The sequence below is a fragment of the Podarcis bocagei genome (assembly GCF_964188305.1).
Source record: "Podarcis bocagei genome assembly, chromosome: 16".
NCBI lineage: Eukaryota > Metazoa > Chordata > Lepidosauria > Squamata > Lacertidae > Podarcis > Podarcis bocagei.
Window position 1 is genome coordinate 5594559 of NC_138142.1, and position 1153433 is coordinate 6747991.

General features: G+C 45.8%; 12 protein-coding genes, 3 long non-coding RNA genes and 1 pseudogene across 32 annotated transcripts; 12 read left to right on the forward strand and 4 right to left on the reverse strand.

Annotated features, from left to right (window-relative positions):
* The first annotated feature begins 5365 nt into the window (after nt 1–5365).
* LOC308576029 (uncharacterized protein) lies at nt 5366–172292 on the forward strand. The gene is made up of 4 exons (XM_081175230.1): nt 5366–5624; nt 6623–6727; nt 166637–166741; nt 171466–172292. The coding sequence occupies exons 1-4, from the start codon at nt 5467–5469 to the stop codon at nt 171482–171484; spliced, it is 387 nt and encodes a 128-aa protein (XP_081031356.1). The 5' UTR covers nt 5366–5466; the 3' UTR covers nt 171485–172292.
* Nucleotides 11029–47187, forward strand: TMEM120B (transmembrane protein 120B). The gene is made up of 12 exons (XM_081175087.1): nt 11029–11166; nt 25605–25723; nt 27088–27204; nt 28290–28349; nt 36577–36672; nt 39268–39357; nt 40619–40684; nt 41573–41634; nt 42825–42917; nt 43584–43648; nt 45513–45581; nt 46730–47187. Exons 1-12 carry the CDS (start codon nt 11098–11100, stop codon nt 46835–46837), a joined length of 1014 nt encoding a protein of 337 aa, XP_081031213.1. The 5' UTR covers nt 11029–11097; the 3' UTR covers nt 46838–47187.
* Nucleotides 49701–81514, reverse strand: RHOF (ras homolog family member F, filopodia associated). 5 transcript variants are annotated; one of them, XM_081175015.1, is made up of 7 exons: nt 81277–81514; nt 79868–79914; nt 78096–78202; nt 55900–55987; nt 52568–52677; nt 50960–51094; nt 49701–50666 (listed from the first exon to the last, which is right to left on the reverse strand). In XM_081175015.1, the coding sequence occupies exons 1-7, from the start codon at nt 81402–81404 to the stop codon at nt 50502–50504; spliced, it is 780 nt and encodes a 259-aa protein (XP_081031141.1). In that variant the 5' UTR covers nt 81405–81514; the 3' UTR covers nt 49701–50501. The 5 variants fall into 5 exon arrangements, with proteins under 5 accessions (XP_081031141.1, XP_081031142.1, XP_081031144.1 ...); XM_081175016.1 differs by lacking the exon at nt 81277–81514 and adding an exon at nt 80689–81210; XM_081175018.1 differs by lacking the exon at nt 81277–81514 and adding an exon at nt 80468–81206.
* On the forward strand, nt 61302–130838 carry SETD1B (SET domain containing 1B, histone lysine methyltransferase). 4 transcript variants are annotated; one of them, XM_081174635.1, is made up of 19 exons: nt 61302–61322; nt 68360–68405; nt 82450–82604; nt 83020–83118; nt 83477–83747; nt 88223–88335; nt 91560–92735; nt 106167–106934; nt 107997–108170; nt 109214–109301; nt 111036–111247; nt 112824–112956; nt 113673–114152; nt 116160–117721; nt 120219–120386; nt 121375–121506; nt 123249–123368; nt 124389–124526; nt 126205–130838. In XM_081174635.1, exons 1-19 carry the CDS (start codon nt 61317–61319, stop codon nt 126376–126378), a joined length of 6015 nt encoding a protein of 2004 aa, XP_081030761.1. In that variant the 5' UTR covers nt 61302–61316; the 3' UTR covers nt 126379–130838. The 4 variants fall into 4 exon arrangements, with proteins under 4 accessions (XP_081030761.1, XP_081030758.1, XP_081030760.1 ...); XM_081174632.1 differs by lacking the exon at nt 61302–61322 and having other exon boundaries at nt 66126–68405; XM_081174634.1 differs by lacking the exons at nt 61302–61322; nt 68360–68405 and adding an exon at nt 81570–82173.
* Nucleotides 133735–160839, reverse strand: HPD (4-hydroxyphenylpyruvate dioxygenase). The gene is made up of 14 exons (XM_081175020.1): nt 160749–160839; nt 160304–160330; nt 158971–159033; nt 156801–156905; nt 155608–155650; nt 153296–153378; nt 153106–153195; nt 141792–141895; nt 140974–141051; nt 139325–139487; nt 137590–137661; nt 137374–137496; nt 135015–135131; nt 133735–134075 (listed from the first exon to the last, which is right to left on the reverse strand). The coding sequence occupies exons 1-14, from the start codon at nt 160749–160751 to the stop codon at nt 133965–133967; spliced, it is 1182 nt and encodes a 393-aa protein (XP_081031146.1). The 5' UTR covers nt 160752–160839; the 3' UTR covers nt 133735–133964.
* Nucleotides 172293–174594: 2302 nt separating the features above from the next.
* Nucleotides 174595–181924, forward strand: PSMD9 (proteasome 26S subunit, non-ATPase 9). Its single transcript, XM_081175195.1, has 6 exons — nt 174595–174821; nt 175418–175520; nt 178071–178264; nt 178867–178968; nt 180172–180260; nt 181564–181924. The coding sequence occupies exons 1-6, from the start codon at nt 174699–174701 to the stop codon at nt 181589–181591; spliced, it is 639 nt and encodes a 212-aa protein (XP_081031321.1). The 5' UTR covers nt 174595–174698; the 3' UTR covers nt 181592–181924.
* A 3236-nt stretch (nt 181925–185160) lies between these two features.
* CFAP251 (cilia and flagella associated protein 251) lies at nt 185161–223388 on the forward strand. Its single transcript, XM_081174725.1, is given in 23 exon segments — nt 185161–185311; nt 186250–186491; nt 186494–186601; nt 189073–189609; nt 192161–192301; nt 193776–193885; nt 194103–194211; nt 194900–194980; nt 196682–196759; nt 197294–197338; nt 201769–201986; nt 204694–204885; nt 205303–205550; nt 206798–206949; nt 207761–207934; nt 209682–209866; nt 210923–211037; nt 211972–212135; nt 217144–217234; nt 218887–219030; nt 222112–222340; nt 222431–222532; nt 223152–223388. Coding segments are annotated over 22 exon segments (3579 nt in total). The 5' UTR covers nt 185161–185311; nt 186250–186305; the 3' UTR covers nt 223322–223388.
* Nucleotides 223389–224889: 1501 nt separating this feature from the next.
* On the forward strand, nt 224890–253246 carry BCL7A (BAF chromatin remodeling complex subunit BCL7A). The gene is made up of 6 exons (XM_081175197.1): nt 224890–225113; nt 233687–233768; nt 238731–238827; nt 244318–244485; nt 249392–249513; nt 250496–253246. Exons 1-6 carry the CDS (start codon nt 225022–225024, stop codon nt 250568–250570), a joined length of 636 nt encoding a protein of 211 aa, XP_081031323.1. The 5' UTR covers nt 224890–225021; the 3' UTR covers nt 250571–253246.
* A 3593-nt stretch (nt 253247–256839) lies between these two features.
* On the forward strand, nt 256840–313333 carry MLXIP (MLX interacting protein). 2 transcript variants are annotated; one of them, XM_081174791.1, is made up of 17 exons: nt 256840–257331; nt 286192–286298; nt 287307–287392; nt 287994–288083; nt 291003–291044; nt 291708–291879; nt 293869–293952; nt 294822–294919; nt 296049–296706; nt 299658–299779; nt 299897–300086; nt 302714–302826; nt 304108–304209; nt 306687–306814; nt 308363–308486; nt 310942–311071; nt 312803–313333. In XM_081174791.1, the coding sequence occupies exons 1-17, from the start codon at nt 256865–256867 to the stop codon at nt 312916–312918; spliced, it is 2829 nt and encodes a 942-aa protein (XP_081030917.1). In that variant the 5' UTR covers nt 256840–256864; the 3' UTR covers nt 312919–313333. The 2 variants fall into 2 exon arrangements, with proteins under 2 accessions (XP_081030917.1, XP_081030918.1); XM_081174792.1 differs by lacking the exons at nt 299658–299779; nt 299897–300086 and having other exon boundaries at nt 256843–257331.
* On the reverse strand, nt 297066–409855 carry LOC308576121. The gene is made up of 2 exons (XR_014003107.1): nt 409656–409855; nt 297066–297265 (listed from the first exon to the last, which is right to left on the reverse strand). It is a non-coding gene; the product is annotated as an uncharacterized lncRNA (long non-coding RNA).
* LRRC43 (leucine rich repeat containing 43) lies at nt 352111–375905 on the forward strand. Of its 4 annotated transcripts, XR_014002945.1 has the most exons (13): nt 352111–352253; nt 353519–353797; nt 355126–355236; nt 355750–355889; nt 358521–358759; nt 360158–360342; nt 362663–362780; nt 365762–365901; nt 366643–366834; nt 369460–369645; nt 370756–370846; nt 374642–375570; nt 375657–375905. XR_014002945.1 is itself a non-coding variant. In XM_081174910.1 (12 exons), exons 1-12 carry the CDS (start codon nt 352164–352166, stop codon nt 374782–374784), a joined length of 1914 nt encoding a protein of 637 aa, XP_081031036.1. In that variant the 5' UTR covers nt 352111–352163; the 3' UTR covers nt 374785–375905. The 4 variants fall into 4 exon arrangements, 3 of the variants coding, with proteins under 3 accessions (XP_081031036.1, XP_081031037.1, XP_081031038.1); XM_081174910.1 differs by having other exon boundaries at nt 374642–375905; XM_081174911.1 differs by having other exon boundaries at nt 360158–360336; nt 374642–375905.
* On the forward strand, nt 380253–411739 carry LOC308576074. 4 transcript variants are annotated; one of them, XR_014003055.1, is made up of 4 exons: nt 380253–380420; nt 382577–382779; nt 399018–399128; nt 411188–411739. It is a non-coding gene; the product is annotated as an uncharacterized lncRNA (long non-coding RNA). The 4 variants fall into 4 exon arrangements; XR_014003056.1 differs by lacking the exon at nt 411188–411739 and adding an exon at nt 400492–400602; XR_014003057.1 differs by lacking the exon at nt 411188–411739 and having other exon boundaries at nt 380262–380420; nt 399018–399232.
* An 18136-nt stretch (nt 411740–429875) lies between these two features.
* TMEM132B (transmembrane protein 132B) lies at nt 429876–798269 on the forward strand. 3 transcript variants are annotated; one of them, XM_081174744.1, is made up of 9 exons: nt 429876–430943; nt 542157–543063; nt 595685–595831; nt 689249–689435; nt 742071–742214; nt 786292–786497; nt 791363–791636; nt 794117–794308; nt 796288–798269. In XM_081174744.1, the coding sequence occupies exons 1-9, from the start codon at nt 430865–430867 to the stop codon at nt 797434–797436; spliced, it is 3285 nt and encodes a 1094-aa protein (XP_081030870.1). In that variant the 5' UTR covers nt 429876–430864; the 3' UTR covers nt 797437–798269. The 3 variants fall into 3 exon arrangements, with proteins under 3 accessions (XP_081030870.1, XP_081030872.1, XP_081030871.1); XM_081174745.1 differs by lacking the exon at nt 429876–430943 and adding an exon at nt 481154–481214; XM_081174746.1 differs by lacking the exon at nt 542157–543063 and having other exon boundaries at nt 430851–430943.
* On the forward strand, nt 459350–935872 carry LOC308576035 (uncharacterized protein). Its single transcript, XM_081175238.1, has 6 exons — nt 459350–459546; nt 931264–932196; nt 932621–932720; nt 932827–932910; nt 933401–933505; nt 935543–935872. Exons 3-6 carry the CDS (start codon nt 932625–932627, stop codon nt 935606–935608), a joined length of 351 nt encoding a protein of 116 aa, XP_081031364.1. The 5' UTR covers nt 459350–459546; nt 931264–932196; nt 932621–932624; the 3' UTR covers nt 935609–935872.
* LOC308576086 lies at nt 506163–511186 on the reverse strand. Its single transcript, XR_014003072.1, has 3 exons — nt 510912–511186; nt 508846–509000; nt 506163–506628 (listed from the first exon to the last, which is right to left on the reverse strand). It is a non-coding gene; the product is annotated as an uncharacterized lncRNA (long non-coding RNA).
* LOC308576042 (acyl-CoA-binding protein homolog pseudogene) lies at nt 717256–717680 on the forward strand (annotated as a pseudogene). The gene has a single exon. The product of its transcript is annotated as an acyl-CoA-binding protein homolog pseudogene (transcript).
* Nucleotides 935873–1153433: the final 217561 nt, after the last annotated feature.

Sequence of the window (1153433 nt, forward strand, 5' to 3'; positions counted from 1 at the left end):
AACCCTTTTGTCTAGCGAGTTTTTCGTCTTGCGAGGCATTCGTCTTGCGGGGCACCACTGTAAAGGTAAAGGACCCCTGACAGTTAAGTCCAGTCGCAAATGACTCTGGGGTTGCAGCGCTCATCTCGCATTGCAGGCCGAAGGAGTAGACGTTTGTCCGCAGACAGTTTTTCTGGGTCATGTGGCCAGAATAACTAAGCCTCTTCTGGCGCAACGGAACACCAAAACCAGAGCAGCACACAGAAATGCCATTTTACCTTCCCGCCAGAGTAGTACCTATTTATCTATTTGCACTTTCGAACTGCTAGGTTGGCAGGAGTTGGGACCGAGCAAGGGGAGCTCACCCCATCGCGGTGATTCGAACCTCCGACCTTCTGATCGGCAAGCCCAAGAGGCTCAGTGGTTTAGAACACAGCGCCACCTGCATCCCTACACACACACACACACACACAATATTACCCTAAAGACACCACAGTCTCTGCTGACTTTCAGTCCCAGCAGTAAGCACCTGGAACCCCTGGAATATCTCACCACTAGGAGATTGGGTTGGTGTGCAACACTGGTGTTAGAAGTGGGATTCACGTTTCCTGCAGGAGGACCTCTGAGTGTTGTGTGTCTGAAGTGAAATGGAGGGAGGAATAGCAATAGCAAACAGGTGGAGTTGATGATGGAAAAACAGAGCCAGTGATTTGACAAAATGGAACAGCGGTTTCATGGGGAAATGCAGCAGCAGAGCCAGCAGTTTAATGGAACAGCTGCAAACAGAGATGGCAAAAAACATATTTGGAGCAAAAACGTGACTCCATGCAAGGTAAGAACCCTGCCTGATCAGATACTACTGGAAAGGGTTGAAAGTGACCCATACCTGCTAACTTCCAGGTGTCTGAATAAAACTGTTTTATTCCAGGAAGCTTTTCTGGGATATACAGTATCTAGCCTCATATAATCAACATGCTTAAATCTAATTAAAATTGAATGGGTTAAGACCACAGAGTAAGCTGTCCTCCCAGGCTTAGCTAGGTGACATACCCTCACCTTGGGAGGAAGGGTTACCAAGCCCTTCGTTCTTTTTCTCTTTCCACCAGGTGAACCAACCAGTAAGAATGTCTGGGCTGGTTGCTCCAAGCCCAGACCACATGGCTTTAGCAAGCCATCTTTATGTTTCTATGCAAATAATTTAGAAACATTTAGAAACCAATTTTGAAATTAAGTTGTACCACCTGTCTTTTATTGCTGCTGTATGGAAAAGGACATGAATATGATATTTGAGGAGTTTGTAAGTAAACCATTTTTTACTTACCAAATGTGTGGTCTCTTTCTATGTTGAGGGGAAGTGGGAAATTTTGGAAGAAACTTAGAAGGGAATATGATAAACTAACAGCCTATATTTCCACACTCTACTTTGCTGCAAGTTTTGTGATTTTAAATCTCTGCTGGGTCTCTCTCACCAAACCTGGATCTATGCATCCAAGGAATTCTCATTTTATTCTTTTACCAAATTACTCAGAAACCAACAGTCTTTGCATCTCCAATGTTTTGATCTCTGGTGTTTAATTTATGCTTTAAATGTTGTATTTGGCATAAATATGTTTAAATAAATAAGCCTGCCACCAAGCAGGGACTTTCCAGGCAGAGACAGAAATTCTTTCCCTGCAATTGCGTCTTTCAGCTGGAGATTCCAGAGACTAAATTTGGGACCTTCTACGTGCAAAACAGGTGCTCTCAGCACTGGTCTAAGCTTCCCTCCTTGATTTTGTTGGTTACAGAGTGAAAATCTGTAGACAGACAACTGGGTGGAGGCTCAGCAAACCTGTAAAGACTGTGTGCAGTGCTGCCATCTGGAGGCCATAAATAATAATACCTCTTCTGATTTTAGTTGTAGTGTTAGGATTACAACAAATATTATCTTGGGTTGTGTGAATTCTCAGACTCCTGCCATAGTGGACGCTGCTTGTGTTTTATCAAGCTGAAACTAACAGCAGAAGCGCAAGCCGTATATTATCAGAGCAAGTCAGATGGTACATTTTGGAGAAGGGTAGGAGAGGCGGTGGGGGCAGACGTAAGCCCCACCACCACCATGGCTTGTCTATATTTTAACATTATCTAGCTGTTAATCCCATTCCAATTAGACCAGAGTAGTCCACACTCACACATATTTGAATTTGTATACTAGGAGCAACTCTGGTATTTCCCATTTATACCAGTAGGGGTTTTCTTTCCTTCCTGGACCTGCCTTCTAAATTGTTGACTCCATTATGCTACAAATCCACCTAACAGTTACCTCGTTCAACCCGCATTTTATCAGTTTCTCTGCAAGAATATAATGGGGGACTTTATCAAAAGCCTTACTGAGATCAAGATACGCTATATCCCCAGCATTCCCCTGATCCACCAAGCTGGTTACCCCATCAAAAAAGAAATGAGGTTTGTCTGACATGACTTAGTCTTAATAATCACAGCTTCCTTTTCGAAGTGCTCTTAAGTTTGTTTCTTGTTTAATGATTTTATTAAGTTTTTCAATTTTATCATATTTCACACAAAAGGGGGGGGGGGAATAGAATATAAATCCCCAAATCCCCCCATGACTTTTCTCAACTACCTTTTCTGGTGCTTTATCTCACCCTGCTTATTAGTTATTTCTTATTCTTTAAGATAATTATTACTCTTATCATTCTAACCTCATATTTCTATTTCTACATTTATTTTATTAGTTTGTTTTGTTGGGTGCAAGTGTTTAATCAAACCCTGCAAGTGTGTCCACTTCTTTACATTGATTCTGTAGATATAATAATAATAATAATAATAATAATAATAATAATAATAATAATAATAATAATAATAATAATATAATAATAATAATAATAATAATAATAATAATAATAATAATAATAATAATAATAATTTATTTATACCCTGCCCATCTGGCTGAGTTTCCCCAGCCACTCTGGGCGGCTCCCAATCGAGTGTTAAAAACAATACAGCATTAAATATTAAAAACTTCCCTAAACAGGGCTGCTTCAGATGTCTTTTAAAAATAGGATAGCTGCTTATTTCCTTGTCATCTGATGTACATAAATGGCTCCCAGTCCTTCTTAAAATCTCTTAAGCTTTTGATAGCATTGACATGGTATCCTCCTGAGGTGGGACTTGGAGGTGCTCTGCTACCTTGGTTGTGGTCCTGCCTCTGAGACCGAGTCCAGAGAGCAGCATTGGGCGAATGCTTTCCAGTCCCCTGGAGGTGGCATTATGGGGTGCCACAGGGCACTCCCTTATTCCCAATGCTATTGAATATCTATATGAAGCTGCTGGGAGTTGCCATTAGGAGTTTTGGGGCAAGGTCTGATGAGTATGCTGATGACACTCAGCTCTCTTTTTCCATCTGACTCAGGAGAGGAAAGACAATCTGAGCTTGAATCCTGACAAGATGGAGGCACAGTAGGTGGGTGGCTCCTGCGTCCAAGAAACTGCTCAGTTGCCTCTCTTGTGTGGGGTTGCACTCCCCTGAAGGTGCAGGTTCACAGTCTGCGGGTGCTTTGTCCCTGGAGGTCCAGGCAGCCTCAGTGGCTACGACCATTCCTGGACTGGAAAATCTTGGCCACAGGAGTCCGTGTACTGGTTACTTCCAGACTTGCTGCAATGCACTCCTTACAGGGCATTTCTTGTACTTGGTCTGGATGTTGCAGTTAGTGCCTAATGCTGTGGCACAATTGCTGACAGGAATGAGACCCCCATCTGCATATTACTGCTCACAGACCTCCACTGCTTGCCAATTTGCTACCAGGCCAGGTTCAGTGTGTTACTATTAGTACATAAAGCATTCAACAGCTTGGGACCAGTTTACTTGCAAGATCTATGCCCACTTGACTGCTTCAGTCTGCAGAACTTGCACGGTTGTGGTTGGCATCCTTCTGTCTTGGAATACTAGCTCTGCATCTGTAAGAAGCATAGCTGTCAACTTACAGATTTGAAAATACGGGACCAGCAGCCTCAAAAATAAGGGTTCAGCAGCCAAAATAAGGGATGTTCCGAACACAGGTATGTTCAAGTTCTGAGCCCCTCCGAGTCAAAGGTATAAAGCCCAACCAGCAGCCAAACGAAGCCTCAAGCGGTGGTTTCCACAGCGCAGCAACCTGGCAAAAGGGATGCAGCAAGGAAAACCACCGTCAACTCTTCGCTGGGAAGTGCTGAGCAAAGGTGAGTCCCCAGGCAACGCGGCCGAATTGATCAGCACAAGGCATGCAAGCTCCACCCCCCAGTCATTCTTAGACTCCTTATTGGGTGAGCAATGCAGACAAGCAACACAGTTGGAGCCTCCCTCCTCCCTGGCCAGCAGGGAGGGAGGGAGAGGAGCTGCTTCCTTTGAAACCCGGGAAATTTAAGGGACATCATCAATAAGGGACAGCAGCGGGACATGGTGCTAGGATAAGGGACTGCCCCGCCAAATAAGGGGCGCTTGACAGCTATGGTAAGAAATCAGTTTTTGTGTGTGACAGCATCCACACTTCGGAACTCCCTGCCTATTGACATCAGAGATGCCTTCACTGTACTCTTTTTAGTGCCTGCTGAAAACAGTTTTGTTTAGGTTAGGCAAGCCCATCAGGACGTGTAGAATGTTGACATGTGCTTTAATCTGGGTTTTAGTTTGGGATTGATTTTAATTATGTTTTGAATGTTTTAAACAGTTGATTTCACAGCTTTCTACTGATTCTTATGCTTTTTGTAAACCACTTTAAGGTTTTATTACAATCAAGCAGTATCTAAATCTTGTGAAATAAAAAAATAAATCCACATAGAACCAAAATTATGTTTTAAAGAACTTCCTATCCCCTGTTGTTGGGGGGTGGGGATATCCCAACTGATGTTGCAAAACCTGCTATTGAAACTGTAAGAGAGGCTGGGCAGCCCTTGCTGGCAATTGTAATTCTTGCATTTTATTATAATGTAAGCTCCCCTGGAATCCTTGGAAGAAAGACAGGTTAGAAATTCTCTCATAAAGAAAAATTGCGGCTGGAGACTTAAAAAGCATTAGTTAGCAACCTGGGAGCAGACGTTGTCTGCCCAAGGAAGTTGCTTGTTTGTGTGCAGGTGTCATTCGGAATAAATAACAAGATAACTTCTCTTTCAAGTGTATTTCTAAAATTCTTCTGCAATAAGACAGCTACTTTAAGATCTTGTATAGAATGCAATTAGAAGCTAATTTTGGTCATCTATCCCTTTAAGAATCCCTTGCCCTTCCCTGTGGAACCAACTGGGCATAACATTCCTCAACAGTTATAAGGCTGAAGTATCTGACGAAGTGTGTATTACACACGAAAGCTCATACCTTTAAAACTTATATTGAGTTGATCTTTAAGGTGCCACTGGAATTATTAAAAAAGATATTTTCATCTTGTTATTTATTATGACTATGACAGATCAACATGGCCTTCCACCTGAATCTGGTGTCATTCATAGCTGACCTCTCCCATGCACACGGTCTTAGGCGACTTATTCCAGTTTTCAACTTCAGCTTTTAATCTCAAAACGTTCTGTTTATCACAGCTGATTCCTCTGTTCGTCTTGATTGGAATCGGAGGGACCGGCCTGTGCACCATGCGCCTTGCTCTTCGCAACCCTGATGTCAGGTAAGTGCCACCCCTCAGGGCAGGATCAGCCCTTGGCATGGTGCTGACAACTGCCATCCCTGCAAAACCACGTCACGTGTTCCCTGCCTCCCAGTGGCCCCTGGGTGTCCTTCACTGATGGATGTGAGGCAGCGCTTTTGAATGGGACCTCAGCTGGACTCCCACCCGTGGCAGCTGCCCAATACTTTACGCAACTCAGAATTCATCACAGGGATCCGTGGCCTGAGAGGATGGGAGTGAGCTTGGCTTCTTTTCAGAAGCGACACTGCCACTGAAGAGCGTCTGGGGACCCAGTGGCAGGGACTGGTGGCCTGGCTGGGCCAGGCTGATAAACACCCTTCCAAGCTCCTTGGGGGCAGAGCTTTTGCCACTTCTTTAAGTGTTGCATCTTAAAGCGCCACCTGAATAAAATATGACCTGCTGTGCTCCAGAGGTAGAATAATAATAGTAGTAGTAGTAGTAGTAGTAGTTATAAAACAAATTATAAAACTACAGTAAAACATTAGCATCAGCTTCTTAGCTTTAGAGTAAGAAAACCAACCATATAAGGATTGCCATTCCTCAGCCGAGTTGTATCCAAGGCATTGCAATGAGCGGTACAGCATAGCTAAAAGGGTATTTGGGAAGAGAGTAAAGCCAATGAACTGTCTGGGCAGAAAGCACAAAGTCTATCAGGAACCTGTCATGGAGAAAGTGTAGGATTGGGTTGCCAGCATCGAGTTCTGTCCAGCACTGCCTCACCAACTTGCCGCTGTCTCTGGTACAAGGCAGTGAGAAGCTGCCCTTGCATTTAGGTAACTGTGTGTTAACTGGCTTTAAAGGGCTTTTACAAATACTTGGGGTACGGTGGCCTTTTTTTACATCCCACATTATAAAAGAAGTGTGCTCTTCTGGTGGCACTGAGGAGGCCATGATTGTTAAATTTGGTGGGAACCATGTGCCAAGAGTTGGGCAGAGCGTTACGCCTTATGCTGTACGTTTTTCTTCTTCTTCCAAAGATGTACTCCTTGCTGTCTGCCTCTTGTCACGTTTCTCTGCCTGGCTGGGACAAAAAGAGCAACCCAGAGCCTTGGAACAAGCTGTGACCCAACGACCAGTACAAGGTATGGTAGGAAATACTTAACTAGGGTTATGATGCTGGTTATCTTATAGGCCAGGGATGGGGAGCCTGGTGTCCAGCAGAGATTGTTGGGACTCCAACTCCCATCAGCCCCATCCCTGAAATCTACGGAAGATGGGCTAATAATAATAATAATAATAATAATAATAATAATAATGGCCATTTGGTGGGAGGAATAATAAGCTTCAGCTTTGGAAGGCCTGGTGTGTGTGATCACAGCATTTGGGGTTGGACTAGATGACCCCTGGGTTCCTTCTATGATTCTTCATTCTCCTCTCCTGTTCAATCTTCTAAACTCTTGACTGAATAAGCAGGATAGATCCCTGAGTTTCTGCCATTGACAAAATTGCTTTTAAGCCCATTAAAGTTGAATGATTTCCTGCCACTTCCGAGTCACCTTCAATGGTAGCCCCACATAGAGCGCGTGGTAGTAGTCCAAGCTGGAGATAACGCTTAACCATGCTGCCTCTTGCAGTTCTATGCGGTGAATGCAGACTATGACAAGCTGAAAAAAGGAGCGCCCAGATATCTGAAGAGCAAATGAATCTGGGAGCTATAGTTTGGGTCTTTGGGTTTGATGCTTTTGTAACTGGATCTGTAATGGCTCTTAGTCAAATACAATAAATGATTGATTGATTGACTGACTGATTGATTGACTGAAAAATGTCCCCCTCCTGCCCCCTTGGGTGTCCGGTGTGGCCTTCACAGATATAGACACAGCTTGGGGGAGGGTGTTTTGGCTGCTGAGCTGCGCCCCACCCCCCTTGTGAGGGCTGAGGGTGTGGTGGTGATGCCTCCCCAGCTGCTGCCATTGTCTGTGGGTTGACTGTGATGCCACAAACACATTTGGCAGCTGAGCGGGTGGGTCAAGGCGCAAGCCTCGGCAGTTGCCCTCCCCAGAGAGAAATGGGCAGCTCGGTGGCACTCAGCCCTGGTGGTCTCCTGCCCCGTGGCAGCAAGCTGACAAGTGGAAGGAGGCAATCGCCTGGTGCTGGGATGCTGTGGAGCAAGGAGAAGGCAAGTACAAAGTTGACTTGCTGGTGGGATCGCTACCTGAAGGCGACGGATATTCAGCTCTGAAGCTGGTTGATGTCTGGCAATGGACTTGGCGAAGCTGCAGCTGGTGGGTGGTTGTTGGGAGAGTTTGCGTTCAGGCTAGTGGATGCTGTGAGGCTACGCTGGCTGAGATGGATGCAAAGTGGTTTGGAAGCCTTGTTTGTGAACAGGCAGCCAAACAGAGGAGGAGTCTGGGGGGACGCTGTTGGATGGGGGCCATCCCACTCACCTCTTTGCCTTTGCCTTACAGGGATGTCCGGAGCCGGTGAGGTTTCCCCCAAGTCCAAAGTCATGAAGAGAACCGCAGGGCGTCCCTATTTACAACGGAGAAATGAATGTAAAATACTGGCAGCGAACAATGGACAAGGCCGTGGCCGTACCTGAGAGAAGGAGCTTTGAAGGGAGACTGCAGGCGGACATCTGCTGCATTGCAAGTGATGGGGCAGTGGGGAGAGAGAAGAAAATGAGGGAGGAAACATTAGGCCACATTAGGTGCACCGTCCATTGGAAGTGCTATGAAGACGCTTTGAACAGGAATGGCTTCCCCTCAGGGATTCTGGGAACTGTAGGTGGTTAAGGGGACAGAGAGTTGTTAGGCGGGTTAGGCTTAGGCTTAGGGTTAGGAGTAGGGTAGGGGTAGGGTTGAGTTGGGGTAGTGTTAGGGTTAGGGTTCCCTTCTTGTCCGGGAACTCTGGGAATTGTAGCTCTAGTTAAGGGTTAGGGGTTAGAGTTAGGATTAGCATCAGGGGTAGGGGTAGAGTTCCCTTTTTTGCCAGGGAACTCTGGGAATTGTAGCTCTTGGAGGGGAATGGGGTCTCCTAACAACTCTCTGCACCCTTTTCAAACTACAGCTCCCAGATTCTTTGGGGGAAGAAGCCATGAGTCTTTAAAGCGGCTTCATAGCACATGAAATGGTGTGGATGTGGCCCTGGCCTCCCTCACCCCACTGCCCCTTATTCTTGAGGAATCGAAAAGATTTCCCCATGCAAATCTCTCGGAAACAATGTATTTCATTCGGAAAACTATTTAATAAAGATTACTTTTTATTAAAACCTTTGAATGTGTTTGAATGCCTCTTAAAATGCCTGTGCAGACCACTTTCTCAGGCAGGTTTGTCAGCAGCGCTGTGTTTCTGCCAGCACCTCCTTAATTTTGCTAGCCCCCGCTGCCAAAAGAGACCCAGCAAAGAGGCTTGTAGCAGCCGTCCCCAACTTGGTGCCTTCCAGATGTTGTTGGCCCAACTCCCATCATCTCTGACCGCTGGCTAGGCCAATGGGAGTTGGATTCCAACAGCATCTGCACTGCTATCCTGTGCAAACGAACCTGTTTGCCTGGGATTTTTGGGTGGGCAGGAAGGTGAAGGGAATTTTGTTGCTGCTGCTGCAGATGAAAGTCCAGGTGGTTCACGGAGCATGCGCTGCTTTTATCTGTTTTGTATAAGCAATGCTGGATCGGTTTTATTATGGTATATTATGCACATAATTAACCAGTGCAGCAACCTGAAAGCACACATTATACTCTGTATGAACATCCTAGGTTGGTCTTAATAAATTATGTTTCTTTCTGGCCTTGTGAGTTTTGTTCTCATGGGCTGAAACATGCAGTTCTTTCCCTGAGTTGCAAATCAGGAAAATCCAAGTTTGCATCTTGCCTCTGCTCTGCCATGTGGACTAAACTTCTCCACCTGCAAAATGAATATTTTAATACTGACACCTCTGTAAACATTGCAACAGATTGTGTATGTGAAACCCTTTGAACAGTTAAAAAAAATGCTATGTAAATATTAGAAGTTTTTATAGTTTTGGTCTGAAAAAAAGAGTCCTGGAGAACTTGAAAGCTCGTTTGCTATTTTGCCAGATTTTCATAGGTTCTCAGCTCCTGGAGGAAGGGAACTTTCCTCTTATGCTCTACACAGGACTAGGCACACAGAAGCTGCTTAATATGTAATAAAGATCATTCTACCGTGGCTTCCTATTTTCACTAGAATGGCAAGATAAAAATTATCTAACAAACAATAATAATAAATCCATATACAGTAAATACAGCCATGCTAATTTTGCAAGTTGCTTTGCTTCCCCTGCCATTTATAAATATTTTTATTTGATCTATTGAGATTAAAAAGAAATAACAAACAAAAGGGTTATCCAGAGGAAAGAAAATGGTAATATTTGTTACATCACATCACATCACAATACGTTATTCTTGCATTTCTAATTTAGCGTACTATTCGTTTTCATTTTCTTTTGTTAATTTTCATCAATATTATATTCTCTTATAATTATCCATCATACCACAGAAGTCATTCAAGGCCTGCCACTGACATCATGTACAAAAAATACCTTAAGGATTACTGTAATAACATGACGTCACTGCCATTTATAAATAAATGTGTGTGTATATATAATTTACATGATTTACATTTTACCCTTCCAGAGGGAATTCAGGATGGAAGACATGGCAAAGAGAGGGTATTAAAAACAGTTCAAGACATTCTCCACCAGCGACCTCAAGTTTGCCAGGAACGATGCTTCCTCCTTTCTGCCACCAAAAGCCTGAGTAAACAGGAATGTTTCAAAATCCCTCCTGAAAGTCAGCAGCCAGGAAGGCATTGTGCAAACAACCCGTCATGGCAGCGCCAGGCGGTGCCACCACCACCAAGGCCTCGCCGGCTGTCTGCGGGGTCTGAGAGGGGGTGGCCCAAACCGGCAGGCAGGCAGGCAGGCAAGCTGCCCCGGGAGGCGTCACGATCCCGCCACAGCTCGCCAGGGGCTGCTGCGCTCCTTAGGCATTTCTGAGTCGGGCGCAGAACGGGTTAACTGAAAGCGCAGCTGGGCGGGGGAGGACGAGATTTGGGGGGGCGGAGCCTGCGAAGAGGCCGGGCTTGGCTTCGTCCAATGGGAAGGGAGGAGGCGATGGCCAGAGCAGGCCGGGCGCGCGCGCAACCGGCGGGGATCGATGCGCTCCCGTCTGCGGCGCCTGCAAATGGCCCGGGAGGGGGGCCGCCTCCGCCGCCTCCGCCGCCGCTGCCCGCTCGGGTCTCCGCCCGAGGCGCCGCCGTAGCTGCCGGCTTCCCGCGGGGGCGCCTGCCCAGCGCCGAGGCTCCTCGGGAGAAAGCGCGCGGCGGGGGTCGAGCCGGAGGCGGATTCCGGCCCCGCTGACGTCAGGCGCGCACGTGGGACCGGGACCCGAGGGGGGGGCGGATCTCGCTCGCCTTCGTCGCTCGCCCGGGCGGCAGCAGCAGCAGCACAGCGGCAGCGGGAGCTGGAGGAGGAGGAGTGCGCGCTGGGCCCGGGCGCCATGGCGCAGCCCCTGCAGAAGTGCCGCGCGGAGTGGCAAGCCCTGGAGGAGGAATTCCAGCAGCTCCAGGTAAGGCGGGCGCGCTTGGGCTCCGGGCGAACCAGCCGCCGCCGCCGCGTTCTTTGGGGTGGCCCTTCGCGGGTGCTGTTCCTCCCGCTGCTCTTTTGCGGCGATCTCCGCTGCTGCGTAATCCGGACGGGGCGGGATCCCCGGGGAAGCCTCGCCTTTGGTGCGGCGGCAGAAGGGGCGCCGTCTCCGCCCCTGCGTAACTGGGCGCCATCGGGGCAGGGCGAGGGCTTCCCGGGGGGGCAGGCGGCGCCGCGCCGTCGTCCCCGGTGCAACGCAAAGGCAAGCCAATGCCGGGCGGTGGAAGGGAGCCGGCTTCGGCGCGCCTGCCGTGCTGTCATTCAAATAGGCTCCTTCTGCGCGGTCTGGGTGCAGAGCTCTTTCGTAGGATGTTCTTGCTGCGCGAGGGATGCGCTTCTTTCTCCTGCTCGGGGAGCCCGCGGGGTTCCGGGGTTCCCCCTGGGAAGGGCGCCCTTTGCAGTGCCAGCCCCGGGGGTTCTCGGGGCCAGATCGGCGGGGAGGGGGCGCCGGTGGCTGCGGGGAAGCGAGCGGTGCTTCCGGGTTGCGCGCTTTAAGCAAAGCACACTGGCGGGGGCGGAGGAGCAAGAGGTTAGGGGGCCCGGGGGGGGGTGCTGGTGGCCTCGAGCAGCCACCGCGCGCTGCGGTTGGAAAGAGGCCTTCGCGTCCCAGAATCCTTTCCAATGTCGTAGCTTTGCGGGGAATCCCAGGGTGGTCGCCCCAGCACCTCCGGGGACCTTGTAAAGGAATGGGAGGGAGGGGGGGTAACTCCCCTGTCCATCTCTACTGATGCATCTCAGAGCTCCTTTCATAAACTGCAATCCTTCCTTTCTGGCGGCACCGCCTTGCTCTTCTGCGATGCTCTGTTTTGTTTTGTTTTTTCCCCTTAGGGAGCTCCAAGAGAAAGAGAAAGGCATTTTTGCAGGGGGGAGAGGAAGAAGCCTTTCCATTGCCATTCCTCCCCACCCCCTGGAGATTTTACACATCATTGGTACAGCCACCACTTCCAAGTCAGGGGAAGAAGTACCGTATTTTTTGCTCCATAACGCTCACTTTTTTCCTCCTAGGAAGTAAGGGGAAATGTCTGTGCGTGTTATGGAGGGAATGCCTACGGGTGGTGGTGGGGATCTGCTGCAGTCGTGAGCAGAGGATCCATGGTTCCCCTTCCTTCCCTCCTCCGTGGCTCGCTTTGCTCACTTTGAAACAGCAAAGCGGGAGAAGAGCCACTGAGTGGGGAGAAGAGAGGGACAGAGAGCCTGGTTACAAAGCACGGATCCACATAGATCCTCAGGATTTTTGCACTGGGTCACCCCAAATTTACCATCAGATCACATAGCATGTCCATGGCTACAGCTTGCACCAAAAAAATCATGCACCCACTGTTGCCTGGGGCCGCAGTGGTGCAAAAACGTGGTTACAAAGCATGGATCCACATGGATCCTCAGGATTTTTGCATTGGGCTACCCCAAACTCACCGTCAGATCACATGTCTGTGGCCACAGCATGAACCACAAAAATCATACATCCACTGTTTCGTTTAGAATATTTTTTTTCTTCTGTTCCTCCTCTAAAAACTATGTGCGTGTTATGGTCGGGTGCGTGTTATAGAGCGAAAAATACGGTAATTTCCCCCCTAGGAAAACGGGCCATAGTGATAGACCATCTTCCCTGCATGCGGAAGGCCCCAATTTCAGCCCATTGTTGGGAATGTCCCTTGCCTGAGTCCCTGGAGAGTTGCTGCCAGTCAGTGTTGGTGCAACTGAAGGCAACTTCCGATGTACTTGGGATCTTGTTGCCATTTAGGGGCAGGCAAACTGGAGCAGGTTTAGAGGAGAGCAGCAAAGATGGTCATTGACCTGGAAAGCAGCTGCTGTGAGGGCAGGTAAAGGTAAAGGGACCCCTGACCATTAAGTCCAGTCGTGGACGACTCGGGGGTTGCAGCGCTCATCTCGCTTTACTGGCCAAGGGAGCCGGCGTTTGTCCACAGACAGCTTCCAGGTCATGTGGCCAGCATGACTAAGCCACTTCTGGCGAGCCAGAGCAGCACACGGAAACGCTATTTACCTTCCCGACGGAGCAGTACCTATTTATCTACTTGCACTTTGACGTGCTTTCGAACTGCTAGGTTGGCAGGAGCTGGGACCGAGCAACCGGAGCTCACACTGTCGCGGGGATTTGAACCGCCAACCTTCTGATCGGCAACCCTAGGTTCAGTGGTTTAAACCACAGCGCCACCCACGTCCTGTGAGGGCAGGTAAAACCAGCCAAAGGTGTTTAGCCCAGAGAAGAGATGACTGAAGGGCGGAGGAGGGGCTATCAGATCTACAGACAAGAAGGCAAAGTCTCGTTCTCTGTTGCTCCAGAGGACAGAATTGGATCTAATAGGCAGAAGTTACAAGAGGGAAGATTTTGTTTGAACATTGTGAGAAACATCTTGAGAGTGAGAGTAGTTCATCAAGGACACGGGTAGGTAAACTAAGGCCCAGGGGCCGGATCTGGCCCAATCACCTTCTAAATCCAGCCCACAGATGGCCTGGGAATCAGCGTGTTTTTACATGAGTAGAATGTGTCCTTTTATTTAAAACGCATCTCTGGGTTATTTGTGGGGCATAGGAATTCATTCATTTCCCCCCTTAAAATTTAGTCCAGCCCCCCACAAGGTCTGAGGGACAGTGGACCTGCGCCCCTGCTGAAAACGTTTGCTGGCCCCTGATCAAGGAGGCATTGTTCCTTAGGGGAGGGTGGGGCTCCCTGGGGCTGAAGGGTCTTCAGGCAGAGGCTTGCCAGGCCCCAGTTGGAGACACTTTAGCTCCTTCATTGCCTGCATTGGGCAGGAGGTGGACTAGAGGGGTCACAGCGGTTATGCTCTTGAGCAGCAACAGAGACAGATTTAAACAGCCATTATTCATGGCGACTGTTTCTGGAACTGTCAGTGGTATGTGATACTTCGCCATCTAATTTTATTCTACACAATTGCTTTAAAGTTGCAGATTCAATTTTACGTTATTATTATTTTTAATCGCTTTAACTTCTTTGCACCTCTTTCTCTCTCTTTAAATGTTTTCTCTTTTTTTCTTTGCAAATCGCTTAGAGGACTTAAATCGAGTAAGGTATATAATATTTGTTGGGTAGATAAATAAAATACGAAGAAGGGGCTACTCCAAGGTTTTTGCAGTCCAAAATTCAAGTGCAGGGAGCAGAGGCTGAAGAGTAAATGGCGAAAAGATTCTGTATTTCAGAGGTCTGTATTTATGCTTAGTTTCATGAAGGGACAGAGCCTCTTTCCCTGCGTCCGCCTGTCTCTCCAAGGAGGTGGAGATGGGGCTGATCCATCCTCCTAAGGACAAGGAACTGGCTTGTATCTGAGGGAGAAAGAGGAGCCAGCCCACATCCTCCTCTGTGTCCTTTCTGCAAAGCTTCCTTTAGGTCAGTGGTGGGGGACTGATGTCATTGGACTTCGACTCCCATCTTCCCTTGCCACTGGTCATGCTGGCTGGGACTGGTGGGAATTGGAGGGTGCCAGAGTTGTGCAGGTTGTTTTAGCCAATGCTTTGGGCGGTGAGAGAGGGAGGGGCTTGGCAATGGGGGCCGGAGGAGAGGCTGGTTTGCTGCGAGGCTGCAGTTGCCAGTGCCAACAGCAGATTATGCACCTGCTCTCCTATGTGGGTGGTGGTGAAACAGCCCACAATTGCTCTCCCTCTTTTCTTTCTCTGCAGTCTGAGTCTATCTCATAGCATAGGAAAGATTCAATTGGTCTACAAATGTCTTAAAGCTTTTCTATTAGTATAGAAAGCCCTTTCAGGACCCATGACTGACCTCTAGAGCATCTTGCCAGTGCCATCACTGTACACCAAAGGGGCTTTAAAAATTAGAAGTAAAACCCATAACATATGTTTGGGTTAAACCGGGATCTGAAATAGTGGTCAAACGACTCCCAACAGGTATATGCACGTTTGCAACCCGCAGTGGCGTGTCTGCGCATGTGCGGGTTGTGATTTAGCGCTTCTGCGCATGCACGACTGCCAAAACCTTGAAGTAACCTGTTCCGGTACTTCTGGGTTTTGGTGGGTGCGTAACCCGAAAAAACGCAACCTGAAGCGGCTGTAACCTGAGGTATGACTGTACTGCACAAGGACGTGCTGGAAAACGATAGACAGTAAAACCCAGCTGGTGGTTTGATTCAGCAGGTGCTGAGAAACTGCCTTGAAAACCATGTAAACATCTGGGAGAAGAAAAAGACCTGGCACCAAAAGTGAAGCCGAGTCGGTGCCAGGCAGGTCCCCTGGGAAGGGAGCAGGTGCCACCACAGAAAAGCCTTATTGCTTTTGCCTGCTTTGCTTCACTTGCCAGGGATGCCCGGGGGGGGGAGCGGGGAGCCTGCCTTATAACAGCTCTGTCTCGCTCAATATTCCTCTTTACCAGGTTTGGAGAATATTGCTTATTGCAATAGCAACAAGCCCCAAACTCACATTCCTTCTTGGGCAGCCTTGGGCCAGAGGCAAACGTGAGTGGAGCAACAAATGTAAACGTTACCTTTATATATACAACCTCTGCTACCTTGTGGGATGCCTTTGGGAGGAGCCAAGGCGAAGGAGTAAACTCTACACAAATCTGGATGGCGCTCCTTCCAGCAACTCCTGCATCCCAAATATATTACTCTGCTATTCTTTGGACCACATCAGCAAGGCTGAGGAGGGGGCCTTGTTGTCTAGAAAGCCTGTCCAGGCTTGTGCCCTGGAAAAGTCACTTTGGTGCTGCTATCACAACAGTTTGGCTTCGTTTCCTCTTGAGACAAACAGATGGCAACAACAACGTCATAGATTTAGCGGCAATTCCAGTCAGGCAAGAGCATTTGAGGAGGCTGGGAAGAAGGGCTGTACCTTGCAGAGAGTCCCACAGGCAAGGGAGAGGAACCTGGAGGACCTCACTGACGTGTTGAGGGTGGCCCAGTTGAGCTCCCACTGAAGATGTGATTGGCACAGGGTGAGGTGATCCAGTAACAGAATTCCTTACTTATTAACATTTGCAAGATAACTATTTGCAGGATGTTGGAAGAGTAGGCTGAGAATGGAGCTGTTGGTGGAACCTGAGAGGGGCGTTCTGTTTGTCAAAGCTAACAGCCTATCAGATACCTAGTGTTAAGTGCAAATAAATAAATTACAGACATTTGGGAAACCTGTAGTGGTTGGCATGACAAACACCGCTATGACATCCCTGTCCAGATTTTGAATGCTTTGGTTTGGTTGTGAGCCAATTGTAGACCTATCAGCTCCCCTTTCCCCTGACCTGCAGTTTCAAACCAGCGTTAGCGTTACTCCAGGTTTGCAAGGCTGTCATAAGGGCTGCAGGGCAGGGGTGGCCAAGGTGGTGCCCTCCGTATGCTTTTGACCTCTCATCTCCCACCAGCTGTAATCAGCACAGTCAATAGACAGGACCCAGGGGTGATGGAGGTCCAGGAACCTCCAGAAGGCTACAAGCCCATCATTCTTGGCTTGTGTGGGTTGAAGCACATAATCATAAGGACTAGGAACACAAGAAGAGCCTGCTGGGTTAGGACGATGACTCATCTGGCCCAGCTTCCTTACCTCACAGTGGCCAACCAAAGGCCTGTGGGAAACCAGTAAGGAGGACCAGAGTGGAACAGCAGCTCTGTCCCCGCTTGTGATCCAGCAGTTGGTGCTGAGAGGCTGTACTGCCTGTGATGGTGTAGCTAGAACATAGCCATTGCGGCAAGCACCTGTTGATAGGCCTCTCCTCTATAAATGTGTCTAGTCTGCTTTTAAAGCCACCCAAGTTGGTGGCCAGGGATGTGGGTGGCGCTGTGGGTTAAACCACAGAGCCTAGGACTTGCCGATCAGAAGGTCGGCGGTTCGAATCCCTGCCATGGGATGAGCTCCCGTTGCTCGGTCCCAGCTCCTGCCAACCTAGCAGTTCGAAAGCACATCAAAGTGCAAGTAGATAAATAGGTACCGCTCCGGCGGGAAGGTAAACGGCGTTTCCGTGCGCTGCTCTGGTTCTCCAGAAGCGGCTTAGTCATGCTGGCCACATGACCTGGAAGCTGTACGCCGGCTCCCTCTGCCAGTAAAGCGAGATGAGAGCCACAACCTCAGAGTCAGCCACAGCTGGACCTAATGGTCAGGCGTTCCTTTACCTTTAAGTTGGTGGCCATCCCTGCCTTTTGTGGAAGCGAATTCCATCATTTCACTAAGCACCACATTATGAAGTCCTTTCTTTCATCTGTCCCTGCATCTTGGGTGTCCCAGATAAGAACTGGTCAGATTCTATGGCTTTACATCCTTCTGCAAAATCGCAGCACATGCACTCATGCCTATTATGGTTCCAAGCAGGGCACATGATGTATCCCATGACTCTTAGCTACACTGGAGCTGTTTTGCCTCTGCCTGCATCGGAACACGCTTGTTTTTCAAAACAGCTCCGGGACCCAGGAGAGCAGAGCCACGCAGTTAGGCACCTTAAACATTAGCAGGCTCCTGGCAAAGCTGCTCAGCTGCTGTTGCCCTTTGCCTTTGCCAGTTATTTCTCTTGTGGATCAATTTCGGCCTTGTGCCCCACCTCCATCTGACAGGGAACTTTCTTTTGAGGCCACTGATCACGTTTCTTCTGCCCTGCCAAGGTTTTGTGCTTGTGAAGTGAAACCCACTCAGGTGATTTTGTGTGTGAGTCACAGGGTGCCCCTCTTTGTGGGTGGGTGGGTGTTGTTGTTGAGCTCTGCGCCCCTTACCCCCAGTAAGTAGAAGCAACATAAATTGTTGAAAAATCAAAGCAAATCCATGTCATTGTGTTTTATACAAGTTGTAACATCCTTGTGATAGTGGGCTTTGAGTTATGCTGACGCAGGATTTTTACTTGTACCTTGTAAGTAGAATGTATTTATAACCTTGCCCTTGAAACAGAACTTAACGAGGGTGGCTTATATAGCAGACTAAAGGGAGAGATACAGTCAGAAGGCGCATGAGGCCGCTGCCTTGCTGGAGCTAATCAGGTCTGGATCTGGTCAGTTCCTGGATGGGGGGGACCATCTGAGAAGCACATGGATCCACTGGGTTCCGTGCAGGAAGAAAGGATTGAAATGTAGGAAAGTAAATAAATAAAAGCACCACAAATACAAAGCAGCAGATCAAAATATCAGGATAAGTCCATGATTGGACTGAAATTTGCAATCAAGACTCTGAGAAAATAAAAAGGGCTTTGCTAGGTGTCTAAAGGATATCAATGTAAGCCTCCCTGGAGGACAGTGTTTCATAAACAGAGGGGCCACCACTAAGTTGGATGTGTTGCCTCCCACTGCATTTTGAGTGCCCTTGGTGGCACTCAAAGGCTTGGTTTCTTTTCTGGCTTCTCTTGCTGTGTGTCTCTGTTGTTGGCGAGCATCTAAATTGCGGGTGGGCAATGAAACCATGGCAAAGCAAGACTGTTGGGTTCTTCCACAATGCCAAACCATAGTTAAGGCAAGCTGTGGTTTGTAAGCCAACAGCTAACCATGGTTTCACATAACAGTTTGTTGGCAGAAATCAAGCCATGGTTGGTTCACTGGCCTGGGTGTACCTGTTTGAACAAACCATATTGAGGCTAAACAAACCATGGTTTAGCATTTGGTGTGGACAGGCTCATGCAGAGATAGATGGCCCTACTCTGCCAAGAGTTTTAAAGATAACTGCTTTGGACTTACCGTATTTTTCGCACCATAGGACGCACTTTTGTTTTAGAGGGGGGAGAACAAGAAAAAAAAATCTCCCCCTCTCTGCCCAGCGCCCCTTCAGTGAAGTGGCAGGAGGCGCTGCACAGAGAGGGGGAGAACTTTCCCCCTCTTGTTTTCCCGCTCTAAAACAAGGTGCCGTTCAGGCGGCTACCTTGGAAGCCTGGAGAGCGAGAGGGGTCGGTGTGCACTGACCCCTCTCGCTCTCCAGGCTTCAGGTTCCTTTCGACCTGCTCTTTGGGGCTGGCGGGGGGGAAGCCCACCACCAGCCCCAAAGAGCAGGTCAGGGAGCAGCGGAAAGGCGCAGCGGAGTGGGTCCAGCCAGGAGAGGGTCGCGGGGGGCTGCTTTAGCCCCGCGCGCGTGCTCTCCCGGCTGGAGAGGTGACACGGGGCTGTAGAGGTTCCTGCCATAGCCGCGCGTCACCTCTCCAGCCAGGAGAGGGTCACGGGGCTATGGCGTCTTCGCTCCATAGGACGCACACACATTTCCCCTTCATTTTTGAAGGGGAAAAAGTGCGTCCTATAGAGCGTAAAATACGGTAACTTGCGTAAACAGTCCCTTGCCTGATGGACAATAGGAGAACAAGCTTAGTTCTTTAGGGCTGGTGAACAGCCCCGTGATTTTCCCTCTTCCTCCATGGTGCCCTGAGTGCTTGCTTTTATTTGTTGAATTTGTATCCTGCCTTTCCTCTTGAAGGAGTCCAGGGTAGTTATGTAGTTATGATTGGCTTGCGCACGGAACTCTTTTGACACTCACTGATGTGGGCGTCAAAAATACCTAATTACTTTCAGATACAAACTGACAACCTTTCTCCCCTATGTCTCCCTTTTTCCTGGCTCTTGAATTTTATCGTCCTCCTTACCTTCCTGTCTATCTGATTGAAAACAGGATTTTTAATCATTTCCCAGAGTTCTAAAACCATTAACAGGGATTTAATTTAGTTAAAGATTCTAAACCAGGAAGATTCTTCCTGTTAGCCCTGTAGTACCGAAAAAAATGGGGTGCGGGAGGCGCTGTGGTCTGAACCACAGAACCTAGGGCTTGCTAATCGGAAGGTCAGAGGTTTCAATCCCCACGATGGGGTGAGCTCACGTTGCTCGGTTCCTGCTCCTGCCAACCTAGCAGTTCGAAAGCACGTCAAAGTGCAAGTAGATAAATAGGTACCACTCCGGCAGGAAGGTAAACAGTGTTTCCGTGCGCTGCTCTGGTTCGCCAGAAGCAGCCTAGTCATGCTGGCCACATGACCCGGAAGCTTGGCCAGTAAAGTGAGATGAGCGCCACAACCCCAGAGTCATCCACAAGCAGGGGTCCTTTACTGAAGAGAATGAGACACTCTATTTTTGAAAATGTCATGTTTTTGTTTTAATTTCAACGTTTCCCTTCATTTCTGTTTTTTAAAAAGAATATTTATGGACTCTTTCAGTAAAAAAAATATGCATATGGCCACATACAGTTCTATTTTTATTGCTATAGATAATGAAGTGTTTTAAATTATTAATATGGGGAGGGGTCTTACTTCAGCAACATACTTTGGCCTGCTAATGTCCTGGCTTCCAAATAATGTATCATTATTATTATTATTATTAATTGTGAATATAAATAAGTAAAGCAGCACTTAGAAGAGAATTTTGAGCTGCTGTATAGAGTCTTTCTCTGGATATTTAAGAACATATGTTGGGGGTCACAAACCCTTTTCAAGCAGTGGGCACATCTCAAATTTTGAGAGAGTGCTGTGGGCGCCAGTCACAACATGGCTTCCATGGGAGGCTGTGGCATAAAACAAATATCCCATTTGGGAAATTTTCTAGAATTTCCATGCTAGGGAAGACTTTCCCTATTTTTGTTTTTATTTTATTATCACAGCTTGTAACAAACCTATGTAACAACAAATAAACATAAACTGCAAACCAAGACAAAAGCAGCTGATACTTCCTTCTGTCAAGAGAATTGCAATAGATCGCCTGGTATCTTCATAGACCTGTGAAAGACAGACAGTGATAATTTGAGTCCTTATTCCAGTAGATCTCTCCACAAGTTTCCATGCGTTTGAGCTGGCCTTTTTGTTTGGTCTTTGTGGCACATAAGGGAAATAAGTGGTAGCCGTACTGCATAAAAAGACAAAGTGTTTGATTTGCCTCTGGCTGTGACAAATTAACTTTTCAGCCAGGGCAACAGACCAGACTTGTGCATACTAAGAGTGCAGCGATATTCCTATACACGGGGCCAGTACAGTGGTACCTTGGGTTAATAACTTAATTCGCTCCGGAGGTCCATTCTTAACCTGAAACTGTTCTTAACCTGAGGTACTGCTTTGGCTAATGGGGCCTCCCACTGCTGCCGTGAGATTTCTGTTCTCATCCTGAAGCAAAGTTCTTAACTCGAGGTACTATTTCTGGGTTAGCAGAGTCTGTAATCTGAAGTGTCTGTAATCCGAGGTACCACTGTATTCGGCAATTTCTAGCCAAGGTATTTCCGCATCACAGGGCTGAAAACTAGTACAATGAGACAGAATTCTAGGAGGGAGTTGATGCTGAGCAGACAGGAGTATAGCCAGAGGTTGGCAACCTAAGGCCTATGGGCCGGAAGCGGCTGCGGAGGGTCGATTGACTGGCCCATGAACAACCCCTGAACCACCCACCCGCTCAGCAAGTTCCCACACCATGCTGTGCCGCTTAAGCGGCTCCAGAAATCGCTTCTGCAAATGCTGGAAATCACATTTGAACATGTCCGCGGTGCCGGAAATCATGTCTAGCGCATGCCGAGACACTGAAAATTGCTTCTGCGCAGGCGCGATTTCCGGCACCGCGGATGTGCACAGACACAATTTCTGGCGCCACGCAGCACCGGCCCGGCCCACTGAGAATCTCTGCGGGAGTGATCAGCCCCATGCCTGGTAAGCCTTGCCAACCCCTGAGTATAACTCTCAACGCAATACATGCCACAAATGCTGGTCTTCTCTTGTCACTCGCTCAGTTTTACTCGGGAGCAGGGCTGGCACCAGCAGCCAACTGCAGACACCCTCGGTGGATGCCAGGTGATGAGTCCCCCCACAGCGTGTGCCCGGCTGTGTGCACCACCCCCCATTTTGAAATGTCCCTCCTTGTGCCAGAGCCCAACTTAGCACTGCTGGAGTTTTAGGATGGTGGGCAGGGCCCCCCAATATTGGCAAGGCCCCCCCCCAAGCCCTGGCCCTGGCAGTGCCTTCTTCTGTGCCTCCAAATCTGCTGCGTAAGCAAGGGTGCCCGTCTTTGGCATGCAGAGTTACAGCGTCTGCAGGAAATTCCACGTTGCCTTGCAGCTAAACCCTTGGAATGAGCCTGCCCTTTGGAAGATGACGCCTTCCCCAGCGTCGCCCCCAGTCATTTATCCACCTCAATGAGAACAGTCGCTCTCGAGTGCTTGACCTTTCAATAACATGTAAATAAAACTTTGCAATCAAACCTTCATTTTGTTTCGTTTCAAGGGGTGCTGGTGTGGATTTGATCTGTTCAACTGATCCACTTTGTGCGGTGAAGGAGTTCAGTCTTGGTTAAGCAGCTGAACTGGATCTGGGTGCAGCTTACTTGAAATGGTCTCTCCCCCCCCTCCCCCAACCCTCCTTTTTTATCAGCAAGTTGGTTTTATTGCAACTGCAAGCATCAAAAGTGCTGTCTGCAAAAGTAAAAGGAGAAAGGGTTTTAGTTAATGTTTAATAGGCCTTTTATTAAGTACCTGGCTTGTGCCTTCCTAATTTCATTTCCTGTTCTGTTGAACTGAATGGGCAGTGTTGCGTGCACTGACTGGCAGCAGTGGCACTGCACACTTTTAGGCAGGATATTCCCAACCCCACCAGGAGGTTCTGGCGATTGGGCTTGAGACCTTCTGCACCCACAGCAGGCGCTTTGCCTCTTGACTAGGCCCTTCATTGGGGTCCTGTCTGTGTTGGAAGTGCTTAAGGACCCTGACCACCCCTTTCCCAGGGAGTGATAAGAGGGAGATCTGCAGGGTTATCGATTGTCTTTCGTTCGGAAGGCCCCAGGTTCAGTTCTCCAGGTAGGACTGGGAATGTCCCCAGTGTGGAATTCTGGGGAGCTGCTGCCAGTCTGTGTAGGCGGCACTGAGCTAGATGAGCAAGTGATCTGACTCTGTATAACAAGGCAGCTTTCTACATTCCTCTCCATCTAGTTCAGTGTTTCCCAAGCTTGGGACTCCAGCTGTTTTCAGACTACATGCCGAAGAAGGCAGACGGAGCCTGTCAGGCTCCATTGTGGGGCACCCTCCATCTTGGGGAGTCGGTGGGCTCACTTAGCTGGGTGGGGGCAGGAACCTTCCTAACCCCCAGCTGAGCAGTGGGCCGGGTCCAACTGCATTGGCCTTGGCCTGCGAGGCACAGGAGTGAAAGCGTCCCCTGGCACCTTACAGGCTGGGGCCAATGCAACTTGTTTCAACATTGCAGTATATTGCCAAACCACGATGTTGGACTGGTGATACACTACAGTGTTGAAAGCCTATTCACAGCCAAGTGGGGATTCAAATCCTGGCCTCCCACGTCCTGGTCCAGCCCTCCAACTGCCACACTGCCTCCTTGCATGAGGTGTATTGGGGATGCTGGTGTAACGGGATGGCACAATTCCTTTTTCTTGCACACCCACTTCCCAAAGATCTAAGGTACTTTTGAAGCAGAGATGGGGAGCCTGAGGCCCTCTGGATATTGCTGGGCTCCAGCTCCCACTGACTGAGGCTGATGGGAGTTGGGAATCCAAGAACATCTGGACAGCCACATGTTCCCCATCCCTGCTTCACGTGGAGAAGCTTTTTCAATGAGCATTGAATAGGGGGGCATTAAAAAAAAAAGTCTCCTAAAGTCATTGGACATGTCTTCCTATTCATTTAGCTATTTCTTCATTTATTCATGTGGTCATGGCCTCTCTTGGAGCGAAGTTGTCCCGGAGGGGCTGCTTCACCAGCTGCTCCAAAGGAACAGATGGTGGGTGCCGTGTGGGATTAGGGCTAAGTTGGAATGGGGTCAGAGGTGCTGGCCGAGCAAAGGGGGAAAGCGGCTTAGAGTGGATCCACGGGGGCTTTCTGGGGATTTTTGAGGGGTGGCGGCTGAGGAGGACATTTGTGTCCTATTTGGCATTTTGGGAAAGCGTGGCCGTCTTCCATAATCCATATTCATCTACAGTAGCCGCTCAAAATCCACTTTGATGGAGGAACAGGCTCAAGGCTTGCACTGGCCTTTGTGTTGGCTGTTGCCATCAAACTACAGCTGTAGCTACAAACAATTACGAAGGGCAGTGTCTCTGGGGGGTAGTTGGTGCATGAACGCAGCTGATTATGCTGAATTATTTTTAATTAAATTTGTATAGCATCCTCCATCTGAAGATCACAGGGCAGTTCACAACATCCCCCAATATCTGAAAGGCCACCCTCTTTCAGTCCCACTCAGGTGTTCAGATCGATGGCAGGGGACCCTCTTGGTTGCTCCGCCTCTCTCTGAATCGGGGGCGGGCAGGAGAGGGCCTTTTCTGTGGCGGCCCCTAAGCTGTGGCTCTCCCCACAGAGGTGCACCTCACATCTTCATTATAGAGCGTTTAGTGAGGAATGAAGACACACCTCTTTACTGTGGCTTTTGTCACCTGAGCTGTATATTTCCAGTACCCACCTTATTTTTGTGATTGCAGGTTCTTTTAACCTGCTTTTGAGGTTGCGTTTTAACTGGGATCTGAGGGTGTAGGGTGGGTAATTAATAATAATGATAGCTGTTATTCAGACGCTGCCCTCCATCACAGAGCTGACATGGGCCCAGGCTTTCCAATGGAGCGGCAGCCTGGGCAGCAGCTGTCAGGTGAGGCAACCCAGATCCCACCCCTCCATTAGGTGAGTTCTGCCACCTCCTATGAGCTCCTCTGGGGAGCTTTCCAGCTGCACAAAAATAGAGACAGAATTCCTCTTTGTGTGTGGCTTTCCCCAGGTTGGCTGACCTGGATGACATTTTGACCTTATTTTCCCCGATCCTTTAAATGCGAAATTTTAATCTTCAACTTTGTGCTTCTGTCCTGCCACTGCTGCTGCTTTTGGATTTGATTGTGCTGCTGCATTGTTTGTGAGTTGTCCTGGGACAGCTTTTTGGGCTCAGGAGAGGGAGAAGGCAGGATGTAAACACTTTAAATGAACTCTACAGTGCCCCTCCCCTCCACCATTAAGCTGCTTTAGGGTTCTTTGCGGCTGGCTCTGTTTCTAAATTTATTGCTTTTTTAAAAAGTGGGGTGCACTGTTTTGTCTTTGTTTTTAACACTGCTTTAACACTTTAATTCATAATGCTTCTTATGGATGCTTGGTCCTACAAGGCAGGTTAATATTAAATAAATAAGATACATTAAGTGACGTTACCCACCGAAAAATGCATGTGGTCAGCGCTAAAGTTAGCTCTGCGTTGTGTTGCGTGCCTGGGAGGGTCATCATTCACAGGTAAAGCACTGCTTTGCAAGCAGAAAATCACAGGCCTTGGAGCCAATAATGTCAGTGTAGGGACAGTACACTCAATGGTCTTAGCACATGGCACTTTCTGAGGCCTTTCCAGGCGATTTAATGTGGAACTTTCCCCTTCCTGTGGAAGAAACTACATAACCTGCACTTTCAGCTGCACGTGGGTGTTCTGTTTGCGTATTGTCCCATGTTTAATTTCCTGCCACTTAATGCTTCCTTTTTGCTTATCTGTTGTAGGAAACTCACAAAGTCTACAGACAGAAGCTAGAGGAACTGAACAACTTGCAGGCCACCTGCAGCAGCTCCATACAGAAGCAGAAGCGGGGGCTGAAAGACTTGCAGAACAGCTTCCAAAGGTAATGGCAAAGCGCAGCACTTGGTCACCTGTACGATTCTCTGCTTGAACTGGGAGCTGCCTGACCTGCTGCTTTGCCAGGTGGACGCAAGAATCCACCCGCCCCTCGGCCAGTGTTGCTGTGGTGTCAGGCAACTGACCAGTGGGCTGTTCTTCTTGTTGTTTGACTTTATTAGCTGCCCCCCTGCCCCAGGTCCCAGGCCATTTTTAGTACAACATCAAAAACAGTTTAAAATCAATTACAATCTCAACAATAGGATTGGGCCCTAAAAACATTCATCCCAGATGTCCAGGGCCAGTGTGGTGTCATGTTTAGAGCACACTTTTTCAATGTTGCATCCCCTGATGTTGTCGAACTACAGCTCCCACCATCTCTCTAGCTAGCAGGGCCTAGTGCTCAGGGACGATGGGAGCTGTAGTCCCACAACACCCAGGGAACCCAAGGTTGAGGAAGGCTGGGTTAGAGTGCCGGATTAGGGCCTGGGAAACCCAAACTCCAGTTTCCGCTCGGACACGAAGCTGCCAGTAACCTTGGGCCAGTCACCAACCCTCAACCTAACCTAGCTCACAGGGTTGTTGTGGGGCTCGATTGAGGTGGGGGAGAGTTGTGTACACTGCCTTGAGCTCCTTGGAGGAAAGGTGGACTATAAATGCATTAAAAATTAACAACAACAACAACAATTTATTTATACTTCACCCATCTGGCTGGGCTTCTCCAGCCACTCTGGGGGGCTTCCAAAAAAATATTAAAATACAGTAATGCATCAAACATTAAAAGCTTCCCTAAACAGGACTGCCCTCAGATGTCTTCTAAAAGTCTGGTAGTTGTTCTCTTTGACATCTGGTAGGAGGGCATTCCACAGGGCAGGTGCCACTACCAAGAAGGCCCTCTGCCTGGTTCCCTGTAACTTGGCTTCTCTCAGCGAGGGAACCGCCAGAAAGCCCTTGGTACTAGACCTCAGTGTCCGGGCTGAACGATGGAGGTGGAGATGCTCCTTCAGGTATACTGGACCGAGGCCGTTTAGGGCTTTAAAGGTCAGCACCAACACTTTGAATGGCCAGGGTTAAGGGGTGCATCTTCAGAGTCCTACGAAACCCGCATCGTGAGGGTTCCTTGGGGTGCTGGGCGTAATGCACTGCTGTGTGGAGGGTGCTCCACAATTTAGGGGCTGACACAGAGAATGCCATCCATAGCGTTCCTCCCCCCGAGCCCCCTGAGGGCAGTGGGGCTACCAGGAGGCCCCCTCTGCTGCTCTTCACACCCAAGAGGGGAAGGGGCCAGTTTTTCAGCTATCTGGCTCCTGGGTCATCTGTTTTCAACTATCTGCATTTGTGTTCATCTTCTCTGCCCCTGCAACTTTGCAGATGCAAGCGTGACTGCAGCCTGGAAGAAGTGGAGCTCATACAACAAATCGGTAGCCAGATCAAAGAGCGGCAAAATGTTTTCTTCGACATGGAAGCCTATTTGCCAAAGAAGAACGGGTAGGTGCTTCCGTAAAACCGACATGCCCTCTTGTGTGAAGCCTGATCTCTTAAGGACATGAAGAGACACGCTTTTCTTAAAGAGATGGAAGCATGTGACTCCTCTTGTGGGAATCCACTCTGCACGCTCTCAGAGGCCGACCTGCCAGCCTCTTGGCACAGAGTGAAACGTTTGCCTGGGAATGCCTGGCTCAGAAGCTGAATGCCGGCCATGTGTCACATTCACGCACATAGTTTCCAGCGTTAATCTTAGTGAGGTGATACCTCTGGAGAACAATCCTGGGAATCTATTATTAGCAGAGGAGGAGAAAGGTCCAGTGACAGAGAGGAGGGGGAGCTTTTTATTCCCCCTGCCTTGAGCAGACGAGAAATTTAAATCTGGGCCAGGACTGCAGAGATTTGTCTGTTTTAGTTATTAAATTTATATACTGCCTTTTGCCAAAAGGGCCACAGGGCCACTCACAGCATGCAAAACGAATGCCACTGCGTAACATGATATCTGTGCAACATGAATTGTAATCCGGCCACATCTGAATGGCTGCAGGTTAGCCACCTCTAAGAAAGATAAAACAAAATTCAACGGTAATGAAATCATAAGGCCAGCACATCAGCCCCAGCAGAAGCAGCAGTAAAACAGACTTAATTGAGGTCAAGAGCTGCTTACCTGTTATTTACACAAAGGACCCCCAGAAGTGACAGAATTTTGAATCAGGATTGCAAAGTTAAGTCTGTTAGGCTAACCGATGGACAGTGACATTTATAAACGTCTACTTGGAAGTAAGCCCCATTGGGTTCAGTGGGGCTTACATCCAGGTAAGTGTATAGGGTTGCTTCTGAGCTTGTGCTGACTACAGTTTGAGAAGGTCGCACGAAGAGGGATTTGTGACCTCTGCACGTTGTGGCAAAAGCAGAGGAAGCTGTCATCTGAACATCTGGCGATAAGATTCCGGTGGAGTCTTTCGTTCAGCTCATGCCTTGCTACGAATGCAGCTGAAATGGGTGATCTGGGGCTGAAACGACAACCAACAAATGAAAAAAGAGTTACCCCTGTGAAGGCCTGATGTGTTTTGCCCTTTTCCTTGCAGTTTGTACTTAAATCTCGTGCTGGGGAACGTGAATGTCACTCTTCTAAGCAATCAGGCCAAGTAAGTTGTTTCTCTTCTATGACTCTCTGAGCTGCTTTGCGTGACACGGTGAGCCAAATTATGGGCTCCTCCAGACTGGGTTTCTGTTTTGTTTTGCCGCTTTATTCTGCCACGTGTCACACCACGCAGTGACAGTGTTTGAGTGGTGCGTTTATACTGGGCCGTCCACTTACCACTCTGCAGTCTTTCCCCAATGCTCCCGCATTATTGCTGTCTTGCTGGGCTGGGGGACTCTTGAGCTATAGTGCAACAACAGCAAAATCCTCAGAACATTTGTGGTGTAAAAAGTTACAGGATTTCAACAGGAAACTTCAGGACATGCGTTGGGTGGAAATGAAGCAGTAAATCTGCCTCAAAGCCTTTGCAGGTGCAGAGAGTATTGAACGCATAACTGGCCCAATGCCATCAGGAGCATCACAAGTGCATAACAGAAAGAATGTTGCCCTATGGCTCAGCAAGACCCTGTAAATGCGTTTGGGCTCCCAGATAGGAGCTCACAACTGCTTTGCTCCTCCTGGTCGGGGAGCTCTGGCCTGCAGGCCTGACTAGACCAATCATCCATTTGGGGCAAGCCACCCTCATATTTCCTGTATCTGATGTTGTGTGACGTTGCTTGTGGAAAATTTCAAGTTGCAGCTTCAAAGGAAGAACCAGGAGCATGCTCTCGATTCTTCCTTTGCAGCCAAAATTCAGCACACATGGAATCTAGCCCCTGACTAGTGACAGAAAATGGTGCCCCCCGCCAAAGATTCAAGCTCTGGTTTGATTTGTTTAAGCCCTAGTTTGGTGAAGGCATAAGTTGTCCCATAGTTGATCAAACAAGCCATGGTTTCCCCTCAGCTGCTGCTGCCTCCTGCGTTTGTAAACTGGTGAGAATCTGGTGTCAGGTAGGCAAATAAACCATGGTTAAGAAGGGCTTCCGGTGTAGCGCGTTCCTGTTACAAGCGGGGGTTTGACCGAGAGGGAAACACCGGGCTATTTTGGGGGATTGGGGGTGTCTCAGGGCGCGGAGACCCCCCGAAAAAAACCTCTGGAGGGTGTCCAGAGGATCTGGTTCCCGCTCTGACCAGAAGCGAGCAACTGCGCCGTCAGGTAGCCTCAATAGAGGCGAAGAGAGCGGCGGTGTTGCTTAGCGGGTTGAGGGAAGCCATTACCGACCTCCAAATAGCGAAGCCCCGAGCTTGCAGAGAGAGCGCTACGTTCCTAAAACAAGAGACTCCGACCTCGGACCATCGTGAATTCTTATGAAATTAACAGCGAAAAAGTCGGGGAGCAATAAGAAGAAGCAAACGAGGTTCAGCCTGGTGCCGAAATCAAATTTGACACAGCGCGACGGCAGTGCAGGAGGAAAGTGAAAGTGAATCGCCTTAGCGGATATTATGTTTTCCTTTTATGTATCTTCCTAAAACTAACCTTTCGGTGTAGAAACTGTGTATCAATTGAGCGGTGGGAAGAACAGGGAAACCAGGGCGAATTGTTCAAGCTGAAAGCCCTTGAGGAAACGGAGGGCTTGAATAGAGGAAGGGGCGCTTCTCCATTTTTGTGTTTAAAACGCAACGGAGAGTAAAACCGGAAGAGAAGGCTCCGTCGCCATTGCAAAGACTCTGAGCGTAGCAGATTGAGGAAAGCACAAAGGACTGATAAAAAGCAAAGTAAGAGGGAAAAAGGGAAATGGAAATTAATTATTAATTGCTACAATTCCGGTAGCGGGAAAGTATATATATGAAGGGCCATCTGCAAATATTGCTTCCCGTCTGTGTGCTCTAGGAGTTTATGGACTTGTACGACCATACCTCGGGAAACAACGCTACTTTAAAGGGCCCCGGAACCCTCTGGTGGTGAGAACAAAACTAACTGGCTCCCAATTTCTCCTCTGCCCCTCTTCTTCTCTCTCCCTCCACTCCACATATCTACATATTAATTCCGAACTGCCAAGAGAGACTGATCTATCGGAAAACAGGACATTGTTATATCTCCGGATACAGCGTACCTTCTCTTTTTTCTCTGTTCATTCTATTTTTTTTTTCTCTATTCTCTCCTTTCCCCCCTTTCCCTTTCTTTTAAAGAGTTGCAGAGATTTTTAGCGACAAGACTAAGACCAGCTGGAACCAAACCTTCTCCTTCGATACCTTTCCCTTCAACTGACTTCTCTTTGCACTAATTTTTGGACTGGTAGAAGAGACTGAGTTATTGGAGAAACAGGTTTTTGCGACATATTTGCAAACACTGCTATTCCTAAGAGACCTCCAGGGCCGAGATTAAGACCAACAGGACTACTTGACTCAGAAACCTCCCCCTATTTGCCTCTCCCCTTCTTATTACCCCACTTTTTTCTATACCAATCCCTTCCAGTGTGACCAACAGATTATTTGGACTAATCTGAGTGGAGACAGTAAGGACCACTAGAACAACCGCATTCCCAATATTGTATATATTAATGTGGGGAAAAATAATTGTGCTTACCTTTATCAGTAAAAAGGAAAGCCTGGTTGGGAAGCACAAACGTACGAAACCTTACGGAGTGGGGTAAATTTAAGAATATAAGATGTCACACACGGTGAAGAAAGGTACAAATGGGGGGACTCCAGGGGAGAGGAGAGGGTCTAAACAAGAGACGGATTCAAAGACAGATATTGTGAAGATGTTAATGGAAATCAAACAGAGTCAAAACAACTTAGAGAATAAATTAGAGCAAGTGGATAATAAAATTGGAATATTAGATAAAAAAATGGACGAAACAGTTAGTGAACTTAAAGGCCAAATAAAAGAAATATTTAGGAGAACGCAAAACGTAGAGGAAGGATTAAAGAAGACAAGATTAGAAGTAAAAGATTTTAAAAGGGATAAAGAAAAGGTTAAGATGGAAATGATGGAATTAAATAGAGTACAGGAGGAGATGAAGGATGCGATAGCGATGAATGAGTTGCGACAGAGAGAAGGGAACCTTAGGTTGAGAGCTGTACCGGAGACACAGGGTGAGAATATTAAGGAAAAACTGATAACAGAATTGGCAGATTGGATGGACATAACAATAGAGGAAATGGCCCAAAGTGTGCAAAATGCATTCAGGATGCGGATTAAATCAACAAAAGCAAAGAAATTTACAGGGGACTGTCTGATTACATTTAATAATAGGGAAATGAGAAACAGGATTTTGCAAAAGAATAGGGAAAAGAGGCTGAATATAGAAGGAAATTATATAATTTTCTTTAAAGATATTCCAATCAGGCTACTCAAACGAAGAGACTCTTATAAATCATTGGCACAGACGTTAAAGAAAAACAAAATAGAATTTAGATGGGAGTTCCCTGAGGGGATATCATTTATGTACAGAGGCAAAAGACATAGACTATCCAACTTAGAAGAAACTGGAAAATTTTTGAGGAAATATAAGGAGTTGAGATTGGAGGAGAGTGGAACAAAGGGAGCAGAGGGAGGATTGCCAAGAGATTCTAAGACAGAGGAGGTAGAGGAAGGGAGTGGAAGCAGCTCGGGCGAAGAGGAAGAGGGGGAAGAAGAAGAACCAGCGAATCTATAAAAGTAAAGAAAGTTTAGGTACACATCAGCTAATATGGGGTTAAAAATTTGGAATTGGAATATTAATGGAATGAACGAGAAAAGAAAAAGGAATAAAATTGAGCAATTCTTAAAGAGGAAAAATCTGGACATTATCTGTCTTCAAGAGACTCATGTAGCTAAGAAGCACAAAAAAAATATTAATCAATAGAAGACTGGGAAATGAATTCGAATCCTCAGATAAAGAAAAGAAAAGAGGGGTGGTACTGTACGTCAAAAACAAAATCGAGGCTAAACAGATTTTTAAGGATGAAGAGGGGAGGATGGTAGCGGTTAGACTTAATTGGCAAGGAGAAAATGTGGTTGTGATTGGGGTATATGCACCAAATGGCAACAAGACTGATTTTTTTAGAAACTTAGAAGAGAAAATATTAGAACATATAGATCAAAAGATTATTCTAATGGGAGACATGAATGGTGTGGTCTCGTTAGAGGCGGATAGACTTAGGGAGGGTGTAAGTAAAGAAGGGAAACTACCAAAATCCTTTTTTTTCGATGGTCAAAAACTGCAACTTGGTGGATATTTGGCGTTTGAGACATCCACTGGATAAGCAGTTCACCTTTTATTCCGAACCACACCAATCGATGTCACGGATAGATCAGGTTTGGATCTCGAGTGAACTCTGTCCAAGAGTTAAACAAATAGAAATAAGACCAAAAGTAATTTCAGATCATAGTCCGATAGAATTAGAATTGGAGAGTTTTGAGAGAAGAACTTTTAGATGGAGGCTAAGAGAATACCTCCTAGACGACCAAAATATTGTAGAAACTGCTCAAAAAAAGCTAAAAGACTATTTTGCAGATAATTGCGACAAAGGGACAAAGATCAATGTGATATGGGACGCAAGCAAAGCAGTAATAAGAGGATACTTTATTCAGCAGAATGCGATCAAAAATAGAAATAGAGAGAAAGGGAAAAAAGAAATCCTAGAACAAATAATGGACAATGAACAAAAATTAATCCAGAAACCTAACTGCCAGAAAATAAGGGAAAATATCAAAATTCTACAAGCGCAATTTGCCACTATAATAAATAGAGAGGTAGAGTGGAACATAAAGAAACTAAGGCAAAAGAACTTTGAATTTTCAAATAAATCAGGCAAATGGCTTGCATGGCAAATTAAAAAAAGGAAAGAACAAGGTGCAATAAACAAAATTATTGTAGAAGGAGAAGAGATAACAGAACCAAAAGGAATTAGGAAAGAATTTCTGGATTACTATAAAAGCCTCTACAAGGACAAAGAGAGAAACAATTTAAGGAAAATAGAGAGATTCTTGAAAGACAAAAAGGTGCAGAAAATCCCAACAGACAAGAAACAACGACTGAACACTCCAATTGAAATAGAGGAGATAGAGGAAGCCATAAAATACTTAAAGAGAGGAAAGGCCCCGGGACCTGATGGTTTCACAGCGGGTTACTATAAAGAGATGAAACCCATCCTGGTGAATCCTTTGAAGGAGACTATGAATAACATTTTGAAAAAAGGAGAAATTCCGGAGACCTGGAAAGAAGCATTTATTACATTTATCCCCAAACAAGACGCAGACCCAACCCAAGTTAAAAATTATAGACTGATTTCTCTTCTAAACACAGACTATAAAATCTTTGCTGGTATCCTTGCGAGAAGATTGAAGTCGCTGTTATCAGAAATTATCCACAAAGATCAGGCTGGCTTTCTTCCTGGCAGGCATATGAGGGACAACATAAGAAATATAATTAACATGCTAGAATATCTGTCTGTCAGGATTGACAAGCAAGCCATAATGATGTTTGTGGATGCAGAAAAAGCATTTGATAATGTGATATGGGACTTCATGTTGAAAAATTTGGAGCATATGGAAGTGGGCAAGGATTTCTTCAATGGGGTAAAAGCAATATATACGGAACAGAAAGCCAAACTGATTATAAACAACATAGTAACAGAGGAAATAAAGATACAGAAGGGAACAAGACAGGGATGTCCACTTTCCCCGCTACTATTTATAACAGTCTTAGAAGTTCTTCTAAATTCAATCAGGCAAAACAAAAAGATAAAAGGAGTAACAATTGGAGAAAATGTGTATAAGACCAAAGCATTTGCAGATGATTTAGTAATAATGACCGAAGATCCAGTGATTACAATAGAAGAAGTACTAAAGGAAATTGATCAGTTTGGGAAATTGGCAGGTTTCAAACTAAACAAGAGAAAAACGAAAATGATAGTTAAAAATGTGGACCAAAGTGTAATAGATACAATTCAACACCAATCCCAGATAGAGGTGGTTAAGAAAGTGAAGTACCTTGGAATTTGGATAACACCCAAGAATATAGACTTGTTTAAGAACAACTACGAGTCGGTATGGAGAGAAATAAAGAAAGATTTGGAAGTGTGGGGAAGATTAAAAATGTCATTCTGGGGAAGGATAAATACGATCAAAATGAATATACTACCGAGGGTACTGTTCTTGTTCCAAACTATTCCCATAATTAAGGGGAGCCGTATTTTTAAAGATTGGCAGAAAGTGCTTTCTAGATACATCTGGCAGGGCAAAAAACCCAGGATTCAATTTAAACTTCTAACAGATATAAAAGAAAGGGGTGGGTTTGCCCTGCCAGACTTGAAGCTGTATTACGAGGCATCATGCCTCTGCTGGTTAAAAGACTGGATAAACTTAGAGAATAGGGAGCTGCTCGATTTAGAGGGCTTCAACAATAGATACGGCTGGCATGCCTATTTAGGACATGAGAAAAGGAAAGTACATAAGGGGTTTGGAGATCATGTCTTCAGAGGTCCAATTATTGAAATATGGGAAGGATACAGAAATTTATTAAAACCTAAGGTCCCACACTGGTTTTCACCTCTTGAAGCGATGAGTGTGAAGAAAATCAATATGAGGAGTAATTGGGCGACATATAGTCAATTATCAGTTAAAGAAGATGGGAAGTGGAAAATAAAGCCTTATGAGCAAGTTAAGGAGCATGTGTATGATTGGCTTCACCACCGTCAAGTTAACGAGATGTTCAGGAAAGATACTAAAGAAAGAGGGTATGTAGACAAAGACTCCAAATTTCAGATGGAAATTATAAATAATGATGTAAAAATAATATCTAAAATGTACCGGATGCTGCTGGATTGGAATCTAGGAGATGAAGAAGTGAAATCAGTAATGATCCGCTGGGCTATAGATGTAGGCCATAGTATACAATTCGAGGATTGGGAGAAATTATGGAAAGAGGGTCTAAATTTCACAGCATGCATAACAGTAAAGGAAAATGTCATGAAGATGTTCTACAGGTGGTACATAACACCTGTAAAACTATCAAAAATGTACAAGATATCCAACAAATGCTGGAAGTGTAAAGATAAGGAGGGCTCCTTCTACCACATGTGGTGGGAGTGCCGGAAAGTTAAAGAATTTTGGGAAAGAATATATGTCGAATTAAAGAAAATCTTGAAATATACGTTTAAAAAGAGGCCTGAAATTTTTCTGCTAGGGTTATTAGGGAAGGATATTGAAAAGGTAGATTGTAAATTTGTATACTATGCGGTCACGGCAGCAAGGATAATTCTTGCCCAGAAGTGGAAAAAACAGGAGATGCCAACGATAGAGGAGTGGAGATCAAAGTTATTAGACTACGCAGAGCTAGATAGACTGACAGGGAAGATCAGATACCAAAGAGACCAAAAGTTTATCAAGGACTGGGGAAAGTATGTGGAGTACCTGGAATATATCAGTGAGGAAAAAACGACGTTAAAGGGATTTAGAGAAGCACTGTGAAAAGATTAAGAGTTATTGTTTTAAGCAAACAGAAGTTAACAAAGAAGACCAATGACAATACAAACTGAGAAATGTGGGACTAGGGGTATTGTTACGAAAGATTTACGGACAAGCTGAAGGAAGTCTGTAAAGAAATGACAATGTAAAGTTTTAAGTGAAAAATATCTTTAATGTATGTATACTGCGCGCGGGGTGGTTGGATCTTTTTTTCTTTGACATGTGTTTTTGTTGTTTTTTTTTTCTTTTCTTTCTAATTTTTACTTCTCGTTTCTTTTCCTTTTTGGAAAATCAATAAAAATCAAGTATGGTGAAGAAGGGGAGAAGAGTTCTCATGCAGTGCTCAGCCCTGTTTAAAGCAAACCAAGATTTGTAAGCCAACAACAAACTGTAGCTTGTTAGCAACCACAGTTAAATTGCTGGGTAGAGTTTGAATATAATGTTAAACCGTGCTATTAGAAAACATCACTTCATAATTCACGGTTTAGCATTATGTGTGAACCAGATCAATGGCCTTGGCCCAGTATACATGAAGGAGCGTCTCCACTCCCATTGATCAACCCGGACACTGAGCTCCAGTTCTGAGGGCCTTCTGGCATTTTCCTCACTGTGAGAAGTGAAGTTACAGGGAACCAGGCAGAGGGCCTTCTCGACAGTGGCACCCGCCCGCCCTGTGGAATGCCTTCACATGTCAAGGAGATAAGTAGCTATACAACTTTCAGAAGAAATCTGAAGGCAGTCCTGCATTAGGAAGTTTTTAGTGCTTGATGTTTTACTATGTTTTTATATGTGTTGGAAGCCGCCCAGAATGACTGGGGAAGCAGGCCAGACAGGTGGGGTATAAATAATAAAATTATTACTATTATTATTCCCTGATTTAATCCTTTTGCTCCAGGTTTGCCTACAAAGACGAGTATGAAAAATTCAAACTGTACTTGACAATAATCTTATTCCTTGGAGCAGTAGCTTGCCGATTCGTTCTTCATTACCGGTAAGACTTCATCTTTGTTTGCCGAGCAACATTATCCATTTTTACCATGAAGTGGATTTGAAGTGGCTCTGCTTGCAAGCAAATCTCCACTCAATGTGAACAAAAAGCATCATTTGTTGACTGCTGCTTCTGCAAGTTAATCCAGTCCTGGTGCAGATTTTCTCCCTACATACACAAAAGTTCTCTGTCGCTGGGGAGACACTTCCCCTGTAATACTTTGCAAATGTTCTAGGTGCACACTGGGTTCATATGTGACACTGGTTGGGCTTGTGAGATCTAGGAGCTGCCTGCTGCTCGTAAGGGGGACGGCCATAGCTCCGTGGTAGAGCCTGTGGAAGGTCACAGGTTCAATCCCTGACAGCCTCTCCAGTTAAAAGGATCAGAGAAAGGTGTTTGCCTGGGAGCTTAGAGAACTGTTTTCCAGCAAGCGTAGATAGATACCAGGGAAACGTTGTGCTGAGACCTGCAACAGAACATCACAGTGTGGATTACTTCTGTAGAGGGCTTGTAAGGCTACAGTTCTGCACCCTTTTAACCTGAGTATAAGCCCCATTGAACTCGCTGGGACTTAAGTTCTGAGCAGACATGCCTAGGATTGCCCAGTCAGCCTGCTGTGTCCTCCAGGACTCTCCCTTTCCCATCCTGTCTCGTTTCCCACTGTTTCCCCCCTCCCCTTGTCGTTCAGCGTGTTGTGGCTGCTGACCATGCGTGGCTCTCATTGGGTTGTCTTTGTGGTTTCTACCTTAGAATTGTTTTTCCTCTTCTTCCAAAGCGTTTCTGTAGTTGTTCTTACCTTGGGGTTCCCCTGAGTGAACAAATATCTCCCTCTTGTGCACAGGAGGTGCTGTTTTAATGTCACTCTCCCTCTATTTCTGGTCTTCAGGGGGAATGAGTGGGCTAAAATAGTTCTTTAAAATTAGCTGCCAAGTGGGTAAATGGATGTGTTATCAAGCATCTTCTTCCTTTAACTACAAGATTGGTGGTGTCAAAATGCCTTTTCCTGCAAGGCTGCTTTGCCACCCGTTCTACCAGAAATCCTGGCAAAATGTTGAGGGTCCCCATATTCCCAGAAAGCAATTTGAAATTGATTGCCCCACAGTGAGGTTGTCAAAAGTTTGTTGTTGCCTATCTCGTCGTGCAAACTTGGCCATTGTTGTGATGCTTTCCGCTGACTTCAAGGCTCACCGCCACCAGTATGGCTTTTCCAGTTGATTGGATTTATCGAGATCTAATGGAATCCTTTCGCTGAATTAGTCCTGAGGCGCCTCTGCAAATTGGATCATGTGCATCTCCTCTGGCCCAAAGGCCTTTCCCTCGGATGGAATTAGCGCTGCATTTGCAAACTTGTCTGCCTGCGTGGGAGCTTTGTGTCAGCGAGTTCCTAAGTGGAGTCCCTTAAACTACGTGGCTCTGCTTTGCCCTCTTCCTTCAAACCTTGGTGAGGGGTGTGTGCCAAAAGTGGGCCTCACACTCCTGGGAAGACCCTTAACACAGCGACTGCGGGACAATTTTAGAGAGCAGATTTGGTTCAGCCATATTGGAAAACAGCACTGTGACATCTCTTTGCTTGGGTATTGTTTACAGTAGGGATTCCCTTCATTTGTGAAATTGGGCCCTTTCTGCTCTGTAAATTCAAAGCAGCACCCTACACTTTAAACAGGCATGGCTTTGTCTGGGAATCCTGGGAATTAGTTTGTTTAGGTTGCTGAGAGTTGTTAGGAGACCCCATTCCCCTTGCAGAGCTTCTTAGAGTGGTTTAACAGACCAGCTCTCTTCCCGGGGAACTGGGAATCGTAGCTCTGTGAGGAGAACAGGGGTCTCATAACAACACTCAGCACCCTTATCAAACTACGGTTCCCAGGATTCTTGGACGGAAACCATAACTGCTTAAAGTGGTATGATACTGCTTTAAATACATAGTGCACAGGCCATGACAAAAACAGTTGCTATATAAAGCTTTTCAAATTAACCACAATGCCTTAGTCTGGGCTTCTAGTAGACTGAGGTTTTCCAAGTATGAGAATTGGAGTTGACGAGAGTATGTGTGCACCTTTGTTGGTATCTTTCCACATAAGCTTAAAGGTAAAGGTAAAGGTACCTCGACTGTTAAGTCCAGTCGTGGCCGACTCTGGGGTTGTGGTGCTCATCTCGCTTTACTGGCTGAGGGAGCCGGCGTACAGCTTCTGGGTCCTGTGGCCAGCATGACTAAGCCGCTTCTGGCGAACCAGAGCAGCGCACGGAAATGCCGTTTACCTTCCCGCCGGAGCAGTACATATTTATCTACTTGTACTTGGACGTGCTTTTGAACTGCTAGGTTGGCAGGAGCAGGGACCGAGCAACTGGAGCTCACCCCGTTGCGGGGATTCGAACCACTGACCTTCTGATCGGCAAGCCCTAGGCTCTGTGGTTTAGACCACAGCACCACCCGCATCCCTCCACATCAGCTTATAAAGCAGCTGATTATTTACAAGATCAGAACCTCAGTATTAGTTACCTAAGATTACTCTTTACTTTCGCCTTAGTTAATGAGTTTTGAAGTGTGTGTACTTGATCAATGAAGTTGGAAACTCTTACCATTTTTTAATATTCTTTCAGGGTGACGGATGAAGTGTTCAACTTCCTCTTAGTTTGGTATTACTGCACACTGACAATAAGGGAGAGCATCCTCATCAGCAATGGCTCAAGGTAGGTTGAGGGGATATATCCATAAATTGCCTTAGGCAGACCGCGATGACAGCTTCACTCAGGGGTATATCGCAGGTGAAACTGCTGCCTCCTGAGTCCCTCTGCTACAAGCGCCCAGCGCGCCAAAGGAGAAACAAGCTTCAGCCATTGCTGGAGGCAGAGGTGCTCAGGAACGGCAGCAGCTTCGCCAGCGATATACTGCTGGGTGAAACCACCATCTCTGTCTGCCACTCATACCGGCAGAGGGAGAAACAGGCACTGATACAGCTTGTTCCTCCCTCTGCTTCTTTAATCTGCCCGTTTTAGGAGTACACCACTGCCCTCGCCTCAGCCAAGCAGTTTTATGGAGCCCCCACTTGCCACCGGCACACATGTGTCGGGGGAGGGCCTCTGTGAAACGGCTTTGATGAGGGGTGCACGGTTGCCGCTGCCCTCAGCCAAGCAGTTAATGGAGCCCTGTTTATCAGTACAAAATGGTAGGATAGACAGTCTGAATCGATAGCTTAATTACATTTGTGCGCTCTTAATTATGCCCACTAGTTACAAACTTCCTATGTTTATTTTCCGAGATAAAGTACATCAGAAAAAGGTAAGAACAGAGAGGACGAGTTAACTGCATATAGACTCCAAACTGTGTTACAAACTGTATAATTAATAAAACCATACCAAACAGCATGGAAAATGTCAGGGAACAGATATTTTGTATACGTTATGCATTAGATTTAGGTGTCCACAAAATGTCTTGCATTGCCCCCGACTTTGGCCCTCTTCAGGCGTTCCAGCTGTGCTAAAACTTAACATGCAAGGGGAGGGGACTGAGATCAAGCACCCTGGCTGGGCTGTGCAAAACCCTCTGGCTTCTGTTTCCATTTTCCTCCGCAAGTTGGAGGGCGAATGTCTGACACAGGGAGACTTCTGTGCCCATAGGGCCTTCCTGCATGATTTAGAACCTTGCTTTTCCCGGGTTCCACACTCTGCAGGGAACTTCCATGGCTGCAGGAGAGTCTCCAGTTCCTGGAAGGCGGTCAGAATGGAGACGGAGGTGTGGCGCTAGCTCTCATTCCCACGTTTCCTTATTGTGAGTGAAGTTGATGCTAAGCTAGGACACCTCAAGGGGGCTTATAGGTTCATATGCTACATGTTTGTTTGCTAGCCTGTGTCCCATACAGGGAAGCTGTGATCTGGCAGCCACTCCCTTCTGCGTTTGCCTCGGTTTAATGTGTGAAAGTGCACACATTAAAGGTGTTCTTTTTCTTCCCAGGATTAAGGGCTGGTGGGTATCTCATCATTACGTTTCTACGTTTCTATCTGGTGTGATGTTAACATGGTAAGTTTCTCCATTTCTCCATAGCTTAAATGTTTGAAATCAGCAGAGTGCTATAGTTTGAATGCACAATATATAATAGGGTTGTAGGATAAATGAGTCCCTGTACAGTGGTGCCCCGCAAGACGAATGCCTCGCAAGACAGAAAACTCGCTAGACGAAAGAGTTTTCCGTTTTGGAGGTGCTTCGCAAAACGAATCTCCTATGGGCTTGCTTCGCAAGACGAAAATGTCTTGCGAGTTCCTGCAGGTTTTTTTCCCTTCCCCTCCCGCTTTTTCTAAGCCGCTAAGCCACTTATCAGCTGATCCGATAAGCCGCTAAAAGCCGCTAATAGCGCTAATCCGCTAATCCATCAATGGGCTTAGTTCGCAAGACGAAAAAAGCGCTAGACGAAGAGAATCACAGGAACGGATTCTTTTCGTCTTGCGAGGCACCACTGTATTAAAAACGTGCATTTAGACTTCCGAATGTCATGCTGTCCAGCCTTTCGTGGACCACTGCACTTCAGAGGTTGCTGGGAGGGATCATGTCTGATCCTCCCATTTGAAGTAACTCTGTAATGAGTAAGTTAATGAGCCAGGATGCTGGGGTGGGTTAGCCCTCTTCTGCTAACTTTCCATGTATTCTGTCCCTCCCCCCCCCCCCAAGACATGGGATGCAGGCGACCTCTGACACCTGCAGCCTGCTTCAGTCAAGTCCAGGGTTGACTGTGCTATAGGATACCTTCTGCCTTTGTGGAAATGAATGAAGGAAATTCCACCCTGCATTAGGCTGGCTTGGATGTGTTTGTTTAATTTTCTATATTGGGGTACAGAAGGGCACTCTCTGTGTGTGTGTTGAAAACATCACTTCTGTTTTCTTTTGTCTTCCTCCCTCTCCCTACTCACACAGGCCAGATGGTCTCATGTACCAAATGTTCCGCAATCAGTTTTTAGCATTTTCAATTTTTCAGAGTAAGTATGCTTTCAGTATCTGTATTAAAACACAGTGTTTTCTTGTCTGCACCCTATCTAGAGTAATGCTTTGAATGCTGCAAGCTGTGCAGCAGATTTCAGTGCGGGGAGAGCAGTGCGCATTTTACTGAAACCGGGAAGGGTCACAAACTGGCCGCCTTAGGCAAGTTCCCACCAGTAAGCACTGACAGTGTCCCAGGAAAGAGAAGTTACATTTTAGGGATTTTATTGGCATTGTAAGCCAGTGGATGGCTCGGATACAGCCTTCAGGACATGGGCAAACTAAGGCCCATGGGCCAGATCAGGCCCAATTGCCTTCTGGATCCGGCCCATGGACGGTCCAGGAATCGCTGTGTGGATCGCCAGCGTGTCCGTTCTTTTCCTCTCCCTCACACGGCGGCGGCGGCACCTCCTCCCTCCCTCCTCCTGGCTTCTCCCTGCCCTGCCTAGAGGAGGAAGGGGGCTGGGCTTTGTTGGTGCCAGCAGCAGCAGCGCTTGAGCGGTTGCCATTTTAAGCAGCCCCTCTCTGGAGCCCTTTCGTGTGCCGCTCATCATCCCTCTGCCACCGCCAGCCCCTGCCGCTTGCAAGACACAGGTAAGCAGCCACCAGGGCTTGTCCGGTGCTGTGGAGAAGGGAGGGGAGAGTTGAGGGGGTGGCCTCCCCCCAAGGTCTGAGGGACAGTGGACCAGCCCCTGCCAAAAAAGTGTGCAGGCTCCTGCTTTAGGACAAGCTCAGATTAAATGCAAAGTAAAGAAGGTGCTCCTCCCTCCCTCCTCCTGGGTTCTCCCTGCCCTGCCTAGAGGAGGAAGGGGGCTGTGCTTTATTGGTGCTGAACAAAGGATGGCTGGAGCAATGTGGTTTTCTTAGGGGGTGTACAAATTGTAGAGTGGCAAATTTGGAACGTGCAGGAGGAGAGCATTTAAAAGGGGACGGGCCATAGCTCACGGGTAGAGCATCTGCTCTGCATACAGACAGTCCCCGGTTCAGTTCCTGGCATCTCCAGCTAGATCTGGGAGAGACCCCTGTCCGAAACCGTGGGGAGCTGCTGCCAGTCAAAGAAGACAGTATGGAGCTGGATGGAACAAGGATGTGAGATGGTGTAAGGCAGCTCTCTCTGTTCCTGAGCATGCCACACTTTACAGGTACCTGCAACCCTGCCAAGCAAAGCGATTCCTTTTATTTCTTCCAGGTTGCGTCCAATTTCTACAATACTACTATCAAAGTGGCTGCCTTTACAGACTCCGTGCATTAGGGGAAAGAAACCACTTAGATCTCACAGTGGGTGAGTCGTGTCTCTTGTTCGTCACATCAGTTTATTTGAAGGTGCAGTGTGTTGCTAGCACCTGCTGGCACCTGTTAGCCTGTTCCCCCACCTGCCAGCCCCGGAGAAATTAACTGCAATTGCTGATGGAACACAGAGGACGCCTTTTTGAATGGCTTGACATGAGAATGAACCCAATGTTGTCCTTTATGCCTTGATAGTGATTTTGGATTCACTTTCATTGAGGAAATAAGCAAAAAGGCTTTAAACTTGGAAATAATGTTTTCAAAGTGGATTTATGTCTCTGTCTGCTGAAAAGATCTAAGAGGGAGATACAAGAGTCCCCCTCATATAATCTGTCTTCTGAAAAATCTGCACTATGTGCTTGCAGTTCCAGAGTCATGCTAGCCTTTCGTTTTCATCAACGGAAGCAGCAATTTCAGCTTCCTTAGGTCAGGCTACCTCTTCAAAGTACTTAAGAAACTTTATATTAAAATTGGCCTTCACCCCCCCACCCCCGATGGCTTGGACTACAGCTCGGCCTCCGGCAGCATCACAGCCATGTTGTAGTCCAAACACCGGGAGAATATCAGGATGGTGACAGCTTATTTAAACACCAATATTTGTAGGTGCTTTATGCGAGAGACATTGGTGTATAACTTGACTGCGCTTTTTCCTTCTTCCCAGAGGGATTTCAGTCTTGGATGTGGCGAGGGCTGACCTTTCTGCTCCCCTTCTTGTTCTTTGGGCATGTAAGTTGGACACCAGAGCTTTGTTCACCCGTGCATTGCCAGAAGATAAGGAGAAACCAAAGAGAGTGGTAGTTTGCTGTTCATTGTAACACTTGTAGGCAAGGTTGTCTGTTCAGCTTCATTCATTCTATGAAGCTGCATTCCCCAGATGCCCACTTGACCACTTCGATCTGCTGAAATGGCTCCGCTACAACTGCTTATGCAATACCTGTTCTGCATTTGTTTTTTAAAAAATAGATATTTAGTGTAGCAACAGCCACAGTTTGGAACTCCCTGCTTACCGTATTTTTCGCCCTATAAGATGCACTTTTCCCCCTCCAAAAATGAAGGGGAAATGTGTGTGCGTCCTATGGGGGGAATGCAGGCTTTCGCTGAAGCCTGGAGAGCGAGGGGGATCGGTGCACACCGACCCCTCTCGCTCTCCAGGCTTCAGGAAGCTATCCGCTAGCCGTGGGAGACCCAGCTCTCCCAGGGCTAGCGGAGAGCTTGCCTGCACCCAGAAGCTTGGGGCACGCTGAGCTCCGCACGCCCCAAACTTCGGGATTAGCGCAGCGGTCCGCTAGCCCTGGGAGAGCCGTGCGGCTCTCCCACGGCTAGCAGAGACCTTGCCGGCACCCAGAAGCTTGTGGCGCGCTGAGCTCCGCACGCCCCAAGCTTCGGGCTTAGCACAGCGCACCTGGGGGGGAAATAAAAATTTTTTCCTTTATTTCCCCCCCAAAAAACTAGGTGTGTCCTATGGGCCGGTGCGTCCTATGGGGCGAAAAATACGGTATTTACAGTACACCAGGCAAGCACTTTCACTGCACTCATTTTCATTTAGGTTTTTTGAAAAAAAAATGTTTTATTTTTTTTTTTACCAACCACCAAAACACAAACAGTGAAACCCCCCAGGTGGCTGATACATTGGGTATACAACATTCAATAATATTCATTATTCAATAATATTAAATATTCAATAATATTAAATATTCAATAATAACATATTCAAATCAACCTTATGTACACTTTTCATTTAGGTAAGCCTACCCAGATATATGGTGTGCTGAGAGGTGTTTTTAGCTGGCTTTTAGCTCATCATTGATTTTATTTAGTTTCTAATGTTTAAAATAGTTTTTATTGATAATTTCATTTCCCCCCCATTATTTTTGTAATCGGTTAAGTTTTTTAGAATCAAGCAGTATATCAATTTTATAAAATAAAAATAACATCCAACATAAGTACAGGCAGCGACCCAAAAACATGTCACTAAAAGGACGTAACAGGGGTGGCGAGGTGCGCTTATATGCACTCTGCCAACACGTATGGGGCCCGGGAACAGAACCCCACGCGAAGTGGTCTTTGACTGTCCTCCACTGCAAGTACCTCCCCCTTGCACTGGGCCTATCCAGTCAGACATCCGTCTACTCTGATTGACAGTCACACCAAGTCTTGTGCACAAAAAGCCTTTCCCATCAGCTGATCCTTCTTCCTCAGCCTTTGCCAACCTCCAGACATTTTGCACTTCAGCCACCTCCCACCAGCCCCAGCCAGAAACCTCTGGAGGGCCCCGTTTGGCGAAGGCTCTTCTAAGTGGAGCTGCCGCAGACCGAGTCCAGAACCTTGTCTAAGCAAAGCTGTTGCTCTGCCTCAGAGCTCTCCGTGGGTCTTCATTCTGACCAGTGTAAGAGGAAACTAACATGAACATGATCCTCAGGCCCTTTGTTTGCTTCGGTGTCCTCTAGTGCTCGCAGATGCCAATTTAGGCATCTACGAGGTCTAAAATTAGTGCTTCTGGCTCTTCACTAAGAATAACTGCTTAGCTTTCTGCAAGGTTAGCAGATTCTTTCTCAAGTCTTCCTTTCTTCTTTCCCTCCCTTTCCTTAAGTTTTGGCAGCTCTACAATGCTATCACACTTTTTGAACTGTCAAGACATAAGAAATGTAAAGAATGGCAAGTAAGTGGTTTTTCCCCTCAAGTACCAATCAAAATCTCGGCAAACGGGGAGGGGGGCATTGATTGAATCCCCTTATATCAGCTGGGAAAATGTAGCAGATGGAGAAGATGAGAAAGTAGCTATCCACATTTTATTACCCATGGATATCTTGTTTTAGATGCGGGTGGCGCTGTGGGTTAAACCACAGAGCCTAGGACTTGCCGATCAGAAGGTCGGCGGTTCGAATCCCCGCGACGGGGTGAGCTCCCGTTGCTCCATCCCTGCTCCTGCAAACCTAGCAGTTCAAAAGCTTGTCTAAGTACAAGTAGGTAAATAGGTACCGCTCCGGCGGGAAGGTAAACGGCGTTTCTGTGTGCTGCTCTGGTTCGCCAGAAGCGGCTTAGTCATGCTGGCCACATGACCCGGAAGCTGTACACCAGCTCCTTTGGCCAATAAAGCGAGATGAGCACTGCAACCCCAGAGTCGGCCACAACTGGACCTAATGGTCAGGGTTCCCTTTACCTTTACCTTATCTTGTGTTACTGTGAAAGGTGCAAAGCCAGCAGCCACCATGGCTCTGTTCTGCCTTCGCAGGTGGAGGCAGGAAGTGCCTATTCTGAATACTAGCTGCTGGAAGCCACAGTGGCGGGGGGGGTACTCTGGTGTCTTGCATGTGAGAGATTCCCACAGGAATCTGGCTGACCACTGAGAGAACAGGATACTGGACTAGATGGGCAGTTGGCCTGATCTAGCAGGTTCTTCTTAAGTTCTTATGTACTCATACAAGTGATCTTACAGTAGAGAAAGGAAGCTGTATGTGCCATTCTAGTAATGGCTGGTTCTCAATACACTTAGCTGCTTTAGCTGGCAGCTAATTCTTAATAGGGTTAACCTATTTAAGGGGTAGCCAACCTGGTGCCCTCCGGGTATTTTGGACTACAACTCCCATCATACCCAGCCAGCATGGCCCAGTGGTCAGGGATGATGGGAGTTTTAGTCCATAACCTCTGGAAGGCACCAGGTTGGCTATCCCTGGCCTATTTCACTGTATCCTTATTGAGACAGCCTTAAAGGTTTTCCAGTGGTCTGCAAGAATGTCCTCACATAACGTCTGCCAAGTGCATAGGTTTGAGTTTGATTTTTTAAATTTTTCTCCTGGTCCCATCTAGGTTTTTGTGCTTGCACTCACATTTCTGGTGCTCTTCCTTGGAAACTTCCTCACCACCCTGAAAGTTGTGCACGCTAAATTTCAGAAGAACAAAATGAAGAAATTGTGAAGACAGAAGGTCGTGCATGCTGGATGCTAGAGGTCTGGTTTCATTTTTTCCTCTGCTGTGATTAGACTCATGTTCCAGACAGTCCTCCTGCTTCACCAGTGGCCCTGCAATAAGGGAACCATGGAGGGAATTCCACCTGCGTTATACTGTGAAGTCTTCCTCATCAGACTTGCGAGTGCTTGCGCTCTCCAGCTGGTAACCGGACTATTTATATTTAATTTAATCCAAAGCCCCTCTGGCCTTTGCTGGGATATAGCCATGAGGTTGATCCATTCTAGGAAGAAGATGGATTCTCAGGAGAGAACAAAAAAGAGATGAACTATTCGGGAATAAAGCAAACTTTGATTAAATACTCTCTTTAAAGTTCCTGGTATTGGATCATGAAGGTTGTCTCTCATGGGGCCAAGGGCTGAGTACTGCTTTTTTTCAGAGCCCATCTTGGAAGCTGATAAGGCAGCCTGGTTACCCCCCCCCCACAATGTTTTGGACCACACTTCCCACTATCCCTGACCTTTGGTCAGTCTGGCTGTGGTTGATGGGAGTTGTAGTCCAACAACAGCTAGAGGGCATCAGGTTGGTGAAGGCTGGAGGGCAGGGGGAGCCAATCTGTTGCTAGACCCCCCACCTGTTCTTCACTTGCAACCAATGTTTTCAGTGGGCACATCTGTTTGGGGGCAGTGTGTGTGTTTTTTTGGGGGGGTACTCTTCACGGTAACCTATTCCAGCTAGACTAGACACAGGAAGAAAACTTGATTGAAATCCAGTGGATGATACCCTAATTTTTCATTAGCGTTGTTGATATGAAGGTTGAATGAATGTTTCAGCATTCAGATCTGTTGAGAAAGGGGGAGGAAGAAGAAAAGGTGGCAAATAAAGAGGAGCTGCCTCAATTCTTTCCCCTGTCTCAGTTTGTGATACGTCATCAAACTATATACATGCAGTGCTGGCTCTGCCATGAGGCAGAGTGAGGCAGCTGCCTCAGGTGGCCAATGCTGGAGTCCGTTCGGCTTCTATATGTGGGATGGGGAAGGGGGCGCCGTCTTATCATTGAGCAGCAAGGGCTGGCTCTGTATACATCCTAAGTTTAAAATGCATTTTAACGCTGGCTCTGGGTGTTGTGAAAGGGTTGCGAGGTGAACACTGACAGCGTGGCTCCTTGGTCATTTTGCAAAAGTGCCAAACCATTGAGAACAGAAAACTTGGAAGGTCGCCTGGTTAAGAAAGCAAGTCGCAAGGGGGAAAGACCAAAGGAGCTGCTGGCGTGCATTTAGGGGCTTGTGGATAGGTTGGTAGGGGCAAAGTGTACCCTCGGTGGACAGGATGAGAAGCCACTGGTTAAATAATAGGCAGGTAGATGGAGGTGGGGGGAGGAAGCAGGTCAGTAGCAGAGCTGAAGGCTTCCTCCTGCAGGACATTTTCTCAGGATTCTTTTTTTCAGTGTTGCTGTTGTTGTTGACAGCCAGTTTTTAATGGGAGACATCTTTTGAACTGTGAGCCAGCAATATTGGCTTGGTTCAGTTCCACATAAGCAGAGGCACTGAGCAGGTTTCTTAACTCTCCCCGTGGGTTTACAGAGGCCCTTGCACCCAATCTACTCTCCCCCATATGGCTGTTTCATGGCTGCCATTATCTGAGTGGCTGTTCGAAGGCAGGAGTGGCAAAACTATGACCCTCTCTGCCTATTACTGCTTCCATCAGACCTGACCACTGATCATGCTGGCTGGGGCTTAGGGGAGCTGGAGTCCACAACTGCTGGAGGCCCACAAGACGGTGCCCCCTCCACATCCCAAGGGAATCAACTCTACCAAAGAGCTGCTCTTTTTCCAGGTGGGTGGCTTAAGGAGCCCGTCACCTGTGTCTGGTGTATAGTAGTTGGAGAGGGGAGAATATTGACAGAACGGTCTGATAGTAAATATTTAGGGGCTTGATCGGTCCGCACATGTAGGGAACTTGGCCTAATTTCAGAAGCTCATGGCAAGCAGTCAGTTTACCTGCTCCACATATAGACCCATCTACTCTGCTAGGTCAACCCCTGGTATCTCCAGATAGGGATGGGAAAAACCTTGCCTGGAACCTGGAGAGCTGCTGCCAGTCAGTGTCAACAGTACTGAGCTCAGATGGCTCCAGGGCCTGCCTTGGTTGAAGGCAGCTTCCGATGTTCCTGCCCCTTCCAATTCTTTTGGTTTTCAAGGAGCTCTGTATTAATGATGTTCACGCGTGGAGTGGGAGATCTGCCATGGCCACAGGAGTGTTTGAGGGTACCATGAAAACAAAATAGGATGCAGTGACAAAAGTATTTCACTTAGGGGTTGGCATTCTGGAAATGACAGGTGAAAGCAGCATCAGAGACAAAATCCTGGAAACCCCTTCAACCAACAGGCTGGTTCAGGAAAATATTTTCCTATGCCTTTTGCTGAGAAGCTTCTGATAACTCTTTGCTCCAAAAGCAACATTGTCCATTGCAAGAAGCCCAAATACTCCCTGTTCTTTCATGCCTGCTAGACATAATTAGCTGAATTCTGCTGACTGAAATCTTTTAACGAACTCTTCCCTGTACATGGTATAAACTGAGGCTGACTTTTGCCCTCTGGCACAATAATCTTATCCAGGATATCAACTAACGCACCTGCTACAGCTTTACTCATTTCTTCTCCCTACCACCACCAGCCTTTCAGATTAATACAACTGTTTGTTTGGTACATTGTATAAAACCCCATTTCATATTCCAGTTAAAAGTTTTTGAAAAAGAAGGAAACCAAGGGAGAGTGAAGAATCTGAATTGGCTTTCAACTTAAGGCAGCGCTGTATATTTAGAAGGGCAAATTTTGAGGTAGATAGTACAAAGTGAAATAAACAAAAGCAATTTCAAAAATCGGTATTTATGGTTTACAGAAGGTGGATTGCAAGAGTATCCTATGGGGTGAGCCACGGGATCTCCATACCTGTCCTAGTGCATTCATTGGACCTGAGTAATCTGTTACTTAGCCACATAGGTTCTTTGATAGCTGGAATCTTGCTACAGCTTCTTCTGAAGGGTTTCCAATATGCCACAAGGTAAGGTTGTGGCCGCTGAAAAAACCACAGTGCCTTTAATGTTGCCACCACAAAAAGGGTAGAAAATGAATTGTTTTCTTCTGCAAATGTTACAGCTGTTTTATCAGAGCAGAGACTGAGTTGTAGCCAATGTTAGTCCTGCTCAGAGTAGCTCTATTGAAGTTAATTCACATGACTAACTTGATCCATTAGTTTCAGTAGGTCTGTGCAGAGTAGAACTTTTATGGCTACAACCCATTATTTCTAGTTTGTTTTTGTTTGGTTGCTTTTTTTTTTAAGCAAGCAAGAACTTGTGTATTTAAAAATGGCAAGAAGTTGGACCTACATACCTTACCTTAATTGCTCCTCAACAAGTACATTTGAAACACCCTGGAAATTTCTTCCAGAATCTATATACAGAAGAGCTCATTCCACAGTTAGCTAAAAGCTCAACCTTCAGAAAAGAAGGTGTAACAAGAAGGAGAACTTACAGCATGAAAACAAGTTGATTTTCTCATTAATTTCCAAGTAAAGAGACAGGAGCAGTCAATTTAAAAGGTGAGGGGGGAAGGGTTTAAAATACTGAAGAAACAGTCTTTTGTGTTCTGTTGTCTGAAAATACCAGATAACATCATAATATGGCACATGGCCTCGATTTTGTCTGACGCTTTGCCTTTTTGATAGCATTCAGTGCAATGTTAGCTGTTTCTCTAAAAACATCCTCAACATTTTCACGAAACTTGGCGGAGCACTCAAGGTAAATGTCTGCGTTCATCCGGCGACAAGCTTCTTCACCCTGAAAGGTAATAGTAACAAAAGGATTTCAGGAAGGAGTCAGGCCGAAGGTAAGCAACCAGAATAAGAAATATGCATTATTTTAACTGAGTTTTTATGTTAATAACAAACAGGGAGCTTGTGTGTCTGCTTGTTGCATATTTGCCTAGTTGTAGAACTGTTTTTGTTTGGTGCTTGCCGGCTGCAAATGTTACATTTTCTACTGTTGTAAACACCAAGGAGATAGCACACTCTCTCACACACACACATATATAGCCAACAGGTTTGGAATCTAGTTTACAGAGCTGTATTTACCTGAGTATAAGTGATTGGCTCCTGCTGAGCTGAGCGGAGTTTCCGTAGATGTTCTTTGTCCATCCGAAGGTCTGTTTTGCAGCCCACAAGTACTATGGGGATTCCACGGCAGAAATGGTTCACCTCATGGGACCACTGGCAGAGAGAGATCAAAGTGTTTAAACAGCTAGATGTGACAAACAAAACTGTAAATAGAGATAGAAACATTTCTGATGCTGAGCCATGAGACACAGAGAGAAGGCAGATGTTCAAGGAGAATTTGTAAGGAACAAATATACAACCTGGTAAAAAAGCCATCAAAATAATAGTAAAATAAGACAGCAGATTTTTTGTTCGCCTTCATCCGTCTCAAGAGACAATGGAGTGTGTGTCTGGGGGTGAAGTCAAACCACTGCACTAGCAGCCCTGAAGTGACCTCTCCAGGTTGCAAGCCTGGGCAGGGTGCCTGGAGGTCCTGGGTTGCCCAGATGTCAAGACCCCCCTCTTGGCCTCACTCAGTGGCGTAGCGTGGGGGGTGCAGGAGGTGCCGGCCGCACCGGGCGCAACATCTGGGGGGGCGAGCTTGCACTCGCAGCTCTCTGCCCCTACCTGGCTCACTCACTCTCTCTCACTGCAGTGCTGGCTGTGCGAATCCGATCCGAGCCGCTGGGTCGCCGCCCACTATGGAGGGGGTGGGTGCCAGGCATGCGGAGAGAGAGCGAGGGACTATTTGGGGGAGGGACAGTGCAGCGGCCGCCCAGCGCAGCGCTGAGCGCGGGAGAGAACCACACCAGACCAGACCAGGCAGCAGCAAGAAGAAGCTGGCAGCAGCGGCAGGTTAGGGGGCGCAAATTACTTGCCTTGCCCCGGGTGCTGACAACCCACGCTACGCCACTGGCCTCACTGATGTGTTCCAAAGGAAAGTAGAGCAATATATTTGACACCAGCTTGGCTGCAGGAAAGAGTCATACAAGATGTCATCCAACCACCTTAGGGACTCCAGATTTGTGTATGGTTTACTCCTTAGCCTTTTCTTTTCCTGAAGCTGTCCCACAAGGCAGCAGAGGATCAGAGTTTTGCGTCTAGATGGGCTACCTTCCCAGGTTGAGGAGCCCCATCTGCCCAAACCAATGGCTTCAAGTTACAAGAAAGGAGATTGTGACTGAACATCAGCATGAACCTTCTGATGGTAAGAGCTGTTTGACAGTGAAATGCGCTCTCTCATAAAGTTGGTGCTCTAAATCCACCCCAATCTCACATACAAACAAATTCACTACAGCCACCCTAGGCCACTCCCAACCTCTCTCGCCACCAAGGAAATATAACAAGCAAATAGTAAAAGAACCCACACAAATGACGCTGACGCAAAACCCCACACATACACTAAGTATAAGAATAGAAGCACTGCCACCCGACCCCACCCCACTCACCATTGTCCCCTCCCCCTTGTCTTCCTAATGTAACACTAATGTCTCTCAACAAATGAAATTGATCTATAGAAACCACAACTGGAAAAAGAGACATTGCACATACTTTTGTAAACTAAGAAATCTTTAATAATTTTTTTTTAAAAAAAACCAAGTAGCCAAATAACTAACTGCAGAACCATCTACAACAAAGGTCTCTTACCTTAATTAATACATTATCAAAGCTAGTAGGGTTCATGACATCATAGCATATTAAAACCACATTGGTACTCTGGTATGAAAGTGGTCGTAGGCGATCATAATCCTCCTGCCCTGAAAGAGAGGGGAAGTAAATAGCTCTTTTTTTAACCTTCTCTAAGGGATAGTAAGAAATACCATAAAGCAGGAAGCAGCATCTATAATTAATCCTCCCTGTGGCTTTTGCCACTGATCTTCGCCTACTGAACTGGCACCACCTATTTTTATTTTATTTTCTTCCTGCAGGCATTATTTTTGTTTTTGAATTGTATTGTACCTTTCCAAACTATTTAGAGACTATTGCAGTTAAGCTGTATAACAAACTGTTTAAATAAAATAGATAAACCTGAAAATGAGCAATTGGGGCTTTGCAAACTTAAGGTGATGCAAATGCATGGCAGGTAAGGCAATCAGTATCTGCTAGTCACAGTGGCTGCATACTAGCTCTAGTACTGGAGGTGGCTGGAGAGCCCTGTTGTTCTCGCGCCCCACTTGCGGGCTTCCCAGAGGCATCAGGTTGGCCACTGTGGGGACAGGATGATGGACTAGATGGGCCATAGGCCTGACCCGGCAGGGCTTCTCTTGTGTTCCTAAACCAGATTAACTGACTCAAGTATAACCTGGGAATATTGTTTGTAGGGAATGGGTGGAGTGTTACAGAGCTGTAAGACAATGTAATCTTCAGAAAACTACAGTTCCCTGGGTTCCCTAGGGGTAACAATGACTAAGGTGGATGTAGCCTATACAAAAATTGAATGAGTAAAAGGAAACTCTTCTTTCTTGAATGGAGTCAAAATACAAATAAATTGTATTCTTTCCTAAGCTCCCCCTTATGGTAACCTAAAAATGCTACCCAAAGAGTCCCTAGATCAGGCGTAGGCAACCTAAGGCCCAGGGGCCAGATGTGGCCCAATTGCCTTCTCAATCCGGCCCACGGACGGTCTGGGAATCAGCATGTTTTTTACATGAGTAGAATGTGTCCTTTTATTTAAAATGCATCTCTGGGTTATTTGTGGGGCATAGGAATTCATTCATTTTCCTCCAAAAATATAGTCCGGCCCCCCACAAGGTCTGAGGGACAGTGGAGTGGCCCACGGCTGGAAAAGGTTGCTGACCCATGCCCTAGATTGTAGGGGAAACTAGGAGGTAACTGCCTCATGTAATTATTCCTCAGCGGCCCTAAATGATTTAACATGTGATATCACTGTGATGTCAAACACAGAAGACAACTTCTGTTGGCCAACCACTGACAGTGGCAAATTACTGTAGAAACTGAAGCTGTGTGTGTTGTGTTGGATCAGTTGAGGCTATCCTAAGATTTCCAGACACTGAAATCATAGTCAAAGCAGTTAAAGGAGGGGAGCGAAAAAACATTCACCAGGTATGTTATTTCCTTTGTGTTCCTGTGAAGCTCTGAAAGTTGCAATTCCACAGGCCGGGGGTGCGTCCACTGCTGAGTCTTTCCGCGGAACAACAGTATGCACAAAATACAGGCAAAATTGCATCGGTGCCCATGTACACTTGTGTTAGTCCTTTGGGGATTTAAGATGAGGGATGGGGAAGCTTCAGCTTGCAGATGAGATGAGACTACAAGTCCCATCACCCCCAGTGATAAGAAATGGTGGAAGCTGGAGTACAGCATCCCCTGAAAGGCCACAAAGCTTAGAACCAGCTTTTCTGAAGTTCCCTTTGCCTGGTTGCCTGAAGGTAGTTCTCACCCTCCAAAGGTGAGCAGGTGAGTAGCTGTCTCCACAAGACCCACAAATTGCCCTGCAGTCAACCAAGAGACAAGGCAATTCTACAGAAAGCATAAATAGGTCCCTCCTGCCTCTCCTCTTTTCTTGTCCTCCCCATTCCAGACTTTTGCATAATAATTGAGGTGGGTATGGGGAATTCCAGCAACATAAATCAAGCAAAGCAAAGCACTTTATTGCTTGCTGTCCCCCACTCCTGTGACTAATACTTTGCCTTCCTTGATTTTCAGATATGCACATAGCACAGAGCTTTTATTTCCACCTTGATTAAGCCCCAAGTTATGTCTGCCATGCCATGCTGTATTAGCTTAGTCAGCAGGAAAGCAAAGTTCAGACGATATAAACGTGTAATCTGTGAAAATTGCACAACTCTGTTATAGTAGGAGGTAAATAGCATAGCATAGCCTTTCCCAACCTGGTGTCCTCCAGGTGTTTTGGTCTACAAGCCCAATCCGCCACAGCCAGTGGACACCAAGTGGGAGAAGGCTCACATTTCAGGAGAAAGGAGATTGGTCAGGAACATCCTCCTTCCAGCTATTGGCAAACACTGCGAAAGCTGCCCTAAGGGTGTCATTTGTTAGGTGTTACTAAAAATGCTTCTGTCCGCCTTTCCATGCATGCAGTCTGCAGCAGTAGTTCCTTTTGTGGAGCTCATTAGGTGGCCTTTGGGAAGCCACTGCTTCTCTGCCTCAGCTCTCTCATTTGCAAGTATGAAAATACTTGGCAGGGCTGTTGAAAGGTTTACTGAGAAAAAGCAAAACTCTTTGAACACTCAGAACAGAGCTGTACAAAATGCCAATGTTAGCAGTGAGAGGCTGAGAGCTCATGGGGTTTTACCTTGATGGGGTCTGTATGGCTGTCTGCTTGTCTTTAGAGGCTATGCATAGGCCTCCCAGGCTGCACCAAGCCCCACCCAGGTAATCGGCCCAGTAGATCAGGGTATAAGTTGAGTAGAAGCCAACTCTGTGTGTGCAGCAGCAACTCCCACTCCACCACTTTAGGTCATTGGCCTCACAGCAGCAAGAGGTGCAAAGATGATGATGAGGAGAGATAAAGCTTGACACATAGGCCAGAGATCTTGGTGCACAGAGTTGTTTGTGACAGTCCTAGATTATTAGCACACACATGCACCACTCATTCATTCTCGCTTTCTGTGGGGTCTGGGTAAAAGCTGGATCCAGAAGAATTAAAACAGAGCTCATGGACTTGCATTATATTACACAGGGTCTTGCCAGAACCCATAACATTCAAGTTTGTACACTGCACAGTAAAAATTGCAGATCCAGTGCATGCCAGCACCACACAATCATTAAGGTGTGGAGCTTCATGATTTTGACATAGGATGACCACTGGAACGTGGGCTTTGCACCAGAGGCTTTGCACCAAGGAAATCCTCAGTGGTGCCGCCGTGACTGTGAGAACCCTGTTGGTTTCCCCAGCCATTCATCATCTCCCACCAGCCCTCTCTTGATCTCTTTTCAGCCACAGCAGGAAATAATTGATGTTGTGCTGATACATGCTTTGGGGGGGGGGGGGAGATTACCTGCAGTGTCGTATAAGTGTAGGATCACTTCTTTTTTGCCCAGAGTGATGCTGGTGGTGTATTTCTCAAATACTGAAGGAGCGTATTGCTGTCAATGAAAGGGAAGCACAGTGCTGTTGGTAAATATTGTGATGTTCCACACAAACCTGTCCCTGCTTAGCTTAATGAGCAATGTATTTTAAAGTCCATATTTTCCTTCTTTTTTTGCAAAAGTTAATAATAATAATAATAATAATAATAATAATAATAATAATAATAATAATAATACATTTTTATTTATACCCCGCCCTCCCTGGCCAAAACCGGGCTCAGAGCAGTTAACATCAAATGTATAAAATCAGGCAATCAATTAAAATACTGTACATCTTAAAATCAGATCAGGATCAGAATAAAATCCAGTCAGATGGCAACCCACAGATTAGGGTTGAGGACCTTAAATACTCACCAGGCCCAACTGTTTGTGGTAAACTTATATGGACCTGTGAGGGGAAAAAAATCTCATCCAGATTTTTAAACCATAGTAACTGAGTTTCTGAAAATAATAATAATAATATAATAATTTATTATTTGTACCCCGCCCATCTGGCTGGGTTTCCCCAGCCACTCTGGGCGGCTTCCATAGAAACCAAAAATACACTAAAATATCATATATTAAAAACTTCCCTGAAGTTTGCCTTAAGATGTCTTCTGAATGTCAGGTAGTTATTTATCACTTTGACATCTGATGGGAGGGCGTTCCACAGGGCGGGCGCCACTACCGAGAAGGCCCTCTGCCTGGTTCCCTGTAGTTTTGCTTCTTGCAATGAGGGAACCGCCAGAAGGCCCTCGGCGCTGGACCTCAGCGTCCGGGCAGAACGATGGGGGTGGAGACGCTCCTTCAGGTATACTGGGCTGAGGCCATTTAGGGCTTTAAAGGTCAACACCAGCACTTTGAATTGTGCTCGGAAACGTACTGGGAGCCAATGTGCTGCATGTGTCTGTTTTTTCTCAACAGATCCTCAGCATCACTCTTGAGGATATAACTTGGGTTTTTAGGTTTAGGAATCACATGTCCATGGCACTGAAATGGAGCAGATTTCTGCCCAGATAAACAGTAGCTTTCTCCAGTTGGCCTGCAGGGAGAACAAGAAGTTGGGCAGAGGAGCACGCCCTCAAAGGGGAGACGGAGGTGGCTGCTTCCTCTGGACTAAAATAGAGCCACACATGCACAGGGGCTAAGCGAGTTTGCATCCCGCATGGCGTTCCTCTTCCTTTATTTGGCATAAGCCTTGGCTGCAGGCCATAGCATGGTACACTGGTTCTGCCTCTTTAATCTCAGCCTTTATATACCTTATTGATCACTGTTCTGCAGATACCGTCTTATCAAGAGGTCAGTTCCACACAATGCAGGAATTGAGCCTTTAGTGTTGTGGCACCTGCCCTTTGAAATTCTCTCCCCTTGAACACCAGACACACACAGTCTCAGTTGTCTCAGCACCAACTGAAGAACTTCCTGTTTCAATAAGACTTTTAAGTTGAGATCTTTCTCAGTCTGCCTCTGCACTGGAATTGTTTTTAATGTTTTTGTCCTATCGCTTATTGTTTGCTACCCTGGGCTCCTTTAGAAGGAAAGGTGGGGGTATACGTATAATAAATAAATAAGCTGGGAATTCAGCATAACCTCCTTCACACACTTTACGGCCTCCAGGATCTTTATCCTCATTCACCTATTGTTCCCATCGGGTCTTTTTAACACACTGACATTTGCCAAAATATCTGGAGGGGATTGGGTTGGAAAAGGTTGCTAAGCAGATTTACTTGTGACTAAATTTCATTGGGTTCAATAGGCCTGAGAAGTTTTTCTATTGGGTTGCAGCCTTCATTGCATTTTGTGAAAGACACATAGCAAGACCTTCTGGGTATTTGCTGATGGAGTGAATTTTGAACTTGAAATTACTATTCTATTACTATCACAACCTCCTTCAACCCACCAAATTGTGCAATAGTGACATTTATTGCAAAAACCATTATTTATGTAGCTTGCAAACTGGCACAGTATGTCCTTAGGGTGGGGAAGCAGTGCTGGGAAGGGTTTTGTGACATCTGAAAATTACTGTAACGCCTGTACGCAACTCTAACCTTCAAATGTGCTAACAGCTAAAGCTATGACAGGAAGGACGTCATCTGCACATCCTGCCACTATGTGGTTTAGATATGAGTTGAAGAGCTTCTTGTGACCAACTCTAGCGGAAAACCCCCAACTTATACTGAAAGCTGCAGTTCTGGCTGCCATCCTATGCAATAGCCTTTGCCAGCCTGGTACTCTCTAGTTTTCTTTCATGGGGCGGATAGCACTTGTAGTCCAAAGCAGCTGCAGAACAACAGGTTGGCAAAGGCTGATATACTGGACTAACTGCCCTAACACAAGCTATTTAACTGCTCTGTTTAAGGGATTTCCCCATCTGAAACAAGCCTTCGAAAGCCAAGCCAACAAATATGGGTGATGGAAAGGTTACATTTGGGGCTTTTAGTTTTTTAAAATGAATGTTATGAACATTCTGTTTTATATACGTTATAAAATGAGATAAAAAATATGTTTACAAAAAAAGATTAAGAGCACCTCAGAGATTGAAGCAGAGTGTAAGATGAAGGTAGGTAACGCAGCCACAAAGCCATAAAGATGGGGAGGCAACCAGTTGATCAAAACCCAGGACAGGGAGAAAATACAACTTGGGGAAGTGACCTGGTGGAAGTAACATCTACTCCAGGAAACATTAGAAGCAGTTGCTGCACATGTAAAAGGCCCACTCTTTCAGAGTGAATACACAGGATGTGGAAATATTTGTAATATTAGAAGGAATTGCCCAGCTAAAGAAACTCAGTGCAGGAAGTGTTTTTTTAAAAATAGAGCATTTTACTAGCACGTGGGAGATTCTTTTCGGTATTTGCCATTTGCAATTGTAAGTGCTGTTGTGATTGTTCAAAGAAAGGTGACACGTCTCAGAGATGCAAAAGGTGTCGTCGTCGTAAATGGATGACATCCATGGCACTTTATGCAGTAGACCATGACAAAACACTGGCCGCCATCTTTCAGACTCAAGCTAAAAAAGTATAAAAAGAATCCACCACGTCCTTATTTGGGGGACCAGAACAAGAAAGGTCATTATTTCCAGTGGCTCAATCTCAAGAGTATAATGTGGCTGACAAACCCACAACGGTTGGTGCTGATGTATCTGTAGCCATGAACAAGGTGGAGTGCAATGACAACTACATGGTTCACAATGGAAGTCTGTTGAATTGTGCAACTTAATTTTTCCTTAATAGAAGAGACCTTCCCATGAAGCTCCACAACGGCCACTGATGCTTGTGAGTGAAAAAGAGTAAAGATGTACTCACTCGCATTCCTGCTGTGCAGACTTCTCTGCCAACAGCTGAAAATATGCCGTGACCTGCCATCTATGGATGATGGGTTGTATACAAATTTAATAAACAATAAAATAAAAAACAGGCTTCACCAGATCCATGGAGATCCAGGCCTTCAAGAAGTCTTGCTTACGTTAGAATATATCAGGATGTCCTAAACACCTCTGAAATACTTAAGAGATGACTAGAAAACACTTTGCAGGCTATGGAGCTCTGTGTCGTTGTGCCACAATCTATAATAGCATCAGGGTCTAACCAGATGCCATAAGCAAGCCAAGCTGACAAGTATGGTGGGCTGGCACTGGAAAGGACATAAAGAACTCTAATCTTGTGGGCATGAGGGATCTACTTTTATACTTGTTCCAATCTACCTGAATTGTAGGGTCTAGTGAAGAGGGAGTTTACAGTGGTACCTCGGGTTAAGAACTTAATTCGTTCCGGAGGTCCGTTCTTAACCTGAAACTGTTCTTAACCCGAAGCTAATGGGGCCTCCCGCTGCGCCGCAGTCGCACAATTTCTGTTCTCATCCTAAAGCAAAATTCTTAACCTGAGGTACTATTTCTGGGTTAGCGGAGTCTGTAACCTGAAGCGTCTGTAACCCGAGGTACCACTGTATGTATTTGTTGCTAACCCTGAAGAATGATTTCCATAGAAGACTGACTTTGGGCAGGTGTCTAGGATGTGAGATTTTAGGTTGAGGGGTACATCTTAGTGCTACACACCTTTTGGGGGAAAAGGGACCCACTTTCTCTTTTTCCACAGGTGTTTGGGCTGGTGAATTGTGGCTATTCTCAACTTTTGATCAGTCTCCCAATCTCTTTTATTCTCTCCCCCCATCCCCTCTTTTGGTGGCGTGAGAGTTTTTGTGGTGCTTTTTTGTGGTAACCCTCTTTCAGGGTGAAATAAATTAATTGCAATATAAATATTGGATATACGTGTTTACTTTTTTATTAAACTCGAAATTTTTGGTTGGCGAAGTGTGGGGGGGAGAAGAGATGTGTGTGGAATTTAATGCTTCCCTTTTCTTAGAACATTTTGTCATACATTCTGCTCTTCGTCAGCCACTTCTGGGGCAGCTTTTTCACTTTGCTAAATGACAAAAGCTGGGTTTGGTTTTTTTAAAAAACTTTTTTCTAATACATGCCCTGTCTCCCTTGCCCGCCCGCCTGCCCAACGGTGAACTTGCAGCCCATCCATCCTGGCCTTTGGGCAGCTGGGTAAGGTAGCCCTCCCACCTCGCCAGACCCTAATGGAAGGTTCCACCTCTCACTTTTCCTGCTATTGGCCCCGTGGGCGAGACCTGCCTGGTCCAAAAGGTTCTCTCGCGGGGCGGAGGGGGGTTCTGGCGGAAAGTTCTGGAACCCGAGAGGGAGAAAAGGCGGGAAGGGCGAGCGGGCTGCGATTGGCTGAGGGAGGCCCCCTACTCACCTCAGGGAAGGCGCCTTCAGCGAAGACCAGGAGCAGCGATGTTTTCCCGCAGCCCCCGTCGCCCACCACCACCACCTTCAGCTCTTTCTTCTTCTTCTTCTTCCTCCCACCCTCCGCAGGCGGGCGCTCGCCTTCCCCCGAGTCCCCGCCTGGCGCGGAGCCGTTACCTTCGGCCATGGGGCGGCTTCTCACGCCGCACCCCTTGGAAGCGCGGGAGGGAAGGGGCGCCTCTCTGAGGGAAAGGCAGCCCGGCGGAGCCCCTCCGTCCGTCCCTCGCTCGCTCCCTCAGCCCGGCAATGACAGAAGCCGGCTCCGCCGTCCTTCCTGCCGGCTCAGAAGACAGAGGAAGAGGCGAAGGATGCGGTCAGGCGCCCTCGGCGGGGCGGCCTCTCCCTCAGCGCAGCTCTTGCCTCAACCGCTAAAAAACACATTAGCAGCAACCCCAAACACACACACACACACACACGGAAAAAGTTTTATTGTTGGCGGTGTGACATTGCGGCCCCAAATGCGCACAGGAAAAAACGCCAGCAAGGCAAAAGTCTCCGCTCCCGAGGAGCTTACAGTGTAAATGCGACTTTGGAGAGATGGACGTGAGCGGTAAGCGGCATTTCACTTTAAAATGTATGCCCACATACCTGGAAGCCCATTAAATGTGTGGAATTTGTTTTTAGCTAGCGGCAGCACTTTTAACATGCTCAGAGTAACTAACTTGTGGAATTTTTTTTAAATTTTCCAAAAATAAAATACAATTACTGTAGTCAAACATTTTCCAATATACGTTTCCTTAGTAATCGACTTCCCTTCCATGGTTTCCTCAAAATTATCTATTGCTGCTGCATATTATAATTAAGTTATACCTTTCCCCCCTCCGATTTATTCTCAGAATAACAGTAACTGTTGAGCTTACACCAAACCTACTAGAGTTTACATCATTACATTAATATTTTTAATAACCTACAAACATTACCCAATCATCCTTAAAGGCTGTCTCATCTTAATTTTACTAGTTAAGTTTACTAATTCAGCATATTCAGTAAATTTCAACTGCCACCCCTCTTTTATAGGTACTGCACCCTCCCACCATTTGGGGGCATATAGCACTCTCACTGCAGTAGTCGTATACAGAAATAAATTCCTTTGAGTCTTTGGTACATCTGGTCCAGTTATCCCTAGGAGAAAAGCTGGGGTTTTTTTTGGGGGGGGGGAGTCCTCTTAAATATATTTTTTTATCTCATTAAGTTATCATCTCCCCAAATCCCTTAGCTATTCTACAAGTCCACTGCATTTCCAACACGTACCTGATACTGACTATACATCTTTGCTAGTTTACTTGGTGTAAAGTACCATCTATGAATCATTTTAATTTGTGGAACTGTTTGACCACAGTATGTAATGATGAAAACTAGCACAGTTAGCTTTCAATAAGGATTAAGATAAATTTCATTGAGGTCTATCTGTGACTGTTACATGTTTATCTAAACTAAGGTAACTGGTGACTCCACCTTGCTTGATCTGATCTGCATGAGAAACCACTTGAAAACCCCATGTGTGCCACCTTGAGCTCCATAGAAAGGTGGGCTATAAATGTATGAACTCAAGTAAATTCACTGTTTAGTGTGGCAAGAGAGTGGATCTGGGATTAAAACAGGATGGTACTCTCTTTGTGAGAACCACTCACCAGGCTTGTGCTGCTTTGAAAACAGGTTCATCGTTGGGGAGGTGATATACAAAGGACTTAGTATCCCCATATGTGTTTCTCTGTAAAATTAACTTTACCCCTTTGGAAGACTTCCTCACAAATCCAAATATTCTGAATCTCTTAACTGTTCAAGATAATAATATAAATAGGGGAAGTTGTTAACACTGAAATGTTATGTAATGGCTACAGAAAAAATAGACCCTAGTTATGAAAACACAAATTGCAGATTTCAGAAACATTGGTTGACAGCTACCTTTGGAAGCTGTCCAGACTTGTACCCTTGAAATAATAGGCGGGTGGGGTGGGAGTAATAGGAATCACACTTCTTTTGAAGCTGCACCACCCAACAGAGTGTAAAAATAATTGTGCACATTTACATTTTCCATGTGTATTAGCCACTTTTTGTTCACACCATTAAAATACCAATGTGTCAATATATTTTTTATTTCTTCAGCAACAGAAGGTAACATAACTTTGACAAAGCACCAACCATTCTGTAGTTACTCAAACTTCCACAGGGGGTCACTTAGGAACCTATTCAGCTATGTGGTGGGTAGCTGGGATCATAAACAGTAGTGATCCAAACCAGCGCTACAGAAAACCCAGATGTATGTTGTCTCATTTCTCAGTATAGGAATTTCTAACATGCTGTTTCTGCAATATAAGCAGTGTTTGAGGCAATTTAATTTTATTAAACCACCTAATAATTGGTAAGTTCCAGGATGCAGTTGGTCAGAATGCATGAGGTTTTTTCCTACTCAAGAAGGCTAGTACCCAATATGAAGGCATTCAAAATTCACCTGTTCTAGCAGGCTTTAGACCTAATTGGAACACATTTAATTATATACATTCCCTTGCTTTCTTGAAATTTTTGTTATTGCTTGCATTTTAGTATTTAAAGGTTGACTTTATTGTTAACTTTCTTTGATGTTCCTATTGATGCAGAAAGCTAGGATATAAATATTTTAATAACATAAAAATAATTAAGGTTTTGCGTTATGATCACTCACTAGGCAGAATTGGAGCTGCAACCTTTTTATCGATTTTAAAACTGCTTAATTTATTAAAAAAGCACCCCAGGTGAATTGAGGAACTTAAAAAGTCTATGTTTTTCATATAACTATTTATGAAAACTGTTGAAAGTCAACTGCTGAGAATGCATTTAATCACTTGTCTAAAGAAAGATTGGTTGATAGGATGGCACCATAGAAACATGCCCTCCCTTTAATTCTCACACCAGGGAAGGGGTCTTCTGGGATGGCATCTATCAAATAAGTCTTCTTAAACAGATGAATTAAGCGAATTCTGAGCTGCAAAGACTCACATTAGCCACCCAGTTTGCTGTGCTGGAGGCAGTCTGGATGGGGCAGAGGTGTCCCTTCACCCAGCCCTGCCTGGCTTCATATACGTGTATTGTACTTGATTTACTGTGCATCACTGGCAGCTCTATGTATGAACAGACTCCACTGATAAGATACTGCATTTCATGGGGACAGCAGATTTACATTTTGATCACTGGTGCTGAAAGTGCTGAATTAATCATGTTATTAACTTCATGCTGTAGTCACAATCTGATGAAGTTACATTGTGAATAAGCGCATATGTGTTCTCTGAATCACAACAATTTAACAGCAAAGGTGGTATTTTAGCCACAATCCAGAGTCTTATGTGTTGCTTGTACAGTTGCAAGTGACATTTTTCAACCCCAATTACAAATCTGGTTTGTTATCAAAATTTACGGACTTTCAGCTGTTTGCAATGAGCAAATCAAACAAAAGCAATTGAAATAGCTCAACACAACGGATGCTTCAAGTGGTTTCCGCAAATTCAGCTGAAAATGCAACTTATAGTGGCTTCTCCACTCCCACTATTATTCAGCCCCCTGAATAGAATTCTTCACAACAGCATAAATATAACAGTTGTCTCAAGCACACCTGATTCAACTAAGCAAGGGCGTGCGTGAGCTGTAACACATGAAATACACAAGTTGGCTAGGGGTTTACAGAATGTCAAATTTGGCTGCCTGCTAGAAATATGGCTAAGTAAAGACAATGGTCCAAGAAGGTAAGAGAAGAGAAGATAGCCAGTGTGGTGTAGTGGTTAAGAGCAGTAGTCTCGTAATCTGGGGAACCGGGTTCACTTCTCCGCTCCTCCACATGCAGCTGCTGGGTGACCTTGGGCTAGTCACACTTCTTTGAAGTCTCTCAGCCCCACTCACCTCATGTTAGCCGCTTTGAGACTCCTTAAAGGGAGTGAAAGGCGGGATATCAAATCCAAACTCTTCTTCTTCATCACAAACAAGAAGCAGGATACAAAAAGATAGTGAAGGCACTCCATGTTCATATAGACCAGGGGTAGGCAACCTAAGGCCCATGGGCCACAAGCGGCCCACGGGGGTCATTTAACCGGCCATGAGCTTCCCCCAAACCAAGCTGCCCACTCAGCGAGTCCCTGCGCACTGCACTAAACCAGCGCACCACAGGGACTTGCTTTCACGGTGCCGAAAATCATGTCTGAGCAGAAGCCGGAAATTGCATCTGCGCAGACACCAGAAAATCATGGGCGTGCACACTCATGTGCATGCGCAGTCTGGCCCAGAGAGGGATCTCCGCTGGAGTGAATTGGCCCAGGCGAGGTAAACCTTGCCGACCCCTGCTATAGACACCGTTGGACACATAGTTCACAAGTTTAAAGTTAGAGGAACAATGGTTACACTACCTGAATGGGGCAAAAAAAGGAAGCGATCTGCGGCAGCAACCAGATTTCTGAGAAGGCAGGCTGGGAAAAATCCTCGAGTGGCTGCAAAAGAGCCGTAGCAAAAGTTGGTTGCAGCAGGCACTGAAGTTTCAGTGAGCACAGTAAGGTGCATACTAAATGCAGGAGGTTTCCATGCCAGAACTCCAAGACGTTCACCACTGCTGACCAAAAGCACAAGAAAAGTTGGTTCCAATATGCTCAAAATCATATAAATAGTAGTTTTGAAGCTCTGTTCTGTGAAGCGATGAAACAAAATTGGAACTTTTCGGCCCCATGGATCAGCCCTATGTCAAGGAAGAATGAAGCATTTGTTGAAAAGAACATTGCCTACAATGAAGCATGGTGGTGACTTGGTGATGCTCTAGGGCTACTCTGCATCCTCTGGCACTGAAAATTTGCAGTGTGTGGAAGGCAGGATAGATTCATTGAAGTTTCAGGAAATCCTAGGAGGAAACATCATGCTGTCTGTGAGAAAGTTGAAGCTTGGGCATCAGTGGACCTTCCAACAGGACAATGATCCCAAGCATACCTCAAATTCCACCAAGGCTTGGTTGCAGAAGAAGTCCTGGAAGGTTCTACAGTGGCCATTATAGTCACCTGACTTGAACCCCATAGTAAATGTCTGGTGAGATTTGAGGAAGGCAGCTGCAGCACGCAAACCCAAGAATATTACTGAACTGGAGGCCAATGCTCATGAGGAATGGGCTCAGACACCTCATGAGTGCTGCCAGAAGCTGCTGTCTGCTATGCATCTCGTTTGCAGCAGCAAAAGGCTGCTCTACTAAGTAATAAAGATGCTTGTCATGAAGGGGTTGAATAATAGTGAGACTGGATAAATCAGTGTAAAGTTGCAATTTCAGCTTAATTTGGGGAAACCATTTGAAGCGTCCATTGTGTTGAGCTATTTCAATTGCTTTTGTTTGATTTGCTCATTGCAAACAGCTGAAAGTCTGTAAATTTTGATAATAAACCAAATTTGCAATGAGGTTGAATAATTTCAATTGCAACTGTATGCATATCAGGTCGTATACCTACACACACATTCAAAAAGATTTGTTAATTACTCCAGTGCTATTTTTCTAGAAAAAGAGGTGCCAGAACTCACCGTGAACACCTCCCTTGTTCTCTTACAATGGCAATGGTGCCCGCCTGAGAGGTGCCGGAACTGAGTTCCAGTGAGTTTTGGCTGGAAAAAAAGCCCAGCCTATTACTAATAAAATCCTGCCTAATATGAAATAACGCAGCACTTCTCTCCTTAACAGATAAAACATTAGGGGTTTGCATGTTCCGCTTCTACATGCAATCTGCCATTCTTTAAAACCCTGACATTTTATCTCTCATTTTAAAAGTCTAGACTTGCATGGTTTTCTAGTATATAATTTATACTTCTCTCTGCTTGATTGTGCCACTAGATGGCCTTCTAGATCTGAACAAAAACACCCAAACTCATATACAGGTAGCTGTAGTCTATTTTGACAGGTAAATCAATACAAAAAAAAGGTAGTACCTGGGCAAAGGAGCATGTTAATTGTCCAGAAAGAGCAAAGGGCCAGAATCCAAAGTACTGTGTACTTTTCCAGTGGGGCTTTAGACCTGTTTTTCTTGAAGAACTGCTCCATAAGCAGCATGCAAATCAGTTGATTTTTTTGCTGGGGGGCAGGGGGTTCCAAGACTAGCTTATAGTATTTGTCAAAAATCTATTTGGCACACATAAGTATGCCGTTTGGATTCCAGTAACAGCAAAGAGATAGAAAGTAAAATGAGTAACACTTCTCCTTTTTTTTTGCCTCACCAATTGGAGTTTTTATAGAGAAATATTTAGTACAGGCATAAGCAATTTTTTTCCAGTACAGTATCATGTATCATTCATTTCTTATAAACTAAAGAGGGTCAAATGCTATAGTGGTGGTGGGCTGCAATTTGCTGAGGACCCAAGATAAGTAAAGGGCCCATTTTCCTACCAGAACCACCATTCACTTTGCAGACAGCATGTAGAAATGAATGAAAGTATTCAGCTAGGACCGGGAGACCTGAGTTCAAATCTCAATGCATCTGTGCTCAGTACGTGATATTCGCCAAGTCACTCTCAGTCTAAACTTCCGCACCAGGTTATGAGGATAAGAGTGGTGGTAGGCTCTGTGTTACACTTTTAAGACCCTGGGAGAAAAAGTGTAAGACAGAGCCTACCACCCCTTTGATCCTCATAACCCTGTATGGAAGCTTAGGCAGAGTGTGACTGGGTTTGAACTCAGGTCTCCCAGTCCTAGTTAAACACTTTGATCTGTATCATGTTACATCCAAAGTGTTGTGGTGCTAGTAGGGCAATGGGCCATTTACTCATGTTGGGTCCTCAGCCAATACGGCCCACCACCATTATAGCAGCTGACCTAATTTTATTTATATATAAGGAAATTTGCAAACTTCAGCTGGTGAATCTGCTGCACTTTTTATTCAATATTGGTAATATGGAGACCAAATTCATGATGTTCACTTACCCTTGTTTTTGAGAAGCATTTTTTAAAGTACTGATATTTTAAAATACTCAGGAGGTTACAGTCATATATACACTTAAGTGTGAACTCAGTGGCATCACTTCCAGAACAAACAGAGACATCAGCCGGCACAGATGCAACCTTCAGAAATATTTTTTGTACTTAGGTATGAAATAAAGAAATGCAAGATTCCTAATATCTTCCTTAAAATATTTGGTCATTGTTTTTCAACTCCTAAAGCATGAAGCTATAATGTTGGATTTTTGAAACAAGTTCTTAGAATTGGAATTTAGAGCCCCCAAATCTATTTTTATAGATAGGCTTTTAGTTACAAAACCTAAAGTGCTCCAATTTTGAGTTCTGCATAGGGGCTAGAATCCTACAGGTACTATCTATGTAGTATGTAGTAGTTGGTTTCAGAGAAAAATACTTGTCTTCAAAACCGGCAAAATAAAAGTTTAAATGTTTTATTTGCTCTTCATAATAAATAAAACCCATCAATATAATCCAGATCTCATTCAAAATAGAGGGGGAGGGACTTCCCTTAGTGTCAATCTAGAATAATTTTATGAATTATGATACAAATTATGATATTGCACATATAATCATGAGAACTAATAGAAACCTAGCCTTCAATAACAATATATTTATAACCCTCATCCCTCCTTTACTCTTACAGTACTCTCGAAACAGGACATTTTGGCACAAGTCGACTTACAGGCAGCGTAAGTACATAAGGCCTTCTGATTTGTAAAAAAACAAAACAAAAACTCCAAAGCTAAACTCTAGTTATTCAACTTGCATTGCTCCACTGTTGTGTTACATGTAACCAAAATATATTGGAGGTTCATTATACTGTACATGTATGAAGGAGATAACTGACACAGCCATCAGGTCTATTCTAAATAATAGTTCACGAGAGACTAGTTTTTATGTGATTTTGTTCCATCCTGTTCTTCCAACTTTGCAGCTTTAGGACAGCCGTGAGTCCACTGCTGAAAGTCTAGTCCTTTTCACCATCTCCATAGGGTTAGTGGAAAGGCACCAAAGTTAATACCACTTGAGACTAACCATAGAGTCAACTTTAACAAAGTCTGTGAGGCAATTCAAGAGTAAAATATTTTTATTAGAAAAATGGGGGAAGAATACAAGAAGCTGTAGAAATCCCATTTGGTTATGTTGCTACAACTATTTTCATTCAGAGTCAGGATAGGCAGCACCCGGCTTACACAGAGGTTGTGTTCCAAGGCACCACACGTGTCAATGAAATCACACATAATTGAAACCAATTGAAAATGCCTGCAAACATCTGTCTTTATGACATTTCTGGATCACTTCTAGGTTCGGTGTGATGCATGGTAGAGCTGGGTGATATCTGGTCTTCAACACTGCAATATATCACCAGCTGAACATCACAATATATATCACAATGCCTGAAATAAGGATGGAGTTATGTAGAGGCATTGGCTGGCTTCACTGTCTTTTATGCATCATGATTTTTGCAGGTGCCTGCTCTTGTGATTCACTGCCCCCTTCCATGAGGCAGGGGAGAGCTGAGCTGGCAAGAGTTAACAGGGGCTGCAGGAATCAAGAGAAGCATTGGCTGGCTTCAAAGTTTTTCCCACGTTCTGATTTTTGTATCACACACACACATGAAGATTTGCAATATATTGCCAGGTCAAAAATTGTGAAACGGATATCATATGGACTTCAAACCAGTTTTGGACAATATATTGATATATCACTCAGCCCTAATACACGGTTGCACACATACTGAATGTGTGTAAATGGGGGCTGCCTGTATCATGTCACACTTGCTTCCATTCCGTTAAAGTAACACCATTCAATCATTAACCCATATTAGGAAAATTCAAATGTTGCACAAATCATACCAATAGTACAAGTAGTATGATTTTTCTTCTTCCATACTAGCTGGTTCCTTCAGCTGAATTTCCCACATCTTTTCTATTGGATACACAAAGTTGGGTCACTATTAGAATCAGCTTCCAATGATTCCAATAGTAGAAGAAATGGTCCTAACAATTAAGATAGTCAGGCCCTAAAATCATAGTATTAATACATACAGGTATTATAATATGCTACTTCCAATGATAACTAAACAACATGAGATACATTTGTTTCAGGGTAGTGCTAATAGAGCACACAGGAAATGAGCTGTGGCCTCTATCATAAAGCATGTAAGAGCAGGGCCCCAAGTTTCCTGTGTTACATTAAGCAATCTGGATCACACTACTTCCTCATTTATTGCTTACATGTCACAAGATGACATTCTTCTAAAGCAGGCATTCTAAAGCAAGTGTGTGTGATTTTACCACTCAGTATTTTCACAGGTTTTTCCAACCTACAAATACACAGGTGTTTATGCAAAGAAGTTTCCTAACACTGATTTTAAAAGGGAAGGGAGGACTTGCTCACAAAGAAGCAAGTAATTATCCAAGGGTAGGGTGGCCCAAATGGTGACTGTATTCTCCACTTATTTCAGAAAATGTAGCACCAACTAAAAAGATGATTGAAAGCAGATAAAGAATCAAAATCTAAATATTTACATAATTTTTGAGCGGAATGATGTCAAATTCTGCTCCTCCCACCCCCAAGTTTTTGTTGTCAAGCTACTGTGCTACAGTGATAAAAGCCATACTTGTAAGAGTTCCCTTGTAAGGAACTAGGCCCTCCTCACAGTGTAATCTCAGCCCTATTTGCAACTCATAAGAACAGGTGGTCTTCTGTACTAGAATAAGGTCTACCTCCTTCTCACAGTGGCTAACCAGATGCATGAAGGAAGCCTAGGAAGGCCTAGCATCATGATCACTGGCTTCCAATCAATCTTGTTTGCATTTACTGACATATTTAGTGTTGCTTACACTGTACAGTGGTGCCCCGCAAGACGAATGCCTCGCAAGACGGAAAACTCGCTAGACGAAAGAGTTTTCCGTTTTGGAGGTGCTTTGCAAAACGAATTTCCTATGGGCTTGCTTCGCAAGACGACAATGTCTTGCGAGTTCCTGCTGGTTCCCCCCCCCTTTTCTAAGCCGCTAATCAGCTGATCCGATCAGCAGATAAGCCTCTAAAAGCCGCTAATAGCGCTAATCCGCTAATCCTTCAATGGGCTTGCTTCGCAAGACGAAAAAACCGCTAGACGAAGAGAGGTATGTATGGTGATTGTATAGGCAGTTGTGTATAGTCCCAGGAAGGAATAGAATATATTAAGGCTGCCCAGTGTAGTTGGTGCAACCCGGTCAGATGGGTGGGGTATTATTATTATTATTAATAATTATTATTAGCTATCCCTCTTTAGGATCTGCTATGCAGCTAGATGCATGCCAGCAATCCTAGTCTGGTGTTGGTGTTACCATATGCCAGGTCTGTACAGTATAAGCCAACAACTATCCATGATTTGATTGTGGATAAGTAGGCCAACCTGGAATCATTATTGTGCCTTAGGTAGACAAACAGGGATCCAGTATTCACATAGCTTTGTCCCTTCAAGTACTTGTTGCAGCACTTGTCCACTCCCCTCTCCCCACTGTGATGCTGGGTGAATGACACCCCCAAACTTACAGAATCTGAAGGATACTTGAATACTCATGGGGATTTTCTGGTTGACATGGCACTCATATTAACACTGGCATTGCTTTGGTCAGATTCATCAATAAAATTGCTGAGTGTCGTTGCCAACTGCAGAGCCCATAGGGCTTCCTTGTATTCCAGTGAACTATGGGCAGTGAAGCAGGAAGATCAATAGCTGATAAGCAGATGTTTAGCATAAGAGTTTGGAGGGAACATCCAGTAAACTAATAGGACAGTAATTGGGGGGGGGGTTTATCCCCTTTCCTGTGAATTGGCACAATTTCTAGCACTCAGTTTCTAGCCTGCTGGAATTTGGGCTGTATTATTTATGTGTGTGAAAAGCCTAGCCAAGATGGGTTGCCACCAGTCCATATGTGCCTTAAAGAGCTCCGGCGGCATCATATCCTCACCTGGCCCTTTATTTAATTTCAGGCTTCTATGAGTGATTTTATTTCTGCAGGGAATACTACTTGCCATTCCAGTAGTTTTGACCATTCAATGGTCTCATCAGCAGTCATTGGTTGCCCTGTCTGCTCTCCAACTAGTTCTGCGTAGTAGTCCATCCAATGTTGTGCCGATATGGTGGCATCTAGGTCAATAGCTGGTACACAAGTGATGTAAATAAATCCTTGTATGAATGTGATTGGGCACATTATTTTGTTTACGATGTGTTTGTACAGAAGATTTACCTTAAGTCCAGCAGAGCTTTTCTGACTGGTGAATTGACTAGTATCTTCTGTCCAAAGGAGGTGGTGGTCTGCAGTAAAAAATGTACACCACATTTTGTGGATAAAATTGCTCAAATTAGTATGGAACTGGATGTGACAGTTAGAACTAGTCTTGAGGAAGTGTCCAGTCAAGTTACTTTGGATCAGTTTCAGTTCTTGCAGTCCAAGGATGTGAACAGCCATATTTCCTCTTGATTCTTGCCCACTATAGTTTATAAAAAAAAGTCAAAGGGGTGTGGCTGGGTGGGTTCAGGGAGTGGTGAACGCCTCATTGTGGGAAAAGGGGAGATACTGTTGGCCCTAAAGAATGTGGTGGTTTATAGGTGGTATATAACACCTACCAAAATATCCAAAATCTATAAAACAAAATCTAAAATGTATTAGAGGTGTGATCAGTCAGAGGGGACGCTACTTTATATGTGGAGGACCTGTAACAAAATGAAGAGTTTCTGGGAAATGTTATATTAGGAGTTCAAAAAAACACTGTGGTGTTTTCTTTTGTAGTTTGTTTTCTAAGTGTTGTGTGTATGTGCTATAATAATAAGTTAATAAAAAGCATTTGCAAAAAAAGAAAGAAAAGAAAGTAGTGGTGTATTCCCCACTCAAGAGGACTACCCTGAACCCAGAATTATTGAACAACTAGTGCCTGTAGCGACAATGGCCTTTTTGGGCAAGATGCTGAAGAGGCTGGTGGCAGCCCAACTGTAAATATGTTCAAAGGAAACAAATAATCTAGACATATTTCAATCCAGCTTCACAGCAGGATATGGCACTGAAATTGCCTTGGTCAGTGACCTATAAGTGAAAGGGACAGAGGGAGCACAAGCTTGTTAGTTCTCTTTAACCTCTCTGCAGCTTTTGATACTGTTGACCATGGTATCCTCCTGGAACAGCTTTGGGAATAGGGAGCGCTGTTCTGCAGTATTCTTCTCCCAAGAGAGCATAGCCACAAGAGACTATTCTTTAGTGCCTTGGACGTTAAGCCTGTGAGGTCCCTCAGGGGTCAATTTTGTCTTTCAAGCTTGTTAACATTTAAATGAAGCTGTTGGAGGATGTCATCAGTGGATCTGGAGAAAGGTGTCATCTAATTCCCTTGGTTGAAGAGGAAAAGCCCTACATACCAAGGAAAAGCACTCAAACCCCTTTGACTTGAAGCTGTGAAAGATTCCAGCCACAGCATATTGATGACACCTAGCACTATATTTTCATACCATCAGAATTAGGGACTGTTCACATGCTTAACCACTGGGTGGAGCTGGTAATGGACTGCAGATAGAGATACCATGTGTTGCAGTTCTCAAATCCAGGAAATATGGAAACAGCCTGTTCTGGATAGGTTGCACTCCCCTTGAAGGGACAGATGTGTAGCTTAGAAGTACTCCTTGATCCATTTATGGCACTTGAGGCCAAGGTGGCTAGGACTACCTACTTCCAGCTCTTGCCCTTCCTGTACAGAGATAGCCTGGCCACAGTGATCCATGCTTTGATGACTTCCAAGCTGAACTATTGCAATACACTTGGGGTCAACAAACTTTTTCAGCAGGGGGCCGGTCCACTGTCCCTCAGACCTTGTGGGGGGCCGGACTATATTTTTTGGGGGGAATGAATGAATTCCTATGCCCCACAAATAACCCAGGGATGCCTTTTAAATAAAAGGACACATTCTACTCATGTAAAAACACGAAGATTCCCAGACTGTCCGCAGGCCGGATTTAGAAGGTGATTGGGCCGGATCTGGCCCCTGAGCCTTAGTTTGCCTACCTATGCTACAGGGCTGCCCTTAAGGACTGTTCAGAAGCTGCAACTAGTGCACAACACAGCAATGAGACTGCCAGTGGATGTTTCTGGTCAGACACACATCATACCAGCCAGTCTTCTGCAATGGTTGCCAATTGACTGTCGAGTCCAATTTAAGTTGTTGACATCGACACACAATGATTTAGGCCCCAATTATGTGATGGAAAGCCTTCTCCCATAAGGAGAAGAAGATTTCTTACCTGCCCTTCACAATAAGATCCCAGGGTGGATTACAATAATAGAAATGAACAATGATAAAAACAGCAAACCATTACAATGATAAAGCCTAAAACCATTCCAAATGGAACAGAACTGTATAAATTGAACAAAAGAGGTGAGTCCCACAAAACTAAAAACTGTGCAACTACCACTGTGGAGAGTTCCACAATTTAGGGGTACCACAGAGAAAGCCCTCTTCTGGAGGTGCTAGAACTACCAGGAGAGCCCACTCTGCAGATCTTAACACCAAAGAACATCAGTAGGAATGGAGACAGTCTTTCAGATATTTGGGGCTCAAATATTTTAGAGCTTTAGACACCAACTGAGTACCTCAAATTGGGCCAAGATAGGAGTTTGCAAGTTCTGAAGTCTGGGTTGTGGGGAGACAGCCTGTTTTGGACGGAGTTGCACTCCCAAGAAGGAGCAGATTCCTATATTGGGGATGTTCCTTAACCCAACACTGACCCTAGAGGCTTAGTTAGCCTGAGAGGCTAGGGGTGCCTATTTCTGACTATGACTGGTTTGCCAGCTGAAATTATCTGGACACTGTATTCCACTCTAGTAACCTCAAGATGGAACTACGGTACTTTAGTGATTTGGAAACTTCAACTGGTCCAAAATGCAATATGAAGAGAGCACTATCATGCAGTTATGGTTGCTGCATTTTGGATCATTTTAAATTTCCAAATCATATTCAAGTGCAGCCTTATGAAGAAAACATTACAATAGTCCTGTCCTTATGAGCTCCAGGTTTCTGTAACTATCTTGTATCCTGGGTCCTTTTCCCAATTCTCAGCCACCTCCCATATAAGAAAACCATCCCAGCTGAACTGACAGCTTTCCCTTTCCTCACAAGAAGCTCATTTGCAAATCACTTGGTCTTCTGAAAAACTGACCATTAAGCCATTGAGTATGGGCACAAAGCACTAAACAATATTTCGTGAGCTGAATACAGGCAATCAAAACCCACATGAATTTATTGCAGCCTTACAGTCTCCTTGCATGTTATTACAAGGGCAAAAACAAAACCCAGCATTTTACACAATGGTAGTCATTATTTAAAAGTAATTTAGAAAAGGCCCTTTTCACATATAGAACAAATAAAAGGAATGCATCTCAGTCCTTCTCACTGGAAAATTAGCAGTGTGGTGATGGGTATGCTCACAGAAAAATACCCTAAGAGGAAAAATTGTGATCTCCTTTACCTTCAGAAATTTATGATCTCAAGAGCAAATAATTCTTGAAACTTTAATCTAGACCCATCTTGTAACATTTTAATGACTCAGAAAATGTAAAGATTTAAGAAAACAATGTCTCTTTTAAGTCTTCAGATTAACAAATGTAGGAGTGAGAAAAGAGGACTCCCCAAACTATTGTTAACCCATAACATTCAAGTATTATTTTAACACATTTCTATACCAACCATCAATTCAAAATTGCAATTAGTCAAGGTCCAGACTGAATTTGATAAGCTCAGGAGTTTTTACCTGCAGCTTAAAGTATTTTGTTTTTCAGAGCAAGCATGATCAGTGGCGTAGCGTGGGGGGTGCAGGGGGGGCCGGCCTCACCGGGCGCAACATCTGGGGGTTAGGGTTAGGGGGCGCAAATCCACGGGTTAGGGGGCGCAAATTACTTGCCTTGCCCCGGGTGCTGACAACCCACGCTACGCCACTGAGCATGATTTCAGGAAAGCATGATTACAGTTCATAAAAAGAAAACCACTGCATGTTTTCAACCCAGGAAGAGAAGGCAAGAATGGGGAAGAAGTTAGTTATCTTAAGTTAGTTGGATAGTGCTAGATGTTCTACACACATAGACGGACCCACAAAATGTTTAATTTAAAGCAGTGAGGAAGAGTGAGTGGCTTTTGTTTGCAATTTTTGCATAACAGAAAGCTGAATTTAAAATCTGAATGATGTGAAACACACTTGATATTTTGAACTATCTGCTACAGGCAAATAGCCAGCCACATTAAAGGGTTAAATTACTGTAATCCAGGGACAAGAGGAGCACTAATGCTTTTTAACATTCTGTCAAATCAGCAAGTTTCCTCCTGAAGATTCCCGCCAAAAGCTGCAAGATATTCAAAGCAATTCAAGCATTCCATTCAGTTATGCATTGTTTCTTTAAAATATGCATAGAAACAAACTATCGGGCTAAATATATGGAGCTAACCCCAAAAGTCCATTTTCATAAGCTGAGGATCTTTGCCACAGTGAGAATATACCAAGAGACTAAACAAATTATATAGCTTCTTCCACCTGAAGCTATGACAAAACAAAAGATTTTTAGCAGCTCGGTGGTTCCCATTTGAAGCAAATCCATAGGGAAGTCCAAACACAATGGGTTGCAGCCAATGATAGCCCTACACATAGTAGACCTATTGAAATTAATGGACCTAAGTCATGTCTATTAACTTAAATGGGTCTACGTTTGAGCAAAACAGGATACAAGCCTGTAGCACAAGTCTGCGTAGCACAGTGGTTCATTGCAAGCTAGGAAATCCACAGTTCATATCTAAGCTCAGTCTTGAAGTCACCGTGGCTGTATACAACCCACTATCTCTCAACCTAGGCCCCAAAATCTGCAATATGGGTATAATACTAGCCTACCTGTATAGGGCTGTAATAAGCATTACCGAGCATGTACATTAAGTGATACAAAATTTCAAAAGTACAGTAGATAATGTTCCGTATCCTTCAAAAGGGATGCAAATCCAGCAAGTAAAGGAAAAAGATTCTCCTGGCCAGAAACACAAGGAGGATATGCATGGTGACCTACATTATATTGACTGTAATGGTAATGGAGAAAGGAGGCAGGATGTGCACACAGGATTTGGCTTTGGGAAGGATGTCGAGAGCAAGCCTGATCTCTCTAGCAACCGCTTGTGCCTCCTTTGTACTCATTTGAAAGGCATTTAAGAAGCCAACCACTTCAATTGTAGAACACAATTGCAGCAGGAATCTCAGGGATACAGACGCCCACAATTGGCAGACTTAACCTTACTCCTGTTGCCACATCAGCTATTTAACAAGGTATATATAAGGACATTTTTCACTTAAGTCACCTACTGAGAGGGAAAGGTAAGTAGCCAGGGAGTTTAAGATGTCTTAGGAAGTACACACATTCACCACGTCTGTATTCCAATACTTATTTGTAATCAAGTAGCTTGCAGTTCAACAGAGTTGACGTATTTAGTTCAGAACACACACAAAAAGCCATTTCCCATCACCACCTTAAAAGAACAAAGAACACATATGCAAGAGTGTTTACTCTGAAGTAATATCACAAATCAGTAGCATTTACTTCATAGGAGGGATACTTAGGATTGTTTCCCTAGTCTGCCAGCAAATGGCAAGGCACTTCACTTAGGCAATCTCTTTATGCTCTTTCCTCCCACAAAGACCAGAAGCATGACATTGTTCAGTGTTTAACAGGCAGTCCGCTCCTCCAATTTGTTCCTGAAAAACAGGTTTTACTGCTGGAGCAAATCTTGGTACATGGTGGTGGAATGGAATGTCTTCACTCTCCACAGAGACTGAAAAGACAACACCCGCCTCCTGCTGCTGAATATTTTACAATAAGCCAGCAAACAGGAGACTCATAATAAGCCAAATATTTTAACCACCAATTATGGGTTATTGCTATGGTGGGGAAGAGGAATGTCACAAATTGAGATTTCACCTTTATATATTTCCACTAAAAGTAGAAGACATCCACCCCTTAAATCAAGGCATCCAGATAATACATCTTTTAGAAAGAGCTGTAATTTTTTTGGTTAGCCTTTTTAATAATGCTGCACTAAAGTTTCCCAGAAAGGAACTCAAGGCTTTGCCAGATTGTTTTCTTAAAATTTCGATTAACAATGCAGCAAGGAAACTACTAGCAACCTAACGTCCTCAGTATCTCCTGTCTGGGCTGTCGGCTCATTTCTTCAAGGAGAGCCTCCAAAACTCTGTCTGAAAAAAGCAACACCCAACCCCACTCTGTTTGGAGGGGGTGGTGGTGCTGCAGTGTTAAGGAAAATCCTTTAAGCAAAGCAAAGCCATTTAAACGGAAATATGCCTGGCAAACCCTACCTACTGTAAACAAGCAGAGAGATGCCATCAGAAAGCCCACTCTCGTCTGACAACAGACCACGCATTCCCTTGTCAGCTCCTCCTCCTCGATCATCGTCGAGCTCACCCTTTCTAGGGTTCATGGGGGGGGGGCGAGGAAAAGAAGAAAAGATTAGCAATGCCGGGAGACCTGTTTTGAGACACGTGGTAAGGAGTTAGAGACCTGTTCAAGAGATCAGTCCCAGGACGGCTTCTCCAGCCACTAATCCAGCCAGCAACGCCATGCCTGAGAAAACAGTCTCACTGCACTGCAGAAAGCCGCTCTTTGCATTTACCAACTGATTTAGAGCCTTTATCGAGCTGCTTGGGTTATGCAGCAGCTGCCTGCCCACCATAGTCTTCATTATTCGCATGCAAAAGAGGAGGGGAAAGCCCGTTTTCAGGTTTCTAGACACAAAGGACCAAGGCCGCCTTTGTCTTCTGCTAAACCACAGGAGCGCCCTGTGTCTTTAAGAGCCGGGCTGCTCGCCTGCCCCTGGCCTCCCCTCCCCCCCCCGCCGTCTTCCCCCTCCTTCCCTCCCCCACCCCCGGGAGTGCCGAGCAGAGCAGCAGGCAGGAGCTGGAGCCGCGCCAGGATCTCCTCTTACACGCAGCCTCGCGCTCGCTCCTACGTTTCTTCTCGCTGCTGCAAAAGCACTTGCACGAAATGGCAACCGTCCTCTCTCTCTCTTCCCCACCCCCACCAGTATTAACAAGGGGGGGGAAGCAGACAGAAGAAAACCGACCCTCTCACTCCTGCTTTACTTTTTACAAACCTCACACACGTTTTTAAAAAAGGGGGGGGCGGGAGAGAGGAGAGAGAAAGGGCTCTGTCCTGCATTGCCCGATAAAAACAGCCTTGACGAAATCAAGCGTTGGTGCTGCCCCAAAAGCAACAGTCGCAGCACAGAGATGACAGCCGCCATTACGAAACCCGGCTTGCTTGCCCTCAATACGGAGCAGGAACTGCGAAGGCAGCCTTGAAAACGAGCCTGTTTTCACGGCACCAAAGCCAGAGGTTGACTTGGGTGCAAGAGACAGTGGCTATTTCTGCAAATTAAATCTCTCTCTCTCAAAGCCAGCTGGAAGTTTTGTAGCTGCAGCTCTGGAAAAATCTGCTGCTGTGAAATAGCAAGCGCGTCACAAGCTTTCCCAACAAAAACAGTACAAGGCTGCCAAGCGACTCTTCTTGTGCAGGGAAAAGGAAACCTCCATTTTGGATTTTGTTTTTCAAACCAGGAGCCTCTCAAGATAAAAGAAAACTCGTTTACAGTACATATTAGCAAACCAGGGTCTCCCTTTACTGCTCAAATTGCTGTTGTCCCCGAAACGCCTCTGTTATAAAATGAAAAGGAGAAAAAAAGCCTGCAGTAACTAGAGGGAGAAAGACTTCAAACTAGTTCTCTTATCACTTGCGTTTATTTGTTGGTTTGCCTTAAAAAAAAATCCCACCTCTGCCTGCAGATTGACTTTAGGGGAACAGTTTAGCATATCTGTAATGCCATTATGGATTTGCAGAGAGAAGCTCTTGAAATCAACAAGGATGCAGCCAAGCAAAGCACTTTGTTACAGGAGGCTAAAGAAAGGAAGTAGCTTTTGGAAATAGATATAAAAAATAGATTCTGAATATGTACTTTCAAACAAGAACGTTAGCTACCTTCCCCCCCTCCGAAAGTAACTCGGATATCCGCCTTGGACGAAAACATTTGCTGCATAGGCCTGCTCTGTTTCACTGCAAGGGCAAAAGGCTTTACTTACCCGCACACCATAGTTGAATGCAGTTCTGAAGGTGAAGTTGTGGGAGTCTGGGGTTGGGATTTTTTGGGGGGAGGGGGGATAAATAAATTTCTAATTACTGTATACGTTAAGTTCTGTATCATCACTTCTATTTTATAACCTTGCAAGTTATTCGATCTCGTTCAGATTTTTGTATGGCTTTTGATTAAAAATAAGTTAATACATTTACTTATTTCGACTAATAACATATAGTTAACTTTTTAAAAAGACTCCGGACTTCAATCGGTAAATTCCTCTGACAGATTTACTCTGCACATAAGGACGCTGCATGTCTTTCCTTCCCCTCTCCCACTCACATTTTTAACATGATCTCAAACATAAATCGCTACATGTTAGTGTGAATACACCTGGTTAATAGTTACTATATGTAAACATTTTAAGCATCTCTAGCTAAATATTTTTTATTCTTAAAAAGTATCTCAGAAGCAATTGGTTTAGATAAACAAGACAAAAAATGACATGCAGATGAAGGCTGGAAAAATAAATTAAAGGAGAACTCCAGTAACATTTAACATGAAAAACTACACTTAGCAAGAAGGACAGAATGGATTGGGTACTTACAATGTAAAAGGAAAAAAAACTTTTCCTAATGATTTTTTTTTTGCAAGAGTTCACGTTTCCTACATCTATATTTAAAACATTACCTTGTTAGCACGAAAGGATTTAACTTAAAAGATGGCCAGGTATTTAGTGTTTAATACAGGAAGCTACATCTAGAGATGTATTTGCTCAGGCAAAGAAAAGCTTTCAAAAACAAACACCAAAAATACATATGTATTTACTTTTTTGGTAACTCAAAATTGTTACTGCTGACATAAGGGCGTGCCATGACCTAGTTATATACAAGACAAAGATGGGTTCCAAATCAAAGGGAAAAATCCAGATCTTTTTATAAAATCTTCCTTCTTCCTTTTAGTCCTCTAAATGTTGTCAGACATTAACACAGACACTGAGAAGTCCTGAAATGGATGGTTGTGGATTCATTCAGATCAAGTATCCCCTTTTGGAACAAAGGAAAACCCAGTTGGCCATTTAATTCCATTGCAGAAAAATGGCTGCCTGATCTGTTGGCCTCTCCTTAGCTGTCTGCTGAAGGATGTTTTTAGATCAGCGTCTAATAACTCAAGCCCAATGGAAGCTGCGCGCTGATTGGCTGCGCCCGCCTGGTGCCTTTAACCAGCCAATTACCTAAGCACGGCCAAATTACAAACCCAAAAGCACAAGTCGAGCTAAAACAACACGAAGCCCCAACAAGGCGACCCCGGGAGGAAAGGAAGGCGAAAGAGGGAGAAGGGAAGGGAAAGGAAAGGAAAGGAAAGGGGGGGGGGATCCAAGGGAGTCTCTAGCTGAAACAAAATGGAAGGTCCGACCTGATTGGCTGCGCAGGACCTTTAATAAGCAAAGCTGCTACTCTCCTTCCTCCCTCCTTCGAAATTGACAAATTGTAACAAAACGGGGGCGCCCCCCGCTTCTCCCCATTCATCGGAGGTGGAAACATTGCCGCGGCTTCTTGCAAAAGTATCCCTGCCAAGCTCGCCGCCCCGGTTAGCTCCCTGGGATGTAACTTGCAAAAGAAAAAAGGGAAAAAGAAAGAAGAGAGGGGGAGGGGAAGGGAAAAAAAAAAGCTCGAGCCTTTTGGAGCGCCGGGGTGTCTTGTGGGGAGGGGGGTTTCTTTTATTTCCCTCCCCCTTCCCCGTCCCAAAAAAGAAAAGGGGAAAAAAGGCGGTGGGGGGGGGGGCCTTGTCCCACCTATGTCCATCTTGTTTAGGAACAGTTTGGCGCTTAGGTAAATGTAGCCAGCAGATTCCAAGGGGATTTGGCCCCGCCGCTAACTGGGAGGAAAAGGCACGGCGGGGCCGCATCCTGCTGGGAAAAATGCATGGCCCTTTATTTGGGGCGGGGAGGCGCGGCCGGGCGGCCGGGCTGGGGGCTTTGCAGCGCGATGCAGCTGCTGTGAATGTGCATTCGGTTGAGGGCGGTTAGCCATTAGCCGAGCTCCATAGCGGTGAATTGTGGGATGCCTGAGAAGCAAGCAGAAAGCACACACACAATATGTGTTGGCTCGCAAAAAAAAAGAAAAGAGCGAGCGAGCGAGGAGGCAGGAGGCTTTCAAAACCCATGTAATGTAGCCAGCCCAATGTGAGCAGAGGAGCTCGCCTTTCGCGGCCAGGAGACGGTCGGGCACCGAACAGCGATGTCTTTCAAAGAGATCAAGGCAGGAGAAAAAGCCAAGCACCCCGAAGACCATGGCAAAAAGCAGAGTTCAAGTGAGATGGGTATTTTCTCTCTCTCTCTCTCTCTCTCTCCCCTCCTCCTTTCTCCCTCGCTCTCTTTCTGGTCTCGCTGCCTGCACCCGGGAGGGGGGACACGGGGGACACCCCGGCTCGGCGTCTGGATGTGCGGTCTTTTCCCTTCCCTTCCCCCCACCCAGCTTGACGGTATTGCGAGGGGGGGAAGGAAGCAGTTCTGAAACGGGAATCTTTCATATATGTCTTTTTTTTATTATTAACTTCGTTGGTTGCCCCCGCTTGCTTTCTCCTCAGGTTGGATCAACGGAATGGAGAGCAGCTCCCAAGCAAGCACCTCTGCCGAGAAAAAAAACCACCATTGGAAAAGTTACAAGTTGATTATTGACCCAGCTCTGAAAAAAGGACAGCACAAACTCTATCGTTACGATGGGCAGCATTTTAGCATTCCTGTAAGCGGTCGCTATTTTTTACAAATGAAATGTATTGTGATATTCTCTTCCCCCAACCCTGGTTTGTTTTATTCTAGTACCTCGCCGCCCTTCTAAAGGGTGGGAAGGAGGAATTCTTAATGACCTGAAAAATGAAGATTGCTACAAAATGTTCAGGAAACATATTAAAGTTACACCCCCTGACAATGTAGTCTGTCAGAATCAGAAGATAAAACCTGCATCTTTCTTTTCCTGTGATTCCCTGCAGAATTGCTATTTGACATGTGTGTGTCTGCCCTGCCTGGAGAACATTCTCCTCAGTTTTAAAGGCTGTGGAGTAAACTTCCAAATTTCATGGGGTTTTGGGGTTTTTGTTGCCTCCGTGGGTCGTGTCTTTTTTCAAGCTTCATTCAATTTACTCCCCTCTCCTCCTCAGAACCCGGGTCTTGCCCCAGTGGATTGTGTCAGAGATCCAAGGATAGGGCGAATATGGACCAAAACGAAAGAGCTGGAACTCTCTGTCCCTAAATTTAAGGTACATGCATTGAGAACTGTGGTGTCCTTGATACAAATCTAATTGCATCTTTATTCATATTGTTGAGTAATTAGTTCACCGGTGTTATAAAGTTGCAAAATACAATTGAGCTTTCTGCCTGTCAAAAGTGTGTTTTATTAATAACTCAATGGACTTATTTAAAACAATTTTTAAAAAGTTATTGTTGAGGCTAAAGTTCAGTATTTGTAAATTGGCAGTGGAAGGGAAATACCTTGAAAGTTCAGTAGTTGCTTCTTAACCCTCTGTGCTCCAGGTGATGTGATTGCTCACAGTCCTTAACTTTGCTCTCTCTGGCTTTTAATTTCCTACTACACTGTGTGCAAAAACAAACCTACAGATTGATGAGTTTTACGTGGGGCCGGTTCCTCCCAAACAAGTCACTTTTGCCAAGTTGAATGACAATATCCGTGAAAACTTCCTGGCTGACATGTGCAAAAAATACGGTGAAGTGGAAGAAGTGGAGATCCTCTACAACCCTAAAAACAAGAAGCACCTGGGAATTGCCAAAGTGATCTTTGCCACAGTCAAAGGAGCCCGGGATGCAGTGCAGCATCTACACAACACATCGGTCATGGGCAACATCATCCACGTGGAGCTGGATACGAAAGGTGGGGAGCTGGTTCCGAGCATCTTCTTCCTTCTGTTTGCTGCTCTTCCCCGCCTCTCTCCTGTCCCGTAGTGAGACGCATTTGCAGATTGGATGGGGAGGGCTAGTAATTAATTTAAGGGTGGTGGTGGAAGCTATTAAATGACTGTCACTGCATTTCCCCCTCAATCTCTCTGCTTTTCTCTGGGCCTTTGCTAGTCACGTGGAGCTGAATGTGTTGTCTGTTGCTAGGAGACAGTCCTGTAATTTACAAAATGCTGCCATCCTCTCCATTTCACTCAGTCACTCATGCTGACACTTGGCTTGCCAAATGGTCCCCCTTTGCCCCTTTGCCAAAAGTACCTTTTGCACTTAGCTGATAACACACCCACCCACACCTCTAGTTATAGAAAAATGAGGCTAAAAATCATTTTAGAAAATGCCTGAAATTTATCCTAAAATAATACTCTAAATTAGATTCCATCAATGTTCTTGTTTTTATTTAATCATCCCATTGCGGGCATTTACATATGTACAAGAGGCTCTGTAAAAGTGTTGTTTTTTTCTTCCATTGACTCTTAAAGGGACAGTAACACTCCAGATATTGAAAGTAACTGGTCTGTAGTGCTAATACCTTCAGACAGAAGCAGTGTAGCTATGAACTCAGCTTTTATTTATAAGTTCCTCAAACCATACTGAGGCTGCAGTCCTAACCCCAGTTACCTGGGAGTAAGCTCCACTGAATTCAGCACAACTGACTTCTAAGAAGGCATGGTTAGGTTTGCTTCAACATTTAATTTTTTTTTTTGGTCTTTTTTTGCTGTATTTTTCTTTTTTGCTAAAGCAGTGAAGCATATATGACCAGCATGTTACTTTTAGCATATAAGTGCTAATTTGTCCCCCACCTCTGCCATAAGACACCTTTCAGTTTTGCAGCTTAATTATAAAAAAACCCTAAAACTATTTTAACCCTTTAAAGGAACATTTTGGAAAGCATGAATAATTAACATGTTATGCACAATGGGACAGTTTCTAGTCCCTTATCTTTAAAAGTGCTTATGCTAAAATTTTAAAACTGCAAGTGTTCTGAACTCCAAAACACATTTGACTAGTCTTGTTTATTTAGTTAGTGCACTGCTGAATCTCCAGCTGCAGTTAAATGTTCCTCTGCATGGTTTCTCATGTTGTGAAATGAGGATTCATCTATGTATGTTAGATAAAGTCATTAATAAAATGATAAGAAAAAATTGTTAGAACAGGTCAGTTATCATCCAGTCTTTTATCAACATTTATTCTGAGTTACTACCATATCACGGCATGAGAACCACAGCTTAACTATCTGTAAAGTGGTATAATCCTAAATTTTATTGGCAATATATTTGACTGAACTCAGTCAGGCTTACAGCCAAGTTGAGAATCAGGAAAATTTAACATAACTGCTTTATAGTTTGAGCTGCAGCTGTGTTAAAACCTGTGTTGATTTTTAAATGTATTTTTAACAAGTTTTCTGTAAGCTTCCAGTGCTAGCCTTTGGAATCCTTATGATCACATCCTTCTCAATTTCTGACATTTCCACTATTTCTGACTTACCGGTAACTAGTTTCCAGACTACCATTGTTTACATGTAATACTAGATATAAAAAAGCAGAGATATAGATGAACAGCTGTTTGGCCCACTCTAGCCAACTCTTCTATAAAGTTCCTTTTTTTAAAAGAAAACCTGATGTTAAAGGGAGTACATGGTATCTAAACGACTATTTTAACTGTGATTTGATGAACTCAGAAGACTAAATCCTAGAGAACATAAATTCTGTTCACAGGCCTTAGAATAAAGCTCTGTAGCTTTAAGTGAGTCATGTGAGGTGAAATTTAGACCTTGGTCTAAGAGCTTTGCTGCTGCTTGCTGCTGCTGCTTTTTGTGTGAGATAAGGACTCTTGTGTTGTACCTTAGTTTTTGTAACTGGGGTAGTAATTACCAATTACAACTAAAACACAGGATCAAATAATTTAACTGTGTTAGGAGCTAGTGTAGGCGGAGGGACCAAGCAACAAACAAGGAAATCTCCACTTAAATTAATTCAATCATGCAGACACCTCCCCCACCCTCTCCCCAAGCCTCAGTCCTCGTAGCTGCAAGATGGGGATAAGAATGCTGGCCAAAGGATAACTAAGATTATGTGAAGCCCATGGAGCACTTACATGCAATATAAATAAATTTATTTACTGCACGTCTGTACCAGCCAATAAACGAAGTTCTCTGGGTGATTTGCAGTAAAGGCTAAAAGAATACAGCAAAACCTCCAAAACAGAGGTTACTAACAGGTTCTTACACTGCAAACCACTGGGTGCCTGCAGGGGGCTGCTTTACTACTAGCTTGTTCAGCACTTGCACCCTGGGGCACTGGATGCTCCTGTTATATTGCTGCAACAACGCACCAGTGGATTCATACAGACCGCCCTGTTGACTCACATCTGAGGCCCCCTAGTGCCGCTGTGTCCAGCCAGGTGCCTTTGAGGCTCCCAGGCAGTGCGTGGTGGCGGTAGCCTTCTTGCACTGTTGTTCCTGAGTGGCTGGGATTCAGATTCTGACCCTGGAGGTAAGACGTGGACAGCCTTATCATGACGTGGACAGCCTTATCCTCCATCAATTTGTCTGATCCATTTTTAAAGCTGTCTTAAGTTGATGGACATCACCACACTATGTGGAAGTGAATTCCACAGTTCAGTTATGCATTTTGGGAAGAAGTACTTCTTATTGTCTGCCATGACTCTCCCAGCATTCAGCTGCATTAGATGATCCCATTGGGTTCTAGAAGTATGAGAGAGGGACAGAAACTTAACTCTCTTATAAACCTTTATCGTGTCCTACTTTATACACCTTTCTTCTAAACTAAGAAGCCTCAACTCTTGTAATCTTTCCTCATAGTGAAGGTGCTCTGTCCTCTTGATCATTATTGTAAGCCGCTTTGAAGTTTTATTACAGTCAAGTGTTAGATAAGTATTGTGAAATAAATAAGTAATAAATAATTGTCGCTGCCCTTTCCTGCACCTCTTCCCAGCTCTACAAGTATTCTTTTTGAGAAGTGGCAAAGAGAACTGTCCACAATACTCCCAAGTGTGGCTACACCATAAATTTGAATAAATGCACTTCAATATTGACAGTTTTATTTCTTGCTGACATGAATAGAACTGTGCTTAGTTATGGCGTGTGTACCCTCATCCCCAGCACGGCTCGGCTGCTTGAATGGCATTGTTCCGGTTGTACTGGGTTGAGTTATTGTCTGTATAACACCATAACTTTGGAGAAGGAACTGGTTCCTGCTCTGTTTTCTCTTTGCACAGCAGACCCTGGGATTGAGCTGCTAGTGTCTTGGACCCTAAAATTCTGGCAATAGTTTGCTGGCTGCACAACAAGGCTAGCTGTTTAGCTGTGCAGACTGACTTTATTCATGTTCTTTATGCAGAAGTAAGTCATGCTGATTTCAGCAGGGCTTGTTCCCAGGTTAGTGAGCATAGGATTGCAGACTTCATTTTAATAAATAAAGAAAGATATATCTTTTGTCAACACTGCTACAAGGGAAGAGGACAACGTAAAATAAACAACTGATTTTATAGCTGAACAGCAAAACCATCAATAAGCTCATCAAAATACATACGTATTTACTTAGTTGGCACTGTCAGGGGAAGCAGGTGCTTTTTTAAAAAAGACAAATATTATAACATTTTTACTGATCACATACAATGTGCCTTTTACAGAAAAACTGATTTGATGTCCAATTTCTAGTGAGCTGGGCTTGCAGAGTTTGAAGATTTATCACATTTTACCATTGAATGCAGACACATTTTTGCTATAAAATGGTTTTATCCCTACAGCTGTTAAACTATTTCTCCTCCCTTGAGAACATGTTGAGGAGAGGGAGGCCAGTTCTGTGAAGAAGCAGTCCTGAGTTGAAGACACATGCTCTCCTTGATAAAATGCACCAACATGGCAATAAAAGAGGGGGCAACTTTGTCTTGTCTAACCTTTTTCCTTTACTACTTTGTGTTCTGTTACCCCTCCCCGCTCTTGAAGCAGGCGATCTGGAATTGGGTCATCTGCCTTTGGAAGTAGGGAGCCAGAGTGGTGTAGTGATTAGAGACTTAAGGCTAGGACTGGGGAGACCCAGGTTCAAATTCACGCTCAGCCATGAAATTCACTGGATCACCCTTGGCTATTCACTCTACCTGGCAGGGTTGTTGTGAGGATAGAACGAGAAAAGGATGTTATTCCAAGTCTGCTCCAAGATAAAACTCAATCAATGAAGCACTCTTGTGCTTGCATGGACCACAATGAGGCATTTTTTGCTTCACTTGGCCTAACAAGCTGATAGTGAATATTTCAACAGAGTCAGAACTGGCGCCTGTTCAGGCTTGGTTTGCAGAGAGACTTGGCAATATGTGGATTCTAGATGGGATTGTGGTGTGTTCTTTTCAATAAAGTTGTTGCTGTTTGTCCAGGTGAAAAGCGCATGCATTTCTATCAACTTCTTGTGAATGGACTCTACACTCCTCAGACTCTACCTGTGGAGAATGAGCCGGACGTATCGCCCACCGTGAATGAAACTGCGCAGGTACCTTTTCACTTACTTGCGATTTAATGGCATGCACTGTGTCTGTTGGGGAATTCTGAGATGATATTCATTTACAACAAATGGTAGTTTGCCTGCTGTTGTCCGTCTCCTCAAGAAATTCATTCTTGACATTCCTGTCCAGACATCTGTCATCTCCAGCCTTCCTTTTCAGGGGCTCTTGAATGGCGGGCAAGTCCTTGTGAAGTTCCAGATACCGCTAGACCTTTTACTAGATCCATGGAACTGTTCCAAGCTGCAGTCTGATTCTGGACATGACAGTTGTGTGTAGGTGCTATGTATGGAGATCGGCAGGCTGGATTGTTTCCTGTTTGTCCTTATTAGGACTTCATGTTTTATTAAAATATTTTGAGTCAGATGAGTTAATGTAACAGGAAATGAAAAATAAGATATTAACAATGACCCAGGTAATAATAATTTTGATTATCAAATTTGTAAGCTTTACATTTAACCTTCATAGAACTGTAGAGTCGGAAGGGACACCGAGGGCCATCTAGTCCAACTCCCTGCAATGCAGGAATCATGTCCATCCAACCTCTGCTTAAAATCCTCCAAGGAAGGAGAGTCCACAACCTTCCCCTGTGGGAAGGAAGCAGCGAGGCTGGGAGGCACGCAGAGACAATATCGAGGCCTGCTCCAGTTGGACTGTGTTTTAGTAGTTTAAAATTGTAAACCACCTTAGGCGCATTGGCAGAAAGGTGCTATATAACATTTAAGAAATAAAGAATAAAACTAGAGACCCTGTTCTGGCTTCTTTCTGTTGTTGGGCATTTGAACCCATAAGACTTGAAATAGGTGTGTAGGAACCAGCTGTAAATGGCTTCCTTCCCAATGTCCTATTTTGCTCCCTTAAGATCAAGTTGTTTGTGTGGAGGAGGGGGGATTTCTCAATGATATTTAAGTAGTAGTTAATAATTGAAGTTTTATGCTGCGGATTCAGTTTTTGGCACAAAATGCCAACAAAGACAGAATGCATGAAATGCTAAAACTTCTTGTTGAGTAATTTCTGCCATGTTCCAAAAAAATCTCTACTAATGGAACAAACAGAATATGATTTTGTGACATGGGGAGTTCTAGGTGCAAAAGTGGCTGAGTTTGAATTTAATCCATGTGGCTGCTTGTCTGGCCTGCTTGCATAGACTATTTTGCGGTACTGGAAAGCCCCATTCAGTGCAGCCAAGCAAGCTGATGCAGGTGTAAATTCAAGTAAGTTTTGTGGGATGTGCTCCCTCGTAAACGTTTGTAGCACTGTGCCCTTTATAAGTGTTTAAACATTTTCTGTTGAGGCATATGACGAGTACCTTGAAATATCCATTCATTTCTAGTTACTTTTATTTAGGAACCTACTTCCTAGTTCAGTAAAGTGTATTTTGCCCAAAATTGTAAGTGCTTCTCTGCTGACATTTTCTGTCATTTGCTCAGTCTGTTTACTCTGAATACTTAAATTTCATAACCTTTATTTTCATCAGGCAAATGTAAAATAAAAGAAATCTGCTTGCTTTTGGTTTCTTCATTTTCATTATCACCTTTGTTTCCCTTAACATTTCTTTTGGATGTTTGAATAAGAAAGCTGTAATGATTGCACCATAATAGATCTCCAGCTCGTGGCACTGAGCTCCCTCTGTTGAGCAAGGTTCTTCTGCCTTTCATTGAAATCCATCAAGTGAATTTAGGGAATGTTCATGTTTGTTTGTTTCTTGACATGGGAATGGCATTTCTTCTACATTCCTGAGTAATTAAAGGCTGCATTCAGACAATCCTCTGATCAATATTCCTTTCCCCCTTTCTCTCGTGTAGGGATCATAATTCATTACTTTGTCCATTGTTCACCATTACATCCAAACCCACAAACTTGAGTGAGCCCTCCAAACTACAGGATTGTTAACAGTGCTTTAATACTGGTTGTTTTTGGTTTGGACATAATGACAAATCCTGGCATTATTAAATCAAGTGGTACCAAAATTAAGCCCTACCTGTGAGGGTACAGGAGAAGTGTGTTGGGCACAGTGCTCATTCCTGATCCTACAAATTATGACTTGGAAGGTTTTCTGAATGGGCTGCTAGGGGTTGGGACACCCTTCTTGACCCTGGCACTACTGCCTGCGTGCATTCTTTGAGCCCTGTCTATGCAGCAGGAAAGGGAAGGCAGCTGGAGGCTGCGCTGTGAGCCTTGGCAGGTGCCCTGTGATGCCGATCAGCCAGCCATGTGCCAGCCTGTCGCTGTTTATATTGTGGGCAGCTGATCCTTCAGCCATGCCGCACTCCCTCACTTTGTGTTCTTCCCTTATCAGTCGCTAGTGTTCATTTCTCTTTACTCCCCCTCAGATTTATCTGCATCAGCCACCACACACTGGGTTTATTTACACAGGGATTGCAGGGAGTTCTCGCCATCCACCGCTTGCAACAACCACTTAAGCAGATGGTCTAATCATAGGCATTTGTTTCTTCATCTGAGAATAACAGTGGGCTAACAATGTCAAGTCCTTTCTGCTGAGTCCCACGGTTACTTGATGTCCTGATTCCTTTTTAGTGTTTGATCTTATTGGCTGTGGATTTACTGTTGCCATGTTAGCTTCAAGATCAATTCCATGGCCGTTCATGAAAGATGGGGATAGAGTCATTTATTTTTTACAGATACTGCCTGGTCGAATATGTATTAGGTTTACTGTCGTCATAGTTCTCAAACCTTTCATTTTATTTTTCTGTGAGCTTCAGAACTTGGAAATGGTCTATTTACAATAATTGAAGAGGACTTCAAAGTAACTATTAATTGACAGTGATCAGTTGGTTGTGCATGTGGTTCTTAAAAAATCAATAGCTGGAAAAATTCCAGCTGCCCTGGTACGTTTTTGTTCAAAGATTCTGGGTTTGTTTTTGTTTTTTTTACAACTCAGCCAAATTTTCTTATAGTTGGTACATTTCATTAACCCCACCCCACCCCACACAAACATGCACTAGAGGTTAGAAAACAACAACTGGTAGATTAGATGAAAGGATGGTTTCAGGAACCTTTGTCCAGTGTAGGGCTAGTACTGATGCCTGCCACTCTTGATCATCTTGCAGCAGCAGTGTTTATATGTATGCTTGTCAAGTGGCTCCTTAAGTGTTCCTTGGATGTGTGCATAGCTAGGCCCCCTGCTCAAGTCTTAATGTTTCCAATGGCACTTCAGAAATGTATGCATATTTTCTGTTTTCCTTTTTTGCAGCTGGCTGAAACTCTGAAACAATTAAAAGACAACAGTGCTTCTTCTGTGGGATCATCAGCTACCCCAAACAGTGGTACCCCATTTTCCCATGATACCGCCTTTTCCAGTTGTCGGCAAGATACCCCAAACTCTTACAGCCAATTCACTCCTCAGTCCCAAGGAACCCCTCTTACCCCACGCCTGGGGACTCCATTTTCCCAAGATTCTGCGTACTCTAGTCGTCAGACAACACCTGCGTACCACTTTAGTCAGGACTCTGGGTATAAACCCAGAAGACACGAAACAAAATTTACAGATGCTTATAACAGACGCCCAGGCCACCATTATGTTCATAATTCAGCTGGTGTTTTCCGAGGGTCAGAACATCAGTTCAGTGCATTCAAATCCCACCCTCAAGAGGCTGTGCAATTTTCCCACACTCCTCCTTTGAGCCACACAGGTTCTTCGACTTTCAAGTCCGCTTTCTCCCCCTACCAGGCACCCACAACGTTTCCCCAACCTGAAGAGCCACAGTTTCCCCAAACTTCTAGGGATACTGAGTACCGTCGGCCGCCACCAACACCAACGGAGATGGCAGTTGAAAGTAGCGCCGCTGCCACTGTTGACTTTGTTCCTGTGAAGGACAAACCTGAGGAGCCCCCAGCCCCACCTGAGCCCAACAGTCTCAATGAACCACCTGTGGTACCCTTCACACAGACTCCAGAAAGGAGCGAGACCCCAGGCACCCCAACCACAGAATCTGAAATTCAGCACAACAGTTTGGACTCAAGAATTGAGATGCTCTTAAAAGAGCAGAGAACAAAGCTATATTTTCTCAATGAGCATGACTCAGACAATGAGATTAGAATGGAAGGTAGCCCCATCTCCTCCTCCTCCTCCCAGCTTTCTCCAATTGCAACATTTGGTTCCAACTCTCAGCCCAACTACAGAGCACAAACCCCTTCCTCGCGTCCTTCCAGCACAGGCTTGGAGGACATTAGTCCAACACCATTGCCGGATTCTGACGATGAGGAGCCAATTCTTGGAATAACTTCTCTCTCACAGAATTCAAAAGGAATGCCTGATGCTAGCCTGACTCCCCTTGACCAGCTGAGTAGGACTTCCAAAACGGAGTCCTCTGAACCTAAAGAAATGTTGCCTGATAACGATAGTCCGACTCCAGAAAAAATGGAAGAGGTAAGTGGTTCAGATAAGCTTTACATATATGTAAGCGGTGTGAAGAGCTTTGCATTTGAGAATAATTGCATTGCTGGTTTTAAACAGGTGCAAGCTCCAATTCTCAGCCCAAGAATTGTGTGTAGTATGTGTACAGGCCCTGACCCACTTGTGTACGATTGGCACGCGTGTGCCATTTTCCACGCTGCGCAGGGGCTGGGCAGACTTCTGCATGTCCTGCATGCACGGTGCACAGTGGCCAGGAGTTGCCTGTATGCATCTGTGGGGAACATCCATGTGCTATAAAGTGTTTAACTTATAAAACAAGATGTGCTTAATTTGTAAGATGGGAGTCTTAGCCCTACATGGATGTGATTCCTTTGTATTGGAATTGGTTAGGAGTATTCCAGAGAAGATGTGGTGCATGATCTGAGGCCTTGTGTGAAAATTCCCTCTCCACATCAGCTGGGTTGACTGCTGGGACAAGAAGGGACCTGCTGCAGTCTCTTTTCCATGCTGCTGTTAAACCTCCCATGGGAAACAATTTTTAGCCAGGTTGTGCTATTGTCACTTGGAAGCCACCACCTTGTTTCAACAAGCATTTGGTCTGTCAAGTTGTAAATGTTTTTAGGCTCCCTGGAGTTGTAATATTGTCTGTTATTTGCTAACCTTGTGAGATAGTAAAGTAGTTTCCTTCCAAGCTGTCATGCATACATAGGATTCAGTTGTGCATCTGCTTCAGAGTTGGATCTCATGAAATGCACTCTTCCTCACTGCAGTATCTCTTCAAACATGTTGCTGTTTGTGCCTTCTCCTTGAGTCGTTCAGCCATTCTATAGGGGCTTATGACATTTCCTGCTCCATAATTAAATATAAACAATTGGTCTTTTTAAAAATTCGTTTCAAAATGTGTATAAAACTGAGAACAATTATAACAGATAAAAATTAAAAGATGACAAACAAAACTATAAAATAGGCACATAGAATGAGTACAGTTGCACATGAGTTAAAAGAACACTCATAGTGTTTTCTTGAACTTTGTTATCAGATTGTCAAGTATATTTCCAAATTTGCCAGCTTGTAATGAGGTTTGTCTTGAAAATGATGCTGTCTATGTAACACAAGAATGCAAAATCATATAAAAAGTGAAATAAAAATAGTTAGTGAGCTCTCCCTTTTTAAGTGATTGCAGATTCCAGCTTAATAGTTTGCTTTTTGTTGTTGTCATCTCCCCTCCCCTTTCTGGTGGGACTGAATCTGAAATAATGATGTATTACCCCTGTAGAAATGTGAGCTGTTGCTTTTCCAGCTTGCAAATGAGATGGAGAGGAGTGCCAGGCTTTAGCCTATGAAGAGGCTGGGAAAGCAGAGGCTCATGTTTCAGCCTATTGTGAGGCTGTTGTTCATAGCCAGGCTTTCAGAGAATTCCTCAGCAAGAGGGAAGCAGGGATAGAGGATGTCTCAGAAAGAGGGTAGGCACGTTCAGTCTCCACCTTTCCATCCCAAAGATTTCTTTCTCCTGTTTTTTAAAAGGAGATTCCACAATCTTCATTGTCTTCTTCATAATTCACATAAAAGAGGAAATGTATGCTGCAGTTTTTCTGTGGATAGCAGTTTCTGTAGCTGTGAGTGTGTTGGCTGTGACGTCTAGGTCTCTAGGATATGTTATTCTAAAATGAAGTAACAGCATTGGGATCCAATTTTTATTGCCTTGTTGAAGTTATATCCCCACTCTTCATTGCATAGCAACCCCAGGGTGGGGTACTGTAATTCTCTTTCCTATGTATGACCCATCCCATGCCTTTTCAGAGCTTTGTTTCTGAACAGGAACATTGCCACAAGAAGCATCCTGCATCCGGATTGGGCCAATGACCCTTCTAGTCGTGCATCCCATTTCACAGTGGCCAGCCAGATAGGAACTCTTCTGCTCATGTTCCCTCAACAACTGGCATTCATAGGCATATTCTGAATGGGGAGGGGCTGCAGCCCAATGGCCAGGCATTTGCTGTGCACGCAGAAGGTCCCAGGTTCAATCCCTGGTATCTGCAGATCAGACTGGGAATGTCCCTTGCCTGATGGTTTGGGCAATATTAAGCAAAATGGACCAGTTGTGTGATTTGGTGTAAGGCACCTTCCTGTGTGCTGCCTCCAAGACCTCCCTGGAGCGAAGGGTGGGAAGATAAATCACAGTCACCAGGTTTTCGTCTCCGTGCCTGCATTCTATTATTAATTTCGTTTATCCTTGCAACAAGAGGCTGAGGTTGCTCTGTCTGACAGGCAGAGAGGGTGTCATTCTTTGGGCCACTCAATGAGATTTGCTGCCAATAGGTGATCAGAATATATACTTACCGTATCTAGGGCCAGTGGCCTATTCCACACCAATCACACACGCACACACATTTTCCATAAGCTATGTATTGTTTCCAGGGCCGGCCCACACATGAGGCAAGGTGAGGTGGCAGCCTCAGGCAGCAGAATCCACAGGGGCACAATATCCCAATGCAGATGTTTATTTCCCTTCTTCTTGATGTAGATTTTCAATCACCCCTTCTTCCCTGGTGGGGAGCGGGGTACGATCTTGTGGTTCGCTTCAGGTGTCAAAATGCCCTGGGTTGGCCCTGATTGTTACAGCAGTTAAGCAGACTGTTGTGCTCGAAGTCAAGGGGCTTTCCCACAACTGACCACCTGGTTTATTTTTTTAAGAGTTGGATTCTAACCTGGCTCCCAAGAAGGCAAAGAGGCTCTACATTCAGCTCTGGAAGTAGACAACGTAGTGTACTTTCTTTATTATCCTTTCTTTGGATGCACCTCAAAATTCCTGTTATTGATCCCTGAAATAGCATCACTGGAGGCTCCAGTCTAGTACATACTTACCTGGCAGTAAGTTCAGTCAAACTCATTGAGACTTGCTGCTGAATAAACATGCACTGGATCAGGCCACAAGTATCTTTTGTTCAAATGGATGCTGTGGTAACTAAGGTTAAGAGAGGGAGCATCTGTACTTAAGGAAGCACAGTGATCCAGCAGGTAGGAAAATGAACCAACAACAAAGGAAGGAAAAGTGGGAATGCATGAGGGTGGGAGCATGTTTAATTCTGTGTTAGAAAATCCATTCACAATGGCAAATGTGTTATAATTGCCACTTGTGGAGTCCATTGTATCTGTCCTTTTTATGTAGAGCTATGTGGTCACATATTGAGATAGAACTAAGCTGTGTTAAGCCATCTTGAATATGCACATTAGGAGAAATAACCATTCTGAAAGGAATAATTAACTAAATAACCCAAAAATGCTAGGCTGGACAATAAATGATCCATTCTGCACTATTACAGCTTACTGATTCTGTTTAAAATGGTGACCATTACATAGGAGGTTATTCTAGGCTCCCTTATGGCAGGGGCTCAATATCCTCAGGTTTCCCCATGTGCTGTCCTGGAGGACCTGCTCCAACACAGTTTGGTTTGCCCAAAGAATTGCCCAGTTCTTGTTGCCTCCAAAAAGGAAGCTGGCTAAAGTATGTGAATGATCTGTTAAATAGATCATAAAAGTGGGTATGACCCTTTTAAAAAGTCATGATTCCATCAGAGGTGACTCCTTCCTTGTTTATCTGTTTTTACATGGTAGTGCTTGGTACTAGTTGCTCTGTGAACTGCATGAGATCTGTACTTCAGAAGCTCTCCTGGAATGTTACCTTGCTTTGAATTTTGGCAGTGATTATTATTTTTGCAAGGAATTAGGAAATTAATATGATAGGATATGGGTGGCCAGCCCTTATGCTGGACTGATGTGGTCCTGTCTCCCTGGTTCAGTACACCAGAGACAAATGACCCAAAGTGTGGGAGCCCTTTTGGTCTAAACCAAGTGGCAGGCAGCATGGTGAGAATTCAGTACACCACCTCCTGGATCAGTCAATGTCAAAGCCGTTTGAGCTCCTGTTGGTTTCTTTAGCTGTGAACTGCCAGAGTTTTCCCACCCATGGATGCTACTTGCTCCATAGCCCCACCTCTTGTCTGCAGGAGCCAATGTACTTTTTATTGGAGTTGCTTATGATGGATTTTAATTATTATCTGAATGTTTCAGATAGCTGTTTGTACAGTTTGTACAGTTTTTATTTTATTCTTTTTTAAAACAATGATTTTTTTTAACAATCAAGGAATATATAATAGTTTTGGAAAAACAGAGTTCAAATAAATAAAAATAATACAAAATGATTGGTATTATAACGATTGATATAAAGAATAGCAGACCTCTGTTGTATGCAGTAATGCCCTCTATTTATACTCAGACTGTGGGTTTCGTTACTTATGTAGCCAAAATAGCACTAGTCACACACAAGAATGAGGAATCGGCAGATATGCAGAAATACAACAGATTTTTTTGCGGGGGATGGACCCTAAAAGTTAGGGCTGAGCCTGCTCGGTGGCCTCAGAACAGTTTGTTGTGGCAAGAAAACAGAGAGAATGGAATGGCGTATCTTGTTGGAGGGCATGGCTGGCTTAGTGGAGCAGGGACATATGGGACTGCAACATTTTGTTGTAAGGTCCACTTTTTTTCTATCAGCATCGTAACTGTTGTACACATTCAGTACAGGTGCCCTCCTGCCTTACTGGTTAAATACAATTCCTGGTTCTGTAGCAGTTAACAAATCAGGTTGAATTCTATATCACCATTTTTATTCCTGCTCTTCCTTTCAAACATTATACTAATTCAATTTGCAGGTTCGTATGCATTCTTTCATCCACTTATATCTCTCACTTTGCTTAAAATTATTGTTGCCATATATTTGTGTGGATGGACGTTGCCACAGTCTATGGGGAAAAGTCTGCCAAGTAGCCAGTGAACTTGCTTCACACATTTTGATGTACTTGGAAGTGCTCCCCATTAAGTTGCATCTATTATTGGAAGGAATTGGTGTAGCTATATTGGATGAAGCTCCCTCTGTGTTCTGCCTCCCTGTTATCCCTTTTCAGTTCCAAATGCATGTGATATTCTCTCTTTGCCTCCTGTTGTTTAGTGTTGTGTCATTACATGCTGTTTAACAGCTGCTGCAATTCTGCTCTGAAATCGGTTGTTTCAGTTCTTTGGTAATAGATTCCTCTTTCTGCATAGACTATCTTTATCTATTAAAGCTTCATGTGTGCTTTTTGAAGTGCCCTTCTCATACAAACTTAATTTCCACAGTGGGATTCTTGCCCACCCCTCCCCCAGTGAAAATTTTACAGGATTGGCTTCAGGCAGTGGGTTGTCTTAGTCCATTCTATTAGCAAGAATAAGCAAGGCAAGAACATACAAGAATTTGGTGATTAGGAGAGAGATGGGGAGTGTAACCCTGTTCTCCTTGATCTCTTGACTCCTTTCGATACCAGGGTGTCCTTCTGGATTGACCATGAAAGTTGATGGAAGGATGTTGTTCAGCCTTGTGGAGATATCGTTGTAGGGTTTCACTTTTATGCTCCACAGTATTTAACATCAGCATAAAACTGGTCGGGATCTTCTGTAGATTTGGAGTCATCAGTATGCCAATAAACTGAAGCTTAATCCAGATAAGACTTGAGGCACTATTAGTGGATGCTTCCCTGTTCTGGATGGGATTGCACTTCTCATGAAGGAACAGATGTGCACATTTGGGGTATTTTTGGATTCATGACAGTCCCTGGAGGCCTCTGTGACTCGGAGTGCCTTTCATCAGTTTTGGCTGGTGGTCCAGCTGTGGTTCTATCTGAAGGGGGATTGTCCAGCTTCTGTTGTCTATGCTCTGGTAACCTCTAGGTTGAGACTGTTCAGAAACTGCAACTGGTGCAGAATTCAGTAGCCTGTTTGCTCACTTGAGCAAGACAGCTTGAGCCTATAACACTAATGCTGGCTAGACTGGATTGGTTACCCTTGGGTTTCCAGGCTTTGCTCCAAGTTTGAGCTTTATGCAGCTTCAGGCTCCAATACCTTAAGGACAAGCGCTTCCCATACGAATGCACCCAGAACGTACAGTTATCTTTATTAGTTCTGTGTTCCCTCTGACAATCTGTGGTCCTCCTTCAGCCCCATGCAGCATGGCCAGTGGCTGTAGTCCAGCAACATCAAGGGTGGGGTCAAATATTCCTCTCCCTGGCTTAAAATGTAGCAGCCTGTAACACCTTAGGATTCAGTAAGGAGGTATTGTCATAAAATTAAATGATTCAGCTGCTATTTTGCAATAAATGGACCACTGCCCTGCAGGCTCTGGCTGTACCCACTTCTGGATCTCACCCTGGACACTGCTTGCCCACAGTCCCTGGTGGATTACTCTCAGGCAGCAAGTAATTCATCAGTGTGGTAAGGTAAAGATGGCCAAAATAACTGCAAGGTCAGCCGGAATGGTCAAGACCTAATCCACAGGCTTTCTTTCCAGCTGGGGGCCACTCTGAGCCCTGAAATGGGTCCCTCGTGTGAGGTGTGCCTCTGTCCCGTTGACTTGGCCAAGGATGTCCAATTAATGTGTGAAGATTGATTTGAACCCTGGCCTTCCAAGGCTACACCTGCCACAGTAGTAATTGCAACACGCTGATCCTTCACTCCTCTGCTACAATTTAGAGTCATGTTCAGCTTCATCCTCAGTGGATCTCCCATTAGACAGATTAGAGCTGTTCACCCATTGTAAGAGGCCATGTGAGATTGAGAGATTTGCATAGCCAAATGCATTTCCTTTTTCATCTAATTTCTTATGCACTTTCCTAAATTTGACAAATTGCATGCCACACTGATAAAAATCAATGTGAGACATTATGCAGCTTTTGGCTATTAAATGATAGATCTCTACCTGGGACTTAGAATCAGGAGCAAAATCCTAGACATGTCTACTCAGAAGTAAGACCAATTGAATACAGTGGAACTTGCTCTCATTTTAACTGTGTATGGGATTTTAGTCTACAGCTATCTGAAAACAGTCTCCCTGTAGGTTTGATCATGCAGTGCTTGTTCATTGCTTCTACAGGATTGGAAAGTGGGAAGAACTTGCTCAGCAATGAAGCAGACAGGAGGATGGCTCTCTTCTATCATATTAACTGTAGAAAGTGTAGAAAACCAGTTGTGGTTGTAGGCAAGAGTACCTCTTTCGCTCTCAGGTGCCAGATTAGACTTTGAGGCTTTCAGAGTTTGCATATTACACAAAGTCTTCTTACTGTACCTTCTTAGAAAGCAGCAGTGTTGGCTACATATCATTTCTGCCTTTTCTAATAACTTTTTTTCTAAGTAAGCTTGAGGGTAGTGATCCCTGGAATTGTTCTTGCTGTGATTTTTTTGTTCATTTGGTTAAATTAGTTGTTTTGGATTTATGTATTCATTTTATAAATAATATTAAGCATATGTTGAGAAATGTAATTTGTCACAAACACATTGACCATCCTATTTCAGCCCAGATTATTATGAATCCAGATAGCAGAGCTTTTGAATGTGATCTCAAGGTCAGCCCTGGAGTACAAGTTCCACTGAAATCAATAAAACTTGCTTCCATGTAGATGTGTCAAGGAATCTTATTTTGCTGGGTGTGGGGGCTCAGTTTCTAACAAGAGAAGGTCTGACACCACCGTGGCTCACACCTCATTGGAAACTGCATCCTCTGACCTTGACATCCTTATATCTGGTGCATGATCGTCTACAATGTGGTAGTGAGAGAACCACACTCTGTACATGTTTAGGAGCATACTTGTTTTTATTATGACACCATTCTGAGTCTGTGCCTTGTAACGCAAAATACCGGTAGGTTCCAAACCTAAAGTCTGTTTGGATTTTTTGCACACCTAGTAAGAGGAAACTGGTTTTATGGCTAAGCGGAGTGTTCTTTTATATGATCTGCAGAGAAACCAGAGTATTTGAAGCGGAGTGTTCTTTTCACTTGAGTACCCATGGCTTAAAATGTAGCAACAATGAAGGAATAGTTATTATTATTATCATTGTGGTGGGGATTTTTTTAGTGGGGGCAAATATTACCAAGGCTCCACTCCTCCAGCATCTGAACAGGGATATGGCATTAAAGTTGCAGGCTTCCTCTTTTCCAGTCACCCGGTTCCAAATTAGGAAAACATGGGGTGGCAGGAGACCAAATGCTAAATATTGCCTTGCCCCATCCTATGTTAATGGCATGGCAGTTTTTTGCAGAGAAGCGCAATTATTGCCAAGCTCTCGTGGCTCAATAGAGCAGCAACGCTGAGAGGCTATTGTGGTTGAGAATTTGAGATACTTCTTCGTCTGAAGGGGGTTCATCCTAAGTGTCTTGTTATCGCGGTGTTGCAGACTTCACAATCTGAGTCGCAAATCATCTTGCAAATGTGCAAGCCTTCATTGCTGGTCTTCTTGCTATCCTTTTCCAGAACTTAATGAAATGCTGTCTGCTTTTCCTGACACCCGCAAAGTTGCTGAGCTTTTTCAAGGAAACCACCAGAATTGTTCGTTGCCATACACCCAGGTTTTCCATGACATTTTGCCACATTTCCCCCCCCCCCCATTTTTTCCCCTGAAAACCAGAACATGTCGGGAATTTTCCTGATGAATGGCAAGCCTATGTCTGGTGGAAGTTGTTCTGCAAATGAGATGGCTCATTTTAAAATTCTGCCCTTTTGACTTGGAGCCTGCTGGATCCCCTTCAGAAGCAATAGGAGGGGCTGTGTATGCTTTGTCTCAGTTTCTTAAAAAGAAATGTTGCAACCCCTAGAAAGTTTTTAAAAATCAAAAACGGATTTGAGGAAGAGCAAAATCCGACAGAGGTGCTGAGTGCCTCTGAAGACCAGTTGCTGAGAAACAAGCAGCTGGGGGGGGGGGTTGCCTTCCTTCCCTGGAAGGGGGGGGGGCGAGGAATGTGACAGAGCCATCTTTGTTAAACAAGGTCTGCCCCAGCAAGGCAATTCTGGTGCTTTTGCATTTCCTTTGGTTAGCTGCTCTGAATGCCCCATTCGTGCTCTCTGGTCTTTATGTGCAGTCCCTGGGTATCCACGTAGCATTGTCAAGGTGCCAGTTAATTCTGTTACGTTAGAGCAAAGGAGGATGGCCCATGGCCAAAATTAGAGCACCTCCCTCTTCTTTATCTCTCAAGAAGGGCTTTGTCATCCCCAGGAGTGTGGATATCTCCTCTCCAGAACAACAGGTGTAAGAAGGGGATGGACCACAAACCAGAGTCTTAAAAGTCTGCCTCTTGCTTGAGCCTCTGGTGCAAAACAAAGTTGTTGTTTACGAACAAGGGGCATTTTGCATCCCTTGGAAATTCCCTCTTTTGAGAGAGGTGAGTGGCTTTGCTCTCTCTGCAAGTTCCCCACTGTGATCAACTGATTCTCTCCCTGCTCCCCGCCCCACCGGCCCCATTTTCTCACTTGCCCCTTTTACCAATTTCTCTTGGTAAGAGGCGATAACTAATTAGGAAGCTGCACCTGAGCCTGCCACATTGTGCGGCACAAACACCAGCACGGTGGCATTTCTTTACAAGCCAGTAGTCTTGGGACTGTGTTGCAGTTTTCAGGGGAATATCTCCCTCCACCCCTCTGCGTCTGGAAAGCTCAGTTTAAATTTCCTCTCGTGAGAGTTTAATAAAGCACTGTAAACGAGGCCTTTTGTTGTTCAGTTTTCTTTCCTTCCAGCAAGGTGTAGTATTGTATTTTAACAAGCATTTGGATTGGGGTGCAGCAGCAGCAGCAGCCCAGCCCTGTAGGTAGATGGCAGGTGGCAGTTGCAAACCATGTGCTTTGGCTCAAGAGGGCCGGTGTGCTTCAGAGCACTGGTGAAAACAACCCTAGACGGAGAGGACACACTGTCTGGCTGCTTCTTGGAGAATAAACAGCAGATATTCGATGCAACATCTACTCTAGAAGGAGCTGCTGGTCTTCTTTGTTTTCTTGCCGCATGGTTCCAATTGGTGGTGGTTGTTATTTAGTCGTGTCCGACTCCTCGTGACCCCCTGGACCAGAGCACGCCAGGCACTCCTGTCTTCCACTGCCTCCCGCAGTTTGGTCAAATTCATTCTGGTAGCTTCGAGAACACTGTCCCACCATCTCATCCTCTGTCGTCCCCTTCTCCTTGTGTCGTCAATCTCTCCCAACATCAGGGTCTTTTCCAGGGAGTCTTCTCTTCTCATGAGGTGACCAAAGTATTGGAGCCTCAGCTTCAGGATTTGTCCTTCCAGTGAGCACTCAGGGCTGATTTCCTTCAGAATGGATAGGTTTGATCTTCTTGCAGTGCAGTCCATGGGACTCTCAAGAGTCTCCTCCAGCACCATAATTCACCAATAGGTACTATGCCAAAATATATTTGATATCTGGATAATGTAATGCAGGCTTCCCCAACCTGGCACCCTCCACATGTTTGGGACTACAACTCTCATGAGGCTCAGGCAGTGTGGCCCAGTGGGCAAGGATGGTGGGAGCTGTGGTGTAACTGGAAGGCATCAGCTTGGAGAAGTTGCAGAGAGACTTGTTGGACTTTGAGGGAGACCTGCATTCTGGCCTCCCACCTTGTACTGAAGCTCACTGGATGGCTGTGGGCCAGGATTGATGGATTACATTTATAGCCACCTTTTCCCCAAGGAGCTCAATGTGGTGCACATGGTTCTCCCCCTCCTCTTTTAATCCGCACAACAATCCTGTGGGCTAAGTTAGGATGAGAGGCAGGGACTGGCCAGAGGCCACCCAGTGAGTTATGGCTGAGTGGGGCTCTGAACCCTGGTCTCCCAGGTCCTAGTCCAACACTCTGTTATGCTCTACTACAGGGGCCTTTCTGCAGGGGCAAAACTAGGCACATACATACACTATGTAAAATAATGAAAAATTTACTATCCCCCCATCTCTCTTCCCCGCCTCTCTTCTCCCCCTAGCTTCATGCTGTCATTAACATTAGTGTCTCACATTGAATGTAACATCCATTAAAAGGACTTGATGAACTGAAAGTTTAATCTTCAGTTAAAACAATTTTTAAAAGCCTAAGCCATAGCATTTTACTTCTACATTCACTCTCTGCCTAGACCCTGTTTTTCTTCCTCCCTGGCTACACCCTGCTTTCTGCATTTGTTCTTTCTTACTCTCCATGATTTCTCTTGTCTTGAACAAGCTTTTTATCCTTCTGAATTTTATTTTAATTGAACTCTGCTTAATTGACAGCCTCCTCCTTCCAGCTGGCTTTCTTTTGATTTTTGGTATATTTCCCCACTCCTGCTTCCTCTCCCATTTCCCCATCATATTTCTAATGTATTGCTTAAAATAAATTTTGGATTGCAAAACTTGTCCCCTCCATGCATGCAGGTCAGTTTCCAGCCATGAAGCTGTTGGAGGCACAAGGGGCTTTTGCAATGTTGCCTCTGCATAAAGTTCATAAGGTTTTGGTGGTAGCTTTTAATTCACCCAACTTGCCTTCAACCCATCTGTGATTCCTATTTCCTATTTCAGAATACAAATGGCAAATATGCCCATATATTTAAATATTGGTTAAAATATTTCCTGTGCACTTTCCATGCCCCAAGGTACTCTGAGCTGCCCACAGAGCTGGGGTGGACTTTGGCTGCCATGCGTTATATGGGAAGGGTTGCATTCTCATAGACCGAGGCCAGCAGTTTTGCACTGGGCTTCACCTGGTACATTATGATCTTGCCAAAAAAAGACACAACTTTTTGTAAGGGAGAGAGAGAGGCAAAGATGAACCAATCTAGAGTATAGCATAAGTAAAATAAGTCAGGAAGATGTGCCTTTTGCCTGTTTCTTGACCCACATTCTGTGTATCAGAGCATGTTATCCAGGCTTTTTCTTTTCCTATATTCAAGTTATCCTCAAGTTCCACTTTCCAGCAGAGATGAACAGAGCCTTTTTTCCCACCCAGGGCCATCCCTGGAGGGGGCAAATGGGGATGATTGCTCCAGGCCCTATATTCACAGAATGGTAGAGTTGGAAGGGATGCTGACAGTCATTTAGCCCAACCCGCTGGAATTCAGGAATCTCTGTTGAAGCATCTATGACAGGTGACCATCCAACCTCTGCTTAAAAACTCCGAGGAAGGAGAGTCCACCACCTCCGGAGAGAGCCTGTTCCTGTTGATGAGCTCTTCCTATCAAAGTTCTTCCTGGTGTTGAGTTGGGATCTCCTTTCCTGTAACTTGAAGCTGTTGGTTTAGGTCCTACCATCCCACTCTCTCCTGGCACTGAGAGCCATGACTGGTGGCCCTGCCGTTTTCTGTTCACTCAAGAGACTTTCCACCTCCTCTCTTGCTAGAGCAAGGCAGGGAGGGTGGAAGCAGAGGAACTCACCGGTTGAAATGTGTGAGAGAGACTGTTGCTGCTAAATTGGTGGCAGAAAGTAAGCCAAGGAGGAGGGGGTGCCATGAAAAGGAAGAGAGGCAGTGGGGCTCTGTGCGCCGTGTTCTTGCTCCAGGGACAGGCCCATTCTAGTAGTGTTTGCAGCATGTTCACTAAAGGGCTTGTTGAACTGAGCAACAAACACACGCAACCCACCTTTTTTTTTGCAAATGTGCCTTTTCTCCTCTCTTACTGCTATTTTATCATTTTAATCTTCAAGCTGACATGCCAGCTTCATTGCACTTTGCTCTGACATGATAGACCAGGCATGGCCAAACTTGGCCCTCCAGATCTTTTGGGGCTACAGTTCCCATCATCCCTGCCCACTGGTCCTGTTAGCTAGAGAGGATGGGAGTTGTAGTCACAAAAACATCTGGAGGGCCAAGTTTGGCCATGCCTGTGATAGACTACTGCTACAAGAAACAGCAAAGGGTGGTTTCTCCATTTTTGCGGGGGACAAACTGAAGTTGAGTGAGAGCATCTCTTAACCTGAACTTGTTAGGTAGCCTTGGGCAAAATCTTGGGACTTCTCCATCCAAGATGAAACTTCCATTGACAGCTCTGTGTGGCTTCTTTCCTTATTCAATTTTATATTCTCTCACTTTCCTACGACTCCTGAGTTGTTCCTAAGCAGAATCAAGAATAGGTAAGGGTTACAGGAGAGTTTCTTGTGATTATATGCTGTCTTTTGCTGATTTAAATCCATGTTCTTTTTCATTTAGCCACAGGCTGGTAAAGAGCACATTTATTTCTGTAAACTTTGCTTTTTGGAAGCAACTGCCCTCTGGTGGTAGTAAATTGATCAGCGGATACTTGATGAAAACCAGATTAGATTTCTGGATTGCTTTTAGTGTTTCATTTCGAATTGGGGATGTTCATTGTTAGGGGGAAGGGTCCAAATAGTTACTATTAAGATGGCCTTGTGGTAAAGTTCTTCAGGTTTTAATATACAAATAGCCCTGACAGTTTGAGCACCTCATAGGATGTGATTTTACATGTTTTGCTGAACTGACTGTCTCCCAAGAAAATACTAAGTCGTCTTGGATGCACATGACTTGAGGAGACAAAGTTACTCCCCCTCTCCAATTTTTATTTACTTGTCTTGCTAATGGGACTGCAACACTAGACTAAGCAGAATATGTTTCTTTTCCTCACAGTGTCATCAGTCTTCAGGGGAAGACATGGAGATCTCCGATGATGAAATGAACCAATCTCCAAGCACAGAATGTGCCAAAAACATTGTGGTGAATACTTCTGTTGGCAACTCAGCTGTGATGGCTCCCTCAATTCCTATGCCTCCCCATGGTTTTCCTCCCCTGCCTCCCCCACCCCCACCCCAGCCGGTCTTCCCAATGCCCCCTCCTCCACCTCTGCCTCCCCCGCCTCCCCCAACTCACCCTGCAGTCACCGTCCCGCCTCCCCCTCTCCCAGCGCCTCCTGGGGTTCCACCCCCTCATATCCTGCCTCCACTTCCTCCGTTCCATCCTGGGATGTTTCCCCTTATGCAAGTAGATATGATCAGTGTCTTGGGCAACCAATGGGGAGGCATGTCAATGTCTTTTCAAATGCAAACCCAAATGCTGAGCCGCTTGATGCAAGGGCAGAACACTTACCAGTACCCCCCGTTCATGGGGAACCGGATGCAGTTTGTCAACCTTCCTCCCTACCGACACTTTTCCATGGGAGCAGCTATCAACCGTGGACAGCAGTGGCCCCCTTTGCCCAAGTTTGACCCCTCGGTTCCTCCTCCGGGTTACCAGCCCAAGAAGGAAGATCCGCATAAGGCCACTGTGGACGGTGTCCTCTTGGTGATTGTGAAGGAACTTAAAGCAATAATGAAGAGGGATTTAAACCGGAAGATGGTGGAGGTGGTGGCCTTCAGGGCATTTGATGACTGGTGGGACAAGAAAGAGCGTCTGGCAAAGGTAACCATCAAATCTCACCCCTCTTTTCCAATGGCTTTTCAATGACAGACAGTTTGCACCACCTGCCTCTTTGCATCTTTCTGTGTTTCCCCTAGTTCAGGCTTGGATATACATAAAACAAGTAACATGACAGGTGTATGGCAAGGCAGTAATAATAACTTCAGAGTTCACAAATATTTTCTTATAGATAGATGCATGCACTATATAGGAGGAACCAAAGCTTAGTGTATGCATGCATGTATAAGAGCACAGGTCTGATTCCTTATCGCTCAAGGCTATTGTTGTTGTTTTAAAGGGATCTCTAGTGTAAGGGTGTGAAAGTCTTTTATCTGAAACCTTAGACTAGAGAGTCAGCTGTGTTTGGAGTAGGCAGTATGGAGCTAGATGCATGACTTCATTTGAGGCAGCTCTCTGTGTATGTTTGTATGTGATTTCTGTGTGACTTCAGACATGGCTTAGAGCAGGCATAGGCAAACTCGGCCCTCCAGATGTTTTGAGACTACAATTCCCACTGGTCCTGTTAGCTAGGGATGATGGGAGCTGTAGTCCCAAAACATCTGGAGGGCCGAGTTTGCCTGTGCCTGGCTTAGAGTATGTCCACGTCTTTACAAATGGCAAAAGTGTACTTAGCACTGCCTGACCTTCACAAATTCCTAAAACCCAATGTGGATATTAGGCTACAGCCTACATGAGAAAAACTACATGGTTTTTGCACCACAAAAGGATCATGCCAAATTAAGGTTGTTTTCTGCCAGGCAAGGTGGAGAGTTTGCAGTTTAATTGATAGACTCTCTGCAGTAGGGAAAGTAGGCACATCCTTCTGATGTTTTTGACATTTGCCTCCTCCCTAGAATTTGTTCAGGCTGAACTTTTCCAATGGAAGTCAAGCAGGGATGTTCCATAAGTGCTATTGATGGATTTGAGCACCTTAAGTCTGTACTTGTTCAGGGAAATTTGAGCTTTCGTATGAGTAGATGCTGCTGCTTTGTTCAAGCACCCAATTTTTAGCGTCTGCACCAGTGTGTTAGTGTCCTCTTTTTTAATCCTGCTTGTCTTGCATAGGCATCACTTACTCCAGTAAAATCTGGAGAACATAAAGATGAGGAGAAGCCAAAACCAAAGGACCGCATCACATCTTGTCTTCTGGAGAACTGGAACAAAGGAGAAGGTCTGGGTTACGAGGGGATTGGCTTGGGCATTGGGTTACGCGGGGCCATCCGGTTGCCATCTTTCAAGGTAAGAGCAGCCTTCAATATCTAGTTATTCATAATATGAACCCTGCTTTCCTATAGTACTGTAAATAATGTTAAAATTGAGTCACAGTTTTAATGTCTCAGCTGTTGCACACTTTTTGCCCAATAAACTGCCTGTACTTTTAGCTCTCTAACCTTACAGAAATGATTAATAACCCAGTATTGGCTCTTCACACCACCACCAATGCTATTACTGGCTGATTTATGATGGTGCATTTGCCTCTATCCCCATGTGAGTTTTAGAGAGCACACTGGAAGACTTGAAGGATGGGGAAAAGTTAGGGGGGAGAGTGTTGTTTAGAGAAAGCATGCAAACATGGAAAGTGGTTGGAGATCTGTAAGGAAGAACATCACCTTTACGAGAAATCCTTTAACAGATTGAATAAAAGAGGTGATAAGACTTTAAGGTTTCTGTCTTATTCCAACTTTCCTAATTCACATGTTTGCACTTCTGTGTATTTAGATGTTTGAACGGGCTTCAATGGCAATTTTGATGTTCACACAATTTCAATATTGATGTTCACACTGGTCTAATTGTTCTGTTGCCTTTTAAATTACAAACTGAAGTAAAAATGTGTTCACAAACAAAAAAGGAAAGCAAACATTGGCACTCCCATGTAGTCATTTTTTGGGAGTAAGGTTCTTGTATGCTGTGAAGTGGGGAGCACTTGTAAATCTAAAAACAAGTACTGTATTTTTCGCCCTATAGGACACACCTTTTCCCCTCCAAAAATGAAGGGGTAATGTGTGTGCGTCCTATGGGGCAAATGCAGGCTTTCGCTGAAGCCTGGAGAGCGAGAGGGGTTCCCGCCGGGCTCCCTAGGCTTGCGGATAGCAGCCTGCATCCCGAAAGCTGCCTGTTCTGGGGGCAGGGGGCAGGGGAAGCTCGGGCTTCCCCAGCCCCGCGCCTGAGGGGAAATAATTTTTTTTCCTTTATCCCCCCCCCCCAAAAAAAACTAGGTGCGCCCTATGGGGCGAAAAATACAGTACATCTCCCAAAATTGGTTAATTCTGTCCTTTCTGCAGGTGAAGAGAAAGGAGCCACCTGAAGCTGCCTCAGCTGGAGACCAGAAGAGAATCCGTCCCTCTACTTCGGTAGATGATGAAGATGAAGGTTTGTGAAGCCATATTTTCCTCCAAAACACAGTAAGGGTTTCACACTGCTGAATCCTCTAATCTTCACGCTGGCGATTTGTCTCTCAATCTGGACACTCTATACAAAACTAAGAGTTCCAAATTCTCTTTGTCCTAATTTTTGCAATTTAATGTCATATGTGGGACCAATCTGTAACACAGATAAGACTCTGTGTTCAGTGTTGCAGTTAAGATGGGCACTGTTCCATTAAGTAATGTCTAAAATCACGGTAAAAATATTTTTGTATCATGGAAAGAACAAGCTGTTCAGTGTTATAACTGGTTTAATGCTATTTCAGTATGAAATGAAAGACACACACCCCACAGTTCTTGTTAATTGTCATTAAATGCTTTGCCCTCCCAGAGCTCCTTGGAGAAGGCTAATAATAATAATAAATTAATTAGTCATATAATTAATTATATGACTACTATAATAATGATATGACTAATATAATTAATTAAGTAGTAGTCATCTTGACATAGTGCACTTCATTAATCTGAGCACCCACAGTTTTTTGTTTTTGTTTTCTTGTTTTTTTTCTGAGCACCCACAGTTGTTCAGTATTCAAGCACCAATTTCTTGCCAGCTTTGGAAGGACATAGCCTGACTGGAGTTCAGTAACCTAACTAGGAAAAGAAACTGGGAGTTCCTTCCTTTGCTGTGCATTTAAACCCTATTGACCGGGATAAAGTTTTGGTGTACTTAACTCTTCCTAGATTGCATACCATCTTCTTGAAAGATTTAAGGAAGCCAGATTGCAGCTAACAAGCAAGGCCCACTCTCAACCTCTTTTTCCTAAACTCATAGGGTGCAACCGGCCAAGTTAAGCTTTGCAGTCCCATGGACCTTGGTGGCAGCAATAAGCACAGGCTTACTTGCCCCTAAATGTAATCAGTGGTTAATTTTTAGCATGGACTGGATCGTGCCACTAATGCACTGAAAACATTTCATCATATTGAATATATTGGATTAAAAGCTCTGAGGTTCCCAAACATTCAGCTACTGAGGGATGGAGATTTCTTCCCCTATTTCTTAATGTGTCAGAAATGGTGTCTTGAAAAATAAATCCTTGCATAGGGTGCATGTCCAGAGATGCAGATCCCATGTGCACAGAAGAACCAAATGTTTCCATCCGCCACAGGCATCCTCTTCCTTCAGATCCATCCCTCAAAAACCACCTTTTCTGTGAAGCCTTTGGAGTGAGTCCCTTTATCCTCCTATAACTAACTTTCACAAGATTTAACCGGCCCCTAAGACTCCTAAAGAAAAGCCAAAATGCTAGACTTGAGGACACGGCTGCAGTGATAGCAAAGCCTCTTTCCATGGTTGCCTTCTTTCTTCTAGAGAGAGAACTCGGATGTGGGGTACAATGTGGCATTCAGCTGCTCCTTTCCCACCTAAACCCAGGGCCCATCATAATGACTCCCACTTCTCTGGTGTGTTATATACATGGGAGATAGAATAACGCCAAGTATGTAGTTTCTCCTAACACGTAACATATTTTCAAGGTGACACAAGTATCAAGCACATTTCCTTAGCTGCATTTTCTTTCTTCTTAAAATCTATTTATTTAACAAATGAGCAAGCGAAAGAAAACACTTTTTAAAAACCCACCTACTTTCAGTTTTCTAAGGCAGGAATCCATTTTTGTCACTTTGCGAATGTCATGGCTGGCTGCTTCTTCAACTTTTTCATGCATTTCCACACTCCCAGAATCAGAACGAGATCGAGACCTGCCGGATGCAGCCTCTGACCTCTCCAAGAAAGATGGCGAAGTGGTTGGCCTCAGGAGGAGACCCGGAAGGCCGCTGGAACTAGACAGTGAAGGAGAAGAGGAGGATTCAGGCAAGGAGGAGGAATCGTCTTCAGAAAAGGAGGCCGAGCAGGAGGAAGGGGAAGGGGTGATGAAATCCGTTTCTGACAAGGTAGGTCCCACAACCAACCTGGGCTTTTTTCTCTTGGCTGTGTATGTGTGAGTGAAAGCCAGCACCTCCCTCTTGTAATAATAATAATAATAATAATAATAATAATAATAATAATAATAATAATAATAATAATAATAATTAATTAATTAATAATTAATAATAATAATTTATTTATACCCCACCCATCTGGCTGGGCTTCTCCAGCCACTCTGGGCAGCTTCCAAAAAAATATTAAAATACAGTAATGCATCAAACATTAAAAGCTTCCCTAAGCAGGGCTGCCTTCAGATGTCTTCTAAAAGTCTGGTAGTTGTTCTTTTCTTTGACATCTGGTGGGAGGGTATTCCACAGGGTGGGCGCCACTACCGAGAAGGCCCTCTGCCTGGTTCCCTGTAACTTGGCTTCTCGCATCGAGGGAACCACCAGAAGGCCCTCGGAGCTGGATCTCAGTGTCCGGGCAGAACGATGGAGGTGGAGATGCTCCTTCAGATATACTGGACCAAGGCTGTTTAGGGCTTTAAAGGTCAGCACCAACACTTTGAATTGTGCTCAGAAACGTACTGGGAGCCAATGTAGGTCTTTTATGTGGTTTCGGCAGCCGCTCCCAGTCACCAGTCTAGCTGCCGCATTCTGGTTTAGTCGTAGTTTCCAGGTCACCTTCAAAGGTAGCCCCATTGGGGCTAAGTTGCTAAGTCAAAGGGAAAGATGAGTTTTGTGGTAGGCTGTTCCCCCCTAGCCACAAAGTTTTCTTTCTTCCTTGCTTACATTCTAGATATTGCTTGGAATCAGGGCTGAGTCAAGACCTTTAGAGGCCCTAAGCACTTAAAAGTTTCTGGTGCCCCCACACATATCTAATTAACATATAAACAATAATAAACGGTAAAATAAATTTTTATTTTTCAGAATGGAACAAAACCTGCATTAAGATGGAAAAGAATGTTTATTTTTGTATACTTTCACTTTATATTTAAAACATTTTCTCCTGCTTTTACTAATGTCAAAGTCTTTGATAAGATCCTAAAAACTAATCTTATGTAACACATCTGCTTCCATACTTAGTAAAGATAAGGCATCCAGCCTGTCTTGTTGCATAGTTGTTCCGTTGGGATTTTTAATACACTTCAGTTGAGAAAACTGATGCTCAGCAGAGCAGTTTGTGACCATTAATGTTAAAAATCTGGCAGTGGAAAATGCCTGTGGTGCCCCCTTCCCTTGATGCCCTAAGCATGTAGTTATTTCACTTAATGGTTAATCCAGCCCTGTTTGGGATATCCCTTTGTGTAGCTACAATTGATTAGATATGTTCATATGTGTTGCTTTTCTGAGTTTTGAAATATTTCTGTAGCTTATTTCCCCCCTTAAAAAAACTTTAAATGTGTCTTCCATTCTATAAAGAAGTGTCATATTGCATGTCCTGAGTCCACCAGCCTATCGTTTTATCTAGACACTATACCAGATGTGCCACAATGGCACTGGACCGCTTTCTTAAGTAATAATATAAGCCCTCGGTCAACATGCTCCCCACCTGCAAAAAACCGAGAGTTTGTTGCACTTTTAAAATGCCTTCTCTCTCAAGGAACAGGAGGAAGACCTCAATGAAGAGGAAGGGGAGGAAGAAGATGAAGATGATGATGATGACGAAGACGATGATGAAGAAGAGGTTGAAGCAGAAACAAGTGGAAAGGAAGAGGAACAAGATTCTGAAGAAGGTATAGTCTCTTGTTAGCTCTAAGTAAATGAGATCTTGATGTTTTGACTAGCTGACTAGATGAGGCATTGTCCAAATCTCCAGGTAATATTTAACTGGTGCTCATTAGAACAAAAGCTCAGCAGGACCTCCTGCAATGTGTGAGGCAAGCTCAGTTTCATGAGCTATCCTGAAAGGGATTGAAGATAAAGCAGCAAGTATTGTCATATAATAGTATAATTAAACAGGCACTCAAGTTTAGAATGCCATATGCACTTCTAGGTGTCCCACCTAAAAGTAAGAATGAAATGCAGAACATGAAATACTCACTTAAAGCAACTGAAATTAAAAGTGGGGAGGTTAACATTGTCTTACGAAGAGATGTACAAGAAGTTAGGGCTGTTAATATGAGATAAAAAATTACTAAGGGCAGGTAAAATTCTGTATGGTGAGAAGACAGCTTCTCTTCTTTTACTCCTACATTTAAAAAAACCCTTGAACCTTCTACTGTCCAGGTAAACTATGGTACATCCAGGATAAAAAGTGTTTTCACACAGCACATTGCTTTGGGCCATTTCAATGGCTACCAGAACAGATGGTTTTATAAAGACTTAGGGAGCTCTCTAGGATGGATATGTGACAGGGAGGGAGAGAAAAAACAAGCAAATGGAAATCTTATGCTTCTAATTAATTTCTCTTGCCTGTCCTGACCAAAATGTGTTTTTTGTGTTCCAACAGAAGATGTAGGAAGTCCTGCCTCCTCTGGAGCAGAGATTGAGTCATCTGATGAAAGTGAGGAATCCTCAGAATTTGGGACGAGCTCTGATTCTGATGAAGACGAGGAGGAGGAGGAGGAGGAGGAAGAGGAAGGGGAAGAGGACTATGAGGAGCAGGTGGAAGATGAAGAAAGAGTGTGTCTGCAGCAAGAAACAGAAGCCCTGCCTACCCAGCTGGCCCCTGAGTCTCTCCCTCAAGAGGCTGAAGACGATGATCAGAAGGAGACCATCCTGGAATTGTTTCCAGTGGACGATTACATTGAAGGGACTCCTCTAGTTCTTCCGGAGCCTTTGATGCCGGAAGGAGAGGAGCAGAAGGAAGAAGTCAAGCATGCAGAGGAGGAAAGCGGGGAACTCCTCCAGCAGTCTGTGGCTGAAGTGCTGGTGGTGATTGAGAGAGCCCAGGAGGAGAAGCTACAGTTGTCACCAGTGTGTGTGCCAGGTGAGGGGCAGTTTTGACCATTTTGCAAACTCTCTCCTCCCAGTATCTGGTGAGTAAGGGCTCCGAAAGCCTGTCTCTGCTCCTGCATTTCTTCCTGGAGTAGGAGTCCCTACCTCTGGAAGGGAAAGCTGATAAAATATTTGGAGGTAGGCCTTGCATGAGTGCAGAACCTGTCATGAAAAAAATGCCCCTGGCTCCACAAAGACCTGTGAATCACAGAGCAGCTGAACGTGTAGCTCATTCTGAAATAAAGTTTGGGCACACGTGCTGATGTGGGAGTGGCTTGTGGGAATTAAGGCTGAACAGGATCACATCAGAAGCAGCCTTAATGTGTCTTGTGCTGGTTTCAAATTCTGTCTAGTTCAACAGCATCTTGATTTAAAGGCCTCTCTTAGCCCTACTCTTAGGATTTCTTGTTCAAGTTCCTGATCTGAATACAAGTGGCTGCTTTTCAATCTCCACGTTTAGTTTTAAGCAAGGCTGGGCAATACCTGGTTTTCAGCATTGTGATATATCAGCAACTAAATACTGTGATATGCTGATATCTCATGATGTCTGACTCTGGAATGTATCTTAGCTACTTCTTCCTACCCACCTTACGGGAAGTAGAAGCAGCTGAGATACATTGCCCAGCCCTACCAAACCCTGATACTGCTCTGGTTTGCATGAGCTGGGGGGAGCAGGAAGCCTCCCGCCCCTCAGCTGAGTGAGCCCTGATGCTGCTCTGATTTGTGTGAGCTGGGGGGGGCAGTGCAGGGGCTTCCTCAAAGGCACGCGCAGGCAGGCAGATGGAATCCGATAAGGTGCTCTGCCTGTCTGCCTGCACCTTTGCTGTCTGCAGGCAATTTGAGCTGGTGCAATGTATTGCCAGCTCAAATTGTTTGGAAGCAGTATTGTGATCTGAACACCATACCAGTTTCAGACAATTTATCAATATATCACCCAGCTCTAGTTCTAAGACCAAACAAAGTAATTGATAGCGCTGTGGTGTTCCAGTGACATGGCAATTAATTCATAATAGTTGTTCCAGCTTCTTTTTTAAACATGAACTCAGTTCAGATGTAGCAATGTGGCTTGGCATTTATGAAAATGAGTTTCAGCCTGGTTTCTGCTGTAGAACCATGGTTTCCAGTTATGTCATTTGCACATAAACAATGGTTTGCTAGTTCAAATGTAATGGTAAAGGACACACAAGTCCGATCATATGGTGGCTCATTTACCAGAAGTAATGTATTTAGCATTAACTCTGGAAGTGTATTACTCTAATCTGACCAAACTAAGCGTCAAGCAACCATAGCTGTTAGAGAGTCGTAAAAATTTGTGTCCTGGGCTTTTAAGACTCATCTACCCATGTATTATCTGAAACCCAAGGGGTGCATTGGTTGTCAGATGTGAAATATATTGGCATTATTTTCAGCTCTCCTACCCTACCACATGGTTCTATGTGCTCTATAAGAAAGCACTCCAGGTTTCATCCTCAAAGCGCCCTCTCAAACACCCCTGTTCACAAGTCCTCCGATCAGCTAAATAGAACTGCTGCTGGCTGCTAACTCCTCCCCCAACTCACTTCCTCGTTCAGCCTGGCTTCTCTGTCCACTGGGTTTGTCACTATGTGGTGGCAAAGATGATGTAGAAAAACTGCTGAAAATTAGGATTGTGTGCACTTTGTGCTGACTGCCCAAGTAGATACCAGTGGGTATCTGGCGTGTAATTTGCTTTTTTAATGGCACAGTTCTAGCCCTTGTGATTTTAGACAGGAATTTGAAAATGTGTTAGCTGCATCCTTGAAGACTTAGTGGAGCTTTGCAGGGGTTTGCAAGTGGGTTCTTACCTCGGTGCTCCGTGAACATCCTTCAGTCTGCCGCCTGTATAGATCCTGTTTCCATTCCCAGCCCCAGATGTTTGGGGTAAATGCCCTTTGCGTCCCTTCCAGTCTTCAGGCAGTTTTGTAACCACGGTGTGTTTCCTTAAGGTGTGTCATTTGCTCCTCTGTGTTTTTCTTTCTAGAGGAGGAGTCTGAACCCGATGTCGAGCTGGAGCCTGAGGCGCTGGTCAGCCCACAGCCAGAGAGTCAGGATGAAGAAAACCTCTGTCCACCAACACCGGTGGGGCTTTTTGGAGACATTTTGGCCAGCAGTACCTCCTTTTTCACCAAGCCGGACAACAACATTTCTGAAGCCCCAGCAAAAAGCCGACAGTCCCGCTCAGCCGAGGAAGAGGACCGTCTCCCTTGGACTCCCGGGGGAGAGCGGCAGGCTCACTTGGAGTCTCCTGGGCTTCCACTCATTGCGGTGCCACCCTCTTCGCTTCCCCTCCCCTCAGTCACATCTGGTAAAGAGGAGCCATTCCTCCTTCCAGAGCAGTTCCCGGATCAGTTAAGCATGACCAAACCAACTCTGGAAGAAGAGCTCCCTCGGACTCCTGGACGGGACATTGCAGCCAAGTGCTCTCACACTTTCTCCAAGTCCCAGAGCACGGACACTGTCCCAGCCACCCCTGGCAATGACGCTCCTCTCACAGGAAGCAGCTTGACCTTAAGTTCCCCTCAGGTCCCAGGAAGCCCCTTTTCCTACCCATCCCAGTCCCCCGGGATCAACAGTGGCGGCATTCCTCGGACGCCTGGGAGGGATTTCACTTTCACCCCGACTTTCCCAGAGCCTGGTGCTACCCTTCCTTGCCTTTCGTCAGGCAGGAAGCCCTCTGAAGACGAACCTGATGAGAAAGTCTTTAAAGAACCTCTTGGTGCTTCCTTACTGGCTGGCAGGAACAGTGTTCCCTCCCCCATTCCCTTTGCCAGTCCACCTGTCCCAGCTTTCCTTGCACGTCTCGACTTGCCCCCTAGCCAGCCAGTACCTCTTGCTGCTCTCCCTAGCTTTTCTGTGGACTCAAAGATGCCTCTAGAGGAGTACACCACAGAGGCACGGCCCCTTTTGCCCTACCCAGAAGTCTCTGTGGCTTCCCCTCCTCTCCTGCCTCAGCCTCCCTCTTCTGTCTTGCCCATCAAAAGGAAACCAGGGCGGCCGAAACGATCCTCTCCTTTGGGCCCTATGTTGGATGCCTATTCTGGCAAGCCCATTGAGCCTCCTCTTCTTCCCATCCCAGTTGTCTTGACTGAAAGTGCTGTGAGCAAAGATTTGTTGAGTAGCCACCCAGAGGCTTTCTATGCCCTGAAAGATCCGGAAGCAGTGACCCTGGATTTCCGGAATGAAGGCTTCCATGACAAGCTCACCCCAGATGTTCTAGCTGAGAAGCTTCCCTTTAAGGAGCTGGAGAACCAGTGGAACGAGGACTTGAAAGAAGAAGAGGCCTACCTGAAATCCAAAAGACAGTGGAGGCGACAGAAAAAGAGGCCGGAGGATGTTCCAACAATTCCTTCCCCTGAGTATTCCCCTCATCAGTATCACTTCAGGCCCCGCTCTGAGTTTGAGGAGATGACCATTTTATATGACATTTGGAATGGGGGCATTGACGAAGAGGATATCCATTTCCTGTGTGTTACATACGATCACCTGTTGCAGCAAGACAATGGCATGGACTGGCTCAATGATACCCTCTGGGTATACCATCCTCATATCCTTTTTTCCCTTTTTCTTTTTTTGCTGGATTACCAGATTGGGCTTCCTCGGGAATGTATTGTTTTTGAGGAGCTGGTTTTATTGGGCATTGCTGTACTTGGTTGGTAATTTTGTTGTAAGCAATAAGCCTTAACAATACTGCAGAAAAAATATAAAAATATATACACTGCATATGGTAATAACAGGTCAGTTCCAGAAACTGTTTAGAAAGTGAAATAAGAAACAGAACTTAGTCTAATGCACTGTTGTCCACAAAATCCTTTCTAAGTTTAGTTGCTAAAATACCAAACTTGACTACTTTTTAATATTTCCTATTTATTAATGTCATTCAGCAAATAGGTCTCTTCAGCAATGACTAGACCACCATCCTGGCCAAAAAAGGACCCAGTTATTCCTCTATAGGAGCAGAAACAGTAACTCATGAGCAGGCTTCTCAGCAGTTCCTGAACCCCCTTGACTGGGCAAAGCCCTGTTTCTAAAGGCTAGGCTCCCTGAACGTAACTGACAGTGCCATAACTATAGTCAAAAACAATAGCCGGAAACCACAGGAGGTCCTGCTTGCAGGTTTACTACAGAAATTGGGTTCCCCACTGTGTGGGCAGGATGCTGGACTAGATGGGCAATTGGTTGGCTTAATCCAGCAGGCTCTTCTTACATTCTTATAAAGGGCCTTTTACATAAAAAGAGTTGGGGATTGCTGTAATGATTATTTGCAGTCATCAGATACAAATGTATTTTTGGCCCTAAAATAGTGGGCTAAATTTTATATGACTTGTAGCTTCTATAAGCGCATGAAAACCTGCTTTTGTTCTTACTACACACTTCTGCAGAATTTCAAGGTTCTTCTGTGCAACGGGCTGGGGGGCTCAAAAAGCATTTCTGACATTAAGCCCCCAAACTTCCTAATATATCCCATTTGTTGATATCATCCTGTTGAGGTTAGTCTTCCCTTGTCCCATGGAGTGTGCTGAACTCCTGTTTCACACCACAGCGAAACCGCTTGCTCTACTTAACAATTCTGCCAATTGAGTTGTCTGTTTCATACTAAAGGGAGAGTTTTTAGAGGCGCCTGCTGTGGCAAAGATTTAAAACCCCTATTTAAAGTGCTGGCCTCCTTGGGAGCACTGAAACTGGACCAGACATTCAGACCTTTTGCTAGTCTGCAGACTTAGAAATGGAATGGTGCTGATGACGATGACATAAATCATTTTTGCTAAGCATTGTTATGGTAGTAACCGAAGCAGTGATTAATAACATAACTGATTCAAAATACAGGTGATGATTAGTAATAAGTAAGTGCAGCATCTTTTATTTTAAAAGCATTACTAAATTTTAAACGTAGCCATTCTGGTACTATTATTATTATTATTATTATTATTATTATTATTATTATTATTAATTATATCTATATACCACTAACATGCCAAAATGGCTTCCAAGCTGTTTACAAGTTTAAAATAAATTATAAAATCCATACATAATTAAAACACCAACAAATTCAACATCCCCTCCCCCCCAAAAAATATAATAAGGAAAAAATAAAGGCAGAACACTAAGTTAAAACTGTTTGCTTAGTACCATCTATTGACATCATTTTGTTTAGTAAAAATGATATGCAACCCTAGCATTTCACAGAACTCTTTGTCAGGCACAATTCAGTTCTGCTTGATGAGTTTGCAAACTTAACAGGCTCACATGCTCCTCTGCCAATGGTTCAGTGGAAGATTACGGTACTTTTGACATGCTTTGTGTCTGGCAGTTGTTACATAGTGATCTGCCTAACAGAGAAAATGGGAAATTCCACTCCCTTACCAAATACATATTGGAGTGATTCCTCTAGCTAATGCCTGAAAAAGCATCTTCCCTTCCACTGCTAATTAAGAGGATTAAGATCAGCAAATGATACCCAGCTAGCTTTGACATGGCTGGATGATGCTTGGCTTGTGGTAGCACAAAGGTGGGCTCTTCCTCTGGTGGCTCCAGTGTTGTGGAATGCCCTCTCTGCTGAAGAACAAGAGGCCCCATCGGGACTGGCATTCCACCAGGTATTGAAGACACCCCTAGGTAGGCAATCATTTTACCTCTTCTGATTTTTAACTCGCTTGTTTGTTACTTATTTTCATCATGAAAGTTTTTAATGCTTACCTAGATGGAAGCTGTGTGTGTGTGTGTGTGTGTGTGTGTGTGTGAGAGAGAGAGAGAGAGAGAGAGAGAGAGAGAGAGAGAGAAACTCCCGACTTTCTTGTGGCCGGAATGTAGCAGACTCTGCAAAGGTAAAAGCCGCACCTATTTCTCCACCTGCTTTCCCCTCTGGCCCTGCCCACCACTGGTATTCAGCCCTAGAAAGTGGCCCAGGTGGCAAGGAGGCCCTTGGGCTAGAAAATGTTGCCCATCTCTGGCTGAGGGCCAAGGGCCCAGCAAGCTTTGCTGGCATAATTGCAGGGCCTTGCAGCCCGCATCTTTCCTGGGTTTTTCCTTAACGTGGAGTCCACCAACCAGCTTTTCTACTCCAAAGAAGAAAAAACGGGACGATGGGATGCGGGAGCACGTCACAGGCTGTGCCCGCAGCGAAGGCTACTACAAGATCGACAAGAAGGACAAACTGAAATACCTCAATAACAGCCGTGCATTTGCAGAGGAGCCTCCTGCCGACACGCAGGTAAAGGACGGGTCCCCTCTTCCTTCTCCTTGCTATCCCGTTCTGTGTGTCTGGCTGGGAGTTCTGCAGGCACCTCCCTCCTTCCTCCCTGAAGTCCACTTGAACCTTCTTACAGTTTGGGGGCAGAAAAGACATGGCATTTGAATTGCACCCTTGAGTTGCTGACTTAATTGTAACCGTCTGGAGAAGGTGGCAGGCAAGGATATGAGATGTTAGGGGGTATAAATGGGACAATGTGGCAGGCAAGTCAGCTGGGGTGCGTTCTCCCTTGCCAGAAGAGTGGAGCAGAAAAAAAGCTAGAAAAGGCGGCAGGACAAACGTGTGGGTGGGTGGGGAGCATTCAGTTTGGGGGTTAATTTTTAATAGGATTAATATATTTTATTAGCTCACTTAGAAGAATAGAATGTTCTCTATATAGAATAGCATCATAGAATTGTAGAGTTGGGGTCCCTCAATGCAGGAACCTTTTGCCTAGTAAGTAACTGCCTTATGATCAAGTCAGCAAAAAACAATAATATATGAATTTACGTTACACCACTTTTTGCCAGTTGGGTGTCCTGCAGTTGTTTTGGACCACTACATGGCTGTGTTCGCTTGGGATGATGGGAGTTATAGCCCAAAACATCTGGAGGGGGGCAGGTTGGTGGGTGTGTGGCTGGCTTATGCTGCGTCAGGCCTCTCCCACTACTGGCTCCTCTGACTGGCTATGGGCATCCAGCCCTGGTCTTCCTCGCCACCTTCCCTCTTCCTTCAGGCTCCAGGGATTGAGCCTGGCGCCCTCTGCAGGATAAGCATGGGCTGCACTGCCCCTTGGCTATGGGCCAGTCTGCCATCTTTGAGCAGCTCTCTGGGATCTTGAGCAAAAATATTTCTCAGCGTGCAGATGCTGTGTCACTGAGCTCACCCCAGCCTTGAGGCTAAACCTGCCTGGGACCAGTTCCACTCAGCTGCTTGCTAACTGCTATGCTGTCCTTTTTTTGGTCCTCAGGGAATGAGCATTCCTGCTCAGGTGCACGTTTCCACCCGGGCTGGCTCCGAGAGGAGGTCCGAGCAACGCAGGCTTCTGTCCTCCCTACCTGGCAGTTGCGACAGTGACTTGCTCAAATTCAACCAGCTCAAGGTAAGTTGTGCAGCTTCCCTCTTGGAAGCCTCCATTTACTATAACCCCTACTGGTCAGTGAATTTGTCTGCCTTCCAAGTGACGAAGTATTTGATTGAGGAATGGCAGGAAAGGGTTAAAATCATGTTGCTGTGGTCTTGGGACAAGCTTTGCAGAAGGAATCTGCAAGTTCCTTTGAGAGAAGGCCTGAAGGGTGGCAGGAATTCTGGGATGTGACGTTTCAAGAAATTCCAGGAATTGAGAAAAGTAGCTGGAGAATGAATGGTTAATATCCCTCAGTTGGCACCATTACATTTATTTGGAATTGCATAATAAAACTTAATTGGAGATACATTTGTGGCAAGTAGAATGATGGTTGCCAAAATTTGGAGAGATTTAAAGCGAGTTCCAGGGACGCAGGTGGCACTGTGGGTTAAACCACAGAGCCTAGGACTTGCTGATCAGAAGATTGGCGGTTTGAATCCCCGCGACGGGGTGAGCTCCCGTTTCTCAGTCCCTGCTCCTGCCAACCTAGCAGTTCGAAAGCACATCAAAGTGCAAGTAGATAAATAGGTACTGCTCCGGCAGGAAGGTAAACGGCGTTTCTGTACGTTGCTCTGGTTCGCCAGAAGCGGCTTAGTCCTGCTGGCCACATGACCCGGAAGCTGTATGCCGGCTCCCTCGGCCAATAAAGCGAGATGAGCGCCGCAACCCCAGAGTCGGTCACGACTGGACCCAATGGTCAGGGGTCCCTTTACCTTTAAAGGAGTTCCAATTCAACTTATTTGTATACTGAAGTGTGACAGGGGCCCTAAATGAAAAGCTCACCCAAAATAATAGAACTGTGGAATTGCAGAGTTGGAAGGGATCCCAATGGTCATTTGCAATGCAAGAATTCCAGCCAAAGCATCCCTGATAGATGGCCATCCAACCTCTGCTTTGAAACCTCCAAGGAAGGAGAGTCTACCAAGCGAGTCCTTTCCACTGTCAAACAGCTCATACTGTCAGAAAGTTCTTCCTGCTGTTTAGTCAGAATCTTCTTGTCCCTTGAAGCCATTGGTTTGACTCCTTCCCTCCAGAGCTGAAGAAAACAAGCTTGCTTCCTCCTCCATATGATAGCCCTTGAGATAGTTGAAGATGGCTATCCTATCTCCTCTCAGTTTCCTCTTTTCCAAGTTAAACGTACTCAGCTCCTTCAACCATTTCTCATAAGGCCTGGTTTCCAAACCCTTGATCATCTTGGCTGTAAATCTTGAAAGGACAAAAATGTTTGAACCAACAGTTTTATTATTTACACAAGCAGGGAATAAAATGGCAATTAAATAATCTAAATGACTTTGGAAAACTCATGACTGTAGTTTTGTTCCGAATTACCATGTTGGCTTTAATGCAGTTCCTCACACCCTGGAGATGGCCTGTGAAGAACAAGTAATATCAAACAGGATTGCCTGTTCTCTTCAAGTAACTCCATATTAGTTTTTACGGACTGCCATTATTTTATATTCTACATGTCTCTCTGTTTTCTGTTACTCTGATAAAGTAGCATTAAAATGGGAAGTGTGGCAGGAAGGGGCACTGGCTGCCGTGGCCCAAGCTAAGCAGCCTCTAAAACGTGGTTTCGGCTTATTTAGAAATGGATCTTCTGAATGGCATGTTGCTGGGTTGTAAGCCCTGCTGTGCTCAGTCTGCTCCAGCACTGTGCCGGTTTTCGAACAAACGGCTTACAGGCACCCTTTTTATTGTCTCTCTTCCCCATCACACAGTTCCGGAAGAAAAAGCTAAAATTCTGCAAGAGTCACATTCACGACTGGGGACTCTTTGCAATGGAGCCTATTGCTGCTGACGAGATGGTGATTGAGTATGTGGGGCAGAATATCCGGCAGGTAAGAGGAGAGGAGCCACGTGTCGGAGTTCCAACCATAGAGCAGCTTGTAAGGAGTGGCGTGAGCCCCATGTGGCCGTGCAGTAGAGTGAGGGGGCAGAATGTGTTGCCCTAGCTCAGCCTGCAGGCGGGCAACACTGTCCCTCTTCTATCCCATTCAGTCCATTTACAGCACTCTGTTTCTTTTTGCCCCTCTGGGAATAAACAGACCACACATCGTTCAGTAAATTTAAAATGCTTTATTTACAGATTGAAGGTCTGATACATGCATTGTTCTGTACAGCAGCAATGACAACCCCAGAACTGCCCCCTTCGGCCATTCTTACTTTTCCAAGTGGGCCTTGCCCCCCCCCCCATGCAAAGTGGAGATCTTTTAAGCTTTCTGCCTTGCTTACCAACATGGGTGGCCCACCCTATTTGGACACCTGAGGTCAAACAGGAAGGTGCTGCCCCTCACCTGAAATCTCACCAGATGATGCAGAACTCTCGCAAGATTTCACGCGAGATCTCAGAAGCTCTGTGAGAAGTTGCGAGAGTTCTGCGAGTTCTAATCAGAAGCTGCTGCTGCTGCTGCCAACCCTGAGCTGGGTGGGTGGGGTGCCGCCCTACAAGATTTTGCAGCCCAAGGTGGCTGCTTCAGTCCTGCTCCCTGGGCTTTGGGAAGGTATTGCATAGGACTGGCACGGAAAGAGCTTTTATGCTGTCTGCCTTGCTGTGTTTAATTTGTGTGGTTGAGTTCTGGCCAGCTCCCAAGCACATAGAACTGCAACCACGCTAGTCCAATGCACACAACTTGTGAGTCGGCTGTATTGCCCTCTCCTGTGCCAGTATCCCTGTGGAAATGCTGCTCTCTGTTTACCTTTTGAAATCTTTTTACTTTCAGCCATGGAGGGTCTTTTTAAAATGGTGAGCAGCAAAATTCTGGCAGGTGTCACCTCTTTGGTTTGGTCCCTCTTCTCTCCCTTTCTTAATGTGGCTGCTCTTGGAAGGTAGCTCTTGTGACCTTTGGCTTGTTCTGCAGGTAATTGCTGACATGCGAGAGAAGCGGTATGAAGACGAAGGCATTGGCAGCAGTTACATGTTCAGGGTTGACCACGACACGATTATAGATGCAACAAAGTGTGGAAACTTCGCCAGGTTTATTAACCACAGTTGCAATGTAAGTGTTACTTGGCCTTACAAGCACCATCACTCACTTGGTGGCATCAGGCTTTATTCCTGTATTAAATGTGAAAGGGTGTGTAGGTACACACACACACACACACACACACAGAGAGAGAGAGAGAGAGAGAGAGAGAGAGAGAGAGACAGACAGACAGACAGAAGTGCTTTTGCTCTCTGCTTGCTCCCCTTGCCAGCCCTACCTGGTCCGGTTGTGGTGTGGCATCAGGGCTGCATCTGGGCTTCCTTCATTGCTGCCCAGGCAGTAGGAGCCACCATTGTCACTGATCTCACTGCATCAGCAGCTGCTGCTATCCAGACTAGGGCTGTTGTTCACAGGGGCAGGTGTCATCAAAGCAAAGCTTCCAGGACGCAGCGCTGCCACCCCCAACACCACCTCTTCCTCTGCTCTCCATTACCAGCTGCTGAGGGCTACCCTGGTCCTGGTTTTTTCCTCACTGCAGTTGCTGCTGCCAAGCCCATAATCTTGTTGTGGCAAGGTCTCATCCCCATGTGCAGAGGGAGGGAAGACACTCACCGCTTTGCCACAGGCTCACCCTGTGTCCTGGCTTTATCTCAACTGCAGGCAGGGGCAAGTGGATGGCCCTGAGACACCCATTCAAAACTGGGTGCTTCTCCCTGGTGTCACCTGGGTCGTGGCAGCATCTCCCCTTTCCAAGCCCCTGTCACCTCCCCGCCCCCCAATTCCTTTTTGTGTCCCCTGGTGGCTCCAACTGTCATCACAGTGGGGCAACAAACTTGTAGGGGTAGAGAGTCCATGTGGGTGGGTGGGTGGGTGGACCTTCCCACTCCAGTGGCCTCTCTGTTTCCCACAATCCTAAGACCCATGCTGTCTTATGGAAGGAGGTGACTGATTGTTGGCTCTTCAGTTTTGATTTCCCTCCCCTGCTCCTCGTGCCTGTTTATCAATAATAATAATAATATTTATTTATACCCTGCCCTCCCTGGCCAGAGCTGGGCTCAGGGCGGCTAACACCAGTAAAATTACAATAAAAACATAATGGGGGGGACAATTTAAAATACAGGTTAAAATGCAATTTAAAATGCAGCCTCATTTTAAAAGTAGCCCATGGATCAAAACTATAAGGGGAGGGAAAACATAAGGGTCAGACTGAGTTCAAACCAAAGGCCAGGTGGAACAGCTCTGTCTTGCAGGCCCTGTGGAAAGATGTCAAGTCCCGCAAGGCCCTAGTCTCTTGTGACAGAGCGTTCCACCAAGTCAGGGCCAGTACTGAAAAGGCCCTGGCCCTAGTTGAGACCAACCTAACCACCTTGCGACTTGGGACCTCCAAAGTGTTGTCATTTGTGGACCTTAAGGTCCTCCGTGGGACATACCAGGAGAGGCGGTCCCGTAGGTATGGGGGTCCTAGGCCGTGTAGGGCTTTAAAGGTCAAAACCAGCACCTTAAACCAGTGATATTTGCAACTTCTTTAAGTTTTCTCTGTGCCTAATGCTGTGCTTATCATATGTGCTTCTCAAGTATATTAAAAGGTGGCTAGAAAGTATTTTTTGTTTTGTTTCTTCAGCCTCCCTTCCCAGAAACACAGAACACACACATGCACACACATACTAAGACAGTGATGGGTCCGAAATCTAAACAAGCGAATCAAAATCTTTAAGCCAAAGCTTTTAATTAACTGCTTCTTTTGTTTTAGCCCAACTGCTACGCTAAAGTCATCACAGTGGAATCTCAGAAGAAGATTGTCATCTACTCGAAGCAGTACATCAATGTGAATGAGGAAATTACATACGACTACAAATTCCCCATTGAGGATGTAAAGATCCCCTGTTTGTGTGGCTCCGAGAACTGCAGAGGGACCCTGAATTAAAGCCCAAGGTTTTTGCCGCGTGGTGGCTGTGTCCAAACTGTGGTAGCCGAGGGTGGTTGCACTTTTGCCAAAAAAAAAAAAGTAAGAAAAAAGAGAGATGAGGTGGAAGAAGGAAAATGAGGAAGAGACAGGGGAACCTATATGGCACTTTCTATCCTTCTGTCAGGAGAAGTGCAAATTGAAGACACGCACATTAGGACTCTTCAAGCTGCAGGTGCTTTTCATCTTCAGATTCACAACCCCACCTCTCTCCACCCCTCGTGATCGTTCCTCTTACTCAGTGGCACCATAAATCAAAACACTCTCTCTTCTCCCCGCCTCCTGCTCTGCTCGCTCCTTTATGGTGTAGCTCTCATGGGTAGAGCAAGGTACCCTTATTATCCTTTAAACATGTTCCTCTCTCCATAAAATGCTGCTACCTTTTACTCATTAGTTTTGTCTTGTGGAGGGTCAGGAGAAAGACATTCAAAAAATGTGAAGCAGAGACTAAAGACACAAGAGGCCACAAGTTGAATGGAAGCTGGCTGGGATCGCCTGCAGTGAGCGCTGGGACACCGACGTCAAGTGGAGGCTTTCTCAAGCAGGCGGGGAATTCTGTCTGGGTCTGCGATGCACAAAAGGACAACCCTCCTCCCTTCTGTGGATCAGAGTTGTGGTTGATGTTGTCACCTTGGTGCCCCCCTGGGATTTCTGCACACTGCTGGTCCTTGGGGAGGGAGGGGGAACTATAGCTTTAGGAACCCAATAACGAACCCACTTCCCTTTTCTTTTTAAAAGCAGAGCTGGATCCCTTCTCCCACCCCCCAAATTTCCCTCTCTATTGTAGCACTTGCTATGCTGTAGAAACTGTTGGTTTGGCAGCCCTCTGAGTGTGCTCCACCAAGCCCTGTTTCCATACGTCCTCCACACACTTGAGGCTTGCACAGGAAACCGGGGCAAACATCTCCCTCCCCTCCAAATGCATAGAGGCTGTTCAGATGCCAAGTGGGGGCTGGGACAAGATCTGTCCTCCCCAAGTCAGCGGCTGCTTTTATCTCCTTGGTTTTTCACCCTCATCATCCCGTCCCCTTTGGCAGAATGCTCTTGTCCTTAAATGACAATCTTTTAGGTTTCCTTCTTCCCAAGTACTGAAGAGACTTCTGACGAAAGAACCAGGTCCTGCCTGCCTCAGCCGAGTGGAGCCTAGTCCTCATTTAGCTCAGTTTGGTTGAGTAAGGCAGGGAGGGTCCCCACGGGGTGTGGATGTGTCTATGTGTGTGTGTGTTTTTTTTGTGTATGTGTGGAGAGCAACTGTTTTATGGCCTGAGAAAGCAGCACTTTTTTGTGGTCAAAGCTTATTTTCAGTAGCAAGCAGATTTCTTGGTCTGACTACATCCTGATTCTCAAATGCCTGTCCTATAATTATGTAGTGCTTGTTTGCACTGGAGAGATTAGTGGGGGGGTTCTTCTTTTTGATTAAAACCCAAGCAAACATTGCAGCAAGAAAAGTGTGTGGGGTGTGCCTTAAAAAAAAAGTCTCAAAACTGTTAAAAGAATGTTGAGTCGGGCAAATATTGAAATATATGCTCATCTTCAGTACTCCTCAGTCTTTTGCTCTTGGATAAAATTTACTTGGCTGTACTAAGAATTAATTTCCCAGAGAAAAAATAGGAACCAGAAGATGCACAGATAATCTCTGTCAGGCCTTTTGCTTCTTCCCACAGCACCCACACCTAGTTACTCTGGCATTTTGTGTGTGGTCTTGATGGCTTCCATAGTAAGGCAGTGGAATTTTGCTTGCAAGCCTCTTCTAGTTATATCCTACTGGATATAACATCTAAAAGTCGGTGGCTTTCCACCCTTTGAGGTTCAGAAGCCGAAAGGAAGAAGCAAGCCTGGTGTGTCTTTCTGGGCAAAGCGGCTCTGCTGGCCTTGTATGTTGAGGAGCTTGAACAAACTCTGGCCATTGAGTACGGAGGACCATGTGTGCAGTTGGTTAGTTTATCCCAGCCTTCCCCAACCTGGAGCTCTTCTGTTATTTTGGACTACAACTCCCATTGTGGTCCAAAACTGGAGGGCAGAAGGTTGGCAGTGACCTTGGTTCTTTTGCCAGTCCCCCTGCTTCCTTACAGGTTCTCCTTGGCATGTCTTTGGTGTGGCTTTTTAATGCTTCCAACCTTTTGAGAAAGCCACATCCATTTCATGTAACACAGAACATAGTAAGCAAGCTGCCTTATCTACAGGCTCCCACCCTTTCCCATACTCTCTCTCATACCAGGAGTATAATCTCACATCTCCTGCAGAAACACCAGCTGGAAATGTAGGTAAGGGCATGTGCAGGAAAGATGCCTCATGCGGCCTCTCTGTATTTATTAACCCTGCATATATTTTTTTGTGTGTTAAGTGAATTGTTTTCTTAAGGAAGTACAGCAATACTAAAGCTACTCTTATCAGTGTGGTTCTGCTGGATAGCCTTAGCTTGGAACTTGAAGCAACTTCCTGGCATAGAAGTTGTAACTACACACACACACACACACACACACACACTTTCAAAAGTGTTTTCTTTGATATACACAAGCGTGTATATACACAAGCGTGGTCTGAATTTTAAATTTTGACTGCTCCCGATCCGGTTATTCTCTTGTTCCTTGAAAGGCTCTGCATCGAAGGGAAATAATTTTTGGGCAAAGGTGATCAGCTTCTCTGTCCCTGCTCCAAACGAGGGGAGGATTTTTATGTTCCTTAAAACAAGAGAGGCGGATCTCTGGAAGGAATAACGGCTCCAGTCTAAGTCTAGAGATACAATCCTGATCCTACAAGTCTCCACTCTAACCCCAGCCACCCAAGAGCAGTGCCAAAGTCTCGTCGGCCCACCCACAAGCCTTGACTCGTCCACTCCAAATGGAGGGCCGGGCAAGGTGGGTGTGGGATTCAACTTGACTTTCATTGAGTTTTCACACTGGTATTATCTAGCAAATAGAAACGAACTTTCCTGTGCTTTTAGTCCCAGCCTGCTTGGTTTCATACAATCATTTTCCCTGACTCTAGTTCCCAGTTTCAGATTAAATCTTGGAAGGAGCCAGTGATGTCTCACTCTGACAGATATTTATATTGTCAAAGCAGCTTATTAATACAATGGAGAAAATAATTTGTAAACTCTGATGGAGAGCTGTTTCAGTTTTGTCGTTTGTGACCTATTTTCAGGGATCATTTCAGTGCATTTCTGTATAAAAAGTTTTTTAAAGGGTTGGGGAGATGAAATTTTGACATTTAAAATGGACACATCATCTGTGCATAGCAGCCGTTCAAACTCTTCTCTTCAAACACTGTTTCTTGTAGAAACATGTTGATTTTTGTTTTGTATGTTTTTGGCTGTTTTCTTTGTACTTCAGAAGCATGTAAATAATTTGTTAAAAGTGACTATTGTAGTTTGGAGTTCTTTTTTAAAAGATTGTCAGCCCAAGACCTCAATAAGAGAGTGGGAGATTGGGGTGGGGGAGGGGAGCTGGCGCCATTTACAGCTTGTGTCAAGCTATGTATAATGTAAATTCTGTACAAAATATCTTTTTTTTTTGTCAAATACGTAGATCAAACTAGAAGCATTAAGAAGCTGAAGATTTAAAAGAAAAACCCTGCCAAGTTAAGGCTTTTTAAAATTTGCCTTTCTGATACCTTAATGTGCAAAATCTATTTATTTCAGACAAGAAAATGTGTATAGTCTATTAATGACAACCTAAAATGTATTTAAGCAAATCTATAACTTTGACCCTCCCCTGGCAATTTTATTTTATAACGTTCCTTCTCAATTACCAACGTAGTATTTGTAGCGGTTACAAAGAAAATTGCATTAGCCACGGTCTGGAGCTCCAAGGTGCTCCAGTGCTTCTCTGCTGCTCCACATGAACAGGGTCTTCGCCAGCCAGCAAAGTCCTGCTCATCCGAAGCTTTGTCTGTTCTCATGAAGCTCTCGCCTCACTGGAGCTTCTGGGACTAGGCAGTGGTGGGGAACAAAGGATACTATGAATTTGGGAGTTCTTAAAATGAAACACTGTGGAGGGGAAAACCTTAGTCCTTGTACCTGAATTCTGTAAAAATACCGGTTTTTAATTCGCAGTGTGAAAAATAAAGAGCTCCTTTAAAAGGGGCAAGGAAAATGGTTTGCAATAAATGACATCTATTTTTTATGTTCCTTAAAACAAAACAAAAAAAAGACAAAATTAAATCTCTGCTTTTGAGATTTGGGATTTTTTTAAACCTTTTGTTCCCTTTTGTTTTGAACAGCTGTATAAGTTTGGGACTGTTCTGTGCTCCGTCTTCAGTATACCTTGTTTAGAAGAACGTGGTTTTTTTTTTGTTTGTTGTGGGCATGTCATGCTGTAAATATTTGTTCATAATTTTTTTGTGAATTGAATACTATGTACCATTGTATTATAGTAACTTTTATAAAGCAAACCATAAATATACTGACTTTTCTTACAGAAGAGCTGTGTGTTTGGTTTATTAGGCTCCAGGAATTGTTATTGAGGACTGTCTGGAAGCACATAGAAAGAGAAAACTGGTATTTGAAAATACCTAAATATCCACAAAGATGTGATGTGTGAACATGCATCTTTGTCAAAGAGAAGATTCACATATGGCAGAGCTTCTGGAAATGACGTGATGGTTGCATGGGCTTCTGAGATACTTGCATTACATTAGTCATGGGAAATGGGAGGCAGAAGCAAGGCTGTGTTCTGTTTTTACTATTTTTTGTTAGAAGCCGCTCAGAGTAGCTGGGACAACCCAGTTAGATGGGTGGCATATAAGTAATAAATTATTGTGAGGCAGCCAGCTACGGTGGTGCAAGCTGGGATGACACAGAGCAGTGGCAAGATACTGGAAAGTAGAGCCATGTATGCCCTGTGGCTTAACCTCTGCCCTCTCAGCCTGCTTTCTGCCCTGGAGGACACTGACCGCCAGCAACTGCTGAAGTGCCGAGATTGGGGCTGCAGCAAGGGGCCATCTTGTCCATTGTGTCATTCAGAATATCCTGGGCCAGCCATGCACAGGAGAGGGACCACTGCCCTCACGCTCTGCTTCAAACTTCCTGGAAGTGTCTGGCTGTGAGGAAAACAGGTGGACCTTTCAACCAGATCCAATACGTTCTCTTATTGTTGCCTGCGACAAAATGTGGTGTGGAGTTCTCAGTTTCGGAATGCTAGCCAGCCACGCATTCTTCCGGAGCACCTGGCTTCAGACAAAACTCCCCATTGCTTTCCACCCTTACCAAGCTGCTTTGGGTTTCTCCCCATTTTGGTCTTGTTCCGTCAGTATTTTTTTATTCCTGCAAAGCTGGGGGTTCTCCTGAACCTGCTGCTGCTACTTCTGTCTTGTACATAGATCGTGCTATTCAGGCCACTGAACTGATGGCAGCTGGAGAATGAGTTGCTACCAGCCTGAAAGATTTCCTAATCTTTACGCAGAGAACATTTACAGACCTAACATAACCATTGCCCTTAATATATAGAAAGGAAAATATGTTTAACGGCTTACATCCTAAACAAGCGTATTTTCACTGCCCCCCCATAAGGATTAGGAACTTGCTTTTTAAAAGTTTTTATCCTAGCAGGGTATAACTGTGGAGTATATACAAGAGGTAGAATAGCACAGGATAGGTGTGATGGGATTGTGCAGGTGTGGTGGGCAGGTGAGCACCTTAGCTAACCTCTCAAACCTTAAGCGATGCACCAAGACAGGGACAGGAGTCTGTGGTTCTCCCAGCTGTTGGACTCCAACTCCGAATAGCCCCCAGTCAGCATGGCCAATGGTCAGGGATGAGCAATATCTGAGGGGCCACAGTTTGCTACTCCTGTCCTAGATAAGGGACTGGGGTGGGGATGGGGAGTGCATTGAAATAAAATATGCAATGAAGCCCATCAAGCTTTGCAGATATCTGTGCAGCTTGGTTCAAATAGGAAGCATAGTATTGGAGGCCAGTGAGTTGCATGTGTGCTGCTGGCCCTTCTGAAATTAGTCATGTCTCTTCTGGGGAAGAGAAGCACCCTGCTCCTTAGAAGAGGCAGGATCGTGTTTATATTTTGAAGTGCATTTTTTTACTTGAAACATACATTTGATTATTATTTTTTTTGAGCCAATAACACTTTGGCAAGCACAAAAGCCTGTGGATAACTAAAGCCCCATCCTTGTGTTAGTCCAAGAAGTACAGATTGGCAGGGGGTTGGACTCGATGGCCCTTGTGGTCTCTTCCAACTCTATGATTCTATGATTCTATGATTGGGTCACTTTGTACTGAAGTATGAAAAAAATGTAATTCCTCAAGCACTGTGGGAGCTGTAAATAGAGAAATTCATCTTCCTCTCTCATAATACAGTGGAACCTCTACTACCGACATAATCCATTCTGGAGGTCCGTCCACTGGTCGAAACAGGATGCTAGAAGACACGTCTTGTGTGCAGTGCATGTGCATGCGACGGCTGCTTCTGTGCACGTGCAGATGGCAGAAGCCACTTGCACGACTTGCAGCAAACCCAGTGTTTTTTCCGGGTTTGCCGTGGACGCAACTTGAAACGTCCGCAAGACGAGGCGTATGTAAGTCGAGGTTCCACTGTACCATGTTGATTTGCCAGGACATACTTACCATTGTGTTGATTCATCTAACATAATGTCGTACAAGGACTGCTTGTGTTTTAAGATTATTTATTGCTTTATTATCTGATCCTGACTTTTAGCTGGCTTTGTTTACTTATTGGTACACCTGGTCCTGAAACCTTTGGACAGAGGCTGGGTTAACAATATTTTAATAAATGATGTGAAGGTAGCCACTAAGTTTTAAAGGGCTTTGAGCAAAAGTTACGCAAATCCCAGGGAAGCCAAGTTCATCTACAGAGGAGGTGGCGGAACCTGCAGTCCTCCATCTGTTGTAGGGCAGGCTACAGTGCTCATCACCCCATACCATTTGCCATACTGGCTGGGGCTGATGGGAGTTTGGGGTCCAGCAATAACTGGAGGGTACCAGGTTCCCCATCCCTGCTCTCCAGACATGGCAGATAACAAGAGCCTCATTGGACAAGGGCAAAAACCATAATAGGAAAGGCTACTTATCCCTGGCCTGTGAGCACCTGGATCTTGCAGCTGGCTGCTGTTGCTGCTGGAAGCAGGCTGCTGCACTCGGTGGCATGTAGGTAGACACCTATCAAGAAAAATGGCACAAGGAAGGGTTCCTGCATCGCCTGGGGTTTCAACTTGATTCATTTTGAGGTCTCTTGCAACTCTCTGATTCCACGACTCAAACGTTGCAGTTTTTACATAGCCCCAAAACTGTGTAGCTGTTACAGTCCTTTTTCAAGTGCCATGCAAAATACTGGGATCAGGAACAAATTCAATTTCGTTTGTTTATTTCAGCCAACCTGAGGGATCTCTCCAAAGTGGACATGGAGGAAGGCTCCCGTGGTATTAATTATTTTTATAAAAAAAATAGCCAATGGAGGGGAAAAGGAAGACTTTAGAACCGCCTTCAGGAAAGCCTGAACTGGGAGGAATTATTCCAATCCTTTTTTGCATAGTGCATCCCACTTTCTGTATATATCCATACTGTTTCCTCCTGAGCATTACACAAAGTCTGATTCTCCGGTGGGTGTCAGGACAGTGAGGTTTCCCCGGGCATCTTGGTCCAGTTCAATAGCTTCAAACAAAGATTTGAAGTTTCCAGCACCGAATCCCTAAAGCCACAGGAGAGAGAGAAATGTGTAAATAGTGCAAGCACTTTCTTCCCGATACCCCAGCTGGAGCTCTCTTCCGTGGCAGGTGGGATCTCCACTCCACCTCAGATGGAATGGTCGATACGGCAGAGAAGCCAATGATCAGTCACAATGTGCCTCATGAACACAGAAGCATGATGGTGATGAGGATGCAATCCCATCAGCTCAGATTTAATAGCCACACCAGCAACGTTGTTATTATTCCATCTGTCTTTTGAATAAGGGTTGTCAGGGTCAGACCTGCAGACAGCCCCTTGGAACTTGGAAGGCACAGAGTTAAGTCCCTAGTTCAGAGTAGACTAATGCCAAATTCCAGAGCAGTAAACTCAGAAATCGGGAAGGCCAGAGGCAGGTACCTAGCCAAAGTGAGGCAGGTAGTCTGTTTTCAAGGGGCATGAGGTGAGGTTAGTAGCAATGAACTGATCAGACAGAGGAGACAATAATTATTCACAGAGTCAGCCAAGCCCCTACTGCAGACATAGGCAAACTCAGCCCTCCAGATGTTTTGGGACTACAACTCCCATCATCCCTAGCTAACAGGACCAGTGGTCAGGGATGATGGAAACTAGTCTCAAAACATCTGGAGGGCAAAGTTTGCCTATGCCTGCCCTACTGGTTGCTCAGATCATCAGGCCTGCAAGCCACATTACCCTCTGACAATTAGCTGCAGCATAGTAAAATCTGGCCAACAGCTCATTCTAGTGGTTGCAATACAGCATCTGGATTATCCAAGTTGAGTCCCTTTTGTGCCTTAAAAAGGTGGTCATTTCCCAACTTTTATCATGCAAGGTTGTTGTTGTTTTTTTAAAAAACCGAGCAGGGTAGAACAGAAAGCCACCAATCTGTGAGAGTTGATTTGTTTCCTCTGAGCTTGGGGTGAGCCCCAGCTGCCCAACAAACCTGGTGATTGTGGCGCTGGATGACCTCAAGGAAGACAGTCGGTCTGTCCTGAACAGGCTTTGTAAAGATCTGAAGCAGGTACCCCTTCTCGTCAAAGTCAACTAGGATTTTGAGTTCCTATAGAGCAGAAGCAAATGAAAGGGCAATGATAGAAGTTGCCCAGGGAATGGGTGAGGTGTATAATAATAATAATAATAATAATAATAATAATAATAATAATAATAATAATAATAATTAATAAAAATAATAAAAATAATAAATAAATAATTTTTATTATTTATACTCCGCCCATCTGGCTGGATTTCCCCAGCTACTCTGGGCAACTTACAGCACATAAAAAATTGTAAAACATTAGACATTAAAAACTTCCCTAAACAGGGCTGTCTTCAGATGTTTTCTGAAAGTCAGAAAGTTGTTTATTTCCTTGATATCTGATTGGAGGGCGTTCCACAGTGCAGGTGCCACCACCGAGAAGACCCTCTGCCTGGTTCCCTGTAACCTCACTTCTCACAGTGAGGGAACCGCCAGAAGGCCCTTGGCACTGGACCGCAGTGTCCGGGCTGAATGATGGGGGTGGAAGCTGCTCCTTCAGGTATACAGGGCCAACGCTGTTTAGGGCTTTAAAGGTCAGCACCAACATTTTGAATTGTGCTCAGAAATGCACTGGGAGCCAATGTAAGTCTCAAGACCAGTGTTATGTGTTCTTGGCAGCCACTCCCAGTCACCAGTCTAGCTGCCGCATTCTGGATTAGTTGCAGTTTCCGGGTCACCTTCAAAGGTAGCCCCACATTGAGCGCATTGCAGTAGTCCAAGTGGGAGATAACTAGAGCATGCACCACTCTGGCAAAACAGCCTGTGGGCAGGTAGGCTCTTAGCCTGCGTATCAGGTGGAGCTGGTAGACAGCTGCCCTGGACACAGAATTGACCTGCGTCTCCATGGACAGCTGTGAGTCCAAAATGACTCCCAGGCTGCACACCTGGTCCTTCAGGGGCACAGTTACCCCATTCAGGACCAGGATGGGCAAGGATCAAGGAGACAGATGGTTAGTTTCACTCATCCAAGCAGCCCGTCCACATCCTCGAAGGTAACAGATAGGAACTGACCCCATGCAACTTGACTGGACAGGACTCTAGCACTCTCCCACCCTGGCCCTGCTCCCACGGAGGAGTCTACCTCTTTCCGAATCTGAGCGACTTTACCTGCAAAAAACTTTGCAAATTCATTGCAGGAGATCTTGGGATCCCCACCAGGCCCTGATGGTGGAGGTGGTTCTGCTAGATTGCGAAACACTTGAAAGGGTCTCCTGATGCTGTTTTCTGCAGATGCAATAGAGGCGGTGAAGAATGTCCTCTTTGCCGTCGCTATCGCCACTTGGTAGGCTTGACGCTAAGCTCTAACCGTGTTTGGTCTGATTCAGAATGAGTTTTCCGCTACCGCCCTCAGCTCTGGGAAAAACCACAGGCCTGTCCAGACTCCATTCATTTGGAGAGGGTGCTTCGGAACCAGACAGTCAATAGTCCTGGTTAACTTTGCATTCCAGCGGGCCAACAGGGAGTCAGCTAAAAGGCTATCAACATGGGATAAAACATCCCCTACTACCCTTTGGAAACCATTTGGATCCATTAAATGGCGGAGTCTGACCATCCAAATCAGTCCCACCTCCCTGCAGTGGGGAAGGGTCATGGAGAACGCCAGCTGCACCAGGAAGTGATGCCCTCAAAGCTGGGATGGGGTTAACCTGTGGCCCTCCAGATGCTGCTGGACTCCACCTCACATCTCTCTCCGGCGTTGGGCCATGCTGGCTGGGGCTGGTGAGAGCGTGGAGTCCAAGGTCACAGGATAGCCAGTCCCACCTTAAAGGCTGGTGGTCTTGCACATTACATTGGAACTGTCACAACCCCCTTCCCAATGTGAAACTCATCAAGTTGTGCAGCTGCTAAAGTAATTGCTTGCATTTGTATTGTATTTCTATCCAAGATCCTCCAAGGGGAGTATCTGGTTCTTGACCTTTCTGTTTTGCTCCCACCACAACTTGGAGCTAGTGGTTACTTCAAGGTCACCCACCAAGCTTCACAGATGAGTAGGGATTTGACTTCATGCCTCGCCAGTCGGTAAGAACATAAGAAAACCCTGTTTCATCAGGCCAATGGGCCATCTAGTTCAGCCCCCATGACTAGTAGCCACTGAATTTGTCCCATCCTCTTTTAAAGCCACCCAAGTTGATGGCCATCACTGCCTCCTGTGGCAGCAAGTTCCATAGTTTAACAATGCGCTGCATAATGACGTCCCAGTCTAGGCCAACCTTCTGGCCACTAAGCCAAACCGCAAGATGTAGGGTAGCCCTGGTAGCCAACTCACCTCCAGTTTATCCATGTTCTCCTTCACCTTGATCTTGGCTGATTTCAATTTCTGCCTGAGTTTTTGGTAGTAGGTGGGGGGCACCACCAGGAATTCCGTGCCACGTTCTTTCAGGTTTGTGACCTGCAACCCAAAAATGTACACAGCAATGACAAAGGCCACATCCCCAAAGGTGGCCACTTATTGGTAGACTGATCAGGGAATACACTGTCTTACTGAAGCAATAATATCCGAGGTATTCAGAGCGATGTGTTGGACTCCAGGGCCCCCGTAATAGTCCACGTATTCCTGCAGAGTGAAAAAGCACACAGTAAGCGTAGGAAGGCACCATGTGAGTGGTGAACCGCCAGCAACAACATCACAAAAACACCAGGCCAAGACCAGGACCTGGCAGACCAGAGTCAAAATCCCAACTCAGCCATGAAGCTCACTTTGCAACCTCAACCTAGCAAGACTGTTGTGGGGATCAAGTGAGAAGAGGGAGAACTATGTAGACCACCTTGAGCTTGAGGGGAGGAGAGAAAAAGATGTCATTGTGGGTAGTAGTCTTTAACAGCCTTCATTTCCTGCCTTACCCTCTTGTAATCCTAGGCTGTAATCCTTGACACACTTACTTGGGAGTATGTTCCATGGAGCTCAGTGGGTCTTATTTCTGAGCAGAAGTGTGCTGGATTGCACTGTTATTAGCGGTTGTCTCACTGCATCCAAACACGGGAGGAATGGAAACAGGCTTTACCCAGAGTGGTGGGAACATGTGCTCTTACTGCTGTTTTGATGAATCTCTACATGGCCATCACTAATGACAGCTGCTCTAGTCAGATTCTTTTGTATTTTCACAGTACAGGAAATTTTTACTGTATTGTGGATTTTAAAAAATCAAACACACATACACACACACACCCATCTGAAAATCACAGGGCAGTTTACAGCATAAAAATACAAGATGAGAACACAAAATACCTATTAAAACAAAATCAAACCAATAACCCCCTCCCATAAACACATTTAAAAGGCTATAGAAGAATAAGAGAAGAAGAGTTTGGATTTGATATCCTGCTTTATCACTACCCTAAGGAGTCTCAAAGCGGCTAACATTCTCCTTTTCCCTTCCTCCCCCACAACAAACACTCTGTGAGGCGAGTGGGGCTGAGAGACTTCAAAGAAGCGTGACTGGCCCAAGGTCACCCAGCAGCTGCAGGTGGAGGAGCGGGGAATCGAACCCGGTTCACCAGATTATGATTCCACTGCTTTTAACCACTACACCACGCTGGCTATAGAATGTCAATCAGCCAAAGCCCCAATTATCGAGAAATGTTTCTACCTTGCACCAGGGGAGAAGCAGTCCACAAAGTCAACGCTCCTTGCTTAAAGGAAATCCACACTGCAACACAGTCTCAACCTCCTTAGAGGAAGGATGCAATAGGCAAATGCATTGGGATGGGCAGGGCTTGTACTGAAGAGGCCAAATAACTCAGGCGGTCACCAGCATGGCACACCATGTGCCCGTAGAGACCTTCCTGGGGGGGTGTCAAAGGGTCCCCCTCCCCCAATTAAATGAGGCTTGAGGCATTCCATTGCAGCCAATAGAATATGCATCTCTCTCTCTCTGTTGCACCCCAGAGTTTCCCCAGCATGCCAAGTGCCCAGAGCCCCCCAAAGCAGTTGGCACCCCCTAAAACAAATTTATGCTACAAGCCACTGGAATTAGAAACTGGCACCTTCTTCTCTAGCGGGCAGCTGCACCCGGTAGCACACAATTGGAATTGCAGGTGGCAATCAATGCCTTCCCGGGCACCAAGATGGAACCATCCCCCCAGGTTGGCCACTGGAGGATATTGAAAGGCTTCCTGTTTGGCCTGGTGCGTCTCTGCCTGCTCCTCTGCCCTGGCTCCAGGCTCAAGTCTGGCCACTCAGCCCTGACACAAAGGACCCAGGGAGTCTCGGCTTTCACCTGGATCTGAGACTTCCTCTTCCCCACTGCAGGCTCATTGATGGGCATTTTAATGGTCTCTTCATAATTGGCCACCACAATGGACCGGAGGGCACTGTACTCTGTGTGCAGCTGCTTGTCGTCCACAGACCAGAAACGGTGAAAGAGGAGGTTTCTCTGGTACCTGCGGATGTGCAAGAAGCGCCACATGTCAGAATGAGTAGGCCGAGGGCTTTAGCCACAATTACATTCTTAGAGAACATCCTGGGTGGAATCTAGATGCATTCACAAACATTATTTTGAAGAATTAATGACTGAAGTATTAAAAAGTTGCAACAAGGAGATGCAGCAAGGTAGCAAGAGCTATCTGAGCAGCTTCCTGCTCTGACATCCATCTGTTTCTTTTGTGAAGATCCCATAGCTCAGGTGTAGAGCACCTGCTCCTGCACCCACCTTCAACCCCTGATATGTCCAGGCAGAGAGTCACTGCCAGTCAGGGTTGCACAGTACCAAGCCAGGTGGATGGGCCAACGGTCTAACTCTGTCGAAAGCAGTTTCTATCTAATTCAATCCTTTATTCAGAACAGTGAGGACTAGAGACCTCCTTTGTTTTTAGAGGAGGCACCACACACACTTTGCTTACAAAGACCCCAGGCTCAATCCCTAGTATCGTCAGATATGGCTGGGGAAGACTCCCATCTAATCTCCTGGAGAGCCACGGCCGGCCACTGCACAGAGGGAGACTGGCCCATGGTCTACAAAGGCTGTTGATCTTCCTTCCAGAGTTGCAGCTCTGGGTCTATGGAACCGTGGCTGGAATGGAAGCTGCTTGCTTGGAAGCTCAAAGAAGGAAGGGAGAGGGGATCTGCTCCGTGGGTGTTTATAATTGCATTTGTCTTGGAAATTCCATTTAAAAAGCAGCTAATGGGAAGGGGAGCGAGGGGGGTGGATCTCCAGGTAGCTAAGCGAGATCACATCAAAAGTCCATCTAGTCCACTCTTCTCCAAACCTCCAGATGTTTTGGACTGCAACTCCCATCAAGCCCCAGGCAGCACAGCTGTCCAACCTAATAGTCCCACCAGCAGTTAACCAGATTATTCTGGGAAATCCTCATGCAGGACAGGAAGCCAAAAGCTGATTGTCTCCAGCAGCTGGCATTCAGAGGAATAGAGTAGATAGACCTGAAGATCAATGTTAGCCATCATAGCTATTGCCCTTTGATATCCCCGCTGATAAAGCCACAGCCGAGGCCCAGCTGCCCACATCCTCTGGGCCACGTTCCCTTGAGCAGAGCCAAGGAGAGGGTCAGCCCCCCTTCCTTCCTCCCCATCCCCCACATGCTGGGCTGGTGGGTATGCAAAGCCCCAGGAGAGGATGGTCTATGAGCAGGGCTGAAATGAGGCTTTCTGTCACCTGGATCGAAGAAGACTCAGTTGGGGACCCCACCCCCTGGATGCGTGTTTGCGTTCGTACATATCATGTTGTAAAGGCCACCCATAATAAATGTCCTAAAATCAGTTCCTCTGCATCAGGGATTTAGATTGATCAGGCCCACAACATCTGGGGTCCCCATGCCTGCTCTAAATGTCCTGTGTTGTCATCGAGGAAGTTTCATGTTCTAGAAGGAAAGCAATTCTTCCCTTAAGTTGATTTCCAAAAGCAATCTTTACCATTCTGCCACAGAGTTCATCTCCTGGTCAGGCTGGTTCCCCACTATGTGGTCAATGAAGTTCAGTTTCACAGGTGGCCTGAGAAAGAAAAAGGCAGATGAGATCAGGGGTTTTTACCTCCATGGTGGTTTTTGTGGGATGAGTACTTCTCATGCAGACAAGTTGGCCTCAGATCCTCCCACCCCCATTAACTCTTTCCAGAGAAAAACGTGTAGGCAAGAGAAGCCTGTTGCCAAAGGCTCATTTGAAGTATCTCAGCAACCCATTTGCAAATTAAGCTCTTGTCCGCCTTTCAGGGGTTAATCTCCCTTTACACAAAGGGTTCCCCATAAGCCAGTGTGGTGTCCTGCTAGAGTGTACATATGGTTGATTTGAATATGTTATTATTGATTATGTATACCCAATGTATCAGCCGCCTGGGGGGTCTCACTGTTTGTGTTTGGTTGTTGGTAAATAATAACCAGACATGAAACTCCCTCTGATGAAAGTCACCAAAGGTTCTTTGAGCGTGATTTTTGTTTTGATTCAGGTGTGTGCTTAAGCTTGTTTGAAGTGTGTACCTAGAAGGAGAACAACTCCCAGTGGGGTCACTGTGCTAACCTGTGTGCAGGGGTCGGGGGGGGGGGTCGGGGAAGAGCGAGAAAAGATTATCTAAAAGTCTAATGTGGGAATGACACTCAGAAATGGCCAGGACTAGCTCCTTGCTGGTTGAACAATCCCAGTGGCAAATCTAAGTGTGTGGAACGGCACCCAGTCTAAAATGAGACTCAGATCTTTCACGCTAGAGTTTAACCAGAGCAGTAAGGGCTGGTACTTACAGTCTTTTCAACAGAGGGTCCCTGAAGATGGGTGGCTCAAACCCCGGCAGGAAAAGCCCCTTGTAGCCCCTCTTCTCTATCAGGGTGTGTGTGGTGTCTCCATACTAGATGGAGGAGGAGGAAGAGGAAAGTAAAACACTTTAATATCACTCTAGTGACCTGAGTGATCCCACTGGCTCCCCGCCCCCAAAACTTGTTTTCTTGATTTTTGCCAAATCTCAGCAACAGTTGTTTTAAATGACTTTCTTTTGACCCCAAGTGCTCAGGAAAATCTGTCAAAATCTTTCTACAATTTCTACTTTTAGTTAGGTGTTTTTATTTATTTACTTGATTTGGGGGGGGGGGCAGCTGCTTCCTTGCTCCCCCCTTCCCCTCACTTCCCTCTGAGGCATCTGTTCATAGTCTGCATTTTAATCAAGGCTTATATTTTGATCAGACACCTGTATTCTTAAAATGAGCTTAAAATATATTTTAAAATATCTGTATCTCTCATGCCAGGCAGCATCTCTCATGCCAGGCAGCTGAGTGTATCGGCAGATGTGCTCATCTTAAAGAGGGCCCCTGGTTTATTGCGGTCATAAAAAGGCTGAGAAGCGAGGTCACTGACCTTACAAATTACAGAATAATCAAGTTGCAAAAACAATTATTATGCCTCCCATTTTAGACTTAAGCCCAAAGGGTAAATTGAAGAAGTTGCTTTTAGAACAGCAGCTGTTTTAGCAGCAAAAGCGGGGCTGTAAACTAAGAGGCTTCTCTCGGAAGTTGCTTTTGGAAACTGTTTTTTTACTAAGTTCCCTTTCTTCTAAATATATATATATTAATGTATTAAATATATAGGCTTAAATGTAATTATGCAAAGGATTTAGAAAGCATGAAATTTAGATGTTAGATTCTTATTTCATAGAGACAGAGTCCTAGAGTTGGAAGAGACCACAAAGGCCATTGAATCCAGACCCCTGCCAAGCAGGAGACACTATTGAGCACTCCTGGCATATGGTTGCCGGGCCTCTGTTTAAAATGAAATTAAAAACCATCTGGTTTGCAGGGAATAGGGAAAAAGGGGCCAAAGTTTATCTGGTAATTAAGGTGCCTTGTAGAGGTTAATGGCTACTTGTTTGCCATTTATAAATAGAAGAAAATATAGCTCTCTGTCTCCCATAAAAGGTAATAGGAAATGGGTGTATATTTTATGATTGGTTCTAGCAAACAGCCAATAGGAAATTCAACCAGGCTGATTGGACAGAGGCAGCCAAAGGAGGAGCAAGGGGACTGGGCTGAGGGAATATAAGTGCTGGCCATGAGGGCTGGCAGGCAGAGCATTGGTAACCATATACCACTGTGTCTCTCATTTATTTGTCTGACAAATAAATTATTATTTTAATTTCTCTATTGCTGCGTTGAATATTTCATTCCAGCTAAGCGTTAACCACAAGCAGGGTGCTACATTTTATGGTGCCGTGACTCGGATAAGTGGTCTGCTGGAACGCAGCCCCTTCGCCTTACTGGACAGGGTACAAGAGGGAGGACCACTGACTGCTTACCAGCGCGCACTGGGAAGTTTTTTTCCAGGGGAACGCAGAAGTCTCGTCTGTCTGATACCCTGCCCACCGACGGCGACGGACCGGGGGGAACCAGAGAAATAAACAGGCAACCAACTAAGGGTAAGTGCACTAAGGGGTTTTTGGCCCTCCAATTAATTGGGAGGAAGAGAAGTCTTGATCAAACTTCTGCGTCTCAGTAAGTGGGAACTGAGTACGCTAGGTGGTTGGGTACATCAGATGGTGATCTGGTGTAGGGAAAAGGGAAGAATGGGAGGTAGTGTGTGGTAAAGTATCCAGCGCATTGTATGTGTGAGAAAGTACAGTCTGCAGCTGACCTGAGTGTGAAAACGAGTGTGTGAGTGACTGAGTGGATACTTCACAGGGCCATACAATGGGAGTTGGAGGTTCAAAGGGGGAAAATACACCTCTTGAATGTATGTTAAATAATTTTAAGAAAGCCTTCTCAGGGGCGTATGGAGTCAAAATGACGCCAGAGCACTTGAGAACGTTATGTGAATTAGAGTGGCCAAAACAAAATACTGGATGGCCATCTCAGGGAACCTTTGATATAAATTTAGTAAGTAAACTTTGGTCTAAAATCGCCAAAGAAATTGGAGGGTGCCCAGAACAATTTTCATATATAGATTCCTGGCTGAGCACATTAAATAAAAATCCTCCATGGATAAGGGAATGCAAAGTCCAACGATGCAAATTATTGGCTGTAAAAGCCGAAGCTAGGAAAGGAATCTTGCCAAATGAACTCAAACCCATTTTTGAGGGACCAGAGGAAGAGGTGCTTCCACCTCCACCCTATGCTCCACATCGAAGGGAGCCTAATCCAAACACTCCACCAGTTGTAACCCCAAGGCAAGAAAGTGGAATGAATAATGGGGCTGGAGTCACAGAACTTGATTCCTTGATAGATTATGATAAATATCTTCAGGAGGCATTGGAGGCCTATAATAAAGCCCAAGCAGAAGTGGTTATTCCACCTGTGAGTCCCAGTAGAACTCCATCTACAGTCTCCTTTAGTGAAACAACTGATTGCCCACCCCAAACCCCTGTACATCCAAGTCCTAGAGAACTATTACAGAAGTTACAGGGAGACCTTAACCGGTCAGCAAGCAATACAGCCAGGCGTATAAAGCTGTTAAAAGAACGCCTTGGGACAAATACTATCCCCTATGATTTGAGGCCCCTAGAGCAAAGCGAGAAAGATCACGTAGTAGCCCCTCTCAGAAGAGTATTTGATGCACTTGAGGAGCCTGTGGTGGTTAACGGGCAACTCGGACCACGGCCACCTCGAACTTCGACCCTCCAGTACATTCCATTCACAACTACGGATCTGATGAATTGGAAAACACACACCCCATCTTTTGCAGAAAAACCTCAGGCTATGATGGACTTGGTGACTTCAATAATAAATACTCATAGTCCTACTTGGACAGATTGCCGCCAGCTCCTGAATACTCTGTTCACCACTGAGGAAAGAAGAGACATAATTGAAAAGGCACAGATATATTTGCGTGAGCAGGCCAGAGTGGGAAATATTTTAAATGTTGACCGTCATCTCCGGGACAACTTTCCCTTGGAAGATCCTAATTGGGATCCAAACAATGTAATTCACCTGGCCAGACTTACCACCTATCGCCAGACGCTTGTGCAAGGTATCCGCAGGGCATGCCAGAAGCCCACTAATATGTCTAAAGTCTCAGAAGTAGAACAGAAACCAAATGAGAGTCCAGGAGACTTTTTAGAGAGGCTGCAAGAAGCCTATCGTATATGGACTCCTTTTGACCCTGAAGCCCCTGAAAACAGCAGAATGATTACTGCTACTTTTGTGGCCCAGTGCGCTTCTGACATTCGTAAGAAAATTCAGAAATCAGAAGGATGGGAAGGGATGCTGATGAGCCAAATTATGGCCATTGCACGCCGAGTTTATCGGAATAGGGATGAGGCTGAGAAACAAGAGAAGAAGAAGTGGCAGAAGGAAAAGATGGTAATGCTAGCCACAGCAGTGAAGCAAGACTACCGCCCCTTAAATGGAGGAAGAGGGCGGGGAAGGAATCCACCACTGGGAAGGAATCAATGTGCGAATTGCAAGAAGGAGGGTCATTGGAAGCGGGAGTGTCCTGAACCCCTGAGGTTGGAAGAAGTACGCCCAGGCCCAGGCCCAGGCCCAGGCTCCGGCCCAAGAAACCAGGGACGGGGACGGGGAATGATCCGAGATGGAAGATATCAGAGACCTGGACAAGGACGGAGTAGGGACAATGTCATTGGACTGGCAGAGGAGGATTTTACCCAAGACTAGGAACGACCGGACTCCATAAAGTTAGGCTTCCAGGAGCCCACGGTCACGATTCAATTAGGGAGCCATTTAATAGACTTTATGATTGATACTGGGGCTGAATACTCAGTACTCCCAGAACTATTGCAGAAAAAGGCATCCAAAAGTGTAGTCATTAAAAGTGCCACTGGTCAGTCAGCTAAGAGGTCTTTCCTCCAACCTTTGGAATGCCAGATTGGGGGACATCGTTTAACCCATCAGTTTTTGTATATACCTGAGTGTCCAATACCTCTCTTAGGTAGAGATATGCTGTCCAAATTACAGGCCCAAATCACCTTCACTCCTCGAGGTCCAGAAATGAAACTGCCATCAAAGGCAGCAGGAATAATTTCCCTCTCAGTACCTAAGGAACAATCATGGCGCCTAATGTCAGCCCTGCAAGTCCAACCCACATTGGATACAGAGTTAAACAAGATCCTCCGAACTCTACAGGTGCCACCAGGAGTATGGGCCGAAAATAGCCCACCAGGAATGGCCAAGAATATAGCTCCAATTGTAGTAACCCTAAAACCTATGGCTACCCCTGTATCTGTAAAGCAATATCCTTTACCCCGGCGAGCAGCAGAGGGCATCCAGAAACATTTGGACCGCCTATTAAAATATGGTCTGCTTAAGCCCTGCCAATCAGAATGGAACACACCCCTTTTGCCTGTTCGAAAACCTGGAACAGATGAATACAGGCCAGTGCAGGACTTGAGGCTCGTAAACCAGGCTATCGAGACCTTGCACCCAAATGTACCAAACCCATACACCCTGCTGAGTTTGATCCCACCAGAAGCAACATTTTTTACTGTATTGGACTTGAAAGATGCATTCTTCTGTTGCCGGCTGGCACCACAGAGCCAACCTATATTTGCCTTCCAGTGGGAAGACCCTTTGACAGGAACAAAAGGCCAGCTAACCTGGACAAGATTGCCCCAGGGATTCAAAAATTCCCCAACTTTATTTGGCACTGCCTTGGCAAAGGATCTAACAAGTTACCCCTCAATACCTGGAGAAAAGGTGGTTCTGCAATATGTAGATGACCTTATATTAGCGGCAAAGGATTTTGATACCTGTAAAGAAGGGACAGAGGAACTGCTCCACTTGCTCTGGGAAGCTGGCTACCGAGTTTCCCAGAAAAAGGCACAGTTATGTTTAGAAAAGGTCAAATATTTGGGCTTTGACATCTCACACCAACAACGAGCATTGAGACCAGAGAGGAAAGAAGCTATTTGCCTTATCAAGGAACCTACCACAAGGAAACAACTCAGAGGATTCCTGGGAACAGCAGGGTTTTGTAGACTATGGATACCTGATTTCAGCAGTCTGGCCAAACCCTTACATGAAAGCACTCGAGGTGCAGAAAAGGACCCATTCGTATGGGGACCTGAGCAGCAACAAGCCTTTTTAGTTATCAAACAACGACTTATGGAGGCCCCAGCTCTTGGACTGCCTAATTCGGAAAAACCCTTTCAGCTGTATGTACATGAACAGAATGGGATTGCAGCGGCAGTCCTGACCCAGAGATTAGGAAGTTGGAACCGTCCAGTAGCTTATTTGTCAAAACAATTGGACTCGGTAGCAAAAGGATGGCCTCCATGCCTAAGGGCAGTAGCGGCCACTGCAAGCCTTGTCAAAGAAGCTGATAAATTTACCTTCGGCCAGACGATGTATGTGAATGTACCTCATGCTGTTCTGACGCTCATGGAATATAAGGGTAGTTGTTGGCTAACGAACCCAAGGATGGCTAGGTACCAAGGCCTATTGTGTGAAAATCCCAGGATTCATCTACGAGTAGTGAATATGCTCAATCCAGCGACTTTGCTGCCCCTACCAGAGGTAGATGATGAAGAATCACATGATTGTCTCCAAATAATGGATGAAGTTTATTCCAGTAGACCTGATCTGAAAGATGAACCATTGAAAAATCCAGATGTTGTATATTATACTGATGGTAGCAGTTACCTGCATGAAGGTGCCAGACGAGCAGGATATGCTGTGGTCACCAATGAGGAAGTTGTGGAAGCTGAAGCTTTGCCTGCTGGCACCTCAGCACAAAAAGCTGAACTTATAGGTTTAACTAGAGCTCTGCAATTGGCAGCCGGATGTAAGGCAAACATCTATACTGATTCTAAATATGCCTTCTTAACCCTGCATGCACATGGAGCTCTATGGAAAGAAAGAGGTCTAATAGGAGCCCACGGGAAGGCCTTGAAATATGGACCTGAAGTAGAAATCCTGTTAGAAGCAGTATGGGCTCCAGAACAGATTGCTGTAATGCACTGCAAAGGTCATGGACGAGGAAGGGATCCAATAACCAGAGGAAATCATGCTGCTGACAAAGCAGCCCGAGAGGCAGCCCAAAAGCCTGTGGGAGGATTTATAGCAGCCCTCATACCAGAGGTAGTTCCAGAAGAAGTTAAACCTCACTATACCCCAGAAGAGAGGAAGTGGGCTGAACAGGAAGGAGCAGTTGTGAAGGACGGTTGGATGATCCTGCCGGACAATAGGATTTATGTACCTCATCACCTAGCAGGCACAATTGTAAGAAATTATCATGAATCTACTCACCTTGGCGGTACTGCAACCAGAGAGAGTCTCAGTCGGAAGTTGTATATTATTAACCTATCACAATTAGCAACTTGCATTTCACAGAAATGTGTTCTTTGTGCTAAAAACAATCCCAGGCAGGGACCGGTACAACCTCCTGGAATCCAACATGTGGGATATGTCCCCATGGAAAGCCTAATTGTGGACTTCACAGAGCTGGTCCCTTCTAAGGGATTCAAGTATCTCCTTGTGTTTGTAGATACTCTTACCGGATGGGTTGAAGCTTTTCCCACCCGAACTGAAAAGGCACGAGAGGTAACTAAGAGACTCCTCACTGAATTGATCCCGAGGTTTGGATTACCTAGATGCATTGGAAGTGATAATGGGCCAGCGTTCATTGATCAAGTAGTACAAGAAGTATGTCGAGTCCTACAAGTGAAATGGAGACTGCATGCAGCATATAGGCCTCAGAGTTCAGGGAAAACTGAAAGAATGAATCGGACTCTGAAAACCCAATTGGCAAAATTAACCCAGGAAACGGGATTGGGATGGGTAGATGTGTTACCCATAACACTGTTTCGTGTTCGGTGTGCACCCACAAAAAGACTTAAGTTGTCACCTTTTGAGCTCCTGTATGGGAGACCGCCCTCCTTTGTTCAGGATATTCCAGCTGACCTCAAACAAATAGGAGACCATGTGACACAGGAACAAGTGCAATCTCTCTCCCGTGTTTTTGTTTCTCTTAACAGGTGGGCCCTCGAGCGCACGCCGTGCAGCATTGCCGAGCCGATTCATCAGTTCCAGGCTGGCGATAGCGTATGGGTGAAAGAGTGGAAACGTGATCCACTTGCACCTAAGTGGCGTGGACCTTACACCGTCTTGCTCTCTACTCCAACAGCGGTGAAGGTAGCTGAGGTGACCCCCTGGATTCATCACTCCCGTTTGAAGAAGTCCGAAGGCAGTTGGACGTGCAAAGGTGACCCCTCTAACCCTCTTAAACTGACTCTCTCCAAAAACCCCTGTATCTAGCCCTACCGGGAACGGGCTAGGTCACGGGCAACATTAGACGACCGGCCTGCTGCAGCCACAACCTGGAAGCTGGCTGACCTGCGCACGCCTGAAGCTTGAGGAGCATCTGAACCAGCGATTGTGAAAGGAAAGATTCTCTTATACAATTAATTGAATGCCCCCCCCTTGTGGAACAATTATCAGAGATATTACTCATTGGGGATCCTCGGGATATATGTTTTGGTCTTGGTGGTTCCCCATTTCTGTCACTGGGGGAATTATATTGGGACTAATATTTATTTGCTATCACTATAAGGTAATCTTTTGTGGAAGGAATGCATATGCTAGACATCAACATGATTCTATTATTAATCCTGATCCCTTGGGAAGGGGAAGGGTCCTTGAATCTGACCAAATTGACTAAATATGGATTCCACCATGACCACAATATGTGGGTAGGTTTAGCTGAAATGGTAGCCAATGTTGCAAATAGGACCAATTGCCTTGTTTGCTCTCTTGGGCCAGATGATTCAGAGGGAGGTATGCCCTTATTACCGATACCATTAGATGCCATTGGTATGGTAAGTGAAATACCACACCAAACAGAAGTACAGAATTTCCCCGGATGGAACTCAACTAAACCATTACGAGTTATACCTGTACAAGGGGAATTCTGTGTACATAAATCAGATGCAGCTGATTCTACCATGATAGGCTCTTCTCATTGTCACTATACTTGGGATAATATTAAGAATACCTGGGCACACGATACTACCTATCGAACTCGGGATGCCTTGCCCTGTGCACCTCCTTTTATTCATGCATGGAAAGTGGTATGGAACATAACTGTGACAGAAAAAGGCAATCTAACATACTGCACTGTGAACTCTCTACCTCTTTTGCTATTTCGCCTTCTGTACTCCACGTACCAAAGACCTCAGACCCGATGGTTGTGGTGGATATGTGGAGAATGGGCATACAAGAAACTCCCCTCCAAATGGAGTGGGACTTGTTTCCTGGGATGGGTATTACCACCAATGTGGATTATGCCCACTAATTTGCCCAAGCGTACACGAAGAAACGCTGATATTTCTCATATAGCAGGAGGAAGTACCCAAAGTTGGAGCGGTACTGATGATTGGCCACCAGAGCGCATTATAGCCTATTATGATCCTGCCTCCTGGAATCCTGGTGAGCTCATACAAGGGGCACGGGATCCTATTTATAATCTAAACAGAATAATTCGATTGCAAGCAGTAGTGGAACTTGTAACCAATGCAACGGCCCGGAGTTTGAGACTTATTGCACAACAGTTGGATGAAAGTAGAGCCGCCATTTTGCAGCTGAAAATGGGAATGGATTATGTACTTGCCAAGCAGGGAGGCCTATGTGGAGTCTTGAACTTGACAGGGAATGCCTGTTGCTTTAACATTTCAGATAATGGTGAGGCAATCCGTGTGTTGGCCACAAAGATGGAGAATATAGCACATGTCCCAGTACAAACATGGGAAGGATGGGATATGGGATGGCTCACCAATTGGTTACCTAATGTCACAGGACTCAAAGGGATACTATTGTCTTGCTTGTTTTTCTTGACGGTAGTAGTAATGGTTTTATGTATGGTGCCATGTATCATTTCATGTTTTAGAAGTACAATTAGCAAGATGATTTCAAATGAAACTCTACCTCATATCATGGCCCTATACAGAGCTTTACCTCAGGAATATGATGAAGGTCAAGCTATCAAGGACACTTGGGATGAAGGTCCTTGAGCTTGAAAGGGGGGAATGAGGCATCTGTTCATAGTCTGCATTTTAATCAAGGCTTATATTTTGATCAGACACCTGTATTCTTAAAATGAGCTTAAAATATATTTTAAAATATCTGTATCTCTCATGCCAGGCAGCATCTCTCATGCCAGGCAGCTGAGTGTATCGGCAGATGTGCTCATCTTAAAGAGGGCCCCTGGTTTATTGCGGTCATAAAAAGGCTGAGAAGCGAGGTCACTGACCTTACAAATTACAGAATAATCAAGTTGCAAAAACAATTATTATGCCTCCCATTTTAGACTTAAGCCCAAAGGGTAAATTGAAGAAGTTGCTTTTAGAACAGCAGCTGTTTTAGCAGCAAAAGCGGGGCTGTAAACTAAGAGGCTTCTCTCGGAAGTTGCTTTTGGAAACTGTTTTTTTACTAAGTTCCCTTTCTTCTAAATATATATATATTAATGTATTAAATATATAGGCTTAAATGTAATTATGCAAAGGATTTAGAAAGCATGAAATTTAGATGTTAGATTCTTATTTCATAGAGACAGAGTCCTAGAGTTGGAAGAGACCACAAAGGCCATTGAATCCAGACCCCTGCCAAGCAGGAGACACTATTGAGCACTCCTGGCATATGGTTGCCGGGCCTCTGTTTAAAATGAAATTAAAAACCATCTGGTTTGCAGGGAATAGGGAAAAAGGGGCCAAAGTTTATCTGGTAATTAAGGTGCCTTGTAGAGGTTAATGGCTACTTGTTTGCCATTTATAAATAGAAGAAAATATAGCTCTCTGTCTCCCATAAAAGGTAATAGGAAATGGGTGTATATTTTATGATTGGTTCTAGCAAACAGCCAATAGGAAATTCAACCAGGCTGATTGGACAGAGGCAGCCAAAGGAGGAGCAAGGGGACTGGGCTGAGGGAATATAAGTGCTGGCCATGAGGGCTGGCAGGCAGAGCATTGGTAACCATATACCACTGTGTCTCTCATTTATTTGTCTGACAAATAAATTATTATTTTAATTTCTCTATTGCTGCGTTGAATATTTCATTCCAGCTAAGCGTTAACCACAAGCAGGGTGCTACACCTCTACAGCATGTGCAGAAACCACTTTCTTGACTGTTGACTCTTGGCCTTGTCTGCTCCTTTCACCAGAGCCTGTCTTGGCACTCAGGGGAAGAAGAGTTATTTGGAGACTCTGATTCCCCTCACAGGCCTACAACTCCCAGAAATCCATGGGAAGAGGGAGGGATTATTTAATTGTAGAGTTGAGAATTGTAGCTCTGTGAGGGGAATAGGCACCTCCAAAACAGCTATTCAACACCCTTAAACTACACTTCCCAGGATGCTTTTGTAATTGGGGGGCGCGCCATGACTAATTAAAGTGCCATGATGCTGTTTTAAATGTATATGGCGTTATGTACTAAGCTTGGATCCTAGAACAATAGGCAAGTAGGATCCTAGAATGCAACAACTGATTGGCTTGCAGGCAAAGACCAATCAGGCTCCAGGAGTAAGTTAATCAACCTATTAGGCTGGTAGGATCGTAGAATGCAACAACTGATTGGCCTGCAGGAAAATACCAATCAGGCTCCAGGAGGGAAGCAGAATCAGCCAATCAGACGGGACTCATTGTGTAAATAATGTATATAAAGGCCTGAGGTTTTGGGGGGGGGGCAATTCAATCACTGTTTTACAACCTGCAATAAAGAGCATGGAGTCACTACAGGACTCCGAGTATATTTCAATGGCAAACAGGACCTCTGACTCTATACATTAATCACTACCTTTGGCTAAATGCATAACTTCTTCTTGAGGCTGAAGAAGTCTAGTAATTTCTCTCAGTCTCCAGTTCAGAAACATGAGGCTAATAAGATAGGCTTGTTTTAAGGGTTTCTGATAAAATAAAAAACAAAGTGCCTAGAAAACATGCTACATAAATCCTATTTATTAATCACAGTCGTAGAGTTTAGTCCAACCCCCTGCAATGTATCCCTGACAGATGACCATTTAACCTCTACCTTCCAGTTCGTTCCACTGTCTAACAACAACTGCCTATTAGTATTATCATTTCCCGAGTCTGTCCAAATGCAGTTTATAGGTGAAAGCCCTCACTTTCTTACCGTCTGAACGACTGCAAATTTCACCTTCCCGTGTTTATCTTCCTCTATCCAGGGTTCTTTAACAATCAGAGCTCCACGCTCTCTAGCTTTCTGAGTGGGAAAAATAAAAATAGCACCTACTAGATGAAGCAAGGCGAAAGGCTAGCAAGCCTCTCAAGTCACACAGAGACCCTCTTCAGCAGAGATTCACCTGCACGATGAAATCGCAGTCCTCCACTTCAAAGGCAACATCTTTGACTCCGTCCCCATGCTTCACTAAGTGTGCTCCCATTTCTGCATAATAAGAGAGAGAGAGAAAGAAAGAGGAAACACCAAGACAATTTAATGGAGGAGAAGTTTGTCAACTGCTATTGGCCAAAAAAGATGAAACCTCCATAGTCAGAGGCAGTGTACCTTAGAACACTGAACGCCAGCTGTGTCTTAGTAAGGCACAGCGAATTACCTGTGCTAGTGAATTAACTGCATTGTCCTTTAAGAGGAGCCTCCATCTCCCCCCTGAGACAAGGAGAAGCCTGCATTTGAAGTGCTGCCAAGGGGCTGCATATAACCCTGGTAAAAACTCCCGCTGAGGAACTGGCAGACGTGGTGACCCTGAATCCAGCCTTCAAGGCCCATCAGAGAACGCAGAAAGGAAAAAGGAGGGAGAGGCTCACAGCCACCATGCCAGGCTGCTCGAGGGCAAGGCTGTCTTTAGCAGATGCGGCGGCGGGGTGCAAATATGCGCCCAGCACCCCCAAATTACCACAGATGGGGAGGCTGAAGCTGTGCACTGCCAGCCATCGGAGGGCGTAACTCTCCCCCATGCCGCTGCAGGAGAGCAATCCTTGCGGAGGCTTGGGAGGCCAGCTGGCGGGCATGCAGGGAAAGGGGAGGCCACCGGCAAAGCCACACAGCTCCCCCACTCGCTGGGGCGCCCCTGAGAGGCTGGCACCCTGGCGCAACGGACCACTAAGCCCTATGGGAAAGACGGCCCTGCTTGAGCGCTTCCCAGAGGCACCTGCTTGGCCATGAAGAGAAGCTGGGGGCTGGACAGGGTATCCCTTTGGCTGGATCCGTCCTTATGATATTAAAGCACCACTCACTGGAGCTCACTCTAGGGAGCTGTGGGTGCTTCAGCACCCGCAACAATATATTTGGGGGACTGAGCCACTCCAAAGTCAATGGGTGAAGTCGAAGCCCTTCGTTGCGGGCACCCACAATCTTCGGTGTGAGAGGGCACCTATGGCACCGCTGATGGGTTGTGAAGGACATGGGAATATGAGAAGGGATCAGGCCACTGGATCAGGCCCATAACTCCTCTAGTCTAGCATCCTGTTCTCACAACGGCCAACCAAGATGCCTACAAGAAGCCTGAAGGCAGGACGTGAGCACGGCAGATGATTCCCCATTTGGGATTCCCAACAAAGGTATGCTGCCTTCAACAGTGGAGGGAGAACAAAGCCATTGTAGCTAAGAATCACAATGCAGGCCCCTTCCATGGCTCCATGGAGCAAATGGCACCAACACTACAGGCTGGAACAGAGGCACCAACTTGTGCCCAACACTGCCGGGAGGGAGGGCATCGCGCATGCGTGACATCACACATACACCCCCCCCCCAGACATGCCAACTTGGCCTGCCATCCCCTGCCCCCAGCCTATTTTTTTATGCAGCCTCTCGTTTTGGTGTCTTCCGGGAAGGGGCCCGGGCGATTCTCAAAAGGACACGCCAGGGTGAAGATGCTTTGCCTTGCCACACCCTTGGGAGAGACCATCAGAGAGCTTTCAGTGCGCAGGGTCACTGAATTTTGAGGGGGCCCAACCCACCCCTTGAAAATTTGGGTGGAGCCCTCGGCCCCCCAGCTCCCCTAGATGGCACACCTGGGCTGGAAACGACGAGATGATCTATGTAACACTGGGATATAAACTAACTTGAAGCATGGTAAAATAAACCAGTGAACTGCATTGAAAGAGACCCTGGGAGGTCATTGAGCCCCACCCCCCAATGCTCAGAGCAGAATCTGCAACGCAAGACACAATCGTGCAGCAGCCCCTTACAAAGGGCTGCACAGCCTCACTTAAATAGTGCTGCGGAGGGGAGTCTGCCAGCTCCCCCTGTGGCAGACAGGGCAGGAGCAGTTGCTTTTAGGAACTTTCTCTGCATATCTGGCCAAAATCTGCCCCTCCCTGCCATTCCTGGTCCTTGATTCAAGTCCTGCCCTCTGGAGAAACAGAGAAAAAGTCTGTTCCACCTTTTATGCAACAACCCTTCTGATATTTGAAAACCACTTTCACGTCTCCCCTTAAACTTCTCTCCTCCAGGCTAAAGCATAGCCAGCAATTTAATGCATTCCTTACTGAGAGTCCAGAACCCCCCCCCCATCCTGTTCACCCTACTCCTGACCTGCATGGAGCCAACACCTGTCTCAAAATGTGGCTCCCAGAGCTGGACACAGAACTCCCAGGGTTTCAAAAGGAACTCGTTTGGTAAGAAAAGTTACAACAGGACCAACTCTTGAATTACCTTGGTTTCCAGGGTTGAGAGCCGAGGAGAAGATAAATATGATCTGTTGGTAATCAGAATAATAATCAGAATAACTACAAGCATTCGTTTTCTTTATGACAAGGTTTAGTGATGAGTCAAAGGCTGAAATGCTGACATTGGCATTCATTTAAAATGTTGATATCCAAGATCATTGAGACAACCAACAGGAAGCTAAAAACAGGAATATTCCATAACATCTGGAGGGTACCAGGTTGGCAAAAGGCTGGCTTAGAGAGTTGGTCTCTCTTTGCTAGACCCAAGACAGTTGTGGGTCCCCCTCCCCAATTCACAATACTGTTACACTCCAGCCCAACTCTCCAAGGGTAAGAGAGTCCAAGGGTTCCAGGTTCAATTTACTTGGACTGAGGGTCTTTAGAATATATGGTTTATAGATGGTTTATCTACATACATCAAGGGACACGGGTGGTGCTGTGGGTTAAACCACAGAGCCTAGGGCTTGCCGATCAGAAGGTCGGCGCTCCTGCCAACCTAGCAGTTCGAGAGCACGTCAAAGTGCAAGTAGATAAATAGGTACAGCTCTGGCGGGAAGACAAACAGCGTTTCCGTGCGCTGCTCTGGTTCTCCAGAAGCGGCTTAGTCATGCTGGCCACATGACCCAGAAGCTGTATGCCAGCCCCCTCGGCCAGTAAAGCGAGATGAGCGCCGCAACCCCAGAGTTGTCCGCAACTGGACCTAATGGTCAGGGGTCCCTTTACCTTTTATCTACACACATATATAACCTGAGCATAGAATGAAGAGGCTCACAGCATGAACACCCCAGGAGATCTTTCTTATCCTTTGAGTCACAGCTTGGATTTAGCGCAGAGCAAGCATGTCTCTGTCTCCAGCTTTTCAGCCGGCCCTCTGCCCAGCAATGTCTATTGTTCCCTTCCCCTGGCAGCTGGGGGAGACGACAGGGAGACCCACTCATTTGCCCAGAGGGCAATATCACTTAGTTGTAGCCCTTGCAGCTCAGCTTATCCCTTTGGCATGTGGATCATGGTACTAGTTGTCAGCTACAACTGTTGCCTAGAAAAAGGGACCGCAGGAAATTTTCTTTTTTTAAAAAAGGTCAACAATTTGTTTTTCTCTGGATTTTCACTTCTTGCAATATGGCAACCCTAGACCCCCCCCCCCAAGCCTACATCAATGCAGTTTTCTCCCCTCCTTACCTTGTCCTGTTTGACCACATGGGACACCACCTCTCTGCTTCCCGTCTCCAGACCTTTGTAGGCCAGTTCCTCAAACCCCATTTTGTTGCAATAAAATGAAGCAGCCTTTAAAACACACGGGCGAAAAAAAGCAAAACGGCTTTTTTAAAAAGTAAGTCACCAGACACATATTAAGTCTATGGGCCATAGCTAAATTGTTGCAATGGTAGCTCCCTCCCCCCACCCCTGCACATCTTACGCCATCCTCAGATCCACTCTGCAGGGAGGGAAAACTCCCAGATCAGGTGGGGGACACAGAGGGGAGATCATTCTGTTGCACAAGGAGAAATCCTTGAACTGCTCAGTGCAACATTGAATACAGCATTACCTGTTTATCCTACTGGTGTGATGTTTTAAATCTTGGCATGACACTTGGCAAGAACCAGTGTGACATAATGGTCAGAATATTGGGTTTGGACCAAGGTTCAAATCCCCACTCTTCCCCTCAGCCTTGCCTAGGAGGCTAAAAGCCCTTAGGGAGCTGCCTCACCCCTTTCCCCTTTTTGCACTGCATCATTCCAGACTGCAAGCCTCAGAACAGATCCTGACTTCTTCTTTTGGTATTGCTTCAATAGACCACTCTGGGGGCATCTTCCATTAAACTACAGCTTGCAAATGACATCATTAAGAAACAAAATGGCAGGTGGGGGGGCATCACTTTCAGTTTGTTGGAGGAAAGGTGAGGTAGATGGGGCTCATCAACCTGGCAAGGTAGCCCATCTAGGAGAAGCAAAACTCTGATCCTAAACCTCTGCTGCCTGCTGCCTGCATATCTTTGCGAGAAGAAAAGGCTCAGGGGTAACCCCTCCACAAATGTGGAGTGGAGGAGTTCCTAAGGCGGTTGGGTGACATCTTGTATGACTCTTTCTGGCAATTCCTGCCGCCAAGCCAGTGTCAAACATATTGCTTTCCTTTCCTTTGGACCACATCAGCAAGGTTAATGTTGTCTGGGCAGCTCAGGAGCTCCAGACACTCTGCCCAGGCTTATGCCTCAGGGAAGTCACTTTGGTGCTGCTAGCACAGCAGTTTGACTTCATCCCAGGAACTGCACTCCACTGTCTCTCAAGACAGACAGGTGCCAACAGCCACATGGTGGGGTGAGGATTGGCTGCAGCAGCCCTGTGGTCCTTGTAGAAAGATATGCGGCGGCAGCAACAAGCCAAGGAGGTGTGGAAGCACAGGGGGCTACAGTGCACAATTCAGAATGGGGAAATGTGGGCTTTCAGCCAGGGTTTGGGTGAGCCCTCTGGGCACGGTGTGCGTTTGGCTCAGCACCTCCCTAACCCTGCCAACCAAGCAAAGAATCTGCCTCCCCTCTCCCCTCTCTCGGTTGCATCAGGCTAGTCCAAAGACCATTCCAGCTCCACATTCCTCGGAGTGCGATGCCCCATCCCCCATAGCCAGCAAGGCACAAGCCATTAATTGAATGCAGCTTACCCAGGAAATCTGCCCCACTCCCACCCGGCCTTTCAGATGGGTCTCCACCCCGTCTCCAGCATCCAATAGCGCAACAGCCTGAAGCACATCCCCTCCACAGCCCTCCGTATTGCAAACAAATGCAGGAAGAGATTTGCAGCTGGATCTGGCCAAAGGGGGCCCTTGCAGTCCAGCACACTGTTCTCATAGATGCCAACCAGATGCCCCAGTGAGGTGCCTGGGAAGGGGACAAGGTTGCAACAGCAGCAAAGCCAACAACATTAAGAGGAAGGACTCTGTCAAGTCTGGCTTCCCCTTCTTTCTCATTTTCCCAGCCTTTTCCGCTTGCCATATCTCACATGTGAGCTTTTCTTCTAAATTCCTCATGGAAACCTGCCACATTTCATGAGGCCCTTCTCCTTTTTGCAAGCAATTTGACCCCATACAATGCACGTCCGTACATGGTTTTCACTAAACACCTGCATTCTTATAACACATTCCCCAAATGTACACATTTTGTATACACCACAAAATTCAGAGAAGTGAACATTTCAAAGTTTTGCCGCATTGCAGTAAACATCTTGTTTCGGGCACTGTGAATCAGGTAAGTCTGCTCTGAAATCCGAGCCAAACTGTTTCTTCTCTCATCCTTTCTCGAGAGTCAACCCCCCCCCCGCACCCTGGCAGACCTTCCTGGTTTTATCAGCACACTCACCTGCTTTGCATTACCAACCCAAAACGTCAAGGAATGGAAGTGAAGGAACCGGCCTCTTTCAGGCTGAATGGGAGAAAAGGTAGCTGGTTATTATGTGACACACTCAGAGGCAGAGCAGCCCAGTATCCCCAACACAGGCAGGCAGTAGCATAGCATAGGGTGCCAGCACCCGGGGCTTTGCAGAGGTGGGGGTGGGAGAGAGTGAAATGGACGGAGTACGCATACGGATTCAGCTGCCTAATAGCACCCGCATCCCCCAGGAGATCGCAGCTGTAGAGAGAAGAAGAGTCTTCCGCTGTCCTGATTTGCAAGGAGAAGCCATTTTCAACAGAGCCCAGGTGTTGAAATTTTGCACCCTTAACCATTTTGTATCTGGGGGAATCCCCCCCTGTGCCCCCCACATGCTGTGCCACTGCAGGCAGGATCATTCAAAGCCCTCTCAACAGAGCCAGGTGAGGCAGGATCGGAACTCGGATGGTAGAGGCAAAGATCCTTTAATGTTTTTGCTGGGATACAGACTAACACAGCTACCCTCTGTGGGGAGCAATGAGGTTTATTTTGGAAGCAGGTCCTATTGGGTTCAATGGAACTCCCTTCTAGTAGCTTAGGATCATAGCCTTGGGCAAATGGACCAGGCACACACAGTAATTAGCGAATGTACCACTTTTTCTTAATTGACTGAGAACATAAGGCACCAACTAGCCAAAATTAACCACCCTCTCATTTTAATGAAGCTGAAAATTGCTTAATGTTGGCTGAACTGTGCCCTCATTGTTTTGTTTTATTTTTTAGCTGAGGTGGGGGAGCTTTTGTTTCTTAAATACACCACTTTTGTCAGCTATGATGAAATATCAAAAAATATTAGGCAAGAAATTGATGCATATTTAGTACGTTAACACCCAAAAAGGGTGAACATGTTGTTTGCAAACCCCTGTATCATACACGCACCCATGACAGGCAGCTGGGATTGACCTGGAATGAGAGTACACTTGGTGGCTAACCCAGGTTTCCCTTAAGTAATGTGTGAGTCTATGAGACTCACACACTTCTGCTTTAAGAATTACAATCATTCAGTTAAAATACAAAACAGTTGCATCTTGTAGAATGTAAGAATGTGGCTTTTGTACCCATGCTTTCAGGTTTATTGGGTATTTGCCAAATGCATAGCCCAGTTCTTCTATGCAACAAGAGAATATTCATTTCAAAAAGGCTTTTGCCGTGGTCCTTCTCGCCAGCTTATGCCCTAAGACATTAATCCAAAATGTCATTGACACCATAGACCATATTTGGGGTGGGGTGGGCGCATGGATATTAGACTGCATTGTGATCTTACCTTCAGCCCTTTATCCGAGTAAGTCGTCTAGTGGTTAAGGATCAAAACAGAATAAAACAGAGGCATTAATTTTGCAAAAAGTTACTCCAGAAGTTTTAAAAAACCCACCTCAAAACTAATGCTCTATGCAAGTCATGAGAGTTTTAAAAATACATCAGACACCACCACCAATACTAGAGGGATGAAACCAAAATTAAAATATAAACCCATGTCTAACTGCACAAATTAGGTGTTCACAGCATATTCACTCACTCCAAGAAATTGCTTGGTTGTTTCAAGAACAAAGTTTTCATGCACTGATTTAGATGTTTGCAGGACAGTCCAAATGTGAACAACTAGGAAGTGTTTGCAGATTTCACAGGGTCAAAAACATCTCTTGTTATCCTCCAGAGTGACAGCAACAATATATATATATCTAATTTGATTAAGAGCTATGAAGCCTCACCATTTTTTCTTCTCTGTGGCAGCAAAGCGATGTCACTAAGAGAGAAAGAGAGACAGAAAGAGAGAGAGAGAGACGGGGAGAGGGGCAGTATCCGAAGCTTTTAATAAAGCAAACATGGGAGGACGAGCTCCTCCCTCACTCCTCCTACTCCAGATGGAAATTTTAAACACTTTAACCCCAAATATATGCTGTCTTTCTCGCAAGCATTATCTGTGACACAAGAGAAAAGGCAGGGGACCTAGTGACTCCAAAGTCAGTGTGTGGGTCAAAATGCAACGTTTTCACGCAGCTGCAGTTTGGGGCTGGACTATGGGCAATGCTGTCTTTAGCACATGCGCCGCCGGGGTGCAAAGATCCACCCAGCGCCCCCAAATTTAGTTTAGCCCCCAAATTAACTTTTATTATGCTTATGTCAAACACCACACTTTATCTCTTGTTTACGAAAGGAAAAAGAAACAAACATTTTTATTTGCTTATTTATTTACAATACACTTATACTAAAGTATACAACACCACCACACTTAATAAACTTATAAGTATTGTTTAGGCACCTACTTAGGAGAAACGTCAGTCGGGTCAAAGGTGCCGGTGACCCCGCTGCCGCATAGCAGCTCAATACAATACTTAACATAATATTTTGATGTAAGAGTTAATTTTGCATACATAGCACCATTGTGAATGACAAGTGCCGCTGCTAGCGCGGCGTGTCTTTGTTAAATGAGCGCAAGTTGAAATTCCTTTAGTGAAACAGTAGGTATATATTACTGTAATACCTAGGTATATATGTATTTTGTTTTTCTAGCTTGATCAGCATTATTTATTATTTCATAACAGGTAGATAGTTAAGAGCTTCGGCGGCTTCGGCAGTGGGCGCCTGGTGCCCCCCAGAATTTGGCACCCGGGTGCCCCACACCCTTTGCACCCCTGGGTAAAGACGGCCCTGACTACGGGGTCTGTGCCCATGTCCCTGCTGTCCAGGAGGCACTAAAGGATGCCAGGGAGGCAGTGTGGCACTCTAGGGGGCAAAGTGTTGCACTGGCAGCCAAGGCTGCTGTCACCCCTTGTTTTCATTTTAAGTGACTAGACTTCGCAAGGCAGAGTGAAGCGGCTGCCTCAGGTGTCAGTTGCTGAAGGGCAGAGAGCAGCGAAGGCTGTGTGAGCTCCAGAGTATACTCTCTGCCCTCCCCAGGGGAGTTTGCTGCCCTCAGGTGTGATGGAGGACATAGTCAGCGTTGAATTAACTGCCAGCGTTGAATTAACTGCCAGTCTAGTAAGATTTTGCTCCTATAACAGTGGATGCACCATGACGTTCTTCATCTCAGGCAGCAAAATATCTTGAGCAGGTCTTGGCAGCCAGTCAGATGCAGAAGTGCTGGGGTGTGTGTGAAGCCAAGATGCCCCCCCCTCCAGAAGGCAGCTTGCAGACACTCCAAGTGTCCCTAGAAAACCACTGGTTGTTATTATTATTATTATTATTATTATTGAATAGGACATCCCTATTTTCACCAGATAACTGTTGGAGGGGATGAGCTTGTCCAGCAGACCCTGAAACCTGTCAAGTCTTCTGCCTTCATTGAGCTCCCCTCCGTGACTCCATGATGCCATTCCTGGCCAGTCACTGCCAGCTCGGACCTCATCTGTGTATATGTGAAATCATCGAAATAATCTTCTATTTATTTTCATTTATTATTACATTTTTACCGCCCGCCACTGACTCCGCCCATTTCCTCCACAGAGCTCGAGGAGACACACATGGCTCTTCCCTCACCCCACTTTATGCTCACAATAACCCTGTGAGGTGGGGCTAGGTTGAGAGACTGTCTGTCTGACCAAGGAGCTTCCAGGCTGAAGTCCTGGCCCAACACTCTGACCACTAGCCCACACTCGCTTCATTTCATTTTATACCCCCCTTTGTCCCACGAGAAGCCAGAGCATTGACCAGTGTGAAAAACACACTCCACAAAGACTTTAAAACATCGATAAAATGCACCTCTAAACAGCATCTGAGCAGGGAGATCGTACTTTTGGTTACTTGTGTAATTTGCTTGCACTTTAGGATAACAAGGCAGCGTCATAAACCATGAGCTGTTGTTGAAATAAGCCAACAGCCACTACTTATCTGGATTCAGGTATATTTATTAACCAGAATTGAGAAAGACGGTGCACGCTTGTGGGGGAAGAGAGGAGAGGGAGCAGCCCTGAAACTTGTGCATGCAATGGTAAACCGTAGTTTAGAGTTACATGTGAATCAGGCCATGGAGTAAGAAAAAACATAAGTTCTGAAATGCATTCTTGGGACTTTATCCTTATTAAAGGTAAAGGGACCCCTGACCATTAGGTCCAGTCGTGACTGACTCTGGGGTTGCGGCGCTCATTTCGCTTTATTGGCCGAGGGAGCCGGCGTACAGCTTCCGGGTCATGTGGCCAGCATGATTAAGCCGCTTCTGGCGAACCAGAGCAGCGCACGGAAACGGCGTTTACCTTCCCGCCGGAACAGTACCTATTTATCTACTTGCACTTTTGACGTGCTTTCGAACTGCTAGGTTGGCAGGAGCAGGGACCGAGCAACGGGAGCTCACCCCATCGCGGGGATTTGAACCGCCGACCTTCCGATTGGCAAGTCCTAGGCTCTGTGGTTTAACCCCTTTATCCTTATTAGGTCAACCGAAATGCTACAAAATAATGTGCAAAGTTTCAAGTTCTCCAGAGCTCTTAGTGTGCCTGGATGGTGACAATAAACATCCAGAAAAATGGCAAAAATAGATTTTATCTTAAACAATAGCAAACACATTTTATCTTAAACAATAGCACAGTAAATAAAGAATTCACTTGCAATATACCAGTAGTTCAGTGCTAGGAGTCATTCTGGTAATCCAACATTTCATTGCTAAAGAGCTTAGCCTTACAGTGGTACCTTGGTTTACGAACTTAATCCGTTCTGGAGTCTGGTCTTAAATCAAAGTGGTCTTAAACCAAGGCATGCTTTCCCTTAGAAAGTAATGGAAAACGGATTAATCCGTTCCAGACGATGAAAAACAACCCCTAAAACAGCAATTTTACATAAATTTTACTATCTAATGAGATCATTGATCCATAAAATGACAGCAATAGACAGGCTGCAATCTACTACCCAGTATAGAAACCCTTCCCCTGCCCATGCCATCCTGTGAGGGAATGCCGCGGCAGTCACTTCTTGTCAGCGAAGCTCAGATGCTGACAGGAGGAGAAGAAGCCGGCAGAGGGAGAGAACCGTTAGCAGCGGAAGGCAGAGAGGAGGGGGAGAGCAGCTGTAATCTGAGCTCGTTAAGCAAGGGGGGGAACCAAGGTGCCAACAAAATTCTGTTTTATTTTTTAGCTATGCTAGAAAGACCAAAGCAGGTTGCAAAGAATTTCGTTTTATTTTTTAAGTAACAGCAACACTCCTGAATCGCCCTCCCTCTCTGCAGCAGCTGGAGAGATAACCCTAACATACAATAAGTCATATAAAACTTGTCAATAAATAATATGCACAGATAAATGAGCAAACAGGCGTTAAGGGGTTAGGATGCAGCTTTTTAGGGCAATGTCCCCTCCCCTCTCCACAGGTGGTTTAGAAAAGACTGGATTCCTCTAGGTCAGAGATGGATTCTTTAGCTTTCTGGGCCTTGCAGAGCCTGGAAGCTGCTTCCCCTCCGTCTCTTGGCCTCTGCCATGTTGACTCCTTTGAGCTCTTAAAATGCCTGTGCAGACCACTTTCTCAGGCAGGTTTGTCAGCAGCGCTGTGTTTCTGCCAGCACCTCCTTAATTTTGCTAGCCCCCGCTGCCAAAAGAGACCCAGCAAAGAGGCTTGTAGCAGCCGTCCCCAACTTGGTGCCTTCCAGATGCTGTTGGGCCAACTCCCATCATCTCTGACCGCTGGCTATGCCAATGGGAGGTGGATTCCAAAAGCATCTGCATTGCTATCCTGTGCAAACGAACCTGTTTGCCTGGGATTATTGGGTGGGCAGGAAGGTGAAGGGAATTTTGTAAGTCTAGGTGGTTCATGGAGCGTGCTATGCTTTTATCTGTTTGTATAAGCAGTGTTGGATCGGTTTTATTCTTGCGTTTTATTATAATGTAAGCTCCTTTGGAATCCTTGGAAGAAAGGCAGGTTAGAAATTCTCTCATAAATAAAAATTGCAGCGGGAGACTTAAAAAGCATTAGTTAGCAACCTGGGAGCAGACGTTGTCTGCCCAAGGAAGTTGCTTGTTTGTGTGCAGGTGTCATTCGGAATATATAACAAGATGAAAGATGAAAAGATCTTTTTTAATAATTCCAGTAATTTAGCTTTAGTATGTATAATGGGACATGAATCCAATATCTCCATTCAGACCAGGTCTCTCCATAGTTTTTAGTTTGGTAATGAGTTGTAATTCAGCAACTTCTCTTTCAAGTGTATTTCTAAAATTCTTCTGCAATAAGACAGCTACTTTAAGATCTTGTATAGAATGCAATTAGAAGCTAATTTTGGTCATCTATCCCTTTAAGAATCCCTTGCCCTTCCCTGTGGAACCCACTGGCCATAACAGTCTTCAACAGTTATAACGCTGAAGTATCTGACGAAGTGTGTATTACACATGAAAGCTCATACCTTGGAAACTTATGTTGAGTTGATCTTTAAGGTGCCACTGGAATTATTAAAAAAGATTTTTTCATCTTGTTATTTATTATGACTATGACAGATCAACATGGCCTTCCACCTGAATCTGCTGTCATTCGTAGTTGACCTCTCCCACGCACACTGTCTTAGGCGACTTATTCTGGTTTTCAACTTCGGCTTTTGATCTCAAAACGTTCTGTTTATCACAACTGATTCCTCTGTTCGTCTTGATTGGAATTGGAGGGATCGTTCACCATGCGCCTTGCTCTTCGCAACCCTGATGTCAGGTAAGTGCCACCCCTCAGGGCAGGATCAGCCTTGGCATGGTGCTGACAACTGCCATCCCTGCAAAACCACGTCACGTGTTCCCTGCCTCCCAGTGGCCCCTGGGTGTCCTTCACTGATGGATGTGAGGCAGCGCTTTTGAATGGGACCTCAGCTGGACTCCCACCCGTGGCAGCTGCCCAATACTTTACGCAACTCAGAATTAATCACAGGGATCCGTGACCTGAGAGGATGGGAGTGAGCTTGGCTTCTTTTCAGAAGCGACACTGCCACTGAAGAGCGTCTGGGGACCCAGTGGCAGGGACTGGTGGCCTGGCTGGGCCAGGCTGATAAGCACCCTTCCAAGCTCCTTGGGGGCAGAGCTTTTGCCACTTCTTTAAGTGTTGCGTCTTAAAGCGCAACCTGAATAAAATATGACCTGCTGGGCTCCAGAGGTAGTATAATAATAATAATAGTTATAAAACAAATTATAAAACTACAGTAAAACATGAGCGTCAGCTTCTTAGCTTTAGAGTAAGAAAACCAACCATATAAGCATTGCCATTCCTCAGCCGAGTTGTATCCAAGGCATTGCAATGAGCGGCACAGCATAGCTAAAAGGGTATTTGGGAAGAGAGTAAAGCCAATGAACTGTCTGAGCAGAAAGCACAAAGTCTATCAGGAACCTGTCATGGAGAAAGTGTAGGATTGGGTTGCCAGCATCGAGTTCTGTCCAGCACTGCCTCACCAACTTGCCGCTGTCTCTGGTGCAAGGCAGTGAGAAGCTGCCCTTGCATTTAGGTAACTGTGTGTTAACTGGCTTTAAAGGGCTTTTACAAATACTTGGGGTACGGTGGCCTTTTTTTACATCCCACATTATAAAAGAAGTGTGCTCTTCTGGTGGCACTGAGGAGGCCATGGTTGTTAAATTTGGTGGGAACCATGTGCCAAGAGTTGGGCAGAGTGTTACGCTTTATGCTGTATGTTTTTCTTCTTCTTCCAAAGATGTACTCCTTGCTGCCTGCCTCTTGTCACGTTTCTCTGCCTGGCTGGGACAAAAAGAGCAACCCAGAGCCTTGGAACAAGCTGTGACCCAACGACCAGTACAAGGTATGGTAGGAAATACTTAACTAGGGTTATGATGCTGGTTATCTTATAGGCCCCCTTCATGGATCACTGCCTTGCCGTGGCGAAGGGGCTTGAATAACTCAGAGAAGCTATGAGCAATGCCGTGCAGGGCCACCCAAGATGGACAGGTCATGGTGGAGAGTTTTGACCAAACGTGATCCACCTGGAGCAGGAACCGGCAAGCCACTCCAGTATCCCTGCCAAGAAAACTCCATGGACAAAGACAACAGGCATATAAAAGTTATGACGCTGGAAGATGAGCCCCTCAGGTCGGAAGGCATCCAACATGCTACTGAGGAAGAGCGGAGGACAAGTACAAGTAGATTCAGTGCTGATGAAGTTGCTGGGCCAAAGCCGAAAGGACGCTCAGTTGCGGATATGCCTGGAAGTGAAAGGAAAGTCCAATGCTGTAAAGAAAAATATTGCATAGGAACCTGGAATGTAAGAACCATGAACCTTGGTAAGTTGGATGTGGTCAAAAATGAGATGGCAAGAATAAATATTGACATCTTGGGCATCAGTGAACTAAAATGAACGGGAATGGGCGAATTCAATTCGGATGACCATCACATCTACTACTGTGGGCAAGAATCCCGTAAAAGAAATGGAGTGGCCCTCATAGTCAACAAAAGAGTGGCAAAAGCTGTACTGGGATGCAATCTCAAGAATGATAGAATGATCTCGATACGAATCCAAGGCAGACCTTTTAACATCACAGTAATCCAAGTTTATGCACCAACTACTGGTGCTGAAGAAACTGAAATTGACCAATTCTATGAAGACTTACAACACCTTATAGAAATGACACCAAAGAAGGATGTTCTTCTCATTATAGGGGATTGGAATGCTAAAGTAGGGAATCAAGAGATAAAAGGAACAACTGGCAAGTTTGGCCTTGGAGATCAAAATGAAGCAGGGCAAAGGCTAATAGAGTTCTGCCAAGAGAACAAGCTGGTCATCACAAACACTCTTTTCCAACAACACAAGAGATGACTCTACACATGGATATCACCAGATGGGCAGCATCGAAATCGGATTGATTATATTCTCTGCAGCCAAAGATGGAGAAGCTCTATACAGTCAGCAAAAACAAGACCTGGAGCTGACTGTGGCTCAGATCATCAGTTTCTTATAGCAAAATTCAAGCTTAAACTGAAGAAAGTAGGAAAAACCACTGGGCCGGCAAGATACAATCTAAGTCGAATCCCTTATGAATACACAGTGGAAATGAGGAACAGGTTTAAGGATTTAGATTTGGTGGACAGAGTGCCTGAAGAACTATGGATGGAGGCTCGTAACATTATACAAGAGGCAGCAACTAAAACCATCCCAGTGAAAAGGAAATGCAAGAAAGCAAAGTGGCTGTCCAACGAGGCCTTACAAATAGCGGGGGAAAGAAGGCAAGCAAAATGCGAGGGAGATAGTGAAAGATACAGGAAATTGAATGCAGATTTCCAAAAAATAGCAAGGAGAGACAAGAAGGCCTTCTTAAACGAGCAATGCAAGGAAATAGAGGAAAACAATAGAATGGGAAGAACCAGAGATCTGTTCAAGAAAGTTGGAGATTTGAAAGGAACATTTCGTACAAAGATTACCATAATAAAAGACAAAAGTGGAAAGGACCTAGCAGAAGACATAAAGAAGAGGTGGCAAGAATACACAGAGGAACTATACCAGAAAGAAATGGATGTCTCGTATACCCCAGGTAGTGTGGTTGCTGACCTTGAGCCAGACATCCTGGAGAGTGAAGTCAAATGGGCCTTAGGAAGCATTGCTAATAACAAGGCCAGTGGAAGTGATGATATTCCAGCTGAACTATTTAAAATTTTAAAAGATGATGCTGTTAAGGTGCTACACTCAATATGCCAGCAAATTTGGAAAACTCAGCAGTGGCCAGAGGATTGGAGATCAGTCTACATCCCAATCCCAAAGAAGGGAAGTGCCAAAGAATGCTCCAACTACCGCACAATTGCACTCATTTCACACGCTAGCAAGATTATGCTTAAAATTCTACAAGGCAGGCTCAAGCAGTATGTGGACCGAGAACTCCCAGAAGTGCAAGCTGGATTTAGAAGAGGCAGAGGAACCAGAGACCAAATTGCAAACATGCGCTGGATTATGGAGAAAGCTAGAGAGTTCCAGAAAGACATCTACTTCTGCTTCACTTACTATGCAAAAGCCTTTGACTGTGTCGACCACAGCAAACTATGGCAAGTTCTTAAAGAAATGGGAGTGCCTGATCACCTCATCTGTCTCCTGAGAAATCTCTATGTGGGACAAGAAGCTATAGTTAGAACTGGATATGGAAGAACTGATTGGTTCAAAATTGGGAAAGGAGTACGGCAAGGCTGTATATTGTCCCCCTGCTTATTTAACTTATATGCAGAATTCATCATGCAAAAGGCTGGGCTGGATGAATCCCAAGCCGGAATTAAGATCGCCGGAAGAAATATCAACAACCTCAGATATGCAGATGACACAACCTTGATGGCAGAAAGTGAGGAGGAATTAAAGAACCTTTTAATGAGGGTGAAAGAGGAGAGTGCAAAATATGGTCTGAAGCTCAACATCAAAAAAACTAAGATCATGGCCACTGGTCCTATCACCTCCTGGCAAATAGAAGGGGAAGAAATGGAGGCAGTGAGAGATTTTACTTTCTTGGGCTCCATGATCACTGCAGATGGTGACAGCAGTCACGAAATTAAAAGACGCCCGCTCCTTGGGAGAAAGGCGATGGCAAACCTAGACAGCATCTTAAAAAGCAGAGACATCACCTTACCAACAAAGGTCCGTGTAGTTAAAGCCATGGCTTTCCCAGTAGTGATGTATGGAAGTGAGAGCTGGACCATAAAGAAGGCTGATCGCCGAAGAATTGATGCTTTTGAATTATGGTGCTGGAGGAGACTCTTGAGAGTCCCATGGACTGCAAGAAGATCAAACCTATCCATTCTTAAGGAAATCAGCCCTGAGTGCTCACTGGAAGGACAGATCCTGAAGCTGAGGCTCCAATACTTTGGCCACCTCATGAGAAGAGAAGACTCCCTGGAAAAGACCCTGATGCTGGGAAAAATGGAGGGCACAAGGAGAAGGGGACGACAGAGGACGAGATGGTTGGACAGTGTTCTCGAAGCTACAAACATGAGTCTGACCAAACTGCGGGAGGTAGTGGAAGATAGGAGTGCCTGGCGTGCTCTGGTCCATGGGGTCACGAAGAGTCGGACACGACTAAACAACAACAACATCTCATAGGCCAGGGATGGGGAGCCTGGTGTCCAGCAGAGATTGTTGGGACTCCAACTCCCATCAGCCCCATCCCTGAAATCTACAGAAGATGGGCTAATAATAATAATAATAATAATAATAATAATAATAATGGCCATTTGGTGGGAGGAACAATAAGTTTCAGCTTTGGAAGTCCTGGTGTGTGTGATCACAGCATTTGGGGTTCGACTAGATGACCCTTGGGTTACTTCTATGATTCTTCATTCTCCTCTCCAGTTCAATCTTCTAAACTCTGACTGAATAAGCAGGATAGATCCCTGAGTTTCTGCCATTGACTTGTGGTTCTTCCTGCAAAATTGCTTTTAAGCCCAATAAAGTTGAATGATTAGAGATCCTTTCCTGCCACTTCCGAGTCACCTTCAATGGTAGCCCCACGCAGAGCGCATGGTAGTAGTCCAAGCTGGAGATAACGGTTAACCGTGCTGCCCTCTTTCAGTTCTATGCGGTGAATGCAGACTATGACAAGCTGAAAAAAGGAGTGCCCAGATATCTGAAGAGCAAATGAATCTGGGAGCTATAGTTTGGGTCTTTGGGTTTGATGCTTTTGTAACTGGATCTGTAATGGCTCTTAGTCAAATACAATAAATGATTGATTGATTGATTGATTGATTGATTGACTGATTGGTGAAAAAGTGCTTTTTTACTGAGATGCTAACTTTGTCTCTCCATGCCATTCCTTGAACAGCAAAGATAAGGCTTGCTTTCATTGCTCTGTTCATAGGTGCATTTGACTAGTGTTATGTGGAGGGAAATGCAGCCCCTGGGCTGAAAAATGTCCCCCTCCTGCCCCCTTGGGTGTCCGGTGTGGCCTTCACAGATATAGACACAACTTGGGGGAGGGTGTTTTGGCTGCTGAGCTGCGCACCCCCCCCCCTTGTGAGGGCTGAGGGTGTGATGGTGATGCCTCCCCAGCTGCTGCCATTGTCTGTGGGTTGACTGTGATGCCACAAACACATTTGGCAGCTGAGCGGGTATAAATGTGGGCCAAGGCGCAACCCTCAGCAGTTGCCCTCCCCAGAGAGAAATGGGCAGCTTGGTGGCACTCAGCCCTGGTGGTCTCCTGCCCCGTGGCAGCAAGCTGACAAGTGGAAGGAGGCAATCACCTGGTTCTGGGATGCTGTGGAGCAAGGAGAAGGCAAGTACAAAGTTGACTTGCTGGTGGGATCGCTACCTGAAGGCGACGGATATTCAGCTCTGAAGCTGGTTGATGTCTGCCAATGGACCTGGCGAGGCTGCAGCTGGTGGGTGGTTGTTGTGAGAGTTTGCGTTCAGGCTAGTGGATGCTGTGAGGCTACGCTGGCTGAGATGGATGCAAAGTGGTTTGGAAGCCTTGTTTGTGAACAGGCAGCCAAACAGAGGAGGAGTCTGGGGGGACGCTGTTGGATGGGGGCCATCCCACTCACCTGTTTGCCTTTGCCTTACAGGGATGTCCGGAGCCGGTGAGGTTTTCCCCAAGTCCAGCCTTCAAAGTCATGAAGAGAACCGCAGGACATCCCTATTTACATTGGAGAAATGAACGTGAAATACTGGCAGTGAACAATGGACAAGGCCGTGGCCGTACCTGAGAGAAGGAGCTTTGAAGGAAGACTGCAGGCGGACATCTGCTGCATTGCAAGTGATGGGGCAGTGGGTAGAGAGAAGAAAATGAGGGAGGAAACATTAGGCCACATTAGGCGCACCGTCCATTGGAAGTGCTATGAAGACGCTTTGAACAGGAATGGCTTCCCCTCAGGGATTCTGGGAACTGTAGGGGATTAAGGGGACAGAGAGTTGTTAGGCGGGTTAGGTTTAGGCTTAGGCTTAGGGTAGGGGTAGGGTAGGGGTAGGGTTGAGTTGGGGTAGTGTTAGGGTTAGGGTTAGGGTTACGGTTCCCTTCTTGTCAGGGAACTTTGGGAAATGTAGCTCTAGTTAAAGGTTAAGGGTTAGCGTTAGAGTTAGCGTCAGGGGTAGGGGTAGAGTTCCCTTTTTGCCAGGGAACCCTGGGAATTGTAGCTCTTGGAGGGGAACAGGGGGTCTCCTAACAACTCTCTGCACCCTTTTCAAACTATAGCTCCCAGATTCTTTGGGGGAAGAAGCCATGAGTGTTTAAAGCGGCTTCATAGCACATGAAATGGTGTGGATGTGGCCCTGGCCTCCCTCACCCCACTGCCCCTTATTCTTGAGGAATCGAAAAGATTTCCCCATGCAAATCTCTCGTAAACAATGTATTTCATCTGGAAAACTATTTAATAAAGATTGCTTTTTATTAAAACCTTTGAATGTGTTTGAACTGTGTTTGAGTGCGCAGAGAATGATTTCACTTGAAAGGCAAAGTTCACAAACCAAAACATGTACTTCCGGGTTTGCAGCGTTCTTAATCCAAGTTGTTCATAAACAAAGCTGTTCTTAAACCAAGGTCCCACTATATAAGCGTCAAGAGACTGACCTTTTAAATAGGAAGCTACTCTTTATGTTTCTAAGCAATTTTTTACCTTTCAATTAATTCACCAATTTTATAATGGCTCTTAGTACCATTATTTACCAGCTTTGCAGTAAACAATATACAAGTGAAGACAGTGAGTATGCAAACAACTTAAAGCAGGGCTATATCTGTCCTCTATCTTGTTTATAAATACGGTAGTTGCCTTGGTGATATTATCTTGTGTCAATTGCAGTAGTCATTGTATCACCACCCTGTCCATTGTTTTATTGTTATAGATCAGGGGTCAGCAAACTTTTTCAGCAGGGGGCCGGTCCACTGTCCCTCAGACCTTGTGGTGGGCTGGACTATATTTTGAAGGAAAAAAAATGAACGAATTCCTAGGCCCCACAAATAACCCAGAGATGCGTTTTAAATAAATGGACACATTCTAGTCATGTAAAACACACGCTGATTTAGAAGGCAATTGGGCCAGATCCGGCCCCTGGGTCTTAGTTTGCCTACCCATGTTATAGATGGTAACCAGAGCAATGGCAGTGAGGAGAGGAGTTAGTTTATGGTGAAGCTGTGGAGTCTGCACCTCCCTTTCTTTGCTTATATTTTTGTATGATGAAGAGCTCTGGAGAACTTGAAAGCTTGCACTTTTTTTTGACATTTTGATTAGCGTAATAAATGTGTTGTAGCCCTAATGTGGATTTGGGAACTTTCCTTACTGGTCAACATGGCTAACTTCCTCTGCGCTATCTGTATAGATGAGTCACACAACCACCCCTTTTTTCATATTTGTACCTTGGAAATCAGTAAAAATATATTAAAATTAAAAAACAACAAATATGAATTCCTGGAGCAAAAGGCTGTCAATGGCTACCAGTCCCAATGGCTATGTTACCTGGCTGAAGGCAGCAGGTCCCTCTGAATGGCGCCTGCTGGGGCTGACAAGAGGGACAAGGGCTCTTGCGTTCAGCTCTTCCTTTTGGGCTTCCCGTTAGAGCAGCGTTGGGAGCTCCGTTGGGAGCGTAGATCTTAATTCGTTCTGGAGGTCTGTTCTTAACCTGAAACTGTTGTTAACCTGAAGCACCACTTTAGCTAATGGGGCCTCCCGCTGCCGCCACGCTGCTGGAGCACGATTTCTGTTCTCATCCTGATGCAAAGTTCTTAACCTGATGTACTATTTCTGGATTAGCAGTGTCTGTAACCTGAAGCGAATGTAACCTGAGGTACAACTGTACCTGGCAAAAGCAACCTCACACCTCTCTTTGAATTTGTCTACATAGTTAAGAGGCTCATTTATAATTATATTTTGGAGATGATTCATGTACTTATGCAACTGCATTGTTTTATACTTTCTGAATGTCTATGGGTGTAGCCAAAGAGGGGCAGGGAGGCAGCTGCCTCCCATTAAATCAAGTAAATACAGTGGCACCACCGGTTACGTACTTAATTTGTTCCAGAGGTCCGTACTTAACCTGAAACTGTTCTCAACCTGAAGCACCACTTTAGCTAATGGGGCCTCCTGCTGCCGCCGTGCCACCAGAGCACAATTTCTGTTCTCATCCTGAAGCAAAGTTCTTAACCTGAAGCACTATTTCTGGGTTAGCGGAGTCTGTAACCTGAAGCGTATGTAACCCGAGGTACCACTGTAAATAGAAAAACTTAACTGAGGTTCTGCCCCCCCCTCAAACCCCATAAATCCTGGCTACATGATCGTATTATAAAAGTAGTTGTGTTACATATTATATAGAACAATTACTGCCAACAGTTTTTTGTTTCTCAATGTATTTCTTACCAATAAAAAAATTTGGTGTGGCGAGAGCAAATTTTTATTTTGAAAGTGTGGTCCAGAGAGAAGAGTTTGCGAACCCCTTGATGACGGGCAGAGGACCGCAACACGCCCCCCCCCCAGGCCCGGGTCCTCCTGGTTCGCCGGCGCATGACACGTGTCTATATAGAGCAACCTGGCTTCGACATGGGGGGGGGGGGTTCAGGAGGCGGGGAAGCCCTTGCGCAGGACGCACCCACCTTCCCGGGCCCTCTTCACACGTGCACAGAGCCTTCCCCGCCCGGACGCTGCGGTCGTCACGTGTGAACCGGTCCCCGCCCCTCGCAAACCCCGCCTCTTCCTGCAGGAGGCCCCGCCCAGCAGCCCCGCCGTGACGCGGCTGTTTTGGTTCATCCGTCGCCCCGCGGCTGCTGCGTCTGGAGAGGCGCCCCTCGCCGGGCCTCGTTGGCGGAGCCGGGATGTCGGCGCAGGACGAGGCTCCGGAGCCCCAGGGCATCTCCGTCGGCGACGTGCAGCTGCTGCTGCGGAAGAAAGACGAGCTGGAGGCCCAGATCCGAGCCTATTACGGGGTCCTGGAGGACGTGAGTAGCAACTCCCGGGCCGGGCGGGTTGGGGCCTCGCTCGACTGCCTGCTCCGCCCCGGGGTCCCGGCGATCCGAGGGCGACCCGGGGAGCTGCTGCGACGTCGTGGCCTCGCCCTCATTGCCCTGGTGAATTGGCCGCCCTGCCCTCTGCACGCCGTCGTGTTTCCCTCCCGCAATGCCGGGGGTTGGGCTGGATGACCCTCGGGGTCCCTTCCAACCCGATGATCCCTTGAGGGTACCTGTAACCTTGCAGCGCTTGGTGTCTCTTAATGCTACCGTGGTCACCTCTTGTTTTTATTATGTGTTTTGATCTTGTATTTTAATCTTGTGTACTACCCTGAGGCCTACGGATAAAAGGCAGTATATAATATTATTATTAATAATAATAATAATAAACTTGCAAACTAAGATCTCTGTTAATAGCAATGCTATACCTATCTGGAAGTCTCATTGAACTCAATAGAACTTACTTCTGAGTAGACAGGTGTAGGATTGTACTGTAGAGGAAAGAGGATTTTAAGCTAATACATTATCTGCCCTATTCGGGAACAGGTCTCAAAGGGGTAATTGTGTTTTTTCTTTTTATGCTGCAGCAAAAAGGTGTCGGGATGAACGAACCACTTGTGGATGTTGAAGGCTATCCACGTGCTGATGTGGATGTCTATCAAGTCCGGGCGGCGAGGCACAACATCATCTGTAAGCAACAGTCCACAATTTAATTGATTTGCAGCCCGGGTACGTTTACTTGGGTATGTTTACTTGGTAGTCAGCTGCACTGTTTTCAGTGGGGCTTACTCTCAGGTAGCATTCAGTGCTTGGGATTGCAGCCACAACACATGAGTTCAGAGGGGCTTAGATTGGCTTGCCCACCAACCTGAAAGGAAGATATTACTTTAATGGAGTGGGATGTTCTATATGGCTGGACAATATCTGGTTTTCAGCATTGTGCTATATCCCCAGTTAATATACCGATATATCACAGTGTCTGAAATAAGGATGGAGCTATGCAGAGGCCTCAGTTGGTTCATGTTTTTCCCGGTATCATGATTTTTGCTGGCACCTGCTCTTCTGTTTTGCTGCCCCCTTCATGAGGCAGGGAAGAGCTGAGCTGGCAAGAGTTAACAGCGGGTGCAGAAACGAGAGGAGCATTGGCTGGCTTCACAGTTTCCCCCACATTGTGATTTTTGCATAGCACATACACACAGAGAGAATGATTCATGGTACATTGCCAGGTCAAACATTACGAAACCGATATCATGGTATGGACTTCAAACTGGTTTTGGACGATATGTCTCCCAGCCCTGGGGTTCTATAATAAGCCTATGATCAGCAACCTGTGGATAATGCTGTAATTCTGGTACAAGTGCAGATAAGGTCTAATGTGTAGAGCATCTAATGTGTAAAGGTTTTTTTTTTACAGTCAAGTGATATATGAGTTTTATGAAATAAATAAATAAATCCACTTTTCATTGCTTGAAATAAGAAGAAATAACCTAGTCCCAGTCACCATGAAGCCGTGTTAGAAACTCAGATATATAAGCTAATTGCCAAACGGCACCTGGGTTACGGTTACCATAACTAATTGTCTAGGCGCCTCTTTTAATGACGCCATTTATTGCCATTGTTGTTAATTTAATTTCTATACTGCTTGATATTTTAAAGGGGGAAAAAATCACAGCAGTTTACAACACATTAAAACATCAAATAATCCAGAATAAAACAAAATCAAGTTTCAAGGAAAATATTTCATATCCTTCTCTAGGTGAGATTTTGCTCTCCCCATGTTTATTTACCTGCTTAATAGGGGGTGAACCATGTACTCCTTGGAGGAAAAGGTGAGATATAAATGCAATAAATCAGCTGTTCTGCTTAAGAAAGCTGGAGGGGCCAGCCCGTTGGAAATGTCAGTTGCCATCCTGGCATCCAGAGATCTCCACAGGGTCACTATTGGAGCCCCAGCAGTAGTAAAACGTGCCTGGCACCTGGCTAATTTCTAACGCTGCTGTGAAGATAGGATTCAAAGCGGTGTGGGCAATATCCTCAAAGCCACAGGGAAAGGGGTTTTGTAGGCTTGGCAATGGGAGGCTGGGGCATCCGCATGTGGCCCAGGTCTTTGTCCTTCCACATGATTAATGCAATAAAATAAATCACATGGATTTGGGAAGCATGTGAACATTTGCATAACCTTGAAGGAAAGACCATGTGTCCATGGGAGAGTATCTGCTCTGCATGCTGAAGATCCCAGCTTCCCGTTGTGGCAGCATTTACAGGTGGACCTGTGACCAGGAAATATTCCCTGGAGAGCTGCTGCCAGTCGGTGTAGGCAGTACTGAGCCAGATGGACCCAGATCAAATTTGGTACAAGGCAGCTTCCTATCTTAGGAGAATCCAGCTGTTCTCTGATCAGATGTATAGTTCAAGTAATTTTGTTCCCATTTTTTGAGTTAAATATTATTTTATTATCATATATAACAAATGATTAATATTTTGTCAGGTTTATTCATCACTGTGTACCAAAAAAAATCTCTAAGCAGCAGGGTTTTATAGGTTTATTGGTGGCTTAGAGACATCATCATCATCATCATCATTATTATTATTATTATTATTATTATTATTATTATTATTATTATTATTATTATTATTATCATCATCATTTATATGGAGTGTGCAAGCTTGTTTTCTGCTGCTGCAGAGGGCAGGACCAAACCAATGGATTCAAATTACAAGAAATGAAATTCTAAGTAATCATTAGGAATAACTTTCTTGGTGGTGAAAGCTGTTCAGCAGTGGAATGGACTCCCTTGGAAAGTGGTTGGCCAGCCATCAGTGGTAGTTTTGAAGCAAAAGTTGGTGGCCTTCTGCCAGAGGGTCTTTAGCTGTGATTCCTGCATTTCAGGATGCTGCACTATATGGACCCTTTGAGTCCCTTAAAGCTCAACAATTCTGTGATTATTGTTGTTTGTAGACCATTTCCTGAGATCGCTCTGCCATTTCTCCTTTCATCCTTTTCATTCCTATACTGTGCATTATTGTACTGAAGCCTCAGTACAGATTTCAAGCCAACTTGAAATCGTTGCCTATTCTTCCAGTGCCTCCCCTCCCCCCCGTTTCCTGCCAGGGATCCCTCATGCCTGTTCATCCCCAAGCGCATGTGTGTGGATGGCGTTGCTTAAAGAACCATAATTCAGAGAACAGCTTTCTGTGCAAATACATCTTGGGCTTACAGGAGCTTCCCCCTGCTTTCAGGTTTGCAGAATGACCACAAAGCCTTGATGCACCAGGTGGAACAGGCACTGCACCAGCTCCACGCCCGGGAGAAGGAGAAGCGCGAAAAGGACGAGGCGGAAGCGCGAGCCGAAGCCAGGAGCCAGAGTCAGGTGTTGCCCCAGCCTTTTGCCAGGGTGAATTCTGTCACGCAGGGGTCTCCAGCGAGCTTCTCGGCAAGTATTGCATCTCTCTCACCCGTCCAGACCTCTGTGGGTTTGTTATTTGGCGAAGTAGAGCCCTTCTGCTTTGGGCCAGTAGCCATTGATAGCCTTACCCTCCTCGGTGAATTTGTCTAATCTGCTTTGGAAACTATCCAAGCCGGTGGACTTTATCACATCTTATTTGTAATTTAGCTCTTCACTGCGGTGTGAAGAATTCCTTCCTTTTGTCTGCCATGAATCTTTCATCCCCAACTTCATTGGATGACCCCACTGGGTCCTGGCATGATGAGAAAGGAGAAAAAGTGTCCACACCATGTATAATTCCCCTCTCCACCTGTTACTCAGCCATTTTCATTTGGGATACAATACTGCTACCAGCTCCCACCGCGCCAGCCATAATCCTTGCTGAGCTGTGCACAGGATCTCAGGTGTCTGCAACTTGTATTTCTCCTTTTGTATCCCAAACAATCATAATCTTGCTGTTTTTAAAATTTCTAAGGTTTGGGCGGTCCCCTGCTATACTTAGAACAATTCTAAAGTACCGGGTACTGAGTTTGGCTTCCTTCCCAAGAGGAAACCAGGGTGTATAATGTGTTCTTTGGTTCTCTCTGAAGGGGTTGCAAGTTGACGACGAGATCATCGAGTTTGGCTCCGTCAGCACTCACAACTTCCAGTCGCTGCAGAATATCGCCACTGTGGTCCAGCACAGTGAAGGGGTGAGCAGCTTTTCCCCCTCCCTCCATGTCTGAAATGAGGTGTCGCCTTCATCCCCACAAATGCCCACAGAGCCTGCTAGTATCAGTCACCAGGCAGAAGGCAAACCAGGCCACAGTATGGAGCATGTGCAGAGCGACACTTGCCTGAAGTCACCCGCTGATGCTGCAACAGGGCAGGAGACTGATAGCTGCCGTCCTCCTTAAAGCATGTGTGTCACACCTACTTTCTGGTGCCAAGCTAAAAAGGGGCTTCCATGCGGCTGCTCCTTTGAACACTGAATCAAGGGGCTTATTCCCTTTGGAGTTGACCCTTCAGTGATGACCTGCTGGTGGAAAACAGCTCTAGCACTTGCTGTGAATCTGTAGCCCAGCCTGGAGGCACCAGTGACACAGTTCCCACCTGGGAAGGCACCACAGTCTGACTAATCATAGACATTGGTGTCCCAAGCAAGTCTACCAGGATGCATGGGGTGTGTGTGTGTCCATTGCCCTTTACTTCTGTGGCTGGTTAATTTGTGTGTGTGTTTGCGTGTTTTTATGTTTTTTTCCTTCTTTTTGAATTTTAAAATCAAAGCCTATAAATCTAACCCCACCTGAACACGTTATTAAAAAGCCTTTTAAAACTTAAATGCCATTTAAGCTGACAAAGCAGTAGTTTATTTCGAAGCCTTTGAGTAAAGGTTCTGTGATCAGTCAGTAACGTGAAATGTAACACCAGGTGACTCAGAACTTTAAATCCTATAAAGTCCCTTGCCCTTTACTTTTGTGGCTGTCTGATTTGTTGATTTGTGTGTGTATTTGTATGACATAGAATCATTTGATGTTTTTATCTAATCAAGTTTACTTGCTTCTTAATCAGAAGAGACAAAGAAAAGTAGAGCTAAATATTTATTAAAAATACCATTAAAAGGAGAGAAAGAAACTTAAAAACAAGTAATAAAAGGACATGTCTAGGTAGACTTCCCTAATCAAGATCTTTTAGCAGGCGTCTAAAATGATACAGCTAGGGCCCCTACCTGATGTTAGTAAGTCCCCACTTTTGGCTATGCCATAAGCCCAGCAATGAGGCACAGAGGACATGGGGGTCTCTCCTCCCTCCCTGCACCTACAGCTCCCTTGGGCATTCCACAAGATATTCAGCCAGTTACAAAAACTGTCTTGAGTGCAGTGAGGATTCTTTTGTTTATTTTCTGCCCCCTGCAGCAACCGCTAAGTGTGACCGTGATCCGCAATGGTCAGAAGCTTCATTTGGGGCTCACCCCGAAACGCTGGAGTGGAAAAGGGCTTCTGGGGTAAGCAATCCAAAAATCAAAGGCAGAACTGACATCAACACCTTTGTAGCCGGTCCTGCATCACTCTGTAACCTCAGTTCTGAACTGGCCAGCAATGATTGGAACCTCTGCCTCTCCATTCCATGTGCATTGATGTTGCACTAAGGGGAACGTGTTGGGAGAGGGCCCTCCTCCTCCTCCCCCCCCCCCGTGACACATGTGCCTACCTGTACAATCCTGCCCAGGTGCTAAGAGCCTTCACATGTTGCTGGTGAATGAGAGAGAGGGCCGTCCCTCCTCAGAGAGGCTAACCTGGCTCTTGCTTGGTTAGGCTTAGGCTTCCTGTTCAGACGGGTTTTTGGCAGCTAACGGGCAGACAAATACTGTTCATTTCATAATGCTGTTTTTCAATGTCTGAAGCTGCCTTGATGAATCGAAGCTTGAGATAATGGTGGGATGTAAATAACTGAGTGAGGGAGAATACTCCTGCCTTCCAGAAGGGCTGTTGGGCTCCCAGTTACCATCACCCCCACTAACATGGCTGATTTGGGGTGGGTGGGAACTAGAGTCCAGCAGCGTCCTGAGGGCTACAGCTTCCCCTCCCCACCTGCTCTAGAGGCCCATACCCAGGGAGACTTTCCCTGCCCCCCCCCCAATGAAGCAGCTGTTTGTGTCTGTGTCTCCTCCAGGTAAGCTAAAATTGCATCCTGCAAGCACAAGGAGCTTCTGACCATTCTTGGCCATTGTGTGCAGAAAGCTGGATTCTGCATGTAGCAGGAGGGTAGCCCTGGTCAACCCGATGCCCTCCAGGTGTTTGGGACTAAAACTCCCAACTGTGTGGGCAAGAGGTGATGGGAGTTGTAGTCCAAAAGGTCTGGAGAGCATCAGGTTGGCCCAGGGTGTAGGAGTTTGTGCGCAGCCTGTTTCTGGACAATCTGGTGGCTGCCTCTTGCATGAATTTCCCAGGGTTTTTGTCCCATTGCTGGCAGCCCCCTTCTCAGGGAGAGTCCTGAGGGGTCTGGTGTCCTGGCCAGTCTAGAATGGGTGTTGCACTTCTTTCCTTCCCTGCCCTTGTTTTGGGGAAATAACCCCTCCCCCCGGTTTTTAACGAGAATCTGCAGTTCTTGACTAGCCTTGCCAACCATTTTACTTGTCCAGCTTGCTCATTTTACTTGTCCAACTGTCAAGCAGATGCTCTTGTGAGTTACAACCCTTCCTCAAATAAAAAGTGCGTGTCTGAGAAGTATGATCCTCTGAGATTTCTTATAATCAAAATATTAGAATTGCAGAAGGTCTCATATCTTTCTCTTTTCTTTCCCCCAAGTTGCAATATAGTCCCTCTGCAAAGATGATGTTTTTCAGTGAGAAAGCTCCAAAGTACTTGATTGCATCACAACCTGGGTTTGAGCCACTTAACATCTACCCGAAGAAGCCAGGATGTGGAAAGACAAGCGCTGAGGCTTTGGTGTTGGCTGTCAAAGGGGTTTGAATCTGACACACAGATGCTGTTTTGAAAGAGTTTAAAGGATTTAAAGGATTAGTTAGTCCTCCTCTTACGGTGTTTGCCCCTGTTGTAAATAAAAATTGGAAAGGGGAGCTTGTGGATTTCTTACAGAATTGGATGACTTAATTCCGTGACATTTTGGTTTGCTTGGGAATTTGCCAATAAAAGTTTTACACCAGTACTCATGGTGTCTTTCCATTTTCTTTTTTGTTTACTGTCGCATATCTGTTGTCAGACCTGGAATGTTAATTCATGTTGTGCTTTGTATTATCAGGTCATTTTGAATAAAGTTTTAAAAATGGGCTGCCTGTTCCAACTTAGAAGGGACATAAGCTCAGTGGCAGAGCACTTGCCTTGCATGTGGAAGGTCCCAAGTGCACTTCCTGGCATCTGCAGGCAGGGCTGGGAGAGACCCCTACCTGAAACCCCCCAGAGCTGCTGCTGCAGCCATTGTAGCCAATACTGAGCTAGATGGACCAAAGCTCTCCCTTGGTATTAAGCAGCTTTCTTTGCTCCTAGAGTAACTAGCAGTATAGCCCTGTGCACAAAGGCATACTTGGAAAAGTCTCTGCAGAGGCGGTACGTTCTAACTAGCAGTGGACACAACTCAACTGTCTAATTTATATAGACAAATACAAATCATCTCTGTGAGAAAGTACGTGGCCTGATAGCCCGTGTGCCTATTCAGTCTGCGTTCCAGGAGCTCACTGTTGAAGGAAGGGCCAGCTTCAAGGTCCTGCTCTCTTTCTTGGGCTTTTATTTTTATTTTTTAACCAGACTGGGACCAAGCTGTTCTGCATCTAGAGGGTGTATTTAATAGCCAGTCATTTTAATGACTGTTCTGCATTGTTTTTAAAGGTTTGTTAAATGCTGTACACTGCCATTTTGGGGGTCTGTGTGTGTGTATGTGTGTGTGTGTGTGTGTGAGAGAGAGAGAGAGAGAGAGAGAGAGAGAGAGAGAGAGAGAATATGACTGACTGACTGACTTCCCTTCAGACATTATTTTGTAAAAGAAAAATGGCCACCTTATCTGTTGGGGGACAGAGACGTAAATGTCACATGGGCTGCCCTGGGCTGCCTCAGGGGCAGAGGGCACTATCCTGTCACCAGAGCTGAAGAAAGAATTAACTGCTAGTCCAGTCAGGTTTCTGAGGGAAGAACCATCATGTCCTCCAAATGTTGGTTGAAATTAGGTCAAGGAGCTCGGGTCTGCAGTAGAAGGATTATTAATTAATTAATTAATTAATCACCTGCCTTCAGAAGATCCAACAGCAGGGCAGAACAATAGGAAATACAAAAACCATATAAAATTAAAATGACGGCTAAAGTGGGACATTATATAATCTCAAGTACCCAAGACCAGGGTAAAGCAGAGTGCCTTTTGTCATGCAGTATATAAATATTGTGAAGTGTAATAAAGAAAAACTATGGTGTGATGAAACTCTTCAAAATGAAAATTATGGGTGAGAATAAAGACACATGGGAGAAAAGCCTTGAGCTTCTCTTCAAGATGCCAGGCTAGTTCAAAGCAGAGTGACATGCCAACAGGTAGAAAAAACAGGTAAAATTACTGAAGAAAATGAAACGTCACGCAGACAATAAAATTAGATAACCATATAGAACTTCTGTATCATGGGCTGAGGGAGCTGCGTATAGGCAGAAAGCAGAAGTATTTCAAAAAAGCGGAAAAATGGCAAAAGTGGAGAAGATGCTCTCCGTGATTGTGGATGTGTATATGCTAATAAACAGTAGAACAGGGAAGAATTCTCAAGGAAATCAGACTCGTGACAGAAAAGAAGGTAATAAAAAACAACCTTCAACGGATGCATGTTAGTGAACTAAAGGTAAGGCATAGCGTAGCATAGCAGTAAGAGGCTCAGGCTGGAGGCGTCCCGTCCAGCTGCGCCCACATCTGGAATAGCAACGCCCATTGACGCCTGGAAAAGCAGGAAAGTGGAGGAGGTGTTGCGAGAAGTCTGGCCCCATAGGATCCAACTCCCAGGGCCCGAGGGGTCTTTGCCCCCCTGAAAGTGGATGGGCATTGCCATTTGATTATGTGGGCGGGGCTTACCTGGGGCTCCTCCCCCCAGTATTTTATTCAAGTTGCCCCCCCTTCAGAAAAGAGAGCAGACTTTCCGCCCTCGCACAAAGCGGAGCAGCAACCACTACCTCCCCCCCTCAGGATCCCTTTCCCGACGCCTTCCAGGTGTGGGCGAGCACCTGCGCGCTGCCAAGGGCGCACCTGCCAGCCGCGAGCTGCGCTTCCCAAAGGGTGCTCATCAATGGTTCCTCTTCATCCTGGAGAAGAGTGACTAGTGGGGTGCCACAGGGTTCTGTCTTGGGCCCGGTCTTATTCAACATCTTTATCAACGACTTGGATGATGGACTCAAGGTCATCCTGATCAAATTTGCAGATGACACCAAACTGGGAGGGGTGGCTAACACCCCAGAGGACAGGATCACACTTCAAAACGACCTTGACAGATTAGAGAACTGGGCCAAAACAAACAAGATTAACTTTAACAGGGAGAAATGTAAAGTATTGCACTTGGGCAAAAAAAATGAGAGGCACAAATACAAGATGGGGGACACCTGGCTTGAGAGCAGTACATGTGAAAAGGATCTAGGAGTCTTGGTTGACCACAAACTTGACATGAGCCAACAGTGTGACGCGGCAGCTAAAAAAGCCAATGCAATTCTGGGCTGCATCAATAGGAGTATAGCATCTAGATCAAGGGAAGTAATAGTGCCACTGTATTCTGCTCTGGTCAGACCTCACCTGGAGTACTGTGTCCAGTTCTGGGCACCACAATTCAAGAAGGACACTGACAAACTGGAACGTGTCCAGAGGAGGGCAACCAAAATGGTCAAAGGCCTGGAAACGATGCCTTATGAGGAACGGCTAAGGGAGCTGGGCATGTTTAGCCTGGAGAAGAGGAGGTTAAGGGGTGATATGATAGCCATGTTCAAATATATAAAAGGATGTCACATAGAGGAGGGAGAAAGGTTGTTCTCTGCTGCTCCAGAGAAGCGGACACGGAGCAATGGATCCAAACTACAAGAAAGAAGATTCCACCTAAACATTAGGAAGAACTTCTTGACAGTAAGAGCTGTTCGACAGTGGAATTTGCTGCCAAGGAGTGTGGTGGAGTCTCCTACTTTGGAGGTCTTTAAGCAGAGGCTTGACAACCATATGTCAGGAGTGCTCTGATGGTGTTTCCTGCTTGGCAGGGGGTTGGACTCCATGGCCCTTGTGGTCTCTTCCAACTCTAGGATTCCCACACTCCCCAAAGCGCACCTGGCGGCTCCTCTGCTCGCGCAGCCTCTGAAAGGGGAAACGTTAAGCTCCGCCCTCCTCCTCTTCTCGGACCGCCATTGGTCTTTAATTTGCATAGCCCCGCCCGTCAACTCCCGCGCGCCGGCGAAAGGAAAGGGCCCGGGCTGCCACCGGTCGCTATGGCAACAAGGGGAGGAAGCCAAACAGCTGCCGGTCCCGCAGGAGCAGCTACGCGGCGGCTGACGAGGCCCGGGGCTCCTGGGGGTCTGTTGCAAAGGGGCAGGGGAGGAGGTAGGTCTCTCTGCTGCCTCTACTGCGTTGCATATTCGCGCCCCTCCCTTTTCTCTCCAAGGAGCACGGGGTGGTTCTCCCCCACTCCTCCTCCACAACAACCCTGCGAGGTAGGGTAGGCCGAGAGGCAAGGACTGTCCCGAGGCCGTCAGTCTGTGGGCAAAGTAGTGCCCAAGTGGGGGATTTGAACCCTGGTGGGTGGCGCTGTGGTCTAAACCACTGAGCCTCTTGGGCTTGCCGATCAGAAGGTCGGCGGTTCGAATCCCCGCGACGGAGTGAGCTCTCGTTGCTCGGTCCCTGCTCCTGCCAACCTAGCAGTTCGAAAGCACGTCAAAGTGCAAGTAGATAAATAGGTAGCGCTCCGGTGGGAAGGTAAACGGCGTTTTTGTGCGCTGCTCTGCTTTCGCCAGAAGCGGCTTAGTCACACTGGCCACATGACCCAGAAGCTGTACGCCGGCTCCCTCGGCCAGTAAAGCAAGATGAGCACCGCAACCCGAGTCATTCGCGACTGGACTTAACTGTCAGGGGTCCTTTACCTTTACTTTTACCTTTACCCTCCGGGGTTCTAGTCTGGCGCTCTTCGCCACTGTGCCTCACTGGCTCTCTCTGCACTCTGCTCTTCTTTATAAGTGAGGCTAAGATTGTTGCCTAGAATATGAAAGACGTAAAAGCAGCCTGGAGTATTTTTTCCCTCATTAGTGGGCAATCTCGGGTGCTTGCTTCATAATTACATATACTATATATACTGTGTATTTTACAAAGTCGTTTTTCTATGGACACCTCTTAAAGAGATGATGGCCAAACTTTCCATGGAGGTTTGTGACGCCAAGGAACAGGTTGTTGTCTGTGTTTGGATACAAATGGGCACCACTGAGAACCAATATGGTAGACTGTGCTTTTCAAAACTGCACTGATTTATTTATTTATTGTTTCTTAAGAGTTCCTGAGTTGCACTGGGCACAAGACTGCTTGTTTCCAGTAAAGTTCCTTGGAGATGGAGGAAGACACCAATGAAACGGACCCCCCTTCTCAGGGGACAAAAGGATCGGAGGAAGCGACTGAGGCACCAAGAGAAGAGATGGAGGTTGTGGGTGCTGCTATGGACTCGGAGGTAAGCCTTCAGAGCCAGCCCAGTCTGCAGCCCCAATTTCCAGCAGAACCCATGGAAGCCACTTTTGACACAGAGAGACACCAGTGCAGGCCTCCCAAGATGTTCTCCCAGCAGAAACCAGCAGCTCTCCAACCCTGCTGGAAACTTCCAACAACACTGCTGCCACCAGTTTACCTGGTGTAAGTATTCACACAAAGCATTTGTCATGGTGAGTCTCATAAATTAGCAGAGGTGCCCCAGTAGCCCAAAGACATGGGGCTTTTTGTTCTGCAGTTGGGCACACAGCATGCAGCGTCCTAGGGAGCTCACCTTTCATTTTGAAAGACTACTAATAAAAACATCATGTTTCTAGTTCTCATGAAAGTATTGATAGGCCTGGAAGTATTTGGAGTATTGCTGGGTGAACACCAGGGAGCAGAGATTCAGGGCTTTGCAGTTTGGGCTCCTGCACATGAAATTGATAAACTATTCAGTTTTTGCAAGCACTTAAAGCAAACTGAAAATGTATAACCTGCAAAGATCTCCATAGCTGGACACCCCCTCTCCCCACTCTTTTTCAAAACTTTGGCTTTGTGAAGGTGCTATCCTGAGAGGGATATTGTTGCTTATTCATAGGCAGGCAAGGAGACCAAAGTGGATGGCAATTTGCATTGAACTTGCAAGTGCCTATTTATAAGTCTGTAAGTGCAGATTTAGGGACGCGGGTGGCGCTGTGGTCTAAACCACAGAGCCTAGGGCTTGCCAATCAGAATAATAATAATAATAATAATAAATTTTATTTATATCCCGCCCTCCCCAGCCAAGCCGGGCTCAGGGCGGCTAACAACAATCAAATAAACAATCAAATAATAACACATTCTAAAAATTTTCATTATAAAAATTAGTTAAAATCAAATTGATGGCAACCGATTAAACAAAATTCTGTGCAGGTTGCCAGAGGAGGGAGTCAGGCTGCGCCCTGACCAAAGGCCTGGCGGAACAACTCTGTCTTGCAGGCCCTGCGGAAAGATGTCAGGTCCCGCAGGGCCCTGGTCTCTTGTGACAGAGCGTTCCACCAGGTTGGAGCCGCAGCCGAGAAGGCCCTGGCTCTAGTTGAGGCCAGCCTAACCTCTCTGAGGCCTGGGACCTTGAGGGTGTTATTATTTGCAGACCGTAGGTTTCTCTGTGGGGCATACCAGGAGAGGCGGTCCCGTAGGTACGAGGGTCCTAGGCCGTATAGGGCTTTAAAGGTTAAAACCAGCACCTTAAACCTGATCCTGTACTCCACCGGGAGCCAGTGCAGCTGGTATAGTACCGGATGAATGTGATCTCGCAGCGAAGACCCCATAAGGAGTCTCGCCGCGGCATTCTGCACCCGCTGGAGTTTCTGGGTCAGTCTCAAGGGCAGCCCCACGTAGAGCGAGTTACAATAATCCAATCTGGAGGTGACCGTCGCATGGATCACAGTGGCTAGGTGAGGGCGAGAGAGATAAGGGGCCAACTGCTTAGCTTGGCGGAGATGGAAAAATGCCGCCTTTGTTATAGCTGTAATCTGCGCCTCCATAGAGAGGGAGGTATCGAAGATTACACCCAAACTCTTAACGGACGGTGCTGGCACTAATTGCACCCTCGCAAGAGATGGGAGTTGCCCCCTCGATCCCATATCGTCCCGCCCCAGCCAGAGGACCTCTGTCTTCGAAGGATTTAACTTCAACCGGCTCCCACGTAACCATCCAGCCACAGCTTCCAGACATCTGGTCAGTGTGTCTGGGGCCGAGTTAGGATGGCCATCCATCAACAGATAGAGTTGGGTGTCATCAGCATACTGATGGCAACCCAGCCCAAAACTGGGTCGAAGGTCGACAGTTCAAATCCCCGCAACGGGGTGAGCGAGATGAGCAAGATGAGCTCCTCAACCCTAGAGTTGTTCGCGACTGGCTCTAACGATTAGGGGTCCCTTTACCTTTAAGTGCAGATTTAGCAATGGTTGCCATAACTTAAATAGAAATACAAATTAGAATGAATTATTAGGCCATTTTCATGCATTTGTATGTATATATTATTGGTCCCCCCCCGTGAACCTATTATATACTTATCTGTTTATTGTAACATTTGTACTCTGCTAACATTTATTTATTATCTATGTCATATTATACCCCTTGATTGCAAAAAAAACCCCTCAAAGTGGTTTTCAAAAGGAATGAAACAATAAAATTATCAATAAAAACAGCTAAAACATTTTTAAAAATCAGTGATCAGTAAAAGCAAATAAAAACACATGTCAGCATTCTACATGTCTGAACAGACTTCGCTAAAGAAAATTGTTGAAAAGAGTACAGTGAAGGCATCTGCCTGAGGTCAATAGCCAGGGAGTTCCAAAGATTGATTCCTTACAACTGCAAAATGAGCATTATGTGGCACCTGGGCCACTTCTGGTAGTTGTAGTAGCAATGATGATAATACTAGGAATATAAAACATCTCATGATAGTGGGGAAATCTAGCCAGGGAACTTCTGGTGGTCAGAGTCAAGAGCTGTGGCCTCTCCCTTCTTTTGCCTCTTTTCTGGACTTGGTGGTTTCAAAGAGAGAACAGCCCTCTCTGACAATTTAAATTGAGAACTCTCCTCTGCAAAGCAGGGTGTTCAACCCAAAACTTTGTTTTGCCTCTTAGGAAATAGCGGCTAAGCAGCTTTCAGAGGAGGAAGAGCCTGGAGTCCCAGAAGACGAGACCAGGGAAGCAGCAGCAGCAGCAAACCAAGGTGCAGGTCGTGCTCCTGGTCTGGAAGCAGAGAGCGCGGCTGGTGCAGAGGAAGGACGTGGCCTCATGCGCACCCAGAGTGTTGCCAGGAGAGAGGAAGCCGGGAGCCCCAGAGAGGCAGCGGTGAGCTTCAGAGAGCCCCTTGCCTCGGGACAAGCTGCAAGCTCCGCAAGCAGTGGTGGGCCTGGCAGTCCGGCCACAAAGGCCGAGGCCGAGGTGAGCCACGAAGTCAACGCTGCCCTTGGAGGCACAGGGCCCTCAAGTGAGGATGAAAGGGCCAGCCGGGAAACGGAGGTGAAAACAGCCCAAGGAGAGAGTGGCCCTTCCCAAGCACCGACTGCAGCCAGCAGCTTGACTGCAGCAGAGGGGCAGGAGGAGTCCGCTGTCTCTTCGGCCCTCCCTGGCATGACCTTAGAGGAGACCAGCAGGCCACTCTCAGCGCACCCACTTGTGAGTATTGCTCAGAAAGGGAGTGGCGTCAGTAGAACAGTGGAAAGAGAGGCTCCACCTCTTGTCTGTCTTCTTACAGTTGAAATAAAAAATTAAGGATATATATATATATATATATATATATATATATATATATATATATATATATATATATCCTTAGGCTGAGGCAGCACAGGAGGACAGCCCTGGAGCCATTTTGGCTCCCAAACTGACCAAATGTTTTCTCTGTAAGGTCAAAGGAAAATGGAAAAGCCTCCCCATTGTCTTTTCATTCACAAAACCTGTCTTAAGGGTATATCTTTGTATGAATAGGGTGAGCCTGTGACCTGGCTCAGGAACTAAGTATTTGTCACTACAAAAGACTGGCCAGGCTCCCCAGGGTATCCAATCAAGTAAGCATTAACAGGTAACCTGCCAGACAGGAGATAAACAACGATAAGAGATAAACAATGCACTCAGATTTCTGCTGTAGACCACCCTTTCTGTGATGTATGTATGATGTTTCTGGGGCTGGTCTTGGACTCCAGGGCAGGCAATTTAAAATGTCTATATAAGGGCGGGCACACCTGGGTTCTGGGTCCTCCTCCTTTTCTGCGTGTGAGGGGAGCACCCTCTTGCAAAAGTTCAATATAGATCAGGCTTATGAGCTGCTTTGCTTCTCAATATTCTCTGGTTGGCCTCTGTTATTTTCTCCGACCGATGGAGAACCTACAAAGGACATTAACAGGGCTCTTCTGTTCCCCATAAGGCAATAAGGGCAGATTTTCATTTATTACACAGTAAAATACAATCACATCTTATGCACATTAAACTTGTGGGACTTTATGCATGCACGATTGAAGCCTGGTCAGTTTGAATTCCACAAATTAAATGAAGGCAAGGTTTTCACTGTGTGAAAAGAGCTTTTAAGCTCTCTGTCCTGCTTACTGGGACAGGCCGTCTCATTGTGCCGTCTCTGGAACTGTGGGGGTGTTTGCACAGCAAGATCTTGTGAGATCTCACGAGATCATTGCCAAGCCGGCAGGCTGAGTGGGCCTTGCCCAGTAAAGCTCTCTGTTTTGCTTGGGAGACAAGGCCCATGTGGTTTGCCAGCTCTGGAAAAGAAAGGTATGCATTTTTGCATATATGCAGCACACCCGGAACATGACCCCAGATCTGGTTGTACTGAACATTTTTGAAAATCAATAAAAATTAATTGGCCAAAAAAAATCTGATTGTACTGTACAAGCGTTATTGGGAGTCACCCAGTCAAACATCAGTTTCATTCAAGGGCCCATCTAGACATTTTAAAGTTGTGCATTCATGATGGTTTGTGCTTGTGATGGTCTCAGGGCAGCTCTGTGATGGGATGTAAGGAGGCATCTTTCTCCATTCTGCCCTGCATCCCCCCCCCCCCATTTCTGTTCCACTGCCAAAAATGACGTCAGAGTACACTCGCAATGTAAGCACATGTACCGTATTTTTCGCCCTATAGGACGCACTTCTCCCCCTCCAAAAATGAAGGGGAAATCTGTGTGTGTCCTGTGGGGTGAATGCAGGCTTTCGCTGAAGCCTGGAGAGCGAGAGGGGTCGGTGCGCACTGACCCCTCTCGCTCTCCAGGCTTCAGGAAGCTATCTGTAAGCCCGGGGAGCCCTAGGCTGCGGATAGCAGCCTGCTGGCCGGAGCATGGGGGGAAAATAATTTTTTTTTCTTTATTTCCCCCCTCCGCAAAAACTAGGTGCGTCCTATGGGCCGGTGCGGTAACTTGTGCACATTCAGCTTTATGCACTTGGCAAAATTGGAAAGGGGGTGAGTGTGCAGGGGGGAAATCTTTGGCAATCCCACCCTCCATCGCAGCCAGTGTGTTTTGACTATACACGGTTTTGCTTTAGGTGCAATCCCTGGAACGTAACCCCTGGGTAAGTTGCGGGCTTACTCTATTTGTATCATTTTCTCCTGTAGCGAAATGACTTTTAATTAAGTAAATTACATAAGCTACGTTGCCATTACATTATTCTACCGCATTTATTCCACAATGTTAATGTTGTTGCAGAAGACACCCAGACAAAACAAAACAAAACAAAACAAAACAAAACAAAACAAAACCAAGTACCAGTCTGGAAGGGCACAAAATTCATGGTTGCATGCAAATTTAATTTATGGCATTTGTGGTCACAATATGTTTTTGATTGCTGCTGGGGGGGGGGTGCCTTTCCACACTTTCCATTTACTGCTGTGCACACTTTACGACAGGAACACTTAGCATATTGCTGCTGTATGATGTGATCTGACTCATCATTTGTAACTCCCTCCCTCTGCCCCCCCACTCTCCCTGGCACAGCCGCTCCCCCTCCCCAGAGTTGCCAACAGGCAGCTCCTTCAGCCCCCCCCCCCCATCGCTGTCCTGCTCTGACCAGCCCCTCCATGATGCTTCCTTGGGACTCATTACCTGCACCAGTTGTGCTGTTGGGCTTACCTCAGTAAAAAAAAATGTTGATGTTGGGGTGTGTTTGTGTGTGTGTATTTTTTTTTTACTAAGCAGAGCCCCCCTGCTCTGTCTTTCTCTTTCAGAGTTTGTCTTGGGTCTTTGGCTATAACAGCGAACTCCCGGTTTTCAACCTGCTTGATGAAGACTACCGAGTGATCTTATATGTCTCCTCTCACACGGCCGTGATCCATGATGTCCTCAGGAACAGGCAATATCTCCTCCAGGTAGGGGTCAGTTCCGTATCGGTGCTGGAGAATCCATTTGTTCTCTCCTCTCCTCCTCCCATCAGGCCAAATGAGGAGGAGGCTTCAGGCCGCAGAGGCAGATGGCAGGAGGGAGGAGGAGCGGTGACCTGATGCTGGAGGACAGAGATGAGTGTGGCATATGGCCTGTTTTGTTTTTGCTCTGCCAACTTGAGAGATTTTTCTGCCTGAGGCACAGAACAAGATGGCGCCCCATCCCGTTCTTTGCACAGAAGCTCACCAAACGGGCAGCTGAGATGTGGTTCCACACTGGTGTTAGGGCAGCCATCTTGTGGTACCCCTCAGGGCAGCAGCCGGGCAGATTTCACTGCGCACACAGAGCTCTCCATCATCCCAACACCACTCCCCGGCTGCCCTATACTAGGTTCCTTCCGCTAGTATGCTTCCCTCAAGCACAGTGGAGGAAGTTTCCCTACTGCCAGTGCTTCTGTCTGGTCAGCTTCTGCACATGAAACTGGATGGGGCGCCATCTTGCCCTGTACCACAGGCGAAAAAGGTCCCGTGTCAGAAGGTTTTTTCCTGTTTGCTCTTCTTATTTCAGCCACTTTGCCCTACCACCTGCCTGCTTGGCGGCACATCTTACCTAACAGAGAGAACTGTAATCTGAAGTCGCCATGATGAAAACTGAAGGGTGGAGGGTTTTACTGTAGACGACTTAATCCTGAGCACGTTTCCCTCTGGTGCTGCTGGCCATCGGCAGGGGAGGACCTTGGTCATATGGAGCTCTGTTTGAGGCCAACATTTGTGGCCCGCACCTCTCACGATGCCTTCCCAAAGCTGGGCAAGCACTAACTAGGCTGGGGTAAGAATTCCAGGACCCTGTCAGAGCCCTCACGCCACCGTCCCAAAGTACAGCGCTTACTAGGCTTTGGGAAGGCCCCCCTGTGTCCCATGTAGGGAAACCTGGTGTGCTGCCCTAAGTACAGTGGTGCCTCGCAAGACAAAAAGAATCCGTTCTGTGATTCTCTTCGTCTAGCGGTTTTTTTCGTCTTGTGAAGCAAGCCCATTGACGGATTTGCGGATTAGCGCTATTAGAGGCTTTTAGAGGCTTTTAGCGGCTTATCTGCTGATCGGATCAGCTGATAAGCGGCTTAGCGGCTTAGAAAAAGGGGGGAAGGGGGAAAAACCAGCAGGAACTCGCAAGACATTGTCGTCTTGCGAAGCAAGCCCATAGGAGATTCGTTTTGCGAAGCACCTCCAAAACGGAAAACTCTTTCGTCTAGCGAGTTTTCCGTCTTGCGAGGCATTCGTCTTGCGGGGCACCACTGTATGCACCTGCCATTGGCAGTGGCCCCACTGAGATGCATTCCTTGACAGATTACCCACAAGGTTATGTCCGCAATAAAAAAGAGGTCCAACATTTAGCATACCGGCTTGAGGGAGATTTCCCATGAGCTGCCTCTGCAGGGCTCGCTCTCTTCCTTTGACTTTCCAGGGACACACAGACTGCATTTCCTGCATCTGCATAAGTGAAGACCGAAGGTGGATAGCAACAGCTGACAGGGGCCCCCAGAGCATGGTGACTGTTTGGGACGGGTACTCTGCGTAAGCATCTGGTGGAGGAGGTTTGCTAACCATTTATTTCTGCGTTAGACCTCTCCCGCATTGGCCTTAGCTGCCAATAGTGTTGGTGTCGCGACTCTTAAAACTTGGTGGGTAATTGGGCAGCCCTAAAGCCAAGGTCTCGGCTGCATCTGTCCCACCAGGGCAGAAGTGAACCTGCTTCCGTTTCAGAGCGTTCAGTGTGTGCTGTGTTCTCCAGGATTCCTGTGAACACCATATTTGACAGCCACCCAGAGGGCGGAGTCTGCGCCATCGCAATTTCGCATGATTCCAAGTTTCTGGCTACCATTGGGGCTGGGGAAGTGCAGGTAAAGGAAGCATTTCCTGTGCTGAATCCTCTAACTAGGGTGCCTCGAATTCGTGAAGGAAAGAAGTGAGGGGGGCACTCTCGATGGTGGGAGCGGAGGGCATGAACAGTTTTGTTTAATGGGCTATAAGCAGTCAGGATTTCCCAGAACATGGACTCTTTGGGCTCTGCAATGGTGGAGCTTCATGCTTCGGCACCGGGGGGGGGGGGGAGGCGGAGACCAGGCGAGGGCGGGGCTGGCGCGTGTCCTGGGGGTGTGGTGCACCACATGCAGGGGCCGGCAGCCACAATGGCACCCCACCGGGATGACGCTGCCAGGGGCGGTGTGCTCCCCCTGCGCCCTTCTTCCTTCGCCAGTGGGGCTCTGGGGTGGGTCTTCTAAGGCACCCTTTTTCTGGAAAAAAAAGCACTGGGGGGCGGTATTAGAACAAGTATACACCCTTTGGGGTGAGGCAATCCTTCAAACAAACTGGTCCCAAGCTGTTAAGGGCCTCAGAGACCTAACAAATGGGCAGTTAGTGCAGGTCTTTGTGACAAAGTGTAACCTCACTCCTGTCCATAATCGTGCTGACACAATGCCCAGTTAGGTTTCATCCAGAGTATTATGCCATGGGGGATGTGGGAGGTCTGTTAAGTCTTAGGAGAGTATGTTATTTTCTTGCCTTAAAATGCTTTCTTCATCACATCAGAAAGTTTGCATTTGGAGGTGGACCTCACCTGAGACAAAGCCTGTCTGCAGCGTAGAAATCCAGCCGCAGTTTGGCTTCCAGGTGAGACATGAGTTTGGTTAGTTTTATTGATGGGTGGGTGGGTGGATTGGGCGCTGTGGGTAAAACCTCAGTGCCTAGGACTTGCCAATCGTATGGTCGGCGGTTCGAATCCCCGCAGCGGGGTGAGCTCCCATCATTCGGTCCCAGCTCCTGTCAACCTAGCAGTTCGAAAGCACCCCCAAGTGCAATTAGATAAATAGGGACCGCTTTATAGCGAGAAGGTAAACGGCTTTTCCGTGTGCTGCGCTGGTGCTGGCTTGCCAGAGCAGCTTCGTCACGCTGGCCACGTGACCCGGAAGTGTCTCCGGACAGCGCTGGCTCCCGGCCTCTTAAGTGAGATGAGTGCACAACCCTAGAGTCGGACACGACTGGCCCGTCCGGGCAGGGGTACCTTTACCTTTACCTTCCCCTCCAGGGAGCCCACATCCACAATTTAAAAGCAAAAACAAATTAAAAGCATTTCATCTAAGAGCAACTGAGCAATTCTGCCGTGGTATCCTGTTTGTGGTGGTGAAACTGTTCTTAGGATCTCTTAGATAACTCCTTCATCCTCCTTGCTTACTTACTTTGTATTCAGCCTTCCCTCCACATAGCTGTAGGCAAAGTACATTGGACCCCCCACCCTCTTTACCTTCTCGTCAGCCTGTGAGATAGGCCAGGCTGTGACATGCCTCTGGCCGCTGCCTGAGTACCTGGGGATTTGAGCCCAGGTCTCGCCATTCCAAATGCTCCATTCACCGCACCACACAGGCTTTTCTCGTTCTTTTTAAAAGCACTGCGTATGTATGACTGGTGAGATAGATGTGGACATTTGTGTGCGTGCACACACTACATTGATTCTGTGAATCCTTACCTGTAGAGACAACAACAATTCATCAGTGTAGCAGAAAAAAAGTGTGCGAACTGACTCTTAGTTAATACTTAGGCATCAGATTTCATTAAAGCAGCCTTTCCCAACCTGGAGCTCTCCGGATGTTCTGGACTACAACTCCCATCATCCCTGCCCATTGACCACACGGTCTGAGTTGGGGTCTGAGACATCTGGAGGGAGGCATCCATTTGAGGAAGGCTGACTTAGGGGTCAAACTCTATGTAGGCTTCCAAATGAGAAGAAATTTTAAGTGCCATGAGCTAAAGCATGGGTAGGCAAACTAAGGCCCGGGGGCCGGATCTGGCCCAGTCGCCTTCTCAATCTGGCCCACAGACAGTCTGGGAATCAGCGTGTTTTTATGAGTAGAATGTGTCCTTTTACAGTGGTGCCCCGCAAGACAAATGCCTCGCAAGACGAAAAACTCGCTAGACGAAAGGGTTTTGCGTTTTTTGAGTCATTCTGCAAGACGTATTTCCCTATGGGCTTGCTTCGCAAGACAAAACGTCTTGCAAGTTCTTGTGAGTTTGTTTCCTTTTTCTTAAAGCCGCTAAGCCGCTAATAGCCGTGCTTCGCAAGATGAAAAAACCGCAAGACGAAGAGACTCGCGGAACAGATTAATTTCGTCTTGCGAGGCACCACTGTATTTAAAATGCATCTCTGGGTTGTTTGTGGGGCATAGGAATTTGTTCATTCCCTCCCCAAAATATAGTCCAGTCCCCCACAAGGTTTGAGGCACAGTGGACTGGCCTCCTGCTGAAAAGGTTTGCTGACCCCTGAGCTAAAGTGTCATTCTGCTACTGCTGTCACCTCTGAGCTTGTTCATTTTCCAGGATTACATTGCCTTTAATTCCCGAGACCATAATGAGCTGGTCAGCAACAGTAAAATTCAAGTCATCTTCTACATATGGGTAAGTTGGAATAAAAATGTCTGCTGTACTTTGGTATGTTGTTTTAGCTGGTAATAAGTCCACGGGGGATGTAAGTGTTCTCTGTTTTATGACTGTGCAGCTCCAACACAGAAATGATCAGAATTCAGCCTCCTGGAAATCCCAGACAAGGTTCAAGGCTGCCTTTGGCCTGGGTAGTGCCGGCACTTCTGAAAATGTTGGGGAGGGACCATAACTCAGCTTTTGGTTTGCACACAGAAGGTCCCAGGTTCATTCATTAACACATCCAATGCATTTACCCTCCATTCATCAGCTGGAAAGGTTCCCAGAAGGCTTGCAGTTCAACAAAAACAAGACATAGGCTCTGCCCTTGTTATGTAAAGACATGGCATGAAAGGAAAAAGTGATGAGGAGGAAAGAAGAAAACGATGTTAGAAGGTTCTTAGAATAATAAGCTTACTGGAAATGGGCTGCTCACAGTGAAGTGGAGGGGTGGGAGACAGGCCTTGGTGGTGTCTGAGATTTGATTCTGTTTTTTCCTCCATGTCTTCTTAGAATGCCGACATCTTGCACTACCATGCTCCGCCCCTGACAGATAAAGTGAGTATTGCATTGATCACCTTAGGAATGTACAGAACTGACACCTTTGGAGGGCCTTTGGGCAAGGCGCCCTCCTACCCTTCCTCTATGTCGTCACCACTGTTGTTGCCAACTGCTGCCCGTCGTTGTCTTCTTCTTTCGCATGGTGCCCCCTGCTTGCTTGCCAGGCAGAGAGCCAGTGGGTAAGCACACAGTGGCATCTGTTGTTGCTCCTCCTCCTCAGCACCACCCATCAACTGGGGGTGGGGCTCAAATATTTTATGGGGAGGCAAAGGGACCGCAGCCCCTAGGAGTTGGCGCCTATGTTTTGTGTTATGGTTCTGCAGCAAGCAAATCCAAAGTCCTTCAGCAAAAACAGGTGACCAGACAATCTGTGTGCAAACTCACCATGGCTAGACACCCAGAGGCCAATTCACACAATTGGCTGACCCTGGCTATCTCCAGTCCAAGGCCAGTGTTATAAACAGTTTAAAGACTTGCCTGTTAGTACCTTGATGGTGCAATTAAGCTGAAAGCAAACCTTTAAACTGGAGGGTATGTCGTCCCATCCAGCCCTGCTGCTTGTGTTCATGTCATTTGACTCATTCTGTTTTGAATGAGCAATTGCTGAACGAAATAATAATAATAATAATAATAATAATAATAATAATAATAATAATAATAATAATAATTTATTTCTACCCCACCCATTTGGCTGCGTTTCCCCAGCCACTCTGGGCGGGTTTCAACAGAACATTAAAAGCAGAATAAAACTTCAAACATTAAAAAGTTCCCTAAGGTATGCCTTCAGATGTCTTCTAAAAGTCGGATTGTTGTTTATTCCCTTGACATCTGATGGGAGGATGTTCCACAGATCTTGAGACTGGCGTGCTGCACACTCTGCCCATCAGCCTGCCCAGCCAAGCAGCAGCAAATGGATTATGAGGGGCTTGGCTGGGTTTGCGGAGAGCGGAGGAGGGCAAAAATACTCTGAAGTAGTGCTCCAGAGTATATTCTGTGTTATGTATTGAAGTTCTCACCCTCTGCCTGGTCCTGGTGGTAGAACGCATGGTGGACAGCAATTTTGGACGGCTTTGGAGCTTAGTGATTTTTAAGCTTCTCCTTTAGCACGTCCCGCAGCGCTGCCTGGACTGCTAGTAGCGCGATTAAAACTCAGGCCGTCTTGAACACCTTGGGCCTGCAGAGGCTGAGGAATAGTGGGTGGACATAGCAGGCGACACAGAGATTTCTCCAAGTAGTTCTTTATAAGTAAGCTGAAACTGAACTGAACAACTCAGCCAGCCAGTTTTTATAGGCAGCTGCATGTCACATTGTAACAACAACAACAACCCAGGGTTTCCCGCCTAAAGTAACGTATTTTTCGCTCTATAGGACACACTTTTCCCCCTCCAAAAATGAAGGGGAAATGTGTGTGTGTCCTGTGGAGCGAATGGAGAGCGAGAGGGGTCGGTGAGCACCGACCCCTCTCGCTCTCCACGCTTCAGGGATAGCCGCCTGAAGCCTTTGGAGTGCAGCGGGAACTTGCGCTGCGCTCCGAAGGCTTCGGGTTCCTTTTGCTGAAGCCAGGAGAGCAAGATTCTCCTGGCTTCAGTGAAAGGAACCCGAAGCCTTTGGAGCGCAGCGCAAGTTCCCGCTGCACTCCAAAGGCTTCAGGCGGCTATCCCTGAAGCCTTTGGAGAACATTGGGAACTCACGCTGCACTCCAAAGGCTTTGCAACCTTGCCGCCGCTCCCAGACCCGTTTTGGGTGCTGGGGTCGGGGGAAGCTCGGGCTTCCCCCGCCCCAGCCCTGAGGCTAAAAAGGAAGCCAAGACAGCAAGTGGGATCCATCCCGCTCGCTGTCTTGGCTTCTGCCAATGCCGCGTGCAGCCTCTCCCGGCTGGAGAGGTTGCGCGCGGCTAAAGAGGAAGCCAAGACAGCGAGCGGGATGGATCCCGCTCGCTGTCTTGGCTTCTTTGCTCTTTGGGGCTGGGGGTGGGAATAATTCCCCCCTTTATTCCCCCCCCCTAAAAACTAGGTGCACCCTATGGAGCGAAAAATACAGTAACTGACGTGGACCTGAGTGAAAACTATATACACAATACCCCTGGTGGCCAGGGTGAGAACTTCAATACTGTACGTACCTAACATTCTGAACTGGCAGCTCAACACATTTTGTGCAGTGGGAACAAAGGGCTTTGTGCTTTTGGGAACCCGGAGATTAATAAGGAACATAAAAGCATAGAATTGTAGAGTTGGAAGGAACCCTGAGGATCGTTCAGCTCAACCCCCTGCAATGCAGGGATCTCAGCTAAAACATCCTTGACGGATGCTCACCCAACCTCTGCTTTGAAACCTCCAAGGAAGGAGAGTCTACCACCTTCCAAGGGTGTCCGTTGCACCGCCAAATAGCTTTTTCTGGCAAAAAGTTCTCTCCCCTCCCTCCATTTTCATAACCTTGAGTCAATATTTATTTATTTATTATTTATTAACTGCATTTCTATCCCACCTTTATCCTCCAAAGAGCTCAAGGCAAGTCCGGCTCATCCATGAGGCGAGGTGAGGCGGCTGCCTCAGGTGGCAGGATTCACAGGGGCAGCTGATCTGGCCTCAAAGGAACGTGTTGCCCGCTGCTGCCGACACAGTGGCAGCGACGGCTGCGCCACATGCTTTGAAGGGCGGGTCTGCCACCTTCTCAGCAACCTCTTGGCAAATAGGAGGCATTGCTGGTCTCCTCCTACCCTTGTTCCCAAAGGAGAGCTTCACTCACCCTTATGTCTTGGCTTGAGGTGGCCTACATGGTTCTCCTTCAGTCCCCACAGCAACCCTGTGAGGTGGGTTAGGCTGAGAGGCAGGGACTGGCTCAAGGCCGCCCAGTGAACTTTGTGACTGAGTGGGAATTTGAACCCTGGTTGACCCAGATCCTAGTCCAAGACTCAAACCACTACCTTACACTAGCATATGACAGTCTCTCCTTCTTCCTCTCTTCCTTGCTAATGTTTCCCTCTTTCCTTCTTTCTTTCAGGAGTGTCGTAAGGGGGTGGCCTGGGGTCTTTGCCCTGGTCCTCGGAGCTCCTGCCCACTATCTTCCTGCCTTTTAAAAACAAAACAGACAAACAAACAAAACTTTGCTTATACGGCTCTTGAGCATGCTGCTAAGTGCAGGGGCCAATAAGCCTTCAGCCACACAACATCTTAACAACAACAACATCAACAACAACAATTTATTATTTATACCCCACCCATCTGGCTGGGTTTCCTCAGCCACTCTGGGCGGCTTCCAACAAAATATTAAAATACAATAGTCTGTTAAACATTAAAAGCTTTCCTAAACAGGGCTGCCCTAAACAGCTCTTCTCAACTTGCAAACTCATAAATATGAACAACCTATAGTAATGGTTGACTTCATTGAGTACAGCAAATATAATAAAATTAAGCATGTGTGTTTGATAACTGCTGAAGGAGAGCAAAAGTGTGTTCTCTTCTTCAACAGCCCTCACCCCATTTCCTTTTCCAGTGAATAAAAGTATATTCCAGTTTAGTTAAATAAAACCGTCAGTCAGCACAGCAAATACAATTAACATTTATAAATCACACAGGGCATTTCCCCACAAATGTACGTGAAAGTGCCTTGGGGAGAGGGAAGGGGAAACAATTTTAGAGGATATTGGAGGTAGGAACTGTTTCCAGATAAAGAGAACAAAGGAATGCACAAGTAATACATTAGGTTGGCTCAGAGGCTTAGATCTGTATTTTCACATACAAATTAGCATATGCAATGTTTTGTGCAAATTGTGCCCTGTGCCTATGCCCAAGTCTTCCTTCCTTCCTCTCTTTCTCTCTTCCACCTGTCCCCAATCTCCTTTGTTTCTCTTAGTTATATGGATGGGGCAGAGGAGCTGTGCTTGCTGTTTGTGCAATGCTGGGGGTGGGGGTGAGAACCACCGAAAACACACCCACCCACCCACCCTGCCCTCTCTTATTCTCTGGTAGGGACAGGTGAGGAATTTGCTTCTAATGCAAGTCCACTTAATTCACACTCCCTGAAACAGTATGCAAACTGAAACAATGTGCTTGTGTCTGAATTAGGTGATGCAGTTTGGCAAGCAAAAACCTCACATATTATGGGACACAGGTCATAAGAACGTGTATGTTATTGAAAGCGATGTGCAAAATGTGGTGTGTTGGCTTGCAAAAATGTGTCCTTTGGAAGGATTGTGCAGGAAAATGCAGCTGTAGAATTTTTAAAATAAAGATTCGCCAACTGATGCAGAAATGGGGTACAAATTGACCTTAAAATTGGAAAAAAAGAGAACTGGAGAGAGAGCGAGAGCTCACATTCTTCTACCTCTGTTCTCTGCCACTTGTATGCATTTGAAAGCCCTTCTGTCGCTGGCTGCTTTGTGTTTTGCTTGGTGGCGAAGGGCATCTTTCCCTTTCTCCCTTCTCCAGTCATTCAACAAGGTCGTGGGGATCTTCAGCCAGACCATTTTCCACTTCAGCTCTACTCAAGCCATTACTGGGACCATGGAAGGGAAGCTGGTGGTCTGGGATGCCGTTTGCCCTCCCTCCAAGTCTTCTGCTGTGTGCGTCAAACCCTACAACATGAAAGCCATCAAGCTGGTGCACTTGCAGCGGGATGGGATCACAGTGCTGGCCATCACAGACAAGTGAGCAGCTTATCTCTCAGGTTTACATATCACATCTGCCTTGTCGCCTGGGCATCAAGTGACCATGCTAGATCTTCAGGCACCATGAGCGCATCCATGGAAGACCAGCCAGGCCAAGTGGAGAATCCACAAAAGTATTCAGCAAATCCTTAGATTCCATATGTCTCTGGGAGAAGGCCATCTTAACAGGCCCATCCTACCCCTACGGGCGGGGGGGGGGGGGAGGGGAGAACCTGTCACCAGTAGCCCCAGTTAGGGTTGCCAGACCTTCCAGGGCTGACCTGAAACCTTGGGGCTTCCCTGGCCCCCTCCAGGTGGCAGGAGGACGGCTTGAATCTCCAGGGGGGGTGAAAGGGCCCTTAATGCAATGTAATTTATTAAATAGGAAGACAACGTGTGCAGCTTGCAGGCATCAGCCCAGCAGTAGCCAGCTGCAAATTATTGGATTGACTCTCAGGGCACGGGGTTTGCCTTCCTTCCCTTGTTCTTCCCCTGTCGCATTAACCCCCATCTCTACACATATTGCACAGACTTAGAATCATAGAATCATAGAGTTGGAAGAGACCACAAGGGCCATTGAGTCCAACCCCGTGCCAAGCAGGAAACACCATCAGAGCACTCCTGACATATGGTTGTCAAGCCTCTGCTTAAAGACCTCCAAAGAAGGAGACTCCACCACACTCCTTGGCAGCAAATTCCACTGTCGAACAGCTCTTACTGTCAGGAAGTTCTTCCTAATGTTTAGGTGGAATCTTCTTTCTTGTAGTTTGGATCCATTGCTCCGTGTCCGCTTCTCTGGAGCAGCAGAAAACAACCTTTCTCCCTCCTCTATGTGACATCCTTTTATATCTTTGAACATGGCTATCATATCACCCCTTAACCTCCTCTTCTTTCCAGAGTCCACCCCCTATGACATCACTGGGGCCCCATGACACCATCAGGGGGTCTCAGGTTTGGGCCCTGAAATCTTAGGGTCTGGGATGCTTGCTGACCTAGCAACCCCTGTCCAAATGCAGCCTGCCACTCTTCTGATCCAATTTGCCCCTCCTTCCACTGTGGCGTTACTGTACTGTATTTAGTTTGGCTGTCATTTATGGGACACCTGGTGAGTGTTAAGAGGAGTTCCCCAGTTTTACCCAGCAGAGGGCACTGCTGCATTCAGGAACAGAGAAAAGTGCAAAAGCAAGGGATGGATTGCATCCCATGAAAGGGTTGGTTGTATCAAGGGCTTCCCAAGAGACCTGCCATCCTGTCTCACAAATAGCACACAGCGCAGCAGCTCTATGAGAAGACCAAGGCAGCACTAGATGTGGTTTCAAGGCCAAGCAGCTGCCCTGGCAATGCAGGCAACACATTATTTATCACGGGACCTCCTCTGTCACAAGGGCCAGAGCTTCAGCATCTGTGACATGGGCTCCCTGGATCTGAATTGCTAACTGAACCTCAGGGAGCCAAAGAATCCCAAGAAACATAGTTTAGTGCAAGAGCAAGAAATTGTTTTGCCAAATTCTCCTCCTTCTCTGTGGTTCTACTAACTGATTGCCAGCAAATTTTCCTCTCCCTTGGAAATAACTATTTGGAATGAGATTTCCAAAGCACACCTGCTCACCCGCCTCATTCAAAACAAGGCCTGAAGGAAGAGATGGCAGCCCTCACTCCATCCCACCTACCAAAACTGTTGAATTTGGCCCCAACAATGGCTGCAAGACGGTTCCCTCTCCCCCAAGTGGTGACATTAAGCTGCTGGCCAGGCAACACATCTTCTCAGACTTTGGCAGCGTTCGCCACCCTCAGCTTCTGCCTCACTCTTCCTAATGACAGGGCTGGCCCTCAAAGGATAAAAGACTGGCACTGTCTGAACAATATACATGAGTATAATAGAATATAGAAAACTGTTTTATGCTGAGTCAGTAGTCCATCTAGCCCAATATCGTCTACACAGACTGGCAGCAGCTCTCTAGGGTTCTGGGCAGGGGACATCACCACTGGGGATTGAACCTGGGACCATCTGAACACAGGTGCTCTACCACTGAGCTATGGCTTTTCCTATCTACTTTCAATGCTCGGTTGAGGTAGAGCTCTTACTGATGACAGACGTTGGTCCTGATAATAATAATGTCCTGTGCTCCCTATTTTGTGGCCCTTAGCTGCCAGTAGAAGCCATTCACATTATGTTTGTCCAGATTCTGACTCAGCAGGACAGATTGAAATATCCACTGCAGGTAGCAGGTGTGGAGCAGAGCTGTGTGTGTCTTGCACCCTGTTCTGCCTCCTCTGAGCTGGTGTGCTGCACTCAGGTATGGCAGAGATGCTCCCCACTGCTTGTCTTGCACATTCAGCTGCAGTCTTGCTGACTTGGATACAGAGAATGGTTGCCAAGGCATTGTGGCACCTGGGGCGAACCACAAAATGGTGCCCCCGTTCCTGCCAGGGAAGAGGGGATGAATGAAGATCTACATCAGTGACAAGGGGGCGGTAAAGATCTACATCAGAATCTGCTAACCTGTGGATCCTGCCACCTGAGGCACTCCCCTCACCTTGTCCTTTGCCCCAGGAAGCAAAATGTCTTTGGCCCAGCCCTGTAGCTAGGTTTTTCTTTTAAGAGGCAAGTCCAGAGCAATAGTATATTACCTATTTTAGGTTTTAATATTATTCTTTGTGGCCAATGTGATGCCATATCTCTACAACAAATTGATTTTCCTTTCAGGAATTTTGTGACCTGTGATGTCAAAGGCCATGTGAAATTCTATGATGGAGACCTTCAGCTTCTTCACTGGTACAGCCAGTTTAAACTGGGACGCATCCGATCCATATCCTTCTCCAAGAAACCTATGTGTCCTGAGGACACCACCAAATTCCCCACTTCTAGCACTTTAGCAGGGCTTCCCTTTGTTGTCAGGTGAGAACTGAAGAGAATCGGGTTTGGTCCCACCCTGCAGGGCTATTTGCTACTCATGGTGATGTTGTCCCAAAAGCTGCCACCACTTAAGGCCGTCTGTGCAGCTTCGCATTCATTTTCTGTGTATATATCGGTCACAAAGAGGTAAGTTATATAACGAACCATATAGAAAAACTGAGATGAATGGTAGGCATCCAGTAAATCTCATATTCACTGTCTCAGCATGTTACTCTGGAGCAGGCATACAAAAACTCGGCCCTCCAGATGTTTTGGGACTACAATTCCCATCATCCCTGACCACTGGTCCTGCTAGCTAGGGATCATGGAAGTTGTAGGCCAAAAACATCTGTAGGGCCGAGTTTGCCTATGCCTGCTCTGGAGTGTGAATCAAAATTCTGTTTCTTTTTCACGGTGCAGGAATTTTATTATTTCCACGGTGGATGCGTTGGTGATCCACGTCAAGACGGAAGGGACGAAAGTCAGCAAGTGCCTAGAGGAGCCCAAGGAGGCCGTCCATGCCGTCAGCTGCCACCCGAGCAAACCTCTCATGGCCAAGGGGAGTTTCTGCGGGCTCCTGAAAGTGTGGAACTACAAGATCAATAAATACCTCATTAGCCGAATCTTTAAGGGTGAAAGCATCCAGAGCCTCTGCTATGACTCCAGTGGTATTGATCCATACTCCTTCCTTTGCAAGAGGCAGAGCTGTAGCTACAGGGGTGGGGGCAGACCAGCCAGGCTTTTTGCCCCATGTGAAGCCTCCAAAGGGGTGCCATTGCGGTTCCAAGCCTGTGTTTGTGCATGCAAATGCCTGGGTGTGGGTGTGCCAAACTGGGTCTTTAACCTGCGTGAAAGAAAGCCTAGTTTCGCCCCTGCAAAAAGAAGTCTGGGGAGGGGGGGAGATTTTTGGCAGGTTGGGGGTACAGGGTTCATTTCTTTTGAAGGGAAGGGAGAGTTTGAGTCTATTGATGCCTTTGCAATAATTCTTTGCATGCATACAGTTTAAGCAATGCTAGTTCTGTAATTATGGATCCTCAAAATCAGATTAACTCTTTCTAAGGAAGAATCCAGGGAAGAGGCCCCGTTGCTGGTCATTAACAGTGGTTTTTGTTTGTTCTAATTGCTTCCGCACCAGCAGGGGGTTTTTTTGGAATTGTAATCCTTTTAATTCACATTTTAAAGAAAGCATTATTTCCAGCTAGCTGCTTTCTAGCATTCTTTGTGTTGCCCTCCCATAATTTTTCAAACCTGATTTGCAGGATTTGACTAAAAATAAATAAATAAATAAATAAATAAATAAATAAATAAATAAATAAATAAATGTGTACTTGCAGGGCCAAACTACTGAGCTTTTGGAGGGCTACTTTGCCTTTAATCAGAAGCTTCTTCCTTGTGGAGTCTCCCTCTATAGACTTCCTGTTCAGCATAGCTGAAGAATTGCCCTTTGAGTTATCTGTTCCCTGTGGAGGGATGAAGCGTAGGTTCGTTGGTGATGGCTCTATCTCTTGAACAGAATGCAAATAAGAGTCAGAAGTCACAAGTAGGCAGTTTTTAATTAAAATTGCTGGACAGCAATAATGCTTAAGATAGCCCTACGGAAAGATCTTGTCCATGCCAATATAGCATTATATTAGTTGCCACGAGGAACCAACATTTTAATTCTTTCCCACCTAATTGTGAGGAACCACCCTCTCACCAGTAGAAAAAGATGTTGCCTTATACCAGCCATTGCTGACTTGGTTTCCTCCAGAGGTTTTGTGCTGCAGCTCCCGTCATCTTCACCAGCACAGAGCTGATGACAGTGGTTGTCCAAAACATCTGGAGTAATTCAGGCTGGGGTCGGCTGCCTTAGATCATCCAATCTTGCTGGGATGAGAAGTTTGCGGAACACCTATTTCTCCCATGCACTTTTTAGGTTCATTATTGGCAGCCGGATTCATTGATGGAAGTGTTTACATTTTGGATTCTATAACTTTGGAAAACGACTGTCCAGAGCCTTTCCGATATTCCAGCACTCCCATCACCATCATGAGCTTCTCTCCTGACTCCCAGTATCTTGCGACTGCTGTGAGTATTCCTTCCCCTTATGTGTGAGTCACATAGCGCTTTACTCCTACAGAAGCATTTCTTGTATCTCCCCACAACACAGAAGCAGTCTGAGGGAAAATGGAATCAATGTTTTACTGCAAATACAATTCGGCCCTTTCCCCAAGAAGTTCAGAGCAGCGTCCATGGCTCTCTCACCCTGCCCCCTTGCCCCCATTTTATATCCCTAACAACCTTGCAACAGGCCAGTGACCGCAATGAGCTTTCACGGCCAAGAAGGGATGTGAAGCCATATCTCTCCATGCTGGAAGCCCAGGGGCAGAGCACCAGCCTTGCCTGCCGTTGCCACAGGTCCTGGGTTCAAACCCCGATGGCATCTCCAGATAGGGCTGGGAGGGACCCCTGTCTGAAGTGCTGCTGCCAGTCCATGTAGGCAGTACTGAGCTACAAGGAGCAGTGATGTGACTCAGTATAGGGCAGCTTTCAAAATCCAACGCTCTAAACCATGGGTAGGCAAACTAAGGCCTGGGGGCCGGATCCGGCCCAATCGCCTTCTAAATCCAGCCCATGGACAGTGTGTTTTTACATGAGTAGAATGTGTGCTTTTATTTAAAATGCATCTCTGGGTTATTTGTGGGGCATAGGAATTTGTTCAAATTTTTGTCTAAAATATAGCCTGGCCCCCTACAAGGTCTGAGGGACAGTGGACTGGCCCCCTGCTGAAAAAGTTTGCTGACCGTTGCTCTAAACAGCTGTGCTGCTGTGGCAAAGGAAAAACGAAAGGAAACGATTCATTGATACAAAGTGGGGTTTTTCTTTAATTGTCTTTCAGGATGAAAACATTTCATTGAACCTTTACAAACAAACCATGGTTGAGGGGAAGAAAGTCTGGGACCGCCTGGCAGCCTTGCACTCCCATTACAAGCCCATTCGCACCATTCTCTTTGGGGTTCACTTGGACAGCGATGAGCCTTGGCTCTTAACTCTTGGCGAAGATCGACTCTTGGTAGGTGCTGTGAGCAGGATACAGTTTCTGGTCATGCTGCATAGTTGCATAGAAATGTGTCAGCCTGGAGATGTTTCAGAGCGGAGCCATTGGAGGCTGGGAACCAGGGACTTGGGAGGTCAAGCTAGTGGTGCAAGTCAGGTTGCCCAACAGCCATGACTAGCCCCCACTCTTCAACTTCAGCCCTGTGGAGGTTCAGCAAGGGTAGAATACCAAGCTCATTCCACCACACATCCGGTCAAATGCACCAGCATTTCTCCTAATGCACACAATTTAGTATGCAGTTTTCTTAATACATACCTTTTTGCAAAGCATCATTTCCGGTCAGGAGCAAGCCAGCAATAAACCACACCATGCAAGTTGGGCATTAACTCTTTATTAGAATCATAGAATCATAAGAGTTGGAAGAGACCAGAAGGGCCATCGAGTCCAACCCCCTGCCAAGCAGGAAACACCATCTGAGCACTCCTGACATATGGTTGTCAAGCCTCAGCTTAAAGACCTCCAAAGGAGGAGACTCCACCACACTCCTTGGCAGCAAATTCCACTGTCAAACAGCTCTTACTGTCAGGAAGTTCTTCCTAATGTTAATAATAATAATAATAATAATAATAATAATAATAATAATAATAATAATAATAAAATATTAGCAGAAACAGGATCTGCACAGGACTGTCAGGCCTAATGATCACAGCAACGTATCTCCGGTAGCTCTTGCCCCCATGAAGTAATTGCTGAGACTAAAGGTCCCTGCCTCCCTGTAGCTGCCTTAGTCTCTTCCTCTTGTGGGCTTTTCCCCAAGCAATCGGAGACTGGACTCAACTATACAGCTGCAAATAAAACCTTTTAAGTGTGTTTTAAGTGCAATATACAATGTGATACTAGATGACGATGGTGAGCCTTATGGAAAACTCAATATACTTTTTTTAAAAAAGCATTTTCAGAACTTTTTTTATATGTGTATAGATTCCATCACTGTGTCTGTGTGTCGCCAATCTCTCATCTGTCCTTTTCATGCCTCTTCTGGTTCTGGGAGACAAAGTGAGAGGGGAGCTTGTTGCAGCAGGAGGGGGAAGACACTGTGACTCTTCACCAGCCCAACTCATCTCTGCCTCATGGCCTCCCTCCTCCCCTGCTTCAGCTTCTAACTCTGATTCTGGACTTCTCTCTGCCACAGACTCTCCCAGCTCACTAAGCCCAGTTACAGTACCTCCTCAGTTGTCGACACCTCCTCCTCCCAGTCTTCTTCCTCTTCTCCCTCTGACCACCCATCGTTGTCCCACCACCAGTCCCCAGGCACTGAGCCATCTTTTCTTGGAGATTCCCTTGGGGCTTCCCCAGTTCGCTCCTCCCACCATTCCTCTTTGTCCAACAAATCCATGACATTTCCCTCCTGAGGATGCATCATGGTTTGTTAGTTTCACTAATCTGTGCATTTTTTGCATGCTTTACTTTGGCGCGTGCATTTCTACACACATTACGTGGCTGAGGAACTGCATTATGAAATCCAGAAAAGTGCAAATTTTGAAGGAGGGTTCTGTTGCAGTTTCAGAAAATGTACATTTGCTAGATTCACCTTTAAACGTTAACTGGATCGAATTTCTCTCACGTCCCTAGTTCAAACATAGTTCCTCCACACCCCCAGTAGAGTCACTTTCACACATTCAGCTTCAGGGAAACCAAGTGATGGACACAGATGTTTGGACACACACACCCCATCACTGGGTCTCTGTTACCTTGTTTCCAGGTGGAATATGACCTGGAGAAGAGTGTCAAGGATGAGCTGGTTGTCATCCGAAGGGACCGCATCGAACAACATGCCGTCCCCAGGTGCATCACCTGGTACCCACCTCTCACCACAGAATATTTTTTCCTCACTGCCAACGATCAGTACAAAATGAAAATGTATAATGTAACCACAAGATTGTGCAGGTAACCTGGTAAATCTCTGGTTTATTACTTCCGTGTCTCCTGCAATTATCCCACTCCTATTTCCCTGTAAGTGCTGTATTTGTGTGTCTTTCCAAGTGGAACTCCAGACAACCAGGGTCCAGACCATCTCGCCACCTGCACTCCCACCAATGCACTGTTTCACAAAGCCGATTGAGCTCTGTGCGGCAATGGCCCTACCTCAGCGGCAGTGTCAGCCCTGCCACCTGCTCAGTTGCAGTCTTCTTGAGCTTGACCTCCCCCCCCCCCTCTCCTGAGCTACAATATCTTATCTCTGGTCCATCTGACCTTTCATAGCTGCTTCTGAAACACAACCCTTTCCTTCCTGGTCACACAGCTTGCTGACGACTAGCTTCCCTGTGGACCCTGGTACCTTATCCCCTAGACAAAGTCTGAAGAACCTGAGGTCTATCAGATATTGTTGGACTCCATCTCCCATCATCCCTGACCACAGGCTCCTTTTGCAGTGCTGAAACTCCTTCCTCCATTAGGAGGTCTATGGGAAGATACTGTAACTAGGACTGTAAGCTTTAATTTGTAGATTAATCATCTGAAATTTCAGTTGATTAATAAGTAGGAGCCCATTGTTATCATTAGGGAGGAAAGTTCAGAGCATGTGTTTACTTTTTTATGGAAGCACTTTAGTGCAAGTAATGAAAAGCTGGATACTAGGCTTTGCCTACCCTTTTCTTCTGACGTGGAGCGGTAGTTTATATTTATTAAGTTATGAGTTAATTTGACCTATTTCCAAAAACAATGCATTCTATCCCCGGATATGCATATATTTATGTATATTTAATAGATTGGGTAGTGCAGGGGTTACTCGAGAGAAACTAGTCTGTGGGGAGTGAAGGGGTGCCAAGGATTTATTAGATGACCACAATACAGGATTTTAATATACGTGGGGCAGTGGCAAATATATGTTTTTGTGGGGACGGGGATGCCTGCTGTCCTTCACTATCCTTAGGTGTGATCCCTGGATTAATTTGTTAAAGGTCAGGTGCTCCAGAGCTCCTGTTGTTGCTTTGTTTATTTTAGGAAGACTGTTGTGGGGCCAGCCTATGGCTCCCCCCTGGAGAAGATTCTGGTGCTCCCACTCGCAGAGGGACATGATCCTCAGAGACGCTACTTGGCCTACATTACAAAAGACAAGGCAGGTGAAGGTCTTTGGACCAGCCCCATCCTGAGTCCCTTCAAGGCCTGGGATAGGCTCCCAGTTCGACCTCTGCCCTCCTCAAACATTAGGGAGGCTTGCAACCGACATTGGCGATGGGTCAGGAACAGCCGTGGGGTGTTGAGCACATTATTGTACACAATCCCAGGCACAGTTGTACAGAACAACCACAAAAAGTGCTACAAGGAACATTGCCGTGATCTTTTGTCTTTATCGTAAACTACTTATTTTTGTCCATATATTCTTGTCAACGTCATATGCTTTTTGTTGTGACATCCCAGGTTCTCCCAACCCAGTCTGCTCCTTTTTCAAAGCCATTATGGCAGGGAATACCCAAGTCTGCTAGCTTTTGTTGGCCTGTTGCACGACTCCAACTGTCCCCTCAGTTCCTGAACTGCTGGCAGATGGCCAAAAAGATGTGGCAATCTTCAGCTGCCCTTGGTAGGCCTCTAAATTCCCCAAAGAGGTCTTCTCGCTCAACGTACCTGCTATGGTGGGAACAGCGGTGGAGAATTCCTTGGCCTTAACACCAAGGATGGGGGAATCCCTGGCCTTCCATACATAGAACTGAATTCTAGAATTGTAGAGTTGAAAAGGACCCTGAAGAACACCTAGTCCAATCCCCTACATTGCAGGAATATGCGGCTGTCCCATACGGGGATTGAACTTGCAACCTTGGCATTCTCAGCACCATGCTCCAACCAACTGAGCTATTTCTCCATGTTGGACTCCAACTCCCATCAGCCTCAGCCAGCCCGGCCAGTGGCCAAGGGTGATGGGAGCTGTAGTCTGGCATCATCTGGTGGGCGGCAGGCTCCCCATCCCTGGTGTACACTCTAGGCTGTGGAGTGGGGAGGCGGACTAGGTGAGTCTTTGGGGAGAGTCACTTCAGGTTTTCTGGATTCTTCCCTAGGTCGGCCTGCAGATGCTGCCCATAGATGGGAACCCGCACAAGTCCTCAGCTTTCATTTGCCACCCTTCAGGCGTCACCAACTTGGAGTGCTCCTACGACGGGTGCCACCTCTTCACGACGGGGGGTAACGACTTAACTGTGATGAAGTGGGACATTAATTTAGTGTAAGTCGCAACAGAGCTTTCACTTCCCCTGATCAATGCTGGGATGGCCAGCAAGGTTGACTTGCAGAGCAAGCCACTGAGGGGATGGGAGGAGGGAAGCAATTCAGTCCGATTTACATTTAAAGGGGGACTTAACTACCGTATTTTTCGCTCTATAGCACGCACCCGACCATAACACACACGTAGTTTTTAGAGGAGGAAAATCCGTAGGCATGCCACCCGTAGGCATTCCCTCCATAACACGCACAGACATTTCCCCTTACTTTTTAGGAGGAAAAAAGTGAGTGTTATGGTGCAAAAAATACGGTAATTCACACTTATCGAAGCACAACCATCCATAGAAATTTTCACTTCTCCAAATTTTGCAGTGCAGTTCTACAGCCAAGTAATGTGCACAAAAATGTAAACACAAGGGGAAAGTGTGCATTCAAATACATCTCTTAATTAAAATACATATATTAATTTCAGTTAGAGGGAAGTGCTTAGCGTAAGTGTGTTTATTAGAAGAAATCCACAAGAAATGCTGATGAGGACTTAAAAAATTATTTTAATGCAAACTGATGTGGAAATGTGGAGAAGTGAACGTACAGTGGTGCCCCGCAAGACGAATGCCTTGCAAACGGAAAACCCGCTAGACGAAAGAGTTTTCCGTTTTTGAGCTGCTTCGCAAGACGATTTTCCCTATGGGCTTGCTTTACAAGACGAAAACGTCTTGCAAGTGTTCAGATTTTTTTCCGCTTTCCCCCTTTTTCTAAGCCGCTAAGCCGCTAATAGCCTTTTAGCCGCTAATCCGCTAAGCCTTTAATAGCCGCTAAGCCTTTAATAGCCGCTAAACCGCTAATAGCGCTAATCTGCTAAGCCGCTAATAGGGTTGCTTCGCAAGACGATAAAACCGCTAGATGAAGAGACTCGCGGAACGGATTAATTTCGTCTTGCAAGGCACCACTGTATATTTGAAAAATGAGAAACTGGGAGAAATTGAGATGAAATTGAGATGAAATTGACTTGCCCCCCCCCACCTGAGAGTGCTCTTAAGTGTGGGTAAAAGGCATTATCCCAAACTGGCTGGGATGCAGGGCTGGCCCTATCTATTTACTTACTTGTTTGTTTATTAAATATATATACAGTGGTACCTCGCAAGACGAACGCCTCGCAAGACGGAAAACCCGCTAGATGAAAGGGTTCTCCGTTTTGGAGGCGCTTCGCAAGACGAATTTCCCTATGGGCTTGCTTCGCAAGATGACAGCCCATAGGGAAATATCCGGGACAGTGGGGAAGCGCATCGCGTCTTCCCCACTGTCCTCGGACCTCCTCCGAAGCTGGGCGGTGGGGCGGGAACACCTGCCCCCACCGCCCCGCTTCGGAACGCTGCTCCCAAGCGGGGCGGTGGGGGGGTGGGAACACCTGCCCCCGCCGCCCCGCTTCGGAACGCTGCTCCCAAGCCGGGCGGGGGGGCGGGAACACCTTCTGAAGGCGGGCGGGGGGCAAAGTCTTTGTCCCCCCTGCCTGCCTTCCCAGGGGCTTTTACATCGCCCCGGACAGCGGAGAAGTCCTCCGCTGTCCCGGGGCGATTTTAAAATGCCACCCGCCAGCATTTTAAGATCGCCCGGACAGCGGAGAAGTCCTCCGCTGTCCCGGGGTTTTTTAAAATGCTGGGGGTGGGAAGAAAAGCCCTTGTCCGTCCCCCCCCCCCCAGCCTTCAGAAGAGGTCCGGGGACAGACTGTCCCCGGACCTGGTCTGAAGGCGGTTTCCCTAGGAACGCATTAATTGATTTTCAATGCATTCCTATGGGAAACCGTGCATCGCAAGACGAAAAACCCGCAAGACGAAGAGACTTGCGGAACGAATTAATTTCATCTTGCGAGGCACCACTGTACAGCCATACCTCGAGTTGAATGTGCTTTGGGTTGAGCGCGTTTGAGTTGCGTTCCGCAGCAACCCGGAAGTAACGGAGCGCATTACTTCTGGGTTTTGCCACTCGCACATGTGCAGACGCTCAAAATGACATCACGCACATACACGGAAGTGGCGAAATGCAACATGCGCAGAAGCGCCGTCGCGTCTTGCATTCCGTCTGGGATGCGAACAGGGCTCCGGAACAGATCCCGTTCGCATCCCGAGGTACCACTGTACTGCCCTTCATCCTAAGATCTCCTCAGGGCAGTTCACAGAATAAAATACAACAATAACCCTACCATTAAGCAAAGTGAGGTGGCTGCCTCAGGCTGTGGGGGAAGCCCCCTTGTTGTTTCCTTCCTGAGCCTCTACTCCTGTATCCGCCTGCTGGAGGACAAAGCTGTGTATGGCCTCAGAGAGGGCCACAGGTTCCCTCTCTGCACCCTGCTTTAGGGCATCTGGCTAACTAGTATCAGAGCAAGCAGAAAAAATACAATTGCAGTGGGACAGCTGTACTCGTAATATTTTCTCCACGCAGGTGCATACATGCACACTCTTTGTCTATGTGACTTAATCGGTTGGAGGTCCAGCCTGAGCAAGATTTAAACGAAGGCACTAGAATATAAATGATCCTTCTTTGTAATTGTTGGCTGGAGTCCAGGCAGTTTTGAACGGCTTTGTAGTTTGTTTATGGAGGAAGGAGCTTTATGAGCTAATTAGTGGTTTACTGCTGCCTTTGGCATCTTCTGTGTGTCTGCAATATTTAATGTCCAAGTTTAACTTAATTATATAGAGAAGCATCAAGCGTTTTGATCGCAGAAGGCACAGCCTTATTCAGGGTGCAGGCACATGGATCAAAATTTATGCTGCTCTTTGAGGCTGAAGCAAGAGGAAATATTGGAAATCACTCTATGCATGCATGACACCAAGCCGTGGTTTGTTTTAACTATAGTTTGTTCAACAAGCTGCAGACCTTCACGCAGGTGGGCAAAGGTTTCTTTCCCCAAAGCATGGTTTGTTTTCCAGCTTGGCAAATGTCTGGGATGGGGCACTAACCAAACCATGGTTAAGCATGGCTGTTAGTTAAGCGTGGGCAGGACTGGAACAACGACAACATATTGATAAGGAGAATAAATTTACAATAAAGCAGGGCAAAATACCATTGCAATTACAAAGTGTAGAACTTCAGCAAGGCTTGCAAACAACCATACAAAAATAATTTGTAAGCCTTGCTGCAATTTACACTTTGTAATTGCAATGATTTTTTTGTCTAACTTGAGCTAATGCTGAGAGCATGTGCTGATTTATTGAATGAAGCTTTTGGGTTTCCTGAAGCGAAGAGTGAGAGCCAGGACAAGTGGGTTCAGCCTGACTAGAATATGCGTCCTTGAACTCTGGTCATGCTCTCGCTTGTCTGGATGGAGGGTAGAGAGGGACGTGTGTTTGTGTAGGAACCAGACTACTAAGGTAAAACCCACATTTACTGCTTCACCCACTTCTGCATCTGGCCCACTGGAGGTTGTTCAGAAGGGGATGTGGCCCTTGGGCTGGAAAACATCCTCCATCCCTGCTATATTCAATCATGCTGGGATATGCAGGGATTTTAGTTGCACAGAACTCCTCATCAGGTGGTGAGGGGGATATGAAGCACTCTTCAAGCAGCCCAGGCTCCACCCCGGTTCAGTTATCACCTTTTCATTAGTGTCTCCAGTGAGATGCTCAGATGCAAAGAAGGCAGTGCGAACTGGATTCTTGCCTTGGCTCCTGCAGGGATGGGCTTGGAGGCTGAAGAATTAAATTAAATTAAATTGAACTGCGGGAATTGAGGGCTTTCATTATTTCTGTGTGAGGTGTGTGTGTGTGTATAATGCCTAGAGTGAGACATGTGGACTCTTTTATATATTTATTTTTTTGTGTCTTATGGGGGTGAGGGATTGCTATTTCATGTGCTCAGACCAGAAGGGGAGGAGGGAAGCACACAGCTGGAAAATACAAAATCAGCACAAAACTATCCTATGCCCCCAGCCTCCTTGGAAATACCACCTGTAGCAAGCAATCGGAAGCTTCTGTTTTTGTTGTGATTGTCAGTATGTTTTTAGTAGATCATATATATGTGCGTACAGATGTCTCCCCACATACATGCGTTCAACTTGTGTGCAACCTCCTTCTATGTGTGGTGCTGGGAAATAAATAAATAAATTGATTTAAATTGCGAAAAGGTGCGAAAAGGGGAAAAACGGTCCAGAAAGAGGGGGTGAAACTGCAAAAACCGTGGGAAAAGAGCTAGCAATCCCAGGAGCCTTTGTAACTATAATCCTATTGCGGCTTTGCACCAACCTCTGAGACATGTGGAAAGTTGGAGTTTGTGAAATGAGGTTTGGAGGGCGCGATTATGGTGGAGTTTGGCAGATTTTTGTGGATTTCCAGAGGTTTGGATGATGTTCTCCATTTTATGCGATTTCACGTACATGTGTGTGACATCGTACACCCAGGGGGTGTGCAGCTGCCCCCCTGAATCAAGTGCCAGGAAGACGAGAGGACCCACACAGCTCCCACATGGCCCAGCTCTCCTGGAACAAGGGTTCAAGTCCCACCTAGGGGTGGCAAGACTCTTTGGCCAAGCAGCCAAGGGGAGGGCTGGGAGAGGCAACAATCACTGCATTGGTCATGTGGTCAGAAATGAGAAGATGGAGGTTCAAGCTGGTAGAAAACAGCATGGTCCCACTCAGCTTTTGAATGCCTGGCAACAAAGTAAAAGGGGTGGAAATTGGGCCCATTTCTGGGGCTGGTGCAGAATTCCGCCCCCAACAGGGTGTGGCTTGAAGGGGTAGAAGATTCATCGTGGGGGTGCTCCTCCCCATCGCTTTCAGCGGTTCCACCTGTATATTTGATGTATTCGGCTGGCATGTCCGTTTGGTATATCTCAAAGCTCCTCATACAGCAAAACTCAAGTATAGGATTGCACCCTTTAGGCTTTTTTGGAATTGCACAGGATAATTTTAATTTTAAGGACCTGTTTTTCAGTGCAGTAGGTGGCAGGGGCAATGGGGGTGTGTGGGGCTCCTGTCTCACCCCTCTCCTCCAGACATGTCTTTGTTGCTCTCCTCCTAGTGCTCTGGAAGCAGCTTCTTTTCTGGGGGGTGAAGATTTGATCCCATTCTACAACCTTCTGGAAGGTGGCAGAGAGGGCGAGTTTTTCAAGGTAATGTAAGACTTGCATGCTTTCCTTATTTATAGCTTTGCTACTCTACCTTTCCGCGTCCACACCCTCAAGGCAGCTTACAATAAGTCGATAATGAAATATATATCACCAAAAAGCAGCAGTAGAACCGCATAGATAAAAAGTGACAGAGTCCAGCATCAGCCCAAGATGCAATGCTGCCTGAAGCAACTCGTTCCATGCAGAGAAGCTGACTGGACTGGTGGCTGAATCTTATCCCAGTGCTCCAACCCCTTCCTTTGGCTTCCTGACCCCATCCATGCGCCTGCTGCTTCACCCTGGAGAGGGCCAGCCCTGGTGAGACAGCAGGTGAAAGCAGCAGTCAAAAATAAGGAAAAGGACTGTGACTATATAAAGCAGAAAAGAAACTTCACCTGAACCCTTAACGCTAACAGAAGTGGTACCAAGCAAACTTATCTGGGAAGAGCTTCCAACATTTTGTGCACCAGTGTAGAGAAAACTCTCCAGCAGCTGCCTTCCTAAGCTCAGAAGACTGGGATACACGGAGTTCCTAATCAGTGGGAAGCTTCATTGAAAGAAAGTGCTCCTTTAGATACCTCACCCCCATATTGTTTCAGGTTTTAAAGTTCAAAAGAGATCAGAAGAGCCTGGCTCCTGGATATACCTGAAGGAGCGTCTCCACCCCCATCATTCTGCCCGGACGCTGAGGTCCAGCGCCAAGGGCCTTCTGGCAGTTCCCTCATTGCGAGAAGCAAAGCTACAGGGAACCAGGCAGAGGGCCTTCTCGGTAGTGGCGCCCGCCCTGTGGAACGCCCTCCCATCAGATGTCAAAACGATAAACAACTACCTGACATTCAGAAGACATCTTAAGGCAGCCCTGTTCAGGGAAGTTTTTAATGTATGATATTTTAGTGTTTTTTGGTTTCTATGGAAGCCGCCCAGAGTGGCTGGGGAAACCCAGCCAGATGGGCGGGGTACAAATAATAAATTATTATTATTATAAGACCCAAGGCACATCCTGTTCTCAAAGGAGCCAACCAGATGCTCGTTATGGGAAGCCCAAAAGCAAAGCAGAAGCACAATGGCACTTTTCCTTCTCATGTTTCCAAATGCTTTTCAAAGGCAGCCCCATGTTTCACCTCCCCCAGATCCAAGTGCCCCATTGAAGGACCCAGAACCCTGGAGCCAGCACTGTTTCAAGATCCAGCCATTATTGCATGTCCAGTTGGTTGCTTTGCACATGGGGTCATTGCATTTTACTATTTATATTTGATGACTTCCCCCCAACTACATGTTTTTTAAAAAAGATGAAACATGAACCGAATGTCAGGGTTCAAGTTTAGAGGAAATGGCTATTAATGATATCATTTATCTAGCTATCTAAATCATCACCTTTCGTGTTGGCCATCTTCTACGGCAGTGTGTCCAACAACTCATGTAGCCAGGAAATCCTTCAAAATGTTTAGTCTAATCCCAATCTGAGCTGATTGGTTCCATTCCTACCCTCTGGAGCAAGAGAAAAGAAATGTGCTCCATTCTGTATGTGGCAGTAAACGAATATTTGAAGGTGGCTACCCAGTTACCTTTCTTAACCATGTGCTCTCCAGGCTGAGCAGACTCTGCTCCCTCACCTTCTCCTCATGGGCTGTGTATTACATTTCCCCCTCCTCCAGGAGCTGGAAGACTATTTTTATTATGCTCAGCTGCGTCATCAAGGTATTGACACCATGGAACCCAGAAAGGTGTCCACACACATCCCTTTGGAGCAAATCCCTTTTGTCATGCGCGCCATGGGCTTCTACCCATCTGAGGAACAGGTCAGTATTACTACGGGGGAGAGTTGCACAAACCTGTGAGTAGGAACGGAATGGAAGAATCCATCCATTTCGGTTCTCTCCCCAGACAACACCCCCCGCTCCCAATGTTGGCCACAACTCGGTGTCACTGTGTCCTGACATTGTGGGGCGTGCTGGGCACCCACTGTGTGGGGCCTAGGTTTTGGCACCCCTATTTAGGGGGGTGTACTATATATGGGGAAATGGCTTGCAAAAAATCATAAAGCATGAAAAATATTCTATTAAAATATGTATATGATCAGAAATTTGCACTAAATTTCTCAACGTGTGCATACATATACTGACAGTAGTCTGCAGAAATGTTGAGAGCTGAAGACTGGGGAAATGATCCATATAAGGGCCCTGTGCTGGTTTCCTGCCTTAAATTCCACCATTCCAGCTATATGCCACCGAAGGTACTGTTCAGGTACTGCAAGCAGTGGTGATTGCAGTGCTCCCCCCCCCCGGGGTATTCAAGGGTATGCAGTACCGGTACCTTTTCCACCCACCCCCCAATGCTAAAAGTATGGCACGTACTGCAACACTTCATGCTGAGTACAGTGGTGCCTCGCAAGACGAAAAGAATCCGTTCTGTGATTCTCTTCATCTAGCGGTTTTTTCATCTTTCGAAGCAAGCCCATTGACGGATTAGCGGATTAGCGCTATTAGCAGCTTTTAGCGGCTTATCGGATCAGCTGATAAGCAGCTTAGAAAAAGGGGGGAAAGGGAAAAAAAACCGCAGGAACTCGCAAGACATTGTCGTCTTGCAAAGCAAGCCCATAGGAGATTCATTTTGCGAAGCACCTCCAAAACGGAAAACGCTTTCGTCTAGCGAGTTTTCTGTCTTGCGAGGCATTCATCTTGCGGGGCACCACTGTACTGACAACTTTTTTCCTTAAAAGAAGAGGACTGAGTGATTGGATATATTTTTTATGTGAAATTGGCGCAGATACCTTCCATCTCAAGGTAGGGCTGAGAGAGATAAACCCGGAGAGCCACTGCTAGTCAGTGTAGACAGTACTGAGCTAGATGGACCAACGGTCTGATTCTGCATAAAGCAGCAGCTTATGTACTGAGCCAGATGGCACTGCATTGAAGAGAAGGGGTTTCCAGGGAGACCCAAAAGCTCCTTTGTAGGTTTTCTTGTGCATGCCAATTTTTTCAGAGCAATCCTATAGGCAGTTGCTCAGAAGCAATGAAAATGTGTGTCAATGATTGCAGCTGTATCTCTTCTGTCACTTAGGGATGGCGGAAACCACCAAAGGGCATTGCTGGCAGGTAGTCCTGAGGGTGGGAGAGACAGGGACAGAGCAGAAATAGAAGCAAAACAAGGTGAACGTTGTGGAAGCCCCACTGAGCAAAAAGTGTCCTTGTTTCAGGATTTCACAGGGCTGTGGAGACAGCTCAGCCCAAGCGTGTGCTTTGAAAAGAAGGTGCCTGTTGGTGGCAGAAGGACAGGAAAAGCTCTTCAAGGGTGACCAAACATGTAGCCCAGTTCCCTGCGCATTGTAGCGTAGCGGGGAGGGTTCATGGCCTACTTCCCTCCGCTGAGCAGAAATGTGCAGGCACAATAAGAACAGCGCTGGAGCTGCCCCACTTTTATGAAACAGCCAGAGGGTGTGAAAAGAGAACCAGCTCTTCTCCCCACCTCACTAATCCTTTGCGACTCCTTTCCCCCTGTGCATGTCATATCCTTGGGAAAATGCCTCTTCGGGATGATGAGGGTCGTGGAGAGAAACTGATATTTCTAATTTTATGGTGGGAGCAGTAATTATTATAATAGCCTTGCAAGTGGCGTCACTTCTCTTCTTCCTTTTCATTCATAAATCTATTTTCACTCCTAACAGAATCTGTGTTATCAGGACCAGATCTGATTATCTGGTATCTGTGGCTGGTAAATCACCACCTCTGTTTTTCCTTTTCAGGAGGTTTTTATTGAGGGGTGTGTGCATTTATTTATTTATTTGATTTCTTAAAAAGTATATGCCACATGGTTGTGAAAAACATCAAATTGGTTTTTTTTTAAAGAATAAAGCAATGACATTACCAGTAAAAACAACTAACAGCAGATTAAAATGCACATCAAATTTCCACGTATCTGGGGAAGCTTCTCTAAACAAAAAGGTTTTTAGCAGGTACTGAAAAGAGTCTAGTGACAGTGCCTGCCTGATGTCAATATACAGGGGGTTCCAAAATGTAGGTGCTGCCACACTAGAATTTGGATTCCTTATAAATTCAGAACATCTGTAACAGTGCCAGTTCTGCAGATTGAAGCAGTTGAGTGGGCATATAGCGGGTTACTAGAGAGAAGCAATTCTTCAGCTTCTACCCCAATACCCAAGTTTCTAAAAGTTAAATCTCTAGTTGGGGAAGGTTCATCATTCTCTAGGGTTCATGCCTGTTAATGCATGTACATGACTTCCAAGCTTGCATCCCCTTGAGCTCTTTAGCACTGCTGAAGTATGGTTTTCCCACAATTATCTGGAAGCAGAATTAAAACAGAGGTTCCACACAGCATTTGCCTGTTCCTATACCGTAATATTAAACCATGGTTTAGTTTTATGTCTGAAAAAGGCCGTTTGTGCAAACAATGCTTTGTATGGTTTTTCTGCTTTTCTGGACAATTCTCAGATGCTGCTCCAAACAGTGGCCCACAAGGGTGGAGCAACATTAGAAACAATGGTCTGTTAATTCAGATGTAACAGCAAACCAATTTGCTTAAACTGAACTGTATTGTATTTGTATATTTTACTGATTTTGTAAACCACCCAGCAGACTTTGGTACACAGATGGCATAGAAACGGAACAAATATATATTTGGACATCATTGCAAACAGCGGCAGCCAAATGGGTAAGACTCAGAGGGAACATCATGCAAACCATTTATTCCCAATCCTTCTGAGCATGAGTTGGAGGGCTGGGAAATGTGACCTCTCTAGGCGGCAAAGTGTTGCTTTTTCAGTGGCCATGAAATGTCTTTTATTGTTGCCTTGGCGCAGAATGTCAAAGCATTCCAGTGGCGTCAGTATCTCCGTTTACAAAGGCACATTTTTATTCCTTTAGATTGAAGACATGCTAAATGAAGTCAAATTCAGTGAATATCTGGAGACGGGCATGCAAGTTACCGACATCAATTTAGGCGACTTTATCAAGCTGTATGTGAATCACCGGCCTGCCTTTGGGCTCTCACTAAAAGAAATAGAAAACGCCTTCCAAGTGCTGGGCTATGAGAATGAGAACAGCGAGGTGGCCATTAGCAGGGATGAACTGCTGCTGCTGCTACAACAGAGAGGTGGGCCTCAACCCAGAGGAGGGCAGCATTGGCCCCAAAATGGATTTGTCACAAAGCTAACAGGTTGTGTTTTTACCTTATTTGACCCAGGAGAGCATTTCACAGAAGAGGAGCTAGCAGAGTGCCTCACCACTTTGCTGGGCGCAAATCCTGAGGGGGGCCGTTCAGAGGTTGGCACCTACGATGCTACAGGTACTGTGGCGGAGGAACCGTCTCTGGCACCTGGGGCGGGGTAGCCCATACGGAGTGCGCATGTGCGGCACCCTGCACATGCCATACAGAATGCCGCACATGTGCATTTCGTATGGAATGCCGCACTCCTTACGGGCTGCTGCTCGTGCTGTATGGGTTGTATAGGCGGCCGCACATGCGCAGCCCATACAGGCTGCTGCTTGCACGGCAACTGCATGGAGTGCGCATGTGCAGCAGCCCGTACAGACTGTGCATGTGCAGCATCCTGTACGGAGTGCGCACGTGCGGCATCCCGTACGGACTGTGCATGTGTGGCGTCCCGTACGGACTGTGCATATGCGGCATCCCGTACGGAGTGCGCATGTGCGGCATCCCGTACGGTTGCTGCACATGCACAGTCCGTATGACCGCTCTATAGCTGGGGGGAGGCAGGGGTCATCTTGTCACCCCCCCACTTTGTACGCCCCTGGGGTTCACTTACTGTGAAAACATCAGCAGAATGAATGATGTGTATGCAGCCTAGTGTAAGTTGTTGAGGGGAGAGCCCAGTGCAGATGCAACATCTTTATCTCCGTTGTCCTGAATCCTAACATCCATTTCAATGCCTCTCGCCTTTCAGGTGCAGATGCCTTTATTGAGGAAGAAATTCCAGAGGAAATCACAGCGACGCACTTCATAACAGACATTCTTGACTTACCAATTCCTGAGCCGAGACTGACAGAGACGGAAACAACAAAGACCACAAATGAACCTGAATCTGGGAGCAGCACTCTGATCATTAAATCTTAATGGCCTCTGATTGTTCTTAAGCCTTAAAAAGAAAACACATTGCTGCATTAAAAAATATATTTTTTTGGCATCCCTTTAGAAATTGTATTTTCTTTTGAAATAAAAATTATCAGAGCCAGGGTCATGGAAGATGAAGGATTTTTTTCTGGTGATAACAGAATAAATGTTGGCAAGGAGGGATCTGCAGTCCATGATAGGAAAAGAGGTGGTAAGGGAAGACCTAGCTGCATCACTCTCTTGACTCATGTTAAGTGTGGTCCACCAAGACCCCTCGGTCCCTTTCACGTGCACTGCTAGTAAGCCAGGTGTCCTTTGCCCTATATTTGTGCATCTGGTTCTTTCTGCCTAAGTGCAGAACCCTACATTTGTCCCTCATGAAATTCATTTTGTTACTTTGGGTCCTGTCCTCCAATCTGGGTCATTTTGAATTCTGATTCTGTCTGAGGCATTAGCTATGCACTCCAAGCTTGGCATCATCTGCAAAATTGATTATCACACCTTCAGTTCCTTCATCCAAGTCATTTATAAAGATGTAGAACAACAACGGGCCCAGGACAGAACCCTGCAGCATCCCACTGGTCACCTTTCCCCAGGATGACAAGGAACCATGAATGAGCCTAGGTTAGCGGGTGCAAAATACTTGCCTGGCCCTGGCAAAACCATGCTGCCTCAAAGGACACAGTTAATCTGCATACTTATTAAACTGACTTGACAAGCAGCTTCTATACAGCACAAATCTCCCAGATCTATGCATTATTTTAGTTCATTCATCAGTTACCTTCCATACAACAATCTTAAGGCGATGATGTATATAACAAGAAACTGTGAGTGAAAAACAAAAAACTCAGTAGGATACAGGGACAATGCAAGGTGCATTTAAAAGCAAAACAGGCACCACATGAAGCAGCCCCTTGTCGTGAACCCGCTTCGAGGCCGTCCGTGTTTGTGTTTGTTTTACAATAGCTGTGTATAAATTTTATGAAGGAAATGAATAAATGCTGAGGTAAACTCATCCAGCTGGAAGATGCCAGGTGGGACGCAAAAGGGGTGGGGGCGGGAGGAAACCCCCAAGCGCAGGCATAGGCAAACCTCGCCCTCCAGATGTTTTGGGACTACAACTCCCATCATCCCTAGCTAACAGGACCAGTATTCAGGGATGATGGGAGTTGTAGTCCCAAAACATCTGGAGGGCCGAGTTTGCCTATGCCTGCCCCAGTGTCTCGGAGGAAAGCGCAGGCATCGCCGCGTCCGGCCAAGAGCGCTCGCCTCATGCCAAACTGCGGCGCGGCGCCGCTTCCCTCAGAGGACAAAAGCGCGGGAACGCCCCTCCCCCCGCCCCAGCCGCGTTCCCGCCCCCTCGCCTTGGGGTGGAGCTAAGGGCGCGCGTCCGCCGGGCTGGCGCCTGCGCAGTGCCCCGCTCGGCTCACCTCCTCCTCCTCCCTCCGGGGCGGAGCCAGCGAAGGCGCCTCCGTCGTGCGTGCGTGCGGGGGCGCTGCCGCGGAGCGAGCCGAGCGAGGACGGAGCTGCCTCCGCCTCCTCCGCCTCCTCCTCCTCCCGCTCCCAGCCTCTGCCGGTGCGGGCCCAGCAGTGCGAGAGGGAGCGAGCGAGCGAGCGAGCGAGCGCGGGAGGGAGGGAGAGAGCGCGCCAGCCAGCCAGCCGGAGTCCGGGCTCTCCCTCGCGGCGGCGGCGGCGGCGGCAGCATGTCGGGCCGGTCGGTGCGGGCCGAGACCCGCAGCCGCGCCAAGGATGATATCAAGCGGGTGATGGCGGCCATCGAGAAAGTGCGCAAATGGTGAGCGAGGCTGAGCCGCAGGGAGGAGGAGGAGGCTTTGTTTTTGTCTCGAGATTTATTTTTTTTAAGGGGGGGCGTGTGGAGTGAGAGAAGGAGAAAGGGGATAAAGGAAGAGGGGCGGCGCGGGGGTGTCGGCGCCCCCCTCCCTTCCCAGACAGGCCAACATTTCTCCTTGCCTCCGAGTAGGTGGGTGGGAGTCCCATTGTGAAAACACCCACACCCACGCATGTGGCCTCCTCATCTTTTCTCCCCCCCCATCTCTCCCCCCCCCAACATGTCTTCTATCTCTCCCCTCCCTCAGTTTCCACCAAATACCCTTCAGGGCTTTCTCCTTTCCGCCCCTCCGCCCGCTCATTGTTGAACCCCCAGGCTCCCCCCCCCTCAGTTCCTAGTACAGACCCCTTAGTGCTTTCCCTCCTGAGCCGCCTTCCTCCCACCCCATCTATTCCCCCCAAGGCAGCTTGGGGGCTCCTGCCACCTCCGTCCTCTTGGGAGGCTTCTCCCCTCTTGCACATAAGTTGAGCACACACCGCAGCAGCGCCCCCACATCCTCAGGGCTTTTCTCCCATCTCCTTTCCCCTTGGCTTTCCCCCTTCGCCTCTTGGTGCCCCTTATTGGTTGTCTTCTTTCTATAGATCCCCCTAGAGTTGGTCAGTGAGACTCCCTCCAAGGCAGCCTTGCAGGCTTACTTCTTGGACCCCCTCCCCTTTGTTGTGGTCTTCCCCTTGTGGTCCACTAGAAGTCCCCCAGGCACCTCTTTTTGGGGTTCTTTTTCTGACTTCAGTTTCTTATGCATATATTTCTTTGTCCTTCTCTCCCCCCCCCAGTCCCTTGGGTTTTTGTCCCACCCCTTACCCTTTGATGGTTTTTGCTCAGCAACCCCACCCTCAACTCCTTGATTAACTTCATAGAATGGCAAAGTAGACCGTGAGGGTCATCTAGTCCAACCCCCTGAAAGGCAGGAATCCTTTGCCCAATGTGGGGTTCTCGAACCCACAACCCTGTGTTTAAGCGTCTCATTCCCTACGTACTGAGCTATCCCTGTTCCTCTGCATCATATCTTAGTGCAATTTGGGTGCCTTTTCTTTTACAGATACCTGGGTCTTTCCCCTTCCTAATTTCTTCCTATTTTCTTCCATTGTAATTATTTTAAGGTTTTCTTTACCCATGTCTAGCCCCCCTCCCCCAATTTTTCACTGTTAGATCTTCTTAAACCTCTCCCTTGGTCTTATGTATTTCCTTCCACCTGTCTCTCTTCTCTCCCTTGCTCCTTTAGCCATAAACTCATTTGGCAAATGTGTTGGGATGGATTCCTTGGTTGGTCTCCATGCAAGCATTTTCTTCCTGTCAACTTTCTTCTTGTCCCCAAGTGATGCTTCCCACACCCACTGGCTGTGCGTGCTCCCTGTTGTGTGAGATAGATCAATATTCTCACCATTCCACATCCTGTTGGGCTGAATCTGGCAGGAGGCAGAGGAGGACTTCTCTCTCCAAACTCTTCTTTCCTCTTTGAACCCAATATGACCTCTTCCCCTCCCAACTGCCCCTTGACCTAGATTTGAAGCATTCTTAGACCAGTCATTCGATTTTTTATATATCTAGCCCAGGACAGGCTCTTCAGTGTCTTGGGCAGAGGTTTTTCCCCTGTAGCTGAGATCCTTTTAACTGGATAGAGACTGAATCTGGGGCCCGTGACTCTGCTGTAGCCTTTGCGGGTATCTCATGAGCTCTTCTCCCTACCATGAATTTTACAGACACTCTTTACCATCACTTTGTTCAGTGTGTGTGTGCTACTGTTTTCTGTGGCTATTCACACAACATACAGTGGTGCCTCGCAGGACGAAATTAATCCGTTCCGCGAGTCTCTTCGTCTTGCGGTTTTTTCATCTTGCGAAGCACGGCTATTAGCGGCTTAGCGGCTTTAAGAAAAAGGAAACAAACTCGCAAGAACTCGCAAGATGTTTCGTCTTGCGAAGCAAGCCCATAGGGAAATTCGTCTTGCGGAACGACTCAAAAAACGGAAAACTTTCGTCTTGCGTGTTTTTCGTCTTGCGAGGCATTCGTCTTGCGAGGTACCACTGTATTTCTTAGAATGTGCATGGCAGCACCTTCTGCACACTCCAATGATCATTAGCTGTTGTAGCTCCTTTTATCCTTGTGCACCTTCTTTCTGATACCCCCTGAAGTGTAGTACTGCTTTTGCCTGGCTCCCTTGTGCTTTTGTTTGGTTGGTGAGAAAGAGAACAATGTGCTTTGTGAATTGTGATCTGTGGGTATTTCCTTTTTTATTTTATTTTTAATTCAGAAGGGAGAGTATATTATGGTGAATAGGCAGGCATCAGAAGTGACTTGGACTTTCATCTTTCTTTCAAAATCCTCATGCACCTTTAAGTGTGAATGGTTGTTTTAAATGCTTTTCACACATTTCAGAGGAAAATCTTAAAAGTGATAATTCTTGAAATCCTAGGTGAAGTTTAGAATGCGTATGTGTTCTGATATTTTAATGGGAATGGGTCAACCAAATGAACGTATTTTAAAGATTTTTAGTTTTGTGCTACAAATCACATTGGTTCCAGCTTGTATTGTTTAATTCTAAAATCTGAGTGGAGCTATACAGGGAGGGTGTAATTGCTACTTGAATTTGTTTGAAATTATATAATTAAAGGTTGTAACCTTGGTAGAATTGCCCTCTTTTGTTAAATCTTTACAACGTTTTAGCATTTTATTCTTTTGTGGGGTTTTTGTGCAGTTTTTATTGTGAAAATCATTGTGGCACAGCTAAACAATACAGCGAAATGGTTATTGAAGCACAATAGGCAATCAGTGTGCAGTTTGGTATTTTTGGATCAGATAACATAGTATGAATGTAATTCAAGACAGGCTTATTTTGTAAAACAATGTGATTGAGTTTTTGTTACACCAATGCACAGCTCATAAAAAGCAGAAATCATCGGATTCAAGGGTTTTGTGTTGGATAAAATAGTTCTTCTATAGGTATATATTATAAACAAGCAGAATACAGAAAAATCAGTTAGTATCCTTCTTTTCTTCCCAGAGTGGATGTTTGCAGTTTTAAAAGCTGTGATGTTTGTGAGCAGTCCAGTTCAAATTGCAATGGGCAAATAGCTAAAAAGTGTCTTTTCTGATGCAGACTGAGAAGAGGAATTCAAAATAGAAATCCAAGCCATTGTGTTGAAAAGCCTTAACACTGCCAGTCTTGTAGTCTTAATGATAGTACAAAGTTCTAGGAATAATGCTTTTGTTGTGCGCTTAAGAAAATGCACTTCGCTGGCACGCACTTTTAGGAGCCTAACATAATGCACGGAGAGATGGTGATGCTCATTGTCAGCATCATTGTAGCTGGGTGCTTGATGCTCCATTTGTTTTTTCAAGGCAAGTGTGCGTCTTGTTTCCTTTTGTCGTTCTTTGCCAAAAGTGTGGAGAAGAGAAAATTGGAGCCTTGCTTCTTGTTTAACAAATAAGTCAAGTGAAACTTTTTTTGCCAGCATCTTCTGTTGTCATAGCAACTATGCACAGGTGATCACACTGGCTCATTCCTCCAAGAGCAGAGTGATGGGGAAAGCCATAGAAATTTTGCAGACTTCAATCCTGACATAGCAGCCTTCCAGTTGCTGTGGGAAACCTAGTCAGATCCTTAAAAGGATTGTTCATGTCACAAGTTTATGTAGATTTTGTTCTTCAGATGAACAATGTAGGACCCCCCCTCTATTTTTTCCCATTGGGGAACAAGAACAAGAAGAAATGTACAAACCTTTACTAATGTACAGTGATAGGTTGTGGATATTTCTGTATTCTGAGATGAAAGATTGTTGGCATGAAATTTAATGTCTTTACATGCCTTCTGTGTGCTGCACTGTATTGAAGACTTCAAGCTTGCTATTGCTGAAGACACTTTGCGTGGTATGGCACTGAGTCCCAACATACGTTGGGCCTTCTCAGTAGTGGCCCCCGCCCTGTGGAACACCCTCCCATCAGATGTCAAGGAAATAAGCAACTATCCTATTTTTAAAAGACATCTGAAGGCAGCCCTGCTTAGGGAAGTTTTTAATATTTAATGCTGCATTGTTTTTAATATTCAGTTGGAAGCCGCCCAGAGTGGCAGGGGAAACTCAGCCAGATGGGCGGGGTATAAATAAATTTATTATTATTATTATTATTGTTGTTGTTGTTGTTGTTGTTGTTGTTGTTGTTGTTGTTGTTGTTATACATTGGGTACAGTTCTGTGCATGCATGCACATGTGCGCGCATGTATGTAGAATGAGAGAGAGAGAGATGGCGCTGGAAGAAGAAAAACCTGCCTGAAGCAGTCATGGGAAAATAGCAAAATAGACCAGGCGTATACATATATCTCTCACTGGAAGGTTGTTGCAGGCAAAATGTTCTACAAAAAGTTATTCCATTGCTGTTACCAAGTGTGATTAATGAATGCTGGCAAACTTGGGGAACCCAGTAGTTTCAGCAGTCATTGGCTACCTTTGATGGTTCAGGTGTTTGGATCGCTCTCTGCATTCATTCAGTCCTAAACAGTTGAGAACAGACTGGTCCTTCTCAATCAGCCTGGCTACTGACACTGGTTTCTTCAGCCTCCAGTCAAACATCTGCTTGAGACAGAAAGGTTTATTGTTCAGTATTCCTGTGGTTTGATGGTGTTGATTGTATGTGGCTTGATGATTAGAGAAATATTTTTTTCCTTCTGAGGCACCTGGATTTCTGCTTGTTCAAGGTGTGCATCTGTGTCGGCGATGCAGCCTTCTGTTTATCAGATGGATACGCTATACCTTTGAAAACTCTAAAGTCGTATCTTAGGCATGAGGTTAAATAGGGCCTTGAAGGCAACCTATGATGAAAATGATTTATTTCAGTGTCAAAGCCTGTTGAGTATTTCTCATGTGTATGTGTTATGTTCACCTTTTTATTTGATATGTATATGCATGGTGCAGGCCAGAGAAACCAGGTGATCCTATTACTAGTAGAAATAGTTGTGTTTAACAATGTGCTTAATCATATTGATATGAGTGATACTTAGGCATATCTAATTTACTCTGGCTTGTGTCCATAACCAGTTTGTAGAAGGATTTTTATATTAATCTACCTTTTGCTTAGGTCCATATTAAGATAATGTGTTAAACTAGAAAAGTATGTCGCTTTTTATGCATAACTGAACTTGAGATTAAAACATGCCCCGGTTTTAAAGAAGCTTAATTTGACCAAGATGTGAAAACTTATTGGACTAGTCTGCTGAAATGGTGTGGTGCAGTTAGCCAGATCTATGGGGCTCAGTTTCTGTGCAAAAAGAGGTGCAACCCGATCTGTTTGCACTGCTGCATACATAATCCTAGTGCACCCCCCAAAATCTTTATCCACAAGTGTAGCAGTCCCTGACCCTAGCTGGCCTCCTCCAGCTTCCCTGGAAGAAAACAAATGTCATTGTGCCCCCTTATAGGCCATTCACAACACAATAGAGAAAGGTCGAGATAAACTAAGAAACAGAGGTGCTACTGCCAAGTGAAATGCTTACAGGGAGGAAAAAAATATTAGAAAGTGTTAATTTTAAAATACTGATGGTGATGGTAGGTAAAAAGAAGAAATACCCATCTTAAGTAGTCATGGGGAATAGTAAAACAGATCAGATAGCAGCCTATGTGAAGTAGAATCCTAATCCTGCTTGAAGAAACTGCTGATTTTCCCTGTTTTTTCTTTATTATTCAAGATTACAGAAGGCATATGCGTCCCTACTTATCATTCATACAAATTATAATCCATATTGCGCTGAGCAAGCCCTATTCCATGCATACTACCCCATGCAAATTTTGGTATATCAAAAATGTTTGTGGAATGGGGAACTGTAATTAAAATAGAGTGCTTCCAATTAGATACTGCTTTTTGAAGGACAGGTCAGTGAAGCAGCATTGCTAAACTGGAGAAACTAATTATCTATTTGCTAAAGTTTGTAAGCTGTCATAGTGGCTGAATAGGACATACTGTTCAGTCGTACCTCGGCTCCCAAACACCTTGGGAGTCAAGCGTTTTAGCTCACGAACGATCAAAAACCGGAAGTGAGTTTTCCAGTTTTTGAATGTTCTTTCGGAAGCCAAATGTCCAACGGGGCTTCTGCGGCTTCCTGCAGCCAATCGGAAGCCATGCTTTGGAAGTGGAATGTTTTGGAAGTCGAACAGACTTCCGAGGTATGCCTGTCCTGGGACATAGTGTTTCTATTCCATATCCTTACCAGTATCTCTATTCCCTCAGGTTCCCTGATTCTTCAAGCGTTCTGTCCTTTGGCCCAAACCCAAAGAACCGTGCAGCTAACACTGCTTGCTCAAGGGGACTTTGGACTTGTATTTCTTAATAAAGCAATGGGAAACTGCTTTTGAATCTTAAGGAAGTTTCATAAGAGGTTTGTACTGAGAGGCATGGGATACTCAAAGAAGAGGACGTTAGTCTGCTGGGCACATCTCAGGCAGCTTGTTAAATCTTGTTTTTTTCAACATATGTAGGCCTGAGTTCAGTGCTCTTGATCATCTACATTAGTGGTGGGGGACCTCTAGCCTGGGGGCCAAATGTGACCCTCCAGGCCCTTGTCACTTTTCCTACCACACCCTTCACCGCCCCTTCTTCACCTCCTTCTGGAGTGTTTTTGCCTGGCTGGAATGTGTCCTGGAGCTCTGATAATGTCCTCTGCTTACCTGGAAGGAAGATAGAGAGGGATGTGTGAGTGTGTGGACTAGCCAATGGGTAAAATAGCTCCCCCTTGCACTGGCAGGTGACCCCCAGATTGTTGCCCACAAGGGAATGTGTCTCTTGGGCCAAATAGAGTCAAATCTACATAATTAAATGAAGACTCTCAAATATCGGGGATAAATTTCACTCTAGATTTTTTTTTTAATAAAAAATACTAACATAGGTTTCCTCCTGTATTCTGCAGTTGATCGAGTGAAGATGCTGTTTGTGGCTGCTTTGAGATGCTAACAGGTATATTGAACTTTTGGTTTTCAAATGCAGCATCTCGTAATACATTGTGGAACAGATTCCGTTTAAATGTTGTTTTTATAACTAGAAACACACAGGTGTCTTGTGTTCAAGAGAACAGTGATAGGTTCATTCTTCCATTGGCTTAATTGCTTAATTACATTACACATGCAGCCTTATGTAAACTGCTGAAGAGCTCTTTTTTGATTAAGTGGTCTATAAATTTTGTTAAATAACAAATTACGTTTAGAACTCAAATTTAAAGTGCGTTCTACTTTAGTGATTTTCCTTCTTTCAGTATTAGGTCAGTGCATTGGATTTCAGAGCACTGATAAACATTTCAGAGCATTGAGCTTTAGGAATGGAGAATGGCTCTGTTGGATCAGAATGTTGATATAATATATAAACTACATGTTTTCAGAAACACCATTGTAAGAAATGCTGCTGTAAGACACTATACACTTTTATGATGTGGATGCCCCCTGTTTCTAGATAGTCTTTGTCTTCACCCTTTTCTCTATGATGAATAGCTAGTAGGTGAAATCTCTCCCTATGGAGGGATTCCTGCTAATTTTCATAGTGTCTCTCATTTAAAAACAAAAACAAGCTTTGTGATATCACAGAAATGATAAAAAGATAATCTGGACCTCTTTCCATTCTATTGTTGTTCTTAAAATTCCACTAAACCTCTCACCTTCTGTTCTACAGATTAATACTTCTGGCCCACCAGGGAATCTTGTTTCTCCCCTTCCAGTGTAGCTGCTTTTGTTACTCATACTTGCTGGGACTTGCAAGGAGTTGAGTTCCAGCTAACTGTACATGTATGTGTGCTATATCATGCGGAAATTTAACGGGGTGCTTCAGACATAACACAAGACAGTGGTTTGGCATTGATTGAGTGAAGAGTGAGCAGTTTGGGGTTTGGGTGCCTCACGTGAAGTGATTACCTGGTTTGAGGCGTACCAGGGCTTGCTCACTTGCCTGAACCGGCAAGCTCTGGTTTAGCATTTGAGTTTCATGTGTCATGTATCCTTCCAAAATTTTCCTTTCTAAGCCTGACAGCCTCCCATTGTAGAAAAGCTCTCCAGCTGCCACCAGCTGCTTGGATTTTGCAGAGGGGATTGGAGGACATGCATATGCTGCCATGTGGTATTCCTGTCTCTAGGAATTTGGAGTTAGTTGGTATACCTTTATACTTTGAGAAACACTTAAAATTGATTTCGGTTACGTTTCCCCTCAAATTAGATATTATCTGCTGTTGTGACATACTAAATGACCAAAAGATTGTGTTCAGTGCATGTGCTCTCTGGATGGGTAGGTCTCTCTCTCGCTTGCTTTGTCACTTTTGCTTGTTGGGCTGTGCCAACAAGAACCCGCAAAATGGCAAAGGTATCTGCTGGTTTTAAAAGATAACATGTCTCCTGTATTAAATGCAGACAACTCTACACATCATCGTATGTTCTCAGGTCCCTAGAGAACATACAACCAATTTGAATAGGTTGTTACAGACCTTCCACAATATATACTACCACGCCACTTTTTAATGTGCTATTTTGAAACTAACATGTGTTATCTTTTTGTAGGGAGAAGAAATGGGTGACAGTTGGTGACACATCCCTCAGGATTTACAAATGGGTACCAGTAACAGAGCCCAAAGTAGATGATGTAAGTATTTCAAGAAGTGTTAGAAAGTGAGATATAAAATCCAGGAGCTGAATGGCTCCTGGAACCTGGCTTATAGGGGCAAAAACAGCATGGCTAGTTGCCATCTGCCCCCCTCCAAATGCAGCAGCACTTCTTATTTTTTTATTTTTAAATACATGAACCAATACACAGTTCAGTGACACATTGTTAATTTCACATGTTTAATAGCAGTTCTTAATTGGAGACCACAATTAAGAGAGGTGGGCGTGGGTGGGATACTTTACAGTTTGTTTACTTATGAAAGCAGTACCACAATGGAGTCTCTTGCGCATATCAGAAGGCTTCAGGGAAGTAGCATAGAAAAAGGGGATGATAACAGCTGCCCTAGCTCTTCTGCAGTGGAGATTTATTTCAGGCTACTGGAAATCACAACTTGGTCTCTAGGTGGTACTCTTGAATTGCAAAAACTACTGGCGACACTGATTTCAATATGCCTTGCATATAACTGGAGGAAATGCATAATAATCTTCAGAAAACAAGAAGATTGACCAAGTTGTGAAAAAAAGCTAGAAAACACATAGCCTCTTGATTAGGCTTGAGTGTGCATGTGTCTAAATAGGAAAACGGGAGCACATTTCCCCCTTCCTTTTGGGCTTCTGTCTAATCATGTGTTTTAAAATATCAGAAGCTAAAAAGAATTCCTGTTGGAATGAAACTTGCAAAATATTGTATTGCCTAGTGTCAGCGCTTAATTGGAATGCTTGCATCAGAATGACTGTTTGCTGTAATTATAACCACTTTATTAATGTATATTTTTTTTTTAAAAAAAAACTGGCTATGAGATCTCCAGAACTGGTACCTAACATGCAACTTTACAATTAATGATACATTAGCATCATGGAAAGTTTATTTTAAAGTCAAAAGTTTCCTGGAAAGATAACCCTCCATTTTTCATTATTGCTATTCTGTCTATGCAGAGGCGTTTAGCGATTGCAGTATTGAAAATTGTGTCCTTTAATCATTTTGTAGGCTGTGTCTACAATACTGATTGCATAGCTATGGTGCTTGTGTGACTGCAACATTTTCACCTGTTTGTCTCAACAGACATACACAAATATGGGTAAGAGCAAAACCCCCAACATGGAGTCAGTGCCTTCTGTAGCAATAGGCTGTCATCTGGCCATCTGCTTGTAATTTTTTAGAGTGTTGCCTGACCCTAATGCTCTCATCTCTGAGCCCTGCCCCTCTCTTTGCCCCCTTTCAAGCATCTGGCTTCTCATTCTCTCCGCAGGCACTGAGTGTGCGTTGAGAGCAGTGCATCTGTCACTTTCTCCTAGGAGACCAATTACGTCACCTTCTAATTGAAAATGCAGCATCCTTTTTCATACATGGATTTTTCACACGGTTGATGTTATCATCCCTCACTTGGTTTTTTTAGCTTCTGCAGCGCTGTTAGCATTTGAGGGAATGGATGGTGCTCCATGTAGCATCTGATTAGGTTTGTGGTTTCACGTTGATCTTATTGTTGTCTGCACCAGCGTATATAAGAATACTCCCCCTGCCCCAAATCAGATATCCTTAATTATTCATTTAAAATTGTGTAATGGTATGAACTATAAAAGAGTAAATTAAATCTGAGTTAAATACAAACATGTTAAAATAGAGTATATTTTATATAACCTCCTAGAATTTAATCCACAACTTTCTGTAAAACATATTGACCAGTGCATTAAAAGTGGTTTTCCTATAGAAGGAACAAGCTGCTTGAACTCTAGCATTCAAAAGACTGTGAGATATAGATATAGTTACATTCATAAAGTATGTAAAATGTATATTTATGTTTTATTTTTAAAATCCAGTGAGAGAGAGATTGGATTACAACAAATTGTGGGCTTGGAAATGGAAACCAAGAACAAGAAAGCTATGGCAGGTGTAAGATCTAGCTTCAGAAACACATTGAAGCTGTCCTTTATTTCTCTGAACTTACTAGTCTTACATTCCTTTCTTAAGCCAGTTTCATGTTCCTCTCTGCTGCGAAGTTCATTGGATGACTGCAGAATCATATACAGTAATTGTAGATTTAGAAGGACCCCAAGACTCATCTAGTCTAACTGCCTCCAAGGCTGGAATTGCAGCTAAAGAATCCCTTGCAGATGGACATTCAACCTCTGTTTAAAAACCTCCATTGACTTTCTGAGGTAGTCGGTTCCACTGTTGACCAGGTCTTACATTCAGAAGGTTCTTCCTAATATTAGGCAGAATTTCCTTTCTTGTAATTTGAATCCACTGGTTTGGGTCCTCCTCTCTGGAGTAGCAGAAAACAAGCTTGTGCCATCTTCTATGTGGCAGCCCATCAGATAGCTATCATATCTCCTCTTAGGCTCCTCTTTTCCTGGCTAATCATACCCAGTTTCCTCAACTGTTCCTCATAAGGCTTGGTTTCCAGATCCTTGATCATCTTGGTTCCCCTTCTCTGCATACATTCCAGCTTGTCAATATCCTTCTTAAATTGTGGTGCCCGGAACAGGACACAGTACAGGCAGAGACTATTTTAGGCACGTCCAAGATATGTGTGACTATGCATGTGTGCATTGTGCCAATCCTGAAAATAACACAAATACATCAGAGAAAGGGGCGGGGCAGGGTTTTTGAAGGCTTTTTCAATGATGTTTCAAATATACACAATTTCACTTAAACATGTGGTGTCTTGGAATGTAACCAGTGCATAAATGGGGAGTTACCGTATTTTTTGCACCACAACACTCACTTTTTTCCTCCTAGAAAGTAAGGGGAAATGTCTGTGCGTGTTATGGAGGGAATGCCTACGGGTGGCATGCCTACGGATTTTCCTCCTCTAAAAACTACGTGCGTGTTATGGTCAGGTGCGTGTTATAGAGCAAAAAATACGGTACCTGTACTCCAGGTGGGGTCTGACCAAGGCAGACTTAAGTGATACTATTACTACCTTGATCTGGATGCTAGACTTCTGCTGATGCAGCCTTTGAGGGAAAAAAGAAGCAGCACCATGTCCCTTGTCCTGAACTATTTGGAGGAAGAGCAGAAGAGAGATTTAAATAGTAATATATGTTTTAATGAGGCAAGCTCTGCAATTTTTGCTATGAGTTGTGAAAATGTGTAGTTTTATTTCCCATCTCACAGTGGAGAAGAGTATTTGGAGTTTTAGGAATACAGAAAGCTGCCTTATACGGACTCAGATCATTAGTCCATTTAGCTCAGTATTGTCCATGCTGCCTGGCAGCTGCTCTCCAAGATGTCAGACAAGGTTCTCTTCTTGCCCTACCTGGAGATGCGGAGGATTGAATCTGGAACCTTCTGCATGCAAAGTAACTTCTAAGTTATGGCCCTTGACCCAAAATATTTTGGCATTAGTCTGCAGGAAAGTGACATTGTCCAGGTCTTTTTGCAAATACAATGAGATGATCAGAAATCCATGATTTGAAATGATTACAGCCGTACCTCGGAAGTCAAACAGAATCCGTTCTGGAAGTCTGTTCAACTTCCAAAACGTGAAACCAAGGCGTGGCTCCGATTGGCTGCAGGAAGCTCCTGCAGCCAATCGGACGTTGCGTCGGACGTTCGGGTTCCAAAGAACGTTCGTAAACTGGAACGCTCACTTCTGAGTTTGCTGCGTTTGGGAGCCAAAACGTTCGAGTCGCAAGGCGTTCATCAACTAAGGTATGACTGCATATGTATTTTAACTATGGTACGATACATGCAGTTTAACTCAAATTATGATCAAAGAGTTCTAAGCCAAATATTCTGTATCATTTTCTAAAGTAGTGAATACACACACACACACACACACACACACACACACACATATGACATTGTATAGCTAAAACATACCTTCCTTACTAGGATTTTCCCAGTTGTAAATAAAATATATTAATTCTACTTTTAATTTAGAAAGTTGTGTGAAGTGCAGATCAGAAGCTTGGTCAAACATTGCCCCCCCCATCAATAGGTTTCTCCTCCTCAGTTTAAATTAAATAAATTTAAATTAATACACCTTGGTCTCATCAGACTGGAAAATCAGCATTGATAATCACAAGCATCTTCAACAGGATGTAATTGGACAACCTTTTCCACAGCTTTCAGGGTTGAAGGAGAATTCATATACTTGCATAGAATCATAGAATTGTAGAGCTGGAAAGGACTCTGAGGGACATCTAGTCCAGTTCCCTCGTCTCCCCTTCCGTCTCCTTGGGAGTCCTCCGGGCAGCTAATGCTGCCATCCCTGGTCTCTGAGCTGCCCCGCCCCAAATAGAGGTGCCTCCTCAAACTAACCCACAGGGACCTGAGAACCAGCCCCAGAGGCACCATTTGCCTGGGGAGCTTGTAGCCATGGCTGCTACAACAAACAGCCGCACAAGCCTTTGGGAGGCAGAGCTGTTAGAGGGCATCAGAGGAGTGAGGGAAGGACAGAGGGACAGACCAGTATTGCCTGCGGCACCCCTGACCATCATTCAAGGCACACTGGTTGAAAACTACTGGGCAACACCATTTTGGATCCTGCTTCTTTGATATCAATACAGTGGTTCCTCTGGTTACGAACTTAATTTGTTCTGGAGGTCCGTTCTTTAGCTGAAACCGTTCTTATCCTGAGGCGTGCTTTCACCAACGGGGCCTCCCGCTGGTGCACGATTTCCATTTGCATCCTGGGGCAAAGTTCGCAACCAGGAGCAGCTACTTCCAGGTTAGCAGAGCTTGTAACCAGAAGCGTTTGTAACCAGAGGTACCACAGTATGTCATTAATTGATTAAAATCAGTGGCACTGAGGGATGCTTGGTTTGCACTGTTATACAAGAGATGTGTAAACTAAAGTTTCAGTTCATAAAACAAACCATATTTAGTAACTGGGAATTGAACCTTGGTTGAATGGGTAAAAGTACCAGTCCCTGATCATTGGACCTTGCAGTGGAGGCCACACGATTTCATGACTTATTTTTTTTCCCTTCTCAGAAAACCAAGAACAAGAAAAAAGGTAAAGATGAAAAGTGTGGATCTGAGGTTACTACTCCAGAGAACAGCTCTTCTCCTGGGATGATGGATATGAATGGTGAGTGGAGCAAGGAGACAGTACCAGCTTCAGCAGCTGCAGGTGTGGTGCGGAGAGGGGCCTCCAGACATGGCCACTTGACTTCCGCATGGATTGATAACCAACATTGGTTTAGTGTTTGGCTATATAATAGAACCCACATGGGCATGGCTGAGATCTGGGGTCGCTACTGATACTGGTATCACCAGACGCAGTTGTGGACCACTTTTTGAAGTGTTTAGCACAGGCATAGGCAAACCCCGTCCCTCCAGATGTTTGGGACTACAGTTCCCATCATCCCTGACCACTGGTCCTGTTAGCTAGGGATCATGGGAATTGTAGTCCCAGACATCTGAAGGGCCGGAGTTTGCCTACGCCTGGTTTAGCAGATTAAACAGTATAATCTAAAAGGCTGCTGGGCAGCGGCTGCTTCAGAGAGAGAATTTTTCAGGCTGGCTTTGTGTTGAATTGGTGCTGGTAGGTTTGGTAATGGTTGGCTTTCGTCTGGCACAGAAAATGAAGCAGTAGGAAGGGGAAATATCATTTGATAAGTAAGGTGTAAGGGAAGGAAATCTTAGCATTGTTTCCACAAGTTGAAATGAAGCTTGAAGCAAATTAAATAAAGCATTTGCTGAGTGATAATTAATTTTGATCTCCCACATTCCTGAATTCATATGTTCCATACCCAATTTTCTTTAAACATAAAACATTGGATAAGATCTGAAAGCAGCAAGGCAGTGCATGGGTTCAGGCACTTCCAAAGTCAGTGTGAGGCTGAGAGATTTTTCCTCGCTTAAAAGAAGGATGGCGATGTCTCCCCGATCTTGCTATGAGCTTGGGAGAATCTTGTCTTGCTCTTTTGTGAGACCTGGGAGATTCATTTGCCTTTCTTCTGTCCAGCAGAGAGCAAGGGCTGGTTCTTCCATCATGCTGGGCCTCTGAGGCACTGTTGAGTTCTTCCAACACAAGCAAAACCACTCCCTCTCTCAGGAAGGAGCACTGGAAGGAGCTGCAATATTTGACTGGCAATAAAAGCTCAGCGGAATTTATGGTCCCTCTAGATCAGGGGTCTGCAACCCGCGGCTCCGGAGCCGCATGTGGCTCTTTTACACCTTTGCCGCGGCTCCGGGGCGGATACTAGCGAGGGGAGGAGGCGCATTGTGCGCCCCGACACTCCCCACTGTGGCGGGCGCTGTACTGGCTGTGATGTCGCATGGGGGCAGTGCATGTGTTAGTCACGCACCGTCCCGACGTCACCTTCCTGCCCACCTGCCCGCTACATTGTAAGGGGCATGTACGCTGGTCACTGTTTTGAAGGGGAGTGAAGAACACACACACACAAAAAGGTAACTTGTTAATTTAACGTTTATTTCTATGAGGAGGAGTAATTCTGAGGGGTCAAACAAAGAAATAATAAAAAAGTGACAAAAAAGTTATTTTTTTATTGATGGGTTTTGCGGCTCCCAGTTTTTTTTTCTTCAGAAACGGGTCCAAGTGGCTCTTTTTGTCTTAAAGGTTGCAGACCCCTGCTCTAGATGATTTTGGATACTAACTAAGGGGATAATGCTTCCCCTTAAATCTGTCTTTCTGTACTCTATATCCATTTCCTCTTCTTTTTTGCATGAAAAACAGTTAAATAAGCACACTGTAGCAATATTCTAAAGAACATGGAATGTCGTTTTTGGAAACACAGCATTTCATCTCACTTGATGCCCTTGTTTCACTCTGGTTCAGTTTTGTTACCTTGTGAATAATACTGCTTCAGATTCTCATCTGATGTCAGAAGAGATTCTAGGTCACATGGGGGTGCTTTCCTGCTGTAATATGTGTCCCTGGAAAGCCTTCAAACCTGACAAAAGAGAGTCTGGAGAATTAAGGTTTTCTCTCCAGAAGCATGTACTTGACAGATTAACACTTAAAGTGAGTCATTAAATGTTACCATGGCTACCATCAGTGGAATCTGTAATTTTCCAATTCTGAATGTCTTGGTGAGAGGCAAAGTAGGTAAGGCGATAGCTTTTATTAGCCAGCATCTTTCATCAAGAGTGTGGGGAACCGTTGAAACTCCATGGAGGAGTTTTTCAGTTGGTAGCTGTGACCAAAGCCTCTTTCTTACCCATATTAAGTTGCCCTGTATTTTATTTGAGCATCACGTGAAGCTGTCCTTATGCTGAGTCAAATCATTGGTCCATCTCACCCAGCAATGTCTCCCATAACTAGTAACTACTCTTTAAGATCTCTGACCCTTGGGCCATTCCCACCACCTGCTACCATATTTTTCTAGCTGGTGATGATTAGGATTAGATTTAGGACCTTGTACAAATAAATCATGTATTCTGCCACTGAGGTATGGGTCTCCCCATATTCAGTTATGAATCCTTTCCCTAGGAGAGCTGCACTTGGAGAGGGTCTGCATAACTAGGGTGGAATGGAATTGGTCCTCTTTCCTATTAGCAAGTTAAGGCATCTGGAATGGGTCTAAATCTTTCTGGCTAAATGCATCCATACACAGCCACGTAGTGCTGACTAGATGTTTATTGGCATGAATGAAGGATGAATTTGCCTGAAATCTAATTACCTGCATTTACCTTGGTGCAGATTTGATTGAACTAGCCATTTTAGGTGCATGCCGTTGTCTGATGCAATTTAAGAGATGCAGCTGGATTTTACTCCATAACTGTGATCTCCTTCAAGTGGCTTTTTAGATGAAGCATTTGCCCCATGAATGAGGAGCTACTAACTTTCGTAGCAGCTGTGTTTCCTGTGCAACCCAGTATTTGTGACTGTCCTTTTGTCAATAATGGTCAATGCAGTTCATTCCTTGCATGTATAAGAAAGGGAAGACGGAGCAAATCATGAAAGAAGGACTAGCCAACACTTGCAGGGAGAAGGTCAGGCGGCTAAAGCTCAAAACAAGCTCAGGCTTGCAAGAGAGGTTATAAATAATAATTAGTGACTTTTTTGGCTATATTTGAAGCAAGAGTGGGTCCTCTGCATGAAGGATATGGAGAAAATGCTATTGGGGGACAGGGTGAAGGCAGAACTGCTCAACGTCAGTGCCCAACCTGGTGTTAATGGAATAAAATAAACGATGCAGAGAGGGAACTGCAGCCCAGGATAGGCAGAGAGGGGGAAAGGGAACACCTAGCTACTTTAAATGAAATCAGATCTCCAGGACCTGGTGAACTGCTTCCAAGGAAACTGAAAGAACTTGCAGAAGTAATCTCAGAGCCTCTGACTATAAGCTTAGAGAATTCATGGAGAACTTGTAGACTGGAGGTGGGCAAATGTTGTCCCCATTTTCCAAAAGGGGAAGAAAGAAGACTCTGGGAACTTCCGGATGGTCAGCTTGATGTCAATACCAGGAAATGTTGTAGAACAGATAATCAAACAGTTGGTCTATGAGCACTTAGAAAAAACAAGTCATGATCTAAAAGTTTGGTGGGTCAAGGGAATGCTGTGAATGTAGTGTATCTTGATTTTAATAAGGCTTTCGGCAAAGTCCCCCATGATATTCTTGTGGATAACCTGGATGACCGACTGAACCCAAAGAGTGTTTGCCAGTGGTTTGTCGTCATCCTGGAAAAAAGTGACAAGTGGGTTGCTTCAGGGTTCTGTGCTGGGCCTGGTGTTGTTCAACATCTTTATAAATTACTCGTATGAAGGAATTGAAAGAATGTTCATCTAAGAAACGGTTGAAGGAGTTGGGTATGTTTAGCCTGGAGAAGAAAAGCCTGATAGGTGGCACGATAGCCATCTGCAGATATCTATAGGGTTGTCACATGGAAGATAGAACAGAGTTGTTGTTTTTTTGCTGTTCCAGAGGGTAGGATCCAAACCAATGGATTCAAATTACAAGAAAGTAGATTCTAAACTTCTAAACACTAGGGAGAACTTTCTGAAAGTAAGAGCTGATTGCCAGTGGAACAAGTCTAACTTGGAAGGTGGTGGACTCTCAGTCAATGGAGGCTTTTAAACAGGGACTGTATAGCTAGCCACCTGTCAGGGATTCTTTATCTGTGATTCCTGCACTGGAGCTTTGGGTCCCAACTCTTCCATTGTATGGTTCTATGTCCAGATTCTGTGGCAGTGGAGCAGGTAGGACATGTGCTTGTGGGTGGAAAAAGTACTTCACTTTCCTTTGTTGTAATTGTGAGCCAGCTCGCACTATGTTTGCTCTCTCCCTCCACCATTCCTTGGAGAATTTTGCTATAATGTGAGTAGCGTGACATCAGCATATTATATAGTCATATTTTTGACAAGAGTAATAAGTATTGCATGACTGTACTGACTATTAGCCAGTATGAAGTCCCCATCAATACCACAGATTTAGAACACCTTGTACATCACTTAAGCCTCCACTTTTAAAAAATGGATAAATCCCAAACTTTAGGCAGCTTCTTTCAGCTTTCTCTGCATATTTAGGCAGCTGGGAAGAGTCAGTGAACAGATTATTGATACTTAAGCACAAACTAGATGCAACAGAGGCAGCCATGTTTGCTTTTCTGTGACATTAAAAGGATCTGCAAAAAGATCTCTCAAGTAATTAACCCTTATATTGGTCTAGTTTGAGTTGCCAACATAGATACAGTGGTACCTCGGGTTACATATGCTTCAGGTTACAGACACTTCAGGTTACAGACTCCGCTAACTCAGAAATAGTATCTCAGGTTAAGAACTTTGCTTCAGGATGAGAACAGAAATCGTGCGTTGGCGGTGCAGCAGCAGCGGGAGGCCCCATTAGCTAAAGTGGTGCTTCAGGTTAAGAACAGTTTCAGGTTAAGAATGGACCTCTGGAACAAATTAAGTACGTAACCAGAGGTACCACTGTATGGATTTGATATGGAATACTGGGAAGTGTCAGAAATGTAGCCATGCACTATCTTGCTGTATAATATTTTCGTAAGAAAAAAAGTTGTCATCCTGCAGTTTGCCTGGCTGCCAATAGGTGGCCATGTCAAGTTCAATATGACAACAGAACAGCAAGCAGGCATACAAGCAAGTGTCAAGATGAGCTGCAGGGGAACAGTCAGGACAGACAGGGGTTGTTTCCAGAAACTGCCCTCCTCTGCTGCCATTGTATACCTGACACAGCCATTTTGGTCTCTGCATCTGCAGCTGGGGAGGAAGAAAGCAGCTGCAAAGCAAGATGGTTGTTGAGGAGCTGCCTTGGCAGGCCAGCAGCCTTGGGGCCAAAAAGGAGGTTACCGCAGAATACTTTATCCTCTTCACCCCACTCTCCTCCCTGAGTGGTGGTTGGGATCGGAGTGAGCTGTGAGGGGATTGGGAATAGCAACAAGAGTGAGTGGGTGGATAGGCAGGGGTGTGGGGAGTTGAGAGAGGCAGCAGTTGGAAGGGATGGGGGGCAAAAGGACCCATGAGAGGCTGAAGAAGTGAGGAGTTGGGTGAGGTGGAAAGGGGTGGAGGGCTTGGCAGGTCAGCAGCCCCTAACATGTAAATACAATTTTGGGAATGTTCATCGCTTTCACCAAGCCTGTCTCTTATTTACAGATGATAACAGCAACCAGAGTTCCATAGCTGATGCTTCACCAATTAAACAAGAGAACAGCAGCAACTCTAGCCCCCTGCCAGAGCAGAACTCCACAGGGCAGGCAGATGGCCCTGGAACAAAATCTGACGATACTCAAGCAGATGCAAAAGAGGAGCCTGGTTCAGAAGGTAATTCATGTGCAAATCTTCCTACTCATAACTGGTAGATAAACAGTTGGCATTCCATGTGCACCACATAAGCTTCATTTGTTAGCAGACCCACTGTGTCTCCCACTTGAGAAGGAGATCCAGTGGTACCTCCAGTTGCAGATGGGATCTGTTCCGGAGGGCCGGCCAGATCTTGAGGTTTTTGCAACCGGAGAGACCGCTTCTGCGCATGCACGCATGTGGCAAAAACTCAGAAATATACTTCCAGGTTTGCTGCTTACGTACCCCAAAGTTTACGTAAGCGGAGGTATGACTGTAACTATAATTTAAGATCTGCCCTCCTTCCTACTGCTTTGAAAACTGACACTCCGTTTTCACTTAGTTACTTTTTGCTTTCATTGACCACATTCACACAATGCTAAACCATGTTGTAGTTCTATGTGGACGAGCCTCCATAAGACCAAGGAAAGTGTTAGACTCATAAGCTTCCCTTTCCTTCCATGCAGTCAGGGAAGGACTTCTGTCAAGTGTAGGCATTCTTTCTGCTTTCAACAAATCCTTGGCTTAGTGTTATGTACAAAACAGGGATTGTGATTTACAACAAACAATGGTTAACTGCTAAACAACTCCAAACCATATCTTATGAAGCTGGCTTGTTTAACTAACCATTGTTTGTTATAAACCATGATTCAGAGTTTGTACATTTCACTAACCAGAGAATAGATAATTTGAAAGCAAAGCAAAAGTCAGTGGAAATACAGTGGTACCTCTGGTTGCGAACGGAATCCGTTCCAGAGGCCCGTTCACAACATGAAAAGCCCGCAACCTGAAGTGTGGTATCTGCGCAGGTGTGCAGCGTGATTTAGCCTTTGAGCGCATGCGCGAAGCGCGATTTAGTGCAACTGCACATGTGCGAGCAGCAAAACCCGGAAGTAACCCTTTCCGGTACTTCCAGGTTACTGCGGGACGCAATCTGAAAAAACATAACATGAAGTAAACGTAGCATGAGGTATGACTGTACTGTTCCTGATGTGCTCCTTGTCTACGTAGTGCTGTTGTTAACCCTTGGCTTAATGCAAGAGTGGGGAACTTGACCCACCCGCCTGTTAAATTATGTGCCATCAGGTCATTCAGATTTTTAAAATCTGGAGCATGCTTAGAGTTTCTTCCTTCTTAATTAAGTTTGAATCCAGGTTGCGACGGCAAAGATTCTGGCCAAAAGCAGGAATTGCATTTGGCACTGAATTTTAAATTTCAGCAGACATCAGCTCCACTTAGTTACTCCAATCAGGAGTTTAAATTGAAAACATGCTGAATGCAAGTGCTGCCTGCCGAAGAACAATTGGGAGCACACTCACATTAAGGCTTTTGCCTGCTTGCAGCCATAGCTTTACCTACTCGCACCTGGTATCATATGGTGTCAGGTGTGGGCAAGGCTGGGGGTAAAATGGACTGCTGGCTCATATTTGACCAACAGCCTAGAAGTTCCCTATCCCTAGGTTAGTGATACTGTATATGCAAACAATAAGTCATTCTCTCTTTGTGTAATTACTGTTGGAGATAAATTTTCGCTGAGCTGAATGTAAAGCACAGCTCAGTTATGAAAGCTGTTCACATTTACCCCTTAATTTCAGATAGCTTTATTAAATTACCTGACTGCTTTAGTGCCAGTTCCAAAAGTATATATTTTGCTCCATCTTTCTTGACTCCTCTGCTGTCTTGAATTCAGTTGATTACTTTCTACATGATTACCTTTATATCTAAAAACTCACTGATTCCATTGACTTACTCTCTTCCTACCTGTTTGCTGTTCTAATCTGTCCTCTCCTTCTTGGTTGAGATCCCTGAGGGCTCTGTTATTAGTCCTGTATGCTTGTCTCTCTAGATTCGTAAGCACACAATATTCCATGGTGCCTGTTATGCTGATGGTACCAAGCTTTTCCACTCTAGCTCAGAACGTTCTTCCTTCATCCAATTCCAATTCTCCCAAGTGCTTTTCTGTTTCTGCTTGGATGCTTCATAGGGGTCTCAAGATGCCTAGGACTGAACATCTTGTCTTTTCTCTCAGCTAACATTCCCATTCCATTTTTGTTGTTGTTCTTTAGTCGTTTAGTTGTGTCCGACTCTTCGTGACCCCATGGGCCAGAGCACGCCAGGCACTTCTGTCTTCCACTGCCTCCCGCAGTTTGGTCAAACTCATGCTGGTAGCTTCGTGAATACTATCCAACCATCTCATCCTCTGTCGTCCCCTTCTCCTTGTGCCCTCCATCTTTCTCAACATCAGGGTCTTTTCCAGGGAGTCTTCTCTTCTCATGAGGTGGCCAAAGTATTGGAGCCTCAGCTTCAGGATCTGTCCTTCCAGTGAGCACTCAGGGCTGATTTCCTTAAGAATGGATAGGTTTGATCTTGCAGTCCATGGGACTCTCAAGAGTCTCCTCCAGCACTTCTTTATGGTCCAGCTTTCCCATTCTATTTATATTTCATAAAATGTATGTTTGATTGTAAAAAACAACAACCTCAGAGCAGTTTCTAAAGATAAAAAATGGCTGTAAACACAGTTTAAAGCATGGGTAGGCAACCTAAGGCCCGGGGGCTAGATCTGGCACAATTGCCTTCTAAATCTGGTCCGCGGACGGTCTGGGAATCAGCGTGTTTTTACATGAGTAGAATGTGTCCTTTCATTTAAAATGCATCTCTGGGTTATTTGTGGGGCATAGGAATTTGTTCACCCCCCAAAAAAAATATAGTCCGGCCCCCCACAAGATCTGAGGGACGGTGGACTGCTGAAAAAGTTTGCTGACCCCTGGTTTAAAGCATTAATAAAAAACAAAATAACAAAGGAAAAGCATAAATCAACATTCTACATTTCTGACTAGGCATGTCTCAGCAAAAATGTTTTTAACAGGCTCCAATAAGAGTACAGTAAGGGCGCCTGCCTCATGTCAATAGGCGGGGTTCCTATCATCAGATTGGGGGCTAAATTGAACCTTAAAGCATGCCTTATAAAATGCACTCATTCAGATAGTAAGCTGTGACATCTGTTTTAACTTTCATAGTTCAACATTTATTATAGGTCAGATAATATGGATGTAGATTGATTCTTCCTCTTCAGAGGAAAGGTCTAAATTATCAAGTTTTTAATCTGAAAATAAGGAAAGACACCTTGTTCAGGCTTTGGCAGAGAAATCCACGCAGTTTTTCTTAACTTGTACAAAACTGCATCTACTTAGGCTATGTCTTCTGTACATAATGTTTCAGATTCTGAATTTAGATTCCTCCTGTATGTGATAGTAGGATGACAGTTGCTTATAAGTTTATAAGCTGTGGCTGGATTCCTGCGTAGATCCAATTATGGAGCGTGTGTTTTAGCAAGCTGCATGAAATACAAAAGCCTTTCATGTTATGAGATTCTACAGTGTGTACTTAAAAACCCTTTTAATGCAAATCTATCCTTTAGTGTGATCAGGTATGCTTAGGTGTGCTTTCAGATCAAGCTCTTACATTGCAGCCTTGTGAATACTGGAGGGGTTTACACCCATACCTTGCAGTGCTCTGCTAAAGGCTTTTCCATGTCCCATAAATACTGTCTGGATCCTTCCCCATATCCATGTGGTCTTGGCCTCCCTCTAGTGGTCAGCTCAAGATTTCATTTGTATGTTGCTTGAAGAAGAGGAATCAAGGCTTTTTTCCCCCCAGCCGGAACCTCTTCGGCAACCCCTCTCTGTGTACATCATCCTGGGCAGGTGGCACATTTTCTATGTGCAGGAATTTGGATGGACCGGGAGCGATTTTTGCACTTTGCTTCTCTTCCGAAAGAAGCCCTTTAAGGGGGGAGACATGGTGCGTGTTTTCTCTAAAGCATGCGCTCTCAACAAGTTTGGCATCATCCTGAAAGAAGCTCAACAACTTAGGGTTGTCTGTCAAAGAAGGTGGGAGTTGCTGCACCTCTTTTTCTAGAAAAAAAAGCACTGATAATAGTTATAATTCATTTTTATACTGCTTTTTAGCTAAAGATCCCAGAGCTATGTACAACATTAAGAACATAATTTACACAGCATCATAATGACAACATAATACACAGCATCATAATAAAATAATCATAACAGGCCCCATTTAAAAGTCCATAGATTGCTCCAATGCCCAAGTGTCCTTGCGTTCTAATCCAAAATCATTATGTCTCCCTTATAGCTAAGACAACAAATCTGTAAGTAGTCTATGGCAGGGTGGAAAACAGATTAGCAAACTTGGTTAGCTTAATTGACTTTAAAGCCCTTTTTAAAGTTGGGCCAGCACATCTTGGAAAACATAATTTAATTGCAATACTTAAAGCCTGCTATCTGCACTTTTAATGCCTTAAAGGTGTTCCATCTTCATTCTTATACAGAAGGAAATGCTTCCCAAAATATGCCATCTATCTATCTATCTACACTGGTGCCCCGCAAGACGAATGCTTCGCAAAACGAAAAACTCGCTAGACGAAAGGGTTTTTTGGTTTTTGCGTTGCTTCACTAGACGAATTTCCCTATGGGCTTGCTTCGCAAGACGAAAACGTCTTGCGAGTTTGTTCGCTTTTTTCTTAAAGCCGCTTGAAGAGGCGCAGTTGCGACGGACCGTGCTTCGCAAGACGAAAAGACTCGCGGAACGAATTAATTTTGTCTTGCGAGGCACCACTGTATCTATCTATCCATCTTCTAAGAACAAGTAAAGTGCATCTTTTTCTTCAAAACTATTGTTTGGCAGCATGCAAATTTATGCAGATTAAATAAACTAAAATTAATTTACTTTGCTATGGAGGTTTGTATGTGATACCAATAAAAGGTTTGATGATGATAAATTAATTTACTTATAATCTTTAATTTGGTGAGAACCCTAATGAGAAGTACTATAATACATTGGTGATTCAGTGCAACTTTCTTAACTCTTTCAGATGCTTCTGATGAACAGAACTCACAATCTTCAATGGAGAATTCCATGAATAGTTCAGAGAAAGTGGAAACTCAACCTTTGGCAGAAAATGATATAACCACAGATGCATCTAAAAACTCTCAGGTAATTCAAAATCATAGATAAGCGAAAAGATATCGTCAACAGTGTGAATGAAAGTTGGACCTGTCTTGTCCATTGGATTAACATCTATGTGTTCATGCTTTCTAGTTCTGTGAATGCTTTGATATCTTTGCACTTGAACATTGACAGTGAGCTGTTGTGCTTTGCACTTGGTCTAAGCAGCAAGTTGTAATTAATATGGGAGAACTTGTTAAAATATTTGAAGTATGCTCCGTAGTAAACCGTGATGATCCTTCTAGTAAATTGCTAGGTGATCCTTTTAGGACTGTATGTTCCTTTCCACGTAAAGTGTTAATAGGCTGGAAAGATGGTAATGCCACCAGTTTGAAGTGAACAAATTATGGCAAGGTAATGCAGCATGTTCCTTTTCTTCTAAAATCCCAGCCAGAAGGTATGAAGGTTGTACTCCAGCCTTGATTATCTTCTGAGTCCTCACATTATCCCTTCTTTCCCCATGTGTCTGGGAATTGATATAGCCTTAACAGTCCACAAGCTGCAAATATGTCTTCCAGGTGCTTACTTGTCTTAGTATGTCTTGCAAGGATAATAGAACTGTAGAGCTGGAAGGGACCCAAGAGATGTCTAGTCCAACTGCATGCAATGCAGGAATCTCGGCTAAAGCATCCATGACAGATGTCCATCCACCCTCTGCTTAGAAGCCTTCAAGGATGTAGAGGCCACAACCTCCCAAGGGGGGACTGTTCCACGATCAAGGAGCTCTTATTGTCAGAATGTTTTCTCACATGGTGTGTGTGATCTTACTGGGTGGGGCTATAAGGTAAATGTGTGTTGCCATTTTGGGAACTAGGACTTACATGGGTAACTATGATGGCAGCTTTCGTGTTGCTTTGTGGCCATGACACTTGCTTCCTGGGGTTCTCTTGTACCTCTGGAGCACAATAACATTATTATGCTTTTATTCAGTACTGATGCTGGTTCTTCTTTTCTTTCTCCTCCTGTTAAGGACTCTGAAGGAGTGCCACCTTCTAAAAAGATGAAAGTAGAGGCTCCCTCTCAACAAAACATTGATGAAATATAGACACTAGATTTTTCCTGGCCAGTTTTTATGTAAGGTACATCAGTGGGCTAAATTATATAGAACAACCATATTTACGTATATTCTCTTGGATGAGGACAGAACTCCTATAAACTTTTCAAGTTACCAAGCAAAAATCCAAGAAACCAAGCAAAGGCATAATCTCTTCAGACACTGAAAACTTTTCTTTTCTGTGAAGCAAAACGTTGAGAATTTAAGTTACTGTCTCTGAAATGGTTGGAGTAAACAACTCAGGAGGGGTCTTCGCACTGTTTCTAATGTCAAAATTACAATTATGTTGCTGCTGTATTTTATCACATTCTCTATTTAACATTATAAGATATTTAAGGATGGTACAGGTCAGGTCTTCTCATGTGAAGTTCATCCTTCTGATGTGATGTCTGCTTTTTTCTTTTTTTGTGTGTGCCTTGTGTTCCAAAACAAAAAACAAAAACAAAACCAGTGCTAATTTTTTAAACTTGTTTTTGACAGTTCTCTCCTCTGCAGAGTGGCCTACGGTTTGTACAATGCCATATAGGAAACTTTTCATTGTGTTTGTTTGTTTCTATTTTATACCCTGGTGCTTACTATTTTAACATAAGAGCTATTGTGAGAGAAATCAGGAAGCCATTTTCACTGTTGGAGTCCAGAGAGAACCATACAGCTGACACTTGATTTTTCTGCATCCACAGGGATGACTTCTTTTTAATGCACCAACTTGAGCCACCAAGACCCTCTTCTGGCAACCTCCACAGAAATGCATGCAAGTTACACAGTAACATAGCTTTGAATAATTTCCTGATGGCATGCCTCCCCTTGGCTGAATAATGTAGACTTTTAAAACAGATATACCTAAAGTGAACATGCTCTGCTGTTTACTTAAATTGGTGCTGGTTTGGAAAAGTATTGAAGCAAATTATGCGTTTTAAGTACTAGATCTAGATAACTTTATCAGAGTCTTTTTTAAAAAGTGGGTCAACTATAAATACAGGTACAAATAGGCATATGTGTTATGACAGATGTAGTTTTGATTGAAATGAATTTCATTGTACTGTTCTTTTACAATTAGTTTACTGATACTCCAGGCAATACTGTACTTGAGGGGCTTACTTTTGTTTCAAGAGTAGCTTGTAAATGCAGTCTTGTTACTTCCATAACAACTTCAGACATCTCTCAGTTTTTGAAAAGTTCAGTTTTATTTCTTGCATGTTTGACTTGGCAGGAGGCACTGTGTCAATCTTATCCATGCTACACGGTCATTGAATATACTGAACCATCTTATCTATATCAGATGCTTTGATGCTACTTGTAATCACCGGTAGAACCACACGGTCATGACTAGTTCCTTTTGAAATGCAACTTTAGATGTAACATTTTAGACATTCCCAATGGGGCTTAATTGTGACTAGAACTTGATGGGCTCGTTTATTATGTTTTGCACATCTAAAGAGGTTTTGAGCCCTTAAACCTCCATTTGAAGGCTGGGGAAAATATGTGTGTGAATGGAAAACACAGAGGTGGCATAAGGAAGCAATGCGTCTTGATAACTATGAAACTGCAACCTGCAGCTGTAAGTGTGGTTGCGTTTAATTTATAATGGATGTACTGGGTGACCTTTTTTTTAAAGGAAAACAAACCTGCCTCCAATCAAAACACTGCATAAAAGTCACTCACTAAGCTTTATTTCTGATTTCTCCAGCGGTGAAAATGGCTTGAGCTTTAACTACTGTATTGCATTTGCAATGAATTCCGAGAAAAGTTAGAAGAGGTGGAGGTGCCAATTCTGACCTTCCATCACAACATTTGTTAAGCTGCAAAGAAACTGGCGATACACTCAAGGCTGATATATTTTTTATGTTGAAATAAACATTTTACATCTCATCAAAATTAAAATTGGTTGCAAATTGTTCATGAAAGCAGTGTGCTCCCTCCAAAGTCTCTTTGTGCTTCGATCACAAAATTCATTTAATATCAGAAAGAGGTGTTATATTTGCACAGTATACATAAATGGTAAACTGATTTCCCCACCCCTTGAATTGTGTATCTGCTTCAGAAATGTGGGTTATGACTGGTTAAATGGCAATCGGTATGGACATTAAAACCATATTTAACCAGGGTTCGTTTTTTGAAAACATATTGGCTGATCTATGACATAGACAAATATATTTTTGAACTTTAAAAAATTGTAATTATGTAGCTTTTAATTGATCAGTGCTAAAATGTCAGTGGGTTGGAAACCACTGTTGATATGTTGTCATGCCCAGTAGTTGCTGTCTGTAGAAGCTTCAATTTTGTGGTTGTGTGTTTTTGATTTGTTTTACACAGTTTCCAAGGAAGTAGATAGGCTTTTTAAATTTCAGAGCTGAATCCTGTACTTAATAAAATATAAATAGCACTAAAATACCTCAATTTTTTTCATTAGGTAGAAATGTTTATTGGCATTACTGACACTGATAAGCTTCGTGATGAAACTGGCTTCTTAATTCCTACTGTACTTTCTTTCTTCAGTTATGTGTCAGCCATTCACTAAGGCCTGCTGCCGTCACACAATTCCCAGTGTCTTTCAGTTGGGCTTGCTTGTGCTTGACTTGTGAATTGAGACCTGCAAATGAAAGATGGGTGGCAGTAGCCTTTGATGAAGTGTGCAATCATTTTGCTATTCCATGACTCAAGAAAAAGCAGCATAACCACAGTGGTTAGTGGCTCTGCTTTGATTTGCAACGTTAGATATTTGAATCCTCTGCCAACAAATAGGGGTTGGAAAAAGCAAATGGAATTGGACTCCTTGCACCCATTAGTGTCAGTCTGCACCCATTTATCAGGATGGAGGAGGATCTTGATTCTGTTTGGTATGCAGAAATTTAAAAACGTGCACACTGTAATTGCCTTTTGATAGGCCATTTGGATGTGCAGTTAAAACACATTTTTAATGCTTGAAAATTATAGTTTATATTCAACCAGCAAGGAAGGGATCTTGCAACCTTTGAGATTTGGTACTGGGTCCAGCTTCTTGGGTTGCTGCCATCTTTAGGGATTTTGTTTTATGGGCTTGCATGGAAAAGCCTGTATTGATAGCAGTGGGGAAGAGGTGAGGAGAGAGAGCGAGTCAACACATCTTGCATCTCAGTGACTGGAAATTCTCAGGCAGGCAATAGACGGTGTCCACCACACACACAGCTGTGCAATCTGCTCATTTCAGTGGAGGTCATGCAACATCAGTGGTTGGTGGGTTGAATCTGACATTTTTTTTAGAAATAGCGTGAATATCAAGAAGTGCTTCCTTATCGACACACTGGGCATTTGGACACTCAGTTACTCTCAAACTACATCTGTATACATAAGCTAGCAAGGTAAATGATCTTTGTGGGTTATGGGGTGAGGAGGGAGGCCTTCTAGCTGGGCAATTTACACAGTCAAAACATTTTATAGCAGAACTGTTCATTTTGGAGTTCTTATGGGTGGGGGAATAGTTGTTAACATTCCAAAAAGTGCTGGCACTTAACAACAACAACAACAACCAATCAGTGAGGCAGCATAAAAATTACTGGCTTTTGTGGTAGCTTGCTTCATACAGAAACATTGTCATGTTTTAGAATGTTCTTTATATCGAAAGCCCTGCTAGAAGGTGTAAAGAATTTTGTGGGTTTATTTCATTACCTATTGTTTTTCCATCTTAATGATTTTGTGTGTTGTACAGCAGTATCATTTTTCACTTATTTATTCCATCAGTAGCTATGGTTTGTACAATGTACAATGGTTTCATTAAAAAAATAAACTTTAAAGTCACAACACAAAATGCTGTGTGAACAATCTTTTGAATAAGAAATTAGTTGATTCAAAAGTTTGAGTGTGATAGCTTTCACGTGCTTTAGGAAAGGACTGTAGAAAGCAACATACAGCAACATTATTTGCATCCAGAATGTCCTAGATTCAGCCTTTGGCATGTTCGGCTGGGAAGGAACCTGGTCTGAAAAGCTGGTGCCATTCTGTGGATGGTTAACTGAGCTAGATGGGCCTGTGGTCTAGCTACATTAAGGCAGTTTCCTGCAGTCTAAGCACTTGATAGTAAGGCATTTATCCCAATGGGACTTCTGAGTAAACATACCTAGGTTCTCAGTGTTGACCAGGCCTATAAGGCTATCTGTGGGTTGGTGGTACAGATCACTCAAAGTTTTGTGGCACCTTGGCAGGCAGACAAGTCTTTTGTGTTGAAAGCTTTGGGGGACTAAAACTGGTGCTTTAATAAATTACCCTTTGAGGTGCTCTAAGCCCCAATGTCCCTTTCCTTTTTGCTGCAAATAGACTTAACAAGGCCACTTCTGTGGAACACTGTCCCATGAGTTGTGGCACAAACTTATTGACAACTGGAAGAGGTTGCTTTGCCAACACCACTTCTCCTAGTGAGACACTTAAATATTTTATTTAAGTTTTATATGTGCCAACCTTCACACAAGCATGCTTCAGGGTGATTCACAATAAAAAAATACAATAAAATAATGATAATTTAAATACTACAAATAAAAGCACCTTCCACATTCATAAGGGCACCAGGACCCATTCACACAGCAGAAATAAAATAGATGGAATTCTTTGGCCAGGCAAGATAGCTTATCCCCCACCCATAGGATCTTTTGCCCTAGGCCAGGGGTCTGCAACCTTTAAGACAAAAAGAGCCACTTGGACCCGTTTCCGAAGAGAAAAAACGGAGCCGCAAAACTCGTCATTATAAAAATAACTTTTTTGTCACTTTTTTATTATTTCTTTGTTTGACCCCTCAGAATTACTCCTTCTCATAGAAATAAACGTTAAATTAACAAGTTACCCTTTTTGTGTGTGTGTTCTTCACTCCCCTTCAAAACAGTGACCAGCGTACATGCCCCTTACAATGTAGTGGGCGGGCGGGCGGGAAGGTGACGTCGGGACGGTGCGTGACTAACGCACGCACCGCCCCCATGCGACGTCATAGCCAGTACAGCGCCCGCCACAGTGGCGAGTGTCGGGGCGCACAATGCGCCTCCTCCCCTCGCTAGTATCTGCCCCGGAGCCGCAGCAAAGGTGTAAAAGAGCCACATGCGGCTCCGGAGCTGCGGGTTGCTGACCCCTGGGCTAGGCCAACAACCTTCCTGTGTTATAATTTAGCTGGTGCCTTTTTTAATCTGGCTGGGTTGTGTCTCACTGAGGTAACATTCACACCATGCATTAAAGGTGCTATGATTCCACGTTAAAGTGTTCCCCCAGAGAATTCTGGGAGCTGTAGTGAAGGGTGCTGAGAGTGATTAGGACACCCCTAGCTCCCTTCCAGAGCTAAAATTCCCAGTTTCCTGGAAAGGGGGGCCAAGTTGGGGAAAGAGAACTGTAACTTTAATGTGGAATCGCAGAGCTTCAAATGTGTGATGTGGATGGGGCCAAAGTCATACTTTGAGCAGACCCATTAAAATGGATGGCGCTAAGTTAGCACATTCTGCAGGCACATTCTCCCCTCCCTGCCTCAAAGAGCTCTGGGCATGGTAGTTTGCTTAAGGGCTGCTGGGAGCTGCGACCCCATGAGGGGGAAACTACAGTGCCCAGGATTCTCTGCGGTAAAGAATTGCTTCGAATATGCTTCAAAGGTTGTAACGCTGCGTGTCCTCCTATTTCAGTGGGGCTGCTGGCAATCATAGGAGCCAATTCCAATATAATATTTGAGGGGGCCGCCTCCCCCCCCCCAGTTGATGGACCTTGCCGTTCAAATGGGGTGTGTGCACCATTTCATATGCTCGATTATGTGGGGCGGAGTTTACCCCCCCAAAAAAACAATTTATTCAAGCTGCCCCCCCCCCAAGCCGGCAAGTGTGGCTTCCAGCCGCCTGTTTCCATCTACAGTCGCTTTTCTGGGAGTTGCAAATGTGCTTCTGGCTGGCTTGGGGGGCGGGGAGGTGATGGGTCCGCTTTGTTCGTGTTTCCCTCATGTGTTCGTGTGCTGTGAGCCGCCCTGCGATCCGCGGAGGAAGGGCGGCATACACAAGTCTAATAAATAAAACAAATCCCTCTCGGCCGCCTTGCTGCGTGAGGCGAGGACTCGCCGCCTGACAGGAACGAGGCCGAGCAGCCGGGCGCGCACAGCCGACGAGGCTCCCAGGCGCCCCGCTCCGCCCCTTCCCAGCCCGGCCGAGGTGGCGGCGGAGGCGGCAGGCGGGGCCAGGCGGGGCGGGAGGCGGCAACGGCGGGGCGGGCCGGCCGAGGAGCTCCACTCGGCCGCGCCGGGCCTGACGGGGCAGACAGAGCCGGCGGCGGCGGCCCACTTTCAGCTGCTCTGCGATGGCGGCCGGCGTGTTCCTCCGGGCGGGCCGCTTCCCGGGGCTGGAGGCGGCCTCTCCGGCCCCGGGGGCCGCGGCGCCCCTGTCGCGGCGGGCGGAGGCGGCCGGGCTCTCCTCGTCGGAGGACAGCGAGGACGAGGTTGGCGGCGGCGGCGGCGCCGTGTCGGCCCCTCGCGGGCGCTGCGGAGTGGTGGGCCGGCGGCGGGCTCCGGGCAAGCGGTCGGGCGTCGCGGCGCAGATCATCCACTCGGGCCACTTCATGGTGTCGTCTCCGCACAGCGAGCACCCGCCCAAGAAGGGCTACGACTTCGACACCGTCAACGAGCAGACCTGCCAGACGTACCGCTTCGGCGCGGCCGCGGGGGCCGGCGGGGGAGGCGGCGCGGCGGGCGAGGGCGGCGGGGGAGGCCGCCTCAGCATCGACGCCTCGCTCACCAAGCTCTTCGAGTGCATGAGCCTCGCCTACAGGTGAGGAGGGGGCGCCCGGGGAAGGCCGCCCGCATTGCATACCCTCGGATGGAAAGAGGGGGGATGACAATAATAATAACAGCAGCAGCAGCAACAACAATATAAATATAAATAATAAATGCCCCGCCCACCCGACTGGTTTGCCCCAGCCACTCGGGGCAGCTTCCAACACATATAAAAATGTTAATAAAACATTAAACGAGAGAAACCTGCCTGCTGAAGGGTGCATAGTTACTTATGGCCTTGGCTCAGGGGGTCCCATAACTCCAGACCCTCCAACGTTTTCCCTATGAAAATAGGGATGTTCTGAGGAAAAGAGGGTCATTGCGGGATCAAATCAGAAATCAGGATGGCTTCTGTAAATCTGGGGAAATAGGGACCCTCGGAGCGTCTGTTATTTACTACTGCTACTGATCTTATTTTGGCTAGTTGGAGCAAGCTTCGGTTTGTTTGTTGTCTAGTTTCCAGCCACCTTTTCTCCAAGGCGCCCCAATTTGATCCTCACAACAACCTGGTGGTGATTATTTATTTATTTCTCTCATAAGATTTCAGCACAGCTCCACGGTTAAATTTCTTTCTTTCGCAAAGCGGTTTACAAAAGGTAAAACGGTAAAACCGAGGGAAAACTCGCAATTCTACTGTGAAAACGTACAAAAGTTAAAATACTAAAAGTAGATTAAAACCACCACAACCTTTTAAGCATCCAGATAGGCTTGTCTAAGCAGCCATGTTTTTATTAGCCTCCGCAGTCAGAGATCAAAGTGCCTGCTTGATCTCAATAGGCAGGGAGCTCCAAAGTTTAGGTGCTGCTGCCTTAAACAAGTATTAAGTGGCACCTACAGTAGTGCCAATTGAAGTGGTCGAATGAGCAGCTGTGCGGTAGGCTAGGCTGAGAAACGGTTACTGGCCCACCAAAGTTGGCGATAATGGGGCTTGCTTGTGAGTGGATGTGTGTGCAGAAGGTGCAAGAGGCAGGTAGGGTTGGTGAGAGCATCTCCTTCTAATGCCACTCCTTCAGCATAGAGTCCAGAGTGCTGCCGCCCTGCATGCAACTCCCGTGGAGAAGAGTTAACCATGTCACTGGGCAAGCACTGGGCATGGGGTGTCCTAATCTTGGGAAGCGATTTTACTGGGGTTTTTTGTTCTGATTGATTGAGTGTGCTTTTTTGTATTAATAGGGTGCTCACTACTTCATAGAGAGCTTATGTATCAAAACGTTGGTTATAAATGGATACCAGATGCCATGCTGTGGTAAATTTTCAGCGTAGGAGCACATTGTGATTGCCTGTACAAAGAACGCCAGGGACTGCAATCCCCACCATCTTCAGCTGTTACTCTTTCTAGCTAGGGCTGATGGGAATTGGAGTCCAGTCTCGGCTTGATTATTTTTCTCATGCTCTCACTTCCTCTGTGCTAATGTGTTACAAAAAGTAGTTAAAACTTGGAAGCCTCATCATCACCTCATTCCCTTGCCTTCCAATTGCCCTTGCCCTCTGTCACATGATATCATTTGCCGTGTTCAGAAAAAAGTCATGGAGCTGTGCTTCCATTCTTCTGCACCATTGATTAATGCTATTAATATAAATGCTTAAAAAATAAATCCCACCCTTCCTGTAAAGACTTGGAGCATTGTTGCCCCATACTCGGCCCTTATGAGGTAGGATTATCCTCATAGCAACCCTGTGAGGTAGGTTAGCAGTGGCAGTTGATGAGCAGCGGAGAAGGCAATGGGGGGCCTTTCATAAAATCCATGGTCCCCAGCTCCATAATCCCCTCACCCTTATTAGCTGAACAACCCTCCCTATATAGACACATAAAAACAATGCATGTCATAAAAAGTAAGGGACGGAGACCTATAGAGATGGTGCCTGTCCTAACATCATATTCAAATTGTGCTTGAGTAGGGGCATTCAGATTCAAGTCTAAGGCTCTAACTCAGGCATAGGCAAACTCGGCCCTCCAGATGTTTTGGGACTACAACTCCCATCATCCCTGACCGCTGGTCCTGTTAGCTAGGGATGATGGGAGTTGTAGTCCCAAAACAGCTGGAGGGCCGAGTTTGCCTATGCCTGCTCTAACTACCCAGGAACTGTGAGGGGAAGATGTGTTGCACTGGAGAGGAAGCCTGTATTCTCTGGAGCAGGCTTCCTCAACCTCGGCCCTCCAGATGTTTTGAGACTACAACTCCCATCATCCCTGACCGCTGGTCCTGTTAGCTAGGGATGATGGGAGTTGTAGTCCCAAAACAGCTGGAGGGCCGAGTTTGCCTATGCCTGCTCTAACTACCCAGGAACTGTGAGGGGAAGATGTGTTGCACTGGAGAGGAAGCCTGTATTCTCTGGAGCAGGCTTCCTCAACCTCGGCCCTCCAGATGTTTTGAGACTACAATTCCCATCATCCCTGACCACTGGTCCTGCTAGCTAGGAATCATGGGAGTTGTAGGCCAGAAACACCTGGAGGGCCAAGGTTGAGGAAGCCTGCTCTGGAGGCTTGTGAGAGGGGCAAGTGGGGGCTGATTTAGTGTAGCAGGAGATGTTAAAAAAATGTACTGAATTTGTGTTGCAAAGAATGTGAGATTCTGTCTTCTTTTGCATGGTAGCAGTTTTCAAGTACGTATCAACAATTGTCTTTGGGTGTGACCCCAAATTAGCCAAAGTAGTTAACAGCAAATCTTCTTTGCAGAAAGAGCTATAAAAGTAAGTTTATGGTGGAAAATCTCAAGCTCCTCCAAGTCAGCATGTTGTTTTGGTTTCCACTCCTATTTTGCCCATTGCAAGAAAAGAGTGTGCTTTCTCTTTACCATGCTTTTTCCTTTGTATGCATTAATTCTTCTAATTGAGAGATTGAAGTGTCAAAAGCTACGTTGATAGAGGTCCAGAATTCCATGAGAGAATGGAAACAACTTTTGGGAATTTACATTACAGTCTGTTTTTTCTTGGGTAATTCTCCTCGTCTTGCCTCAGGAACATGATTTGCTCAACATTGCAATGTAAATTTGTGCTAAGCTAATTGGATGTGGTAACAAACGCAAGAGCTGCCCTGTTGGAGTAGACCAACGCCTGTCTTGTTCAGCATTCTGTTGCCTGCACAGAAGGTCTGTTGTCATACTACTATGAGCAAACTTTTTATAACTTTAAAACAGTGTCTGCTTGCTTTTTTTAAAAGCCTGCCATTAGACTGTCTGTTTCAGAAGTTGGAGCTGGCGCATAAACCAGTAATCTAGCTAGAAAAACAGGGTGTGGAAAAGGGCTATGAAGGGACCGGTGAACTTCCTTGCAAGGAAAGTTTATGTTTGGGGCTCTGGAGAAAGAGAACTAAGGAATGTGTGCAGCCACTATAAAGGTCTGTGTGCATGGTGTGAAGGAAGTGGATACAAGTTGCTCTTCCCGCAAGAGATTCGGAGCAGACAAAAAGCAATTCTTCACACATTGCAATCACAAGATATGGAGGTGGTTTTAAAAAGAGACGAGACAAATTCAGGAAGGATAAGGCTATCAATGGCTACTAGTCATAATGGCTGTGTGCCGCATTAGAGGCAGTTTACCATATTTTTTGCACCATAACACTCACTTTTTTCCTCCTAAAAAGTAAGGGGAAATGTCTGTGCGTGTTATGGAGGGAATGCGTACGGGTGGCATGCCTACGGATTTTTCTCCTCTAAAAACTACGTGCGTGTTATGCTCGGGTGCGTGTTATAGAGCGAAAAATACGGTACCTCTGAATACCAGTTGCTGAGGACCATGAGCAAGAGAGTGCTGTTGCACACATGGTCCCTTTGGGGGCTTCCCATAGCCGTCTTACTGACCACTATGGGGAAAGGGATGCTGGACTGGGCAGACCTTTGGCCTGATCCAGCAGTGCTGCTCTGATGTTCAAGACCAGTTTGTGGGGCTGCTTTCCAGGCAGTGAGTTACAAAGCAAACTTAGAATCATAGAATCATAGAGTTGGAAGAGACCACAAGGGCCATCGAGTCCAACCCCCTGCCAAGCAGGAAACTTGCTTTCAATAATACCAAAATACAGTGTGTCAGGTGGACTATTAGGGCTACAGCTGAATTTTGTTTCCAAGTGGAGCTAGTATTTCAGAAGAGAAACCGTCCTTTTGTTGTAGGAGGGACATGCTTCATTTTTCTAAGCTGTAGTACACAAATTGTGCATTGTGTGCTAAATTCATTCTGCTACAGTAATGAGACCTAGAAAGTATTTTATCTACCTCTACAAAGTATTGCAGGAACATTTTGTTCTCCTTGCCTTCACTGCCTAAAGATCAAAGTATCACAACAGGATCAAAGATTGTGACTGATCCGGATTAGATAGGTGTCTGTAGGCGTTCACAGTCTCACAATGCTTTGCAACAGTGATTCTCCCTCAGTTAAATGAAAACTTGCAAGATATTTTGTGACGGATTCTGTTAACTTCAGATTTACCCAAACTGTGCATGCATAGAAACTGTGTTACTACTTCCTTCCCTCCTATTATGGAAAAAGAGTGCTAGAGGCAAAGTAACGTTTAAGTGACACAAAATATTGTTAGAATGTTTTCCCTTCTTGTTCTTAACACAGGTGTGTAAATATTGTTTGTGATTTGTGTAAGCTCTTTTTAGAATATGCAGCAAACAGAAGCCTATACTGAGTTAGAGTAATGTACCAGGTTCATATAGCGAGCAGAAATTACTTTGTTGATCTATTTGCGTGCTTTGGAGGCGATCTTATCTGTTAAGGAGACTTTGCTTAAGATAGATGTGTGGCTGATGGTTATATTTTAGGAATGATGTTAACACTGGGATTAATCAGTGTAAGCCCTCTGAATCTTGTTTGTTGAGGTTGCTCAGACCAGGATATCAACAAAACCTAGCTCCTATAAATTTTGGGTTAAAATGATGTGTGAAATTATTATTTATGATTATTGTTGTTGATTTCAGTGCTGTGAGGGTGGGTTAAAAAAATGAAATGCATAACTTCCCAGAAAACAAGCATTGAGGCACCTTAAAGACTAATTGCTTATAGCCATGGTCATAAGAAAATGAAATTCAAACCATATATATATATATATATCACTCAGGATAACACTTCATGCAACTTATGGAAGTGGCCTGTTGTCCACAGAAGCATATGCCACAATAGTTTCTTAGTACAGACCCTTTGCTGTTGCAGCTTCTATTGTTGTATTCCAGGAAATTAGAAAATGGGTAAAATACTTTAATTAGATCAACATTCACTGGGTAAGGATATGTAGACTCTTCACAGGTTTGCATACTAACCATTGACATTGTTGTAATATAATATTACCATGTCAGTTTTTTATTTGTTCAACATGTGCAGAAAAAGGCACATTTACTTTACTCTTACCCCCCGCTACCTTTACATTTTTATTTGGAAACAAATTCTTCAGAGCTAAAAGGCCAATGGCTCCGAAATGAACGTTGATAACTTGTCATGCCCAATTGTTGCTGCCCACAGAAGCTTCAAGGTTATGCTTATTCTTTTAAAATTTATCTTTACATAATTTCCAAGGAAGTAGATTTCAAAGCTGAATCCTGTACTTAAATAAAATATATAAACAGAATGAAAATATCACATTCCCCCCCCCCCCATCAGGTACAAACAAATCTGGTCTTCCAGGCCTTAGAAGTCCTGGTCTGAAGTCTTCAACTTTATGGAGGTTTTCAGTATGAAAGCTGTGTAGGATAGTTTTGCTTGCATGCAGCTGGCCACTTGGAGCAAAGAAGAATTGCTTTCAAGTAGTTTGGTAGGGAAGTATCACAAAGGCTGATTGTGTCTCTTTTCCCTTTTCTTCTAGTTAATAAATAACTAGCATTTAGAACTATATGGAATAATAGAACTACAGTGGTACCTCAGGTAACATATGCTTCAGGTTACATACGCTTCAGGTTACAGACTCCGCTAACCCAGAAATAGTACCTTGGGTTAAGAATTTTGCTTCAGGAAATTGTGCTCCAGTGGCATGGCAGCAGCAGGAGGCCCCATTAGCTAAAGTGGTGCTTCAGGTTAAGAACAGTTTCAGGTTAAGAACGGACCTCCGGAACGAATTAAGTACTTAACCCGAGGTACCACTGTAGTGACTTTTTTGTGTGTGGTAATTTTTGTGAACTTATTTGTAAGGCTGCTACAGCTTGAGGCTAGTAGGTAAGATAAAAAAGAACAGTCTCTTCTTGTTCCTTTTCCTGTGTGCAGTTTAGGAACAAGGCTGGATTTGGTATGCTGCATCTTTTACCCTGTAAAAGGAGCAGCTTACCAACCTTAGCCCTGTAAAATGTACAGAAGGGGGATTCAGCAGTAGAAAAGCAAGGATAATGGTCTCTGTGAAACCAACCATTGGATCATGTGGTTTGTTATCTCCTTCTGGTGAAGGTGAAGGTGAAGGTAGTGCTGGAAAAATTGACTGACACTTTTCCTGCCTGATTAGCCAGTTTACCTCTGGGAAATTAATCTGTCATTAACAGACAAAGCATTAACCCCTGAAGTGGGCAGTTTTTCACAGGAAGTGGTTTGGGAAGCAGCCCAAAAGACTAGCAGAGCATTTTATTTGTAGTAAATATTTTTAAAAAGATAATAGAAAGCAGCAGATCTGACTAAAAGGAAAGAAAGTTGATTGCACTGTTCATATTACATTTTTGGGGTATGAGAAAGTTATCATTCTACCTTTCAGTGGTTGGAGTCTGTGCCAAGCAAGCATTAGCCTTATTGTTGCATTTATTTACTTTGGGTACATTTGTACCTACCAATCTCTCACCAAAGAGCTTAGAGCATTCGATTGGGATTCTTTATTTGTCTCATCCAGCTGTGGGTCAGGCTCGTTTCTGTGTTCCTACAGAGCTGGAACTATGGACTTGTTTATAGTGCATGTGAAATGAAAAGGCCTGCGTTTCTGTGGTTTAGGGTCCAAGAAGGGGCAACAGTGAACAAGAAGAAATGATTGTATGCTTCAGAAAGATTGTTTTCTATTAAACAGAAATTGTGTCCTTCTGTAAGAGCAGTTCATCAATGGGCTAAGCCTCCTAGAGACAGTGCATAATCTCTCTTCATGGACAGTTTGGACACCCGTTTGTTGAAAATGCTTTATGTACAGAAGGTCCTGTGTAGGACAGAGACATGCACTGGATGATCAGTTTGCATCCTGCCTAGGATGAAGTGCTGTTGACAGTTCCATGCCTGAATTCCTTGCAGCCCGATCATCCAGAGAATCCTAAAGTAGGATTTCAGCCTGCAGACTCTAGATACCTCATACACATCCTGTTTCTATGCTTCTTTACACGGAACCAAGGGGACGCAGGTGGCATTGTGATCTAAACCACTGAGCCTCTTGGGCTTGCCAATTGGAAGGTTGGCGGTTTGAATCCACACAACGGTGGTGAGCTCCTGTTGCTCTGTCCCAGCTCCTGTTAACTTAGCAGTTTGAAAGCATGCCAGTTCAAGTAGATAAATAGGTACCGCTGCGGCGGGAAGGTAAACAGCGTTTCTGTGTGCTCTGGCTTTCATCATGGTGTCCTGTTGCACCACAAGTGGTTTAGTCCTGCTGACCACATGACCCGGAAAGCTGTCTGCGGACAAACGTCAGCTCCCTCAGCCTGAAAGCGAGATGAACGCCACAACCCCATAGTCGCCTTTGATTGGACTTAACCGTCCAGGGGTCCTTTACCTCTACCTTACCTTTTACATGGAACCAAGTCCTCCTGACCTGAGTTTGATGGGATTGAATCCTTGGCATGAGAACACAGCATCAAAATTTTGAGCAGTATCCTCCCTGTGGATGAAGTGGCTGCTTGAAAAGGAAAAAGTTGCGTAACACAGGAATCACAACATTGTTTATTGAAGCTGTTATATCCGCTGTAATCGACATGTTTGCTTCTAGTGGAGCTTGTCATTCCATATCATTCCAGAGCCCATCTGTTTTCAGACTACAGTATGAAATGAAAACAGTAGTAAATGAAAATGGTGCAGTTAGGTAATTTTAGACTCTGGACTTGATTGCCTTATTGGAATGCCCCTCTTCAGACAGTAGGTGGGTATTACTTCACCACTGTTGGAAACTCAGATATATATAAGCTAGGCAGCAAATGGCTCCTTAAACCAGGGTTTCAGTCACCAAAATGGAATGCCTCGTTCCCATTTTTTGGCCAGATGACTCAAAAGTTATATTTTTCAATACAACTTTTTGGTTCCTGAAATTCATTCTGATTGTGCAGATAAAATAAAATGAATAAAATTCTACAGGATGTGTTGCTAGTGTGTGAGAACAGTCAAGATCCAAGGATCCCCAGGCCAGGCATGTATCCCCAGATGGTGGAGATGTCAGGCCCGGGCATCTTCATTTGGTTGCAAAGTGCGCCTGGGGAATTTTGAATGCTGACTTCACCTACTCCAAAATGGCAGCCTTGCTGTGTTTGGGGTCCCACCTGCTCATTCTCCTAAGTAGGGTCTTGGACTTCTGCCCCCAAAGTCTGGTACCACAGGGTTTGCTGTTGCTGAGTTCCATTTTGCATTGCTGGGGCTGCTCCAAGTGTTTTCTTCCTGCTTGTGCAATAGTTATTTCCCAGAACTATTAGCAGGCAATTTTTTTGCATTTCCTTCTGGGAGGAGGGCTCAGTCAATACTAGCATATTGTGAAAATATAGGCACTTCTGTTTCTGTAGCTACACAGATGATTACTATTAGAATTGGAATAAGCATAATCTGAATGTTATTGCTACATGTCTGCTACATGCTGCTGCTACATGTCTGCTACATGCTGCTGATCCCTTGCAAAATTCATGTTGCTGAAGCATTTACAGGAGCTCTCCTTGAGTTTTTTCCTACAGTTTGTTTCTTGCAAAGGAAAAAAGAAAGTACACCCTCCTTGAATTCTGTGGTTTTATGTATCAGGGCATAATGACAATCATCTCTTCCTTAGCAGGTCTTAAAATTAGGTAAATACAACCTCAGATGAATTACACCATGCCTTTATTTATTTAATAGAAATAAATCCAAAATGGGTAGTTAGAGAGACACTTCAGTGGGTATAGGATCAGATAGCTAACATTTTCATGTAAAGTCTGCATATGTTCTTAGTTGGAATCCTTTGTGAAAGTACCTGCTTGTGTGCTGACAGAACTGCCTGCTCTCTCTCCCAATGGCAGAAAAGTGTTGCTCTTGATAGGGTGCTTGTGGATTGTGCTGCTATGCTAAAACAAACCAAGGCAAGAAGTTCACAATACTACATGGGCTGTGTCCCTAGCAGCAGGTCAACAAAGGCTGAGAGGTCTGCGTTGCATTCTTTAAGCAAGGACTTCTCAAACTTTACCATCTCAGACTTAACCAACCAAAAACAAACCGTTGCCTGTAAATGGATGTTAAATGTCTTCTCTTTTCTCCACCTGCCTTCCACCCACTTGCTGCTGATCCCTTGCAAAATTCATGTTGCTGAAGCATTTACAGGAGCTCTCCTTGAGTTTTTTCCTACAGTTTGTTTCTTGCAAAGCTTATCATTCTGTAAATAGCCACAGTTGAGAGAAAACATGGGGTTTCAGATGCACAATTACACTTGTTGACGTTCATCTAAAATTTTTTGGCAGGAAATAATAATAATAATAATAATAATAATAATAATAATAATAATAATAATAATAATAATAATATTTATATCCTGCCCATCTGGCTGGGTTTCCCCAGCCACCTCTGGACGGCTCTGAGCAGAATAGTAGAAACACGATAAAACATCAAACATTAAAATCTTTGCTAAGCAGGGCTGCCTTCATATATATCAGGGGTTGGCAACCTAAGGCCCATGAGCCACATGCGGCCCATGGGGGTTGTTTAACTGGCCCATGGACCCCTGCCGGCCGCTTGGTCAGCTCTCGTGCGCCGTGCTAAACTGGTGCAGAGCAGGGTCTGCCTTCCGTGAAGCTGACTGGCTTCCCATTGGTTGCAGGAAGCTCCTGCAGCCAATGGGAAGCTGCGCACGCCTCCTCCGTGCCGGAAGGAGCACCGGAAATAGCATTTGCGCATTCGTGTGCACGCGTACACTCCAGCCCACTGTGACGTCTGTGGGACCGTGAACCTGCCCAGGTTTGCCAACCCCTGATATATATGAATGGGGAGAAATGGCCAGGGAGGAAAACCCCTAGTTCTTCCAGCCCACCTGCTGTTCCTTAGCTCAAAAATGCAGCCTTCCAAGTTTTCTCTTCTTTTGAAATAGAATAGTTGGAGGTCTGTTATATGCAGTTGTGGGGAATCTGTGGCCTTCCAGATGCTGTTGGACTCTAGCTCCCCTCAGTCTCTGCCACCATGGTCATAGAACTGTAGAGATGGAAGGAGTCATCTCAGGCAGATCAGCTGGAGAGGCACATGCTCCCCACCCCTGATGTAATATGTAGTTTGCCTGTCAGCCATAATACTGCTCAAGATTTGCCATTGGTATTCCAGCAATCCTATGCTAACAAACGAAAGCTGCATCTGTTAATTTTTTAATTTTGCTCTGTACTAGACCAAAAATCTTTTCAAAAGCACCCCTGCTTCCACATCAAAAGCTGGCTGCTTAGCTGGAAGGCTTATAAAATCCAAAGTCTCTCTGCAAAGGGAAAGTTTGTATTTATAATCCTTTTGCATGGCCTTTGTTAAGCAGATAAGTGAATGGCAGCTCCTTTTATCAAGCCTGTCAGAGGTGTCAATGTTCGCTGCTTGATTCCATCGCCTCTCTGCTGGCTGCCTGGGAGTCAGTCATGGGCACAAGTGGACTGACTGCACTCCTTTCACCAGCACTCGCCACATTGTAGGATAGTTAAGTGCCACTTGATAAGGCGAACTGCTCTGATGTGCTAAGTGAGGTAGCACTTGACTTCTCATCACTCAGTTCTGTCCCAGTGGCTGAAGAATGGCTCCAGGTTGGAGACTTTTCATGCTGAGCCCTGATGTTCCATTTAGAGCAGCTATTTCAAGGCGTCTCTGCTGAGCATTTGTACGTCTTCTTTAGATGAATGCCCGCCACAAATGTGGTTTTCACCACTCAGCAGAGGCATGAATGGGGGAGCCTTTTCCCAAGCCCTGTCTTTGACAAATCTACCTGCCTGTTACGCGAGTTTCCAAACACCTTTGTAGCACTTATTTACGTATTTAAGAAATGTAGGGACTGCCCATCATTTGGCCCCACAGTGGTTTGCAATAATAAAATGGTTATGAAATACAGTACATAAAACAATATAACATTTCTTAAAAGAAAACACAATGAAAAAGAGAAATAAAAAACTGTAAATAATTCATCACATTATTTTAAAAATTGGTTTGCTTAACCCATCAACCAAACAGTTCATTAAACCAATGAAAACAAGATTGCACTTCATCACAAAATGATATCATTTTTAAAAAATTGATAAAGAGTGACAATTTCTTTACAAATTGATCTATATCTGTAGAAAATCCTGAACCCAAATATCATATGTTTATATGATATGTTTGTACACTATAGCTGTGTTCCATAAACCATTCTGATAACAGAGGTTCTACTTCTCTTCTTTCAGTACTTGGGAATTAACATTTTTGCCACTACTAATAAGTTAGTTACCGTCTCAACATTTGTACTATCCAGACATCATTCCAAATAATTCAGTAGCATTCCAGTTGGTATTCCATTTGGTTCATTTGGGATATAGCCAGTCATCTGTTTAATATAATGCAACACAACCACTGAAAACTAGGAATCACATTTCAAAAATAATCTGTGTAAATTTTTCAACATCAACAGTTATCCTGAGACAACTTGTTAATCTGTGTTTTTTTTTAATATGGTGTAAAATATCATTCACACGTTTACAAAAACTTTCTTTCAAATGAGCAGCAATTAGTACTTTACTTACATTTTCTCCCAAGCAATTTAAATGTAAATAAAAAATTATTCTAGTTAAAATAATAAATGATAGAAGGTTTTGGGGAAAAGTTCAACATTTGACCAATCAGGTTATAAAACAAAAGTTCATTTTGGACCCAAAAGTGGTGTTGCTTAATTATCAACCCCCAGAATTTAATTAATAAGAATTTAATTTTACACTTGTTAACAGCTGCAAAGTTAGTCATCACGAGACATTGGAAGTGCCTAGATGTGGACCTCTTTGAAACCTGGATCACACAGATTTGGACTTAATACTTATAGACACACTTAATACTTTGCAACAAGAACGCTGAAGTGGTGGTGGGGAGCACTGCTTTTTATGCAACATGGTTTGTTTTCTTCACTATGTACAGTCAGTCAGGTATGGCTTCCACCCCCAAAAAACACGAGAGACACTACGGAATGACACTTTTGTTCATTGTAAGGTGGTGGACTCTCCTTCCTTGGAGGTTTTTAAGCCCTCTGTCACAAATTATGGGGGGGAGGGGGGGTTGGACTAGATGACGCTCAGGGTTCTTTCCAACTCTACAAATATATTATTCTGTTATTCTATATGAGCAAGAGAATATACCAGTAGTCTTCAGTAAAAGAATAATTATTTGAAGAGTTGTTGTTGTTTGCTAGTTTGTGTCTTTGGATGGGATGGTTCATGTTTTCTCCAGTGTGCTGCCCCCTCTTTTTCATTGTTTTCTTCGTTTCATCTCCTTTGGCATCAGTCTACGGAATATGGATAAATGTTTAGATGAGATGCCTTTGACTTTTGGCTGTGTACAGCTGCTCAGAGTGGAAAACGAAGACGGCAGCCAGCTTTGTGTTAACTCTTAAGATGCTGTAGGTAGATGATTACTGCAGTAACATTATGTGTATACTTTCTACTGTTAAATATTCATTTTAAGAACATGAGAAAAGCCTGCTGGGTCAGGCCAATGGCCAGTTTAGTCCAGCATCCTGTTCTCGCAGTGGATAGCTAGATCCTGTGAGAAGCTCCCTGACCTGACCTGACTTGAGCACAGCAGCACTCTGCTCCCCTGTGTTTTGCAGCAGGTGGTATTCAGAAGCATACTGCCTTTGACAGTGGAGGTAGTACATAGTCAGCATGGTTAGTAGTCCTTGACAGCCTTATCTTCCATAAATTTGGCCCTCCAAGTTGGTTGCCACCATTGCCTCTTGTGGGAGCAAATTCCATAATGTTATGAGAGAGGGATAACAACTTTCTCCTGTCCCCTTTCTCCACATCATGGATAATTGTATACACCTCTGTCAAGTTTTCTCTCTCTTGTCTTTTCTCTGAACTAAAAAAAGCCTTGAATAAGCCCTTTCTGCATAGGGGATTTGCCCCATCCCCTTGAAAATTTTGGTTGTACTTTTCTAAACCTTTTCCAGCTCTACAGTATCCTTTTTTGAAGTGAGGTTACCAGAACTGTGAGTATTTCAATTGCATTTGCACCATACATTTTGTTTTAATGATCAGAGGTTGCTCTGAATGGCTCAGGAGCAGCTGTTCTTGACCTATGATGTGTGTGTGTTTATGCATGTATATGCATATCATTACATTCCTAGAGAAGCCGTCAAGCTGACCTAATTGTCTTTTATAAACCTGCAGCAGCTGTTCATTTTCAGCATAATCCATTCCTACATTTATTTCCACTCCTGACATAAATCAGGGGTATGGGAGAAAACAGCTTGTATCTGTTTCCAGGTAGACTCAATTTTTCAAAATGCCTGGCTATTTGGTGAAGTGTGTAGTGGCTAAACTCATGAGCTATGAACTGGAAAGCATTAAAAAAACCCATGAAAAAACCTTTGCAAATCTGCCTTAGATGAAGTTGTCTATGTATCTGAAACAATAATTTTTCTTATCAGCCGAGTCTGGTGCAGTAAAATACTATTTCCTGTGCTGCTTAGAGAGATGGTGATGCAAAAGCTTTCCCGTGGAAAAGTTTGGGGGACTGAAAAATCTCCATGCTAGGATGATTTTAAAATCCTTTTTGCTGCCATTTCCTGGTCTTAATCCAGTCTTATTGGGAACACACAGATGGATTGTCCCATGTAGGCCAGATCCATCAGTGTGAAACTTCGCTCCCCTTAATGGCACCCCAGATCCACTGCTGAGGATAAATTGGGAAACTTCAAACTGCAGGACAGCAAGAGGTGCCAAAAGGATGGCCCCTCCCTCTGCTACGTGCCCTTAAATAACCAGGAACTGACGTGGCTTTTTCAGGCCTTGTTGGCCAACACAGGAGTGGCAAATATGATGAGGCAAGCCAAACATGCAAAGCATTTTAAAACACATTCCTTACCCTCCGTAAAAGGGCTGCCCTGTAAGCAAGTGCTGTGATTTTTCTGCAGCCAGTGATATGAATTTTAAAAAGAGAGATGTTTGCTTTTGCTTTCCAAGCAACTTCTAGAATTCAGATAACACATTCCAAGGACATACAGTGGTGCCTCGCAAGACGAAAAGAATCCGTTCTGTGAGTCTCTTCGTCTAGCGGTTTTTTCGTCTTGTGAAGCAAGCCCATTGACGGATTAGCGCTATTAGCGGCTTTTAGCGGCTTATCGGATCAGCTGATAAGCGGCTTAGCAGCTTAGAAAAAGGGGGGGAGGGGGAAAAACCCGCAGGAACTCGCAAGACATTTTCGTCTTGCGAAGCAAGCCCATAGGAGATTCGTTTTGCGAAGCACCTCCAAAACGGAAAACTCTTTCGTCTAGCGAGTTTTCCGTCTTGCGAGGCATTCGTCTTGCAGGGCACCACTGTACTTTTAAAATCTGGCTGCTGTGATACAGGTCACTTTGAAAATTTATCTCATTTTAACTTGTTGCAAATCCTGTTTAGGCTATGAAAGAGGTCTTTTGGCTTTCACAGGGTTTCCTGACTAACTTATTATAACTTATTATTATTCTAGACTAACTTTTTCTGTGATTAATGTTTTGCCTGGTTTCTGTTCAGTTTAATGCTTTCAACAATAAATAGGTGCTGTTGATGAGCTTTTCAGCTGTAACTGAAGGACTGTTTTTGCATTGTGTGAGAGAGTTTGCATTGTGGACAGGTTCAGTGTGGGAGAGGTGAGCTGGTTCTCCAAAATGCTCTTTTCTGGAACACCGAGGAGACTGTTTAGAGTAAGATCCTTGTAGTCTTCAGGGTATTTATAGGCTTGTCATGTTGTGTGGGGAATGCTACATTATCCTTGGTGACAGAAGAGCCTAGCTTCAGGTTTCTCCACCTGTTGTATGTGGTAAACAGCTCACTGTTCTATGAAGTCAGTAAACCTTCCCCAGGCGCCTGTTCATCTAGGGTAAGAGACAGGCTAATAAATAATTGGAATAAGGTTGTTTTGAGGTACTTCACAAGAGCCATCTTGGTCAGCTCTGCTGATAAACAAAACATCATCTCAACCTGGAGTTGCTGCTTAGACTTAATGGCTTTGCAGAATTTGGAATCCCCCAGAATCCCAAAGCATTTGATTATTTGCCAGCACCCGTTACTTGGTTTGGGTGGTCATTTTTAATACTTGAAAGGAACCATAAGGTGGCACTTCCCGCTTGGCAGTTATTTTTGGAAATGCTTCAACTTCAGCCAGAATTATGACTCACATCACATTGTTAAACGGTTCTCGCATCTTTAGGATAACAGGGCTCCTGGAAATGCAATAGCCGAATAGCTGAGTTAATTTTGACAGGTGAATCTTCCCAGCCTTTGCAATACCATCGGCAGGAGAGAAGCTGAATTTTCTGAAATCTTCCATTTCTTTGTACAGTCGTACCTCACGAGTCGAATGTTTTGGAAGTGAGTGTTCTGGTTTGCGAATGTTCTTTGGAACCCGAACATCCAACACGGATTCCTGCATCCAGTCAGAAGCCGTGCCTTGGTTTCCGAACGTTTTAGAAGTCGAACGGACTTCCGGAACAGATTCCGTTTGACTTCCAAGGTACCACTGTACTTGCTAAACCAGATTGGCTTTGCATTTTAAAGTCTAATGTCTCTTGCAACCACCCCTGTGACTTGGGTCGTTTTTTATTCACAATTTTACAAACTGACAAATAAGTGTGTCCCAGTTTAGCCCATGTTGAACTGGGATTTTGAACTCCAATCCAGTTCTCTGTCCCGTCTTCCATGCTCATTTGTTGTGGCCAGCGGGTGTCTTCTTGCCCCTGTCTGAACCTTTTTGGTGGGGCAAGCACAAGTGCAGCCGAGCATGTTAACTGCAACTTGTTATGGTAACAGTGGCAGAGCTACGTCGTCCCCTCTCTTCGTGTCCATCCCAGCCGTAATAAAAGCAATAAAGGAACCCTTGATAACTTAAAGGAGGACAAGAGTTTGCTCCCAGTTGTATCTGATCTCTTGTAACATTCCTTTGTAGTCCAGTGCTCTGTGTTAAACCAGCTCCACACAGACTTCTGTTGCACCTCACTTAAACCTTCATCCTCTTCCGCACTCATGAAGCTCTAGCAAGGTAGTGCAGAAAAGGAAGGAGAACAGCCTTTGCTTTTTTTCTGGGGGTATTCAGGGGTGCGCAGTACCAGCACCTCTGTTTTTTGTTGTTAAAAAGTGTGGCCCTTACTATAACAACTTCATGGTGGGAAAAAGCACTGGGTGCAGGCATCACAAAGGTTATTTTTAGAGGCAGGAAGTGAGATAAATAAAAAATTCTTCCAGGGCATCCTCTCTGTTCTCTATCCTTACACCCCACCAGCTTGTCAAATATGTAGAAGAAATTATGGCACTGCCAAATAAAGTGTCAATATGGCAGAACTCCCCTTGCTTTCCCTCTGCCATAGGAATAAAAAATAACAAATTGATCTCATCAGGTTGCTTTAAAATATGGGTTTCCGAAGGGATAATTGTTCCTGCTCTGAGTCAGTCACAGCATTGATGATTGCAGTTATATGTTGCAGTCTCCCGTTGCAGGTTCTTCAGTCACTTCTTATTATAATAATAGCTATCACTACTGCTGTTGCTTATTAGACTTGTTAGATGCTTATTACCCAAAAGTCTCCAAGCAACTTATAACGCATTAAAACATCAATATAAATACATGATACCACAAAAGGAGAGCAAACAATATCCGTAACTGACACAGGAAGCTCGGCAGCTCACTAATAACAAAAAACATGTGGGGGGGTAGGGGGATGTAAGTCTTTATGGTGCCGCAATGTTGTGCACATTACCAGAGACTGGATTACCAAAGCCAGCCTGTCTCTATGCAGGTAGGGTCACAGCTAGAGTACCACCACAGACTGATGAAAGGCACTGTACACACTCCTGATTGGCTTCAGCAAGTCTCACAAGACCTCAACCACTCCTATTGGTAAGGGGAATAAGATTGCAAAAACACCCTTAAATATGATCTCCAATTTAGCTCTTTCCTCTTCATGGCAATAGGGCACTAGGCCAGAGTTAAATGTGTCCTTCCTTGATGTGAGCCGATGGCTGTGCTTGAAGCTTTCAAGGGCAGTTGGGGATTTGCTTTCTAGCCATTTTGAAAACTGTATACAAACAAGTCAGTGGGTGAGTTTGGACTTCATTGAAGCCGCCCAGACAGGAGGGAAATAACAATTCTTATTGGCTCAATACAGGAATGTTTTTGTCCTGCATGTCTGCCTTTTTGCTCCGCAGCACAATAAGTGAGCGTTCTTATCTGATGCTCTGAATGAACCTTTGTTTGAGAAAATATTGTTAGTTTTGGCTTGAAGAGAGCTGAATTCACGCGTCCAGTTTCCCACAAAAGAGATTAGATTAATTTTCTTTTAACAATAAAGAAATGTGGAGAAAGTGTGAGCCGTTGTCAAAACTGGTTTGTTTAGTTCAGTTGAACTGAAAAGGCTAGGTAACTGAATGTGTATTGAGAATTAGGTTTAGGAGTGTTAAGTTGCTCAGTTTTATTATTGTGCATTCAGATTAATTGTTTTAAAAGTCTGGTTAGTGTAGCAGAATATGGGTATCATCACTTAACGGTTTTATGACCGAGTTCCAACTAGGAATTGAATAAGTCGCAACAAAAAGACACCACTCATCTCCTACAAGGATTTACCAGTGACTCAGTGCCAGAATACAATTAGTTGTTGGCTGTGTTTTCTACATACAGAATGTAGATGCCAACATGGTTGAATGCACTGTACCACTTCAGATTTACAGGTGGGAGATAATCACTTTTTCATACTTCCCCATGTCTGCCCATAAAAACTAGCATACTAAGAGTTTTAAAAAATAGCATACTAAGAGTAAAAGTTAGTTTTCTTTTTAAAACCAATATACTTCACTTTCTATATATATAATGTTTATTATATAACATAAAAATTATTTACATAATGCAGATATTATAAAATAAACCATCAGCTATAATTATAGTGCAGTTAAGGGTGTTAACATGTGAAAATAATGCACAGTTGAGCAGGGAGTAGGGTCAGGCATAAGGGGCCATTTGTTTATTATGGGTTTTTTAATAGACAACTGGAAGAGGAGAGAAGTGCAGAGGACTATAAGTGGATGGGTGCCCCATTTACCATCCTTTGGACCCTCTGGGAAACTCACCAATCCAAATCTTCTGTAGCTTGGAACTGACAGTGCTGAGTAGGTCAAAGCTGTGGGGACCTAGGGTGAGGTCACCACGTTCCATGACGCCTCTCTGTTGTGAGATCTTGTGGGTGATCTTTGAACTCATTTAGGCTCTGGGTGAGAGCCAAGGTCAATGGGTGGTGTCCTAGGTAAGAGCCAGGAAGCTGAGAGGTTTTGTGTCAGAAGGAGAAGGAATTGATACCAGGAAGCATTCTTTAATAAGTTGTGTTACTAATTCTTCTGTGTATTTTTGTAACATTTGCTGTTCTTCCTTTAGTTTTCTGATATATTTTTATTAATTGGGAGGTTTGGAAATGGTATAAACAAAGAGGAGCATTTCAAAATGTTAACCCCCACCCCATGCTGCAGTCTGAACTGTGGCAGTCAGGTTTCTCCACTGTACAACCCAGCCTTTTGATTCAGCATAGTATTGTCAACAGTACTTTGCCTTTCCCTTATTCGGGCTACCCCTTTCTGAAATAATCTTTCACTATGATTATCACTGCTTTGCTGCTTGGTCTGTGTCTGCTTCAAGGTGGAATGGTGTGTGAAAATTCTCATACATGAGATGCACACGGTCATTCAGAGCATAGTTGCTTTCAAGGGCAAAGGAGCAATGAGCATATAGCAGCCAAATCACAGGGCCTGTGGTCCACTGAAGCAGCATGTGCAATGCACTAAGCACCTCTTCCCAACCTGGCGCCCTCCAGTTATTTTTTGACTCCAACTTCCATTAGTCCCAGCCGGCTTGACCACAGCTCAGGTATCATGGCAGTTGTGGCCCAGCACACAACTGGAGAGCACCAGATCAGGGAAGGAAAGCATTAGTTAACATGAAGAACGTAAGAATAGCCTGCTGAATCAGGCAGCCAACCCAGTAGCCCCTCTAGTCCAGCATCCTGTTCCCAGAATGGCCACCCAGATGTCCAGAACCTAAGTGCAGTAGCAGCACTCTCCCCACTTGTTTCAAGGCAAAGAGGGGAAGCCATCTGCAAGGCTCATGTGCTCTTTTACTGCTTGAAGTTTGGTTTAGCAGTAAACATCAATTTTCATTCTGTCATCGAGACAGTCTACACAAGAGTTTCCCCCTGCTGCGGTTCTGCAGGTAGTACTTTAAGGGCCAGCGATCTGCGGCCTCTTTGTCCTGTGCCTTTTCAGAGTTGTTCTGTTACTGTTGTTCTGCTATTTCACTGTCTCTATTAGTGCTTGTGTGCTTTAGCTTTGTGCTATTATCACTGGTGGGAGGTTTCTTAAACCTGAAAACCTGTGTTGTTGTTGTTTTTAACGCTGGGGCTGGCTTTCTGGGCGGGAAATAGTAACCTGCCATTTTCATTTCTGACCCTCTATTTCATGGCCGTTGGGTAAGTAGTGAAGACGACCCTTTGCTGCAGTGTAGCTGTAAGGAATTGCTTTTGTTTCATGAACTCAGCTGTGTTGCTGCACCTTGTGGAGCATCACAGAGCATTTACCCCCCTTTGCTCCTAATGTACAGCTGCGATGCTGCGCAGGTGCTTACCTGATAAAATTAAATAGAAAGCCACACAAGACACAAATGCCACCCAGTAATAAACAACTTCTGTTGTAATCTCTTGCATGTGGCAAGGGATTCCAGATTAATTTTAGGGGAATTATACCATCATCCTCAGGGTGGCAGCCTGGGAGAGGGCATTCTCTGTGGCAGCCCCTAAGCTGTGAAATTCGCTCTCCCCCAACCCCAACAGAGGTGCTTCTAACACCTTCATTGTATAGCTTTTGCTGTATGCTGAAGGCACAGCTCTTTACCCTGGCCTTTGACTCCTAGATTTAGTTAATAGGAGCCACCACAGTCCTCTGATGTAAAGTTTCAGCTGGGGTGGGGGGGGAAGGGTTAACCCACCCTGGGACATTATGGTGAAGGGCAGGTAACACATCAGTACAAAAAGTCAGATTATACCATAACATGTGACCACCAAGCAGCAGTTCAGTTTGCAAGACAAAGTAGCACAAGGAAGCCTCACTAGTAGAAAAGTGTCCTGTGCAGCAGTGGTGGCTGGTGCTCATTGGGGCTGGTGAGGTGTAAAACAGGAAGCCAACAGCAGTTGGAGCCAGAGGTAACGTCAATAAATTCTAGATTTGTTCCCATCTTCCTCCCTTCTGAGTTCTACAAGGGCAATTTTGAGGCTGAAGAAGAGGAATCTGACAGTGCCACCCCCTGGATTGGTAGCTAAGTAGCAAAGTGGGCAGGTGGGGGGGGGGATGTTGTTGTTGTTGTTTAGTCGTTTAGTCGTGTCCGACTCTTCGTGACCCCATGGACCAGAGCACGCCAAGCACTCCTGTCTTCCACTGCCTCCTGCAGTTTGGTCAAACTCATGCTGGTAGCTTCAAGAACACTATCCAACCATCCTGTCCTCTGTTGTCCCCTTCTCCTTGTGCCCTCAATCTTTCCCAACATCAGGGTCTTTTCCAGGGAGTCTTCTCTTCTCATGCGGTGGCCAAAGTATTGGAGCCTCAGCTTCAGGATCTGTCCTTCCAGTGAGCACTCAGGGCTGATTTCCTTAAGAATGGAGAGGTTTGATCTTCTTGCAGTCCATGGGACTCTCAAGAGTCTCCTCCAGCACCATAATTCAAAAGCATAAATTCTTCGGCGATCAGCCTTCTTTGTGGTCCAGCTTTCACTTCCATACATCATTACTGGGAAAACCATAGTGGGGAGAATAGCTGAGAACAAACTGAGGTTGGGGGGCAGAGCTACATTTCCCTCCACTGCTGCATAGGTTGATCATTCCTTGATCTTCCAGGATGCATTTGCTCCAGTTTGCCCATGGATGGTTCCCTGCTTTCAGAACTTACTATGAACTCAGCTTTGCTTGCTTGCTTTCTCAAATCAAATGTTCTTCATATCTTTCCCGTGCTGTTTTATCTTCTCTGGGGGGTTGTAAATAAATGGCACAAGAGGTTTGTGGGTTTTTTTAAGAACACGTTGCTCTTAGGAAATACAGGATTAAAGGGAGGCAGTATGACCTTTTGGGAATTAGCGGCTTTAAAAAGTCACCTCATGCGATGCAGGTTAATTGAAGTATTGCCTGCCTCTTGGGTTGGGGATTAATTATTATCTGACCTCCCATTAACTTGGACTGAGAACTTGAATCTCTCCCTCCAGGATTTCAGCCAAGAGAGAGCAGAGTGCATTATACACATCCAGACTGTAGAGCTACTTTTGTTTTTAAACAAGTTTGTCAATATTTGATTACTATTACAGTATTTGTTAAATCCAGCCTTGCTAATAACTCCTAATAACATTTACATACACAAAAATATCTAACTAGCCCACCCTAACTACATACTGGAGCCTTTTTTTGGAGTTTTAAACTGATTTTTGGAAGGTTGTCTTCAGTTGTTTACTAGACGTTTTAATTGTTATTAGTATTGGTATGTTTGCCACCTTGGGCTCCTTTGAAGATGGTGTGGGTGTAAATCTGATGAAATACATTTGCTTGTCATTTATACCATGTCTGTGGCCTGAAAGGAAAAAAGCCACAATATAAATAAATATCTCAACCTCTGTGTCCAAGGCTAATGCAGGGGTGGGGGTGTCACCAAGATTGCAGCTGGAGAGGGAGGGGTTCCCCACACTCTGCATTCCTAGGGACCCCCCACCCACATGCTTTGTATTCAAGAGGAAAACCTGTGGCCAAAGCTGCATGCTATGCATTTGAAATATCATATATTTGGGCCCTCCGTATCTGTTGATTGGTGTCTTGGGATTGCTGGCTAAGGCAATTCCAAGCAATCCCATGCATCTTACTTTGTGAGAGTGGGAGACACAGATACCCTTGTTGCACAAACCTTTTCCTGCCTGTTTTGGATGCACATGATGCAGAGGTTGTCATCGCCAGTATTGCTTGATAGGAAACTGAGCATTGGACACCAGGAATATCTGAACCCCTGTAGCCACAGTTTCATTGTATGTTAGGCAATTGGGGTTAAGAGAGCCAGTGTGGTGTAGTGGTTAAGAGCGGTAGTCTCGTAATCTGGTGAACCGGGTTCGCGTCTCCGCTGCTCCACATGCAGCTGCTGGGTGACCTTGGGCCAGTCACACTTCTCTGAAGTCTCTCAGCCCCACTCACCTCACAGAGTGTTTGTTGTGGGGGAGGAAGGGAAAGGAGAATGTTAGCCGCTTTGAGACTCCTTAAAGGGAGTGAAAGGCGGGATATCAAATCCAAACTCTTCTTCTTCTTCTTAAGGCAACAAAAGAAGCTGAAGAATTATGTCTACCTTGGCCATTCACTCTTTTGAAAGCCCTGGAAATCTCAGGAGACAAAGAGTTGCTTTAGCAGATGATTCAAGTCTGTGCTTTTCAGTGTCCAGCAGGATGCTGTGTGTTTGGTGGTTGTTGTGTTTTGTTTTAAATTGTACTATATATTTCATTGCTATATAATGGAATGGAGCAGCCTTTGCCAATCTGGTGCCTTTCAGGTGTTTTCGTTCAAACCATCTGGAGGGCATCAGGTTGGCAACAGCTGGAATAACGGATGGGAAGCTGGGAAGCAAGTACAGGAGCTGCATAGGTCAGGTGCTGTGGTAATACAGTGGTGCCTCGCAAGACGAAATTAATTCGTTCCGCAAGTCTCTTCGTCTTGCGAGTTTTTCGTCTTGCGATGCACGGTTTCCCATAGGAATGCATTGAAAATCAATTAATGCGTTCCTAGGGAAACCGCCTTCAGACCAGGTCCGGGGACAGTCTGTCCCCGGACCTCTTCTGAAGGCTGGGGGGGGGGACAAGGGCTTTTCTTCCCACCCCCAGCATTTTAAAAAACCCCGGGACAGCGGAGGACTTCTCCGCTGTCCAGGCGATCTTAAAATGCTGGCGGGTGGCATTTTAAAATCGCCCCGGACAGCGGAGGACTTCTCCGCTGTCCGGGGCGATTTAAAAGCCCCTGGGAAGGCAGGCAGGGGGGACAAAGACTTTCGCCCCCTGCCCGCCTTCAGAAGGTGTTCTCGCCCCCAGCCCCGCTTCGGAACAGCGTTCCGAAGTGGGGCGGCTGGGGCAGGTGTTCCCGCCCCCCCTCCCCGCTTCGGAACATCTTGATGCAGTCAAACTCCTTCCGCAGGTTTTTACTACCCACTTTTGACAAAGCAATTGTCAGTGGGTTGGCTGTAAAATGTGCAGCAGCAAGTCACTAAAATCTTATTTAGGAACCTATTTTGAGCAGGGTGGATTTGATTTAAGTCTAATTGATTTAAATCACTAGTCAGTAAGACTTGATTTAAATCATTTTTTTACAGAAAGATTCATTCTTGCTGGTACAATCTTAATAATGAAGATTTCAGTTTTGGAATAATAAATTTTCAGAGTAGTTTTTACAGTTACCGTATTTTTCGCTCCATAAGACGCACCAGACCACAAGACGCACCTAGTTTTTGGAGGAGGAGAACAAGAAAAAAATATTCTGAATCTCAGAAGCCAGAACAGCAAGAGGGATCGCTGCGCAGTGAAAGCAGCAATCCCTCTTGCTGTTCTGGCTTCTGGGATAGCTGTACATTTCCCCTTAATTTTTGGAGGGGGAAAAGTGCGACCTATAGGGTGAAAAATATGGTATCTCCTGTAACTGCAAGCCACGGGGTGAGCGTTGGGATGTTCTATGACACACCCAGTTCATAAAGGGAAATGGTAAGACCCAAGAGCCTTAGAAGTTAGAACATGCCCAAGAACCCTTTGCAACATGAAGGGATTCAATGGTTGATGTGCAGAGGTTGCTTCTCAGCTATACTGCTGAAAGCATTTCCTGAGAGACTGCCTAAAAAATGAAGCCAATGCCCTGAGAAATCAAGCCCATCCAGAATCATCTGCAACTTTAAAAACATCTTTCGCATTTCAGGATTGGTTGTGTTCAGGAATTTTTCCTGTGTTGAAAGCTGGTGAAGATCGAGACTGAGAAAGTTTTTAAGTGCATTCTTGCAGGATGGCCTCATTACATGAGCCAAAAGTAGCCCTGAAGAGGTTATAAGGGAACTATTAACTCTGGCACAGCACAGATGGGGCATGCTTCAATCTCTCTCTCAATGCTGCCTTTCACAAGCAAATTCTGTGCAAAAAGGTTTTAAAGGTCACTGGCGCTTGCAACAGACAGCAAGCCAAGAAACAAGGAAGAAAAAAGAAATAATCACGTGGAAAACAACTTGTACGACAGAGGATAGACTTAAATATTAACCTCTTGACCATCTCGCCACACTTACCAAACACTATTGCAGATAGAGGTGAAAAAACATACTTTAAAAAACGAACAGAGGAGCGTCTGTTCCAATCTGAATTTAAAATGAGGAATGTGGTCGCTAGAGCATGGAAGAGACAGAATTAAGTGACGCCAAATGACCTCAAATGATCAGTTCATTCAAAGACAGCAAAGGAAGTCCATGTTTTGCTGTATCGCAGAACAGCTGATGGGGTTCATTGAAGAACAGCTGTTTTCAAACTGTTTGTCATCATGAGAGGGACTGAAATGTGCCTTGAAACATCCAGCCATGATTCTTGATGCACCCACCACTCCCTGCCCCTTAGAGCAAGGAAACCACATATAGTAGCCATTACATACACACACATATATGGGCAGTGACATCATTCTGAAGGAGGAAGCAAGTGCATGCGGGGATTCACTGATGCTGGCTACAGTACAGCTAGCACAAGTTACCACCACTAGCCAGAAAGCACAGAAAACTGTCTGGACAAATGAGAGGGCAGGATGCCAAGAGGCAACACAAACTGTGCCGGGATATCCTGGGTTTCGGAAGCTGATCTAAGCCAGGGGTAGGCAACCTAAGGCCGCTCCCAAACCAAGCCGCCTGCTCGGCGAGTCCCCACACGCTGTGCTAAACCGGTGCAGTGCAACATGGGGACTCGCTTCCATGGTGCCGGAAATCACATCTGAGCAGATGCAGACACTGGAAATCGTTTCTGCACAGACGCAGACGCCATAAATCACGGCTGCGCACGCTCATGTGCGTGCACAATCCGGCCCACAGAGGGATCTCCGCTGGAGTGAACCAGCCCAGGCAAGGCAAACCTTGCCAACACCTGATCTAAGCTGATTTAAAGGGTGTGTGTGTGTGTTTGTATACTGAAGACAGTGTTCAAAATCAATCTGGAAGAAAATCGATGCAACCCTAATGAGCACTACAATCGATGGTTTCCAAGAGCGGGAGATGGATGGGCTTTTGAACTGAGTTTACAAAAGCCGCATGGGATGTGGGACCAAAATGGACCCTGCAGCTCTTGCTCCTTTGCCACCCGCCTGGCTGTATGCAATGTGATTTAGAGAAAGCAAAGCAACTGCAGGCATGAGAAGGCCCGCAGAGGCTTGGAAAAGCGACAGCTTTCCCTGCATCTAGTGCAGGGACAAAAGCCCTGATCTCTCACACCTGCTGGCCCAGTGACAGCTGCTTGCTTTTCCCTGGGATTGCCAGAGCTGGCATTATTCCCCAAATAATCCTGTAATGGCTCATGACGACAACTGCGTCTGTGACGGGCTTAAGTCTAGACAGGGTGGACACGGCCACCTGGTTTCCTTTCTGGTCCACTGCTGGGAGGGGGTGTTTGGCTTTATCTGTTTTTAAGCACTTTGAGCAGAATGGCTGATGACACATAGGACCTCTTTAATCCTTGCCATGCTTTAAAAGAAAATGCCTCGCCCGCTCGGGAACACAAATTCACTAAACACGAGGCTCTCCCTCTGGGTTCATTCTCTGATGTTACATTCAATTTGAAAAACCACACACAAGGGAGCAACTACAGTTTCTGGGGCAAAACAATGACATAGGAAATCCATAACCAGACTTCTTGCTGCTTTCATGTAAAAACTGTCTTTAACTTAAAAGTTGCGCTCTGTCATTCTGACCTAACGGGTTGGTTAACTGCATTCCTAGAAAATATCCAAAGTGAAGTTCATGCCCCTTAAACTCAAAATCAGGGTGGATAAAAATCAATGATTTTTTAAAATAAAAAAATTGATTTTTTTTATTTAAATCAGATTTTTTTGATGTAAATCGGATTTTTAAAATAAAATGCTTTTGGAGGAAAAATATTTCTAAAGATAGCTTTCTATTTAAGTTACATTATAGTCCAAAGGCTATTCATCAGGAAATAAGGATTTGATTTAAGTTTTTCATGTGTGCTAAAACTCAGTCTAAGGTTGTTGTTTTTTAAAAAAATCGTTCAACCACATCAGTTAACAAACATGGATACATATGCTATAATGTTATTGTTTTAGTTAAACAAATCGTTTAAATTGTTATTAAGGAAATGATTATGTTTCTCCTTCCAATAAAGTAAGCAGGAAAGCTGTCCAAATATAAACAGTTAACTTATTAAACCTCACAATAGTTTCATAATTATCTGTCTATGTATAGTATAACCAAATTAGTAATTTTTGATATACCGTATTTTTTGCTCTATAAGACTCACCTTTTCCCTCCTAAAAAGTAAGGGGAAATGTGTGTGCAGCTTATGGAGCGAATGCAGGCTCCTTGGCTTCAGCGATATCAATGTGAAGCCTCCAAAGCGCAGAGGGAGCGCTCCCTCCGCATTCCGGAGGCTACACGTTGCTTTCGCTGAAGCCTGGAGAGCGATGGGTCGGTGAGCTCCGACCCCTCTCGCTCTCCAGGCTTCAGGGATAGCCACCTGAAGCCTTTGGAGCGCAGCGGGACCTTGCACTGCGCTCCAAAGGCTTTGGGTTCCTTTTATGAGAGCCGGGAGAGCTGGCTTCAGGGATAGCCGCCTGAAGCCTTTGGAGTGCAGCGCGCTCCATAGGCTTCAGGCAGCTATCCCTGAAGGCTTCGCAACCTTGCTGCCGCTCCCGGACCTGTTTTGGGTGCTGGGGACAGGGGAAGCTCAGGCTTCCCCCGCCCCAGCCCCGTGGCTAAAAACGAAGCCAAGACAGCGAGCGGGATCCATCCCGCTGGCTGTCTAGTCTTTTGCCAAAGCCACGCGCAACCTCTCCAGCCAGGAGAGGTTGCACGCGGCTAAAAATGAAGCCAAGACAGCGAGCGGGATGGATCCCGCTTGCTGTCTTGGCTTCTTTGCTTTTTGGGCCTGCGGGGGGATAAGATTTTTTCCCTTGATTCCCCCTCCCCTAAAAACTAGGTGCGCCTTATGGTCCGGTGCGCCTTAAGGAGCGAAAAATATGGTAATCCACAGTAGTGGGTGAGCTATCTTTCCTTTCGTAGAGAAGCTTGTCCTCACTAGCAATTACCTTACAAAGAAAGACCTGATGGGCTTTCATGGGACTCTCCAGCAGTCCTTAGGGAGGGGCCATAGCTCAGCAGAAAACCACATGCTTTGTGGGCAAAGGTCCCAGGTTCAACTCATGGCATCTCCAGCTAAGAAAAATGATGGGATGGGAGAAATCCCTCCCTGCTTGAGACCCTGGAGAGCTGTCATCTATTAGGTTAAAATGTCAAATGCAGTAGCCTGACCTTGTAAGGCTTATAGGAAGCTTATACAAGGCAGTTTTTAAAGCCACTGCTTCAGAGTACTATATCCAGGGCTTTTCTTTTTTTAGCTGGAACTCAATTCTGACACCTCTCAAGTGGACACCATTGCCATTATTGGCGTGGGTGGCGCTGTGGTCTAAACCACTGAGCCTCTTGGGCTTGCTGATCATAAGGTTGGCTGTTTGAATCCCCGTGACGGGGTGAACTCCCGTTGCTCTGTCCCAGTTCCTGCCAGCCTAGCAGTTTGAAAGCACGCAAAAAAGTGCAATTAGATAAATAGGTACCGATGTGGCAGGAAGGGAAACAGCATTTCCGTGTGCTTTGGCTTCCGTCATGGTGTTCTGTTGCGCCAGAAGCGGTTTAGTCCTGCTGGCCACATGACCCAGAAAGCTGTCTGTGGACAAACGCTGGCTCCCTTGGTCTAAAGCGAAATGAGCGCCGCAACCCCATAGTCTCCTTTGATTGGACTTAACTGTCCAGGGGTCCTTTACCTTTACTCTTACCTATAGGAGAACAAGGGAGGTGTTCATTGTGAGTTCCGGCACCTCTTTTTCTAGAAAAATAGCACTGACTATACCCCAAATCCAGAAACTAGCACAGTGATCAAAAGGGATGTGGCTCTTTTAAGGCATATATTCGCCTCAACAGAACAGAATATCTAAATATCTGCTGCCTAATTAAAAAAGTTGTATGTGAGCAGGGCTGGCTGGAGTAGAAACATGGGTTTGCCCTGGCAGCAAGACAGACTATAGTAAGGGGTTTCAGTGTCCCCATGAGTCACAACTTGTCCCCTTCAGCTCTGCTTTCAGGCCTGGTCAGAATTAAAACTCAGGCCCAGGCAGAGGACACTAGGTAGCCTTCAAAGCTGTCAGCCTGGTGTGCTGTATCTTTGCTTTGTTTTGCTTCAGAATACATTGTTTATTATTGTTGTTTAAATCTGAACCTTCTCTGCTTTGTTGCAGCGGCAAGTTGGTTTCACCCAAGTGGAAGAATTTCAAAGGCCTGAAGCTTCAGTGTAGGGATAAAATCCGGCTCAACAACGCCATCTGGAGGGCTTGGTACATTCAGTGTAAGTTCTGCCCATCCTAAATGTGTTTGGGTGCTTTGAGAAAATCCACACATTAGTACGTGGCCAGCCTAGGACTTTTGTTTGTTTATTACATACCATATGCCTTGTCCTCTTTCAGGGTGTGCAGGCAATATAAGCAGCAATATAAAAGCCTCAACAAAGCAATCTTGTCACACAAAACCAGGAAGAAACATCCCATAGCCAAATCAGGCAGAGGGAGCAACTTCTCCGTTGTGTCAGATACCAGTTGAAAGCAGAATCTCAGCCTTTCCTAGGAACCCCAGTAATGCCAGAAGCAAGCAAGTCTCCCTTTGGAGAAAGCTCCATGGTTTAGGCTCCACCACTGGAAAGGGTCTGTCTCCTCTAACCCCCTCCATGCTTTAGAGGGCAGGGGGATGCGGGGCCAAGGCCTGCTCACCCATTCTTTGTTCCCTAGGAATTTGCCCGTGGTGAGAACAAGGCCATCTGCCCCTCCTTTGGTTCCTCTCCTCTCTGTGGATAGCATCTCTGTTCTTTTTATTTTAATATTATTGAAAGTAACCTTGAACATTTTTAATTGAATGGTGAGGTTTCATTTTAAAATAAAATTAAAAGGGGATGGTTGAACCTGAAAACCCCCCAGACATGATGTCTCCCTAGTTCAACTGTTCACTATCGTAGAGTCCAGCGTATAAGACGACTTTTTAACCTCAGAAAAGAGGTTAAAAAGTCGGGGGTCGTCTTATACGCTGGGTATGGCTGCAGTGGGTGGTGGGCTCTGCTCCGCGCTGAAAGGAAGCTGCCTGGTGAAACTGGCTTCGCTGGGCGGCTTCCTCCCGGCCCGGAGCCCGCCGCCCACTGCCACTGCCGTTTTTTTCTTAACACTTGCGCAGAATCTGGCATGTGCACATCCCTGGTTCTTTAACAGTGGAATTCCTGCTCTGTGGCTCACTTAGCATGGCAGTCAAATCTGACCTGGCTTGCTCCCCCTAGAGATGTGCACTGCTAATGCTCTGGTTCATGTTGCAGATCTGGAGAAGCGGAAGAACCCTGTGTGCCACTTTGTGACTCCCCTGGATGGTTCTGTGGAGGTAGATGAGCACCGGCGCCCTGAGGTACATCAGGCAGAGAAAAATGTGACTGTGGTACAGTGGATATCTCTTCATACTGTGGGCTAATCTCATTTTATGCTGCTTTCACCTGAATTGCCTTTGCCTATCTGCCCCTTCCTGTCTTTCCATAGTTCTCTGTTGTGTTTTGACACTGGGGTAGAGAGTGTCATAAGTACATAAGCAAATGCACATATTTGAATGTAGGCTTCCTTTCAGTTCTGGGTGGGCAGGTGGGTCCCGCCATCAGGCAGATGGTGTGTCAGATGCTAGAGGCCAGGTGGTGTAGTTTGTTTAGGGTGCTAAGAGTTATTTTGAGATTCCTATTCCCCTCAGAGCTACAATTCCCACCGTTCCCTGGGGAAATGGATTGGTTCTTAAACCTCTTTGGGAATTGTAACCTTTCCAGAGCCCAATAAGCAAGGAAAACCTGTTGAGTGGGTGGGTGGGAGAGAAATAAATGAAGAGTGGGGAACGGGTTTCTCCCACTCTTTGTTTATTGATTCCTCCCTGCCCCCTGTGCCCACATGTGTAAAGTGAGCACGAATGATGGGCCCACTGTACTTCGCCGCTACCACTTTATTTTTTAAACATTTTCCTTCCTCAGGCTATTGCAACAGAAGGGAAGTATTGGAAACGGCGGATAGAAGTAGTAATCCGAGAGTACCACAAGTGGAGAACCTACTTCAAAAAAAGGGTATGTTTTTTCACACCCAGTTTTCAATTTGGAAGTAGACCAGTATCTTCTCAATTGCCTTCAGAAAGGAAGGAAAGGTTTCAGCTTACCAATGAAGGCTTAAGAATGAAAAGGGTTGGTAATTCAACTTTATTAGTAGAAATATGCTCACCCCAAACAATAAAATGTTAATTTTGTATTGATTTGTGCATTCTGTTGTCACTCATATTGTCCTGGTTCACCCGAATAGTCCAAGTATTGAACTGTAGAGTTGGAAGGGACCCTGAGGGTCATCTAGCTTGCAATGCAGGAATCCTAACTGCATCATACACGACAAGTGGTCATCCAACCTGTGGTTAGAATCTGCTTCTATACCACGCTGTTCATTACCCAGGTGAGGGACCTTTTAAATAAAACATGCAACCAAGGAAATGAATTCAAGTCCAGTAACCAGGAAGAACCCAGAATTTATTGTAGCTATTGCAGTAGGGCAGAGCTCAACTCAACGCAGTTGTTCTATCCAAACGGCAAGTTAATAAGAATTAGAACAAGTAGATAAATAGGTACCACTCCGGCGGGAAGGTAAACGGCGTTTCCATGCGCTGCTCTGGTTCGCCAGAAGCGGCTTAGTCATGCTGGCCACATGACCCGGAAGCTGTAGGCCGGCTCCCTCGGCCAATAAAGTGAGATGAGCGCCGCAACCCCAGAGTCGGCCACGACTGGACCTAATGGTCAGGGGTCCCTTTACCTTTTTATTATAGGTAAAGCACACAAAGAGAGTCCTAAAACATCTAAATATTCTTAAAACATAAACATCCTTCTACATACATCAGGAAAGATTGCAGGTCATAGGATGGTAAACATGTATGGCTCCATACTGTGATCTGCTCCCCCACAATTACCGTATTTTTCCGTGTATAAGTCTAGGTTTCCCCCCTGAAAAATAATGTCAAAAAATAGGGGGCGTCTTATACTCGGGATAGTCTTCTACATGGGGGCATCTTATGGACGGAAAAATACGGTACCTTGGGGTGCCCCAGGTGCCCAGGCCTTTTGAGCCTCTAATGTCACATTTCTATCATTGTTCCCCTGGCAACCAGGCCTTTGTCGAATTGTTGACATTGCTTCCTTTATCTCACTTCCCTTGCTTCTCCTTTCTCCCAGGAAACTTCAAGGATAGCTGTTTTTACACTCCTAACTCACAATAGACTTGGAGTAACATCCTAGAGGGACAGCTCTTACTGTCAGGAAGTTCTTCCTAATGTTTAGGTGGAATCTTCTTTCTTGTAGTTTGGATCCATTGCTCCGTGTCCGCTTCTCTAGAGCAGCAGAAAACAACCTTTCTCCCTCCTCTATGTGACATCCTTTTATATATTTGAACATGGCTATCATATCACCCCTTAACCTCCTCTTCTCCAGGCTAAACATGCCCAGCTCCCTCAGCCGTTCCTCATAAGGCATCGTTTCCAGGCCTTTGACCATTTTGGTTGCCCTCCTCTGGACACGTTCCAGTTTGTCAGTGTCCTTCTTGAATTGTGGTGCCCAGAACTGGACACAGTACTCCAGGTGAGGTCTGACCAGAGCAGAATACAGTGGCACTATTACTTCCCTTGATCTAGATGCTATACTCCTATTGATGAAGCCCAGAATTGCATTGGCTTTTTTAGCTGCCGCGTCACACTGTTGGCTCATGTCAAGTTTGTGGTCAACCAAGACTCCTAGATCCTTTTCACATGTACTGCTCTCAAGCCAGGTGTCACCCATCTTGTATTTGTGCCTCTCATTTTTTTTGCCCAAGTGCAATACTTTACATTTCTCCCTGTTAAAATTCATCTTGTTTGTTTTGGCCCAGTTTTCTAATCTGTCAAGGTCGTTTTGAAGTGTGATCCTGTCCTCTTGGGTGTTAGCCACCCCTTCCAGTTTGGTGTCATCTGCAAATTTGATCAGGATGCCCTTGAGTCCATCATCCAACTCATTGATAAGATGTTGAATAAGACCGGGCCCAAGACAGAACCCTGTGGCACCCCACTAGTCACTCTTCTCCAGGATGAAGAGGAACCATTGATGAGCACCCTTTGGGTTCGGTCAGTCAGCCAGTTACAAATCCACTGAGTGGCAGCATAGTCAAGACCGCATTTTACCAGCTTCTTTACAAGAATATCATGGGGCACCTTGTCAAATGCCTTGCTGAAATCAAGGTAGGCTACATCCACTGCGTTCCCTTCATCTACCAGGCTTGTAATTCTGCAAAAAACGAGATCAGGTTAGTCTGACATGACTTATTTTTCAGAAATCCATGCTGACTATTGGTGATCACAGCATTCCTTTCTAGGTGCTCACAGACTGTTTGCTTAATGATCTGCTCCAGAATCTTTCCTGGTATTGATGTCAGACTGACTGGGCGATAATTATTTGGGTCCTCTCTTTTCCCCTTTTTGAAAATAGGGACAACATTTGCCCTCCTCCAGTCTGCCGGGACTTCGCCTGTTCTCCAGGAATTCTCAAAGATGACTGCCAGTGGTTCTGAGATCACATCTGCCAGTTCTTTTAATACTCTTGGATGCAGTTCATCTGGCCCTGGAGACTTGAATACATCTAAACTAGCCAAGTATTCTTGTACTATCTCCTTAGTTATTCTGGGCTGTGTTTCCTCTGCTGAATCATTTGCTCCAAATTCTTCAGGTCGGGCATTGTTTTCTTTATCGGAGAAGACTGAGGCAAAGAAGGCATTGAGGAGTTCAGCCCTTTCTGTGTCCCCTGTTTGCATTTCACCATCTTCTCCTCTGAGTGAGCCCACTGTTTCTTTGTTCTTCCTTTTGCTACGGACATACCCATAAAAGCCTTTTTTGTTGCTTTTAACCTCTCTAGCAAGCCTGTTCATGGTAACTCTAGAAGTGTGTTGTAATTCTGTTGGGGGAAAATATCTTTTCTCTTCTTTAGTTGCAGAAACATAAAGATGAAGACCTCTCCAGCTTGGTTCGGGTAGGTGTTGAGTTAGCTCTTGTTTTGTTTGTTGTTCGTTAGGCCTGAAAGTATTTAAAAAGTGACTCCCAGCACTGTTAAGAAGAAGGTATTCCTCTTCTTATTGTTGCTTAAAAATTAGGTGTGAAACCAGGGCAGTCTGCAGGTCAGAGGGGAAGTGAGGGGTGCTGTAACCAGTAAAATTCCCTGAATTGCTACAGTTGAGCACCATTTTGCATTCCAAAGTTCTTTAATGGTCCTATTGATTATTCTATAGAAAATCCACTATGAGTTGGGTTTTTCTTGCTCGCAGCTGCAGCTGAGCCAACCAGGATGCCCATGACTTAACTGAGAGATGTGCGTCAAGGTCTCCTTGAAAGAAACCATATCCCCAAAGAATTGCTCATTGCAGAATGTGCTCTGTGACTCTCCTCTCAATTGAGAAAGGAAATTGCTGAGTTTTATGCCTTGTGGGCTCCTTGCTAGCTGGGTGCAGCTCCAGACACTCCTGCTTCTTTTAGTGTATTATTTTTGTTTTAAAATGTATTTTCAAAGAAACTCAAGGTGTCGTACAATCCAAACCGCAAAGACAGTAATACAAAACATGACAGTCCCCACTAAAATTGCAAATACTGACATCCAATCTGGGCACTGTTTTAACTTTTCCCTCCCTCCCCTGACCAGGATGATGACACGTTCCTCTGGCACAAAGAAACATACGGCAGGGAAACACCAGTCCCTATGGAGCTGGACTGCCTCTTCAGCACAGACATGCTTATGTCAGAGCTGCCAGACACCCTCTTCTCCACACTGTCGTCTCACCAGCCGCTCTCTTGGCCAAATCCCAGAGAGATAGGTAAGAGAAGCTTGCCCTTTCCTGGATCATCTGTGGAGAAGGAATTCCACAGGATAGGCTTCCAAGTTCTTTCCTGTTTTGGTGGGCAAGGAAGTAACTTGCGGTCTTATTTCCAAATGTGCTTCCTGGCAGCCACCAGTATTGGGATAGTTTAAAAAAGACCACAGCATCTTGCCTTGGAACATTTAAAGGGGTATCTCTTGACTATACATAGAATTACATCTCTTCTGTATCTGTGTTTTATTTTTTCTAGTTTCACATTTCTTTTTATTTGTCATATCCATCATTTTTATTGTATTCTGTATGAGTTTATGTCAGTAAGCTTTTAATTATTTTTTTTAAAGATTATCTTCCTTGATCACAGGCCCACCCATGTAGGCGTCAGAGGTTAGGAGAAGAACTTCCAGGCAAATCCCACTCACTTTAGACATTAAACACTCGTTTCTTTCCATTCCTTAAGTTGGGGGGGGAGGGGGCAAAGGTGAGAAATTGGTAGAACCTTGTCTTGAATCTAGAGGTCAAGGTAGATTATTTTATTTAGAGGAATAGTTTCTAATCCAGAGAATAGTCCTTGGTGAGAGGTTCAGTGAAAGAGGCTCTGTGTGGAGGCACTGTGGTTCCAGGCACCCAGATGGTGGTCTGATTCCATGGAAAGAAAGGCAGCTTTCTTTGTGCCTAGCAAACCACACCCATTACTTCCAACCCACCCACAAAACACTCAGGCACAGGGGGAGCATTGGCAGTATTCTTGGACATGCTCTCAGTTGATGTGAGGTGGTAGAAAGTTTCCGGAAACCCTCCCATGCCCTGTGTGAGCTGCTCTACTTTATGCGGTCTTCCACACACCCTGCCGAACCTTGGGTTTGGGGGACATATTAGGTAGTTGTCAGGGGACTGCCGTTGGAACAGGGGAGGGAGCCGGGGGGGGGGTACAGAGAGCCTTCAACGCTTCTGAGGAGCCGCTCCTCGTCCAGCGGTGGGGAAAGCCGCACCTCCAGTGGAGCACAGTGGGAAGGAGGGAGATAAGCAAGGGGAGGGCTCGAAGATCCTACTGAGAGCCTAAGCGTCTCATCTAGCCTGGCTGGGCAGGAGGCAGAGACGCCGTTTCTGTCGCCCAGCTTACGCAGAGGGGAGAAACATAAGGAGGGGAGGCGGAGATTTGGGGTGTCCCAAGTTCTTCTGTTGGGGGAGAAACTGGAAGGGGCCACTCCTGGAATCTGCAAGTGACTAAAACGGACATGAACTTTGTGTTTCTGCACTGTAAATAATTTGCACCAAATAAAACCTGTTAAAGACAGGTTGGAGCCCTGCCTGGTTACTCATGAGCAACCACTACCAGCATCTGACATTAGTGTAGAAATTGTTTCCTAAAAATAGGAAGTTTGATCATTGCTGCCTTGGAGGGGAAGCAACCATGTTTTGTACCATGCTGCCATCAGTTTCCCAGCTTTTCAGATCACAATGTTGCTCTTGTTACGCAAATGGGGAGGGTAGCAATAGGAGACAGAAAACACAGAGAAGTTGGCCTGGCTCTGGTGCTGTATCCCAGGGGGCCCAAACTCCAGGTATTACTTGTTGGGCTCCAGATTTCCTGCTCCCCACCCCCCGCCCCCGCACACCTTGCTTTTGGGCAGTTGGGCACACTGGTGCAATATTGGTGATGCCTGTACCACCCTCAACCTCAGTTTCCCAGAGTCATCCATACTAAGTGTATTCAGCACAGTGCCCAGATGTTGTGGACTACAATTCCTATTATCCCTGGCCATTGGCCATGCTGCCTTGGGCTTATGGGAACTGTATTCCAAAGCATTAGAGGGCACCACAGAATATCAATAACAGGGTTAGCTGAACTGGTGCTTTCCTGATGCTGCAGGACTACAACTCCCATCATCCCTGACCATTGGCCATGCTGATTGCAGCTGGCCAGCACCCTGGTCTAGAAGCTCTCCAGTACACCTTCTCACTCTTTTTCTCTTTGAAATTTTCCAGCACACTTAGGAAATGCTGACATGATTCAGCCAGGACTCAGCCCTCTCCAGCCAAACTGCATGGATACTTTTGAGTTTTTTCAAGGTAAGAATTTTGCAGGGGTTAAAACACTCTTGTTTGCCAGCACAGATTTCCCCTGGTATCGTTTATGAAGCTGTATATTGAAAGTATTAGGCTATGCTAATGTTTTGCTGCATTGCCCTCTGCTATCTGGATTTTGGAGTATCCAGAGTTTGTTCCTATAAGGTGTAGTTTCGCCAAGAGGAGGTATGTACTGTTCCACTGGTTTTAGACTGGCAGTCAACATTTGGGTGTGATTAACATCACCAGCAACACTGCCGTGCTGAGAATAGAGGTGCATTCCATTTAGCATCATTTCCTCTATTCAGAGTTTAGGAGGTATGAATATTGACCCGTCTGTAGGCAAAGCAGCAGTACCCTCACTGGGCAGTGGACCTCTCTCTAGATTGGTCTGCACATGTGGAAGAATGCTGAAGGGGTAGAATGGCCCTGTTGTTGTTGTGGCCGTCATCATCACTACCTTTACTTGGGTTTTTATTGTTGGATTGTAAGCCTTTGGAAAGGCAGAGTAAAAGTGTTAATAAAATATGTAAGAGTGGTTAAGCTACTTGGGATAGCTTGCATTAAAAGTAGGGCAACTATGTATTGAAATAAATAAACAGAAATGAAATTAAAATAGGTATTTGGGTCCTCGTGTCTTTCTGAGAGGTCCCTCCTTACTAAACGCAGCTTTTCCATATGTAAATTAAGCAGATTCCCTTACTTTATTGTTGTTTTTAGTGTGGAAGGTGCTCTTTTCTTTTTTCTTTCCTGGTGCGTAACAAAGGTTTTCTGTTTATTTAAATCCAGCTTGGCAAAGTGCAGCTGTAAATGGAATAGGAGTATCCAGAAGTGATTGTAATATTTGCCTCCCCCCCCCCATCTTTGCCCAGATCTTTTCTCTTCCAGTCGTCCTAGTTACTTCAATGCTACCCCCATCACTCCTGCTGCCAGCTCTGCCCTGGAAGACACCTGCAGCCATTCTTCCCAGGTAAGGATGGGGAAGAATTGTTGCTCAGTGGCAGTTAGAGTGTGTGCTTTGCATGAGGAAGGTTTAGTCTCCCTGCAAGGCTGGGTAAGGTCCCCCAGCTGAAACCCTGGATAGTTGCTGACAGCTAGTGAGTAAATAATACTGTGTGAGGTAGATCTCAGTTGACTGACTCAGTAGAAGCAGTTTCCTAAGAAGTCTTCCTAGAGTCAAGGTAGTCTGGTCTTTGATTTTCATGTGCATTCTCCATGCCTTTGGGCTGTCAGCCGGTCAGCACCACAGCTGGGCATATTTATCTGAACAAATATTCCCAGATGACTTTTATTTATTTATCTGAATTTATAAAATATCCTTAGGATAACTCGAAGCAGCATGACTTCTATTAATTCAGAATGAGTTGGTGCCCATTTTGGACTCATATAACTATAGATCTTACCACATGAGCTGGTGTGTGTGTGACTCTAGCTGTTTGGTCCTAACTGTGATCACCTGTGAGTATGAAAAGTAGGCGCAGATGATGAAGCAGGGACAATTTTGTAACTCAAGTTAGGGGTGTGTGCGTTTTTCTTTCAGGCCACAAGTTACTTGTTACTTACAGTTTTGTTCTGCCCTTCTTCCATTCCTCCCATTCTATCTACACAGCAATCTGGTGAGGTAGGCTAGGCCAAGACATCAAGTGTCCCAGGGTCACCGAACAAGTTTCCATATAAAGCAGGGACTTGAACCCAGATCTCCCCAGTTGAAGGCTGAGTAACTGACGTAATGCAAATGGGTGCCCTTTAGGTGTTGTTGGACTACAGGTCCCATCATCTTTTACCTTTTGTAATTCTGACTAAGCCTGCTGGGAACTGTAGTCCAACAGCATCTGTCGGGCAACAGTTTGGCTATCTCTGCTCTATTCACTCCAGCAGGCAGGCTGTAATAACTAACATGGTTTTATCTTAATAGCTAATAATGGAATGGGGAAGAGCATGTAACTTTAGTAAGAATTTCTTGTGATGGTGGGTAACACCAACAGTGGAGTCCGATCTGGGTCCTATTTCTCTCCCCCAATACTTACCAGTTTAGAAATATAGAACATCCCACCTGGTATCTGGCCACATTTAACGTGCCTCTTCCCTCTCTTTTTCAGACATCCGACCTCTCTTCGGGTTCTTTGCCCAACACGCTTCCCCCAGTGAACCTCAGCGAAGGGCTCGTCACCACCCCAGTTCCTGCCCCTATCATTCCCTCTGCAACGGACGTTGGTGCCGACCAGTGCCTTGGCCTGAGGAGTGGGACGGACTCCTTCCTGCAGCCCTCCAACTTCAATTCTGAACCCCCTCTGAGCAGCCAGCCACAGTTCCTGTCTCCATTCCCGGCTCTGGTGCCGCTCCTTCAGCCAGGCGTGCTGCCCCAGACGCTGCCGCAGCAGACTGCGCTGCCTCTGAATGCCAGCATGGCTTCTCAGGGGTCCATGTTTGCTGCTTCAGAGGTCCCAAAGTTTGGGCTCAAGTCTTCGGTGATCACTCACACAGCCTCAGCCACTCCGACGCACAATGTCCCAGCCACCACCTTCAGCCAGAGCCAGGCTGGCCTCCTGGCAACCCAGCAGCCAGGGGGAGGAGTGCCTTGCAGCCTGACCCTTCAGACTGCCGTGGCACAAAGACAGCCTCTGCTGCAGTCACGTCCCACCTTCGCGCTCCCAGTGGCCAGTGGCGGGACGAGGTCCAAGAAGCTGCAAAAGATAGTGCCTGCTCGAAAGCCAGAAACCGTCTCCTTGGTCTTGAAAGATGCCTTCATTGCCCCAGGTGAGTGGTCCTGGAATGCCCCCTTGGGTTGGGGCCAGGTGCAGTCAGACATCACAAGTGCTACCAAACAAGGGTTACGGTGTTTGGGTGCTTGCCAGTCTGTGTGTGTGTGTGTGTGTGTGTGTGTCAGACACCCTGCAAGTCTGGGGACAAACCTTCATCCTGAAAAATATTCCTCAGATACTTAGCATACTGTTTTAGGTGAGTGCAAAAGGGCCTGTGTGGAGACAGTGGGATGTTTGACTTTTAAATAGCAGACCTTGGTAAAGATGAGAAAGTCATATATAGATAGGTCAGTCAGTTGCCTCCAGGAATCCCACAAGCAGGCCATGAAAGGAAGAACCCACTCTTCAGGGGCATCTCCCTCCCTTCCATATCGAACAGTTTATGAAACTCCCCACAACATTATGGGGTGGTAATCCATTTCTCAGGATACACAAAGCCTCCTTGGCCATGTGCAATTAGTCACATGGAACTTTGGCTCCTGTTCCAGGTTTATAAACTAACAGCGTGTCATCAGGCGTGGAGAAAAATAACACTAGGGCAACTACAGTGGTACCTCGGGTTAAGAACTTAATTCATTCTAAGGCTCGTTCTTAACCTGAAACTGTTCTTAACCTGTGGTACCACTTTAGCTAATGGGGCCTCCCACTGCCGCCACACGATTTCTGTTCTCATCCTGAAGCAAAGTTCTTAACCCAATGTACTATTTCTGGGTTAGCGGAGTCTGTAACCTGAAGCGTCTGTAACCCGAGGTACCACTGTAATGCCAAGAGACAGAGTAGTGAGGGCCCTTGAGGGGCAGGGAGGCCACTTTTCTGCTGAGCTGCAGGCAGGAGTGCTATTGGCGTTGCTGCTTGGGGCCTTGAGTAGCTGAGCCCAGCCACTTGGGATGGGACATAACCCCCTCCCCACAAAAATGCTGGCTTCTATGTAAAATTGTTCATGAAGAAGGAACAAAGAGTAAACACAATCATGCAGGAAGAGTAAAGCAAGTCATTTTTAAAAATAAATATTTCATAGTCCAATTTTGTTATTTTTCTTAAAATGGCCAAGTTTTGCCAATTTCTTGCTGTCTGCGAGAAGTGTGGGGCTATAACTCTGATAACATGAGGCATGGCTATCTTTAGATGCTGCCTTTATGAAACCTCCTTTTGCCATATAGGCGCAGGTGCCTGGTGCCACCAGGCTGCCGTATGCTAAGGGGCCACATTAGTTGAACTTGCTCAGGGCAGTGTCCTCCAGCTGGCTCCGCAGAGGCCTTTCTCTGCCCTTGTCCATAACTGCAGCTGGCAGGCATTGAAAATGGGACAGGGCCTTTACCTCTGAGCCTCTCCGGGGGTCTCCAACAGCTCCTGGGTGCCACCGCTGGCCTTCTTGTTATTCAAGAGCTCTGGGCAAGCAAGTCTCCCAGTCTGTGACTCGTTTCCCCCTCTTGTAACATGAGGCTACTGACCTGCTTCTGATACATTCTGAAACTTAATTATTTAATGGGCCTGAAAGCCTGAACTGGACAGAAAGAGATAATTTTTAAGATCTCAGCTTTCTCCACAGGATGCTGCCAGCTAATCAGCTGGAGCTGTTCTTCTCTTTTTGTAATTTTCACATTATTTGTATTATTTTAAAAGACTGTTTTGGATAATTGAGAATAACAGAGATTTCACAATGTTAAAGTGCATGCTTTAAAGCAGTAGATAAGTAAGACTGACGTATCGGTTCAAACACTCATTTGCTATTTTGTTTTTCATGTAGAGTGTCACTGCAAATATCCTAGAGAAGTGTGATGGTTTTGATACTTCAGTAATGGCTTTAGTTTCCAAACGGGTGCATTCGGGGATAGATGCGTTGTGTTGGGATTTCCATAGAGCACCATTGTGGCAAAATGGCAACCCTACCCCATGTTCTTAGTCTGTAGTCCCCGTGCCTCACATAAATAAATACATAAGCCTGTGTTCAGATCTTGCAGTCAGGAATAGGTACAATCAGGAACCAGAGCTTCCCTCCCGCCCTGCTGTGGGGTGAGCTCTCCTTTCATACACACACACCCCTTTACTTGTCTAAATTACACACATAGGCCCCCAATACCTGAAAGACCAACTCTCTCCTTTAAAACCTTCTCAGGTGTTAAGATCAGCAGAGGGAAATCCTCTTGGTAGTTCTACCACCCTCAGAAGTTCATGCAAGCAGCCCATAAGAGGGCACTCCATGTAGCCGCTCTTTGGTTATACTGTATGGTTTCTGATGTGTGCTGAAGATGCTCCTCTTTGTTATTGATTTGTTTGTTAATCAATTTCCCACCCTTTCTCCCAAAGAAGCCCAGGGTAGCAAGTGACAAACATACTAAAACAATTCCGCAGAATGACATGCGCAGCCAACTGCTAGTCTGCTAGAAATGGAAATAACCATTTGCTCCTGAGCTCAGTTCTTAAGGTTGTACATGTCTGACCAAAAAATGATGAGTGCTGACCCACATCGGGGTTACTACTCACACTATGTCTATATACACTTGAACTGGATTGGACCACATGTGTCACAAAATAAACTGGCCCATATATCAAGTGTACCATGCCATGCCATGGACTGTAATCCAGTTATTTCCACTTCCATCTCTCCATGTTCTGAAGGACAGTGCAGAGCACAGGAGGCAAAAATCATTGAGTTAGATCAATACTTCCTCGTGGAGTAGGTGGACTATTAGAGTAGGTGGAATATAGTCTCAATGATTTCAACAGGTCTGTTCTAATTCCAGAACCACAAATTTTCACTATTAGCCAGGGATAAGCTTATGTGTGGACATGTTGAAAACATAAGAATAATGTCATATTTAAAATGGTGCGTTTTAAATGCTGGATGGAAACGCCCAATGTGGCTCCATCAAAGGATGCTCCTTCCCTAGGTTGTGGTTCTCTTGTTCTTCCTCTCCTGGTTCCTCCTTCTGCTGTGTTTTTCAGCTGCCTTTCAGGGACAGTCCAGAGCTGTGATTGTAACTCCAGCGCCATTGAAAAGAGAAGGGGTTTGGGCCCCAAGGATGTCTCAGCCCAATGTTGTAATTGCACCTTCTGGAATGGCCAGAGTAAGAAGCACAATGTCTGTCTTGGGGCAGGGAATGGGGGAAGGCAGGGCATCTGGTCTGGGAGGTGCCAACGTACAAGACATGCCTTGCGTTTTTCTCTCTGCATTTTGTTCCCAGGCACCCAGAGCAACAGAATTCCACAGCGGTATTCTGCTCAGCAGCCCAGGCCAGCAGGCTCCAAGCCCCCAGCCAGTCCAAGCTGCTGTTCCACATCTTTTTTCTTCCAGTGCAATCCAGGAAGTGCTGGTGAAAGGCGAGCAGGCCCCTTCCCACAAGACCTGCTCACAGGTCCCCTCGCCTTCACCCAGTAAGTTGAAGAAATGCAAATCCTGAAATGGAAGCATCCCTTGCTGCATTCAAATGTGCATCATGAGGATTTGGGCATGGGCATTTGCAAAGATTCAGAGGGCGCTTGATCAGCTCCAGGGAAACTTGAGGGCCTGCTCTGCAGCCTCTGTTTTCAGCACTGGACTCTTCCTGCAGCAGTGCTCTGTTTCACTCATGAGTGCCCCATGTCAGACAGAGAGAGGCCCTCAAGCCACAGTGTGTGGTGGGGATCCTTGCTCCTCAAGGTGTGTCCATCTGTTGAAATGGTTCTTCTGCAGGCACTATCTGACAAGTATGAAGTGATTGATATCCCACAAGGCAATTGCAGAAATCAACTTACGAATGATGGGTGGAAAGAGTTACATATTTGTGTATTTATTTAAAACATTCTGAAATAAATACTGCCCATTACATTACATAGTAGAGTGCATAGCAATGTATTAAATCCGCTGCTGGAATTGGTGTGATGGAATTTTTATTCTATATTTAATTTAGATTATGGTCTAGTCTTATTTTGGTTGGACTGTTTTTTCTAAATTGTTTTAAAACATGTAATCCACCCCAGGAACAACTGATGAAGGGTGGATTTAAAAGGTCCTTAAAATACAGTGGTACCTCGGGATGAAAACAGGATCCGTTCCAGAGCCCCGTTCTCATCCTGAACAGAATGTAAGACACGACTGCGCGTGTGCGCGGGTCGCATTTCGCCACTTTCGCGCATGCGCGTGACGTCATTTTGACCATCTGCGCATGCATGAGCGGCGAAACCCGGAAGTAACGCGCTCCGTTACTTCCGGGCCGCCGTGGAGCACAACCCGAAAATACTTATCCTGAAGCGTATTTATCCCAAGGTATGACTGTAATAGATAAATAGATAAAGAAAACAAATAACCATAACATGAAAACACTTTTAAGTAGACTTAACTTTGGCTAAATTGGCAAAATCTTTTAAAATATCTAGATAAGCTCAAATGTTTTGACTGGAGCCTGAATGGTAGTGTCAGGGCCCAGCTAACCAAACTGGGGGAAGTGCTGTGAAGCTGCTCTTGGTGATGTCAATGTCTGGATAAGTGTATAAATCGTTAGGCAGGCCAGATCTCCCTCTCACACGTGTTCATTCTGACTGCTAGGACCATCCCAGACACAGCAGTCATTACTGTATGAAACTGCCTTATGCCAGGCATTGTCTGCTGTTCTGATTGGTAGCAGCCTTACACAGGATCTTGGACAGAGAGCAACCTTTCCCAGAGATTCCTTTGCTTGGAGACTGCAGGGACAGAACGTGGAACTTTTCTGTGTGAACAGCATGTACTTTGTTGGACTTTGGTTTGTTTCTTGAGTTCTAGTAGGATACTGTGTGCGTGCAAGCATGTGTAGATGCTCAGTATTCTAAAAGAGCTTGCTTGCCAGGACTGGGGTCTCAGGACAACAGAGAATGGGGAGCAGAGGAAAGGAACTGCTGTAGCTCACAGGCTGCCTGCTGGTGAATAAAAATAAAGTGACATGGCTGCTGTAGAACAAGTGGCTTTCAAGCTTTATGTCTTAGGGAAACTCTGCCGCATCGTTTATCCCCTGTGCATCCACTTTGGGCTCCTGAAAAATGACAGAGGATTCTTGGACATGTTCTCAGGCTCATGTTCATTCTGTGCAAGCTTAGTGAACTCTCCCTCTGCTCTAAGTCAGCTAAGAATGCGCCTAGATCACACCCAGCAGTCACTCATTGCCTTTTTATTGCTTTTATTAAAGAATTCTTGAGTTTCAAAAGTACATCATCTCTGTTTTCAGATCACAAAGTCCTTTCTACAGATTAGTTCTATTCAATGTGAGACATTGATGTTGTGGACAGTTTAAGGTTGGGGGAGAAGAGAGGTGGGGAGGGAGAGCTGTGCACTGGCAGAGGAAAGGACAGTTATTGTGGCCTTTTTAGAGGAAACTTGTTCATTATTACTGACACAGAGAAAAAAATAATGAAGTCATTCCAAGGAGCCCCAGAGTGGCCGGGTTCACACATAATGCAAGAGCATGGTTTATCAGACTGGCCCAGGTTAAAGGTTGCTCATTAACCAAGGTTTGTAGTTGGTTCGTAAACCTTAATTAATGTCATAGGATTATGTGAGAATGTGGCCCTTCTTCTTAACTCTGGTTAAAGAGTCTTCACCAACAGAGTAAAGAGCAGCAACAAATTCAAACCACTCTCAAGAGCTGGCTGGTGTTTTTAACTGCGATGTAATAAACCAAGGGTTAAGTGTTTGTCTACCAGGTACCTCATCTGAAACTATGGTTAACATTAACTTCACTTTAGCATTATGTCTGAGCCAGACCATTGCATTGAAATGGTATTTTAGTGCTGCTGCTCCTTTAGTTGATTGCACTTGCATCTGTATATTTTGTGTTACGGTTTTAATTCCTTGTCCACCTTGAGAGGGCTTTTGCTTTGAAAGGTGGTATAAAAATATTTTAAACAAAATAGATTAATTTTTTATAAAGAATGCTCTTCAGAGTATCAAAAAAAAATCCCTAGAGAGGTTGCTGCTTGATCATTTAATCTGTTGTCAGGAATTCCCTTTGAATGATTGTGTGGGTTGTCTCCCCTCCTCTCTTTCAAAGGCCGAGAATGTCAGGCCTCGCCATGCCCTTCGGACCTCAGTGCCAGCCCTCAGTCCCCACAGAACAGCTGCTCAGGGAAAACTGCAACTGATCCTCAGATGACTGCTTTTAAGGTTGGTGGTTTGGCCTTTTGTGGTTCCTTTGTTCACCCATCACAGCATTAATGGCCTGGAGGAACCCACTGTTCTGCATGTGATAGCCTGGTATAGGTTGAAGGATGGTTGCTTATATAGTAATAGGATTATTTTACAAAGAATGAGGGCAGGTCATTGCCTCAAGGAGCTTACAGTATAGAAATAAAAGTACAATGAAGATTGCAGAGGAAGTGGAGGGAAAGGTTTATTTTTCTTACACATCCCTGGTCTTATTTACATTAAGGCAGCCTTTGCCAACCTGGTGCCCTCCAGTTGTTTTGAACTGCAGCTCCCATCAGCGCCATCCAGCACAGTCTAAGGGGTGCTGTAGTGCCAAAGACCTGGAGGGCACCAGGTTGGCAAAGGCTGCCTTAAGCCAAAAGGATAACAGGGCTGCTTTGGAGTCTTCGCCCTGGTTGTCATGGAGTCCAGCGAACTCTGAACCTTCCTAACCAACCTTTTTCTGTGGCCTGGCTGCTCCTTGGCTTGTTCACAGCTGCTGGTCTTTTATTAACCTTGTTGTGCCAAGAGGTTGGCGTTGGCACTGGGAAAGGGCCCTTCTTGGTATTGTGGCAGAGCTCCGCTGTAGAGGTTGATGGTGAAAGTAAGGCAGCATCTATGGAAGCAACTAAAAGAGCCACATTTCTGTGGGAATGTTCTGGGGTGCAGGAGAGGATATATTGACTAATTATATCCTTATCCAACTTGTGCTAACAAGTTCCCAAAATATCAGCAGAGTTTATAGACATTCCCCTTTAAGTTCGCAACGGTAACGTGTGCACAGGTTCGCTAGAACCTCTATAATAATTACTCTGGTAATTTCCCCTTTGTTCCCTCTTAAAATACAAGACACAACACAGTCTTTATAAAAGTATAAAAGAGTTTACTCACGTTCTGTTCACAACATGATCCCAGAAGGCAGACAGGCTTAAAAAGGTTACATATATTTAGAATCTATCTTGTTGCAAGATAGACCTTATCTCCTCTCTTGGCTGAGAGCCAAGAGAGCATTTTTAGATGCTTCCTCATCAAAGGAAAATGGCAGAGAGAGAGAGAGATGGCTGCCTGCCCTGTGCTTTTGTCATTACCTGCACAGGTGAGGCCACACCCACCTCTGGTCACATGCGGAGGAAGTCCGTCCCCAGGAAGTTTACCTGCTTGCTGGACAGACATCCCTCCCCATGTTCTAACATGTACACTCTAGGAATGTTGTCATTGACTGCTCCTGTGTTTACATCCCACAATTTCTACTTGGTACAGAGTCGCAGGATGAAGCATATTTCAGCAGAACAGAAGCGAAGGTTCAATATCAAGATCGGCTTTAGCACCCTGAACAGCTTGGTGTCAGCAAACTCTAAATCGGTAAGCTGTGTGCTGGGATCCTCCATCTCCTGCTCCATCTCTCTCACCTACCACTGCTGGCAGCATCCACCAAATCGTGAAGTTCTGTATGAACTTATACAGTCTGGCAACCTGTATAAATTCAGCAAATGTGCATCATTTGGGCTGGGAGTGATTTTTGTCTTCACATGTTCTTCCAGTTCATTAATGTAATTTATTTTGGTTTGGCTAGTCACAAGAGCAGGAGCTGTTCAGGCAACTGGAGCCCTGCCCTAACCACTTGATTATCTGATTCTGGCTCACTCCTTTAGCTTCTGTGATTTGAACAGCCATGGCCTACACACTTTGAATCATATATTTACATCTGTGAGGGCTAGAAGCTTGTTTTGTATTGCTAATGAAAGCTATTGATAAAAGTACTTCTTCACACAGCATAGAGTTAAATTGTGGAGCTCTCTCCCACTGGAGACTGTGGTTGCTGACAACAAGGATAGCTTTAAAAGAGGATTCAACAGATTCATGGAGGAGAATGCTTTCAATGGCTTCTGGCCATTAGGACTGTCTCTGCCTTCACGGTTGGCGTACCAGTTGCTGGAAACTGGGATGTGGGGGAGAGAGTTTTTGTTCTGCTAGAGGGTCTCCCTCAGGCATCTGGTTGGCGACTGAGAACAGGTTGCTAGACTAGAACGGGACGCAGGTGGCGCTGTGATCTAAACCACAGAGCCTAGGGCTTGCTGATCAGAAGGTCGGCGGTTTGAATCCCCGTGACGGGGTGAGCTCCCGTTGCTCGGTCCCTGCTCCTGCCCACCTTGCAGTTCAAAAGCACGTCAAAGTGCAAGTAGATAAATAGGTACCACTCTGGCAGGAAGGTAAACGGCATTTCCGTGCGCTGCTCTGGTTCGCCAGAAGCGGCTTCGTCATGCTGGCCACATGACCCGGAAGCTGTACGCCGGCTCCCTCGGCCAGTAAATCAAGATGAGCGCCACAACCCCAGAGTCGTCCGCGACTGGACTTAACGGTCAGGGTTACGTTTACCTTTACCTAGAGGGTCTCCCTCAGGCATCTGGTTGGCGACTGCGAACAGGTTGCTAGACTAGATGGCCTATTGGCTTGATCCAGCAGGCTTTTCTTACATGCTTCTCAGGATGCTGAAATCTGCTCCCATTTCTACATGCTTCAAGTTTCCTGCACTCCCACAGAATCATGGCATAGAAATGGCTGTGTGCGTGTGTGTGTGTGCGCACACACAAATGGACACACACCAGTGGTTTCTCGTCCTCCTTCCTTTTCCTTGAACTTTTGTAGGCACATAGCTTTAGGGCACAGTAAACATACCGTAATTTTCGCTCCAAAACACGCACTTTTTTGCTCCTAGAAAGTAAGGGAAAATGCTTGTGCGTGTTACGGAGCGAATGCACAGATCGGAGCCATGGCTGCCATCAGTCAAGCAAAGCGGACACGGAGGAAGGACAGACGCTAGCAAAGGTCTGCGCGCTCTCTAAACAGAGCAATGAGGCTGCAGAGGGACAGCAGGAAAGATAAAATTTAAGCAACCAGCAGCAAAATAAAACCAACCTCTAGCTCTGAGCCACGCAGTGAAAACCAGGAAGTAAAAAAAAAGGCTGGGGATGAGGGAGAGGGGAAAACTTCGCAAATCCCCCGCGCCTCAGCTGATCCGCTGGGACGGAGCAGCTTGTTTTCAGGCAGGATAGATTTGAGCATTGTCTGGGTCCTAGTGCCCCTATCTCTTTTTTGTGCTCCATTCTATTGCTGCTGGTGGCTGCTTATCACTCAGGCTGCAAGGAGGAGCGCTTTTACACAGCTAATGGCGAATCCCCTGCAATCCAAGTCCTCCTCACTTGCTCAAATCTATTCTGCCTCAAAACAAGGAGCGGAAGGAAAAGGCTGCAAACTGTTAAATGGAAAAAAACCCAGGCACAGGGCAAATACCTTAAGTATACCTTTAAAGCAATAGTGCTCTTTCCCTCCTTCCTCCCCGCTCAGCTCCCCGAAAAGCTCCTTCTCCACACCCCCCACGCTGCTCCTTGTCCCTTGAGTGCTTTTCCTTCCCTCCCCACTTAAAACGTGGTTACAAAGCACGGATCCACATGGATCCTCAGGATTTTTGCACTGGGTCACCCCAAATTCACCATCAGATCACATGTCTGTGGCCACAGCATGAACCACAAAAATCATACATCCACTGTTTCGTTTAGAATATTTTTTTCTTGTTTTCCTCCTCTAAAAACTACGTGCGTGTTATGGTTGGGAGCGTGTTATAGAGCGAAAAATACGGTAGTTCTCTCCCCACACCTTTATCCACAAAACAACCCTGTGAGGTTTAAGCCAGGCCGAGAGGGCAGCTGACGGAATGACTCAAGGTTAGGCAGCTGCCTGGTTGAGTGCAGGTTTGAACTGACACTCTGCCCTCCTCACTGCATTGACTCTCAAGTTTGCTGAGCTCACTCACAATGGGCGCCTTTTTGTATCTGCTGCAGATCAGCCATGCCCTCACACTCCAGAAGACGGTGGAATATATCGCAAAGCTTCAACAGGAGAGATCCCAGATGCAAGAAGAAGCCAAGCGCCTCCGGGAAGAGATTGAAGATCTGAATGCTGCCATCATGTGAGGGTTGAAAGCCTATGGGGCTCTCTCTTTCCCTTTCTACCAGAGACAGGGGACCATTCCCATCAGGGCCAGTATAGGCACAAAAGGATGTCAGAATAATACTAAACGAGGGATTCAGGAAGTGAATTCCCACAGCTGTGTTTCTGCAGAAACTTAACTGCTCCCAGTGCACACCCCAGTAAATGCTGCCTGGTACACAAGCATGGGCTGGGTGTTAGGGGTAGCAGCACTTTCTTCTGTCTTCAAGTAGTACCACCTGCTGGGTCAACCCAAAAGCCTTTTCTCTGTCGCACCAACTGATTCCAGCTGCATTGGCCTTCCCAGCCTGGTGCCTGCTCTTCCACCCACCTCCAGGTTGGCGAGGTGGGTGTCCACGAGGGAGGAGTCCTTCTCCGGGGGCCTCATGGCTATGGAACTCCCTCCCATTGGGACTCTGCCAAATTCCTACATTGCAGGCATTCGGAATACTCTGAAGACTGATCTTTTTCAACAGACCTTGCAGGGATGATGTTTGTTAGCTGGGTAACTGTCTGGCTCAATTAATGTTCTCTCCAGTTCTGCAATTTTATGTCAAGGGTTCTAAATTTTGTCCGATTTTTATCTTTTCTTTTGTCTGCAAGCCACTTTGGATGGGCATTTGCCCAGAAAGGATCCTGAAAGTGTTTTCAAACAAATGAATAAAGCTGTTGAAAGAAATCACCACACTACTACTACTACTACTACTACTACTACTACTACTACTACTACTAATTTTTATTTATACCCCACCCTTCTGGCTGGGTTGTCCCAGCCACAATACTCAGAGCCACCTCAAACTCACCAGCATAGGCACAATCACTGTTAAAACTGATCTGATTACAGTGGTACCTCGGGATGCGAACAGGATCCATTCTGGAGCCCTGTTCGCATCCAGAAGCAAACGTAACTAGCGACGGCATGTCTGGGCATGCACGCGTCGCTTTCGCCACTTCTGCGCATGCATGTGACGTTATTTTGAGCGTCTGCGCATGCGCGAGCAGCGAAGCCTAGAAGTAACGCGCTCCGTTACTTCTGGGTTGCCTCAACCCGAGGTATGACTGTATATAATACTCAACAGCAGTAAAAATGTTAGAATCATTCTGAGCCCAGAGAAGAAAAGCAGGGTCTTCTGATGGCTGAAAAGGGAAAATTTTCTGTAAGCAAGGAGCCACCCCTGAAAAGGCCTCATTTGGATCAGGTGAAAAACAGAACAAAGCAATCTCTTGCTATTTATTCCTATCTGATCATTGGTTTTATATTTTACTTTCAATTGGTACTTCCAGGTGGGGACTTAACTACCACAAATGGGTCACTGGCTGCAGACTTTTTAAGCCTATTGAATTTTTTATGGAAAGAATAAGTTTAGATTAAGGGGATGGGGGAATATGGGCTGGCAGTGTTGTGTGAGCACTGCAGAAAAACTTGTGTGTGTGAGCAGCACAGACCCCGCAATAAACATCAGCCTGGAAGCCCCCAGACCTAACAGTGGAGGGAAGCGTTTCATAGTTTTCTCTTTTTATTCTTCAGTTCTTGTCAGCAGCAGCTCCCTGCTACGGGTGTTCCCATCACACGGCACAGGTTTGATCAGATGCGGAGCATGTTTGAGGAATACGTCAGGAGCAGGACCCTGCAGAATTGGAAGTTCTGGATCGTATCCTTTTCCCATGCATGCAAATGAGTGGCTGCCTTGTTGTTGGTCTGACCCTGATCTCAGTTCACTGATCTCAGCACTATCTACTCAGACAGGCAGCTCCTTGAGGGTGTCTTTTAAAGGCTTCAACTGCAGCCACTGGGCCCTGGGCCCTTCTGCATGCCAAGCATGTGATCTGCTACTGAATTAAGAGCAGAATCTTAGCATGACATAAGAGCCCTTAGAACTGCGTTGTTGCAGCAAGCCAAGGGCCATTGAGCTTCCAGGGCAGCCAGCTCTTGGCACCCACGTCTTGTGCATAGTTAGCGATAAAGGCCACTTGCTTCAGGATGCAGATTTATAGCTTAACTTTAGCAGTCGAGGCATGCCACTAGATTGTCCCTTAAATCCACCCAAGCCTAAGGGTCATGTGAACCTGCCTTCTCTGCCTTGCCAGCATTTCCTACTTTCAAAAGTGACTTATAGGTCGCTGGGGTTCTTTTTAATGGAAACGGCAGTAGGCCGGCATCTTTCGTGGCAAGGGGGTCACCCATCCTGAAAATGAAAGCAACATGTCATCCAGAAACCACTTTGGCAAGCAGGATGTGTTGCGCTCTCTAGGTTTTGAACTCCCTTAAAACCCCAGGAGGATTTTGTTGAGTCAGTGGGAGAGACAACTCATCGGAAGCCTTGATGCTTTGACATAGTGGAGAGATGGGAGGGGGTTCTCCAGGCTTCAGTTTAAGATTAAAACTTCTCATTTCCTGTGATGTATATCAGACAGGAAGGCTCTGGCAGGAAGGGAGCGTTTTTCTTTTCTTTCTATTTCAAGACCTTTTCTTTTCTTTCTATTTCAAGACCTTGTTTGTGTCTGAGCCTTGAACATAGCTACGTACAGGACTGGCCTGAAACTAATATTGCTGTCCCCAGTTGCTGCTTCTTGACTTGCAGCTTCCCAAGCAGCTCCTGCTTCTACCAGTTAGATTGGTCCAGCCACAGCTGCAGAGACATCAGCATCAAACATGGCTAGAAAGTTAACTAATGGGTAATCTCTTATTTATTTGCTTAGAGCAGGCATGGCCAAACTCGGCCCTCCAGATGTTTTGGGACTACAACTCCCATCATCTCTAGCTAACAGGACCAGCGGTCAGGGATGATGGAAATTGTAGTTCCAAAACATCTGGAGGGCCAAGTTTGGCCATGCCTGGCTTAGAGCATTTGTTGATTGCCCAGTCAACAGAATCCTATGGGTGGTTTGTACCAAGTTCAAAAATGCTAAAAGTACAAACGTTAAAACATAAATTGAAATGAGCAGTTCAATTTCCTGCCCCCAAACCAGCACAAGGTATCAATTACAGAGTTTAAAGTCCAGTAGAAACAATCCATTCTGTGGACAAATAGCATAGTTCTAAAAGGCCTGGGAGAATAAAAGGGTGTTTGCCTCGTATCCAAAAGCTCTTGCTGTAAGCATCAGCCAAGCCTCATTGTGTTGCGTTTCCCATATTGGGGTGCCCCACTACAAAGTAGTGGACTGTGCAAGAAGTGCCATACAGGGTTGAACCATCAGCCCAGCATCCCATTTTGGCAGGAGGCAGCGAACTCTTCACTTCATTCAGGCACTGACCCTGCCAGCCTTGTCCCCAGCCTTGAGAGCCAGTGTGGTGTAGTGGTTAAGAGCGGTAGTCTCGTAATCTGGTGAACCGGGTTCGCGTCTCCGCTCCTCCACATGCAGCTGCTGGGTGACCTTGGGCCAGTCACACTTCTCTGAAGTCTCTCAGCCTCACTCACCTCACAGAGTGTTTGTTGTGGGGGAGGAAGGGGAAGGAGAATGTTAGCCGCTTTGAGACTCCTTCGGGTAGTGATAAAGCGGGATATCAAATCCAAACTCTTCTTCTTCTTCCCTGTGCCTGGTGCTCTGAATTATCAGGCCTCTGAGCATCCAGGTTCCATTCAGCTGCCCTGTGGCTTTTATTCGCTGTTGACTGATCTGCCCATCACCTTGCTCAACCCCATTAAAAAGCCACCAGTAGCTGATAGCACATCTGATAGCTGTGAATTCCATGTGTAGTGTAGCAGTTTTATTTGATTAGCCACCATTCATAACAAAGATAAAAAGGCGTTCAGATGAGTCAATTCTGCATGGCATGAAGGCCTTTTGAGAGCAAGTGAGGAAGTGGAGCAGGACACTGTAGGAAAGTGGCCTCTAATGGAAAATTTAGTGGCTTCCAAAGAACCTCAGAATTTTAATTTTTGTTAAAAGAGCATTATCCTAGTCCTCATGGTTCTGGACAGAGTACTGAAAGCACATGAGCATTAGAGATTTTTTTAAGCAATGTGTTTCCTTTGTCAAGACTTAGCTGCCAGAACTGCCCTCAGCCAGATGCACGATGAATTCTAGAACAGTCCCTGTTGTGCTTTTCTGTTGCAAAAATGCGAGTGTGTATTTGCTTTCCCCTTAACTCACATTGCTGTGCAGTTCAGCATCATAATTAACCCATTGTTTGAAACATTCAACGGAATGGTCTCTACAACCAGCTTAGAAGAGTTGAACCAGACAGCACTGGCGTGGGTAGACCAGCACTGCTCCCTGCCTGTCCTGAGGCCAAGTAAGTAAGGAGTTGGGAGTTTCCAAGGGGGTGTTTATCACAGATTCCCTCCTGGAGCATCATAGTGGCAGCTGAAACATCAGTGAAGAGTCTCAGTCAAGGCTGTTAACTCACCCAGTCTGGTGTAGTCTGATTTGGAGTACGACTTTCATCAGCCCAAATTAGCATGTCCGATGGTCACAGAAGCTGGAAGTTCCTAGTCTAGCAGCATCCGGGCTAGGGGGAGATTTTTCTGTTTGCACTTTTAAAAAAATAAGCCAACTTGAATGCACACAGGTCCTGCTTTATGAACATTTGGTATGTGAAAGTTCCCTAATCCGAACACAATGAATCAGTACCCAAACCTCTTTATACACACTGCAGATTCAGATATCCTAACAGAGATCATTTTTTACTTCCTTCTTTGCCCTGTGGCGGTTGGGAGAGATAGAAGAGATCAGACAAATGGAGCGCATGTTTTCCCAGTTTTGTTTTTTTTTTGCTTTTTTGGGTCAAAATCTGAGGCGATTAAAAGCAAGATAGTAGTCAAATGATTCTGAATATCTATGAATTCAAATTTTTCTCTCAAATTAGTTGTCAAAAGGAAATTGCTTTTGAGAGCAAAAACATGAGTTTGAAGGATTAGCAGTTGGACATGATTTTTTTCAAAAATGTATACATTCCGAGACCCATTGAATGGTGGGGAACAATGGATCCTACTACATTACTGAAACTAACCAAACTGGAAGCCCCATGGAACAGCAGGATCCCGTGTGCTAAAAGCAAGCTCATTCTTTGACTGTGGATCCTTATGTAGACTAAAGAAGAGGGAGGGTATCATCAGGCTTGGAGGAACTCCAATGTTGGCAGAAGTACAAAAAAGTATTTGGAAAGAAAATGGATGTGGGGTGAGGTAGAAGATGGCACAACTTAGAGAGGACTGAGCCACTTGCTCTTCTAGGGATAAGTTGGTATCAAGCAACAACCCCAGACTGTACAGCTGCTCCTTTGCGGGGAGCTCAACCCCCGGTAGAAGAGGTAGTATGCCCACCTTCCAGACTGGGGAACCACCAGTCCACAATAGTTTTGAGTGATACACAGTTCAGTGAGGTACAACACCCTCTGTGTTGCATAAAATAGACCAGGGTCCATTACAGCCCAAGCTGGGCACCGTATTTTTCACTCTATAAGACGCACCAGACCACAAGACGCACCTAGTTTTTGGAGGAGGAAAACAAGAAAAAAAAGATTCTGAATCCCAGAAGCCAGAACAGCAAGAGGGATTGCTGCTTTCGCTTCGCAGCGATCCCTCTCACTGTTCTGGCTTCTGCGAAAGCAACGCAAAGCCTCTTCAGAGTAGGGGGAACGTTCCTCCCGCTGCCCTGAGGAGGCTTTGCGCGGCTATCCCAGAAGTCAGAACGGCAAGAGGGATTGGTGCGCAGTGAAAGCAACAATCCCTTTTGCTGTTCTGGCTTCTGGGATAGCTGCGCAGCCTGCATTCGCTTCCTAAGACGCACACAACATTTCCCCTTACTTTTTAGGAGGGAAAAAGTGTCTTATAGAGCGAAAAATACAGTACTTTTATGATAGACTTGTTCCGTTGCAAGAATCTCACCTTTGCAGCTGTGATCACACTTAGTATGTGCACTTGTGTCTTTGTTGGAATTTTACTGCAAAGCACCCTTGAGCTTACATCACTTCTTTTGGCAAATAATCTTGGTTTCTTTCTTTTGCTTCTCTTCCCATCCTTAGTGGTTTTGAGCACTCTTCGCCACTTGAGCATAACCACCTCCATTCTCTCTGACCCGTCTCGCTTGCCAGAACAAGCTACCGAGGCAATGCGCAAGCTCAACAAAACAGAAACCTAACCAAAGGCAACAGCGTGACCTCAAGCCGCGACAGACGCCCAAGCCTTACCGAGGCCCAGAGAGACCTCCTTGTGGTCGATTCAACTTCCAGCACATGGGGGGGCCTTGGCACTTGGCCGAGAAAGATGTGTGGCGGTGGGGGGAGCCAAGGGGGACAATTGTTAAATGCTGTGCTTGGGTTTGGTCAAACGGGAAAGCCAACTCAGGTAACTACGCAGAGTGAGATATCTGCACCCAGCAATAGAAGCACTCCTTCAATGCATCATACTGAAAATATATGCAGTGCTGATGTTTTTCTGCAACTTGACCTCAGGCATCATGGCTCGGAGAGGAGGACGGAGGGGGCCATGTGTTAAAAGGGAAATGCATTTCCATCTTTGTAAAATATAACTTGCTTTTATATTTTGTTACTGGACTTTTGGTCTCCCTTCTACTTGGGATTCTGGCTTCAGCCTTCACTGGCTAAGACTTATGCACCCACATGACCCATATTGGCAGGTAGCAGAGCAGAAAGCTCCTTCCTGCTGCCGTAGTAAAAGGCAAACTGCCTTTGAACCAGAGCTAAGCTATGTTGGTTGGCTACGGTGGGAACAGGATGCTGGACTAGACCAGATCTTCTCCTGTTCTTCCCCTGCAGATTTTGAAATGGCTTTGGGAAGGGGAAAGGGGCATAGTGTTTGCTTGTCTCCCACTGGACCCTGGCAGACGTTCAGGTGCATCAGAAGCAGTCCTTTGGATCCTTACTGGTGACTGGGGTGGGAAATACATTCATAACCAAAGGAGAAAATTTAAAAGTTTTCACAGCTGTACCCAGAATGCAGGATGTATTTTGTTAATGTGAAATCCGCTCTGTAGCCTTTGGGAAGCCAAGATATGCTGACACGCCTGTCCCCTTTACACAGGAGAGTGTTTCTTTGCTCATTCTGTTCTTAAACAGAGACCTTTTAACTCCTGTGCAACTAGTTTAAGCTCTAGGCTGTGTGTTAGCCTTGCAAGGGGTTCACAAAAGTTACTAGCCCACCAGCAAAAAGTTCAGTAGCCTGCCTGCCCACACATCTTAATAGCATGCTAATGGCTTCCAAAACAAAACTTGCCTGCCTGGTCACTTTTAGTGGCTTCTTGGTTGCCCCAGGCCGCAAGCCTGTCCCTGAAAACCCAACACAAATGACTTAGTGCCACCAGAGAGATGTGAACTGTCTTTTTAACTTTAGGAAATATGTCCCTAGAAACATGATATGTTCTAGCCATTTAAAAGCCACTTCTGTTCCTACCACCCTGCTCAGCTATAATATTCCTTAACCAGGAGGTCACTTCAGGCTCTGGTTAACATTAACCAAGGTTTAAGGCCAGCAGAGGGAATTTACGCCTGAGAGTCAGGCTGTGCTTTGGGCGGGGGGGACATGTATCCCACAGCCTGCCTCTACCTCTACTAAGATGATGACATATGCAGACAACATCTAGAAAGAACGTATGCTTGGGGTGTGGGGTATAAAAGAAATGCCTCTTAAGATTCTGCTTGTCATCTGCAGTTTTTATAATTTATAACAAGCTACAGATGCATTTCAGTCTGCTGCAATTTTTTCGCTTGTCAAAAAGCATGGGTTTTTTAATTGATTAATATAACCCATTAATTGATTAAACATTGCAGCCCTACTAATAAGTATTTGTGAATTTTATAGCTGCTGAATGTACAATGCAGATTTGGCACAGATCCCATTCCACTTCCTCTTTTCAGGTCCTTTTCAGCTTGTTGCATTTAATTTAGAATAGTGGTGTCTGTCTGTCTGTCTGTCTGTCTGGTCATCTGTTCCAGAAGAACTCCATGCAGCTGTGCAGGAGGCTGGCCTGATACTGTGAATCATTCTTCTTCCCCAACTCTTCTTATCCCAAATAAAAAAATTCCTTCCAGTAGCACCTTAAAGACCAACTAAGTTAGTTCTTGGTTGTCTCTGTACATTGCATTTAGCTCCACCCTCCTTTAAATAATAATAATAATAATATCTGAAGTGCTTTTTAAAAGTCTGCATTTTTAAAATCTAAAAGTTCACCAGGGGTCTGCATAATCCAGGACCTCCTTGGACCTTCCTCCTCCCTGGAACTGGTCCTCCATAGCTGTCTCTCAGTAAGCTACATTTGCAGGAGGAGGGACCAGATTAGAATCATAGAATTGGAAGAGACCACGAGGGTCATCTAGTCCAACCCTCAGCAATGCAGGAATCTTTTGCCCAGCATTGGGCTTGACCCCGAGTATCATTACTGACGGAGCTATCCCAGCTCCTTTCCCAACTCCTGGTTTCTTCTCTCAGCCCTCCAGCTCCTACTTGGGTGTAACAGGGACTGGTACCATACATCCTTTCTCCACAGTGTGGGCTGCCTCTGGAGGGTCAGCTTTCTCCCGTTACCCTCAGCATCCTGTTTAGTGGACCTTGTCCCTGAAGCCACAGCCATGCACATAACAATGCAATATCTGTTGAGGAGTATTTTAAAACCCACCTGCTCAATGAATTTGGGTTTTCTCGGCATCAGAATGACTGCAGGCTACCTAAAAATGTAGCAACAGTTTTGTCCTGTGACCTGCCAAGAATTCCAGCTAATGTTGGAGTAGAGCATCAGTTGCCAGCATCTGCAGAGCAGCTGACAATGTGATTTCTTTTTGGCAGGGAGGTTTCTGCTGGCTCTGGTGGCATTGGAGGCAGGGGGCTGCAGAGCTAGCAAGCACCTTTCTCCCCCAAATTGTGAGGAAGGCTCCTGAACCATCTCATATCATTTCATACAAGCCTGACAATTAATAAAATAGACAGAAGCTTCCTGGCACGGACCAGATATAGGCTCTGGGCCACTAGTTGACCTGTTGTTGTGTGAAAAGAACTATGAGCTCCCTTTCACCCAGTTCTGTTATTTCAATGTTTTTCTCAGACGTTGGCAGCCATAGCAGTATTTGAAGAGGATTCTTGCCAAAAAAAAAACCAAGACACCAAACCTCAAGCTGTAGTGGGGGACGGGCAGTTGCTCAGAACCGTCTCTGTTTGTGGCCCCAAGTTCCTCTACTCTCCCATTTCTTCAAACATACTTTGAAAATCCACTGCCATCTCCTCCTAAGATCTGCAACCAACTCCAGAAACTGGCCTAGTGAACAAAGATTGATGCAGGGGAACATACACAATCCCTGCTTCCAATCGTCCTATTGGCTCTGGGCCTCTGCAAATTCCGTTGAGCAAGCAGAATTTGCAAGTGTTGCCACTTCCTGACTCTGAGAAAGAGGCTGATGCAGGAGAACGAACTCTTGTGGGTACCTGGACAGGAGACTTCATGCCTGTCCAACACCTGAACAGCTCTGAAAGCAGCAGGTGTTCCTCTGTTTCAGGAGCTGTCCCTTGTCATTCCCTTGCTCTCCTCAGGTTGTGGCACTCTGCAAACAAGAGAGGTTTTTAAACTCCCCATTTGCTGAAATGTTTTCAGTTTACCTTCTGCTCTTGAGTTGCACAAGAGCATTTAGCTTGGGAACGGAACACCCACCTTTTCCAGGAGCACTGACCATCTTTACTCTGCAAACCATAAAGAGGTCAGCCTCTTTGCTTTTCAGAAGCTGCTCTCAGGTACTTGCCTTCAGTGCAAAGATGGAGTTGGGTTCGTGAGAGTTCTTTGTGTGGAAAAGAGCTCTGCAATAGACACATGCACACAGTTTTGTTCTGCCTGAGCCTCCTTGGGAGTCCCAAGGTTTGGCTGTTTCTCTTAGCATACAGTGGCTTGGTTGACCCAGATGTGAACATGGCAAGGATCCTTTTCCCTTTAAGACCATCTTCCCCAACATGGTGCCCTCCAGATGTTTGAATTACAGCTCCCATTGCCACTGAATTTTGGTCATGGTGGCTGGAGGTGATGGGAGTAGTTGGTCCAAAATGCATAAATGCCACCAGGCTGCGTGAAGGCTGGTTTAGTAGTTTCATCACAGCTGTCTTCACACCCCATGAGCTGAACCAGAGAAAAAACTTCCTTTTGGACCAGGGATGAGAACTTGAGAGCTCCAGCTCCCATCAGCCCCTGACAGCCTGGCCAGTGCCATCATTTGGCAGGGCACAAGTTCTCCACCCGTGTCTTGGACTGACTGTTAAGAGCTGAAGAACCTTTTCTCCTTGGCATCTAGTCTCCTAAGGGTATCACTCCAGAGATGCTTAACACTGCCTCCCTTTGCTCAGGTGAACCTTTTTCTTCTGAACTCTACCATCATTTTCCTCAGCCAGACAGGTGGTGAGCAATCAAGATTCTGTATGGCTTTGAAAAGGTACCAGCGTTGCAGAGAGGTAGTTTCCATATGATTGTACTTTGGAAGGTTGTGGATATTTTGGGACTTGCTTTAATCTGAATGATGCTCATAAAGTTGCATTTTGCTTAATAAATGGGGTTGCAAGTAGTACAGATAATTGTATATTTCCTCAATTATTGTTCTGGGCAAAATTGCTTGTTTTGCAACTACAAACGATAAAAGCTTTTATAATTAATTGGTTGTCTTTCTTTTCCTTTTTAATGAGCTGTGGGAGGATCTCAGACCTGCTCCTCCTTTCAGCCTTGTGAAAGATTTTTTGTTGCATGAAAATGGTGCTCCGTGGCAACCTCTTGGGTTGGTCTCTTTCAACAATGCAATTGCACTTTTTTACAACCAAAATAAATATTCTCTCTTTTTTAGGATTCCATGGCGTGTCTTGTATTGTGTCAGCTTTCAGTGGAGGAATAGAGTCTCTGTGGTAATGCATCTGGTTTAGATTTCTGCTCTGCCCCATCCAGAGGATTAGGGAGCTGCAAAGTGTGATGAGAGCTCCAAGCCATTAAGATGCAATATTAAATTGTGGCTGTTGCGTCTTATGATGCTGAGTCTGAGACAAGCCTCTTTGAAGGCGAGGTCTTGCAGAAGTTCCACAGAATGCTCGATGCTTAAATTTTTGCAAAGAAAAGACAGGTCTGCACTGCATAACATGAGCTCCACCCCCCATCTCATGCTTTTTTGTGTAAAACTAATCTTTTTCTGGGGTCTTAAAAAACTCCAGGACTCGGGGCAGAGCGCTTGATTTCTGGAGGTAATGCACTATCCGTCTTCTTCAACCTCAAGCACCATGAAAACACAATATCTTGTTGCTTCCACAGCCCAGTTCTCCAAGCTGTGAGGCTTCAGAGATGTAGCACTGGAGAGGTAAAGCATTTTGTGATCAACGGTTTCTTAACTGTTTGTAGGTGCAAATATTTGTAGGTGCAGTCACAGCATTCACATCCCAACAGATACTGCTCCCCCATCAAATTCTAGGGGTTGGGGCATGCACTCTATGCATCCAGAGTTCCTCTCTGCTGCAACCATTTGATCCACTTCATTTATGTACAGTGGTACCTCAGGTTAAGTACTTAATTTGTTCCGGAGGTCCGTACTTAACCTGAAACTGTTCTTAACCTGAAGCACCACTTTATCTAATGGGGCCTCCTGCTGCTGCTGCGCTGCTGGAGTACGATTTCTGTTCTCATCCTGAAGCAAAGTTCTTAACCTGAAGCACTATTTCTGGGTTAGTGGAGTCTGTAACCTGAAGCATATGTAACCTGAAGCGTATGTAACCCGAGGTACCACTGTATTAGAACTCCTGAACATCCAGTGTAGCTGAATCTTGGGAGGATTCAAGAAACATAAGAGAGTCCTTCACAGAGCAAATAGTTAAACTACGGTACTTGCTCCCACAGGAGGCAGTAATCACCACCAGCTTGGATGACTTTAAAATGAGATTAGACAAATTCACAGATGAGGCTATCAATGACTGCGGGCAACGATGGCTTTGTAGTAGAGGTCATGCATCTGAAAGCCAGTTGCTAGGAAACACAAGTGAGGAGAGGACTGCTCCGCTTAGGTCCTGCTTGCAGTCTTCCCAGTGACTTCTGGTTGTCCACTGTGAGAAGAGGAGGCAGGACTAGATAGGCCTGATCCAACAGAATTCTTCTGATGTCCTTACGCAGATGAACAACAATTCTTCCAGTTCTTTTGGAAGGCTTACTGTATTTTTCGCTCTATAACACGCACCCGACCATAACACGCACATAGTTTTTAGAGGAGGAAAACAAGAAAAAAATATTCTAAAAACAGCGAATGTATGATTTTTGTGGTTCATGCTGTGGCCACAGACATGTGATCTGACGGTGAGTTTGGGGTAGCCCAATGCAAAAATCCTGAGGATCCATGTGGATCCGTGCTTTGTAACCACGTTTTTGCACCACTGCGGCCCCAGGCAACAGTGGGTGCGTTATTTTTTTGGTGCAAGATGTAGCCATGGACATGCTATGTGATCTGATGGTGAATTTGGGGTGACCCAGTGCAAAAATCCTGAGGATCCATGTGGATCCGTGCTTTGTAACCATGTTTTAAGTGGGGAGGGAGGGAAAAGCACTCAAGGGACAAGGAACACGCGTGGGGTGGGTGGAGAAGGATGCTGTTAATAATGCAGAAGAGGGGTATAAGAGGAGAAGGCTCCTCTCCTCTCCCGCTTTGCTCCTTTAAAGCAAGCAGGCTCTCTGTCCCTCTCTCCTCCCCACTCAGTGGGTCTTCTCCCGCTTTGCTATTTCAAAGCGAGCAAAGCGAGCCACGGAGGAGGGAAGGAAGGGGAACCATGGATCCTCTGCTCACGACTGCAGCAGATCCCCCCCCGCCACCCGTAGGCATTCCCTCCATAACACGCACAGACATTTCCCCTTACTTTCTAGGAGGAAAAAAGTGAGTGTTGTGGTGCAAAAAATACGGTAATTGAAAAGGGTGGGGAAAACCAATAAAGTACGACACACTTCTCTTTTAAGAATTTATGTCATGAATAAGTACCGGTTTTTCCCCTGACGAGTGCTTTAAGCAAGCCAAGCTAACCATGCCGATGTCACCAGCATTTTGAAGCTGGACAGTTCCAGCAGTCCTATAGTATTATTGCGTGCATTTCCCCCCCTTCTGCTGCCTTGGAGTTTTGATTTTTAAAAAAAGTTTCTGCAAGGTGGTTTTGTGCCTCTTTGTGATAAATCACGTTTATGCTTGGAAGAATCTGCGGGCAACCACACTTTCCTCCGTAAGACAAACTTGCTGCATCAACTTCTTTGTAAGCAACAAAGAATCGGAATAATCAAATCAACGCTACCAAGCTTTCTCAGAGTTGCAGGTCTGCAGGTCACACTTATTTTGAGTGTGCGTGAGTAGGATGCTTGCAGATGACTGCAGATCTGCTAGCCAGATAAATGGGGAGTGAAAAAAGCCATGCTGTGCAGCTCATTACATTGATGATACATTGTAAAGGCTTACTTTACAATAATTTAAAACAAATAAGCTAGTGCTAACTGAAGTAAAATACCAAGAGTTTTGAGGGACTTTAAGGACCAGCAGGTTTCTGTGTGTAACTTTGAAATTTACCATTGTTATAAGAATTTTAAGGTCTTATATATATATAAAATAGATGTTCATAAATGTACCAAGCAAACACATACAAATATGTAAACCACATGTCTGAAACCCACAGAAAAGTCCTGAAACCATTTTCTCTCTCCCAAAATGACCTCAAATATTTCTCTGCAAGGTCGAAGGAAATGGGAGATATCCCCATTGTCTCTTTCACAAATCATGTCTTAAGGGCACATTTAAGCTATGAATAGGGTGAGCCTGTCACCTGGATTCAGGAAAACAAAAGAGTGGCCAGGATGCCCAGGTAATCCAATCAAGTAACCTAGCAGACAGGAGAAAAAACAACGCGCTCAGATTTCTGTTGTAGTCCGCCCCTTCTCTGATGTATTAATAATAATACTACTACTACTACTAATAATAATTTTTTATTTATACCCCGCCCTCCCCAGCCAAGGTCGGGCTCAGGCGGCTTACAAGCAATAATAAAAACAAGTTGAATGATTACAACCTAAATACAACATTAAAATACAGCATTAAAATATTGAAAGGGGATGGTCTTGGGCTACACCCCTTCTGTGATGTATGCATGATGTTTTTGGGGAGTGGTCTTGAGCTACATAGGGTGGGCAGTTTCAAAGTCTATATAAGGGCTTGCACACCTTTGTTCTCCTGTGTGTGCTGGGGAGCACCCTGTTGCAACAGCTTTAATAAAGAATGAATGAATCCCTATGCCCCACAAATAACCCAGAGATGCATTTTAAATAAAAGCACACATTCTACTCATGTAAAAACACACTGATTCTTGGACCGTCCATGGGCCAGACTGAGAAGGCGATTGGGCTGCATCTGGCCTGCGGGCCTTAGGTTGCCTACCCCTGCTATGGTTGGCGTCTGTTATTTTCTCCTACTGATAGAGAACCTACAAAAGGACTCTATATGGGCCCTTGGGTACCGCATAAGGGAAAAGGAGCAGTGTTTTTCTTATAACCATCAAATATTAGAGACTCTTCTAGATGATTTCTTTATTTGGCTTTCATCAGTCCAGTCTTTATTGATTGAGCATTTGGTTTGGTTTGCTTCCAGGGTGTTTACACATCTTCCTGTTAATCTATTAGATCATCCCACGCTTTTCATTGCATTTCCCCCATCAATATCCAAACCACACGGAGTTCAGTGTGTGCATGTGTGGTAGAGGATTTGTTACACTATTAAGGCAACAGAACACTTCAATACACAGAAAAAGCAGTATTCAAAAGCAGAAAACAACTTCCATTATGCACTTGACTCCCACAAAATTGTGCCATTCTGGAGACACCTAAGTCAAGATTTATGCTGAGATTCAAGAAGTTGTTGTAAAATAAGAATGAAACTTGACCTTTGCAAGAGATTTAGTGAAACCTATATGTAAATGTACCAGTAATTTCCCGAACAGAAGATGTTCCTGGCAACTTTACCAGTGACTATTAAGGATGAAACTTGACTCGAGAAGAGGTAGACTCCACCGTGGGAGCAGGGCCGGGGCGGGAGAGTGCTAGAGTTCTGTCTAGTCAAGTTGTGTGGGATCAATTCCAATCCGTTACCCCCGAGGATGTGGACAGGCTGCTTGGACGAGTGAAACCAACCACTTGTCTCCTTGATCCTTGCCCATCCTGGCTTATAAAAGCTAGTCGGGAAGGACTGGGCGATGGGCTTCGTGGGGTGGTGAATGCTTCCCTTCGTGAGGGAGCCTTCCCAGACTCGCTGAAAGAGGCGGTTATTAAACCGCTTCTTAAAAAACCATCTTTAGATGCGGCCACGATAGCCAGCTATCGCCCAGTCTCAAATATTCCATTCTTGGGCAAGGTGATTGAGCGAGTGGTTGCTGAAGAAGTGGACCATTTGGATCCCTTCCAGTTGGGATTCAGGCCTCATCATGGGACTGAAACTGCCTTGGTCGCACTGGTTGATGATCTCCAGCGGGCTAGGGACAAAGGTGAGAGCTGTTTCCTAGTTCTGCTGGATCTCTCAGCGGCGTTTGATACCATCGACCATAACATCCTTCTGGACCGTCTTGAGGGGCTGGGAGCTGGGGGCACTGTTATACAGTGGTTCCGCTCCTTCCTCCTGGGCCGTGTTCAGAAAGTGGTGGGGGGGGGATGAGTGTTCAGACCCCTGGGCTCTCACTTGTGGGGTGCCTCAGGGTTCTGTCCTCTCCCCCATGCTTTTCAACATCTACATGAAGCCGCTGGGAGAGATCATCAGGGGATTTGGGCTGGGTGTTCATCAGTATGCGGATGATACCCAGCTCTACCTCTCTTTCAAATCAGAACCAGTGAAGGCAGTGAAGGTCCTGTGTGAGTGCCTGGAGGCGGTTGGAGGTTGGATGGCGGCTAACAGATTGAGGTTGAATTCTGACAAGACAGAAGTACTGTTTCGGGGGGACAGGAGGTGGGCAGCTGTGGAGGATTCCCTGGTCCTGAATGGGGTAACTGTGCCCCTGAAGGACCAGGTGCGCAGCCTGGGAGTCATTTTGGACTCACAGCTGTCCATGGAGGCACAGGTTAAATCTGTATCCAGGGCAGCTGTTTACCAGCTCCATCTGGTACGCAGGCTGAGACCCTATCTGCCTGCGGACTGCCTCGCCAGAGTGGTGCATGCTCTGGTTATCTCCCGCTTGGATTACTGCAATGCGCTCTATGTGGGGCTACCTTTGAAGGTGACCCGGAAACTACAACTAATCCAGAACGCGGCAGCTAGACTGGTGACTGGGAGCGGCCGCAGAGACCACATAACACCGGTCTTGAAAGACCTACATTGGCTCCCAGTACGTTTCCGAGCACAATTCAAAGTGTTGGTGCTGACCTTTAAAGCCCTAAATGGCCTTGGTCCAGTATATCTGAAGGAGCGTCTCCACCCCCCATCGTTCTACCCGGACACTGAGGTCCAGCACCGAGGGCCTTCTGGCAGTTCCCTCACTGCGAGAAGCCAAGTTACAGGGAACCAGGCAGAGGGCCTTCTCGGTAGTGGTGCCTTCCCTGTGGAACACCCTCCCACCAGATGTCAAAGAGAACAACAACTACCAGGCTTTTAGAAGACATCTGAAGGCAGCCCTGTTTCGGGAAGCTTTTAATGTTTGATGTATTATAGTATTTTAATATTCTTTTGGAAGCCGCCCAGAGTGGCTGGGGAAGCCCAGCCAGATGGGCGGGGTATAAATAATAAATTATTATTGTTATTATAAGGAACCTTTGCAGTCATTCTGGGTCCTGTTAACTCTCCTCAAACCCCTCAAACTCAATGTGCATGTTACGTTCTATTTTTGACTTGTTTCTTTTTACATTTTGTTTTCTTATTTTTTTCTATAACACTTTTATTTCTTTATAATTGAAATTCTTTCAATAAAATATTAATACCAATAAAAAAACCACCATAATACGTCAGAAACAAAAAGTTCAGATGGTGAGACTATCCAAAGCCAGCTCTACAGGGTCTAAAGAAAATAAACATGGAAGCTGAAGGTGGTAGTATTATTTTTACCAGCTGCTCCTGTAGTTCCTCCACTTTGATTCACCGTCAAACAGCTCCTACCATCTGAAAGTTCTTCCTGAGCTTTAGTTGGAATCTTCTTTCTCGCAACATGCAGCCATTGGTGTGAGTCCTGCCCTCCAGAGCAGGAGAAAACAAGCTTGTTCCCTCTTCCATAAGATATTTGAAGATGGCCATCGCATCTCCTCTCAGTCTCCTCTTTTCCAGGCTAAAAATATCCCAAATCCTTAGGCAACTTCTCCCTCCTGCCATTTTAAAGCTAGGCTGGCAGGAGCAGGGACCGAGCAACGGGAGCTCATCCCATCGCAGGGATTCGAACCGCCGACCATCTTGCCGGCAAGTCCTAGGCTCTGTGGTTTAACCCACAGTGCCACCTGCGTCCCTTAGGACGTCCCTATTTTCATTAGAGAAATGTTGGAGGGTATGGAATTATCCCACCCCCCCAAGCTGTTTGAAGGCAGCCCAGTATAGGAAAGCCCCCCATGTTTAATATTTTACAGTGGTACCTCGGGTTACAGACGCTTCAGGTTACAGACTCTGCTAACCCAGAAATAGTGTTTCAGGTTAAGAACTTTGCTTCAGGATGAGAACAGAAATCGTGCTCCGGCGGCCCAGCGGCAGCAGGAGGCCCCATTAGCCAAAGTGGTGCTTCAGGTTAAGAACAGTTTCAGGTTAAGAACAAACCTCCAGAACGAATTAAGTTCTTAACCTGAGGTACCACTGTATTATGTTTTTATATATGTTGGAAGCTGCCTAGAGTGGCTGGGTACACCCAGTAAGATATGTGGGGTATAAATAGCAAAATTATCATTATAGAATGGGAACGTCCCTACTTTCGTTGGAGAAATGTGGGAACTCTTGGGTGCTTTAAGGTCCCAGGTGAGTTCCCGGTGCATTTGGAAGCTGGGCTTGTGCATAAGAGGCAGTGCAGAAACCTTTGAATGCTAACCTATAAAATGTTAAACATACAATTTAACTTTAAATAGCATGATTTTATTTTGTTGTGAATCTTAAAAGGTGGCTTACAAATACATAAATAAATACAGAAATACATATTAACAGAGGATCTTCCAAATACTTTAAATATATATTTAAATATTTAAAGGCACACACCCCCGTTTCATCCTGAGATCAATAAAATATATATTATTGTATAAACCTCTCTTTAGTATAATTACTATAAATTACACACACACAAATGTCAATATAAAAATAAATAGATTTTTTTAAAAAATAGAATAAATATATGCATTAAAAACATTTAGACATACTGCAGTTGAATTTCTTGGGTTTATAAATCAAATTAAAAAGCCACATTTATTGGCAGGAATAGACTTTCCACAGTAAGGAATTGTCTCCTTCCCATTTTATGTGTGTTTTGAAATGACGTTTTGATTCCCTTGCAATTAAATCCTTACTCAGAGGTCAGCCCCACTGAGCTCAGGGACACTTAACTCATAGGAGCCTTAGTTTCTCCAGGGGAAATGTCTTCTGTATACAAAATGTGACCAGCTGATCTCATTATTGTGCAGCCACCCCTTTACAAAATCTTTCTCTCAAACAAACTGTATTTTACTAGTGAAATTTAGCATGCAACTCTGGTACTCTTGGAAAGCATAGTAATATATCATTTTCTGATTAGTAAAAGAGGCATTTTTGGTGTAAGAAATATTTTCATCGGGGCATCTGGCGTTTTGCTGCTCAAAGCAACGGCGGCATTCGGCTAGCTGCGTGATCTTTGTTGGAATCCCCCTGCCAGCGATCTTCAGGATGGGATCGTGGCTTCTGTTAAACTGCTCCAGCAGTCCAAGGAACGCTGTTATGGCGGCACAGCCTTCCTTGGCCTTCGGCGGTTCTGAGAAAGTGCAGTTGGGCAATCCTGTGAAGTTGAGACGGATGTTGTGGGGAAGCGCAATTGGCCCAGAATCATTCTTCTGTGGAAGTTGAAACAAAGACAGAGCCTTGTTAACAATGACATGTCCTGCCAGGGCTGGGAAACCTTTTTGGGCCAAAGTGGAACGCGGGTGGCACTGTGGTCTAAACCACAGAGCCTAGGGCTTGCAGATCAGAAGGTTGGCAGTCCGAATCCCCGCGACGGGGTGAGCTCCCGTTGCTCAGTCCCTGCTCCTGCCAACCTAGTAGTTCGAAAGCACGTCAAAGTGCAAGTAGATAAATAGGTACCACTCCGGCGGGAAGGTAAATGGCCAGAAGCGGCTTAGGCATGCTGGCCACATGACCTGGAAAAACTGTCTGCGGACAAATGCCGGCTCCCTCAGCCTGAAAAGCGAGATGAGCATCGCAACCCCACAGTCATTTGTGACTGGTGTCAGGGGTCTCTTTACCTTTACTACGAGGACTGTTGCCACTCCTCTGGGCCGCGTGCCAGGGACAGGCAGGGGATGCCACCTTTGTTCTGGCAAAATACAGGACAGGACGGTGTGGAGCAGGAGGGGGCATTGGGGCAAATCCACAGCCCCCCTCCCCCCAGCCCGGTGCTGAAATAACTTCAAAGCAACCAATTGCAATCTACTGCAGCCTAACTGGGTGCCCCCACACTTGTAAATCTGCCTGTGTTTTGCTATAAAGGGACCCCTGACCCCTGACCGACTCTGGGGTTGCGGCGCTCATCTCGCTTTATTGGCCGAGGGAGCCGGCGTACAGCTTCCGGGTCCTGTGGCCAGCATGACTAAGCCGCTTCTGGCGAACCAGAGCAGCGCACAGAAACACCGTTTACCTTCCCGCCAGAGCGGTACCTATTTATCTACTTGCACTTTGATGTGCTTTCGAACTGCTAGGTTGGCAGGAGCAGGGACTGTCACGGGGATTCGAACCTCCGACCTTCTGCTTGGCAAGTCCTAGGCTCTGTGGTTTAACCCACAGCGCCACCCACGTCCTTCGTGTTTTGCTATACAGAGCTGAAATATATGACGCTTAACACAGACATGCAGTACTGTACAGTCATACAGGAAGGCCGGGCAAAAAAATAAATGGGGTGGGGGCATATTCTGATGAGGAGACAAGCTTTGTTCCACATGTTAAATTTCTGAAAGAAATAAAAATATTGGGGTGGGGGAGAATAAGCCTTGCAAGGAGCTACTTCTCTCCCACCCTTCTCTCTCAAACAGCATGCAGATATCTGTGTTCAGAATTGGGACTTCTGAGCTACACCAACCAGTGGCATAGTGTGGGGGGTGCAGGGGGGGGCCAGCCACACCGGGCGCAACATCTGGGGGTTAGGGTTAGGGGGCGCAAATCCACGGGTTAGGGGGCGCAAATCCACGGGTTAGGGGGGCGCAAATTACTTGCCTTGCCCCGGGTGCTAACAACCCACGCTACGCCACTGACACCAACACAAAACTGCTTGTTTCTAGAGACTCTCAGAACCTGCTCCTCTCTGAGGGACCACCTTAACCCAGCCCAAGCTGCAGGGAACTGGAAGCGACAACACGAAAGAAAGCCTTGGCCTGGTTTGCTCTTCCTTGGGGGCAAGATGAGGAGAGGGAGAGAGAAGGAAAGAGGAAAGGAAAGGAAGTGAGAGGCGGGGAGAAAGAGAGAAAGTGCAGCAGCAGAGCAGAAACGGGGGAAATGCAGGACAACCTGCGCCCTGTACTGAATCAATACAGGACATAGCACTTTACACTGAAGTAAAGGACAATCCTCTATGATGCACGATGGTTGGCAACCCTAGATGGGCCCACACACCCAGCGCCCACGCAGTCAAATGCGCTGCAGAAACACACGTTCAGACAGGCACACACAGGCCTAGCGCCAGCAGCTGGCCAGGTTGGCCCCTGACTGGGGAGCCATAGACCTATAGGCCTGAGTATTACATGTGGGGGCAATTCAACTTGTGGGTGGTCACTGTGGATGAGAGTCCAGCTTGGCTCCCTTTGCAAAGTGGGAGCCCTGGCAGCCATCCACGGTGGAAACGGGAGTCTGTGGAGCTGGTGAGGAGGGGAGGGCAGAAAGCGGTTTTGCAGACCCTCCCAAGTGCCCCTATTTTCCCGGGAGAGTCCCAGATTTATAGAAGCCATCCTGGTTTCTGATCTTGTCCTGGGATGTCTCGCTTTTCCTTAAAGGTAAAGGTAAAGGGACCCCTGACCATTAGGTCCAGTTGTGGACAACTCTGGGGTTGCGGCACTCATATTGCTTTACTGGTCCAGGGAGCTGGTGTACAGCTTCCGGGTCATGTGGCCAGCATGACTAAGCAGCTTTTGGCGAACCAGAGCAGCGCACGGAAATGCCGTTTACCTTCCTGCCGGAGTGGTACCTATTTATCTACTTGCACTTTGACATGCTTTCTAACTGCTAGGTTGGCAGGAGCAGGGACCAAGCAACGGGAGCTCACCCCGTTGCGGAGATTCGAAATGCCAACCTTCTGATCGGCAAGCCCAAGAGGCTCTGTGGTTTAGACCACAGTGCCATCCGCTTTTCCTTAGGATGCCCCTATTTTCATCAGAGAAACGTTGGAGGGTATGGCGTTGCTGCAGGTGTGGTAGGAGCAGAAATGCGTGGCCACGCTGGGGGCTGGAGGGAGAGCTTGTTGGGGAGTCAGAGTGGGGCATGGAAAGGCCACGTGGCCTAGGGAGAGTCCCAAGGGCCTGATGGAGATCCCTGGAGGGCCTGAGGCTCCTTGCCCCTGAGCTAAATGCTCCTAGCATTTGATATTGCAAGCTGCCCCGTGATCCTCGGATGAAGGCCAGTATAGACATTTAATTAATAGTAAAAATCCATTTGGCATACTTACATAGGCATCAAAAAGTACTTTTGCCTGGTGTCCCAACTCCCCACAACAATCTTTGTCCCACAGTTTCTGCTTTCTATGGGGAGCTGCGAGTGCCAGGGCCCAGCAGAGGACAAAGGCCAAGGCATGGATTCCTGTTCAGGGGGGGCAAAGGAGGAAATAAACAAAGAGCAGAGTTAGGCAGTCTGGGGTTTGCCCTTCCCTGTGTGTTCGACATCAGTGATTTCCAGACTGGGCTCTGGGGATGGGGACCCTGAGGATGGAGTGGAAGTTCATCAATGGAAGGGTCCTCAAGCACAGAGAGGCTTCCTGGGAAGACCCCTTCCCTGCCACAGCTGCACTTACAAGGCCACAATGCAGAGGGGCGAGCTGGGGGTGGGGAGGGAAAATTTGATCTTGTATGCGAGTATTAATATTATTACCCTTGTTGTTTGTTTTACAAATGTTTCACATCACAAAGTCATCAAAGTGGCGTGCACAGGAAGGTAGACCTACCAATTTGCTCTCAACGAAACAATATGCAAACTGAAATCCAGCCATTCCGTGAATTTTGCAATGCTTGTGTGCAAAAAAGATTGCTGTTGTTTTTATTAATACAGCACATTATTACATTTATTAAATTGCATGTACTGGGACAACATGTGCATAAAATGCATGCGTGAGTGAAAACAACACACAGAAATGCATTACGCTAGGGGGAAACGGCTTTGCAGGAATGCATATATAAGGAGAAACTGAGACAAGCATGGGTTCCTGGTAGTGGATTTTCATGAAGACCTTTTCTGTGTGTATCAAATTCAAAACGGATGTGGAATTATGAACTGAACTTGAAAGATGGGAAACGGAGAGAAGCCAAAAGGGGCAGATTTGCTCATCTGTAGTTGTCCAGCACTCACCATTCAGCCAGGACAATTTTTAGTTTGGCAGAAACATTGGAACTCCCTGTTTATTGACACCAGGCAAAAACCTTCACCCTCACCTTTTTGCTTAGATAAGCCTAACCAGACATGTTGACATGTGTTTTGAGCTTATTGTTGATTTTAATTAGTTTCCAATTCTTTTAAATCGCTCCTTTAAACTTTTTTCTGATTGTTTTATTCTTTTTGTAAACTGTTTAGAAGGGTGTGGGTTTTTTTGGGTTTTTTTTTACAGTCAAGCAGTATATAAATTTTATGAAATAAATAAATGAATAATAAGCCTGGTTCAAGACATTTTGCTACCTGAGGCTAAGATCGCCTCTCCCACCCCCAATTCAACATTGCAGGGCCAGAGAAAACATGTTTCTGCCTGAGGTGAAAGCGTCACTCTCAGAAGATGACTGGACAGATTGCTCCCGGCCACAGGACAGGTCCCCCAACACATCTGTGGGCAGCTGGCTAGCTTAAGGGCTGCAGGGCTTCGTCCCCCCCCCAGCACCCACCATCCTCCAAAGCATGCATGGCCTTCTGGGAAAGGCGAGTTGATGTGGGAAGAGTTCCTTAAAGGCAGAACATTTGGAGAGCTTTGCTCTCTATCCCCGTGATCAGTTGAAGAAGCCATATTTGCCAGAAAATCAGGTCACCAATAATTTCCCCCTTTGATGAAGATCTTTTAGAGCTGTTGGTGCCAATTGCCTCCTCATTCCCCCTTATACAGTTATCATTCTTGACATGTAATATAATGGAACAACTTCCGTGACCCCTTACATTGTAATTAAATAAAATAAAAACATCCACATTTACTGAAATATTTTCTCACCATCCATTGCTTCATTTCAAATGCGGACATTTACACTGCAATGCTGCCTTATTCATCCCCCTCCAGATCTTATTTTTTGTATTATTATTATTATTAATAATATGGCATACATGCATACATCTATGATATATAAGTAATAAAAAATATACTGTGCTCACCTTTGTGACTTTGCATGACTGATTGAGCAATCCTCTCCAATTTTGCTGTTGAGTGTTGAGCTTCTGTGTCTTTCTGGATCAGCCATAGTGTCCAATTTATACATGTTGAAGAGATGGGAGTTTTGACTCAGCACCACCAAAAGTGTGGAAGATCTTACGTGGGGGCTGAGAGGATTCCTTTCTCTTGAAAGAGGACCGGGGTCTTTCCCTGCAAGCGACCTGCTGCTACAGTGACCAGGGAAGTCAAAGCTGATTAGGATCATTTCCTATTGCATTTGTAATCGCTAGTTTCCTTTTTCTAACTTTCCTGTTTGGTTTAGAGTGGTGCTTTTCTGATTTGAGCAGGTGGGTGTTGAAAGGATGGCCATCCCTACCCAGGCAATCTGTGGCTTCGCTGGACATCTGGCCTCAGTATCTCCAGTGGCAGCTGCAAGTTTTGGAGAGAACTTGGGCAGGGAACCCACCATGCCATCTCAGTGCCTCTCACTCCCATCGTGGCCAACTTCCTCCTCATTGCAACACACACACCCAGCTTGCCATCATAGGAACCAACTCCTGGGGGATGAGGTCCCTTCAGCCCCCCCCCAATATTTGAAGGGGCCACCACCCTCAGAGTTAATGGGCATTCAAATGGTTGCATGCACCAAGTCTTGTGAGCGATTATGTGGCCTAGGACCCTCGTACCTATGGGACTGCCTCTCCTGGTATGTCCCACACAGGACCTTATGGTCTTCAACTAAAAACATCTTGGAGATCCTGGGCCACAGGGAGGTTAGGCAAGCCTCAACCAGAGCCAGGGCCTTTTCGGCCATGGCCCCGATCTGGTGGAACGCTCTGTCAAAAGAGACTAGGGCCCTGCAGGACTTGACATCTTTCCGTAGGGCCTGCAAGACAGAGCTGTTCCACCAGGCCTTTGGCCAAGGCACAGTCTGACCCCCTCTCTCCTTCTGTAATCCTCATAGACCTCTAGCCCAATGGTTGCCATTAATTTGATTCTGAATTGATTTTAGAATGTATTTTAATTATTTGACTATGTGATTTTATGTGCACTGTGCTATTTTCACTTGTTGTTAGCCGCTCTGAGCCTGGCTTTGGCCAGGGAGGGCGGGATACAAATAAAATTTGATGATGATGATGATGATGATGATGATGATGATGATGATGCAGGGTAGAGCTTACCTGCCCCCCCAATGTTTTATTCAAGTTGTCACCCCTGCATCCAGGAAGACAATGACCAGGCAGGCAGCAGCAACCACTGCTCTCCCTCTCCACCACCACCATTATCTAGACCAGAGCGAAAGGGAACTACACCATTGAAGCCAGGTGCAGTCAGTGGTGAAGAGAAGGAGGGCCAGGTGCTCTTGGCAGTGTCCCCTGCCCTGCTGGGAGATGCCCAGTTGTGCCAACCTTTGTCGCCAGCCCTGAGGACCCTGCTTGTTCGCAACTGGGGCCATGCTGGCTCTTCCAAAACAGACTCTGTTTCCCTCAATGCATCTTGACTTAGATTGTTTTAAAATGGAAATCCATGTCACCAGCCACTTTTGCATTAAAGTTTAGGATCACAAGCCCAGTCAGTTCACATAGCTAGCCTGGGAAAGGCCATTGGCAGACAAAGGTGTGGATTGTTGGTCATGAGCACATCAAAGTCCTTTTGTTGTTGTTTAGTCGTGTCCGACTCTTTGCGACCCTGCAGACCAGAGCACGCCAGGCAATCCTGTCTTCCACTGCCTCCCGCAGTTTGGTCAAACTCATGTTAGTGGCTTCAAGAACACTGTCCAACCATCTCGTCCTCTTCTCCTTGTGCCCTCAATCTTTCCCAACATCAGGGTCTTTTCCAGGGAGTCTTCTCTTCTCATGAGGTGGCCAAAGTACTGGATCCTCAGCTTCAGGATCTGTCCTTCCAGTGAGCACTCAGGGCTGATTTCCTTATGAATGGATAGGCTTGATCTTCTTGCAGTCCATGGGACTCTCAAGAGTCTCCTCCAGCACCATAATTCGAAAGAACCAATTCTTCGGCGATCAGCCTTCTTTATGGTCCAGCTCTCACTTCCATACATCACTACTGGGAAAACCATAGTTTTAACTATACAGACCTTTGTCGGCAAGGTGATATCTCTGCTTTTTAAGATGCTGTCTAGGTTTGTCATTGCTTTTCTCCCAAGAAGCAGGCGTCTTTTAATTTCGTGACTGCTGTCACCATCTGCAGTGATCATGGAGCCCAAGAAAGGAACACCTCTCACTGCCTCCATTCCTTCCCCTTCTATTTGCCAGGAGGTGATGGGACCAGTGCAAAACAGAGATTCCCAAGGTTATCAAAGGGTGGGGAAAGGTGTAGAATTCCAGCTTCCATGAGTATGAAAACAGGTGAGCAGGCAGGCTGTGCCCAGAGGGGGGAAAGTGTTGTTTTACAGGAGGCTTGAGTTTTTGGAGAAAGGTGTGCTGGAAAGAAGGAGGAGAGCAAAAGCAGCCCTCCATGAGCTGCTGGGCAGGTCAGAACTCTGCGTGGCTCTGGCTGGCAGCAGCTGAGGCGGCACTGGGAGATGGGGAGCCAGGATTGACGGCTGCTTTGGACTCAGACTTCCTGAAGCTAATGAGAGACACTTTTGGAGTGTGATATTCTGCACCCTCTCCACTGAAGACTTCCAGGTGTAAATATGTGCAGTGCTCCCCCCCCAATAAATTCAATTCCCATTTGGGTCATCCATCAATGCTGGGGACTGTTTTCAGGTGTAGTTCAGAGATTTTCACACCCATTCAGTACTACTAGTACTTCATTCAAACACAGTAATTCATTCTAAGTCCATGCCATGCACTGGGAGTTATGGAGGGTGTGTGTGTCCTAAATTCAAATTTAGCTCATGCTTTTCCACACACCAAAAGTTTCCAACTGGCAACACACCAAGTTCGGAGAATATTTTCTTCTTATTCCTCACCTTGAATCAGTAGCATGTCAGTAATGCTGAAGGAAGTGACAGGCTTTGATGTGCTGATAATGTGAGGAATCATGACGGCTTTGAGGCCAGATGTCCTGATAATATGAGAAAGTTCAGAGGCCAGGAGGAAGGTACCAGCCTACTTCACATCCTTAGGGGTTCCCCCTCCCTACAATGAGCTGGAATGTGAGGGTGGCACCTGGACTCTCCCCACAGCAGATAAGCACCTAAATGCCCCCTTCCGTCAGAGCCTAAAATGCCCTTATCCCCGAACCCCCACCCCAGCCCTACGATTTCAAGGAACTGATTCTGAGAGGAAGAAACCACCATTTCCATCTCTGGACAAAATTAAATCAGAATGCTGGAGAAGACACACGAAGTAGCACCTACAGGGGAAAAGCGAAGCTCATTTTCACCCTAGTATCCTCCCACAACTCAGTACAGTGGTACCTCGGGTTACATACGCTTCAGGTTACATACACTTCAGGTTACATACTCCGCTAACCCAGAAATAGTGCTTCAGGTTAAGAACTTTGCTTGAGGATAAGAACAGAAATCGTGCTCCGGCGGCCCGGCGGCAGCAGCAGGTCCCATTAGCTAAACTGGTGCTTCAGGTTAAGAACAGTTTCAGGTTAAGTACGGACCTCCAGAACGAATGAAGTACTTAACCCGAGGTACCACTGTATAATCGTCAAATTGTTAACCGTGATTCAAATTTCAGTTTGATTCGTACATGCTATCCTAGCTTCTTCTTTATTAATCTTAATTTCGATTTCTGTAGAGTCATGGAATCACAGATTTGTAGAGTTGGAAGGGACTCTGAGTGTCATTAAATCTCAACTAGATCATAAATGACAACGTGGCCATCAAATATCTACAGTGGTACCTTGGTTTATGAACTTAATCCATTCCAGAAGTCCGTTCTTACACCAAAGAGTTCTTAAACCAAGGCATGCTTTCCAATATCTCCATTCAGACCAGGTCTCTCCATAGTTTTTAGTTTGGTAATGAGTTGTAATTCAGCAACTTCTCTTTCAAGTTAGGTTTCCCTTCTTGCCAGGGAACTCTGGGAATTGTAGCTCTGGTTAAAGGTTAAGGGTTAGCGTTAGAGTTAGAGTTAGGGTTAGCGTCAGGGGTAGGGGTAGGGTTACCTTCTTGCCAGGGAACTCTGGGAATTGTAGCTCTTGGAGGGGAACAGGGGGTCTCCTAACAACTCTCTGCACCCTTTTCAAACTATAGCTCCCAGATTCTTTGGGGGAAGAAGCCATGAGTGTTTAAAGTGGCTTCATAGCACATGAAATGGTGTGGATGTGGCCCTGGCCTCCCTCACCCCACTGCCCCTTATTCTTGAGGAATCGAAAAGATTTTCCCATGCAGATCTCTCAGAAACAATGTATTTCACCTGGAAAACTATTTAATAAAGATTACTTTTTATTAAAACCTTTGGTTTTTTTTTATAATAGTTTTTTTATTTGCTTTTTTCCAGGGTAAAAATACAGCATCAATGACACAACAAAAGCGATTTTACAGAAAGGAAAAGAAATTATAAAGAGAAAAAAGAAATTCACTTTTTCAAATCAATTTTCATGATCAACCAGACTTCCCCACGTCCTCCATCCCCTGCTTTCTTTACAATAAGAATAAACAGCAAATTAATACCTTATTTCAATTGTTTTTGTGTTTTCATTTAGTTATATAATCCATAATTTATGCATTTCTAAATCTTAAACTTAATTTCTATCATTTACCAATTTCAATACTGAAGCATGTTTTTCCAGAGCACTTAGCAAACTCTCAGCATTCATCTAACTTATAATGTTTTTGTAAATAGTCCTTAAATTTTTTCCAGTCCTCTTCCACTGCGTCTTCTCCCAGATCTCGGATTCTGCCTGTCATTTCGGCTAATTCCATGTAATCGATCAGCTGCGAATGCCATTCTTCCAGCGTAGGTAGTTCCTGTGCCTTCCAGTATTTAGCTATAAGGATCCTTGCTGCTGTGGTTGCATATAAAAAAAAAGTTCTATCTTTTTTTAACACTCTCTGGCCCACGATGCCCAGGAGGAAGGCCTCTGGTTTCTTGTGAAAGGTGTATTTAAACACCTTTTTCAACTCATTATAAATCATTTCCCAAAAAGCCTTCACCCTCGGGCATGTCCACCAGAGGTGAAAAAAAGTTCCTTCAGCCTCCTTGCATTTCCAACATTTATTATCAGACAAATGATATATCTTTGCAAGTTTGACTGGGGTCATGTACCACCTGTATACCATTTTCATAATGTTTTCCTTTAAGGCACTACATGCCGTAAATTTCATACCGGTGGTCCACAACCTTTCCCAGTCTTCAGACATAATGTTGTACCCAATGTCTTGTGCCCATTTTATCATAGCTGATTTAACTATCTCATCTTGAGTATTCCATTTAAGCAACAAGTTATACATTCTTGAAAGCACTTTCGTCTTAGGTTCGAGCAATTCTGTCTCTAATTTTGATTTTTCCATCTGGAAACCAATTTTTTTATCCTTTTTAAACACCTCTAGAATTTGGGCATAATGGAACCAGTCTCGCACCTTTCCTTTCAATTTTTCAAAACTCTGCAACCTCCAAGTATCACCATCTCTCTCAATTATCTCGCAATATCTCAACCAGCCAGTCTCCATATTACGTAATTTTATGGCCTTGGCCTCCGTCGGTGATAACCACCTCGGGGTCTTGTTTCAAATAGGTCCTTGTATTTAGTCCAGACGATGAATAAAGCTTTCCTGACAATATGGTTTTTAAACAATTTATGAGACTTTGCCTTGTCGTACCACAGATATGCATGCCACCCAAAAGCGTTACTATGCCCTTCTAGATCTAGGACATCAGTGTTTTCCAACAGAAACCAATCTTTCATCTAGCAGAGAGATGCAGCTTCATAATACAATCTTAGGTCCGGCAGGGCAAACCCCCCTCTTTCCTTTGCATCTGTTAATATCTTAAATTTTATTCGGGGCTTTTTGCCCTGCCAGACAAATTTCGAAATATCTCTCTGCCACTTTCCAAAACATTCCACTCTGTCCACGATCTGAAGGGTTTGAAACAAAAACAACATTCTTGGCAATACATTCATCTTTACTGCTGCAATTCTTCCCGACAAGGAGAGTTTCAATCTTGACCAAGTTTCCAAATCCTTTTTAATTTCTGACCAGCATTTTTCATAATTATCCTTAAATAAATTCAAATTTCTCCCAGTCAAGTTAACCCCCAGGTATTTCACTTTTGTGACCACATTTAATTCTGTTTCCTTCTGGAACCCATCTATTTCTGAGGGTATCAATTTTTTTGCCAGAACTTTAGTTTTTTGTTTGTTCAACTTGAATCCCGCCACCCGACCAAACTCAGAAATTAGTTCAAGAGCTCTTTTTGTACTGGTTTCTGGCTCCTGTAGTGTCAGAACCAGATCGTCTGCGAAGGCCTTAAGTTTATATTGCTTTTCTCCGACCTGTATTCCCTCCACCAGCTGATCCCTCCTAATCAAGTTCAGCAACACCTCCAGGACAGAAATAAATAGCAAGGGTGATAGAGGGCACCCCTGTCGTGTCCCTTTTTCAATTTTAAACTCCTCTGTCACCACACTGTTTACTATCAATTTAGCCTTTTGTTCTGAATAGATTGCTTCAATACTATTTTGAAACGCCCTTCCCACTCCCATCCCTTCCAAATTTTTCTTCATAAATTTCCAGGATATATTGTCAAAGGCCTTCTCCGCGTCTATAAAAATCAAGACTGCTTTCGTATTCATATTTGTCTGTAGTAACTCCAAAACATCAATAATATTCCTGGTATTATCAGACAGATGCCTACCAGGGAGAAAGCCTGCTTGGTCCTTATGAATTACTTCATTCAGAACTTTTTTCAGTCTGTTTGCTAAAATATCAGCAAAAATTTTGTAATCCACATTTAGGAGTGAGATGGGACGATAATTTTTAAGTTGAGTCTTTTCAGATTCCAATTTTGGTATCAGAGTAATGAATGCTTCTTTCCACGATTCTGGTGCCCCCTTCCCTTCCATAATCTGATTGCATATGTCAGGGGTTTAGGAGCAGAGGCAAGGGCAAGGGAGGAAACAGAGAGCGAAGGGGAGGAGGCAGAAGAAAAGATGAGTGATGACGACGACCCGAGATCTCCGAGTCTTTCCAGTGAATCAGAGGATTCACAGAAAGGAGCACCAGTGGCCAGGGCAAGGGGGGAGTTTAGGGGGGCACCCCAGGAAGATAGAGCCAGAGGGGACTCAGAGGAGAGCAGTTGGAAATCGGGACCAGCGTCACCGCTAGGGAGCAGGGAGGAGGAAGGGAGCCAGGGGGCAAGCGCTGGCAGCTCACCACAGGAGGGAGGGCATGAGTCAGGAGTGGCCACACCTCCATCGGGGAGCGAAGAAACGGTTAAGCGGAAAGTGGAAGGTTGGGCGCGCGCGCCAAGTTCAAATGCAGAGGAAGGCGGCGCAGTAAGCAGCCCGGAAAGGGAGCCAGGTCCTAAAGCCCGGCGCAAGGAGGCAGGAGGGTCCGGGTCAGCGTCAGAAGAATCCCGGAAGGAAGAAACCCCGGGGGGCAGAGGGACCCAGAGGAGAACAGTCAGGCGGAAAAGGTGGAGCAGGGCTAGGATATTAAGTTGGTGCACAAGGGGCGGAGAATCAGACGGAGCTTCGCCGATCTAGCTAATAGACGTAGAGTTGCACGCAGCAGCTTGAAAATGGAAACTGTAACTCAATAAAGACTTTTACTTAATGATCGCTGGCTAGCGTGATCCTCTGTGAGCTAGGATCTTCGAGCAGCTCTGACAGTAAGCTCCGTCTCACAAGTGTGGGCATCTACAGCCTCGAGGAGGGGAGAGAAGCAGGTGCCTACCAGCGAGCTCACGAACGGCAGCCGACATGACGGCTGAGCAGCAGATAGAGGAACTCAGAAGAGCAGTGTCACAACTGAATGCAGAGGCTCTCGCATCCCGGAAGAGAGAGGAGGAGGCAGCTGCCGCCTGCAGGGATCTCCAAGTCAGGTTAGACGTGCTTACAAAGCAGACACCCAGACAGGAGGGAATTGGGTTGGCGAGACGTACAGGCGGTCTGGTCTCTCACTTCGATGGGAACCTGCAACAGTATCCCAACTTTAGAGCAGATGTACTGTGCGCACTGCAACTGCTGAATAAAGACTTTAGAGATGAGCAAGAGAAGGTGGGATTCATCATGTCCCATTTGCATGGGGATGCTAAAGCATGGCTGCGCAATCTATGGAGAGATAAGGATCCGGCGCTCCAAAATGCGGATGCCTTTATTAAAGCGATGGATGGGTGTTTTTTATCAAGCATTGACGTGGATCTTGCCCGGAAGGAGGTGCATGGACTAAGGCAAGGGAGGGCCAGCGTAAGGCAATATCATGCCCGCTTTTTCGCTTTGGTCAGTGCCCTGGAATGGGACAGAGATTCGGCCCCTGTGAGAGACCTCTTTTGGGAGGGGCTGCACAGCTCGATTAAAGATGAGATCGCGAGGGGGGAGCGACCCCGGACCACCCAGGAGGTCGTTCAGAGGGCACTGGCAGTGGGGGTGCGGCTGGAAGAACGTCCGTGGAGCAGGGACGAAGGGCGTGGAGGGCGCGAACCAGCCAGGGGCCCCTCCTTCCTTCCCAGAGACGCAGCGCGGGCGCAATCCACGCCTCCACCAGGAGGAGGAGCGGAACCTATGGAGGTGGGAGGTGCAAGGGCTCAGTCAGCAACCAGAGCCCTAGCACCGGCAGCAGTGAAAGCGAAGCCTCCTAGAGGGAACAGGAAGTGTTACGTCTGTGAGGAGCCAGGGCACATGGCGAAAGAGTGTCCCCAGAGGCCCCACAAGCTCACTGCAGCCTCAGCAATGGTGACTGCAGCGACGCAGCAAGGTGGACCACAGCAGGGAAACGACGCAGTCTGGCTGGAGGAAGAGGCACTGGGGCCCAGCCAGACGTGTTAGTGACGCAGTCCCCAGAGATTTTACAGCCCGTGAACCCCCTCCCGCCCAAACCAGTAGTGAGGCTCACCGCATCTCTCCAGCTGCCCAATGGCATCACCATGGACGTGCCAATCACCGTGGACTCGGGCAGCAACACGGACTTTATAGGGCAGGACTTTGTCAACAAACACGCTATACAGTTGCTGCCGGCCACACTGCCCCTGCAGGTTGTCACGGTGGATGGCAGGGAGCTGCTAGGGGGGCAAGTGGTGAAGCAGACGCCACCGATGGTGATGCGAATTGGGAATCACAAAGAAGTCATCAGCTTCAATGTCACTCAACTATCGGATACGCCCATTGTATTGGGAATGAGTTGGCTGGACAAGCACAGCCCAACGCTGGCTTGGTACCAGAGGCAGCTGATCTTCGGCTCTTCCTTTTGTGCTGAACACTGCATCGTGCCCCGGCAGGAAGGAGAGGAAGAGGAGTCACAGCTGCTGCTAGGCACGCTGCAAGCGATTTCCCACAAGTACGCAGAATTTTTGGAAGTTTTCTGCGAAAAGGAGGCGGACAGACTACCCCCTCACAGACCATATGACTGCAAAATTGACCTGCTGCCGGGGGCGGCGCTGCCTAAAGGGAAACTGTATTCCATGTCAGAGGACGAACTGCAAGAACTCAAGGAGTTCATAGATCATAATTTGGAGCGCGGTTTCATCCGAGAGTCCAAGGCAGCGGGGGGCAGTCCTGTATTCTTTGTTAAAAAGCGAGACACGCCCCAAAAAAGACTGGTCGTGGACTATCGCATTTTGAACAGTGGGACCAAGCCATCGGACTTCCCCATGCCCCGAATCGACGACCTCCTAGCGAAGGTGCGGAAGGGAAAAGTGTTCACCAAGTTGGACCTGCGAGGGGCGTACAACCTCATTCGCATGCGGGAAGGAGATGAGTGGAAGACGGCCATGTTCACGCCACTGGGGACCTACGAATACAGAGTTATGCCTTTTGGATTGCAAAATGGCTCCCACGTTTTTCAAGCTTTCATGCATCACGTGTTGGCGGGACTTCTCTACAAGACGTGCGTCTGTTTCTTAGATGACATCCTGATCTTTTCGGAATCGCAGCAGGAGCATGACGGGCACGTCAAGGAAGTGCTGAGCAGGCTAAAGCAACATAGGCTCTACGCCAAGCTGGAGAAGTGCCAATTTGACGTGACGGAGGTGGACTTTCTGGGCTACAAGCTGTCTGACAAGGGGCTCGCCATGGACAGCGCCAAGGTTCGAGCGGTGTTGGATTGGAAGAGTCCACGCAACCGGAAGGAGGTCCAACGGTTTGTCGGCTTCGCGAACTTCTATCGCAAGTTTATCAAAGGCTTCGCTATGCAGACAGCGGCCATCACTGACACGCTTAGCTCCAAGAAAAAGAAGTTCGTTTGGACAGAGCAGGCGGAGCAGTCCTTTCAGGCGCTCAAGCGTCTCTTCGCGTCGGAAGAGCAGCTGCTTCATGTCAACCCCAGCAGGCCGATGAGGGTGGAGACAGACGCCTCGGACAGAGCCGTGGGGGCGGTCCTGCTGCAGAAGGACCAGCAGGGGGTGTGGCGACCGGGAGCGTTTTACTCCAGGAAGCTCAGCAAGTCCGAGCAGAACTACACCATCTGGGACAGGGAGTTGCTGGCCATTCATGCAGCGTTCAAAGCGTGGAGGCACTTCCTGATCGGCGCCAAGCACACGGTGCAGGTTTGCACGGACCACAAGAATCTGGAGCACTGGCGCACGGCACAGTTCCTAAACCAGAGGCAGATACGTTGGGCTGAGTTCTTTGCGAACTTCGACTTCCGCATAGAGTATGTCCCGGGGGACACTAACATCATGGCGGACGCCCTCTCCCGTAAGCCACAGTATCTGGAGGACGCAACGCCAGCGGCCGCCATGCACATCTTCGCACCAACAGTGTGGGCGTGCGCCGCGGCCACCGTGGACCTGGAGGCGGTGCGACGAGCGTTGCAGGATGACTCCTTCGCGCAAACAAAGATGGCAGAGGTGCAAAGGGGCAAGGCTGCGGCCGACGGTTTCCAGCTACGAGATGGATTGCTCATCCGTAAAGGGGCCATCTACGTGCCGGGAGACGACCTTCGCGCCAAGGTGCTGCAGCAGCTGCACGACGCGCCCACGGCCGGGCACTTTGGCAAGGAGAAGACGATGGAATTGGTAGCCAGGGATTTCTGGTGGCCTGGAATGAGAGGGGAGGTCGCGGACTACGTGGCGAGGTGCGACACCTGCCAGAGGGCCAAGCCAGTGCACAGACCGCCGGCCGGACTGTTGGAACCGCTGCAAACTCCGGTCGAACCTTGGGAGAGGGTGGCTCTGGACTTTGTCACAGATCTGCCCAGCTCGAGAGGCAAGACGGCAGTGCTGGTGGTGGTGGACCTGTTTTCCAAGATGGCACATTTTATTCCGTGTGCGAAGGTGGCCACGGCGGAGCAAACCGCCAAACTGTTCATAGACCACGTGTTCAAGGTTCACGGTCTGCCACGGTTATTCTGTCCGACCGGGGGCGGCAGTTCATCTCGAATTTCTGGCAGAAGCTGATGGGCTTCCTAAACGTCAAGATCAACCTGGCGTCGGCGAGACACCCGCAGACCAACGGGCAAGCGGAGCGGGTCAATGCCATCATGCAGCAGTACCTGAGATGTTATGCAAATCAACAGCCTGCGACGTGGGTGGATTACCTGCCGCTTGCCGAGTTCGCCTACAACAACACGAAGCACGTGTCCACGGGGGTCACGCCGTTCTTCGCCAACAATGGGAGGCACCCCAGAACCTTCCCGGGACTGGAAAGAATGGGGGAGGGGGAGCCGCAGACAGCAGATGCGTTCGCGTCGGAGCTGCAGGAAGTCCACGATCAGCTGAGGCGCCACCTGGAGCTGGCCAAACACGCATACAAGGTACAAGCGGACAAGCACAGAAGGGTTGGCGAAGAGCTCCACGTGGGAGACTGGGTCTGGTTAGCAGCCCACGCAGTGCCGGCCAGGTCGTTGGCCAAGAAGAAACTAGGGCATAAACAACTGGGGCCCTACCAAGTCGAAGAGCAGGTCAACCCGGTAGCTTTCAGACTGGCACTTCCGGAGGGTTCCAGAATGCATCCGGTGTTCCACAGATCGGTGCTCACTCCCTACAAGGCACCGCACAGGTTCCAAGAACCCGGAACGGCGCCGAGTCCGGTCAGAGACAGAACAGGGCACGCGGGAGTGGCACAGAAGGAGCGCATCAACGAAGTCACGGAGATTTTGGACTCCAGATGGGGGGAGGAGGGGGTAGAATACTTTCTCGCCAAGGAGGGCACCCGGCCAGTGCGAACAGCTGGGTGCCGGGCTACGCTTTGGACGAACCTCTACTCAAAGACGAGTTTCACGCCCTCTTCCCACATAGACCAATGCCAGCAGACTTTTTCGACGACTGGCTTTTCACGCCCACGCTTTCGGCCAGCACTTTCCGGGGGTTCGACTCGGACGAGGACCCGACACAAGACGTACGTTCCCCGGAGGGGTCACCCTCGGGATCTGCATCAGAACCCTTGTATTGGTGGGACGATCGACCAGAGGAGCAGTTCCGCAGAAAGTGGCTGGAATGCCCAGGACGAGCAACGCCGCCAGAAGGAAGTGAGGGAGAGACGGACATGGACGTTTTCGGGGACGACCCTGGTTTCGAGCACGGCGGCACAGAGATGGAAGCGGAGGTGACCATCGTCGACGGGAGCAGGGAGGAAGACCCGGGAGCCTTCAGATGGAGGCCCGCCACGGGAAGCGAACGATATCCGACATTCGTCCCTTTGCAACAGCAGCACCCAGTTCCAGCACCGGAAGGAGGGGAGGGGGGAATGGGGGGCTTCGAGGGGGGGATGGATGTCAGGGGTTTAGGAGCAGAGGCAAGGGCAAGGGAGGAAACAGAGAGCGAAGGGGAGGAGGCAGAAGAAAAGATGAGTGATGACGACGACCCGAGATCTCCGAGTCTTTCCAGTGAATCAGAGGATTCACAGAAAGGAGCACCAGTGGCCAGGGCAAGGGGGGAGTTTAGGGGGGCACCCCAGGAAGATAGAGCCAGAGGGGACTCAGAGGAGAGCAGTTGGAAATCGGGACCAGCGTCACCGCTAGGGAGCAGGGAGGAGGAAGGGAGCCAGGGGGCAAGCGCTGGCAGCTCACCACAGGAGGGAGGGCATGAGTCAGGAGTGGCCACACCTCCATCGGGGAGCGAAGAAACGGTTAAGCGGAAAGTGGAAGGTTGGGCGCGCGCGCCAAGTTCAAATGCAGAGGAAGGCGGCGCAGTAAGCAGCCCGGAAAGGGAGCCAGGTCCTAAAGCCCGGCGCAAGGAGGCAGGAGGGTCCGGGTCAGCGTCAGAAGAATCCCGGAAGGAAGAAACCCCGGGGGGCAGAGGGACCCAGAGGAGAACAGTCAGGCGGAAAAGGTGGAGCAGGGCTAGGATATTAAGTTGGTGCACAAGGGGCGGAGAATCAGACGGAGCTTCGCCGATCTAGCTAATAGACGTAGAGTTGCACGCAGCAGCTTGAAAATGGAAACTGTAACTCAATAAAGACTTTTACTTAATGATCGCTGGCTAGCGTGATCCTCTGTGAGCTAGGATCTTCGAGCAGCTCTGACAGCATACCTCCATTAATGGCTGTGTCAAATATTCCATCAGTGTCTTGTAATATTTGGAGGTAAGCCCGTCTGGGCCTGGGGATTTGCCTATTTACATATTCTGAATGGCTCTTTCAATTTCCTGTTGTGTTATTCTACAGTTCAGGGTTGTTTGTTTGTCTTGTGTTAACTTTTGCAGGCCATGGCTTTTTAAGAAATTATTTATTTCAATCTCTGCTTGTGGTCCTTGGGTGTACAACTTTTTAAAGTATCTCTGGAAGCACTTTCTAATTTCTTCTGGTTTCTGAATACATTCTCCTTCAACCTCCAGATTGGTAACGAAGTTCAATTTTTGTCTCTTCTTCAGCTGCCATGCCAGCAGCTTCCCACATTTATTCGCCGATTCAAATGATCTTTGTTTCATCTGTTTAATTTTCCATTCGATTTCTTGGTTTATCAATTTTGTATATTGTACTTGGTAAAATTTTATTTCTCTTAAGACTTCTTTTGATTTTGGATTTAGTCTCAATTTTCTTTCTCCATCTCTTATTTTATCCAGAATCTTGTCCTTTTTACCATTCCAGAGTTTCTTTTTAATAGTGTTCTGTTGTATCAGGAACCCTCTCATAACGGCTTTACTCGCATCCCAGATTGTCTTCTTTTCCACCGAGGTGTTCAGGTTTATTTCAAAATAGTCTTTCAACGTTTTTTGGGCCTTCTTCACAATCTCCTGATCTCTAAACAAGTAGTCATTCATTCTCCATCTGAAGGATCCAGCTGGTGTAAGTCTCAAGTCCATTTTCAAAGCATTATGGTCGGAGCAAGTTTTAGGGCAGATCTCTATTTTTTTTGTCTTAGGTGCCAGTCCTCTTGATATCCAGATTTGGTCGATTCTTGTCCATGATAGGTGGGCCTCAGAAAGGAAAGTTCCCTCCATACCTAGAGGGTTCTTTGTCCTCCAAATGTCAATCAAGTCCATATTGTCTGTAAGTTCAAAAAAAGTCTTTGGAAGTCTGCCGTCCTTGTTCAGGTTTTGGTTTTGTGACTTATCCATGTAGGTAGAGACTACCCCATTCATATCTCCCATCAGAATGATGTTGGTATAATCAATATGGTCCAGCATTGTCTCATGCAGCCTCTTATAAAATTCCGATTTCCCATCGTTTGGTGCATATATTCCAACTATCAAAAATTTTTCTCCTTGTGATTGTATTTCAATCGCCAAAATTCTTCCTTGTTCATCTTTAAATACCAATTTTGGTGCCAGGCTCTCCTTTGCATAAATCACTACTCCTCTTTTTTTTACCTTGTCTGATGAAATAAACTCTTGGCCTAGTTTCTTGTTAATTAACACTCTCCTGTGGAGCCTAGTCACATGCGTTTCTTGAAGACAGATGACGTCCAATTGCTCTTTTCTTAAAATATGAAAAATCTTCTTCCTTTTTTCGGGGGAATTTGCGCCATTAATATTCCAACTAAGGAGCTGCAGAGACATCCTGGGTCAATTTATTTGTCAGTGGGGGTGTCTCCTTTATCTTCTTCACCTGGAGGTGGAACCGGGTTGAAGCCAAACGAAGGAGGTGGCCAGGCTCCTGCTACTCCTTTCCGAAGGTCCTCCCCGTGATCGTTTAGGAACTTTTCTTGCTCCTCTGCTGTTCTGATTCTTACCTTCCTCTCTTTCAAGGTAAAGGATAGTCCTTGAGGGAATTCCCACCTATAAGGGATTTTATTGTTTCTCAATAGGCTTGCTAGGTCTTTATACGTGGTTCTTAAATCCAAAAGCTGTTTTGGTATATCTCTGAAGATTTCTGCCGTCTTTCCCTGGATCACCAGTGAATTTTTAAAATGTAGGCCGAGTATGTTGTCTTTTTCTTGCTTAGATCTCAAAATGATCAAGCAATCTCTTGGTTTGTCCTTCTTGGCCACTCTTCCTAGTCTAAAGGCGGTGACAATTTTGAAGTCCTTCTCTTCTGCCAATCCCCAGAATTTAGATATTTCTGTTGTCAAAAAGCCAATCAAGTCCTCTTTTTCTGATTCTGGAATATTTCTCAATCTGAGATTATTTTCCCTGTTTTTCAATTCTGCCAGGGACAGGTACGCTTGCTGTTCGGTTACCTGTCTACTCAGTGGTCTCACCTCCCCTCTTAGTTCCTCTATCCTCTTTTTGTTTTCGTCTGTTTTTGTATTTACTTCTTCAACTAATTTTCGGTTTTCTGTTGTAGCCTTTTCAATATTACCTATTGCCTGTGTATTCTTAGTGACCTGGTCTGTCAATTTATTAATAGAAGCTGTCACCTGGTCGAATTTAGCAGATTGTTCATCAAATCTAGCTGCTTGTTCGTCGGCTTTCTTATTCAATGCTGCCAGTTGGTCCAGTATTTCTTTAGAGACAGGGTCTATCCCTCCAGCAGCCATCTCCCCCAGAGGTGGCTGTATAATTTGTCCTTCTTGCAGACCTGTCACAATTGGAACTGACGATCTGCGTAGCTGCCCAGGCAAAGTTGTTTGCACAAGTTCAGTTTGTTTTGCTTTCTTTCCAGCCCTTGTTTTTGGTGCGCCACTCATTCCACAGCTGTCCCAGGATCAAGGTCAAATTGTAAATCCCATGGGAAACAATCCAGAAAAAGTAAACATCCAGATAAAAAAAACCGGCAGTTCTCAGAGACTAATAATTCTACAATCCAGTAGGGGGAGCTCCCCCCCAAAAAAAAATAAATTTGGGAAGGAAGGATAAAAAGTTTCTACCATTAAGTTCCCACAAAAAGAAAAAAAAAATAAATAACGTCCAAAACAGGGGAATCCTCCATTCAATTTTAACTGCAGAGAATAAGAGTTCTTGACAAAGGTGCATGCAACAGTTCCTTCTTTTTTTTCCAAATACAAAGTAGCCCAATATAACTTTATATTTTATATACAGTTACCGCAGTCCGATGCAACTTGTATCCAGGCAGATCGGGAGCCAGGTTTTGTAACTTTGTAATCCACAGGTAGATAGAAAGAGGAACCACAGTCTTTATCCACTTACAAAGCTGTTATAACTTTTTTTAAAAAATTTAGACAGTCTAGATCGAGTTTGCAAAGTAAATTCCAACTTCTTTTAAGCTCCTTTCAATGCTTCCGCTTTAGAAGAGTCTTTGCTTGACACTTTAAGCAGAGCCGGAAGACTGACTTCCTTTTTAGCGTCTCCCGCTTTCAGCCAAATTTCGCCAAATTAAGTTCAGATAGAGCTTTAGAGTTCTTACTCACGAGTAAGTTGTTTCAGTTCAGTTGTTGAAGGAAGAAAGGTCAGTGCTGATCAGCAGCAGCCGCGCGGCTTCGCTTCCGCGGAAAGAGCGATGGATTCACAGCACCGCTACCCCCTCCACGTTCCGATACCCCTTACGGGGTCTCTTCTGCGTTTCCGAGGTCGCTTCTGGTGCCCGCCGAACCCCACGGCCACGAGCTCACTCTACCCGTGGTTTGTCTGAATGGGTCATCGCTGTGCCGCAGCGCACGACCCTTTTCCGCGGAGCCCCTCTTCAGCAGCTGAAGAGGACCGCCATTGCTGAACGCGCCGCCTCCGGAAGTCTTTATTAAAACCTTTGAATGTGTTTGAGCTGTGTTTGAGTGCGCAGAGAATGATTTCACTTGAAAGCAATGCCCTTAGATTAGAGAATCATGGAAGAGTTAGACGGGACCACAAGGGTCTTCAAGTCCAGCCCCTGCAGGAATCTTTTGCTCTATGTGGGGCTCAAAGGACGGGCCGGAGATTAAGGGTCTCGTGCTCTACTCAATGAGCTATACGTATTGATCTAAATAGCAAACACCAATTATTTATTTTTTACAATTTACAGTGGTGTAAAATAAAGGGTGTAGGAAATGAAATGATTGTTGCCTTTTCATTGTTTAAGGATTTTTGTTAAGACTTTTGATTCAACACACTTATTTCAATATACAGTTGTACCTTGGTTTTCGAACTTAATCCGTTCCGGAAGTCCGTTCTTAAACCAAAGCGTTCTTAAACCAAGACGTGCTTTCCCAGAGCAGCAGGGGACTCAATTTACAAATGGAACACACTCAACAGGAAGCAGAACATGTTCTGATTCCAAGGCAAAGTTCACAAACACCGACTTCTGGGTTTGCAGCGTTCTTCTCCCATAAACTAAGCTGTTTTTAAACCAAGGTACCACTGTACTTAAAACCTCCAAGGAAGAAGTGCCCACAACCTCCCAGCGGAGACTGTTTCACTGCTGAACAGCTGTTACCTCCAGAAAGCTCTTCCTGACGTTTAGTCGGAATCTCCTTTTTCGTACCTGGAAGCCATTGCTTCGGGTCCTATACTTCAGACCAGAAGAAGAAGAAGAAGAAGAAGAAGAAGAAGAAGAGGAGGAGTTTGGGTTTGATATCCCGCCTTTCACTCCCCTTCAGGAGTCTCAAAGCGGCCAACATTCTCCTTTCCCTTCCTCTCCCACAACAAACACTCTGTGAGGTGAGTGGGGCTAAGAGACTTCAAAGAAGTGTGACTGGCCCAAGGTCACCCAGCAGCAGCATGTGGAGGAGCAGGGAATTGAACCCGGTTCCCCAGATTACGAGCAGGAGAAAACAATAGGCAATAAACAACTATGTGGTGGTGGAAGACATGGGAACCGTACATTTGCAACTGCATCAGGTTCGGCCTGTGTTTTTGCCATTGTGAGTCAGCTTTTCCATCAAAGAAGCTGTATTCACCACACACCGCTGTACGAACTACCTATAGAAAGAACAAAGGATGTCTTCCAGCCTCCAGCCAAGGTCATCCTGGCAGCTACCAATACCTAACTATTCTTCATGAAGCCCTGATTCCAGGACAGGGGCACTGAATCTGGACTTTGGGGTGTAAGTCCAGGGTTCTGATGCCCAGAGCCCCCCCCAAACAGCCATCTGAGATGGTGGCAGATATGGGAATGGTGAGACAGAGACAGTGGCAGAAGGGGGGCGAGAGGGGCGGGCTGCCCCAGCTGGCATCTCTGAGGAGGGGTGACAAGAAGGCACCCCACGGGGGGCTTGCCCCACTGCCCCCAGGCACGGTGGCATGAGCTGCTGCCATCACGCCGCTGCAGCTGCATACGGAGGATCCTCCACAACCCAGGACTTTGGCCACATTCACACCGCACATTCAAAGCAGCAAAATCCTGGGAGCTGTAGTTTGTGAAGAATGCTGAGAGTTGTTAGGAGGGCCCTGTTTCACTTACAGAGCTACAATTCCCAGAGATCCCTGTGGAAGAGGAACTGATTGCTAAACCATCCTAGCAACTGTAGCTCTGTGAGGGCTATCCTTGTGGATCACCATTTATTGACGACATCCCTTTCTTGCTTTTCCACCTGTGCATTCAAGGGGATGTACACCAAATTACAATCGAACTACCGTCTCAGAAAGCAAAAGAAACCATAAAACAGCAAAACCATCAGCCCACAGTTTATTGTTTTGTAACTGAAAAGTGAATTTTCTTTTCAGCATGTGAAAGAAACTTGTATCTTGGAGGATTACAAGCTTCTCATCATCTCTGCTTCACCATTTACAGCAAATGGCCATGTAGAAAAGCAGCTTAAATTTATCTCTGTTATTTAATGGTCTTGTCTACAAGGGCTTTACCTGTTGAATTTTTCATTGCTTTTCTGTGTGTGACTATTTTATGAGCAAACCTAGTTGGCCGCCAGCATTTTCAGCGTGGTCTGGCGTACACCAGGGAAAGCCCCCATTTCACAGCATAAGAGTCACTGGATTGGAGAAACAACTTCTTAAGATTCTTTACTGAAGCGGAACGCAAAGCTGTAGACCTCATGGAAGCAAATCTGTTTCCACGACATGGAAACAATCTGCTCAATTTGCCAGATTTGGGGGTGGAGGAGAGTCTGACCAATAGAAGGAAGATGAGATAGCCTTGAATGCACTGCCATAAATGTGCATTTTTGTTTCAGAGGGTCTTTTTGAGTGCTTTCTTCTTCTTCTTTTGCTCTAAAAAGAATAGGAAAAGGAAGAGATAAAGAGTTTTGTCTCAAGATTCCCCCGATTAAATACACACATGCAAGCCAATGTGGCTATGAGCAGTCAGATAATGAAGATTTAAGAAGAAGCTGCTGTCGTGAGGTTAATTTGGAAACCAATTCCTGCCCCCAAAGGAAGCCAGACATGCTGGGCCACGTTGAGATAAACTTAGGCTCAATCAAGTAAAGGCAGTGCAGCTTATCATTTTCCTCTTACTGTGTGTCATGGACTGGCTAGACCAGTGGTGGCCAAACTCGGCCCTCCAGATATTTTGGGACTACAACTCCCATCCTCCCTAGCTAACAGAACCAGTGGTCAGGGATGATGGGAACTGTAGTCCCAAAACATCTGGAGGGCTGAGTTTGGCCACCATTGGGCTGGACACAGAGGAAAGGTGGGAGGCACCAGCTGGGGAATCCCTAAGGGACGAAGGCTCAGAGCCTGGGAAGTGGTGGCGGGAAGACGATGAGCGGTCAGGGGAAGAAGAGGGAGAAGCCAGGGAGGAGGAGGTGTCAGAAGTTGAAGAGGTAACAGGGTTTAGTGAGCAGGGAGAGTCTGTGGGAGAGAGATGTCCAGAAGCAGAAGCAAGAGAGGAAGGAGGCCAAGAGGCAGAGAGAAGTCCAGCTGGTGAAGAGGCATGGGGGTCTCCCCACCCTGCTGCATCAAGCTCCCCTTCTCCTGGACCAGAAGGGGTATGAAGTGGGCGAAGCAGAGACAGGCACATTGGCATAGTTTCAGATTGCTTGAGAAGGACCCAGGGGAGGAGGAGATTTAGGCAGCTGTGGGAAGATGGGGACCTTTAGCCTCCACAACTGCCAACCAAGAAGAGTTGCTGTGCTCATTAGGCCTGGCACCCCTGAGCAGGCCTTCTTTCTTCTAATAAAGATTTAACTTCACCCACTCCGTGTGATTTATTGCTGGCTGGGTTTCTTTCCTATGCTGCTAATCTGCTGCAAGACATTGTTTTCTTCTGTTACATTCATGCCTGGATCTCTGCCTGGTCTGATTTCTTGGGCCTGATTATCTACAGTGGAACCTCAGTTCTTGAATGTCTCTGTTGACGAACGTTTCGGAACCCGAACACCGAAAACCTGGAAGTAAATGTTTCCGTTTTTGAATGTGCCTCGGAAGTTGAATGGCTTCCGCTGCGTGTTTTTCAATTTTTTCAATTGAATTTGCCGACAGCCCTTGCGCTTTGGTTTTCGAACCTTTCAGAAGTCGAGCCGTCTTCCGGAACGGATTATGTTCAAAAACTGAGGTTCCGCTGTATTTCCTTTTATTCTGTTTGGCCTTTCACCTCTTTGTTCCTGCTTAGATTTCAACCATCAAATGTTATTACACCGCTGCCTGTTGCCTGTGAGTTTCTAACTTTTTCTCACTGAATTTTTCTCATTCTATTACCATTACACCTCCTTTTCCTTTATCATGTTCTTCTTTTTGCCTAAATAAATAAATAAATAAATAAATAAATTTCTTATTTATACCCTGCCCATCTGGCTGCCCATCTGCCACCTTGGGCGTCTTCCAGCAGAATATAAAAACATAATATATTTTCTCCTATTAATATGCTTCTTCCTGTGATTTACTCCCCACACCACCCATTGATGACCTGTCTAACTGTATTTTCTTATCAGACTTTGGCTTTCTTTCTTTCTCTTTCTCTATTTCGGCTTTGACCGGCAACTTGCTGTGCAGTGCAAGGAAATGCCCAGCCAACTTCCCTGCGCGCGCACCGCTTCCCAACCCAGCGGTGGGAGCGCGCTGGACGCGGAGGAAACGGTGGAAGCGCGTGCACGGACTAATCTGGAAACTCCGGACTGCTTTGGAAAACCGAAGCAGATTCTCGAGAGGGCGTTGCGTGTATTTACATCCGAGGGATTCCTACCCAGCCTGTCAGCAAAATTCCCAGGGCAGCTTTGCAACATTTAAACACCCAATAAAGCAACATTCCAAACGTGCGGCGCATCTTGCACGCATCTTGCGCAAGGCACCCGTTGCTTGCAGCGTGTCTACAAAGAAGTGATTCCAGGCAAGGATCCCGCGCAGCGCAGCCCTCGGCGCCTCCATCCGGAAGCAAGCCCCGGGAGCCTCGGCGTCGCGCGGCAAGCCAGCCCGTCGCCTGGCAACGGGGGACGCCGGAGAGGGATGCTCGGCCATGGCGGGTCCCGGCGCCGCCTCCGCCGCCTTCTGGGAGCACCTCCGCCGGCTGTGCCTGGACCAGTTTCCCTGCGGGATCGGGAGCTGGGTGAGCTGGGGAGAGGCGAGGAGGACGGCGGGAGATAGGGGGGCTGGGGGAGGGGGAGCAAGGGGGGGGGATCCTCGTGCTCTCTGCCCCTCCCGCCCAGCAAACAGCTAGTTGCCCCATGGCACTTCCACGCAGGGCTGGCCCAGGTGCGGGGAGCCAATGGCGGGCAGAGTGTATTGCGGAGGGAGTGGAAGGGAATGCAAATTTCAGAACAATGAAATACAATATAAGAAATAATTTAAGCAATACACACACACACACACACATATAGATATAAAAGGTAAAGAACCCCTGACCATTATGTCCAGTCGTGACTGATTCTGGGGTTGTGGCGCTCATCTTGCTTTATTTTATTATTTTTTAAAAAAGATATTTATTAAAGTTTCACAAATTATATAGTCAAACACAACAATACAAACAAACACAAACAAGAAAAAACAAGTATAATTTCAAATCCTTATTTTCTTAAAACTTACTTCACCGACCTCCTCATACCTCCCCTTTCTGCATTCCAATTTCAAATATTTAATTCAGCAAATCCTCACCCTTAATTTTATCTAATTGTTAACCTTTCTTTTCTTTTAACTTAATCTTTACAGCTGTAATCCATTTACTTTCTAAAGCCATATCATTTTAACACTCATTAATTTTACAATGTTTCTTAATATAGTTCTTAAATTTCTTCCAATCTTCTTCCGCCGTCTCTTTCCCCTGGTCTCGGATTCTGCCAGTCATTTCTGCCAATCCCACATCTTGCTTTATTGGCCAAGGGAGCCGGCATACAGCTTCCGGGTCATGTGGCCAGCATGACTAAGCCGCTTCTGGCGAACCAGAGCAGTGCACGGAAACGCCGTTTACCTTCCCGCCAGAGCGGTATCTACTTGCACTTTGACGTGCTTTTGAACTGCTAGGTTGGCAGGAGCAGGGACCGAGCAACGGGAGCTCACCCCGTCGCGGGGATTCGAACCACCAACCTTCTGATCGGCAAGTCCTAGGCTCTGTGGTTTAACCCACAGCGCCACCCGCGTCCCTTGACATAGATACACACACACACAAAATTGAAAATCATGCTCAGTACAATTGCTACAGCAGGTGGGAAGATGTTTTAAGTGGTCTGCCAAGACCCTCCTCCATTATCAGGTCGTCCAACGGGAGCAATAGATGGGGAGCGGCTCCTGTAGAGTCTCAGCCTGTGAGCGTCTTGTCTCCTACTCTGCAGTGCCCCCAGCAGAAGCTTATACATATCTTCTTTCTGTCCTCCGCAGAATAAGTCCCGTTTCCCACCGAGGAAGGCCACAGTTTCCCCCAGATGGGCCTTGCCAAAGGCCAGAGCTTCCCCTCGCGATGGGTTCCTGCCGCCAGAGGAGGAAAGTGTGGAATCGCTCACTGACTACCTGAGAAGCCTGGGCTCTCCGTGGGCCCTGCCTGCTGACTGCAGCCCTGAGGACCAGCAGCTGAGGGAGCTGGCTGTGCAGGCTCCAAGGGACATCCAGGACAGCTTAATCTTCTCCTACTTCAAATCGCTCAGGATTGTGAACAAAAATGTGGGTGGCCAAGACTCTTGGGTGGTTAAGACCACAGCGCAAGGATTAGGGAACCTCGGCTCCCCTCCCAGGTCAAGTGGGGCCCACCAGCCCTCCCCATTTGACCTGTAAGGCCATTGTGGCCAAGCTAAGCCCTCTTACCTGTGGAGGCAGCATCAACAAAGCCTTGTGTCTGTCGCTTTGCAAGTGTCAACAGTCAGCTGGTGATGGAGGGAGTGGGGTTTTCTTTTTGCAGAGCTGTGCAGGTGTTGACAGACATCTAATTGTTGGCACTTGCATAGGTCAATGTGTGGCCCTAAACAAGCCTCAGGGATCAGCTGATTTTCAGGGCTTGCATAGTTCTGTGTGGGTAGCCATGTTGAGGGATGCCCTGTAGCCCAGGGAACAGCCTCGTGCTTATATTCCGCTCTGATGCCGATGCCTTGCTTGTGCCGCTTTGACTCAGAGCTTGAGTGCTCCCCTTCTGTGGATAGCTCAGTTGGTTAGAGCGTGGTGCTCACAACACCAAGGTCACAAGTTTGATCCCTGAATGGGACAGCTGTGTATGCCTTCATTGTAGGGGTTGGACTAGATGTTCCTCAGGGTCTCTTCCAACTATGATTCTATGATAAGTGCATCGACTGCTCCTTTCTGACTGCAGAGTGCTCAGGTGGGACGTAACTGCCTTCTGCATTTGAATTACCATGGCACTGTGTTTCCGTTACAGATAGGTAGCCGTGTTGGTCTGCCATAGTCAAAATAAAAAAATTCCTTCCTGTAGCACCTTAAAGACCAACTAAGTTAGTTCTTGGTATGAGCTTTCGTGTGCATGCACACTTCTTCAGATACACTGAAACAGAATAAAAAAATTCCTTCCAGTAGCACCTTAAAGACCAACTAAGTTAGTTCTTGGTATGAGCTTTCGTGTGCATGCACACTTCTTCAGATACCATATCAGTCTGTACCTGTGCAAGTTTCTTGGTGAGGTTGATGGACTTCCATTTCATGCGGCTCAATGTGGTGCCTTCCATGGTTCCAGTTACAGATAGGTAGCCGTGAAAGCTTATACCAAGAACTAACTTAGTTGGTCTTTAAGGTGCTACAGGAAGGAATTTTTTTATTTTGACCATGGCACTGTGTTTTTGAGTGCAAGTTTTACGCAGCTCTGACAATTTTAAAACAAGAAATTGAGTGTGACTGTTGTTTGCTGGGCAGGGTTAATTCATTTTCTTAAGTCCCCTGGCTGCATTTACTGTGCTAGAGCTTTCCAATGGATCGCTTGTTTCCCGCTTGTGACCACCTTTGACTCCCTGAGCATGAGTGTTGTTGCTGTTTTACTCTCTTCCTAGGTGACTGAAATTGATGCTGATTTGTTAAAGTTCCCAAACCTGGAAGTGCTAATCCTGAGTGCAAATCACATCAGCAAGATCAACTCCAGCAACCTCCCTCCAACCCTAAAGGTACCTGCAGGTGGGAGGGAAGGTAGATAAGGGTGGGAGACATGGGAGGAGTTAGTGGAATGGAAGATACATGGAGCTGAGAATGTCAGCTAGTCGGTGGGAGGACCGGCTGAGGGGTGGGCTGCTGAGCTTCCCACTGGAACACAGGATTGGCCCCTGTGAGAAACAGGCTGCTGGAATACATGGGCCTTTGGTCTTATCCAGCCACAGGGCTCTTTCTGGGTCAGAAAGAGTCAGATTGCATTTCTTGGTACAGAAAGTATTGATCGGATGTGTAGAGATCGTTCCTATTCTAATTAATTCAAGATGGTTCTGGAAGCTTCTCTGTGTGAAAGAAAGAAGCAGAAAGTTCGTGTTGTTTGGGTTTGTGCTTTCCCTGGAGGTAAAATTCCTATTCTTTCTCCATCTATCTGAGGAGTCCCATTAAACGGTTTGGATGTGTACCCAGCACTCTCGCCCTCTTTGTTACCCGACGGTTATTTCCTTCCTCTCCCTCTGCCCTCCACCTGGCAGGTCCTAGAACTTTGTGGCAACGAAGTGGATGGTCTGAAGGACCTGTGTGCCCACCCGCCTCCTGATCTCCAGCACCTGGGCCTCGGCCACAACTGCCAGCTCGGTTCGTCCGAAGAACAGTATCTCACAGACACTTACTGGTAACGGGAAACTTTTAAGCAGGCAGGAAGAGGAATGGAGGAGAAATTTAGTTCAGTGCGCATTTGAAGCTAAAACAGTGGTTCTCAAACTTTTTTCTCTGGGTCTCGTTTTCAGGGGGAGGGGGGAGCTCATTCCACACCAAATTTTTCACAGATAAGAAATACATTGGAAAACAAAAAGGAACAACTCCTAGCAGAGCTGGATTTAAAACACACAACTATTTCATAAGAACATAAATCATTCCCAAAATATAATTGTAAACGTGTCTTCTCCAGCACTCTGTTCAAACAGTGATTCTGGATCACAGCTAGGATTATCCTCTGTATCACTTGATATTCTTGTTCTCATTTTGAAAATATATCTATCCATATTCTGCAAATAAAAAATTTTTTTTTGATATAACACTACACTGAAATGTTTGAATGTTTCTTTGATTTTTCTTGACTCTTCTCACCCCCCTTGCCATCCTCTCCTGTCACACTAGTGCGGCTCATCACACCCTTTGAGAACCACTGAGCTAAATCTATAAAAAATTGCTCTTTCTGAAACAATATGCAAACTAAAAGACAGCCATCCTTTGAAATTTGCACTTATTCAAATGTTGTGATGGACCAAATGTTTATAAAAATGTATATATTGGTTGAAAATGCATAAAAATGATGGTGTTAGTAGGAAAATACATACCAAAATCATTATTTTGGGGGAAATGGCTTGCAAAAATGTGTACATTAGTCAAAATTGCTTATAAAGATGTGTTTATTATGAGAAATTTAAACTAAAATGCTGGTTAATTTTATGAGGATCTTTTTTAAAGTTGTTTTTTTTTGTCTGATTGCTGCAGTTTGTGGGAAACTGAATTTAGGATTGGAGAAATGAGAAACTGGAAGAACTGAAAGTGACAGGTCTTTCCATCCCTAGGCAGGACTATGTTAAGAGTGTGGGAAACACATTGATCCCCCACCCCATCTTCTGCCACTAAGTTCAGTCTCCCTTGAGGTGCAGATGGGGAAGGACCTTCTTCACATTTTTGGTCACAATCAGGTGTGGCTGAGGAGGAGGGAGGAATTCGATTTAGTTCTCAGTTAAAAGTGAACTCACCTAATTCCCACGTTCTGAAACAAGACACCAAGGAAGACACAGCTACTCTTTGAAATTTGCACTTTTCGGATGCCGTTTCCCAACCAAGTAATGTTTTTATTAAATGCATAGACTAGCGTCAAGTGTAAAGGTAAAGGGACCCCTGACTGTTAGGTCCAGTCACAGACAACTCTGGGGTTGCGGGGCTCACCTCACTCTATAGGCCGTGGGAACCGGTGTACATGTGGCCAGCATGACTAAGCCGCTTCTGGCAAACCAGAGCAGTGCACGGAAACGCCGTTTACCTTCCCGCCGGAGCAGTATCTATTTATCTACTTGCACTTTGATGTGCTTTCAAACTGCTAGGCTGGCAGAAGCAGGGACCGAGCAACGGGAGCTCATCCTGTCGCAGGGATTCGAACCGCCAACCTTCTGATCGGCAAGTCCTAGGCTCTGTGGTTTAGACCACAGCGCCACCCGTGTCCCAGCCTAAAGTGTACATGCATGCATTAGTTGAAAATAGCATTTACAGTCATACCCTGGATCTCTAACACTTTGGCTCCCAAACAGATCGGCCCCCGAATGATCGAAAACCGGAAGTAAGTGTTCTGGTTTCTGAACGATTTTTGGAAGCCGAACGTCTGATGGGGCTCCTGCAGCTTCCGTTTGGCTGCAGGACCTTCCTGCAGCCAATCAGAAGCCACACTTTGGTTTTCGAACGTTTCGGAAGTCAGTCAGACTTCCGGAATGGATTCCGTTCGACTTCCAAGGTATGACTATACATGCATCATTTATGGGGAAATGGCTTTGCATAAATGTGTGTATTAGATAAAATTGCATGCAAACGTATGTACAGTTCTATTGCATCTTGTGCAGGGGTTCAGTACACATGAAAATTTTGTATATCCAAACTCTTTGTACCACTCCATGGCTAGTACCCTGAGAGCCTGTTGCACTGAGTGTAGGCCATGCTCAGTGATGAAGGCAGAGAGCATAAAAGCATTTTCCATACTGGGTAACCCCAACCAGACCTTTCAGCTTTGGAAGCCATGGGGTGCTTGTGAGAGATCTTGCAGGAACTTGGATTGCCCTGCAAGATCTTGCATGAGCACACAAAAGCTCCCTGCCATGCTTGGGTTTAACCTGTGCCCTTTCAACCAGCCTGCCTTCAATCGCATATGGTTGAGATTCTGCCAGTTAAAATATGTGTAAGATACAACCATACTGTATTATGAAAATATTATTGATTCCCCCCCCCCAATTGCAAACTGATATTGAAATGGGGAGAACTGAATTTAAGGTTGGAAAAAGGAGAAATGGAGAGAGACTAAAATTGATGGGTTCGCCCGTTGCCAGGTGGGACACACAGAGAATGTGGGGCACTATGTTCATGTGTGCGCGCTTCCTTTAATCTCGAGGTGCCCAATGTGGTCCTCCCCAGATCCTGTAGGACTCCAACTCCCACCAGGCCCAGCGAGCAACATCCATGTCACCTGCCCCTGTTCCCATTAGCTCTCACCAAAGACCCATTCCCTTCCCTTATTTTTCTTTAGGCCGAAACTCGTCTCCCTCGACTTGAGCTACAACAATTTCACCAACTTGCTGAGCCTCCTTTTGAAGCTTTTGACGATGAAGAAACTGCGGGTTCTGGTGCTTCAGGGAAACCCACTCGCCCTGCTGCCTGGCTACAGGGGGTTTGTCATCGATAGCCTGCCAAAACTCTGCACGCTTGACGATGTGATCATCACACCTGACGAGAGACACGACTTCTTAGAGCTGTCTAGCAATCCGGGTGAGGCTTCCTTAGTCAAAGAGCAGTCCATTTATGGAATTTCCACATCCCTGACAAGTGGCCAGGCAGGGCTATCTTAGTTCCAGCAGCCAAAACATCCAATGTGTGATAGTCGGGGCAAGTAAAAGAACTGACTCATACTCAGAATGCCAAACCTAGCTTTGCAGTGCAGCTGGACACTTGAACCCAAGCCTGTGTATGTTTTTCTGGAGCCTCAATGTAGTGGTTTGGAGTTACTCGTGCGTAAACTGTCCCCGTTTGGGAGCTTAACTGCCTGAGTTAAACCGTCTTGACTGCACAGCCCATCTCAGCGTGGCTGCCTCAGTCGCTAGCAGAATCTGTCTGTGGGCGTTTCTTAAACCTTTGCCAGCATAAAAGCTGTTTGACACCCAATCGTCTCCGCCTCTCATTGCGCGGGAGTCTCCTGCGCAGGGAGGGCGTGGGTAGTGGAGGACCAGTGCTCTCCTCACTGACTTCCAAGGAAGAATCCCGGAGCCCTTTCCCCTCTTCTCCCATTTGCTCTCCTGGATCCTTGGTGTTACGCTGATTTCCTTCCCCCTCTATCAAGCTGCGTCTCCCCCTAGTGCTGGTGCCTTCCCCTGCAGAATCGGAGAGCCTCTCCTTCTCCTGTTGCTCTGATGTCAGTTTCCTGACACTCAATATTCAGTTTCTCCCCAGACCCTGTAATATTGTGGCTCTTGGGTGACTCCTAGTGGTGTAGACTTTTAGGCCTCTTCTGAAATAGACTAGGATTCATGCTGAAGCAAAGCTAGAGGAAGTTAAAATGCTGTGCTTGGACAATACCCTCCATCACTTTTATCTTAGACTCCCCTTCCTCCCCGCCGCGAGATCACAGAGTCTCAAAACGCACATTTTGGTGCAAAGCATTCAGGACTGCCGCCTTGCGTGATCTCATGGAGTCCAAAAATGTGGGTTTTGGGGCTCTGATGTCGTGCGAGGTTGCAATCCTGTGTTTTGAGGTGCTGTGCTGGATTGCCTCTGCTGTAGCCCCCAAACACCCCTGCGGATGCTAAACATTCTGTGAATACACAGATTGTTGGGTGAAAACATGGAAAGCCAGAAGAAATGGAATGGAATGGAGTGTCCTGGGAGAAGGTGTGGCTGAACCCTCAGCAGGAGCATTCTACACTGCAGCATTTTGTTGCAGCTCCCACTTGTACCCACCCACAATTTAGTGCTCTCCTCTACCCCCAACCCCATGAGACCTTTGCACAGCTGGAACAGCGCACCTTCCTTTGCCCAGACGGCTTAACCAGTCCTGCTTTTCTCAGCTGTTTGGGGGCAGATGTTACATCCTGCCTGCGTGTGTCTGTCTATCCTGTGATTCTGCATTCAAACGGATGTTTCCGGTCGATGTTTCGTCTCCTGCTTTCGCAGAGCTCTTAAAGTGCTACACCAAAATGGTTGTGGTCATTGGCAAAGTCAGAGGCGTCCCTAATCCTGTTGGCCCAGAGGAACCGGAGACTGGACCCGAGGCTCCAATAATCACCTACAATTACTATGTGACGTATGAATTTGCCAAAGATGAGAAAATTGAGGAGAAAGAAACAGACAAGGTAGACGTTCTTGAAATGGGGTTGTGTGTATGTCACTGATTAAACTGGTTTCAACAGTTCTGCGCTTTCTCCAGGGAGCCCTGGGAACTGTAGTTCTGCAAAGGGAGATAGGGAACTATTCATTATTATTATTAAAACAATTCTTAATTTTAAAAAATTACCCTTCAGCCAATGATCATAGGGTGCTTTACAATGTAAAAACACATAAATGCATAGCATGATAACAAACATAAACAATACCCCCTAAGACATAAACACAGCTTAAAAGGCTATAGATTGTTTAATTAGCCAAAGGCCTGGCGCCTAAAGATATGAAATGAAGGCGCAAGCTACAGTTCCCAATGTGGAGGAAGCCATGACAGTTACTATAGTATACCTTTGGTAGTATGAACAAGCCTTACCCTATAGAGGCAGCTTAAGTCCTACACATGGGAGTATTTCCATAAGGGCACAACAGTCCAGTGAGGACTGAATCTTGCTTGCAGCTGTTGTGCTGAACCATCAACTGCAAAATGAGGTGGAATTTGGGATGGATGCATTTCAATAATGCAAAGGAGGGGGCAATTCCATCGTACCAGGAGGAGACACCGCAGAAAATGATAATAATGCTTTTTGCCCTCTTTAAAGCTGAATGGCAGGGACGCGGGTGGCGCTGTGGTCTAAACCACTGAGCCTCTTGGGCTTGCTGATTGGAAGGTTGGCGGTTCGAATCCCTGCGATGGGGTGAGCTCCCATTGCTCTTTCCCAGCTCCTGCCAACCTAGCAGTTCGAAAGCATGCCAAAAAGTGCAAGTAGATAAATAGGTAGCGTTCCGGCAGGAAGGTAAATGGTGTTTCCGTGCGCTGCTCTGGTTTTGCCAGAAGCGGCTTAGTCTTGCTGGCCACATGACCTGGAAAAACTGTCTGCGGACAAACGCCGGCTCCCTCGGCCTGTAAAGCGAGATGAGCGCTGCAACCCCAGAGTCGTCTGCGACTGGACTTAACTGTCAGGGTCCTTTACCTTTACCCTTTAAAGCTGAATGGCAAAGATAGCAGAATACAAGTGTCAGCTGCAATAAACATTGCAATGTTGATTTTTTATGTTCAGGATTCCACCAGCCAGACAAGCCCCTTTTCAGGATATTCCATTCTATTCCCCCTGCAGTAGTTGCCCACAACAAGCTTCCCATCAATAGTAGATGCTTCCCTTATAGCACAGAAGCAGAGTCACTTGTAAATGCAGTTTTTCAGGGGGTCAGAGAAACTCTGATATACACCATTATGCAGTCTTTTCCAGGTTGATCAGGTTGATAATCTTTTGGGAGAACTCCAATTTTTAAACTAAAGAGAAGTTTCAAAGCTCCTAAATGTAGCAATTTTGCTTAGACAAAAATTTTTTTTTGCTTATGAATATCTCTACCTTTTAATATTATGTATTCTTTATTCTGTAACTGGTTGGTGGGTTGTAAATAACTTGTTTTATTCAATAGTATACATTAGGACAGCCTTCCCTAACCTTCTGCTGTCCAGATCTTTCGGACTACAACTCCCATCAAGTGTGCCAGTTGAGGCTGATGGGATTTGTAGTAAAAAAAAATCTGGAGGGGACCAGTTTGGGGAAGGCAGCTTCAGTGCCACCTATGCCTTCGTCCCCCCCCCCCTTATTTTGATCCATGGAATGCAGCTGTTCATAGAATCATAGAATCCTAGAGTTGGAAGAGACCACAAGGGCCATCGAGTCCAACCCCCTGCCAAGCAGGAAACACCATCAGAGCACTCCTGACATATGGTTGTCAAGCCTCTGCTTAAAGACCTCCAAAGGAGGAGACTCCACCACACTCCTTGGCAGCAAATTCCACTGTCGAACAGCTCTTACTGTCAGGAAGTTCTTCCTAATGTTTAGGTGGAATCTTCTTTCTTGTAGTTTGGATCCATTGCTCCGTGTCCGCTTCTCTGGAGCAGCAGAAAACAGCCTTTCTCCCTCCTCTATGTGACATCCTTTTATATATTTGAACATGGCTATCATATCACCCCTTAACCTCCTCTTCTCCAGGCTAAACATGCCCAGCTCCCTTAGCCGTTCCTCATAAGGCATCGTTTCCAGGCCTTTGACACGTTCCAGTTTGTCAGTGTCCTTCTTGAACTGTGGTGCCCAGAACTGGACACAGTACTCCAGGTGAGGTCTGACCAGAGCAGAATACAGTGGCACTATTACTTCCCTTGATCTAGATGCTATACTCCTATTGATGCAGCCCAGAATTGCATTGGCTTTTTTGGTGTTCTTGGTGTCTGCATGTTTCCCAGCTATGAAATTTTCACGTGATTCTTCTTATATATTATAATGGCAGAGTGTCTTAGCAGTATCAACTACATTGAATGTTGAAAACACACAAGGAGGAGTGGAAGGAGGGGGAAGCAATGAGCCCACACCTGTGGACTCTTCAATCAAATCTCCTACTGAGCCTGGTGAGTAGCTCCACAGGGCCTGACGGAGTAAATTGGACCACAAGTGAACTTGCATTCTGCATGTGTTAGCAGCCCCACACAGATAACTCCAAGAATCCTAGCTGCAGGGAGTTCCCTATGTACTTAGCTCAGCCTTCTAGCTGAGCTTAGCCAAGCCTTTGGGCAAAGCTGAGGGCTTCTGCAAGATTTAAAACTCATGCAGAAATTAACCAGGGTAATTATTAAATAGCTCAGCAAGACTGTAGTAGATTTGAGCTATCCTAGCTGCTGATATTTAGCTATAGTTTCTTTTTTTAATTTCTTTTTATTGAGTTTCACTTAAGTAACCAAAAGACAAAAAACCAAAACAACAGTTTCAGAAAAAATAAAAAAATAAAAAAATATCCATACATAACACAAAAATAACATCAATTTCCGTTACAGTTCTTTGTCTTATTCCTTGAATCTTTATATCTTTAAATATTTAAATCTTTCCTCTACACACCTATTGACCTCCTTCCCTCCCGATTTCGGGCTTCTTGATAAGAATTCTTTCCTTTTTCTGCAGCTAATAATTGTTAATGGTTTGCGCATCGTAAGGTTTATATCAAACCTGCTGTAGTTTTTAAGTTTCTATAGTTTCCTTCAATACATACCATAAATTTATTCCAATCGCTAATAAACTTTGTATTTTTTTGGTTTCTATTTTTTTGCGTCATTTTTGCTAGTTCAATATATTCAAATAGTTTTGTTTGCCAATCTCTGACCGTTGGGATATTTGGACTTTTCCAATTTTGTGCAATTAATATTCTAGCCGCTACTGTCGAATATTGGAATAGTGTCTTATCTTCTTTTTTAATTTCGTCCCCAATTATTCCTAATAAGAAGGCCTCTGGTCTTTTAGGGAAAGTGTATTTAAACATTTTTTTTAACTCGTTATAAATCAGAACCCAAAATTTCTTCATTTCTTCGCAAGTCCACCACATATGGTAGAAATTGCCTTCTTTAATTTTACACTTCCAGCAGGCCTTATTTCCTGTTTTGTACATTTTTCCTAGTTTTGCTGGCGTGATGTACCACCTATACATCATCTTTTCCAAATTTTCTCTGAGTGTGACACATGCCGTGAACTTCATTCCACTACACCATAATTTCGACCACTTTTCATATTCTATATTGTATCCCAAGTCCATTGCCCATTTTGTCATGACCTACTTTATTTCTTCATCTTTAGTGTCCCATTCCAATAATATTTCATACATTTTGGATAATAACTTGGTTTTGCCTTCAATTATTTCTATCTGAAATTTGGATTTTTTTTCCTCACTTATCCCTGCCTTTTTATCTTCCATCCATATTGCATTTATTTGATGATACTGCAGCCAGCCTGTTAGCTTATCTTTCAACTCCTCATATGTTCTCAGTTTCCAGCCGCTTTCTGATCTTATCAATAGGTCTTCATAAGTCAATCTTTCTCCTTCCATGTTTGCTTTTTTAGTTGTTAAGATGTCAATTGGTGGATATTTAGCTATAGTTTCTAAAGAATGCCTATTAAAATCCTTTGCTAGGCTTCTACTAGGAAGTTGCTTGGCTTCCTAGTTTCAGAAGTCATGACTGCAAAGTGGGGCATGACTCTTCAATGGCAGAAAGTTGTTACGCAGCCACCTTTGTTTCCAAGCTCTTTCCCAAAGTCTGTGGATGAGGAACGGGCAGCCTTTAAAATGTCACCAGGTTTAAATGCACCATAAATGCAACTACACATATGCCAGTCTCTTCAAATTAAGTCCAGGTTTTCTTCACCTGCTATGGAAAGGAGGGGGAAACCTGTGACCCTATAGATGTTGATGGACTACATGTTCCATTATCCCTGACGGTTTGCCATACTGACTGGAGATGATGGGAGCTGGAGTCCAACCACACCTGGAGGACTGCAAGTTCCTGCACCCCTGTGCTAAGGGACAAGACAGATAAAGCACAAGTGTGATCCCACTTCATGCCCCCACCTCTCCTTTTCTGTCAAATCTGTTATTGTTACACCTACAATAACTGCATTTAAATCAGTCATGGATAATGGACATTGTAGTCCAGGACATCTGGAGTGCACCAAGTTGTTGGAAGTTGGTTTAAATCAATAAAGCCTTTCTCTCTTTGCTTGGGCCCCTTCTTTGCAGGGAAACAGCAGAGAGATATTAATTCTGCTTAATGAAAACTTGGTGTGATTGCAAAGTATGCAGGCTGTTCTCTTTAACTGAACCACATCTTTGGCCCAGTTCAAGAGAATCATTGCTGTCCTTGATTTTCTGTTACCTGAAGGTGATTATCTCCAACCAAATTTGGGAATGATTATTGGCCTAGTAAGAGATCAGCTATCCACTTCTTAAATAGTGTTGCTACTGCTTTATCTCTCAGGACACTGAGGGACCTGTTAGCAGAGCATGCTGGCTGATTATTAACAAAGGACATTCTTATCCTGAACTGTCACCTGATCTAGCACAAGAGTTTTGGCATTCCTGTTTAACATGCTGAATTGCAACTCAGATGTTGAGGCAAGAAGGGGTTGCTTTTAAATCTCCCTGTCTGGTTTGATGCAAAACCCCAGTCATGTTATAAGCAATGGGGCCGGGCAGGGCAGGGCTGGGCCTCTGGGGTTCGAAGCCCAGGGCATTGCAAACCAGAGAGATTCTCTGTATTCTTCTCAGGTGCTTTTGCCTGGCTGGAATGTGTCTTTGGAAATGTGACAATGCCTTTTGCATGCCTGGATGAAGGGCTAGGGGGTACATTGGGTGGGTGTCTGCAGAAACCAGAAATTTGCATTGCTAGACTGTATGCTTCCATACAACAGTAAGGGAAGAATCCATTGCGCTACCTGTATTTTGCCCCTGGTATCTGATCGCCCCCCCCGGCCCCTCAAAGGTGGTGCATGAGGGAATGTGGCCCAACCTTTGAGGTGTCCTATTCTGAAGATGTGCTTTCCTCAAAAGCCCTTCGTTTCTCCCCCTTAGGAAATGTTTATTCCACCCCTCGAAAGCCCTGGGCTGAGGTCATAGACTGTGACCACACGAAGGAGCATGTCACCAGAGATATGGTTGCTCTGAAGGCCTATCTTCTCGCCGGAACCACGGTGACAGTTGTGGAGGAAAAGGTTACGTATTCCAAGGCAGATTCTGTACAGATATAGATGCAAATATGTATGCAAATATTCAAACTGTATTTTATATTTACATGTTTAAATGGTTTTTGTTATGTACTGAAGTTCTCACCCTGGGCCAGCAGGGGGGTACTGTAGATAGTTATGCAAATGAAGGATCGGAAGTGACGTTCAGTGATTGGATAGTTTTAGAAAGTTGTTACAGTAACAAGGTACTGGAGCTCTATATAAGCAGGCTGACTGAGCCCTTCAGCTCAGTTCAGTTCTGGCCTCAGAATAAAGAAGAGCTGTTTGAAGAATCGCTGTGTCGTCTGATATGTTCGCCCACAACTTAACAGTTTTTGTATATGTAATTGTTTTCACATGTGTTATTATGTTGTTAATCACTTCATGATGCCCCATGGGAAGTGATTTTGACCTCTGCAGCTGCCTCAGCTTTTGTAGCTGGAGTCAGTCCAGACCCTGCCCTCCCAGGCCAGGGGAAAAAAATCTTGCAGGGCAGGGAGCAAGTCTTTTAGGACTCATAGCCAAGATGGGAATATACGGTACTAAAAATCCATGTTAACACATCTGTTCTGGATTTTTGGCTTTTTAAATGTTAGCGGATGACATGAAATGTTACAATGTTACATTAAATGTTACAATGACATGAAAACGCCCCTTTGCTTTTGTGTTTTGAAAGTTCACTAATAATCTGGCCTTTTGTTGCTCTAATAAACTCTCTTGCTTCACCAGGTTGTCTCCTGGCCCGTCGTTCTCACTCCAAATGAAAGCCCAACCAAAAAAGGCAAAGATAAAGGGAAGGCAGAGAAAGGGAAGGGAAAGGGGAAAGGGAAGGAGAAGGAGAAGGAGAAGGAGAAGAAGGCAGAGAAAGGGAAAAAGGACAAAGGCAAAGAGGAGAAGGGGAAAGCAAAGGATGCTGGAAAGGTAATGAGAGGTGAGAGTTGTGCCCAACTGTTGCTCCAGTCAAAGGTGTATGAAGCCAGACCGGGGGGCAGTTAAGCAATGCCTGAAACAGAAATGTCAGTTTGCAAAACATGCATAAAGCATTTTATGTATGTAAAGACAAAATTGGGGGGGGGGGAATGGGGTTATTCTCAAAAGGTGTGGCAGGAGAGGATGGCAAGGGTGGCGGGAAGATTCAAGGACAACCCAGGAAACATTTTAACATTTCAGCGTGGTGCGGTGCAGTATCAAAATATTTTTGTTTTATTTGTAGAATATGTAGCTGCATTGTTTAATACTTTCTGGATGTTCCATGATCATACTGCAAAGTAGTTGTGTTCTGTGTTATATAAATCAAGCACTGCTAGGAGTTGTTTCTTTTTAATTTCCCAAAAATTGGTGTAGTGCGAGCAAACCTTTAATCTGAAAGTATGGCCCAGATAAAAAAAAGTTTGAGAACCACTGGGTTAAGCAACGCGGGAAGCCTTGCCTTCCCGTTATGTCAAAACAAGGGATAGTGGTTTGTTGCTCCTTAACAGGCCATGATTCATAAGCTGGCAATATACTCTGGCTTCAGGATGGCTGGTGGTCATGCATAGGCGCCGACTCCATGGGGCTTGAGGGGGCCCGAGCCCCCTCAAAAATTCGTTTGGGGGGGCTCCGCCCCCCCAATAATCTCCGGCGCCCCTCCAGCAGAGCGCCATCGCCGCCCCTCCCCCAGCCCAAAATGCACAGGATCGGGCTGCATGCCTCCTGCCCTCCCTCCCGAGCAAAAGCTCCCCCCAATTTCCGCTCCGGAGCTGATTAATAGGCGCTATTCGCTCACGAGGAGGCGGTGCCACTTATTTGCATATTCATGAGCTTATTTATTATTCATGAGCTTTCCCGGGGGGCCCCCCCAATATTTTTTATAAGTCCGCGTCCGTGTGGTCATGGCAGCTTGTTTGGTAGAATGAAACCGTAGCTCCTGGTTTGGCTGTAACGTGCAAAGCCAGGGAGTCTGGCACAGTCCCCTGGGCTCCTTTGGGAGGAAGAGGGGTGGGGTATGACCTTAAATATAAATAATGGTCCTTGTTTGTTTATTGCACTCATGCAAAGTGTGTCCAAGCTCCCTGCTCCTCACAGTAAGCCAAGGTAAGCCAGGAAGTCTGGCTTGGCCACTTTGTGAGGTAACAGAAAAAGATCTCACAAGGAAAACAATTAGTCTTTATTTTTAGGACGCAAAAGCCTGCCCTTCAAAATTCTCTTCCTGTGTGGACTTGATAAACTCTCTCCCTTCCCATTTTTAAATGTCACTTGGACATGTTTCCAAAAGGTGACTCTGCTTTTACTGCTGTAGTCCAAAATATCCGGAAGGCTTTAGATTGGCGAAATCTGTTTTGCATTTGTTTGTAGGGCTAGCCTAAAGCATTTTGGATCCTTTAGGTGAGGCAGCAGATGGTGTCTCCCCACCCCCCCACCCCAGAGAGTTCCCAAAACTTGCCAAGTTATTTTGGCATCCAAGGCAGAAAACCCCAGAAGTGCCTCTTTCCTTCTCTGGCAGGTAAAACAAAAATAACAGTAATAAATTAAAAAACTTTCTGCCTTTTGTGACAGCCATAATTAGCTGCCTTTGGTGCCTGTCTTACATTGCCCAGGGCTGGTTTTGGATTTTCTGCTGTTCTCAATTGACGACAACAAAAGCAATAAGAAGTTACCGTATTTTTATTTTTTAAAATGTATTTAGCAGTTTATGTTGCATTTGCAATAGAACTGCCAGGATAGCAGTGTTTAAAACATAATAAAATTTCCAAGATGGTGGTCTTGGAATTGCATGCCCTCTAACATTTCTCCAACAAAAATAGGGACATCCTATTCAATACTAATAAATAATATTTATATTTATATTTATATTTATATTTATATTTATATTTATATTTATATTTATATTTATATTTATATTTATATTTATATTTATATTTATATTTATATTTATATTTATATTTATATTTATATTTATATTTATATTTATATCCCACTCATCTGACTGGGTTTCCCCAGCTACTCCAGGCATCTTCCAACATATATAATAACATAATAAAACATTAAACATTAAAGAAACTTCCCTATACTTCAGATGTCTTCTAAAGGTTGTATAGTTACTTACCTCCTTGGTTCTGGGATCACATAATTCCATACCCTCCAACATTTCTCTGATGAAAATAAGGATGTCCTAAGGGAAAGCGGGACATTCTGGGATCAAATCAGAAACCGGGACAACTTTTGTAAATCTGGGACTGTCCCTGGAAAATATGGACATCTGGAGGGTCTGGAATTAGGATTCAGTATCAGTGAATCACAAATAAACAAGGAATTAATTTATAAATATTTAAATAAATAAAAAGTTAGCTGACTGTAACTCCTCCTCTGACCCACAGCAATTTTTGTAGACTCTTTAATTTGACCTGCTTCAGTTTACAATGTACATTATTGCAACAGCTGCGTTGCGGTTGTGTTTATTGTTAGTGTTTGTTACTGTGGTTGTTAGCTGTATATTCTGAAAATATTTGAATGAGATTATTAATAACCCAGAATGAATTTATCTGATATGCTGCCACATCCACATAGGGTGGGAAGAAAAAGAAATCTCCTTCTCCTGAGCTACGAAGTGACCCTCCCATCGTGAAGGTCCTGGGCTCAGGCCATGTCAACCTGGAAAGCCTTCTGGCGGGAGAGCCTCTCGTGGAGACCGTGTGCAACTTTGGCATTCTGATAACGGAGTCAACTAGTAAGCCCCCGTCTCCAAAAGAAAAGGTATTTGGCAACTGAATCTGTGTTAAATGCAGCCACCAGGTCAGAAAGGTTGCTTTCCTGAGAAAGCCCCCCATGGGCAGAATTGGGCCTTGGTGGTCCTATTTATTTCACTTACACTGCCTGAAATAGGACAGAAATGGCTGTTGAGCCTATGCTTAGAGCCAGAATGGGAGGTTAGGTTGACCCCCACCCCAACATAAATCCTGAAAAAAGCTTTCCCTGTCATCAACCAACATGGTCAAGGTGGTTTCAGTCCCATGATGGGGCCTGGATTCCAGTTGGAAAGGATCCAAATGGTCCACGTGCTCCAGATGTGCCTGGAAGGAGCTCCCACTCAGTCACCTCGCCCAGGAAGACTACCTGCAATAAGGAAAGCAATGTGAAAAGCGAAACTTGAAAGTATAGGGCAGCCCATCAGCTGGGCTTCTTGTGGGCAATGTTATGTGCATATTGCCTTGAGAATGGTGGTTTAGAACGGGGGTCAGCAAACTTTTTCAGCAGGGGGCCGGTCCACTGTCCCTCAGACCTTGTGGGGGGCCAGACTATTTTTTTTGGGGGGGGGAATGAACGAATTGCTATGTCCCACAAATAACCCAGAGATGGATTTTAAATAAAAGCACACATTCTACTCATGTAAAAACGCCAGGCAGGCCTCACAAATAACTGAGAGATGCATTTTAAATAAAAGGGCACATTCTACTCATGTGAAAACATGTTGATTCCCTGACCGTTCACGGGTCGGATTGAAAAGGCGATTGGGCCGGATCCGGCCCTTAGTTTGCCTTCCCAGGGTTTAGAAGATGATTAATAAATGTAATAATGATAATGACCTCAGGTTGTGTCACGGAGTCTCAAAACGTGTAGGTCAGGCCTCCATCTGGCAGTACAGACTGTTCCTGGAAGAACTCTTAGTCTGCCATAACCTTGTACGGGAAAAAAATACCCACTTTTTAAAATAACTAGGCTGATCAGACTGAAAGTACAGAAGTGTGGTTTGAAAGGTGTGGCTCCAAAGTATTTAATCGGTATGACATGTCTGACTGCCCCCCCCTTTTTTTTGCACATGTGTGTTTCTAGCCTTCCTAAAAAGCACAAACTTCTTTTCTGTAGGATAGTAAAAAGGGTGCTAAAAAGGACAAAAAAGCCAAAGCTGCAGCTGCCGAGAGCGCAGCGTCAAAGAAGGCCACCACACCTGTCAAAGGTAATCCCAGGAGAGCCCCTTCATATTATGGTTATTTTGGGTGTCTTTGGGTGCTGGAGATCTGCATGAAGCCCGGGCAAACTGCAAAGTTAAAATCTTCACTAAGATGACAGTTATGCAAAACAGTGGTGTTTTGCATACCTAACTGCCTGTAACCAGGGCTGTGTACCCACCATATATTTAAAGTACATTTGAAAGACATTTCCTTCCTTCTGGGAACGGTAGTTTGTTAAGGGTCACCAGGAACTGTAGCTCCGCTTGGGGTAAACTTCATTGCCCATAATTCTTTCAGGGAAAGAATGTGCTTTGAATATTCTTTAAAGGTATACGTAATGGGTACATAGCCTAGGGATGTAAGAAAACATCGTTTTCAATTCTGCCCCATACAGCACTGGTTCCAGTCCACTACCGTTTGTTTCCTGCCCAAAACTATTCCACTTGTCTCTCCATCTGCTGTGGTGAAATTGTATAGCTCACGTAATTAATTATGTAAATTACATTATTGCATTGTCATTACGCTATTCCACCCTATTAATTCCAGTGCAAAGGAAACACAATACGGATGGGGAGCAGGAAGCAACGTGCTCCTTGTGGACTGGAAGCCACAAGAATAGTGACTATTTGCACAATTGATTTGTGTTCCAGACATGAGGAGAATAAGCAAACATTGGAAGTGAATTTTGTTTAACAAAATTTCTACAATGCTTATAAAATTTCTAAGCACTTAGAAAACATAACAGCAAAACATTAAAATCATCAATAAAAGAACAGTATTTAAAACAAGACAATTAAAAGCAATAAAAAGGTAAAAGATATGTATATCTCGAAAGGCATCCCTAAGCCAAAATATTTTAAGCAACACCAAAAAGGCCTGAGGCCAATAAGCAGGGAGTTCCAAAGTGAGGCTGTTGCCACACCAAAATACTGTTTTCTTATTGAATGAGTAGCCTATGGCACTTTTAACAGTGCCACTTCCACACCGACCGAAGCAGCCAAGATGGGGTTAGGCAAGTAAATGTATGCTCCCATTTCCATTCCCATTGGAATTCTCTGGTATCTCTCCCTGTACCTGCACTTTTGCAAGCATTCTGCTTCTCTTATGAGGACCAGGAACTACTAGTTCTTTTTTAAAGGATAATGGAAAATCACCAAGAGGTCACAATTCTATGTCATTCTGTTAGACTATTTCGGAACAGAGGAAGCTGCCAAGTCAGAACCATTTGCCCATCTACCCCAGTATTGTCTACACTGACTGGCAGCAGCCCGCCAGGATTTCAGACAAGGAGTCTTTCCCAGCCCTCCCTGGAGAGCCCAGTGGGGACTGAACCTGTGACCTTTGGCTCACAAGGCAGGTGCTCTGCCACTGAGCTGTGACCCTCCCTCCTTGTCAGAGTGGACTGGTATGACTGTCTTATGTGGAGGAAGTGATTTGACCTTTCCTGGAGATCTCAGGCCATAACAAGGAAGACTGGTTGTGAGAAAATCTATGAGGAGATTGTGCCCCTGTTGGTTAGACATGGGCAGATCCATTTTCCATTTTAATTGCACCCAGGATGCAATTAAGCAACTTTAATTGCAGGATGCAATTGCAGTCCCCTTACGGTAGGACAGACTCTGCTGTCTGTTACATCACACACTAAAGGCGTCTGCACTTTCCCTGGGCAAGAGGTCCAGGAATTCAATGGGACTTTGTTCTGTGTTGGATTGTGCTGTAAGTGCACATTTTAACACTTGTAAGGAGCTGAGTGCACCACCCGATTTGTTCCAACTACAGGAAATGGCTGTCATTGTCTTTCAACTGATGTCAAATATTTAGTTACTAGCCCATATAAGTAAACATAATATATAAGGTGGTGCTTGTCGCTTCCAGTTTTCCATGATGCGGGTTATGATGTTTACCTGGGAGGCAGGTAATTCCTTTCAGCATCATGTGGAGAGTTGTTAAGCCAGAGTAGAGTTGACTTTGTGATAAACACTCTGACTTACCCGTTGGTCAAGGTGCCTGGGTGGGAGAAATGAAGAGGAAATATGTTTTCATATAGAGGCATTTCCTTGAATGGTTTGTGAAAGGCAGACAATTTGTTTGCAGATGTTTGGGTATGACTGCTGAACTTGAAAATGTTGTTTTCATAAAGTCACGTGTCAGGGAAGCGTGGTATCAATTCATGCATGAGGGATTCTGCCTACATGCACCCCAAGCAGCAACGAAATATTTTGGCAGCAAAAAATAAACCTGGAAGATGAAGAAATAGCTGCAGGTGTGTTTCACTTCAGCTCCACCAGAGGCACTTTACCAATACTGTATGATTTTGTGGTCAAAGTCTTTGACAGCCTGGTGTCTTCTACCTGTTATGGACTACAGCTCAGCCCAGCACCTCTGTGCTGGCTGGAGCAGATGGGAGTTGTGCTGCAAAAGAGCTGGAGAACACCCATTGGGAGAAGGCTGGTTCCAACAGTAAGCAGGGGCTGTATGTGGCAATGACCATGTTAATGTAAACATATGAAATGGCATTGAAAGTTATAGCTTAATCAAAACTTTAACGATTGGGCGTGGTTTAGCTCAGGGGATAAAGCTCCAAGAAGCCTGTCTCTGGGATCTTTAATGACACCCAGTGTCAATTCCAGACAATCTGATAACCTGCACCTTCGCTTTTTCCTTCAGCTCAAAACCTCTTGGAGGAGTTATGAATTTAAAAATTACTGAATGGATAGTCCCTCTTTGGGTACATACAGCGGCGTAGCGTGAGTTGTCAGCACCCGGGGCAACGCCAGTAATTTGCGCCCCCTAACCCGGGGCAAGGCACGTAATTTGCGCCCCCCCCTAACCTGCGAGTTGCCGCTGGCGCTGCTGCCCAAACGACGCCGCTTGCCCGGAGGAGGAGGGGGGCAGAGAGGCGAGGAAAATGCAATGGCCCAGCAGCTGCAGCAGCAGCGGCGGAGGCGGGGCTGTGAGGAGGGGCTGTCTGGCGCGTCCTCCGCGGCGAGCGCTGAGAGCCGCTGCCTGCCGGGGCGCCTTCAGCCGGGCGCAGCGAGACATGCGGCTGTGCTACAGCCTGCGCCCAAGGCTCTTCGGCGACTCCGGAGGCAGCGAGCGCGCCCCCCCCAGATGTTGCGCCTGGTGCGGCCTGCCCCCCTTGCACCCCCCACGCTACGCCACTGGGTACATAGGAAGTTGGCTCATACCCATAGGCCCAACTAGCTCAGGACACTGACTGGAGACAGGGTTGCTCTCAGACCTGCAGGCTGCAAAACATTTGCTGTACCACTGACCGACATCCTTTCCCATTACCCCTCATCAGTTCAGCCCCTTAGAGTTACAGTGGTGCCCCGCAAGACGAATGCCTCGCAAGACGGAAAACCCGCTAGACGAAAGGGTTTTCCGTTTTTGAGCTGCTTCGGAAGACGATTTTCCCTATGGGCTTGCTTTACAAGACGAAAACGTCTTGTGAGTGTTCTGATTTTTTTCCGCTTTCCCCCCTTTTTCTAAGCCGCTAATAGCCTTTTAGCCGCTAATCTGCTAATCCTTTAATAGCCGCTAAACTGCTAATAGCGCTAATCCACTAATAGGGTTGCTTCACAAGACGAAAAAACCTCTAGACGAAGAGACTCGCGGAACGGATTAATTTCGTCTTGCGAGGCACCACTGTATGAATAATAGTTGGTTAAAAACAAACGCTGAAAGGCTACATGGGTTGAGGGAAAAGGTGCTTCAGGGGGTCAGTTTTAAGTAGACCCACCCAGTGGGTAGGAGGCTTAAAAGAAGCAACAGTACATATTTTTCCCTTCTTTTTCCAGGAAAGGGGAAAAAGAAGGACTCTCCAGACGGGGCAGATATCCTTCAGAGCCAGCCAGTACCGCTGACGGTGGAATTCCAAATGCAACATGTGAAATGGAATTCAGCTTCACAAATCTTTTTACATTACAACATGTCAGAGTAACTGTTTTGTGGGGAGCACAGATCGTGCTTTTTAAAAAGCTTCAGGGGTGAGGGATGTGGATTCTCAAGAGCTATGTCTACCTGCTGTGGGAAGCTGAGGTTGTAAGGGCAGGCAGTCGCAGCAAAGGTTATGCCGGGGCAGGGATGCCTTTATATCACACATCTGCATCTTTGGCCTGACCTCAGAAGTTTGACCATTCGGCTCATCCTGGATGCAGGGAGCATCACTTTCCTGTGGAACACTGAAGACCTGGTGCCTTTGGGCAGGGGGCAGCACGGCAGAATTGATTTATTTGCAAATGTTTTGATGTCCAGATGCAGAACTGTCGAAAGGCAGAGTCGGCACAGGTTCCCCCTCCCTCCGAAAGGTTCTGAATAGACAAGAGTCCCCCACCCATAAGCCTTTCTGCTTCCAAAATCCAAGATCAGCATTAGTGGCCAAATCCTGCCCACCCCCTTTCCCCAAAATAGAGACAATATATTTGATGGGACCATTGGCTTAAAGAGAATGTACCAACAGTATGTCGTCTGATTTTCAGTTTAGCCTCTAAACTTTTGTAAGAATCAAGGGAATAAAACCTTTAACCATCTATCAGCAGCCAATATATCCTCCTGTCTCACAGTGTGGAAAGTTTGAAACATGCAAATATGGACACCCGAAAGCCTATGTATGTGGGTGTAAATGCATGTGCACTCTCTGTTCTTTATTTGTGCCTGATAATTGTCACCCCAAAGCCTGCAAAAGCTTTACTCAACAATAGCTCAACAATTTTGTCTTCAGCATCTAGTACATTTCCCACACCAGCAAATTGCATCATTGTAACTTTTGGGACTACTCTGGACATGCCATCTAGCTAGCAAGTTTTAATAGAGTATTTTTGGTTTGGTGAAATATGATCTATTCACTAACCTGGATTATTAGTTCCATTTATCACAAAGCAAGTGTTTAAACCTCATGGTTTCAGAGAAGCTCAGAAGAAAACTGAATAGCACTTGTGATAGTTGAGATAGAGCTTCTGTTGACTTACCTCTCCTACTGCACCCTGCCTCTTTTATTCTGCAGTTTGTGAAAAGTCTCAACAGCCCACCTGGGGTTTATAATAAATGTTAACTAGGAATGTTTATGTGATTCACCTCGTTTATTTTGCAACAGAAAATCTACGCTTCCCTTGAATTTTATTTATATTGGTCTACAGAGACTGGCCAGTACTCTTTGGCTTTTGCTCTCCACTTCCAGAATCAAACACAGCCCCTATACTGTAGGGCAGCTTTTGTCAAGCTGGTGCCCTCCAGATGTTTTGTACTACAGCTCCCATCAATCCCAACAGCTGTAGGGAGTTACCTCTGCACCCGCATCTCTCTCAACCATTTCCCTTTCAGCCTCCCGCATCAAGATGATTGGCAGAAGGGTGCAATATGATTATCTTCCTCTCCCTTCCCCTTAAGACACCTTTGCATTTGGGGAAGGGCTACAGAGCATTTGGGAGAAGGAATGCACTGTACTTTCAAATTTTTATGCTGTGTGATGTTACATTTACGTTGTGTGATTCTAGAAGAATGTCTTGCTTTGTGTGAAGTGCCCATTGAGAAGAAGGCCTTGGCTATAGGCAATGAGCTGAACTGACGAGGACCCCCCGCCCCAACCCTGAGGCTGCTGCAGCCAGAGCGCTGCATGGGCCGACTCTGTTGTTGCCGTGGCGACCCTGGCCTGGAGGCATCCCCGAAAATGCCTCTTGCGTTTCCCCAAGGGGATCTGCGAAGGGCCCACTTTCCTGGGGAAAGGGGTTGCAGGGCAAGCCGAGAGTCTTTCCCGACGTGGACCTGTTGGATTTCTGCCTGCCAGCCGTTTTCTTTTGTTACTTGTGGTGCTGCCTGGCTGACCTCTGTTCTCAGCCTTTCCCAGATGGACGGTTGCTTCCACTCTTGGAAGGAGCGGCATTTCATTCAGTGGGCGGCAGAGGACTGCCCCAACACCTGCTTTGTGTTGAAGGGTGACAATGACATATTTGTGAAAACGTGCAACATTGTAGAGTTCCTTGAGCCTCTGGACCTTGACAAAGATCTTTTTGATGGGGATGTCATCAGCAAAGCCCAGCCAATCAGGGGCACCAACACTAAGAATTTTATCCCAGTCAATGTATCTGTCATCCTTCTATCCACACAATGCTGGTGGCGGGGGCTTTGTCATGTCATGGCTGATGGTGCAGCAGCTGCAGGAGACTGCAGGGCACTGAGCTGTCCCCAACAGATGATGTCTTTGTTGGAATGTGCTTGGCCAAAATGGGGATCATCTCAATGCACCACCCAGGCTTTAAGACCTTTGAAATCCAGGCCCTTTGATCCCTGTCTTTACAAAGAACTGATGATTATACACAAATTGAACTCGACGGAGCTGTGGGTCGTGTGGACGTTGCTGAAACATGACAACCTCTGATGTGCCATTTCAGAAACTATAGGATAGATTAAAATTATCAGATTGAGACTCTGGTATATATACCTGGTACCTTTGAAGATGCAGACATTTATTTCTTTATATACATCCAGTCCACCCTCACAGTGCAATACAAGCAAAATAATCCAAATAAAACAATACAGACAAACTACTTCCGGGTATGAGCAAACTGAACGAGCAGCTAAAAAAGCAATAGCAACAGTTAGAAGAGAGCTTTGTACAGTGAATACAAGCTGGGTGCTGTTGCACTTAACTGGGTGTCCATATCAAATTTCGCTTAAAGTATCTACCGAGGATTTACTAATTCACTGCAGAGGCCGCTCGGCGGAGCGAAGTGAGGGAAACGGGTTCCTTCCCACAGATACTTGAAGAAAGCGAAGCAGCTCCGCATCCACCGGCCACTCAAGGCCGCCGCCATCTTTGTTCGGTCACGGCGCAGCGGAAACACGTCATCGCCTGCGCCACGGCTAAGGCCATAGAGCTGATTTCGTGAGGGGGGAATGTAGCCTTCCGCGCCCCTTTTCTTCTGCGAGAGTCCCGGCCTTGACGTTTCGCGCCGTAGCCTTCCTCAGAGATTGATTCCCCCCCGGCTGCGTCTATTAGGGATTTACACAGCTAGAACGACAACAAAAATCCTCATGATTGGGAAGCTTCCGCCTCCTCTCTATCGTCACTTCCGCTCTGGAACGGAACTGTTCTCGCGGAGTGGGAAGGAGAAGGTGCGCACTCTAGAGTCGCGAAAGGGAAGAGTGGCGCTCCTCTGTGCACACGGCCAGCTTGCTCCCCGCCCGCCGCCAGAGGCCACGTGCCTCCGAGTCCCCGGCGCTGGAAATCATGAGCGAGATGGAATTGGCGTCCGCGAGAACAGAGCGCCCTCTGTCCTATATATTATATAGAGCACGTCTAATATATCATTATTACATATTACATATTACATATTACATATTAGTACGTATATATTAGTACAATGTATATATTATATATTAGTGACAATAATTTGAAGGTATTTTTTCAGCCAGTTGGAGTGTTTTTCCCTGGCTTGGAGTTTTGATTTATTTCGCAACACAACCAGCCTGGCTTTCTCTTGTTTCCCCGGGGTGGTGGGGGCCCTGGGGGTGGGCGAGTGGGGGGTTCAGGCACTGGGGGTAGTCATGGTGGTGGTGGCAGAGGTAAAAATAAGGAGAGGGGGTTGTTGTTGTTTAGTCGTTTAGTCGTGTCCGACTCTTCATGACCCCCTGGACCAGAGCACGCCAGGCACTCCTGTCTTCCACTGCCTCCCGCAGTTTGGTCAAACTCATGCTGGTAGCTTCGCGAACACTGTCCCACCATCTCATCCTCTGTCGTCCCCTTCTCCTTGTGCCCTCCATCTTTCCCAACATCAGGGTCTTTTCCAGGGAGTCTTCTCTTCTCATGAGGTGGCCAAAGTATTGGAGCCTCAGCTTCAGGATCTGTCCTTCCAGTGAGCACTCAGGGCTGATTTCCTCCAGAATGGAGAGGTTTGATCTCCTTGCAGTCCATGGGACTCTTAAGAGTCTCCTCCAGCACCATAATTCAAAAGCATCAATTCTTCGGCGATCAGCCTTATGGCAGTGAAAGGAGATCAGAAAGAAACGGGGGAGATAACAGTTAGAAGAAGAACGAGAGGGTTGCTTCCAACCATTCCAAGGGAAAAAAACTAAATAAAGATATAGGTCCTTGGGGAAAACCCTCTTGGGACAGCGCTCCTCCATGGGCGCCCCCATTTTCATCCTCCTTTGCGCTCGCCCATCAAAGCAAACCCCTCAAATATATTTTTTTTACAATAGAAGAGAAGGACCGAACTGAACTAAGCAAAACAAAACAAGGCAGCACAAATTGCAGAATGTTGCACTTGGACAGGGGGTGGGGTGGGGGTTCAGTCTGTGGCAGCAGCCTCCCTAGACCCGGGTTTGACAGACCTCTTCGTCTATCTCCTTGTTTGTTCCAGGAGTTGGGGTGGACTTTCTATCCCTTCAGGCGTCCGGTTTTGGGGCTCCCTGGTGCGATACCACACCCCTGGGTCCTGTTCGATGGTGGGTGGCCTGGGAGAGCACTTGAGATGGCTCCCCAAGCCTGCCATCTCCCCCAGCTCTTAGGATTTCATGAATGTATGGAGGGCCAAAGGTTCCTTACCCCTGGTCTGAAAGGTTATTCCAGTGGTTCTCCAAGGGTGTGGCAGGAACAGGGATTTTCAGCTCCTGACAGATGTGAAAGATCAGAAAATACAAAGGCTTATTTGCGTTGATGAGGAGATGAGAGTTTGTTTGTCTTAAATTAGACCTAAAACTAAGGAGATTACCTGGCAAAAGCAAGCTCTCGCCTCTCATTGAGGTTGTATGCAGACTTAAGGTACATATGTAAGAGGCTCGTTTATAATTATATTTTGGGAATGACTTGTGTTCTTATGGCTTCATTGTTTTTTACTTTCTGGATGTACCATGATCATATTACAAAGTAGTTGTGTTCTGTGTTATAAATCAAGCACTGCTGGGAGTTGCTTCTTTTTGTGTTCCAATGTATTCTTACCAATAAAAAATTCAGTGTGGCCCGAGCAAATATTTATTCTGAAAGTGTGGTTCAGAGAAAAAGGTTTGAGAACCACTGGGTTATTCTGTAAACATAATAAGTTAAAAGGAGAGTGACTTGAATCCCTGAATTCTTCCCTACAACTCTTCTAGTTTTCTGTGTTCTTGTAAACATTTTTAAAATTGATTTTATATACTGCCCTATACCTACCCTATACCCAAAACATTGTACAGTGGTACCTCAGGTTACAGACACTTCAGGTTACAGACACTTCAGGTTACAGACTCCGCTAACCCTCAGGTTAAGAACTTTGTTTCAGGATGAGAACAGAAATCGCGCCAGGAGCAGGAGGCCCTATTAGCTAAAGCGGTACCTCAGGTTAAGAACAGTTTCAGGTTAAGAACGGACCTCCAGAACGAATTAACCCACTGTACTGTATTGTGGGTTTTTGAAAAGTCTGTTCCATCAATTTCCACTGTTCTTGTGAATGTGAAAACAGTTTTGTGTGCCATCCGGGCTTGGATTGTTGATAATTGACCTGGTTGCCCTCCATGTGGGTTTTTCTGGACAGGTGTCTGGGCTTACAGCGACTATTGCAAGAACAACCCCAAGACAGGAGGCATTGTCATGCTTGGCTGCAGGTATGCCCATCACTTTGGCGTGACCATATGTGAGGAATGCTTAGTGGCAGATAGCAGAATGGCATGCTGTGCACTTGTTGGCTGGGAATACGAGGACACAGTGTCAGTCTGGCTCTGCTGGCTGGCTGACGTTTCTGAGGCTGGGCCAGGAAATTTCAGAAACTCCCCCCACTCTTTTCTTCCCCTCTCTTCTGTTTCAGCATCCTGTGGTCTTTGTCAGGTGGCACAAGCTTTCCTTTGATGCAGGGCTGGTCCATGGCATACTGCTGCCCGAGGCAAAACAGCAAATACAGTGGTACCTCGGGTTACATACGCTTCAGGTTACAGACTCCGCTAACCCAGAAATAGTGCTTTAGGTTAAGAACTTTGCTTCAGGATGAGAACAGAAATCGTGCACCGGCAGCGCGGTGGCAGCAGCGGCAGGCCCCATTAGCTAAAGTGGTCTTCAGGTTAAGAACAGTTTCAGGTTAAGAACGGACCTCCGGAATGAATTAAGTACTTAACCCGAGGTACCACAGTACCTCCTTCTCCCCCAAGTCAAGTTGCATGGTGCCCAATCCAATGCCAAGCAAGTTGCAGGCTCCCAACTCTTATCAGCCCCAGCCAGGTTGGGGAAGGCTCTTTAATAACTTAGACAGACATTCTTTCTCATCATTTGCTATTTAAGCCTTTTACCTGGAGATGCCATTGTAGATTATCTCACGAAGGAACACCTGAGATACGTTTCCAAAGCCTCCTGCAACTTGGGTTTGAAAGCCACTGTGCTGCACAGGATAATTTGAAAAATTGCTTAAGGAAAACTCGTGTTTTTGGTAGACGAGAGAGGCTTAGTAATTTATTGTGAAGTTTACACCCTGCCCTTCTTTATAAAATGGTCCCAGGGCAGGTCACAGCAACAACATACAAATACGCTGAGGTCACATTGAAAGATAAAATGAGGATTAAACACCACAACAAATTACCGTTCGATAAAACTAGTTCTTCATTTGTTCCGCTTCGGGGAACCAACCTGACGGTTGCTCAAAGAGACTGGCGGACAGGAATAGGAAAAATCTGGTCCAAATGCTCGTGGTTTTAAGGTCCAAAATTAAATAGCCTTATGTTGTCCCTTTATTTGACACTCCCAAAAGAGGCTCTTAACAACATCAAAGGAGGCTTGCTCCATTACAGTGAATGGGGCACTGCCCCACTAGGCTAGTCTGCTCTCAGCGCCCCCAACTGCCTGCTTTCTTAGCTACATTCAGTTCAGAGGGCTGGCACTGCCTGACAGCTGCCTCCTCCTTGGGCTCAGAGTTGCCCGTGGAGAACTCAGCAGGGAGGAGAAGGAAGGTGGGGACAAATCTAGAACTAGTTGCCTCTGCCTGCCATTGCCTCTGGTGCCACCTGCTGTTAGTCTCCCTGCTTCTGCCCTTCTTGTTTAGTCCTTTAGTGACCCCCTGGACCAGAGCATGCCAGGCCCTCCTGTCTCCCACTGCCTCCCGCAGTTTGGTCAAACTCATGTTGGTAGCTTCGAGAACACTGTCCAACCATCTCGTCCTCTGTCGCCCCCTTCTCCTTGTGCCCTCCATCTTTCCCAACATCACGGTCTTTTCCAGGGAGTCTTCTCTTCTCCTCCTGAGGAGGGGGAGAAGGGGGGGCAAGGGGAACTGGAGGGAATATATGCTGGGTGCAATGGCTGTAAAACTTGTGCTTGCTTGTGAGTTATCACGCTAGCTCCTGCTGCTACCCGGAAGGCAGAATAAATAGCTTTTTCTCTGGTTTAACCCTTCGGTGTCTGTTGGCTTCTTCTTCCCTCCTCAGGCGCAATGCTCTTCCACCCATGAGAAAGGCCTAAAAGGCTACACTATCCCGCTTAAAACAGTCAGGGCTTCTTCCCCCAAAGAATCCTGGGAACTGCAGTTAGTTAAGAGTGCTGAGACCATCCGTTTCCTCTGTACGGAGGAAAATGGGGACAAAACTAGACCAAGCTGGCTGTGCGTGCCATTGACTCTGGTGCCATTGGGCTCCCTGCCTTCTGCCCTACCAGGCTTAGGGAGTGCCAGCTGCCCCTGCAAGCCACCATGGCCTGGCTTGATAATGGGCACATGTTTACTGTTCCCTGCCTTGGGTGTCGGGGCATGAATAAGTCTAAGCCAACATTTCCTTTGTCTTTTCAGTGGAAGCTTTTGAGGAGGTTTCGGACAGCCTCTGCGTCCCTCAGTACAACAAAGACGGCGAAGAAAGGGTGATCCTTTTCCTAGAGATGGCCACCAACCAGGAGTTCAGCCCAGATTTGGTGAAACGCATCAGGGAAGCGATCCGTGTCGCACTCTCTGCCCGACATGTTCCCAGCCTCATTCTGGAAACTGAAGGCATTCCGGTATGTCAGCACAATCCCTTTTTCTTACTTCTTACTGCTGCTATATGTTTTTTTTTTCATTTTCACCTTGGAATAGTAATTAAGGAGCACTTGTCATCTCTCTTCAAAGCCCACACATGCCTGGAAATTTTAGCCTCATCTTTTTTTAATTAAAAAAAGTGGAGTGGAGTTTTATAAATAGTTTGTCCATGTTGCTTGGCAACTTGTGTGTGCTTTTCTTCCTGAATAAGCCTTCTCCTCTTTTTCCTTCTTTTTTTTTAAACAGAAAAAAAGAGTCCCCTAATAAACACCTCTATTCGGTTTATAAATATACATGCGTCCTGTTGATATACTGAGAACTCTTGGGTGTTGTTGATAATTATAAAATGAGATGACTGCCTTTCTGGTGTGCCAAAAAGCTGCTCCCCACAAAAAGCATTTTGGATAGTTCTGTTCTTGAAAAAGATAGGTTTTTGATTTGTTTTGCAAGAAGTCTCTCTCAAAACAACAAAAAACAAAACCCAAAATATCTTGCAAAGCTTGTGACCAAATGTTTTTCACAACTGAAGGAGCACAGAGACAAGTAAGGCCCGTGAAGAAAGTTGTGATCTGCTTCTGACATTCATGCGCAGGAACATAGGAAGCTGTCAGATCACTAGTCCATCAAGCTCAGTGTTCTCCACACAGACTGGCAGCTCCTCTCCAGGTTTCAGGCAGGGAGTCTCTCCCAGCTCTACCTAGAGAAGCCGAGCATTGAACTTGGGACCTGCATGCAAGGTGGATGCCGTACCCTTGAGCTAAGACCCTTCCAGTGATAGCCTTGTTCTCCATAGTAAAGGTAAAGGGACCCCTGACCATTAGGTCCAGTCGTGACCGACTCTGGGGTTGCGGCGCTCATCTCGCTTTACTGACCGAGAGAGCCAGCGTAAAGCTTCTGCATCATGTGGCCAGCATTAATAAGCCGCTTCTGGCGAACCAGAGCAGCGCACAGAAACGCCGTTTACCTTCCCACTGGAGTGGTACCTGTTGTTACGGTAAAATCTGGGTGCGGGGCTACTCTGCCACCCAGCTCGTCGGACTAGGTCCGCGGGTCCCTGCGGAAGAAAATGAGCTCAGCCGGAGAAAGGAGCAAACTGCAGAAGATCCAAGTTTATTGCGCAACAGGTTCAGGACGAGATTGAAAGGGGTGACATGAGTTTTTGAAACTTCCCTCCATGTCCCAGAATACAGTGCAAAATACATCATAGTTACATCATGAATACATTAGAGAGAGGTTGGGTTACACAGATTACATCATGAATATTTTAAGGAGAGGTTGGGTTACACAGATTAACATATGGAGGGGGGAGGGGGAATATGCAGAGCTGGAGATATGCGCAGATAAGTGCTTCCTAAGTACCGGTGATGAGAAGACAATAGTCCAAGTATGTAAAGTCTGCCACCTGGCATTGCCCGGAGGAAAGGTTGGGCAGAGTGATTTGACTGGATTAGGGTCTTCCTGAGTATGTGACTCCTCGCTTGAGGGATTATGGAGGCAGAGGAGGTGTCATGGAGTCCTGAAGAAACTGAGTCGATCGACACCAAAACCAAGGAAATCGGAGCTGCGGTTGATTTTATACGAATTTTAGAAGTTTTTAGTCCGTTTCAGTCCATTCTTATATTGATAATTGAAGTCGGAAACAAAATAGATACATTGTTGCAAGATTTGACACTTTTATGGGTTCACAAGTTTCGGTTCCATTGTTCTCCCAGCGGGGAGCCGTCAGCAGCTTGTCAAGAGGTTAAATGAGGCGTGCAGGAGCTCGCTGAGCTAGCTCTGCAAAACGAATGCATGGTTCTGATTGGGTAGAACGCAGCCATTGAAACGAATGGGGGATACAGTTTGATACGGTCTACCCATGATAAAGATGGAGCGAGAGAGAGGCTTAAGAGAAAGAGGCTTAAGAGTTTGGGCTTATTTCGCCCGTGTGGGAAAAGGGAAAGGCACTTTAATGTTGGGGCTTGGGTAGGATGTGGTGCTTGTGAAACGGTGTGGGGGCTGAGGGGTGAATGTAGGGCGGGCTGGGTACCCTTGAGGTCATCGCCTCGGACCCTCTGGTGACTGGCGGAAGGGTGAAGGAAGGCACCCCCCCTTCCGTATCACTGTTTATCTGCTTGCACTTTGACGTGCTTTCGAAGTACTAGGTTGGCAGGAGCAGGGACCGAGCAACAGGAGCTCACCCTGTTGCGGGGATTCGAACCGCCGACCTTCTGATTGGCAAGTCCTAGGCTCTATGGTTTAACCCACAGCGCCACCCTCATCCCTTGTTCTCCATGACTTTGTCCAATTTCCTTTTCAAGCTATCACTGCCTCCGGTGGAAGCAAATTCCGTAGTTTCAATTATGCGCTGTATGACAAAGTACTTCTCTTGTCGGTCCTAAATCTCCTAACATTCAGCCTCATTGGGTGGCCCTGAGGCTGTGTACACACTACACCTTTTAAACCAGATTCAAAACACTTCCCCCCCTCAAAGAATTATCGGCAGAGAGTTAAAATTCTCACCAATCCTTAACTAATTACGGGGTCCAGAATTCTTTGATGGGGAAAATGTGTTTTAATGGTATAGTGTGTATACCTGCCTCCCTGAAAAGCAGCAGCGTAAGGCCCAGTGTAATGAAAGAGGGAGAAGAGCAGTATTGGACAGACTTTAAAAATGATGTTGAGTAAGTCACTCATGACTTTTCTCATATATATATTTAATGTGTGTAAGAGAGGCAGAGATTTCACACGTGGCTGAATCTCCCTGCCTTTCCCAACCTGTTGCATTTGGGAAGTTGTTGGACTGCAACTTGCCTTCCCATTGACCCGTGGAGTAAGTTTGTTCATTTATAGAAGCATTTCATATGCTGCCATATCATTAAAGATACTGGTGTACAACATATGAAACACCATTTAAAAGCAATAGAAATGGGTAGATGTTGAGTGTGATAGAAAGAGTGCATTCTCAGTGGTGACAGTAGTAGCATTCCAAAAAACCCAAACCTCTTTTTAAGATTACCTTTTAAGATTACTTTTGGGCTACTGTTTCCATCAGAACATAAGTTGGCATCTTGACTATTTTGTTGGCACAGAAATGACCGCAGGTACAGAATAACCAACTGTCCAAGCAAAGGTTAAAGCTCAGAGCTGAAAAAGCAGGGTAATTACATTCCTCATTAGTCAAAATCAGGCACTAGAAATTTGGGGCCAAGGGTGCTGACCTACAACCTGCCATGTTGGATATATTGTTGAGGTATGGTTGTAAGAGTTAGGCGACCCCGTGGGAAATAGACGTTATTCTGAGGGGAGAATTGGACCTTTGGGGATTCAGGGCTACAACAGATAGGTGTGTAGGGGAATCCCTGAAGAGATAAATTAGCAATCTACCCCTCCAGTCGCTCGGGAGTCTAATAAAACAGTACTTCTCTACCTTGTAAAAGTTAAAAGCTGCAAGCCAGTTCAGGAACAGTTATATAACAATTAATGGGAAAATTAAACAACACTTTGCAATGACCCAACTTGAAACTCCTTCTAGTTCCCTGGCAACTGGAGGTTTGATGACTAAATGAATAATGTCGGTTAACTGTTGCCAGTTTCTGTCACAGGACTTTTCGGTCTCTCAGAGCCTCCACTCTCCTTTCTGCTCTACAATCTCTTTCCTTCTTCCCTTTTCTTCAGCTTCTCCACGCTGCTTCTTCTCCTAGTCCAGGCAGGGGGATGTTTTTGCTGTGTGCTGGGGGCCACATTCCCTTCTGGATAGCCTTCTGAGGGCCATGGGCCGGTGGTGGGTGGGGCCAGAGACAAAAGTGGGTGGAGCAACAAATGAGCAAATGTTGCCCCTGTACAGTAGGCCAGTTTCTCCACACTCAAAGCACCCTTCTCCAGCATTCTTAAACGTAACTGTGTACAGTGGTACCTCGGGTTAATAACTTAATTCGTTCTGGAGGTCCGTTCTTAACTTGAAACTGTTCTTAACCTGAGGTACCACTTTAGCTAATGGGGCCTCCTGCTCCTGCTGCGCCTCCGCCATGTGATTTCTGTTCTCATCCTGAAGTAAAGTTCTTAACCCGAGGTACTATTTCTGGGTTAGTGGAGTTTGTAACCTGAAGGGTCTGTAACCTGAAGCGTCTGTAACCCGAGGTACCACTGTACATGTATTCATTAAGACCTCATCATATATTCTTTAATTCGTGCAAAATTGCTGGTGTTCACAAAGCACTGTAAAGTGGTACCTCAGGTTACAGACGCTTCAGGTTACTGACGCTTCAGGTTACAGACTCAGCTAACCCAGAAAAAGTACCTCGGGTTAAGAACTTTGCTTCAGGATGAGAACAGAAATCACGCAGCAGCAGCAGCGGGAGGCCCCATTAGCTAAAGTGGTACCTCAAGTTAAGAACAGTTTCAGGTTATGAATGGACCTCCGGAACGAATTAAGTTCTTAACCCGAGGTACCACTGTAATCTTTATTAATAAGCAAATACGGAATAGTACATTAATTAATGCCAGCTGGTTCAGAGAGACGCCAGTTAACTGAGGAAGTATACTAAGACTTATCCACAGTGGGTTTCTTTTTAAAGTCTTGTTTTCTAACAAATGCATGGCAGATCGCCTCCCCCTTTTTAAAAAGAATCGGTGGTAGCAGATGGGATTTAATCTCTTGTTCGTGTTTCCTGCATAGTGTGGCAGCCTAGTCTTTTAATGCACAAATACAAAAATGATAGATGATGGTGCTTCAAATACCCACAGGTGAACTGAGAATTGCGGAAGAATACATAGACATGTGTAGCACATTTAAATCGGATATGCACCCAGAGAGGTTTTTTAAAGGCAAACGATTTTTGAATACAAACTCATGGTCATAAAGTGCATTATTTTTATTCATTAAATAAACTACCACTTAACTGAACTTAAATTTTTAAATTAACAACTAAACTTTACTTTAAAATGTTACAATCTTTTTTCTGTAGCAATAACCGGGTGTATACAAAGATACAGTCAATTTTCATTATCTTTACCAGATAAAGAGTTAGTGCACATCTTTCCTTCCTGGAGAATGAGAGATCGCTCAGAAGGTGTGAGCAAAAGTTGGTGAGTGGAGCTCACAGAGGCAGAGCCACGAGACAGAGGCAGAGGCAGGAAGAAGTTGCAGATCCAGTCCAGTATTTTTATTCAGTCTCGAACCTGCAGTTTTTTTCTCCCCAACCCTAGCCCCCATCCCTGTGAGCCACGGCAGCTGAGGGAGCAGGGCTTCCACCCCATACTCTCTCCTCCTTGCCATCATCCACATTTTCTGTAAAACATTAGTGTATGAGCACACCTGGCATATAGTGTGCACACAGCTGTGGAAGAATTTAATCTTCAGTGTCGCATACCCTGCAACATTTCTCCATTGAAAATAGGGATGACCTACTCCATCATTGTGATGCAGGTGGCGCTGTGGGTTAAACCACAGAGCCTAGGGCTTGCTGATCAGAAGGTCAGTGGTTCAAATCCCCAAGACGGGGTGAGCTCCCGTTGCTCAGTCCCTGCTCCTGCCAACCTAGCAGTTCGAAAGCACGTCAAAGTACAAGTAGATAAATAGGTACCGCTCTGGCGAGAAGGTAAACAGCGCTTCCGTGCACTGCTCTGGTTTCGCCAGAAGCGGCTTAGTCATGCTGGCCACATGACCCGGAAGCTGTACTCCGGCTCCCTCGGCCAATAAAGCGAGATGAGCGCCGCAACCCCAGAGTTGGCCACGACTGGACCTAATGGTCAGGGGTCCCTTTACCTTTACCTTTATTCCATCATCATCATCTTTATACCCACCCATCTGACTGGGTTGCCCCTCTGGGCTGCTTCCAGCACATATAAAAACATACTAAAACATTAAACATTAAAAAAATCTTCCCCATACAAGGCTGCCTTTAGATGTCTTCTAAAATTACTTATCTCCTTGGCTCAAGGGGTTGCACAACTCCATACTCTTCAACATTTCTCCGATGAAAATAAGGACGTCCTTAGGAAAAGTGGGACATTGCAGGATCAAATCAGAAACTAGGACAGCTTCTGTAAATCCGGGACTGTTCCTGGAAAACAGGGACACTTGGAGGATCTGGTGTTGGCCTGGTGCAGAGGGTTCTGGTGAGCATAGAGATTTAGCCACTGCCTTAGTGACTTCCAGGTTAGAGTACTGTCTGTGGAGGCAGGTCCATTATGATATTTCTTTCTGCTCTGCTTCCAGAAAGGCCATTTCCATCCTCACCTCTGTTTTCCAAAACTCTATGGAGTCTAGGGTCATAGCTGAAGTCACTTTTGACCCTGGTATTTTGTTATAAGACATCCTCTTATCACCCAGTTGTGATGTTCTTGGGGTCCCCTGCAAGGCCTGTCTCTGGGTGGTCCCTGAGGCATTGGAGGCTGGTGCATTAGGGCAAAGGTGGTACTGCCCCACCAACCTTAGTCTACTCTCAGCTAGTCCCTACCTGCCTGCCTTCTTACAACCATTCCAGGTGGTGGTACTGCCTATCATCTTCCTCCTCCTTAGTCTCAAGTTGTAACTGGTAGGGCTCTGCAGGAAGGAGGATGGGGACAAAATAAGAATTAGTGGGCTCTGCTTGTCATTGGCTCTTGCATCTACTGTTTGGGCTCCCTGCCTACTGCACTACCATCTCAGTAGGCACCAGCCAACACTGACTACTGCAATGGGGGCCAGAACTGTGAATTTGTTCAAAATGATTGGAGCAACAACCTTGGAATGCTAATATACAACTCTCTCCAGCAGGTGTCTTCCTTTAGACGTGGGATCTAAAATTTGCTTTTAGGCATACTACTGTTTAGGCATACTACTGTACTACTACAGAACCATTACCATTAGTTCTCACCCTAAGTAGCCTTACTTTCGATATAGAAGAAGAAGAGGAGTCTGGACTTGATATCCTGCCTTTCACTCCCCTTAAGGAGTCTCAAAGCGGCTAACAATCTCCTTTCCCTTCCTCCCCCACAACAAACACTCTGTGAGGTGAGTGGAGCTGAGAGACTTCAGAGAAGTGTGACTAGCCCAAGGTCACCCAGCAGCTGCATGTGGAGGAGCAGAGACGCGAACCCAGTTCACCAGATTACGAGTCTACCGCTCTTAACCGCTACACCACGCTGGCTCTACAGCAGGTTGTGCTTACACAAGTGGCACAAGATTGAAATTTGAGGCTGGAATTATATGTATGGAAGAATTTTGGACCTCTGTTATGCAGTGGCAAAGTTGTGGAAGGAGGGGGTAATTTTCAAGGGGAAAGCAGTGAGAGGAAAGATGGTGCTGAGATTTCCTCAACTGCTTCTCCTCTAACTCGAGTTCCCACATAAGTGACTGAAGAGAAGCAAGTGTGACAATCTGGCTCCAAGCAAGTTTCTACCGTGTTCCTCTCTCTGCTGCCCAACATTCTTCTGTTCATATTCTCAGACACCTTGATGCTTGCAGGACCCTCCTCGGGGCATCCTCCCTCCACAGGGAGGGCAGGGTTACCCACGCGACCCCCTTGGCTGCAACCAGGCACCCCACCAGATCTAGGTGCCACCACCCTCCACTGGTCCCGCCATGACTATCTCCATGCTACAAAGTTAATAGTGATTTTCTTTTCCCAGTCAACCTTGGGAACTGTAGTTCCATAGTAGTCTTACTAGATTGCCAGCTCACTTGCCACACTACAATTCCCAGCATTTTTTGAAGCCGGGATACTTAAACTGGCATAAGGCAGATGGAAGGTTTGTGGTATAGCTATCCTAACCACTGCACTTCCAAGTATAGGTTCTCTGCATTAGGGATTAGAGCTTGTTTAACACACACACACACACACACACACACACACACACACACACACACACCCACACACACACTATTCTAAAGCTAACTCGCTCGTATGGAATAATGGAATATACATATCATTGATCATAACAGTGTGTTGTGTGAATGGGATGGGACCTGTTAGTTGCAGTAAGATTGTAAGTCAGAAAAGGGAAATCTCTGGCCATTCAGATATTGACCTGCCCTTCCCATCCTCCCTAACCATTGGCCATGCTGGTTGGAGCTGATGGGAATTGTAGTCCAAACACTTATTGAGGGCCACAGTTTCCCCACCCCTAACCTAAGTTGGCCAAGCACCCTTTGACAGCAGCAAGGGCCCCCTTACAGTTACCTGTTTGCCGGCCTGTTTACTTTCCTTTGTTGCAAAGATGTGGGGGCTTCTGAATAGTGATTTCAGTGTGATGGGGGCTCCACTCTTCTACCTTTTTAAGATAGAACAACGAGGAAGCTATAGAAACTTAGATTTATTGCAGCTAAAAAGAAAGAAAAAGGAAACGAAATTGTATGCAGATTTGCACAGCGCTGGAGTCGTGCTCTGGCACGACACAGTGGCTACTGAGATTTGGAAGCCTTCAGATTTCTGCCTTTCTGGGACTTGGGGGCCTCGTTTAGATTCCAATCATGAGACCGTCAACAGCAGTAGAAGCAACTCACTAGGCACACACTGTGTGCAGATGGAAGAAGCTGGATACGCAATGCAGCCTCTAGGAATTATGTTAGCCAGCCCAGTGGTGAACCTCTGATGGAATATTTTTTGCCTATCCACATACGAATGTCGTTAAGCAACAGATGTCTGTGCAATTTCTCATCATTACTCCTGATGCTCAGACAAAGTCTCCCTCTCCGACTCACAGAGAACGGCCAGTTGGAGGCATTTCTAAAGTTTGGCCTTTAGAGAAGGCAGAATTCCCCACCTTTTCATTGTACACATAGCATATTAGTGCTTCATTTTATCTTTATTTTTAATCGCGTGGTGGAGCTGTAAAAAACCATGATTGAGAGTTGCGTTTGGAGGGGAGAGAGGAGGAGATTGCTTGTGGTTGCTGAAGGTCAAGGTGAGAGGAGGAGCTGAAGGAAGAACGGAATGGTGGGAGGTGGTGAGAATTTAGTGGGGCGGGAAGAAGAGAAGGAATTATCTGGCAGGAGAGGGAAGAGGGTGAAAGGTAGCCCTGGTGACTGGTAGGGAGGAAGGCTGGGAGGCAAACAGTAGGGGGAGCCAGAGCAACAACAGGACAGAGACACCTTCTCGCTGCTTAGTTCTAGAAGAACAATACACACAGGTTCTTGCATGTGCTGCCAGCCTTTGGTTGCAGCAGACCAATACAGTTTACTTTTCTGGCAATAAATAAGCTTGCCTACATCTTTCAATTAAAAATACTCGCCTTGGAGCCTTGAGGTGTGGAGTGTTGGGAAACTGTGTACGTGCAGCTACTCACACAGAGTCAGTTAAGGTTTGGCAGACAGCCAGAAGGCAATCTGAAGGAGTAAGTCTGCCTGGAGATAACAGAGGCATGGAGACAGCTCCCTGACTGGTCAAGCTCTCTCAAGGGAGTGATAATTAATGGCCTACTAACTGGTAGTTCAGTGTGGGAGTTGAGAGTCGTATCAGAGAGAGCTAGCATAAGATCCGTGTTTTGTTCCGGTAAATAGTCCACTGTATATAATAAACACCTAACTACAAGTTCCTGATTCCTGCTTCGTCTATCCTGTCTGCAGCCAAGTTGCCAATTGCTTCCGTGGATTCTGTGTGTACTCTGCTAGGTCTGGCTAAGGTCCTGCAACTAGTCAGAAAGTTGTGAAACACCAAATAGGTTTTGCCAATATGGAGTGCCTCCCCCTGCTTCCTACTAGCCCTAGGGCGATACACATTTATTATTTTATTATTTCATTTGTTTATTCAATTTATATACCTCTGTTTATCCAGAGATCCCAGGGCAGCATACAACATTAAGAACGTAATTTATGCAGCATAATAATAAAAACACAACACACAGCATAACAATAAAATAATCATAATAATGGGCCATAGATTATTTAATTGCCGAAGCCCTGGGTAAAGAGGAATGTTTTCGCCTGGCGGCGGGTTTGACTCCAACCTTGTTTGTAAGGAAGTTCTGCCTTCTGGCCATGTATAAAGCAACAGGCAGGCACAAGATCCCTGTGCTCTGCGTTTACTGCAAGATATAGTTTGATATATGACATTTTGTGAATTACTAGAAGGCTGCAGTGAGCCCAAAGTGAGCTTCTGGGGCCAGTTTAATCTGACCAGCACAAACAGACAGAGAGAGTCTTTAAGTGACCTGACTGTTTGAGAACTCCAAATCTATTTTGTGCTTCGTTGGCTCTGAAGGTTCTGTCTCTATCATGGAACGATTTCACGGCTCTGCTGGGGTGTAGCAGGGACACGGAAGAGGAGGAGGCCTGCAAGCAAACTTTAAATGCATCCGGGACGTGGGGGAATTATCATCTAGCGGAGAGAATGTTGGAAGGCAGCTCAGAAAGACCGTTAACGTGTTAGATGGATATCGTCTTCCAAAGTGTTGACGAAAGGCATTATTTAGTTCCACTAGGGAGAAATGGGTGGGTTGGCACAGACCATTGGAAGCTGTCTTATACTGAGTCAGATCACTGGCTCACCTAGCTATACTGACCAGTGGCGTAGCGTGGGGGGTGCTTGGGGTGCCGGCCGCACCGGGCGCAACATCTGGGGGGGCGCGCTCGCTGCCTCCGGAGTCGCCGAAGAGCCTCGGGCGCAGGCTGTAGCGGAGCCGCATGTCTCGCGGAACCGACGAGCTGTGCGCGCGTCCGGGCTGAAGGCGCCCGGCAGGCAGCGGCTCTCAGCGCTCACCGCGGAGGACGCGCCAGGCAGCCCCTCCTCACAGCCCCGCCTCCGCCGGTGCTGCTGCAGCTGCTGGGCCGTTGCATTTTCCTCGCCTCTCTGCCCCCCTCCTCCTCCGGGCAAGTGGCGTCGTTTGGGCGGCAGCGCCAGCAGCAACTCGCAGGTTAGGAGTTAGGGGGGCGCAAATTACTTGCCTTGCCCCGGGTTAGGGGGCGCAAATTACTTGCGTTGCCCCGGGTGCTGACAACTCACGCTACGCCGCTGATACTGACCTGTAGCAACGCTCATGGTTTTAAGCAGGGGCTTAGCTGGGCACGTCTAGGATTTAACCTGAAACCATTTGTGTGCAAAGCAGGGGCTCTCCTGCTGAGGCATGGTCTGTTGCCTAAAAAATAAAGTAAGATTCTAGTCCTCATGGTTCTCAATAAAGGGCAATTAAACAGGGACACAGGAAGCTGCTTTTTACCAAGTCAGGTCTTTATCTAGATCAGTATTGTCTACACTGTTTGGCAGGGTCTCTCCAGGGCTGGAGACATAAATACATTATTAAGTGTTTTGCATTCTCATTTTGTATTTTTCTGTTGTGAACTATCCTGGGATCTTTGGATGGAGGGTGATAGATAAATTTAATTAATTCACAGAATCGTAGAGTTGGAAGGGACCCCAAGGCTGGTGGCGTTTGGTGGGGTTGTTGTTTTCATTTGCTACTACGGCGTGTATTTTTGTGTTTTTATATTGTGATCCTCGGATGAAGGGCAGTATAGAAGTTTAATAAATAAGTGGCGCTGTGGGTTAAACCACAGAGGCTAGGACTTGCTGATCAGAAGGTCGGCGGTTTGAATCCCCGTGACGGGGTGAGCTCCCATTGCTCGGTCCCGGCTCCTGCCAACCTAGCAGTTCGAAAGCACATCAAAGTGCAAGTAGATAAATAGGTACTGCTCCGGCGGGAAGGTAAACGCCGTTTCCGTGTGCTGCTCTGGTTCACCAGAAGTGGCTTAGTCATGCTGGCTACATGACCCGGAAGCTGTACGCCGGCTCCCTCGGCCAACAAAGTGAGATGAGCGCCGCAACCCCAGAGTTGGCCATGACTGGACCTAATGGTCAGGGGTCCCTTTACCTTTACCTAATAGCAACCCCACGTGGAGATGCGTGGAAACTGAACCCGGGACCCTTTGCATGGAAATCTTGCACTCTCCCACTGAGCTTCAGTAGGGAAACTGTTTTGATAGTTCCTGTTCATACATTCCAGCTCCTGGGGAAACAGCAAGTATGGAGAGATAAATAAATAAATAAATATATTTTTGCATAAGGAAAGGTGTGACAAGACCCAGCTTTGTTATACATGGCACCCTCCATTCCGAGAGAAAAGGGAAGGGGCCATAGCTCAAGTGGCTTTGTGTGCTGAGGGCCTCAGGTTCGAATCCTGACATCTCTAGTTAAAAGGACGTTAGCAAGTGATAGGGTGATGCAGCTTGTTTAACTTAATGATTTATCAAAACAGTAGACAGCAGGTATCTTCTTAAAAGAGACTTTCCCCTCAGAGTTCCCTGAGCACTGTAGCTTTGTGAGGGGAATAGGGAGTCTCCTAACTGCATCCATAGCGCCAATTCCCAGGATTCTTTGAGGGAAGGCATGGCAGTTTAAAGTGGTATCATAGTGCTTTAAATGTATAGTATGGATGGGGCCTAAGTCTTTGCTAGGGGCTAAAGGTATTTTATTAAACTTAGAATTTCTTTTAGTTGGGTAAACAGGCCTGATGCTAGCCCATTTAATTCAAAAACAATTTCTGTTGGCATACCTAGGCAGGTATTTTAGCGAGTCAACAAGTGTCTCAACTTGCTGGGTTTATTCACTAACTAACCAGCTAACTAACTAACTAGCTAACTAACTAAATAAATAAAATGGCATCCCTGTCTCTACCCTTTAGCAACTGTAAGATGACAGTTTGATTTAAAAACTGAGTTAAGGAAAAAAAGGGGAAGGGGGAGAAGACAAATCAAATTCCACCGTCTGCTAGATGATGAAATGTATTGATTGCCACATACAGTTTCAAAATCTGTATTGATGGCTGCCGTATTCTCAGCTCTGCCTGTTGTAACCTGTGATTAGATTTAAGGGGAGACTAGTCGATTCCCATGCCATCCAAATATTAAAAGGCTTTCGTCGTGAGTCTGGAGCTTTCAAGGCTTGTGGGTCTGATTGAATTTCCAGGGAGACGGGTTAAGGCATTATTTATAAACCCGTAAGACAGAGGCTTCCGCAATGGCTGGGGGACTCGCGCTTCTTTCAGAACAGCGGTGGTGAAATGGGGGAGAGCATATGAAAGGGGGCGTCTTCCCTCCGTTTGCCACCTAACTTTATATTCCTCTTGTATTCTATGTTCCACATTGTATTCTGGCCATGTTCACACCATACATTTAAAGCACTATGGCACCACTTTAAACAGTTATGGTTTCCCCCAAAGAATCATGGGAACCATAGTTTGTAAAGGGTGCTGAGAGTTGAGAGGAGACTCCCTATGCCCCTCACAGGGCTACAATTCTAAGAGGTCCCAGTGAAGAGGGATTGATGCTTAAATCAATCTGCAGCTCTGTGAGTGGAGTAGGGGGTCTCCAAAGCCTCTTAGAGCTGATGGGAATTGTAGTTTAGCAGTGCCCAGATCGAAAGGAATAAGAGACAAGACATTTTTTGTGTGACCTTTGACCCGGGTTCCTTGGGCTGATAGGAGCTGGAGTCTAACAACATCCAAAGGGCAATGGCTTCCCTGGCCCTGAAATAGATGACAAACCAAGGGATACCTTTCCAGATTTCGTCAGACTCCAACTCCCATCAGCCCAGGCAACCAGGGTCAAAGCTCAGGAAAATACAGTGGTACCTCTGGTTGCGAATGGGATCTGCTCCGGAGGCCCGTTCTCAACATGAAGAGAACGCAACCTTCAGCACGCGCGGGTTGCAATTCGCCACTTCTGTGCATGTGCGTGACGTCATTTCGCACGTCTGCGCATGTGCGAGCGACAAAACCCGGAAGTAACCCTTTCCGGTACTTCTGGGTCGTGGCGGGACGTAACCTGAAAGAACGTAACATGAAGTGGACGTAACATGAGGTATGACTGTATGGGAGTTGCAGTCTAAAACATCTTGTAGGCCCCAGGTTGGGCAAGGTTGCTGTAATGCCTTATTACTCCAGCATAGAAATGCAAGGATTCTGAGTTTTGGTAACATTTCTGAATCCAATGTGACAATTCTATTAGGTTACCTGCTTGACCCTGTAAATTAAACACCTCAAAGGCCACTGCTTCTATCTCTTCTCCCAGTTTTCAATTTACTTCTCTCTGCTTTGTAGGGCAGAGAGACGTAATGCCAGAACCAAGTGTCATTTAAATCTGACTAGGGAGGCAGAGCAGTAGGTTTAATTTTTATTTTATTGGACATTTTTTCTTCCCTCTCCGCTTTCCCCTCCTGTTCTTGTAGCAATCCAAATTCCATTACGCATTCGTGCTTTTGGAGCAAAACATTTATGCCTCTCATTTCTAGCCCCTGAAGGTAGAAAGAAAAAAAGGGGGAGATCATATTTGGCATGGGATTGATAGATTGGTTTGTCAAGATTTTGTGAGCTGTTCCATCAGTGTGGCAACGCTGTTTATCATCCCTTAGGATCAAAGAACTGATTTAAAAGTACACCTTGAATTATACCTAAAGCACAAAGACAAGGATAGGCAATCTGGTGCCCCCTCCCCCGACTGCTGGACTCCAAATTCCATTAGTCTCAGTCAGCCTGCCCAGTGGCCAGGGATGATGGGAATTGTAGTCCTTGAAGGCACCATGCTGGCCACCCTTGTGCTAACAGTTCTGGTAAGGAAGGTGTTGAGACTCATGAATGCTTAGTAGGCATCATAGTCTCTGATTCGGGACCCTACGTTTTGATCCCAGATGTGGTGCTAGGGACACGGGTGGTGCTGTGGGTTAAACCACAGAGCCTAGGACTTGCCGATCAGAAGGCCAGTAGTTCGAATTCCCGCGACGGGGTGAGCTTCCGTTGCTCAGTCCCTGCTCCTGCCAACCTAGCAGTTCGAAATCACGTCAAAGTGCAAGTAGATAAATAGGTACCACTCTGGCAGGAAGGTAAACGGGGTTTCCGTGTGCTGCTTGGGTTCGCCAGAACCCATGCTGGCCACATGAACCGGAAGTTGTATGCCGGCTCCCTCAGCCAATAAAGTGAGATGAGCACCGCAACCCCAGAGTTGTCCGCGACTGGACCTAACGATTGGGGTTCCTTTACCTTTACTTCGCATAGTTATTCTCTTGTGACATTCTAGAGCAGTCAGAATTTCTGGCTTGCTGCTTAGATCGACTAAAAATGATTGGTTGGCTCAGGAGGATAAATGCTGTTGCGAAAGGTTTGAATGGTACAGGGTTGGGTTTTTTTCTTCATTTCTCCTTAGCTAAAGTTGGTCCTTTTCTCTCCCCCCCTCCTAGTAATTGCATGCTCACCTGCCTCAGTGTCTCAGCTGCAGTACCTGGGACCGTCTGGCTTGCCAGAGCCTCTTCCGTTTGAGTGTATCAGGGACTGGCTCCCCCTTGAGACAGACAGAGAGAGAGGGAGCCAGGTGGCGACTTGAAAGAAAGATGCAAAGCAGGAGAAACTTGCCAACCCCACGACCCCGCCTGGCTGCCAAAATGTCATGCCGTAAAGAAGCGCGTAAAAAAAGAGCTCACACACCTACTGATCCATCTGTCCATTTGGTGGGCAGAGTGGAGATTGTTCCTTTGTTGGCAGCCTCAGAATTCAGCCCTGGTGCTGTGTGTGAGTCTGTCTAGCCCACTTTTTAAAAAGCTCTTAACAGTTGCTGCCACCCAGAGTCATCTGCGACTGGGCTTAACTAGGCTTAACTTTACCATTTTAACACAGCAGAAACAACGTAAAACACAGCAGTTATGAGTTACCAGTTTCTGCAGCCGCAGCAAGCGCTGTAATTCTCCAGTGGTGTGACTTTACCTTCAGAGTCACACTGTATTGTCTCTTGAGACAGACAGATGCCAACAACAGCAACAATAGTATTTGAAGTGCTAAGTGTTTGGCAATGTTTCCTCAAAGTAAAGCTGTGTTCCACAGTTTACCCAGCGCAAATGACATCGAAGTGGGAATCAAAAAAGAAAATACTTTAAGAAGGAGGGTTATCTTTGCAGTTAATAGCCAAATAACCTGTAGAACCTTGAGGCAGTGTGTGTGTGTGTGTGTGTGTGTGTGTGTGTGTTTGAATGTGAATGAATGGTTGCAGACACTTGACTTTTGCTACGCTTGCTCACTGCAGACAGTACATTAAAAAAACAGAGTCGCTGAGCTTAGCTTGGTGCCCCCTTAGCTCTTTGCCCCAAGTGACTGCCCTGCTCACCCACCCCTAAGGCCAGCTCTGGGGTAGGTCACTGTGAGTACAGAATTCTGGATTAGACAAGCCTTTGGTCTGATCCAGCAGTACTCTTCTTACACACTTGAACTTTTTAAAATTGCATAAATATACACACATAACTTTCCCCATAATGCCCCTCTCTCCTTTCATCCTTACCAGGAATTCAACTCAGCTGACCAGCCGCCTCCTGCTCTATCAATACCCAAAATGAATCCCTGATCAGGGATGTAGAGATATGCTCACCATTACTGATCTCCTTGATGAGCCCAAGTAAGGATCTGGTTCCAATTCAAGTTGAAACAATTATCTGTGTCCCCCCCTTCCCATTCCCCCCTCTCTTAAATATGCTGTAATATTTTTGCATCTTAAATATTTTCATGCTGGGTTCCTTTCCAGGCAGCTAATTATAAACTTCATTATAATAGTTCATTATATTCTTCTATTGTTCAATTAGTTTAACAAGTTGCCAAATGGAATACAAGGCAGGCAATTAGCTTGATCTAATGGCAATGAACTCCTGAATGTGGGTTACCAAAAATATCCTTTATAGAACTCTTCTTGCAAATTTTCCCAATCAGTGAATAATAGAAAAAAGAAAGAAAAGGGGACCAAAAAAAACAGTGTGTCCAGAAATTTATCCATGGGTGGAATTGCTCTTCTTTGCTTTTATTAAACGGCAGTGTGAATAGTGAAGGAGAACATTAAAATTCTACCACCACAAACTTTCTTCTCCCTTTCCTCATAAAACACTGTGGGTATGTCGTCATCCCTGTCTTGGCTTTTTATTTAAGCTTTAACATGTTCGATGCACTGATTGGGCAAGAACATGATCGTTTTGATCTGATCAAGTATTTGTGAGCTTTTAAATGGAGTGCATTTATGTGTGTGTTCAGAGCAAAGGCATGAAAGAAAGAGAGAGAGAGAGAGAGAGAGAGAGAGAGAGAGAGAGAGAGAGTGCAAGCCAAACAAGAAGTTTGGACAGTGATAAGAACATAGGAAGGGATCTGCAGCTGGATCAGACCAAATGCCCATCTTCTCCAGCATCCTGTTTTCACTGTGGCCAAGTGGAGTGCTATGGCAAGCCCACAGGAGGCAGGACATGAGCACAACAGTGATCAACTCCCTTGTAGTATGGCCTGCAACAGTAAAACCAGGTCATGGGCATCATGGCTAGTAGCCAGCCATTAATAGCCTTCTCCTCCATGAATTTTCCCAATCCCTGTTTTAAGCTGTCTAAGTTGGCAGCCATCTTACTAGTTCTTACGGGAAGAAATTCCACAGTTTTAACTGCGTGCTGCGTGGAGTACTTCTTATGATCTGTCCTGAAACTCCTGACATTCATCTTCCATATCTAGTCCAGAGTCCTAACATGAGAGGTAGAAACTATTCGCTTTCTCTCCATTGTGCGTAACGTTGTACACCCTTAGCATCTCCTCCCTTTCTAGTCTTTTTTCCTAAACTCAAAAGCCTCAGATGCTGTAACCCTTGCTCATATGGTAGCTCTCCCTTGATCATTCTGCTCGCCTGTGTGAATGCCTCTTTTAAAATCCAGCCCAGTAACAATCCACAGGATTCCTAACGTGGCACAGGAAGATCTGACACTTCTCCCTCTTTATCCAATACCTCCCTGCAGCGATGGCATTGATCACGGAAGGAGTTAATGACACGGCAGTCGATAGAATCACCATGGAATTAAGTTCAGGCTCAGGCATTATTAGCTCCTGACTTGAACCAGAACTTCTTGACATCTGTTTCTGACAATGACAAAAAGTGCACGTACCCCTCAGCGTGCCACAAAGGGAAATTGGGATGCTAGTCTTTCCGGGCTGAGTCACGTGATGCATATCCTTTGCTAAGAGAATCATAGACTCATAGAACAGCAGAGTTGGAAGGGTTCCTGAGAGTCACTGTTAGAATTCCTGCTCCATGATTGCAGTCATGGGATTTTTGTCTATCACATGATGGTATATGTTTTGACTCCACAGAGTGGGAAGTGACGGAGACAGGATATTTGTGTTGCTGTGTTCTGTGAAGTGGGACTGTTGTCCTTTGTTCTTTTTCTCTTTGCTGTCTGATGCTTGAAAGAGAGGGAGCCATGTTGCAGTGTTCCGTGTGTGTTTATATGTAAATAAAGTAGATTAGCCAAAATGCTGAGTTGCTGAGGTCTGTCACGCAAGATGCGCAAAGTGTGCCAGTGTTGGTTGGCATCGGTCGCTGTGATGTTTGGGCTGAAGAAAGCTTATGAAGCTCCTGAATGATCGACCAGAAGGGAGAGAACATGCCAGTCGGGCATGTGTCTTTCCCAGGGTCCTACTCGGGTGTAGGCTGAACTCCTGACACCCACTAAAAGGCCAGGATCTCGCCCCAGCAGGACAGGTTTACTGGAGGCTGAGAGTGCACACTCTTTAAAGCCGGCTGCCTGTGAGGAACGTAGCCAGTCGGGAGACAGAGAGGAGGTGTGGCAGGAGCCAGAGCTGGAGTCCGCTGCCTTCTGCTCCAACACTGGACAGAGGTAGCAGCTGTCTAGCCAATGCCAGTGCTGCCACTCAGGGACTATGGGCCCCCGCATAGCCACCTGCCTCCCAGCCAGGATGGGGCACATGTCACAGCCGCGCACCTTTTGCACGGCTGCACACTCCTCTCTTCTCACTCAGGTGCCTGTGGAATTTGGAGGTACCTAATGTGGCTGCCACGGTCAAGGGCGACAGCCGCAGGGCTAAAATCTGGGGTGTCTCGATTAAATCAGGACAGTTGACAGGTTTGAGTCTGACAAGCTCTCCGCTCTTGACACCAGCTGGGATTTATCCCTCAATTGAGACAGGTGTGTGTGTCTGAGTCAAAGATTATGGTGGCTTGCTTATGGCACAGGGGCAAAACTGTGATAATAAAGAGTGGGGAATTCAGCATTATTGTTCATCTAGGCAGATTTTAGAATTTAAGAACTTAAGAAGAGTCCTTCTGGATCAGGCCAAAGGCCCACTTAGTCCAGCATCCTCTTCTCACAGTGACTCTTGAAATGACTCTGGGAAGTCCACAAGCCGGGCATGATTCTGTTTTGAGGCATAGCTAAGTACACAGATTCAGTGTGAGAAGTTTGAACATTCTTAAGAATAAGACTATTAATAGTCAGTATATTGTCACACCCAGCAGGGGACTTCACACAATGGACCTTCTTTGTGGTAAAATAGACAGCTCATCGCAAGAGCAGCAGCTGCAGAAATAATGATGTAGAGCAGTCTTTGCCAACCTCGTGCCCTCCAGATTTTTGGGTCAACAACTCCCATGCAGGTGGTGTCAAGATACAAACAGGCCTTCCCAGTGGTGACTCCCTGTCTGTGGAATGCTCTCTCCAGGGAAGTGCACCTGATGCCTTCATTGTTTGCTTTAAGTGCCAGGTTAAAACATTTCTGTTTCCTCAGGCCTCCTGGCCATCGCTTAGTGGGGTGGGAAGAATTGGATTATTTATCTGGGATGAGCATGTCCAGGTATTGTGTCTTATATTGGTTGTTGTTGTTGTTTTAAAGTGTTTTAATGCCTTTTAAAGACACCTGCTTCTTGGGAGAAAAGCAATGACAAACCTAGACAGCATCTTAAAAAGCGGAGACATCACCTTGGTGACAAAGGCCCGTATAGTTAAAGCTGTGGTTTTCCCAGTAATGATGTATGGAAGTGAGAGTTGGACCATAAAGAAGGCCAAAGAATTGATGCTTTTGATTTATGGTGCTGGAGGAGACTCTTGAGAGTCCCATGGACTGCAAGAAGATCAAACCGATCCATTCTGAAGGAAATCAGCCCTGAGTGCTCACTGGAAGGACAGATCTTGAAGCTGAGGCTCCAATACTTTGGCCACCTCATGAGAAGAGAAGACTCCCTGGAAAAGACCCTGATGTTGGGAAAGATGGAGGGCACAAGGAGAAGGGGATGACAGAGGACGAGATGGTTGGTCGAAGCTACCAACATGAGTTTGACCAAACTGCGGGAGGCAGTGGAAGACAGGAGTGCCTGGCGTGCTCTGGTCCAGGGGGTCACGAAGAGTCAGACACGACTAAACAACAACAATGCCTTTTATGCTGGAAGACACCTTGAGACACTCTTCTCTGTGTGAAAAGTGACAAATAAATATAGTAGATAAAGGAATCACTAAATAATTTTGTGAATGGGCACAGATCCCACCCCCAGTCACCCACAGCTTCTCTGGTTTAACCACAAAGAAGAAAAATGCCAGGTCATAATTTCCTTCCATATTATGAATATCTGAGGCCTGGGACTGAACACTCCCAGTCAGGGGCTGGTCCCCAAGCGTTTCTCTTTCTACCTCAACAATTTTAAATTTAAACCTGGGAAATCCAACTGAATGCCACCTGTGTGCCGTTTTCCAATTCAGCGCCACTTTGATTCCCTTCAGTCGCAAGCGTCACCGTCTGACAAACCCCCTCGCTTTGACAGATGGATGAGCTTTGTGCTATCCTCCCCTTAATGTGCTCCCTCGGTGCTCTTACAAAATTTCCTCTCAGGGATTCTTGTTCCTAAGCAGAAAGAGAGAGATAAATGGCTTGTCACGTTGGAGAGATGAATAACCACACCCAGGACGGTTCATACGCTGCTTTTTCTATTCCTCCCATCTCTCTCTCTCTCCCTTTCTTCCCCCCTCAGCAAAATCCTCGTAATGTGGTGTCATATCTCCTCATGAGCTCTAATTAGTCTCTCCTTTCCAGTTGTGAGGGGGACGGATGTCAACAAGTCTGTTCCCATAACAGGCTGGAGATTAAAGACGATGCCTGCCACCCAAGGCGAAGGGCGCTGAGGAGCTGGGGAGCCCACGGGGAGATCACAGAGGGAGGAATCCACATCTGCAACTCTCCAAAATCCAGCAACTGCCTCATCAGTAATTCAGGTCTCAGCGGAGAGAACCGTTCCGCCTAATGAGGACACTTCCGTGCTGGAGGGTTAGCGTTTGTGTGCATCTATCTGTTGCCAGGATGCTCTGACAAGACTATTTCTCCCAAAATGTCAAGCGAGCAGAAGAGGCAAGAAAAAGCCAGTTTTGTTGATGGAAGTGCCCTGCCTTGGTAGAATCATAGAACTGCAGAGCTGGAAGGGACCCTGGGGGTCATCTAGTCCAGCCCCCCTGCAATGCAGGAATCTCAGCTAATCTAATGACAGATCCCACTCGGCTTTTCCTCAGTTTCTCATTTTGCCAATCTTAAACTCAGCTCTCTACATTCTCACATTGGTTTTGGATTTTTTTAAAAAATTTTTGGCTCGCTAAATTCATCAGCATTTTCGTGTGGATTTGTCCTACCGCACACATTTTTCCAACCAATTTTCATTAATTAATGCATTTTTCACTAAATAAATAAATATTTATTATTTATACCCTGCCCATCTGGCTAGGTTTCCCCAGCCACTCTGGGGGGCTTCCAAAAAAATATTAAAATACTACAATACATCAAACATTAAAAACTTCCCTAAACAGGGCTGCCTTCAGATGTCTTCTAAAAGTCTGGTAGTTGTTTTTCTCTTTGACATCTGGTGGGAGGGTGTTCCACAGGGCGGGTGCCACTACCGAAAAGGCCATCTGCCTGGTTCCTTGTAACTTGGCTTCTCGCAGCGAGGTAACCACCAGAAGGCCCTCGGTGCTGGACCTCAGTGTCCGGGCAGAATGATGGGGGTGGAGACGCTCCTTCAGGTATACTGGATCGAGGCCGTTTAGGGCTTTAAAGGTCAGCACCAACACTTTGAATTGTGCTCAGAAATGTACTGGGAGCCAATGTAGATTTTTTGAGATCGGTGTTACCTGGTCTCTGCGGCCGCTCCCAGTGAACAGTCTAGCTGCCGCATTCTGGATTAGTTGTAGTTTCCGGGTCACCTTCAAAGGTAGCCCCACATAGAGCGCATTGCAGTAGTCCAAGTGGGAGATAACTAGAGCATGCACCACTCTGGCGAGACAGTCCATGGGCAGGTGGGGTCTCAGCCTGCGTACCAGATGGAGCTAGTAGACAGCTGCCCTGGACACAGAATTGACCTGCGACTCCATGGACAGCTGTGAGTCCAAAATGACTCCCAGGCTGCACACCTGGTCCTCCAGGGGCACAGTTTTCCCATTCAGGACCAGGGAATCCTCCACACCTGCCTGCCTTCTGTCCCCCCAAAACAGTACTTCTGTCTTGTCAGGATTCAACCTCAATCTGTTAGCTGCTATCCTTCCTCCATTTCTGTGGGCACTTTACCCCAGTTTGTGCATTTTTCTTCAACTTAGGGCTTGTCCATATTTCCACTTTTTATGTGACCATAAAGCAAATATGTGAGAGTTTTCTGGTTGTCCTATGCACAGATCCGAGAGGTTTTTGTTTATCCTGCCACTTTCCCTGGGAAAACCCGCTTTTTCCTGCTGAATTGGAACAATGCCTGAGTGCTATAGTTTACCCCTCACAGAGCTACAATTCCCAGCACTCTTAAAGAACTACATCTCCCAGGATTCTTTGGGAGAAATCATGTGCTTCAAATGTATGGCGGATCGCTACATATTTCCTTTTCTTCCTCCTTGTTTAATAACGGTTACAAGATCAGGCTCTGCTGCCACCATCTACTGATTGTAACATTATTACACCTCGTGCAATCGAGCATAAAGGCCCATATCTCTCCAAGACATCTATAGTCTCTAAAACAGAGCCTGAAAGATTTTTATCTTGAAGGGCAGCCCCAGAGACAAATGCGCAATGCCCAGCTCATTAATTTCTTTTGAAAGAGAGGCTCTCTTTCATCCATGTGTGGCAAACAACCCCATATTACAGTCAGCTGTTTCCTCTACCTTAGAAACTTCACCAAGATCAGTGTAAATCTTCCCACCAAAAAAGGTAAAGGCAAAGGACCCCTGACAGTTAAGTCCAGTCGCAGATGACTCTGGGGTTGCGGCGCTCATCTCGCTTTACAGGCCGAGGGATCCAGCGTTTGTCCGTAGACAGTTTTTCCGGGACATATGACCAGCATGACTAAGCTGCTTCTGGCGAAACCAGAGCAGCACACGGAAACGCCGTTTAGCTTCCCACCGGAGTGGTACCTATTTATCTACTTGAACTTTTTGGCATGTTTTCGAACTGCTAGGTTGGCAGGAACTGGGATGAACAACGGAAGCTCGCCCCGTTGCGGGGATTCGAACCACCAACCTTCTGATCAGCAAGCCCAAGAGGCTCAGTGGTTTAGACCACAGCGCCACCCGCCTCTTTCCAACCATACATAAATTACTCCGAAGTAACGTGGGTCTGTCTGTCGCTCTGACCCAGCTTCTGCCAAACTAGCAGTTCAAAAGCATACCAGCGCAAATAGATAAATAGGTACCGCTGCAGCGGGATGGTGAACGACATTTCTCTGTATTCTGGTCCTCTGTGCAGCAGTAGCAGCCCATGGTCAACTGGGCTTCACTGTCCAGGGTTTCTTTACCTTTACTCCAAAGAGCACAATGTCCCGTCAAAATTCTCAACAGAATGACTTTTCTCAGCTCCCTTCTTAACTTGAAAAACCAAAAATCTGGCTCTGCACTTTCACTCAGGCCTGCTGCTGCCTTTGCTCCTGGGTCTGATCTTGGCTGGGCTAAAGTGCTGGTGGTCTCATGAACCTTTGTCATGGGCTGGCTGGATGCAGAGGAGTGGGGGGGCACCAGCTTGGGAACCCCCAAGGGAAGAAGGCTCAGAGCCCAGGGAAGGGGAGTGGATGATGAGTGGTCAGAGGGAGAAGAGGGAGCAGGCTGGGAGGAGGAGGTGTCGGAAGCTGAAGTAGAAGAGTGACTAGTGGGGTTCCACAGGGTTCTGTCTTGGGCCCGGTCTTATTCAACATCTTTATCAACGACTTGGATGATGGACTCAAGGGCATCCTGATCAAATTTGCAGATGACACCAAACTGGGAGGGGTGGCTAACACCCCAGAGGACAGGATCACACTTCAAAACGACCTTGACAGATTAGAGAACTGGGCAAAAACAAACAAGATGAACTTTAACAGGGAGAAATGTAAAGTATTGCACTTGGGCAAAAAAAATGAGAGGCACAAATACAAGATGGGGGACACCTGGCTTGAGAGCAGTACATGTGAAAAGGATCTAGAAGTCTTGGTTGACCACAAACTTGACATGAGCCAACAGTGTGAAGCGGCAGCTAAAAAAGCCAATGCAATTCTGAGCTGCATCAATAGGAGTATAGCATCTAGATCAAGGGAAGTAATAGTGCCACTGTATTCTGCTCTGGTCAGACCTCACCTGGAGTACTGTGTCCAGTTCTGGGCACCACAATTCAAGAAGGACACTGACAAACTGGAACGTGTCCAGAGGAGGGCAACCAAAATGGTCAAAGGCCTGGAAACGATGCCTTATGAGGAACGGCTAAGGGAGCTGGGCATGTTTAGCCTGGAGAAGAGGAGGTTAAGGGGTGATATGATAGCCATGTTCAAATATATAAAAGGATGTCACATAGAGGAGGGAGAAAGGTTGTTTTCTGCTGCTCCAGAGAAGCGGACATGGAGCAATGGATCCAAACTACAAGAAAGAAGATTCCACCTAAACATTAGGAAGAACTTCCTGACAGTAAGAGCTGTTCGACAGTGGAATTTGCTGCCAAGGAGTGTGGTGGAGTCTCCAACTTTGGAGGTCTTTAAGCAGAGGCTTGACAACCATATGTCAGGAGTGCTCTGATGGTGTTTCCTGCTTGGCAGGGGGTTGGACTCGATGGCCCTTGTGGTCTATTCCAACTCTATGATTCTATGATTCTATGATTCTAGTAACAGGGTTTAGTGAGATGGGAGAGTCTGCGGCAGAGAGCAGTTCAGGATTAGAGGAAGAAGCAGAGGCTGTTGAGGAGGGCGGCCAAAAGGCAGAGATGAATCAGGCTGATGCAGAAGTCAGGGGGCTCCCCCTCCTGCTGCAACCAGCTTCCCTCCCTGCTGGTCTCCCAGAAGCAGAAGAGGGTGGAGCACAGCCAGACAAGGCGCCAAAGTCCCAGACTGCTTGGGAAGGACCTGGGGGAGGAGGAGCCTTAGGAAGTTGTGGGAAGGTGGAGACCTTCAGTCCTCACAACTGTCTCATTGGGGCAAGATCTGCCGGGAAGAGTTGCTGTGCTCACTAGGCCTGGCCTCCTGAGCTTCCTTGCTTCTTTGAATAAAGAGTTCACTGATGCCATGTGAGTTATTGCTGACCTGCTCCTGGCACCTGCTCCTGACAAGCAGAGTATTTCCCAGTATGGTGGTCTCAGGGTCATCATTGGTGTCTTCTCATGTCCTCTTGAACTTGGTAAGGAGCTTCTCTTCCTCTCTGGTCCATTCCAGTCCTAGGCTGGTACCACCAGGAAGTGGAGAGACACAACCAGCAGAAATTGGGTCAATAACGGACTGATGGCTTATGAGTGGAGCCAAGCAAATCCTGAAGGTCATGGATGGCAGAACGTGGAACTTCTTTGCGCTGGGTTCTCCAACAGAACATTCCATGGCCAGCAAGTGGATTTCTAGGTCGTCATTACATGGAGCAGCAGTTAAGGTGTTGGAAATAAACTGGGAGTGGTCCTGTCCTGTCCTGCAGTCTGACAAGGCCAGGCTCATCTTTGGGGAATGCAGAGGTCTGAAATTGCTCCAGCAAGGAACAAGCCTAAACTGAACCCTTTCATAAGAGATAACACCAGGCGCAGCCTAACTATTAACACCAGTTGTGTTGCAAGATGCTTAAAGGGTTCCAGACTTCTCCGGTAACTTCCAGCTGTGACAGAGCAGGAGAAGCTCAGGTCTTCCAGGGTCTTTCACAGTGGGGACCTCAGAGTCAGACAGTGGACCCACTGTGCAGGTGGTGGACCCACAGGTTCACTGCTATAGCCATGTCTCTGGGGCTGGCACAGGGTGCCCTTCAGAACCCTTGACTCTGTCACCTGATGAAGAATCCAACTCCTGATCTCTGACAGATCCAAGTTCAAATCCCTCCTCAGCCACAGAGCTTGCTGGCTGCCTTTGGACAACAGTCTTTCAGTTGGACCTGACTTTACAGGATCGTCGTGAGAGTAAAACTGTGCAGGCATGTCACAAAACCTCTTTGAAAGAAGAGAGGGATAAAAATGTAATAAATGTGAACCAATTCCTAGACTCTGGCTTGAGATGGTTAACCTGGACCGGTGCCCAGCCAGCTTGGTTGTGACCTTTTTGTGAAGAAAAACTAAACTGGCCTCTTTCTTTGGGTGGAAAGGAGAGAATAATGGGAGAGGCTGAGAACTATGCAGGCTTTAGATGGAGATGGGGCAAAAGAAAAAAAAGGAACAGCAGGTCATTTGGAGAACAGCTATTAGCCTGATCCCATTCCTTTGTCACGAATTCAAAAGCCCCATTATTCTCGATGCCTGCCCCTCCGCTTCTACTTGACCCCAGAGCAGCTGCCAATTCTTCATGAACTGTGCCACTAGTGTCCCCTCCCTCTGCCCCTCCACAACTCACTGTGAAGACATCTAAAGCAGGGCAACCTCTCCGCAGCCCTTCCTCTTTCCTTCAGTTTGACTTGCAGACCAAGTTTCATTTGTATTGTTGAGGATACAGTCTAGGATGGAGGGATGGAGGAATATGCCAATTCTGGTTCCTCTCAGTGTCTCATTTTGCCCAGTCTTAAGCTTGGCGCTCCACATTTCCACACCAGTTCATTCTTTTGCATTTTAGTGAAAAGTTCTCCTAATATACCCATCTGTGCATGCTGTTTTGCCTAATATAAACATCTTTGCAAAGCATTTCCCCACAATGTAATGCATTTTTGCAGTGTCATTTTCACTAATACAGTGGTACCTTGGGTTAAGAACTTAATTCGTTCTGGAGGTCCGTTCTTAACCTGAAACTGTTCTTAACCTGAGGTACCACTTTAGCTAAAGGGGCCTCCCGCTGCCGCCGCGTGATTTCTGTTCTCATGCTGAAGCAAAGTTCTTTACCCGAGGTACTATTTCTGGGTTAGCGGAGTCTGTTACCTGAAGCGTCTGTAACCTGAGGTACCACTGTATGTGCACTGAATGCACACTTTACATGAGTAGATGCATTTTTTACACACTACTTGAGCTGGAGAACTGCATTGCAAAATTCAGGGAAGTGCAGATTTCAAAGGGTGGCTAGTTGCTGAAGAAAGTGCGGATTTAGATAACTTTGGCTGTCAGTGAAAACTGAATCGAATTCCTCTTCTAATTTCTACCAGGACATCACACCCTCTGGTAGTTGTCATTGACCTCTTTCAAACTGTGATAAATTTTCATTCCCCCAGCACAGCAGTAGAGGCTCATGAAATCATAATTAATACACTTTCCCACTTTCATTCTTTTTTTGTTTCTTTTAAACGAAGAAAATCCTACAGTTCAAGCTTCTCAAACAACCTCCCATCTGCCTCACATGCTGTGGCAATGAACTCTTCCAGATGGCATCTGTGCATCCTCACGGATGGCTCTGCGTGCTAATGGCTCCCAGCTAATTCTTAATAATGAGTGAGAGAACATCTGGAATGGATCTGGGTGCCTTGTTAGAGTCCCCTTTACCTGAGCAGAGAAACTGCAATTATGCTCTGACAACGAGAATATTAGAATTAATTGCACAGCACAAGGCGGGGCTTCCCTGCTCTCAGAGGGCAAATTTGGTTAGGGCAAGTCGAGTTCCTTCCGTTGGCAAGAAATACCATGTGGAAATAATGAGCTGTGTTTTTGTCCAGACCTATGCCACTTCTAGCAGTTCGAGAAGCCTAGAAATTTCAAAGACCTGTAGCCGGATGCAATATTACTGAATTATATCTATGGCAGGGTGTTCCAATTCCTGGCCTGAGGGCTGCATGTGGCCCTTGAGGCCTTTTTTTGGTGGCCCTTGGCAACTTCTGAGGCCCCCAATCTGGTGCCCCCAGATGTTGGACCACAACAGGAGCAGGAACGTTTTACAGCCCAAGCCTTCACACACCTCTCTCCTTCCTTCACCCAAGGCAAAGAGGCGTTGTCAGAGTTGAAGAGTGTTTTTCCAGCCAGGCAAAAGCAATAATGGAGGGTGCAAAGCAAGACCAGTGGGGAGGGTGGGTGGAGTGTGTGGGGTGGCCAGGGGAGAGTGCTGAGGGGCCAGAGAGAAAGGCTAGGAGGACTCCATTCAGCCACCAGACCTGTACTTCTCCACTACTAGGCTCCAAGATCTGAAGACCATCAGGTTGGGACAGCCACAGATGTGTTACCCATGAGTTTATTCTTGAAGAAGGTTCACCTTGGCTGCTTTTGACCAGTGTTGGTGCTTCCTCTCACTTGCCTGCTGCTGTGTGACAGGAGGTTTCCTCTGTCTTGACTCTTCTAAATTCTGCCACTCAGGATTGAAGGGACGTGGACAGGTCCTCCAGCCCTGCTGTGATTTGCGATGCCCAAAGGACCAGCCCTTTGTTCAGCTTCCTGGAAGACGTTCTCCATCCACCCACACTTTCCTGTCCACCTGCTGAGATCTCTCATCGCACAAATGAAGCGTTGCCAGCTTCCTTCTTCCAGGCTGCTGCTGCTCAATGAGGCGTTTTATGCGAAACTTCTTCCTCCTCCAAGAAGTTGCAACAAAATTCTGTGAGTTTGATTCCACCTGCAGCTCTCCTGGTTAACGCTGTCGCTTCATGGATTCTGGTCGCCAGGCGGTGTGGGAGAAAAGCTTGGTGCTGTCTGGAGGTGCTGGGATTTGTGCACAGTTCACTGTGCGGTGAACCACTGAACTGCGGATGGCAGCTTCTTAGCGAAGTACCTTCTGGGCTGCTGCTGTCCACCCAGACTGGTCATTAGATCTCCTTGAGATTGCTTGTAGCTCTCTATAGTCATGTTTTCTGCCCCCCCTCCATATATAAAGCAGTATCATCTGTGGTGCAAATATATGTTATATGACTAGTGATGCTTGAGGAATGAAATCTTTGCAAGTCCCTACATGAGATGATCTGATCCACACCTCAGAGTAATGTGCAGACTGAATTTAGCAACCCACCAGGTTTTGCACTTTCTCCAAATGTTGGAACGCCGTTCTCTGCAATCTAAGCTAAATAATAACAATCATACATTTTAATCCACGTTTTGAGAGGCAACACTCATTATGTATCTTAAGAATAGGCGCACATTTAAATACACATTAAAATATGGATTTAGATAGCATTGTGAGAGGTTTTTTAAAGGAGTAGCTGAACAATAAAGGTAAAGGGACCCCTGACTATTAGGTCCAGTCGTGGCCAACTCTGGGGTTGCGGCGCTCATCTCGCTTTACTGGCCGAGGGAGCAGGCATACAGCTTCCGGGTCATGTGGCCAGCATGACTAAGCCGCTTCTGGCAAACCAGAGCAGCGCACGGAAACGCCGTTTACCTTCCCACCGGAGCAGTACCTATTTATCTACTTGCACTTTGATGTGCTTTTGAACTGCTAGGTTGGCAGGAGCTGGGACTGAGCAACAGGAGCTCATCCCATCGCAGGGATTCGAACCACTGACCTTCTGATCAGCAAGCCCTAGGCTCTGTCGTTTAACCCACAGCGCCACCCGCGTCCCAGCCAAATAATGCAGGAACAGAATTATGGGTAAAAACATACGGAAGTGATAAGGGCTGGCAGTTTTGCTGGTTCTCTACATGGCACAGTTGACTCCAGGTTGTCCCATCAGGAGTGCACAGCAAACTAGACCAAAGAGAACCAAAGAGTAAGGGCAATAGGACTTACTTACAGGTAAGTGCCATTAGAACTGCAGTCCACACCTGCTCACCTTCAAGGTGCATCCACCCCAATGAACTGGGTCATTTGTCTTCTTGATGGAGATGCCGGTATGGTATTGTGCACAAATCGCCAACTTCTGGGGACCTCCAGTCACAAAATGAATGCAGCATAACACAAAATGGCTGCCATTTTCAAAAGAAGCAAAGGAGAGGGTCCAAAAGGCAACAGGAGGTTTGAAGGAACTTCAAGAGTTGGAGAAGTATGGGAAACTTGGGGGGTGGGATCCTAAGGTAGGGAGGAAACCCCAAGCACCTCAGTAAAGGACAGTGCATACTCAACAGGCAGGGAACACTGAGTGACTGTTGGGGTGACGGCGGAATGGATGGTGCTTTTTTGGCCAGCGTGGTCTAGTGGTTAGAGTGCAGGACTAGGACCTGGGAGACCAGGGTCCAAATCCCCACTTGGTCATGAGACTCACTGGGTGACTTTGCACCAGTCCCTTCCTCTCAGCTTCTCTTACCTCACAAGGTTGTTGTGGGCATTAAATGGCATGGGAGGTAACTGCAATCAATATAAAGTTATAGGCGCTCTCAGTATATACACACAGCAAATGCTCTGGCAAGGCATCAAATCGCCCACAGAGCAAATGGGGCAGAGAAGCTAGGGGTTGGGGGTGAGGAACCACCAGCCCTGGCCTGTCACACCTCACCGTTCAGCCTAGCAGGCTGGTTTCTCTAAACCACTTCCACTTGCCTCCCTCTTCACATCGTATGTGACATCAACACAACTTGTCGGCTGTCTGTTAAGTTAGATCCCTCCTGCCTTTCACTGTGAGGCTGCAGTTGCTTTAGGGCATGGGTTGGCAAACTAAGGCCTGGGGGCTGGATCCGACCCAATTGCCTTCTCAATCCGGCCTGCGGACGGTCCAGGAATCAGCACGTTTTTACATGAGTAGAATGTGTCCTTTTATTTAAAGTGCATCTCTGGGTTATTTGTGGGGCATAGGAATTCGTTAATCCCCCCCCCAATATAGTCCGGCCCCCCACAAGGTCTGAGGGACAGTGGACTGGACCCCTGCCGAAAAAGTTTGCTGACCCCTGATGTAGGGTTTCCAGCTTCTCCACCTGCCTCACCCTCATTGATACTGGAGAACCCTTTTCTCATTGCCTCTGATACAGTCAGTTTCCAACACCTCCAATTAAAAAAGATGTCTGATATCAGGTATTGAAAGGATTCTGCCTGAGATCTAGAGAGCCACTCTTAATCGGATTGTTTAGGGAAGTTTTTAATGACTGATGTTTTAATGTATTTTTAACCTTCTGTTGGAAGACCCAGAGTGGCTGGGGAATCCCAGCCAGATGGGCGGGGTAGAAATAATAAATTGTTGTTGTCGTCATCATCATCATCATCAAAGGCCTGGTGGAACAGCTCTGTCCTGCAGGCCCTGCAGAAAGATGTCAAGTCCCACAGGGCCCTGGTCTCTTGTGACAGAGTGTTCCACCAGATCGGGGCCATGGCCGAAAAAGCCCTGGCTCTGGTTGAGGCCAGCCTAACCTCCCTGTGGCCCGGGATCTCCAAGATGTTTTTATTTGAAGACTGTAAGGTTCTCCGTGGGACATACCAGGAGAGGCAGTCCTGTAGGTACAAAATCCAGAAACATGAACCAAAACGATTTTATACATACATACATACATACATACATACATACATACATACATACATACTGTTGCAAGACTCTTCAGGACTCATCTAAAAATAAAACCAGGTTTTTAAAAGTTTTTTTTTTTTTTGCTTGGCTGCTAATGTGATTATGAGAAAACTGCTGGAGTAGAAAAGGAAAAGAGAGAGAAAAGCTTGATTGTGCCCCAGTCCTCTTGGGATCTCTACATGGCTTATTGTGAATGTGTTTCTCAAATTTCTCCCTCCTGTATACACGCTTGCCACTGCTGCCATCCCATTCTTCTAAGTCAATTTGTGTGTGTGTGTGTAGCAGTGGGGGTAATCACTTTTGCCTGGTTAACTGCTCCTGCGATTGCCATAAATTTTTTAAGCCTTTACATCCCACCACTGCTTTTGAGACACACGAATGCTGATTTCACTTTTCTTAAGGGGGAAGATGTAATGTTATCCAATTGCGGGTGATGTATTTCAAATGGAACTTGTTCAGGGGGAATGAGACGAATGATAGGAAACGTGGGGGGGGGGGGCAGACTCCGAGGTTTTTACATTTCCGTAAGGAAACGTAAGATTAATTAAAGAGAACTCGCTGCGATAATAATCAAAATCACCTTGTGCTTTTTCATCTTTTGTACTCACTGTACTAGAATAACGTCACGGCGCATTTAGCAGCTAACTCAGCTTTAATGAGCAAAAAGTAAGTTTAATTAGCTATGATACACATCGTTCAACAGCCCATTTCTTTTGCAAAGTAAAATAAAATAAAAAGGGTTGAGGCTAATAACGAATCAAGTGACGATCAGAACAGTTGAAGCTGTGGATTTAGGATATTGCAGAGAGCGTTGCAACGAGATGCGGGGTCTACGCACACAAAGAAGCAAATTTAGGTGCATGGGCGTATGTAGATGGACAGGAAACTCTGCACAAAAACAGGACCCAGATGTGGGATTCTCCCCCCTGACTCCAGTCATACACAGCGGTAGCCAATGCAGTGCCTTCCAGATGTGTTGGACCACAGCTCCCATGACCATTAGCCAGGTTGGCTGAGACTGCATAATCCATGACACCTGGGGTGTGTGGGGGACATGTTGGGCATCCCTGACATGGCCCTTGAAAAAAGGAACCATTGTGAGAGCCAGGAAGTCATGGAAAAAGGCTTGTAGCGCCACCTGGTGCCTCGCTGACCTCGGTGACCTGCATGTCCGTGCCGTGCAGTGTATTAAGTGCATAGCCTTATATGGAGTTATGTTCCCCCTCTGGGCAGCATGACCCTATATGGCGATGGGTGGGTTTAAGCCATGACCGGATGTAGGTAATGTGAGACATTGGCAAACGGCCATGCGACAGGAGAGAACAAAGGATAATAAAAGTTACGGGAGAGAAGAGAAGTTCGAAAGGAGCTGCTCATACCATCCTGAAAATATTGCTGGCTCTCTGTGTCTTTATTTTATGCTAAACTGCGCCATTTGTGACGGCTGGCTCCGTCAAACCATAGTATTTAAGAGTTGGGAGATCTGTAGAGGTCATTGAGCCCAACCCCTCTACTCAATGCAGGAATCGACAGCATCCCTGAGAATAGGCCAGCCTCTGCTTAAACACTGCCAGTGAAGGAGAGCCAGGAACCTCCTGAGGCAGCCTGTTCTACTGTGGAATGCTTCTTACCCTTCTTTGGAAGTTTTTCCTAAGCTTTAGTTGAAATCTGGCTCTTGGCAGTTTTATCCCATTGGTTCTAGTTCTGCTCTCAGGACCAGCAGGGAGAGGTTTGTTCCATCTTCCATGCAACAGCCTTTCAGACGTTTGAAGCAAGTCAGGCAATGGTGTCATTGACAACATCCAGGAGTGCCAATGATGCCAGCACACCTTCCAGTGCTCTCCTTGCCCTTGCTGGGGTGGGATTGTGTTGACAGTCTTGAACCAATGGTCTGACTTGGTATAAAGCAGAGAGTCTTCAAAAGGTTGGGAGGAGGCAGCGTGTCAGCTGCCTGGACATCTTGGAGCTTGCATTCGGTTATGAACCTCTTGCCTGGCCCATGTACCCTGAACTCTGTTTGTGCTTTCACTATGTTTTATATGTGCTGTAAGCAGCCCAGAGTGTCTGGGGAAACACACAGAGATGTTGTTGTTGTTTATTCGTGTCCGACTCTTTGTGACCCCCTGGCCCAGAGCACGCCAGGCACTCCTGTCTTCCGCTGCCTCCCGCAGTTTGGTCAAACTCATGTTCATAACTTTGAGAACACTGTCCAACCATCTGGTCCTCCGTCATCCCCTTCTCCTTGTGCCCTCCATCTTTCCCAACATCAGGGTCTTTTCCAGGGAGCCTTCTCTTCTCATGAGGTGGCCAAAGTATTGGAGCCTCAGCTTCAGGATCTGTCCTTCCAGTGAGCATTCAGGGCTGATTTCCTTCAGAATGGATAGGTTTGATCTTCTTGCAGTCCACGGGACTCTCAAGATTCTCCTCCAGCACCATAATTCAAAAGCATCAATTCTTCGGCGATCAGCCTTCTTTATGGTCCAGCTATAGACACAGACAGATGGTGGGGTATAAATAATAAAAAAATCATCATCATCATTTGCAGCATCCCTGAGGTAGTCTGTCCAATGAGACTGAACTGGCTGCATTCCCCTAAATCCATCTCTGATAACAGAGGCCTGGGAAGCCTCATTAGACCTGCAAGCCACAGATTCCCTATTGCTGGGCTGCAACACGGTCAGTGAGGGCAAGGGTAAAACTATGAGCTGGAGGTGTCTCCATGATTCGGCCACTGAAGGCAAGTGAGGGCAGCAGGCAAGCGCTTTTGGGAAGGAATGCTGAAAATGGGAGCGGTTTCTTTTCTCCAGCACTGCCAACAGCTCTGATGAAAAATGGCGAGTTGTTTTGCTTAGCCACGATAACAGAGCACCCTCGGAGTATCTGTTCTTCTTGCGTGTCCTTGTTGTCAGCTGGCCTGTTAAATCCTCATTTCCTCGAATGCTATGATTTGTTGTTGTTTTTCATTGAAATTAAAATTCATTTAAGTGAGCGGTCAAGACAGGGGACGTTATTCACCTCACTCATGTCAGCGTTCTGACAAGCGGCTGTCGTTCAACATTGGTTCACCCATAAATTGTGTGTTTCTTCTGCCCAGTTTTCTTGCCTCAGTGGGGATTTGTTTTTCCTGGCGTAGTTGAAATAATGGACACTAGGGGGCAGTCTTGTTATTGTTTTGTCAACAAGTTGCACTTTTTGGGGAGACGGCTAAAACAAATGCCAATATAACGGAAATGCAGGTGATGGATTTTGCAAAAAAGAAGAATTGCCTTTTTTCTCATGCAGAGAACCTTATAAAGAAAAGTCTAACTAATTTAATAAAATGATCGTAACAATACGTGCAGAAAAAGCACATATATTGGTTTACCTTTTGGCAGTTGGCAAGGATGATTTCCCCACTCTTGTGACATGGGAAATATTGTCAATGAAGAAATGGGCTTCAGTGATCACATTCGCTGACGTTTGCTGCAGGCTTATTCACACATGATTTTTACTTCTTAATGTGCACGTAAGATTTAAAAACGTAATGTGTGAATGGCATAAACACTTGAATGCAAACCAGGGTATGTTGAATGTCATCTGCCTTATGGAGCCTTGGAACAGGCTGCCTGGCTGAACTCCTAAACCCACTTACCAGGCCGTTAGCAGAGATGCTAAGACCCATCCTGTTCTGTTCTCTCCATTTCCCAGTGCTCTGGCAAGGGCAGGAGGCCTCCGAGCGCCACTTGCTAGGAATCGCAGGTTGGCACAGTGCTGTTGCCCTCAGGTGAGAAGGGGAGGCTGGACTAAACGGGCCATTGGCCTGGTCCAGCAGGCTCTTTTTAGGGACTTACATTATGTTCTCATTTTTTCGGTCTCAAACAAAGTTCTCCACATTTGTGATTTTTACAATTTTTTTTTTTAATTTTAAAATACTTTGTGAAAACACTTAAGCATTTTAGTGTGAATTCCCCCTAATAAGCACATTTTTGCATGAGGTTTTGACTAAGGTACACCTTTTTGTAAGCAACTTTTCCTAATATAATTTATTTTTTGTATGCTACTTTCACAAATATATGCATCTTTATGCACACTTTCAACTAATACATCCATTTCTTGTAAACATTGCTTGGCTAGAGAGATGCATTGGATAAGAATGGATTTTCAGTTTTCCAGTTGTCTTGGAAAGTGAAAATTTGATCTATTCTGCTTTAAACGAGAACTGAATTGAATTTGTCCTGCATCTCTAGCAGCATAAGTCCCACTGAACTAATTGGAGAATGAATGAATGAATCATTATTTGCATCAGCCATTGGCCATAGCAATAAAACAACAATATGATATACAAAAATAAAAATAAAAAGTCAATTATATAGAATACACTTTGGGTTTTGAATCAATAGTCAAACAGTGGATCTTATTCTAATTGCTCCAGCTAAAAACCTTGCAACCTTTGCTGTCACCTGCTCATCTTGAAACTAAATGGAATGTTCTTGGGACACACTGTTTCCTTCCTTCCTTTCCTCCAGGGATCTTAAGGCACCACTGGTGCCAACCCCAGGCACCCAGCCCCCCCATTTTTGGGGGTGGGGGCTTAGCACACACACTGTGGGGCTCTGACACGACCTCCCAGGCAATGTCTGAGGCCCTGCAAAGCCTCCGACACAACTTCCAGTTTCTACCAGAAGTCACGCCAGAGATCTTGCGGGGCCTTGGAAGCAGTGGTGGAGGAAGAGGAGTGCGGGGGGAGTGCACCGTCCCCGGCAGCACGATCCCGGTGGGGTGCCGTTGTGGTGGTGGGGTGCCATGCCCCCGGGATGCGCTCTCTGCCTCCTGGTGCCGGAGCATGAAGCTCCGCCACTGCTTGGACGTGACCTCCGAGGCCCTGCACTGCCTTGGAAGCGACACCCAAGGCCCTGCCAGACGTCCCACATGAGTTCCGGTAGAAACCGGAAGTTGCGTTAGAGGCCTCACAAGATGAAGAGGAGGAGGAGGAGTTTGGATTTGATATCCCCTTTATCACTACCCTAGGGAGTCTCAAAGCGGCTAACATTCTCCTTTCCCTTCCTCCCCCACAACAAACACTCTGTGAGGTGAGTGGGGCTGAGAGACTTCAAAGAAGTGTGACTGGCCCAAGGTCACCCAGCAGCTGCATGTGGAGGAGCGGAGACGCGAACCTGCTTCACCAGATTACGAGTCTATCGCTCTTAACCACTACACCACATTGGCTCTCCCACTACACCTCTGGCGTGACCTCCGAGGCCCCACAAGGCCTTGGAAGTGCTGCTGTGGCGCACTAACATCACGTTACATCACAGACGCCATTGGGCACCCATAAACTGGGGCTGAAGTTGGCGCCCTTGTAAGGTGCCACCTTTGATTGTTTCGCACTTATTTTCTCCTCACAGGAACCCTGTGAGATAGAGTTCAGCTGAAGAATAACCACTGTCCCAATTTCACCCACAGCGCTGCATGGCCTGAGTGGAAAGGGGTTGTCACTCAATGGCAAAGCATTTGATCCCAGGTTCAAACTCTGACCCCTTCGGGTAGGGCTGGGAGTGCCCCTGCCCGGTGGCGTAGCGTGGGGGGTGCAGGGGGGGCCGGCCGCACCGGGCGCAACATCTGGGGGTTAGGGTTAGGGGGCGCAAATCCATGGGTTAGGGGGCGCAAATCCACGGGTTAGGGGGCGCAAATTACTTGCCTTGCCCCGGGTGCTGACAACCCACGCTACACCACTGCCCCTGCCTGAAACCCTGGTATAAGGCAGCTTCCTGTGTGTTAAGTTGTGGGTGAACATATCAGATGACACAGCAATTCTTGGCCTCCAGAATCCTAGCCTGACACGCTGAGCCTGCCTTTCCCAACAGAAAAGAGGATTTGGATTACAAGCTCCTATCAGCCTTTGTCGGCATGGCCAGTGGTCCAAGGTGACTGAAGTTGTGGTCCAAAACATCCAAAGCATGATGGAAGGTGGGCTCACCTGTGAAGATGGGAAAGCTAGCAGGATAATCCTGTACAAGCCCAACTTTACCCATCATGGCGATTTCTCAGAAGGAAGCTACTACAAACCACTGAGTCTTGCTGACCTTCATTATTTGACCACAGGTGCTCACATCCTCCACAGAACCTCTTTGCTCCAGGAGTGCCCACCCAGGCCCACAGGAGCCAGCCCAGGCACCCACAAAGTCAATGAGAAAAGCCGGCCGGCGGCAGTGGTGCTGCCTCCGAGACAGAAGCAGTTCAGCTCTGCCCTCTGCAGCCAGCAAGTGAGGCACCCTTCTCCAGGGGGGCTTGGGCATTGAGGCAGAGTTTCTCTGCCTCCAAGTGCAAGCCCCTCCCCACAGAAAAGGGGCCCTCGCTGGCTGCTGAGAGGAGGAAGAGGAGCTGCCAGTGGCCACTGCAACACGGACAAGCGATGTCACACGCACATGCCTGCATGTAGTGGGTGTGATGTAACACGTACCATGTGCAGGTATGAGCATGTGACATTGCACGTCCGTGTTGCGGTGGTGGGCACCCACAATCCTGAGGGTGAGATGGCACTCCTGCCTGCCCATGCCCCTAGCATTAGTGCCATTGTGCAGGCTGCTGAGAGGCCTGGGGCAGATCAAAAGGGTAGGTGTGGGAGTCATTTTACCCGGTCATAAACATGCCATCTCCCTTCTCCAATTGCTGCAAGTGATTTCTCTCCCTCTTCCTCACCAGGATTTATTCAGTCTTTGACCCATGAGACAAAACACAAAGGTGCTGGATTTTGCCTCCATCGGGGACACAGCTTGGCTCTTGTCTCCTGTAGGCAAGAACATGTTTCAAAAGCTCCCCTCTGTTGTGCAATGAAGAGAATAACTCTTTCAAAACAGGATGAACAAACACACCCACCTCATCCTCTGTTTCCAGTTTCTCATAGGCAACTACCACCGGTTGCAAAGAAACACACAACATAACACACAACATAACACACAACTTTGGAATTCCCTCCCATAATGTAAGGTAACTGTCTCTATTTCTTTTCTCTTTTTTTGCAGCCTGCTCAGGACGCTCCTTTTTCAACAAGCTTTCAAGAAGAGTTCATTATCCCAGCCTATATCTCTACTGGATTTGTAATCATTTTGACATGTTAAATGGTTTGCAATCTTTTTGACATACACGATTTTAATTGTTTTTACGTTTGGAGCTGTTTTGCATATGGAGTTGTTTTTAAATTGTTCTTATTGTCAGTGTTTTTGCTGTGAAATCATTTTGAGAGATATCATGGGAAGCAATTCTTAAATGGAATCAAATAACAAATGGATGAATGAATAATATATCTAGTATTTTGCAGGCATTACCACTCCAGCAAAAGATCCCTGACATCTTTAATTAACAAAGTTCCTTCCTTCCTTCTCTTTTGTAAAATGGGGGCATGAGGAATTGTTTACCAAGCGATCAGAGACACGCCAAAGAGGTCATTTGCTTTCTTCGAAGGATGTCTGATTACAGCTGAGTTTTCTACTTCTGGGTCCCAGCCTTGCTGGAGATTAGACCAAGGATCTAATCCATTGTGTCTCCAAATACAGGGTCTGTCCCAATTTTTAATTTCTTGGGTGAGCAGGTGGTCTGGAGGCCTGAGAGGCCTAACAGCGCACACATACAGAAATAAAAATAAAATCTTTTAATGCCCGACGTCTGGAGCTGTATCCCAACTGGGCTGTAAGCGGTGGTCTCTCTCTGCATAATCTCTAAATCTAACCATTATTTTGTCTGTTTTGCCACCCCTCCCATTTGTCCCAGTTGGACATAATTGGGGGTTTTATGAATGAAGAGATTAGACTGGGAATCAGGAACAGTAAACCCTGCTGGCATTTTGAAGGCTGTTGACTGAGAGGTGAAGATGGCAGATTTGTTCCCCTCCCCCGAGACCATCAAACAAAAGTTTAGATGCGGTAAAAAGTTTGCCGTTCCCAAGTGGGGAACCTACAAAGGTCTTCTGGAATTCCAAGGCGATTTGATAAGGCTAAAAAAAGGGAAGAAACTACAGAATTTGTGACAAATTGGTTCCAGCATTTTCAAATAAATGAGTGATTCAGGAAAGACAAAGAGAAAGGGTTTGTGGAAGAATAATCAGAATTTGGGGAAATAATTTGTGGGAAGAACAACAAATTGTTATCTAAAATCTACAGCATTTTATTGGAATGGGAGACAAAGGATGAGTTGGTGAAGGAGGCAATTATTCACTGGGTGTCTGATTTCAGATACAGTATAGAACTATCAGCATGGGGAAAACTGTGGAACAACACGATAAATTTTTCAGCATGTTGTACAATTAGAGAAAGCATCCAAAGATGATTTTCAGACGGTATTTAACGCCCAGTAAACTGGTTAAAATGTACAAAAGAGGATCCTACTTATGCTGAAAATGTTTAGACAATGAGGGCTCGTTAATCCATATGTGGTGGCAATCTCAAAAAAAATTATGGGGAATGATTTATGAAGGATTAAAGAAGATGCTCAAATTCACCTTTCCCAAGAAACCAGAAGCATTCTTGTTAGCAATAATAGGACAGGAAATTCCAGACAAAGTAAAAAAGAATACATTCCTTTACGCAGCAGCAGCAGCAGCAAGGGTATTACCTGCTAAAATGTAGAAGGAGAGGGAAACCCTTTGTGCTTTCCATGTGCATGGTGTGTATGCAGCCCAGTTCTATGAAAACAACCAAGCCCCATGCAAATGGAAAGTATAAAGGTAAAGGACCCCAGGACAGTTAAGTCCAGTCAAAGGTGACTATGGGGTTATGGCGCTCATCTCGCTTTCAGACCAAGGGAACCGGCGTTTGTCCACAGACAGCTTTCCGGGTCATGTGGCCAGCATGACTAAACCGCTTCTGGCACAACGGAACACTGTGATGGAAACCAGAGCGCATGGAAACACTGTTTACCTTCCCGCCACAGCGGTACCTATTTATCTACTTGCACTGGCCTGCTTTCGAACTGCTAGGTTGGCAGGAACTGGGACAGAGCAGCGGGAGCTCACTCCATCTTGGGGATTTGAACTGCCAACCTTCCGATCAGCAAGTCCAAGAGGCTCAGTGGTTTAGACCACAGCACCACCCGCATCCCCTTGCAAATAGAAAGTAGTACATCATGGAGCAGACTGCTTCAGGACACTCCTTCCTGACATTGCAGCCATTTTTCTTACTTGCACGGAGACTGTGTTTTGTTTAAATGAGGGGAGCACTACAAAGCACCCCACCCTCCTCTCTGATGAAGTTTAATTCCCCTCAGGATGCAGCAGCTGCCTTATCCTGCTGCAGGTGTGGGCCAGGCCTTCATCCGGACCGCCCAGGCTGCAGGACTGCCCAGGCCCTGTTGCCAAGGGCAACTGAGAAAGGAAGGAGATATGTGGGACTGAGTCAGGACCACACCCAGACTGCAGCCTAGATTGGCATGAGGGCAATCCTGGGAAGAGGCAGAGATGGGCTGTAGAAATGGGAGGTTGGGAGTGGCAGCAGAGGGCTCACACAGAAGGCTTGGTCCCATTAGGCCTGCTGGGGGCACTTTTGCTAGGATGACAATGATACAGAAAACTGTGACTGTCGTGATATATGAACTTAGGCCAAGGGGAGAAGGGGGAAGCCTTTTTCTGTTTGAGGGCCACATTCCCCTTTGGGTCACTATTGTGGGGACCACATAACCAGTGGTGGGTTGTGCCAGAGGCAAAATTGGGTGGAGCAATGGCTGCAGATTTTACCCGTACACACACATTCCCCCACCTAATATAGATAGATAGATAGATAGATAGATAGATAGATAGATAGATAGATAGATTCTTTATTGTCATTACACTAGTGCAACATTGCACAAGTGCAACGAAATTGGATGCCATCCAGACATTCAAGAGGCGTTTTCAGAGTTCAGTGACATCTTCGAGTCACTGAAAAAACGTTTGTGATCCAAACAGGGCCAGAAAAAACATTTGTGATCCAAACTGGGCCAGGGAGCGATTGGGGCCTTTATGTCTCTTAAGAGAAAGGTGGTGAAGTGGCCCAACTGAGCTAGGAAAGAAAGGTTCTCGCCAGATCAGTTCACCTGGCACCTTCCTTAACCCCTTTTCAAGACCCTTCCTATTTTCCCAGGTCCTTTAAACTTTGTACTATGCAGTGATTTTCTTGAAGTCATTTAGCTCTGTAAAGGGCCCCCCTTCCCTAACTGGGTCATTATAATAGCGTTTCAATCTATTGGTCTCTGCTTTGAAGTGATTTGTTTTGATTTTATACTTGCTGCTGCTGTGTCTTGTTTTCCTGAAACTGGGATTTCAAAATGGTATTTACTTTGGAAGCAGGAGTGCATGTGTGCCCATATATATCCACCCGTTGTAGTTTTTGAATCCACAATAAAAGCCACCTGCATAAAGAAAACTCTCACATAGTGGAGAAAGGAAGAAAGCCCTTTCCCTGTTGTCTTAGTTTAGTTCCATGTTTTACATGGAGGAGCACCAAAAGAATATGAGCCTCCAATGAGCCTTTGTAAACTGAAGGGACACAATCCCATAGGCTGCTACCACCAATGGTATTGTGGAGGAGGAGGTTTTTTTTAGCAGGAACAATGATGTCTTCTGCTGGAGCACCAGAGTAACTGATGGACCTTCCTTGCTGGGTTACCAATAGTATGAGGTGATAACAAGGCTCTCAGGTTTAACCACGGATTATGACAGATTAGCACAGAAGAAGTCAGAGAATCAGGAAAACAATCAGAGAGATTGGATACCTCTTTCTTCTTTGATGGGCTTCATACTTTATGCAGCACTTTGAATAGTAAATTGTTGGGATTTTTTTTGACAAAATCATTTGAATTTGTAAGGAGTGGTTGCATTTCAGCGGGCTGAAAATGCTTCGTTAAAGTGCAATACAGTGGTACCTCGGGTTAATAACTTAATTTGTTCTGTAGGTCTGTTCTTAACCTGAAACTGTTCTTAACCTGTGGTACCACTTTAGCTAATGGGGCCTCCCGCTGTCGCTGCGTGATTTCTGTTCTCATCCTGAAGCAAAGTTCTTAACCCGAGGTACTATTTCTGGGTTAACGGAGTCTGTAACCTGAAGCATCTGTAAACCAAGGTACCACTGTATGTTTCCCAAGCTGAACCCACTGAGTTCAACAGAGCTGGTCTGAGCCTGAAGTCCAGCAAGCAGCAGCCCACCGAGCTGGAGGCTACAGTGTCACAGGCTAAGCCAGTTCCCCGGTTCTGAGCCTGGTGCTGGTGACTAGGGGACCAGCAACCCAGTGCTGGACCGCTGTTATATCCCACAGCACCGGTGCAACCTGAGCCAGGGCCTTCGTGCCATCCTAGTGCCAAGGAACTGCCTGCCTCCCATACTAACCATACTTCCCTGGTTCCCTGTTCACACCTTGTCTGCTTGGCATCCCTCTGTCTTGAGAGACAGTGGAGGAGTGTGCCTTTGCAGGTGAAGTCAAACTGTTAGAAGGTTGTAGAGCCTGATGTGGCTGTAGAGACCGATATGGGAGAGACATGTTTCGTTGGAGCTGGAGCAGATGAAGGTTGTGCTGCTGCAGATGTTTCTTCTCTCTGTGCTCCTCCAGGTGGTCATTCCTCCTCTGGTCATTGCTGTGGGTACACAACCAGAATGTCTGTCTCCAGGCACTGCAGTCGTTTCAAGGGATTCCCACACGGCAGCGTTGATGCTGTCAGCCTTCATGTCACATTTGCAGTCATCTTTGTGACACAGAGTTGGTCTACCAACAAGCTTGGTGCCTGAAGCCACTTCCCCATAGACCACGTCCTTGGGGATCCTGCTGCCTTCAATTCTGTGGACATGACCAAGCCAGAATAGACGTCACTGAGACATGAGTGCGAACATGCTGGGAAGGAGAGCGTGGGAGAGCACGTCTTTCTTTGGGACTCTGCGTGCAAAGGTAACATTTACCGGTATGACCCACCCGCTTTTGCCACAGGCCTCCACCCCACATTGGCATGTGGTCCCCCCAGAAGGAAATGTGGCTGCTGGACCTAAAAAAGTTCTACACCAATGGCAGCAGCAGCAGCAGTCGTCCTGCCACATGGATGATCAGGAATGTGAAGCCAAACCCCAACATGCCGATTGCTGCACAGCCCTTCGCCATCTCAGTATTCTACATACTGTCTGTTGAACCTAATAAATTGGGATTGTGGTAGGGGCTGCTACTCTTTCTGGGTATATAATACCTGTCTGTATTGATGAAAGCTGACACGCTGAGGTCCAGCACTTCTGAATTTGCCACTAAATTACCCTTTCAAAAATCTTTCCATTCACCTTGGCGTATGCTGTGGTGTGATGCACATTTTAAAGGTTTCTGAAAGTTTATTTTGACTTCTCATTACTTCGGGTGTGTTTGGATTTTTAGCTGTATTTCTGTTTATATAAACTCAACTTGTTGGACCAAAGTGTGATTTTGCTGCGACTTCACCCGACTTTTGGCGCTGACAGGCCCAAAAACGTGAATTACGTTATCCACTTAAAACTCACAATATTTTTTGGTTTCCACAAATTCCTGGGCACTCGCCGCTAATGACTTATAATTGTTGATCTCGTTTAGGTACCTATTTGGGCCACCAGAGTGCCTGTATTAATGGGATTGATTCAATATTCTTATTAATGTCATCTGCAAATGTTTTATAAAACATTTTTGCTTGTTATATTTGCAAATTAAAAAACAAAACCAACTACTGCACATTTTCATTTTGTACTGCATTGTCTTTTATGGTCTGGAAATGTAATTGTGACAGGAGAAGTAGACATGTTATTTACGGTATTTAAAAATGTAGAGATAACCATCTGCCATGGGATACGACTTCACTGCGCATCCTGTGTCAAACAGTCTTGGGGTTCTGAACTGCATCCAATGTCCTGTGCGCTACCCAGGCCTTTGAGATCTGGGGGGTGGGGTGGGTGGGGGGCACAGCAAAGTGACAGGCTGCTGATCATATTAAAGATACATGAAGGGGAGAGTGGCTGGTGGATGGAGCTCTCACTCAGGTAGCCCCAAGAAACAGGCTTTGAAACAGATGGGTTTTACCTAACAGGGTTCGTACACAAAGACGCTTTGTGCATTTCCGGGAATAGCAGTATCAGGGAAAGAAAGAAAAGGAAAACCACGGCTGTTGCTTGGCCATCTCTCTTTAAAAGCAGCACAGCGGATGCAATAATTACACCTGCCTGCCTACCCTCTCTCCAGCATTATGCAGCCAAGATCATTCACCTCTCGTGCAATTCCAGTCATGCAATGCCCCAACTTAAATCCTGACACTGGCTTCCTGTCGACTCCTGGATCCTGGACAAAAGCTGTACTTTCAAGTCTCTCTGCTAGGGCCTTGCACCCCATCTCTCTATATAACATCCCTGCCTGGGACCTTTGCTCAGGGCCAGGGCAGCTGCTAGGGACATAGCAGGGCCCATTGCTGATAGATGCCTTAGCCCCCGCCCTAAATTCCACCACCCCACTCCAAAACGTGACTAAGGCTGTGATCTCATACACATGTAGTTGGGAGTGTAACACACACACACACATTTATTTATTTATTAAATTTATATGCCGCTCTGTTTACAGCATAGAAATACAAAATGGAAACACAAAATACACAATGAAATAAAACAACAACCAACTAACAAACAAAAAAAGCCAAAAGCCCCCTCCTACAAACTGGTTTCCATTGTTTGTTTAATAGCCAAAGGCCTGGTTCTACAGGGAGGTTTTTGCCTGATGTTCCACAAACGCGGGGCCACTGCAGAAAAGGCCTTAGAGGATGGTTTCAGGGTCTTGGTAGGTTCCTGTGGGGAGAGGTGGTCCTTGAGGTGGTCCAAATCACTTAGCTAAGAGTAGTACTTTTTGTCTGGAGGTACACAAGGGTACGCAGTACCGGCACCATTTTTTTCTGGAAGAAAAGTACTGGTTTAAAATGTGGCACTTACTGTAACAACTTCATGGTGAGTAAAAAGGCAAAGGGACCCCTGACCATTAGGTCCAGTCACGGACAACTCTGGGGTTGTGGTGCTCATCTCGCTTTACTGGCCAAGGGAGCCGGCGTTTGTCTGCAGACAGCTTCTGGGTCATGTGGCCAGCATGACTAAGCCGCTTCTGGCGAACCAGAGCAGCGCACGGAAACGCCGTTTACCTTCCCGCCAGAGCGGTACCTATTTATCTACTTGCACTTTGGCATGCTTTCAAACTGCTAGGTTGGCAGGAGCTGGGCCAGAGTAATGGGATTTGAACCGCCGACCTTCTGATCAGCAAGCCCTAGGCTGTGTGGTCTAGAAGAAAAGCAGTGGATAAAGGGTACAAAATGCATGCAAAATAAATAGGAAATGAACAGGAACTCTCATGGGAATGAGGCCTCCTGGGGGACGCACAGCTGTGCCGTCCAGCAGAGGCGAATAGCTGGGGTGGCTGGTCCCAATCATCTTTTACCTGAAGCAGTTGCCTCACTCTGTCTAATGGTAGAGCCGCTTGGGTCAGGAGTTGCAAATTGCTCAGCTTGCAAGGCTTTTTGTAGGGGATGACGCCTGTGCGGCACGATCTAAAGATGCAGAACTGCTGTTACACTTCCATGCCTGCTTACTTGGGAGTAAATCCCACTGTGTTCAATGAGACTTACATTCCCAAAGTGTGCACAGAGAAGGAGCTTTGACTCTGATCTGAGGCTGCACCCTTCCCTGGGAATAAGCCTGCAACACACGGGGACTGAGCCAGGGACCTGGGCCTCAAGGGAGATGGGAGATGGTGGGGATCCAACAGAGGGCTTTTGCAGACTCTGATACTCAGGCTCAGCGCTTTCCCTCCATCTCCAGCCTGCCTCCTTTATCAGTGGCGTAGCGTGGGGGGTGCAGGGGGGCCCGGCCGCACCGGGCGCAACATCTGGGGGTTAGGGTTAGGGGGCGCAAATCCACGGGTTAGGGGGCGCAAATTACTTGCCTTGCTGACAACCCACGCTACGCCACTGTCCTTTATGGCCTGCTTTCCAACTTCCCATACACACAACCCCACACCCATGTTGCTCCCATCTGAAGGCTTTACTTTGTCTCTCTGTGCCCACTGCAAGCTCACTCCTGAGCAAAACAGCGCAAGGGCTCAGAGCTGTCCTTTGCAAAGCTCCCACTCTTTTCCTTCAAGTTTGCACCCAAATTCTACTCAGAGTAGACCCGCTGAAGCGAATGGAGCTCAGCCAGACTTTCTCCTATCGATTCCAGCGGAGCAGGCCTGACCCTGCCGCCTCCTGCAGCGCCGATCAGCCGCGGCCGCCTGTTTCGTTCTCTGGAAGTCAAGCAGCCGGCGCTCGCTCTATTTGCCAACGAACGAACCGCGTCACGCGTTCACACGACGCAGAGCAAACCCGGAGCGGCAGCCCTTCTCTGTCTGCGATTTCCTCTCCGACTCCGTTTTGTTTTCATCTCTGTCATCCAGAAAGGCGCCCCCCCCCGAAACAAAATAAAATAAATGTGAGACCGGTTTAGGGAAGGGGGGAGGGGAAACCTTCATCTCTCTCTCCCCCCCCATCCCTCCAGGCTGTCCTCCCCCAGGCAAGGAGATTGGCTAAGATAGTTTGTCAATCGCAGCTCTTTCCCCTCCCTCCACCCCCTTTCCATGCCATCCCACTCATCTCTGGCTTTTTAGAAGAGAGAGAAAAAGAGAGAGAGAGAGAGAGGAGTTTGAATCAGTCAGCAGCGAAGCTGTGAGCGCCTCTCCCCGGCATTTATTCCCACCCCCCTAAATCTAATTTAATTGCATTTTTAAAGGGGGTGAGGAATTGGAGGTGGAGTGGGGGCGCCTGTGCGTGGAAAATGGGAGAGGCATGGAGGAGCCAGCCGACCAGTTGCATCGGGCAAAGTCCCCGCAAGGCAGCCGGCGCCGAGCTGCGCTAAAGACCCGGCGCGCCTGGCAATCCGGATCGCCGCCGCCGCCGCTGCAGCCAAGAAGGAGCTGCTCCGGAGTCGTAAGGAGAAGCTCTGCCCGGGTGGTGGTGTGTTTTTTTGGAGGGGTGGGGAGGGCGGAGGAAGAGGAGGCGGCGGCGGCGGCAGAAGAAACCCCAGATGTTTGGAGGCGATCTGGAGGGGGCACAGTTTGAATTTTAGGGGTGCAAGCGGAGGAGCGCACCTGACCGGGACCCCGATTCTTCGAAGCAAAAGATCGAAGTCTATTTTTATCTCTCTCTTTTTGCTGCTGCTGCTGCTTTCACGGTTTTATTTATTTCTTTAAAGGGAAAGCTTCATTTGGGATTTAATTCCACCTTCCACGTCTCCTCCCCCCCCCCACTTTTCTTCTTCTAGCGAGGAGTGAAGGGGGGAAAGCGCTCTCTCGAATCGCTTTCTTGGGTTCGATTCGGAGCCGCTGAGCAAATCCCTCATCCCCCCCCCTTTTAAAAAAAGCACAGGTAGTTTTTGGATTATATGGACTGCAAGCAGGTTGGAAGGCGGACTCCAGAAATGCCTGCCGGTTGAAAAAGAGCCCAAATCTGAAATACGGTTTAAATAAAATAAAATATTTATTGGTCCCCACCCCGCCCCGCAACCAGGAAGACCTGCCGGTGTGGCGGTGGGGTTTTTTTGGAGGAGTTTTGCCTTCGCGCAGCTTTTTCTCTCAACTGCTTGACTGCCTTTTCGAAGCCCTCACCATGACTTCTCCTGGGCATGGAGCGACGCTTTCCAAAGGCCTTTTCCTGCTGTTGGCGCTCGGGGCACTTCTCGGCGCAGGTAAGACGCAAAAAGTTTGACTCTTAACCTGAAAGTTCTTTTTTAATTCCCCCCCCCCCCAGAAGTCGTTTTTTCATTTGCAGGCAAAGCTGAACGCAAGAGAAAGGGGTGTGTTGGTGGGCGTGTGTGTGCCTGTCTGTGTGTCTGCCTGCCTTTTGGAGTCATTACTCATCTTCTCCCCACCTGCAAAATGCACTTTTGCAAATATGGAGTGTATTTTTTTGCCTTCCAGAGTAATTGTGTGTGGCTTTCAAAGTTTTATTTTATAATGCCTTGGAGTGAACTGGACGATGTGTATGTGTTTTTCTTTTTAAAGGCGAGATGCCTGCCAAAAACTCCCCACAAACCAGCAAACTAAGTCCTTGGGTATATAATAGGCTGCCTTTTGTGAGAGGAGGGCGTGCACTCTGCACATGCTAAAGATGCTCTTTTTCTCTCACGTAGGATAGGTCTGAAAGTCGCGACTAGGTCAGAGCCTTGTGATACAGAAATAGACAGTGGGGCCCCAGCCAATTAAGTTCTGCTCAAAGTAGACCCAGTGAAATGAATGGACCCAAGTTAGTCATGTCCATTAATTTCTATGGATTTAGTATGACTAGCCTTGGATACATCCTGCTCTCTACAGAATGCGATGCCACTATAATAGTATGCCAGGATTGTAGAGTGGGAAGGGATCCTGGGGGTCATCTAGTCCATCCCCCAGTGATGCAGGAATCTCAGCTAGATTGCAAGAGCCTTAGTTGTTGATGCTTATCTTGCTTACAACCCCTGTAAGTTGGGTCAATTTTATTATCCCCCTATCACACATGGTGGACTGAGGCCATGAGAAGCTCTGCAGTGGGCAGAGCGGAAAGGTGAATGTAGAACCTCCATCGCTTCCATGCTTAGCTAGCTCCCCAGTTGTCATGTCTGTCTGTCTCTTCCTTCCCACCCACACGTGTGAAAATTGCTGCCTTAGCGTCATCTCATATCTCCGGCAATTAAGGGTGCCACTCCCACCTCCCCCGTACATGGCGAAGCCGAAATTCAACAGGTGAAGCTCTCCCCATCTCTGGCTACTGTTCTTGGAAATAAAGCTAGCCTAGGCGCACTGATTTCTGCTTCAGACTAGAGTTTTGTCCTCCCTGGCAGGCTGCTCTTAAAAGTGCAGGGGATAAGGGGTCATCTGCCAAAATAGCTCAGCTGGGAGAGGGTTAGACTGAAGATCTAAAGGTTCCTGGTTCGAGCCTGGGTTTCGAGAAATGCTCCGGTCTAGGGCTTGTGGCTTTGCATGATGGGAGGTCCCAGGTTCAGTCAATGGAGTCTCCAGACAGGGCTGTGAGAGACCCTGTCCAAAACCCGGGGAGAGCTGCTGCCAGCCAGTGTAGACGAGGCTAAACTAGATGGACCAGGATTCTGACTTGGCATTAGGTGACTTCCTGTGTAAGGTGGCAACTTTGTTATAAATTTCCCCCTTTAAATCACACTGATTTGATTAAAGAAGAAGAAGAAAAAACCACACTGAGACTAGAGTGAGGGCAAAGAAGGAATAGTCAGACTCTTTTGATGCTCACCATCTTTTCCAGTGACATTTTTTTATAAGGCGCTTGGTAACCCTGTTTGCTCAGAAGCAAACCTCTCCTGGTTTCAGTGGAGTAACCCTTGCAGGTCTTGATTTGCAATGCCTGTTCCCATTTTGCAGCTGGGGACAGCTGACCCTGGGAGACAATATCCTGAACTATGCAAGCTGACTCTGGCCTTAAGGGTCTACATGCCTGATTGACAGCCTTATCCCAAACATGTTTACTCAGAAGTAAACTCCGTTGAGTTCAGCAGGACTTGTTTCCTAGTCAGGAGTGCAGTCTTATTGGCAGGTCTTGGAGACGTGTTACCTTTTCTTACCCATGAAGAATGTTTGCAGAGGCGCACGTCCTTCCATCTTTATTTGTGCATGTCTGCATGTACATATACCCAACTCTCCAATTCTCTGATTCTCTGATATTATGAACATGAATGTTCACAAAGTAACAGCAGCAACAATTTTATTATTTGTACCCCAACCATCTGGCTGGGTTGCCCCAGCCACTCGGGGTGACATAACCAAAGGCCGATGACAGTCTCTTGGCTTTGCAACCCAAATTTAAAGGAAGGAAGTGAGAAGCAACCAGAGGTGAATATGAAATAATCATAGAATCATAGGGTCCTCTAGTCCAACCCCTTGCTATGCTGGAATCTCAACTAAAGCATCTATGAGAGATCCACCCAACCTCTGCTTAAAGACCTCCAATGAAGGTCCACCACCTTCCAAGGTTGAACAGTTCTTACTGCCCAAAAGTTTTTTTCTGATGACAGGAAGTTACCTTATATGGAGTCAGACCACTGGCCATCCAGTCCAGTCTTGTTCTGGACAATACTCTGGGGTTTCAGGCAGGGGCCATTCCCACCCCTATGTGGGACCTAGATGCTGTACCACTGAGCCGCAGCCCACAAGTGCAGCTGCAGGTTTATTCTTTCAATGCTTCTGTTCCGTTACAGCGGAAATCCTGTGCCCATTTCCTTGGATGTGTGTCCTGTGGATCGGAGCAGAGCAGGTTTCCTAGTAAATGCACATCCAAGCTGCAAATGGACTCAGGGATGGGGTGAGCGTTGCGGTTAAGCCAAAGGCTCAGATTAGCAACCCACAATCCTAAGTGCTCAGCGAGGTCTCTGAACTGTGTTGCAGAATGGCAAGAATGCGCTGCTGTCTGGGAACTTCTCTGGGGTCGGGGTAAAGAAATATGAAGACTTCCCAGCAAGGAAAATATACTCTCTCCTTTCTCTTTACCCCAAGGCAGCATGTCGGGCCACCTCTGAGAGCCAGTGTGGTGTAGTGGTTAAGAGCGGTAGTCTCGTAATCTGGTGAACCGGGCTCGCGTCTCTGCTCCTCCACATGCAGCTGCTGGGTGACCTTGGGCCAGTCACACTTCTTTGAAGTCTCTCAGCCCCACTCACCTCACAGAGTGTTTGTTGTGGGGGAGGAAGGGAAAGGAGATTGTTAGCGGCTTTGAGACTCCTGAAGGGGAGTGAAAGGCGGGATATCAAATCCAAACTCTTCTTCTTCTTCTTTGTCTTCTCTGCTGCTGCTTTCTCTGAACTGGGCCCTCTCTAGGCTTGCAAATCTCCAACAGGAATGGCAGGGCACAAGGGCAGAAGTGTGCATTCCCTGTTCAGGACCCTTTCTCTGCAAACCCCTCCACCCACAAAGTGATTGTTCAGGTCTGCTTGTGTGTACATGTCTCCAAGTCTCTCAGTTGTAATGCACAGCTTCACCACTGTGTTCAGTAGGTTGTGGGTGATGATTCCCAGAGGACTGGAGTTTACAATGACATCTTTCAACGCAATGACTGTTATTTGAGTTTGGCATCTGAGAGTTTTTGTGTTTTGCTGAGTTTCTTTGCAGAGCAGGGAGGCTATTTTTGGGTTTTGTTTTGGTTTTTTCAAACAAGAATGGAGGAGAAATCTGATTTAGTTTGTGTCTAGAAGAAGAAAAATTCAATTTGCACTTTCTGAAACAATAAAAACTCACCCTTCTTTTTCAGCGCACTTCTCCAGCTAAGTAATGTGTACAAAATCCATAAAAGTGTGCCCAAAATGTGTATATTATTGAAAATAATGGAAATGTGGATTTATTAGGGGTAATTTCTTTGCAAAATTGTGTATACAAATCTGCATACAAAAATGCATATATTAGGATGAATTTGCACTAATCAATCAAGTTTTTAATGAGGACTTGAAAGAAAAAGATTCCAAACTGACGCAGAAAATGTGAAGAACTGAACTGAAGATTAGAAAATAAAGAAATTCAGGGAATCTGATATTGACATATCCAATCATCACTGCTTTTTTAAAAAATCATTATTACTTTTCATTTACTTTGTATAGTCAAACAGTTACCAACAGTTTTTACACCCTGATTTTATTAGCGAAGGCTATTTCTAAAAGAGAGGATTGGAGCTGCATGGACTTTGATATAGAAATTGAGCTGGCTTTGTCTACGCAAGGGGCGCTTGAAGACTATAGCTATTTTCTGGTGGTATTCAGCGAAAGTGTGGCAAAATCAGGCTCCAGAATCATAGTTGGTTTGGAACCTGCTCCCCAACAGCTTTTTTTTGCAATAAACAAAGTGGTGAAGGAACAGTGTGGGATAACTTTAGCTTGATGCAACATCAAGCTAACCTCCCTGCTAACAAATCAAAATGAATGTTCAATAAATAGGCGACATTGCCTAACCTCCCTGCAAACGTGCAAACAAATGCTCAATAAGCTGGTTGCCTGCAAGGGATCTGGGATTATTGGTTTGATTTAATTGGGGATTAGTGTGTCCTTGTCTCCCTGCTTTGCCACAACATTACATGATGCAGCAGGCAGATAGCTCAACAGCAGAGCATGTGCTTTGCATGCAGAAGGTCACAGGTTCAATCCCTGTCATGTAATATCTTTTTTTGTTTTTAAATAAAGGCTTGAATATCAGGTGATGGGGAAGGCCATCTGCCTGGCACCATGGGGAGCTTCTGCCAGTCAGAGTAGTTAGGATAAGGCACTTTTATCTTCTGGAGAAGTGTTCTCACAACAGAAGCACACCTTTTTCGTTAACAAAAAATAGGGCAATGGGCCAGTCAGAGTAGTTAGGATAAGGCACTTTTATCTTCTGGAGAAGTGTTCTCACAACAGAAGCACACCTTTTTCGTTAACAAAAAATAGGGCAATGGGCACCTCTGAGAGCAATGACTTATTGCCTCTTACAGCCAAATGCTGAGAGAGTGTAAAAGCATTGCACATCCCAATTTTTTTAAGAATTTAGGAACCCCCCAGCCCACACCGAGCCACTATCAGAAGCCTGGAAAACTCTCAGCTTGATAGACCATTGATCTTGCCCACCAGGGAGGCGAAACCTTGTTTTGCTCTTCTGTAGCTTCAGGGCTGCACCTGTTTGTATCTTTTCATCCTGGGGTCCAAGAGAGATGAATGGCTTTTAGTGTTGCTTGTGTGCAGGCTTTGATCACTGTGGTTTTGGTCCTTGGGAGGGTTGTGTGTGCATGCCTGTGACTTTGATGCCGTGTGAGTATTTTGTGTGTGTATGCATTGAGGGCAAAGATGATATCGAGCCTGTGGCAATGGAAGGAGGACTTCCATTGCATTTATTGTAAAGGTTCACAAAAATCTCTGGGAACCACAAGGCACTCTGTGTCTGAAACATCTTCCAGATAAGTTCATCTCCCTTCTCTTTCCCTCTCTGCGTAATCTACTCTTTACCCAAAGGTTCCTGGACGGAAAGCAAACAACCCAAAAACACACATCAAAATATCTCCCTTAGTTGGTCTCTAAGGTGCTACTGGACATTTTATTATTATCATTTATTTTGATCAAAATATCAGTGCTTTTTTCTGGGGGGATGAAGGGGTACGCATACCCCTAAACATTTTGTGAATCTAAGTTTGGCCTCATTGAGGGGCAGTACAGTGGTACCTCTGGATGCGAACGAGATCTGTTCCGGAGCCCCGTTCGCATCTTGAAGCGAACGCAACCTGCATCTGCGTGGGTCGCGATTCTCCACTTCTGCGCATGCGTGTGATGTCGTTTTAATCATCTGTGCATGCACGAGTGGTGAAACCTGGAAGTAATGCGTTCCGTTACTTCCGGGTTGCCGTGGGGCACAACCCGAAAATGCTTAACGTGAAGCTACTTCAACCCGAGGTATGACTGTATTTCAATATGAGTAGGAAAATGGGAGTGTCTGTGTCAATTCGCCTTGAAATCCTGGACAAAGAGGCCCATCTCCACCGGTTGGTGGAAGAAAAGCAATGTTGTGGTGAGGCACACCTCAGAGGGGAGGTCATTCTGTTGGCGGGAAGCTACCACAGAGAAAGCCTGCCCCCGGACCCTGCTCTATAGGAACATTGGACTCTGCCTTCTTTTGAGTTAGGCCATTTGGTTCATCTAGTTCAGTACTGTCCACACTGACTGGCAGCAGACACGATTCCATCCTAACTTGGAGATTGCCTAGCATTCAGAAAGTCCCTGCAGCTGAGCTACGGCCCTTTCCTCTCTCAAAAAAAGTAGTGATGCCTTGCACATCTTTGTGTAATCAGCACCTGGGCAGAGAACATAGGAAGCTGCCTTAGAGTGAGTCAGACCAATCAAGCAGATATAGATTTTGTTGAATAAACAAACATAAGGAAGCTGGTCTTCAAAGGAGGCTTCTGTAGGTGTGCTGCTTCCAGGTGTGCTTCTGACTTGGGGTAGCAGTTAAGAATGCGGGAGGGAGAGCCAGGCTCCCACCTGGACACAGGTGTGAAGCTCATTGCCTGGCGCTGGCCCACTCTCTCTTCGAAGCTCACCTTGCAGGGCCGATGTGAGTAAGTGTGGGAGAACCATGGATGTCACCCTGAGCTTTTTGGGGGAAGATGGTTGTGAGGCCTTTGCCCTGTGAGCATGGCTCTAAGGCAGTGGTTCTCAAAGGGTGCGGTGTGCTACACTGGCGTGGCAGGAGGGCAGGGCAAGTGTGGCAGGAAGATTCAAGGACAACCAAGGAAACATGTAAACATTTCAGGGTAGTGTAGTATAGGATCAAAACAATTTCTTTTGGGTATACAGGCAGAACCAGTATCCGTGCTTTTCTTCAAGAGCATTGCCTGGTCATCTACAGTTCTCCACCACATATTGTTGTGAACAAGGATTTTAAACTCTGACAAATACGAAAGGTCAGAAAAGAGAAAGGATTCTTTGTGTTGATGAGGAGATGAGAGTTTGTTTGTCTCAAATCAGATGTAAAATAAAGGAGATTACCTGGCAAAAGCAAGCTCATGCCTCTCATTGAGTTTGTATACAGACTTAAGGTACATAAGTAAGGGGCTCATTCATAATTATATTTTGGGAATGATTCTTGGTCTTATGTACCGTATTTTTCGCTCTATAACACGCACCTGACCATAACACGCACATCGTTTTTAGAGGAGGAAAACAAGGGAAAAAATATTCTGAATGAAACAGTGGACGTATCATTTTTGTGCTTCATGCTGTGGCCACAGACATGTGATCTGATGGTGAATTTTGGGTGACCCAATGCAAAAATCCTGAGAATCCCTGTGGATCCATGCTTTGTAACCACGTTTTTGCACCATTGCAGCCCCAGGCAACAGTGGGTGCGTGATTTTTGGGGGGCAGGCTGTAGCCATGGACATGCTATGTGCTCTGATGGTGAATTTTGGCTGACCCAATGCAAAGATCCTGAGGATCCATGTGGATCCATGCTTTGTAACCACATTTTAAGTGGGGAGGGAAGGAAAAACACAGAAGGCTAAGAATGCAGGAGAGGGCTATAACGTGAGGAAAGGAAGTTTCCCCCCACCCACCCACACAAGCCAGCCAGCGTGCGCTCTCTCTCTCTCTCTCTCTCTCTCTCTCTCTCTCTCTCTCTCTGTCTCTCTCTCGCTCTCTCTCTCCCTCTCCCTCTCCCTCCCACCTGCATGTTTTCCGGCTGCCTGATATATACGTATTTTTTTTAACTGCCTTGACAGAAGAAAGCATTTTAACTGCATTAAGAACTATTTAGCAGCGAAACCTAAGCTTTGCCATCCCTTAAGAGGTACAGACACTGTAATCTTCCAGATCGCATGAATTTACAGGCAAAACACTGTTTAAGGATTTCATCCTTTTAAATGGAAGAAAGCATATTTGAATGCTGTGTGTCTCCAAAAACAAAAAGCAGGAAGTCAAATCAGAATTTTAAGCTGAACCTGTAATCTCTCTTCCCTTCACAAACATTGTTCCCTCCGGAGCATGGAGAGGAATTAGAAGGAAGGACACTCTGCTTTCCCCTCTGCTTGCCTGGAGGGGAGGGGCTTTCCCTGCTCTTTGTTCCGTTTGAGCAAACACAGCAACGAAACAGAGAGGGTGGGCAGTAAGACCCTGAGGCAGAATGCAGGAAAGCAGCCGCTTCCTCTTTTCAGGTTTCCCTGATTTGATTCCACGATTTGATTTTTGCCTGATTTTTGCCTCCACTCGCGCCATTTGGCTCCAGGGACCACACATTCACTCAATAACACGCACAGACATTTCCCCTTCCTTTTTAGGAGAAAAAATCTGCGTGTTATAGAGCGAAAAATACAGTAGCTTATTTTTTAAAAAAAACTTTCTGGATGTCCCGTGATCATATTACAAAGTAGTTATGTTCTATGTTATAAATCAAGCACTCCTAGGAGTTGCTTCTTTTTGTGTCCCAATGTATTTCTTATCAATAAAATATTCAGTGTGGCGCGAGCAAATATTTATTCTGAAAGTGTGGCCCAAGGAAAAAAGTTTGAGAACCACTGCTCTAAGGTTTTTGTTTCCCAGTGTTTCCATCTGTGTTTGAAAATAAAATGTGTACAGTGGTACCTCAGGTTAAGTACTGAATTCGTTCTGGAGGTCTGTTCTTAATCTGAAACTGTTCTTAACCTGAAGACCACTTTAGCTAATGGGGCCTCCAGCTGCTGCCGCGCCACCGGAGCACGATTTCTGTGCAAAGTTCTTAACTGGAGGTACTATTTCTGGGTTAACCTGAAGTGTATGTAACCTGAAGCGTATGTAACCCAAGGTACCACTGTACTTCAAAGGTTTGTAAGTCACTTTGAGATGCATGTGAATTCTTTTAATTACAATAAATAAAATACAGTGGTGCCCCGCAAGACGAATGCCTCGCAAGACGGAAAACTCGCTAGACGAAAGGGTTTTCCGTTTTTGAGCTGTTTCGCAAGACGAATTTCCCTATGGGCTTGCTTCACAAGACGAAAACGTCTTGCAAGTTTGTTCCCTTTTTCTTAACACCGTTAATACAGTTGCGACTTGACTTTGAGGAGCAACTCATAGAACGCAGTGTACATAGTAGCCTTTTTTGAGGTTTTTAAAGACTCTGGTGATTTTTGAAGCTTTTCCAAAACTTCTTTTGCAGCCATTTGGTAAGTTAAGCTTTTAAAACTTTTTTGGGGGGTTTTTGGATTTTGGGTTGGGGTGTTTGGAACTCAAGGACTTGGTGTTGGGAAGGGGTTTGCAAGAATCTGGAAACTTGTGTGTCCCCCCCCCCTGCATTTTTATGATTTTCTGTGACCATTGGGCCACTCTGCTGTTTTTTTTAAAAAAATCTGGGTTTGAATTTTGAAATGCTCTTTACAGTATGTGTGATTTTAAAGAGCACTTAATAAACTCTTGTTGTACTAAATTTGGCTTTGTTTGGACTTTTTTTGACCATAGGAACACATTAATTGATTTTCAATGCATTCCTATGGGAAACCGTGCTTCGCAAGACGAAAAATTTGCTAGACGAAAAAATTCGCGGAACGAATTAATTTCGTCTTGCGAGGCACCACTGTATACGTGTGATCAAGGAAAAGAAAACAGAGCTGGTAACTCAATCAGAGATGCAGCAGGAAACCTCCTCAGACTGGAACCCCCCCCTTATTAAATTAAGGGATTTAGGGGTTATTATAGTATTGCACCCCCCCCTTCCTGTTACTTCAGTTTTGTACTCTCTCTCTCCAGTGCAGTAACTCTGGATCGAAGCATTTGTTAAAAAAAGTTAATGAATGCTGCTTCCCCTCTTCTCTCTCCTCCTCTCCGTTTTCTGTGGCAAAGGACAAAGTTGGTCAAGAGGCTGTGTTTTGTGCCTGATACTGGGTATATCTCCCCCCACCCAATTCCTTGCCTTTTCAGCCTGCTTTCCTAATATCTCTGTGGAATTGCGTCGCCTTCCTGAGCAGAGAGGTGGTTGTTGCTGTTTTTCCCCCTGTAAAGAATTACTGAGGCGAAACGTTTGCTGATCTATGTTGACAGTCCCCCCCCCCCTTTAACGTGATGAAAATCTTGGAAGCCAAGTTGGGTGGCGAGAGAGCCATCCTTCTGCCTTCCTTGAACACAATCAAGTTGTTTGAGGCCTAATGGGCTTCTCAGCTTCCTAAACAGCATTGTTAAAAAAACACACAGCGACACTAAAGAAAAGATGGGAGAGCCGAACTTAGCTGGCAGCCTTTTGAGGAGACTGAGTCTTGCCTCCTCTTATTCCTCCCCTTCGGATCTTGGTGCGACTGTGATTTATTTCTGTGTTGCTTCACACTGAGTTTGGGACACTCTGCTCCTCTTTTTAAGAAACCTGCGGGCTTTCTATTAGCAAGCTGCAAGCCTCCCGTCAGACTCCTCAGTAAAGGCACAGATCCGTGCTTGCTTGTTCTGAAAGTGTTGCACCAGTTTTTATGCACATGCATCCTGGACAAACCTAAGTAATCTCTTCCCCTCTTCAGTGGTTTCCTTCTGTTTTGGAATGGATCAAACATTGTTGAATTGAAGGAAGCATCTAGCCATCGTGGTCACTGAAGATTTTTCTTTCTTTAAGAATCAAGTGGTACCTGTTTGCAGTTCCAGAAGCTATGTATTGATAAAGTAGAGCAGCTAGGAGCCCACATGAGTCACAGCAATGATTGGTTTACATATGTTCACAGGATGTACGTGCAGAGTGCTCACACATGTACACACATTGCTTACTGCACACTTTCTGACTGACATCTAAATATGTGCGCTAAACCTCTTCTCACGTAAATACTAAGTTCAGCTTAGCTAGGCTGCAGTGGAACCAACAGGAAATGTTAATCACGGCTTCCCCCAAAGAATGCTGAGATCTGTGGTTTGTTAAGGGTTTGGAGTGTAGTTAGGAAGCCCTGGTTGCCTTCAAAGAGCTACAGTGCTCAGTGATCAATCCCTCTTCCCAAGGACTGTTGCTGGATTTAGGGCAGTGCAGGTGGTTCCTCAGCACAGGGCACCGAGTTGAGGGGGCACAAAATTGAGAAGATCCATAATTGAGAAGATCCATTTTCGGGGTGCCAAATTTTGGCTTTGCTCAGGGCGCCATATTACCGAAGATTGCCAAAGTCTGCCACCGTCAATGACTGGGAATTGCAACTCTGTGAGGTGAATAGGGGTCTCCAAACTACTGTCAGAGGACGCGGGTGGCACTGTGGGGTAAACCACAGAGCCTAGGACTTGCTGATCAGAAGGTTGGTGGTTCGAATCCCCACGACGGGGTGAGCTCCCGTTGCTCGGTCCCTGCTCCTGCCAACCTAGCAGTTTGAAAGTACATCAAAAGTGCAAGTAGATAAATAGGTACCGCTCCGGCGGGAAGGTAAATGGCGTTTCCGTACGCTGCTCTGGTTCGCCAGAAGAGGCTTAGTCATGCTGGCCACATGACCCAGAAGCTGTACGCCGGCTCCCTTGGCCAATAAAGCGAGATGAGCGCCGCAACCGCAGAGTCGGCCACAACTGGACCTAATGGTCAGGTGTCCCTTTACCTTCTTTAACTACTGTCAGGACCCTTGACGAGCTGCAGTTCACAGGATTCTTCCCCACGACTGTTTAAAGCAGTACATTACTGCTTTAATGTGTACAGTGCAGATGGGGCCTGACTTAAATTGGATCCAACGCAATGTGTCGGTGAACATGCTAACTGTGACCATTCCTTCACACATGCAGGTCATCAGAAGAATCACGTGTGACCTAACATTTGAAATCAATGGGACTTGACTGCAGCTAACTTTTAGAGATACGAAGCCTCTTGTTGACAAGTGCTTGTTGGTATTGTAGAAGAAAGCTATGATGATACTGCATAATGTTAAAGAAATCTGCAAATGGTGACCAGGAAAACCTCTGTATCAGGTCAGCCTTGCCAGATCTGTACAAAGGCAATAAAGTCTAGCGCTTTCAACAGCCTTGTCAGTTGCACTCTCTTTATGGGCAGATGGGGATATAGATTTACACCATTTGCTGGTAATCCATTTTTTCGTCTATGGCTAGTATGAGCTTGAAACTAGTTCAGCGTGTTCCTCCCCTCTGCCAACAATTTTAGATGAACTTACCTAGCAAAATTTACTGGGTTAACCATAATTGTGTGATAAGACAGTGACCCAGTTTTGATCCACAAGGAAATACTAACTGGCAGTGGCTCTTCAGGAATTCAGCCAGTGAGTCTTTCCCAGCCCAAACTGGGATTGAACCTGGGATGTTCTGCATGCAGGACAGAAGCTCTTACCCCTGAGCTATGGCCCTTCCTCAAAGGAAGAGGTCAGATTTCCTACTTCTGGGAAAAGGAGCTTTCTGCAATTTCTTTCCATTTTCATCCCCCAGCTTATAAAAAATATCAATTTCTGCTTATCTGACAAAACCAACCATGTATCTCCCTGTGTGTGAAAAGAGTGAATGAGTGAGAATGAGAGCGTCACATGGGGAAACTTTTTCTAATCACAAATCCTCCTGGCAAATTCACAGGTCCCGAGTCGCAAATTACATTTTTCTTCCTCCCAGTGGAGTGCTTGGGCTGGTGTTTTATCAGCTCTTGCTGGGAAACGTAGTGAAACAAAACCCGTAGTAGCCTGGTCCTTGTTGAGACACAGGCCAACCAAATAGATGTGACTGGGGGTGGTGGGAGAAGGGAGGGGATTGTAAGAAGACTGAAGCAGGGAAACACACACAAGGACTCAATTTCCCCACAAAGTCTTAGGGGGCATCAAACTATTTTGTCCCAAGAGTTGAAAGGAATATGAGGCAAATGTATGAGGTGGAGGTCAGCCTCTGGGTTGGGGAAGCCTTCCAGATTTCAGAGACGAAGGGAGCTGGTCTGGAGGTCCCTAGGTCCCCATTGTTGGTCTTTACTGAGGCTGTGAGCAAATGACAAAGGTATTCTTCCCAGGAGGCATCTAGTTGGTTCAGGCCAGGAGTTGGCATGTTGCCAAAGTTCAGTGCCCTGGCATCATCTACTGTAAATGGGTGACCCTTCTGAGTCTGCCTCTTCCCCCACGAACACTGAATGTCTTCGTCTGTGAGCTAGTACAATTTTAATCCCCCACAGTTCCTCTAAAATAGCATTGCTCTAGACCAGCCTTTCTCAACCTTGGGTTCCCAGATGTTCTTGAACTACAGCTTCCATAATCCCTGACCACTGGCTGTGGTGGCTAGGAATGATGGGAGTTGTAGTCCAACAGCATCTAGGGAACCCAAGTTTGAGAGGCTGTTCTAGGGTCCTGACCCATCAGGGATGTTGCTGTCCTAGGTAGTTGGCTGCTCAGCTGAGAGGACACCAAGTAAGGCAGTTAGGAGGTCCTGATTTGGAGGAGTTCAGGACCCTGAAGGTTTTGGCTCAGAGGTTCTTGGTGTGAGTTTTGGACCATGGCTAGTGATCATGAAGCAATGAGAAGAGACCTAACGCCTCAAAATCCGTTTGGAGAGATTGTCAGGAGTTTAGCGTTGTCCAGGAGAACTTCCTGGAAATGTCTCCATCATGCTTCAAGTGCTGTATTATAAAGGGCCTGGGATCTTGAGCTTCAGTTGCTGGCTTCTTCCCAGGGGTGAATGTTGGAGCAGTGTTGGCCTGGTTGAGGGATGCTCCCTCGTGCCTTTTTGTGCACTGGAGGAAATCAAGGTGCATGGAGACTTAAGGGCAGCTGCTTGTCCCTGAATTCTAGTACATAATCTGAGGTGGGTTGCCCTGCTTGGGAGTGGGCAGACTCCTCCTCTGAGGTGCTGCTTCTAGAGAACAATGACACTGAAAGTTCTCAGTTTGTGGCCATGGTACGTGCCGACCAATGCATGGTGACTGCTTGTTGCTACCAGGGGGTCTCAGAGAGGAGACTGCCAAGGATCGCCTCAAGCGGGCTTTGATTTGGCTGCTGTGAAAAGCAAGATACCTGGCCAGAAGGAGCTTTGGGTCTGAGCTAGCGGACCTCACAAGGTGGTTGTGAGAATGAAGAGGGTCAGCCCCAGAGTGTATCTCTGTTCTCCTTGAAGAAAGGGACTCTGTGTTCTCCCTCTAACAGTGTGGTGTGGTGGTCAGAGTAGGACCTGGGACACCAGGGTTCAAATGCCCACTCTGCCATGAAGCTCACTGGGTGACCGTGGGCCAGTGACTCACCCTCAGCCTGACGTACCTCACAGGGTTGTTGTGGTGAGGATAAAGTGTGTGTGTGTGTGTGTGTGTGTGTGTGTGTGTGTGTGAGAGAGAGAGAGAGAGAGAGAGAGAGAGAGAGAGAGAGAGAGAAACTAATATGACACCTTGGAGGAAAGGTGAGATAGAAATGTAATAAACAAATAAAATAAAACAGTATCTGAGACAGAGAGACTTTTTTCCAAGGAGAACAGAGCTACAAACAAGGACCATATCTCTTTGTCCTCACAGCCACCCTGTGAGGTAGGCTAAGCTGTCAATGAATGAGCAAGCCCAGTTCACTTCCATACCTTTGCTGAGTTCCCCAGTTTGAAAGCAAACAGATCCACTTCATTTCAAGCTATACCACACACACGCATACCACCTGCCAGCTCATTATAGCAATCTTTTCTCTGACATCCCCATCTTCTCTGGTGTGGGTAGCTACCATGGTGAAGATAGCTTGTGGGTGTACATCTCTGAGCAGCTATGCTTATGGAAATGTACTTTCAAAATGGTTTTGTGCTGCAGATTTAGCTCAACAAAAAGGACATTTTCCTGCTGCTTTTCTGTTTGGCTATTCCCTTGGGGCTCTGGAAAACCAGCACTCTGGTTGCCATGCCAGGTGGTGGTGATGTTTTAATGGAGTCTGTTTGCTCACTAGCTTTCCAACTGGTTTCGGAAGAGGCTTGTTGCAGCAGTGGGGTAGACCTGGTGGGAGATTCCAGAGCCTGCAGAGGGGCAAAACGGTTTGTAGCAGTGCCCCATGGATGAGCATATATGGACCAGGAATTCTGCTCTAGTGGAAACAGTTGCTAGGGAGTGCCAGAAAAGTGAAGTGTGTGTTGCACATTGACAGTGAGGTTTGTATGTTTTTATTTATTTATTTATTTTATTTATAAATTGACTTACTGACTTACGAGAGCCAGTGTGGTGTAGTGGTTAAGAGCGGTAGTCTCGTAATCTGGGGAACCGGGTTCGCTTCCCCGCTCCTCCACCTGCAGCTGCTGGGTGACCTTGGGCCAGTCACACTTCTTTGAAGTCTCTCAGCCCCACTCACCTCACAGAGTGTTTGTTGTGGGGGAGGAAGGGAAAGGAGAATGTTAGCCGCTTTGAGACTCCTTAAAGGGAGTGAAAGGCGGGATATCAAATCCAAACTCTTCTTCTTCTTCTTCTGCCCTTCATCCGAAGATCACAGGGCGGTTTGCAACATAAAAATGCAAAATGAAAACACAAAATACACAACGTAATAACAAAACAAAACAAAATCCCAATAACCCCCCTCCCACAAATACGTTTAAATAGTCATAGATTGTTTTATCAGCCAAAGGCCTGGTTGAAGAGAATTCTTTTTGCCTAAAGGTGTACAATGAAGGCACCAGGCGAGCCTTCCTGGGGCGTGCTTTCCACAAATAGAGAGCCACTGCAGAAAAGTCCCGTTCTCATGTTACCACTCTCCAGACCTCTTGTGGAGAAAGCTCATGAAGATGGCCCTCAATTGATGATCACAGGGTCTGGGTAGGTTCAAATGAGGAGAGGCAGTATTGCGATCCTGTGCTGTTTAAGGCATTGCTGGTTAATTTAATTTCACAGACCATTTACACACTGGCACATGCCCATTCTATCAGACTTTACAGGACTATTCCCTAAAGCTAAGCTGGATGGGTTGTGTGACTGTTCTTTTACCAACACCAGGGGTGGGGACTGCTTTTCAGCCACAGGGCTGCATTTCCTTTTGGGAGCCATGAGTCCTGTGGAGATGTCTTGGAGAAGTTGGCTGGATTTGGAAGGGGGCTGGGAGGCGATCAGAGAGTTGGAGCTGGCTGACCCTGGGGTCAGGTCCTGGCATGTTGCTGGAGGGCAGATCAGGACCCCTGGATCCTGAGGCTCGGGGGTGGAGGTTCAGATCCTGGGAAGGGGCCGAGCAGGCTGTCAGAAGAGCACCCCACCCTTGGGTGTCCCAAACCTAAAACCACATGCAGTGAAGCTGTCTCCGGCCCTGCCTCCTACCAGAAGCAATCCCTCCCTCCTAGGGAGGCGACTTTGAATAAGTCTGATCCTGAGCAAGAATAAGTCTGATCCTGATCTGAGGACACATGCCATCAGTGGCAGTGTGAACAAGCCTTTCAAAGACAGATGATTCAAAGGAGAGGCCGCTGGCTTGTGAAAAGAGCTGCCTGCCCCTTGCACTTCAAAATGAATATTCGGGATGGGTGTTGCTTGTTGGATCAACATCTTCGCTTACACAGGCAGAGGACCTTCTCGGTGGTGGCACCCACCCTGTGGAACACCCTCCCACCAGATGTCAAGGAGATAAGTAACTATACAACCTTTAGAAGATACCCAAAGGCAGCCCTGTATGGGGAAGTTTTTAATATTTTGTTATGTTTTTGGATAGGATGGAAGCCATGTTTTATACACATTATAATACTGTGACACCAGATGGCGCTGTGTAGTTCCATCTTTCGACAATGTGATTTCCCATTTTGAGATTTACAACTCGTTTTCCTGAAACGCTTTGTTGATGTGTTTGGATCCAGTCTGGGGCAACTCAGTCAGATGGGTGGGATAATAATAATAATAATAATAATAATAATAATAATAATAATAATAATAATAATAATAATAATAATGGACACTTCTTCAGATACACAGTGTGTATCTGAAGAAGTGTGCATGCACACGAAAGCTCATACCAAGAACTAACTTAGTTGGTCTTTAAGGGGCTACTGGAAGGAATTTTTTTTTTTTTTTGACTATGGCAGACCAACATGGCTACCTATCTGTAATAATAATGGAGTAGGACATCTCTATTTTCATTGGAGAAATATTGGAGGGTATCGCATTCTCTCCTAGCTCTGACATACCTATTGAACCTGTTCCCTGCAACCTGACTTATGCACTGCTCTTCCTTATGACTTAAAGCTTTTGGTAGAAATGGTGCGGAGAATCCCCATTTTCTGCCCTACAGTGAGAGCTGGGGCTCTGGGCAGCCTTCAGAGAGGCACCCCCCCAGGAGGGGGGGGGGTTAGGTGCAGAGACAGAGACAAAAGTGGATGAAGGAATGAGTATGAATTTCACCTACTGCTGGTCTCTGTGCACACACCCTCACTCCTCTCTGTTCTCCGTCCTGGCCAGCGAGAGGCATGATCAGAGTTCAAGGACGCATTCTGCCCAGGCAACAGCACTCAAGAAGGGTGCACAGCAGGGCCTGTGAGAGGGGTAGTTCAGGTAGGTTGTGGCCTGGGGAGAGCTCTGAGGGCCATGTAGAGAAGCCTGCAAGGCCACTTTTTGCCCCTTATACCTGTAGTCTGAGGGACGCGGGTAGCGCTGTGGGTTAAACCACAGAGCCTAGGACTTGCCGATGAGAAGGTCAGCGGTTCGAATCCCCGCGACGGGGTGAGCTCCCGTTGCTCGGTCCCTGCTCCTGCCAACCTACCAGTTCGAAAGCACATCAAAGTGCAAGTAGATAAATAGGTACTGCTCCGGCGGGAAGGTAAACGGCGTTTTCATGCGCTGCTCTGGTTTGCCAGAAGCAGCTTAGTCATGCTGGCCACATGACCCGGAAACTGTACGCCGGCTCCCTCGGCCAATAAAGCGAGATGAGTGCCGCAATCCCAGAGTCGGCCATGACTAGACTTAACAGTCAGGAGTCCCTTTACCTTTACCTGTAGTCTAAGTTATGCTTAGCCAGAGGGAAAAGTGGGTGAAGCACTGAATGCTAACTTCCATCAGCGATATTTTAGCACACAAAATTAGGAGGGTTCTAATGGGAAGGGCTGTATCTCAGTGGTGGAGCATCTGCCTTGCATGCGGAAGGTCCCAGGTTCTGCCCTCGCCACCCACAGCTAGGACTGGGCGAGAACCTGTCTGAAATCCTGGAGAGCCACTGCCAGTCAAACGATACTGAGCTCGAGGGACCAATGCTCTGACTTGGTATAAATCGGCTTCCTGTGTTCCTTTATATTTGTATATACACACACACTGTGCTCCATCCAGGAGGGAGCCCCAGATCGCTGCAGCACAAATTGGGTCCATGCAGGGTGACCCAGGCAGCAAGGAGAGGCAAGGGCGAGAAGGTAATGCTTGCAGGTAGCCTCTGTGCATCTTTTTTTTTTTAAAAAAAAGATATTTATTAAGGTTTTCAAAATATTACAAAATAAAAAATAAAAAATAAAAATACAAAATAAAAATAGTTAAAAACAATTCAGTCTTTCAATCACTTATCTTTCATTTGCTTATTTCCCGGACCTCCTCACGCCTCCCTTTTCTGTATTCCAATTCAGTTTGTTAGTTCAGCAAATCCCTCCCCTCTTTGTTTATCCTAATCTTCAATCTTAAAGTATTGTAACATTAGTTATTGTAACTTAGTTTCTATCCAACATCATTCTAACATTCATTAATTTTACAATATTTCTGTAAATAGTCTTTAAACTTTCTCCAATCTTCTTCCACCGACTCTTCTCCCTGGTCTCGGATTCCGCCAGTCATTTCTGCCAGTTCCATATAGTCCATCACCTTCATCTGCCATTCTTCCAAGGTGGGTAGATCTTGTGTCTTCCAATACTTTGTGATAAGTATTCTTGCTGCTGTTGTGGCATACATAAAGAAAGTTCTATCCTTCTTTGGCACCAATTGGCCTACTATGCCCAGCAGGAAGGCCTCTGGTTTCTTTAGAAAGGTATATTTAAATACCTTTTTCATTTCATTATAGATCATCTCCCAGAAAGCCTTAATCTTTGGGCACGTCCACCAAAGGTGAAAGAATGTACTTTTGTTTTCTTTACATTTCCAACATTTATTATCGGGCAAATGATAGATTTTTGCAAGCTTGACTGGTGTCATGTACCACCTGTATATCATTTTCATAATATTCTCTCTTAGGGCATTACATGCCGTAAATTTCATATCTGTAGTCCACAACTGTTCCCAGTCAGCAAACATAATGTTATGTCCAACATCTTGTGCCCATTTAATCATAGCAGATTTCACCGTTTCATCCTGAGTATTCCATTTCAACAGCAAGTTATACATCTTTGACAAAATCTTAGTTTTAGGTTCTAACAGTTCTGTTTCTAATTTTGATTTTTCCACCTGGAAGCCAATTTTCTTGTCCAGATTGTATGCCTCCATTATCTGATAATAATGAAGCCAGTCTCGCACTTTATCTTTTAATTTCTCAAAACTCTGCAGTTTCAATTTGTCTCCTTCTTGTTCCAAAATTTCTCAATATTTCGGCCATTTGGCCTCCATATTGAGCTTTTTCTGAGCCTTTGCTTCCATCGGTGACAACCACCTTGGGGTTTTATTTTCAAGTAAGTCCTTATATCTTATCCAGACATTTAACAATGCTTTCCTAACAATATGGTTTTTAAATGCTTTATGTGCTTTAACCTTGTCATACCACAAATATGCATGCCACCCAAAAACATTATTGAAACCTTCTAAATCCAAAATGTCTGTGTTCTCAAGAAGCAGCCATTCTTTCAGCCAGCAGAATGCTGCTGATTCATAATAAAGTTTAAGGTCTGGCAGGGCAAATCCACCTCTGTCCTTTGCATCAGTTAATATTTTAAATTTTATTCTGGGCTTCTTGCTCTGCCAGACAAATCTAGAAATGTCTCTCTGCCACTTCTTGAAACAGTCCATTTTGTCCAAGATTTGCAATGATTGAAACAAAAATAACATTCTTGGCAATACATTCATCTTTATAACAGCAATTCGACCTAACAAGGAAAGCTTCAAGTTTGACCGTATCTCTAGGTCCTTTTTCACTTCTGACCAACAGTTCTCATAATTGTCTTTAAATAGGTTTAAGTTCTTAGCAGTCATATTAACCCCCAGGTATTTTACTTTCTTGACCAATGTTAAACCTGTCTCCTTCTGAAACCTCTCTTTCTCAATCGGTGTTAAATTTTTCTCAAGCACCTTAGTTTTTAACTTGTTCAACTTAAATCCTGCCACATGACCAAATTCCTGAATCAATTCTAATACTCTTTTAGTACTAGATTCTGGCTCCTTTAACGTCAATACTAAACCATCTGCAAAAGCTTTCAGTTTGTACTGTTTGGCTTCGACCTGTAGCCTCTGTGCATCTTGCCCCTCTCCTTCTGATTTCATGTTTATTGCACAGTTAAATACTGGGCAAGGCATCTCCTTTGGTTCAGAACCCGGACCCGGGTTGGTAGGCACTGAAGAGTCCTGGGTTGGATTGGGCCCCAAACCTGATCAGGGGTTGGGGGATGCATAGCCCTAGCATTCAGCCCCCAGGCCTGCATTTCTTTAACTCCACTTTGGAGTCTGCAACCCAGGGGGACAGAGAGCCAGGAGAGGTGGTAGAACTGGGGGAGACTTTTGCCTACACTTTTTTTTTTTTAAAAAAAGCTGAGCCGATAGGTCTTTGGCTGAAGGTCTCTAGAAATAGTAGAAAAAGTCCACATTGCCATGGTGTTTAAATTTTTAATTATCATCTTCAATTTGTCAAGCTTGGTCTTAGAGTGCTGTTTGCCAAGATCTGACTCTTTAGCTGATCAATATTCCCTTCTCCAGGTCTTGGGGCTCTGAAATAGTTACATAAAAAAATCGATGGTGTCCAAATTGGATTTGGTGCATTTTATGATTGGGGATGATACGGCTTTGAAGAGACTTTTCTCTCGTTCTCTCTGAGAATCTTGCTGCCTATGCAATGAGGGTGGTGCCTTTGTGGACTGGATACTTACCCTGGCAACGCCTCACCCTGCTCTCCATCAAAGCACCCTGGTCCCCTTCTGAATTGGCCCTAATTCGCAACATCTGGACATGACGTCACTCCAAGGTGCAGCCCAGTGATAGTCAAGAATATGTAAGCATGTGGCCTTTACTGCAGCTTCTGCTGGGGACTTTGCAGAATTAATTATAGGATAATAATGGATGAAGGGGCTAATTGCCTGTGTTTCATATCTCTAGCTCTGCTATTTAGCATGTTTTTTTAAAAACCGATGATGTATTATTGTATCGACAGGCATGCAAATCTGCCCCCTCCTTGTAAAGTGATGGAACCAGGTGGAGAGAGGTAGGTCAGGAGGGGGATACTGTATTTTTTGCTCTATAAGACTCACTTTTTCCCTCCTAAAAAGTAAGGGGAAATGTGTGTGCATCTTATGGAGCGAATGCAGGCTGCGCAGCTATCCCAGAAGCCAGAACAGCAAGAGGGATTGCTGCTTTCGCTGCGCAGCGATCCCTCTTGCTGTTCTGGCTTCTGAGATTCAGAATATTTTTTTTCTTGTTTCCCTCCTCCAAAAACTAGGTGCGTCTTGTGGTCTGGTGCATCTTATAGAGCGAAAAATATGGTATATTTTTGTCCTTGCTGGTGCCTTCTGGCCTCTTCCAGTCCACACTCCCCCATTTCTTCTTGGGACTCTGGGGCTCAAGCCAACTTGAAATGATACACTTCCAACTTCATAGCCCTTGTTTAATGAGTCGCTGTAATCTGAGACCATGGGAAGTGCATGCCTGTAATTGGGGACCATGGGAAGTGCAATTGGGGACCACAGGAAGTGAAATAGCTCGGTGGTAGAGCAGCTGCTTTGTATGCAGATCCCAGGTTCAGTCTCTCTGTGTTTTTTTAATGGTCTTGTCTAGATAGCTGGTGATGGGGAAGAGATGCTACCAGTCAAGTAGACGACACTGAGCTAGATGGACAATAGGATAAACAGCTTCCTTGGTCTCTAGCAGGGTATCACTGATCTCTCTGGTTGAGGCAAAACTATATATTCAGGTTTATTCAGTCAAAAAAGGCTTCCAATGCATTTTGAACAGGGTTCTTGCATCTTCAGACAGAAGATATACATCCCATGACTTTTCTTTCGCTGTGTTGACCTTTTTCCCTGGAGAAAGAACTTTGAGATACATTTGATGCTCTTGGACTGAATAAGTCTCTCTAAACACCCATGGAAGCGTGTTGCTGTTTTGTACATTCAGGAGATCACCTGCTTGTTGTTGGATCTGATCCTAGTGCACGTCACGTTTAGCTAAATATATTTCCTCCTCTATTTCTGCAGAGGGAGAAGAGAGCTTTTTCCTGCAAGAGATGATTTGTTTGCAGTTTTGCTGCAGATCTCATATTCCCTTTTTAAAGGCTTCTCTCCCAAATCTGACTGATGGAAAAATATTGGGAGCTATTCTTGTTTCAGTGGCTGGGCTGTTTCAAGCATAATATAATTATACTGCGTGCGTTGCAGAATATTATGATTTTTTTATATTAAAAGCACAATGTTAAATCCAGCATCAACCCAGATTACTCACTGCACCTTCAGTTTGCCTGTCACTTAAAAAGTGTTGATTAATCCTACGTCTCTCACCACCTCAGGTGAAGAGAAGAGTGTCACAAGCTGTCCGGTTTTCGCTCTGTTTTCTCTTTGCTTCCAACTCTCAAAATATTCTTGGCTTGGCTGGTTTTGCTCAAGGTCTTTCCCCCCCATTTTGCTTCTTGCACCTGGTCCCCATCAGCCCTCTGTGGTCAGCAACCTGATGATGATGATGATACCATATCATTATCTATCCACCTTCTATCTAGACTGCTACTATATATTTTGGAAAGTTCTTTGTTTGCCTGTTTGCTCTGCATTCAAATGCCTCTTAAAGGTACAGTGACCGAATTTGGCCTAGCGGTTCCTAGAACTGAAGAGAGCAGGCTTTTGCCTCTGTTTGTATACAATCAAGCACCACTGTGGATCCAAATGGCAGGCTTGCTTTTAAAAACTGTTTGTATACAATCAAGCACCACTGTGGATCCAAATGGCAGGCTTGCTTTTAAAAACTGCCCTGCTATTACCAGATTGGGCAGGGTTGTATATTATTGTTTACCCAACAGCATTTTTAAAAAATGAAATTAAAAACCTTTCTCTCTCTCTCTCTCTCTCTCTCTGAGTTTCCAAGCAAAGTTGGGCACTTTCTGCTTGTTTTATATCTAGTGTTTCTCAAGTGTCTAAAGGGCTTCATGAAGTTTATGTCCAGCCTGGAAAAGGAAAGCTTAAGAGGAGAAACAGTAGCAGCTTTGGCAAAGATGGCAGAGAAGATTTGTTTTCTGTTGCTGTGCAGCAGAGGGCCACATTCTGTTCTGGCCAGCCTTCCAGGGGCCATATGCCACCGATGGGAGGGGCCAGAAGCAAAAGTAGGTGGAGTAATGACTGTAAACATTGCCTTTCTTCTCAGAAAGTTCTTCCTGATGCTTAGTCGGAATCTTCTTTCTTGTAACCTGAAGCTATTGGTTTGGGTCCTTCTCTCCAGAGCAGGAGCTTGCTTGCTTTTCCATGGGACAGCCCTTTAGATATTTGAAGATAACTATCATATCTCCTCTCAGTCTCCTCTTTCCCAGGCTAAACATACCCAGCTCTCTCAAGCATAAGGCATGGTTTCCAGACAGTGATCATCTTGGTTGCCCTCCTCTGCCCATGTTCCAGCTTGCAACATCATTCTTAAATTGTGGGGCCCAAAACTAGACACAGTATACCAGGTGTGGTCTGAACAAGGCAGAATAGGGCGGTACTTTTTGCACACCCTTTTCCGGCTGAGAGAGCCTCCTAGTCACCCATTCCTGGACTAGAGGCATTGCAGAACTTGGCACATTATGTTTCTATGGGGTTGGCAGAATGATATCTCCTGAATTTCTAGGAAGGTTCTGAACAGTGGGGGCTGCTGTCTGCTGAGACTGGTAGGGGGCAGGGCAGGGAGACCAAACTCATTGTTGAGTTCTACAAGGACAACACCGAGGCCAAGGAGGAGGAACCTGACAGCCACCTGGACTGCACTGGACTGGACTCTGACTCTGAGTCAACTCCCTGGGATAGTTTATTGTTGTACATTGTTTTAATTGTCTGTTTTAACCATATTTGCACATCAGTTTCTAATGTTGTGAGTGTCCTCTATTTCAGAGGCTCCTACTCTGCAGCCTCTTATAGTTGTTTTAACTGCGAGCCTTTTAGTTCTTATGCTCTTACAGTTGTTTTAACTGCGTGTTTTTGATTGTTTTTTTTAGTTCTTATCTGTTTTAATTATCAGTTTTTACCCATCCATTATCCGTGTTTAATTTTGTATTTTATTCAGATGTTTTATCCTGTGCTTGTTTCTTTGTCCTTATTTGCTCTAACAATTATCTCTTAAAAAAATCCTAACTACTATTTTATTTATATGTTTTTTGTTGTTGTTTTTTTTATCCTGGTCTGTGACCGTAATAAAGTTCATTCATTCATGGACTGGATTCTGGTGCTGGAAACTGCAGAGTGCTCTTGTGTTCAGGTCACACTTGCAGGTTTCCCACCTGGAGCACAGGGCTCTTCCTATGTTCTTGAGAAGGTAGGTAGATGAGGGCCAGCTGAGAAAGGCTGAGAAAGGCGGACAGAGGCTAAAGCACTGGATTGGGATCAGGCAGTGCTGCCATTTGGCTCCCTTCCCCCTTTTTTGGGTGGGGTGGGGGAGGGAAGCTCTGTCAACAAAAGCACCTCCCCACCTCCCAGCCCCCTGCTAGTTTTGAAGACCTTTCAAAACAGACTGCGGAGCTGAGATTTATGCCCCATTTTAAGTGCAAGGGGCTGGTCTCAGGTCCTTATCGCCTTGCGGGTTTGGTAATAAACCCATCAGTGGGTGATTTAAGCTTCCTTTCCCCCTGATTGGAAAGAAGGGAGTTGATGTTATTTATGATAGGAATGTACAGCCATGCTAAGATGTTAAGGCGCCACATTTTTTTTTTTGGGGGGGGGGGAGTTGAGTCTGCGGTGACATCTTTCCCAAAGAGATTATCTCCCAGAGTTGCAAAAAGGACAACATAAGCAAGGGGGGATTTGTAGCCGGCAGTTTGCTTTTTGCGGAGCTTGGCACCCGTCATTCATCTTGAGAACTGCTGTCAATTTAGGCAACCGAGGTTTAGGGGCTGGAACCCCCTGCTTACCCCCCCCCAACAAGCTTCAGGAAGAGAGAAAGGTTATTAGCCAGAATGGAAGGCTGAGGATTGGAAAGGGCTCTTTTGCTCTCAACCTCAGAAAGATCCAACATTGGGGAGCAGAGGGTGAAAGAAGCACATGAAGAGAGAACCCAGAAATAGGGATGGGGCAGAAATTAAATTCACATTTAAAAGTGAATCTCCCTAATTTGCAGTTTCCAAAACAGCATGAGGACCTAAACATGGCCATGTTCCAAAATGTGCAATTCTCAAGTTATGTGTACAAAACTGCATATATTAGGGTCAAGTGTGCATTAAAAAGTTGTGTTTTGGAGTTAAGAACATAAAGAAAAGGAAAACATTATAGACAGAATTGTACATAAACGTGTACATGGGGAGAACGTTGCACTGAAATGCTGATGAATTTTCATGAGGACTTTTTTGTAAAAAATTGTAAACTGATGTGGAAATGTAGAGAAGTGAATTTTAAGTTGGAAAAAAATAATGAGGAATTGGAACAGCGATGCTCCGTAAGTGATCTTCATTCCTAGGTATAAGGAAGTGTCAAATGTTTGTATCTATTCAAGAGAAAACTGTAAAATGAGTGCACTTTAAGCTGCTGAGTTGTTTTTCTAAACCCATTGGGTTGCCTTACCAGGGTGGCCAACGTGATACCTTCAGGGGGTGTTGAAATTCAGCCTCTATCAGCCCAGCCTACATGACCAGTGAGCAGTGAGATGGGAGTTGCAGTCCCAAAGTATTTGGAGAGCATCAAGCTGTATTCTCCTAATCTGTACTATATAAAAATGTATGTATGTATGTATGTATGTATGTATGTATGTATGTATGTATGTGTGTGTGTGTATACACACACACACACACACACACACACACACACACACACACACAGTGGTACCTCGGGTTACATACGCTTCAGGTTACATTTGCTCCAAGTTACAGACTCCGCTAACCCAGAAATAGTACCTCGGGTTAAGAACTTTGCTTCAGGATGAGAACAGAAATCGTGCTCCGGCAGTGCGGCAGCAGCGGGAGGCCCCATTAGCTAAAGGCTACAGGTTAAGAACAGTTTCAGGTTAAGAACAGACCTCCAGAACGAATTTAAGTACTTAACCAGAGGTATCATTCTGTGTGTGTGTCTGTCTGTCTGTGTGTGTGTGTGTGTGTGTGTGTGAAGTCTTTCCCCAGCTGTAATGTGTTTGCATTAACAGAGTGCATAGTTCCCAGCTGTATTTAAATTCTCCCATTTGAATAGTCACTGGGATTTAATATAAAGAACCCTCCCTTTTGAAAAGAATGCTCTGTGTTTTTTCAGTTAGTGTCCCTAGGTCGTGTGTGTTTTTAAAAAATGTTAGTGCAACTGTTTTTTTGACCAGAAAGCTAATCTGCATTATGAGCACTTTAGTCTTATAAAAAAGAACGCCAATGCTGTGCCAAGAGAAGCTCACTTTTGTGTATTTGCTACATCTGTTAAAGAAATTGGTGGGAAACCTGGGCTGATGTTGATCTAACTCAGGTGTGGGGGGATTTATGACCCTCAGTTGCTGTTGAACTACAACTCCCATCAACCCTGGTTATGCTTGCTAGGACTCACCAGAGTTGTAGTTCAACAGCAGCTGCAGGGTGAAAGCTAATGCTATAATGTCATAATAAATGTCATAATATGGCATAGTAAGTCTTTTAATATGCCACATGATTGTGTCATTTTTGCTGCAACAGGCTAACACAGTTACCTGTCTGGAAAACCTTATTCAGGTTTCTGAGGTTTCTTATTCAGGACCACGGCACCATAGATCTCATTACCTCGACTTAGTGGGTGGGTAAGAAATTTTATTCCAGCTGCACTTCCTGAAACAATATATGAATTGAAATGCATCACCCTTTGAAATCTGAACTTCTCCGAGCTTTTGCTCTGCAGTTCTCCAGTGTGCGCAAAATGCATATGCTAGGGTAAAGCATGCATACAGATGCATGTATCAATGAAATTAGCATGCAAAAAACACATTATATTAGAGCTTGCCAAAACGTTTTCATCAGGGGAAATTGGATGCACAAATGTATTCAATAGGGGAAATTGCATGCACAGTTTTGCAGCTTAGGAGAAATTAGCACTAAAATGCTGATGGATTTTCACGAAGACTTTAAAAAAATACAATGAAATTGCAAATGGATATGCAGAACTGAACAATTAGATGGGAAAAATGGTTCCTCTCTGCCCAATTATTGGACTGACATACTTCTCATAGTTATTCTCTTGTGACATTCTAGAGCAGTCAGAATTTCTGGCTTGCTTCTTAGATCGACTAAAAATGATTGGTTGGCTCAGGAGGATAAATGCTGTTGCGAAGGGTTTGAATGGTACAGGGTTGGGTTTTTTTTCTTCATTTCTCCTTAGCTAAAGTTGGTCCTTTTCTCTCCCCCCCTCCTAGTAATTGCATGTTCACCTGCCTCAGTGTCTCAGCTGCAGTACCTGGGACCGTCTGGCTTGCCAGAGCCTCTTCCGTTTGAGTGTATCAGGGACTGGATCCCCCTTGAGACAGACAGAGAGGGAGGGAGCCAGGTGGCGACTTGAAAGAAAGATGCAAAGCAGGAGAAACTTGCCAACCCCACGACCCTGCCTGGCTGCCAAAATGTCATGCCGTAAAGAAGCTTGTAAAAAAAGAGCTCACACACCTACTGATCCATCTGTCCATTTGGTGGGCGGAGTGGAGATTGTTCCTTTGTTGGCAGCCTCAGAATTCAGCCCTGGTGCTGTGTGTGAGAGAGTCTGTCTAGCCCACTTTTTAAAAAGCTCTTAACAGTTGCTGCCACCAGATTTAAAATGTGGTAGAGATGACAATAACCCAGGAAGGAATTTTATTAGTTACATATGTAGTTGAGTAGAGTCTTAAAAAGCAGAGATATCACCTTGCCAACAAAGGCCCGTATAGTAAAAGCTATGGTTTTCCCAGTAGTGATGTATGGAAGTGAGAGCTGGACCATAAAGAAGGCTTTGCCGAAGAATTGATGCTTTTGAATTATGGTGCTGGAGGAGACTCTTGAGAGTCCCATGGACTGCAAGAAGATCAAACGTATCCATTCTGAAGGAAATCAGCCCTGAGTGCTCACTGGAAGGACAGATCGTGAAGCTGAGGCTCCAATACTTTGGCCACCTCATGAGAAGAGAAGACTCCCTGGAAAAGACCCTGATGTTGGGAAAGATGGAGGGCGCAAGGAGAAGGGGACGACAGAGGACGAGATGGTTGGATAGTGTTCTTGAAGCTACCAGCATGAGTTTGACCAAACTGCGGGAGGCAGTGGAAGACAGGAGTGCCTGGCGTGCTCTGGTCTATGGGGTCACGAAGAGTCGGACACAACTAAATGACTAAAGAACAACAACAAGAGTCTCCCGGGAATGTATGGGTGTGCTGGGCCCAGGGGATAATCCAAGCAACGCGGTCCAGGTCCGGTCTCGAATCCAAGGGTTCTACGAGGAGTCAGTTTGACAGGGCCAAGGCAGGAAACCAGGCAAGGTCAGGCAGGTTCCAGCAAACAGCAATGTTGCTCCTGCAACCTGGGGCGGGGTCCGACAGCCTTTTATCTTTGTCGGGGTAATGGCCGGTCCTGATCCCCCGGCGACTCACCTCCCTGTCTCGCCCGAAGGCGAGCACTCTTCCTGTGAGTACTCAGGTTTCTCCTTCTCTCAGACCTTAGTCTCTGCAGCTCGGGAGATGTCAGTGGGTTACTAGACCCAGAGGCCACCTCAGCCTCTCCTGACCCAACTGGTAGTGGAGCAGCTGTAAGTGATTGCCCAGCTGAAGGCAACGAGGTCATCCTCACATATGGAACCAGGGCAGGCTTAGGCACCTGACTCGGCCCAGCTGGTGCTTATTGCAGGGGACCTGTGCAGACTGGGACTCTTCAGAATCAGGCCCAGATGTCGCCTGAGGCAAAGGGTCCGGTGCGGACTGAGACTCCTCTGGTTCTGAGCCCAAGTCTCAGGCCATCACAAAGGGGTCTTAGGGGAGGGCTAGTACCTCTGTGGGGACACGTCGTGCCCCTTCTGGGGTAGTTTGTCCACCTTTGGTCCCCACCCTGAACTGAGTTCTCACCTCACAGGCTCCTAGAAGCCCTCACCCTGTGACAGCGGCTGCACCATAGGAACAGCTTTGACTGGCTGGCTAAACCAGGTGTGGGAAGCTGATGGGTCTCAAACCCTCAGTGAGTTTGAGACTTCCCCTGCTTGTGAAGGCAGGCTCCAGTGGATTGAGCAGACAAGGCCAAGAGTGGGCCCAATGGTCAAGAACGTGGCTTCTGCACACTCTGTGGAAGTGAGGGGTAGGTGGGCCTCATCAACCCAGAAAGAGAGCCCATCTAGGAGAAAGAAAACTCTGATCCTAAACCTCCACTGCCTTGCGGGATATATTCAGAAAAAGAAAAGGATAAGGAGTAAGCCCTACACAGATCTGGGGTGGAGTCCCTAAGGTGGTTGGGTGGCACCTTGTATGCCTCCTTCCACCAATTCCTGCAGCCAAGCTGCTGCCAAACATGTTGCTCTGCTTTCCTTTGGACCCCGTCAGTGAGGCCAAGAGGGGGGTCTTGCTGTCTGGGCAGCCCAGGCCCTCCAGGCACCCTGCCCAGTCTTGCAACCTGGAGAGGTCACTTCAGTGCTGTTAGTGCATTGGTTTGGAGTTGATTTCACCTGCAGATGCACACTCCATTGTCTCCCGATGCAGACGGATGCTGAAGTGTAGATAGGTTCCCACAAGGCAAGACACAGCGATACAGCAAGAACCTTTATTGAACTGCATAACTGGGAAACAGGGGCAGAGTCTCCCAGAGGCTGTAGGCCAGGAGTGGGGAAATTCTTTCAGCTTGAGGGCCGCACTCTCTTCTAAGTAACCTTCCAAGGGCCACATGCCAGAGGCAAAGGTATAGGGAACAGTTAACACAATTTTCACTCTTTCTACAGGAGGCTTTTTTATACACACTCACACACCCTTCTCTATTCTTTAGCTAGGGAGGAAAGGGACATTATCAAGGACATACCATATTTTTTGCTCTATAAGACTTACTTTTTCCCTCCTAAAAAGTAAGGGGAAATGTGTGTGCGTTTTATGGAGCGAATGCAGGCTGCGCAGCTATCCTAGAAGCAAGAATAGCAAGAGGGATTGCTGCTTTCACTGCGCAGCGATTCCTCTTGCTGTTCTGGCTTCTGAGATTCAGAATATTTTTTTTCTTGTTTTCCTCCTCCAAAAACTAGGTGCGTCTTGTGGTCTGGTGCGTCTTATAGAGCGAAAAATATGGTTTTTTCCAACAGGCAAAAACACTTGGAGTTTTAAGCAGGGTCAGTGAGGAGAGAGGTTCCCCACCCGTCTGCTGGTCATACCTTTGGAGAAGAGGGGTGATACAAAATGTGGAAAGTTCTTCGGGCCCAGACTATATGGTGTCCAGTCCTTTGGCCAGTGGGGCCAAAACCAAAAGTGAGTGGAGCAATAGATGCCAATTCTTGCACAGGAGGCCCGTTCCTACAGCCCTCTCCATCCCATGAAGTAAAAGGCCTGGTCTGAGTTTAAAAAGGCGGTTCTGCATCCAGGTGGAAATGCTCAAGGAAGGTGTGAAGCTGAGCTGATGAAGAAGGGTGAGCCCTGCGGAGGCTCCCAAAGGCCAGGCAGAGAGCCTTGGAGGACTGTATTTGGATCCTGGGTGCGAGGCGTCCCACTCCGGGAGTCCACAAGGTGTGGCAGCTGGACTCTGTGCCATCATCAGCTCTGAGCGCTCACCCGCCCTGCTCCAGCGTGAAATGCCAAGCGCCTTCCTAGTGAAGATGCACAGGCCACGTCCTCTCTGAAAACCGGTTGCTGGAGCTGAATGTTCCCTATTCCATGTACATTTTCCCCACCAAACTGATTCTGTGTGGGCTGCTCACTAAGTGTTATAATGGAATTGAACCAGTTCCAGCTTGCTGTAGCCGTCGATTCATTGAAACCCTCTTTGAATGCAAATTAATCCTTATAAACTTTTTTTTTTAAGAAGCCATGCCAATGTAAGCATCGTATGCTTATAATGCTTACGGTACAGGAGGGCCCCCCCCCCCCGGGTGTGGGTTGCACGGGGAAGGAAGAAAGAAAGGTATTGCAAACTAATTTCAAACTAGTTAATCTAATCAGGTTGCTGGCAAGTTGCTTTAATTACAAATGATTGTTTACAATAGCGGAGCATCTGCTGTTAACTGGTAACGAGGGGAGGGGGGGACTCGCTCCCAGGGTGTACCGCTGTGCCACCAACAACATTTCCACCCCCCCATCCTTCTGCTCAGCTAAGGGTGAAAGTAGACAGTGACTTGGTGCACCAGCCAATGCCCTTAGGGGTCACTAATGGGAACAGATTGCACCTGGCGGGGCAGAGTGATGGCCTTGGAAAAGATGTTGTGGGCGTGTGGATAAGCCTGCCTCTCCCAAAGCGCGATCCAGATCGCCCCCTCTCCTATGTACAGTATTTTGTGAAGAAAAAGATGCCAGATGTTCCACTTACAGAACTACCTTAATGTAGCCTGACTGCTTTGCTAGGGTGCTGGCCCTGTGCTGAGGGTCATCTCAAGGACAGAACTTTTTAGCAGATGTGGTCAGCGAAGAGACCTTTGAAACTGATGGTTAACTTTCGACGCCTGGGGGAACTTGCATGCACACGTTGTCTCTGAACGTACCGAAGAAAATAGCTGTGCAATGCTGTGCTGAAGTGAAATGGATAAAATATAGAAAAAAGTGTAGTGAAACCAGGTCAGGATCACCTGAGTGTTGCTGTGTGTGTGTGTGTGTGAGTGATAACGCAAACCCCTCACATGTAGAATCATAGAATCATAGAGTTGGAAGAGACCACAAGGGCCATCGAGTCCAACCCCCTGCCAAGCAGGAAACACCATCAGAGCACTCCTGACATATGGTTGTCAAGCCTCTGCTTAAAGACCTCCAAAGGAGGAGACTCCACCACACTCCTTGGCAGCAAATTCCACTGTCGAACAGCTCTTACTGTCAGGAAGTTCTTCCTAATGTTTAGGTGGAATCTTCTTTCTTGTAGTTTGGATCCATTGCTCCGTGTCCGCTTCTCTGGAGCAGCAGAAAACAACCTTTCTCCCTCCTCTATGTGACATCCTTTTATATATTTGAACATGGCTATCATATCACCCCTTAACCTCCTCTTCTCCAGGCTAAACATGCCCAGCTCCCAATCATGCAATTGCCAGTGCTATGAACCAGAATCCTGGACAGCCTACAACTCAGCTGGGGCAAGGCTGTTGCCTCAGAGGCCCCCCAAATTTGGGAGGGCCAGCAAATCCAGTCTCTGTGGAGGGCCCCCTGTTCTCGTTTTCTTCCTCCTCCTCTGCCCATTGTCTTTTGAGGCAGATGGGTGCCAATAACAAGAACACCCCACCTTTTTCGCCAAGCAGCTCAAGGTTGCATATACAGTTCTCCCCCCCCCCATTTAATCCCCACAGCAACCTTATGAGGTAGGCTAAGAGGCAGCGACTGGCCCAAGGTGAGCTTCATGGCTGAGTGGGGATTTGAACCCAGACCTCTCAGATCCTAGTCCGACACTCTTAACCACTAAACCACTTGCTTGCTTCGTGTCCTTCAGATGTTGTGGGACTACAACTCCTATCATTCACTGGCTTCCAATTAGTTACCGGGCTAAGTTCAAGATGCTCGTACAGGTATAGAAAGATGTATACAACTTGGGATCAGGACACCCAAAACACCTGCTCACCTTTTATATACCCAACCAATTGCTGTGCTCTGCAGGAATGGGACTCCTCCATGTGCCATTTCATCAGGAGGTCTTGTTCTATGTGATTTAGGAACGGGGCCTTTAGGGTGGTGGCACTTCCTCTGTGGATCCCCCGTTATTTATCAGACAGGTGCCATCTCTATTGTCCTTAGGGCACCTATTGAAGACGTTTCTTTTTTCTCAACAAGCCTTTTAAGTGGAGGTATTTAACCCAGCCTGTATAGAAATGGGCACAACTTTCATGGGAGACAAACCAATCAATCAATCAATCAATCAATCAATCAATCAATCAGTCAGTCAGTCAGTCAGTCAGTCAGTCAGTCAATCAATCAATCAATCAATCAATCAATCCAGAAACTCATGGGAATGTGAAGAGCTGAACTTAATGGTTGGAAAGAGAAGGCACTGAAATGGTCAGATTTGCTCCCCACCCTGCCAGTATGGCCAGTAGTCCAGGATGATGGGAATTGTAGTCTGGTGACACCTTGCAGCTTCCTCATCCCTGCAATAGATTGGGCACCCAGGTCTGTTGTTGTTGTTGTTGTTGTTGTTGTTGTTGTTGTTGTTGTTGTTGTTGTTGTTGTTGTTGTTGTTATTTGTACCCCGCCCACCTGGCTGGGTTTCCCCAGACACTCTGGGCAGCTTCCAACAAAGTATTAAAATACAGTGGTCTGTTAAACATTAAAAGCTTCCCTAAACAGGGCTGCCTTCAGATGTCTTCTAAAAGTCTGGTAGTTGTTGTTCTCTTTGACATCTGGTGGGAGGGTGTCCCACAGGGCGGGTGCCACTACCAAGAAGGCCCTCTGCCTGGTTCCCTGTAACTTGGCTCGTCTCAGTGAGGGAACTGCCAGAAGGCCCTTGGCGCTAGACCTCAGTGTCCGGGCAGAACGATGGGGGTGGAGACGCTCCTTCAGGTATACTGGCGAGGCCGTTTAGGGCTTTAAAGGTCAGCACCAACACTCTGAATTGTGCTTGGAAACGTACTGCCCATTTATAGCTGCCCAGGTGACTGTCCTTCGTTGCTAGGTGAATTCTAGCTGCAGCTTCTGTGGAACTGCAGTTTCTGCATAGCCATAAATGTTCGTTTCCTGTGTCCCCCCCCCCCCTTTCCTTAAATATCTGTTAGCTGCTTGTGAGCGGAATTCTGGAAAGGGTGCGCTGGTGTTTCTTAACTGTGTTTCTTGTGCACTTGATGCTAAACGCAGCGTGGGTGTTTGTGACTTGATGGCTGGTTGTGAAGGTGTCTGTCTGTCTGTCTGCCTGTCTTACATACACACTCTTACGCTGACAGGGCTGACAAAGATATTCAGACTTTTTTAAATTTAAAAACATAGAGTGGGGAGGTACTTCAAATGTCATCCAGGTGATGCTGGAAATCTGCTGTTAACAACATCCCTGAAATCCATCCAAACTGCTTGAAAATATTTAATATTTAATATTAAAATATTTAATATTTAATTTTCCCCGGTTGGAAGTATTGTTGCAAGTGGCATTTATGATTTGCTGGGGCAGCTGGTGCCCTCCATTTCTTTTTGGACTACAACTCTCATCATCCCTGACCACTGGCCATGCTGGCAGGGGTAGATGGGAACTGGAGTCCCACCATAGATGTAGCACAGATTTACCAAGTTTGCTGTTCCTGCTGCTTTGAGTTTTAGGGACTTAGGAAGCTGCCTTGCGCTGAGTCATCGCTTCATCAAGCTCAGCACTGCTTGCACTGGCTGGCAGCAGCTTTCTGGGGTTTCTGGTGGGGAGTCTTTCCCAGCCCTACCTGGAGATGGCATTTGGGGTTGAACTTGGGACCTTCTGCATGCAAATCAGATGCTCCACCACTGAACTGTGGTCCTTCCTTGAGGGATTTTTGATCCAGTGCCCTGGGAGATGCCACCTGTTCTAGTGACACATGCTTCTCTTGGCCCTCTGTTTTCCGGCCTCCCCTTTACTTCAACTTCAGGAATGTCCTCCTGGTCTGCTTTCCCCCTTTGCTGCTCTTTCCTCAGCCATTCTTGAGTTCAGTTTTACATCATCATCATCATCACCATCATCATCAATCTTTATTACGGTCCAGAGACCCACCAAATCATTACAAAGCAATACAGAATTCATACAGCCTACCTCCAGGTTAAACAAGCATTTGGTTCGGAATATAAGGATCATTTGTTCTTGCAACCACTGATAAAAACTTTGCCACTGCTAATGTTCTAGCATTTGTCCGGTCTTCCAATAGGAACCTGATATAGTGAGCCTCTGATTTTCCCGGAAAAGGTACCAGCAAGGGTAGTATCAGTTCAGCCCTGGCTTGCTCATATTTTTACAAGTATCCTTCACTTTCTGGCTTGCAATGTTGTGAGACTCAAGACGTGGAATACACGTCCCTCCCTCTGTCATCATGTGTCAGCTTGGACCAGATAATTGCTTTGTTTGATGGCTCTGAACTCTATATGCAAAATGAAGAAAAAGCTTGCATAAGGGGAAGAGGCCTGCAGGATATCCAGGCATCCTGGCTGCCCAGAGTTTTTCTTCCTTTTAATAACAGAGGTTTCCCAATCATTCCCAGCCCAATGCATAAATGCTGCTTCAGGAACAATTATCTGTCATTTCAGTATTTATCCTTCCCCCCTCCTCCAAGGACAGGGCAGCATGCATTTGTCCCCCCCCCCCCCGGATTTCACCCTCACATTAACCCTGTGAGGTAGGCTAGGATGAGATTTAACATTTGATCTAGTGAGGTGTACAGTGGTACCTCGGGTTACAGACACTTCAGGTTACAGAGGCTTCAGGTTACAGACTCTGTTAACCCAGAAATAGTACCTTGGGTTAAGAACTTTGCTTCAGGATAAGAAAGTTGGCTTCCAGGTGGAAAAATCTAAATTGGAAACAGAACTGTTAGAACCCAAAACCAAGATTTTGTCAAAAATGTATAACTTGCTGCTGAAATGGAACACTCAGGATGAGACGGTTAAATCTGTCATGTTTAAATGGGCACAAGATGTTGGACATAATATTATGTTTGCTGACTGGGAACAGTTGTGGACCACCGGGATGAAATTTACGGCATGCAATGCCTTAAGAGAAAATATTATGAAAATGATATATAGGTGGTACATGACCCCAGTCAAGCTTGCAAAAATTTATCATCTGTCCGACAACAAATGTTGGAAATGTAAAGAAAATGAAGGTACATTTTTTCACCTTTGGTGGACGTGCCCTAAGGTTAAGGCTTTCTGGGAAATGATTTATAATGAATTGAAAAAGGTATTTAAATATACCTTCCTGAAGAAACCAGAGGCTTTTCTCTTGGGCATGGTTGACCAGTTGGTGTTAAAAAAGGATAGAATTTTCTTTATGTACGCTACAACAGCAGCAATAATACTTATTGCAAAGTATTGGAAGATGCAAGAATTGCCCACTTTGGAAGAATGGCAGATGAAGCTGATTGACTGTATGGGACTAGCAGAAATGACTGGCAGAATCCGAGACCAGGGAGAAGAGTCGGCAGAAGAAGATTGGAAAAAATTTAAGGACTATTTACAAAAATACTGTAAAATTAAGGAATGTTGAATGATGTTGGATTGAAATTAAGTGGTTTCTAGCTGTAATGATACTAAAGATTATGATAAAATGGTTTTCTTTTTATAAGTAAGAATTTAAGGTTATAATAGCCTAAGATGATGGAGAGAAAATAAGGTGTTTCTTGTTTTTAAAGCTGTAATGCTTTGAGATATGGATTTGCTGCACAAATAACTTGAACTGGATATACAAGAAGGGGAGGTATGAGGAGGTCGGGGAAATATGTTAGGAGAAAATAAGTTGTGAAATTTATGTGTTTTTAACTTTTTTCTTTTTATGTCTGCTTTTTTCTTTTTGTTTGTAAAAAATTGGAAAATTTAATAAATATCTTTATAAGAACTTTGCTTCAGGATGAGAACTCTGCTAACCCAGAAATAGTACCTTGGGTTAAGAACTTTGCTTCAGGATGAGAACAGAAATCGCATGGCGGCGGTGCAGCAGCCACAGCGGGAGGCCCCATTAGCTAAAGTGGTACCTCAGGTTAAGATTGGTTTCAGGTTAAGAATGGACCTCCAGAATGAATTAAGTTCTTAACCCGAGGTACCACTGTACCTGGCAGGCCTTTCTCCTGCTCTGGAGGGCAGGACTCAAACCAATGGCTTCAAGTTGCAATAGAGGAGATTCCAACTAAACATCAGGAGGAACTTTCTGATGGTAAGAGCTGCTCAAGGGTGGAATGGACCCCTGGAGAAGGTAGTGGTTACTCTCTGCCTCCTGCCCTCAAAAGATGAACAGCATTAGGAGACAATGCAATTGGCACTTTTTTTTTTTGCTTCAGTAATTTTCTTAAACAAGTGCAGATTTAATTAAGGCTTATTGTAAATTAATTTGACCTGGGCACTGAGCCAATGAGGGGAGAACATAAAGGTACACATCTGGCTCAAGCTGATCTTTTGCTCTGTTTTTTAAAACAAATCTTGGGAAGGGGCATTTAAGCAAGATTGGTCTCGGTGGGGGTCAAGCACAGGTCTCTCTCCAGGCTTCAGGAGAAAATCACGTACCGTATTTTTTCGTGTATAAGACGCCTCTGTGTATAAGACGCCCGCTATTTTTGGTGACTCTAATTTAAGAAAGAGGGAGATGGCGCAGAGTTGTTGAGCTTTTGGGGGGGGGAGGATTGGGGTTTTTTTTTGGGGGGGGGGTTGCACAGGGTTGTTGAGCTTTTTTTAGGGAAGATTGCAGACACGCATCGCGAAATCTGCCTCTCGTCTGTCCCCTCGCCGGCATGAGCTACCAATCGCCCACCCAATTGCCACAGCAACAGCCAATCAACACCAACCCTTGACGCAGCTACCAATAACACGCCCAATAGCCACTGACAGCCGCAGCAGCAACCAATCAAATGTCCACCCCATGCACTATCCATGTATAAGATGAGCCCCACTTGAAACAAATTGGTCTTATACACGGAAAAGTACGGTACAAAATGACTCTTGGATGTGAAATTGTAGTGCTACTTAGGCCAGTGGGGAGGTGTGGGTGTGAGATGTTCAGCAGCAGCAAACCAGGACAGCTGCTAGGGAGCTGGCTCAGTCTGTCACCTCAGCCACCCACAACCCACACTGTCCACCTGGGTTGCCTGCCCACTCACCTGCCTGCCTGCCCTTCCACCACCCAGCTACAGTTCGTGTGGCTGCTTATTGGCAGCCATGTAATCTGCAGCATGATGACATTCTTACAGTGTTCTTTTTATAGGGAGATATAGCAACTAGCAATTACATTTGCAGAGAAGACAATCCATACTTCTTTCCAAAGGCCAAGGTACATGGCTTTATCTCAAGTCAACAGGTGAAAGGTTTAAAAGTGTTGGTGTCAGATGCACCTCTATAGGGAGGGAATTCCGTGTTTTGGGGGCTGCCACAGAGAAAGCTATTGCATGAGCCAATGTCCCCCGAACCTCTGAGGACAGCCATACTGCCAGCAGGACTTCATCCTCCCATCTCCATACTCAGATTGGCAGCTAAGGAAGGAGGCACTCCTTCAGATATTTAGTTTTTGTTTAGGGCTTTATGTGCTCATATAAACTGAACACCATTTATTCATCCCCTTTGGCTTCTAAGATTTTGCTGGACATTGCTCATACATTGCCATGAGGTCCAGAAATTTGTTTCTTTTTAAAAAATGAAAGCTTAGATTTTTTGGGAAGTGGCAGCAGCACCTCCTTCCCATCTGTCCCTGCTACATAGCTGTGGGATCCAGGTCATATTCTCGGCTCTCTTGATAGGTGACTCCATTAATAATGGCCTTCCTTAAGCAATCTGTATTTTTTTTTTAAATAAGAGGTTGATGAAAACAACTGGATTATTATTTTTGTGTATTTGTTTAATTGCTTACCAGTTTTGACCGGAGCACCAGGCTTCTGCAGCAAGGTTTCTGTTGCTTGAGGATTGCTGCTGGCTTGCCGGAAGCCTTGCGTGCTATAATTCTCCGCTCACTTCTGCAAAAGGAAAGGCTGCTTTGTTTTAGAAATCCACCTTGGGCAAGATGGTCCAGCTGCCTCCTTGGACGCCTATTAGAAATGAGTGGGTGGTATTAATGCACAGGTATCTTTTTGCTACCTAAATCCCTCTAACAGTCTGGTAGCTCTAATCAGGGAAGTTAAGGGTTTGAACTGGATTATCTTCTTACACCAGGAGGTGGCCTCTTCAGGCTAGAGATTAGATGTCTCCTGAACTGTCTGCTGCCTTTCATGAATTGTGATTTCCTTTTGAGCAAATCCTTCTGTTTCTTTTGGCTTTTCCTACAGGAAGCCTTTAGCTCTTTTGACTAGATCTCTGTTTTCTTTCTCTCGTCTTTTCTCTCAGTGTGGAACAAAAGGTAAAGGTAAAGGACCCCTGACCGTTAGGTCCAGTCGCGAACGGCTCTGGGGTTGTGGCGCTCATCTTGCTTTACTGGCCGAGGGAGCCGGCGTTTGTCCACAGACAGTTTTTCTGGGTCATGTTGCCAGCATGACTAAGCTGCTTCTGGCAAAACCAGAGCAGCGCACAGAAACGGTGTTTACCTTCCTGCCGGAGTGGTACCTATTTATCTACTTGCACTTTGACGTGCTTTTGAACTGCTAGGTTGGCAGGAGCTGGGACCAAACACCAGGAGCTCGCCCTGTTGTGGGGATTCGAACCGCCGACCTTCCAATCGGCAATCCCAAGACTGCACACAGACTCATCAGCAGATGGTGTGGATGTGATTGGGCGCCCAAGGGGCATTTCTCTGGTTCCATGTGGACAGCATGGCACTGATCTCCTTCCTGTCTCCCCTTCTTCTCCACTTGTAGTATTCACAAGCCTCCTGCAATTTAGGCTTGACACAGGCAGAGGAGCAAGATGGGGCAGGATTCCCCATGTGCCTTGTTTTCTCCCTCTGTCTCTTTCTCTCTGAGATTGCATGGATTGATTGGGGCCCAGGGGAGAGGTGAGCAAACAGGCAGTGGCAACAGTGAGGAGGTGGGGGAGAGGAAAGTGGTGAGACCATCATTGCCATTATCTAAAAATGGGTCTCTCCATACACGCATCCCGCCCTGCCCTGTGGTCTGAAGTGATGTTCCTGGACAGGGAGGCATTTTAAAAGCTGCCTGTTTGAGATGCCATGACAGATGGCCATCCAGCTTTTGCTTAAAAGCCTTCAAGGAAGGAAAGTCCACCACCTTCCAATATCATAATTGTTAAGTTGTGGGTGAACATATCAGACGACACTGCTGATGAGTCTGTGGGCACTCCTGGGACAGAAAGCAGCCACCTTTGGGGCTCCATGAGGCTTCCCCACTGAGCAGGCTTGACGGCCCCTACTTCTGGTTGCACCAAAATGTGGGCAGGCTGAGCTGGCACCTCTGGTGGAGCTGCTGTGCCCCTGCCCCTGCTGGGTGGGGTGTGGTGGGCAGCTGCTTAGCACACTCACTGGCCTGGGTGCCTCTGCTGGGGCCACTTTCCTCTTGGTGGTAGGTGTTGGGTCCTTGTTGTGCGGCTGACTGTCTTCCCTGCTTGCAGATCAGGGTCTGTTGAAGTGGAGCTGCAGAAAGTGGGAGGCAGAGAAGAGGAAGAGGAGCCCAATTAGCATGATGCAGGCTCCTCTTCCCACTCCACACAGGTGTTCTTACCTGTCAGTGAATCCATACCTGTTCTGCAGGCAGCTTCTGTTGGCCGTATCAGACAAAAGTGGTTGCCATGGTGCGTGTGCACATGTGTGTGCAGGCATGATTTGGACCTTGGTGCTGGTGCTGAGGGAAGCTTATTTAACCCTTTCCCTCAACGCTGTTCCCGTCCTCCTCAGCTTACATTGCTACCTTCCCTACCCAGCCGCCAGCTGTGAAAGGGGAAAATAGGTGGGTATCTGTATTCTGACCACACTTTCTTAACATGACTGGTGTGTGTGTGTGCGTGTGCACATGGATATGTGAGAGTGAAATGGGGAGAAGGGCAATACCATCTTTACTTCCTCCCTCCCCTTAGCCTGAAGAGACAGAATTGCAAAGGGATGGGTTTGGTTTTTTTTTAGTGTTTTTTCAGTCAGCTATTTGGGATAATTCCACTTGGGCAGTTTAGTTCCTCTTGAATGTCACAGACAATACAAAGCCATCATAATGATCCATATTAAATTTATCTCCCCCTGGAAATGTTTCTCTCTCTTTCTCTGGAACATTCAGTGTGTACCACCCACATAGTTTAGCACCCTCAGAACAGCTGACAGGGCCTCGTGTGAGCTTCTATTACACGTTATCATTTGGAGAGCACTGTGGCCTGGTGTGTGTGTTTGTGTGTGCGTGTGCGTGTGTGCACGCATCATATTCATCTCCATGGAGTCCTCGGCCTCCTCTGGTTATTCAGCCTGTGAGACATGGCACAATCTCTTTCTCTACCCACTCTCTCTATCACCCTCTCCCCCCGTGAGACTCATCAGGTGGGAGGACTTGCTCAAAATCTTGCTCCTGTTCTCTTCCATGCCCCCCCCCGGAAGATGATATATATAAAACCCAGCCTTGCTGATTTTGCCGGAATCTGGCATGGCCAAGAACCGGGTACCTGAGAAAAAGCCGATTTCATGTTCAGGGAGATAGATCAAGCAGGGGTCTGAAGGTAGCATAGTCAGGTGGTGCAGTAGCTCAGTGCATCTGCCTGTTAACCAGAATATTGGTGGTTCAAGCCCACCCAGGGACAACTGTGGGCAGGATTCCAGCAACGCAGGGGTTTGGACTAGGTGAGCCTCAGGGTTCCTTGCAACTCTGCTATTCTAGAGGCGGGATAATTTCTTTTCTTTCAACCTTTTATTCGACCGTCAGTCAGAAAAAAGTACAATTGTCAATACACAGTTAAAACATCCAAGAAGATTTTAGAGCTTAGCCAACACTAAAATGGGCTAAACAGATAGCCCCATATCAATACAATCAATTAAAGTCAAGAGGCGGGATAATAAGGCCTTTGTACCACCGGCCGTCTGCATGCTGCCCTCCAGATGTTGCTGGACTACAGCTTCCTTCATTCTACAGTTCTGTGATTCCTGACCACTGGCCATGCTGGCTGGGTTTTTGAGTCCAGTAACACCTTGGTTTCCTCCGCAGGCAACTCTGTGTTGCGGTCTCATTTGGAAACACAGTGTGCAGCATGAATGGAGAGCTGTATTCAGACGGAGGGCTGTTCTCCTTGCTGGGCAACCTTCCAGGGTCCACGTGGCACTGGTGGGGCGGAGCCAGAGGCAAGATTGGGCAGATCAACGGCTGCCAATTTTACCTTTGGACAATAGTTTCTGCACGTTACAAGATCCTCCTCTCTCCTCCCTCAGGGCAAGCAGGAGATGTTATGAGAGCTCAAGGTTGCATTCCAGTTGGGAGGGTGTGGCCTGTGGAGAAGGGGTGTGGCCTGTGGAGAAAGGGTGTGGCCTGTGGAGAAGGGGTGTGGCCTGTGGAGAAAGGGGTGTGGCCTGTGCTGAGTCCCAAAGGCCCAGATAGAAGCGTGTGGAGGGCTGCATTGCCCTCGCTCGGTTCTGAGGTTCCCCACTCCTGGTCCAGTCTTAAGAAGGGTATTGTGCAGAAAAGTGCAACCACAAGGATTGAGTGCCACAAGGAAAGACTGAAGCAGTGTTAGGGTATCGATGGCCTCCCAGCTGCTTCTGAACTACATCTCCCATTACACCCAGGCAGTGTGACAATGGCCAGGGATTAAGAGAGGTGGAGTTCAGCAACATATTTTAAAACACTAGCTAAACCTTGGGAGTGTTTAGCATTTTTTCATATTGTGTATTAGGGAGATCAGCATTTGGTGGGAATCTGCTGTTTCGGTGCTGCTTTTGCTTGCAGGCATGGCCAAACTTGGCCCTCTAGAAGTTTTGGGACTACAAATCCCATCATCATTAGCTAACAGGACCAGTGGTCAGGGATGATGGGAATTGTAGTCCCCAAACATCTGGAGGGCCAAGTTTGGCCATGCCTGGGGAATGGGCTTCACTTACACTTTGGAAGTCCCTGCCTATTGACACCAGACAGACTCCTTCTCTACTCTTTTCAATGCCTGCATAAAACATGCCTTTGTTTAGGTCAGGCTATCCAGACACATGGAGCTAGTTACATGTGTTTTATTTCTTTTTAGCTGCCATTGATTGTGTTTTGAATATTTTAAAGTACCCATCTTTAACTGTTTTTTTGAATGGATAATGCTTTGGTTTTTGTAAAAATTGCTTAGAAAGGTTTTTCTTTTTTTCTCTTTATAATTATGCAGTATATAAATTTTGTTAAATCAAAATGAGTAATAATCTGCTAGCTGAAATCCAAGAGGTTGGCAAATGCAAAGCGGAACTTGTTTGCCAGCTTCCCTGCTCGCTCCCCCCCCCCCGCTGCCTCAAATCTTCTTTTTTAAAGCATTGTTCTGAGTCATCGTGCTAATAAACATGGAACGGCTTAGATCAGTGCTCGCTGTCCTTATCGAAAAGGGTCCTTTTCATAATGAACACAAATAGTTTTATGCTCTTCTCTGCGTGCACCTTTGCAGTTGCATAGTCAAAAATAGCATGAAAACTTCCGGTAGTTTAGCAAGAGTGACTTGACACACCTGAAGCTAATCAGGAGCAGAGGTCAATGCGCAGTTTGAAATGCAGGGAAGGTTATTACAACTGGGCGACTCTCTCTCTCAGCTGTGCCCTGGTTTTTACCTGTGGAAAACAACAGGCAAGAGGCAATAGTTTGTACAATGCACAAGTCGCTTCATTTGGATGCAGGTTCCAGCTGTGCTTTTATCTGTCAATAGATCTAGGTCAGGGAGGGGGGAACTTGCTTTGAAACCTGAAGCTTGCATTCCCTTAGGGCTAATTCTCCACTGCTGGCAGTGGGCAGGGTTGAAATGAAAGTGGATGGGACCTAAGTGGGCTTCAGTGGTAAAGGGACCCCTGACCATTAGGTCCAGTCATGGACAACTCTGGAGTTGCAGTGCTCATCTCACTTTACTGGCCAAGGGAGCCGGTGTTTGTCCGCAGACAGCTTCCGGGTCATGTGGCCAGGATGACTAAGCAGCTTTTGGCAAACCAGAGCAGCGCACGGAAACGCCGTTTACCTTCCTGCCGGAGTGGTACCTATTTATCTACTTGCACTTTGATGTGCTTTCTAACTGCTAGGTTGGCAGGAGCTGGGATTGAGCAACAGGAGCTCACCCCGTCGTGGGGATTCGAACCACAGACCTTCTGATTGGCAAGCCCTAGGCTCAGTGGTTTAACCCACAGCGCCACCCATGTCCCAGCTTCAGTGGTAGGTGGGGCTATTCTAGCATCCCTCCCTCATGTACCACCCCACATCACAAATACAAATAGTTCACACCCCCATGTCCACATGTATATGTGTATGCATGTATATCTATACCAGGTGAGGGGAGGACTTTGGTACTATGATGCCCTGAGCTAGGCCAAGATTTGGTACCCCTCTCCCCAGCCCTCATGCCATGCCAGGCTTTGGGAAGGAGGTAAGAGGGCCCTGGCAGGGTCCTAGAGCCCTCCCACCACCTTCCTAAAGCTGGACAAGCACTGGGGAGGCACTGGGGAGGAGATGGGAGGACTCTAGGACCCTGTCAGAGCCCTCATGCCATCTTCCTGAAGCCAGGCTTGGAGCCCAGTGTGGGGGAACTGGCCACATTGCCCCAAAACCGCCTCTGCTTCGGCCCTCCAGATGTTATTGGGTGACAACTCCCATCATCCTTGACCATTAACCTTGCTTGCTGGGGTTGCTGAATCCAGCAACTTCTGGAGGAGCAAAGGTTCTCCATACCTGATCCACACACACACACACACACACGATTGTGAACACACATACACAGTCACACACACTTGTATGTATGCGCTCATGCACTGTGAGTACATACACTCTTTCATTCTCTCTCTCTCTCTCTTTCCCCTTCTCCCTCTTTAGGCATCCTGCTGCCACAATCAGGCTTGAAAAATGTCTCCTTTTGGAGCCAGTGGGAGGCCTAGATTCTAGGTTTACTGCATTGATTTCCTTTTGGCATCTCCCTTGTCTCCCTTCCTTCCAGCTTGTACCTGTTCGATGGGCACACAAGGCATTTTTTCTCTGTGTGCTTCCAGCTATAGGCACGCACTCTGATATGGCATGTTGTACTGCTCAGAGACCCTTGTGCTGTCTTTCCTATGACAAAATGACAGGCTGTGAGACGAAGGCAGCTTGTCTGCAGAGCAGATGATGGGGAGGTAGAACTGTTCCTGGACTGTCCTACTTCATGCTGGAACTACACACACAGACACAGACACAGACACACAGACACACACAGACACACACACAACACACATACAGAAAGCGTGTTTGAAAGCGCTTAGCAAATTCACTGAATTACGGTAATTCAAAAATCACTAAATCATATCTTCAAGCTGTTCCTATAATTTCCAGGTACTTTTTATGATGGAACTTTGGGCAATTTTTAATTCCATTCCATTTTAATTTGTTTCAAGTGCATTATTTATTTAGTTAGTTAATGAAATTTCTATACCACTTGATTGTAGAAAAAGAAATCATAGTGGTTTTACAAAAAAAGGTAAAACAATAAAATTATCACTAAAAATTTACAACCATAATTTAAAACAGACAGAAGTTTGAAACCACAATAGAATAGACCAAAACAAATTAGGACAAATTGCAAACTTTCTAAACATTTGGGTAAGCTTGTCTAGATAAGAATGTCTTCAGCTGCTGCTGCTATAAAGAATACAGTAAAGGTATCTGGCTAATATAAATAGGCAGGGAGTTCCAAAGTATTGGTGATGCTACACTAAATGATCAAATGTGGAGTGGGTATTATGTGGCACCTGTAAAAAGTGCCCATTCTGCTGATTGAAGTGGTCAAGTGGGCACATACAGAGTAAGGTGATCTCTGAGGTAGACTGGTCCCAAGTTGTTATATATATACTCTATCTATCTATCTATCTATCTATCTATCTATCTATCTATCTATCTATATCTATCTATCTATCTATCTATCTCTATCATCTATCTATATCAATCATCTATATCATCTATCTATCTATCTATCTATCATCTATCATCTATCTATTTATCTATCTATTTATCTATCATCTATCTATCTATCTATCTATCATCTATCTATCTATCTATCATCTATCTATCTATCTATCATCTATCATCTATCTATCTATCTATCTATCTATCTATCTATCATCTATCTATCTATCTATCATCTATCTATCTATTTATCTATCAATCTATCATATCTATCTATCTATCTATCTATCTATCTATCTATCTATCTATCTATCTATTATCTATCTATCTATCTATCTATCTATCTATCATCTATCTATCTATCTATCTATCTATCATCTATCTATCATCTATCTATCTATTTATCTATCTATCATCTCTATCTATCATCTATCTATCTATCATCTATATCTATCTATCTATATCTATCTATCATCTATCTATCTATCTATCTATCTATCTATCTATCATCTATCTCTATCATCTACCTACCTACCTACCTACCTACCTACCTACCTACCTATCTATATCTATCATCTATCTATCTATCTATCTATCTATCTATCTATCTATCATCATCTATCTATCTATCATCTATCTATCATCTATCTATCATCTATCTATCTATCTATCTATCTATCTATCTATCTATCTATCTATCTATCATCTATCTATATCTATCATCTATCTATCTATCTATCTATCTATCTATCTATCTATCTATCTATCATCTATCTATCTATCTATCTATCTATCATCTATCTATCTATCTATCATCTATCTATCATCTATCTATCTATCTATCTATCTATCTATCTATCTATCATCCATCCATCCATCCATCTATCTACCATTGAGCTATGGCCATGATCCAAAGGTTGTTGAGCTACATCCCTCCCCCCATCAGTCCCAGCAAGCACAGCCAATGGCTAGAGAGGATGGGAGTTGTAGTTCAGTGGCATTTGGCACACAAATGTTTTCCTACCCTTGTTCCCGTTCAGGCCTTAAGTGGGAGAATCATGCCTGGGGATATTTGCCTACCAACTAAACGGACTGCCTTTTGGCAGGAGCAGAGATAGGGTCTGCACTGGCACAGACCAACGGAGCCTGGCAAATGGAGACTCTTGCCACATCCTAACACCTTTCAATGCAGTGGAACAGGGGTTAGGACTGCTCTCTGCGATATGTTCCTGTCTACTTTACAAGGTAGTTGCACAGGTGATTGCGGACCACCGTAGAGGACAAAGAGAGCTCTGAGGTTTTCCTGAAAGATCTCGTAAAATTTTCTTGATTTAAAAATCTCTCCTGTCATGTACCACTCTGCTATGAAGATATATAGCGGCTCTCTAGTTAAGCTGGATAATTAACACAGAGGTCCCATTATTATGTGAGGCGATCGCCTCTTACCCTTTTCTGCTGTGACACCAAGCTATGCACTTCAAAGGCATCTCAAAATAATGATTTTTAAACATTTTCCACTTGTTATTATTTTATTATTATTATTATTATTGTTATTATTTTGAAGGCTGTCTTCAGTCCATGATATGTATGGAGGAATTTTGTTAAATATTTCTATTGTTGCTTTTGCAAGCCTCAATGAAAATGAAAAGACATGATGATGTGTCATTTGGGTTTTATTTATTCCCTCTGATGTATCTTAACTCATTTCTCCTTGTGACAGGATTGTCCGTGACTTGTGAAACCCTCCTCCCCCAAACCCGCCCCATGCTCAGGAGCTGGACGTCTCTCCCATTTGCTCAGACCTTCTGGGCAATTTTTAAATTTTTGCTCTACACCTTCACTGTCTGAATCCTGCTCTTTCCCCTGTGCCTTCAGCAGAGCAGATCTACCAAAAGGTGGCTGATGTGGGGCCCAGAAACCCATCACCTTTGGCCCCTGACCAGGTTGACAGGGACTAATGGGAGCTGGAGTCCCAAAACCTCTGAAGGTTGTGCCGCTGTTGACTGCCTCTGATCTAGACCAGGGTGGCCCAACCTTTCATACCAAGTGGGTCACGAGAGTCCTTCAACATAGGACCCGTGGGTCACACACCGTCTTCATGTGTGTGGGCGTGGGGTGGGGAGAGCGAGACCCATACTCCAGCTCTCATACTGTCTTCCCCAAGCCAGCAAATTCAGATTTTGGGAAGGAGGTGCAAAGCTCTGGCAGGGTCCTTGAGCCTCCCACCTCCTTTCCAGAGTTGGGAAAGCACTAGCTAGGCTTTGGAAAGGAGGGAGAAGGGCTCTAGGACCCTGCCAGAGCCTTGCACCACCTTCCCAAAGACTGGCACCTTGCTTACCTGGCTTTGGAAAGGCAGCATGAGAACTGGGGTGTGTGTCAAATGTTGCTGAGGGCCGCACAAAAGGTATGGAGGGCCGCATGCAGTCCCTTGTGCCGCGTGCTCGACTGCTCTGATCGAGACAGTTTGCTGGTATTTGGAACTGGATAAGTGCCTGATCACTGCTTGCCTGCATTCAACAGGAATATGGTTTTTGTTTTGTTTTGTTTCCAAGCACATCTACAGTACAGAAATAGACTGGTTTAAATATAGCCCAGTCCCTTTCCCCAAGGGATTCTGGGAATTGTAGGTCTGTAGTTATGTGAGGGGTGTGCATGAGGTATTTCAAATGGAAAATTTCCAGTAAAATTCCATGGATGAAAATGGAGACACTTTTGTGTCCCTCTAATGTTGCCGCTGTTTCTGTCTTTCTATCCTCCAAGGAGCTGAAAGCAGCATACCTGATTCTCCTCCTTCTCCTCCAAGGAGGTCAGGTTTGCTAAGCCTGTTCATGCAGATGCAGTCGACTCACCCCTATTCTTTGGCAATGGATGTGGCATTGATGGAGCCAGATTCAAGTCTCCTCTAGCCCCAGACCCCCCCCCCCCGGGAAAGGATGGCTCTTGGCTGGAGGCAGGTAGCTCTGGAGAAAACCTCTGTCTGCTGTGACGTATCACCCAGGGCAGCACTGAGGTGAGCTGCTTTCTTCCCCAGGGTTTCGACTGGGCTCCCCCAACCTGCTGGGCCCCTCCCCAGGACCCAGACTCTCCAGATATCTGCTCTCTTCCCATTCCCCCTCCCACCAGTCCTGCCAAGATTTCTCCACAGGGCTCAAGGCACTTTTCTAAGAGTTGTTATTGGGATCCTATTCCCCTCATGGAGTAACAATTTCCATAGTTCCCTGGGAAGAGGAATTGATTGTCAAGCCCCTCTGGGAGTTGTAGCACTCCCATGGGAATAGGGGCCTCCTAACAGCTCTTGGCACCCTTAACAAACTAGCCTTCCCAGGAGTCTTTAAGGGAAGCCATGACTGTTCAAAGTGGCAGGATACTGTTTTTTGATGCACAGTGCAGATGAGGCCTCCTGGCAAATAGAAGGGGAAGAAATGGAGGCAGTGAGAGATTTTACTTTCTTGGGCTCCATGATCACTACAGATGGTGGCAGCAGTCACGAAATTAAAAGGCGCCTGCTTCTTGGGAGAAAAGCAATGACAAATCTAGACAGCACCTTAAAAAGCAGAGACATCACCTTGCCAAAAAAAGTCCGTATAGTTAAAGCTATAGTTTTCCCAGCAGTGATGTATGGAAGTGAGAGCTGGACCATAAAGAAGGCTGATCGCTGAAGAATTGATGCTTTTGAATTATGGTGCTGGAGGAGACTCTTGAGATCCCATGGACTGCAAGAAGATCAAGCCTATCCATCCTTAAGGAAATCAGCCCTGAGAGCTCACTGGAAGGACAGATCCTGAAGCTGAGGCTCCAATACTTTGGCCACCTCATGAGAAGAGAAGACTCCCTGGAAAAGACCCTGATGTTGGGAAAGATGGAGGGCACAAGGAGAAGGGGACGACAGAGGACGAGATGGTTGGACAGTGTTCTCGAAGCTACCAACATGAATTTGACGAAACTGCAGGAGACAGTGGAAGACAGGAGTGTCTGGCGTACTCTGGTCCATGGGGTCACAAAGAGTCGGACACGACTAAACGACTAAAGAACAACAAAAGCACATGAGGCCTGTCTCAAATCATTGACCAAACTTCACTTCGAAATATATGTAAAAATAAAAAAATTGTCCAGTAGCACCTTAGAGACCAACTATGCATGCACACGAAAGCTTATACCAAGAACAAACTTAGTTGGTCTCTTAGGTGCTACTGGACAATTTTTTATATATATTTTGACTGCGTCAGACCAATACAGCTACCTACCTGAATCTCAACTTCACTTGTTTCTGAGACTTTCTCTCTGCATTTACCCGCTAGGAGGCCTAGTCTTGTGTTCAGCTTTCCTCAGACGTTCTCTTTCCTTCCTTCCCCAGGACAGCTCCTGTTTGTCAAATTGTTCCCTTTCGTGGGTGGATGTTTCAATTTGGCATTGCAGCAGCTGCTGTGGCGAATGGCGTAGCAATTAACACATTAGGGGGCTCTGGGGGTGAGTAACCCCATCACAAACTCTTCAGGCTCTCTCTCTCGTTCTTTTTTATTACTGTCTGCAAAAATATTCTTTTTTCCCAGCTGGAGACTCGGACTGTGGCTAAGGGCACCCACCATCAATCTTGTTCCAGGCAGGCAGAAGCAGGTAAAAGACTTCTTTTGACTGACGTGAGGCTGTCAGTCTCTTTTGGCTGAGTGAAATGAGGGTCTGGGTCAGCTGCTCTGTTTGGCTTTGCATTAAGCTTGTTTGGAGAATGCTAACTCAGATGAAAAGAGCGATATCGGCATGGAATTTGGTGTACACGGGCTCTGTTCAGATGCTCGCTCCCTTGACTCAGCAAACAGGTGGGGTGGTTTTGGTGAAGAACTGACTTGAGTGTGCTAGCTCTGCCCCTGCCCCCCTCTGTGAGTTCAAGGGTGATTCTGCAGCTTGGAAGCCTCATGTGCTCGTGGAGCTCTTCGTGGGATAGATGCACCCTGGTACTCTGTAGCAGTGAAATCTCACATACTTGTGGATCTCCTTGCATGATGGAGGACCTTGAGGACTCTGCGACAGGGAAGCCTCGCGTACTTGTGGAGCTCCTTGTGTGATGGAGCACCCTGGTGACTGCTTCAAGAAAACCTCATGGACATGTGGATCTCCACAAGTCCGTGAGGCTTCCCTGCTGCAGTCACCAAGGTGCTTCATCCCACAAGGAATGGGGTGCTCTCACCTGCTCTGCGTGTCTTTCACCCACCACCCATGTCTGTTTGCTTAACCAAGTTAGTGAGTGCCTGATTGCTGCTGAAACTTTGAAGAGCTGCTGCCCGTCAGTGTAGGCCACACTGAGCTACGTGGGCTAGTGGTATGACCCAGTATGTTCTAAATGCCTGCCACAATCCACAGGGGTGACTCAAAAAATAATAAAAGAAAAATGCTTTTTTGTTTTGTTTTTTGGACTATTGTTTGCTCATATGCAAAGGTAATCTTTATTCAGTTGATAAAACCAGTCAGTGTAGACAATGCTGAGTCGCCTGACTGAGTGCATCCGTTGTCTTGTGTTCCTGTGTACCTCGGGTTACAGACGCTTCAGGTTACAGATGCTTCAGGTTACAGACTCTGCTAACCCAGAAATAGTACCTCAGGTTAAGAACTTTGCTTCAGGATGAGAACAGAAATTGCAGTGGGAGGCCCCATTAGCTAAAGTGGTACCTCAGGTTAAGAACAGTTTCAGGTTAAGAACGGACCTCCAGAATGAATTAAGTTCTTAACCAGAGGTACCACTGTATTGAATTTCATTAACAAATTTGACGCCCTTTGGCCTTGCTCAGGCATGCAGTTTGGACTACAGCACCCATGTGGCAGTGATGGCCACCAACCTGGGTGGCTTTGAAAGAGGATTAGGCAAATTCATGGAGGAGGAGAGGGCTGCCAATGGCTGTTAGCCAGGATGGCTATGCACTGCCTCTGCAGTTGGATGGATGGAGGCAGAAATGGTTCTGAATGCCAGTTGCTGCGAATTGCAATTGGGAGAGCGCTGGTGTGTTCAGGTCCCACTTGATTGTTTCCTACATCTATCTAGTTGGTCACTGTGAGAGCAGGATGCTGGACTACGTGGGTCACTGACTTGATCCAGCAGACTCTTCTTATGTGCTTCTGCTGAGGCTTGATGCAGCAGTCAACAGGTGAATCACACAGGTGTGAACAACCTTCTTTCTTGGTTCAAATTGAGCCTGTGGGTGGTTGGAGGGTGCAAAATGCTACAAAGCTTCAACAGGATAATTGACTCAGTCCATACAGGTGGCGGCTGTGCTTTGTCCTATTTCTTATGCTTTGATTCCTGCCCTCCAGTCCCAATTCCGCTATGTGCCCGGTCCACGTTTTCCCCATCCTCTTCCCATGGCATCGGAGACGTAGAAATTCTCACTCTCTCGCCTTTCACAGGTCATCTCTTCTTGGTTTTGGCATTGAAAAGCACTTCACAAAGAACTTGCTTGAGCCAAACAAAACGATTCAAAGAAGTGTAGCTGTTCCCTGAGCCTGTCTAAAAATAGCGTGATGGAGGTCACTGTTTGTTTGTCTCTCAGAGATGTTCAGATCAGATTGTTACAAGTGAAGAAGGGAAAAAAAGAACGAGAAAAGAGGAAAAAGGTCCCCCCACTCCCTCCCTCCCTCCCTTTAACTGGCAGTTCCTCGGTCTCCCTCTGGGAACCAGATTTCCAGCCGACTGCTCTGAGTTTGCCACCAACATCAGTAATAAAGATTTTGCAGTTTGCAGTCAAAAGGTAGATAGCAATTAGAGAGCTAATACACAGGGCAGAGTGACGCTCACTTGCCTTTGCTCCTTCTTCCATGGCAATCCGATTGGCTTTAAGCTGTATTGGCTATGGCAAGGGAGAAAACAACTTTTTGTCTGCCCCCCAAATTGCCCGATTTGATGTGGAATTTCCAAGCTGAGGGCTCATAGCTCAGTGGCAAGACAGAAGTTGAGGGAATCTGCCAGTTTTGCTTTCTCTCAGTTTATCATTTTTCCAATCTTAAATTCAGTTCCCCATATTTCCACATCTGTTTGTGATACATACTTAAGTAAAGGTCCTCATGGAATTCCACATGCACACTTTTGAATGCAATATTCCTTAAGATAGACATTTTTTAAAGCAAACTATTTCCTCTTAATATGATTTATCTTGGGAAGTCCCCCCCCCCACTAACATGTGCATTTATACCTGAGGGTTAGCTTAGCATATGTATTTTTGTACATGTTACTGGGCATATTGTTTGCATATTGCCTTTAAATGCAAACTGAATTGTATCTCTCCCACATCCCTAGCAGTTAGTCTCACTGAACTCAATGGAACTTCTGGGTGAGCATCCACATAAGACTTGCTTTCTCTTCCTCCTTTCTATTCTGGGCTGTACTGAGATTTGAACAGACTGGGTCCAGGCAGTCTTGGATCACCCAAGGGTGGGACCACCAGGAGAAATCTGGGGCTGTCAAAAGGAGGGGGGGGGGGACACAGCCTTCCTACTGCTAGTCTGGGTTAGGGTTCTGTAAATCTAGATATAGACAAATATCTCCTCCTGCAACACACACAACTGTCCTTGCAAGGGTTTTAGGCTGCATCTGAAACGCCTTTCAGGGAGTTCCACTGAACATGATGAGTCTTACTTCTGAGTAGACATGCATAAGTTGGAGGAAGGGGGGTGCGGTGGGTGCAGTCCACCCTGGGTGTCATCCCTGAGATGGGGTGACATAGCTGCTCTGCCCCCTTGGGACGCTTGCTGCTTGCCGTGGGCAGCTAGTCCCGCCTCCATGGGCGGCTAGCCCTGCCCCCGGGTGCACAGCATGTGCGCTGCTCTGGGTGCCAGAGTAGATAGCTCCGCCTCTGGGTTTGCACTTTTAACCTTTTTGTGCTTAGCCATATTTGGAAAGTCATGGCATCTGTAATATTTTAGCTTGTAACATACAAATGTAACATACACTGCTCCCTAATAATATTAATCTGGAACGATAAGATTTAATGCTTGGCATGGCTCCTGTTACACGGCACGGGGTGAAGCATCTAAGCTGCGAAGGGATCTGTGATCCATTACTGAGCTGCTGGTCAGGTGGGACTTGGAATACCCTATCCCATTTCTGATCCTCTCTCCAGGATGGATCATGTGGATTCTGAAAGAACCAAACATTGCAGCATGAAAGCATAGATGTGTATGTATATCAATGGGTTTGAACTTGATTGCCTTGAGGATTCCTACACAGGAAGCTGCCTCATCCCAAGTCAGGCTAAGAGTCCACCTAAATTCATAGAATCATAGAACTGTACAGTGGTGCCTTGCAAGACGAAAAGAATCCGTTCTGTGATGCTCTTCGTCTAGCGGTTTTTTCGTCTTGCGAAGCAAGCCCATTGACGGATTAGAGGATTAGCGCTATTGACGCTATTAGTGGCTTTTAGCGGCTTATAAGCTTATCGGATCAGCTGATAAGCAGCTTAGCGGCTTAGAAAAAAGGGGGGGGGGAGGAAAAAAACCCCGCAGGAACTCGCAAGACATTTTCGTCTTGCGAAGCAAGCCCATAGTAGATTCGTTTTGCGAAGCACCTCCAAAACGGAAAACTCTTTCGTCTAGCAAGTTTTCCTTCTTGCGAGGCATTTGTCTTGCGGGGCACCACTGTACAGTTGAAAGGGACCCTGAGGGTCATCTAGCCCAACTCCTTGCAATGCAGGAATCTCAACTAAAGCATCCATTCATAGTGTCTATGCTGACTGACACCAGCTCTCCAGGGGACACTCCGAGTCCTACCAGGAGATGCAGATTGAATATGGGGCGCAGCTTGCGAAGGAGGTGCTGTTCTACTGAGGCACAGTCCCTCCTGACTGCTTGCTAGAGTTGAGCTCAGTGGCTTCGGGTCAAGATCCAGCACCCCTATAGGTTGTGCTACTGGCATTTCTTGATTCTGCAGATCCCTCTTCTGCTGTTGGCATCAAAGTTGCTGCTGAAAGTCCAGGTTGTGGCAATGTCTTGGCCAGCTGGTCTTTGCTTTTTCTTTACGAGAACAAGGGCTGTAGTTTAGCGGTGGACCACGCACTTTGCACCCGGAGGGTCCCTAGTTTTGCCCCCTCAGCACCTCCAGTTAAAAGGCTCTTAAAATTAAGGCTCACAGATCTGCTGCCACTGCTGCTCAGATTACAAGGCAGAACAACAGCCCGACTCAGTGCAAAGCAGCTGCATATGTTCATACAATAAAAGCATCTTTATATAATTTCCCCTCGTATGAGAGAAGACTCGAAAAGATTCAAGTCACGCTTCCAAGTGTGTGAGCCTGCGAGTCAGATTCCTGCCTCATTGTATTGCTGTCTCTTTTACTCAAGCATTGTACATGATCCAGATATATATATATATATATATATATCTCCTTCATTGTACTTTAGTAAAAGAAGAACTCTGTAAAAACTGATGTAAACATACACAGATCTGAAGCGTCATCTCCCGCAGTGGTACAATTCTTTCTGCATTTGAGGATGAGCGGCATTTGAAAGACACCCTTTAGTGTTCCTTTTCTGTGTGATTTCAGCCTTTCACAAAGAGTCGTCTTTTCATATTGATATATCCTAAAAGCCTTTTGGCTTTATTATTGGTTCTGTTGGGAAAACGTCTCTGCTGTGGATGCTGTGTAACTCCCCATGGCTGTTTAGCATGGAGTAGCTTAATGCTCAGTTTGGGTGCGGGATACAACACTTTAAAGTTCTCTTAGCCCTTTGTTTGAATGCAAGAGCTGCAGGGAGGTGGAACGGCATTCGATGGTCTGGATGAGAAACAAAGCTAAGGAAACAGCCAACGCTCACCTGTGGGGTCTGCGTTCATGTAAATAAGGGAAGAGCCCATGCTCAGTGGGGGAGCAGCTGCTCTGCAGGGTTCCCGTTGTGCCATGGTGCAGGGACCATGCAGTGGTTGGTGGTGGTGGGACTCTGAGGATGAGGTCCAGGCTACTTCCTTGAAGGGAGGGCAGCCAGTAGTACTTTCATAGCTGTCAACTTACAGATTTGAAAATAAGGGACCAGCAGCCTTGAAAATAAGGGATCAGCAGCCAAAATAAGGGACCTGCAACCTCACCTGTTCCAGGCACTCCAGTCTTCCTGTCCTCCTGCACTCTGGTCAAACTCATGCTGGTAGCTTCGAGAACACTGTCCAACCAACTTTGTAACCAGAGGTTCAACTGAATAGAATCTGAATCACATGCACCACAAGGCCTATGCAGCCTCAACTTAAGATGGCTTCCCGGCCTGGCTTTGCACTGCAAAGTTTGCAGCAGCACATGCAACAAAATGGTGTCCAGCATTCACAAACCTCCTCAGCTTGCCTTAACTAGCCGCACACACACAACCTACCCCCCTTGCCACGAGATCGCCAATCACCCACCATTTTAGTCAACCAGCTCCTTTCTTTCCCCCATAAGTCAATCGAAGGAGCCTCCAAAACAAATTCAAAAGCCCTCCCTCCCATGAGATCTCCTTTCCTTTCCCCCCACCATGTGCCCCCGCTCCAGACAGACCTTTTCGCCGGCAAGAGTGAGTGGGCCGTCGATGACGTATCCATCTGATTCTGACCTGAGCACTCAGCACAGGTATGTTCAACTCCTGAGCCCCTCTGAGCCAAAGGCAGAAAGCCCAGCCAGCAGCCAAATGAAGCCTCAGGGAAAACCACCGTCACCTCTCCACTGGGAAGCGCTGAGCAAAGGCGAGTCCCCAGGGAACGCGGCCAATTTGATTGGCAAAAGGCATGCAAGCTCCCAGTCGTTCTTAGACTTCTTATTGGGTGAGCAACACAGCCAAGCAACACAGTTGGAGCCTCCCTCCTTCCTGGCCGGCAGGGAGGGAGGGAGAGGAGCTGCTTCCTTTGAAATTTAAGGGACATCATTTAAGGGACATCTAAGGGAAATCCATCAATAAGGGACAACAGTGGGACATGGCGCTGGAATAAGGGGCTGTCCCTTCAAATAAGGGACACTTGACAGCTATGAGTACTTTATTCAGGGTCCAAACTGGAGAATGCAACCCTGCCACAGAAAATGAGTCCCTTGCCGTACCTCCATCTCCACATCCCCTCATAAGCTCATCCTCCTTGTCATTTTGTAGGACTTTGTGAATGAACTTCTCAGGTGCCGCACATTTACTACTCAGTTCCTTCTTGTACACCCAACTGTTCTGGTCCTTTTGGCTGAGATACTAAACCGGTGGATCCTTCCATGGGGAACTGGCATATTGGTGTCTTTTAGATATGATAATAATGTTTTATTATTTATACCTCGCCCATCTAGCTGGGTTTCCCCAGCTACTCTGGGCGGCTTCCAACTGAATATTAAAAACAATACAGCATCAGACATTGAAAACTTCCCTAAACAGGGCTGCCTTCAATTGTCTTTTAAAAGTAAAATAGTTGTTTATTGCCTTGACATCTGCTGGAAGGGCATTCCACAGGGCAGGCACCACTACTGAGAAGGCCCTCTGCGTGGTTCCCTGTAACCTCACTTCTCACAATGAGGTAACTGCCAGAAGGCCCTCAGCACTGGACCTCAGTGTCCAGGCTGGATGATGGGGGTGGAGATGCTCCTTCAGGACCGAGGCTGTTTACAGCTTTAAAGGTCAACACCAACACTTTAAATTGTGTTCGGAAATGTACTAGGAGCCAATGAAGATCTTCCAGGACCGGTGTTATATGGTTTTGGCAGCCGCTCCCAGTCACCAGTTTGGCTGCCGCATTCTGGATTAATTGCAGTTTCCGAGTCACCTTCAAAGGTAGCCCCACATAGAGCACATTACAGTTGTCTAAGCGGGAGATAACTAGAGCATGCACCACTCTGACAAGACAGTCTGCAGGCAGGTGGGGTCTCAGCCTGCGTACCAGGTGGAGCTGGTAAACAGCTGCCCTGGACACAGAATTAACCTGCGCCTCCATGGACAGCTGTGAGTCCAAAATTGGAGCCTTCAGCTCTTGAAGCAAAGTGTGCCACCGAATACAGTGGTGCCCCACAAGACGAATGCCTCGCAAGACGGAAAACCCGCTAGACGAAAGGGTTTTCCGTTTTTGAGCTGCTTCGCAAGACGATTTTCCCTATGGGCTTGCTTTCCAAGACGAAAATGTCTTGCGAGTGTTCCGATTTTTTCCGCTCCCCCCCTTTTTCTAAGCTGCTAAGCCGCTAATAGCCTTTTAGCCGCTAATTCGCTAAGCCTTTAATAGCTGCTAAGCCTTTAATAGCCCCTAAACCGCTAATAGCGCTAATCCGCTAAGCCGCTAATAGGGTTGCTTCGCAAGACGAAAAAACCGCTAGACGAAGAGACTCGCGGAACGGATTAATTTCGTCTTGTGAGGCACCGCTGTACCATTTGCCCGGTTGGGGTGGGTTGGAGAACAGACAGGGAAGGATGCTGCCTTTGAGGCGGTGGTGGGCTTCCTGGTGTCTTCTGACTGCCCACAGTGGGAACCTGGGTGGAGAAGGCGGTGGAAGTGGCCCTTGGCCTGACACAGCCTAGGTCTCTTCTTAAGTTGTCAAGAGCTTGTACTTGCTTGCTGGCGCACAACCGCATGTTTGAGCAATGATCAATCTGATCACAGGAAACTAGGCTTGGTGGCTGATAGTGGCAACAGAAGGTCTTGTAATCCTCTTTTCCTCAGCTTCATTGATTATTGGGTGGTTTTCATGTCGCACATGCCGGGAGGCCTTCTTATTAGATCAGAGTTATCTCAGTAGCCTTAACAAGAAAGAAAAAAAAAGAGTTACCAGAGGGCAGTTTGTAAAGCGGTTCCTCAGTACTTGCTGATGTCCTTCCTCCTCCTCCTCTCTTAACGGACTTTTCCTCCCCTTGTCTTTCGCAAACACTATTCAAGGTGACTGTCAAAGCCACAGAAGGCTTTTCTTAATGAATTGTAAAAAGCTTGTAAAGCTATCTTCCCCGGGCTCAGCAGCCGTTCCTTTTTATCTCCTAGTAATTGTCCCCCTTAGGATCAGCCATGTGATTCTAAAAGGTTCTTTTCTTTTCATGCAGCTGGTTTCAAAACCAGCATATTCCCCACGTTTTGTCTTCCCGAGCTTTATTTCACCCCATTCGTTTGGAAGGGCCTTGGCACGGGCCCCGTGGTTTCTTAATCCCTCGGGCAAAGAGAGAAAAAAATATCCACCCTCTCCCATAATAACATTTGCAGTGTTTGTTTGCTCTCAAGCAGGGATGGAGGTGTGTGTGGGGGGGTATCTCAGGCCTGGGGCAACCTGGGGCCTCTGGCCGGAGGAGAGAGTGTGCAGGAACGAGGCTTCTGTGCATATCTGAAATTCACCTTCCTTACCCTACTCACTTTTGCCTCTGGCCCCACCCAACGCTGCCATGTGGCCTCTGGAAGGTTGCCCAGAAGGGAATGGGCCTCCTCTTCCCTGCTCTAAAGTAAATGCAGACACCACAATAATAGGATTAGGTCATGCTCACCTGTGGCTCGTAGAAGCTGTGAGCATGCAACAGCAGCCACAACCTGGGAATTGGCTTCAACTGGCTGGCAAAACCAGATGAGGGTAGCCTATGGGTCTCAAGCCCTCAGTGAATTAGGGACTTGCCCTGCATGCAAAGACAGGCTCCAGCGGATGGAGACCAATAGTGGGTCCAGCAGTTTAGAAGGTGGTTTCTACACGTGCTGTAGAGTGAAAGGAGGGACAGATGGGGTGCATCAACCTGGGAACGTAGCCCATCTAGAAGGAAGACTCTGATCCTAAACCTCTGCTGCCTCCATCTTTGGGAGAAGAAAAGGTTAAGGAGTGGAGTCCCTAAGATGGTTGCATGGCTCGTTGTACGCCTCCTTCTGGCAACTCCTGCAGCCAAGCTGGTGCCAAGCATATTGCTCTTTGGACCACACCAGTGAGAGGGGGGTCTTGGTGTCTGGGCAGCCCAGGACCTCGGGGGGGGGGAATTCCATGCAGGATCACACCCAGAAGTGGCCTTCAACCTGAGTTTGTGCTATCAGTGCCTTTCTGGACCAAGGATGTTGCATTGCCACTCTCTGACTTTGTGGACTTCATGACCGTTGTCCCAGTACAGCCAGAGTCTCCCCTGCTCTGGCAGAGTATAGAATCATAGAATTGTAGAGTTGGAAAGGAGTCATCTAGTTTACCCCTCTGCAATGCTGAAATCCTACTCCCTGCCATCCCTGGGTGGGCTTCAACCTTCTGGTTAGTAGCCAGACACACTGATCCTCTGTGCCACACAAGCTGTGTCCCTTGAACTGAAGAAGCACCAGGAGGAGTCATATTTGTCTTCATCAGAGGGTGGGGGGGGTGTACTCTGAACCTGAAGGGGAAGGGTGTGTGGGACCAGCCCCAGAGGTTCTGCTTCCAGGTGAACCTGTGGGGCCAGTGCCTGCTCCCTACCTCTGAGTAAAGGATGTGGCATGGCCATTCTCTGACTCCAAGGACTCCACTGAAGAAGACCCTGAAAGGACCACTATATTTAAGTGGAGCAGCATCTTGCAGCGTAGGTGGTGCTGGCAATTAGGTTCCTCTTGGTGCAACTGCTATGAAAGTTTAAGCCTGTTCCTTGCTGGAGCAGAGCTATGTTCCCCAAAGCACAGCCTGAGCACTGCCTTGCATCTCCTTGCCTTGTGGCCATCCTGACCCTGACCCTGACCCTGTCCTGCACTCTATTTGAGCCTTTCCACACACCCTTCTGTAAAGGCATAGCTTTCAGCCAAGACAGAGCTGTCTGGCTGTTGCTGATGCAGCACCTGAACTCGGTTGATGTCAGTGCTAGCATAGCATAGCATAGCATAGCATAGCATAGCATAGCATAGCATAGCACTGATGCTATGCTTTGCACCCAACTCCCATTTCCCAGCTGTTGTCCACAACAAGCCCAACCTTCACAAGAGGAGCCAGGCCCATTAATGTGCAGTGAAGTCACTTACCGTTAAACAACAACATCTACTCTAAGTGAACTGTCAACCTTTGAGCTGTTTCCTAGTTCTGCTGGATCTCTCAGCGGCCTTTGACACCATCGACCATAACATCCTTCTGGACCGTCTAGAGGGGCTGGGAGCTGGGGGCACTGTCATACAGTGGTTCCGCTCCTTCCTCCTGGGCCGCGTCCAGAAAGTGGTGGTGGGGGATGAGTGTTCAGACCCCTGGGCTCTCACTTGTGGGGTACCTCAGGGTTCTGTCCTCTCCCCCATGCTTTTTAATATCTATATTAAAAATATCTCCCAGTTATTGAAGCCGCTGGGAGAGATCATCAGGGGGTTTGGACTGGGTGTTCATCAGTATGCAGATGACACCTAGCTCTACCTCTCCTTTAAATCAGAACCAGTGAAGGCGGTGAAGGTCCTGTGTGAGTGCCTGGAGGCGGTTGGAGGATGGATGGCGGCTAACAGATTGAGGTTGAATCCTGACAAGACAGAAGTACTGTTTTTGGGGGACAGGGAGCGGGTTGGTGTGGGGGATTCCCTGGTCTTGAATGGGGTAACTGTGCCCCTGAAGGACCAGGTGCGCAGCCTGGGAGTCATTTTGGACTCCCAGCTGTCCATGGAGGCGCAGGTTTAACTCTGTGTCCAGGGCAGCTGTCTACCAGCTCCACCTGGTACGCAGGCTAAGACCCTACCTGCCCGCGAACTGTCTCACCAGAGTGGTGCATGCTCTAGTTATCTCATGCTTGGACTACTGCAATGCGCTCTATGTGGGGCTACCTTTGAAGGTGACCCGGAAACTGCAATTAATCCAGAATGTGGCAGCTAGACTGGTGACTGGGAGTGGCCGCCGGGACCACATAACACCGGTTCTGAGAGATCTGCATTAGCTCCCAGTACGTTTCCGAGCACGATTCAAAGTGTTGGGGCTGAACTTTAAAGCCCTAAACGGCCTCGGTCCTGTATACCTGAAGGAGCGTCTCCACCCCCATCGTTCAGCCCGGACACTGAGATCCAGCGCTGAGGGCCTTCTGGCGGTTCCCTCATTGCGAGAAGTGAGGCTACAGGGAACCAGACAGAGGGCCTTCTCGGTAGTGGCGCCCGCCCTGTGGAACGGCCTCCCATCAGATGTCAAAGAGATAAATAATTACCTGACATTCAGAAGACATCTTAAGGCAGCCCTGTTCAGGGAAGTTTTTAATATGTAATGCTGTACTGTTTTTAACATTGATTGGGAGCCGCCCAGAGTGGCTGGGGAAACTCAGCCAGATGGGCGGGGTATAAATAATAAATTATTAGTATTATTATTATAATTTGTGCCTCAGTTGCATGCCTGCTAATCATGGTGATCATATGGGCCATAGGTTCCCTTGGGGAGCTTTACCTTGAGGTTTTTTTTTTTTTTTTTAAATGCTCACTTCCATTCAATAGAAACAGAGTTTGTTGTGCTTCTATGTCTCTCCCTACCTCCCATCTGTAATTGCTTAATTTATTAATCCCGAGAGAGTCACTGGCCTTAGTGGCACCTCTAGTACTGAACAAATGGAAATAAAGACAAAGAGGTCTCAATAATAACCCCATGAATGCATAAATCTTTCTTCTTTATATGAAGGAAGGAAGCCAAAGGGACTGTTATGTCTTAGAGCCCGGAGAAGAGAAAATTGAGAGGTGAGATTATAGACATCTTCAAATATCTTCACATGGAAGATGGAACAAGCTTGTTATCTGCTGCTTCAGAGGACAGGACCCAAAGCAATGGATCCAAATGACAAAAAAGGGGATTCTGGACTAGACATTAGCAATAACTTGTGTGTGGTAACACTTTTTCATCAATGGAGAAAGCTACCACAGAGTGTGGCAGATTCTCCTTCATTGGAAGTTTTTCAATGGAGGTTGGATGGCCATCTGTCATTGAGCAAACATGGACTCTGGCGGGCCTCCCTTGGGAGGCTGTCCTACATTGCTGGTGCCATGATTGAGAAGGCCATGTCTCTACATTATGCTCACCTTCCCTACATCTGATGTCATGGGTGGGGCAGGTAGAGATGTGGCTTCCAGTGTTGAAATGGGAGCCTTAAAGAGTGCTCTTTATTGCTTGTTGGAAAGAGAAAGCAGACTTGGCTCTACCACCACCTGTGGGGAACTCACTCACACAGAAAGCAGCTCTAGCCCTCCAGTAGAGCCAACGCCTGCTGGATCAGCTGTGCTAGCAAGTTCCCTGGAGCCTCTGGCACTTTAAAGCATGGTGATGGGCTCTTCACGAAACCTGTGCAATGCTTTGAAGTCCTGACTTTGGGACTTCAGTACCCAGTCACCTGACAGAATGGACAGCTGGGTGGCCTTGCACACCTGCCAAACTATGTCTGAGAAAGATCTGGCTTGCAGGGCTCAAAAGGTTTCCCACCCCTCCAATAATTAAAAGCATCAGCAGGTAAGTTTGAGGCCCAGGGAGAGAGCACCCAAGCAGGAGCTCTTAATTAGCTGCCAGCAGTCTCTTCTTGCTTCCTTTCCCAGAGATTATTTAGCTGTGATTCCTGTATTGCAGGGGGTTGGACTAGATGATCCTTTGGATCCCTTCAAACTCTCCAGTTCTTTGATTCAGGGCTGCTGGATAACTGACACCAAGAGAAGCTAAGGCATGCAATGAACTTTTGTTATAAATTGCATTTTGCATCCCACCGTTCTTCCAAGGAGGTCAGAGTGATGTGCATGGTTCTCCAACCACCCTACTACCTGTTGTCCTCACAGAAACAGCAGTCCTCTAGGGTAGGCCAATGTGAGATAAAGTGACTGGACCAAGGTCACTCATTGTGCTTTAAGGCTCAGTGGGGGATTTTAACCAGGGGGTGGTGTCCGCAATGGTAGACTGACCCTTTGACCACTACTACATCATCCTGGCTAATTCCATCTGTGGTTAGATGTGGATGTCTAGGTGGCACAAGGTCTCATCTACTGTGGCACCTTATGCATGGAGTTATTTGCTGAAGAAGACTCATTAGCCCATCTTGCATTGCATCTTTTGGAGGAGAATGAAGAGTGAAAACAAAGAATTACAGGCGTTTTGGAGGCATTCAATAGCTGGCAATGAAGCTTTTCTTTGGAAGGCTCAGATTGTCATCTGAGCTAGAGAAGAACCTTTCCCTAGCAGTTTGGCCACTGCTCCCTGGAGATGTTGGAATCTTACTTCGGTGCCATGGGAGGAATGGTATTTCCCAGGGAACCTGCCTGTGACACTAACATTATGGATGCCAGGGGAGAGGAAGGCTGAGGTCTCCCAGGTCTTGATTCTCTTGCCAGTTGTCTCCTCTAAGCCAGATGTGCAGGGTGGGGGCAGGGGAATAGTGGTGCCATTATTGTGTTAAAGTTTGGGACCGCATGGTGGAAACTTCCTGAGATCCATCACATTTTATCAGATAAAGGAGAAGAAACTTTTATAGCAAAGGAATTGCTAATTGCTGAGCTCTTGTGGATTCCTGTAATTTTTTAAAGCTGTGTTGGCGACGGAACAGTGAGGCATGTGGTGCCACACTGGAAGGGTATTTTTATTGATATCTGATTCACAAATGTCGCCATGGCAATGGGGCACACGAAGGCGGAGGAAAGAAATGAGTTCTTGCCTTATTAAATGACTCCAGTAAGGAGAAAAGAGAGAAAGAAAGAGAACAAGGACACGAAGGATTAATTTAACAGCGCGAGAGCTGCCCGCCAAGCTATTTGCAATAGTGTTAAGGATTCGTTAGTTATTTTCCCTTACTTCAAATGCACATTTGCTAATATCTTTATCTCGTTGATGTGAGGCAGGCTGAAACTTTGCAGGCAGGTTTTGTTTTGTTTTTGTTGGCAAAGGCACTTTATATTCAAAAATTTAATGAAAGCATTTAAACCTGAAGTGCTTATGGCAGAGCTGGAAAAAGGTGTAGAAGGGGGCAACAAGAATGACTGGGGTGAGTGGAGTGGGCTCAGAAATAGTCTGTGTCACATATGTCTCTAGGACTGGCTCAGGATTCAGAGCATGATACAGCTGGACTACAACTTCCATGATCCCTGACCACTGGCCATGCTAGCTGGGGTTCATGGGAGTTGGAGTCCAAACTTTTTGTTTTGAGAAAAAGCTACTAAGGGGGAGGGCAATGGCATGACACAATTTTATAACACTGTGGATGGAGTGGAGAAGGCAAATGCTCCTGAATAACCTTTTTAAAAAAAATAATTTTAACATTTATTTATATATCACATTTCCCCCAAGGAGCTTGAGGTGGTGTACAGCGGTCTTCAGCTGGTCCAGCTCCGAGACCCACCAAGTGACTCCCAAGCTGCAATGTGGGAATCACACATTAATTAATCCTAAAATGGAAATTCAAAGAGCAATATGCATGGTGTTGCTGTTACCTCAGCATTAGTACTAAACGAAAACCAGTCCTGCATTCTGGCAGAAGCAAGGCACGAGCGTGTGGTTGGCCAGGAACTCTGTCTCTTACTGGAAAATGTCTCTTGCCTTTCTCCGGCCATATTGAAGCACTTGTGGAAATTTATAAAACGGGCATCTTGTCCGTAGAACGTGTCCTAGTCCAGATACACATGGCCCCTCAGTCTGCTTAGCCTAACCTGGAATCCAACATGGTGGCAACAGCTGTGCTTCAGCCCACCATGTGTGACCAGGTGACCCACTGGCTGAAGATCTGTGGTGTAGGCAATACAGTAACCTGACTCTATCCAAAATAGTTTCCCATCTTTGCTGGGTCCCCCACTTTCCTTTCCCCCAACAATAATTCAGCATTCTGAGGCTACTGAGCATGCTCAGCCCCCTTTGGGCTATTTTAGGGTGATTGTTCTATATTATTCTTTATTCACCTGCCCTTCTTACCTGCCCTTCAAGTTGAGGTCCCAGGGGTGGATTACAAGCATTTAAAATGCAATATTAAAATCAGTTAAGTTACACTTACGAGCATAGGATGGGGGTCCTATATCTGTGTACCGTCATACCTTGGCTTATAGACGCTTCAGGTTGCGTTTTTTCGGGTTGTGGACCGCCGAAACCCGAAAGTACCAGAATGGGTTACTTCTGGGTTTCGGTGGTCGCGCATGTGCAGAAGCGCTAAATCGCGCTTTGCACATGCGCGCTGAATTGCAAGCCGCGCTGCTGTGGGGTGTGAATGTGCATCCTGCATGGATCACATGCGCAACCCACGTGTCCACTGTACTGCTTTGACACAAATTGTGAAAAGAGGTATAGAAATCTTCAAATAAATAAAATCAGTAAAATGTCTCAATACAGTGGTGCCCCGCAAGACGAATGCCTCGCAAGACGGAAGACCCGCTAGACGAAAGAGTTTTCCGTTTTGGAGGTGCTTCGCAAAACGAATCTCCTATGGGCTTGCTTCGCAAGACGACAATGTCTTGCGAGTTCCTGCTGGTTTTCCCCCCCTTTCCCCCCCTTTTTCTAAGCCGCTAAGCCGCTTATCAGCTGATCCGATCAGCAGATAAGCCGCTAAAAGCCTCTAAAAGCCGCTAATAGCGCTAATCCGCTAATCCTTCAATGGGCTTACTTCGCAAGACGAAAAAAACCGCTAGACGAAGAGAATCACAGAACGGATTCTTTTCATCTTGCGAGGCAGCACTGTATCCAGTAGCGTGGTGGCAAATTCAGAAGTGCAGGGTCCCTTCATGATAGTCACAGTCATGTCACCATGTAGCCCCCTCACCCCTTCTAAAAGAGGACAGTTTTCACCGGGTGCCTAAAGATATGTAATGAAGGCGCCAGGTGAGCCTCCCTGGGGAAAGCATTCCACAAACGGGGAGCCACCACAGAAAAGGCCTGCTCTTGTGCTGCCACCCTCTGGACCTCTCATGGATGAGGCACACCATAAAACAGTCCCTGCAGCTTTATCACCCTGGTAAAAAGATAACATTAATGGAGTCTTCCCAAATGCATGTTTAAACTAGCAGTGGGCCCTACATTTGAAAAGCTCAGAAGCCCAAAGAACGCAACATTTTTATTAATTTCTCACTCTTTGCTGTGTACGCTTTGTCTTACTTCAGCCTGCTTTTCCTGCTGTTTGAAACTTGCCTCCAAAGCGGACAGTTCATGTGTAATAATTTAGCTTTTACATTTATTATTAACTGGCTCCGTTTAGCCTCTCACTCCTCCCCTTTTTGGTTCACATCTCCGCGTGTGACGCCTTCTCTTTGGGTAAGCTGTGTGAATAACCTTCATTTTCCACATTTAATTGAATTGTTGTCATGGAAATCCCCTCACCTTTCTGCAGGAAGAAAGACACTTATGAAGAAACGCCAGTCGTGAGCTCTGCCACTTCTTGATAACAACAGTCAGATTTATGCTTCCTTTGGCTCCATCTGTACCATACATTTAAAGCAATATCATACTACTTTAAACAGCCATGGCTCCACCTGCAAGAACCCAGGGAACTAATGTAGTTTGCTAAGGGCGCTGAGACTTGTTAGAATACCCAAACTCCCCTAGGAATTCCCAGATTGGCTTAATGATAAATCCCTCTTCCCTATGACAACTGAAAGTTAAAAACTTAAAAATGAACAATTAACAAAATTGAAGAACCCTTTTTGTATATAGTGGTACCAGTTGATAAAATATCAGCTCAGAACAGGACATTAAAGCAAAGTTGCCCCCACCAATGGCAATGAATCGTTTAAATAATAATAATAATAATAAATAAATTTTATTTATACCCCACCCACCCCGGCCAGAGCCGGGCTCAGGGCAGCTAACACCAATAAAATCACAGTAAAAAAAACACATGATAAGGGGAAAAAAACCCGCAATTTAAAGTACAGGTTAAAATGGAATGTAAAATGCAGCCTCATTTTAAAAGTAGCTGATAAATCAAGAACATAAGGCGAGGGAAACATAAGGGTCAGACTGAGTCCAAACCAAAGGCCAGGCGGAACAGTTCTGTCTTGCAGGCCCTGCGGAAAGATGTCAAGTCCCGCAGGACCCTAGTCTCTTGTGACAGAGTGTTCCACCAAGTCGGGGCCAGTACTGAAAAGGCCCTGGCCCTAGTTGAGACCAATCTAACCACCTTGCGACTTGGGACCTCCAAAGTGTTGTCATTTGTGGACCTTAAGGTCCTCCGTGGGGCATACCAGGAAAGGCGGTCCCGTAGGTACGTGGGTCCTAGGCTGCATAGCTGCAATCAATTGGAGGAAATTTACATAATTATTAGAACAACCAAGGTAATATCAGGGAAAAACCAATGGATTCAAGTTACAAGAAAGGAGATCCCACCTAAACATCAGGAAGAACTTTCTAATAGTAAGTGCTGTTTGACAGTGGAACAGTCTCCTTAGGGAGGTGGTGGACTCTCCTTCCTTGGAGATTTTAAAGCAGAGGTTGGGTGGCCATCTATCATGGTTGCTTTAGTTGAGATTCCTGCATTGCAGGGGCTTGGACCAAATGACCTTTGGGGTACCTTCCAACTTTACTATTCTATGATTCTATATTTATACTGTATCTGTTGGCTCTATTGCAGAAAGGATAGATCAACTATGCAGATTTCCAGTACAAAGAATGGAGATCCATAGAGCAATGGTTTTATGAAGTTTTGTATTATCTTTTTATCTGGCTTGACACTTCTGTGTTCCAATAGATGAAGTGGTCTCTTATCAGGCCTTATCTGCATTATCATACCTCTTCAAAGAGTCATGACTTCTTCTAAAGAATTACAGTGGTACCTCTGGTTAAGAACATAATTCGTTCTGGAGTTCTGTTCTTAACATGAAACTGTTCTTAACCTGAGGTACCACTTTAGCTAATGGGGCCTCCCGCTGCCACCGCACAATTTTTCTTCTCATCCTGAAGCGAAGTTCTTAACCTGAGGTACTATTTCTGGGTTAGCGGAGCCTGTAAACTGAAGCGTCTGTAACCTGAAGCGTTTGTAACCCGAGGTACCACTGTATGGGAAACGTAGTTTGCTAAGGGTGCTGAGAGTTGGTGGGTGGCTGCTAGTTTGCCCATTGAGCTACAGTTCCCAGAGTTCCCTGGGAAGAGGGATTGACTCATAGCTGTCAACTGTCCCTTGTTTGGCAGGAAACTCCCTTATCCCAGCGCCATTTCCCGCAGCTGTCCCGGATTGATGATGTCCCTTAAATTTCCCAGGTTTCATGCTTGCCCGGCTCGGGAGGGAAGCAGCGGCTCAGGGTCCTCCGCCTCAAGAGAGCACGTGCACGAGCTGCCGCGTCTCCGTCCCTCCCTTTCCCCCCTCAGGGGCGCGTCATGAGGAGATTGGTGGCGGCAGGCAGGCAGGCAGCCCCTCTCTTGCGAGACTTCTGCCGCGCTGCCAGGGGAAGCCGGAGGCGGCAGCGGCGGCAGCGGCTGAGGAGGCAGCCTGAGGGAGGAGGAAGAGGAGGGGATGGGGAGGGACGCAGAAGGGCGGTGCTTCAGCGGCCGCCGTGGTGCCGCAACCGCCTCATGCCGGGCTTGCCGGCGGCGTGGGCGAGAGTCTCTCTCCTTCCCTCCCTCTCTCTCTCGGGCGGGGAAGGGCCGATGGAACTCCTTGCGCCAGGACGACAGCAGCCCCGACATGCTGCTTAGCATACCCTCCAACCAGTGCAGCATCTTAATGTAGAGATTTCCCCCTCCGCATCCCTTTCATAACTCTATTTTTATAAATCATTTGTCCATCCATAGCTCAAATTTTTACTGCAAGTTTTCTGTCAAGCCTACCAATGTATGTAACTCTTTACAATAGCTTTTCAACTAAATTATAAACTTTCCCCATTCTTTATTAAAGAGGTCCACTTCTTGGTTTCTAATTCTGCCTGTAAGCTTTGCCATCTCGACATGGTTCATCAGTTTTGTTTGCCACTCTTCTTTGGTCGGAGTTGTAGACCCTTAGGATCATCTAGTCCAACCCCCTGCAAAACACAGTCAGGGGCAGCTAAAGCAGCATGGCTCCATCAGTGGCAGATTTATGTATCAGCTAAGCAAAATCCCTTATTTTGGCTGCTGATCCCTTATTTTCAAGGCTGCTGGTCCCTTATTTTCAAATCTGTAAGTTGACAGCTATGGATTGACTGTTAAGCTACTCTGAGAATTGTAGTTCTGTGAGAGGAACAGGGGATCTCCTAAAAAAGCTTGGCACACATCACAAACTAAACTCCCCAGGATTTTTTTTGAGGGAAGCCAGGACTCTTTAGAATGGTATAACAGTGCTTTAAATGTATAATGCGGAAGAAACCATAGAGGAGATGACTTCATGGCCCAGTTAAGTGTAATGTTTCTAAGGGAGCGTAAGGAAGTTGTTGAGGGTAATATTCAGAGAAGCAGCCACTTCTTTTTAAAATAGGAACTTACTTTTGCTAAGTGCTGCAGTTGGATTCTAGCAGTTTGCTTCCAGTTGTTTGCTTTTCTTTTGCTATTGTTAAAAGCCTCAAATTACCCAGGAACCATTTTGAAGGTAATAATGGGGCTCCGCAGAAAGCCCATGGAGGGCTAATCCTGCCAGGCCTGCTCTCTCTCACGCAGGTAAAGTGCTGCTGGTGCGTCGCACAGCACTCAGGTAATGAGTCCGATTTAATGCTGCCCGTAAAGGATGGAGACAGCTGCAGAGCAGAAACTGGCAATAATCAACCTAGTGAAGGAGATAGATTTCAAATCCTCTTGGCAGGACACAGAGTCAAATCAGGATTTGATCTGAAGAGGTTCACTTCAGCTTTGTTTGGAGAAGGTTAGCTCTTGTTGTTGTTGTGTTGTTGCTATGGAGATAATGGGAACCTAGTGTTTCCGCCTCCCCTCCCTGTACCTGCCAGCTTTTTCAAACCCACATCCACAGATTTAAGGCCAAATAAGTTGTTACATGGGCGTTAAAAGACGGAAGAAAGGCAGCTGGGAAAGGCTGCCAGTTTGTGTAGAGGAACGAGGATGGTGATGTTTACAGGCTGTATAACTCTTTCTTCTGCCACTGTTGTAAACAAAATCTGCCCCTTTTCCCTTATGGGGTATCCAAGAGCCCGTATAGAGTCCTTACATAGTTCCCTATTTGTAGGAGAAAATAACAGAGGCCAACCAGAGAATATCGAGAAACAAAGCAGCTAGTAAGCCTGATCTTTATTAAAGCTGTTGCAACAGGGTGCTCCCGTCACGCACAGGAGGACGGAGGAGGACCCAGAGCCAAGGTGTGCCTGTCCTTATATAGACATTTTAAATTCCCTGCCCTGGAGCTCAAGACCACCCCTCCATACATACATCACAGAAGGGGTGTAACCCAAGACCACCCTCCACAAACACCATACCTACATCGCAGAAAAGGCGGTCTACAACAGAAATTTGAATGTTGTTGTTTTTCCTGTCTGCTAGGTTATCTGATAATGCCTTATCTGATTGCCTTTCCTGGTAGTCTGGCCATTCCTTTGAGATGGTGATTACCCAATTCCTGAGACAATGGGACGGTTACCTCCCTCCCTCCCTCCTTGCAGAGAAAACATTTGGTCAGTTTGGGAGTCAAAATGGTTTCAGGTCGGTCTTCCTGCGCTGATCTATGTATGTGCTTGGTTGGTACATTTATTATATATATAAGACCTTAAATTTTATTATTACATCACCCAAGTCCTCGTACGGTGCTGAGCCCCGATATGTGAGGCTAAAAGTGTGCGGAGTAGGGGGTCGCCAGTCTTTGGGGGCCAGTGAGCACATTTGAGCTTTTGAGAAAGTGCCCTGATCTCCAGGTGGGAAGAGATGCAACATTAGGGATGCCGACAACATGCACCCTCTCCTACCCTTCCTTACCCTCTCCTCTAGGGATGGGTGAATTTGTCAGTTTCAGTTTGCACAAGAAGAGCCCTGATGGATCAGGCCAGCATCTCGTTCACACAGTGGCCAACCGGATGCCCACTAGACTCCCCCAATCAGGACTTGAGCGCCACAGCAGCCTTCCTTCCTGCCATCTCCAACAGCTGTCCTTCAGAAGCATAATGCCTCTTGTGCGAAAACCTCCAACCGAATCACAAATGCATGATGGCCCAAAATCACAAGCCGGGGACTGTATGATGTCATATCCTCTAAACTTTTGAGGTAGGAGGGGGAACAATAGGAAACTTAATCTTCTTCCTGTCACAGCACACTCTGCTTCTTACACACAATGGAGTAGGTTGTTTGTAAGCTCTCTTTCAGAGAGCGCACTCCATTTTGAACTGGACTATGGACCTTTGTAACTTTTAAGGATTATTGCCTGCCTGATTTGCATCGCTGCCTTTGTTGAATCCTGGCAAGTCTTTTGATGTGAGTAAACCATATATTTTTCTTGTTAAACAGTCTAAGAGTGATTTCTTTGCTAAGAGGGAATCACAGAAGGGTGAAAAGTGATCCAAATCTATCTATGCATCCTTGGATATCATAATTGTTATAAAACATTGTCTCTAAAAGATTATAAAGATAAGCTGCGCATGGAAAGTGATTTTTTAACTCTGCTGGAATAGGTATTTGCATTCTTACAAATGTAAGACGAGGACGGCTAATTGATAAATAAAATATCCCCTCTTACTCATCTTAAAACCATCCAACTCCAGTGACAGTGGAGTTAGAAAAATGAATTCAGAGATGGGCTATACGATCATCCAGCACGCGACCCTGAATCGTACTGTATTATTAAAGACATCCTTTGGCTTAAAATGTAAAGCAAGGTGTATGTGACTACAAAGTAGCAAGTTTGATAAGACCTAAACTGTGTAAAGTGCCTGTGAGTGCTGCAGGGTGATACAGGTTTAATTCTTAAGGTTAGGAAGAGCACAACCAATTTGCAATGCACATTGGCCAATTTAATGGATGTGAAATTGCACATTGTGTATCCTGCCCTTTGTCTGGAATCCTTGAATGGACTGACAAATGCAATGGGGTACATTAAAAGCCATATGCTTGTATGGAAGTGTGGCACCGGGAAGTCAGTTTGGAGTGAGGGCAGCACTTCTTGCCCTCACTTGGGTTTGGCATCATGATGCCATTGTGCAACCAAGAAAAATAAAAATGGGTGCCAAACAGAAGTGAAGTGGTATGACCAGCATAAAGTAGTGAGGATCTTGAGAGATATTGAGAGCCCCCTTTTGTGTGTAGTGAAAATAGTTTCCAACAAAAGTTCAAGGCACCTTTAAATCTCTATCTCTTTTCCTGCTAGTTGAGACTTCCCTCCTTTCAATACACTTAGAGCATAGGTTGAGGTGAGATGTTGCACTAGGTAACTGATTAAGGATCAGGCTTGTCAGTTGATTGGAACTGCTTTGATTGGCTGACAGGTGTGCTCGAAATGGATCCTAACTGGCCCATAATCATGTCCTCTTCGCATTGACAATGCCTTCAATTAAACCTGCAAAGGAGCCTATTTGCATGCAGTCTGAGTGCCACAGGGCACATCCTTGCTCTCTGGCAGAGAAATGGCAAAAAAATTCTTGTGTTGGTAGCGCATCAGAAAGTCTCAGAGAAGTTTCCCTGAGGGTAACTAAAAGCACTTGGGATGTTGGCAGCTGCTGCAGAATAGCTTGGGGCCATACTCCAGAGAGCTTTAAATGTAACTGATTACAATTCACCTCCTTTCAGACCAACTTGAGGAAAGCTGGAATAATCTGATGGTAAAAGAGGAGGAGTGCCTGGCGTGCTCTGGTCCATGCGGTCATGAAGAGTCGGACACGACTAAACGACAAAACAACAAAAAGAGGGGGGAAGGCTGGTTATGCTCATGTGTACAGTCATACCTCAGGTTGAATATACTTCACGTTGAGCGTTTTCAGGTTACTCTCTGCGGCGACCCAGTAGTACAGGAATGCGTTACTTCCGGGTTTCACCACTCATGCATGCACAGACAATCAAAATGACGTCACGCACATGCACAGAAGCGGCGAAACGCGACCTATGCATGCGTAGACATTCCGTCGCGTCTTACGCTCTACTCAGGATGTGAACGGGGCTCCAGAACGGATCCCGTTCGCATCCAGAGGTACCTTTGTATTGAACATTATCCCTCCCACGCCCTACTCTTGTTTTCAGACATCACCAAAATGTAGATTGCAAGCTCCTTGAGGCAGGGATCTTCCATTTTTTAAAGGTGCTGTTTGTATTACAGTGCAAATGCAAAACACACACACACAACTCTGTAATGCCCTGTGATATTTTGTATGGTGTGGTACCTTGAGTAAGGTTCCCCCAGATGAGCTAAGTGATTTTTGCAAGACTATACAGGGACTCCTTTGAGTCCCAAGGCATTCCATGGCAGGCTGGGATGAATGAGAAGGGGGAAGAAGATGATGGCATGGGGGAAACAGAAGAAGAAGAAGAAGAAGAGGAGGAGGAGTTTGGATTTGATATCCCATTTTATCACTATCCAAAGGAGTCTCAAATCGGCTAACTTTCTCCTTTCCCTTCCTCCCCCACAACAAACACTCTGTGAGGTGAGTGGGGCTGAGAGACTTCAAAGAAGTGTGACTAGTCCAAGGTCACCCAGCAGCTGCATGTGGAGGAGCGGAGACGTGAACCCGGTTCACCAGATTACGAGTCTATCGCTCTTCCTCCCCTTTCAGGATTCCCTTGCTCCAGCTGAAGAAGCCGAACTTCCAGCTCCCCTTTATTCTCCCAGGGAGAAGAGTACAGCAAAGGAATCTGGGGAGGGCATCAACCAACTTCTGAGGAGAACTAGCTATGGAAGGGGCATGCACAGCCCGGTTATCCAGGACCCAGTGGTGCTTCCATCACTAGGAAAACACCCATCAGCCCTGACTCAGTGAGCTCCTGTGCACTCAACAGTGTCACAAGGCACGGGAGTCTCATGAGCAAGCATGCCTTGTCCATCTTTAAATGCTTGGAGGGTGGGCCTGCCAACCTGTTGGGGGCAACTCCGTTGCTTCCATGCTTTGCTGAACATATTGCCCTGATTTTGGACTCGTTCAGCTTGGAGCCCTGCTTCTCGCCTGGCTGCCCTCGCCTTTCCCATCATCTAGTCTGAGCGTAGCAGCTGCCGGGGACCCATCACCTGTTGCTGAGTCCTGTATCTCTTTTCTGCCTCAGTGAAGATGTCTTCCTTATTCTAAAGCAGTGGTTCTGAAAGGGTGTGGCAGGAATGGATGGCAAGTGTGGCAGGAAGATTCAAGGACAATCAAAGAAACATTTAAACATTTCAGTATAGTATAGTATGGTATCAATTTTTATTTTTTACTTTAATTTGCAGAATATGGCTAGTCAATAGCATTGTCTTTTTCTTCTGCAGTTCTCCACAACAGATTGTTTCAGCTCTGGCAAATAGAAAGATCAGAAAAGAAAATGATTACATTGCAAATGTTAGGGGGACCCCTGACCATTAGGGCCAGTCGTGGACGACTCTGGGGTTGCGGCGCTCATCTCGCTTTATTGGCCGAGGGAGCCGGCGTACAGCTTCTGGGTCATGTGGCCAGCATGACTAAGCCGCTTCTGGCAAACCAGAGCAGCACATGGAAACACCGTTTACCTTCCCGCCGGAGTGGTACCTATTTCTCTACTTGCACTTTGACGTGCTTTCGAACTGCTAGGTGAGCAGGAGCTGGGACCGAGCAACAGGAGCTCACCCCGTCACAGGGATTTGAACCGCCGACCTTCTGATCGGCAAGTCCTAGGCTCTGTGGTTTAACCCACAGCGCCACCCGCGTCCCATTGCGAACATTAGAAACCACTTTTTTTAAAAATATGTTGGCTGGTTGGATGTATTAGATTTAATAAATTGGAGAGCTACTTTTACATTGTCCTAAGGAGGCATTTTCAGCAAAGGAGAAAAACATGGATCTTACAACTTAGCTTTGAGAAGTCATTTTTTTCTTTGCCTTCAGTTTCTGCATCAGATGTTCCTAGTCTGGATTTTCTCCATGAACTTGGGAGCGAATGGCCAGACCTTAGTCGACAGGCTTGTCTCTTCTGCCTGAGCTGCGAGGATATTGGTGGCCATGTCCTTGTCCTTCAAAGTGGCTTGATGACAGCCAATCAAGTCCCGTGTTATGACTGGGGGTCACTGCCAAGGTCAAAGCAGCACACCTGTGGTCTTGCTTTAGCAGTTTTGATTGACAGGTTTCCAGTCCTTTGTTTCGTTTGCCCTTCTGTGTTTGAGCCCCTGTCTCGCACATCTGTCGCTGAAGGCTGTGTTTGGAGAAAGCGGGTTTTCTTCTTCTTCTTCCCTTTTTGGAAGAGAGAAAGAGGATTCATTTGTACACTTGTGCAGATAAATATTTGCTCCTGGGTGTTTGTCTAAAATTCCCTGGAGATGGTGTGGAAAATGCATTTTCAGTGGATGCAGTCATCTCTTTCTTCTTTTCTACCACCACCAATGTGTTTGCGCATGCATGGACACACATGCCTTTCTTCTTATTCTTTTAGAAGTGAGAACAGGCCTCTGAACGTTTCCAAACTGGTAGCTAGAAGGTGCTCTTCCTTCACACAGCAAATAGTAAAACTATGCCATTTGCTCCCACTAGACGTATCAATGGCCACCAGCGTGGGTATTTAAGGCATGGTGATGTTTCTTGTTGGGCAGTGAATTTGAGGGAAACTGAATTGGGGACGGACATGAGATTTTGGCTAATTTCCTGGGGGTAATTAAAAATGACTATCTAGAGATGATTTGGAGTGGGGGATTGCGTGTGGGGGGAATTGAAAGGGAACTGAACTGATTTGGATCATACATAGATCATGACTTAAAGCAGAACAAAAATGAAAGAAGTACTTATTTGCACAGTGTATAGTTAAACTTAGGGATGCGGGTGGTGCTGTGGGTTAAACCACAGAGCCTAGGGCTTGCCAATCAGAAGGTCGGCGTTTCGAATCCCCGTGATGGGGTTAGCTCCCGTTGCTCGGTCCCTGCTCCTGCCAGCCTAGCAGTTCGAAAGCATGTCAAAGTGCAAGTAGATAAATAGGTACCGCTCTGGTGGGAAGGTAAACGGTGTTTCTGTGCGCTGCTCTGGTTCGCCAGAAGCGGCTCAGTCATGCTGGCCACATGACCTGGAAGCTGTACGCCGGCTCCCTTGGCCAATAAAGCGAGATGAGCGCCGCAACCCCAGAGTCGGCCACGACTGGACCTAATGGTCAGGGGTCCCTTTACCCTTTACCTTTATAGTTAAACTTGTTCCCATAAGAGGCAGTGATAGTCACCAGCTTAGCTGACTTTAGAAGAGGATTAGACAAGCTCATATAGTACAATGGTACCTCAGGTTAGAAACGCTTTAGGTTACAAACACTTCAAGTTACAGACTCTGCTAACCTGGAAGTAGTACCTCGGGTTAAGAACGTTACCTCAGGATCAGAACAGAAATTGTGTGGCAGTGGCGCAGCGGCAGCAGGAGGCCCCATTAGCTAAAGTGGTGCTTCAGGTTAAGAACAATTTCAGGTTAAGAATGGACCTCCGGAACGAATTAAGTTCTTAACCCCTGGTACCACTGTATAAGGCTATGCTCTACCTCCATTCCTCTGGTACTTGGGTAGACTGCCATTGCACATGGATATCCCATTTAGTTACAACTCCCCGGAGCTCCATAAAGCATGACCAATGATCAGAGATGATGGGAGTTGTAGTAGCAACACCTGGAGGGCCAAAGGTTCCTCACTCCTGACTTAAGTCATCTCTTCCCCCATCTAAAAACCCCCACATCCTTTTGCCTTTCTTTTCACAAGAAGGTGCCCCCAATCCCTCAATACTTTTGGTTTCTCCTTTCATACTTTCCCTGCAAATGTCTTGTTTCGTGACCAGAACGGTGCCCAGTCTTCTAAATGCAGCTGCTCCATAGAATTACATAAAGTAGACTGTGGAATATGTGACTCCCCAGATGTTTCTGGACTCCAGTTCCCATCCCTGACTCTCTCCCTCTCTGTGTGTGTGTGTATGTATGCATGATTTATGCACACACACACACACACACACACACACACACACACACACATGTATATGTATATATGTTTATATATACATAGATCATATATGCATGAAAAAGACAGCCCTTTCCCCCAAGGAGCTTACATTTGGGAAATGCAACATGTGTCAAAGGGGAAAAAGAGCGTATGAGAGTAGCAAGTTCAGACATGCTGTTCTCTGTTCAGTGACCCTAACAAGACAGGGTTTCTTCTTGCCAAACCAAAGGGGTGGGGGTGGGGACTCTTTTAAAGAAATCTAAAAATGAACAGATGGCAGAAGAAGGCTGGTCCAGATGCAGTGAGGTGTGAAAAGCTTGAAGACCTTTGGCTGCTTTGACCTCAGTCAGATAGAAATTCTGACAGCCATGTACTCCACAGAGAAGAAGCTGCTTTCTGTAACCAAGGGTGGGCTGAGGGCATCAGCTTGGCAGGAAGCACGAGCTGTTGGAACGTGACAGGCCCTTTCGCATAGTTACAGCCCCACACACCTGAGGGTGGAGAAACCATGCGTGGCCTCTCAGTCCTCTGTATATGGCCCTTGAGACTCTCCCTGGGTGACAGCCTTCCTTGCCCTACGGTCTTCCAGTGACCTTGCCTGGCTGGAATGTGTCCTTGGAACGGTGACGATGCTGCTTGTTTCACTGGTTGGAAAAATATGGGTGGATGTCAGAAATGTTTGCTTGGGTGGATTACAGGCTACTGCACAAAGGTGACTTGCACCCACTTTTGCCCTTGGCCCCGCCCACCACTGGCATGCAACCCTTGTGCGGTTACCTATTACCGCCTTTCCCGGTATGCCCCACGGAGGACCTTAAGGACCATAAATAGCAACACCCTAGAGGTCCCGGGCCCTAAAGAAGTCAGATTAGCTTCAACCAGAGCCAGGGCATTTTCAACACTTTTATTATTGCCTGGTGGAACGCTCTGCCTCATGAGACCAGGCCCCTGCAGGATCTGATTTCTTTCCGCTGGGCCTGTAAGACAGAGTTGTTCCGCCTGGCCTTTGGCTTGGAGCCAATTTGATTCCCTCCCTCTCTTTCTTTTTTCTTTTCCTTTCTCCTCCTGCGATGAGGCTACATTTTAATATTTTAATGTTTCAATATTTTAATGTTGTATTTTAATTTTGTTTTTAAGTTGTTAATCATTCAACTTGTTTGTATTATTGCTTGTTAGCTGCCCTGAGCCCGGCCTTGGCTGGGGAGGGTGGGGTATAAATAAAAAATATTTATTATTATTATTATTAGGGAATGTGGCCCTCAGGCTGAAGAAGGCTCCTCATGCCTGTTGGAGTGCTTTCTAAAGAGTGAGCCCCATTTAAATCCATTGAATCCCTGTCACTGAAGTGCTAGGCTGGACAGTGAACTGACTGTGTTGACTCTGCCGCAATCACCAAGTGTGGGGGTTGCAGCCAAATTGCAATTTTGCTAGTTAAGCACAGGCCGAGCACACAGAGAGTTCTTGAACTTCCTAGAGAGGACCTTCTGTGTACTGTCACTTCTTTTTCCTCCTCTGGGCAAGAACTCTGTAACAAAGGGGAAAAATACTTCCTTCTGTCTGTGAGGAGACACTCTGTTTCTACCATGCCTCCAAGCTGACCAGATGTGCATGGCTAAAGCTCTTGCTTCCAACCATGTTAAATCCTGTCTACCAGCTTTTATTTTACTGTAGCTTAGTATTTTTCTGCATATTACTTTTGCTGTATATGCTGTCTGCATTGAAATGTAAGTAAAACCTTTTTTCATTTGTTTTACTAAAAACATCTGGCTTATTCTCTGCAATGGAGATGAAGAAGGGGAAGGTCAGCAGACCACGAAAGGGATAGAAAGATGTAATTGCCTAATTCCTAAGATGCAAAACTTACAAGTTTTATTTTTGCTAAAAAGGCTTCACAGCCAGAATACTTATATATTTCTCCCACACATACCAGAAAGGAGGTTTAGATCTAAATCTGCAGATTTAATCCTCAATCCATCTCCCACACCATGGATTTGGTGACAGTCTGATGGGTGCAAGCAGACCCAACTTATCTGTAGAAGTGCCCACTTGCAAGCCCAGCTCTGTGGCTTGGGAAGACAACAATGAAAATGACCGTGCCTGTTCCACTCTTTGAAAGGGGAGGTCAGGGGAGCAAGCATTGGGACCATGTCTTAGCTTACGATTAATCACATATCCCAGAGCTGTGCTATGAATTGTAGACAATGTAACCTGATCTGTGAGGGCGCCCTATGGTGGATTCTGGAACAAAGCCTTTCACAACTGTTAGATAGATTTAGATGAGTAGGAGAGGATGTTTTATTTAGTAATTATTCTTTCTCTTTTTCTCACTTGTGTAAGTATGCAAATACTATTTCAGCAGAGGTAAAAAAATCACCCTCCTTGCACAACTTATCTTTAGAAGCTTTTAGGACAAAGTTGCATAACCTTCTAGAACAATTAGGATATCCATGGTTGCTTAGTCCAACTTGGATCATCTCATTTTTAATGTTTCACTCTTAACAAACAAATCACTCTCAGGCTGTTTAAGTAAACAAGAAAATATAAGGTTAACTCACATCAAAATCTTGCCAGGATTCAACAAATACAGTGATGAAAATCAGTCAGGCAATAATTCTTAAAAGTTAAAAAGTCCACAGTCCAGAATGGAGTGTGTTCTCTGGAGGAGAGCTTACAGACACCCTACCCCATTGTAGGTCAGAAGAAGAGCGTGCTGTGACAGGAAGAAGAAGAGTGAATTTCTATTATTCCTCCTCCCACCAGAAAAAATTAAAGAATATGACATCATAGTGTTCTGTTTATGACTCTATAGCAATCATGCTTTTGTGATTTGGCTGCAGATCTTCCCACAAGAACAGAACAACTGAGCTGAAAGTTTCAATGTCTACGAGTCTACGAGTTTACGAGTGAGAGCCAGGACAAATGGGGCTGCAAAATTAGGCCAGATGTTAGGCTCCACGAGGAGCAGGGACTTGTATGATATTGCTCAAGCTGTAACCAAGATTTAATTTTTTTAGCTATGTTTTATTACATTGATATAGTGCTTTCCTTTCATCATGGAACCTATGGTGGAGTGTGCATATCCCATTATGCAGGTGAGCACTCTGGCAAAGCCAGAATGCCTCCTGAAGCCTATGGGAGGAATTGGCTAGGACAGGGATGTCTAACCGGTCGTCCACAATCGACAGGTCGATCCCCAGGTGCTAGCGGCCGATCACAGTCTCTTTTTTCTCCGTGGGGGAAAAAGAACATCCAGCCCCACCTCCTTGCTCTATCCTTCATTGGCGCACGATTGCAAAAATGGAAGACGGAGGGCCCTGCAGGATTTAACTTCCTTCTGCAGGACCTGTAAGACAGAGCTATTCCGCCTGGCTTTCAATATTTGAACTTAGCCTGATCTTTTATTCCCCTTCCTTCCCTCCCCTTCCCCTTTTTATGAAGATTACCCGCTCTGGGATCCCACAGCTAATTCTCCCCTGGTTTCTTCGCTGGCCCAAATAGGACTAATTTAGCCAGCTAGATAATGAAACTGTTTGATTTATTTTATTGTTTTTATTTTGTTTTGTTAACTTAATGTTTTGCATTGCCTTTTTTTAGTGTTTAAGTTTTTTGAAAAATAATAAATATTATTTAAAAAATAATAATAATAATTTAGCCAGCTAGCCCTGGTGATCATCTAATGTTTAGAATCATAGAATCATAGAATCATAGAGTTGGAATAGACCACAAGGGCCATCGAGTCCAACCCCCTGCCAAGCAGGAAACACCATCAGAGCACTCCTGATATATGGTTGTCAAGCCTCTGCTTAAAGACCTTCAAAGAAGGAGACTCCACCACACTCCTTGACAGCAAATTCCACTGTTGAACAGCTCTTACTGTCAGGAAGTTCTTCCTAATGTTTAGGTTTATTGGATGGATTTCCCCCTAAATTGATTTCTGAATTCTGAATTTATTGTTATTCATGTTTTATACTGTATTTTATGCTGTTTTGTTGTTGCATCAATTAAGTGTTTTAAATTTGTTGTTAGCCGCCCTGAGCCCAGTTTTCTGAACCGGGAAGGGCGGGGTATAATATATATATATATATTTATTTATTTGTTTGCTGAGTGATCGTTTGGTGAGTGACTTTTACCTCCCCCTCCAAAAAAAACCTCCACAACTTTGACTTCCCCCCTAAAAAATGCTCAACAACCTGGGTGTCCCCCCCCCCAAAAGGATAGATCATTGCCAGTTTCTTCTTCTGGGAGTAGATCACAGTCTCTTGGGAGTTGGACGCCCCTGGGCTAGGAGACTTTGGGAGTCAGGAAATGGTGGCAAAGCTACTTCTTGGGAGTAGCGAATGGAGGTATCGCTGTCTCATGAGGCTCCCCTGTTGGGGGTCTTTAGCAGAGTGATCTTCGCTGACTCCAGTTGCCCCCAGGACCCTGAAAATACAACCCCATACATCAAAAGAGGGGTCCAAATACTGGGATCCTGAATAAAGATAGAAAGTAGTAGTTTTATTCTGTTTATTTTATTTTAGGTGGAACACAGTGGATGTAGGTTTCAAAGATGTGTGTGCTCTTGGGATGCCTGATTTCAGTTGCTCAGATACAAGAAGATAGTGAGAGTTTTATGTATTTATTGTTACATTTAAAACTCACCTGGAGTTAGCAAAACTGACGGATTTAATAAGGAATAAGTCAAAAAATTTAATTCAGAAACAATGGAAATGTTTAAATGATTATTTATACAAGCAGGGCTCAAATACGAAAGTTTGGCTGTGTCTAGACTAACCTTGTAAAGAATACAGAGAACATAAAGATTTGATTGATTATGAAAGAATCTAAGGGAAATGATTGAAGAAGAGATTTAAATGCGAGCAAGACAACTAAGAGACTTGTGGTGAATGCAGTGAAAGTCTTTTATAATATTTTAGCTAAGATTTTTATATTGCAGTATTTGAAGCAAGAATTTGGTAATATCTTTTATTTTTCCTTTTTTATTAGTTTTCATTTTGGAAAATATGTGTTTACAGTGTTATGTATTGTTCTTTGTTTTTCTTTGTTTAATTTCTATTTCTTGAAAAATTTAATAAAAATAAATAAATCTCACCTTTCCTCCAAGCAGCTCAATGTGTCAAGCATGGTTCTCCCTCTTCCCATTTTATCCTTGCAATCATCTTGCAAGGTGGGCTAGGCTGAGAGAGAGCAAGGCCACCCAGGGAGCCTCACGGCCAAGTGGAGGATTTGAACCTTGGTCTCTCAGCTCCTAGTCCAGCACTCTAACCGCTTCCTGTGCCTTGTACTTTGCAGAAGAATAAATGGGCAAGCTGCAGACTGATTTTCGTCCTCCTTACTGAGACTGCATTCCGTGTGTTATTTCCATGGGATTAGAGTATCTGACCTTGTTAGAAACCTTAAAAAATCCCAGCTTCCACTGTCTGCTAGCGCCTGGGTTGCTAGGGGATTTATATATGTAAGAAAAACACTGTCAGTAAACTCTGGAATTGAGTCCTCCCACAGTAATATTTGACTGCATCCCTGTGAAAAGTAGATTCTATGCATGGTTTGTGGATCACTTAACGGTGTTAGTGTAACACCAATTATAAATGTTAATCCATCATTCCCTTCTGTACCAAATTGTTCATAAGGTGTGCATTTTTTTGGGGGGGGATCCATGGAAGCATTGGATTTTTTTTATATATTGCACGCTGAGGAAAGATATGATAAAATCAATATGTTTTCTCTTCTCGCCCTACACATCACTTTTTCTGCAAATTTATGCACTGAAGCAATTACCAGGGATTGATGTGGCTTGGCGCTCCTTGCATTGATTTCGAACAATCCCGTGTGCTGTGCTGTAGCTTTTCAGAAAGTCTGATCCTCAAAAGATTCACCTAATCCTTAAAATATTCCCCTGCCCCACCATTAGTGAGAGCGAAGGTTCTCACCTGCCCTGCTGGCAGAGTCTGAATTACCATTAAGGGACAGCAAGTCTATAGACCAGGCTTCCTCAACCTCGGCCCTCCAGATGTTTTTGGCCTACAACTCCCATGATCCCTAGCTAGCAGGACCAGTGGTCAGGGATGATGGGAATTGTAGTCTCAAAACATCTGGGGGGGCGAAGTTCATGTAGCCTGCTGTATCGGTCACCTTGACCTTGTTTGGGGTGCTGCCACTGGGGGCTGACCAGTTGCTGTAGGACCATCCCAATGGGGCATTTTCAGTGGTGGTTCCACTGACAGATGTGTATCTGTCTCCCCCAATATTGACTTTCTTTTGTTTTTTTAAAAATATGTTTCACCCAGGCATTTGATGGCTCAAACACACTGTTCCAGTCAACTCTGAGATCACTGGTGGGGAGAATATTTTTAAGTGTTTTTGGAATGTTTTTAACTGCTTTTAGAATGACTTTTAATTTTTGATATATATATAAAATATTTGATATATATATAAAATTTGATATATATATATATAATTTGATATATATATATAATTTGATATATATATATATATATAATATTTGATATATATATAAAATATATAAAATATTCATAGCCGCAAATCAATCAATTAATCAATTTCTACTCCACCCTTCCGTGGAGGAAGGGTGGAGTAGAAATTGATTAATTGATTGATTTGCGGCTATGAATATTTTATATGGGTCCCCCCTCCCCGGCCACCCAATTTCTCAGCCATCTCTTTCCCCAATCTAGCGACCCTCTCTGGTTGCTCCAGAGCAATCCCCCCCCCCCCGGTTCTTCCCAGGTTGCCTGCTTGTTTCAATTGATGGAGGTGCCTGCGGATAAACAACACACTGTATATACCGTATTTTTCAGTGTATAAGACTCCCGCATGTATAAGACGCCCCCTATTTTGAGGGACTCCAAATTAAGAAAACACCCCCTCAGCACTACCTGTGTATAAGACGAGCCCCAATTTCAAACCTATTTTTTTGTTTAAAAAACCTAGTCTTATACATGGAAAAATACAGTAATTCCAAACAATACCATATTAAATGATGGAAGATTCCTAATGCAGAGGTCGTCAAACTAAGGCCCACGGGCCGGATACGGCCCACCGGGCTCATTAATCCGGCCCGCGAACCTTGCAGACCCTGCCACCCGCTCGGTCAGTCCCCGCGCTAAACAGGCGCGACGCAGAGGTCTCGCCGCACGGAGACTGACTTCCGCAATGTGGCACAGCTTCTGATCAAAAGCCACAGATGCCTCTGGGCAGGCAGTGACGCTGGCAGGAAGCTCCTGCAGCCAATCAGAAGCCGTGGACGCCTTTGGGCGCCACCCCTTCCTTCCCACTGAGGCGGCCGAGCAGGAGGAAGCGGCAGTGGCGCGAGGGCTGCCTCTGCCACCCAGGCCAGTGTGCCCCACCGAGACAGAGGATGCCGACGCTGGCGAAGACGATGCAGCGCAGGAAGCTGCGGCATGAGTGGCATAGGCAGGGAGGCCTTTTGGGAGCGGGGTTTTCGGGAGGCGGTGGGTCTGGCCCCCTACAAGGTTTGAGGGACAGTGGACCTGCCCCCTTCTGAAAAAGTTTGCTGATCCCTGTTCCTAATGCATTCATTTCCTTTTGGATTCCAGTAATCTGGAATACCCAAATCTAGGCAGAAGTTTTAAATTAGGGATAGGTAAATCAGTCTGCCTTTAGTCTGTTTTGGATTTGCTCCCCCCCCCCCAGTGCAGTCTATCCAACACAGGGGCGTAGTAAGGGTGGGTAGTGGGGGTGGTCTGCCCCAGGTGTCATCTCTGAAGGGGTGTGTGACAAACCCCTGGCCGGGCATGATCACAGCTATGCAGGATCGCACCCCCGGCTGCACTGCTGTGCCGGATTGCACCCCCTGGGTTGATCGCCCTGCCCCCCAGGGTGGATTGCCCCACCCTGGGTGCCCAGCATGTGAACCGATCCGGGTGCCCACGCGGCTAGCTCTGCCGCTGATCCAACTAAGTTTTACTCAGAGTAAATCAGGCATTGCAGGGTGTCGTACTAGATGACCCTTAGGGTCCCATCCAACTCTGTAATTCTATGATTCTATGAGGGCAGGCCCACTGAAATGTCTGGAAATGCCTAATTTCAGCCCATCCATTTCCATCGTTTTTCTCTGCGTAGAATCTACTTGGATGCAACCCATCCTGTTTCCACATTTAATCTGCAATTAAATAACAATAATACCTCAAATGTGTATTTTAGAATTTATTTTCATAATATGTGTTTCTTTATTTATGAATTTATAACCTGCACTTTCATAAAAATTTAGCAAGGCGCAGTACAACAAAAAAGGATGAAATTAACAAAATATCCAAGACAAATCAAGCATCAATAAAAGATGTGCTTTTAATATGCATATTTTAATGCATATTTTGATAGACTTACTCAGGTGTTCTACTGAATTTATTTTTTAAATCCTATTTATTAAGTCCCCCTGAATTTAATGGGCCTTGTCCCCAGATAAGTCAGTGTGGGATTGCAGCCTTGGACTGCATTACAACACTTGCGGAAGTGCATAATCTGGTTTTAAGCAAAATTCCAATTTGCACCTTCATTTGAGTGATGTGGATCAGGTCTGTTCATGCAGGAATTCACAAGCATCCATTTCTTCCAGCATCCTTAGGCTGGATGGGGAGGATTTCTGAAGCGTCCTTTTCCTGTTGTTAACCAGCTGTGAGGTGGTTGGAAGACTGTGCCTGGACTTACCTCTGACCAGCACCGATATTGCTGTTGCTGATGACTTATTGGCCTTCTGAGCATGCGAGACAGTAGCTGGCCTCTTCCAAAGTCTGAGGAAAAACCTGTCTGTCAGAAATTAATGGGGTGGGAATCCTAACATAAAGCAAAGCCTTGAGTGAAATTCCATGGCTTCATGGACTGTTAATTCTTTATTAGGTTTTCCTAAGACTGAGATAAAAGGCATTTTATCTTTTTTAAGGTTTGCATTAACATGTCATTGAGCTTTATAGGTACATTGATCTTCATTTGGCTAATGTGGAAAGGATAATAGAAATGTGTGTTCTTTGCAATGGCAAAGACAACTCCGTAACGCTTGGGATGGAGAGGGGGGGACACAGTTATCTTACATCGTAACAGTATCGACTTGGACACCTTGGCTGAAAGGGTTCAGAGGAGGTCTGTGAAGAGGCTGAAAGAAGGGATGGAGGAGAATTTGGTTTTGTCCATGTTTCAAAGCACACCAGACAAACATGTAGCTCCAGGATTTATAAGCGGATCAAAATGCAATTGACAGACAGATTGCAAACGGCTCTGAATTTTGCAATGCACATTGTGTGTGTGTGTGTGTGCGCGCTATGCAATTATACCCCTCCTTTCCTTCAAAAGGGACGCGGGTGGCGCTGTGGTCTAAACCACAGAGCCTAGGACTTGCTGATCAGAAGGTCGGGGGTTTGAATCCCCGTGATGGGGTGAGCTCCTGTTGCTCAGTCCCTACTCCTGCCAACCTTGCAGTTCGAAAGCATGTCAAAAGTGCAAGTAGATAAATAGGTACCACTCCAGTGGGAAGGTAAATGGCGTTTCCATGCGCTGCTCTGGCCACATGACCTGGAAGTTGTACGCCGGCTCCCTCGGCCAATAAAGCAAGATGAGCGCCGCAACCCCAGAGTCGGCCACAACTGGACCTAATGGTCAGGGGTCCCTTTACCTTTCCTTCAAAGAGGTCAAGGTAGTATACAAGGCTCCTCCATTCCCCCTTTTGTTTCCAGAACAACCCTGCAAAGTAGGTTAAGTTGAGATATGGTGGCTGCCCCTAGCTACTTACCTCAATAGGAATTTGATCTTGGGACTCTCTGGTCCTAGTCTGACATGCTACACCACACTGGGCCCTTGTATTTTAGGGGGAAATATACAGGGGAAATGTCTGTTCCATGCATGCAGACAAGATGCATATATTGAGAAGAGTGTGTACAAATATCTGTATGATTTAAATGTGGCTTCATTGCTTCTTAAGCAGCAGCAACTCTGTAGCAAATGGAACAGAACAGACTTCGTTTTGCATGCTTTCACAATGAAGCCACACATCCCTTGACTGAATCATAGAATATAGGACTGTAGAATTGGAAGGGACTATAAGGGTCATCTAGTCCAACCTCCTGAAAGCAAAACCTGCCAGCCCTGGCTTGGCAGATGGCATCTTTAGGGTCTTTATGCTTATTTACCCTGGGGAGCATTTAAAAAGAGAATTGGGAGTGTTTTTTTGTTTGTTTGCTACATTTATATTCCAGCTTTCCTTCCAGAAGTCTCAAAGTGGCCAACAATCTCCTTTCCCTTCCTCCCCCACAACAAACACTCTGTGAGGTGAGTGAGGCTGAGAGACTTCAGAGAAGTGTGACTAGCCCAAGGTCACCCAGCAGCTGCATGTGGAGGAGTGGGGAAGCGAACCCGGTTCACCAGATTACGAGTCCACCGTTCTTAACCACTGCACCGTGCTGGGATTGAACCTGGGACCTTCTGCATTCAAAGCAGGTGTTCTATCTCTGAACTGTTGTCCCTCCCCTTAACACCCAGGGTGGAAACACCTTTCAGCCCCCAGGTGCTACACTCCTTTCTAAGCAACATTCTGGGGGTGGGGGGCACATGCTGGTGGTGGGCAGGGCCAGAGGTGCAAATGGTCAGAGAAGCGGATGGAAACTACCTCTGTGCAGCAGGCTAGTTTCTACACATGTGCACATGCTCCTCTAGATCTAGGCAAGCAAGTGTCATTTTTTAGAGTTCATGGACACTTTCTAGGCAGGGAAACATGAGGCATGTGTGGAGCAGAGATGGTATGGGGATGTGGCCTTGGGAGAGTCCTGAGGGCCAGATAGAGAGGCCTGGGGGGCTACATTCAGCCCCATTCATGTGGTGCACCATCCCTGAGTCTTTCCAGAAATAAGGGCCTTCCAGATGTTGTTGTTGTTTAGTCATTTAGTTGTGTCTGACTCTTCGTGACCCCCTGGACCAGAGCACGCCAGGCACTCCTATCTTCCACAGCCTCCCGCAGTTTGGTCAAACTTATGCTGGTAGCTTCGAGAACACTGTCCAACCATCTCGTCCTCTGTCGTCCCCTTCTCCTTCTTTCCCAACATCAGGGTCTTTTCCAGGGAGTCTTCTCTTCTCATGAGGTGGCCAAAGTATTGGAGCCTCAGCTTCACGATCTGTCCTTCCAGTGAGCACTCAGGGCTGATTTCCTTCAGAATGGATAGGTTTGATCTTCTTGCAGTCCATGGGACTCTCAAGAGTCTCCTCCAGCACCATAAATCAAAAGCATCAATTCTTCGGCCTTCTTTATGGTCCAATTCTCACTTCCATACATCATTACTGGGAAAACCATAGCTTTAACTATACGGGCCTTTGTCACCAAGGTGATGTCTCTACTTTTTAAGATGCTGTCTAGGTTTGTCATTGCTTTTCTCCCAAGAAACAGGCGTCTTTTAATTTTGTGGCTGCTGTCACCATCTGCAGTGATCATGGAGCCCAAAAAAGTAAAATCTCTTACTGCTTCCATTTCTTCCCCTTCTATTTGCCAGGAGGTGATGGGCCCAGTGGCCATGATCTTCATTTTTTTGATGTTGAGCTTCAGGCCATATTTTGCGCTCTCCTCTTTCACCCTCAATAAAAGATTCTTTAATTCCTCCTCACTTTCTGCCGTCAAGGTTGTGTCATCCGCATATCTGAGGTTGTTGATTCAGTCAGTCTTCTGGCAATCTTAATTCTGGCTAGGGATTCATCCAGCCCAGCCTTTCGCATGATGAATTCTGCATATAAGTTAAATAAGCAGGGAGACAATATACAGCCTTGCCGTACTCCTTTCCCAATTTTGAACCAATCAGTTGTTCCATATCCAGTTCTAACTGTAGCTTCTTGTCCCACATAGAGATTTCTCAGGAGACAGATGAGGTGACCAGGCACTCCCATTTCTTTAAGAACTTGCCATAGTTTGCTGTGGTCGACACAGTCAAAGGCTTTTGCATAGTCAATGAAGCAGAAGTAGATGTTTTTCTGGGACTCTCTAGCTTTCTCCATAATCCAGCGCATGTTTGCAATTTGGTCTCTGGTTCCTCTGCCTCTTCTAAATCCAGCTTGCACTTCTGGGAGTTCTCGGACCACATACTGCTTGAACCTTCTTTGTAGAATTCCAACTCCCATCATCCCTGTCCATTGGCCAAGCTGGCTGGGGCTGATGGGAGTTCGAGTCCAACTTCTCTTGGAGTTCCACAGCTTCCTGCCAGAAACAGAATTTCCAGGTTGCATTGAGGGCATTTTTTTAAAAAAATGGAATAAAGTCTCACACATTCAGGTGCCACTTATTAAGTCTGAATGCATGAACCAGCCCTGTTTTGTTTTCCACGAAAACACAACCCCCTCCATCTCTAATATGACTTCATCAACAAAGGCAGAGTGCTAGTTCACAAGCCAGAAACCCTTTTCTTTCTCTTCCATCGTAAGTGAGTAATCATCTGCCAGTAACGTAACTGTCATCCTGCATCAGTCCCGTGACAGACACTTGCAAAGTTTCACTTCTGCATAAGCCAGCATTTTTCACAAATTTCTCCAGGATCAGTCTTGTTTGGAGCAGCAGCAGGGGAGGTTGCTGGGTGCTCCAAGGGTTTCAAAACAGCAAAGAAGTATTGGAGCCCTGGTTTTTAAAAAGGAAAAGGGAAAAAAACAACCAAACAAACCTGAACCCCCTCCAGAGAAGTGTAACGCCAAGCAGAGAAATAGCTGCTTCCTAACTGGAGGGGAGCTGTTTGTGGCGTATCTGAATGGCATGTCTCAGCCTTTGATCATTGCTGGGGAAGATGACTGGTCCTTTTCCGACAGCATCTGCCATGCATTTGGAAAAGATGTCAAACACATGTGAGGAATGCTGAAAAAAAGTATCCCATTGGTTTCGGGGATTGGGGAGGAAACATTAGGCTGGGGTGTCCAGATAATGCGGTGTATTTAAGTAAGCAAGGGATTTGGGAAGTGTGTGTGCGTGTGGTTTTTCTGTTTGGCTTTGCGGTGGGGAGTGCTGAGCGACACCCTAGGCAAGCAAAGATGGTTTATGCAGCAACTCTTGCATGAAATGGCCGGAGGCTGTTTTTGTTTCAAAATGAAGCTGGAGGTACTTCAATGTAATGGAGGCGCTCAGGTGCCAGCCAGGGGAGGCTGCCCACAAAACTAGGCACATGGAGTTGTCCTTTGGAAGGAACTGATGTAGCTTTCAAATTTCTCTTTCATTGGAATGAGGCTCAGGAGACCCAGATATGCAGTATCAGAATATTGTGCACAAGGTTTTTATTTTCTTTTTCGTGGAGGATGGGGAAGTATGATGATTCCCCCCCCCTCCTTTTAGACTGGTGAAACCAATACGGATTTTGAATGTTAATTGTGGCAGGTAGGGATTGGCTCTGACCTTTTTCCTCACTCTGCACACCTGTGGGATCCAGGGAAGAGACCCCTCTCGTGGATCAGCCCCAGCAGCTCAGAGGCAGGCGTGTGGTGGTTGACACAGGGAGCAGGCAAGTTCTAAAGCAAGCACACATGTATTGGAGTTTTTGCACGGTCAGGACCACCTGATTCCTTCTGCTCCACCCCAATCTGCTCCATACATTTTAAGCACTATTATACCTGATGCCTTATATTCAATGCTAGTCCTACTCAGAGGAGACTCATAGAAAGTAATGGGCCAACGTTAGTCATGCTCAGACATTTCAGTGGGTCTGCTCTGAGGAGGAATGCTGCTGGACACAAACCAAGGATGATAATGGGACAGTGGTTCTGATGCTGCCTTTAATGCTAGATGTTTAAAGTCCCCAGACTCGGGTTCAAATCCTTCCTCAGCCATGAAACTTGCTAAATGGTTCACTTGTGCTCTCCCAGCCTAACCTACTTTGCAGGGTTGTTGTTTGGGTGTGTGTGAAATGATAGTCCAGTGCCATTCTCAACTTCTCGTTTTCACTGAATGGTTGAGAGGACCATCCTGGAAAAGGTCTGAACAGGTTTTGTAGATGGAATTTGCTGGGGCTTCATTCAGACAGCACTTTATCCTGGCTTCTGGACATGGACAGATTATTTGATGGATTATTTAATTCATATACTGCTTAATACATTAAAAACAACAACACTCTAAGTGGTGTACAAAAACCCCGAAGCAGCAACAGACAACTTAAACAAAACGTTACACAAACACACAGTTACATATAAAAATGTTACATTAATAAAAAATCTACAAATCTATATCTATCTATCTATCTATCTATCTATCTATCTATCTATCTATCTATCTAACGGCCTCTGCCCAGTATACCTGAAGGAGCGTCTCCACCCCCATCGTTCTGCCCGGACGCTGAGGTCCAGCCCTGAGGGCCTTCTGGCGGTTCCCTAATTGCGAGAAGCAAAGCTACAGGGAACCAGGCAGAGGGCCTTCTCGGTAGTGGCACCCGGACGCTGAGGTATGCCCTCCCATCAGATGTCAAAGCGATAAACAACTACCTGACATTCAGAAGACATCTTAAGGCAGCCCTGTTTAGGGAAGTTTTTAATGTGTGACATCTTAGTGTATTTTTGGTCTTTGTGGAAGCCGCCCAGAGTGTCTGGGGAAACCCAGCCCGATGAGCAGTGTACAAATAATAAATTATTATTATTATTATTATTATTATTATTATTATTATTATTATTATTATTATTATTATTACTATTATTATTATTCTCTATCTATCTATCTATCTATCTATCATCTATCTATCATCTATCTATCTATCTCAGTTCATTTTCCTTCTGACACACACTCCCTGTCAGCCTCAAGGTTCTCACCCAGGGTCCAAACTGACTCTCAGCTCACTCACAAGTCTCATAAAAAAGAGAGTTCCTGGAAACAAGCAGGCATCACCCTAGTCTCTTCTTCCAGACTTGCTTTTTATGAGCAGGCCCAAGTTAAATGATTCCTAATTCATACTTTTTATTTTATTTTATTGCATCTTTTGGTTGGACAGCTGAATTGCAAAATTCAGAGAACTGTAAATTCCATGATAGCTTTGCTTTGCTTTGCCTAGTGGCATTGGAAGTGGAAAAAGGTGTGCTTGCATTAAATCGTGGAGCAAATTAAACTCACTAGTCCCCAAATCCTAATCTGATCCACCAGGACTACCGTATTTTTCGCTCTATAAGACGGACCAGACCACAAGACGCACCTAGTTTTTGGAGGAGGAAAACAAGAAGAAAAAAATCTGAATCTCAGAAGCCAGAACAGCAAGAGGGATCGCTGTGCAGTGAAAGCAGCAATCACTCTTGCTGTTCTGGCTTCTGGGATAGCTGTGCAGCCTGCATTCGCTCCATAAGATGCACACACATTTCCCCTTACTTTTTAGGAGGGAAAAAGGGAGTCTTATAGAGCAAAAAATACGGTACTTTTTAAGTCTCTGTCCATGGTGCTGAAGGACCTCCGTCTCACCTGTCTTCCTTTGTTGAAACTCCAGACTACTTGCTGAATAACTGGGAGTTTGTGGTGCTACTTTTTGATGGGCATCATAGAGTTGGCTTGTTGCATCCGATGTCTTACAGTTGCGCCAGTGACTAACTTTTTGAGAGATGGTGGCATGCTGTGCTATTCAACCTTAGCTGCTTAGATCAATATCTGTAGCAGGAGACTGATTTTAATAAAAGGACTCTCTCGGCATTCCTATCTCTGTGACAGATAGGCCCCGGCTAACATAAATCCTTGCTTTTCTCCTGTCACTCTCCTTGCTTAGCGTAGCTTCCACGTTCACAACACTGAATACAAAGTATTCCAAAAGTTGGTTAACGGTTCTGTGCATGTAGTTGGGAGATTTTAGCAGTCTCTGAAATCTTGAGGACCCCTGACTGCCAGAGTAGCTCACTGGGCAGAGCTTAGGAGATCAGCTCTGCAACTCAGTCTGCAAAAGTTAGAAAGGTGATGTTTTTATAAAATAAAAATGAGACTTCCTGGTGCTCATATATAGTTGTGTTACTGAGGTAGGAGGACCAATGATCTGATCTGGTATAAAGGGGTTTCCAATGTTACTGTGTGGTAGAGCATCTGCTTTGCACACCTGATAGTCCCAGGTTCAATCCCTGGCATCTCTAGGTAGACCCCTGAGATAGACCCCTGCCTGAAACAACAACAACAACAATTTATTATTTATTATTATCTATACCCCGCCCATCTGGCTGGGTTTCCCCAGCCATTCTGGGCAGTTTCCAACAGAATATTAAAATACAATAACCTATTAAACATTTAAAGCTTCCCTAAACAGGGCCGCCTTCAGATGTCTTCTAAAAGTCTGGTAGTTGTTGTTCTCTTTGACATCTGGTGGGAGGGCGTTCCACAGGGCGGGTGCCACTCCCGAGAAGGCCCTCTGCCTGATTCCCTGTAAATTGGCTTCTCACAGTGAGGGAACCGCCAGAAGGCCCTCAGAGCTGGACCTCAGTGTCTGGACAGAACGATGGGGGTGGAGACACTCCTTTGGGTATACTGGACTGAGGCCGTTTAGTGCTTTAAAGGTCAGCGCTAACATTTTGAATTGTGCTTGGAAATGTACTGGGAGCCAATGTAGGTCTTTCAAGAGCAGTGTTATGTGGTCTCAGCAGCCACTCCCAGTCACCAGTCTAGCCGCTGCATTCTGGATTAGTTGTAGTTTCCGGGTCACCTTCACAGGTAGCCCCATGTAGAGTGCATCGCAGTACTGTTAGTTCAAGCGGGAGATAACTAGAGCGTGCACCACTCTGGCGAGACAGTCCGCGGCAGATAGGGTATCAGCCTGCGTACCAGATGGACCTGAAAAACAGGGCAATTCTGCCCTGGACACAGAATTGACCTGTGACTCCATGGACAGTTGTGAGTCCAGAATGATTCTCTGGAGAGCTGCTAGCAGTCAGTGTAGAGAATACTAAACTAAATGGACCAGTGGTCTGACTTGGTATAAGCTTCCTCTGTTATTATGTTTTTCAAAGACAGCACCCTAGTCTTCCCAGAATTATAGAATCACAGAACTGTAGAGTCGGAAGGGATCCCAAAGGCCATCTAGTCCAACCCCCTGCAATGCGCTAATCTCAACTAAAGCATACATGACAGATGACCATCTAACTTCTGCTTGAAAAGCTCCAAGGAAGGAGAGTTCACAACCTTCCAAGTGACACCATTCCACTGGTGCTGGATTACCTAAAGGGCAGAGCAGGCACCAGCCTATGGGCCCAATGCCTTTTAGGGCCCCATGTGACAAATACAAAAATGTATTTGGAGATAATTTGCAAGGGTCCCCCCTGAGATTTTGACTGCCTCGGGGCCTCCACGGGGTTTAATCCAACATTGCATTCCACTGCCAGACAGCTCTTACTGTCAGAGAATTCTTCCTGATGTTTAGTCCAGACCCTTGATAATCTTGGTTGCCCTGCTCTGCACACGTTCCAGATTTTCAGTATTTTTATTAAATTGTGGCGCCTAGAACTGGACACATTATTCTAGGTATGGTTTGACCTAGGCAGACCAGAGCGGGACTGTTATTTCCCTAGATCTGGACACTATACAGTCTAGAATAGCATTAGCTTTTGGGCTGCTGCATCAAACTGTTTACTCATGTTAAGCTTGTGGTCTACTAAGACCTTGGGATCCTGTTCACATGTATTACTGGCAAGCCAACTGTCTCCCATCTTGTATTGGTGCAGCTAGTTATTTCTGCCTACATGTAGAACCTGACATTTGTCCCTCTTAAAATTCGTTCTCTTAGTTTGAGCCCAGTTCTACATTGTGTTAAGGCCATTCTGAATTCTGATTCTGTCTTCTGTGGCATTGGCTACCCCTCCCCAGTTTGGTTTCATCTGCAGATTGGATGAGCATCCCCTCAATTCCTTCATCCAAGTTATTTATAAAATCCTTGAACAACAACAGGCCCTGAAGACAACCCAGCGTCACAAGTTGGGGTGCTGGTTAACTGACAGGTTAGATACCAACTTATTTTGTTCCATTTATATCCTGCCTTTCTCCCATCATGGAATCCAAGATAAAGGGGGTGGGGGGCCTTCCTGGTTGCTCACCCACTGATCAGACCCTGCTGCTGAGTTTTGCCAGCACAGCTGTATAAGGATCAAAAGTCTGTGCCTTTTAGGGGGGCTTGGTTGTATTTCTCTGTGTGCAAACTTGTACGATCTTGGTTCTTAAATACAGTGGTACCTCTGGATACCACTGGATACAGTGGTATCCATTCCAGAGCCCCATTCGCACCCTGAAGCGAATGTAACACGCTTCTGTGCGTCTGTGGGTGACGTCATTTTGAGCGTCTGCACATGCGCAAGTGGCATAACCCGGAAGTAACGCGCTCTGTTACTTCCGGGTTGCCATGGAGCGCAACCCGAAAATATTCATCCCGAAGCTACTTCAACCTGAGGTATGACTGTAAGTTAATAGGATGAGTTACTGTACTTAAGCTTGCAATATTTCCTTTGTAAATGAACTTGTAATAGTTTGTTTAGCTGATGATTTTGTGACCTTTTGGGCTGTTTTACTAACCTTGCTTAAGTGTGATTGGCAGAGCATTTTTCTGATTTTCAAGGCTAGAAGAACTAACCAGAATGATTACTTTGGTGTTGTTGTTTTAAAACAACAACAAAAAACCCCTAGAAGCCTAAAGCCAGAAACTTGATTTGCTAAATTAATCTATGAAATCCGGCAGCTTCCACTTTCTCTTGGACCTTTCTGGCCCCAGTTCCCTGTCTTATATCTCACATCTACTTCCTCTCAGGTACTTTCCTGGAATCTACTGCCAGCTCTGCACCCCTTTGTCAGCAACTTCTTTGCTAGGTTCCCTGCCCCTTAGCATATCTGTTCCTTTGGATCTCTTTCTAGCCCTCACAAAGTTTCCCTTGACGCTAGGAGTCTGTGTGAAGTTTTCAACCCAGCCACACTGACAACTTTTATCTTTCCTCACAGAAACCAAACTGCAGACATTTTGACAGTTGGATTCTCTGTAAGTTTGGGATTCTGTGTTATTCCCACAGCTCAACCAACTAGTGTCAGAGATTTCACCACTGGAAATGCAATACAGTATAGCTTGCTGTGACGTAATGTGCTTACAATCATTAGAAAGTTGAGGAGGCAAGGAACCACCGTCGCCAAAGTTGCCCCCATAATCATCCCAAATAGTACTAGTAGTAGATAGGTAGCCGTGTTGGTCTGCCATAGTCAAAATAAAAAAAATTCCTTCCAGTAGCACCTTAAAGACCAACTAAGTTAGTTCTTGGTATGAGCTTTCGTGTGCATGCACACTTCTTCAGATACACAGAAGAAGTGTGCATGCACACGAAAGCTCATACCAAGAACTAACTTAGTTGGTCTTTAAGGTGCTACTGGAAGGAATTTTTTTATTTTGCCAAATAGTACTGTTTTTCTTAGGGCATCCCACTATTATGAAGTTTCTCCTGGTGGCTTGCATGATCGGAGATCTCGGAGGAGTCTGGCTTCACAACATTGTTACTATTTCCCAGAAACCATTTATTTGGCTTAGACAAGGAATTCCAGGCTGGGCTAGGCTGCATCTTATTGCTGCCTACCTTGAGATATTCACCATCTAGTTGGACTACCAAGGAGCTCTTTATCCCACTTACCTCTCCGATCTGCATGCTATAAAAGATAACCATGCTCTTGCTGTATGTGGAACCAGACCTTGGTGGCAAAGCACTTCCTCTGCATGCAGAAATCCCTCTGCTCGATCTTAAGGTCTCCAAGTAAAAGAACTTCAGCAAGTGAGTGATGAGAGTGTTTTGTCTGAGACCCACGGATACCAATGGGCTAGATTACAGGTAGGAGCCCTTATTTCTGCTGAGAGCTGCACTCCCTTGAGGGGTAAGCTATTTGGGACTGCATGCTGACCATAGGTGAGTTGGGAGCCAATAGCCAGACAGACCACTTGGAGGGGGCTTTTGAAGTCAGGCCAAGGCTGCTACAATTAAGGCAAGGGCTGCATGTTGCCTGCCATGCACCAGTGGCTTGCCTCCATTATAAGGCAGCTCCATATGTTCATTAGGGATGGAGGAGGAATCTCTTTTAAATGGATTCTGGCAGGTCTGACCTGATCAAGCTTGGCTTCCATCATCGGCCCTTCATGCTGAGCTCCTGCTTTTGCCTGAGACACATCTACATTGTCATTTTTTTTACACTAATTATGTGCAAAGTATTCAAAGATTTTTTTTTACTTATATATATAATACACATAAAAAGAGCCAAGTCCCATGCTGACTATATTTCTGCAGTATAATTTTATATGCATGTCCACAGATACATATTTTATATAGTTTTATGCACTCTTATATAGGTCTGTTTATGTGTTGGTTTCTTTAGGAAACCTGGAATGTATAAAATGTGGGTTTCCCATCTCCTTATTTTATTTTAGCAAAGCTGGAAAGAGGGGGAAAAAAAGCTTAATTCTCTTTGAGATTAAGGAGCAAAATGGAAATTAGAAGCAAATCACGCAGGGAAACTTGGCATCAATATTTTCTGAAAATTCCATTTCGGAACTCCATAAATTTTATTTTATTTATTAACAGGGCCCAACAAATATTGGCTTGCCTTAGCAGCAGAAAAGCTCCTATTTGTTCTCTTGAACTCTTGGCCTGTGTTGGGGGCTTCAAGAAGAGCCAGGCAAGCAGAGATAGCTTGCTAGATAAATTGAGTCCTGCCTCATTTGCGTGGCGGCGTAGTTGGAGGTTTTGACTTACCTAACTTTATTAATTTCAATAGGTTTCCTCTGAGCAAAAATTTAGTTGGGTACTATCCCTACTAGGGACACGGGTGGTGCCGTGGTCTAAACCACTGAGCCTCTTGGGCTTGCCGATCAAAAGGTTGGCTGTTCAAATCCCCACGATGAGGTGAGCTCCCGTTGCTCGGTCCCTGCTCCCGTCAACCTAGCAGTTCGAAAGCACACCAAAAAATGCAAGTAGATAAATAGGTACCACTCTGGTGGGAAGGTAAATGGCGTTTCTGTGCGCTGCTCTGGTTCACCAGAAGCAGCTTAGTCATGCTGGCTACATGACCCGGAAAAACTGTCTGCAGACAAACGCCACCTCCCTCAGCCTATAAAGCGAGATGAGCGCTGCAACCCCAGAGTCATTTGCAACTGGACTTAACTGTCAGGGGTCCCTTTACCTTTTACTCTCCCTACTATTAATACTAGGCATGGGTACTGGCTGGGCCTTTACCCCAAAGAGAAATTGCTCGGGCTGAGGAGCCAGGCTGACATGCTACATATTGGGCTGGATCAAAACCAATTGGCTCCTTATGATCACCTGTCCCTGCTTTGCCAGCATCCACAGTACTCCTCTATGTGGTGCAGTAGAGAGCAGGCTAGTAGCTGCCTCTTGTGGCCAGTTGGCAGATTCACACAGAGAACAAGGCACCTGGGTTTGGCACAGTCATAGGTTTTAGGGTGCTTGTGGAAAAATAGCACCCTGCCTCATACCATTGGCCCATCTAGTTTGTTCACTGACTGACAATGTCTCTCCAGAGTTTCAGTAAGGGGTTTCCCAGCCCTGCTGGGAGATTTCCAGGGACTGAACCATGGACCTTCTGCATACAGAGCCGACTCTACCACTGAGCGATGGCTCCTGGCTATGAAAGTTTCTCCCTAGGCGTCGGTGCACATAGGCATAAAGTCACGCTGTGGTGACTTAAGACTCGGTGCCAATTATCCGTGGAGACCATTTATGTTTGGAGAATTCAACGTGCTCAGCATCTGCAAATGTGGCCTAATATTAGCTATGTATCTGCCTTACCTTCTGGGTCTTATACCTCGGTGAGCGGCAGACGCAAAAAGAAGACGTTAATCCTGAATCCTTCTGGGTGTTGGATTACAGCTCTGCTCCGCTTCTCTGAGCGGGAAGCGCATTTCCGCTAACAATGGCGGAGCTGGCAAGGGACTGCTAATCCAGCCTTGCTTGTTCATTGACTTGCTGAAGAGGGGTGTAAGGAAACAAATGGTTGGCCCGAGTTTAAATTTAGCTTTATTCAAAGAGAGTTAATTATAATCTTCTAGTTAAGTTTCGAGTGATGCCTTCTTATCGTGCACTTATTATGGTGGGGGAAATTAATTTTTTATTCCACCATAAAGGTGAAGGCAATAATCTGAGTTCAGGGAAGGGATTACTTTAATAAGATTTACAAGCGGTATTTTAAAGCAGGAAGGCTTTCTTGCTATCTGAAGGTGGCCATGCTTAAATGCCTACTTGTATGGATGACTGGCCAGCATGAAGAGACCTGTCTGACTCTGTAGATGCCATTGGTGGACACAGAGAGGCAGGTGGGGCTTGTCCACCTTGGAAGGTAGGTGTCCCTAAGACAGTTGGATGGCATCTTGTATACCTCCTTCCAGCAGCTCCTGCAGCTAAGCTTGTTGTTTAGTCGTTTAGTTGTGTCCAACTCTTTGTAACCCCATGGACCAGAGCACACCAGGCACTCCTGTCTTCCACTGCCTCCCGCAGTTTGGTCAAACTCATGTTTGTAGCTTCGAGAACACTGTCCAACCATATCATTGTCTGTCGTTCCCTTCTCCTTGTGCCCTCCATCTTTCCCAACATCAGGGTCTTTTCCAGGGAGTCTTCTCTTCCCATAAGGTGGCCAAAGTATTGGAGCCTCAGCTTCAGGATCTGTCCTTCCAGTGAGCACTCAGGGCTGATTTCCTTAAGAATGGAGAGGTTTGATCTTCTTGCAGTCCATGGGAGTCTCAGGAGTCTCCTCCAACACCATAATTCAAAAGCATCAATAAATAACAGGGATGGGGAAAACTGTGGCCCTCCTCACATTGATCGACTCCCACTAGCCCTTGCCAGAATAGTTTGGAATGATGGGATTTGTAGTCCAGGACATCTGCAGAGCCACATGGTCCCCACCCCTGGAGCAAAAGATTCACACACCCCTGCACCAAGCATCCAGGGGGTGAAATAAACCCCCACAGCCATTAACTTGCTACAACACATGAAGACTAGATTTCTTCTCTGGTTCCATCTGTATGCTTTTACTGCTACTGCTGTGATGTGGTGTGTGTGTGTGTGTGTGTGTGGAAGATTCCGACAAAATATCTAAGGGCACGGATGGGGCTTTCATGCATTTTTCATCACCACTTGAGCATCAGCAAAAATAAGCAGGCAGAACTGAGAACAAAACTTCAGCAAACGGAAGGGGAGACTCTGTACCCCCCATGGTAGCAGAAACCATGTTTTCAAGCTGTATGCCGCGGAGCACAGCGGATCCTTTGTTTAAGCTATTTCACAGATAAGTTGCTGGTGATGCTTTTATTATCATTACTATCATTACTATCATTACTATCATTACTATCATTACTACAATTATTATTATTATTATTATTATTATTATTATTATTATTATTATTATTATCCCGTCTTTCTCGCAGAGCCAGGACTCAAGGTAGCTTACAAAAATTGAAACAAACGCGGATAAAACACAGGAAGCTAAAAACATGAAAGATAATAGTTAAAAAGTAATTAAAATACAATGGAATGAAAACAATTTAAACTCCAAATCTATCAAAATACACATAGTAAATATAGCACAGCACTATTAAAAGGCCCTTCCTTGACAGCAGTCAGTTCCCCCAAGCCTGCTGGAATAAGACAGCCTTCACTTGCTGGTGGAAGGACAGCAAGGAGGGAGCCTGTCCAGCCTCTCTGGGAAGGGAGTTGCAAAGTCTAGGAGCCACCACTGAAAAGGCTCTTTCTCACATCCCCACCAAATGTGCCTGTGAGTGTGGCAGGACTGGGAGAAAGTTGGCTCATGGGGTGGAGGGGGATAATGATGGGCCCCACTGAGCCCAACAGGTTGCCTATTCCTGCTCCAATGCATGTTCTGAAAGCTCCTGCCCCACCTCTGGATTTGGGTGTGGTTGTCCACATCTGTGGCTTGACTCTGCCACACTCTCTGTTCCTTATGCACTGCATAAGGACATAACAAAGACCTGCTGGGTTTGGCCAGTAGTCCCTCTAGTCCAGCATCCCGTTCTCACAGTGGCCAGCTTGATGCCTGTGGAAAGCTATTAAGCAGGACCTGACCTCTCCCCTCTTCCCTCCAGCAGTTTCCAGCAACTGTCAGCATACTGCCTCTGACAGTGAAGGCAGAACACAGCCACTGGATAGCCTTATCTGCTATGAATTACCGTATTTGTCGCTCCATAAGATGCACCTGACCATAAGATGTACCTAGTTTTTAGAGGAGGAAAACAAGAAAAAAAATATTCTGAACGAAACAGTGGATGTATGATTTTTGTGGTTCATGCTGTGGCCACAGACATGTGATCTGATGGTGAATTTGGGGTGACCCAATGCAAAAATCCTGAGGATCCATGGGCTTTTACCTCCCCCCTCCCAGGCAGCCTCCTCTAGCATCCCTTATCTCTCTTCCGATCCCACCGATCAGCTGTTTCCTTTTAACACTCCCTTCCCTCTTGTTTGCCTTCATGTCTTTTCTTTAGCTGGAACAGTTATTTACTCCTCCTTTTCTTCTAATTTCTCTCCTTATTGCTTTCGTCTTCCTGTTTCCCCCCTTTGATGTCTTTACCTCCCCCCTCCCAGGCAGCCTCCTTTATCTCTAGCGTCCCTTATCTCTCTCCCCCAATTGGCAAACAATCAGCGGCTTTGTTTCAACACCCACTTCCCTCTTTCTAAAACAAAAAAAGCATGACCTGGTTTTTACCCCTGGGCAATTTGGCTCCAGGGACCACGCATTCTCTCCATAAGACGCACAGACATTTCCCCTTACTTTTTAGGAAGAAAAAAGTGCATCTTATGGAGCGAAAAATACGGTAATCTTCTTTTAAAGCCATCCAGGTTTGTGGTTATTGCTGCCTGCTGCTGGAGGGAGTTCCCCAGTTTTAACTACACACTGCGAGGAAAAGTCCTTTGCTTTATCTGTCCCGAATCTTCCAACATTCAGCTTCCTAGGATTTCTCGTGTTAAGAGAGAGGGAGAAAAAATATTTCTCTGCCTGCCATGCATGATTTTATACACTTCTATACTTTGGCTAGGGATGTGGGTGGCGCTGTGGGTTAAACCACAGAGCCTAGGACTTGCCGATCAGAAGGTCGGTGGTTTGAATCCCCATGACGGGGTGAGCTCCCGTTGCTCCATCCCTGCTCCTGCCAACCTATCAGTTCGAAAGCATGTCAAAAGTGCAAGTAGATAAATAGGAACCGCTCCGGCGGGAAGGTGAACGGCGCTTCCGTGCGCTGCTCTGGCTCGCCAGAAGCGGCTTAGTCATGCTGGCCACATGACGCGGAAGCTGTACACCGGCTCCCTCGGCCAATAAAGTGAGATGAGCGCCACAACCCCAGAGTCAGTCATGACTGGACCTAATGGTCAGGGGTCCCTTTACCTTACCTTTATACTTTGGCTAATTAAACAATCTGCAACCTTTTAAACTGTGGGGTGGTGATGGTATTGTTTTTCTTTGTTGTTGTTATGTATTTAAGTGTTTTTATATTGTAAGCTGCCCTGCGATCCTCGGATGAAGGGTGGTATAGAAATTTAATAAATGATAAAAATAAGATAATGTCCCTCTGCAAAACAGCCCTTTCGGTGCTGTGTTACATATTCTCCCTGCTCCCTTTTCCACTGCTGGTCTTTTGTTTGATTGCATTTCAATGGAGCCAGCTGATGGCGCTTCCTCTTCACTCTGGATCTCAACGCAAGCGCCATTAGCGCAGCAGGTAATTTGCTAGGCGTTGCGTCAGGCTCCCAGAGCTGGATCCGCACCTCATTTTTCACCACTTCCACACTCAGATTCACGCCAGTGGTCCTGAATCTTGGAAGGGACAGAAAGGTGGTAGCGAGGAAGTGCTTATCTCTTTCTGGGAAGAATGATGGCTTTTTTAGATGTCCCTGTGGCCTCATGAAAATGCCGCTAAATGCAGATCTTGCATTGAGTTGCAGGGAGACTGGGATCAGGTGCAGCCTATCACTTGAGCTTTATGGCTTGCCATACAAGCTCTCAGGGTAAATTGTGTTCCCCATGACTGGGTTCTTCCACCTTGCACCCTGTGCCCAAAGGTTGCTCTGAACTGCAGTTACCGGGGGGGGGGGTGAAATGAAACTGGGAGAGGAAGATATGTTTTGTATACAATATTTTAAATCTGCACTCAAAAGAGGTGAAGTTCCTGAGTAGTGTGAGAAGGCAAAGGCAATGTACAGCACAGTATCAACACTTGCATATTTTTCAGAGGAGGGATGGAATTCTAGCAATATTAGATGTTGCCTTGTAGTGGATGGGACCACCTGTCTATCTAGCTTAGATAGGGAGCCAGGGTGGTGTAGTGGTTAAGAGCGGTGGACTCGTAATCTGGGGAACCGGGTTCGCTTCCCTGCTCCTCCACATGCAGCTGCTGGGTGACCTTGGGCCAGTCACACTTCCTTGAAGTCTCTCAGCCCCACTCACCTCACAGAGTGTTTGTTGTGGGGGAGGAAGGGAAAGGAGAATGTTAGCCGCTTTGAGACTCCTTCGGGCAGTGATAAAGCGGGATATCAAATCCAAACTCCTCCTCCTCCTCCTCCTCCTCCTCCTCTTCTTCTTCTTCTTCTTCTTCTTCTTCTTCTTCTTCTTCTTCTAGCTTAGTATTGTCTCTGCTGTGGAAAGTGGCAGTGGATCCCTTGGGTGTGTGTGTGCGTACGTAACCTTTTTTCAGCCCGAGGGTTGAACATCCTTCTGCAGGACCTTCCAGGGGCCACATGCTGGTGGTGGGTGGAGCTAGAGATAAAAGTGGGTGGGGCAACAAATGCACATTTTGCCTTTGTGTTCCAGGCTGGTTTCTAAACACAAAACAACAACAACAAACCTATGGTTACGTGAAACATACTCAATAAACACACAGGACGTAACTGGCTGTACTTTTGAATAAATAAGGTATACTGTTCATTGTATCAAATTGAAGATTTCAGTTCATGCATAAGGTCCATACATGTAAAAGTGTCTATTCCAGTTCCTTTCACAGTCTCTAAGACAAGGATTTCTGGAATATTAGCCTTGTTTCGCCATCCATGCGTCTTCAGTAGTACAGGCTCATATGTAATATTACAGGATAGTGGATCTGAGATGAAGCCTAGGATGGCGAAACAAGGCTAATATTCCGGAAATCCTTGTCTTAGACTCTGTGGAACTGTAACAACCCTTCATGTGGATTATTGGACTCTATGAACAGACAGGTGGAATAGACACTTTTACATGTATGGACCTTATGCCTGAACTGACTAGAGAATGAACTGATCCATTGGGTCTTCTGCTTTTTTCATTGAACTTTATGAGACTTCCGTTGAAATCTTCAATTTGATACAATGAACCTTATTTATTCAAAAGTACAGCCGGTTACGTCCTGTGTGTTTATTGGTTTCTAAACCAGCCACACACCCCTCACTGTCCTCCATTCAGGAAAGCAAGAGGCATGTTCAAGGACACTTTCCAGACAGGCCCCAAACATTTGGGGCCAGCGAAGCAAGACCAGCGAGGGGTATGGCTTGGGGAGGACTCCAGGCACCAGATGGAGAGGCCTGGCAAGCAAAGACTTCCTTATCGTTCCTCCTCTTTTTAAAAACACTTGGCAATGTCAGGGATTGAACCTGGCACACCTGTGTGCAAACAGGTGTTCTACCACTGGGCTACAGTCTGGATGCAGAAAGGTGAATCCTCTTATTCTTCAGCAGAAGTTCCACCAAGATTTGAGCAAGGACCGTGGTGCGCCAATTAGCTGTCTGCGTGCCACTGATATTTGTTTAATTTTATCCAAGGCCTTTGAGGCAGCCTTCAAGCCATGACAGTTATGTAGAGCCTCCATGTTCAAGTTGCATGCAAGAAATGACCTAGGAGAACAGTTGTCTTTTACATCCTCTTCATGGGTTTCTTGGATTGTAGCTGTTTGGAACTTTTTGACTGACCCAGCAGGGCAGAGTCTATGTTTTTGATAATCGGAGGGGACAACTTGATTTGGCCTCTATGGTGGTACAGTCTTATCACACAGTCAAACCACCTCAGATATCATGACTGGAGGGACAGGTTTTTTTTTTTTGGGGGGAGCTAGAAGCCTCCTCTCTTGACATGAATTATTTCACACACGACATAATTTTGAGTGGAGCATGCTTTCTGGCAAGATACCATCTCTTCCTAGTGTGAGGTCTAAGGTGGTAGAGTCCTGTGGGAGGCTTGTCTCACATCAAGGAAAAGATGTGCAAATCAAGCTTCTGTTCTAGGAAGTGAATTCTTAAAGTTTCAGTGAAAGTCAGCTCTTATTTCTTATCTGCACCTTTTAATGAACAGAAGCTGTCAAAACTCTGCTGACCCCATCTCTGTGTGGAAATTGGAATGTGGCTTTATTGTGGAAGGGCCATGGCTCGGTGGTCGAGCATCCGCTTTGCATGCAAGAGGTCCCAGGTTCAATCCCCAGCTTCCCCACATAGGGCTGACAAAAGAGCCCTGTCTGGAACCCTGGAGAGTCTCCTTGCATAGTCAATGTAGACAATACTGAGTGGGATTTATCAACAATCTGACGTGGTATAAGACAAGTTTTCTATTTCCCATGTATGTTCTTGGACATTTAAATAATCATGTGTCAGTAGGGCTGCAATGTTTAGTGCAGGCTTCTCAAAACTGATATCTTCCAGGTGTCCTTGGATTCCAACTCTCATCAAGCACAAATATAAGATGGGAGACATTTGGCTTGCCAGCATTGCATGTGAAAAGGATCTAGAGCAGGCATAGGCAAACTCTGACCCTCCAGATGTTTGAGACTACAGTTCCCATCATCCCTGACCACTGGTCCTGTTCGCTAGGGATGATGGGAATTGTAGTCCCAAACATCTGGAGGGCCAGAGTTTGTCTATGCCTGATCTAGAGGGTTATAGTAGGCCACAAGCTTAACATGCGTTAACAGTGTGATTCAGCAGCATAAAAAGTAATGCTATTCTAGACGGCATCAACAGAAGTCTAGTATGCAGATCAAGGGAAATAATAGGACCACTATTCTGCCTTGGTCAGACCCCACCTGGAATACTGTGTTCAGTTCTGGGCACCACAACTTAAGAAGCATGTGGCCAAGCTGGAACGTGTGCAAAGGAGGGTGACCAAGATGATGAAGGGTCTGAAAACCGAGCCTTAGGAGGAACGGTTGAGGAAGCTGGGTATGTTAAGCCTGGAAAAGAGGTGACTGAGATGCGATATGATAGCTATCTTTAAATATCTCAAGGGCTATCCCATGGAAGATAGAGAAAGCCTGTTTTCTCTTACTTTGGAGTGTAGGATTAACATTCCAACTAAAATTTAGGTGGAACTTTCTGACAGTAAGATCTGTTCGACAGTGGAATTGTCTCCCTCTGGAGGTTGTGGACTCTCCTTCCTTGGAGGTTTTTAAGCAGAAGTTGGATGGCCATCTGTCATGGATGCTTTAGCTGTAAATTCTATGAGTCTAAGCCTAGCCAGCATGGGCAAAGGTAAGAAATGACGGGAATTGCAGCCCACCAACATTTGGAGGGCTCTAGTTTGTGGAAAGCTGGTTTAGTAGATGATTTGGTTTTGATTTTCTTTTTTAAATATTTTGATCAACTAAAATGTCTGATCCACTAGACATCAGATAACAGAAGATAATGCAAAGTTGGTGCTTTGCAGGCAACAGTCTCCTTGCTTAGGTCTGTCTTGAATCTCCTTCAGATTAGTTTTAATTACCTGACCCTGAGCATTTCAGGTGTTTGTGCGGAATGTGAAAGGGGATGCAGAACTAGCGAAGGGATCTGAGCAACCTAAAGAAGTAAGGAATGCTGAGGTGTGACAAGGGAAGGTTCTGTAGGTATGCAGAGGGCCGCAAGACCAGCTGGCTAGGCCCAGCTGGACTATCTCCTTCCAGCCATCTCGCTGCGAAGACCCATCGGTCTCTGGTCCAGTGTAAATCAGCAACCTGGGCTTCAAAGCCAAGGCATACTATTACAGCAGAGAGAACTGCGCACACAGGATAGGTGTGAGGCTTGTGGAAGCATACTACAACTACGGATTTATTAATCATAAATCAGGACAAAGAAACATGTTGTCATTCTCTTTGTCTTCTCAGAGACACAGAGAGAAAAGCAAAAGCTATACACACAACAGAAGTTCCCAGCAAGCTGTGCTGGTATGTAAACAGACATGTGACACGCAACAGTTCCATGTCTGCTCCTTAAGGTGCAATAGAAATCTCAACAGGTTCAAGAGGAAAAGGCTGTAGCAGTGAAGATGGGAGTCAACTAGACCAAATTTTAGGCTGATTTCCACATCTCAATTATAATATAATAGGGAACCTGACAGATGTGATAAGCTCTTTCATTTCCTAAGTGGCAGACAAAAGCACTTCCTTTGGCAGGGGGTTGGACTCGATGGCTCTTGTGGTCTCTTCCAACTCTATGATTCTATGATTCTACCTCCTTCTCGCTGTCCTTTGATTCTTCTCAGCTTACCTAGGCATCAAGTTCAGCTTCAGCTGGTGGAAACTTCCATTTTTCAGATTCTGCTGTGGTGTGTCGTTCCTTGTCAAGGGCCTCTATAAATAGCCACCTGGTAATGGAGTCTGCTGAAATGGCCCTCGCGTCTGGCAGAGGGACTTTGCAGGCACATCCAGGCTGCTTTCTGAGATGGCTATTGTGACTAAGATGCATTTGAGCCAGTTGGGAAGGAGATCAGCAGGGAGGTGAAGGTACAAGAGAGACCCGTGGCAAAATGTTGTAGCGTGGAGTTCACCATTTCAGCCACTCCATGCCTCCCTCCCTCCCAACAACAGCTCATCTGCACTATACATTTAAAGCAATATAATGCCAGTTTAAACAGCCATGGCTTCCTCCGAAACGTCTGGGAACTGTAGTTTGTTAAGGGTGCTGAAAGTTGTAGGAGACCACTATTCCCCGCTCCCCCACAAAGCCACAATTCCCAGAATTCCCTGGGAAGAGCGGTTCCCTGGGAAGAGCTTATAAAGGTGTAAAGGTAAAGGGACCCCTGACCATTAGGTCCAGTCATGGCTGACTCTGGGGTTGTGGCACTCATCTCGCCAAGGGAGCCGGTGTACGGCTTCCGGGTAGTGTGGCCAGCATGACTAAGCCGCTTCTGGCAAACCAGAGCAGTGCACAGAAACACCGTTTACCTTCCCGCCGGAGCGGTACCTATTTATCTACTTGCACTCTGACATGCTTTCAAACTGCTAGGTTGGCAGGAGCAGGGACCGAGCAATGGGAGCTCACCTCATCGTGGGGATTTGAACTGCCCACCTTCTGATTGGCAAGTCCTAGGCTCTGTGGTTTAGACCCCAGCGCCACCTGCGTCCCTTATAAAGGTGTAAAGGTAAAGGGACCCCTGACCATTAGGTCCAGTCGTGGCCGACTCTGGGGTTGCAGCCCTCATCTCACTTTACTGGCTGAGGGAGCCAGTGTACAGCTTCTGGGTCATGTGGCCAGCATGACTAAGCCGCTTCTGGCGAACCAGAGCAGCGCACAGAAACGCTGTTTACCTTCCCACCGGAGCAGTACCTATTTATCTACTTGCACTTCGAGCTGCTAGGTTGGCAGGAGTTATAAAGGTGTAGGTGGTCCCTAATATACCCTGGGCTTAAATTATTCAGGGCTTTGAAAATTAATGCACAGATGGGACCCTGGTTTTCACTTTTATTCACAACAGCCAGTCATCCAGCATTTCATGGCACACTCAATCTCCACTGGACCATTCTTTCTTTCTTGCCTGTCACACTGAAGGGCAGATTCCTAGTAAAGTGTGGCCGAACCTCAGGGGCCACATGGGGAACACCCAGAAAGGCTTCCTTAGAGGACCGCGGTGATTGAGGTGGAGGTTAGTCAGGCGGCACTTAAGGTACGTTGGACCCAAGTTTAGATCGTAGATCATAGAATTGTAAAGTTGGAAGGGACCTAGGGAGTCATCTAGTCCAACTCTGAGATAAAGCGTCTCATGCTCTACCAACTGAACCATCCTGGGGATTAGGGCTTGTGAAGATGGCAGTCCCTCTTCCATATGCAGAATTCATCTGAACTAGCAGTTGAATCTTCTTTCCACCACTGGTGATGAGTCAACCACCACCACCGCTGCTGAGGGCAGCAGGCTAGCTTAGGAGGTGCAGCAAACTGGCTAATTCAGGGGACTTGGGGAAAATGAGAGGGGGAACTGCTTTAAGGCCCCTAACATCTGCTGCCTGAGGCAGCTGCCCCACTCTGCCTATTGTTAGGGGCCAACCCTTCAAGAAAATGATGTATTTGTTCCCAGAAGTGTAGAAACTGAGATAGAGAGGATAGGTATGAATAGGCTTTGATCAAAATGCAGAAGGGTTTAATTAAGATGTAGGTAATGTCAAGTGGCTGAAAATAAACAGAACAGCTTTTTATAAATAGAGAGGATGAGATCGGAGCCAGGATGACAGATCTCATGAGTGATTTGGCACGGGAAGTTGAGGAATGCAGTTTTAATGACATAAAAATGAAAGCCTTTTTGAAAGGAGCCTGCAAATTTCACTTTTTCTTTTTTCACTGCAAAGTCTGCTGGCATTGTCTGAGTCATCCTTGCTAGTAACAGGTGCCATCAAAGTCTTAATTGTTTTGGGGTGGTGTCACAGTATTGCATGTCTACTCTCCCCAATAATGATGAGTATTAAATTGGTACCTTGAGGTTTTGAGGCAGACAGTACCATGTTTGATCTTAATCTGTTGGTGGGCCTCTGTTGTTTCTCCACAATATGCACCCTCCCTCCCTCCATCTAGCTGGCTTCTTAACATTTCTGGTTCAAATCGTCCCGGTTTAGCATCAATTGGTGTTTCACTATCCAAGGCAGATTTTTTACTCCACTGGGAGTTTTGTTTCCTTTGTGTTTAAGGGCTACCATTAACTTTCTCAATAGGAACCTGTGTGTGTGTGTGTGTGTGTGTGTGTGTGTGTGTGTGTGTTGAATCCTACAGGGGTGGAGATGTTACAGAAACCTCTCCATGTGCTGAGGAGGCCCCAGGACCATGCAGTCATCTCTTGCCTCCCACCATGCTCCTCTGATGTTCACTCATTCAATGGACATCAGAAAGAAGTCTACTTACATACAGAATCTATATGTTAGCTGGCTCTCCAGGCCTTGACATTTGCTCCTCAAGGCTGTCTAAACCTATATGCGGTTGGGTTGGGTTGACTTGGTTTAGACCCCACCCTGCCAAGTGTGGGGCAGGTAAGACCTGACTCCCTGCGGAAAGCAGAGTTTGCCGGCACTACGAATTAGCTGATTGGTGGCATACTACCAAACCATCACCTGCCATCATTGCAATATCAGGGGATTGGCAGGTGAGTGGTTCCACCTTCCTCTCAAAGTTGACCCAAGGAGGGTCAGCAGCAGGATCCAGTCACCTGCCCCTGATATAGAGCCCCAGTGTTACCTCTTCCTTCACAGGAGGCATGGAGGCTCCTTTTTCAGGCAGAGATTTGGAGCCCAGCTTTCTCTCGGGGCCTTCTGTAAGAGTAACTGCTTTAGGACAAGATCATCTCCAAAAGGACACTCCCCCTTCAGAGCCCCCTTCTGTCTCGTACTCTGGTTGGTTCTGGGGTTGGGGGGGGGGTGGAGAAATGCAAATGAGTGAGAAATCAACACAGGGCCACCATTTTGACCTATAGGCCTTCATTGAGTCATAAAATGATATTTGGCCATAAGAAGCAACCTTCCCCGGTGTTCTTTAAAAGCTCTACAATGCATGGCAGATAATTTGCTTTGAACAGGGGCTGAATGGGAGCAATAAACAGGGCCTCTAAGTTACATTTTCTGCAATTTATTTTCTGTTGCTTGCAGTGGTGGAATGCCGAGGAGGTGTGGTAGACAGCATGCAACGATTCACGAGCTTGCCGGTGTACCTCCCTGTGAGTTACCACATCTCCAACACCGACGTTTCCTTTTTCCTAAAAGAAACCAACCAGGATATCATGAGGAATGCTAGCTTGCAGTCTCGAGTGGAGTCTTTCCTTGTCTACAAAGCCACCAGCTTGCCGGTGTTAAATGTGACATACGGCCCATTTACTGTGGAGCAAACAGTGCCTCCGAACCTCCTGCTGACATCCACTCTGTTCAGTTTTGCCAACGAGGTCGCTTTTAATTGGAAGCTAAGATCACGTGTTATTGACAGCTCCATCTATCCCATCAGGCCCAAAGTCCAGGCTTTGTTCTACATCGCTGGCAGAGACTGGGAAGACTATGAACCATCGGAGATCCTGCCCTGCGTGAGGATGATGGCCTTCCAGGAGGATAGAGTAGCTGTTGGCAGTTGTCGGTTGAAAGGTCAGCTGGGATTGTGCGTCGCAGAGCTGGAGTTCTCGCCAAGCTGGTTCAACTCTGCATTTACATCTCTGCCGCCACCATTGGCCCCAGAGTATCAACCGATGGCGGACTCTTTGGAAGGGATCACCGTGGAGCTTTTCTATTGGGTGTATGCAGAGGAAGGCGAATGCTCTTCAGAGGACCAGAAACTTGAAAGCTTTCATCATCTGGAAGGGCAAGAGGAAGCACAGATGCCTTTGGCATCAATGGAGAGGATTGGCAGTGTTATTCTTTATCCAACGCAAGACCGGCTAAAGAAGTCCCTGCTGAATCTTGACGATAACCTTGTGCTCTCTTTACCACTCAGTCCTGTCAAGGAAGGTGACCTTGTCATGTTTCATGTATCCCTTGCCAGCGGGTCTCTAGCAGATCAGTTTACACTAAGGTAAGTGTTGTGGTTTTTAAAAATGTTTTTCTCCCCTCAAAAGATATGTATGTGCTGTCATAAATCAACAGAGCAGAACCCACTTGGGTTGGCTGGCTCATCCTTTGTATCATCAAACACAGAGCTGGTCAGAAGGTAGGCTGTTGAGCCCTAATTCATTTCTGCAGCAAAATCCAGGTGTATTACATGCTGGATGGAGAAGACTCTGCTTCTGCTGTAGGCTTTTAGCACAGTGTCTTCGTCATCTTCCTGAAAGCTAACTGTGGATGTGTAATGTGTATGCACACAGGGGTCCACATAGATAGACTGTATGCCAAATTCATGGAGGAGAAGACTGCTGAGGGTTACTGACCATGACGGCTGTGATCTGCCTCCACAGTTGGAGGCACTGATGCTTCTGAATACCAGTTCCTGGAAGACACGGGAGGGGAGAGGGCCACAGTTCTCAGGTCCTACCTTGCAGGTTTCCCACTCACAGGCGTCTGTGAGAGCAGGAAGCTTGGTCCAGCAGGCTGTTCTTATGCTCTTGCAGGTTCTGCACCCCAGTTTTAAAGCTGCTAATTATTTACCGAGCTAACTTCAAGGTGTTGGTTCTTGTGCACAAAGCCCTACACAGCTTGGGACCAAGATGTCTTGAAATGTTGTCTCACCCCTTGTGTATACTGTTGATCACTGCACTCTGCAGAAGAGGGCCTCCTGCAGGTACCAGCTTCTCGGAGGTCTGTCCTTCTGATACAGGAATTGGGCTTTTAAGTGTGGTAGCATTGGCCATTTGGAAGCCCTTCCCATTGCACATCAGATACGGTAGATGCTGCCTCTGTTATCTTTTCAGAACCTCTCAAAGGCGTCTCTCTTCCAACAAGCCTTTTAAGTTGAGATACTAGCCCTGAGGTCTATGCTCTGCTTCCACAGTTGGAGGCTGCAATGTTTCTGACCAGCTTTGCTGGAAACTGAAGGAGGGGAGAGACTTTCTCTTGTGCTCTCTTTGTGGCCTCCCCTCTGAGGCATCTGACTGGACACAGGATGCTGGCCGAGATGGGTCGAGTCCAGCAGGACTTCTTTTATTTGTTTGAGATCTTTACCCCAGTCTGTATCTACATTGTACTTGAAATTGGTTTGTTTGTTTTTTGTATATAATAATACAATTTTATAATAACAATTAATTATTTGTACCCCACCCATCTGACTGGGCTGCCCCAAGCACAATTGTTTTTATATATGGAATCATCTTAATTGTTTTTATGGTCGGTGTCTTTTACTGTGAAATCCCTTCTGAGATATTTTATGGGAAGTGATTCATAAATGGAATCTAATGAACAAATAAAGCCCAGAGACCAGCCACAACAGCAGTGTGGACAGTAATGTGGATACTCTCCTATGGCTAAGTTAATTAACACCTGCACTAACGAGACAGGGAACCACTATTGTGATTCAGGCCAGATATCTTTACTTGCTCATCAAGGAATGTGCCAAGCATTCCGAACCTGAGAACATTTTAATTTTCTTAAAGAAAATCCAGCCTGTATCATTTACATCGTCTTCTTTTTTTTGCTGTACCCTTAACTGTCAGCATCTCAGATCAGAGCTGTGTAATCTCAGAAAGAAGCTGGCGCTCAACTTCTGGGGAATAAAAGGCCGAGAGGTAATTGGAAAGTGTTGCATGCTGAGAAGAGCGTTAAGACACCAGAAAAGGAAGGAGTTATAACTGGCAACTTCAAGAGAGACATGCTGTGCCTACTTTTAACATGGATCTCAAAAGGCAGCAAGAGCGATAGAATTTTATTTATTTCATCCTTGGATCGCCTCTCCACTGAAAGATGAGACCAAGGGAATGTACAGTTAAACACCCCCCTACAAAAGAATATATTACTATCAGAGGTGCACCCAACCCTTGCTGGGGGCGCAGGCCCAGAGGGATGCAACCCCCCCCTAGAAATCTGTCTCTAGTTATCTGTGTAAGGTCCTAAGTTTAGACAAGAGTTGGGAGCTGGCCAGTTGGAGAAATGGCAAAGTGGGATGGTGGTAGACTGCTGGAGACTATGGGTGCATGACATATGTGTGTATGGTGACACACTGGCACTATTTTCAGGGGTGTGTGCAAGGGACCCTGGGTATGGCTGTGATTATTATTGTTACTATGTTAAGCATTATTATTATTATTTTGCAAAGGTAAGAAAGAATAAAGAATGAAACAATAACAGCTCATATGAACAATAAGAATAGTCCACCAGCCCTAATTCAGGCCCATCTGAACAATACCTTTAAAGCTGTATCATATAACTCAAAAGAGTCATGGCTTCCCCTAAAGAATTCCCCTCCCAGAGCTACACTTCCCAGAGTTTCCTGAGAAGGAGAATTTATTCTTAAACCACTCTTGAAATCGTAGCTCTTTATGAAGAATAGTCTCCTAACAACTCTCAGCACATCCACATTTAAAGCACTCTTATACCACTGAAACAATCATGGCTTCCCCCAAGGAATCCTGGGAACTGTGGTTTGTAAAGGGTGTGGAGAGTTCTTGGGAGACCCTCCACTGCTCCCTTCACAGAGCTGCAGTTATTGGAGTGGTTTAGTAACCAATCCCTCTTCCCATGGAATTGTAGCTCTGCTATGGGAATAGGGGTCTCCAAATATCGCCTAACATAATGTGACAGACTGGATTAGAGAAATGGGGGGGGGGGGGAGGAGACCAGGGTCCTGTGTGACAGCAGCCAATGCTCATCTCCAAGTAAGATTTCATGATGATGTTCTCTGTCTAGTAAGGCTTGCAGCCAAGACGTTATGGGAGCCCTTTCACACCTGCCAGTGTGGTATAGTGGTTAAGAGCAATAGTCTCGTAATCTGGGGAACCGGGTTCGATTCCCCGCTCCTCCACATGCAGCTGCTGGGTGACCTTGGGCTAGTCACACTTCTCTGAAGTCTCTCAGCCCCACTCACCTCACAGAGTGTTTGTTGTGGGGGAGGAAGGGAAAGGAGAATGTTAGCCGCTTTGAGACTCCTTCGGGTAGTGATAAAGCGGGATATCAAATCCAAACTCTTCTCTTCTTCTTCTTATTTTACTGTTCCCATACAGCTTCGTTGCCATCCATTTTATCCTCTGCTCTCTGTTCTACCCCCTCCAAGGAAATGGAGCCTAGGGCTTGCGTCAGGCACTGGACACCCACTAGTCAAGGTTCACATCCTGCAAGGAGCCCACTGCTGATCCCCAGGGCTTCCTACTCCCGTACTTTGCTAACACTCTCTCTTCACTTCCACTTTCCAAGCAGGCAAGCAGTGTGGCAAGAGTGAGGAGACAGAGCAGTGTCCTCTGCTTGCCTTGTGCCTCCCTGCTATGGCCAGCTGCGTGTTTGGGCCTGGAGAAGGCAAACGAATGAGTAGTGAGGACAGTGTGTTTGGAACTGCTGTCCACTGCCCCGTGTGGTGAGCCTGCAGCATTACAGCTTCTCAGGGAAAAAACTTCTGTGCCTCTGGCTCTCCTGGACAGGAAATAGTATAAGAGGGCTTTTGGGGGCACAGAGTCCCCTGTCTCATTTGGCACCCAATTTGTCCCGTATTTGAGGTTATAAAAATAAAAATTGGCATTTGTGTGCTCACCCAAACTTGCTTGTCTTGTGCACAACCAAAATTGCCCCGAAGGCGGATGAGATTGCTGCCCTTTGCCAAGAGGCCTTTGGACTGGGTGGGCTACAGCTCTGGATAACTAAGCATCCTCCACAAGGTTTTTAAATGTCATCTAGTCTTATAGGGAGAATTTATTCACCGCGCAGTTTACACATTTAGCACAGAATTACACAACAGGAAATAAAGATCATGGCAGCTCCGACATCTAATTTATACAAGTTTCCTCACGGGCTCTCCTTATTTTTTTCAGTCGATTAGTAATGTCCATAAAGACCCAGGAGGTGTTTTATATATAGAATTTTTCTGTCTTTCAGTCAGATATATATGCAGGAGTATGTTTGCCTTGGGAGATAGGGTATTCTTTTTTCCCTATTTTCCCAAGTATAACTGATTGCTTTTAATCATGTCTGTGTGTCAGCAGAGTGTAATGTGTTCCATTTCAGGCAACATGGGGTTATAGATCAAAATGGCATTCAGTTTTCTCTCTCACTCTGGTGCAAATAGCCACAATCTACATATTTGTATAGGGGCTCATTTTGCCCCATTTTGCAGCGTTGCCTTGAAGGTCAGGGCTGTAGTCAGTGCATAGGACCCAAATCTATGGGGCCATGGTCCCTTTGCCCCCCCTCAAATATTGAGGGGGGCTACCCCCATACAGTGGTACCTCGGGTTAAGAACTTAATTCGTTCTGGAGGTCCGTTCTTCACCTGAAACTCTTCTTAACCTGAGGTACCACTTTAGCTAATGGGGCATCCCGCTGCCGCTGCGCTGCGGCGGTGCGATTTCTGTTCTCATCCTGAAGCAAAGTTCTTAAGGTACTATTTCTGGGTTAGCGGAGTCTGTAACCTGAAGTGTCTGTAACCCGAGGTACCACTGTACTTTATTCAAGTTGGCACATTCTTCCCTCCCTCCTTCCCTCGGGCAGCCAACTCCCCACAACCTGGCACTGCCCTCTTTTACTGACTTGCCTTCTGGTTTTTCAGCGCCATTTCCAAGCACCCACCTGCCTCCCTTCTTACAAGAAATCCAGGGCTGGTACTGATAGCCTGACAGTTTCCTCCTCCTTAGTGCCAATGTTGCCCTTGTAGAACTCACAAGGGATGAAGAGAGAGACAAAGTGAGAAGCCTTTTGCTCTGTCTGTCATTGGCTCTGGCCTCCCTACCTTCTAGGGGAACTACCTTGCCAGTTCCAAAGGGCACTGCAGAACCTCTGGTTGTAACGGTGGGAGGAACATGGGGAAGCACACCTCTGCCAGAGCACCAACATGGACCCCCGAACAGCGCAAGAGGAGACCCAATCACGCTTACAATGCCCAGCTTTGTAATTAGAACTCTGTACAGTGGTACCTTGAAGGGATGCGAGTGGCGCTGTGGGTTAAACCACAGAGCCTAGGACTTGCCAATCAGAAGGTTGGCGACGGGGTGAGCTCCCATTGCTCGGTCCCAGCTCCTGCCAACCTAGCAGTTTGAAAGTACGTCAAAGTGCAAGTAGATAAATAGGTACCACTCCGGGGGGGGGGGGAGGTAAACAGTGCTTCCGTGTGCTGCTCGGGTTCTCCAGAAGCGGCTTAGTCCTGCTGGCCACATGACCGGAAGCTGTACACCAGCTCCCTCGGCCAGTAAAGCGAGATGAGCGCCGCAACCCCAGAGTCGGCCACGACTGGACCTAATGGTCAGGGGTCCCTTTACCTTTACCTTTACAGTGGTACCTCAGGTTACATATGCTTCAGGTTACAGACTCTGCTAACCCAGAAATAGTACCTCGGGTTAAGAACTTTGCTTCGGGATGGGAACAGAAATCGTGCGGCAGCAGTGGGAGGCCCCATTACCTAAAGTGGTACCTCAGGTTACAAATGCTTCAGGTTACAGACTCTGCTAACCCAGAAATAGTACCTCGGGTTAAGAACTTTGCTTCGGGATGGGAACAGAAATCGTGCGGCAGCAGTGGGAGGCCCCATTACCTAAAGTGGTACCTCAGGTTACAAATGCTTCAGGTTACAGACTCTGCTAACCCAGAAATAGTACCTCGGGTTAAGAACTTTGCTTCGGGATGGGAACAGAAATCGTGCGGCAGCAGTGGGAGGCCCCATTACCTAAAGTGGTACCTCAGGTTAAGAACAGTTTCAGGTTAAGAACGGACCTCCGGTATGAATTACCGTATTTTTTGCTCTATAAGACTCACTTTTACCCTCCCAAAAAGTAAGGGGAAATGTGTGTGCGTCTTATGGAGCGAATGCAGGCTGTGCAGCTATCCCAGAAGCCGGAACAGCTGCTTTCACTATGCAGCGATCCCTCTTGCTGTTCTGGCTTCTGAGATTCAGAATATTTTTTTTCTTGTTTTCTTCCTCCAAAAACTAGGTGCGTCTTGTGGTCTGGTGCGTCTTATAGAGCAAAAAATACGGTAAGTTCTTAACCCAAGATACCACTGTATTGGCCTGCCTTAGACACCAGCTTCTTAGATCTCATTCTTAGACATTCAGCAAGCAGGTGCCATAAGAAGCACTGGCTAGATTAGGCGAAAGATCCATTTAGCTCAGCATCCTGTTTTCACTGTGGCCAAGCAGATGCCTACGGGGAACTTGAAAGCAAGACAGGAGCACAACAGCATTCTCCCCTGGGGTGACTTCCAGCAACTGGCATTCAGAGGCCTACTGCCTCCAACAGTGAAGGGAGAATGGAGCCAACATGGCCACCGATGTCCCATCTTCCATGAATCTATTTATTATTCTTTTAAAGCCATCCCAGTTGGTGACTACGGGAGAGAATTTCAACCTCGTCTAGAGTTCTTCTGGGGGTGCCCATCACAAAATGGCTGCCACACAATGGTTTCAGTGTAGGAGAGGCCGAGTGAGTGCAAGTGGGAACTGAGTAAGAAGAGGAAATATTTCCCTGTGCATTGTGGATTTTTCGGGGGATACTTACTGGGATCTTTCTCAGGTGCCATGGATGCCATACTGGCACCTGCGAGTGTCGTGTTGGCATCCTTGGCCATAAGGGTCTGGGCACTGCCAGTGGTGGTGTTGCTGCTTTGAAACGTTCTTCCTAATTTGAGAACTGTGAGGCCTCCCCTTGAACCTATTTGTTTCCTCAGCCTTTCAGCGTTTCACTGACTGAAGCCTTTTTGCCCCTACTGCAGGTTTGTTTTAGTTTTCTTTCTCCCCCCCCCGCCCACTTTAAACAGGCTATGTTTTTCACTGCTGTGTTTTAGCTTTTAATGGTGTTGTTTTAAACTGTGCCTTTATGAGTGTTTGATGTATTTCTATGTGTTTTTGCTGTAAGCCGCTGCAAGTACAATGGAAAGCGGGCAGAAGAAAAATAAATAACGACATTCTTTGGCTGACTCGCAGCCCTTTTCACGTCTTCTGCTGAATGCACTCAGGAGGGGACCAACAGGAACAATCCTGACCCACCCTCATGCGCTTAGGGGAAGGGCTGTAGCTCAGTGGTAGGGCTCTGACTTTCCGTGCCAAGGGTCCCACGCTCCAGCACCTGCGTGTAAAGGTGGGAAAGACCTCTGCCTGAAATGCCGGAGAGTGTAGCCCTGAGGTGTCCAAACTTTTTTCAAAGAGGGCCAGATTTGATGAAGTGAACATGTGTGAGTTGACCTTTCTTAAGGACTGAAGGCCGGGACGCGGGTGGCGCTGTGGGTTAAACCACTGAGCCTAGGACCTGCTGATTAGAAGGTTGGCGGTTCGAATCCCCACAATGGGGTGAGCTCCCATTGCTTGGTCCCTGCTCCTGCCAACCTAGCAGTTCGAAAGCACGTCAAAAAGTGCAAGTAGATAAATAGGTACCGCTCCGGCGGGAAAGTAAATGGCGTTTCCGTGCACCGCTCTGGTTCCCCAGAAGTGGCTTAGTCATGCTGGCCACATGACCCGGAAGCTGTCTGCGGACAAACGCCGGCTCCCTCGGCCTATAGAGCAAGATGAGCGCAGCAGCCCCAGAGTTGGTCATGACTGGACCTAATGGTGAGGGGTCCCTTTACCTTTACTTAAGGACTGAAGTTGTTGAGCTTTTTTAAAGATTGAAGTCATTGAGAAGTCGATTTTACCCCAGGAAATAAACTGCCACAGGGGCCAGATTAAACCGACCGGTGGGCCGGATTAGGCCCCCGAAATGGACTCTGGACATGCCTGGTGTAGCCAGTAAAGAACTAGATAGACCAATAGGCAGTTTCCTAGTAAGGGAAGGCCCGTAGTTCAGTGGCAGAGCATGCAGAAGGTCCTAGTTTTGATGCCAAGCACCTCCAGGTTGGCCTTGGAGATAGCCCTGCCTGCAACCCTGGAGAGCCACTGGGAGTGAGCGTAAATCCACAGGTATGAACAGTTTGGGATGCAGTGGATCTCTTACTCAGCCAGCTGATTCCCAGCTCAGCCAGGCTCAGCCGGCAGTAAGTCACTGGCTCAGATGAAGCTATATCAGCGTAGCTTGCTCACCCCGGCTGAGCTGAAGAAAGGGCCATTTTGTGGGTGTGGCAGCAGGGGGGGGTTTGGATTTGATATCCTGCTTTATCACTACCCTGAGGAGTCTCAAAGCGGCTAACAACCTCCATTTTCCTTCCTTCCCCACAACAAACACTCTGTGAGGTGAGTGGGGCTGAGAGACTTCAGAGAAGTGTGACTGGCCCAAGGTCACCCAGCAGCTGCATGCGGAGGAGCGGAGATGCGAACCCGGTTCCCCAGATTACGAGTCCACTGCTCTTAACCACTATACCATACTGGCTCCAACATATGCAAGTTGCATTGGACTTAGACTGCATCCTAAGCCCATTTAGTTTGGTTCTATGGCCTAGCAACGGGATTTGGGTCTGGTGCAATATTACGCTGGTTTAGTTTACTCTGGGTTGCTTTATGCCAGCGTCTTGTGTATAGGATTGCTCTGCCAAACAGCCAATGTGAAAAGTTTTTAATTCATAGGACAGAGTTGAAAGAATGTGGATCTTCCAGTTGTTGAAACCTGTGGGGGGTGGAGTCAGGGTCTAGGCATCCATCCCCTTCTCCTGGAAGTAGGAAACTCATTTATGATGCTGTTGTCCTGCAGGATGGCCTTGGAAACTCATGCAAGTGCTTTAAGAAAGGGGAATAAAACTAAATGCATTTGTCTGTTATAATCCCAGCAAACCATTTCAGATGGAACTTTTTGGTGCTTTGTATGTACTGTAAGGAGGTAACTTGAAACGTTCAATCATTCTCTAGCTATAAAAGCTTTCTAATTTTTTACAAAAAATATTTTTGGGCATTCATTTCTCTCTTTTCTAGTGATTCCACCCCTCTCCCTTTTTGTATAATAGGAATCGTCTATGGCTTTGTAGCAGTTTCTCGATAAATGGCTTTTAAGATTGATTAATGGCCAAAGCAAAGCAGAGGCCCTTAATCAATCTCAGCAGACGTTTATTGCTTTTGTATGCTACAAAGTGGGCAGCAAGAATTATGTCTTAATTCACCAGTGCAGACGTGCACCATTGTGCAAGATGGGTGGGGTGGGGAGGGGGAAAGAAATTCAGTCCCAAAGTTAGCTAGAAAGTGCTAAACCCCATTTCAACCTCCCCTCCTCTATCTCTATAAACTATCAATGTCTGCAACAAAATGTTGAAGCATGGAATGCCCCCTGTTTCAGATTCCAGCTGCTCAGTTTTCCTTATGTAGGGAACTGTAGTTATTAAGGGTGTCATGAGTAGTTAGGGAACCCTTATTCCCATCACAGAGTGGTGATTCTCAGAGTTTCCCAGCAAGACAGATTGATCGTTAACTGAGAATTGTAGCTCTGCGAGAGATCCAATGGATATTAGCTAGAACCTCCATGTTCAGGGCAGTGTACCTCTGAAACCCTGTTGCTGGGGTCTCAATAATGGGGAAGGATTGTGGATTCAGAGTGGGAGGCAGAACTGCCCTCAGAAGCACTTAACCAGGAAGCACTTCTGCTGGAGGAGCCAGTGGTACTTAGACCTTTCTGGTCTTCAGGTGCCAGGATGCCTCACCTGAATCAAAGAGCTTCACCCCAGAACCCCACGTGGAACCTCAGTCACTGCTGCTGTGCCTGAGTAAGGTTGGGTCCCTTTAAATCAGGCATAGGCAAACTCGGCCCTCCAGATGTTTTGGGACTACAACTCCCATCATCCCTGACCAGTGCTCCTGTTAGCTAGGGGTGATGGGAGTTGTAGTCCCCAAACATCTGGAGGGCTGAGTTTGCTTATGCCTGCTTTCAATGAAGAGACTCCTCCCACTGAAGGCAGAGCTAACCACTCTTGAAAGATTTAAGACATATAAAATACCGTATTTTTCGCTCTATAACATGCACCCGACCATAACACGTACGTAGTTTTTAGAGGAGGAAAATCCGTAGGCATGCCACCCGTAGGCATTCCCTCCATAACACACACAGACATTTCCCCTTACTTTTTAGGAGGAAAAAAGTGAGTGTTATGGTGCAAAAAATACGGTAAATTACTTCCCCACTCAGTCTCATTACGTGGTGAGTTCCTGGCCCCCCAGTGGAAATAATGACACATGACACAATTATTAAAGTTAATGGGCTAAATAAGGCCACAACTTTATTGGTTACAGGTGATAAGCGGTATTGGCTTAGGCACTGGTCCTAACTGACTATATCCGACTTCAGCCCATCCGCTTGAAGTTCGGGAAGGGTTATAATAATAATAATAATAATTTATTATTTATACCCCGCCCATCTGGCTGGGCCTCCCCAGCCACTCTGGGCGGCTTCCATAAAAACCAAAAATACAGTAAAATATCACACGTTAAAAACTTCCCTGAACAGGGCTGCCTTAAGATGTCTCCTGAATGTCAGGTAGTTGTTTATCGCTTTGACATCTGCTGGAAGGGCGTTCCACAGGGCGGGCGCCACTACCGAGAAGGCCCTCTGCCTGGTTCCCTGTAGCTTTGCTTCTCGCAGTGAGGGAACCGCCAGAAGGCCCTCGGCGCTGGACCTCAGCGTCCGGGCAGACTGATGGGGGTGGAGACGCTCCTTCAGGTATACTGGACCGAGGCCGTTTAGGGCTTTAAAGGTCAGCACCAACACTTTGAATTGTGCTCGGAAACGTACTGGGAGCCAATGCAGGTCTTTCAAGACCGGTGTTATATGGTCTCGGCGGCCGCTCCCAGTCACCAGTCTAGCTGCCGCATTCTGGATTAGTTGTAGTTTCCGCGTCACCTTCAAAGGTAGCCCCACGTAGAGCGCATTGCAGTAGTCCAAGCGGGAGATAACCAGAGCATGCACCACTCTGGCGAGACAGTCCGCAGGCAGATAGGGTCTCAGCCTACGTACCAGATGGAGCTGGTAAACAGCTGCCCTGGACACAGATTTGACCTGTGCCTCCATGGACAGCTGTGAGTCCAAAATGACTCCCAGGCTGCGCACCTGGTCCTTCAGGGGCACAGTTACCCCATTCAGGACCAGGGAATCCTCCACACCTGCCCGCCTCCTGTCCCCCAAAAACAGTACTTCTGTTAACCACCATTGGGTGAGTCCTGCTGATGCACATCAACTAGGAACTCCCCCAGGGTCACTGATAGGGGGAGTGCCTTAGGCCCTCACCTCCCTAGGCTTCGGACAGGGCCATGCCCCTGGAATCCTTTATCAGACTACCCTTCAATATGTGGGGCAGGTGATGGCGCTTCCTCCCCTCTTCCATCTACAGAACTATACCAATGCCTAACCGTCAGTACCCAGAAAGTTGTGATGATTTGCTACGAGGGAGGTGAAAACCAAGTAGCTGGTGCCAATTTGCCAAGTGGAAAAAATTCCCACCAGGCCCCTCAACGACGACCAACCAAGGTCCATAGCAAGGTCAAGGAACGAAAACCTTATAGGGCGAGAGGGCAGGAAAAGCAGGCAGGCGGGAAAAGAGGGAGATCCCCAGCCACGTCCTGCCTTAAATAGGGCAGGCCATGCCCCCAGAGCCAGCTGATTGGCTGGCCAGGGAATGACACAGCCGGGAATCCCCCCAATCTCGCGGGGCTGGGCTGTGAAGCCCGCAACCACCTCCTTCGAAGGGCGGAAGTGGCTTAGTTAAAGAAGGCAACTTGTTCCCACAGGAAGCAGTGATGGCACCAACCTAGATGCCTTTAACAGAGGATTAGGCAAATCCACGGAAGAGGAGAGGGCTATTGATGGTTACTAATTCTCTGGTATGCTCTGCACAGTTGGAGGCTGCAATGTTTTCGAATACCAGTTGCTGGGAAAGTGCAGGAGGGCAGAGGGCTCTTGTGTCTGGGTCCTGCCTGTGGATGCTGGAGCAGACGGGCCATTAGCCTGATCCCGCAAACTCTTATGTTCTTAAGTTCATAAGACCAATGAGAGAAAGGTGTTGCTCCTCTGTTCAGCTCAGCTTGAGGATGACTGGTGCTGATGCCATTTGGGCCCTGCTCTTACAGGCTCCAAGGGAGGCGGGTGGCGCTGTGGGTTAAACCGCTGAGCCTAGGACTTGCCGATCAGAAGGTCGGTGGTTCGAATCCCCACGACGGGGTGAGCTCCCGTTGCTCAGTCCCTGCTCCTGCCGACCTAGCCGTTCGAAAGCATGTCAAAGTGCAAGTAGATAAATAGGTACCACTCTGGTGGGAAGGTAAACGGTGTTTCCATGCGCTGCTCTGGTTCACCAGAAGCGGCTTAGTCATGCTGGCCACATGACCCAGAAGCTCTACACCGGCTCCCTCGGCCAATAAAGCGAGATGAGCACTGCAACCCAAGAGTCAGTCACGACTGGACCTAATGGTCAGGGGTCCCTTTACCTTTACCTTACAGGCTCCAGCCTAGGCCAAGCAAAGAGCTGTCCATTGAAGTCGTGCCTCATGGAATCATAGAATTGGAAGGGACCACGAGGGTCATCTAGTTGAACCCCCTGCAAAGCAGGAAACTTTTGCCTGATGTGTGGCTCAAACCCATGACTCTGAGATTAAGAATCTCATGCTCCATTGATCGAGCTATCCATGGTGGTAGATTCGCCACCACTGAGGCTGCCACTCAAAACAGGACATTAATGTTTGGTTGTAAGGGTTGTGTATTATTATTTTTTTAATCCACAGAATTAATAAACCCACCCACAGAAGAAAAATACAGGCAAGAGAAAACCAGCAAACCCAAGCAGGCAAGGTTGTGAGTACGTTATGATACACGAAGGCCATTAGACTGTTCCAAAGTGTAGGGAATAATAGTCAAATATTTGTAATGTTAATGAACAGGCAGACATGGTTTGTGAACTCTCCTTTGCCGGGTCCATTCAGCAGTTATAAATATATAATGTGACATGCATACAGTATGAGAGGGAAAAATGGAAACTATAAAAATGCAAATGGGGTCTTTTGGGGCGGGGTCCACGGTGATGTTGTGGGGGGTGTAACAGGGTTATTTTTCAGGAGACTGTTATGCGGGGATGGTTCCTTTTTGTATTGGCTGGCAGAGTTGCATAAAACCATCTGAATAATGGCTTTATGTGCTTAGAGGATAATTTATTATCTTGCCTGGGATGTGCAAAGAGTGTTTAACTCCATTAGGAGATGGAAGGGACCAACTCTGAAAGGGGGAGGGAGAAGGGGAGAGGTTCGCTGTTGTGCGACTAAAGGGATTCTTAATGAATATTGTGGGTTTTAGGAGGCAAAAAAAGGAAAGGAAAGGAAATGTTTTAGAACAGACAGAGGGTTCATCCACACTGCTGCTTTCCCCTGGGTTCAGCGCTGGAATTAGAACAAAAGGCAGTTGGGTTTTCCATGGATTGGCATTTGTTCCAACACTGTGGGTTAAACCACAGAGCCTAGGACTTGACGATCAGAAGGTTGGTGGTTCGAATCCCCACGACGGGGTGAGCTCCCGTTGCTCGGTCCCTGCTCCTGCCAACCTAGCAGTTCGAAAGCATGTCAAAGTGCAAGTAGATAAATAGGTACTGCTCTGGCGGGAAGGTAAACGGCGTTTCCGTGTGCTGCTGTAGTTTGCCAGAAGCAGCTTAGTCATGCTGGCCACATGACCTGGAAGCTGTACGCCGGCTCCCTCAGCCAATAAAGCAAGATGAGTGCCGCAACCCCAGAGTCGGCCACAACTGGACCTAATGGTCAGGGGTCCCTTTATCTTTACCTAGTGCTAAAGAGAGGGTTTTCTGGGTGTGGGGAGGTGTGCACAAGGCCGGGACAAAACACCTCCTCCACATTCACCATTCCATTTTCCCGTAGCAAAAATGGAGGGGCAGTTTTCTAAATAAAAACTTATTTATGGGGCAGTGGAGAACATAGAAACACTTCTTCTAGTGCTGTGTTGTCTACACTGACCAGCAACAGCTTTCCAGGATTTCAGAAAAGGCATCCTTCCTAGCCTTACCTGGAGATGCCAGAGATGGAACCTGAGGGCTTTCTGCTCTACCGCTGAGCTACAGCCCTTCTTAAGAACACCGGAAGCTACTTCATGGTGAGTCAGGGCATTGCCACATCTAGCCCCATATTGTCCACACTGACTTGGCAGTGGCTCTCCAGGGTTTCAGACAGAAGACATTCCCAGTCCTACCTAGTGATCCTGAGGATTGTACCTGGGACCTTCTGCACACCAAGCACACACTCCACCATTGAGCCACAACCCTTCCCCAAGTGGCTTTAGCAGATTTGGGGGTGTGGGTGGTTACTGTTGGTTCTGCTACCCCTTTTATTAATTTTATTTTTCACTAAGGTAAAGGGACCCCTGACCGTTGGGTCCAGTCGGACCGACTCTGGGGTTGCGGCGCTCATCTCTCTTTATTGGCCGAGGGAGCCGACGTACAGCCTCCGGGTCATGTGGCCAGCATGACTAAGCTGCTTCTGGCGAACCAGAGCAGCGCATGGAAACGCCGTTTACCTTCCCGCCGGAGCAGTACCTATTTATCTACTTGCACTTTGATGTGCTTTCAAACTGCTAGGTTGGCAGGAGCAGGGACTGAGCAACGGGAGCTCACCCTGTCGCGGGGATTCGAACCGCCGACCTTCTGATTGGCAAGTCCTAGGCTCTGTGGTTTAACCCACAGCGCCACCTGCATCCCTTTATTTATTTTTCACTACAAGGCCTCTTTTGGCCAAGCCCCACCTTTACTTGCTTCACATCTGATGCCAGGTGTAGAGCAATGGATGTGGTTTGTCTGAAATGGCCTCCCGGGCCAAATGGGCAGACCTGGAGGGCCAGATCTGGCCTGTGGGCTGGAAGTGCTCCAACACCAAACTGTAGCATCCTTGACTGTAACTTTCCACTCTCTGTTAAATATGTGTTGAGAAAATGCCAAGGTTCAGAAATAAGAAACAGCTAAAGGGGGCCTGGGTAGTGATCTCTGGTTTTCCAAGTGTCACCTGTGAAACGCCGGGAGACCCCCCTATTTTTGTAATCCCAGGCAGGCAGGCAGGCAGGCAGCCAGCAACACAAGGGCTAGGGAACCTTCTTCAGCTCAAGGGCTCCATTCCCTTTTTGGGCAACCTGCCTGGGCCACACATCAGTGACAGGCATGACCAGAGGCAAGAGTGAGCAGAACAGCAAATGCAAAATTTACCTTCGTATGGTAGGATGGTTTATACACAGCCTTCTCTATCCTCCATCCAAGGCAGCAAAGATGCCTTCTCAGAGTCGAAGACACATTCCAGCCAGGCAGAAACTCTCAAGAAGTGTGTGATACAGGGCCGGCATGGGGTGTGACTAGGGAAAGGGTGCCTATTTGTGGAGAGTTTTGAGGGCCAGGCAGAGAGACTTGAAGGGCAGAGGGTAACCCCTGTTGCAAGGCTTATCTTGGGCTTCCTGTCCACACTTGGCATGGAGCATTCAACTTTGCTGGGTCAAAAGTTGTGCAAGCCTATCCTATCTGTTACATCTCTGCATTTACCTCCGCAATCTAATTAGCACCGTTCTCTCTGTGCGGAAATAGGCAATTAACCCTCTGGCATCAGATCACAAAATAGTGTTATCTCTGCATTCTCCTCTTCGGTATTGCAGATTACTCTGAATTATTATGAGGTGTGCCATAATAATTATTATGAGGTGTGCCTTGCAATAATCACTCTGGCCAGCGGGAGGAGTGATAATTGGCCTCCACAGTCACTTACGGACTCTCTGTTAAGACTGTGCTCATGGAAGGCAATCTTACTCGGCCACGAGTGATCACCAGAGAAGATTAGGAATCAATATCCACAAACATGTACCCATGCGCCGAAAGGATGAATGCATTTGTAGCGAAGGAGCGCAGAATGTATTACAGAGAACATAAAATGTTGACTCTCTCTCTTTAGGTTTTCCTTTAATAACCAGAGGTCTTTAGAGACATGGATGGCATGGTGGGGATTTTTTTTTCCCCTGTAGAAATTAATTCTTTATTGAATGTGTTGTGGGGTTTTTAAAACAACAAATACCAGCAAAGAACAAAAACACTGTTAACTGGGCTGCAGGAAAAGGAATTCTTCAGAGATGCCCGGTTCTCGGAGAAAAGTACTGTATTATTATTATTATTATTATTATTATTATTATTATTATTATTATTTACACGGATTAACTATTATTTTCTCAATAGATTTTTGTCAGTTAGCCTTGAAGCTCACCTTCGGTCAGGGTCTCTATCTGGGTCAGCCCAAGACATTTTGCCACTTGAGACAAAACAGAAAATAGTGTCCCACGCCAGTCGTTCCCCCCCTCCCCCCCCTGAGGTGAATGGAGACATTTCTCAGAAGGCCTGGTGTGTTGAAGGCAATGGAAGAGAAAAAATGAAAGCGGAGAGGACTGCCCTGGCCTGGACCTAAACCGTGTAGGGCTTTAGAGGTTATTACCAGCACTTTGAATTGTACCCAGAAACAGACTGGTAGCCAGTGAAGCTGCGGAGACTTCTGCTTTCTGTAACCATCCCAGATCAACAATCTGGCTGCAGCTTTTCAGAGGCAGCCCCACATACTGTGTGTTACAGATGTCTGAATGGGATGTAACAGAGGCATGTGTCACCATGGGACTAACTGCTCTGGAAAGCAAGAGCCCTTTAACCCCACATTGCCGTGCAAAAGCTCATGGCCTGGACGGATTTCCCATCCCTCACACCTCTTAGGATGCTGCCCAGAAACCGCCCTGCGCAACATCTGGCTGAAAAAGCTTCTGATATCTCCACCAGTCTCGGAACAAGACGGTGTGTTAAGTGTCAAAACTTTGTGAGAGGAGGATGCTGAACTGAGTACCAGCTTGTAAAACTACTTTGAAAAATTAAAAAAATAATAATCATGGAAGATCTTGTTCCGTTGTTGCCAGAGAGGAGAAGTTCATGTCAAGTCACAGGCTGCCTGAGCCTCCTTCCAAAGGCTGTGAACATTTCACACATCCTTGCACACCCCTCCCCTCTTGTTTTCCAATTAGAGTATTGCAATAATTACAATAGAAGCTGTTGGCATTTCCATTATGAACCTTCTGCTCTCAGTATGATACTTGCATGTATGCTCTTAAGTTCCTACAATGTGCCTGTACGGGAGTCTCAGACCAGGGAGATGGCAGAGGTCTTTCAGGAGTGATCTGTGGGACTGCTGCATTTTGGTGTCCCCGATGGACAGAGGACGATGCTGCAGTTACTGTTCCAGCAGAGGTCATGCAATTTTTTCAACAGAGCCAATGGGGTTCCATCTGGCCCTATATATAAGGGTCAGACTGAGTCCAAACCAAAGGACAGGTGGAACAGCTCTGTTTTTCAGGCCCTGCGGAAAGATGTCAAGTCCTGCAGGTCTCATGCAGTGGCGTAGCGTGGGGGTGCAGGGGGAGCAGCCGCACCGGGCGCAACATCTGGGGGGGCGTGCTCGCACTCGCAGCTCTAAAATCCACGGGTTAGGGGGTGCAAATTACTTGCCTTGCCCCGGGTGCTGACAACCCACGCTACGCCACTGGTCTCATGTGACAGAGCGTTCCACCAAGTCAGGGCCAGTACTGAGAAGGCCCTGGCCCTAGTTGAGACCAATCTAACCACCTTGTGACTTGGAACCTCCAAAGTGTTGTCATTTGTGGACCTTAAGGTCCTCCATGGGACATACCAGGAGAAGCGGTCCCATAGGTACGAGGGTCCTAGGCCACATAGGGCTTTAAAGGTCAAAACCAGCATCTTAACCCTGACCCTGTACTCCACCAGGAGCCAGTGCAGTTGGTAAAGCACTGGATCAAGGACTCAGAGGAGGAGGTACTGATGAATACCAGCTGGCTCCAGCCTTCTTAAGCAGGGCTTCCCACCCCAGTCAGTTGCTGGAAACAAAGTTTGTCATTCCTGGCCCGACCTTGCTGCTTCTTGCTCCTCTTGAACTTGGATCATTGGATTTGATGACCCCTGGACCATCTGGCCACGTGAACTGCTATACGCCTGACCTTAGGACTGGACCTGACTTTGCTTACGGACTCTGCCTGCAGGCAACAACCCTCTGAGACCCTGCTGGTTGGCTGGCCTCTCACTCCAGTGGGCTTTGCTCATGGCTGTGCAGCACAGGACTATGACACCAGCTCCCTTTGGTCCTGCCACATGTCTTTACCTGCACCATACTTGATGTCATTCATATATAACACCAGCTGGGCTTGCCATGGCAAAAAATAGCTCCGTGGTCCAAGCAGGATTGCCCGATGAGCCTAATTAGGCTGCATCAAGGCTCATCTTACGTTCTTGCAAGTCCTCGGCAGACAAATTGGAAAGCGCAAAGTTCTGAAGAGGTGTGTGTGGGGGGGTTGGGAACCACAAACCTGGAAAGTCTCTCTTGCCTTGACAAATGTGGTAAATGAGAATAGATGGCAAAAACCTCCCAGCCAAGGCTGCTGGGGCATCGTACCACCTCGCAGGAGGCCTGCTTTGGAACTTTTAATGGATTCTTCACCTGGGGCGATTTCCCACCTGACAGCCCTATTGAGTTTTTCCTTTCCTGTGTGTGTTCCTTGCTTGCGATTGCATTGACTAATTCCCTCTACGGGTCTTCATTAGCCCAGGCAGGTTGTAAGTCACACTCCCTGTTTAAACAAATCAGATGAGCTGAGGGAGTCTAGTGCTGTGTGCAGCAGTCTCAGGGAAGTCTCAAACTGTGTCAGGCTGAGCTACCCCTCCCTCTCCCCCTCCCCCTGCCACTCCCCCCTCCCCCCGCCAGTCAAACTCAGCAGTCCAGGTTATTTACCTCATCATGGATTTCAAGGGAGTTTTACTTCCGCAGAAGCAAGTATGGTAGCCCTACAACTTCCGTGGGACTTCATGTGAAAAGGGGAATTCGTGAAACACCAGGAAGACCACTGGAACTCCCCCTGCATGACTATCCCTGCTTTACTGGGCTCTGGGAAGGTTGCGCAAGATCTCACCTGGGGCCTTCTTGGGATCTCACCTGGCCTCTTCCGACTGTCCCTCCCGCCCAGCTCTCCATTTTATTTATTTATTTTCTGTGCAAAGCTGCAATGGCGTAAGTGAAAATCACGTGCAAGTTGAGGGTCTACTGCGGGTTTAGAGGACTGTCACCCAAACTCAAGAGGTGGCAGCAGATGTTTCTGTGCTCCTGCATCTAGCAAAGGAGATGGACGGGGAGTTGGAAAATGAACTGGGAAAGGGCGAGCGAAATGATTGAGGGTTACGTGCTCCTTCCCTGCAAGAAAAAGCTAACGCATTTGAAGGCTTTTTAGTGGTTTTTTTTTTTTAAAAAATATATCTTTGAATACTACTGCTACTAAGCCAATGTGGTGTCAAGGTTAAAGGGTCAGACTAGGACATGGGTAGGCAAACTAAGGCCCCAGGGCCGGATCCAGCCCAATCGCCTTCTCAATCCGGCCCGTGGACAGTCCGAGAATCAGTGTGTTTTTACATGAGTAGAATGCGTCCTTTTATTTAAAATGCATCCCTGGGTTATTTGTGGGGCATAGGAATTTGTTCATTACCCCCCCCAAAAAAATATATAGTCCGGCCCCCCACAAGGTCTGAGGGACAGTGGACTGGCCCCCTGCTGAAAATGTTTGCTGACCACTGGGAGACGAGGTTCAAATTTCCAGCTGGCTGTGAAGTTTGCTGGGTGCCCCCACCCACTCGTGCCCCTGCCCCCGCCTATCACTGGCACATGGCCCTCAGAAGGTCATCTGGAAGGGAATGTGGCCCTCGGTCTGAAAACAGTTTGCTGCTCCTGGTTTAGATATTGTCCCACCTCCATTTCCCGCAAGGCACCGTACAACTCCTGCGTTTGTCTCCTGCACAGAGAGAGACAGCACACAACCTCTGCCCTTTCTGGAGAAGTCAGAGCGAAGCTGATCTTGGACTTTCCATCAAAGCTCAGCAATGGGCCCCCTGTTTACTCGGTATATCTGAATTGGTGTGAAAGTGCTTTTTATGACAAGGATGTTGCCTTATGGTCTCTGCAAGACATCGTAAAATGTTTTATGGCGCTCCATAAAATGTGCAGTAGTAATCTAGTATCTGCAGGAGCATCATCGCACCATCTCTATATTTCAAACCACGTACGTTCTCTCTCTCTCTCTCTCTCTCTCTCTCTCTCTCTCTCTCTCTCTCTCTCTCACACACACACACACACACACACAACTTCTGTCTCCAGCTAGTTCAGTTCGAAGCTTAACCACACTTATTAAAAGTTTAAAATTGCCAGGAGATGAGACATCTATTCCCAGGGTTATTTGTCTTTTTTTTTTTTAAGAGGAGGAAATTAAAATGCACAGATCCACTTTGTGCAAAATGACCTTATTTACTGAAGCTAATGAATGTTGGACTCTTTTCTTCTTTTCAAATAATATTCTGTCTAGAGCGGACGGAGCGACAGACTAATTTAGCTATAGCATGGGTGGGAGAACCTCAGGACCAGGGGCCAAATGGGGCCTGCCTGCCCTCTCTACGTGGCCCTGGGGCTGTCGCCAGGCCTTACCTCCTCCTGAGTCACAGCCCCTCTCCCCAGGCTGCACCTCTCAGTGGCCCAGCTTCACACCCTCCTTGTCTGTTTTTGCCTGGTTGGGTCTTTGAACTCTGAGAAGGTCTCTTGCTTGTTTGGATGAAGGATACAGAGGTGTGTTTGTGTGTGTGTGTTTAGAAACTAGCCTAGTGCAAAGGTGATATGTGCATTCAGTGATGTGCCTCTCAACCCACCCACCATCTATGGATGAAGGGAAAATAAGAATAAAAATAAGACTATGCCTACTAGAAGTCTGTTGGAAACAGAATGTAGGCCTCAGCCTGAAAAAGGTTTCCCACCTCTCAAATGCAAATTCTTCCAAACTCTTAAGAATATTAAGATCACCATTTAAACTTTTATGCCACCCTTCCTCTCAGGACCTCAGGGTGGAGCTCCTGACGCTCCTCCAAGTCCTGTGAGGTGGCTTAAGCTGAGAGATCATGACTAGCCCTGGGTCAACTAGCAAGGTCAAGCAGTGGCTTAAACCCAGATCTCCTTGGTCCTAACCTAACCACCAAAGCCTAAGGACTTCATCCTTAGTCCTCAGATGTCGCTGGGCTGTAACTCCTATCATCTCTGGCCATTGGCTAAGCTGGCTGGGGATGATGGGAGTTAGTATTCCAGAGGCATCTAGGGGCTGAATAGTTAAAGAACAAGTCACTAAACTGCCTTGGCTCTCTGGTACACAAGGGATAGGGAGCCTCAATTTCACAGGCACCTCTGAGCACTTTCTCTGCCCCACACATAATCTTCTACATACACCCATTTTTAACTTGTCTTCTTTTTCGAAAGTTAATAAAATGCCCCAAATGTTGCAAGCATTCCTCCTAAAAGGGCAGTAGTTCCATCGCCCTGACCATTTCGATAGCCTTTTGCTGTAGTTTTTGTAGTTTATTAAATTTGTATACCACAAGATAAATTCACAATATAAAAACACAAAATACATAACAGGAATAAAAACAAGAACCACCCAATAACCACGTCCTCCCCAACACATGTTAAAAGGGTATTGGATGTCAATCAGCCAAAGGCCTGGTTAAAGAGAAATGTTTTTGCCTGGTGCCTAAAGGTGTATGATGAAGGTATCCGGCATTCCACAAATGGGGAGCCACCGCAGAAAAGGCCTGTTCTCGTGTTGGCACCCTCTGCACCTTTTGTGGAGGAGGCACATTAAGGTCATCAGAAGGTGATCTCAGGATCAAGGTAGGTTCATATGGAGAGAGACGGTCCTTCAGGTATTATGCTCCTGAGCAGTTTAATCAGCACTTCTTATCGTTGTGTTATGTAGTTTGTGTTGGTGTAATGTGGACAATGGGTTGACTTACACTGTGCTTGGTCTTGTGTCTTGAGGAGCACATCTCCCACATCTGGATGTTCTGAGATAAGGGTGCCAGGGGCACTGGGCTACTTTGGCAACAACAGGGAGATCGAGTGTATGACTTGCTGAGTCCTTCACCCTCCCATTGGTTCAGAAAATATGGCTACTTGTAGAGACTGGCGTAATAATCTCTAGGGAAGAGGCTGTGGGTTTTACACAGCAGAGTTAGCTAGCATGGGAATAGTGTTAGTGGTTCTCTCTGTGTCTATGTATCTTTTCTGCAGAGACCAGAAGATCTGTATATAGTTCATAGCAGTGTTCAGTTTTGGTCTTATGTCTGAAGACCTTAAACACTGTTGCTTTGAGCTGTGTGGCAGAGAAGTTTCCCCCTTAACCGGGGACTCTGAAAGAAGCTGTTCTGCGGGAGCAGGAAGTCTCTGGGACTCCATACACTCTGCTGATACATCGCACTGGTTGAGGTGTGGTGAACTACCAACTTGCTTCTACAAGTCACCAACAGTTGGGTGTGTGTTTTATACTGTAAAACACCCTGTGATCTTCTGATGAAGGGTGCTATATAAATTTTAAAATAATGATAATACCTTTCCCAGCAGTACCTCTCAGAACAACACTTTGAGTTGTAGCGTTAGGTTAAAGTCACTTTGCAGTACGTAGACCCGTTCTGCTAGGGAAATGTTGCTGTGCCAAGGGGAACGCTGTTGTGTAAGAGAATGCATAACCAGATGGCTGGTCACTTTGTTGCCGGATGGATTGCTTAATCTGTTGTGCGACAAGTTTCTGCCACTGCAGCTTTTGTGTTGGATCTCTCTCTTGCACAAAGTTAAAACCCAGCCTCCCGCTAGTGCAAGAGCGATTGTGCTAGTGGTCAGAGAGCACTGGATACAGTCCTGCGTTATGACATAGCTTTATTCCGGGTCACCATTCATTCATTCGGAATTTTATTTGCATGCTGTGTTTCCCATAAAATGAATCATTCCCAAAGCAGCAAAAAAAACAGGAATGCCTCTTGACATCAAGCACTGCAAAAACAATTTCACAGTAATATAATTAAAAGAACAACACAACAGCAACTTTTAAGGCTTCCAAAGGAAGAGGGAGGGGTAGGTGGAAACACAGCTTCCAAGATATTGTCTATAGTCCCTTTCCTGCAGCAACTTGCAAGAGTTCTGAAGGCCCAGAGGTGGGATAGCTGGAGACACCCCTCCCATGATATTGCTTTCCATGCCCCATCCTCAAAGTTTGCCCCGTGCCCTTGACAATAGCCGAAGGCCACAAAACTTTTCTGGCAAGGAAACAGAAGCCTTTTTGCTCAGCGTCAAACCCTTCCTTGCTCAGTTTCTTCTTTCTCTGCTTCAGTTTCAGTATCTCATTTCTGTTTGCATATGGATTTACAATATAGCCCATAGGTAAGTTTACACACACTGTAGAGCCTTTTTATTATTTAAAGAGACATTATTGAGCACGGAAGGCTGTTTTTATAATAGGCTTTGAGTGAGATTGTTGAATTTGCCTCTTCAACAAGAAATGCAGGGAGAAGACAATGAAGGGCACAGCTGATGCAGAAATATTTGTGTGTGTGTGTGTATGAGAGAGAGAGAGAGACAGAGCGTGCACTGGCAAGCTATTCAACACCCTCAAGGATTTCTTCCTACACATTAATATGTTTAATTAATTGAAATGCCTTTTTATGTTTTACAATGTGCAACGAGGAAAGCAGATTTTGCCACAGAATAAAGCAAACGTTTCTGAGGTGCGTGTGTGGAATATGGGAGTGGAATAAGTGTTTGAATGTTTTGCATAGGGCAGAAGACAGACAGGCAGCAATAACGTTCATTCAGTTGGGACTGAGGGTGGTGCAGAATTTAATGGGCCCTGTTTCACATATCTTAGACTGCTACATATATCGGAATGTAATTTTTCAGATTTCACCCTCCTCCAAACTTTGCATAAACCAGGCTTGTGTTAGAAAAAAATATGCACATTTTAAGACAGAAGTGTGAAAAAATGAAATAGTCAAATTTAAATGTGTATATTCTGATAAAAATAAATCATACTTAAGTGCAAATTGCAGCTTAGGGTTGTATCCCATGCTAATCTTACTCAGAGTAGACCTACTGAAATTATTGGGCCTGCATTCATAGAATCATGGAATTAGAAGGGACTAGATGACCACGAGGGTCATCTAGTTCACCCCCTGCAAATTCATTAACTTCACTGGGTCTACTCTGTGGTGGACATGGCCAGTGTTTTCTTCTTCTTCCAAGGGGCACTCAAGGGTACGCAGTACCAGCACTTCTTTTTTGTTGTTAAAAAGTGTGGCACATACTGTAACAACTTCACAGTGAGTACCAGCACCCATTTTACAACAAACAAAGCACTGGGCATGACTAAGATAGATTTATCAATTTCAATGGATCTACTTTAAGTAGCACTTAGTTGGAGATCACCCTGAGTGTGGAAAAAAGGCAGAATGCAAAATTGACTTAAAAATAAATCTGTTCACCCCTACCCAGGAGTAAGCTCCATTTAACTCCATGAGGCCTACTTATGAGTATACAGTGGTACCTCGCAAGATGAATGCCTCGCAAGACGAAAAACACGCAAGACGAAAGAGTTTTCAATTTTTTGAGTCGTTCCACAAGACGAATTTCCCTATGGGCTTGCTTTGCAAGACAAAACGTCTTGCGAGTTCTTGCGAGTTCATTTCCTTTTTCTTAAAGCCGCTAAGCCGTTAATAGCCGCTAAGCCGCTAATAGCCGCTAAGCTGCTAATAGCCGTGCTTCACAAGAAGAAAAAACCGCAAGACGAAGAGACTCGCGGAACGGATTAATTTCGTTTTGCGAGGCACCACTGTATATGAATAAGTTGTCACTGTATAGCTACAATCCTAAATTCAGTGGTACCTCGTGTTACATATGCTTCAGGCTACATACGCTTCAGGTTACAGACTCCGCTAACCCAGAAAGAGTGCTTCAGGTTAAGAACTTTGCTTCAGGATGAGAACAGAAATCGTGCTCCAGCGGTGCGGCAGCAGCAGGAGGCCCCATTAGCTAAAGTGGTGCTTCAAGTTAAGAACAGTTTCAGGTTAAGAACGGACCTCCGGAACGAATTAAGTACTTAACCCGAGGTACCACTGTACTTACTTCTGATTAAATATATTTAAGATTGTGCTGTCAGCTACCATTTTGGCTGAGAGGCAGTGACTGGCCTAAGGTCACCCAGTGAGCTTCATGGTTGAGAGGGGATTTGAACCCTGGTCTCCCAGGTCCTAGTCCTGCACTCTGACCACTACACTACGCTGACTCCCAGAAGGACTTCTTCTTGTCGTTTCTTGACTGGGAGAGGCACAGATTTGTCCTTCCCCCTTTTACAAATCTCGTTATTTTCAAACTCACAAGACTCTCACATGTTGAATCTGTTCCATTCTCCGTTCCTCATTCCAGACATCCCCTCCTCCTCCTCGTCGCAGCACTTAAACTGGAGCTTAATTGCAGGTAATTATTGATCACTGAGGGATCACCGGTTGACAAATCCAATTTCCACGCTCTTATTGAGCATGACTGACACTGGACCGGCGAGACTAAGCAACGGACACAATCTGTCATGGAAACTTGCTATAGTGTGCGGCTAGGGAGATGCGGCAGATATTTCCACCTCCCTCTGGAGACGTCTCTCGCTATCTTGATGGAGGGCTGAGAATTCAAGGCTGCCATGATACATTAAGACCACCAGGTATGAGGGGAAGGATGCCACGTCGACATTGTCCCCCCGGGAGATGCCGGCAACATCACAGCCGTGGTCCTTAGACTATAAATCTCAGCGACATCTCCCTGATTGGCTGTTATTTCCTCTTTTCTCATTAGTGGATGAATCTTACGGGCTGCAGTCCTGGATGCGCTTGCCAGGAATAGTGAAAATGCATTGTATTTACAGTGCCGTAGCTATGGGTGTGTGTGTGTGCAGGTGTATGGGGGTGTGTATGGGCAGGTGTGGAGGACTCCCTGGTCCTGAATGGAGTACTGAGCCCCTGAAGGACCAGGTGCACAGCCTGGGAGTCATTCTGGACTCACAGCTGTCCATGTGGGCGCAGGTCAATTCTGTGTCCAGGGCAGCTGTTTATCAGCTCCCTATCTGCCTGCAGACTGTTTTGCCAGAGTGGTGCATGCTCTAGTTATCTCTCGCTTGGACTACTGCAATGTGCTCTATGTGGGGCTACCTTTGAAGGTGACCTGAAAACTACAACTAATCCAGAATGCGGCAGTTAGACTGGTGACTGGGAGCGGCCGCCGAGACCACATAACGCCTGTCTTGAAAGACCTACACTGGCTCCCAGTACGTTTCCAAGCGCAATTCAAAGTGTTGGTGCTGACCTTTAAAGCTCTAAACAGCCTTGGTCCAGTATACCTGAAGGAGCGTCTCCACCCCCATTGTTCTGCCCGGACACTGAGGTCCAGCATTGAGGGCCTTCTGGCAGTTCCCTCACTACGAGAAACCAAGTTACAGGGAACCAGGCAGAGGGCCTTCTCGGTAGTGGCACCTGCCCTGTGGAACATCCTTCCAGCAGATGTCACAGAGAAAAACAACTACCAGACTTTTAGAAGACATCTGAAGGCAGCCCTGTTTAGGGAAGCTATTTAATAGGTTATTGTATTTTAATATTTTGTTGGAAGCCACCCAGAGTTATTACACACACACACAAGTTTTATTTCTGTTACAGATAGGTAGCCATGTTGGTCTGCCATAGTCAAAATATTTTCCCCCCCTTCCAGTAGCACCTTAAAGACCAACTAAGTTAGTATGAGCTTTCGTGTGCATGCACACTTCTTCAGATACACTGAAACAGAAGTTGCCAGATCCTTCTATATAGTGAGAAGGTGGGGAGGGGTATTACTCAGAAGGGTGGTGGGAATGGGAGATTGGCAGATAGCTGAGATGAGCCTGTTGACGACTCTTAACGACTGTAATAGGTCTTACAGGAAAAGGCAAGGGGTGAGAAGGTGAGAAATGGCTTAGTCATGTATAATGAGATAAGAATCCAATGTCTTTGTTCAGACCAGGTCTCTCCATGGTTTTAAGTTTGGTAATGAGTTGCAATTCAGCAGCTTCTCTTTCCAGTCTATTTCTGAAATTCCTTTGTAGTAAAACAGCTACTTTGAGATCTTGTATAGAATGTCCTGGGAGATTGAAGTGTTCTCCTACTGGTTTCTCTGTTTTGTGATTCTTGATGTCAGATTTATGTCCGTTTATTCTTTGGCCTAAGGTTTGGCCTGTTTGTCCAATATAGAGAGCTGAAGGACACTGTTGGCATTTGATGGCATATACAATGTTAGACGATGAGCAATTAAATAGTCCCGAGATGGTATGTGTGATGTTGTTGGGGCCAGTAATGGTGTTGTCCGGGTGTATGCGGCAGCAAAGTTGGCATCTGGGTTTATTGCAGGCTCTGGTGCCAGTGTCCGTGTTAAGTCTGGTTGTAGTATTATTGTAGGTTAGGAGTTGTTTAAGATTGGGTGGCTGTCTGTAGGCAATGAAAGGTCTTCCTCCCAGAGCTTGAGAAAGAGAACTGTCATTGTCCAGGAGAGGTTGTAGATCTCTGATGATGCGTTGTACTGTTTTAACTTGGGAGCTGTATGTGATGACTAGAGGTGTTCTGTTATTTTCTTTTTTGGGTCTGTCTTGCAGCAAGTTCTCTCTGGGTATCAGTCTGGCTCTGTTGATCTGTTGTCTAACTTCATCTGCTGGGTATTTTAATTCTGAAAAGGTTTGCTGTAGATCTCTTAGGTGAGAGTCTCTGTCTGTAGAATTGGAACAGATGCGGCTGTAACGTAGTGCCTGGCTATATACAATGGACTGTTTGGTATGTTTGGGATGGTAGCTAGAGGCATGTAGATATGTTTGTCGGTCAGTTGGTTTACGGTATAAGGTGGTGTCTATGCGCCCATCCTGTATTTTTATAGTAGTGTCCAAAAATGTATTTCTTGCATAGATTGATTCATTGTAAGGTTGATTGTGGGGTGGAAATCATTAAATTTCTGGTGAAAGGTGTCCAGGGTCTGTTGACCATGTGTCCAGATGATAAAAATATCGTCAATGAATCGCAGGTACAAGAGAGGTTTGAGTGGGTAGGAGTTTAGGAAACGTTGTTCTGAATCTGCCATGAAGATGTTGGCATACTGTGGGGCCATGCGGGTGCCCATTGCTGTGCCGCTGATCTGAAGGAACAGGTCATCACCGAATTTGAAGTTGTTGTGGGTAAGGACAAACTGGCAGAGTTTGGTGGCAAGGTCTGCTGTGGTTTTATCTGAGATGGTGTTCCTTATAGCTTGTAAACCATCGTTGTGTGGTTTTATTTCTGTCAGTGTTTAATTGTGGAACGCCCTCCCTTCAGATGTGAAGGAAATAAGCAGCTATCCTATCTTTAAAAGACATCTGAAGGCAGCCCTGTTCAGGGAAGTTTTTAATATTTAAAGCTGTACTGTTTTTAACATTTGATTGGGAGCCGCCCAGAGTGGCGGGGTATAAATTAATTATTATTATTATTATTATTATTATTATTATTATTATTATTATTATTATTATTATTATTATTATTATTGAATGATTGTTTTCTCTCTATATATTTTTAAGTGTTTTAGCTGTTCTTATTTTTTTCTGTAAGTTGCCTTGAGTCCCTGTCAGGAAAAAAGCAGGGTATACAGATGATGATGATGATTGGCTGGGGCTGATGGGAAATGCCCCACACACCTGGTGGGCATCAGGCTGAACTAGACAGCTGCCTTAATGTAACAAAAAGAACTCTGACTTACTGGCGTGCTCTTTCCCTAGGCTGAACTTTAGGGCTGCATAAAGTTGAGAAATGTAGCAAAGTCAGTTTGATCTTGCAGCATAACTGAGCAGTAAGATTGCAATGATATGCTCCACTTTATTGAATTTCCATCTTTTCTACCAGATTTATGCGGTTCTGTGAGTAGCCAAAAGAGTCAAGAGTTTTAATTCTTTTCTTTTTAAAGTACTAATGCCCTGTTCCATTAAAAATGCTTCTAAGTGGCTTACCTAGAAAAGACAAAAATATATAGACAAGACATTTAAAAAGTCACCAAATTCATTTCTGGAGGCAAATGTATCTGGGTGAATATTTAGGCCTCCTCCTTTTGAAGTCATTTAGATGACACACAGCTATTTACTGTCAGGAAACGGGAGTTCGATAATGGTGACTCAACCTCGTTAGAAAGCTATAGTTTTTTAAAAAATAAGATGATGTCACAATAACGTGAAGCTTTTGAAGCTTCTTGATAAATTGAGGTTAGCAAGACTATTGTCAGCATGTGGATGACATGCCCAAAGAAACCTCGCCGCAGTCAAAGAGACTTTTGTTTTGGACGAGTTCTTAGATAGCTAATTAAGGGTCGTTGATGGTAAAGTTGCTCAAGCTACAATCCTGTGCAAGCATACCTAGCAGTATTTGCGATGTCCTGTTATGTTCTATGCTTTGGGATTCATTTGAATGAAAAGTGTATAGCAATATAATAAAGCAAATCAATTAATCAGACACTCTTTAGCTCATAGCCTATAGGAGCACTGGCGCAGTCCAAGAGAATTCACACATGCATCCCAAGCAAACCTCATTGTTCCTTTTTCTACTGCTCTTTGTCTCCCCACCCAGTGCTGGATTTACGTATAAGCTAAACAAGCTATAGCTTAGGGCCCCACTCTCTTGGGGGCCCAATTTTTTTTTTTAAAGGAAAAATAAACTTATAATCTTATATTCCAAAATATAAGATAAAAAACAAATAAAATAAAACCTACACACAGCAACAGTGTTTTGTGTTGTGTAGGCTCCTATGGTGTAAGTAATGGGCCCCGCCTGCTAGCCTGGTCCCTAAAATATCACTGGTTTGCTCATTTCTCTATATAGGGTGCCTACATTCTGCATGTGCAAATGGCTTTAGATACCTATTAGGTCCATAAATTACCATATAGCATATATTCAACACAAAAAACAGCAACAATTTGTTGTTGACAAAGGACAGCTGGACGTATAAAGGGCCCCGTTACCTTTAGTAGCTTAGGGCTTCAGCAAACCTAAATCCGGCCCTGTCCCTACCTCTACCCTTTTTCCTTAGGGATGGCCTTAGACCCAGGCTTTCTGAAAGACCATATTCTCCCGTATAAACCTGGCTAGGCTCTGAAATACTTGGGAGAGGCCCTTCTCTCGGTCCTGCCACCCTCTCAGGTGGGGATGCAGGAAAGGGTCTTCTTGGTGGCTGCTCCCAGACTTGGGAAATCCCTTCTTAGAGAGAATAAAAAAATTCCTTCCAGTAGCACCTTAAAGACCAACTAAGTTAGTTCTTGGTATGAGCTTTCGTGTGCATGCACACTTCTTCAGATAACTTCTTTCGTGCATGCACACGAAAGCTCATACCAAGAACTAACTTAGTTGGTCTTTAAGGTGCTACTGGAAGGAATTTTTTTATTTTGACTATGGCAGACCAACACGGCTACCTATCTACTTCTTAGAGAGGTTAGACTGGCTCCCTCCTTGTTGTCCTTCCCCTGGCAGGTGAAGACTTGTTTTATTCTGACAGACCTGTGTGAACTGACTGTTCCCCCACCACCACCCAGGAAAGGGCTTTAATAGCGCAGTAATTTTTATTATCATCTGATTTTGAAACAGATTTGCTGTCTTTATTGTTTTGAATCTATTAGACTTTTTAACGATTATCTTTTCTGTATTTTTCAACACATTTATCTGTGTTGTTTTAATTTCTGTAATCTGCTTTTCTGTCCTGATCTGGGGGAAAAGGTGGGATAGAACCAAACGACTAGGTAAAGAAAGTGTCTCTTGCATGTCTACCCCTCTGAAATCTTTCACATGTGCTGTCTATGCCTCAAATGTTCCAGCAGGTCCCTAGATGTTTCTTTCCTGTTGTTGGTCAGTTCTTCTGTCTCTTTAGAATGTGGCCATGCATAACTCCTAACCGTAAAGTGCAAAATAGGACAGAGGTCAAATCCACCAGGTTGGGGGATGCTATCCTGGTTGGTCAAGCCCAGCCTAGGGTAGCGGCTGTGTCTTGGGCTCAGGCCTCGAACGGGAGAAAAAGTCAGGCTTGCTGTCAATGTGACAGGTCCAAAGACAGCACCAAGGCGTACCTGTGGTGCAGGAAAGAGAAGTGGAAAGCAAATGGTTGTATTGAACAACGCTGTAAGCCATCTCTTGCATTTAGGAGAGCTGAGATAAAACTTCTTTAAGAGCTTGGAGGCATAGATTAGTTTAGCTTAACAATAGAGCTCTGAGATAAGAGATGGCAGCCAGTGACTTAGAGACCAGGAGCTAAACACTGTGGCCTGCCTAAGGAAATCAATCGAAGATAATGTGCAATCATTTGGGAGCTGAGGTTATGTGTAAAGTGTTCCTTGTTGTACAGGCTTGGGTTTTGTGTGTGTTTGTATGCGAGATGGGGGAGGAGGTACCCTAATTGTTTCTAAAGAACATCTAGAGGTCTCCACGCTGCCATCCTAAACACAACTGCAGTGTTAAAGATGTTTCTGATGCAGTGGCATGTGAGCTTAAAATTAATAGTATTTATTACTAAACACCTACAAAGCACCTAAATTTGCAGATATTCAAATATAAGACAGACCCTGCTTGCAGGTTTGAAATCTCATAAGCACGTTGCAAAAGGAAAAATGGAAAGGTGAGGGTAGAGGAAAGCAAGCGTTGGAGCAGATGGAGTTGTGCGGCCAGGTTGGCTTTCCCCCTTGTCAGGATGTTGTTGTCCCTGGGAGGGCAGGAATAATGAAATAAAAATGAAACCCATAACTTGCATTGTTGTTTTCTATTTACTCCCACCTGATGATGCAATCTGCCTTGGTTGGGAGTAATCTGATTTGAAGGTGAAGTTTCAACCTTCCCAGCAAGGTGCACCAAGGCAGCTTGTCTCTGTTGTGCATTCCATCAAGGTGGCCTTCCGACATTTTACATGCAGTTTGTGCGCTTATTACATTGTGTGGACTTGCCAAAAGTGTGGCATCCAACAGGGCTCTGAGCATTTTTTAGCAGCAGGTTAAAAAGTGTGTGCGCACGTATGCATGTATGTGTCTGTACACACACACACACGAGTTTCTAAAGTGAGTTAACAAGCAGTTGACTGGAGGACCATTTAAACTGATTCCTCCCACTGTGCTTTTCTGTTCACATTGTAAATATTCTATTGAGGTGATTTCCTCCCCTCCACTTCCACACTGCTCTTGGTTTAAGAGGAATTCTTGCAGCTGAATAATAGGAGCACAGAGAGCAAATCACAATAGTCCTTTTTGGGTGGGGGAGTTGGCGTCTTCCTGTAAAAGAGTTGCATTGACAGAAAAATGGGAAGCAGTGCTTTAACCTGGGCTTCAGGTAAAAGCTGTGTGTGTAAGTGAGTTCTGACTGTTGCACACTGATGCGTTCCCACGCGAGAAATGCTTCTGGCTAGGGCAAGGCTGTGCACAAGATCCTGTGCGGAAAAAGGGGATGTCTTGTTTTTTCCAGTCCGCTTGGAAGCTATGATACTCTTGAGTAAAACTTAGTTGAAATGCCTATTGAGCGGCTGGATGCAGAATAGTGTCTGTATGTGTAGAAACCAGCCTACTGTACAAAGGTGTAAAACTCATATTTGCTGCTCTGCCCCTTTTGCCTCTGGCCCTGCCCAACCCAGGCTGTGGCCTCTGAAACTGAGCCTAGAAGGGAATGTGGCCCCCAGAGTGTTCCACCTTTGCCTTATTGGCACTGGCCCATTCACTGCTTCTCTAACACGACACAGTGATTCACCATTGACAAGCTCTCGCAGAGCCCTCAGTCACCGAAGTGTCAGTTGTTGTGTCTCAGGAGGAATGATCCCAGATCAAAATATCTGATGCCTTCCATTTAATGGATGACACCTCTTTTGTTATCACTCTGCAGCTTCTGATTACCAAGTTGTGATTAATGATGTATCAGAGAGAGAGAGAGAGAGGGTTTTTCAGGTCTGGACTGGCAAAGGGGAAGATTCCTGGGATGACCAGGTGCAATGGAGGTGAGGAACACTCCTGCCTCTTTGAGCAGTTGCTTAGAAGTGGGCTGGGGAAGCGCCATAGCTCTGTGGACTTGTTTTGTGTGCAGAAGGTCCCAGGTCCAATCCCTGGCACTTCCAATATGGTCCCCATCTTCAAAAAGGGGAAAAAAGAAGACCCAGGTAACTACTGACCTGCCAGCTTGATGTTGATAATTAAATGGTCAGTTTATGAGCACTTGGGAAAGGATGATGTGATTACTAACACACAGCATGGATTTCTGAAAAACAAATCATTCCAGACAAATCTGATTTTTAAAAAATAGAGTTACAAGCTTGGTGAATCAGAGGAATGCTGTGGATGTAGTGTATCTTGATTTCAGTAAGGCTTTTGACAAAGCCCCCCCATTATATTCTTGCAGAGAAGCTGATAAAATGTGGGTTGAACGAGGTAACTCTTGGGTGAATTTGTCACTGGTTCACTGACCAAACCCAAAAAGTGCTTGCTAAAGAACCACCCAGAGTGGCTGGGGCAACTCAGTCAGATGGGCAGGGTATAAATAATAAAATTATTATTATTATTATTATTATTATTATTATTATTATTAATTTATTTATTTCCTCATCATTGTGGGAAAAGGGGACAAGCGGGGGGGTGGGGTGTCGCAGGGTTGTCTTCTGGGCCTGTTGTTGTTCAAGGGTTTTATAAACATTTTGGATGAAGGAATTGAGGGGATGCTCATCCAATTTGCAGGTGATACCGAACTACGAGGGGTAGCTAATGCCGCAGAAGACAGAATTGAGATTCAAGATTATCTTGACAGATTGGAGAACTGGGCCCAGACTAACAATATGAATTTCAATAGGGACAATTGTAAGGTTCTACACTGAGGCCGGAAGAACCAGATGCACAAATATAAGACGGGGGACACCTGGCTTGACTGTATTTCACTGCCCCATCTCACCTCATCACTTTCTGCCTTCTAACGAAAGCATAGTGATATGTGCCGCCTGAGACCGCCTGCATTCTGCAGGAGATATGAATGAACTCATAGGCAGTGGAATGATTTGACAGATGAATTTGGTGGGTTTGTTCTGCAGGCGGATTACCTGCAAAACCGCTTTAAGTTTCTGACATGCTTAGCTTCATGAGACACTGAAATTATTCAGAAAGCCGATTACAGCTCTATTCCAATTAAAATGAATAAAAAAGGCAGTGCCGACTCAACTGCTGCCTCATTGCCTGACAGAGCCTGGGAGATCAGGAATACCCTTCAGGCCTTTCTTCTCCATCTCCTTCCATTCACAAGCTCCTCCTCTTTCAGGTGACATCAGCACTATATATTTAAATCGGTATCACCCCAATTTACGCAGTCATGGCTGTCCCCCTGAAGAATCCTGGGAGCTTTAGTTCTGGAGTTGTTGGGATCAGCACTGTTTTTCTAGAAATGGAGGTGCTGGAACTCACCATGAATGCCTCCCTTGTTCCCCTATAATGGCAATGGCGCCCACCTGAGAGGTGCCGGAACTGAGTTCTGGCAGGTTCCTGCTGAAAAAAGTCCTGGTTAGGAGAAGTAATAGTGCCACTGTATTCTGCTCTGGTCAGACCTCACCTGGAGTACTGTGTGCAGTTCTGGGCACCACAATTCAAGAAGGACACTGACAAACTGGAATGTGTCCAGAGGACGGCAACCAAAATGGTCAAAGGCCTGGAAACGATGTCTTATGAGGAACGGCTAAGGGAGCTGGGCATGTTTAGCCTGGAGAAGAGGAGGTTAAGGGGTGATATGATAGCCATGTTCAAATATATAAAAGGATGTCACATAGAGGAGGGAGAAAGGTTGTTTTCTGCTGCTCCAGAGAAGCGGACACGGCGCAATGGATCCAAACTACAAGAAAGAAGATTCCACCTCAACATTAGGAAGAACTTCCTGACAGTAAGAGCTGTTCGACAGTGGAATTTGCTGCCAAGGAGTGTGGTGGAGTCTCCTGTTTTGGAGGTCTTTAAGCAGAGGCTTGACAACCATATGTCAGGAGTGCTCTGATGGTGTTTCCTGCTTGGCGGGGTTGGACTCGATGGCCCTTGTGGTCTCTTCCAACTCTATGATTCTATGACCCCTGTTTCCCTCAGAGCTAAATTTTCCAGAGATCTCTGGGAAGGGTGATTGATGAACCACTTTGGAAGTTATAGCTCTGAAGCAGCTCTGAATGCCAGTCACTGGAAAGCAACAGCAAGGGAGAGTCTTTGTGATTGTGTACTGTTTGTGGGCTCCTCTAGGCATTTGGTTAACCACTGTGGGAAACAGAATGCTTGAATGGGTGGTCCTTTGGTTTGATAGAGAGAGACTCCTTACATGTTCTTAACCTACAGATGGGGCATAATCTTCTTCATAGGATCCTCCTTTCAGGTTTACTTTTCTTTCCTGGTGACCTCCTAAATCTCAGATTTTGATGGCTGTTGGGAATCATTTTCAAGGTTTTCTGTTGGGTCAGAGGGATTTTAACTATATTGATTTCTAAATTGTGGGATTTTGTTTTGCTGCTGCCAGAGGGTGTTTGTTTTAATCTTGCCGAGTGATGGTAGAAGATAGCATTTTCTTTGCACTCAGTTGATTGGAGATAATGTTTTGTTTGCACCATGTAGAACAGGGGGTCAGCAAGGTTTACCTCGCCTGGGCCAGTTCACTCCAGCGGAGATACCTCCATGGGCTGGATCACATGAGTGCATGAGCGTGCGCAGCCGCAATTTCTGGCGTCTGCGCAGATGTGATTTTCGGCGTCTGAGCATGCACAGACGTGATTTCTGGCACCACGGAAGTGAGTCACACCGCACTGCGCCAGTTTGATAAACACAGAGGCTGTGAAAAGAAATGAGGATTAACATCGGAATGATTTACGGGAACTATCGTGAAAATTATGAAAGCAGTAGAAGTATGAGATGATCAGAGCCCCCCAACCTCAGAACATGGGAAGATACCTTCAATTTTTAAAAATAATTTGGCATAATATTTGGACTGTTTGATTATTCAATAATATGTACAATTTGGAATATTTAATATCATTTGATTGGATTGTTAAAGTGGAAAATTTATTAAGGAGGTTTTTTTTTTTAGTTTAGCGCAATGCGCGGGGACTCGCTGAGTGGGTGACTCAGTTCAGGGGCGGCTCGTGGGCCGGATAAATGACCCCCGTGGGCCGCTTGTGGCTTATGGGCCTTTGGTTGCCTACCCCTGATGCAGAATGACTGAAGGTCATAGTGATGCCTTTGGTGCAAAGGCTTAATGCTAGCCCTTGACTGATCACCCTTAAATGTATAAAAGATCTCAGCCGTAATTTCTTGGCTCCCTCTCTTGTTGCGAATGCCGCTGCATTGTCAGCACACAGCCGACGTGTTTCCTGATATGTCGCCCATTTTACCCTGCCTCTCCCGAAGTCCTAATGTCTCTTTCTTTAATTGAATGCTGCATTGGGCTTCCTAGAGCTAATTTTGCTGGGGTTGTCATGTTCGATGCAAGAGCAAAGGATATGGTGGATGCCGCACTTTTTAAAACTCGCTGGCAGGAAATCACATTACACTCAATGTAATTACATTGTTCTAGAAATGTGATTATGTGTTTCAACGACCAACTTCCCATTAAATTACTTCAGATCCGTCTCAATCTATAGGACAGAATCCTCCTGATTTAGATGTTAAAAGTGTAATAAATCCGAGGCGGAACAATCTGCATTTCTATTTTATACTGCCATCTGAAGCTGCCGCTTCCACTGTTGCAATTTCACCCCGCTCCGGTAAGACCATAGCTCACCTGCTTAACTGGATGGGGAAAACCTGGGCCTCAGCTTTTTGGGATGATTATGGCCTGTAGTTTTGCTGTGCCGTGCAGAAGAGTGCCTAGCTTGGTAATTTCTACACTTTACAAATATCTGGAGGGCTGCCACGTAAAGGAGGGCAAAGATTTGTTCTCTGCAGCCCCAGCGGGAAGGTTCAGATCTAAAGTGCTGAAGGTACTGGAGGCCAGGTTTTGGATGAACTTTTGGAGCACTTCCTTCCTTCTTTTCCAAAAATACCTCTGTACCATTATTTCATAAAAAAGATGAAAGCGGGTCTGTCGTTGGCATTTGTCTGTCTTGGGAGACAATGTAGCGTGCCTCCGAGGGTGAAGTCAAACCGATGTGTTATCAGCACTGAAGTGACCTCCTTGGGACGCAGGCCTGGGCAGTGTCTGGAGGTCCTGGACTGCCCAGAGAACAAGACCCCCTTCTTGGCTTGGCTGATGTGGTCCAAGGGAAAGTAGAGCGTGGCTGCAGGAGTTGCCAGAAGGAGGCTTACAAGGTGCCATCCAGTCGTCTTAGGGACTCCACTCCAGATTTGTGTAGAGATTACTCCGTTTACTCCTGAGCCTTTTCTTCTCCTGATGATATCCTGCAAGGCAGCAGAGGTTTAGGACCAGGTCTTTCCATCTCCTAAATGGGCTACATTCCTGGGTTCTCATCTGCCCCCCACTTCCCTCTAGAGCATGTGCAGAAACTGCCTTCTTGACCGTTGGACCCAGTATTGGTCTTGTCTGCTCAATTCACCTGCAGGGGAAGTCCCTAACTCACTGAGGGTTTGAGACCCATTGGCTTCCCTCATCTGGTTTAGCTGGCCAGTCAAAGTTGTTTCCTGGGGGGTGGTCACTGACGCATGCTGACATTTTCTAGGAATGTGTGAGTTGAGAGGGGAGTGCAGGGTGGGGACCAAAGGTGGATAAGCTACCCCCAAAGGAGCATACTGTGTCCCCCAACAAAGGTATTATCCCTCCCCTTACACCCAATACCTCCAAATCTATCTATCATCTATCTGTCTATCATCTATCTCTATCTATCTATCTATCTATCTATCTATCTATCTATCTATCTATCTATCTATCTATCATCTATCTATCTATCTATCTATCTATCATCTATCTATCTATCTATCTATCTATCTATCTATCTATCTATCATCTATCAATCTATCTATCTATCATCTATCTATCTATCTATCATCTATCTATCTATCTATCTATCTATCATCTATCTATCTATCTATCTATCTATCTATCTATCTATCTATCTATCATCTATCTATCTATCATCTATCTATCTATCTATCTATCTATCATCTATCTATCTATCTATCATCTATCTATCATCTATCTATCTATCTATCTATCTATCATCTATCTATCTATCTATCTATCTATCTATCATCTATCTATCTATCTATCTATCATCTATCTATCTATCTATCTATCTATCTATCTATCTATCTATCATCTATCATATCTATCTATCTATCTATCTATCTATCTATCTATCTATCTATCTATCATCTATCTATCTATCTATCTATCATCTATCTATCTCTAGCTAGCTAGCTAGCTAGCTATCATCTATCTATCATCTGCAAATTTGTCTTATCTATAAAGGTAAAGGTAAAGGGACCCCTGACAGTTAAGTCCAGTAGTGAACGACTCTGGGGTTGCGGTGATCATCTTGCTTTACAGGCCAAGGGAGCCAGTATTTGTCTGCTCCACAGACAGTTTTTTCAAGTCATGTGGCCAGCGTGACTAGGCCACTTCTGGTGCAGCGGAACACCAAAACCACAGCAGCGCATGGAAATGCCGTTTACCTTCCCGCTGGAGTGGTACCTATTAATCTGCTTGCACTTTTTGGCGTGCTTTCGAACTGCTAGGTTGGCAGGAGCTGGGACCGAGCAACAGGAGCTCACCCCTGTCGCAGGGATTCAAACCACCAATCTTTTGATCAGCAAGCCCAAGGCTCAGTGGTTTAGACCACAGCGCCACCTGCGCCCCAATTGTCTATCTATAGACATATACAATAAAAGACGTAAAAATGTTGAATCACAGATCACTAGCTAACTGTTACAGGTGTTGCTTTCTTAATTGCCTGCATTAACCTGGCAGCATAGTGTTTGTTTGTTTGTTTTAGCACATACAGTAGTTTAAAGGTTAAGCTAGAACATGCTTGCTGAATCCCTGTTAGCAGGGAAGGACTGGTAGGTGACACTCAAGGCTCGGTTTTGTGTCTATGTCAAATGAGTCTCACCATCTTGGGGGATGACCAAGAATGCTTCTGCAGATGATCTCGGTGATCAAGATGGGACAGGAGAGTTGAGGTGCTCTTTAAGGTACCCTGGACCTATGTTGTTAAGCGCTGTGCGAATTAATACAAGGACTCAGCAGTCAACGGGCAGCCAGTGCAGAAGTTCCCTTCATCAATCATGGGCTTAACTAGATGACTTCCAAGGCCTCCTTCAGCTCTGTGATAATATAAACAAAGAGTATGCATTTTCAACTGCATCACCCCCCCCACACCTCGGTGTCAAAATGTACCCAGATTTAGTTGGTTTGGGCCACAACCTTACGTGTGCTTTCTTGGGAGTAAGCCCCATTGAACATACTGAGATATACACAGTGCGGAAAGGCTACAACACTCTAATAAGTTTTTACTTTCTGTGCAGAAAGTCCAAGGTTCAGTCCTTGATATATCCAGGGAAGGTTGGGAGAGCTTCCTGTCTGAAATCCTGGTGAGCTGCTGCCAGCCAGTGTCGGTAGTACTGCGCTAGCTGGAGCAATGGTGTCAGACTCAGTATGAGGCAGCTACCTAGTTCCTCATGACTTACTTTTAAGCAAACTCACATAGGATTCTGCTGTAATCCCATTAGCGTTAACCAGTTGATTAAACTCTCTAGTTTCTGCTTCTGTTTCTCTCCTTCAGCCCTAGGCCACGAATAATTAATATATATAATTGCAACTGAAGGAAACACAATGGTATCAAATCCAATTTAAAAACAAGACTTTGCAACCAAATGCAAGCTGTCAGCAGAAACGTAACAGCCTCAACTCACAACTTATCACGCTGGAACTAGAATGTAGTTCTACTTGACTACATTCACGTTCGTAGTGTCCTTGATGATGACTCACAGCAGCTGGAGGAGCCACTGGGAAGATGACCACTCTAGCCATATCTGGGTTCAAACCTCAAGAAGTGGCTGGTGGTGCCCTTTGGGACTGGCAGGGGGGGGGGAGGCAGGAAGACCAACAGTAGGTGGTGCCAGAGCCAATGACGGGCAGAGCCCATCCTCCAGGGGTCAGCAAACTTTTTCAACAGGGGGCTGGTCTACTGTCCCTCAGACCTTGTGGGGGGGTGGGACTATATTTTGAAAAAGAAAGAAAGAAGATGAATGAATTCCTTGGTTGTTTAGTCGTTTAGTCGTGTCCGACTCTTCGTGACCCCATGGACCAGAGCACGCCAGGCACTCCTGTCTTCCACTGCCTCCTGCAGTTTGGTCAAACTCATGCTGGTAGCTTCGAGAACGCTGTCCCACCATCTCGTCCTCTGTCATCCCCTTCTCCTTGTGCCCTCCATCTTTCCCAGCATCAGGGTCTTTTCCAGGGAGTCTTCTCTTCTCATGAGGTGGCCAAAGTACTGGAGCCTCAGCTTCAGGATCTGTCCTTCCAGTGAGCACTCAGGGCTGATTTCCTTAAGAATGGAGAGGTTTGATCTTCTTGCAGTCCATGGGACTCTCAAGAGTCTCCTCCAGCACCAGAATTCAAAAGCATCCATTCTTTGGTGATCAGCCTTCTTTGTGGTCCAGCTCTCACTTCCATACATCACTACTGGGAAAACCATGGCTTTTACTATACGGACCTTTGTAGGCAAGGTGATGTCTCTACTTTTTAAGATGCTGTCTAGGTTTGTCATTGCTTTTCTCCCAAGAATCAGGAATGAATTCCTATGCCACACAAAATAACCCAGAGGTGCATTTTAAATAAAAGCACACTTTCTACTCATGTAAAAAAACCAGGCAGGCCCCACAAATAACCCAGAGATGCATTTTAAATAAAAGGACTCATTCTACTCATGTAAAAATCCGCGGGCCGGCGATTGAGCCAGATCTGGCCCCCATGTCTTAGTTTGCCTACCCATGCCATCCTCCTCCCCGCTGAGTTCTGCAAGGGGATCACTGAGATTAAGGGAGAGGCAGCCCTCTGCTGTTTATAAATAAGAAAGCAGGCAGGTGGGAGCTGGGGACTGAGATTGGTGGAGCATCACTCGAACTCATTACTGCCCTCAAGCAGTTAGTGCAGGGGTGGAGAGTCTCAGGACATGGGGCCAAATGGGGCCCTCCAGGACTTCTGTTTGGACCCTGGGGCTCTTCCCAACTCACATCCATCACTAGCTATGCTTCATGCACTCATTAAATGGCTGTTCTGGGCTGGAATGTGTTATAGAACTCTGCTAAAGACTCTTGCTCAGTGCTTGGGAAGTTCATCTTAAAAAGGAATTAGTCCCAGTTCACCCCCTCCAAAAAAAGGGGAAAATAATTCCATTCCATTTGAATTTGGTCCTCAGCATTCCAAATGCCCTCAGCCTTCAGGGATTTTACAAGCTGATCTGCTAACCCCGCTCCACAGTGGAATGTGAACAATTGCTTTATTTATTTCTCCAAAAGAGTTGTGATTATTAAAAAGCATCATATTTTTTTCAAAAAGCTAAATATGGTGACTGCAGTGGCCACTATCAAACACAGTTAAGTTTGATGAAAACCGTGTGTTTGTGTGTGTATGTATGGTGGAATAAAAAGATAAATCGAACTGAATTAAAATTTTCCCAAAGTTCTGCCATAACCCTTCCCCCCCAATTCTGTTCACCTAGAATTTCTAGGAACTATTTCCAGGTGTGATTCAGAGATTTTTGAATTAATTCAGTGAATTCATTAATCTGAATTAGTTCACCCCAAGTCCTGCTATCACTTGCCTGGATGGAGGAGGCTGTGTAGAAGCTAGCCTGCTGTATGAAAGCAACATCTACGTTAACAGTTGCTCCCACTTTTGCCTCTGCTCCTGCCCACCATTGACATGTGACCCCTGGAGGGGTTTCTCAGAACCAAGTCTGGCTCTCAGGCTGAAAAATGCTCCCTACCTCTGGATGAGAAACCCCAGAGAGAGTGGGCCTCTGTTTGGTGGCTGCACCCCCTTAACACTTCCTCTTTGCCTAGCCTCGTCACCCTCAATGGATTGGAAGAGATGGATGGATGGATTGGCAGGAGCCTTCACTGCATCCGCAGCTCCCTTGCCCTCTGTATGATTTAGAGCAGGCATAGGCAAACTCGGCCCTCCAGATGTTTTGGGGCTACAACTCCCATCATCCCTAGCTAACGGGACCAGTGGTCAGGGATGATGGGAGTTGTAGTCCCAAAACATCTGGAGGGTCAAGTTTGCCTATGCCTGATTTAGAACCCTTCTTGCTCCTGCAGCTGTAGTCAGGAAAAATATATAGAATGCCCTCTTTTCCCCAAACAATCAGTGATTAAGAAAGGATCAAGCAGGCATGGACAGCCTGTGGTCCTCAGTGTAATTTCCAAAGCTCTCCACAAGCAACCAGTTCGGACTTCTAGTGAGAGCAATTCACTTTTGGCAGTTTGCTGGGTGGGGAGGAAGAGTGAAAGAAAAGGGAATGGGTGTAAGAGAAATAATGTGTGTGAGAAGGGGATGAGAGAGAGAGAGAGACAGAGAGAGAGAGAGACCCCACCTACTTTTGGATGTGGCTCCACCCACCGCTGTCTTTGGTCCTGCCCACTGATGGAATGTAGCCCTCAGTGGATTATCCCTGAGGAAAAGTGGCTCTGATGGGGAAAAAGACTGTCCAAAAAAGAAACATTTTTTGCATACATTTTCACAAATGCAACACAGAGTGCAGATTTTCTTCTGTAACTTCCTCACAGCAGAGATAGTGCTTGACACAAGAAGACGCATGATGGTATTGCCTGTCTAATAATGCAGAAGACGTTTTTCTCTCTCGAAGTCTCAGCGGCATGACAGCTTTTCTCATACCTGGGCAGAGCAGTTAAATTGTGTTTCAGGATGTGATGAAACTTTTTCATTGAGCACCAGGGTTCTGTTGTATTAGCAATTAAGACTAAATCATTCTGAATGAGGATATCTCTCAACCTTGTTTAAATTATAATTTAGCTACAGATTTTCTCGACTCTGAATATTATATGTGCAATAAACTTGCCCGTCAATTCTGGGCCCAAGAGGGTCCCTTAGGAGAATGTCACTGTTGTGCTTGGAAAGGCATCTTGAAGAATCTTCTGAAATGTGATAGTTTTGATTAGCCTCCCCACAATCTGATGCTCTCCAGATAGTACTGGAGTCCCTTGAGTTGGGGGGCTCTGGAGCACTTTCAAGAAAGGTTAAATGAACTCCAGAATACTTTCATTTCCACTGGAGATGTTCCAGTTTTGGTTCTTAATTATATCAGCATATCCCCAAAGCTTGGCAGAATAGTTTTTAACATTTTCTTCTGATTCTAAGGACCAAAGAGCCTTGCTAGATCAGATCAAGGATCTACCTAGCCCAGCAGTCTGTTCTCACAGTAAAGGTAAAGGTAAAGGGACCACTGACCATTAGGTCCAGTCGTGACCGACTCTGGGGTTGCGGCGCTCATCTCACTTTATTGGCTGAGGGAGCAGGCGTACAGCTTCCGGGTCATGTGGCCAACATGACTAAGCCGCTTCTGGCGAACCAGAGCAGCGCACGGAAATGACATTTACCTTCCCGCTGGAGTGGTACCTATTTATCTACTTGCACTTTGACATGCTTCAAACTGCTAGGTTGGCAGGAGCAGGGACCGAGCAACGGGAGCTCACCCCGTCGCGGGGATTTGAACCACCAACCTTCTGATCGGCAAGTCCTAGGCTCTGTGGTTTAACCCACAGCGCCACCCGCAACAACTAATAGTCAGGGCATTCTGCCATTGATCTTGGAGCTAATAAAGTCACCATCATTGTTAGTAGCCATTCACAGTTACGTCCTCCGTGAATTTGTGTAGTCTGAAGATAGTTCAAAATGGGATTTAGCATAACTTCAGCATTATAAATTTTTTGCAAGTAGAATTTAGAATTCTAGACTGCAGCAATGGGCTGGCTCCTGGGAAATCCCCAAAATTTGAGTTTATAAGAGATTCATTGCATATGGCCCAACAGTCCTTATTTACCAAGAATGGCCTGTAATTTTTGTTGCCCATTCTTCCCTACTTTGTCAGTGTATTTGCCCTGGGGATGGGCATGGCATGTTAGAATGTTGCTATGCAAGGCTTTTTTTCCTAGAAAAAATGGTGCCAGAACTTGTTGAGTTTTTTTAAGGGACCTTGCCCCTAAAAAAGCTTCTTTTTGCCCACTCGTTCCACCATTGCACTGCACCAAACCATCCCTCCGCCGCAGCCTGCATCACTCAATACAGAGTGCTGTGCCAAGTGACGGAATACGTGCTGGAACATACCAAAGAGGTACGGTAACTCCGTTCCGGTGAGTTCTGGCTGAAAAAAGCCCTATTGCTGTGTAAACCGCAACTCAGGACTCAGCTACATTAGTAAAGAAAAAACCCAAATGCTTTGGATGCATTATAAATATGCAACACCAGATGGTGACAGAGAGCAAAAAAAAATTATGCATTTTTTACATAGCGTTTCTTTTCTTTTATTATAATGATCTAATTTCTGACTTATTTATAGCGGTTTTCCCCCTGTGTGTAGATCCATCCTGAGTCCTTTGTCTTTGTGTGCCGTTCTGCAGGAAGATGGGGGAGCACAGGTGTGCATGGAGGTGCAGACCAATCCTTTTCACTCTCTCTGTGCCAAGCTGTGGGTACGTGAGGCTGGCTTGGGAGGGGCAAAACTAAGGCTCCAGGCCAGGGTTTGTTCCCAGGTTACAGGGCCAGCCCTCCCATGAGGCAGAATGATACAGCTGCCTTAGGTGGTAGATACTATGAGATGTCGGCATCCCGCCAATTGCCTTTAAATGAGGCTGCTCTAGAATCATAGAATCATAGAGTTGGAAGAGACCACAAGGGCCATCGAGTCCAACCCCCTGCCAAGCAGGAAACACCATCAGAGCACTCCTGACATATGGTTGTCAAGCCTCTGCTTAATGACCTCCAAAGTAGGAGACTCCACCACACTCCTTGGCAGCAAATTCCACTGTTGAACAGCTCTTACTGTCAGGAAGTTATTCCTAATGTTTAGGTGGAATCTTCTTTCTTGTAGTTTGGATCCATTGCGCCGTGTCCGCTTCTCTGGAGCAGCAGAAAACAACCTTTCTCCCTCCTCTGTATGACATCCTTTTATATATTTGAACATGGCTATCATATCACCCCTTAACCTCCTCTTCTCCAGGCTAAACATGCCCAGCTCCCTTAGCCGTTCCTCATAAGGCATCGTTTCCAGGCCTTTGACCATTTTGGTTGCCCTCCTCTGGACACGTTCCAGTTTGTCAGTGTCCTTCTTGAACTGTGGTGCCCAGAACTGGACACAGTACTCCAGGTGAGGTCTGACCAGAGCAGAATACAGTGGCACTATTACTTCCCTTGATCTAGATGCTATACTCCTATTGATGCAGCCCAGAATTGCATTGGCTTTTTTAGCTGCCGCGTCACACTGTTGGCTCATGTCAAGTTTGTGGTCAACCAAGACTCCTAGATCCTTTTCACATGTACTGCTCTCAAGCCAGGTGTCCCCCATCTTGTATTTGTGCCTCTCATTTTTTTTGCCCAAGTGCAATACTTTACATTTCTCCCTGTTAAAATTCATCTTGTTTGTTTTTGCCCAGTTCTCTAACCTGTCAAGGTCGTTTTGAAGTGTGATCCTGTCCTCTGGGGTGTTAGCCACCCCTCCCAGTTTGGTGTCATCTGCAAATTTGATCAGGATGCCCTTGAGTCCATCATCCAAGTCGTTGATAAAGATGTTGAATAAGACCGGGCCCAAGACAGAACCCTGTGGCACCCCACTAGTCACTCTTCTCCAGGATGAAGAGGAACCATTGATGAGCACCCTTTGGGTTCGGTCAGTCAGCCAGTTACAAATCCACTGAGTGGTAGCATAGTCAAGACCGCATTTTACCAGCTTCTTTACAAGAATGTCATGGGGCACCTTGTCAAATGCCTTGCTGAAATCAAGGTAGGCTACATCCACTGCGTTGCCTTCATCTACTAGGCTTGTAATTCTGTCAAAAAACGAGATCGGGTTAGTCTGACATGACTTATTTTTCAGAAATCCATGCTGACTATTGGTGATCACAGCATTCCTCTCTAGGTGCTCACAGACTGTTTGCTCTGCACCTCCTAAGGTAGTCTTCTTCCTCAGGTACAGTAGAGGGCGATGCCCCATTGCCAGTGGTTGAAAGGAGATTGAGCAGCCAGCCTGGTCAGGTTGTTAGATGTGAAAGTGGGCAGGGGGCATCTTGCCCTTCACCTCAGGTTCCAAGTAGAGGGGCTACGCTCTGCCTCCACAGCTGGAGACAACAATGCTTCTTGAACATCTGGGATAGCTCAGTCAGCAGAGCATGAGACTCTTAATCTCATGATGATGGGTTCGAGCCCCACCTAGGACAAAAGATCCCTGCATTCTACAATTCTATGAACCTTCTATGGTCTGCAGGGGAATTCGCTCAAGCCCTCAGAGGAGGGCTCAAGTCCCCTTTTGGCTTCATAATTTCCACCTCTTGCCTTTCCTGCCAAGCGTTCTGGTTTCCCTTTCCCTTTGTTTGCCAAAGCCATGCTGTTTGTGCGGAGTGCAATGCTCTAATAAGCTATTTCATACCTGCTGCATCCTGGCATGGCTGACAAGGAGGAAGGGAGGGGGTTAGACAATGCAACTGGAAAAGGTTATATAAAAATAGCAGCAGTGGAAAAATTAAAAAAGCTCACAGGAGCGATGATGTGTGATTCAGGTACAGTTTTAAAAGGAAAGCTTTGTGGAGGTGTTGGACGAGAAGGGAGGGGGAGAGCACAAAATGCTCTCAAGCCCAGTTCAGACAAAAGGGGAGCCTGTTTTTTCCCTACAATGTGAGTGAGCTGTGGTGAGTCTTTGGCTTGCATATTCTCCTCTATCCTCTTTCATGCATATGGAGGGAAAACTGGAAGCTTCTGTACCTGATTTTCAACAAAACAGAGTTACCTGTGACATACAAACACAGGGAACTGTGGTTTGATGAAACTCTAGTTAGGAAGAGCAAATGAAGCAGCCAATTCTAATCCTTCTAATCTCCAACCTGGTTAGAGCACAACTTTCTGCATCCTTGAGCATTGGCCATGATGGCTGGGGCTGGTGGGGGCTGTAATTTCAAAGATCTTGAGGGAACCAAACTGGGGAAGACTGAACTAGAGTTTGAAGAAACTACAGTTTTCCAAGTTTGGGCATCAGGTAGAACTGTGGCTTGTTTAAAACCATGAATGGAAGCTTCTGATCTCCTTGTTGCAGGTATGAAAAGAGGACCCCTCCGTGTTATCATTGCAATTTTTGATAGTGATGTTGCAAGTTAGCAGGTCCAAAATGTGAACTATCTCTAGTTCCGAAGGTCTGGCCCATTTCACATCAGATCCACCCCTGTTTGAGCTGGATCAGACATTACCCTCTTCCTTCCCCACAACCGTCCCTGCCAATTTCCCTCCACTTTCCCCATGCCTCCCCCCCAAATGCCTTACACTGAGACATGGTCTCTTTCACAAGGCTCCACAGACAGTTTCCTGTGAAGGAGTGACCTTATTGTGGAAAGCCACTTGCATATCACCATCACCAAATGATAGGAAAGACCATCATAAAAGAGAGAGGGGGGACACACTGATTTGCAGAAGATTTGCACTTGCAAATTATCTGCATTGATACAAAGGCACATGAGCACCCATAGAGCAGTAAATAGTGGTAGGTTGGGGGTGGCTTGGTAAGGGTCCACAAATCCTTCTGATTGTGCTGCCTGAGGGGGGTTGTCCTTATGCCCAACAGTTCCTGATCACAGGTTTGGATGGCGCTCTCTGAATTCCACTGATTCTCCCCTGCATTACTCTGCTTTGACTAAAACACGGGTGTGGCACAAAAGAGGAGCCTCCCAGTTTGATAATGTATCAGATTGAGTGCTTAAATTCTGGTGTCCAGAAAGATTGCAATGTGTGTGTTCCTGCGCGTTGGGAAGTGAGGGGACTACCCAGTGGAGAACTACTCAGTGGAGGCTTGTCCATGAGAGCAAAGGGTGTCCTGCCCCACCTGTCTGTCTTCTGTCATGGGCTGGCTGGATTCAGAGGAGTGGTGGGAGGCACCAGTGGGGGAACCCCCGAGGGAAGAAGGCACAGAGGCCAGGGATGGGATGGTGGGATGACAATGAGTGGTCAGAGGGAGACGAAGGAGAAGACTAGGAGGAAGAGGTGTCGGAAGCTGAAGAGGTAACAGAGTTTAGTGAGTGGGAAGAGGCTGTGGTAGGGAGCATTCCAGAATCAGAGGCAGAAGTGAAGGTATGAAGAGGGCAGAGCAAAGACAGACAAGATGAAGGAGCCTCAGATTGCTTGGGAAAGGACTGAGGGAGGAGGAGACTTAGAAAACTGTGAGAACACATTGTGTCATTGGGGCAAGAGCTACCAGGAAGAGTGGCTGTGCTCAATAGGCCTGGCCTTTTGAATAAAGAGTCATCTTCACTGACACTGTGTGAGTTATTACTAACTCGCTCCTAGCTCCCGCCCCTGGCATCTTACGTCCAGCTGAGCCAAGGGGGTGGCACTGTCTGCCATCTTCTTCCTCCTTAGTCTCAGGGTTGCCATTTTCAGAACTCAGCAGGGAGGGAAAGAAGGCAAAACTAGAACAAGTTGTCTTCCCGTTATTGGCTCTGGCACCACCTGCTGTTGGGCTCCCTGTCTTCCACCCTCCCAGTCCCAAAAGGCACCAGCCACTACTGGACTGGCATAATGCTAACCTGGGAAGACAGTGAATGAAATCAGCATCTGTAGCAGACAACCAAGCATGTCTGCTGAAAACCCAGGAGGTTTTCTATAAGGAAACGGCACCCCTGCAGGCCAGAAGCAAATAGCCAGTTGACAGGAGATGCATTGTCAGCAAATCTCTTCAGAAGCCCAGTTGAGTAAAAATAGCATCACCGAGTGTCCTTGGATGGACAAGACATGTGTTGCATTGCATCCTGGCTGAAGGGCTGGGAAATGCGGCAGTTGGCTTGAGCAGATGGGAGTGTCAGCATTTATCGGATCCGGCCTGTTAGGGACGAAGGACTGGGCTCTGAAATCAAACAATGGGTGGCAATGGGAAATATGTAAACATGCTTAGCTTCCACCTAATCAATGTGACTTTTGCACTTTGCTGCAAATTGTGTGTTTTAACAAATTCTTTCGAGATCTTCACTCTCCCTATGACCTAATGGGTGGACAGCCTGGGAGGGCTGGTACCTGTAGGCAGGGAAACAGAGACAGGTGAATGGTCTGAAAGTTCAATATAGTCTGTGTGGCAAGTTCCTCACATTGAGTATCTAGGCCGCAGTTGGCAGCTTTAGAGGAGCAAGTTGAATTCTACTCGAATGCCCGTGGTACTGGGAAGCATCAGTACCACCCACTGGCCATTTGTGGCAGCAGTGCTGTGGTGCTGTAGAAAACTGGGAGCGCTGCTTATTACGGATTGTGCCAATAAAAAAAATATAGATTAAATAGATAAGAGGGTAGTCTGGCTTGTGGAGAAGAGCAGATCAGTCCAATCCATTTCATATACTTAGAGCTGAAACTGAACTTGAACCAAACCTGAAATAGTTTTTGATGGAGTAATGAATACTAAGTTGGACAGATGATCAGAAAGAAAGGAGAATTTGGAGGTGAACCCACAAGAATGTTTGAAAGAAATTAAACCCCTAGTCCAAATTGGCATATAGTGACATAAGCACCCCTATGATAGACAGTAAAGCACCCAGGTCTTATTTATTTGTATTATTTAATAATAAGTGGTTTACAACCCTTATCATACAATACAAACCATAAAATATTGTTTGCTTGATTCCTTAGTCTTTATGCCTTTTCATATGAAGTAACTTCAGCCTTACAACAGCAGATGCAGTTCAGAATGCTGTGAAGTACAGTGGTGCCACGCAAGACGAATGCCTCGCAAGACAGAAAACTCGCTAGACGAAAGAGTTTTCCGTTTTGGAGGTGCTTCGCAAAACGAATTTCCTACGGGCTTGCTTCGCAAGACGACAATGTCTTGTGAGTTCCTGCTGGTTTTTTCCCCTCCCCCCCTTTTTCTAAGCTGCTAAGCCGCTTATCAGCTGATCCGATCAGCAGATAAGCCGCTAAAAGCCGCTAATAGCGCTAATAGCACTAATCCGCTAATCCTTCAATGGGCTTGCTTCGCAAGATGAAAAAACCGCTAGACGAAGAGAATCACAGAACGGATTCTTTTCGTCTTGCGAGGCACCACTGTACCAAGTGGATGCGAGCAGAACTGGGACAAATACCATAGCCCACCTTAAGTGGCTACCCACCTTGATTCTACTCTCAGGCACCCTGCCAGCCTATATCTACTTCAGGGAGGGATGAGCAGAAGAGTGCTCAACCCCAAAATGAATTGGAGCCCACCCCCCTTGGAGCAGGGCAGGACCAGCATAGCAAATGACATTAGAAACAACTTCATTTTAGAGCAGGGAATTCCAAAGCTCTCATGGGTATTGGTGTGCATGCCAGTACCTTCTATGGTGCCTGTGAAAGTAAATATCCCATCAAAAACCCACAATGCATGAGAGACTGTTAGCTTTTCCTGCTTAGTTTCTATCTGCATTTGCTTGGCCTCTCCTACATACCTCCCACGGTAGCCATTTTGTGCTGTGCCACACCCCTACAGCAGCCATTTTGTGACTGGTGCCCTCAGTATTTTCTCAGAATTCCAGATGTGCCCACCAGCTCAAAAAAGTTGGTGACCCCCCATTTTGAAATAAGGTAGAGAGGCCCACTGGGTCTGTTTGTGCTTAAGAGCATGGGAGTTGATCCCTCCCTATGATCCAAGGGATAAAAAGATGATGCCAATGTAGGAATGCTCTTTCGAAGGTTGAAATTATCCCACCATTTGAGGCATTTTCCATGTTTGCCTGAAACATAGAAGGGGATCTGATTCATTCTGGGGACAACCAATCTTCTGCTCAGTCAACCCTAATGACAACTATGTAAGTGTTTTGGGGACCAGCAGCCACTACAGTCACCAGGAGGCTTCTCCCTCCCTCTGTCATATGAAGCCTCATTAAGAGGCAAATCTATGAACCAGGGTGTCTATCTATTCTCCTTCAAAGTGGTTGCATCTGTAGTTCCTTGTGGATTGCACAGCTTGCTCCATTTTAATTCTGATTAAATATTTAAACAACCTGCTCCTTGACTCAATGAGCGGTTTGTCTTCCTTGGCAGTTTGCCCAACCAGGGAACCAGGGACAGCCACCAAGGGTCTGATTTGCATCTCACTGAATGCTAGTCTAAGCTTCCATGGAGCCAGTGGAGTAACAAGAAGGGCGAGGTGTCGATTGAGGCAGCAGGGTAAGGACTGGGGGAAGGGGAGCTTTCTATGAGAAATGAATGAAAGCTTCCTTGATAAGCTAAATCCAACCAGAGAGGAGATCAGCATTGTGAGAGGGCTCCTTCCAGAAGGAAACAAATATTCATTCTCTTTTAGATGTGGTTCTTTTAGTTTTGGAGGTCATAAATTAACACACACATGTTCTTAACTGGTTCCAGTTAAGGGCCTAAGAAGATCAGAGCAAGACTCTCCTGTAAGCCACGGGCTATTGGATGCCTTCAGTACTTGCCTTTCTGAATGCACATAGTGAATGGGCCTAGTTTCAGTTGCTTAGTGCCTGCAGGGTGCATTTTCCAGCTACTGTGATCCACGTGACGGTCACCTCCAGACTGGATTATTGTAACTCACTCTACGTGGGGCTGCCCTTGAGACTGACCCAGAAACTCCAGCGGGTGCAGAATGCTGCAGCGAGACTCCTTACGAGGTCTTCGCTGCGAGATCACATTCACCCGGTGCTACACCAGCTGCTCTGCCTCCCGGTGGAGTACAGGATCAGGTTTAAGGTGCTGATTTTAAAGCCCTATACGGCCTAGGACCCTCGTACCTACAGGACTGTCTCTCCTGGTATGTCCCACAGAGAAGCTTACGGTCTTCAAATAAAAACATCTTGAAGGTCCCAGGCCACAGAGAAGTTAGGCTGGCCTCAACTAGAGCCAGGGCTTTTTCGGCTGTGGCTCCAATCTGGTGGAACACTCTGTCACAAGAGACCAGGGCCCTGCGGGACTTGACATCTTTCCGCAGGGCCTGCAAGACAGAGCTGTTCCACCAGGCCTTTGGCCAGGGCACAGCCTGACTCCCTCCCTCGGCAATCTTCGCGGAGCTCTGGCCCAATGGTTGCCAGTGGCCTGAATTAATTAATTTTATGATGAATGATTTTAGAGTGTTGTTTATGCTATACTTTTATACTGTTTTATTGCTGTTAGCCGCCCTGAGCCCGGCTTCGGCTGGGGAGGGCGGGATACAAATAAATTTCATTATTATTATTATTATTATTATTATTATTATTATTATTATTATTATTATTATTATTTATTAATTACATTTATGTCCCAACGTCCCTCCAAGTTGCTCAAGGTGGCGTACATAGTCTTCATTTCCTCTCCAAATTATGCTCACAACAGTCCCATGAGGTAGGTCAGACTGAGAGACACAATGTGTGTGCATTCTTACAACACTTACATTCACGCCTTGTGAAGCTGCAGGCCAGTCGGTGTTCCTGGGTGCGTAAACTAAGAACATATGCTCCTGGACCATCCACTGGGGCCTCCTGTGAGATTTCTCCTACCCCCAAAAGGCGTCATGTAGAACTAACGCTGTGCCTGTTCTTTTCTTGGTAGAATTAAGGCTGCTTCAGGTGTGAAGATAATAGACATCCGAGTCAGTGATCCGGACCAGTGGGGAGTTCAACAAGACGTGGACAATGGGAGGACACAGACCACCGCCACCATTGTATGTGAGCACATCAATCCAAATGCAGAGAGCAGGTAAGAAATCCAAGCTGAGCTGCATACAGCTGCCGTTGCCATTTCTAGTTAAAAGACAGCGGGGAAAAATTCAGATACTTTTATTGATCTTTACCCTTGAATAGGAATCAATTTCTTTTTGTATTTCCAACATGAGCACAGCTTTCGAGTGTTGGAAAAATGTTCCAGGACTGGGGGCAACAAAGAGTCTTGTGGTGACGTCTTAAAGGCTAACAAATGTCTTATGGCATTGATGTTCATGGACTAGCGCATGGGTAGTTTGTCCCAGTCATAGAAGCACAGTAGCATGGCTTGGATTCCCTTTTCTTGCCCATGGAGCTGTCCAGCAGGGCAAGGAGCTGACCGAGACAAGACTGCTGAAATATGCAGAGAAGGTGTTCTGCCTAGGAGCTGGGCACAAGGAGATGTTGCACCAGCCACAAGATAAGGATGTAATAGCTGGCCTGGCTGCTTCTCCAAAAGTCAGCCAGCAGTAAATCACACCATTCAAGTTGGAGTTAACTCTTTAATAGCATTCCCTGGGTAGGGATAGATGACTCCTTCAATCTTGCTTTCCCTCATTTTCCCCGCTTTAAGCTGAGTTCTCTACATTTCAACATCAGTTTGCATTATATTTTAAAATCCTCATAAAAATTCATCTACAAATTTATACTAATATACACATCTTTGTATGCATTTTGCATTTTTGCACACACACACACCCCGACATAATCCGTGGTTGTATGTTTCGTGAAATAAGCATCATTACACACACTCTCATCTTGGTATCTGCATTTTTCTCCATATTATTTGGCTGGAGAACTGCATTGCAAAATCCAGAGAAGCGTGAGTTTCGAGTGATGGCTGTGTTTCGATTCACACACTGTTTTGGAAAGATACACCTTTAAATGGAAAGAGAATCAAATTTCTGCCCCCATCCCTACCTGTTGGACGAAAGGTCATTTTGAATCCTGATTCTGTCTTCTGTGGCATTGCACTGAATATCTTCCCCAACCCTTCCTCCCTGATGCTGGAGGGCTGCAACTCTGGGGGTGATGGAGTTGGCATCCAACACCATCTGGAAGGCAAAATTTAGCCGTCCCTTGCCTGAAGTATGGACTTTGACTGGAAACCTATATAAGGCACCATTTCTGATCCCTCTCAAATCATTCTTCTGCCCCTCTGCTTTGTCATTTGCCAACCACAGCTATGGGATGGAATAATGTTTTAAAAACAGCAGCCCTATGGAAAGCAAGCCTTGTGAGGTTAAATGGAGAAGACTGAGCAGTGATAGGAGAGCCCTATTCAAATATCTGAAGGGCTGTCACATGGAAGACGGGGAAAGCCTGTCCAAAAAGAGTTGTTAATTTGTCCCTGAGCTGGACAGTCAGAAGGGTTACTCAACATTAAGCGACAGGTTTAGATTTCCCCATTACTGTGGTTGTGACTTGCATTCCGTTTAAGAACTGCATGGTAGAAAAATCACATTAATAGAGAAATATTGAGGTTAAAGGGAGAATGAAATGTAATTTTCATCTGGAGGAGGAAAAAAAAGTATTTTAATTGAAGCAGGGCTGTGTAAAACAGAGAGGTTAGCCTTAAACTTGGTGAGAATGTTGGAAGTTTGGGCTAATCCGTGAAATTATACCTGTCACAGTAACTTAGTTTTTATTAACACCATTTTCTGCTCCATGTCGAACTTCTAAATTATACAAAAGCAATGAATCTCAAGTTAATTAATACCCTGACCCTTTCCTTTGTGAGATTAGTTTTAATATTTTTTTTAGATTAATTAAAGTATGCAAATAGAAAACTCCAGAAGATCCATTCCAGATTTGCAAATATTGTTGCTCTACAAGTAAATATTTAACTTTGATCTTCCTTTTCATTTGGTGTTCCACCTTTCCTTGCTGTTAGTTTAGTACTGCGATGGGAAGCCACAAGTCTGGGGGCCATATGTAGCCTTCCAGGCTTCTCTGCCCGGCCTTTCGGAATCTCCCCAGGCACCTCCCCCCCCCCAGGGCACAGCCCTCACCAACCCTGCTTCACACCTTCCTTGACTGCAATGCACCCTTGAACTTGGATAATGGCTGTTACTGCCCAGACTGGTGACAGAGGGTTGCCCGGAAGGGAATGTGGCTGGAAAAAGGTTGCCCACCCCTGGTTCATAAGATTTAGTTACCCCATGAAAGGTATTCTCCCATCTCCTCAAAGCCTTCATAGTAGGTCAGTATAGTCTGTGAATCTGCTACTCCTCTTTGCAATGTAAGAACCTGCTTTTAAGTTCTTGACCCCATAGCTTTCTAAAATTACTGCTGAAAAAGCCAGGTACCAGCATCCTACTTCTGGTAAGCCTCTGAGCATGTCAGGATAACTAATTGGCTTGGAAGAAGAGGCAATGTGACAGAGATGGATTGCCTCCTGCCCCCAATCTTCATGGAGGGCAAAATAAAAGCATTTTTGATGTTTGATCTGCCCTTAATCCAAAGAGCTGGGGGCGGGGAGTGTGTGTGAGTGAAGCCTATAGTTGTAAGCAGGCTGTGACCATTCCTTCGGAGAGTTTAGGGCAGGCACTGGTCTGCACAAACACATTTTTTATTTTATAATTTATTGTTATACTATAATCTTACTTATTTACCAAAATGGAGTCATTTTGGACTCATAGCTGTCCATGGAAGCGTAGGTTAGTTCTGTGTCCAAGGCAGCTGTCTATGAGCTCCAACAGGTGTGATGGCTGACACCTTACCTGCCTGTACACTGTCTCACCAGAGTGGTGTATGTTCTGGTTATCTCCCGCTTGGACTATTGCAATGCGCTTTTTGTGGGGCTGCCTTTGAAGGTGACTTGGGAACTACAACTAATCCAGAATGTGGCAGCTAGACTGGTGATCGGGCGCGGCTGCCGGGATCATCTACATTGACTCCCGGTACGTTTCTGAGCACAATTCAAGGTGTTATTGCTGACCTTTAAAGCCCTAAACAGCCTTGGTCCTGTATACCTGAAGGAGTGTCAGCCTGGACACTGAGGTCCAGTTCTGAGGGTCTTCTGGTGGTTCCCTCACTGCAAGGAGTGAAGTTACAGGGAACCAGGCAGAGGGCCTTCTTGGTAGTGGCACCCGCCCTGTGGAACGCCCTCCCACCGGATATCAAGGAGATAAACAACTCTACAACTTTTAGAAGACACCTGAAGGCAGCCCTGTATACAGAAGTTTTTAATGTTTGATGTTGTTTTTATTGTGTTTTAAATATTTTGTTCAGAGCCACCTAGAGTGACTGGGGCACCCCTAACCCCCAAACCCAAACTAACCCGAAACCCTAAGCCCCTAACACTAACCCTAACCTCCTAACCCCTAACTCCTAAGCCTAACCCCCAACCCTCAGGTTACAGCTGAGAGGGGCATGGAGCTATATCTGAGGGCAAGTCATGCCAAAGAGGGTGGTGGCTGGAAGAGTCTCCCTGCCCACTTCCCCTCTCCTTCTGCACCACCTAGGGATTTCAGAGAATTTCACCAGGAATGGAAACGAGAGCAAATTGCTGCAATTTGCATGTCTGCTGAGGTCAGAAATGATGATCATGTGTGTGAATATTGCAAGTCGATGTTTTCTTAGTCTGTGAACATTCATAAATAATTGCATTGTTTTCCCATGTTGTCTTAGGTGTTTCCTCTGCTATGCCCTGACGTTAATGTCGTAATTGAGGACATATTTAATTCCATTAGTTCTGGTCGCAGCACATAGCAAGATGGATAATGTCAGTTTTAGTGCGAGCTGAACTGCAGTGGAACAGAAACACGGCTGGCTGCAATGTGCATAGAATGGGACAGAAATTGCTGCCTCCTTACATAGTGCCAGGCTGAATCAAATGCAATAGGAAGACAGGAAGCTGCTTTGTACTGAGTCAGATCCCTGGTCCAACTGACTGCAAGCAGCTTTCCAGGGTTTCAGACAGGGAACACTCCCAGCCTGACCTGCAGATGTTGGGGATTGAACTTGGAACCTTATGTATGCAAAGCAGATGTTCTGCCACTGATCTACAGCTCTTCCCCTAGTCAAAGAACGGCTACTGTGGCTCTGAATGCGCTCTTGCTTTCTCAGTTTTGACCTTGCAATGGGGATTTCAGAACCCTAAATCGTCCCTGTTTGCAAACCACAACACACACTTATCAAGGGAGCCTTGAAATTATATGCACATTTGAAAGGAAAACCACACTCTGCCAACCAACATTATCAAAGACTGGGATACCAGCATATGTAGTATGTGTCTGACTACTAAAGAGGTGAATTCATAAACGTATTCTGAACAATACAAAAAGCCAGGAAAAGGCTTTAATCTATGAATTGCAACAACCTTGGACAAAATGGATTTCTAATAGAATATAATGTAAACCGCCTGAGACATTGTGATAAGGAATTTAGTTTTTTTAAAAAAAACGGGGGGAGAGAAATATGTGACACGCTTTGCATGAAAGGTCTTAATTTAAAATATCTTAATGAGCACTCAATTTGCGTGAGCAAATTGGAGAACTTGAGATGAAAACCCGGTGATAAGGGATAATACTGTGGATGAGAGGAGGGGAAAGATTAGAAAAGTAAGCATATTTGAAAGCGGTTTGAAAAAGATAGCAAGAGCAGAGCAGAGACAGAGACTGGATTTATTAACTCACTCCCACTGGGCACTGTTGTTCGCCTGACTTTGGGGTACAGTATATTGTGACTTTTATGGCCAGCAAGAACCAAAGAAAGTATCTGTTGTTATGATCATAAGGAGAGGAGAAAGGTGCTTAGGAAGTTAAGGGTACTCAACAGTCAACTTGGAGATCTGGATGAGAGCGCTTGATTCCCTGTCTTCATGCACACAGTTCCTCCAAAGTGCTTGATTGAAGCAAAACTTATTATGGCGCACTTGTCTGTTGCAAAGCTAAATGTGTCTGGCAAAAGCACTAGTGGAAACTCACATGATTTTGCTGCTGCTGTTGCCATCCATCTGTCTCAGGTGTCAATGGAGATGAGTGCACCTTTGGGAGTGAATTCAGACTGTTGGAAGGTTGCAGTCCCTGCTGTGGCTGTAGAGACCGACATGGGAGAGACATGTTTTGTTGCAGCCGGGGCGGATGAAGGCATCTGGTTTTGCTGCTGCAGATGCACCATGGCGTTTCTTCTCTCTCTGCTCCTCCAAGTGGTCATTCCTCCTCTGGTCACTGCTATGATGTATGACCTGACTGCCTATCTTCAGGCACTGCAAGAGATCCCGACACAGTGGGGTCAAGGCTGTAGGCATCAATGCAGAGATGGTCTGCCAATGGATGTGGTGCCTGAAGCCAGTGCCCCGTAAAGTATGTCCTTGGGGATCCTGTAAGACCTATTACAGTTGTTAAGAGTCGTCAACAGGCTCATCTCAGCTATCTGCCAATCTCCCATTCCCACCACCCTTCTGAGTAATACCCCTCCCCACCTTCTCACTATATAAAAGGATCTGGCAACTTCTGTTTCAGTGTATCTGAAGAAGTGTGCATGCACACGAAAGCTCATACCAAGAACTAACTTAGTTGGTCTTTAAGGTGCTACTGGAAGGATTTTTTTTATTTTGACTATGGCAGACCTACCTATCTGCTGCTTGGGGATCCTGCCACCTTTCATTCTGTGGGCATGACCAAGTCACCATAGACATCGCTGAGACAGGAGTGCAAACAGTCTGGGAATGTGGGTTTGGGAAAGCACATCCTTTTTGAAATTTTGTGATTCTATGGGGTACCTCCCTTCCACACTGTGGCTCCTGACAGTTGCCCCCCTAAGGCAGACCCCACTCTGAATTATTCAGGACTGGGATCCCAAGGATTAGGTACAAAACAAATTTAAATAAGTGCAGATGAACAGGTGAGACTCTAGATAAGTGGCAACTGGGACTGGAATGTGTAGTTAGCTGGAAGCCTGCTTGCATTAATAGCGTCACAGGGAGCCATTGCAAATTCTGCTATTGTTTCCTCCTCGTTTCTTTGTCCCTGTTTTGTTTCTGAGACCATCTGAAGGCAAGTACCTGTGGGTGGCACAGCCTCTGTTGCCCAGCAACTTAAAGTACATAAAAGATTGCTATAGTAGCAGAATGGAAACCTTTTGTTCCTGGGGGCCACTTAAGGAGAAGCAAGAGAGAGAAGGCAATTTTCAGGATGAAAATGCAAGAGAAACATCGAGGCCTGTTCTCGAAAACACAGTGCTGAGCATAAGGAGATTATATCAGAGTCCTCTTTGTTGAATTTTGAAAATCAAATCAAATAGTTAAGTCACTTCGATCCACTATGGTTTAAGACTTTGTGTGTTCTTAGAAAGGGAGTCTGGCCAGTGTAGAGAGGAACGGTGGGTGTCTAGAAGAGGCATGATGCTGAATCATAAGAATGTTATCAATAGAATCATTTGAGGGCTCGTCCAACCCAGTATTCTGTTTCCAACAGAGGACAGCAAGACATTCTGGAAACTGACAAATAAGTCATGGGGGTCATGGCCTTCTCCTCTTGCTTCCCCTCAGCACCTGCTTATTGGATGTATACTGCTCCTATGTATGGAGGCACCATGTGGCTATTATGGCGAGCAGGCATTGGTACACCTGCCCTCCATCTCTTGGACTAATTCAGTGATGGACCAGCGGTGGCTCTCTCAGATGCTGTTGCCCTCCAATGCCCAACAGCCCCAGGAAACAAGGGGCAGAGATAATGAGATTTGGAACCCCTGGACATCTGGAGAGTGGCAGATTGCCTTTGTTGTTTAGTCGTTTAGTCGTGTCCGACTCTTCGTGACCCCCTGGACCAGAGCACGCCAGGCACTCCTGTCTTCCACTGCCTCCCGCAGTTTGGTCAAACTCATGTTGGTAGCTTCGACCAACCATCTTGTCCTCTGTCATCCCCTTCTCCTTGTGCCCTCCATCTTTCCCAACATCAGGGTCTTTTCCAGGGAGTCTTCTCTTCTCATGCGGTGGCCAAAGTATTGGAGCCTCAGCTTCACGATCTGTCCTTCCAGATTCCCTACTCCTGGTCTAATCCTAGTTAGTGGCTGCCGCTCCCAGCTCTTGTGCTTTTTGAGCAAAAAACAATTTAAGACTATGACATGAATATACCTGTTTATGTCTCTATACCAGCAGCAACAGCCCACCCAGCCCATCCCACAAGGGTGGGAAAGCAATTAATCACCCTTGTTGCTATTAAAATCAACTCAAAAGCCCCAAGAGTTTGACTCTTCCATTGTCTCCTGAGACGGATGCCAACAGCTATGGCCAGAGTGGGGAACGTCTGGCCCATGTGGTCAGTTTCCTCATACTATCCTCAACTGCCCCATGCCTGATGCCACATGGCAAGTAAGGACAGCTCCAGAGGAACCATTGGTGCTTTGCAAGCCCTTACTATCAGTTGATGGTTGGTGCCCGCCAGTGGCGTAGCGTGGGGGGTGCCAGGGGGGCCGACCGCACCGGGGGCAACATCTGGGGGGGCGCGCTCGCTGCCTCCGGAGTCGCCGAAGAGCCTCCGGCGCAGGCTGTAGCAGAGCCCCATGTCTCGTGGAACCGACGAGCTGTGCGCGCGCCCGGGCTGAAGGCGTCCGGCAGGCAGCGGCTCTCAGCCCCGCGCGTCAGGGCCGCGGAGAACGCGCCAGGCAGCCCCTCCTCACAGCCCCGCCTCCGCTGCTGCTGCTGCAGCTGCTGGGCCATGTTGCATTTTCCTCGCCTCTCTGCCCCCCTCCTCCTCCGGGCAAGCGGCGTGGTTTGGGCGGCAGCGCCAGCGGCAACTCGCCTCAGATCGGCAGGTTAGGGGTTGGGGGGGCGCAAATTACTTGCCTTGCCCCGGGTGCTGACAACTCACGCTACGCCGCTGGTGCCCGCAAAGCACTGTGCTTTTGCCTGCATGTCAAATTTGGCCCGCAGGCAAAGGAAACAGTTCAGGTATGATCATGGTGACATCAGGTGATCGACAGGTGGGCAGCCCCTCCCACCCACCAAAGCTGCCCTGTAGGGGTGGGATGAGGATATTCCCCACCAGCTGGATCCAGTTGCCCACCCTCGCACTTCTGCCATCACAGCCTCACCAAGCCCCCCCAGAAACCTTCAAATGATTTAATGCCTCTCTGAAATTATCACGCTTTCAGCTTCTTCAGGCTGCCCCCCTCCTCTCAATTTCAAGCTGAAAGTTTTTGGAAGGATTGGCTGAATTTATGGGTTCAGTTTATACATCTGACGTTAAAAGTGTCTCATCTATGAAAACGACACGTCTGCGTTTCTAGCAATGCGGCTGGAAGGAGGAGAGGGGATTTGAATCACAGAAGTTCCCTCTTCAGTGAAGGATTTGTGTGGGGAAGTTTTGTGGCCTCCCTCCTGCCTGGAGACGTCAGACGTAGGCTCTCTTGACTCATAAAAGCCTCTGATATTTTGAAGGGGAAATAAATTGCTGTGTCGGGCAGCTCTGGGCAAACCCCACGTCTCCCAAGTGCTTGTTTGAATCTGTATGTCTGCTGCATGCAGGTTGCTGAACTCTTTTTCAGACTGAGAAGGAGCAGGTTGCTTAAGAGAAGCGAACCTGGTTCAGGCTGGCATTCATTCCACGCAATTCTCTCTATGAAAGCTGTCCCAATCGCAGGAAAACTTCCTTCATTATTAATTTTTAAAATGTAATAATGTTTTTTGGGGGGCTGTGTTGAAGGTTCATGGAAATTGACAGCCTTAAATTACTTGCAGTGTGTGTGAGAGAGAAAGCAAGCAAGAGACATCATGAGCTGTGTGGTGTAATGGTTAGAGTCCAGTTACAGGCAGCACATTATTAAGAAGGTTTCCAGTGCTGTGGAATGCCCACGCCACTGAAATAATATGAGAGACCCCCTCCCAAAATAATAGATTGGCAAATTAAATTACAGGAATTTGTGGAGATGGCTCAATTGACTAGCAAACTCAGAGGAAACTCAAAGCAAAAATTTGCAGAAAAATGGGATGGTTATAGAAGATATGTTCAAAAATACAATAATAGTTTTGACTCCGTGCTAGCGTTCGAGTGATAATGGAAGTAAAAGGAGGTGGACAACAATTAAGGATTTATTATGTTTTCTGAATGTATTGGAAAATCTATATAGAAAGGTTTATTGTTTTGTGTACATTCAATTGTAAGATAAAACATATGCAAAGTCAAAATTAAAGAAAAGATTTTGTAAGATAAAAGGGGGAAAATATTTATTTTCATTATTTTCATTATTATTATTATTATTATTATTATTATTATTATTATTATTTGTGTGTTTGTGCGGGTGTGTGTTTTGTATGGAATGTTTGGGAGGAAATAAGACGGTAAATAACAAACAAAATATTGATGTATGTAATTTTTATTTCTCAATTATATTTTGTGGTAGTATGGTTGTAATGTTTTTTGTAACATAAAATCATTCAATAAAAATTATTTTTTTAAAAAAAGAAATAATATGAGAGACCCCATCAGTATTGGCATCCTACTGGCTCTTGAAGATACACATGAACTTCCTGATCTAATCAGTTTAATTGCTCTTTTAACTGCTTTAATGGTTATGCTTTTAAACAAACTTGTTTTATTGTATATTTTGATTATGGATGTTTTTAATGTTTCGATGGAATTGTGTGTTTTAATTATGTGTGGCTTTTTTATAATTGATTTTGTAGCCATAAACTGCTTTGAAAGCATTTTGGCATGTAAGCAAATAAAAAAAAACTTTGAGAAGCGGGAACTTGTCTAGAGGAGGGTGAAAGAACCTGGGGACCCAAGTCTTTGAGGTCAGGTCAAAGGAGTTGGATTATGTTTCTTAACTAATTAGCAAGATGTATAGACTGCTTAATCAGCAAAAACCTGTCATTTACACAAAAAATTAAAATACACATAAGAAAAAGTACTGATAAAATCTAACTTTGAAAAAACCCCCAACACAAGTAGACATGAAATTTATCAAAAGATAGATACAATCTGCAGTTTTAAAGGCAAATCTACACAGTCAATTGTATGTCTGAGTTGGCTTTAACAGGCACCAAAAACAGCACTGTGAAGGCGTCTATCCATTATCAATGCACAGGGGCTTGCAGAGGTGCTGCCACACTAAAGGATCAATTCCTTGCATGTGTGGAGCAAATTACGTGGCACTTGTAAAAGTGCCAGTGCCACAGATCAAATCAGGCAACACTGACACGTTTTGGTATTCATGGCAAAAGGCACAACATCAGTGGTCGTTCAACACATGGTGTGCCCATTGGGTTGTGGACTCCCTTGCACTGAAGGTTTTTAAAGTGGGGTTGGGTGACCATTTGCAAGGGATTCTTTAGCTGAAATTCCTGCATTGCAGGGGGTTGAGCTAGATGACCCTTGGGGTCCCTTCCAACTCTATGGTTCGTTGATTCTATGACACGGAGCTTTTCTCTTAACCCCGCTCTGGCATCTAAATCAGCACCTCCCAAACCACAAGGCTCCTCTCCCGAATTGGTCTCCAGATTCTCATCCTATTTCTCTCCTGCAAAGAAGTCTCCACAGGGCTCATGACACCTGCAAATTATTTGTCTGTGTTTGGAAAGGGCTGCACTGTTGAAACAAGGCATTTTAAGGGCCGAACTAACAAGGGAGAGTGATGAAGATGCACCTCACCTGAGGCTGGCCCTGAAGGGGTCTATGGTTTGAGGACGGGGTGTCAGAAGGAGCCCTGCTTTTGCCTGTGAAATGTTGAAGGCTGAGAAATAGAGTTTTGGAGCTGAAGGGTGACGAGATCTCAACAGCCTTGAGAATCGTATTCATTCTGGGTTAGGAACAATGAAATTATATGGCTGTCTCCTGCTGGGAATCTAATAGACAGGTAACCACAGGAAGCTTCTACTGACCAGCAAGCTCATAGACCTTCCCCTTTCTGTGCTCCTATTTCAGCAGACTGACTGCCGATTCAATAAAATCTCCAGTGGAGACAGGTCATTGTGATTATTGAGTGGTGGTGTCTGTATAATTACAATGCAGCTCGACTTCCATAAGACCAACCTGCTCCTTGTGCAAACACACACTCCAAGTTGAGTCAGTACCATTCCCCTCCTCCCCCATGGAGGTTTATAACGTTTTTGTTTAGCTTTGCTTCTGCACAGCTGTTGTGTTACAATGAGAAGGAGCGCTTGGAAGAAGTAATGAAGCCTTTGTGACTGGAAACAGAGGACTTGCCACTCTCTAGCAATGCAAAGCGCACACACAGAGAGACACACTGGTGTTCCCTGGTGAGCCCAAACTGAAATGCACACCCAGATAATGTTCATGAGTGGACAGATAAAGACATACACGGACTGCCTTGCCAGAGTGGTGCATGCTCTGGTTATCCCCCCCTTGGACTACTGCAATGCGCTCTATGTGGGGCTACCTTTGAAGATGACCCAGAAACTACAACTAATCCAGAATGCGGCAGCTAGACTGGTGACCGGGAGCGGCCGCCGAGACCACATAACACCGGTCTTGAAAGACCTACATTGGCTCCCAGTATGTTTCCAAGCACAATTCAAAGTGTTGGTCCTGACCTTTAAAGCCCTAAATGGCCTCGGTCCAGTATACCTGAAGGAGCATCTCCACCCCCATCATTCTACCCAGACACTGAGGTCCCGCGCTGAGGGCCTTCTGGCAGTTCCCCTCACTGCGAGAAGAGGTGTTACAGGGAACCAGGCAGAGGGCCTTCTCGGTAGTGGCGCCTGCCCTGTGGAACATGGTCCCACCAGATGTCAAAGAGAACAACAACTACCAGACTTTTAGATGACATCTGAAGGTGGCCCTGTTAAGGGAAGCTTTTAATGCTTGATGTATTACTGTATTTTAATATTGTGTTGGAAGCTGCCCAGAGTGGCTGTGGAAACCCAGCCAGATGGGTGGGGTATAAATAATAAATTATTATTATACAGTCAGATGCCATTAGTAAAACATGGAGGACTGCCCGATATTCCACTGGAAAGAGGGACTAGTCACATGGTCAGGAAGTGGATTCACAACTGCCACCAGGACCTGTTCTCTTACTATTTCTTACTGTTGGGATTATAGAATTGTAGAGTTGGAACGGAACCCCAAGAATAATTTAACCCAGTGCCTTGCAATGCAGGAATCTCAGCTAAAGCATCCATGACAGATGGCCATCCAACCTCTTTTTAAAAACCTCCAATGAAGGAGAGTCCACAAGCTCCCGAGGGAGACCATTCCACTGTCCAACAGCTCTGAACTGTCAGAAAGTTCTTCCTGATGTTCAGTCAGAATCTCCTTTCCTGTAACTTAAAGCTATTGCTTCGAGTCTTACCCTCCAGAGCAGGAGAAAACAAGTTACCTTCATCTTCCATTTGACAGCCTTTGAGAGATTTGGAGATGGCTATCATGGGTTCAGGCTAGGGAGGTGGGAGAAATTTGGTTTGATTTGCATTTTGATGCAAGCCTACGTAATTCACACTTCCTGAACCAAGAAGCAAACTGGGTTGTAGCTCGCTTTCAAAATCTGCATTCCTCTGAATTTTGTGATGCAGTCTCCCACCCAAAGAAGTGCACAAAATTACATATTTTAGGAGAATGTTTGCATGCAGATGCGTATATTAGTGAAAATAACATTCAAGGGTGCATTACATTAGACAAAGCACCATACAAAGATGTGTCTATTGGGAGAAATGTGTATTGAAAATCTTTGGGAGGACATTTTTAAAAAAGAAATTTGAAAACTGATGCAGAAACTTAAGATTGGAAAAATGAGGAAGTGAGAGAAACTAAAACAGATAGATTCATCTGCCCTTAGCCATGGTAAGGAGTGTTCTGCATCTGATAGATTGCTGTCAAAATGTGGTTTGTTGACTTGGATTACTGCAATAATACTGGAATGATGTTTGACTCCTTAAAAGAGTTTGCAGGTAGACAAGGAGAGAGTTAAATGTCTCTGTGAAGTCCTGGGTGGGCAGAGCTGGCAGTCTGCACACTCTTTCAATCTGTTGTGATTTGACAGGTGCAATGTCGGTTTTGCTGGTGGACACAGTTTAATTTCAGGGTAGGATAGTCTGTAAAATTAAGGTTGTAAGAGCGTGTTGGTTGGCTGCAGGGGCAGAAGGAGATGAGAGGAATCCCTCCAGCTCATTTGGGTAAAGGCTGATGATGTGCTGCTCTGCTGTTGCTTGACGTGGTGGAGGTGAGCCTTTGCTTCTCCTCTTGGCTATACAGAGGGCACTTCTTCCTCTGTAGGACTGAATGTAAGACCTTACTTTGCCATCATGCTCAGGCATGTCCAAAGTCCGTCTTGGGGGCCTAACCCAGTCAATTTAATCCGGCCCCCGTGGCAGTATATGTCCTGGGGTAAAATCCCCCAAAAAGCTCAACAACTTTGATGTTCACCTAATCAAATCTGGCCCTCTTTGAAAAACGTTTGGGCACTCCAAGGGAAGGGTAGGGAATCTCAGGCCTGGGGGCCAAATGCAGTCCTCCAGCCTTCTCCATCTAGCCCTCAGGACTCTCCACAGACTCCATCCCCCCTCAGCCACAGCCCTTCGCTTCCTAGGCCACACCCTTCACCAGTCCTGTGGTGATTTCTTTCCATGTAGCTTTGTCCTAACAAGAGTTGAACGGAGCATGCCCCCCCCCAATTCAGTGCCCCTTGGCAACACCCCCTCCCCACAATTCCATCCCTCCCCACCCACAGAACACCTTGGATGTATCATCATTCTGGGCATGCAAAATAGTGGCAAAATGGCACCCATCCTCTCACTGGAGTCAAAACCTAGGATGGTCTCCTGCCAGTTGTGAAGCTAAAGGCATCTGGTGCCAGCACTAGGAGACTGAATTTATTAATGGGCTACCACCTAATACTGTTGTTTGCTTGACTTCAGGGTATAATACAGCTTTTATGGTTGGCAAATCCAGAAGAAATAATAGTGGTTATGTGCATAAGGAGAGGAGAAAGATGCTTAGGAAGTCAAGGGTACTCAACAGCCTGCTTGGAAATTTGGATGAGAGCGCTTGATTCCTTGTCTTCAGGCACACAGTTCCCCCAAAGGCTTTCTGCAATGCTTACGTGAAGCAAAACTTATTACAGCACACTTGTCAATCGGAAAGCTAAATGAGTCCAGTGGAAATGCTAGTTGAAACTGGTGTGATAGTGTCGTCAAACGCCAGAATCTGTTGCCGTTTGTTAGCCTCTGTGCTCCACTTGTGGGTTTTGTAGACGTGTCCAGGCAGCCAGTGTGGGAAACCGCAGCCTGAGCCCGGTGACCCCTTCAGTCGGTGGGAAGAGGGCTTCTCGTGTGGGCAAGGGCGCTTGAGCTCATGTTCTGCTTGTAGGCCTCACAGAAGCCTCTGATTGATTGTGAATTAACCCAAGAACCTTAAACCTGGCCTGGAAGGAAATGGTCAACCAGTGCAACTCTCTCAGCAGAGGAGTGAGATGTTGTCAGTAGCCTGATCCTGTGAGCATTCTGGCCACTGAATTCTGCAATAGTTTCAGCTCCCAGACCAGATACAAGGGCAGTCCCACATGAAGTTTGTTCAGTAATCAAGTCTCCACTTTACCTGCAGTTATGGCAGATAGGAGCACTAGACATCCTTGGCGAAACCACACTGCTGAAGTGCCCGCAGCATGTGTCACGACCAGACAACGTGGCCAAAGGATCCTGGAATTGCAGTTGGTTAAGGGTGCTGAGTGCTAGGAGACCCCTCCCGTGTCTACAGTTCCCAGAGTTCTCTGGGAAGAGGGATAGACTGTTAAACCACCTTGGGAACTGTAGCTCTGGGAGTAGAGTAGGGGTTTCCTAAAAACTCTCAGCACCCTTAAGAAACTATAGTACCCAGGATTCTTTGGGGGGAAACTGTGACTGTTTAAAGTGGCATGATAATGCTTTAAATGTGAGGTCCAGATGTGGCCTTGCTCCAGGTTGGAGGGGTTCAAGTAAAGCAGATTAACTTGGACTGTGGTTGCATGCGAAACTGTTTGGACAAAACCTTCTCTCTGTTTTAGGGTTTCTGAGCCACCCCTACTCTTCTTAAGAAAAGTCCTTCCTACAATCAGGGGGAAATTTGCAGCTGAGTAGTGGACATGATGGATATCCATTATACCAAGTTCCCCCTCCTCTCCTTTTGAAAATAACAATAAAAACACGTATCCATTGGGAACAACCCCCAGTTTTCATTCTACCAGGCTTGAATTGGGCTGCCAATGGGGGCTTTCTTTTTGCTGTTTTGCCTTGGAAGTGCGGGGCCTAATTATTTGCTAAAAGATTTGCGTTTACCATTTGACTTTTTAATTAGCTCCATGCAACATGGGGTTGGAAGGGCAAAGGTTTGAGAGGAGGGGCTGCTGGAAGTTTCATATGCAAATAGCAGCGCTGGTGTAACAGCAGCAAGGCTTCTTAATTTCAAGGTAGGATAGTTTGCGTAATTAAGGCCTTTTAAAAATATGTATGTGTGCATATATGTATGTGTGTTTGTGTGTATTATACACACTCACATTCACACACACACACACACACAAACTCGGCAGGGAAGATGGAGGTGGGAAATAATTTGAAACATTCCACCGGAACATTAATGTGTCACTAACTACACGTCTCCGCAGGGAACTCAACAGTTCTTTTATATCTTGGTTTAAAGAGATTTGCTTTTTGTGAGTTGTTGCTTTACCAGAGTCGCAGGATGCGAGGGGGATTGTTTTTCACGTGTAATAGGCGCATGGAGCTGACTCACAGCCCTGATCCATCTCTACAGAGCTTGGCATAGTGGTTTGAGCAGCCTTCCCAACCACGCTGCAACTCCCATCTGCCCCGGTCAGCACCTGGGAGTTGTAGCCCAAAACCTCTGGAGGGCACCAGGTTGGGAAAATCTGGGTTTGAGGAAGGGTAGCCAATATGGTGCTTTCCACGAGTTGCTTGACTACAATTCCTATCACCCTTGACTTTTGGCTCTGCTGGCTAGGGATGATGGAAGTGGGAATCCATTAACCTCTGGAAGGCATTGTGTTGGCTACTCTTAGGTTAGAGTGCCTGGCAAGGAGCAGGAAGTCTCAGGTTCAAATCTCCTCTCTGCCAAGAAGCTCACCAGTTAATGTCAAGCCAGTCTTGCTTTCTCAGCCTAACATACTGTATTTTTCGCTCCATAAGATGCACCTGACCATAGGACGCACCTAGTTTTCAGAGGGGGAATGCAAGAAAAAAAAATATTCTTTAAAGGGAGCGCTGAGCAGAGCCTGTATGCATCCCAGGCTCTGCTCAGCGCTCCCTTTCACGAACCGCGTGGAGCATGTGTGTGGCGCTTGGGGGCTTTTCCCCCAAGGAGGGAGAAGGGCAGCCCGTCAGTGACTATGTGGCTCATGAAAGGGAGTGCGGCTCTTGCTGGCTTTTGTGGGAGGTGGGGGAAGGGACAGAGGGGTTCTGAGGATAAGGTAGAGGGAGAGCCTTGTGCACCAGATGTGAGCAAACATCAAATGGGGAGCCTACTTTTGATCCAGGAACAATGCTCAGGTGCAAATTAATGGCTTGGCACAAAGGACTAAGAGTTAAGGAATGAGATGCTGCTGAGCACATACTCAGCCCAGGGGATGGTGATCAGTACCAGGTTCAAGCCTTCCACACCATGACCCACTCCTGATTTCCCCCCAAGCTTTCTTTTTCAGCAACATAATTTTGTGGAAGGGAGAGCATCTTTCAGCTGTTGCTATAGTTCAAAGCTAATGCCACAGGGTGGCCTAAGGGGAACAGCTACCAGGTCTGTTGTGCTGGGCTACAAATATCCTGCGCCTGGTACCAGCTTGCCTCAATTCACCCTGCAAGATTCATGGTGGAACAGGGATTTGATCCTGCTGGATCTCCCTAGTCTTAGTCTGATGCAGTAACCACAACTGCATGTGTGGTTAACCTTTCTTCTGTCAATTACTACATTCCCTTAGGGGTAATCACAGTGTGTGGAAAGCCAGCAGTGGGTGAGGCTAGACCCCAAAGTGAGTGAGGCCTCCTTTCTTCTCTCTCTCTTTCTGACACCTCCTTCTCTCTTTCCCTCTTCTTTGGCATTCCCCTGCTGGGGGAAGAGAGAGGTTGTCCTTGGCAGAAGTCTGAACTGATCACTTGCGATGAGATTTTGCATCAGTACCACTGAAAGAGGAGTCACTTCTGAAAGACACACACACACACACACACACACACACACAGAGAGAGAGAGAGAGAGAGAGAGAGAGAGAGAGAGAGAGAGAGAGGCAAAATGCAAATGCTCCACTCTGTTAGCTGGTGCCGTGATAGGGCTGCACACTTCAGTTGGGTTTAATTGATATCTTGCAAATGAGTAATCTATTCCGAGTAATAAGTGAGTGCTGAAATTACTGCAGAAGGAGTTCTTAATAACAGGTGTTCTGACTCAAGAAATGAGACAAAATGAAAATGAGGGGGGTTTAGTATTTCCTCCCTTGGCATAAATGTTGCAATTGTGATCATGAGATGGATGTGGCAGGTTCTTGGGTGAAGGATCACCTTGAAATGTTCCTGGCAGACAAATCCTGCTTGAATTTGGACGCAATTCTTCTGAAGTGGCATTAGACTTGCCAACCACCCCATTCCGTCTGGGACTCTGGCAGAGAGTAGGATCGCCCCTGACTCCAAGAATGGTGAACGTCTTTCTGTTCAAGGGCCACATTACCCTATGAGCTAAAATCCCCAGATCTTTTCCACATGTACTGCTGTCAAGCCAGGTGTCCCCCATACAATATTTGTGCATCTGATTAGTCCTCTCTAAGTGTAGAATCTTATACTTGCTCCTATTGAAATTCATTTTGTTCATTTTGGCCCAGTTTTCCAATCTCAGTATTACAAGGTAACAGGAACGGAAAAGGCAGACTCCTGCCCCAAGCAGCTTACAGTCTAAATTATGCCCCTTTCTTCTATATTTATTAATTCTGGTCTTGAAAATGGAGTGGGAGTTTCTCAATTACTATGAGATTAAAAACGGTGGAGTCAGAGTTCTATGGCAGCTCTGATGCTTTGTTTATTGATTTATAATTTTGTAATCCAGCCAGTTGGAAGCAGTTGACTCCCGTTTTGACTTCCATTATGGATATGTTGATATGCTTACTTAACAATCAATGCATTAATGTATAAAAGCTAACAGCCAGTTTATTAGGCCTTTAGCCAGAATTAAAACCCACTTGATTGTCGCAAGATGCTGCCATCAAGATTGGCAGGCATTTAAAAGCTGTTGCTTTGATTTATTTGGGTTCCCTTGATGCCAAATATTTTTCTAAAACAGCTCAGCATTAACTCTGCCTAAATTAATGTTGGCCTTTTGGCATTGTCCTGACAATACCCCTTATGTCTTAGTTTTAAAGGTTTGATTTGAAAGCGATCATGAAAGTGCTCATTAACTGCAAAAAATAAATAAAAGAAATGGATAATCAAAATTAGCTGTTGATGGATAAAATGAGGCTTTGTTCCTGTCAACAAAAGCAACTTCATTTGCAACGCAATCCCATTTTGCCTTTGGCTGCAATCCTATAGAGGCTTACTTGGGAGCAAGCCCCATTGCACCCAGTGAAAATGATTTCTGCTCTACACATTTGAAGCAGCATCTTACCACTTTAAACAGACACGGCTTTCCCCAAAGAATCCTGGGAGTTGTAGTTTGTTAAGGGTGCTGAGATTTGTTTGGAGGACCCCCTCCCCAATTCCATACCCCTCAACTGTCCCTGTCTCGTTTTAGGGGGCTTTGCACTCACACACAATTTAAACATATTTAAAAAATAAATTTGAATCCAATATGGATACCAACTTGGATTGTGTGTGTATGTGTGTATGTGTGTGGCACAAAGCGGCTACCTTTGAAGGTGACCCGGGAACTGCGATTAATCCAGAATGCGGCAGCTACACTGGTGACTGGGAGTGGTCGCCGGGACCATATAACACCGGTCCTGAGAGATCTGCATTGGCTCCCAGTACGTTTCCGAGCACAATTCAAAGTGTTGGTGCTGACCTTTAAAGCCCTAAATGGACTCGGTCCTGTATATCTGAAGGAGCGTCTCTACCCCCATCATTCAGCCGGGACACTGAGATCCAGCGCCGAGGGCCTTCTGGCGGTTCCCTCATTGCAAGAAGTGTGGTTACAAAGAACCAGGCAGAGGGCCTTCTCGGTAGTGGCGCCCGCCCTGTGGAATGCCCTCCCACCAGATGTCAAGGAAATAAGCAGCTATCCTATTTTTAAAAGACATCTGAAGGCAGCCCTGTTTAGGGAAGTTTTAAATATTTAATTCTGCATTGTTTTTAACACTCAATTGGGAGCCACCCAGAGTGGCTGGGGAAACTCAGTCAGATGGGTTGGGTAATAATAATAATAATAATAATACATATGGTGCCTTTCCTGCTATGTTTCAAAGGCCTGTTGGAAGAAAGGGGTCAAGTCTGATGGTGTCACCTGGATGAAAGTAATGTGAAGGGCAGTCTGATCTAGACAGGGAGGGGGTTTCGGTGGTGGGATGCCACCACTGAGAAGGCTCTTCTTTGTGTAGTACCCACCCTGGCTGTATTCACTGGGAACATCTGGTGGGTTGGGTGCATGCAACATGGGCTGGTTGGTACTGGTGGGGAAGGCATTCCTTCAAGGTGCTCTGCATTGTGTGGGGAGCCTCCAGTAGTTCAGGAGTCCCCCACTGCCCCATGAAGGGTGACAGAGATGGTGCACTCTTCCCTGCAATCCCTCTCTTTAAAAAAATAAATAAAAACCTGTTGCTGTCCAGAGCAGGTAAAAGGTTTTGAGTAGGAGATAATAGTTGTAAAACATTGGAGGTTTTTAAAGGTCTGCATATTAGCTGATTGTTTGTCTGTCACCCTTAAGCTTTGGCTATTAGGAGAACATGGAGACACTGGCCTTTTATATCCTGCATTTTTAAGAGAATCACAGTTGTTCACTTGGCACCAAGGGAGTCCAAATTCTGGACCAAGAGGAGCTGAATTTTGCAACCTGTATAAATTATGCAAATTGAGCAGTTTTGCACAATTTTCATGAAATGCACAATTTCTTTCTTGGTTCTGTTTTGCTGGTCATCCCGATGATATAGTTAGAATTTTGACTGTATTATTTCCTGCACATGGACTTCAATCCCACTGAAGTCAGGTTAAAAACAAACATCGTATTATGCCTGTAAGTATCTTCCACAGCATAAACTTTCCTACGTATTCTGAAAGCATTGTGTGCTTGTGGTGTTTTGATATGTTTAATGATTTTTTTATATTTACAAGCTGAATTTTATATATTGTTTTTATGGCTTTGCAACAATTTTTTTTATATTTTTGTATATATTTTGTTGTTGTTTAGTTGTTTAGACGTGTCCGACTCTTCGTGACCCCATGGACCAGAGCACGCCAGGCACTCCTGTCTTCCACTGCCTCCTGCAGTTTGATCAAACTTATGCTGGTAGCTTCAAGAACACTGTCCCACCATCTCGTCCTCTGTCATCCCCTTCTCCTTGTGCCCTCCATCTTTCCCAACATCAGGGTCTTTTCCAGGGAGTCTTCTCTTCCCATGAGGTGGCCAAAGTATTGGAGCTTCAGCTTCAGGATCTGTCCTTCCAGTGAGCACTCAGGGCTGATTTCCTTAAGAATGGAGAGGTTTTATCTTCTTGCAGTCCATGGGACTCTCAAGAGTCTCCTCCAGCACCATAATTCAGAAGCATCAATTCTTCGGCAATCAGCCTTCTTGATGGTCCAGCTCTCACTTCCATACATTACTACTGGGAAAACCATAGCTTTAACTATACAGACCTTTGTTGGCAAGGTGATGTCTCTGCTTTTTAAGATGCTGTCTAGGTTTGTCATTGCTTTTCTCCCAAGAAGCAGGTGTCTTATAATTTTGTGACTGCTATCACCATCTGCAATGATCATGGAGCCCAAGAAAGTAAAATATCTCACTGCCTCCATTTCTTCCCCTTCTGATTAAGTGGTATATTCAGAATTGATAACATGGGAAACCCATTCCCTCTAATAGCAAATTCAAGCAGTGAGTGCAAGTGGCAATGAAATCAAAACTTGGCCTCTGAGAAAGAAGAGGACGGTGTCAGTAAGGTTGGGAGAGTCCTGGGGTTTGCAGAGGTGCAATTGCTTAAAAGTGTAAGGGAGCAAGGCCATCCTCTTCAATATGTCAATAGAGACTGAGCATTTTCAGGAGTCACAGACTGTAGATTGACAGATGGGAAAAAAAGAAAGAAAACTGAGAGCCAGGAGAGTGGAATGCTTCACGTGAACTCCTTACCAGTAACAGTATCCTAGAGGAGGGTATGGGCAGCTGGCCGGCTATAACCCTGGACAGGAACACTCCTGCAGGGAAATGAAGATGCACTGCCACATTTTGCCGCTGGTCCCATGTGTACAGTTAAGGAGTGAGCCCCATTTCGAGGTGCAGACTCTGAGCACATTTATCAGGTTTAGTTTTGATCAAAGACCCCATTGAAAGCAATGGAAGCTCGGCCAGCCGTGTCTATAACTGTTCCATGGTTTTTCATTACGGCTTACTCACAGTGGCGTAGCGTGGGGGGTGCAGGGGGGGCCAGCCGCACCGGGCGCAACATCTGAGGGGGCGCACTCGCCGCCTCCGGAGTCTCCGAAGAGCCCCGGGCGCAGGCTGTAGCACCAGGGCTGCGGCCAAGAAGCCGAAGCTGAAGAGCCCGCTGAGCGCCGCGCCCAGGCAGAGCGCGCCGGGAGGCACCACCGCCAGGGCCTGGCGGCAGCCGCAGCACCTCACCACCATTCCGCCGCCAGACCTGCTCGCACAGGCACGGCCGCCCGCCGCCGACGCTGCTGCCTCTGGCGGCGGACACGTGGAGAGAAACAGCGGCAGCCGAGCGGGAGACTTTCCCTTTCTCACTGCAACGCTCCGGGGAGGGGGCGAGGGAGAGAGTCAGGTGGAAACGCGCGCGCCCCCCCCAAGCCGCATCTTCGTGGGGGTTGGGGGGCAAAGCCGCCGGGTATTTGCGCCCCAAATTGGGGCGACCGCAAAAAGCCACCCTGCCAGCAGCAAGCTTCAAGGTCAAAGGCTCCCTTCGAGGAAGCTGCGATCCTCTTTCCAATTAAGTCCACCCCCCCCACCCCAGCTCAGTTCAGTGGGACGTGGATTTCCCGGGTCTCTTGTCCTTTAGAGGGCGCCTCTCATCATCCCGCCATTCTGAGAGCAGGGAGGGCGCCTCTCAGGAGACTTTCCCCCGCATTTGCTTTCCCGCTCAGGAAAGCGCGTGCGGCCCCGGCTGGATCTGCAACTCTTCTGGTGAGCGAGGTTTAAACCAGAGGCAGGCGCTCCTTCTTGGACGGATGCCTGGAAGAAAAAGACCCCGCGGTCTCTTCCTTTCCTTCCCCTGCAGAGACCAGCCATGTCCCTCAGCCGAGGCCGCCTTGCATCTCAAAAGAGCCGGTCTACTACAGTTCGTGGCTGCATGGGAGAGTGCTGCTTTCCTTGCAAAAGGCCCCCAGGTTGAGTCGCCGGCACCTCCAGCTATGAGAGGATGGGAGCAGTGGCGTAGCGTGGGGGGTGCAGGGGGGGTCGGCCGCACCTGGCGCAACATCTGGGGGTTAGGGTTAGGGGGCGCAAATCCACGGGTTAGGGGGCGCAAATTACTTGCCTTGCCCCGGGTGCTGACAACCCACGCTACGCCACTGCTTACTCATGACAAACCTGGGCTAGATGAAGGCCAGGGTGTCTCTGGCTGTGGGAGTTGTTCCCCGGGGAGGCAGGGGCTCTGTTTTGCAATGCCTCTTTTCTGGAGGTAAATGAAAGGCCTGGGGGAAAATAAAGCCCCCTCCTGATCACAACTTGATTGTGTGTTTTTTTTTAAAAGAAGATATTTATTAAGAGTTTTTAAGGTATAACAAAAAAGTGAAAAATAAAAAGAAACATACAAAATAAAAATAGTTAAAAATACATTAATTTTCCATAACATAACTTCCTTACACTTATTTCCCCGGACCTCCTCATACCTCCCTTCTTTGTATTCCAGTTCAATTTGTTAGTTCAGCAAATCCTTACCATTAAACTTTACCCATTTGTAACCTTTACCCATTTTTTTCATAACTCTTAAAGCATTACAGCTGGAAACCGCTTAGTTTCTTACCAACATCCTTCTAACATTCATTAATTTTACAATATTTCTGTAAATAGCCTTTAAATTTCTTCCAGTCTTCTTTCACTGACTCTTCTCCCTGATCTCGGATTCTGCCAGTCATTTCTGCCATGTAGTCAATCACCTTCATCTGCCATTCTTCTAGGGTGGGTAGTTCTTGTGTCTTCCAGTACTTTGCAATGAGTATTCTTGCTGCTGTTGTTGCATACATAAAAAAAGTTCTATCCTTCTTTGGCACCAATTGGCCGACAATGCCCAGGAGAAAGGCCTCTGGTTTCTTCAAGAAGGTATATTTAAATACCCTTTTCATTTCATTATGTATATCATTTCCCAGAAAGCCTTAATCTTTGGGCACGTCCACCAAAGGTGAAAGAATGTACCTTCAGTTTCTTTACATTTCCAACATTTATTATCGGGCAAATGATAGATTTTTGCAAGCTTGACTGGGGTCATGTACCACCTGTATATAATTTTCATAATATTCTCTCTTAAGGCATTACATGCCGTAAACTTCATACCTGTGGTCCATAACTGTTCCCAGTCAGCAAACATAATATTATGTCCAACATCCTGTGCCCATTTAATCATAACAGATTTCACCGTTTCATCCTGAGTATTCCATTTCAACAGCAAATTATACATTCTTGACAAGTTCTTAGTTTTGGGTTCTAACAGTTCCGTTTCTAATTTTGACTTTTCCACCTGGAAGCCAATTTTCTTATCCAAATTATATGTCTTCATTATCTGATAATAATGAAGCCAATCTCTCACTTTGTTTTTTAATTTTTCAAAACTCTGCAATTTCAGTTTGTCTCCTTCTTGTTCCAAAATTTCACTGTATGTCGGCACAGCTTGATTGTGAAGCCTTGCGTGAGTGATGTAGATCGTTGTCATTTGGAGTCCTTGTAAACAACACTACATGTTTTTATGTTTGCATGTTCCTGCTCTGTGTGGCTGATGCACAATTACCAGCAGTTTTCATTCTTAATTACTCTTTTGCGTTGTTTTGCTGCCCTGAGGCCAGGCGCACACATGCACTTGTCTCAGAGAAGCTGCAGGAGGAGCAGGTTAACAGGAGCTGAAATTGCAGGATATGTTTCTGGTTGATTCCAAGGTTCTAAATTGTTTCAGATTAGTTTTCGTTTTCGTTTTGTTTTATTAAAACCCCCCCAACTCATTTCCTTCTATTCCTGCCAAAAAAGAGGGGCAACTGAAAGAGAACAGTTCGGCACAGTGTGTAGTTTGTTGTGGAGACTGAACGTCCAGAGTTAGCAAAATTAAGAGATGGAAAAGAGCAGTTTGAAAAGACACACTTCCCCTTTGTCAGTTATATGAAGCAAAAAAGAAAAAGAAAAAAAAGCTCAATTTGATTTTTTGCTGCTGAGATAATAAATGATTAATATTAATTTTCTATTCTATTTATACAGTTCTTATAAGAGGTTTAAAATATTTATTTTTATTCTAAATATTTCTTTGAGTCGTGGAATCTTTGAGTTGTGGGGCATCTTCCTTATGTTGCTGCTATTGTATGTTGAAGATGCACCTGCCTTTGACACCAAAGAGATATATATTTTAGAAGACACCCCATTCTTGCAATTGCAATTTGTCTCAAGCTGGTTTTTTTAAAAGTTTTATTTTAAATTGTTGTAAGCCACCCTGGGACCTTACAATGAAGGGCAGGTAGTAAATTAAAATAACAACCACCATAGTAATTTCTTGCAATTTAATCTAACTCTACGTGTATAGAATTAAAGGTCCATCTCTATCATCTCTCTATCTATCCCCCAATCTGCCTCATGATTCCAGCCTAATAGCTCAACCAGGCTGATCCACCCTGGGCCAGCTTGGGAACTGCCACAGTGCCTCAGATCCAGCCTTAAATTTAGCTCAGGTGTAGTGGCCGATGTTTAATCAGGCGCTGCGTCCCTTAGCCCTGCCCACCAACTGACAGCAGGGGGTTCAATTCTGCAGGGTGCTCCTTTGAAAGTGGCCTCTCTGCAGGAAAGAGAGTCAGGCAGTGTTGGGCTCCTACCTGCTCCTGGGAAAATGCAGCCACTGGTTAGGGAGGCCTTGGCCTTTTCATAGGTTATCCTGCCTGATGCCCATCTCCTTGACAGCCCAGGTGACTCTGCACCATCAAACCTAACCAGTAGCAATTGGAGTCTCAACCCGAGTTGACTGATGCCTCTGAATCTGGCTTGGGCCTTGGCTGAACCCATTGCACAGCCCATACACACCCACCAAAGGTTTAACTCATGGGTCGGCAAACTAAGGTCCGCAGGCCGGATCAGGCCCAATTGCCTTCTAGATCCGGCCTGTGGACAGTCTGGGAATCGCTATGTGTATCGCCAGCGCATGGATCACCAGAGCGTGCGCTCTTTCCCTCTCCCTCACACGGCGGCGCTTTTCTCCTCAGGGACGGAGCAATCTTGTCCCATGCTGGGTGACGTCGACGGTGGGAGTCGGCTCACCTGCCTGCCCGCCTCAGCAGGGCGGCACTGTGAAGGGGGCATGTGACGCTGGCTGCCGGCTGTTGCTGCGTTTTCCTCCTGCTCCTCCTCCCTCAGCCTGCCCTTCCTTCCTTCTCTGCGCCTCTTTTCCGTGCCACTTCCTCGCGCGCTTTCTTTGCATTGCCTGCCTCCCTCCCTCCTTCGTTCCTCCCACGGCATTCAGGAGGGTCATTGTGGTGCCCGCGGCTACTGCTTGTGGGTTGGCGGGCGGCTCTGTCTTCTTCTTCGTGGTGCTTCTCGGGAAGCAGCAGCAGGTGGTGGGCAAAAGCTCTGGCGACGCCCCAGTTCACCTGCCTCCATCCGTGGCTCCTCCACTGGGGCTGCTGCTTCTGTCTTCACTGGCCAATGCAGTCTCCTACCCCACCATGGCACCTGGCTGGCTGGAGAAGCCCAACTGTGGCTATTGGGACGACAACTGGGACAGGTAAAGCAAAGCATCTTCAGGCCTCTTTGCAGACGGGAGAAAATCGTTCATCCCTTCCCCATACAGTCTGGCCCCCCACAAGGTCTGAGGGACAGTGGACCGTCCCCCTGCTGAAAAAGTTTGCTGACTCCTGGTTTAGCTACTTAAATCATTTGACTCTTGTGTTTTGGCTACGTGGTTATTCTTCTTTCCCCCCCTTCTGCTGGAAACTCCAGCAGCGATGAACCAGCCTTACGTGGCAGCACTGAACTGTAATTCTCCTTCAGCCATGATTATACGTCAGCCTGTCATATCATTTAAGTGGTACTTCTTTCTTCCTGCTGAGAGTGGTTGATTAGATTCTGGTGGGGCTTGGATCGTCTGCGTTAGAGACATTCTCCCCCTTGCCCAAGCAACTTAACAGTGTTATTTCTTTCTTCTGTTTAACTTCTCAATGGAAACAGAACACACTGCCTTTGGACACTCGCAAAAACTCCCAGAGACAGGCATAATCACCCTGGGACAGACAGTCTGAAGGAAGAAATGTGAGCTGCATCAAAGAGTTACAGTGTTCAGGGTTCCAAGTACCCCATTTGACACCCCCCCAAATAACCCAGTCTTCCTTTTGTAGCCACTGAGCAGACTCAGTTATCATTTGTACAGGAATTAGAGTTATTTGCTAAATATTGAAACCTCCAATTTATTTTTAAAAATGCTATTTTATTAACATAGACATGAGTACATAACTCTCAAGCAGAAATATGCAGTGGTACCTCGGGTTACATACGCTTCAGGTTACATACGCTTCAGGTTACAGACTCTGCTAACCCAGAAATATTGCTTCAGGTTAAGAACTTTGCTTTAGGATGAGAACAGAAATCGTGCTCCGGCGGCACGGCAGCAGCAGGAGGCCCCATTAGCTAAAATGATGCTTCAGGTTAAGAACAGTTTCAGGTTAAGTACGGACCTCCGGAACGAATTACCGTAAGTACTTAACCCGAGGTACCACTGTACTGTAACCTGATAGATAACCATAGATATATAAACACACTTAGAAAACAAGATATCATCTTTATAATGCTATCTGTTACTTAATAGGAAAAGAAATTCTAAACAACCAACTTCACCAAAGAGTAAATAAATATATTATGACTGGGAATCAAGACTCATCACCATGCTTTTTTAAATCACTACAAAGTACCTAATAAAGTATATGTTTCAGCATTATCTTGTACTTTATTATTCCAGTGCATAATAAAAACACAAACTCCACTCTCTATTCCTGACAGTCTGTCCAGGACTGATGGGAGTTGGAGACCAAGAATATGTTGAGGGCCACTGGTCCCTCACCCCGTCTTTAATTTTTTGCCATAGAGGAGCCACTTTGTGCATTTCCATTTCCTTTGTCCGCTAATTGTTTCTAAGTGTAGTCACACCCTTGGAGGCTTCAGGTTAAGGAAAGAAAGGAAAAGATGAATAAAGAAAATAAAAAATAGCCTGCATTGGAAGAAGGATCCAATTGGCTCTCCTTGCAAGAAAGCGACGGCACCGCAAGTGTATTTTTAGCGCACGTCTTTCATTTCTCAATGTCAGCATGAGCCACTTTCTCCACATATCTTTTGGACCAAATGAAAGAAAACGGCTCTTTTTCTGCTGCTCATGCTGCTGCCTGTATTCAGTCAGTTTCTCGCCTTCTCCCGTGTGCACTTTCTCTCTTCTCAACTACCTGCTTCGACTTGCAGGGCTCAGCAAATCTTAATTGCACCAGCTCAGGTTCCAGGGCTTCAGGCTGTTTCCGACCTTGGAGGAATGGGCAGGTAGCTGAGGCCAGGATGTGGGCATATCTCTTCTGGAGTACCATCAGAATGGAGGGGCAAACAGGAAGCAGAAAGCTAAGCCGGTGCCATGCGTTGGACCCTTAGACTCCATGGAAAGGGATTCCAGGACAAGAGGGAGGGGGTGGTCTCTAAGGTTGCTGCTCAGTGCCTTAGGGATCCTGAAGCCGGCACGGGATCTGGTCACAGGAAGAAGATTCTGCAGGCTGCCATCTGGAGAAGGTTAGCCACTGACTCCGCCCCGAGGCTGAAGGATCAGACTCTTTCAATGAGGAACTGCAGGATTATTCATGTAGTTGAAGGTGCAGAGTATGGAGGGACGTGGGTGGCGCTGTGGGTTAAACCACAGAACCTAGGACTTGCTAATCAGAAGGTCGGCAGTTCGAATCCCCGTGACGGGGTGAGCTTCCATTGCTCGGTCCCTGCTCCTGCCAACCTAGCAGTTCAAAAGCACGTCAAAGTGCAAGTAGATAAATAGGTACCACTCCGGCGGGAAGGTAAACGCCATTTCCTTGCGCTGCTCTGGTTCATCAGAAGTGGCTTAGTCATGCTGGCCACATGACCCAGAAGCTGTACGCCGGCTCCCTCGGCCAATAAAGCGAGATGAGCACAGCAACCCCACAGTTGGCCACAACTGGGCCTAATGGTCAGGGGTCCCTTTACCTTTTACTCTAGTGTCAACAAGTACTTATAACAGCAATGCGAAAACAGACCTCCAGATACTGCTAGATTGCAGCTCTCCTATGATCCCTGAACAATTTGTCATCCTGGCCAATTCTGATTGGAGCTGGAGTCCAGCATCATCTGGAGGGGCACTGGTTCTCCACTTGTGACTTGGAGTAAGGCTTAGCAAAATCTTTTCATGGCTGCCTGACCATGCCTACCATGTGTAGAGAGAGACCTTGTGTCCTTGGTCTGAACTGCTCCTGACTCTGGTATGGTAGACCAAAACTGCTGAGTCGAATTCTAAGAATTATAGGAACCAGGACTCAATGTTCTATAACATCCCCCACCGGTCAAGCGCATCTCTCCCCACAGTAAGATTCCAGCTGCAAAGGCATACTAGGCTGTTCCAAGTAGCGATGGTCAGAATATGGATTTGCTTAGCTTGTTTTGCAAATGGTTCAGTATAAATGAATCAGTAATGTGCTATTATTGCATCAATGACATGTTACAGAATATCCCCCCCCCAAAAACCCCACCCATCTGGAGGAGCTCACAGTCTATAACCACCATGTGAGCAAGTCAGGATGAAGGCTGAATAAAGAAGTCATCTAGAGAGAAAGAGGTCAATGTGGACAAACTGGTGATTTTTGCAAGCAGTGCCAAAACAATTGCTGAGAAAGGGAAGGTTTTCTTTCTCCAGTGCTGATGCAAACGGTAAAGGGTAAAGGGACCCCTGACCATTAGGTCCAGTTGTGACCGACTCTGGGGTTGCAGCGCTCATTTTGCTTTATTGTTCGAGGGAGCCAGCATACAGCTTCCGGGTCCTGTGGCCAGCAGGACTAAGCCGCTTCTGGCGAACCAGAGCAGCACACGGAAATGCTGTTTGCCTTCCCGCCAGAGCGGTACCTATTTATCTACATGCACTTTGTTCTTTCGAACTGCTAGGTTGGCAGGGCTGATGCAAAACTTACCCTCAAATGGTGAATAGTTTCATCTGAATCCTCACAAAATGGAAATAGCAGGCAAATGTTTTGACAGGGAAGCTCTTGAAAGAGCAACTGCAGACCCTTTGTATACTTTGAGAGCCAGGAAGTTGCTTCTTTGCGGTTTTGTTTGGCTTGCTTTAGCCCTCTTCCAAAACAGCCCTATTCTCCCCTCCCTGTAAAAGCATATGTTTGATTTCCTCCATCAATCCAAGGTACTGTGGAGAGGCTGCTTCTCCCGAGCTGAGTGTGATGCCGCAGCTTTCAATTTGTTAACACCCCATTAACACAAACACTATTAGTCCTGCAATCCTGGCACCGTTAATTAATATTTCTATGGTTTATTCTAATCACTCAGAACTGGGAGCCAAGCCAATGTGAACAGTAGAGGCTTCCAGTACAATAAATGTTGTGTGTGTGTGTATGTGCGCGCACACTGCTTTTACTTCACCCCTCAGTGAACCTGGTAGCCACAGCTAGAATAAAATTTCAAATCCCCCCCCCCTTCTTCCTCGGGGATATAAATTATTCAAATAGGAGATTTCCTGTTCTGAATGAAGTTAAGGTGCAAGCAGTATGGTGGGGAGGATGAGAGCATAAATATCACAGACCAATTTAATCAACTGGTTTGTGGCTTTCTCTGAGCCATGGGAAATTTGAGGGGTTTCATGGTTTAGAGCACAGGTGGAGAATCTGTGGCCCTTCTACAGACATTGCTGGATTCTGACCCAGTCACCCCTAGGGCAATGGCCAGTGTATGGCCAGTGTATGTAGTATGGAGAAATGTTTTTCTCCCTCACAACATTAGAGCTCAGAGACATCCAGTGATGCTGAATATTGGGGACAGACAAAGGAAGGGACTTCTTCACACAACCCTTAGCTGAGGTATGAAATTAGCACCCAAAACAGGCAGTAACGGCCACCAATTTGCATGGTTGCTGGAGGCCATAGGTGGGGGGGTTGTGAAGCTCAGGTCCTGCTTGGGTGCTTCTGTAGGCATTTGGTTGGATTCTGTGAGCACAGGATACTTACCGTATTTTTCGCTCCATAAGACACACCTAGTTTTTAGAGGAGGAAAGGGGGAAACCCCCATTTTGGGGGGGATCAGCTCACAGTTCTGCAGCTTCTTTAGGAAAGGGGAAAAGCCCCCTTTTTTGAGGATCAGCTCAAAGTTGTTGAGCTTACTTTGTAAAGGGAAAAAATCCTGTTTTTTGTGGTTCAACTCACAGTTCTGTAGCTTCTTTAGGAAAGGAAAGGGAGCTGTTTCTACAGTTTCCAGAAAGATAATCTAATAAGCCAGTCCCATGTCGCTGGGGAAACAATCAGCTTGAACATTGAACAATGGAGGCTGGGCAAGGGGGCGGGGCCAGAAAGGGAGCCAGCGATTGACCACACATTCACTCCATAAGACGCACAGACATTTCCCCTTACTTTTTAGGAGGAAAAAAGCATGTCTTATGGAGGGAAAAGTACGGTAACTAGATTGGCTACTGACCTAATCTAGCAGGGTTCTTGCTCTGAGGGCCATAGGCTCCCCATCTTTGTTTTACAAGATTTTATTATTTACGATTCCTGCATTGCTGGGAGTGGACTAGATGGCTTTTGGGGGGTCCCTTCCAATTCTATGATTCTACGATGCTCTTATCCCACACTTTGGTCTCAGGAGCTCAGGGCAATGTATGTAGTTTCTCCTCTCAGAGCTTTCCAAACTTTTCACGTTGGGGACACACTTTTTAGACATGCATAATTTCGCGACACAGTAATTCTGTTTTACTAGCAAACCAGAGATTAAACTAACCCCTTTCCAACCCCGGGAAGAGCAAGGGGAGTGTTCACGCGACACACCTACACACTGCAGCCAACACATGAATGTGTCGCGACACACAATGTGGAAAGCTCTGCAGCTACACTTTAAAGTAGCCCAAGCAGTGTGTGTGTGTATGAGAGAGAGCAAGAGAGAGCGAGAGCATGCAAAGCAGCATTCTGCTTTGTGAAAACTAGAACATCAAGCCTCTTGTGATCTGTCTTCAGCATGAAGCCACAAAGCACAGCTCAGAACCTTGGATAGCTACAAGTACCCAGCTTGCCCCAACCAAGTTGGAGACTGTCTTACCCTTCCAGATGTGAAGCATGAATTCTTAAAGAAGGCACAGGGAACCACAGGCCCAGGGCTCACACATGGCCCTCTGGCCCTCTCTGTTTGGCCCTTGGGACTTTCCTCAGATTGCATCCCTTTCCTAGGCCACACCCTTCACCCACCCCAATTTACACCCCCTTTCAGTTAATTTTGCCTGTCTGGAACAGGTCATTGCACCCTAGTCACACCTCTCATTTCCCTGGAGGGGTGCATGTGTGCACTAAAACTTAGATTGCTATACAAAGGTCAAATTTACATTCATTGCTCTGCCAGCTTTTGCCTCTAGCTCTGCCTAGAGGTCAAGACATGTGGGTCTTTTTTGTCCAACTAGTTATGCTCAGAGTAGACCCACTGAAATGGATAGAGCTAAGCTGGTCATCTCCATAAATTTCAGTGGGTCTACACTGAGAAGGACTAAGATTGAACTCACAACTCATGGATTCCCTTGCTGATTATGACTGACCCATTAGAATTGCAGTTAAGAGTTTTGTGGACTTGTTACGAATTAGACCATTTCTTCTGCTTTGCCTCTGGGTGCATCTCTTTAAAATCAGCCATAGTCACCAGTAACAGACCCCAAGTGAGGCTGGATGATGTCAGTAGTCTTCCAGGATGTGTGGGAATATCTCCTTGGGAAAGCTCCATTCTTGGCCATTGGAAACAGCATTTCTTGGACACATATGACCAGGCTGGCTACTGTTCCTGCACCATCATTTCATATTTATGCCATTCAAGTGTGACAAAATGTGTGCTGGGGAAAGTTTTAAGATGTTAGCAAATTATATCTAGAAGCTGGTGTGGGGTTTGGGTGGAGAACAAGGATTCAGCAATGCAAGGCCTGGTTGTGGTTTTCGGCTATAGGATGCCAGACGTGGTGATATGTATTCCAGAAAGAGATGCCCTTTATGGGTTGGATAAAATCAATAACTCATTCCACACAGGATACAGAATCTCACTCTGCTCATAATGAGTCTCATGCTGACCCAAGACCTCTGCTGGCTCTTGGCTGATGACCATTAAATGAAATTTCTTATTAGCAATTCTTTTTTCATCAAAGGCCTTCAGTTGGCCATGGGTAGGTAAGGGGAAAGTGATTAATGCTGCAATTGTGTACTCCAGCCTTCTCCCAACCTGATGTCCTCTAGTTGTGGGGCTGCAACTCCCATCATTCCTGGCCAGAGGCTATGCTGGCTGGGGTTGATGGGAGCTGTAGTCCAAAGCATCTTGAAGGCACCATGTTAGAGAAGGCAGCTATACTTGCCTATCTGGGAGAAAAGCCCATTGAACCCAATGGAGCTTACTTCTGTATAGGACTGCAGCATAACAGGTTGAGGGCAGGCACACAGAGAGGGAGACTTCCAGAACAGAAGAGGAAGGGGGAGAGAAGGGTACATCCCGATGATGGTCAGCCAGATGTCTCTGTGAAGCCCACAAGCAGTGCAGGAAGGTAATCACCAACTTCTGATGTTGCTCCCAGAAGCTACTGCTGAGTGAGCCTGGAGATTATCTGTAGCCATGAGGACTAGCAACCAGAAGCAGCTTTTGTCAAATCCCATTCTAAACCCTTCTAAGCTAGCAGCTGTCACTGCATCTTGTGGCAGCAAATCCTGCAAAACCTTCATGAAGTAGAACTTTGGTTTGTACTGAAATCCTCTGCTGACTGGATGACCCTGAACTATAATGCAGCAATGGGGAACCTCAGGCCTGGGCACCAAATGTGGACCTCCAGGACTCTCTATCTGGCCCTTGGGCCCCTGCAAGGCACACCTCCTCTACACAGGCCACACCCCTTACCTGTCTTGTTTCACACCCATTATGCCACTGGAATGCATCCCTGCCCTCCGGTGATGATCCTTGCCTGCTTGGGTGAAAGACAGGGAAGAGTGTATGTAGCAACCAGCCTTTTACAAAGGTATAATTTACATTCACTGCTGTGCTGCTGGCCTCATCCACCCCTGGCATGTGCCCAGAGGGAATGTGGCTTTCAGGTTGAAAAACTCTACCTTCTCCTTGCTCTCGAGTCATGGAAGAAGACATGCAGGTGGAGACAGAGGTCAGTGCCCTGGATTTGGGCAAAGCCTGAATAACTGAGCTGAATCAAGCCTATATGGCAGATCCTGGCTGGGGCAGAGTTAGGTTGAGGAAAACCTAATTACACATTAGCCCTGCCTCCAAGTAGATTTGGGGCTGGATCAGGGCTGGGACATTTTCCTTGGGTTGGCACATGTCAGTTCGGGGGATAGCTGACTGTACACAGCCCTACAAGACAGTTAATATGTTGCAACAACAAGGGGTCTTGTGGCAACTTGCAGACTCACAAATTTATTCTGTTAGGTCTTCCAGGTGCTCCAAGAGCTATGCCTCTAGAGGTGTTCTAAATGTTTAATTTCCAGCTGGATCCATTCCCTACCTAAATAAGCTATCCAGTGCAATATTACATTTAGGTTTAAAATGTGGTTAAATATTCACCTATTCCCCATCTCTGGGTAAATGAGGGGTTTTATATGGGTTATCTGACAGTATGGAATCTGTAGCCTCCCGGCCCAAATAATTTTGGAGAATTGCCTGTGTAAACACACAATTAAAAGCAATTTTCCAAGCCTCCTGATTATGTTGATTTTTGTTTTCAGCACACCTGGCTGTACCGACTCCTTCGATTCCATCACTTAGGCGGTAAACAAGTGTGTCCTAGTGAATAATGTGACAGATGCAAATGAAGACGACACATTGCAGGAGAGGGAGGGGGGACAAATTTGCAGGGCTGGGAAGCTGCTGCTTTTCAAAAGATCCGGAGTGTGGGAAAACCTTCCCTTTGAGTCAGAATCTTTTACAAACATTTGAAAACTAGTCTGTATACAAGGTCCAGTCCAGTCCCAAGGTCAGGAGTATCTCAGTTCACACAGCCAGACAAATCAGGGGTCAAGAAAGCCGAGGGTCCAAGGGTTCAAGAAGCAGCTAGGTCTGGTCAAGAAGGACAAATGTTGTTTCCAGCAACTGACCGAGACTGGAAACCCTGCTTAAGAAAGCTGGAGCCAGCTGGTTCTCATCAGGAGCAAGAAGGCTGGTCAGCAGCAGGTGGAGTCACTGCGCCTTCTGCTTTTCCAGGCTGCTGCTCAGCAGGTGAAGCTGACTTCTGGCCCATGACATTGTCCCTGCCAACACTTGCCTGGGTGATAATTTTAGATCTCCTAGTAACTCTCCAGCAAAGATGGGGAAACCTGTGGCCCCCAAATGTCACTGGACTCCAACTCCCATCAGCCCCAGTCAGAATAGCCAATGAAGAGGGACCACATCTGGTAGTTCAACCACATCTGGAGGGCCACAGGTTCCCATCCCTGCTCAACAGCAGTGCTTCTTAAGCTCCTTTTGCGAGTTACTTGCAAGAAGGGGCAAAGTGTTCAGGAAATGGCCATGGGGTTGTTTGAAATGTGGAAACCTTCACATGTGGATGGCCATGCATGTATCCTGTATCCTGGAGGAAAATCTGACCTGGTGGAGGGTACCTTTCTAGGTTGTTCTGGATTCCAGCACATATATTGTGAATCTTCATATCTATATACTATCTGATATTTTATAAGGAGAGAGATCATCTATGATGACTGTACTTCTCTTAACTACCAGCTGGCAAATTGTTCCAGGGAAAACTGGAAGGTCAAGTTAAGAAGGCAAAGGAAGCTTTCATTTTCATTGCCGTTTCCACTGCCACCCTTTCAAATTGCTGCATTGCTGACCCAGTCGTCACCCCTTTGCTCTGCCGTGGGAAATGGTGATGATATTAAAAAGGGTTATGAAAATGTATGCTCCACCTCAGTCTTACAGGTTGGTTAACCTTTATCAAAGAACTCCAGCAGGTGAGCAAAGCACCTTTACTTGCCTTGTTGGCACAGCTGACTCAACTCTCTGGTCTTCTACAGTACTTAGTTGAAAACCCTGCCAGATTCTTCTTAATGAGAGCTTTTTATTTCTGTTCATTAAAAAAAAAAAGGTTGGCTTTCCGGGAATGCTGGTGTATATCAGTGGCTGATAATGGCCAAGGCCCTTTAAGGGTCAGGAATAGTGGCTTAATTTGCTCCATATTGGCTCTGCGCCAGGGATGGAAGGCTCTGTGGCCTTCCAGATGTCATTGGACTACAACTCCCATCATTCCTGACCACCAGCCATGCTGGTTTGGCTTGGGGCTGACAGGAGAAGGAGGCCAACTCCTAAAGGGTCAGAGGTTGCCCATTCTTGCTGTCTTGAGGGTCAGCCAGAAAGATCATTTCTCTTCTGGACTCTCAAGTTGGACAGCCTTACTCTTTTGTTCCAGGTTCATGTCCTGTCTTGTGCTCAGGGCTTATGGTCCTTACTATTCCAAAGCCTGACCATGATGATATTGGGTGGAATTACAACATCACACTAATTCAGTTATTTTGTAGATGCAAGACATTTTGCCTTCCAGACAAAGCAATTTCCCCTCTCCCTTCCCTGTGTGCTTTTTGGGGAGGGGGCTTCTCCTTACCCTCCAGAGCAGATTTTGGGGAGATGTTGGGGAAGGGGGGGGGGAAGCTGCCTTGTGCTTGCAGGTGTCTTCTGAATTGGGCCCATTGAAGATTGATCGTCATCACCATCATTGATATTGTTACTGTTATTTCAGTTCATTATTTGCCCTTCGCCATCAGATCCCAGGGTGGGTTACAACCATCTGAAATTCAGTATTAAAAACAGTTTAAAACAAATTTCAGTCACAAGAACAGGTTGGGTCCTGAAAGCATATATCTCAGGTGCCAAAGACCACGGTAAAGAGGTGTGCGTCTTCAGTCTGTGATGGCTCCACCCTGTAAACCAAGGTACCACTGTACAATAGAACACTGAGGCCAACAGAATAAAATGATGGGATGGGGAGGGTAAAGAGGAAGAGCCCTGCTGGATCAGATCGTACTCGATTGACACTAGCATTCTGAATTTGAACCCGGGTCTCCACAGACCTAAGGCAATACAGTGGTACCTCAGGTTACATACGCTTCAGGTTACATACGCTTCGGGTTACAGACTCCGCTAGCCCAGAAATAGTGCTTTAGGTTAAGAACTTTGCTTCAGGATGAGAACAGAAATCGTGCAGCGGCGGTGCAGCAGCAGCAGGAGGCCCCATTAGCTAAAGTGGTGCTTCAGGTTAAGAACAGTTTCAGGTTAAGAACGGACCTCCGGAATGAATTAAGTACTTAACCCGAGTTACCACTGTACCCTTAACTCAGAGCTAGCCAATGTGGTGCCTATGGCAGCCGGGATGGCCAACAGTTTGACAATATCTAGAGGGCACAGCAGTGCCTATCCCCACACCCCGTGTTGGCACCGCCACATTTCATCACCTTTCAGTTTTAAAAATAAAATAACAACTGTCCTAGGTTTTGGTCTGGTTAGCTGCCGGCAGAACAGCGTTGCTAGAAAAGCCACAAGATTTAAAAGACGCACCTGCTGAAATGACATTGTCTAAGAGGGAGCCCCAGGCCAATCGATGGAAGCCTATTCTCATTACGGGGCCGGCCTGACTCCTGCTGTTACGGTGATCCACAGTGCCATCAATGTAATGGATTTGCACAGCCGTCTTGCACAGGGACCTGGGTGCAGAAACAAAGGAGAAGTCTGTATTTCCTGGTAGCAGGTACTGGCTAGGGAACATTTCTTTATTATTAGGGCTGGCAGGATTGGAACAGCTACTCGCACCTCCCTCCAACACTGGCCTGGCTGGCTAAGAGTGCAAACTCATTGTTTGCTACTTTTAAAATATTCCAGAGTTTTAAGCAGGGAATGTCACAGACTGGGGCTCATCCAGGAGAGTGTGTGTAGTCAGGCCTTGGCACCTGCTTAAGGCACAGAAAGGAACAACTAGTCCTGGCTCCACACTTTGGAAAACTCCTGCGCAAGATGCCTTTTGTGGGTCCCATCCCTGAGTGGACCTGCCATCTCCCTACTTCCATTCCCACTGCTCATTTACGTGCCCCTCCTTTCTCCATCTCTGGCCCCAATCCAGCATACAAGGCAAGTTGAGGGTGATGATCTACTCCTTCGCTCTTGTCACTGCTTGCCTGTTCAGCCTGGGCAGGTGAACAGGCCGAAACAGCAAGGAGGGAGGGAGAGCAGGGCTGGGAGGCTCCAGGGGTCAGCCGTGGGCCCCTCAGCGGACCGTGAGCACTGGCATTGGCATTGCTTATGGGAAATGGTATTGCAGGTCAAATTAGACCTGTGGGCTGGAGGTTCTCCACCACTGCACTAAATAAATTAGCCGCGAGGGATGGGAAGAATGAATTGTTCATCCTGGCTGAAATATTTCCACTTGAATAAATAAGGTGGTTGGTACCAAAAGAGCTGGCCGCCCCACACTTTTCCATTAACTAAACTAAGGGTTGCTCTTTTTTCTTCCCCCTTTCAGTTGCCTGATTTATCAAGTTGCAACGTTGTCAATTTTCCAATGTGGCTCCAGCGCTCCAAGCCATTGTGTCTATTATATATAGATGCAGGAGGTCCAAAAAGCAATTTAAAGTGTCGCAAGCAGTCAAATGATTTGGGAAGTAACTAATTAGCCATGTCGAAAGAGTGACAATATTTACTTCTCCGCTCACAATAGCACTGAAGAAAGATTCGCCCTCCCTCCCTTTTTCGTTTCTTTTCATCTACAGCGATATACGGCAGGAAAATTAAATGGCTCTTGCGAAAGAGCCCAGTGGTGGACATTCTGCAATGGCCATCACACTATAAAGCATAACCTAATCATCTGCTGTGCTGGAGTAAATTAAATGCCCGTGGGGAGGGAGGGAGGGAAGCAAGGAGCGAAAAAGAACACAGGCGGTGAAAAGTGATATGTGGAAGTCTACTCTGAAGGAGCTTGGTCATTCCAAGACGTTTTGCTGCCTGAGGTGAAGTTCTAGATCAGAGGCGGCCAACCTTTTTGGATCAGGCGTATTTGAGGTGTTGAGAAAGTGTTTCAGAAAATGGCTGCCATGTGGGTGTGGCATAATACAAAATGGCTACTGTGGGTTTTGGCATAAAGGCTGCCACATCTAGAAGAGCAGGAAAGGAGACAAGCCCCCAACCTCAGCCCTCTCCATCATCAATGAGAAAAATGTGCATTCAACCGCTGTAAGCAGATGAAAACGTTAACAGGATTTTAATCTCACTTGTAATGTAACAAATACTGTGGACAATATGTTGTTGTTTAGTTGTTCAGTCGTGTCCAACTCTTCGTAACCCCATGGATCAGGCATGCCAGGCACTCCTGTCTTCCACTGCCTCCCACAATTTGGTCAGACTCATGTTTGTAGCTTCGAGAACACTGTCCAACCATCTCATCCTCTGTCGTCCCCTTCTCCTTGTGCCCTCCATCGGTCCCAGCATCAGGGTCTTTTCCAGGGAGTCTTCTCTTCTCATGAGGTGAGAAGAAGTATTGGAGCGAGCCTCAGCTTCACGATCTGTCCTTCCAGTGAGCACTCAGAGCTGATTTCCTTCAGAATGGACAATATGGATACATATAAAATATAGATTATGAAATAATGTGCAGTTGGAAATGTTGACAACCTATGGAGGGGATGGGGGGAAGTCCCGAGATTTCGAGTAACCTTTTTATGTGGCTGTGTATTTGGTATGGGAGGGTGAAGAGCTGCATGCTCTTAGATGCAAAGTCCAGGCCTGGCCTTTTCGAGGGCGTCTTTGGCAGGGCCAAGGTGTGCCTAACATTTTCTTTCTTTCTCCTCTCCTGCTTTTGTGCTTGGGTGCCTCTTTCCCCCGTTGTGATTTGCAGCTGTCTTGTTTTTTTTATGGTACTTCTTTTAAATGCCTGCTGTTTAAATGCTGCTCTTCTGTTTTTATCACGTTCTGTCATTTGATTTGATTGTTGTCGTTTGACTTTAATGGATGCCGTGGAAGCTGCTCTGGTTTCCGACCCAAGAAGAGTGGGCTGCTTGGGAAGGGCTGTAGCTCAGTAGCAGAGCATCTGCTTGGCATGCAGAAGGTCCCAGAATCTCCAGGGAGGGCTGGGAACATCTCCTGTCTGAAACCCTGGACAGCTGCCGCCAAACTGTATTGACCATACTGAGCTTTTTCAATGGTCTAACTTGGTGGGTATAAGATAATTCCCTATACAGTGGTACCTCGGGTTACATACGCTTCAGGTTACAGACTCCGCTAACCCAGAAATAGTGCTCCAGGTTAAGAATTTTGCTTCAGGATAAGAACAGAAATCATGCTCTGGCGGTGCGCCGGCAGCAGGAGGCCCCATTAGCTAAAGTGGTGCTTCAGGTTAAGAACAGTTTCAGGTTAAGAACGGACCTCCGGAACGAATTAAGTACTTAACCTGAGGTACCACTGTACTTATTAAAAGTTGTTGAAACTGTTGCAAATTAACAGGCTGAAAGGAAAATACCACACTGTTGCATGAGAAGAACAAAGGAACGTTTATTGACTTTGCTGGCCAGACAGACGGATTCAGTGGATTAACATCCAATGATACAATGGGGCAACTCTTTGGTGCAAGATTTGCTGCAGGTCTCTAATTGCCACAAAAGCTTGAGCAATCTACACTTGTCTTTGTCGTGTAAGAACTTACGGCTACTGCAGAAAAGATCAACACAAATAAATTGTTTGCTTTTATGTCATGTGGGATTTTACTTCTTATGCTTTAGACTTTGTTCTTTATTTTATTATGTATTTTGTGCCATTTTGTTATTCTTTGTTTTGTATATGGCATGATGTGGAATGTCTTTATTTATATTTATTTATATCCCACCTTTGCTCCAAGGAGCTCAAGGTGGCTGACATATTTTATCCTCGCAGCAACCCTGTGAGGTAGGTTAGGCAGAGAGTGAATCACTGGCCCAAGGTCACCCAGTGAGTTTCATGGCTGAGTGGGAATTTGAACCCTGGTCTCCCAGGTCCTAGTCTGGCTCCCTAACCACTGCACTGGCTTCCCATGCCATACCCTACTACAGTGGTGCCTCGCAAGACGAAAAGAATCCGTTCTGTGATTCTCTTCGTCTAGCGGTTTTTTTGTCTTGCGAAGCAAGCCCATTGACGGATTAGCGGATTAGCGCTATTAGTGGCTTTTAGCGGCTTATCTGCTGATCGGATCAGCTGATAAGCGGCTTAGCGGCTTAGAAAAAAGGGGGAAAGGGAAAACAGCAGCAGGAACTCGCAAGACATTGTCGTCTTGCGAAGCAAGCCCATAGGAAATTCGTTTTGCGAAGCACCTCCAAAACGGAAAACCCTTTCGTCTAGCGGGTTTTCCGTCTTGCGAAGCATTCGTCTTGCAGGGCACCACTGTACTGCACCTTTGGATTGTGATATTACAATAATAAAAACATTAATAAAAAAATTAAACAGTTAAAAATTTGAAGAGGTGTGAACAACTCACAAAAGGTGGTTTGTAGACATGACGGCAGCAGGGCTCTCATTGACGCTGCAAATATAAGAATAAACCTCTAGGGCACAGTGTAATTATTTACTTTGCTAAATAACACAGAGTGGCTACGGTTTAATTACTGTAGTTTAGCAATGAAATAGAATTGCTGCTACGATGTTAGCGTCAGCGCCTAGCTTTTAATGAGCCTTTGCAAACACTCACTTTTACAATATTAGCTAATGCGCCTTTTGTTTTTAAATCATCTTTTCGGAATTTGCTGGGGCACCAAGGACGTCGAACATGAAACAGCATGGCTGAAACAGTTGGGAAAGTCTACATGAAGCCTTCTCTCTCTCTCTCCAGCCTCTGCCTTTTTTCTCTAAAAGATGCAAATCAACAAGGCATTAAATAGTGAAAATGTACTATAACAAGCCAGACAGGGCTGTTTCAGCTTGTCTGGTCTTGAAGGCTGATTCAGCCTATTTTCCCTACGTTGCGATCGTTTCTTAGCTGGTGGTGGCAACAGATGAACATATATAGGGCACAGAAAAAAGCAAAGTGGCAAAAAAGTGGGGGGGGGGGGCTTTTGATTGATATATATATATATATATATATATATATATATATATATATATATGAATGAAATAGAGGCCATTACTAAGCAGGCTCTGGGAAGGACCCCCCAATAAGCCCTTTGGGGCCTGTTTGTGGAGAAAAATGGGGTTCTTAAATCTAAAGAGCTGCTTCAGCGCTTGCTGACTGCTATACTGGCATTAATTGCCAGGGAATAGAAAAATCTTGAGGGCCTATCTCTAGACAGATGGCAGCTTGCCGTGTTTGACAGCTTGTATTTGTGGAAGAGCTGACACATAGACTGCGGCCAGCACGTGGTCAAAGGAAGACGGACTCATTTGTTGGGACATGCTGTGGCTTTATTGATGACGCAAGTTGCAGAGAGAGTGGAAGACCTGTGGACACTCTGAACTTCACCCTCTCCTACCATTTGCAGAGCTCTTCTTTATACTTGCCTGGCTCACCTACAGGCCACATTCATGCCACACATTTAAAGCAGTATCATACCACTTTAAACCGGAATGGATTCCCCCCAAAGAATTCTAGGAGCTGTAGTTTTTAAAGGATGCTGAGAGTTGATAAGCGACCCCTATTCCCCTCACAGAGCTACTGTTCTCCAGGATTGTTAAACCATTCTGTAAACTAAACAAAATAAAAAAAAAATCCTTCTAGACCAACTTAAGTTTGTTATTGGTATGAGCTTTTGTGTGCATGCACACTTCTTCAGATACACTGAAACAGAAGATGTGTGCATGCACACGAAAGCTCATGTTGGATGTTGGATAAGATCTGCCTTTGGCCTGATTCAGAAGTGCTTTTCTTATTCAGGTGGGTTGTATCTAACTAAGGCCTACCCAGAATAGATCCATTGAAATCAAGGGACCTAAGTTAGCCATGGTCATTGATGTCAGTGGGGTCTACTTTGACCAGCACTGTATACAACCCAGTACAGTGGCACCTTTGGATGCGAACGGGATCTGTTCCAGAGCCCTGTTTGCATCCCGAAGCGAACGCAACCAGCTTCTGTGCATCTGCGCGGGTCGTGATTCGCCGCTTCTGCGCATGCACGTGATGTCATTTTGAGCGTCTGCGCATGTGTGAGTGGTGAAACCCGGAAGTAACGCGTTCCATTGCTTCTGGGTCACCGCGGAGCGTAACCTGAAAACTGTATATGTCTCTGAAGTGGTCAGGGTTGAGTAACTGCCTTTCCCTTACAACAGCCATATGAGTTACCGCAGGGCTGTCTTAAGCATATGCAGCGCCAAGGTGCAAAGATCCGCCTGGCGCCCCCCCCCCAGGTTGCCCAGTCCCAGGCGCGTAGGAGGGCAGAGCCAGCCGGCTGCCTCAGCCTCTCGCTGGCTCGGTCGCCCCCAAACTTGTGGATCAGAGCTGCCCGCAGCAGAAGAGCCCACCGTGGTGCTCTGACGGGCGGACGGGCTCTTCCCTGGACTCAACTCTCAGGCCCCGGACTCTTGGCCTGTCACCCCTGAGAGCCCGGTGCCCGGGTACCCCACACTCCTAGTGCCTATGGGTAAGATGGCTCTGGGTTACCATATTTTTCTGTGTATAACATGCCCCCATGTATAACACGACCCCTATTTTGGGGGGCTCCAAATAAAGAAATCTCCTATATGCACTATCCGTGTATAAGATGACCCCCAATTTTAAACTTGAAAAAATAGGGGAAAATTATAGTCTTATACATGGAAAAATATGGTAAGTTAGGGTGTACAGTTCAGTAACAAAGGTTATGGGCAAAGTAGTGTGATGTGTCTCTGTGTGTGCTGAATCTGGAACCAGGCCATGCCCTACAATATTTCTCTGATGAAAATAGGCACAATGCTGTTTTTCTGGAAAAAGCGGTGCTGGAACTCACCATGAACACCTCCCTCGTTCAAGCAATGGCTCCCACCTGAGTGGTGCTGGAACTGAGTTCCAGTGAGTTTTGGCTGAAAAAAAGCCCTGGAGATGTCCTATTCCATACCTTGAATATTTCTCTGATGAAAATAAGGTAAAGGTAAAGGACCCCTGACAGTTAAGTCCAGTTGGGTTGCAGTGCTCATCTCACTTTACTGGCCGAGGGTGCTGACGTTTGTCCGCAGACAGTTTTTCCGGGTCATGTAGCTATTATTATTATTATTATTATTATTATTATTATTATTATTATTATTATTATTATTATTATTATTATTATTATTATAGCTAGCATGACTAAGCTGCTTCTGGTGAAACCAGAGCAGCACATGGAAACGCCATTTACCTTCCCACCGGAGTGGTATCTATTTATCTACTTGTACTTTCTGGCATGCTTTCGAACTGCTAGGTTGACAGGAGCTAGGACCAAACAACGGGAATTCACACCGTTGTGAGGATTTGAACTGCTGACCTTCCGATTGGCAAGCCCAAGGCTCAGTGGTTTACACCACAGCGCCACCCGCGTCCCCTCTGATGAAAATAGGGACGCCCTAAGGGAAAGTGGGACATTCTGGAATTGAATCAGAAACCAGGATAGCTTCTGTAAATCCAGGAATGTCCCTGGAAAATAGGGACATGTGGAGGGTGTGCCAGGCAGTTCTGGAATCCAGACAGTTCTGAAATCTGCTGCAATTTATTTTAAAGAGGCAGGTTTCTAGATCTCATGACTACAGGGAAAGGCCTGCATTGTGTATGTACAATTTATATTAAAATAGTTGCCCTTCCTTCCTTCTTTCCTTTCAAAACACAACTTTCAAAAATGGGTTCATATCCAAGACAGCACTCTCTTCACTAGAGTAGGCACATGGACAACAAATCCAAGAATTTGATGGAAATGAAATTATCTGTCTTGTTTTGTTTTCATGTTTCCCGATGGAAGCAAACGTCCCATTAGGTTTCCTACAGTCACTTTGTTGATAAATGACCTTATCAAAAGCCCTGTCATAGCAAAATAAATTAATTTAATTGCCATGGCTAAACAAAATGGCCTATTTTCCCCAGTTAGGAAAAAACCAAAGGCAATGCGATCTAATCACGTTGCCCTTATTTGTAGTTCTGATATGTAAATTAAATGCATTAAGTGAACAGCAAAATGATTCATAGCTTCCCTAGACAGAGTATAATAAATGTGCTCCCCCTCCCTTTGCTTTAGAAAAACTGATATAATTAGAAAGCAGATAATGTTTCCTTTCTTCTCTCTCTCCAAGCCCCCCTCCCCCATTTCTGTGAAATGAACAAGCCACAGGGGGCCCCTTCTTCATAATAATTAAAGTTGCGGAATAAGCTTTTTATTATCATAAGTATCAGATTTGATAGATATAGTTTTAATTTAGAGTAAACATCTGCGTTACTTTATTGCACTAGGAATGAGGGCTCACTTAAGGGAATGAGTGTGCCTTGGTGCTTATGGGAACCTTCGAGGCTGAAATCCTCTTAACTTGGGAGAAATCCTATTGAACGTGGTGACATGGGAGCTACTTCTGAGGAAGCCGGCGCAGGATCAGACTGCAAGGAGGCAGGGATAATCAAATGTTTAATATTCAGCCAGTGTTTGGAATCCCCAAAGTTTGCCCTGGTTTTGTTTTTTTTAATAGGGTGTTCTCTTGCAAAAGAGAAGAGGACTGTTGCACCCCCTCTATTGCATTTTGGGGGATGGGATTGAATTTTAGAGGGTGGGGCACAAAACATGTCTCTGCCCCCTGACTCTCTGCTGCTGCTCACATTGGCCACATTCAGACAATGCGTTTAAACCCATTATCACACTGCTCTGAACTGTCCTGGCTTCCCTCAGAGAATCCTGGGAGTTGTAGTTTGGTAAGAGTGCTGAGAGTTGTTAGGAGACTCCTATTCCCTTCCAGGAGCTACGCTTCCCAGCATGGTTTAACAACAACAACAACAACAACAACAACAACAACAACAACAACAACAACAACAACAACAACAACAACTTATTATTTATACCCTGCCCATCTGGCACTTCCCATTTCCCCAGCCACTCTGGGTGGCTCCCAACAGAATATTAAAAATACAATAAAGCTTCAATCATTAAAAATTTCCCTAAAAAGGGCTGCCTTTAGATGCCTTCTAAAAATCAGGTAGTTGTTTATCTCCTTGACATCTGATGGGCAGGCACCACTACCTGTAACCTCACTTCTTGCAGCTAGGGAACCGCCAGAAGGCCCTCAGCGCTGGACCTCAGTGTCTGGGCTGAGCGATGAGGGTGGAGACGCTCCTTCAGGTATACTGGGCTGAGGCTGTTTAGGGCTTTAAAGGTCAGCACCAACACTTTGAATTGTGCTCGGAAACACACTGGGAGCCAATCAAGCTGTCTTCACAGAGAATTCTGGGAATTGTAGCTCCTGGAGGGGAGTAGGGGTCTCGTAATAGCTCTTAGCACACCCAGGAACCAGCAGTGGGTACCCTACAATCAAACTGCTTCAATTGACTTCCTTCAAAGAATCCTGGGAGCTATAGATCGCTGGAAATTGCTAGGGGACCCCTATTCGCTCCCCAGAGTTCCTTGAGATGAGGGATTTATTGTTAAACTACTCTGAAAATTGTAGCTCTCAGAATAGGGGTATCGTAACAATTCCCAGCACTCTTAATGTTCTACAGCCCCCAGGATTCTTTGGTTGCTTAAAGTGGTATCAAGGTGATTTAAACTAATGGTGGCCCACCTGATCTCAGGTGTGGCAGCAGCATGCACAAACTTAAAGGACTGCCTTTTCCCAGCCAAGAAGCTTCCAGCTTCCAGTCCTTCTCTGTGTGCCCCACCTGAGGGAGCTTCACTGAAGATCTTCAAGCAATAAGAAGTCACAGGAATCTTGCAGACTCCTGTATATTGGATAATAAACAAATGCATTGATATAATTAAAAAAGAGGCCAATCAGACCAAATCAGACCAAAAACTGGACTTGCGTGAAGGAATACATCAAAAACATTGTTCTGGTATTAATATATCAATATGCAATGGATGAAACTTAAAGAGTAAAAAGTTAAGAAGAAATGGGTATAAGATGAGATAGTCAAAAATAATATTGATAACACAGCAAAAAGAATAAAAGAAACAAAGGAAGTCACATATAGGTGGAGGAAAGTCAAAATTTATGTCTGTATGATTGTATGTTTGTTTTCTTTTTTGTAATCTAAGTTGAGAGGTGTATGTATCTGTGTATAATAATTTGTTTAGTGTTCTGGTTTGTGTTTGTAAGTATTGCATTTATCAATAAAAGTTAAAAAAGAAAGAAAAAAATAGATGTTTTAATGTATTTTAAATATGTTTTAATGTATTTTTAATCTTTTGTTGGAAGCCGCCCAGAGTGCCTGGGGAAACCCAGCCAGATGGGCGGGGTATAAATAATAAATTATGAAATGATGATGATGATGATGATGATGATGATGATGATGATGATGATGCTGGGCACCAGCTGCAGATTTTTGTGTGTCCATGATATGGCCGCTTGCACCAGTACTTGAGTTCTTCAAACAAGAGCAAATGATGTTGCTGAATCTTAATAATAATAAATAATAAATTAAAAGGAAAGAAATGAAAGAGAGGTAAGAACTCTATAAATGAACAGTGGCATATATGTTGCTTTTTAAAACCCAGAATTCAACCCTTGCCATAAAGTTTTATGGAGCATTTAGTTCAAGTTAATGGTAGAGAAATAATGACAAGGCTGAAGGCATTGTTTGTGCCCTTTTGGAACATGATAAAATTTAACGCCGCTGTTATTCCTGCAGTCTGAATTCATTATTTATGAAGTCCAGGAAAATATGGTGGACCGCTGCAGGATGCCTGGTCTTTTAAAAATCAAACTGTATCTGAAGTCTGCTAGCTCAATGTCGTTTGAGGTGACATGTTTATGTCTGTCCACCTGCTAATGTGTTTGTGCACGTGTGTGGGGGGGGAGTCAAGAGCATGAGCTGTGAGCCACAACATCCCTGACTCAAGCTGCATTTCAGCCACTACTGCTCGCTTGGTGGCCTCAAATTAGTTGCCGTTCTGTCAGCCTCAGTCTTTCCAACTGCAAGATGGAAATAATCAGGCCTCAACCTGCCCTGAGCCAACCCTCACTTTCCTTCTTTTTTTTTACCAGTGTGGTGCAGTGGTTGAGAGCGGTAGTCTTGTAATCTGGTGAACTGGGTTCGCTTCCCTGCTCCTCCACATGCAGCTGCTGGGTGACCTTGGGCCAGTCACACTTCTCTGAAGTCTCTCAGCCTCACTCAACTCACAGAGTGTTTGTTGTGGGGGAGGAAGGGAAAGGAGAATGTTAGCCGCTTTGAGACTCCTTAAAGGGAGTGAGAGGCGGGATATCAAATCCAAACTCTTCTTCTTCTTCTTCTTCTACTTGCATCCTGTCAGCTTCTTTCTCCTTCATCTCAAGGTTCTCACTGGAGGACTCAGCACAGAGGGCTCTGTGTTGGCTACCCACTTGTGGAATGCCCTCCCCAAGGAGGCTTGCTTGGTGTCTTCATGACATATCTGTAGATGCCAGATGAAAACATTCATCTAGGCCTTTGGCTAATTAAACAACTGATGGCTTTTCAAAGTGTGTATGGAGAGGTTATTGTTATTGTTTGTTACGATGCTATGTAGGTTTTTTAAATATAATTTTTAATTAGTTTTTTGGCATATTATTTTCAACAGTAAACTTACTCATTTTTTTTGACTTCCATCAGTCCTGTCTGAAAATTTTCCAATCTAATCTCTTAGTATGCATTTCTTATTTTCCCTATTACATTTCAAACTCATAACCAATATCTCTATCTTTTACTACTTTGTAACACGTCATATATTTCTCCTTACTTCTTCCAATTTTCTGTAAATCTCTGGTCCCACAGGTTTCAAATCCTTCCTGTCATTTTGTCCAATTCTGCATAGTCCATTAATTTCGTCTGCCATTCTTCTTTCGTCGGAATTTCTTCTTGCTTCCATTTCTGGGCTAACAAAACTCTTGCCACTGTTGTTGCACATAAGAACAGTTTGACATCTTGTCTATTAATGTCTTGGCCTATAATACCAAGTAAAAATGCTTCTGGTTTTTTAAAGAATGTAGTTTTGTGTTTTTATATTGTAAACTGCCCTGTGATCCTCAGATGAAGGTGGTATCCTGGTATTGCTGGAAACTAAGGGAACAGAGAGTGCTCCTGTTCTCAGGTTCTGCTTGACGGTTTCCCATAAGGCATGTTTGTGAGAAAAGCATACTGGAGAATATGGGCTCTTGGCCTGATCCAGCAGGGCCCTTCTTGTGTTTTTAAGGTCCCAGGTGTTATCCCTGGCATGACATGACTAGTTAAAAGGTCCTCTGTCGGAGACCCTGATAGTCTGCTACCTATGGAAGTGGTCAGTGTTGAGTGAGGTAGACAAAGCAGCCACCAGTGTAATTTCACGATGCCTGTCAGATGGTTGTTGTGATTGCTCAAGAGTCCGACCTGTCTTTTATAGGCTTTATTTTGGTGCAAACTATTTGCAGTGAAGAGCTTCGTAAGTTCATGTCTGGCTCAATCGCTAGCAGAATCCGGGAGTGGTCTGTTTTTGTACCTCCCCCAACATAAATGTTTTGTTACCTCCAGCCGTTTCTGCCCCTCCCTGCACCTCAGACTACTGCGCAGGATGGGCGATGGCAAGGGAGTGCTTCCCTCCTCTCCGGCTTGCTCAGGAGCAGTGCTCTTACTAGCCTCCTCTGGTCCTTACACCTCTGCTCCACTAGAGGTGTGGCTTTCATCCTCACCGGAAGAGGAACTGCTTTGCAAGATTTTTGAAGGGGCTCCCTGTAACGCAACTGCCCTTCTATCTCTCGCCTCTGAGCTGATGGCAGTTCCCTGACAATGCCTTTGGTCTCATTTCATTCAGGTGGCAAAGAGGGAAAGGGGGTGTCCAGGAGAGAGAGAGAAGAAAGAAAGAAAGAAAGAAAGAAAGAAAGAAAGAAAGAAAGAAAGAAAGAAAGAAAGAAAGAAGAAGAGATGGAGAGTGGTGGCAGAGAGAGGAGGTGCTGTTGCTGTTGCTGCTGCTGCTGCTGCTGCAGAGAGGAGGGTAGCAGAGAGAGAAAGAGAAAGAAAGTCATGGCAGGGACGGAATCACTTTTTTTTTGCTCTGGCACTGCCCCTCGCCTGGATGTGCCTCCTGACAGATTGTGCCAAAGGGAATGTGCCTCTCAACAGGAAAAAAGGTTCTCTGCCCCAGTCAGATATTCTTGTTGTTGCTGTTTAGTCGTGTCTGACTCTTCGTGACCCCATGGACCAGAGCACGCCAGGCACTCCTGTCTTCCACTGCCTCCCGCAGTTTGGTCAAACTCATGTTAGTAGCTTCGAGAACACTGTCCCACCATCTCGTCCTCTTCTCCTTGTGCCCTCCATCTTTCCCAACATCAGGGTCTTTTCCAGGGAGTCTTCTCTTCTCATGAGGTGGCCAAAGTACTGGAGCCTCAGCTTCAGGATCTGTCCTTCCAGTGAGCACTCAGGGCTGATTTCCTTAAGAATGGATACGTTTGATCTTCTTGCAGTCCATGGGACTCTCAAGAGTCTCAGGAATCTCCTCCAGCACCTCAGATACTCCATGGACAAAGGCAACAGATATTCCTAGGTCCAGCAAAAATGCTCTGTCGTGTGCCTTTGGACCATACCCTCAGGACCATAGCAATGTAGGTGTTTCCAGACTGGTGGCTTGATTTAAGGGGGGGAAACAAAAACAAAAACATTTCAGTTCCCCTCCTGGAACATGAGTTTGCCCCAGCACACACACTTTCAGAAGCACTTCCCTGTCAGCCCCGTGAAATTCTGTAGATAAGATGCTTCAATTTGTAAAAGTAGGGTAATTTGCCTGCTCCCTCCCCATTCCTTTGTGACATTTATACATTCTTCACCACTCCTTCCTCTCATTCATTTGGTTTACTCAACCATTTCTTTCCACATTTAGCTCTGAAGGGCTCCTTGATAAGCTCGCGGCTTTGCTTAAGTAAACTGCTGTGTAGTTTATTTTCTTTTCTCTTCCCCCCCTTACGCTCTGCACTTGATGTGTCTTTGGCAATAAATAAAAACCAGCATCATGGAGCTCAGGGCGCCACGGGAGCCGTGGCCCAATTTCACCGCAGCTTAATTTAGATCGCCAGAAAACACAGCCGGCTTGTGTTGCGTGTCGCGAGGCCCTGCCTATCCAATTTGGGGGGCCGATTTTCCACTTTCTGCCTAATGGGGAACAGGTGATTGTTTTGTTTAGCCTAAGCAAAAGAAAATAAATCCAATGTAATCTGCATTACCACATAGTCGGGACACCTCCTTTGTGGCCCCAGCTAAGTCTGCTTTTACTTTTAGCCAGGTGATGAACAATGCTCAGAACTATGGACATAAGAAAGTAAGAATCCATTTTTAAGGCTATCCTAATTGGGGTTCGTCACTGCTTCTGCACTGTGCACTGTATGCAAAAGAAGTACCGTATTTTTCGCAGTATAGGACGCACTTTTTCCCCTCCAAAAATGAAGGGGAAATGTGTGTGCGTCCTATGGTGCGAATGCAGGCTTTCGCTGAAGCCTGGAGAGCGAGAGGGGTCGCTGCGCACCGACCCCTCTCACTCTCCAGGCTTCAGGAGAGCCCCACCGCCAGCCCCACAAACTCGGGGGACAGCGGCAGGGGCGCAGCGCGCCTTTGCCGCTGTCCCCCGACTTGGTTAGAAGGCTGGCGGAGGGGGAGCCTGCTCCTCCCCCTCGCCAGCCCCGCAAACTCGGGAGACAGCGGGAGAGGCGCAGCGCGCCATTCCCGCTGTCCCCCGACTTGGCTAGAAGGCTGGCGGGGGGAGAAGCCTGCTCCTCCCCGTCGCCAGCCCCGCAAACTCGGGAGACAGCGGGAGAGGCGCAGCGCGCCTTTGCCGCTGTCCCCCGACTTGTCTAGAAGACTGGCGGGGGGAGAAGCCTGCTCCTCCCCGTCGCCAGCCCCGCAAACTCGGGAGACAGCGGGAGAGGCGCAGCACGCCTTTGCCGCTGTCCCCCGACTTGTCTAGAAGGCTGGCGGGGGGAGAAGCCTGCTCCTCCCCGTCGCCAGCCCCGCAAACTCGGGGGACAGCGGCAGGGGCGCAGCGCGCCTTTGCCGCTGTCCCCTGACTTGGCTAGAAGGCTGGCGGGGGGAGAAGCCTGCTCCTCCCCGTCGCCAGCCCCGCAAACTCGGGGGACAGCGGGAGAGGCGCAGCGCGCCTTTGCCGCTGTCCCCCGACTTGTCTAGAAGGCTGGCGGGGGGAGAAGCCTGCTCCTCCCCGTCGCCAGCCCCGCAAACTCGGGGGACAGCGGCAGTGGCGCAGCGCGCCTTTGCCGCTGTCCCCCGACTTGGCTAGAAGGCTGGCGGGGGGAGAAGCCTGCTCCTCCCCGTCGCCAGCCCCGCAAACTCGGGGGACAGCGGCAGGGGCACAGTGCGCCTTTGCCGCTGTCCCCCGACTTGGTTAGAAGGCTGGGGGGGGAGCCTGGTTTTGCGGGAGGCGGGGGAATCCCCCCGCCTCCCAGGAAAGCCAGGAAAAGCCGTGCAGCCCTTTTAAAAGGCGCGTGGCTTCTGCCGGTTTTGCGGGAGGCGGGGGAATCCCCCCGCCTCCCAGGAAAGCCAGGAGAAGCCGTGCAGCCCTTTTAAAAGGCGCGTGGCTTCTGCCGGTTTTGCGGGAGGCGGGGGAATCCCCCCGCCTCCCAGGAAAGCCAGGAGAAGCCGTGCAGCCCTTTTAAAAGGCGCGTGGCTTCTGCCGGTTTTGCGGGAGGTGGGGGAATCCCCCGCCTCCCAGGAAAGCCAGGAGAAGCCGTGATCTCTTTAAAGGGTTTGCACGGCTTCTGCGGGCTTTGGGGAGAGGGGAGGGAATCCCCCCACCTCCCAGTAAAGCCAGGAAAGCCCTGTGCAGCCCCTCCGCCAAGGAGAGGCTGCACGGGGCTAAAGGGGAAGCCAAAACAGCGAGCGGGATCCATCCCGCTCGCTGCCTTGGCTTGATCCATAGCTGCACGCAACCCCTCCGGCAGGGAGAGGTTGTGTGCAGCCTGTACGCTGCTCTTTGGGGCTGCGGGGGGGAAAAGATTTTTTTTCTTGAATTCCCCCCCTAAAAACTGGGTGCGCCCTATGGTCCGGTGCGCCCTATGGTGCGAAAAATACGGTACTTTCTTTTGTCATTCCTGAATATTCCAACATTCATCTGTCCCTAATTTCCAGCATTGTGTGTGTGTGTGTGTGTGTGTGTGTGTGTGTGTGTGTGTCCATGGCTGAACTGGATATTTTTTAAAATATTTGCTTTGAAATGGGCAAATCTGATGTGGCCAAATTAGTAGTATATATTTATTTCATTTATATCCCACATTTTGTACAAGGAAATCAAGGTGGTATGCCTACTTCTACCCCTCCACGTGTTATCCTCAGTGAGGTAGGTTAGACTGAGAGTTTCAAGGTCACCCAGTGAGTTTCAATATTTAGTGGGGTTTTAAACCCTGCTCTCCCAATACCCTGCTCCAACCCTCTAAGCATCCTGATAAAAAATACATAGTTGCGGCTGAACTTTTGCATGGTTGTGAACCTCTCTGATTTCCCTTGCTGCAGGTTTCCCCACTGCTACTAAATCTGGTTGGTTGTGGTAGAATCATAGAATTGAAAATGACTCCAAGGGCCATCTAGTCCGACCCCATGCAATGCAGCAGGAATCTCAACATACTTAGCATTGCAAATGCGCCAGCAGTTTTATTGTTGAACCACTAGGTGATTAATAATAATAATAATAATAATAATAATAATAATAATAATAATAATAATAATAATAATAATTTATTATTTATACCCCGCCCATCTGGCTGAGTCTCCCCAGCCACTCTGGGCGGCTCCCAATCAAGTGTTAAAAACAGTACAGCGTTAAATATTAAAAACTTCTCTAAACAGGGCTGCCTTCAGATGTCTTTTAAAGATAGGATAGCTGCTTATTTCCTTCACATCTGAAGGCAGGGTGTTCCACAGGGTGGGTGCCACTACCGAGAAGGCCCTCTGTCTGGTTCATCTGTGACATCATGCCCTATGTAACATTATCACACGGCTGGCCAAATCACATGAGTCTCTGCAGCCAATCACTGTGCAAAGTGGGAAGGGGAAAGTGAGGCCAATGAACAGCGGCCACTAAGGTGAGAAAAGGATGCTTGTGAACCCACCAACCAGTTCTACCACTTAGCAAAACAGGGAGACGAGAGATAGAGTACCTTTCCGAGCACAATTCAAAGTGCTGGTGTTGACCTTTAAAGCCCTAAACGGCCTCGGTCCAGTATACCTGAAGGAGCGTCTCCACCCCATCATCCAGCCCGGACACTGAGATCCAGCGCCGAGGGCCTTCTGGCGGTTCCCTCACTGCGAGAAGCAAAGCTACAGGGAACCAGGCAGAGGGCCTTCTCGGTAGTGGCACCCGCCCTGTGGAACGCCCTCCCATCAGATGTCAAAGAGAAAAATAACTACCTGACATTCAGAAGACATCTTAAGGCAGCCCTGTTTAGGGAAGTTTTTAATGTGTGATATTTTAGTGTATTTTTGGTTTCTATGGAAGCCGCCCAGAGTGGCTGGGGAAACCCAGACAGATGGGCGGGGTACAAATAATAAATTATTATTATTATTATTGTTGTTGTTGTTGCTACTACTACTACTACTACTATTATTATTATTATTATTATTATTATTATTATTATTATTATTATTATAGAGTTTGAGACCCAGCCATGGCTGCAATCTCCACAAAACAGAGGCAATAGCAGGGGAATAGGGCTGGATGCTGTACCTCTTCTGGGTCTTGTGGGCAGTGGGGAAAGCATTCCTTTGCAGCAGGTACAGCAAATGGAGCCATAAAGTAGCATTCAAGACAGCTGGAGTGTGAAGCTGGATAAATGAAATGGAAGAGGAACCCAGGGTCTTCTGTTCCTTTGTTTACTCCTTGAACCATAGAGCACTATTCCTCATTCCCTTGTTCATAGGCCTGAACACAGTTGATACCAAATTTGGGAATGGTTGTCAGAAGATGAACTTCTCCAGTTCTGAATCCCACATCTCATGAACTAAACCTCTCTAAAGTTCAGGCCCAGATCATAAACAGGTTTACTGCTGTTACCATCAAAACCTCTCTCCCTGCCAGTCCTTGCCTCGCATCCTCACGGGCAACTTTCCTAGGCAAATCTGTCGCTTCTCAAGCTTCCCAGTCCAATTCATTCAGCTGGAAAGCATAGGTAAAGGTAAAGGGACCCCTGACCATTAGGTCCAGTCATGGCCGACTCTGGACTTGTGGCGCTCATCTCACTTTATTGGCTAAGGGAGCCGGCGTACAGCTTCCAGGTCATCTGGCCAGCATGACTAAGCCGCTTCTGGCGAACCAGAGCAGCACACGGAAAGGCCGTTTACCTTCCTGCCGGAGCGGTACCTATTTATTTACTTGCACTTTGACGTGCTTTTGAACTGCTAGGTTGGCAGGAGCAATAGGAGCTCACCCTGTTGTGGGGATTCGAACCGCTGACCTTCTGATCGGCAAGCCCTAGGCTCTGTGGTTTAACCCAAAGCACCACCCGCATCCCGGGAAAGCATAGGAAACTGCAACTCCCATGCACCCCAGTGGGAGACACTGGTTAAATATGGGACTTGTAAGGCCCCTCATGTCCCCAGAAGTCTTAACCTTGTAAAGTGGGGATGGAGAGCTGGTACCTGAGTGCAACCCCAGGGCTTGGTTTGCTTGAGCTCTCTTGGAAAAACTTGGCTTTTTCTGAGAAATCCCTGCCCCTGGTGCTTTGTGCTGAAGGCTAGCCATACACCACATGGATGTGGAGGGTGGGCACCCTTGACAGAACTGGTTAAGGGTGCTGGAGATGGAATATAACCTTGTGCCCAGCTAATGACAAGAATTTCTGGACAGAAGTGTGCCAGTCTACCTTATAGGCTTGTTATACGCTTTTTTTGGGGGGGGGGGTTGGGAATCAAGCTCGTTATATGGTGTTAGTCAGGGCGGTGGGTCACATCCATCACTATTGATCAGTGTACAGTAGCAGCACGTGTTGAAATTATAGCGACCAGAAGTGGTTTGGAACAAAAAAAGCCCCCAAGGTGAACAGTTTTCAGCCGAGTAGTAGTTTTGAGTTATTGCAGAGAGAAAAAGCACAAAATCTAATCCATTCCCTGCTCCCACCCCATCTCCCACCGTTGTTCACTGCAGCAATTGGAACAGTTTCTTGGTTCCTAAACATTGACATTCCATTTATTTTAGCTTTCAATCACTGTTTTCAAAATGTATATCCAGGTCAGGAATCCTATTTTCTCAGTAATGCCCAGGGACATACACTGGCGCGCAGGAAGCATGCGTTGCAGATTATATAAATGGAACCCAAGTGTAATCTTTCTTTGTGTCACTGACAACACTTTCTTGACATGAGCTGGTAGCCAGGGATTCTTTATGAGCTTATATCTCAATAGCTTCTTTTAAAGCCCTTATTTTAGATGGGAGAGCAAGGCGCAGGGCGGGGAGGGAAGGGGAGCCAGGCAATAAATAAAGAGGTTGTGAGTTTGTGTCGCTTAAGAAATGAGCGGCTGGGGAGAAGTGCAAATTTAGGAGACAAAGGGTCATATTACTGGTAAATAGGAGCTTCATCTAAATGTACTGATTTATTTGCAAGTGGCAAATAGGTTTGGGCGTTCAGGTCTCTCGAAGCTATTAGAACTTTGAAATGGTCTTGGCTCGGTGAGTTTGCTTTCACAGGGATCTTCTTAAGGGAAATGAAATAGCAGAGGCGGAGGCTCAGGGTTGTTATCTGCTTTCCCTGTTGTGACCTTGGTTCTCTGTTTTTAAAAAAGATGGGCTGATGCTTCCCAGACAATTAATAGTTTCAATATAATATCTAGGAAGAAATTCTTGTCGTTATCTGGTGCACGAGGTTATATTCCATCTCCAGCATGTTGATGGAGCAGAACTGTAGCTCTCAAATGTTCCCCAGACACAGTGGTGAGATGGATGAGGGAGAACAAACTGAGCAAGACAGAGGCATATAGAACAGCTCCCATGGCCGAGAAATTGGCCCATTGCCTGACCTGGATGGGGTTGCGCTGGCCCTGAAGGAGCAGGTTCACAGTTTGGGCTGCCTCTGGACCCAGCGCTGTCACAGAAGGCTCAGGTAGCCTCTGTGGATAGAAGTGCCTTGTACCAACTGTGACTAGTTTTCAGCTGGGGCCATTCCTGGACCGGGAGACTGGGCAAAAACAAACAAGATGAATTTTAACAGGGAGAAATGTAAAGTATTGCACTTGGGCAAAAAAAATGAGAGGCACAAATACAAGATGGGTGACACCTGGCTTGAGAGCAGTACATGTGAAAAGGATCTAGGAGTCTTGGTTGACCACAAACTTGACATGAGCCAACAGTGTGACGCGGCAGCTAAAAAAGCCAATGCAATTCTGGGCCTCATCAATAGGAGTATAGCATCTAGATCAAGGGAAGTAATAGTGCCACTGTATTCTGCTCTGGTCAGACCTCACCTGGAGTACTGTGTCCAGTTCTGGGCACCACAGTTCAAGAAGGACACTGACAAACTGGAACGTGTCCAGAGGAGGGCAACCAAAATGGTCAAAGGCCTGGAAACGATGCCTTATGAGGAACGGCTAAGGGAGCTGGGCATGTTTAGCCTGGAGAAGAGGAGGTTAAGGGGTGATATGATAGCCATGTTCAAATATATAAAAGGATGTCACATAGAGGAGGGAGAAAGGTTGTTTTCTGCTGCTCCAGAGAAGCGGACACGGAGCAATGGATCCAAACTACAAGAAAGAAGATTCCACCTAAACATTAGGAAGAACTTCCTGACAGTAAGAGCTGTTCGACAGTGGAATTTGCTGCCAGGAGTGTGGTGGAGTCTCCTTTTTTGGAGGTCTTTAATCAGAGGCTTGATAACCATATGTCAGGAGTGCTCATGGTGTTTCCTGCTTGGCAGGGGGTTGGACTCGATGGCCCTTGTGGTCTCTTCCAACTCTATGATTCTATGATTCTATGAGAGCCTGGCCACAGCAGTCCATGCCCTGGTCGCTTCAAGACTGGATTACAGCAATGCGCTCTATGCTTGATCTGGAAGCTGCAGATAGTGCCGAATGCTGCAGCACAATTGCTGACAGGAGTGACACCTGTGCTCAGAGATCTGCACTGGTTGGCAGTTTAGCTACTGGGCCAGGTTCAAGGTGTTACTATTAATATATAAAGCCTTAACAACTTGGGGCCAGTTTACCTACAGGGCAGCCTTACCCCACATGTGCTCACTGAACTGCTTTGACTGGAGGGACTGGCACTGCTACAGGTGCCTGTTCTGTATTTGTAAGAACTTGACCATTTAGTGTGGCAGCACCAACATTTTTGGAACTCCCTGCCTATTGAAATCAAAGAAACGCCTTCACTGTATGCTTTTCACTGCATGCTAAAAACTTCCATATTTAGACAAGCCTACCCAGATGCTTAAGGGACGCGGGTGGCACTGTGGGTTAAACACAGAGCCTAGGGCTTGCTGATCAGAAGAGTGGCAGTTCAAATCCCCACAATGGGGTGAGCTCCCGTTGCTCGGTCCCTGCTCCTGCCAACCTAGCAGTTTGAAAGCACGTCAGAGTGCAAGTAAATAAATAGGTACTGCTCTGGCGGGAAGGTAAATGGCATTTCCGTGCACTGCTCTGGTTTGCCAGAAGCGGGTTAGTCATGCTGGCCACATGACCCGGAAGCTGTACGCCGGCTCCCTCGGCCAATAAAGTGAGATGAGCACTGCAACCCCAGAGTCGTTCATGACTGGACTTATCAGTCAGAGGTCCCTTTACCTTTACCTTTACCCAGATGCTTAGGAAATTGAGATCATTTTAATCTGTTATAGTATTTTAACTTTTGTATGTGCTGTTGTAATTTTTTCCCTTGATTTCCTTGTTTTATCTTTTTGTAAACAGCTTTCGGGTTTTTATTTATTTATTTATGAAATAACTAAATAGCGAATAACTAAATGATGAATATTTGACTACGGCCCAAATCTCAGGAAAAAAACCCAGCCTATTCTGAAGGATCCAGGACTCATTTGCTTTGGGATGAGACTGCCCAGGATTTCTCTAAGTCAGGTCGAGGGTCCATAGCCTTCCAGGCCATCAGGCAGGAAGCAGAGAGAGGCATGAGTGAGAAGGAGGCTGTGAAAAGGAGAGTCCTAAGATCACTGAATCGACCCCAAGGGTCGTCTAGTCCAAGCTGCTTCAATCACAGTCAAGAATCTCTGAGAGATAGCCACCCAGCCACTGTTTATAAACCTTGAAAGAAGGAGAGTCCACCACCTCCTGAGAGAGTCTGTTTGTCACTGCCAAACAGCTCTTACAGTCAGAAAGTTCTTCCTGGCTGGAATACAGCAGTCAGAAGCAGTGTCCGGGCAGAAATTGCTGAAATATTTGGGAAAACAGATGTCGGAAGTGTAGATTTTGGTGAAAGAAAAGCTCAGCAACTTTGGACAAAGCTAATAATAAAGCTCAACAAATTTTGTGTCCGTATTTCCACTTTTTGAAATATGGCAACCCTAGTTTAGCCTAGTTTAGGTGTTTTCTTTCTTGTCATTTGAATCCATGGGTTTGGATCTTACCCTTGGAGTGGCAGAAAACACGCTTGCTCCATCTTCCAAGTGACAGGCCTTCAGATACTTGAAGACGGCTATCTTACCACCCTTCTGTCTTGTCTTCTCCATACTATAAATATAATAATAATAATTTATTATTTATACCCTGCCCATCTGGCTGGGTTTCCCCAGCCACTCTGGGCGGCTTCCAACAAAACACTAAAAGACAATAACCTATTAAACATTAAAAGCTTCCCTAAACAGGGTTGACTTCAAATGTCTTCTAAAAGTTTGGTAGTTATTTTTCTCTTTGACATCTGATGGGAGGGTGTTCCACAGGGCGGGTGCCACTACTGAGAAGGCCCTCTGCCTAGTTGCCTGTAACTTGGCTTCTTGCAGCGAGGGAACCACCAGAAGGCCCTCGGTGCTGGACCTCAGTGTCTGGGCAGAACGATAGAGGTGGAGACGCTCTTTCAGGTATACTGGACTGAGGCTGTTTAGGGCTTTAAAGGTCAGCACCAACACTTTGAATTGTGCTCGGAAACGTACTGGGAGCCAGTGTAGGTCTTTCAAGACTGGTGTTATATTTGTTGGATAAAAGCAGCAATGCAAAAGCCAGCTGCAAGTGGCTGGAAAGCAAAACAGGATGTTGATGTCTGCAACTGTACTGTTGGGAAAAAGGGGGAGTCTATTCTCTGTACTGAGCACCGGATGTTAGCTCAGAGTGTCATCTGACCTGTGCTGGAAGTACAGGGGTGGAGCTGTGACTCTTCTGTTGGAGTCTGGAGAGTGCAGTCACGTTTTCTATGTACTGCTGAAATGACAGGAATAAAAGACATGTAAACAGACTCCTGTCTGTCTCATTTCCCCTCCCTGGGGGGGAAAGCTGGGAGAGAGAAGCAGAGGGTGTGTTCTTCTCACGTCTGACGAGGAGAATCGCCGATTTATGACCTTGCCTGCCGGGAGACGCAGACGGAAGGTCAACAAGTATCTCACTCGGTTTGCCCCGGGGGAGGCCAGTTACCTCTGACTGCGAGCTGAGATACTGACAATATTGTCTCCCAGTTACCAGTCTAGCTGCTGCATTCTGGATTAGTTGAAGTTTTTGGGTAACCTTCAAAGGTAGCCCAGCTCCTTCAACTGTTCCTCATAAGGCTTGGTTTCCAGACCCTTTATCCCATCACCCCTGACCACTGTTTTTGATAGCTAGGGATGATAGGAGTTGTAGTCCAAAAACAGCTGGAGACCCAAGTTTGGGAAACACTGGTATATGTGCCTACCACGCGTGATGGCTTATGGCAGCTTAGCTAGTAACCTTTATTCTTTCTGTAGTAACCATTATGCTTGGGAGATGAGCAGCAAAGATTCTGGATCTATATCCTTTACTGTGCTTCACCCAGTATACATAACAACTGCCTAGGGTTACATTTGGTGAGAATCTAATCTTGTTGTTTGTGTTATTAATTAAGCTTCCGCCAACGTTTCCACTATAAACCCTCTTTGTAAAAGTGGCTGTAAAAATTCGCTCTAGATTAAAACTCGGCATATAAGACCTTCCACCTGGGAGAGTTAATATTTCTTCTATATTCTGTTACTAACTGTAAGAAGGCTTCAAGCAGCTCACAACATGGAAGAGAATCAGTCATGGGTAAAAATGTCAATCTTTATGGATGTGTTTGGAGGCAATCTGAAGTCTTCGTAGCTGGAGTTGAGCTCTGATAAAATCAATGGGCATTATTCAGCTAAGCGCTACTCAGAGTAGACCCATTGAAGTTAATGGACATGACTGACTTAGGTTCATTAATTTCAGTAGGTCTACTAGGATGAATACAATTCAATCAGGCTGGCACACAAGCAAACCTCTTCCTCATTCAGTGACTTGGGATTCAGCTACATTAGAAAAGAAACAGCAATCTGTATGTGCTATAAACATGCAACACCAGATGGCGCCAGAGAGCAGGAATTTTTTTAATGCGCTTTTCCATAGAGATTCTTTTCTTTTGTTATAACGATCTGATTTCTGACGTTTTATAGTGTTTTTTCCTGTGTCTAGATCCACCCTTGGGCTGCAGTCACACTGCAGTTTATTCTGTTTCCCCAATGTTTCCCGGTTAATTTCCACATTATATTTGAGCTTTCACATGCATATGCACTGCTTCCAGAAATATAGCAGAAGATATTGCAAGTTTCATGCTCATTTTTGTGTTAGTTGCACGGCTGATGGGAGCTGGAGTGAACAACATTTGGAGGTCTAGAGTCACCCTCTATAGGAGTGAGACGGAAATTCAGTTCAGTTTGCACTTAATGCAAAGTTATGTATTTTGCACTGCCCAAAACAATACACAAATCAAAACACAGCCATCCTTCGAAAACCACACTTCTCTGCATTTTGCATTGCAATTCTCCAACCAGGTCATGTGTACAAAAAGGCATACGTATGGGGGGGGCATGAAAATGTGTTACATTAGTAAAAACTGTATACAGGCATGTATATATTAGGAGAAACAGACTGATAAATTTTCATGAGAACTTTCAAAGTACATAAATTGCAAATTGATGTGCAAATGTGGAGAACTGAACTTAAGACTGGAAATGAGAAACTGAAATTGACAGGTTCACCCATCCCTGCTCTGCCACAGATGGATCTTCCATATTTCTTTGAATTATTCTAATGGCAATCCTTTTCAGTAGAACCTGTTCACAACTAGTGAACTGAATTCCTACTTTCTCTAAAATGCATATATTGGTGAAAGCAACATTAAAATGCATTATATTAGGGGGAAAGTAAAGGTAAAGGTAAAGGGATCCCTGACCATTAGGTCCAGTTGTGACCGACTCTGGGGTTGCGGTGCTCATCTCGCTTTATTGGCTGAGGGAGCCGGTGTACAGCTTCCGGGTCATGTGGCCAGCATGACTAAGCCGCTTCTGGCGAACCAGAGCAGCGCACGGAAAGGCCGTTTACCTTCCCGCCTATTTATCTACTTGCACTTTGACGTTCTTTCGAACTGCTAGGTGGGCAGGAGCTGGGACCGAGCAACAGGAGCTCACCCCGTTGTGGGGATTCGAACTGCCAACCTTCTGATCAGCAAGTCCTAGGCTCTGTGGTTTAACGTGTATAAAATGTTTATATTAGGGTAAATTATCCGATGAATTTTGAAGAGTATTTTTTAATATAAAAATCAAAAGTGATGCAGAAATATTGAGGATTGAACTTAAGCTTGGGGGGGATGAGAAACAGAGAGAAACAAAAAATGACAAATTTGCTTATCCCTACTCAGGATTCTACAGCCACATTTTGCTATGATTGGCAACTGTGGGTTGTATTCAGCTAGTCCTGCTCAGAGTTAAGGTAGTCATATTTATGATTTCAATAAGTCTACTCTGAGTAGGCCTAGCATTGAACACCTCCCCCTCAGGTGTGCATGCCATGGCACATTTGAGTGTCCTCAATACCTCGGATGCTGTTGACATTGCATGAAAATTCGCCCCTTTTTTTTGGAGGGTGTCAGAGAAGGTCTTTTCAGGAAACTGAATGGACATCTGCTGTGGGATGATTGCATTGTTTCTGCCTCAGAAGTCTTGCAAAGCGCATTCTATTCTTGATGGAAGACTGTACATTTCCCCCTTTGCTCAGACTATGTGTGAAGTATCAGCTTGAAACAGGAACCTGAAATAAGTGCCTCCCCTCCCACTCCATCACACAGAGGAGCGATTTGTGCCTGCGGCAATTCTGATGCCTCCTAGGCACTGGGCATTTTTGTCAAGGAGTTTGAAATGCCATCGTTTGTACTCGTTTGGAGAAACAAAGCTCACCTTGGCTTTAATGGATGGCAATTGGTTAGCAGCAGAAGGACCTGTAAAGGTAGGAACAGTTTGTAACAAATGTGAAGTGACCAAGGAGTCATAGCTGATATAATCCACCCTTCTTGTAACAGAGCTTAACACTTATTCAGGGCCAGACCAAGACATTTTGCTAACTGAGGCCAGGGACCAGCCCTACTGTTAGACAGAATGAGGTGGCCACTGTCTCAGAAAGTTCTTTTTGGATGAATGGTTAGTAAATTACTCAGAACCTGAGAAGCTGCCTTATACTGAATCAGGGCATCCATCTACTTCTGCACTGACTGGGAGTGACTTTTCAGGATTTCAGAGAAAGGACATTTCCAGCCCTATTTGAAGGCGCTGAGAATTGACCCTGGGACCTTCTGCATAAAAAGCAAATGCTGAACCACAGGGCTATGGTCTTTAGACCCAGGATGCCAGGAAGCTGCCCTATATCTAATCCAAGCACCAGTCCATCTAGCTCAGTATTGTCTTCATGGGGCTGATGGGAATTGTGGTCCAAAAGATCTGGATAATACTAGGCTGGTGAAAGCTGATTTATCCACTTTAAATACAACAGGAAAGACTTGAGATTGAACATTCGGTACCTTGGATACAAATTGTGTCAAGAACATGGCAATGTAAATGCTGTTTACATCAACAAAGAGAATGTGTGCCTCGCATTTGTTTTTCTTTTGTTTACATTTCGTTTTCATTTTGTTTGTGTGTGTTGCGTTTCTGCTAGTGGGAATTTCTTTGCTGAATGTTCCTCCAGGGCATGAGGCAGATTGGCTGAGCTGGGAGAAGGGGGTGGGGAGGAGGAAAAGATCATAATAAAAATAGGGAAGGAAGAAAAACACACATTCAAGCTGACTGGTGAATTGCTGTATTATTTTTATATTGAAAAAGAGTCAACTCTCATCGGTTTATATTAGCAGTGGATTCGACATCAAGAGTTATGGAATAACATTTCTTTTGAGAGGTGACAGGTGCCTACAGTCAGCACTTTCTGGAAACAATTGAAGACGTTTTTGTTCAGACAAGTTTCCCCAGCTGGATAAATGGGTTCTTGCCACAAGCACCCGTTCTGTAGGGTTTTAGTTTTGCCTTAGATGTATCTGCCGTTTTTAAATAATCAGTTTTTGTGGTTTTTATTGCATAGAATTGTCTTTATGCAGTTGAGGCCATTGTAATAATAATAGCTAGATTTCAAACTGCATGGCAGGCTGTAGAGGTGATGGTTGGGCTTTTGTCTGTTAACGGTGGGGAAATCTTATTTATTTCTTATTTACTATTACATTTATTTCCCACCTTTCCTCCAAGGAGCTCAAGGCGGCGTACGTGGTTCCCTTCCCTCTCCATTTCAAAAGAAGGGGAGAGGGAAGGGAGACTGGGAACCAACATTCTCCAGAGGGAAAAGCTGTACCCCCAACACTGTTGTCTGTTTATAGCTCACCCGCTTCTGATAGCATGAGTGCATGCATGTGGATGCGGCGTGTATGAAAATATGTCTCATGAAAATGCGGCCCAAGAGAATAAAATTAAATCAGACCAAGTGTTGCAGTGCCACGTCAACATGCCAGCCTTAACCAGGGATACTCCATTCTCTTTCCTCAAAGCCAGTTAACCTGCTCTGTCCTCACTAGTCGAGGTTTCCCCCTCCTAAAGACAGATTGCATTTCTGCAAAACTTCGAGTTTCCCCCTGAATCTGCTGATAGCTCCCTCGTGGGTGGGTGTTACTGTTTTGGCTACATAAGGACTGGTGCTCAGGGAATTGCAACCGCATGGAAATGCTATTAAGATCCTCACACCTCTTCTGGTATAATGCCAGCTCCAATGCTTGGGCTTCAATTATTCACTTGTTTCGGCTTGCCTGTCAATACAGAACTCAAGGCAGCTTAGGCTGCATGCACACTGTGTTGTCAAGGCAGATTTGGGGCACATTCTTTCACTCAAAGGATTCTGGACACTGTAGTTTGCTGGGAATTTTAGCTCTGTGAAGGGGAAACGACAGTGCCCAGAATTCTCTGAGGGAGAGGCCTAATGGGCACAGCAACTCTTTTTCGGTAGGTATTGCCCCTATGAGGCAGTTGTGGAGACTGAAGACCCCCACTTTCCCACAGCTGTCTAAGTCTCCTTCTCTCCCGGGTTCTTCCCAAGTACTCTGAGACTACACTGATGTGCCTGCCTTTGCTCCTCCCACTTCATACCTCTCTTGGTCCTGGGAGACCAGAGAGGAGAGGAGCTTGTGCAGCAGGAGGGGGAGACACCCTGGCTTCTTCAGCAGCCTCTTTCTGCCCCTTGGCCTTCCTCCTCTCCTGCTTCTGCTTCTGGACTTCTCTCTGCTTCAAATTCACCCGGCTCACTAAACCCTGTTGCCTCTTTCGACACCTCCTCTTCCCAGCCTTTTCCCTCTTCTCCCTGTGACTGCTCATTGTTGTCCCACCCCCAATCCCCTGGCTCTGAGTCTTCTTCCCTTGGAGCGTCCCCAGCTGGTACCTCCCACCAATCCTCTGTATCCAGCTAGTCTGTGCCGGTCCCGGGGGGAGGTTACAGTGAGGCGTGGTCAGAGTCCGGTACTGGGTTGAGGGTCTGGAGACTGTCCACCAAGGGGGAAGCGGGGTCCAAAGCAAGAAGCCGGGCGTGGTCGGGAACTCCGTAAAAACAGGTCTGGGTGTTGGCAGAAACAGGTCTCCAACGTTGTTGCTCCCGCAACCTGGGACTGGGCTGACTGGCCTTTTATCTCCTCTGATGCCAGGGGCGGTCCTTGCCCACAGGTGACCCGCCTCTCCTGGCCTTAAGGCGAGCACTCCTCCTGAGAGAACTTAGTTCCCTCCGCCTCTCTGCCCTGAGCCTCTGCCACTCAGGAGAGGCTGAAGGGTTACTGGGCCCAGGAGCAGCTTCACCTTCCCCTGACAGGGCTGGGAGAGGCGCACCTGATGGCGATGGGTCCTCAATCACCTCCGGAACCAGAGTGGATACATCTGGTGTCTGCTCCTGAGGATCCGGCACAGGTGCAGGTCCTTCAGATTCAAGGCCCTGCCCCAGCTCAGCCGGCCCTGGAGGCAGGGACTCCTGTGCAGGCTGGGACTCCTCAGGTTCAGCTTCTGAATCAGACTCCCAGGCCATCACACAGTCCATGACAGCCAGAGTGTGCTTCTTTTCTGCTTTGGAGTCTCAGCAATTGATATTTAGAAGTGAGAAGTCTGCCCGGGGAGTAAGAAAGAAGCTCCCTGAAGCTGTTACTTCTGTAGCTGTTGAATGGGACATACTAGTTCATACGCACATACACAAACCCCACCCCACTGTGATGTTCTTCCTAGGAGGCAGGGAGTTGGAACCTCTCAGAAGCACTTGGTATCCTGTGTGATGGTGGCCACTTACCTCACCTTGGAAGGCCTCCAGTTCTGATCTTAGATACCAGGAAGGTTGCAAGAAGGGATAACTCTGTGGTACCTGGGTCCTGCTTTGGGGCTTGCCAGAGGTATTTGCTTGGCCGGTGTGAAAACAGGATGCTGGAGTAGACGGGCCTTTGGCCTGATCCTGCAGGTGTCTTCCTTTGTTCTTCTGCTCTTATGGGGCAGCTTAGGCTGAGAAGGAGGTCTCCAAAGTCACTCAACGGGCTTCATGTTCTAAGCAGGCCTTTCAAAGGCAAGCGCCCCCAAGTCAAGTCTAAAGCTCTCCAGCATCCCATGCCACACTGCCTCTGTGTTTGAGAAACAAAAGGCATCAAAGCTCACGGCAGTTCGTTAAGAAGCGTGGGAAGAGAGCCTACTTGTCAACTCCCTCCTGAGTTAGCGACTGCTATGGAGAGAAGTTGGTGTGTCTATTTTTGGCCTCAGCATTTTGGCATCTCTTCAAAGCTTCTGTTCCTGTTTGCGTCTCCCCTTCTGAACAGCCCCTTTCTGAGCAGGCCTGGCTGGTACCAAAAGGCAGAGGGACCACAGCTGAATGCAAGGGCCGGATCCTTACCTTCCCCACTGAACCAACTTTGACAGGTGGGTATGGCTGCCCACCTGTCAATTACTTGATGTCATCATGGCATCAGGCGATGACTTCAAAGCAGCTCCTCTCAACCCCAACGGGGAACTACCTGGTGCAGGTGATCCCAGCCACCATTTTACCTGCCCCACATATGGCCTCAGCTGTTGGGCCACTGGGCGTGGTTTGGGAACAATGGCCCCACAACCCAAATTAGGATCCCTGATGGGTCTATTTAGGCAGAAGTTCCTCACTGCTGCCCTAGCGGTGAAGTGCCTGCTTTTCTTACTGATGGCTCTGAGTTCACTTCTGGGATTGAGCGCCTTTCTCTCCTCCCCATAAAATATTTGAGGCGGCTGTCCCCCCCAGTTGATGGTCATTGCTATTCAAATGGTTGTGTTAGCGTGTTGTGTCTTGTGCACCGTGTCTTACCTGCCCTCCCCACAATGTTTTATTCAAGTTGGCTCCCCTGGTCTCTGTCATCTCCAGTTAAAAGGATGCAGTAGCAGGCAATAGGAGAAACCTTCCTCTGCTGAGACCCTGGAAATCCTGAGAAGAAGAAGAAGAAGAAGAAGAAGAAGAAGAAGAAGAGGAGGAGGAGGAGTTGTTTGGATTTGATACTCTGCTTTATCACTACCCGAAGGAGTCTCAAAGCTGCTAACAATCTCCTTTCCCTTCCTCCCCCACAACAAACACTCTGTGAGGTGAGTGGGGCTGAGAGACTTCAAAGAAGTGTGACTGGTCCAAGGTCACCCAGCAGCTGCATGTGGAGGAGCAAGGAAGCGAACCCGGTTCACCAGATTTACGAGTCTACCGCTCTTAACCACTACACCACACTACCTCAAGCAAGGGGGCAGCTGTTGCTCTGTCTGAAGCCCTCTCTGCTACTTCCTCCAGAGCCTGCCTTTGCTAGGCGAGAGCATAAAACTGGTCTCCTTCCCTCTTTCCGCCACAACACGATCATAAACTGTACAACTGCAGTCACTGTGCTTTCCTGTTCAGGGCCAGTGGAGAAAATCCGGAGGAGGGTTGGCAGCTTTAATCCTTTCTAAGGGAGAGATTGAGTCATCAATCACAAGTGACACCTGCAACAAAATGTTGCAGCGTGAGTGCTGCTGCTCAGGGTGCCAGCCAGCCAGCCAGCCAGCCAGCCGGCCATTTCCTCTTTCGGGACATTATATAACTTTCCCTCTTTTGTGCTGCACCTCTGCAGCAGTCAGCCAACATCCTGTAACTACTGACAATGCTCAACCCTCGTCAATCTGTTTCCCTCCCCTTTAGGGTTATGTATGTCTGCAAAATTTGGATTTCCTTCAGGTCTGCCAATATATCCTTCTTGTGTGCACATGCTGTCATATTGGTTACATAAGAATGCACACTCTGAGAATGAATTTATATCAGGGGTGAGACGCCAGTAGCCCTCCATATCTTGTTGGAATCCAACCCCTATCTGCCCTGGCTCCCACCCAAATCCACTGATGTGTGCATTTACTTGTAAGTAAAGAAGCAAACTTTTCTAATAGCACTTCTGTGAGCTAAACTTAGCAGTGAGATGTAGCAACAGCAGCAGCAAAAACAAAACAGAACAAAACAAAAAAGCTAATGCAATTCTAAGTGGAAGTAATAGTACTGCTCTATTCTGCTTTGTAAACCCTACACAAATCCAGAGTGGAGTTTCTAAGACAGTTGGATCGTGCCTTGTTATGCCTCCTTCTGGCAACTCCTGCAGCCACTCTCGTGCCAAATGTATCCTCTGCTTTCCTTTGGACCACCTCAGTGAGTCAGAGATGGGGTTCCTGTCGTCTGGGTAGCCCAGGACACACTGCCCAGGCACTTCGGTGCTGCTAACACAGCAAAAACAACATAGGAGGCAGTAGTTATGGATTACTGGTCTCTGCAGCCGCAGCAGGCACTGTGATTCTCCAGTGGTTTGACTTCACCTCAGAGGCAAACTCCATTGTCTCTTTGTCTCCCATTGCCAATTCTGCCTTGTGAAGACAAAATGATCTATGCATACCTTCTTCTTCTTTCTTCTTTTCTTTTTCTTTGGTGATCACTTGTATCCGAGTCAGATTGTCTTCCATAAACATGGCTTTAACAGTGAGTCCGTAAGTGACTGTGGAGGCCAATTCTGGATCCACATGTCCTTCCACAGAGCCATTTCCCGTTCCTGGGGAAATGACGTGGGCTGGGAGCGAGCCTTCCCCATGTGCATGGGGCGTAGCCCCAGCGCCATTGGAGGGTCCTCGGCCACATCATCCCTAGGCCGCCCAATCTGGACAGCCCAGGGGCATGGCATGGGCTGTTTAAACTGCCCGCAGCTGAGGACTCCTCCCTTCTCCTCCCTGCTTGGTCAGTTCTCCCGCCCTCCTCCCTTAGGGTTAGCCTCTTTATCTCTTGACCTTACTATGGACCTCAGTTGGTCGCAGTTAAGGGGCCTGGTAGGATTTTTTTCCACTTGGCAAATTGGCACTGGCCATTTGGTTTTTCGCCTACCTCGTAGCAAATCGTCCCAGCTTTGTAAGGTTTGGCGGTTAGACATTGGGAGTATTGGGTTGGAGGTGAGGGGAGGTAGTGGCCATCACCTGCCCTTCCTAATTCAAGGGTATTCCTTTAAAGGAACCCAGAGGGCGTGGTCTCTGTCTGAAGCCCCAGGCAGGGGGGGCCTAGGGCCATGGCATGACCCCTAGCGGCGACCCTGGGGGAGTTCCTAGTTGATGTGCATAAGCAGGGCTCCCCCTACTGGTGGTTAACCCTTCCAAGACTTCCTACAGACAGGCAGAAGTCAGATACAGTGGTACCTCTGGTTACATACTTAATTTGTTCCAGAGGTCTGTTCTTAACCTGAAACTGTTCTTAACCTGAAGCACCACTTTAGCTAATGGGGCCTCCCGCTGCCACAGCTCCGCCTGAGCACAATTTCTGTTCTCATCCTGAAGCAAAGTTCTTAACCCAAGGTACTATTTCTGGTCAAAATAAAAAAAATCCTTCTAGTAGCACCTTAAAGACCAACTAAGTTACCGGTAGTTCTTGGTATGAGCTTTCGTGTGCATGCACACTTCTTCAGATACACTGAAACAGAAGTTGCCAGTGTATCTGAAGAAGTGTGCATGCACACGAAAGCTCATACCAAGAACTAACTTAGTTGGTCTTTAAGGTGCTACTAGAAGGAATTTTTTTATTTTGACTATGGCAGACCAACACGGCTACCTATCTGTTACTATTTCTGGGTTAGCGGAGTCTGTAACCTGAAGCGTATGTAACCTGAAGTGTATGTAACCCGAAGTACCACTGTATAGTCATGTGGTTTCCAATGCCAATACCACTCACATTCTGTAACCAATAAATTTGTGGCCATTTTTGCCCATTAACCTAAAATACTGTTTCATGTGTCTTTATTCCACTTCCCGGGGGGGGGGGAATTGGGGACCTTGCCACACAATGGGGACATAGGTTTCCAGATGGGGGTTGATCACAGTGAGCATTTGCCAAGTGTGCCTTCCTCTTAGCACATTTCTCCCTTTTGTCCTGAGTTCGAGCATCTTCAAAGCCCATGGCACCTTTGGTAAAGGCTGTTCTCCAAGTGGAGCACTTGCAGGCCAGTGTTTCCCAGTTTTCTGTGTTTATTCTACATTTTTACTTACCACCCTGAGCTCCTTGGAGGAAAGGTGGGGAACAAATGTAATAAATACCGTATTTTTCACTCTATAACACGCACCAGGCCATAACACGCACATAGTTTTTAGAGGAGGAAAACAAGAAAAAAAATATTCTAAACGAAATAGTGGATATATGATTTTTGTGGTTCATGCTGTGGCCACAGACATGTGATCAGACAGTGAGTTTGGAGTAGCCCAATGCAAATATCCTGAGGATCCATGTGGATCCATGCTTTGTAACCACGGAGGAGGGAAGGAACCATGGATCACCTGCTCACGACTGCAGCAGATCCCCCCGCCACCCGCAGGCATTCGCTCCATAACACGCACAGACATTTCCCCTTACTTTCTAGGAGGAAAAAAGTGAGTGTTATGGTGCAAAAAATACCGTAACAATTATAATACAGTGGTACCTCAGGTTACATACGCTTCAGGTTACATACACTTCAGGTTACAGACTCTGCTAACCCAGAAATAGTGCTTCAGGTTAAGAACTTTGCTTCAGGATGAAAACAGAAATCGTGCTCCGGCAGCGCGGCGGCAGCGGGAGGCCCCATTAGCGGTGCTTCAGGTTAAGAACAGTTTCAGGTTAAGTACGGACCTCCGGAACGAATTAAGTACTTAACCCGAGGTACCACTGTAACCAGATGCCCATGGGAAACCAACAGCACTCTCCCTTCCTGTGGTTTCCAGGAAATGGTACTGAGATGCATGCAGGCTCTGGCCCCAGAACATAGCCCTCAGGGCTAGTAGCTACTGATAGGCCTTTATCCTCCATGGTTTTGTCCAATAATCTTGTGAAGACATCCACGCTGGTGACCAACGCTGCCTCTTGTCCCCCAGCTGAGCTCTGAGAGCCAGATTGAATGCTGACGTTGAGTGCGTCATCTCAGCTGCACCTAAATCTGGCCGCATGGAGCTGTGTGGGGAAGGAGAGGTAAGCGCACAATGAATGGGCAACGGCATTGCAAATGAGATGTATAAACTAACACGACGTAAACGAAACAAAGGAAAAACAAATGATACAGCCGAGGCAATCATGTAATGCTGATGTAGACTTTTAAATCCCTCCCTCACCCCCAGAGTGTGGTTTTCAGTACGGTGAATGTTATTATAAAGCCAGGGTGCCAATTTGAATGCTACATTCTGTATACATTTGGATTAATTGTTATTGCTAATAATAATCAATTTGTATGCAAACTGGCATGCAGGGAATTTGCGCAGCGGCGCCTGCCTTGGAAATTGTCATCAGCAAATGGGCTCGTAAAAGCTTAGTTTAAATTTGAAGGGAATATTAGGGAATTACTGTTCTTACTTACTTGCTTCGTAGATTATGCAATTTGTTTACGTCTGTGAGTATTTTCCCTCTGCAATTAGAGGTCTCCCCCCCCTTTTGCTCTGTGTGCTGCTGTTTCTGTTAGCTCAGGGGTTGGGAACTGCTGGCCTGTGGGCCAAATTTGGCCAGCAAGGCTCCCACTTAGGCCTGGGGGCGCATTTCTTAGAAACCACACTCACACCTCACACCATATGTGATGCCAGGCATGTAGTCACCCACACAACTACAAAGGAACAATCAGGAGCTTAAAAGGAACACCCTTTTGCTCCAGGATCAGAAAACCGTTTGCATTTAGACCATTGCTCTAGCTGTGGTTTCAATGGAAACTTTGGCAGGTGGGCGGGGTGACCCACCTGTCAATCACCCAATGTTTGTACAGATGGCAAAATTCAGAGAAGGGGGCAATCTGTTAACAGTATTCTGATCTGTACGTCACTCTGGGAGCTGTGTTTTAAGTTTGTTCACTTTGCAACAAGGGCCAATCAAAATTCTCTTCCATCCTTGGATAAGGTTTGTTATCTTGCTTCAGAAGCTAGTACAGGACTTTGTTATTGTAGAAGAAATGAATGCAGGGGATGGCAGGTGTAAATAATTCTCTTGCAAAGGTATTGCAAGCAGCAAACCTTAGGTTAGGAATAGGCATAAAAGTGGGTCCTGTAATAAAATGCTGCCTTATACCAATAATAATAATAATAATAATAATAATAATAATAATAATAATAATAATAATAATAATAATAATAATAATAATTTATTATTTATACCCCGCCCATCTGGCTGGGTTTCCCCAGCCACTCTGGGCGGCTTCCAAAAGAATATTAAAATACTATGATACATCAAACATTAAAAGCTTCCCTAAACAGGGCTGCCTTCAGATGTCTTCTAAAAGTCTGGTAGTTGTTGTTCTCTTTGACATCTGGTGGGAGCGCGTTCCACAGGGAGGGCGCCACTACCGAGAAGGCCCTCTGCCTGGTTCCCTGTAACTTGGCTTCTCGCAGGGAGGGAACCGCCAGAAGGCTCTCGGTGCTGGACCTCAGTGTCCGGGTAGAACAATGGAGGTGGAGACGCTCCTTCAGGTATACTGGACCGAGGCCGTTTAGGGCTTTAAAGGTCAGCACCAACACTTTGAATTGTGCTCGGAAACGTACTGGGAGCCAATGTAGGTCTTTCAAGACCGTATACCTATGGCCCCTTCATGAGTGCTCCTGGTCAGGGCTTCAGCTAACCAGTCATGCCTTCCCCTGGGTAACTAGGCTCAGGTACACCAGTTCACTCTTCTTTCTATTTGTCTTTTCCCACTTCCACTTGTCCCACTTGCCTAGAAAGCATGGGTCTGAGCAGTTTTCTGCCTGTCCCATTCTTCCTGGGTATGGATCAAAGCAGTTTTGCCTTTGCCCCCCCCACTCCCCCCAACCCCCCCACTGTTTTAAAGCGCTAAATCGGAGAAAACCCAATTGATATTTGCTCTGATTCAGGGGTAAACAGCTGTGATGAGCTCTCACATTTAACATCTCATGGCTTGGGGTGAGTAGTGAGCAAGCTCTGTTATTCGGCTGCTCAGTGAGTAGTAGTGAGCATTTTCTGCCTCGTGCTAGTAATGGGTGAGTTTTAACGTTGCACAACAGAGGAATCCAACACAACAGTTGCACTAGCTGAAACTCATTGTGCAACAGAATCCACAGTCTGTTGTGCAAGGAAGTTGCCAGCAACTTGCTTGTGCATTCTCTCATCTGACAATGTTCCGTTGGTGCAAAACATTTTGCCACCAGAACAAATATACTACTAAGTGCCTTTAGCATAGCATTACATTGGATACAACCCAGTTTCCCTGTTTTCATCTATGCAATGGTAGAAGGTGTGAAATATAGTGTATATGTGTGTGTGTATACTAACACATCTGGACCTGTATTAGGAGGAACAAGTACCGTAGGTCTTTCCATCACTTTATCAATATACACTATGTGCCCAGATTCTGGGACATTGTTAATGCAACCTTCCTGGAAGACATTCTTCTCGTCATTCCATCTCATTACTCTCCCCTTCCATTGTGGAAGAGAAAAGCAGTTGCATAATTAATCTTGATCTCTCTTAATCGTCTTAAGAAACACAATCTCAGACCTGATATAGACAATGAGTCCATGATCTTCATCGCAACTTGTTGCTCCCATCACTTTGGAGAGCATCGGTCCCTCACTAAGGAAGCATTTTTTTTGCGCACCAAGGCCGGGCCCAACCAGGGTAAAAGACAAGGAAAGGCTTAGGATGGGTGGAGGACAGGGGTCAGGCTATGCCAAAGGTCAGCAAGGCTTACAGGGCATGGGCCAGATCACTCCCATGGAGATCCTCCATGGGCTGGACCGGTGCAGCGCGACGCCGGATATTGCATCTGCGCATGTCTGCGGCACTGGAAATCGCTACTGCGCATGCCCAGATGCTGAAAATCACACCTGCACACAAGCGATTTCCAGCATCTGGGCATGCTCAGTAGCGATTTCCAGCATCTGGGCATGCTCAGTAGCGATTTCCGGAACTGTGGAAAAGAGTCGCCGTGCCGTGCCAGTTTAGCGCTATGCGCAGGGACAGGCTGCTCGGTTCAGGGGCGGCTCATGGGCCTGTTAAGCAACCCTCATGGGCTGCTTCCAGCCCTTGGGCCTTAGGTTGCTGACATCTGGGCTATGCTCTGTGGAACACAGAGCTCTGAAATTGCTCTGGCAAGGAAAAAGCGGAAACCAAGTTCTTATATATTAGTAGCAGCAACAGCAGCAGCAGGTGCAGCCTAATTGTTAGCACCACCTGTGCTGCAAGATGCTGCTCTTCTGCTGGAACTCACCATGAACACCTCTTAGAATGGCACTGGTGCCCACTGAAGGGGCCAGAAGTGAGAAAAAAAGAGGCCTGCTGTGAATCGTTCTGTGATCTTCAGATGACGGGTGACATATAAAATAAATAAACAAATCCAACATGGCTCTTCTTATGCTCTTTTCACCATCCCCTAGAAATCATGCTCCCATCTCTGAGCCTTACCTAACTGGCCAAAGGGGAGGACAGAGCGTCCAGGAGCCATACTTACAGGGTTGCCCCACCTGAAAATATATAGTCCTTATTTTCACAGTCAGGGTGGGACATTGTCTCTAATTTCATGAAGGGGACGGATATCAAATGTAGGAGAACACTATGTTAAGGGTTACTTCTTAGCAATTGGGGGGGAAAAGAAAGAATCAGGATGGTCTCTTGTACCGATTCCAGCGTAATTAAGAGGAAAATGAGTGCTGGCTTAATTGCGATTAGGCGATTAAAAAGACAGAAAACACCATGTTCCTCATCAACCAAGCTCCGCAATGCATATGCATAGCAAATGATTACATGTCTGTCTTTCTCCCTCTCCCCCCCCCCAACAGAACAATATATTAAAGGGGAGGGAAAAAAGGGCTGCATGTAATTTTAAAAGGAGCCAATTTACCCCGGCATACAGTTTGCGGCTCTGTCACTCGTTAATCACTCTGTTAAACATAATAGCCATTCTTGTCTCGAGGCCGTTAATCATGTTGTGAATGCACTTATCAGTGCGTATTAGAAATACAATACAAGACTTTCCGACACAGGGATGGATGCAATTACTGCAATCAGGGTACATTTAGCTATTGTCTTATCATGCTGTGGTGGTGGTTTTTCAGCCCTTAGAAAAAGGAAGGGGGGGGGACCTAACCCTGCACACAAAGAATTTAAATAGGAAGGGGAACTCTCCACAATGCCTGTTAGCACAATGAAATTGCTGACCTTCCTGTGGGGACTTCGGACAGCAGGGCTGGGGAGGGGAGGGCATGGGCTGAGTTTGGTTAAACAGAGGGCAGGAGTGCACATCGGAAGGGCAGGACTCTTCATGGCTGGTAGAAAGCTGGGTGGAAGGGGCCATGGCTCAGTGGCAGAGAACCTGCTTTGCATTCTAGGGGTCGCCGGTTCAATCCCTGGTATCACCTGCAATAGAAACTAGGAAAGATCTCTGGTTTTGTATAAGGGTCATGGACTGGCTTGATGCAGGAGAGTGGTGGGAGGCTGTGGTGATCACACGGGGTCCCCGGACGTTTGACGGTCTATTGAACCCTGTGCCACCACTGTGCTCGCTTCCCAGCTGCCACCAACCTGTTACTCTCGGGTACACACTGAGTCCAGACAGTTATTAAAATTGAACCAAATAAACAAGTTTATTTTATAAGCGTTAACAAGTTTATGGTTTCTCAGATAATGCAGTCGTACCTCGGGTTACATACGCTTCAGGTTACATACGCTTCAGGTTACAGACTCTGCTAACCCAGAAATAGTGTTTCAGGTTAAGAACTTTGCTTCAGGATGAGAACAGAAATTGTGTTCCGGAGGTGCAGCAGCAGCAGGAGGCTCCATTAGCTAAAGTGTTAAGAACAGTTTCAGGTTAAGTATGGACCTCCGGAATGAATTAAGTATTTAACCTGAGGTACCACTGTATTCTTGTCAGTTTCTTAACTTTAGTTTCTTTACCAGCCTATACTTTCCTAATACCTTCTGACTGATTATATCAACTGTTTGCCTGACTCCTCTTAACAGATTCTCTCACATCAGACTAGCCCAACCCACAGACTTATCCTCTCTCTCTCTCTTCTCTAACTCTAGACTGATTTCTTAACAACTCTAACTCCTCCCCTTGGGTTCCTATCAGTTAGTCATTTTACAATTAGTTAACCCTTTCCTTATGAACCCAGTGTGATGCCACACACCTAGGAGGGCAAACGCCACAGAGGCACCAGCTGAGAAACCCCCAATGGATCCCCCAGGGGAAGAAGAGCCAGGGGTGTATGTGCTGGGATGACGATGCCTGGGCAGAGGGAGAAGAGGGAGCAGACTGAGAGGAGGAGCCTCTGGAGAGGATGGGAAGCAGGCCGCTGAAGAAGCCAGGGTGTCTTCCCCTCCTGCTGCGACCAGTTCACCGCCCCCTGGTCTCCTAGAACACGCAGCGAAGTGAAGAGGGTGGAGCAAAGAGAGAGAAGATGAAGGAGCCTTAGGCTGCTCAGGAAGGACCCAGGAGAGGAGTCTTATAGAGCGGTGGAAAGGTGGGGCTCTTCAGTCCTCATAACTGCCTCATTAGTTCAAGACCTACTGGAAAGGGTTGCCGTGGTCACTAGGCCTGAGCTGCTTTGGTTTCTTTGAATAAAGGTTTAACTTCACTGACACCAGGTGTTTTATTGCTGACCTGCTCCTGACTCCAGCTCCTGACAATAAGGCATTCTAAATCCATGCCTGCTGCTGACATTGCAGGATTTCTCTGCTACCAACTAAATTGCTGAGGCTTCCATTAATGTGGAAGAGTTGCGGATCAGTGGTAGAGGATCTGCTTACATGGGGGGGGGGGTGTCCCAGGTTCAATCCTGGCACCTCCAGGTAGGTCTGGGAATGTCTCCTATCTGAAACCCTCTGGAGTCATTGCCGATCAGAGGAGACCATACTGAGCTAGATGGACCCAAGGGTCTCAGCATGAGGCAGCTTCCTGTACTTGTCTTTGGAGTCTGTGTTTGGGCTGATTTTGGTGGCTTGCTTGGTCCAAAGAACAGGTGTGGTGGCTGTTACGGAAAAGCAGCAATGCAAGAGCGAGCTGCAGGTGGCTGGAAGGCAAAACAGGATGTTGATGTTTGGGACTGTACCATAGGAACAAAGGGGCAGTCTATTCACTGTACTGAGCACCGGATGTTAGCTCAGAGTGTCATCTGACCTGTACTGGAAGTACAGGGGTGGAGTTTTTCTCTCTGCTGTTTGGAGTCTGATGAGTGCAGACGCATTTCTCTGTACTGCTGCAAGGACAGAAATAAAGCGATGTAAATACATTTCTGTCTGACTCTTTCCCCTCCCTGGGGAGGCAGGGAGGAGGGGAGAGTGGTGTGTTCTTCTCACGCTTGAGGAGGATCGCCGATAGTGACCTAGCCTGTATCCTGCCGGGAGACGCAGACGGGGAGGTCAACAAGGATCTTAAGCCGAGTGCCGGGAAAGTGGCCAGTTTCCCTCTGATAAGGCTTAAGGCTGCCCTGGCCTGCTTCAGTTGGCTCCTCTGTACAAAACAAACTTGTGAAAAAATGCACACACATAGAAAACTAGGGGCCTGGGGGAAGGGTCTAGCCTAAGGCTACCAGATTTATTTTCAAAGAATCCGGGGACGCTTTTTTTTTGAAAAGAGAAAAAAAGTTATTTTTAAAAGTTTTTTTTTAAAAAAATAAGAAATAATATCTTCTCTTCTGTGGTCTCCTCTGTCATGTGGCCTTCCTCTGGGCCCTGTCCTGCTCTCTTGGAGCACTAGCCGCCGTGGAGTAGGCTCAGGTCAGGCCTGGGCTCAGCCACGTGTCCTTGCCCTCCCGGTGCTCTCCTACCTCTCCTTCACAGTGTTGGCGGTAGTGCCGTGGCAAGGTTGGGGCTCCCCTCTTTTTTCTCCTTCCTCTTTCTATTTCTTCCTTCTCCTCTCCTCCTTTTCCCTGCATCAGCTCCGGGGTTTTCTGGCCCTGGAGTGCTCCTGGGCAGCTGGCTGGGTGGCTGGGCGCTCTCACTCCCTGCTCGATTTGGCTCGCAGGGTGTGTGTGTGTGTGTCACTGGTTCCCCCAGTTGACATGCTGGGCGTCCCCGTTTCCCCCTTAGCAGTGGCGGCGGCAGCAGCAGCAGTCTCAACAGCCCAGAGCCAGCTTGATAGCGCAGTTGGCTCTGGCTGGCTTCAGGAGCTGCTCACTGCTATGGCGCCTGCCATTTTGCCTCACTGGAAGTCCCCATATGATGTGTCTTGTGCCGTTGAACCAATCACGCAACATTCATTCCCTACTAATAAATCTACAACACTTAAAAACTAAATCCGGGGACATTCCGGGGACAGATTTTGTACAGGGACAGATTTGTAAATCCGGGGACTGTCCCCGGGAAACGGGGATGTCTGGTAACCATAGTCTAGCCTAGCCTTGTTCATGTTCATGCTCAGCTTCTACACACAAGGGGTTTTTGTTCCATCTCAGCCTGAAGTGGTATGAATGAGAAATAGCTCTCCCACCCATGGGGTCACGAAGAGTCGGACACGACTAAACAACTAAACAACAACAAAAAGGACTTGGTTTGTGGGGCTAAAAAGGGTGGGGTTAAATGGGTTTGGTTAGACACAGTGTTTCTCAAAATTAGGTCCCCTGCTGTTGTTGGACTACAACTCCCACCATCCCTGACCACTGGTCCTGCTAGCTAGGGATGGTGGGAGTTGTAGGCCAACAACAGCCAGGGACCCAAGTCTGAGAAACGCTGGGGGCAGTCAGACAACATCTATAGGCAATAGGCATTTTCTTCCTTACAGCACTGAGGCAGCTCCAATCTACTCCCTCTTCTCTGCTGTACATGTTATAACATGTACTTAGAGCAGGGGCAAATCAGCCGCTCGACTCCAGAGGAGCTTTCTTTCAGCCTGAGAGCCCCATTCCCCTGTGGGGGAGCCTTGTGGGGTCACATGCCAGTGGTAGGCGAGGCCATGTAGGTCTCAAAGCAGCAGTACAGCAATAAAATAGCAAGGCCAGATAGAGATACCTGGAGTGCTCTGTTTTGCCTCCTAGGCTTGAGGTTCCCTAGCCCTACTCTAATCTTTTATTAAGGAAAAGCATGATAACTCCGTGGTTGAGCACCTACTTTAAATGCAGAGGAGTCCAGCTTTGATCCCAAGCATCTCTAGATAGGGCTAGGAAGGATAATACTGTATTAGATGGAGCAGTTGTCTGATTCCTTATAAGTACCTTCCAGTGCTCCTATTTATTATATTTTAACTTGGGTATTTATTTGGGGAGGAGCTGTAGCTGATGGCAAAGGATCTGCTTTGCATGCAGAATGTCTGAGGTTCAATCCTTGGCATCTCTGTGTAGGGCTGGGAAAAGCTCCTGTCTCAAACCTCAGGAGTAGCTGCCAGCCAGTGTGTGTAATGTGGAGCTAGGGGGACCCCCTGAGGCTCTTAGGATGTTCAGAAATGCTATACAGTTGCCTATTGTTGTTTATATTCTTCTTCTTCTTTTTTGTTATCTGAGGAGTTCCTCACTTAAGCTTTCTGCTCCAGCACGACACCTACTGTACTGTATCTGCTAACAAGATATAGTTAACATTGTGAGTTGCTAGTACTATTAAAAAAAACCTTAAACTTTATTAACCATTTAAAATTCAGCCACAATTTTTAATGCCAAACTCTTTTTTTAAAAACTTCCTTTTAGTAAAAGAAAGCCATTGATATGATTTCTCTCTCACTGTTGGCTGTCCCTGACCTCATGCTTTCTTTCTAATTGGATCATTTATTAGATTTCCCAAGCAAGCTCCTATTCAGGACTTTCTCTCTCTTAAAAAAAGTCCTAAATTGTAGCAAGGAAACAGAAAAGCCTGCTTTCATTTAAATGTTCTTAGAAGCAGCATTTCTGTGTAAAAGTAGACCGGGGGTGGGGTGGGTGGGGGGGAGGGGGAGGGAGATTTGGATTCCAAAAAATTATACTGTGAAAAGTCTTTTGTTAATAGGAACAAATTAATCCATTTATTATCGCTGAGCAGAAACCACTTGCCCCATTTTGTGGGTGATATCTGATGTTCCACCCAAGCATATACAATGTTAGTAATACAGTGGTGCCTCGCAAGACGAAAAGAATCCGTTCTGTGATTCTCTTCGTCTAGCGGTTTTTTCGTCTTGCGAAGCAAGCCCATTGAAGGATTAGCGGATTAGCGCTATTAGCGGCTTATAGCGGCTTATCTGCTGATTGGATCAGCTGATAAGCGGCTTAGCAGCTTAGAAAAAGGGGGGAGGGGAAAAAACCAGCAGGAACTCGCAAGACATTGTCGTCTTGCGCAGCAAGCCCATAGGAAATTCATTTTGCGAAGCACCTCCAAAACGGAAAACTCTTTCGTCTAGCGAGTTTTCCATCTTGCGAGGCATTCGTTTTGCGGGGCACCACTGTATTCATAGTTAGACACTTTGAGTTCAATAGTGTTAAATAACTCGAGTTCATGGGTCTAACCCAAGTATGACTAAGACTGCAATCCTTACCCCTCTTCCTGGAAGTAACCTCCACTGAATTCAGTGGAATTGCCTTCTGAGTAGACACAGTTTGTTGGCTATCAGACTATATTTTTGAGGTTGTGTAAAGCAAGGTAGGGAGCCTGTGATCCTCCAGATGTAGTTGGACTACAACTCCCATAATTCCTGGTTATTGCTCGGGCTGCCTGGGGCTGATGCAAGTTGGAGTCCAATAACATGTTCCCCACCTATGGCATTAAGTGTCTCTTGTTTGGCACTATTTTTGGCATTCCTGAACACATTTGCATAATTTGGTGGCTGTTTTTGGCACCCACCAACTCCTTCACCTTTGTAGACCTTGGCTCTCTTTCCCCACCCTGTCTTGCAATCCTATTGGCTGCGGCTCCCTACATGACATTTGTCCATGGTATCACTGCACTATATGTGACAGAATCTTGCGATGGTCAGTCGTGATCATATTGCTCACCACAGCCAATTGGGTTAAAATGAGCTACGTGGGCAAATCAAGAGCCAGTGTGGTTTGGTGAAGCTCACTAGGTGACCTTGGAGCAGTCACTGCCTCTCAGCCTAACCTACCCCACATGACTTGTGGGGATTAAACGAAGATGGGGAGAACCACGTATGCCAATCCAGAGCTCCTTGGAAAAATAAGTAGATACATATGCAATTTTTAAAAGGATAGGGCTGAAGGCAGTGAGCGTGAAGATGGAAGAATGTACCATTGAAATGAAGGATAATGAAAGGACACCCAGCAGGGTCAAAAGAAGGGATTTTATCCAGATAAATTCTAGTCAGAGTAGACCCACAGAAATCAATAGACCTAAGTTATTCTTCTCTACTCTGAGTAGGTCTAGCATTGGATACAACGCATAGGAAATATTTGGCAACGTGGGTTTCCCCACCTCCCATCATCAGCGACAAATGTTCTCCCTCCCAAGCATCATCAAACACTGTCCCAGGAGCTACCCCAGGATGAATCTGGTCCCTGTGTATCCTTCTTAAGAGAAACGCTTGCTCAAACAGTATCCAAGGCCTCTTTGGCACCAGGAACAGACTTCCCTGTGCTGGAAGAAGGAAATAAAAATAATTGAAGCAATTGTCTTAGTTGTCTCCCGGGTTGTCACAATGATGTGGATAAAATCAAATAAACGGGAAGTTATTGTGAGTTGTTAGCAGGAGAAACAGTTGTGAATTGGCAGAGCAAACCAACCCAGGCGCTTAAGATGTTTTCTCATTATCCGGATTTATTGTTTTCAGGAGCAGAGCAAGGGGGAAAAAAAAGTTGGCTAAGCAAAAATAAGGTGAATAATGCCTGGTCTGGGGGATGTTTAGTTTGGAACAAAAATACCAATTTTAGTGTGTGTTTTTGCTGTGGTACAGCTGGGAATTGTGGCGTCACTTTACCTCTTAGCTGTGGTGGATTATGCTGCCGCATAAACAACGTTGAGCACTCAGCACTGGAAGTGCCATGGAAGGGACATAACATGATGAAGAAGATAAAAGTACGAACCATCCATGTATTTTCAAAAACCCTTCAAAAACTCCCTGTTGGTAACCTCTGTTCCTTCCATCTGTCATGACCCACAACTAAGGAACCTTGCAGTGTGTGGTGGTAGTTTGAAAGTCCAGGCTGCTTCCTTGTGATTATCTGTCATTACCTTTTGTGAGGGGCCCTTAGCTAGTAGACGCATTGCCGGCACATGCTCGGACTCAGAGCATCCACCCCCTTAACTCAATAACTTAACATCTCCATAACTGCACAGAAGTCAAAGGCTGAAAAATAAGGGGAGGGCCACTTTGCCACCTTGCCAGTTTCTACAAGGGGGTGGAGTCTACCACACTCCAAGGTTTCAGAGGTCTCTTGCTCCCTACTGAGACAATAAAGGTAAAGGTACCCCTGACTGTTTGGTCCAGTTGCAGATGACTCTAGGGTTGCGTGCTCATCTCGCTCTATAGGCTGAGGGAGGTGGCATTTGTCTGCAGACAGCTTCCGGGTCATGTGGCCAGCATTTGGCAAACCAGAGCAGCGCACGGAAACGCCGCTTACCTTCCCGCCGGAGCGGTACCTATTTATCTACTTGCACTTTGATGTGCTTTTGAACTGCTAGGTTGGCAGGAGCAGGGACCGAGCAACGGGAGCTCACCTTGTCATTGGGATTCAAACTGCTGACCTTCTGATCGGCAAGCCCTAAGCTCTGTGGTTTAGACTGCAGCGCTACCCGCGTCCCTATTGAGACATTACCTTCCTGCAAAGAAGCCAGCGAGGCCTTCTTGGTGCTGTCTAAGGTCCTATTCTTTTCTAAACACTACAGTTGTATCTTGGTTCTTGAGCACCTTGTGACTCGAATGTTTTGGCTCCCGAACGCAGCAAACCTGGAAGTGAGTATTCCGGTTTGTGAATGTTCTTTGGAGCTCGAACATCTGACGTGGCTTCTGCAGCTTCCGATTGACTGCAGGAGCTTCCTACAACCAATCGGAAGCTGTGCCTTGGTTTCTGAACGTTTTGGAAGTTGAATGGACTTCTGGAATGGATTCTGTTCGATTTCCAAGGTACCACTGTACTTTGTGTTTTGCTCACTGAACACTGCCTATTTCCCCTAGGAGCCTCAAGTGCTTATGAATGTTGCCTATTCTTTTCATAAAACTATAAGTAACGATCCAGTGGATCACCAGCTGCTGATAGGGTGCCCTTTGCAGTGGATGTTGGTTGGTGGCTGATTCCCCCCCCCCCAGCCAAAAGCCTGCATCAGAGCATTATTTGGGGAGGAAGTGGCAGCCTCCAGGCACTGAGATGAGCACATTGTTGGGCATGGTGACGGTGAAGCTGCATTTTACCCCCAACCGAGTTCTGCGCCCTGAAACTGGACAGAGGAAAATTGGTGTGCTTTGGACCTTTCCTGGATTTGGTCAGAGGTTCTCCTTTGAGAATGCAGTACTAACAACTAGCACAATCAGAAACCTTGAATGCCCCCAGCTCCCTGTAACATATTCATTTCTTTTGCTGGTGTTTCAGAGCCTTTGTGACCTTCAGCTCTTGAATATACAGCCTTGTAGATTTGCTGTTCTTTTCATAAACTGCCAACTGCTGTTTGGCAGATTTGCAATTGACGTCTTTGTCAGATACCTCTCCATGCCTCTCACTTCTTTTGTTTATTAAAGGTAAATATTAACGAGGCAGGTCTTGCTCACGTTCAGCATAATGCTTGTAAAATAACACTCCTTTGGTGTTAATCATCATAACAATTTAAAACCAATATTGCCTCTGAAACAAAAGTAGCTTGCTGACATACATGGTGCAGTGATACCTGATAGTTGTTTTTCCCCTTCAGTGCCTTAGATCACAACTGTGCAAGATTATTGTGGGTAAATTAGAGGCTGGTCAAATTAAAAGCAGAGTCCTACACTCGGAATAAACATGCAAGGCGTGCAGTTCTGATGGGACTGTACCGCTACAGAGGGTTGCATATATGAATGCTCTTTCATTTAAAAACTCCCATAGCTTAGACAACTAGAATTTAAGGGGAGAAAGGTATTGTCACTATCCAGCTCAACCTTTTCCTGAAGTTCTAGTTTCTTATAGTTTGTCTTAATTTACTCTGAGCAAATTATTGGTTTTTGTGTTTTTTAAAAAAGCAATCTCACACCTTCAACTTCTCTGCTCCTGTTTTAGTCTTCTCTGGAAGTTTCAAGCTCTACTCTTTGTTCACCCTAGAGCATTTGAAAAGCATCTGTCCCACAAAAGAGTGCCCAGCAGGTGATATTGGAGCAATACTATTAGCTCCAGCCAATAGTCAGGGATGATGGGGGTTGTAGCCCAATCATATCTGGAGACCACCAAGTTGGCTACCCCTTTCTACCCTCTCTTCCCAGTTCTTAATTCTGAAGGAAGGGCTACTGTTTTTGTCTCAGGCATTCACCTAGTCCAGAAAAGATCTTCAACCTCTTTTAAAGCCAAGGGGAACAAGTAGTTTTCCTCTGAGGATGCAGAGTTTCAGACACCCACTTTGCCTTTGGACTGCATGACCTTGCAGTGGCCTTCAGATCATTGCTGGAGCAACATCCCAAGCTCTCTGCATGTGGATTTGCCTCTCATCTAGATCAGTGTTTCCCAACCTTTTTTTTTACTGTGACCCCCTTTCGACTTTGCTTCCTTCCTGTGGCTCCCCTATGGGCATAGCCAAGGGGGACAAGGGAGGCAGCTGCCCTCCAATAAGTAAAAATCAATACAAATCAATACAAATTTGAGGTTCTGACCCCTAACAAAAGCCTGCCCCCTTCCTGGCTATGCCCGTGCCCCCCCGGTCCCACTGGTAGAAAGGTAGCTATTTAAATGTTTTGTTTGTAAATAGAACATACTTTATTCATAATTCTTATAATTTATACAAAATACCATTACATAAAATGATAGGAACATAATGAAATATTGTTGAAGCAGAAAAACATAGAATCATGGAGCTGGAAGGGACGCTTCCCCAAGGGTCATGTTTCTAGTACAACCCCCTGCAATGTAGGAAACTCAGCTAAATCATCCATGACAGATGGCCATCCAACCTTTGCTTAGAAAACTCCCAAGGAAGGAGAGACCAGAAACTCCTGGGGGAGATCCATGTATTATAAAAAGTAAACAACACTTATTTGACCCCAGTTATTTGACATAGAGGGGGAAACCTGCAGATACAGTCCAAAAGGCGAACAGGGAGTACTGTATATATGGGAGAATTTTAAAAGCACATGGTCCTTACTCACCTGGTGCAAAAAGCTCTTGTCATCCGGAGGAGCCCTGGCTGCCTAGATAACCTATAGCCCCACACATCCTTACCTTGGAGTAAGGCCCATTGAACTCAGTGCAACTTTCTTCTGAGTAGATACTTCACTGTAATTTACTATATGCAAGTCAGCAGCACCCAGACATCCATGCTCAGCTAGGCGCTGGGGTGGATTTCATCCAGCGCCTTGCAGAGCTGGGCAGACACTGCCAGCGGACCTTGTGCCCCTCGGTGACATCTGAAGGCCCTGATCCACTAGGCACTGGGGTGGATTGCACCCTGCACATTCCAGAGTCAGGCCCAGGCTGCCACCGGGCCCAACACTGGCAGCAACAACAAGCAGTTCTGGCTCTCCCAGGCCTACCCATCCCCCCCCCATTTACCAGATCTGAGGGTTTTGAATTGCGGGCTCTACTGGTCCCAGATTCTGCCTACCTAGCACTTTGAAAGCACGTCAAAGGGCAAGTAGATAAACAGGTACCGCTCCGGCGGGAAGGTAAATGGCGTTTCCGTGCGCTGCTCTGGTTCACCAGAAGCGGCTTAGTCATGCTGGACACATGACCCAGAAAAACTGTCTGTGGACAAATGTCGGCTCCCTTGGCCTATAGAGCGAGATGAGCGCGCAACCCCCGAGTCGTTCGCGACTGGACCTAATGGTCAGGGGTACCTTTACCTTTTACTGGTCAAAACGGGAGCCTCAGTGATTGTCCTCTCCCACCACACTGCTCCAAGAAAATGCACGGGCAAAAACAAGTACTCAGCCCTAGTGGGCTGCCCCCTTACCCACTGTGAGTGGCCAAGCGGATAGCCAGCCAATCAGGCTTTTCTTATTTTAAAGAATGATTTTTTCCCCTTCACTTCTTACTTCCCTCTGTGGCCCCTTAGCCTCTTGCTGTGCCCCCTCATTTACACATTTTTCACTTGTGCCCCACTTGGAATACCCCACCCTTGGGAAACACTGATCTAGATTTACCTTGCAGCAAACACTATAGTGAGCTGTCCACGGTCCTGAACTGTTCTACTCTATCCAGTGTTGCAGTGGTGGGGAATATGCAGCCCTCCAGGCAACTCTCATTTGCAGACACAAAGGTCCAGGAGGAGGGCAGTTGTTATAGTCCAGCAACATCTCCAGGGCTATATGTTCTCCACTCTGGCAGTACTCTTTCCATGAGGACTTTCAGCCTTTTTTATTTGAAAATATTTCTAAGGATACCAGGGGAGTGTACAAATAAGCATGAATAACATTGCTCATACACCGTATCTAATAGATAATATATAATATTGTAAGTATGTTGTCACACTACAGTTTGCATGGCTATCAATAGGTGGTGCTGCAAACTAGTGTGAGGACAAATTTATCAGGAGGCCAGTGAGAAAACAAGTGGGTGGCTAGATGGCAGAGGCCAGTGAGAGAGCAGGTGGCAGAAGCTTGCAAAGGACTGGCTTGCACAGACCACAGTGGCCGAGAGTGGCAAAGTGTGCAGCCAAGGATGGTAAGACAGTGGTGTGGCAGAGAACTTGGAAAGCCCAACTGCTTTCTGAAGCAGTGAACCCCTTCTTAAGACACCACGAAGCAATGTTGTGGGGCGGGATGCTACTTCAGAGAATGGTTTGTCTGGGTGTGTTTGGGGTGAGCTGTTAAAGGGTGGGAGGTGGGTGTTTGTGAGGTCTAAGGGAGATAAGCAGAGCTGGTGAGCAATGCAAGCAGGAGCGGAACCCCAAGTATGTACAATAAAAAGTACAGCAAACCAAAACTGTCAAAAATCCAAAACAATTGACAGAGTAGAACTAAAGCAACCCAACAATTTTAAATGCCTAGACCTGGGGTCACCAATGTGGTGCAACCGATCAGTTTGTCAGTATCTCATATGGTGCTGGTGAAAGCTCCCTTCAAAAATCTGAAATGATTAAAAAAAGTTTGCTCTTCCAGTTCAGTTGCGGTTTGAAACATTGAGGCTCCCATCCTCTGTGTGTGTGTGTATGCAAATGTGTGTAGGGTGTGTGTGCCAAACTGGGTTTTGACTTGGGTGAAAAAAGCCTAGTTTGGCCCTTGCATGCTCAAGGTAGTTTACAACTTAATTTTTTTAACGTAATTACAGACCTAACAAAGGTACTAATAAACAATAAATAAAACATCAAAAAATACACATCCAAATTGAACAATCTCCACATAAATTATAATATCTAAAAAAAAAGCTGCAAATTAATATCAAAAACTCCAACAACCCCTTACCCAACAAAATCTCCTAAACAACATCCCAGCCCAAGAGTCTGTTTAGCAGCCTCAGCTTTTGTAGCTGGAGTCAGTCTGGGCTTCGCCCTCCCAGGCCTGCAAGGCAGGGAGCAGGACTTCCAGGATTCACAGCCAAGATGTGACTAGCATCCACATGGCACTCTCAAAATTCCAAGGGTGCCAATTAGCCCCAGTGGGTTAGTGACATCTGGCATAGGCAAACAGGAGTCTCAACCTGGTGCCAGAAAGGGTGCAATGATGACACCAGTCTGTAAATGGTGCCTTGTGCCAAATCTCCCATTATGGTATGAACCTGGAAGTCTTCTTCTCAACCCTCTGCTTCTTGGTGAGCACCTTCTCTACAACCTGCTCTCCTGGCTACTATGGTGATGGTGTACGCAAAGTCTGATTGGAAATGACACCCTGTGTCAAACGGAAATGCCCTATCTCCTGCCATGCTCTGAGCCTGCAGATCTTCTTCTCAAATCCTCCATTCCTCGCTTGGCAACATCCCTGCAACTTACTCTCCTATGGTGGTGTGATCAAAAATTGCAAATAATTGGGCCACGGGGCCCAAAGCCCCATTGAAATGGAAACATTACGACAGAAAAACTCCCATGGGAATTAAAGGCCACCCGAGTAGTTTCCACATCCGTCTTTGATGACACTGGAGTAATTTAAATTTGTGACACAGTTCAGAGTCATGTCAAAGGCTAAAAAACTCTGCAGAAATCCCCCCCCCCCAAAAAAGAAAGTGCCATTACAGCAAAAAATAGGATTCCATGACTAGGCTTTGTTCAGTGGACCTGCTCACTTAAGACTGCAGGGAAGCAATAAAACTAAGTGGTGCTTTTTATTATTTCTGCCCCCCCACCCCCTTCACCAGAAAGAAATATGTCTAATGAATGTCTCATGTCTGAAACACTGGGCTGGATTCATCAAAGGGAGTCAGTAATTACCAAATTGAGAGAATCATGAATTGCTTTTCTAAATTTGAAAAGCACATCAAGAATAGATCAGGAGCAGGCAAAATTAATAGTTACGAACTCATTTCCATAGAAATGGACTTATTAGCAAGCTTGCCAGCTGCCTAAAATTATAAGGTCTTTTCCTTCTGCTTGCAGGAAATAACCGTGTTGGGGTTTTTTGGTTTTTTTTAAACCCAAATCAAATATTTTCTCCCCTTCCTTCAAAATTCCATTGAAACTTGAATTTTGCTAAGTTTGCAGAAGGTGGGGAATATCTCTGTTATTGGGCAAATTGAAAATAAAATGGAGGAAGGAAGTACCAGAAAGAGAGGAGGAGTTTATGCAAGTTTGAAGTTTTGTCTTCCTTCAGAAGGAACGTGGTGTGAGGTGCAGAATCTAACAGGATTGAGGACTGTGATGTTCTTATCACTTCTTATGACAGCTAATCTCTAGTCAAGTTCCAGCCTGAACAGGAAGCCTTTGGAGTTCTTCTTGTCAAGGAGAGCCAATGGCCAGCATGCATGAGCAGTCACTAGAATACCTTTCCTTTCTGTTGGTTTATTCAGAATATTTATAGGCCATTCTTTGGCAATGCCTTCACTGAATCTTGAAATAACATAATTAAAGCCACTGTTTGAAATGGTAAGTTCAGGCCAGGGATCAGCTGCAGCCCTGCAGCCCTCTGGTTTGCCACTGGGGGAAAAGGACTAGACTTGCTGCTGGCCAGATCTAGCAAGCTCATCTTATGCTCCTATCATGGCTGTGCATCTTGACTTCTCTGCAGTTATGGAGATTGAGGTACTAAAGGGGAATGAGTCTGCCAGGCCTGCATCCAGTGGCTGCACCGCCCCCCAAAAGGAATGGACAGATACCCACATAAGACCCGCTCCCTGCTTTGCTTGCCTTTGCACCTGACCTGGCAGGGCAAGGACCTGATTGATTCCAACTACAAAAGCTGAGGCTGCTGAAGAGGCCAGAGACCACCTTGGCTGTGATTGCTGGAAGACGTGGTCCTTGCCTTGCTGGACTTTTCCCCACCTGGCCTGGGAGGGAGGGGCTCTGACTGACTGATTCCAGCTACGAAAGCTGAGGCTGCTCAACAGACTCTTGGGTTGGGGTATTGTTTAGAGGTTTCTCTTGGGTTTTTTGTTGCTGCTATTGATATTATTATTTTTTATCTTTACTTTTAGATATTATGAGTTATGGGAAGGCTGTTCAGTTTGGTTGTACACCTGTTGATGTGTTTTATTTATTGTTTATGGCTACTTTGGTTATGTTCATAATTATGTAAATCTTTTCATGTTGTAGGGGACACGGGTGGCGCTGTGGTCTAAACCACTGAGCCTCTTGGTCTTGTTGATCATAAGGTTGGCTGTTCGAATCCCCACGACGGGATGAGCTCCTGTTGCTCTGTCCCAGCTCCTGCCAACCTAGCAGTTAGAAAGCATGCCCCCAAAAGTGCAAGTAGATAAATAGGTACCACTCTGGTGGGAAGGTAAATGGTGTTTCCATGCTCTCCTCTGGTTTCAGTGTTCTGTTGCGCCAGAAGCGGCTTAGTCATGCTGGCCACATGACCCGGAAGCTGTCTGCGGACAAACGCCGGCTCCCTCGTCCTGTAAAGCGAAATGAGCTCCACAACCCCAGAGTCGTCTGTGACTGGACTTACTTGTGTTGAAATTCATGCATTGCAGGGGGTTGGGCTGGATGACCATTGGGGTCCCTTCCAACTCTACAGTTCTATTACTCTGTGAGTTGGACAAGTTCCTCCAGCCTTTTCTGAAGGTCCCTTGCAAACTTGTGGATTTTGCTGAGTTCCTGAATGTGCTGATGACAGACACAACTTGGAACTGACAGTTAATAACCTTTCGAGCCAGGGAACGAAGTACCGATCAGTCTTCATACTCTAGGAAAGGCTCGGGGTCAATGGGGTGAGTGTAAGAACAAAGACCCCCGGGACGGCAAAAGGGCTGTGGACCACGCGAGAGGTGAAATAAAATAAAATAAATCCACTTTGGAAAGTTTTCGTGCTGTGGCTCATTATAACTACGACCTGGGAAGAGGCACGGAACAAGGGCCACAGGTTGATTGCAGTCTTCTCCGTGGGGGATTCTGTGTCCCAGATACTGCCAGGCTTGGGCCAAATGATCTGTCTGTGAGATGGAGGGATAAAATCAAACGTTCAAGGAGTGGCAGAAGTGTCACAATCTTTTCAGAGGGCTCAATGCCTGCCAACGTGTAAAGCATTTTCAGTGGCTGGTAAGCTCACTTTGTAAGAAGTTTCCTCTGGGGGATATATATATATATATATATATATATATATATATATATATATATATATATATATATATCAGTCTGAGACATGAAACCTAATTAGAACAGAACTGCTCTGACAGGTGAGTACAGCTGTTTCTGCAGCGCCACTAAAAAAAGGAGATTAAGACAACGCAAGCACCTTGTATTGGTTTTATTTTATTTTTTTGCAAATGCCTGCCCTGCTTGGTGTATGCAAATTGTCTGCAGGTGAAAGGAAAGAAGAGCATCACCAGTCCTTAACTTTAAAGCTGCCTTCATTGGAATTTTGCAACCTTCACCCTTTTACCAGTCAGACCTGCCCCCAGCACGAGGATTATACGAAAAGCTTTCCTTCTAAAACATTGTCACGTCCCACTCCCTTTAGTATAATATGGTAGGGAAAGATAAGGTGGCACCCTCCAGATTTTGCTGGACCCCAATTCCCATCATCCTTGACCATTGGCTACGCTGGCTGGGGATGATGGGAGTTGTGGTCCAACAGCACTTCGAGGACCACAGCTTCCTGCCTATTACACACCCTAGCTATTCCACGCCTTTCCCATTGTGGTGCCCCCCAACTCCCATCATCCCTGGTGAACTCTAAGAACATTTGGAGGGAATCCAGTTTGGAGAAAGATACATAACACTGGCACAGCTAGGCATCCCCCATAAGTGCAATATTACTATTACTATTACTACTACTACTACTACTACTACTACTACTACTAATAATAATAATAATAATAATATATTTATACCCCAACCATCTGTCTGGGTTTCTCCAGCCACTCTGAGCGGCTTCCAGCAGAATATTAAAATACAATGATTCATCAAACATTAAAAGCTTCCCTAAACAGGGCTGCCTTCAGATGTCTTCTAAAAGTCTGATAGTTGTTTTACTCTTTGACATCTGGTGGGAGGGTGTTCCACAGGGCGGGTGCCACTATCGAGAAGGCCCTCTGCCTTGTTCCCTGTAACTTGGCTTCTCACAGTGAGGGAACTGCCAGAAGGCCCTCAACGCTGGATCTCAGTGTCTGGGTAGAACGATGGGGGTGAGGACGCTCCTTCAGGTATACTGGACCGAGGCCGTTTAGGGCTTTAAAGGTCAGCACCAACACTTTGAATTGTGCTCGGAAATGTACTGGGAGCCAGTGTAGGTCTATAAGGATGCATATGGATGCCAACTCTTGCAAAGATTACTCCAGGGTGTATAGGTTGAACTACTGGAGCACAGCCTGTGGCTCTTTAGGTGTTATGGGTCTGAAGCTCTCAACATCCTCTGTACAACTGAGCCCAGAGCCTCGGAGACACCGCAGGGGCACCACTGAAATCTAGGACCCCAAGGTTATGATATGGAGGTATTGATCACCCAGTATTGTTTTTTAGTTATGCTATCATATCATACCTTCCAAAGCCTCAGGAGCTCTGGAAAACTGTGTTTCCTAGGGATTCTGGTGCTCAGAATTCTACCTTGGGCATTTTCACTGGGCGTAATGTGGCCAGTTTATTGGCCTTGGACATTGACAGGGAACCCGTGGCCATCCACATATGTTGGATTTCCAGCTCCTATCAGCCGCAGCCTCTCTCTGGGCAATTGTCAGGGAAGATGGGGTTTTTAGGGAGACTGTGTTGCATCATTGTGTAATGTTGCACGGAGAAAGCTTGGTTGGGGTGGGGATGATGGCCAGCACTGGTGGCTGCAAGGAGCTTCCACTGTTTCCTACTGTGGAAAACGGGCGGGGGGGGGGGCTGCAGTGAAAGGGGTGAGTAACTTCACTCTCCTTTTGACCCCCTCCAAGTTTGCATGCGAGTTCAGTGATGGCCAAACTCAGCCCTCCAGCTGTTTTGGGACTACAACTCCCATCACCCCTAGCTAACAGGACCAGTGGTCCGGGATGATGGGAATTATAGTCCCAAAACAGCTGGAGGGCCAAGTTTGGCCATCAGTGTCCTAGGAAAAAGCTTGTTGCCTGGCTCCTGTAGATAGAAACAATTAGAAAATCTGAAGATCTACTGTTCTGAGAAGGGGACATGTTGGCTGATTTAGGTGGTCTGACAACAACAGGCATATCTAAGCCCTCTAGTATGATTGCCAGAGGCCCCCCCCCCCGTCCAGCAACAATTTAAGGAATCTGTCTTTTCTTTTTCTGTCCAAATATGAAACGTTTATGTAATATGTTAAAAAAAAGATCCAATTTCAAATTCCAAGTAACACCACCTTTTAATTTTTCAGGGCAAATGTCTCTTCTTACGAGATCTTTCAGATAGATTTTGAGATAGACAACAGTAGTGGCCTGGTGGGGGCCCAGCAAATCACCTGGCAGGTGGAATACCCCCGAGATGAGTCTGTGAGCGAGCTGGTGGTCTCCGAGATCTTTGTCAGCCAAGCGACTTTTGCAGGAATTGTTCCACTTGCGATGGTAAGAATCTACCTCCTCCTTTGTTATATTATTCTGTTTCATGTTTCATTCTGTTTCTGTAGACGTGGGAATTGGGGAAGGAGAGAAATATTTCCTGAAAAATGCTTTGATTGTTAGAATGCTCACCTTTCCCAGTCCCATTTATTGTCATCTATTTTTTATTTGGCATCATTCTTTGCCTCCTGGGATTTGCATCTCCCTCTTTCATGGATGATCCCAGCCAATCAGCAATCGCACAGCTGAATGGGATGACATCACAATGATACATAGGCAATCAGATTTAGCCAAGTGAGGAACCCAAGCCCATCTGTGAGAAAGGCGAAAAGAAAATGGTGTGAAAAGGTGACATTTTTGGAGGTGTTCCTATAGTTGGTTGAAAAGATTGCGGGGGTTTTGACAGACAAAACCAAAAATGCTTCTGAAAAGCAGCAGTCTTTGGGTTCAGCCTTATGAATCCTTAATGTTTGTTCAAGGCAACTGGATCTGCTAATTTGCATCTGCAGTAGAAAGGTCTCAATGCATAAACTACGTTTCAATAAGATTTTTTATTTACCTGATGTTTAGTAACAGCTCCTTGGAAACCATTAGAGTCTATTGTGTGATTCCACCCCCCCCCCTTTTGGGGGGGGGATTATGGGCCCAGTACATGATAATCGCTCCTCTGGAGCTGTTGCCTTCCACTGTGTCACTGGAATCTCCATGCATCCACACATTGGTGATAGGCTACAATTAGCTGTGGCATTTTCATTTAAATTAATTAGCTGGCTCATGCTGGAAACTTTATATCTAAACCAAACAAAGTGAACCAATGTTGGGGAAGGCCTGAATTCTCTCCACTTCCCAGACCTTTGCATTTGCTAGTCTTCCATCACAGTCTTGTGGTGTTTTTAATAAAAGAAGTAATTTCAAAGGTCTTGGTGGACCCAAAGTGGACTTCCATTTTAGCCCCTGTCCCATATGTACATGTAAAAAAAGAGCCCATGGGATCAGACCAACATCCTGTTATCCAGAATAGTCAGCTGGATGCTTCCATAAGCAGGGTGCCTGCAGTTTGTTCCCCTGGTATTTATTACTCTGAAGCAAGGATGGGCAGAGGGACACAGGTGGCGCTGTGGTCTAAACCACTGAGCCTAGGGCTTGCCGATCTGAAGGTCAGAGGTTCGAATCCTCTTGACGGAGTGAGCTCCCGTTGCTCAGTCCCAGCTCCTGCCAACCTAGCAATTCGAAAGCATGTCAAAGTGCAAGTAGATAAATAGGTATCACTCTGGCGGGAAGGTAAATGGTGTTTTCGTGCACTGTTCTGGTTTTGTTAGGAGTGGCTTAGTCATGCTGGCCACATGACCCAGAAAAACTGCGGTCAAATGCTGGCTCCCTCGGCCTGTAAAGCAAGATGAGCGCCGCAACCCCAGAGTCATTTGTGACTGGAGCTAACTGCCAGGGGTCCTTTACCCTTTTTAAAAGGAAGGACAGACCCATTGAAGTCTGGTCCATCTCAGTTCTACATGGGGGCAGGACTCAAGTTGTGGTGACTGATGCTGTGAAGCAGAATTCACCCAGTTTTGGCTTGTTCACCCACTAATATGAGTCATAGCTCATTCAGTAGGGCATGGGACCTTCTAATCTCAGGGTCATGGGTCCGAGCCCCATGTTGGGCAAAAGATCCTGTGTTGCAGGGGGGTGGACTAGATGATCCTTATGGTCCCTTCCAACCCTATGATTCTATGATGCCCATTGGGACTGGTAAGGTAGAAGGCAGGGAGCCCAAAAAGGAGGTGGAATCAGAGCTAATGTGAGGTAGCGGCAGAGTCTGGCTTTGTATTTTCTTTGTGCCAAGAGGGGGCAAAATGCACATGTTCACAGACATTCTTATCTCAAGCCAATATATGGTATGGGAGAGCCTGGCTTCTCTCTTTGACGTTGGCTTTTGCTCAAAGTTTCTGGGCTCCCAAACTGGAAAATCTACAGCTATTTTTCAGTGTTCCTTTTAAAATGTCTCTGGTCCTCTCGACACAGCTAGGGAACTTGCGTCATTGTCGGAGTTGGGCTCGGTTACAATTCGGAGTAAGTCCCAGTAAGCCCTGATGCTGTGATGGACCCCTCTGATGGCGATAGCTCTGTTAAGGATCTTTGAGCTGGGATCATCTCTTTTAAAAGTCAGACAGCCCCAGAATTCAATGAAACCATTGGGGTGACCTCATTGGGGAGGAAGAAGAATGATTTTGCTGCTGCTGTTGGCATCCTTCTGTCTTGGGAGACAATGGAGATGAGTGCACTTCTGGGAGTGAATTCAAACTGCTGGAAGGTTGCAGCGCCCACCGTGGCTGTAGACACCGACGCAGGAAAGACAAGTTTTGTTGCAGCTGGGGCAGATGAAGGCATCTAGTTGTGCTGCTGCAGATGCACCCGGGCGTTTCTTCTCTCTGTGCTCCTCCCAGGCCCAGCATTCATTCCTCCTCTGATCACTGTTATGGATGCACAACCTGACTGCCTTTCTCCAGGCACTGTGGTCATCCCACATAGCAGGGTTGGTGTCGCCAGCCTTCATGTCATCTTTGTAACGCAGAGTTGGTCTGCCAATGGGTGTGGTGCCTGAAGCCAGCTCCCCATAGAGCACGTCCTTGGGGAGGAATGATAACACACAGGATTTATTTGCCACATCAGCTAATTAATTCACTATCATTATCAAAAGTATCCCTCCTTTTCCTGAAGGAGCTCAAGGTGGCATACATGACTCTCCCTCTCTCCCTAGCCTTCTCACAACAACCTTCAGAGGTAGTTTAGGCTGAAAGCTCCCATTCAGGCAAATGAGAGGCATTATCTAAGTTCAAGGAAACATCCCAGCTAAGCAAATAGAGTCAAAGATGGTGCAAAGCAAGGCTGATGCAGTTGGGGGGTGGATGGACTGGGGAGAGGGTGTGTAGCTGGAGCAGGTCTCAAGAACTAGGGGTTTGGAGGGCTGCATCCAGCCTCCAGCAGTGGTGACCGGCAATGGTAGGGCAGAAGGCCAGGAGGCCAACAGTAGGTGGAGCAAAAGCCAATGTCAGACAGTCAACTAATTTTATCTCTATCCTCCTTCCTGTTGAGTTTGATGAAGACAACTTTGGGTCTAAGGAAGAAGGAAGGAGACAGTCAGTGCTACCCTCTGGACCAGCTGCTAGGCAAGAAGACTGGCAGATGGGGACTGGCTGAGAACAGGCCAAGGTTGGCTGTGCAGTGCCCCCATTCACTCTGGGGGCTGCCACTGGCCCCCAGGCCTGAAGTTTGCTACACCTGAATAAGGCTTCACTTCTCAATTAGTTCTAGTGTTTCTTGACAAATTGCTGCATCCTAGATATGGCTCAGTTCCTTCTGCTCACAAGCCTGCTTGAGTCGGTAGCCTTAGGCAATGAGAAGTTGAGCGAGACAGCCCTGGAGAGGAGCAACATCTTGTGTTTGCATAGCTTTCCTCATGTTTGCCAACCTGGAGTGTTCGTTAGCATAGCAGGCATGGAGCCTGGGCTGCAACCCACCAGAGCAGGAAGAGAATATCACTGCACCATGAGAACATAAGAGCCCTGATGGATCAGACCAAATGCCCCCCAGTCCAGAACTCTGTTCTCCGACCCTGGCTAGCCAGCTGCCTGTTGGAAGCCTGCAATTAGGACCTGAGTGCACCAGCACTCTTCCCAATTGTGATTCTCAGCAACTTGCATTCAGAGGCAGATGACCACACTGGAAGCTGTAGTTTGTTGAAGATGCTGGGAGTTGTTAAGAGATGTCCCCAACTCTACCTCTCATCTAAATCAGAACCAGTGACAGTGGTGAATGTCCCGTGAGATGGTCTGGAGGTGGTTGGAGGATGGATGGCGGCTAATGAATTGAGACTGAATCCTGACAAGGCAGAAGTACTGTTTTGGGGGGGACAGAGGGTGGGCAGGTATAGGGGACGCCCGGTCCTGAATGGGGCAACTGTGCCCCTGAAGGACCAGGTGCGCAGCCTGGGAGTCATTTTGGACTCACAGCTGTCCATGGAGTCACAGGTCAATTCTGTGCCCAGGGCAGCTGTCTACTAGCTCCATCTGGTACGCAGGCTGAGACCTTACCTGCCTGGGCACTGTACCAGAGTGGTACATGTGCTGTTTATCTCCTGCTTGGACTACTGCAATGTGCTCTATGTGGGGCTATCTTTGAAGGCGACTCGGAAACTACAATTAATCCAGAATGTGGCAGCTAGACTGGTGACTGGGAGTGGCCGCCAAGACCACATAACACCGGTCCTGAAAGACCTACATTGGCTCCTATTATGTTTCTAAGCTCAATTCAAAATGTTGTTGTTGCTTCTTCTTCTTCTTCTTCTTCTTCTTCTTCTTCTTCTTCTTCTTCTTCTTGTTATTATTATTATTATTATTATTATTATTATTATTATTATTATTATTATTATTATTATTATTACTACCCTCACAGAGATACAATTTTCAGAGTTCCCTGAGAGGAAGGATTGATTGTTAAACCAATTTGGGAACTGTAGCTCAGTGAAGGCTATAGGGATCTCCTAACATCTCTCAGCACCCTAAGCAAACTACAGTTCCCAGAATCCTCTGGGGGAAAGTGGCTGTTTAAAGTGGTATCTTAATGCTTTAAATGTATGGTGTGAATGTGGTCTAAGGTAGACTACAGTAAACCCATTAAAATTAATGGGCCTGAGTTCATCATGTCCATTATTTTCAATGTGTCTACTCTGAGTAGGGCTAATTTTGGCTTCAATCCAAGATCCTCCCCCCATTGGCAGTCTGCCAAATGCCCACATTAACTGAGTTCGAAATTGGCCCCTTATGTCAGATGGTGACAATGAGGATAGTTTTGTTTGTAGCTGTAAATCACGTCATGTTCTGTGGAGTGTAGCTTATCTCCAGCAAAAGGGACAAGAGGAAGGGTGAGAGAAAAGCAATTGGGAGAACATCACATCTTCTTCTCTTGTGCGATAAGCTCTGGGTGGCTCTGTAATCTTTCATAGACCCTGAAAGCTCTAGAAAATGTCTAGCAGCCTTATTCCTACACAGGTTGCCCATCTACTACTGAGCTAGGTTCAAGGTTCTTGTATTACTATACAAAGTCCTAAACAACTTGGGGTCCGAATACCTTCAGGACCACCTGAGCCCTTAAATCCCAGCTCAGTCACTGGGATCATCTGGAGGAGTGCTGCTAGTTGTCCCCCCCCCCCGTCCTCTGCATTTCAGAAGACTACCTTCAACTAGAAGGTGAGCATTTAGTGCAGGCATCCCCAAACTCGGTCCTCCAGCTGTTTTGGGACTACAATTCCCATCATCCCTGACCACTGGTCCTGTTAGCTAGGGATGATGGGAGTTGTAGTCCCAAAACAGCTGGAGGTCTGAGTTTGGAGATGCCTGATTTGGTGCCAGCAGATCCATGCTGTGAAATCCTTTCTCAGAAGAGATTTGGCAGGTACCCTCCCAGAATTCCATAGTTCAGTGCATTCAGTCTAGAGATGTGCAAGTCCTGCATGTTGCCTGAATTCCGACTCCCACTTCATCCCACACATGCAGCAAATTATATTTTGCTTTGGTGTTTAGTGGAGATGCCAGGAATTCAGCCTGGGGCCTTTTACATGCAAAGCATGTACTCCATCCCTGTGTTATGAACCTTCTCCCAAAGATGAAATGCTAGTTCTCATGGTTCTGAATAAAGAGCTGAATATGTGTGGGTCTTCTGCTGAGTCAGATTAGCATGATATTGGTCTGTTCCAGCCTCTCACAAACTGCTGAATCTGAATGTTGGGAGATTCAGGACAGAAAGAAGAAAGTCCTTCATCGTGCAGCATATAGTTAAGCTACGAAACTTGCTCTCACAGGCATAGGGCAATGACAGTTGTCAATAAATTTGCTATACTATATATAAAGGCTCAATATGGTTAAGTTGAGAAGTAAAAGGTTAAGGGTCAAATGAGGAGAAGGATTGTGGTTGTGTTTCTTCCAAAAGTTGTCCGTTCCAACTCTAGACAACAGCAGCAGAAAGATAAATATTCTTCTTTTCAATAATGGTTTCCCCTGTGCGTTAGCCTTCTTATGAAAACAGTCCTCCCAAAAAGAATAAGGGGGAAATGTGTAGCAGGTCTTGTTCATCATACTGGCAAAGTTCCTGGTTGCTTGGATACAATCTGGGTCGCCGAGGGTTTCATTCTCATGGTGAAGATGGGTAATATTGTTTCAGCCAGTTCTATTCTGTTGCTGCTATTGCCGGGGGGACGCTGCGTCTTACATAACATAAACTTAAAGAAGAAGCCTGGACTGTAAACTGGAGTCTTTTCAGAAGAGTGTGGACACCTAAAAATGTAAAGTGTGAATATGACACAGTTGTGTTGCTAAACATGTGTGATGTAGAGCAGTTGTGAACAGACTTTTTGGTCTATTTTTGTTTATTTCTTGGAACCCTGATAGCCACTGTGATGGGATGATGAGCTGCTTGTGCGTAATATCCCTGTCCCTCAGAGTTTGGTTAAGTCCGCAAACCTCTGTCTGTAACGGAGCCCCTTAATCATGGCTCCGTCAGTCGCTGGCAGATTCCGACAGTGGTTGCTTCCGGAATCTCTTCCAACATAAAAGCTCCTTAACGGAAACGCGTCTTCTGGACTCTCGGCGTGACAGTTTCCGTCGAGGAGTGGGTGTCCCTATAGGAGGTCCTGAAACCTCCCCACTGTTTTCGCTGGAAGTGTCTCTGAGCCATCCCTCCTGCTCACTTTCCCTCGGAGCTCCTCCTCTCCCCCTCCTGGTTCCCTCTTCAGCTGCTGAGTCTCTCCCAACCTCTGTGAGCCCTTCCACCTCCTGTCCTTCCGATGGCAGTTCCCTGACAGCCACCCATCACACAGGCCAGACGAACCTTAAATCGCTTTTAAATATTCAGACTGTCCATCTGTCCTTGGTGAGATTGCTGTCCTCTTTCCCCCGTTACAAGAGGACTCTCCTTTGCTTCACCAATTCCACCCCACCCCCAACTAGCATTGAGGAACCAAACTCGCCTACAAGCCCGTGGGATCTTTCCATCGCAACATTTGAAAGACATACATCTTAGGCCACTAATCCTTTGCAAGCAACGTTTAGCCTCCGGTCTTCAACACATAAGCCGCAAACTCAGCCCTTCTTCTGTACAGCATCTAAAGGGAAATCAGGGAAGGAGATGATTGTAACAGATGCAAAATAGTGGCTGAGTGGTGGTAGAACCAGATGTTTTGGAGGGTGGAACCATTTACCTGTTGCATCCTGTGAGCCATACTCTGGAACAGCCTTCATATATAAATGCACAGTTACTGTAGGTAACTAATCTCCCCATCCCTCTCGCCCTCCCTCTTCTTCTTTTCCATCCTCCTCCTCTTTCAATTTTTAGATTCCACTCTTTCTCCCAAAGGAGCTCAGGGCAGTGAATATATCCATAATAAAACCTTTTTTTTTCTTTAAACAAAGCCTTCTAAAAACAGTTTAAAACATTCTCTCGTTCATTGATCTCAGGGTTGCCAGAAACAGTGTCTTTCAACTATCAGATGCTTGGGCAAACAGGAATGTTTCCAAATTCCTCCTGAAAGTTCATAATGATGGAGGCAGACACACCTCACCAGTGAGGGTATTCCACACATGGGGAACTGCCACTGAAAAGACCTTGTCATGGATCAATACAAACCAGGGAGCTTCCACCAGTGACACCACCAAGAAGGCCTCACCTGCTGATCAGAGTTTGAGATGGTGGGTGCTGGGAAAGGCACTCATTTAGTTACTTGGGAGACCCCAAGCTGTTTAGGGCTTTATATGCTTGTAGTAATACCTTGAATTGAGCCTGGAATTTGGAGGCCAGGGTGGGAGGAGGTGGGAAGGAAAAGCTTTTGTTGTCCCTATTGTTAAACAAGAAGGACTGGTAACCTGGTCTACTGTCAATTGTCTACTGCTCTGGTTTTTGCCTTAAGCAAAATTCAAAGTGACTCTTGCTATTCACCCTCAGGCAGAACACCTGAGGAATGACAAAATGGATTTGGTAAGAATGGCAACCTGTCTTAGCAGAGGGATGAACTGCATCCCTTATTGGTCCATGGATTTTGTATCAAGCAAATTTAGAATGGGAATGCCACATTCTCTTTCAGTGGCAACATCTGCAATTTTTTGAGGCGCCACAAAGAGTTTAAATAAATAATAACAGAAGTTTTTGAGTGTGGGGCAAGGAGGGCCTTGGGTTTTCTGCCTCTGCCTTAAAGGCAAGCTTGCAGGCTCCTATACAGCAGAGAGCAGTGTCCATTGGGACTGGTGAGGAGGAAGTCAGGGAGGCCAACAGTAGGTAGAGTCAGAGCCAAAAGCAGGTGGAGCCAAAGCCAGGTACAGGCAAAGCTAAACCCCCAGTTAGTCATAAGTAAGAAGGCAGCAGAGTTTGGTGGGGAAGAGCCTGCTTTGTCCTTATGGACCAGCTTCCACTGAATTAATTGTTGGTATCCATCTATCTCAAGAGACAATGGAGTGAGCTTCAGGGGATGAAGTCAAACTGCTGCATTAGCAGCATGGAATTGACCTCTCCAGGGCGCAAGCCTGGGCAATGTGTCTGGGCTGCCCAGATGTCAAGACTCCCCTCTCACTGATGAGGTCCAAAGGAAAGCAGAGCAATATGTTTGTCACCAGCTTGGCTGCAGGAGTTGCTGGAAGGAGGTGTACAAGACGCCATCCAACTGCCTTGGGACTCCACTCCAGATTAGTGTATTGTTTACTCCGGAGCCTTTTCTTCTCCCAAAGGTATCTCATAAAGCAGTGAAGGTTAAGGATCAGAGTTTTCCTTCTCCTAGATGGACTACCTTCCAGGTGAACGAGCTCCACCTGCCCCTCACTTTCTCTGCAGCACATACAGAAACTGCCTTTTTGACCATTGGACCCACTCTTGGTCTCTTCTTCTCAACCCATTGAAGCCTGTCTTCACATGCAAGGGAAGTCCCTTAACTCACTGAGGGTTTGAGATCCATCGGCTACCCTCTCCTGCTTTAGTTGCCCAGCCGAAGCCATTCCCAGGGTGTGGCCACTGTCACATGCTGACAACTTCTAGGAGCGCCAGTTGAGAGCTGAGTGCAGGGTGAGGACCAAAGGAGGACAAACTACCCCAGAAGGAGCACATTGTGGAAAATGTGTCTCGTTGGACAGCCACCAAGATGCATGGGTCTTTAGTTTCCCAGAATGCACTGCAGAATGAAGTTTGTGCCAAGATTGTTAAAAGGGAAAGCATGTGCAACAGTGCCTTATGAACAGTGCTGTGTTGGTGTCCTGCAGGCCCACTGACCCATGCAATGAGACATTTGTTCCGCTGGGTTTCTATTCACAAAACGAGCAATAGGATGACACATTCTGAGCACGGATATCAATGGGGGAGAGAGAACCTGGCATCCTTTATGAGTTCCTAGGACTGGAAATTGGGCTTATTATCTACACATTTAATTATCTTCCCTGTGATGCTGAAAGACAAGTCCTTTGGCTAAGTAATAATCCATACTGCACCCAACTGCTCCCTTTCCCATTAAGATGAGTGGAGGAATAACTATTTTTTAAAGTGTTTCTGACACCCCGCGTCCCCTGCCTCACTTGCTTATTTTATTAAGTTGCAATGAAAATGAATCGCCCTTCCATTCTTGGACTGTTAGCCGCCCATGTTGATCTGCACACCAGATGTTGAAAAGAATCAATTATGAGAGACATTTTGCTGCCAAGGAAAAAAAAGTTCCCTGGGCGTGTGGCAACTGACATTTTCATCTGGCGCTTGGGATGTTGTGCCAGGAAATTGTCCCCTAAACAGTTGGCACCCAATGGCCCTTGCTGTCTAAATGAGCACAACCAACGTGCTTGTAACAGTCAGGCACAGCTTCAGAAGGGCTTTCAAGAAAACCAACAGCTTGCAGGAAAGCAGGTTGCATACCCGGTGCCATGCCCCACAGGAGGAATCCTCTTCAGAAAACCATCTGGAGCTCCCCAAGGCATAGGAGCCAACTTCTGGGGGCCTAGGGGGCTTCATCCTCCCAATAAAATATTTGAGGGGGTTGGGGGCCCCCAAAGTTGATGGGCATTGCCAATCATGTGGTGTGCAAGCACCATGTCATGTAACCGATTAAGCGGGGTGGGGGCTTAACTGAGCCCCCCCAATCAGTCCAATCAGGTCGCTGATTCACTTCCACCTGGAGCTGGATTGGGTGGCTCCTGTGGACCAATCAGACTGCTGCATTCTGGATCAGCTCTGTAGGTAACAGTCCTCTAGGTGGGTCTCAGGTTTCAAAGCCTTTATTTCCAGGCACAGAATGCAGACTGATTCTTTTGCACCAGCTCCCTGATTTTTGAATCCCTGTCTACCTGGCTGGTCAGTGAACACCCTTGTGTTTGCTTCTTGACCTTGCTTCAGAAAGATTCTGTTTGTTGTTTAGTCGTCTTGGTCGTATTTCTCCAGGTGGATCACATTTAGTCTAAATTCTCGGCTGTGACCTGTCTGTCTTGGGTGGCCCTGCATGGCATAGCTCATAGTTCCTTATTCAAGCCCCTTCGCCACAACAAGGCGGTGATCTATGAAGAGGTCGGAGAGATTCTAGGCCCTGCTTATTTTGCTGCTCCTAAATTAGTTAATTCTGCGTTTGCATGTAAGCCCAGGAGAGGATGTCAGGAGGTTTTTCAGAAAGTGCAGGCCAAGAGAGGTGTGCAGAATGCAGTCCATCAGTGATACTTTGTGGAATGAAAGGGAAGAAACTTTGCCAGCTTGAAAAGAAGCAAAAACACCACAACAAAACCCTGCACCTGATTCTGCGAAATTTCTCTCTCCCTTTTGATAATTCTAGAACACAATTCCCCCACCCCACCCCCCAGTAATTAATGGAGAATGGTAAGAGGATAAATAAATAAATGTGGGAGGAGTTCTTGGCATAACACTATCCCTTGATTCAAGGCCTTTTGTAACTTTGAATCCAAACAAGGAACTCAACGGAACAACCATAACAATAAAGTTAGCCACCGAAGTGTTAACAACAGCATGTTAGCTGCCAGCTTCGGAATGCACACAATCACCCATCATTTCATGTATGAAGTGCTTCCTGTATATTCTTTAGTGTGTGGCCTTAGGTGTGTGATCAATTCCAATGGGAATCCTAATTTTGTGGCCTAGCAATTATCCCATTGACTACAATGATAATCTGTCTCCTATGCTAGTAGGCACTGTCTGTGTACTTTTTTTGTTTTGAAGTTGTTAAATCAATCCCAAACAACTCACACAGGGAACTGCTGTGTTGGGGTGGGGGAGTTAGGTGAACTCAAAAAGCTGCAAATCTCAATGAGTTTTTTTTCTGGCTTAACAGATACATTATTGTGGAATTTGGGGGAAAGCTTCAAAACGGCGCTTTTAGAACCGAAAAGCGGAGCATGAATCATTCAGGAATGGAAAGAACCGAGGAGAAAGGGTTCATTACCATATAATTGCCAAACAAGATGTGTTCAGGACAGATTAGTGAGTTGTCAGAGTTTCCAGCACACATGGAGCGTTTTCAAGTGCAGAATGCTAAAGGCGGAAAATCTTCTTCCTTTTTTTTAACTTCAGGGGTAAGGTGGCCGTGGTGGGGATTGGGAAGGCTAGCTGAACTTGGTGGAAATGTAATCCGAACTAGACCCATAGGTTTGGATGGGACCTCAAAGGGCATCTGGTCCAATCCCAAGTCAATATAGGGAATCTGCTGCTTTGGCATCCCTAATAGGTTGGCCATCTGGTTTCTGCTTAAAAAATCTTCCTTGGCACCTGCCGCAGCACAGCCAGACACCTTCATCTGCCCCAGCTGCAACAAAACACATCTCTTCCATATTGGTCTCTACAGTCACAGCAGGTACTGTAACCTTCCAACCGTTTGACTTCACTAGCCAAGGTACACTCCTCTATTGTCTCCTGAGACAGACAGATGACAACATACACCATATCACGCAACTGCCCTGCTTTGAGTGGGACACCCTCAAAGATTTACAGAAGCCACCCAGGCTTCTGATGCCAATCACGGGTGTCCCATTTCGGCTCCATCTGCCTCCGCGTCCATCTCCTCTGCCTTCACTGGGGCCTCTACTGCTGCGGCCACTGCCTCTGCTGCCTCTGCCACGGCTGCCAATGTACTTCTGGAAGCTAGCGCCGCACTTGCCTGGGAACCAAAATAATGTGGAACCAAAAGATGCTGCCCTCTCCTGTTCCTCTGGCATCACTTTGGGAAGAACATGTTTGTGTGTGGGGTGTGTGTTTGTGTATGTGCATGCACAAAGACGTGTGTGTGTGTGGTGGTGGGCAGCAGGTAAGGGCACTCCGTGGCGAGATGGGGGGGATGTGGTGGTGACAGGGGGAGCTTGGTGTTGCCGGACTCTAATTCCCATTGGTTTATGTTCCAGCTGGCCATCCCCTTTCTCAGGGAAGTGGAAGCTGTGGTCCTCAATGTGATGCTGGACTCCGAATCCCATCAGCCCCAGCCAACAGAGGCAATTGTCAGGGGTGATGGCAGTTGCAATCCAGCAAACATCTGGATGGCCACCAGTTTCCCACCTTTATCTTACGAGAAAAATCCCCTAGGGGAACCAATCCAGCCCATGGTCCAGCGGATCACCTTCTTTCTTGGAGTGTAGAACCTGTGGCCCTCCAGGTGATGTTGGACTCCAACTCCCAGCTGCCCAGATGGCAGGATCAGTGATCAGGGATGGTGGGAGTTGGAGTCTAGCAGCATTTGAAGGGCCACAGATTTCCCACCTTTGCTTTATCAGGAGAATTGAAAGCACTTTGTTCTTAAATTGCAGCGCATGGTGGGATTCCATCCCTTCCTCTCCACAATTCTTCCTTGTATGACAATAGGACTGTAATTTTCAGTCTGTCATCATCTTTAAAGTGTTTCTCAAAAGCTATCCATCAGTATCTCACCAACCTAGTCAGCCCCTGAGATTGATGTGTGTTCATGTGCTATTTTTTCTTTCTTTTTGTATATGTGGCCACATTTAATCTCTGCCTTTAAAAACCATGCTTTCACCCTAAGAGAACAACCTTTCCATTGATTAACAGTTGACTAATGTTGTGAATCACTTAGAACCACAGGTGTGTGTGTATTCCAATAAGGTTTCTTTTAAATGGGGGATTGAATAATGGCCTCCCCAGTTGCCTGATGGCTGAAATGCTGACAAGGAACACCCAGGAAAAATGGCCTTTAAAAAGCACTGAGTCCTTTAACTCAAGCTTGAGAGGAGGAAATTGCTGAGCGCATCACTTTAAGCATATTTGGACAGGATTGGACAAAGCACTTTTAGGTACTGCCAACTTGAGGCGTATTGGGGAATCAGAATGCAAGCCTCAGTTTTAGAAGCAGGGGCAACTCCTATAGGAATGTGAGCCTTGTTCCGTGCCCACAGTTCAAGAATCCTGAAGCCTACTCCTGCAAGACATGCCAGAGATGTTTTGAACTATAGAGATGCATCAGGGGTGGGGAACCTGCCCTGCCAAGGGGATCCAAGTTGGCCCATGAAACCATTTCCCTCAGTTCAGGATTTAGGGTGTGGGTTGCAATGATATTTCCTGCTAAGGCAAAGTCCCCCGGCCCCACTGTCTGAGCAGGGCTTTTGATGGAAACCCATTCCTGATTCAGGATTAGTGTATGCGCGCACTGAGATTGTCTGCTAAAGTGAAGGAAAACCCTTCATTTTAGTGATGCCTTTCAAGGTGCTTTGCAGTCCTGACTTTGGGACTTCAAAGCACCTTTCACCTGATGCGATTGTGATGTCAGATGATTGACAGCTGGGGGGTAGATACCACTCCCATCAGACGGATAGATGCAGAAGCTGGGAACCTGTGGCCCTCCAGATCTTAATCGGACTCCAGCTATCATCAGTTTCGGCCCGCATGGCATAGGGTCAGGGATGATTCAAGTTGCAGTCCAGCAACATCTGGAGGACAACAGGATCTCCATCCCTGCTCTGTGCAACCTCCCCTTTCCAGATGGGAGGACCATCCGTTCACCAGCTGGGAAAGAAGCAACTTGCCAGTTTCCTAGGCATTTAAAGCAGAGTTTATAATGCTCACCTTCTATTTGAAGCAACCATTATGAGCCCTTGAAGTTCATATTTCTCAACCCATGTGTATTTGTCTTGGCAAATTCTGTAGCACAAGAAGAAGTTTATATTTGTAAGCCACTGTAGTATGGCACCTTTTGAACTTTTGTTGATTGGCAGTACTGGCATTCTGTTAAATCAGGGTGGGGCACCTTTTCCAGCTTGAGGGCCTTTATACATTTGGTGGGCACCTGAAAAACAAATGTAAATGTTACCTTTGTAATATGGATTAGTTTCTATGGCCCCTCTCTATCCTCCAAGCAGCCAACCAAGTCAGGGTACCCACCTTGGCCTAGTGACCAGCCTCCTCTGGTCTCAGGCCTCTGTCTGCTGCCCTTCCTGGTCTGCCACCTGAGTCAATGGCTCAGCAAAGCTCATGGTAGAGCCAGCCCCAGTGGTTCTATTACAGCACCTTTACATTTATGAAAAGCTAGCCTATGACCACCCCATACCTTGCATTTCTTTTCTTTTGGGGTGGCGAGGGTGGGGGGGGGAGAATCCTGGGCGAGGATAACCTTACAAAGTAGAGTTTGCAGTTGTTTGGTGGGAAAAACAACCATCACCTGATCGAAGTCGCACTCGGAGCGTTTTTCTAAGAGCGATGTGACATGACAAATTTTGAGAGGCTCTATCATTGCCATTAATATTTATAAAGTGCTTGAGAAATCAGCCAGCGCGCATCCATCAGGGCTTGTTTTGGCAGAACTGTACTGTGTTGCCTGATCAACAAAGGATGGATTTTCTGTGCCGTTTTTTGGCCGGTTTGGGTCACTCATCCTGTCATCTCGCTCAGTGTCCCTACCCCCCCCCCCCGGGGAGTTTTGTAATGTGTGAAAAGGGGTGTGGGTGTGTTTTCTACTGTCAGCAAACAATTGGGCTGGCAACATGCTTGCTGGAGTTCCAAGCCAATATTCTCTCAACACCATCTCAACAGGACCAGGCTGTGAATCAGGAATTACCCAGTTTGAATGCCACCTTTGCCATGAAGTAGTAGTAGCTGTTGTGGTGGTGGTTAAACATTTTTATTCCACTTTTCAATTGGAAGCAAACCCCTCCCAAACAGGATTACAGGTATTAGGGAGAAGACAGTCTCTGTCCTCAGGGTCACAATTTAAAAGATACAACACAAAAGGAAAAGGGTTTGGGAGGAAGGAGGAAAATGCAAGCTTGGGCCCTGATTCCTATTTACAGAGAAACTAGTGAAAGTTAGGGATGGAAAATTTGGAGAGGAGACAAAGGTCTTTCCTCTGTGCTCATGGAGAGGCCCTTCTACCCCATCTCTTCTCTTCTCTCTCTCTCTCTCTCTCTCTCTCTCTCTCTCTCTCTCTCTCTCTCTCTCTCCCCCCCACCCACACCCTAGTGGAATGTCTTCTGTGGATGACAGCTGAAAGAGGGTCTGTTATGTACTGAGCTTGGATCCTAGAACAATAGGCAGGTAGGATTCTAGAAGACAGCAACCTAATTGGTCTGCAGGAGCCGCCGAATCCGGCTCCAGGAGGAGGTGAATCAGCAGCTCCAGGAGAAAGTGCAGGAGCAGCCCAATCAGGCTCCAGAAGGAAGTGAATCAGCAAGCTGATTGGCCTGCAGGAACAATCCAATCAGGCTCCAGGAGGGGAGTTGAATCAGCCAATCACAAGGGATCCATTGTGTAAATAATGTATATATAGCCAGAGGTTTGGGGGGAAAGTGCTCACTCACTGTTTACCATGAGCTGAAATAAAGAGCATGAAATAAACACTTGAGTATATTTCAGGGTCCCTGTCTGTGTGTGGGGCCAAATGCAAAAGTGGGTGAAACAATGCATTTTCCCCACCTGAATGGTGGGAACCAGAGTTGGTGGAGTGAGAGGAACCTTTGCTTTCCACCTTGACTTCCATCTCTTGGGGAGAAGGAGCAGGGATGTCTGTTCTCTCCCCACCCCACCCTCCTTTCCTGCCAAGTGGATACCCTCAGTAAAAGCTTTGGAGAGTTTGGAACTGAGTTTGGAGGGAGAACCAGAGGCAGCAGTGACTGAACAGGAGTGCAGCCTTGTTGCCTAGAACCAGGTGCCACCTTTTAAGATGGAAACAGACCGCTCCCCCAAGGAGTGCACGTTTAAAGTCCCAAAATTTTCACAAGGCGAGAGAGTCTTACGAGTGGGAATGCCACACCTCACCTTTAAAAGCTTGGTGGGTGGGGTATGGAAACTTCTTGGGACATCTCAGTTGCTTTTGTCCAGCTCTGAACTCCTTTCTCTGCTCCTAAACTCCTGAGTCTTCACTCCTGAGCATGGTTTGTGCTGCTGAGCCTGTAATGAGCCTGCATAAAGGTCTGTTTCTAACTTGCAAAAGAGAGCCTTTGTGTGAGTGTTTTAGGGTGGGAGCCAGGACAGTTACAAACTCTCACACACCCCTCTCCACCCTACACCCAGGCCAGCAAGAGGGATTATCAACATTCAAGGAAACATCCCGGCCAATCAAAACACACACAAAGAGGGATGCAGAATAGGGCTGGTAAGGATTTCAGACTGGGGAGAGGGGATGTGTCTGAGTAGCTGGTTTTGCCCGAGGGCAGTCCTGGGGGCCATATAGAGAGGCCTGGCCATATTTGGTGTCTGGACCACACTTGGTATAGTGTATCAGGATAGAAATGCACGACTTTGGAGCCATGTGCAAACTGAACACAGAAAAATGGAAGGAGGGAAGCCAAGGATTCCATAAAGTGCAATAAAAATTGGCACTTATAATAGCTGTACTGCTGGGCAGGTTGTATTTCACAGTGCCTTTGTGAGCCCATGACATCTGGCTGTGCTATCTGTGTAAATTTCCTAGCCAAAGTGCTGGGATGTGTGTGGGGGGCATGTTGTGTATGAAGATCAGAAATGCAGACGTTTCCATCTCTGCCGCAGAGCAACCACTTATCTGTGACACTAATTTCACAGCAAGAAGATCTCCCAAGTAAAAAGCTGTTACTCATCGCCAAGCAGGCTAATGACGCCCTTCCATCCATGCTTCCCATGTCTTTAGAGAGAAATTAGCAGGGAGGGCAATGGGATGCTGGAGCGATGGAGCCCCGTGGCATCTTTGTCTCCGCAAAGCTGGCACTCTGCTGTCACACTTCTCATTCCAAATGTACAGCTTTCCTTTTTTGGCTCTTGATGGGAGCAGGGAGCTCAGGCGACTTGTTTACAAGACAGGAGAAGGAGTGTCTTGGACAGAAGTGCACCTGAAAGTTGGGTTCACGCATGTATCATTGTGCAGTTGGAAGAGTTAACCCAAGAGTCATCTAGTCCAATCTCCTGCAATGCAGGAATCACAGCTAAGGAATCAATTGCAGATGGCCACCCAACCTCTATTTAGAAGCCTCTAACAAAGGACAACCCACCAGCTTCCAAGATAGCCCATTCCACTCTCAAACAGACCTTACCATCAGAAAGCTGTTCCTAATGTTTAGCCAGAATCTGCTTTCTTGTCATTTCAATCCATTGGTTCAGGTCCTACCTTCTGGAACAGCAGAAGAACAAGCTTGTTCTCTTTTCCATGTGATGGCCCTTCAGAGAGCTATCATATTTCCACCCAGTCTCCTCTTTTTCTTTTCTTTTCCTTTTTAATTTTAATTTATTAACATATAAAACACATACATATACATTTACACAATACACGCACACAACACACTACTTTATTTTCATAACATAAAACATACCTACATTACTCTATATAATACCTACCTATACTATACATATCAACATACCTACACACCTACCCCACACAGACACCCACCAAGTGACTTGGCTTCCAGCCGTTCTTGTTACGCTACTTTATTTTTTCAACTAGCTTAAACACATTTCATTATTTCTTTAATCTCTTCTTCTGTCTTAACTTTACTCTCCTTTCACTCTAATCATTTTCTGGATTCACTCAATATCTGTCAGAAATTCTACTTTTTCCACATAAATTTTGATGTATTCCTTAAAGATAGCCCATCCTTATTCACTTTTTGTACCATATCTCCTCTTATCCTCCCTGTTAGTTTGGCAAGATGGAAGTATTCCATCATTTTAGATAACCAGTCTGTTTTAGTTGGGACGCTGCTACTTTTCCAATTTTTGGCAATCAATAACCTTGCCACCGTAGTTGCATACATAAATATTGGTCTGACCATTCTTTTTTATTTCCTGTGACATGATACCTAGGAGAAAGGATTCTGGTTTCCCCCCAAATGAAAATCTAAAGATCTTTTTCAGTTCATTATAGATATTTTCCCAGAATCCCACTATCTCTTTGCATTCCCACCACATATGTAGAAAGGTTCCTGCCCTATTGTTGCATCTCCCAGTCTCCTCTTTTTCAGGCTAAACATACCTAGCTCCCTCAGCCATTCCTCATAAGGCTCGGTTTCCAGACCCTTGATCATCTTCGTCATAGAAGAATAGAAGAATAGAATCTTAGAGCTGGAAGGGGTCCTAAGGGTCGTCTAGTCCAACCCCCTGCAAAGCAGGAATCTCAGCTAAAGCATCAATGACATGACCATTTAACCTCTGCTTTAAAACCTCCAAGGAAGGAGAGTCCACCACCTCTCATGGGAGTCTGTTCCACTGCCGAACAACTCTTACTGTTTAGTTGGAATCTCCTTTCTTGTAACTTGAAGCCATTTCCTCAAGTCTTACCCTCCAGAGCAGGAGAAAAGAAGCATGCTTCCTCTTCCATGTGACAGGCCTTAATATATCTCCTCTCAGTCTATCCTATCTCTTCTCAGTCTCCTCTTTTCCAGGCTAGCTAAACATACCCAGCTTCTTCAACCGTTCCTTGTAAGGCTTAGTTTCCAGACCCTTGATAATCTTGGTTGCCCTCCTCACACATCCCAGCTTGTCAACATCCTTCTTAAATTATGGTGCCCAGAATTGGACACAGGACTCCAGGTGTAGAATAGAGTAGTACTATTGCTTCCCTTGATCTGGACACTATACTTCTGTGTTAGCCTTTTTTCTGCTGCTGCTGCATCATACTGTTGACTCATGCTTAACTTGTGGTCTACTAAGCTCACTAGATGCATTTCACAAGTACTACTGTCAAGCCAAGTATTCTCTAGGTGTGCATCTGAGTATTGCAGCAGTGACTGGTGCCCTCTGGAACCAGTGGGTCAAAGGTCAGGGAGACTTAACAGCAGGTAGAGGTTGAGCCAGTGATAGGCAGAGTCAAGCAATTCTTGTTTCGTTTCCATCCTCCTCCCTGCTAAGGGCAACACTGAGTCTAAGGAGAAGGAAACTGATTGTATGAAGGCATGTTGGTGGTGAGGGGGCTGAGGTTGGTGGGGCCGTGTCCCCTTGGCCCTAGTGGTTCATCCTCCACTGCACATGTGCAGGTCAGTCTCCAGGATGGCAGCATTAGGTGGCAACACAAATGGGGGAACAAGCCATCACAAATGAAATATACTCAGAGTCGCAAAGTGATTTCATGCTCTTTATTCAGCTCATAGTGGTGAGGAGGAATGAATGAAAGTCCCCTCAAAGTATCTGCTTTATATACATTATTTACACAATGGGCTGCACATGACTGGTTAATTCTGGAATTCTACTGTAAGCCAATCAGGTTGTGGATTCACTTATATCTGGAGCATGATTGGGTGGTTCCTGCCAACCAATCATACTGCTGCATTGTTCTTGGACCAATCAGACTGCTGCATTCTGAATCCTATTGTTCTAGGACCAATCAGACTGCTGCAATTTGGATCCTATTGTTCTAGGACCAATCAGACTGCTGCAGTTTGGATCCTATTCAACTCAGTACATAACAACAAATGAAACGGCAAAGACATGTTACTGTTGTTACTTATTACTTATTACAGTACCATTAGAATACCTGGTGCTGTGTAATGTGTGTGTGTGTGTGGGGGGGGTTAGATTCACATCTACTCATGAATCTCTGGGTGATTTGCTGTAGTGAGTTTTGACTTGCAAAGTAAAACTGCATATCTGTCTCTCTAGATCAGGGGTCAGCAAACTTTTTCAGCAGGGGGCTGGTCCACTGTCCCTCAGACCTTGTGGTGGGCTAGACTAATAATAATAATAATAATAATAATAATAATAATAATAATAATAATAATAATAATAATTTATTATGTGTACCCCGCCCATCTGGCTGGATTTCCCCAGCCACTCTGGGCGGCTGCCATAGAAACCCAAAATACACTAAAATATCACACATTAAAAACTTCCCTGAACAGGGCTGCCTGGAAAAAAAATTGAATGAATTCCTATGCCCCACAAACAACCCAGAGATGCATTTTATATAAAAAGGACACATTCTACTCATGTAAAAACACGCTGATTCCCGGACTGTCCGCGGGCCGGATTTAGAAGGCGATTGGCCGGATCCGGCCCCCAGGCCTTAGTTTGCCTACCCATGCAGATAGATCAGTCCCTAACATCATCACTGAATTCCTGATTGGCTGCATAGCAGCACGATGCCATAAAGTTCAACTGGTGATTCCTGATTGTCTGGAATCACCTGTGCATGTACCTGAGGCCAGAGAAAGAAGCCAGGAATTGCATCGATGCATCATTTCCCAAGGGAAACAAACCCAGTGAACAGGATCAGGGGAAATAAAAGTGACGCAAAATTGGGGAACGGATGGGTTGCCACAGTTTCCCACTGTACCAGCGTAACTCAGTGTGGTGAGGTGGTTAGAGTGTGTCAGACTAGGACCTGGGAGACTTGACTTCAGATCCCCGCTTGCCCATGAAGCACACAGAGTGATCGTGGACAAGTCACTGTCTCTCTGCCTAACCCGCCTCGTAGGGTTGTTGTGGGGATTTAAATGAGGACAGGGAGAACCATGTACACCACCTTGAGATACTTGGAGAAAAAGGTGATATATAAATGTCAGGGAGAGCCCCCAAAGATCGTGGGGAGCAGCTCCTCCTCGCCAGGGGAGAGTAACCACACCTACAGTGGAGAGGAGCTGCAGGGTTCGGAGGAGGCGAGGCGTTGCCAGGACACCTTGCCTGGGCAAAGCAGGGAGGGGAGAGGTCCACTGTTACCCACGCCCTCCTTGTGCAGTAAGGTTTCGCGCCGAGAGGGGAGGCGCAGACTGGGCGTCAAGAAATTACCGTATTTTTCGCACATAGGACGCACCGGGCAATAGGACGCACTTTGTTTTAGAGGGGGGAGAACAAGAAAAAAAAATCTCCCCCTCTCTGCCCAGCGCCCCTTCAGTGAAGCGGCACGAGGCGCTGCACAGAGAGGGGGAGAACTTTCCCCCTCTTGTTTTCCCGCTCTAAAACAAGGTGCCATTTAGGCAGCTACCTTGGAAGCCTGGAGAGTGAAAGGGGTCGGTGTGCACTGACCCCTCTCGCTCTCCAGGCTTCAGGTTCCTTTCGACCTGCTCTTTGGGGCTGGCGGGGGGAAGCCCACCACCAGCCCCAAAGAGCAGGTCAGGGAGCAGCGGAAAGGCGCAGCGAAGAGGCTCCTGCCATAGCCGCGCGTCACCTCTCCAGCCAGGAGAGGGTTGCGGGGGGCTGCTTTAGCCCCCCGCGCGCTCTCCCGGCTGGAGAGGTGACGCGCGGCTATGGCAGGAGCCTCTAAAGCCGCGCGACACCTCTCCAGCCGGGAGAGGGTCGCGAGGTGCTTCTTTAGCCCCACGCGCGCTCTCCTGGCTGGAGAGGTGACGTGGGGCTGTAGAGGCTCCTGCCATAGCCGTGCGTCACCTCTCCAGCCGGGAGAGGGTCGCGGGGGGCTGCTTTGGCCGCGCGCGCGCGCTCTCCTGGATGGAGAGGTGACACGGGGCTGTAGAGGTTCCTGCCATAGCCGCGCGTCACCTCTCCAGCCAGGAGAGGGTCGCGGGGCTATGGCGTCTTCGCTCCATAGGACGCACACACATTTCCCCTTCATTTTTGAAGGGGAAAAAGTGCGTCCTATAGAGCGAAAAATACGGTACTTTGCTGGGTGGACAAATGGACTGACAAACCCGGGACCTGGGGGATGGGACGTTGGATGAAGATTTTCTTTTTCTTTTTTCTATTTTTTGTTATTAGGATTATTTTACATAATTGATGAATATTAGATGGATGGATGAAATGAAATTGCTTGGCTCTGGTATAAAAGTTTAAGAGATTAGGAAGGAATATAATGGTTAAGAGAAGTTAACAAAAATAAGATTTAGGTTAAGGTTTTTATAGGATAATGAGGAGAATAGAGTAAGGCAATGTAATGAAAGATTAGAATAGGGTAAAAACTTGATGGTAAGGATTTGCTGAACTAACAAATTGAACTGGAATACAAAAAATGGAGGTTTGAGGAGGTCTGGGAAAATAAGTGTATGGAAGATATGTTATGAAAATTAATGTGTTTTTAACTGTTTTTATTTTGTATGTTTTTCTTTTTTGTATGTTCTTTTTTCTATTTTTTACTTTTCTTGTTATAATTTGGAAAACTCTAATAAAATATCTTTTTTAAAAAAAGAAATTACTTTGCTGGGGAAAGTTTAAGCCCCGCCCACTCACGGACTCTGCCAGTGAATGAGCCAACCATGGGAGAGTGGCGCTCTGGACAGATAAAGTTTATTTTGCATCAAAAGCAAGGCTTCACAGCCGAGCAGGGAGGTATTTGCCTGCTTGCTGTCAAGCAACCCCTTGGAAACCTAACAATAAATGTAATAAATAAATACATTTAAGTTTCAGGCTTTAATAAACAATCTGGAAAATATCTGCAAATGCCGTTGCTTGCATACATTTTATGTCTGGGCAGCTAGGGAAGAAGCCTTCTCCCTCATTTGCTAGATTTTTGGGTGTGGGGACTTCTTGTTGTGTGGCAGAGCATCTCGGCACGCCACCCCCCCCCCCACACACACTTGCATTCTGAATATCTTCTTCTTTAAAAATGAGAGTTCTAGCCAAATCCCTGAATGCCAAGGCCCACCCAAAGGAGAAAACTCATGGAATGACGCATAAACTTGTCCTTCTTAACGATTAGCCAACAATTGGCTTCCATTGTGTTTATAATATTTCTCTTCCCTCCCTTTGGACCACTTACTGTAGTTTTATTGCCAATCAGCTTAGCATTCTGGTTGTGTGGCGCCGCTTGAGAGGGCAGTAATTCGAACTGAAGCCCTCATCAAAAGGGCATTATTTGTAAAACAGGGAAGAAATTTCAGCTATCGCAACATTTTTGTTAATTAAATCTGCCAGGAATGTAACGGAGACGAGAGTGTTCTTTTTTTTAAATGACAATCTTGCCCTTTTTGCCATTCTTCCAGGAGCTGCAGTGTGTAAGCCTCATTAGTGTGAGTTAATTGTCAACCCCAGGTTTGGAAGAGAGATAGCAAGTGGAAGCACTTCTGCATAAAATCCTGCTCAGGTGCAGACTTGCATGTGCGTGAATTGCCCAGTCTCTCAGCCTAGAACTGGGCCTGGAGGACTGAAGTGAGTCAGATGCCCTTGACTCACATTGGGGCAATGTATCTGTGGGGTAGGCAAGGGATGGCAGTTCAATACTGATGATTTAGTTATTGAATTCATTTGTTAAATTAATATTTAATGTCTTTCTTTTAAGCCAGTACCACTTCATGGTTAAGATTACTGGACTCATGTTCTACACTCAGGTGTGCAATTCACTGGGAAACCTCAGGATACTCATTGTGTCTCAGCCTAAAGAGTGTGTATAGAGAATGACATAGGCCACCATCAACATCTATATTATTAATTGCTTTGGGATACCTTATGGAAAGTAGTTCAAAAATAAAAATAAAATAGTGTGATTTATCCCAATATACAAATTATTGCATGCAGTTTTCCCCACTGAACAAAAACATCCTTGCAAAGCAAACTTCCCTAATGCAATACAAATTCCCTTCATGCATAAAGTACTTTTGGATATGTGTTTGTTACTTGGCTTATATGGCTGGAGAACTGCAATGCAAAATTCGCAGAAGTGCCAATTTCCAAGGATGGATGTGTTCCAGCTTTTGTATTGTTTCAGAATGTGCAAATTAGGGAGGCTCGCCTTTAAATGCGAACCAAATCAAATTTCTTCCCTGATCCCTCTCATGTTGCTTTTGCTGTGTTGGCAGCACCAAAAGGACCACTCTAGACCACAAGCCTGGGCAGTGTGTATGGAGGTCCTGGGCTGCCCAGATGACAGGACCTCCATCTTGGCCTTGCTGATGTGGTCCAAAGGGAAGCAGAACCACCTTGGCTTTCAAGTTAGAAGAAATGAGATTCTGACTAAACAAGATGATCTTTCTGACAGTAAGAACCGTTTGACAGTTTAACACACTCCCACAAGAGATGGTGGACTCTCCTTCCTTGGAGGTTTCTAAGCAGAGGTTGGATGGCCATCTGTCAGGGATGATCTAGTTGAGATTCCTGCAGTGCAAGGGGTTGGACTAGATGACTCTTGGGTTCCCTATGATTCTATGATTTTAACTCTTGGATAGAGAGGCATGTGTTGTTATTGGTGGAAACTATCCTTATGGGACGCGGGTAGTGCTGTGGTCTAAACCACAGAGCCTAGGACTTGCCAATCAGAAGGTCGGCAGTTCGAATCCCCATGACAGGGTGAGCTCTCATTGCTCAGTCCCTGCTCCTGTCAACCTAGCAGTTCGAAAGCACATCAAAGTGCAAATATAGTGGTGCCCCGCAAGACGAATGCCTCGCAAGATGGAAAACTCGCTAGACTAAAGAGTTTTCCGTTTTGGAGGTGCTTTGCAAAACGAATCTCCTATGGGCTTGCTTCGCAAGATGAAAATGTCTTGCGAGTTCCTGCGGGTTTTTTTTCCTCCCCCCCTTTTCTAAGCCGCTAAGCCGCTTATCAGCTGATCCGATAAGCCGCTAAGCCGCTAAGCCGCTAAAAGCCGCTAAAAGCCGCTAATAGCGCTAATCCGCTAATCCGTCAATGGGCTTGCTTCGCAAGACGAAAAAACCACTAGACGAAGAGAATCACAGAACGGATTCTTTTCGTCTTGCGAGGCACCACTGTAGATAAATAGGTACCGCTCTGGCAGGAAGGTAAATGGTGTTTCCGTGCGCTGCTCTGGTTCACCAGAAGCGGCTTAGTCCTGCTGGCCACACGACCCAGAAGCTGTACGCCGGCTCCCTTGGCCAATAAAGTGAGATGAGCGCCGCAACCCCAGAGTCAGCCATGACTGGACCTAATGGTCAGGGGTACCTTTACCTTTACTTTTATCCTTCTGTACCACGATAAAACCTGCACTTGTTTCTCTGCTCACCTTTCCTTCTGGCCTCACCCACCATAGGCATGTGGCCCTCGGAAGGTTGTCTGGAATGAAATGTGGCCCTCGGACTGAAAAAGTCCCTCACCCTTAGTTTAGGAGAACAAGGAGCAGGAGCAGGTTTGCAAACCGAGGCAACGCATTTGGGAAAGAAGCATGCTTGGCAAAATTCCACCCTCCTTCCTGCCACTTGTCAAACTTGATGGGTTGTGTGCTGGTAGATAAATAATTGTGATGCGTGCCACTTTTCACCATGGCTGCACGTAAACAAAAGGCATGCTTCTTGGGTTTTTTTGTTATTATTATTTTTTAGGAGACTCAGAATGCCCTCTGACAGGTGGTGCTGAAACTTGTATAATTAATACCATAAATGCTGTAATAAATTTCGGCAGCAGGACCAGGTTGTGTGCAAAGCACGGAATAATGGGCTGTAATAAATTTGTCATTGGAATACCTGTTGAAGGGTGGCACAGCAAATGGGGAGGGGGTTAGCAGCACCAAATCAGATGCCTCCAAATTGCCTCTCTGGAAAGCGGAATATTTTCACATCAAAAGAATGGGCAGATGGCGGGTGCAGGAAACTGGCAAGGCAGCCTCAAATGTGGGGTGGTAAGATGCTGTTGCTCACCCTGACTTCTGCTTCTGTTGATTTTGGGGTTGCCCTTCAGGGTGTGTTGTCGTTGGCGGCATGAGTGGGGAATCTCAGGCCTGGATTCTTGCCAGGCTGCTTTGTCTCCCAGGCCACACCCCTTTCAGCCCATTGGTTGCTCTTTGTCTTGCTGGAATGTGTCATTGAACCCTGATAAAGCCTCTTGCTTACCTGGTTGGAGAGATGCGTGCGTAGAAAATTCAGGCTGATGTGGATGGAATGCATCATATGGAATCATAGTAAGAGTTGTACTACCTCTTGGTCTGCTCACCTTGGCCTCTGGCTCTTCCCAGCATTGTTACGAAGTCCTGAGAAAGTTGCCCAAGAAGGGAACCAATCACAGGTGGAGGCACCCCCTGACTGGCTCTGGGTGAGAAGTTGGGCAGGTAGGGGCTGGTTCAAGGCAGCCATCCAGTGCATGATAGGAGTTGTAGTCCAACAACATCTGGAGGACACCAAGCGAGCCAGCGTATACAGTGGTTAGAGTGTCAGACTGTAACCTGGGAGAGCAGGGTTCGACTCTCCGCTCAGCCATGAAGCTCACTGGGTGACCTTGGACCAGTCACTGCCTCTCAGCCTTACCTACCTCATAGGGTTGTTGTGACGATGAAATGGGGAGAAGGAGAACCATGCGCCCCACCTTCAGCTCCTTGGAAGAAAAGTTGGTATAGAAATGTACAGTAATAAATAAATAATAAATAACAATGCCTGAATGGCCTCTTAATGATAAGTAGTTTAATTAATGAAGGTAAATAAAAATAAGTCCCCCAACTCTTTGGTGGGGGTGGGGGTTGTTAATACCACCCCACCCCCACCCCAAAAAATCTGGTTGCCCCAACCACTCTGAGTGGCTTTCAACATGTATAAAAACATAATAAGCACAAGGAGTAGTGTTCTGTTAAGTTTTACTCAAAGTAGACCCATTATAATTAATGAACATTACTAAGTTGGGCTAGAGGGTAAGACACGAACCAATGGATTCAGATCAAAAGAAAGGAGATTCCAACTAAACATTAGGAAGAACTTTTTTTACTCTAAGAGCTGTTTGACACTGGAACAGACTGCCTTGGAAGGTGGTGGACATTTTTAGACAGAGATGGGATGGCTGTCTGTCAGGGATTCTTCAACTGTGATTCCTACATCACATGTGGTTAGACCAAATGACTCTTGGTATACCTTCTAACTCTACAATTCTTTGATTCTGTGAATAGATGTACTCTGAGTTAAACTTAGTTGACTACCACCATGGAAACAAACTTTCAGTGAGATTTGAACTTCAGGGTGCATTATTAAAGTGTAATTGGGGCAGGCGTGGGGTGTGTGTCCACAAATATATCCCATCTGTATTGCTGCGTCGTTTGGGATAAGAAATAGGTTAAGGTCTCAGTTTTAGACTTGAAATGTTTTCAGCTAAATTCCTACAACAGTCACCTTCCAAGTCACCGAATAAAATTATCTTAAAATATAACAGCAGCTGTTTCAACATATTGGCCCAGCAGACAATCTCCGATCCAGAATGTTGAAACAGCTGCCCAAGGTTAATGTCCCTGGTTACTTATTCATTTATCACCTTTTGAGTTTTCCTCTCTTTTGGGGGGTAAACATTGACCCTGTCATCTGCTTTGGCACATCTACAAAATGGTGATGCAATTAACCAAGCGTATGACAGAAATTATGTAATTGCTCCAAATGACAAATAATTGGGATCTCAAGGGAAGTAATAGTACCACTCTATTCTGCCTTGGTCAGCCTGCACCTAGAATACTTGTGCAGTTCTGGGTGCCACAATTTAAGAAATATAATGATAAGTTTGAATGAGTGCAGAGAAGAATGACCAAGACAATTAAGGGTCTGGAAGGGCTTCATTCTGGACGGGGACGGGGCTTTGCTGAGAGTGCAGGAGCCGTAGCAGGTTGTGCACCATGACTCTGGAGGCCGACTTCAACTCTGTGGCAGAAAAAGTAAAAAAACTAAAGACCAAACCAACTAACGATGAACTAAAAGAACTGTATGGACTCTACAAGCAGTCGACCGTGGGAAATATTAATACTGAGTGTCCTGGGATGCTGGATTTGAAAGGCAAAACAAAATGGGAAGCATGGAACCAGAAGAAAGGTATGTCAAAAGAAGATGCCATGAAGGCTTACATTTCTAAAGCAAATGAGATGATAGAGAAATATGGACTGTAGATTTTCTTTGGACAATTAGTTCAAAGGCAAGGGCACTACTCATTTTCAGACTGATGTGAACATCATTATTTGCAATAAACTTTTTTCTTCTTTAAAAAAATATTAAGGGTCTGGAAACCCATCCTTATGAGGAACAGTTGAGGGAGTTGGGTATGTTTAGCTTGGAAAAGAGGAGGCTGAGAGGAAATATGTTAGCCATCTTCAAATATCTCAAGGGCTGTCTCATGGAAGATGGGGCAAGCTGCTCTGGAGGGCAGGGGCTGAACCAGTGGCTTCAAGTTGCAAGAAAAGAGATTCTGATTCAAAATCAGGATGAACTTTCCAACAGTAAGAGCTGTTTGGCAGTGGAACAGGCTCCCACGAGAGGTGGTGGACTTTTCTTCCTTGGGGGTTTTCAAGCAGAGGTTGGATGGCCATCTGTCAGGGATGCTTTAGTTGAGATCCCTGCATTGCAGGGGGTTGGACTAGATGAGCATTGGGGTCTGTCCCAACTCTACAATTCTATGACTCTGAAATCTGGAAGGAATACCCTCCACCGTTATGTCCGGTTCTCACATAGAAGCTTCTCTGGAGATAGGATTAGATGCCACCAGAACCACACGGCAGCCCTTGGGCCAGATTTGGCCTGTGCAGTCTTCCCAACCATCCCACTGACTTCTCAGCCTCTTTCTCTTCTCCATATTGGTCTTCCTATGGGGGGAAAAGAGTGATATATTTACAGTGGTACCTCGGGTTAAGAACTTAATTCGTTCTGGAGGTCCGTTCTTAACCTGAAACCGTTCGTAACCTGAGGTACCACTTTAGCTAATGGGGCCTCCCGCTGTTGCTGCACTGCTGCCGTGCGATTTCTGTTCTCATCCTGAAGCAAAGTTCTTAACTCGAGGTACTATTTCTGGGTTAGCGGAGTCTATAACCTGAAGCATCTGTAACCTGAGGTACCACTGTATTGACTTTGTCCTGCAAGTAAGACACTGTGAATAGCATTAAACTAAGCCCTACTTGAAATGAGTGGACCTAACTTAGTCCTGTTCATGCGTTTCAGCGGGTCTGTTCGAAATCCCCTTCCATTGAAATACATGATCTTGACTAAGCTAGGCCCATTAATTTAAACCGATTGATTCAGAGTATATCTTAGTTGAATACCGCCCTAAGGTTGCTCACAGTGCTGCACAGGAATGCTGTGAATTTGGGGTGTTCACATGTGCCAATGGCTGGAGTATCAAACTGGAGTATCAAACTAGGACCTGGAGTGGCCACAGTTCAAATCCCACTCAGCCATGGAGCTCACTGGGTGACCTGGAACCAGTCTCTCCCCCAGTCTAACCTATCCCTACCTCACAGGGTTGTTATGAGGATAAAGTGGAGCGGAGAAGAGCCTCATATACTACCTCAAGCTCCTTGGAGGAAAGCTGGGATATAAATGTCATAAACAGACCATCAACAGGTGTACAGTCTATGTGCCTATGTATATGAAATAATTGAACTTTATGCACATACAGTTATTCACATGTAATGTTCAACAACTGTCTAGTATGTTTACTTGTGTACATGGAAGCTGAGCTGTACAAATCAAGAAATGTACACCCTTCCACATTTACATGCCTAGAGGCAGCTTGTAGCTCTGTTAAGTGTAATGTGTCGACCAGCTTTTTCTCATAAAGTAAGTGAGGAATCTTTGCATTGCAGGAGCCACAGAAAGAACAGCCATAGCAACATATATAGGAAGTTGCCCTACTCTGAGTCAGACCACTGTCCATTTAGCTGAGCAGGGCTTTTCCCCCAGCCTGAACTCTGTGCGCCAGAGGCTGCGTGCGGCACCACAATCTTCGTTTTGTGACGGAGACTGTGGCTGGCATGGCGAGTGGTGCATTAGCTGGGTGCTTCCCTCAACAAGTTCCAGCACCTCTTTATCTAGAAAAGATGTCCTGTAGCTCAGTGTTGTCTACATTGACTGGCAGCAGTGGCTTTCCAGGCTTCGATGCAGGGAGTCTCTCCCAACCCTGCTTGAAGATGCTGCCAGGGTTCAAACCTTGGACCTTGTGAGTGCAAAGCAGATGCTCTACTGCTGAGCCACAGCCCTCGTTCTCCTTTGGCTCCTCTCTCTTCCGGTAACACCTCAAACCAGGAAACCTGCGATGTGATGTCACTGTGTGGAGAGATTTCATTGACTGCTGCTCGAAGCAGGTGGGGAAACCCAGGTACATTTGACATGTTAGATATTACTGTGGGATTAGGTGTTATACTGTGGGAGAGAGGAGAATCATAGAATCATAAAATTGTAGGCTTGGAAGGGACTTCACGGGTCATTAGTTCAACCCCTTGTGATGCAGGTATCTCAGCTAAATCATACATGACATAGGACCACCCAACCTCTTTTTAATTGCCCTCCTCTGCACATGTCCCAACTTGTCACTTCTTAAATGGTGGTGCCCAGAGCTGGACACAGTATTCCAGGTGTGGTCTGACCAAGGCAGAATAGAGTGGTGCTATTACTTCCCTTGATTGGGACACTATACAGTGGTGTCTCGCAAGACGAAAAGAATCCGTTCTGTGATTCTCTTCGTCTAGCGGTTTTTTCGTCTTGCGAAGCAAGACAATTGACGGATTAGCGGATTAGCGCTATTAGCGCTATTAGCGGCTTTTAGCGGCTTTTAGCGGCTTTTAGCGGCTTATCAGCTTATCGGATCAGCTGATAAGTGGCTTAGCGGCTTAGAAAAAGGGGGGGAAGGGGGAAAAACTGCAGGAACTCGCAAGACATTTTCGTCTTGCGAAGCAAGCCCATAGGAGATTCGTTTTGCGAAGCACCTCCAAAACGGAAAACCCTTTCGTCTAGCAAGTTTTTCGTCTTGCGAGGCATTCGTCTTGCGGGGCACCACTGTACTTTTGTGGAAGCAGCCTAGAATAGCATTAGCATTTTTTGCTGCAGCATCACAACCAGTCAACATAACACGTTTTTTTTTTTTTTTTGGGGGGGGTAACCTAGCACAAGTAAAAAATTTGGGATTGAATTTTTCATCTCAAAGATTTGGGCACAATAAAAATGGCCTCTAAAATAGAAGTAAACAGGTGCCGAGGGAGAGAAGCTGTGAGGGTAAATTGCTAGCAGATAAAATTGATGCTAAAAATAGATTTTTGGAAGCAGATTACCTCCCCTCAGTCCATTGTTTCTCTGGCAGGCAGTGTGCCCTCAGTGTGCTGAACAAAATTGCTACTTTGGGCAAGCAAAGAGGAGTCTTGCTGTTTTGTGTTGTTTTCCCACTTTTACCGGTTCTGCCATTTTTTAGGTCCAGTCTTACTTTATATATGATTTTGCAAGTCCCCTAAAGTGACAGCTCCCAAACTGTGGTCTATGGACCACCGATGGTTCATGCCCTGTCCATGAATTTGTCATTGAAGACAAGAGATGCCACATCCATTACATTATATATTCACATTGATTTTTAACTGTAGTTTCAATCACTCCTTTTATTTGTAATGTATTGCATTTTGCCATATTACAGTCTGAATGCAATAAGGTACAATATATAAGAATTGAAAAGAGCAATAAGTGACAGTTCATGATCCTATGGGGGTTACAGAATCCCTGCTATAAAATATTCTCCTGGCACACTTCAATTTTTTCATTGAAAAACACTTTAATTTTGGAGTGTAAACAACTTGAAGACCAAATCCTGTGAGGAAAGGCTAGGAACAATAATAATAACTTACATAGGTAACTCAAAACTTAAGTGCACTTAACTTGCATGCTTTCAACTTATGCGCTTGGCAAACATATGCATTTTTTTTAAAAAAAGTGATTGGAAAGTGGGAGGATGTCCAGGAAAAAAGGGCTTTGGCAACCCCACTCATCTGTCAGGCTTCAGGGTATCCGATCCCTCCCCCTCATGGCAAGCTACTAGTAAAAGATAGACAAGAAGCTCCTATCAATGTCTTTTATTTGATGTTCACAGAGAGAAGCTTAGAAATATAGCCTCTCAGATTAATGGCGTTGCTCTGAGTAATCCCCCCCCATTCCCTTCACAGTCATCAACAGCACCACCACCCTTACGGTGGCTGCTTAAGGTCATTTGCCTCTCAGCTCTCTGCTCTCCTACTTTCACTGTTCGCCGGGTTCTGGGAGAAGGGGGGCCTGGAATGCTTTCTAGTGATAACATGTCAGCCAGCTTCTCCAGCTCAGCTCCTCCCCTCTCCTCTTCTCCCATTATCTCCCAGCATTGTCCCTCTTCTGTCTCAGAGCTGTGATCTTCTGCAAACCACTGTTGTAAATCTATACAGTCATACCTCAGGTTGAATGTGCTTCAGGTTGAGCACTTTCAGGTTGAGCCAGTTTGGTGTAGTGGTTAAGAGCAGTAGACTCGTAATCTGGTGAACCGGGTTCGATTCCCCGCTCCTCCACATGCAGCTGCTGGGTGACCTTGGGCTAGTCACACTTCTCTGAAGTCTCTCAGCCCCACTCACCTCACAGAGTGTTTGTTGTGGGGGAGGAAGGGAAAGGAGAATGTTAGCCGCTTTGAGACTCCTTCAGGTAGTGATAAAGCGGGATATCAAATCCAAACTCTTCTTCTTCTTCTTCTTCTACTTTCGGGTTGTGCTCCGCGGCAACCCGGAAGTAATGGAGCACGTTACTTCCAGGTTTCACCACTCACGCATGCGCAGATGAGATGCTTAAAATGACGTCACGCGCATGCGCAGAAGTGGTAAAACACGACCCGCACACGCGCAGCCGCACCGTCACGTCTTACGTTCTGTTCAGGATGCGAACAGGGCTCCAGAACGGATCCTGTTTGCATCCTGAGGTACCACTGTACTGTCTTCCTCTTCTGTGGAAGTTTCGGGGGGGGCGGCGGTCTCCACCGTTCCTCCACAGTCCAGTCCCTGACACCATCACTGAACCCAATGTGCTTTCACTGTACACAGTTTTGGCTTCGCCCACTGTTCCCAGATGTGTAACCCCGGAGTAAGTTGAGAGTCACCTGTCTATGCCTTTTAATGTCAACAGAGGCTGCTAATTGGTTTAGAAAGAATAAAAAAACCAATTGAGCAAATATTAAAATATGAACATCCATAATTAAAATGCACAATAAAGCATCTCAAATAAACAGACAGAGCAGTTGAAACAGGAGACTCCAGTCAAGAGATAACAGGGGTGTTTTCAAAAGCCTGTGGCTGAGCTGGAGAACCTGTGTAGCTCTCCAGATCTTGTAGTGGGAGTGATTTTTATTAAATAAATTTCTATACTGCCCTCCATCCGAGAATCACAGGGAGGTTTGCAATATAAAAACTCAAAAATACCTAACATAATAACAAACAAAGCAATACTCCACACCCCCAGTTTAAAAGGTCATAGATTGTCTAATCAGCAAAAGACCTGGTTGCAGGTCAATGTTTTCACCTGGTAACTGAACTTATGTAATGAAGGTGCCAGCTGAACCTCCCTGGGGAGCGCATTCCACAAACGGAGTCACTGCAGAAAAGGCCCGTTCTCAAGTTGCCACACTCTGGATTTCCTGGGGAGGAATCACACAAAGATGGGCCTCAGGTGATGATCTGGGCTGCCCAGATGACAAGGCCCACCTCTCAGCCCTTCTGAAGTGGTCCGAAGGAGAGCAGAGCAAAACGTTTGGCACCAGCTTGGCTGCAGGAGTGGCCGGAAGGAGGCATACAAGGCGCTATCCAACCATCTTAGGAACTCCACTCTGGATTTGTGTAGGATTTACTCCTTAACTTTTTCTTCTCCCAAAGATATCCTGAAAGGCAAGTGGATGTTCAGGATCAGAGTTTTCCTTCTCCTAGATGAGCTACCTTCTCAGGTTGTTGAGCTGAATTGTACTGCACAATAGATAAATTTATATTCATCGCCCCACTTTTTGCCCCTGGCCTTGCTCACCCCTGGCAAGTGGCCTCCAGAAGGTTATTCAAAAGGAAATGTGGCCCTCAGAATGACAGATGTTCCACACTCTTTGTGTTGACATTACTGAGCTTACATATTAGTTTAAGAAGAAGAAGAAGAACATTCCACTGGACAACCATCTTTCTTTAGGTCAGTTTCCTGGCCAGTTTCCTGGCCTCTCTGCTCTTGTTTTCATTATCCAACAAAAGCACCTTACGCTCCCCATAAAGAAAACAGTTTTAACAATGACCAACTGAAGACTTCAGAGAGAAGCAAATGACCTCAGAGAGCGGCGTCTTGCAAAGAGCCATTCCAGGCGAAACAATTCAGCGAGAGTGATTTTTTATTCTCAAGTGCCTGGTCTCTGAGGTCAAATACATTTGTGCACTGTGGGGACATATTGAAAGGAAGAACTCTGACTCCCTCTTTACCTCACCCAGTCCATTTTCTGACTTTAGCAATGCAAGTAGACATGCGTGAGAAGTTAAGTTAAGGATGGTGTGTGGGGGGGACCCTGGGACCCTGTCTCCAGTGGGCATGAGTTCCATAGTGTAACTCTGTTTTGCATGAAGAAGAACTTTCTTTCTTGCCTTTCCCTGATGTGCATCACTTTTTGCAGGTTTACACTGGCTTGCATTTGCCATTTCGTTACCTGTGACTTTGTGTATGTCTTTCTTGCCTGGAGAGCTGCATTGCAAAGGAGAAATTCACATTTCAGAGGGTGGCTTTTTTTGAAGTTCACATAGTATTTTGGGATGCACATATTAGGTAGGCTCACTTTTAAATGTGCCCCCTTGAAAATTTCTCCTACTCCCACTAAGTGAGCATAGGACTCCACTCACTCCAAAAAGCAACTTCGTAAGGTTGCTTGTGGGAAAAGATAGTAGAGTTTTTATTGCTGAGCAAAATAATCTAAACACATTTTTAATTGAGGGTGTACATCTAATGTATGCATTTTGGTGAACATTGTTTAGTTAGAGAGCTGCATTGTAAAATTTGAATAGGTGTGAAGGATGGCTGTGTTTGGTTCTCATATTGTTTCATAAAGTGTGAATATGATAATTTGCCTTTAAGTGCAAGCTGAATCAGATTTCTCCCCCATTTCTTCCTCTCATAAATGAATGGGGGCAGTTAGAGAGGGCCGATTCTTTACCGTTCCTTGCCAAATGCCACTTCTGGCTCTTAATCTGGGATGCAGCCGGATCCTATTTAAATGTCTTAGGTAAACCAGCTGCCACCGCCTTGTTTTCCATTGTCTTCTCATCAGCTTGGATATTTCATGCGTCCTTTGAGATGACATCAGAAGACGCTTCAAAATGCAGGTTTGTACATGAGTTACATTTAGTAAAGGCTTCTGGGAGTTCCTCCTGGGTACATTCAGCCATCTGTAGTGCTACCAAAGTAAACACCCGTTAACATCTTCCACTTAAGAGACATGGCAGATGAGGCCCAAGGAAAGAAAGACTTACTAGCGCCTTCTCTGTAACTTCTGTTGTATTCATGCTGATCCCAAGGTTACAGTCCTGTCCCTATTTATTGGGAGTAAGCCCCACTGAAATAAATGGGACTTATTTCTGAGTAGGAAAAATGTTTCTACCTATCACTTAATATCAAAGATGGGGCTAGGCGTGCTTCCCTGGTGAAGCTTTCAAGAAACAGAGAGCCACCACTGAAAAGGCCTGTTCCTGTATCACCACAAACTCAATCCTGTGCATGAGAAGCTGGTGTAAAGCAAGCTGGGGTAAGTTACATCAGCCTAAGGTTACACCACATCCAAACTCTGTTCAGCAGTGGGGTTGCTGATGGTGCTGTGCCTAAACTTGGCAGAGAGTAACAAGCCTATAAAAGAGTGTTTTAAGCCAGGTTGCCTGGCCATATGACCAAGCTGAACCAACTTAGGGTCCAGCCTTAGTTCCCCCCTTTCTGGTCCCACCACACCATGCCCCAGAATGCCCTCTTTGGGGACTTACAGAAGCCTCTGCTCAGCCAACAGGGCTGTGGCTAAGCAAGTTAAGCCAGTGTATCTTTGGCTGAGCTGGGGTTGGAGACTTAATGGCCGGCTGAGCCAGAGATGGTCTGCATCCTAAACTGCTCATCCCAGCAGATATTGGCATAGGATTGCACTATTTTGCAAGTGGCTTTAATTTAAGGGAACACCTGGCTGCAAAATCCCATCAATGCTCAAATAATAGCCTCAGGTAACAAAAGCAACAGGCACGTCCTCTGAAGTAGGATGTCAAAATGAGGCTCTTCCAAAAGAAACAGATGAAGTCTTTCCTGAGAATTACAGGCAGGGAGATATAATAATAATAATAATAAAATAGTGGGACTTCATTTTGAACTCAAGCAAGATTGAGGTCATTCTTAATATAAAAAAAAGTTGGGAAGGAGAAGAGACAGGACTGAACAAGCAAAGAGCTGTTCAGCATGTGTGTTTTGGAAAAAGTCTTCAGGCTCTATGGGAAAACAAACAAGTCATGGTTGAAGGAAGAATTTGTCATGAGAAGGAAACTGAAAATGATGTTCCTATGTGGACTCTGCATTTGGAAGGTGGGGAAAACACAATTAAAATTCTTCAGTGGATGAACACAGGCTCTGTACTGAGACAAGCAGCTTGCTTGTTTGTAAGTTGCTTTGGGCTGCTTTGGGCAAGATAAAGTCATCAGCAAATTTAATAAATAATACTAGTGTGATACAAAGAGAATTTGCATGGTCCATTTTAATAAGCATTGTTTACATCTAGGGTTGAGGGCACAGAATTCTTGGCTTTCCTTACATTCCTACCACACATGAATGAACGAACCACTTTCCCTACACATCCTCCAACCAAGAGGAGACACAGTTTTCATAATATGGGAAAGCCTTTAGGCATCTACTACTTATAATGATGATGTGGAGAAATGCAGGACACTAAACCAACACTCTCAGTCACAGGGAATCTTGTGGCTGCTGAGATTTCAGCATGCGTTGCTCACGTGCAACTTACTTATGTCAGTAAGGACCAGAAACTTGCTTGATTTGAGATTCTTAGGAAAACTGGTTTCTCTGCCTGATATTGCACTGAATTATGGTATGTACCAGTTGTGGGGAATCTTTGGCCCTCCAGATGTTGCTGGACTACAGCTCCCATCATCCCTGGTGATGTTTGCTGGGGCTGATGGGGGCAAAAGGTCCCCCACACCCGGTATATACACACAAGTGGTCCAACCACCTCTGTGTTCCATATGACATTTATCCAAAGAGAGCTGGATTATGGGTATATCCGGCCACCAGAAAATTTGCTTGAATTAATGCTTATTCCTTTAAGGTGCACTGTAAAAGAAGAGATCATTTCTGGAAGAAATCACAATTTCTGGGAAGAAAATAAAAGAAGTTCCCTTCCCTTCTGCCCCCTAACTTTTCTTTTTCTCCTCTCCAGCTGGTTTCTTTGCATATTAACTGTTCTGAGTTGTACCTCATTATTAACAGTGATCCATTTTGACAGATGGGACAGTCCAGATCCTGCAGGCTATCATTTCAAAGTTAAAGGTCAGTCCTTCCCCCACCATGCATCTACCTGCGTAACAGCTTTACTTCCCATTAGGATTCCCCAGGGAATATCAGGTAGGGGCGGATTTATCCTGTGAGAGAAAATTAATATTAAATCACACACTGAGAGAGAGAGAGAGAGAGAGAGAGAGAGAGAGAGAGAGAGAGAGAGATGGTATAATTGTTCTACCTTCAGTTTTCCGCCTCAGTAGAACTTGTGAGCCACATTTAATATTATTCCAGGGGGAAGCCTAAGTTTGGATAATGAAGATGATTTAGCCGTGGCATATTAGCAATTAACATATGCTGCGAAATATAGACCCCAAGATAAAATAGGATTTCATATTCTTCCTCCTGGTCAAACACATGGTGCAGAAGAAGAAGAGATAATCTACCACCTGTAAGCCATGAACAGACTGGAGGTACTTTAAGAGCTGGCATGGCACAGCAACTAGAAGGGAGCTCAGGGTGCTGTAAAGACAACTGCGTCACCGAAATGCTAGATTTCCAGATGGGTACCTTTAAAAGAGGATTAGACGTATGAATGGAGGATAGGGCTCTCAGTGGCTACTACCCATGAAGCCTATGTTCTACCTCCATCTTTGGAAGCAGGTGGAACCCCTGTTGCTGGGAATCACAAATGGGGAGAACTGCAGCCAGACCTTGCCTGCAGGCCTGCCATCATCATCTGGTTGACTACAGTGAGAACAGGATGTTGGAGTGGGTGGGTCTCTGGCCTGACCCAGCAGGGCTCTTATGTTAATGTTTGGTACTGATGTGCTGCCGTTGACTGACTCATGCCCCCTCCCCGGTTGATTTCTCACTCCCTCCATAGACAATGTCAAGTGTGAATGTACGGCAATTAAGTCGATGATTCCGCCTCTCACCGCTGTTTCGGAAGTATTGCTTCACGCTTTATAAATGCCTCATCTCACTTAAACATTTCCACGGTTGTTGGCAATGGAAGTTGCAACCTTTAAACTGTTCCTTGGCGGCCCTCCAGAGTAAATTGTCTTGAGCACAGAGGCCAAAATGGCAAGTTTCCCCCACCCCTTAAAAGAAAAATTCCATCTGAGTCACTGTGGCCTGCGTGGCAGAAAATAAACATAGTCCTTGTGATTGTCATTCATTAATATGTATTTGAAATCCTGGAAATACCATTCCATCCAAGCAGGAAGAGAAAGTGTGTTAGAGAAATTATGGGGGCTTGTAATCATTGTAGCAAAGCATCTAATTTAGATATTAAGCTCACTTATCAGATGTATACTGCCTTGCCCTTTGATCAGAGCAGGGTGGGGGTGGGAATAAAGCAGTGAATAATTGATACAGAAAAAGAAGGGATGAACACAATCTTCCACTATAATTTCATTTTAAGGACTTGCCTTTAGAAAGGCTGGCCTGTGACTTCTGGGAGTTTCCCTTCCCACCCACTGTTACACCAGGACTGCAGAACCAGTGGCCAGTGGAGGATTGCCTGTTAGGGCAAGTGGGGTACTGCCCCATCAACCCTAGTCTGTGCTCAACCAACTCCCATGTGTCAGCCTTCTTACTTACAAGTCTAAAAGGTGCCCTGACTCTCAGCTTCTCTTCCTCCTTAGTCTCAGTGTTGTTGCCCATTGCAGAACTCAGCAGGAAGGAGGGTGTGGACAAAACTAGAATTAGGTGGCTTTGGCTGTCACTGGCTCAGGCTCCACCTATGGTTGGCCTCTCAGTGAGCACCAGCGGTGGCCTGTGGCCCTCCAGGTGAAGCTGGACTTCACATTGCATCACCTCTGGCTATTGACCATGCTGGCTGGGGCTGATGGAAGTCAGAGCCCACCAACATCTAGAACAGTGTTTCCCAAACGTTTTTGGGCAACGGCACACCTGCTTACCAGAAAAAAATCTCGCGGCACACCACCATTAAAGCCCCGCCCCCGTGACGTCAGCGCGCAGCGTCACGCCGGGAGGGACGCACAAAAATGAAAGTTTTTTCCCTCCCCCTTGCCGGGGTGGGAGGAGGCAGCAGAGCGAGGGCAGCTGAGGCGGCGGCGGCAGCTGAGGCGGCGGCGGCTGCGATAGCGGGCGGAGGAGGAGCCGTCGCCGGGAGTTGCTGCTGCTGCTGTTGCTGCTGCTGCCCGGACATGCCGGCCTCCTCCTCCTCCGCTGTCTCGCGCTCCTCCCTTTTGCGCGCGCTGCCCCGCCGCTCGGCACGACCACCGCGGAGCCGCCCCGGCTCGACGCGGATCCTCCCTGCCGCCTCTCGCCGCCGCCTCTCGCCCGCCTCCCTCCCACGGCACACCAGCCGGTGTCTCACGGCACACTAGTGTGCCGCGGAACACCGGTTGGGAAACACTGATCTAGAAGGCTAAAGGTTGCCCCATCACTGTTTTTACAGAATTATTTTCGAAAGGTGGGCCATCAGGGCAGGAGTGAGGCAGAGGAATAACAATAAAGGGACTCTCTTCCGCAGACAAATGGATTGGCTCAGTGCCTTCTTTGGCAAAGACAGTTGTTCCAAGTAAATGCCAAAAGGCATTTAGCTGTAGCATTTGTCAGCTGCGTAAGGTGGCCTCTCACTTTTCTTCCTAATTTATGGCAGATTGTTTTCTGCTGGGTTGACTGGACCACAGTGTGTTTGCATTAACCTCTTAACATGGAATGTAAAAAACCCAGTCTTGGACATCCATCTCAGCAGGCAGAAGCAGTGCTTGCATCAGAAGACTTTGGTGTGCTGGTAGATGGGACAAGTAATGAATGGCCAAGCCAAGAGTCCATTTGGTCCATGGGGTAGCCAAGTATACTAGAAACAGAGACAGGTACTGTGAAGATAACAATTTGCTGATTTCCTTGTTCAGTATCTGGGGCTTGTGTCAGAAATAGGCTTAACTGAGCAACAGCAAAAGTCAACACCCCTTTAGGGGGCCGATTGTTAACCCCCGGGACCTACAGGGTCATCATTAGTCCTCCTTGCTGGCACACAACCAGTAATAAGAGTGACCAAGATATTGTAGCATCCTCTACTGCCTTGCTCCAGGGGTGGTGAACTGAGGGCTGCATAGCCTTATGGGTGATCCTCCAGGGACTGCATGCCAATGGTGAGAAAGGCCGGAGACAAAATTGCATGTAGCAACTGATGTGAATCTTACCTTTGTACAGTAAGTTATATACAAGCCGTGCAAAATCCAGAGGTTTCCAATCTACACACACACACTCCACCTGGGGAAGGAAGAGGCATAATCACAGTTCAATGACACATTGCCAGCCAGGAGGGACAAGGGCTGTAGAGTGTCCCAAGGGCCAGATAGAGAGGACATCCTTATAAGTAGAGCCCGCTGTGGCTGTTTTCCCCAAATTAAGCAAGGTTCTAGTCCTCATGGTTCTGAGAAAAGTTCTGAATTAAATAACAACAAGCTTCTGTGAAGCCAGAACATTGGTCATTTTGGCTTAGTAATGTCTTCAGCAGGCATGGGGAACCTGTGTCCTCTGTGCCCTGACTGGCAGCCACTCTTCAGAATTTCAGGCAGGAACCTTTTGTAGCCCTACCTAGAGAGGCTGAGGATTGAGACCATCCTTGTGTGGTCTGTCACCGAGCCATGACCCTGCTCCACAATCTAGGATATTATGTGTCAGGCAAAGTTTGCTTTGAGAAGGAGCTATTTCTCCCTGCCTCTTTGTCAGTGTGGCTCAGTCCACCTCATTTGGTAACACTCTATAAACCCTAATTACTTGGGCTTCCTGCCACACTCACTGATTTAATAAAGTAGCTTCATTAATGTCCCATTTAGTTGTTGCCGATAATCCCAACTCTTGGCTGAGGCTTCCAGCTTGTTAATGGAGAATGGGAGAGGCAATCACAATTTGAACTGGATTCCCAACAAGCTTTTGGTAGACCTTCTGCCCCCAATTGACCATCTCAGCCATTTGATAATAGTTTTGTCTCTGGCCATACATGGGGACTTAAATAGAGCCATTATCCCCTGCCGCGAGTTTCTGTAGCCTTCAACTCTTCCTCTGGAGTATTCCTCTCGGTGGTGCCATCTAATCAGCTTTAGGTTTTAATTAAACAGCTGTCATTTGCTTCCTAGTTCTGTTGCGACCTGATGTTGTATTAAATTTTAATTTAGCCAAGGCTGAATAAGAAGTAGATTCCCTCAGACAACAAAGAAACACTATTAGCAGGTTACAGTTGTAATTAAGAAGAGCCCAGCTGAAGTGCTAATGCAGTCGTGTTCAGAGGAGGAATTAGGAATAAACACAAAGATAATTATTATTCTGGAATGGCGGCTACAACTTGAGTTGCCTTCTCCCACTTGACTGGAGAGAATTTCATGTTCAAAGTGCACTTTGTACTTAAATTGTCATGGCCTCTGAGGGTTGAAACAAGATTACTTTGCTTTCTGGCTCACCTCTGGGACCTGGAACCTACAGGGTCAAGATGAAGTCACTCTGAAAGTATGGGTGGAGTTCCATACATACAGTGTTTCCTGAATATTCCATACATGCAGAGTCTTTTCTTCTCATCCTGGATAAGCTGAACAGAATCTGCTTGTCTGCACCCATAATTTCATTTAATAAGAGCAGAGGGTGCTTTTCATGGGGTTTTGGACGCCTGTACACTACTTAGAGTTAGTGGTAAAAGAGATATCAGAGTTCCAACCTGAAAGTGCCAACTCAGACTTTTCAGGAGATGAGATCAGCCACAAAAGAATTTTTTCTCTTTAGCAATTTTCTGCTGGAGAATACAAAAGGGACAATCTCACGAACAATTAATGGTGCCACAGTGCTCAAATCTATATGAGAAAGCCACCCCGTTAAACCTCTTACACCAGCACTGGAATGTTTAAATTCCGATAGTCATTGGGTCCCATTTTGAGCTTCAATGACTACTGTTTTTGGGAACTGCCTCAGGTCCTGAAGTATCTGAGCCAGACCAGCTTTGTTTTCCATTCCTGATCCTTGCAGCCCCATACTCCTCTTTTCCCGCACTCCACAGGCTGCTAGCCATGTTGGAACAGGATATCATTCCCCACTTCAAAATACATGGAGGCATATCTCTACTGTTTGTCTCCTCTAGTCGTTTTATGTTTGACCACCAAGTATGGCAAGCTTGCACAGGGACACTACTGCTCACTCATCTGTTAATTTTTCCTAAGAGCAGAGATGCAAATCAAAACCCTCCAGAATGCCCTATTGATTCTAGTGCAGATCAGTCTATTGAATATAATCTGTCTAGAACAACTTTGTGTAAAGTCTTCACATCGGCCGAATTTCAGCATCATAGCATTTTCATGTAGTGCCCCCGCCTTTTGGTGGTGGTGGTTGAGAAGCTCTCTTCCATTTCTTAAAAAAGGCAATCTACAGCCTATTGAGGTGACAGGACACAAGAATCTAGCATATAAAAGACATTCTATCCAAATTTCTCCCATTGTGAAAAAGGGAAGGGAAAGATTGCGAACACTTGGCCCACCACAGTCGTAGCATTTCTACCCACCACCAACACTCCCTCAGTAATTCCCATACCTGACATTCTTCCTTAGAACTCGCAGGACAATTTGTATGCACATTTCTTCCAATAAAACCCACATTTTTAAACACAATTTGACCTAATTATACATTTTTTAAAAGCAGTTTCACCTAACACCATGCATTTTGGCCCACACTTTCCTCTAATTAACCTTTCTGGTCATTTGAGATCATCTGAAGAGGTCCTCCTGGTGGTTCCACATGTTCCTGTACATACTCAGAAGAACACGTTTGTTATAGTGGCACCAATGTTATAGAACACACACTCACTGTGGATGCGTGACATGTGTCAACAATCTGCGGTTCATGACACATGTTACAAATGTTTGTGACAAACCTTCAGGGAACAGCAGTGCTGCTGGTATGTGCAGATTAGATTTTTTTAAAAAAAACTTTATTATTATTTTATTGCTTGTAATTTTTGCTTTCTTTTTAAGCCTGTCATATACTTTGGTATTTAGAGGATTATTAGATTATATGGGCTTCCCAAAGGCATCTGGCTGTCTAGGATGCTGGACTAGATAGGCCACTGGCCTAATTCTAGCAGGCTCTTTTTATATGCTCTTGTCAACATCAGCAAGTAAATACATATTCCCATTTTTGTATGCATTTTGTTTCGGTTTGGGTGTTGGGGAACTATTGCAGAATTTCTGGAAGTGCACATTTCAAAGGATAGCTGTGTTCAAGGTGTGCTAATGAGGCAGGTTGACATTGAAATACCCCAAAGATCAGGACCATGGATAGCTCACTGCGAGCCTAGATTCAAGAAGAGCTTAGGCTCTCAGAGAGGCAGGGGTCTGAGTGTTACTTCAGCACTGGTCTGGAGCGAACTGATGGTATAAGTTGGTCCACGATTGTCTCATCCCTTATCTAGGCAGTGGTTTGTTGTGCTCTGCAGGAGAAAGATCCTTACAGATACCACCTCATTGGGGGCAGAAGGGGGGGGAGCTGTTCCAGACAATGCAGAATCAGGCCTTTGGTGTGGCAGCATCTAACCCAGGCATCCCCAACCTGTGGCCCTCCAGATGTTTTGGACTACAATTCCCATCATCCTTGACCACTGGTCCTGTTAGTTAGGGATCATGGGAGTTGTAGCCCAAAACATCTGGAGGGCCACAGGTTGGGGATGCCTGATCTCTCCTGTTGTATAGCAGACAGGGCACTGTCTGTTTTTTCAGCACCTATTAAGGACCTTCCATTTTCAACAAGCCATTTTAGCAGGAATCATTATCCCAATCTGCATCAGCATTGGATTTGATCTTGTTTTTATATGTGTTTTCATTCCTAATGATTTTTTATGGATTTTTTATGATACTTTTTATTGGTAATCACTTCAACAAATTTCATGGAAAGCAATTCGTTATAGAAAGAAAGATAACAGTGACCCAGGCAAATTTTCTCCCAAATCTCTAGGCAGAATGAGCTGCTTGTCAGTTCCCCCTTCCTCTGGATTCACCTTGGTGCTGTGCTTTCCTTCAACAGACGTTTTGAATTCTGTTCTTATGGCAGACGAAAGAAAATACTTTTGAAACACAGCAGACAGTTAACGCTACGGAATTTCCTCCCACAAGTTATAGTGATTGTCATCAGTTTGGATGGTTTTAAAGGAGGGTTAGTTAGAGAAATTCGTGGAGGAGAAGGCTATTTATGGCTATGAGCCATGATGGCTGTGATCCCTCTACACAGTCAGTGTGCCTCTGATTGCCAGCTGCTTGAAACCACAGGAGGAGAGGGCTTTTGTGCTCAGGTCTTCCATGTGGGTTTCCCATGGGCATTTGGTTGGCCACTGTGAGAAAGCCTCTCCTCCTTCCAGAGGGGAGGAGTTGTGAGCGGAAGCCGTTTCCCGCCTTGGCAGGGGGCGTTCCAGCCCCTGCTCAGCTGTCCCGGCTGCCGTGCCCCCTGGCAGCCAACCAATTGGGTGGAGGTTTGGGGGCGGAGTTTAGCCACTGAAATGCGGCCGCGGCAGTGCTTCCCCCTCATTGCATTGCTGGGTTTCGTTGGATCACCCACCCACCCTTCCTTTAGTTCATTGTTTTGTTTTTGACCTTGCTATGGACCTTGCCAACAAAGGTCCGTATAGTAAAAGCTATGGTTTTCCCAGTAGTGATGTATGGAAGTGAGAGCTGGACCATAAAGAAGGCTGATCGCCGAAGAATTGATGCTTTTGAATTATGGTGCTGGAGGAGACTCTTGAGAGTCCCATGGACCAAACCTATCCATTCTTAAGGAAATCAGCCCTGAGTGCTCACTGGAAGGAGAGATCCTGAAGCTGAGGCCCAATACTTTGGCCACCTCATGAGAAGAGAAGACTCCCTGGAAAAGAACCTGATGTTGGGAAAGATGGAGGGCACAAGGAGAAGGGGACGACAGAGGATGAGATGGTTGGATAGTGTTCTCGAAGCTACCAACATGAGTTTGACCAAACTGCGCAAGGCAGTGAAAGACAGAAGTGCCTGGCGTGCTCTGGTCCATGGGGTCATGAAGAGTTGGACATGACTAAACGACTAAACAACAACAACAATGGACCTGTGGTTGGTCACCTTGGTTGCCCAAGGGGCCTGGTAGGAATTTTTATCCAGCTGGCAAATTGGCACCGGCCACTTGGTTTTTCGCCTACCTCATAGCAAATCATCACAACTTTTCAGGTATTGGCGGTTAGGCATTGGCATATGTTTGTGTATTGGAGGGCAGGGTGTGGCCATCACCTACCCCTCCACTTTTTGGGTATTCCGTTAAAGGAATCTGGTGGTTGTGGATCCTGTCCGACACCCTTGCTCGTGGCTAGGGCCATGGCACGACCCCCAGTGACATCAGGGGGAGCTTACAGTTGTATTTGCATCGACAGGCTCCTCCTACTGGTGGTTAACCCTTGTTAGACTCACCCCTTCCTGAGTGGGTGGAGTCACACTCTGTTGTTTTATCCAGTGCCTAAGCCAATACCACTCACATGCTGTAATCAATAAAGTTGTGGCCTTTTTTAGCCCATTAACCTAATATACTGCGTCCTTGTGTTTTTCTTATCCTCAAGCGGTTGGCAAGTTCTCGACTCACAACAGGATGCTGGGCTCTGATAGTCCTTTGCTCAGTCCAGCAAGCTCTTTTTCTGATCTTAATGCCCAAAAGATTTCACCCCAAATCTTTCTCCATAATGTTCAAATGCCACAACCCGCCCCCTGGACTTTTGCAGATTAGGTGGGTGAGTCTTCCTTTCCCTTCTCATCACCTCTCAGGTGGACAAATACCATGTCCCCCTGTGGGTAATGAGAATCTCTATGGGGTGTATTAAATACTTTATGAAAATGCAAAACCACCTGTCTTGTGGTGATTAATCCTTCAAGTCACCCATGAGCCATGACCTTAATAAATAAATAGCCGTGTTTCCTATTTTGCATTCTGTGTTTCCTCTTCTTTTAATTTTCTGTTTTAGTCAATCTTGTCCTGTCCCTCTGCACTGGATGACAGCTGGGTAGAAATAAACCCCATAATCATCAATGAACATAAAGCAGATTGGGGGGGGGAGCATAAAGCATCTGGTTTATGTCATCTGGAGTGCAGGATAAAAATAAAGTAAAATATAGACACGTTGCCATCCTGTAGCTTTTTATTTCACACCATTTGTCCCCTGTTTACTGTCAGCTCTTAGCCAGATGTTTAAATACCTTGGAAACCGAAAGCTAAGCCACATGTCTCTGTAGAAGGGTGAGGGCGCATGGCTCTGCTTAGGGGAGGGGGAGAAAGGAAAGGAATTGAGTGCATGGTTTTAAATGCTTCTAGGCATGATAATCTAATAGTAATTGGAACACAGGCGGTGCTCCTTAAACCACTTAGCTGCTATGGATCATATGTGAAAGGGTGCGTAGGACACATGAGACACAGGAATGTAGGACGCTGCTGGACAGACTCTGTCCATCCATGCCAGTATTGTCTGCTTGGGGGATGGGGAACATTCTTCAAGGGCCACATTCTCTTCTGAGCAACCTTCCAGGGGCCATATGCAGCAGGAGCAGACTGGGCCAGAGGCAGAAGCAGGCAGAGCAACTAATGTGAGTTTTCACCTCCGTGTAGGCGGGTGGTTGCTACAGTCTCATCCACCCCTTGCTGACCTGCATCCAGGCAAGCAAGATGCATGTTTGGAGTTCAGAGACACATCCCAAGTCACACTGGATAAGACTCCAGGAATAGACTCTCTGGGGTTTGGCGTGGGCTGTCTGTGACAGTCTGTGAAGACTATGAGGATCCAGGAAAGGCTGTAATTGAAATGTCTTCAGACTGTGGTCAGTAGTTGGCTGTGGTAGGGCCTTTGCTTGGCCTTGCTATACCAAAGAAGAAGAAGAAGAAGAAGAAGAAGAAGAAGAAGAAGAAGAAGAAGAAGAACTCAAGGAGAATGCAAAGGAAGACTGGTGAGGGGTGTGGCCTGGGAGCCAGCTTTGGCCATGATAATAATAATAATAATAATAATAATAATAATAATAATAATAATAATAATAATAATAATAATTTATTATTTGTACCCCACCCATCTGTCTGGGTTTCCCCAGCTACTCTGGGCGTCTTCCAACAAAGATTAAAAATACATTAAAATGTCACACATTAAAAACTTCCCTGAACAGGGCTGCCTTCAGATGTCTTCTAAATGTTAGACGGGCTAGTGACATCTGGTGGGAGGGCGTTCCACAGGGTGGGCGCCACTACCGAGAAGGCCCTCTACCTGTTTCCCTGTAGCTTTGCTTCTTGCAATGAGGGAACCGCCAGAAGGCCCTCGGTGCTGGACCTCAGTGTCCGGGCAGAATGATGGGGGTGGAGACGCTCCTTCAGGTATACTGGACTGAGGCCTTAGGGCTTTAAAGGTCAACACTAACACTTTGAATTGTGCTTGGAAACGTACTGGGAGCCAATGTAGGTCTTTCAAGACTGGTGTTATGTGGTCTCGGCGGCTGCTCCCAGTCACCAGTCCAGCTGCCGCATTCTGGACTAATTGCAGTTTTTGAGTCACCTTCAAAGGCAGGCCTATGTAGAGCACATTGCACTAGTCCAAGCAGGAGATAACTAGAGCATGCACCACTCTGTCGAGACAGTCTGCAGGCAGATAGGGTCTCAGCCTGCGTACCAGATAGAGCTGGTAGACAGCTGCCCTGGACACAGAATTGACCTGCGCCTCCATGGACAGCTGCGAGTCCAAAATGACTCCCAGGCTGCACACCTGGCCCTTCAAGGGCACATTTACTGCATTCAGGACCAGGGAATCCTCCACACTAGCCTGCCTCCTGTCCCCCAAGAACAGTACTTCTGTCTTGTCAGGATTCAGCCTCAATCCATTAGCCGCCATCCATCCTCCAACTGCCTCCGGGCACTGACACAGGATCACTATGTTCTATCTCCACTGCCTGAGCAATGTGCCTTTGGATGCCAATCTCTGAGAATCACAAGTGGGGAAAGCACAACTTCCCTTGTGCCCGGCTTGCAGGATTCCAATTGGCATCTGGTCAGCCACGTGAGAATAGGAAGCTGGCCTTTGATGGTCCTTAATAGCTCAGTTGGGAAAGCATTGCACTCTTAATGTCAGGGTTGGCGATGGGTTTGAGTCTGACGTTGGACAAAAGATTTCTGCATTGCAGGAAGTTGGACTAGATGACTCTCGTGGCCCTTTCCAACTCTACAGTTCTACAATTCTATGATCCAGCAAGTTCTCCTCCAGTTCTTCATTCCTGAAATATTTGACTCCACACCTTTCCCTGAAATTTCCAGATCCTTAAATCCATAGCCCATTCTTTCACAAACCACATTGCCCTTTTGGGGTGAGGGCACCTCTTTGGTGGACAAATGCCAAGTCCTCTGTGTTGTTCTGGGTCTGAAGTCCCCATTCATTTAGGCTGATTGGCAGTGGGCCTTCAAGGTTTCAGCCAGAGGTCCAGATCCTGGGGCCTTCTCTGCAGCTGCGCTATAGCCTCTTCCTGATCCAGCCTGGGTAGCATCTCTCTCTCTTTCCCTCTTTCCAGCAGAGCCTTTAATAGTTGCACATCAGGAAGAAACTGCACACAGGGTAGGCAAATTGGTGCCCATCACTGCGTCTCCTTGTTGAGAAAAGCTGTTGAATTTCTGCCTCCCACACGCCTTAGAGAGGCAGCTGGTTTTTTATTTCGTTTTTCAATGAAGAACAATCTCTTTTTCTTCCCCACAAGCTGAAGGCATTTGAAAGCATGTGACGTTCTACTTTCGCAATGTCATAAAAAATATTTGGGATACTGATGCTGCGAGGATGGCAGCAGTGCCTCAGCTCGTTTAATTGTTTGTTTGATGGATCGGTTTCTCTCACACTCTATACTGTGGGCTATGAGGAACTTACAACATTTCTGCTGATTGTTAGTAGGCTGCCATGGATTTCCTGTCGGAGACAGGGCAGGGAACCCTTTTCAGGCTGCGGGCTGCATTCCTTTATGGGAAGCCACCAGGGTTTCCTGCAAACTGCTTTGAGGGGTTTTTGTTATGATCAAGTGGTGTATATAGTTTATGAAATAAACAAGCATGCCTTCAGAGGGCTGCATGCCATTGGTGGGTGGAGCCAGAGGAAATCCCCCCCCCATGCAGATGGAGTTTTAACAATGAATAGACTAACTCAGGCATCTCCAGCTGTTTTGGGACTACAATTCCCATCATCCCTGACCACTGGTCCTGTTAGCGAGGGATGATGGGAGTTGTAGTCCCAAAACAGCTGGTGGGCCAAGTTTGGCCATGCCTGGACTAACTTATAGTAGGGCATGTGACTCCTTTCCAGTGCTACATTCCAGTTCCACCAAAGCCAGATGTTTCTACAAACAGCAGTCATATCTCCATTCTTCATCTAGGCAAGCAAGAGGCTCTATCACACTACAACAGTGTGTGTGTGTGTGTGTGTGAGAGAGAGAGAGAGAGAGAGAGAGAGAGAGAGAGAGAGAGAGAGAGAGAGAAGGGGGTGGGCAGAGATTGTTACAATCTGTTGTAATCTGATTTGAGGATCATTCAATCCAAAGGCAGGATATAAATCCCTTAAAGACCAGCTGTGTGAGGCTGCTTACTTAACTGCTAACTTAACTGCTTACTTAACCCTGCAGCACCCATTACATCAGGCTGTGTGTGTGAAAGAAAAGGGTGTCCTGCAAGCCTCCTCCTTGAGCTTTGCCAAAAGACCTGTTGGCTCCTCTCCAGTTTCCCCCCATTCTTTTTCCACTGCAGGTTCTCTGTAGTTAAGACCTGAGCTTGCCTCCTCCCTCTTTTCCTTTTGTGTTGTGTCTCCTAGATGGTTAACCTGAGAGCAAAAATGGTCTTCTCCCTGATATTAGTCACACTGAGAGCCTTTATTATTATTATTTTTTGCCTGAAGAGAAGGATGGATAAAAATGATTACAAATACATACATACATACTTACATACGTAAAGGTAAAGGGATCCCTGACCATTAGGTCTAGTCGTGACCAACTCTGGGGTTGCGGCGCTCATCTTGCTTTATTGGCTGAGGGAGCCGGTGTATAGCTTCTGGGTCATGTGGCCAGCATCACTAAGCCGCTTCTGGTGAACCAAAGCAGCGCACGGAAACGCCATTTACCTTCCCGCCGGAGTGGTACCTATTTATCTACTTGCACTCTGAGGTGCTTTCGAACTGCTAGGTTGGCAGGAGCAGGGATTGAGCAACAGGAGCTCACCCCTTGCGGGGATTCGACCTGCCGACCTTCTGATCAGCAAGTCCTAGGCTCTGTGGTTTAACCCACAGCGCCACCCGCGTACATACATACATACATAATGTTGGAAGCAGAATGCTTCTGAATACCAGTGCAGAGTGCATTCAGGGCTTCCGTTGGGCATCTGCTTGGGCACGGCAAGAATAGAATGCTGGACTAGATGGGCCACTGGCTTAAACCAGCAGGGCCCTTCTTAGGTTCTTATGTAAGTAATAGGGGCTGATGCTCCTGCTCACTCCAACCTACCCACCCCAATTCCCCCCCCCCAAAAAAAATATAGTATTGAGGTATGTAAGTGAGGACTAACTAACTAGCTGAAGAGGGGGGTGTTTGAAGCTCAACAGTATGAGAGAAGGGAGGCCCACAAGATTAGTTGCCAACAGTGGCATCGTCAAAATATCCAGTCTTATTTGCAAATTTTGCTTTTCTGGGGCACATGGCTTATTTGAAGCGCCTTTGGAGAGTCTCTCCCTTCGATTTGTGCTGCTACTTTGCAAGCCTCAGTCAGCGCAGTTGTGGCATGGCTAAAGTAATTAATCAAACAGCATCCATGGTGACTCGTTGGCGAACTTTGCATTAATGGACTCATTAGTGCGCTACATCTGAGAAGGTAGAGGAGATGTATACGGCTCAGTGGCCTCTAGGATATCTCCAGGTGGGGTTTGGGTGTGTGTGGATATTTGCTAAAATTAGCATTTTCCATTTCAGTGCTGTTGGTGCCACAGCAATCCGACAAGGAAAATGAAGGCTTTGCTTACTAGGCCATTATGCCTGTGGAGAAGAGAATTGCTTTATAGTCCTATCTGCTTAGGCAAATTTGGAAATCAAAGAGGATGATAGCTTGAAGGCATCAAGGTAGAAGCTGCATTAACATGACAGAGCTGGAGGGTTGGATAAAAGCAAGCAGGCGGGAGTGGCAGCCTGAGCATTTTTTTTTAGTCTGAGGCCAATTGTGAGTTTGCTCATGCTGATGCTCCAGGCTGAAATCATTGGTTTATAGGGTTCAATGCACCCTTTTATATCACCCCCTTGTGACACAAGATCTCTGCTGAGTTGGTAGCTGCAGTACCGCTACTGGCCACCTGTAGTGGTGGTGCTGCAGCATAACAGGGAACAGCTGAGGAACTCCATCACAAGAATATTGAACCCTGCCTTATGCTGAGTCAGACCATTGATACAGAGAATAGGATATGTGAAAAAGTCCTCCTTTTTGTCTGTGCTGAATATCCCACCATTCTAGGTAAAAGTAAAGGGACCCCTGACCATTAGGTCCAGTTGTGACCGACTCTGGGGTTGCGGCGCTCATCTCGCTTTATTGGTCGAGGGAGCTGGCGTACAGCTTCTGGGTCATGTGGCCAGCATGACTAAGCTGCTTCTGGCAAACCAGAGCAGCGCATGGAAACGCCGTTTACCTCCCCCCCCCCCCGGAGCGGTTCCTATTTATCTACTTGCACTTAGCAGGAGCAGGGACCGAGCAACGGGAGCTCGCCCCGTCACGGGGATTCAAACCGCCGACCTTCTGATCAGCAAGTCCTAGGCTCTGTGGTTTAACCCACAGCGCCACCCGCATCCCACCATTCTACTTTACAGTATAACCCCAAGTTCTACTATTATCAGTAGCATTATGTTGCCCCTCAACATCTGCCTACTGAGCAGCAACTCCCACTATGAGTTAAGGGAGTGGTGCTGAGCTGCTGGAACTTGCTCAGATTATGATGGAGACAAGTCTGACCTCTCTGGTGGCTGGGGTTACCAAGGAGTATCTTGACGAATTTCTGACAACAACTCTTCAGCTGGGTGAAGTTGTCAGGTTGATTTTAACGGTGCTATCTTTATGTGCTGTGTGCGTCTGCAGGACACGGAAGTCCTTAACACAGCCATCCTGACGGGGAAGCCGGTGTCTGTCCCAGTAAAGGTGGTTGCCGTTGAAGAAGATGGATCGGTGAGAGATGTGTCTGGTTCCACCGAATGCAGATCAGCTGATGAAGACGTCATAAAGGTAAGGAAGTACACCCCAGTTCTAAACAGATGCCTTTGAGATGGTCACAAGAAGAGCCTGACCAAGGTGGCCTTCTCCTATACCTGGTATCCAGAGAGATAACACTGCCTCTGAAAATAGAGGTCCTTTATTCATTGATGGTATTTTACTCCATGAATTTACCTGTTCATCATCACTCCTAACAATGAACTCAAGTGGTGAGTGCCAACAGCAGTGGGACCTCTGAGAAACAAGAGAGTAGTATCAACATACCCTGATGTTTGCAGAAGTATGACCTTTCTACAAGCCCATGCCCTGTCTTCATTTAGTGTTCATTGTCAGTTGGAAAAGAAAATTGGAAAATGAAAGTAGTGATGCAGACTCTGGTATTCAGCTTTTGGAAAGCACCATCATGTAAAAGATGTGTGTGCAAAAAGCTAGCACATCAAAGGTAAAGTTTGCAACCTAGCCTCTTCCTCCTGTGTTCATTTTCTAATTGCACGGGGGGGGGGGGGGTTCTTGCAGGAGAACATTCAAAATGTGAGCATCCACCTGAAATCTTTTCAAGACTCTGCTATCACACCCACAGCACATTCACTTGCATGTGCAGACCAGGACCATGTGTGGAAAAACTAGTCAGGGCTGCAGAGCATGGATGGGGAACCTGTGGACCTCCAGATGTCACAGAACTCCTCTAGAATTATTTTAAATACTCTTGCAGCTTCCGGAAGCAGACATTTCCTTCTGGATTTCATGCTGCTAATGATTTGCAAGCTGGCATATATGTCCCCTGTGGATTTCTGTTTGAACCTCCAAGTCTTGCCTCTTTGTATTTTATGCTCATCAGTCTAACCTTTTATTTTGAGTTGACATATGACTGGTGATGGCTTCAAAGGTAGCAGAGGCTTTGTCAGAGAATCATTAATTGGGGATCTTAAGTGGGCTGGGAAATATTAGGGCTGGCCTATTATTCATTCTCAAATAGACAGCTCTGGTTTTTATACCAGACCCCGAAACTCACCTTCTCACCTTACTTTTAAAGACTTTGAATGAGTTCAAGTAGAATGAAACAATGGGGGAGGGAAGAAAGTTCAGCAAATTCTCCAAGTCATTTTGCAGCTTTGAATTTGGCAGCTAAGAAATGTGATCTAAACTTTTATTGAGTAAAATACGGGAAAATAGTATTTGGGATACAGCAATGTCCAAGCTTCTTACCATTGCATTAAAGGCATAATGAATAGAGACACCTTCCAAGAAATGTAGACCCCTTTCTTTAATGATGTTAATGGCCCAAATCAAAACCTTGTTATACCAACCACTCAATACTTCACAGTGGGGAAATTGCATTAAGTAATATGTTAGCATGTTGAATGTGTAAGTTTATGTCTAGAGTCAATGGATAAAAGAAACATAATTAGATGTACTGCTGGATAAGTGTTTAATGTGTGTATCTGAAGAAGTGTGCATGCACACGAAAGCTCATACCAAGAACTAACTTAGTTGGTCTTTAAGGTGCTACTGGAAGGAATTTTTTTATTTTGACTATGGCAGACCAACACGGCTACCTATCTGTAAGTGTTTAATGGTTCTTGCATTTGTTTAAAAACAAATAAAAATTTCTTGCAAAAAATGGGGGGGAGAGTCTCCCTCTCTTCTTATTGTAGCTTCTAAGGCAGAGACAGAGGAACCAGTGGCCCTCCAGATATTGCAGAACTTCACATCCCACCATCTCAGCAAGCATGGCCAATGATCAGGGATAATTGAAGTTGTAGTCCAACAATATCAGACTTATTTTGCAGGGGTGGGTGGGTCCCTTCCTGGAAATTTTGACTCATCTCTGCTTTGTACTGGAATTGACAAGGGCTTAATTCCTTGAGAATCCTTACCTGTTTCCACCTGCTGGCATTAGGAGATGTCTCCCAAGCTGTTCAAGGGGTTAACTCTGCTTGCATGCCACCTGTGCTAAATTATGAATGACTCCTACCGTCACTGCTTCTCTGATGGCAACCAAGCTACCCCACTGCAGCTGACACTTCTACATGCTAGTCCTCAGCAAAATTCCATGCCAGGAGAAGTTTAGGAAGCCAGAGAAATAGACTAAAGAATGAAACAAATCCTCCATATAGAGCTCCCTCACTACAGGAAAGTGGAACAAATGATTGATCAGAAAATGTACAGTAGATTCCAGCGTATAAGACGACTTTTTAACTCCGGAAAATCCTCTAAAAAGTTGGGGGTCGTCTTATACGCTGGGTATGGGTTCGCTGGGCAGTAGCAGTGGGCGGCGGGCTCTGCTCCACGCCGGGAGGAAGCTGCCTAGCAAAGCCGACAGCATCGCTGGGCAGCTTCGCCGGGCGGCTTCGTCCTGGCGCGGAGCCCGCTGCCCACTGCCGCTGCCCAGCGAAGCTGCCGCATATAAGACTGGGCATATGTCGACCCCCCAAATTGGCAGCTACCAATTTGGGGGGTCGTCTCATACACCCAGTCGCCTAATACGCCAGAATCTACGGTATCTCATTGAAGTAGGCCCATGCCACATTGCAGCACTAATGGATAAAATGGGTGTTTCATCAGAAAACGTGTTCTAGTCCAGACAGGGTCTGGTGAACCTTAGCTAGAGACCCACATCATGGCCACAGTTTTGCCTGTGACCCACCTGGGATGGCCTTGCGACCCACCTGTGGGTCCCAACTGGTTGATGATGACCTATGGAGTAGATATTATTGAGCTAGATGGACCAGCAGCCTGACTCAGTATATCTATGGCAGCTTCTTCTGTTCTACCCCATCCTAAGGAGGTGTTTGCGTGCCAACCTTCTGTAGACTGTGCATTCCTGAGACAGTTAAACCATCATTTCTGTATACACAGTCAGGATAAAGGTGTGATTAAGTGATGCGTTTGCCCTGCCTTCCCAAAGAGCATTGAAAAGGTCAGCTAGTGCTTCTGATCCCTGTTATTGATTTTGAGAATACCCTGGATCAGAAGAGATAGAGTAAAGAAATATTGTAAGATCACTGCCACTGCTTCCTGCCAGTGGCCAGGGATGATGGGAGTTGGGAGCCCAGTAACATCTGGTGGGTATTTTTTTTTTAAAAAAATAATATTTATTGCTTTTAAACCTTACAAAAAGAAGAAAAGAGAAGAAAAAAGAAAGAAAAAAGGAAAAGAAAAAACAATACAATACAATATATGAACAATACAGAACGCAACATTAACATTAACACATTAAACAAAACAAAAGCAAAAACAATTCAAAAAACACACATCATACCATCTCAATATCCTCTTTCATTCCCTTGTTTCATCGACCTCCTCTCACCTCCCTTTTTGTATTCCATTTCTATTAATTGTTTCAGCAAATCCTTTCCATCTTTCTCTATTTTCTGTCATGTAATTATCTTAACATATTTTAACCTTATTTTCCATTAATACTATAATACTTATTTATACTTAAATCCTTAAAAAGTTTCTACTAAAGCCGTATAATTCCCTTCCAACATTTTTCTAACACTCATTAATTTTACATTATTTCCATATATAGATTTTAAACTTTTTCCAATATTCTTCCACCGTCTCTTCTCCCTGGTCTCGGGTTCTGCCAGTCATTTCCATCAATTCCATATATCCCATCAACCTGGTGATCTTCTGTCCGAGGCTCTTAACTCTTTTCCAGGTCCCTTCTGCAAGTCTTCTTCATGTTTATACATGCACTTTACTTTGTCTTCTCCTGATCTTGTTCTTATTTTCCTTCCTTTGATGCTGAAAAGTAGATCTCCGGGAAAATCCCATCTAGCAATGTTTTTATTCCTTCTCGACAAATCAGCCCGATCTCCATAGTTAAAACTAAAATTCACAAGGTATTTCCAGTCGTGCTTCAAAGTTCCTCCAAGTCTGGCAGTCCCCACAACTCCAGTCTCCTCCTGACCCAAGTCCAAGTCCCAAAGGTCGATAAACCCCTGCATGAGGGGATCTGTCCAACTTTCTTTCTCCAGTCTAAGCGGGGCTCCAATCCTAAAAGTCTGACTTTCTCTAAATTCAGTCTTGAAAGGCATCAACTTATAATCAACAAGTTGCAACTGTACGGCTGGGGCTCTCTCCCTCTCCACTTGTGCCACTTTAGATTCCACAGCAAAAACTTTCTCCCCCGCCTTCTCCTCAATTTGCCATGTCATGGTGGGTAAAATGTTAGCCACCCCTGGTGCAAGGAAGAGTGAGCTCAGCAAACCAGTTTTTTGACTTGGCATAAGGGATTTCCCTTCGCTCTTGTATCTCCTCTGGCTTGAACAAAAACACCTCACTTTTCTTGTGACTCTCGTGACTTCCTGGAGATTAAACATCCTAAAAGCTACAGTTGCATTGTTTAATTGATGAGCCAACTAGATTAATCAGTTCAGATGGTTTCAGTGGACTTGAAGAATAAAGAAATCATTTCATCCCACTCGTAAAATGTAAGAGCAGAAATATTAAAACAGCACTCTTATAACCTTTAAAGGGCAAAATCCCCATAGGAACATGTAGAAATGAGTGGTCCCTAATATCCATTTGGCCAAATGCGTTTTGACAAAGTCTTCTTCAACGGCTGGATATTTCCTTAGGCTTTGATGTAAGGGAACACAATTCCTAAAATGAGGACAAGTCGTATAAAAATTCAGGATACTTACATCCTCTCAGGTGAGCCAACTTGGGACCCATACCGTGGGTGCCCAGTGTGCATGTGCCACACCTCTCTACACGTCATGATGTTGGCACAGTATGTACATGTCCTCTGGCACTGCGATGGCAACTGGGCCGGGACGTGCGCCTCCACTGTGGAGCCTCTATTGAGGCCTGTGGCTGTGGCTGCACCCTGGAAGCATGTCTGCGGCTGCAGCAGGCCTCAACAGAGGCCCCACGGTGGAGGCGCCAGCCCCGGTCCAGTTACGGCCGCAGTGCTGGAGCGCCAGAGATAAAATGGCAGGCGGCAGGGTCAGAGGCCCAACAGCCACAGCAAAAACTTTGTGGGTGCCCGGGCTCCCAGGGCCCCCTGGAGTTGAACACCAATGCATCCCCTCAATTTCTTGTTTTACTGTTTTAATCAGAATAAACAATAATCCTTCCAGTAGCACCTTAGAGACCAGCTAAGTTTGTTATTGGTATGAGCTTTCATGTATCTGAAGAAGTGTGCATGCACACGAAAGCTCATACCAGTAATAAACTTAGCTGGTCTCTAATGTGCTACCGGAAGGAATTTTTTAATTTTGTTTTGACTACGGCAGACCAACACCTACCTGTTTTAATCAGGAAATAGTAATTTTGGCAGGTACTAATGAGCCATGAAAAAAATACAGTGGTACCTCGGGTTAAGTACTTAATTCGTTCCGGAGGTCCGTTCTTAACCTGAAACTGTTCTTAACCTGGTACCACTTTAGCTAATGGGGCCTCCTGCTGCCGCCGCGCCGCCGCCGCACGATTTCTGTTCTCATCCTGAAGCAAAGTTCTTAACCTGAGGTAATATTTCTGGGTTAGCGGAGTCTTTAACCTGAAGCGTCTCTAACCTGAAGCGTATGTAACCCGAGGTACCACTGTATAGCCATGTGCTCTTTTTTTAAAAAAGAAAAAAGTCTGATGACTCTTTCTCATCCCCTCTCTCACTAACTCTCACTCTCATAAGAACATAAGAACGCCTGTAGTTTGCAAGACCAGGCCAAAGACCCATCTAGTCCACCCTGCTCTCACAGTGGCCAACCGGATGCCCATGTGAACAAGCGGGACCTGAGTCAACAGTGCTCTCTCCTGCTGCGCTTTCCAGAAACTGGTATTCAGAAACACACTGCGTTTAGGCATCCTGACTTGAAGCTATTGACTCAGTCTCTCCTCCTCTCTCTCAGGAAGAAATGTCTGTTCTAATATCATGCCTGCTGTGACACACACAGACATCTAAAAACAAAGAAAATCTACTTCCTTCCCCCCACTTTAGAACTGTTATTTTCCTTGATAATGGAGATTTGTGCAGATGTAATCAATTAATTGACTGATTAGAGGATTAGCTGATTCAAACTCCCACAATCTGACTAAGATTCCTTTAAACTTGAGTGACAGCCAAAACTTCCCTTTTCATGGCCGCATAACTCTGCTGCAGTTCTTATCTGATGAGGGACTTTCTTATTTATCACTCCACGATAAATTGTAACTCTTGTAAACCCTCGAAGTTATAAATCACCCGTTTGTTCCTTGCCGTCTCTTATTTCCTCCCCCTCCCCTCTTCACTTCATTACGCCACACAGAGATGTGTTAAGATAGCATTTGTAGACTTATCTTGGTGTTAATTGAGTTTCCAACATTTTTTTTTGCTGAGGTATTTAGGTGTTACTGAGCACCAAGTAACACTGACTGGGGAAATGTCATTAAAAAGGATTAGGTGCCCAGGAACATTAATATCTTTGTAGTGTGTGGGAGGTGCTGCATTTCAAAACTCTCCCATTAAAAGCTACATCCCACAACACAAAGTAGCTAGGGTGAGATCTCATATTGGGCCAGTTGGATTTGTAAGCTAGCAAGAACACAGAACTCTTTTGGGGATGAATGAATGAATGAATGAATGAATGAATCAATCAATCAATCAATCAATCAATCAATCATATTATTTGAATTCTGCCTTCCAAAGTTATAACCCTGCTCAAGGCGGCTTACAACACATAAAAAATACATAATTACAAACCTAACAAAACATAACATAACAGCAACAACACCCCCCAAAACCCCCCTAAACAATACCCCCAACCAAGAGTTGAATGATACAGTGGTACCTCGAGTTACATACGCTTCAGGGTTACATATGCTTCAGGTTACAGACTCCACTAACCCAGAAATAGTGCTTCGGGTTAAGAATTTTGCTTCAGGGTGAGAACAGAAATTGTGCTCTGGCGGCACAGCAGCAGTGGGAGGCCCCATTAGCTAAAGTGGTTCTTCAGGTTAAGAACAGTTTCAGGTTAAGAACGGACCTCTGGAACGAATTAACTACTTAACCAGAGGTACCACTGTAAATGCAAATACTCTGAAGGAGTAGAAGCAGCAGCAGACATTGCTTCTCCTGTGACACTGCTTCTCAGTCCCATCTCTATCCTTTTTAGTCCCATTTCCTCACTTCTTCTGCTGCACACCTGGGATCCTGCTAATCCCAGCAGCACTAGAAAAGTGATGAGCAGAAAGAAGGCCGCACAGCAGAGGAGACCACAAAAGAGAAGATATTATTTCTTATTTTTTTAAAAAATAACTTTTTAAATAACTTTTTTCTCTTTTCAAAAATAATAATAAAATGTTCCCAGATTCTTTGAAAAAAATCTGGTAGCTAGCCTTACACAAACAGCCAAAGACACTGTAATTCTATCCAGAGGGAAGAGTCCAGTCACAACAAAGTAATAATGTTTCACAATTACCTAAAAAAGGTAAAGGGACCCCTGACCATTAGGTCCAGTAGCTGACTCTGGGGTTGCGGCGCTCATCTCGCTTTATTGGCCGAGAGAGCCAGCATACAGCTTCCGGGTCATGTGGCCAGCATGACTAAGCCGCTTCTGGCGAACCAGAGCAGCGCACGGAAACGCCATTTACCTTCCCGCCAGAGTGGTACCTATTTATCTACTTGCACTTTGACGTGCTTTCGAACTGCTAGGTTGGCAGGAGCAGGGACCGAGCAACGGGAGCTCACCCCGTCGCAGGGATTCGAACCGCTGACCTTCTGATCGGCAGGTCCTAGGCTCTGTGGTTTAACCCACAGCACCACGTGAGCCAAAATAATCTGGAGCTAACTGATAGTACAAGTTGTTCCGGTCTTTTGCATATGAATCCTGAGAAAACCACACACCCTTTCCTTCCCTTTCTGTCCTTCACAAGTGAGACACTGTTCTAAGCCTCACCAGGCAGCGTGCATGTAATTGCCTAATTTTGTGCTTCTTTACCCCATTAATTCTGTCCCTTGTTGTTCTTTTCTAATTGATGAAATGTGTCGTGTCCCATTGGCCGTGGCAAACGACGTGGCATTCTTAACCTTTGGTGCTTTGCTTAGTTGATTTTGATTAAGAAGATTGAGCAAGACGGGGCTGACTGGGTGGGCCATGAGTTCATCTCCCCGCTCCCCAACCTTGGCCTTTCTGGGAAAGAACTGGAGTGCTGTGCCTCCCTGACTGGAAACTCTGGCACAATCCACTCTCCTACTTTGTCACCCTTTTGAGGAAGAGCCCTGCTATCTGTGTCCAGCACAATTGCACCAAAATTCAGCCACTCACATTTATTATATTGTTACCACCCTGTGATCTACAGATGAAGGGCAGTACAGTGGTACCTCGGGTTACAGACGCTTCAGGCTACATACGCTTCAGGTTACAGACTCCGCTAACCCAGAAATAGTACCTCGGGTTAAGAACTTTGCTTCAGGATGAGAACAGAAATCGTGCTCCAGCGATGTGGCAGCAGCGGGAGGCCCCATTAGCTAAAGTGGTTCTTCAGGTTAAGAACAGTTTCAGGTTAAGAACGGACCTCCGGAACGAAACTTAACCCAAGGTACCACTGTATAGAAGTTTAAAATAAATAAAATAAAATAAAATAAAAGCTAGCAAAGTGTCTGCCATTATATGGGAGGGCTGTGCGTAGTCAAATATCATGAGGACATTTGGAACTGCAGTCACTGGCCAAGGAAGGGAGGGACAGGGGGAGCGCACCACCCCCAGCAGCATTGGGGAGGAGGGTACCATCGCAGCCGCCACCCTGGACATGCGCCGTGCACCCTCCCATCGTGCCAGGCGCCATGCCCCTGCAGGCAGTGCCACGCCCCCTGGACGCATGCCGCGCCCTGTGTGTGGCATGCCATGCTTCCGGGGCATGCGCCACATACCACACACCCCGGGGCACACGCCATCCATGCCCCCGCCTGCTTTCCACCCCCAGAACCGGAGCATGGAGTTTCGCCACTGACTGCAGTGCATCTCTGGACAATGGACCTTGGGTGGCTGTTGAGACAACTCAGGAGATGACAGTCGAGCTACAAAGCTGGAACTGTGGTGAACCAGATGCCTTATGGACAAGGCTTTTCCCCCAGCCTGAACTCATAGGAACTCAGTTCCAGCACCTCTCAGGTGGGTGCTATTGGCATTATAAGGGAACAAGGGAGGCGATTTCCAGCACCTCTTTTTCTAGAAAAATAGCACTGCTTATAGGAAATCCGCTGCTTATGGGAAACAGCATCTGAGTGCAACAGGACTCTCCCTGCTTGCAATTCCCAGAAACTGGTATTCAGAGACATATTGCCTCTGACATTGGAGGCAGAGCAGAGCCATGATGGCTAGTCGCCCCCAATAGCCTTATATTCCAGGAATTTGTTTTATCTCATTCTAAAAGCATCCAGTCAATTGAGCCTCATCTGCCATTTGCAAACAGTAACCCCCATCATTCTGGTGCATTTTCCACTCTGGCCCCCAGACCTTCAAACTGGTCGTCATCGGGAGAGGCAGCCAAATATTATTTACTTTGCTCTTCTTGAGATCTGCAATCAACCTTGCTCTCCCTCTGCTCTGTGAGCTTTAATCAGATTTCTCTAAACATTGCTTGAGCGAATGTGTTTGTGGTTTAATTTACCTGCACCTGCCTTCTGGCAACGTGTTCAAAGAGTCACTCCCCGGGGACGTATAATTGACACTGAAGACAGAGATGATGAGTCTGACACGCCACCCTCGTTCTGAAGTACCTGCAGTTAATTTAGGTGACATAAAAGACTCTCGCCGTTGACAGGTCCCAGCTCCTTTCCCCCTCAAGTGGAAGGGTTGTGGGGGATACTTTAACTTATTATTAGCTTCATTTTATTTTGAATTTCCAGCTGGAAAATGGAATGTAGCCACAATTGGGGGAAACGCCTCTTGGAGTCAAAAGCTTTCCTGCCTCTGAGCTTCATATGTTGAAGCTGTCCTGAGTGACATGTTATTTACACCAGAAGCTATAGATGGCCTAAGAAAGAAATACCGTATTTTTCACTCTATAGGATGCACTTTTCCCCTTCCAAAAATTAAGGGGAAATGTGTTTGCGTCCTATGGAGCGAATGCAGGCTCCTTGGCTTCAGCGATATCAATGGGAAGCCTCCAAAGCGCGGAGGGAGCGCTCCCTCCGCACTCCGGAGGCTACACATTGCTTTCGCTGAAGCCTGGAGAGCAAGAGGGGTCGGTATGCACCGACCCCTCTCGCTCTCCAGGCTTCAGGGGTAGCCTCCTGAAGCCTTTGGAGTGCAGCGGGACCTCGTGCTGCGCTCCAAAGGCTTTGGGTTCCTTTTGCTGAAGCCGGGAGAGCAAGACTCTCCTGGCTTCAGCGAAAGGAACCCAAAGACTTTGGAGCGTAGTGCGAGGTCCCGCTGTGCTCCAAAGGCTTCAGGAGGCTATCCCTGAAGCCTTTCGAGTGCAGCGGGAACTTGCACTGTGCTCCAAAGGCTTCACAACCTTGCCACTGCTGCTGGACCTGTTCTGGGGGCTGGGGTCGGGGGAGGCTCGGGCTTCCCCAGCCCCGTGGCTAAAAACGAAGCCAAGACAGCGAGCAGGATCCATTCCGCTCGCTGTCTTGGCTTCTGCCAAAGCTGCACACAACCTCTCCAGCCGGGAGAGGTTGCGTGCAGCTAAAAAAGAAGCCAAGACAGCGAGCGGGATCCATCCTGCTCACTGTCTTGGCTTCTGCCGGCTGGAGAGGTTGCGCGTGGCTAAAGAGGAAGCCAACACAGCCAGCGGGATGGATCCCGCTCGCTGTCTTGGCTTCTTTGCTCTTTGGGGCTGGGGGGGGGGGAGATAAGATTTTTTTCCTTGATTCCCCCCCCCCAAAAAAAAACACCCTAGGTGCGCCTTATGGTCTGGTGCGCCTTATGGAGCGAAAAATGCGGTAGATGCTCTGCATGTGAAGGTCGCTGGTTCAGTCTGTAGCATCTACAGTGGAGCTTGAAAGACCCCTTTCCAAACACTGGGGAGCTGCTGCCATGCACTGTAGACCAGGGTGGGAATCCCTTCAAACCTGAGGACCTTAGGCCTTTCTCTCTGCCCTTTAGAGCTCTTCCCAGGCCACACTCCTTACCCAGCCACATGTCAGTACGCCTTTGAGCTGATGCCAACGACTGGGCTCAACAACTTCTTCTGCCCTGACTGGGCTAGGTGACTGGGGAGCACTTCCAGAGACCTTCCACTCCTGGAAAGCAGGTCTAAGTGCACTGGACCCACAACTGTCCATTGTGAGCACCAAACTCAGCAGAGTATGAACAACACGGAAGACTGCTGTGAAGCATAACTTCTTTATTTCCTAACAGCTACTGCAAACTAAAGGGACGCGGGTGGCGCTGAGGGTTAAACCACAGAGCCTAGGGCTTGCCGATTAGAAGGTCAGCAGTTCGAATCCCTGCGACGGGGTGAGCTCCTGTTGCTTGGTCCCAGCTCCTGCCAACTTAGCAGTTCGAAAGCACCTCAAAGTGCAAGTAGATAAATAGGTACCACTCCAGCGGGAAGGTAAACGGCGTTTCTGTGCGCTGCTCTGGTTCGCCAGAAGCGGCTTAGTCATGCTGGCCACATGACCCAGAAGCTGTATGCTGGCTCCCTCGGCCAATAAAGCGAGATGAGCGCCGCAACTCCAGAGTCGGCCACATCTGGACTTGATGGTCAGGGGTCCCTTTACCTTTTTACTGCAAACTAAAAACTAAAAGAGACTACTGGACTGCATGAGTATTACAGTTCTCACTCGCCATCTAATCACTATAGAGATAACACAGAGACTCCCACAGAGTCAGGCTGGAGCAGAAGAAGCAAAGAGCAGTTTCTGCCCCCTCCTCTCTGAAATCATTGTCAGGAGATTCTTGGAATGCGAGGGGGTGAAAATATCCACATCACATTCATTACATGTAGACAGCCCTGCTACATGTCCTCCTTGAGTATTTTCCCCTGGCTGCAGAGCCACCAAGAAGCAGTGGCATAGCGTGGGTTGCCAGCACCTGGGGACACATGGAGGGGGTGGGTGGGAGGGAGGGAGGGAAATGGATGGAGTACACGTGCACATTCGACTGCCTAATGGTCTCTGCGTCATGGGGGATCACAGCCACAGAGATAAGAAAAAAAGAGTCCTTCCGTTGTCTGGAGAGGTCACTTCCTGGTTTGTATGGAGAAGCCATTTTCAATGGAGCCCAGAGACGGAAGTGCGCAGCTGTATTGAGGCAGCACTAGGTGTTGACATTTTTCGCCCCTAACCATTTTGCTCCTGGGGCAACTGCCCTTGTGATCCCCCCCCACTGCGCCACTGCCAAGAAGCAGGTACAGAGGGTATTGTTGTATTGGCCCACAGATTAAACAAAAAGGGGGAGAACCATGTACACCACTTTTTGCTCCTTGGAGTAAAAGGTGGGACATAAATGCAATGATTAATAATAATAATAGCAGCAAAAAATAACAATAAATTCATACATACATATTGGGTGAAGGGTGTTTGTGAATGCATTCCATCCTGGAAAAATGACTGATAGGTCCATAACTGTATGATGTTAACCTTGTTGTTTAGTTGTTTAGTCGTGTCCGACTCTTTGTGACCCCATGGACCAGAGCACGCCAGGCACTCCTGTCTTCCACTGCCTCCCACAGTTTGGTCAAACTAATGCTGGTAGCTTCGAAGACACTGTCCCACCATCTCGTCCTCTGTCGTCCCCTTCTCCTTGTGCCCTCCATCTTTCCCGACATCAGGGTCTTTTCCAGGGAGTCTTCTCTTCTCATGAGTTGGCCAAAGTATTGGAGCCTCAGCTTCACGATCTGTCCTTCCAGTGAGCACTCAGGGCTGATTTCCTTAAGAATGGATAGGTTTGATCTTCTTGCAGTCCATGGGACTCTCAAGAGTCTCCTCCAGCACCATAATTCAAAAGCATCAATTCTTTGGCGATCAGCCTTCTTTATGGTCCAGCTCTCACTTCCATACATCACTACTGGGAAAACCATAGCTTTTACTATACGGACCTTTGTTGGCAAGGTGATGTCTCTACTTTTTAAGATGCTGTCTAGGTTTGTTAACCTATAGGCTGCTAACAGTAGAAAATGAGTAGACTTTTCAGAGCTCAGTGGAAGCTGGTTCATTAGGGTAAAGGGGGCACTTCCCTATCAAGCGCAGTCCGCCCTCAGGCAGTCCCCCACCCCCAATCTGCCTGTTTCCTTTGGTTACAACCACTCCAGCGGGTGACACTGGCTATTGGCCTCATCTTCCTGAGTTTCTTTGTTGCCTTTGTAGAATTCAGCAGGGATGAGGATGAGGACAAACCAGAATGCATTGACTCCACCCATGTGAGTAGCCAAGGGGGGAGGGGGCACCTGCCCCCCATCAAGTAAACCAATAGAAATACTTAACTAACTGACCAATCACGTTGGTTCTGCCCCCTAACAAAAGTCCTCCCCCCCAATCCTGGCTATGCCCCTGACTCCACCCATTACTGGGCTTGGCTTGCCTACTGTTGGCCTCCCTGCCTTATATAATAATAATAATAATAATAATAATAATAATAATAATAATAATAATAATAATAATAATAATAATTTATTTATTTATACCCCGCCCATCTGGCTGGGTTTCCCCAGCCACTCTGGGCGGCTTCCAACAGAACACTAAAATACAATAACCTATTAAACATTAAAAGCTTCCCTAAACAGGGCTGCCTTCAGATGTGCCTATGGGCACCAGTCTCCAACAAAGAAGCTGAAATATGGGTGATGCTCCTGGCAAAGCCACTTCCAGGCCTGCCCCAGGAGGTGGGGTTGCGGGCATCACGCCCTTCCCCACGTGAGCGGGGGCTGGTCTCAGCCCCCGCGAGAGCAGGGGAATCCCGTCCGGCCACTCCTCCCGGCCAGCCAATCGGCTGGCTGGAGGGGGCGTGGCTTGCCCTATTTAGGGCCGGAGCGGAGGGGGCTCGCCCTCTCTTCTCCGGCTAGCCCCACGTTTCCCCACCCTCCCTCCCTTTAGTAGGGCTTTAGGCAGGTCTGACTTTGCTATGGGCTTCGGCCTGTCGCCGCAAGGGGCATGGTAGGAATTTTTCCCAATTGGCAATTTCCAGCCTTTTGGTTTTTCGCCTACCTCGTAGCAACTCGTCACAACTCTTCGGCATTGGCGGTAGGCATTGGTAAGAAGGGGTTAAGAGGATGTGTGAGGGGGGAGGAACGCCATCACCTCCCCCCAGTGAACGAAGGGTGGTCCGTTAAAGGACTCCGGGGGGCGTGGCCCTGTCCGAAGCCTATGGAGGTGTGGGCCAAAGGCACGCCCCAGAGCGGTGACCCGGGGGAGCTCCTAGTCGACGTGCCTCGGCGGGAGACTCCCCCGATCAGTGTTAACCCTTCACCGTGTCTCCAGCAAATGGGCTGGAGCCGGATAGTCGTTAGGACCAATGCCTAAGCCAATGCCTCTCATTCCTGAATTCAATAAAGTTGTGGCCTAATTCGCCCAATTAACCTTAACTATGGTGTCTCGTGTGTTTATTTATCTTGGTGGGGGGCGGGAACTCGCCACGCAATCATGTATAGCTCTGCTTCTTTCCTCCTGGTATAATCCCAGCTTTGCAGGCCTGCTACATCCTGATGAGTGTTTGAGAGAGGGGGGCAGGGGGGGACACAGCCATGATCAGGAGACAAAAAACATATAACTATCCGCACTCCCTAATGACTCCAAAGAGAACTGAATCATTCCTGTGAATGGGAAGATAATGAGCAGAGATACAAGAGCTGTTTCAAGTTTTGAAACAAGGCTTCTAGAATGGATGAGCTCACTTCCTTGAGTTCCATTGATCTATTTGTTTGAATGGCACCAGCAGGCAGGTTGAGTCCTGTGCAGAGACCATTTATTTCAGCTGGAATCCAAAGAGATTTGCACACCCTCTCCGCTGAGTTTGGGAATCCCAGTTGAATTTTGACATAATAAAATAAACAAAACAAAACACATCCCCTTCTTCTCAGGCTTGTCACCGTTGTTGTTCATATTATTAGGAGCAGCAGAAGATTTATAGCTCACCTTTTCTCCAAAGAGCTCAAGGCAGCATTCTTGACTGCCCGCCTCATATTTTATCCTCACAACAACCCTGTGAGGTAGGTCAGGCTGAGAGGCAGTGACTGGCCCAGGATTACCTTGTAAGTTTTGTGGGTGGGTGGGGATTGGGACTAGTCCAGCACTCTCACCAAGACAACCTGCTGGCATGTTTGATGGCAGTGGAGGGCTGCTTGTAACTCCAGAGCCTTACAATCTATTATGTGCTGCCTCGGCTCAGTTTTATAAGGGTCTTCTATAACTGCACATGAGCTGGGAGTGTGTACTTCTCCGCTTGCAAATTGGCCCCTAAGGCATGGGTGGGGAGAGGGCTAATGGGCTTATGTTCTGCATGTGGACATCTGACTGGTCACTGTGGGAAGACCAATCCCCTTCCCTGGGGGGCGGCATTGCTGGCGTGCATCTGGGACCTCCCAGTGACCCGGCAGTGGGCAGAGGGATGCTGCCCACGTCATTAGGACTCCCAGCCATGTCACGCCCTGGCTGACCAATCGGGTTAGCCGGGGGGCTGTTTAAACTGCATTGTGGCTGGAGGCGACCTCCATTCGCCTTCTTGTCGGATCTGCCAGCCCACCCTCCATCTTTTTATGCATTGCTTGACTTTGGCCTTGCTATGGACTAATGTCAATCACCTGGTTGTTGGGTGCCAGGTAGGAATTTTTCCACTTGGCAAATTGGCACCAGCCATTTGGTTTTTGCCAACCTTGTAGCAATCATCACAACTTTGTAAAGTTAGGCGTTGGGTAAGCCTTGTTTATAGGGACGCGGGTGGCGCTGTGGGTTAAACCACAGAGCCTAGGACTTGCCGATCAGAAGGTCGGTCGGTCGAATCCCCGCAACGGGGTGAGCTTCTGTTGCTCGGTCCCTGCTCCTGCCAGGGTAGCAGTTTGAAAGCACGTCAAAGTGCAAGTAGATAAATGGCGGGAAGGTAAATGGCGTTTCTGTGTGCTGCTCTGGTTCACCAGAAGTGGCTTACTCATGCTGGCCACACGACCCCAAAGCTGTACACCGGCTCCCTTGGCCAATAAAGTGAGATGAGCGCCGCAACCCCAGAGTCGGTCCCTTTACCTTTAAGCCTTGTTTATGGGAGGGGAGGTTGTTGCCTCCACCTGCCCCTCCTCATTGAGGGTATCCCGTTAAAAGGATCCGGGTGTGTGTGTGGATCCTGTCTGAAGCCTGGGCGTGGGCTAGGGCTATGCCACAACCCCATCGGTGACCCTGGGGGTGCTCTTAATTGATGTATATCCTAGGGCTCCCCCTATTGGTGGTTGACCCTTCAGAGACTTCCTGCAGACGGGCAGGAGTCAGGATATAGTCTGGCTTCACCCAAATACACCAAACCGCTTGCATCTGCAACCAATGAAGTTGTGGCCTAATTTATCTTGATTAACCCAATATATTCATGTCTGTGTGTTTATTTCTGGGGGAACTGCGGGGCCCGGGGCCTCGCCAGGCAACAGGGTGCTGAACTGGCTGGACTGTGCGCCTGATGCAACAGTTTCTTCTTCTGTCTTTATCCTCTCGCTCCTGATTAAATCGAAGGAATATTTCCAGCCACAAGTCTGCTCCACTGTCTTCCCTAGTGTTTCCATTGTATTGATTTTCATTTATTTGTTTGCTTGCTTGCTTGAAAGACTGTAAACTGAGTACCTAAAGAAAAGAGACAAAGCCCATATTTACATTTCTTTTACACTTCAGGGAAGAATGCAGGTTCTCCTTTCCTCCCTACACACCCTTAATTCACTCTTCTCCTCTGACAAAGCATGAGCACCAGATTTTTCTTCCCCTCAGCTGTTCTGAAGCTTCTGATCTTAAAGCACCTCTCCTTCTCAGTCCCCCCCACCCCAGACAATGATTCATCTTGCTGAGCATTTGAAATATGATTATTATTATTTTTCCCCTTCCCAGATTGGGAAGCTGTTTGTTCAAACGTGTGGATTTGGTCTTCTACTTCTGAGGACTGTAGCACATTTGTAGCATGTAAATTGGAAAGCAAACAGACAGGCACACTCTAAAACTTTGGCAAGGTGCGAAAATAGGGAAGCCAAAACAGGGTCTGCCAAGTATTTTCGAGAGTGCATCTGGGTGGGCTGAACTATCCAGCTGTTGCTGATAAAATGAATGGGTTTGTGTCAGTGTTTTCAATTTTCAAGATTTTAAGTCTTGTTTGTCCTTCACCAGTCACAGGACTTAACTAGATGGGATGATGATGAGCATTAGTAATAATATTATTTACCTTCCCTTCATCCTAAGGTCCCAGGATGCAACATACAAAATTAAAAACAGTTTAAAACAAACCACAATCACAAAACAGGGTGCATCCTAAATCTGTACAGCTCAGGGGTCAAAGTAAAGAAGTGTGTCCAGCTATCACTGAAAACTGTGGAAATGCCAGATGTAGGAAGTCCCACAGCTTAAGGGCTCCCACAGATAATGCCCTCTCCTGGGTCACACACAGAGGCGGAACAAGGCGGGTGCGGCACTCTCCAGGTGCCATCCTGATGGGGGTGACATTCCGACTCCCAAGCCTACAGCAACCCGGGGAAAGGGGGGGCTGCAAAGTGATGCGCAAGGCAAGCCTGCCCACTAGACGTTGGCTCTGCACGGCTTTGCAGCTCCAGCTCTCTCAGAGCTGCAGCCACGAGCAGGGGATCCCACCACCGTCCGTATGTCAGCGCATGCACGGCATGTAGCGGTGCTGCACATGTGCCTTACGTACGGCGCATGCACATGTGCCACCAGGCGGTTTGTCCCACCCACCGACACCCCGCACTGGGTGCCGGTTAGCCTTCCTTCGCCCCTGGTCACACATCCGCAGATGAGCTTCTGAGAGTGGCATTACTACTAAGAGTAGTAACACCAAAGAGAGTCTGTAGGGAAAGAGTCAGTCTTTCAGATATTTGAGGCCCAAGTCTTTTGGGGATGTGGGTAGTCCTTTATTGGATCTCCTACACTGGCTTTCCTCCGGATATTTTGAACTAGCTCCCATCAGCCCCACATGAATCCCCACATCACTTCCAGTCTGAGCAGAAGGAAGAAGGGTATTCGCTGATGCTGTGCAAGGGACGATTCTTCCCCCAAAAGCAGTGCCAGATTTACATATAAACAAGCTATAGCTTAGGGCCCCACTCTCTTGGAGGCCCCCCAAAAATGATGTTGGACATCACAATTGCTGAATACACAAAGCTTCACATTGTGTCTTTCATCGTACAAAGTCTGGTACCTTGCTTCATTTAAAGATTTTCAGAGACTTTGAGACTAAAGATTTCATTTTGGACTTCTTATGGTTTGAAGGAATTCTATAAAAGATTGTTTATTGCGTATGTACATGGTCATCGTGTTGCCTGGACATTGCTGACATTCTCTTTGCAACACAGGGGGTTGTTTGGTTAGTTATTGGTTTTGATGTTGGCTTGAAGGAATTGTCCCACCAAATGCAGTTCCCAGTTGCATCTGCCCACTTCTCCTAAAGGATTGTGGAGGATGGGTCTCGTTCCCAGCCTCTATCTTAGATTATAGCTAAGCTTCTCAATTGATGCTGGCTTTTTTTATATAGGAAAGTCATGCCAATTTCAGCAAAATTCTCCCGAGTTTATGCAAGAAGGAGCCTTCCACCTTTGCATGCTCTGAAAGGAATCTAGGGGCTCTTTGTCAAAGCAGCACGAGTTTTCTGACAGCTTCATTGAAGTTCTCTTCGGAGAATGTCTCTGGAAATTCTTCCACAGAAGCCCCACTGATGTACATCATTCATTTCCGATGGGCTTATGTCGGACAACTTCCCAGTTCTATCCAAAAGACTTTCAACAAAGCTGTCAAAAAAAAATCCTTAGAAACTTAACGAGCCATATCTGTCCCACAAGCCGGGATCCAAGTTCTTCAAGGCTGAGAGGCCCATAGGAGAATGCAGTGTACATTCCTTTGTATATGCTATGTGTGTTTCTGGGTGTGTGTAGGGAGGTGTAGGACTGCAAAGAGTACCTTAAAACCCAGCAGTCAGGCAGGCCCAGAGAGAACACAGCTCAAGTCAGGCTAAAAATGAGTGCAGGGGCTAAGTACGCACAAAACCTGTTAGGTAGGATTTATTTATTCATTTCATAAAATTCATATACTGCTAGATTGTTGAAAAAAGCCTCAAAAGTGGTTTACAAATGTGACAAAACAATAAAATCATCACTAAAAAAATTTACAATCGTAATTTCAAATATACAGAAGGTTAAACCTGCAATAAAATAGACTAAAACAAACTAAAACTCCTACAATGTATCAGTAAAAATGTTTCTGATGAAAATAGGGACGTGCAATTCTATAATGATAATTTTACTATTTATACCCGCACATCTTCCTGGGTTGCCCCAGTCACTCTGGGCAGCTTCCAACATATATAAAAACATAATAAACTTCCCTATACAGGATTGCCTTCAGATGGCTTGGGGGTCAGATAAACATTGGGGGTCAAATAAACATGAAGCAAACGTAACATGAGGTATGACTGTATACTCCTTAGCCCTTCCTTCTCCCAAAGACATCCCACAAGGCAGCAGAAGTTTAGGATCGGAGCTTTCCTTCTCCTAGACTGGCTACCTTCCTAGTTGATGAGCCCCATTGGCCCTTCACTTCCCTCTGTACAGCACATGCAGAAACCGCCTCCTTAAGGGAAGTAATCATAGTACTCTATTTTGCCTTGGTCAGACCACACTTCTGGCCGCCACAGTTTAAGAAGCATACTGTATTAACAAGCTGGAACGTGTGTAGAGGAAGGGTAACCAAGATGATCAAGGGTCTAGAAATCAAGCCTTATGAGGAACCGTTGAGGAAACTATGTTAAGCTTGGTTATGAAGAGACCAAGAGGAGATAAGAGAACAAATATGGAACAATCTCTGGGGATTGGAACCCAAGCCAATGGATTCAAGTTACAAGAAAGGAGATTGCACCTAAACATTAGGAAGATCTTTCTGCTGTTCGACAATGGAACAGATTGCCTCAGGAGTTTGCAGACTCTCATTCCTTGGAAGTTTTGAAGCAGAGGTTGGATGGCCATTTGTCCTGGATGCTATAGTTTGGACTAGATGAGCATTGGGGTCCCTTGAGTCTACAATGCTATGATTGTTCCTACTGAAAAAACAGGAAGACAAACAAGAAGCCCATGTAGCTGTCTGGACAGTTTGTAATGATATGGCACTCTTGCATGACAATTGATACCTGTTGGAAATTAAATGAAGCTATTAGTATCATTTGGCCACAGTCTGCCCTTCCAACCAGTCTGTTAAAAAGGAGAAACAAACTCAGTCACTCAGTGAAAAGGAATTAATGGCAGATCTGGTTTCTTACCCTTCTGGGATAAAGGAATTTGATCACCCTCCCGCACCTGGTTTCTGGGTGAGAGCAAAGTGTATCAAAGCGAGGCCAAGGGGGATCACTCTTTTTGAAGATGCATTTGGTGCCAAAAGGATACGAGGCTTCACGGTCAATCGATAGAGCTGTAGGCGTGCTGGGAATCGAATGCCATCTGATTGAAAAATTGGTGACCTAAGACCCAATCCATATTGCCGCCACGGTTCGGGGGTGTTAAACAACAGCACTGGGTGGAGGAAAGTGGCAAAATGTAACAGGCCAAGCATCTTAGTCCGCTTTCAAATCTAGTCGATGGGACCATGTCTGCAGCTTGCATAAAACATGAGGATTTAATAGAGCTGTTGTGGCCAACAGGCCAATGAAGGGTGTGAGTACAATCTGCCTTTGGGACGAGAGTGTTCATGCTATGACCCAGTTCTCAGTGATGTGGGAAATTATGGCTGGGCTGTACCACCTCTGAGCACTATGTGTGTGTGGATATTTTTGTGTTGCCGGGGGCGGGGTTGTAATCAAATCCTTCTCCATATAAACTTGAGGGTCCTAACTGAAGGTTTTCCATACAAGAAAAAGTAAATAAATCCCTGCACTTGGAAAGCCAGCATTCCAGATGAGAAAGGATGTAAGCACAAGCTTCCTTTGAGGCAAGAGCATTCACACTATGACCTAGTTCTCAGTGAGGTGGTGAAGTTATGCCCAGGTGGTAATGATAATGATGATAATGATGATGATGATGATGATGATGATGATGATGATAATAATAATAATAATAATAATAATAATAATAATAATAATTTATTTATATCCCACCCTCCCCGGCCAAAGCCGGGCTCAGAGCGGCTAACAACAGGTAAATATAGCACAGTGTACATAAAATCACACAGTCAATTAATTGAAATACATTCTAAAATCAATTCAGAATCAAATTAATGGCAACCATTGGGCTAGAGTTCTATGAGGATTACAGAAGGAGAGAGGGGGGTCAGACTGTGTCTTGGCCAAAGGCCTGGTGGAACAGCTCTGTCTTGCAGGCCCTGCGGAAAGATGTCAAGTCCCACAGGGCCCTAGTCTCCTGTGATAGAGTGTTCCACCAGATTGGGGCCACAGCCGAAAAAGCCCTGGCTCTGGTTGAGGCCAGCCTAACTTCCCTGTGGCCCGGATCTCCAAGATGTTTTCATTTGAAGACCGTAAGGTCCTCTGTGGGACATACCAGGAGAGACGGTCCTGTAGGTACGAGGGTCCTAGGCCGTATAGGGCTTTAAAACCAGCACCTTAAACCTGATCCTGTACTCCACCGGGAGGCAGAGCAGCTGGTATAGCACTGGGTGAATGTGATCCTGCGGTTAGGACCCCGTAAGGAGTCTCGCTGCGGCATTCTGCACCTGCTGGAGTTTCTGGGTCAGTCTCAAGGGCAGCCCCATGTAGAGTGAGTTACAATAATCAAGCCTGGAGGTGACTGTCGCGTGGATCACAGTGGCTAGGTCAGGGCGAGAGAGGTAAGGAGCCAACTGCTTAGCTTGGCGAAGATGAAAAAATGCTGCCTTTGTTATAGCTGCAACCTGCACCTCCATAGAAAGGGAGGTGTCCAAGATTACATGCAAACTCTTAACGGACGGTGCTGGCACTAATTGTGCCACTGCAAGAGATGGGAGTTGGCCCCCCAATCCTATATTGTCCCGGCCCAGCCAAAGGACCTTTGTCTTCGAAGGATTTAACTTCAGCCGGCTCACAAACATCTGATCAGTGTGTCTGGGGCCGAGTCAGGATGGCCGTCCATCAACAGATAGAGTTGGGTGTCATCAGCATACTGGTGGCAGCCCAAACCAAAACTCCGGGCAAGCTGGGCGAGGGGGTGCATAAAGATGTTGAAAGGCATTGGGGAGAGTATCGCACCCTGCGGCACTCCACACACCAGCACTCTACTGTACCACCTCAGAGCACAGTTTAGGGACGATTACAATTGAATGCATCTCTCTCTAAAAAAACCCCCAAAAAAACCCAACCCAAAAAACCATGTTAAATAAATCCCTGCACTTAGAAAGCTAGCTTTCTGGAAGAGATTATCCTACAACTACCCTTGGATCAGACTGGAAAGGGGCTGAGCCATTTACCCCCATGTCAGTAATAGCTTGAGCCACTGCTGAACCAAATCCAGGTAGCTTATCAGTGCAAACTACTGTAAAGATTCTCCTTTTTGGGAGCTGCCGCTGGGAAAACTGAGAGTTTGAGTCAAATGCCTTTTCCTCATGGGAGATACTCTTAATCCAACTGCCCCCTGCCGGGATTGGGTTTTAGTCTCCTCCACATTTTCCCAAAGGGAACTCTGCAAAAGATCCCCCCAGTAAAACCAGAGAGAAATCTCTCTTAAGTCTTTTTTTTCCTTTTTTTTTTTTTGAAGAAGTGCTCCTAGGAAGACTCTTAGGGTAGGGGAACAATTCTCCCATGAGCTACTCTTGGGCTAAGAGTGTGCCCTGTGAATGTACACTTTTGCCAACCCCCTCCAGCCCCAGTTTTTCTAAGATCAGCAATTTAGCAGGGAGATGTCTCCAGCTTGGATTTTAATCCATGACAGGAAGCTTTTAATATCTGAAGGACTATTGTATTTTAATATTTTGCTGGAAGCTGCCCAGAGTGGCTGGGGAAACCCAGCCAGATGGGCGGGGTATAAATAATAAATTATTATAATCCATGACAATAAGAATAATTCACAGGCCTCTTTGTTGAGCTCCTGGAACTAATTTCTGAGCCCAGTGAAGCTCCCCTGCACCTCCAACCCTAACACCCCAGTGTGGTGTAGTGGTTAAGAGCAGTGGACTCGTAATCTGGTGAACTGTGTTCGCTTCCCCGCTCCTCCACATGCAGCTGCTGGGTGACCTTGGGTTAGTCACACTTCTCTGAAGTCTCTCAGCCCCACTCACCTCACAGAGTGTTTGTTGTGGGGAGGAAGGGAAAGGAGAATGTTAGCTGCTTTGAGACTCCTTCGGGTAGTGATAAAGCAGGGTATCAAATCCAAACTCCTCCTCCTCCTCCTCTTCTTCTTTTTGTACATGGTTCCCACTCCCATATGGAGAAGCACTGAATTATGTGAGCTGCCATTTACAGTTTGAAGGGGGGACATAAGAGCCATGAGCATCTAACCCAGGTTCCTGTTTCCCACAGTGACCTTTCAGATACCCCAATGGGAAGCATGCAAGTGGGGCATGAATGTAGTAGCCCTCTCCCTCTGCTGAAATTATAGGATCCTCACTGCATCGGACCAAGTGTCTCTATCCTGCTTCTGACCAGTCAGATGCATCCAGGAAGCCCACAAGCACTGACCTCTCCTGCTGTTGCTGCTCCGTCATTGGTATTCAGAGGCTTATTGCTTCTGAACATGGTCGCCCCATATAGCAGTCCTAACTACAGGCCATTGATGGAGTTATACAGTAAGTGGCGCAGCCAAGACACAGGTTTACCACCTCGGGGCGAAATAAACCGCTGTGGTAGTTAAAAAGCAATTAAAAATTGAGTTAAGCTCCCAACCCTCCTAAAAGGTGTGATTGATATCCTCATTTTTCCATATTATGTAGTAGACTCAGACTGATGTAATGAGGATAACATTAAAAAACATAATAAATCTGCAAAAGGCAGGGATGGGGTAGGATAGGAAGAATCTCCCCCTCCGCAGCCACACACTGCAGCACCCTGCAATGTGTCATTCATCTTCCATAGCTGAACCAAGTGGCTTCTATTTTCACCAAGATGCAAAAGAGAGAGAAAAAAATGCCAACATTTATGCAAAGTTATGTTTCCACTCAGATAGAATTAATGCACATGTATATGCCAGAAGAGCCATAGATCAGTGGTAGTGTGCATGCTTTGCATGCAGAAGGCCCCAGGTTCAATCCTATGCATCTCCAGTTAGAAGGATCAGGTAGCAGCCGAAGGGAAATATCTCTCCTAGTTTGGTGCCCTCCAGATATTTTGGGCTACAGCTCTCATTGTCTGTGACTGTTGGGCAAGCTGGCTGGGGCTTCTGGGAGTTGTAGTTCAAATAGTCTGATCTGGTGGAAGGCAACTATTACTGTATGTTCTATACTTCATTGAATGGTCTATGCAACCTTTAGACTGAAAAAGAGAGGGTGGATTCATAGCTAAAGCTCTAGAGCATGGGTAGACAACTTAGTTCCCTCCAGTTGTTCATGCCGGCTGGGGCTGATGGGAGATGAAATCCAGCCACTTCTAGAGGGCCACTGGTTCCCTATCCATATTTTAGAGTCATTTATATACACACACACACACACACACTTATATTGCGCTCTGTCCCCAAGGTTTCAATTTCCAATTTCAATTTCCAATTCTATTCAGTGGAACGCTGGTTCTCGAATGGCTGAGTTGATGAACAAATCGGCTCCCAAACACCGAAAACCTGGAAGTAAGTGTTCCAGTTTTCGAGCATTTTTCAGAAGCTGAGCCTCCAATGCGGCTGTCAGCTATTGTTGCTGGGGTGCCTGCACCAATTGGAAGAAACGGCTTGGTTTTTGAACATTTCAGGAGTCAAACGGAATGGATCTACTGTATTTTAAAAGAAATCTAGAGCTATCCCTTGGCACTTCTACAAAGAGGTCCCTGCCACCCAAGCCAGAACCTGTAAGTAGTGCTTCCTAGCTTGATCACATGGGCAATCCTACCCAGTCAGGGATCACACAGTAAGTGAGATAATACATTATGCATTTTAGGGTCTTTTCTATGCATAGAGTTGTAGAGTTGGAAGGGACCCTGAGGGTTATCTAGTCCAGTCCTCAAGTCCTCAGCAAGGCAGGGATATGCAGCTGTGCAGTACAGGGATCAAACCTGTGACCATGGTGTTATCAGCAGCATGTTCTAACAAACTGAGCTATCTACCTGGACATAGCACAATGCTATGGAGGCAATGTAGTGTGTGTGTGTGTGTGTGTGTGTGTGTGTGTGTTAGGGGAGGGCTAGTACCTCTGGTGGGGACACATTGCGCTCCTTCTGGGGGAGTTTGTCCACCTTTGGTCCCCACCTTGCACTCAGGTCTCACCTCACAGGCTCCTAGAAGCTGCCAGCCTGTGACAGCGGCCACACCCTGGGAACAGCTTTGACTGGCCAGCTAAACTGGGTGAGGGAAGCCAATGGGTCTCAAACCATCTGTGAGTTAGGGACGTTCCCTGTATGTGAAGACAGGCCCCAGTGGATTGAGAAGCCAAGACAGATACTGAGTCAAGAAGATATGTGCTGTAGAGGGGGAAATCTGAACCTCTTGCCTTGCAGGACATCTTCAGGAGAAGAAAAAGCTGAGGAGTAAACCCTACCCAAATCTGGAGTCCCTAAAACAGTTGGACTGTGCCTTGTACGCCTCCTTCCAGCGACTTCTACAGTTAAGCTGGTGCCCAACATATTGCTCTGCTTTCCTTTGGACCACATCAGTGAGGCTGAGAGGAGGGTCTTGTTGTCTGGGCAGCCCAGGACCTCCAGGTACACTGCCCAGGCTTGTGCCCCAGAGAGGTCACTGCGGTGCTGCTAACACAGCAAAAACAACACAGGAGCCAACAGTTACTAGTTACCTGTTTCTGCAGCCACAGCAGGTGCTGTAATTTCCCAGCGGTTGGGCTTCACTCCCGGAGGTGCACTCTGTTGTCTCTCGAGACAGATGGTTGCCAACCACCATGTAGGCAATAGATGATTGTGCAACTCGAGCAATTGACAGCATGTTTCCCATGCATAAAATGCTAGATTCAATTCCCAGCACCTCCAAGTACATTGAGGAAAGGTCCCTGTCTGAAGCTTCGGAGATCCCTTGCCAGTCAGCAGCCACTGAACTGGTGGCAATGGCCTTAGTCCAACACATCTTGCTATGCTCCTGTGTTCTAAATCCACCTCCCCCAGATATTTTGGATTACAACTCCCATCATCCCTGACCTTTGACACTGGGTGATGGGAATTGTAGTCCAAGACATCTGGAGGGGATCTGGTTGTGGAAGGTTCATCTGGACCTGGTGAAAATAATAATAAACCATTTGGGGGAGAGGTTAATGGTACTATAGCTCAATAAGAATTCCCAGGCCTTCCCTAATCATAATACAGAACAAACAGGAGCAAAAAGGAAACAATGAAATGTGGTCTCCGCTGTGAAGAATAGGAGCTAGCTTTGGTTTATTTAATTCCAAGCAAGGAAATAAGAAGAGCCCAGTGTCCTTATCTCTACAGATACCAACCAAATACCTCTGGGAAGCTCTCGATTAGAACATGAAGGCAACAGCTCTCTTCTGCTCTTCCTCCCTAGCAATTTTACTCCTGATCATGGAGATAATCACATCACTTATTGTGGCTTTTAGACTTCTCCTCTGCGAATATGTTTAATCTTTTTTAAGAGCATCTAAGCCACTGACTGCCACCATGTCTCCTGGCAGTGAACTAGAAGCATAAGAACATCCTGGCTGCTGGATCAGACCAAAAGCCTACCTATGGCAGCATCTTGTTTCCCATGGTAGCCAGCAAGATGCCTCTGGGAAGCCCACCTGCAGGACTTCAGGGCAGCAGTTCTCTCCTGCTGTTGATCCCCAACAGCTGGTGCTCAGTAGTGTTGTGCCAAAACCAGCCTCCCATTTCTGGAAGGTCTTTTTCTACAGCAAAATAAGCTTCCATTCCCCTGCCTCATTCACAGGACGCTTTTCAGAATTTTGTTGGGTGTAGGCAGTGCTATTTTTCACCATGAACTTTTCATTTGTTCTCTTATAATGGCAATGGCGCCTACCTGAGAGCTGCTGGAGCTGAGCTCTGGCTGAAGAAAAGCCCTGGGTGTAGGATTGAGGAACACAGGAACCTGCCTTGTGTGGAATCAGACTAACAGTCCATCTAGCTTAGCATTGTCTACGCTGCCCGGCAGTGGTGCATGCAGGGAACCTATTCCCAGCCCTACAGGGAATTGCATCTGGGACTTCATGAAAAGCAGATGTTCTGCACTCAGCCCTCTGAAGTTGAACTGTCTTTATTGTTGTGAAGTGGCTGCGCATGGAGTGTGTGTTCTGCTTTCCATTAAACACTTCTTCAGCACTCTGCAGCCTCCCTGGCTGAGTTCTCTCATGATATCTCCTCCTGGTTTTTAACTGAAGTGTGGGAAGCTAGGACTAAGTGTGGTCATTGGTTACATTTTTAAGTGTGGCTGTTTTCTTTTTCCTTAAAAAAAATGCACTCATTTCTTTCACAGCTTTTACTTTGAAAAAATAATAATGACCAGCTGTTAGGCAAATGGTAGAGAACATCCTTGCCTTGCTGCTCTTGCAGGAAAGCTGAACATAGGACATCATGGGGTTGTCAGGAGGTGTGGGCACCTGGGAAGGCTACAGAATGCAGGCCATCAAACTGATGATTTACAGAGTGCAAGAAAGGACCTTCACAAACACCATTGAAAATAAGGCAAGCACAACAGAACCCCTTTCCTTCAATAGTGTTTGAATAGTTTCATTGAATCATAGAATTGTAGAGTTGGAAATGACCCCAAGGGACATCTAGTCCAATGCCCTCCAATGCAGGAATCTCAACTTTAGCTTCTGACCTCTGCTTAAAACCCTCTAAGGAAGGAGAGTCCATCACCTCTCAGTTCCACTTCCGAACAGCTCTCACTTTCACCAGGTTGGGCACTGCTTTCCTTTTGGGTGAAGACAGAGGCAAAGTAGATGTTGAGCAGTTCTGCCTTCTCTCTATCACCAGTAGCATTACAGGTTCTGGCTTGGGTGGCAGGGACCAGTAGCATTTCTCCATCTTCTCTAGGCTTGCTCTTCCTCTTGCTTTGAACATAGCTGAAGAAACCTTTAAAAATTATTTTAAAGCTCTCTTGCAAGTCTGAGCTCATTCTTAGCTTCGGCCTGCCTGACCACCTCCCTGCATCTGTTGGCTATCCATGTATACCCTTCCTTCATGATTTCTACTTTCTTCAATTTCTTATCCATTTCCGTCTTACATCTCAGCTCATCTGCAAGCTCCTTATGCAGCCACACCGGTTTCTTTAGGTCCCTCACACTTTTTTTTCCCTCAAGTGATGGGTAATGGGTAAAAGAAAAAAAACAACAGGAGAGAATTCCACTATCCAGTTTCACATTTCTCTGAATCTGGAGCTGCTGTGCAGCCATCATGACTGACAGCCATTGATTGACTTCTCATCATCTGTTCAATAACTTAAAGAAAAACTGACATCAGTGCTTTTGTCATATGCACCTAGGTTTATATGTAATAGTTTAATGAAGAAGTAATCAATTGGCATGATTGATGGGGAGTCATCTAAATCAGCAATGGGGAACCTATGGTCAGTGCCGTCTTTAGCATATGTGGCGCCAGGGTGCAAAAAGCCACCCATCGCAGGCCAAAGAAGTTGTTGAGCTTTTTTTAGGGGGGCAGCTCAGGGTGATCCCCACAGAGGCTTGGGAGGGAAATTGTGCGCCCTCCAGCCATATGGGTGGCGGGTGCTCAACTCTCTCCCATGCTGCTGCGGGAGGAGAGCATTTCCTGCAGAGGCTTGGGAGGGAAGCTGCATGCCCGCCAGCCATCTGGAACCCCTCAGAATTCAGCGCCAGGGTGCCCCACACCCCTTCAATCAAGGGTAAAGACGGCCCTGCCTATAGTCCTCCAGATGTTTTTGCACTCCAGCCCCCATCACCCCTGACTAGAATGGCCAAAGAGCAGTGGTGATGGGACTTGTAATCAAAGAACATCTGGAGGGCCGCAGGTTCCCCCCTTGACCTAAACATCCTTGGATCCATTGCTAGCCCTCCTAGAATCCTCCTGTGAATCTTTAATTCCCAGTGGCATTGCTATTGTATGTGGTGGTGGTGGGGAATAAGATTGAGGGGATTGAAAATGTAGTATGAGACCCGACATATGTGCCAGTTTCACCTAATGAAATACTGATTCCCTGGAACAGGTTCAGGATTTGCAATTAAGACCAATGAGAAATGAGCCAGCACCATCTGATGAGGATTCACTGGATAAACAATGCTTAATCCCAGTTGGGATGCCAGCCATTAAATAAGAGGCATACGGATATTTGCTTAAGCTAACGATTGTCAGTAAGGCTTAATCTGCAAAAAGTTTAAGGATCAAATGCTTAGTCTGGTATAAACAGTGGACTCTAAATGGGATGCAAATACCCTTGATCCTCTTTAGTTCTCAGTTGGGTTAGGGTTGAAACTGGTCTTTGCAATTAATTTTCAACAGTTACCAAAACAGCCATCAAGTGCTTTCTCTCTCTTCCTCTCAGCAGTTGTTCACTGCTTGTTGAGAAATCTTGTGTAGGGAATGCCTTCAAATGACACACTATGGGAGCCTTCCAGATATTTTGGACTACAATTCCCTTCATCGCTGACCACTGGCATGCAGATGGTCCCAGGTTCAATCCCTACCATCTCCAGGTATGGCTGGGAATGTCCCTTCATCTGAAATCCTGGAGATAGCACTTAGCTAGGTGGACCAGTGGTCTGACCTGGCAGCTTCCTATGTCCTCAAGTCAGGGCAGACCCTCCTCTCCCATCAGGGCTCTACTGCCACAGCTACCATGCTTCCTCCTGGCAGAACCATCCCTGCACAATAGGCCTTGCATGCGAAATTGAAATCCCCCCACAGCCGGCGCGATGCTTAATGATTCTCTGAGCTGGGCTCCCTTCATTCCAAGTGGCAGGTTTTCACATTCTCGTTTGTGCGTTCATGGATCATTGCCTCCTCCTCAAAGCTTCTGCAATTGTCTTTTATTGTTAAAAACCAAAATGTTAATGCCTTCCATGCTGTTCTTCCCTTTAGTTCAGTGCTTTTAAATGCAAGGTTGAAAGGTAACAAGAACTTGGGAGGGGGGCGGAGCGGAAAAGCACATTGTAGAAGGCTGGAAAGCATTGCTCTTTGCCATCAATGTCACTCACTTTTTGTTAAGATTAAACACCACTGTTTAGGGAGTTGATAATATTCCTGCAGGGGAAACACAAGTCCATATGTACCTCATTGATATATGTGTTGCAGCAGTCTCAGGGCAGTGGTGGGGCTGTGGCAGGGATCAGTCGTTGCTGAACTCCAACTCCCATCATGCTTGGCTCTTGGCCATAGCAGCTGGAGCTGGGAGATGAGTCTCACAGCATCTGGAGGCCCACAGTCTCCCCACCCGTCTTAGCGTATGACCCTCTGGGTTCAGTGGGATTTGTTTCCAGGTATGTGTATGTTTAGGCTTTCAGCCAAAGTTTAATTAACAATTCATAGGGCTAAAGTGAAACGAGTCTTCCAAATCTGATGGTGAATTTGGGCAGGCTGTTTCCATCACTGGTTTATGACATGTTTCACAGTGGGGAATTGCTTGTCATGCTGGAGGCTTCCCGTTATTTAGATTTTTTTTTTTATAAAATTTTTATTGGTTTTTCACAATTTATATAAACACAAACAATACACAATACAAACAAACAAACACATAAACAAACATGTATAATTTCAAGTCCTTTTTTTCTTAAACCTTACTTCACCGACTTCCCCGTACCTCCCCTTTCTGCATCCCAATTTCCAAATTTGTTTCAGCAAATCCTCCCCCTTGATTTTATCTAATTTTCCCTTGTTCTTTTCTTTTACTTAATCTTTTACAGCTGTAATCCCCTTTTTTTCTATAACCTCAACATTTTAGCATTCATTAATTTTACAATATTTCTTAAGATAAATTTTGAATTTCTTCCAATCTTCTTCCGCCGTCTCTTTCCCCTGGTCTCGGATTCTGCCAGTCATTTCGGCCAGTCCCATGTAGTCTATCACCTTCATCTGCCATTCTTCCAGAGTGGGTAGATCCTGTGTCTTCCAATACTTTGCGATAAGAATTCTTGCTGCTGTGGTAGCGTACATAAAAAAAGTCCTGTCTTTCTTTGGCACCAATTGGCCGACAATGCCCAAGAGAAAGGCCTCTGGTTTCTTAGGGAAAGTACATTTAAGTACCTTTTTCATTTCATTATATATCATTTCCCAGAAAGACTTAATCTTCGGGCACGTCCACCAAAGGTGATAAAAGGTACCTTCAGTTTCTTTGCATTTCCAACACTTATTATCAGGCAAATGGTAGATTTTTGCTAGCTTGACTGGGGTCATGTACCACCTATAAATCATTTTCATAATATTCTCTCTCAAGGCATTACGTTATTTAGATATTTTTGTCTATTTTTAAAATGTTCCTTTCACAGTCTAAGAAATGTGGCATAACACATTACTATGGTATGGCACAACACAAAATGGCTGCTGTGGAGGTACAGCTGAGGATCCAGATGCAGTCAGGGACTGAGCAGGAACAGCACTTGTGCATTGTGGGTCCTCAGGAGATATTCATGGAGACCTTTCATAGGTACCAGAGGAGATGTGGGTGGGCTCACTGATGTCTGTGGGCACTGCATTGGTGACCCATGTTGTAGTTGTCTTTAAGAGCTCCGGGAATGGATCTGCCATTTTTAACAGTATTGTCACAATGTTTTTAAAAATATTATTATTCTTCCTTTGTGTGTTTTAGCAGGTGGGTGGGTGTGCATTTAAATATTACTGTGAGCTGTTCTGAGAAAGAGAATCTGGATCAAAAAGCAGTTCAGAACTTACATTTATGATAGTAAGTTTCATTTTCTTTATTTCTTTAGCTCTAGGCAGTGCCAAACTACAAGTAAAATAAACTGTGCAGATTAAAACAGAAAATATAAAATAGCATGGAAATCAATTATATGTCTTTTAGTCGATAACATTCTCATGCATAATTTTTCTTTGGCATTTCATAGCTGCCACATTGAGCCAGACCAGGGGAAAGGCTCACACCTTTTGCATTCAAATAGTTCCAGGTTCAGTCTCCAGGGAGCTTTCTAGATACAGCTACAAAACAGGTATTAATAACTGTACTACTTTCATTCATTCACTCAATTCATTTGTATGCTGCTTTTCCACACATACAAAAATTATGCTCAAAGTGGATTACAATAAAGAAACAGGGATGCATTTCTAACAAACACTTAAAAAATTTGTAATAGCATATCAAAACAATAGCATAGCAACAATTTCATAACATAGCAAAACAATAGCAAATATAATACCTCAAAAAACCACATTCTGATACTATGAATATAAGAACATGCAGCATCCAATTGCAAAAAGAACAAGGCAGCTTCACTTTTTCACCTCCCTCCTAGAAAGACCCAAAGGTGTCATGGGCTTTGAAGACACTCGAACTCAGGACGCAAAGGAGAAACATGCTAAGAGGAAGGCACAATTGGCACATCCACACAGTTATCAACTCCCACCAATGTCCCCACTGTGGAAGGACGTGTGGATCCAGAATTGCCTTTCACAGTCACTTACGGACTCATTGTTAAAACCGTGTTTATGGAAGACAATCTTACTCGGCTATGAGTGATCACCAAAGCAGAAGAGAAACACCCATCCGGTGATGCTATTTACAGTCTCTCTCATGCAGCCACTTGCAAAGCTTCCAAGGGCAGGAGGTGGGGTAGCTGGAAACATGCCACCCATGATTTTGCTCACCATTAGTTCTTGTTTTTTTTGGGGTTCTACCAGCTCACTAGGGACGCGGGTGGCACTGTGGGTTAAACCACAGAGCCTAGGATTTGCCAATCAGAAGGTCGGCAGTTTGAATCCCCACGACGGGGTGAGCTCCTGTTGCTCGGTCCCAGCTCCTGCCAACCTAGCAGTTTGAAAACACGTCAAAGTGCAAGTAGATAAATAGGTACCACTCTGGCGGGTAATGTAGCCAGCATGACTAAGCCACTTCTTGCGAACCAGAGCAGTGCACACAAATGCCATTTACCTTCCCACCAGAGCGGTACCTATTTATCTACTTGTACTTGACATGCTTTCGAACTGCTAGGTTGGCAGGAGCAGGGACCGAGCAACGGGAGCTCACCCCATCGCGGGGATTCAAACCACCTACCTTCAGATCGGCAAGCCCTAGGCTCTGTGGTTTAGACCACAGCTCCACCCGGGTCCCTCTACTTAAAGTAGACCCATTGAAATTAATGGAGATAGCTAACTTGTGTGTATTAATTTCAGTGGGTCCACTCTGCATAGGACTTAGCTGGGCACAACCCTTGAGATTCTGCTATTTCAGCAGTCCAGATGCCAGGGAAGAATTGAGGCCTCGCAGCACCCTCCAAAACACTGTTGGACTCCAATTCCCATCATCCCCAATAGGGCCAGCTCACCAATGAGGCAAGGTGAGGCAACTGCTTCAGGCAGCAGGATCCACAGTGGCAGCACATCCCAATGGAGATCTTTATCCCCCACTCATTCCTGATAATCCCTTCTTCCCTGGTGGAGAGTGGGGCACACCATTTTGTGGTTCGCTTCAGGTGCCAAAATCTATTGGACCGTCCCTGAGCTCTAGCCAATGGTCACAGATAACTGGTGTTGGGGAGAGCTGGTTGAGCTTGATCTCTGATCATAATGAGTTTGTGGCAAAGTTTGCCATTAAAGCTGCTCCATTTTGAATGTTGGTCATCTCCCTGCCTATAACCACAATCCCCTAAACACAAAACCTTGTATTATATGGTGCGTGTAGGTAACATACATCCAAAAACTCAGAAGGAGATTGCTGTTGATGTAGTAAGATTGAGTGCTCTTCTTAATAAAAACGAGTGCCCTTCTTAATAACAACAGTAATGATACTGACTTGTGGTTCCCAAACACAGACAAAACACAGTTCAACATCTATTCTCAAAATGCTGTGAATTCACTATTGAAATGTTCAAGGTCACCTTAAACTTATTCATTGCTCCCCCACCCTTTTTATAGTACTTCTTAAAAATATTGGAACAATGAAAAAAAAAAATCATTCTGTTCACCTTTATAATTACGGTTATTACATCTATAGAATGCCTGTCAACTTTTGTACAGTTGAACCAGGAATGGCGCAGCTGGGGGGCGCAGGTGGTGGAAGAGATCAACCCCTGTGTTCCTTTGAACTGCATAATCTATTAATATAGACATCTGAGGCTTTATCCTGAAAGCTGGTAAAAAAGTAGGAAGAAGTTAGTGACTCATTTCTTGGGACCCAGCATTAGTAACGCCCATTCTTTGAAACTGTGAACATTCACAAATTGATAACACTGAACAACAACTTCTTCTTCTTCTTCTTCTTCTTCTTCTTCTTCTTCTTCTTCTTCTTCTTCTTCTTCTGAAAAGATTTTGGGCTGGACTTTGAATGTCTGAGCACTCTAAATATTCATAAATGGGGATGGGGGGATTCAATTAAATTCACATTTAAAGGCAAGCTTACCCAATTCACACTTTCTGAAACATGGACAGAAATGCAGCCATCCTTTGAAATTCAAATTTCTCTGAATTTTGCAATAGCAGTTCTCCAGCCGAGTAATGCTTACAAAAATTCATATACTAGGCTTCAGTGTCTATTAAAATGTATATATTAGTGAATATAACTCATATTAGCAAAAGCACCTTATATTAATTTAAACTGCTTTGCCAAAAATGTGTATTTAAGGCAAAATTGCATTCAATTGTGTATATTTTAACTAAAATGTTGATAAATTTTCTAAGTTTTTTTTTAAAAAAATTGCAAACTTATGTCAAAATACGGCCTACTAAATTCAAGTCTGGACAAATGAGAAAGTGAGAGAAACCAAAGCTGCCAGATTCACTCCCTACCCCAACTTATAAATTTACACCGTACTAATGGGGAATTTCTAAGTTAAGATGTAGAGCTAAGGGACAAATTATGCAATCACTGAAATGAACTAGTTCAGTTTTTCCTGAATTGAACTAGTTATTTTTCTAAAAGTCTCATCTGGCTGGCCACTGTGAGAACAGGATGCTGGGCTCGTTGAGACTTTAGCCCAGACTTCCTCAACCTCGGCCCTCCAGATGTTTTGAGACTACAATTCCCAGCATCCCTGACCACTGGTCCTGCTAGCTAGAGATCATGGGAGTTGTAGGCCAAAAACATCTGGAAGTCCAAGTTTGAGGAAGCCTGCTTTAGCCTGATCTAGCAGGTCTCTTTATATATTCTTAAAATTGCACTGCTTTTTTATTTTCAAGAACACAGTTCTGCTTAGTACATGAGAGGCATTGTGCCTGAATGAAGACTGAACTGAACAATGGGTACATAGGTACAAGTCTGTAAGTTTTCATAAATATTCCCAAGCATGATCTACAATTTAGCCTTAACAGACACACCCCATGCTAATAGGGCTGCAGCTTTGGCCAAGCCCTTCTGGATCTCAAGGCCCTCTCTACCTCCATCCTTGGGTCCCATCCAGATGCAGCACCCTGGTGTCTGTGTGTGATGGCCTGGGACTCCAGAGGAGTCTCAGTCCGCACCAGATCCTTTGCCTCTGGCGGCATCTGGACCAAGTGTGGGGCCTGATTCTGAAGTGCCCCAGTCTGCACAGGTTCCCCTGCAACAAGTACCATCTGGGCCGAGTCAGGGGCCTGAGCCTGCCCTGGCTCCAGATGGGAGGATGAGCTCATTGCCTTCAACTGGGCAATCACTTACAGCTACTTCACTACCAGTTGGGTCAGGGGAGGCTGAGGTGGCCTCTGGGTCTAGTAACCCACCGACGTCTCCCAAGCTGCAGAGATTAAGGTCTGAGAGAAGGAGAGACCTGAGTACTCACAGGAGGAGTGCTTGCCTTCGGGTGAGACAGGGAGGTGAGTCACCGGGGGATCAGGACCGGCTGTTACCCCGACAAAGATAAAAGGCTGTCGGACCCCGCCCCAGGTTGCGGGAGCAACATTGCTGTTTGCTAGAACCTGCCTGAGATCCTGCGCTTAACCTAGCCTCGTTTCCTGACTTGTGACCTGCCTTGACCCTGTTGGGATTCAAGCCTTTATCAGGAGAAAACTGGCCACTCTCCAGGCACCCGGCTTGATCTCCGGTTGACCTCCCTGTCTGCGTTTCCCGGCAGGATACAGGCTAGGTCGCGATCGGCGATCCTTCTCAGCGTGAGAAGGACACACCACTCTTCCCTGCTCCCCCCAGGGAGGGGAAAGAGATAGACAGAAATGTATTTACATGTCTTTATTTCTGTCCTTGCAGCGTTACAGAAAACATGTCTGCTCTCTTCAAACTCCAAAAGCCGAGAGACAAACTCTCCTCCTTCTGTACTTCCTGTACAGCTCATATTACACTCTGAGCTAATTCCGGTGCTTCGCACTGTGAATAGACTGTCCCTCTGTTTCCCACGGAACAGTCCCAACATTCCCATCATGTTTTGCTTTCCAGCTAGCTGCAGCTCGCTGCCGCATTGCTTCTATATCGTAACAGACCCTGTTGGACTGACTCCTCGTGGAATCCTTTGATTCGGGACTGGACCTGGACCGCGTTGCTCGGGTTAACCCTCAGGCCCAGCACACTGTGACTGATAGGAGTTGGAATCCAACAACATCTGGGCATGGACACAGGTCCACCTCCTCTGTTGTGGATGTTCCAAGGATAAGAACATTAGTAGAGCCTGTTGGATCAGACCAATGGTTCATATAGTCCAGCATCCTGTTCCTAGAGTGGCCAACCCAATGGCTGTGGGAAAACCACAAGCAGGATTTGATCACAAGAGCCATCTCCCTTCCCATGATCTCCAGAAACTGGTATTTGAGAAGGGAGCTGAACGACGGACTGTGCCAATGTTGCACATTTGCAAATGAGATTGGATTCAGCAAACCCCGTGTCCCTTTCTGCTTGTACCGTGTCACAAACATTTTGGGGAATCTTTAATCGCCTTAATGAAGGCCATAAATAGGATGAGTGGCTGATATGGCAGATCATAAAGCCTGCACCGAGGGAGCTCTGTTCAAATTCAGATGAGTCTGAGATAATTAAGAAAGCTCAAACTGGGAGAGATAAGTGTCGAGACCTGATCTGAGGGCTTAAGTAACCATTTCAACAAGGAGGGAAATGGATATTCTAGGATGGGCCGATATCAAGCAGGTCTAAGCTCTACATTAGTATCTGTTTCCATGTTAGTCCTTAAGTTAATCAGGATCACTTTTAGCCAGAAGTTTCAAAAGGGGAGTCCCATCCAGTGCCATCTAACATTTGTTCCATGCTTATAAGTATGAGATGAGGAGAGAAATTAGATTCAATTTGCCAGTGCTTTTTTCTGTGGGGACGCAGGAGTACACACACCCCTAAACATTTTGTGAATCTAAGTTTGGCCTCATTGAGGGGCAGAATTTCAATATGAGTAGGAAAATGAGAGTATCCCTAAACATTTTTTAAAGGAAAAAAGGACTGCAATTTGCATTTAATATCAAATCTGTCAAATTTGTGTTTTCCGAAACCATTCTTAAAAATTTGCAGTTCTTCAACTTCAGCAATGCAGTTTTCTAACCAATGTTAACAGAAGTGGAAAATGTGTGTAAAAATAAACATATTAGTGAAAATAACATACAAAAGTGCAATACAGTGGTACCTCGGGTTACATACGCTTCAGGTTACAGACTCCGCTAACCCAGAAATAATACCTTGGGTTAAGAACTTTGCTTCAGGATGAGAACAGAAATCGTGCTCCGGCGGCGCGGCGGCAGCAGGAGGCCCCATTAGCTAAAGTGGTGCTTCAGGTTAAGAACAGTATCAGGTTAAATACGGACCTCCGGAATGAATTAAGTACTTAACCCGAGGTACCACTGTATATTGCAATAAAGTGCTTACAAAAATGTGTTTATTAGGAGAAAAATACACGAAGGAGCTGAAGAACTTTCATGAAGATTTTAAATATACACACACACAAACTGCTGCAAACTGCTGCACGAATGTGGGAATTTAAGACAGGAAAGAAAGAGAAAATGAGGGAACCAACATTGACAGATCCTTACATCCCTACTTGTAAGGATTACAGCAATCCTTCATTGAGCAGCACCTACTCTCTGGAACTCCCTGCTTATTGATATTAGGCAGACATCTTAACTGTATTGTTTTTTGTGCCTCCTAAAAGCATTTGTGTTCAGATAAGCCTTCCCAGACATGTACTTTTCTTTTATTATGTATATTTTTAAAACAGCTGATTTTACTTAAATTGTGGTAAATCTTAGGTTAGCTTGTTTTTAATGTTTGGTTTTGTCAGTATTTCTTTAAAGAATGTTTTACATTCTGTGCAGACTGTTGCAGAGGTTTTTGATGATTACATCCAGTTAATTAAAATAATTAAAAATCCAGTCAACATTAATGCTGCTGCTGCCACGCTAGCTTAAGAGCCCAGTAAAAGGCTGGAGCTGTGTGGAATAATTATCAGTTTAAATTTTCCAAACAAAAGCGAGCAAATTCTTTTAATGGGGGGAAATGTGTGTGAATATTCTCATTTTGGTGATCCTATTCAGCATTATAGCTTTCTCATTATTTCCTCGTCTTTCTTCTTTCTGGGCAGTGGCGTAGCGTGGGGGGTGCCAGGGGTGCCGGCCGCACCGGGCGCAACATCTGGGGGGGCGCAAGTCCAGAGGGAACGGACAAGTTCCTTCCTCCGCCGGGCTCCCCGCCGCCAGCCTTGCGCCCTAGCGCGTGCGCCCCGCCGCCGCTGCGGCTGCGCTCCACTCACTGCTCGCAGCAGCGCCGACGCCGCCACCGACGCCTGGCCGGGCACGGACAGCCTCCACACCCCGACGCCGCCTCCATCCCCTCGGCCCAGCCACAGGCGGCGGCTGCTTCTGCCGACTGGGAGGGAGGAGAGCTCCGAGGGGCCTCACCGCGCCCTGCGCTCCCCAAAACCCTCCGAGAGGAAGCCGGCGGGTGGGTGAGGGTCTCCCGGCAGAAGGGAGCGCCGCTGGCTCCGGCTCTCAGCGCAAGTCTCAGGGGGGGGGCGAGGACGGAGCGCGGCTGGAAGCCCCCGTACCCGGCCGGGAGGAGGAGAGGCGCTCGCCAAGCCCGGATCTGGAGCTCCACCTACAGCCCAAGGAGAGGAGGGGGCGGGGAGGCGCCCGAGGGGAGGGGGCTTCGGCTGCCTCGGCCCGCGGGGGCTCCGCAAATAATAAATTTAATAAATTCCTGCTGAGCCTTGGGGGGGGGTCCTTGGCTCCTTCGCTGGCCCCCAGCCCCAGTGGCGTAGGGTGCGGGGGTGCAGGGGGGCCGGGCGCAACATCTGGGGGGGCGCTCGCACTCGAGTGCTAAAATCCACGGGTTAGGGGGCGCAAATTACTTGCCTTGCCCCGGGTGCTGACAACCCACGCTACGCCACTGTTTCTGGGTTCATCACCTATGTGATCGCTGTCAATCAGGGATCCTGTACTGAATGGTGTGGTGTCACAAAGATACCGAGTCAATCACCATGGGTTCTGTGATGACATGGCTGAGAATAAATGAAGGCAATGTAAATGAAGAAATGAATATTTACACAAGTGGTTTTGCAGGGCTAGGAGAGAAATTGCTGGGAAAGGGAAAGGCATTTTTCAGAGCTCTGAAAATCTCAAAAGCTGTCAGTAGCTTTGCTTTGGTTCCGTAAAACATAACTCATGGCTGACTTATCTTGCATTTCCATTACAACAATGGGTCAACAAGGCAATGATTCATGCAAGCAGTGAAACATTGCAGTATATTAGCAGCCTGCAGCTGGGAAGTTCCAACCCACATCTCTCCCCCATCAATGGACCGTGCAAAACTCTCCCCTTTCCCCTCCCCAATGCCTCTCCTTTCTCTTCATTCAGCCTTCTTGCCTGTCTCTGCCCTCTTCTGTACATTGCCAGTTTCCACAGTGGATATTTGAATGAGTACCTTTTCTTTCATCTCACACCTTAAAGAACATATCACTACAGGATGGGGAGAAATTAATTTGGTCCTCATTTTACAGTGAACCAACCCAATCTGATGTTCCCCAAACTCAATATTTGGGTTGGACTGCAACTCCCAGCTGAATTGTACATTTCTCTGGATTTCCCCATGGCTTTCCAATGCAAAAAAGGGTGCACATAGAAATATGCATTTTCTGTAATTGCAAAAGAAGTGCTCAAGATGCACATTTTCTTGGTGAATGCATTGAAGATTTGCATGCACACAGGTCTACTGAGGACTGAGCATGCTGTGTGGCCACAGAACATTGAGTGTTGGGTTGGTGATGGTGGAGGGAGACAGAAAACTGAGGTGGTGAAATGAAGTATAAAGAAAGTAGCATCTCTGGCTGGTTAGAACATTGAACCTGAGGAATGGTTACTCACCACAATACCTGTGTTCTATACCTGTTGCCAGAGGCCTCATGGCTCAGAATCCCAGGTGTTGGGAATCACAATTGGGGATAGTGCTGTCGCTCTCAGGTCCTTTTGTGGGCTTCCCATACGAATTTGACCAGCCACTGAGAGTACTGGATGCTGGTCCAGAATGGGCCATTTGCCCAATCCAACAGGCTCGTACATTTTAATGATTGCATTCTGCATTGCAACATTACCACATCATTGTGATGATGTGGACAGAAAAATAGAACAAATAAGTCATTTCCCCATCCGTTCTTAAACTTGTAAATAATTCTAGAGGTTTAACTGCCTGGCCTGCAGGCATCAAGTCAGACACCATCCCATTGAGAAGGACTCTGAATGCCTTCTAGGACTTGCTGTTGTGTGAGATTTTCATTGCTTAATTGTGGCCTTAGCAAAAGGGATAATTAGCTACTTCAGAGCAAAGCAACTGCACTTTGCCATCGCCACTGCCATAATTTTAAATGGCAAAAGGAAGCTAATGGGAAACCTTTTGCTGAGTGGACAACTACTAGATCAGGGTAGCCAACCCCTTTTTAGCTCATGGACCATAATTCCTGTTGACCAACCCAGTGTGGACCACGTATCAGCAGCGGTGCTGCATCTCTTCTGCTGAGGACCTAAAAGCTGCTATGGAAATTCCCAATGTTGTTTGTATACTTTATTTGTTGCTGCCACTACCAAAAATCTTGAGCCTGGGCAGGCGGCACTAACAAGTATTGGGTGGGGAGATCAGGTCTGTGGTCCAGAGGTTTTCTACCCCTGAACTTACAGAGAGAGATATATAAATTTGATTGGCTTATAGTCTGTATATGTATCAGTTAAAAATCTTGGAAGATGGAGCTGCCTGGAGTTATCCAGTTCCACCACTTGTTCTGTCTCGTTTGCACATCACTCGCATTGCTTAAAAAGTAAAAATAAAACACACCTGCGTTCCACTGGTGAAGTAAAAAAGGCACTTTATTTCCAGTTGCTTCATATGCACAATGGGAGCTTTTGATTCTTCTCTATATGACTGGAGCAACTTTCATGGCATCCTCATGCAAGAAAGAGGGAGAAGAGAGAGAGAATGAACATGAGGAAGGGGAAAGCATTGATGTTTAGTGGGAAACCACAAAGTGTATTTCCTCTTACTTTCTGTTAGGGTTCTGTTAGGGTTGCTTATACCCAACCTGTGCTAAATGAGTGGATTTTTAAAAGAACAAAAAGAGATTCTGATCATTCATTTTCTAGTACGTAAAGTGAAAAATTGCAAATACAAAGCAAACACCATGTTATGCCTAACAGAAAACACGTTATTATTGTTTTGGTGCAATTAATTTTATTTCATGCCTTTTGTACATCTGTATAAATGATGGATGGGTTAAAAATATTTCAATTAAATAAAAATACATAAGGAAATGCATAAAGAAACAAACAGGTTCACAACAAATCCAGCTTTTAATTAATACAATTCAAGGAAACACACACCAGGTCTGGAGGCTCCACTTTCCTCCTTAGACGTATATGAATGGAGTTATGGTTTGGTGATTCCAGACAATTATGCTTTACACTCCCAAATTTAGAGAATGCATTATGACTCATTAAAGGACCGTTGTCTGGCACCACGTTTTTTTTACTGTCCTTATATTTTTAAAAGGAGAGGTGCATGGTTCTGTTTTATGATTCTCAGAATGCTCTTCTTCCTCCCCTCCAGCATATGCCTCTTCCTTTAAGTAAGCTGTAAATACAACACTTGATCCTTGTCAACTCTGAAATTCTTATAGATTGCTGTGTTTCTGTTAGAAAGGCTGGCAGTGTGGTTGCCTAACACCACTAAGAGACTGCTGTTTTTCTGGTCGTTTTCTATGGAGAAAAGCAGAACTGCCCCTAAGTTAAGAAGATAATACAAACCAGGGGTCACCAACAAGGTCCTCTATAGATGTTGTGGATCACAATCCCCACCATTACTGATGGCTATACTAGCTGGAGTTGTAGTCCAAAATATCTGGAAGGCACTCCATTGGGAACCCCTGATCCAAGCTGTACAATAGCCATGGTTTTCAAAATAAGCATAAAAACATAAGAATAGCCCTGTTGGATAAGACCAAAGGTCCATCTAGTCTGGCATTCTGCTTTCCACAGTGATCCACCTGGTGCTTCTGAGAAGCCTACAAACAGGGCATGAGCACAATATCCCCATTCTGTTATTAATCAACAGCTGGTATTTGGTACCGCTCAAAATGGAGGCTGCACAAAGCCAGCTCGATTTGTAGTCATCCTACATGTATTTATGGAAGATGAAATCCATGAATTTATAACTTCATATAGCCGCATAGGCTATTGGTAGCCAACATGGTGCCTTCCAGGTGGTGTGAAACTATAGATCTCATCATCCCTGACCATTAGCCAGGTTGGCTGGCTGATGGAAAATGGGATCCAACAACATTGGAGGGGCACTATCTTCTAAAGTAGTGTATCATCCCCACATCTTGTGGCAATAAATTCAATAAATTTACTTTGAGCACCATCGTGGTGCTGATATGATAGAAGGGACATGAACATGTTCTAGCTCTGGGATACTCATTCCACATTGATCCATCTGCCAGAGAACTCCAGCACAATGTAGATGATTTGGAGGCATACTTTTAGGTGTATAGTCACTGCAGGCCCATTGGACCTCATCATTGTCCCACGTGAGGGTAGAGTATAAGCTGGAGTACACTCCACAGGGCCAATCTGGTCTCCTACAGATTTTGTGGACAGCAGCTCCCAGAAGCCTCAGCCAGCATGGCCAACGGTCAGAAATACTGACAACGGGTTTTAATTCAACAGCATCTGGAGGGCACCAGACTGGCTACTCCATCCTTATAGTATCTTCATCTGCAGTTTGCAACTCTAGGAGATTATATGGCCTAGACCAAGAATGGGAAACCTGTGGTTCTCCAGATGTTGTTGGACTGTAACTTCCATCATCCCTGACTGTTGGCCATACTGGTTGGGGGTGATGGTAACTGGAATCTATAACAACATCTGGAGAGCCACAGGCTTCCTCATCTCTTATCTTATACTTTCCTGTGGCTGCACATTGGAGGTAAAGTTCATCAATGTTAGACAAGGGGCCTATCAAAGAGGTTCTTTGCAATCAGTGAGTCCCTCATCAAGGATCCCTGATATGGAAAAAAACCATAGTTCCTTTGATCACAGTTTGGAAACCATTTTCATAGATTAGTTCGCAAAGTTGAGTAGCTACCTGCTTAATATACCCACCAAACCAAGCCCTAGATGTGAATCCATTCACTTTGCTACCTTCCTGGTAACGGGGAGACTAGCAAGGACAGTAGATTAACAACTATGGAAATGATTCAAGCACTGAGAAGAAAAGCTAGTGCACCTTGTTGGGGAAATGTTAGGTTGCTTGCTTGGTTGAAGCCCACAGCTGGTATCTTGCAGAAGGGTCTTTAGAAACCCAGAGCCAGCTCTACTTCCTTTTGTAGTGATTAATGGACTTTGCTTGTTTGATGTTTCTGAAGGTTTCAGACAACTGCGATGCCATCTTTGTTAATGGGAAGGAAATGAAAAGCAAAGTGGACACCATTGTGAACTTCACGTACCAGCATTTTACCACCCAGCTAGAAGTCACCGTCTGGGTTCCACGACTTCCTCTTCAAATAGAGATCTCCGACACAGAACTGAGTCAGATCAAAGGCTGGAGGATCCCTGTCACCTCCAACAAAAGGTACCAGCATCATGCCTTAAAAATGGCTCTTGAGAGCAACACAGCCAAGCCATGTAAGTTCAGCACCCCCATTCAAGTAAATGGGGATTGCATGCCAGGACAGGAGTGGCTGACCACTGGTAAGCTGGACAAAAGTGACCCTCTAGGCATCTCTGTCTGGCACTCAAGACTCTCCCTAGGTAGGGATGGATGGTTTCATTATAGTCTGTTTCATCCCACTTCTACATGGGGATGAACTAATCTGTCCCATTCCGTTTCCATGCAGATTTTAAAGGAAAAATCCCTGCCCCATGTTTGTTTAGCACTACAACTGTATGTGCTGATAAAATAACAAGGCAATATTGATGCCATTGAACCTACAATTATAGCGCAATGCTTTTTGGGTGGTGTTTTACTGTTGTGCACATGTACTCTGCAGTGGCAAAACACCACACAAATAATGCAACCAAACATGCAATCTCATCCAGCTTGCTTGATTGCAGAGAGGGCTTTTTAAAAATAAATAAATAAAATAAAAATAAAAATCAGTTCACACAAATGGCACATGCAGATTGGTAATGACAGGGCGTGTGAAACTCACAAATGACCCGAAGGAATTGGAAAAGGCAGTGAACAGTCAGTACACAGGTCCCTTTCCAACGTAAGAGATAACAAGGGAGGATGTTTAAGGCATTAGTTCCATTTTTGAATCTTAGATGAAGAATGTGAGGAGTTTCAGAAGCACCCCTAAAATGTGTGTTGTGATTAAAACAGGCAAGGAGCATCTTTGTCCATGTGGTCCGCTATTGTCTCCTGCAGGGATGAGGAGCCCACAGTCCATTCCAGCCACATCTTTAGGGTTACCGGTTCCGCATCCTTGTCTATTCCAATTGCAATAATTCTCCAGTATCACAGGAATGAGTCTTCCCCATCACCAGCTGCTGATCCTTTTCTTTTAACTGGTGATGCTGAGGCTTGAACCTGCATGCGAAGCGTGTGCTCTGCTACCGAGCCACGATTTCTCCTCCATGAGATGCTGGCCAAAAGAGTGAACCAACAGAACATGTTCCAAACGCGACAGGAACTTGAGAGTATTTTTAATGGTTATCATTGGCATTGGCAAAAAAAGAAAGAACAAGCCCATTCTTCTGCTGAGTTAAGTGCCTCATCCGGTTGCCTCCCTGTTCACCATATTGTTGGGAGTTTGCTTGCGCAAATGTCTGCTGAATCGTTCATGGCGATAGATCCATTTGAGGAATAAACCTGCCATCGCAGACGCGGCAGGTCACGCCTTCAGCAGCCATTAGCCCAGTGCGAACATTTTGCCTGTCAGCTCATTATGCCGCGTGCTAAAAATTGAACCCCCCAGGTGTCTAGTTCATATTTATTGGGCCAGCTGAAGTGAATTGAACGGCCCAAGTAGCTTCGCTGTTTGCAAGCTGGCAAGCCGTTCTCGCCAGCAGCTATTCAGATTACCGCAGAGCCACTGGGCACCTATTTAGCAATTCATTTCTTCTTCTTTTTTTTAGGAAGGGGGTGGAATGGCAAAGCTGTTTGCTGTGAAAATTTGCAGCCGGTTGCCTGCACCATGGCCTGCCAGCCATTGTTTTTGGATGAGTGCGTGCGACAGCTCATGCTTCCAATAGAGCTGGCGAAAGTTTGTTTTTAAGCAACTTAATCGCATGGGTGACTTGAATGGGGGCGACCATTTCTTCTTGTGGCAAGAATGCAGTGGAGGCCGATTTATTAGGGCAAATGGGACACATCCTCACCAACCTCTGAATGCCCTGCCTGCCTTCTTATTTGCAATCAATCCGGGCGGTGGCGCTGCCTATAGGCTCTCTCCTCCTCAGTCTCTGGGTCCTTAGAAGCACCGAGCTGTAGAGATGGAAGAGGCCAAAAGGACAATCTAGTCCACCCCCTGTAGGAATCACAGGTAGAGAATCAGGGACAGATGACCACCCATCCTCTGTTTAAATCCTGAACTGAATTCAGCTGATTCATGTGGATCCAGGCTTGAGCTGAGTTGTTTGGAGACAGTCCCAAGTCACCCCAGGTTGTGCAGGGCCACTGAGAGATCCAGGGCTTTCAGGGGGTGATGAGTCAGGTGGGAAGGCTCTAGGGGTCTGATTTGCAAGTGTGTTCACCACAGAGAATGCATTGGGGCACAGCCTTAATTATCACAGCTGAAGAGCACATTCCACCCAGGGGAAAGTGTCAGGAAGGGCACGTCAGGGCCAATATTGCAAGGGGTCTCTTGGAGACCATTCTGAGGACTGGATAGAGAGGTTTATGGGACATCATTTGACCCTTGGTCCTGAGGTTCCCTACCTGTGATGTACAAGGCCCCAGGTTCAGTCTCTGGCGCCTCCAGGGGAAAAAAAACCCTGCTTAAGACTTTGGGAAACTGCAGTCAGTGTACACCAGCCCCCTCCAACCGGCTGCCCTCTAGATATTTTATGCTACAATTCCCATCAGCGAAATGTACCATGTTCTTTTAGACAACACTGAGCTAGATGGATGAACAGTATGATAGGGCAGATTCCTGTGTTCGTTGGAATGGGCCTCCAACCAGGTTCTCTCTCAGGAAGCAGCACTGAGATTCTTGGGCACCGTGCCATTGATAGCACCCATTGATTGGATCTGCCCGCTGCTTCCTTGAATGGGAAATTAATAAAAATGTAATAAGGAAGTGAGGATCTGGATCCCTTGTGAATATATCTGGGGAGATAATAAAAACCCATCTGGAGAAATATGGCTCATCATACTGATCCATAGATAGATGGGCAGCAGGAAGGGGGAGAGAGACTTTTATCCTTATTTGCAGTAGATGGGAGAATCATAATTTAATCTGGGTATGTGCCACTATCAATATGAGCGGCCCACTCTTCCAGATGGAAATCTGCTCTCCAGATAGGTGTGCTCTCATGACTAATGTACTGCATGGAACCCTTGAGCGGCACTCGGTTAATAGAAAAACCGGCTTGTGAAATGAGCAGTCGAAAAGCCCACAATTGCAGCAAATGAAAGGAATAAATATAAATTAAAGTCAAATAAGAGTGGGGAGGAGGGGAGGAAAGTCCAGGCAGGCAGAGACCGATGTTCTTAACAAGAACATTTATTTTGATTCATTATGCAGCTGGAAAATAATTATCCCCTTGTTGAAGTTCATGCATTACCTCTGCGGGTAGAGCGTTGGGTGGGAGGAAGTGATTTTTGTTCATTTCTTCTAAGGGCCGCTTAGTGAGTCTTTTGACGTATGTTGAAATGATGCCCTTTGGATCTCTTATATGTAACAGGGCTAAAGAATGCCTGTGCGCCTTTCTCTTGTCACCTGCAAGCCCTCCTAACCATCAACCGAACTGCTGAAACATAATGGAATGCCTGCAAACATTCTGCAGCCACTCAAAGACTGAGAATGAGTCATTGGATGTTGAAAACGAGGGTGGGGCAATTGGTGGTGGAAGGGCTCCAAAAATGAGGGATAACATGGGCTGAGAAGAATTTCTAACCATGTCCTCTCCTGACCATGAGGACCATGCTCTGTGGAGCAAAATAAATCCCCGAGGGTGGCTAAGTCATGCAGAAGGCAGGCATGGGCTGGAGCCACAGGACCTTAGGTAGCTCTAAGAAAACAACTTTTTCCAACAAGATGTGGAACTCAGTGGAGGGGTTTGATCTCTTGTGCTGCCTACTTCCCAATGGATGGCGAATTTTAATATGGTTGTCCTCTGGCCTGGAGCCTAGCACCCTTGTCACTTATTAATCAGTTCCCGCATTGTAGTCTTTCCCCCAAGAGGCCTAAAAACACCCTAGTCCCAGGCTTAGAGACACAGAAAGGTATACTCACAGAGGCAGAGCCTTTGTAAATACATTGGCTGAGTCCAAGTGGTGCAAATTCTACACAATTGCAGTGTGAGGAAGGGGTGGAAAACCTCTTTCAGCATCAGGACCTAACTCCTTCCTGGGAAACCTTATGGGGACCACACATCATTGGTGGGCCAGGTGAGAGGCAAAAAAGTGGGCAAGCCCTCAGAGAACAATGAGCAAAGCCAGTAATGTGACTCTTACTGTGTACAGTAGAGAAGAACACTTGAGGAGAAGGAAGAGCAGGTCCAGTGAAGAGTAAGGCTTAGAGAGGAGGCATGGCCTGAGAAAGTGCCAAACCCCCAAAATATAGGTGTAGGGGGCCCACATTAAGTTCACAAGCCTGGGGTATCTTACATTAGTGTAAGGCTATGTACCCACAGATCCAGAGCCAGCTCAAGACATTTTGGCACCTGAGTTGACACCTGTGGAGAACCACAAAATGATACCTGCCAGTCAGGGAGAAAGGGGCAAATAGAGATGTACATCAGCTGCAAAGTGAGAATAAATAATAAACAAGGATGAGAGGAGACTAACTCGGGTGAACCCTGTGAGGTCTATGTGTTAGAGAGGCCAAATGATGCCCAATGCTGATAATATAGGCATTTCATAAATTTTGTTTATTTATTTTATTCAGTTGCTGAGTTTTCTAATAAGAACTATTCTCTAGACAAAGTGGACAGTACAACAAAGTGATTTAAATAAATGGTGCAGCAACTCGGTGGAACCTTAACGAATCAGTAAAACCAACCCAGCAGAAGATGAAATCCTCCACAGATAAAACCCAACACGGACAAATTAAAGCCTCAGATGGAAAAATCAGGGTTGTATCTATCTAAGTTATACCCAGAGAAAGCACACTGAAGTTAGTGAACCTACATTAGGCACTCCCATTCATTTCAATGGGTCTACCCTGGTTACAGCCTTTAGAATTTGCAATATTCAAAATGAACAGTTGTATTGCAAGAACAACTGCAACTTAGTACCTTCTTGTGTGTGTTTCTGTGTGTGTCCTACAGGCCCACACGTGACAGCGATGAGGATGAAGATGACGAGAAGAAAGGCAGAGGCTGCACCCTGCAGTACCAGCATGCCATGGTACGAGTCCTCACCCAGTTTGTGACAGAATCATCCGATTTGGGAGGCCAGCTGACCTACATGCTTGGCTCCGAATGGCAGTTTGACATTACGGACCTTGTGGCTGACTTCATGAAGGTGGAAGAATCCAAAGTAGCCAAGTTACAAGATGGCCGGGTTCTGATTGGTCGTGAGCAAGGAATCACAACAGTTCAGGTACAAAGTAAGGCTGAGTGTCAAGGGAAACATTAATGTGGGCTACACAAGGTTACTGGTAGGTGGATTTGTAGCTCGTTGACAGACAGAACCCAAAGAGTACTCACTAATGGATCCTCATCATCCTGGAGGAAAAAAAGTGACAAGAGGGTTGCCGCAGGGTTCTGTCCTGGGCCCATTGTTGTTCAATGTCTTTATAGATGACTTGGATGAAGGAATTGAGGGGATGCTCAACCAATTTGCAGATGACACCAAACTGGGAGGGATAGATAATGCCGCAGAAGACAGAAATCGGGTTCAAGATGACCTTAAGAAATTGGAGAACTGGGTCCAAACTAACAAAATGAATCTCAATAGGGACAAATGTCAAATTCTACACTTAGGCAGGGTTTTAGTAGACCACAAGCTTAACTTGAGTCAACAGTGTGATGTGGTAGCAAAAGCAGCTAATGCTATTATAGGCTGCATCAACAGAAGTATAGTGTCCAGATCAAGGGATGCAGTAGTACTTCCCTATTCTGACCTATTCTTGGTCAGACCACACTGTGTCCACTTCTGAATGCCAAATTTTAAGAAAGATGTTGATAGGCTAGAAGATGTGCAGAGGAGGGCAACCAAGATGATCAAGGATCTGGAAACCAAGCCTTATGAGGAAAGGCTGAAGGAGTTGCATATGTTTATTTTGGGTAACAGAAGACTGAGATGATATATGATAGTCTCTTCAAACATCTAAAGAGCCATCACATGGAAGATGGAACAAGCTTGTTTTTTCCTGCTCCAGAGGCTGTAACCTGAACCAATGGTTTCAGGTTACAAGGAAGGAGATTCCGGCTAAACATCTGGAATAACTTTCTGACAGTAGGAACTGTTTGACACTGGAACGGACTCCCTCAGGAGGTGGTGGACTCTCCTTTGTTGGAAGTTTTAAGCAGAGGTTGGGTGACCATCTATCATGAGTGCTATCCTTGAAATTCCAGCATTGCAAGGGGTTGGACCAAATGACCCTCAGGGTCCCTTCCAACCCATAAAATTCTATGATTAATAAGAAAGCTGCTTTATCTTGAGGAGACACCAAAGCAGAGGATCAGTCTAGGCATAATGCTACTTAATATTGAGCAGAGACCAAATTGGTCTAGCAAAAGCCATGGTCATAGTTGGTTGCCTACTGTTGGAAAGTGGAAGACAGGTGAGGTGGGATCTTGATTCTATTTCAGCAAGTTAATTCTCATGCCCTATGATAGAGTGGTGTTTTCATGCACCAGTCCCCACAACGAGGGCCTCAGTCTCACATATTTGCAGAGAGTTGAGGTTGTTGGACTTTATAAACAGGCAGCCCCCCATATCATCACTAACCTTGGACCATGCTGTCTGGGGCTGATGGGAGTTGAACATTCAGAAGGCACCACAATGGGCCCATTTTTAACATTCTTAAAATGTGCATATGCTTGTTCTAAACCAGGCATCCCCAACCTTCGGCCCTCCAGATGTTTTGGACTACAATTCCCATCATCCCTGACCACTGGTCCTTTTAGCTAGGGATCATGGGAGTTGTAGGCCAAAACATATGGAAGGCCACAGGTTGGGGATGCCTATCCTAAACCATTTTTTTTCAAATGTATGAAGCTATACAGTGAATTTACAGTTTTACAGTTCTTTTTACAGTGCCTACAGTGCTTTTTACAGTGCTTTACACTGCTTTACAGTGAATCAAGTGATCATTGGGTTCTGTTAGTATGAGTTCCCCAACTTCTTTTCCAACTCTGTTATCCAGTTGCCTTTCAAATGGGGGGTGCTGGAGACTGCGCCTTGGCACTCGGTGCATGTGTAGCTGTGCTCTAATAGTATTAAGAGTTAAACACATATTTGATGTACCCTTCCTTGAGATCACTTGCTCAGCGAAGGGTAGGTTTAAAATGAAATAAATAACTATGCCCCCTGCAACCGCTTGGCTGCTTTCACAGGAATCCACTGTATTTGGCTAGCAGAGCAATCCTATGCATGTCTATGCCTTTTTATATTGCAAACTGCCCTGTAATCCTCAGCTGAAGGGCAGTATAGAAATTTTAAAAATACTTCTACTAATAATAATACTCAAACGTAACCCCTATTAAGTTCAGTTGGGCTTATTCCCAGTTATGTGTGGCTAGAATTGGAACCCAAGCAGGCAAAAGTGGCTAAGAGGGGTCTTCATTTTGAAATACAGTCGTACCTTGTTTTGCAACTGGGATCCATTCCAGAGCCCCGGACGCTAGACGAAAAGGACACATGACAAAGCACTGCTCTCCGCACACACTCGGAGCAGTTTGCCAGTACTTCCGGGTTTTCTGCGGACGTTCGACAAAATGAACACTCAACGAGGCAGACTCAAAACGAGGTACCACTGTATGGCAAGCAGTCCCTGGGCACTCATGATGGAAAAACTCCAGGATAGTTTAATGTGGGTTGTCATCATCTTTCCTTTCCTTTTGTTTCCCTTAAAGGTCCTCTCACCTCTTTCGGATTCCATTTTGGCTGAGAAGACTGTGATTGTTCTGGAAGACCGGGTGACCATCACAGACCTCGGTGTTCAGCTCGTGGCAGGCTTGTCCCTCTCGCTCCAGACAAGCAAAGGAAACAAGAGGGTGATTGTTTCTACGGCATCAGCTTCTGACATTCTTCATTCACCAAAGCAGGTGGGAGATGCAGTGGTGACAAAATTAATGAACATCACAGATTTGCATCGTTTCATCAGCAAATAGGAGACCTAGATAAACCAGATGAGATTAAATGGAGGGTAACCTGAAGGACAAACTAAGGACTAAACATAATTTAACCTAAACATGCATTTGGGGGACCCATTTCTTAATCCTTTGCTATATTGTTGCATGGTGTTAGTGGTCTTGTGGTTACCCACCTTGGATCAGGCTGTCAGACCCTCCAAGTGTCCCTACTTTCCCGGGACATCCCTGATTTAAAGAAGCTGTTCTGATTTCTGATTTGATCCTTGACTGTCCCACTTTTCCTTTGGATGTCCCTATTTTCATTGGTGAAATGTTGGAGGGTATGGAGTTATCTGACCCTTGAGCTGTCTGAAGGCAATCCTGTATAGGGAAGGTTTTTTTAAAAAAAATGTTTAAAGTTTTATTGAGTTTTTATATATGTTGGAAGCTGCCCAGAGTGGCTGGGGCAACCCAGCGGGGTTTATACCCAGTGGGGTATTGTCAGGGAACTGACATTGGAGCTAGAGGCGGAGGGAAGGCTCTCAAATGATGCTGGAGAAGGGCCTAACAGGGAGAGAGGCAGCTCCGCTGATGGGGAAGCAAATCAGCGCAACACCAGGGATATAGAGGGGCTGATGGGGGAATCGGCGAGAGGGCTCCAGGTCTCTTCACCGGACACCAGCGGGGAGAGCACGGGTCCTCCGCTACCCACGCCCACCCTGCGCAGAAGACTTCCGCACAGAGAGAGTAGGAGGAGACTGGGTGTCAAACAACTTTTATGTTGGAAAAGATTTAAGAAACGCCCACTGACGGATTCTGCTAGCGACTGAGGCAGCCACGAAGTGAAGGGCTGCCCAGACTGAAAGGTTTAGCAAGGCAACAAAGCCTGGAGAGGCGGCAACTTACGCACGAGCAACCCATACACATTACAGGTATAAACAGTAAAATTATCATTATAGAATTGCACGTCCCTATTTTCATCAGAGAAGTGTTGGAGGGTATGGGCTGTGGCCCACTAATGAGTCTCAACTCACTGACTGAAGGCCAGTGGATTAGATGGGCCTCTGGCCTAATCCAGCAGGCCTCTTCTGATGCTTTTGTAACCATGATAGATGATGTGATCCAATGGGTAGTAGGAGAAATTAAACTAAGCTAGAGAGGAATGGGGTGGTCGTGTTGTGAGAGTGCTGTTGCACTGACATCCTCCTTTGATATTGCCTCCTACCCACTTTCAGTTCTGGCCCTGGCCACACTTCTATGTGGCCCTCAACAGATTTTCCCCAGGGAATATGGTCCTTGAGGACGGTAAAGGTTCCCCACCCCGTACTAAGTTATGGGCCCTCCCTCTCTAAAGATCATAGAGGAAAGGTGAAATACATAAATGTGAATATGAAAAATGGGTGAGTGAAATGATTGGATCATGTTTACTGACACATTAAGCCAAAAGGACAAGGGGGGGGGGGAGGGAGGGAAATGTTACTCATTTTCATGTAATTATTTCCAGGCTTCACAAAAACAGGGTGGGGGAGGAGCCCAACTCATGCGATTTCACTAAATCAGCCGCATGAGTTTAGGAAACAATATTTTGATGGCTAATTTAAGGCCCAGAGTTCAGATTGATTTCATGATGCAGTCTGAAAACAAATGATCTGACTGGTTATATGTGAAATTGATTCTGAGACATTCTGCTAGGAAGAGAATGTTAAAACTAAGCTTTCATTTTTTAAAAAGTTCACTCATTTCAGATGCATTATTTCCCAGCTTGAATTTTGAAGGCTCATAGCGCTGACACATTCAGCTAAGTTATACCCAGAGTACACCTACTGGTTGGTTTCCAATGCTAGTCCTATTCAGAACAGACCCACTGAAATGAATGACTAAGGTTCATTAATTTCGCTTCTTAAAAAAGTTATGGCTTCTTTTAAAAAATGATACATTTTTCTATGTTGTAGGAAGCTGTGGTCAGTGCTTGGATTTTGTTCAGCGATGGCACCGTGACCCCCTTAGACATCTACGACACGAAAGATTTTTCTCTCGCCATCACATCCCTGGATGAAATGGTGGTGTCCATCCATCAAAGCCAAGAGGAAGACCAGCCTGTGGTGGTGGCGGAAGGTGAAGGTCAAGGGCCACTCATTAAACTAGAAATGGTGATCAGTGAGCCTTGTCAGAAGTCCAAGAGGAAGAGTAGCTTGGCTGTTGGGAAAGGAAGCATCAAAGTCAAGTTTGGCCAGAAGGATTTGGACCACAAAGGGGACACCAATGACATTGAAGACGTGGAGGCTGATTTTAAAAGCCATGGGAGTAATTCTATAGAGAAGTCATTGGAGCAGGAGAGGTCAGGGCAAGATTGGCCCAAACATGGGGCTTCCATTAATCATGAAGAGGCTACTAACCAAAGCACAACTTCCAAGACTCCTGTTCACCCAAAAACTGCTCAGGGTCAGCTCCAAAATGGTCCAACCTCCTTTACAAGCTTCCCCATACAAGTTGACATTCCAGTGCAGAACAGTCCCAGTGACCTCACTTTGGCTTCCAGAGGTCTAACGGACCTTGAGATTGGCATGTATGCCCTTCTGTGTGTTTTCTGTTTAGCCATATTGGTCTTCTTAATTAACTGTGTGGCATTTGCTTGGAAGTACAGGCACAAAAGGTTTGCCGTCAGTGAGCAAGGCAACATTCCACATTCCCATGACTGGGTGTGGCTCGGGAATGAGGTGGAGCTCTTGGAGAACCCAGTGGACATTTCGCTCCCATCCGAGGAGTGCACAACCATGATAGACAGAGGGATGCAGTTTGAGGAGAGCAATTTCCTCCTCAACGGGAGCTCTCAGAAGAGCCTCCACAGCCAGATCCTTCGGTCTGCTGACTATGGTTGTGAGAACGATATCACAAACGAACCTATCAACCCCCCTGGGCCCAAACGGAAAAGAGTCAAATTCACATCCTATACCACCATCTTGCCAGAGGATGGTGGCCCATACACCAACTCCATCCTCTTTGACAGTGACGATAATATCAAATGGGTATGCCAAGATATGAACTTAGGGGATTCCCAGGAACTTAGAGACTATATGGAAAGGCTGCAAGACAATATGTAAAAAATAATTATTATCTCTCTCTCTAAAAAAAACTTTATCTTTGTATTCACCTTTATGCCTTCTGTTTTATGGATGATGGAGCACTCAAACCCAGCCAGCAATAGAAGAAGGCTCTCCAAAATGTTTGGAGGTCCAGAAATACTAACTTTGCAGTGTTTTGATCAGCTGCAGGGAAAAGCTGGCTTGTTATACCCTGTTCCATCTGGTACAAGGGGATGTGAGCCCCTAAACAGCTACCTACAAATCTTGGAGGTATTGCGCACAACCAGCTATTTTTCATATATCATCTGATACTAGCTAATGCTGATCGAATTGCACCTAGACTCAGAGAAGATGGGTTAGTGTGCCATGTTACGATGAGCCGTTACTATGGAAAAGGAACCATTTTGTGGGTGGGTGGGTTGATGATTTTTCTAGAAAATATTCTTTGTAAAAGCACAGTAGACATTCCTCGCTTTCAGCTGGAATCTAGGGTCCTTTCAAAGGATCAGAATGAATTGACCTAATGTAATCTGTTTATACAAAATACAGACAGATATATCCTCCTAAGCTTTTGTTTTTTAAAAAACAAATATTCATCCTTGTGGTTAATTTGTTCAGCTGTATTGTTTATAAAGCTTTCCTGATTTTATGAACTATTTACATATTTTCATTTGACAGGATTCCCTCCCCAACCCATAGATGTACCAAAGTGTACTGCAATGTTAGGGCTGCAATGTTTAGTCGATAAATCGAATAAAAACCTTGCAAAAGATGACAGTGAAAAAGTGCCCCCAATAAACTGGGCAGCAGATTATTATTATTATTATTATTATTATTATTATTATTATTATTATTATTATTATTATTATTCTGGAGAAAAAATGTAACATTTTAAAATACAAGTACTTAGAGAAAACATTGCTGATGGGTGCCAATTTTGAAAGGGCAACCCCCTTTTCTCACCCATGGAGCGCATCTCCTAAGTTATGACATGCACAAGCGCCATCTGAAATCAACAACAATGACGATAATACAGCTACTCAACTGCAAATTTATACAGGACTAATTGATTATTCGCTTATTAATTCATTAAAACCCAAACGATTAATCGACTAAAACTTCTTTCGGTCGGGTGACAGCCTTACTTTCTGTGTTAAAAGGGTTTGTTTTGTAGCTGCTTGATATTGTTCCCTAATCCTCTTTCTTTCTTTCTTTCTTTCTTTCTTTCTTTCTTTCTTTCTTTCGTACATCTCTTTCACTGGAAAATAGAGATCTGTCTTCTTACAGGGAAAATGTACATACAATAATAAAAACCCTGGGGTGGGGGAAAAGAGCTATTCTGGTTTTTGTTTTCATTTTGGAAGGTTTGCAATATCATCATTTCAAAATCCCCAGGTGTCGTTTGAAGGTACACATTGCACCCACCTTCCTGAAGTTAAGCAGGTCTAGGCTGGATCTGGGTCTGGATGGGAGACTAGCAACCTGGGAAATTATAGAGGATAAAAGTTTCAGTGGCTAATAGTCATGATGGCCAGGGATTTTTTTAGCCAGAGCTCACAGGAGCTCATCTCTGGCACCTCTCAGGTGGGCACCATTGCCATTCTAAGAGAAGTAGGGAGAAGTTCATGGTGAGATCCAGCACCTCTTTTTCTAGAAAAATAACACTGATGATGGCTATGCTCTACCTCCACTGTTAGAGGCTAAAATGTTTTTGAATCCCAGTTGCTGGAAACAACAACAGGGGAGAGGGAACCACCTTCAGTGGTTTTTCCTTGATAGGAAATGTGTCCTTAAATACTGATTATGCCTCTTGCTTGCCTTGGTTTAGCATAGAGTAAGGACGCGGGTGGCACTGTGGTCTAAACCAGTGTTTCCCAACCGGTGTTCCGCGGCACACTACTGTGCCGTGAGACATCGGCTGGTGTGCTGTGGGAGGGAGGCGGGCGAGTCGGGCGGCGAGAGGCGGCGGCGGCGAGGATCCGCGTCGAGCCGGGGGCGGCTCCGCGGTGGTGGTGCCGAGCGGCGGGGCAGCGCGCGCAAAAGGGAGGAGCGCGAGACAGCGGAGGAGGAGGAGGCCGGCATGTCCGGGCAGCAGCAGCAACAGCAGCAGCAGCAACTCCCGGCGACGGCTCCTCAAGCCCCGCCGCCGCCCCCTCCTCCGCCCGCTATCGCCGCCACCACCACAACAGCCGCCGCCGCCTCAGCTGCCGCCGTCCCTCAGTCCCTCGCTCTGCTGCCTCCTCCCACCCCGGCAAGGGGGAGGGAAAAAACTTTCACTTTTGTGCGTCCCTCCCGGCGTGACGCTGCGCGCTGACGTCACGGGGCGGGGCTTTAATGGTGGTGTGCCGCGAGATTTTTTTCCGGTAAACAGGTGTGCCGTTGGCCAAAAACGTTTGGGAAACACTGGTCTAAACCACAGAGCCTAGGGCTTGCTGATCAGAAGGTTGGCGGTTCGAATCCCCGTGACCAGGTGAGCTCCCGTTGCTCGGTCCCTGCTCCTACGAACCTAGCAACTCTTGCATCCAGTCCCACTTGTCACTGTTTTGTGGCTCTTGAAAGGTTGCCCAAGGAAAGTAACGCTGAGGCTTAAAATTTTCCCCCAGCCCTCGTGTAGACCATAATGAACTAGATGGACCAACAGTGATCTGATTTTGTGTACGTCAGCTTCCTAAACTGGTTTGGGTGCATCAGAATTGGATTTAGTTCAACTAAAGCAAGGAATTGAACGTCCGAACAATTTCCCACTCTCTCCTGGTCCCTTTCTGAAGGACTCGTTTATGGATTTTCAAGACAGGTGGGGAATCATTTGGTGTGATTTCAGAATGCTTTGTAAGCAATTAAAAATCCATATTTTAGCCCCCCTCCCATTTTAAGTGTGAAGCTTTGAAATTGTCAAGATCAAAAGACATCTAATGCCCTTCAATTAAAATTGTGTTTTGCTCTCCTTTCTGAGGAACAAACTTATGAGGTTGGGTTTTTTTTGGAATGGCTAATTACGTATGCTGCAATCCTATACACAGTTATCTGGGAGGGGAAATTGGGGGCTGGGATGTGACTGAGTCTGCATTAAAGATGAATCCACATTTTTCAAAACAATAGACAAACAAAAACACAGCCATCCCTTGAAATGTGCACATTCTAAATTTTGTAACGCAGTACTCCAGCCAAGTGATATGTTCAGAAATTCATATGCTAAGGCAAAGAGTGCATAAAATGCATATATTTGTGAAAATGACATACAAAAATGTATTGGGGAACAATGGTTTTCAAAACTGTGTATATTAGGGCAAACTGCACAGAAAATAAGTTTGTTAGGAGAAATTCATATGGAATTCCTGGTGAATTATATTTTAGGCTTATTTTTTAAATCACAAATTGCTGCAGAAATGAAAGCTTGGGAAAATGAGAAATGGAGAAATCCAAAATGGACAGAGCCATCTATTCATACCAGGGAACTCACTAGACTCAGCAAGGCTTGTGTCCGAATGGACTTGTATAGGCTTGGCACTTTTAAGTAGTTAAAATGGTCCCACTTTAAGAATGCTGAAAACCTAGAAATCAGGGGTATTATTATTTTTTACTGCCTCGTGTAACGTAATGCACTGTGAAATGCGCTTTGATTTCTTGAGGTTCTTCTGTTGAGGACCGTAGAACCGCAATGCCATGCCACAAGTCCTATTCCAGGCTTGCATCAAAATGCCATAAGCACGGGGATTATACACGGGCACACACACTCGCAGCATAGTAATGTCATTGTGCGGTTGGTACGTGCTGGGGCCATGCACAGTAAACACGCCTGTCTCCGCACAGCTTCACAGACAGAGCTCAGACCTAACGGAATTCTATAATGCATACAGGAGATGAAGAGGGAATCAAATATTCAGAGTAGCGACGCTTTCAAAAATAAATAAATAAGCAAGCAAGCAAACGGTGCCTCTACTGTATTCAAAGACACTGCAGTGTGTATCAAATGGCTTATGCTAATTGCTGGATCCTTTAAGCTTGAAAATGCATACGAGAGACAGCCTATTTTACCCTGGAAACATTGTACTGAGTTTCTGCCATGCCTCAGTGGATTGCTAAAAGTGTTTCCAGCAGTTCTGGGTTGTTGCTATTGCTATTATTATTAAATTTTGTATATCACTCTTCATCTGCACAAATTGCATAATAAAACAAGAACAAAAATGAACCAATAACCCCCCCCCCCGCCATAAACACATTTAAAAGGCCGTAGAATGTTGATCAGCCAAAGGCCTGGTTACAGCAAAAACATTAGAGAGGAAACCTGGAGCCAGTGCCCTGGGGTGGGCCTTCCCCACCAATGGCCCCAACTTTTATGGTTGTTATTAAATTTATATACCACATTATTGTCTTATAAGTAGTTTGCAAGTATAAAAGCACTTGCATAATACAATAACACCGACTTAAATCCCACAACCAAACAATGCCATCAAATCATTAAAATAAACTTCCACAATTCAAATAAATCTATCATTCACCCAGCTGCCTGCATGCCCCTGCCAGGACTTGGCTGGCAGCATTGGCTGGGCTCAAGAAACCACCCATAATCTCAGTTTCCCTGCAATGCCCCTGAGGCACAGCTACCACCACTGTAAACCTGCAGACCAGGAACAGCAGTCCTGCTACGGTGTTATAGCCCCAGCAACCAATTGAAGATGCTGGATGCTGCTGCCAGATATGAGTTTGGGGAGTCCTGCAATGCTAGCATTTCTCAAGGTTTTTCAGGGGTTCCCCAATGGGGAGATAAGTATGGGCAGAAAAACTGAGGTCCGTTAGAAGCTTCTAAAAGCCACCTGCAAAAGATCGGCTCATACCTCTGGCAAGAGTGACCTGTTCTACCATCTCAGAACTTTGCCACCTCTTGTAAGTGAGAATGTAGAGTGAGAATGTTGAGAGATATAATCCAGAATGCTCTAAAATGCACACAGCAGTTACAAGGTGCACCAGGAGGTTAAAAGTTAGGTGGGTGGCCACAGCCACACATAATTCCCTACAAAGAGCTGCTGAGAAAAGCTTTGCCACTAGAGGAGTGTTTTGTATCATATAGTCATTGAGAAGCTTGTCCTGGTCTGCCTCACCTCGCCTGGGTTCCGTTTCTCACTCGTGTGTGATGCAAGGGTTACAACTCATGGTTATCTTGGTTACAGCTTATGGTTTGTCTAGAACAAAAGAAACCATAAACCCAGGTTCGGACAACACAGCAAATCAAACCAAACCAAACCATACCATAGATTAGTTCACAGCTGCACAGCAGCAGCAAGATGGGAGGAAGTGCAGTGTCTTTCAGATGCTGTGTGGTGGTTGCTTGTGCGTAACCAGGCAGAACTCCGACCTGTCTTTTACAGGTTTTATTGTGCAAACTATTTACAGTGCAGATACACAAAGTTCATGTTTGTCTTTTTTTTTAAAAAAATAATTTTTATTGGTTTTTCCACTTTTATGAATACATAACACACACTGAAAAAACAAAAGACAAAAACATGTATAATTTCAGAAAATCCCACTTTCTTAACCTTGTTCCTTAACTTCCCCCCACCACCCTTCATGCATCCCAATTCCCATAATTATGTCAGCAAATTGGTATTTCTCCTCTTATCCATCTTAATATTACCTCTTTTATTAAAGAAATTTTTTTTTCTAAGTTGGACTCAAATTCCCTTCCATCGATTTCCCATTTTGTCTTAGGTAACAGTCAAATTAACTAAACCCAAAAGTCCTGAGTGTTTTTAACATTCTATTCTTCCCCCCCTCCCATCCCCGGTTTTTGTCCCTTCCCCAGTACATGTCCAAAATAACAGTTCTTAGCCTGGATTCCTCACGTCCGAGGCTTTCAAGTCTCTTTCAGTCCCTCTCCGCCGGTCTTGTTGGTAGTCCTTTATATTGGTCGTCGAATCTCGAAGGAGTTCTGTCCCCATCAAACCAGGTTCTCTTCCCACAAGGACATTTAAAAACAACTGCTGCAAAAGTTCCTCAGGCCATGCATCTTCAGAGTCAGGGTGAAGGCCCCAATCATATTTATTCTTTATTTTGAGTTCCTGTATTCCATTTACTCCCGGGGCCTTCTCCTTCATCTTTTGCATCTTTCGCAGATTTGTAGTCAATGTAATCCAAAAGTCTCCTTGCTTATATTCCACTGGTGTAAGCTTCTGGTTGGTACTTTCCATCTTTGCTTTCAGTTCTCCTTGTTTAGTCTCCTCCACTTCTTGAGTTATCATTTCCGATTCAGCTGCAGATTCTTTCTCATTCAGGTCCTCAATACATTCAGCAGACCTGCTTGTTCCAGAAGTCAAGGTCATGAGTTGTTTATTCATAGCCAGACTCTGCTCTTGTAAGATTCCCACCAAATGAAACATTCTTTCGATTTCCACTAGTAACTTTCCATCCACAGCCATTGTAATGTCACAGAGTTCCCCCTAGAGGGAACCTGGTTACTTAATAATCTTTCTCCAATAATCCTCTAACTTGTTGTTGTTACTTTGTTTCCAACAATTTTAGTTCAATTTTGACTGGTTTTAATCCAGAGGGATCTTAGATGACAAATTTTTCAACTTTAAACTGTCCGTTTGACAGCTTTGACAGCTGTCAAACTCCGCATTCCTCTTCCACAAGCTCCAATACAGGACGCTCCCGGGCCAGGAAGGGGGGGTTGCATGCAACAGAAAAAAGGCTTCTAAAATTCCACTTTTTCACTCCAGTTCAAAATTTCTTTTTGCCAAATCTTGGAAGTTAAAGTCTTTTTTACTCACCCCACAAAGGGTAGGCTCTCCAGCTTAGTTCTTCTATCGTTGCTTTAGATCGTCTGCAAAAGGGGGGGGGGGTGTGGACTTCCTTTTAGCACACACCCCGGTCGTCTCGAATTCACAGAAAAATATTCTTAAAGTCCAATTTCATCTTACTCACGGGTTATTCTTTTTCAGTCCGAATTTCTAGGAAGGAAGTCAGCGCTCTCCAGTCATGGCTCGCGGCTCCGCTCAACCGAGGTAGCGATGGACTCTCAGCGCCACGCCACCCTCCGTACCCTCTCCGCAGCCTTTAAAAAGGCTCTTCGTGGGTCGGAGGGGGCGCTTAAGGCACCCACCGAGTCTTCTAGTCCGCAGGCTTCAACTCCTGCGGTTTCTAAGGGTCCCCGCGTCGCCGGCGCGGCAAGACCCGTCCTCGGTTGAGCCGATTCCCTCCGCAGCTCGGAGGGAATCCGCCATTTCCAGATCGCGCCAACCCAGAAGTTCCCAAAGTTCATGTTTGTCTTAGTCACTTGCAGAATCCGGGAGTGGCCCCTTCCGGCTTCTCCCCCAACATAAGAACTTAGACACCCCAAGCCCCTGCCTCCCCTCCTTGCATTTCACCCCTCTGCGCAAGCTGGGTGACAGAAGTGGCGTGCGTCCCTCCTGGCCAGCCCAGCTAGGTGAGGCGCTGGGGCTCTCAGCAGCATCCTCGAGCCCTTTCCCACCTTGGCTGGCCCATTCCCTCTCTTCATCGGAGGTGTGGCTTTTCCTCTCACTGGAAGAGGAACTGCTCTCTGTATCCCAAATGTCCCCCTGCCTCCCTCCCCTGTTCTGATGGCAGTCCCCTGACGGTGTCTATGATCTCCTCTCCAAGAATTCATGTGCCCTCCTGCTTAGCGGCAAACTGCATGTTATGTTGTGGGTGAACACATCAGACGACACAACGATTCTTCAAACAGCTCTTGTTTATTCAGAGGCCAGAACAGAACTGAACTGAAGAGTTCAGTCAGCCTGCTTATATAGAGATCCAGTACCACGTTACTGTAACAACTTTCTAAAACTATCCAATCACTGAACGTCACTTTTGATCCCTTATTTAATAATTTGCATAACTATCTACAGTATCCCCCTGCTGGCTCAGGGTGAGAACTTCAGTACATAACACTGCAGACCACCATTAGTGTCTGGAGTCCATTGGGACTGGTTGGGTGGAAAACAGGGAAGCCAAAGGGTAGGTGGAGCCAGACCGAACAACAGGCAAAACCAACTAATTATAGGGTTGTCCCCAGCCTCTTCCCTGATGAGTTCTACAAAGGCAACAAGGAGACTAAAGGGGAGGAAGCTGCCAGGCAGTGTCACCTGCTGTACCAGTTGTATATCCAATTTCCTGGGATTTGGCACCACTGAACTCAATGGGCCTTGCTTTTCAGTAAGATTCAGTATAGGATTTGGCTGCAAACTTATTAGATCAGGGATGGAGAACCTCCAGGTGTTGCTGGATTCCCACTCCCTTCATCCCTGACCATTGGTCTACTTGGCTAGGACTGAATGGGAGTTGGAGCCCCACAACATCTGGAGGGCCACAGGTTCCTCAGCCCTAGATGTTCTGCAGGTCATTGGAATCTAACACAAAACCTTTCCTGCAGGCTTACTGCTGACGTTGCTTTCAATTTTACATTGGATAAAATCTGCACTGTTACCTCACATAAAAGCTGCATTCCCACCATCCCTTATTATTGGTAATGAAGGGAGAAACTCATATATGTAACATTCTGGAACAGCACAGAAACAAAGCTTTAAATTAAGATAATGAAATGGATGTTCTTAAATAAAAAAACACAAAACAATCCTGTGTAATTTGTATACCAATTAAGTTATGCATGTGCTTCAGTTTCCTGTCATTAATTATATGAACTAATTCATTTTTCCCCTCTTACAGGCGGATATTCAAAATTTTAGCAAACAGTACTCTCCCAACAGGGACATGGGTGGCACTGTGGGTTAAACCACAGAGCCTAGGGCTTGCCGATCGGAAGGTCGGCAGTTCGAATCCCCGCGACAGGATGAGCTCCCATTGTTCAGTCCCTGCTCCTGCCAACCTAGCAGTTCGAAAGCACGTCAAAGTGCAAGTAGATTAATAGGTAGTGCTCCGGCGGGAAGGTAAACGGCGTTTCCATGCGCTGCTCTGGTGTCAGTGTTCCATTGCGCCAGGAGTGGCTTACATGACCCAGAAGCTGTACGCCAGCTTCCTCAGCCAGTAAAGTGAGATGAGCGCCGCAACCCCAGAATCATCCGCCACTGGACCTAACGGTCAGGGGTCCCTTTACTTTACCTTTATCATGACCAAGGTTCCCTGATATCCATCAGAAGAGGCATCCTAGAGGATGGAGAGAAATGGTTCCTCAACTGCATGAGACAGATTGTGAACATCCTCTCCCCTAGAGCCAGTGGTCCAGTTCTAGTAGGATGATGAGGCAGTGCCACACCAGCACCAGGCTGCCCATCTTCTTGTCTTCTTACAATCAGTCTCTAGGGTGGCACTACCTGGCAGCTTCTGCCTCCTCAGTTTTAGGCAAAACTAGAATTAGTTGCCTCTGCCTTTTATTGCCTCCGGCTCTTCCTGCCATGGGCCTTCCTACCTTCCAACTTACCAGTTGCAATGGGGACCACCCACCATTGTCTGGAGGAGCCATCCATAACCTGATTTTCTCTAGATACTATGACCCAAGAGAGGGAAAGTCTACAGTGCCAACTATAAAAAGAGTCACTATTGCTTCCTGGCTGTTGTTGATGCAACACCTTTTCTAACACAGCTAGATGATGTCTGTCACTTTCCTGGAAACTTGTTCCCTGACTTGTTGGACAGTTCCCCAACTGTACCGGTAAGAGCAGGATCTAAGCCATCCTCCCTCAACAACAGCTCCTATCCTCCCAACTGTTGACCAGGCTAGCTGGGACTGTTAGGAGTTGTAGTCCAAAACATCTGGAGGTCACCAGCTTGGCCAGGGTTCTTTAAAGTCACGCAGCAGCATTAGCAGTAAGAACAGAAGTAGGCTTCTAAACAAGGAGCAGTAGAGATAGATAATGGTTGGATATAAACTGGAATGAATGAATGTGCTAACCCTCAAAATATGACAAGATATTGCTAATTAGCAATGACACAGCAGGAAACAGAAGCAAAGCATGAATTAATGCTTATATTCTTCTATATATAGTCCATATATAACTCTACTGGAGCCTTTGCGTCAATGACTAACATTAAAGCACACTGACAAAATTCTTCAATAAACACTATCTTGGGACCAGATGCTATTGAACATTTCACAAAACTCACTCTCGGCTTCCTGGAGTCAATCCCTCTGCCCTTCTATATAGCACATTAATTTTGATGGCCAACTTTATCTTATCTCCAATAGATCGCTTAACACAGTGTTTTATAAGTGCAGTTTAATTTGGTTTTGGAATAGAATAGAAGGTGGCAGCCAACTAAAAACCTGCTGGGTTGGCATTGAGCTCTAGTGCTTGGCTGTTTAAACGCAGGGTGGGATATGGATGGAAAACCAGACAGGGTCTCCCCACCAGCGGCGTAGCGTGGGTTGTCAGCACCCGGGGCAAGGCAAGTAATTTGCGCCCCCTAACCCGGGGCAAGGCAAGTAATTTGTGCCCCCTAACCCTACAAATCTATGCCTTTCTCATATTCCAATTGATTCCCATTTCCTCCGATCGATCCCCGAAGCTCTCACCCAGCGAAATTCGTGCGTAATTATGCTTCGCCATCCCTAATCCTGCCGCTTCCACCGGGAAATCATGACGGTGCATTTCTCCTCTCCAAACTTTCCCCGGCCCTTTGCCGGCCGGTGCAGCCCTTTTGGCTACGAGCTCCCCTCTTTCTTTGCCCGCTTCCGACCCCACCTCCCCGTCCAGCCTCCCTACCTCCTGAAAAAAGGCGCCGGCACCGAGCAGGACACCCCCGCGGCCATCGGAGAGAGGCGGGGCCGAGGGAGGCAAGCCAATGGGCGAGGCGGGGGTAGGTGGCCACGGGGGCGGGTGCTGCCGCAGTCCTCGGGTGGGCAAGGTAGGAGCAGGCGGAGGCTGGCCGGCCGCTCTGACAATAGGGGCGGGCTGAGGGCACGACGGGGCTGGGCCCTCTGGACTCGTGCCCCCCCCCAGATGTTGCGCCCGGTGTGGCCGGCAACCCTGGCACCCCCCACGCTACGCCACTGCTCCCCACTCAATGTATTTCTTTTAAAAAGTCAGTGTAGTGTAATGGTTAGAATGTCAGAATAGGACCTTGGAGAGCAGGGTTCAAACCACTTCACTCAGTCATGAAGCTCACTTGGTGACCTTGGGCCAATCACAGTCTCTCAGCCTAACCTACCGCACAGGATTTTAAGGAAAGGATGGAGAGGGGGAGACCCATCAGCCCCACACTGAGCTCCTTGGAAGGAGAGATATAAATGTGTGTTTTTGTTTTAAATGCAACTCCAGCCCACTCTTCACCTTACAGTCACCAGGCTTAAAACATTCAGCAGACCACAACACATAACAACTATGAACCAGCAGCTAGTATCAAACAAGCAAAAACCAGCACAGTAAAGGGAGGGGGGGGGATATTAGGCAAAAATTCACATCAATGTGTGTATTAGGAGACATTCACACTAAAATGTTGGTAAATTTTCATGAGGACTTAAAAAAAAATCACATGTGGTAATATGGAGAAGAAGAAGAAGAAGAGTTTGGGTTTGATATCCCGCTTTATCACTACCCGAAGGAGTCTCAAAGCGGCTAACATTCTCCTTTCCCTTCCTCCCCCACAACAAACACTCTGTGAGGTGAGTGGGGCTGAGAGACTTCAAAGAAGTGTGACTGGCCCAAGGTCACCCAGCAGCTGCATGTGGAGGAGCGGGGAAATGAGCCTGGTTCACCAGATTACGAATCTACCGCTCTTAACCACTAGACCACACTGGCTCCCATATGGAGAACTGAAGAAATGAGACACTGAGAGAAACTAAAACTGGCTAGTTCTCCCATACCTACCACTGATAGAGACAGGAGTCCCATAGGGAGTGCTACACACCCAGAGCAACACAGATAAGTGGTGGGTTCATGAGCATCCCCATCATGTCCTTCCTGTGGAGAAAATGGTGTTTCTATGAGTCAAAGCCTCACCTTTCCATCTAAGCAGGAAATTAGCTTAACATCTTGATTTGGGTGAGCAATGGAGACACCTGCCATAGGCTGCCATGAGAGATGAAAGTGAGTGAGCTGATATTGCACTCCTGGACTAGCAACATATTGTAGCCAACCATGATGCCTCTGCCAATGAAGACTTGGCGAAGGATTTAAGCGGTCAAAGTGGGATATTTGTGAACTATATGTGAATTTTAGAGCAAATGCAATGAATTGTGTATCCCAAGTTAGTACTACTCAGAGTAGACTCATTTAAATTCATGGGCATGACTAACTTAGGTGCATTGATTTTAATGGGTCTACTCAGAGCAGGACTAATGTTGGCTATGACCCAATCTCTAAACTGCAGTGATAAACTGAGATTTGGAAATGACATTACAAGAATGTGTTAAATGTTCTGCTTGGTTAAAACAGCTAAAACCCATTTCTTGGTCATGGCCATGAATTTATATATCTACATTTCTAGTAATTCTTTTTTGTATGTTGTTCTAGGTACTTTCTGCAAAAGACTAGGATATGTAAATACTAAATATCAATAACTTTGCTCAGGGACCCTTCCAACCTGCAGCCAGACCTGTACAGTGGTACCTCTGTTTACGAACGCTTCAGGTTACAAACTCCGCTAACCTGGAAGCAGCTGCTCCTGGTTGTGAACTTTGCCCCAGGATGCAAATGGAAATCGTGCGCCAGAGGCGCATGTGCAGCAGGAGGCCCCATTAGCGAAAGTGCTCCTCAGGATAAGGACGGTTTCAGCTTAAGAACGGACCTCTGGAACAAATTAAGTTCGTAACCAGAGGTACCACTGTATGTATATTGGGAAGTGATCAAAGAAGTGTGATCTGCCAATTTCTCTGTTGACCACTGATACTTCCAATAATCTCAGATTTTGGAGTTCTGAATGATCACAGCTTTCTGAAGAGGATTCAATGATTTTGGGACACCCCTTCCCAGTTCTTTTTTTTCTAAAAAAAATGTTTAGGAGTACTCTCATTTTCCTACTCATATTGAAATACTGCCCCTCAATGAGGCCAAACTTAGATTCACAAAATGTTTAGGGGTATGCGTACCCCTGTGTACCCCCAGAAAAAATGTACTGCCCCCTCCCATTGCTTCATTTAAAAAAAGAGTCCCAAATTTGTCACAGAACACTGTACCTGAGCCATTTGCCACAACATCCAAGTTCTTTCTCTTCTCAGGTTAAGGGCCACAGTCCCTTCTCGGAGTCACAAGCCAGTGATGGGTAAGGCAAGAGGGAACAAAGCAATGAATACAAATTTACCTTTGTCCAGCGGGCTAGTTTCTACATTCCCCTCTCTATCCAGACAAAGGACAATAACAGAATTGAAGGACGTTTCCCAGCCGGACAAAAACACTCAATGAGGATGTGAAGCAGGGGTGGTGAAAGGTTCGACCTGGAGGGAGCCTTGACGTTCCCAACTGCTGCCCTAAAAACACAGATATGATCAATGTGAATAGCCACACTCTCCTAATTTTAGATAGGAATCTTCTTCCCAGAGGACACCACCGGTCAGAGGTTCCTGGAAATAGAGAGGAAAGAGGAAAGCACAAGGCTCTGAAGGTAACTGAGTGGCACCTGCTCTCTATCACCACTGTAAACATCAAGCTGTGAGCTATCAAGACTCTCAGAGAATCCATTGCCTCTTCCCTCCCTTTTTGTTTTGCTGCCCAAATGAGAAAACACACGGTCTGTCATTTCTCCTGTAGTCACGGTTTAGTGACCCATGAAATCTGAACCAGTTCATTGAGCAGGAGAGCTAAGCAGAACAACAAAACCCCAAATTAGCACAAAAGAAGGGATGGGAGAAGAAAAGGAGGGAAGAGAATGCCTGGGGCAATTGCTTTTTTATATAATTTTAACATTTATCTCGCCTAACACTCCTGATTATTTATGAAACAATGCATCTGTCTCGCATGTGGGGGCTGCTATTTACTCCTTCTGTGATGCCAATATAATAAAACAAAATCCTCCCAAACACACACACACACACACACACACACACACACACACACACACTCTACTGGAATTTCTTTTGCTTTAACTCCATTTTAATCAGCAGGTGCGGGGAATCTTGTAGCTTAATTTCAGAAAGCAAGCAAGAAAAGAACAGAACAGCGGTCAATAGAGGTTTCTAAAACTAGCAGAGGTGGGTTAGGGTTTGTTGTGTATTACATTTTTTAATCCTTGCAACAATCCCTTGAGGTGAGTTAGGCTGGGAAAGAGCAAGTATCTGAAAGTTACTCAGAGAGCTTCACATAACCGGAATAGAGGGATTTGAACCTGTGGCCCTTTGGATGTTGCTGGACAGACTCCAACTTCACCAGTCCAGGAATGACATTCCATAAGTGTAGGGCTACTACTGAGAAGGCCCTGTTTTGAGTCAGAACCCCATGGCAGCACCACAGTGATTTCCCTGAGGCAAGTTAGGCTGAGATGTCATGACTTGTCTGAGTCCATCCACTGCATTAATTCCGCCCCTCCCCGAAATAGAATACATGAATGGATCTGCTACCAAAAATTAAAATTAAAAAAGGTTTCCTGAGATGCAAGTTGAATTCAACAGGGAAGCTTGACCACAAAAGGAAATTTTAAGGCATACCAGAAGTAGCAGAAGATTTAGGTATGTTTCACATAGACATGATACAAGATGTTTTCAGTAGTGGTGCTTTTGTGCTGTTTGATGCAGCCCACATTTTCCAGAACCCTCCATTTTCTGATTCTCTGCCTGTACGAGTTGACTAATTTATCTGAGGAAGTCAGTGAAGATCACACTCCAGTGTGCTTAAACCCCCTTAAGTAAAATATAAAACTCAGCTTTCTCTGAAATTTAGAGCGCCAAATCAATAATGGACAAGAAATCATCAAGTTTAATCTCAAACACTGTGAACCCAAGTTATCGCTCTTCATGATATAAAACTAATTCCACTCCATGATAAAATGCTACACGCTTGGCTCATAAAGCAATAGATGAAATAAACTTTCTCAATTCGCCATTCTTACAATTTTGATCTTCCCCTATGCAATAGGATATTTGGGATGAGGTATCTAGGGAGGACTGCTGTCTGTCCGATGCTCTATGCCAGGGGCAGGAATCACGCTTCCACCCCAACAGCATGTCTAGCAAAACTTCCATGGGCTACATGTCATTTGTGGGTGGGTCTGGAGCTGAAAGTGGGTGAAACAATAAATGCAAATTCTTCCTCTACCCAGTAGGCTAGTTTTTACACATAAACACTCACCCAGTCCTCTCTGTTCTGCATCTAGGTGTGGGATGTGAAACACAGGAGCAGTCAGTTACAACATTCCTAGAGTGTACATGTTTAGACATGGGGAGGGATGTTTGTCCAGCCAGCAGGTAAACTTCCTGTTTTCCCTCTGGGCTGGGACAGACTTCCTCCGCATGTGACTAGAGGTGGGTGTGGCCTCACCTGTGCAGGTAATGATAAAAGCACAGGGCAGGGGCAGCCATCTCTCTCTCACCTCTCTTGCCTCTCTTCCATTGAACAAGCAACATCTACTAAGCTAAAGATGCCCTCTTGGCTCCCAGCCAAGAGAGGAGAAAGGGACTATCTTCTTAAGAGATAGATACCAAATGTATATTACTTTATTAAGCCTTAAGTCTGCCTTCTGGGATCTGATGTGAACAGAATGTGAGTAAACTCTTTTTATACTTTTGTAAAGTACTGTGTCGTGTCTTCTGTTTTAAGAGGGAATAAGGGGAAATTACCAGAGTGATTATTATAGAGGCTTAAGCAAGCCTGAGCACACGCTGCCGTTGCAAACTTAAAATAAAGGGGAATGTTTTACTCTGCTGATATTGGGAACTTGTTAGCACAAGTTGGATTAGGATATAATCAGTCAATATATCCTCTCCTGCATCCCTGAACATTCCCACACTAGGCAAGCGGCAAGCACTCTCTAAGTTCAAGGTCCCATTCCAGCCAGGCAGAAACACACAATTGTGAGCAGAAAGCAGTTTGGTTATGGGGTGTGGTCTCAAGAGGGGTTGGAGCCTGCCTGAGGGCCAGTAGAGAAGCCTGGAGGGCTGCATTTGAGGTTCTCCACCTCCTGAGCTGTACATAAATGCTGAATATTAGAAGTATGGACAAAGAGCATTCTGGTGACAATGAAATAATAACAATTCTGAATGCCAAAAAAGTGCAGCAAGAACGCCTAGTAATTAGAGAAGATTCTGGCCCCTTGATCCCTTGAGTCATTGCCAGCAAACAATCAAAACACAAATTGCTTCAGGAAAAAGAAAGCGTCACCCACAAAAATAACATGTCCTTGGAATTCGGTGTGAGTCAAGGAAACAGAATGAGAACATGCAGCAGGAGAACAAAACATCAATCTTGGCGGAGTCAAAAGATGGGGAGAATATCCTCCCACTTCATCCCTTCTTGCCCAGGTGCTGCTGCTGCTTGTTCTGAGACCAGATCTTTTTGTAACAAATCTCATCTATGTACTTTCTTTCTCTGAAATTGTCATGAATTGACTGAGTGAAGATGCCATTGAGAAGCTGGCTTGCAGTGGACCCCAGTGGGCTTGTGAGTGGGGTTGCTGCTACTGTGAATGCTGCAATGGCCCATTTCCACCTGGCCTAGGGGGCAGGGCCCACACTCACCTTGAACAGGTAAAAGAGGCTCGTGGGAGGCTGGAGGGACATTGCTGGAACTACTCTTGGATTGGGGCATCTGGCTAAAATGTTTTAAACAGTTTTAATTTGGGTTCCTCTGTTTTATTTTTGTTGGGTTGGTGTTGGTTAAATGTTTAGTTGGGGTTGGCGGTTATTTTAATTTGGGTATAACAGCAAAGTGTTATTATTAATATTAGTATTATTAGCTTCTATTGATTTATTGGCTTATTTATAGTCTGTATAATACATTCTGTTTTTTAAATGTTTGATGTTTTTAAATACGTTGTAAGCCACCCAGAGTGTCTGGGGAAACTCAGCCAGATGGGTGGGATAGAAATAATAAAATTTATTATTATTATTATTATTATTATTATTATTATTATTATTAATACTACACAAATGCACAGAGTATGGGAAACAAAGAAGATAAACTGGAGCTCTTAATACAGGATGATAAATACAACCTGGTAGGCATTACTGAAACCTGGTGGGATGAGACTCATAACTGGAATGTAGGAATTGAGGGGTATAACCTGTTCAAAAGGAATAGACTAAAGAGCACAGCTCTTTGTTGCAGCAGCCCTGACTACAAGCTCCGCAGGCGAATGGTGTCTCTGGGGCTGGTCAGGGGGTGCTGGTTACCAGGAGTTGAGGTGGCCTCAGAGTAAGCCAGCAAGCGGGTGAGGAAGCCCAGCTAGCCAGTCCATTGACTTTGCTGTCGTCCCAGGCCCCTGTGGGGCAGTGTGAGGAGGCAGGGCGGAAAGCTCAGAGACCAGGGGCGGCAGCAGCAGCTGCCCAGAGGACTCCCAAGGAGAGGGGAGAGGAGGCTAAGAGAACACTCCACAAGGAAGGGTGTTCGAAAGAGGGTGAGGGGCTGCCAGCTCTGCAGGCAAGGGGTGACGTAACTGGGCTCCTGAGCCCCACGGAAAGAATGTTGTTGGTCCAAGGGAGCCGTGGATTTTAAAAGGTTGAGTCAGGATTAAGAGATCTGCTGGTGGCTTCAGGGATCTGCTGGTGCTTTATGTTTGGTGGGGATTTGGAAGAGATCCTGTTAGGTATGGCAAGCACATTTTAGGTGAACGCTTTGTTTTGCTTGCTGGCTTCATACCCAAGGCTCTCTTCGCAATGAGGGAGTTATTTCCTTAGCTTGGAAACCATAGCCTGCAGCTGCATCAAATGCCCAGGGGACTAGAGGAATGCTTCTCTGCCAGAATTAGCTAAATTCTTACCTGCCAGTAATCCTTTGATTATGGTTAATTGGGATAATGTTGGTTTGCAGCTTCTCCAAGTTGTTATACTTTAATAAATATAACTGTATACTAATGCTGTCTCATGAGTCTTCTTTTGGGTTTTGGCCCAATGAAGGAAAGTTCTATCTCAAGAAAATATGGAAAGGAGAAGAGGCGGCTGCCAGACACTTTCCCATCATGTCTGTATCCAAAGCAAACTAACTTCCCCGCAGCATCATTTGGTACAGAAGCCTACAGGTTCAGATATGTGTCTCAGGTGCTCTAAAAGCTATGCAAACTGTAACATCCGCATCCAAGCTCAGATTAAACTAAGGACAAATCCTTGGCTTCTCTCCCGCCCTCCTCACCACCAGAGGTGCTTGGTGCTCACTGGGGCCAGTAGGGTGGAAGGCAGGGAGCCCAAACAGTAGGTGGAGCCAGAGTCAATGACAGGCACAACCAATTAAATCTAGATTTGCCTTGACCTTCCTCCTTGCAGAGTTCAACACTGAGAATGGGGAGAAGGAAGCGGACAGCCTTCTAGATTGGTTGTAAGTAAGGCAGACTGGTACTTGGGAGCTGGCTGAGGATAGGCAGGGGTTGGTTGGGCAGTGCCCTATTCATCCACATGGACCAGCCTCCACTTTGTGCCACCAGTCCCACAACATGTCCTTAGATTCCCCCTTTGCCCTTAGATTGACTCAGAAAATAGGCCGCATTGTGTCCAATGTGTATTTTGGTGACGGGGAAATAACTTGGCTGGTTCCTCAGCTAATTCAACATGAGCAGGGGCAAGATTGCCCAGCACTGCTTTCTATTGCATTTTAATAGTTATTTGTATTGGGTTTTAATTTTTCATAGCTGCTCTGGGAGCCAATTCTTTTGGCTGAAAAGCCAGGCAAAAATATTATAGACAAACCATCCAAAGCTCCTGCTGCTTTTCATTAGAAGGAAAGGCTGTTTGTTTGTTTGTTTGCAGTGACTTCTTCCTACATTTCCTGTTCGAGTAATGTCACCAGACTAAACAGCTGCAAATATTTAATGGGCAGATGGACCGGGATGTAAGGAGGGGTCATTGTGAAGTTCGTAGAGCATCTGTTTTGCATGTAGAAGGCCCCAGGCATGGGAGCCAACTCCTAGGGGGTGAGGTCCCTTCACCCCATGAATAAATATTGCCATTCAAATGGTGTGCTTGTGCCACATATTGGAATCGAGTATGTGGAGCGGGACATATCTGGCCCCCAAATATTTTATTCAAGTTGGCACCCCTGATTCCAGGTTCAATCTCCAGGTAGGGCTGGCAATGTCTTAAATCCTGGAGTGCTGCTGCCAGTCAGTGTAGATAATAACTTGATGGACTAATAACTTATTCAGTATAAGGTAGTTGCCTATGAAAAAGTTCATTCTGATGTGTCTCCTGTAGGCTTCTTCTTGGGAGAGAAGACCAAGGCATCCAAGTACTATGAACATCAGCTTCAAACCCTTTCATCCTACTTATACTAGCCTGCAATTTGCAGGAGCCATCCTGGCTCAAGCGCACCCAGCTGTGATGTCATATGTATGTATTTATTTCATTTATTTCATTTGTATATCACCCTTCATCATCACAACATAAAAATACAAAATTAGAACATGAAATAGATAACAAAACAAAAAGGTATGTATGATAAAACCCTTGGTCAAGGGCGCTGGCTCATGGGGGCTGAGCTGTTTTGGGCCCCCTCAATATTTTTGGGGAGGGGGCCAAGCCCTCCCAGTGTGCAGGGCATATGGCACTCCAGCACACAGCATGGTACCCAGCCTTCTCTCGACTGTGGGGCACTCCAGTGCAGGGCGTTCAGCGTGGCACTTGGTGTGACACCTGGCCTTCTGGCCGCACACCATCACAAGCGCATGTTGCATGTGTGACGTCACAAGCATACCTCATGTGCTTGTGACGTTGGGCCCCCTCAGTCATTGGCACAAGATGGTGCCTGGCAGTTCAGACCCTTGACTGTCCAGTGATCTCTCCCCCATTGGTGAGTAATTGCATTTGTACACCACTTAGGGCTTGCCGATCAGAAGGTCGGCGGTTCGAATCCCTGCGATGGGGTGAGCTCCCGTTGCTCGCTCCCTGCTCCTGCCAATCTAGCAGTCTGAAAGCACGTCAAAGTGCAAGTAGATAAATAGGTACCACTCCGGCGGGAAGGTAAACGGCGTTTCCGTGCGCTGCTCTGGTTCTCCAGAAGTGACTTAGTCATGCTGGTGACATGACCCGGAAGCTGTACACTGGCTCCCTCGGCCAATAAAGAGAGATGAGCACTGCAACCTCAGAGTCTGCCACGACTGGACCTAATGGTCAGGGGTCCCTTTCCCTTTCCTTTTACACCACTTTTCTGCCAAGGTGCCCAAGGCAGTTTACAATTTTAAAGCATTAGAACAAATAGAGTTCTTGCTGCCCACCCATGTCTCCTCTGCTCCAGGGAAGTCTGAAATTGAAGATGTAAAGCCCAGGGTCAAGATGGGGGTTCAGATCGGCAGTGTGGGGTAATTGGGGGGGATGGATATGTGTGTACGGCATCTTTAGGACTGGATAACCTGACCTGCTTGACACTGACTGTGGGTCCTGGTGGCCAAGGAGGTTGCTTCTATTTCTCAGATGTTACATCCTGGAAGTTATAGTTGTGCTGGATTCTGACAAAAGGACAATAGAGGCATCAGAGCCACCTTGGGAAGAGCAGAAGGTGGGGGCGGGGGGAGGCTGCTGGATCAGAAGAAGGCAGGTGGACCCTGCTTTTTTCAAATTTGAAATATACTCAGAGTCACAAAGTGATTTCATGCTCTTTATTCAGCTCATAGTGGTGAAGAGGAATGAATGACAGTCCCCTCACAGTATCTGCTTTAATATACATTATTTACACAATGGGCTGCACATGATTGGCTAATTCCGGAATTCTACTGTAAGCCAATCAGGTTGTGGATTCACTTCTATCTGGAGCAGGATTGGGTGGTTCCTGCCAACCAATCATACTGCTGCATTGTTCTAGGACCAATCAGACTGCTGCATTCTGAATCCTATTGTTCTAGGACCAATCAGACTGCTACAGTTTGGATCCTATTCAACTCAGTACATAACACCCCTCCCCTCTAAGTTCCAGTCCTGCCCGGGAGGTCGCATTCATAGTCCTCGAGGTACGCTGGCGGCCTACGTGTGCGTTGCGGCCTGGGGTGTTCCCTGGTCCGGGCTCCAGGTTCTGGCTCGTGTTCCAAGGATGCTGGCTGTGATGGGGTTGTTTGGTCTGGTGCAACCGGCTCGCTCAGTCGTGGTTCTGGTTCTGGTGTCCTTTCGGCCTCACGGGTCCTCTCTGTATTTACTGATTCTGCCTCTCCTGCTGGCCCCTCCTGCTCTATGGGCCTCACTGCCCCGCTGTTCCCTTGGGACTCCTCTGACCTGTCCTCCTCCTGGGTTTCTCCCGGGAATCGTCGCCGTATCTGGTCGCAGTGGCGGCGCCAGCATTGCCCCCCATCTGTTAGCACCTCGTACGACACTGGGCCAGTGACCCTGGTGACTGTGGTGGGTACCCATGCTGGGCCTGCCCCAAAATTCTTTGCGTACACTGGGTCCTGGGCCTCGAAGTTCCGGGGGTTCCTGCCTTCCCCCACCACTACCTCATCCTGAGCTCTATCGGGGTGAAGGCGGTCCAATCTGATTGCAAGGCGCCGACCCATTAGTAGTTCAGCGGGGCTCCGGCCAGTCGTTGAGCTGGGGGTGCTGTGCTGTGCTAGAAGGAATGTGGCAAGGCGGTACTCCCAGTCCCCTTGCGTCATGCGGCGAAGGGTGTCCTTGGTGGTCCGCACCATGCGTTCCGCTTGGCCATTGGTGGCAGGGTGGAACGGCGCCGAACGGATGTGGCGGATGGCGTTTGTGCTGGTCCCGGGGGTAAGGTACCGTGAGTGTAGCAGAGTCCACACGAAGAGGAGCGAGGTCCGATGCAGAGAGCCGGGCGAGGAACAGGAACACTGGAACAGGAGGCTGAGCAGGTAACAGGAACACCGGATGGTCGGGAACAGGAGGCCGAGCAGGGAACAGGAGTACTGGATAGTCAGGAACCGGAGGCCGAGCAGGGATCAGGAACACAGGAAGGTCCGAAGCCAACAACGACGTTGCTCCCGCAACCTGGGGCCGGGTTGACCGGGCTTTATCTTCTTCTAAGGCCAGGGGCGGTCCCGGCCCCCAGGAGCCCCGCCTCCTCTGGCCTTAAGGCGAGCACTCCTCCTGGGGGCAACCAGTTCCCTTCGCCTCTCTGCCCTAAGCCTCTGCAGATCAGGAGAAGCCGAAGGGTTACTGGGCCCTGGAGGAGGCTCACCTGTGGCCACTGAGTCATCAAGCCCCTCTGGGGCCAGAAGGGCTTCACCTAGGGCCAGCTCCTGATGCACTGCCACAGGTGCAGGCTCTTCAGCATCTAAGCCTTGCCCCAGTTCAGCCGGCCCTGGAGGCGGGGACTCCTGTGCAGGCTGGGATTCCTCTGTTTCATCCTCCGAATCGGAATCCCAGGCCATCACACCATCCCCCCTCCCAGGCCCCCCCCTCAACTGAGGGTCCGGACCCGGCTTGCCGGGGTACGTCGCACGGAACTCTCGGAGGCAGGCAGGTGCGTGGACGTTGGCCGCTGGTTCCCAGGAACGGTCCTCCGGTCCGTACCCCTTCCAGTCAATGAGATACTGCAGCTTTCCCCTGCGCTATCGGGAGTCCAGGATGCGTTCCACCTCGTACTCAGGCTCTCCCCGAACCAACACTGGCTGCGGTCGGGGACGGTTCGGGTGGAACTCGTCGGGTGGGGCCACCGGACTCAAAAGGGACCTGTGGAAGACCGGGTGAATCTTCAGGGTTGCGGGTAACCGGAGACGGAATGCCACAGGAGAGACTTGGTCTATGATAGGGAACGGGCCGGTGAAGCGGGTGTCCAACTTCCGCGAAGGTCGAGAGGGGTGGAGGTGGCGGGTGGAGAGCCAAACCAGGTCACCGACGCGAAGTTCCGGCCCCGCCTGGGGGTGGCGGTCGGCCTGGGCTTTGTACGCTTCCTTGGCCTGGTGCAGTTGCTCCACCAAAAGCTGTTGCTGGGACTGGAGCTCTTGAAGCCACTCCGTCACCGCCGGGACCGCGGATGCCGGCAGCACCTCTGGAAACAGCCGTGGATGATAACCATAACTGGCCTGGAACGGGGTCTGCTGGGTGGACGCATTCACCGCGTTTTTATAGGCGAACTCCGCCAATGCCAGGTGGTCGACCCAGTCATCCTGCTGGTAGCTGCAGTAACACCGGAGGTACTGCTCCAGCACCGCGTTCGCCCGTTCCGTCTGGCCATCGGTCTGTGGGTGGTAGGCTGACGAGAGGCAGACCTCTGTCCCGAGGGTCTGGTGTAATGCTCGCCAGAACCGGGATGTGAACTGAACGCCCCGGTCGGACACCACGCGCTCAGGTAGTCAATGCAGGCGGAAGACATGCTGAAGGTACAGCTGAGCAGTTTCCTTGGCTGTGGGTACAGATGGACAGGGAGCGCAGTGCACCATCTTGGTGAAATGGTCGGAGAAAACCAGAAGGCAGGTACAGCCACGAGACGAGGGTAAGTCCACTACAAAGTCCAACGAAACCGTGTGCCAAGGGCGCGGTGGAACTGGCAATGGCTGAAGTAGGCTGGGGGGTCACCCGGTAGGTCCCTTGGCGCGCCGGCAGACATCACAACCAGCAACGTAGCGAGCCACGTCGGCCTTCAGGCGGGGCCACCAAAACTCACGACTGACCAGATGGGTGGTCCGATACCGTCCAAAGTGCCCCGCTGCTGGGGCATCATGGGCCATCCGGAGAACCTCCAGCCGCAGTGGCCCTGGCGGGATGTACAGACGACCGTGGTGCAGCAGGAGGCCCTGATGCAGGACCAGCCCCGGATACTGTGGGCTGGGCCCTTCAGCCAGCTCCCGGAGTCGTTCCTGGGCCCAAGCGTCGACCCGCTGCTGTTCCCGCACCCGAACCTGCAGTGGCTGCGCCTCCTGGGTGGCCAGGAATGCAGCCGGAGGTAGGATCGTGGTGGGTTCTGCTTGCTGTACCGTGTCTGCGTTGTCTTCAGGTTTCCGGGACAGGGCATCCGCCTTCTGATTCTGAGAGCTAGGGATGTAGCGGATCCGAAACTGGAACCGGGAAAAGAACAACGCCCACCGGATCTGTCTTTGGTTCAGCTTGCGGGTGGTCTGGAGGTACTCCAGGTTCCGGTGGTCGGTTCTCACCTCCACCGGATGTCGTGCCCCCTCAAGATGGTGGCGCCAGACCTCGAAGGCTACCTTGATGGCCAGTAGTTCCCGCTCCCACACAGTATAGTTACGCTCCGCTGGTAGGAGCTGGCGTAAATAGAAGGCACAGGGTAAGAGTGGCGCTTCAGGACCAATCTGTTGAGACAAGACGGCACCGAGAGCCGTACTGGAGGCGTCGGTCTCCACCACAAAGGGTCGAGAGGGGTCAGGATGTTGTAAGATTGGTGCCCTCTGGAAGCAGGCCTTCAACCCCTGAAACGCCTCCTCTGCCTCCTTGTCCCAGGAAAACGGCGTCTTTGGGCGCAGTAGCCGGGTCCACGGGGTGGTGCGATGAGCATAATCAGCGATGAAGGTCCGGTAGTAATTGGTGAACCCCAGGAAACGTTGTAGGTCCTTGCGGTTCCGGGGTGCCGCCCATTCTTGAACCGCTGTCACCTTCCCCGGGTCCATTTGCACCCCATCCGGAGAGAGCCGGTGACCAAGGAAGTCCACAGTCCGCTGATGGAACTCGCACTTGCTGAGCTTTGCGTACAAACGGTGCTCACGCAAGCGCTGCAGCACGGTCCGGACATGTCCCTCATGGCGAGCCGGGTCACGGGAGTAAATCAGTATGTCATCCAAATACACCACCACGTACTTGTCTAACAAGTCCTGAAACACGTGGTTGATGTAACGTTGGAACACAGCAGGCGCGTTGCACAACCCGAAAGGCATAACCAAATATTCGAACTGCCCGTACCGGGTCCCAAACGCTGTCTTCCACTCATCCCCGGCTCGGATCCGAATCAAGTTGTAGGTCCCCCGGAGGTCCAGCTTGGTGAACACCTGTGCCCCTTGCACCCGCTCCAGCAGCTCCGAGATAAGGGGCAAGGGGTACCGGTCTGGGACGGTAATTTTGTTCAGGGCTCGGTAATCATGGCAAGGGCGGAGTTCCCCACATTTCTTCTTAACGAAAAGCACTGGTGCCGCGGTAGGCGAGGTGGAAGGCCTAATGAACCCACGCTCCAGGTTCTTGCGCAAGAAGTCCAGCAAAGCCTCGCGCTCTGGCTCTGTTAGAGAATATAAGCGACTCACCGGTAAAGGCGCTCCGGGTTGGAGGTCTATGCCGCAGTCAAAAGGCCGATGCGGCGGCAGCTGGTCTGCCCCCGTTCCTCGAACACGTCCTGGTAGTCCTGATACACGGCTGGGAGCGTGGGTGCTGCCTCCTCTGAGGGCGCGGCCGCCAGCGTCCCGGATTGAGCATGGGAACATGGGTCTGGGAAGTGCACGGTCCGTTTGACCCAGTCAATCTGAACGCTGTGGGCTACCAGCCAGTCCATCCCGAGCACCAGGGGGAAGCGGGGCATAGAGGCAATGTCCAAAGTTCGCAACTCCCGGTGCTGCTGGAAACACAGGACCAGGGGCTGGGTCTCCTGAGTAACGGCACCTGAACACAGAAGTCGTCCGTCAATCGCTTCCACCTGGACCGGTACTGGCTTGTTCCGAAGTGGCACCTGATGATGGGTGGCAAAAGCAGCGTCCATATAGGAGCGGGTTGCCCCTGAATCTACCAAAGCATGGGTGAGGATCCAGGGCCCACCTGGAGGGTATAAACGTACCGAAACCATAAGATGTTGCAAGTCCATTGGTGCAGGCCCATTCTGCGCGGTTTGGGACCCCCGGTAGCTAGGGCCATCAGCTACTGGGGTTGGCGGTTTCCCTGCGGCTGGCGTTTCTCAGGGCAAGACCGAGCGAAGTGTCCACTTCCGCCACAGTAAAGACAGAGATTTCCCTCCCGACGCCGCGCCTTCTCTGTGGGGGTAAGGCGTGGCCGCACTGCCCCGAGCTGCATAGGCTCCTCCGTTAAATCAGTTGCGACCGTGGGGCTGCCGGAAAAAGCTGGTGCCGTGAACTGGAAGTGTCGGCGACCCCGGGCCCGGTGACGATCCTCCAACCGGTCGTCTATTTGTAGACTCTGTTGAATGAGAGTGTCTAGCGTGGTGGGGCGATCCATTGTGGCCAACTGGTCCAGTACCTCGTCCGAAAGTCCTTCGAGATACTGGTCCCGCAGTGCCGAATCATTCCAGGTCAAGTCCTGTGCCAACAGCCGAAACTCCGTGGTATATGCGGCCACCGTGGACTTGCCCTGTTTCAAACGCCGAATCGCCCGGTTGGCTTGACTCCCTTTCTGGGGGTTGCCGAACGCGGCCTCCAAACGATTGCAAAACCCCGTATAGTCTGCCAGCAAGGGGGAGTCTTGCCTGAGTAGTGGCAACGCCCACTTGGCCGCCTGGTCCTTTAACAAACTAATCAAAAAGTGCACCTTGGTGCGGTCGTCAGGAAAGTTCCGGGCTCGCCCCTGAATATACAGCTTGGCCTGGGCCAGGAACATGGGAAAGCTGGCCGGGGCTCCATCAAATTTCTCCGGCAAAGCCACTGGATACTTGCCAGGAGCCGGGGCGTCGGCCCCAGGAGCCGGTAGGGCTTCCAAGCGTTGCTGAAGTGCCACAACCGCGTCACTGAGCTGCTGCACGGTGTGAGTCAAGGCCTGGTTCTCCTGGGCCAAAGCCACCAGTGTAGCCGCCTGGTCAGCCATGGCCTCTGGCTCTTCCCGAACGCACCCCTACGAAGGGGGAGTGCGGGTGAGGCGGGAGCAAACTGTGCTGGTCCCGGGGGTAAGGTACCGTGAGTGTAGCAGAGTCCACACGAAGAGGAGCGAGGTCCGATGCAGAGAGCCGGGCGAGGAACAGGAACACTGGAACAGGAGGCTGAGCAGGTAACAGGAACACCGGATGGTCGGGAACAGGAGGCCGAGCAGGGAACAGGAGTACTGGATAGTCAGGAACCGGAGGCCGAGCAGGGATCAGGAACACAGGAAGGTCCGAAGCCAACAACGACGTTGCTCCCGCAACCTGGGGCCGGGTTGACCGGGCTTTATCTTCTTCTAAGGCCAGGGGCGGTCCCGGCCCCCAGGAGCCCCGCCTCCTCTGGCCTTAAGGCGAGCACTCCTCCTGGGGGCAACCAGTTCCCTTCGCCTCTCTGCCCTAAGCCTCTGCAGATCAGGAGAAGCCGAAGGGTTACTGGGCCCTGGAGGAGGCTCACCTGTGGCCACTGAGTCATCAAGCCCCTCTGGGGCCAGAAGGGCTTCACCTAGGGCCAGCTCCTGATGCACTGCCACAGGTGCAGGCTCTTCAGCATCTAAGCCTTGCCCCAGTTCAGCCGGCCCTGGAGGCGGGGACTCCTGTGCAGGCTGGGATTCCTCTGTTTCATCCTCCGAATCGGAATCCCAGGCCATCACACCATCCCCCCTCCCAGGCCCCCCCCTCAACTGAGGGTCCGGACCCGGCTTGCCGGGGTACGTCGCACGGAACTCTCGGAGGCAGGCAGGTGCGTGGACGTTGGCCGCTGGTTCCCAGGAACGGTCCTCCGGTCCGTACCCCTTCCAGTCAATGAGATACTGCAGCTTTCCCCTGCGCTATCGGGAGTCCAGGATGCGTTCCACCTCGTACTCAGGCTCTCCCCGAACCAACACTGGCTGCGGTCGGGGACGGTTCGGGTGGAACTCGTCGGGTGGGGCCACCGGACTCAAAAGGGACCTGTGGAAGACCGGGTGAATCTTCAGGGTTGCGGGTAACCGGAGACGGAATGCCACAGGAGAGACTTGGTCTATGATAGGGAACGGGCCGGTGAAGCGGGTGTCCAACTTCCGCGAAGGTCGAGAGGGGTGGAGGTGGCGGGTGGAGAGCCAAACCAGGTCACCGACGCGAAGTTCCGGCCCCGCCTGGGGGTGGCGGTCGGCCTGGGCTTTGTACGCTTCCTTGGCCTGGTGCAGTTGCTCCACCAAAAGCTGTTGCTGGGACTGGAGCTCTTGAAGCCACTCCGTCACCGCCGGGACCGCGGATGCCGGCAGCACCTCTGGAAACAGCCGTGGATGATAACCATAACTGGCCTGGAACGGGGTCTGCTGGGTGGACGCATTCACCGCGTTTTTATAGGCGAACTCCGCCAATGCCAGGTGGTCGACCCAGTCATCCTGCTGGTAGCTGCAGTAACACCGGAGGTACTGCTCCAGCACCGCGTTCGCCCGTTCCGTCTGGCCATCGGTCTGTGGGTGGTAGGCTGACGAGAGGCAGACCTCTGTCCCGAGGGTCTGGTGTAATGCTCGCCAGAACCGGGATGTGAACTGAACGCCCCGGTCGGACACCACGCGCTCAGGTAGTCAATGCAGGCGGAAGACATGCTGAAGGTACAGCTGAGCAGTTTCCTTGGCTGTGGGTACAGATGGACAGGGAGCGCAGTGCACCATCTTGGTGAAATGGTCGGAGAAAACCAGAAGGCAGGTACAGCCACGAGACGAGGGTAAGTCCACTACAAAGTCCAACGAAACCGTGTGCCAAGGGCGCGGTGGAACTGGCAATGGCTGAAGTAGGCTGGGGGGTCACCCGGTAGGTCCCTTGGCGCGCCGGCAGACATCACAACCAGCAACGTAGCGAGCCACGTCGGCCTTCAGGCGGGGCCACCAAAACTCACGACTGACCAGATGGGTGGTCCGATACCGTCCAAAGTGCCCCGCTGCTGGGGCATCATGGGCCATCCGGAGAACCTCCAGCCGCAGTGGCCCTGGCGGGATGTACAGACGACCGTGGTGCAGCAGGAGGCCCTGATGCAGGACCAGCCCCGGATACTGTGGGCTGGGCCCTTCAGCCAGCTCCCGGAGTCGTTCCTGGGCCCAAGCGTCGACCCGCTGCTGTTCCCGCACCCGAACCTGCAGTGGCTGCGCCTCCTGGGTGGCCAGGAATGCAGCCGGAGGTAGGATCGTGGTGGGTTCTGCTTGCTGTACCGTGTCTGCGTTGTCTTCAGGTTTCCGGGACAGGGCATCCGCCTTCTGATTCTGAGAGCTAGGGATGTAGCGGATCCGAAACTGGAACCGGGAAAAGAACAACGCCCACCGGATCTGTCTTTGGTTCAGCTTGCGGGTGGTCTGGAGGTACTCCAGGTTCCGGTGGTCGGTTCTCACCTCCACCGGATGTCGTGCCCCCTCAAGATGGTGGCGCCAGACCTCGAAGGCTACCTTGATGGCCAGTAGTTCCCGCTCCCACACAGTATAGTTACGCTCCGCTGGTAGGAGCTGGCGTAAATAGAAGGCACAGGGTAAGAGTGGCGCTTCAGGACCAATCTGTTGAGACAAGACGGCACCGAGAGCCGTACTGGAGGCGTCGGTCTCCACCACAAAGGGTCGAGAGGGGTCAGGATGTTGTAAGATTGGTGCCCTCTGGAAGCAGGCCTTCAACCCCTGAAACGCCTCCTCTGCCTCCTTGTCCCAGGAAAACGGCGTCTTTGGGCGCAGTAGCCGGGTCAACGGGGTGGTGCGATGAGCATAATCAGCGATGAAGGTCCGGTAGTAATTGGCGAACCCCAGGAAACGTTGTAGGTCCTTGCGGTTCCGGGGTGCCGCCCATTCTTGAACCGCTGTCACCTTCCCCGGGTCCATTTGCACCCCATCCGGAGAGAGCTGGTGACCAAGGAAGTCCACAGTCCGCTGATGGAACTCGCACTTGCTGAGCTTTGCGTACAAACGGTGCTCACGCAAGCGCTGCAGCACGGTCCGGACATGTCCCTCATGGCGAGCCGGGTCACGGGAGTAAATCAGTATGTCATCCAAATACACCACCACGTACTTGTCTAACAAGTCCTGAAACACGTGGTTGATGTAACGTTGGAACACAGCAGGCGCGTTGCACAACCCGAAAGGCATAACCAAATATTCGAACTGCCCGTACCGGGTCCCAAACGCTGTCTTCCACTCATCCCCGGCTCGGATCCGAATCAAGTTGTAGGTCCCCCGGAGGTCCAGCTTGGTGAACACCTGTGCCCCTTGCACCCGCTCCAGCAGCTCCGAGATAAGGGGCAAGGGGTACCGGTCTGGGACGGTAATTTTGTTCAGGGCTCGGTAATCATGGCAAGGGCGGAGTTCCCCACATTTCTTCTTAACGAAAAGCACTGGTGCCGCGGTAGGCGAGGTGGAAGGCCTAATGAACCCACGCTCCAGGTTCTTGCGCAAGAAGTCCAGCAAAGCCTCGCGCTCTGGCTCTGTTAGAGAATATAAGCGACTCACCGGTAAAGGCGCTCCGGGTTGGAGGTCTATGCCGCAGTCAAAAGGCCGATGCGGCGGCAGCTGGTCTGCCCCCGTTCCTCGAACACGTCCTGGTAGTCCTGATACACGGCTGGGAGCGTGGGTGCTGCCTCCTCTGAGGGCGCGGCCGCCAGCGTCCCGGATTGAGCATGGGAACATGGGTCTGGGAAGTGCACGGTCCGTTTGACCCAGTCAATCTGAACGCTGTGGGCTACCAGCCAGTCCATCCCGAGCACCAGGGGGAAGCGGGGCATAGAGGCAATGTCCAAAGTTCGCAACTCCCGGTGCTGCTGGAAACACAGGACCAGGGGCTGGGTCTCCTGAGTAACGGCACCTGAACACAGAAGTCGTCCGTCAATCGCTTCCACCTGGACCGGTACTGGCTTGTTCCGAAGTGGCACCTGATGATGGGTGGCAAAAGCAGCGTCCATATAGGAGCGGGTTGCCCCTGAATCTACCAAAGCATGGGTGAGGATCCAGGGCCCACCTGGAGGGTATAAACGTACCGAAACCATAAGATGTTGCAAGTCCATTGGTGCAGGCCCATTCTGCGCGGTTTGGGACCCCCGGTAGCTAGGGCCATCAGCTACTGGGGTTGGCGGTTTCCCTGCGGCTGGCGTTTCTCAGGGCAAGACCGAGCGAAGTGTCCACTTCCGCCACAGTAAAGACAGAGATTTCCCTCCCGACGCCGCGCCTTCTCTGTGGGGGTAAGGCGTGGCCGCACTGCCCCGAGCTGCATAGGCTCCTCCGTTAAATCAGTTGCGACCGTGGGGCTGCCGGAAAAAGCTGGTGCCGTGAACTGGAAGTGTCGGCGACCCCGGGCCCGGTGACGATCCTCCAACCGGTCGTCTATTTGTAGACTCTGTTGAATGAGAGTGTCTAGCGTGGTGGGGCGATCCATTGTGGCCAACTGGTCCAGTACCTCGTCCGAAAGTCCTTCGAGATACTGGTCCCGCAGTGCCGAATCATTCCAGGTCAAGTCCTGTGCCAACAGCCGAAACTCTGTGGTATATGCGGCCACCGTGGACTTGCCCTGTTTCAAACGCCGAATCGCCCGGTTGGCTTGACTCCCTTTCTGGGGGTTGCCGAACGCGGCCTCCAAACGATTGCAAAACCCCGTATAGTCTGCCAGCAAGGGGGAGTCTTGCCTGAGTAGTGGCAACGCCCACTTGGCCGCCTGGTCCTTTAACAAACTAATCAAAAAGTGCACCTTGGTGCGGTCGTCAGGAAAGTTCCGGGCTCGCCCCTGAATATACAGCTTGGCCTGGGCCAGGAACATGGGAAAGCTGGCCGGGGCTCCATCAAATTTCTCCGGCAAAGCCACTGGATACTTGCCAGGAGCCGGGGCGTCGGCCCCAGGAGCCGGTAGGGCTTCCAAGCGTTGCTGAAGTGCCACAACCGCGTCACTGAGCTGCTGCACGGTGTGAGTCAAGGCCTGGTTCTCCTGGGCCAAAGCCACCAGTGTAGCCGCCTGGTCAGCCATGGCCTCTGGCTCTTCCCGAACGCACCCCTACGAAGGGGGAGTGCGGGTGAGGCGGGAGCAAACTGTGCTGGTCCCGGGGGTAAGGTACCGTGAGTGTAGCAGAGTCCACACGAAGAGGAGCGAGGTCCGATGCAGAGAGCCGGGCGAGGAACAGGAACACTGGAACTGGAGGCTGAGCAGGTAACAGGAACACCGGATGGTCGGGAACAGGAGGCCGAGCAGGGAACAGGAGTACTGGATAGTCAGGAACCGGAGGCCGAGCAGGGATCAGGAACACAGGAAGGTCCGAAGCCAACAACGACGTTGCTCCCGCAACCTGGGGCCGGGTTGACCGGGCTTTATCTTCTTCTAAGGCCAGGGGCGGTCCCGGCCCCCAGGAGCCCCGCCTCCTCTGGCCTTAAGGCGAGCACTCCTCCTGGGGGCAACCAGTTCCCTTCGCCTCTCTGCCCTAAGCCTCTGCAGATCAGGAGAAGCCGAAGGGTTACTGGGCCCTGGAGGAGGCTCACCTGTGGCCACTGAGTCATCAAGCCCCTCTGGGGCCAGAAGGGCTTCACCTGGGGCCAGCTCCTGATGCACTGCCACAGGTGCAGGCTCTTCAGCATCTAAGCCTTGCCCCAGTTCAGCCGGCCCTGGAGGCGGGGACTCCTGTGCAGGCTGGGATTCCTCTGTTTCATCCTCCGAATCGGAATCCCAGGCCATCACAGCGTTCTGTGCTGTGAAGGTTTGGAACTCTCCTGACGTAAATGCAGTCCCGTTGTCTGAGACAAGAGTGTCAGGGAGCCCGTGGGTTGCAAACAGCCTGCGTAGTACCCAGATGGCTGCGGACGTGGAAGTGGACGGTACCAGTGTGACTTCCAGCCATTTGGTGTAGGAGTCCATCACTATGAAGAATGTTTTCCCCTGAAAGGGGCCAGCGAAATCCACATGCAGGCGTGACCATGGTGCTCGGGCGGACTCCCAGGACTGGACTGGGGCCCTTGGGGGATCTGGGCGGGATTCTTGGCAGGCCTGGCAGTGTTTGACCCAGGCCTCTATCTCTCCGTCGATCCCTGGCCACCACACATAACTCCTGGCCAGGGCCTTCATTCTTACTACCCCTGGATGTGTCTCGTGTAGGGCTGTGAGGACCCTTTTGCGGAGGGGGTGGGGAACAACGACTCTGCTACCCCATAACAGGCACCCCTTGTGGGCCGACAGTTCATGTTTGCGGTTTGTGTAGCCGGCGAATTCTGGCCCGGGGCTGCTGCTGGGCCATCCCCTCCACACCCAGTCCAGGACCCGGGAGATGACCCTATCTTTCTTGGAATGGTGTGCAACTTCTTGTGCCTGAATGGGGCAGTCGGGAAGCAGCTCCAGGCTCATAACCTCTTGTGCAGGTGCTGGGTCAGGGCCTGTTTCCGGTAGTGGTAGCCTGCTGAGGGCGTCTGCATGGCCCATCGCCTTCCCAGGTCGGTGAATCAGTGCATACTGGTAGCTGGCAAGGGAAATTGACCACCTGAGGACGCGAGGAGACAGCACTTGGGGGGTCTGCTTTTCGGGGGCAAACAAGCCAAGCAACGGCTTGTGGTCAGTCACCACGGTGAAGGGCCGGCCGTACAAGAAATCATGGATTTTTTTTACTCCCTTCACGATTGCCAGACCCTCCTTGTCAATTTGCGAGTAGTTCCGCTCGGTTGCGTTGAGTGTCTGGGAAAAGTACGCCACCGGTACCTCTCTTCCATCCGGGAGTTGGTGCCCCAGGACAGCGCCAATGCCATAGGGTGAGGCGTCGCATGCTAGCACCACCGGCAGCCTCTCGTCAAAGTGTGCCAAGACAGAGTTTGAGACAAGCAAGTCCTTGACTGCCTGGAATGCGGCCTCCTGGCGCTGGCCCCACACCCAAGGGGCCCACTTGTCCAGGAGTCTGTGTAGGGGCTCCGCTACCGCCGCCTTGTGGGGAAGGAAGGAATGGTAAAAGTTCAATAGTCCCAAGAAGGCCTGAAGTTCAGTCTTGCTCTTGGGCGCTGGGGCATCACAAATGGCCCGTACCTTGTCCCCAGTCGGGTGGACCCCTTCTGCGTCCACCATAAATCCCAGAAAGTCCACCTGAGGCACTCCTAGTAGACATTTTTCCCGCTTCACCTTGAGACCCACCGTCTGGAAACGGTGCAGAACGGTGCGGAGGCGGTCCTCATACTCCTCTGGTGTGGGCCCGGCAATCAACACATCATCGAAGAAGGGGGTGACACCAGGAATCCCTTTAAGGAGAGAGTCCATTAGATTCTGGAATATGCCTGGTGCCACGCTGACCCCGAATTGCAGCCGCTTTACCCTGAACGCTCCTCTGTGCGTCACAATCGTCTGTGCCTCTGCTGTGGCCTCATCTACTGGCAGCTGTTGATATGCTTGGGCCAAGTCCAGCTTGCCAAAAATTTTCGACCCAGCCAGGGTGGCAAGGACATGGCTGACCACTGGCACTGGGTATGCGTGGGCCGTGAGGGCCTTGTTTATGGTACATTTGTAGTCTGCGCAGATGCAGACCGAACCATTAGGCTTGACGGGTGTGACGATTGGAGTTTCCCAGGGGGCATTAGGCACCGGCTCCAGCACTCCTTGCTCCACGAGTCGGTCCAATTCCTCGTCTATACGGGGTTTCAAGGCGAACGGGACCCGGCGGGCCTTGAGCCTGACCGGTCGTACTGCGGGGTCAAGCTGTAGCGCAATGGGGGGGCCCGTATACTGTCCCAATTTCCTGTCGAAAACCCCTGGAAATTCCTTGCATATGGCGTCCACGTCCACTTGTAAGGTAGTGTGGTTCACCCCGGTGACAGCTAGCCCCAGTGGTCCAAACCATGCCAACCCCAGTAAGCTAATGTAGGGGCCCTTGACCACAAGCAAGTCCAGTTGCCGCGTCCGCCCTCGGTATTGCACCCTGAAGGTCCCCACGCCCATTGTGGGGACCTTACGTTTCTGGAAGTCCCGGAGGGTGAATGGGGCCGGCCTGAGTTTGGGACCCCCAGTAGGACACAGTTTCCTCAAGGTCTTTGCCGAGATTATGGATAGAGTTGAACCCGTGTCAAGCTCCATGCGGCATGGGCCCCCCCTCTATCTGTACCTCTACATAAATTTTCTCTACGTTGGGGTGGGGCAACTGGTATACCTGGCAGTCCGTGAGCTCCGTCGAGTTGCCTTGGTGCGTTGCGCCCCGGGACCTGGGGCTCTTGGGTTGGTCATCTGATGCCTGGTGTCAGGTGGGCCGAGCCTGACACACCCGGGCGATGTGTCCCGATTTTCTGCACTGCCTGCACTCTGCGTTGCGGAAACGGCAGGTCCTCCTCTCGTGACTCTCCCTGCAGCTTGCGCAGTTTCCTCCTTCTCATCGAGGCAGCTGTGGTCTGTGCGCTGCTTGAGTGCGCTGCTGTACTCGGTGCACCTCCTCCCTGTCGGATCCTGAGTCGTCGGTGAGGTCTTCGTGGTGGACCCTCGGTTGGGATGGCAGGCTCGGCCGTGCCTGTTGCGTTGACCTCTCGGCAGCTTCCGTTGCCAGGGCCTCCTCCAGAGCGACCTGGAACGTTAGGTCCTTCTTGGCGTAGAGGCGTCGTTGCAGCTTCTCATCTTTCAGGCCACCGACGAGGCGGTCACGAAGCATGTTCTCCAGCTCTGAGAAGTTGCAGAACTGGGCAGCTTGGCGGAGAGAGGTCACAAACCCAGTTATGGTTTCCCCAGGGACTTGTCGCTTTGCGTAGAAGGCATTTCGACGAGCCACCACTGAGGGCTGCGGCGAAAAGTGCCCCTTCAGCTGTTCCATTATTGTTTTGTATGGAACAGTAGCGACGTCTTCAGGCGCAAGGAGAGCCTGGGCGATTTCAAACGTCTCCTCTCCGCAGACGCTGAAGAATATCGCCCTCTTCTTGGCGTCTTCTTTGTCGGTGACCCCTTTGGCTTCTAGGAGGAAGGTGAAACGGGAGGCGTACGCTTCCCAGTCTCCAGATGCTGGGTTGAACGGCGAGAAGCTGCTGTCGGTTGCCAATCTGAGTTCCTTGTGTCCCGGAGCTGAAGCCTGGATACACGGTAGCGGTGCGGCAGGTGGCGGTGCTGCGGTGCTGTGTGTGGCAGTCAGCTCAGCGGGATCCCACCTTCGTCGCCAGTGAAATATACTCAGAGTCGCAAAGTGATTTCATGCTCTTTATTCAGCTCATAGTGGTGAGGAGGAATGAATGAAAGTCCCCTCACAGTATCTGCTTTATATACATTATTTACACAATGGGCTGCACATGATTGGCTAATTCCGGAATTCTACTGTAAGCCAATCAGGTTGTGGATTCACTTCTATCTGGAGCAGGATTGGGTGGTTCCTGCCAACCAATCATACTGCTGCATTGTTCTAGGACCAATCAGACTGCTGCATTCTGAATCCTATTGTTCTAGGACCAATCAGACTGCTTCAGTTTGGATCCTATTCAACTCAGTACATAACAAAATTCCTTTCCAAATGATCCCTAGCATTGAATTTGTGTTTTTCAGAGCTGCCTCACAGTGGGACAGCACCTTCATTGAGCTATCCAGTATGACCGCCCAGGTCCTGGTCTTGGCCAGTCTCCACCAACTCAGAATCCAAGTGTGCAAATTTAGACCTTTTAGCCCCAAGGTGCACCACTTGTTTACACTTCCTTAAGTGCACAAAACTCATTGCATGACTTTAATCTAAAGGTTAGTGAAAGAAGGGACAATGTAAATCATGCCTCTTGAGCATGGCCTGTTGTGGGCTAGTTGGACTCCTTAATTTTCCACTGAAACAACAGGTGTTCCAAAAGTTACAATACAATAAAATTGTACCCAAATTTTAGATTGCATCTTATTCTTGAAATTCAAGATTTTCAAGGAAGTGATTGTTACGGAAAAGGAGCAGTGCGGCAGCGAGCTGCAGTTGGCTGGAAAGCAAAACAGGATGGGAATGTTGGGACTGTACCGTGGGAACAGAGGGACAGTCTATTCACAATGCTGAGCACCGGATTTAGCTCAGAGTGTAATTTGACCTGTACAGGAAGTATAGGAGGTGGAGTTTGTCTCTCTGCTGTTGGAGTTTGAAGAGAGCAGACGCGTTTCTCTGTAATGCTGCAAAGACAGAAATAAAGGCATGTAAATACTTTTCTGTCTATCTCTTTCCCCTCCCTGGGGGGAGCAGGGAGCAGGGAAGAGTGGTGTGTCCTTCTCACGCTGAGGAGGATCGCCGATCGCGACCTAGCCTGTATCCTGCCGGGAAACGCAGACAGGGAGGTCAACAAGGAGATCAAGCCGGGTGCCTGGAGAGTGGCCAGTTTCTCCTGATAAGGCTTGAATTTCCAACAGTGATACATTTGTTTTGTCTCCCCTGTATCTTCCAACATCCAGTTTCATTGGATAGCTGATACAATCATCTTGGTGAAGCTGAGCAGGTCTGGTCAGTGCTTGGATGTAAGGTCACCTGGGAATACATGCCACCACAAGGCCATAGTATCATAGAATGATAGACAGGACCAGCCCAATACATTTTGGCACCTGAGGGAAACCACAAAATAGCATTCCCCCCACCAGGGAAGAAGGGGTGAGTGAACAAGAAGGGAATAAATATTTACATAGAGAAGAGAGTGGGAGGAGACCAGCAGCACCTCCTATTCACCAAGAGGTCATTGTAAAGGTGGCATGGTGGTGGTGGTGGTGGTGGGGCTGCCAAGGATGCAGCAGGTCCAGCTTCCAAGGAGTGTGCTATAGCTGTTGCTGCCACCATGGAAGCGGTAGCAGGGCACAATCATTCCTTGGAGACTGAATCTGTTGCCCTTGTGAATCCGGCTTTCCTAAGGGCGGGCCAACCCTAAGGGCGGGCCAATGTTAGACATTGTAGGTATTTTAGTATGGTGTTCTTCAACCTTTGACCCTCAGATGTTCTCGGACTGCAACACCCATCATCTCTGACCATTGGTAAGTTGGCTAGTAATGATGGGAGCTGCAGACCAACAATATAGGAGGGCCCAAGGTTGAGGAACACTGGACAAGAAGGTCTCCAAGGGCTCTTTCATCTCTAATGTTCCATGATTCTGTTACACTATACTTCACTACTCTTAGGAACAACCTGCAAGCATCATTTCCACACACACACACACACACACACACACACACACACACACAACTTCCATTCTAATGTTGCTGCCCCCCACGTCAGTGTAGTTTTCTGAGAGTGGCATCACACTTGGGTGACATTGCTTCCTTCCCATCCCTGTGTCATCAAGCATCTGTCCCAGATACGCAGTGGCACTGGAGAGATCCAATCTCCTCTCTGAGTCCTATCAGACATTATCCGACAAGATTCAGCTGACAGCTGACACCGTCTCTTCTTAACTGCTTGCAGCGAGACAAATTTGATACACAGCACTGGCTTTTTAAAAAAAGACCAACCCCCCCCCCACAAAACCCTCCTTTCAAACAGAAATGACACTCTGTACACACACACAACCAGAATCATGCATGCATTCATGATTTGATTGCAGCAATTACTGTGAGCAGATGTGTTCTCTCTCATAATGAAGTCTGGACTTTAAAACAACACCATCACCACCAAGAAAAAACTAGCGGGCACAAACAAGCTTTGTGGGCAAGTTCTAGAGTTCTGGTAGATTGCCCCAGTTTTGGTTTTGCTGAGTGAGAAGCCAGTGATTGAAGGTTTAAAGGTTTTCTTTCTTTCTTTCTTTCTTTCTTTCTTTCTTTCTTTCTTTCTTTCTTTCTTTCTTTCTTTCTTTCTTTCTTTCTTTTCTCCACACCCCCTCCCCAAAGGTTTTTGGGAGCTTTAAGGGAAATGCCTGCTTTGTTTTGGCAATGGGCTGAGGTGTTTCATTGTCACCATGGGAACGGGAGGGAAGGCAGGCCCCAACCAAGCCGTGATGCTGCAAGGCCCACCACCTGGCTGGAGGCAGAGCAGAGCCAATGGGATAAATTTTTAATCTTTGCAAATTGCCTCTCTGCAGAAGGATTCTCATTCGTTCTTTTTTTAAAATATTGATGAATCAAGAGCAAAGTTCTTCAGGCTGGGGGATGGAATTATCAGTGTTCAAATGAGATCTTTACCTTAACTGGCAGCTCCTGATTTTCATGCCTCACCCTTTTTGCGGGGTTGAAACGGGATTCGCTTCAAAAGAATGCTTACACCAGTCAGTCCATTTTTCAAGTGAGTAACTGAGCCTTCTTGAAAAATCACAGGGCTATAACAAGAATCCCACTGGATCAGACCAACATCCCATCACATCCGGTTTTCTGTTTACCCAGTGGTCAACCAGATGTCCCCAGAACAGTGGCGTTGGGTGTGGGGCCCATGGGGGCGGCTGCCTTGGGCTCAAAATTGTTAGGGTGGCAAAATCTGAACACCGGGTGCTGCCTCAATACAGCTGTGCACTTTTGTCAGTGCTGGGCTCCAGGAAGTGACCTCTCCAGACAACAGAACAACCTTTCTTTTCTTATTTCTGCACCGGAGATCTCCTGGGTGATGTGGATGCCTTTAAGCAGTTTAACAGGCTACAGCTCCCAGGATTCTTTGGGGGAAGTAAAGGTAAATGTAAAGGGACCCCTGACCATTAGATCTAGTTGTGACTGACTCTGGGGTTGTGGTGCTCATCTCGCTTTATTGGCCGAGGGAGCCAGCGTACAGCTTCCGGGTCATGTGGCCAGCATGACTAAGCCACTTCTGGTGAGACCAGAGCAGCACACGGAAACGCCGTTTGTCTTCCCGCCGGAGCAGTACCTATTTATCTACTTGCACTTTGACGTGCTTTCGAACTGCTAGGCTGGCAGGAGCAGGGACCGAGCAACAGGAGCTCACCCTGTCACGGGGATTCGAACCATGACCTTCTGATTGGCAAGTCCTAGGCTCTGTTTAACCCACAGTGCCACCCGCGTCCCTTGGGGTGGAGTGGTGCTGCTTTAAATGAATACTGCAGATGCAGCTTTCATGATACAAACAAAACTGGGGTGCATTTTTGTTGACAAATACAAACTCAAGTGGAAACCAAACTGACCAGGAAAATGAAGACAAAACAATAAGAAAGGAAGTACAGTCTTGCCATTCATTATCTCCTGCCCAAAGTGTGAGAAATGGCAAGTCTGGGCAAACATATCAGCCATGGATCTCCCTTTCTAGAAGACTTGCCAGTTTGAAGCCCATTATATCATTGTACCTTGAGACACATAGTTGGACCCCGTCTGGTTGAAGTTGCTAACCTGCTGTCATCCCCCTTCCTGGTGGCTGGAAAGCAGAGTGTTGCATTCACAAGCTAGAGCAAGCCATTAAAAGAGAAGTCTTTGCTCTCTGCCCTGGGCAGGTTAGGCTATTTGTCAGCGGGTTCTGACAATCTTCTTGTAAGGAAAGTGCCCCCCTGGGCTTCCCAGAACAGGCTATCGTAGCACATTACGTGTCTCTGGCACCTGATGTATTGGATTAATGTCTATCAGAGAGGACCAACTTTCCTTTAATATACTGTGTTAGGCCAAAGGAGGACAATTCCCCATCAAAGTCAGCCTTTATTAGGAACGCGGTGGAAGCAAACAAACTTCGCCTTGCTCCATCTTGTTCTATTAGAGCAGGACGAGGTCAGGGAGATGAAATTGTAATGGCCTGCTGATCTTGTATGTGTGTATATATAGATATGTTAGCTTTCAAACTGGATGCAATCCGTGGGGGAACTAAGGTTTCTGAAGCCCGTTGATTTTACTGGGTTGTTATTTGTGGTCTCTGTCAAGTCCCACATAAAAGAGATGAGCATTCACAGAGATTGCTTCAGGACCTCCCAGAGCAGGGGTGAGGAACCCCCAGCCACTGGGCCAGACTTGACCTGCCAGGCTTCCCCATTTGGCTCCTGTGGTCATTTCAACGAAAGCATGCCCACTTTATCCACAGCTGACATGGGGCAGGTAGAGATCAGATCCTCCAAGTGTCCTTATTTTCCAGGGATGCCTCTGATTTAGAGAAGCAGTCTCGGTTTCTGATTTGATACTCAAATGTCCCACTTTTCCTTAGGGTGTTCCTATTTTCATTGAAGAAAGGGTATGGAGTTATCTGACCCCTGAGCTGTCTGAAGGCAATCCTCTATAGTTTAATATTTTATTATGTTTTTATCTATGTTGCCCAGAGTGGCTGGGGCAACCCAGTGAGATGTGTGGGGTATAAATAGTAAAATTATCATTATGGAATGGGTTGTCCCTATTTTCATCTGGGAAATGTTGGAGGGTATGAGAGATGGAGAACCGAACTAGCACACGGCAGCTGTTGTACAGGGAGTTCAGCCCTGCTAATTGTGGGCGTGCCAGCCAGTTCCCTGCTGGGAACTGGATGGTGTGCCTAAACCCTGCAAAACACACACACACACACACACACACACACACACAGGACCAAACTTCCTGCACATCAGTTGATAGGTGGGGAGCTCAATACTCCTTTCTGAAGAATCTCCTCTCACCCTTGCAGACCAACTTTGACAGTTGAGTCAGGACAACTTGACGTCACTATGCACCAGATGATTGTCAGGCAGCTGGTCCTGCCCAGCTTTCAACACTGGCTCACCCAGTGCGGTTTGGGATAAATTTATGGCCTGGGCCAAATAAGTTCTATATCCCTGATGGACTACATGGAATTGGCGGAAATGACTGGCAGAATCTGAGACCAGGGAGAAGAGTCGGTGGAAGAAGACTGGAAGAAATTTAAAGACTATTTACAGAAATACTGTAAAATTAATGAATGTTAGAATGATGTCAGAATGAAGTTAAGTGGTTTTAGAAGCAATGTTATAAAGGTGTATGTAAAAATGGATTGTTAACAGGTGAGAACCTAAAGCTATAATATATTAAGTTAAAGGATTAAGATAAAAATAAAGAGGGAAAGGAATTGCTGAATTAATTAACTGAACTGGAATACAAAAAAGGGAGGCGTGAGGAGGTCAGGGAAACAAGTAAATGATATGTAAGGCATGGAAAGATTGATTAGTTTTTTAAGTCTTTTTTATTTTTTCTGTATTTTGTATTTTTTCTTTTTTCTATTTTTATTTTTCTTATATATGCAACTTTTTTATTTTTTTCTTCTTGGAAACCTTAATAAATATCATTTTTTAAAAAACAAACAAATAAGTTCCATATCCCCTGTTCTACAGTTTTAGCTCATAAGCGATCCCTGTTCTCCCCAGTGAATGTGTGCATGTATAACTTTTTTTATTTATCCTTAATGTTCTTTTGTATGTCAGAGGTATTTATTAGGACTCAATAAAGACAGCATATAATTCTTAGATATGAAGCATCAGCAGTGTTTAAGCTAAACCCAATATACAATTATTTTCATAAAAAACTATTGCAAAACTGAAAAAAAGCAGTAACACACTAGATCAGCTTCCCCCTCTGGAGCCACAATATCTATTTTGCTGGATTTAGCTATGCCTTCTCCTCCACCTCAGCTTCCACTGTGATCTTCAAATAGGGGCCAGAAAAATAACCGGAGGCTGTTTCCAAGACTTCAGGCCCTACAGAAAGGAAACAACAGACACCACCCCAGCTGTTCCGTGGTAATATAAGCTGGTTGCCCATAATGGGGGCTGCTCCTTGACCCAGTTCTTCCGCTGAGCATGTCCAACCTTGTTAAAGCACCATATAGCAGTGGGTTACACATGCCCTAAAGGAGATTTCCCAAACTTTGGGCTGCCAGGTGTTCCAGGACCACAACTCTCACAACCCCCAGCTATCGGCCATGCTGCCTATGGCTAGTGGTCTTGTAGTCCAACAACAATTGAGAAAACTGACCTAAAAGGGCAGGACTACAAGAGAATGTTCTCCATGCTCAGTTTTCTTCCACAAACTCTGATTTCCTCCCCTTGTTTCCAATCCAGTATATTAACAGCAAACACTTTCTAAGACTGCAGACAGTTTACATGGCACCACTTGTGCAGAAGAGGAAGGTGTCATATTAAGCAAGCTTGGGGGGAACTTGTGGCTGCAAAAGTCTTTTGGGTTTTTTTATAGCGAGGACCCCCACCCCTCAAAATATTCCAGTGCAGAATGAGAATGGTCACTGGTCATGGAATGCTGGGTGACTGTTGGGCGCAGTGGGGAATAAATCAGGAAATGAGAGGGGAAATAGAATGGAATGGAGTATCCTGAAAAGGGCATGGCTGGCTGGCTAGAACCCTCACAACCCCATCTTATTGCAGGTCCCGTTTGTCTCCCCTTAAATATAGAGGGAAGGCAATAAACCACTCCATAAAACGACAGTTGAGTGTAATCAGAACCAGCCCTGCCATGGATTAATAGGAAGCAGCAGCTGCAGGCAGAAAGTTTTTTCTTCATCCACTCTGCATCTTCACACATCCTTTGAAAAGAAATAAGGAACAGGCCAGAGCAGGGGATATCCTTTTGCGCTTTAGAGACAAGGAAGCTGAAGGCTAGTATAAAGGTAAAGGTAAAGCGACCACTGACCATTAGGTCCAGTCGTGACCGACTCTGGGGTTGCGGCGCTCATCTCGCTTTATTGGCCAAGGGAGCCGGCGTTTGTCCGCAGACAGCTTCCGGGTCATGTGGCCAACATGACTAAGCCGCTTCTGGCAAACCAGAGCAGCACATGGAAACGCCATTTACCTTCCCGCCAGAGCGGTACCTATTTATCTACTTGCACTTTGTGCTTTCGAACTGCTAGGTTGGCAGGAGCTGGGACCGAACAACAGGAGCTCACCCAGTCACGGGGATTCGAACCGCCGACCTTCTGATCGGCAAGTCCTAGGCTCTGTGGTTTAACCCACAGTGCCACCCGCGTCCCTTAGCTAGTATAGTACTATTATATCTGCCCAGAAACCATCCTAGATAGGTCCTCCTCTGCTTTTTCTTGCTTTCCTCACCCTCTCCCTCCTCTGTCTCCATTAAGGAGATTCTCCTGTCAAGCAGAGACCGAGTTCCTTTTGATTCATCACATCACAAGAGGGGCGGCAAGGCTTTTGCTGACAGCCTAAATTCTAGCCGTCTCTTCAAAACATGGTGGCATTAATGTTGGCTATAAATATAGATAGCGCTCACACGCCACTTGTCAGGCGAGGAGGCTCCGCTGACATCTCTAGGAGACCCATTGCAATGGAGGGCTCTTTCGCACTATCTGTTGTATCATTTAAAATAGGGACCAGGAATATCAGTGCAGGGAGGCTGAACATATCTCCACTTTAATCTCTTCAGTGCTGTAAGGCACAGAAGCAAGGGGTTTTTGTACACTAAGCCCTGCTCAGAGTAGGCGCACTGAAATCAGTGGACATGGAACTTAAGTTCCTTGATCTCAGAGGGTCTACTCTGAGTAGCAATTACTTGGAGAGAGCCCAAGATCTCCTGTGCTCAATGGGATTTGTGCGTGGCTTCAATGAGTAGCCTTTGTCCCAGAGTCCGATATGCCCCTCCAGCTGCTCAAACTCCAAATATATTCGCCAAATATATTTTCTTATTTTGCCTTGAGCCAGACCCATCAACCAGGCCTGCAGGGCCAAATTTAGAGGCCACAAACACTGAAATGGTTACAGTGCCCCCCCCCAGTAATTCACAATAAAACAATGCAAAACTGTAGAATAACATTTTAAAACTAACAAAACAAAACATAGGTTTATTGCAACACTTGACAGGATCTGATCTCCCTGCATTGTTTGATATAAGTTGTTTATTTTAAATTTATGTTTTTTATTATGACTTTTCTGTATAGGATCAGATTGTTATTAGGTGTGTGATCTTTGCTGTTTGTTTTGTTGTTTCTTCAACTTGTAAACCGCCTTGTGCAGTATACAAATTTAAGAAAAGGCAGTATAGAAATTTAAAGTGAAATGTGATGCAGTTCTTTTCTGTCTATGTTAGTAGGAAAAGATTGGGGACTGGGGTGTAAGGAAGTCTAATAAAGTTCTGGTATTCTCATGAAGATTCCATGGATGCAAATTCTTTCCAAATGCACAAACACACATTTTTTGGTGACCCCACTTTGCTGGTGCCCCAAGCATGCACTTAGTCTGCTTTTTGCGCAACCCAGCACAGCAGGCTACCCCCCCTCTCCCCAGACTGCCTTCAGCCCCTGAACTTGACATTCCCCACCTCTGCTCTGGTAATTGTGAGTATGCCTAGGCTCCATGGCAAGAGGATTTAAGAGCACTGAACGATGATGGGCAAAACCAATATCATTTTAATTCTATTATAGTTTAATTACTTTTTACCTGTAGTCTTTCATATGTGTTTAGCTTTCTCTACTTATCCATGTTTATTTTCATTTTTGTGAACCCTGTTGAGTCCTATTGAAGGGGAAATAAACGCGGTAATAATACACACACGTCCCGCTACTCAAATGCTTGCTATATGAAAATCCACTTAACAAAACCAAGGAATTGGTGCCCTAACTTCGCTACACACACTGCAGATTCAGTTTTTCAAGCAGCCGGACCTGCGTGTAATACTGTAAGCAAATAAGTAACCTTAAATCAACTTTACTTTTCTGTGCTTTGCTGGTCCACAGCAGATGTCCCACCTGTAACCTTGGTTGGTAGGTGAGAGGGGCATTTCCCCTTTCCTTGTTTGCCTTTTGCAAGGTTTCAGAGAGTTTCCCCAAGGTTTATTTGTCATTTGCAGGTCAAAATTCCATGGTAATTTGGACTTCCGGGTTGGCGCGATCCAGGAATGGCGGATTCCCTCCGAGCTCCGGAGGGAATCGGCTCAGCGGTGGATGGGTCTTTGCCGTGCCGGCGACACGGGGACCCTTAAAAACCGCAGGCGCGGAAGCCTGCGGACTGAGGACTCGGCGGGTGTCTTAAGTGCCCCCCCTGATTCGCAATGAGCCTTTTTAAAGGCTACGGAGGGGATACGGGGGACGGCGCGACACTGAGAGTCGATCGCTACCGCCGCTGAGCGAAGCCGCGAGCCATAACTGGAGAGCGCTGACTTCCTTCCTTGAAATTCGGACTGAAAAAAGAACCCGTGAGTAATTTGGAACTGAACTTTAAAAATTTTTATCCTTTGAATTTGAGACGACCGGGGGGTGAGCCAAAAGGAAGTCCCCACCCCCCCCCTTGCAGACGATCCAGAGCAACGATACAAGAGCTAAGCTGGAGTGCCTACCCTGTAAAGGGTGAGTTTTAAAAAGACAGCAACTTCCAAGATTTAGAAAGGCAAATTTGAACAGGAGAGTGGAGTGTTGAAAGAGACTTTGTTTTGTGGCAAATAACCCTCCCTCCCGGGCCCGGGAGCGATCTGCTTTGGAGCCTGTGTAGAGGAGCAGAATTTGACAGCTGTCAGAGCTGTCAAATGGACTGTTAATAGTGAAAAAATTGCTACTTAAGATCTCTCCGGATTAAAAGGAGTTACAATTGAACTAAAATTGTGGGAAACAAAGAAACAATAACAGGACAGAGGATTGTTGGAGAAAAGATCACTCAGCAACCAGATTCCCTCTAGGGGGAATTCTGTGGAATTACAATGGCTGTGGGTGGAAAGATACTGAGAGAAATTGAAAGGATGTTTTCATTGGTGGGAGCTTTACAGGAGCAGACTACAGCTATGAGTAAACAATTGACGACCTTGGATTTGGAAACAAGTAGCCCTGCTGAATGTAATGATGACCTGAGTGAGAAAGAACCCACAGCTGAATTTGAAATAATAAACAAAGAAGAGGAGAAGACAAAACAAGAAAGAGAACAAGTTATGTGGGAAAATACTAACCAGAAGCCGGCATCTGGAGAATACAAGCAAGGAGACTATTGGATTAAATCCAGTGTAAACCTACGAAAGACACAGAAGATGAAAGTGGAGGCCCTGGGAGTTTATGGAATTCAGGAACTCAAAATAAAGAAGTATAATTGGGGCCTCCACATAGACTTTGACTTTGATTTTGATTTTGACTATCATCAAGACTTGGGCCTAGTGGAAATTACTCAGCAGCTGCCTTTAAATATGGGAAGAGACTATGGACTGACTGGATTGATTGTCAAGGAAATCTTTCGAGACTTGATGACAGGCAAAAAGGACTACCAACAAAACCGGCGGAGAGGGACTGGCAAAGATTTGAGAGCCTCGGACGTGCGGAATCCAGGCTAAGAACTGTTATTTTGGACATGTCTTGGGAAAGGACGCCAAGCGGGGATGGGAGGGAGGGAAGTATCTGAATTTAAACAACACTCAAGACCAGGGGGTTTAGTAATAAGAAAACTATTCAAGAAAAAATGAGAAATCGAGGGAAGAGAACTGGGGTCCAACTTAGGGAAAACTTATTTTTGTTTTTATAAAAGGACTAATATTAAGACGGAAGAAATACTAACTTGCTGACATAAACTTGGGAATAGGGATGCAAGGGAGGGGGTGGGGGGAAGTCAAGGACCAGGGTTAGAAAATAAGATTTTCGGGAACTATTCATGTTTGTTGTCTTTTATGTTTGTTTTGGTGTTATGTGTTTTGTTTTTGTCTATAAAAAATCTGAAAACCCAATAAAAAATTTTTTTTTAAAAAAAACAAAATTCCATGGTAATTTGCCAACTTGTAATGCGAACACTGACCTAACAAATGATTTCCTGTTCAGATAGTGGGGCCTGCATGTAACAATAACAATATACAGTATTTTTTGCTCTATAAGACTCACTTTTTCCCTCCTAAAAAGTAAGGGCAAATGTGTGTGCATCTTATGGAGTGAATGCAGGCTGCGCAGCTATCACAGAAGTCAGAACAGCAAGAGGGATTGCTGCTTTCACTGTACAGCGCAGTTCTGCTGTTCTGGCTTCTGAGATTCAGATTTTTTTTTCTTGTTTTCCTCCTCCAAGAACTAGGTGTGTCTTGTGGTCTGGTGCATCTTATAGAGTGAAAAATATACGGTAACAACAACCTGCAAGGAATGGTGCATGTTGCACTGAGTGATGGGGCTCCTTGGGCCAGAACCTAACAAATGCTCCATAAGGCCATCCTATAACTCTGGTCCTGCTCATGCATAACCACATTTGGATGTTACCTACACAAGGAAGCTGAAATTTCTTGGTCAGTGTGGGGTAGGGTAGTCTGTACAAATAGTCAGAGTAGGGTGAGTGGGGTTTGTGGGGAGAGAAAGCGAATGTTTGCCTCCACACATAAAAGGTATCTCCCAGTGAGAGTGACACAAATTAACTTTGCTGCAACAAATTATATGCCGGCACTACATTTTTTGCCAGCCACAGGGTAATAAACTGTGGAGCGCACAAAGCGCATGCTATAATTACGATAACACAGTGATTAAACAGCAATTAGTAGTGGTCCATCTTGCTTTAGATGCAATGCTGTGGGGAATAGGCACTGCTTTCCACCACTTTTGAGAAGTTTAATACGATTAACATCATTACTTCCCATGTGCCTCCCTCTCCCTCTGATCTTCTTTGCATTTGCTGACTTCATTAGTATAGTTCTCCCCTCCCCCAATTCAGTTTATTTATTTATGCATGCTAATAGGCTAACTGGCCCACCCACAAGCTTCCCCTGGTCAGTTCCATTCCAAGGAATGGATAGATAGTGACTTCGTCATTGGAACACCTTTTAGGGGAAATAAAAATCATCAAACGTGATCAAAGCTGCTGACTGAGGTGGAACGCAACAAGATTCCCCACTCCTCCCTCTCCCGCCAACACATTAACTGCTACGATTTGCTGTAAAACGTTAGTGGTTGTCAGGCAGTGCTTAATATCATAATGATGTCTAATTGCTGAAAATTACAAGAATTAGCAGAGGGGGAGCTAAGTTAGTCTGTCCACATGGTTGTGGCTGCTTAAAGAGGTGGTTCAGTGGGAGAGCATCTGCTCTGCATGCAGAAGGTCCCAGGTTCAACCCCTGGTAGGGCCAGGGAAAGACCACTGCTCTGGAGAGCCGCTCCTGGTCAATGGAGAAAATACTAAGCTAGTTGGGCCAATGGCAGCTTCCTAGGTTCTTATGTTGTTGTTGTTTAGTCGTTTAGTCGTGTCCGACTCTTCGTGACCCCCTGGACCAGAGCATGCCAGGCACTCCTGTCTCCCACTGCCTCCCACAGTTTGGTCAAACTCATGCTGGTAGCTTCGAGAACACTGTCCAACCATCTCATCCTCTGTCGTCCCCTTCTCCTTGTGCCCTCAATCTTTCCCAGCATCAGGGTCTTTTCCAGGGAGTCTTCTCATGAGGTGGCCAAAGTATTGGAGCCTCAGCTTCAGGATCCGTCCTTCCACTGAGCACTCAGGGCTGATTTCCTTAAGAATGGATAGGTTTGATCTTCTTGCAGTCCATGGGACTCTCAAGAGTCTCCTCCAGCACCATAATTCAAAAACATCAATTCTTCGGCGATCAGCCTTTTTTATGGTCCAGCTCTCACTTCCATACTTCACTAAGGTTCTTATGTAAGGACACTTAAGGAAGAGCTAGAGCTCCACGGTAGCGCATCTGGTGTGCATGCAAAAGGTCCCAGGTTCAATCCCCAGCATCTCCAGGTGGGGCTCAAAATGTCTTCTGCATGAAATGCCAGAGAGCCACGGGCAGGGATGTAATGGGAAACAAACAAACTGTAAAGTATAATGACTTGATGCTATCATGACTATACAGCAGTCTAGCCTTGACATTCTGCAGGTGGATAAAAATCAAACATGGTAGCAATTATTCACAATTATTAAGTAAGAAACGATAATGGAGAAGTTTTTATTTTAAATTTCAGTCCTTTTGTGCCAAAGTCCTTTGTGTGTACACGGTGGCATTCTAACCCATCAATCAATTATGATGAAAGATTAATAGCGTTATCCACTCCCACCCATTATTAAAGGAACTACATTTTCGTTGGGATCATGGTGTGGGAGTTGTTCTCTTGCTCTCAACGGAAGGATGGCGTCACTATGCCAACACATCATCTCTCATCTGTTTTGACATTGCTCATTGCTTTAAATATGATAAGCAGCTCAAACCCAGCCCTGGTAATCTCACTAAATTATACCTTATCCACCTGTCGTGCAGCCATTGTTTAATGAAATCAGTACTTTCAGGTATATATTTTTAAAGGAGCATTGTGAAAACGATGACTGATGGAAGTCTTGTGGGTAGCATGAATGGTATAATGCAAAGTGTAGCGGAATGGAATGCTAAGCAGCATTTGTATATCCACTCCCTCCTCACAGTGTCAGATTTCAAAGTGGTTGAGGAAGCTGGAAAAACAGCCCTCCTCACATACATAGAGTCACATAAACACACATGTGTGTGTGTGCGCGCGCACCCACACACACCCACACACCCACACACCATTCATTGCTTCTCCCATAATTCCTCTGGGTGCCTTGAAACAAAGGCTCTGATGTTTCCAGAAGGTGTCAAGATGACAGTATGACAGTATATATTGCCAACTTTTTTGGACCACTGAGCTCATGTTGAATTTTGTAAAAGCGCTGTGGGCACACATCACAAAATGACTGCCATGGGGCATGGCATACACAATAATTGCCATGGTGGTGCATAGCATAAACCAACATGGCTGCCCTAGGGGTGTGGCACAACACAAAATTGGAGAGTGTATAGTCATTGCTGTTGTCGTCCCTGCCACTCGGACGACCTTATGCTTACTATGGGAGGTCAGATGTGTCCTACTGGTTCTGACCGTGGAAATCACACAGTATTGATGATGCTTTTTCTGTCTAATAACAAGGAACATTTCTAGTACCAGGAAAATATATATACAAAGTGGGTGGCCACACCACATCAGTCTCTCATGCACATTCACACACTCACTGCAAACATACAGACCACAAGCAACAGAAACATCTCACACTTCAGATATGCATCTCTCATTCTCTGCAGAACTGCATCTCTCCCTCACTTACACACACCACACTTCCACACATACCCCAACTCTCTCTCTCTCTCTCTCCCACACCCAGACCCACACCCACCCACCCATTCCTCCCTTCCTCCCATTCTGTCCACATGTACATCTCTCCCTCTCTTACTTACTGTATATGTAGAATTTCCCCCAGGTTTTTCCCCCCAAGGGGGTCTGGGTGGAATATCGAAAGGATGGCACAGGCTAACTTCTCACAGAAAGTGAGAATGGTATCTTGCTTCATAACTTAGGTTTTTAAAAATGTAGAAGCCTCCTTCTTTAAAAGAAAGAAAGAAAAGAAAACTGGGAATCTGGAGCCTAGGTTTTATCCATGGCACCCATAGGTTCCAGGTTGGTGATCCCTGCTATAGATCACTGTTCTGCCACCTTGGGTTCCCCAGATGTTGTTGTATTACCATTCCCATCATCTGCGATGGTGACTGTAGTCAAAAACATCTGGAGGGCACCAAGTGGGTGAAGGCTATTCTGTCGAGTGTCTTTGGCTGGCTGACAGCTGCATGCAGAACACAACTCAGAGGGTGGCTCTGTACACAATGAGAACTGCCAGCGGTTTACTCCATGCACTGCAGAGCAGAACGGTCCTCAAAGCAGTAAAACCTACACTCCGAAGCCAATGCTAGAGAGGGGCATGGGGAAAAACACTACTCCAGCTTCTAAACAAAAAATGATTTGGGAGAACCTTTGTTCATGCCAGGAATTCTCAACCATGTCTAAAAACACACTTGGTTAGGAGCAGAAAGAGGAGTCCTGTTGGATCAGGCCAAAGGCCCATCTAGTCTAGCATTCTATATTGCAACCACCTGCTTATAGGAAACCTGCAAGTAGGACAAGGAGGCAACAATCCATTTCTGCTGCGATGCCCTCAGGACTAGTAATAAAAACATTAGAAGAGCCCGGCTGGGTCAGGCCAAAGACCTAAGAATCTTAGCATCCTGGTTTACCCCAGTGGCCAACCAGATAGCTCTAGGAAGCCCACCTGCAGCGTATGAGGGGAATCTCCCCCAGGGACCTTCCTGGGACATGAGACAATACTGCTTGGAGGGGGGAAATGATGGCCACTGGGAAGGAGCACTTCCACCAATCCGGCAGGAGCATTCCCACCAAATGGGACAGGTAGGACAAAGGCAGGGAGCCCAAACAGCATGTGGAGCCAGAGGCAAGGAAACGCAGGTGCAACTAATTTGATTTTTGTCCTCATCCTCCTCTCTGCTGAGTTTTATGAGGGCAACAGGAAGACTGAGAGGAAGGAAGGTGACAGGCAGGGCCATGCCCTGGACTGGATATATAGATATAGATATAGATATAGATATAGATATAGATAGAGATAGAGATAGAGATAGAGATAGAGATAGAGATAGAGATAGAGATAGAGATTATCTATATCTATATCTATATCTATATCTATATCTATCTATATCTATATCTATATCTATATCTATATCTATATCTATATCTATATCTATATCTATATCTATATCTATATCTATATCTATATCTATATCTATATCTATATCTATATCTATATATCTATATCATCTATATATCTATCTCTATATCTCTATATCTCTATATCTCTATATCTCTATATCTCTATCTATATCTCTATCTCTGAGATATAGAGATACAGTATAGAGATATAGAGATATAGAGATATAGACATATAGAGATATAGAGATAGATATATAGATGATATAGATATATAGATATAGATATAAATAGATAGATATATGAAGCCAGGCAGGTGGGGGCTGGCTGAGGGTAGACTGCCCCACAAGCCCCAATGAACCAGCCTCCACTGCACCAATACCAGTGAGCTTCACATTTCCCAAGTACACACCCACTTGAGACCACAAAGTCCATCAAGATGCCCTCCTCATCTCCCCCTCCCAAATGAGAGCAGCAAGTATAAGTGGGACATTTCACCTCAGCCCTTGAGCCTAAGTGGGTGGATGTGGCCCTCCAGGTTTGTTTACCTGGCCCTTGAGACTCCCCTTGTACCATGTTTCCTCTCTGATCCTGGTCCTCACCCTCCTTGGGTGTTTTTGTCTGGTTAGAATGTGTCATTGAACTGTGACTATCTCCCCCACTTTCCTGGATGGAGGGGTGTGTGTATGTTTGTGTATGTAGACAGCCCTGACATGCATTGCCTAGAATGGAATCTACTGTACAGAAGTAAGACTAACGTCAATTTCTTCATTCAGTTTTGCCTCTGGCCCTGCCTACCACTGGATGGTGGCCCCTGAAAAGTTATCCAGAAGGGAATGTGGCCCTCAGGCTGAACGTGATCCCCAAGGGATTCTACTTCCTCTGTAAAATTGGCCCTAAGAATGTGAGAACATGCAAATTGCAAATCCACTCTTGGTTTCTCTACCTGCTGCCCACTGGCTGCAGCCAACCTAGGCAGGCTTAGTCCCTTGAAATTCCTCTAGTGAAACAACCAATGCAATCATGTCTTCACTTTGCTCCTTCGTAGGTGCCTGCAGTGTAAGAATCCTCAAGGGATGAAGGCAGCATTTATGAGAACCCAGCTCCTCTGCAGTTGTTATGCTGAGCATCTCTGGATGATAAAGATCCCGAGAGTATTTTATAAGGGTGACAGCAGAAGGTAATTTCCCCCACGCTAGGGCTCAGATAAAAGGCAATGATGAAGATAATGCATTTCTCCGAGTTTTGAAGTACGATGAAAGTTAACATAAATCATGGCACTGGTTTCTGTGTTTGGCTTGACTGTTTTACTGTTCCTCTTGCAACAACAAGCAAAAAAATAATAACAAAGGGATTCTGCATTCATGTTTTGGGTCCAGCGTTTGGAGCTGGGGCCAGAGGGCACTGCCAAGTTCTGAGAATTGTTTCATTCAATGGAATTGCAAGGTGCCACGTAGGAATGCACGGAATCTGTGCTTCTCCTTTTGCAAGGCATCCTCCATACCAAATCTTGATATCTGTGATATGAAACACCGCAGGCATAAAGTGTGTGTGTGTGTGTGTGTGTGTGTGTGTGTGTGTACACAATTTGAATGGGAATCCAAACATGGTGGGAGTCTGCCAGTGTCAGAAGTATGAATGACTATACCTATTCTTAAGCTTCCAGCTAACTTGCTGGAGAATAAAAGTGAGAAACCTCAGCACTGGGGGCCACATGTGGCCCTCTAGGCCTCTCTACCTGGCCCTGGAGACAGTTCCCAGCCCACATCCCCATTCCCGCATGACTACATGAACTTGAGTTCCTAGATGATTACTAAGAAGATGATAGTAGATTCTTGGATACATGCTGGATGCTGTTGAAACCTCAGTGCACCCCAACAGAAAGTTGCAACGGGTGTGAAACTTTCCATCCATAAGTCAGGGAATTTAAGCCAAGGCTGTAATATTTTGCCTTGCTGTTGCCGGAATGAAAAGGTACGCAAGGGAGCCCTCCGCAGATGTAGGGCTCTCTCTTCCAAGAGCGCCAGAAGGATTTTGCCACTCCAAGACAGAAATTAATATCCCACACACATAAGAAAAGAAACGAGAGTTTGGATATGAACTAGAGACATTTTGGCCTCAGAACAATAACTTCCCCGGTTGAGTTAAGCGCATTTTGACTCTGTCAAGGCTGGGTTTCTATTGACAGCAGATAATCACATCCTACAGCGCAAAATGATTATAGGTGTGGATGCTGTGCTGGGATGGTAGCCATTCCGGAAGGTGGTCTTATACAATTATTACATTGTGGACTGTTTACCGAGTTTATACATTTTAGAATAATCCAGGGACACCGTAGGCGATCTTTGTTGTGGTTTAGCTGAATGTGTATTTGCGCAGGCTGAAAATAACACATTTGCAAAATGACAGCATGGATAATTTGCACTGGTGGTGGGATGAGAGAAGATTGGGCAGGAGAGCCCTCTGGAAGTTGAATCAGTACTGGGAGGGGAGGGATCATTCTTTGAATGCAATCCCCACCCTGAAATCAAGGGTTGGGAACTTTCTTCAGTCTACATTCCCTCAAGGAGAACCTTCTGATGGCCACATGCCAGTGGTGGGTGGGGCCAGAGGTAGAAGTGGGTGAAGCAAGGGATGTCACTCTCTGTAGGTAGAAATCTAGCACAACAGAGAGGGTTCTAGATTAGAAGCACTCTCACTGCTGCACTAGTTTATCCTTTTCCAGGAGGGTTTTCTTCCCTAAGGGAAAAGGCGTTCTCCCCCTCTCTCTCCCTGTCCCAACCTGAGGTCTGGAGTGGTACAGTCCATTCTAAATTCCACAACTCTACCATTTCATTCTGCTCCATGGGTAGATCCAGTCTGACTGAGGCATGCTACTAAACACATGGCCACCAATGCCATCCCTTCCTAGAGTCCAGTGTGGAAAGCTGAGAAGTGGAAGCAGAAAACATTTCTTCACACAACACATAGTTAAACTGTGGAATTTGTACTGATGGCCAACAACATGCTTTAAAAGGAGATTCAAAGAATTGGTGTTTAAGGTTATTATAGGCTATTAGCTATGGTCTGCCTCCACTGTTGGAGACAGTATGCTTCTAGATACCACTTTCCCAGTCGCCAAGACATAGATCGCCAGGAACTAATCTCAGCTGTGGAAAAAACATGTTCCCCCCTTTATTTTCGACTCTCTTGGGCACAGGAATTTAATCTTAATTACGGTATTTACAATTTTTGTTCAATCCGCAAGAAAGAAGGGCCTTTTCGCTGGCTAGGTTCAATTCTAATCCTTCAAACCTCCTTTGGGGTAGGTTTGCGGGTTTGGCAGAAGGAGATAGGATCTGCCCATGCGATGCCCACCTGGTGGAAACTCCAGCTCACATGGCCCTTAAATGTAAAATGTATGATGATCTCTGCCAACAATTTCTAGACCATCTATGTATTCCAACATGGAATCCAGAGACGGAGGTTATGGGGGAGAGACCAGGAGCTCACCAAGACAGTAGCTAAATTCCTCTATTTGATTTTCTGTCGCTACAGGATCCTGCCCTTGCTGGAAACCCACAGAGATGAGGCAGATTGCTCGCCTCTTCTGCCCTTTGGCGGGTGACTGTGCCGTTGGGGTGGTGACGAGATCGCGCTGGCCTATGTATTCTGAATGTTCTTATGTGATGCCAATAAACTTGACTTGACTTCTAGATACTAGTTACAAGGACTCATAAGTGGGGAGAGTTAATGTTGTGCTCAAGGTTTTGCTTACAGGCTTCCCATGGGCATTTAGCTGCCCACTGTGAGAACAGAAGGCTGGACTAGATGGGCCTTTGGCCTGATCCAGTTCTTATGTTCAGATGCTGGGAAAGCAATAACCAGCCATAAGGCAATGAGTCCCTTTCTCAGTATAACCCAGCAAAGTGGATCTGAATGGATCCCAGTTTCTCACTGGCCAGCTGGCCTGAGGCACTTCTGGAAAGCACCCAAGAGTGTGTGTCTCCCCTACTGAGACTGCATTAAAAGCTTCTCCCCCTGCCCTCATGAGTGATGAAGCAGGTAGAACAGGGAACAGTTTAGGTTGAATTCACTGGAAACTCTCCTAGTAAAGGTAAAGGTAAAGGGACCCCTGACCATTAGGTCCAGTCGTGACCAACTCTGGGGTTGCGGCGCTCATCTCGCTTTATTGGCTGAGGGAGCCGGAGTACAGCTTCTGGGTCATGTGGCCAGCATGACTAAGCCACTTCTGGTGAACCAGAGCAACACACGGAAACGCCATTTACCTTCCCGCCAGTACCTATTTATCTACTTACACTTTGACGTGCTTTCAAACTGCTAGGTTGGCAGGAGCTGGGACCGAGCAACGGGAGCTCACCCCGTCACGGGGATTCAAACCGCCGACCTTCTGATTGGCAAGTCCTAGGCTCTGTGGTTTAACCCACAGCTGGATTCCCTTTAATTGGAGTGCCATGCCACAAGCATACTGGCTCACACAATTGTACACTTCAATCAGGAGCCACCTCTATTTTTAACTTCCTCTGCTATGATGAAGGTCACAGACAGCCCATCGGTGGCACCCTTGAATTTCACCTGTGGATTTATGGGAGGACGTTTGCCCTGAAATATGCCCACTTGATTCCCAATTGGGCTCAAGGTTTATACATCTTTCAAAGAGTCCCTCCATCAATCCCAACCATAAAGTGTGATAAACAATGTGCTTGGTGCTCTCAAAATGTTTTGCTGGGAGGTCTCTGTAAATCATCCTGCTTAAGAGTCTGCGAAAGGGGAAGAAAACCCTCTCACACACCCTCTCTCTTTCCTCAAGAATCCACGAGCATTTATTCATAACAGCAGAACATCTTTTTCTCCTCCTTCTATTTGCCACCAGGAGTCTTTTTTTTTTTAAAAAAAGAAAGGTTATGTGGTGAAGAGAGAAGAAAGTTATATGCTTTCTTTAAACGAGAAAAGAAAAACAAACCCTCATCTTTCATATTAAATGAAAAGTCAATAGTTTTAATTGGAATTTTTATGTTTAAAGACTCTCATTTTTCTTTTCGATCCCCCTTTTTCTGTTTGCTTTTCCAGGATGCAAGCCCAAGGCATTATCTGTGGGCGGTTTTGAAATTGTAATGCAATGGCAAGCGGAGTCTTTCTTATGTTTGCTTTCGATAAAACAGCACAGTATTCACGTAATTGCCCCCCTCCTCGCTTTTCCTCTGTTCAGCTTGAGGGAACAACAGCTCTTGGGAGTGTCATTTTATTTGCTACATGGATATCTGATCTAGTGCAATGACTGGGATTTCGCGCTGTTCTTTTCAACGCAATCGGGAGGATAGAGGATAAGGAAGTGGTCTGCGGTTTGGTCTTACTTGCAGTGAGGCAAACGTTTTCTAGGCGGTTTCGCAACCAGGTGTCCCCTAGCTGTTCTTGAACTACAACTCCAATTATACCTGCACGTTGCCCTTGATGGACCCAGATCTGACCCAGGGTGATCTGGGAATACCTCGACCCCATTCCTACCAAATCATGGGCCAACCCAAATCAGTCTGATTCAGTTTGGGATCCAGGATTCATCTGGAACCTGAGCACAGCTGTGGTATGTATACCTACCAGGGCTGGCCTAACCATGAGGTAACGTGACTGCCTCAAGCGACAAGATCTGTAGGGGCAGCAGATCCAGCCCCCAAGGAATGCATCTTCCACTGCTGCTGTAGTAACAGCAACAGCACTGTGAGTGCTCCTTGGAGGCCAGATCAGTCTCCTCCTCAGCACCCCCAGGACACCTCGACAGCAGCTTCTTGGTGAGTACTGGTCTCCTCCCACCCTTGTTCTCAGTTTAGAACTTTATCCTCCCCCCCCCCACTTTTTTCTGATGAAGATCTTCACTCACTCCTTCTTCCCTGGAGGGTGGTGGTTCTATTTCCTGGTTCACCTCAGGCGTCAAAATGTATTGGGCCGGCCCTGATACCTGCCTGCCTACTGAGATATAAAAGCTTTAAAGCCACAGAATGAATACCAGAAGCCTTTAGGTTTTGTTTTTTTAATATTTATTGAATTTTATAACAATTAATAATACAAATCTCATTCATCATGTTATTTACAATTATTCTCCCTCCCCTCCCCTGGACTTCCCTCAATTTCCCCTCTGCTGAGTTATTTGGTTTCATTTATTTTATCCTGCTTTTCCTACACAAAAATAAAATCCCATATCATTTCTCTGAAATATCTTTCCAGTAGCACCTTAAAGACCAACTAAGTTAAGGTGCTACTGGAAGTTGCCAGATCCTTCTATATAGTGAGAAGGTGGGGAGGCTCATCTCAGCTATCTGCCAATCTCCCATTCCCACCACCCTTCTGAGTAATACCCCTCCCCACCTTCTCACTATATAGAAGGATCTGGCAACTTCTGTTTCAGTGTATCTGAAGAAGTGTGCATGCACACGAAAGCTCATACCAAGAACTAACTTAGTTGGTCTTTAAGGTGCTACTGGAAGGATTTTTTTTTATTCTGAAATATCTGTTACTCAAATGAAATTGTGAAGTTTATTCAAATCCTGCCAGTGAATCCAGTCCATGCTGTTGTTTCTGCAAATAAACTGTAAACAGTTCCCAGACCCTTTTGAAGTTCTTTTTGTCCTTCTCTCATAGTTTGTCTGTTAGCTTAGCCACTTCTGCATAGTTCATCAGCTTTTTTTGCCATTGTTCCTTTGATGGTATTTCTTCCGTCTTCCAATATTGTGCAATCAAGATTCTTGCCGCTGTGGTAGCATACATAAATAATGTGCATTTTTCTTTTGCTAGCTCTTGATTTGAGATACCTAACAAAAAGGCTTCAGGGTGTTTAACAAAATTCATTTTAAACGTTTGTTTTCCAATTCATTGTATATCATTTCCCAATATTTTTTAATGCATTTGCATTCCCACCACATATGATAAAATGTTCCTTCCTTCTTTCAGATTTAATAATCCCGAAGGATGGTCTGAGTGGAAGCAGAGTTCCACTAGGAAGACATGGTGCAAGTAAGTTTACTCCTTTATGCTACAGGGGTAAAAAAAACCCATCGATGAAGCTGCTAGCTTTGCTGTCGTGATCTACAAGCCTAACCACAACAATGTTTGGGGCAAGCTGCAACTTGCAACTGTACAAAGAGCAGGAGCAACCCTGTTGCCTTCAGGAAAAACACAAATCTATCGCATGTCCAGCATGACTGCAGAATGATCCTGTTCATCCATTTATTACTCATTTCATTTAGAATCTGTTGTATTGTTCAATCAAACCATTGTGTGTTTGTGCCCACTGTAGGGATTGGTATTAGTTAAATAGGGTAAGATCCCATTCTACTGCATATCAGGGGTGTGGACTACGTAGCCCTCCAGGTGTTGTCGGACTAAAATGTTGTCACTATAATGGCCAACTGTTAGGGATTATGGAAGTGAAGTCAATCATCGTTTGAAGGGCCACAGGTCTTTCATCACTGATTTCAGTCATTAGTGGTGCCCTTTGTCAACCTAAAACCAAATGTCTTGTCTCCTTATGACTGGACCTGTATGTAGAACACTTTGTTACTGGGCTTTCAAAAGGAGTTTGGCTGAGCAAGAAACACGGAAGAAGCTCAAAAGCTCATCTTTTTATCTGATTGCACTTGTCAGCTCAAAATAGATAATTGTGATGCTGGGATGTCATCAGTCAGGCCATTTGGATCAAGTCCATCCTCATCTCTCCCCACTCTTCTTGAATTCTTTAATGGCTTGTGGAGTGTGAAATTCCACTGTACTAAGGCAAAGCCTTGTTTTTCTACCCATTTGCTTAAAAACATTGAAAGGGTGTGTTTTTTTGGAAAAATAAATAAATAAAAATTAAAACTGTGCAAAAAGATTAAAGCACTCTTGTGCTAATGAGATCCATCTGTTTATTTCTTCTTCCTTTTCTCAAAGTCTTTTTTGTTTTTGTTTTACCCCCAATAGGTAGCGAGGAAAAATATCAAAAGGCTTCAGAGGCAGTTTCATGTCTGGAGACGTAGCAAAGAGAAGCACAAAGACCGACAGTTTTCGTTAATGAACATGTCGCAAAGGAAGCAGTGGAAGAGGAACAGCAGACAATAGGAAAAGTATTCAAAGGGCATGTTTGCATCTCTCTCTCTCTCTCTCTCTCTCTCTCTCTCACACACACACACACACACACACACACACACACACACACACACACACCTCTCTTTGTGGCAGCTTTCATTTGGTGTTCCTGAATGCTCTTTAAAAAAGTTAGCAACTTTAACTCTTCTATCCTGTTAGAACATAGCTAGCAAATCACCCGGATGGAACCTTATATTCGCTAGAATTAAATATTGTGTTATAACAGGTCCTTATTTTTTGGCAACAGCTGGATTAAATCTGCATGCCAGGTCACCTCTTGTGAATCCTTCTAAATGTTAGAATGATAACTGCTGTGAATTACTTGTGAATTTCTTGCGAGTGCAGACCGTATAGTTTGGGTCTGCCTCAGTGTTTTTGTGGGCAATTGGTCTGAAAATTGCAGACAGCAGAGGAAAGAGTAAGAAATAGGAGGAGGACTTCTGCCAAATCGCACACAAATAGGTCTGGCGGCTATTTGTATTAGGCGCCTTGTAAATTAAATTTGTAGTGGGAAGAACTAAAAAGGGTTCACTTTCTGAGTAAAAGTATTCCTTTGAGTACAAGCTAGACCTGTCAGTTGCAAAGAAGCTGTTTCCCCCCTATCCTGGCATCTTCCTTAAGCTTAGAATCATATTCTTTCTTGCAAACCTGCTCCCTCCCATGAAGCTCTGATAAAATCATTCCCTCTGATTACAAGCTAGACCTGTCAGGGCTCCCTGTGCTCCCGCCGTTCTCCCCCCCCACCCCAACCCTTCATCCCACCTTGGGCTTATAGTATTATACCTTTGAGCCATTACTTTCATCAGACACTTGTCTGGAGCCTCTTTAAAATGTCTGGATCATCAAGGTGCCGCAAAGCGCTTCGCAGGCCCCCCTACTTTGACTCATCCCACCTCACAGAATCCTGCTTTTCCTCTGACAAATGCAAAATACGTCTGAGACATTCCATTTCAGCTTGGGATTCAGGATTCACTCTCACCTGAAACCCACTGCTTGTGCTTTTCAGAAACACTATGGCAATGTTGGAAAAAGCACCTTTTGATGATTTATTTATTTATTATTACATTTATATATCTCCACCCACCCCCACCCTCACTTTTCCAATTGAGATTTGGTTCTTTCCAATCTTAAATTCAACTTGCCTTATTTCCACATCTCTTGTATACACTTATAGATTGTATACATTTATAGAATCATAGAATTGTAAAGTTGGAAGGGACCAAAACATAGCTGTCAACTTACAGATTTGAAAATAAGGGACCAGCTGCCTCGAAAATAAGGGATCAGCAGCCAAAATAAGGGATCAACAATTACTTTGATAAAATACCTATTTTGTTGCATGCAAATGGCTTTAGATACCTATTAGGTCCATAAATTACCATATAGCACATATTCAACACAAGAAAACAGCAACAATTTGTTATTGACAAAGGACAGCTGGACATAGAAAGGGCCCCGTTACCTTCAGGAGCTTATTTAAGGGACATCATCAATAAGGGACAGCAGCGGGACATGGCGCTGGGATAAGGGACTGTCCCGCCAAATAAGGGACCCTTGACAGCTATGGACCAAAAGGGGCATCTAGTCCAATTCCCTGCAAGCAGGATTTTTATGCCCAACACGGGGCTCAAACCCACAACCCTGAGAACATACATATTTCTCCTACTATGTACATTGTGTGCAATTCGCCCAATAGAGGCATACTTGCAAGCACTTTTTTGGGTAACATAATGCAGCTTTTTGTATATTATTTTTACACACACACACACACACACATATGCTTCCATGTTTCCTATCTCCTAATGTGCCCACTTTTTGTACACCTTTTGGGTAGGAGTACTGCATCTTGAAATTTAGAAAAGTCTGAATTTGGAAGGATAGCTGCAATTCTGTTCATGTCTGGTAACTGGTAGTTCAGGTAGGCTCACATCAAAATATGAACCAAATGAGTTTCATTCCTAGTCCAAGGAGCTCAAGTTGGCCTACACAGTTCTCCCTGTCCCCATTTTATCCTCACAACAATTCCGTGAGTTACAGTAATTTATTTATTACGTATTTGTGAATGATCTCAGCATTAAGGTTTGTCAGGAATCATCCTGGCTCCTGAAGGCAACTGCTGCTGCCCTCTCCAGTTTATATGGTCAAGCCTTTGGCACAGTCCTAATATTCTATTCAATTACTGTTTTTTCAACCAAAGCAGTATTATACACCCCCACACCATATAAGCCTCTTAAAGCTTTATCCATTCATTGCAACATGGGTTTTGCTGTTTCTGTTGCATTATGCTCAGAAAGTTTATCATGAGGGATTATGAATGCAAAGTAGCAGAATTGCTACAAGTTGCCCCAAAACATGCTTAAAGTCCTAGATTTCTGTCCCTCCTAGGCAGCTTTATTAACTGCAACCTAAACAAGGGGTGCTTTTCATAAACGTTTCCACCTCCCTAGAAGAACATGCTCCTTCTATGATTTTTTTTTTTAATGGGGAGTATGAAGAGAAAGCACCCATGGCATCTCCCCTGCCCCCGCCCACCAATTTTAGAGGGAGAACAATGTTTTTTGTCTTCTTGCTGTATTGACTTTTGGTGTCATCACAAAATCAGATATGATTGACTATGCAATGCCATCATGAAGCCAATTTAGAGCAAGGGCTGAAAGCATTGCCATCGCTCAGAATTTGTCATATAACAAAATCTGATTGGCTATGTTGTATCATGTTAAAATTGGATGCATTGGGTGTGTATGCTGGTTTTCTGCTGCAAATGTTTGCTTTTAATCATTCAGTGTGGTCATAGCTTATGTTCCCACCATCCTTTGAGGAAGTTAGGCTGAGAGACAGCAATTGGCCCCAGATTAATCATCAAGATTCATGACCTAGCTATTTCTTGCTCACTCTTCTTTTGACTGAGGTAAACTTCAACACCTATTGGGATTAACAAATAGGTTTCTTTATTCATTTTTTTCCTATCTGACACATGCAAACAGAAGTTACCTTCAGTTACGTAGGATCTACTGGTCAGTTCTTAACAAAAAGAGATGGGACGAGGGAGATGGACAAAAGGTTTCTGTAGAGCTTTAAACAATTTGTGCATCGACATGCGTCACAGTGGCTAGAAGATGCCTTTCACTTTTTATTATACAATTAGGGAGATTGGACAGATGTTCAATGTCACTCACTTCCTTTTAGTGGTGATATCGATCTTTGCCATTCATTGTTCAGCTCCCCACTGAACCACATGTGACATTAATGGTTCTATTTTTGCTTTGCTTTAATGGCGGCACACAGCAATCATTTGTGAATGGATTTCACAGAAGGTCAGAGACTTGATGTTTCAATGAGGTCAAAGAAACAGTGAGTCCTTCCTGAGCAATCCTTGGTGGGAGTTTGTGTAGTGGCCAAAAGGGCGAACGTTGGAGCTGGCAAGAGCAGGAAGCCCAGGACCAGAACTGGATAAGATCTCTTGTTCTTCAGTAGAGGACCTCAGAAAAACAGGGATCAATGTACCCTGATACACTGAGACTACCACACCTGGTGTCCCGGCCTGGTAAGGCTGAGTCCACAGTGGAGTTTGGAAAAAGCAGGGATGTTGGTGGTCTGGAGAAGATAAGTTTAAGAGAGGATCAACAGCTATGGGGTCTACATGTCTTCTCAACTTTAGAGAATCAGAACCCAGAAGCAAAAATGGTCTGAGAAAGGTGTTGGAGTTCATAGTCTATGTGCAGCTTGGCAAGTGAGCAATTAGTGTTTTGACTACAGGCTAGGGAGACAGAGCACGGGAGAAATTTGCCTGGAGATAAGAGGACCTAGTAACAGCTCGGTGATTGGCTGAGGTCTCTCATATAGGCAGCATGACCTATGACATTGTTTGGCTAGTTAGGCGTAATCTCGAATGCTTGGAGAGTGATGAAGTTCGTGTCTGTATATAGTAACTTGTATGTAGCTTGTGAGTTTACTGCCGTATATAATAAACTACAAAATCAAGTTACTAGTTGTCGGCTTTGTTCCTGATTGTCGTCCTGACTGAGCAGTCACAATTGTTGCCTAGGAAAAGCTGCACTACTCTACTAAGTTGTGCATCATTGAAGAAGTTCAGAGCTGAAGAGACTGGTCCTAGTAGCATGCGAGAGGACTTCAGAAAGTGCTGAGAGCCAGTGTGGTGTAGTGGTTAAGAGTGGTGGCCTCGTAATCTGGTAAACCGGGTTTGATTCCCCGCTCCTCCACATGCAGCTGCTGGGTGACCTTGGGCTAGTCACACTTCTCTGAAGTCTCTCAGCCCCACTCACCTCACAGAGTGTTTGTTGTGGGGGAGGAAGGGAAAGGAGAATGTCAGCCGCTTTGAGACTCCTTTGAGTAGTGATAAAGCAGGATATCAAATCCAAACTACTACTACTACTACTACTATTCTTCTTCTTCTTCTTCTTCTTCTTCTTCTTCTTCTTCTTCTTCTTCTTCTTCTTCTTCTCAAAGGCTTCGGAGTTTTAACCAAAGAATCTTCAGGACCTTGTACAGGTCCCAGGGAGTGAGCAATTTGTTTCTGCTGCCTGCTGTTAATGGAAGCTCCACATCAGGGGTGGCGAATCTGTCGCTCTCTAGCTGTTGTTGCAGTACAGCTCCCATCATCCTACCCCACTATCTGTGCTGTGTTGAGCTCCCCCGTGTCTTCTTTCTTCTGAATAAACTTCAGTCCTTCTTTGCAGAACCTCTCTGAATCCAGACAACTGACAGCGACTGAGCTGGAAGTCTCTATACTGAATCCAGGGACACCCAGTTCTTCATTCTTTTTTTTTCTTTTCTTACTTAAATTTGCTTTATGACAAGGCTTTCGATTTTTAAAAGAAGAAGTGATTTCCTTGAGTATGCGGAACAGGCTGTCATTTAAAGCGTCTTTCCCTAGCGTCAGAAAACAGGACCTTCTCCTTCTCTAGGGAAAATATACCTCCTCAAACACAGGGGAAAAGAAAGAAATGGCACTCTCTCAGCTTCTTTCAGAATTCCTCAGATATTTTAGACAGCATTTGATCCACTGAGAAATGGATGCATGAACCTGCCTTATTCCAAGACATATCATTGACCCATCAAGCTCATTATTGTTGACACTGGCTGGTAGCAACTCATTCAAACAAGGCTTTTTCCTCAGTTTACCTGGAGATGCCTGGGACTGAACCTGGGACTTCCTTCTAGCACATGCTCTGCCACTGAGCAAGGATTTCTATTTATCTCCTTACTGGAGCTCCGTTTTGTATTATAACTCCCCAGCATTTAGATATATAGGACTGAACTAGAAATAACTCCCATTTATATCTTCCTCTTTTGTCTATTTTTAGGCCTTTCTTGCAAAATAAAAAATAAAAACCTATTTATTCATTCATACTGCCGTCACTCTCACATCACCTGCCTTAATTTGCCTTCAGTTCTGTTACATTACAGTCAGTTCTGACCGGCTATGTAGCGTATGACCGGCTATGTCATACGCTACAGTTCTGACCGGCTATGTAGGTTGTTTTCTGCTGCTCCAGAGAAGCGGACACGGAGCAATGGATCCAAACTACAAGAAAGAAGATTCCACCTAAACATTAGGAAGAACTTCCTGACAGTAAGAGCTGTTTGACAGTGGAATTTGCTGCCAAGGAGTGTGGTGGAGTCTCCTTCTTTGGAGGTCTTTAAGCAGAGGCTTGACAACCATATGTCAGGAGTGCTCTGATGGTGTTTCCTGCTTGGCAGGGGGTTGGACTCGATGGCCCTTGGGGTCTCTTCCAACTCTATGATTCTATGATTCTATGATTCCAGGACAGGATGGCAGAGATATCCCACCAGAGCAACAGAGAAGATTAATTTTCATCCAATCCAAGTACAATTTCATGAAAAAAAAATCTACCCTTCTGAAATTGTTGGTTTATGTCCCCTCTGCATATCACAATAAGATAATTCTAGTCACCTAAATATGTGTAGGAAGAGAAATCTGTATGCAAGAGAGCTGGCGGGCAATTAAGAACAACTGTCTGTCAAAACTTGCACTGGAATACTTCCAGCGCATCAGCTTAAGACGGACGCTCCCATTCATTGGCTTGGAACGGGTGCAAAGAATTTTCAATAGCCACATGCTGACTGAATCTTGGTTTTTCAAACCTATATGAATGACTAAAAAAAGTACTTGTAGTAAAGTGAAACAAGAAAGTCAACAGGGAAGAAAATCCACAGCTTTTACTGGGAAAGATGGAGCAATGAAAAGAAAGCAGTGGGGGCACTGCAAATGAATAATAAGAGGAAACTATTGGGCCCAGCTCATACAGAGTTTGTTTTGTGTTCCTCTTTCACTCGGGAGGTCTTGTTCCTTTGGTGCTGCCTACCAGAGACAGATGAAGTCCTTGTGAAAACCAGAGGATGCCAACTTTGTCCATTGTGGAAGACTTGGCCAACACATTCTTGGCTTCACACTCAGGGTCTAGAGGTGTGCTTACAGATGAATGCTCAGCACTCTGTGACTGAAACATGGGCCAGCTTTCAAAGAATTCCTTGGAGGTGTGTGGCCTTTCTGTGCTTTATAGGGTTCTTTTTTGTCCTCCCCCACATTTCCCTTTGAACAGGAAGACGCCACGACATGGCATAAAGCTCCTTTGGAATCCCACACAGTTGCAAAAGCACAGAGGTCCAGCTGGAGTGGGTGGTGGTGAAACCCCATGGTTGCATTGAGCATGATGGCGTGGTTGTCACCTGGCCATCAAGAGGACGGGAAATAGACAAAACATGCTTGAGTTGGAAAAAAGAGATATCTGTGTTAATAGTGTTATCTATTTGTATAGACTTGTTAAGATTTCTAATACTGCATATCGAAAGTCTGAAATGTATTACTGATGTTTCCGCCCCTCTCCTTTTGTCTCTGCTTTGATATTTCATCCCGCAATACTGAAGCATAATGCTCTATGCTTGATTTTGCTTGCACCTTCCAGGTCATGTCTGAAATAAGGACTGGCCCCAGGGTCAAAGATAATTCACTGAGTGCAGTTTATATGCCAGCTGCACTGATGCCATAATCTACAATAATAAACCACGTGAAAAGTTCAGACTGGCTCCCATCATTACAGACTGGCTTGCAACAGCACTGTCCCTGGGGGAGTTGGCCACAAGCTACAGAAGATAAAACACTAGCGAGGAAGCATCAGCGGAGACAACACAGGAGAGATGATGCTGCTGTCACTGGGGATGCCTTAACAAGCTCTTCTTGGAAGCCGGGATGGAAAAGCCCTGGGAGGCAGGCACTAAGCTGGAGTCATTAGAAAGAGTGGAACCCCTTAAGTTTCTGGAAACAGACAGGAAAAAATATAACAATGACATTTAGGGTTGACATTTGTTTTTACCCCAGGGTTGGGAAACTGGATCCAGCCAGGTACTAGCTTGGATCCACTAGGTAAGAACTCCTACAGACTTTATACAAACCTGAACACAGAAATTCCCCCACCCCCAAGTTCTTTCCTCCCTTCGTGGACCAACCCACAGCCACCTTCTGACATTACCATTCAAAGCGTGCTAAGACTTCTCTCGAGGAAAATGTCACTTGAGGAAATGTCAAACCTCTTTCCTTCCCCTGGTAGACCGAAAGTTAATAGCCTTGCAAAAACCATTCTAAAGATTACAGAAAAGGTCTACGATATGCAAATACTTTAACCAGACATTAACCACATAATAAAATGACCCCTTTCTATGCATCTCCCAACACCCAATCCATTTTTTTTCAAGGATCCCAGTTACAGTAATTCAAAACTTTCCACAATTTAGTGGGTTCCAATGCTAGAGTGTTGCCCCATTGACCTCTCCATTAAGAGAGTTTCAAGCCAATTCCAGCAGCAATTGTTAACTGAAAGGCCCACTCTGACACATCTCCTGAAAGGTGTCTGGCTATGCTGACGTGGATGTCAGTGGTATCTGACACTGCCTTTTGCTTGAGAGATAGCAACGCAGCTCTTGTGTTCATGGTACAGAGATGCCAACCACCCTTCCAAGACATTCCATTTATTTTCTCAAAACATGAACTTGTACACACACAAACATGCATAAACAGAACAAAACAATACATTGCATTAGGGTGCAATTGCTTGTCAAATGTGTCTATTAGGAGGAATGTAAAAGAAAATGCATACAAATGTTCATGCAGACAAAAATAAAACACAATTTGCAAACTGGTATGGAAAGGGAGTAAATTTAATTTAAGACTAGAAAAATGAGAAACAGAAAGAGATTGAAATTGGCTGTTTCTGTTAGCAGCTTGACTATTGGACCCCTGCTCAAAGAGTTCTGGGGGATGCTACTAAATGAGTCAAGCAAAGATGAAAAAACGTGATTTACAAATCAACTTGGATTTTTCCAATCAACTAGACAGGCCTTTTTCTGTGTCACTTGGGAGATGCTACTGATATGGGACTGAGTGCCTTTTTTATTTTATAGCACAGTCAATAATGGATAAGCACTTGTTTCATTTTTAACTTAAGGGAATTGATCTCATTATGTCTAGTTATGATCACAGGTGATTCACGAGACTCAAGGAAGTGGGAAAGCATCCAACTGTATGTTCGTGCCATAGAAAGAAAGAAAGAAAGAAAGAACGAAAGAAAGAAAGAAAGAAAGAAAGAAAGAAAGAAAGAAAGAACTGGAAGCTCATTGGATTCTGGTTGTCATGTGACAGAGATACTCTGGAAGAATTAGTTAGACCTGGAGGGGGGTGGATAGCCTTCAAATCTGCAGGATATACTTTTGTAGTTAGTAAAACTCTGAGATCCACCAAATCTGGGCACCAACCTTCTCATATTATTACATACAGAAGTTTCAAATAACCAGGTGGAATGACTACCGATAGATGTAGTTTTGGAAGGGGTTTTGTGTGACTGCCCTTGAGTAACAGGCGATGGCTGGAGGGTGATGATGTGGCTATGTGCAAGGTGATGATTCTGCTGGCTGAAGAATACAACCAGGTTCCTAATATTAAATCCAGGTCTGAGGGTGATGAAACTGAAAAAACCTGGAGCCAAGTTTCTTACAGGCACTTTCTCCAGCTCTGATTAATCTAAGGGGTCAAGAGGTGGTGGACTCTCCTTCATTGGAGGTTTGAAAGCAGAAGTTGGATGGCCATCTGTCAGGGATGCTTTAGTTGTGATTCCTGCATTGCAGGGGCTTGGGCGAGATGACCCTTAGGGTCCCTTCCGTCTTTACGATTGTATGATTCTACCTTCCCATTCCACATTTCTTGCACAAGGGATCAAGTCCAAGTATGAAGCCACAAAGAGAATGAGAAGTACTCACCTTCAGACCAAGGGACTGTCCCTTTGTGATGCAGTAGTCTTCATAGGAACATAGGAATCTGCTTTATACTGAGTAATACCATTGGCCCCTGTATCTCAGTATTATCTACTAGTTTCAGACTAGAGGTCGTGCTCAGATCCACCTGGAGATATTGTGGGTTAAACTTGAGACATTTTTCATGCAAAGCTAAAGCTCTTTCCCCAAAGTAATTACTCCTCCCTACTGAGGAGTCTAACCAAGGTCTCCCGCATGTCAGGTGGGGATGATTACCACTATATAAATGAGGATGACCTGAGGTCCAGCTAAGGCAAGGGGGTGGTGGATCCTAGGAACATCATCTGGCTGGGGGGAGTTTCAAGGCCTAATTCAATCTCCCACCTTTGTCACACCAAGTCGTGCACCCAGAGGGTTCTGCTCCCCTGGCCTACCTGGCAGACAGTGTGCCAAGATGAAATTCCAAGTCCAAAAGCAAATCCACACAAGTCCAGTCCAAAGATCAGGAAACACAGTCCTGGGTCAGTTCCAAATAATCCAAGATAGGAGTTCAGGATACAGTTCAGAGTCAATCTTGAAGTAGAAACCCATGAAGGTCCAAGGAGAATCCCAGGCAGTCCCTCAATGTGGGCAGTTGAGCAGACCGAGCCCCTCAGCTCTGCTGCCTTCTGACCCTGTGCCTACCAATTGCAGCATCTGGGCTTGATGTGGCAGGTGACCCTCACCTGGTCTCAGCTTGCCCCAGCTGAGGAATCACATGCCTTTTTCACCAGTTGGCCAGCTATGGAACTAGGCTGCAGGCCCAGGCCTGCCTCTGCTTCCTGGAGTACCCTGCCCGCTGTACCCTACGTCTTAGGACTCACAGTGTTTGTGGGGACAAGGGCCTCTCTAGCTCCGGTGAGAGGTCCTCCTGCTCAGCTTCCTCTGCACTAGCCCCTGCCCCCTCATCTTCCTCTGTCACCCAGTGAGTATGGTCTACAACAACCTCTCCTTCCCCACCCCCAGCTTGCTGCCATGTGAGCCACTCCCAGCTGCACCCCTTGCCAGGATCTTCTTCCTCCTCTTCCTCCTCCCCAAAATCCTGCCAGTTCATGACACAGATCTATGCTGAAGTACTGAGAGTCTAACTGCCATGCTCTACTTTTTTTTCTCTCCCTGAGGACAGGTCAGAATAGGTGAGAAGCCAAGTGACACATAGTCCCAGCTAGGCTGATGGAGAGGTCCTGCTGTTTCAGCTTCCCATCTGATGAAGACAGGAGGAACAACAACTGCTGATGGGTTGAATTTGGGAGGGGGATCCAAATGGCAGTTCATCCCAGATGAGCCCATGGAGATGGTCCTGCTATTTCACATCTTCCTTAGAAGCAGCCCAGTGGAATCCACAAGACTGCTGATGGTACATTTCAGGGCCCAGGAAATGAAGCAGGCGATAATTTCTCTTGTATTCCCTACTGGATTATTCCATGGATGGATTCCCTGGGAGGACAACAGCCATAATATGTTTTTGACATTAGATATATTAGATGAATTTCCCTTGTCTACTGTCTACCGTTGCTGTATAGTGGAGTGCTAAATACTAATGTGTCATCCTAATCCTGTTTCCCCGAAGGCCCAGGTTTTTGTTGTTGAGGGAGAAATCAGGAGTTGCTCGAGTGGCACAAATCAGTTGCTCTCCATTTTGGGGTCCATTTGGAATCTAGAAAATAATGCATCAGAAAAGGTCATCAGGGGCCTGACAGAATTTTGAAAAGTTTGTTGCTGTGAAGAAACTTCATGGCCACCCCAAATGAGAAATTCCACATTCTTTCCTGTTCTCCATTCAGTAGAAGCTACATTTACCGTTGCAAGTGGGCCAGAGAATATCATTTGTATTAGAAATTTTGGGGTGTAGGGCTCAACCCACAGGTGGAAAAGCTGTTGGAATCAGAGGAACAGGACAGTGCTGCCTCCTTGTGCAGCTCTCCAGGGTTTCAGACAGTGAGTCCTGCCCAGACCTATCCGAAGATGCCAAAGATTGTACCTGGACCTTCTCCATGCAAAGCAAAGGCTCTACTGATGAGCTCCAACACTTTCCTTTATTTCACTGACAATCGATCTGTGAGCTTCTCAGTGAAGTAGGAAAACAGGAAGCTGTACCAAGCCAGATCATTTGTCCATCTAGCTCAGTATTGTTTGCACTGACTGGCAGCCGTTCTCAATTATTTCAGATGGGGGGACATTCACAGTCCTACCTTCAGTTGCAAGGGATTGAACCCGGGTCCTTCCCTGTACAGAACAGATGCGCCGCTGCTGAGGTATGGCTCCTTGTTGTGTGCCACACTGTTCCATCAAACAACACATGTTAAATGAATCAGGAGCTCATCAGAACATCTCAGTATGGTGGAAAGTTGGCTGAGTTTTATGTTTGGCGAACAGAGCCTGATCAGCAGCACAGAGGTCAATCGAATCAGCCTGATCAGGATGTGTGACTGAGCCTGTTGACGCTCCCTTGGGCATCTGGCCAACATCTGTGTAGGTGATTTGGGAACCAGAGAGAACATGTTGCATGTGATGTCTCTCAACACTGCATGACTGATCCGTCTCCTTAATGAGGGTTCTGGACGGTTTTCTGGAAGGCCTCAATGTTCTTCAGCTTAGTGACTCAGAAATGACAAGTGGCTTCTGAATGTTCTAGTACAGTGTCAATGCAATCCTATGCTGGTCTCCTGAGGAGTAGGCCCCCATCAACACCCTAGGTGGGTATACAGTTCTGTGTATAGCTGGGGTGGGGAACCTAAAGCCCAAGGGCCAAATGTGGCTCTAATTGGCCCTTGGAATCCTTATCAGGCCACACTCCTCATTGTCCCTGCTTTAAAGGATGGTGGCTGGAAGGTGTTGTTTGATAATGCCTCTTCTTACCTAGATGAAGCCTAGAGGTGTGTGCATAGAGGCAAGCCTATTAACAGAATAATAGAATTGGAAAGGATCCCTGGGGTCAACTAGTCCAACCCCTGCAATGCAGGAATCTCCATTAAAGCATCCATGACAGATGGCCACCCAACCTCTGCTTTAAAACCTCAAAAGAAGGAGAGCCCACAACCTCCCGAGGGAGTCTGTTCCACTTTTGAATGGCTCTCACTGTCAGAAAGTTCTTCCTGATGTTTAGTGGGAATCTCCTTTCTTGTAACTTGAAGTCATTGGTTCGAGTCCTACCCTCCAGAGTAGAAGAAAACCAGCTTGTTCCATCTTCCATGGAACAGCCCTTCAGATATTGGAAGATGGCTATCACATCTTTTCCAGGTTAAATATACCCAACTCTCTCATCCGTTCCTCATAAGGCTTGGTTTTCCAGACCCTTGATCATCTTGGTTGCCCTTCTCCGCGCACTTTCCAGCTTTTCAATACCCTTCTTAAATTGTGGTGCCCAGAACCGGACACAGTACTCCAGGGGTGGTCTGACCAAGACATAATTGCATGGGACTTTGACTGAAGCTCATTTTTATGTACATTGTTTATTTGTTCTGAGCTTTTAAATTTTTTAATTGGTGTTTTTTGTCTTGATGCCGGTCTTTAACCCTAATAAAATGACTTGAACTTGAACTCAGTCTGAAAAATGTCCCCCTTCCCTTTCATAGCAGCCTAAATGAATGCAGAAACAGCCCGTGGGAGACCCGAATTCAAACCCTTCCTTAAGTATGATGCCAGTGGTGTAGCATGGGGGGTGCAGGGGGGGGCGGCCGCACCGGGCGCAACATCTGGGGGTTAGGGTTAGGGGGCGCAAATCCACGGGTTAGGGGGTGCAAATTACTTGCCTTGCCCCGGGTGCTGACAACCCACGCTACGCCACTGTATGATACTGTCTGCATGATCTGCCCTGAGACTAATCTACTTCGCAGGGTTGTTGTGCACATCTACTTTTGTAAAAACAAAGGCCGTACTGAATAGTACTTTGCATTTTAGCTATTGCTTTTAGGGGGCAGGAAATTTCCCACAGACCATGCAAATATCTATTTTAACATTGTCCCCGCTGACTGCTGCGGCACCAACACCACCCACCCCTGCTTTATTCCTGTTGAATTAGTCACATGGGTGATCCCACCCAATCAGGGATAACAGAGTGACCAGGATGATGCCATAATCCTGCATCTGGCAGTGTTGTCATGGAGCGTCAGTAAAAGAAATCAAGTGGGTTAAAACAGTTTGGTTGACTTGATGATGTCACCGAAAGTAAATTAGAGTGGAAGGAAGGAAGGGCATTTTGAATTTTAAAAAGTGAATATTATTGAAAGTGCCAAAAACTTGATGATGAAAAGTATATATTAGAAAACCATATTAAGTACAGTGGTACCTCGGGTTAAGTACTTAATTCGTCCCGGAGGTCTGTTCTTAACCTGAAACTGTTCTTAACCTGAAGCACCACTTTAGCTAATGGGGCCTCCTACTTCCACTGCACCGCCGGAGCACAATTTCTGTTCTCATCCTGAAGCAAAGTTCTTAACCTGAGGTACTGTTTCTGGGTTGGTGGAGTCTGTAACCTGAAATGTATGTAACCCGAGGTACCACTGTAGCTTTGGATATGTGCTGCAAAAAACTGAGAACATAATAGCTTCTTTCTTTCTTTCTCTTTCTTTCTTTCTTTCTTTCTTTCTTTCTTTCTTTCTTTCTTTCTTTCTTTCTTTCTTTCTTCTCTCAACTGGCAATACTTTTCACAAATATGCTTCCCATTTGGGACACTTCTCTGCAAAAATAAACATACTGAGCCACGTGCAACATCCCAGCTCAGAATGCCTTTTTAATGGTCTCTCTCTCTCAAGTGGAGAGCTTTCTGAAACAGATGCTTTTCGAGCATTTCTCAGGCTTCCTCTGCTTCAAAGTGCAATTCAACTTAAAAACAAAAAGCCAGACACGGTTGCCTTGATGCCTACACAGTGTTGCAGATGAATTCAACATAGCAGGGAATGTAGACGCCACTTCTCTTGCTCCTGGCTAAGGGACATCTGTTCCTTTGCAGATGTTGCACCACAAATCAAGAAACTCTTCTTTTCCACACATGACCCAGATTGATCAAATCTGCTTTTCTCTCCTGCCAAGTGTCCGGAAAAGACAACCCCCCTCCAGCGCTGGGATTTTACTTCTGTTCCAATTGCTCTGGAACAAAAACCCTTCATCAATGTGACACAAAACCTGGACAGGATGGATGGCGATTGCATTTTCTTTTCCTCCTCTTCTCTTCAGTTTATTATCTGCACACGACCCTCACACTGCTTCTGACTCAGAGCCGTTTCCCGTTCTTTTCATTACATGGAACTGACACTTGACTGATCAGGTCTCTGCTGCAGCGGAAAGATACCCTCCTGGGCAGATAGACACACACACATATATTCCCATGCATTCTCCCATATCACCCGGAGCAGTCAAAGATTTCCAGATTTTTGCTCAGATGAGACATGTGACCTTTCCACCTCAAAGGTGGATGCCAAAGGTGAAATAGTAATTCAACACTTGAGTGCTTTAAGACTCATTTGAGAGACACTGTTGCCCAATGGTTAGAGTGCCAGTCTAGGACATGTGGGGCCAGGGTGACCCTGAGCCAGTCACAGTTTCTTAGTCTAACCAACATCACATGGTTCTTGTTATGATAACATGGGGAGGTGGAGTACCATGTGAGCCGCCTTGACCTCTTCCACAGAAGATGTAGATTTGGAAGGGGCCCTGAGGGTCATCTAGTCCAACCCCCTGCAGTGCAGGAATATGCAGCTGTCTCATACAGGGATTGAACCTGCAACCTTGATGTTTCAGCATCACCCACTTGCCAAATCTGCCCCAGCAGGGTTGGAGGACAGAAGGATCTGGCCTGTTGGCCAGGAAAGGTTCCATACCACTGTAAAAAGGTACATTGTGCAAAACACCCCAACCACAACAAAACAAAACAGCATATATTAGTGAAAATAACACAAAATGTATTGTTTAAATCTGTCGGTCATTTTTTTTAAAAAAAAATCAAGGTAATTCAAAGTGGCATACAGCATATAAAGAAATGAAACCCGCATATGTTAAAACTGGCATACCCGAAAAACAAATTAAAATCTAAAAGACAATCCTATTTTTAAAATACAGGAATAAAGCATGCCACTCGCTCAAAGAGATCACAGATAATTAAAAGCCTTGAATCTATGTAATGATAGCACAGGGCAAGACATTCTCATGTTGACATACTCCAGACCTCTTACGGAGAAGGCACCTGAAGAAGGGTCTCAAGTGATGATGGTCAGTTCATATGGGGAGAGGCGATCCTTGAGGTATTGGGGTCCTGAGCCAGCACTTTGAATTGGGTCTGGAAACTAATTGGCAGCCAGTGCACTTGTGCCAAGATTGGTGCCATGTGCTCAGAACATCTTGCTCTGTTGAGCAACCTGGCTTTTGAAGTCTGCATCTGATGCCATTTCCAAACTATTTTTAAAGGCAGCCCCATGGGTACACATGGCAGTAGTCTAACCTAGAGGTTACCAGAGTGCAGACAACATAAGTTCGGCTATCCCTGCCCAGATAAGGTCATAGCTGGGCCACCAGCCAAAGCTGGCAAAAGGCACTCTGCAAGACTGTGACCCCCTGAGCCTCAGGTGACAATGAGCAAGCTACATATCTACATATAGTACATGGCAAAATTGCATACAAACCTGTATGAATTCAAATAAATTCACATTAAAATGTCGATTTTTTGGGGGTGGGGATCACAAATTAATGTGGAAATGTAGAGAACTAAATGTAAGATTGTAAAAATAAGAACCAGAGAGAAACCGAGGGCTCGTCCACACATAGCTTTCCAGCATGTTTGTTTTTCCAGGCACTTTCCCTGGGAAAACTCACATTTTTTCCACTGAATTGGAGCTAATAATAATAATAATAATAATAATAATAATAATATGCTCAGGCACAGACACAGAAAGCCTGCACCCATGCCTAGGAACTTTAGATAGATGAGCTCTGAAACTTATCCCTTGGTCCATCCCTAGGTGCGGAGCTGCAAATGAACTGAGAATATACCCTGAAAGGAGCCTTAAACCATGTCAGACTATTGGCCTCTCCACTCAATATTGCCTACACCTGGTTTCTTAATGCATTTGCGCTCTGACTGCAGAAACATGACCGAGTAACACAGCAAAAAATGTGGATGTGACAAAGTTTGGAGCATCCCTCATAGAAGTGAATTAGCCCTAAACCATTCTCCTTTGAGGCAGGGGCCCTAGCTTGTCCAAAAAGGATGAAAGAGGGGTGCACTAAAAGAATCTCCCTTTGCCAGGCATTTTTCTGGTGACTCTTGGGTCTGGCAGGGCAGAAGGAAGGGAGAATGACAGGCTTAACTGATTCTGCAAGGGAAAACTGGGGCTAAGAAGGAGGAAGATAAAAATCCATGGACAAGTTGCAATTAAGAAGGCAGGAGGAGGGGCTCGGAAGAGTAGAATGACATTTGTGATGCTATGCCCGATTTGCCGAAATGGACCAGCCTCTGCTGCCCTTTGCTTAGCATTGCCTAATGCCCCTGCTACATGATCTCAGCTGGCCCCTTTGATATATTGGCCCTTTGAGAGCCTTAATTGCTTATTCATTTCACAGGTGAACACAGGCCAGGGGGAAGAAATCACACACAATTAATCAGACATTTTTAAAAATGCCAGCTTCTCTGCCATTTGATGTTTGCGGCGCATCTTTGATGAGAGTAGACAATTTCCTATTTTTCCTGTTATCCCTCACCCACGTCAGAGCTGCCAAGCTACCAAGATGTATAATCGCAGAGAAAATAAGTGAAGTGGCCCTTCCTGAATTCATCATCCCTCTTCCTGATGTGAGAAGACACCATGAATTCTGGTGATGAAAAACCACTGGCTGTACGCTCAAGAGCGTTAATAATAATAATAGCAATATAAACACTGGGGCTGAATCGGGTGGAACGTGCTCAAGTTGACAACAGCTTCCTTTTTGCTTCCTTTTGATGGCCTTGATTCAATGTGGTTTCCCCCCAAACTTTATTCACACCCTCCTTCAGATGCACAATCAGCGAAACCCCCACGAATGAGATGCTAACACAAATTATACCATGTTGTTTTTTCCTAATACATTGAATAGTGGCATCTTCAGAAATGTGGGTGTCAAAACTGCCTTTTAAAAAAATCACTATTATAGTCCTCAGGAAGGTTGTCACTGCAAATGTGAAACTGAAAGTGTTTCTGGGTACTCCTCAGTAGGTAAATTAATTTTGATGGAAGTCGTAGGCGTTTCCTCAAGAGAAATAAAGATGTGTGTGTCTCTGTGTGTGTGCGCACGTGTGCATGTGCATTTGGGGATCAAATGCACATTTGTAAGGCAATCACAGGATTTTGCATAGTCCAAACTGAATTTGCAGGATTCTTCTATGCACATAAAAGTTATTAGTCTGAGAAATGTTGAGGGAAGTCAAAAGAGCTTCAGTGAGAGTAGAAAAATCCCATCTGTGTCTTAGTTCACACATCCTTAGGCCTCAGTGTTGCAATGAAAAATCTGGACACCACAGGCATTTTTTGCTTTATGTTCAAAGCATGAAATTCTCGGGACATTTCTTTCTCCCCCCGCCCCCTATGCCACAATATTACATCTTGGGTTGAAAAAGTGCTTGAACCTCCTGAAACAGAAAGTTTGGGAAATTAGAGTGCTTTTCTCATTGTGTAGTACAGTGGTACCTTGGGTTAAGTAGTTAATTCATTCTGGAGATCTGTTCTTAACCTGAAACTGTTCTTAATCTAAAGCACCACTTTAGCTAATGAGGCCTCCTGCTGCTGCTGTGCCGCCAGAGCAAGATTTCTGTTCTCCTCCTGAAGCAAAGTTCTTAACTTGAGGTATTATTTCTGGGTTAGCGGAGTCTGTAACCTGAAGTGTATGTAACCCGAGGTACCACTGTACTCTTTGCAAATGCTTGAAGATCTGCTGGGTAGAAGCCTCAGTAAACATTGAGGGCTTATCCACACTTCCCATTTGCTCTGCACTTTCTAGGCACAAGTCTGTGTTTTAAAGCTCCTTGTCTGAGCATTCTTTTCTTCACCTCTGAGCTTTTCCAGCACAAACCTTCTCTTTAAAGCTGAAGTGTAACAAACAACAATTTTCGTTTTGCATGGACTAATGTTTGCTCCAATTCAGCTTTAAAGAGCAGGATTTTGGGGGGAAAGCTCTGGAGCAAAAATAAATAAAAATAAAATGTGGAGGGGGGGCTTTTCATCAAGGCGCTTTAAAGCACAGACGAAAGGCAAGTGTCCACCAGCGTCTTACGGAAAAAGGTGTGACTGATTGTGGAAGTCACCTTTCGTTAAACCCATTAGTATTTTTCATTATGAAGTGAGCTAAGTAAATTCGACGGGCAATTGGATTCAGCTGTGGCGCTGCCCTGGTGAACAGAGAATGGCGCTCTCAATTTCAGAGGCTGAGCAAACACCGCATCTTGTAATGTCCTTTGCCATGCAGGAGCTAAGACAAAATGCTTAAAAAGGAAAAGATTGAAGAGGGTCCTCCTAAGATTTGCTCTTACAAAATGAAGCAGGAAAAGATTTACCATCAGTCTTGCTAGTCCAGGAAAAGCATCTGTTTGCTAAAGTTTTGCAATCAGGCTGCTATTATAGGTCTACGGGTGGACTCAAATTGGTGTGGGGGGGTAGCCTTCCCAGTCTGAGGGCCACATCACATCATTATCATTCCTCTGGGGGCCGTGTGCCCCTGCTGAGCAGACTCAGAGGTACCTGGCCCCATGATACTGAAGGAAGCTTAGGGAGACTGGCTCTGATCTGTGCCTGGATGAAAGATCAGCTGAACTGCCCTGAGCTGCAAATGGTCCTAAGGATCAAAATGGGGGCATTCTAATCTAAAGCATAGAATGTCCCTATTTTCATGTGGAATGTTGGAAGGTATCTTCAGATCTCCACCAAGAACTCCTCCTCACTCCAGTTATTTTAAATGTCAAGGAAACTATGATGTGTGCTTGCAAAAAAGAGGAAAGAAACAAAAACAAGGTTGTTGATTTGCAGAAATTAAAGACATAGACACACACACACACACACACAATCTCAAGGGCCCACATATACACTAAGACAGTCATAGCTGATGGGAGTGGTAGCGGGGAAGGCTGGGAGACCACTGACAGGCGCAACCAAAGCCAAAAAAAGGCGGACACAACAAATTTTAGTTTTGACCCCATCCACTTTCTTGCTGAGTTCCACAAGGGGCAACACTCAGATGAAGGATGCTGACAGCCAGGGGGACTCAGTGGACTGGTGATAAGATAGAAGGCAGGCCAGTGGTGGCTGACTGAGGGCAGGCTGAGGTTGGTGGGCAATGCCCCACTTGTCATAGAATCATAGAATTGTAGATTTGGAAGGGAACCCAAGGATCATCTAGTCCAACCCCTGTGGTGCAGAAATCTCAACTAGATCACACATGAAAGCTATTCCACTGTGGAACAGCCCTTACTGACATTAAGCTCTTCCTGATGTTTAGTCTGAATCCCCTTTCTTGTAACACGAAGCCATTGGTTCAAGTCCTATCCTTTGGAACACAAAGCTTAACATAAGTCAACAGTGATTTATACAATCTGAAGAGAAACCAGAAATTTGTCCTTTCTGGCAGATAAATGACCACCTGGAACTGTTTTTTATGTTTATGTGATTTTACATCGTCTTATTTTGTCTTGATTTTTTAAATTTCGTAATTGCTGTCTTTGTCTTGATACTGGTCATTGACTGTAATAAAACTACTTGTACTTGAGTCAACAATGTGATGAAGCAGCAGCAAAAAAAAAAAAAAAAGAAAAAGAAAAAAAGAAAGAAAAAAGAAAAAAAGCTAATTGTATTCCTTGAGTGTCCAGATCCAGGGAAGTAATAGTACCACTCTATCCTGCCTTGGTCAGACCACATCTGGAATACTGTGTCCAGTTCTAGGCACCACAATTTACGTAGGATGTTGACAAGTTGGAAAGTATGCAGAAGAGGGTGACCAAGATGATCAGGGGTCTTATGAGGAATGGTTGAGAGAATTGGTTATGTTTAGCCTGGATAAGAGGAGACTATGAGGCCATCTTCAAATTTCTAAAAGGCTGTCACATGGAAGATGGAGCGAATTTGTTTTCTCCTGCTGTGGAGGGTAGGGCCCAAACCAATGGATTCAAGATACAAGAATGGAGTTCAGAAAGAACCTTCTGACAGTAGCAGGTGTTTGACAGTGGAATGGACTACCTCAGGAGATTTTTGGACTCTCCTTCAATAGTTTTTTTAAGCAGAGGTTGGATGCTTTAGGTGAGATTCTTGCATTCCAGGGGGTTGGAGAAAATGAGCCTTGAGGTCCCTTCCAACTCTACAGTTCTATGATTCTATGACCTCCCTCAGTTTACACTAACTGGCAGTGATTCTCCAAGATTCCAGACAGAGCTCTCTTCCAGCCCCAGCTGTCAATGCCGGTTACTGAACCTGGAACCTTCTGTATTCAAAGCAGGTGACTCTGGGTTCCAAACCCTTCCCTTAAGACACAGGAATGCAGGACACTCCCTTATACTGATTCAGACCATTGGTCCATCTGGTTCAGCATTATCTACACAGATGACCAGCTGCTCTACCAGGTTTTCAGGCTGAGGTCCTTCCCAGCCTTCCCTGGAGATGGTGGGGATTGAACCTGAAACCTTCTGCATGCAAAGCAGATGCTCTGCTCCTGAGCTATGGCCCTTCCCCATAAAGGGTTGTGAAGAAACAGTTGGAAGTGATTGGACACAGCTGAGCTGCCAGGTTTAAAATAGATTCCCTTTCAGTGGTTTGATGTCCAAGGACGTAGTTTAAAGACACCTAGTTCATTCTTGAGCCAAGCAATCTGCTGCTCACCAATTCCTATGCAAAACACTGTTTGAGGTCAGTAATATCTGAAGCAGTGCCACTCAAAGTCATTGTGATTTTCTGGGTTTACAATGGAGATGGAAATCCTGGATGTTGCATCTTGAGGCTATTGGCCATCTTAAGCTGACAGTGTTGGGCACATTTTGGCAGGGATAAGCAGCCCAGGCAATCTCATTTATTCTGCATTCAGCCGGAGTTATCGTTCTTTCCATTCTCGGTGGTGAACCAGCAATGAGATTCAAAGGCCCTTGCGAGATCAATAAATGGCACGAAATGATTCCCAGCTGCAAGAAACTGCCAAAATTAGTCATTTGGCTGCATTTGTTTTCTTCTCAACAGGCTGCAAACCTTCTCTTTCTTGTTTGGCTGCCTCCAACATTTCTGATCATTTCTCCTACCTTCCTTCTTTGAGCAGGCAGAAGTATCTTTAGTTGAACTTCATTGCTGGAGACCTTGATCCCGTGTGCCACAGCTGTGGGAAAGGCAAATTCCATGCCAGCGATCATTAGGAAGGCAATGGAAGACCATCTTGGCTGAGAGTCCTGGAAGACCTGCTCCCTGCCTTGCAGGTCTTTTTCTAGCAGGACTGGGATGGTGAGGCCCTGACTGACTCCACCTACAAAAGCTTAGGCTGCTGATGAGAGCAGATGCCATCTTGGCTGAATGTCCTGTGAGTCCTGGAACAGCTGCACCCTGCCGTGCAGGCCTTTCCCCACCTGGCCTGGTAGGGCTGGGGAAAACTGAGTTAGAGTGTGAACCTAGATTCAAATCCCCTTTCTGCTATGAATATCCCTGATGACTTTGGGTCAGTTCACTCAGCCATGAAGCTCACTGGGTGAATTTGAGCCAATCACCTGCCTCACATGGTTGTTTTGAGGCTAAAAGGGGGCTCTTGAAGTATCTACATCACATTGAGCTCCTTGGGGTATAAATGCAACAAACAATCAAATACCAGGCATGCTCCTTGGAGAATAGATGTAGTAGTAGTAATACAGTGGTGCCTCGCAAGACGAAAAGAATCCGTTCTGTGATTCTCTTTGTCTAGCGGTTTTTTCGTCTTGCGAAGCAAGCCCATTGACGGATTAGCGGATTAGCGCTATTAGCGGCTTTTAGCAGCTTATCTGCTGATCGGATCAGCTGATAAGCGGCTTGCGAAGCAAGCCCATAGGAAATTCGTTGCGAGTTTTCCGTCTTGCGAGGCATTTGTCTTGCGGGGCACCACTGTAGTAGTAGTAGTAGTAGTAGTAGTAGTAGTAGTAGTAGTAGTAGTAATAATAATAATAATAATAATAATAATAATAATAATAATATATCATTTATACCCAGTCAATCTGTCTGGTCTTCCCTAGCCGCTCTGGGAGGCTTCCAACAAAATATTAAAATACAATAGTCCGTCAAACATTAAAAGCTTCCCTAAACAGGGCTGCCTTCAGATGTCGTCTAAAAGTCTGGTAGTTGTTGTTCTCTTTGACATCTGGTGGGAGGGTGTTCTGCAGGGCGGGTGCCACCACTGAGAAGGCCCTCTGCCTGGTTCCCTGTAACTTGGCTTCTCGCAGCAAGGGAACCACCAGATGGCCCTCAGAGCTGGACCTCAGTGTCCGGGCAGAACAATGGGGGTGGAGACGCTCCTTCAGGTATGCTGGACCAAGGCTGTTTAGAGCTTTAAAGGTCAGCACCAAAACTTTGAATTGTGCTCGGAAACGTACTGGGAGCCAATGTAGGTCTTTCAAGACCAGTGTTATGTGGTCCTGGCAGCCACTCCCAGTCACCAGTCTAGCTGCCGCATTCTAGATTAGTTGTAGTTTCTGGGTCACCTTCAAAGGTTGCCCCACATAGAGTGCATTGCAGTAGTCCAAGCGACAGATGACTAGAGCATGCGCCACTCTGGCGAGACAGTCCGCAGGCAGATAGGGTCTCAGCCTGCGTACCAGATGGAGCTGGTAGACAGCTGCCCTGGACACAGAATTGACCTGCACCTCCATGGACAGCTGCGAGTCCAAAATGACTCCCAGGCTGCGCACCTGTCCTTCAGGGACACAGTTACCCCATTCAGGACCAGGGAGCATATGATAAACATGCATACATTTCAGAGGAGTACAAAAAAGGGGGGGAGAGTTAAGGTCTCTGCCCCAAGTAGCTTACATTCTCCATTTTAACAGTGAGAGGAGAGGTGGATAAATGCAAACAACTGTAAGCTTTGCTAGTCCTTAATATGGGGATTAAAGGATTGTTCCAAAAGCTTCATTTGGGACTGGTCCAGTTACCGTATTTTTCACCCCATAGGACGCACCGGCCCATAGGACGCATCAAGTTTTTTGGGGGGAAATAAAGGGGGAAAAATTTATTTCCCCTCCAGGCGGTTGTGGGGCCGGCAGCGGGGAGAAGCGCTCTTCTCCCCGCTGCCCGCCTTCAGATCAGGTCCGGGGACAGCGGGGAGACGCACTGCGCCTCCCCACTGTCCCCGGAGCTTGCGGGGCTGGCGGCGGGGTCTCCCCCCGTCAGCCTCCAAACCACTTCGGGAGACAGCGGGATGGTGGCGTTCCGCCTCCCTCTGTCCCCCGACCTTGTGGGGCTGGCGCTGGGGCTCTCCTGAAGCCTGGAGAGCGAGAGGGGTCGGTGCGCACCGACCCCTCTCGCTCTCCAGGCTTCAGCGAAAGCCTGCATTCGCCCCATAGGACACACACACATTTCCCCTTCATTTTTGGAGGGGAAAAAGTGCGTCCTATAGGGCGAAAAATACGGTACATTTTGCTGTGTGAGGCAAAAAGTGACACCTTCCAAGACAGAGACTGGTCAAGTTATTTTGGCACCTGAGGCAGACAATAGCACTAGAACCTTTCTCCCTTACTGGCAGTAAAAATACAGCAATTGTTTAAATAGTTACTGTTGTTATTATTGTTGCTGTTATTTCATTCACTTAATGCCAAAACTACTTCTAAGCAGTTTACAAAGTATAAAAAGCAGTTACCCAAGCATTAAAATATAAACACCCATAATTAAAATGCACATTAAAATAATCCCATTAAAGCATTAAAATGTGAACATTCATAATTAAAACACACATTTGAAGAATCCTATTAAAAACAATGCAGCAATTAAAACAGGAGACTCCGGTCAGAAGATCATCATAATAACTAATCCTTCCTTTCCCTTTCCCCAATATGTTGCATCTTTGTATGCTATCTTCACAAATATGTTCACATGCATATGTATACATTTATATGGTCAAGAGGGGATGCGGGTGGCGCTGTGGGTTAAACCACAGAGACTAGGACTTGCCGATCAGAAGGTCGGCTGTTCGAATCCCTGTGACGGGGTGAGCTCCCATTGCTCGGTCCCTGCTCCTGCCAACCTAGCAGTTCGAAAGCACGTCAAAGTGCAAGTAGATAAATAGGTACCGCTCCGGCGGGAAGGTAAACGGTGTTTCCGTGCGCTGCTCTGGTTCGCCAGAAGCAGCTTAGTCTTGCTGGCTACATGACCCGGAAGCTGTACACCGGCTCCCTTGGCCTATAGAGTGAGATGAGTGCCGCAACCCCAGAGTCGTCCATGACTGGACTTAACGGTCAGGGGTCCCTTTACCTTTTATATGGTCCAGGGAGCCGTGGACTCAAAAAGTTGAAAAGCTCTGCCCTAGTACATGCATTCCCCCCCCCGCATTGATTAGCTGTAGAACTGCACTGAGAAATACAGAGGAGGGGGGATTTAGGTGGATGGTTGTGTTTCGTTTTTCTTTTTCTTTTCAGAAAGTGCATATTAGGCAAATCTGCCTTTAAATGGAAACTGAATCAAATCTCTCCCCCTGATCATCCCTTTCATATTTTCCTCATTGGCAGAAAAATGTGGCATCCTCAAGGGAGCTCAGAAAGAGGGGCGGGGGCCATTCACAGCGTTGTTTACAAGGCTGCCTTGTTAGCCCCCGACACGCCAGCCCCTCTGGTGTGAAGCGCGTTAAGGAATCCAAGTCGCACATCCTCTTCGATTAAAAGATGCCATATGTGCCTTCCTATCATGAGACGAAACTGACCTTGGATGCTGAACGGGGGCAGCCCTGGGGGTGGGGAGAGACACAAAATTTCTGGCAGCTTGTCAGCGGTGATTAACGAGGGGTGGGAAAGGACCCTTGTTCTGATCATGTAAGGGAAAAGTGTCGGAAAGCTAAATTGGCAGCAGTCAAATCACATCGGCGTACAGAAAGCTCCACCAAGTCTGGGTTTTTCATCCTTATATCAGGAGTCCAACCCTAGTGAGATGACATTTCACACTGTGACCCACACAATATGGATAATAATAATAATAATAATAATAATAATAATAATAATAATAATAATAAATTTTATTTATACCCTGCCCTCCCCAGCCAAGACCGGGCTAAGGGCGGCTAACAACCAATAATAAAAACAAGTTGATTAAAATACAATTTAAAAGATTAAGATACAACATTAAAACATTAGGGTGCAATCTCTTCATAGAAGGAGAAAGGAAAAAGAAAGAGGGAATCAAACTGATTCTGAGCCAAAGGCCAGGTGGAACAACTCTGTCTTACAGGCCCTGCGGAAAGAGATCAGATCCCGCAGGGCCCTGGTCTCAAGAGACAGAGCATTCCACCAGGCCGGAGCCAGTGTTGAAAAGGCCCTGGCTCTGGTTGAGGCTAATCTAACTTCCTTAGGGCCCGGGACCTTTAGAGTGTTGCTATTTATGGACCTTAAGGTCCTCTGTGGGGCATACCAGGAGAGGTGGTCCCATGGGTACGAGGGTCCTAGGCCGTGAAGGGCTTTAAAGGTCAAAACCAGCACCTTAAAACTGACCCTGTGCTCCACCGGGAGCCAGTGCAGCTGGAAAAGCACTGGGTGAGTATGCTCCCATGGCAGAGACCCCATGAGGAGCCTCGCTGCAGCATTCTGCACCCACTGGAGTTTCTGGGACAGCTTCAAGGGCAGTAGTCCCTTGACAGTAGTCAAGCCTGGAGGCGACCATCGCATGGATCACTGTGGCCAGGTCAGGGCGGGAAAGGTAAGGGACCAACTGCTTGATGCGGCGAAGGTGGAAAAATGTCGCCTTGGCTGTTGCTGTAACCTGCGCCTCCTTGGAAAGGGAGGGGTCAAGAATTACACCCAAACTCTTAACAGAAGGCAATGGCACTAACTGGGCCCCCGCAAGAGAAGGGAGTTGGTCCCTCATCCCCATGCCATTCCGACCCAGCCATAGGACCTCTGTCTTCGAAGGATTTAGTTTCAATCGGCTCCCACGAAACCATCCAGCCACAGCTTCCAAACATCTGGTCAGTGTGTCCGGGGCCGAGTCGGGGTGGAAAATCTATGACCCTCCAGGCCCCCTTGAGACAGGCTGCTGATCTAGAAGGGCCAGTAGCATGATCCAGCAAGCTGTACAGGAAGAAGTTGTGTGCAAACCTGGGGTGCAAACTTGAATAAAACATTCTGGGGGCCAAGGTAAGCCCCGCCTCACATAATCAGTCATATGATGCAGTGCACACACCCCATTTGTATGTGAATGCCCAGGAACTTTGTTTTTTTTTATAATAGTTTTTTTATTTGCTTTTTTCCAGGGTAAAAAATACAACATCAGTAACACAACAAAAGCGGTTTTACAGAAAAGAAAAGAAAAGAAGTTATAAAGAAAAAGAAAAAAATCACTTTTTCAGATCAATTTTCATAATCAACCAGACTTCCCCACGTCCTCCATCCCCTGCTTTCTTTACAATGAAAAATAAACAGCAAATTAATACCTTATTTCAGTTATTTTTGTGTTTTCATTTAGTTATATAGTCCATAATTTATACGTTTCAAAATCTTAAAACTTAGTTTCTATCATTTACCAATTTCAATACTGAAGCATGTTTTTCCAAAGCACTTAGCAAACTCTCAACATTCATATAACTTATAATGTTTTTGTAAATAGTCCTTAAATTTTTTCCAGTCCTCTTCCACTGCATCATCTCCCAGGTCTCGGATTCTGCCTGTCATTTCGGCTAATTCCATATAGTCGATCAGCTGCGAATGCCATTCTTCCAGCGTGGGTAGTTCCTGTGCTTTCCAGTATTTAGCTATAAGAATCCTTGCTGCTGTGGTTGCATATAAGAAGAAGGTTCTATCTTTTTTTAACACTCTCTGGCCCACAATGCCCAGGAGGAAGGCCTCTGGTTTCTTGTGAAAGGTGTATTTAAACACCTTTTTCAACTCATTATAAATCATTTCCCAAAAAGCCTTCACCCTCGGGCATGTCCACCAGAGGTGAAAAAAAGTTCCTTCAGCCTCCTTGCATTTCCAACATTTATTATCAGACAAATGATATATCTTTGCAAGTTTAACTGGGGTCATGTACCACCTGTATACCATTTTCATAATGTTTTCCTTTAAGGCACTACATGCCGTAAATTTCATACCGGTGGTCCACAACCTTTCCCAGTCTTCAGACATAATGTTGTACCCAATGTCTTGTGCCCATTTTATCATTGCTGATTTAACTATCTCGTCTTGGGTATTCCATTCAAGCAACAAGTTATACATTCTTGAAAGCACTTTCGTCTTAGGTTCAAGTAGTTCTGTCTCCAATTTTGATTTCTCCACCTGGAAACCAATTTTTTTGTCCTTTTTAAAAATCTCTAGAATTTGGGCATAATGAAACCAGTCTCGCACCTTTCCTTTCAATTTTTCAAAACTCTGCAACCTCCAAGTATCACCATCTCTCTCAATTATATCACAATATCTCAACCAGCCACTCCCCATATTACGTAGTTTTATGGCCTTGGCCTCCGTCGGTGATAGCCACCTCGGGGTCTTGCTTTCAAGTAAGTCCTTGTATTTAGTCCAGACAATAAGTAAGGCTTTCCTGACAATATGGCTTTTAAACAATTTATGAGACTTTGCCTTGTCGTACCACAGATATGCATGCCACCCATACACATTACTGTGCCCTTCTAGATCTAGGACATCAGTGTTTTCCAACAGGAACCAATCTTTCATCCAGCAGAGAGATGCAGCTTCATAGTACAATCTTAAGTCCGGCAGGGCAAACCCCCCTCTTTCCTTTGCGTCTGTTAATATCTTAAATTTTATTCGGGGCTTTTTGCCCTGCCAGACAAATTTCGTAATATCTCTCTGCCACTTTCCAAAACATTCCACTCTGTCCACGATCTGAAGGGTTTGAAACAAGAACAACATTCTTGGCAATACGTTCATCTTTACCGCAGCAATTCTTCCCGACAGGGTAAGTTTCAATCTTGACCAAGTTTCCAAGTCCTTTTTGATTTCTGACCAGCATTTTTCATAGTTGTCCTTAAATAAATTCAGATTTCTCCCAGTCAAATTAACCCCTAGGTATTTCACTTTTGTAACCACATTTAATTCTGTTTCCTTCTGAAACCCATCTATTTCTGCAGATGTCAAGTTTTTTGCCAGAACCTTAGTTTTTTGTTTGTTCAACTTGAATCCCGCCACCCGACCAAACTCAGAAATTAGTTCAAGAGCTCTTTTTGTACTGATTTCTGGCTCCTGTAGTGTCAAAACCAAATCGTCTGCAAAGGCCTTAAGTTTGTATTGCTTTTCTCCGACCTGTATTCCCTCCACCTGCTGATCCCTCCTAATCCAGTTCAGTAAAACCTCTAGGACAGAAATAAATAACAAGGGTGATAGGGGGCACCCCTGTCGTGTCCCTTTTTCAATTTTAAACTCCTCCGTCACCACACTGTTTACTATCAATTTAGCCTTTTGTTCTGAATAGATTGCTTCTATACTATTTTGAAACGCCCTTCCCACTCCCATCCCTTCCAAATTTTTCTTCATAAATTTCCAAGATATATTGTCGAAGGCCTTCTCCGCATCTATAAAAATTAAAACTGCTTTTGTATTCATATTTGTCTGAAGTAGCTCCAAAACATCAATAATATTCCTAGTATTATCAGACAAATGCCTACCAGGGAGAAAGCCTGCTTGGTCCTTATGAATTACTTCATTCAAAACTTTTTTCAGTCTGTTTGCTAAAATATCAGCAAAGATTTTGTAATCCACGTTTAGGAGTGAGATGGGACGATAATTTCTGAGTTGAGTCTTTTCAGATTCCAATTTTGGTATCAGAGTGATGAATGCTTCTTTCCACGATTCTGGTGTCCCCTTCCCTTCCATGATCTGATTGCATACCTCCATTAATGGTTGTGTCAAATATTCCATCAAAGTCTTGTAATATTTGGAGGTAAGCCCATCTGGGCCCGGGGATTTGCCTATTTGCAGATTCTGAATGGCTCTTTCAATTTCCTGTTGTGTTATTCTACAGTTCAGGGTTGTTTGTTTGTCTTGTGTTAGCTTTTGCAGGCCATAACTTTTTAAGAAATTATTTATTTCAATCTCTGCTTGTGGTCCTTGGGTGTACAGCTTTTTAAAGTATCTCTGGAAACACTTTCTAATTTCTTCTGGTTTCTGAATACACTCTCCTTCAACCTCCAGATTGGTAACAAAATTCAATTTTTGTCTCTTCTTCAGCTGCCATGCCAGCAGCTTCCCACATTTATTCGCCGACTCAAATGATCTTTGTTTCATCTGTTTAATTTTCCATTCGATTTCTTGGTTTATCAACTTTGTATATTGTACTTGATAAAATTTTATTTCTCTTAAGACCTCTTTTGATTTTGGATTTAATCTCAATTTTCTTTCTCCCTCTCTTATTCTTTCCAAAATCTTGTCCTTTTTACTATTCCAGAGCTTCTTTTTGATAGTGTTCTGTTGTATCAGGAACCCTCTCATAACGGCTTTACTCGCGTCCCAGATTATCTTCTTTTCCACCGAAGTATTCAAGTTTATTTCAAAATAGTCTTTCAGCGTTTTTTGGGCCTTTTTCACAATCTCCTGATCTCTAAACAAGTAGTCATTCATTCTCCATCTGAAGGATCCAGCTGGTGTAAGTCTCAAGTCCATTTTCAAAGCATTGTGGTCGGAGCAGGTTTTAGGGCAGGTCTCTATTTTTTTTGTCTTAGGTGCCAGTCCTCTTGATATCCAGATTTGGTCGATTCTTGTCCATGATAGATGGGCCTCAGAGAAGAAAGTTCCCTCCATGCCTAGAGGGTTCTTTGTCCTCCAAATGTCAATCAGATCCATATTGTCTGTAAGTTCAAAGAAGGTCTTTGGAAGTCTGCCATCCTTGTTCAGGTTTTGGTTTTGTGACTTATCCATGTAGGTAGAAACTACCCCATTCATATCTCCCATCAAAATGATGTTGGTATAGTCAATATGATCCAGCATTGTCTCGTGCAGTCTCTTGTAAAATTCCGATTTCCCATCATTTGGTGCATATATTCCAACTATCAGAAATTTTTCTCCTTGTGATTGTATTTCAATCGCCAAAATTCTTCCTTGTTCATCTTTAAATACCAATTTTGGTGCCAGGTTCTCCTTTGCATAAATCACTACTCCTCTTTTTTTAACCTTGTCTGATGAAATAAACTCTTGGCCTAGTTTCTTATTAATTAACACTCTCCTGTGGAGCCTGGTCACATGCGTTTCTTGAAGACAAATAACGTCCAATTGCTCTTTTCTTAAAATGTGAAAAATCTTCTTCCTTTTTTCGGGAGAATTTGCGCCATTTATGTTCCAACTAAGTAACTGCAGAGACATCCTGGATCAATTTATTTGTCAGTAGGGGTGTCTCCTTTGTCTTCTTCACCTGGAGGTGGAACCGGGTTGACACCAAAAGGAGGAGGTGGCCAGGCTCCTGCTACTCCTTTCCGAAGGTCTTCCCCGTGATCGTTTAGAAACTTTTCTTGCTCCTCCGCTGTTCTGATTCTTACCTTCCTCTCTTTCAAGGTAAAAGATAGTCCTTGAGGGAATTCCCACCTATAAGGGATTTTATTGTTTCTCAATAGGCTTGCTAGGTCTTTATACGTGGTTCTTAAATCCAAAAGCTGTTTTGGTATATCTCTGAAGATTTCTGCCGTCTTTCCCTGTATCACCAAAGAATTTTTAAAATGTAGGCCGAGTATGTTGTCTTTTTCTTGCTTTGATCTCAAAATGATCAAGCAATCTCTTGGTTTATCCTTCTTGACCACTCTTCCTAGTCTAAAAGCGGTGACTATTTTAAAGTCCTTCTCTTCTGTCAATCCCCAAAATTTGGAGATTTCTGTTGTCAAAAAGCCAATCAAGTCCTCTTTCTCGGATTCTGGAATATTTCTCAATCTGAGATTATTTTCCCTGTTTTTCAATTCTGCCAGGGACAGGTACGCTTGCTGTTCAGTTACCTGTCTACTCAGTGGCCTCACCTCCCCTCTTAATTCCTCTATCCTCTTTTTGTTTTCGTCTGTTTTTGTATTTACTTCATCAACTAATTTTCGGTTTTCTGTTGTGGCCTTTTCAATATTGCTTATTGCCTGTGTATTTTTAGTGACCTGGTCTGTCAATTTATTAATGGAAGCTGTCACCTGATCAAATTTAGCAGATTGTTCATCAAATCTAGCTGCCTGTTCGTCAGCTTTCTTATTCAGTGCTGCCAGTTGTTCCAATATTTCTTTAGAAACAGGATCTATCCCTCCAGCAGCCATCTCCCCTAAGGGTGGTTGAATAATTTGTCCTTCTTGCAGACCTGTCACAATTGGAACAGACGATCTGCGTAGCTGTCCAGGCAAAGTTGTTTGCACAAGTTCAGATTGTTTTGCTTTCTTTGCAGCCCTTGTTTTTGGTGCGCCATTCATTCCACAGCTGTCCCAGGATCAAGGTCAAATTGTAAATCCCATGGGAAACAATCCAGAGAGAGTAAACATCCAGAAAAAAAAACCGGCAGTTCTCAGAGACTATTAGTTCTATAATCCAGTAGGGGGAGCTCCCAAAAACAAATTTAGGAGAGAAGGATAAAGAGTTTCCACCATTAAATTCCCACAAAGAAGGAGAAAGAAAAAATAAAAGTTAAATAACATCCAAAACAGGGGGATCTTCCATTCAATTTTAACTGCAGAGAATAATAGTTCTTAACGAAGGTGCATGCAACAGTTCCCTTTTCTTTTCCAGATACAAAGTAGCCCAATCTAGTTTTGTGTTTTATATACAGTTACCGCAGTCCGATACAACTTATATCCAGGCAGATCGGGCGCCGGGTTTCGAAACTTTGTAATCCACAGGTAGGGAAGAAGAGAGACCACAGTTTTAAACCACTTACAAAGCTGTTATAACTTTTTTTTTAAGATTTGAGCAGTCTAGATCAAGTCTGCAAAGTAAATTCCAACTTCTTTTAAGCTCCTTTCGATGCTTCCGCTTTAGAGAAGTCTTTGCTTGACACTTTAAGCAGAGCCGGAAGACTGACTTCCTTTTTAGCGTCTCCCGCTTTCAGCCGAATTTTGCCAAATTAATTCCAAATAAAGCTTTAGATTTCTTACTCACGAGTAAGTTGTTTCAATTCAGTTGTTGAAGGAAGAAAGGTCAGCGCTAATCAGCAGCAGCCGCGCGGCTTCGCTTCCGCGGAAAGAGCGATGGATTCACAGCACCGCTACCCCCGCCACGTTCCGATACCCCTTACGGGGTCTCTTCTGCGTATCCGAGGTCGCTTCTGGTGCCCGCCGAACCCCACGGCCACGAGCTCACTCTACCCGTGGTTTATCTGGATGGGTCGTCGCTGTGCCGCAGCGCACGACCCTTTTCCGCGGAGCCCCTCTTCAGCAGCTGAAGAGGACCGCCATTGCTGAGCGCGCCGCCTCCGGAAGTCAGGAACTTTGGGGGCCCCCGGCAACCTCAAATATTTTATTGTGGGGGCTGAAGCCCCCAGGTCCCCTAGGAATTGTACAGACATAGCCTTGCCAAGGACAAATTTAGTGATATTTGGAATTCATTTTTATAAATATCATATTAGGTTAAGGTTTGGTTAACAACAATAACACTTTCTTTCTTTTGGTAATGTACACAATTTCCTTTTTTTTCTGGGTCTGTTTTGTTTTCTACATGGGTACTCTTTTTCTTCTTTTTATCTTATTCTGTGCACTTGTAATTACGCAGGTGGCGCTGTGGGTTAAACCACTGAGCCTAGAACTTGCCAATCAGATGGTTGGTGGTTCGAATCCCCGCGATGGTCCCTGCTCCTGCCAACCTAGTAGTTCAAAAGCACGTCAAAGTGCAAGTAGATAAATAGGTACTGCTCTGGTGGGAAGGTAAATGGCGTTTCTGTGCGCTGCTCTGGTTCTCCAGAAGCGGCTTAGTCATGGTGGCCATGTGACCCGGAAGCTGTATGACAGCTCCCTCAGCCAATAAAGCGAGATGAGCGCCGCAACCCCAGAGTCGGCCACAACCCGACCTAATGGTCAGGGGTCCCTTTACCTTTACCATTTGACTACTACAACTACTACTAATAATAATAATAATGGGGGACAGGAGGCGGGCAGGTGTGGAGGATTCCCTGGTCCCGAATGGGGTAACTGTGCCCCTGAAGGACCAGGTGCGCAGCCTGGGAGTCATTTTGGACTCACAGCTGTCCATGGAGGCACAGGTCAAATCTGTGTCCAGGGCAGCTGTTTACCAGCTCCATCTGGTACGTAGGCTGAGACACTATCTGCCTGCGGACTGTCTCGCCAGAGTGGTGCATGCTCTGGTTATCTCCCGCTTGGACTACTGCAATGCACTCTACGTGGGGCTACCTTTGAAGGTGACTCGGAAACTACAACTAATCCAGAATGCGGCAGCTAGACTGGTGACTGGGAGTGGCCGCCGAGACCATATAACACCGGTCTTGAAAGACCTGCATTGGCTCCCAGTACGTTTCCGAGCACAATTCAAAGTGTTGGTGCTGACCTTTAAAGCCCTAAACGGCCTCGGTCCAGTATACCTGAAGGAGCGTCTCCACCCCCATCATTCTGCCCGGACGCTGAGGTCCAGTGCCGAGGGCCTTCTGGCGGTTCCCTCATTGCGAGAAGCAAAGCTACAGGGAACCAGGCAGAGGGCCTTCTCGGTAGTGGCGCCCGCCCTGTGGAACGCCCTTCCAGCAGATGTCAAAGCGATAAACAACTACTTGACATTCAGGAGACATCTTAAGGCAGCCCTGTTCAGGGAAGTTTTTAACGTGTGATATTTTATTGTATTTTTGGTTTTTATGGAAGCCTCCCAGAGTGGCTGGGGAGGCCCAGCCAGATGGGCGGGGTATAAATAATAAATTATTATTATTATTATTATTATTATTATTATTATTATTATTAAATGGTCCAAGCTCTTCCTATGTCTTTTTTGGGTTTTGTTTCTATGAGTCAATAGGCCTTTGGTCTGATCCAGTTTCAGCTTCTCTCAGTTTTTCATTCTTAAATTCAGTTTGTCCCACCTGTTGGTTTGTCCATTTTTCGTTGAAAAACATTTTTATTTACATTTTCATGAACACTGCTCTTAATCTATATGAGAGGTTTTCCTTAATATAATAGTGTTTGCACATTGTTTTCACTACCATACACATTTTGTTTCTGTATATGTGCACACTTTCTCCAATGCTCACTTTGGCAGGAGTCAGCCTCTTTTGGTTGGAGAACTGCATCACAAAATTCAGAGAAGTGTGAATTACAAAGGAGAGCTGTGTTTCAGTTTGCAGATTGGTCTGGATAGTGGGAATCAGGTAGATTCATATTAAAATGCAAGCTGAAGACATCTCTCTCCCATCCTAACCCCAGTGCATTTCTGAATTTATGCCCACTGAAATAAAATCTTTGCTGGATTGTTTATTGGTACACAAATGAGATTTATTTCCCTGCCCTACCCATTAACATTTTTTGAACATGTCTGTGGGAAAGGAGTTGGACCTTCATAGTAAATCTCTAATCACTCACTTGCTGGTGGCTGCCTGCTTAGTCATAGCGCAAGGACTGAAGGGCTCTAGTTATTTTAAAAAAGTAAATTGGCTGTTTTCTGTTGGTTTTAGATTGCATTTTTATATTATTTTATACAGTGCTTTTTTTCTAAAAAAATTTTTAGGGGTACTCTCATTCCATATAAGACTCAGGAAACACTGTGACAGGAAATGAGGCCACCATCAGGGGAACTGACAATTCACTGTACTATTCAACGGAACTGATGATTCACCATGCACCATTTTAATTTTTTTAGTTTCTTCTCCCATTAGATTCACAAAATATTTAGGGGTATGCATACTCCTGCGTCCCCCCACAAAAAGCACTGGATTTTATGATTTCACAGTAAGTTGATTGTAAGCAATACGAAAGCTATATAGGGCGTGTCCTTGAACTCTCATAATGCCTATTGCTTGCCTGGACGGAGGATGGAGAAGGGTGCATGAGTATGTTTTAAACTAGCCTTCTGTAGAAAGGTAACATTTACACTTGTTGCTCCACCCACTTTTGTCTCTACCCACACCCACCACTGGAACATGGACCCCAGAAAGTTGCCAAGAATGGAATGTGGCCCTTTACCTGGAAAAAGTTCCTTTCTCTGTTTTAGGTAGTTTTGGATTCTGTGATTAATTGCCCTACTGTGCTGGTCCCGGGGGGGGGGGGATTTACCATGAGGCGTGGTCAAAGTCCGGTCCTGGACTGAGGGTCTGGAGACTGTCCACCAAGGGGGAAGCGGGGTCCAAAGCAAGAAGCCGGGCGAGGTCGGGAACTCCGGAAAAACAGGTCTGGGTGCTGGCAGAAACAGGTTTCCAACATTGTTGCTCCCGCAACCTGGGACTGGGCTGACTGGCCTTTATCTCCTCTGAGGCCAGGGGCGGTCCTGGCCCACAGGTGACCCGCCTCTCCTGGTCTTAAGGCGAGCACTCCTCCTGAGAGAACTTAGTTCCCTCCGCCTCTCTGCCCTGAGCCTCTGCAGCTCAGGAGAGGCTGGAGGGTTACTGGACCCAGAGGCAACCTCACCTTCCCCTGCTGACAGGGCTGGGAGAGGCGCACCTGATGGCGATGGGTCCTCAATCACCTCCGGAACCAGAGTGGATACATCTGGTGTCTACTCCTGAGGACCCGGCACAGGTGCAGGCCCTTCAGATTCAAGCCCCTGCCCCGGCTCAGCCGGCCCTGGAGGCGGGGACTCCCAGACCAACACACCTACACTGGATAGAGCGGGGCTCTTATTAGCCAATCTGTATTACTTCACTTACTTCAAAGTGTGGCAAACCAGTCTTCTTGTCTCGTCAGGCTATTCTGTCAATTCTGTGCAGATCTTTGTCCCCCAAGTCCTGCCCTGATGGCACCCCTTCATTTGCCCTCAGCTCTGTCTGTCTAGATGGTCCCACAGATGGAGCAAGTTGTGTTCCTGCAAATATTGCCCTGGCAGTCCTGGAATTCAATATCTCACCTAGCAATGTAGGTTACGTTTCCAAGATGGCACCCCTTGTTGTTGTTGTTGTTTAGTCATTTAGTTGTGTCCGACTCTTTGTGACCCCATGGCATAGCTGTCAACGGTTTCCTTTTTTAAAGGGAAATTCCCTTATTCCGAATAGGATTTCTCACAAGAAAAGGGAAAAGTTGACAGTTATACCCCACGCACCAGAGCACACCAGGCACTCCTGTCTTCCACTGCCTCCCGCAGTTTGGTCAGACTCATGTTTGTAGCTTCGAGAACATTGTCCAACCATCTCGTCCTCTGTCGTCCCCTTCTCCTTTTGCCCTCCATCTTTCCCAACATCAGGGTCTTTTCCAGGGTGTCTTCTCATGAGGTGGCCAAAGTATTGGAGCCTCAGCTTCAGGATCTGTCCTTCCAGTGAGCACTCAGGGCACCCCTAAACTGGTTCAAATAGAATAATCCACTTTCTTTTGATGCTAATAGAAGGAGTTAGGATTGTTTGATGCTATAGCAGCTGAGATCGGATTCTCATCTTAAATCATGTATAACAAGTTTTTTTTGTTTTTTAAGAGAGAGAGAGAGAAAGTAAGTGGTTATGAGACTCATCCTGGGATGGTAAGCTGTTTTATTGTGTGTCTTGCTGCCTTGCCTATTGCTTCCTTAATTGAATCTTCTTCCGATACTCCAGAGAGCAAGCTGTAAATTCCTGCAGACTGTATACTTCTATGGCTAGCACAATTTAAAAAAAGAAAGAATTGATGAGACAATCTGCCTTTAAATTATCTGCCCCAGCTCAAGCTTCATGCTCAGAGTTATGTCAGCATGCTAAATTGTAACTGGAAATGGAACGATCGGGAAAGTTGAAACATTCCCACCTAGATCAAGTTTTGGCAGAAATAAGGTTCTGTTTAAATAGAGTTAGACCACATATTGAAAAGTACTAACAAGGGAAAGTGAGAGGGGCAGGCTGCAAAACACTTACACCTGCAGCATTTATTCAGTTAATCAGATAGATTCTTTGTCAATGGACGCATTGGGACTCTGACTCCCATAAGCCCCAGCTAGCTTGGGTAGATGGGTCTTTTCCCTGGTGGCTACATGTTCAGGGATTGCTATGCCCTGGGAAGTTCAAGTGGGTCTTATCACTGGTGATCTTTTTTTACATGTAAGTATTAACATGTTTTCATGTCAGTCCTCTTTGTGTGGATTGTTGTGCCTTGATTAAAGATGTCAGGCTCGTTTTAATGTGGATTTTAAGCAGGTCAGATTTTACATTGCTTCTGCTTCTTCTGTTGGTGGTCTCCGTGTGGAGCAGGGGCCAGCTTAGAGGATTGCTTCTAGAGGTGGGCAGGGATGGAGGAAGTGGTGGTGACCTGCCATCAATAATCCTAATAGCCCCATAATGTTAGATAAGAGCCACTGCTTCTTTAACAGAAGGAAACGGCTATCAAACTTCTGTTGCTCCTCTTTCTCACCACCCCTGCTGTCTGGGCCAGAGTGAGGGGTGGCTAGACAAGCTAGGAGGTTCCAATGGCAAAGAGGAGCAGCAGGTCCAAGGGGGGTATTATTAGTGGACTCCCTGTTACAGAGTGGGTCTGCAACATATGCCTGACCATGCAGACCTTTGGTGAGCAGGTCCAGAAGACTCTCACCAGTGCACCCATTCCTGTGATGTCAACCCTCAACAGATGTCCAGCCTTGCTGAGCCGTGCTAGAGGCCCTTAACTGGAAAGTACAAGCATGGACCCTCCTTTTGCACTTTTGAGCATGGGAACATAGAAAGCTGCCTTATACCAAGACCCACTGGTCCTTCTGGCTCACTATTATCTATTGCAACTGGCAGGAGTTTAGTCAGGGTTCTCTACGCCGCCCTACCTACAGATGCTGGGGGATTAGCCTGGGAGCTTCTACATGTGATACAGATGCTCTACCCAGGGCCAGATTTAGGTTTGATGAGGCCCTAAGCTCCTGAAGGTTATGGGGCCCTTTATATGTCCAGCTGTCCTTTGTCAGCAACAAATTGTTGCCTTTTTGTGTTGAATACATGCTATATGGTAATTTGTAGACCTAATAGGTATCTAACGCCATTTGCACATGTTGCCATGCAACCACTCCATGCAGAATGTAGGCACCCTATATATAGAAATGAGCAAACCAGTGATATTTTAGGGAGCAGGTTAGCAGGCAGGGCTCATTACTTACATCATAGGAGCCTACACAACACAAAACACTGTTGCTGTATGTAGGTTTTATTTGTTTTTTTATCTTATATTTTGGAAATGTACATCCAGGTTTTTTTCCTTTACGTTTTTTGGGGGGACCTAAGAGAGTGGGACCCTAAGCTATAGCTTGCTTAGCTTATATGTTAATTCAGCACTGGGTCTACGGCTGAGCCATACCCATAGAGTGTGGCTTCAGTCCAGCTCTGACACCTCGTCACGAATACTTTGAAGTGAATACTATCTGTGCATACAATTAGAGGGGAATCAATTTACTTTTTCTTTAGCACTGAATGGTAAAGTGGAGGGAGGAGAAGGCAAATATATACGCAGGGCTTTGACAAAGGAAAGTCTCATTGTCACAACTGCACATCAAAATTAATCCCAACTTACGGGTGATTTGTGAGAAAGCAATACCGAAAAGTATCTGCCGGGCCCGTCTCCAAAAAGTTGAAATGAATTTATGACAAACTCACTATTGACCCATTATTTATAAAGTCCGTTAAATTCATCTTAGGCTGGGGCTTTCTAGTGGGAAATGATTGATGATCTCAACTCATATAAATGGAATGAAATAGATTAAGTCACATTTTGAAATATTGTTAGCCATTAGAACGGGTACATTTAAGTCCGCTTAAAACATGAAATACCACTTTAGCAGCAACTACGGTCTCTTGCCTAATTGTAGAGTTGCTAATGGACCCTGGGTTCTTGGAGTGGCAGAGGAAAAGATGAAGATGCAATTATTAATTTTTTGGCCGTTAAGTTTCCTGAAATTATGGCACTGAAAAGAAATTGCTGGTAGCGGAAACAACAGTAAGTATATATTTTTTAAACATCTTAATATGGTTTCCACAATGCTCTACACTCTGAATTACCAAAGAATTGACAAACTCCTATTAGCTTAAGTAAGTGCCACACTTTTTAACAACAACAACAAAAGGTGCCAGTACTGCGTACGCTTGAGTATCCCCTGAAGAAGAAAAAAAGAACTGCTTTCAGACAACCTTATGTGCCCAGGTTGTTGAAAATAATAAAAGTAATGATAATCATTCAATTTATAGCCCTTCCTTTCTTCTTAAGAATCCCATGGTGGCAAGTACTAAAAACATTTCTAATGCATTCTAAAAGCAACTGTAGGCTGGCTAAACAAAGAATTTGATTTGGCATACATCAGCTTTCAAAATTCATCATTAACTGAACACCACAGAGAGAACTTCTGTGTAGTCCTGCATCGCTGCAAAGACAATGTGGCCAAGCTTTACACACTGAGCTGCAAGCTATAAAGGACAGGATCCCATTACCTGATCACGAAGTGATTATTTGAATGAATCACCACGTATCCAACACTAGGACAACAGCAGCTGATTACGTTGTCATCAGGAGCACGACAGGTTCAAACCAAGCTCATAGGAAGTGGTCTTCTGCTCACTTAAAACACCCCCCCCCCCAGTCTGACCCTGTGTTTCATCTGACCCTGTATCCCGTGAACCGCCCTGAGACATACAGGCATGGGGCCGTATATAAATTTAATAAATAAATAAATAATAAATTGCCCAGTTTGCTGGGAATGGCTCTCTCGGGTTTCAGAGAGGAGTCTTTGTCAGACCTACGTGGAGATGCTCAGGACTGACCCTGAGATATTTGGTATGCCCGCTACCACTGAGCTATGGCCCAATATACAACATCAGATCATTGGCTCTCTTTCCCTTTGCCCCCCCTCTTTTGTCTACACTGACTGGCAGTGTCTCCCCAGTGCATCAGACAGAGACATTCCCATCACTTGCTTCCTGATTCTTTGAACTGGATCTGCTGGAAAATTTAACTCATGCAAAGCATGTGCTCCAACAGTGAGCTACTGCTCTACTTTGTAGGAGAAAAACAGGGTTTAGAATCAGGCTTGGAATTATCAAGCAATTTGACATTTGGGGAAGGTAGCTTCAAATCTAACAGGGGTGTGCCTGGAGATGTGGCCCTCGGGACACTGCTATTCCCATCAGCCTCAGCCAGCAAAGCCAATGGACAGGGATGATGGGAGTTCGAGTCCAGGAACATCTGGAGGGTCGCAATGATCCCTGCTTAATTGCCTGCATGGGGCAACAAGGAGAGAGCTTTTCCATTGCAAAATTGTTTGTTTATGACATGGAAAAATAGGAAGTAGGAAAGAAATGCAGTCTCCCCCTGTAATTACAGCAATAATATTTTTCTCTGTCATAATTTTATGAGCAAACGCAGCCGCAATAGCATTTGCACCCCACCCCTCCTCTCCACCATTTCTGTCCATTTGCATAATTCCCAGCCTGCAATGCAGTAAAAACCTTTTGAGATATTAACAAGATTATAAAAATGTCATGTCACATTTGAGAACTGTCACAAACACGAGAGTTTTAATTATGAATAAATAAGATGGAGAGAGGGGGAAAATAACAACCCCTTCCCACCCCACGATGGTGTTTGCTGTGGCACAGAGGCGGCTGCATTGCTGTATCAGTGCTAAGGCAGTGAAATGCTGAACGGCCGTAAAAATCCTTCCAAAATGCTAAAGAGCGAGAGAGAGAGAGATAAGGCAATGGATTACGTATTCTGAGAAATAAAATGGAGAAACGTAAAACTGATAAAGCATTACTAGTCAAATGCTATCTTTACAAGCAGTCATTACAAGAGAATTAATGGGTTTGGAACATGATGTCTGGCTGGCCTTGGTATCAATGGCTTGCTGCAGTTAAGTGAAGAACTGTGTGAATGTTCAAGGCAAGCTCTACTCTGAAAATTGTATCAAATGGAGAAATGTGATTTTGGCATGGAATGGGGAGGTTGTGGACTTCCGTGATCTGGGCCTCTGCCCATAGCCAGTTCTGGGTGTAGTGGCTGGTTGCAGCAGCTGGAGACACAGTCACAGACAACAATGTGGTCAGACCTAGGAGCATTAATGAACTAGGGAGCCATTCGTTCAGAAAATGGCCTGAGGAGATAGAGGGACCCATCGCCTCTACCTATGAGATGGCAAAACTCAGCCCTGCAGCCCTGCAAGCTCTCTAACTGGACTGGGGTTGCCCCAGGCCATAGCTTCTCTTCAACAACACAACCTCTCACCAGGGCATGATCCTCACTGACCCTACCATCCTCAAGTATTTTTGCCTGGCTCTGGTAATATCAGTTACATGTCTGGATGGAGGATAGAGTGTTTGAGTTCAGGATCTAGCCCACTGTACAAAGGTACAATATGGATTTCTTACTCCACCCGCTTTTGCCTCAGGCATCGACTGCCACTGCTCTACCTGGTTGTTTGCTGGGTCACTGCCTGCAGCTGGGTGATGAGTCTTCTTGCTCCTGAGTAGAGCTTTCCTCCCAAGTTGAACCCTGTTGATAGAAAGCTATCTGACAGGCAAACACATACTCTCCCACCTCTGTGTGATTCTGGGCTTCCCATCTGGTCCATCATCACATCTGCTCTTGAGGGGCAATGTGATTTGCTATGATTCCTGCATTTCATGGGGTTGGACTTGATGACCCCTGGGGTTCTTTCTAGGATTATTATAAGAAACTGGGTTCTAGGTAGGGACCCATATAGGGTCATTGGTGAAGCATTCCTGAGATGCAGGTCTTATGTTCTTATGTGCTGAGGATAGTCAAGTTTGGGTCAACAAGTGCAACTTAAGTAGGTGTCTGTTAAAAAGAGAACCTCAAACGTTCCCTCCACCCACCTCTATTCTTCCAAGGGAGACGCTATAGATCAGGGGCACATGCTTTGCACATCCCTGGAAGCTCCTCTTCCAACCATCCGACAATGGGAACAAAATCTTCATTCCTGAATCCAGGGATGGTCATTTTCATGGGATAATCACATAAAAGTGGTTCGAAAGTGATTTTCTCTCTTCTTCATCCACATGACTCACCCTGTTCTCAACCTCTCTCATGCCCTCCCCCACCCAATGCCACCACCATGTTCTCTCTCATGTGTTCCAAATTCTTGCCATAGCAACAGCTCAGCTGCACCAAGAGCAACCTCCTTATATAACAGCCAAATAGCTTAACGTGCAAAGGCTGTTTAGCTAATGTTTACAAGCTGCTTCAGCTAATCAGAAAACACAGCTTCAAATGCAGTTTTCCTCTCTTGATGAGATAACCCAATACTGTCACGGGTGTGAGCTTTAAACAAATGGTGCTACAGAAGCATTGTCACATCCTTGACTTCACACAAGGCTCCACGTTCATCTTAAGGCTTCAGATGTTTGAGCACAATTAGCTACAGTTCAATCTCCTCCAGTTTTACCTTGGAAAGAAGAAGCAGGGAAGTTGCCTGGTATTCAGAAGCATTACTGCCTTTGGTGCTGGAGGAGACTCTTGAGAGTCCCATGGACTGCAAGAAGATTAAACCTATCCATTCTGAAGGAAATCACCCCTGAGTGCTCACTGGAAGGACAGATCGTGAAGCTGAGGCTCCAATACTTTGGCCACCTCATGAGAAAAGAAGACTCCCTGGAAAAGACCCTGATGCTGGGAAAGATTGAGGGCACAAGTAGAAGGGGATGACAGAGGACAAGATGGTTGGACAGTGTTATAGAAGCTACCAACATTAATTTAATGAAACTCCGGGGGGCAGTGGAAGACAGGAATGCCTGGTGGGTTCTGGTCCATGGGGTAATGAAGAGTTGAACATGATTAAACAACTGAACAGCAACAAATTTGCTAAATAACAACTGCCTTTGATCATCGGAGGCAGAACAATAGCCATCAAGGCTAGTAGCCACTGAAAGCCTTAACCTCCATGAATTTGTCCAGTCCTCTTGTAAATCCACCCAACTTGATGGCCACCACTGCCTCCTGTACAAGAGAGTTTCCAAAGTTAAAGATGCAATGCAAATTTTCTTCTCCGTGTTTCTCCCTAAGAAGCTGCTTTGTTTGAATATGACCACTGACCTACAACTCAGTATTGTCTGCATTAGTCATCTTCTGCCTTAGACCTGTGGCTCACCTTCAGCTCTAAGATGCATTTGAGGGCCTGCTTCATCTTCCCATATATTTTCATGGTGGAATGTGGCTGTTTCCACTCACTGTAATTCACACTGTGACATAATTTTGGACCACTTGTCTATACTGACTAACCAGTTGGATCAGTGGTCTACACTGATTGGCAGTGACCCTCTAGGCCTTCAGACAGGTGTCTTTCACAGGTGCCTTTCCCAGCCTTACCTGTAGATGCCAGGGCTTGAACCTGGGAGCTTCTGCAGACAAAAGTGCACACTCTACCACTGAGCTAGGTTCCTCTCCTGTCTTTGCTGGAAACCATCCTAGAAATCAGCTTTATGCCAAGAGCAACCATTGGCCCATCTATCTCAGTACTGTCTACACCAATGGGCAACAAACCTTCAGAGTTTCAGACAGGGTCTTCCATTGCCCCTACTGCATACAACAAGGATTGAACCTGGGACCTTTTCCAGTCAAAGCAAGTGTTCTATGACTGAACCCCTCATGGGTCTGAATAAAGGCCCACATTGCACTGGGCACAGTCTTCCACCAAGTCAGATCATTGGTCCATTTACGATCTTCATTGACTGGCAGTGGCTCTCCAGGTTTCCAGATAGGGGTCTTTCCCAGATGCCAAGAACAGAACCTAGTGCCTTCTGCATTGCAGCGAATGTATTCTACCACCAAGTGCATAAGCTGTCACACTTGCGAGCATTGAGAGAGACCTCATTGTGTCCACTGGATGCTAGATGCTCCCTTTCACATTATTCATAATCCTGTCCCATGTGTTAAACTCAGCTCCCCAAATATCCTGCCAGCAGCAGACCTCTCTCTCTCTCTCTCTCTCTCTCTCTCTCTCTCTCTCTCTCTCTCATCATTTCCAGTGATTCCTTTGTTCTCACTGCTGTTTTGTTTGCTTCCTGTTGGAATTTCAGTTGAAAAGCAACAGAGGCTTAAAAAAAATTACATTCTAATCACCAGCACTTCAGCAGCAAACGAGAGAAGAAAACAATCTCCGTGCTTCCTTTTCTGCAGAGACGAGAGAGTGGAAAGGAGAAAAACTGTTTCAAATCACACGGCAAACATGTGCCACCCTCATTCTGGGAAATGCAGGAAGCAAGAACATTTCAAAGGCAATCAGGTGGGGACCTAAATGTTTGTCCGCATTCATAAATAAAATGAGTGGGAGGACTTGGAGTCTTGATTATCCCTTCTCTCACGTCCATAAAAGCGAACCAGTTGCATCCCAGGAACCTGATGGGACCCATTAAAAAGAGAACATTTCAAAACCTGACACCTGTGGTTCTAGTCACCTGCCAGAAGAGGTGGTGATCCTTCAGAGGAGAAACCCCCACTGCATTGTACCTTACAGCTCTGCCAGAATAAAGGCGATCCAAATCTTACAATATGAGCTAGTCAGGCAGGGGTTAAAAACAAGTAGGCTAGTTTCTACACACACTCAGCCAACCCTTGCTATCCTCCATTCAGGCAACCAAGAATTGTGATTGGATCAGCCAGGCAAAACCTGCCTATAAAACAACATGAGGTGGTTGCCTTGGGCAGCAAATCCAGTTTCCCTTGTGTGTGGCTGCTGCAGCATCTGCCTCCTCTGTGCCCAGTGGCAGAGCTTCATGCTCTGGCGGGGGGGGGGGGCGGAGAGCGGGGGGCTGGCACATGTCCAGGGAGCGCATTGTGTTGCCCACAGGGGCGTGGTGCACTGCCTGAGGGGGTATGGTGCCCAGCATGGGCGGGGGCTAGCTGTGGTGGCACCCCACCAGGATCATACTGCCAGGGGCAGTGCGCTCCCCCCGCACTCCTCTTCCTCCGCCAGTGTCTGTGTGTGGCCATCCACTTTGCCATTGCCTGCTGCCTCCTCCCTTCATCCCCAGCCATTGGCCAACCTTGTCTGGCAATGATGGGAGCTGTGGCCCAGCAACATCTAGGAACTCAAAGCGGAGGAACACTGGTCTAGAGGTGAAACGCAAGCAGGGTTGCCATATGTCCTCTTTTCCCAGGACACGCCATCTTTTTCATGGGCAGAGTCATCATCGATCCAGTTAAAAGTAGAAGTCTGTAAATGTGTCCTCTTTTTTTTTGCTCTTCAAAATATGGCAACCCTACCCTAGCTGGCCCGTGAAAGGCCCAGGGCTATCTTAAGCATATGTGGCGTTGTGGTGCAAAGATCCCTCCAGCGCCCCCCCCTTTCTCATAGTTGCCAATCTTTTTTAGGGAGGACGGTGCTGCCTGCGACGCGCCCAGCTTTGCGGGGCTGGAGGAGGTGGGCAGCGGCTGGAGGGCAGCTCCTCCGGTGGGGAAGAGGTGGAGGTTGGACACGGTGGCTCCCAGCTCAGCTGGCTGCTTCGTGCCAAGGTGGCCGTGGCAGGCGGAGGCTCCAGGCACGGTGCTGCTTTGGCATGGCATGGTGGAGGCAGGTGAGGGTGGCAAGATGATGCTGGGAGGCACCACTTCTAGCCTTTGCCTCTTCTCTGGCACCCTCCAGAACTTAGCACCCTGTGCCACTAGCCTCTATGGGTAAGACGCCCCTGGAAATTCCACTCCTCAGTGCTAGAGCATCTGCTTTACAGACAGAAGACCCCAGGTTCTGGCATCTCCAGGTAAGGGCTGGGAGTGTCCCCTACCTGAAACACTGAACATCCACTGCAGTTAGTGCAGGCAAGGCTGAGCTAGATGCTCTGATGGGTCTCCGTATAAGGGAGCTTCCTATGTAAATTATGAGGAAGGACTGTAGTTCAGTAGAAGAACATGTGCCTTGCATGCAGAAGGTCCCAGGTTGTTGTTGTTGTTTAGCCATTTAGTCGTGTCTGACTCTTCGTGACCCCATGGACCAGAGCACGCCAGGCACTTCTGTCTTCCACTGCCTCTGGCAGTTTGGTCAGACTCATGTTTGTAGCTTCGAAGACACTATCCAACCATCTCGTCCTCTGTCGTCCCCTTCTCCTTGTGCCCTCCATCTTTCCCAACATCAGGGTCTTTTCCAGGGAGTCTTCTCTTCTCATGAGCTGGCCAAAGTCTTGGAGCCTCAGCTTCACGATCTGTCCTTCCAGTGAGCACTCAGGGCTGATTTCCTTCAGAATGGATAGGTTTGATCTTCTTGAAGTCCATGGGACTCTCAAGAGTCTCCTCCAGCACCATAATTCAAAAGCATCAATTCTTCGGCGATCAGCCTTCTTTATGGCCCAGCTCTCACTTCCATACATCACTACTGGGAAAACCATAGCTTTTACTATACAGACCTTTGTTGGCAAGGTGATGTCTCTACTTTTTAAGATGCTGTCTAGGTTTGTCATTGCTTTCCTCCCAAGAAGCAGGTGTCTCTTAATTTCGTGGCTGCTGTCACTATCTGCAGTGATCATGGAGCCCAAGAAAGTAAAATCTCTTTCTTCATTTCTTCCCCTTCTATTTGCCAGGAGGTGATAGGACCAGTGGCCATGATCTTCATTTTTTTTATGTTGAGCTTCAGACCATATTTTGCGCTCTCCTCTTTCACCCTCAAGAAAAGGTTCTTTAATTCCTCCTCACTTTCTGCCATCAAGGTTGTGTCATCTGCATATCTGAGGTTGTTGACATTTCTTCCAGCAATCTTAATTCCAGCTTGGGATTCATCCAGCCCAGCCTTTCGCATGATGAATTCTGCATGTAAGTTAAACAAGCAGGGAGACAATATACAGCCTTGTCGTACTCCTTTCCCAATTTTGAACCAATCAGTTGTTCCATATCCAGTTCTAACTGTAGCTTCTTGTCCCACATAGAGATTTCTCAGGAGACAGATGAGGTGATCAGGCACTCCCATTCCTTTAAGAACTTGCCATAGTTTGCTGTGGTCGACACAGTCAAGTCAAGTCCCAGGTTGAGTCCCTGGGAAAGTCCCCTGTCTGAAAGCTGCTGTTGGTCAGTGTGGATCACCTGGTTGGATGTGGTAAAAGGCTGCTTCCTATGTTCCTTGATGGTAACAGGTTCTCTTAACCCTGCTTTCAATCAAGCTCTTCCAGACCCCCCTTGCTATTAAGAAGTATTTGTTTTCATTTTCCTCTCCTGCAGTATTTCCCCAGCTGATGCCCCTCCCCGCCACATACAAAGTGTCCTATATCTTGATTAGGTGAAAAATTAATTGATTGAGCTGTTGTTTTCTGAATGTTATGTAAGGAAGGGCAAGGCTAGGTGGATCAAGCGTACTGCCAGGAGGACCAATTAGAGAGAAGGGGAGGGGAGGGGAGGGGAGCAATTGAACAGCTAAAAGACACAATTTCCTTCCTCAGAGTTTGCTCCTTTCATCTCCACTCCTTGCCAAGGAGCCTTCTCTTTCTTCTATAATGAGCCATGCAGCCAAGAGTGAATATTGATGAATCAATCCTGTGCCTCCCTTACTGTTAGGGTAAATCACTCCGAATTGTACTAAGGACAAAAGAGACTGAGCTATATAAACTAGCTTCAGGAGAAAACCCTAACCACCCTAATCTTCATTTCCAGGAAGACACATGCATGAAAAGGACAGTTCTTAATAATAATAATAATAATAATAATAATAATAATAATAATAATTTATTTGTACCCCGCCCATCTGGCTGGATTTCCCCAGCCACTCTGGGTGGCTTCCAACAAAGATGAAAGATACACTAAAATGTCACATATTAAAAACTTCCCTGAAGACAGCCTTCAGATGTCTTCTGAATGTCAGGTAGATGTTTATCGCTTTGACATCTGATGGGAGGGCGTTCCACAGGGCGGGCGCCACTACCAAGAAGGCCCTCTGCCTGGTTCCCTGTAACTTGGCCTCTCGCAGTGAGGGAACCGCCAGAAGGCCCTCAGAGCTGGACCTCAGTGTCCGGGCAGAACGATGGGGGAGGAGACGCTCCTTCAGATATACTGGACCGAGGCCGTTTAGGGCTTTAAAGGTCAGCACCAACACTTTGAATTGTGCTCGGAAACGTACTGGGAGCCAATGTAGGTCTTTCAAGACCAGTGTTATGTGGTCTCGGCGGCCGCTCCCAGTCACCAGTCTAGCTGCCGCATTCTGGATTAGTTGTAGTTTCCGGGTCACCTTCAAAGGTAGAGCGCATTGCAGTAGTCCAAGCGGGAGATAACCAGAGCATGTACCACTCTGGCAAGACAGTCTGCAGGCAGATAGGGTCTCAGCCTACATACCAGATGGAGCTGGTAAACAGATGCCCTGGATACAGATTTGACCCATGCCTCCATGGACAGCTGTGAGTCCAAAATGACTCCCAGGCTGCACACCTGGTCCTTCAGGGACACAGTTACCCCATTCAGGACCAGGGAATCCTCCACACCTGCCTGCCTCCTGTCCCCCAAAAACAGTACTTCTGTCTTGTCAGGATTCAACCTCAATCTGTTAGCCGCCATCCATCCTCCAACTGCTTCCAGACACTCACACAGGACCTTCACCGCCTTCACTGGTTCTGATTTAAAAGAGAGGTAGAGCTGGGTATCATCCGCATGCTGATGAACACTCAGCCCAAACCTCCTGATGATCTCTCCCAGTCGCTGCATGTAAATGTTGAAAAGCATGGGGGAGAGCACAGAACCCTGAGGCACCCCACAAGTGAGAGCCCAGGGGTCTGAACACTCATCCCCCACCACCACTTTCTGAACACGGCCCAGGAGGAAGGAGCGGAACCACTGTATGACAGTGCCCCCAGCTCCCAGCCCCTCAAGACGGTCCAGAAGGATGTTATGGTTGATGGTATCAAACGCCGCTGAGAGATCCAGCAGAACTAGGAAACAGCTCTCACCTTTGTCCCTAGCCCGCCGGAGATCATCAACCAGTGCGACCAAGGCAGTTTCAGTCCCATGATGAGGCCTGAATCCTGACTGGAAGGGATTAAAATGGTCCGCTTCTTCCAGGCGTGCCTGGAGTTGTTCAGCAACCACTCGCTCAATCACCTTGCCCAAGAATGGAAGATTTGAGACTGGGCGATAATTGGCCATCGTGGCCACATCTAAAGATGGTTTTTTAAGAAGTGGTTTAATAACCGCCTCTTTCAGCGGGTCTGGGAAGGCTCCCTCACGGAGGGAAGCATTCACCACCCCACGAAGCCCATCGCCCAGTCCTTCCTGGCTAGCTTTTATAAGCCAGGATGGGCAAGGATCCAGGAGACAGGTAGTTGGCTTCACTCGTCTAAGCAGCCTGTCCACATCCTCGGAGGTAACAGATTGGAATTGATCCCACACAACTTGACTAGACAGGACTCTAGCACTCTCCCGCCCTGGCCCTGCTCCCACAGTGGAGTCTACTTCTTCCCGAATCTGAGCGACTGCAAAAAACTTAGCAAAATCATTGCAGGAGATCATGTGGCCCGTACTGGGCCCCGATGTCGCAGGTGGTTCCGCTAAATTGTGAACCACCTGAAAAAGTCTCCTTCTGCTTTTTTCTGCAGATGCAATAGAGGCGACGAAGAACGTCTTCTTCGCCGTCGCTATTGCCACTTGGTAGGCTCGACGTTGAGCTCTAACCTGTGTCCGGTCAGATTCGGAATGAGTTATCCGCCACCAGTGCTCTAGCCGTCTCAACGATTGTTTCATTGCCCTCAGATCCGTGGAAAACCACGGGGCTCTCCGGGCTCCATGCAATCGGAGAGGGCGCTTCGGAGCCAAACAGTCAATAGCCCTGGTTAACTCCACATTCCAGCGGGCCACCAGGGAATCGGCTGAAAGGCCATCAACATGGGATAGAGCATCCCCTACCACTCTCTGGAAACCATTTGGATCCATTAAGTGGCAGTGGCGGACCATCCGAATCGGTCCCACCTCCCTGCAGAGGGGATGGGTCGCAGAGAAGTCCAGTTGCACCAGGAAGTGATCTGACCATGGCACTTCTTTCGTTTCACTTTTACTTAGTGTCAGATCACCAACATCCATAGAGGTAAACACCAGGTCCAAGGCATGTCCGCGGCTATGGGTTGGGCCAGACTTATTCAGGGACAGCCCCATGGAGGCCATGCTTTCCACGAAGTTCCCGAGTGGCCCCTTGTAAGGTCGTGTCGGCATGGATGTTAAAATCCCCTAGGACAACCAAGCTAGGCATCTCCAGGAGAACATCCGACACAACCTGAAGCAGCTCGGGCAGGGAATCCTTGGTGCAGCGGGGAGGTCGGTACACCAAAAGGAATCCTGTACTGCCCCTATTGCCCAACTTCCAGAACATGCACTCGGAAAACTGGGTCTTCCCAATAGGACGCCCGGTGCAAACTAATGACTTCCTAAAAATCACTGCAACCCCCCCTCCCCGCCCACATGACCCGGGTTGCTGTGCGTAAGAGAAACCTGGTGGACAAGCAGCGGCAAGGACAGGCCCATCTGCTTCATCCAACCAAGTCTCTGTTACACATGCCAGGTCAAATCCTCCATCCATGATCAAGTCATGGATGGCAGTGGTCTTATGAATCATTGACCTGGCATTGCACAGCAGCACCTTCAGGTCATGTGGGTATCCCTTACTGATTCTAGTATCCATCCGGTCAGGACCAGACCCGGAGGCAGGGATAGTCCTCAGACAATGACTAAACCTGCCTCCTCTGTAATGACATGGTCTGGTCTTAGCGTAACTCCTCCTCCTACCCGTGATCACTAAGATCGGTTGTCCCAGTGCATTCCCCCCTGTGGAACATGCCCCAGCCATTTTGTTGGCTGGGACCTACTCCCCAGCAGCCCTGACCCCTCCCCTTAAGAACAAAATAACACCTTTATAAAAAACAATACAAATAAAACAATACAAACAAAAAACCAATAAAAATTACAAAAACATAAAATCAAACAAATTCCCAGGCCCAATAAACATCCATCCCATCCCCCCCACATACAAAAAATTCAAAAGAAATTTTTATAAAACATTTTAAAAGCACTCTGCACCCCTCCAGCAGTAACAGCAACTGTCCTAGTGAGGCCCGTCAGGCCCTGCCCTGGGCCAGGTGGTAAGTGGCAGGAAGGAGCAGGGCCCCCAGACACTCACACAGGAGAGTCCTCCTGGGCAGCAGAGCACAGCAGTCCTTGTGAGGCTTCAGGCCCCGCCCTGGGCCAGGTGGTAAGCGGCAAGAGCAGGGCCCTCAGGCACTCACACAGGAGATTCCTCCTGGGCAGCAGAGCACATCAGTCCCTGTGAGGCTTCAGGCCCCGCCCTGGGCCAGGTGGTAAGTGGCAGGAAGGAGCAGGGCCCCCAGACACTCACACAGGAGAGTCCTCCTGGGCAGCAGAGCGCAGCAGTCCCTGTGAGGCTTCAGGCCCCGCCCCAGGCCAGATGACAAGTGGCAGGAAGGAGCAGGGCCCTCAGACACTCACACAGGAGCCAGTTGCTGTGGACCAGTACTGTGCAAAAACCTGCCGTCCAATTTCTCAAAAGTGAAAGAGGCACCATTTTTTCCCTGCAGCTTCTGTAGAATCCTGATGTGATCTGAGCTTATGGTTGCAAGCTGACCATGGGTGGTGTCCATGCTTTTCTTCCCAATAAACTGGGGGGGGGGCACTGGGCCTAGGGTCCAAATGTGGCCCTCCAGACCTCCATCTGAGCCATGGGACTCATCCCAGAACCTGCCCCTCCCCGACTCTACTCCAGATGCTTCTTGAGTGCTTTTACCTGGCTGGAATGTGTCCTTGAACTGTGATAAGAACATAGGAAGATCCTTGATGGATCAGGCCAGTGGTCCATATCATCCAGCATCCCTGTTCTTGCAGTGGCCAACCAGATGCTTATGGGAAACCCACAGCCAGGACCTGAGGACAGCAGCATTCTCCCCTCTTGGAGATTCCACTAGAGAACAACATCCTTGAACCCCAAGGATGTTGGGGTTCTGCCTCCAAAAGTGGATGTAGAGCAAGTGGCAGTAAAGCAGGTACAGGCAAAGCCAGCCCTCCAGCTGTTTTGGGACTACAACTCCCATCATCCCCAGCTAACAGGACCGGTGGTCAGGGATGATGGGAGTTGTAGTCCCAAAACAGCTGGAGGGCTGACTTTGCCTATGCCTGCAGTTGAGCATAGCCATTGTATCTAGTAGACATCTATAGCCTTTTCCTCCATGCATCTTTTAGGGGTGCAGAAGACCTTTGGAGGGATGGGTGGATGGATGGATGGATGGCAGTGATGCTTGTGGGCAGGGATGTATTTGGATATATGAGAGGACTCATTTCTCAGTGAGCATGCCATCTGCACAGGGCCTTAGAACTGGATGATTTGCTGTCCAAGACACTGGCTCTGGGGCTAGTATTTTGCGCTGATGTTTTGTGTGGAGAATGTGTGCACGCGTCCGCGTTCACACATGGAAATCTTAATTATGGGAAATTGCAAGACCTAAAAGCCCCTTTTTGTGCATTCAAGTTCTATCATTGATAATAAAGGAAGGGGGAAATAGCATTTGAAAAGAAAGGGGCTTGTAGCAGCAATCATTCTAGTTTACCCCTACCGCCAGGCTTTCATTTCCACTGTGCTCACAATGGCCTCTAATAGATTTCAAATGCTCTCCTTCTCTCTGTCCTGTTGCTTTGATGAGCCTGTCTAGAAGGATTTCTCAGCTTGTCCAAGCTAAGTGCAAATTTTGTTTGAATGTGGGTGGCCCCACCCTCGTTACCCAGCTTTCTTCTCCAAATTACTTTGGCACCAAATGGCTTTATTTTTTGTCCCAAGTACTTTAAGCTGTATCATAATTACTTTTATGATACCTTTTCCGGTATCAAATTAAGTGCTCAGCTTAGGAAAATACCTTCCTTCTTTTGCTTGCTTTCATTGAGGAAGGACATGGAGTCAACTGACACCTTAAGTGTTTTTTAAACATATTTGATATCATGTATGAGGAAGGGAAGGGAAAAAGGTGCCTGCTAAGTCTTTCAGTGAACTATACATAACAGAACGCTGCACCCCATATCACTCGCTTCCCGGATTAGCTTCAGGGCCCAATTCAGTGAATCAGATTGGACCCCAATTTGGTTCAGATCCATTCAGAGATGACCTGACTCAATCTGGCACCTTAAATCAAAATTCATAAATATAAGGGGGCTCATTCAACTAAGTCATTGTGCTAGAGCAGTTGTGGGGGACCTCCGAGCCCACCAGGGTGGTCCATGCTAACCCACAAGGCCATTTCCCACATTACCCATCCATCAGCTGAAGTCCCTGGGCGATCGAGCCCTCCACATATCAGCTGGTGAGCAGAGAGCACAATTCTGATGGACAATGTTTTGTTAGTGCATTCTCTACAGGGCATCAACTTTGCTAGACAGATGAGAGCACCCGCCTATCAGTCAGCTGACATCATGCCAGATAACCAACAGGCAGGTGGTCCCACTCACCTGTCACAGGTTGTCTGCAGGAGTGGGGCAGATAAACATCTGGACAAAAAGATTCCCTTAGGAGATCATGGGCAGGGTACAGAGGGGATCACCTCCTCCTTCTGTTTGTCCTCCGCATCTGTTTATAATTACCAAGTGAGAATCCAGATTTGCATTCATATTTCACATAGCACACTTCTTCATTTCTCTCTCTCTTCCCTCCCCCAAGCTCTATTTTAAGGGATTTAAATTTCCTAGCAGCAATTTTCTGGAGAAAGAATTTTGATTGTAATGATAATGATCGCCCGGGGCCTTGTTGAGCAGGAGGGGGGACGGTGAGGGATGCTGGACTAAAAGGCAAAGCTGACATTCCTGCTCAGCAGTAGTGGAGCAGCCTTGCTGAGTGGAAGAAGTGGAGCAACGTGGGGAAGAAGCAAAGAACAAGATTGTCTGTGGAACTGGCAATGGCGACATGCGCAGCTCTGGAAAATGGCAGCGGCTGGTACAATAAAACCAGGCCTGTCATAGCTCTCCCAGCTTATCCTCTCAGATTTGGGTTCTTGAGCTACTTGTGAGAGTGTCAGGGAATCCCAGCAGAAATGAAAATGGGAGGGGAAATTATCTGTCCCATGTCTGGAATGGAAATCCATCCAGTGAATGCAACTGGGGTTAGGTGTTATTGTTTTTAGTCTACAAAGAATATGTAATTGATCACTCCCTCCAACTGCATTGCATTTCCTGTGCATTGTAATGAACAACATGGTACAACACAATGATAACTGAATTAATGACATAAAATTCCAACCCAGCAGAGAGTGAGCCGAGCAAAATCGCTTTCATCGGAAGCCAAACTTTGGAGGAACTGAAACAGGACTGCATGTGATGAAGATGGTGCCAGAATAGAAATAAATGCCTTCTTTCATCCATAACTTCCTGCCCTCCAGCCTGCTACCTTCCCTCAGAGGGCTTGAACCCAAAAATGTACCTCTGCTTTCCAATTTGTGGCTTCATTTACCTGTTTGCATCCACCCCAAGTCTGAAACATTTAACCCTAGCTCTGATGCCATGCTACTCACCTGTATCCTCCTTGGCTTTTCTCAAGTCACGCTTTCCATGTGTATTGAGCATCCTCACCTTCATGGCCACTAAGATTTCCATAGGCAAGGTGGCCATACACCAAGACTGGTCCAAAGAAGTTTCCTTCACCTTACTGATGCCTCAAGGTTAGGGGTGACTAACATTTGGTCCTACAAAAGCTGTTGGGACTCCAACCTCCATCAACCCCAGCCAACATAGTCAATGCTCAGGGATGATGGGACTTGGAGCCCAACAGCATCTTGAGGATCACAGGTTAGCCACTCCTTGCCAAGGTATTCACTGAAGGTCTCAGCTCTAATTTCACCCCCATGCTGGCCATGCATGGTGTGATCAATGTGAGGGAAGCTACATAATATGTACTACTGATATCGCAAGAGGATGCATTCTGACACTGTGATGCAGAGTAGTCAAATGAAACCAGATCCTGAAACTAATTTGGATCAAGGAGGGTGAAACCCGGGCTGATCCTGAAAAGCATACATCTTTGCAATACCAGAGGGCGGAAGCCACACTGAATGAGAAGCATTTGAAGCAGGGGAGTTTTTGGAGGTTTATTTACTAGGTTTATATCTTGCCTTTCCTCCAAGGAGCGCAAGGAAGCAGCCATGATTCTTTCTTGCTTTCCATCATATCCTCACAACAACTCCATGAGGCAGGTTAATCTGAGAGGCTGTCACTGACCTCAGATCGTCCAGGGAGCTTCATGGTGGAATGGGGATTTGAACGTGGGTCTCAGTGGCCTTAGTTCAGTGCTCTAATTGCCACACTGCACTGACTCACATCCCACATGCTTTTCACCACCTCCTCTTTATGAATGTGCACAAATCTATTTCAAATATACCCACTGCATGGAGCAGGGGGTGGAGGAAGAATTTATTTGGAACGTAGAGGTCCAAAGGAAGTTGCCATATACCAAATCAGACCATCAAGGTCAGAACTGTTTAATCTGTCTAGCAGTGACTCTCCAGGATTCCAGACAGAGATTCCCAGTTCTACACTCCAGCGACTGTACTTGGGACCTTCCGCATATAAAGCTGATGTTCTGCTGTCAAAATGCAAACCTTCCCCTTGACCAATTCTATGTTTGCCTGCAAGGTCTTCAACATGGTTTGCAATTATGGCGTTTGAAACAGCGCAACACAAATACACTGTAAACAATCAGTATAGGCACACATAAAAGAAACAGAATAAAGCAAACAGCAGAGGAAAGCAGAATCAAAATCAAAACAATGGATTGTGACAATCAAAATCCAGCTAAAAACACATATCTAAAATAAACACATAGACAGACAATTACCTTGACTGCTGAAGGTCAATCAGTGAAGGGAGCAGGGTTAGGCTCAGCAGCTGAGTCTTTCATGCGACTGTTTTCAGGATGTTTTATTTTTATGTTCTCAATCATACATTTCTGAGACGTTCTTAATGTTTTGAAATGCTTTAAATGGATTTGTTATTTTATTTTTGACTGCTTTGCTTTGTTGCTTTGTGGTTCAATTCCCTGGGCTACTTTGGGAAGAAAGGAGAGAGAGAAATTTCATTAACATCATACGCCATAATTAATAATACAATTTTATCCCATTTTGGTCTTGCTAGCACTGTCATGTCCTTGTTCCATCCTCTTGTGTGCCATTGCATCCTGTTCCATCCCACCCTACTGTGTGCATCTTATACACACTTCTCATGTGTCAGGGAACTGACATCGGAGCCAGAGGCGGAGGCGAGGCTCTCAAACGATGCTGGAGAAGGGCCCAGCAGGGGAGAGGCGGCTCACCAGCTGGGGAAGGAAATCAGCGTAACACCAGGGATAAAGGGGGGCAGATGGGGGAATCGGCAAGGGGGCTCCAGGACTCCTTGCCGGAGACCAGCGGGGAGAGCACAGGTCCTCCGCTACCCACGCCCTCCCTGCTCAGAAGACTTCCACGCAGGGAGAGTAGGAGGAGACTTGGAGTCAAACAACTTTTATGCTGGAAAAGGTTTAAGAAACGCCCACTGACGGATTCTGCCAGCGACTGAACAGCCACGAAGTGTAGGGCTGTCCAGACAGAAAAGGTTTAACAAGGCAAACTAGCCAGGAGTGGCACCAACTTGCGCACGAGTAACCCCTACAGTTATGACATAATTTAAAATACACACTTTCCACTTTCCATTTGCCACTATGCAACTATCATGTAAAATGTGCATTTTCTGAGCTCCCCAAATGTGCTGCAAAATCCGGAGAAGTATGTAATGCAATGAACCCAGATTCAGGGACCTCAGATCTTGTTGGTCCACTGTGGAAAGTAGACCAAGCCAATTCCTAATCTATTCCCAAGCCTCTTGGAAGGCTGTTAATGGTTTTTCATAGAGGCCCCAAGTGGGAATCCTGTTTTAGGTAACTCCCACGATGTCTTGGGTAACCTCATATGACGGTGGGGTTAGGTGGGCTTCAAGCAGATGTCAAAGCACTATGGACATAGCTGACATATCTGAAATACTGCCTCCTTCCCTGCAGACCCTTGGCAGAGAGGGCCCTCTTGGTTGTTCCTCCACCCTCAGAAGCTCAGGGTTGAGAAGCCTGGGGGAGGGCATTCTCCATGGCGGCCCCTAAGCCATGGAACTCCTTCTCGAAAGAAGTGCATATGGCACCTTCAGGAGATTGCTGAAGACACACCATTTTACCATGACATTTGGCACTTCAGGTGTATATTGTTAGGACCCACATTATTTTTGTAAGTTGTTTTAAACAGCTTTTAATGTTGCATCCCACCCTGGAGCCTTAGCGTGAAGGGCAGCTAATTAATAAGAAACAATAAACCATTCTTTCTCCCTAGTTGGCATGACAAGGCAGTTGACCAGCTTCCCAAGGTGTGATAAGCATACTGCCAAAAGGTACCACTTTGTAACTCATTGACTGAGTTCAGCCTTTTTGTCAAACAGCCAAGGAAGCCCAAAAAAAAGAGTGTCTATGGATTTGGGGGTGGGGGCTGCTGGAAATAAAAACCTGCAGAAAATTGAGTTGCTTCTAGAAAAGAAGAAGAGAGCAACAGCTTTTGATAAGAACTAGCAAGAGAAAGAAAAACTCTGATCGTTGTAGCATGCTCGGCATTTAATTTCTATCAATTGCAAATCACCTGCTTAGGCCATTTCCAAGGGAGGTGACATTTCTGGGGCTGACAAATCAGTTTCCCTAGCTAGAGTCAACTTTGGGAGCCTCAGTTATTTAATCTTCTCCCCCAAGTTCTCCTGGCTTTGCCCTCTAACCGTATGCATTATTAGAAAATTAGTAACAGCCGTTCCCTTAAACCAACTGGCCATTAGGCACTGGAAGACAACTAGATGCAGAGATTAAAAGTGACAGTCCTTGCAAAAGATGTAGAGCACCAGGGAATCCCACGGCACTAATGAAATATTGATTGCATATGTGGAATGCCGGAGAAAGGCACAGAGCACACCAGCAGATTGCATGTGAAATGGCTGCTGAGGAATGTGGTGGGACACCTGGTCAGAACCAGGGCTCTTCTCCTGTTTTCTCCCTAGTAGTTGGCACAACCATCTACTCTCAAAGCCAGGGGGTTGAGAAGCGCTGATGGACATCACTGTGTTTTTCATCGTGGCTTTGGTTGTGAACCCATCACTTACAAATGTTCTTTCTGCTTGTCTCAGTGGCTTCTACAGTTGCAGGGATCTGTCTATGTGGGGAGGCTAAAGCCCTCTTTCTCTGCCACCATCAACAAACCAGGGAGGAGGGTTTGGCAGGCCTCAATTTATCCCCCTGGGAGCACGCCTAAGCAATGCCTATCGGCTAGTTGAGTTTGCCCCCTGCGGAATTCCTGCCTCAAAGCCTGCCGGCAATTGGCTGATCCACAGGCAGGCTGCTATCCTCCCCAGCTGGACACTGGACTGTGGACATGGTCATGGCCAGGCCACAATGCTGCCTGACCATTAAAGCAGGCTTCCTCAACCTCAGCCCTCCAGATGTTTTTTTGGCCTACAACTCCCATGATCCCTAGCTAGCAGGACCAGTGGTCAGGGATGCTGGGAATTGTAGTCTCAAAACATCTGGAGGGCCAGGGTTGAGGAAGCCTTATTAAAGGTAAGTGGCTGCTCAGGTGGCTGCTGGAGGAGGAATTTGAAGTAAGAACTGAAAAATTAAACAACACCTTCAATGCAGCATAATGCCCCCCATTACTTATGCACACATGGGCATCACACATGTTGCCCCCCATACACAAAAAACCCTCTTGAGGTAGTCATACATATTGTTGCATGCCACCCTAATTTCTCAGCAGTGCAAAATTCCAGGGGTTCCAGCTGCTTCCCCAGGGTTTGTGTTTCCTTTGGAATGAGGGACATTGGAGACTGAAGTGTCTTTATTATATAGGGTTTATTTACACACATGTACAACCTGGGTCTACAATTGAAGGGTTCACAACATTAACACTCCAAGAGGGTTTTGCTTCTGCCGTAGCCACAGTCTTGGACTGCAGCAGATATCAGGCAAGGTTCTGTCTCCCAACTGCCCAGCCGGCAGCCTTGCTTCTACTTTCTTGCTCACATAACTCAGCTCTCGACTCTGGCCTTTGCCTTTCTAGCTACCAGCCAGTTGAGGAAGGAAGGGGCCCTCACGGGGCCCCCACCCATTTGCTGTCTGCACAGAGCCACTTTCTTTGTTACCTTAATGCAGGCTTCCTCAACCTCGGCCCTCCAAGTGTTTTTGGCCTACAACTCCCATGATCCCTAGCTAGCAGGACCAGTGGTCCGGGATGCTGGGAATTTTAGTCTCAAAACATCTGGAGGGCTGAGGTTGAGGAAACCTGCCTTAATGGTCCATACTTAGAGGGCCATTACCTCAACAGTTAACTAACCTGGCTAGTCCAGGAACTGAATCTGTGTTGAGTTCCAGAATTAAAATGGTGCTCAGGCATGCAACCTACCCACTCCCCCCAAAACCTGTTAATACTATGATTGCATCAAATGAAAACCATTATGGAGAAGTGGTCAGAGTGTTGGCCTTGGCCTTGGGAGATCAGGGTTTTAATCCCCAACCTGCTATAAGACTTCCTGGAGGATAAGCCTATCAATAGCTACCAACCACATTGGCAATGTTCTACCACCACAGTCGGAGGCAGTTTGCCTCAGAATAGCAATTGCTGGGAATTTCAAGTGGGGAAAATGCTTTTTTTTGCACTTGGGTCCAACTTTCAGCCTCCCCAGAGGCATCTGGTTGAACCACTGTGCAAAAAGGATGCTGGGCTAGATGAGCTATTGGTGTGACCCAGAAAGACTCTTGCATTCTCATATCCCAGGGTGACCTTGCACTAGGCAGCCTAACCTTCTTCACTTGTTGCAAGGATGGGGAGAAACTCTGCATGCCGCCTTGAGCTCTTTGGGGAAAATGATGGGATATAAACATGTTGTTGTTGTTTAGTCGTTTAGTCGTGTCCGACTCTTCGTGACCCCATGGACCAGAGCACGCCAGGCACTCCTGTCTTCCACTGCCTCCCGCTGTTTGGTCAAACTCATGCTGGTAGCTTCGAGAACACTGTCCAACCATCTCGTCCTCTGTCGTCCCCTTCTCCTTGTGCCCTCCATCTTTCCCAACATCAGGGTCTTTTCCAGGGAGTCTTCTCTTCTCAGGATATAAACATACAAGTAGATTAATAGATAAGGGCAGGAGAGTGTTTTAGGATCATCAGAAAACCTCCCCCCACCCCCCGGCTTCTTGGAGATACAAAACCTCCTTATTAGTCCCTGGGCAGTGGCTGGCTTGCCAACCCACAGTATGTTTGCTTTCACCTACTGCTATTCAGAGTCCGTTGATATTCACTGCAGCAGCAGATCATAATTTAGATGGCTTCACCCCCTTCCTTAATGCTCAAAATAAATGAATTGTTACCACGGGTTTGCTGCAATTTAAAGCAATGGCTGTGGCAGAAACAGAAGCGTGAATCCCATTTCGGATCCCCTTTGAACCCTAATAGGCGCTTCGCAGCATTTGCAGGGCAGGGAGAGGCCATCTGCGGGAAAGATACCATTTCCCATTCTAATGACAAGCAAACTACAATATTGCGTCCACATGCCGGATGCGCCGATGCTGTGTGAACATATGCAAATCCCCGGATAATTGGACATTATTTTCTACGGACTCACAAATAGCATTTTCTCTGCTTAAGTGGATCAGAATTATTCTGTTCATCATTATTAGGAAGCACACATTGCCACCATTAGGAGCCTATAAACTGGCTTGGCACAGAGTCAGACCATTAGTTCATCTAGCTCAATGTTGTCCACACCGACTGGCAGCAACGATCTAGTGTCTCTAAAAGGGTTGTCTCCCATTCCTACTGGGACATGACAGGGTTGGATCCTGGGACCTTCTGCAAGCAGACAGAAAAGTGAGCAGAGCCACATTTTATTTTTCCTTTGTACAGCAAACTAGGCACACTCTCACACCCTTGCCTCTCCTCCATCTAGGCAGGCAAGCAAAAGGCATCTTCAGAGTTCAATGATATATTCCAGCCATGCACAAACATTCAAGGAGGAGGCAAAGTAAGGACTGGTGGTCGTGGGGTGTCTCAGAAGGCCTGGGTAGAGGAACTCATTAGAGAGGCCTAGAGAGCAACACTTTGCCCTCAGGGGGTTCCCCACTTTAATGGCCAGTACCAACACCTTAAATTGGGCTTGGGAATGCACTAGGCAACCAGGCAGCTGGAGTAGAATTGGTGTCGCCTGACCTAATCGCCTGGTTCCCACCAATGCTTGAGCAGTCTGAACAGCCGAAGTTTCTGAACCAATCGTATTTAAAGGAACAGATCAGGGACTCAGGTTGAGACAACACAGGAAGCATCTGGGGCGCCAACACATGGGGGCCGGGCTGCTTTGGGACCCCTCAATATGTGGGGAGTGGGGGCCCAGCCCCCCAAATGTGTGGGATGTAATCCACTGGTGCAGTCAAATGCAACATTCCTTATTTCCCTAGAGCGGGCACAGGCAGGGGGACATCCAGTCAGTGTAACTTCCTGTTCCACTGGTCTGAAGCATCCTCTCCCTGTTTGTGACCGAGAGAGGGGTGTGGCTATGGCTGACTCCACAAAAGAGCCAAGCCATGCAGCCATTTTGCCAGTCTGTTCATCTTTCTATTGTCTTGCTGCTCTCTTGCTGCCATGCTGCTCTCCTGCAGCCATTTTGCTCTTCTAATGTAATTTTTCTGTCTGCTGGCTCTCAGACAGCAGCACATGAATTCAGTCTCCATATGAGATGAACTCACTGTTTGTTTGTGTAACTACAGTCATACCTTGGGTTGCGAACGTGATCCATGTGGGAGGCATGTTCGCAACCCACAGCATGTGCAACCCACAGCGCTGCATCTGCACACGTGCGTGAGGCAATTCGGTGCTTCTGCACATGCACAAAGCACAATTTAGTGATTCTGTGCATGCGCGAGCACCAAAACCCAGAAGTAACCCGTTCTGGTACTTCCGAGTTCGGCGCAGTCTGTAACCCAAAAACGCGCAACCCGCAGCGTTCGCAACCCAAGGTATGACTGTATTAAGAGAAGCCTGCCTTTCAGGGATCGCATCATGAACTGAAATGTGAGTAAATGTTTTGTTACTTTACTCAGAAAGACTCTTGTGTCTTTATTCTTTTAGGAGGGATAAAAGGGGACACCAGGAAATAACCAAGAGATTCAAATGAATCTGCAAACTAGCTTCTAGCTATATTGAGGGGAATTTGCTCTGCTACATCACTCAGTAGCGTGGATGAAGGAAGGATAACGCTTATATAATATATCCTTTCCTACTATCCTTAAGATTCCCACAAATTGTGGAGGGTGTGGCATGTGGTGTGCAGAGCAGGGCTCAACATGGTATCCAGCCTTCTCCTGACAGCGAAGGGCAGGACACTCTGGCATAGGGCATGGGGTGGGGGGGGGTGTCCAGCCTTCTCTCAACCACGGGGCATTTAGACACTCAGTGCAGAGTGTTCAGTGTGGCACTTGGCATGGTACCATCTCCTCCCTACAGTGCGGGGAGGGGCACTCCAGAGCACAGCATGAGGGGATAGTGTGGTGCCCAGCCTTTTCTCAATGGCCCAGCCTCCTCATGACCGCACGACAGCAAAAGGGTGCAACACACATACGTGCACATTATGTCACAAGCGTTCCTCCTGCATGTGTGACATCAGGCCCCTTCAATCTTTGGCACAAGGTGGCACCACTGGGAAGCATCCTTATGCCAAGTCACACCACTGGCCCAAACCAGGTATAGCGACTGGCACTGGCTCTCCAGGGTTTCAGATGGGGGACAACCTCAGCCCTAGCTAGAGATCCTGGGGGTTCAACCTGGGACCTTCTGCATGCAAAGCAGCTGCTAGACCAGTGAGCTATGGCCCTCCTTATCAAAGAACACATGATATGGAGTACTGCTGTAGTTGAGCTTGGATGTGCTAGTGTCTGGGTAACTGTTTTGCGCATGGATACCCAACACAGTGTGTGTTGCTAACACAGCATCCCTCCACGTATTCATTTAAGTGCATTGTGATAAATGCAACTCTATCATTCATAGAGTTGTTCCCAGACTGGCTTCAAGTCTACCTCTCTCTCCCCCCTCCCCCCATTTCTGTTGGCTCCTTTGCTCTAAGCTTCGCATCTGTCACCTTCTTATTTTCTCTGTTTCCTACACCTCCCAAGACTTGGCTGAGCCTCCTGGCATCCATTACAGGCCAGAAACATCATTTCCTCCACCCGGTGGCTCCTTTGAAATGGATCCTTGTTTTTCATCAGCTGCATTTGGTGTCCTTGCACAGCTGAACTGGGATACTTTTTTGCCCATCGTAGTTCTGCAATCTGCCCCTAGCCTTGCACATTCCTTCAACAGCTTCTCACGTCAGAATTGGTGCCTCCTTTGTTGACTCTATCTTCTCTGGAGCATTGCCAAGCAATGGGAGCAGAAGAAGCAGAAATCGGGGCTGGTGTTCAAAAATGCATTTAGAGAGAGGGGGAGCACTATGCTGCCTTTACACATTGCAACCATCTACTTACTATTCTGTGGTCTCTATGAAATGTTGGTTCTGGTCCAGCGACTAATGGATGAATGTTTTTATGAAACAACACAGCTACAATCAGCACCCGCATCGGCGGAATCAGCAAGCCAGGCCAACAGCTCAGCACAGTTCAGAAAGGCCTGGGGAGATCTTCCTTCATATCCAAAGTCACATCCTAGCTGGTTGGATGTGCCAGGCATTGCTTGAACTGAATCTAGGAAGTTGGCGTGACAGATGGCTTTCTTGCTCTCATATAACCTGAAACCAAGGGGATCAACCATTGGAGCTGAATGGTGGGAGATTCAGGAGAGACAAATGGAAGGGGTTGTCACACATTGCATAGTGGTGGCTGGTGCCCTTGGGGACTGATAGGCCAGAAGGCAGGGAGGTCAATAGTAGGCAGAGCCAGAGCAACTCGTAAGCAGACTCAACTAGTTGTAGTTTTGTCCCCATCCTCTTCTCTGAGGGGTTCTACAAGGGACAACAGTGAGACTAAGGAGGAGAAAGTAGACAGCTTGGACTGGTTGCTAAGACCCAGTGGGTTTGGAGAAATCAAAGCAGAGGTAGGAGGGGGCAGTGCCCCATATGCCCTAATAGACCAACCTGGTCAAAATGATGGAATTTGCCACCACAATGTGTGGTGATGACCTTTCCCCTGCCAGAGCCAGTCTTTAAGCCCACCTGCCTGTCTTTTTACCTAGAAAGGGTCTGAGGAGTGGTGTGGTCTGTCTGCTTCTACTTCCTTAGGACCACCATTCTTGATATGAGCAGAGGAGATCGGGCACAAAGATGACACATTCGGGGTGGCCAGTCTGGGGCTGGCTCCCTTTGCCTGCTTGCATAGGAAGAGGCCATTCTCAGTCAACAGGTTGGGAGAGAAGTGACTAGGCGAGACTGCCAGCCGTCCCAGATAGGCAACATTCAAAAATCACGGTTGCCAGCTTGATGTGGCATTCATGCAATGCCAGGATAGAGAGGTAAGCCCCCCTCCCCGAGTCATTTAGTCCAATCCCCTGCAAGGCAGGAATCTCAACTCAAGCATGAAAGGAAGGGCCCTCACCTTGGCACTGGTGGGTCAGGTGCTGGGGTGGAGATGCAGGGGGCAAGTGGAACTAGCAATGAGGCCTCGGACCCTTGTACTTATGGGTCCGCCTCTCCTAGTATATATCCCATGGAGGACCTTATGGTCCACAAAAAATACTTTGGAGATCCTGGGCCTCAAGGAGGTTAGACTGGCCTCAATCAGGACCAGAGCCTTTTCAGCCCTGGCCCCAGTCTGGTGGAAGGCTCTGTCGGAAGAGACAAGGGCCCTGTGGGATTTGACATCTTTCCACAGGGCCTGTAAGATGGAGTTGTTCCGCCAGGCCTTTGGTCTGGGCCCAGTCTGACCCCCTTCTTTCTATGGGACCCTGTATGTAAGTGGCCTCCTTGGCTCTTTCTATCGGCCCATATGGGACCAGCACCGATGGCCGGACCTGATGAATATTTAATATTCCTTACCCCTGTAGTTGTGATTTGTGGGTTCCCACTTAATTCTATTTTGATTTCAAATGTGCTTCGAATTGTATTTTAAACTAATCATTTGATTTTGTGTTTTTAATATATTATGTATTTGGTGTTAGCCTGAGCCTGGTCTCAGCTGGGGAGGGCAGGGTATAAATAAATAATAATTATTAATATTAGTATTAATATTAATATTACTACTATTATTATTAATGAGGCTGCAGGAGGAAGAGAGAGCAGAGTCTTCCTCGGGAGGTTCCTTGATAAAAGAGGGAGAGGAGGAGGGCTCAAAGGAGGATCATAGATTCATAGAATCGTAGAGTTGGAAGGGACCCCAGAGGCCATTTAGTCCAACCCCCTGCAAAGGATATAGGAGCAAGGTTGGAGGTGCAGGAGCAGGAGGTTGGGCTAGATGACCCCAAGGTCCCTTCCGATTCTGCAGTTCAAGAATTATCTAAGCCAATGGTTTTCAACCAGAGTGCTGTGGCACCCTGGGGTGCCTTGAATGATGCTCAGAGGTGCCGTGGGCAACACTGGCCTCGGTCCCTCTTTCCTTCCCCTCCTTCCTCTGATGCCCTCTGGGTTCGAATTCCCACTCAGCCATGAATCTCACTGGCTGCCTTTGGAGTCAGCCTCACCTGCCTTGCAGGGTCATTGTGAGAAGGAAATGGGGAGGAGGGAAATCATGTAAGCCACGTTGAGATCATTGGAAGATCAAGGTGGAAGATCAAGATAAGGTAAGGTAAGGTAACGTGTGTGGCACTGTGGTCTAAACCACTGAGCCTCTTAGGCTTGCCGATTGGAAGGCTGGCGGTTCAAATCCCTGCGACGGGGTGAGCTCCTGTTGCTCTCTCCCAGCTCCTGCCCACCTAGCAGTTCAAAAGCACGCCAGTGCAAGTAGATAAATAGGCATTTCTGTGGCGGGATGGTAAATGGCGTTTCTGTGTGCTCTGGCTTCCATCACGGTGTCCTGTTGTCCCAGAAGCGGTTTAGTCCTGCTGGCCACATGACCCAGAGACCGTCTGTGGACAAATGTCAGCGGGGACTTCCGGGTTGACGCGATCTGGAAATGGCGGATTCCCTCCGAGCTGCGGAGGGAATTGGCTCTACCGAGGACGGGTCTTTGCCGCGCCGGCGACGCGGGGACCCTTAAAAACCGCAGGCGCGGATGCCTGCGGACTGAAGACTCGGCGGGTGCCTTAAGCGCCCCCCCTGATCCACGAAGAGCCTTTTTAAAGGCTGCGGAGAGGATACGGGGGTGGCGTGGCACTGAGAGTCGATCGCTACCTCGGTGGAGCGAAGCCGCGAGCCATGACCAGAGAGCGCTGACTTCCTTCCTTGAAAATTTGGACTGAAAGAATCACCCGTGAGTAAGACGGATTGGGACTTTAAAAAAAAAATTTACCCTGAATTGGAGACGACCGGGGGGTGTGCTAAAAGGAAGTCCGCACCCCCCCCTTGCAGACGATCTACGCAACGACATAAGAGCTAAGCTGGAGAGCCTACCCTTGGTGGGGTGAGTTAAAAAGGACATTAACTTTCAAGATTTGGCTAAAGGAAATTTTGGGCTGGAGAGTGGAGTTTTGGAAACCTTCTTTTTGTTTTAAACAACCCCCCCTCCCGGGCTCGGGAAAGTCCTGCCTTTGTGCCTGTGTAAGAGCTGCGGAGTTTGACAGCTGTCAAAGCTGTCAAACGGGCGGTTTAAAGTGGAAAAATCGCTATCTAAGATCCCTCTGGACTAAGACGAGTTATAATTGAGCCAAAATTGTTGGAAACAAAGTAATAATAATTTGTTAAAGGACTGTTGGAGAAAAGACTAATAAGTAACCAGATTCCCTCTAGGGGGAATTCTGTGAAACTACAATGGATACAATGGCTGTGGAAGGAAAGTTACTAGTGGAAATCGAAAGGATGTTTCAATTGGTGGGAACCTTACAAGAGCAGAGCTTGGCCATGAATAAACAACTTGTGACTATGACCTTGGGAACAGGCAACTCTGCTCTCTGTATTGAGGACCTGAATGAGAAAGAATCCACAGCTGAATGGGAAACAATATCTACAGAGGTGGAAGAGACTAAACAACAAGAAAAAGAAGAAGTAACCTTGGGAAGTAACAACCAAAAGCTGACATCTGTGGAACACAAGCAAGGAGACGCTGGGAACTTATCTACCACAAGTCTGCGAAAGACACAGAAGAAGAAGGAGGAGGTCCCGGGACAATATGGAATACAGGAACTTAAAATAAAGAAATATGACTGGGGCCTCAGTTTGGACTTTGATTTTGAAGATACAGGCTTTGTGGAAATTTTTCAGCAGTTACTTTCAAATCTCCTTGTGGGAAGAGAATACACTTTGATGGTGAAAGAACTTTTTCCAGACTCGACGACTGACATAAAGGACTACCAACAAGACAGGCGGAGAGGGACTGAAATAGACTTGAAAGCCTCGGACGTGAGGAACCCAGGCTGAGAATCTCGAATTTGGATTTCTATTGGGAAGGGACAAAAACCGGGGATGGGAGGGAGGGAAGAGGAGATTCTTAAAAACTCTTAAGACTTTTAGGTTTGGTTAATATGACTCTTAATTAAGACAAAATGAAAATCGATGGAAGAGAACTTAAGTCCAACTTAGGAAAATCAATTTTTATTATAAAAGAGGTAATAAGATGAATAAGATGGTTAAGAGGAGAAACACCAACTTGCTGATATAATCTTGGGAACTGGGATGCACGAGGGGGGGGTGGGGGGAAGTCAGGGAACAAGGTTATGAAATGGGGATTTGCTGATTTTATACATGTTTTTGTTTTGTGTCTTTTTCTTTGTGTGTGTTTTGTCTTTATAAAAGCAGAAAACCAAATAAAAATTTTTATAAAAAAAAACAAAAAACAAATGCCAGCTCCCTTGGCCTGAAAGCAAGATGAACGCCACAACCCCATAGTCACCTTTGACTGGACTTGTGGCGTTCGTACGGAGGCCCCAGTCATCTCACGGACTATTGACCACTAACCTGCTGCCACCAACCAGGTCCTCCCTGGTAAATCCCTTAGTCTCAGTCAGGTTCTTAAGTTGACAATGAAGATGGTAGTTTATTGCAAACACAAATAAACTTTATCTGCATTCAAAACGTTGTTACTCTTTACCCTCTTAGTCTTATTTTATTCTGTCTCTAACTCTTCTCTTGATTGTTGTTAGCTGCCCTGAGCCCGGCTTCGGCTGGGGAGGGCGGGATATAAATAAAATTATGTATTATTATTATTATTATTATTATTATTATTATTATACCTCCCCTCACACAAGAACCAACTGCACTAACTGTCTCTATTTCCGACTGTCTGCCAACTGCTTTCCCAACTGCCTTTCCTAATTAACTAACTACCAACCTCAGGCTAAGCCCTTTTATAAACAGGTAGGCTCCGCCTCTGGCTTTTCTATTGGTCTACCTAATAACCCTTTTTCTCCCCCTGTACAGACATTTTCAAATGAACGGGCAAATGCCACAGGACTTAACCATCCAGGGGTCCTTTAACTTTTATCTTTACTTTTGTTTTAAGAAAAAACTGCTCCTTTTCCCTTATGGGGTATCCAAGAGCCCGTATAGAGTCCTTAATTAGGTTCCCTATCGGTAGGAGAAAATAACAGAGGCCAACCAGAGTATATTAAGAAGCAAAGTGGCTAGTAAGCCTGATCTTTATTAAACTGTTGCAACAGGTTCCCCACTCACCACATGCAGGAGGGAGGAGGAAACCTGAACAATGGTGTGCAAGCCCTTATATAGACTTTTGATTGCCCACCCTGTAGCCCAAGACCACCCTCCAAAAAACATCATACATACATACATACATCACAGAAGGAGATGGTCTACAGCAGAAATCCTGCCTGCCAGGATACCTGATAATGGTCACTGACTGCATTACCTGGGCAGGCTGGCCATTCTTTTGTGATGGTAAATACTTTAGTTCCTGAATCCAGGTCACAGGATCAGCCTATTCATACATAAATATGCCCTTCAGACAGGATTTGTCAGCACAAAGACAATGGGAAGGCTGTCATTTGCCTCCCTTACTGCAGAGGAATATTTGAGGTCATTGGGAGAGTCAAAATGGCTTTAGGATTGTTCTCCTGTACTATTTTTGGGAGTAGCTATCGATCAGGGCATGACTTGGAGCGCACATACCACTGCTCTGGTGAAGAAGGCCCAGCAGAGAATTTATTTCCTCAGACTTTTAAAGAAGAACAATCTGAGTGAGAGACTGCTGGTGTGCTTCTACCGAGGCTCCATAGAGAGCATTCTTACATACTGTATTTGTGCTTGGTTCTCCAGTTGCACAGCTAGGGAGAGGAAGGTGCTCCAGAAGGTCATAACCACAGCCCAAAGGATTATTGGTCATCCTCTCCCATCTTTGGAAGAACTGTACGGTTCCCGTTGTCTTAGGAAAGCAAATAACATCCTGCAGGATTCATCTCACCCGGGACACGGTCTGTTTGCACTACTGCCTTCTGGCAGGAGATATAGAAACATCAAGTCAAAGACAAATAGACTGAAAAACAGTTTCTATCCAAGAGCTGTGGCCTTTTTGAATGCTGTAACTCGATAGTGTGACCTGGGAGTTTGATGGGTGTGGTGTGGGTGTGGCTGGAATGTGGTTTGTTTGGTTGTTGTTGTTGTTTTGCTTTTGATGTTTTAAGGGATGGCATCCAATTTCGTTGCACTTTGTACAATGTTGCACTTGTGTAATGACAATAAAGAATCTATTCTATTCTATTCTATTCTATTCAGACATGTGGTTTATGTGTGCTTATGTATGTGCTTGCCTTGTACATTTATGAACATGTATTTTATAGATTTGAGACCTTAGAATTCTTATAGCACCTTTTATATAAATACAATAAATTTAAAAATAAAATGAATGGAGAGCTTCCATATTCAGGCGGTGTGTACCTCTGAATACTCCTTGCGATGTCTGGGGAACAACAGGAGAGGGGCTGCAGCCTGAATAGGTGAGCCGAGGCTTGTGCAGGAACTCAGGAGAAGGTGCCACTGCCTTCAGATGCTCCAAAGCCCCCCTTTGAAATTTGGAAGGTCTGCTGCAGTTGACACCATAGAATGGTAGAGGTGGAAGGGACCCCGGGGGTCATCTAGTCCACCAAGGGGGGGGGGGTCCCTTGGTCTATGGCTTTCTTGCAGAGGGAGGGAAGAATTCTGCTTCTTCTCACATTCAGGATTTTTGCCCTTGAGTTGTTGTATATTAAACAGGGACTTTTCCAGATTGTCTCTTAAAGAAAGGAATCAGTGGTAGGTCTTGTGCAGAAGTTAGCTTGCTCCTCTTCAGCTAAATAACTTAAACGGAATATTCCTAGGAAGCTGCCTTGGACAGAGTCGGTCGTGTGACCCATCTACCTCAGCATCGCCTGCACAGACCGGTAGCAGCTCTCCAGGGTTTTAGACATGGATGACATTCCCAGTCCCCAGAGATGCCGCCTAGAACAGAAGACCTACATGCAAAGCAGATGGTCCAATCCTGCTCTATGGAGACCGCTAGCCTGTGTTCTGGGTGCAGGGGTAACCCATGAAACGCAGTCCAGGTCCAGTCCAGAATCTGAAGGTTCCACTAGGAGTCAGTCCAACAGGGCCAAGTCAGGAAACCAGGCAAGGACAGGGGCAGGATCTAGCATACAGCAATGTTGCTCCCACAACCTGGGGCGGGGTCTGACAGCCTTTTATCTTTGTCAGGGTAGTGGCCGGTCCTGATCCCCCAGCAACTCACCTCCCTGTTTCGCCCGAAGGTGAGCATTCTTCTTGAGAGTACTCAGGTTTCTCCTTCTCTCAGACCTCAGTCTCTGCAGCTCGGGAGATGTTGGCATAGGCGCCGACTCCATGGGGCTTGAGGGGGCCCGAGCCCCCTCAAAAATTCGTTTGGGGGGGCTCAGCCCCCCCAATAATCTCGGGCGGCGGTGGGCGCGTCCGCGGCTTTTATAGGGCGCCCGGCGCGCACCAGCTCGATAACGGGCACCGGCGCGGCGGGGGGCGCCGGGCCGGGGGAGGAGTGCGGCCGGCCTGTCTCCTTGGCAACCCCATTGAGCAGCGCCGGCTCCCCCGGGAGGGCCATCCCCCCGCGCCGCCGATCGCCAACACCGCCGACGCTGTGGCTGCCCGAGCCCGAGCCCGAGCCTGAGCCCGACCCGAAGCCCGAGCCCGAGCCCGAGCCCAAGCCCGTCAGTCAGTCAGTCAGTCAGTCAGGAAGGAAGGAAGGAGGGAGAAATGGGGAGGGAGACGAGGGAGGAAAATTGCGCGCAGGGTGAAGAAAGGAGAAGGGCGAACGAGACAAGCTTCCAACCCAAAAAAGGGCTGGAAGACTGGGAGGATGCAGGATCGGGAAAGAAAGCGACGCCTTCCCCGCCCGCGACGTCGCCCGCTTGTCATTGGCAGCGCAGCGGGCGCCCAGAGGGGCTGGGCACCGGCGCAGGGCCGCTCCGCAGCCGCGGAGGACAGCTGCGCGGCTAGCAAGGTGCGCCGCGTAGAGCACGGCCCTTGTGTGGCCCGGTGGCCAGGCAAGCTCGGGCGGGGACCCCCATGCGAATCTAAGACGGGAGAAGAGGGCAGAGCAAAGGGGGTCCCTTCCCCAACCTCCGGCTCTGAGACTTCCCTGAGCCCCAGAAAAGCGAAAGGATTTTCTCTTCTTCTTTTTTTATAAATATTTTATTAAGGTTTCAAATACAAAGTTAGAAACATACACTGAAGAAAAAAGTAAAAGAACAAGAAAAAGAAAAAAAGAAAAAGAAGAAAAGAAAACCAACCATTCAACACATTTTTTATATAACTAACTGGACTTCCTCGCATCTCCCTTACCCTGCATTCTTTATAATAAAGATATCAGCAAATTATTACCTTGTTTCGTACCTTATTTTGTACTTTTCAAATACTATACCTCTAAATTTAACATACTTTTCATCAGTTACTTATATCTTAAATTAAACATAGTATTACCTTAGATTTTGACCTTTTCTTACTTAAAATATAATTTCCTGTTTCCCAAATCTAATTGCTGAAGCTATAGTTTCCGAATCGTGTAAATTTTTAACATTCATACAACTTATATTGTTTTTGTAAATAGTCCTTAAATTTTTCCCAGTCCTCTTCCGTTGTTTCTTCTCCCAAATCTCGGATTCTGCCAGTCATTTCAGCCAGTTCCATGTAGTCCATCAATTGCGTCTGCCACTCTTCCAGTGTGGGCAAATCTTGTGTCTTCCAATATTTTGCGATAAGTATTCTTGCTGCTGTAGTTGCATACATAAAGAAAGTTCTATCCTTCTTTAACACTTTCTGGCCAACAATGCCCAAGAGGAAGGCCTCTGGTTTCTTGGGAAAGGTATACTTAAATACCTTTTTTAACTCATTATAGATCATTTCCCAGAAGGCCTTCACTTTTGGACAAGTCCACCAGAGGTGAAAGAATGTCCCTTCAGCCTCCTTACATTTCCAACATTTATTATCAGACAGGTGATATATTTTTGCAAGCTTGACTGGGGTCATGTACCACCTATAAATCATTTTCATAATATTTTCCTTCAAGGCATTACATGCCGTGAATTTCATTCCGGTGGTCCATAACCTTTCCCAGTCCTCAAACATGATGTTATACCCACTATCCTGAGCCCATTTTATCATGGCTGATTTGACTGTCTCATCCTGAGTGATTTTCTCTTCAACCTGCCCTCCATCCTCTTGCAGAAAACTCTTTGCCTGCCCTGCCCGTATCTCGTTTTTGCTTTTTAATTCCACACACGCACCCTTCGGACTTCGTGGCAATCGGGCGCGCGGGTGCGTTTCCTAAGAGAGTGAGGACCCCCGCCTCCTCCCCACCTGCTCCCTCGCCAGCCAGCCAGCCGCGCGCCCTAGCCGGAGAGCCCCGGCCGTCCCCGTCGCGCAATCGGCTGGATCTCCCTTCAGCAGGCCGTGCTCACAACTCGGCCCAGGGACCCCCAGCAGCGGATCTCCGGCCCAGCTGAAGAATCCGGCAACAAGCCCCCTCCTCCCCAATCGCTCCGCCGAAATACGCTCCAAAACCCCCCAGATAGGCCGCCGGCCGCCAAGTCTAGTGGCGCCCTGAGCGAGGGTCTCTCCCCAACACTGCCACCTCGAACTGCGTTCTCCCAGCTACCCGAGCGAACCAGCGGCAGGACCCCGGTATGGGCCCCCCCAATATTTTTTATAAGTCGGCGCCCCTGGATGTTGGTGGGTTACTAGACCCAGGGGCCACCTCAGCCTCCCCTGACCAAACCAGTAATGGAGCAGCTGTAAGTGATGCCCCAGCTGAAGGCAACAAGGTAATCCCCACATCTGGAGCCAGGGCAGGCTCAGGCCCCTGACTTGGCCCAGCTGGTGTTTGTTTCAGGGGAACCTGTGCAGACTGGGACTCTTCAGGATCAGGCCCCGGACTTGGTTCAGGTGATGCCTGAGGCCAAGGATCCGGTGCAGACTGAGACTCCTCTGGTTCCGAGTCTGAGCCCGAGTCCCAGGCCATCACAGCCTGCCTGGAAGGACGTAGGGATGGTCTCCCTTTGGGAATGGGGCTGCAGGAAGAAGGATGTGTAATGAAGATGCAGCCCAGCTGTAGGCAGAACAGCAGGTGCCTTCAAGACAGAGGAGCATCACCACTCAGGAGCAGCCAGGTTTGGGGGGGGGGGGGTTTGCCACGGTGACAAGGACCTGCCCTCCTTTGTGACATCTCTTGCTTCTCCCTGAAAAGCCACTGACTTGCAGGCAGCCATTGTGGGTTAGTAGTGGAGAGAGCAGTTGGTGGTGGTTGGAGAAGATAAGGAGAGGAGTTCGGTTTATTGTTATTTTTCCAGTTTCTTATTTTGATTTGATTTATTACTTTTATTTGATTCATTTTATTTTATTTTACTTTTTATTTTAACACTTCTTTATTTTATTGCTCTTTATGTTAATATTTTAATTTTTGTTCCTTATTTTTTATTTTACTTTTTTATTTTGTGCACATTTGTGCGTATTTTGTATATACTTTGTATATATCTATTTTGTACATAGAGGAGTAGTTAGGGTTAAGTGCAGGGTTAGGGCGGAGGTTAGGCTTAGGGTTGGGGTCAGAGTTAGGCTTGGGTGGACATTTTAGCTAGTTTAGAGTGGAGGGTGGGAATTTTTCCTGGAAGAATTGGGCAGGCTGTAAGTAGGATTCCTTCCCTTTCTCTTGGTCTCCTGGGGGGCGGCAGGTGGAGTCCTCGGGTCCCCTACACAGCCTTGACTCTCTGGAAATCGATCCGGCCAGTCTTCTCCAGAGAGCTCAGCTCCTCCACACATTTTCCCTGCCTTCCCCCTTTCTCTTCCCTCTCATCATTTACATTTATTTTGCATCTCTCCCACTGCCCAATGCCACCGGCCTTCTCCCCCTTCCTGGGGGTCTCTCTGGCTCCAAGGAATACTCCACCACCTTTCTCATGTTCTGCTTCTCTTCTGGGACACCTTGATGCTTGGAGGACCCTCCTAGGGGTGGGTGGGGGGGAGCTCCGGGTGGGGAAGAGCAGGCAGGAGGGAGAAGGGGGCAAGGTAGACATGGAGGAGGCAGCGTCTAACGCCTTCATCTCTGCAGCACGATGGGGCCCAAATTCACCTGTGATATGATCAGTGCCATCCTGCAGAGGACATTGGAGGCCATGCTGAAAGGGGCCAAGAAGGAGGAGGATAGAGAAGTATGTCCTTTGTTTTGACTTCCCTTCGCAGGTTCTTTCTTCTTCTTCATCACACACTTGCAGAATCCAACCCAGCATTCAAACTCTCTTCTCTCTTTTCCCGCAGGAACTGAAGCGGCACTTCCGGCTCCTGCTGGGCAGTCTCCTTATGGAAGCCCCCAATCCTGGCACCCTCCTCCAGCTTCTCGGTGTAAGTGTCCCTATGGCATCAGGAGCGGTTTTGGCCCCCATTAGAGAGCCAGTGTAGTGTAGTGGTTAAGAGCGGTAGATTCGTAATCTGGTGAAAGGGGTTCGCTTCTCCGCTCCTCCACATGCAGCTGCTGGGTGACCTTGGGCCAGTCACACTTCTCTGAAGTCTCTCAGCCTCAGTCACCTCACAGAGTGTTTGTTGTGGGGGAGGAAGGGAAAGGAGATTGTTAGCCGCTTTGAGACTCCTTCGGGTAGTGATAAAGCGGGATATCAAATCCAAACTCTTCTTCTTCCCATCCCTTACCCAATGGACTGTCCTATTTCTGGAGCATGGAGTCCCCTGTCCTGTTTGGCCACCAATTTTTCCCATTTTTGAAGTCATCAGAATAGAAACTGGCACTTATGCAGTCACCCCTACTTGCTCGGTGCTTAGGCCCTGCCGCTTTGGCCCAGACTGGCCCCTGACTCTGCGACGCTCTTTCCTCCCACAGGACCTCCGAGGATACACCCTTGGGGAAAGTGGGGAGCCAAAGAACCTGGTGGCCAGTAGCATCTCTTCGCTGCTGGCCTTTGCCCGAAGGTTCCCCCATCTCAGAGTAAGTAGCTCTCCTTCATAGGTTCAGTCCTTTGAATCCTTCCTTCTCCCCAAGAGGCTCCCAGAGCTGCTCATCCTCTGCAGTTGACAACACACCTAACTGAAAAAAACGGCTTACTCTTCTGATGACATCAGAGAATTCTAGACTCTAGGAATGTTGAGGGGGGCAGGAGAGGACATATTGTTTATTAATATCTTTCCTAACTTGCGCTAACAAGTTGCTTTACTTAGCAGAGTGCATTCCCCTTTACACAGCAGAAAACTAGTTGCAAACTCTTGTGAGTTTCTTAAGACAATGCGCAATTCAATCTGGCTTGTCCAGGTTGAAATGTGTTCTAATATTTTCCTGGTAAGACCCCTTGAATCCCTCCTAAAAGAATAAAGACACCACAGTCTTATTCATAAGCAATAAATAGAAAGTTGACTCACAATCAGGCAGAGCACAGTGTGATCCCTGAAGGCAGGCTTTAGGCTAAAATTTACAAACGTAAAAAAATAGGTTTACCCCACAAGGGAGATGACCTGTCAACCAGCAGTTCATTCCAGGAAGTTCGCAGGACGAAAGGAAGATGGAAAAGAGAGAGAGTGGCAGCACACCTTGGCCTTTTACCAGGTCTGGAAAGGTCACACCCACCCACTAGTCGCATGCAAGAGGAAGGATGCTCCAGGCCAGGAGGAACAGGAAGTTTCGACTGGCTGGACCAAACATTCCCTTGCATGTCCACTAGGAAAACAAGGAATGTTGCATTTGACTGCTCCCAGTGGATTACATGCTGTATGCTTGCTCAGTCTGTTGCTTAGGAGCTCACTGTTGATGGGCAACTTCAAGGCCATGCCTGCTCTCCCTTCTTAGGGTGTTTTATCTTTAAACCAGACCTGGACTGGATAGAATTTTGCATAAAGGACACCTACATACAGAGGGCTAGCCTCTTTAAAGTAGGAACCATGCTCTGCTAGGGTGCTACCCCAAGAGGATGGGAATTGCTCAAGGTTGCCAGCATGGAAGGATGGTTTGTTGTCCCTCACGCCTCTCTGCCTAATGGTAGGGCCAGGAAAGTATAACCCATCCCTCTTGGTTCGACTTCTGTCATTCTTAAGAAATTTAGACTCCACCCCATGATCACTGAGCTGCCCTTTCCTGTATTTTTAAAAGGGTGAAAGAGCTTCTTCGTGGTAAAAAGGAAAGGGTTGCAGAAAAGGGAAAAGATTTCCCCTTTTTCATATCTTCTTAAGTCGCTCGCAAAGGACTCAGCAACTCTACACTTGAGACATATATACATTTTTGCCCAGCCGGCATTTTTCACCCCAGGTGTGATTAATTCATGGCAACCCCCACCCCTAGATTGGAATTCAGGTGATCACACAAAATACCACTGTTGGCTTTCAGTGAAAAAGAATACTATTGATTCTGGTGTTGTACAGAAAAGCTTTTTTCAAAAAATATATATAAAAAAGAAAAGGTGGGAAAGCAGTAGCTTAACTCAAGGTATCTGTGGATATATATTTCCTTTGTTTCAGAAAACTTTAGAGGGATTTTCTACAACACACCCTTAAGAAAATCAATACCCCATTACTTTGAAATGTTGACATTTAGTCAATTATGATTTATTGATCAGGATTCTCTCCCCTCCCTGATTTTTAAGGCGTTGGAAGCGGAGGTCTTCGAACAGATGACCTCATAGGGTATATTTTAAACCTCAGCATTAAAATGTCTGTCTATGAAAGGTATAGATAGCTTTTACTTAAAGTATCCTTTATTACCCAGAATATGGCCCTGAATCTCTCCCCCCCCCCCGACTTCTAATATCGTGGCATATTTGGTTATTCCTCTTGGTTATTTCAGCATCTCCCATTACACTGGAATTCACGAACAGCCAATGGAGCTGAATGTTGGAAGATTAATGATACATAAAAGAAAGTGCTTCTTCATGCAGCACGCATTAAACTATGGAACGCGCTCCCAATTTGGATGGCTTTAAAAGAGGACTGGGCAAACTCATGGAGGGTGAGGTTATGAATGGCTGTGCTGTCTCCACAGCTGCAGGCACTAAGGCCAATTGCTGGAAGCCACAGGAAAGAAGAGTTTCCCACCATTATTTGGTAATATGAAAACCAGATGCTGGACTAGATGGGACCAGTGGCTTGATCCAGCAGCCTATTCTTGTGTTCTTTTTCCCCCACAATAATTTTTATTTGTTTTACATATAATCACATCACATAACATTATATCCTGTTATTATATCTCTTTGGCTCAATTGAGCTTAAAAACGCCCCTCCCTCCCGTCTATCAGTTTTCAAAATTATTTTTTTTCATCTTAGCATTTCATTCCCTTTCCTATTCTTGTTATATCATAACTAAATATATTGAGTTTCTCATCCTGGATAGGTAGCAATTTAATCTTACGAGTCTTCAGATAACCCTGCCTAGTGATGTCAATTGTTTACAGTTGTCTTTCAAATGTAATATAAATTTATTCCAGTCTTTTTGGAACACTTGGTCTCACTGGTTGCAGATTCTTCCTGCCAGTTTCACCAGTTCTGCAAAGTCCATCAATGTCATCTGCCACTCTTCTTTTGTTTCCATCTTTGGGCTAACAAAATTCTTGCTGCAGTAGTTGCATATAAGAATTTTCTTTTATCTTGTTTCTTTACCCACTATACCCAGTAAGAAAGCTTCTGTGTTTTTGTTTAATACAAATGTTTTTAAACATTTTCTTTAACTCATTATATATCATTTCCCAGAAAGCTCTTACCTCTTTACATGTCCACCTCGTGTTGTAAAAAGTACCCTCCTTTTCTTCACATTTCCAACATTCATTTTTTGTTCTATACCTTTTAGCCAATTTAACTGGTGTTAAATACCACCTATACATCGTTTTCATAACATTTTCTTTAAGTTTACTGCACCTATTCTTATGTTCTTATCCCATTGGGCACACACAGGGGAAGAGGGGATGGGAGACAGATGTGGGCATCAGAAGGAAAAAGGGGGTTGCCCCACCCACTTTGGGCTGGTCCCTCTTCACCATTGACCTTCAACAGATTGCCCCTGAATTAATGCAGGCTTCAGCAATAAAAAACAGTCGGTCAACCCCTAATATGAGTGTTTCCTTCAGCTGAATGTGGAGATATCAGGAACTGAACTAGGGACCTACAGCATACAAAACAGGTCCTCTTCTTCTGGGTTGCTACTCACATAAAATAGGACTCGGCTGCATTCATAAAATGGGATGCGGGTGGCGCTGTGGTTTAAACCACAGAGCCTAGGGCTTGCCGATCAGAAGGTCGGCTGTTCGAATCCCCGCAATGGGGTGAGCTCCCGTTGTTCAGTCCCAGCTCCTGCCCACCTAGCAGTTTGAAAGCACATCAAGTGCAAGTAGATAAATATGTACTGCTCCAGTGGGAAGGTAAACGGCATTTCCGTGCACTCCTCTGGTTTGCCAGAAGTGGCTTAGTCATGCTGGCCACATGACCCGGAAGCTTTCTGCAGACAAATGCTGGCCCCCTCGGCCTATAGAGCGAGATGAGCGCTGCAACCCCAGAGTCGTCCACGACTGGAGCCAATGGTCAGGGGTACCTGTACCTTTACCTTTTACATTTGTAAAGCGAAAGCGCTTTATATGTGTTATGTGACTCCAGATGACACTGTGGATCCCCCTTTTTCACCAACGGGATTTCCCCATATGAAGTTTACAACGTATATAACTGAATCACTTCTTTGATGTGTCCAGATCCCGCCTATCTCTCACTTTTCCATCGTAAGTGTTTCAAGGCAGCTTGCAGCCCAAAATAAAAACCATGTCAAACTGACTCCACATACCTTAAAACAGGGATAGAGAACATTTAGCTCTCTAGATGTTGCTGGATCTCAACTCCCATCAGCCCCAGCCAGCACTGCCAATCGTCAGAAATGACTGGAGCTGGAGTCCAACAATATCTGGAGGACTACAGGTTCCCCACACATTCTTTAGAATAATTCATCCATGGAGCATCCAAGGCAGCAAATGAAGCCCAGTAGAAGCCACTGCCCCAAAACTGGGAGCTGAAAGATGATGAAAAGGTCATGTCTATAGTTTCCAAATGCTTCGAATCTGAAAATTAGAAGTGTTGGTGCTAAACAGGAGGGTATTCCTTAATCAGGGAGCCAACACAGAGAAGACCCTCTACCAATGTTAGCAACTGGAGGGTGGTGGTGGTATTTTCATACATATTTTAATGGAAATCAACACTTTCCAAAACAATATTTGAACTGAAAAAGAAATAGCCTTAACAATTCACAGATCTCCCAAGTTTTGAAAAGTAGCTCTCCAATAAGAAACTCCATGAAAACAGTGTGTGTTGGGGAACGAACACAAAAGAATTCAGTATCTTGGGGGAACTTGCTTGCAGAAATGTGTATATTAAGCAAAATAATGAAGACAAAATCAGTACAAATTCCTGTGGATTTGTTTTTAAGTTATAAATCCAGTTTTCCAAAGATCAGCATCAACATTATACTAATATATCAATAGATATTTGTAACAAAAAACAATACAAACCCCAACCCCAAAAAGGGAGAGCCCGTGTATTTAAAAGAGTATTGTGCCACAATTGTCCATGCTTAGATGGGAGGGTGCCAACTTGATGGATTGACTGACAGGGAAGTAATAAAAGTATACAATATTTCACTTTTTTAAAATTGAAAACTGCTGCAGAAATGGGACAAACTGAATTTAAGACTGGAAAACCGAGGAATGAAGAGAAACCAAAACTGACCCTTTTGTCAACTCCTACTATATATGCTTAATTTCTAAGGCTGGATCTGTAGTAGGTATGAGTTACTCGTGCGTAAACTGTGCCTCTCTAGGCTAATTTGCCTTGTTAAACCTTTCTGACTGCGCAGCCCCTTCTCATAGTGGCTGCCTCAATCGCTGGCAGAATCCGTCAGTGGGCGTTTCTTGAACCTCTTCCAGCATAAAAGTTGTTTGACGCCCAGTCTCCGCCTTCTCTCACTGCGCGGGAGCCTCCTGCGCAGGGAGGGCATGGGCAGCGGAGGACCTGGGCTCTCCTCACTGATGTCCAGTGAAGAATCCTGGAGCCCTCTCTCTGATTCCCCCATCAGCCCCCCTCTATCCCTGGTGTTGCGTTGAATTGCTTCCCCCTCTACTGGGCTGTTTCTCCCCCTGCTGCTGGGTCCTTCTCCCGCATCATCAGAGAGCCTCCCCTTTGCCTCTCGCTCTGATGTCAGTTCCCTGACAGGATCCTTTGAGACATGCCTCAAATGGTGACCTAAGTCAAGGGGCACATGCATTGTTGCACTCCAACTCCCATCAGTCCCAGACAGCATGGCCAGTGATCAAAGGTGATGGGAACTTTAGCCCAGCCATAGCTGAAGGATGCAAAATTGGTTATTCCTCACCTCAGTAAAATGACACATTCTAGGATTACCTTTGTATCTTAATCAATCAATTGATTTTATTTATATGCCACTCATCCACAAGGAGCTGTGCCCAAAATGGCTAAGCACAAAACATCGAAACAGAGAACATTGGAAATACAAATATACTAAATACAGCTGTAAATTCAAAATAACAAAAATCTATTTTGCAAACAGAATAAATTCAGTATTACAAAGGAAAAAAAAACAATCCAGGCTTAAGTAAAGGTAAAGGGACCCCTGACCGTCAGGTCCAGTCATGAACGACTCTGGGGTTGCAGTGCTCATCTCGCTTTATTGGCCAAGGGAGCCGGCGTACAGCTTCTGGGTCATGTGGCCAGCATGACTAAGCCACTTCTGGCGAACCAGAGCAGCGCACGGAAACGCCGTTTACCTTCCTGCCGGAGTGGTACCTATTCATCTACTTGCACTGGCGTGATTTCTAACTGCTAGGTTGGCAGGAGCAGGGACCGAGCAACGGGAGCTCACCCCGTCGCGGGGATTCGAACCGCCAACCTTCTGATCGGCAAGCCCTAGGCTCTGTGGTTTAGACCACAGAGCCACCCGCGTCCCCCAGGCTTAAGTACATAAATACAAAACAGAAATGAAAGTTAACCAACAGTGAAGTTTCTGGTACTGGTCTTGCTGAACTCCAAGGAGCCTGGTTTAAGTACAGTTCAGAGGGTCAGGGTAGATGGCGACATACAGCTGGCATAATTGTTAGATGGCATACAGCTGGCTCCCACATCTCTCTCTCAGAGGAGGCTGCCAGAACCAAAAGGCAAATGTCATGGAGAGCAATGATGTTCAGTCTCTTCCCCAGCCTCCTGTGTCAACTGCTAGCTCAGGTCTTGTGGCAATTTCTTGCTCCATCCTGTCCACCTCTATTACTGTACATCCTTCCTCCACCTCAGCTGAAGAGAAGAGCTGCTGCTCTGTCTTCTTACTGTTGAAACTAATCAGAAGTGCAACTTAAATGACAAACAACTCCAGCCATCCAAAAAAGCTCGAGAGACTTTCCACGCAGAAGGAAGAGAGGTCACCTGCATGCATTATTACACAGCATGATGGGCTAATGGCAGGGAGAGCAGAGCAGAGCAATTTTCACACAGTGTTTAAGTGCTAATCATTTTATGGCACCATGAATTATAATCTTTTTTTGGCAAACTCCGGATCTGTAACTGGGGGGGGGGGGAGTACTCAGATGGGTCGGGGAGGAGATCAATCCACTCAGCCTCTTTGATGTGTGTTCCAGATGTTTTCCAAGACACTGGCTATGATTCGAAGCTCCTGACATAGAGCAGAGAGTTGCCTTGAGGTATCTGCCAAAAACAGTGGATGGCACAGATGGGTTAGGCCAGGCACCCCCAACCTGCGACCCTCCAGATGTTTTGACCTACAGCTCCCATGATCCCTAGCTAACTGGACCAGTGGTCAGGGATGATGGGAATTGTAGTCCAAAACATCTGGAGGGCCCAAGGTTGGGGATGCCTGGGTTAGGCAGTCATCTCTGTACCATAGTGTAGTGAGTGGGAAATGTGATTGGTGAACGTTAGGGGAACACCAGCCCAGATCAGAGTTAGGCTGCTCCCCACGAACACAAATTGTGGGATACAGGGTACTTGCTATAGTATAGCTATCAGCATGTGTGTGTCAGGTGTACCAAGGCACTCTCTAATTTTGTTTTTTAAAATCACATTGGAGATGAAGGGAAGCAGGCAGAGAGAGACTTAAGCAGAATAAAAAGACTGGAATGGATCTGCAGCTTCTGCCTTCACCTGTCTCTGGAAATGGAAATGGGATTATTGGTTCCAGTGACAGCAGTAAAATAGAAGGGGCTCTTTCCTCTGTAGGCGGACACTTTAAATCCATGTCAGCCTTTTTCTTCTGCCTCTCCCTCCCCCTCCCTCCCTCCCTCCCTCCCTCTCTCTCTCTCTCTCTCTCTCTCTCTCTCTCTCTCTCTCTCTCTCTCTTGGTTCTGTCTCCTTCTGAGCTCTGTTCAACACCTTTTGTGGAAAGAAATTTGTAGGGCCGAGGGACTCTTTTTATTCCATGCATGGACACCTTATGGATCACCTCTCCTCACATGAACCAGCTGGGACCCTGCGATCATCATCTGAGGCCCTTCTCCATGAGAGGTTTAGAAAGCATTCCACAAACACAGATCTGTCACAGAAAAGGCCCATTCTTGTGCTGCTTGCCACCAGATCTCTCACGGAGGAGGAATATGAAGAAAGGTGGCAACACAACAATTACAAATGATCCCCACCCAAACAGATTTGTGGCCACATCTGGGGCAGATAGTCCTTGCCCAGGGTGTGTCAGCCTAATTGAGGGTCCTGAACTGGGACCACAGCTTGGATCAGGGGACTGTGGACAGCCCTAAACTTTGGTACCTAAACTTTAATTTTGCCAGGGATGATTGCTAAACATTTTACACAACCACAGCAGTGTACTTTGTCTCCACACCCCCAGAAAATCTGGGACGATAGCAATGCTTCTTTAGTCTAACACAATTGTCCTTAATCACTAAGTCTACATTTAGGCACAGTGATTTAATCCAAGGAGACACAAAACATGTATATGTTTAGGCATCAGATTAGTAGCTGACAAGCTCTATCAAATCATGGCGTCATTCTTATAGCTACCCTGCAGTTTCCATTTTAAATGTCCGGAAAGGTGATTATTGCATTCTGACAAGCACTGAGGGCAGGAGGGTGAGAAGTTAGTGTTCTTGAGCTAAAGCCTTTTGCATGCCATCTATCGCCTAACTGTCCCTGGCTTCTCTCCAACCCACACTTCTTGTATGCTAAAAAAAACCCCTCAACAATCATAGATCTAATTTTCAGCTGCTGTATCTAACAAGGAGCTGTCATGTCAGCGGAAGCTGTGATTTGAAGCTCAGACAATAACTGGTAGCATGCCCTAAGGAAGGCAATTCTTTCTCAACGCAGAAGTTTCTTCAGGATTTCCTTGGCTTTGAGAAAGAACAAATTATGTTACTTATTGCATCTGGGATACAGGCAGCATTAGTATCATACTTAGGGGCTTTTGAATTTGGCCCAAAGTGTGAGACACAATGTGTGTGGGGGTCCTCCTTGGATGAAAACACCTTGGTTATTTTTTCTTTTTCATGCATCCATGCATCTGCTAGTTACAGGCAGGTAGCCGTGTTGGTCTGCTGTGTTGGAAAATAAATATATATATACAGTGGTGCCTCGCAAGACGAAATTAATTCGTTCCGCAAGTCTCTTCGTCTTGCGGTTTTTTCGTCTTGCGATGCACGGTTTCCCATAGGAATGCATTGAAAATCAATTAATGCGTTCCTAGGGAAACTGACTTCAGACCAGGTCCGGGGACAGTCTGTCCCCGGACCTCCTCTGAAGGCTGGGGGGGGGGACAAGGGCTTTTCTTCCCACCCCCAGCATTTTAAAAAACCCTGGGACAGCGGAGGACTTCTCCGCTGTCCGGGGCGATCTTAAAATGCTGGCAGGCGGCATTTTAAAATCGCCCCGGACAGCGGAGGACTTCTCCGCTGTCGGGGCGATTTAAAAGCCCCTGGGAAGGCAGGCAGGGGGGACAAAGACTTTTGCCCCCCGCCAGCCTTCAGAAGAGGTCCTGGACCTCTTCTGAAGGCTGGCGGGGGCGAAAGTCTTTGCTCCCCCCGCCTGCCTTGCCGGCATGCAGAAGCCTGTGCGCAGCGCGCCCAGGCTTCGCGGATCTCTCCGCCAGCAGCGGCAGCGCTGCCGCTGCTGGCGGAGACTTGCCGGCATGCAGAAGCCTGCGTGCAGCGCACCCAGGCTTCGCGGATCTCTCCGCCAGCAGCGGCAGCGCTGCCGCTGCTGGCGGAGACTCTCCTGCCTTCAAAAGCCGTCCGGGATAGCAGGAAGCGCTTCCCTGCTATCCCGGACTGCTTTTAAAATGCTGGCGCTGGGGAGCAAAGCCTTTCGGCCCCCGCCAGCCTTCCTGGACCTCTTCTGAAGGCGGGAGGGGGGGGGAAGGCTTTGCTCCCCACCGCTAGCATTTAAAAGAGGTCCCCCGAGATTTCCCTATGGGCTTTCGTCTTGCGAAGCAAGCCCATAGGGAAATTCGTTTTGCGAAGCGCCTCCAAAACGGAAAACCCTTTCGTCTAGCGGGTTTTCCGTCTTGCGAGGCGTTCGTCTTGCGGGGTACCACTGTAAATTCCTTCCAATAGCACCTTAGAGACCAACTAAGTTTGTTGTTGGTATGAGCTTTCGTGTGCACCAGACCCTTATATATAGTGAGAGGGTGGGGAGGGGTATTACTCAGAAGGGTGGTGGGAATGGGTGATTGGCTGATAGGTGTGGTAAACCTGTTGACGACTGTTAACGACTGCAATTGGTCTTACAGGAAAAAGCAATGGGTGAGATGGCTAAAAATAGCTTTATCATGTATAATGAGATAAGAATCCATTGTCTCAAACTTAAAACCATGGAGAGACCTGGTCTGAATAGAGACATTTGATTCTTATCTCATTATACATGAGGAATGATTTAAAGGAACTATGGCCATGCTGCAAGGGGCAGGGTAGAGAGAAAATGAAAAACTAGGGATCTTCAGGTCTCAGGCAATGGTGAAGTTCTGGAAAATGAATTTACTTAGCACATGCAAGGAAATGAAGAAAACATTTGACGCTTTGCCTCTATTTGAAGTGGGTCTCCTCGTGACCTATCTGCATGGATGTGCACCTGATTAATATTTATGCAGAAGTTGCTGCTTCAATTAAAATCCAAATGGAATTAATTGGAGAAGGGGGAGAATCTTTACAAAGGGGGGGGAGAGATAACAAAGAAGCATCAAAGAGAGCTTCCCCCACCCCTTTCTTTCTAACAAGGGAGTGATCTGAGCTATGACAAAGCAAGTTCAGGGATGTGTTCTGCCCCAAGAAGGTACTTCCAACATTAGTTCAAATGGATCTGCAGTCCTTGTCAGGTAGCAGTGATACCTGACAAGGGAATTAGATGTCATTCGAGATAGAGGCCGCCTCCTGCCATCATGAAAGAAGAAAGGCTGTGAGGTCATCCCCCCTCTCCATGTAAGCAGCTCTGTTTATGCTCCCTTGATCTTATCCCTAAGTCTATGAACTGAAAAAGTAGACCTGGTGGGCACTGGGTGGGCAGGCAGCATGGCAAGGTCGTATTTGGCTCCAATGGTAGGGGGAGTCCCCTACCCTATCAGACATGGTGCTGTGCTCTCTTCTCTCTCTGGGAGAAGGAGGCGCCATCCCAGCCCCAAAGGCCTGGCGCCAGTGTGGCTTGCCACCCCACAGGGTGCCTGCCATGGGGGTGCCTGGTTGCATCCTCTCGCACCCTCAGAATCATGTGCCTGGGACTGCTGCCCCAACAGTCCTGGTCAATCTATGCCAGTGAATGTTACAACATGATTTCTGGCAATACACCTTTTCAAAAGTATCAAAATGCATTAAAATGTGTTGCCTGGGAGAAAATAAGTTTATATTACAATCCTATGCATGTCTATCAGGGACGCAGGTGGCGCTGTGGTCTAAACCACTGAGCCTCTTGGACTTGCTGATCAGAAGGTCGGTGGTTTGAATCCCCGCGACGGGGTGAGCTCCCGTTGCTCGGTCCCAGCTCCTGCCCACCTAGCAGTTCGAAAGCACGTCAAAGTGCAAGCAGATAAATAGGTACCGCTCTGGCGGGAAGGTAAATGACGTTTCCGTGCGCTGCTCTGGCTCTCCAGAAGTGGCTTAGTCATGCTGGCCACATGACCCGGAAGCTGTACGCCGGCTCCCTTGGCCAGTAAAGCGAGATGAGCGCCGCAACCCCAGAGTCGTTTGCGACTGGACTTAACTGTCAGGGGTCCTTTACCTTTATCTTTTTATGTATGTCTACCCTGAAGCAAGACCTGCTGAATTCAGTCAACTTTACTCCCATTCAGTTCTATTTTTCTAGAAAAAAGAGGTGCTGGAACTCACCATGAATGCCTCCCTGGTTCTCTTATAATAATGGCATATTATATCCCAATAATGTTGGGATACTGCCAGGGAGATAAAGTCCATCATGGCCCCCAAGCCGGCTGCTGGACGATCCATCGATCTCCCGTAGTCACGCAGTATGAGCTATTAGCGACATGAGTTTCCTGGAAATACCTTGCCACATTCCAGGGCTCATGCACACTCTTATCAGCAGATAATGCACAGCAAAAGTCACACCCAGGAGAGCATTATTTATAAGCTTTTATTCAGCGTTGATCAGAACAAAGAAAGACATGACTGTTCTGCGTCAGTGTCTTCGACAGAGAGAGAGAACGAAAGCAATAGCAAACATAAACATCCTGTGAACAGGACATGCGCAGACTCTGTGACTCACAAAGCCCGCTCCCTTTTAAGGTGGAACGGAAATATCCCAACAATGATGTTCCCCTGAGTAGTGTCGGAACTGAACTATGGGAAGTTCTGGCTGAAAAAAAGCCCTGCTCCTAGGAAAGTGTGCACAGGATTGCAGCCTCGTAGTGCCATCTTACACATGCTTATCTGAGAGCACAGCCCATTGAGCTCAATGGGAGTTACTTCAGATCAGAGATGCATAAGATTGCACTGTCAAAAATGTGCATTTGGAGAGAAAAAACAGTTTACATATGCATATTTATGTATGCATATTTACATAGATAAAAACCAATTTTCATGCAGTTTAAAAAACAAAAACAAAACAGATTAATGTGGAAATGAGGTTCACCAGACTGATGGGTGAACACATGCATAGTGTAATGGACCAGATAGGCTAATGATCTTTTTAAAAAAAAAAGAAAAAAAGAAAGGCTAATGATCTCATCCACACTTGGACTAAAAAGGTATTTTCCGAAAGAGAAGACTTACACTTTGCAAGCTCTTCACTGGCCTCATGCAAAACTCTCCCAAGCAGCTCCCTTTGTTGGCTTTGCCATTCCCCCCCCCTCCACACACACTCCACACATACTGCTAATAGTTCACACCACCCTGCTTCCCGCCCGGCACAATTTAATATAATGAGAGAAATGGCTCCATCGTGGAACTTAATCCCATTGTTATATTTACACAATGACTTATCAACGATATTGACGGCTAATCTGCTGAATCATCTTTTGCAGGAAGAGACCCTCTTGATCTTGGAGGTTGCACTGAGAGGGGAAAATAAAGCTTTCCATGCTGTGCTTCTGATGCATACGGAGAAATAAAAAATGGCAATTAAATTCTTGGCACTTCAAGAGAACTATTTTTCCTCCTCCTCCTCCTCCTCCTCCTCCTCCTCCTCCACCACCACCACCACCACTGCATTTTCTTCTTCATATGTGTGACTTTTTCTCTCCAATTAATACCCTCATTTTAATGTAGGGGTGGGGGACCTTTTACAACCCGAAGGCTGCATTCCCTGCATTAGGGTCCACATGGCAGTAATGGGCAGGGTCAGCAGGAAAACTGAGGACAGCAATGAATGCTGGTTTTACACACACACATTGCTTCCTGTTGCCCAACCAATGAAGCAAGAGGCACTATCAGAGTTCAAGGACATGTTCCAGCCAGGCAAAAACACTCAAGGAGGGTGCAAAGCAAGGCCGGTAGGCAGGGTGGCCTGGTGACGAGTCCCGAGGGCCACTAAGCTAGCGCCCTTCCCATTAGATTGTCTGTAAAACTGAAAACAATAGCAGGGCCATGGGCTCGGTGGCACCATATCTGCTTTGCTTGCAGAAGATCCTAGGTTCAATCCCACGTACCTATGGATACAGGGCCTGTCTGCCCATGAGGCAAAGTGAAGCAGCCCACCTCAGGCAGTGGACTCCTGTGGGGCAGCACCTCCAAGGGCTCCCTGCCCACCTGCCCCTGCCGCCAGGATTGTGTAGCTGCAGTAGCTGCAGCAGCTATTTCTGGTTAGTTCTTGTGGCATCTTGTGGAATTATCATGGGATTTCACAAGACTCTCACAACATCTCACCAGAAGTCATTGCTGCAGCTGCACAACCCCGGTAAGCAAAGCTTTGGGGGCAGGGGGGGGGCACCTTCCCATTTTGCTTCAGGCGTCAAAACAGGATGGGCCTCCCCTGCTTGGGTAAGACTCAGAGAGGCCCTTTCCTGAAGCTCTGGAGAATTAGTCAGATGATGCACCATACTAGATGATGCACCAATGTTCTGACTCTATATAAGGCACGTTCCCATATTGCAAGGCTTCCTCATCCAAATACATTGGGCATATGTGAGCCTTTTACCTACTGACTTTGCTGATGAGTGTTACTTTTCGCACAGCTTCCTTTATTCCTTCCTCCACCTTCCAACCCCTGTGGGAGTTACAGAAGCTCTTGCTTTCTCTCTCTGTGCCTTCCTATCTATTTCACTGCCAACAGCTTCACGTCAGAAGGCTGGCTCCTGCCCACATGCCGCTGACAAATTCAGGATGTTTATTCCCCTCTTCCCTGCTCTTACTTGAAGATGCCACAATAATATGGAGGAGGCAAGGAGGCCACATGTGACGGAAGAGACACTCATTTGCAGCTCACCTCCTTCCATCTCTTCTTCCTTATGAGTTCACCACTACTGAAGTTCCTGGGTTACTGCTGGCCCATGTCTAGAAGGTTTCTTTGGAGGGGGGGGGCAGGAGAAGGTGAGCCTGAACCAGGATCCTGGATCTAAGAACCATCAGGATCAGATCGCAAATCAAGAGTTAGGACTTTGCTAGAGCAAAGTCTCATTAAGACAGGAGAGCCTCCAAATGTCTCACTGCTCAGATGGAGCCAATGACCAACCCGTGTGAAGTCAGTCCAGAAGGCACTCAAAAACTGCAGGCATGTGACAAAAAGACAGGAAGGATTCAAAACCTGCGGGACCAGAGATTTACAGAAGATTGGAATAAGTATGTGAATTGTTTGAAGAGCAACTGTAATCATCAAATTACGCTAGTAGGACTACAAGAAGTTTTGTAAGAAGAAATATATGAAGTGTTACAAAGTAGAAAAAAGAGATATTGGTTATGAGTTTGAAATGTAATAGGGAAGATAAGAAATGCATACTAAGAGATTAGATTGGAAAATTTTCAGACAGGATTGATGGAAGTAAAACAAAATTGAATAAGATGTAAAAGTATGTTTAATTGCTGTTGAAAATGACATGTTAAAAAACTAATAAAAAATTATATATATAAAGACAAACAAACTGCAGGTCACACAGGGCAGCATTCAGCAGTTCCTGATAGTTACTTATTGAGGCAATGTTGATGGAGCAATGGATGGAGCAATGGTCTCACTCAGTGTGGGGCTGCACTCTAATTTCCTATGCTCATCATTCCATTTCTATTGTGGAATTGCAGAAATTTGCACCCTGTGAATGGAGTGGCAGAAATGGTGAGGGAGGAATGGGCATTTTAGTCCTCTTTTGGACCCAGTTACATGCGTTCCAGTTGCTGCATTAATTGATAACTGTGCTGACACCTGCGTGCAGCTAACATCCCTCCAGAAGATCTTTTAGCAATTGTGGTCGTGCCTCTGGGTCTGTATGTCAAATTGTCAGAAATGGCATGAAGGGATCAGTTGCTGATTTATGGTGTGGCAGGGACAGGGGAGACGCATACCCAGAGCAGAAGCTGCCCCTGAAATTGGGGTCCATCAAAGCACAGCTGTGCTTCCATCCCACCCCCTCCAAAACCAAAGCTAGATAATTTTTTAAAAAAACCTGACAACTGAGATTGTAGCACACAAAACCAGAGAAAAGAATTATTTGTTAAAGTAGTGCCGTGACTGTGAAAATTGTCCCAGAGAATCACATCAGAAGCCTCTCCTTCTTTTGAGCTGGGGTATTAATGGACTAAGATTGTCCCATCCAAGAACCTTCCATTATCTCATTTGTTGCAGAGCTACCACACTGAATAGCATAAAGAAGGAGGGGCTCATTGCTCCACCTCTAAAATCCTTCCTGTTCTCCTCTAGGAAGAAAGACTCAGATGGGGTCCTTAATAGCTGGGTGGACACATAAATACATTTTCCTCCTTTTGTGCAAGCCAGTTGTCATTGCTTGCAAATTTGAGTGAGATTATGCAATGTGACACAGTAGGAGGATGTTAATGGGCCATTAGCCACCGAGAAGTGCATTAATGGGTCATTACTGCAAGGCCTGGAGAGTCCTACTTTATAGGATGGGATGTATTGAAAAAGGGAGATCAGCCTCTTGTTCCTTTTCACATTTACAAGGCAGAGAAGGTTGCACAGTATATGGACAGAAAGGTGTTTGCGGTATGAAATGATGAATAAGGTTCACAGCTTCTTTGGTTACCTCCCTAGACATCAACAGATATTAGCGATAGACAAACCTGCCAATTTCAGTATCTCTCAGTTTCTCATTTTTTTTCCATTCAAAAATTCAGTTTTCCATATCTCTACTTCAGCTTGTAATTTTCTTTTAAAAACCCTCATGAAAAATTGTCAAATTTTCTTGCACATTTCTCCCAATTTACACATTTTTGCAAAGAATTGGTTTTGGTATGTCTCCACACCCATGTTGTTGTTGGCAAGAGACAAGAGAGTGTGCCTCTGGGGTAAAGTCAAACAGCTGTGTTAGCAGCACTGAATTGACGTCCCTGGGGTGCAAACCTGGGCAGTGCGTCTGAGAGTCCTTGACTGCCCAGATAACAGGACCCCCTTCTCAGCCTCGCTGATGTGGTCCAAAGGAAAGCAGAGCAATATGTTGGGCACCAGCTTGGCTGCATGAGTTGCGAGAAGCAGTGGCAGACTTTGGGCTCTCAAATTTCAGTGGTGCCCTGTATAGGTAAAGGGACCCCTGACCATTAGGCCCAGTCGTGACCGACTCTGGGGTTGCAGTGCTCATCTCGCTTTATTGGCCGAGGGAGCCGGCATACAGCTTCCAGGTCATGTGGAAGACAGGGCAAGCTTGCTTTCTCCTGATCCTGGTGGGTAGGACTTGAGCCAATGGCTTCAAATAATAAGGAAGGAGATTCCAACTAAACATGAGGAGGAACTTTCTGACAGTAAGAGGTGTTTGGCAGCAGAACAGTCTCCCTTGGGAGGTTGTGGACTCTCATTCTTTGGAAGCTTTAAGCAGAGGTTGGATGGTCATCTGTCCTGGGTACTTTAGCTGAGATTCCTGCATTGCAGAGTGTGGGGCCAGATGACCCCTAGGGTCCCTTCCAACTCTTCAGTTCTATGATTCTATGATAAACATTTAACTGTGAAGCCTGCACATTTTCTCTCTACTCTTAACTAATAAGAAGAAGTGGGTGGGAAACAGGAGAGAATGTTGTATCCTGCCAGGAGCTTCAGAATGATGTTTGTTTCATACTTTTATTCATATAGGTTTTACATAATTATTATGATTTGCGTAAATTAATTTTATTTCATCCCATTTCAATATTTGCGAAAAGAGGAGCGATCTTCCCCCTCCCACCTTTTAAAGGAATATACGGTGATCTGCCAAGACTAATCAGCATTTTTATTTTTTCTTTGTTGAAGTTTATTTGGGTTTGCGTCAAAATGCCTATGGATATTGCCTTGTGTTGCTTTCAATCTGTTACATCTTTGTATTGCGGTGGCCTGATGACTTGTTCTGCATTTGGGTTCTGGAACTCCCTTCCTGTTGACATTAGGTAGGCACCTTCCCTAGCGTATTTTAGTTGCCTCCTGAAAACTGTTCTGTTTCAGCAAACCTATCCATTCTGCCCGGACACTGAGGTCCAGCGCCGAGGGCCTTCTGGCGGTTCCCTCACTGTGAGAAGCCAAGTTACAGGGAACCAGGCAGAGGGCCTTCTCGGTAGTGGCACCTGCCCTGTGGAACGCCCTCCTACCAGATGTCAAAGAGAAAAATAACTACCAGACTTTTAGAAGATATCTGAAGGCAGCTTGGGATCAGTTTATGTGCACTTGGATATGCTGAACTGTCATGGTCACAGGTGCCACATAATACTCATACCTCACCTATAAGAAGTCAAATCTTTTAGCGTGGTAGCACCTACACTTTGGAACTTCGCTGTGCTCTTTCCAGCACTTGCTAGAAACATTTTTATTTAGGCAAGGCTATCTGGACACGGGTGGCGCTGAGGGACGCGGGTGGCGCTGTGGTCTAAACCAAAGAGCCTAGGGCTTGCTGATCGGAAAGTCGGCAGTTTGAATCCCCACGATGGGGTGAGCTCTGTCCCAGCTCCTGCCAACTTAGCAGTTCGAAAGCACATCAAAGTACAAGTAGATAAATAGGTACCGCTCTGGCAGGAAGGTAAATGGCATTTCCGTGTGCTGCTCTGGTTCACCAGAAGCAGCTTAGTCATGCTGGCCACATGACCCGGAAGCTGTACGCCGGCTCCCTCGGCCAGTAAAGCAAGATGAGCACCGCAACCCCAGAGTTGTCCGTGACTGGACTTAATGGTCAGGGGTCCCTTTACCTTTTTTTTAAATCTGGACATGCAAAATGTTGACATGTGTTTTAATCTGTTTGTAGCTCACTCTTGATTTTAATTATCTCTTGAATATTTTTAAACACCTGTTTCTAACTGTCTTTTACTGATAATTTAAATGCAGGTGGCTTTTGCTCTTGTAAATCACTTATGGACTATTTTGCAATCGAGTGGCATATACATTGTGTTCAGTGAATATCCGGCTGTAGGTGCAAGCTGTCAAAATGTAAGGACCATTCAGCTGCTTCCATACCTTTAAATATCCTCAGCTCCTTTTGTTGTTCCAAAGCAGCCTCCTAAAAAAGGAAAATACTTCTTCCCACCCCGGTATAGAAAAACCACAGTAAAGAAAAACGGGGTGAAATCAGCTGAACACACTCCACTCTATTAGATTTCATTGTAATGGAGAATCTGAGCAATAAGACAAGTCATAAACAAGAGCCATCATTTCCCACCAGCGGGTGAGGGAAAGGAGCAGACTGCAGGAAAGATCAATTGCGTGTTGTTCAACAGTGACCAGGAAACCCACAGGCGGCCAGGCAGCCATAGAACCAGGCCATAAACAATATTTATGGCACGCCTGCAAAGGCGCTTTCTGGAATGGCAGTCTGTGTCAAACTTACAAAGCATTATCGGGAAATTACAACTGATATGGACTCTTTTTGTTTTCTTAATCCCTACACCCCGCATTTGTGTTCTTCAGGCCACTTGACCCTTTGGCGCTGGAAAGCTAACTGAATTCCAATCGTATCATGTCCCATTTCAAAAATAACCTATAATGGCCCTCATTTCAATACTGCATTACAGCTGATTTCTTATTCTTCCTGAGACACCCTTCTTCCTCGCAGTAGCAATTTCCATATGCTCCTTTGCCCTGAATTTCAAAGCGTAAGTTTGGGTCTAACAGAGTCTGAATATTGAGATTTGCTCGCTCATGACTTGTAGGGGCAAGTTGAAAGCAACATGGGAGAAGAAGAGATTGGGATGCAAAGGGCATTGGCTGCACCCCGTTTGACTACAAAAAGGGAGCAAGAGGATTGAATTTCCCTTGCTTGCATCATGTGATCCCCAAGGAGGCATCTGGAGCCTTTTGGTGGCAGGAAATGGAAGTTTCATTCTACTTTTGCCATTAGGTGGTGGAATAAGTATGCATTCTCTGTGCATTTTTTTTTTTAAAAATAAGAACGGGAAATGCCACCTTCAATTCCATTCTCTCTTAGGAGACAACTAGTTCTTATGCTCAACACAGCATTTCTGCCAAAAAGTGATGGCAAATGGCCCTAGACCCAAATAGGAAATGTTCTGCTGTTTTTGAACTTTGTCGGTGTGCATTCAGGAATAACCTTGCATTCCAAGCTACAGAAGAACGTCTAGGGGAAATGATGCTGGAATTCATAAAACAACAGTGCAGAACCTCTGCCCCATGGGCCATGTTAGGCTCATCAGGTATCCGCATTTGGCCCAAAAGGCCATTTTGGCCAATCAATGCCTCTCTCTCACCCTACACCTGATATCATACCAGCTGGTTCGCCCTTTGCTCAGCTAGTTAGATTTTAAATTGGGAGGGATGGGTCACCTGATATTATTGGTGTTAGCAGACTCTGCAGTTTTGGTGAATTACACTGGAAAAGTCACTTATATTCACAGGAGTTCAAAGGTTTTATTCATGCAGGAACTCCTTACAGGATGAATAGAGATGCAAGAGGGAAAAAGTCAGGCACCTTGATGAGAGAGAACAATAAAATCACTCAGCTTTTAGGGGCAGAGCTAACTTGAACAGAGAGGTTACAAGCAAATGCCAGCTGTGCCCTCTGGTGGTTTAAAGCAACATATACATTAACTACAAACTGAAGAGAAGGAAATGTATTTGCTTTTCTCCAACAAATGGGATGTCAGGTGACTGACATGTGAGTGGCCATGTCCACCTATCAAACTTGGCCTGAGTGCACAAAAAGGATGCAGCTCACTGATTGGCCCACTTCCTCATCCTGTCAAAGAGTTTGGAGTTGCCTCATCAGACCACATGACACAAATCCTCCATTTATCAGATTGCTTTCAAGCTCAGTTCAAAGTACTGGGTTTGATCCAAATGCTTTGGAAGGAAAATGTTGCCGGGAGCACTACAGAGCTGTTGGGACCAGGCTTGGCTTGGGAGTCTTTTATTTGGGAAAGGGGGGAAGAAACAGAGGGGAGAGGGCCCAGTGTTGGAAATCCTGGTTGGTGGAGTGGAGATTTTCCCTTTTCACCCTGACTTCAGCCACTTTGGAAAGGGGAGCAGAGATGCTAGCTCCCCTCCCCTCCCCACCCACCCACCCACCCACCTGATTTTCCTCTGGAGTGGATGAACAGCAGTCATGGATGCTTTAGCTAAGATTCTTGCATGGCAGGGAGTTGCACCAGATGACCCTCGTGGTCCCTTCAACTCTATGAAACTCTGCCCATCATCTTCCGGGTCTTTCCAGACTCTGTCCAAGCTCCTGCTTGGCTCCGCCTCCCCTGGATGTTGTTATAACCCCTGGCCTACAAGTCTCTCCTGTGGCTTTTCTGACTCTACATTCTCAGTCCAAGCTAAGTCCTAGCATTTTTGGAACCCAAACTTAGCTGCTCTCCTCCATCTCCATTCCCATCTTTTTTGTCTCTTTTAGGGGAGGAATTTGTTGGCGACAGCAGTTGTGAACACAGCTGAGATAAACAAAATGTAAATAGCATTCAGAGCAGCTGCAGAAGGAATTGAGTAATAAAAAGAAAGACCCCCCAAAAGGGGTGGGAAGGGAAGGCTGGCTGGCTCAATTTTGCAGTTGATGTCTCTTTTTTCTTTCTTTTTCTTTTTCTGTAAATGTCAAAAGAAACACCATCCTCTATAGGAATGGAGCCGAAGACAATTGGCGCAGATTGCCAAATGATGGGAAACGGCGCTACTAAATATGCAGAAAAAACTATTCACCAGAGTAATTTTTGTTTTTAATCAAAAGCAGATTTCTTTAGGGTTTGTTTAAGACAAAAAACCAAAAAACCCCCGGTGCCTCAAGCACCCTATTCATATTTTGCATGCATGCAAACTACTGCCAAAATTCAGCAAAATTTAAAGGAGAGGCAACATGATAGAGGCATATCAACTAATGCATGGTGGGGAGAAAGTGGAGAGAGAGAAATTTATTCTCTCCTCCCCCCCATTCTAAAATTCAGGGACAACCAATGCAGCTGAATGTTGGCAGATTTGGGACAGACTAAAGGAAGTTGTTCTTTAGACAGTGCATGGTTAAAATCTGGCATTCGCACCCAGAAGATGTAATGATGGCTGCCAACCTGAATGGTTTTAAGAGAGGGCTAGACAAATGCATGCTGAGGCAATTGATGGCTACAGACAAAATGGAGGACTTCTTCACACAGCACATAGTTAAACTATAGAATTTGCTTTGACAAGGAGCTGCAATGGCCACCAATGTAGACCGCTTGAAAAGAATATTGGGGCAAATCCTAGACCATAAACTTTAAACATATCTAAAGTACATTTTAAACACATAACTTCCCCCCAAAGAATCCTGGGAACTATAGCTTTTATGGCTGCTGGAAATGGTAGCTCTGTGAGGGGCTGTGGTCAGTGGGCTTTATAAGACTTGGCAACTTCTCTACCACATCTTGAATCTCTGCTCCTGGAAGACGGCACACCTCCCAGGACATCCTGTTACCTCCACACAATCCTGCCTCTGTCCTCCTCAGTAGAGGAACCTACCACCCAACATCTCTTCCCCCATTGTACCTTCCACAGTCACATCGCAGTTCTGAAGTCTGCAGCTGCTGTCCTTGCTCCTCCAGCCCAGAATCAGGAAATTGATGCGAGGGTAGGGGTTTTATGCCTCTAACTTGGACATATTTCTCCCAGTACCTGCATCCGGGCCAGTATAATGAATCTTCCCTCCTTGTCTATTGGAGCATATCTGGATATTATTAGAATAGGTGATAAAGACAGGAGTTTTACAGCTCTAGAACTTCCTGCTCCTTCCTCTCAGGTTGCCTTTTCCAGACTGCAATTCCCTTTCTTTGATACCATTTCCTTGGAAGGTAGCAAGTGGGTTATCAGCATACTCATCCACTATCATTAGTAGCTTTGGATTGGGGGAGGGGGTCAGGTCAAGAATGGAAAATGACTCCCTCACAATGGTGTAAAAACATGTCTCTGAGTTCAGGTTGCAGCCTTGATAGATGTCATTTCTGAATCTAATAGGGACTTAACAATCTCAGACCTGTCCACATCTTGATGTACCTCTAAACTTCAGTTTCTTTGCTGGTAAGTCCTGTCTGCGGGGCTAAAGTCAGCATCCCTGTCTCCACTAACCCAACCAGTGTACCAATTATGGCATTCAAATCAGAAACTTCTTTTTCCAATGCACCAGTTCTGCTACAGATTCCCTCTGCTGTTTGCTTTGTCAAGAGATATTGGTTGCGTAAAAGTTCCCACAGTGAGTCAGTTTCGGTCTCTGTTGTGGCCGAGCCTATTTTGCCAAAATTGTTATCACATACTGTTGAAGTTTCATTATATGGAGGAAGCTGAGGTTGCCTGGGAGCATACATATCAGTTACAGTCATACCTCGAGTTACAGATGTTTCAGGTTGTGCATTTTCCACTGCACCGAACCCGGAAGTACCGGAATGGGTTACTTCTGGGTTTCGGTGCTCGCGCATGTGCAGAAGCGCTAAATTGTGCTTTGTGCATGCGCAGAAGCACCGAATCGTGACATGTGCATGTGCAGACACGGCGCTGCGGGGTGCAAATGCTACGGGTTGCGAATGTGCCTCCCGCACGGATCACGTTCGGAACCTGAGCGTCCACTGTACTAACAAGTCTGGATCATCAAAGCTTTCATCCTCTAACTTGAGATAAGGAATCTCCAGTCCCACTTCTTGTATACTCGCCATTTAAGGTACTGGGGCTGTCTATATATGATAAATTAATTGCATATTGCCACAAATGCTTTGCAGTTACCCCCAACCTCCCTTGCTCCAGCTGCTCCAGTTGCTGATTCACAATATTGCAGCATAGATGTTTGGCCTAAATTTGGCAAAGAAGTTCCGCATGATTTATCTGAAGCACTGCGGGTCTGTGCTCATGTGGTAACCATATTCAGACTGTTGCAACTGCAGAGTCTCCTTCAGTAGAGATGAGCTTCTAATCTTTCCTTATCAGCTAAGTCACAACAGCTGCTCTCCCAGTGCCTGTCCTCCAATTAAAATATACAGCTTCTAAGGCCACTTAAAAGTAAAAGTAAAACACATATGCTCCTTGTCTGTTTGTTGCAGTTAACATTAACAGCTGAGGCAACTGACTTTAAAACTATTCAGAATAAAACCAAATTAAAAAAGACCACAGTGCTGAAGGGCAAACAGCCTTACTTATTATCAGAGCATTATTCCTTATGCTGTTTGGGTAAGTATACTTAGAATACAGTCCAAATCTTGCATAATATAATATAATATAATATAATATAATATAATATAATATAATGCAACACAAACCATCAGTGCAGCAGTTGCATGACCTCAGGTATATAAAAATATACACCAGGAATTAAAAGTGTGAAATAACAGCTGTGAAACAGGGTGGAACAGCTGTTAATCTAAATAATTTACTGTTAATTGGTTCCATGGGCACTGCTGGGATTGCAGTGCCGAGAAGTTGCGTAATAGGGTGACAATGGCGGAGATGGTGGATGGCAAATGCAAGTGTTTGCTCTGCTTTTCAAATGACTTCCTGGTGCATTTGAACATCATCTGAATCACTACAGCTGTCATTGTCTAGAATGGACAACTGTGATGATCCAGGTTGAAACAGCACACATTTATTCAACCACAAGGGGGAAGAAGAGAAAATAACAAGAAGTTAAATAACAAAGAAAATTAATCCAACAGCCCAACAGAAATATGACCAGAACTGATTATGCCTCCTCCATCTCTCCAAGTAATTGTCTTCTTAATAATTTTGAAATAAAATAAGGTATCAGAAAAGCAACTGTGCTCCATCCACCTACATAGCAAATGTTGCATAGATTTTGGTGAACTTCTAAGCACTGTTTTACATATGCATGATTATCAGAGGAACATAAGACAGCCCTGATGAATCAGACCAAAGGTCTATCAAATCCAGCAACCTTTTTCCTGAAGTGGTTCCTTCAGGCAGCCTGCAAACAGCCCACTGCTGGTGATATAAATGGATACTACTCATTCTAGAAGTAGCATATATATCCCTCAAGACTAGTAGCTAATTTTGTGCAGCATAGAATCATAGAGTTGGAAGAGACCACAAGGGCCATCGAGTCCAACCCCCTGCCAAGCAGGAAACACCATCAGAGCACTCCTGACATATGGTTGTCAAGCCTCTGCTTAAAGACGTCCAAAGAAGGAGACTCCACCACACTCCTTGGCAGCAAATTCCACTGTCGAACAGCTCTTACTGTCAGGAGGTTCTTCCTAATGATTAGGTGGAATCTTCTTTCTTGTAGTTTGGATCCATTGCTCCGTGTCCGCTTCTCTGGAGCAGCAGAAAACAACCTTTCTCCCTCCTCTATGTGACATCCTTTTATATATTTGAACATGGCTATCATATCACCCCTTAACCTCCTCTTCTCCAGGCTAAACATGCCCAGCTCCCTTAGCCATAGTAAGTAAAGTAAGTAAGTAAATTTTTATTTAAACCCCACCCTCCCCATCAAGACCAGGCTCAGGGCGGCTAACATCAAAAATCAAATACATTAAAACGCAATCAAACAATTGATTAAAATACAGCTTAAACATTAGAATCAGGATCAAATTAAATGACTGCCCACCAATTACAACCATAGGGGTCGGGAACCTCAAGTATTCATCAGGACCAACTATCCATGTTGGTCCCACATGAGCCGATAAAAGGGCCAAAGACATAACTTACAGGGTCCTATGGGGGGGGGTCAAACTGGGCCCGGACCGAAGGCCAGGTGGAACAGCTCCATCTTGCAGGCCCTGCGGAAGGATGTCAAGTCCCGCAGGGCCCTGGTCTCCTACGATAGAGCTTTCCACCAGGCTGGGGCCAAAGCCGAAAAGGCCTTGACCCTTGTTGAGGCCAGTTTAACCTCCTTGAGGCCTGGGACCTCCAAGATATTATTATTTGTGGACCATAAGGTCCTCTGTGGGGCATACCAGGACAGATGGTCCATAAGTACGAGGGTCCTAGGCCATATAGGGCTTTAAAGGTTAAAACCAGCACTTAAACCTGACCCTATAGTTCAGGGTGCCCCCCCAATCAGTTCATATATTCATTGTTCTAGCCAAAGGCCAGGACAAACTTGTAGCAATGGTATTAATAAAATAATACAGAACATCCATCGATATATAAGCCAACATGAATGATGTAAGAGAACGAAGACACCAACAAACTTTTGTTGTCGTTTAGTCGTGTCTGACTCTTTGTGACTCCGTGGACCAGAGCACACCAGACACTCCTGTCTTCCACTGCCTCCCGCAAACTCATGGTCAAACTCATGTTGGTAGCTTCAAGAACACTGTCCAGCCATCTCGTCCCAACAAACTTTACACTAGCTTGATTTCAGATTAAACTTCTGAAACACCACAACAGCTTATAGCAATTTCATTTAACTCCCTTTTCCCGATTCGTTTTGCAGCCAGTGCATAGAGGGCCAGTCTCTGTGTTACGAAGCTATTATTGTCACTCAAAAGAAACCAAACCGTTTATGCTGGAGTGTACTTGCTTACTTGTGTGAACAAAGGTTTCGAAAAACAATCTCTTGCAGGCTAACAGATATCAAGGGGCAGGCTAACAGATGATGAGGGATGTCTTTCAGCTGAGGTTGACCACAAATGCAAAGTCTTTCTGCTTACAGGACCCTGTTGCAGTGGGCATCATGAGGAAACGCAGCTCAGTAAAGGTATTTCTTAAGGAAACTGGTGAGAATTTGGTCAGATAGCTAGCTCTGAAATACTCTTTCTCTGCATGGGATTATATGTAAAAGGTAAAGGACCCCTGACAGTTAAGTCCAGTCGCAGACGACTCTGGGGTTGCTGTGCTCATCTCGCTTTATAGGCTGAGGGAGCTAGCATTTGTCCGCAGACAGTTTTTCTGGGTCATGTGGCCAGCATGACTAAGCCGCTTCTGGCAAAACCAGAGCAGTGCACGAAAACACCGTTTATCTTCCCGCTGGAGAGGTACCTATTTATCTACTTGCACTTTGACGTGCTTTCGAACTGCTAGGTTGACAGGAGCTGGGACTGAGCAACAGGAGCTCACCCCGTCGCAGGGATTCGAACCGCCAACCTTCTGATTGGCAAGTCCAAGAGGCTCAGTGGTTTAGACCACAACAGTAAAACATTGCACATGTGCAATCATACGTACAATTGCATTGTCATTGCTTCTTGCCAGTGTTTTGTTCATGCCTACATGTGCTTGGTGACTTGGAAACGTCGACACACATATAAAGGAATTGTAAGTTGCAGCAGCATTAGGAATACATGAAGCTGCCTTATACTGAGTCAGATCATGGATTGATCTACAGTGGTACCTCACAAGACGAATGCCTCGCAAGACGAAAAACTTGCTAGCCAAAAGAGTTTTCCGTTTTTTGAGTCGTTCCGCAAGACGAATTTCCCTATGGGCTTGCTTCGCAAGACGAAACATCTTGTGAGTTCTTGTGAGTTTGTTTCCTTTTTCTTAAAGCTGCTAAGCCGCTAAGCCGTTAATAGCCGCTAAGCCGCTAAACCGCTAATAGCCGATAAGCCGCTAATAGCCGTGCTTCGCAAGACGAAAAAACCGCAAGATGAAGAGACTTGCGGAACGGATTAATTTCGTCTTGCGAGGCACCACTGTACCTTTAACTTAACTTTGAAACAACTTAAATAAAGTTACATTCACTTAGTTGCATAATATCGTATACGTGTCCCAGCATAAGGCATCATATCTTTGCTAAAAGTTAAAGCTCAGTCTCTTATCCCTTCCTGTTCCCATTAGCCTAAGACTGTTTGCTGGAGACAGAGAATCAACATGCCCATTCTCTTCAGTAGCTGGGAAGCAAAGAGCCCACCCAAGATGGATGCCTACTGATTAGCATATGCATAGACCTGTAACAGTATCTCTTTCATTTGACATCGTCAAATGATAGTACCATACAGGCACATTATATATTTATTTCCATTTCTATATACATTAAACAATTATACTTAACATACCAGTGAACTGTGACCCTTCCCAATTCTGGAATTAATGTTTAAAATCATCCTAGTTTCACCAGGGATCACAGGACAGAGTAAACTCACTGAATTATAAAGGAACAAAACCAGGAGAAGGAATCCACTCATCCCTCTGTAAGATCTGTAAATCCTAGCAAACTCTGCCGTACACTTCTATTGATAAAGCAGTTTAAATGTCAAGAAGCCATTTCCATTCCCCATAGATACATATATTTTTTTTAAAAAAATGAGTCATTGACTTGAATGTGTAAGAGAACATTATTTTAAAAACATACAGTCCTTGGTGCTGAAGTCAATTATTTGCTTCTAAGAAGGCTGCAGCAATCTTTCTTCATTTATACAGGAAAGTGTTTTTTTGTGTGAAGGTGACCCACATTACCATTGTGTTAATAAAAATGCAGCATGTGTAGCAAACTATTTTATCTCTTCCCTTCACTGACTGCTCAGAGATGGAAATGTTCTCAAGGGAAGTACTGTGACCATAGAGGAGAAAGCCCATCATTGGGAACGAGAAGGCCAAGATCTCTTGACGTAATGCTAAGTCTCTTGCGAGCTACTCGCAAATGGCCCATTTTGCCTCTTGTGTCTCATGTCTATTGGAGGTTGAGGACTTCTCCTTCCTATGTTTGCTGCTGTCCAAATTGTATCATTTCCTCATTGTGCCTCATCCTGTCAGGGGCTCAGTCCCATAATTGGTGCAAATTTAGAGCTATGATGAAGTTTCCCTGGGCAGAGTTCATTGGGTAAATCTTATTCAAGAGAGGAACATTAGGTGAGAATTGCTGAACAGCTGAAAAATAATTTTGTTTGCAAGAGGATATATCTTCTATTCTGCTGGCTTGGCTTGGCTTTGGACCTCTATTATACCAGAATGACAGGTCAGCTTTGTAGAACAGTTGCTTTTTAGACCTGCTAACTTCCTTTACACTTACTTAAGGTTGTAATTCTGGTCTCAGTGAATTAAAGACAGGCCTCTTTGAAATAGGGTGGTCAGTGGATTAAACAATCAGTATTGTGCAGTGCAATCCTCTACTTGTCTACGGAGAAGCAATTCCCAAATGATTTCCATGAAACTTGTTCCCAAGTCTGTATATGACTGGAGACTTAATCATCTACACTGGGCAAATTAAATAATAGATTAAAGTGATTAATTAACTCAGAGGCGGTATTGTGCAGTGGTTAGAGTGTCAGACCCGGACCCAAAAGTGCAAGGTTCAGTTCCTTACTCAGCCATAAAACTCACTGGGTAACCTTGGGTCAGTTACGATCCCTCAGGCCAACCTATGTCACAGGGTCATTATAAGGATAAAATCAGGAAGAAAAGAACATTGAACTCCTTAGAAGAAAGGCTGGGGTAGAAATGTAATAATAAATAAAATAAATGTACTTTTTAGAAAATGGTATATAGGGCTCCCACCTCCAATTTTTATCGCACTATCCATATGAGGTGACTTAGAAGGAGAGGTCACCTAATATGCTTTACAGCTAAATGGGGATTCAAACTCCCCATTCCTAGTGTGACGCTCTAACCACTTGTTGTTTAGTCGTTTAGTCGTGTCCGACTCTTCGTGACCCCATGGACCAGAGCATGCCAGGCACTCCTGTCTTCCACTGCCTCCTGGAGTTTGGTCAAACTCATGCTGGTAGCTTCAAGAACACTATCCAACCATCTTGTCCTCTGTCGTCCCCTTCTCCTTGTGCCCTCCATCTTTCCCAACATCAGGGTCTTTTCCAGGGAGTCTTCTCTTCTCATGAGGTGGCCAAAGTATTGGAGCCTCAGCTTCACGATCTGTCCTTCTGGTGAGCACTCAGGGCTGATTTCCTCCAGAATGGATAGGTTTTATCTTCTTGCAGTCCATGGGACACTCAAGAGTCTCCTCTAGCACCATAATTCAAAAACATCAATTCTTCAGCGATCAGCCTTCTTTAAGGTCCAGCTCTCAATTCCATACATCACTAAGGTTCTTATGTAAGGACACTTAAGGAAGAGCTCTAACCACTACAGAACCCCAACTCACATTTGGGCACTGCATGGACAGGCGGAGTCCCTCCAACCCCAGGCAACCCCCGAGTGGAATAATGACTCAAGACAACACGCTATGGGATTAAAATTGGCCACAAATTTATTAAGTTTCAGATGTAGGGAGACCTTGGCTCAGGCATTGGGCGCTTATCCTTCCCAGTCCCCAGCCAGGGATCTGGGAGACATCAGGGTTATGTGGGGACCGGGCTGGCTCTGGAGAACATATATTCAAGCAGAGAGCCTGCACCCCACTTTGCCGCTGTTGCAGGGGAGAGCAATGACAACCTCTCAGTGTATGGCCAATGCCTCCCTTCAAGACCCCTTTAATGGGGAACCCTGGGATCACCGCCACAAGGGGGGCATGGGTCACAGCTTCACGCCCCCCCCCCCCCATTTAGGAAGATAAAGTATTCCGCCCAAGGCCTGAAACCACCAAAGTTGTGTCATTTTGCTACAGGAAAGGCAAAACCAGCCAATGCAGGAAAATACCTTTCCGTCCCTTCAACAGCGACCACAACGTAGCAGCAGCTGTGTACCTGTGGAGAAGAAGTTAACCTGCAAAAGAAGGCTTAACTGAGGGAGAGCAGGGTAGGAGAAGATTTGGAGCCCACTGACGCTTCGCAGGTAAGATTCACCTTCTGTTGGGTGGGCAGGGTGGTCCCTCCCTGGAAATGGGCGATTGGGTGAGGTAGGCAGAGACCTCCAGGTATCCAGCCTGGGGAGGGTGAAGCCAGCCCATACTACCAGGAGCCGCAGTGGGATCCAGGGGGCTGCGCATGACCACGCAAAAGGCGCCCCCCATTTAGGAAGGATAACAACAGGAAGATTTAAAGAAGGAAATATTGGAAACTCAAGGCAGTAGAAACATAAGATGACTGGAACCCCACTGAACTTGAAGCATGGGAAGCCCTAACAAAAATTTATAATTTGGCAGAATATTTGGACTATATGAGATGTATTTGTCTAATTTGGAATGTGCAATGTGATTTGATTGGATTGTTAAAATGGAAAACTTAATAAAAATTATTTTTTTAAAAAAAGGCGCCCCCCCATTTGATGTGGGGAGCAGTCATTACAAATATCTCAAATATCAATGCTTCTCCCACTTGAAAGCAGTGAATAAAACAAGGCAACAACCAGGCACTGTGGCGGGGAAAGCTCATCTTTAAAATGTTATATTTCATTTATTATTTTAGCAACAATAACATGTTCTTTTAACTCTCAGTAGGGATTGGCAAATGTGTCAATTTTGGTTTCGCTCAGAACTGGGGAAGGGGGTGGCGCATTCTTGATGTGCCTGATCCACACCGACACAAGCCAACTGCTGCTGATGCCCAGATTTCGTGCCTTGAGCATGAGATTGGGCAATTATTTATTTATTTTGTTTAAAAGGATTTCTAAGCCACTTAATATTTCTCTTCTTTTTTAAAAAAGCACCCTTTACACAAAAATAATTCAAAATAATAATAAAGAATACTGATAAAAATGCAATTATGATTTGAAAAGCAGCCAAAAGGTATTATAAAATAAGGTAAAACTGGAATTCCATAAGAGCAGGGCCAATCTTAATAGTTGGGGAAAACCTGGGCCAAAAACTATGGGCCATACCTAGCATTCTCTGCCTAGCAGATGGCAGAATTTAAAGGTTGCACGCCTAGCAGAAGCTTATGCAACAGCTGGTTTTTGTGTGATCCATTGCAAAAGCATCTTTAGTAATGTTCTTGTGTTTTCCCTTGCACAACAATGGGGTTCTTGTTGTGTAATCCATTACATAACATTCCTTGGTAATGTACTTGAGTTTTTCCTTGCACAACAACATCCTGTCAACACAAGTATACCACTAACTTACTTACACAACGTGGGATATAACCCTATGTCTTTCCAAGACATCTGAAGCAACAAACGTTTCATTTACAGCAAATGGCCTGTAAGATGAGATGGCCTTCCAACTTTATTATTCTGTTCTTTGAGAATCAACCCCGACCTGACCCTCTTGTGTGACCTTCACAAAGACATATTCCACTTTGAGTGGCTAGGTAGGGCCATAGCTCGATGAAATCCGCTGCTTTGCATGCAGAAGGTCCCGTGTTCAATCCCGGGCAGGGCTGGGAGAGAGCCACTGCCAGTCCGTGTAGACAATGCTTTGCTAGATGGACCAATGTTCTGACCTGGTATAAGGCGACTTCCAACATTCCTTTGTAAGGATGACCCACTCTAATTGGTTTTCCGAACCAGCCATCTCAAACACAGCAGTCATTCCAGCAGTGACCTACATTTTTTCATTCCTTTAACTCGATACCACTAGCAATTCTAAATACCGTACAACTTCATGAACTGGCCGGTGTTTATTTAGCAAGACATGCAGCTCAGAATTTCATTGTCATCCAGCCTGACTGTTTACCCACAGGCATGAAGTGTAATTAACTAAACTCCTTCACTCTCTTTACAAACCTAGGTAGATACACACAAACCTACTCTATTCCAATTACATTTCTTGTAAACCTTAAAAAACCTTTTAAAAAAATCCAAGAGAGGGAGAACAGGAGAAGCATTCTGAATAATGGTAGATTTATATTTTATTTGCATTTCTATTCCTTTGCTTAAAGAAGTCCCATTTTGCAACTAATGAGCACTCCCTAGTTTGGGCCAGTGATTCTGAATTAGGCCCAAGAGCATCTCTTACTGATTTTGAGGAACAGGCTGCAGTGGCCACTGACACAGCTGCCCATCATTTCAAAAAGTTGATGCATTTAAGTTATGCATCCCAGTCCTGGGCTTCTCTGCCCTGCATCAGCATCAACTGACAAACAAGTTGTCACACCCAATATAAGTGGCCTCCATCAACCATTATCCATTTGGAGCCTATTTTTTTCCACAAAGCTGTGTCTTGAAAATTCCACCTCCTCCCACCACATGTTTTAAAATGGTCTTCCAGAATTTAAATGCTATTGAGACTGTAAGGTATTGCAATTCCCAGGCACCAGGAACTGGTATGTGAAAGGTGGAGGAGGTAAGAACAATGGTGAAGCTGATGGACTAAATGAAGTGGTCCCAGGTAAGTAAACAAAAACTTACCTCAGAAATGTGAGACTCTATTTTATGACATGGGATGCGGGTGGCACTGTGGGTTAAAGCACAGAGCCTAGGACTTGCCGATCAGAAGGTTCGCAGTTCAAATCCCCGCGACAGGGTGAGCTCCCGTTGCTTGGTCCCAGCTCCTGCCAACCTAGCAGTTTGAAAGCACCCCAAGAAGTGAAAGTAGATAAATAGGTACCACTCCGGTGGGAAGGTAAACAGCGTTTCTGTGCGCTGCTCTGGTTTCGCCAGAAGCAGCTCAGTCATGCTGGCCACATGACCTGGAAAAACTGTCTGCGGACAAACGTCGGCTCCCTCGGCCTGTAAAGTGAGATGAGCGCCGCAACCCCAGAGTCGTTCGCGCCTGGACTTAACTGTCAGGGGTCCTAAACCTTTACCTTTACCTTTTAAGCATTCATATGCTCTGATTAAAAGTTGGCTAAAAGCTAAAAACATTGGCAGGATTATTGTAATAAATTGCAGTTTTATAAGAGTATATATCTTTAAAGAAGATGAACAAATGAGCAAATTTAGTTAATTAGGATATGCAGAAGATATTAAAAATAAATTTAAGGAACCACAGAAAGAGGGGGAAGAAAGTAAAGTTTTGAAATGTCAAAATGATTGTAAAATCAGTGAAATGTATAAACCTGAAAAGTATACTGTAAATAAAAAAAATTAAAAGGTGGCTAAAAGCTTAGAGCATTATCTGTCCTTTGCTATGTGCTCAACTCTGTCTGGCAGGGATTCCTCTAAGTGGGGGAAGCTGTACCCTTTCATGTGACATTGGACTTCATCTACCATCATCCTTGACCAATGGCCATGCTGTCTAGGATTAAGGGGTAATTTCCATCAGAGTCCAGCAACATCTGGAGGGCTACAGCTTCCCCAACCCTGTTGTATGGCATCATACAAAACCTTACAAAAACACGGAAGTACCCAAAATTCATGACGTTGAGTCCCAAAGTAATAAGCAGTCACATTTTCTGAAGAAAACCAAACCATACTATCTGTCTGTTTCTTTGAAACCTGTCCTGCCCGTGTAATTTTGAAGCACCTTTAATAACCATTCCATTAGAGTGAGAGCAGATGAGGGATTAGTAGTAGCTTCCCCCAAATAATAATAAAAAATCTTACCACTACTCCAAATATTTAAAAAGCAACGCGAAGATGTCAAAATTCAGTCCCTTACCCCTGATTGGTGATCCAGAAGCATTTATAATATTTATATGTTCCTAGCATCAAAGACTCTGGAGCTGTTCCAATGGAGGTTTTATTATTTAGAAGTGGAAATCTCTCTTTACGCAAGCTAAGCAGCCATCAAAGACTCTGGTAGTCTTCAGACCAAAGCTGACATTCGTCTGCCTAGAGCAGCGGTGGCGAACCTTTCAGAGACTGAGAGCCCAAACTGCAACCCAAAACCCACTTATTTATCGCAAAGTTCCAACACAGCAATTTAATATGGTATAATAATGGATTGTCTGCATGTGCACATACAAATAAATGTAAATAAATAAATAAACCCAGACAGATGGGTGGGGTATAAATAATATACGTGTTACTAATGAATTAATATTATTAACTGAATTAACATCCCACCCTTCCTCCACAAAGGGACTTTCCTGCTCAGTCTTGCTGCGGGGAGGGGGTCCTGAACGTCCCTCCCCACAAGTCCTTTTTTATGCGTGTGTGAGACATACTGGCTAATTTCAGGAGAAAACTAGCTGTGAAGGTGAGAGACGTGTGAGTGCATGGAATTGGGTCCTTGCTGATTTCCAAGGAAAACGTGGACTCTAAACCTCTGCTGTCTTGTGGAATATCTTCAGGAGAAGTGAAGGCTCAGGAGCAGTGCTGGGGGGGGAGCTACACATGGGTATGCAGTACTGGCACCTTCCCTCTGCCCAATATTAAAAATGTGGTACTTACTTGTAGTGAGTACTGCACAGGAGTAAACCCTATAAAATCCAGAGTGGAGTTCCCAAGATGGTTGGATGGTGTCTTGGACGCCTCCTTTTGGCAAAGGCAGTTTTAGGGTAGCGTAACTGTTGCAGTCGCATTGGGTGCCACTCTGCAGGAAGCGCCAAAACAATGCTGTAGAATGGAGCTTGAGAGACTGGCTGAGATCTGAGAGCCCCAAGTTCATCACTGCTTCTGGAAACCCCTGTAAGCAAAGCTCATGCTAAAGGTATTGCTTTGCAAGGCTGAGAGTGGGGTTTGTTGTCCGGGCAGCCCAGGACTTCCATACACATTGCCCAGTCCTGGAGAGGCCAGTTCAACACTGCGGGTTGGCTTCACCCCCAAAAGCGCACTCCATTGTCTCTTGAGACAGATGGATGCCAACATTTTAAGTTGGTTCCTGAATCCTGGGGCCCACATCCATTGCTCAGCCTGATCAGCTGCTGCCACCAGACCTGTTTTCTCGAGCCTCTCAAAAAAATATTTTTATGTAAGTTTAATGTGCACAAAATTCAGTATTTGTGTGCCTTGAGAATGAAAATTCAGGCTTATCCACACCTTCATTTCCCCTGGGGAAACCGCCGGGGTCACTGTGGCTTATTGGCAGCAAGAGGGCAGAGGTAGCGGCAAGGTTGGTGGTGCTAATTTTGGGGGCTTGGGTGGCTGCATTGAAAATATTGAACCACAAAAATTCAGCTCACTCTTAAAACCAACCAACCAACCAACCAACCAACCAGTGCAGGTGTCACACTGTGCCATTAGGTGCTCATGGTTTGGGCTAAAACTAGCATGTGCTTCTCTTTTTGTTGTTGTTTATTCGTTTAGTCATGTCCGACTCTTCATGACCCCATGGACTAGGCACTCCTGTCTTCCACTGCCTCCCACAGTTTGGTCAAACTCATTCTGGTAGCTTCGAGAACACTGTCCAACCACCTCGTCCTCTGTCATCCCCTTCTCCTTGTGCCCTCCATCTTTCCCAACATCAGGGTCTTTTCCAGGGTGTCTTCTATTCTCATGAGGTGGCCAAATGTATTGGAGCCTGAGCGTCAGGATCTGTCCTTCCAGTGAGCACTCAGGGCTGATTTCCTTCACAATGGATAGGTTTGATCTTCTGGCTGTCCATGGGACTCTCAAGAGTCTCCTCCAGCACCATAATTCAAAAGCATTGATTCTTTGGTGATCAGCCTTCTTTATGGTCCAGCTCTCACTTCCATACATCACTACTGGGAAAACCCAGTAGTAGCTTCTCTTTTAGGTCACTTCCATAAGCATGAAAAATGCACCAGGACAGCCAACCACCCCTGCTATTTCATCTATGTTCCCTTTCCCTCCCATCCATGGCCAATCCTTCCTCGGGAGTTAGCTGACAAGAATGTAAGAAGAGCCCTGCTGGATCAGGCCAATGACCCATCTGGTCTAGCATCCTTTTCTCTAACAACAACAACAACAACAACAACAACAATTTATTATTTATACCCTGCCCATCTGCTTGGGTTTCCCCAACCTCTCTGGGCGGCTCCCAACAGAATTAAAAGCACAATAAAACATCAAACATTAAAAACTTCTCTAAACAGGGATGCCTTCAGATGTCTTCAGATGTCTTCTAAAAGTCAGACAGGAGGGCGTTTCACAGGGTGGGCACCACTACCAAGAAGGCCCTCTGCTTGGTTCCCTGTAACCTTACTTCTCGCAGGAAGGGAACCACCAGAAGATCCTCAGAGCTGGACCTCAGTGTCTGGGCTGAATGATGGGGTTGGAGCCACCCCTTCACAGAGCTCGCAAACCACCCCTGATTGCAACAAACCTCTTGCAGTGTCTGGCAACTGGTATTCAGAAGCTTATTCCCTACTACAACATTACCACCATGGCTAGCCTTATCCTCCCTGAATTTGTCTAATCCTCTTTCAGAACCATCCAAGCTTGTGGCCAATACGACCACTTGTGGGAGTGAAATCTATAGTTTAACGAAGCTCTCTTGGAGCAAATTGGAAAGAGCCAACATTGATGGTTCTGCAGTATCCATTAGTTCTCTGGACACAGAAAGAGTGTGTTGTGTGTCCCTGCTCCTGAATGGATGTCCTAGGATGCCTGAGCGCAGCCACTTGAGATTCCATTTACTAAAGAGGTGAAGGGAGATCAGAGCGATGACACAGAGTGACTGGCTTTGTTTGCCCTTTAGCTACTCCCTGGCCTCTCTTAAAAGCTGCGTAAAGAACTCATCTTCATAATCTTTGCATTGCTTTGACTCAGTAACAACAAAGGTTGTTTTCTTGATAGGGTTTCTTTTGGCATTTGGATATCCTGATGGGGGACAACTATTGACTCCTATTGACATTGGTCTCTAGGTCTAGAAACAGCTGCACTAGGAGTTGTTTTAATGGAAAACAGACGTGTACAACACTGCAATTACTTAGAATATGTCAAGCAGTCAGCGGACCCATTTTGTTCTCTTAAAAAAAACTCCTTCTGAGGGCTGGTGTATCGTGGTGGCAAACAGCAGATGCCAGAAAGTCCTACATTCAGATCTCAGGACAAAGCTAGATGTGACAATGCAGGATTGGCTCCTGTGTGGACATAAGAAGCTGCCTTATATGGAGTCAGACAGCTGGTCCATCTAGCTCAATGTTGTCTACACTGACTGGCAGTAGACAGTGGACATTCCCGGTGCACCTGGAAATGACAGGGGAAGCAGATGCTCTACCACTGAATTATATCCCTTCCTCAAATAAATATCCAGGTTGAAACCTGATGTAGAAACAATGAAAACTGTCGGGGACATTCCCAGGGGAGCTGAAGGAAGCAGTGGTGCGTCCACTCTTAAAGAAAACTTCATTAGATCCCTTAGACCTATCCAATTACCGCCCAGTTTCAAATCTTCCATACCTGGGTAAGGTAATTGAGAGAGCGGTTGCTGAACAGCTTGGTAGGTTTCTGGAGGAAACATCGGCATTAGATCCATTTCAGTCCGGTTTCCGTCCTGGTTTTGGGACGGAGACGGCTCTGGTTGCCCTAACAGATGATATCCGTAGACAACTGGATCGAGGCGGGTCAGGACTGCTGATCCTTTTAGATTTGTCAGCAGCCTTTGACATGGTCGATCATGATCTTCTGGACCATCGCCTTGCAGACGTGGGGATATAGGGCATAGCCCGTAACCGGTTGTGCTCTTTTATCTCTGGTCGGGGACAGAGGGTGGCACTAGGGAGGGAAATGTCGTCACGCCACTCCTTGGTGTGTGGAGTGCCGCAGGGCGCAATTCTCTCCCCAATGCTTTTTAACATCTTTATGCGCCCCCTTGCCCAGATTATCCGGAGCTTTGGGCTGGGCTGTCATCAATATGCTGATGACACTCAGCTCTATCTACTGATGGATGGCCACACCAACTCGGCCCCTTACACACTGACCAGATGCTTGGAAGCTGTGGCTGGATGGTTTCGTGGGAGCCGATTGAAACTAAATCCTTCAAAGACAGAGGTCCTATGGCTAGGTCGGGATAGCATGGGGATGAGGGACCAACTCCCTTCTCTTGCGGGGGCCCAATTAGTGCCATTGCCTTCCGTTAAGAGTTTGGGTGTAATCCTTGACGCCTCCCTTTCCATGGAGGCGCAAGTCACAGCAACAGCCAAGGCGACATTTTTCCACCTTCGCCGCATCAAGCAGTTGGTCCCTTACCTTTCCCGCCCCGACCTGGCCACAGTGATCCATGCGACAGTCATCTCCAGGCTTGACTACTGTAACTCGCTCTACGCGGGGCTGCCCTTGAAGCTGTCCCAGAAACTCCAGCGGGTACAGAATGCTGCAGCGAGGCTCCTCACAGGGTCTCTGCCATGGGAGCATATTCATCCAGTGCTTTTCAAGCTGCACTGGCTCCCGGTGGAGTACAGGGTCAGATTTAAGGTGCTGCTTTTGACCTTTAAAGCCCTTCACGGCCTAGGACCCTCGTACCTACGGGACCGCCTCGCCTGGTATGCCCCACGGAGAGCCTCAAGGTCCATAAATAACAACACCCTAGTGGTCCCAGGCCCTAAGGAAGTTAGATTGGCTTCAACCAGAGCTAGGGCCTTTTCAGCACTGGCCCCAACTTGGTGGAACGCTCTGTCTCATGAGACCAGGGCCCTGCAGGATCTGATCTCTTTCCGCAGGGCCTGTAAGACAGAGTTGTTCCGCCTGGCCTTTGGATTGGAGCCAATTTGATTCCCTCCGCCCCCTTTTTCTTTTTTCTTTTCCTTCTCCTGCAATGAGGCTCCATTTTAATATTTTAATGTTCCATTATTTTAATGTTGTATTTTATTTTTGTTTTTAAGTTGTAATCACTCATCTTGTTTTTATTATTGCTTGTAAGCCGCTCTGAGCCCGGCCTTGGCTGGGGAGGGCGGGGTATAAATAAAAAATTATTATTATTATTATTACACTGAGTCATGCCATTGTCCAATCTAGGTCATTATTGTCCACACTGACTGGCAGCAGTTCACCAGGTTTTCAGACAGGACTGTTTCTCAGCTTTAAGTGGAGATGCCAGGGGTTGAAAATGCATGCAGCTATGACAGACAGACATGATGGGTTAACACGAGAAATCTGGGATGGGGAACTAGTGGTCCTCCCATTGTTGCTGGACTCCAGTTCCCATCTACCCCACCCAGTTTTAGCAATGGCCAGGCATGATGGGAGTTGTAGTTGTACAACATTTGGCAGGCCATAGATTTCCCAATCCCTAGTTTTCTGTCTCAATCCACATTTTCTTCCTGGAACTCAGAAGTCCACAACCCTTCTGCTTCCATGCTCATCCTTTTCACACACACACACACACACAACCACCCTGATTTTATTGGGGGGCTTTTAATGGTTTCTCCAGTTGCAACTTGTGCAGGATGCAATGCTTTAGGTTCTCATTTGTGCAGCACTCATTCTTGGCTCCAAGGTGGTCTTTTCCATCATGGCAGAACTTCAATCACGGGTGAGTCCATGATATCGACCTCAGACTTTTCTTCCTGCAACAAGTGCCAGCCATCCCTGGAAACCCAGTTCACAATTTCAAAATGTGTCTTTTCTCGGAGGAGAGCAAGTTCTCTACCATTCTCGGAGGAGAGAAAGTTCTCTACCATTCACAGAACACATTGCTCTAAATATACACACACGGCTCCTTTCAGTCAGGGAAAGTTGTAGATGCCCCCCCCCCTCACCCCAACCATCATTTTTTGATTATGGTACTTCAATATCCCTGTCTAGCTGAAGGACAACATTTTCTCTTTAAATAGGAACTGTGCATGAGAGTATTTCGAATAATGTGATTGCTGAAAATGCAACAGTATAATGTTGAGAGCCGAGTGTGTTATAGAAACAATGATGATTATTAAATAGCCACAAGAACAACAAAAAAGAGTCCAAGCCATCAGGAAAAATGAGAAGGCACAATATTGCCAATCAAGGGTTGTTATAGAAAATAACTATTTCAGTCCGTGGCTGAATCTCGATGCCCAGGGCCATCAGAGTGCTAAGGATCTGCCGGGGTGGGTTTTGTGTATTGGTTCAGAGGTCTGTTCACATTAAATATGCACAAATCCCCCTTCCCCTGCCAGACAATGGCTACAGATCCTCATGGCTACATGACCTGCAGGATTAGAGAAAGCCTGCCTCTGAAGACCGGTGGTTGAAGATTATGAATGAGAAGCACTTCCTGTCAGGAGTGCATGCAGGAACCAGGCCCTGTGACTGGTAGGGCCTTACAGGACTGGGGCCTTCCTGAGTTTGACCTGGAAGGGCAAGGCATGGCCGCACAGGTGAGGCTTGACAGAAGACTCGTAGCACCTGGTGGCAAGGGCTGGGAGGGGTATATAAGGCCAGCATTTCCCTCTGGCTCTTTGCCACAGCAACATGCTACCTACCTAGCTGTGCTTTGGCTTCCTGACTCCTGGTATCCTGACTCTTGGACCCTTGGCTTGCTGACTCCTGGTTTCCTGATTCGTGGACTCTTGGCTTCCTGACCCCTGGACTGCTGATTCCTGCTTCCCGACCTCTACTCAGGTCCCGACTTACGAAGCCGGGACTCCAACTGCCTGTAACTCGGACTGTGACACTTCCCCTAGGAACCTGGGTAGTCCTTTCATTACACTGTTATGAAAGAGTTAGGCTGCTGGTCTGATCCAGGGGCAGTGCTTGAACTCCCCCAAATAACATAAGCCAAAAGAGAAGCTCTCACAGTTATACTCAGGAAATAGAAATGTGTTAAGGTATTGAGTATAGGAACATATTCCTTATACCAAAGCAGATCGTTGGTCCATGTAGCTCAGTACTGTCTACTTTGATTGGAAGTTACTTGGGGGCAGAAGAGCTTCTCCCATCCCTGTCCTGAAGACTAAACCTTGGAACTTCTGAATGCAAGCTGTAATTGTGGGTGGATATTGGACTTTTTGTCAGACCGCCCCCAGAGGGTTTGGTTGGGCCCTTATACCTCTAATATGCTTAAGACTAACACAGGAACACCACAGGGATGCATACTCAGTCCGCTCCTTTATATTCTCTACACGTACGATTGTGTCGCTACTTACTCTAGTAATAGGGTTGTCAAATTTGCAGATGACACAACTGTGATTGGGCTCATCCCTGAAAGGGAAGGTGAAACGGATTATAGAGATGAGGTGGAGCGGCTGATAGAGTGGTGCAGAGCTAACAACTTGCTCATAAATACAAGGAAGACAAAGGAGCTTGTGGTGGACTTCAGGAGACAGAAGAACAACGTCCAGCCACTTTTGATTGATGGGGTCTGTGTGGAGAGGGTAACAACGTTCAGATTTTTGGGCATTGAATTACAAGAGGATCTGTCCTGGAGTGTCAACACAAGGGGGCTTGTGAAGAAGGCGCAGCAGAGACTGTACTTTTTGAGAATTCTAAGGAAAAACCATCTTCCGCAGAAACTGCTGCTTGCCTTCTATCACTGTGCCATTGAGAGCGTGCTCACTTATGGCTTATGTGTGTGGTACGGAAGCTGTACTACCCAGGACAGGATGGGGTTGTGCAGGGTTGTTAAGGCAGCAGAGAGCGTTGTTGGCTGTCCACTCTCCACCTTAGAGCAGATTTATGCCACAAGGTGCCATAGGAAGGCACTGGACATAGTAAAAGATCCATCGCATCCTGGTCACTGTCTCTTCGCGCTCTTGCCGTCGGGACGGAGATACAGGACGATGAAGACAAGAACGAGCCGTCTTAAGAACAGCTTCTTCTCCAGAGCGATCTCGGCCCTGAATGGGAAGCCCGGACTTTGAAAGTCATCTAATCTCCCTTGCTGTATTATACTGTATTGCTTAATTAGTGTTTTTATGGAGCAGTCAAGTAATTTTGTTGTCCCCGAAGGGGGCAATGACAATAAAGATATTATTATTATTATTATATTAAATACAAATTCTTCTTCTTCTTCTTTGCAATTGAGCTCTATCCATTCTGAGCCTGACAAGTTATGATGGTGGGTGCTTCACCTAGAGTGTTGTGAACACAGTTGTGAACACTGTTGATTGCAAGCGTACCATTGCTTCACTTAGATGTAGAGCACCTTTTTTAAAACCTCTGTAATTCCTGTAGTGCTGCTGAAGACAACAATTGGTTGAGCCACACTAAGCATATTCAACACCACAGTAAACTTCTAGGTGTTGAGCACCAGTTGAACTCCTTTTGTCTTTCTTGCTTTGCCCTCTTTTCTCAGATTCAGCCCCTCTCCAACTGTATGAGGTGGTGGGATCCTGAATGAACCATACCATTTCGGTCTGCAAAAAGGGGTTACCATTTCTCAATATCCCGAACATATATAAAACCATAGGCATGTGCAGCACATATATTATGGTGTCCCCTGCTCAAAGATTATTTCCTGGTTGGTAAAATGAAAGATGGGGAACCTTTGGTCCTTCAGAAGACACGGACTACAACTCCCATCATTCCTGACCACTGGCCAGGATGGCTGGAGCTTATAGGAGTTGGAGCTCAGCAACAGCTGGAAGGTCACAGGATTCCTGCCCCTTGGATAAATGAATGAATGGTATTGGAACAATGCTTGCTAAATGCTACTGCATGTCAGCTGCCATGATACTGTCAAGTGTGGCTGGTGCTGCAAATTAGCTGTCAGATAACATCAAACATGACTGTTAAAAGTCAGATTTGTCAAACATTGGCTGCGTCTGAGAAATTATTTAAATATAAAATGCTGTTGAAATATCTGATGAATATTTGTTGAGTCACAAAGCATTCAACATCAAAATTTGCATCTATTACAAGGGTGTGTCACGGACTTAATTAGAACCAGGCTGCAACCCCATAACTGTTTTCTAATAGCACAGGAAGTCATTGTGATAGGAGCATGAGGGGTGTGTGTGTGTTCCTATAGTTAAAATGAGTAACAAATACAAGACCCAGTCTTTTTAAGACTCAAAATTCTATAGCATATAAAAATAGCATCTGTTGGGGTAACAACATGAAGCATGGAATACCTGATAATGTCTATGAAAGTGTGAAATTTCCACAGATACAGCAAGTTAAAATGTGCTTCACAACTTGACTCCCTTTCCCCCCAGTTATTGAGATAGCATATATATTTCTGTTCAGATTTTTGTCAAAGCTATTGATGTACTTTATTCAGGCTTCTTGAGGAGGCATCTGCAGCCAGAGGGAGAAATGGTTCTGAATACCAGTTGCTAGAAACCACAGGATGCCCTTGTGTTGAGTCCTGCTTGCGGTTTCCCCAGAGACATTTGGGTCGTCATTATGACAACAGGATGATGGACTATATGGGCCATTGGCCTCATCAAGCCCATGGGCGTAACCAGGATTTATTTGGGGGGGGGGGAACAGGCATTATGTTGACACGATTGGTCAGTTAGTTTAAGCATTTTTATTTATTTACCTGATGGAGAGGGGGGTTCTCCCCCTGCCCCTCCTCACCCACGATCCAACCATCTACCTAGTGGTGTAAGCAAGGAGCAAGCATGACTCAGTTCAAAGAAAAGTTCCTCTGGCAATGTACTGAGGCTTGGCTGCTTCATAGGGTAGCGCTCTGCTCTTCCAGAGAGCAGGACCTGAACCAACGGATTCAAGTGACAAGAAAGGAGATTCTGACTAAACATTAGGAAGAACTATGTGTTGTCCAACAGTGCAATGGGCTCCCTTGGAAGGTGGCGGACTCGCCTTCCTTGGAGGTTTTTCAACAGAGGTTGGATGGGATTATTTAGCAGTGACTCCTGTTAAAAGATGCGGGTGGTGCTGTGGTCTAAACCACAGAACCTAGGGCTTGCCGATCAGGAAGTCAGCAGTTAGAATTGCCGTGACAGGGTGAGCTCCTGTTGTTTAGTCCCAGCTCCTGCCCACCTAGCAGTTCAAAAGCTCACCAAGTGCAAATAGATAAATAGGTACCACTCCACCGAGAAGGTAAATGGCGTTTCCGTGCGCTGCTCTGGTTCACCAGAAGAGGCTTAGTCATGCTGGCCACATGACCCGGAAGCTGTCTGTGGACAAACGCCGGCTCCCTCGGCCTATAATAATAATTGATTATTTATACCCCACCCATCTGGCTGGGTTTCCCCAGCCACTCTGGGTGGCTTCCAACAAAGTATTAAAATACAGTGGTATAGAGCGAGATGAGCGCGCAACCCGAGTCGTCCATGACTGGACCTAATGGTCAGGGGTACCTTTACCTTTTACCTGCACTGCAGAGCACTGGCATCTCAGTCTGACCTGGGGAAACAGTTTGACCGATACCCCATATAAAAATGAAAGGGAAAGGGTGAAATGATTTGGAGTCCAAAACAATTAATTGGGTGGGGGGCTTAGAATTCTAGCATGGAAGGGGAGGGATTGGCAACGTCCATTTCAGCCCACCCCTACATCTAACTCCCATCAGTAATTGTCTGCAAGCTTTAATTCCACCCCCCCACCCACCACATCCTCAATGTAGGAATTGACCCTAGATTTATGGTTTCGGTTGCTATGGTAATTTATATATTCTCACCGTTGTAATAACTTCATCAGAAGGAAGGCATCTGCAAGCAATATGGGCACCTTCGCATAATTTAGTACTAACCCATTCATAACTCGTCGTGCCATTTGCAACACCCAGACGGGGGCCGGGGGAGGCGGTGGGAATTAAAAACAAATCGAAATAAATCACTCCTTTACCAAAGTCAATAAAGAGATGAACTGGGTGAGCCATTAGTAGGAAATGCATGATGAAAAGACGTCTGGAATATTCCTAACAGATTTGGGCAAAACCTTCTTGGTTCGGTTCATATCAGTCCCATTGAGTTAAATCCTAAGTCCTTAATAATCTCCTACAATTAAAAACTAATAATGTCAGCAATGTATATTTTCTGGAACATCACATCCTCCAGTTGACCTGTAAGCAAAGTTAAAGAACGAAAGGTTAACCCCAACCCGGAGGAGCCAAATGGGTTGCTCTCCAGATGCTGTGAGCTCCAACTCCTATGAGCCTCAGCAAGCAAGGCCAACGGTTAGGGATGATGGGAGTTGGGGGTCCAATGGTGGGTAAAAAACCACAGGTTATGCACCCCTGATTTAGATGATGAAGCTGTCAAGAAGTTCAACTATGAAGCAGGAGGACCTCAGTTTAAATTGCACTCGCCAGGTGTTTAATTGCAATTGTACTCTATTTTAAAACTGTCTTGGTAATTTGATATTGAAGACTGGTATGAAAACCAGATAGCTCGATAGCTAGGTGGTTCCTAGCTAGGCTAAGTTGCATTCCCCCACTATCTGAAAAATGGGGATAACACAGCTGACTTGTCTTAGCAGGGACAGCAACTCATTTTGAGAATGTTTTTTGGTTGAACACAACAAATTAATGCAATTTATGAGTAGCAAATGCTGCTACCAGTGACTATTTACTAGCCACTATGGCTGTATTCCAGGGGCATGGATGGCGCTGTGGGTTAAACCACAGAGCCTAGGACTTGCCAATCAGAAGGTCGGCTGTTCGAATCCCCGCGACGGGGTGAGCTCCCATTGTTTGGTCCCTGCTCCTGCCAACCTAGCAGTTCAAAAGCACATCCAAGTGCAAGTAGATAAATAAGTACCGCTCCGGCAGGAAGGTAAACGGTGTTTCCGTGCGCTGCTCTGGTTCGCCAGAAGCAGCTTAGTCATGCTGGCCACATGACTCGGAAGCTGTACGCCGGCTCCCTCGGCCATAAAGCGAGATGAGAGCCGCAACCCCAGAGTCGGCCACGACTGGACCTGAGCCGGCGTACAGCTTCTGGGTCATGTGGCCAGTTAAGTTGTGGGTGAACATATCAGACGACACAGTGATTCTTCCAAAGCAGCTCTTTATTTGTAAGCTGGAATAGAACTAAGCTGAGGAGCTCAGTCAGCCTGCTTATATAGAGCTCCAGAACAATGTAACTGTTGCCATTTTCTAAAACTATCCAATCACTGAACGTCACTTTTCGATCCTTCATTTGCATACAAACTATCCAATCACTGAACGTCACTTTTCGATCCTTCATTTGTATAACTATCTACAGTATCCCCCTGCTGGCCCAGGGTGAGAACTTCAGTACCTAACATGGCCAGCATGACTAAGCTGCTTCTGGAGAACCAGAGCAGCACCCAGAAATGCCATTTACCTTCCCGCCGGAGCCGTACCTATTTATCTACTTGCACTTTGATGTGCTTTCGAACTGCCAGGTTGGCAGGAGCAGGGAGTGAGCAACGGGAGCTCACCCCATCGCAGGGATCCAAACCACCGACCCTCTGATCGGCAAGTCCTAGGCTCTGTGGTTTAACCCACAGCGCCACCCGCGTCCCAATATATACAGGTACAATTAGGGGAAAGGTTGCATGAGTCATTGTAGGCCGCTGACTCATGCTGACTTAGTTCTTTTAGCATTAAAGGAACAGCGGCCAATTTTTAGCCGTGACAGACGCCACAACGGCTAAGTTTTGTATTCACTGTCAGAGGTAGTATGTCTTAGAATACCAGTTACTTGGAATCACAACTAGGGAGAGTTCTGTTGCACTCAGAACCTTCTTGTGAGGTTTCCAGTGGCACCTGGCCTCTGGCTGTGATAGAATGCTGGATTTGGCCTGATCTAGAAGCACTCTTCTCATATTGTTACAATCTTAATACGGTTCAAAGAAAGCATCAGACAGAGAACGGAGAGCTAAGGCTGTAACTGTTGTTAGAATCTACTCAAAACAGAATAAACATCTATGACAATGCCACCTTAGGAAAAAGCCCCATTGAAAAGATAGAGATTTGCTTCTGAGTAACTGTATATCTGAGTGATATTCTGCTTTGGGCTTCCCATAAGCATCTGGTTAGCCACTGTGAGAAAAAAGGATATTGAACTAGTTTGGTCTTGGGCCTGAAGGTGATGGACTACATGGAACTGGCAGAAATGACTGGCAGAATCCGAGATCAGGGAGAAGAGGTGGTGGAAGAAGACTGGAAGAAATTTAAAGACTACTTGCAGAAATACTGTAAAATTAATGAATGTTAAAGGGATGTTGGACTGAAAATAAGCGGTATTGGTAAAAAGATTAACAAGAATATGTGAATATGGATTGACAATGGTTGAAAATATATAGTTATAATAGGTTAAGATATTGAGTAAAGATAAATGATAGAGGGTAAGGATTTGCTGAATTAACCATGTGAACTGGAATACAAAAAAGGGGTGTGTGAGGAGGTCAGGAAACAAGTAAATGAAATATAAGATATGAAAATATTGATTTCTTTTTAACTTTTTTTAACTTTTTATGTATTTTGTCCTTGTATTTTTGTATCTCTTTTTCTTTTATTATTGTTATTCCTTCTTATTTCTTATTTTTAATTTTGTAACCTTTTATTGTCTGTAAAATTTCAATAAATATCATTTAAAAAAAAAAGTTTGGTCTTGGGCCTGTTCCAGCTGGGCTGTTTTTGTATTTTCCATTAGAGCTCTGCACATCCCCTGCCCCCCATCCAATTTGGTACCCAGTCTGGAAATTCATATTGGCCTTGATCCAGATCCGGGCCCCAAACTAATTTAATGGGAGGGAGCACACTGCTTGCAGAAGCTGCCGGCCTCTCCTTCTCCCTCTATCCTAGTCCAACCACCCTGTGTTCAGACAAGCCAGTATCGCTCCACATAGCCCAATCCAGGGTGATAAGGGGCTGCTTCAGCCTGACTCGGCCAACTCCTGGTTCTTTGCTTTGGGCTTTCACTGAATCCATTGCATGTGCTTCCTTTTCATAATCCATGAAGACATAATTTTATTTCTTGCTACTAAAGCCACTGAAGGTCCGCAAACGCCAAACACTCCTTGGGCTCCCTCTTTTTCCTCTGCCTTATTCTGAAGTTGTCATGAAGAACCAGAAAGATCTCCCAGCTCCCCCGCTGGGAGAAATCAGATGATGCTATCACTAGTAATTGTTCTCTTTGCCAGAATTACAGAAAAATACATCAAACAGCGATAATCCAGAACAAATTCACTTTTGAATAGCGGCAGTAACAGAAAAGAAAAGGGGGAGGGTGCATATGTGAGGACTGCATTAGGAAAATATTAAGGGGTGGAGAAACTTTGAAAAGCAAGAAATCCAGCAAAGGATTAAATGCAAAGCAAGGCACACCAGAGGGGGTCGTCTTCACGTTCTGCCTCTTGCTGCTCAGATTTACGTTTGCAGGTCTTAATCTCAAATTGGTGTAAATGCAATTGCTTCAAATTGTATTATTTCAAGGAAGCCCTAAGGTGGCCTTCGCTATGTATCAGAGAATTGGGTCAGAATCAACTTGGCACTTAGGTCTGCATCTGCACTTCACATTTAAAGCAGTTTCGTGCCATTTTAAAGAGTCATGGCTTTCCACCCAAATACTCCTATGAACTGTAGTTTAGGGCAGTGTTTCCCAACCTTTTTTGGGCAAAGGCACACTTGTTTCATGAAAAAAATCTCGAGGCACACCACCATTAGAAAATGTTTAAAAAATTAACTCTGTGCCTATATTGACTATATATAAAGTATATATATGCAGGTTTTGGTGTCTTCGGGTGTCTTCCCGTGTAAGAGTTGGGGTGTCTAGGCGACGTTTCGACGAGGTCTCACTCGTCATCTTCAGGCTGGTGCTTTCGGCTTCTTGTTACTGGAACAGAGCAGGATCTCAGTGTTTGAGTTCCTATAAATACTGTTGAGGGGGTGTGGTGTATAGCCTCCAACGTTCTGGGCAGAGAGGAAGTTCCCAGGTTAGTGTGCCTTTTCTTCTTTTGTTCATTAATTACTTGAGGGATATCTTGAGAGATTTCTTGAGTGATATTCTGAGTACCATTTAGGAGGGTCATTAGGTGTGGATTAGTACCATTTAGGTGTGGATGAGTACCATTTAGGAGGGTCATTAGGTGTGGATTAGTTGCTAAAGCTTTCGTGTCTTGACCTCTTGAGCTTGTGAAGAGTTTTTCTGAGAAGATGGCTGTACTGCACTTAGTTGTGCTCTGGCTTGGCTTCGTGTATAGGGGCGAGCTGTGGTTTTGTGCCCTGTGCCAGCCAGATCTGTGTAGGGATTGCAGGGGGGTGCAGCATCCGGAGGTGCCACTATGGTTTGGCTACTGGATGGTGTCTGTAATTTATCTGTGGAGAGGGTCTGGGTTTGGGTCTGGTGTGGTTGATTGGAGATGGCGTTCTGTGTGCCTCTGGTTCTGGTGTCGGTTTTTGTGGGGAGGGCTAATTTCCAGATGTCTGGCAGGCGGGACGTGTCGTCACGCTTGTTCATGTTGTGAGGGTGTTTCTCTATCTCGATGGCTTCCATGATTATTCTCTTGTGGTGATGTTCCATGTTAAAGAGCAATTTGGAATCTGCAAAATTAATTTCGTGTCCTGTTTCTTTCATGTGTTGGTAAAGAGAGGAGCTATTCTAGGCTTCATCAACAGAAGTCTACTGTCCAGATCTGCCTTGGTCAGACCACACCTGTGTCCAGATCTGGGCACCACCATTTAAGAAAGGTGTGGACAAGCTGGAATGTTTGCAGAGGAGGGCAACCAAGATGATCAAGCATCTGGAAACCAAGCCTTTTGAGGAACAGCTGTGGAAGTTGGGTATGTTAGGCTTGGAGAAAAATAATCCTGAGAAGTGATATGATAGTCATGTTGAAGATTCTCAAATCATTTTGGGGCCCGTGCTGGGTTGGCCCCAGACAGTGGCCAATCTTGGGGTGTCAAATTTCAGTGGCACCTTGTGTGATGTTAAAATTTGGCAACACCCCCCCCCGCCTCTCTTGCTCCATTGTAAATCATAGTTGTGGCATAGCAGTGCCCCCGGGGCTCCACATCTGTAATGGTTGGGTCTCTCCCACAGAAGCAAGACTGTAATGGTTGGGTCTCTCCCACAGAAGCAAGACAAGGCAGCAGTTAACTCAGGTTTATTGCTCAAAACACACAAATCACTCTGGAGCTCTGTCACTCAGCATCTGCTTCCAAATTAGTTGTTGCTAACTGAGTCTGAGTTCCGTCCCTTCCTCTTCCTACATTTAAAGCATGAACAGGAAAGGAAGCATGCCTCTCATGTGCCATGGGATGGGCTATTTCAGATGGTCCTCCCTCTGAGTCCGAGCTTAAACTGTCAGTCTGTGTCTTCACCCTTGAACTCCCCCCTTCCTTCTCCATGTTCTCGGAGCTCAGGCTTCTACTGCCACTAGGCTCCTCCTCCTTCGTTCTGCATTCCTGCCTAATTACCTCCTCCTGTCTCTCCAAGCTCTCCCCCTCTGTCAGCAATTGGAGGCAGCTGACAGCACCCAGTGTGACTAAACTGGTTAAAGGTAAAGGACCCCTGACGGTTAAGTCCAGTCATGAACGACTCTGGGGGTGCGGTGCTCATCTCGCTTTAATGGCCGAGGGAGACGACATTTGTCCGCAGACAGTTTTTCCGGGTCATGTGGCCAGCATGACTAAGCCGCTTCTGGTGAAACCAGAGCAGTGCACAGAAATGCCGTTTACCTTCCCACCAGAGTGGTACCTATTTATCTACTTGCACTTTGACATGCTTTTGAACTGCTAGGTGGGCAGGAGCTGGAACTGAACAATGGAAGCTCACCCTGTCGCAGGGATTCGAACCGCCGACTTTCCGATCGGCAAGCCCAAGAGGCTCAGTGGTTTAGACCACAGCACCACCTGTGTCCCCGACTAAACTGGTTACGGGCCCCTAAATCCGCCTCTGCCCCAGATCATCCCAAACAAACTGCACATACTCTGAAATACTGAGATTACCTTGGTATTGTTTATTGATCCATTTATGCATTGGTTACTTTAGTTAACCTGGAATCTGTTTCTGCTTCTGCGTCTAATTTGTGAATCACTTCCCACGAAGCACCGTGAAGCACAATACAATAAAGCATAGAATGCAATTGCATATATAAGAATAATTTCAAATCCAATACAGACACCCTCTAGGATAGAAACATTTCACATAAAGCATTATGCATATAATAATGTGGATAATATGTGAGAATTGTTTTGTGTTTTAGTGGAAGCGCTAAAAAAACACAACTCGCTTCTCATGGAAATCAAGGAGAGAGATGGGAATTTAAAAAATATACATCAGTGCAGCATGCAAACACATGATATTAACAACCGGTTCAGTTACACATCAACAGAGCTCACCCCCTCTTAGGCATAAAAGCAATATAGCCAACAAATTTGTCATGAATTCAGAGACTAAAATAAGAAGAGCCCTGCTGGAACAAAACAATGGCCCATCTAGCTGTGATTCCTGCATGAACCCTTGGGATCCCTTCTACCTTTAACATTCTTTGATGGTAGTCCAGCTTCCTGTTCTCACAACTGGGCAGCCAGGTGCCTGTGGGAGCCTGAAAGCAGGCCATAAAAGCAAAAGCACTGTCCTGCTCCCGAGCCCCTTTGATATCGTATGTAGAATAATGATTCAATGGTATTAAATTATGCTAAAAAGAATAAATGAGCCTCAAAATCCCATGGCCCCCTTGAAGTGCATCCCAGGATGGTTTCAAAACTTCAGAGCACTGTCTCCAAGGATGAGAGGTCTGTTCTTGAAGAAGGAAACCTGACCGTTTAAGGACTATGCCCCTGAATGCCCGTTGTGGGAATCACAACTGGGGAGAAAGTTCATGACCAACTTCCACACTTCCCACAGACATCTAGTGAACCACTGTAAGAGCAGGAAGCTGGACTGTTGTTGTTTAGTCGTTTAGTTGTGTCCGACTCTTCGTGACCCCATGGACCAGAGCACGCCAGGCACTCCTATCTTCCACTGCCTCCCGCAGTTTGGTCAAGCTCCTGCTGGTAGCTTTGAGAACACTGTCCAACCATCTCATCCTCTGTCGTCCCCTTCTCCTTGTGCCCTCCATCTTTCCCAACATCAGGGTCTTTTCCAGGTAGTCTTCTCTTCTTATGAGGTGGCCAAAGTATTGGAGCCTCAGCTTCACGATCTGTCCTTCCAGTGAGCACTCAGGGCTGATTTCCTTCAGAATGGAGAGGTTTGATCTTCTTGCAGTCCATGGGACTCTCAAGAGTCTTCTCCAGTACCATAATTCAAAAGCATTAATTCTTCGGCAATCAGCCTTCTTTATGGTCCAGCTCTCACTAGATGGACTAGATGGGCCATTTACCTGATCCAACAAGTTCACCAGGTGTTCTTCTGTCTCCCAATGCCACAGAAACCTTCTTGCCTTACTGATGCTGGCACTCTGACACTAGGAAGCAAAGAAGGGCAGTATCAGGGCATGCAGGAGGCAGATTTGGGGGAAGGCATTTGAAGAATCCTTCACCTTCTGAATCCCTATGTGCACACACCATAAATGAGGGAGGGGAACTTATGCCAGTTGTAGAGTTGGCATCTTTATTTTCCATCTGGTTTGATACAATGTGAGTGAACATATGCTGTAAAAGGGCACACCTTTGGTTGCCCCTCACATCTCACAGCAAAGCCTTCTGACTGTGTGATGTGAACGACAACCAAAGGCGTACCCTTTTCCAACATTCACTCTCATTGTATCAAACCAGATGGAGAACAAAGTGTTAGAGGAACTGGCAGAAAGTGCAAATATCTCAAGTAATTTTAGGGGGTAAAGGTAAAGGACCTCTGACAGTTAAGTCCATTTGCAGACGACTCTGGGGTTGCGGCGCTCATCTCGCTTTACAGGCCGAGGGAGCTGGTGTTTGCCCGCAGACAGTTTTTCCGGGTCATGTGGCCAGCATGACTAAGCCGCTTCTGGTGGAATGGAACACCGAAACCAGAGCAGTGCATGGAAACGCCATTTACCTTCCCGCCAGTACAGTACCTATTTATCTACTTGCACTTTTGGGTGTGCTTTCAAACTGCTAGGTTGGCAAGAGCTGGCACTGAGCAAAGGGAGCTCACCCCGTTGTGGGGATTCGAACCGCCGACCTTCGAATTGGCAAGCCCAAGAGGCTCAATGGTTTAGACCACAGCACAATTTTTTTTAAGGGGTACTAAACGGTAAAGAAACACCACTAAGGAATGGCAATAGAACGTACATAGAATCATAGAATTGTACAGCTGAAAGGGAGCTGGAGACTCCAACCCTCTGCAATGTAAGATTCTCAGCTAAAGCATCCACGACAGATGGCCAACCTCAGCTTAAAAACTTCCAAGGAAGGAGAGTCCACCGCTTTCCACAGAAGCCCATTTCACCGTCAAATGGCTCTGTCAAATGGAATAAAGTTCTTCCTGATGTTGAGCTGGAATCTCCTTTCATGGAACTTCAAGCCATTGGTTTGGGTCCTACCCTCCTTAGCAGGAGAAAACAAGCTTGCTTCCATGTTGAAGCCCTTGAGATATGTGAAGATGGCTATCAAATCTCCTTTCAGGATATGCATGCATGCATGCATGTATGTACACCCCCCACACTCACTGGATTTCCCCCCAGTCCTGCTACCAGTACAAACTGTGACAACAGAGCCTGGTATTCACATACTGTTTGTGAAGCAACCTTCATGATTTGTACAAATAACAATGAAATAATAATATTGAGGGGTCCATTCAAGGGGTTCAGCTTCTTAAGGAAGACTGGACCTTTGCACAGAGTGTACCTTTTAAGGCTCAAACCGGTCGGGAAATGAACAGAGACCAGATCAGGATATATGAAAGCAAAGCGGCTATAAGTCTGATCTTTATTAAAGCTGTTGCAACAGGGGAGAGGAGGAGGACCCCAGACAAAGGTGTGCAAGCCCTTATATAGACTTTGAAATTGCCCACCCTGTAGCTCAAGAACACCCCCAGAAACATCATGCATACATCACAGAAGGGGTGTAGCCCAATTCCACCCCCTTAATACATCAGAGAAGGGGCGGACCACAACAGAAATCTGAGCGTGTTGTTTTTTCTCCTGTCTGCTAGGTTACTTGATTGGATTACCTGGGCATCCTGGCCACTCTTTTGTTTTCCTGAATCCAGGTCACAGGTCACAGGGTCACCCTATTCATATCTTAAATGTGCCCTTGAGTCAGGATTTGTAAGCAAAGAGACAATGGGGAGGCTCCCCACTTCCTTAGACCTTGCGGAGAAATATTTGAGGTCAATTTGGAAGAGAGAAAATGGTTTCATGACTTTCGTGTGGGTTTCAGACATGTGGTTTACATATTTGTATGTGTTTGCTTGGTACATATATGAACATCTATTTTTATAGATATATAAGACCTTAAAATTCTTATAAACCCCCTTAAATTCTCTCTTCTTTACCCTGTTCCTTTAATTTGAGCAGTTGCAAGGCAGGGGATCATTATTGTCTCCCCTTCTCTACCTTGTAGTTCTCTTGCCAGGAACGCATATTAAACTTCTTTTAAGCTCTCCTTGGGGAAAGGGCCTATTGAAGGAAAAGACAAAGCTTCCCCTAATCCTCTCTGCAGTGAGTAATAGTTTAAAGCTCTTGGCTAAACACATGGTCATAGTAGCCACATCTGCAAGCTTCTGCTCCCCCCGCCCCTCTGATAATTTCTTTTAAAGCACCATGAAGATCTTTAATGGGCTAGTCTGCCTTAAGTGAAGCCTACCTGTCAATTCTCTTCTGAAATTTGTATGCTCTCAGTTGTCCCTATCCAAGCACCTCCAGGAGGTCCTTGGCACAAAGTCCTCAAGCACCCAGTTCTCCAGATGTTGTTGGACTCCATCTCCCACCATCCCCAGCCACCTTAACCATTGGTCATGGATGATGGGAGTTGTAGTTCAACAACTTTTTGAGACCTAAAGCTGAACTGCAAACTTTATCAGTTGCTGGATTCCAATTTCCATCTATCAGTTCTCCTTCTCCTTCTCCTTCTCCTCCTTCCACACTCCTGTCTTAAGACTATGAACAAAATTCAATAAAACTGTCAAAAATACAGAGAAAACCATGACAGGTGAACTTTAAAAGGAATACAACATGGATGTCCATGGCAGAGACCTGTACATCCAGAGGATGTGGCATGGGGAGAGTTGTGAGGGCCAGACAGAGAAAATCGGAGGGCCACATGTGGAGGGTCCTCTGCTCCTGATTTTCAACTTCTGATTATACCAGTGAACTGATCTGCTAGCAATGAGTGCTAAAACATGAAGCTGTCTTGCAGCAAAGTTAATCTTTTTGGTAGTATGTGAGTGGCTGCAACAGCTGCAGAACCTTTTCCTTTTTCAAAGGACTGGGTGTTATAATGAGATCCTAATTGTTGAGCTAAGCCTTAATACAAGTAGAGGTCAGGGAGTCGTGCAGCTTAATTGATTTTTTTTCCTTCCAGAAAATAAAGCTCATATGCAAAGGATCTGGTACAGCCGCAGCAGTAGGAACAGTCATTAAAAGCTTATTAGCGCGATCAGCCCCAGCAATAAGACATAAAAACAGAACATTAAAGGATATAACGGCTGCCCGCCATGAGCTCGCTCTGTTTTTATTTTCCTCGTCGAAGTTCTCCCTGTGCTTAAATATGATGAGGCTTAATTACCATATGCTTGAAAAATGGGGAGATATTAAGAGGGTTTCTCTGAGAGGCAGAGATGGAATGAGCCTAATGGGTTTTGAAGATCAATTATCTTTAAAACTTCACAGTAGGCTTGCAGTTCAAAAAAGAAAAATGGAATATTGCAGAAGTTCTGATCAGGAAGCAGGTCCTGCCCAAGCTGAGACTTCTGAGAGCAAGAAAATTAAGATTACAAATAGTTGCACAATTTATTTCTCCCCCCCCCCAAAAAAAGAAATGCCTCTCATTTTTAGAGGGCCTGTTTAGGAATGGGTGAAACTGCTGGTTTCTGTTTCTCTCCATTTTTCATTTTTCAAATTGGAAATTCCATTCTCCACATTTCTACATCAGTTTGCGAACTCCTTTTACTTTGCCATCATTTTAGTGTGAATTTCTCACAGTATACACATTTATACAAGCAACGTTTCCTACCATAATGTACTTGCACATGTTATTTTCACTAAGATATGCTTACGTGCACAGGTGTTACCTAGTATATGCATTCTGTGCACATTTCTGCATCGCAAAAGTTGGAGAAATGTCAAAGGTTGGTTCTGTTTTCGTCCACAAACTGTTTCAGGACGTGCAAATAAAATAGTTTGACCTTTCAGTGCAAACGGAACCACATTTCTCCTTCATCACTGGCGTGTTATCTGCCTTCATTGTTCTTCAAAATAAAGGCTCCTCAAATCCTTCTCACTGTTTATTCCATAGCTGAGGAACTTTTGGTCCTCCAGGTGTTTCTAAACTCCAGTTCCCATCAGCCCAGCTGGCATAGACAATGGTCAGGGAAGAATTGGAGTTGTAGTCCAGCAGCATCTGGAGGGTTACAGATGCCAGATATCTGATTTATGCAAAACTCTGCCTTCACTAGTGATGGGGAAAAGTTAGATTCGTTTTGCCTTTAAAGGGGAACCTATGTAATTCTCACTGAACTGAAAGGTAAAGGTATCCCTGACTGTTAGGTCCAGTCGCGGACGACTCTGGTGTTGTGCACTCTTCTTGCTTTATAGGACGAGGGAGCTAGTGTTTGTCTGCAGACAGCTTCCAGGTCATGTGGCCAGCATGACTAAGTTGCTTCTGGTGAACCAGAGTAGCGCACGGAAACACCATTTACCTTCCTGCCAGAGTGGTACCTATTTATCTACTTGTACTTTGACGTGCTTTCGAACTGCTGAAAGGGAGCTGGAGACTCCAACCCTCTGCAATGCAAGAATCTCAGCTAAAGTATCCACAACAGATGGCCAACCTCTGCTTAAAAACTTCCATGTTTGCAAAGATCAAATTCCTCATATATCCCTGGATAAACAGATTCCCCACATTCTTTTCTTGTTCCATAAGGTTTGCTTCTGTTCCCTCTTCTCCTGATCTCTAGTTTCATTTAAATATCATTTACATCAGTTTGATGTAGACAGGAGAATCTCTCACCAACTGTTGACAGTGAAAATTTGCAAAGGCCGTACAAACACCGAATGCACATGATAGCAGGTTGCCATCATAACGGCTGATAAACATGCGAAGTGGAGGAGAAACCTTCCTGAAGTCACTGAACTGAGAAACACTTCTTCGTTACTGCAGGAGAATTAAAACATGCATGTATAAAAATAAAATAAAATGCCAGCCTTGGCAACTGTCACACAAAATAAGAGTCATCCCCATTGCCTGTACTTAGCTTTCAGAGGTTGTCAGTCACCCACCTCTTGATCTCTGCCTTCAAAAGCCTCTCTACTCCCAGGAAATCTTTCTCCATCAACTGGAAAATGCTTCTGCTTGGGTCATCCATCATTTCCCCTTCTTTCCAGAAATATGCATAAGGGGAAGGGGGAGATAATGCATAATGCACTGGCTTAGCAAGGTTGCTTGTCATTGTGACTATACCTTGGAGTGCGGCAGCTGGACTTAGGGGAGCTCAACTGAACACAAAGGAAGAAATTGACAGGGAGCACTGGTGACACGTCTCAGACATGTGTTAGTTGGTGAAATGTCTGCATGCACCAAGGGATTCCATGGGATGCACATAAAATTGCTTTTGCAGGGTAAAAGGAGAGAGAGAGAGAGAATTAAATGGTAACTGGTGATCTAAGAACATATGTTTGAGTTTGTGGCGCATTACGGCAGGATGGTGGCAATGCCTTACTTGTCAAAATTAAGGCTGTACCCAAACTTTCCTTCTTTAATGCTCCCATAAAAAAAAATGCTTCCCACATTCTGGTTTGTTTTTGTACACATCAAAATCGGCCTCTCATTTTGGAGGAGTGAACGTGTATGCACTGATGAGGCCCACAGTCATACACAAGAGTACCCATTTAAAATATCATGCAAGGCTAACTTAGATCCATTAGTTTAAATAGGTCTACTCTGACTTATAGAACATTGTTTTATACAGCCCACTGAAACTAATGACCATGATTGTCTTAAGACCTTTAATTTCAGTGGTTTTACTCTGAGTGGAACTAAGTTGGCTACAATCAATTATTCTCCTAGACATGGCCTGGGTTCTTCTTCTTTGTCCTCACTGTCCATAACCTCTTTTGCTCTGATCACTATTGTTGACAAAATTTCATGGGTCATCTCAGCCAGGCAGATGAAATATCAGTGATAATAATAATTTACTATTTATACCCCGCCCATCTGGGTGGCTTCCAACAGTGAGGAATAGACAACAGACTCAACTGGATGGGAGGGTAGCAAGACCCAATCTGGGTCCTGCCCATTCCCTATGAGGGGGGTGAAAGTAGAGTAAGCAGTAAGAATGGTGCTTCAGAATAAAACAAATAAGAGAATACTTGAACCCTGGAGTTGGACCATACCTTGGAAGTCATCTAGTCCAACCCCTTGTGTCCTGTTTTCACTGGGCACCTCAGTAACCAGGCAAATTGCCAGAAGTCACATCAACAGGAGTAGCAAGCAGAGCAGGTTCCAGGGCCAGTCCAAGGTCAGAGTCTGAGCATGCAGGATGTGCAACAAGGAGTCAGGTGAGAGGCAAAGTCAAAGCAGTTCATGGTTAGGTTTGGCAAAGGCAGATAATCCAGTAGCAGGTAGGGTTTGGAGCTGACACATAGACACTGTGATGGGCTGGAAGAGCTGCTGGAAGCACAACCTGATTTCCATCTCTTCCCTTCAGAGGCCTCCTTGAGAAGAGAGTCTTACTCTTAAGGAGACCTTTACTCCCAAAGAGCCCTTTCCTGTAGCCCATCACATCTCTGAAATGTTTGGGCTTTCATGTGACATGTAATGCACCTCTGCTCAGGCTTTCGACATCTTCAGCCTTGATGTCAGAGGCCAAACTCACCCTTGGTGCAGACGACTCCTCATCATCCTGGCTCCTTGCCCCCAGATGGAGCCTAACCCAGAGCTTGGTGTAAGGTCAGGACCTTCTGGTCCTTGTCTGATGAGGAATCCCTCAGCTCTGGCCCAAACTCAAAGCAGGATCTGTAAGGTGAGTTGCAGCTCCAGCATCAGCCTCTGCTTAAATACCTCCAGGGAAGAAGAGCTCATCCCTCCAGAGGCAGTCTCTTCCACTCGTGAACAGAGCTCAGAGTTAGGCCATATCCTCTAATGCTAACCACAAAGCTGCTTCTCTGCCATGTCTGCCAGGGCTGTACACAGCCCCCTGGCCTGATCCAAAACTTTGGACTGGCCCTAATCCTCCCCAGGATGATCCAGGTCTGACCCAATCAGGATATGGACTCCAGTACAATTTGGGGGCCTTGCAGAGTCATATGTAGATGGGTGGGAGAGAAAAAAATAATCTCTTTCTCTCCCCACACACCTTGAAAAAATACATATCCCTGTGGGTTTAATTAGGACTACTCATTCATGCAGTCGTGAAGGGTTACAAGAAGATGCCTGTGAATCTCCTTCTCCCCCCATCCTTGCTGCCAGTGGACCTTGCTTTGAACAGCCCTAGATCTCTCTGGGTGGATCTGATCCAACCAGGGGCACTCTGGGGCTGCCTCAACTTGTTCTGGCTGAATCCTGGGCCCACCTAAATCAGCCCAATTTGGTTCAAGATCCCAGATTTGGTTGAATCCAGTGCATAGCCCTGCTTTATGCATATTGATTCCAAACCGACCCCACCCCCTGCCAAGTGTTTTCCAGGGACATCCCAAATTTACAGAAGCTGCCACAGTTTTTTTATTTGATCCCAGAAGGTCCTGCTTTTCCATAGGACATCCCTATTTTCATTGGAGAAATGTTTGAGGGTATGGTAGGATGACCCTATTTTCATTGGAGAAATTTTGGAGGGTGTGGAATTATTTGACCCCATAGCCAAGGAGATAAGTAACTATCTGAAGGCAGCTCTATAGTTTTATTATGTATTATGTGTTGGAAGCCGCCCAAAGTATTATTATTATTATTATTATTATTATTATTATTATTATTATTATGGAACAGGATGTCCCTATTTTCTTTGGAGAAATGTTGGAGGGTATGTGATTCTACTCATGCAGCCTGGAACAACAGAAAACAAATCCATTCTGTCATTTGTTTAACAGCCTTTTAGACATTTGAAGACTGTGCTGCAAATCTTCCCACTGGAATCTCATTTTCTGTGATTGTTTATTTAGGGATGGCTGGGGCATTTGATCACATGAGCTATAGTCTGGGATGCTAGAGTCCAGAGACATGTCCAGCACTTCAAACAAAAGCCAGGCCACAGACTCATTGCAAACGCCAAAAACACCCGAACAGAGCAAAGGGACCAGATGCCTTTCCTTCAGCTTTGAGGTGTGAATGTTTCATGGATGCTGGCAGAGAGCGAGAACAAAATTCTCTCTACAGATGTAGAGAGGGAGAGAGAGAGGATCAGATATTTCCAGAGATGAAAGCCAACGAGAGGCTTCCAAAAATAAAACCAAATCAAAATCACTCTCAAACAGCAAATGGTAGAGGAATAAGATATGTCATCTCCTGGTTTGTGATTCTCCTGTCACACTTGTTCTCTCTCTCTGTGGGTGTGTCTGTGTAGAGAGCGAGCGAGCGAGCGAGCGAGCAGGGGAATCAGACAGTCTCTATCCTTTTGGAGCTTTTGAAGATCAGCTTTAAACAGGGCATTGTTTGAAGTCAAGAAGAGCCCTGTTGGATAAGGCCTGTGGCCTACCTAGTCAAGCACCCTGTTCTCACACTAGCCAACCAGGTGCCTATGAGAAGGCGACAAGTAGGACCTAAGCACAAACACAGGTTGTGATTTCCAGCAACTGGTGTCATACTGTGTCTGAAGCTGGAGGTAGGACATAACTATTGTGTCTGGAAGCCACTGCTAGTCTTATGCTCCATGTATTTGTCTAATCCTCCTTTAAAATGATCCAAGGTGGTGGCCACCATTACCTCTTGTGGGAGTAAAATCCATGGTTTAATTATGTGCTGTGTGTGAAGAAGTACTTTCTTTTGTCTGTCCTGAATCTTCCAACTTTGATATTCATTGCAGGGGTGGCCAACTCCCAAGAGACTGTGATCTACTCACAGAGTTAAAAACTGGCAGTGATCTACCCCTTTTGGAGGGTTCAGGTCAAAGTTGATGAGCTTTTTTGCTTATTTTTAGGAAGGAGGAAGGCCCATTTTTTAGGGGTTCAGCTCGAAGTTGTTGAGTTTTTTTAGGGAGGGGGAAAGCCACATTTTTTAGGGGTCCAGGGCAAAAACGTTGAGCTTTTTTGGGGGGAGCCAGTGATCTACCACAGACGTCCAGTGATCTACTGGTGGATCATGATCTACCTCTTCAACGTGCCTGGATTATATGATATAATTATTCTTGCTGCAGCAGAGCTGTTTTGGTTAGTGGTTTGATGGAAGACCATGTTGAAACTTCATACCATGCTAGGGTCACAGAATCATAACATCTTAGAGCTGGAAGGTCCCTTGGAGGCCTCATAGTCCCCAGATGTTGTTGGACTGCAACACCCATGACCATTCTCTAACCATTGGCTAAATGGCCTGGGAATGATGGGAATGGTAGTCCAATGAAATCTGGCGACCCAAAATTGGTCTATCCTAGTCCAATCCCCTGCTCAATGCAGCATCTACAGTGTGGAATGCCAACTCCAGCATCTCTGACAGGTGGCTTCCTAGCCTTAAATATCACTTCATCTGCTTCCAGGTCAATGGAAGAAAGTTGAACATAAGCACAATTAATAAAACAGCTAATTCCAAAGACCACATCTCTCTTCCCAACACAAACCCTAATCAGATCCAATTCCTAAACAGGTTTTCCATACCCTGTTGAGACTTGACTACCACAACAAATGCAGAGGTGTGCTTGAAGGCTAGTAAAAAAATTCCATCTAGCTCTTTGTCATTTACAATACGTTTCCGAGGACAATTCAATGTGTTGGTGCTGACCTTTAAAACCCTAAATGGCCTTGGTCCTGTATACCTGAAGGAGCGTCTCCACCCCCATCGTCCAGCCCGGACACTGAGGTCCAGTGCCGAGGGCCTTCTGGTGGTTCCCTCACTGTGAGAAGTGAGGTTACAGGGAACCAGGCAGAGGGCCTTCTCAGTAGTGGCACCTGCCCTGTGGAACGCCCTCCCACCAGATGTCAAGGCAATAAGCAACTATTTTACACTTAAAAGACAACTGAAGGCGGCCCTGTTTAGGGAAGTTTTTAATGTTTGATGCTGTATTGCTTTTAATATTTTGTTGGAAGCCTCCCAGAGTGACTGGGGAAACCCAGCCAGATGGGCGGGGTATAAATAATAAATTATTATTATTTTATTATTATTATTATATTATTATATTATTATATTACACAGACTGGCAGCTGACATCCCCAGTCCTACCTGGAGATGCTGGGGATTGAACTTGGGAACTTTTGCAAGCAAAGCAGATCCTCTAGTACTGAGCTAAATCCCTCTTCCAAACTTACTGGGTGGGAGGGGGTTAACCCCCTTTCAACACCATCGCTCCCAGCACAGAAAAAAACAAACACATCTGGGATAATAACAAAAGCTGCCTTTTCCTGTGTAGAAATGTATGTTGCACAGCAATTGAATTGCTTCTTTTTAATCATAAGTATCGATTTGACTTTAATTAGGAAACCCAGATCTAAGGAAAAAATGCTGCATACGCCTTTAGTAAACACTGCTTTTATTCTAATGGCACACAGAACTTTTAACAGGTGGTTAACAAACTCATTATTTCAAGACAGCTTTTTACCTGCCTTTGTTTCTGAAGGCAAAGGGTGCTGAGAGGGCAGGGGGAGGGAAAGGAGGGGAAATGTCTTCATTGTTGCATGTTTTGGGGGTAGTGCGGCAGCTGCTGTTTATGCTAATTTTTGCTTAACTTGCAAACACAGCCAGGTTTAGTTTGCACCAAGCCAGCTGTCATGAAAGACATTTCAAGAAGCAGCCTCTCGGCATCAGAGAATGGCACTGCTCCCTAAGCCTGTCGTCCAATTTCTCTGCTGTGTCTCTGGAGCAAAGGCCATTCAGCCAACAAAAGGCATTGAATGAGAAGGAGAGGGCTGCACCTGATCCTGGCTGATTTGACGCAGACATCACTCCATTGCCCTATTCAGAGAACATCAGTCACTCTGAACTTCTGCTTCCCTTCAGTTCCCCGCCACCAACACCTCCCTTTATATTGCGTTGACCCTATGGTAGTGAAGCAACACCATGAACACGTCCTGTGTTAGAGAGAGGGGACAGAGTGGACTTGTTCGAGGGAGAACAAGGGGACACAAGAGGGAAGCAGCTGGTTCCTCCTGCTTACATGTAGAACCTTGCATTTGTCCCTGTTGAAATTCATTTTGTGAGCTCTGTCTTATCTCTTTGTTAAACGCCATACACCAGGATGGTCAACCTATAACTCTCCAGGTTTGGCTGAACTATCACTCCCATGAACCAAAGCTAGTAGGGTCAAGAGTCAGGAACGAAGGAGGCTGTAGTTCAACAACTTCTGGAGGGGCACAGGATAGCCATTTTTGTCATGCTGAGTCAAACCCCCATACGTGAAAGGAAGGTGTGAGAGTTTGTGTGATTAAATATAGTTTAAGGTGACAATGACATAGTGGAGAAAAAACAAACGAACACTAGGCTTTTGAGTTTTGAGAGGCAGCTCAAAGGTTCAGGGGGCTGGCACGGCACTGTCTGAAATAGATTATGAGTTCAATAGACTGGAACATCTTTGTTGCCAGCATCCCCATTTCTGCATATTGTGCAGTGAATTATTCCTGGCAAACCCCGCTTAGTCTCCTACCAACATCTCCCATCCTTGTTTATGAAGTCTCATGTTTGAGTTATTTTCGAAGGCCTCTTGCCGTTGTGCATGAAGTGTATCTTTCTTCCCCCGACTGGTGTAAAATCAATAAAGAGTGTTGCAGGGAAGAGGAATCTTCTCATGATGGATGCTGAGTATCAACAGGTCAAAATGCGAGCGCAATCCTCTGCCATAAAACACAACAGCTGTCAACCAAGGGAGGTGGCAGCCTGAAATGGGTTGAAAAGCAATAATGAACCTCTTGCAAATATTTGGGGAATCCATTATTTGCCAATGTAAGAGATACAATCCAGATTGTCTATTCCACAAAGCAAACTGATGTCCCATATATATCTGCTCTACTTGCAGCTTCAATGAAGTACTGCTGTACGAGAGCTCAGCTTTCCAAAGATGCCATTGCTGTAGCAACTCAGAAAGTCATTGTAATGGGTTTACAAACCCAGCTGAGGATTTTCCCTCCTCCAGATAATGTTAGACCAATGGCTCTTAAAGTTTGCTCTTGGTCACCAACATCAGTAGAAGCTGGTCCATTAGGGTAAATGAGGCACTGCCCCATAAGTGGCAGAGTACCTTGAGAGAGCCCTCACTGACTTGCCTTCTTACGTGCAATCAGTCCAAGGAGTCGACCTGTCCATCATCTTCCCCCTCTTTTGCCTCAGTGTTGCACCCATAGACAGCAGTGGCTGGTGGCCATTGAGACTGGTAGGGAGAAGGAGGGAGACCAACAGTAGGTACAGCCAGACCCAATGACAGGTAAAGCAAACATCAGTTCGGGTTTTCTGTGGACTGACATTCTCTTCAATTGAGTTTTAAATAGCAAGTTTTCATGGGGAAAGCTCTGGAGGCGGGGTGGAAAGGTGCTTGGACACAGAGCTTTAAATCACAGACCATGCCTGGAAAGAGACCACTACCTGGACTGGTTCTAAATAAGGAGACAAGCAAAGTTGAATGCTTGTGGGATTAGAGCAGAGATGGAGAACCTGTGGTCTTCCAGACATTGTTGGACTCCTATCAACCTTCTCTGGCTAGAACATCTGGAGGTCTATAGGTCCCTTATCCCTCGGACAGAAGAAAAGATCAAAGCTAAACTGTGGAGCACCTTTGAGGCATCCGCCTGGATGGCTTACCAATCAACATTTCACAGCTTACCAGCTCAAGGGTATGTGGCACAGGTGGCATCCTTGAGCAATGCTGGATTTTTTGACCTCATCCCCAGGCTCAGCAGATGGAGGGGATTTGTTGACATTGGCAGAGTCTTCCTGGCATACCTTCAAGGTTTGCGGCCAAGGACAAGCAAGGTACTGTTGGCCTAACTTCTAATATGTAATGAGCACATTCTTAAACAGTGTTGGTTATGTCATTAGACAGAGTGAGGCAAACATCCAAGACAACAAATTGCTAGTTATTTAATTCATGATGCTACTTGCATTTTTACGGTCATAGAGGGAGAAATGGTCTTGGGAAGCTGTCTACCATAGGTACCAAAATAACTGGACCAGTCTTGGGTACAAAAACAAAACCCTTTGTCTTAGGGTGGGCAGAGGTCCCCATTTACTGCTCTGCCTTGGCTAGAAAAATGCTTTGGACCAGGACTGCTGTCCTAACAATAAGTGGTCCACATATTATAGCAGGAGTGAGCTCTGGAGAGCCTGGCTGCTGCTGCTTCCAATTCACAAAACTGTTGTGTGACAGCAAAGAGAAAACACCTTGGAGTGGAGTATGCCTATTTCTTTTTTCCTGGCTGTTGTCTCAAAATTTAATCAGAAAAAGACAAAGCTTCAGGCAGAACATCTGTAAAGCAGACAAGCAGATGTTTACGGTGCTCAGCTCCACATTTCCCCGACTCAAGACATCAACACGTATTAATGATACCATCTCGGCTGAATGTATTTGATTTCTTTAGAAGCAGATGATTCCCTCTATCCTTCCTTTTGAGAGTGAAAAAGCAGCAGATTTTTATTCTTTTGTTTTACTGCAAAGGAATTTGGGGTGGTGGGAGGGAGAGAGATTCATTTATTAATTCTGACATAAATATTTAGCGGATCAAGCAACTTTTAAGCAAGGCAGGGGAAGTTGACCCTGTTCCAGATTTGTACCATTTCTTAGCTGAGTGCCTTTTAGAAGTGTTTCAGCAATCTCATTTATTTTCTTTCTTTTTTAATTTCTGCATGTGCATCTTAAGGAAATCTAAACAAACATTTTTGAACGAATGGCACAAATGGAACAACAGCAAGAAAAAACCCTACATACATAATTCAGAAGCAAAATTAATAAGATTCAAGAGACTGGCTTCTAGTTATCAACATTTTGGGCTATTTCTAATGCTAGCAAGCATCTGGCATGCAGCATAATACTAATCAGTTAGTGTTTTTCATTGATAGTTTCCCCCTCCCTTCTCCAATTCTTTTTTACAAAAACAAAAACCCTCCTTGGAAATGCATCCCCTATCTAACTACTTTGATGTTCAATTTTAATTTAGATGCAAACTACCCCAAAAGTACTCATAGTTTCAAAGGCGCCCGCGGCAGTCTATAATTACAATGCAATGCTGCTGTCGGGTTTGATTAGGATGTCATTTTGCTCATTCATCTCTGAGCAGCACAGTTTAGCCTTGCACAACCAAATAAAGAGTCCCTCTTGGCCCCTTGGTCCCTAGGCCTGCTGTTTGAGGAGATCACTTTTTGTATGCATGTGTTAGGCTTCCAGTCATTTGCATCCTCTGCTGGAGATGAAGTCGGGCACACGATCTGTTCCTCATCACATATTCCAAGTACAAATCCTGGCTCTGGAACTGTGAAAAGCTTAGTGACGCCTCCTGATGTGAGCCAGGACCAGAGGGAAAATGAAGACCTCATGGAGGATAGAGCTATCAATGGCTACTAGCTATGATGACTGTGTTCTACTTCCACTGCTGCAGGCAGTGTTCCTCTGAATTCCAGCTGTTGGGAATCAAAGGTAGGGAGAGGACTCTTGTACATAAGTCCGGCTTGTGTGGGCTTCCCATGTACTTCTGGCTAATCACTGTGAGAGCAAAGTGTTTGATGAGATGGGCATTTGACTTGATTCAGCGGACTCTTCTTGTTTTCTTATGTCAATACGTTTTAGACCAGGGTTTCCCAAACTTGGGTCTCTAGCTGTTTTTGGACTACAATTCCCACCATCCCTGACCACAGGTCCTGCTAGATAGGGATGATGGGAGTTGTAGTGCAAAAATGGCTGAAGACTCAAGTTTGGGAAACCCCATTTTAGACTATCCCCCATCCAAACTGGGTTCTACTTCCACATTAAATAAGTGTCAACTAAGGGATTGGTAAAAGGGACGCAGGTGGCGCTGTGGGTTAAACCACAGAGCCTAGGACTTGCCGATCAGAAGGTCGGCGGTTCGAATCCCCGTGACGGGGTGAGCTCCCATTGCTCGGCCCCTGCTCCTGCCAACCTAGCAGTTCGAAAGCACATCAAAGTGCAAGTAGATAAATAGGTACCCCTCCGGCGGGAAGGTAAACGGCGTTTCCGTGCACTTCTCTGGTTCGCCAGAAGCAGCTTAGTCATGCTGGCCACATGACCCGGAAGCTGTACGCTGGCTCCCTCAGCCAATAAAGCGAGATGAGTGCTGCAACCCCAGAGTCGGCTACGACTGGACCTAATGGTCAGGGGTCCCTTTACGGGATTGGCTCTTCTAGATGGAACCCAGAAGGGACCTGAAATTAATTAGAAGCTCCAAATTTCCCACTTGGTATTCAGTCTTGAGAACAGAGCATTTTGGAGATAGTTATCTGATCAAACTCTCACCAGTTTCCTTAGGAAATGCCTTTATTGAACTGTGTTTCCAAGTGATGCCCAGTGTAATCTTGGGTGGCTGCTACCGCAAGGTCCTGTATACAGACACACTTTGTATTTGTGGTCAACCTTGGCTGGAAGATATCACTCATTATCTGTTAGCCTGTCCCTTGTACGGAGGCCTAAGAAATTGCTTTTTGAAACCTTTGTTCACACAAGCAAGCGGGTACAGCCCAGCAGAAGTGGTTGGGTTTCTCTTGAGCGACAATAATAGCTTCGTACCTCATAGGGTGGCCCTCTATGGACTGGCTGAAAATCAACTCAGGAAAAAGGAGTTAGATAACATCACTATAAATTGTTGTGGTGATTCAGAGGTTTAATATAAAACCAAGCTGGATTTGAGTTTGTTGGTACCTCTAGTAAACTATTTCTTACCTCATGGATATTGGCTCATATTATGGATGTAGGACATGCATTGTTTTATTGGTACTTTGCTGTGGGTTTGCCGTGGCCTTTGGCTAGATTAAAAAACTTATATTGTATCTTATGTGAATCCAAGGAATCATAGAATCATATTACAGTGGTGCTTCGCAAGATGAAATTAATACGTTCTGCGAGTCTCTTCGTCTAGTGGTTTTTTCGTCTTGCGAAGCAACCCTATTAGTGGATTAGCGCTATTAGTGTTTTAGCGGCTATTAAAGGTTTAGCGGCTATTAAAGGCTTAGCGGATTAGCGGCTAAAAGGCTATTAGCGGCTTGGCGGCTTAGAAAAAGGGGGGGAAAGCGGAAAAAAATCGGAACACTCGCAAGACGTTTTCATCTTGCAAAGCAAGCCCATAGGGAAAATCGTCTTGCGAAGCAGCTCAAAAACGGAAAACCCTTTCGTCTAGCGGGTTTTCCGTCTTGCGAGACATTCGTCTTGCGGGGCACCACTGTATTTCAGAGCTCATGCTGAGCTGGGCTCAACTGGAAGAGGAAGTTCTTTTATACCCCATTCCTACCCAAGAATCTCCAGTGGTAAGCCTGGAAGGTTCTTCACTTCTCCTGGATCATTCACTTCTCATTATCCTCCTCATGGTGGAAAAGGCTGTCAATGGCAACTAGGCAGAATAGATACATTCCGCCTCCATTGGTGGGGGCATTTTGCCTCTGGATACCAGCTGCAGGGGAATATCCAGTGGGAAGAGGTGTTGTTTTGCTCAGGTCTTGCCTCGGTCCAGTATATCTGAAGGAGTGTCTCCACCCCCATCGTTCTACCTGCACTCTGAGGTCTAGTGCCGAGGGCCTTCTGGTGGTTCCCTCACAGCAAGAAGCCAAGTTACAGGGAACCAGGCAGAGGACCTTCTCGGTAGTGGCACCCACACTGTGGAACGTCCTCCCACCAGATGCCAAAGAGAACAACAACTACCAGATTTTTAGAAGACATCTGAAGGCAGCCCTGTTTAGGGAAGCTTTTAATGTTTGATGCATTACAGTATTTTAATATTTTGTTGGAAGCCACCCAGAGTGGCTGGGGAAGCCCAGCCAGATGGGCGGGGTATAAATAATTATTATTATTATTATTATTATTATTATTATTATTATTATTATTATTATTATTATTGTATATCCCACAAGGATCACTGCCTTGTCATGGCGAAGGGGCTTGAACAACTCAGAGAAGCTATGAGCTATGCCGTGCAGGGCCACCCAAGAGGGACAGGTCAGAGTGGAGAGTCTTGACTAAACATGATCCACCTGGAGCAGGAACTGTCAAGCCACTCCAGTATCCCTGCAAAGAAAACTCCATGGACAAAAACAAGGTGAGGCTCCAATACTTTGGCCACCTCATGGGAAGAGAAGACTCCCTGGAAAAGACCCTGACGTAGGGAAAGATTGAGGGCATAAGGAGAAGGGGACGACAGAAGACGAGATGGTTGGACAGTGTTAAAGGAACTACCAACATGAGTTTGACCAAACTGTGGGAGGCAGTGGAAGACAGGAGTGCCTGGCGTGCTCTGGTCCATAGGGTCACGAAGAGTCGGACACGACTGAATGACTAAACAACAACAGGCAACTTGCTGGCCACTGGGAACAGACTGCTCAATCAGATGGGCCTTTGGCTTGATTCAGCAGGGCTTTCCCCCTTATGTTCACTGAGAAGCCTGTTTTCTGCAGTTTAGTGGCTCACCATATGGGACAGCAGTTTACAGATCTAGCACCTCATGACATGCAGGCAGAAATGCATGCTGGTGAGCATAGACTGAGAAAATCTTGGTTTTTACTTAAGACACAAGTTGCTTAGGCTGAAGGGTCAGCTTAGGCTGAGGTTTTATATGGCCAGGTAGACTCTGATTGGCCAATTGTGTCATCTGATTGTTTCTGAGAAGCAGGGCTGGAACTAGGTTTGATGAGGCCCTAAGCTAGTGAAGGTAATGGGGCCTTTTATATGTCCAGCTATCCTTTGCCAACAACAAATTGTCACTGTTTTTTTGTGTTGAATATATGCTATATGGTAATTTATGGACCTAATAGGTATCTAAAGCCATTTGCACATAACAAAACATGTATTTTATCAAAGTAATTGTTGAACTGAAATACAATGAAGAAAAAGTATATTAATAGTGAGGGACACGGGTGGCACTGTGATCTAAACCACTGAGCCTCTTGGGCTTGCTGATCAGAAGGTTGGCAGTTCAAATCCCCACGATGGGGTAAGCTCCCATTGCTCTTTCCCAGCTCCTGCCAACCTAGCAGTTCGAAAGCACGCCAAAAAGTGCAAGTAGATAAATAGGTATCACTCCGGCGGGAAGATAAATGTCGTTTCTGTGCTCTGCTCTGGTTTTGCCAGAAGTGGCTTAGTCATGCTGGCCACATGACCCGGGAAAACTGTCTGCAGACAAACACCGGCTCCCTCGGCCTGTAAAGTGAGATGAGCGCCGCAACCCCAGAGTTGTCTGTGACTGGACTTAACTGTCAGGGGTCCTTTACCTTTATATTAATAGTGAAATTTGGAGGAGGGGGCAAGAGAGTGGGGCCCTAAGCTGTAGCTTGTTTAGCTTATACGTAAACCTGGCACTGCCGAGAAGCAAGCTGCAGTACCTCCTCCTGGCCTGCTGCATTGATGGTACCCCAGCAGAGCAGACAGCTGGCCAGCGTCTCACATTCAAGACCATCACACCCCCACCCCCACCATTGCTATAGAGCTCCTGGCTGCTTGATTGAGATCCAAGACTACCATCTGCCTGCCCCAAGCAGCAGAAGACAAAATATAATACATGTCAGGTTGATGCCTATTTCACAATGATTCCACCAAACATGCAGTGGGGGCAGGGGGAGCAGCATGAAGGAATCAGATGAGAGATGGGGACTCCATTAAATGGCAAACTATCCATTATCCATTTTCTCATACTCACTCTATCTAAGGGTAATGTTAATGGAGAAAGCGGTAGGCAGGCAAATGACCTGTCAGATGCTGGAGTCTCCTAATGAAGAAAGATTCAAAAAGCAGAGGAAAAGTGAGCTTATAAAGCATTCTCATGCCTGTCTGCAAAATGCAAAATGGATGAGCATGCTTGGCAAAGGTGCATAGTGGCGCTATTTATTTTATTTTTTATTTCTATTCCCCCCCCCCACCCCCGGAAGAAAACCCAAGCCCATGGAAAACTTGCAGGAGGAGCTGCTGCAATTTTGCACCTCAGATTTCAATAATCTATTTCTACAGCAAAACTAGTAAAATTGTTGGTGATGTCAAAAGAGGAAGCTTGCTGGTGATGATACACACTGCCTGGCTTTGCCTCCTGTCAGGATTTTTCTTCTGGCTCTTCCTGTTCCTCCCCAACCACCTTGTCAAAACCAACCTCCAGTCCCCAGTCCCCCTGAATCACACTCTTATTCATCGACCAGCTTGATCATCGCTCAATTGTAGCTTCACGCTATGATCTCTTGGCTAGAGTTGTCAGTGACATTTTGCCTAAAATGAAATCTGAGAAATCCTCGTCAATCAGACCATGCTCCTTTTAGCTTATATATTTCAGAGATAGTTCATAGCAATCATCAGGGAGTGTTTAATAATTCAACTATAACTGAACAATTTGCAGTTTCGACAACAACACCGTGGAAGAACAACACAGGAGCAGATATAGATTGGCTTAAACACAGACCCCATCTATACAGTGGTACCTCGGGTTACATACGCTTCAGGTTACATACGCTTCAGGTTACAGACTCCGCTAACCCAGAAATAGTGCTTCAGGTTAAGAACTTTGCTTCAGGATGAGAACAGAAATCGTGTTCCGGCGGTGCGGCAGCAGCAGGAGGCCCCATTAGCTAAAGTGGTGCTTCAGGTTAAGAACAGTTTCAGGTTAAGAACAGACCTCTGGAACGAATTAAGAACCGTATTTTTTGCTCTATAAGACTCACTTTTTCCCTCCTAAAAAGTAAGGGGAAATGTGTGTGCATCTTATGGAGCGAATGCAGGCTGCACAGCTATCCCAGAAGCCAGAACAGCAAGAGGGACAATCCCTCTTGCTGTTCTGGCTTCTGAGATTCAGAATTTTTTTTTTCTTGTTTTCCTCCTCCAAAAACTAGGTGCGTCTTGTGATCTGGTGCGTCTTATAGAGCGAAAAATACGGCACTTAACCTGAGGTACCACTGTACTATAAATTTAATTCAGTATCACACCACTTTAAACAGTCAAGGCTTCCACCAGACAATCCTGGGAACTGTAGTTTGTGAAGGGTGTTGAATGTTCGTAAGAAACCCTGATTTTCCTCACAGAGCTACACTTCCCAGAGTGGTTTAACCCTCAATCCCTCCTCCAAGGGAACACTGGGAATTGTAGCTCTCTGAGGGCAATAGAGATGCCTAACAACTCTCAACACCCTCAATAAACTACAGTTTCCAGGATGTTTTGGAAGAAGCCATAACAGCTTGTGACAATATCCTACTTTCAATGTGTAGTACAGGTGGGGCCACTGATGGGGAGCCTGAGGACCTCTAGATGTTGTTGGACCACAATACCCATCATCCCTGACCATTGGCCATGTAGCTAGAGTTGGTGGGAGTCTCAAGAACTTTTGATTGGCAACACTTGGCCCATCCCTGGTTGAACAGTTCAGAGAACACAGTCTATCTGGCGATCAGTTAGATTTTGAAAATGTAAGGGAAGAGGAGAGATAAATGAAAGATGGAAGTCCAATCTTCCACAAAATATTGCAGTATGGAGTGCTCCCATTCCAGCCATCCAGCCATACCTTCTTCCAGCATCTATTATTCCATACCGTCCCTCCTGATGACTTTGTCTCCAGCAGTTAGCATTCCCACTGAGCATGCTCAGTCCTAAGCGGGTGATTACACTGGGCAACAATTTTTTACTTTTTGAATGTTGTCTAGATTTCTGCAACTGATTTAGGGTATTTTTGCACTGCTGAATCAGGAAATGGCATCTGTTTCTCTCCATCAGGTCAGGTTTATTGTAAACTGAATGGTGGGCATTGATAAAGGTAAGTACACGTAAATTGCATGTTGCTTCACCATTTTTCAAACTTCAGGGCTTGAACTTCCGTTTCTTGGAACTCCTGGAATGCTCAGCGGCAGGGAGGTCTCTCTTCAGAGTCCAACAGTAGTCAGCCATCATGACTGCGTCCCAGCGACCCTGATACCTGGTCTCCATCTCTTTCATGTCCTGATGGAATCTCTCCCCCTGCTCGTCACTCATTGAACCCAGGTGCTCAGGAAACCGGTCGATATGTGAAAATAGGTAGTGCATCTTGACGCTCATGTTGCAGCCCAGGTTTCTGAAAGCAGTCAGCATGTTGTTGACAAGTTCTGCGTAGTTTCTGGCCTTATTGTTGCCAAGAAAGTTCTTCACTACCAGAACAAATGCCTTCCATGCTTCCAGTTCCACTTCGTTCATTGAGTTTCCGAACTCTGGATCTCTGATGAGCTGACGGATCTGAGGACCGTCAAAGATGCCAGCTTTCAACTTCTCCATGGTCAATCCTGGAAAAGCCTGGCACAAGTAAGTGAAGCAGTCACCATCCTTGTCCAGAGCCTTGGTGAACTGCTTGATTAAGCCGAGCTTGATGTGCAGCGGTGGGAAGAGTATTCTGTCTCTGTCCACCGGAGGGCCATTCATGACGTTCCTTTCTTTGCAAGGCACCAATTCCTCCCGCACAGGCCGGTCATTCTTTGTGTAATGCTGAGAAGGGTCCCTACTATCCCACATGCACAGAAAACATGGGTACTTGGTGAAGTCAGACTGTTGTCCCAGCAAAAAGTTCACCATCTTCAGGTCAACACAAATAAACCACTTATGCTGATCATAACCAATTTTCTCCAGCACATACTTCACCGCTTCATAGTTCTCCTTCAGTGTACTCGAGTGAGCCAGGGGTATAGAGGCAAACTGGTTGCCGTTGTGTAGCAGAACACATTTCAGTGATCGCTTGCTGCTATCAATGAACAGTCTCCAATCTTTGGGTTCATACTGTGGCACTCCAAGCTTGAGCAGAAGCTGCGCAATATCTGCACACCACACCAAGTCCTTCTCTTCCGAGAAAAAACGGAGGTACTCTTGATGCCTGTTACGGAAGAAACTGATGCGAGCACTGTCAGAGAGGAGGTTTTTTTCCTTCAATCTGGATGCCAACAGTTCGGCAGAGTCCTTTGACAAGCTGAGGTCGCAAACTAGATCATTCAACTCCTTTTGGGAAAATGGATGTGGAACATCATCTTCAAGAACCACTTCTTCTTCATGTCCTTCAAAACTGGAAGCATCTTCGTCACTAATGTCAGGAAGTTCTCCGAAGATAGGCACTGGAATTTCATCACAGTGAGCTACAGGACGACGTGCTGATTGAAGACCAGAATACTTCGTGGGGCGGCTGCCCATTAACTTAGTTTTGATCCCCCAACTTTATGCTTTGCCGCACTAATTTATGGAAGATTTTGAGGTTTTATGACTTCAAACTGATCCCTTTTTGACATAATCACCCAGAACTATCGGACCTGAATACTTCTTGTCATTAAAATAATCATTTCCAATCAAAACAATTATTCTACATGGCATTTTACCCCCACCGTCTTCTAAAATGCTCCACACAAGTGTACAGTACATGTGAACAAAAACGAAAAAAAAAAATGACATGTGGCCATAGCTCAAAAACTTGACCTGATTGAGCAAAACCAATGTGATTTTTGGATTCAGCACATCAGATTCGTCCTAAATCAACTGAAAAAACACAGACAACAAATTTGTTGTTGGCCAGTGTTATTTATTACATTTATATCTCACCATTCCTCCAAAAAGCTCAAGGTGGCCTCCACGGTTCTCCCCTTCTGCATTTTATCCTCACGGCAACCCTGTGAGGTAGTTTAGGCTAAAAGTGACTGGCACAAGATCACACAGTCACCTTCATGACTGAGTGCAGAATTGAACCCTGATCTCCCTGCTCTTAGTTCAGTGCTCTAACCACTGCACTAAACTGGGATCCACACTTACCCCCTTTTTTTTGATTTCCTGAAAACCTTGGGGTTCCAAGCCTGCTGATAGCTCCCTCTTGTATGTGTTTGGTTCAGTTTTTGTTAGATATGGATCTAGACTCTGGGAATAAGTTTGCTATTAATATATAGGATGGTGCGGAAAGCTGGAATTGGTTTGTGATTAACTGGAATAATCAGTACAGTCAGAATGCACTAACAGGAATACCTGCCCTTTAAGTAACTGAACTGTTAGGTGAAAGTACTGACATTGTTGAACAGTTGTGATAAGTTGCTGTGCTGGATTTCATCGGTACATTTTTATACACTTTTACTATATTGAAATTATATAAAGTTGGTAAGATGGAATCTGCTTAGGGATTGATTCCAGAGGAGTATTTTTTGGAAATTTTCCAGGTGGGTCAGTGGATGAATAACTAAAGTGGTTTTTTGCCTCTTCTAGAGAGTGAACCATTTGCTCCTTCTTTTTCAAATTATTATTTTGCCAATTGATGAATTTGTTCAATTGCACAGTGATATTATAACAATAAATCATAATTTGCACATATACATGTGTGTGTGTGCGTGCATATATTTTACTTCTAAGGAGATGTACAAAATCCCATTATTGCTCTGAAATCCAGATATCAATTAAAGAATGGAACTGCTCATCGCTAGACTGGAGGGAAACATTTATTAATGAGACGGGGGCGGGATCCAAGCTGAGATCTTATATGAAGAAATAAAACATAAGGAAATAGAAGTTCCTGGTTAAAGGTCAAACTATTTCTTGACCCTCAATGTAGATATTTGCTTTCTTTCAAAAAGCATGGTCTATCCTTGATCTCATAAGACAAGTCTCTGGTTCCTTCACTCAAAGATTAGAAACTTGAATTAAACTTTTACTATATCCAAAGATGCTGAACACTATTGGGGGAATTGAAACTCAAAAAACAAATCAACCCTTGTTGTTGTTGTTGTTTAGTCGTTTAGTCGTGTCCGACTCTTCGTGACCCCATGGACCAGAGCACGCCAGGCACTCCTGTCTTCCACTGCCTCCTGCAGTTTAGTCAAACTCATGCTGGTAGCTTTGAGAACACTATCCAACCATCTCGTCCTCTGTCATCCCCTTCTCCTTGTGCCCTCCATCTTTCCCAACATCAGGGTCTTTTCCAGGGAGTCTTCTCTTCTCATGAGGTGGCCAGACTATTGCAGCCTCAGCTTTAGGATCTGTCCTTCCAGTGAGCACTCAGGGCTGATTTCCTTAAGAATGGAGAGGTTTGATCTTCTTGCAGTCCATGGGACTCTCAAGAGTCTCCTCCAGCACCATAATTCAAAAGCATCAATTCTTCGGCGATCAGCCTTCTTTATGGTCCAGCTCTCACTTCCATACATCACTACTGGGAAAACCATAGCTTTAACTATACGGACCTTTGTTGGCAAGGTGATGTCTGTGCTTTTTAAGATGCTGTCTAGGTTTGTCTAGGAACCCTAGAAATCCTCAAAAGTCTTTGTATCTGGTTCTAAATACTTTCTCAGCTAGTGCAAAAATGATCCTACTGGGAACAAGGCTGGTGTTCACCTGTACCTCAGCTTCCTACTTGAGTTGGCATTCCCTGTCCACTAATAATACTCAGGACAGCATTATCACCAGCACATTTCGTCCAGTGGTCCCGTGTCCTCAGTCTGCTCCACCCTCCACTCTACCTTTCATTTTGTTGTTTGCAAAACAAGATAAAATCGCAAGAAAATAAAGCACACAGTCTGCAATGTTTCACCACTTCCCTTGCTCTGAAAACATTTCTTTGTTAGGAATATCTCCTTTCCAGGAGCTGCTAATATTTGAAATAATAAATGAAACACACACACACACACACACACACACACACACACACACATGAGGCATGTACATTTCTCGTAGGGAGGAAAAAAAAACGCATTGCCAACGAAACATATTAATTGCCCATGGAAATCAATACTGAGCGTTGAGACTTTCAGTACAAGACACAGAATTAAATACACAAGGCCTATCAAATCTGATAATCCCTTCTCGGTATCCGGGAGCTTGCTTGCTGAAGCTGTTGAGAGGCGCCAAGGTCACGACAAAGTAAAGCAGTTTCTGAAATGCATCGCTAGATAATAAAACAAATTGCTTGCTGTGTCTGTGAATGTGTATTATGTGCCTTACACGGTGGGTAACAATGTTAAAGGCGTGCCAACAGCTACCAGCTCTGACAACACTTTTTAAAATCATGTATCTTTAGGAAGATAATAAACAGGGGCAAAGCATAAAGCTCATACACAAAGAATTATACCAGGAATGAGGAATCCGGGGCCTTTCAGATGTCCGCAGACTACAGCTTCCATAATCCTTGACCATGCGGCCGAGGGTCATTGGGAGCTGAAGTCTAACAACAGGGCCGTCTTACCCATAGGTGCTAGGGGTGCGGGACCTTCCAGATGTTTCTGGCCTGCTACACCTATCATCCCCAGCCATTGGCTATGCTGGCTGGGGTTTATGGTGTCTAACTACCTCTGATAGACCAGTGATTCTCCGTCCTTGGTCTATGGGATTGCAGCTGAAGACGATTACTCCTGAGTAGATGTGCTACAGCTTGCCTACAGCTTGACATATCAAACTGAGGTGGTTACTTGTGAGTAACTGTACTTGAAATTTAAGTGTCAGTCTCAATAGTTTTTGTTTTTTTTAACGATCACATTTTTACAATCACATTTTAAGATCGTAGGTCAAAAAATGGCTTCCTCCATCTACAGTTCTGTCTTCTGGAGTGTTTCTTTGATTTATTATCCTGACATGTTATTAGAATAATGAATTGTGCATTGGTACATTACATTTAACATTGTATACACAGAGGCAAGTTGCATCTGTTAGCTATTAATCAAATATTCAGGAACAAAAGGTTGATTCACAGCATTCTGCATATTTACAGCTAGGATGAAAAGTGTAATAAAGTGTCACAAAAGTTATAGGGAGATAAATTATTGAAATGCATGTATGGACAGACACTGATGAGTGTGGGGTAGATAGAACTGTAGGAATAGTTGGCTCATTGAACAATGGCTGCATATTGATAAAGACAACCCATGTGTAGCTGGCTCTTGAATATACATCTACATTTCTAACAAACTGCTTCCATATTTTCCTGTTAGAAGATGCATAACTTTGGCTCAGTCCAAATGACTCACTGTTGTGTCTCAGTATTTTCTGCAGCACTGAAGGACACCTTTTCCATTGAGGTGTTGGTAATAATAATAATAATAATAATAATAATAATAATAATAATAATTTATTTATTTATACTCTGCTCATCTAGTTGGGTTTCCCCAGCAGCTCTGGGTGGCTTCCAACAAAATATTAAAATACAATAGTCCTTCAGATATTAAAAGCTTCCCTAAACAGGGCTGCCTTCAGATGTCTGCTAAAAGTCTGGTAGTTGTTTTTTCCTTTGACATCTGGTGGGAGGGCGTTCCACAGGGCGGGCGCCACTACCGAGAAGGACCTCTGCCTGGTTCCCTGTAACTTGGCTTCTTGCAGTGAGGGAACCACCAGAAGGCCTTTGGAGCTGGACCTCAGTGTCTGGGCTGAACAATGGGGGTGGAGATGCTCCTTCAGGTATACTGGGCCACGGCCATTTAGGGTTTTCAAGGTCAGCACCAACACTTTGAATTGTGCTCGGAAATGTACTGGGAGCCAATGTAGGGCTTTCAGGACCAGTGTTATATGGTCTCGGCAGCTGCTCCCAGTCACCAGTCTAGCTGCCGCATTCTGGATTAGTTGTAGTTTCCGGGTCACCTTCAAAGGTAGCCCACATAGAGAGCATTGCAGTTGTCCAAGCGGGAGATAACTAGAGCATGCACCATTGGCGAGACAGAGCATTTCTCACAAAAATGTTCATGCATTTGTTTAAATGGCTCTCACTTGCCCTTAATCACCTTTGGTGATACCATCACGCAGCTAACTAGGATTGTGCATGATTACCCAACATGATGCTACTTTATTGACATCCAATGTGTTGTCGTAACATCATGACATCATCATGCTATGATCTCCAATCCGAGGGAAAGACCCACTGTTACTTTTTCCTCCTTTGTGAATTGGTCAACATTGATGTGGGGTGAATATTCAGGCAAATATTTGGTATAATCCTGAATTGTGAATCGCCATTCCAAGCTAGGGAGGAAGGAGAAATTCGATTTTGTTTACATTTTAATGAGAAGTGTGCTAACTCATATGTTTTGAAACAACACACGAGCAGAAACACAATGAGCCATCAAAATCCACACTTCTCTGAATTTGCAATACAGTTTCCCAGCCAAGTAGTGAGGAAAAAAATGTGTATATTGGGGGTGTATGCATAGAATCCATATACTGGTGAAAATATACATTTATTTATTTTTTTGCAAAAATGTGTATATATTTATCAAAGCTACAAACATGTACATTAGGAGAAATCTGCACTAAAATGTTTAATTTTCGTGAGCATTTTTTTTATATCTACATAGCTCAGTTGCTTGTCTAACAACACCTTTGTAATAAAAATCTTCTATGGGGAATAAACTGCTTATCCATCTTTCCCATAAAGGCAAAAAAAGAGAAAGAGAGGCAAAGATAGGGTATCAAGTTTAATCTACAGTGAGTGGCATTGTTAGGCCAAGAAAGCAATTTATAAATAAGAGTTTGCAATTAGGCTGACCTTCAAAAGTTTTACAAACCTGGCTAAGGAATGCCTAAGTTTCTGTTCTGGAACTTATGCTGATGGACTGCCTTTGTTCCTTGGTAGGACTATTTGTGATGCCAGAGCAGAGCACTTCAATAAGCAAAGCTGGATTTCCAGAATTGGGTAGGGGAAAATGGAAGGATGCCTGAAAGCTATGTCTATACACCCAAGGGAGACCTACAGCAAAATGTTGCAGTGAGGAATGCTAATCTTCATGGTGTGGGGTGGGATCTTACATTCCCACCCCAGTTTTCCCCTATTCCACTCATAATTGCCAGAGTGATTTAACAGTCAATCCCTCTTCACAGGGAGCTCTTCTTATTAAATCATCTTCCTGGCAGATCCCCAAACCAAAATCCCATACAGTCATACCTCATGTTACGCTTGCTTCAGGTTGTGTGTTTTTAGGTAGCGTCCCGTGGTGACCCGGAAGTACTGGAAAGGGTTACTTCCGGGTTTCGCCACTCGGCATGTGCAGATGTGCAAAATGACATCACGCGCATGCGCAGAAGCAGTGAATCGCAACCCGCATGTGCGCAGACACGGGTTGCATTCTTTTCAGGTTGTGAATGGGCTTCCGGAACGGATCCCATTTGCAACCAGAGGTACCACTGTATTATAATACACACACACACACACACACACACACACACACACACACACACACACACAGTGGTACCTCGGGTTACATACGCTTCAGGTTACATACGCTTCAGGTTACAGACTCTGCTAACCCAGAAATAGTGCTTCAGGTTAAGAACTTTGCTTCAGAACAGAAATCGTGCTCTGGCGGCGCAGTGGCAGCAGGAGGCCCCATTAGCTAAAGTGGTGCTTCAGGTTAAGAACAGTTTCATGTTAAGAACAGACCTCCGGAACGAATTAAGTACTTAACCCGAGGTGGTACCACTGTGTGTGTGTGTGTGTGTGTGTGTGTGTGTGGAAGCAGATACAAGAAGCCCCCAACTCTTCCAGATGTTTTGCCAAAGATATTAGTGGAAGTAATGTAGTAGCTGGGGTGCCAACTCTGGAAAGAACGTGAAGCAAATAAAATAAAATTAGAAGCCTTAAACAGATGGGAAGTGAGGTTAGCAATATGTAAACTAAAGGAAAGGGAGGTTAATGAATTTGAAGACTTCTCTCATTAGAAAATAATTTGCCTCTTTGAAGCCTTAGAAATGATGCTGCTTGCTCCCTTGGTTGTCACATGAATAAGTCAATAGCAAGGGAACATAGCAAAAACATCAGACGGTACCTCGTGCCAAGTCAGGTTACTGGTCCATCTAGATCAGTATTCTCTAGACTTACTGGCAACAGTTCTCCAGGGTTTTAGGCAGGGACTTTTCCAGCCCTATCTGGAGATACTTGGGATTGAACCTGGGATTTTTTGCATGCAGAGCAGAGGCTCCATCACTGAGCTATGCCCCTTCTCCAAAGGAAGTTGCTTTTATGGCCAAGTAGATCATGGGGCCCCTTCATGGATCATGGCCTTGTCGTTACGAAGGGGCTTGAATAACTCCAAGAAGCTATGAGCTATGCCATGCAGGGCCACCCAAGACAGACAGGTCATAGCTGAGAGTTTAGACTAAATGTGTTCCACCTGGAGAAGGAACTGGCAAACCACTCCAGTATTTTGCCAAGAAAAGTCCATGGACATAAAAAGAGGAGAAGCTTTGAGAAGAAAGTGAGAGTTTCCAAGGTTCACGGGGTCATGGAGAGTCGAACACGACTAAGACGACTAAACAACAACATCATGGGGCGATGGGAACAATATACAGTTTAAGAGGGGGAAAGTATTGGTAGAAATTGTATCCTTTCCTTAGGTTTCAAATATGAATTGGATGAATTTGCAGCCATGTCTACAAAATCCTCCAAGGCTCACTTTAGCTAGTGTGCAATTTCATTCTTGTGGGTTCCCCCCTCATTAGCATCATGGTTCTTGTTGTTTTAGGAATGCATGAAGTTAGTCCTCCCCATGCATCCATATTTTGTTCCACAGAAAGTTGTTCTCCCAGCATGTGCCGTGACAGCATGACTTGCACCAGTAGCAGCTGCCGGCCACTGGGACTGGTGTGCCAGAAGATAGGGAGGCCAATAGCAAATGCAGTCAGAGCCCATGACAGAGGGAGCCAGTTGATTCTAGTTTTCTCCCCATCTTCCCTCTTGCTGAGTTTTACAATGTCAAGGATGAGAATGGAAAAAAAGGTGCAACCCCACCCTCAGCCAGCCCCCACCCACTTGCAGGAAGGTGAACTTGTTCAAGTAAGTACAGTTTTAACACTTCTTTAGAATGAAGGTCCACTCCAAACGAGTAGAACAAGTCCACTCCAAAATGTCAATTCAAAGTTGGATCACTAAGATTCACTACATCACTGCAGAAGACTGAGCTCACAAATATCCACAAAAAAATATTGAAAAGCAAATAACCACATGGATGTTTATTGTCTCCTGGCTAATTCATGTACTAAGTTGAATGCATCCTATTAAGAAAATAACAATAATACTGCAGCCTGGGGAGTTTTCACTTCTTTGTGTTGTTGGTCTGCCTTTAAGTTGTTAAAATAACTTGCTATCTCATCACGGAATCAGTAGCAGTAATCAGATCTTCCCTGCTTTCACATTTGTTATCTTCCCTTCTGTATTGTGCTTCAGGCTATGAGCTCCTTAAAATATGCGGTGCAGCAAAGGTGTTGGAAAACTTTTTGGAACCAATTGTGGCAGCTTCTGCCAAGAGCCCTGAAATAAAATAAATTAAGATATTACACTGGGAATAGCCTCAGAGCCAAAGCCAGGGGGGGGGACACAGCAAAGCATACTGAACAAATTTGGCAGACTTGCCAAAACATCCACTTGACCCAATGCAGGAATAGGAGAGAAACACAACGCTGATATCTCAGATATTTGGGTGGAAATTGTTGTGAAGAGGCTGATTACCATAATCCCAAGACTTGGGGGACACAGAGTAGCTCAGTGGCTGAGCCTGTGGTTCCATACACAACATCTGATCCCCTGAGCCCTGAGGTTCTGAAAGTGGGTGATGGGAACGAGCTCTGCTTGAGACCTCGGAGAGCTGCTGTTGGACATTGCTGATGGTACTGAGCTACACCAGGGTGGTCTAGCCTCTCAGACCAAGTGGGCCACAAGAGTCCTTCAACAAGGAACCTTTCCAGATCGTAAATTAAAGTGTTTGCAGTATAATATTATTTAATATACACGATTAATAGATTTAATATATTTATTTATTAAAGAACATTTAATACACAAACAGATGTGTGCGCTTTCATTAACAACACCCTCCAATAGTTTGAGGAGAACCTAGGGTAGAAAATACTCAGAGAATCTTTTTGGTTTAGTTGTAGCCCTGTCCCCTAGTCTCTATGAGTTCACGTAACTTCAGTGCAGATTCTGTTCCAAAATAGGAAGAAGCTGATCAGTAGTTCTTCATAAAGCTTAGCACAGTCTTGAAGCCTCTGGACAAGGGTGAGAAACCATCAGCGTTTGCTGCTGGGGGAAATGTCCAGGCTGGGGGGAATTGACATGGCCTGGAAAGACATTGACCTGTCTATCCCTAGATAAAAGTAGGTCAAAAGCTTGCAAAACGTACAGCAGACCTACAGTGCAGAGATCTTTCTGCTGAGAAGGATGTAGGGCACATAAGAAGTGAGAATTACTTGTAGCAATCTCTTTTAAGGAGGTTGATACCTATTTCATGTTCGTTTGAAAAGAAAAGACTTCCTGACAATTTTGAGAACTCTCCTCTATTGTTGATGCACAAAAAACAGAATAAATGCATACCCAAATCAAACATGTAGAGTTATAGAATACCTTGAGTTTTTATTTTTATTTTGTTTGTTTTTAGCATGTGAAAGATTTGTTGTTGTTCTGAGCTTCAGGATAAATAATAAGCCTTTCATATCCATCTTCGCAGCTGGGAACGTTTCTGGAGAAGATGATTTCTGCACAGAGAATGAAGCATGGAAGTCAATCACTTCAAGTCCCTTCTTCTTCTTCTTCTTCTTCTTCTTCTTCTTCTTCTTCTTCTTCTTCTTCTTCTTCTTCTTCTTCTTCTTCTTCTTCTTCCTGGTCCCGCCGATACTAAAGTACAGGCAGATTTGATGGACTTGGTCTGCAGCTCAAGAGTGGTGGCAGGAAAGAGCAGGTGCTGGAATAACTAAAGACACAATCACAAGCATTGTATACAGACCAGTTCACATGAGGCATGTTCACGCACATGAAGGAATCTGATAAATCATCTTTCTCTCATTATTTTATTTAATTTATTGCCTTTATTGAATTTATACCCACCTTTTCTTCAAGGAGCTCAAGATGGTGTACAGGGTTCCCCCCCCCCCGACTTAACCCCCACAAACACCCTGTAAGGTAGGTTAGACTGGGAGCAAGTGACTGGCCCAAGGTCACCCAGTGAGCTTCATCATGGCTAACTGGGGATTCGAACCCTGGTCTCCCAGGTCATAAGTCCAACACTCTAACCACTACACCATACTGACTCTCTTATATACCTGTATCATGGTGGAGGACCACCTGTGGCCCCTGAGATGCTGCTGAACTCCGAAGATTAGCTACTGCAGATCTATGTTTATATTAACAAGTGAGGCTTGCAACAAAATGTTGCATTGTGACACAGAACATGGGTGGGGAAGCGCAGGCCCCGGGGCCCAATGTGGCCCTCTAGGACTCTCTATCTAGCACTGGGAACTCTCCCCCACCCCAGCCATACTCATCTTAGGTTGCCTAGAAAGAAACGTGGCCTCAGCATCAAAAAAAGGTTCACCACCCCAAGGTAGGGTGCAAGAGTATCCCAATCTATAAATGGATAGGCTCACACACGTCCAAGCTTAGTTCATAAGACAGCAGACATAAAGGTAAAGGTAAAGGACCCCTGACAGTTAAGTCCAGTCACAGATGACTCAGGGTTGCGGCGCTCATCTTGCTTTACAGGCTGAGGGAGCCGGCGTTTGTCCACAGACAGTTTTTCCAGGTCATGTGGCCAGCATGACTAAGCCACGTCTGGTGCAATGGAACACCGAAACCAGAGCAGTGCATGGAAACGTTGTTTACCTGTTTATCTACTTGCACTGGCATGCTTTCAAACTGCTTAGGTTGGCAGGAGCTGGGACTGAGCAATGGGAGCTCACCCCATCGCGGGGATTTGAACTGCCGACTTTCTGATCAGCAAGCCCAAGAGGCTCAGTGGTTTAGACCACAGTGCCACCCATGTCCCAGACATAAAAGGGCATTCTAAATCAATTCAGAAACTAACGGTGGACAACATGGATGGAAGATCATCTCTTTGGTTTGCTGGACACAGGTTGTTCAGAGCTCTGTGGAGGTAGGTGGGGCTGTGCCCCAGGCACCCAAATGAAGCAGCCTCTGCTGAAAGATGGGGTTCGGTGGACCCTATGGGTGCCAGGAAAACTGAAATGAGCTCCCCAGTCCAGCCCCATGGTACATGGAGAATGGTCTCTAGGATGAAGACCTTTGCGGGATATACTTTCATGGCAATCAAATCTTCTTCTTCCAAATAAATAAACCATGGCCTTGGAATCAAGCTTGAAAACAATGTTTTGGGGGAGGAACCTTAAGCCATCAAAATCCTCCCCTTAAGCCTTTTTAAGCTATGTGCCATATCACACATTGATTGTTCCCACAGATATTCATATTTCTTTTTCATTTCATCTCGATCAAACTGAAATCTGTAAATCCCTTCATTTCTTTCCACACTCTTCAACTGCCCTTCTTGATTCGATGGAGCCTGGTTTACTGGGGATCACACCTAGCAGGATGGTGGGCAAAGGCGCATACTTTTATAGTTCCTTTTGAAACAAGATGCTGACTGTGAGTATACCTCAATACTTTTTGTTTTGCTTTCACAATATTTTTGAAAGGTTCTGGAGTGTAAGTGTTGTGGGATCTCTAGAAGCCATTCCTTGTTTTCTTCATGAAAAATTAGCTGACATGCATAGTTCCCATCTCCTTTCTTGGGATATATTGGAACCATTTTTCCCCATGCTGAGAATCTTTGGCTGAGCCCAGGGTGTGTCCATTCCACTCTTTTTTTTATAAAATATTTATTAAATTTTCACAAATTATATAAACAAACACAACAATTCAAACAAACACACATACAAGAAAAAACAAGCATAATTTCGAATCCTTATTTTCTTAAAACTTACTTCCCCGACCTCCTCATACCTTCCCTTTCTGCATTCCAGTTTCAAATATTCCGTTCAGCAAATCCTCACCCTTACTTCAATGTAGTTATTAGCCTTTCTTTTCTTTTAACTTAATCTTTACAGCTGTAATCCATTTAATTTCTAAAACCGCATCATTCTAACACTCATTGATTTTACAATGTTTCTTAAGATAATTCTTGAATTTCTTCCAATCTTCTTCCGCCGTCTCCTTTCCCTGGTCTCGGATTCTGCCAGTCATTTCTGCCAATCCCATATAGTCTATCATCTTCATCTGCCATTCTTCCAAGGTGGGTAGATCTTGTGTCTTCCAATACTTTGCGATGAGTATTCTTGCTGCTGTTGTAGCATACATAAAGAATGTTCTGTCTCTTGCTCAGATTCAGGGGTGGAATGTAATACATGGAATGGATGGCATAAGGACTTGGGAACTTTCAACCTGCAGGAATAACTAAACCCACCAGGCCCTCCCTGTTTCACCCACAAGGCCATCTGGGTCAAGCTACACACACCTGCCTTATGCCTAATGTCATATATGATATCAGGTGCACAGCAGGTAAGGAAGGGACTGGGCCACAATGGGGTTTCAAGCCACCAATGATGAGTTGAGCAGCAATGCCTGCATAACCCAGTTCATATCACCCCGTGCAGCTCTCTCCAAGCACTGAAAATCATCCATGCTTGCTGGGAACTCTGTATGGCATACATTCCAACTGTTAGAATTCCCACTCCATGATTGCAGTCATGGGATTGTTGTCTTTCACATGACGGTATATGTTTTGACTCCACAGAGTGGGAAGTGACGGAGACAGGATGTTTGTGTTACTGTGTTCAGTGAAGTGGGACTATTGTCCTTTGTTTTCTCTCTCTTTGCTGTCTGATGCTAGAGAGAGAGGAAGCCATGTTGCAGTGCTCCGTGTGTGTTTATATTTAAATAAAGTAGATTAGCCAAAATGCTGAGTTGCTGAGGTCTGTCACACAAGCTGCAAAGACTCTGTGGATCCCTAAGTGTGCCGGTGTCTGTTGGCATCGGTCGCTGTGATGTTTGGGCAGAAGAAAGCTTTTGAAGCTCCCGAACAAACGACCAGGAGGGAGAGAACGTGCCAGTCGGGCATGTGTCTCTGCCAGGGTCCTACTCGAGTGTAGGATGAGCTCCTGACACCAACTACCCCTATTTTCCAGGCACAGTCCCAGAATGACAAAAGGCAGCCTGGCTTCTGATTTGATCCCGAAATGTCCCCATTTCCCCCACCAGAGCAGCCGTTGATCTCAGAGAGGTAGATGAGCCATCAGTTGTCTTGAGTGGTGGCAGTGGCACTTTCCATGGTCGCCGGTGAAAGCCACTTTCATTGGGCAGCTCATAGTGGCTGCTGGAGAGTGGGCAAGGAGGAGGAGAGGCTGCTGGCACAGAGTCCTAGCCTCGTGTGACATACCAGCTCTGAGGGGCAGGCGGAAGGCCGGGCTGTCCTGGGTGGGAAGAAAGGGGGAGCAGAAAGGAGCACATGGATTCTTGATATTTATTTATTTATTTTAAAAATAATGTTTTGTGCATCTGCGTCTAATCTCTAAAATTTATTTATTGCTGTGTGTTTTTCTTTTTGTAAATCTAACTACATGAGTCTGACCAAACTGCGGGAGGCAGTGGAAGACAGGAATGCCTGGCGTGCTCTGGTCCATGGGGTAACGAAGAGTGACAACAACAACAAATCTAACAAAGAATAAAATAAAACAAAATTGGGATTAACAGGTTTTCTCAGGGTGGTGGAGTGTCTGCGCTGTGTCCTGTTTGTGTAGTGGTGGTGGAAATGCTCCGTGTTGGGGGAAGCAAAAATGGGGGGGGGCAGTCAAGGAAGGTCAGGTGTGTGTGTGTGAGAGAGAAATGTCCCTGTTTTCAACTGAGGGATGTCGGAGGGTACGCAAATGTAGTTGGGCTCCAGTTCCCATCAGCCCCAGCCAGCATGGACAATGGTCAGGGATGAGGTAAGCTGCAATCCAGCTACATCTGGAGAAGGACAGGTCCCTCATCCCTAGCCTTAATGCTGACCAATCATGTCATTGCGTGGTATAAACATGCCTGGATTCAGAGGCGGAGCTAGTTGTTCCAGCACCCAGAGCGCCACACATGCTGTGCACCTGGTGGGTGGGGCTAGCGGCCCAGGGGGGTGGGGCTAGCCGCCCGTGGGGGTGGAGCGAGCGTGCTGAGGGAGCCACGGCAATGTCACCTCCCTCAGGGATGGCACCCAGGGTGAACCACACACACCGCACCACCCTTTCTCTGCCAGTGCCTGGAATATCAGAGATAATAAAAACAGGCATTATCGTGATGAATTATTGCATCATCATCTTTGGGAGACTGATATAAATTTGCTAACCCCCAGGCGCAACACAAACCTGTGAAAGCTCTTACCTCTTGTACACACACATCACATACCCTCCAACATTTCTCCGATGAAAACAGGGACGTCCCATTCCATAATGATCATTTTACTATCTATACCCCACACATCTTACTGAGTTGCCCCAGCCACTCTGGGCAGCTTGCAACATATATGGAAAACATTTAAAAAATAAACATTTTTTTAAAAAACTTCCCTATACAGGATTACCTTCAGACAGCTCAGGGGTCAGATAACTCCATACCCTCCAACATTTTTCCAATGAAAATAGGGACATCCTAAGGAAAAGTAGAATAACTCAGGATCAAATCAGAAACTGGGACGGCTTCTCTAAATCAGGGATGTCCCTGGAAAATAGGCACACGTGGAGAGTCTGCTAACAGCTTCCTGTATGTTCATCTTTAAACAAGCATTACATGACAAATTCGGTGTCATTTCATTCATGGGCTGACTTTGTTCCACAAGAGTGCCGCTCAGTTACAGAAAGCATGCTAGTCTCAAGGATCTTCCTCTTTCTCTACAAAGCAATTGTCTTCCTGCAGCGATGCTCAGAGACCTGTGGGGTGTGGCTTACGTCTCCCCTTTCATCTGACAAATGGTGAAATCCTACACAGTCAGAAGGATTTTGCATTGCTTGATCCATGTCGGTCTTCCCCATGCCTTCATATTAGCAAACTCGCTCCAGCTAAAGCCTTTAATCCAAATTATCCATTGTGCTTCAATGAATCCAGCGGGCCTTATTGATTCAACTCAATGTGAGTGAAAAGAACTCTAAGCCTTCACGCATTAGCTGTAATTGTATTTATGTTGCGAGAGAAAGACATGCTTTGATATGAACATGCATCATTAAGGACCTTTCTGATTGGCCCAAAATGCTCACACATAAAATCCATTGTTCTAAGGTCAGTCTAACGATTTTACCCCCAGCCACCCACCTCATGCTTTTTAGCATCTAAGTGAAACTACTGAGTGAGGTCAATTGAAGATTTGGAGTGAAAGCTCATCAATATGCAGATGATAGCCAATTCTGTTTCTCATTTTCATTCATCACAGCTGAAATGGTGGAAGGGCTAAAATCAGCTCCTACAGATGGTAATGGGCTAGGTAGCAATAAATAAACTGAAATCTGATGCAAGAAGTACTACTTAGTGGGTGAAGTACCAAACCTTCTCTAGAGGAGACTGTGCTTCGTCCAAAGCAGCATTCCCCAACCTGGTGCCCTCTGGTTGTTTTGGACTACATCTCCCATCACCCTCAGCTCAGATGTTGTCGGACTACAGTAGGCATAGGCAAACTCAGCCCTCAAGATGTTTTGGGACTACAACTCCCATCATCCCTGACCACTGGTCCTGTTAGCTAGGGATGATGGGAGTTGTAGTCCCAAAACATCTGGAGGGCCAAGTTTGCCTATGCCTGGACTACACCTCCCTCCATTCCTAGCCAGTTTAGCCAATGGTAAGGGAAAAGGAGAGCTGGAGTCCAACTACATTTGGGGATGGATCTGACTGGCATTTACACAGGGAGCTGGACTAGATCAGAGGTCAGCAAACTTTTTCAGCAGGGGGCCAGTCCACTGTCCCTCAGACCTTGTGGGGGCCCGAACTATATTTTGGAAAAAAATAATGAACAAATTCCTATGCCCCACAAATAATCCAGAGATGCATTTTAAATAAAAGGATACATTCTATGCATGTAAAAACACGCTGATTCCTGGACCGTCTGCAGGCCAGATTTAGAAAGCGATTGGGCCGGATCTGGCCCCCGGGCCTTAGTTTGCCTACCCGTGGACTAGATGACCCTTGGGGTCCCCTTCCACCTCTAAAATTCTGTGATTCTAGCTAGTCCAGCTCCACATAGCCACTTACATCCACTTTATTGTCACCATGAATTGATTTCCGATATTTCTGTCTGATATTGTGTGTCTGTGCCTGGAGCATGTGATTTGATTTATTTATTTATAAAACGAAACAGGCCAAACTTAGCTAGATCTGTAAAGGCAGCATGCAAATGATGCCATGTGTTCGAAGACAGCAGCTGGGTCACCATGGAATAGCTTTTGAATCAGAAAAGGTCAGAGGACTAAACAGCTGCTGCCTTTTTCTTTCCTTGGGTATCATCCACTCCAAAGGAAGATTGCCCTAATTATTAATCTGCATGCAGATTAAAAAATGATTAGGGTACAATCTACCTTCCCTCACCAATGTAAGAGCAGTGGCAAATAAATGCCTCCTTGTGCATAAAAACTTAAAAGATTTGTCCCTGTACACACACACACACACACACAGAGCGAGAGATTTTTGGATGCCAGCTTCATGTCCTCCTGATGATAATTAAAACCCTTGCTGATTTTTTCCCTTTTATTAAGTCCTCTGTCATCCTAGTGCCGATTAAAGGAATGAAAGTGGAGAGTAGGAACTTTAGAATTAATTAACAGCTTTGTTGCTGCCTCACAAACTCAGAGGCAGCTTTAATCAGCTTCCCTCTGTGGGCATCAGCCGAAGGGGGGGGGAATCAAATGGCTTTGTTAAGATGTTTTCTGCAGCCATCAAAATGCTGAACGTGTCTATATTGGCAGGCTGGAATTAGTCTATTTAAAAGCTATTTAAAACCGGAAGAGGGTAGTGGTCAGGACAGCCTTCTGTGGCTGAATATTTAGGGTAGAGCTGGCGAACCTTTGTCCCCTGAGATGTTGCCGGACTACAACTTTCATCATCCATGGCTGGGGCTGATGGGAGTTGGAGTCCAGCAACATCTGCAATGCAGGTTTGAATCCAGGGAGCTCATTTTCAGGGAAAGGTGATAACAGTAAAACTTGTGGACACCCGAACAGAACGGAAGATTAGAAGATTCAGGACAGACAGACGAAAGTCCTTCTTCATGCAGTGCATGGTTAAACTTTGGAATCCACTCCCTCAAGTAGTAGAGATGGCCACCATCTTGGATGGCTTTAAAAGAGAAGTGAAGAAGTTCATGGAGGATAAGGCTGTATTCCATTGTCAGAGGCAGTAAACCTCTGAATGGTACTTGCTGGGAATCCCAGGTGGGCAGGTGTCCTCAGGTCCTGCTTTCGGACTTCCTATAGGGAATCAAGCCTTTATCAGGAGAAACTGGCCACTCTCCAGGCACCCGGCTTGATCTCCGGTTGACCTCCCTGTCTGCATTCCCCGGCAGGATACAGGCTAGGTCGCGATAGGCGATCCTTCTCGGCGTGAGAAGAACACCCCCCCTTTTTCCTGCCCCCCCCCCCGGCAGGGGAAAGAGATAGACAGAAACGTATTTACATGCCTTTATTTCTGTCTTTGCAGCGTTACAGAAAACACGTCTGCTCTCTTCAAACTCCAACAGCAGAGAGACAAACTCCTCCTGTACTTCCTGTACAGCTCATATTACACTCTGAGCTAATTCCGGTGCCCTCTGCACTGTGAATTGACTGTCCCTCTGTTTCCCACGGAACAGTCCCAACATTCCCATTATGTTTTGCTTTCAAGCTACCAGCTCGCGGCCACATTGCTTCTATATCATAACATCTGGTTGGTCACTGTGAGGACACAAAGCTGGACTGGAAGAGCCATCGGCTTGATCCAGCAGGGTTTTCTCCATGTTTTATTATGGTTCAGAAGCATAGCTGTCAACATTTCCCTTTTTTTAAGGGAAATTCTCTTATTCCGAATAGGATTCCTCACAAGAAAAGGGAAAAGTTGACAGCTATGCTCAGAAGAAGAGGAAATGATTGCATTCAGAAAGGCCTCGGTTCCATTTGTGGTATCTCCAAGGATAGGAGATGAATTTGTTTGCTCTGCTTTTCACAGTAGGTTGACCCCCAGCTGACACTCCCAAACTTGCTTATTCATTGGAATGTGACTTCCAGTCAGATGATGGAGCTCTCCAGATTTTGCAATGGATTTCAGTGTGCAAGAAGTGCATACAAAAATCCATATTTACTGCTACTACGGTTAGATCATTGTTGTCATCGCTGTCATCAGAATGGCCTTAAACAAAAGTTCTCAAGTGAGCACCTAACAAAATAAATCATCAGCAGTAAACTCATAAAACCAAAATGCCACAAGAAGACTCAGCAGCAGCACAATACAGTGTCAAAAAATATACTAGTGTGCCCTCCTATACCAAATGGGTCAGATATTTTTTCAATTGGTGATGTAAGCAGTGGGGATGTGTGTATTTTCTATGGGAGGTATTCCACAGCCAGGTAGCCATCACCAGAAAGGTTCTGCTATGAGTCACTATGACAAGATTAAGTAGTGGGTGGAACTTAATATTTGCAAATTTCCTCAGTGAGGGGTCTTAAAAATATGTTTTGGAGTGTGAGGAATTCAAATCTGCTATTATGTTTGTGACTGGACAATATTTAGCTTGGTAAATTTACATTTGATTACAAAACACATAATTTGTTCTTGGAAATCTGTTCTGAAAATGTCAGCTAATGATAGATAGATAGATGATGATAGATTAGATAGATGATAGATAGATAGATAGATAGATAGATAGATAGATAGATAGATAGATAATAAATAGATAGATATAGATACATAGATACATAGATACATAGATACATAGATACATAGATACATAGATGATAGAGAGATAGAGAGATAGATAGATGATAAAAATGGTAAAGAACCCCTAACAGTTAAGTCCAGTCGCAGACGATGCTGGGGTTGTGGTGCTCATTTCGCTTTACAGGCCGAGGGAGCCGGCGTTTGTCTGCAGTTTTTCCGGGTCATGTGGCCAGCATGACTAAGCCACTTCTGGAGAAACCAGTGCAGTGCACAGAAACGCTGTTTACCTTCCTGCCGGAGTGGTACCTATTATCTACTTGGAATTTTTGAGGCGCTTTTGAACTGCTAGGTTGGCAGGAGCTGGGACTGAACAACGGGAGCTCACCCCATCACGGGGATTCAAACCGCGACCTTCTGATTGGCAAGCCCAAGAAACATAGTGGTTTAGGCCACAGTCCCTTAAATAGATATAGATAGATAGATAGATAGATAGATAGATAGATAGATAGATAGATGATAGATAGATAGATAGATAGATAGATAGATGATAGATAGATAAATAAATAGATGATAGATAGATAGATGGATGGATGGATGGATGAATAAATAAATAAATAAATAAACTACAAGTACTTGACAATCATTTTTAAAGATGTCTGTGCAATTTTACAAAAAAATTGCACCCCTCATTTTGGGAAATTGAATGTTGAAAAATTCAGTATGCCCTCACTAAGGGCAGCACCATCTGTGATCCTTCAAGTCCCAGGAGCCCAAGCTGTATAGGGCTTTATATACTCACCTTTGGGCTTGGCAGTGAACTGGCAGCCAGTGCCATTCTTTTAGCAATTTTAATTATTCTTGTAGCAAGACACAGCATTCTTCCTTAACTTTCCTTACTCTGTCATCAATTACCACAGACAGAAAACATGCTTTCTTCAGAGTTGCATATCAGTCTTGTCCACGCAGGAGATAGATAACAGCTTCATGGATAGGCATTTCCACATATCTCCCTTAAATCCGTCCCAAGTATTGTTCTCTCTGGATATGATACAAAGGGCCATGCATAGTAGCATGTCCAAAGCCTTCAACCTGGAATATGCCAAAAAAGATAGGCTCACTCAGAAGGTAAAAACTAAAGGTGGAATGAAGATCCTCTTCTGATTTCCTTGGAAAAGTGGGGGAGCTAACTACTTTTGAGTGGATGGGTGAATTTTCAGAATTTTGGGGTGTGTATGGAGAGGGCATGTCTTGTTTTAGTTAGCCTTGCAATGTGGCCGAGGAAAATGCCATTGGTCTGGGAGGCTACAAGGAACTTTGTTTGTTAAAAGGTAAAGGTAAAGGAACCCCTGACTGTTAGGTCCAGTCGTGGCCGACTCTGGGGTTGCGGCGCTCATCTCGCTTTATTGGCCGAGGCAGCCGTTGTACAGCTTCCAGGTCATGTGGCCAGCATGACTAAGCTGCTTCTGGCAAACCAGAGCAGTGCACGGAAACGCCGGTTACCTTCCCACCGGAGTGGTACCTATTTATCTACTTGCACTTTGACGTGCTTTCAAACTGCTAGGTGGGCAGGAGCAGGAGCAGGAACCGAGCTACAGGAGCTCACCCCGTCGCAGGGATTCGAACCGCCGACCTTCTGATCGGCATGTCCTAGGCTCTGTGGTTTAACCCACAGCGCCATCCTTGTCCCAATGGTGGACCTTATCTCATCTCAAATTTCAGTGGTGTCTTCAGTGAAGCCAAAATCTGGCACCCCCACCTCTTGCCTTCCATTGGATGTCACAGTTGTTGTGCCTCCTGCAGTGACCCAGAAGCTACGTTCCTGGTATGACCACACTAGTCATGCTCCCCTAGAACTGGGATATGTGTGTGTGTATTTAAAATATGCTGAAACAGAGCAAGCGCACTTCCCAATTTTGAAAATCAACTCAGATAAGATGCCTTCCCCAAAAATCTGGGGGAGGAATTACATGTCTTTTTCAATTTCACTCTGTTTCTCATTATTCCAGTCATAAGTGCAACTTGTTACATTTCTACATTGGTTTGCATTTTTAAAAAATCCTTGTGAAATTCACCAGCATTTTAATGCAAATTTCCCCAAAGATTCACATTTTTGCAAGCCGTTTTCTGAAACCGAAGGCTTTTTTGCTTGTTATTTTAATGAAGAGAATCGCTTTACGCACGCTTTCCACTAACTCAGGCATAGGCAAACTTGGCCCTCCAGGTGTTTTGGGACATCAACTCCCATCATCCCTAGCTAACAGGACCAGTGGTCAGGGATGATGGGAATTGTAGTCCCAAAACACCCGGAGGGCCAAGTTTGCCTGTGACCGCACTAATACTTGCATTTCCATGAACATTCTTTGGAGCATTGCTGTGCAGTCTTCAGATACTTCAAGGGAAATATGCATTTCAGAAGCCACATATTGTTACTTGATTTGCTTTTTCATGGCTACAACACATAAAGCCATCTTCTGCACATGATCTGCTCATGCTGATGTCTAACTTGCATACACCTCAGCTGAACCACAGTTTATATTTTCGCATCACATGGATGTTAGTTGAGGGAAAGCGCATCAGTCAGCAGCATTTCTCTAGGAAGTACAGACCCCTGGGGTGGGAGTGTACTGGAGCCAGAATAGATGTTAATGTGTACAGGGCCTTAGATAATTGGAAAGAAACTTCTCCCATCCTTCCATCTGGGAGCTGTGTTATTTTCACCCTTCCTCCAAGGAATTACCAAAAATAGGAGAGGTGCTTTCCCTCTCAGGAAGACTCGACACCTCTTTAACCTGCCTGGTTTTTGACACTTGAGGTGCATATTTTTAGGACCCACCTTATTTGTGCGATTGTAAGTTGTATTGAACTATTTTTTAATATTGTGTTTTCATGCTACAACCTGCCTTGGTACCTTGGTGGAAGGGTGGATGAAATATACTCGGAGTCGAGAGTGGATTTCATGCTCTTTATTCAGCTCATAGTGGTGAGGAGGAATGGAAATCCCCTCAAAGTATCTGCTTTATATACATTATTTGCACAATGGGCTGCACATGACTGGCTAATTCCGGAATTCTCCTGTAGGCCAATCAGGTTGTGGATTCACTTCCATCTGGAGCCGGATTGGGTGGCTCCTGCAGACCAATCAGACTGCTGCATTGTTCTAAGATCAATCAGACTGCTGCATTCTGAGTCCTATTGTTCTAGGACCAATCAGACTGCTGCATTTTGGATCCTATTGTTCTAGGACCAATCAGACTGCTGCATTTTGGATCCTATTCAACTCAGTACATAACAGTGGAAAATAGCAACAACAAGTGGAAAACACGCTTTGTGCACAGAAGGCCCCGGCTTAAATCGCTCGTGCCTCTATTCAAAAAAGTCTCAGGTATCTGTTCTGGGAAAGACCTCTGTTTGAGACCTTGTGGAATTCCTGCCAGTCAGAATAGACAGCAGTGAGATGGCAGCTTCAGATGTTCAATCCTGAGGGTGCGCTTCCATTCCAGAAACTGCCTTAGAAACAATTAAAGATCTCTCAGCCAGCCACTCAGCCATAGCGGGAAGTGTGACTTAGTTTTCCACCTTTTTTTCAGGCGGCTGGTGCAAACAATGTGGTCAAAAGCCTGTGCTCTACCACAGCTAGACCCCTTACCCCAACATCTTAGGTGTACATCTAAAAATATAATGTGTGGAGATAGCAGAGAATGCACATTCATAGAATCATAAAATTGGAAGGGACCTCAAGAATTATATTAGCACAAAAACTTGGAAGACAGAAGAAATACCAACGAAAGAACAATGGCAAGGGAAACTTATGGAATATGCAGAACTGGCAAAACTAACAGAAAAATTACATTAAAAGGACAACAAAGACTTTAAAAGAGAATGGGAAACATTTACAACATATATGAAGTGGCAACATAAAGAAATGGACTCATTGGCAGGGTTTGAGTAAACAATCACAACTGTATACAACAAAAAATAAGACTGTATGTATTGAGAAAATTTTGGGGAAACAATACGCAGGGTGAACAATATGGAAATAAAACAAAACGTGTGGGGGAAGTCCAGGGGAGGAGGGTCAAAATATGAAAAATTGTTAAAGATATATTGTTAGAAGAAGTATACATGGAAAAATCAATAAAAATTATTTTTTAAAAAATGGACGGGACCTCAAAGGTCTTGTAGTCCAGAACCATGTCAGTGCAGGAAACCCACTACTGCAGCATCCTTGACAGTTGATTTTCCAGCCTCTGCACAAAAACTTCTAAAGGAGGAGAGTCTACTGCCTTCTGGGGCAGTCTGTCCCTTCCTGAGAGGGTGTGCTTATCAGTAAGGGGTGTCAGCAACACAACACACACGGTGTGAAGAAAGTGGACAACGTTGAGTCTCTCTCTCTCTCTCTCTCTCTCTCTCTCTCTCTCTCTCTCTCTCTCTCATAACATTTGAACATGTAGGGTCTCTAATTAAGCTGAATGTTGAAAGACTCTGTGCAGATAACAGAAAGCATTGCTTCATAGTTGAACTATGGCATTCACTCCAACAGGAGGCAGTGATGGCCACTGATTTGGATGGCTTTAGCAGAGGATGGGCAAACACATGGAGGATAAGGCTATTGATAGCTACTAGTTATGGTGGCTATGCTTTGTTGGAAACTGTATACTTTTGAATGCCAGGTCCTGGAAACTGCAGGAGAGTGCTTTTGTGCTCGCATACCCACAGGCATCTGGTTAGCCAGTGTGAGAACAGGATGCTAGACTAGTTGTGCCACTTTTCATTAGCTTTCACGCAAACTGTCCCATTGAGGCAAGGAAGAAGGGCTACCCCTATTCTATCCATATAATCAGTTATCAGTAATCAATATATTCAATATATATTCATATATGCTTACACATAATCAAGGCTTACAGTATTTTATAATCCATTTTGAATCAAAGGGAAGCTGTGCCTTAGCTAACTGCAAACTGCTTGGAACAGCAAAGTTAGGAGCCGACCTTTCCCCTACAAACATCCGTGTGCCCTGGGCAAGGGGAAGACGTGAATCAGAGATACTGGTACAAAATCCCCTCAGATACAGGCTAAATTAATCCACAGAACAGGAAGAGCAAAACCACAAAATCTCCAAACTCCCTGTCCTGTCATAACTAGGGGAGAGGTTAGACAGAGCGTCACTGCAAGCATCGGAAAGCAGAACTTGAACTCTGTGCTTGACCAGGAGCTGGTAGCGTGACAAGAGCTTGCTGATTGGCTGATTCTCGCTGACAATATTGTGAATCCCTCATGGTTGTCTCATGATCTATGATTTGCTGTGATTTGCTCAGGTATAAAGACCTCTGTATTTCTGTCAATCGGGGTCCCAGTTCCTTTTGGAAGAGATTCCAAACTGGGTCCTTATTGCCTGGCAATAAACCTCACCTTCTTCTTCTCCATTGCTGAGTCTGCCTGATCCTTATTTTGCACCAAGCGAGTACCCACTAACTTCCACGTGCTTCACCATGGATTCATAGAAATGCAGCTAATTAAGAAATGCAATGTGATATTAGATGATTAGCACTCCGCGAAATTCAGAGCATGGGAAATGTTATACTGTGGTTCTTATTGGATTATTAAATTGGAAAACTCAATAAAATATTATATTAAAAAAAGAAAGAAATGCAGAGTTGGAAGAGACCCCGAGGATCATCTAATTCAACCCCCTGCTATGCAGGAATCTTACTAAAGCATCTGTGACAGAGGGCCATCCAATTTCTGCTTACAAACCTCCCTGGAAGGAGAGTGCAATACCTCCCATGGGAGTCTGTTCCACAGTTGAAGGGCTCTTACTGTCAGAAAGATTCTCCTGTTGTTGAGCTGGAATCTCCTTTCTTGTACCTTGAAGCCATTGGTACGAGTCCTATCCTCCAGAGTAGGAGAAAACAAGCTTGCCCCCATCTTCCATGTGACAGCACTTAAGAGGTTCGAAGATGGCTACCATACCTCCTCTCGGTCTCCTCTTCTCCAGGCTAAACATACCCAACTCCCTTAACCATTCCTCATCCTGGGAATGCCGCTCTCAGCTTTCCAATATAGACTCTTCGGGAGGTGAACTAGCTGCAGTCACTTTCTGTCACCTAGTTAACATTGAAGTGGAAAGCCTCCATTTGGGGTACAAGGATAGGTGCACTCAGAACACCACACTGGGCTGCAGGGAGTCCTGCTCACAATGGAATGATCCATGGAAACACCAAAAACCATCAAAGGGAAAACTGTTGTCCCATTAGGCTAGAACAGGGGCAGGGAACCCCAGGGGCAGGGGCTGAATGTGGCCCCCAGGCCTCAGTGTCTGGCTCTTGGAACTCTCCCCAGGCCACATCCACTTCCCAACCCTGAGTGTTTTTGTCTCACTGTAATGCGTCCTTGAACTCTGATGATGTCTCTTGTTTTTGTGGGTGGAGCATCTTCTTCTTCTTTGGCGATCCCTCTTAGCCAAGTAAGATTGTTTTCCATAAACACGGTTTTAAAAGTGAGTCCACAAGTGACTGTGGAGACCAATTCTGGATCCACATGTCCTTCCACAGTGGGGACATAGGTTTCTGGGCGGGTGTTGATCATGGTGAGGGTTTGCCAAGTGTTTCTCCCTTTCATCCTGAGTCCAAGCATCTTCAAAACCCATGACACCTTTGGAGGATAGAGAGGTGTCCATGAGTATAATTTACATCATTTGTTCCAGCCATTTTTGCCCTTGCACTGCCGCCCCGACATATGGCCCTCAGAAAGTTGGCCAGAATGAAATATGGCTCTCAGGCTGAAAAAGTTTCCTCATTCCAGGGTAGGACAACCCTTCTCCATGACATATAGTTTTTGTTGGCAGGGTTAGGATTTTTCTGGTGGGGGCAGGTATGGAGATGTAGTCTATAGGCTAAGCCTTCATCTGCAGTCTGGAGTAGTACAGTCTCAGCAGAAACTGGGCCTATATTTAATGGCATATGGTTAAACTTTTATTTCAACACTTTGGGCTTCAGACAGCGCACTCATATCTATTTATCTTATATGCAAATGGCCTATGGCTCAAGCGTTAATAAACTACTGCGACATATCTATATTGATTTTGTTCCAGAGTAAGATTTCACATGGGTTAGGTGGTAGGAAACATTCATTAGTTTCAAGATACTACACGCATGGATCTATTCAACTTAATTTATATTTGAGTTCCAAATAAAATTATTCTTTGCTAATTACAAGTTCCGCTTCTTTTCATTTATTGCTCACATCCCACTTTTCCTCCCTCTTGTATTGATTATGGTCATATTTCATGAGGAAGGAAACGTAATGGAACTCAAAGCCACATTTACAATAAAACAATACATCTATGAAGGGAGCAAAGCTAAGTGGGGAGAGGTGAAGTGTGTGTTTGTGTACTGGAGGATTCCCCACTATATCCAAGTGACATAGGAGCCTTGGAAGCTGCCTTATACTGAGTCAGAGCACTGATCCATCTAGCTGAGTATCACCTCTACTGATGGGCAGTAGCTCTCCAGGGTTTCAGGCAGGAGATTCCCGCATCCTTACCTGGAGATTGAACCTGGCACCATCTGCATGGAAAGAGGATGTTCTAACTTTAACTTTATAACTTTATACTTTATTGTCACTTGCACAACTTGTATACAGTGAGATTACACAAGCACCCCCTACTCAGCTCTCTTAGTCTTAATTCCCCTCGTTTACTGACGCACACCCACCAAACCCAAAAGTCAGTTGCCCTGTTGTTATCTTTCCATTCAGCAGCCTAACAGCCCACGGGTAGAAGCTGTTCTTTACCCTGTTGGTGTGACTAATCTTGTTTCTTTATCTTCTGCCCAAGGGCAGGAGATCAAGAAAGTGCCGGCCAGGGTGTGAATCATCCCCGAGAATTTTCCTCACTCTCCTGAGGCAACGTTCTTTCACGATGTCATCCAGCGGATTCACGGGACAGCCCATAATATCTTGTGCTGCATTCACCATCCTCTGTAGGCACTTCCTATCAGTTGATGTCAAACCAGCGTACCACACCGTGATGCAGTATGAAAGGACACTTTCTATTGTGGACCAGTAGAAGGAGATCATCAAATGTTGATTGACATCATTCTTTCACAATACTCTGAGGAGATGCAGTCTCTGTTGGGCTATCTTAACCACCTGGGTTGTATTGATTTTCCAAGTAAGGTCTTCACTGAGATAAACTCCCAGGAATTTAAAGGAAGAGATTCTCTCCACACTGCCCTCCCCAATGTACAGCGGGACTAGTTCTCCTCTCTTCCTCCGAAAGTCCAACACCATCTCCTTTGTCTTGCTGATATTAAGGTGCAAGTTGTTCCCTAGGCACCATGTACATATTTTCTACCACTGAGCTATGGCCCTTCCTGCTCCTCCTCCTGGCCTTGATAGTCCATGTCCCCCTACTTAGGTAGCAAACCTAACCCCACTTACCGGGGAGTAAGCAATATTGAATTCTATAGAACATCTTTCCACGTAGGCATGGCTAAGATTGCAGTCAGTTTCCTCTGTAACTTCATGGGAGCTGCCTTCTCTGTGGGATGATCCCAGGCCTCTGTACACCTGTCCTTTCTTCCAACCATGCACTCCAAATTCACCCCCTCCCTGTATTGCGTCTGATCTCCACATTCTCAGCCTTCAGCTTAGACCTCAGCTTTCGAGTTCAGACAACTAAAAGGGGGGTTTATTTCCTTAAGTGAGGAGGTGGGAGGAAGCTGTGATATTGTTACGCTTTTTAAAAAATATAATTGTTGTTCTTTCCCATAGGCTCTTTTCTCTCTTTTGTTCCGAAAACCCTTTGTATACTGCTGTGGAATAAAAAAAGCACCACGCCAATCCAGGTCACTAAAAGGAGCAGCATTTCTGTAAAAGCTCCGTTGCATGGACAAACGTGGGTTTATTGAAAGCATCAGGGCAAAAGGAATTCAAAGTGGATGTGAGAGGGAGATGGTGTTCAAATAGAATTTCAGTGCATTGCATCGCATTACAGTAAAAACCACGGTGCTCCTTTGTACCCACAGCCAGGAATAGCGGGGCAGGAGAAAGCTGTTGGGCTAACACAACTTGATTATTGGTTTGATTTGTTATATTTCTATGCTGCTTTTCATTTAATTGCATAGCAAAGCGGCTTGCATACAATAACATTAACATAATGGAGCATCACAGGTATAGAATCATAAACAAACCACCAGTAAAACAATTACAAGTCATCAGTAGGAGCAATTACAATCTATAAAATGTTATTAACAAAACAACATAAAAAAGCTAAACATCACAATAACAGCAAAAGTCATATTATAGGATTGGCAAAGTACTACGGCAACCATAATATACAAGATATTAGCAACATTAACAAAATAGCAACCTAGAAAGTAAACTAAGCGCTGTTGAATTCACCCACACACTCTCCACACCCCCGTGACCCATCACCTTTCCCTCTATTCAGTCCATTAAATGACAGGTATGCATAATGGCCACGGCAGCAACTCCTTTCTGAAGGTTCCTTGGGCTGGAGGTGGGACAGCGCAGGTGAAACCAACCTCCCCATGATGACAGACCAGTCTCTCTCTTCTCATAGTTCTTCCTCTGGAAAGAGCTCCCTGGTGAAGGCTCCTAGGGTTAGCAGGTAGGGCAAAGCAGGTGGAAAAAAGCCATTGCCTGATGGCCAGCACAAAATCTCTCTCCCCTAAATCATGCAAGGGGGAACCTGTGCCCCCCCAGATGTCATTGGACCCCAACTCCTTTCCTTCCCCACCCCCCAGCTAGTCCAGACAATGGTTAGGGATACTAGAAGCAGGAATCCAGCAATGTCTTGAATGGCACAGATGCCCTATCTCTGATTTAAACCATCCATCTACAGTTAAAATCTGGAAGCCATGTTGGAAGAGGCAAGGGTGGCCTGACCTCCTCCTTCCTAAGCTGTGGGCAAGGGAGTTGTGCCCCACAAAGAGGGATTGAGAAGTGACTCTGGGAATTGTAGCCCTGGGAGGGGAACAACTTTCAGCATCTTTAACAAACCAGGGCTCTCAGGGTGCTTTGTGGGGAGCCGTGACTGTTTAAAGTGGTATCATAGTGCTACCTGAAGGAGCGTCTCCACCCCCATCGTTCTGCCTGGACACTGAGGTCCAGCACCAAGGACCTTCTGGCGGTTCCCTCGCTGCAAGAAGCGAAGTTACAGGGAACTAGGCAGAGGGCCTTCTCAGTGGTGGCGCCCGCCCTGCGGAACGCCCTCCCATCAGATGTCAAAGAAATACACAACTATCTGATGTTTAGAAGACATCTGAAGGCAGCCCTGTTTAGGGGAGTTTTTCATGACTGAAGAAGAAGAAGAAGAAGAGTTTGGATTTGATATCCTGCTTTATCACTACTCAAAGGAGTCTCAAAGCGGCTAACAATCTCCTTTCCCTTCCTTCCCCACAACAAACACTCTGTGAGGTGAGTGAGGCTGAGAGACTTCACAGAAGTGTGACTGGCCCAAGGTCACCCAGCAGCTGCATGTGGAGGAGCAAGGAAGCGAACCCGGTTCACCATATTACGAGTCTACCTCTCTTAACCACTACACCACACTGGCTCTCTGATGTTTTAATGTATTCTTAATCTTTTGTTTGGAAGCCACCCAGAGTGGCTGGGGAAACCCAACCAGATGGGTGGGGTATAAATAAATTATTATTATTATTATTATTATTATTATTATTATTATTATTATTACTTTAAATGTACGGTGTAGATGGGGTCTTAGGCCTCACTTACAGCTGGGAATGAGAATGTAAGCAGTGCCCTGCTGGATCAGTCCAAAGGCCTATCCAGTTCTTGTGCTGGCCAGCCAGACGCCTTTAGGAAGCCTACAAGCAGAATCTGAATACATCAGTAGTCCCTCCACACAGGTTTCCCAGCAGCTGGTATTCAGAGGCAAACAGCCTCTGATACTGGGGGTAGCATGCACAGTCATAATGGCTAGAAGCCATTGATAAAAGCAATACATCAGAGGAGAAAGTGCACGGCCAAGGATTTAATGCAATACAAGGACTGAAATAGGATGGGCCATTTCTCAGGGCAGAGCATCTGCTTTGCGTGCAGAAGGTCCAAGGTCCAAGGCCCCAGCCTCTGCAGGTAAGGCTAGAAATGTTCCCTCTCTGAAACCCGGAAGAGCTGAGACAGTGCTGAGATAGACGGCCTAGTGGCCTGACTCAATGCAAGGCAGCTTCCTGTGTTTCTGAAAGAGAGGGCAATGCAGGCAAGCCCATGATTAGTCAGTTCAGTCAGATGCGAGACAGATATAATGGTACCCAAAGGGAAGAGTGTAGTTGTCATTAATGTTTTAACTTGTTAAATCTATTCTGGGCATCATGTTCCCGATCTGAATATTCTCCTCCATCAGCATTCAGCTCCAACAGAGCCTTTCCAAAACGCTGGCAGGCAAATGTTTTGTTCATTTCTCATAGTGCGGGATATGGTTTCCCCTCTCCCTCTCTTAGGAAAGGTTGCTATCATTTAAGCCAAAGCTACGCTCCTCTACTTAGCCGTGTATCTTTGTTAGCGCTGTGATAAAAAAATTAATCTGCATCCTCTCCCTACCAACAATTCATTGTCAATTATTGTGAAAAGAAACTGCATTTTGAAATTGTCAATGAAGAAACTAAAATTCTCAGAGCTTTGAAGGGGTGTGTGTGAAGTTTTGAAAGCACATTTATTTTATATTAGAGGTGGCGGAGGTCTTTGGTAAGTGTCCTTTCTTTCTTTGTACAAATTATCTCTATAGTCATCTGCATTCTGCAGCCTCCCTGGGTGCTCAAGCTCATTTGCTAGGCTGTCCTGTAAGCATGGGAACATTGCTTACTATGTGTCTGACTACTGTTCTTTTTTATTTATTTGGGTGCAGTCTTTCTTAACTTCTAAACAAATAAGTGAAGAAAAGGGGAAAGGAGGACTTAAAAAACAAATTCAGCGAGCACACTACAATCACCTGTTCAGCCTTCCTAGCTTCCTGTACTTCAATTGAAGTCCAGGGGGGAACATCATGTGATAACTTCTTCCACGGAGGCTCTTTCTGTGGGATAACCAACCTCATATAATCAACATGCCTAAGTCTAATTGATGCATGAAGGTGTTAATACCATAGAGTAAGCTGTCCTGCCAGGCTTAGCTAAATCACTTTCCTTACCTTGGGAGGAAATAATAATCAAGCCTTTTGTTCACCTCCCGTCTGTCTGAAAAGCTCAGCATGTGAAGAGGTTTTCGCGGCTTGCTCCAGCTCAACCACATGGCTCTCATCAGCCACATTTGAGTTCCTATCCCAATAGGAACTTTACCACTTTGGAACTAAGATTAGTTTTACTGCCACTCCAACTTTCTGAACCATATGAACCTGACCTTTGAAGAGTTCGTAAGTAAACTACCTTTAACTAACCAAACCTGTGGTCTTTTTCCCTGCTAGGGGAAGTGGGAAATTTTGGAATGAATTTTAAAGGGCACATGTTAAGGTTTACAGCCTGTGCTTCCACACTTTACTTTGCTGAATATTTTGTGATTTTAAATCTGTGCTTGGGTTTTCACACCAAAAAGTATTTGCCCCAATCTTGGATCTTGGCATCCAAGAAATCATCTCTCTCTCTCTCTCTCTCTCTCTCTCTCTCTCTCTCTCTCTCTCTCATCTATCTATCTATCATCTATCTATCTATCATCTATCTATCTATCATCTATCTATCTATCATCTATCTATCTATCTATCCATCTATCTAATCTATCCATCTATCTATCATCTGTCATCTTTCTATATCTATCATCTATCTATCTATCTATCTATCTATCTAATCTATCTATCATCTATCTATCTATCTATCTATCTATCTATCTAATCTATCTATCATCTATCATCTATCTATCATCTATCTATATCTATCTATCTATCTATCTATCTATCTATCTATCTATCTATCTATCTCTATCTATCTATCATCTATCTATCTATCTATCTATCTATCTATCTATCTATCTATCTATCTATCTATCTATCATCTATCTATCATCTATCTATCATCTATCTATCTATCTATCTATCATCTATCTATCTATCATCTATCATCTATCTATTTATCTATCATCTATCTATCTATCATCATCTATATCTATCTATCATCTATCTATCTCTATCATCTATCTATCTATCTATCTATCTATCTATCTATCTATCTATCTATCTATCTATCTATCATCTATCTATCTATCTATCATCTATCTATCTATCATCTATCTATCATCTATATCTATCTATCTATCTATCTATCTATCTATCTATCTATCATCTATCATCATCATCTATATCTATCTATCTATCTATCTATCTATCTATCTATCTATCTATCTATCTATCTATCATCTATCTATTTATCGATCGATCATCTATCATCTATCTATCTATCTATCATCTATCTATCTAATCTATCTATCATCTAATCTATCTATCATCTATCTATCTATCATCTATCTATCTATCTATCTATCTATCTATCTATCTATCTATCATCTATCATCTATCTATCATCTATCTATCATCTGTCTATCTATATCTATCATCTATCTATATCTCCTATAGATATCTATCTATATCATCTATCCATTTCAATAGCCTCCAACCTATGACCTTAATTCATCTATCAGGGGTCTTTATTTGTTGCATGAGGCTGTTTTCCCCAAACCCCACTGCCCATTATATGGGAAGTCAGGTATACAGCAGGTAAATATGTGGCTGTAAAGGAACAATCAGGAGCTGAAAGTGCCCTCCTGGTTGTTCCTTGGGCTCAACGGCAATTTCATTCAACAGATTGGTGAGGGTGAAATTGAGCAGGTATGAACAGTGCATTTCATGTAAGATGGGAATTTACATTATGCTCCCTTGTAATACTCTCTCACTTTATATTGATACTATACTTAGGGATATTTTTATGTATTTGTTTTTTGTTTTTATGTTAATCATTTGACTTTTCAAAAATTGTACAGTGTGAGTGTGTGAGTGTGCGCACGCATCTATCTATCCATATTAAACTGCCTCAAGCTCTCCAGAAAGTAAGCAGTCCATAAATGGAAATAATAAAGAAATGGTAAAATGTCAGTTTCTCATTTTTCCCAGTCTGGTCCAGTTTGCCACATTCCTGCATCAGTTTGTTATTTTAATTATTAATCTTCCGGGGGGGGGGAATTGCCAGCATTTTAGCATGCATTTAATCCACTATACACTTCTTTTTGCAAGCACTTACCCCTATATATAGTGCATTTCCACTAATGTGTATTTTTTTGTGCAGTTGGAAAAACGCCTCGTAAAACTCAGAGAAGTGCAGAAGTGTGCATTTTGAAGGATCATCTCTGTTTCAGTTCATGTATTGTTTCTGTGTGAATTAAGCAGATCTGCATGAAAATGGAAAAGGAACTTAGATTTCTCCTCAATTCTTCCTTCCTTCCTCAAAGGAAAGGTTAGAAATGTATGGGTCTTTGTTCATTAGAAAAGATAATTGTGGTTAGGGAGAGGGAGAGAGAGAGAGACAGAAAGTACGCTTGACCTAGAGAAAGTGAATAGAGACAGGCATTCCTCCCCCATCCTCGCCTATGTCATCCTAACAGAACATCAGTGAAATCATTTGGCAGTAGATTCAGGGAAGAAGAAAGCCATTGACACAACAGATCATTAATTTATGGAATTTGCTGCCACAGCATGTGGCAAAGGATACTAGCTTGGATTGCAGAAAAATGTGTTATTTTCCAGATTTTTCCTCCCTTGTTGGTGGTGGGAAACAGCTTGATTTGCTAAAGCCTATTCTGAATTGAGTTGGGAAGGCCACATCACTCATTATGAGTTGTATATAGGAATGGACTTACTGATCCATTTCATCTTCTCACATTCCCCATCTGAACTTTGGTTTGCCCCATTTTCACAGGCAATATATTTCCCCTTCATCTACACATTTTTATATGCAATTCCAATGTTGCTCTAGGACTCTGCATTTACTTAATTTATAAGAAGCCAAATTGAAGATTGGGAATCCTCAACTCAAGCCCTGACTTACCTATATACGTTGCAGCCTTATAAGTGTACGTAGGACTGTATGTAGGACATGAATTTATGCAAGCAATTCCCCCATCCCCTCATGCAACAAAATGCATTTCTGTGTGCCAATTTCGCCAATATATGCATTTTTTGCAGGTATTCTTGGGCTGGAGAATAATACGCAAAATTGCCTTGGTTCAGAAATTGTGAATTTTGTAGATTCACATTAAAATGTAAACTGGACAAATGTCACCCCCATCCCAAGCTAACTTAGCATGTGATGTATTGTTCAGGTTAGCCACTGTGAAAACAGGATTCTGGTCTACATGGGCCATTGGCCTGATGCAACAGGCTGTTCTCATGTTCTTAATGTTCACACATGTGACAGCCAGCCCTGCATTCTTCTTGAGCAATGTTCTCTCCTTGGTGACTTCTGTCCCTCTCTTTAAATGTACAGTGCAGGCGCTGTCTGCACTGTACATTTAAAGCAGTATCATACCATTTTAAGCTGCCACCACTTCCTGAGAACTGTAGTTTGTTAAGATTGCTGAGAGGTGTTGGATATCACCTACTCCACACACAGGTCTACAGTTCCCGGGGTACTTTAACAACAAATCCTCCTTCACAAGGAACTCGGAGCACTGTAGTTCTGTGAGAAGAGCAGGGGTCTTCTATCACCTCTCAGCACCGCGAACAAACTCGAGTTCCCAGGATTATTTGGGGGAAACCATGGTGGTTTACAGTGCCTTGACAACCGCTTTAAATGTGCAGATGGAGCTTGGAAAAGAACCTTGCTCTCACTATCTGGAGTGGGGTGGATTAAAAACACAACTAAATCAGTGACATTCATATGTCGGCCTTGCAGTGGGCCGGCTGGCTTGCCAGACCCTTTCCTGTGTTGCCAGCCTCCCTTTGTGTTTGCTCTTGGCTGAGTTGCCTGATGCTTCTTTCCACATCAAGGCCAGTTTTCTCCCCCCTTTATCTCTGCCTCATTTATTTTGCAGCTGCTGTTGTCTCAGGCCCAAGCTATTTAGCAATGTGTCCTGTGGAAATGTCGTCTTTTTTCTTTCCAAGAGAGCACAAACTAATTCGCTTGACTTATTTACACCAAATGCCTGGGCAGCCTCTTGAAGCGTATTTTTCAATTGCTTTCCCGTCTTTGTGTCCCCAACCCCTCTTTGCCCGCTCCAACAGAACTTCATCCAAGAAATCCAAAGGCTTCATCCAGCTTTGCCGGACTGACACCCCACCCTCTGAGCTTCCCTTCTTCAATGCCAGCTGCTTAACTGGTATGAAGTTGACTCAGGGGCAGCCCATTCCCTTTCATCGCTTGAGGCGAAACCGGAAGGTGCCACCATCTGGTCCACCAAAGCCTCACTTGCCAGAGTCACATGGCAGCAGCATCTGTAAAGATCTCACAGAGATCTCAAGAGATCTCTCCAGAAGCCATCACTGCTTCTCCTCTCTGGTCGCAATGGAAGGGTAGGCCCTGTGGGATTAAGCCACATGAGACGGCTGCTTCAGTCTGCCATGGACCTACTCACAGTTGACTTCACAGAATCATTAGTCCATATAGCCTAGGAATCTTTATTCTAGAAGCAGTCAGCCCTGGCTCCATGGCATTGCCCTACCAACCTCAGACAGCCCCCATCAGCTTGCCTTCTTGCTTCCAGCTAGTCAGGGTGTGTCTATGCCTGCCATTGACTTTGGCTCCACCAGCTGTAAGTCTCCCTGCCTTTTAGTCCACCAGTACCGATGGGCACCAGCCACCACTGGGGCCTTGTACAGCAGGTTCCAGCATCTTGAACTTAGCCTGTTAGCTAAATATGAAACACACACAGAGAGAGACATCAACAATGCTCTCCCAAGCTGCTTTCTACACACCATGTTCTTTTGGCTCTCACAGAGACATCTGGAGACAATTAGTAAGTTCAGGCAATTGTTTGAGAGCAATGAGAAAAGGGATTTTTCTTAACTGGGGTGCAAGAAATCCAATTATTTTCATTTGTAAGAGATGTGGGCCTAAGGAGGCAGGGGTGCATGAAGAATCTATCTCTCTTGCAAAGCCCAAGTCTGCTTCTGCAAGCAGGCAATGTCTCTCATACCTTGTCCTTTTGCCCAATGAGGCTTAGAGGTTGCCCCCTGCTCCCGCTGATGCAGTTTGGGAGTGTTTGAGTGTTAGAGAAGCAGGAGAGGGGCAAATCATTTTATTGTTATTAAGAGGAATGGAAGTTTAATTCCCTTTGGCTTGCAAGTGGAACTTTCCTAAGAATTGGTGGATCTGTCAATTTCTGTTTCTTTGTTTCACATTTTTCAAATATAAGGGTTGTAGCCAATGTTACTCCTACTCAGAATAGATTTATCAGATTAATGAACCTAACCTAGTCATGCTCATTATTTTCAGTGTATCTGCTCCGATACAACTCTTTCAGTTGTATTTAATTGACTGTTGCTCAAAGTAGACCTTTTGAAATTAATGAGCATGACTTCATTAGGTTCATTAATTTCAGCAGGTCTACTCAGAGTAAAACTTAGTTGAATACCACCACATGTTTGGTTCTTCACATTTCCACATGTGCTTTGTGGTTGATTGGTTTTAAACATTTCTCTTGAAAATCCACCAGCATTTTAGTGTGAATTTCTCCCACCCTTTTCAGGTGCAACTTGGCCAAACACACACATTTTTACAAAACAATTTCCCTTAATGCGGTGTTCTTTTTTGAAAGTTAATTCCACTAATACTGCTCTCCTACTACATACATTTTTGCATTCATTACGTGGCTGGATAACTGCATTGCAAAATTCAGAGAAGTACAAATTGCAAAGGGTGGGTTTATTTTTATTTAAATGCACCCTGAACCAAATTCTCCCCCCCCCCATCCCTCTTACCTGTGTTTATTTTCCATCTCCTCTTCCTCCTCTTGGTGGCCTATCCTAGGTATTAAAGAGGGAAATTGAGCATAAAATAATGAGCTCACAGTCACCCCTTCTCCCAGCTGAGCAGCAGCTACAACATTGTCAGGGGGAAGCAGACTTTCCCCCCGTGTGTGACAGGTGAAAAAGCAGGGGGTGGGAGTGGTAGAAAGAGAGGAGATAACGCAGTTTCCAGTTGCATCAGTGAATAAGCCAGGTATTACTGAAATCCACAACTTTTCAGAGTTTTTCTTTCTTTCTTGATCAGTGAAACAAACCAAGGAAACAAAATAAATAAATAAGAGAGTCAGCTCTGGAGAATTCATGGCACCTTTGGGTATTTGAGTATTCCATTCTCCTGCTGTAATCTCCTGCTAGCTGGGGGAAGGCAATGGGGGGAGCCAGAATCATTTTATTGAAGACTAATATGATATTATTCCCTTAGAGATTGAGGCCTGGGCAAAAGAGAAAACATGGACTGATCCATATTGAAGCAATCCATTCTGATACCAGGTGCTGTCTGAGTTCAATGGCATCCTGAGAGCATTTCTCTGTATTTGTAATAGCTTGCAAAATTTAAGAAAGAAAAGAAAAAGAGGGAGAGCTGGTGGTGGGAAATGAATCCCAGGCCAAGAAAAATGCATCAGTGGTTTCGGAATTTATTCTCCAGGCCCAAACCTTTAAAACAGGGATGTGGAACTGCAGACCCCCCCCCCAATGTTGGACTACAACTCCCAATATCCCTGAGCATTAACACTTGGGGGGTGGGATGGGACGAGGTAGTGTCAAGGTCTGCATAGTGCAAATGCACCAGCAGAGCCAATCTGTTTTTTTTTTTTATAAAATTTTTATTGGTTTTACGAAATTTTTTTAAAAAACAAACAAACACTTAAGAAAACAAACATACACGTATAATTTCATAACATATTTTCATGAACCTCTTTTCTAAGACTTCCCCATACCCCCCCTCTCTGCATCCCAATGTCCATAATTTTATAGCAACTCCCAATTGTTACTTTCCAACCTTAATCATCTTAGTCATCTCTATATTCTAACCTTATGTCACTGTATCCCTTTGTTCCTAAGAACCAAAACACTCTAACATTCATTAAGTTTATAATAGTCCTTAAGATATCTTTTGAATTTTCTCCATTCTTCTTCCGCTGTCTCTTTTCCTTGATCACGGATTCTGCCTGTCATCTCTGCCAATGTCATATAGTCCATCACTTTCATCTGCCATTCTTCCAGAGTGGGTAGATCTTGTGTCTTCCAGTACTTTGCGATGAGTATTCTTGCTGCTGTTGTAGCGTACATGAAAAAAGCTCTGTCCTTCTTTGACACCAATTGGCCGACAATGCCCAAGAGAAAGGCCTCTGGTTTTTTAGGAAAAGTACATTTAAGTACCTTTTTCATTTCATTATAGATCATTTCCCAGAAAGCCTTAATCTTCGGGCATGTCCACCAAAGGTGGTAGAAGGTACCTTCAGTCTCTTTGCATTTCCAACATTTGTTATCGGGCAAATGATAAATTTTTGCCAGCTTGACTGGGGTCATGTACCACCTGTATACCATTTTCATAATGTTTTCCTTTAAGGCATTACATGCCGTAAATTTGGTACCGGTGTTCCATAACCATTCCCAGTCATCTGACATAATGTTATGACCAACATCCTGTGCCCACTTAATCATGGCTGATTTGACTGTTTCCTCCTGTGTATTCCACTTCAGCAACAAGTTATACATTCTAGATAAATTCTTAGTGGTAGGTTCTAACAATTCGGTTTCTAATTTTGATTTTTCCACCTGGAAGCCGACTTTCCTGTCCTGTTTAAAAAATTCCATTATTTGACGGTATTGAAACCAATTTTCCACTTTATGTTTCAATTTCTCCTGGCTTTGTAATTTGAACTTATCTCCATCCTGTTCTAAGATTTCCCAATACTTCGGCCATCCGACCTCCATATTGAGTTTTTTCACAGCATTAGCCTCCACTGGTGACACCCATCTAGGGGTTTTATTTTCCAATAGATCTTTATATCTTATCCAAACATTAAACAATGCTTTTCTGACAATGTGATTTTTGAAGGCACTGTTAACTTTATCATACCAAAGATATGCATGCCAACCAAAAGCGTTATTGAAACCTTCCAGATCCAAGATGTCTGTATTCTCGAGGAGCATCCATTCTTTGAGCCAGCAAAAAGCTGCTGCCTCATAATACAATTTTAGGTCCGGCAGGGCAAAGCCCCCTCTTTCTTTAGCATCTGTCAGTATTTTAAATTTAATTCGGGGCTTTTTGCCCTGCCAGACAAATTTCGAAATATCTTTGTGCCACCTCTTAAAACATTCCATCTTGTCAATAATCTGCAAGGTCTGAAACAAAAATAGCATTCTAGGCAATACATTCATTTTAATTACTGCAATTCGGCCTAACATTGACAGTTTCAAATTTGACCATATTTCTAAGTCTTTTTTAATTTCTGACCAACATTTCTCATAGTTGTCCTTATACAAATTCTGATTCTTGGATGTTAGATAAACCCCTAGATATTTGACCTTTTTGACCACAGTCAAACCTGTTTCCTCTTGAAATTTCTCCTTTTCCATATCTGTTAGGTTTTTCCCTAAAACTTTGGTTTTTAGCTTGTTCAACTTAAATCCAGCTACCTGGCCAAACTGTTGTATTATTTCTAATACCTTTTTCGTACTAGTGTTTGGCTCTTGCAAAGTCAATACTAAGTCATCTGCGAACGCTCTTAACTTGTAATGTTTAGCTCCGACCTGCACACCTTTAACCTGCTGGTCATTTCTTATCATATTCAGCAAGACCTCCAGAACTGTAATAAAGAGTAATGGGGAAATCGGGCACCCCTGTCGTGTTCCTTTTTCTATCTTAAGCTCCTCAGTCACCACATTATTTACAATCAGTTTGGCCTTTTGTTCAGAGTATATTGCAGCCATACCATTCTCAAAACCCCGGCCTACCCCCATCCTATGCAGATTCTTCTTCATAAAACTCCAAGAAATATTGTCAAAGGCTTTCTCCGCGTCCACAAATATCAATACTGCTTTAGTGTTTATATTCACCTCTAGCTTTTCCAGAATGTCTATAACATTCCTTACATTGTCCGCCAGGTGTCTTTTAGGGAGAAAGCCTGCTTGGTCCTTATGAATCATCTCCATCAAGACTCTTTTGAGTCTTTTTGCCAAAATGTCTGCAAAAATTTTGTAATCCACGTTGAGCAATGATATTGGGCGGTAGTTCTTGAGTTGGGTCTTTTCAGTCTCTGACTTTGGTATGAGTGAAATGTATGCCTCTTTCCACGATTCAGGTGCCCTTTTTCCTTCAAGGATCTCATTACAAACTTCTCTTAATGGTTGAATCAACCATTCCTTCAGCGATTTGTAGTATCTAGAAGTCAATCCATCTGGTCCCGGAGATTTGCCCAGTTGCATATTCTGAATGGCAGCCTCTATCTCTTGTTCTGAGATTCTCTGGTTCAAATCCATCTTACTTTGCTGAGAGATGTTTTGTAATCCATATCTTCCAAGGAATTTGTCTATATCTTCTTCATTTTGCGGGCCTTGAGTATAGAGTTTTTTGAAATAACTTAAAAAGCAATTTCTAATTTCATTGGGTTTAGATATGTTCTTTCCATCCACCTCTAGACTTGTAACTGTATTTAGTTTCTGCCTTTTCTTCAATTGCCATGCCAAAAGTTTACCACATTTATTTGCTGATTCAAAAGTTTTTTGCTTCATTTGCTTTATCTTCCATTCAATCTCTTGGTTCATCAATTCCATATATTGGGTTTGATATAACTTGATCTCTCTTAAAATGTCCTGAGACTTTGGTTTTGTTCTTAATTTCCTCTCTCCTTCCTTTATCATTTCCAAAATCTTCTCTTTTTTCTCATTTTGTTTTTTCCTCTTTATTGAATTTTGTTGAATCAAAAATCCTCTCATAACCGCTTTACTTGCATCCCAGATCACTCTTTTCTCCACGTCGGTCCTCAAATTTATTTCAAAATAGTCTTTTAGGGTCTTTTGGGCCTTCGTGAGAATCTCCTTATCTCGAAAGAGGGTGTCATTCATTCTCCATCTAAATTGACCAGTTATTGTGGGTTTCATCTCCATCTTCACGGCGTTATGGTCGGAGCAAGTTTTTGGGCAGATTTCCACTTTCTTAATCTTTGGAGCCAGTCCACTAGTAACCCAGATTTGGTCAATTCTGGTCCAGGTCATCATTGCTTGGGAGAAAAAGGTTCCCTCTCTCTCCAGAGGGTTCCTTGTTCTCCAAATGTCTATCAAGTCCATATTTTCTGTCATTTCGAAAAAAGTCTTAGGGAGTCTCCCTTCTTTAGTGACTGTTAGTCTTTGTGCCTTGTCCATATTAGTGGAGACCACGCCATTCATGTCTCCCATGATTATCATATTATAATCCAAATAGTCCGTCAAGGTTTCATGAAGTCTCTTAAAGAAGTCAGATTTGCCTTCATTTGGTGCATAAATTCCAACAACTAAGAATTTTTCTCCATGTACTTGTATCTCCACAGCCAGATATCTCCCTTGTTCATCTTTGAATATCATTTTTGGAGCCCATTTCTCCTTCACATATATTACAACTCCTCTCTTCTTAACTTTATCTGATGAAATAAATTCTTGTCCTAGCCTTTTATTTGAAAGTAATCTCCTATGGGCTCTGGTTATGTGAGTTTCTTGTAAGCATATCAAGTCCAATTGTTCTTTATTCAATATATGAAATACTTGTCTTCTCTTCAAAGGCCCATTGAGCCCATTACAATTCCAACTAAGGAATTGCAGAGCCATCTTGTTATTTTCTTAAGACTCCTCCAACAGCTCCAAGTTGTTGCTCTTCTTCTGATGGTAATAATTTTTGTCCAGGCAAGAGATTCAAGATGTCCAATGCTCTCCTCTGTTCTGCAAGTACGTCCACAGTCCCCTTCTGTAAATCCTCCTGGTATCTTGCCAAAAATTTGTCTTTGTCTTGAATTGTCTTTATTTTCACTTTCTTTGCCTTGTAGTCAAATGACAGTCCTTGTGGGAACTCCCACCTAAAGCGAATAGTGTTCTTCTTTAGCAAGAGAACCAAGTCCTTGTAAAAGTTTCTTAAGTCCAAAATGTATTTTGGGATGTCTTTAAAGATCTGTACAGCTGAATTTCCAATTTGCAGGGCCTTTTCGAAGTGTAATCCTAATATTTTGTCTCTTTCCTCCTTGGATCTGAGTGTAATCAAACAGTCTCTCGGTGTCTTTCTATCTTGCTTTTTACCCAATCTGAAGGCAGTCGTGATTTTAAATTCGTCTTCCTCAAGGTCCCAACAATCCACAAACTCCCGTGTCAAGTATTCCACAAGGCTGTCTCTTTCGTTCTCCGGAATCAGTCTTAATTTTAAATTTCTCTCTTTCCTCTGTAACTCCCACAAGGCCAATGTTGCATCATGCTCATAGACCTTCTTGGCAAGGGGCTCTAGCTTCTCCTGTGTCTCTCCGGCAGTGGCTTTGGCCTCCTCGGCAATTTGGCGCGTGGTGGCGTTCTCCTCTACCAATCTATTTATAGATTCTGTGTTCTGATTTAATCTTGCTGATATTTCTGTTAATTTTTGTGTGTTCTCTGAAGTCTGTTTTGTCAAAGACTCCAGGGTTTGGTTTATCTTGAGCAAGGCCTCTGTCACAGCTTCCATAGAGACGGCTGCTCCTTTGTCTTGACCTGTTGTTCCTGCTGATCCGGCTGTTGCGCCTGAGATTGAACCTCTTTTCTTTGCCTGTTGCAGCTGCAGCTGTTGTTGTTGCTGTTGTTGCTTGATCTTGGCTCTTGTGACTATCTCTTCTTGTGGGCCACTCATGTCAAGGTCAATTCCCACGGGATTTGTTCTCCCTTGGAAAATTCCACTGTCTTAAGCCGTGCCGAACTTTACTTTATCCTCTAGAGGGAGCAAATCAAAATGGCCATAGAGCAAAATTTCCAAGTACCAAAACAAAGGAGACAGTCCAAAAAGTGAGAAAAAGGGAAATTAACACAGTCCAAGCCAATGTTACTAAATACTTATAACTTCAAATTGCCACAGTTGCCCAATTTATACTGTTTCTTCTTGTGATATACAATAGTCAGGCAGTGTAGAAACTTTGTATCAAAGTATCACTTCACAGGGAAAAGTCAGTTCAGTGTACTAAGAAGGCAGACCGGTTCGTACATTCAAACAGATGAGACAGCAGATGTTTTTTTCCTCCAAATAAGTCATGCAGTTAATGATCAGATTCGCCTCCCCTCTGCCCTGCTTGCTAGAGGGGAGATCAAAGGTTTAAATGTCCGGTTTAGCTGATCAAAGGACAGATTTAAACGGATGCAGGTTTAAAGTTCCGTTGCTTTCGCTTTCATGCAGTCGGGGGGAGGCAGACTTCCTTTGTTTAAATCTCCCCCGTTTTTAGCCCAATTTTTAAAAATGAAAGAGTCCCGGTTATTTTTCAGTTCTTACTCACGGGGAATCAGTCCGAATTTCTTTTCAGGAAGGAATCGGCGCTCTCCGCTTATGGCGACGCGGCTTCACTTCGCAGGCTGGGTAGCGACTCTCAGCACCGCGCTCACTCCCGATGTCGATCCGTAGCCTTTAAAAAGGCTCTTTCACGGTACCGGGGGGCGCGAAGGTGCCCACCGAGTCTCCTTGTTCTCAGGCTTCAGCGCCTGGGATTTTAGGGGTCCCCCGCTTGCCGTAGCGGGTAAGACCCGAACTTGCGAAGCAGTCCTTCTCCGGAGCTCGGAGCTAGGACCGCCATTAAGCGCTGGCACCGACCGGAAGTCTCTCAAAATCCCAGCAGAGCCAATCTGGTGTCCCTACTGCTGGGTTTGCACTGCACTGACCTCACCATCTCACCTCTCCCCTTCTATCTCTAGGTAAACAAAACAACCCACTCCACCCATTGTCTGCTACTGTTTCAATGGTCATCTGTAGGAAGGGTGAGGAGAAGGTAGATTGGGCTTTACTGGTAGATGATCTCTATGTGATTTGCAGCAAGGACTTCTAGTGCCCCGCCAGCACTAAAAATTTCAAGCAGTATTGTGCTCCTTTAACCAGCCATGACTGACCTGTAAAGCATCTTGGGAATTGTAGTTTGTTAAGGCTGCTAAGAATTGTGAGGAGAGCCCCATTCCCCTCACAGAGCTGCAATCGGTTCAATAGCCAACCCTTCTTTCTCTTTGCGTGTCGAGGTCCCCAATCCACCCCCCAAAATAACTCACAGCGGACACGTAATTTTTGTTTAAGGTTTTTGGCATGATTTTGGCCACAACTTTATTCAAATACAAACCGTGAGTGGTTGTTTAGGGATTGGTTAAGACTATCTGTCCCCCTACCTGGGGACAGAACTGACTTCCGGGCACCACCGAAAGACAGTGCGGGGGAAAGCAAGTCGGGGAAGAATTGGAGCTGAGACACAGACCCTCAGTTCTCACCCGCCTGCTCCTCGAAGGCTTGCCGGCCCTAGTCCCATTCCAGGGATTGGACGAAAAGATGGCAAGCCCCAGGATTCCTTTAACGGAATTCCCTTTCCGCAGCAACTATGGAGGGGCAGGCCCAGCCTATCCTAACCCCTCCTCCACCAGATTTATAACCAATGCCTAACCACAACCTTACAAGTTGTGACGATTTGCTACGCAGTAGGCAAAAACCACCCAGCCAGCCAATTTGCCAGGTGGAAAAATTCCTACCAGGCCCCTGCTCAAAGGCAGATGACCCCATGACAGGCATAGCAAGGTCAACGCAACAACCCCTTACTCTAGGGCGGGTGGGCGGGTGATCCGTTGCATGCAGCAAAAGAGAAAGTACAAGGCTGCGTGCAGAGTATTTAAACCTTTTACCCCTCCCACCAAAATTGCAACATAACTTTTCCCCCAGCAACTCAGCAATCCAATCACTGCCCCCTGGCCATCTTGGAGAACTTACCCAGCAACAAAGGGGGTGGCTCAGTAGACCCCACTGCAACACGTGCTCTCCCTGAAGGAGAACACGCTTTGGGGGAACCCATGACTGTTTAAAGAGGTATGATACTGCTTTAAAGGAACAGTGCACATGGAGCCAAATGTTCCAATTCTTTAAATATATCAGGGCTTCTTCTAAGCTAAATTAAGCTACTGGAATGAAGAAAGTAAACTAGGAGTAGACTTTTGTGTGAAAGGACTGTGAGCTCAGTTCTGTCCTGGTAATGTAAACAGATTCCCATGCTCAGATTTTGCTCTGAGGTACCTTCAACTTTCATTCACACTGAATGTCCTTTACACCTTCTTCTGTTCAGTAGAGCTTGGACATCTATTAAAACAGATCTGACGACTCCCTTCACTCCACAAGCTATGGCTCCCCCTTTGTTCAGAAGAAGGGGGAGGGGAAAGCCCCTTGGTTCTTATGCCACTTTAATGCCCACCTCACAAACCCCAAACATGAGATACAAAAAAGAAGCATAAAAGAATACACACACAGGGAGGAAAAAAGAATGGCACTAATTAGTTTTTCACTTTTCTGCAGGCGTTTGAAGGAGTGGGGTGAGGAATGACATGACAGCAGAGCCAACTAAAGGTTCCTTGAAGAGATAAATTAATCAACCTGATGATAAACCACAGTGGAAATGATTAAACAAAAAATGGATACATACTGGAAATAACAGGACTTTTGAAGTTTAAGTCTCTTTCTGCAGCACACATTGCTATTGTAAATGTCAGAGGACATATTCCCTTTTTCATCTCAAGGGTATCAAACCCAAGTCTGACTCGCTTAGTTTCTTCATATCTCATCCAGCCCATTCATCATCAGCTGGGGCAATCCAAGTTCAGATGTTGCCAATTTGTAACTCCCATCCCTTGGCTGGGGCTAATGGGAGCTTGAGCCCAACAGTTATTTGGTAGACTATCTCTGTTCTAAAGACTAGAAGAATTAAGTGTGCACATCAGCAGGACAGATTTAAACTGGAAACCTTAAAGCTGATGAACCCATGAAAGAGAATTTCCCTGATGTCCTGCTTGTGGGTTTCCCATGGGTCTCTGCTTAGCCATTATTACTCAATGGACCTTCCATTTGATCCAGCAGGGCTCTTCTTATATGCTTAAGAATGGTGGCGTTCTGCACAAAGAGGAATCTGTGTCACTTGTTCTGCACAATTCTGGGATTGATCCATAACTCTGCCATTTTCCAATACAGTTCTGGACCTATTACAGAAATACATTGGCGGCAGGTTCAGCATGCCCCTGAGGTGCTAATCCTTCAGCTATGTCCACCTCCCATTTCTGGAGCTGTCAATAGTTATTCTGCTCTGCCAAATACATTTTGTTCAATCCAGGACTCTGGGGTGTATTGTGGCATTTGCAATGAGTCCTGCAATCTCTTCTAGACATGTGCCTCTCTGTTTGTACTCTATGGTTTCCAGAATGCCAGAGGGCATCATCACTACTTGCTTGACACAGCAGAAGCCTCAGAGTTGACAACAGCATAATGTTGCAAAGCCCACAGTGAAGGTGGTGTGGTGGGCGATGTTGAGGGGCAGGGGCTCTGCTTTCTGAGCTAGAGATGGGTTGTTGACCGTGGGAAGGAGGAAGTAAATAGACAACAGTGGGGAGCACACCATGTTAATCCAGCTGCAGGGCCTAGCACAATGGACACTTAGACTTGCAGTGTATATCAGCTGCAGATGGAAGTCTACTGAGCGCTGAAATACCCCAGAAGATGTGTGTTATGAAGGAGATTCATTCTCAGTCAGAGGTGAGGTCTGATTATTTCACTTGACATTCAGGAAAGGAGGTGGGGAAGGTTGTGATGGTGAGTCATGAAGAGGAGACATGTGGAAGTGTTTTGTTTGTAACAGGTGAAAAGTGATGTATGTCGGGGCAAAATGATATTAATTTCACATATACACTCATGGGGTCTAAACTGGCAGTGACGGACCAGGAGCAAGACCCTGAGGTTGTAGCAGATAGCTCAGTGAAGATGGGGACCCCGTGTGCGGCAGCTGTGAAATGACAAATTCCATGATAAGGAACATTGGGAAAGGAATTGAAAATATAACTGCCAACATCATAATGCCATTATACAAATCTTTGGTGTGACCACATTGGGAATACTCTATATAGTTCTAAATGAGCCATTGGCCTGATACAGCAGGCATTTCCTATGTCCTCAAATGTGCAGAACTGTATTTAAGACTGGGGGAAATTGAAATTGAGGTTTGCTCATCCTTACTGACAACGTACTGTAGTACTGTTAAAGAATCTTAAGGCTTTATATTTTGGGGAGTTAATTTATTGGAATACAAGGCTTCGGAATTATAAGTGGCTCTCAAAGGAGTTTTAAGTCTTGGAAGTGTTTTCATGTTTTGATATTTCTGATGAAGCTTAATGTCTCATGTCAAGCCGAGAGAGAGAGAGAGAGAGAGAGAGAGAGAGAGAGTGTGTGTTGTGAGTCAGTCCTACTGGAGTCTTCAAAAAAGTTTTGAGGCATCTTAGTGTTTCCATAATTGTGATGTGATTTTGATTTATTGTACTTACCATATTTCACTAGAACTACATTTCAAATTGAAACAGAAAATGTAATACATTAATAGCAAATGAAACAGTTAATCAGAGACACAGATACAGTACTGTTGGACGTTTAACTCCCATCATGCCTGATCATTGGTCATACTACGTGGGGCTGATGGGAACTGGAGTTCAACAGCCTCTCAAGGGCACTTTTCCCCCAAGCACCCACAAAATTGCCTAGCCTACATCACAGGATTGTTGTGAAGTTAAAAACTATTGAGCCCTGCAGTTGCGATCCTGGGGCCCTCAAGGAAAAGGAAGAACATAAATAAAGTGAATGATTGCAGCTAACATCTAGGCAAGAATGGAGCATCCAAAGAGCCCACCTTTTTAAGAAGCAGGCCGCCATTTTGCATTTGAAGGATGGGGAACCTATGGCCCCTCATGTGATGCTACACTACAACTCCCATCATGCCTGAAAGTTTGAAGGGGAAGACAAGAACTGGAGGAGTGGAAAGGTAACAGAGATAAGAGTAGTGGGAATGACATTCTGGAAAGTAGGGCGAATCAATGGAAGAAGTGGAGATGAACTGGAGAGCCTCCTTAGGTAGGTCTGTGTGTAAAGCACAGTGGGGAGGCAGTACCAATACTCTTTAGAGCATGGCTGGGGAACCTGTGGCTCTCCAGGTGGTGCTGTGCTACAATTGCCATTGCCCCTGACCATTGGTCACACTGGCTGGGGTGGTGGGAGCTGTAGTCCAACAACATCTGGAGTGCTACTGTCTCCCAATCCTTGTTTTAAGACAAAGAGAGAAGTCAGCTTGGGGAGCCTTTAGTCCTTTACAGCTCTGGATGACAATGGGTCCCCAAGGTGGATCCAAGGAAGAGGGAAAACTCTGAGGACCTCATTAAGTAAACTTTTAGCAGCAAACATATATAATTTGCCTTGGGTTGCTTCATGTTTTGTGAGTTTGTCTTTTTAATAATTTACAGTGATAGTCTTCCCCAGCTATAGGAAATGCATTGTAAATGGGTGTTTTCTTATTATCTAGCCAGCTGCATTTAACCTTGCCTTCTAGGGTCAGCTATCTCACTTCACTTTATGGACTGTCTGGCACTGAAGGAAGCTATCTCAGCAGATTGTGTCTCAAGATGATGATAAGTCTGTCCCAATGGCAAAGGTGCAGCACTCCAGAAACAAAGCATTCATTATTGCTCAGATGATAGTTGCAAGGTGACCAGGGATAACTTCCTCCAGTAGAGGTCCATGTGGCAGCTCTGTGCTCAATCCCAGGTGTCTCAAGAGAGGTGGTTATGCAGTACCTTTCTTGTTTACAATCCCATGCTTGTTTCCCCAAGACTAGGAGCTTAAAGCCATACCCAAGAAAGCTCCACGCAGAGTAGACCTCTAGAAATGAATGAATCTGCATCAGCCATATCCATTAATTTCAGCCGGTCTACCCTGGATATGACTAACATTGAAAACAATTGTTAATTCCTCATCCATGCCTGGCTCTAGCAAAAGAACATAACAAGAGCCTGCTGGATCAGGCCAATGGCACAACTAGCCCAGCACCCTCTTCTCACAAGCAGAAAACCCACAAGCAGGATTTGCGCACAAGAGCACTCTCTATTCTTGTGGTTTCCAGCAACTGATATTCAAAACTATGTTTGCCTCCAAATTGCCTCCTGTGATTTCCATGGATTAACTATGTTCTGCGTGAAGAAATATTTCCTTTCATCTGTCCTAAATCTTCCAGCGCTCACCTTCATTGTATGTCCATGAGTTCTAGTGTTAGACAAGAGGGTGGATAACTTTTCTCTGTCCACTTCTTCCATGCCATGAATCATTTTAGGTACTTTTATCACATCACCACTTACTGACCTTTTTCTCTAAGCTAAAGGATTTCAAATGCTGCAACATTTCTTCATGGGGGACTCTCCCCATCCCCTTGATCATTTCGGCTGCCCATTTCTGAACCTTTTCCTAATTCTACAGTATCCTTTTTGAGGTGGATAGGGCTGTACACAATGTTCCAAATGTGGTCGCATCATAGGTAAAGGTAAAGGGACCCCTGACCATTAGGTCCAGTCACGGATGACTCTGGGGTTGCGGTGCTCATCTTGCTTTATTGGCCGAGGGAGCCGGCATACAGCTTCTGGGTCATGTGGCCAGCATGACTAAGTCGCTTCTGAAGAACCAGAGCAGTTCACGGAAACACCGTTTACCTTCCCACTGTAGCGGTACCTATTTATCTACTTGCACTTTGACGTGCTTTCGAACTGCTAGGTTGACACGAGCAGGGACCAAGCAATGGGAGCTCACCCTGTCTGGGGATTCGAACCGCTGATCTTCTGATCGGCAAGTTCTAGGCTCTGTGGTCTAACCCACAGCGCCACCCACGTCACATCATAGTTTCGTATAATGGCATTACGATATTGGCAATTTCATTTTCAGTTCCCTTCCTAATGATTCCTCACATGGAATTTGGTTCCTGCAGTGCCCCCAAGGCTCCATGTCCAATGCAACTGAAATGGTAGCGCTTCCCCAAATGCACCTCTGGTCCCAATACTAATTCTTAGGTGACTCTACCATCTACATCTCTCCATTCAGAGATCTGTCTATTTATACTTACTCCTTGCTTCCTGCAACTTAACCATCCACGTTTGCATATCAGTTTGCATTTTTAAAGAAAAGTGCTCATGAAAATTCATTAGCATTTTACTGCAAATCTCTCCTAATATACACATTTTTTTTGCAAAGCAATTTGCCCTAATAGAATTAGCTTTTGTCTGATATTTTCCCTAATATATGCTTTTATGCACACTTCCCCCTGGAATATGAATTTCTGTACACATGACTTGGCTGCAGAATGGCCCTGCAAAATTCAGAGCAATGCAGATTTTGAAGGCTGGATGTGCTTTGGTTCAGATACTGTTTTGGAAATGGCAAATCAGGCTGGTTCACTTTTAAACGCAAACTGAATTGAAGTTATCCTCAGTTCCTAGATGTCGGCAATTGCTACATATTAAACTTGTCAGTAATTTTAGTCCTACTTGAAGGAAATCCATTGTAATTAATGAACATGATTGAGGCCCATTAATTTCAGTGGATCTGACCCAAGTGTAGCTTAGTTGCATATAACCCTAGATTATCTTTTTGGAACGGTGTTGCCATCTGTGGACCGGGAAGGCATCACAAAGTATAGCGGCTCGTTGTCAAAAATCCATACTTGTCAAGATCTTCTAACCATACAATTGCCCTTTTGTCTGTGCAAAGGCGGAAAAACTGTCTCAAAGGCAGGTAGAAAATCCCAGTGAGACTAACATACATTTTAGTACTAGAAGAATACATGTTGTTCCCACTTCCACCTTGCCTCTTTCCAATCCTAACTACTCTCTCCTCGCCTCCTTGCATTTGTTCTTTCATTGAGAGAGGGGCTTTTGTTTATTCACAAAATCCATGGTTGTGGAAAGCGTTCAAGGTCAGGGCAAAGAAAATAAGAAAAATTGCAAGCGAGAGCAAGTCTGACACCAGCTGATAAGTCGCCTTTTGCATGAGCTTGAGTCTCTCATCAATCATGTTTTGAGGTTACGGCATGGAAGATTTGTCCCAACTACTGAAATTCATAAATTAGAAGATGCAATGGGAATACAATGAGCTGGGCCACAGGAGAATGTACTATATTCCTTATGACCTGGATGAAAAGCACCGTATGAAGGAAGAAGGAGCAATGCACGCTGATAGAGGATCTAATTTAAGAAAGAGCATTGAGAAATGAGGTTTGATAAATGAAAGGATTTCCTTCCACTGCAAAACTCAGAAAGGGGTTTTAGGAGCTTGCACATGCTTATGTGGACTCATTGCTGGATAACCGCAACTTAGGAAGCCAAACATTCATGCAGTAGACTACATCATCTTTACCACATGCCAAGTAGGGTACACAACAATTTTGCTGGGTTGTAGGATTCTGTGACACTATGTGGAGCACGGAGAATTTGACGTACCCCCAGAGCATCATACAGTTAGAGGCATGGACATCCAGAAGGGTGGAGTCAAGGGTGGCAGTCCACCCCATAATCTCCAGACTCCCAGTTTCCATTTTTGTTTACTAAAAAGAGTAATATCACACCCACACCATACATCCCCCAAGAATCCTGGGACATGTAGTTTGTTAAGGGTACTTGGAATTGTAGCTCTCCAATGGTAAAGTACAATTCCCAGGGTACTTTGAGGAGAAGCCATCTGCTTTAAATCATGGAATGGGTGTAGATTATAGCATTTGCAGAATCTGAGATATTATCTACAGGCATTATTATTGAGAAACTGGCCTTATCCCCCTTCCAGTGTTTTTCTAAAACTTTGCTGCCCCACTAGTAAATTTCCTACTGAAGCCCATGGTTGGACATCCACAGTGAGGGTCATTTCACATACACACTTATTGATTCAGAAAATCCAGAGCTAGAGCACCTTCAACGGTTGGTTGCCACAAGACGTGGCCATGGCCACCAACTTGAATGGCTTTTGAAGACAAATTCATGGAGGAGCAAGTCTATCAGTGGCTGCAAGCCACAGTAGATGTATAAAACCTTCAGTAACAGAGCCAGTAAACCTCCAGTGGCTGCCAGTCACAAGTGGAGAGAATGTTGCTGCACTCACACCTTGCTTGCAGGCTTCCCAGAAGCATCTGGTTGGCCACTTGGAGGATACGATGCTGGACTAGATGGGGCAACTCTATATTCTTAAGGCTCTTGACCCTCTGCTTAAGGACTTCCAAAGAAGGATTGAGTCCCTTCTCAACCCTTCATTTTTAATTTTATATAACTTCGCAAGTACAATTAGAAACACTCTAACTCCTCATAATGGAACAGGCAACAATGTCAGCAAAGTTCATCATGCCACAAGTGAGCATGTGTATTTGGCGGCTGCCCTATATCTTTGTTATTCTTAGAAAAAGTAATGAACGGACGCCATCCTTCTATAAAGTCATTTGAGTCTTGAGCAGCGTTTCATGTTTTAACATACTTACTTTGTTTCTCTATCGTGTTCCTGACCACACCTTCTCTCTCCACAGAGAGAGCTGAAGATGATCCAGTGTTTTCCAATTCTGTGCAATGAGCTGTCAAGCCACCACAAGCAAGTCTGTAATGAGTTCTTTGTGTTGCGAGTCTTTCTGCTTTTCTTGAAAGGTGGTCAATAAAGCCAATGGTGGCGTTCAATGCACAGTCTGTGGTGTGACAAGACTTATCGCTTTGAAAATATCTGTTCAGAATGGTTGACGCTTGCTAGATGTTCCCCCACATATCATACATGGTTCCTACATTAGTGCACACCCTCCAACACAGAGAAGACAAGGAATTGATTTTGACTGCTATCTAATCCCCCACTTACCTGGGAGTAAACCCCTTGGAATTCAAGAGAAGTTACTTCTGAGTAGACATGGTTAGGCTGCACTGATCCTTGAGACATTCCTTGTATTGTTCAATGAAAGTCTGGCCTCCCATATATTTATTTCAGGGTGTATAACTTGCCTCTCAAAACAGAGCTTTGCTTCAGTAGCCTTGGAATTAATATATAATAACAATGTTTTTAAACCATTAAAGCACCAACATACAGTGCAACAATTTTATTTAAAAGCATTTCTTGATCATTTTCTCTTTTCACGTTCCCAAAGCACTTTACAACAGCAGATTAACTTGCATCAACACAATAACATAACCACAATAAAACATAGCAATGCTGTAACATCATCAGAACAATACAGAAGGCAGCTGAAAAGTGGCACCAGTGGTCAGGGAAAGCTTGCAGGAGGGAAAAGTATGTCTTATTTGTTGGAAACACTTCACAATACTTATTCTTCCTTCACTGTTTGAGGGAGTTCACCTCTGAATACCATTTGCTGGAAACCACAAGCAGGGAGATTGTTGTTTGCACTCAGGTCCTGCTTCCACATACCCTCCAACATTTCTGTGATGAAAATGAGGACATCCTATACCATAGTGATAATTTTACTATTTATACCCCACACATCTTACTGGGTTGTCCCAGCCTCTCTGGGTGGCTTCCAACATATATAAAAACATAATAGAGCATTAAAGATTTTTTTTAAAAAAATCTTTCCTATACAGGATTGCCTTCAGACAACTTGGGGACTGGATAATTCCATACCCTCCAACATTTCTCCAATGAAAATAGGGACATCCTAAGGAACCCCATATTGAAGTTCCATGGGATCAAACAACACTCACCCAGCATCAACCTCTGAAAGCAACCATTCAAGTAGGACCAGAACCACTGCAAGGTAAGTGCTGTCCACCCCCAACTCTGACAGCCGCTACAAAAAGATACCATGGTTGATGGTATCAAAAGCCACGGAGAGGTCAAACAGAATTAACAGGGACACATCCCACACCCCCCCCCCAGCAGTGGTCATCATACAGGGTGACCAAAGCACTTTCTATGCCAAAACTGGGCACAAACCTAGGGAGGTAAGGGCCTCCGGCACGCCCCAGAGCGGTGACACCTGTTGGGATCCTAGTTGGCGTACTTCAACAGGACTCCCACGGCTTGTGGACAACCCTTCCCGGTCCCCATGCCGGGTAGTCGATAGGAGCCAATGCCTAAGGCCAATACCTTCCAATTCTGTAATCAATAAAGTTGTGGCCTTTTATGCCCATTAACCTTAAATACTGTGTCCAGTGTCTTCATTTCACATGGGGGAGGGGACTTGCCACGCAAACACCAATTGAAATGGATCTAGAAACCAGGTTTCCTCCAAGAGAGTCTGGCTCTGATCTGCAACCACTCACTCAAGAATTTTACACAAGAAGGGGAGATTAGGAATTGTGGTCATTAGATTTACTAAATCTAGGGTGGGTTCCTTAAGGAGTGGTCTTATCACTGCCGCCTTCAAGCAGGTAGGGACCGCCCCCTCTTCCAAGGAGGCATTAATCACCTCCCTAGCCCAGCCAGCTGTCACTCCCCTGTTCGTTTTTATTAGCCAAGAGGGGAAAGGGACCCTATTGAACAATGCATGATAATGTAAATTGACTGCCCATTTTATTAAGGCAAATCTTCCAAGACCTTCTTGAGGCACCTTTCTTTCTCTAGGGATAAAAACACAAGTTAGGAGAAACTGTTGGCATGGTTTCTTTGAGAATGCCTTACATTTTCACCAAATACTTTGCACCACTTGTTTTGCACCTTGCAAAATATATTTATAAAAATATAAACACAGATGGAGGAAATAGTATAACACTGAAATTGTTCATGATCTGGAGCCAGGAGGAGGCTTAGATGCCAAGAACTTGTAGAAGCCAGTGGCTGGATGCCCATGTGCGGTAGAGACACTTTGCTACCAGAGTTAGTCGAAACCCTCGCCTGCTCGGACTTCATGATTTTAGTTAATTTGTCTTGCGGTTCCTCCAAGTTGCTGCAGTCAAGAAATAAAACCTTTCCTCCAATACCAGGTCTCATGGGTGGTGGTGGTGGTGGGACAATGCAGAAGACCTTTAAGTAGGCAGGGTCGGGAGTTCTTAAATGTTTGCTGTAAACCAAAGCTAAGCTTGCAGTTGGGCTTCCACTAGCCCTCTCATGTTTTCTCATCCTTTGCAAAGAGAACAGTGTCCCTGCTTGGCCTCTGACAAGGTTCTCGGCAAAACAAAAAGGGGGAGAGGCTTTATTAATGCTTATTAATGCTAGGTTCCTCATATAAAATCTCTCTCTTCTTTTTTGCTTCCTGGAGCTGCTTTTCAAAAGGATAAAGGTAAAGGGACCCCTGACCATTAGGTCCAGTTGTGGCCGACTCTGGGGTTGCAGCGCTCATCTCGCTTTATTGGCCAAGGGAGCCGGCGTACAGCTTCCGGGTCATGTGGCCAGCATGACTAAGCCGCTTCTGGCGAACCAGAGCAGTGCACGGAAACGCCGTTTACCTTCCCGCCGGAGCGGTACCTATTTATCTACTTGCACTTTGATGTGCTTTCGAACTGCTAGAGATACATGTTGATTAATGGAGCCTTAATGTGCAAAATAGGGTATAATATGATAATAATAATAATAATAATAATAATAATAATAATAATAATAATAATAATAATAATAATAATAATTTATTATTTATACCCCGCCCATGTGGCTGAGTTTCCCCAGCCACTCTGGGCGGCTCCCAATCAGTGTTAAAAACAGTACAGCGTTACATATTAAAAACTTCCCTGAACAGGGCTGCCTTAAGATGTCTTCTGAATGTCAGGTAATTATTTATCTCTTTGACAGGGATGGGGAACCTGTGGCCCTCCAGATGTTGGAGTGCACATCAGCTGGAAGTTATGGGATCTGGAGTCCTACAGCTTATAGTTTTGAAGGATTTCTTCAGGAGAAGAAAAGGCTAAGGAGTAAACTGTACACAAATTGCAAGTGGAGTCCCTAAGATGGTTGAATGGTGCCTTCTGGCAACTCCTTCAGCCAAGCTGGTGCCAAATGTATTGCTCTGTTTTTCTTTGAACCTCATCAGTTAGGCAGAGATGGGGGTCTTGTCATCTGGGTAGCCCAGGGCCTCCATACACACTGCCTGAGCTTGTGCCCCAGGAAGGTCACTTTGGTGCTGCTTACCAGGGGATATAAGTCACCACCTAGCACAGATCCAAGTGGCAAACTTGGATTTGCCTCTTTCTGTTAATGTGTGAAATGCTTCTACATCTTATGCAAACTATTCCCATGATAGTGGTGTTTGGAGAATCAGTGTGGTGTGTAGTGGTTAGAGTGTTGGTTGGTTGGTTGGTTGATTGAGTCAGCCCTGGTTCAAATTCCCCCTCTCAACCACAAAATTCAGGTTAATCTATAACATGGGATTGTTGTAAAGATCAGGGGGAACCTGAGCAAACTGGAGGGAAGGTGGGATAAAAATATGATAGTCAAGCTTTCAAATTTCTGCCTCTTATTTTTCTTTACTTCTTGAGCATTGCTACTTCTTCAACTCTTCTAGACTCTTTTATCACCATTAACCTTTTGACGCACAAACCTCATTGATCTTCATTTTGTAATCCACGAGCGACTTCAGATAATTTTCCAAACACCTCTTATCTTCATTAGTGAACTCTGTCTGGTCTCTGCTAGCTATTTAGACTTTCCCAATGGGTTCAAGAAAGCAAATTGTGAATTCACAACCTCGGGCCTCTCCGTTTTCTTCCCCCAACAATGCCACTTACATACATTATGAATGGTCGATTCCTTCTGGGACTTCCTGTTTGAAGAAAGACTGAATGACATTATGGATCATAGCATTCACGAGAAAGCTCTGGCATTTCAATGACGCTGGTGTTCAGAGCAACTTGACAGTTGTCTGCGAAAACTTGGATTTCTACTTAGTCTATGACTAAGCCTGACTTGGAAGCTCTATAGTCCTTCCAGGTCAGAGATAGTCAATGTCAAGCTTGGGTGAGCAGAGTCATCCTTGAGTCCAGCAATACCACGCAGAGCAATACTATATGCCTGCCCTCAGCAGCTACAAACAACTATTTATACCCTAAGTTTGGAAGCTAGTGGGGTGTGATGGCCTGGGACTCGGACTCGGGCTCGGAACCAGAGGAGTCTCAGTCTGCACCGGATTCTTTACCTCCGACATCATCTGAACCAAGTCTGGGGCCTGATCCTGAAGAGTCCCAGTCTGCACAGGTTCCCCTGCAACAAACACCAGCTGGGCCGAGTCAGGGGCCTGAACCTGCCCTGGCTCTAGATGTGGGGATTACCTTGTTGCCTTCAGCTGGGGCATCACTTACAGCTGCTCCACTACCGGTTTGGTCAGGGGAGGCTGAGGCGGCCTCTGGGTCTAGTAACCCACCAACCTCTCCTGAGCTGCAGAGACTAAGGTCTGAGAGAAGGAGAGACCTGAGTACTCAAGAGATGAGTGAGAGACCTGAGTACCTGCAGGAGGGTGAAACAGGGAAGTGAGTCGCCATGGGATCAGGACCGGCCATTACCCCAACAAAGATAAAAGGCTGTCGGACACCGCCCCAGGTTGCAGGAGCAACATTGCTGTATGCCAGATCCTGCCTGAGATCCTGTACCTGTCCTTGCCTGGTTTCTTGCCTGGTGTCCTGCCTCGGCCCTGTCAGACTGACTCCTAGTGGACCCTTTGGATTTTGGTCCGGTCCTGGACCACATTTCACGGGTTACCCCCGGGCCCAGCACATGGGGTGGGTGGGATTGGAGCAGTGGGATTTGCTTCCTCTCTTGAACACTGCAGGTCACATGGAGATGAAATGCACTAAGTCCACATGATTTGGACAAACACACACATCCCAGAAATGAACCTCAAGCTGCCATGGGAGGCTGTGGAATCCCTGAGCCACATTTTGAGATCTAAGACAGAGCTGGGGGAACTTGTGGTCCTCTGAATGCTGTTGTTCTACGGCATGCTGACTAAGGGTTGATAGGAGCTGAACTTCAATAACATATGGAAGGGCCATAGGAGCCTTATACCTGCTGGAGGCCAGGTTGTGCCCATGGTCAGGAGATGTAATCCAGCTACATTGGAGGTCTACAAGTTCTCCATCCCCTGTCTTAGATGGTGACAGCCACCCTGGCCTACGTTACAGGATGGTTGATGGTAAGGCACAGTTGGGGAGCCATTTTTCAGCTTCAGGGCTCCATTGCCTTACAGACAGCCTTCCAGAAGCCACATTCCAGTGGCGGGAAGGGGAACAGTAAGAAGCGAGTAGAGCAATGGACGTGACTCTTAATGTAAAAAAACTACTCTAACCTTTGTTCGTTAGGAAGAAGAAGAGTTTGGATTTGATATCCCACTTTATCACTACCTGAAGGAGTCTCAAAGTGGCTAATAATCTCCTTTCCCTTCCTCCCCCACAACAAACACTCTGTGAGGTGAGTGGGGCTGAGAGACTTCAGAGAAGTGTGATTGGCCCAAGGTCACCCAGCAGCTGCATGTGGAGGAGCGGAGATGCGAATCCGGTTCCCTAGATTATGAGTCTATCGCTCTTAACCACTACACCACACTGGCTCTCATGAAAGTTCATGAAAGGCCACATGAAAGTTCACACACATCATTTATGTTGTATTTACATAAACAATGTAAAGAAATAGACTCACTAGCAGAGGTTGAGTAAACATTTACAATTAACAAAAATAAGTATAAAAGATAGAAAGATGATGTTAAAGTGAAAAAATGACAACAATAATAAAAAAGTTAAAATATAAATTATACAGAGAATTTATATGAAGGTATAAGAAAGCAAGCAGGGGAAGCCAATATTGAGAAAAACCAGAAGAGGAAGTTGGGGGAGAGGGGGGAAATTGGGGGGATGTTTTTCTCTTGTCTGTTTTCATTTTGATGATTGGATATGTTGTAATATGAAAAAAAATGTAAAATTTAATAAAAATTGTTTTTTTAAAAAAGAAAAAAGAACATTCACACACACCTTGGTCTTGCACCCAAGCAAGCAAGAGGTAGTATCACAGTTCAAGGACAAATTGTGCCCGCCAGGCACAAAATAACATTAAACATGGCTGGTGAAGGGTGCCATCTGAAGAAGATGAATGTGACCTTGTTGAGGGGCTTTGACTTATGAGAGTCCAGAGATAGAGGTCTGGAGGGCTTGCATTTGGCCTGAGGTGCCCTATCCCTGTTGTAAGGGTCGCTGCACTAGCAGAGGGAATTTTTATTTGAGCACTTAAAAAATAGTCTCTGGGTAACTGCTAGCTGAGTATTTGGGGCAATACAGGCAGTATGCCTTTAGCATTCATATGGTGGAATGGTGGATAAATCTTGGCTGCCTCAGAAGAAGATTCCAATACAAAGCGACTTGCAAGAAGCCACGTTGTGTCCGCATCTCCCCAGCGAAAGCGGGGCTTTGAAAGCTGAACTCTAAAAGCTGTCAAAAAAGGAGGGGTGGGGGCTGGGGAAACACCACACCAGCCAAGTTTATGTATAATAAATAATGCAAAGCCGTCCGACATGGAGCTCTTGATGCAACTCCTGGCAGAACATGAATTTCAAATAATAAGACCCGGGAGATCAGTGAGAAATCAATAAACTCAATCAGCTCGGATCTTGATGCTGCCTTGATGCTTGAGGCGTGGAAGCCGAGGAAGACTGTAAGGTGAGGAGGTGAACTGGAAAGACAAAGCACAACAAATATCCCAAGCTCTTCTCTCTCCCAAGCTGCGCAGTCCGGGGGCCAGTTAAGCATTCAGTAGACGGCAGAAGCAAACAACCGCCCCCTTCGTTGTGGCTTATTTGAGGAGTGCTGGCTCGGATACCCCCACATGTACACTCCGCTGCCCCATTTAAAACAAATCTCCCAGCACAAAGGGAATTATTACACCTGCAGCCACATGGAAGTTTATTCCATTTCCCTGATGCTCCCCTAACTCAGCAGGGGGCTGGTCTACCATCCCTCAGACCATGTGGTGGGCCGGACTATATTTTGTAAAAATATATATGAACGAATTACCCAGAGATGCATTTTAAATAAAAGGACACATTCTACTCATGTAAAAACATGCTGATTCCTGGACCATCCGCGGGCTGGACTGAGAAGGGGATTGGGCCAGATCCGGCCCCCGGGCCTTAGTTTGCCTACCCTTGGTTTTGACCAGGGGTCAGCAATCTTTTTCAGCAGGGGCCAGTCCACTGTCCCTCAGACCTTGTGGGGGGCCGAACTATATTTTGAGGGGGGGGGAGAGCAAATTCCTATACCTCACAAATAACCCAGAGATGCATTTTAAATAAAAGGACACATTCTACTCATGGAAAAACATGCTGATTCCCGGACCATTCCCGGGCCAGATTGAGAAGGCGATTGGGTCGCATCCGGCCCCCAGGCCTTAGGTTGCCTACCCTTGCCCTAACTGTTAATTTCTGCATTATATTTGAACTTTCACGCAACTTAAAAGCCACTTCTGGAAAACCAATATAATATATAGCACATGTTCAGTGTTCATTTCCATGTTATTCCATGTTATTTGACAGGGTACCTGGAAAGTATTGTGGCCCTCAGACAGGGCCGGATTTAGGTTTGATGAGGCCCTGAGCTACAGAAGGTAATGGGGCCCTTTATACGTCCACCTGTCCTTTGTCAACAACAAATTGTTGCTGTTTTTGTGTGCTGAATATATGCTATATGGCACCGTATTTTTCGCCCTATAGGACACACTTTTTCCCCTCGAAAAATGAAGGGGAAATGTGTGTGCGTCCTATGGGGCGAATGCAGGCTTTCGCTGAAGACTGGAGAGCCCCACCGCCAGCCCCACAAGCTTGGGGACATCGGGGAGGCGGAACGCCGCCATCCCGCTGTCCCCCGACTTGGTTAGAAGGCTGGCGGTGGGGAGGAGCCTGCTTCTCCCCGCCGCCAGCCCCACAAGCTCGGGGGACAGCTTCCTGCCCCAGCCCTGCGCCTGGGGGGGGGGAGTAAAAATTGTTTTCTTTATTTCTCCCCCCAAAAAACTAGGTGCGTCCTATGGGCCAGTGCGCCTTATGGGGCGAAAAATACGGTAATTTATGGACCTAATAGGTATCTAAAGCCATTTACACATGCAGAACATAGGCACCCTATATACAGAAATGAGCAAACAAGTGATATTTTAGGGAGCAGGTTAGCAGGCGGGACCCATTACTTACATCATAGGAGCCTACACAACACAAAACACTGTTGCTGTATGTAGGTTTTGTTTTATTTGTTTTTTATCTTATATTTTGGAAATGTACATCCAGGGTTTTTTTTTCTTTAATTCCCCCCCCCCCAAGAGAGAGGGGCCCTAAGCTATAGCTTCTTCATCTTATATGTAAATCTGGCACTGTCCTCAGAAGGGAAAAAAAGATTGCCTGTCCATGGTTTAAAGAGAGAGAGTGTTGTGTAGTGGTTAGAGGGCTAGCCTAGGACTTGGGTTCAAATGCCATTCAGCCATGCACCTCACTGTGTGAGGGTTGGCCAGTCACAGCGTCTTAGCCTAATTTATTTCACAGGGTTGTTGTGGGGATTAAATGAGGGACAACTTGTGAATACCACCTAGATCTCCTGGGGGGAGTTATTCATATGGTAATTGGCAATAAACACATAAACATGAAAGTACATGGGGGAATTGTAAATTCTTACAATTAAAATGTATTTTCCTATGGAATGTTTGAGATAGGAAGTGACCCTGAAAGTCTACTTGATGTAAAACTATTATTATTAATAATAATGCAGAAATGAACTGGTCACCTCTCTCTTTTCTAGCATGATCCATTTGCCAAAAGGTGGGGATGGCCTTTTAAAAATTAAGCACAGTAGAAAAGTTAAGCACATGCTTAGCACTCTTTCACTTTCTCTCTCTCTCTGAGATCAATGGAACTTGAAAGTGCTCAACCTTGTCTGGATTGTGCCCCCTGAGTTATTTTTTAATAAATGCTAATGCTTCTTCATACTGGGCATGGGCTGGAAAATGAGAAGGAAACATTAAGCACAGTTCCAAATCCCATTCATGGGGAAACAAATTTAATCTTCAAGTTCTGCTATGGCAAGCAATTTGGGCTACATAATGGAACTGCTTCTCTCCCCCCCTTTCTTCATGCCCCCTGACTCTGTTCCGGAGGGTTAGGGTGTGTTTTAAAGCTTCCTTCAAGAAAGATGGGAGCGAGGTAATGTGACCAGATTTTTGGGTGGCTTAAAAAAAAATTAGACTCTTCCTGTCAGAATGCTTGAGAGGTCTGTTATTACCTGAAAGTGGCAGTTTTGCTTGATCACCAGCAGCAAGGTATGGAAATTATGCACAAGGAAAACCTGTTGCCACTTATCCCTCAACCAGAGGATTAAAATAATGATGAACTTTGGGAACAAAACTAGAAATTTATTTACACACACTCAATGAGGGTTATAGCTTAATGGTTGCTCTAATGAGGCACAATACTTTGTTTCAGACAAATGCTCCATACAGATATAGTTAAGAACTTCCCTAAAATTCTCACTTTAGACCAGAGTTTTCCAAACTTTTCATGTTGGTGACATACTTTTTAGATATGCATCATTTCGTGACACAGTAATTCAGTTTTACTAGCAAACTGGAGGTTAAACTAACCCCTTTCCAGCCCCGGGATGAGAGGGGGGGACATTCGTGCGACACACCTACACACTGCAGCCAACACACTAATGTGTTGTGACACGTCCAATCAGTTCCTTCTTTTTACCACGGACAACCCAGTGGAATTGTGTTACACCAGGCTTCCTCAACCTCGGCCCTCCAGATGTTTTGAGACTACAGTTCCCATCATCCCTGACCACTGGGTCCTGCTAGCTAGGGATCATGGGAGTTGTAGGCCAAAAACATCTGGAGGGCCGAGGTTGAGGAAGCCTGTGTTACACCTTCAACCTGGTTTCCACATCCTTGAGTTTTTCTGCTACTGCAGCTGTAATCATACAGGGAAGCCTACGGACTTTCACCAAATAATGCCTCACTCAGAGTAAGGATCTTTGTAAGAATGGACAGATCAGCCTCTTCCTGGTCCATATCATTTTTTTCAACCTTCATGCCTAAGTCCGTCGCATCCCATTTCTGCAGTACCCTGTGATTAAGCCACATTGAAATTCTCATTTCAATGAGACTTTATCTTAATGTAGAATCATAGAATCATAGAATCATAGAGTTGGAATAGACCACAAGGGCCATCGAGTCCAACCCCCTGCCAAGCAGGAAACACCATCAGAGCACTCCTGACATATGGTTGTCAAGCCTCTGCTTAAAGACCTCCAAAGTAGGAGACTCCACCACACTCCTTGGCAGCAAATTCCACTGTCAAACAGCTCTTACTGTCAGGAAGTTCTTCCTAATGTTTAGGTGGAATCTTCTTTCTTGTAGTTTGGATCCATTGCTCCGTGTCCGCTTCTCTGGAGCAGCAGAAAACAACCTTTCTCCCTCCTCTGTGTGACATCCTTTTATATATTTGAACATGGCTATCATATCACCCCTTAACCTCCTCTTCTCCAGGCTAAACATGCCCAGCTCCCTTAGCCGTTCCTCATAAGGCATTGTTTCCAGGCCTTTGACCATTCTGGTTGCCCTCCTCTGGACACGTTCCAGTTTGTCAGTGTCCTTCTTGAATTGTGGTGCCCAGAACTGGACACAGTACTCCAGGTGAGGTCTGACCAGAGCAGAATACAGTGGCACTATTACTTCCCTTGATCTAGATGCTATACTCCTATTGATGCAGCCCAGAATTGCATTGGCTTTTTTAGCTGCCGTGTCACACTGTTGGCTCACGTCAAGTTTGTGGTCAACCAAGACTCCTAGATCCTTTTCACATGTACTGCTCTCAAGCCAGGTGTCCCCCATCTTGTATTTGTGCCTCTCATTATTATTTTTTGCCCAAGTGCAATACTTTACATTTCTCCCTGTTAAAATTCATCTTGTTTGTTTTTGCCCAGTTCTCTAATCTGTCAAGGTCATTTTGAAGTGTGATCCTGTCCTCTGGGGTGTTAGTCACCCCTCCCAGTTTGGTGTCATCTGCAAATTTGATCAGGATGCCCTTGAGTCCATCATCCAAGTCGTTGATAAAGATGTTGAATAAGACCCGGCCCAAGACAGAACCCTGTGGCACCCCAAATGTATACATTTATAAATGAATTCGATACTAAAATGCACATTTTATTGTGTTTGGGGGCATTTCAATGGAATCTGAAATGCAATTATATTCTGATGCATAGGTAGGTCTAGCAATTGCAAATTAAGTTTTTTTTTGCTTAAAAAAAAACAAGGCTTGAAGAGAATTCTCGTCCATCCCTAGATACAGATCTTTAGGGCTGTTCCTCAGATTGAGACATTGGGATGATCCAGGCAAAATTATTCATTTTATTTATTTATTTCAGATAACTGCTTGATATTCAGGATTTCTAAGCAGTTCAAATAATATTTTTTTTTTACAAGAACATTGACAAGAAGAACAATTAAAATTCACCATATAAACAGAAAACGACCTTAAAATAGCCTTGGAGAACCCCACAGGATTCATTGCAGCCGTGTTACAGCAACACTAAGCCTCTGCTAAAGTTTGCATGGTATTTTCTTTAGTTTTCAGGATTTGTATTTGGGTTCTTTTGGCACAGAGCTGTTGTGGGAGGGTTTGCACTGAATATTCAGAAGGCATAAGCTAGTTGCTGTCATTGTTGCAGACAGTCATAGAATCATAGAATCATAGAGTTGGAAGAGTCATCATTGAGGCATTTGCCAATGTTACAGTAGTGACTGGGGGGGGGATCCAAATGGGCAGGATGTAAGGTTCCAGCCTCATATAACCCTAGCGTGTTTGAATCTAATTAGTGCATGAAGCAGTTACCGTAAATCACGGAGTATATTGTCCTGCCTGGCTTAGCCCTTTGTCATCACTTCCCACCTTGAGAAGAAATGGGTCACCAGGCCTTTGCTCTCTCTCACTCTCCATGTGGACTCCCGTATGTAGGGAGCGCTGAGCAAGGCACGACTCTGCCTCTTTTTTCCCTCTCCCCCCCCCCCCACACAAGAAAACCCCTTAATGTTGGTTTTTCTTTATCTTAAAGTGGTCAATGATGCTACGCAGGAACTAGGTCGGTTGGTTGAAGCTCACAGGTGTATGTTTGCAGTTTGACCTACTTAGCTGCACACCTGTGGTCTCTCGACTTTTTGCCTAATTGGAAAGGGGGGTTACTTTCTGCACTGGCTGCAGAAAGGGATGTGATAGGATAATTGATGATTTGAAAACTGTATTTAAGTTGATCAAATGTTTTGTTTGCTGCTGGTGAGGAGTGCAAGTGATGGCTTGCAGCTTTTGATCGTTAGGTTTTCAAAATTAAAACTAAGCGAAGATATTGCGGACAAGCTTGAATTTTATTATTTGGGTCACAGAAGTTCCAGCCCACATACAATATCAAGGAAGTCATAAAACACGATAGGGATACATTTGAATTTGCAGTTAGGTATAACGGGGACAATACAGATATAGCAACAGTTAAAAAATATATAAATTAAAACTTAGTCACTACAATATAACCTAAAATTATCATTTAAAACCTTAATGTTTAAAACCCTAAGTTTTATAGCAGTCGCACATAATTTGGCTACCCTTAATGTGATCTCAGGATCCTTGTCCTCTACCCGGGATTTTAGACATTGAAGTTTGGATTCATTTGGAGATTTTTGCATAGCAGGGGTAATAAATACCGAGGGTATATCCCCACAGAAACAGCAGCATAACAAGGCATGAGAGACAGTTTCTACCTCCATCAAGCCGCAGGGGCAGACTCATTCCGCGTATAGTTTACCCTCGAATCTGCCCTGCAATAATGCAGATGGCATCACGTTGAATCTAGCAAGGGTAAATGACCGTCATTATTTAGGTATTTGTAATTTTAACAAATAATTTGCTGGGGTAAATCCTCTCCCATTATCTTTTATTGCTGGGTGTTTACTCATCTCGCTCACATGGCATTGTAGTTCCACACCCCAAATTCGTTGGCAGATTATTGCTCTAGCTTTCTCATATTGCGGACAGCCTTTTATTTCTACGCTCCAGTCGCTGTGCACATTCTGTGTTGGCGAAAAAGTCCAACACTTAATCCCAATTTTATTTTATTCTTTGGTAGATCTACAAAAAGAAAAACATGCACCAATAAATAAATTTCAGAAACGGGCAAAATTAGATGTGGACACACAAAGCATTAAAAAAATAAAATAAATCAGTACTCCTTGCACTCTGCTCCTCCTTTCTTCCTGCCCAGGGAGGTCCTGCCCTCTGCCTGCCTCTCAGAGCTGGGGCTGGGCCTTAACAGCCTCAGCCTCTCCTCTTCCTCACCTGCTCTCCAGCAGCTGCTAAGAGCTGCCCAAGGGAGGAAGCCAGTAGCGGCAGCCATGGAGAAGACATGGAGAGGCAATGGGATGTTCCTGTGCAGCTGTGATTGCAGCTGAGTTCGGTGGCAGCAGCGCTGATGGGGGACATAGGGACATTCCGGGGTCAAATCAGAAGCCGGGATGGCTTTTGTGATTCTGGAGCTAATATGTTTAATAAATAATAATAATAATAAAGGAAGGAATGATATGCAAGACAAGAGACTGTGAAAAATGAAAAGGGAAGAGAAGACAGGTAGGGGAATAAATATGTTTGTAAATACAGTGGTACCTCAGGTTAAGAACTTAATTTGTTCTGGAGGTCCGTTCTTAACCTGAAACTGTTCTTAACCTGAAGCACCACTTTAGCTAATGGGGCCTCCCGCTGCTGCCGCCGGCACATGATTTCTGTTCTTATCCTGAAGCAAAGTTCTTAACCCAAGGTTTCTGGGTTAGCGGAGTCTGTAACCTGAAGCATCTGTAACTTGAGGTACCACTGTAATAACAAACAGAGTGCCTTCCTGTGATGAGAGAGGCAACCAAACTCTTTGAGCCAAGTCCCCATGAGGGGACTTACTGAGAACGAGAGATCACCTTGGGTTCTGAGGGAGTGGTACAGTGAGCTGACAGTGGTACAGTTTAACATTAATTCAATGTATGCTTCTTCCTCTTCTTCTTCTTCTTCTTCTTTAAAAAATGGAAAATAAAAATTTTGTTCCATTGTACAGAATTGATTTGCCTGCCCGAAACATTCAGTTGTGCAAAGCTTTTATTAGCACTAGAGAAATACATGGGTTCATTTTAAAGCTTCAAAGATTAGGAAGCCTTTGCTGGGGGGTTGTGGGGGTGGGCAATTTTCTTAAAATGTCGCTACCTAATCATCCAAGATAATAGAATAGGGCAAAGAAAAGACCACTTTCAGTCTGAAAATACCTGTCTTTGAAGGGTAGCTAATTGCATTCTTCTCAACCAGTAATTTCCCCAAAGCTGCAGTTAAATATTTTGAATTGATGGAGTCTCATTGGCCATCTATGCAGTGACCCATTGATTGTTACAGAACAATGTCTAGCAGATTTGAGGCACTGGAGAGAAAGAGTCAGTGCAGCAGTACCTTGGTGATAAGGAGTGTTATTAAGGGAGCGATCAATTGGATGGCTTTTTATAACTTCATTGACTCAGATGGGACACTGTCACTGAAGCTGAACTAAGCAGGGAGGAATCAGGAGCCAATTTTGACAGCTTAACTGATGCACCAAGAAAGCAGGTTGCCCCAGGAGGCATTTTGCTGACTGAGGTGGTGCCACACATTTCCCCTATTTACTTATTTCATAAAATTTATGCAACACTTGGTTGTAAAGAGAAAACCTCAGCGGTTTACAAAAATAATTTAAAACAACAAAATTATCAGTAAAAATGACTTTTTCGAATGTTCTAAAGACAAAATTGGCAACATACTAAAAACAGATTAAAGCATATATCAGTAATCTACATGTCTAGGTAGGATTGTTGAAACAAAAAAATGTTGAATACAACACAGTGTTGTCACACTAAAAAGTGTGATTCCAGACATGGGTTCCTCACAGGTCAAGACAAATAATACACAGGTTGAGGATAATAATAATAATAATAATAATAATAATAATAATAATAATAATAATTTTTATTTATATCCCGCCCTCCCCAGCCGAAGCCGGGCTCAGGGCGGCTAACAACAATAAAACAGTACAAAAGTACAACACAAACAACACTCTAAAATCATTCATTATAAAATTAATTTGTTGTCAGGGTCTTGTGGACCCAGTGCTAAGGGTGTTCTCTTTTGTGGGAGACCCCTCAGAGCCATCAGACAAGGAGATGGAGCCACTCCTCTATAGCAGATATTAATATTGTGCAGTTTGAAGTGACCGGATGCATGAAAACCGAGTCCTTGTGGAATAAAAACATTGTCAAGGCCCATAAGTTTAATTCAAAAGCTTACTTGCAGAACTTTCTTTAAAAAAGAGAGAACAAAAGCACCAAAGACACATCCAAAATATCCATACAATATCTTGTACAGGCTCAACATCTTAGAAATAACTTTAACTTGTAATTCCAACAGATCTAGAAGCAGAGGTTTGTCTCTACTCACAACCTGAATTCCGGCCTCCATTGGCCTTAGACTGTTTACCTGGAGAACTTCATTTACATCAGGCTTCCTCAACCTCGGCCCTCCAGATGTTTTTTGGCCTACAACTCCCATGATCCTTAGCTAGCAGGACCAGTGGTCAGGGATGATGGGAATTGTAGCCTCAAAACATCTGGAGGGCCGAGTTTGAGGAAGCCTGATTTACCTCCTCCACCAAACAAACAAAGAACCAAAGGCAAAATGGAGATTTGCAACCAAATACCTTTGTCACCTGTTCTAAGCTTAAATGATTCAGATGTTTGCTGCTGGAGAACAAAAGTTTATTATCAACCAGTTAAAGCTCAGAGGGAGCTCTTCTTGCTGTTCTTTAGCTTCAGTGGAATCTTCTAGTTCAGGGGTCTGCAACCTTTAAGACAAAAAGAGCCACTTGGACCCGTTTCCGAAGGAAAAACAACAACTGGGAGCCGCAAAACCATTGCGACATTTAAAACAAATATATCTCCGGAGCCGCGATCTGACAGCGGGCGGGAAGGTGACGTCGGGACGGTGCGTGACTAAGGCACGCACCGCCCCCATGCGACGTCACAGCCAGTACAGCGCCCGCCACAGTGGGAAGTGTCAGGGCACACAATGCGCCTCCTCCCCTCGCTAGTATCCACCCTGGAGCCGCGGCAAAGGTGTAAAAGAGCCACATGCGGCTCCGGAGCCGCGGGTTGCAGACCCCTGTTCTAGTTAAACCCTTTTCACCAATAGCCATTCCCATTTCAGTGTGAAATAACCAATTATACTTAACATCCTCAGTCCTCAAGAATGCCGCCAGGAAAAGTCCTGGTTCCCGGCTGAAGAGCAACAACATAGAATGCATCTGTGCATCCAATACTGCTGTGCCACTCATGAGTAAGGTGCCTACTCATGAGTAAAAAACAAACATGCACCTGGAACGGCTTTACCATCAGCAGCTGGACCAATAAGCCAAGGAACACAACCCCTCCTTTTGAGCCTTCTAGTTGCTGGAAACAGCACATGTCCCTGGCCCCATTTTCTTTGTAGCAGTGGGCCTGCTTCTGGTTCCCACTCCTAGCTGAGCTTTCTATGAGAATCAGTCAGAGGCAGCAGCGCTTGTGAATGCCAGCTCCTGGAAGTCACAGGTGTGGAAAGTGTTTATTGTGCTCATATTCTGCTTGTGGGCTTCCCATGGCCATCTGCTTGGCCACTGCGAAAACAGGATGTTGGACTGGATAGGCCATTGGCTTGATCAAACAGGCAATTCTTACATTGGTGCCCCGCAAGACGAATGCCTCGCAAGACGGAAAACTCGCTAGATGAAAGAGTTTTCCGTTTTGGAGGTGCTTCGCAAAACGAATTTCCTATGGGCTTGCTTTGCAAGACAACAATGTCTTGCGAGTTCCTGCTGGTTTTTTTCCCCTTTCCCCCCCTTTTTCTAAGCCGCTAAGCCGCTTATCAGCTGATCCGATCAGCAGATAAGCCGCTAAAAGCCTCTAAAAGCCTCTAAAAGCCGCTAATAGTGCTAATCTGCTAAGCCTTCAATGGGCTTGCTTCGCAAGACGAAAAAAACCGCTAGACGAAGAGAATCACAGAACGCATTCTTTTCGTCTTCCGAGGCACCACTGTATATTCTTATGGCATTGGCTACTTTTGGCACAACTTTCTGGAAAAGTGGCAAACCAATAAACAGATGATTGTGGGTCCCCCCCCTTGCACCCAGTGCCTCCCCCCCACCTTTTGGTTTTGGGAGTTATAGCCCAGCAACACTGGGTGGGGCAACAAGCTCCTCACCCCTATGTAGGCGTAAATGCAAGGGATCAAGCCTGGGATTTTCTCCAGAGCCAGGCAGTGGGCCCTCCACTGAATGAGTCAATATCTACTAATCTGTTTCCCTGAATCATGAATCAAAGTGATCCTAGGTTGCTGTATCCTACGTTGAAGTGCTTACAGTAGGCATAGGCAACCTCGGCCCTCCAGATGTTTTGGGACTACAACTCCCATGATCCCTAGCTAACAGGACCAGTGGTCAGGGATGATGGGAACTGTAGTCCCAAAACAGCTGGAGGGTCGAGTTTGCCTATGCCTGGTTTACAGTTCCCTTCTCCAGCCAGGAAGTTGAACAGGAAGCCTGTGCATGGTTCCTGATATGAGCTGCATGTAAGACTGGATGAATCTGTTGATTTTGGTTTCCTGTTATTTCATTGTTAAGTTCAGTTATCCACAATTCCCCATCAATTGTGTGTGGGTTTTTTATTTAAAAAAACCCCCTAATCAAAATTCATCAGGGAATTTGCCCTAATATGCACATCTTTGTATGCAATTTCTCCTAATAGAAACAATTTTGCAAAGCTGTTCTCCTTAATAGCATTATATTTCTTTGCATTATGTGATTTGAAAACGCACAGCTTATCTTATTAAATGCATTTTTGCTGGAGAACTGCATTGCAAAATGCAGAGAAGCACAAATTTTGAAAAGAAGGCTGTGGTTTTGGATGGCTTTTTGTTTTGGGAAGTGTGAATGAGGTAGGTTTACCTTCGACTGCAAGCTGAATACAATTTCTTCTCCATCCCTGACACCATGGCATCAGGCTACCTGTACAGGATCCCTTCATACATTCATCAGTTGGATTTAGCACTTGAAAAGGAGTAAGGATTCTCCCTGTGCCCAGAATGGAGAGATGTGGAACAAGTTAAAGATTGAACTGAACAAGATATGAGTTGAAAACAGGGCCTTTTTCTCTTGGACAGTAGAACATATAGTTGTAGAGTTCAATCTAGTCCAACCCCCTGTAAGGCATGAATCACAGTCCAGGGTTTGGGGGCATGGCATTATTGTTAAAGTAATATAATTAAATGTGTTAAATATAAGGTGTACATGTGACTTGAAGAACAATCTTTTGCATTGTCAGTAGACATTCATAACAATGGGCATCTTAGCTTTGTAAATATGTGTGCATAATAACATATTCGTTGAAAGAGAATTTAAAAAATAAAATAAAAACACTTTTTTGATATACTGATTTTGTTCTGTCATTTTCAGACTTTTGAAAACTAAATTGAAGTTGGGGGGAAAGGGCGAAGGCAGTGAAGTGTGCGGAAAGTTGATAATGCACAAATGGTTGAAAGCATTCTTTGTAAATAAATACCTTTTTATGTTTATTTGTTTGTAGAAATTGGTTTAATTCCTGGGTTGTTACTTCCCTTCTTCTCCTTAAGGGCAATTATTTCAAGAGTAGGTAGGAATCCTGATCAGCGCCTGAAGACAGGCAGATGGAGGCAACCCCATTCCAGCGAGACTTAATTAAAATCGAGAGGGTTGGTGGACCTTCAGCTGCAGTCAAAAGCAAAGCAGAGGATTAGAGGGATAGAAGGAAAAGGAAATGCAATGCTAAACCCTCCGTGTGCACCTTCGTTGCTCATTAATGGCACAAAGCGAGAGGATGGAGGATGAGATGGTCATGCATCTGCAGCGAGCAGGATGTAGCCAGCAGTGGAGCAAGCCGATTGGGTGCCTGTGGCTTGGGCGAATGCCCTGCACCCAGGGGCAGTGCCAGCTGCCGGCGGGGCGAACTGGGGCAGGATGCTCTGTGGGGCCTCTGAGGAATCTGTCTGTCTCCTCCCACTCAGCCGCCCTACAGCTGAAGGGGTGGCGGTGAGCAGACCATTTGGGGCAGCGCGGAGCCTGTGGGTGCCCAAGCCACTGCATTACTCCCAAAAGAGATGTGTGGCTCAGGTGCGCTGCAGTGGTGACACCTGAGGTGGCCCACCCACACCACACACCCCTTTCTCCGCCCCTGGATGTAGCCACTGATTGTGAGATAGAATTGGGTGTTGCCAGAAGGGCCCTTTCTGTGCAGGCATTCTTGGGATGGGTGAATTTGTCAGTTTTGACTTCTCTCATTTTCCCCACCTTTAGGTCAGTTCTCCATATTTCCCCATCATTGGGCTTTTCCAGACTCTCATGGAGATTCATTAGCAAATTCATCCCGATGGATGTGTTTTTTGTATGTCATTTTGCCTAATGCATTTTCTGCAAGCACTTTTCACTAATGCAAGACATTTTTGTATGCTACTTGCACCATTATATACATTGGTAGTAGTAGTATTTTATTGTTGTTTATTAAAATTGTATACTGCACAACTTAACCTTTTTGTACAAATTCTTTTTATATTGGAGGATTCAGGATCGGAGAAAGGAAACACTTCTTCACATGGTGCCGGGGCAGACTTTGGTCTTTCCAGTTTCAGTGGCTCTGTGTGAGGCCAAAGTTCAGTAGCCTCCTGCCTCTCGCCTTCCACTCTGCACATGCACTATGTCATAGTTGCAATGCCCTACAGCACCCCTCTTGGCTGGGTGCCCATTGCAGGGAACCGGTTGCACTGCCCCAAATCTGCTTGTGCATGGTACATACTTAATCTATGGAATTTGCTCCCACATGATGTTGTGATGGCCATCAACTTCGGCAAAAGAAGTTTAGGCAAATTCAGGTAGGAGAAGGCTATCAGTGGCTGCTGGCCATATTTACTCCATCCATGGTTGGAGTAAATGTGGATCTGAATATCAAATGCTGGAAATCACAAGGGGGTAGAGTGCTGTTGTGTTCAGGTGGGCTTCCCATGAGCATCTGGTTGGCTACTTGTGAGAACAGAATGCTGGGTAAGATCAGCCTGATCTAGCCAGACTTCTTATCCATTAAAAAAACCAAAACACCCTCAATGTAGAGAGCTCCTTTCTGACATGCACATAGTCCAAGAGGTGCAGATCAAGCCAGTCCATGCCAGACGTTGTAAAGAAGCAATTCATCAAGAATTTATTTATTTACAGTGGTACCTTTGAGGAGACTCTTGAGAGTCCCATGGACTGCAAGAAGATCAAACCTATCTATTCTTAAGGAAATCAGCCCTGAGTGCTCACTGGAAGGACAGATCCTGAAGCTGAGGCTCCGATACTTTGGGCACCTCATGAGAAGAGAAGACTCCCTGGAAAAGACCCTGGTGTTGGGAAAGATGGAGGGCACAAGGAGAAGGGGACAACAGAGGACGAGATGGTGGGACAGTGTTCTCGAAGCTACCAGCATGAGTTTTTCCAAACTGCGGGAGGCAGTGGAAGACAGAAGTGCCTGGTGTGCTCTGGTCCATGGGGTCACGAAGAGTCGGACACGACTAAATGACTAAACAACAACAACACCTTGGTTTACAACCATAATCCGTTCCGGAGGTCTGGTTGTAATCCAAAACAGGTTGTAACCCAATGGGGCCTTCAAAAATACCCAAAAACAATAAAAGGTTGTAATCCCAAAGAAATGGGTTGTAATCCAAAAAAAAGGGGCATGTGCTTCCGGGTTTGATGTGGTTGTTATCCAAAATGCTTGCAAACCAAGGTACCACTGTATCTATACCACCTTTTATCTGAGGATAACAGGGCAGTTTACAATATAGAAACACAAAAAATGTGCAACATTTTAAAAACAAAACAATCTCCCTTCTACAGTTTAAAAGGCTTCAGATTGTTTAATTAGTCAAAGGCCTGGTTATAGAGGAAAGTTTTTGCCTGGCACAAAACGATATATCAAGATGGCGCCAGGAGAACCTCCCTGGGGAGAACATTCCACAAATGGGGAGCCACCACAAGAAAAGGCCCATTCTCATATTGCCACCCTCCGGTCTTCTCATGGAGAAAGCATATAAAGAAGGGCCTCAGTTGGTAATTTCAGGGTCAGTAAAGTTAACTTATTCAGAGTAGCTGATCGGCAAGCGATCGGGAAAGAGATAAGGCTGCAGGTGAAGGAGGCTGCCGGGGGAGGAGGGGAGGTAAAGATAGCAAACTTGCAAGGAGAGGAGACAGGAATACTAAAACAAGCAACGAGAAGAGAACTTAGAAGAAAAAGGAGGAGCAAAAAACTGCTCCAGCTAAGGAAAAGACACTAAGGTAAACAAGAGGGAAGGGGGTATTGAAACGAAGCCGCTGATCAGCAAGCGATCAGGAGGGAGACAAGAGACGCTAGCGATAAAGGAGGCTGCCTGGGAAGGGGGTAGGTAAAAGCACATGGATCCTCAGGATTTTTGCATTGGGTCACCCCAAATTCACCATCAGATCACATAACATGTCCAGGGCTACAGCCTGCACCAAAAATAATCACACATCCACTGTTTCGTGGGGGCGCAATGGCACAAAAAATGTGGTTACAAAGCACGGATCCACATGGATCCTCAGGATTTTTGCATTGGGGTACCCCAAACTCACTGTCAAATCACATATCATGTCTGTGGACATAGCATGAACCACAAAAATCATACATCCACTCAGAATAATTTTTTTTCTTGTTTTCCTCCCCTTAAAAACTAGGTGTGTCTTATGGTCAGGTGCGTCTTATGGAGCAAAAAATATGTAATTAAGATATTGTGATCCTGAGCTGTTTAAGAACCCCTGTTTCCTCTTGCAGGGTCTCTTGCTGGGAAGTAAAATCCATCACCATAGTTCAAAGACACTTTCCAGCTAGGCTGAAATAATCCAGGGTGCGAAGCAGAATCAGTGTGGCGGGAGAGAGTTCTGAGAACCAGGTAGAAAGCTCTGGGGTGTGTGTGCACATTTGGCTACTGGGTCTGAGGTTCCTCATCTATGAAAGTCCTTCACTTGTCATGTTATCCAAACACACACATCAACCAAGCAGAGCCTTGGTCAGGGATCACGGCTCTTTCAGTCAGCTCAATTCAACAAATGGGAACTTCCCTGAGCGCATGTCATCTTGGTTCACCTCCAGCGAGCAACCCCTTGCTCACCTCAAGAAGTAATGAACTCACCACGTTGGAAATGGATTCTGCTAATCACCACAAGACAAAATTTCTCTCTCGTACCTGGCTGGAATTACCCACCCTTGGCTGTATTTTAATGTTTAAATAGGCCAGCGGCTTTTTAATCCTAAATAGACTCCTGTAAATCCATTTAGAGGCATAATGAAATGAAAATCAAGCTTGAACAGAAAGCGCATGATATATATTCTTGCCTTCTATGGATGCACTGAAGCAATTTAGCATTTCTGTTGCTCAAGGTTGGCGATGCTTGTTCCAGCACTAATTAAATTCTAATGCTTTTGGAGCAGAGAAATGACAGTGTTTCATGGCATATTAGCATATGCAAAGGCAAAGGGGTGGGGGAGGGGTGGGCGGGCGGGCTTTCTAAATGGAATGATCCAGTGAATTTACCCAAACCAGCAACCCTCTCTGACAATGCAATGTCAGCTTTTATTGGAGTTTGAGGAAATTCCTTTGGGGGGTACAGTGGAAAGAGAATTAAATTCTCAACCTGCATTTTGAAGTGACCCAAACTCATTTTCACTTTCTGGAATCATACATAGATTGGAATGCAGTTATATGATGCAATTCTTTCCCACCCACCCAAAGAAAACGTATATTTTGAGGGGGAAGTGCGTATACCCACAAAGTGGATTTTGGGGGGTGGAGTGGGGAATGTACTGAATGGAAATTTGGGCTGGGGTATGATTTAATTTGCAGAAGCATGAGAGAGGGGTGCAAAGATTGGGATATTTTGATGCACATTCATACCTTTAAATCATAGTGAATTGTTTTCCCAAGGCATTCCAATCACAGGGGTTTGGAGGAACGATATTCCCTCATCATTCTTCTCCAAGTTTTGGTTGTGAGAGCACAGCATAAATAGTGAAAATAAAAAAATTCCTTCCAGTAGCACCTTAAAGACCAACTAAGTTAGTTCTTGGTATGAGCTTTCGTGTGCATGCACACTTCTTCAGATACACTGAAACAGAAGTTGCCAGATCCTTCTATATCGTGAGAAGGTGGGGAGGGGTATTACTCAGAAGGATGGTGGGAATGGGAGATTGGCAGATAGCTGAGATGAGCCAGTTGACGACTCTTAACAACTGTAATAGGTCTTACAGGAAAAGGCAAGGGGTGAGAAGGTGAGAAATGGCCTAGTCATGTATAATGAGACAAGAATCCAATGTCCCTGTTCAGACCCGGTCTCTCCATGGTTTTAAGTTTGGTAATGAGTTGCAATTCAGCAGCTTCTCTTTCCAGTCTATTTCTGAAATTCCTTTGTAGTAAAACAGCTACTTTGAGATCTTGTATAGAATGTCCTGGGAGATTGAAGTGTTCTCCTACTGGTTTCTCTGTTTTGTGATTCTTGATGTCAGATTTATGTCCATTTATTCTTTGGCGTAAGGTTTGGCCTGTTTGTCCAATATAGAGAGCTGAAGGACACTGTTGGCATTTGATGGCATAAACAATGTTAGACGATGAGCAATTAAATAGTCCCGAGATGGTATGTATGATGTTGTTGGGGCCAGTAATGGTGTTGTCCGGGTTTATGTGGCAGCAAAGTTGGCATCTGGGTTTATTGCAGGCTCTGGTGCCAGTGTCCGTGTTAAGTCTGGTTGTAGTATTATTGTGGGTTAGGAGTTGTGAAGTTAGACTATAGCTTTCTTTCCTGTTCAGTCTTTGTTTTGGCAAACCATTAAATATGCGCTCTCCCTCTCCTCCCCCCTCCTTCCTTCATGGAGGGTACTTCTAGAGAAGGAGGGGAATGGGAAGGGGAAAAAACCACGTTTTCATGAAGGTCAGATCATCTAGCACATTAGCTCCAGCAGCTATTTGTCTGAACTAAAGCGATAAAATCTGTCATTGTCAGATGTTCGAGTTCCAAAAAACGTTAGAAAACCAGAGCAATTAGTTCCGGGTTTTTGGTGTTTGGGAGCTGAAATGTTTGAAAACAGAGCCGTTTGAGAACCAAGGTTTGACCTGTACGAGAAAGGAGATTCCAACTAAACAGTCAGAAGAACTTTTTGACAGTAAGAGCTGTGCAACTGTGGAACCGTCTCCCTTGGGAGGTTATGGATTTTCCTACACTGGAGGTTTTTAAGCAGAGGTTGGATGGCCATCGATCATGGATGCTTTAGTTGAGATTCCTGCATTGCCAGGGGTTGGACTAGGTGACCCCTAGGTTCCTTCCAACTCTACGATTCTAGGAGTCATGTTTTCCCCCCTAAAATTCTATTATTCATGTTTATTCATGTTCACATGTCTTGATTTTTAGGAAACCCAAATCTCTCCCCCCCCCCTTCCAGTCTTTAATTTGTTTCCTGGTACAGTTTCCTCCTGTAAAGTCACAGCAGTGTTTTTGATGTGTCAGCAACAGTCAGCTGGTGGAAATATTTGTATAGACAGCTACAGATGGCCTGCCACCTGCTTTGGCAGTCTAACAGTCAGCTGTCTTTCACCTTTCTCCTGATGCCTCTAGGAAGTCTTGCAGGTTGGGGTGGGGTGGAACAGAAGAAGAAGAACTGGCTTCCACTGAGCCAATATTTTGCACACATTTCCATTTCTTGCCTAATTTGCAGAGACGCTTGGCTCAACATGCCATCCAATCAGAATCTCCACGGGTGACCTAATGAGCAAGATGGAGCCGGTCATGCTATATTGGGCACTAAGTATTAGATTCTCGCTAGCACTACCATCATGTGGATACAGAAGGGGGTGATTATTCAAGAGTGGCTACTGAATTAGCCATGCTTCATGTCTGTTTGCTCATTCACAACCTTTCCCATGCCAAATGGGACCTTCAAGTTAACTAACAATTATGGTGGGAGGGGGCCTTCCAATGAAACAATCTAAAAATAGATCAAGCAATTTTAAACCAGCAGTGGGTACACACTGTCAGGAGTGCGTCCAGGAGCCAGGCCCTGTGACCAGTAGGGCTTCGCAGGACTGGGACCTTCCTAAGTTTGTTCTGGAGAGGCAAGGCGTGGCCGCACAGGTGAGGCCGCTTGGTAACTCACTGCACCTGGTGGCAAGAGCCGGGAAGGGATATAAGGTCAGCATTTCCCTGCGGCTCTTTGCCACAGCAACACGATTCCTGCCTTGCTGCATTTGGCTTCTTGCTTCCTGACCCTTGGACCTCCGCTTCCTGACTCCCTGCTTCTCGATCCTCGACTTCGTGACTCCTTGCTTCCTGACCCTTGAACCCCTGGCTTCTGGACTCTCGTTCCTGCTCCCACCCCACCATCTTGCCCCCAGTCCTGACGTCCTCAGCCGGGACTTTGATTGCCCATAGACCGGACCATGACACACACACTAATAACAATTGTATTTGATCAGGCCAGTAGCTCGTCTAGTCTAACATCCTGTTCTCAAGAGTGGCCATCCAGATACCCACGGGAAGCCCATAGGTAGAGCAAAAGCCCTTTCTAACCCCTGCCCCTTCTGATTCCCAGCAACTGGAACATGTACAGAGGAGGGTGACCAAGATGATAAAGGGTCTGGAAACCAGGCCTTATGAAGAACGGTTGAAGGAGCTGGGTATGTTTATGCTGGAAAAGAGGAAACTGAAAGGAGATATGACAGCCATATTCAAATATCTCTAGGGCTGTCACATGGAAGATGGAGCAACCTTGTTTTCTCCTGCTCTGGAAGGTAGGACTAGAACCAGTGGCTACTATTTCAAAGAAGAGATTCTGACTCAACGTCAGGAAGAACTTTCTGACAGTAAGAGCTGTTCAACAGTTGAACATTCTCCTTCAGGAAGTGGTGGAATATCCTTCCTTGGAGGTTTTTAAGCAGAGGTTGGATGGCCATCTGTCACTTTAGCTAAGATTCCTGCATTGCAGGGAGTTGAACTAGACAACCCTCGCGGTTCTATTCAACTCTACAATCCTATGAATCTTGTCAGACCTGATGACTGAGCCCAACTTGTTATTTTCATTTGTGAAAAAAAAGCTTGGCTACCATCATTCACCAATAAGCCACATATTTCAGTAGCTAATGAGTTTCTCCACGGAAATGAGATCAGAGAGAAGTTATGAGCCTTTAATAGGAGTTGAAACTGGCGCAGGGACTCACATTTCGGGTGTGTGTATGGGCTTCCTGTGAGTGAAAAACTAAAACACTTTGCCTTAATGTCTCAAGAGATCGATTCAATTTCCATTCATTATGAGGGCAAAAAAAACTTAAAGATGATCCTGTTTGGTATTCCTGACCACATCCTTGTACTGAGATTAGTGATGTGTGATGGGACTTTTGCTGACTACCAATCAGGAGAGAGTCTCAAATTGTGCTGCAAAAGATGTTCAATGCAACTGCTCAAAAACCTTGGATGTTATTATAATATATCTTACTTAATGGCAGTCTAAGCCTTCATAAACATGGCCCGAAGTTGATGTTTGGTCCCACCGCTAAATTCCCTCCACGTATTTGTCTTGCGCCCATGTATGCTCGTAGATGCAGAGTTAGGTCCTGTGTGGCTCAGATGTTTCCAGATTTACGTCAATTCAATGTGTTATTTTGAATCTTTAAGGAAATGGTGGCACACTATTGTCCACCACATGTTCATGGAATTGGAGAATTGAAAGGGGATCTTAGGGGTCATTTAGCCCAACCCTGTTGCAGTAAAGGTAAAGGGACCCCTGACCATTAGGTCCAGTCGTGACTGACTCTGGGGTTGCGGCGCTCTTCTCGCTTTATTGGCCGAGGGAGCCGGTGTACAGCTTCCGGGTCATGTGGCCAGCATGACTAAGCCGCTTCTGGTGAACCAGAGCAGCGCACGGAAGCGCCATTTACCTTCCCGCCAGAGTGGTACCTATTTATCTACTTGCACTTTGACGTGCTTTCGAACTGCTAGGTTGGCAGGAGCTGGGACCGAGCAACGGGAGCTCACCCCGTTGCGGGGATTCGAACAGCTGACCTTCTGATTGGCAAGCCCTAGGCTCTGTGGTTTAACCCACAGCACCACCTGCGTCCCTGCGTTACAGTAATTACAGCTAAAAATTCCTCAAGGATGGCCATCCATATTCCCTTGTTACCTGATGTGCAATAGGTGATGATCAGGGAAAAGCCAGGGTGGGGGCGGGCTGGCATTCTGACTTTGAAATGTTCCCCCGGGACATTAACTCATCCCAGGTTCAAACCTAGCATCTCTATGTACAAGAAGGACTTTCTTCTGAAACCTTGGAAACCATTGCCCACCACTGCTAAAGAGTTCAATGGTAGATAGACAAAAGCCCTGAGTAGGGGATGGTAAGGGCTAAAGCTTCACCATTTGCTTTTCAAAAGACCTGTCCTGGTGGAGAACATGTCTGGGGAAACAGTAAGTGGAAAAGTGCTCGGCTGTTGCCACAGGAAGAGTTGATGGCGCAACCAGTTGCTTTGCAAAAACACAGCACTTTGCAGAGCAATGTATTGAAATCCCATTCATACTCTTTTACTATTGTTTCAAGGCCGAATACCGAACCAGCCCACGTCAGCCTTTGTTTCAGGAAACCTGGTTATGAGCCACTTAAGTCGAGGCCAATGACAGACAATATTGACTCAATAATCTGAAATAAGCGCTAAAGGTTGGTTTACCTTCCTTTGCATTAGTTTCGATTCAAGAGGTGAATGTGGAGGCGGGAAGAGAAAATGACCATTCCAGGAACTCACAAACCGAACACTTTTATTTAACCAACTATATATGCTGCCCGATTGTAATAAAACCTCTAAGCAGTTTATAAGAAACACCCTAGGGACGTTTGTGAAATCTGGAATGTTTGAGGAACTTGATATTTGCAAATCCCTGTTGTGTGTCAAGGCAGCCCCCTACTCTTCAGACCTCACAATACCAAGAATAAGAGGCAAGACAACTATCATTTGGGTGAAATCAGGCCACAACATTATTGACTACAGTTGTAAGAGGTCTGGCATAAGCATTGGATAGACCCCACCTCTTCCAGCTCACCTGCTGGAAGAACTTACGTTTTGGGGGTCAACCGGAAATGAGGGAGTCCCTGACCTACAGCAAGGAGTAACTCCCCCACTGGATTGTAGCTTGGGAATGCTGTGGCTCCTGGTCCCTGCCTGGGCATCCAGACAGAAGCATCTCCCCTGGATCTTTTTAATGGAATACCCCTGACTGTTGCCCATGCTGGCTGGGGGTGATGGGAGTTGGAACCCTAAACATCTACTCAGATTAAGGAAGACACATGCATGGGATTGCAGCCTTAGTTAACCACCATTTTTTATACAGTGGTAGCTTGGGTTAAGTACTTAATTTGTTCCAGAGGTCCGTTCTTAACCTGAAACTGTTCTTAACCTGAAGCACCACTTTAGCTAATGGGGCCTCCTGCTGCCGCCACGCCACCAGAGGACAATTTCTGTACTCATCCTGAAGCAAAGTTCTTAATCTGAGGTACTATTTCTGGGTTAGCGGAGTCTATAACCTGAAGCGTATGTAACCTGAAGCGTATGTAACCCGAGGTACCGCTGTACACCTCAAATATTCTAATGCAGTTCTCAACTCAAGAGCCAAATCAAAATGCTTACTTTTTATGCATCAGGACATGCAAAAGTAACAAGGACCAACTAACTCATCCCTACCCAACATGCATCTCATCCAAATTTCTCTCAGGATCGTGCAGTTCCACATTACCTGGTCTTGAGAGCCAGTGTGGTGTAGTGGTTAAGAGCAGTAGTCTCGTAATCTGGGGAACCGGATTCGCGTCTCCGCTCCTCCACATGCAGCTGCTGGGTGACCCTGGGCCAGTCACACTTCTCTGAAGTCTCTCAGCCTCACTCACCTCACAGAGTGTTTGTTGTGGGGGAGGAAGGGAAAGGAGAATGTTACCGCTTTGAGACTCCTTAAAGGGAGTGAAAGGCGGGATATCAAATCCAAACTCCTCTTCTTCTATACTAAGAAGTCATGCATTGTTCATTTTCATCAGTTTCTTTTTAATTTCTTCAAGAAATACCTTGCTTTTTAATGAACTTCCTCCACAAAGCAGCTGATAATGTCCAGTGTGCATCTGCATAATGTGCACATGTGGCTTATTTATGACATTTATATCCCGCCGTTCCACCAAGAAACTCAAGGTGACATATATGATTCGCCCTCTCCTTATTTTATCTCCAAAAAAGCATGTAGAACTACCGTGAGAAGTTATGACTGAACCAAAGAAATGACCAATGTGGTGTGGTGGTTACAGGGTTGGACTAAGACCTGGGAGGAGGAGTTGTTGTTGTTTAGTCGTTTAGTCGTGTCCGACTCTTCGTGACCCCATGGACCAGAGCACACCAGGCACTCCTGTCTTCCACTGCCTCCCGCAGTTTGGTCAAACTCATGCTGGTAGCTTCGATAACACTATCCAGCCATCTCATCCTCTGTCGTCCCCTTCTCCTTATGCCCTCCATCTTTCCCAACATCAGGGTCTTTTCCAGGGAGCCTTCTCTTCTCATGAGGTGGCCAAAGTATTGGAGTCTCAGCTTCAGGATCTGTCCTTCCAGTGAGCACTCAGGGCTGATTTCCCTAAGAATGGATAGGTTTGATCTTCTTGCAGTCCATGGGACTCTCAAGAGTCTCCTCCAGCACCATAATCCAAAAGCATCAATTCTTTGGTGATCAGCCTTCTTTATGGTCCAGCTCTCACTTCCATACATCACTACTGGGAAAACCATAGCTTTAACTATACAGACCTTTGTTGGCAAGGTGATGTCTCTGCTTTTTAAGATGCTGCCATCAAGGTTGTGTCATCTGCATATCTGAGGTTGTTGATATTTCTTCCAGCAATTTTAATTCCGGCTTGGGATTCATCCAGCCCAGCCTTTCACATGATTAATTCTGCATATAAGACCTGGGAGATCAGGGTTCAAATCCTTACTCAGCCATGAAGCTCACTGGGTGTCCTTGGGCCAGTCACTGTCTCTCAGCCTATCTCACAGGGTTGTTGTCTGGATAAAATGGGGAGTGCACCACCTAGAACTCTGTGGAGGAAAAGGTGAGATATGGGTGTAAAAAATAAATAAAGGAAGAAGAAAATGCAGTGGTGGTGGTGGGGAGAGAGTCAGTACGCATTTCCAGTTCACAATAACGTCATTCCAAGCACATGAATGCTATGGTGATGAAGTTCAGTATTAGGATGATTCGGCCCTGAACTATATAAGGTCCTGGTTTGCTGCAAAAATGCTCTATGATGCAAAAAACCCCAAAGAAATAAAAACCAATTCAGCCAAGGACGGAGGAGGAAGCTGTTTTTTTGTGTTACATTTCAATGTCATTTTCTATTGCTTGCTCCTTTGCTAGCGAGGACGCGAAGAGCGCCATTCACCCATTCTCAGCATGGGATTCCAGAATGCTGGATCTGTCTGTCTCTTTCTTTGACTCTAGTTTATGATGACAGTGATGCTTCTCATATCATCACTGAATGGGGGGTGTGGGAAGGGGAGAGCGAGTGAGCAGCCAAATCAATGGAAACACCTTAGTGAGAAAGAAACAGGCAGCTGCTTTTAAGAGCATCATTGTTGGACCCAGGAGGGGTGGGTAGTGGGAATGTGGTACCTGAATACACAAATTATTTTCATTTGCACCAATACTGTGCTATGATGACTCATGACTATGTTGCATTGTCCATATGGAGGAGGTGCCTGTGCTACAAAAGAGGGAACATGATGCACAAAGACAATGGGTTGTTACCAAATAAGCCAGTGTGGTGTAGTGGTCAGAGTGTCGGACTAGGACCTAGGAGACCAGGGTTCAAATCCCCACTCGGACATGAAGTTCAGTGGGTGACCTTTGGCTAGTCACTGCCTCTCAGCCTTATCTACCTCACAGGGTAGTTGTGGGGACTAAATAAGGAGGCAGGGACCTTGAAACACTGCATTGAGCTCCTTGGAGAAAAAGTTGGGCTAGAAAGGAAATAATAAATAAATAAATAAATAAATAAATAAATAAATAAATAAATAAACCCTACTCAGAGTAGAACCATTGACATTAATGGACCTGAGTTAGCCATGCCCATTAATTTCAATGGGGCTAATTTGAGTAGGATGAATGTTTGGTACAACTCATTGATACACCTGCGGTGTGCAACAATGATTTAGTTCCCCATTCATTTGTCTAAAGATGTGCCTGTACATTTGAACTGGGGAATACGATACACAATTAAGCCAACAAAAATGCATTAAAATCAAGCATCTGACATATTTGTCCATTGCATGGTTAGGCAAACTAAGGTCTGTGGGCTGGATGCAGCCCAATCGCCTTCCAAATCCGGCCCACAGACAGTCCAGGATTCAGCGTGTTTTTACATGAGTAGAATGTGTGCTTTTATTTAAAATGCATCTCTGGGTTATTTGTGGGGCATAGGTTATATTTTTATTTCAAAATATAGTCCGGCCCCCCACAGGGGGTCTGAGGGACAGTGGACCGGCCCCCTGCTGAAAAAGTTTGCTGACCCTGGTCCAGTGTTTCAAACATGGAACACGCAATAGATGCCATCACCTCTAAGTCTGTGGTTTTATATCTCTAAGTAGAAGGAACTTCTATAGTAGTCAAACCAATCTTCTAGCTAAGTTAATGGCCGAAGCCCAGCCTGCCTGGCATCCTTTTTTACACACCTTTTTCTTGACAGGGGAACAAGAGTTCCTCCTGTCTCCATAAAAACAATTAGCTGCTGATGCTTCCAGAAGGAATGGGCAGATCTACCTTCCTCACGTACAACTGTAGGCCACTTCCTCCTAGACAGTGGCGTAGCGTGGGGGGTGCCAGGGGTGCCGGCCGCACCGGGCGCAACATCTGGGGGGGCGCGCTCGCTGCCTCCGGAGTCGCCGAAGAGCCTCGGGCGCAGGCTGTAGCAGAGCCGCATGTCTCGCGGCGCCCGGCTGAAGGCGCCCGGCAGGCAGCGGCTCTCAGCGCTCGCCGCGGAGGACGCGCCAGGCAGCCCCTCCTCACAGCCCCGCCTCCGCCGCTGCTGCTGCAGCTGCTGGGCCGTTGCATTTTCCTCGCCTCTCTGCCCCCCTCCTCCTCCGGGCAAGCGGCGTCGTTTGGGCGCCAGCGCCAACTCGCAGGTTAGGGGTTAGGGGGGGCGCAAATTACTTGCGTTGCCCCGGGTGCTGACAACTCACGCTACGCCGCTGCTCCTAGATGTAGGGGGTGGGCTAGACTTACCTAGAGCCTGAAGCTGAGAAGAAACAAGGACTTGGCTCTCTGTGTGCTGAACCCAAATCATTCCAAAGCAGAGATTTTAAGAGAGTAAAAATCACAGCCGCCAGAAATTAATACAGAAAGCCAAGGGGATAAATTAAACAGGGTTGAAGCATCTGTGCTAAAACCAGATAGATGATAGATAGAGAGACAAAGAGATCATTTCCTCCGACTCAGAATACCCAATTGTGAAGTTTTGAAAGAAGCAAGCCCTTAGAAGGGAACTTTTTTGAATTATACATGTAAATTCACATGGCTGTCGGATTTCATTACACTCGCTATTTGCCCCCACAGTAATTTGTTCTGATTGCTAAAACACTCATGTTGTCTGTTAGCTCCACTGGTAATTAATTACTTTCCTCATTATTATTGGACTGCAGAAGATTCATGCTGTGCTCTGCAAGGAAGCTAGCAGGGGTGCAGCTGAGGTTTGGAAATCTGTAAAGAGAATCTGGTGTTTTAACATTTTGACGGATAAAATATATATTATTACAAAGCCCGGGGAAATATTCATGTTTGCATAAGGCAAATACTGAACAGGAAAGAACAATGCATTAGGGATCGACATTATCTCTGGTTTTCATTCTCACTCACTCACACACACATACCAATCTCACCCACCTTATACTGAGGTACAGACAACATAGCTTACAACACGGTTAAAACCATAGGATGCCCATAATATGGTCTGAAGGCATAGGAGAGCTGTGTCAGGGCAGTGCCTTGAACAGGAGGCTAATTGGGAACCACACCCATACTTGGATTCCATGACTGGAAGAAATGTGGGTGTCAGGGAACTGCCATCGGAAGGAAGGGAGGTGAAAGGGTTCACACAGGTTGGGAGAGACTCAGCAGCTGAAGAGGGAACCAGTAGGGGGAGAGGAGGCGAGCTGAGGGAAAGTGAGCTGGAGGGAGGGCTCAGAGACACCTCCAGTGAAAACAGTGGGGAGGTTTCAGGACCTCCTGTAGGGACACCCACTCCTCGCCGGAAACTGTCACGCAGAGAGTCCAGAAGACGTGTTTCCGTTAAGGAGCTTTTATGTTGGAAGCGATTCCGAAAGCAACCACTGTCGGAATCTGCTAGCAACTGACGGAGCCATGTTTAAGGGGCTCCGTTACAGACAGAGGTTTGCAAACTTGACCAAACTCTGAGGGACTTGGATTTTATGCACAAGCAGCTCATCGTCCCATCACAGTGGGCTATAGAGGTAGTGAGATAAATTGCATGAAATGTCCAGCCCTGTCTCTTGCAGTGAAAACAATGGAAGAGTCTGTTAGCACCTTGAAGACTGTAACACATTCAGTATAGGTTAAGCTTTGCTGGACTCAAGACCACTTCATCAGACCCAAGAAAGCTTATGCCGACCTGAAGTTGTTAATCTTTAAGGTGCCACAAGACACTCTGATTAAGAATAAAAGTAAACAATACAGAGCACAAAACATACCTGTACCTTTTAACAAATGTATAGTAACACACACACACACACACACACACACACACACACTGTGTGTTCTCACAGTAGTCATCTAGATGCCTGTGGGAAACCTGCAAGCGGGACCCAGTCACAAGAACTGCCACCATCATAGCTCATAGCCACTGTTGGCCTTCTCCTCCATGAATTTGTTTAATCTTCTTTTGAAGCCATCCAAATTGGTGGCCATTACTGCCTCCTGTGGGAGTGAGGTCTACAGTTTCACTGCATGCTGTGTGAAGAGGTATTTTCTTTTATCTGTCCTGAATTTTCCAGCATTCATATCAGGCGCAAGCGACTCTCCAGGAACTCGCTGCACTATTCGCTACCCTAGATGGTTGACTGTGGCTTGCTAGGAGGCTGAGGTTGCAGGGAGGTCAGTGCAGTGCAAACACATTGATGGAGTCAATCCAACAATCCTTGCTTATGTGTTTGCACCAATGCTATTTTTCGAGAAAAAGAGGTGCCAGTACTCAACATGAATGCCTCCCTTGATCTCTTATAATGGCAATGGTGTCCACCTGAAAGGTGCCAGAACTGAGTTCCAGCTGAAAAAAAGCTCTGGTTTGCACTGTGCTGACCTCCCTGCCCAGTCCACAGTATCCTCCCTCCCCCGCTCTGCATATGTGCAGAAACGAGAAACTTTGACCATTCCAATTGTGCATTTCACTTCCTAATTTCACCTGCTTTTGTCTGAACTGAGTCTTTTAACTTTATTTATTTCACAAGGCTTTGTTTGTTTTCCCTCCGTCTCTCTTTCCTCAGCCAGGAAATTGCAGCTTAAGTCTCAGTGAGCAGAGAGACCTTTTCTCTGACTCCACTTAGGTTTCCTCCCGCTTCAAATCAGCCCCCTTCGAAAACAGAGAGAAAGAAGTTGTTTTGCGCTGTATGTCAACAAGGCGACCATCTCCAATTTCTTCTTTTTTCCTGGGGTTATTGAAGGTGCCCTTGGTTTTCAAACAATAGAGTTCTTGTTGTTTTTCATCAAACAATAAAGAATGCCCTAAAGGGAAGGCAACATGCGCGCGCACACACACACACATTTGCGTGTTTAATTAGGAGCATAGGAAGTTGCCTTATACAGTGGTAGCTCAGGTTACATACGCTTCAGGTTACAGACTCTGCTAACCCAGAAATAGTGCTTCAGGTTAAGAACTTTGCTTCAGGATGAGAACAGAAAGAATGGCAGATGAAGTTGATGGACTATATGGGAATGGCGGAAATGACTGGCAGAATCCGAGACCAGGGAGAAGAATCGGTGGAAGAAGACTGGAAAAAGTTTAAAGACTATTTACAGAAATACTGTAAAATTAATGAATGTTAGAAAAATGTTGGAATGAAATTATATGGCTTTAGTAGAAATGTTATAAGGAATTAAGTAATTAAGTATAAATAGATTAATAGAGTATTAAAGGGAAAAATAAGGTTAGAATGTGTTAAGATAATTATAGGATAGAAAACAGAGGAAGATGGAAAGGAATTGCTGAAACAATTAACAGAAGTGGAATACAAAAAGGGAGGTGTGAGGAGGTCGTGGAAACAAGTGAATGAAAGATAAGATAATGAAATTGTTTGATGTGTTTTAAATGGGTCTTGTTTTTGTATTGTTAGTTTTATGTGTTAGTACTTTGTAGTGTTTTTGTATTGTATTGCATTGTATTGTCTTTTTATGTTTTTTTTGTAGTGTTGTGTTTAAACTGTTGGAAAATTAATAAATATTATTTTAAAAAAAGAGAGAACAGAAATCGTGCTCCGGCGGCGTGGCAGCAGCGGGAGGCCCCATTAGCTAAAGTGGTGCTTTAGGTTAAGAACAGTTTCAGGTTAAGAATGGACCTCCAGAATGAATTAAGTACTTAACCCGAGGTACCACTGTACTGAGATAGACTGACAATATACCTATCTCAGCATTGTCTACATTGGCAGCAGCTGTCCAGGGTTTCAAGCAAGGCACATCCCCAAATGTGCTAGGAGATGCGAGGGATTGAGCCTGGTACCCTCTGCATGCAAAGCAGATGCTCTAACATGAGAAACATGGGAGAAATTTGATTCACATTGTATTTAAAGGTGAATTTACTTAATCCACACTTCCTGAACCAAAACACAGTCTCCCAATGTTGCAACGCTGTGGGGTTGACTTTCTATATTTTGAAGCCAGTGAAGTAATGCACATTAGGGGTTTCCCCACAAGACCATCAAGTTCAGTGTTTAAAATAACCCAGTTGCACCATCGTCTCTGCTCCTTTGATAGAAATGGTGGTGGTGGATTCAGTGCAGTTTGAATTTCAATGTGAATCAACCTGATTTGCACTTCCCTAAACAATAAGCTTGTATCCAATGTACTGCTAAGTAATTTGTTTTATCAGGGCTAAGGTTTATGGCTGCAAAACAGAACATACCACTGCCCCTTCCAGAGCACATTTGGGGATGGTCTGGGGTGCACGTGGGGAGAAGACAGGGGGTGAAGTCCTGTTGTGCAAGTATAAGAGCCAGTGTGGTGTAGTGGTTAAGAGCGGTAGTCTTGCAATCTGGGGAACCGGGTTCGCGTCTCTGCTCCTCCACATGCAGCTGCTGGGTGACCTTGGGCTAGTCACACTTCTCTGAAGTCTCTCAGCCCCACTCACCTCACAGAGTGTTTGTTGTGGGGGAGGAAGGGAAAGGAGAATGTTAGCCGCTTTGAGACTCCTTAAAGGGAGTGAAAGGCGGGATATCAAATCCAAACTCCTCCTCCTCCTCCTCCTCCTCCTCCTCCTCCTCCTCCTCCTCCTCCTCTTCTTCTTCTTCTTCTTCTTCTTCTTCTTCTTCTTCTTCTTCTTCTTCTTCTTCTTCTTCTTCTATAATTCCTTCTGCTGACAGGGCATATTCGTTGGATGCTGCCCCAACTGAAGCAGAATGCAGAATCTATACCTCTTCAAATTTCGCAGTGCATTTTTCCAACCAAAAGATGCATTAGGGGAAAGTGTGAAATACAAAGCACACGTAATCATGCATATATTAGTGAAAATGGCATATAATATTCATTATATGAGGGGAAATTGCATGCAAGAAATGTATATAGTAAGAGAAACAGGCACTAAAATGTTGGGAATTCCATTCCTCCCGTGCTGCAGATGTGTGGGATTGTTGCATGTCACATGTCTGTGTTTACATTCCAGCACTGATTGCTGGAGTCTCGTGAGTGGAAATTGAGATACGCTGTTCCATTCTGTATAGCTATCGCTTTTGCAGTTCTCTCTCTGAGGAAGAGTGACCGAGAGAGAAGCCATGTTTTCTTTGTTATGTTACGTTTGATTTCGTGCCCAATAAAATTAGGCTTAGATGTTACACCTCAAGGCTCAGCTTCTGTCTGGACTCTGCTAGTCGTGTGCTCACGTCCTTGGATATGGATCACATCAGCGTGATGGGAGACCCGAGTGATGAATCCCGGACGACGCTGCGTTGGGGGGGGGGCAGCGTTATCACCCAACATAAAATTCTGACAAACACTCATGAAGGCTTTTTAAAAAAACAAAACAACCCCCCCTAAAAATATTGCAAATGGATGCAGAAATGTGGGGAAATCCATTTAAGTTTGCAAAAAAGAGATACCAAAACAAACAGATTCACCCATCTACTCTAAGGCAAAGGGATGGTGATTTAAAAACTCTAGGGGTGAGGAGTGATGTGATAATTCAAAAACCAAATTTGTGGATGCAACTGTAATAATAATAATAATAATAATAATAATAATAATAATAATAATAATAATAATAATAATGGGTGGCCTGGATTTTTCTTTTTCTTTTCTTCTTTTCAAAAAGCTAAAACAGTAGATAAGTAGGATTTGGAAGGGCAAAGATAGCAGAATTAAAAATGTTCATCTTTTATTAATCACATGCATTTTGCATAAGGGGATTATATTTTGCAAACAGAGCCAGTGCACAACACAATTACTCTAACATAATTGTTGCTACCATTTGCTTTCTCAATAACAATTTCATGCTATGTGGCTGAAAAAAATGTGGCCGTCTTGCAGCAGGATCAAGTGTGGGGTAGGAAGTGGGAACGGACAGAATTGCCATGGGGGGCTGCTTACTTCCTGACATTTCCATATATGACAAGAGGAATTTGGGCCTGGATTTTAGCATTGCATCTACAAATTATATTCAATACCATCTGCAAAATTAAGGGATAAAGCAATTTAACCATTGCAGATGTGGGAGGGCAGATTTGAGCGCCCCCTCCTTTAGGGGGTGAAGACTGGCATTTTATGGAGAAAAGCACTGTGATATCTTCCCTTTTTCTGTGCATTGTGAGTTTTATTGCAAGGACATAATATGCAAGCTACCCATTCCAGTCTGAAGATGATATGGTTTGGAGAAGGCTTTGTTACGTCAACATTATGGTCCACTGGTCTAGCGCTTCTAACCTAAGCATAGCTTCATATACAGTGGTACCTTGGTTTAAGAACAGCTTAGTTTATGAACAACTTGGATTAAGAACGCTGCAAACCCGGGAGTAGGTGTTTGGGTTTGTGAACTTTGCCTTGAAAGTAGAACATGTTCCGCTTCCTGTTGAGTGTGTTCCATTTGTAAATTGAGTCCCCCGCTGCTATGGGAAAACATGCCTTGGTTTAAGAAAGCTTTAGTTTAAGAAGGGACTTCTGGAATGGATTAAGTTAGTATACCAAGGTACCACTGTAATCAGAAGACAGATCTGTGGGATTTAAGAAGCCTGCAGGGCAGATGGCTCATACATGCAAACTAAGCCATATACAGCACCAAAGAGCATCCCCTGGTATCTCTACTAAATCTTACAGGAGGACACCAGAATCTCAAACTGGAGAACCAGGATGAACCACCAGGATAGCTCCCAGGCTGAGGCCATTCCTGACCCAACAACTTTGACCTGAACCCCCAAAAAGGGGGTAGATCACTGCCATTTTTTAACTCTGTGAGTAGATCGCAGTCTCTTGGGAGTTGGCCACCCCTGATCTAAACCATGGGTAGGCAAACTAAGGCCCGGGGGCTGGATCTCCTTCTAAATCCGGCCCGCAGATGGTCCAGGAATCAGCGTGTTTTTACATGAGTAGAATGTGTCCTTTTAGTTAAAATGCATCTCTGGGTTATTTGTGGGGCCTGCCTGGTGTTTCTACCCTGCGGTATGCAAGGCCTGATGATCATCTGATCATCAAGGCTGGCAAAGTGCCACGCATGAGGCTTTGCGATCACATTCATAAAGATGCAAGATGCAGTTACTGTGGCGAAGAAAAGGTTATACTTATTTTAAATATACAACCACCTAGAGGATCTGCAGTCAAACAATTAAACCAGATTAAACAGGATTAGCCAAATGGAAATAGTCTGAGCAGAAAAGTTCCCTAACGATGGAGGGATCAGCTTTCCCCCATTTCCTGAGGGCCAAATTTATACCCAGGCTCTTTAGCAGGCAGCCAGCCCAAGTTCACACTGCATAGGAAGGGAGGGAGGGTCACACAGTGAAGAAGAGTTATTTGGGGGGTCATTTGGGGAGGAGCTGGTTTACAAAACCCAGCACTTCCAACGTTCTGATTGGCCCTTGCACCTAGGGTTTCCACCTGTCCCCAGAAAAATGTGATTGTCCTTTCTTCTTCTTCTTTTGCAGAAAAATGTCCCCTGTTCTTATTGGACTTCAAACAGAACACCCTTTTTCATGTATTCAGGCTCCTTCTTCTCCCCAGAACTGCGCAGGCATAGTGTAGGTCCATCTGGAGGCGAGAGCAAGAGCCTGAGCAGAAGTTTGTGCAGGCAGAGGGTGGGATCATGAGGAGAGCCCAGAGCAAGAGTTATCATGGGATGTGGACAGAGGGTCGGTTGTAGCCAGGAGGAGGAGTTTGCAGGCAGAGGTTGGGTTGCGGGAAGCGAGGTTTCATTTCGTTTTATTTTTTTGCAGTGCTATGGTGGAGTCTCGGGTTTTGCATGGGAGGATGGGGACGGGAGGGCCAAAGAGCAAGAGAGGGGGTGGGGGTGAGGGTCTGGTCTGGTTTGGGAGAGAGAGTTTTTGCATAGGCAGAGGTGTGTGCGTTGGAGATGGAGACTTGGAGTCAGAGAGCAAAATTAGAATAGAAATTCACAACCTGTCCCCTATTTCCCCAACCTGTTCTATATTTTGCTTGACCAAAGGTGGTAACCCATGCCTACCCCAGCTCCACCCTTGGGGAAAAAACAACAACTTGTTTCTTCTTCCTGGGGGAGTTGGGGTGTGGCAAATTTGCACCCCTCTTAAAGAGGGAGCGGTAATGTGGGTGTTGTCAGTTATCTGAACAACTGTGCTTAGAAATCCCTTTTGCCCTAGTCATATCTTTATTTGCCCACATCTCTTGTCACATATGGTCATCTCATCGGGCTTTCTTCCAAAGGTGTGTGTGGCAAATTTGCCCCTGCTAAAGAGTGGAAGTGGCAATTCCTGCCTTTTTGTCCATCCCAGTGCCCAGCCAGCAGTCTGTCTTTTGTAGGTGTTTTCTGCCTCTGGCCCATTTCATCCCCACCTACAATACTGTTGTGAGAGTCAGCTGCAAAGCCAAACTGTAAGAAGAGCCTGGCGTGCAGCGTAAATTAATAATGCAGAGTTTTTTAGTGAAAGAATAAGAGCTTTACTGAATTAAAATAAACTTCTTCATAAACAACATGGTTCCAAACAGTTTGACTGAGATTCCATACTGACTCTGCTCACAGCTGAGGCAGACTCACTCTGACTGAAAACTTACAGAGAACAGAGAAAATGGCGGCTACTTATAAGGAGAATGAGTCACATGTCAGAGGGACTCAACAGTTAGCAGTTAGATGACTGGCAGAATCCGAGACCAGGGAGAAGAGCTCGTGGAAGAAGATTGGAAGAAATTTAAAATTTATTTACAGAAACATTGTAAAACTTTTGAATGCTGATGACGTTGAAATGAACTGAAGGGGTTCTAGCAACAAGGTAAAATGTAAGATGGGATTGATAATAGATAAGTTAAATTGGATATGAATTTGCTGAACAAAATTTTAAAAAAGGGATACAAAAAAGGGAGGCGTGAGGAAGTCAGGAGAATAAGTTAACTAAAGATGAGAATTTTTAAAAAAGAGGGAATTTTGTTTTTATGTGTTTCCTTTTTCCTTTTGTGTTTAATGTTTGTATTTTTGTATTTTGTGATTTTGTATTTTTCTGTTTTTGTACTTTTTTCTGAATTACTTTATTGATAAAACTTAATAAAATATTAATTATTAAAAAAAAATTCAACAGTTAGCAGTTAGGCCTGAATAACTTGAGTAGGCCCAAAAGATTGTGCAGTCCCAGCACTTCCCAGCCTGCTTTGCTGCTTCTGCTCTCGTGCGTCTGTGTCACATGACAGAGCCTGCAGGATCAGGCCAGTGGCCCAACCATCCCAGCATCCTGTGCTCATGTTGACCAACCAGATGCCTGTGGGGAACTCACGAGCAGGATTTGAGCACCCTGTCCTCCTGCCATTTCCAGCTACAGTGGTACCTCAGGTTACATACACTTCAGGTTACAGACTCCACTAACCCAGAAATAGTGCTTCAGAACAGAAATTGTGCTCCAGTGGCGCAGCAGCAGCCGGAGGCCCCATTAGCTAAAGTGGTGCTTCAGGTTAAGAATGGTTTCAGGTTAAGAACGGACCTCCGGAACAAATTAAGTACATTGGTACCTCGGGTTAAGAACTTAATTCGTTCTGGAGGTCTGTTCTTAACCTGAAACTGTTCTTAACCTGAAACACCACTTCAGCTAATGGGGCCTCCTGCCGCCGCTGTGCTGCCGGAGCACGATTTCTATTCTCATCCTGAAGCAAAGTTTTTAACCCGAGGTACTATTCCTGGGTTAGCGGAGTCTGTAACCTGAAGTGTATGTAACCTGAAGAGTATGTAACCCGAGGTACCACTGTACGCAACCAGAGGTACTGTAGCACCCTGCTTGTGGTTAACGCTTAGCTGGAATGAAATATTCAACGCAGCAATAGAGAAATTAAAATAATTTATTTGTCAGACAAATAAATGAGAGACACAGTGGTATATGGTTACCAATGCTCTGCCCTTCCAGCCCTGATGGCCAGCACTTATATTCCCTCAGCCCAGCCCTCTTGCTCCTCCTTTGGCTGCCTCTGTCCAATCAGCCTGGTTGAAATTCCTATTGGCTGTTTGCTAAAACCAATCATAAAAGATACACCCATTTCCTATTACCTTTTATGGGAGACAAAGAGCTATATTTCCTTCTATCTATAAATGGCAAACAAGTAGCCATATATCTTACATTTACCTCGACCAGGCACCTTAATTATCAGATTATCTTTGGCCTATTGCCCTATTGCCCTATTCACTCCAGAACAGATGGCTAAAGCAGATGGTGCATGGTCTTTAATTTTTATCTTAAAGAGATCTTGGGTTCACCTTCTCACACACCATCAATGAAATAAGAATCTAACATAAGAATCTAACATTTCTTACTTTCTAAATCCTTTGCATAATTACATTTAAGTCAATATATTTCATACATAACATAGATGTCAGGGGTTCAGGAGCAGAGGCACAGGAAAGGGAGGAAACAGAAAGCGAGGGGGAGGAATCCGAAGGAAATATGAGCGATGACAGCGGCCCGAGATCTCCGAGTCTTTCCAGTGAATCGGAAGATTCACAGAAAGGGGCGCCAGTGGTCAGAGCAAGGGGGGCGCCTAGGGGGACACACCAGGAAGAAGGGACCAGAGGAGACTCAGAGAGCAGCAGTTGGAAATCGGGACCAGCTTCCCCACCAGAGCACAGTAGGGGGGAGGGGTCGCAGGCATCGGGAGCTGGCGGCTCGCCGCAAGCGGGAAGGCAGGAGTTAGGATTGGCCACACCTCCATCGGGGAGCGAGGAAACGGTCAAGAGGAAGGTCGAAGGCTGCGCGCGCGCGCCAAGTTCAAATGCACAGGAAGGCGGCACAGTAAGCAGTCCGGATAGGGAGCCAGGTCCTAAAGCCCGCCGCAAAGAGGGAGCAGAGTCCGGGGGGTCGGCGTCAGAAGAGTCCAGGAAGGAAGAGACCACAGGGGGTAGAGGGACCCAGAGGAGGAAGGAAAGACGGAAGAGGTGGAGTAAGGCTAGAGTATTAAGTTGGTGTACAGGAGGCGGAGACTCAGACGGAGCTTCGCCGGTCTAGCTTCTAAGACGTAGAGCTGCACGCTGCGGCTTGAAAATGGAACTTGTAACTCAATAAAGACTTTTGTACAGTAATACCGGCTGGCGTGGTCCTCTGTGAGCTGGGACCTGGAAGCAGCTCTGACAATAGATTTTTAGGAAAGGCCTTTTCAAAGAGAAGGAATTTAATAAAAACAGTAGTTTCCAGAAGCGACTTCAGAGAGAAGCCTCTTCGGTTTTCCCAGCCAGCTGCTGTTCCCATTAGCTCTTGCCCTTTTTAACCTTATGAAAATATGACTCGAGTCTTCTGTTAAACAATAAAACTTACTATTTACCAACTCTTAATTGTGTCTTTGCAGCTTGATTGTATTCTGTAATTTGTATGGTCAGTGTGACCTTTTGCTCCTAGCCTGTAATTTCCTTTTACAACCCTGAGACACTTGCTTAAACAGGGGCCCTTAAACAGGAAGATAAACAGCTTCCAGCACCCAGGCAGCTGCTTTATGCCTGGCATGAGAGAATGAGAGATACAAACTTTTATAAATATATATTTTTAAGCTCATTTTAAAAATGCAAGTCTTCATCAGATGCCTCAGTACCACTGTACTGATATTCAGAAGCAGGGCAGCCTCCAGCTGTGGAAGTAGAGTATAGCCATTGTGCCTAGAAGCCCCTGATAACCTCATCCTTCATGAATTTGTCTAATCTTCTTTTAAAGTCATCTAGGTTACTCACCATTACTGCTTCCTGGGGGGGGGGGGGAGAGAAAGTTCCATAGTTTATGCACTGCATGAACTGCCTTCCAGATTACTTTTTAAAAAAATATTAAAGAGTGTTGAGGAAGGCATTTACAGCTTTTGATTGTGAACCGTGCCCATGCCGTATCTGGATAACAGATATTCCAAAATACCTGTAAATCGTCATTTGTGTATCGGTTTCCTAGGAGAGGTAGAAAATATTGTTTGTTATGTAGTTTATTGCTCCCTGTATAATTCTCCAAGGGACAGATATTTCTAAGGAATTCTCCAGAGAGCTTCCTTCCTGAAAAATAAGCAGAAAATCTGTTATTTGCTGATGGGTGGGGATACACTCACCACATAGAAGGTTTCCATGTTCACCTTAGCAGCCCAGTGAATTAGACAGAATTTCAATGGACAACTTGGGGTCTTGTGTGCTGAGGAACCACTTATGCTAAAACATGCTTCTTCACTGTTTGCATTTTTTTGTGATGCACAATAGTTTCTGACAAATAAATTTGACTGTGTGATCTAGATTTTGTTTTCTCCATTTAAGCAGCAGCAGTTCTACATATCACAATTATGTTGTAGCTGGAACATTTGCCTGGAACGGCATTTGGAACAAGAAAGCCCAGAGATTAGGAGTTACCTTGTTTAATGAGCTGGTTGAAGGATTATCCTAATAGATGAGTCCTCAAACAGGCAAGAGCCAGTACCAAATGGCGATTAAATGGTGCAGATTACCATACTTCACTCAATGATCAGTGCCATGGCTGTCAAGCATAATTATGTTGGAATAAAATATTCCTAAAACTGGACAAGCTTCTGGTGAGAGGGAAGAATTAATAAACATTAGTCCCACCACCCATTTTTCCCCCAGAGCCAGATCTGGGTCAGGTTGTATGTTCCCCAGGTTGGGCCAATCCAAGGTCCCAAATCAGGGATCCAGACAGGGGTGCGTGGTGGGACCCTTGTACAGATCTAATTTTCACAGTGAAATGTGGGTGAAGAACAATCCCAGGTTCATTTCATGAGTAGAGTAAATTTCTCTTATTTATCCCAGCAGACCAATCCTTAGAGTCCCATGTGTGGACTGTGTATATATATTTATCTATCAATCAATCAATCAATCAATCAATCAAACAATCACAGATTAATGCAGGAAGAAGTTGAAACAGATTTTTGAGTAAACACATGCAAAACTGATATGGTCCTAAAATAGACTGAAGAATGACTCATCCACAAGAAGAATGCTGTGTTTTATGCAGCAATAGTGTTGGCCTAACCAATATCAATATCTTTTTTTCAAGATCCTACCTCCTTAACAGGTCAATTTCTCGAGTCCCTCTCAATCTGTTCTAGTAATCCTGAGTAAAAGCACTGGCCCTTTCAAACGATGAGTCCACTTCTTTGGAAAATTGTGAGCCAAACACTTTCACAGTTGATTCCATAATCTGCAGGTTATATAACTCCATTAAATTCAACACAGCATTGTCAAGAGTGCAGGAACCAAATGTACTTGTTCTTAAAGGCAATCTTAAATGTTGTAATTTCACTGCTTTGTACAGTATTGTACCATGGTAACCATTTTACATCTCCACAGTAGATCAGAGAAGAATTCAAAAGAAAATTACTCATCCATATTTTTAAGCATCTTATATTGAGTTAGGTCTATCCTAACTCAGTGCTTTCTCCTCTAACTGGTCCCATGAAGAGACATAGGTTGGATTGGGCCAAAGGCCTGTGTTTCTCACAATCCTGTGTTTCTCACAATGGCCAACCACACGCGTCACCAGATGCCTGCAAGCCAGACCCGAGTGCAACAGCATTCTGCCCATTTGTGATTCCCATTAACAGTCATGACTTCTCCCCAAGGAGTTTTGGGAAGTTTCATTTGTTAAGGGTGTTGACAGTTGCTAGGAGGCCCCTGTTCCCCACATAGAGTTGTAATTCCCAGAGTGGTTTAACAATGGGAAATTGTTGGGAAGGCAGAATGGAAATTTGGAGCGGGGAGAGGGAAGGGCATGATCGAAATCCTGAACAGTGGAACTCCATATTGCAATTTTGTGGTTGTTGCAGGTTGCGCTTGCTGCCACTATAAAGTGCAACCCTACCTTCCTTGTGATTGTTCTGCCAGGAAAGAGAGTTTCACAGGAATACAGGAAGCTGCTTTATACAGAGCCAGGCCATTGGTCCCAAACCAAAGATAGTTTCCACTGTGTTTCTGCTTTAATTTGTTGCATGATGTTTGTAGGTTGGTCTCAGAGAGTTCGAACTCTTGGACAACTTAATTTGTATGACAGAAGTGTTTGTATGTGCATGTGTAAGCGCCGATCCAATAATGAGTATTTGGACATAATAATATATTTCAACATGAGGTCTGTAATTGGTCTCAGCACTAGCTCAAAGTACAACTCCTGTAAGCAAATCATGCTGAACTACCACTTTCTCTGTCTCTCTCTTTCATATATACATACATACATATACATATATGAAATAAATTCAGTGGTGTTTGTTTGTTTGCATTTAATGGATTTAGTTCACTAACTTAACACCGTTTGTTGAGTTTGCAATAATGTTTCCTTTCATCAGGGAGCAATTGTCATCTTGAATGATTGGTCAAAAGAAGAGAAGCAATGGACTAAAAGCCCTATGGTGTAATGGGCCAGCATGGTGTAGTGGTTAAGAGCGGTGAACTCGCAATCTGGTGAACTGGGTTCGCTTCCCCGCTCTTCCACATGCAGCTGCTGGGTGACCTTGGGCTAGTCACACTTCTCTGAAGTCTCTCAACCTCACTCACTTCACAGAGTGTTTATTGTGGCTGAGGAAGGGAAAGGAGATTGTTAGCCTCTTTGAGACGCCTTAAGGGGAGTGAAAGGCAGGATATCAAATCCAAACTCCTCCTCCTCCTCCTCTCCTCTTCTTGTTCTTGTTCTTCTTCTATTTACATAAATGGTTGGTGGCAGAGATGATGGAGAGAAGCTGGTGAGATGCCATCAAGGGAAAGAACATTTCATCAGAGGTGATTTGATGATTCTGCTTGCATACTTAGTGATTGACATGAGATGGCTCAGTCATTAACAGGAAGATGCCGCATATAAAGTCAGACCATTGGTCCATCTTGATCAGTTCTGTTCACACCAGGGATGAGGAACCAGTAGTTATAATTCTTCTCCCTTGTTTCTACAATGTATTCTTGTTATAGATCAGGGATGGGAAAACTGTGGGGCCTTCATATGCTGTTTGGCTGCAACTCCCATCACCCCTGTCCATTGGCCATGCTAGCTGGGACTGATGAGAGTCCAACTTCATCCATAGGGCCATAGGTGCACCGCCCATGATTGGCACAGGCTGGAAAAGGTACTCCAGGGTTTAGACAAAGGTCTATTGTGGTCCTATCTGGGTATGCCAGGCACTGAGCCTAAGGTCTTCTGCCTCCAAAACAGGTGTTCTAAGACTGTGATTTGGTCCTTCATTATTGTTTGATCCTTTATTCAATCCAGCTGTCAACAAGTGCTGAATATGCATGTGTAAACCAGCACAGAGACAGTATCCAATTTATGTGCTTAGATGAACCACTCTAGGAGATTTCCAGTGGTTCAGACTTCACTCTTAGGATAATGGGAAAACAAGGGCTTTGAATAACAGGATAATTATAGCTAAGAGTTTACAGCAGCTCCACAGACAGCTTCAATGATGCTCATTCAGAGTGTTGGGAAGAGTCGTGTAATTATGGAAGAGAGGTATCAGCAAATTGTGCAGGATAATGAACTAAATTAAGTCCCCGATGGTCAAACACATCCCTCTGCTATCTCTATTGACCTTAGAGCCGTTCTGCCAACAAATGGTATTTGACCACTTACACGTTTTGTGGTGTAGAAAAGATCTGCTTGGAGATACTGTCAGTTGCAAAGTTTGCCAAGAAGCAATTCAATGTTTGTCGAGAGATTCTGCCTTGAAGGATGCTTGTAGCTCTTCTGTTTGCAGTGGCTGGAACAGGAGGTCTGTGTTATAATTGCAATGACAAGGCAGCGAGGGAGCCTGCTGCTCAGGAAGAGTCGTAACACTTTTCAGTGAGGGGACTGGACTGTTCACAATATGAACCCCAGTTTTGAAATCTATATCCCATTGCGAATTGGGTCCAAGTACTTAGAAACTTCCTCCTGGCTCAAAATGGGACACATCCCTATGGAAAGTCGTGGGGAATTGGGAGGCGATTTGTGAAACAAGCTTTGCCCCCTACACCCAGGAAGGAGGCTCCATAGGCAAGGAAATGGTAGAAAAGGTCAATCAATCAATTTCTTTATTCGACCGATAGTCAGAATTAAAACATTACACAATAATTATAAACTATAACATCATAGGAGATACATAGGTAAGGTAGGGCCACAGAAATAGACCTCTCACAGATAACCCACATCAAAGCATTCAGTTATACGTTTCCGACGCTTGAGTGCCAGGAAAAGAAATTTAGCCACTGACAAGGTTGTTTTCCCAGAAGACTTATTTAGTAGAAAAGGTCATATTCATTAAATATAACAGAAGATCAGCAACCTGATTCACCAAAGTCCAAAAGTATGGGCAGGTGAAATTCGGGGAAAATCAGGCAGAGACATAGCCCTCTAGTCCCCTGGGCATGTTGACAGCTGCAAGCAATGTCCCCTAACACAACACATCTCTGCATGTTACTTTCACTAATACAGTGGTACCTCGGGTTACAGGCGCTTCAGGTTACAGACTCCGCTAACCCAGAAATAGTACTTTGGGTTAAGAACTTTGCTTCAGGATGAGAACAGAAATCGTGCGGCTGTGGCAGCGGGGAAGCCCATTAGCTAAAGTGGTTCCTCAGGTTAAGAACAGTTTCAGGTTAAGAACGGACCTCCAGAACGCGCAAAGTATTGGAAGACACAAGACCTACCCACTTTGGAAGAATGGCAGATGACGCTGATTGACTGTATGGGACTTGCAGAAATGACTGGCAGAATCCGGGACCAGGGAGAAGAGTCGGCAGAAGAAGATTGGAAAAAATGTAAGGACTATTTACAAAAATATTGTAAAATTAAGGAATGTTGAATGATGCTGGATTGAAATTAAGTGGTTTCAAGCTGTAACTATGATAAAACGACTTTCTTTTTGTAAGCAAGAATTTAAAGCTATAATAATTTAAGATGTTGAGATAAGGATTTGCTGTACAAACAATTCAAACTGGGTATACAAGAAGGGGAGGTATGAGGAGGTCGGGGAAATAAGTTACAAGAAAATAAGGTGTGAAATTTAAGTGTTTTTAATATTTTTATGTTTGTTTTTTCTTTTGTTTGCAAAAAATTGGAAACTTTAATAAATATCTTTAAAAAAAAAAAAAAAAAGAACGGACCTCCAGAACGAATTAAGTTCTTAACCAGATGTACCACTGTATATGCAACTTTGTACAATTTGCTTGGCTTGAGAACTGCATTGCAAATTTCAGTGAAGGGGAATGTTATTGGGAGAGCGGATGGATTCCAAGCTTCCACTGATTCGCCATGAGATTTCCCCTAAACACCTCTTTTTCATCAGATAAGGAACATCCATAGAAGTTTCTATGGCTGCAAAGAGGATGCATTCTTGCTTTACCCACAAATCTCACTGTCTGCCCACAGAGGGAGCGATCTACTCTCGTCTATGGCCCCTGGGACCACAGGATTGCAGTCTAAAACTAAGGTTAATGCACACCTATCTGCATATAAAACTCATCCCAGGCCACATCTTTTAAAAGTTTAATAAGACCACAGCAACAGAACCTGGAATTAATCCAGCATTTTTTGTGCATCAGTGATGCTGGCCTTTCCAAGCGAGCTTTCCCTCCCTTTCCTTAGTAAATAATTGGGTTTTTTGACTTCTCCAAGCTGCTACATTGTGATAAGCTATTTGGGAGGTAAGATGAATCAGGACAGTCTTTCCCCCTATCATTAGAAAATAATAGCCAGTCTTTTCCCCCTACGATTAGAAAATAATAACCAGTCTTTGGGGAGACTTTTCCCCATATTTGCAATTTGTAAAGATCAGCTCAGCTTGCCGAACAATGGATTCCATCTGGAGAACTCATAGTTTTACTGTTCTTTTTCAGGGATTTCATTTTCTATAGAGTTTTTATATCTGTGTTAGGCACATTGAAGTACTTGTTGCGTTAAACATGGCATATAATTTAGAATGATAGTAACTGGGCAAAGTAATAGGTGCAACTTTCCAGTGGGTGGTAAATGAATGGAGCAACTTCTTAACACGAATCAAATCAGAAGGATCATTCCAAGGCAACTGTGCAATACCCCCCCCCAATCAAGTGGAATCCTTGCATGAGGACTAGTCACATGCCTTAGTCCTGTTGAGCAATTGCAGAGAAAAAAGTACAGGGAAAGAGGGATTAGCACTGCTATTGCAGAACACCTTCATAATCACTTGCCTAGATTGCTAAGGTGGGCTCCTTGGCTTTTTGCCAGTTCCAGGGAAACCCTAGATTGGGGGTGGTCACCAACATGATTCAATGGACACAGTGCCCAAAAGCTTGGGAGCCTCCTATCACCGCCCTCTTGGTTATGAGGTTGTGAGGGCAACCTTTTCCCTCAGTTGAAAAATGCATACAGCTGAAGGAGGAAGTTGGAATAGTGACACTCTTTCCTGTTTCCCTTCCTGTTGCATTTCACGGGACACGCACTTTGATAAAAGGATTGTGGCACATTTGAAAACAAGCTAAGACCCGGGGGTGGGGGTGGGGTGTTGTGTGTGCTTTCTTTCAAAAACTGACCTTGCAGACCTTTCACACTGGTCTATTTATTTCAGCAGTCTATTTTGAGGGAAGAAGAAAGTAGTTTTGTTTTTGCCGTTGATAAATAATTGAGCATAAGAAATCTTTGTTGATCTACCACAAATCACCCAGGGGTCTTCCAGGAGGTCCTAGTCTCCCTTCTGTCAATCACTGGTGTCAAGGGAGCTTACCCTCTTTTCACTTGTGTGGGGAAGTGGGGAGGAGTTAAGAAGGAGCAGGTGAGAAAGAGATTAAAAATGGAAGAGGACCCATGTGGGAACTGTGGGCAGTGGTGAAGCTTCATGCTCCGGCACCAGGGGGCGGAGAACAGGCGTGGCATGGTTGGCGTGTGTCCCAGGGGTGTGGCGTGCCAACCGTAGGGTCATGGCGCCCAGCGCGGGCAGGGGGCAACCGTGATGGCACCCCACTGGGATTGCGCTGCCAGGGGCAGTGTGCTCCCCCCCCACTCCTCTTCCTCCGCCAGTGACTGTGGGGAGGGCTGCAATCCAGCGGTGAAAGCATCTGCTTTGCTAGGGTTGAGAACGTTCCCTGTCTGAAACCCTACTGCAAGTCAGTGTGAATAATATTGAGGTAGATGGTATAGACTTGGCGTAAGGCAACTTCTTATACAGTGGTACCTTGGGTTACATACACTTCAGGTTACAGATGCTTCAGGTTACAGACTCCGCTAACCCAGAAATAGTACCTCGGGTTAAGAACTTTGCTTCAGGATGAGAACAGAAATCCTGCTCCATTAGCTAAAGTGGTGCTTCAGGTTAAGAACAGTTTCAGGTTAAGAATGCTACCTCCGGAATTAATTAAGCACTTAACCCGAGGTACCATTGTATTCCTATTTAAATAAAGGCTCATAGCTCAGTGGCGGAACATCTGCCTTGTATGCTGAAGATCCCTGGTCCAACTTTAGGCACCTCCAGGTAGGGCTGGGAGCAGTGGCGGAGAGCAGGCGGGGGCAGGGCTGGCGCACCCTGGGGGGCAGGGTGCCCAACACAGGTGGGGGCGGAGTCGCAATGGCACCCTGGGGATCGCGCTGCCAGGGGTGGTGCGCTCCCCTTGCACTCCTCTTCCACCGCCAGTGGCTGGGAGAGGCCCAGTGCTTTTTTTCTCCTAAAAAAAATGTTTAGGGGCACGCTCATTTTCCTACTCGTATTGAAATACTGCCCCTCAATGAAGCCTAACTTAGATTCACAAAACGTTTGGAGGTATGTGCACCCCTGCATTCCCCCTGAAAAATGCACTGGAGAGACCTATGAGGCAGCATCTTGTGCTCCTGTGTCAGGTCTGTCCCAATTTATTCCTGCACCACAGTGACTTAGACCTTATTTTCAATTGCATTGTTATTTTTCTCCTCCACCCCCATGCCAAAAGCACACAAAAGAATGAACCATAGGCTTATTAACTCCAATAGATGCATTGGCGAAAGTTAAGAGAGCTATAAATAATTTTAGCACAATGGAATCACTTTTCTTTTCTTTTCTTTTTAAAATGATGACTCTTTGAAAGTTGGTTTCATTTCAAATGCAAAAGACTTAAACTGGGTTGTTCCAAGTCTTCAAGTAAAGGACAAATCAATCCTTAATGTGGATGGATGATGAACTGAAATATTTATCTTACAAATCGCAAATGTTCTAATAAGGGAGAAAGGAGTAAATACAGGAGACATACTGGGAGCCAATGTAGGTCTTTTGAGACCAGTGTTATGTGGTCTCAGCGGCCGCTCCCAGTCACCAGTCTAGCTGCCGCATTCTGGATTAGTTGTAGTTTCCGGGTCACCTTCAAAGGTAGCCCCACATAGAGCACATTGCAGTAGTCCAAGCGGAAGATATGGTAACTAGAGCATGCACCACTCTGGCAAGACAGTCTGCGGGCAGGTAGGGTCTCAGCCTGCGTACCAGATGTAGTTGGTAAACAGCTGTCCTGGACACAAAATTGACCTGCGCCTCCATGGACAGCTGCATGTCCAAAATGACTCCCAGGCTGCGCACCTGGTCTAGGGCTTTTCTACAGCTGTGGTGGTGAACTTCAGGGATTCTCTCCAGGCCCACACCCTTCCCCAGCCTTGCTTCACACCCCAAATGTTTTTCCCAGTGCAGTCCCTGAACTGTCCTTGCTTGCTCGGATGAAGGACAAAGAGGGTGGTAGCCAACTTACAAAGGTGAACATTGCATTTGTTGCTCCACCCATTTTTCGCACTGGCCCTGCCCACCATTGGGGTGTGGTCCACATAATGTAGCCCACAAGGAAACATGACTCTTGGAAAAAGGTTCCGCTGCCCGCCCCTTCTACAGACACCAGAACTTCTGAAAGTTTTGGACTGATCCATATCAGCTTTTTCATTCTCTCTTTTAATATTATTCTTCTTAAAAAATTGCATTAGGAGCAAAATGGCAATGTTTGACAATTTCTGGTGTCTTCGATTTGCTAGCTGATTTTTAAAAATAATAATACAAGAAAGCCCCTATTCTATTCAAATATAACACTTCCCAGAGGGAAAATAAATATAGCAGAAATCATTATCCTCCCCGTCTCTTTGAACAAAAAAAATCTTTTATATTTTAAAAGCATTCAGAAAAGCTGAGCTGGGAAGGAAGTTACCAGACATACATGCCAGTTAACTTTTTTTTTAAGGAAATGAAGAGAGGCTAATTTATACTGCATCAATGCTGTGCTTCATGAAAGGTCATCAAAATGGTTTGCTGTGATTGGAAACTAATGTGTTAAATTTCTTCACCTAGTGCTATCACCTTTAAATCACTTTTAAGTGACGAGCTGATCTTTCAGAATGTGCTGTTCTCAATAAGAGCTTCAAGCTTTACTTTGGGGTAAACAAGGAATGAACTATTAATAACTAGGCAGCATTTAAAGAAGTGTATGAATATTGTACAGGAGATTGCCATGTACATGCATAGGAACACAGGAAGTTGCTTTCTACTTAGGCTGCACCTGCATTATGGATTAAAGGGGTATCATACCAGATGAGGCTTATCAAACGGGGAAGGGAGCCCATCTAGGAGAAGGAAAACTCTGATCCTAAACCTCCATTGCCTTGCAGCTCTACTTACTCATGAGAAAGGGTTCGGGAGTAAACCCTGAGGAGCAATCCATACCTGCTGCCTTGCAAGGCATCTTCAGGAAAGGAAAAGGCTAAGGAGTGAAGTTCCTAAGGCGGTTGGATGGTGCCTTGTATGCCCACATTCAGCAACTCCCGCAGCCAAGCTGGTGCTAAGCGTATTGCTCTGCTTTCCTTTGGAGGGGGAGGGTCTTGGCATCTGGGCAGCCCAGGACCTTCATACACACTGCCCAGGCTTGTGCCCCAGGGAGGTCACTTGGGTGCAGCTAACGCAGCGGTATGCCTTCACCTCCAGAGGCGCACTCCATTGTCCTTCAAGACAGACAGATGTCAACAACTTCCTTAGGCCTTTTACAAATAGAAACACAGCTATGCTTCAGAAGATGGGCTTCTTAGTACAGTGGTACCTCAGGTTACATACGCTTCAGGTTACAGACTCCGCTAACCCAGAAATAGTGCTTCAGGTTAAGAACTTTGCTTCAGGATAAGAACAGAAATCGTGTTCCGGCAGCATGGCGGCAGCAGGAGGCCCCATTAGCTAAAGTGGTGCTTTAGGTTAATGTAATGGTTCTAGGGGTTGCTCGTGCGTAAGCCGGTGCAAACACCTGGCTGGATTGCTGAGTGAACCTTTTCTGTCCGGACAGCCACTCACCCGTGGCTGTCTCAATCGCTGGCAGAATCCGTCAGTGGGAGTTTCTTAAACTTCTTCCAGCAAAGAAGCTCTTTGACGCCTAGTCTCCTCCTACTTTCTCTGTGTGAAAGCCTTCTGCGCAAGGAGGGCGTAGGCAGTGGAGGACCTCTACTCTCCCCGCTGGTCCCCGGCAAGGAGTCATGGGACCGCCTCGCCGCTTCCCCCATCTGCTCCCCTTCTCCACTGGTGCTACGCTGATTCTCTTCCCCAGAAGATGGGCTGCCTCTCCCAATCCCGGGACGCTCTCCGGAATCCCTCTGGATTTTGCTCTCTCCCTCCGGCACTGATGGCAGTTCCCTGACAGTTGAACAGTTTCAGGTTAAGAACGGACCTCCGGAACGAATTAAGTACTTAACCCGAGGTACCACTGTATTTTGCTTTAAGGCTGTCACCAGAATCTGACAGCAAGAAGCCCCACAACATTTTAGTAGCTGCTGTCACAGCCATGCCTCGTGGAGAGAGCACAACCTTGCTTAGGACATCCTTTTGGTGAGAAGTCTTAGAGATGGGCAAACCTCTGCATTATGCATGCAAGTTGTGATCAGATCACCTTATTGTACCTGTGTCTCTGGAATGACAAAGCATCTCACACATTGGCAGGGGCTTTATTCTTGAAAATTATATGATGCTGGCATTTAATTGTAGATATTTGGTCCCCTCGCTCTGGTACAGCATAATCCCTCTTAAATTAGGTATCACTACCATGGATGCACATTTTTTAATAATGCAGTTCTGAAGCTGTGATCAGAGCCCTAGCAACAAGCAGTGTGTATGGGGAAAAGCATATTTTCAGTGGCGGAATGCTAATGTGACAATTAATCATCATGATCTTCTTTGCTTACTTATCCTTTCCGTTTTCCTCAGTTGCGAATATAAGTGTGTGTCTGTGTCTGGATCAACTCAGTAGAAACCCATACATCTAAAAATTCATCTCTCAAAGAGCGACATTAAACATTTCACAGTGGGAACCAAACTAAAATCAATATATATTATAGCATTCAATTGTATAGCAAACACCAGGGCTTGGAATGCAGAGGAACATTTTAGGTGCTGATTTAAATGTTTTTCTCTGCAGAGGTGCAATAGAAACAGAAGCTTGCGGCTCACAACAGATAGAATGGGGTTTAATCTTATCTTAAAATGAAAGGATTTCCATGGTTTAGTGGCAAGGCTGAGCTTCCCATCTAAGATTCTCCATGGGAAAATAATGATCCCCTCCTTGGAGAGTGGCCAGCGGTGCTTGTTTTGCTCTGGTCCAAATCTCCCCCCAAAAAACCTCATGGAGCAGGATGATTGAATGAGTTCTGCTGAGTTCAGTCAGAGTAGACAAGTGGGACCTGCAACCTTGTGTCACATACATCCTCCCCCAGCTCCTTCAAGCACTCCTCATAAGGCTTAGTTTCCAGACCCTTGATCATCTTGGTTGCCCTCCTCTGTACACGTTCCAGCTTGTCAACATCCTTCTTAAACTGTGATGCCCAGAATTGGACACAGTATTCCAGGTGTGGTCTGACCAAGGCAGAATAGAGTGGTACTATTACTTCCCTTGATCTGGACACTATACTTATGTTGATGCAGCCTAGAATAGCGGTAGCTTTTTTTGCTGCTGCATCACACTGTTGACTCTTGTTAAGTTTGTGGTCCACCAAGACCCCTAGATCCTTTTCACATGTACTGCTAGTAATGATGTCCCCCATCCTATATTTGTGCATCTGGTTCTTCCGGTCTAAGTGCAGAACCTTACATTTGTCCCTATTGAAATTCATTTTGTTGGCTTGCGCTCAGTCAATCAAATCAACGCAATAAATTTATGGGAAAATTGGTGTTTTTGTAATGTTTTTGAACAGCAACTAAAGATTCTTAAAAATATACTTCTTCTTATTATTATTATTAAATTTTCATTGATAAATGCAATACTTACAAACACAAACCAGAACACTAAACAAACTTATTATACACAGATACATACACCTCTCAACTTAGATTACAAAAAAAGAAAACAAACATACAAAGTAAACATACAGACATAAATTTTGACTTCCCTCCACCTATATGTGACTTCCTTTGTTTCTTTTCTTCTTTTCGCTGTGTTATCAATATTATTTTTGACTATCTCATCTTATACCCATTTCTTCTTAATTTTTTACTCTGTAAGTTTCATTCACTGCATATCGATATATTAATACCAGAACAATGTTTTTTGATGTATTCCTTCACGCAAGTCCACCCCTCTATCAGTTTTTGGTCTGATTGGCCTCTTACCACGGGCTGTAAGTCTTGCTGAATCTATATATTCACAAAATCTTATATCCCATTCTCTTATCGAGGGAGATTTTTCTCCCTTCCAATTTTTAGCTATAATCATTCTGGCCGCAGCGGTTGCATATAAGAAAACTTTATTCCTAGCAGCAGGAATGTCAGTCGATATAATTCCCAAGAGGTACGAGGTGCACCTTAAAAATTCTTAACCATTCAAAAAATCCTGTTTCTCAAATTTCTAAATGTGCCCACTGGCCCCAAAAACTTGGTGACCCCTGCCCTAGCTCATATTGAATAGTAATAGAAACATGAATTGCAATGGAAACTCAGCCGTTGTCACTTACCCTTCTGTTCTGGTTTTGGTCTGGCTATCCACTCCCTTGCTTTCAGATTCTCTTAGATTCATTTTGCCTTCTCTCTTCGATTACCCACTCTGTGTTTCTGCCCTTTGCTCATCTTTGTCTCATCTTCTTATCCAGAGCAGTTTTATAAAAACAGAGCTGTCTTCCACACTGATCTGCCTCCCTCCCTCCTCTCCCTCCCCATCCTTCATTTTGTCTATTTCTTCTGTATAAAGCCAGCTCCATGACCCCCTCCTCTGCTTAAGGCAAGTCCCTCTTAAGATCTTTGTCTCATCTCGTTCTTCTTTCATAAGCCGAATATTTTGTTCACACACTCCAAACATCTTGAGTGTGTTTATCATTGATCAGCACTCCTTTTTGTCTCCCTCTTGAGTTATTACTGCTTTCATTTCCCAAACTGTTGGATATAAAGCCCATTATTAGAAAATGCTGATGCTCTAATGCAGGGTCGGCCAATGTGGTGCTCTCTGGATATTGTTGAACTCCTACTGCCTGTATCTATGATCCTGCTTGGACCTGACAGGGACACAGGCAGGTAACTGGTCCCCATCAGGGATGGGGAATCTGTGGCTCTTCACGTTGCTGGACTTCAACTCTCATTATGCTTGGCTATTGGTCACGCTGACTGCTGGTGATGGGAGTTGTCAAGACTTTCCCCACTTGTGATTCTCAGCAAGGTTTAAAGGAGGAGGAAATAGTCACAAAGAGGTGATATGGAGATATTTGAATGTACCGTAAAATACTATTGCACTCAGCTGCTGCTTGTGGGCTTCCCATAGGCATCTGATTAGACTAGATGGGACTTTAGCTTGGTACCTCTAGGATCATCTTAGGTTTGTACCTAGCTGCAACATCTGCCTTGCAGATGGGTTCAATCCCCAGCATATTCAGGTAAACATCAGAGATCAGTGCTTGAAACCCTGGTGAGCCACTGCCAAAAATATGGAGCCAGGTGGTTCATGGTGTGACTAGGTAAGAGGCAGCTTCCTGCATTCATGTTTAAGTAGAGGACTCCAGGCCAGTGTTAGAGCATCTGCCTTGCATGGAGAAGGTCCTAGTTTCAACCCCAGGCATCTCCAGGTAGGGCTGGGAGAGACTCCTGTCTGAAACCCTGAAGATCTACTGCCAGTACTGAGCAAGAGGGATGAAAAGTCAGACTTGGTATAAGACAGCTTCCTATATTGCTATCTTTGACCCATTCGGAGCTTTGTCTCTTTCCTCTCCCTCTGGTGTACCCACATAGGCCAGTCTGGCTGCCCACATGTTTCCCATGTTGTTGCAATATGGAATAATGCCCTGTTAGCAAGTTAGAGCAGAAGAAGACCTCTAACTTTCCCCAGCTGTCAGGTGTAGACAAAGAGCTGTTCACAGCTCCAATTATTTTGCCACGTTGCATTATAATACCTCTTCCTTGATGTTTGCCTGGGGCTGTCACATTCGTGAGGAGTGCATCATGATCACAATGCTCTTGGTTTTCAAATATTTAGGTAGGACATCAAAGTGTGTCACTTCCTTTGTTCCTATACCATGTGGTGTGGGGATATATATACTAACCATGCCACACACATCTGGAAGTTAATTACAAAACAGAAAACAGGGTGTAGGGAGAGTGGTGATGCTTGCTTAAGATTGATGCTATCTGCTATTGAAAAGAAAGAGAGCTTTTTTGTGGGGGGGAGAAAGACTTTTGACTTTGAGCATATCTTTAGCATGCACTTGCTAACATTTAAATCTAGATGAGCAACCGGAAGGTACACTCTGGACTGTGATGGAACAGAAACAAACATAGGGAGGTGTAATGGGTATGAGTTACTCGTGCGTAAACTGGTGCCTTTCTCGGTTAATTTGCCTTGTTAAACCTTTCTGACTGCACAGCCCCTTCTCATTGCGGCTGCCTCAGTCACTGGCAGAATCCGCCAGTGGGCGTTTCTTGAACCTCTTCCAACATAAAAGTTGTTTGACACCCAGTCTCCTCCTCCTCTCACTGCGCGGGAGTCTTCTGCGCAGGGAAGGCGTGGGTAGCGGAGGACCTGGGCTCTCCTCACTGATGTCCAGTGAAGAGTCCTGGAGCCCTCTCTCCACTTCCCCCGTCTGCCTCCCTTTATCCCTTCGCCAGCATCATCTGGGAGCCTCCCCTTCACCTCTCGCTCCAATGTCAGTTCCCTGACAGGAGGCTTTTATAATTCTCGCTATTCCTAGATTTGGAATTAAACAGTTGATTTTCTATGCTTCTATGAGGTTACATCAAACCAGACTGGATTTCTCTACAGGCCACTCATCAATAACACAAGAGTACAGAGGCACCAACTTGTGCAAAGATTGAGGGGGCTGATGCCATGTGTGTGATGCCATATGCGATGCGCAACGTCACGATGCTTTTCGGGAGGAGCCGGGGGCAGAGCTGAAGGTGGTGGCCGGCAGCTCCTCATCTCTCACTCTTGGCCTCTGTCATGGGCCAGGAAAAGGAAGAGGAGGAGCTGGAGGAGGAGGAGGAGGAGGAGGAGAGGGAGGCCCTCACACTCCACTTCCCACTGGTGGAGGTGGTGGGTCACGCACCAAGGTCTCACTCAGGATTTGGCAGGTGTGGAAAGCCCTGTGGTTTGGGGCTGAGGAGGGGAAAGGAGGCAGAGTTAGGTGCCGGCCAGCAGCAGCAGCAACAGCCATCACCGCCGCCTTCTCATGACCCTGTCAGCCACCCGCACCTGCAGGATGCCAATCGAAAGCAATTGCCTCCTTTCCCCCATCAGCCGGCCAGCCAATGGCTATTCCGCGCGTTTGTGTGTGAGGCCCCACCTCAAAATGTAAACAACATATACAAGATATAAATACACAATTTAAAACTTTAGATGTGCAAATGGCATTTCAAACAGACAGCTAATTAAAGCAACATACTACGAAAAACAAAACAAACAATTAAACCCTATGTGTGTGTATGCATAACCAGCACTCACTGGGTTAAATTGTTTGTGGAAGAGAAAAGCTTATTAAGGAAGGGTGCACATGCTCAGAGCATTACAAGAGCTGCGACTGTGAGCCAGTTGGTGCACACAGCTCTCTTCCCTCCTTGGTGGGGACCAGGGCTGTTTTTACCTAGGAGTGCAAGGGGTGCGGGGCCCCCGGGCGCTGAATTCTGGGGGGTGCCAGGCACCCACCGCTGAAGCCGCCTAAGCTCTTGACTATCTACCTGTTATGAAATAATAAATAATTTTGATCAAGCTAGAAACACAAAATACCTATATACCGAGGTATTACTGAAATGTATACCTACTGTTTCACTAAAGGACTTTCGATTTTGTGTGCTGATTTACCAGCTTGTCATTCACAACGGCAGCGCTAAATGAGGAAATAAAAAAGTTTGTTTCTTTTTCCTCCCTTCTTTTGTAAACAAGAGATAAGGCATAAGTGTGGTGTCTGACATAAGCATAATGAAAATTAATTTGGGGATACGGGTGGCGCTGTGGTCTAACCACTGAGCCTAGGGCTTGCTGATCAGAAGGTCAGCAGTTCGAATCCCCGCGACAGGGTGAGCTCCCGTTGCTTGGTCCCTGCTCCTGCCAACCTAGCAGTTTGAAAGCACGTCAAGTACTAGTAGATAAATAGGTACTGCTCCAGCGGGAAGGTAAACGGCGTTTCCGTGTGCTGCTCTGGTTTCACCAGAAGCGGCTTAGTCATGCTGGCCACATGACCTGGAAGCTGTCTGCAGACAAACATCGGCACCCTCAACCTGTAAAGTGAGATGAACGCCGCAACCCCAGAGTCATTCGCGGCTGGACTTAACTGTCCTTTACCCTTTTAAACTAAATTTGGGGGCACTGGGCGGATCTTTGCACCCCAGTGGCGCATTATGCTAAAGAATCCCCTGGTGGGGATGCACAAGCCCCAACAGAGCTCTGATGGGTCAGAGAGGGAGGGGAGCTGAATAGCACGAGCGAGTGCCGGGCGGTAGCTGTGTTCCTAGCACTCTCTTGCAGGGGCAATGCCACTCATCTTTGGGGGGGCACAGTCAGTGGCGTAGCGTGGGGGGTGCAGGGGGGGCCGGCAGCACCGGGCACAACATCTGGGGGTTAGGGTTAGGGGGTGCAAATTACTTGCCTTGCCCCGGGTGCTGACAACCCACGCTACGCCACTGGGCACAGTCCCCTCAAATATGATTTTTTTGTGTGGGGCTGAAGATGCCTTGGCCCCTTTGGGTTGGTGCCTATGGAAGAGTATAAGAAGAGTCATGCTGAGTCAGTCCTCTAGATCCAATGGTGGACTTTCAACAGTTCCCTTTCAACACAAAAATTTGGCACCCCCTGCATCTCTCACTCTGTTCTGCAGCATTGTTTTGGTGCCCTCTGCAGTGTGGTGCCCAGTGTGACCACACTGGGCATGCCACCCCAAAACTGCCTCTATAGACCCATGTATTGGCAAACAATAGACCCTGTAGACTCTGTAGACCCATGTATTGGCAAACAATATAAATCCATTGTTATTCTGAGGATTTTTAAGTGGCATACAAAAACGGTCTTTCATGTGATCCTGTGCAGCCTGAGGCTTTTAAGCAGTTAATTCAGCTTTCTGTGTTCCTGTGTCATTATTAACAAGAACTCAGCTCCAGCTTTCAGCAAAACTCTGTAAAATGATGGGATATTGGAAGCTGCCTAATATTTGTCCACTGAACTCAGTATTGGCTACACTCTCCTTGATTTCCAGCAGTGGACATGGAGGTGCTACTTGAAGAAGCCTAAGAGGCATGGGTGGCAGTGTGGTCTAAACCACTGAGCCTCTTGCGCTTGCTGATCTGAAGGCCAGCGGTTTGAATCCCCGCAAAGGGGTGAGCTCCCGTTGCTCAGTCCCAGCTCCTGCCAACCTAGCAGTTCGAAAGCATGCCAGTGCAAATAGATAAATAGGTACCACTGCGGCGGGAAGGTAAACGGCATTTCCGTGCTCTCTGGTTTCTGTCACAGTGTCCCACTGCACCAGAAGCAGTTTAGTCCTACTGGTCACATGACCCGGAAAGCTGTCTGCGAACAAAGGTCTGCTCCCTCGGCCTGAAGAGAGATGAGCGCTGCAACCCCATAGGCACCTTTGACTGGACTTAACCATCCAGGGGTCCTTTACCTTTACCTTACTTGGAGAAGCCAGTGGTTGAACTTGGAACCTTCTGCACTCAATGCAGATGCTCTGCCACTGCGCTATGGTCCAGAAAGCAAACTGGCCTGGAAAGCAAACCCAAAGAGCCATTTTGAACAGCCACATTCTGCAGCACGTCTTAAACCCTGATGATATAAATTTCTATTGGCTGTATATAATGTTTGTCTGAGCAGATATCATTTTTCCTGCTTGTCTAAAAGTAAAATATAGTTGCTGCTTGTATGTTAGGTGAGATGCTGGTCACTGGGATTCTTTCTGTCTCGCTGGTGATGTAAGTCCAAAGAAAAAGGATTATTTTAACTGGAGAGATGCAGGTGCAATAGACCAGACAATTTGGCCCTTAAATCTTGTAATGGCACACAAGGTTGCAAATTTACCCTGCAGCTGCTGTTATGTGAGTGAAATAAAAGATGGAAAGGTTTATTGCTTTCCTGGGTGAGATCCCCAATGCATGATATTCTTGGAAAAGGTATGCTGGTAAGTGTGATGAGAGGTTATGAATTGCGTAAAGAAACACATAAAACTTTCCTGCTGAAAGATTTGTATTATAAAGTCCAGGAGGGCAAGACAAGGCATGTAACACAAGAGTCCTGCTACAATGTTTTATATTATTTGGGTGTGAATTCTTTGCGGTTTTTCATTATTGTTATTTTTAATATGACAGGCCACTTGCAATTCACTGTAGACAGAATGAGGTTAAAAAAAGAGAAGAATGGAAAGCTTACCCAAATGACACATGTAAGATAATGCCGGGGTTCTATGCGTAATCCAGTTGCACACAATTTGTGTCAAACTGGTGTGACCAACAAATTGAGCCCCAGAAGAGCCAAGACTTCATTTCGGATGACTGGGGTGACCAGGAGCAGAAAGCTTAAATATCCTCACCCAGGACAGGGCTCTCAGGACTTGTCAGCACATAATAATAATAATAATAATAATAATAATAATAATAATAATAATAATAATAATAATAATAATAATATCTTTATTGTCATTGCCCCCATCGGGGACAACAAAATTACTTGACTGCTCCATAAAAACACTAATTAAACAATACAGTATAATACAGCAAGGGAGATTAGATGACTTTCAAAGTCCGGGCTTCCCATTCAGGGCTGAGATTGCTCTGGAGAAGAAGCTGTTCTTAAGACGGCTCGTTCTTGTCTTCATCGTCCTGTATCTCCGTCCCGACAGCAAGAGCTCGAAGAGACAGTGACCAGGATGCGATGGATCTTTTACCATGTCCAGTGCCTTCCTATGGCACCTTGTGGCATAAATCTGCTCTAAGGTGGAGAGTGGGCAGCCAACAATGCTCTCTGCTGCCTTAACAACCCTGCACAACCCCATCCTGTCCTGGGTAGTACAGCTTCCGTACCACACAATACTAGTCTTGAATGAGATTTCATCATTAGAGAAGGAGCTACTGTAGGCTCTTGCATGGCCTGGGCGATGGAGTTTGCGGAGGAAAGCACATTAAGTAATAGTGCAATCCTCTACATGTCTACTCAGAAGTAAGTCCCTGTGAGTTCAGTAGGGCTTACCCCAGCAAAGAATGGTATTTGCCTCTATGTGTGTGCTTGACATTTAAGCTTAATAAGCACTATTTTCATTACATAAAAAATATCAGTCATGATAACAAAATCTCTATTCTATTTTCATTTATTTCTTAGATTTATATACTGGCCTTCATTAAGAGATCTCAGGGCAGTTCACAAGATAAAAACATGAGATAAAAGCACAAATAAATAATTTAAACTAGGGTTGCCATAAATATCCTCGAAAATCTGGACATATTGCAACCCAGGCCAAAAGTGCAAATTTTGGCGAATTTCCTTAAAAATAGCTCAAAACCTACTTCTTCTTCTTCTTTTAGATCTTGCAAAAAGAAAAAAAAAAGCTTTTTGAAATATGGCAAAAAAGTAATAATTCCCCTGCCCACAAACACATTTAATATTTATCAGCCACTATATATATGTTTCTGTGATTTACGTAGCTTATGTACAAAGTATATTTGGATTAATATTGATGTATTTATTTTCCTCTCTCTATTTGTAATTTTTGGGGAAAGGGGGTTTATTGGTTCGTGATTCTTATTTTTATTAGGCATTTTGTGGTTTTTATATTGTAGTTTTATGTTGTGAACCACCCTTAAGTCCATGGATGAAGGGTGGTATATGATGATGACGATGATAAAATAAACCTTTCTAAAGAACTGCAGCCTCAGTGTTGCTGTTGTTGCTGATGATACAGGAACAGTCTCGACTGGGGATGGGGAATCTGTGTCCCTCCAGATGCTGCTCCCATCTTTCTTGACCACTGGCCCAGCTGGCTGGGGCTGATGGGAACTGAAGTCCAACACCATTTTGGAGGGCTGCAGGCTTCTTATCCCTAGCCTAGCTGGTCCCTCATGCTATTTTGACACAGGCAGCCGATCCTCTCCTGACCATGCAAAAAATAGCTGTGGATTTGTGTGCATGGTTTCTTCTCTTGGGGCGACACTTGCTCTCCTTTCACTTCTGTAGAACTTACCTTTTCAGTAGCTCTCTGCTCAAAAAAAGGACGCCACTTTGTGGCATTCGTGGCAATGAGCTTTGTGGCGAGTTCTCCTGGCTGAAGTTGATGCCTTTGCTGACATATCCAATCACCAGAGCAATTTCTTTAAGTGCCGCCCAACCCCGGTCTGTGTAATGGGCTCCAGTAATTACAGATGACATGACTCTCATGATTCAATTTTGAGATGCTAAGAGAAAAGAGAAGGGGGTTGAGGAGAAATATTAATAGCCAGAGGCTGTCATCAAAAGGTTTCAAAGAGTTTATAGAGCTAATGGGATGTGGGTTGTTTTTCCCCTTCCTTCCCCTTCAGCTTGTCGGTAACTTAATTAAAAATAAAACTAGCCACACGCTTAATGAGAGCATCAGGGTCTTGCCCAGCCACATTCTAAAATTTTAATATATGCCTCTTTCTATCAAAGTTATCTCAGTGTGATGTCTGGTAGCTAAAGGGAAAACAACCAAGGTATTTTCAGACAGAGACATTAGACTGTGCAAATCATGGATGTTGGTGCTGTGTGGATAACAAAAGGGTTTTGCAGAGATCTGGGGATGAACAGACCACTATACTGCTTCCCATACTGGTGACAGCTTTCTGTGTTATAACATTTTTATCATACTGTAACCTCCAAGGAGCTCAGGGCAATGGAGACCTGATACCTGATGCCTCCAGACAGAGCCAGCTCAAGTTTGCAGCCTGAGGCCAAGGCCACGATGACACCCTCCCCCAAGACACATACAGAAGCCAGTTGGCATGGCAGTTGAGTCTTCCTCCATCAGGGTTGCCATATTTTAAAAAAGTAAAAACCAGGACACCCTGAAAGTTGTTGAGCATTTTTAAGGAAGACCCCAAAAGTGTTGAGCTTCTTAAGGGAACCACTGAAATTTTTGAACTTTTTAAAAGAAAACTCAAAAGCTGTTGAACTTTTTTTAAAAAAAGAAGAAGCCACAAAACAAATTTTCTGGTTGACTTGCAGCAACCTTGTGGGGCAGGCTAACTAGGGGGTGCTTTTTGTTACAGTGGGGGCTTAAAGCTTGTCTCTCCCATTTCTATCCCCCCAGTTACCCTGCTGCTATTATATCATCCCTTGTGGTCTGAAAATATAATGATGATGATGATGATGATGATGATGATGATGATGATAATAATAATAATACTGGAGATACACTCTCCTGCATTCCCCATCCTGTATGCCAAGAGGAGAGCATTATTCTCTGCACTGAGCCTCAGGACAGCTAATAATAATAATAATAATAATAATAATAATAATAATAATAATAATAATAATAATAATAATAATTTTTTTATTTATACCCCGTCTCTTCCCACAGCTAGGGCAGGGTAAACAACTTTTAAGCACAACAGAAATTGGACACATTAGCATCTTGGCAGCTGGCTTCGCCTGTGGTTCTCACAGAGGTCTTGCTGAAGCCCCATCCAAGGCTGCGGACTGCTCTCTTTAGAACATGGCCCTTTAGAACTCTGCCCACTCAGAATGCCTTTCCTTTGCGAGGCAGCTGACTAGCGACTGAACAGGGAGTACTCCTGTAAAAGGCTATTAGAGTTTACCAGAGAAGAGAAAATACGAAAGCGGTAGAGGTCGATGTAAGTTCACCTTCTCCAAGTCCCGCAGTAAATGCTCGGATAGAGTTCTTTTTACAGGCCATCTCCTGAGGGAACTCCCGGATCGTTAGCGTGCCGAGCTGCCTGACATGAATTTCTTGGAAGAGTTGTTTGTCCAGCGTAATAATGAATGACTTATCAGTGGGAAATGAGTTTTCAGTCTCTCTTGCCAGACAGGTATGACACTTTTATCTCCATTGTGCTCCCAGTGTCACTCTTTTAAGAATGTTAAAGCCAAACGACATTATATAGCGGAGATCCATTCTTCCTTCAGGCTATAAAATGACCAAACCACTCTGCCGGAGGGCTTTCTTCTCCCCTCCACTGCCAAGGAAGGTTTGGGAAATGACATGCAGCATTTCTGTGATTCGCTAAGCTTGGCACACCGGTGAGTGGTCGGGAGACAGCGGCAATGTGCCTTTCCACAGACAAATCCTATTCAGACAACGCACACTTCTGATTCCCTCAGTGTTTAATCCAGGGGTCAGCAAACTTTTTCAGCAGGGGGCCGGTTCACTGCCCCTCAGACCTCGTGGGGGGCCGGACTATATTTTGAAAAAAAAAAGTGAACGAATTCCTATGCCCCGCAAATAACCCAGAAATGTATTTTAAATAAAAGCACACATTCTACTCATGTAAAAACACGTTGATTCCCGGGCCGTCTGCAGGCCAGATTTATAAGGCAATTGGGCCAGATCTGACCCTTGGGCCTTAGTTTGCCTACCCATGGTTTAATCCTTTGGAAGAGATGCTCCATATGGAGGTGGGGGTGGGCAAATCTGTCAATTTCAGTTCCTCATGAAGACTTTAAGGTAAAGGTAAAGGGACCCCTAACCATTAGGTCCAGTCATGGCCGACTCTGGGGTTGCGGCACTCATCTCACTTTATTGGCCGTGGGAGCCTGCGTATAGCTTCCGGGTCATGTGGCCAGCATGCAAACCAGAGCAGCACACGGAAACTCCATTTACCTTCCTGCCGGAGTGGTACCTATTTATCTACTTGCACTTTGATGTGCTGTTGAACTGCTAGGTTGGCAGGAGCAGGGACTGAACAATGGGAGCTCACCCCGGCGTGGGGATTTGAACCATGACCTTCTGATCAGCAAGTCCTAGGCTCTGTGGTTTAACCCACAGCGCCACCCATGTCCCACGGTGCCACCCGCATCTCTAAGACTTTAGATGATAGGAATTGGCCAAAGGTTATATTTATTAAAATGTAACAAGGAAGAACTCATGACAATCACATCTAATGAGCTTGGGTAGGTTTAATCAGAACATGCTGGTCCTCACCAACAGGGACCAACTGATCAATGAAATGGATGTACTGGTAGTCTTGGGAGGAAGTGATCATGTCCTCTTGGGTTTCATTATACAAAGGCAAGGGAAAGCTGAGTTTAGTCAGATGTGCATCTGGACTTTCAGAAGTCATTCAGGCTTTTGATGAAGTGATGAAGTCCCCCATGATATTCTTGCTGAAAAGTTGGTAAAATGTGGGCTGGACGAGGTAACAGTTAGCTGGATTAGTAGCTGGTTGACTGACAAAATAATGGTTCCTCATCATCTTGGGGTGGGGTGCCACAGGGTTCTGTCCTGGGCTTGTTGTTGTTTAACATATTTATAAATGACTTGGATGATGGAATTGAGGGCCAAACCACCCCAGATCATCTCCCCTGAGAGCACCAAACCAGTAGTCCTCCACAGCCAGTCAACAAAAGGGGGTGGTTAGTGACGTGATCTGTGTATCAAAACATGCATCGGGAAGCTGATTGTGCTGTAAGTCGCTTACCTGCCTGTCCTAAATGCCAAATGAAAAAGACAGTCAAAATAAAACCCAGCATAAGACAATCAAATTAAAAGCGGCATGAAGTAGGTTAGAAAAGGTGAATCCAAAGGCTATTCAGTGTGCACCCCCCAAATTTTACTGAGCCCCAAGTGGCAACTAATGAAGCCCACAATGGTTGTAGGATGGGAGAGCAGAATGCCTTACTTTGAGAGCAAGTCTTGCGAGGTTTTCTCCTTCATTGAGCTAGAACAAACAAACACACCTTTCAAAGCTAAAGGCTGGTAACAATCGTTTTCAGTCGTAAGCTGAGTTCTCCACATTTGCACATTGGTTTGCATAAAGGCTTCGTGAAAATTCACTGACATTTTAGTGTAAATTTCTCCTCATAGAGACTTAGTTGTATGTAGTTTTGCCTAATAGAAACATCTTTGCAAAACCTATTTCCCATAACATTTATATTTTCCCTGCTATAACACATATTTGTATGCTATCTTCACAGCTATATGATTTTTGCATCCACACTTTACCTTAGTACAGTGGTACCTCTAGATACGAACGGGATCCGTTCCGGAGCCCCGTTTGCATCTAGAAGCAAACGTAACTAGCAACTACACGTCTGCACACTCGCGCGTCACTTTTTGCTGCTTCTGCGCTTGCGTGTGACGTCATTTTGAGCACCTGCGCATGCGCAAGTGGTGAAACCCAGAAGTAACACGCTCTGTTACTTCCGGGTTGCCATGGAGCGCAACTCAAACGCTCTCAACCCGAAGCGCATTCAACCCAAGGTATGACTGTACATTCATTTTTGTACAAGTTACTTGACTGGAGAACTGCACTGCAAAACTCAGAGAAGTGCAAATTTTGAAGGATGGTTGTTTTCCAGTTTATGTATTGTTTCAGAAAGTTGACATTTGCAGGATGTGCTTTTAGATGTGAACTGAATAAAATTTCTCCCTCATCTCAATACGGAGGCAACCATTTGTGCACAATAGTGCAGAACGGATACCATGTAAGAAACCTTGAGAACTGCCCTACATCAGTTAAAAATACTTGCCCATCTAGCTTGGGGGTGGGGGTTGTCCTACTCCAGGGGTAGTCAACATGAAGCCCTCCAGTTATTGTAGACTACAACTTCCATCAGTCCCAGCTATCAAGGCCAAAGGTCAAGGGAGATGGGCATTGTAGTCCAACAACATTTGAAGGTAGCAAATAATGGGCTATTCCGTATCAGTTTCACTGGTGGTCAATCACGGGTCTGTTCCATCTTCCTTTTCCATGCGCTTTCTGAAAGAACACATTAAACACCAGCATGTAAATTGTACAAATTTAATATGGACTGTCTCCATAAAAGATGCATGTGTTCAATGCATTAACTTAGCCCCAAAAGTCACATTTTGACATGAAATACATATTTTGGTGCCCACTTTGGGGGACTGAAACTGCATCTGGAGAAGTGTGGTAGCCAACAGAGACTTGTGTCCTGATCCTTGAACAAGTTCAAAGCATTAAATCAGGTTGGTCCGCTGTGAGAAAAGAAGAGACCAGATTCCTCTCCCATCCCTATCTAGAGAACAACATGCTGTATGCCCATTGTTGACTGATCGACAATGGCTCATGGGCAGAGGAAGAGAGGTTTTTTCAAAAAGGAGAGGTCAAGGATTGAAGTTAGGATGTTGTGCGTAGAAAGCTGGCTCTTTTCAACAGAGCTGCAGTGGCTTTCTGTAGTGTCAGAAAGAGCTTCTCTATTTCAATGATTGCTTGGAACTAGACATAAGAAAAGCCCTGATGGTTCAGACCAAAGGCCCATCTGTTAACTTTTCATCTGATTTCTTATAGCCTTTCTCCATTAGCTCAAGACTATAGACCCATAGTATATATATATATATATATATATATATATATATATATATATATATATATGTGTGTGTGTGTGTGTGTGTGTGTGTGTGTGTGTGTGTGTGTGTGTACTATACAGTGGTACCTCGGGTTACATACGCTTCAGGTTGCAGACTCCGCTAACCCAGAAATAGTGCTTCAAGTTAAGAACTTTGCTTCAGGATGAGAACAGAAATCGTGCTCTAGTGGCGCGGAGGCAGTAGGAGGCCCCATTAGCTAAAGTGGTGCTTCAGGTTAAGAACAGTTTCAGGTTAAGAACAGACCTCCGGAATGAATTAAGTACTTAACCCGAGGTACCACTGTTTATATATATATATATATATATATATATATATATATATATATATATATATATGTATATGTATGTATGTATACACACACACATATTATAGACCTTTCGGGTGGCACTGTGAGTTAAACCACAGAGCCTAGGGTTTGCCAATCAGAAGGTCTGCGGTTCGAATCCCTGCGATGGGGTGAGCTCGCGTTGCTTGGTCCCTGCTCCTGCAAATCTAGCAGTTTGAAAGCATGTCAAAGTGCAAGTAGATAAATAGGTACCGCTACAATGGGAACGTAAACGGCATTTTCGTGTGCTGCTCTGGTTCGCCAGAAGCGGCTTAGTCATGCTGGCCACATGACTGCCGGCTCCCTCAGCCAGTAAAGCAAGATGAGCACCGCAACCCCAGAGTCGTCTGCGACTGGACCGAATGGTCAGGGTCCCTTTACCTTTTTATAGACCTATTAAATATATTTACAGGTGACCATATAGTTTTATTGTTTGAGGACCCACTGAGCTGCATATCTGCAACTAGAAGTATAATAACACGATATTGGAAAACAGGTGCCAATGTAACTCTATCAACATGTTGGAATAGACTGCGGAATATGGCCCTTATGGAGAAGCTAACCACCTCAAACTTAAAAAACTGGGTTATGAACTTAAAACGGCTCTATTTGCATGATGGGTAATTTCAGAGCTAAGCTGGACAACCTTGTCACCTTTGGTTCCTACTGTTTCTTTCTGCAGCATGATTTACCTGACATTCTCTGGGGGAGGAAAACACCACTGCTGACTCTTGTGAAGCAGAGTGTGTCAGTGTCCCTTTTCAGATTCATTTTGCTTTGAGTTTCCTATCAACAAAAAAGAGACGGAAGGAAGATTATCCCCCACCTCCTGCTGTAAATCAATTTGTTCCATACCAGCAATTAGATTGCATGGCTGCATTATGCAGAGAACAAGACTCGGCTCTGACAACATATCCTTAATCAACCCATGGTAGCAGTGTTAATAGTCCTGCTGCTTTTAAAGATGGCAGATGTGAATCACTATGTGCAGCCAGTTGTGCTCAGCAGGTGCACACATACCACGATGCATTCACAGGGTTAGCGAAACTGCTCCTTGGGTCTGGTAGCAGACATAAAGCAGGTGTTGTCAACATGGTGTTTCCCTAGCTTTCTGGACTACAATTCCCATCAGTACAACGGGCAGTGGTGAGGGATGATGGGAGCTGTAGTCCACAACATCTGGAGAGTACCATGTTGGCTGCTCCTGACTTAAAACACTAAGAATGTGGAAACTCTGGCCCTCCTCCAGATGTTTTTGGAATCCCAGTTTTCATCAGCACCAGCCAGCATGGAAAATGGCCAGGGATGTAGCTGTAACTCAAAAACATATGGAGAACATAGATTCCCCATTCCTGGGTTACGGTGCTAGACTAAGCAAGTCCAGGTTCGAATATGCATACAACCACAAAGCTAACTAGATGACCTTGGTTTACTCATTCTCTCTCAGTGTAGACCTACCTCACAGGGCTATCATGGAGATAAAATATTGAGAGCGGAAAAACCATGCAGAAGAAAAATGTAATGAATAACATCAAGACCACTAGAGGTTCAGATGTTTTTATAGACCCACGCAGGCCACAGGAGGTGGGTTGCCACACAGCAGCAGTGGGGAATGTGTGGCTCTCCAAACGTTTTGGACTCCAACTCCCATCAGCCACAGCTAGCATGGGCAATGCCCAGGGAAGATGGGAGTTGTAGTCTAGGAACATTTGGAGGGCCACAGGTCCCCTACCCCTGCTTTAGTGTCTCCCTTATTAGGGAAATTTTGTACCAAATCTATTGGCTTTCATTTTGTTTCCAGTTTCCATTCAAGGAGATGGCTTTGGCATTTCATATACCCCGAAGCATCCTGGGACCACTGGCTGATGGGGGCAACAGGAAGAGGACCTTTGCACATGCACCCCCGAAGTGTAGAGACAAGAGTCAGGATTTAGGGGTTACAAAGAGCAGCAAGTTTCTGAAAGTTTTTGAGGGCTGCATGTTGAAAAGAAGCCAGAGACCTACCTGATGGCTATGACCCACCAGCTCTGACACAGCTGGGTGTTAGCATGGGCAGGCTGGCAGGAATGTGGTGTGGCTGACTCAGATGCTGACTCAGCTCCCAAAGGCACATAAGGCAACAGGTGGGAAATGGGGGAGAAAGCCACAAACTGTTCTCGGAAGCTGGGATTGGCAGTCCCAAATGCCACCAATCTGCAATTTCTGCATCAAGAGGCAGATTGGAATCAAGTTATCCTTCAGTTTTTGCACTTCTCCAAATTTTGGAGACCTTTAAACAAGATTTTTTTAAACGGTTTTGCCACAGAACCCTCAAAGCTGGAAAGAGATCTGTTAAATAACAAAACTAAGTTACTATCCAAAATGTACCAACTCCTCCTTGACTGAAGAGACTCTGCTTTAACACCAAAAAAAAAATTAAAAAAAATGCACACAAATGCTTCCAGAGTGCCAATTTCAGGATAAAATGCTTATAAAATTTGTACTTTAGGTACAAAACAACACCAACCCTGCAACTGTTTATTTTGCATAAAATACATTAAAATTTAAAATTCCGTTTGTGCACATATATTTTTTAAAAAATCACAGATTGGTGTAGAAAATGAAACGAAGGGTATTTCTAGACCATCTACTTTTGTATGAGATCCATGCACACACTGACAACTTCATGTTGAACAATTAAAGGTGATTTGGGGTTTTTGCACAACAAACCTTCTTCTCCCCCAAATCAGATATTTTACTGTAAGGAAAGTAATGGGGAAATGCACTAGAAAGTGTATGATGATGGCTGCTAGGTGCATAATGTAACTCCCACCCAAACAGGTCCAAAACATGGAATCATAATGTTGAAATGGACCCAAAGCTCATTTAGTCCACCCCTGCAATGCAGGGCTATGCAATGCAGGTGGCTATGGAGTGAATAGGAGAGCTGTGCCTGGACTAAAACGGGATGGTCAGGGGGGATTGGCAGAGATCCAGGCTGGTGCCAAATCAATCAATCAATCAATCAATCAATCAATCAATCAATCAATCAATCTTTATTACGGTCCAGAGACCCAACAAATCGTTACAAAGCAATGCACAATTCAGACAGTCTAGCTCCAGGTTAAACAAGCATTTTGTTCAGACTTAAAGATAGGGATCATTGGTTCTTGCAACCACCGATAAAAACTTCACCACTGCTAATGTTCTAGCATTTGTCCGGTCTTCCAATAGGAACCTGACATAGTGAGCCTCTGATTTTCCCGGGACAGGTACCAGCAAGGGTAATATCAGTTCAGCCCTGGCTTGTTCATATTTCGCACAGTGCAGCAAAATACGTTTTATAGAATCGATGTCTTGAGCACACGAGCAAAGTCTGTTCTGGTAGGGAACTCCTCTCAACCTGCCATCCAACACTGCAGAAGGAAAGACATTTAGTCTAGGTGCCAAATCCGATCAAGACAGCTGTAGGTGGCCCTGGCCCGCCCAAAGTGATCCATGACTGTCTGGGGCCAGGCTATCAGGTTGCAAAGATCAGTTTTGCTATCGCCGCCTCCACAGTGAACGTGCTTGCAAAGCACACCCTGTAGGGTTGAATCATCTGCCCACCAGCTAGTTGGTTTAATCCTGTAGGTTGCAGGGTGCTCTTCAGGGTTCAGTAGCAAAAGGGTCTCCTACGTGAAATAAGCTCCTGCTCTCAATTGGGGAGGTGGTAGTGAGGAGGGACACAGCCTCCTTCTTCCCTGCCTGTCTGCAAACACACGTCCCACTGGAGTTGTAAAACCCCTAATTAAACATTAGCCCCAACTCTGGATTGATTTGGGGCTGGATCCAAACTGAGGTGGGGATCGGGGGCCCCAAATCAGGTCGTGGCAGGGGTTATGCTCAGCCCTAGTAAATAGTCAGGGTTGTCTAAACTACCTGCAAATTTTGTGCAAACAGATCAGGATGGATGTTCAATAAGCAGATTGTCTGGGAGCGGCCAGTATTGATGGATGAACGAATGTACGTGAAAGAGATGTGGACTGGAAGCTGACTGATCTGTCCACCCTCAGCCTTCACAGTTGGGAATCCAGAGCAAATCAGCAAGAGAGTTTCCCAATTATGAGATATCAGCCACACACACACACACACACACACACACACACACACACACGTGGGTGGGGGCCTTAAGTCTCTTCCCCTCGCTGAGTTGTTTATATTTATTTGGATGGGTTTGGCACGACAGCTTCTCTCTTTGCTTTGTGTCGAGGAGTCCATCACCAGCTCTGACTGTGCCAGATAAAAGCAACTTGTCAGCGGAGGAGAGTTTTTTTGTTGGAAGAGGGAGAAAGGAAAACAGCAAAACGAGGTGTGTTTGTGTACTTAGTTGTCACTCTCATTATCTGAAAATGAGACTGCGGGGGAAGGAAGTGGAGATAGAAAAATGATGTTACGGCGAAGTAGGGCAGTCTTTCTACCTCTCTCTCTCTCCCCACCCCCCACCAACCTGATTCCATTTATATGGACAGGAGGAAAGCAAATAACTTCTGCAAAGAGATCATGAGAGCAAAGACATCCCTTTCACGTGACATAAAGTTGCCGCTTTTGTGCTAAACGAGATCCTAACATGGTTTGCTTTGGGGAATAGTGGGCAATTAGCAGTAGCAAAGTGGGCCAGCTTGGAATGTCACAGGACTGCCCCCCATGCATCTTTTTTTAATACAGTGGTACCTCAGGTTAAGAACTTAATTCGTTCCAGAGGTCCATTCTTAACCGGAAGCACCACTTTAGCTAATGGGGCCGCCTGCTGCCACTGCGCCACCGCTGCACGATTTCTGTTCTCATCCTGAAGCAAAGTTCTTAACTCAAGGTACTATTTCTGGGTTAGCGGAGTTTGTAACCTGAAGCGTATGTACAGTAACCTGAAGCGTATGTTACCCGAGGTACCACTGTATATCAATATAAATGTTTCTCTTTCTTTATAAAAAAAGTGTAGTTATAGACACACACACACACACACACACACACACACACACACACACGTTGTTAAATCTAACACATCTATAAAGAAGACTTATGACTCAATTTATATTTATTGCATTTATATAACAACGTTTTCTGCAAGGACCTCAAGGTAGTGTGCATGGTTCCACAACAATCCTGTAAGGTGGGTTAGGTTGAGAGGCAATGAGGTGAGGATTTTTACCCTGGTCTCCTAGGTCTTAGTCTGAAACTCTTTACCACTGTATAAATGTTTGTATTTATTAAAGCTAGAAGAACTTCAACCAATCAAACAAATTAATCAAATCATAGGAGTCTAGGAAAGTGAGCTGAAGTGATATGAAAGGCTTAAATCCCTCACTTCACCTGGACATGTTTACAGCTGCAGTTTTGGCCATGTAGCAATGGAGTGAAAGGGCATGCTCCCTCCTTGCTACATAAACCTTAAGTATGTGAAACCAACATGCTGGGCCCCATTGTCCTGTGTTCACCAAGGTGCTCTCCTCATGCACCTGTCCTTGAAAGTGGTTCAAAAACTGTAACTGTTTCAGAATGAGCAACATGGTTGTTGTTGGGAAGAGATGCCAGAATGTCCGTAGCACCTGTTCTGAAGCAGAACTCAAGATGCTCACTTCAATGCGTAAAGCTCTAAAAGACTTGGGCCTCAAATATCTGAAAGAGTGCCTTGTAGACCAACCCAGGGATTAAGATCAGTGGAGGAAGACCTTCTGGTGGTTCTTCTGCTCTCAGAGGTTTGGGTGATGGTAGAGCCAGGGTGGTGTAGTGGTTAAGAGCGGTAGTCTCGTAATCTGGGGAACCGGGTTCGCGTCTCCGCTCCTCCACCTGCAGGTGCTGGGTGACCTTGGGCCAGTCACACTTCTCTGAAGTCTCTCAGCCCCACTCACCTCACAGAGTGTTTGTTGTGGGGGAGGAAGGGAAAGGAGAATGTTAGCCGCTTTGAGACTCCCTAGGGTAGTGATAAAGTGGGATATCAAATCCAAACTCTTCAAACTCTTCTCATGAGAGGACCTTCTTTGTGATGGCACCAAGAATGTGGAACTCCCTCCCTCTGCTCTCAGAGATTTGGGTGATGATAGCTCATGTGAGGACTTCTTTGTGATGGCACCAAGAATGTGGAACTCACTCCCCACACAGGGGCATCTAGCAACATCTTGTTAATGCTTCCAACCATTGCAGAAGATGTACAGTGGTACCTTGGGTTACAGACGCTTCAGGTTACAGATTCCCCCCGCTAATCCAGAAATAGTACCTCGGGTTAAGAACTTTGCTTCAAGATGAGAACAGAAATCGCACAGTGGTGGCACAGCAGCAGCGGGAGGCCCCATTAGCTAAAGTGGTACCTCAGGTTAAGAACAGTTTCAGGTTAAGAACGGACCTCCAGAATGAATTAAGTTCCTAACCCGAGGTATCACTGTACCTCTTTACCCTGGCCTTTCAAAACTGAAGAATTCATTTCAATGTCTTCTCAGTAATGTGTTGGACAAAATTGATCCTGGGGTTATGGATGGGGTTGTTGTTATTGTTTTAATAGTATCATGGGTTTATCTGCTGTAACCTGATCTGGCACCTTCTCATGAAAGGTAAGAAATGTGATTAGTATGACTCATCATCATTAATTTTTGTGTGATTGCAAATTGTTTTAAACTGTTTTTAAAATTATGTTTTAATGTTGTAAACTGCCCTGGGACCTTCGGATGAAGGGAGGGCAACGCATCATCATAATCATCATCATTAAATATTGGAATTACATAACACAGGGCATCAAATGCAGACATCAAAGATCCAGCAAATCTTAAAGGGTATGTTTTACACTCAAGTACTCAAGGCAGGATTTCTGGGACCAAATGCATGCCAGCGCTAAGCTCCCATGCTTTGAAATAAGAAGCATTTGCTATATCCACAGAGGTAATGGTGCCTTGGAATATCTTTTGAAACTAAGGGACATCTGGCAAACCTAGTATGATGGTAATCACAGGCAAGCAAGCTGCTGATGTTGAGCTTACACAGCAGTTCATCCTTCTCAAATATTTAACAGTGTATTAGCAGCTGAAAGCTACATTAAATACTCGCCTTTGACATTGGGTAAATTTTACTTTCAGCCAACACTCTAGGCGTAAGCAGAGAATGTGCTGTGGACTTCAGTTTTCACGCTGGACACATTTACGACAGGCATGAACATAAGCTATGAATATCATGCTTCAGAAGAGGGAAGTGGAAGATGGGATGGTTTGCAATACATCTGACATGTTTTGTCATACATGTTTCAACTCCTGCTGGGGAGGACCATTCACATAGGCTGAAGGGTGGCCACTAAAACACCGTCCCCCCAAAAGAGAAAACGCAAGGCAGAAAAAGAGGATGGGGGGGGGACAGAACTGCATGGAAATTGTACACTCTCATTTATATCAAGAGAGATGCAAATTTAGAAATAAGGGCTATGAGTTAAATAGAAATCCTGCTCTCCCTTCTGAGGATTCTTCAACTTTGAACTGGACTTCAGCCACACAGCTCTTCAGAGCTGTCCTCTGTAAAGCAAGGCCAATGCCCACCCTAGTAAGCCAAAATGTCTAGTAAGTCCCCAAAGGCTGGTGGACAATGCATGCTGTTTTTCTGAATTAAACAACAAAAATATATATTAAGGCACCCTTTGAAGCTGTTTTACACCAGGTCAGAATAGTCATCTATCTAGCCCAGTATTCTCCAACATGATAGGCAGTAGCTTCCCAGGGTCTCAGGAAGGGGTCTTGCAAATTGCCTGTTACCTGATATATATACCTGATACATGCCCAGAACATAAAAAAGCAAATGTAGCCATATTGGTTGATGAGAGAGAGAGAGAGAGAGAGAGAGAGAGAGAGAGAGAGAGAGAGAGAGAGAGAGAGCGCCCTTCAAATCCACAGTTGGGCCAAATATTAGGGTCATCCCCACCCAATCCACCCTGTGGACCCCCCAGCCAGACTAACCCACCCTGGGCCGCTACATCCTAGAACTGGTCCCAAATTAATTAGGTTTTCACTCTCTAAGGGATTGGGGTCACCTAACAATTCTCAGCATTCTTAACAAACTACAGTTCTTGGGATTCAGCTATGACTGTTGAAGCAGTATGATACTGCTTTAAATGGCTCTGGCTAGGCCACCTTCTTTTGCACAAAAGATAGGCATCTTTCGGTGTCGAGCTGTTACAGCAGCCAGCTGACTCACACAAGAGCTCAGCACCAAAAATGGGACATCCAATCAGAAGACAGGGTGGCCTATGTAATTCTGGGGTGTCCCGGTCAAATCAAGACTGTTGACGGGTTTGGAAAGCCCAGGAGCTTTGTGTGCATTGCTCCTGTGCATACACAGAGTTTCAAAAACCATGGTGGCAACACCGAGTTCTTTGCTGTTTCCCTTTCAATTCTTAACAACTGTTACTAAGAGCATGTAATGGTTCTATTACATGGACAGGCACCCTTCATTTTATCAAGTGTGCTATTGTCAATTGCCCGACGATTCAGCTCAAATAATTGGTGTTTGGCTAGAAGGTTGACTTGTTGTTGATGATGTTTAAATATATATTAGCAGACTGGCAGGTTGGGGAAATGAAAGAAACCTGCTGGCATAGGACAAATGGTTTGAATGCGAGGAACTCAGCTGCTGGAAGGACAGCTGTGCTTAATGAAAGCAATAAGGAAACATTTGTACTGAAACGATAGGAGAGGATTCAGGTTTGTCTGTATTTTGAAAGAAAACCTTTTTTGCTTCATAACACTAACAAAGGTTGCACTGGAAAGTCCTTTTGCAAGTGCCTCAGATGAGTTTGCCTATTTACTTTGAGTAAAAAAGGGGGAAAGTTGTGAGTATAAGCCAGTTAACAGCTGGAAGAATGGTTTGCAATTAATCATCAAGCAATGGAATATTTCATTTATTCCATTTATTCACATGGCAGTTTATTCCATTTCCCCAACACTTCGTAAGTTAGTCATAACCATACATTTCAATGTAGTCTAAACCACTGAGTCTCTTGGGCTTGCCAATCAGAAGGTTGGTGGTTCAAATCCCTGCAACGGGGTGAGCTCCCATTGCTCTGTCCCAGCTCTTGCCACCCTAGCAGTTCGACAGCACGCCAGTGCAAGTAGATAAATAGGTACCGCTGCAGCAGGAAGGTAAACGGTGTTTCCGTGCGCTCTGGCACTCGTCATGGTCCTCCGTGTACCAGTAGCAGTTTAGTCATGCTGGCCACATGACCCAGAAAGCTTTCTGTGGCCAAACGCCAGCTCCCTCAGCCTGAAAACGAGATGAGTGCTGCAACCCCATAGTCACCTTTGACTGGACTTAACCGTCCAAGGGTCCTTTACCTTTTACCTAGGAGTAACATTGGATATAACCCATTCTAGCCAGGGGTGCAAAGGCTGGTGAGAGCTGTGGCTCAGGGAGTGGATATGGCCTGCGAAGACTCCTAAGGGCCAGACAGAGAGCATGGAAAGGCCACATTTGGGCCCTGGATCTGAGGTTTCCCATCACAACTGCACATCAAGGGTCCCCCCCAAAAAAACATCTGCATTATCCATTTCATGCAGTGTGAGGAGTAGGGGACTCACCACCACCCTCCCCAGAAAATAAAGCTGCCTTGCACCAGATCAAACTATTTCCTCCTGTGGCCTCATACTGTCTATTCTAACTGGCAGCTTGTGCTGGTCCGGGGGGGGGGGTACCATGGAGCATGGTCTAAGTCCAGTCCTAGGTTGAGGGTAAGGAGGCTGTCCGTCAGGGGCAAAGCGAGGTCCAAAGCGAGGAGTCGGGCGTGGTCAGTAACTCAGGAGAATGGGTCAGGGTGCCGGCAGGAACAGGTTACCAGTGATGTTGCTCCCACAACCTGGGACTGGGCTGACTGGCCTATATCTCCTCTGGGGCCTAGGGCGGTCCTGGCCCACAGGTGACTCGCCTCTCCTGACCTTAAGGCGAGCACTCCTCCTGAGAGAACTTAGTTCTCTCCGCCTCTCTGCCCTGAGCCTCTGCAGCTCCAGAGAGGCTGGAGGGTTACTGGACCCAGAGGCAACCTCACCTTCCCCTGACAGGGCTGGGAGAGGAGCACCTGCAGGCAATGGGTCCTCGATCACCTCCAGAGCCAGAGCGGATTCAGCTGGTGTCTGCTCCTGAGGATCCAGCACAGATTCAAGCCCCTGCCCTGGAGACGGGGACTCCTGTGCAGGCTGGGATTCCTCAGGTTCAGCCTCTGAATCAGATTCCCAGGCCATCACACAGCTGCTCTCCAGGGTCTCAGGCCAATAGATTCTCTTCAATCCACCTGCTACCTGGTCCTTTTAACTGGAGTTGCCAGAGATTGAATCTGGAGCCTCCTGCATGCAAAGCATGTGCTCTGCCCCCACCCTCAAGCTATTGCTTTTGCCTTGTGAACTAGCCCATCACTTTGGAGCCATTCCCTGCTGCATCCTTTAATCCAGCGTGATTTCTTTAAACACCTCGATAATCCAGTCACAATGACAAGGCCAATTTGTGGCTGACAAACAAGTCAAACAAGCAAACAAAAACGGGTAAGACTGCAGGCAGCCCGGCCAGCTTGTGAGCAGCAATTAAGAAAAACTCACACAATTCTTTCCTTACAGCCAAGATCTGGCACAAAAGAAGTCGCCACTGTGGAGGGACGGGTGTGTGTGTTATGGCAACTCACCCTGTGGGTAATTAAATGCCTTTTCAAAAAAGTTTATAACATTTACCAGTTCCTTGGAGAATGCTTCTTGAAGAAAAGGTGTTTTAAAACAGGGAGGGAAGAAAATGGCCTTCATAGCTACCTATGATGTCAAATGGATGTGAAGTTTAAAGGAAGCCGGTAGAAAAACAACAGCAAGTGGTGGAACGTTTATGCACCAAGACTGACAAGTAATGGGACCGCTATGACAAAAGAGGAAAGTACACATCTTTTTGATTGTTTTTGTTTTGTTTTTTGAATTTTCATGCATGCGAATCAAGGGGAAATAAGGCTGCTGGCTGCTTATTTAGCAGTGGCACAATGGGAACATCTCTTTCACCTAGCTGACGTAAAAAGAGATGGTGGGGAGGAAGCAGAATGGGGGCTTTCCATATTGACAGGAGGTTCTGTTTAGGGAAATGAGAGGCGTCGGATAGCTTGCAATGAGCTCCTGATGCATTTCCACCTTGCACAAACTTTACTCAACGTTGGTTGTGGCTTGCAGGAAATGATGCCACTGAAGGTTGACCTTACCTGACGTGATGTCGTCCACATTCCAAAGCCCTCCCATGTGCTGAACAGAAGAAGGCTGCTATCACAGTTTAACTATGAGCCATGTGAAGAATTATTCTCTCTTGTATGTTCTGAATCTTCCAACATTTGGCTTTATTGGGTGTCCCCAAGTACTAGCATTATGGGAGAAGAAGAATAACATCTCTCTATCCACTATCTCCACACCATGCACAGTTTAATACACCTCTATCACATCCCCTCTTCCTCACCATTTTTCAAACTTAAAAAACCCTGGATTCCTCTTAAGGGAATTACTACATCTCTTTGGTCATTACTGTTACCCTTTTAAGCTCCGTATGTCCTTTCTGAGGTGAGATGACCAGAACTGAAGCCAGTGTTCCATGTGTGTTTGCACCATAGATTTGTATAGTGGCCTCCTGATACTGACAGTTTTATTTTCAGCCTCTTTCTTAACAATCCCTAGCATGGTCCTTTTTTTGCAGTTGCCACACAATGGGTTTGGGTTAGATGACCTCTTGAGGTACCTTCCAATCCTTTGATTCTATATACAGCAAAACTCACCATGCCCAAAGAATATCCATCCATGCAGCCTGCTGGAGGCCTTGAAGCAGATGAGACATGGCATAGCACAATCCAGAAATGTTCTGTGAGCCACAGAAGGTTTCACCTCAACAACTTCAAAGTCTTTGTCATGCTGATGGGACACTGATGTCACCACTTCCTCCATTTTGTAGGGTACTTCAGACATGGCGAAAGGGCAAAACAGAGCCTAGGGACACTCTGGTTTGAATTAATACCCAGTTGTGGTGTGTTTACAAAATGGGCCCAGAACTTTGCAGATGTCACCATGCATGCCCTAGTTTCCCTCCATATCTGCTTTTGTCCAATCTGGAAAAGTTGGTTCAGGCCCAGTTTCTGGTAAGTGCAAAAAAACCCTTGGTGCCCTCCAGATGTTTTAGAGCAGAACTCCCATAATTGCCAACCATTGGCCATGCTGACTGGGTTAAATAGTTGTAGACCAAAACATCTGGAGGGCAGCAGCTGAGGGGAGGCTGCTCTAAGCTGTCCATGGAAGGTTTCCAAAAAGCAGAATTGAGCATTCAGTAGGGTACTTTTTCCATGACTAATCTTTTAAGTACTGTGTTCAGAATTTCCTAAGCTATACCTCAAGCGATGTTTTCCCCACGCTTAAGTCTTAGAAAGAGCCCTGAAAAGGTTTTCCTTACATCTCCTCCCACAAGTTGCAGATTCCACAGCGACTAGGTGGTGTGTGCATACTGTAGACAGTCTGAAGACGGATTTATGTCTTAGCTTAAAAGCTTTAAAAATAAATAAATTCAAAGCAAGCTAGTCGAAGATGATAAACATTTGGGATGGAGAATCCATAGAATGCAAAGGACTTTTTGCAGTAGGTTTCTTTACAAAGTAAAATAAATATGAGCCCTAGAATTTAAGGTGACTTTCTTCCAACTTAGTGTGCATCGGATTAAGGCCTAAATAATCATTTCCCTTTCCAGTGAGAATTCAAGCAACATAATTCTACGTATAAAAGTATGCCACAAGTTTGAAGGCCTTGCTGCAGGGAAGGTGGTCAAGGCAGATCTGGCCCTACCATTGCAAGGGGTTGGACTAGATGACCCTTGGGGTCCAACTCTACATTCCTATGATTGTATAATTAGGCAAAGTGAACCAACTTCCTCAGGAGGCAATTGTCACAAGACAGAGCAGAGACATCAAACCATGACTAGGCTGGGGGAGGTTGTGGCAAGAAGGGTGAGTGGATGCTTTTGAGGGTACCATGGGATTCTGCTGCCTGGGGTGGGCTGCTTCATCCCACCTCATGGATGGGCTGGCCTTCTCTCCCAAATCACACTCCTTCCTCAGGCACATCCCTCTCCCCAGGCTACCTTAATCAGCAGCCTTGCTTAATACCCTCCTTGAGCTTCGTGCCTGCCTTGAATGTATCCTTGTGCTCTGACAATGCCTCTTTCTTCTCTGGAGGGAAGACAGAAGAGCAGTGAACGTGTTTGTGTGTTTAGAAACTAGCCTACACTGAACTTTACACCGATTGCTCTGCCTTGTTTTGCCTCTGACTCCAACTACCCCTGACATGCATCTCCCAGGAGGCAAAATACCCCAGTAGGGCATGAAACAAGGCTGGAGAAAGGTGTGGCTTGAGCAGACGAGACATGGCTAGGGATGGAGAGAGTTCCCTGGCCCAGGGAAAGAGGGCTGGAAGTCTGTATTCTCTCCCCAGGCCTGACCTCCTTTGCCAATGGAGCAAGGAAAACAAATGCACATTCTTGCTCAGCTACAGCTCTCAGTCTACGGCTTGGCAACAGGTCTCTGCAGCATTGTGTCAGGAAAAGATTAATGAAAGAAAAGACACAACGAGAGAGATAGAGAAACCCATTGTGAATGTTTAAGGGAAACAATTCTTCAGACACAGTCCTGAGAAACCTATGCTCGCCACCCCCCTTGGAAAAAAGCATGTGACAGCTGTAAAACATATCTACGGAATTAATAATCACGCTGCCCATTCTCAATTATGCCTCACGACTTTCTCTTGATGAAATCAATGTGATGCAATTAACATTCTCCCCTTTCCCACAGCAAGGTCCTTTGTTGCCATCTCGGATTTTTTAATATATTTCTGTTCAAGCAGGGTTTTGTTTTTTTTAATATAGAAAGAATCACATTATTTGGCAATATCGTCTCCAATGACTTGCTGGAGACACCTTGTCGACTGTGCCTTCAGGTGCTGGTACAGAGAATCATAGCAACTAATTGGTTTTAAAATGCAAGTCTAGGTGTAAGTGGCCTTTATCACGGAAGGCTTATGTCTACTGGGTGACAGAGTTTCTCGGAGTGAAGAAATGAAGTGTTAGGGTTTGTGTGTGTTGCTGCTGTTGACCTGCACACCTGGAATGAAGACTTGAGAGACAGGACTTTGGCATAAAGTGACCTTCAAGGCCCCTGTTCCCTTCTAGCTGTTTTAGACAGCAGTTGCCACCAGTTCCACCCAGCATATGCACAGTTGTAGTTCAGGGCATCTGGAGGGCACCAGGTTGGAGAAGGCTGGTATTAGGTTATATTTATCCGAATATAATTTGAGTATCTGCATAAGAACATAAGAGCCTGTTGGATCAGGCCAGTGTTCTCATAGTGTCCAACCAGTTGCCTGTGGGAAACTGGCAAGCAGGATCCCAGCACAAGAGGTGCTGACTGTGATTTCCAATAACGTGTATGTGTATTTATTTAATTTGTTTTCCATGTTTAATAAATAGTTCCAGTGACAACCTTTGCTACATATTAAGAAAAATAACCCACAAATCTAAATTATAGTATCATTTAGATAAATGTAGTAGACTTTTCCTTTAAAAATGTCACACTCACGTAGTTATCAAATGGATAGATAATAGATAGATAGATAGATAGATAGATAGATAGATAGATAGATGATAGATAGATAGATGATAGATATAGATAGATGATAGATAGATAGATAGATAGATAGATAGATAGATAGATAGAGATAGATAGATAGATAGATAGATAGATAGATAGATAGATAGATGATAGACAGATAGATAGATGATAGATAGATAGATAGATAGATAGATAGATAGATAGATAGATAGACTACCCTGCCGAATTCACCTATTGGTCAGGTTCACGTGCATCCACTATTGATTTTGTATGGATATATCCTGACCTTACCCCAAAAATATCCAGCTTTAAGGTGGCTACAAGATTGGAGAGCGATCACTTCCCTCTAGAAATTTCCTTGACTCTGGCTGACGAACTTGATAGGCACTCCTTTGTGCACCTATCAAATGATCATCTGGAGATAAGACCTACAGCCCTTAAATGGACCTCTAATTCGGCCCAGCAGTTGAACGAACTTCTCTGGTCTGATCAGCTCCAAATAAAAAGGGCTTCCCTTATGCAGGCGGATGAGCCTCTACCAATATATGACGATATAGTAGAACTTCTAAAACCAACACTAGTCCGGTCCCCCACAAAGCATGGTAAACAGTTTTTCCACAAAAAATGGTTCGATGAGGAATGCAAAAACTTCAAGAATCATCTGTATAATGAATGGGTGGCATACAGAGCATCAAATGACCCCATGCCAAGTAACCGTCTTATCACCCTCAGGAGAAGTTATAAAGCCCTACTAAAGGAAAAGAAGCTTGAGGCAGAAAGAAACAATTGGAACAACCTTTTGATAGCTGCAGAGAATAGAAATCCAGCCTCTTTTTGGCAGTTAATTTCCAGATACCTGGGTAGGCCGCTTGCAAGAATAGAACCCCACATCTCAGCGGTCACTTGGGAAAGATACTTCGCCGATCTGTATGCAGCCCATGATGCCTGCGGAGATACGGTGGAGCCGGAAGCACTGCCCGATTGGGACCCAGTTACATGCCCTGAAGTTGAAACCCTCATAGATCGATTTAAAGCAGGCAAGGCCCCCGGTGATGACCTTATATCCATTGATGCCATCAAAGCAAATAAAGATTGGTGGATCCCACTTTTAGCTGCACTTTACACGTATATAAACAAAACAGCAAAATTTCCCTCTAGCTGGAGCTCTGCGTTGATTGTATTAATACATAAGAAAGGCCCACGTACAGAGCCGAGCAACTTTAGGCCAATCAGCTTGCTAAATGTCATCGGGAAGATTTACTCGGGGTACCTACTAAACAAACTATCGAAATGGATGGAGGACAACAATATCATTGCCGATGAACAGGCGGGTTTTCGCCCTGGAAGATCTACTACAGACCAAATATTAACCTTGAATCACCTGGCGGAAAAGTATGCCGGCAAAGCCCCAAAGGTTCTTCATGTGGCTTTTATTGACCTTAAGCAGGCATTTGATCGAATCTCTAGAAAGCAGCTATGGACAAAACTGGCTGCAACAAATATCGATCGTCGTCTCCTTCATCTGATTATCAGCCTCCATACAAACACCTTTCTGAGAATCAGGCTAGACAATAAAGGCCTAGTCTCCAACCCCGTTACCACCACTAGAGGGGTAAGACAGGGTTGTTTATTGGCCCCAGCATTGTTTAACTTTTACATTAACTCACTGGTGACTCACATGGCCAATGATGCTTTCCACCCCCCCAAACTAGCAGGCCGATCTCTGAATGTTCTTCTGTATGCGGATGACGCTGCACTTCTTGCTAGATCCCCTATTGGACTGAGGAGAATGTTGCAAGCTCTACATGAATACTGTGATCAGCATGAGCTCCAACCCAACTATGCTAAGACCAAGATCATGGTCTTCTCTGCCCGACCGAGACTCTATCGATGGTCGATGAACGGGATCCCCCTAGAGCAGGTTAACTGCTTTAAATATCTGGGACAAGTAATACGGTCAAATAGGTCTTTTCTGGCCCATAGAGACTATATAACAACTAATGCATCTAAAGCAGCCATCCAGATTAGATCTCTATATGCTAAGAATCAGGCTCAATCAGTGAAGATAGCTTTGAGACTCTTTCAAATGAAAGTCCTCCCCCTTCTTTTGGTGGGCATCTCTTTAGGCTCCCGTAGGGACTTTTTGAAACTGGATTCTATCCAAACGCGATTCCTTAGAGCCATCCTTAGGATTCCCCCCTCGGTAGCGGGTGCAGTTATGAGATTAGAGGTCGGCTGGCAAGCTCTACGGTATGTGGCCTTGAAGACGAAGCTCTGGCTATGGCTCAAGCTTTGTTTTAAACCAGCGGGTATTGCCCCCTTGATATTGAGGGACGATTTCCAATCATCGTGGGAAAGGGAGGTCACTAACGAGGTTCAATCCTGCGGATTGTCTCATCTTTACTTTGAGTCTATGTCGTACAATCAAGCTAGAGCTGTGATCTCCCGGAGACTGAGTGACATTGCTAGACAAGAGGACATAGCCCAGGTAAAACCAGGGATGTTCCTAGGGGACCAGATTTATCGGACCATACCAGCTCCCTACCTTGAAGAAATCCACTATGTGGAATACCGCAGACTTCTTACAGCGGCCAGATTAAATGTCCTTGACTCTGCGATTTTGTGGGGAAGGTACAGGGGAGTACCATACGCCCAGAGAACCTGTCATTGTGCCATGGGTGTGGTTGAGTCCACCGAACACATTCTCTTGACTTGCCCTTCTTATGCAGAGCTTAGACAAAATTTTATAGACCCACTTCTATGTCAATTTAGCTCCCTACCTGGAGAAAACCAGGTTTTACACTTGCTGAATAACATCACTAGAGCTATACCTTCCTTGGTGGCCAAATTTCTTTTTTTAGCTTTTAAGCGTCGCAAGACTTTAATTGATTGTATTGATATGGGGCTATCTGTTTAGCCCATTTTAGTGTTGGCTAAGCTCTAAAATCTTCTTGGATGTTTTAACTGTGTATTGACAATTGTACTTTTTTCTGACTGACGGTCGAATAAAAGGTTGATGATGAGATAGATAGATAATTTATTATGGTTGGAGACCAGCTTATAAAACACACTTGGGGTACAATCCCAGAAAGAAAACAAACAGTTAAAACAATGTACAACAATAAATTTAAAATTTATTTATAAATTTATAAATGCAATGAGCATACAGACACTTTAACATTTTAAGTAAGCTACTGCATAGATATGACCCAGAGTCACCCATGGAACCGAGTTTGGGGATTTTCTTCACGAACTAGTTTGAGTCAGGGGATGGTCTGCGCCTACAGATCAGGTACACAGAATCTGGCGACCATCTGAGTCGTCTTAAGATCTTTGCCTAACAAGAAAAGGTCGAATTTTTGCTTTTCTGGGAGGTCAGTGGGCCTCACCAGTAGGGGATCAATGGTCTTACTACGTGCCTCTTCATAAAAGGGACATCTAAAGAACAAGCGCTCTGTGTTTCCTATATCCCCCAATGAACAGGTGCAAAGTCTCTGAGCATATGGGACTTTTTAAAAGGCTCCTTCCAGGACCGGCGAGGGCAGAGCCGAGCTTCTGACGAGAACAACTTGTATTCAGAACCATCACTGCCTCCAACTGTGGAGGCAGAGCTTTGCCTTCACAGCTAGTTGCCATCAATAGTCTTCTCCTCCATGAATATGTCTAATCCTCTTTTAAAGCCATCTAGGTTGGTGGCTGTCACAGCCACCTGTGAGAGAGTGTTCCGTGGTTTAACTTTGTGCTGTAACCTGAACCAAGCCATTCACACAGAAGACCAAGAGGGAAAGTTATCATGTTGACCCCATCCCCACTCCTGGATGAAACAACTCTCCATCACTGTAAGTATATGATGAGAGGCAAATCCGTGGTTTGTAAGTAATTTGCATGACCATGGCAGGCAATGTAAAGGTAAAGGTAAAGGTAAAGGTACCCCTGCCCGAACGGGCCAGTCTTGACAGACTCTGGGGTTTGTGCGCCCATCTCACTCTATAGGCCGGGGGCCAGCGCTGTCCGGAGACACTTCCGGGTCACGTGGCCAGCGTGACAAAGCTGCATCTGGCGAGCCAGCGCAGCACACGGAACGCCGTTTACCTTCCCGCTGGTAAGCGGTACCTATTTATCTACTTGCACCCAGGGGTGCTTTCGAACTGCTAGGTTGGCAGGCGCTGGGACCGAGCAGCGGGAGCGCACCCCGCCGCGGGGATTCGAACCGCCGACCTGACGATCGGCAAGTCCTAGGCGCTGAGGCTTTAACCCACAGCGCCGTAAAGGTACTTCGAGTACAACTCCTTGCAAAATTTTGGAATAGCGTAAGGTCAACTTGCAAAATCATTAAAAACTCTGGAACAACAGCTGATATGCTATTTCAGTGTACCGCCTAAAAGCACTGTGACTGGGAAGTCCTGGTATAGTCATCCCTCAACTGGAACCTACAGCTCTCAGTCACAAACCTAGACCTCTTCCCCCATTTCTCTCCTTGCCTCCTGTCTGGCATTTTCCTTTTATAGGAAGCATGCCAGGAGGGAGATCAAAAGTGTGCCAGTTTTGAGGCTTATGCAAAACTGAATCCGACCACCTCCTGAAGCTCCAGAGTGAGTCTGATGCTCTAGCAACAGTCCACAACACTTCAGCTTGGGAGGCAAGTTGAATGACTTGTTTCAGTTCCGTTCAGTTTGGGGGGCTTTGTCTGAAGCAGATGCACACCCCTTGTGTATGAAAGTTCAATAACTGAAAATCGGTCAATTAATTTTTGCCTTGAGCCTTATTTCAGCTGTAGGATGGAAGCTCATAGCTGCAGTAGAACAAGTGGTTTTGAAGGAGCTGGCTGTACTGGTGGTTCCCAGTTTTGAGGAGAGAGGGAGGGAGAAGGGGGGACAAGGGAGATTTTAAGTGGCAGGATGTCACATTCACCCCCACCCATACTTCCAATCTGAGGTTGCCACAGAGGGAGAGCAAATCCTTCCAACTGATCTCCACACTTCCACTTTCTAAGGATCCAGCCATCATTGGATCCAGCCATCTGAGCACTAGGGCTGGAGGTCCCCATATCAGTTGTCTGGGCCCCTGCCTGCCTCTTAGACCTTCCCCCTCATCAGCCTCAGGCCCTTTGGTCCAGAGGGGAGCGTGAACTAGGCAGGAACACAATAGCTGCTAGTCATCATGACCATATTTCTCTCCACCATTGGAGGCGGTATGCCTCTGAATACCAGCTGCTGGGAACCACAAGTGGGGAGAACACTTTTGCACTCATGTCCTGCTTGTGGGTTTTCCATAGACATCTGTTTGGCCACTATGAGAACAGCTAGACTAGATCAACCTTTGGTCCGACCCAGCAGATCTGTTCTTAAGTTTTGTCTTCCTTTTGCAAACCATTTGCCCAATCAAGAAGGAACTAAATATGCTTTGAATTTTACTTTTGGACAAAGTTAGTGGCAGCTACAAGTGAATTCTTGTCTAATTCCTTCACCAAATAAATGTATGTCTTATCATTACCACTGGATGGCATTAGTTAGTTGTAAAGGAGGCATGGGAGTTCATTATTAAAAAGAGGGGATCTTTAAGATATTTGCATAAAAGGTGAACATTTTAGGGTAGCGGCTGGCAAGCTGTCTTCTGCGAAAGCCTTGGTTCTTTGGAAGCATGCCAAGAATTTCCCAAAAAGAAGATCAGTAATGGTAGGCAAGCTTCCCTAAAAGATAATGTAACATTACTGGTGATGTTCTGCAATGTGCAGTCACAGGAGAGCACTGGATGTGCTCCAGTTCCCATGGGGTCAGTGTACTGTCTACAAGCACTGATGATGCATTCCAGAACATGACCTGGGATCTTGCACAAAGAAGCTTTTTGTGATAGATGCAACGAAGCTTTAAAAAACGGGCCAGATTCTTTCCTTTAGCATCATTTTCCAATATATTTTTTAGCTAAATTGTTCAAAGGCATACTAAACCAAAGGCAGCAGTTCGGTGCTTTCCATATGCTACTGGATTACAACTCCCATCAGTCTCAGCCACCATGGCCAATGTTCGAGGGATGATTGGAGTTGGCCCCACATATGGAGGGCACCACAGGGGTTACTCTGTAATAACAGATAAACAAAATGAAGCTCAGCATGGGAGGAGGTATGGGGGTGGAAGGGCAAGGATGAATGTGTGTGCATGTGTGAGCATATGCCATAGGTCATTGTTTTAATTTTTTTTAAAAAATAATTTTTATTAAGGTTATTGTTTTAATTGTGGTTTGGCAACCAAGGCTTTATTTGGCACTGTTTCAGCACCATACCCAATATCTCTACAACCTCACATTTCAGGAAAATCAGTCTTAATTTCTCTCTAAAAGCTTGCAAAGGGATCCATGTTGACTTCATTGGTGTCAGAGTACAGAAGAGGGAGTTTCCATAATAATGAAAGATCATTTAATTTGCACGTTTCAGGTTGTTAATTCTGTATTGTGAAAGACGAACGACACAAATGGGCTACATGTGCAAATCTACTAGCTGCCTGCAGTATTGCCACCATCACAACACCCTTCAGTGGCAGTGGGAGGCATTGCCACACCCTGTCAAGGTGAAGACATGAGGCTAGTAGCATGGCTAGATGTTCAGGTTGTTCTTACATAGGATTAGACCAGGGGTCAGCAAGGTTTACCTCGCCTGGGCCAGTCCACTCCAGTGGAGATCCTTCCATGGGCCAGATCGTGCCTGCCCGTGATTTCCGGTGTCTGTGTCTGTGCAGACGCAATTTCCGGCACTGTGCTGCACTGGTCTAGCGCAGCGCGCAGGGACTCACCAATTGGGTGGCTCGGTTTAGGGGTGGTTTGTGGGCCAGTTAAATGACCCCTGTGGGCCGCTTGTGGCCCATGGGCCTTAGGTTGCTGACCCCTGGATTAGACTAATTCATGGTGGATAAGGCAACCAATGGCTGCTAGCAACCATGTTTATGTTCTAATGCCACTGTTAGAAGCCGAATGCCTCTGAATATTCAGGGGTGAGGATTACAAGTAGGGAGAGCAATCTGTCTGCAGGATTCTCAGACTCATCTGTTTGGCCACTGTGGTAACAGAACAAGATGAGCCTTTGGTCTGACCCAGCAGGACTCTTCTTATGTTATGTTCAGGCAATTTAAAGCTCTTTTGCATGCAATGGAAAGGGAGGGGGGCAAATACTTAACATGAAGTGTAAATGAGTTCTAGTACGGAAAGTGCAATTTTGAGGGAACATGATAGAAGCAGACAAAATTATGCATGGCATGGAGAACAGTTTTCCCCCTCTCTTTATCATTATACTCAAGCTCAGGGCCATCCCATGAAGCTGATCCAGGAGAGACAAAAGAAAACTCTTCTTCGCATCGCTAAACGATGGAAGATGTAGCAAAAGTCAGCACCTAGAATGGCTTTAAAAGAGAATTGGTATTTTAGGACAAGAGCTGCCGAAAGAAAAACGGACATTATTTATGTATGCTACAACAGCAGCAAGAATTCTAATAGCACAAAATTGGAAGACTGGAGAAGTACCACCTAAAGAACAATGGCAAGAAAAACTGATGAGCTATGCAGAGTTAGCAAAGTTAACGGACAAACTAAGAGAACGGGACAACAGGGACTTTGAAAAAGAATGGGAACCTTTTACAATATATTTGCAGAAACACCCCCCAAAAATGGTCTCGTTGGCAGGATTTAAATAAACATTTACAATTTTGTTTACATAAAACAAGGAATATAACACTGTGATAATATAGTATTGTATATAAACAGCTCTGGCATGATAGACCAGGCATGGCCAAACTTGGCCCTCCAGATCATTTGATGTAATAAACCAGAAATGGAAGCTGAGGGAAGTCAACAGGGAGGGGTGTATAAAAAACTAATGTTTAGTATTGATATTGGATATTTGTTTTGAAAATGGAAAATCGATAAAATCTTTAACAAAAATAAAATAAAATAAAATAAAAGAGAATTGGACAAATTCATGGAGGATATCAAGCTGTGATTGTGAAATGTTCTAGCTGTTGGGGCCAATACACCCATGAATACCAGTTGCTAGGAATTACAATCAGAGGGGGCACTGTTGTGCTCAGGTCCTTCTTTCAGGCTTCTGAACTATATCATCTATCTATCTATCTATCATCTATCTATCTATCTATCTATCTATCTATCTATCTATCTATCTATCTATCGATCTATCTATCATCTATCTATCTATCATCTATCTATCTATCATCTATCTATCTATCTATCTATCATCTATCTCTATCTATCTATCTATCTATATCTATCTATATCTATATCTATATCTATATCTATATCTATATCTATATCTATATCTATATCTATCTATCTATCATCTATCGATCTATCATCTATATCTATCTATCTATCATCTATCTATCTATCTATCTGTCTATCTATCATCTATCTATCTATCTATCTATCTATCGATCTATCTATCTATCTATCGATCTATCTATCATCTATCTATCATCTATATCTATCTATCTATCTATCATCTATCTATCTATCTATCTATCTATCTATCTATCTCTATCTATCTATCTATCATCTATCTATCATCTATCTATCTATCTATCTATCTATCTATCTATCTATCTAATCTATCTATCTATCATCTATCATCTATCATCTATCTATCTCTATCTATCTATCTATCATCTATCT

Coding starts and splice junctions, on each gene's coding strand:
- LOC308576029 (XM_081175230.1), top strand. CDS start 5,467: ATGCACACGGTCTTAGGCGACTTATTCCAGTTTTCAACTTCAGCTTTT. Junction 5,625..6,622: donor CTTCGCAACCCTGATGTCAG/GTAAGTGCCACC, acceptor CTTCTTCCAAAG/ATGTACTCCTTGCTGTCTGC. Junction 6,728..166,636: donor GACCCAACGACCAGTACAAG/GTATGGTAGGAA, acceptor CTTCTTCCAAAG/ATGTACTCCTTGCTGCCTGC.
- TMEM120B (XM_081175087.1), top strand. CDS start 11,098: ATGGCGCAGCCCCTGCAGAAGTGCCGCGCGGAGTGGCAAGCCCTGGAG. Junction 25,724..27,087: donor TTGCAGAACAGCTTCCAAAG/GTAATGGCAAAG, acceptor GCAACTTTGCAG/ATGCAAGCGTGACTGCAGCC. Junction 43,649..45,512: donor CCTTCTTGTTCTTTGGGCAT/GTAAGTTGGACA, acceptor CCTTTCCTTAAG/TTTTGGCAGCTCTACAATGC.
- SETD1B (XM_081174632.1), top strand. CDS start 68,249: ATGAATTATGATACAAATTATGATATTGCACATATAATCATGAGAACT. Junction 82,605..83,019: donor GGCAGCATTTTAGCATTCCT/GTAAGCGGTCGC, acceptor TCTCCTCCTCAG/AACCCGGGTCTTGCCCCAGT. Junction 83,748..88,222: donor CGTGGAGCTGGATACGAAAG/GTGGGGAGCTGG, acceptor CTGTTTGTCCAG/GTGAAAAGCGCATGCATTTC.
- RHOF (XM_081175015.1), bottom strand. CDS start 81,404: ATGTTTCCACCTCCGATGAATGGGGAGAAGCGGGGGGCGCCCCCGTTT. Junction 55,988..78,095: donor CATCTCTCTGCTTGTTTACA/GTAGGTAGGGTT, acceptor TTTCATTGACAG/CAATACGCTCCTTCAGTATT. Junction 50,667..50,959: donor AGCCAATCACTTATACTCAG/GTAAATACAGCT, acceptor ATTACCTTTCAG/GGTGAAGAAGCTTGTCGCCG.
- HPD (XM_081175020.1), bottom strand. Junction 139,488..140,973: donor ATGAACTCTGTGGCAGAATG/GTAAAGATTGCT, acceptor GCACATCCGCAG/GTACCAGAGAAACCTCCTCT. Junction 137,662..139,324: donor AGAGGAAGTCTCAGATCCAG/GTGAAAGCCGAG, acceptor TTCACTCTGCAG/GAATACGTGGACTATTACGG.
- PSMD9 (XM_081175195.1), top strand. CDS start 174,699: ATGTCGGCGCAGGACGAGGCTCCGGAGCCCCAGGGCATCTCCGTCGGC. Junction 178,969..180,171: donor TGGTCCAGCACAGTGAAGGG/GTGAGCAGCTTT, acceptor TGCCCCCTGCAG/CAACCGCTAAGTGTGACCGT. Junction 180,261..181,563: donor AGTGGAAAAGGGCTTCTGGG/GTAAGCAATCCA, acceptor CTTTCCCCCAAG/TTGCAATATAGTCCCTCTGC.
- BCL7A (XM_081175197.1), top strand. CDS start 225,022: ATGTCGGGCCGGTCGGTGCGGGCCGAGACCCGCAGCCGCGCCAAGGAT. Junction 225,114..233,686: donor ATCGAGAAAGTGCGCAAATG/GTGAGCGAGGCT, acceptor ATCTTTTTGTAG/GGAGAAGAAATGGGTGACAG. Junction 244,486..249,391: donor AGAGGAGCCTGGTTCAGAAG/GTAATTCATGTG, acceptor TAACTCTTTCAG/ATGCTTCTGATGAACAGAAC.
- MLXIP (XM_081174791.1), top strand. CDS start 256,865: ATGGCGGCCGGCGTGTTCCTCCGGGCGGGCCGCTTCCCGGGGCTGGAG. Junction 302,827..304,107: donor CTCAGATGACTGCTTTTAAG/GTTGGTGGTTTG, acceptor TACTTGGTACAG/AGTCGCAGGATGAAGCATAT. Junction 311,072..312,802: donor CCTGCCTGTCCTGAGGCCAA/GTAAGTAAGGAG, acceptor TCCCATCCTTAG/TGGTTTTGAGCACTCTTCGC.
- LRRC43 (XM_081174910.1), top strand. CDS start 352,164: ATGGCGGGTCCCGGCGCCGCCTCCGCCGCCTTCTGGGAGCACCTCCGC. Junction 355,890..358,520: donor TATCTCACAGACACTTACTG/GTAACGGGAAAC, acceptor ATTTTTCTTTAG/GCCGAAACTCGTCTCCCTCG. Junction 358,760..360,157: donor AGAGCTGTCTAGCAATCCGG/GTGAGGCTTCCT, acceptor CTGCTTTCGCAG/AGCTCTTAAAGTGCTACACC.
- TMEM132B (XM_081174744.1), top strand. CDS start 430,865: ATGACTTCTCCTGGGCATGGAGCGACGCTTTCCAAAGGCCTTTTCCTG. Junction 430,944..542,156: donor CGGGGCACTTCTCGGCGCAG/GTAAGACGCAAA, acceptor TGTTGCTTGCAG/TGGTGGAATGCCGAGGAGGT. Junction 543,064..595,684: donor GCAGATCAGTTTACACTAAG/GTAAGTGTTGTG, acceptor TTTTCTTGGTAG/AATTAAGGCTGCTTCAGGTG.
- LOC308576035 (XM_081175238.1), top strand. CDS start 932,625: ATGGGGCCCAAATTCACCTGTGATATGATCAGTGCCATCCTGCAGAGG. Junction 932,721..932,826: donor AGAAGGAGGAGGATAGAGAA/GTATGTCCTTTG, acceptor CTTTTCCCGCAG/GAACTGAAGCGGCACTTCCG. Junction 933,506..935,542: donor GAAGGTTCCCCCATCTCAGA/GTAAGTAGCTCT, acceptor CTGTCTCCACAG/CTGCAGGCACTAAGGCCAAT.